General features: G+C 39.2%; 2 protein-coding genes across 2 annotated transcripts; both read left to right on the top strand.

The window, feature by feature from the left end:
- Positions 1 to 186,924: 186,924 nt before the first annotated feature.
- Positions 186,925 to 706,250, top strand: LOC136866260 (serine/arginine repetitive matrix protein 2). Its single transcript, XM_067143064.2, has 19 exons — positions 186,925 to 187,259; positions 187,441 to 187,580; positions 223,302 to 223,379; positions 264,706 to 264,783; positions 321,327 to 321,417; positions 339,174 to 339,370; positions 370,974 to 371,162; positions 376,111 to 376,263; positions 402,803 to 402,961; positions 427,087 to 427,248; positions 474,867 to 475,136; positions 475,262 to 475,485; positions 510,607 to 516,620; positions 565,213 to 565,310; positions 582,428 to 582,556; positions 586,444 to 586,580; positions 655,099 to 655,176; positions 668,220 to 668,263; positions 705,669 to 706,250. The coding sequence occupies exons 2-17, from the start codon at positions 187,443 to 187,445 to the stop codon at positions 655,142 to 655,144; spliced, it is 8,163 nt and encodes a 2,720-aa protein (XP_066999165.2). The 5' UTR covers positions 186,925 to 187,259; positions 187,441 to 187,442; the 3' UTR covers positions 655,145 to 655,176; positions 668,220 to 668,263; positions 705,669 to 706,250.
- Positions 706,251 to 1,058,526: 352,276 nt separating this feature from the next.
- On the top strand, positions 1,058,527 to 1,063,202 carry LOC136866777 (barH-like 1 homeobox protein). The gene is made up of 3 exons (XM_068226839.1): positions 1,058,527 to 1,058,530; positions 1,062,046 to 1,062,349; positions 1,062,675 to 1,063,202. The coding sequence occupies exons 1-3, from the start codon at positions 1,058,527 to 1,058,529 to the stop codon at positions 1,062,889 to 1,062,891; spliced, it is 525 nt and encodes a 174-aa protein (XP_068082940.1). The 3' UTR covers positions 1,062,892 to 1,063,202.
- Positions 1,063,203 to 1,113,860: the final 50,658 nt, after the last annotated feature.

The raw sequence follows: 1,113,860 nt of genomic DNA, 5'->3' as shown, positions 1-1,113,860 counted from the left end.
TTGATCATATGTGATGAGTACTTGTTCGCGAAGCGTTTTCATAGGTGCAACAGTGATTTTCCTTATGATGTAACAATTATCATGTTAAATTACCTACCACTGTTTGCAAAATATGTACGTGATCTTTTCTTAATTTCTGGCGGATTGAACCAGATATTGTGTAGCTCTTTCAGTGGTATCAACACTAGTAATTTAATGTGACTCCGGGCTGAGTGGCTCAGGAGGTTGAAGCTATGGCCTTCTGACCCCAACTTGGCGGGTTTGATCCCGGCTCAGTCCGGTAGTATTTGAAGGTGCTCAAATACGTGAGCTTCGTGTCGGTAAATTTACTGGCAGGTAAAAGAACTCCTTTGGGACCAAATTCCGACATCTTCGAAAATCGTGAGTTGGTTTATCGTCGAAATGAAGTTATTGCGTGCTACCCTAACCTTCATCAGTCGGCAGCTACTGCGCCCACGACGTCCACCATCTTGGTTTTGATGTTACGGTCTGATATATTGTAGTCGGTCTTGCTCTATCCTTGTACGATTTCCCGCCGTGGCACTTCTCTCGTACTTCAGAAATGTAAACATTTGCCGCGTCACGAAGTATTCTAAGACCCATTAATACATGCAGTCACCTCGATTCACAGTTTAAACCTTTCTAATGCCATGGAAAAAACTATTTCCGAAATGTATCCAACAAGGAGCATTTACAATGTTCAAATAATGCACTTGGATAAATCGCTGACAAACATAACCTCACGCAACGAAAGAAAAAAAGTCGCACAATTCAAAGACGAGGATAAATTATGCCGGTTCCCCTGTGCAAATGCATTATTTTTTGGATTTCTTTACTGTCTGCATTTTTATTATACATGCTTTTTACTGGCATGGAAAGTGCCCGACGCTCTTAAAACATCGTGGCTTATCGAAGTTTCCTATGACGAGGGGATAAAGTATATCGCTTCCGTGTGCATTGCAACGTACTACTATGACCCCCATCCCTCACTACGATTCTCCGGCTGGCAATTTCTCCTTTAAAACCATAAGACCGTTTGGGTTCGCATTAAAATAAAACTGCAGTTTCACCGGCAATGTCAATGTTGTTCGGTGCCTACGAATTTATTATATTTGCCACGTTTTTTCGTCAACTGTCGGCATCGCCAGTGTTCGCGGATTCTGTTTTCCCGCACACTGCATGTTGCTTGATATTACGGCGTTCCTTAAAAGGTTGAACACAAAAGAATTCCGATTTCATTGAACTTGGCAATCATGAAGCGCACTGTAGACACACCGAAGTGAGTGTAAGTGCAGAAAGCTACCCCTCCACGTTCAGGAACGCGCGTTCTATTATGACGCGGAGCGGATACATTTCGAGTTGAAATTACTCTGTAACGTACTATTGTTTTAAAATGTAAAGGCAGTTTCGAATTAAAAGTTTGAATTTCGGTAATGGGTTCGACATTGTACTTCGAATTACGAATTATCCGTATTTCGAATTAAACAATTGAAATAACATGCAAAACTGTATCTCATGTTTCCGGGAACGAGAGCTTCTTCGAATTAGGCGGGATTTTGAATTAACCGATTTCGAATTATCGAGGTTCTACTGTGTTTACTATGAACCATGGCACCTTTTGTATATGTCAGTTTTTTAAATTTACCTAAATATAAACATATTATATATAGCAAAACTTTTGCAAAAATAAATAATGTAAACAAATTCAATATATTTTTGGTCTTACATTCTTTGGATGATAAATTCCTGCTTTAGTATAATCATCTTATTCCTTGTACTTTGGACGATAAAAGGGTGTGTTGTTTTAGTATGTATAACATGTCAACTATTTTTGACAATTTATACTAAGAGTCTGCAACACCGGTAAAATATTGCTGCCACTACAGGGTTAATGACCGCCACTTCGAGGGTTAAGTCGTGGTTCGTGGTGTGGGTTACTGTAGTCACGTCCTTAATTCGTGAACCAAGGGTAATGACTGAGTGACCTAGTAAGTGGTCCTGAGAGTTGAGAAACCGGTTGCTGTGGAATGGAGTGCACATATTGGGCATATTCTGAGTCATGACGCTCCTTGTGCTGCGGTAGCGAGGACTATACAATCCATCAGTGGTCCCTAACCCATTAGAGGAGAGATCCTCACTGGGACTGTGTAAGAAGGGTAGCATATTGCTTCACAGAATATTTACCGAACTGTTGAGAACATTTTATGGAAGCCCTGAACTTGTCAGAGTAAAGAAGTCCCACTTTCATTTGACATGCGAGGAACTCCTTGGAAACAATTTGGTGAACGAAATGGAACTTCATGGGGAGCTATCAATATCAGTGGGGCTTATAGAAGAAAGTAGAACTGGCCGAGTCAGCAAACAGAACACACGTGGATGTGTAAGAGGAGATAAGGAGGAAGAGATGCAAGAGAGTTCTTCATGGTTGGTAAAAAATGGACTGGATGTGAGGTAGGAATACTACTGCTTGCAATACAGTTTCTGTTAAGGCGGCCACACGCTACGTTTTGCTTGACGATTTGCATGCGCAAGCCAACGTCGCAGTGTAAAACTGGACGTGTTTGTTAGTAAGTCGTGCGATTTAGTAGGCTTGCGCAGTCTTGGGCGTGGCATGCCAGAAGTCTGGAGCTGCTTGAAATTTTCCCACGTGTACAAGCAAGAAGCCGTGCAAGTTGTAGTGTGTGTGGTGACCGATTGCGTTCAGTTTCAACTTGAGTGAAAACTGCGTACGGAAATGTGTGATTTACGTGTGTTACCGCGTACATTCTTATCTGAGTTCATTAATATCTACAGACAATACTTGTCTGTGGGAAATTAAATCAAAGGAATATTCAGATTGGAATAAGAAAAATGTTGCTACGATTTGTTAATAGAAAAACTCAAAGAGGTTGATCCCGAAGCAAATAAAGATAGTTTTAAAAAAATTAACTCGCTTCGAACGTGCTTTCAGAAGGAGTTAAAGAAAGTGAGAGACTCAACGAGATCAGGAACTGGCACTGATGAAGTTTATCATCCTACGCTATGGTATTTTGATTAACTGTTATTTTTAGCAGATCAAGAAACTCCAAGGTCAAGTGTCTGTACAATGCAAGAGGATGACATAATAAATCAGGTAAGGTAAAAATATATTTATAGAGATATTGTGATATAATTATCTAATTAGTTCAAAACATATGGAAGCCTTTCTTTAAATGCAAGTTAAATTATTGTTTCCAGAACGATGACGACAATATTGATGAGGTTTGAATAAAAAGTGATATCACTGTCAGCTCCATCTTCTGCGTCCTCTTCTTCAAGGCGTCCAAAGAGAAGTAAAAATCCCGACCCAGCTGATGAGGTACTGCAGATTGTTGCAAAAAAAAAAAAAAAAAAAAAAAAACCTCTCAAGTCACAGGAGGAGGGAAAGTATGTGACATTTGGCAGGCACATTGCAGAAGAATTGGCTGCACTTGATGACATGGCAACATTCTGCAAGAAATTCATCAACGATGCAATTTTTGAGGCCCAGATGGGGACACTTAACAGAACATTAACAGTAATGACGCGGGGAGTGTTATCCCACCCACAGTCAGTTGTGTACATCCGGACGGAGGACGACATACACTACGGAAACTCACAAGACTTCCTCAAGCAGTGTCACTGGAGAATACCTGTCAAGTTTTCAAATAAGTAATAGCATAACGTTATTTAAGCCTACATTGAAAATCAGTGTTACACTTAATCGATCATTTGGTCCTGCCATTCTACCCTTCCTTCATTATTAAAGAATTGCGTGAACATATCTCTTACTTCCTTCGCCTCTTGACCATAATTCCTATTGAATCCTCTTTGTAGTGGAATGAACAAATTATCGGCTAGCTCTGTATCCAGCGCATTGATTTCATCATGACTGAAAGGTTGTGGAGACCAGTATGACATAGATCGACGACGTAAGTAGTTATGCAAACAGCAACAAGCCAAAACAATAGTTTCTATACGATCTAATCTTAAATTGATTTCTGTGTGAAAAATTCCAAATCGTGAGGCCATTATGCCGAAAACATTTTCCACTATCCTTCTTGCTCGTGAAAACCGGTAGTTAAACACTTTTCGTTCTGGAGATCCTTTTGACCGAAGGGCTTTAAAAAGTCTCCGCGCAAGGTGAGTGCTTCATCTCCCACAAACACAAACGGAAGTTCGATTGTGCTATTTTGTGGACATCTTGGTTTCGGCAACTGGAGATGACCATCTGCTAAGTTTTGGTAGAACCTTGTGTTTTCCAATATTCCCCCATCTGAAATTTGGCCATTAGTTCCAATGTCACAGTAAATATATTCATAATTTGCATTCACAATAGCCATTAACACCAAACTGCTTGATCCCTTACAATTCCAAAAGAACGATCCACTTCCACCAGGAGGGATTATTTTTGTGTGTTTCCCGTCAACAGCCCCCAAGCAATGCGGGAATTGCCATCTCTCTTTAAACTCTGCTGCAATTTGTCACCACTCTTTCTCGCTTGACGGGAACTGAAAAATAAAAGAAATACAAATATTAGAACTTTTTTTTTTTTCAGGTAGCAGAAAATGATCTGTGAACAGCTGTGCACAAGTTGTAAATAACGACATTTATCTCCTACCGATGCTTATACTTTTATAATTTATATATTTGTATTACTCATCAATTTAAATAGATAATTAAATAATATAATACCTTGCAGTATTCTTCCTTTAGTTCCTCATGAATTGCTCTGCATGTTTCTGGAATAATTACTCCAAGAGCCTGACTAGAAATACTTCAGATCTTCATAATTCCTGCCAGTGGCCAAGAAACGGAGTGTTACATTGAGCCTTTCGTGTGGAGTAATTGCTTGTCTCATGACTGTGTCAGATTTTCTAATTCGAGGAGTGATCTCATTAAAAAGAGTCAAATACGTATCTTCATCCATGCGCAAGTAGTTATATCAGTCCCCTGGTTCTAACCTCAGTTCACTTAGTAAGTTCGTGTGCAAATAATCATTTCGTTTCAGTAGCCAGTTCGTCCATCTCTTTCTAGAAAGTGTTTCTTCTTTTTGCAAATTATGGCAAGAGCTACGTATATATTATCGTCCGACATGTTTCCACATAAGATTGCGAACATAACTTCTTAGAAAGATTGAACGGTGTGTGCCAGTCTCCAGTCTCTGCGTTCCGTCTTGCTAGCGACTTCGGTTAACACAAACCAGATTCTATTTTTAAGCCACAACACCGTTAACCCTGTAAAAGATCGGTTTTCTGGGTCTGGGATTTACAAGCTTACTTGTTCTCAGTGCCGAGTTTCATATGTTGGACAGACTGATAAGAGCTTTTCCTGCCGGGCTGAGTGGCTCAGACGGTTAAGGCGCTGGCCTTCTAACCCCAACTTGGCAGGTTCGATCCTGGCTCAGTCCGGTGGTATTTGAAGGTGCTCAAATACGACAGCCCTGTGTCAGTAGATTTACTGGCACGTAAAAGAACTCCTGGGGGACTAAATTCCGGCACATCGGCGTCTCTGAAGACCTTAAAAAGTAGTTAGTGGGACGTAAAGCAAATAACATTATTAAGAGTTTTTCCATCGGATATTTAGAGCACTTTAACTGTAACAAGTACCTGTACTAAAGATTTGCGGCAATGAGTATCCATATGTGGGAAACATGCCATACTTACACCACCATAGAACAGGATTTAAATATTTTAAAGATATTAAAAAAGGGTAGGTTAATAAACAAGTATGAAAATATCTATGGATCACCTTAGCAACCGAGAACACAACTTGAATGATAGCGCTAGATTACATAGCCTGCTCTGCGGACTCTTCCCACATTTTCTAAATTAAAATTGGGAGATTTCTTCTCAGATCACAGATAACCCCTCTGTCCTCAATCTTGCCTGCCGACAGGCCGCCTCCCCCTGCCACCATAGTTCCTTCCCTCTCCCTATCCTTTTCCAGCCTACCTGTCTTCACACAGCAGATGCAATACTAGGCGCGCAGCGTTGGCCACGGCGAGAGCAACACTGCAGCACTGGGCAGTCAGCAGCAAAGTGAGGACGTCGAGTAAGCCTAACGCTAATTCCCAGTCCCCCGGTATTCCTCCCTCACCACTTATATTGGCCAAGAGCTTATACCTAAGGCATACCTGCCAGCTTTTAAGGTTTATCCGTAAACTTTACAGAAATTGCAGCGTTTTACGGATGGACGGTGTCATTTTACAACTTCGCACACAAAAATTTGAAACGTTAACATTCGATAATCGCTCCACTTCCGTACAATCGGTTGTTTGCGTGGGTTGGAGCCGTTGTCTACATTATAATACAAGGCCTGGAAATAGAGCCCGTAAAACGCTATCGAAGTGGTTACACTGAAGTTCAATGCCGGGCCGCTAGGATCGCTTTCTTGCCCCCTGTCTATCAGGCTCGCGCCTTTAAATATGTTCATTAAGTGAGTTGGTTGTGAATGTATTATGTGATAAGCATTCGCAGTTCCAGTTATGGTTTATTCACGAGAGGTAGTGGAATTTCGTTTCACACCAGTGAATGTTCAATGTTCGAAACATTATATAGAGGAAGTATTACGCATGATATACGAATTCAAGCTGATCGAAGTAGGCCTCTGTTCCTAAGTTTTGATCCGAGTTACGTCATAAGAATCGGGCGATCCCAATATTTGTCACTGGACTTTTTTTAAAGTATTCTACCGTGACCGGCAATCATTTGAGAGGCATCTTCAAACTCAGAAATCTTAAATTGGGAAACCAACGAGGAAAATAATTTGCCCAACAAATTTCACGAAAATGAATGTAGCAAGAGCTAAAAATATTGTATTTTCCCCTAAAACAATCTCTGGTTTGAAAAGTATGGAGGTGGTTTTGTCCCGAGAGCATAAAATACAGTTTAAAATAAGCCATTTGTTTTATGGAGCATTTTATTAAATTGTTCAATGCGCATAACGTCTGCAACACCTCACATGGGACATATTCAGGAACGAGAACAAACGAGCATCTTTTTAACCGGGCGAGTTGGTCGTGCGGTTAGGGGCGCGTGGCTGTGAGCTTGCATCCGGGAGATAGTGGGTTCGAATCCCACTTTCGGCAGCCCTGAAGATGGTTTTCCGTGGTTTCCCATTTTGACACCAGGCAAATGCTGGGGCTGTACCTTAATTAAGGCCACGGCCGCTTCCTTCCAACTCGTAGGCTTTTCCTATCCCATCGTCGCCATAATACTTATCTGTGTCGGTGCGATGTAAAGCCACTAGTAAAAAAAAAAAACATCTTTTAGTACTGAAGATGAACTCCTCAGTTGGTTAATGATTTCCTGTCATATATTAAGAAACTTTAAATGCATTCAGAAAAAGTAAAAAAGAATCATGAGAGAAATGTATGAGGTCCACTGTGGCCTGCGTAAAATACCTCATAAGTATACATTTGCATTAGGCCTATACATTGAACAGGAACCTAACGAGCTCTTCTTCAGCTACCTAAGACGCCAAGCGGAATTCAATGACATGGTTCGTGTGGCAAAAGAAAAAACAGACTGTAAAGGCTGTTTAGAACATATCTATTCTCCAGCTACTCAAAGTCCAACATTGTGTCTTATTCGTTTTCAAGATTGAGGAGCCCTCAGATACCGAAAATCATCGTCTGTGGCACTTCTGCAGTGAACGACGAAATTTGTCACTTCCGCTCCGCAGTACTTGTCCCGAAGAGAGTTACTAAAAGGTGTACGTTTATTTTTTCGAAAGACATGTTCAACAGTGAAATTAAGTGTGGAAAGTGTAAAGGCGACAAACCACCTCTTTTTCTACTATGAAAATTTCTGAGACCTCTGTTAGACAACATTGCTTTGAGCCACTCAAGTAGAAGAGAGGAAGTTTTCAAACTTGATAAGAAGCCTTTCAGAAGGAAAGTTTTGAAACTTCAATGACATATCCAAGCCAATTCAGCACCGCTCTATAAATAAAGTACTGTCAATACTCGCAAAAACATTCAGTTCTTTTTATTTAGGATATATTTTACTTATTGACACATACGGCCTTGCGAATACAAGGGGGCAAGACCGCGATCCTAGCGGCTGAATGGTGAACGATGAAGCAACCCGTTTCCACGAGTGCATGGTTGAAGCACGCTCAGTCTTGGTCACTGCCTGTTCGATCTTCATCCGATGGCTGCTTATACTGCCTGCTCATTACAACATTTTAACACGGCACTAAATGAAACACTCGGTTTACAAATACCCACAGCAGGTGGCAACACCAACCGGCTCCAGATCCGTCGGAATGAAATAGCGGGAAATAGGGCAATACTCTGTGACTACTTGTTTTCAGTGAAAATGGTGTACTGCTGTGTGCCTTTCTGCAAATCAAAGAAAGGGAAACCAGAATGCCGTGAAAATACCTTCAAGTGCAGAAATGCGTCGAAAGAGGTTGAGCATTATATGCAGGGAAGGAAACAGCAAGGGAAGTAAATGGATTACTTCTGACTATTCCGAGGTTTGCTGTCTACATTTCGTAATGACGATTTCAAAGTGACCAGCAAAACGAGAAAATTAAAAACAGGATCTGTACCCAGCCTTTTCCCTGATTATCCAACTTATAAACAACCGCTAATTTCAGCGAAGAGAAAGTGAAGAGATTCAAGCACAGAGACGTCTAACAAGAGCTCTTCAAACATCATTACAGAAAATGGTAAGCGTTATATAAGGTTTGAAGTATTACATACCGGTACTAAGTAATATAATTTCGGGCCGATGACCTTCGATGTTAGGCCCCTTAAAACAACAAGCACGCAGTAATATAATTTCTGGGGACAATTGTACTGTTCATGTGAAGGTATTACACAGCCAGCGAAATGTTGCCGGTGGCGGAAATCGGAACTAATGCGCTCAGCCCAGCTACACGCCTGCGACAGAAGTGCAGTTGTCGCCAGCGAAACCTCATCGCATGTCGTGTGAGTGAATGATTCGTGCTGCATCGTGCATTGTGCGTTGTAGATTAGTGAACCCGTGTACGTACGTAAGTGAAAACAGTTAAGACTATATTGTTCGTTGAACAGTGGAGTAGATGTACTTAAACATAATAATAGTACATCGTTCGAATAATAATAATAGTAATAATAAATATAATAACAATAATGGTAACGAAAAAGGGGGAAAATGGACCACCCGCGGAGAAGGAAAGGATATACAATGTCGTGCAGTTTTGTAAGCAAGAGAAAAAAGAGAACGAAGTAATTATACCTCTTCAAAAAGCAATTTTAAGAGTGGCACATATGGTTGGTAAGTCCGAAAAAACCGTAAGAAATATTTTGAAAGACGTTGAAAAGGCGGTGTAAACCGGCGAAAAGGTTACAACACCACGAAAATAAAACGGTCTGAAAAAAAAGTGATTTCTATTGATGACTTTGAAAAATGTATTCGTAGAAAATTCCTAGAGTATTATGAACAAAAGAAAGAAATTCCAACACTGCAGAAACTGCTTGTATTCGCGAAACGTGAAATACAGTTGAAGGGAGGAAAGGAAACTTTACCGAAAATTGTAAAGGAAATTGGGTTTTATTACCGGAAGTGTAAAAATAAACGAACTATCCTCGAGGAAAGGTCAGACATTGTTGCTAGACGTGCGGACTACTTACGAGCTATAAGAAATAACGTGAAGGGTCCAAATAAACCAGTAGTGTACACGGATGAAACGTGGGATCATACACACTACACTGTAAAAGAATATTGGCAACATGAAGACATCGCAGGGTTTATGACGAAACACAGTCCAGGACAACGAGCTATTGTTGTCCATGCGGGAGGGAGCAGATTTAATTTATAACTCAAAATCCAAATCACCAGATTACCATAATGAAATGAATAGCTGCAATTATCAGAAATGGGTAGAAGATAAACTTATTCCAAATATTCCACCCGAGATCATAGTATTTATCGATAACGCGCCCTATCATACTGCGCAAGTCAATAAAGCCCCCACTAATGCATCTTGTAAGGCTGAAATGGTAAACTGGCTTACTCAGCATAACATATATTCTGATCCCACTTTTGAAACTTATAACACGTAATAAGCCAAAACCGCTATATAGAGTGGATACAATGTTAGAACAAAAGGGGTTTACTGTCTTAAGGCTCCCTCCATACCATTGTGACCTTAATCCGATTGAACTTCTGTGGAATTTGTTGAAACAAATGATTCCTGCTAAAAATGTCTCTGCTATTAGCTTAAAAACCCTAAGGCCCGTTTTCATCAACACATGTTAAATATATACTAACAAGTAGTTAGTTAATACGGAGTTAAAATTTTAACATCTTGCTAGGTTTCTTGCGTTTCATCAAACTTTTCTTGTGAAATGTTAACTAATCGACTGTTAACTCTCCCAATATTGCGAACTGGTGCGAATCAAGGAGGCAGTGGTACGAACATGCTGTTTTACAGCGCGCTCCGATGCGCTTTTGTTTGCGTACAGTGTAAAATATGGCTCGAGGAGTGAAACGGAATCGTAGTTCCACTTTTTCCTCCTTCGAAAAAGAGTTGTTAATTGAATTAGTTAGTAAATGTATATAAGTTATTGAGTGCAAGCGCATGGATGGCTTGACGATAAAACAAAAGGACGAGGCATGGGAGAAAGTCCGCGATGGTTTCAGTGGGGTTAACAGATACTTATTTTAGCGGGTATCCACTGTCACCTATACTGAAATTCAACTCAAGAGCTTACTGTCGGATTTTTTATTATGGACACTCGAGTTTAGCCTTTAATTACTAACGAACCAATAGGGCTATTGCGATGCGAGTTACTCCAATATTTTCCTTGTTTAATCCTACATTAGCGTATATAAGACACATTGTTTTTGACGTTCATTAAATATTTTTTATTTGTGGTTATAATAAATATTGCCCGGGTTTTTGGCTTCTTCTCTAGGAAGCGCTCACTTAGGAATATATACAAGGAAAACTACTTGTCTGGTGGTAATGATTTTTTTATATGTTATAACCACATGTATTTGTAGTGTAATACTAACGTTTTAATTTTTTTCAACCACCCCGAGAAAAGTTCTTATCATTTTTCTAAAGCAACTCTTTCTCAGCTCAGGATGAACGTACAACAGCAAACTTGGGCTTGTTTTGAAGCACTCAGTCATGGTTATAAGAAACTACAATAACTGTAACCGTACAGTTTGGTACCGAATTTATGAAGAGTAATATTGAAAGGAGGTTTTGGCTGATGACACACGGAGCGGTTTTCGCCGAGTCGGCAGCCGCGTCGGCGCATGTTTCTATTGTATCAGATGGGATGAAACAGACACAGCGGTGCTCGCCGACAGGCGGCTGATTTGCCGACTCGGCCTGTCGTGTAGCTGGCGGTGCAGCGAGCGTTTTGAAGACTTTGTGCGCGCTCTAGCGCCATAGATTTATTACATTCAGCTGAATCACGGCTGACTTGATGCTTCGCTCTAGTCGGGCGTGGCTGAATTTACGCGGCGATTGCATCATTGGTAGGTATTCTTGTATTAGATATCATGAAGTATCTTTGAAATTCAATAATATACAATTAAAAGGACATATAGAGTAAGTAGTCTTTTGGAATAAGAATAAGAACAATCCTTTATTTTTCGGTAATTTTAGCTAGCTTCCTCACCTAACGTCACGCTCACTAATGTGTTTTGTCCACTGCCTGCTCGATACGCACCCGATGACTGCTTATAAGCAGTCATTTTAGATGCAGTTTGAGCAGGCAGTGGTTTCGTCACAGTCGGCAAAAACCGCTCTGTGTATCAATCACAGGCGGCGGCCGACTCGGCAAAAACCGCTCCGTGTGTCATCAGCCTTTGTGTATGCCGGACCAGCGCCTCCTAGAGAACAAGGCCTGGCAATACGAATGAGAGAAGCTGATGACGTATGTTGAAGTTGGCCCACGCCCGTAACTCAATTAGCTTGCTGCCGCTTGGTGTATTTGGACGCGTTTCCCTGTTATGTGTGTTTTCATCGATTATATTAATCTTAATCGAATCTTGTGTGTTAACACTCGCTTAATATTCCTATTAGTGTAAGTTCAGTTAAAGGTGTTAGTACTTATAAATTGTTAATATTAATAAATTGTGTTTAAAATGCCGGTATGGCCACCACGTGAGGTTAGACTTGAGCTTATTTTTAATGGTGTGTTGTGAATTGCGATTTTTCAAATTTTGAATAATGATGCCTCAGAAATGCAGTGTTCCAAATTGTAAGGGCAATTATCGCACTGGCCCTAAAGAGAATGTTTTCTCATTTTCAACTGACGACTCGAAGAGAGCTAAGAGGTTAAGAGCTATTCGCCGTGATGATTTCGTTCCTTCCAAAAATGCAAAGGTAAGTCTTAGTTATTAGTATATCGTATCTGATTTCAATCATTCAATGCCTTAAGTTGTGGGATGGTCCTTGAAGTGGAGCCCTGTGTTGTAGGTGTGCGAGCTCCATTTCAAAACTCATGAGGTTGAATGGACGACCAGCATGTATGATGAGAGAAATGGGAAATTATTGACTGCACCTTTATCTCATCCAAGGCTTGTGAAAGGTTTGTGGATAGGTCTCTTATATCTTTGCTATTTATAAATGAAATAGGAGACTTTTCCGGGGTGATTTATATCTTACTGATTTAAGCATTTGCTGTATTGAATTTACCAGTTATTACATTTAGTTTGGGATGTGCTGAGTATTCACCTTACTTTATAGGACTACTGTTGTGGGTATAGTGATATTCTGGGAAAAATTATCGGGCCTAAATTATGAAGGCATATAAGGTATTGGCTTTCAAGTATTCCTTCTTAGCTGAACCCTTAACTGCAAGTGAGGCAGTTATATTTATTATATCGCATGAGGGACTATACCTTAGTGTGGGTTAATATCTTTAGTTCAGGCTAGACAGCAATGTTATTGTGTTTATTTCATTTATGTTAGGTTCTGTATAATTATTGTAAATTACATTCACTCAATGATTTTCTATGTCTCCTTGTGTGCTATTCATTTTATATTAAAATCAACCAGATATATCTAAGACATGACATGGTCCTGTGAAGTAAGTGGTGCCATGCATTAATAGACAAGCGCATTTATATCTAGGTGAATACATTCTAATTTGGTCTAAACGTTTTAGGAGCTGTTCCTTCTCAGTTTCCAAACTGCCCAGAGTACTTGTCTGATACCACATCTGCCCACCGAGAAGCTCCAGATGATAGGCGTTGTCGAGTAGACAATGAAAGTTTGACCAAGACTCTTGTTCAAAGTTTAGAGACCTATAAAGCTCATGTCAGTACTGTTTCTTTCAAGAACTTCAGGAATTAAAAAAAAGTTCAATATCTCTAAAAGAAGACTGGAACTGCATTGAAAAGGAACAGTGTGTTTACTTCGTTTTAATCAAGAATGAGCCTATCCCACATCTATCCCACACTGATAGTAGTGAATACAGTATTTTCTAAACTAGAAACACTTGCATTTATATTGGTGTGTTGTTATTTGCTAGCTTTGTGTCTCATGGTAGGCAATTTAGGTCCTACAAGATTTTTCACTTCTTGTGTTAATATGAAGTATTATTAAATGCATATTACAACACAAAATTGATTATAACTTTATCTCATATACTTCATAGGGTACTTTTACTACTTATGATAAACAAGTAATACTGTCTACTAAATCTCTCAATGCAATGGTTGGTTGCCTTTGTTGATTTAAGAATAGCAATATTTTTGTTTGAATTGGTAAGAAGTGTTTGAGTACCTGTGGCAACACAAGTGCTCCATCACTCAAAACTGTGGTAATTGTGCTACTTGTTCTGCAACAATTGTCATCCAATACAAGAATTGCTTATGCTGGGGTGGGTTTGTTGGTTCCAGAAATTCCTACCTGGTATGGGTGTGGTATTATTGAACTTGTGGTATGCTTGTGGAATAATACATTTCCAATTTCTTTGCAATCATTTAAGAAAGGACTAGAAAAACAACTGATAGGGAATCTGCCACCTGGGTGACTGCCCTAAATGCAGATCAGTAGTGACTGACTGATACTTGAGTATGTATCAAATCAATCACTACTGATCTGCATTTAGGGCAGTCACCCAGGTAGCAGATTCCTTAAACTATTCATTTTATATTAAAATCAACCAGATACTGTATATCTAAGACATGACATGGTCCTATGAAGTAAGTGGTGCCATGAATTAATAGACGAGAGCATTTTTATCTAGGTGAATGTAAGCTGAGGGGGTTGTATTTTAATTTTGTACATGCCATATTATTTATTATGTTGATAATGTGTCAATATTTAGAAGTTTATTGAGCTATTCTTTTATTATCTGGGCAACAAGATCTCTGTATCTACAGTATGTACTTCTTAACACATTGCCAAATTTAGTAGCTGTGTTTTCCATAGTAATTTCTTTAGAAGAGAACACAGTAATAACACAAGAGCACTTTTATTTTATCATGTTTATTGCCAGGTGTCAAATTTTCAGGGAGTGATGTTACATTTGAGAGGGCACCTTTTATGTTAAACAGGTATTTTGCCATTTAACAAATATGATTCATTACCTTGGTGGCACATATCCTACAAAATTATTAACCCTCCTTTTCTTTTGTCTGTGGTAAGCTGAGGCTTTCTCATTTTTTGAGTACATTACTATTATTAATTACTCATTTGATGAACCTCTATGAATTCCACTGAAAGGGAATGTGTAAACTCTGAATTCAGGGTTAATCACTGTAAGCTCCTTCAGTAGTAAACATTCCTGTTTGAGTAATTGTGAATTCAATTATGAATTTCCTCTTCCAGCATTATGCCTATTCACACTTTGGTTATGAATTTTGTCTTGGAGAAAGTACTCCTTCCAGCTTTTGTTATTGCATGTAATGAATGTAACATGCATCTGTGAAAAATTGGGGATTGATTACTTAATTGATCTCATGTGTGTCATATCTATACAATGCAGCTGGTTCATAAAGCATGAAATGACTAGTTCAGTGTGTGTTCTGCTAAATTTTTATGAATTTAATGGCAGGGATGTAAGTTCTTAATATGGTTTCTTAGGATTTTAACAAGTAATGTTCGAAGAGATTTCCTTTTATATTTTCTTATATCATGTTCACCCCATGTCCATTTCAATTTTAAGCAACCTGGTGAAGTTAAATTGAGAACAATTTCAGAAAATGTCTGGGTGAAGGTCAGTTCAAATGTTATCAGAATTGGCATGCTACTTTTCAAATTTAAGTTCATACATTTTAATAAGTTGTTTTATTTCCAGTTTAACTTCAATTTTTCCCCTGTTCTGGTTATTTAATCAGGGTCCAAAATCATAAGAGTACATTTATATACACTAGGGAATGCGAATATAATTTTGATGACTTGATGAACAAACTATTGTTGGCATGTACTGTAATCATTCTCTTTGCATAACAGCCAAATTTTGTGAGTTCTTCACCCCCTTAATTTATGTTAGGCTTCTATTGTAAAAAAAAAAAGTTTACCTGTTTTCATGAGCGACAACACTGAGCATTATAGCTTGTATGTACCTGGACTGCTACTAATATCCTGTAGGTAAGGTAGTTTATACGTTATTATTTTTATTTAATAGCTTTTGCTGTTCTTACATGTTGTTTTTGATCTGTTATCAGCAAGTTCAGTTTTGTGAAAGTTTTCTTTTTTTGCTAGTGGCTTTACGTCGCACCGACACAGAGAGGTCTTATGGCGAGTTTTGTAAAAGGAACTGATCATTTTTGACTCTCTCCGACTCGTTGGCTGAATGGTCAGCGTACTGGCCTGAGGTTCAGAGGGTCCCGGGTTCGATTCCCGGCCGGGTCGGGGATTTTAACCTTAATTGGTTACTTTCAATGGCTCGGGGACTGGGTGTGTGCGGCGTATTCAACATTAGAAATCATCCTAGTTAGGGCCCTCATCTTCACAGACATGCAGGTCGCTTAATAGGCCGTCTACTATAGAAAGACCTGCCACCAGGCCTCTCCGGAGGCCATATACGCCATTATTATTATTATTATTATTATTATTATTATTATTATTATTATTATTATTATTATTATTATTATTTTGACTCTTAAATATATGAAAGAAAGTGTCATATAGGCATATTATTAAAGTTGTTCAGTATTAAGACTCTTAAAAGAACTTAATTCTTTCTTGCATTTTTAATTATTGTTCTTCCTAATTATTACGGTATATTACTAATTTCGCTTCCGATATGCGCGCCTACGATAAAGCATATTCGTAGAATGTAGTTTAAGCAGCGTATTTTTCAATTATCGTAAGGAATTAGCTTCATCTACTATCCACTCGCGCTGAGCCCAGTCGCGTGACGTCACGAATCGTATTGCCAGGCCTTGTTCTCTAGGAGGCGCTGGCCGGACCGTGCGATTAACAGCAGGCCGGGTGGTGAAAATGGGCGCAGTGTTGCCGCGTTCAGTAGGAATCATGCGCGCAACGAACACAGCTTTTCGTTTACTTTCAACCTTTAACTATTTTATTTCCTCTTATAAATTCCACTTCCCATCACCTTTTCTCATAAGGGCTTTGGACCTTCAAAGGCAGGTTTAAAAGTGGTTGACTTCCTAATTTAGAAATATCACACTGTACAATTTTTAGAAGAGTTATTTGCATTATTATTTACAATATTTAATTCTATCAATTTTCTTCGTCTGAAAAATCACTGTGTCCCGATGAATCGGTGCTGCTGTAATTCATGTTGATTATGACTGGCTCGAAATAAGGGACGTTTTCAGTCAGTCCATTTTTTCCCCCAGTAGTTGTCTTCAATTTTCTTAGCGTTTTTAATGCATTGTTTCCAGAGTTCGGGAGGTCACTGGTTTCCTGTTTAGTTTTTTGGATCGGAATCCCAAGCTTCGAACTACTTTCAAAAGCGTAGAAATTGACATATCAGGAAAATCCGGCATATTTTCTAACAGTTTCATACGGAGGCTTTTAATTGTGGGAAATATCTTATTCATGTAAAACTCGTGCATATTTCTTCGTATTATGCCCGAAGTAAAATCATCGAGATGGATTGTCGGACGCCCGTCTCACATACTGCTTCTTTCTTGACCTGGATGACGTATTTCCATCATTCTCCTTTGAAGCGGCTCCTACTCCCTTCACTGACGACAGCGATAATCCAAGACACTCTGCCACCTTCTTGTAGACAGGGAACCTCTTGTCCTCTAGTTTTTCCCCCTCACATTGAAAGAAACAAATAACACCCAAAATCATTGCAAGTTCACCCTCTGATAACGGCGGTCTCGGAGGCATCTTGAAGTGACGTGGCCAACATGCAGAACATAGGACAACTGAAAGTAGCTTGCGGATAAACCAAGGTCATGGGCATTCCATTGCACAACTGCCCGGGGCGAGTGTACTGTGTTCGTTGCGCGCATGATTACTACTGAACGCGGCAACACTGCGCCCGTTTTCACCACCCGGCCTGCTGTTAATCGCACGGTCCGGCATACACAAAACCTCCTTTCAATATTACTCTTCATAAATTCGGTACCAAACTGTACGGTTACAGTTGTTGTAGTTTCTGATAACCAAGACTGAGTGCTTCAAAACAAGCCCAAGTTTGCTGTTGTACGTTTATCCTGGGCTGAGAAAGAGTTGCTTTAGAAAAATGATAAGAACTTTTTTAGAAATGGTTGAAAAAACATTTAACTTGAGTATTACACTACAAATACATGTGGTTATAACATATAAAAATTTCATTACGATCAGACAAGTAGTTTTCCTTGTATATATTCCTAAGTGAGCGCTTCCTAGAGAAGAAGCCAAAAACCCGGGCAATATTTACTACAACCACAAATAAAAAATACTTCATGAACGTCGAAAACAATGTGTCTTATATGAGGTAATGTAGGATTAAACAAGGAAAATATTGGTATAACTCGCATTGCAATAGGCCTATTGGTTCGTTTGTAATTAAAGGCTAAACTCGAGTGTCCATAATAAAAAATCCGACAGTAGGAAAAGTATCCTTCCGCATGTGAGCACGTCCCCTGTTCTTCCTTCCCGTATCGACACCGTTCTCCATCTCCGCCACAACCAGCTTATCATTTTAACGCCGTGCGTCCATCTGACAAGCACAGTACTTCATTCTGAAATAGTGAAGCATCAAACGAAATCACTTCCTTTCACATAGCTGTACTTTGATTACGTACCATACCTATTTATTCCTTTATTGACCATGTAAAACCTACAGATTACTGACGAATACCGAGGCAGGAGAAGCAAGGTTTATTTTTATTCCATAATGCAATTTGTGTGAGGCACATGGAGACTTACAACATAAGGATACGATTCCGCTCTCGTGCAACGACTGTCAGTGGTAGTTTCTCACAGTTCAAAAAACTGAAAAACCCACCCTGAGTGGGATTGCAATTTTTTTTTTGCTATTTGCTTTACGTCGCACCGACACGGATATGTCTTATGGCGACGATGGGATAGGAAAGGCCTAGGAATGGGAAGGAAGCGGCCGCGGCCTTAATTAAGGTACAGCCCCAGCATTTGCCTGGTGTGAAAATGGGAAGCCACGAAAAACCATATTCAGGGGCTGCCGACAGTGGGGTTCGAACCCACTATCTCCCGATTACTGGATACTGGCCGCACCTAAGCGGCTGCAGCTATCGAGCTCGGCGGATTGCAAAATACAGTGTTTCCAGGAATGTTGTAAATATTGTAGCCTCGTCATTCGGAAGGTAAAAATGAACTCATGATCCCCTCATGACAACATTTCTGCAGGTAGAGGGTGGTTACGAATATAAATGAAAGTATAAATTATTATTATTATTATTATTATTATTATTATTATTATTATTATTATTATTATTATTATTATTATTATTATCGAATATGCCAAGGATCCTATTCCCATACCGTGTTAAGGCCCTTCCTGTTTTATTTACGGCGAGTGCATAGTTTGAACTGAGCTGACACATCGACCTTTCGCTGGAGACTTGGATTTTCCGTGGAGTTTAAATTCCAAGCGAGCGGCGTAAACACTGTACACAGGAACGCCGGTCAGCTGCGCGGTCTTTTTCACTTCTTCCACAGTCCACGGCGAATTCTAATCTCGTAGGCTACTGTAAACGTTTAAAACAATTTGATTTAGATTTCCTACTTAATTTGTCTCCACTTTTATTAGCTTTAAAGTATTTCACAGGGGACTCAAGCGTCACAGCATCACACACGTCTTGCTCACAGCTGGCAGCCATTATGAATACTGAACATGCTGTTTCATTGCAGCCAGTATTGCCAACAGTTTTTTTTTGGATCCATCTTCAACGTCGCACATATTATGCGAACTTACCAGCAATGGAATTAACTCGAACAAAGCTTACTAAGTACACAGTGCAATAAGATATCAATATCATATTAAGCAATTTTTATTTTGCTACACACACCACTGAGAACAATAACTATTCATAGCAATCTGCGTATGACATATAAGAGTTGGTAACGGACCCGAATAACATACAACCTGTGATATATTTAACATATTTATACAGGGCAAAAATTTTTAATTCGTCAAGTCAGTTCACCAGAATATCTAACCAAACTGGAAAGAGCTCCCGACTCCAGGAAAAGTAACAAACCTAGCGAACTATTTGGCGCTGCGGAAGCCTTTTCACCGACCAGAAGTCTGACAAACATCAAAGGGACCGCTAAGGTCTTGAGTTGACTCTCAGAATAACAAAATCACTTCGTTAATTGTCCAACATCAAACTGTGCACCGATATGGGAGTTATTAAATATTTTATTGTGTGCAGAACCAGACCACCTAGCAAGTATATCCCTTATTTGGAGGTTATATCCCTTCCGATTACGATATATTCGGCCCAATTGCGTCCAGATGATTGGATTCTTTCATGTGTGTAATCTACTGCACCTAGAACAAACACTAGGAAAACGGCTTATTTCATAGAAGTCGCGGATAATTTGCTGACGCTCTTCGACTGAAGGGAATGTAATGTTATATGCCTCCTCCTCATGGATGCTATTGCTGCAGACACTCGTCAAACAACTCTACTAACATTGGCTTTAGAAATTCCAGCATTGTCTCCGACCATTATGTGAAAATAACCAGTAGAAAAAATCGTAATATTATTAGTACCTGCAACATTGGAGAAAGAGGTTAAGTTTCTCTTCGTAGGATATTCTAACCTCACTCGAATTTCGTCAACAACCTTAGCAACGACTATTTTCGATAACCTGTATCTATGAAGAAATTCCGCATCTGTCAAATTTTCAAAAGTCATTACTTCGCTGAACTCTTCTTCGATCAGGATTGTTTTGTAAAAGATCTAAATAGAGCAATTCCGCATCGAAAGCGAGATTCAGAGCAGCCATTTTGAAACATGTTGCTAAATTAGCCATTTAACATTGGAAATGGCTGATGTTAACTTTAATACGCAATTTAACATTTGTTAATGTTAACAGTTGTTGATGAAACGCAAATTTTCTTAAATCGTATGTTAAAATGATTTAACACCTTGTTAAATTCTAACATATGTTGATGAAACCGGGCCTAAAGGAACTGACCAACACTTCTTTGCGTGAAATCACTCAACAGGACTGGGCAAAAGCTTGCGAAAAAGTACGAACAATTGAGGAAACTTATTGGTACAGGGATGGGTTAATGGAGGAAGCCATAGAAAATTTAATCATAAATGTTGGCCTTGACAGTGACGATAGTGATGATGAAAATGAAAATGAGCGTCGTGACAACACTGAACAAAGTGATATGGATACTGATACTGCAAGTGAATCTGGTACGGACAGTAGTGAGATTAGTGAGACCGACACAGCTGATGAAGAACCTGGTATCTATCCTTTGTGTGCAGGAACATCATCGTCTAGTACAATGTAACTTCAAGCAGGTTAGTGGTAGTGTTCTCATTGTATGGCTGTACATGCGTTCCCCCTCTTGCCTCTCTCCCGTCCGCGGCAGTCTTGCCGTGGTGAGCTGACGTAATGTATACACAGCAGCCGCGCTCCATGTCTAGCGGTAGCAATTCCCTGGTGGAGTAGTACAACACAGAGTAATATGCTGTCATAGATTCCATTACGAAACGTGTGTTAGTGGTATAAAATCGTGTCAATATACTGTTACTGTTGTTATTATTATTATTATTATTATTATTATTATTATTATTATTATTATTATTATTATTATTATTATTATTATTATTATTATTCATTACGCAAGTAGGGCCTATTTAGTTGTTTCGGTTTTACAGTTACAGCTAAACTAATGTCAGGTTCTCTATCTTTCTCTTTCCAGTCGACTCTCCGTTTACGGATAAAGAGGTATGCCGGAATACTAGTAATAACGAACCGTGTGACGTTGGTTGTCAAGTTGATATGTTGGATAACAGCAGCATGGAAAGTCTAAAGAGAACAAATAAAAGGCTTCGTGTTGCGCTATTCAGAATGAAGAAGAAAAAATTGATCTGAAAGAAAAATTACACCGATCAAGTAAACAGCTTGAATTGTAATACGTAAATCAAACCATTGAATATTATAAATTATTGATGGTGAGGGTGTTGAAAAGGCCATTTATCTTCAAGATGAAGTGAATAACTTTTAGAATCTGCGCCCGGTATGGTCTGAAAAAACTATACGACATTGTATTTGTTGGCGGATTCCTCTACTTATTAATGTAGGGAAGTACCATGCAGACAAAGTTTCCAGGTTTTCTTGTTCGTCGAAATCGCTTTCTCGAAACGTCCTGAAGCTATAACTCTCTAGAGCACCACTTTATACGTAAAATTCTTTAATTTATCTGTTACTTTCAGATTTTAAATTTTGCTTGTATGTTTATCTAGTTGTATTCACGCAAAAAAAATGGGTACGTCTGGTGCTGCCATCTAGCGGCAGATTGTTTGTAAGTCGTGTTATACGTTTGAATATGGAATGAGCAGGCAGTATAAGCAGCCATCGGATGCAGATCGAGCAGGCAGTGGTCTTGGTCAAAGGCAAGTCCACGATAGTTGATAACTTGTAGGCCGCCCCTAGTGGACTTTGAGTGAACTAAAAACCGTAGATAACTCTTCTTTGCCGAGAGAAAATCGGCAGAAAAAAGTAAAGATGGAGTGAGCTGTTTTTGTACATTTGTTTAGCGATAATTGTGGTGTAAAATAAAGTGTAGTTAAAGCAGATTCAGTGTGTAGTGTAGTTCACTACATAATTGGTGACCCCGACGTGATTCAGTGACGGAAGTGCGCAATAAACATCGCGAAGTGCGTAAGTGTAGTGTAAGCGTGAAGAACAATGGATGAAAACAACACAATGGGTACGCCAACGGCAAACGAATCTCATTCAGGACACATGGTGGGTGAAGCTAACAAGGTAAGCATCAAGATCCCTCCTTTCAGGATAGAAAAACCTGAAATATGGTTCTTTCAAGTGGAAGCTCAGTTTTCTATCTCAAGAATTACCCAAGAGGACACTAAATTTAACTACCTCGTGTCTCAGTTCGAACCTAAATATCTCGAAAACATTTGGGACATTATCAAAAGTTCGGAACTGAATAAATATTCCGCGGCTAAAGAACGCCTTCTAAATATCTTCAAGGAAAGCGAAGATAAACAAATAAAACGGTTGGTAACAGGCCTAGAATTAGGCGATCTGAAACCTAGTCAGCTTTTATGGAAAATGCAGCCCTTAGCAGGCGTGAATGTTTTCGGAAAAGTGCTTCGTACCTTGTGGCTTGAGAAATTACCGGACTCTATCAAACATGTTCTAATCGTATCTGACGAAGACTTGGAAGAAATCGCAACTATGGCCAACAAAATCATTGAAATGAATCCCTGCAGTAAACTTTACAGTGTGGAAAATAGCGGTACTGATGCGTCCGTAAGTAACGACGCTATCACGAAACTCGGCACAGATAGCCTCCGTAGAGCAACAGATAGTTTCAATGCGCACTTTTAGGCCCCGCAGTCGAAGTTCGAGCCGAAACTGTGGTAAGAAGTACGATCCAAACGGAAAGTACTGTTACTACCACTTCAGATTTGGTAATAAGTGCTTCCCTGACAAATGCAAGCCTCCATGCTCGTGGAAAAATTTGGAAAACACCAAACAGTAGTAGAGTTGGCAGCAAGCTCCACTACTGAAAGTAGTAAAGATTGCTGTAAACCCCGTTTATTTGTACGTAACAAAAACACGGGTTTGCACTTCCTAGTGGATAGTGGAGCCGATGTTTCAATAATCCCTGTCACTTCCAGTAACAGAAACTGTGACCCAGATTTTAAATTATTTGCAGCTAATGGAACAGAAATCCCAATTTATGGACTTAGAACACTGAATATTGATTTGGGACTCCGTCGACTATTCCAATGGCCTTTCATAGTAGCTAAAATTGGCAAGGGCATATTAGGTGCTGATTTTCTGAAGAAGTTCAACTTACTAATTGACCTAAATAAAAAGCAGTTAATTGATGGCGAGACTAAACTCTCTGTCATGGGTGAAGTAACAGCCATCACAGCTGATAATGTTGTTAGCACAATGTCAAATGCACAAAATTTGCCGATCTCTTATCCAGTTACCCAGATTTAACGAAACCTAATTTACTACCTACTCAAATCAAACACGACATTCAACACATCATCCCAACTGAAGGCCAACCAGTTTATTACAAGCCCAGACAGCTGGATCCTCGGAAGCTACACATTGCTAAACAGGAATTCCAGTTTATGCAAAACAGTGGAATTATTCGACCGTTTAAGTCGCAATGGGCTAGTCCTCTCCAACTGGTCCTCAAAAAGGATGGAACTTTTCGACCATGCGGCGATTACAGACGACTGAACGCACAAACTATCCCAGAACGATATCCGATTCCTCGGATTGAAGATTTTCAACATACTTTGAGGGGTAAGAAAATATTTAGCAAGCTCGACCTCTTTAAGGCATATTTCCAAATCCCTGTAGCAGAGGAAGACAAACCTAAAACCGCTATTATCACTCCGTTTGGCTTATATGAATTTAATGTGATGCCGTTTGGACTCCGTAATGCACCAAGCACCTTCCAACGTTTCATTAATGAGGTATTTAGAGGCCTAGACTTTATTTTTCCACATCTTGATAACTGCCTAAATGCTTCAGAATCAGTAGAGGAACATCGTGAGCATTTTAAGATTGTGTTTGAGAAGCTACATGAATTTGGCCTCCGAATCAATGTCTCAAAGTCTGTACTTGGTGTAGAGCAAGTGGAATTCTTGGGACACTTAATCACCACAGAAGGCTCCAGACCCTTACCAGATAAAGTGAAAGCGATTGTTGACTACAAACTACCACAGACAGTTCATGACCTTCGTGTATTCTTAGATACCGTTAATTTCTACAGACGTTACCTCAAGGATGCAGCAGAAACGCAGTCTCTTTTGCATGCTTATCTCAAAGGTGTTAAAAAGAAAGATAAGCGACAAATGAACTGGACACCAGAAGCTATTACAAAATTTGAAAAATGTAAGCAGGATTTGGCAAATGCAGCACTGCTTACATTTCCAGACCCAACATATCAGCTGACCGTGGCAGTAGATGCAAGTGACTTTGCAATAGGAAGTGTCCTGCAACAGTATGAAGAAAAAGGATGGAAACGTATTGGATTCTTTTCGAAAAAGTTAAGCGATACACAGAGAGCGTATAGCACCTATGACCGTGAACTGTTAGGAATCTACCTCTCTGTCAAGCAGTTCAAACATTTTCTTGAAGGAAGAGACTTCATAATATATACGGACCACAAACCACTCACTTTTTCATTTAATCAGAAAAATGAGAAGGTATCTCCACGGCAGCTGCGACATCTTCAGTATATCTCTCAGTTTACAACAAACATCCAACACATTAGTGGCAAGGACAATATCGTTGCGGATAACCTGTCACGGATTGAATCTATGACTATCATCGATTACGACACAGTCGCTGAAAGCCAACGTCAAGACAGTGGACTTAAACAACTTCAAGAGTAAAGTCGGTCACTCGTGTTCAAGAGCTACCCACTGCCTTCTGGAAAGTTACTGTGGTGTGATACCTCCACAAACAACATAAGGCCATACATTCCAAAAGAATTTCGCAAACAATTCTTTCTCCAGATCCACAATATGGCGCATCCAGGGAGAAAGACTACTGTTAGGCTGATGACTTCTAAGTTTATCCGGCCTGGTATCAAGAATGACGCCAGAAAATGGACGCAAGCTTGCATGGGATGTCAAAAAAGCAAAATAACAAGACATACCAAATCGCCAGTCAGCCATTTTCAAGAACCTGATGAGAGGTTCAGCACTGTTCACATAGACATTGCTGGCCCCCTTTCACCTTCTGATGGCTTTCTCTACTGCCTCACATTTATAGATCGCTTCACCAACTGGATGAAAGCAATACACTTGCAAAATATAACAGTAGAGACGGTAGTAAAATCATTTTATGATCATTAGGTGACGCGGTTTGGAGTCCCAGCAAATCTAGTTACTGACCAAGGCCGACAGTTCGAAAGTCAGCTCTTTAAGAATCTTTCCGAATTGTGTGGTGTGAAGCTTAAACTTACGACACCGTATCATCCGCAGAGCAATGGTAAAGTTGAACGTCTGCATCGAACAATAAAAACTGCTATCAAAGCCCACAACTCTATAAAGTGGACAGACACCCTTCCGACCGTGAGGACGCGAACAGTTAAGTTGCACCAATGGTGTATGGCACACATATTAGGCTTCCAGGTGAATTCTTTGATAACCCTCCATCTCATACCGAACCAGAAACTTTTGTCTCCAAACTTCAGCAGCACATGCAGCTACTCAGGTCTGTGGAAGTTAAGCACAAAACTTTCCGAACTGTGTTCATCCATAAAGACTTGAGTAAATGTATTCATGTATTTCTGAGAATCGATGGAGTGAAAAAACCTTTGCAACCCCCATATGAAGGTCCTTTCCTGGTAACTACCAAAACTGATAAATATTTCACGGTTACCATAAAATATAAATCTGTGAATGTCTCCATTGATCGCCTGAAACCAGCCTACTTCATAGCACCAGATGATGAAACTTCTACAGCTCGTCATGAAGAACGGCCAGGTGTTTTGCAAGGACACTGCCCCCCTGATGGATCAACCGCGGATTCCCAGGACAAACCCAGCAAGGAGAAAGTGGTAACAAAATCACGTAGTGGAAGGACTGTCAGGTTTCCCACTCGCTATTTAGATGATGTATATATTTAATATTCTTGTGATTATGTTATATTTTGTCTATGTTTATATTGTCTTTGTATCGTAACTTGGTTACTGGAGGGGGAGCGGTGTAGGCCGCCCCTAGTGGACTTCGAGTGAACAAAAAACCGTAGATAACTCTTCTTTGCCGAGAGAAAAGCGGCAGAAAAAAGTAAAGATGGAGTGAGCTGTTTTTGTACATTTGTGTAGCGATAATTGTGGTGTAAAATAAAGTGTAGTTAAAGCAGATTCAGTGTGTTGTGTACTTCACTACAAACTCATTCTTTGATATGATTGGCGTTTTTAAGGATGTGATGTTCGTGTCGTTATTGCAATTGAATTTAAAGCCGGGATAACAGTTCTTCCGTGTGAATCTTAGGTGTCGACAGGCTCTGCTCTGAAAATTCTTTGGTCCACTTGTGATTAAACCTATATCCTTTGACCACATGAGTGTTGTTCTTTGTTCACAAAGTTGGCGTTCTTTGGAAGTTTTGACCTTATAAGGTTATGACATATTTTAATGAAGTGTTCGAGTTTTTGTATTATAACTCAGTTTCCTAAATTCGTTGGACTAAGACAATTAGTTGCAGTGCCTGGGTATATCGCTATTAGCGAAGCCCACTTAATTATAAAGAAGAAGAAGAAGAATTGCATCGTTCCATCAAATACAGTAGAGACAATACGCGACACTCAGCGCGATATCGAGGGACAGCTATTAGAGCTCTCTCTAGCGGATTGACCTGAGAACTACTGATTCTGTCAGGAGAGCACGTGCACTTGTGTGTGAAGTTTTTGCTTTATTAGTGCGTTCACAGTGAGTTGACATAATTAAATAGTAGCTTGTGTCATTCCTTGATATCTCCTCCCAACATGAGGGGAAGGGTATGTGCTGTTTGGCTGCAGTAACTATGAAGTAGAGAAGAATGCGCGGTCTTTCTTCCGTTTAACTTGTGACAAGAAAATGTAAGTAATATTGTATTTTCATGTATATTCTTCCAGTGACAAATATATTCTTATAGTACTTCATAATCTTCTGACCTGCTCGAGCCATATTTTAACTGGTTTAAAATATAATACGCATATTTTATTGTATAGTGCAGCAGTTAACCTTCAATGCCGATGCGTTGTTGTAAGTGTGATCTGTGGGTTTGATTTAATTCAGGAAAATACATATGCATATGAGTGTGGCTGGCTGTGTTCCAAGTTACACCATTTGGAATGCTGTAATGCGTTGTCAAGCACTGAACAAAATGTGGGTGACTTAAGAAATGTACACATTTTGTTGAAACAATATGATGATACAAATTTGCTTTATCCTAATATAATAGCAAGTATTGCTTATAGGGAAGTTTTGAATTTTTTGAGTCTAATTTTATAGATTTTCTTTCTGTTAGTAGGCTTCTTGTTAAGAGGAAAATTGTCCAGGTTCTAGAAGTTAATTCATTGCATCATGTGTGTAAGGAATGTGCCGATATTTTTATCGACAAGTGTCTTAATGTGATGATAATATGTTTTTAAATGAGAAAAATAAATCTAACCGTAAAAGTTCAGGCAGGAATGCTAAAGCAAAAAAAAGTAACGCATAAATGAAAGATCAAGCCATTTCGCAGCAGTCCATTTCACATCTTGTTTACATGTCTAATTTCAGTCTTTGAATAATAACCTTTTAAATAATTCTTCATTCTTTTATCCAAAATTGCTTTAGCAACTTCGAAGTTAATATCTCAATAACACTTTCTTTCTAGACGTAATTTATTTATCCATTATCGTATATGCATTTCCATTGATATTTGAATTTAGCGCTACTTTTCAGGTCAAGTCAATAGGAGCGCCACCGTCGAATTATCTCCCATTTTAACAAGGCTAAATCCGTAAGTATCGCGTATTGTCTCTACTGTATTTGGTTCCACGTATGTGTATGTTTTTTACCATATGCATATTCTTTGTTCACGAGGTTGGCGTCGTTTTGATTTAATTGTTTAAGTCTTTGTGTGCTTTGACATGTTTTAATGAAGTGTTTGACTGCCTCGAGTGTTTATGTTAGTTTATGTGACGTTCAGTGATCCAGGTTCATTTCGAATTTCAGTACATATCGAAATATTTGTTCTCGGACATTTTCATACGCTACTTGCCTATTGTAGATTATCATGAATAAATCCAATGAGAAACAGTACTTCCAGACATTTAAAGAATCACATTATTGATTTTTCGTGCGTACCAAAATCAAGAGAGGGAGAAAAATTTGCCTTTTGCATGGTATGTGGGTGTGATATTAATATTGCACATGGTGGAAAAAAACGATTTAAGTGATACGTTAGTTATTGGCATTCAGACTTCGAACATAGTGAATGATATCCAGGATACAGATAAAACCCTTTTCTTTTCATCAGTGAGAAACTACTTTTGTATTGCCTGTGACTACATCATCAACAAGTTTCAACTCAAGAATGATTATGTTAAAGCATGTTGAAGTTACTAGGTTTGACAACATTGAAGATGTACAGTTTTCTTCCAGGCGTTTTTTCTTGGAAATTTTCCTATCATGTTATGAAAGGAAGATAATGAAACTACAGATGAGGTGATGAATGAGCTTGAGGCATTTCACAGCTCTTCAGGTAGATGACATTTCGGCTGCAAATAAAGATGCGGCAAGTGATTCCAGTTGGGCACAAATATCAATAATTCGTGGAGCCGATGTACTTCTTAAGTATAACCGAATTTCTAGAGCAATGCTCTCTATTCTCACCATACTCCATAGTAATGCAGAAAGTGAATGTGTTTTGAGCCTTGTGAAGAAAAATAGAACAGAATTCAGATCATGCATGTCCAATGAATCTCTGGAGTCAATTTCTATTGTGAAGAGCAGGAGTTCTGGTTCCTGTTATGACAAAACATTTTCTCAAGACTTTTTGAAGGAAGCTAAAAAGGTCACAACTATGATTTTAAAGTCGAACTAGAGTGTGATTTGCAGTGTGCATCATATTATTCTTTGCCTGCGTTACGTTAAAAAAGATTTTTTGTGTAATGCCTTTTTCAATTATCGCATATCTGCTTAATTTATCAATGAAATCATGTCATGTATGCTCCAAACTAATATTCATCATGCCTGCTGCTGTTTAACATGGATTTCATCTTGATATGTTTATCTACAAATCATTTGCCTATGACGTAAGTAGGTATGACTTCATTGAAATATCCTGTTTAAAGCATGAATTTTGTATTTTGTAGCCCGGAAGTATTATTATTTTCGTCAAGCAGGTTAGATTGTTTGTCGCGCGTGAGTTGTACCAAATACAGTTGAGACAATACTAGACACTTTCGGATTTAGCCTTGTTAAAATGGGAGACAAGTCGCAAGTGGCACTCCTAGTGGCTTGACCTGAAAATTTGCGCTAAATTCGAATATCAATGGAAATGGATAAATAAATTACGTCTAGAAAGAGTTACTAAGATATTAACTTCAAAGTTGCTAAATCAATTCTGGATAAATGAATGAAGAATTATTTAACAGGTTACTATTTAAAGACAGAAATTAGACATATAATCAAGATGTGAAATGGACTGCTGTGAAAGGGCTTGATCTTTCATTTTTGCATTGCTTTTTTAGCTTTAGAATTCTTGCCTGAACGTTCAAAGTTAGATTTTTCTTTTTTTCTCATTTTAAAGCATTGTATCATCATATTAAAAAACTTGTCAACAAAAATATCGGCACATTCCTTATACACATGATTCAATGAATCATCATTTAAGAGCTGGACAATTTTCCTTTTAACTTGGATCCTACTAACAGAAAGAAAATCCATAAATTTAGCTTCAAAAACATTCAGAATTTCCCTATAAGCAATACTTGTCATAATGCCATTACATTAGTGTAATGCAAATTTGCGTCATCATATTGTTTCAACAAAATGCACTGTTGTTTGTAGAAAGTGAAACACCAAGACCGAGAGCTGTGATCACAATGCAATTTATTCTACATATTAGGGACATAACAAGACACAAATTATTACAATTACAGCACTCTACATGCACAGTAACCGTGGAAACTCAGTACCAAGGGGGTGACACTTCATAGGGAGCGTCCGAAGCAGTTCCGAGATGGGCTCCTCAATCTCTGCCAACTAGTGAAAACTAAAATTCTCTTATAGAGGGTTAATTTAGAAGGCAGTGGTTGGCATTACACATTCAGTTGCGCGGTACAGCAAATTCAAAACACAACACTGTTATCGTTGCGCGTGGAGGGAACTTGGTCGTACGGTAAGTAATAGTGCTTGTTAGACGAAAATTTGTTGAGATTCTTTCGCATTGAAGGAGATTTTTGATCCTGTTTTTTGAGAGTATGGAGAGAAATTACAATTATACGCGTTCTTAGTGTGAAGAAATAGTATTATGATCATGAACGTATTTCACATTGAACTACCTAGCTGTTGCAGGTAAACGTGTGTGTGATTGTGCTTCTTACCTGCTGTTTGCAATAAAATTCAAAATATAAACTGTGTGCATTATGCTGTGTTTTACTTCTTCCTTTCCTTCTCCTCTTTTCCATTCCCATGCATAAAAGTCGTGGGAAGGTTTTAACGAACGAGCGAAAGAATGAGGTTACGTTAGATCGTGATTTAGGCAAATATGGGCGTTTTGGGGTTTTATATGAATTGCATTAACATTTTCAGTAATCAATGTTGCATTTATTATCTAATAGATGTAAATGTACATTACAATGCGAACGGCGAAACAACGATACAAGCTAGCATTATAGCAGTATTGCCAACATACAAATACGGTAATTGCAATTTGCTTTTCAAGTAAAAGACACGAGAGAAGCTTTAGATACAACTTTCCTTCCGAAATGCAATCATTATGTCTACCACAATTAAAATTTTAACAAAGTAACAACTGTTATTATCAAGTTATTACGAGGTATTATCGTGGTATTTATTTCCTTATGTTGGCGGAGATACAGGGGCCTCTATAGCTTCCATGACTTGTTTTCTCAATGAACTATATTATACAGGAGTGACGGATCTATTTCTCTCATATGATCCTTGCTCAGTACGGCTTAGCGCCACCACGCGCTGCAATCAGAGCCACTAGACGTCGTGGCATGGAATCAAAGAGCGCCTGAATATGCTACTGGGGAATACTCTGCCACGCGGTTTGTAAGCGCGGCCATAAATCATCAACAATGGCTGCAGGAGGACCTGAACGAACAAGGTGCCGACCTACCATATCCCAGACTTGTTCACTGGGTGACATATCCGGCGAACGGGCAGGCCAGGGAAGCAGTGGTATCCGTCGTTCTTCGAAAAAGGCTTGCACATTCCTCGCCAAATGCGGCCGGGCATTGCCCTGCTGGAATATGGCGTCTGGAACGGCGTGCAATAAGGGCAGTGCCTCGGGCTATAAAACCTCCCTGATGTAGCGGTAGCTGTTCAGATTGCCCTCAAGACGTAGGAGGCGAGATCGCATGTCATAAGCAATTGCGCCCCAAACCATCACACCTGGCGTTTGTCCGCTATGCCTCTCAACAATACAGTCTGCCCGATGGCGTTCACCACGGTTGAGTCTAACGCGTATGCAGCCATCACTGTAGGGCAAGTTGAAGCGGGACTCGTCCGAAAACACTACATTTTGCCCCTCAGCTCGCCAGTGTCGGTGTTAACGTGTCCATTGCAGTCTACGGCGTTGGTGTTTACTGGTCATTGGAAGCCGGCGCAATGGCATGCGTGCCATCAGCCCGGCCCACAGAAGACGACGTTTAACCGTCGATGCAGACATTCCCACAGTGCTCCAAAGTCGAGCCAACACTGTGGACGAAGGTGTTCTGTCCGTTACGGCCAAGCGGACAAGATGGCGGTCATCTCGCGCTGTGGTCGCATTGTGTCGTCCATTACCCTGTCAGCGCTGTGCACGGCCCTCTTCTCTCCGCTGGTTCCACATACACCTCACTGTTGAAGCAGCGTACCCTGTACGAGCTGCAATGTCACGGAACGACAGACCCATCTTCCGGAGCCCGATCATTCTGCCCCGACCTATCGCACTCACATGCTGATATTCCCTCCTGTGATGTCGGCGAGGCATTGTGGCACTTAGGTACACGTTTCCACTTCGTATGACAGCTCCGCACTGACTGAGCGTTGCGTAACACTGCCCTAGCCGTTCACACACAGAAGGCACTGCTGGGCCTATGTGCACGCCATCTCTCTGTAATTTAAAACACTTATTGTAGTTTCACTGTTCTACAAGTTCTCTGATTTTGCCGTGTTTCAGACCATTGCTTCCGAGTGCTTCTATTTCTACAAACAGCAGTGTATTTACATTTCTTAAATCACCCATATATTCTTCAGTGATTGACAACGCATTACGGCATTTCAAATGGGGTAACTTGGAACACAACCAGCCACAATCATATGCATATGTATTTTCCTGAATTAAATCAAACCCACAGATCACACCCACAACACCACATCGGTATTGAAGGTAACCTGCTGCACTTTACAATAAAATATGCGTATTATATTTAAGCCAGTTAAAATATGGGTCGAGCAGGTCAGAAGATTATGAGTACTGTAAAAATCTCTTTGTCACTGGAAGAATATATATATATATGCAAACACAATATTACTTACATTTTCTTGTCACGAGGTAAACGGAAGAAAGACCGCGCATTCTTTTCTACTTCGTCGTTACTGCAGCCAAACACAGCACATATTGTACGCGCACTTTTTAGTGATAGATTTACACCCTACTGCTGAATCGGTCGACCTTGGTTATCTTCGAGAATCGCATTGGCAACCTTTGAAACACAACCTAAGAATCGCTTATTATCGCTGTGCGACATCTAGCGTACACTTTACGTACTCGTACTGTTGTTGTTTACACATCAAAACCAAACTATAGAGTTCATGGTAGGAACAAGTTTCGCATCGAGAAATGTTATATAATATTATACATTGTGTGCGTGACACAGTTGTTGGCATAAGAAAACAAAGGTTTAGAAAATTCATATCGATCGATCATATTATCGATTCAATTGAGATTTCTTTTCCATTCAGTTGGCAGTATTACCAGAACCTGCAGTGCTCTCTCCTTACTCCCCAACCCGGTACAAACATCTATCACTAAAAAGTGTGCGAATAATATCTTTCCCCTCATGTTGAGAGGAGATATCAAGGAATGACACACGCTACTATTTAATTACCGGTATGTCAACTCACTGAAAACGCATAAATAACACCAGAAACTTCACACACAAATTCACGTGCTCTTATGACAGAATCAATAGTTCTCAGGTCAATCCGCTAGAGAAAGCTCTAATAGCTGTCCCTCGATATATCGCTGAGTGTCGCGTATTGTCTCTGTTGTATTTGGTTGTACTGATAGCCCTTTTCAAATTTTGGCAGGCATACCTATGCCATCCTATTCCTTTTCTCGTTTTCATTTCAGAATTTTCTCCCAATATAACAGAACTATTTTTTGCATTAAAACATATCTAGCCACAGGAAGAACTTTCTCTTGAAGTCCCTTCTTCTACTGTAGCCACACAGGGCTGCTCTGTCTTCATGTTGCTTACAAACAAAGCTCAGCTACCATGACATAACAAATTCCCGATCTTAAATTGCCACCATCACAACCTTAATCAACAGTAGCATTTTTATCCTAAGAAAATACACGTTTCAGAAATACATATAGAAGTGTACTTGAGTGCTTTAACATGTTAACTGTCAAAAATGACCTATTTTACCCACTATGTTACCGCAAAGACGGATCACATTCTTTACCCGATACCTCCATTTTCTTACTCGTCGTTGGGCAGCCTAGTTTGACGAAATGGAGTCGCTCAGCGGAAACCTCAGGGTTTTCTTATGGCAAGTAAGACATGTAATCTTACTGTAGAATTCGCTTAACGTGAGTTCAAGAAAATCCCAACTCACGGGTGACACCTATCGATACTCACGACATAATAATAATAATAATAATAATAATAATAATAATAATAATAATAATAATAATCATCATCATCATCATCATCGTCGACAACCTTATCAGAGTATTGACTTCGAGAGAACATACCATGGTTAAATGAACACTTTACACGGTACCTTTCTTAGCCATTAATTAACTTACAAACTAGACAGTAATTGAAGAATTCATGACACCAGCAATTATAGAAAAATAACAAGATATTTATTAATAAAATATTAAGTTATTAAATTTCCACATTATGCGACGCATAATTTAAAATTGACTGAAAATACGTATGGAGAATGAGTCAGCGCTGGCTCATATAATAAAACGAAGATTAATATTCAGTATTTTAAATTATTAAGATGATCAGTTCCTTTGTGAAGTAGAAATTAAATATTACATACTTACAATAGATCACTGGACACATCTGAGGTCCACCTCGGAATTGGAATGTAAGTATAACATCGACACAATTAACTAGTTCCGATAGTTCACTTTCTTTAGTCTGATTATACCAGTCTCACTTGGATACAATATCCAGCCGAAATGCATCTCGAATACACTAATAAGTTAAGTCTGAATAAATTGGAATACATTTAAATAGATCTGAATAAATTAAAGGAAATCGAAAATAGATCTAATTAAATTAAGGTAATTTCAAGTGAAAATCCGAAGTCATGATTTTGTTGCAACGATCTCGTTGTGTGTGGATAACTACTTACGAACTAAGGCATTCTTTCCTAGTGCCTGTTAAATACGGCTCCTACTCTAGCCTTTCCCTAGCTGAAGTTCGTTACAGAAATGTACGTTCAGACGGAGAATATTAATCGATCTAGCTATCTATCTAATTTCAACATAATCTTTGGCCGTCTTACACATGTCCTTTTAGGTTCAATGTCTCTTTCTTTAGTTATATTCCAATAACATTCAACTACAATGCAAGCTACTTTTCTCTTATGCAGTTACTATGAAGCGCTATGCCGCGAGGTTTAGAAAACATAATCTCATATATATCGGTGTCGTAATGTATCTGGTTAACTACAGCTATTCAAAGAATCGTAGTATTATAATGTTCATTATAATCATCTACACTGACATACGATTACGTCACGAGCATACATCTATAATAGTAAATCCAGTTCGTACCTTGGCCTGTGTAGCTCCAGCGGTGTGAGCACTCCTACGCAAAATAAACATAAAATAAACTTGTAGTGTGGCATATCTTAACTTGCAGGTACTCGTTGGTCCTGCATCGCGTAAAACATCTCATATCACTATATATAACTCGAATCTTTCATCCAATTACCATAAACATATCCTAATTACAACATCCATCTAATATTAACACCGTAGCCTCCATAATACTTTATCGCGTTCCCAACTTCACGACTACGTCTAACTACCACACTGTTTCTTAATAACATTTACAAGTCACAGTTTCTCATAACCTATGGACAAGTTCAATGCCCTTTCTATGAACCAAACAATGCGTAATTCCATTTGTTTCTTTCTACACCGCGCACAACCACTCGTGACGTCAACTTTTAAACATTACTTCAATGAAATCTCTATAATCTCCCAGTATGTCATTTTAAACAGCTGTTTCACATTTCTCTTCAAACCTCACGCTTCCTACAAATATTCTGGTCGATATAGCATAAACTATTGCTATATTACTAAATCGTAACTACGAACTTAATTATCTCACACATCGTTGGTAATCCTCACTTGCATTGCCATATTTATCGGTCTACAATTAGCCCATCAGCACATACCTAAGGTACATGTGTAGGCAAACCAAAAATTATGCAATAAAATATATGAATGACTTAGCTCGCGCATGGTTGTCCCTGGTCCAGCTGTTCCGTTCCCAAATGGATGTAGTTAGGTCTTCGGTTCGGCCACGGATTGGACATCTGGTACGTCATCCGTTCCTTCGTTCTGGAAGTACTATCTGGATACCCGATGCCTTCCTTCGTCATGGCTCGGTCGGATGGTTACCCGTCGCCTTCCTCGTCATTGCCTGGTCGTATGGTAAGACGAATTGTTCCCAGGTCGGTCCATCGTGTGAATTTAGCACATCATCTTGATCATCTTCTTGTCAGTCTCAAAGTTGAAGATTATATTGCAGTATACAGCCATGTATGCTATTCTTCTCTAACGTCTTTAATCCTTAATTTTATTTATTTTTATTTTTCTTCGTAGCTCTTCGACGTATCCGCAATTTCGTATGTAACGACTTCAGTACGTCTATTTTCGTCTGAACTGCTTTTGAATCTTGACGAAAACCTATTCTTTATTCTTATTCAATCGTTGAGATATTTCTATTCTTATGCGCGATCCTTTGCTTCTGCTAAAGAATTATTCCGCTGACGGTGATTGCGTCCGCTCTCGTTGTCGTGAAAATTCAAGATGAAGATTTGTTAATAATCAATTTTTTATTTTTTTTGAAAACAATACTGTAGACCGTCCACTGTCCGTTTTACTCGAATACTTGACCATTCCATGACGTATATGGCCCTCTGAGTCATCATAACAGGTGACTATTCCTTGCTTGCTATAGATTACATGGCCCATACCTTCGGTTGGCGCCATCTTGTAATCTGTCGTGGACGTGCGAACGGGCACAACTATAGAGTTACAACACAAAACTCAAGTGCTCATTTAATGTAAATATGTGTGTTCTTGTAATAGTTCTTTTAATGTCATAAGCCATTTTATGTAGCATTTTAAGTTAAGCCTAATTTCGAGTCTACCACTTTAATTTTAATGTTAAGGACAATACAGCTGAAGATGCCTATTATAGGGAGCGTGCATGGCACTACTAACAGAGCGCTCTGACAGAGTTCCGAGAATTAATACGGCGAGGGTGCGTTCAGCTGATGTGAAAACTTGCGTCATAGTTACGGCAATAAATATCGTTGCATCTTGTCAAGGTATGAAGTGGTGCTATGGAAGTTGTAATACAATATGGGTTTAAGTACATACATTTCCAAAATAGTCGCAAATCAACAGTGAATAAAACACAGAAACTAGTTGACAGTGGCCATGTGTTACAGTTCTACGTGCTTTAATGTTGGTGGCAAGAAATTTGCTAGCACACAAGCTACGTAAACAATGTCGCTGATATACAGAAACAGAATTTTTGGAATTTTTTCAAGATCTTGAAAATTTTCACCCTCTGTATGCATCTTTCAGCATGAATTCTCACACTTGCTACACTCTTAGTTTGTAACAGTTCATCTTCTTTAAATCTCCCATTGTGAAGAAAAGGCGGCATAACAAGTAAATAATGAGGTGACTGTGTTTTAATACCTGGAAATCCTTTGTCGGCTAATATAACGTCCCTTTCACTCAAAAGATTTAGGAGGCAAAGTTTTTTGCAAGGATAGTTTGCTAGGCTAGAAAAAAATTAGAAGTGCTTTTCTTGACTACTCCGAGGAAGCAGTACTCCGATGTACATCAAATATGACTGCCAAAGCAGCATACGTTATACCCAATTTCATTTTCATCAAAAGGAGTAAACAAACATCGTTATTGCATATATGTATAGACACTTTAGAAATGAAGAAAGAAAGTAAAAATTGAATGTTTTAAATGAATCACTTGTTAAATTCTTCAACTGTGCGTCACATTTTATGCCCTGGTATCCATGAAATCCTCTGCAGATAGTGTTGGGACCACAACTTTTATCAAATACAGTAGAGACAATACGCGACACTTGCGGATTTAGCCTTGCTAAAATGGGAGACAAGTCGCAAGTGGCGCTCCTAGTGGCTTGACCTGAAAATTCGCGCTAAATTCAAATATAAATGGAAATGTATATAAGGAAATGGATAAATAAATTAGGTCTAGAAAGAAAGTCTTACTAAGATATTAACTTCAACGTTGCTCTAGCAATTCTGGATAAATGAATGAAGAATTATTTTTACAGGTTATTTTTAAAGACTAAAATTAGACATATAATCAAGATGTGAAATGGACTGCTGTGAAAGGGCTTGATCTTTCATTTATGCATTAAATTTTTAGCTTTAGAATTCCTGTCTCAACGTTCACGGCAAGATTTTTTTCTTTTTTCTCATTTAAAAGCATTGTATAATCATATTAAAACACTTGTCAACAAAAATATCGGCACATTCCTTACACACATGATACAATGAATTTATATTTAAGAGCTGGACAATTTTCCTTTTAACTTGAAGCCTACTAACAGAAAGAAAATCTATAAATTTAGCCTCAAAAACATTCAAACTTTCCCTATAAGCAATACTTGCCATAATGCCATTATATTAGGGTAAAGCAAATTTGCATCATCATATTGTTTCAACAAAATATGTACATTTCTTAAATCGCCCATATTTTCTTCAGTGCTTGACAACGCATTACGGCATTCCAAATGTGGTAACTTGGAACACAACCAGCCACACTCATATGCATATGTATTTTCCGGAATTAAATCAAACCCACAGATCACACATACAACAACACATCGGTATTGAAAGTTAACTGCTGCACTATACAATAAAATATGCGTATTATAATTTAATGCAGTTAATATATGGATCGAGCAGGTCAGAAGATTATGAAGTACTATATAAATCTCTTTTCTCACGATATATGCAAACACAATATTACTTACATTTTCTTGTCACGAGGGAAACTGAAGAAAGACCGCGCATTCATCCCTATTTCATAGTCACCTGCAGCCAAACACAGCACATACTTTCCCCCTCATGTTGAGAGGAGGTATCAAGGGTAACGCTACTATTTAATTACATCAACTCACCGAAAACGCATAAATAACACCAAAAATTTCACACACAAATACACGTGCTCTTATGACGGAATCAGTAGTTCTGAGGTTAATCCGCTGGAGAGAGCTCTAATAGCTGTCCCTCGATATCTCGCTGATCGTCGCGAATTGTCTCTACTGTATTTGCTTTTATCCACCTTCTCCGAAATACTTGGAGGTACTGTGCTTGAGTTGCACTGTGTGCCTACATCATTCCCACTAAAACACAAGTGAATTCGAAAGTCGTTGCTTCAATCTCAAATGCTGCTTGCACCTACTTATGCAGTTTTTCACAAAAAATTCACGAGTTTCCTGACTAAAAGACGTATGCATATTTGAGCGATTCATTCGTTTACTCGCTCTTTCAAACTGGGATACATCACATTCTCTTTTCGGTTTCTTCGTATAGCTCTCATGATACACTGATGATATTTATCGTGGATGATTTTCAATATTACTTGGATTTCCTCCAAAAAACGTTCACTGCAAATTACGGAGCATTTGGTGGGTTCCCATGGTTTCCACCTGCATTGAAATGCAGGAAAACATTTATTATTATTATTATTATTATTATTATTATTATTATTATTATTATTATTATTATTATTATTATTATTATTATTAATAATAATATTAGGCGTAGTGAAGACATGTGCACATGGAAGAACATTAATGTAAACATAAGAAACATAAGAACCTGCTGGAATGCATACTTGAAATGAAATGTACTATTTCAAAATGTACTTCAATGAATGTGTTCTTGACTTGGCATGCCTGGCATGTTTTAATTGTGTGATATGAAATGTGTGATTTACGTTACAAATTAAATAAGGTACTGTACATACTTTATTCTTCCCACAGCCGAAATCCACTTCCTGTGTCTGTCCGATTCCCATGGACGACCAGGAAATGTATGAAATGTAATTCCTTTCCCATGCGTGTTCCTTTGTGTGTTGTGGCATTTCACTGCACAACAGTTTCTATTTGATTTAGGCATTTTGATACACTACAACTACCACAATTTCACACCCACAGTTACACAGCCTGGACTGAGCGCTCAAAACAAGATCACCAAAACGTTACCGATTTCTTCCGCTAGAGGCGCTAAGAGCGGCGTGAACGCTCCCTATAGGTGAAACATGTCCCGTTATCAATTTTGATTTTTAGTAAATCACAAAGTGTACTGAAAAAGTGGACATCTATGAGAGAATTCTTTCATGAGCTTAAAGGGGGACCAACACCTATGACCAACCAAAAATGGTTTTTTTTTCAATTTATATTTAAAATTAAACCTTTCTCTTTATATCACCGCAAAATGTTAATATCTCAGATACCTTCGGAGTTATGACCAATAACATGAAGCCCTGTCACCAAAGCAAGCCCTTTATCGGTAAGTTTGTTACTAGTTTCCTGTATTTTTTAAAATCAAAATTGTCTCCTTGATGGCTCTGGCGGTTTTTAAGATCAAATCAAATTTTGCATGTATGTATTCATGTTTGTGGGTTACTGTAGTCACGTCCTAGTTCGTGAACCATGGGCAACGGCTGAGTGGCCTAGTAAGTGGTCCTGAGAAACGGGATACCAGTTGCTATGGAATGGGAGTGGGCATCTCGGACATATTCTGAGGCGTGGCCCTCCTTGTGCTCACGCGGCTAGGACTATACAATTCACCGGTGGTCCATAACCCGTTAGAGGAGAGATCATCACTTGGACTATGTGCAAGTAGGGCAGCATCCTGCTTCATGAATTTACCGAGCTCAGAACACTTTAAGCAAGCCTCGGACCTATGGGAGTAATGGAGTCCCACTCCCATTTGACAGGCGAGGACTCCTTGGAGACAACTTGGCGAACGAAATGGAATTCGATGGTGAGCTATCAATATTAATGGGGCTTATGGAAGAAAGAAGGTAGAACTGGCTGAGTCAGCAAAGAGGATGCATCTGGATGTGTGAGGAGTAAGTGATATTCGGGTAAGGGGAGATAATGAGGATGAGATAGGAGATTATAAAGTGTACTTGACGGGTGTTAGAAAGGGAAGGGCAAAGTCTGGGGTAGGGCTCTTTATCAGGAATACCATTGCACGCAACATAGTTTCTGTTATGCACGTAAATGAGCGAATGATGTGGGTAGATTTGTCAGTGGGAGGAATTAGGACAAGAATTGTGTCCGTGTATTCACCATGTGAGGGTGCAGATGAGGATGAAGTTGACAAGTTTTATGAAGCATTGAGTGACATCGGGGTCAAGGTCAACAGCAAGGATAGAATAGTACTAATGGGCGATTTCAATGCAAGAGTTGGGAATAGAACTAAAGGATACGAAAGGGTTATTGGAAAATGTGGGGAAGATATGGAAGCTAATGGGAATGGGAAGCGTTTGCTGGACTTCTGTGCTAATATGGGTTTAGCTGTTACGAACACATTCTTCAAGCATAAGGCTATTCACCGCTACACATGGGAGGCTAGGGTTACCAGATCCATAATAGACTATATCTTAACGGACTTTGAATTCAGAAAATCTGTTAGGAATGTACGAGTTTTTCGCGGATTTTTCGATGATACAGACTATTATCTGATCTGTAGTGAACTAAGTATCTCTAGGCCTAAGGTAGAGAAAGTGAAATCTGTCTGCAAACGAATAAGGGTAGAAAATCTCCAGGACGAGGAAATTAGACAGAAGTACATGGATATGATTAGTGAGAAGTTTCGAAGAGTAGACAGTAAGCAGGTTCAGGATATAGAAAGTGAATGGGTGGCATACAGGGATGCTGTAGTAGAAACAGCAAGGGAATGCCTGGGAACAACTGTGTGTAAAGATGGGAAAAGGCGAACAACTTGGTGGAATGGTGAAGTGAGAGCAGCCTGTAAACGTAAAAAGAAGGCTTATCAGAAATGGCTCCAAACAAGGGCCGAGGCAGACAGGGATTGATACGTAGATGAAAGAAACAGAGCTAAACAAATAGTTGTTGAATCCAAAAAGAAGTCATGGGAAGATTTTGGTAATAACCTGGAAAGGCTAGGACAAGCAGCAGGGAAACCTTTCTGGACAGTAATGAAGAATCTTAGGAAGGGAGGGAAAAATGATATGAACAGTGTTTTGAGTAATTCAGGTGAACTCATAATAGGTCACAGGGAATCACTGGAGAGGTGGAAGGAATATTTTGAACATCTTCTCAATGTAAAAGGAAATCATCATGGTGGTGTTGCAAACAGCCAAGCTCATGGGGAGGAGGAAAATGATGTTGGTGAAATTATGCTTGAGGAAGTGGAAAGGATAGTAAATAAACTCCATTGTCATAAGGCAGCAGGAGTAGATGAAATTAGACCTGAAATGGTGAAGTATAGTGGTAAGGTAGGGATGAAATGGCTTCATAGAGTAGTAAAATTAGCGTGGAGTGTTGGTAAGGTACCTTCAGATTGGACAAAAGCAGTAATTGCGCCTATCTATAAGCAAGGGAACAGAAAGGATTGCAACAACTATCGAGGTATCTCATTGATTAGTATACCAGGCAAAGTATTCACTGGCATCTTGGAAGGGAGGGTGCGATCAGTCGTTGAGAGGAAGTTGGATGAAAACTAGAGTTGTTTCAGACCACAGAGAGGCTGTCAGGATCAGATTTTCAGTATGCACCAGGTAATTGAAAAATGCTACGAGAGGAATAGGCAGTTGTGTTTATGTTTCGTAGATCTAGAGAAAGCATACGACAGGGTACCGAGGGAGAAGGTGTTCGCTATACTGGGGGAGTATGGAATTAAAGGTAGATTATTAAAATCAATCAAAGGCATTTATGTTGACAATTGGGCTTCAGTGACAATTGATGGTAGAAGGAGTTCTTGGTTCAGGGTATTTACAGGAGTTAGACAAGGCTGTAATCTTTCACCTTTGCTGTTCGTAGTTTACATGGATCATCTGCTGGAAGGTATAAAATGGCAGGGAGGGATTCAGTTAAGTGGAAATGTAGTAAGCAGTTTGGCCTATGCTGACGACTTGGTTTTAATGGCAGACTGTGCCGAAAGCCTGCAGTGTAATATCTTGGAACTTGAAAATAGGTGCAATGAGTATGGTATGAAAATTAGCCTCTCGAAGACTAAATTGATGTCAGTAGGAAAGAAATTCAACAGAATTGAATGTCAGATTGGTGATACAAAGCTAGAACAGGTCGATAATTTCAAGTATTTAGGTTGTGTGTTCTCCCAGGATGGTAATATAGTAAGTGAGATTGAATCAAGGTGTAGTAAAGCTAATGCAGTGAGCTCGCAGTTGCGATCAGCAGTATTCTGTATGAAGGAAGTCAGCTCCCAGACGAAATTATCTTTACATCGGTCTGTTTTCAGACCAACTTTGCTTTACGGGAGCGAAAGCTGGGTGGACTCAGTATATCTTATTCATAAGTTAGAAGTAACAAACATGAAAGTAGCAATAATTATTGTTGGTACAAACAGGTAGGAACAATGGCAGGAGGATACTCTGAATGAGGAGATAAAGGCTAATTTAGGAATGAACTCGATGGATGAAGGTGTACGCATAAACCGGCTTCGGTGGTGGGGTCATGTGAGGCGAATGGAAGAGGATAGGTTACCTAGGATAATAATGGACTCTGATATGGAAGGTAAGAGAAGTAGAGGGAGGCCAAGACGACGATGGTTAGACTCGTTTTCTAACGATTTAAAGATAAGAGGTATAGAACTAAATGAGGCCATAACACTACTTGCAAATCGAGGTTTGTGGCGACGTTTAGTAAATTCTCAGAGGCTTGCAGACTGAACGCTGAAAAGCATAACAGTCTATAATGATATTGTATGTATATATGTATGTATATTTCACAGAGAAGATGATATGCTAGAGTTATTGAGCTAGCTTCCTTGGTTAAGTTTAAAAAATATGTTTTCTAATGAAAATTAATGAAAAAATTGACTACTTGAAACTAATGTCATGAAAAATATATTTATACATGAACTAAACTGATTCAAATACATATAACATTACTTATCATAATAAAAAAGAATCATCTGGGAGATAGTGGGATCGAATCCCACTGTTGGCAGCCTGAAGATGGTTTTCCGTGGTTTCCCCTTTTCACACCAGGCGAATGCTTGGGTTGTACCTTAATTAAGGCAACGGCGGCTTCATTCCAACTCCTAGGCCTTTCCTATCTCATCGTCACCATAATACCTATCTGTGTCGGTGTGACGTAAAGCCACTAGCAAAAAAACGTAGAAAAATATTAATCTATTTGGAAATTATTAAGTAAACGGCAAAAGAGTGGCCATGATACAATGCAATTTTGAATAATGGATAATGTATAATTGCTTAGATTTATATGTGTTCTAAGTATGTAGGTATATTTTTAAGGAATAATGTGTTTGTCATACCAAGTCTCCTTTTAGTATTAATTTTCATTGCTGAGGGGAAAAATCCTGCCCCATTTTTCTATATTCAAAGGTGTAGGTTCCCCCTTAATAGATCATAATCAACTTTGAATTGAGAAAACTTGTTAAGAATGTACGTGTATTCTGTTTTTTAAAATTATACAGACCCCTATCTGATCTCTAGTGAACCAAGTATCTAGTCTGCAGACGAATAACAGAAGAAAATCTCCAGGATGAGGAAATTAAGAAGTATATGGAAATGATTAATGAAGAGTTCCAAACAATGGACGGTAAGCAAGTTCAGGATGTAGAAAGAGAATAGGTGGCATGCAGGGATTTCGTACAGAGGAACTTCGATTACCCGTTCCCGGAGACTTCGTTTACCGGACTATTCGTTCAAGTTATCTGGTTCCATGTCCAGGTCATGGCTAAATGGTTAACGGGCTGGCCTTTGGTCCAGAGGGTCCCGGGTTCGATTCCCGGCCGGATCGGGGATTTTAACCTTAATTGGTTCATTCCAATGGCTCGGGAACTGGGTGTTTGTGTGGCGTAATCAGCATTATAAATCATCCTAGGTAGGACCCTCTCCTTCACGGACATGCAGGTCGCCTAATAGGCTGTATACGTGAAAAAGACCTGCACCAGGCCTCTCCGGAGGCCATACGTCACTGTTATTATCTCGTACGATGAACATCGTTAGTTAAATATGTTGTAAAACCGTGTTATTCTTTTCTCGAAACAATTTAGCGTATCAACCGTCCAGAAATTTCAATCCCCCCAACGCTAAATCCTCAAATATTTTTCCAGAAAACTCACGAAAGGGCTGCTATGACTTAGCGTACCTATGGATCTTGACGTTAACGTCCCATCGTTGCGATGATTAGAGAAAGTACTATACTGGATAAACGATCGGCGATGAACTTGCTTAACCGCCTTCGACCCAGAGTCTCCTGTGGGAGACACCAAACTGCAGTTTGTTTAAAAGACGCTGGTGAACAAGCCAGGAAACTGACAGTTCCCATGTCAGTTCAAGATTGCAAAGAGAGATGGCAGCACATGCCAAACTACTGTTTGATGTAATTTAGCTTCTCTGGAATACACAGCGAATTAGCAAAATTGCGTCTTCCAACAGAGACACGTTTTCAGGTGCAGCTCTAGGTAAGTTTATTTGTGGAATCATTATCTTTTAATATAGACATACACAATTATCAGTTATTTATCAACAAGGCTTATGCTAATAAATTACTTTAAAATAATTGTTGGAACATCATCTGACAATGTTATACAAGTAAGGAAACATGGTGTCCCCTAGCGGGGAAGCAGGGTCTCAGTGTTATAAATTGCAGAAGATTTTCCATGTTAACCTCAAAACAGAATTGGTCTTTGTTTGCAACTCAGAGTTGGTTTTTTCACGTAATGAACTAAATACAAGCATAATCATGAATACATGTCCCCTGCTTATATGAATTATAGAAGATTTTTCATGTTAACCTCAACAGTGATTTGAGCTTCGTTTGCAACTCAGTGGCCTTTTATTGTCACGTAATGAACTAAAGACAAATATTATCATTTAACTGGAATTTATATTTATTCCATATATATATATATTTGTGATGATACATGGTAATTGTTAAACCATCACATGCAAAGTAGAAACTATGAGTGAGGTTATTCCACTTTTTGATATTAGCTGTTACAGATGCCCTTTTCTATCTTTTAGAATCTGAGACCTTCGCTAATTTTGTTAATTTGGAGATTGATGGCAACATCTCAGAGTTTGATGACCAGCCGGATGATGAAGATGATGATGATGATGATGATGATGATGATTATAATGAGCTGAATGGCCCACCCTTCGAATTAATTGGCGTGTCTGCTGAAGAAAATGTGGAAAAGGATAAGGAAGGAGATGAAGGTGCTGATGAGACAGCAAGATATGTACAGCCAAATGCATTTCGTAGAACATATTAGAAGAGAACCGAAGACTTCAGCCCTTTACCTCCAGCTCCAGATCGCATCGAGATGCCTATCAATCAAGTAAATTCCTCCAATAGAATATTTTAATAAATACATTCCTCATGAAATTTTTGAAGCATTAGCCATACACACAAATCAGCGCTACCTCAAGGATACTGGGATGATACTGAATTGTTCTGTCAAGGAGATTAAAACATTTTTCGGTATCACAATCATAATGTCATACTTGAAATTCCCTAGGATCAGGATGTACTGGGCAAGGAAGACGAGAATTCCTGCTATTTCAGACACAATGTCCAGAAATCGCTATTTTATTATCAGAAATTACCTTAAGTTGCGAGATGATTCAAGGGTCACAACGGAAGAGAAAGAAAGCAATCCGTTTTGGAAGTTTAAACCGCTTATCCTGACAGTTCAGAACGGGTGACTACAAAATCCTCGGCCGAGTCGTGTATGCATTGACGAACAAATAGTACCCTTCTGGGGCCATGTATGTGCACGGCAGTTTGCGAAAGGGAAGCCTAACCCACGTGGGTTGAAAATCTTCGTTGCAGCTGCGCCAGATGGCCTTCCCCTTGATTTCTTTATTTATCAAGGTAAAGGAGATTCCATTACACATTATCTGGAGTACCAGCAGGTTAATTTAGGTGGTAAAGTGGTCATGTGTCTAACCGAAACCCTGCCCCGTGGAATCACCATCTATTTGGATCGGTACTTCACATACATTCAGTTGCTTGACATGCTGCATGCTAGGACATAGTGTCAAGCGACAGGTACGATCCAGAAGTGTAGAATTCCAAAATCTTGCACTCGTAAGAGTGATGGAGACATGAAGAACGAAGGTCGAGGATTCAACAGATCAAACCGTACGAAATGATGGACAGATAACCCTAGCAGGGACGAAGCGTCAGGGGAGACAGGGTAGACAGCGTGTACCCTTAACATTTTGTGAAGGAAATATTGTCTAGTTAATTCAATTATATTTTAGAACATTAATTATTTCCACATACATGACATTACTTTATTGTCCGCGTTACTTATTTTCGTCTCACTTCGGCAATGCTGGGGCTCGCGTCATTTACACGAGGCATATAGGCGAAAGTAGATGCTGTCCATTCTGTGTATCTTCTCTTTTATTTTCAAAGCTTTCAGATAGAGCAACACTAACGCTATCTGTAGGTGCTGACTGTGGAACTAGGACTTTCCTATAGCGAGATATCTCCACCCAGTAGACAGATTTACCAGCGTCTCGTCTTGCTCTCACTGGCAGTATTTGGATCTCAGTTATAAAAACGCTCTTATTGGCTACCATCTCAGACATGCTTTTAATTTAATTAATTTTAATTTACTTTATTATAAGACAGTCTAAAATTAAAATAATAATATTCAAATACGAAGTATAGCAAACTTACAGCAAAACAAAGAATGATAGCATCAGTACCCTTCAAGTACATTCTATTGCCCGCCAATACTATTTACGGTATTATAACCACAACAACTATTAGCCCACATTCTTAATAATGAACTCCAGAGTGTGCGTACGGAAACAACAAAATTGCTTAACTTGATGCTGTATATTCCGTTAACGTCAGTTGCTAGTGAACGCGCTATGAGTGTCTTCAAACGAATTAAACGCTATTTAAGGAATTCCATGACCAACCAGAGACTAAGTTGGGAACTCTAGCTATAGAGAAGGAACTGGTGTGGCATCTTAGCAAGACGCCTGACTTCAAGACGAGAATAACAGATATGTTTGCTGAAATGAAGGATAGGCGGATTGAACTAATTTACAAGGATATTGTTTAAGGTGACTTGTACGAAAACCTATTTATTTCTTATTTCTCCTGTTCAATTACATAACAAATCAGTATATTGCTATTTTTTATTCTAAAAGTATGTTGTTATCTGACAACTCCCGCTGAATGTTTAGTCTATATTTAAAAATAAAACGAGTGCACGTAGGGTTATAGGTTGCTATAGGGTTTGTCTTAGTTTCAGAGTCATTAATATATTATTGAATACAGATCTGCATTCGTCGAAAACAAAATTCCATATATAATATGATTTAAATAGTTCACAATTAAAAAATATCTGTCTACCCCCTTATTTAGTTCACGCTTCGCCACTGAACCCTAGTAAAATGAAATGATAACAGATCAGTGACCATGATCTCGAGTAAAGAAGGCCAGATTCCCCTTGATGAATGCCGACGTTGATCGAAAAAGGATGCTATGTATATTCAAGTTAAGCGTGGACAAATTGTCAAGGCATACAACATGTATATGGGTGGTGTTGGTTTTATAGATAGGATTATCAGCATTTACAGGATCTCCGCACGAACCAAAAATGGACGTTAAGGCTCATCTTCCTACTGTTTGACTTCGCTATTGCAGCCTCTCGGATCGAATACAGAAGAGGCCAGGCAGCCCTAGGAACACCGAAGAATAATGTTCTGTATTACCTACAGTTTACGGAGAAAGTAGAAGAGAGTTGTGTCAATGTGCCTGCAATTGATTCAGGGTCGGACTATGAACCAGAAGGGCCGCCGCTAAAGCATCACAAGACCAAGGTATCCGATCCTTCTGGTACCTCAGGACAAAAATGTTTTGCACATGCCTGAGTTTCCAACCCCGTAACCAAGAATAGATGCCGATTTCGTGGTTGCAATGCCAACAAGGCTCGAATTCACTGCTCAACATGTAAAGAGTTTCTTTGTCTGCAGAATACAAGGAATTGTTTCAAACTGTACCATGAATTGTGAATGTGACTGTACCATGGACTGAAGATGGCTATCACGCGATGAAAATGTTTCGCTTGTGCTGTAAGTGACTTGTGAATTTTAAGTGGCTTTCACGAGCTGTAAATTACTGCCCGGGCTATTTTAACTTTGCATTTTCTGAAGTTTGTTTACATACATTTGGTAATTATGTATTATGTTAATTATTATTCTTTATGTAATTATAGTGACAGGGATATTTCCATTATTTCTGAATGTGTATATGGAAATGGATTAAAATGTGTTTTTACAAATCTGAAAATGTAACTAACTCATCCTTGGTTAAAACTGTATGTCCCATGTAGTGCACGTGAAATTCCTCAGAAGTCAGCCATTTGAATTTAATTTATTGTAACCATGATATTTGTATTTTTGTCTAAGTATGTGTGTCATGGTTTGACAACAGAAATGCTTTAAAATGTGTTTTTAAAAACCTAAATATGAGGATAAGTATACTAGGTAAAGACCAAGTGTCTCCTAGAGGGGGCATGCGATTTTAGCAAGAGTCAGCCATCCCATATTTTAAAACTTATTTTTCCTGGTCTCCAAGAAGTTTCTTCTATTGGATATTGCAAGAAAATATAAAAATTAGATTAAAATATTTCTCTGGGACTGAGGAGGATAAGGGACCACCTTAGCATCGCATTCAGCTGGTATCATTCAGATAATCCTCGGACATTATAAAGTTGAGTGACCATAACAAGTGGAAGGAGACTGAGCGCATTTCGACACCTCTACCTGAAGACGGGAGGATTTTTGGCATATGGTCGTACTTGTAAAATATCTCGGCCTGCATTACGTCCAGGGTTAGACGTTTGTTTTGAATTTTTGGGATTTTATTGCCAAAAAAGGTTTTTTTGCCCTTCCTAAATGGCACTATATAGCAATGGGCTTTCAGATAGGAATCGAAATTGCTTCCTAACACGAATCAAGTATTTTAATATGATCGTATACGATTTTGTTCTCTAGACCAGAAGAGATGTTGCACCGTACATATATAACCCTAAACTTGGCAAATCCAGAATTTTGGAATTAAGATTATTTAGTGGAATACGTACTAGGAAACAGATATAATAAACAGAAATATTAGAGATTTTTATATTTTAGCCACTTTTTGAGAAGTATCTTACAGGATACATTGCCAAGAATAACGAACTAGAAAACGTAACTTTAGCTCTAGACCAAATTAATTGAAACAGCTTTATATACTACAAACATTGGATAAAATATTACAATATTGCTTTATTAAACCTAAAATCATATACCGGTACATGACCATGATTAATAAAAATACTGAATCATACTTATAATTCAAGATACTGAATTTGTCAATATCACCACTTAGGCCTACTACATCTTCCGTGTGTATCATGTCTTTATCCTTAAGTTCAAAGTTAGGACGATATACCTCTTCTGATTTTTAAAAATAAACTTCATCTGCATTTCCAGGTAAATCATCTCCTGTGCCAGATTCTGCCCCTTGAACTGGCAGCTTTGAGAGTGCATCTTCTTGGCACGTGTCTTATAAAAAAGTCGTCTGAAAGAATAACAGCATGTAAAAACAGATTCATTAAACATATTCATCAAAGATAATACAATAAAATGTAAATAATGTATAACTAAAACAACTAATTAACAATTTGAGGTTATAGATATGAATCTCCCTGGGCTTGACAACGTATCTCCTGAGATTCACTATTTGTAAAGACTGAAATAATTATTATAATGAATTAGAAGATTTCCATGAAGGTAATAGGTAAATTGATTCATGGCATTTGTAAATTGTAATGTACAACTATTTTCAGAAATAATGTTATCTCAAAACACAAGAACTCCACGTGGGCAGCCATCTTGTAGATTCCTTCCTTGTCCTGTCATTGTATCTAGTTCCACAGCACGCCCTGAGGAGGAAGCACATGATAAGTACTTCAGTGTAGTTTCATCGCCCTCTAATATGGCTGCGCTAATACGCCTTTTCATTCGCCTGGTCCCACATTTAAACGAGCGAACACAGTGCAGTTACCAGTTCAGACGCTAGGAGCGCTGAGAAGCTGCCGTTAGCAGCGCCAGTTTGCCTGAAGATATACGCTCTGTGGTAATTACTAAGAGTATTGGAGTAATTTGAGCCTATGTTTACTTTATTTGGTTATTTTTTTGGCCGTGAACTGTTTTAATGTTTATGTACAACTGAGACTGGATTATCGCCCTTAGTAGAGGAGCGCATCTGGGCAGAAAGTCCGCCTAAATGAAGCAGAGATATTGTGTTTATTGGCATCCATCGAACAGCAGGTGTTATAGGACAAGAAACTCGACACCTTCTTTGAACAGAAAGACACTTCAGTCCGTGTTGAACGAATAAAACTACTCCAGGTGACTGTTGTGCAAAAGAAAGTATAAATCCAAGTACCCTGGTCAATAACCTTCTCCGTGTTTTAATTTCTGGTGTGACTACAAAATACAGGCTGCTAGTAGTATTTTACTTCTCGAAGATGCTTTCAGGTACAGAGCTATATGCTTTAACACTCATAACAATAAAGGAAGTCGAAGATTGCTCTTTTTTGGTGTTGCGTATTGTTAGTGACAATCATAAAACTAATATCAGCGTGATGAAAATACTGTCTTCTTCAAGAGACATTAAACCTAAGATCTGTTTTCCCGCTGATAAGGGAAAGGCCTCTTTTTCTTGCTTTGGACCAACGACACATTCTGAAAAGTGTAAGAAAATCTTTACTCGAAAAATCTTCGTTTGACGGTTTCCAATACATGAAAAATGAAAATCCACAGCCTGTTTCAAGTCATTTGACCGGGTCAAGAATGGAATGAATGAAGCCCCAATCTAGTGAAAATTTCCATTACGTAAGTGGTGATTTTATCAAGAAACTGTATCAGATGTAATCAAAATGAACTGTGAACTCGGTTCCTTTCCTTACACGCAAACACATCGACACGTCCAACATTTTGAGAAAATAAAGATATTTTCATGACAAGTAATAACAGCTCTAGAATATTTAAAATATAATTCGTATCAAAGATGCGCATGATTTTGATAATGCAGGCGGGTCTATCAAATACATGTAATCAATAAAGAAATTGTTCTGCATACATGATGCCAGTAGCACAAATGTAGCAACATTGCGGACGGTCAAGATGCATTTCTGCAGTTTGGATGACAAGAGATTTCAGTGGCTCGAAAATGATTTTCTCCAGTACTTGAATGAACTTACGACCTCCATAGAGAAGACCAAAAAGGAATTCCATAGCAAAGAGAAGTATAAGGCCATTCTGTTGACTACAGCATCAACAGTGATGTGTATCAAGTACCTTCTTCAAACAGGGTTTCATTATGTTCTGCCCCGAGCATTCAACAGTGACTGTAGATATTACTTTTAGCGCTCTGTGGCAAAATTCAGACAGCAATGATATGATGGACGCTAGAGCTTTCTTCTTCGGTCTAAACCGTTTTTCGAAACCGGGAATCATAGCTAATCCTGTAAGCAGAAGCGTGGAGATGGAGTCAGGTAGTTCTGTGATCAGAAGTACCGAAGAGAATCTTCCAAACACGCTCCATTATCAGCGCAATGCAGCACATTTACCAGATCATGTCACGTGTATCACTGAGGATCTGCACAAGTCCCTTGGTAAGTTACTTATACACTTACGGTAGCTAATATTATAAATATATTGTACAACAACTATTTCCTTATTATTGGTCTGAGGCCTGATTTAAAATTCCACAGTTCTTTTTCTGCTCTGTGCTACTCGTCTATACAGTTAGCATATCTGTCGTATGTAGAGGTTTTGTTGTTCGAAAAACCAAATATGACATCTGCTTGATACTTGTGACAACACAGTGACGTTGATCAGTACTAATGGACTTCATTAATATGGGAGATGAAAACAGCAGACGGCAGTACTCATCTGATCTGCTGTAATGGATTGTAAAGTTAATCATTACTTTGTATTAAATGCACAAACGTGTGTGCATAAAAATCCTGGTGCGCCTACTGTATGAATGACATTTTTTTTTGTGTAGGATTCTCTTCACTTCAGTTCTTCTGAAATCGGACATTCGCAGATATTGCGTGAAGTTATTTGATAGGAAATATTCCCAAGTTTAGGGATAAAGCCATTACTGTCTTGGACCTAATAGAAGACTGGAGTTTTTACGTTTTTGTTCAAGTACCCTCTTAAAACAGCAGCCATTTTATTTACGCTACTTAATATCTAAAAAGGAAGATTGTGTCATTTCCCACTAATACTGGCTTGTGCAGCGAGTGGGCTTTCCACCTGAGCTCTAGATCACGAATGAACCAAAATATCTGGAGTTTTGTTGAATTTTTCTCTCTTACCAATCTGCTTGTGATTAGTGAATTGTATATTTAACCCTCACAGTGCCGCGCGTATTTGTTAGGTACTAGCCAAGAGTGCCACCCACATTTTGTCCAATTTGTCATTCTAGAAAAAAAAATGTTCATTCTCTCAGTTTATACCCATTATCAGTGAAACTTCTTTCTGTTATATAAAAGGAATGTTCCTTTGAATTAATGGCACTTGATACCTAAAATCATTTATAGTTCAAATGAAAAGAAATCATGAATTTAAAAATTTAAAATACAATTAACGAAAATTCACGCTTTAAGGCAAATATATAGTTCTAAAAATCAGCGTAGCACACTAAAAGATGGTATTTCTTGTAGTACAGACTCTTGACTGTCATTTAGAATAAAATTATATTATTTGGATTGATAATGTGTCATAAAAATCAAAATATATTCTATAGGTTAAGTATCATGAGGAGGGGATGTTTCGGTCCAGGTAACTCGAGGAAAGGTGAGGTGGTTGGTATGGCAAATCACTATCACGGGAGTCCAGTTCACTTAAAGACTCTATATAATCATCGTTATTCCCTAAACTATGTATGTAATCAGACCATAAAAAATATGTCGTCCCGTAAGTCCGCCATTACTGTTGACATGTGCACAAGAATAACAATAATAAAGGTTAATTTAAGGGGTCCACCTTTTCAATACAAAACAGTTTAGTTGCTCTGGTTAAGTCACAACATATTTATTTCGGCACCGGTTTAGACACTGGGTGAGTGTCATCATCAACCAATTATATAAAGGAGGCCAGAGAACATACACTGAATAAAATGGAAATTGCAACACCCAGAAAGAGTGGTGCTACATTTCTGCAATTGAACATGCAGGACGAGTGTTCGGTTGTGCTTCGATGATTACACTTTCAGATCCCTCTGACCGCAAGCTTGGACAACAATCAATACAGGATTTGCCCACCACGAGCTGCAATACATTGATGAATTCGTCGAGGCATGGCTTCGATAAGGTCCTGGATCGCTTCCTGAGGAATTGTGGTCCATGCTTGCTGCACTGCAGGGGTCAGTTGTTCCAGAGTTGTGGGTGGCTGAGGACGGTTGGCCAGTTGTCGACCCATCATGTCCCACACATGCTCAATAGGACTGAGATCCGGGGATCTGGCGGGCCATTCTGAGGTTGTGATGTCGTGGATAGCTTCTCTGGAGATGCGTGCAGTGTGAACCCGTGCATTGTCCTGCTGAAACATCCCATTAGCAATGTTCGCCATCTAGGGACAACCACTGGATTGAGTACCCTATCAACGTACTGTCGAGCAGTCATAGTGCCCTCAACAAGCACTAATTGTGATTTCACATTTAAGCCAAAAGCTCCCCAGACCATAATGCTTGGTGTTGGCGCTGTGTGCCTCTCGACAATAAGATCTGGGCGGCCCCTCTCCCCGGTACGTCGGCGCACACGATTCCGGCGATCACTGTGGGCTAGACAGAAGCGCGATTCATCACTAAAGACGACCCTATGCCATTCGTCGACCCACGTCGATCTTTCTCGACACTAGGCCAGCCTTACACGTCGCTGTTGTGGGGTCAATGGAACACCTTCTGCAGGGACACGGGCTCGTAAGCCAGCTGCACGCAGGCGATTACCAACTGTTTGTTATGTAACGTGGGGTGCCACAGCTGCTCGAATTTGCGCTGCTGTTGCATGGGGTGCCATCTGGGCCATCCGAATGATGCGGCGATCCTCTCTCACAGTTGTCTGTCGCGCTGGGCTTGTGCCAGGTCTACGAGTGTGGAAACCTTCATTTGAACAATGCTGCCATACATGTTGTACCGTAGATGCCTGTCGGCCAACACGTGCAGCCACAGTCTTTAGCGATAATCCAGCCTCACACAGCCCAATTATTCGAGCCCTCTCAAACGCGAAAGTTGTTGACAGCGTGCTCTTCTCTGTTGTCGAGTCATGTTTGACGGGGAACACTTCACTGCACAGACTGCAAGTCAACTACGCTACACCAGAGTCCGTATACTGGAGTTGATTCCTCCTCGACCAATCACGTGGGGAGACCTGTAGCAACAATCCAATGGGTCTGAAACTTTGATCGCCTACATACCTACATTGCATCGTTCCATATTTGAAAAATCAACACAAACGATCAATGTTTTCATGGTGTTGCAATTTACATTTTCTTAAGTGTATTATACAAGAAAATATGCACACATAAAATACAAATCCTTAACAATATTACCCTTAAAAATAAGTTCATAGATAAAATACAAAGGGTGATGGAGCTTAAAAATATGCGTCTTCTGCTTCTGACAAGTTAAAAACTTGAGAGACTCATTTATATCGAAAAGACCGCATACGATGTTGAGTCTTGATTGTATATTACATTTTGTTTAAAACTTAAGTGAAAACTTTAAGAAATTGGTGACTAGTTTTTCTATGAAGAAGTTTTTTTCGTGTGTGGCTATTTCTAGCCGAGTGCAGCCCTGGTAAGGCAGACCCTCCGGTGAGGGTGGGCGGCATCTGCCATGAGTAGGTAACTGCGTGTTATTGTGGTGGAGGATAGTGTTATGTGTGGTGTGTGAGTTGCAGGGAAGTTGGGGACAGCACAAACACCCAGCCCCCGGGCCATTGGAATTAACCAATGAAGGTTAAAATCCCCGACCCGGCCGGGAACCGAACCCGGGACTCTCTGAACCGAAGGCCAGGACGCTGACCATTCAGCCAACGAGTCGGACTATGAAGAAGTGAGTTGAACATTTGAAAGCAATGCAGCTGTGATTATTTGCACTTTATCTTATTTTTCTAAGTTTGTATTGTTCCATACTACGAAAGGGCGAGACATTACAAATGAAAGTCACTAGTTGTTTATGTGACCGATCGTTTCAATCCTATGCGGATTCTGAAGCTTAGAGTAAGGAAATGGCCTATTTATAAATACGAAGGATACGTAATACTAATAAGGAGGGAAAGAATAAAAGTGAAACGACGCGTGATATGAAACTCACCTTTCGCAGCCTGCTGCGGGGCTCAAAACGTAGATAGGAACTGAGAGCTGGGGCGTGTGTGGTTTAGTGGTGGGGACGGAGCGAATAGAACTGTAGAGTAACTCAGTCCTTGAGATTACGTGACGTCATAGCGGAGCACCCGAGGCCGACGAGAAAGACAGGCCGCGGCGCGCACGTCATACACTGAATGTCACGTGACTCGGCCGGTCTTACTGTAGAGAATGCATCCCCAAGCTCACGCGAGAGACTATCGTAGCGCGGTAAATAAAATACATTTCAGCGCATTTTAACCTACTAAAAGAACACTATTGAACTACAGATCAAATGAAACATAGTGTCTCTTACTATACCTGGTGGAACAAAAACTAAAAATAACATTCATGTAAGGAATATCTTATTGAATCCAGGATGAAAGTTGGGCCTAATGTAAGCTATTTACAAGTCTTACATTTGTTCCACTCTATACCTCGCTTCATCATATCTAATACCGGTACTTAAATTATGTTCCCTTCCTGAAAGTTATCTTGGAACCACCCTATTCAATTAGAAATTAAATGAAACAGTGTCTCTTACTAGCCTTGGATAACAAAAAATAAAAATCATACTGCAGTAAAAGAAATATACAGTCATAGAAATCAAATATTGCTAATGAAACTGGTTAATGTACAATTAGGCCTATATTTACAATAACATTCATCTAGGGAATATCTTATTGAATCCAGGGTGAAAGGTAGGCCTATTGTAAGCTATTTACAAGTCTTACATTTGTTCCACGCCATGCCTGACTTCAGCAACATATTTAATAATTAAATTATGCTCCCTTCCTGAAAATTACCTTGGAACCACCCTATTCAATTAGAAAGTAAATGAAACATAGTGTCTCTTACTAGGCTTGGGTGACAAAAACTAAAATTCTTACTGCAGTAAAAAATATACAGTCATAGAAATCAAATATTGCTAATGAAACTGGTTAATGTACGATTAGGCCTACATTTACAGTAACATTCAGGTAGGGAATATCTTATTGAATCCAGGGTGAAAGGTAGGCCTATTGTAAGCTATTTGCAAGTCTTACATTTGTTCCACGCCATGCCTGGCTTCAGCAACATATTTAATACTTAAATTATACTCAATTCCTGAAAGTTATCTTGGAACAACCCTATTCAATTAGAAAGTAAATGAAACATAGTGTCTCTTACTAGGCTTGGATGACAAAAAATCTATAAATCATACTGCAGTAAAAAAAATACACAGTCATAGAAATCAAATATTGCTAATGAAACTGGTTAATGTACAATTAGGCCTATATTTACAATAACATTCATGTAGGGAATATCTTATTGAATTCAGGGTGAAAGGTAGGCCTATTGTAAGCTATTTACAAGTCTTACATTTGTTCCACGCCATGCCTGGCTTCAGCAACATATTTAATACTTAAATTATGCTCCCTTGCTGAAAATTATCTTGGAACCACCCTATTCAATTAGAAAGAAAATGAAACATAATGTCTCTTACTAGGCTTGGATGACAAAAACTAAAAATCATACTGCAGTAAAAAAATAAAGTCATAGAAATCAAATATTGCTAATGAAACTGGTTAATGTACAATTAGGGCTATATTTACAATAACATTAATGTAGGGAATATCTTATTGAACGCAGGATCAGAGGTAGGCCCATTGTAAGCTATTTACAAGTCTTACATTTGTTCCACACCATACCTGGCTTCAGCATAATATTTAATACTTAAATTATGCTCCCTTCCTGAAAATTACCTTGGAACCACCCTATTCAATTAGAAGTTAAATGAAACATAGTGTCTCTTACTAGCCTTGAATAACAAAAAATAAAAATCATACTGCAGTAAAAAAAATACACAGTCATAGAAATCAAATATTGCTAATGAAAGTGGTTAATGTACAATTAGGCCTATATTTACAATAACATTCATATAGGGAATATCTTATTGAATCCAGGGTGAAAGATAGGCCTATTGTAAGCTATTTACAAGTCTTACATTTGTTCCACGCCATGCCTGGCTTCAGCAACATATTTAAATTTTGCTACTTCCTGAAAGTTATCTTGGAACCACCCTATTCAATTAGAAATGAAATGAAACATACTGTCTCTAACTAGCCTTGGATAACAAAAACTAAAAATCTTACTGCAGTAAAAAATACACAGTCATATAAATCAAATATTGCTAATGAAAGTGGTTAATGTACAATTAGGCCTATATTGATAATAGCATTCTTGTAAGGAATATCTTATTGAATGCAGGATCAGAGGTAGGCCTATAGTAAGGTATTTACAAGTCTTAAATTTCACTCCATATCTGGTTTCAACATCATACTTAATTCTTAAGTTTTTCTATCTTCCTCGAAGTCACCTTGGAACAACATGGTTTATCATTTGACTTTTTCTCAAAATTATTGAGTAGAATTTTGTTTGTACAGAGAGATACACTTTCAAGTTTGTTTAACAGTGTGTTGTTAAGAGAACACTTACATTCAGCATTATGTACGTCTGATTTCTCTAATTTTGACAAACTTATCTTTTGAGCAACAAAGAGTTGTTTCCCACATGACATAAAATGCTGAATGAAATCTTTTACAAGTAGAGAGACTGTATGCCACACCAATCCAACTGTAAATACAACTACCTCAGATGACAAAGTGAGTTTACCCCTATCCAGCTCCTTAACAAAATCATATGATGGATCTACCTCAACTTCCTTACTTAACTGAAGCCATACACTACATATATCACATTTAGATTTTTGTAAAATCTTTCTAGCTGCATACCCTCCTATATACGTCAGTATGGGCAAATTATTACAAGGAATAACATCCATTTCGAATGGTACATCCAGAATTTCAGAAAATAGTTGTAAATCAATGTTACAATCATGCTTCTCTTTAACAGGGATCAAGGTTTTTAAGCTTATATTACCATTCTGAGCTGCAAACAGTACATCATTTTTGAACCTTAGTTTCCTTTCATTTTCTAGAACCTGAATTTAACTAATGTAGTAATTGGCACCACTTAGTTGTCTGTAGGATCCAAAACGACCTTCTAGGCTGTCACTTTGAAATTTACCCAACAAGATATAATCCACCCTATATTTGTCGAACAAATATGGAATGTTCTGAAGAAAAGATTCAGTTGTTACCATCAAGGACTGAAAGGACTGTGATGTTAAAGCATCACTCGATCGAACTGAGGCCCTCCAAATTTTCAGCCACTGACACATGCCACTTAAGAACTGAACCTGCTCATCTGTTACTTTTCTAATTGCTTCCCTAAAGGGATCATTGAATCTCTTCCCTTCAAATGCACTTTTAACATTAACGATCTTCCACCAGTTCACAATAATTTGTAGAAAGATGACAGTTTGGTTTATCTCTTCAGAAACTCCAGGTAGGTCTTTCGTGGCATGCTTCAAGGCTACTATGTTATTATCATTAAAAATTTTTAATGCTAATTTCACATTTTGCTTCTGAATAATGTTGGGTACAAAACTTAAGTTGAAAGCGTATGCCTATATTTAACTAAAGAGTCTTTTTCTTTCTCAAATACCAGTTCCAAATGTCTGTACTGTGCTGACAATATTACTGAATGATTATTCACATCAGGAAAATGCATAGTCTTGTTGACATTACGCTTTGTTTCCCAGTTGTTCCTAATACATTTCAAAATGTGCACAGTGTCAAACATAAAAAACAGTTTCCTGGAGGAATCCAAGGGATGCTCAATACAGGGTTGAAGAATTTTGTTAGGAGTGAAAAGTTCAAATGATTTCCTATTCACACTGTTGTTATCTGCTATGAGACTAACAACTTTGAAACCAACTCTCTCCACCATGCACAAAGCATTAGAAGTTAATGATTTCAGCTGTTCACTTGTCATATTTGCCACTGGAATTATAGCCACCACATCAACATACATAGACAAAAGAGATGATACCATGAACACTTGAGCAGTTTTTGCACATGCTTGTGCATCAAAATTGCTACTTCCATATATCTCACCACCCTTAAATGACAACTGTGGCTGTATATATATCTCATCCATCAACAGAGAAACTAAGAGCTCATGTTCTTTTAAATGCTTAACCCTATTTTTCAAGTAGGAACTGCTTTGTAGTGAAGAGTTCACTAGCTGATAATTACAAATAAGTTTCTGTAAGGTACGAGGATGTGGTAAAAACATTAAATCACATTTTCGAAGAACATTGTATGCAGAGACTGAATAAATATATAAACAAGATGCTACTATCATAGTTCTGTTACCATATTGTCTGTTGTTTTTTGAGGTCTGCGACACATTAAGTTGTTCTACTATAAATTTTAACTGTTCGTTTTCATCATAATTGGGAATAGTTTGCAAAAGTTGAATAGCGCAGTCAACCTTATCCCTAATATTAGGCACTACTTCTCCCTTTTCCACCCCTGACATAATATTTTCTAGAGCGTTAATAGAGTTCAATATCTTAATGTTTTTGAAGGATGTATTTACACTGAAGTCATTACCGGTTTTTATATTTACACTGAATGTAAAATCTTCCAGTACAGTGATAAAGGAAGTAACACATGGCATTCCCCTATCAACTCCCAGGAGACAAATAAATAATTTCCCCTCGTGTTTAATTACAGTCCACTTATTGGAATAAACTTGCTTGGTTTCTAGAAATAAACTAATATCGTTCAGACACTTCAATGAGTCTTCTGTATTGGATTCGATACTATCCTGAATAGCTGTTCGAAGATTATCCTCTTCCACATCAGCAAGACGTCTTACTTTGGGAGTGGACTTCGAACAATATGAAGGTGTATTTGGAAAAATAGTTGGCACAGCATTTTCCGTCAGTTTCAGAATTATTCTTGGGAACTCTCTCAGCTTTCCCTTAACTGTAACCCTGTCCACTCGAATTATGCACGACTCATCAAAATGTTTTATGCATACTATTGGGTTTTTCAGTTTAGAAAAATCTGTTGGAATGTAACGAAGCCATAGCTTACGGCGACTTTCATCCGTTGGTAAGGAAAAAGTCGATGTTTTTTCAGTTTCAGTGTCATAATTAGACCGACAGCCGAAGACACTACAGCGACGAGGCATTTTCATATATCTGTAATTAAATAGGAAATAAATGTATTACCTCTAAATCCTCAGCACTGGAGTTGTAACTTATCCAACTTGTGTATTGCAGCCCAACATTGCTGAATGAAGTGAAGAACGTTGAGGTTATATACACATTTTTGTAAATGAATACTTACTTACACTTCCGCACACAACACTATGAATGTCAGGAACTGTTGCACAACACCAACATATTCAAATAAACACAAAATCTCCGTTATTTCCTTCCATAATCCACAACAAACTAGCAATAACACCGCAAGAACACATGTAATAACCGGCTTCGCTCTGCCATTCCTGGGACTGGTCTTGTCACGTGACTTTAGCGGGCCGCGGCCTGTCTCTTTCGTTGGCCTCGGGAGCACCGATTTAACTCGAATAGTCTGTATAGGCGCTGCGCGTGCTTCAGTAAAACTTTCAGCCAGGTTACAATCGCAACACCACTTTGCTGTTGTTCAAGCTCCAGATTGAGATGTCTGTTCTATTTGTATGTTTCCTTATACATATATCGATATTTGTAATAAGAAGCAATAATACCACGAATGTCCTCCCAAGAATGGCAGTATTTTACTAGCAGTCCAGGTAGAAAATCCGCTACTTGTAAAATTTGCAATCAAATCTATTGTACAGGCGGAGGAACGTCAAATTTGTGGAATCACATAAAATGGGCGCATCGTAACGACATGGTTCAAGATACAGTTGCGCATCATGAAATTAATTCCATTCCTACATATGGAAGAGACAGTGCAGGAAAAACTAAATTGCATAGGAGATTGTCTACTTTTGTATGCGAAGACATACAGTCACTGAGGGTTGTAGAGGACAGAGGATAGAGCCAGCCAGATCTGTAACATAGATCCTTTCCAACAAAACAAAGTTGAGCTAGGCCACCGTAGGTCAATTTATAGAGCTACTCACGCGAAATCGGGAAGTTGTGGGTTCGGATCCCACTGGTGTCCGGTTGGCATTTTTCTGTACTTAACATCACTTAAACACGTACTAAACATACGTAACACGACCTAATTGGTCGAAAGTAGATTTCGATGAATGAATGAATACTGATCTGCATTTAGGGCAGTCGCCCAGGTGGCAGATTCCATATCTGTTGCTTTCCTAGCCTTTTCCTAAATGATTTCAAAGAAATTGGAAATTTATTGAACGTCCCCTTGGTAAGTTATTCCAATCCCTATCTCCCCTTCCTATAAATGAATATTTGCCCCAGTTTGTCCTCTTGAATTCCAACTTTATCTTCATATTGTGATCTTTCCTACTTTTATAAACGCCACTCAAACTTATTCGTCTACTAATGTCATTCTCTCCGCTGACAGCTCGGAACATACCACTTAGTCGAGCAGCTCTTCTTCTTTCTCTCAATTCTTCCCAACCCCAACTTTGCAACATTTTTGTAACGCTACTCTTTTGTCTGAAATCACCCAGAACAAATCGAGCTGCTTTTCTTTGGATTTTTTCCTGTTCTTGAATCAGGTAATCCTGGTGAGGGTCCCATACACTGGAACCATACTCTAGTTGGGGTCTTACCAGAGACTTATATGCCCTCTCCTTCTCCTTTACATGCTTACTACAACCCCTAAACAACCTCATAAACATGTGCAGAGATCTGTACCCTTTACTTACAATCCCATTTATGTGATTACAACAAACAAGATCTTTCCGTATATTAACACCCAGATACCTACAATGATCCCCAAAAGGAACTTTCACCCCGTCAACGCAGTAATTAAAACTGAGGGGACTTTTCCTATTTTTGAAATTCACAACCTGACTTTTAACCCCGTTTATCAACATACCATTGCCTGCTGTCCTTCTCACAACATTTTCGAGGTCACGTTGCAGTTGCTCACAATCATGTAACTTATTGATCACTCTATAGAGAATAACATCATCCGCAAAAAGCCTTACCTCCGATTCCACTGCTTTACTCATATCATTTATATATATATAAGAAAACATAAAGTTCCGATAATACTACCTTGAGGAATTCCCCTCTTAATTACTACAGGGTCAGATAAAGCTTCACCTAATCTAATTCTCTGAGATCTATTTTCTAGAAATATAGCAACCCATTCGGTCACTCTTTTGTCAAGTCCAATTGCACTCATTTTTGCCAGTAGTCTCCCATGATACACCCTATCAAATGCTTTAGACAGGTCAATCGCGATAGAGTCCATTTGACCTCCAGAATCCAAGATATCTGCTATATCTTGCTGGAATCTACAAGTTGAGCTTCACTGGAATAACCTTTCCTGAAACCGAACTGCCTTCTATAGAACTAGTTATTAATTTCACAAACATGTCTAATATAATCAGAAAGAATGCCTTCCCAAAGCTTACATACAATGCACGTCAAACTTACTGGCCTGTAATTTTCAGCTTTATGTCTATCATCCTTTCCTTTATACACAGGGGCTACTATAGCAACTCTCCATTCATCTGGTATAGCTCCTCCGACCAAACAATAATCAAATAAGTACTTCAGATATGGTACTATATTCCAACCCATTGTCTTTAGTATATATCCAGAAATCTGATCAATTCCAGCCGCTCTTCTAGTTTTCAAATTTTGTCTCTTGTTGTAAATGTAATTGTTATCATATGTAAATTTTATTACTTTGGCCTTAGTCTCCTCCTCTATCTCGACATTATCCTTTTAACCAATAATATTTGCATACTGCTGACTGAATACTTCTGCCTTTTGAAGATCCTCTCATACACACTCCCCTTGTTCATTAATTATTCCTGGAATGTCCTTCTTGGAACCTGTTTCTGCCTTAAAATACCTATACATACCCATCCATTTTTGACTAAAATTTGTATGACTGCCAATTATGCTTGCCATCATGTTTTCCTTAGCTGTCTTCTTTGCTAGATTTAATTTTCTAGTAAGTTCCTTCAAATTCTCCTTACTTCCACAGACATTTCTGACTCTATTTCTTTCCAGTCTGCACCTCCTTCTTAGTCTCTTTATTTCTCTATTATAATAAGGTGGGTCTTTACCATTCCTTACCGCCCTTAAAGGTACAAACCTGCTTTCGTATTCCTCAACAATTTCTTTGAACCCATCCCAGAGTCCGTTTACATTTTTATTTACCGTTTTCCACCGATCATAGTTACTTTTTAGAAACTGCCTCATGCCTGCTTTATCAGCCATGTTACTGCCTAATAGTCCTACTTTTAAGACCTTCTTTCTATCGCATTTATTTTTAACTACCACAAAAACAGCTTCATGATCACTAATATCATTTATTACTTCAGTTTCCCTATAGAGCTCATCTGGTTTTATCAGCACCACATCCAGGATACTTTTCCCTCTGGTTGGTTCCATCATTTTCTGAATCAGCTGTCCTTCCCATATTAACTTATTTGCCATTTTTGGTCATGCTTTCTGTCGTTCGCATTTCCTTCCCGAATGACATCTGGCATATTCAGATCTCCCGCTACAATCACATTTCTTTTCTTGTCGTTGCCCACATAGCTGACTATCCTATCAAATAATTCCGAATCCGCCTCAGTGCTACCCTTTCCCGATCTGTACACTCCAAATATATCAAGTTGCCTATTATCTTTAGAAATGAGCCTTACACCTAGAATTTCATGTGTCTCATCTTTAACTTTTTCGTTGCTTTCAAATTCTTCTTTCACCAGAATGAACACTCCCCATCCCACCATTCCTATCCTATCTCTACGATACACACTCCAGTGCGGTGAGGAAATTTCTGCATCCATTATATCATTTCTCAGCCATGATTCAGCTCCTATTACAATATCTGGTAAATATATATCTATTAAATTACTTAATTCTATTCCTTTCTTTACAACACTTCTACAGTTCAACACTAACAATTTTATGTCATCCCTACTTGATTTCCAGTTCCATGTTCCCTTATCACCGCTCCCTGGGCCATCCCGTTTCCCTGAATGTACCTTCCTATTACCCTTCCAAACAAGTTTCCTAACTTATACGTACCACTGCGGTTTAAATGAATGCCATTTGAGCGCAGATCCCTATCTCCAACCCACCCATTAGGATCTAGAAATTACACTCCCAGTTTCCCACATACCCACTACATAGTCTCATTTAAATCCCCAATCACCATCCAGTCAGTATCCCTCCGACACAGTATTCCACTAATAACAATCTCCGCTTTCTTAAACTTTACCCGTGCTGCATTTACCAGATCCCACACATCTCCAACTATGTTGGTGCTTATATCAGCTTGCCTTACGTTATTGGTACCAACGTGAAACACTACCACCTTCTCCTTCCCCTCCTCCCTCTCTTCTACTTTCCTTAACATCTGCCTCAACCCAATTCCTGGATAACATTCTACCCTGGTTCCCTTTCGTCCACACACTTTCCCCACGTGTCTAACGATGGAATCCCCCATGAGCAGAGGCTCAACCCTACCCACCTCATTTGATCCCCTCCCCTCCTGGTCAGCCCTGTCTTTCCTGATAGCTGCAGGAGCTACTTCCTTCTCCCTTTTCTCCTTCCCATGACCCTGTTCCACCTGTATTTTCCTATCCTCTACTCTACATTTTCCTTTCCTACCTTTTCCCTTCCTCCTACTTCCACACATCTCACCAACAGTTCCCTGTCCCTCATCTTCCCTCTGTTGTTCTACCTGGAGTGACTCGTACCGATTTCGCACAGACACCTGTCCTAAATTCTGATCCTGAATAGAGCCCTTAGCCTGCAATCTCCTTCCTTTTAGAACATTACACCACATGTCTTCTACAACTTCCCCCTTTCCTTCCTCTCCCTCTTGTACACCTACTGTAACCTGTACATTGTTTGAGGGAGTCCTATCTTCCTTCCTGTCTTCTGTGAGAATCCTAATTATCTCCCTCAAAATTTCCAACTCCTCCCTCATACCCCTCAATGCCTCGCCACACTCACAGTTCGTACTCTCGCGCTCCTTAGCCACTCTTTACGGAAAAATAAAATTGAAAATAATATAACTTATTTGCAAAAAATAATGAACACAGGGATATATTGTCTGGGATAGTACTCAAAGATCACACAATAAGGTAATTAATATACGACTACACTACAATACTACTTAGTCGTGCTCTATTTTTTATCCTACAACCCCTAATAGGATAAAAACTGCTGTTAATTACTGAATATCGAAAGTAATACACAAGAACTACACAATTCCAAACTGCAATTAAGCCTACCCTAATTACAACAACAGTATTTTAGTACGAGTTTCTACGGATACCTCTACTACACCAGTACTACACAAATATTTTACAATAATAAAATAAGCACACTAAATTCTAATAGGATATTACTCGTATACTACTGTACAGTACACTACAGTAATTTTTAAACTACTTTCAGACGTATCCTAATTACAATACCGGTACCGTATGTCACTACTAAGCACAAACAGAAATGAAATTTGCAAGAACTACTGTACTCAAAGATTACCAACGAAGCTAAATGCTCAGACAAATTTTTATTAGCATTACGGTCTAAAACACGCGAAAGATAACACACGAAAACAGCAGGCAAGATACGGCACTATCTAAATGTACTGTATCTATACTACAATGCATCCACACTACCGGTACACTACACTGAGTTTATTTAAATGCTTAAGTAGCGAAAGGATTGCCGTACACGAAGAAAAACACGAATATAACTGGCTAGATACTATCTAATATATTATACCTTATCTTCACTACAATTATACTGAAATGTGGTTATGTGATTATTACAGCTGGTGGATTACTATCATTTTCCCTACTCCACGGGACGGAGAATAAAAGTGTCCTTAATTAGGCCTACTGAAAAATACTAGGTTTTCTGTAATATTTTCTCAAATATTTCTATCAAAACTACTCCTACTATTTCAGGGACTTGAACTGCAATTACTGGGATATATGAACTTCATTATTATTAGCTATCCGCTCATAAATACTGAAAGATCGAGGGAGCGAAATATAAATTACGGATACTTTAACTACCTACTCAGAAGTACAAATGATTGGAATACAAGCTCAGCTGATTTTTATTTATATTTACTTGACTACACTACGCCCTTTGTTCACGACTGTAGCCAACAATGCAATATTTGAATTTGAGGAGCGACAATAATCAATAACAATACAACGACTGTTGACTATTGCCGTGTAATCTCTTTAACTACTTTTTAAATGGAAGTTTACAGGCGTATCGTGTTTTTTAGTGTAGTAAATTATTACCTTCGCGATAGTTTGGACGGATATCTATACGAAATATCGGAGAAATTTCGGTGGAAGTTACGGTACTATTCCTTACGATAATCTGCCTTTGTAAGTATTATACCAACGAACCTACAGATGTTCACAAATATTTTTAAAGTTAATATTCTTACCTAAAGTATTTCGTAAACCTAAATTCGAAACAGGGTACACCTAGCTAGCCTACTTAACCTAGAAAACGTAATTTACTGAAGACCAACTGAATTACTTTTATAAAATTTAAATAAATATCACTACTCCCAATTTCTACCAACAAGCACTAAACACCACTATATAAATAGCACTAAATGAATCACAAATACAAAAAATTTAGCTATTTCACTAGGTTTTAACAACTTTATCACTATTATAATGCAAGAGCTCTCTCAACAGCCAACCGTTCTCAAGCGCATCCAACAATGCAGGCACATTATCACAATATGGTCGTAAAAATTCAATATTCAGTGGCTCTTAAGTGAACTTGCTCTTGCTTACCTTAGTGTACGTGCTAAATCTGTGCCCACGTAGGAGACGTTTTCATGTGCTGGACAAATTATTTCAGACCAAAGGTCGTCGCTTTCCTAAAAACGAGCTGAAACTCTGATATTTCTGAATATAAATTCCTGCTATATAACACCTGTTCCATGCAATACAGAACACTAACGGTATTTTTCATACTGTCTGTATACGATGTGTTGTGTCTGATTTTAATTCTTGTCACAAGATGAAGAATTAAGAGTTCATTTGTATATTTTGCTCATTTCCATTGCTGATGTTACCTTAACAGATTTGTCACTTAACTCCTTACCACATAGTTATCAATGAAATGTTCGACATAATACGAGTTTAGGCACATTTCAATGTGCTAGATTTCGTTTCGTCAATTATCACATTATGGGTTATGGTACGTTTATCAATATTCAATAATGCATATTTTATGTATTTATTCATTTGTATATTTATTTCTTTATATATGTCTACTTGATATGCCTCATATCAAGCACAGGTTTGTAATTAAACTGTTTGGTATGTTATATGGTAAATTTATATTACATTATAAAATTGTGCAAATAACAAATAATAGAAATTACGGAGCATAGTACCTCTGATAATAATTGATAATCTTCTTTATAAATGTAAAGGGTACCTTAGAAGGTCAATGCAAATTTTAAATTTACCGCTGTAATATTCTACTAGGTTCTGTACTCGATTTAACAGAGTAATGACGTCATAGTACTTGCTCTGAACCGAACCGCTCCGTCCCCACCACTAGTGTGGATCGTTGACAGGGCATGGGTAGGTGTAAGCGGGCGAGGGGAGATAGTTCTGATAAAGGGGGGTGAGAGGAAGTTGTGTAAGGGGGATCCGGAGGGCGGTAGGGGTATGTTACGCGGGAAAGTGTCACGTGTAGAATGAATGATCAAACTTTTGCTTGCAAATTTGTTGTTTTTGAAAACTGTAATGAGAAAATCAAAAAGTATTTTGGGTTTCTCAGAAATATCATTCAAATTTAAATTAGTTTTTAAATACTGATCCAGATGTGTAAAACAGTTTTCGATGGTGTCGAACAAAGGACGTTTATTTAGCGTCTCCAGGATTTCTATATCTTGATCTATACTAATGAAACTATATTTTAAGTCGTCCGCCGCAGAAAATCTATAATATTTTCTTGCGTTGACGTGTTCCGCAAAACTGATTTTTGATGTTGCGTCTAGTCTGCCCAATCTAAGAACAATTATTACTTGTTGCAACTGAATAGTCTACTGATCTTCAAAAGCGTTGTTTCTATTTATTGAAGTGGAGTTTTGTAATACCTCCATATTCCTATTATTGGTTTGAAATGAAATTTTAACATTGTGTTTCTTAAAGATGTTAGCGATACTTTGTACGCCTTTATTGAAAGTAAAACTTGAAAATGCGCCAGGGTGGGTTTTTGATCAAGTGTATTTGGGACGGTGTCTGAATTTCAATAAAGGATCTGTTAAAGATGTTAAATCTAGCAATGGATCGGCTAATGTTTTCCTTATTTAGTTTTTCTTTGGACATTGGTATTTTAAAGGCACGGTCAACCATACTGTTGTAAGTAGCGCATTTATGTGTTTATGGGTGTGATGAATCTTGTCTTATGGTGGTTGCAGTTTGTGTTGGTTGTCGTATCTTAAGGATTCGGCAGGCTGGGGACTTGGGTTCGGATTTTCCAGGAGCTTAATCTTAGAAATAACAAGATCACCTATACACACATACTCTTTCCTTCACCTGTATTGATTAGCTGGGCACACATTATACATTTACAAATTATACAATTAAGAAAACTGAAAATCTTTGTACAGATGCACTAATAGCTCTCGGTTAGGTAGTCTCCCTCAAAGTCCGTGACTATCCCGTTCATTTACACTCTGTAATTCAATAATATCAAGCCCTACAAAACTTTGTAATTACTTAGCTTTTGATTGAAGATTTCTTTTTCCATCTGCGTCGTCTTCTTTCTTGACTTCCTCTCTGCGCCAACGATACCGTAGTCGCGTTAAGTGATGCGATGTTTAGTTCAAGTGGATGTGTAACTCCTGGACTCGAACACAAGACCCTCAAACTCCGTCGTCGATCAGAATAGTCTATCTCCCAACAGTTCTGACTACAAGGTTATATTTACTGATAGGATAGGCTCGCTTTGTCACTCGACCATTCTGACAAACAGTTCGATGTTCGTTCCCAGTCTTTAGGCTCACAGCTAGGACAAAGTGACTTGTTGTAAAGGTCGGGGTCGATTTCCTTTTTCTCTTCTTACCCTCTGCGTAGAAGTTCATTGTATGTTCCAGTTGATGGCAGATGGATTCGTGTTCTGAGGTCCTGAATGAAGAATTTTCTTTAGCCAATTCATATACTAGACGTGATGGAGCCGATTTTCCAACTCGTAAAGTATATTTAGGAAAGCGTGCTTTGACATTCTCTATCCTTTCGTGATGATCCCTAATTAATTCTAATCCGTAAGTCAAGATAGGTGATATTACTGTGTGGAATAACATTATTGCCGTAGGTAAAGGTAGTTCTGCGAGATCTTTTATCTTATAGATGGCCCTTATCACTGCCACAGTTCTTTCTTCTGTATGGTATCTTAAGGACAGTGCTGTGGTTTGAAAAGTTATTCCTAAGTACTTAAATTTGTTGACTGTTATTAGGTCGTTGTTAGATAAAGAAGGAGTGTCTTTGCTGAAGATATCCCTCCTTTTCTAAAAGTCATTTGGACCGTCTTCTGAAGACTGATCGTGAGCTGATTTTCGTTAACCCATTTTTCTAACTCTAATAAGGTGGCTTGTAAGCTGTCTTTGTTTGATGATCCTAGTACTATGTCATCTGCGTAGAGGATAACTGTCGTGTCGGGTGAAGATTTTACTATTATTAATAACTAGCTGATGTACCCGTGCTTCGTTACGGAATTCTACATTGTATACAGAATTCTAGGTTAGGTAGTGTACGCGTTGTGAGCAAGATTGTATGAAACTGCATAGCTCTTAACGTTACCCTAGAAACGCGACGGGGAAGTCACCAAACATCTTTTCTCATATGAAGACTGAGTTAAGGAATTTTCACTGTAATGGTAGACCAACTTGCATACCATCAGTCACAATCAGGTTGGGGAGCTTTCATTATAATGGTAGACACGCACTCTCCACCTGCCTTTTAACATCCTCAAAAAGACTGTCTTAGTGGTTTTCCCAACTGAAATGAACATACATTACAATGACGTCAGTAGAAATGGAGCGATCAAAAGCAATGCTTTCATATAAAATATTCGATCAAATGAAAAACCACACATTTTCTCACTTTTAACGAACAGGACTAAGATGCCGATCTAACAGTCCAAAGTTCCAAAGCTGGAATGACCAGGCCGCAGGTTGCCGTGAGCCATCCCTTTTCTGCAGGGAGGGGATCGAATAGTGGCAACTCCCAGGGCAAAAACTATGCCCTCTTACTAATCTGTTTCCTAGGAGTACCCCGATGAGTCTGAAAGTATCAATTCACTACACTGGCAGCGGAAAAATCTATCTGATTTGGAGGCAAATTTTTCATCCAAGCCAGAGGAGAAATCCCCTCTTTACTGCTAATCTGGAATAAAATGAAAGTAGAATTTATTAAAAATTAAAAAGGAAGAAGCTTTTCTTAAGAAAAGACTCTTTTCAGGGTTGAATTTTGAGTTATTTAGTGAATTGTGGTGCTATAATTTGGAATAGCCCTAATTTGTATTCTAGACCAGGCCGTACTCCTACTACTCTACTAAGTGAGTCTATGCCTTAAGTATGCCTACTGCTCATTCAAAACAGCACGTCAGAGTAGGGATCGAATAGCTCGAATACTATGATGAACCAGTGTGTTACGTACCAGCTGTATCAGAAAATGTATGAACCAGAGGAATGGCATGCTAAAGAAGTAAGTTTTATAACTCTCCGGCTATATCCCTCCAATATTCAGTCAGGCTATTATACTCAGTACGCAGCAGTAATCCCATCTATCGGAGTTGAGAGGCAGCATAAGAGACAAAGAACATAACAAACAATGATCAATGTAACTTAATGTTATTGTTGATCAATGTTATGCGCTTTCGATATTGTAGGCCTTCACATTTAGTTTTCTTCCCACTCTGAAATACCACTCTTATTATAGTCGGTATGTTGAAACTGAATAAAACATAAAAGACCGGAAATTGTATTCTCTATAACTTTTGTTATCTAGTACTTTTAGATAGGATCAATGACATAGGAAGGTGTTTAAAAATTACATTTTAGGCGCCTTCCCCTAAACTACAATTTCATCCAGGGTGAATAAAATTGTTTATAGCTTAGACTGTAGTTTCTTATTCCCAGACTCTATATACCGATTTTCATTAAATTTTGTTAACCCATGTTCTCGTGGCTCGGCGTTCATATGGACTTGGCAACAAAAATACAAATTCATGGATATCTGTGTTATCATAGCCGGTACGGAAACATTGTTTGATATAAATGGTCGAAAATTTAATTCTATATAACTTTGGTTATGTAGTATTTATCAATACGACCACTAATAATATAAATATTACCGGGCGAGTTGGCCGTGCGCGTAGAGGCGCGCGGCTGTGAGCTTGCATCCGGGTGATAGTAGGTTCGAACCCCACTATCGGCAGCCCTGAAAATGGTTTTCCGTGGTTTCCCATTTTCACACCAGGCAAATGCTGGGGCTGTACCTTAATTAAGGCCACGGCCGCTTCCTTCCAACTCCTAAGCCTTTTCTATCCCATCGTCGCGATAAGACCTATCTGTGTCGGTGCGACGTAAAGCCCCTAGCAAAAAAATATATATATAAATATTCGAGAATAAAATTTCATGCCTTCCACTAAACTACCATTTCACTCAGCGCCAATTAAATGATTTATAGCATAGATTGTAGCGGCTTATACTCCGACTTCGCATACCAATTTTCAATGAGATAGGACCACTAATAATGTCAATATTTAAGAATTAAGTTTTAGGCCTTCCCCTAAACTACCATTTCGCTCAACGTGAACAAAATTATTTATAATCTAGATGTAGCGTCTTGTTCCCCGACTTTGTATACCAATTTTTATTAAGATAGAACCACTAATAACAGAAATATTTGAAAATTAACTTTTAGGCCTTCCCCTGAACTACCATTTCACTCAGCGTGAATAAAATTATTTATGGCCTAGATTGTAGCCATACCGATTTTCATTAAGTTCTCTTTAGCCTTTTTCTAGTGATGCGTGTACATACATACATACATACATACAGACAGACAGACAGATAGATAGACAGACAGAAATTACGGAAAAGTAAAAAGTACATTTCCTTGTTACTGTGTACATGATCGATACAGAAATACAATTCTTTTCCAATTCTGAGCAATGTATAGACAAAACTCTTATTATATATATATATATATATATATAGATGTCTGCAGTAGTAATGTTGAACAGTAAAGGGCTCATCGGCTCACCCTGCAGTACTCCATTCGTTAGTCTGATCCATCTTCAATCTCTATGTAGTTCACCATCAAGATATTATTTAGCAGTGTAATAAGGGGATGAGCTTCGCTGATCATTTTTTAAATCTTCGTTAGGAGAATTTCTCGAATTACTGAGTCAAAAGCCTTCGTGAAATCCACGAAAAACTGCATAATGCTTTCCCTTGCGTAATCTTAATGCTTCTTCTACATCCTGTAAGATATTTTACAGCGTGAATTGTGCTTCTTCCGGGCATAAATCTAAATTAGCATTCCGGGATTATTACAGAATCTTGTAATTTCTTTGTAAGAATATTCATAAATATTTTGAAGGTGTTATTTTCCAATGCAGTGCCTCTAAATGAATTGGGTTCATTTGTCTGTCCTTTACCCTTGTATAGGATTTTCAGTGATGATCTCCTCCATTCCTCGGGTATAGTTCCAGATCTTAAGCAGGCATTAAATTTGTCTAGAAAGACAGTAACATTTCTCGAGTTTCTTTGAGATGTTCTGTATGAATACCATCTGGGCCGGGAGCTTTCTTGATTTTCGACTGATTTATAGTTACTCTGACTTCATCAAGTGGATTATATTTCCGTCTGAAGTTGTATTGATTGCAGGGAACGCCGGGGTTTTGTTTCACCTTTGAAGTGTTCTTCCCATTTATCCATGGGGGACTTCTTGAGACCTTGAAACGATATTTTTTCGAAGGACTATAAATGGGTCATTTTTGCTGCTGAAGCTAGCTTCTTTGCTTCGGCTTCCAAATATTTAGATCTCTTGGAATTTAGGAGTTGTTTGTACACTCTTCCGCCTTGAGCATAAAGATGAAGATAATTGTCTGAGCCAACAGCGCGGGCACTGAATAGCTGTTCTAGGGTTTTCTTTCGTTTGAGATAACACTCTTCGTTGAACCAAGGTTGAGCTATTCGTTTTCTGTTTGGTAGTGAAGCCTTGTGTAGTTGGTCAGTTACAATTTCTAGTACCTCATCTATATGTCCTTCAGTTGCAAGCTGTTCTGTCCTGACAATTTCTTCATGATTGAGAGTTCTTGTAACTATTCTTCTGGAATACTTTATCTTGTTATTGCTCAATGTTGAGGTTTATTGTGGACAATAGAGAATAATATCTGTTGCAATTGGTATGTTTCCTTATCGGAGCTGCACCTGTGGTCCACAGTCCTTCTTGATTTTATGACGATTCTATCCCTTTTATAGAAAACAACATCAGTAGTGCTTGATCCTTTGTACGCAAAGTAGGTCTTCTCTTCTCTCTTATTTATTAGATTATAGCCTTCTTCTGTTAGCATTTCGCGCACAAGATCGTATTTTAGAAGTGGCTTACCAGCACGACAGTTCAGATCATCTGCTATGAGAATGTTGGTGTTATTGTTTGTTTTTGAGATAGCTGTGGATATTTATCTATGACGTCCCATGATGAACTTTCAGGACTAATATAAACGCCAATTGTGTGATGCCAGGTGTTTTTACGATTATCATATTGTCCTCTTCGTATGTTTCTTTTAATTTACCAATCTTAGGTTTCAGAAAGCATGAAACTCCCCCTTCTGGTCTTCCTTCAGTTTGTTTTGTGAGAGCATGAATTCTGTAGAAGTCTGGAATGTCTGTTGGTTGAAGTAGAAAAGTCTCTGTAATAATCAGTGCATCTGCTTGTTTTATCGATTCATGTGGTATCAGTGAAAGTACATTTTTCAGCCCTTCTGCATTCCATAATATTACCTTGACAGCATTTGGTTTACTCCAGGGATGTCCCTTCATTTCTTCTCCGTGAGGGACGAATGCGTCTCACTAGTATTCCTTTAGGCCAGAAATGTGGGTCCGATGTTTCTTCGAAGTGGTGAAAGGAACATCAATTTTGAAGGCTTTCTTTTCGCCAAGCGTCTTCAATTCTTCACACACTATTTGCCACTCAATTCCGTTTTTGATGAGGTACGACGTGACTTTGTCTGTAGTGATATTATTCTTTAGTTTTCTCACGTATAGCCACGCAGTTTTGTCAGCTGCTTGTAAACTGTCCTCACTTTCCTTTATTCCAATTACTGCCTGTGTGCGGTGTTTTTTTTTCTCTTGGATTGGGCGACGGTCCAGAGTTGATTAGCGTTTTCCATTACGTCATTATCGGGTTCATGAGATTCTTGGTATTTTTCCGGAATTATCACGTCCATGCCAGTATGAGAGGTGTTGATTAGTTCGAGTTGACTGATTTGAGATCAACGATTATTTTTGTTGTACAAATATGTTTTAGTGTTTCTCAAACATTCGGGTTGTTTAAGACGATCATTTGACATCAAATCGGCGTTTGATTTTGAGTCTTCTATTACATTTGGGTTTGGTTTTATCGAGGACTTTTTCAGTTCTTCTCGGAGAGTGCATCTAATTATTTCCTGAATATTAGAGTAATTCTTCATCACACGCTCTAAATGTCCATTTTCGGAGTTAGTTGTAGAATTATATTTTCCATTGCACCTATTATTTTATATTGGGCTTGCATATGTCACATAACCAGGTGAGTTTACATTTGTCTGTAATTAACTGATCAAACTCACCTTTAGTCATACAGCACTTCCAGTGAGACAAACATTGCAAATTTCGCATTAAACTGAACTATCGTTATCGGAAAGTGTTTACAACATATATTGCACTCTTCCAAATCCTTGGGCTGATTTTATCTGACATAAAGTTATTAAAACACAATTGATATTTCAATAGTTACAGCGGTATATCTTTAAACTTATCTTCTTTGGAAATCAAGATGTCTCCTCACTTCCCTTAAGCACGTAAGTATACGTCTCCAGAATCGTCAAAATAGTTTAAGCACCTTCAGGATAACACGTTTACACGTTCACTATAATGATATGACTAAATATATACAACTGTATTAATATATATCACAATATTTATCTAGTATCAGACACTAATTCAGAGCACTCATTGACATATTGACTAGTTTTGATTTTAGTGTCCGACCCCAAAACTGTACAAGGTTCATACAAAATCAATATACCTGTACCATTTAATAATACATTATTAGTTTCTTTACAAACAGCTGTTGCCTTTATTGGTTTAGGGGCTAAATACAAATAATTATTTATGTCTATAGGTAACCATATTATCTCTTTTACGTGTATTACATTCCTTTTACAAAATAATTACACATTTTCTGTTCCATGAAACATTTTCATTATGAATTACGATCGACATACATTAGACATTTTAGTTACAAGTTTACAGTTATTTATTTGGTTTCTGTTTGGATAAGTATAGAATTGTTGTTCAGAGTCTGTGAGCATAAAGCCTTTTTATCTATTTGCACACTTAAAAATTGGTCATGCTGATTTCTAACTGTAGTAGGAAAAGGAAGTGTTTCATATAACTGAAATATTTTCTAATCACTGAGCGGCATTACACAATGTTCACCAGCATATCTTTGTTAATAAATGCTGTACCATCCACAATGTTATAAATCAATTGTGCTTGAGTTGTACCCAGCTCAAATGGTAGGGTCATGTCTAATGGAAACTGCTCTTGTGACTCCTTATATGCATTTATTATCTTAACAGAGCTAAAAATTTGCATGTGTTTTACTCCTACTCGAGCATACATAATTCCGGTAGCAACCACCTGATAATGCTCATATAGTTGCGATACAATATTCTCTTATCTCTATTACGTGTCTGTTAACAGTTATCTCAATTTCTAACAGTGTAAATGACTGTGTTAACTGTCTTGTTTCGTTCTGAAGAAAATATTGAATACATTCTAAATTCTGATTTAATTTGAATTCATTGGCTGTTACATCATAAAAAGTACTATTCATAGGCTGCAATGTAGACGTAACTTCTGTCATTTTTTCCTTAGCTGTCGTTAACATGGATATCTGTTCTCTCTCTAACTCAGATATCTTCCCTAGATAAAAATCCATGTCACCCTGATCTAAAATACCGAATATAGATTTTGACACAGTGCCAATGAAGCTAAATATCCCACGTTTCTCAGTACTCCAAGTAAACAGCTTAATTACATCTTTTAATGCTTGTGTCTTTTGTAAAATTATCTCTACCTGTATGTCATGTTCACATGTGTGGTTTAATTCTTGTGGCAATTGATAACACAGTGTTTGTGTTTTCTGTATGTTCTGTATAACAACTCGAAATGCATCATCTAATTTACTTACATTCTCATAAGTAACTGGTCTCCAATCTATCGTGGATATAGCCACATCTCCCTGATCTTTAAAATATATCACTGGAGTTTTCTCACATGGTAATACTTGAAAATCTAATGCTTCTCCCATGATATTTCCTTGCTTCATTAGGTGAATGACTGTCATGAATTTATCTTCCATGTGGAAGTCTCTATCTCTCACCTCCAAGGAAATGGCCTGCAATTGAAAAAATCCCTGCTATTCTCTGGAAGTTAGCGTTTCGATATCAATACTTTATTACAGGAGTCGTAGTTAAGTTTCAAATAAATATTCAGCAGACTCTTTTGTGATAGTCATATCACCCTAAATTATGAACATTACAATAGTGATACAAATTCTCCACGTGTGAGATTAGTAAGATTGGACACTCAATACTTGCATTAAATCTATACTCCTGCGAGTTCGTCACGTTCACATACAAATGATCTCTCTCTTAAAACAGTTCCCTTTTTAAAGAAAAGGTAGTTAAGATGCTTCTGTAATTTACTATCGAAACAATCTATTTCTCAAATCGTCTTACATCTTCATTGCTTCTACTCTCAAAAAGAAGTAAGCGAGGTCCTCACCAGAGGAAGGTAGTGAGCACGAGGGTAATGAGCAGAGTGTAGTGAGCGGAGGGTTGTGAGCACTTGCTCGTTTGGACTTAGGTTAGATAAGGTTTATTAACCTTGTGGCTACTGCAACCAATAGTACTGCACTTCCTATCAACTAATCAACTGAGCCGCACATGCTCTTTTGGAAATGGAAAGAGTAAGAAGAAAAAATCTTGTATCTGTGTAGATATACAGCATAAGAACAAGATGGAAAAGAAAGAATTCTTTTCTCGCCTGCTACGAAGGACAGAACTAGCCGTGGCACTATTCTGCGTGTGTGTCTTTCGCACAACATCTCCAAGTGTCTATGTGTTGTTTGTGCCTGCCAGATGCCACATGGGCAAATATTATCCACTACTAACATAAGGAATGGGCTCATTTATCGAAACATCTAACCATAGGGCAATGGGTGTGTTCCATTGTCTGGACTGAACTCACTAGGGTGAGCGGTATTCACTCCCCCTAGGCACCTGATACAAGAGGAGCCTTATCTCTAAATATCACAACCTAACTTAATTATGTGGTTTCAGGTTACAATTTATATTCTCCCCTAAATTTAGTTACGTGGTTTGGCTGGGTATTTCAACTAACCCTACCAGCAACCATCGATAGTTCCAAATAATCGTAGGAGTGGACGGGAGTGTGAAATCCCCTGCGATCGGAATAGGAACCAACTCATTCTCAACTCCTCTGCCCAACTGTAATATATAATTTCAATCTATTTATGTACTTCAATTATCTTCCCCGTTTTATTAATTCTGAAGAGACAGTTCACGTCTTCAACTTTCTCTACCCCTACCACTCTCACATCCTCTAGTCTACTTCTCTGCCAAAAAACATCTGTAAGCTTTCACTGTTGCTTATTCATATCATGTGATATTCTATTTGCAGGCATAACCTCTTCGGATAATTTGAAAATCTGCAAGTGAGGTACCATAGTGACAAATACCATATTCGAGTTGTAGCTTTTGACTCTGTAAATGACACTAATCTCTCCCCAACTTCTAGTGGCTTTCCTATATATAACAGTAACATATTGGGGATCGAACTATGATCTAACATTGCGAAGTTACATCTGGACTGTGGCCTCGTCCCGCACAGACCCTTCTGACGAGTACATACAGATATACGCAATGTGCACTGCGTACTAAAATCCCTAGGCCCTCACTAAATATTCCTAGGCACCTGATATAAGGGGAACCTTATCTCTCAATATCACAACTTAACTTAATTAAATGGTTTCAGGTTAGAATTTATATTCTGCACTAAATTTAGTTACGTGGTTTGGCTGGGTATATCAACTAACCCTACCAGTGCACCTACAGGTGACGCGAGACGTAAAATGATACGCACGAAGGGGAAAAATGAGGCGTAGACCACAAATAGGAAAGACCAGAACACAGCCTTGAGCTGAAAACGTCCCTCATTATTGAGAATAAGGATATCAATCTAATTCTACAGCAATAAAATCCGAATACAACTTTAATGAGGGTTTAATGGTAAAGTAAATTTGAAAAAGATAAGCAAAATAGTGATGTCAATAACTTGAAAACCTCGTTCAATGGATGTCAAAACATTATAACGTGAGCGAGGATACTGGTAACTATTATCAGAAGCCTCAGCCGCCTCAAATATAACCTCGTTACATCATGTGCAGGTACTAATACAGCTCACACGGCCCAGTTAGGTCGTCCTTTTTACGAGGTTGACTTCTTTCAAGCATATATATTCTTTTTGCTCATTATCCACACAACAACAATAGCCATATCTCTACGAAAAACCTCTCCGCATCATGGAGAAGAAAAGGGCAGGTAAAACAAATATTAAAGACAATATCACGCGAGAGAGAGGAATGTCTCTGGACCAAAGAAGTGTATTAAAATCAAATGAGAAAACACAGGCACGCGCATCGCCCACAAGAATGAAAGTAAACAAACATGGCTGCCTCACGGGCAAGCAAGGGCCCGAGACAGAGACCAAGACAAAATAAGTAATACTGTACCGAGAACAGAAATAAGGTACAGAAACTAAATTAAAAACGAAAATAGAACTGACCGGTACATCATCTTTCCGCTCCCTTCACTCACGCACACACTCCCGAATTCACACACATATGCCAGTACGGCAGGCAATACAAGCAGTCGCTCGAATTAATAAAGTCCAACACCAATCCATATAGGGTGACTCACCTAGTCACGAACTGCAGGTCTCTCGCACACCAGACAGCAGTGTGTACGACGCAAACAATATAACAACGAGATCGGAAGAATCCCGTACTCAAAACCAACATGTCACATGCCCCGTACGACGAGAATGGAGCTTCCAGTCGACACGGGGAGCACAGATATATTTGATGGCGAAATACCATACGATGCAGTGCACAAAAGTGGAATCAATTAGAGACTCAGTTATCATAATGGCATAGTCACAAACATACTAACAAACACACGTCCCATTCATGCTGTTTGGGGCGGAAGTTGCATATCGATCAGCCATAATCAATAGGGCCAATAGTAATACTAAAGAACTGCAGAACCAAAGTTAAACAAGAATTAACGTACTTGCGATATGAATAATCAAAGTAATAAGATGCATGTTACTATGAGCAAGGTTTGAATAAATTAAACACCCATTTATAAGGTAGGAATGCAGCTCTGCTCTGTATGGGCTTCATTGTTAATTCATCTCCCATAAACAAAGCAAAGATACCCTTTAGAGAGATAATACATCTCGTCTCGCAAAAGGAACGATCTTCCGTGTTTATATCACATAGTGCCACTCTCTCCAGTACATTGCCAGAAACACGTAAGCTATTCGAATTGAGGCCATAGGAAGCCATTTACATATTGAAAAATGTTACATTTATGAATATGCCATTAGGCATGGCTCACCAGCAACCATCGATAGTTCCAAATAATCGTAGGAGTGAACGGGGGTGTGAAATCCATTGCGACCGGAATAGGAACCAAACAATTCTCAACTTCTCGGCCCAACTTAAATGTATAAAATCAATCTATTTTTTAATTATTTTCCGCTTTTTATTAATTCTCAAGAGACAGTACATGCCTTCAACTTTCTCCACCACATATGGACATCTATACGGCTGGGAAAATTTGGAACTCCGTCCTTACCGTAATGTCTCATCCCTAAGCAGTACCTGATCGCCTACCTGAATGGTTACTTCATGCTGCGTTTTGTCATACCGCTGTTCTTGCTCTTTATTTTAGAAAAGGGTTTTCCATGCAATCTCACAATTTTCTTGTAACCTACCGGTTATGTCTTCTACTATATATTTGGTACTCGTTGGTTACCTCGGATATTTTCTGCAATATTCCTGTTATGTTCGCATTTGGCCGAATATTAACTCATACGGAGTAAAACCTGTGTTAGTGTGACGCGATGTATACACAAAAGTGGCGGTGGGTAAATTTTCGTCCCAATCATTCTGATCATTACATATGTAATGTCCCAAATATTCAGTGAGCGTTCTATGCACTCGTTCTATACTTCCATTAGATTGTGGCCTAAGAGCTGACGTATGAACTTTTTTATCCCCAAAATTCTACACAATCTTGTAAAGTTCGATTCATAAAGTTACTATCCATATCAGTCAAAATAACACTCGGAATTCCAAATATGCTAATTACGTTCATCACTAAAGACCTTGCTATGGTATCTGCTTCTTGGACTTGCTATTGCATATTTAGACAACTGATCCTGACAGGTAAATATATATCTGTGTTTTTGTTTCGCTTACATGAAGAGTTCCCATCACGTCTAACGCCACCTCTCCAAATACTGTATTGGGTGTATCGGCAATAACCATTGGTGCTCTAACTTCTGGACCTACAATGTTATTCTTTTAACATGAAGGACATGTGCGTACAAAAGCTTCTACGTCCTTCTTGATGTTCGGCCATTGGTAAAAAAATTTGATTCGCGCTAGAGATCTGGGAATACCCTGATGACTACAACAAGAAAATTATGGACATCCTGCTTCTTCGTTACAATCAATATATCAATCAATCAATACTGATCTGCATTTAGGGCAGTCGCCAAGGTGGCAGATTCCCTATTTGTTGTTTTCCTAGCCTTTTCATAAATGATTTCAAAGAAATTGGAAATTTATTGAACATCTACCTTGGTAAATTATTCCAATCCCTAACTCCCCTTCCTATAAATGAATATTTGCCCCAGTTTGTCCTCTTGAATTCCAACTTTACCTTCATATTGTGATCTTTCCTACTTTTATAAACGCCACTCAAACTTATTCGTGTACTAATGTACACGCATCTCTCCTCTGACAGCTCGGAACATACAACTTAGTCGAGCAGCTCTCCTTTTTCTCTCAATTCTTCCCAGCCCAAACTTTGCAACAATTTTGTAACGCTACTCTTTTGTCGGAAATCACCCAGAACAAATCGAGCTGCTTTTCTTTGGATTTTTTCCAGTTCTTGAATCAAGTAATCCTAGTGAGGGTCCCATACACTGGAACCATACTCTAGTTGGGGTCTTACCAGAGACTTATATGCCCTCTCCTTTACATCATTACTACAACCCCTAAATACTCTCATAACCATGTGCAGAGATCTGTACCGTTTATTTACAATCCCATTTATGTGATTACCCAATGAATGTCTTTCCTTATATTAACACCTAGATACGTACCATGATCCCCAAAAGGAACTTTCACCTCATCAACGCAGTAATTAAAACTGAGAGGACTTTTCCTATTTTTGAAACTCACAACCTAACTTTTAACCCCGTTTATCAACATACCATTGCCTGCTGTCCATCTCACAAAATTTTCGAGGTCAAGTTGCAGTTGCTCACAATCTTGTAACTTATTTATCACTCTATAGAGAATAACATCATGAGAACAAAGGCTCGTTACTATGGCCGCGGCGCATACTGCCCGCACGGCAAGAAAAAACGTAATTTAGTAGCTGTAACCTATCATTTTAAATCCGGGCCAAGCTCTGTCATGTCCGCAAAAAGCCTTACCTCCGATTCCACTCCTTTACTCATATAATTTATATATATAAGAAAACATAAAGGTCCGATAATACCGCCTTGAGGAATACCCCTCTTAATTATTACAGGGTCAGATAAAGCTTCACCTACTCCAATTCTCTCAGATCTATTTTCTAGAAATATAGCAACCAATTCAGTCACTCTTTTGTCTAGTCCAATTGCACTCATTTTTGCCAGTAGTCTCCCATGATCCACCCTATCAAATGCTTTAGACAGGTCAATCGCGATACAGTCCATTTGACCTCCAGAATCCAAGTTATCTGCTATATCTTGCTGAAATCCTACAAGTTGAGCTTCAGTGGAATAACCTTTCCTAAAACCGAATGGCCTTCTATCGAACCAGTTATTAATTTCACAAACATGTCTAATATAAACAGAAATAATGCCTTCCCAAAGCTTACATACAATGCATGTCAAACTTACTGGCCTGTAATTTTCTGCTTTATGTCTATCACCCTTTTCTTTATACACAGGGGTTACAATAGCAACTCTCCATTCATCTGGTATAGCTCCTCCGTCCAAACAATAATCAAATAAGTACTTTAGATATGGTACTATATCCAAATCCATTGTCTTTAGTATATATCCAGAAATCAGATCAATTCCAGCCGCTTTTCTAGTTTTCAAATTTTGTATCTTATTGTAGATGTCATTGTTATCATATGTAAATCTTATTACTTCTTTGGCCTTAGTCTCCTCCTCTATCTGGACATTATCCTTGTAACCAACAATGTTTACATACTGCTGACTGAATACTTCTGCCTTTTGAAGATCGTCACAAATACACTCCCCTTGTTCATTAATTATTGCTGGAATGTCCTTCTTTGAACCTGTTTCTGGCTTAAAATACCTATACATACCCTTCCATTATTCACTAAAATTTGTATGACTGCTAATTATGCTTGCCATCATGTTATCCTTAGCTGCCTTTTTTGCTAGATTCAATTTTCTAGTAAGTTCCTTCAGTTTCTCCTTACTTCCATAGCCATTTCTAACTCTATTTCTTTCCAGTCTGCACCTCCTTCTTAGTCTCTTTATTTGTCTATTATAATAAGGTGGGTCTTTACCATTCTTTACCTCCCTTAAATGTACAAACCTGTTTTCGCATTCCTCAATAATTTCTTTAAACCCATCCCAGAGTCCATTTATATTTTTATTTACCGTTTTCCACCGATCATAGTTACTTTGTAGAAACTGCCTCATGCCTGCTTTATCAGCCGTATGGTACTGCCAAATCGTCCTACTTTTAAGACCTTCCTTTCTACCACATTTATTTTTAACTACCACAAAAACAGCTTCATGATCACTAATACCATCTATTACTTCAGTTTCCCTATAGAGCTCATCTAGTTTTATCAGCACCACATCCAGGATATTTTTCCCTCTGGTTGGTTCCATCATTTTCTGAATCAGCTGTCCTTCCCATATTAACATATTTGCCATTTGTTGGTCATGTTTCCTGTCGTTCGCATTTCCTTCCCAATTGATATCTGCCTAATACAGATCTCCCGCTACGATCACATTTCTTTCCATGTCGTTTCCCACATAGCTGACTATCCTATCAAATAATTCCGAATCCGCGTCACTGCTACCCTTTCCCGATCTGTACACTCCAGATATATCAAGTTGCCTATTATCTTTAGAAATGAGCCATACACCTAGAATTTCATGTGTCTCATCTTTAACTTTTTCGTAGCTTAAAAATTCTTCTTTCACCAGAATGAACACTCCCCCTCCCGCCATTCTTATCGTATCTCTACGATACACACTCCAGTGCCTTGAGAAAATTTCTGCATCCATTATATCATTTCTCAGTCATGATTCAACTCCTATTACAATATCTGGTAAATATATATCTATTAAATTACTTAATTCTATTCCTTTCTTTACAACACTTTTACAGTTCAACACTAACAATTTTATGTCATCCTTACCCTTATTACCAGTTCCCTATTCTCTTATCACCGCTCCCTAGGCCATCCCGTTTCCCTGAATGTACCTCCCTATTACCCTTCCAAACAAATTTCCTAACTTATACGTACCACTGCGGTTTAAATGAAGGCCATCGGAGCGCAGATCCCTACCTCCTACCCACCCATTAGGATCTAGAAATTTCACTCCTAGGTCCCACATACCCACTACATAGTCTCATTTAAATACCCAATCACCCTCCAGTCAGTATCCCTCCTATACAGTATTCGACTAATAACAATCTCTGCTTTCTTTAACTTTACCCGTGCTGCATTTACCAGATCCCACACATCTCCAACTACTATGTTGGTACTTATATCAGCTTGCCTTACGTTGTTGGTACCAACGTGAAACACTACCACCTTCTCCTTCCCCTCCTCCCTCTCTTCTACTTTCCTCAACATTTGCCTCAACCTAATTCCTGGATAAAATTTTACCCTGGTTCCATTTCGTCCACACAATTTCCCCACGTGTCTAACGATGTAATCCCCCATGACCAGAGCCTCAACCCTACCCACCTCATTTGATCCCCTCCCCTCCTGGTCAGCCCTATCTTTCCTGATAGCTGTAGAAGCTACTTCCTGCTCCCTTTTCTCTTTCCCATGACCCTGCTCCACCTGTCTTTTCCTATCCTCTACTGTATATTTCCGTTTCCTACCTTTTCCCTTCCTCTTACTTCCACACATCTCACCAACAGTTCCCTGTCCCTCATCTTCCCTCTGTTGTTCTACCTGGAGTTACTCGTACCGATTTCTCACAGACATCTGTCCTGAATTCTGATCCTGAATAGAGCCCTTAGCCTGCAATCTCCTTCCCCTTAGAACATTAGACCACCTGTCTTCTACAACACCCCCCTTTCCTTCCCCTCCCTCTTGTACACCTATTGTAACCTGTACATTGTTTGAGGGAGTCCTATCTTCCTTCCTGTCTTCTGTGAGAATCCTAATTATCTCCCTCAAACTTTCCAACTCTTCCCTCATACCCCTCAATACCTCGCCACACCCACAGTTCGTACACTCGTGCTCCTTAGCCATTTTTTACGGAACAAAATGAAATTATAAATAAAATAACTTGTTTGCAGAATAAATGAACACAGGGATATATTGTCTGGGATAGTACTCAAAGATCACACTACAATAAGGTAATTTATATACGACTACACTACAATACTACTTAGTCGTGCTCTATTTTTTATCCTACAACCCCTAACAGGATAATAACTGCTGTTAATTACTGAATATCGAAAGTAATACACAAGAACTACACAATTCCAAACTGCAATTAAGCCTATCCTAATTACAACAACAGTGTTTTAGTAAGAGTTTCTACGGATACCTCTACTGCACCAGTCCTACACAAATATTTTACAATAATAAAATAAGGACACTAAATTCTAATAGGATATTACTCGTATACTACTGTACAGTACACTACAGTAATTTTTAAACTACTGTCAGACGTATCCTAATTGTAATACCGGTACCGTATGTCACTACTAAGCACAACAGAAAAGAAATTTGCAAGAACTACTGTACTCAAAGATTACCAACGAAGCTAAATGCTTAGACAAATTATTAGTAGTATTACGGTCTAATAGATACACACGAAAGATAACACACGAATATAGCAGGCACGATACGGCACTATCTAAATGTACTGTATCTATACTACAATGTTTCTACACTACACTACGCTGCGTTAGGTTAAATGCTTAAGTATCGAAAGGATTGCCGTACACGAAGAAAAACACGAATATAACTGGCAAGACACTATCTAATATATTATACCTTATCTTTACTACAATTCTACTGAAATGTGGTTATGTGATTATTAGGTACAGCTAGTGGATTACTATTATTTTCCCTACTCCACGGGACGGAGAAAGAACTGTCCTTAATTAGGCCTACTGTAAAATACGAGTATTCTCTACAATAATTTCTCAAATATTTCTATCAAAATTACTACTACTACTCCAGGGACTTGAACTGCAATTACTGGGATATATGAACTTTATTATTATTAGCTAACTGCTCATAAATACTGAAAGAGCGAAATATAAATTACGGACACTTTAACTACCTACTCAGAAGTACAAAGGATTGGAATACAAGGTCAGCTGATTTTTATTTATATTTACTTGACTACACTACTCCCTTTGTTCATTGCATTGTGATCACAGCTCTCGGTCTAAGCGTTTCACTTTCTACAAACAGCAGTGTAGTATAAAGTAATTTGGAATTTGAAGGGACTAGTGAATTTATTGCGGAGTTAGATTGTATTACATTTATTGAAATGTTTAGAGATTTGAGTGTAAATAAGATAATTTGGAATTGATTTGTAGGGTAAAGTATATGTGAATGATGAGTTGGTGTTGTAATGATTAGTGAATTGAATGTGGCGTTTGATTGTGGCTATCTGGTGGTAGGGTAAGAATGATGATGAAGGGGAGAGTGTGTCTGTCAAGGGTAGTTGAAAATTAATAGTGAATAGTGAAGAGAAGAGAGATTATGAATAAGAGGCTGAGTTGGTGGTAGGAGTTTGGAAAGTGGGGAGTTAGATTGCGATTATATTTATTGAAATGTGTTGTGATTTGAGTGTAATTAAGGTAAGTTGGAATTGATTTGGAGGGTAAAGTATATGTGAATGATGAGTTGGTGCTGTAATGATCAGTGAATTTAGAGTGGAATTACGGTATTTTGGAAGAATGTATAGTTGAAGGACAAGAGTTTGATTTGGATGGATATGAGACTGGAAAGTTCGTTGGTATTTTTTGGAGTGAAGGTCGCCAAGAGTGATTATACGTGGTGGCAGAATTTAGGTGTGGAATTTGATTGTGAGTAATTTTAATTGAAGAGTGGTTAGTTTATGAGATGGATGAGAATTTGAAATATGGAGTTTGGATGGGTTTATTATTATAAGAGGTTGATTGAGGGTAATTAGTGAAAGATGAAGAAGAGGTGGTGTAAATTGATGGTAAATCGGGGTGAAGGATGCATTCATTCATTCATTCATTCATTCATTCATTCATTCATTCATTCATTTATTTCAATTAATTCCAACGAGCCTGTAGGCTCATACATAGGAATTGTATAGGACATTACATACTGGCGGGCACTTACACATCAGAATATAGTTTGTGTATATGAAATTATTAGTAAATGGTTGAGCATATAAACACATATACTATATAAAATATGTACACTGACTGACAGAGCAAATGCAACACCAAGAAGGAGTGGTTCGAAAGGGATGAAAGTTGGGGAAAAACAGAGACGGCACGGACGAATAATTGATGTTTATTTCAAACCGATATGCAGGTTACACAATGCGCACGGCATCGACTCAGTAGGATGTAGGACCACCGCGAGCGGCGATGCACGCAGAAATACGTCGAGGTTCAGAGTCAATAAGAGTGCGGATGGTGTCCTGAGGGATATTTCTCCATTCTCTGTCAACCATTTGCCACAGTTGGTCGTCCGTACGAGGCTGGGGCAGAGTTTGCAAACGGCGTCCAATGAGATTCCACACGTGTTCGATTGGTGAGAGATCCGGAGAGTACGCTGGCCACGGAAGCATCTGTACACCTCGTAGAGCCTGTTGGGAGATGCGAGCAGTGTGTGGGCGGGCATTATCCTGCTGAAACAGAGCATTGGGCAGCCCCTGAAGGTACGGGAGTGCCACCGGCCGCAGCACATGCTGCATGTAGCGGTGGGCATTTGACGTGCCTTGAATACGCACTAGAGGTGACGTGGAATCATACGCAATAGCGCCACAAACCATGATGCCGCGTTGTCTAGCGGTAGGGCGCTCCACAGTTACGGCCGGATTTGACCTTTCTCCACGCCGACGCCACACTCGTCTGCTGTGACTATCACTGACAGAACAGAAGCGTGACTCATCGGAGAACACGACGTTCCGCCATTCCCTCATCCAAGTCGCTCTAGCCCGGCACCATGTCAGGCGTACACGTCTATGCTGTGGAGTCAATGGTAGTCTTCTGAGCGGACGCCAGGAGTGCAGGCCTCCTTCAACCAATCGACGGGAAATTGTTCTGGTCGATATTGGAACAGCCAGGGTGTCTTGCACATGCTGAAGAATGGCGGTTGACGTGGCGTGCGGGGCTGCTACCGCTTGGCGGCGGATGCGCCGATCCTCGCGTGCTAACGTCACTCGGGCTGCGCCTGGACCCCTCGCACGTGCCACATGTCCCTGCGCCAACCATCTTCGCCACAGGCGCTGCACCGTGGACACATCCCTATGGGTATCGGCTGCGATTTGACGAAGCGACCAACCTGCCCTTCTCAGCCCGATCACCATACCCCTCGTAAAGTCGTCTGTCTGCTGGAAATGCCTCCGTTGACGGCGGCCTGGCATTCTTAGCTATACACGTGTCCTGTGGCACACGACAACACGTTCTACAATGACTGTCGGCTGAGAAATCACGGTACGAAGTGGGCCATTCGCCAACGCCGTGTCCCATTTATCGTTCGCTACGTGCGCAGCACAGCGGCGCATTTCACATCATGAGCATACCTCAGTGACGTCAGTCTACCCTGCAATTGGCATAAAGTTCTGACCACTCCTTCTTGGTGTTGCATTTGCTCTGTCAGTCAGTGTACATCATCAATATGAGGATTACAGATAATTATTTCTGGCTGTATTTATGTTTACATAACATGAAAGTTGCAAAGGTACAAGAATAGATTACACATTATTTTAATTTACATAACTTAATAGTTGCAGAATTACAAGAATATATTTCAGATTATTTACAATTACGTAACATAAAAGTTGCAGACCTACAAGAATTGATTACAGAGTATTTACAGTAGATATACATAACACAGAGTTGCACAGGTACAAGAACAAGATTACAGAGTATTTACATAACATAAAAGTTGCAGAGGTACAAGAATATTACCGGACAGTTTGCATGATTGTTTTGGGAGCATGACTTAAGTGACAACTGATATTTTGATTTAAACAGCACTCTACCTTTCCCAAAAGTAATGCTTGACTCTTTGTTTGAATTTTGCCAAAGTTGGTGCCGCTTTTACCTCCACAGGGATGCTATTAAATAACTGGATCGCAGAAAACTTCAAGCTGTTTATACCGTATTTTTAAGAGCGAACATTGTATAAGGCAAAGTCATTTGCGTGCCTAGTACTGTATGGATGGTTATCAGAATACAGAGTATATGTAGTGTTGTGGTGTATACATTTATGTTTTATTTTATACATGAGTACAGCTGTATTGAATTTTGTACTCATGCTTAGGGGTGGTATTTTAGCACTTAGATATAGATATTTTATTGGCGTTAAGTAAGGGAGATTAAATATATTTCTAACAGCTGTATTTGGTACTACCATTAGCTCATTCAAGTCAGACTTCTTACAGCGCATCCAGATTACATTCAAATAGTATAGGTGACTATGAATTAAAGAGTACCTAGTAGATCTGTTTTAGAAGATGTTGTGGGATAAGATAACTAAGTTTCTTTAAAATTCCTGCAACAGGTGTGATCCTTTTTGTAATGTATTCAACATGCTAAGTCCAGTTCAAGTTCCTATCAATCACCAACCCAAGATATTTGACAGTACTAACTAGTTTTATTTCAGTATTCTGCATATATATTTTACTGTGTGGGATTTCATGCTGACCCTAATTTGTCATTATCATATAATTAGTGTTTTGAGCGTAAATCACTCACTTGATTAAATAACAATATTTATTACACTTACGACACTTATAACACATTATTAATACATAATACCGAGTACTAATGGGCTGATGCCCTCGGTAATAATCAGTCACATGTTCTCGTGTCCTCTCGCTCGAGGCACCCAAGCATAACAGTCTCTCATCCCCTTCCGTCCACACCACTTCCGGCTAGGGCCTTCAAATAAATACACACCGAAGGGTGCTGCTATCTGTCCTAAAGTGGTAGCGAGTAACTAGGTGGTCTAGCCATAGCCAGGCCGAAACATGCTCCCCACCGTTGAATCACCATGATTCAACCGAATTAAATTGCCTGATATGCCCTCATGAGAGTTCAGTTCAAATATCACACATGCACTGACATACAGAGTTCATGTACAGTAACCAAAATGAGTTGATCATTCAACAAAATATACACATAAACATAGGCAAAACAGAAACACAAGCAACAAAATATTTACACACTGTTAACAGAAGCCTCATCCATTATTATGCAGTATGAATTGAGCACACTATAAGTTCTCAGTTCAAATCACACACACAACACCATAATTACACTCTGAAATGAACAAGAAAAAATATTCACATGAAACACATTATGTTTTAGCCACAACGATCCTGTTTAGTTCTCAATAGGGAATGGAATTAACTTGTTAACAGGTCGTTTAAAAAACCACTGGTTGTTCTGATGGTAGCCACTCGTGCAAGTCCATCCTTCCCAGGGTGAACAGTCTCCACCAAAGCCAACTTCCAATAGAGAGGAGGAAGATTGTCCTCCTTCAGAAGAACAACTGTTCCAGTAGCTAGGTTCTCCTTGGGACAGGTCCATTTCTTCCCCTGCTGCAGTGAGTTCAGGTAATCGGCAGACCACCTCTTCCACAACTGCTGCTGCATTGACTGGATACGCTGCCATCGAGACAATCTGTCGATGGGCAGGTCAGTAATGTCAGGCTCAGGAATGGTTGTAAGGGGGGAACCAATTAGGAAGTGAGCAGGTGATTAATAATTTAGGTCACTGGGGTCATTGGATAAGGCAGATAGGGGGCGAGAATTAAGACAGGCTTCTAGCTGTGCAGTAAGGGTACATAGCTCCTCAAATGTCAGTAGCGCATTACCCGCAACTCTTCTCAAGTGGTACTTCATGGACTTGACAGCTGCTTCCCACAGTCCGCCAAAGTGTGGAGAGCTTGGAGGTATAAAGTGCCACGTGATGCCTTCCATCGCTAATGAATTCCTTATCTCTTCACAAAAGCTGGTTGAAAGGAATAGTTTTCGGAGATCCTGCATTCTTCTATTGGCACAAATGAAGTTAGTCCCATTATCACTATAGATGATGGAGCATTTCCCACGTCGAGCTATGAATCTCCTCAGGGCTGTCATAAAGGCATCAGTAGAGAGATCACTCACCACCTCCAGGTGAAGAGCCTTGGTAGCCAGACAGATGAACAATGCAATGTAGCTCTTCGTTGTCTGTTTGCTTCTCACATTTCCCCTCTTGACGAAGAAAGGACCAGCATAATCAGTTCCTACATTAAGAAATGGGCGACTCTGTTGCACTATTGTAACAGGGAGCTGTCCCATCAATTGTTCAGCTGTTGACGCCTTGAATCTAACTGCTTCGTGACTCAGGCAGTTCTTCTTCTGCATGGGCTGAGATTGTGTCTGGCCATGATTCAGTGAGCTCAGTTAACCAGGATGGTCCGTGCCACCACAGGTTCATACCTCGTAGTTGTCCTGGAGCAACACCTCTGGATATTAAATCTGCTGGATTGAAACTGGTAAGAACATGTCTCCATTCTGCCTTGTGAGTGTATTCTTGGATTGAAGAGACTCGGTTGGCCACAAATGTTTTCCAGCGAGTAGCAGGAGATGCGATCCAGGCTAAGACAATGATGGAGTCCGTCCATAGGTACAGCTTGCTGACTGGCAGAGACAAAGCTGGAAGGGTCTTGTGGAGTAGTCGGGCAAGTAGTAGCGCTCCACACAGTTCAAGTCTTGGTAGTGTCAGTTTCTTCACCGGTGCTACTCTGGATTTAGAACATAATAATCTGACACAGGTCTGTCCCCCTTTGTCAACAGACCGTACATAAAGACAAGCTCCATAAGCTTGTTCTGAAGCATCAGAAAAACCATGAATTTGTATATCAACAGGGGGTCCCTTACATGTGACTAACCGCTCAATATAAAGTTCTCTTACTGCCTGTGGCTTAAAGTGAAGTTCTTCCCATTCTCTGACTAGTTGAGATGGTAGTTTGTCATCCCAGTTCAGATTGACTAGCCAAAGTTTCTGCATAAAAACCTTGTAAGAAATTACCAAAGGGCTGACCAACCCAAGTGGATCAAATATTGATGAAATAACAGATAATACCTTTCGTTTAGTTACATGAGAGTCAGCATGATAGTGACTGTCTGAATACAGATTGCCACAAATGAGAAAATGATCAGTGACTGGATGCCATAATAGGGCTAAAGATTTCACACTAGTGCCTTCATCAAGACTTAAAGGCAGCTGGGTTTCCCTGTCCTCTTCTGAAACCGCTTCTAGTAATGCTGGGTGGTTTGAACACCATTTTCTGAGGTGAAATCCTCCACTCTCTAGTAAATTAATAATTTCAGACTGCAACTGAAGAGCATCCTGGATATCGTCACAGCCGCTTAATAAATCGTCAACATAAAAATCTCTGCGAACAACTTGTGCTGCTCTGGGGAACCTCGATTCTTCATCTTCAGCAAGTTGCTGCAGGCATCTGGTAGCTAGGAAGGGTGCTGATGCTGTACCATATGTTACCGTTGTCAGTTCATAGTGAGAGGGTGGGTCCCTAGGTGATTCCCTCCAGATAATCCGCTGAAGTTTCCTATCATCTGCATGACCCATGACTTGCCGATACATTTTAGCAATATCTGCGGTGAAGGCAAAGGTATGCATTCTGAATCTTAGAATGGTAGAGTAAAGATCCTGTTGTATTGTCATTCGAACCATTAATATATCATTCAATGAAATATTGTTAGAAGTTTTAGAAGATGCATCAAATACAACCCTAGTTTTGGTAGTCGACCTACTAAGCTTAAAAACTGGGTGATGGGGTAGATAATAGCTTCCACCTTCATTCCCTGACTGAGTAGATGTATCCACCTTAACCATATGCCCCATCGCCTCATACTCGTGAAGAAAGTTAGAGTACTCGTGCTTAAGTGAGGGCTGCCTGCTGAAACGCCGTTCTAATTGAGTTAGTCTTGACATGGCATGATTGAAGGAGTTTCCCAGAACCTCAGGTTTCTGCTTGAGGGGTAAGCGAACTATGAATCTACCTGTAGCATCCCTAGTAGTATTCTCTGTAAAATGTTTTTCTGTGGCTCTCTCTCCTCTTGTCATGACTCGTGACGTAAGCTCTTCTATTTCCCAGAACCGTTGTAGTTGGGTGTCTAACCTGTCCTCTGACTTCAAGAAACATGTAGTTAGAGTAGGATTTTTCTCTTCCCTACGATGGTAGTGTCCAGCAATAATCCATCCTAGTTCAGTGTCTTGAAGGATAGGATAATCTGGTGATCGAGTTCTGCGCCCAGGTTTCAGTAATGAAAAGAAATTTTCTGCGCCTATTAACAATTCAGTGTCACCTGGCTGGAAGAACTTGGGGTCAGCGAGCTTCAAATCAGTGGGCAAGTTCCAATGCTCATGCTGAATGTAACTACTGGGCATGTTACCTGTGATACGTGGAAAGACAGAGCAAGTCATACTCACAGTGAAGTTACTTACAGTGGATTGCATTTCTAACTGAACACTGTACCTTGATTGAGAAATGGAATCATTTATGCCGCTGATTGGTATGGGATTCTTCATTTTCTTAAGGCCTAATCGCTGTGCTAGACTTTCAGTGCAAAGATTAACCTGGCTGCCACTGTCAAGAAGTGCCCGGCAGACCTGCATTTGCCCCCTAGAATCTAGTACCTTGACCATGGAAGTGGACAGCAGAACCCCTACAGGGTCTCTTGTATTGCAGTATGTGTGAGAGGAGTTGGATGCAGTTTGATGGACTGTACCTCCCTCGCTACCTGATGGATTATGTAATGAGGTGTGATGCTTCCTACAACATAATTTACAACCACGTGATTTGCACTGTTTGGCAGAATGCTCTGTACGCAAACAGTTAAAATATAAATCCATTTCCTTAACCCTTCTTTGTCTATCTTCCACACTGAGAGCTGCAAACTCTTCACATTTAAATATCGGGTGATTACCATGACAGCAGGGACACTTTGTGAGACTGGTAGTGGTGTAAGTGTAGCGTGGGAGTATCCCCTTGAGGTTTAGGCTTATTTCTGTCAGCTTGTTGTCTGTGCGATGGTGCAGTGTGCTGTTAGCTAGGGAAGTTCTCCAGAGCTTTCCGTTTGTGCTCAACAAATGACAGCAAGTAATCAAGTGATGGAACCCGAGTGTCTGCTTGTGATAATTCCCAGTCTCGTCTAGTACAAGCATCAAGTCCTTGAGCATACAGTTGAGTCAAAATAACTTCATGCAGTGGAATGTTAAGTTCTAGGGCCTTGAGTGCATTCAAATGACTATTAAAAGCGTTAGAGTACCTTAACAGTTCTGTGGCTGTTTTACTGGAGACTGATTTTAAAGTTAAGAGTGCCTTAACTTGAGTAGCTGCTATTAGTTTCTTGTTCTCAAATCTGTCCTTCATCATTTTCCACGCTACCTCATAATTTGCCTCTGTGATGGGTAAATTTTGAATTAATTGGCTGGCTGGGCCCTTGAGAACAGACGCTACGTAGTGAAATTTCTGGACACTTGGCAGATTATTGTTGTTATGAATCATAACTTGAAAACTGTCTGCGAATGAGAGCCAGTTTTCGTATTTTCCATCGAAATGTGGAATGTTAATAGCCGGTAACTTTAAACTCGCGACACTGCAGACCTGAGTTCTTCCTGAATCTACCGTGTCGCGTGATGACTCTTCAAGGTTCGCTATTATTTTACTCATTTCGCCCTTTACCTTGTAGAATTTGGTTTCGAATTCGGCACGCGCCTGATCATGAGCTTGCTCGTTTTCAACGTCTCCTAATTCTAATTCTGACTGCACGTCATCAAACTTCGACATTAATGCACTCATGTCTTCGTATCGCAGTTTAATTTCATGCGAATTCGAATGTTGTTGAGCGATGAAATTCTCAACGAAAGTTTCCGAGCGGGGAAGTTGCGCTTTAAATCGCGACCTCTGCTTAAGAAGCTTTTGCCTTGTTGAGGATTCCATGATGGAGGGGGTAAGACAATAACAAGGAGAAAAGGAGAGCCTTAAATGAATAGCACTGACCTGCCTTCTCAGTTTAGTTTACCTCTGGTGCTGGAACATCGAACCCGGGACTGCCAGATGATGTCATTAAAGTGAACTTCCAAGTATTTCCATGTGACTGTTGAAACTAACTACACGCCACGCTGCTTTCACGAGGTCCTCGTGGTGTAGATAATCCGGCCCGGTAATTGGACCATGTTTTGAACGTAAATCACTCACTTAAATAACAACATTTATTACACTTAAGTAGAGGATCTAGAAGAAAGCTGGACCAGAGTTTCGATAGAAGAATTCTGGACCAGCGGCAGCCACTGCGCATGCCCCCGTGCGCTTCACTCCCTGAAGGGGCCTCTCACTTGGCAAGGCACGTGCGGGGGGGCGCGTCTCGCTGTCAAGGCTACACACACAAGTGTGGAATGTCGCTCCTTGCGGTGGCTTACTAATGCTATGCTTAGGGTGGGGTGGGCGTGATAGGTGACATCACTTGTTTTGGTGCGTAATTGAGTATCTTTTTTACTGAAAGGTATTGTAAGAGCAAAAACAAGTTCACTATTAACCTCACTCTTCTAGTAGAGATTAAAAAAAAATAGATCCTCTATTGAGTGTAATAAAACTGCTTAGCTCAATTATCAAAAAAAAAAAAAAATATTCTACCCTACTTGCCTATGTGATTACCTCTTGAATTGTTTATGTTGGTGACAGGAAAGACATATTGACAAAAATCATCATGTTAGATATGGTACTAAATTTATATATTTTTTTTTTTGCAGAGTTCTTTTTACTTGTTAGGGTGCATGTAGGAAATGTTAACTACACTTACCCAGAGGTCTTTATGTAAGAGGTAAATATTTCTTGAAAGGCAAGGTTCTGTGAGTAGATTTGCTTCTAAAAGTTATTTGCTGGAGTTCCTCTCACTGCTCAAGGTGAGACAGCTACATGTTAAATAATTGCAGCAACTGGATTTGCTTGACAAGGTTACTTGCTGCCCAAAAGGTGAACAGGATATGAGATTTTTTTTTTGGTCTGTTGAAGGTTAGCGAGTAACAACTCTAACCAACTGGTTGGTGATGAGTGAAGGGCAACACAAAAGTGCTTAGTTTAATTAAATAATAAAAATATTTTTCATGACTACTTACCTTTAATTATTTTTTCAACAGGATGCACATCTAGCTGTAATTCTTGACGATAGATACACGCATTGTTTACTAACCTTACATCAATAAATGTCATCTATGAAATATCATTGTACTAGGTAAAAAACAAATAAAAAAAACTCGGATAAAGTCTGAAATCAGAGGATGATTAAGACATTCCGTTGTTACGAACGCGATAGTATGAATTTTTACATACGGAATAAAACAAAAACATCTCGCCATTTTTGTTGGATACGTCGGCAACTGTGTATACTCATCGAGGTCAAACAGCTCATACATGAGAGTGTCATGTCTGTGATTTCTTATTATCTTTGTCCAAGATGGCTAACACAAAAAAAATGCATTATGATCTCTGAACTAATAAATTAGTTAGGCAAACACATGATGTGCTATCTCATCAAAAATTATATCGAATATATATGTTTAGCACGGAAGATGAAATAATAAATCGTCTAATGAATCGGTTAGGGGCGCGTGAATTCACCGCAAAGAACAACAGCAAAAGAACTTCAGTGAACAAAGACATCAAACACGACAGTGTTTTAACAAAACAAAAGAACGTGCTGCCACGTAGCTGAAATATTGGTTGACAAACTGTAAAGCATGGTTTCTTTTTAAATAAAATATTTCGAATTATTTCTTAATCAACCTCTGAATTGAGACAGTGTGTGAGTGAAAGCTATAATTTGTCACACCTACACAGGTTGGTGATTTGAGGATAGAAAAAATAAAATCTGGTAAAGGATTCAAGGTTATAGCATTTGGATGGTGTAAAAACAAAAAAAAACAAAAATATGTGTATGCATATATAGGTTAGGATGAATTATTCAAGCAACTCGAATAATAAGTGGAACATCACACTGTTTTATTTACCTGTTAGTTCAAAATACATGATTAAATTCTTTCTTACATGCTTCACAGTCTTTAATCATTGGATTCGCCCCGTCAAAACCATCAACTTCATCGTGTCCTCTGTAGCAAAAATGTCTGACACATGGGCTGCAGACTGCTATTTCCAGTTTTGCTTTTACATAGTAGGGTAGTTTCTCCCATGCTTCATCTAAATCTTTAGCGGCATATGTTGAGAGAAACCCAGATGGTAAATAGCGAATTAGATGTTGTGGCATTCGAAGTAAACTGCCATGTGTATAGTATGATGTAATAGCCTCACTTACTAATGAGAAATATATTGTACGTAAAGGATCAGGTTTAATACTTGGTGTACAAAGTTCACATTTACACTGGATGTTACGGTTTCTCTTCTCACCAAACTCATTCTTTACTTGTCGCTCCATGACTGATGACACGCACACACTGTTGTCAACAAAGACAATACCTTAATATTTATTCACACACTTTTTTAAATAGTGTGCTACAGTTTACGTTACGTCACACTGACATGGTGTATACTCCAGTTAGCTTTAAAGTACACTTCTCTTAGCAGTTACCTAGTGTTAAAATAGCGAACTAGAGAGAATAATTTTATGATTGCTAACGAGGAGGATCGAACTTGTACTCATCTAGATGTGAGCGAATTCACTTGCTTTATATAAAAATTTTAATGCTAGGTGTAAGATAATCTCACATTATATTACCAGACGCAACTTTATTGTGTGTAAAATTATTATTTTGTAGACATATGTTTGAACATTCCTTTGTAGTGTATATCTATCCCGGATGTTTTCTGCAAGCAGCTTTCGCATAAACCGGTTAACGCCTTACTTCTTTCGCTGTCATTGCTGGTCATGGTCGTGCTTTGACCACGGTTTCATCAAGGCTACAAAAAAAGAGGATGCGTGATCTCAAGTCCGGTTCGCTACGCAGCTTACTAGCAGATGTTGTACCCTGGCAGGTTTTTTGAAACTAGTTGTTTTTTTCAAATTACATATCACCGTTAGAACAGGTATATATACAGCGATCGCTTGCTGTAGGTACGTTACAGTTTCAAACTGCCTTCGACATGCCGTCCGTCCAAGAAACTCTCTTTGAAAAGCTTCTAGCGTTGAGGGAAATAGTTAGATTAATGGAAATGAGTGAGATAAATAATATAGTAGAAGTTCAAGGCTCATTTGAAAGAGCGATTGTTAACAGAATTCGGCATATGACTAACGAAGAGTTTCGGCTTCTCGTTAGGTTGCATACACGTATTTTGTTACGGCGCGAAAGCCCGAACTTCAATATATTATTTATCCACAAATTTAGTTTTTTTTCGTGCAACGCGATGTTAGCAGAACTAAGAGAGCTAATGGATGATCACGGAAGTGATGGCGATATTTTTGGTGAGTTTTAACTTTTTTCTAAATTTCAAGACTTCGTCTATTGTCGGATTGCGAAAGATTTTAATCTTACATTAACTTTTTCTTTCTATATAGGAGAAGATTAAGAAGTGAGCCTAGAGGAGGAGGAGAATTTAATTTATTTGAACTGTTATAGGTGAGTGCAAAAATATATTTTATTTATCTTGCTTTCTTTTCTGCTCTTAGGAAGATAAACTAATTAAATATAATTTTTTTTACGTCGCACTAACACAGATACGTAAAGGAGTAGGAAAAAGGACGGAATTTAATATTTAAAAAATTACAAGAGGTTAATCTTTAGTTAAATTTTGTTTATTATAATTTATTAAGATACATGATTTACACAAAATGTTTCGAATTAATTATGCAGAGTTGAGGTAGAAATATCTTCTTGCTTGAGGTAATGTCCAACGTTGTCATCAACAAAACAAACAGCACAGTTTCTTGAGCAAGGGAAGTCTGCAACAATAGAGAGAGGACACTATAAGATGGTAAATCTATCAGACATTAGAGTAAAAAATTAAAAATATATTATACTAGCGTACTTACTATTGAATTTTTTTTTAGAATACATATTCCTTCGGAATCCATGAATTATGCGTGGCGTCGAATCCTAGCCACGATACGAAAACTTTGTCGTTCTTTCTTTTTAAAATTTTATCAATGAGGTATATTTTAGGATGTTTTGTCTTCTGCAGTTCTTGTTCATAGAACGCACCAAATATTGGTTTATTTTGATAGTCGTGAAGCAAGTAAGTTCTCGGTGATGTTTCTTTTACTTTTCTTACAGTAAATAATTCATTACTCCAATTAGGAGTATAGCCCTTTGTAAAATATCGCTTAATTTTACTTATTCGTACTGTGTCACCTACTTTAAATTTTGGTGGATAAGGTGACTTCTTTTTCTTCATTTCCCGTAATTTGTACACAGTAGCAAGTTGTTGTAGATTGTTTGTGACGTCTATAGGTTTCATACCAATCGTACGATGTTTTCGATTATTATATTCATCTAATAGTTTTGGTAGCATGCGAAGCCAGTGGTATGATCCGCACGCCGAGAATTTCCTCCACATCCACTGCTTCAGTGTTCGATTGAAGCGTTCAACTACGCTTGCCTTCAAGCTGCTCCCTGTCGAATAGTGCTTAATTTTTCTTATTGTAATCCACTGTTGAAAAATCTTATTATAAAATTCTTTTCCCCTGTCAGTTTGCAGATGTTTTGGATAGCGTTTACATTTTGAATAGATGCGTTCCATATTCTCCACTACTTCGTTTCCTGTTTTTGTTTTAAGTGGAACTGCCCAGGCATACTTTGAATAAACATCAATAACAGTTAACATGTATTTATATCCACTATTAACTTTCGAAAACAGAGACATATCAACAAGATCCGCTTGATGTAAATCATCTCTCCCCCGGCTAATAACGCTCCGTCTTTCAAAATTCTTTCGCACTGGAGCGTGGAGTTCTTTCGCTATTTCTTCTCTGATATTGTTCATAAAGTATAGGTAAAAGAATTCGTTCTGTGTCGTCTATTCGTTTCTTGAATCGCAGTCGATCTATAGCCAGTTGTTGCCAGTTGCTTCTTCTGTCTTCACATCCAATTTCATAGATTACTGAAATATCCTTTGAGAATCTAACCGCTTTAAATATATTTGCGAACGGAAGTTCGTCCCACCGCGCAGTGTTCATTTATTCGATGTACCTCGACTTTCGAAGTTCTTCTTCGATTGACAAGATTTCGTTTTCGTGTGACGAATGACCAGCACTTCTAGATGCTATTAACTTTTTCAGTCTCTCCACTAGACTGTTTGGATCATTCCAGTGAACTAATTCGATCTTCTTTCTTTGTTCATTTTTCCACTTGGCTACTTTTGATCCTCTTCCTGTACGTTTGTATTTGTGTACACTTACAAATTTTGGTGAGCTCCTTCCTTTTTTCACTTTTGCATCTTCTACTAATGGCTTGATAATTTTTTGAAATTTGAGCGATTTCGTGCCTCTCATTGGCTTGCCTGCGTCATACTGTTTCCTGTGCACGTTAGTGTAATTTAATATATGACTGTAAGCTGACAGATCCTTATCATCATACAACTGTGCGTCCGGATCTTTCTGAAATATTAATTCAAGGAGACCTTCAGTTAAAGGATAGTTAAAATTGTCAATTATAAGATTTTTATCGCGAAACAGTACTTTTTTACTCCCTAAATAGTGTTCTCCATGAACTACTCGAACCCCGAATATTCTATCAACTTTGTGTCTCAATTGTGGGTTAAGATAATTTTGCAGGAGAGTTGTAACCTTTCTGTCCAGAGTTTCTTCTTCTTCTGATTCTTCTTCTTCCTCATCACTTATATAAATATTTAATTTTCGATTTTTCTTTGCAATTAATCCATTCGAGTTAACTGTAAGCTGCTGTAGTTTATTTAATGGTGCAGTTATTGGTTTAAATGTTTCTTCTAACTTTAGTTGGTTTAAAGCCATATCTGCTTTAAGAGAGTTATATTTTTTTTTTACATCTTTTCTTAATTTTGCTAGTTTGTCCTTTACACGACTTTTTTCCACTATGTTCGCCTGCATTTTTTAAACTGAAGCGTAACGTCTATTGTTTTACTCATATATAGTATATTCAAAGAGTATATGGAGCGGAAGATCGTTAGTATTCCATTGTTCTGGGTCTTTTAGGCGGAATTGTATTTCATCACCTTCCTTTACAGCAATTGGTGTACCTACTTCTAATTCGATTGGATTGTTCACGTGATTAATCATCGCATATACCAGAGAACCACGTGTACTTGTTAACGGTGTAAGTGTACCTGTGTAGGGAAGCTTATACATAAGACGAGAGTTTTGTAGCATATATATTGGTGACTGATTTGACGGTAGACTGTTAATTTGAAAAAGAGCTTTTCTTGGTTTTTTGTGCAGTTCCTTTTTCATCACTTCAAACTCTTCTTTTGCAGTAGCAAACGTTTCTAAATACTGTTTGTTAACAACATCTTGCTCGTGGATAGGTGAATCAACATTTGTAATTCGTTTGTTCTTCATATTTAATTCTCCGTTAGATTCTACTGGTAGAGAATTTTTCTGAAGTTTAGATATGACAAGTTTTAACTCGTCAACTTCTCTCCGCGCAGCTGCATACTGTTCTACAAAGACTTTATTTGCAACATCTTTCTCATTTAACGGATTATGTACGTTAGTAATTCGCTTATTTTCCATACTCAAAGTACCACCTACATCAACGTTTAGTTTCTGTTGATTGCTTATTTCATTCTTCAGTTTTTCGAGTTCTTCACGCGCTGCTGAATGTTTTTCTAGGTATGCTTTATTAATCGCATCCGTCGAATGAATAGGTTTACCGATGTTTGTTACTCGTTTATTTTGCATATCTATCGATCCATCGTCATTCACTTGTAGTAGTCTACCTTTTGTATGCTTTTCTAAAAATAAAAGCGAAATTGCATCTTGTTCCTCTTCAGGATCTGCCACACCCGATATTCTCTTGTTGTTCATGTTGAGGTTATTGTCAGTTACAGGAAGGTGATCATCCACAATATCACGTAAAAGAGAATCAACATATTCTATGCGTGCAGAAACGTCGTTAACTCGTTTCTCTAAATTTCTCTGCACATGGTTAGTGTGCGTACGCATTGTGTCAAGCGAAACTGCTTCGTTTCCATTCATCGCAGGAGCTATTCCTTTCAGCCTTTTGTTCTTAAAATCAACTGCATCCTCTTCTAGTTCACATATGTCATGTATTTCATTTTTAAGATCTAAAATGTCACGTTGTATTTCTTCTTTATTAATACTGTCCTTAACGGTTTTTAACACATAATTTTTATTACAAGCATCCTCCATGTTTATAGGATTGCCGACGTTCTTTAAACGTTTACCATGAATACTTAAGTTTCCGTCAGATGTTGATGTTACGTAATTTGTATTAACCATCATTTTTTCATCTACATATGATTTAGTAGCAATATCATGACGTGATGATGGTCGCGTTACATACACGTTACTGGTTCTGTTGTTTGATGCCATCGTGATGTTCTTTCTCTACTCAACAATTCGAAAATGAGTTCGTTAATGTATACACTCTCGTATTTATATCACATAAAATATATCGAATCCATTTCGATATCGACCTTTGCTTATTTCGCTATCCTTATCGATAACGAGAAAGCTGAATTTCGACTGTGACCAACAACGATAACATAAATCAGTGAACTGGTTGTAACTCATATCGGTGTTCACGTGATCGTCGTAGACATGCCGAAGATTTCTTGCATCTTGTTTAAACAGAATAATGAAATTAGCGTTGTCTCTAATAAGTTGTTTGGGAATGCAGGAATAGGTCTGACATAAGTAAAAAACATCCACGATATGGTGTCGACCTCTACTAAAGTAGTCTTTCATGTGCTGCTGTTTGTCGCTTGCTACATCGTCAAAAATAAACACGGAATTTCTTTGAGCTTTTTCTGGCGGTATTACTTGCTCACGATCAGAGTAAAACTCGCATTTTATTTCTTTAATAGATTTTAAAAGCTTCTCTAGCTCAATATATTTCTTCTGCGACAATGATTTTGAGTAAACATACACATTCTCAAAACGTAACCCGTTCGGTTGCAATAACAAATTAATCATTACATTAGTCTTCCCTGCATTCGATGGTCCGCATATGAGACAGCGTATTGTGTCCGGCAACAGTTTACTATGTTTATTTTTCTTTCCTACTGAACGTTTTGTGTCGTTCAGATTTGCAACAGGTAAAGATATCGATTGTTTTATTGTCTTCACCATCACTTTCTTTTGATGTTGATAATTTTCAACGATCGAGTGCACAGTGGATTTCTTTTTTCTCAAAGTTATTGTTGATTACTAAATAAACACGAACTTTTTTTTACCTTCTTTTTACTTATCTAGTTCCAAAATGGTTCGTGCATCACACTACACGTAGTATTAAGAAGTGCTGGAAGAGCTGTCCTGTTATAGTGATCTAATACTATGTTGCCAACTTCACAACCTCTCATATACCGACAAGAAGGCGACCATTTTCTATGTTCTGTTAACGGCTCATCATCTTTATCCCACGAAAATAATTCGATTCCGCAAAAAATACATTTAACTGCGTCTAGGTATCCCGTGAAGTAAAATCCAGCTTTAGCTAAACTTAAGGGGTCTATCCACGGTACACGCCATCTAGCGAAAGTCCTTATCCGATCTACCTCAGATTTTAAATTTAACGGACGAGGAATGTACGCCATGTCGCTGTAAAATGAGGAGAGCAGAAAAATATCTCTCTTATATATATCTTTCTACCTTTCAGAAAAAAAAAGAAAAAAAAATAAACTTACAAACATTTTTAGTACTCAACAGTTGCACATCGTGTAAAAATGTAATTCGTATATAACATCACACTTGATAGCAGGAGCTCTTATTTGAGTATGCTGCGTCGAAGACGCAACGTTGTAGCAGCTCCATGTAAACGAGTAGGGAAAGGAGGAATAATAGGCAAAGTTCTTAATAAAGCTATAGATAATTTACCAGTAGAATTGCACATACCAGGTTATGAATTCTGTGGACCTGGGACAAAGTTAGAAAAACGACTTAAGCGTGGTGATCAAGGAATAAATCCGTTAGATAAGGCATGTAAAGAACACGATATCGCTTACGCTACATACAAAGACCAGAACAGAAGGAAAGAAGCAGATGAAATCTTAGCCTCTAAGGCTTGGTCTCGTGTAAACTCTCAGGACGCATCATTAGGAGAAAGAGCAGCTGCACTAGCAGTTACGGGAATTATGAAAGCGAAAACTAAAGTAGGTGGTGGTAGACGAAGAAGAAAATCAAAACATCGAAGAGAACGAGTAAAACCAAAAAAAAGACAACATGCTGTAAAAAAAAAAGAAAGGTGGTTTTCTTCCACTCCTTCCGATATTTGCAGCCTTGTCGGGCTTGGGCGGTCTAGCAAGTGGAGCTGCGGGCATAGCATCGGTTGTAAACAAGGCGAAAGCCGCACAGGAAGAATTAAAAGAAATGAAGCGCCACAATCAAATGCTAGAAGCGATGCGTGGGAAAGGGCTTTCTACTCGAAACAAAGGAAAGGGCATTTACTTAAATCCTCCAGCATACAAAATATAATGGAAGGTCTGCCGAATAGAGCATTAACTAACATAGATCTGTATCGTTACGCATATCGTTTAAAAATTCCCTACTTCAGAGGTGTGTTTATGCGAGATACGTTACCGAAAATTTCTCGTAAAAATGAGAGTTGTATTTTGAATTTAGATCCGATAAGTAAATCTGGTTCGCACTGGGTTGCGTTCAGTAAACGAGGTGCGTATGTCTACTACTTCGATAGTTTTGGTAATTTACGTCCCCCAAAAGAGGTATTAGAATATTTAAGAAACTGTTACATTCGATATAATTTTCATTCTTATCAAACTTTTAATTCATCAATTTGTGGTCATCTGTGTTTACTATTTTTATACTGTATAAATAAAGCAAGACCTTAGTATTTGTGTTCAGTGTGCACGATGCCGTATGAAAGACGGATTACACTCGAGGGTAGAGGCTCGAAGATTGATGTAGTATTAGAAACTCCGATTTATTTGAATAGAGCCTCTTTCTATGAAATAGGTCTTGCCGCACTATTTACATCTAATAGTATTCGTAATGTCACTAGTAAAAATAATAAGTTTGCTATATATTTGAATGGTAAAAAAATTCTTTTGAGTGTAGCAGAAGGCATTTATGAATTCGAAGATCTTGTTGCAAAAATAGAAAGTTTGCTAACTATTAAAAATGTGAAACTATTTCTGCGGGAGTACACTCCAAAACTTAGTTTTTTTATCTCGACTATTAACAACAAACCTACTATGCATTCTCCGTTTGACATTGATTTCAATGTACCGAACAGTGTTGGCACTAGCTTAGGTTATCTGTTAAATGTATATGAGAAATATGCTAACCATGAATCACAGCTGAATGAAATAGGTAACGTAATCGTTAATAGCACAAATAACCAGATTGGTATTAAAATGAAGGGAGACAAAACAACTGTACTCACATTACCGGAAGGTAGTTACACTTTTTCGGAAATAGGAGCTCTAGTTCAAGAAGCAATAATTAACAACTTTCCTATTCTCGAAGAGGAGAATGACCCTCTAGATGGAGATAGTAAACTTATTACTATTACTTACGAAAAGACCTATCTTCGCTGTAAAATGTCCTCCAACCTAGACGTAGACTTTGATGTTTCCGATTCAATTGCTGATTTGTTAGGATTTTCACGCCGAAAATATGATGCTAATAAATTACATATTTCAGGAGAGATTATTAAAATTAATAACGTGAACTCGATTCGTGTATGTTGTAATCTCGTGTTAGGTTCCGGTTCCTACCTCAACGGTAAACAAACACATTCGTTATACAATTTTAAACCGCTTGTTCCAGCAGGCTATCCTATCGTAGTTCAACCGTCAACTATAAGCTTCTTACCGGTAAACACTAGTGTTATTCAACATATATCTGTCGTACTCGAAGATCAGTTCGAAAACCCAATCGACTTACAAAATGAGGATGTAACAGTAGAGTTAATTATTCGTCCAGTAAAAATACAGTAATCATATATAACATAAAGCGTACACTTATGTACTATCATTCGAGTAAGGAACAGTTGATCATCAACATCATGGTAGTAATTTACAACAACCAGTCAAAAAACCGAGGATTAAAAGAGGCAGCAGCTAGAGTAGTAAAATATAGAGTAAAGCTAAAAAAACAATCTCATCGTGTACGCGACAAGAAAAAATTAACCTCAAACAATAAAGACTTTTTACAATCGCTAGGCTACCGACTACTATAAGTTCTATTTCTCCTACAGAAACTACTTTACTCTCTTTTCGTGTGCGTAATCAAGGTAACATTACTCTCTTTTTGTGTGAAATCACTTTACAATGCTACCGACTGCCCCCCCTAGGATAAAGCATATAAATTCTAATTCTCTACGAAAAACTACTTTAGTCTCTTTTTGTGTACAATCACGCTAACATCAAGGAGAAATATGTTCAACGTAACGGACAAAGTTATATTTGACAACAGAGTTGCTAGGCGGGAAGTAAGGAGCTATCATCCATATGCTGGCACGAAATATGAAAACAACGATGAAATTCGAGTTCCTGTACACAACCAAGAACATATATTTTTACCCTCTGAAGCTGATGTTCACATCGAAGGTGAAATAGTTAGATCAAGCGCAGATAATACACCTTCAGCTACAGCCGTTCCCGATCAAAACTTTGCAGCAAATCTCTTCGATGAAATGCGTATTGAATTGAATGGGAAAGAGATTGAAAGAACACGACGTGTAGGCACGACTAGTGCTATAAAAACTTTCGCCTCTTATTCTAAAAATGAAATGTTAGCGCTGCAAAATGCTGGCTATTTTCCATCAATTTCTACACCACCAAACGAAGCTAATATTATCCACGCGACTACAAAGCTGTTCCATGCAATTATCCCACTGAGTCTTCTTTGCGGATTATTTGAAGACTACAGGAAACCATTCATAAACTGTAAACTTGAATTTATCTTTATTCGTTCTAGAGATGACAAATGTGCACTGTTTTCAGCCAACGCGGAAGATACAGCTAAAGTCAAAGTACGAAAAATGTATATAAAGCTACCAACTCTAATACTGTCCGACGAGGAAGAAGTTAAACGCATAAAGTTAATCCAAAAAAATCCTTCTATTCCTGTAGCATTTCGATCGTGGAGTTATCACGAGTTACCTACTATTCCAAATTCAACGAAAATTAATTGGACTGTTATGACTACGTCACAAATAGAAAAACCGAGAGTTTTTATGCTTGCTTTCCAAACCGATCGTAAGAAAATTAATGTTTCTTCTTCTCTGTTCGATCACTGTAATATTCGATCCGTTGGTGTATTCTTAAATTCAAACTTTTATCCCTATGAAAAGGCTGTAGCTAATTTTAACAATGGCGACTACAGTGAATTGTATGATATGTTCATCAAGTTTCGTAATGCGTACTATCAGCTTGATGATAATCGTTCCGAACCGAACATATCACGAAGTGAATTTCACTCGCATTGTCCTATTGTTGTTGTTAATTGCATGGAACAGGTTGAATCGATAAAATCTTCCTCTGTAGATGTTCGCGTTGAAATTGAAACAAACGAACCTATTCCAGCCAACACTACTCTGCATTGCATTATTATTCACGATCGCATAATAAATTATAAACCACTAACGAATGAAGTATTTTTCTTCCAATAATCTTGCGCGAGTTTTTCTTCCTTTTTTTTCTTTCTAATAGTGTATATAAACGAGAGAGTGAAGATTCTCTGCTTCAGTTCTTCGATATCAAGCACACCATGAGTGCAAAACCCAGAGGAGTGATAGTTGACATTCAGAGGTTACCTACTGGAGGTTACGAGATAGCCTGTTGTAATATAGATTCGTCTACAAATGTGTTATCTACTGTTCTATTAGGTATGAGTGTACCTAATTTAGATTTCACGCTTACGTCGTTTTTCAATCTTCTCAGTGAACAACAATACCAATATCTGGTTGTGTGCAACTGTGTTAATGAGTTACGTCTATTAGCACTGCAAGAGTATCCTCGTACATGCATAATTGACTTGAACACTATAGAAGGTGTACCTGATTTAAGAACAATGCGTAACGAGTGTTTCCCTGTTGAGTGCCCGCGCCATTTACCACATGTTGCAAGACATTCAGGCAGCTGTGCTATGTTCAACGTTCACGCAGTTCATAGTTGGCTAAAATCGTCAGATGGTGTGATGAGAATAGTGTGTTCAGTGATAAACAAATTTAAGAAAGAAGGTGTGAGCAGATTCAATAAATTTGAGTGGACTTTCTTCCCTGAAAACATATTATCTATTTACGAACAACATCAGTTAAGTGCGCTCTGGCAGTATCTACCAGATCATCTGAAGGCGAACTTACACCAGGCTTGTCAGGATTCAGGAGCTAACAACAACGACATCGTGCGAGCTTGATATCGGCTACTAATACATCAATTATTAAGGTGAAAAAAAAAGATATAATACCATCCTTTTTCCTTGCTTGTTTTTTCGGTTTTATTCTGCTTCTAACTAATTTATTTATTTTTTCTCCTCTGCAGGTGTCTCCTCATAGTGGGATCAACAACAACAACAACAACAACGTCTGAGCTTGATATTAGATACTATTTCATCAATTATTAAGGTAAAGAAAAAAAAAATAGTTTCCTTTTTTTTTCTTTCTTGCTTGCTTTTTCTGTTTTATGCTGCTATCAACTAATTGTTCTTTCTTTTTTTCCCCTCTGCAGGACTCTCCTCTGGTAGCGGTCGAAGATTCAGTCTCTGCAGATCTCTCCTCGTGGTTGCAGTTACAAATTCAATCAGAAGTTTATATTTTGAAAAACCTCTGTAGTTTCCTATTCAATAAACTTGATTGTAAAAAAGAAATATGTTCTCTTTTTTTTTCATTCTCCTACTCCTACTTTAGTTAAGAGTACAAGGAATAAAAGGAGAGGCTGCGCAGGATAGTTTGAAAGAAAATCAACTTTTTGATCATCTAGTGTAGAGTTTTTTATTTTTTTTCGAGAAAGAAAAAAGATTAAATAAAGGTTTACAATGCACTTTAATATATAAATGATAGAAAATTAACTTACAGTTCAATACTAGTTAGTACAATAGTATACAATGTACTTAAACAGCGAGTGTAATTGTATAAGATTCCTTTTTTTTCATAATTAAATAATTATAATAATAGTATGCAATGTACTTTAAAAGTATAAATACAGTACAATACATTGAATAAAAGAAACAGCGAGTGAAATGTTTATCTAGTTTGAAATTCTATAAGCTTACATTTTTTTTTTCATTAATTACAGAATGAAACAAAAGTTTCTCTAAAATAAAAATGATTAAAGTAATCATAGGAGCTTCTCCTCTTATTACTTAATATTCACCTTCAGAGAAAATTACATTATTTTACATACAGAGGGGTAAACTGATGACAAAGTGGAGGAGGTGTTCACAAAAAAAGCAAACCTACTTTGCAAGATAGCTATACATTAGTTATACTTCTTTTATCTGCAAGACTGTAATGTCCAAATGGTAATGTGTTAATTTTGTTATCTGTGATGTACCTTTTGTCATCATTAGCTGTGAGTGCTAGTTTGTATTGACGAACCGTGAACACAGAATGAGAATTGGAAGTAATGCACACTTGTAGTTTGGTCACTTGTTCACCTTCATACAGACAACGTCTATACTGATCAATTGTAAGGTGATCGACAACATTTTTTTGACACCCTTAGCTTTACATGTAGGTTTCTCTTTTTCACACAACTTAATAGCATACATCTTTGGTCTCAAACCTACAAATTCTTCAACAATACTTCCACCGTTTTCATCCTTCATCAAACCTATTTCACCTGAATTTTTTCTTTCAATTTGGAAAGGATTATTTTCATCATAATTTCCTGTATCAAACAAAACTGAATTTTCCTTCATAAACTCATAGATATCAAATGAAAAATTGTATATTAAACTGTCGGTGTCAGTGTAGAGTAGTTGTGAGTTTGATTCTGTGTTTCTCAAAATAACGTTGTAGTGAAAATCGTTCATTTTCATTTTTGACAAATCTAAAATTGTAGCACCGAGGTAAACCGGTTGATTGTGATGAATTTGAAGTTTCTTCATTTCGATAACCATACACTGTTCGTCTACTATAATACGACGTTTGAAGTTTGCTCTTGAGATCAACGTACCAGCACCATAACGTCCCTTCCACTGTGTGACCCATCTGACGTCGCGCAGCTTCCTTACGTTCATTAATGAACGCCCAAAAATTGCGTTATTCATTAATTTATAGAAACTTTTCTCGAACTCATTTTTTGCTAACTTTCGTTTCTCTGTGTTCAAATCAATGTAGCATTTTAACCATGCGCTCTGATTAAACTGAATCGCTCTGTAAATGTGAGCTACTTTCATACCTAACTCTACACACTGTTTTAATAGCCTATAATGAAGAACATACCGTTCCTTGTTGTAAAGAGTGCTCATTAGTTTCGTAGATTTTTCAGGACACAATGGATAATCGGCATGTTTATCATGAAGTTCTAGCGGGTAGATTAAATCAACTTCTACCATAAACCCAACATCTGCTTCATCTCCTACATTCATAATGTCTAAATTCTCAACGTTTTCGACCCATTGAAAGCCGCCCGTTGGAAGAAACTGTTGCATAGCGAATCCATACAAATTGTTCACGTCAAAGTACATTATGTATGATTCCGGTTTGGACTCATCGTATGTTAACATGTACTTGTTATTTGCTACTGCATGCCGCGTAACGCATTGCACATTACCACCGCGTATGGAGCGTTCGAAAAACTGCAGCATGTCGATATCCTGAAGTAATTCTAGCTGGACAGCTGTTATTTTCTTCATAGCACTCCATGCCATAGACGGTACCGTGTAGAAATGAGCGGCATCAATACCATATGTCTCTTTTCCACTCAATCTAAAGTTTTCAAATACATCGGCCAAGAGTAAAGTATCGATTTTCAAGTAAAGATCAGAATATTCACCCAACGATTTACAGTTAAACTTATTCCAAATAAGCTGAGCAAACGCGTAGTTTTCTTCCGAAACAGTTTCACCCTTTAAAGAGCTAAAGAATGAACTCCTTGACGGTAAACTAGTGTCGTCTAACACCTCCATACTAGTAACATATTCGTATGGAAATATCCCTTTCCGAGAAGCGAGTTTAAACTGTAAATCATCGGTGAAATACCGTCTCGTTACAAGCTTTGACTCGTCACTAAGTAATAGCGACATTTTGTCCAGCGAAAAAGGAATAAAGTTGTAAGTGTCTATAAATCTTAGTTCAACACACTGTCTTTGGTTATAACGTATAAAGTTTGAAAATCCTTTGTATCGTTCCATGTTCACTGCTAATAGTTTAATGTTCGTTCTGAGATTTGTCACAACATCCCCTCCCTTCCTATGCAGTTCTCTAATTATGAAATGACCATCATAGGCTGTCAAATTATGGAATGCTACCGGCAAGATAGAAATTTTACGATACTGTAAGTTACACAATTGATGTGCTGATCCCCTGTAAACACCCGTTAAATGACAATGATCGCGAACTTTAATTTCATTATCTGCAATTTCCTTCTCACATATGTGACATAATGTAGACGAAAGAAATTCATTTTCTTGCTCAACAGTTAATGCTAACATTGGTTTCGTATCAAAATAATAGGGCGCAAGCGTGTCCACCAAGTTATACATCTCATCTACGAACCATTTTACACAATCACTACCTCGATAGAGTTTGAAAGAGCACAAATCTCTGTCAAAACTACAGTGTAAATAATATGCTACGCTGTATGGCACATGTTCGTGAATTGGAGTTGAATGTGAGGTGACATCACTTGGAAAACAAGTAGACACAGGTTTCAGTATGCATTCTGTGTCAGCATACACAATAAAAGGCACTGGCTCTTTAACCTTATACTCGGTAAAGTACACTAGCCGTTCGCTATCTGAAGGCATTATACTTTTGCCCACCGGAAATTGTATACAGTTATTAGTATGCAAAGCTAATTTTTCCTTATTAGAAAAGTAAGACAAACACCGTCTGCAAATATAAATTCTATTATGGTTCTTCGTAAGAGATGAGCGCACAAGACGTGGAAGATTCTTAATCAAACAAAAGTGATACTTCTCACTGTCGCCAATCTGAAGCATTAGAAGATCTACGATCTTTTCACACGTTTTATGTGAAATGTACAAAGGTACAAGAGTAAACTCTTTTTTGTCATCATTCCGTCCTATGCACACCCAGTTGTTCTCGTCATACTGCGCTCCGAATACATTCACGGAGATTTCGTTTTGATCTTCAAATTTTCTCATGTATCTCATTTCCATCGGGATTGGTATGTCTTTTAAATTTAAAATTGCATTATAATGTGGATAAGAAGAAATGCGATCTACATGATGTTTAGCTGGAACTAAGCCAGCAACTACACTCCACGCAAAGCAAGCATCTCGTGTGTTCCGCAGATTAATAACTGCTTTCTTGTTTCGAATTGCTGTAGGCAACGTTAGACTAGTTGGCGACTTGCCCACGTGAAAACCTACATTTTTATTAATGTTTATCCGCAATTCGCGAATTCGTAGCAGAGACCATCCCGAATCACGAGCCTCGAACTCTGATAATTTTTTCAGAATCGGTCTCGTTACATGTTCGTTGTACCATTCTCTTAAATTAGTACCGTCAGTAATTTCAGCGTTCCTTGTATGAAAATAATTGTTATCGATTTTCTCGTGACGGACATGTTGTGTGCAGAGAACGGTATTTACTTTTAATGCTTGTGTCTTGAGTGCTTCCTTCACGTATTTATTAAACCACACGTAAGATTTATCTAGGAACTCTTCGGGGAGTAAGAAATCATTGTTAACGTTTACCACCGCTAGTGTGTACACTCTGCGCCGAAAAGCTTCCTCGATTTGTTTACACTGGAAAGCAGACAAATCTTCTATCTGAAAAGTTAGTCCATTAACAGCGCGAGCGTGAAAATAAATTTCTAACATCTGATTACGCATTTCCTCTAGCTCGTTAAGATTTTCAATCAGCTTGAACTGAGCTGCTTCTCGCTCGTCGCTAGGTTCGAACCGATATGAAATTAGTATTGATCCATTTACCTCCCTCATAAACGCGCGAATGCGTTCAAACGCTCTATCGAAATGAGTTTGCATTCTACCCGCATCTTCATCTGTCTGTAAATTAATGTCTAGTTTCCTACGTTTGCTGCTCGACTCCATGACTACAAAAAAAATTACGATTTGGTGCTAAATTTTTCAGCAATCTCAAGACAAGTCCAGCAGTTGCTGTAGCAACGACTTATCAAGAATGTACAATCCGTCATTACACAGTATAACCATCGAGCTAGGTCACTACCTTCTGCATCGCGTGAACAGTGTACAGCTTCGCTAGGAAACTCCTCCTGAAGCTTCCCTAGCAATGTATTACGGTAATAGGAAATGTTATTTGAATTTTGTGACGAAAAGGAAAATTCAATTTTATAAATTTCTTCGAATGTATTATAGCCAAGAAATAAAAGAAAATGTTCATTACTTGAAAGTTCACTCAAAAGAAATCGCACTACAGCAGCTGTCACTTCCTGCTGGCTTTCGTAAGCTTTACTCAGGTTCGTCACATATACTGTATAACTGAAAAGAGAACCCCCTCTGTTCCATAGTTCAATACAATTAGCACTCACTTCTTGTTCTTGTTGTGCGCTCAGTTGTCCCGCTTCATCTTCAACAGGCTGTGAAGTAGCGACCACATCCTCCTCTCGATGTACTTGAAGACGACGACTCTGTATGCTTGGATATGCTTGATGTTCAGTTCCTGGTTTAATCTCAACTTTCTTCCACTTCATCATATTACCACCTCGGACCTGAAAAGACAACACCACATACTATTTTCAATTAACAAAACAATTATGCGAATACGGCGAAAAAAAAAATTTACATTAAGAACGAAAATACTCTCTGCATACTTACTTAGTTAAAATAGATGTCGTAACTGATGACATTCTACTGTAGGAAGCACACTTGATGGTAGCCCCTCTCCATGCCTCTGTACATCATTTTCAAGTTGTTTTTTAAAGAATTTATTTCTTCTATTTCTTCTGCTGTAAGTTTTGAGAATTGCGCCGGCAGGAAAACACTCACAGTCTCCTCATCTTCCCCTTCTATATCAACGATTATTTTCCTCCCAAATCTTGTTTCTACCGCTCTCAGCGCTTTAACCTTAAATGGATGGTTAAGTTGCAACTCACTTAACTTTCTATTATGATATTGTGGTGCCTTGGCAATTTTGTTTAATTTCATTAACATATCCATTCTGTTGAAACTGTTATATCTTTTTAAAATTAACAAACTAAATAAACTTACACTTACTGAAGAGGAAAGAAAAGTAGTAGTAGTAGTAGTAGTAGAGAACTCTTCCAACTAGATGATAGTTTTCATGTTGCGCTCTGCTCCTTAAATACTCCCTGCCACCACCTTCACTCCTCACCAGTAGGTTGGACTTGACACTAGTTCACCTTCACTCAAAATTACAACCTACAAAAAACATCCTGTTCGTGACAGAGATAACCTTCATTAAGTTAGAAAGCGGATCTTGCCTAGTAACAGCTGCACTGTAGCACTCCTTAGTGTTTCCCCCTCACCCCTCCAGTAAGAGAGGAGTGGGGGATCATTTTTTTTTTAACATAAACTAACATCCTGTTCAGCTTTCACCAGCAAGTGACCTATTAAAGCAAATCCAGTTGCCACATAGTTACTGTACCTTGGACACAAGAGTAACCTTTCAAGAAAATTAATTACCTCTTACATAAAGACCTCTGAGTGTGTTGTCCTCATTCTACATGTGGTTGACCCCCCTTAGCCAGTGAAAGCTACTCCAGCAAAATCCAGTCACAGCACCTTGCCTCCCCACACCTTTCAAGAATTAATTACCTCTCACATTAAGACCTTGCAGTATGTGTAGTTAACATTCCACACACGCCTTGCCAAGTGAGAGGCCCCTTCAGGGAGTGAAGCGCACGGGGGCATGCGCAGTGGCTGCCGCTGGTCCAGAATTCTTCTATCGAAACTCTGGTCCAGCTTTCTTCTAGATCCTCTACTCACTTACGACACTTACAACACATTATTAATACATAATACTGAGTACTAATGGGCTGATGCCCTCGGTAATAGTCAGTCACATGTTCTCGTGTCCTCTCGCTCGAGAGACCCAAGCGTAACAGTCTCTCATCCCCTTCCGTCCACACCACTTCCGGCTGAGGGCCTTCAAATAAATACACACTGAAGGGTGCTGCTATCTGACCTAAAGTGGTAGCGAGTAACTAGGTGGTCTAGCCATAGCTAGGCCGGAACATATTTTACTGTGTGGGATTTCATGCTGACCCTGTTTTGTCATTATCATATAATTACTCTTTTGCACATTAATTGTTAATTTATTTGCTTGAAACCAAAAGCACAGAGTATTGAGGTTTTCCTGCATATCTTTAACAATGGAGTCTATATTGCAACCAGTATAGAACAAGTTTATATCGTCGGCATGTAGTGTGATAACGTCCTTTCAAACGGCAAGTTGCAATGTCGTTGATGTAGGCTAGAAAGGGTATCGGCCCTAATACTGACCCCTGTGGAACGCCATGGGTTACCCTAATTGCTGAGCTCCTACAGTTATTCAGCACTACATACTGTTTTCTATCAGACAGATAATTATCAAACCACTTCAAAGCAACACCACGAACTCCTGCTCTCTCTAATTTGGCTAACAGTCTTTCATGGTCCACTGTATCAAAGGCCTTCTTTAGGTCTATAAACAACCCACCAGCAAAATTATTAAAATCTATTGACTCTTGCAGCAGATTTATGAGATCTACGGTTGCTATTTCAGTGTTAGAGTTTTCACGAAAGCCATATTGTGCATTGTAAAAGAAATGATTTTTGTTTAAAAAAGTAAGAAGTCTCTTTTTAACAATAGTTTCTAATATTTTGGAGATTATAGAGAGAATGCAGATAGGCCTATAGTTACTAGGATTCCTCCCATCTCCACCCTTCAAGACAGGAACTACTTTAGCTACTTTTAGTTTACTAGGTAATGTACTAGATGCCAAGGATTCGTTAATGATCTCTGTTAGCATCCCGCTTAGAGAATCCTGAAATTCTTTTAGAAAGTTGGCAGTTATACCATCCTGCCCACAGCTACTCTTGTTTTTTAGATTTGATATTATAGATCTTACTTCTGTTTCATCAGTTGGATATAGGTAAAATGAGTTCAAGTAACTAGGAACCCCACGTGTTTCAGTGCTCTGGGGAGGGATTTCTGAAGCCAGGGTTTTAGCAATATTTGAAAAATATAAATTTAATGATTCACATATTTCCTGACTGTCTGTAATTATCTTGTTATATATTTCTAGAGATGTAAAATTTTCGCCTTTTGTTGTTTTTCTGTTATGTATGATTTCATTGATTATTTTCCATGTTTACTTTGGGTTCTTGTTATGAATTCTAAATTTTTCAGAGTAATATTTTCTTTTTAAGCTCCTTTTTAGATTTCTTACATTGTTTCTATACCTGCGATATTCCTGATTGAGATTGATGTTATTCTTTAGGGTGGGATTTTTAAATTTCGCATGTAAAATGTCACGTCGGTTAATAAGGCTGAGAAGTTCAGAAGATAACCATGGCGAGCTACCAGTTCTTTGTGTTCGATGAATTTGTGCTTTCTGTCTTTGTGTACTAAGCGGTAGTTGGTCAATAAAGGAATTATATAATATGTCAATCCTACTAGTAGTGTTGTTTATGACTTTTGTGTTATGTTCAGTGATATTACTACTTTCGGGTCTATCATCTTAGTTACATTAGTTACTTTCAGCCTTTTCAGTTAAAGCGATTGTGATGGAGATTTAGAATTTGGCAAAAGAATATCAAATATTAATATATTATTGTCACTTATGTAGCTACCAACATTTGATAAATAATAATATATTCCAGAATTATTTATAGACACATGATCTATTCAAGTGCATGTGGTATCACATATTCGTGTTATATATACGTTATTACATTGCTTGAAATCATAACAAGAAAGCAGGTTCAAGTATTTTCTTTTTAGTTGGTCACTAGTTAAGTTATCAATATTCGTGTTACCCAAATATAGGCATAAATTGTTAGTTGTTTTACATATAAAATTTTCGAGGGATGCTAGAAATGGTGTGGCATTATTCCTATTTGGGTTATATCCTGCAATTAAATCAATACTTTTATGTTTACTACTACTAAATTTATCCCTATAAATTTCAACCCATATCAAGCTATTATCAAGTTCACAATTCATTTTCACATTTACTTTCCAACAGTGCGAAATGTAAATACCTAAGCCACCTCCAGTTTTGCCGTCTCTGTGTGAAAATATGCTTCTATAATTTGGTATATTATAGTATTTCGCCTTCTCACTTTTTACCCAGGTTTCTGTCACAACCAATATATCTACCTGACCTATAATGTGCAAAAGAATTTCTATTTCCTCAAGTTTGTTTCGGATACTCCTGCTGTTTAGATACAAGCACCTAACCGCACTATAAGATTTTGACGGACCAGTAGAGCTGTTTCCGTCCAGGTGAGAAGCAACTGTATATGAAATGATGTTCTGTAAAACAAAATTATTTATGGAATCGTATTGAATTTCATAACAGCCTAATGGAAAAATGGAATATTTGTTGTAACGCTTAGGTACTGCCATTAACGAGTATTAGTATGATATCTTGGCTGTGCCGTTACACTTGTGTCTTCGCTCTGCAACTTTATAATATCACCAATGCTCCTAATTCGCACTGATCGATGGTTTTCAGTCCTTCTTACATAGATTTTTCAGTCCCTTGTCCAAATATATTTATATCCATATTGCCGTAATCCCTGGCCATCTTGTGGAGATATTTATTACCCGATGTCAGATGTTCATTGATATATACAGCTCGGTTAGCTGCTTGGATACCTAAATCTTTACAGCTTAGTGTTGATTTATTCTTCCTTGCTGCGAGCAGCTGATCCTTTTTTAACCGACTACAAAATTTTACAAGGAGAGGAGGAGGGAGTTCCTGCTTCTTTTGGGGGTAGACGGTGACACGCATCAATATCACTGTCGGTCACTTCGACACCGAGCGCATTGCCAAGTGCTTTCACAACTTCGACTGGATTCTCGTCATTCCATGAATTTCTACGTTGTTCCTTCGGACGTACTGTTGGAGGTCTTGATTCTCCTCTCTAAGCTTAGAGACTTCTTCATCTGCTCTTGTCTTTTCCCTTTCGAGGACAGCAACCTTAGACTTCAATGCCGCTACTTCTGCCATGGCGTTTATAAAGTCATCAGTTATTTTGTGCAACTGACGCTTAATATCGTCGAAACTCTCAACACAGAAGGTTACCGAGTTTCTAATTTCCGCTTGTTCAGCTTCGATTCCTTCTAGTTTACATAGCCTTTTGTGGATGTCCCTAATTACAGATTCCATATCCCCAAGCTTATGGTCACTCGGCCCTGTGGCCAGATCGCCATTTACACTATCACACTTGCCGCAGTACCACTTCTTTGATTTGTCCTCAATTAGCGTCTTGAATTCCCGTTTATTTAATTTAACACACGCTCTGTGATGTTCACAGATGATGTAGTCGTCCTCGGCAGTAATTGATTTTATGCACGAACCACACACAGCTAGTTGCTTATTGCCCGCCATCTTGTATTTAGACCTGCTGGATGATTATGTTTACGGGCGTGAAGTGTGAATAAGTTACTGGTGCAAACTAATAAGATAAGAGAGTGAAATACGAAGATGAATTGTGATAGGAGTGGTGGTGGCTAAAAGCGAGTAAGTTATTGGTGGTGTCGTAGTGTTGTCTGAAAGTGAGGATCATGGTTGAGATAAGAGTGATTAAGTTATAGATATGATACGGTAATTAGTGGAAGAGTAAGGAGAGGTAGTATAATCTGATGTGGAGGATATTTGTGATTCGGTGATGCGGTAGTATGTTTGGAGAGGTTGTAAGTAATAGCTAGGTATTGTGATTATGTATGGTTGCATGTAACTAACTTTAGTGATATAGATCAAGTGATTAGAGATATTCATAAAAGACTTTCAAAACTTAAGGCAATATAAACGGAGCAGGGTGAGATCCGAAAGGTAGTGTCATTTTGTGCGGCCTCGTTTGACGAGGTAAAACATTCTCTTCGTAAAATTACAGAAGACTTCAAAATGGCGATGTCTGAAATCGCAATGTTAAAATGAAAGGAAAATAATCTTGAGAAAGAACGAGAAATAACATAAGCAAAGGTGGTAAAACTAAAGACATATAAACGAATATCTGCCCCAATTTTTCCTCTTGAATTCCAATTTTGTTTCCATACTTCTTTCCGACTTTTGAAAACACCACTCAAGCTTATTCGTCTGCTTACAACATTCCACGCCATCTCTTTACTTACAGCTCGAAACATACCACATAGTCGAGCATCTCGTCTCCTTACTCCCAAGTCTTCCCAGCGCAAAGTTTGTAACATTTTCGTAACACTACACCTTTGTCGGTAAACACCCAGAACAAATCGTGCTGCTTTCCTATGAATCATTTCCAGTTCTGGTATTAAGGAGTCCTTGTGAGGATCCCCTACGCTGGGGTCTTGCCAGATACTTACACGCCCGCTTCATGCATCCTAACTACACCCCATAAATACTCTTAGAACCATGTGGAGAGATCCGTAACCTTTCGTGACAACCTCATTAATATGATTTCCACAATATACTTGCCCTGTGCTATTCTTTATTATCTAGTCAAACAATCAGCAGTAACAATGTTAATATTACGGGAAATTACCTCCAGAAGGCCAGAGATGAATGCTAGTTCAGATGTGATGCTCGCCATGTCAATTATTTCTCATCTACCAGACGTAAGGTTTGCAGGAGCTTTGATATACTTTAACTTGCCTTGTAGGTGAGGGCAGAAGAATAACACCCCAGATATATCCTGCCTGTCGCAAAAGATGACTAAAAGGGTTCCAGGGAATCTTAACTTGGGATCGTGGGTTGGCGACCACGGGGTCTTTAGCTGAGCCTTGGCAGTGCTTCTGTCAGGCTCCTCATTTTCACCTGTTTTACCCGACCTCAGTTGATCCAGTCTTGTTCATTTCAGGCCCCGACGGTATTAGGTCACGAGGCTTATGTAGTCTTTCATTTTCATGCCCGTAGTGCACTTTGTCTTTCTTTGGCCGATACGTTCCTTTTTCTAATTGTCGTATCCCTTCTACTCCTCCTCCCCTCTGATTAGTGTTATCGGAGGATGATTGCCCAGTTGTGCATCCCCTTAAAACAACATTCACCGCCTACGCTGTTACAACAATGGTGCGCACCACATTCTCTATGCGGTCCGTCCTTAATGTTATAAGTGACGTCTACAATAATATCCTACTTTGAAGGGGGTATGCGACGTAGGTCCTTTGGGAAGAACTTTCGCATTACTGGCCATCCGCTTGGGCGTTTGCCAGACTACTTTTTAGTTCTTTATTCTTTCTCGACCGCACGTCAAAATTTTTAAAAATTATTATCCTCTCCATTTCCTGCCTTGAAAGCCTTGCCGGCGGCCATGGACCGGAGATGACAGTGGCTCTTGAGGGGCAGTGGTCTAGTGCAGGGGATGTCTTGGAACGACCGCAACAGAGTAACCAGTGCCGAAAGGAGATATGGGATTGCCTGGTGGGTTTAGGGAGGTTTCTCATAACTTCTCCTTTACGGAGGGGTGGAAGTAGCTGGGAGAAGACTAGCCTTTGCACCTCAAGATATTCTGTACTCTTGTACTAGGCTATGTTCCTGCGTTAGTACTCGCTTACTGGTCATTTGTCCAAACAGGTAGGTCACAACGGGCTGTGAGGTGAGGTGGAGCCTCACGGCACCCCACCCCCCAAAAAAGACACACTAACACAGCTCTGTTCGCTTTATATCGCCTAGTAAAAGGCAAACCTTGCCGAGCTAGACTGAGCGATGACCGTCCGACCAGGCTTCCAGTAATTTCTATCTCTTCGGATCGTTGATGAAGCACGAGGATGAACGTCATGACGTGGCTTCAGAAACTGGAAGCAGATTTCTGTCTTGCCAATATTGATGTGTTGATGTAGAGGAACAAGTGCTTGGATAAGGATAGTGAGTTCGTTGAATAGCAATGTGTACTACTATGTATTCTTTTATCTGCCTGTAAAATAAAGTTTCTCCGTGCAAGATCTTGTTTCCTTATTTTTTTTCCTATACTAGGAAATGTCTCGGCATTCACCTTAGTGTAGGAGAATTGAAAACCAAGGAATACCATTTTCAAGACAGCCAAAAGTGGGGCCCAACCCCTTTCTGTCTCCCAAATTCAGAGGCGTAGAGCCATGGCCATCCCTCCTCCGCTCGGTTGGCCGGTCAGAGTGAAGAGCTGTTGGACATCGGACCAGCCGTGACCACTTGTAGACCCAGACTCACCCTGCATATGCCGACCCAATGTTCGAGCTCTTGCCCACACTAAACACTACAGGCCTGTGATTATACAGGAAGCTGTGGAAATACGAATTTCAACAGGGACACTCTTTGTCACTTAAGTAATACGTAGTTGCCACCCATTAAAGAGTTATATAGGTGTCCATTCACTATTATTATTTCTTTATTTCTTTCCGATTTTTTCAAATTCGTACTCTCCTCATCACGAGATGTTCGCTCTGCGCACAGGGAGCCATCAAGTGGTGAACGAGAGTACTACTTACTACAGACAACGGTAAAGCATTCCTAAGTTCAAGTCATTCAAACCTTCATTCAATTTTAGAGGTCTTACTCATGAACAGGCGAGATTATCGTTTGAAGACGTAGAGCAAAGTTCTCTGTGAAAAAAGCCCAAAAGCTTATTATCGTATCTACATACAAACTATTATTATCTGTGTAATGTCATCATCATTCACTGTGCAAAATTTGAATCACCAGTATACTGTATTTCAAGTAAAGTGTGTATTTGGTGGTTACTTACACTAATGCCTGTATTTCATGTACGTCATCCTTTACTTGGTCAGTTTCATTTTTAAAGGGTCTGAAGGAATGCAGTTTACTAAGTTTCTATTGACTCAAGGGGAAGTAAAACTGGGTAACCATCCTAAGCAAAATTTTCCTAAACATGTGATAGCGCCTGCGGGTAGTTTGGGGGGAAGCTTTTAGCAGTTTTTTTAAATGTAATTGTGTGAACTGGTGGTTTAAATGTAGGATTTTCGGCGAAGTCTGAGGACTCTGTTTCTATTCCCTACCATATGTAATGTAAGGGAAAGAAGGGTGGTGACCCTCTGCCTTCTCCCATTCAACCTTGCAATTGGGTGACTAAAGTTTTCAAACTCTAATTTTTGTAAATCTCGTCTTGGCCTTAAAGGCTCCTCCTTTAGCCACCCTCTTGTAGTATGGGATTAACCTCTGTATCTTTGGGCCGTAAGCACACTTAGGTTTTTAGTAATTTCTATAAGGAGTGTTGGAGTTTCGCCTCCTTGCCTTTTGTTAATGGCCAGTTATGTGCAACTTTTTCTCTTTTACTCTTAAGGCCATGTAGTATGGGTAATTATGCCCCTGATTATCCTGTATTATCCATAAGGCTACTGTTCTTCGTTGCAGCTCAAAACGCCTAAAAGGCTTGACATTCACCTAAACCAACCATCACAAAGGGATAGCCTAACTCTAGTCTTAGCCCACGTCTTGGACTCAGCACACGCCACTGATATACACACCTAAAGAGTATGTGTAGCTATTAATATCAGATAGTGCTGCCAATAATTTTTCAGTGACTATGGTAGAAGGAAGAGATATTTTGGTCTTCAAGAAATGGTGGCCCGTTATTACAAGAAGACAACATTATCAGTTAAATTGCATGGTAGAAAAGTGGCAAAAGGCCAAAAAATATATCTACAGATAAGTCAATTTAATCACTTCACTTTTAAAAGAGAATATAATGGTGTCTTAACTGCAGAACTTATATAGATGGACTAGTAGTGCACACATTCAAGTTGCAAACTTATAATACGGTTCCACCTTTTCCTAACCTCAAAGCATATGAACAGGACTGTATTCCCATCAGCAACAAGAAAATTCAGGACTTACAGAAAATAGTGAAGTACCGGTACCTGCTTGAAGATGAAGAGATTCAAGAGTGTTTAATGAGATACTCTCCTGGTCCACAGTGGACAAGGAGTCAAATGAAATGAAATGGCGTATGGCTTTTAGTGCCGGGAGATCCCAGGACGGGTTCGGCTCGCCCGGTGCAGGTCTTTTGATTTGACTCCCGTAGGCGATCTGCGCGTCGTGATGAGGATGAAATGATAATGAATACAACACACACACCCAGCCCCCGTGCCAAAGAAATTAACCAATGATGGTTAAATTCCCAACCCTCCCGGGAATCGAACTCGGGACCCCTGTGACCAAAGGCCAGCACGCTAACCATTTAGCCATGGAGTCGGACAAGGCATCAGATGAAGATGAGTGATAAACCAAAATATTATCCATGTATTTTAGTTTATTGGTATTATTGTTAAAAGGAGAAGAGAGTAGTGTTGTTTTGTGATTAAGTGTAGGCCTAGGTATTTAATGAATATGAGTGATAATCCAAAATATAATGCCTCAATTTTATAGTGTTCAATGGTACTGTTGTTTAAAAAGGAAAAAAGAACAGTGTTTTTTTTTGTATTTTTGTGATTACTTGGGGCATACTCTGATGTATGAATGAAACTTACCACCATCAAATCCTTTACAATGCGTTACTAGGTAGTATGTAAATACTAAAATTTCTTAACAAGACATAAATTCGAATATTTTAGGTTTGTTTGAGAAACAACACATGTCCAAGTAAAAAAGGCAACTCCCTTGAGTTATAATACTGACCAGGAAAACTAGTAGAAAGAGCCAGCTGTACTTCAAGCTGGCTCAGCCAACTAGAAAATGAAACCCAGGAAAGTAAGGAATTTCAAGTTACCCAATTGCAAGAGTCGAGTTTTAGGGAGGAAAGGGGTCTGAGATTGCTCTTGGTAAACTGTCAAAGTGTAGTAAATAAACAATTAAAATTCGGTACATTGATGGAATCTTATGAGACTGATGTGGTGATAGGAGTGTAATCGTGGTTGAGAGAAGGGGTGGGTAATAGAGAAGTATTTCCAGAAGGGTACACAGTCTATCGTAGAGACCAGGAAGATAAAAGGGAGGGGGGGGGTGTTTATTCTAGTGAATGAAACTTATTGTTCACATGAATGGTTTATCGATGAAAGGGATGAAATATTAGGGATAAAATTAATCTGTGATAATATGAAGAGGTGGGAATTATAGGAACATACAGGCATGGAAGAGAGGAAAGAGACATGGAAATATTTGAGAAAATAATAGATTATACTCATAAAAACAATAATAATGATGTGGTAATAATTGGGGAGATCTAAACTTGCCGGAAGTTGAATGGAATGGAGCTGCAAGTGAAGCCCATGAACAGAAACTGGCAAATAAGTTAATTTGGAAGGGATGATTTACACAAGTAGTACAAGAACCGACTCGTCTCAATAACTTACTAGATGTATTCTTGGTTAAACCATGGGAAAATGTTGATTAAACTGAGGTAATTGAAGGAATAGGCGACCATAATGCAGTAATAATGGATGTGGGACCGGTACCAAAAAGGCTTAATAAGAGTGTCACACAAGACAAGAAATTGTACAGAAAAACTAAAGTTGATGAATTTGGGACTTACCTTAAATCACAATTCAGTTGTTGGATAAGTGAAGGGAGTAATGTGGATACACTTTGAGCTAAATTCAAAGGAATCATTCGGGAAGGAGAGAAGAGATTTGTACCTGTTAAGAAGGGTAAAATGACCTCAGACCCTTTTTATTATACAAGGGAAATAAGAAAAAAAGAAAATGTAGAATAGTAAACAGGAGAATCAAAGAAGGTAGCGAGAGTAGAGAAAGTAGAAAACAGCTAATGAGGGAACTGAATAAAGTGAAAAACGAAGCAAAAGAGAATTATATGAATGGCATTCTTCAAGAGCATAATGACCACAAAGGGAAATGGAAAAAGGTGTATTCATATATCAGGAATCAAAAAGGAAAAGGAATCCAAATTCCTACAATGGTGGGAGAAGGGGGTGAACACTATTTAAGAGATACTTCATCCACTACATAAGAAAAGGGAGATAACAGATGTGAACAACTACTGTGGCATCTCTCTTCTGTCAATAACTTACACGATCCTCTCAAAAGCTCTAGAGAATAGGGTGAAACAACAAATCGATCCGCAACTGGGGGAATACCAAAGAGGTTTCAGAAAGGAACGACATGCGCTGAGCAGATTATGAATCTGAAGTCCATCCTTTCATATCTGAAACTCAGGAACTGGGAATTCGTGGTGACCAGTGTTGATTTTAGGAAAGCGTATGACTCAATCGATCGAACCATCCTATTGCAAATCCTTGAAGAGTTAGTCTTAGATAACAAGACAAAAGCAATTATCCAGCAAACACTGATTAATGCCACCTCCAAAGTGATGTTCAGAGGAGAGATGTCTGATGCCTTTGAAATCAGGTGTGAGACAAGGAGACGGGCTGTCAACTCTTCTCTTCAACTGTGTTTTAGAAAAGATCATCCGAGAATGGCGGAAAGAAGTGAAAACTTCAGGGGTAGAAAATGGGGTAAGGCTAGGCTAAAAGTACTGTATATGAAGCTTGCAATCGACTATCTAGAATTTGTAAATGATCTAGTGATCTTTTCAGACTCCATTGATACGGTAGAACAACAGTTTAACCAACTGAAGACTGAAGCATTGAACGTTGGGCTTCAAATCTCCTTTGAGAAGACGCACTTCATGACAAACTAAAAATCAGTGCCATGGGAACTGGAGGTCGGACTAGGAAAAATTAAGCAGGCAGGAATGTTTAAATACCTCGGTAAATGGATAGAGCCTAACCTATCAGAGAAAGAAGCCTTCGTGTCACGCATTAACAAAATGGAAATAGCCTACCAACTAACTAAATACATCTACAAAAGGAGATCGATATCCTTAAACGCCAGAATTAGACATTACTACACTGTTATACGACCAGAGGCTCTGTATGCAGCAGAGACTCTCACAAAGAACAAGAAAGGTCTAATGGAAAATCTAGAGCCTAAAGAAAGGAAGATGTTTAGAAAAATCCTGGTTCCCATCAAAGGAAACAACAAGTACAGAAGGTGTCACAACCACGAATTATAAAAGCACGTGGAGAAGATAAGTGACACAATTCGAAAAAGAAGAATTGCCTTTTTTAGCCACGTGACAACAATGAGGCCAGGCAGAATATCTAAACGGATATTAACGTACTTTCAAGATAAGAAAACCAAATGTGCATGGTTCACAGGAGTTGAGAAAGATCTACGAGAAATGGAAATTTCTCCTAAAGATATCCAGGAGCGTGTTCTGCTTAAGGAAAAACTACGTACACACCAAGGTTTCCAGGAAAAGTCGAAGCTGAAGACAGGGAAGGCGTTGACCAAGAGAGAAAAGAAGAACACCGGAGACAAACACAGGAGCACTGGGTTGCAGTTAAAGCTCGAAAAAGGAGACAGTTGAACTGACGTGGTCCCTAGTTGGCCAAAAAGAAGATAATAATAATAATAATAATAATAATAATAATAATAATAATAATAATAATAATAATAATAGTACTGAGTATCCAGTAGAGCTAGAAGTCCTATTTCACAAAAGTATATTAGGGCTGGAATGGTTTGTACAATCGGCCACCGAACAGCACGGCATGTTAAAAGCACAAACATGACATATACTTTGGAATTCACTTCACTCACGAACGATATGCACTAGTTCACGACTTTTAAAACATTCACAAGCCTCGAAAGTAATTAAATAATTAAATAAACAATGTGCAGACCGCAGACAAACAGCAATGCACAGAAATTCACTGCTTAGAATGAAATCACCGACACCAAAGTGTATATAGACTGATATTAACGCGCCAAAGAATGTGTAGTGTAATGGGAGCGACGGTCCAGTGACGTTACGACCACAGCAATTTACTGTGCATCCATCTCGTGACACCTACAGTCTCTCTTCCAGCTACCGTGGTCTCAACAGCGCCTCCTAGAGAACAAGGCCTGGCAAAACGATTCGTGACGTCACGCGACTGTGCCCAGCGTGAGTGGATAGTAGATGAAGCTAATTCGTTACGGTAATTGAAAAATACGCTGGTTAAATACATTCTACATATATTCTTTCTCGTATGCGCGCATATCGGAAGCGAAATAATTAGTATACTAGCAAAAAAAAAAAAGCTTTTACAAAACTTGCTATAGTAGCCCCTGTGTATAAAGGAAAGGGTGATAGACATAAAGCTGAAAATTACAGGCCAGTAAGTTTGACATGCATTGTATGTAAGCTTTGGGAAGGCATTCTTTCTGATTATATTAGACATGTTTGTGAAATTAATAACTGGTTCGATAGAAGGCAATTCGGTTTTAGGAAAGATTATTCCACTGAAGCTCAACTTGTAGGATTCCAGCAAGATATAGCAGATATCTTGGATTCTGGAGGTCAAATGGACTGTATCGCGATTGACATGTCTAAAGCATTTGATAGGGTGGATCATGGGAGACTACTGGCAAAAATGAGTGCAATTGGACTAGACAAAAGAGTGACTGAATGGGTTGCTATATTTCTAGAAAATAGATCTCAGAGAGTTAGAGTAGGTGAAGTTTTGTCTGACCCTGTAATAGTTGAGAGGGGAGTTCCTCAGGGCAGTGTTATCGGACCTTTATGTTTTCTTATATATATAAATGATATGAGTAAAGGAGTGGAATCGGAGGTAAGGCTTTTTGCGGATGATGTTATTCTCTATAGAGTGATAAATAAGTTACAAGATTGTGAGCAACTGCAACGTGATCTCGAAAATGTTGTGAGATGGACATCAGGCAATGGTATGTTGATAAACGGGGTTAAAAGTCAGGTTGTGAGTTTCACAAATAGGAAAAGTCCTCTCAGTTTTAATTACTGCGTTGATGGGTTGAAAGTTCCTTTTGGGGATCATTGTAAGTATCTAGGTGTTAATATAAGGAAAGATCTTCATTGGGGTAATCACATAAATGTGATTGTAAATAAAGGGTACCGATCTCTACACATGCTTATGAGGGTGTTTAGGGATTGTAGTAAGGATGTAAAGGAGAGGGTATATAAGTCTCTGGTAAGACCCCAACTAGAGTATGGTTCCAGTGTATGGGACCCTCACCAGGATTACCTGATTCAAGAACTGGAAAAAATCCAAAGAAAAGCAGCTCGATTTGTTCTGAGTGATTTCCGACAAAAGAGTAGCGTTACAAAAATGTTGCAATGTTTGGGTTGGGAAGAATTGAGAGAAAGTAGAAGAGCTGCTCCACTAAGTGGTATGTTCCGAGCTGTCAGCGGAGAGATGGCGTAGAATGACATTAGTAGACGAATAAGTTTGAAAGGCGTTTATAAAAGTAGGAAAGATCACAATATGAAGATAAAGTTGGAATTCAAGAGGACAAACTGGGGCAAATATTCATTTATAGGAAGGGGAGTTAGGGATTGGAATAACTTACCAAGGGAGATGTTCAATAAATTTCCAATTTCTTTGATATCATTTCGGAAAAGGCTAGGAAAGCAACAGACAGGGAATCTGCCACCTGGGCGACTGCCCTAAACGCAGATCAGTATTGATTGATTGATTGACTGAACTTGCTGACGAAAGATAAAAAATCAAAAACAACATGTAAGTACAGGAAAAGCTATTAAATAAAAATAATAACGTATAAACTATCTTACTTACAGTATATTAGTAGCAGTCCAGTGATATTCAAGCTGTAATGTTCAGTGTTGTCGGTCATGAAAACAGGTAAATATTTTTTACAATAGAAGCTTAACGTAAATTAAGGGGGTGAAGAGCTCACAAAATTTGGCTGTTATGCAAAGAGAATTATTACAGTACATGCCAACAATAGTTTGTTCATCAAGTCATCAAAATTATATTCGTATTCTAATATTAGAAATCAGAAATTAGAAATCTCTAGTGTATATAAATGTACTCTTATGATTTTGGACCCTGATTCAAATAACCAGAACAGGGAACAAAATTGAAGTTAAACATTAAAATATATGAACTTAAATTTGAAAAACGAGCATGCCAATTCTGAAAACATTTGAACTGACCTTCACCCAGACATTTTCTGAAATTGTTCTCAATTTAACTTTACCAGGTTGCTTAAAATTGAAATGGACATGAGGTGAACATGATATAAGAAAATATAAAAGGAGATCTCTATGGACATTAATTGTTAAAATCCTAAGAAACTATATTAAGAACTTGCATCCCTGCCATTACATTAATAAAAATGTAGCAGAACACACATTGAACTACTCGTTTCATATTTTATGAACCAGCTGCATTGTATAGATATGATACACACGAGATCAATTAAGTAATTAATCCCCAATTTTTCACAGAGGCATGTTACATTCATTACATGCAATAACAAAAGCTGGAAGGAGTACTTTCTCCAAGAGAAAATTCATAACCAAAGTGTGAATAGGCTATAATGCTGGAAGAGGAAATTCATAATTGAATTCACAATTACTCAAACAGGAATGTTTACTACTGTAGGAACTTACAGTGATTAACCCTGACTTCAGAGTTTACACATTTCCTTTAAATGGAAGTTCATCAACTCAGTAAATAATAATAGCAATGTACTGAAAAAATGAGAAAGCCTCAGCTTACCACAGACAAAATAATTAAAATAAAAGGATGGTTAATGATTTTGTAGTACAGTATATGTGCCACCAATGTAATGAACTGTATTTGTTAAATGACAAAATACCTGATTAACATAAAAGGTGCACACTCAAATGTAACATCACTCCCTGAAAACATGACACCTGGGAATAAATACGATAAAATAAAATTGCTCTTTTGTTATTACTGTGTTCTCTTCTAAATAAACTACTATGGAAAACGCAGCTACTAAATTTGGCAATGTGTCAAGAAGTACATACTGTAGATACAGAGCCCTTATTGCCCAAAAATTAAAGAAGAGCTCAATAAACTTTTAAATATTGTCACATTATCAACATAATAAATAATATGGCATGTACAAAATTAAAATACAACACCTCAGCTTACATACTCAAGTATTCCGCAAGCATACCACAAGTTCAATAAAATATTAACCCACACTAAGACGTACATACCCTCATGCGATATATTAAATAGAACTGCCTCACCATACCAGGTAGGAGTTTCTGGAACCTACAAACCCACTCCAGCATAAGCAGTTTTTGTATTGGATGATAATTGTTGCAAAACAAGTAGCACAATTACCGCAGTTTTGAGTGATGGAGCACTTGTGTTGCCACAGGTACTCAAACACTTGTTACCAATTCAAACAAAAATATTTCTATTCTTAAATTAAAAAAGGCAACCAACCATTGCATTGAGAGATTTAGTAGACAGTATTACTTTTTTATCATAAGTAGTAAAAGTACTCTATGAAGTATATGAGATGAAATTATAACAATTTTGTGTTGTAATATGCATTTAATAATAAATACTTCATATTAACACAAGAAGTGAAAAAACTTGTAAGACCTAAATTGCCTACCATGAGACACAAAGCTAGCAAATAATAATACACCAACATAAATGCAAGTTTTTCTAGTTTAGAAAATGCTGTATTCACTACTGTCAGTGTGGGATAGATGTGAGATAGGCTCTTTCTTGATTAAAATTAAGTAAACACACTGTTCCTTTTCAATGCAGTTCCAGTTTTGTTTTACAGACATTGAACTTAATTTTTCTTTAAATTCCTGTTCTTGAAAGAAACAGTACTGACATGAGCGTTATAGGTCTTTAAACTTTGAGCAAGAGCCTTGGCCAAATTTTCATTGTCTACTCGACAACGCCTATCATCTGAAGCTTCTCGGTGGGCAGATATGGTATCAGACAAGTACTCTGGGCAGTTTGGAAACTGAGAAGGAACAGCTCCTAAAACATTTAGACCAATTTAGAATGTATTTACCTAACTATAAATGCTATCGTCTATTAATTCATGGCACCACTTACTTCACAGGACTATGTCATGTCTTGGATATATCTGGTTGATTTTAATATAAAATAAAAAGCACACAAGGAGACAGAAAAAATCATTGAGTGAATGTAATTTACAACAATTATACAGAACATAACATAATTGCAATAAACACAAAAACATTGCTGTCTAGCCTGAACTAAAGATATTAACCCACACTAAGAGGTATATTCCCTCATGCGATATAATAAATAGAACTGCCTCACTTGCAGTTAAGGGTCCAGCACAGAAGGATTACTTGAAAGCCAATACCTTACATGCCTTCATAATTTAGGCCCTGTAAGTTTTCCCAGAATATCACGATACCCACAACAGTAGTCCTATAAGGTAAGGCGAATACTCAGCACATCCCAAACTAAATGTAATAACTGCAAATTCAATACAGCAAATGCTTAAATCTGTACGATATAAATCACCCCCCAAAAATCTACTATTTCATTTATAAATAGCAAAGATATAAGATATCTAATTTCTCTCATCATACATGCTGGTCGTCCATTCAACCTCATGAGTTTTGAAATGGAGCTCGCACACCTACAATACAGGGCTCCATTTCAAGGACCATTCCACAACTTAAGTCATTGAATGATTGAAATCGGATATAATATACTTACAACTAATAGTTACCTTTGCATTTGTGGAAGGAACGAAATCATCTCGGCGAATAACTATTAACCACTTAGCTCTCTCCGAGTCATCAGTTGGAAACGAGAAAATACTCACTTTAGAGCCACTGCGATAATTGCCCTTACAATTTGGAACAGTGCATTTCCGAGGCATCGTTATTCATAACTTGAAAAACAGTGATCGCAATTCACAACAACACACAATTAAATATAAACTCAGTTCTAACCTCACGTGGCGGCCATGGCAGCACTTTAAACACAATTTATTAATATTAACAATTTATAAGTACTAGCACCTTTAACTGAACTTACACTAATTGGAATATTAAGCGAGTGTTAACACACAAGACTCGATTAAGGTTAATATAATCGATGAAAAACACACATAACAGGGAAACGCGTCCAAATACACCAAGCGGCAACAACTTATCTGAGTTACTGGCATGGGTCCAATTGGACATACGTCATCAGCTACTCTTATTCGTGTCGCCAGGAGGTGCTGGTCTCAAATACAAAAAGTTCAGGTACCGCCAGGGATAGACTGTAAACTAATGTACAGATATGTGTAACCCTGGAATGAAGAGGTTAAATAATTGTGTTTCTGTATCGGTCGTGTCCGCAGTAAGAAGGAAAGGCAATTTTTAATATTCCCTCATTTATGTCTCTCTCTCTCTCTCTCTCTCTCTCTCTCTCTCTCTCTCTGTGTGTGTGTGTGTGTATACGCGCATCACGAGAAAATGGCTGAAAAGTATTTAATGAAACGCGGTATGAAAAGTCGGAGAACAGGCATTACATTCTAAGCTATAAATCATATTAATCACTCTGGGTGGAATGGTAGTTTAGGGGGAACCAAACAAGTAATTCTAAAATATCTATGTTATTAGTGGTTCTATAAATAAATATTACATAACCAAAGCTATAGAAAATACAATTTTAGATCATTTATGTCTGATACATTATTACCGTACCGGCTATAACGACCGAGATATTCAATATTTACACTTTTATTACGTAGTCCATATTAGCTCAGAGCTACGAGATCCCCCTGTGGGTGGGGGCGGTAGAATAACACCCACGGTACCCCCTGCCTGTCGTAAGAGGCGACTAAAAGGGGCCCCAGGGGCTCTGAACTTTGGAGCGTGGGTTGGCGACCACGGGGCCCTCAGCTGAGTCCTGGCATTGCTTCCACTTACTTGTGCCAGGCTCCTCACTTTCATCTCTCCTATCGGACCTCTCTTGGTCAACTCTTGTTCTTTTCCGACCCCGACGCTATTAGGTTTGCGAGGGCTAGGGAGTCTTTCATTTTCATGTCCTTCGTGGCCCTTGTCTTCCTTTGGCCGATATCTTCATTTCTCGAAGTGTTGGACCCCTTCCATATTTTCCCTCTGATTAGTGTTAAATAGAGGATGGTTGCCCAGTTGTACTTCCTCTTAAAACAATAATCACCACCACCACCAGAGCTACGAGAAAATGGCTCGACAGAATTTAATGAAAATTGGTATGCAAAGTCGGGATAAAATGGTAGTTTATGGGAAGGCCTGACCTTCAATTCTCGTATGAACTTAGATTTTTTGCTTAGTCTATATCAACACCGAGCACAGTTAACATTTGGGATGTTGTTTAATCATGTTAACAGGCGATGGTTGTGGTTTCTGTCGCGATTGTCTTAGGGCCTTTCAGACGGTCCACTTGCTTTCCACGCCACGCCACGCCACGCCACGCCACGCCACGCCACGCCACGCCACGCCACGCCACGCCACGCCACGCCACGCCACGCCACGCCACGCCACGCCACGCCACGCCACGCCACGCCACGCCACGCCACGCCACGCCACGCCACGCCACGCCACTCCACTTCTCAGACACTTGCTGTCCACTTCCGTCAACTTGCTATTGGCTTTAAAGTGAAATAACAATTGGTGCTTGTTGAGGGCACTATGACTGCTCGACGGTACGTTGATAGGGTACTCAAACCAGCGGTTGTCTCTATGATGGCGAACATTGCTATCGGGATGTTTCAGCAGGACAATGCCCGGGTTCACACTGCACGCATCTCCAGAGAAGCTTTCCACGACATCACAACCTTAGAATGGCCCGCCAGATCCCCGGACCTCAGTCCTATTGAGCATGTGTGGGACATGATGGGTCGACAACTGGCCAACCGTCCTCAGAAACCCACAACTCTGGAACAAATGACCCGTGCAGTGCAGAAAGCATGGGCAACAATTCCTCAGGAAGCGATCCAGGGCCTTATTGACTCCATGCCTCGACGAATTCATCAATGTATTGCAGCTCGTGGAGGGCATATCCTGTATTACTTGTTGTCCAAACTTGCGGTCAGAAGGACCTGAAAGTGTAATAATCAAATCACAACTGAACACTCGTCCTGCATGTTTAATTGCAGCAATGTAGCACCACTCCTTCTGTGTGTTGCAATTTCCATTTTCTTCAATGTACGTTTATATTACGTAGCATGCACACTAACAGTTGAACATGGGTTTCTAAGGTTAAAATTGATAATTGCAACTGAGTTTGATTTCGGGGTCAATTAATGGAAGATCACTTATCTTTATAGACACATACACATTTGATATATTCGTTAACCTCTTAACTGGGTATTATTCATGTGCTTTGTGTAACCTCCCCTGTGTATTTTTTTTCAGCAGATTGTTGTTACACGGCAGGATAGGCAGAAAAGTTAGTATTATCATTAATATCATTCATCTGTGGTGCAAAAAGTAAAATAAAGGAGTTTTAATTAATTAATTTTTGTGTTAGAGAAATTTTTAACCTTTTTGCATTAACTGCAAGGTCATTTACCTGGTTGGAATTTGAGAGTTTGGCCCATACTTTACAGCCGTAAGTTGAAACATAAAAGCAAGAGTTATTTATAAATATCATATCATTCATGTGACATTCTGAACCATTTTTCATTAACTGCAAGGTCATTTACCTGATTGAAATTTGAGTGTTTTGTTCATATGTTAGCACCTAAAATTAAAACAAATAAAAGGGAATATTTACGAATTACACATCATCCTAGTTACTTTGTGAAAGGTTTTACATTAACTTCACGGTCAGTTACGTCATTTACCTCACTAGAACTGCAGTGATTTTTCTCAGAGATATTTTCGAAAGGTAAGGGGTTGCGATACTTTCCCGTTTTGAGAAATACTGTTTTCTGGCTTATGAACTATCCGCTGCAGCATTAGAAGTCCAATTAGAGTTTTTATCTCAGTTGGATTTGTATCCATCCAATCTCTCGCTCGTGACTGTGGTTTCAAGTTCGGATGGGCTTCTAAAAACTGTTTAGCATACAAATTGGTTCGTTCGGCAATAAGTTGAAACATATCATCACCTATCATCACCTATAATCCAACACATTGGATTCATCGTCGAAGTCCACATTTACACCACTAGCACCAGAAAATACGAATTTCTGGCGTGAAACACCACGCGGCGGGAAAGGATGAAACATGTCTAACACTTCGCCTTCATCCGATTCGTCATGCTGTTCATCTTGCTCTTTATTCTCATTCTCTTGAATCCCTTTCACTATCAGACTCACCTTCAGTTGTATCAAACCACTCATCTTTGGATTTCTGAGAAGATAAATCGTCACAATCATTCTCTAAGTGTTGAATAATCTTGCCTTCTTCGAGCGTTTCGAACTTACGCTTTGAACTAGATGCTGCCATATTTGGCCTACTGCGGACAAGTAGCACCGTACAGTTGTAAAATATAAACGAATACGCTTCAAGAAGCGTGACATGTGGTATTTGATGCCATCGTGCAGGAAAAACATCAATTAAGGCGACAATACACGACGCGGCAAAGTAGCTCGTCATACCCAGGAGATATTCGCGGTAAAAGACGCGTACGTATATATTCGTCATGCCCATTACCCATTAACATTGAGCGTACGAATATATACGTCATGCCCAGTTAAGAGGTTAAGATACCGACGAACCAATTTCAGAAGTAATGTCATTAAATCATTACTAAATGCAATACATTTCCTACGTACTTTTCACTTATTTCTTCCAAAACAAGGAACACTATATCTTAATTTGAAAGAAACACAGATCGCAGATAAACACAGTCATCGGTCAGTAAATAGAATACACAATCCTGAAACATCACAATAATTAACACACGGTTTTAAATCATTTATTTAAACGATAAATTCCGAATTAATTCACATCAGATCTCATTTAGAATCACATGTTCGGAGACAGTTGATCACCTTCTATCTGCACCAGCGCCGTGTAGTGTAGGAACATATCAACCAGCAGAAGTCGTCACACTAGGCATTTCTATTCGTCATGGCATCGCATTGTAACCTTGCACTTATTATTACAATGACCCCTTTAATAACATTTGAATCATCCACCCGTCCCTTTTAATACCTTGCGTTACTCACTTAAAACATCTTTTGAGACTTAAAACAACCTGAGGCTTCATGTTGCCCCTCACAAAAGATACAACTTAAACCAAATACACTATAGGCAATACTGAACACTTCCGTATTCTCTCGTACTAAACTGAGAGACATGTTGATAGTGGCGCACCTGGAGGCCCGACCTTAAACATAAGGCGTCAAGATTGAAACTACAAAAGTCGCATGTTAAAATTGATAGAAAAATGAAACTAAATAATAATTTCTACTTAATTCTACTACGAAAGTTGAATGTTTATACTGATAGAAATAATGAAACTCAATAGTGAGTTCATTTTGTCCGAATTCTTGGCTGAACAATCAGCGTTGAGGCCTTCTGTTCAGAAGGTCCCACATCCGATTCCCAGTGGGATCGGGGATTTTAACCCCTTCGGTGGGCGAAGCGGCGAGATCCGCGGCTACAAGTCGCTTGTTCGGTGGGGAACGCGGATATATCCGCCGATTCGAATTATTTTTTTTTCTCAGTTGCCTGCCTGCAGAGGTTTATTTCGTTTTTAGCAGCGTATTCTGGATGAGTCTGCCCTCTGATGTGAATTTTTTCAATTATGTTCTCCCAATACAAATGTGTCATCCACGAGTTGCAACATAAAGAACGCAGCTGTGTCCGGGCAAGAACGACCTAAGGCCTAATAGCTCCGCGCTGAAGCTTTAGCTCATCGCCTAATCGTCCCTTGGATGTAATAATATTGTTGTAGAAGGGATTTCTAGAGATTATGACACTGAACAGACTTCTCTGATGACATTTTAGAACTGTGACCTGATTTATTAACCCCAGTCTTGAGTTCATCCTTCACAACCGGAGTGTGTGTTTATGGCGAGTTACACAGCATTTTATTATCGTACGCATACGTTATACAGTCCTATTTCATGATTTCCAGCCAAACTGCTGAGACCAGAGTTCTATTCGATCCTTTTTCTTACATTTTTTTCCGCTAAAATATCTATAACGAATTACCGGCCCCCACTTTTAGAGGAAGACGATTTACGGGTCATGATAAACAAAATTTTGGAATTTAGTGAGGAGAAGTAAGTTCTGCCGAAGGGGAATTCGTAAGTGACAGGAATTTACCTGGAAAAAGTACTGCAATCTCGAATATACAGGATTTGGGCGTAGCTGATGCGAATGTTCAGCAGTCGCAAAAGAGATAACACGTGTTCGATTCCAGTTCAAGTAGCGATCATGACAGTGACAGTTGTGACGATAACACTGATTACAATCCAACCATTGCAAGTTCTTCGTCAACTTATACTGAAAATGGACAAATAAATTCCCGCTTTGATCCAAATTTCCATCGTGATGTAAAAAGAGTGTTTTTAGGGAAAACAAAACTGAGCGAAATATTGTAATTCCTTTCTTATGACGAGATATGCCAGAACATAGCTGAACAGACAAAAGATGCCGAGCAGAAAATCGCACATAAATCCCAGTTTAGTAAGACCAAAGGAAGGAATCGAGATCAAGACCGTGCCCGGACAAAGAAGGGCGAAATAAAGCTTGTTATGGCCATACTGTTGCCGCAGGGGATTGTAGAGAAACCTAAATTAGGACACTATTTATCTCAATCGCTTGTTCACTACGCCTACTTTCTATGAACTGATGACACAGAAGAGACTTTTTTCTCGCCAGATTGAGTGGCCTGGCCAGCCTCCTGACCCCAACTTGGCAGGTTCGATTCTGGCTCAGACCGGTGGTATTTGAAGGTGCTAAAATACGTCGGCCTCTTGTCAGTAGATTTCTTGGCATGCAAAAGAACTCTTGCGGGACAAAATTTCGGCACCTCAGTGTCTCCGAAAACCGTAAAAGTAGTTAGTGGGACGTGAAGCCAATAACATTATTATTATTATTATTATTATTATTATTATTATTATTATTATTATTATTATTATTATTATTATTATTATTATTATTATTATTATTATTAGATTTTCCTCCACAGCTTTTTACATATCTCTGACAATGAGGTGAATAATGCACAACTTACTCCCAAAATATACGAGATAAATCCAGTATTTGACCACCTGTTAGCAACATTTTCGGAAGCTTATATCCCTGGTGGCAAAATGGCAATTGATGACAACCTCTTGCTATGGAAAGGGTGGCTAGGGTGGAAAGTTTACATAACAAGAAAACGATCGCGTTTTGAGATGGAATTATATAAATTATGCGAAGGCGAGGCAGGTTATATAACATGACTTGCTTCCGTTTGTATCATAATGAACAGCTGTAAAAGACATAACACTGTGAAGACTGTAAATATTACCTGTATTGTAGTGTAATATAGTCCGTTTATGTCACTTATGAATTGTAGGGAGGCGATATAAACTTGATCCCTCGAAAGCGCTAACCAACATAACAGAAAAATTCGTGAGTATTATAATTTATTCCATTGTACATCTTTTAAGTACATGTAAACTTTGTAAATCTACAATTTACATATGCAGAAACATTTATTTACAGGCAGAGATTGATAGTAAACTGCCTAAAATATTCAGGTGAAAGTTACTGTATGAACAAAAACCAGAGTTTTGCTGTTAGTAAGAAGCAATCTCGATTTCACAGTGTGAAAGCACTTAGTACGTTTTTGCACAAAGTATTGAAAAATTAAAATAATCGAATTTTTCAACAATTAAATACATATTCAAGTAAATATTTATCTTTTGGCCCTTCAATAGTTCATTTTAGTCTAAGATTGTTTTTAATCAAGTAATTAAATATTTTCTTCAATCAGGGAAATCGCTCCCCACCTGGGAGTGAGCTAGTGTGAACCGAGATCCCCGCTTAAGGGGTTAATTGCGTCTAATTAATTCTTCTGGCTCGGAAACTGGATGTTTGCGTTTTTCCAACACTTTTCTCTTCAAATTCAGAAAACACACTACACTTCCAACCACCACAGAAACAAGCAATATTGATTATTAGACCTCAGATTGTTAGGTGTTAAAATGTTATTTAGCTGCCTAAAGTAGACTCTAAAATAGTTCCTAAAATATTTTTAGAAAGCTTAAATTTTACGTATTTTAATAGGCATCAATTAAAATACCCCGTTTATTTTGGTAAATTGGTAACAACTCGTTAGGAGAAATATAAATCATGTGTCACTCAACTCTTTGCTATTGCACCGCGCTCCGGTGCCTGTCTCTCTTTTTTGTTCATCCTGGGCATTCAAGAAATTCCACGGCTAACGACGAAAACATCTCAGGGAATAAGTTATATCAGCATTTTTAACGTGAATCCGACTGAGATTTACCTTTCCTATCTTTCAGTATATGTGAACATCGATTGGATTATTTGGTCAAAAAGATTTGGTTTTAAACTCAATTAATTACCATCATCAGGTAAGATATTACCTTAAATTAATCTTATAATCTATAAACAATAAAAATGGATTAAATTGTTAATTATTAATATTTATAAAAATTAATACAGTATCTCTAGATGAGCTAAATGTTTTTCAAATATTTTTTATGTACATTGGTATTTCATCCAAAAATAGTATCTCTAGATGAGCAAAATGTTTTTCAAATATTTTTATGTACATTGGTATTTCATCCAAAAAAGTCTTGAAGTCGTTGCGTTTATCATAACCTTCGATCCATGATCACCAATCAATAACTATCTCATTATTGTCAAAGGTCTCATCTTATCAAATAATTCTTCTCCAAAATTTTTCATGGATTTCAATTATTCGAGGTGTTCATCCTGACCTATCATGAATTACAATATTCATCTTCTCATCCTCTTACAAAAATTATAATCGTATAATTCTTCATATTGACATTAAGGAATTAATTAAATTAATTAATTATATTGAAATGATATAAATAGCATAACACGAGTAAAATAAAAATGAAATTCTTTTGTGAATGAAATCAAATTCTCACAAATTATTAGATTCTAAGGAACTGTCAAGTTCTGACACTAAATCCAGTTTTGATTGCTTATCTAGTTTTGATATATTACAAAGTTTCAAATTTAAGAACCCGAGAATATTTCTTTTTTGGTAAGTAATTATCTGTCTATGCTTTCTGCAACTAACTTTATCATCTAAAACACACACAGAATAAGAAATGTTTCATGTCTGTAGCTTTTAATAGCTACCTATCATTATATCACACACACACACACATATATATATCATTAATCATCATACATACATACATACATTATCATTATAGACTGTTATGCCTTTCAGCGTTCAGTCTGCAAGCCTCTGAGAATTTACTAAACGTCGCCACAATCCTCGATTTGCAACTAGAATTGTGGCCTCATTTAGTTCTATACCTCTTATCTTTAAATCGTTAGAAACCGAGTCTAACCATCGTCGTCTTGGTCTCCCTCTACTTCTCTTACCCACCATAGCAGAGTCCATTATTCTCCTAGGTAACCTATCCTCCTCCATCCGCCTCACATGACCCCACCACCGAAGCCGGTTTATGCGTACAGCTTCATCCATAAGTTCATTCCTAAATTAGCCTTTATCTCCTCATCCCGAGTAGCCTCCTGCCATTGTGCCCACCTGTTTATGCCGGCAATCATTCTTGCTACTTTCATGTCTGTTACTTCTAGCTTATGAATAAGATATCCTGAGTCCACCCAGCTTTCGCTCCCGTAAAGCAAAGTTGGTCTGAAAACAGACCGATGTAAAGATAGTTTCGTCTGGGAGCTGACTTCCTTCTTACAGAATACTGTTGATCGCAACTGCGAGCTCACTGCATTAGCTTTACTACACCTTGATTCAATCTCACTTACTATATTACCATCCTGGGAGAACACACAACCTAAATACTTGAAATTATCGACCTGTTCTAGCTTTGTATCACCAATCTGACATTCAATTCTGTTGAATTTCTTATCTATTGACATCAGTTTAGTCTTCGAGAGGCTAATTTTCATACCATACTCATTGCACCTGTTTTCGAGTTCCAAGATATTGGATTCCAGGCTTTCGGCACAGTCTGCCATTAAGACCAAGTCGTCAGCATAAGCCAAACTGCTTACTACATTTCCACTTAACTGAATCCCTCCCTGCCATTTTATGCCTTTCAGCAGATGATCCATGTAAACTACGAACAGCAAAGGTGAAAGATTACAGCCTTGTCTAACCCCTGTAAGTACTCTGAACCAAGAACTCATTCTACCATCAATTCTCACTGAAGCCCAATTGTCTACATAAATGCCTTTGATTGATTTTAATAATCTACTTTTAATGCCATAGTCCCCCAGTATAGTGAACATCTTTTCGCTCGGTACCCTGTCATATGCTTTTTCTAGATCTACGAAACATAAACACAACTACCTATTCCTCTCGTAGGATTTCTCATTTACCTGGCGCATACTGAAAATCTGATCCTGACAGCCTCTCTGTGGTCTGAAACCACACTGGTTTTCATCCAACTTCCTCTCAACGACTAATCGCACCCTCCCTTCCAAGATGCCAGTGAATACTTTGCCTAGTATACTAATCAATGAGATACCTCGATAGTTGTTGCAATCCTTCCTGTTCCCTTGCTTATAGATAGGTGCAATTACTGCTTTTGTCCAATCTGAAGGTACCTTACCAACACTCCACGCTAATTTTACTACTGTAGGAAGCCATTTCATCCCTGCCTTCCCACTATACTTCACCATTTCAGGTCTAATTTCATCTATTCCTGCTGCTTTATGACAATGGAGTTTATTTACCATCCTTTCCACTTCCTCAAGCATAATTTCACCAACATCATTTTCCTCCTCCCCATGAGCTTGGCTGTTTGCAACACCATCAGGATGATTTCCCTTTTCATTGAGAAGATGTTCAAAATATTCCCTCCACCTTTCCAGTGATTCCCTCTGATCTATTATGTGTTCACCTGATTTTTTTTGCTAGGGGCTTTACGTCGCACCGACACAGATAGGTCTTATGGCGACGATGGGATAGGAAAGGCCTAGGAGTTGGAAGGAATCGGCCGTGGCCTTAATTAAGGTACAGCCCCAGCATTTGCCTGGTGTAAAAATGGGAAACCACGGAAAACCATTTTCAGGGCTGCCGATAGTGCGATTCGAACCTACTATCTCCCGGATGCAAGCTCACAGACGCGCGCCTCTACACGCACGGCCAACTCGCCCGGTTTTCACCTGAATTACTCAAAATACTGTTCATTTCCTTTTTCCCTCCCTTCCTAAGATTCTTTATTAGTGTCCAGAAAGGTTTCCCTGCTGTTTGACCTAGCCTTTCCAGGTTATTACCAAAATCTTCCCATTACTTCTTTTTGGTTTCAACAACTATTTGTTTCGCTCTGTTTCCTTCATCTACGTACAAATCCCTGTCTGCCTCGGCCCTTGTTTGTAGCCATTTTTGATAAGCCTTCTTTTAACGTTTACAGGCTGCTCTCACTTCATCATTCCACCAAGATGTTCGCCTTTTCCGATCTTTACACACAGTTGTTCCTAGGCATTCCCTTGCTGTTTCTACTACAGCATCCCCGTATGCCACCCATTCACTTTTTATATCATGAACCTGCTTACTGTCTACTCTTCGAAACTTCTCACTAATCATATCCATGTACTTCTGTCTAATTTCCTCGTCCTGGAGATTTTCTACCCTTATTCGTTTGCAGACAGATTTCACTTTCTCTACCCTAGCCCTAGAGATACTTAGTTCACTACAGATCAGATAGTGGTCTGTATCATCGAAAAATCCGCGGAAAACTCGTACATTCCTAACAGATTTCCTGAATTCAAAGTCTGTTAAGATATAGTCTGTTATGGATCTGGTACCCCATGTGTAGCGGTGAATATCCTTATGCTTGAAGAATGTATTCGTAACTGCTAAACCCATACTAGCACAGAAGTCCAGAAAACGCTTCCCATTCCCATTAGCTTCCATATCTTCCCCATATTTTCCAATCACCCTTTCGTATCCTTCAGTTCTATTCCCAACTCTCGCATTGAAATCGCCCATTAGCACTATTCTATCCTTGCTGTTGACCCTGACCACGATGTCACTCAATGCTTCATAAAACTTGTCAACTTCACCTTCATCTGCACCCTCACATGGTGAATACACGGACACAATTCTTGTCCTAAATCCTCCAACTGACAAATCTACCCACATCATTCGCTCATTTACGTGCCTAACAGAAACTATATTGCGTGCAAGGGTATTCCTGATAAAGAGCCCTACCCCAGACTCTGCCCTTCCCTTTCTAACACTTGTACAGTACACTTTATAATCTCCTATCTCTTCCTCGTTATCTCCCCTTACCCGAATATCACTTACTCCTAGCACATCCAGACGCATCCTCTTTGCTGACTCAGCCAGTCTACCTTCTTTCTTCCATAAGGTCCATTAATATTGATAGCTCACCATCGAATTCCATTTCGTTCGCCAAGTTGTTTCCAAGGAGCCCCTCGCCTGACAAATGGGAGTGGGACTCCATTACTCCCATAGGTCCGAGGCTTGCTTAAAATGTTCTGAGCTCGGTAAATTCATGAAGCAGGATGCTACCCTACTTGCACATAGTCCAAGTGAGGATCTCTCCTCTAACGGGTTATGGACCATCGGTGAATTGTATAGTCCTAGCCGCCTGAGCACAAGGAGGGCCGGAATATGTCCGGGATGCCCACTCCCATTCCATAGCAACTGGTATCCCGACTCTCAGGACCACTTACTAGGCCACTCAGCCGTTGCCCATGGTTCACGAACTAGGACGTGACTACATTAACCCACAATCATGACTAGATGTAATCAAAATATTCCTATGAAATATGTAAAATCTCCAAGATAGTCTCAACAAGTTCGCAGTTGGGTTAATTTTAGGTCGCATCGCTTTATGAACTCAATTATATGGTTGCAATTATTCAAGGAATACCATAGATGACACTTCCTAATCCATTAACAGCGATAAGCTAACATTACGATGACACTAATATCATACCCGCCACCATTAATCTGCTGTTTTAGCTTAAATCAATATAAATATTAAATAACATGTGAAATTATCTTCGAGGTTGCCATAATAGTCTGAATTACAGGTTATTTGAGATTATTTTCGATGACCATGATCTATTAACATCCTGTAAATCCATTATCAATTTGCTCTTACTTCACATTATAGGTTATTCCATACATCACGTCGCTATTAGCGTCAAATAAAACCTTAATCCATCACTGCGTTACACACAATTACATTAATTAACAATATGTAAAATTCCTTTCCTCATACGTCGTCATATTTATTATAATTCCTCAAATAATATATTCAAGGATACCTAATATTCATATAATTCGCACTCCTTACCTCATATTTCCATTATATATTTACATTGCCGCATATATCAACTTCATTTAATCTACTCAATGTAACGCTCGCCTCATATAATTCCACATCTCAATAAAATTAATATTTTATGGATCAACAACTTCTATTCCTGACACATTTGTCAAAATATACACATATTTAACTTATATCTACTCACGTTTGGCAGTAAGTTGATGTTATTTATTGTCTTGGTAACCTACAATTTGATATGAACCAATTATGTACTCCATGTACATCAGAACACATTATTTACGGCATAATTCTTTGAAAATAAACTGTAAAGATGGCGAATGCGACAGTCACTACGTATGGATGTGCTTATATGCTTTGGAAGATGTGGAGTTACAATTAATAAACAAACTTGAAATCTGGCGGTGTACGTCTTCGTATAACTGCATAATATATTTTGATTTTAATATGTTTTTTGGACCATATGCACGGCACATTTTATACTTCTATGTTGGTAACATTGTGTATTCAACTGCCTGAAATGTGTGCGTTAACGCCAACTGTGCGTGCGCCAACGAGCTAGCTCGTTGTCGTGCGCAGTGGAACTTGTGTTGAGTTTGAACGCTGATAGACAGATAGCGCGTGACTCGCTAAACTGCGGTTGTGTGCTGGGCGCGTTAGGAACGGCTGTCTGCTATTTGAACTCGCTGGAGAATGACGCTGAGTACTGGCTCTCTGATGCCAGCAAATACAGTAGAGACAATACACGACACTGAGCGAGATATCGAGGGACAGCTATTGGAGCTCACTCTAGCGGATAGACCTGAACGGTACTGATTCTGTCATAAGAGCACGTGTATTTTTGTGTGAAGTTTTTGGTGTTATTTATGCGTTTTCTGTGAGTTGACATAATTAAATAGTAGCGTGTGTCATTCCTTGATATCTCCTCTTAACATGAGGGGAAAGATATGTGCTGTGTTTGGCTGCAGTAATTACGAAGTAGAGAAAAATGCGCGGTCGTTCTTCAGGTTCCTTCGTGACAAGAACATGTAAGTAATATTGTGTTTGCATATATATTCTTCCAGTGACAGTGATTTTTATAGTACTTCATAATCTTCTGACCTGCTCGACCCATGTTTTAACGGGCTTAAAATATAATACGCATATTTTATTGTATAGTGCAGCAGTTAACCTTCAATACCGATGTGTTGTTGTAGGTGTGATCTGTGGGTTTTGAAATATCACAGAAGCGATTTGGATAAAGTGTACAAGAAAGAAGGGACGTTACACCTGTATAAGAATTATAAGATCTGTTCAGATCATGTACAGGCCAGTGACTTTAGAAATCCTCGACAATACAGCCAAGGCTATGTTACATTTTTGCTCTAATTGTACGTAAATATTCCTTAAAGCATCACTATCGACAATATTTTCATACTTTTATTTCTTTATCCCTCTTCTCAGATTAAAGCCGGAATTTTATAGATTATCTTTCTGTTAGTAGGCTTCATGTTAGGAGGAAAATTGTCCAGCTATTAAATGTTAATTCGCCGCGCTGAGTGGCTCAGACGGCTAAGGCGCTGGCCTTCTGACCCCAACTTGGCAGGTTCGATTCTGGCTCAGCCCGGTGGTATTTGAAGGTGCTCAAATACATCAGCCTCGTGTCGATAGATTTATTGGCACGTAAAAGAACTCCGGTGGGACTAAATTACGGCACCTCGGCGTCTCCAAAATCCGTAAAAGAGTAGTTAGTGGGACAAAAACATTATTATTATTATTATTATTATTATTATTATTATTATTATTATTATTATTATTATTATTATTATTATTATTATTATTATTATTATTGAATGTTAATTCATTGCATCATATGTGTAAGGAATGTGCCGATATTTTTATTGACAAGTGTTTTAATGTGATGATACAATGTTTTTAAATGAGAAAAAAGACAAATCCAACCGTAAGAGTTCAGGCAGGAATGCTAAAGCTAAAAAGTAATGCATAAATGAAAGATCAAGCCATTTCACACCAGTCCATTTCACTTCTTGTTTATATGTCTAATTTCAGTCTTTGAATAATAACCTTTTAAATAATTCTTCATTCATTTATCCAGAATTGCTTTAGCAAACTTCGAAGTTAATATCTCAATAACTTTTTTTCTAGACGTAATTTATTTATCCATTTCCGTATATACATTTCCATTGATATTTGAATTTAGCGCGATTTGTTCAGGTCAAGTCACTAGGAGCGCCACCGTCGAATTGTCTCCCATTTTAGTAAGGCGAAATCCCTAAGTGTCGTGTATTGTCTCTACTGTATTTGATGCCAGCTAGCGTATTAAACATGCCTAGTTCAGGCATGGTTGAAAGGCATTCTGTATCCCTTTCAGGGATTGTGAATTGAAAATAATATGTATAGCATTAGCGTATAAGATGAATATAGTGTGGTATTAGTTTTATAATGTAGTGTTTGCCTTGTGAGTGATAGTGATAGTTCGGTTGTTTAATTCATTAAGGATTATTTGGTAATGTAATTTTCTTCATTTCTGTATATACCGCCTCTATTTATTGTTGATATGTTTTTTCTAAATTTTGTATGCGCCTCGTTGTTTGGTGTTCATATTATTGCGAGGCGTTATTTATGTTCGTTCATTTTCGTTATGTGGACTTGTATTTTGGAGACGTCGTGTGTGCATTGTGATCTCCGATGAACTCTTGGTGTGTTTTGATCGTTTCCAATTTTATTTTTCATCTTATTTAGTTTGATTCTGCTAAATTTGTGTGTGTGTACTTCTCGTGACGTTCCCTTCATGCTGGTGGTTTCATTTGATTTATTGCAGTCCGTGCTTGTATATTCTGCCGGTGTGTGACGTTAAATTTTATTGTGACATCTTGTTCTAGTTATTTCATTATTTTAATAGAGTTAATTTCTTCTCTGTGACTGTATATTTTGAATTGTGCACCAAGCAATCTCTGTTGACACTTATTTTCCATAATAATAAATGATAACTATTATTATTAAAAGTAATTTAAGGTAGATAATTATATTTTGGGCTATTTGGTGGCCGTAAATTTCGGTGTTATTCATTTTACGTGTAATGCTTCTGTAAAATGTAAGGATATTGTTAATGAAGGGCTTTAATAACGTTCCTGTCTACATTCTTGCATTATTGAGTCGCCTTATCACCTCGAACCGTGTCTGGTCTGTCATTGTTGTTTATCTGCTCTTATCTATTCCTGGTCGTTACGTAACTGTTGCATTATTATTATTATTATTATTATTATTATTATTATTATTATTATTATTATTATTATTATTATTATTATTATTATTATCTTATCGCGTGTAGAGTCTGCCTCTGGATGTCGTTGTGTACAGATCTCTATTGTTATTGCTCTCTTTCGAGCGTGTATTTGAGTATGTATAATTACTAACTTTGAGCATTGCCTGACCGGTCTTGAAGTGTACGGCATATGCATTATGACTTCTCGTTTCTTTCTGTTGGGGTTTAATATTGGTAGTGTTTAATTTTACTATGCAATATGGTTCTATTTTGTGTTATGCTAATGCGACTGATATTTTTCGTCAAGTTATGTCTTGGTGATTCATTTCATGCGACGCGTTTTACATTTTTCTTCTTCTGCTATGCGTTCGATACTGAGAATCCTCCATTGACAATGGTTCTTTGAAAAATTATTTATTTTTAAGGGTAGATAGCATGTAATATGGTACATTTTCGGTCTACTCAAGGAGCTCCTTTCTTAGTTAGGTCGCTAGGGTTTGTATTTCGTTTTAAAAATTTATATTTTCTTAAATTTTGTACGATTTACCAACATTATTTATTTATTTAAATTAAGAGATTATTTATTTATTTATTTATTTATTTATTTTATTTTTTTCTGTTTATTGGTAGCATTTTGATTTTGTTGCTTCCTTGTTGAGATACGCCTTCCCATGGTGTCACTAGCCGGACATCATTTTGATATCACTTGTGTGAGGGGGCGTGTCAAAGACTACCTAAAATTTTCATTTGAACAGCACTATTAATACACTTGCGTTGAAACTACCTTCTTAAGTCATTTCTCGAAGATATATCGATCAATTCCTTATATCAACACAATCAACAAATTACTACATGATACTACAAAAATGTCTAATTTTGAATAAGGCTTTCAAAACTTATCTTATCCTGCCTGTGTTTTTGGGCTGGAATTGCTGTAGTTTCGTCCTCCTATGTGACGATGATCTCTGGTTTACATCTGTGGCATCTCCGAGTCATGGTCGCTGGACTTGTGTTATTGGACAAAGCCGATTCGGTTCCCGTTAGTCGCCAATCCCATCTCGGGTCTAGTAGGCCATCACAACGTTTTCACGGACATGCATGAAAAACATAATCAAATGCATCATTAATTCCATGTTCTCCTTAGCTATAAAGCTTCCTATATCCTCTACGTTCTTATAGGTAGAATAAGACGACGTAAATTCAACTATTGTAGTTTTAATGACACGAATGGTGGCTTAAATACTGTCAGATTTATGTTTAAAATATTTTAAGATATAGTTTTTGGATGTCTTCTCCAATAAACTTTCATCTATCCTTAATTAACCCTGCTTTTCGTTCAGTTACCTTCTTTATCGCCTGCAGAGTATTTTTGCCTATGATCTTATGCATTTACGAGAAATATAGTGCTTTGACTTCGTATTTTAATTAAATTTCTCGATAATTTTAGAATCTTCTCCCTAAAATCTGCTATTTCTTTGTGTTAGTAGCTTCTTGAAACATTCCGTGTCTTTTCTTTCAATGCGATCTTCGATTGTTCCTACTAATGGTTTTTAGTAATTTAAAGTTAGTGCATTTATCTAAGTCACGGCCACCTGGATTTCGTTTGTCTGTATCTTTTACCTTATATTAACGGCCACTCGGATTCCGTTAGTCTGTATTTTCTTACCTCATATTTAGGGCCTCTTTGATTCCACATGTCTGTATGTTCTAATTCGTAATTTCGGCCGTATGATTTATGACACTTTATCGTTCTCCACGGCAAAATGACGATTTTAACATTCCTTTTTTAATAATTAGGGCAATGAAATGGTACACTACGAACGTCTCACAATTTTACCATACGATGTGAAATGGGGAATCTCCTGTAACCACTTTCGGCATAATTTACACTGAACAAACGGGAATACCGAACTCTTTTCACAGAATGAAACGGAGGTCCTTTCTCTATAGCAGGTCAATGGATACTGTCTTCTGACTAGTTACAGACTACGGGAGTGTTCGCTGTGGGTGGTTCTTAAGACTTTCTGGGGAGTGCGGTTTTTGCAGTTTTCCGATTTTAATATTAGATGTTAGATAGTGAAAGTGCGTCAGCAAATATTTTAATTTATCTGAATGTATTTGAAGCATATTAACCGATTTAGGGATAAAAATACAAAATATTGGAATGTAGGCAAATGTTGGTTCTAACGTCAATTCAGGCATTTTAGGCACTATAGAACCACCGTTTCTATAGTCCTATTAAAACAACGTGCGTGTTCTGACAGCTAGCAGCACGTGGCGCCGAGCATAGGAGTGGGAGTGCTGTGTTGCCACATAATGCGGCTGGAGTTACTACATCACAATCAACCCCTCACGTTCTGCCCTAGGCAGTGCGGAAAATCATATCCAAGTACGGAAATCGTGAGAGCGTTAGAATAACACAGCGTTGATCTTATTCCAAGGTGGCTCAGTAGTAATTTTGCCAGCTCAAATATCGTAAGACACTGCTCATTCCCCTCCCTCATAGGCTTTTACCAGTCTAGCTCCGGAGGATAGATTTCGTTTTTAGGTAGATTTCAGCAGCAGAATGGCACTTTGACTGTCCTGCTCAACATTCTGTGTCAAATCCAGGTGAGGATGAGATAAATATCTAAAAGTATTTTTGTATTATCGATCGGGCCCTGTCATAGGCGCCTACTTACTGTAGCTCGAGATATCTTTAACGCTGCTGTTGTTTTTTCTACAGTTTTGTTAACGGCTATCAGTGGGTTTACATTTTCCCTTTCAGCCTCAAAATATTCCCGTAAGGCACGCAGTATATCACGACCTTGACCACGAATAACTAAGCCATGCGTCCCCATTACGTTTGCCTTTCTTCGAGGTGACGATTTCTTGGCCACAGTCGTTGTCGTTTAGAGGCGCTTGAACGGGATGCGACATTTTTCAGTTCAGTAAATAGCAACGTGTTAAAAATTATGCTATTAAGCTATTACCAGACATGTATACTAATTGGCAACGTGGAACTCGGAGCTTTAAGACAGAGGGGGTAGGAAAAGAGAGAGCGTGTGTTTAGCTGGGATTGGCTTAAACGGGAGGCGTGTACTGGTTGCCATAGTTACTTCCACCTCTTACTACCACACTGGAAGCTGTCAGAACACGCACATTGTTTTAATAGCACTATAATATTATTGTACTATGAAGAACGTTTTCTCTCCTCCCCCTTCGTCTTATTTTATCCGTGTCCTTTGTTTGTGATCGTGCTTGCAAGCTGTGTTTTAATTGTGTTCTTATTTGTATGTGTTATATTGTAGCCTATAATGTATACTTTGGATTGCCCTTTTCTTCCTTAAATAAAGTCTGATCCTCATCCCCTTATGGCCTCAGGATAAAGCAATTTGCTTTTCGTCGCACCGACACAGATATGTCTTATGGCGACGATGGGATAGGAAAGGCCTAGGAATTGGAAAGAAGCGGCCGTAGCCTTAATTAAGGTACAGCCCCGGCATTTGCCTGGTGTGAAAGTGGGAAACCACGGAAAACCATCTTCAGGGCTGCTGACAGTGGGACTCGAACCCACTATCTCCCGATTACTGGATACTGACCGCACTTAAGCGACTGCAGCTATCGAGCTCGGTCTCAGGATAAAGGGAAGTTTCTTCCCGTCCTGGGGTATTTACCTGCCTTTTGTTGGCTATCCTCCTCTTGGCTCCACGTTCTTGCGCGTGCTTTTCCCCGATCCGGGAATGGTAGCGCTTGCTTGACCTAGTTGTCATTCTGGATTAATAGCTCCTTCGCTGCACACTTGCGGGCAGGTCCTGCCGCAGCCCCGAAACTGAGTACTCACTAGACGTGGAGGTAAGACTTACAGATTTTTCCCCTTGTGTATCTCGATATGAGGAGTTTGAGGAAGCGGATTGCAATTTTTTAAGCCATGTATATGTTGAGTAGGTGTAAAAGCCCAGTTAATCACGAGTTTTAAAAGGGTTCTCGGCCCGTGTATACTTCACTCTTAAACATGGTATGGATGTTAGATTTATATTATGGTCTTACGACCTGTGTTCCGCTTAGATATGTTGTTTCTTGAATATGGACAGATCACTTTTAATTGTTGTTTGTAATAATAAAGTTGCGTAAAATCCTTCCTTTGAGAAGCTTAAAACATCTTTGTTAATGAGTGTAGTTACTGAGTATGTGAAAGCACTAGAATGTTTTGGTAAATAGGGCGAATATTACGGTATTTTTTAATTCTAGTTGTAATGAGTTTACCTTCGAGGCATATGTTTCGCGCAGCATTGCTAAGTCTAAGAGTATTTTGGCAATCTGGGATACCAGGAGACCCTACAACTTGGTGTTTGTGAGAAGGCGATGTCTTATGTTTTTAGGGCTAGGCCCCGTTACTAGTGGATAGTGTGTTAACTAGTAAATTGTGCTAATTAAGGCAAATGCCGGGGCTGTACCTTAATTAAGGCCACGGCCGCTTCTTTCCAATTCCTAGGCCTTTCCATCGTCGTCATAAGACATATTTTAGTGAATTGTGTTTTGAAATGGGACATGTCCCTGTGCTGTTTGAAAAGTTGTGTATCGAAGTAATGCAATGGGTTCCATTTATGTAATAAATTGTGATCTGGCAAACTTAATGTGACTTTATGCCCCATTCCCTCGGCCCACCGCTTCTTCCCATACAAGCTACCGGGCATAAACCCAGTACAAAAACTTGTAGCAGAGTGTGGGTTGAATGGGGCTGGCCTTACTTATACTTGTGTCAGTTACTTTGTGTAGGGGTGGAGTCCGGAAGTTCCTTCGTCGGGGTGTTTCATGAGTATTGGCCTTCCTTAAAATGTCTACTCGTGACGTTCCCTACCCGGGGGCGCTCCGAAAGGAGGAGCTACTATATGAGCTAAAAATTCGTAATGTTGATTCCAGAGGTACCGTAAAGGTTGATGAAGCGTTATTAAGATCAAGCGTAGATAGGGCTATTTCTGTCCCTCAAAGTACTGACGACGAGGTCGGGACTGCTGCGGCCCTGATTGACGAGAATCTTTCTGATATTCTTTCGGTAGTTGATTTTCAATAAAGTGATGTGGTCTCACATCATCGGCTTCGAAGTGCTGAAGGCCGCTTGTCCCACTATGTGCATCGCATTGGTGACCTTCTGTCCTTGGAGTTGGGCGAGGAAGTAAGAAGTCAGGTTAAGGGATTGGAGACTAAAGCGCTTAATCTGTTAGAGAAAATTGACCTATGGCTTTCTATTTTGGTAACTAAATCTAAGTCGGTTCCTCCCAGTTCTATTTTACTTGGAGAGGAGCTAAGTAAACCTACGGGGAATGTTGCGCTCACCGAACAGCAATCTGTACGGCCCACTTTGTCGTCTTATGTGTCTGCATTTTCTAGCATTCCCCACTCTCTGACATTAATGTTATAGGGAGCACTCCTGTATTCTGTCAATTCGGTTAGTGACGCGGTGTCCTTTCTTCAATTTTTCGTTGAATTTCCAGATCATGCGTCAGTCTTCGGGTTATCGCATGATCAGGTTTTACAGATTATATATCCGCATACGGATGGGGTTCTTTCTCAAAAAATCGTCAGCGCTATCGCCGAGCAAAGGTCCCTTCAGCCGTTTCACGCATACCTATTGACTCATTACATTCCAGCTAGGGCTCTCAATTCTTTAATTCAGAAGTTTCATTTTAGGGTACAACGTACGGAGGAATCATTTTCTGCCTTTATCTAAGATATTAGATTTTATGCGAGGGTGTTTGCTCTGGATTATTCGGAGGAGCAGATGGTTGCTACGATTGTGGAGGGTATTTCACCCATCTATCGTTCTTGTTTGTGTTTCGTGGCTCACCCTCACTCCTTCGTTGATTTGGAGGCTATGGTCGTCTCAGCCGAATGGATTCACCATGCGGACTCTTTACGTATGGTGAGTGAGTCCCTGCCAGCCAATGTTGCTAGTACCCCTATGTTACGAAAGCCGGTTCCGTCCAGGAAATGTGATGCCTGTGGGTCCACTGATCATTTACGAAACCGCTGTCTTTCTCGGTCACCGGACCCGCGACAAACTCGCGTGGCAACGGATGCGAACATTTCCACTAGCAGCGGTAATGTTATTTGTTTTCGCTGTGGGCTCGCTGGACATGTGGCGAGACGTTGTACCGGAACCTCGAGTTCCAGTTGACTAGGACAGGGGGCCGGCGTGGATTCTTTCACCGATGGAATCCCCTTGGATAACCGCAGTAAATTTGTGTCGGTAAATCATTACTTGTCCGGTGGAGTGTTCGCGAATTTCCGCTGATGTTAGAGGATGTGTTCCTTTCATCAAGGTCGAACTTGGGAACGAGCCCGTTTCTGCGCTCTTGGACTCTGGCAGTGTAATCTTCCTGGTTAGTGAGGAGTGGTATGTTGTTCATAGAACTATTTGTAAGTTTTCCGGTTTAGAACCCAGTTCCATTACTTGTGTTTCCGCCAATTCCTCTAAAGTTGAGGTTATGGGTTTGGTCAAGTGTAAAGTCCCTGTCTCCAATTTTACTTGGAGGTTTCCCGTTTATATTGCAAAAAATTTGTAAATACAACTTCATTTTAAGTTATTTCCCCAAGAACAAAATAGTTTTTTCCATAAAATCAGAGGTCTAGTGATTACATCCCTCCATATAGGATTGGTGACAGGAAGGGCATCCGGCCGTAAAGTAGGGTCAAATCCACATGCTCGAACCCGCGACCACAGAGATGTGGGAAAAGCGATAGGAGAAGAATAATATTTGTTTTATGTATTTTATTTTAATTCTCTTCATGCAATTAATCTAAGATAAGAATACTTGCTGAAAACTAAATGTTCAACCTAATGTTATGTGTATACTAATATTTTACAATATTGGAATTTACTTACACTGCTTTCTCTCGAGGAAAGCGGAAGAAATATTTCGATAGCTGAACAAGTTCAAGGTTATTAGAAATTGTATACCACCACCTCTCCTACCTTGCCGGCCACATTCTGATGGTGAAAATTTCTTCGAACATCGGGATTCGAACCGGCTAACCACGGTGTCAGACCGTTTTGGCTTTGACGCCTTAACGACCATAGCCACCAGGCTGGCTCAATCATTTAGTAGAAGTGTATGAAAGGGGATGATTAAATTTAGTATAGAAAAATGGTTCCACTAAAAGTAACACAAGTTCAATGTGTACTCCCTATGACAATTTAGAGTCTAGGATACGAGCTCTTGTAACAGTAGGGGTTACCATCGACGAGTTAGAATAACATAGAGAAGCGGAAGCACTGCCTTGCTGAAGCTAATTGAACAAACGTCCGCCATGTTTTCGGTGGCCACATAAGCAAGAGGGTTTGGCTGTCGAAGGAAGAAAAGTATTGAAAATACGTGTTACATAGGATCACTGGTACAAAATTAAGGACCGTTAGCGGAAATCTTAGAGCATTAATAATCATACTGAGGTAGAGTTCGAACAAAGCCACTTCATCCATGTTGCGGCGCGAGGCCAACATCACGATCAGCTGATTATAGGGTAGTTCGAACAGTATATAAGGAGAATCGTCAGACAGTGGCGTACTAACGAGCCATGAAATCGGAATAAGAGCGTTACCCTGCTTAGCTGCTGTGGTTAAGTGTAAATTACAATAAAACTGTGGACAGTTATGATAGCAAACATAGGATAGAATGCAACATAATTCTGAGCATTTATTAAAACGTGTTGCATCCCCATGAGTAAAACGATATTTGTTTAATAATTTATTTGCTTGTTTATTTATTTTTTTGCTAGTTGTTTAAAGTCGCACGAACACATCAAATGTTTTCGGCGACGGAAGGATGGGAAAGATATGGGATTGGGAAGGTAGCAGCCGTGGCCTTAAGGTAGAGCCTCAAAATATGCCTGGCATAAAATTGGAAACCACGGAAAATCATCTTCTGGGCTGCCGACGGTGTGATTCGAACCCACTATCTCCCGAATGCAAACTCACAGCTGCATGACCCTAGCCGTACGGCCAACTCGCTCAGTAAAAAGTAATTATACTGTAGGGGACATACACATTTTTCATCCTTTTATCATATCATACCGGAATTACTAGCTGAATAGTAACCTTGAAAATTGTCCATTATGAACTGTAGCCTAATTTTAAATATTAATGCGACTGGCGTTTACAATAAACCTTTCTTTGAAAGTCACTTAACGACGCATCGATACAGATCTTATGGCAAAGAAGGGATAGGAAAGGGCTAGGAATGGAAAGGAAGCGACCGTGGCCTTAATTAAGGTACTGCCACTACATTAGCATGGTGTGAAAATGGGAAACCACGAATACCCACCTTCAGGGCTGCCGACAGTGGGGTTCGAACCCACTATCTCCCGAATGAAGTTCACAGCTGCTTTGCTCGTTGTACAATTAACACTTCATAAATTCCACGAACACCAGTAAAATCCAATATTTACCATGCTTGATGTACGTTTGACTGAAATATGCCTATATCAAACTAATGCCCAAACACAACACAAGACTTAAGACCATTATCAGACGTGTCAACTTCCAAAGCTAAGCATCAGGAGATTTTCTGCGGCATATCCCAACATTTTACGACACATCATTGATGACGTACGGTAACTCTGAAGAATATTTAATATATTATGCTACTAAATTATGTCATTTCTCTTGTTTGGAGTCTTGATTCAGCAATTAGAGAGTACGGTTGTGCTGAGTGAGTGATAAGGAATGGGGAACACCTAGCAACAATATACGGTTGCGATAGGAAGTTGGCAGAGCAGATGTATGAGGAAAGAGGTAAAGAATAAAAAGATGAAGAATGTGAAAGAGTGGATATTGGCAGCGCTGCTTATGGCAGTGGTGGTGACAATGTTGCTAATAACAGAGGGGGTGGAAATGAATCCAGGTTCAGGACCAGTGGGCGCTCTTGAATGGGAAGAAATTGAGGCAATGAAGGAGGCGGTGATGGAGGCATGTCAAATGGAGCAAGTAAGGGAGTCGAAAATGGAGCAATCTAAGGATATAAAGCAGTGCATCGAAGAGGATATGAAAGAGCTAAAGGTGAAGGTGGAGAGCAATAAAGAAGAGATGGAAAATCTGAGGAAGATCAAAAACCTGGAGGAGGAGCTGGTAAAAGTGAAGAGGGAAGGAGCTAATGGTGATCAGGAAAGAAGAAGGAAGAATGTTTTATATATGGAGTGCAAGAAGATGCAAGAGAAAAGACAGTAGATCTAGTGTATAAAGTGGTGTATGTGGTGCAAAATAAAATGAAGATTAAATTCGTGAGGTGGATATAAACGATGTGTATAGATGGGAATTCACCTATTTGCCTGTTTTATTCCTGTGTTCAGAAACGTAGGATTTTGAGATATAAATCCGTTTTAGGTTCTTTCCAGCTAGGTTTCCTTGATTTTATTGTGCCTCTAAATGCTTATTTCAGGGGTTTGTGCCTATTTGGAGTATAATTGCCTTTTGAATGTACATACGTTAAAGAAGCCGATTTTCTTCTAGTACATTATATTGTAGCAGGTGTACCCGACAGAATTATCTTCTCAATTCCCAATTTTGCTTACCCCATGAACAAAATATGGGAATTCTCGGAAGTCACCCGAAATAAATCTTGGGAAATTTTCATCAGGAGCAACGAACAATTTGATCTCGAAGCCTTAAACCCCTCCAACCTCTATGGGAGAACCAATCAACGACGAACTATATTGCACAACGCATATCCCTTATACCTCCCTCTCGATGCGAACTGTTGTACGCGTACGCTTTATCTTAAGAATGTGTTGTGATTTATCGTGAAGAAGAAGAAGAATACGTGTGTCTGCAGCAATGCCCAAAGAAAATTCGTCGAAGTCCTTCTGGATGAAGCAGTGGATTACAGGGGATCTCATTTTCACTACGGATGTAAGGGTATTCTTCTGCAGAGCTTGCTGCAAGGAGGTAAGTTCGTTTGTTCCTTTCATATTTTTTGTGGTTGAGAATTACGATTCTATTTCACTGTAACATTTATAGGCCTATTAATTCATGTATTGTGCCAAGTTGTTTTATTGCAATGCTGAATTAGTCGTGATCTTTCAATAATTTATATTGCTAAAATGTAAATAATAATTTAATTACTGAACGAGGAGTTAGAACGCCGGTGGTCTCTTGTCATAGAGTGGATGAAAATTAAAGCTCAGTATTTTGAACTCTGATTCATTTACTGTGAAAATAGATATTTACAACTGAAATGCAATTATTTTAAAATCGTGAGTAACTTTCACCAGCACTATGTGTAGGCTCTAGTGAACTCTGTTACGCTTCAGCTAAGTCTTCGCGAAACATACAGTAGGTTGCAGGTAAAGCGGCTAGGACGATGTCACAAAGACTAGACATACAACATGGCACGGCTCGGACGATGTCACAGCGTATTTTACAAGGCTGCCAAGACTATATTTACAAGACCGGGCCAGTGAAAAGACCGCTGATCTGGATTGGTGAGGTCCGGCTAGTATCCATTGTGCTGGAGGCTAGTAAAGAGAGTCTGGGGAAAGTAAGCTCCTTAGTTGGGGCCGCGAAGCGTCTAGCAACCCTTAGAGTATTACTAAACTGCGGCAAGGTAAGGTTATGGGCATATGCCACGACAGTTTCAAGTTACGCGGTTTGCTAATTTGCAATGAGGCACACATGATGCAGGATCAATTGCAGGCAACAGGAACTAGTCTTCATGACTGCTGACCTGGATGACCGAAGCCGACGAATGGCAACAAATAAAATGTTCACAAATCTGAAATTTACAGTGTCTCAGTTTTAATTCTTCTTTATAAGTAAGAATACTGCTAGGGGCAGGTTGGTGGGTCCTTGGCAAGCATAAAGGAAGGATCACTTCTCTACGCTACTCAGTTATCGTTTCACGTCATTTTTATTATTTTTTCACCCGGTGAACTAGACACGATACTGCCAAATTATAACTGAAAATCTTTGAGGGGTTATTTCCATGTAAATTACGAATTGCCATGTTCCTACTTTAGCGTCTTGTACTTCTAGAAACACCATTTCCAATAGTCTTTTTCTTTTTTAATGTAACGAATGCATGATATATATACTAAGCTTTATTGCCAATTAGCCCAACTGTAAAAATTTAAGATATGGGAACATTGTAATTTAAGTCAATTTTATAATTTTTTAGATCAAATGTGAAAAATACCCTTATAGATCAACATAGAAATACTGCAATCCATCTGATACGAGTACAGAAAGCTGTATCAATGCAGCCTTTTTACCAGTCCAATTTCAACAGCGACCAACAACCATTTTCGTCAAACCTATGCACTGCAGTGGTAGGAGCTAATATCTCCTGCATAAACTGAAGCATCTTCGAACTTCAACGAGCTGCCGGGAGCAATCACCGAGTTGGAGAAAAGTGGCATGCCCCTGGTGGAATAGTTTAGGATTGTGGAAGAAGTCAAGTCAGAGAAGGTTTTGACTGAACCTCTGTGAAGGTAGCCGCTGTCAGCGAAAAGTTAGATATAGTCCTGCAGCGGAATCGAGGGAGGAAAGCGTTGGTAAAAGTAGTCAGGCTGCTCCGAGGTGAGGTATATGAAACAATTGAACTAAAACCAGATGGCGTGGCTTTATTGAAGTTTTGTCCAATCATTTCATGTCATATTGAGAGATCTTTCTCTCATTACAAAACATTCTGCATGACAGAAGAACAAGATTGTTACCGGAAAAATTGAAAAGTTACTTGTTCTAAATTCCTTTTATACTAATTTAGTATGTTATTAAATTATAAGTAGTTTTTTCATGCCTATTTTACACGTTAGTGCCTATTTACATGCCTACTTTGGGTAATTTAAGAGCCTATAAGCCTGCGTATTTTCACTGTTTTTGGTGCCTACAATTCTCATCTCTAATGATTGTATAGCATAGGGAGAAGGAAGGGCAATGGACCCATTAAAGAGTCGTTATTATTCATCCTGATGGTGGATATTGTGATAAGGAGCGCAGGAAACTTAAAAGGGGAACAGGTATGGTTGAAGAGTGATATAGTTAGTGTAGCAAGTAAAGAAATTAGAATTTTAAGGAAACATTTATAGGCAGCTAGGCAGAAAGGCTTGAGAGCATATATTAGAGGTCAGCAGCAGGTAGTTGGGAACGGTTACGTGTGTGGTCGGTGAACAAACTACAGGACATGGACGGCGAACATCAGCAGGTTGGCGACCAGTCGGCTGGTGAAAGTGAAAGGGAGGTCGAGACAAGCGCAGCTTGTGATGACGGAGCAGTGAATAGCAATGACGAAGTGAGCGAAGTCCAGTGCACAGAGGAGGAAGTGGCAACGGGGAGAACACCGAGTGAGGAGGGTTTGGAGCCGTCGCAGGCAAGCGGCGCAGTGGAAGGGGAAGAAAGAAGACGAAGAGAAGGACTGGATATGGTAAGAAGCCTAAGTTTAAAAGACTTTTGGGGTAAGAAAACTAAAGGGCAGGACGAGAAGGGGTAAAGAGGGAGGTAAATTGGTGAAAAAGGAGGATATGGGAGCCGTGAGAGGACGAGCGAGGGTAACAAGAAGTAAAGCGACCAATGTAACAGAAGGAAACAGGTATAAGGGAGTAAGGGGGGACGACGGAGAGGGGAATAAATAAATATGTTGGAAGATAGGTTTTGTAAATATTGAAGGGGTGATAAGCAAATTGGTTAACGGGGAGGTGGTAAAATTAGTGGAGAGTTTATATATTGTTGCCCTTTTGGAGGCATGGTTATGAGTGGGAAAGGGTCTATCGTGGAAGGGGTTAGGGGTAAGGAATATAACGAAAAGAAAACAGGGGTAGAGGGGAAGAAATCTAGGTGGAATAACGTTACAAATAAAGGAGGAAATATGCGATTTGATTGACGTAATAGAAAATGAGATGGAGGAGGTGATATGGATTGCGCCACCTTGGTACCGAAATATAGCGGACACAAGTAACAGACACCCTCAAAACAAGAACAAAATCAAAACATGAAAAGAAAATGTTTAAAGAACGGATAACTTGCCTAAAGGAGGCCAGGGTGTCCAGAGTAAGAAGAAAGGGGGAAGCAGGTGGATCAAAATTACTTCCGAGTACGGATAAACTATTAAACTTTTTTGAATAAATTACTACATTCGAAAATCAAGAATGTATTTAAATTGATATGGAAAGAAAACAAAAACAAACAGAATATTACATGTCATCGCTTCTTAAAATATCAGGGAAAACAATACAATAGTAACTCACTAAAATAGAAAACAAGATAAACAACCTTAGAAATTGAAATGCTAATTACAGTAGAATGCGGTCGACCGTAACACGACTTTCCTCAGTCCAAAGTGAGAAGCCATCTTCTTTGTTAATGTTACTATAAGGAAGAGAACAAAGGAAACATGAAACAAAAGAAAAATGAAAGAGCACGGATGAACCGTCACAGTTACAGTTCTTGACGTCACCAAATATAAATTCGAATTCTCAACAGGGTTTGTAGTAAGGATGTAAACGTAAGGGCATATATATTTATGGTAACACCCCAATTAGAATATGGTTCCTGTCCCTCACGAGGATTACTTGATTCCAGAACTGGAATAAATTCGAAGGAATCAGTTCGATTCCTTCAGGGTGATTTCCGACAAAAGTGCACGGTTACGAAATTGTTCAAAATTTGGGCTGTGAAGACGGGAGATTTTTGGATATCTGGAAATCATTTCAATGTTAAATTAGGACTATGTGCAGAGTGAGTGGAGTAGAACAGCCTCTAGCAAAGGTCGAAAATTTATCGCTATTACCCGCCATCCCTTTAAAACCGTGTTTCTTTCAGAACATTTACACACGTCAACATATATCAATTGTCATTCGTATGCGATTAAATCATGCTTGCAACCCTTCTCATCTTTCTCGTATGAAATTTGTTGATTCGAACACATGTCCTTGTAGAATTGACATTGGTACACTGAATCGAATAATATTCCAATGTCAAATTTATGAATCAATCAAAACGTATTCTATATCCTGTGTTAGGTACAACTGTCCCACTCCCCTCACAAACATCGTGTCGTGTACTACATCCCACCCCTCAGACCGCTAATATATTTTTTCATTTTTTATCGGAGGCAAACATTCATGTTTAATGTGGAATCCTTTATATGTTGACCTGGACTTGGTTGTGTTTACTGTAGAAAGACGGCTTGGTGGGTCACACTGACTTGAAAAATGTAGAACCCTATGTATCCCTTTTCCCGGAGTTAACACTATTTAGTTGGAAGAGGTATCCTACCGTCTTAATTCACTTATAAACTTGTCCCAACCTCATTTATTCACTGAACTTCCCTTATATTATATATAAGACTGGTGGCTGGACGTAACGCGTGAGCGATGTCCATCAAATTCAAAGAAGTAGAAGTTTTCGAGTAAGTGGTATACAGTATGCCGAAGCTGTCAGTACAGAGATGGTGTGGAATCATTATGGTGTACGAATAAGTTTGAGTGGTGCTTTCCAGATATCAAAATATATGATGATAAATTTGGAATTCAAGAGGGCAAATTGGAATAAATATTTGTTTATAAGAAGAGGAGTTAGCAATTGGAATAATTTATCAAGAGAAATGTTCATGAAATTTCCAAATTCTTTGCACGTATATAAAAATGTCCAGGTAAACCACAGATAGCGAATCTGCCATCTGGACAACTGCCCTAAATGCAGATCAGGGGTTATTAATGATTGTCATAATTCCCTTATTAAATATAAATTATAATATTTTAGACGCTGTGTGGTTTGCCTCACGAAACGTTTATGTAGTGCGGTCGAAACGTTTTGAAAAAAAAAAACGATTACGTGTAGCACATTATGTTTTGAAACAATTATTGTCAACGGGCGCAGTTCAGTTATCCTGATCTCCCCCCTTTTCAAATAATTGCAAATAATAGTAATAATAATAATAATAATAATAATAATAATAATAATAATAATAATAATAATAATAATAATAATAATAATAATAATAATAATTGTACCGGGCGGTACACCTCCACGCCGCCAATTCAAATGTTGCGCCAATCGAAACATCTCTACAGGAGAAAGCCTGACTTTAAAAACTGTATTGACTAAACAGTTTTTCCGAAGATGGCTCTGTGTGAATTTTGATGTGTTTTGGTTCGTAATTGATCAAGAAGTGTGGACGTTCTCTAACAGATGTCTCTACAAAAAACTATGGTATTACACTCTGGTGTAATGGAATGAACTTTCCTGAAGGAATTTAGTATTCATAAGTTTTGTTTTTACTATATTTTGTTCTGTTATCTTTGGGTTGGCAACATTAATTCTTTCTATCCGCCTGTTTTGAATTTAGCCAATCCCAAATTTCGTTAATTTATTTCCGACCAATCATGTATGTCTTCTTGCATATAGATATGTTGCTCTAAGCTATCCAATAAAAGCGAAAGGGTGTGTCTACTCATTCCTGAAAGGTCTCAAATTTTCCACGAGGGTATAAAAACTGCTGATTTTCTTGTCTCGGTGCCACTAATATAACATCTAAATCAGTGTGTGAACTCTCGGGAAGGGTTCGAATCCTTTAATATGTAACCCATCCCTTTAAAATGTAAATTCCTTTTCTGACTATGTAAAATCTACAAATATATTTTACTGTAAAGCGGGGATAGAGAGTGCTTCACCCTCTCGAGCTCCCCTTCATTTTTGAAATTAAGGTGACCACGTTTCCGTAACCGTTTCTTCTCTTCCTTAATGTATTAATGTTTTCTCATACGGGTCACCTCTCTAGCTTGGGATTAGCCCCTGTATTATCGGCCTAGCGCCACATAGGTTTTTAAACCAAAAACTTTAGTGTAGGAGTGCAAGTAATCGCCTCCATTCAATTTTGTATTTTGGGCCATTTATTTAACTCGTTTTGTTTTCCTTCCTGTGAAGGCCCAGTAGATTGGGTACCTGGTACCCCTGTACCAGGGCAATTTGGAGTGAAGTTTGTTGTGGCCTTTGATAGGCTTGTAAAATTGAGAGCGGGTCTGCTCTTTCCTAAATTTGATCTCTGCGTGCCTCTAGGAGGCTTAACATTGTAATTAGGAGCAAGTGCTTCTTGGCATGATGGGGTTTTCTGCCCCTTTGTTCTATTTTGTACCCTGGGTAAAGTTGGGCTAATAGCTCAAGATTAGTGATTGTAGGGCTCGAAGCCCAGACCTTGTAATTATCCCCTAACACTTGTAATTTCTTTGTATTTGATTTTGACTTGTTGTTGACTTGTTAAGTTTTCAAATTCTATGTTACCATTGTTAAGTTTCGAAAATATAACCTTTGTTAAAGTTTTAAATTAACTTTAATTTTGTAGTTGAGACCTATTCCAGCCCGCACCTTCTTTCACCTCTAACTACCACGGATATCTCCGTAAAAAGTGATAGCAGAGCGTGGTTGAATGGGTCTCAATTTAGCCCCTTTTGATGGCTAAAATTTGCTTTGTTTTGAACTCTAACAATTTTCTCAGTCGCTGGCATTTTTTCGATATTTTCTAAATTTGTAAAATCTTTTCTATCATGTCCGGCCCTTGTGATGTCCTCCATCCCGGCTATTTGCGTAAGGAGGAATTAATTTATGAATTAACAATTAGAAATGTGCAATCTGGAGGCACGGTTGCAGTAGATACCAATAAACTTAAAGATTCCCTTTGTTTGCCTATTTCCATCCCCACTTTGGGAGAGAAAGATATTGACGACGCTCTCTCCACGATCACTGACAATACTACTGAGATAGCATCTGTAGTTAGTTTTTTTGAAGAAAATGATCCTTCTCCAAATCAACTTAAACGTGTGCAGGCTAGATTGTTTCATTTTTACAATAGGGTCACTGATCTACTGTCTCTTAAGTTAAATGACTGTCAAAGGAAGGGAGCTAGTGCAGTTCTCGAAAACCTTTCTGAATTGTCCAGTAAGGTTAGCTTTTTGTTAACTGGGGCAGTCCCCCCAAAACCGACAATCCCACTCTGGTAAACGTTGTAAGCGAGGAGCATTCTCCCACGGGGGAAGAAAGTACAAAATCCGTAGAAGCTCGACAAACTTCTGTTCCATTAGAAACTGAGTCCATTCGTCGCACATCTATTCCACCCTTTGTGTTGAATAATGCACTTTCGGAATCTGCTTCTCCGCCACTTAGGCCCCTTCCTACTACGTCACCTGGTTTCAGCAGTTTGCCCCATCCTTTAGCAATGTTGCTCATAGGGATTTCTAAGTTTTCTGTTAACTCTACCAGTCATGTTATTGCCTTTCTAAGATTTTTTTTGTTGAATTTCAGGATCATGCTCTTGTTTTTTCTCTTTCTCCGAGTCAAATCCTTCAAATTATTTACCCCTATTCCATCGGCGTCCTCTCAGACAAGATAGTTAGGGCTATTGCTGAACAGTCATCCATAGAAGACTTCCTAACTTTATTCCGGCTAGGGCTAGGTCATCACTAATTCAGAAGTACTATTACCGTGTACAACGTCTGGATGAAAACCTTACCGACTTCATCCAAGACATCAAATTCTATACTAGGGTATTTGCCCTTCATTTTCTCGAAGATCAAATCGTTCAAGCCATTGTGGAAGGAATTTCACCGTCGTACAGGTCCTACTTGTGTTTTGCGTCGCGTCCGCAAACCTTCGCCGAGTTGGAAGTTATGGCTGTCTCCGCGGAAGGTGTTAGGTACGCCGACACCTTACGTGTCGCGAAAGAACCCCCTCCATCCTCTAGTAATTTTCGACCTCCACCTCGCCGACCCGTCACTCCCCGTAAAAGTTACGCTTGCGGGTCGCCTGACCATCTCCGGAACAAGTGTCCTTTAATTAAATCTAGTAGGACAAATAATGCAGCAGGTTCATCCCAAGGCTGCTTTAAATGCGGCGCCTTTTCTCATATTCCCAAGAATTGCCCGAACTCAAATAGCACCCCCTCCTGCTCAACTTCTGGTGCAACTTCCACCAACGCCAATAATAAAAAGTGACTAGTGGCATCGGCTGAGTCCGTGACTTCCTCTTCACAAGGCTCAGCCCCGGTTAAACCTGACGAAAATTCAGGCAAAAATCAGAACTGTTCTACATTCCCATTTTAATGTCCCAGAAAATGTCTTAGAATTGCGGCGGACTCACCCGCACTTGTTCCCTTTCTCAAAATTGAATTGAATAATGAACCTGTAACAGCTCTATTAGATTCTGGTAGTGTTTGTTCTATTATTTCGGCTGAATGGTACTCCAAATTGAAAACTGTTTGTAAACTTCCTGATTTTTGTTCGACTTCGGTTCAATATGTTTTGTCGAACTCATCCCCATTAGAAATTTTAGGTTTTCTGTATGTCAAAATTAGAATTGCTAAATTTACATGGAAGGTTAAATAGTTGGTGGCTAAACACTCGTTTGCCCCATTATTTTGGGAGCGGATTTCATGTCTTTTACTGATCTAGTTCTCGACATTCAGAGCAAGTCGTGCACGTTCAAATTTGCTGCTAATTGTAGAATTCCCTTATTAAAATGTAGTTCTGTGTCGTGTTCATCTGTTTCGCCTACCCAGGATGAGATGTTGTTAGACCTTAGACATCTACCTGAGGAGCAGGCAGAGAGTATTCGTAAGTTGTGTCAGTCGTTTCCGGATGTTTTCTCCGAGACTCTTGGTGTTACTGACCTTATCGAATACAGGATTGAGGTTAAGGATTCGATTCCAGTCCATTTTCCGCCTTATAGACTGTCTCCACCTAAAATGAAAGCTTTGAAGGAAATCGTTGATCAGATGTTGAAGGATGGTATTATTCGGCCCTCAAGTCGGCGTATTCTTCGCCCATTTTTCTAGTCCCGAAACCCCAAGGTGGCTTCAGGCCTGTGATTGATTATAGGGCTCTCAATCGGAAGGTGGTGTTACAATCTGTGCCCCTTCCCGACCTTCATTCTTGTTTTTCATGGTTTCGTAAAGCGAAGTTTTTCACCATCTTAGATCTTAATCAGGCTTATAATCAGATACCACTAGCAGAGGAATCTAAACACCTGACAGCTTTCGCCACAGATTGGAACTTGTCCGAATACAACCGCGTGCTCTTCGGGCTCCCCACGGGAGCAGCCCCGTGCTTACGAGACTGCTAGATAGGGTCTTCTCCGACAACAAATATGAGTATTTATACCATTATCTTGATGATGTCGTCGTATTTTCTGAGACCTTTGAAGAACATCTAGATCATCTGAAAGAGGTCCTGAGTCGCCTTCGTAAGGCAGGGTTAACGGTGAAGTTGTCCAAGGTTGCCTTCGCTAAGCCTTCCATGTCATTTCTAGGGCATATTGTGTCGCCTGATGGTGTCGCTGTAAATCATTCTAGAACACAGGCCATCCGTGATTTCAAACCTCCCAAGGACATCAAAGGAATTGCTAGGTTCATTGGTATGGTGAATTTCTTCAGGAAATTTATTCCAAATTTTGCCAATAGAGCGGCGCCCTTGAACTTACTTCGTAGGAAAGGCGTCCAAGTTTGAGTGGGGACCTTCTCAACAAGCCGCTTTTGAAGATCTCAAATTAGCTCTGTGTAATGCCCCTGTTCTGGCCATTCCTGATTTCTCGAAGAAATTCGTCGTCCAAACCGACACGTCGGCGGTGGCAACAGTCCTTTTTCAAGAGACTGAACTAGGGAGGCGACCCATCGCCTATGCATCTAGGACATTATCGGCCCAAGAATCCAAGTATTCCATCTATGACCTTGAGGGGTTGGCTGTCTTGTTTGGTCTAGAAAAGTTCCGCCTCTATCTGGAATATGTCAAGTTCGACTTGGAGACGGATAACCAAGCCTTAAGTTGGGTCTTGGCTAGGCCGTGTCATACTGGTCGTATAGCTCGGTGGGCCATCAGAATTTCTGCCTTCCAATTTGATGTTAGGCATATAAGGGGAACTGAAAATGTTGTGGCTGATGGACTAAGCCGTATGTTTTCTAATGATGTGGAGCCCCTTGAACAGGAAGACTGTTCTTCACTTCCCGAGTCCATATCTGCTGGCGTAAATGTCATACTAACTGATGCTCCCATGCTCTTTAGGGATATTGAAAAATATCAACGTGAAGATCCGACGCTGGCCCCTATCATGGAAACCCTTTCTTCGGGAGAACATGTAGTCCCTTATGTATTGAGGAATGGTGTTTTATGTTGCCCGTCGGGGCATGATACGAAGATGAAAGTTGTGGTTCCAGCTGTTCTCGTACCTATGATCTTCAAGTATTACCATGAGACCCCACTAGGGGGGCATTTAGGCATCTTCAAAACCCGTGAAAAGATCCGTGAAATGTTCATCTGGAAGGGTATGGACGGTGAAATTCGTGAATTGGTAAAAGCTTGTAAATCTTGTTGGCTGAGTAAACCCACCGTGTCCACTAAGCAAGGGCTCTTGTCTTCTCATCAAGCGTCGCGCCCCAAGGAACGACTCTATATCGACTACGTCGGACCCTTTCTCCAGACAAAGGGAAATGCCAATAAATTCATCCTTGTGTGTGTAGATGGCTTCACTAGATTCTCATGGTTATTTCCGACTAAGCTGGCTACCGCTCAGTCCACCATTTCTTTTTTAAATTCTATCTTTGCTTCTTTTGGTCCTTGTCAATATATTGTTTCTGATAACGCAAAAGCTTTCACCTCCAATCTCTTTCGTAAATTCTGTTTTGATTTGTCCATCTCTCATGTGACTACCTCTGCTTACTATCCTCAACCATCTCTAGCTGAATGGGTCAATCGTAATCTGAGGTCGGCTCTTATTGCCTATCATCACGATGATCATTCTAGGTGGGACACGTCCCTGCATTGGTTAGCTTTTGCTTTGAATTCGGCGGTTCATGAATCCCATAAATTTACTCCAGCTTCTTTGATGTTCAAGTTTGTTCCCAACACGCCGCTCTCTAACCTTTGGTCTCTTAGTGATATTCTACCCGAGACAATAGATCCTGATAATATTAAAGATCTTTGGAAGAAGGCCAAGGCCAATCTTAAAATTTCTCATGAAAAGATTAGGGAAAGATATGATCGTGGACGGAGGCCCACCAACTTAAAGATAGGAGACCAAGTTATGGTCAAGAATATTGTTCCCGCGGGCAAGCTTGCCTCCAGATTTCATGGGCCGTGCACCGTCTTGGATTTTTTAACGCCGGTGACATTGTTAGTGAGCAATCCAGCCACCGAGAGAATATTTAGGGTTCACCTGTCCCAGGTGAAACCTGTGTAAATTACTTGCTCCTTGGATCTTTAACATTTGTAAGAACCCAAAAAGGTTATATTTTTCTCTAAATCCTAGGCCTTCTGCCCCTTATAGTTTTACATTTCTTTTTTATCTGCTCTGTATAAATTTTGTGAAACCTTCCCTGAGGTTACTCTGCTGTCCTCTCCATGAGGCCATTACCAAGCTCCCGTCTCCTGCTAAACCACACCAGGTCTCGAATTTTCCACGAGGGTATAAAAACTGCTGATTTTCTTGTCTCGGTGTCACTAATATAACATCTAAATCAGTGTGTGAATATGTAGCAGGGGGCGGGACGCGCCTCTTTCTCCAAGCAGCAGTTCTTCAACAAGGTAATGGCCTGTTAACATCTTTATTTCTTGCTAGCGCAGCAGTTCAACTCTCGGGGAGGGTCCGAATCCTTTAATATGTAACCCATCCCTTTAAAATGTAAATTCCTTTTCTGTCTATGTAAAATCTACAAATATATTTTACTGTAAAGCGGGGATAGAGAGTGCTTCATCCTCTCGAGCTCCCCTTCATTTTTGAAATTAAGGTGACCACGTTTCCGTAACCGTTTCTTCTCTTCCTTAATGTATTAATGTTTTCTCATACGGGTCACCTCTCTAGCTTGGGATTAGCCCCTGTATTATCGGCCTAGCGCCACATAGGTTTTTAAACCAAAAACTTTAGTGTAGGAGTGCAAGTAATCGCCTCCATTCAATTTTGTATTTTGGGCCATTTATTTAACTCGTTTTGTTTTCCTTCCTGTGAAGGCCCAGTAGATTGGGTACCTGGTACCCCTGTACCAGGGCAATTTGGAGTGAAGTTTGTTGTGGCCTTTGATAGGCTTGTAAAATTGAGAGCGGGTCTGCTCTTTCCTAAATTTGATCTCTGCGTGCCTCTAGGAGGCTTAACATTGTAATTAGGAGCAAGTGCTCCTTGGCATGATGGGGTTTTCTGCCCCTTTGTTCTATTTTGTACCCTGGGTAAAGTTGGGCTAATAGCACAAGATTTGTGATTGTAGGGCTCGAAGCCCAGACCTTGTAATTATCCCCTAACACTTGTAATTTCTTTGTATTTGATTTTGACTTGTTGTTGACTTGTTAAGTTTTCAAATTCTATGTTACCATTGTTAAGTTTCGAAAATATAACCTTTGTTAAAGTTTTAAATTAACTTTAATTTTGAAGTTGAGATCTATTCCAGCCCGCACCTTATTTCACCTCTAACTACCACGGATATCTCCGTAACAATAATAATAATAATAATAATAATAATAATAATAATAATAATAATAATAATAATAATAATAATAATAATAATAATAATAATAATTGCTGCTTATAAAGCTCACATTTATGAAGAGATTCATCGGTAATAAGGCTAGACTATTTGACTAGAACATTTTTTATCAATTTTAGGAAAATAAAAGGTATTTGGCTGTAGAGTGATGTGAAATACAAATTTATGCCAGCAAATAGAACCTTGCCATTCCAAATGGCATGTTACTTAGAGAAGCCTAGGAATGATATCAAGGATGCTTTACTGTTTTAATGCTTGAAATAATAAAGAATGTATAAAATGAACGGAAGTTGCACACTCAATTATATATTTTATTTTAAACTAGCATATGCACCCGTTCTTCCCTCGGGAATTGGTAATCGGTTTCACAACTCCTTCATGAATTTATGCGAAGTTACATGCCCATATTCGAACATTTAATACGTCATGTTAAACTGATATTCTTCTACGAAAGCACGTGGCAGTAACGTGAAGTACGGTAAAGCTGAACAAAGTGAGACAGAATGGGGTAGATCACAGACAGACTTAAGAAAATGGAAATTGCAACACCATGAAGGCATTGGTCACTTGTGTTGATTTTCAAGACATGGAACGATGTCATGTAGGTATGTAATCGATCAAAGTTTCAGACCCTTTGGATTGTTGCTACAGGTCTCCCCACGTGATTGGTCGAGGAGGAATCAACTCCAGTATACGTCCTCTGGTGCAGCGTAGTTGACTTGCAGTCTGTACAATGAAGTGTTCACCGTCAAACATGCCTCGACCACATAGAAGAGCACGCTATCAACAACTGTCGCCGTTTGAGAGGGCTCGGATAATTGGGCTGTGTGAGGCTGGATAAACGCTAAGGACTGTCGCTGCACGTGTTGGCCGACAGGCATCTATGATTCAACGTGTATGGCAGCAGTGGTCAAATGAAGGTTCCCACTCTCGTAGACCTGGCACAGGCCGAGCGCGACAGACAACTGCGAGAGAGGATCGCCGCATCATTCGGATGGCTCGGATGGAACCCCATGCAACAGCAGCGCAAATTCGAGCAGCTGTGGCACCCCACGTTACACAACAAACAGTTGGTAATCACCTCCGTGCAGTTGGCTTACGAGCCCGTGTCCCTGCAGAAGGTGTTCCATTGACCCCACAACAGCGACGTGTAAGGCTGGCCTGGTGTCGAGAAAGATCGACGTGGGTCGACGAATGGCATAGGGTCGTCTTTAGTGATGAATCGCGCTTCTGTCTTGACCGCAGTGATCACCGGAATCGTGTGGGCCGACGTACCGCGGTGAGGGGCCACCCAGATCTTATTGTAGAGAGGCACACAGGACCAACACCAACCATTATGATCTGGGGAGCTATTGGCTTTAATGTGGAATCACAATTAGTGCTTGTTGAGGGCACTATGACTGCTCGACAGTACGTTGATAGGGTACTCAATCCAGTGGTTGTCCCTATAATGGCGAACATTGCTAATTGGATGTTTCAGCAGGACAATGCCCGGGTTCACACTGCACGCATCTCCAGAGAAGCTCTCCACGACATCACAACCTCAGAATGGCCCGCCAGATCCCGGACCTCGGTACTATTGAGCATGTGTGGGACATGATGGGTCGACAACTGGCCAACTGTCCTCAGCCACCCGCAATTCTGGAACAACTGACGCGTGTAGTGCAGCAAGCATGGGCCACAATTCCTCAGGAAGCGATCCAGGGCCTAATTGACTCCATGCCTCGACGAATTCATCAATGTATTGAGCTCGTGGTGGGCAGGTCCTGTATTGATTGTTGTCCAAACTTGCGGTTATAGGTACCTGAAAGTGTAATCATCGAAGTACAACCGAACGCTCGTCCTGCATGTTCATTTGCAGAAATGTAGCACCACTCGTTCTGGGTGTTGCAGTTTTCATTTTCTTCAGTGTATTATTGAACAATACCGTTCCTGGTCCGAAGTTGTGCGTAATTCTTCCTATTTCCCGGTTAAATATTGTTGTTAATCTGAAACTGTGAGTGGCACTGAGGCTGAAGGCTCATGAAACCAATAGTTGACGATAATTTCTCTTATTGTCTGTTATATCGAAAAGTATAAACTGGCTCTTTCGTTAAAGCATTTAATCCAACTTAAATGACATTATAGCCTGTAAAACAGTCCATTAGTTATAACTCCCTTGTTATCTTCCTGTCGAAAAAGTGCACAAGAGAAAACACTTTTTAGAAATTGATGTCCATTAAACCTGGTGGTTTTCCATTAACGTTGGTCAGGTATATTTTGTGTTGTAGGAAAAAGAATTTTTTCGACTTCCTATAAACCCCAAGTCAATCCGGGATTTAGAAATAATATTGACCCTAATACAACCCAGGAACAGATATGAAGTTTGGTAGATATATACAGAGTAGTTTCCCAGTTATAAGAACTCAACAAACGTACGTACACACAAATAGACTAAAAAAGCTAAACAATTGTCTGCTCGAAGTTAGACTGAAAAAACGGTCCGTTAATGATATCTCCCTCATTAATCCTCGTATCGAAATGATGCACATGAGAAGAACATTTTAGAAATTGATTTCCATTAAGGCAGGTAGATTTCCATTAAGTTTTGTTGTGTAAATTTTGTGGGAGTGCAGAGTCAATTTTTCGGTTTCGTATTAACCCCCAGTCAATTCAGGGATTTAGAAACAATATCGGCACTAGAACCTACCCAAGGCCATGTGGATTCTAAACATGAAGTTTGATAGAAATATGTTAAATAGTTTTCAATTTATAAGAACTCAGACAGGCAGACACCAGAGCTAAAAAATATATGGAGATGGTCATTATTACGCCTGAGACGGATAACTGAATGATCATTTCGCAAAAATATTGAATGTACTGACACACGGTCGTTACGATTTTATTTACATAGAAGAAGCCGTTTTCAGATGAATTATAAGTCAACATTACTTCAAGAATATTTCATTACTAAAAAAATAATCTCCTCTTTAAATATGGAACCGTGGAACACTTCAAAAAGTATTATATTTTCATGAACATTACTTACACACTTTTTTCATTAAAATATAAAAATCACTTCCAAAATCTAGATGGAACAGTGGGACCCTGCACAGAATGTTACATCATGATAATACACTGACTGACAGAGCAAATGCAACACCAAGAAGGAGTGGTCAGAACTTTATGCCAATTGCAGTGTAGACTGACGTCACTGAGGTATGCTCATGATGTGAAATGCGCCGCTGTGCTGCGCACGTAGCGAACGATAAATGGGACACGGCGTTGGCGAATGGCCCACTTCGTACCGTGATTTCTCAGCCGACAGTCATTGTAGAACGTGCTGTCGTGTGCCACAGGACACGTGTATAGCTAAGAATGCCAGACCGCCGTCAACGGAGACATTTCCAGCAGACAGACGACTTTACGAGGGGTATGGTGATCGGGCTGAGAAGGGCAGGTTGGTCGCTTCGTCAAATCGCAGCCGATACCCATAGGGATGTGTCCACGGCGCAACGCCTGTGGCGAAGATAGTTGGCGCAGGGACATGTGGCACGTGCGAGGGGTCCAGGCGCAGCCCGAGTGACGTCAGCACGCGAGGATCGGCGCATCCGCCGCCAAGCGGTGGCAGCCCCGCACGCCACGTCAACCGCCATTCTCCATTCTTCAGCATGTGCAAGACACCCTGGCTGTTCCAATATCGACCAGAACAATTTCCCGTCGATTGGTTGAAGGAGGCCTGCACTCCCGGCGTCCGCTCAGAAGACTACCATTGACTCCACAGCATAGACGTGCACGCCTGGCATGGTGCCGGGCTAGAGCGACTTGGATGAGGGAATGGCGGAACGTCGTGTTCTCCGATGAGTCACGCTTCTGTTCTGTCAGTGATAGTCACCGCAGACGCGTGTGGGGTCGGCGTGGAGAAAGGTCAAATCCGGCCGTAACTGTGGAGCGCCCTACCGCTAGACAACGCGGCATCATGGTTTGGGGCGCTATTGCGTATGATTGCACGTTACCTCTAGTGCGTATTCAAGGCACGTTAAATGCCCACCGCTACGTGCAGCATGTGCTGCGGCCGGTGGCACTCCCGTACCTTCAGGGGCTGCCCAATGCTCTGTTTCAGCAGGATAATGCCCGCCCACACACTGCTCGCATCTCCCAACAGGCTCTACGAGGTGTACAGATGCTTCCGTGGCCAGCGTACTCTCCGGATCTCTCACCAATCGAACACGTGTGGGATCTCATTGGACGCCGTTTGCAAACTCTGCCCCAGCCTCGTACGGACGACAAACTGTGGGAAATGGTTGACAGAGAATGGAGAACCATCCCTCAGGACACCATCCGCACTCTTATTGACTCTGTACCTCGACGTGTTTCTGCGTGCATCGCCGCTCGCGGTGGTCCTACATCCTACTGAGTCGATGCCGTGCGCATTGTGTAACCTGCATATCGGTTTGAAATAAACATCAATTATTCGTCCGTGCCGTCTCTGTTTTTTCCCCAACTTTCATCCCTTTCGAACCACTCCTCCTTGGTGTTGCATTTGCTCTGTCAGTCAGTGTAAATTCTCTAAATAGGAACAGAGTTGTCATTTTAAATGTTTGCTTAGGAATCATACTGCTTGAAATTAGACTCATAGTAGGTTTTATCCAAGAGTGGCATCCACTTGTACCTTAATCGGATGTCACTTATTTTCTATTTACTCATCTTTCGCTGAAGGATAACCAACGGAATCGGCGTACATTTAAATTCAGCATTTTGAGATTGTGTCTTCACTAACCGTGACAAATGAACAATTTGAAATTCAGTGTCACCATGAGAATTTTATGCCCAATATTTAAGGGGGAATCTCGTTCAAACGTAAGCTTGGTATATGGAACAAGAGCATAATTTAGATTAAAAGAAGCTTTCTTATAATCCTTGAAGTGCTGAAGTTACATGTGAATAAATTTGTGAGGCCTTTTGCGGTTGACAGCAAATAACAACCACAAAAGACCTATTGGTGACTATACTTCAGAAAAGCGGAGTTCCTTGTCATTGTTGGAATGCATATTATCTACTTCTTGATTACAAGAATCTCCAGAAGTAGAATATTTCATTACCACTGGTTTTATGTTTGGGTACTTCAGCAGGAAATCCGACATTGCAAATAAACGAATTGCGATTTTGAGAAACACAGCTGTCACTCCACATAATAATATTCTCTGTTTTTGGATGGTCTTGAATAATATTCTCCATTAATATTATTACTGCACATGCTATGTCATTACCGGAACGACAAATTAAAGCATCTGTCCACGTTGCACAATAACCGGACTTAGACGGAGAAACATGAGCTGTCATATCATAAGCTCTTAGTTTCCTCTTGTAAAATAAATTTCTAACATTAGTCTGGGGAAGATTGTTGAAATTTTCCTCGTCAAAGCATATAATAAGGTCACTTGAATGTCCTAATTCCGTATCATGTTGTCTTTCTAGACGCATTAACTGTTTTTGTTCTATATTATTCTCATATTTTCCTTGTACTTCATGCGGCATTCTGTTTTCTTTCTTCCCACATGGAATTCCTCAAACATGTCACATCTGTCCTGCTTAGGTTGCAAAAATGACAAACTGAACTCATTACAAAATATGTGCCTGTACATGGATATTTTAACTTGTTTGGGTCCTTTTGTCTCACACTCTTTTACGTACAATTCATACATTTTTGTTGATTTAGATTAGGATATATGCTCATTTTTTATTATTAGCTAGATTAGTGAGATTGGCATGTTAAATAAAATGATTCTTGACTTTATCCTTCCTTCCTTTGGAGAATTTATCCCTGATAAACTTGCCTCTTTCTTCAGACTTTGGTCTTCCTGCACTAAATACTTATGAGCAATAAAGCAGGTTTCTGACATACTCCTTGAGTGCCCAGACAGAAAGAAATACAGACACGAATTTTACAATAATTTTTAATAAAATGACATTAGAATGGCTTAGAGTGCTTTGAAATTTTCACACATCTTTCAGCATCTATACTGTCTGTATTTTTTTAAAATCAAGAAATAATGTTTCTCTTTCTGGCTTAATTGATAATAAGAAGTACGGTAAATATATCAAGTCTTTTATCTTCTGTTAAGTTAGAAGCAACAATGGAACTTACAAGCATTTGAACAATCTTTCAATGTTAACACTGATTTCACCAGCTTACCTCTTCGGGATAAATGTCTTTTCCGTGTTGATGTCAATCTTTGCTTCCTGTACCGTACTTTTCCACTGAGGTGTGTGACGTTGTCTAGTCCTTGTTCTTCATTTCTTAGTGGGTGTTTCCTAACTTTCTGATCCACAAGACGAATCTGAATATGAAACTAGTCATAGACGTTCTTGCAGTTGTTCACTTTTATGCTGATTAGAGCTCTCGGTGTCCTTATTGGTATCGTTATCAATGCTGGGGATGTTACATTCAGACCCATTTTGATTTGGAAACATTCTGCAACAGCCAGGCTAAGTGGCTCAGACGGTTGAGGCGCTGGCCTTCTGACCCCAACATGGCAGGTTCGATCCTGGCTCAGTCCGGTGGTATTTGAAGGTGCTCAAATACGTCAGCCTCGTAGATTTACTGGCACGTAAAAGAACTCCTGCGGGACTAAATTCCGGCACCTCGGCGTCTCCGAAGACCGAAAAAGTAGTTAGTGGGACGTAAAGCAAATAGCATTATTATTATTATTATTATTATTATTATCATCATCATCATCATCATTCTGCAACACTATATTACTCTTTTAATGATGAAGGTTGGAACATAACCTAATATTAATATCTGGATGAATTACGATTTGGAAATAAACTGAAATTAAAGCTGCTTTCCTCTTTGCTTATCCTTTTGGATATTGTCCTTACTGCATACTCAGAAATATATATTACCCATGACATCTCGAAATACCCTTCAAAAATGTCACAAGATAAAATATTGGTTTATTGATATCAATATTAGTTTATTAAACATTGAACATTACAGGCGATTAGCCCAGATACATGTTCACGCTGTAATAATGCTATAATAATAATAATAATAATAATAATAATAATAATAATAATAATAATAATAATAATAATAATAATAATAATAATAATAATCGAATGCCCTACAATTCCAGTAAACAAGTAAATAAAACTAATCTAGCCCTTCTCTATCATCTCTCTCGTCTAATTCTAGATAAACTTTCTCATCTAAATCTTCCTTAAATTATACACACGATAATCACAACAGTTCATTGCTGCGGGATCCGCAGGCTTCACATTTGATCATTCTCAGCATATGTGCTTGTCTGCTCAACAACTGAGTTAGCATTTCTTATCCACCGACCAACTACTAGATGGATTCTAGTGCATTATTAGTCAACAGTTACATAATATCCTGCCCTGTCACAATTGATAAGGCCTCCTACAATTACAAAATCTAATCAGATCTCTAACGTAATTACATTACATTCACCTTCAATTTCTCAGCGTCTTACACACTCCTCTCCCTTTGCAGCCTTAACTCTTTCACTTATTCATCCTATGCATCTTCCTCTCTCAACCTTCTTTCACAAATTTTCTTAATCACACATACATACCTGTTAAACTCTCCTGCATCTTCCAATTGCCTAATAATCCACCTTACGCATTTCTGCTTATCCACTTTTTCTATTAATTCACGATGTTTGGCACTCAATAAAATGTTTCCTATCTTGTTCGTTTCTTTACACTTACCAATTAAGTGAAAATCGTCGCTTTCTATCCCACATAATACATATACTGTCTTATCTCTACCCTTTAACCATCCTTATTCTTGTATAGTCCCATGAATCACCATACTACCCCACCCCTATTTAACCTATCCACATATCTAATATTTATCTCAGTCACTTCCATTACCTTATTCAAAACACTAAGCGAACTTCTTTACCTACTTTCTTCTAATAATTTCTGCCTTTGCATATCTCTAATCCTCCTCAAAAGCACCCCCAGTCCTCTGGCTTCTTTCTTCGTCCAAACCTCTGTTCACATGTACCCCAAGCCCACATTCTCGAAGAATCCTTTAATTTTTCTAGCCAGTATCCCTTATAGGCTTACATGCTCTTCAATTGTTGCTTGTACGTGGCTTGTAATACCCTCCCGCCTTCTTGCCTTATCAAGATCATCCAATATTTAACTACTCTTTTCACACACTCTACTTCTGTACCTTCACCACACATTAATTCCACCCCTGCATTCGCTGTGCACTGAGGGAACCACATTACAGACTTACCAAATTTTCTAATAATTTGTCTTAATTCCACTCTCTCATCCTCCAACCCCCATACTTCCGCCCCATGCATTACCCTACCGAATACAACCGTTCTTGAAACTAACCTCCAGGTTTTATAGCTGTAACCCTTACTTCTAAATCTTCTAATTCGATCTTCCCAAGTCCCTTTTCTATTAAAAATCACTCCTGTATATTCCAACTTGCTTACTTGTTCCAACCTATTTTCCTGCACCATCAAAATCCAATATTTCTTTCTTCATTTATGTGCCTGCGCAGCTAACACTTTAGGTTTTTTCCCGTTAATTTTCAAGGCCCACTTCTTTGCGAAATCCGACACTGCATTCAAGCTTTTCTGCATTCCACCTGCGGTTAGAGTTATCAAAATCACATTGTCTGCAAAAATCAATCGCGGTATCTCCAACCCATTAATCACCGGTACCGCCAAGTTGTTCCCCCGTGTCCATCCAAAATATCATTAATAATAAAATAAACAATAACGGAGATAATTTGCACCCTTGTTTTAATCCCACCTTTGACTCTATGGGTCTACTCAACCACTCTTCTCCCAATTTTACACGACACCTGACCACCTTATATATCGCCTCCACTGCAGTTATCATCTTTTCCGAAACCCCCAACCTACCCAATGTTTCTAATAAAGCCCCTCTATTTACTTTATCAAAAGCCCTTTCAAAGTCAATTGCCGCTACATACACCTTACCTCTTGTCAAGCTCATATATTTCTCCAAAACCGTCTTAACTATCATTATATTGTCTACTGTTCTTTTATTTTTTCTAAATCCCCCTTGGTAATCTGACAAAACTTCATTTCTTTTGGCCAATTCATTTAACCTATTCGCTAATACCCCTGTATACATTTTACTTAAGGAATCTAACAGAGATATACCCCTATAATTATTCATACTGTTTTTGCTACATTTCTTCTTGTATACCTATTGGACATACAATTCCTGTTTCCCACTCCTTAGGGTACGTACCCCCCATCAAAACTCTTATTAAATGATTTCAATATGCCCTCTATCATTGTCTCGTTTTTGCTCATTTATTTCCAAAACTTATTATTGATACCACTGAATCCCCCGCCGACCTAATCCTGATCCCTCTTATCACTCCCAATGTTTCTTCTCTAGTGATTTCTTTGTCCATTTCGTACATTGCAATTCCCCTATCTCTCCAAATTACTTCTTCCCCTACCTCACTCAACAATTCCTCCCCCTTTCCCCGAGCAATTCAATAAAGTAGTTCACCCACTGTTCATCCTCAATACTTGTTTTCTTTAGTCTCCTTCCACCTTTATTTATTCTGTTTATCCTTTCCCAAACTTTTCCCATACTATTCATCCTACATTCTTTGTTTTTCGCTTCAGTTTGTTCTTTCATCCATGACGTTTTTTATCCCACAAATTTTCTTTTTGTAGCCTTTCCTTAAATCACAGAAAGCATTTCATTCTACGCTCCCACCTTTATTCCTACACTCTCCTAACGCTCCCAAAACCACTTTCGCATTCCCTCACACTCTTTATGAAACCATTCTTCCCCCTCTTCCTTTTCTCTCCTATATTTTTAACCTGAGCTATTCTCTTGATTGGATGTAGAAGCAATTCCAAGGCTTTATCAGTATTATTTTCCTCTAACCCAACCTTCCATCCATACTTTAGTGAATGTAACTCTTCTTTTACTACTTTTACTACCCATTTCCGTTCCACTTTCTCTGTCCATTTATATATAATATACCCTCTCCCTAGTTCGTCCTTCTTCTTAACCTCTTTCTTTATATGCTTCTCCTTCCCCCTTTTTAACAACACCCACACTGGAAAATGGTGTGATTGAATCCAATCTTCAACTTCCATCCTTACGATTTCCTCTGACACTCCTTCCGAGCTTAATACCATGTCGATCACGCTACCTCCCTGCTCTGAAACATACGTCAATTTGCCATTGCTATCGCCCTCCTTCCATTCATACAGAATACATAAATTCCCCGCGGCGCACATCTCTAAGTGCTTCTCACCATAACTGTTTATTGTTTTATCTTCACTTCTTCTACTTTTCAACATAAGCCTCCCTTCTTCTCTACTATAAACTGGACTCTGTTCCCCTACTCTCACGTTCCTATCACCAAATAACAACATGTCTTCTTCTGCAAACTTCTCTCTTATCATATTAATATCCAGCATTAGCTCTTCAAATCTGCTTATTTGTATATAAATAACTCCTAGGATGGCAATATGCGAAAGCGAAACTTATTTTCTTCATCCTTCCCTCTACCCACCCCATATTAAATCTCATCCAGATAGCTTCTTGCACGTCTGCCTCAATATCCTCTACTAGTCCACAAATTTCTTCCTTGATTAGAACTACTGTTCCTCCTGGGATGCGTCCCTTATTCCTCTTCTTTCTTCTGAATTTATATTCAACCACAAACCCGTTTCATGACATATCTTTCCCTGCTTCAAGTCACGTCTCCAAAAGTGCCACAATATCATAACTTTCTACTACTTCCTTAACCTTTTTATTTTCTAATTTGCTTAATAGCCCTTCAGTATTCACACATCCTATTTTCCAATATAGTTATAACTTAACCCCCTCCCTTCCAAATTACTTCTCCTATTCTTACTCCTTGTTACTCTAGTCCCCTCACTCACTGTTTCCATTTCTCCTTTTTTTAACACTTTTTGTCGTTCTCTGCCCTCAATATCCTTCATACCTTTGCACACTTTACCCCAAAAGTCTTTTAGACTCTTACTTCTTCCCCTGTTCATGACAGCTTTACCTTTCTGTTGGTCTCTCTTCTCACCTCCTTTATTGTTCTCTAGACCACTGCACACTGCACTTAACTATTCTTGCGACTCTCCCTCAGTCACCACTTCACTGCTCAATTCTTCTACAACCGCACTATACTGTCCACTTCCACCTGGGATGATCTTCACACTTTCCTCCACTCTATCCCTATTTGTTTCTGCTTCCTTCCATCTTATACTGCCATCAATTCCACCTCGGTACTGACGCGTTCGTCCATCTCTTTCAGTTTTGACACTGAGTGCTCTCTAACCCAGCTTTCATTTGTCACCAATAGTCTCTGTGCTCTTATGCGGGCTTTTAGCCCTTGCTGTCTCGCTTTCCAAAGACGCTTATTCAAAATTTTCATAATTTCATCACCTTTCCCCATGTCTCTTTTCACCCGTTCTTTCTGTCCATGTAAGTTGTTGCCGTTTCTTAGCAATATTTCTGCCATTAGGGTAGAGCGTAACTTTACTCTAATTGGTCTACGTCCTTTAGCTTTACCCACTCTTTCAACATCGTCTATATCAGCTTCACTGAAATTTATCTTCATCTTATTCTGTATGACCTTATAGATTATGTCAATCTTGCCTTCCTTCTCACCTTTTCCCACACCATATATAAATAAAGATTTCTTCATTCTCTCCTGTCTGCGCATTTCTGCCTACTTCTTCATCTTCACCACCTCCTCTTCTAGATATTTTGCTTTCCCTCTTAACAACTCTATTCCTTTCTCCATGTTACGCGTTCTGTTAGTCGATTCTTCTGTCTTTGTATCTACCGGTATCCATTTCTTCATATTCCCTATCTCCTTTATCTGCTCTTTCATCATGTCCTTTATTTCTTGCACCTGCTCCCAATGGCAATTTTCCTGTATAACTTCTCTCACTAACACCTTAAGTGCTGCCAAATCTTCCAAGATGAAGTTGCCACTGGTATTTGAGCCGGAGTTTAATTCCAACCCCCCCTCCCCCAATGACCAGAAGCACAGCTAACACTACTGCTACCAGCACCGCTTCGCCCATTTTTACCACCTCTTCCTTTTTACTGGCCCATTCTTGGACTCCTTCCTCTGCTTCCACTGCTACCTCCAGTCACGGTCCAGTACTGCTTAATTCCAACCATGTTCACGGCACGCACTGCACAACGCGACCTCACTGCCCGCTTGCTCACGCTAGACTGTGACATGATAACCCTTTCACTCCCGAGACATATACTATGAGAATACGGGTGCGTAATTGCCATTTCCTAAGTGAATATGGTCTAAATATTACCAAAAATTAATTTTTTCGCATTTATAAACGCCACTAGGGATATTTCTTGACCCCTCACAATTGTGAGGGTCAGTAGTAAACCATGACCCTCACAATTGTGAGTATCAGATTCACTAAGGCAATGAGGATGGTTGAGATCGTGCATTTGTCATCATAAAATATGCTTCGTGAATGAAAAATCAATTTTTGCCATCATATCCTTAATTGAAGTAAATTTTTAATAGTTTGTAACCAGAAATATAACAAATTATAACAACATAAACATTGACTACAGCAAGGTAAGTGTCACTTTAGGATTTGTCTTCATAACGGAATTTCTGCACTCTATTACTATGTCTACTTCACTAAGTAGAACAAACGGAAACAATTATTGTATTTATTTAAAAAGAGGTAAACATTGCCTTTCATGCATTGTGTGTGAGATCTCCATTGAGAGCCATGAAGTGTGCAATATAGTGACGTCTTCAAATTATCTACAACTGGATAATTTTCAAAACCATCAAGTCGTTTGTCTTTTTCGGGCATACCTGCAGGTATGTCTTGTGGGGGAGAAAGTTTCCCATTCTGCTCACTGAAATCGTCATACCTTTTTCTCTTGGGTCCACCTATAATACACTCTCCAATGGCCAACTGGAACATTAGTAGGTCCATCATCTCTTCTGGTACCTTCCCATTCAAGTAGCAATCCCTAAATTTGACTCACCGAAACTGGATTTCCTTCTTCTATAGAAATAAATTCAGGACCAGGTTTACGTTTGAATGTCTTCTTAGACCATGAGACACTTGGCGAAGGAACTGGGTTCACTGGCATTTCTATTTCAGATTCTGAACTAGAACAATCTGCACAAGGTTCTGGTTGCCATGCTGACTGGTCATCACTGTCATCAAATTTCTCAATATCTGACATGTCTAATTAATCTTGAATAGCCCCTGGATCATCTAGGAGGTTTTCTAGTGCCCGTAGTTTATCTGAAAAACTACAGAGACCTTGAAGTACATTTTTCTTAAAATTAGGGGCAGATAGTACAGACTGTAATGTAAATTAAAACAGTTACAACTACGTGAAAATATACTGCCAGCAAGTAAAAATATGGTTCGAATCTGTAGTTAGTAATAGGATCTACAGACAGGTAGCTAGAGCTACTTTAATAGTAATAAATGCATGTCTGACGAACTTAACCTCAAAGCTGAGTGGTACACGTACACTCCCAATACTCACAAACGTGAGTGCATAATTCATTGATGAACTGAATATCCAAAATACTTTTAGATTGGAAATAAACTTATATAATTTAATTATAGAGAGTATTAAGTTAATAATTTATAACAATATAATAATTAAAAGTAAAAATTGACTAAAATAGAAACATAATTACCTCTTTGTGCCATCTTGTCACAAAGCAAGCAATGAGACTCCTTGTTTTCAACTTTGATTCTGAGGAATACCGCCAGACTGCAGTTGTTTCACATAAACCACAACCCTCACTTTCGTATGAGAACGGAGTGAACGAAGTCAACAAAAAAAAAAATTCGTATCTAGGCAATGTTAAATCTACACTCACAATTGTGAGTGCAGGGAGCGAAAGGGATAAAAGTGAGTCGAACTTGTTTATCACTGCCATATTGGGCCTAATATCACCTGTCTTAGTGGATGTACTTAATCAGAGCCATGTACAATTAAATGTAGACGGCTCTGACTGAATTTATTTTTTCCTTCCAAATGGTTGTAAATTAACGCACATGCAATTGGATATAGTGAAAAGTTATACCGAAATTCTGTATCAAAAGAGTTTTGTACACCAAGCTATTCGGTTATGTTGGTAAAACGGTTGGAATATTCAATTAGAACCTTGCCATTCTTATGGAAAAGCAAGACATGCAATTAGAACGTTTAAAATGAATTTACTGCCCTCAAAAATGAAAATTTCCATATAACATCAACAGTACATATAGATCTTGCAGTATTCCATCCTTGGATGTAAACTCTCATTTTTGAATAAAAAGAAAATAGAACCTTGTCATTCTGAGCCCTCGATATGTATTGCACCTGCATTATCCGCGGTTCAGATGTCCTTTACGAAAAAAAATAATTTGAAAATGAATGAGTATATGGTTTCGTTAATTGTTGCGACAGTATTACTCGGTCTACATTGTGGGAGATAAAACCAGATGCTTCTGTGTCTTGCTCCCACGAGTCATGTTCTTGGGTTCGGTGGCAGCGGTTCTCTCGCCACTTAACTGCACTGCACGTTCCAATCATAGCACAGAATGGCTAGATGAAGAATAATGAATTGAAATGCAGGATCGGTAAATGCTACTGTACATAAATTAAAAAGATACCTTTAACCATAGCAGAAGTGAGTTGTTTAAATAAGGAGAAAAAAGGAGCGTCCGGTATGTTGTTAAAACGGGACAGTAATTCAGACCTTCAAATACCGGACTCCTGGCCACCTTAAACATGCCTTTTATAATTTATACCGTGTTTGATGTTCAGCAGCCCTCTCCCACCTTTTATTTTGTTTTCTGTTTTGCAAATATTAAGGATTCTGTGTATGTGTCAATGACGTCATGGTGTTCATTGTGAAGTAGCTCATGCACGGATCGAGGGAACTAATCGGATGCGTTTTGACGAAGAAATATGGCGGACGTTGTGATGATGTGCTGCCCTGAGTTTTGGCCGTCATTTGAGTGCAATTTTTAAAGAGTAGCAATGTTAAATATTAATTATTTAGTGTTGGATATTTAGTAGAACTCCTTAGTTTTTCATTTCTTGAGTGTTTAGTTGTAAGAAAGGTGTATATCTCTCCATTTTTTGTAACGGAAAGCTGGTAACAAAATTTTGATGAAATGTCATGTTTCCTATTTTGTTATAGATTCTTTCAAATAAACATGTAGAAAGTATTGTGTTGTGAATTGTAACAGGTGAATTATTTTTTACAGCTACTTAATAGTACTTCTTATTTGTGGTGTTTAAACACTTATTTGTCAGCTTGCATGTATTGGTGGATGTGTGTACTTGATATTCGAGGTTAATGTGGGGGTTATAATGTGTTATAGACATTCGAACCGTTCTTACTGATCTACCATGTTTTATTGTGTGTAGTAATGAGTGATTGGAATGGTGAGACACCCATGAACAGCCATAGAAGACCAAAGCGAAGAGCTCTGCAATTATCGGAATCCATCAGTGAAAGTGATAGTGATATTTCGTTGCCGAGAACTTTCAAGCGAAGACGAACTCAAGTGAGTATTTTGGAAGGTAATTCTAGCCCTCAAACTCGCCTGCAATGCTATATTCTCGATATAATTTATTCTGTTCAATTTGCCATTCAGAGAAGTCTACGACCCTCTTAAGTTTACTTGTGGCTTTTGAATGGTTCCAGTGGATCTACAGGTGCATGTTATATATATCTGAAACTCGGTCTACGATTTATAACACAATTTGAAATATCTGTCATATATTGACATGTATTTAGCATATTTCTGTGTTAGAATTCATGTCAAATGTCAGACTGACGTTCTTTTGGTTTATAAACCTAGTTTTGTGGAATATAAGAGGTTAGTCCTTGTTCGGTTGTGTATAAATTTATTACCATCCACTCGATAAAATGTTTGATTTTTTCAGGTGTGTGTGTGTAAGTGTTTCTTGATATCACCATTGATGTAGGTTGGTAATCAACAGTTAGTTCGTCAATGACATGCGCTGTTCAAGAGTTTTACTGTATATAGGGAGGCTGCAAAAAAGATGTATACTTAAGTTTACTTACACACTTTAGGAAAAGATAACTCTGTGTTACAGACATAGTGCCAGACTTTTACACAGAGATCAATGGATGAGGCTTACACATAACTTTCGACTTTAAAATTACAGCAGGTATTTAAAGTGAAAATGGTTACCATGAGTGTCTGGACACCTCTGAGTGCAGAAAACTGCTGCTTCACTGCTAGTTTATCCGGTGTAAAATTGCGCTTGCTGTTTCACTGGCACTTCCATAGATCATACGCATGTTTAGGCAGGAGAAAAAGCATTGAAATAAATGACATGAAGTGATATCTGAAATAGCAAATAGAAGAGATCTTTGATGCTCGTCAAGGATCTGCCAAACCTGCCTCAATAAGTATTCTTATTTATATAGTAGAATTAAGACAGGTGCAGTGTAAATCTGTGAAATGTGATCATTTTCAGATTTGCTGTTGGCTGGCCTCTATGGTTGCCTAATTCAGTGAAAATCAGAAAATTGCTTAGTTCAGTTTTTGTCCAGGACCCAGGGCATCCACTTTTGGTGAAAATCAGAAAAGCACAATAAACATTTGTTCTTTCTTGAATACAGAATGTCACTGTAACTTTTGTCACATTTTCGAGGGACTCCAGTGGATACAAGGTCTTTGACCAGCCTTATTTATTACTAGTGGTGTCTGACCCGCACCATTTGGATCTCTAACCTATCTTGTGTATGGTCTACGGAAGCTAAACTGCTGGGTTCTGTAGACGAAAGGTATCCACGAAATGTCACTGTAATATTTTTCCTAAGTGGAATATAATAATTCATTTTACTTAAAGTTTAAAATCTGCGGTAAATTAAGAAATATTATACTTGCAGGGAATAATATGGATACATACTTTACTGCATTACAACAATTTTTTCTGCTACGTCGCAACGCTTCCGTATGTGCTTTGTTTGTCTAACACTTCCGTGTGTGATGTCTTTGCACACTGAAGTTGTTTGAATTAATTAGGTGTTGTTTTCTTCATGTTGCTAATTTGTTTTGTGCCCTAACACATTCATTAAATGATATATTTATTGGTCCAGGGATCATGCTATTTTCCTTTCAACAAAAAAGTAATATATTTATTGGTCCAGGGATCATGGTATTTTGCTGTTTGAACTGCCCGCGCTAGTCATATGGACAAAGATAATGACAATTCACAGACATAGCACTTTCATTCGTCGGTGCAAGCCCTGGACTTCAAGAAAGAAATAAACAACTGCACGAGCAGCGGAATACAACATAAAGGAGTCCTGTCTACAGCCCGTAAGTATGTGTACATATTTCTCTAGTAACAACGGTATTTCTTAATTTACTGTAGATTTTTCACTTTATTTGTGTAAAAGCATTTATGTTCCATTTGGAACAAATATTACAGTGACGTTTCGTGGTTACCTTTGGTCATTTAACCAACTACTGTTTCAATTTCTTCTCAGCCCGCCTTGGTGGCCATGATCATTAAGTCATCAAGTCTATATTTTCTGACTCTGTAGTTAGTCAGTTTGAGTTCAGTTAATAATCATCATCATCATCATCATCATTTATTGCAGTTGAAAACAAGCCATTTAAGTGCACGGCAGAGGGCAAAATCTACAAAACTAGCAAAATTAAAGTCCAATCTTGACAACATATCTACGGTATGTTCACATCACAAGTATTTGTCACTGATGTTGGCACATTTACTTCTGTCTCACACATCGTGAATCCTTAATGCTGGCTGTTGGGGCAGAGTCCTAGTTTACTCGCTCCACTAGCTGTACACGGAGGCTCGTTGGTGGGTGATGCTCTTTTATTTTTAGTTCACGGGATTGCCGATACGAGCGTCTTTGCGATCTGCCAGCGATCTGCGAATTGTCACCAACTGTTAAGGAAATGTCCAACAAAATACGACGATAGGTTACAGCCATAAATTAACTTTTTTCTTGCTGTGCGAGTAGTATGCGCCGCGGCGATACTTAAGAGACTCTTGAAGGGAGTGTGACCACTGTTCTCATGACAGAGCTTGGCCTGAATTTGCAAAGATAGGTTACAGCTACTAAATTACATTACTAAGAAAACCTTTTGCCGTGTTTTTGTTTTGCGCCGGTTGGTAACGGAAGCAGCGAGTTAGGAATTCTGGGAATGACGTTATGTCGGCGAATGGCTGTGCTCATAGCTGGATGGCTAGTGGTCAATGGCACGTGAAATATTTCATTAGGTTATAAAAGTGAATGTACCTTTTTGGACGGGTTCCTGGCGTTGGTAATGAACACATCTCTCTTCAAGGATTTTAAGATATGATTCATATATATGATATTGTGTTATAAGCTGGAGTGAATACACTAGGATTAAACTGCTGTTTTTCAATGTCAACAGTACTCTTCTTTCCACCTTGTCCTTGGGCAACATCTTGGACGTCTCCCTGTTGGCTGATGGATAAATCTGTGGTTGGAGAGAGTAGGCCTACCGTCTGATCTATAAACATCTAGCCACTGCAGTCTTTTTCTTGTAGCCTAATCTTCCTCCCAATATAGGTTTTCTTAAACCACTGATACAGTACTTTCCTCATCTTCTGGACTCTGTTATAGATCGGACCATATATCATCTTGAAAAATCGTCCTTTCAATCGTCCTTTCAAGTGCTGTTTAAGCGTCTGTGGAGTTACCTGTATCTCACAACCATGTAGCAGTACCAGTCGCTCTCAGTTTTTTGTATAGATGTATATAGTTTCCTTCGGGCACCATACGTGACCTATAGAGCTGGTTTAGGTAATAAAACTCAAATCGCTTTCATTATTCTTTTTCAAACTTCCTTCTCCGTTTCATTTTTATTCAGTAATACTGAGCCCAGGTACTTTAAAGTTTCGACTCTTTCAAAATTAGTGTCATAAATATCAGTTTGATGACGAGGTACTACTGGTATCATATACTTTCGTGTTCTCGATATTGACTGGCAGTCCTACCCTGCTTGCTTCGAGCATAAATTGAGATGTGTCTCATCACTTCTTTCATGGTTTTGCCCATGATCACCAAAGTGCTAGGATTGTGTCGGTTCCAACCAACCCCATGTCCCTGTTTCAACAAGTTGCATGTCTCACGTTCTCTAATGTGATATTAAACAGGACTAGTGACAGAGTATCGTCCTGTCACAATGAACCATTTTTAACAGTGAAGGGTGATGAATGTTCATTTGCAAAGCATACTTGACAGCTTGATTCAGAGTAGCAAACTTCAGTCAGTCAAATATACTTTATGATAATGCCAAACTTCTTCATTATCTTCCACAATGTGGACCGAGTAATATTGTCGTGTGCCTGCCGGAAGACTGTGAATATGAAGGATATATCTTTATCAAACTCAACCGAGTGAGTGGCTGTGCGGTTTGGGTCATGTAGATATCAGCTTGTATTCGGGAGATAGTAGGTTCGAAGCTCACTGTTGGCTGCCTGAAGATAGTTTTCCGTGTTTCCCATTTTCATACAAGGCTTGCTGGGGCTGTACCTTAAGCAAGGCCACAGTCACAAATGTAATAGCATGTGTGTGTGAAATCATGATGATTATTTTAACACCTATCAAAGAAATTTGCTTGTTTTAATATTTTCCTAAAGTATCTGTGCAGTGCTTTATGTGTGCAATTGCTAGTTTTCTATTATTTCGAGAAAATGTACTGTTTCGTTCCTTGTGATAATTGGTTTACAGAAGGAAGTGTGATGGTAGATAATTTTTTACACTGTCAAAAGAAAATCTGTTTGCAAAGTGGGCAGGAGTTACTCCACGGAAATATAAGCATTTGTTAATCAAAAGCAGATTATATGACCCGCATATTTTGGCAGATTTAATTATAAGGGTTGACTGTTTCGTACGGAATGATTAAAACTTGGGACTTCTTCGTGTGAGGCGGAAGTTAAAACCAGGAGCGGTACCTCATATTTTTCCAAATTTACCAAAATACCTATCCGCTGAGGTAAAATTGTGAAAAGGAACCCAGTGGAAAAGGGAATAGAGAGATTGAAGAGGACAAGAATCACTATGTGAGACAAGCAGTGACGGCAGCAGTAAGTGGTGAAGTTCAAGTCCAAGGTCAGCCTATTTGTAGTAAAATTCAGGGCCAGCTTAGTTCTTTTACCGAGCATACCTGCCAGGTATTCAGTTTTTTTCGTAAAATGTACGGATTTTGAGTGTTTTACGGTTGTACGGATAAACAACGTTATTGTACGGATTTTGAATATCCGTGCTTGTTTTCGCTTTCTGCAGTCAAATCGGAGTTGACTTTCCATAGTAGCTGGTAATATTCTGAGATGCAATGTTTGAAATTCGACCGGTAAATGTATCGATACATTATTGATTAGGCTATCACCTGTTCGACCTCAACTGCTACTTCATTCACGGAGATGTTCCCAAACAAGTAGCAGGCTGTGATTTTGAAGAAAAGGAATCCGTGAAAAGTAGCAGGCTGTGAATTTATATATAACAACTTCAGTAACTTGAGTCTTCTTCGTAGCAGCTGAAAGGCTTTGTGTGTGGGTGTGAGTAACTTTGGTGAAATTTGTGGAATTGTGTGACAGGTTTGTAAGGGATTTAATATTTTCAGTGGTGTTCGTAATGAGTTCAACTGAGAAATGATATTATCAGTCTTTTAGGGAGGCATGGTTCATGTTTGTGAGTTACTGTAGTCACGTCCTAGTTTGTGAACCATGGGCAACGGCTGATTGGCCTAGTAAGTGTTCCGCCGGGCTGAGTGGCTCAGACGGTTAAGGCGCTGGCCTTCTAACCCCAACTTGGCAGGTTCGATCCTGGCTCAGTCCGGTGGTATTTGAAGGTGCTCAAATACGACAGCCTCGTGTCGGTAGATTTTCTGGCACGTAAAAGAACTCCTGCGGGACTAAATTCCGGCACCTCGGCGTCTCCGAAGACCGTAAAAGTAGTTAGTGGGACGTAAAGCAAATAACATTAAAAAAATTATTATTATTAGTAAGTGTTCCTGAGAGTCGGGATACCAGTTGCTAGGAATGGGAGTGGGCATCTCGGACATATTCCGAGTCATGGCCCTCCTTGTGCTCAGGCGGCTAGGACTATACAATTCACCGGTGGACCATAACCCGTTGGAGGAGAGATCCTCACTTGGGCTATGTGCAAGTAGGGTAGCATCCTGCTTCATGAATTTACCGAGCTCAGAACATTTTAAGCTAGCCTCGGACCTATGGGAGTAATGGAGTCCTACTCCTATTTGACAGGCGAGGGACTCCTTGGAAACAACTTGGCGAACAAAATGGAATTCGATGGGGAGCTATCAATATTAATGGGGCTTATGGAAGAAAGAAGGTAGAACTGGCTGTGTCAGCAAAGAGGATGCATCTGGATGTGCTAGGAGTAAGTGATATTCGGGTGAGGGGAGACAATGAGGAAGAGATAGGAGATTATAAAGTGTACTTGACGGGTGTTGAAAAGGGAAGGGCAGAGTCTGGGGTAGGGCTCTTTATCAGGAATACCACTGCACGCAACATAGTTTCTGTTAGGCACGTAAATGAGCGAATGATGTGGGTAGATTTGTCAGTTGGAGGAATTAGGACAAGAATTGTGTCCGTGTATTCACCATGTGAGGGTGCAGATGAGGATGAAGTTGACAAGTTTTATGAAGCATTGAGTGACATCATGGTCAGGGTCAACAGCAAGGATAGAATAGTGCTAATGGGCGATTTGAATGCGAGAGTTGGGAATAGAACTGAAGGATACAAAAGGGTGATTGGTAAATGTGGGGAAGATGTGGAAGCTAATGGGAATGGGGAGCGTTTGCTGGACGTATGTGCTAGTATGGGTTTAGCTGTTACGAATACATTCTTCAAGCATAAGGCTATTCACCGCTAGACATGGGGTACCAGATCCATAATAGACTATATCTTAACCGACTTTGAATTCAGGAAATCTGTTAGGAATGTACAAGTTTTTTGCGGATTTTTCGATGATACAGACCACTATCTGATCTGTAGTGAACTAAGTATCTTTAGGGCTAGGGTAGAGAAAGTGAAATCTGTCTGCAAACGAATAAGGGTAGAAAATCTCCAGGACGAGGAAATTAGACAGAAGTACATGGATATGATTAGTGAAGTTTCGAAGAGTAGACGGTAGGCAGGTTCAGGATATAGAAAGTGAATGGGTGGCATACAGGGATCCTGTAGTAGAAACAGGAAGGGAATGCCTAGGAGCAACTGTGTGTAAAGATGGGAAAAGGCAAACATCTTGGTGGAATGGTGAAGTGAGAGCAGCCTGTAAACGTAAAAAGGCTTATCAGAAATGGCTCCAAATAAGGGCCGAGGTAGACAGGGATTTGTACGTAGATGAAAGAAACAGAGCGAAACAAATAGTTGTTGAATCCAAAAAGAAGTCATGGGAAGATTTTGGTAATAACCTGGAAAGGCTAGGTCAAGCAGCAGGGAAACCTTTCTGGACAGTAATAAAGAATCTTAGGAAGGGGGGGAAAAAGGAAATGAACAGTGTTTTGAGTAATTCAGGTGAACTCATAATTGATCCCAGGGAATCACTGGAGAGGTGGAGGGAATATTTTGAACATCTTCTCAATGTAAAAGGAAATCATCCTGGTGGTGTTGCAAACAGCCGAGCTCATGGGAAGGAGGAAGATGATGTTGGTGAAATTATGCTTGAGGAAGTGGAAAGGATGGAAAAAAAAAAAACTCCATTGTCATAAGGCAGCAGGAATAGATGAAATTCGACCTGAAATGGTGAAGTATAGTGGGAAGGCAGGGATGATATGGCTACATAGAGTAGTTAAATTAGCGTGGAATGTTGGTAAGGTACCTTCAGATTGGACAAAAGCAGTAATTGCACCTATCTATAAGCAAGGGAACAGGAAGGATTGCAACAACTATCGAGGTATCTCATTGATTAGTATACCAGGCAAAGTATTCACTGGCATCTTGCGATCAGTCGTTGAGAAGAAGTTGGATGAAAACCAGTGTGGTTTCAGACCACAGAGAGGCTGTCAGAATCAGATTTTCAGTATGCGCCAGGTAATTGAAAAATGCTATGAGAGGAATAGGCAGTTGTGTTTGTTTCGTAGATCTAGAGAAAGCATATGACAGGGTACCGAGGGGAAAGATGTTCACTATACTGGGGGACTATGGAATTAAAGGTAGATTATTAAAATCGATCGAAGGCATTTATGTTCAATCAACAAATTAATCTAAAAAGCCACCTAATCGATACTGTATTTCTTTTGCCTTTGGCAAACTTAAAAATACATTAACAAACACAGTACATGTTTCGACCACTTAGTGGTCATCTTCAGCTGTATATAAAAAATCTTAGATGATAACATTTAAAAGCAAGCACATTGGATCTTATAACTATATCCTATGGGAATCCAAAAACTATTGTTCTAGATGCTTTAAATGAATTGGAAGATGGGGGGGGGGGGTTGGGGGTAAGGAGATTTATGTGAATGATACTTAAATTACAGTATCGTTTACAATTGTGTTTAAAAAACTTAAATGATGATAAACATATTTAAAATATTTAAAAGCGTCCATGGTAAAATTATTTTTGATAAAATTAGGTGGCGTGATTAAAAGTTCGTGTTTGTAACAATCTTCAGGCATTTGTGAGAAAATGCTAACTTAATTAAAATTCGCGTCTATGGTGCTGTTAAACACTTTGTTTTTTATAAACACACTTAAAATATTCTAAAGTGTCTATGGTAAGGCACTTATTAAAAAACACTTGTGCTTGAATGAAAGTTTGTTAGATGCACCAGTCTTCAAGTATTTATTGTTTATATTTGATAACTTCCTTGAGTGATATTCTTGTGGTTAAAAGGCCGTGTTGACTGTTTAACTTCCGAGAATTGCTCTTCGGAATGTGATAAAAGAATTTGTGTTAGTCGTTTAACTTGTTAAAACCCTGTGGTGGCTTCTGTTATACAAAATGGCGATCTAATTCGGGCAGCTTGCCTCGCGATCTGTAACCAGCAGGAGATCGTAATATATTAATATATAACATATGATAAAAGTAAAAAGCTCCGAATTCTAAATAGATAGCGGGAAGATATTTGTATTCGAGATTGCGTGGCCTTGACTTACCTTATCTGGCAAATGTTTAATCACGCCACCTAATTTTATCAAAAATAATTTTACCATAGACGCTTTTAAATATTTTAAATATGTTTATCATCATTTAAGTTTTTTAAACACAATTGTAAACGATACTGTAATTTAAGTATCATTCACATCAATCTCCTTACCCCCAACCCCCCCCCCCCATCTTCCAATTCATTTAAAGCATCTAGAACAATAGTTTTTGGATTCCCATGGGATATAGTTATAAGATCCAATGTGCTTGCTTTTAAATGTTATCATCTAAGATTTTTTATATACAGCTGAAGATGACCACTAAGTGGTCGGAAACATGTACTGTGTTTGTTAATGTATTTTTAAGTTTGCCAAAGGCAAAAGAAATAAAGTATCGATTAGGTGGCTTTTTAGATTAATTTGTTGATTAAACTCATCGATACGGCCATGAAGTGGACAGCTTGCAAAGGCATTTATGTTGACAATTGGGCTTCAGTGAGAATTGATGGTAGAAGGAGTTCTTGGTTCAGGGTACTTACAGGAGTTAGACAAGGCTGTAATCTTTCACCTTTGCTGTTCGTAGTTTACATGGATCATCTGCTGAAAGGTATAAAATGGCAGGGAGGGATTCAGTTAGGTGGAAATGTAGTAAGCAGTTTGGCCTATGCTGACGACTTGGTCTTAATGGCAGACTGTGCCGGAAGCCTGGAATCTAATATCTTGGAACTTGAAAATAGGTGCAATGAGTGTGGTATGAAAATTAGCATCTCGAAGGCTAAATTGATGTCAGTAGGTAAGAAATTCAACAGAATTGAATGTCAGATTGGTGATACAAAGCTAGAACAGGTCGATAATTTCAAGTATTTAGGTTGTGTGTTCTCCCAGGATGGTAATATAGTAAGTGAGATTGAATCAAGGTGTAGTAAAGCTAATGCAGTGAGCTCGCAGTTGCGATTAGCAGTATTCTGTAAGAAGGAAGTCAGCTCCCAGATGAAACTATCTTTACATCGGTCTGTTTCCAGACCAATTTTGCTTTGCAGGAGCAAGGCTGGGTGGACTCAGGATATCTTATTCATAAGTTAGAAGTAACAGACATGAAAGTAGCAAGAATGACTGCTGGTACAAACATGTGGGAACAATGGCAGGAGGGTACTCGGAATGAGGAGATAAAGGCTAATTTAGGAATGAACTCGGTGGATGAAGCTGTACGCATAAACCAGCTTCGGGGGTGGGGTCATGTGAGGCGGATGGAGGAGGATAGGTTACCTAAGAGAATAATGGACTCTGCTATGGAGGGAAACAGAAGTAGAGGTGGACCGAGACGACGATGGTTAGACTCGGTTTCTAACGATTTAAAGATAAGAGGTATAGAACTAAATGAGGCCACAACACTCGTTGCAGATCGAGGATTGTGGCGAAGTTTAGTAAATTCTCAGAGGCTTGCAGACTGAATGCTGAAAGGCATAACAATCTATAATGATAATGTATGTATGTATTTTAGGGAGGCATATTCTGCTTAATTTCCTTGTTTGATATGATCATGGAAAGTGTTCCAAGTGTTGAGTACAGACACATGAGCACTCTTCAAGATATAACTTTGCGTAAGTATTTAATTTCAGTGGTGATAGTAACATATATTTGACTTGTATTAGTATTGTTTTTAATCTTCCCCCTTGCCGTCCTTTTTCACCATGTCTCAAGACTTTGCGACGCATGCACATGTTAACATTTTTCCGCTTTAGGATCTTTCAGATTTCTCTTTTTGAAAGAGGCAGGTATGCCGATGCATAAAAGACACTACGTTAAAGAAATTACTGTAAAAATTGACGCTTTGAGATAAGATCTTTCTAATGTTATAATAAGTGGAAATTAATGAAATCTTACATGGAAATGTCTCTCAGAGGAGAGATGTGTTCACTGCGATGTTCAGGAACCTGCCTTCCCGCCCCCATTTACTTTATATAACCTAATTAAGAGCATTACACGCCATTTTCATTTCTGAAGTAGCTACTTGCGTTCCTATTAGCCAACATAAAGCGGCACATGATGTCATTCCCGTCAATTATGAGAGTCGTATTCCATTACCAACCCCGCCACAATAAAAGCACAAGTAAATGTAATGTAAAGGAATCAGTGGTGTTTCGACAGGAAAGTAGAGGCCTAAGGCTGCTTCTCGGCTCTAACCTACACCCCCAGGCCCCGTTTGCTTGCCCCTATATTACTGGTGTTTTCCAGGTCCTATCCTAACAGTCCGCACGGCAAAAATCAGTCCAGACCAATGGTGTAACAATAATCACCACCACCACCTATTAGTTCCTCAAGCACCACCCATTAGTTCTTCAGCAGAGAGGTTGGCAGCATTGTGCACCGTATGTCAACATCCTTCTCAAGAAGGCTGCAAGAAGCAAATAAACGACAGCCGTTCCGCGCGTGTGAAAGTCTTGTCTCGAGGGAGCAAGTGTTGATGTAATGCCTAGTAAAATCTCCCACTGTTATGACGTACGGTAGTGACCTTCTTTTAGAGAGTTTATTTCTTAGAACAAAATCACTTAAAGGATATAGGCACTGTCTGTGGCATTATCTTACCCCTTCTTTCCCAAAGCCATTTGAGGAAAAACTGCAAAGGCTTAAATGTCCCTCTGGTGTAAATCCTCATTATATAATTGCTATTCCAGTCTATTTTCGGGATGAAATGGGCGTGAATGAACTGTATGGGGTAGTTATATTCGATGAGGTTAAACAGAGAGTAGATTAGATTTAATGGTTCTTCACCAAAAGTAAACGGCTTGGTTGATTTCTGTGGAAGAAATCAGATGGCGAATCATGCATTAGTTTTTATGTTTGCATCTCTTTTGCCTTCCCCTGCAAACCATGTAATCTTGCCGCGGTGGGGAAGCTTGCATGTCCCAATGAAGCAGATAGCTGAGCCACAGGTGCAACCATATTGGATGGGTATCTGTCGAGATACCAGACTAACAAATTGTTCATCAAAAGGGGGGTAACAGCCTTTTGGAAGTTGCAAAGGCAGCAGTCTAGATGATTATGATGTGGCGTTGTAATAATATTTAACATGGTTTGACTGTGTCGATACTGCACACAGTTTAAAGCTGCAGGAAACCACAGCCGTAACAGACTCTCGAAGACAAGCAGGTCTCTGTATGAATGATGTACTGATGATGGCTTCCTCCCGGGTTAAATATAAAATGTACCAAGTTTCCATGGGGATTGAAATTGATTTGAATACACTTTCCGTACTCAATACGTTACCTGTTTCCATGTAAGATTCAATTTGTAATCAGATCAATTTGAATATGATACTCGTAGATTATGAGATCACGTGAGGCCGTACGAGAATAATCTGACGTGGTTGACAGCAACGGCCAATCCTAACCAAAGTAGAGTAAATAAAGAAGTCCTCATGCATTATTACCAAAGGAATGTAACGTCCGTGATACAAACTTTTTATGTACAGCCTACTAATAATGCAATAAAATATATAAGGAACAGTAAGCTGAAGTTAACTGAATACGAATAAAATCACAAAAAGCACACGATAAACTATAATCGAGCATCCGTAGTATTTTCAAATCGATTTTAATACGTTCTGTGTTTCCACGTTACTATATCCGTATTGAGTACGATAGTAGGATCGACTTTGAGGCTCAATACGATCTGAGTCCCCGTTCCCATGAGGTATTCGATACGGAAAGCGTATTGAAATCGTTTTGAATTCTGCATGAAAACGTGGTAATTGTCTCCCATTCAGATCTACGGGTAGGGATTATTTGAGAGGGGGCAGTCATCAGGAAGATGGATACTGACATTCTGCGAGTTGGAGCATGGAATGTTAGAAGTTTGAATCGTTTTGGTAAGTTAGGGTATCTGAAAAGGGAAATGGATAGACTAAAGTTAGATGTTGTTGGTATAACTGAAGTATGTTGGCAAGAAGAGCAGGATTTTTGGTCAAGTGACTACAGAATTATCAACACAAAATCAAACGAGAAATGCAGGAGTTGGTTTAATCATGAATAAGAAAATACGGCTGTAGGTAAGTTACTATGACCAGCAGAGTAAAGGGATTATTGTTATCAAGATAGGCACCAAGCGAATGCCGATCACAATAGTGCAGGTTTATATGCCTACTAGTTCAGCGGATGATGATGATGAAGAAGAAGAAAGAATATATGAAGAGAGAGAAGATTTAATCCAATAAGTAAAAGGTGACAAGAATGTAATTTTATTGGGAGACTAGAATGCAGTGGTAGGCCAAGGAATAGGTAATACAATAGGAGAATTTGGTTTGGAACAAACGAATGAAAGAGGAAGCTGGCTGGTTGAATTATGCACCGATTATAATTTAGTCCTTGTTAATACTTGGTTCACCGGGCGAGTTGGTCGTGCGGTTAGTCGTGCAGCTGTGAGCTTGCATTCGGGAGATAGTGGGTTTGAATCTCACTGTCGGCAGCCCTGCAGATGGTTTTCCGTGGTTTTCTGTTTTCACACCAGGCAGAAGTTGGGTCTGTACCTTAATTAAGGCCACGACCACTTCCTTCCCACTCCTAGATCTTCCCTATCCTATCGTCGCCATAAGACCTATCTGTGTCTGTGCGACGTAAAGCAAATAGCAAAAAATACTTAGTTCAAACACCACAAACGACAGCTGTGTATGTGGACGAGCTCTGGAGACTCTGGAAGGTATCAAATAGACTTCATTATGATTAGGCAGAGATTTAGAAACCAGGTGTTGGATTGCAAAACTTTATAATACCAATATAGTTGGTCTGTTATTGGACATTATAAATATTCTAGTAACTCATTCCTAGTTGCCAGCGTTTTGCCCCTGTGTGCTAAATTGGGCTCATCAGTTGGTAAATAGCACACCTACCAAGACTAAAGGGTTGATTTCATTACTTCCATTAATAATGCTACCCAGATAACCGTTCGCCGTTTATGTTCACTTGGCTGCTCTTTTCCACAGTGCATGCATACAGTTTTCTTTTTACTAATTACCATTCCAAACTCCTTCAGATTTTCATTCCAAATATCCAGTCTCCTCTGTACTTCCTTATCTTCCTTTTCCCAAATCACCACATCATCTGCAAACCAAAGCGTTCACTTCATCACTACTGATAATAATGGCGACAGTGAACTTCCTTGCTTGATATTTTTTTTGTATAAAATGTTTGAGTTACCACTCCTCACTTGGACACTGCTTTTACTCTCAAGATACAACATTTTTATCTTGTTAATTAATGATTTTGGTACTTTCCTTTTCAGTAGGCATTTCCATACGTTTTCTCTTAACTGTATCATAATCTTTTTCCAAATCCAAAAATATGAAGATAATTTCCTTGTTCCTTTCCAAATGTTTTTCCATTATCGTTCGCACGGTAAATATCAAGTCTGTTGTTGATCTATTCGGCCTAAAGCCATATTGTTCTTTCTCTGTGTTTCTATTATATCCCTTGGTCTTTTGTCTATGACTTTCTCCATTATTTTTAGCCCATGTGATAATAGGGTTATACCTCTATAATCTTCACATTTCTTCCTATTTCCTTTTTTGAACAGTGGTACAATGCTTCCTTGTTGCCAATCTTCAGGTATCCTTTCATCCTTCCATATGACAGGTCTCTGTATAGCCTCTATAGTAGTCCAATGCTTCCTACTGCCTTAATCACATCAGATGATATAGATGTTGCCTCCCTTAGGGAATCATCTGATGGCCAGGCAGGCATCAGTTTTTGAAAATGAGACAGTCTCTCATAGTGCATTGGTCGGTGGCTCCAAATAGCTTACGCAGTGGCCTCCACGGTGTGCACTAGCAATGCGTCTTGGTAGGTGTGCTATTTACCAACTGATGAGCCCAGTTTAGCACACTGGTGAAATGCCGGCAACTAGGAATGAGTTAGCTGGAAAATTTATAATGTCCAATAACGGACCAACTATATTGGTATTATAAATTTATTCATTCGGGACAAATATTTCAGGTTCCCTATTGGAATCGACAACAATATCATTGCAAGTCTTTCCCAGGAGCAGACGTGGACTCTTGTTGGTCATGAAATGTCATCTGAAGTTAAAGAAAGGAAAGAATGCAAGGAAATGGGATCTCGACAAGTTGAAAGAAAAGAGTGTGAGGTATTGTTTCAGATAACATGTTGCACAAGGAAAAGTGAAAAGGCTGAAAGAAACACAGTAGAGGAAGAATGGACAGTCTTGAAGAATGAGGTCAGTAGGGCTGCTGAAGGAAGGTTAAGAAGAAAGGAAAGATCAAATAAGAATCAGTGGATAATTCAGGAGATACTAGACCTGATTGATGAATGACAAAAGTACGCTGACTGACAGAGCAAATGCAACACCAAGAAGGAGTGGTTCGAAAGGGATGAAAGTTGGGGAAAAAAACAGAGACGGCACGGACGAATAATTGATGTTTATTTCAAACCGATATGCAGGTTACACAATGCGCACTGCATCGACTCAGTAGGATGTAGGACCACCGCGAGCGGTGATGCACGCAGAAACACGTCGAGGTACAGAGTCAATAAGAGTGCGGATGGTGTCCTGAGGGATGGTTCTCCATTCTCTGTCAACCATTTGCCACAGTTGGTCGTCCGTACGAGGCTGGGGCAGAGTTTGCAAACGGCGTCCAATGAGATCCCACACGTGTTCGATTGGTGAGAGATCCGGAGAGTACGCTGGCCACGGAAGCATCTGTACACCTCGTAGAGCCTGTTGGGAGATGCGAGCAGTGTGTGGGCAGGCATTATCCTGCTGAAACAGAGCATTGGGCAGCCCCTGAAGGTACGGGAGTGCCACTGGCCGCAGCACATGCTGCACGTAGCGGTGGGCATTTAACGTGCCTTGAATACGCACTAGAGGTGACGTGGAATCATGCGCAATAGCGCCCCAAACCATGCCGCCGCGTTGTCTAGCGGTAGGGCGCTCCACAGTTACTGCCGGATTTGACCTTTCTCCACGCCGACGCCACACTCGTCTGCGGTGACTATCACTGACAGAACGGAAGCGTGACTCATCGGAGAACACGACGTTCCGCCATTCCCTCATCCAAGTCGCTCTAGCCCGGCACCATGCCAGGCGTGCACGTCTATGCTGTGGAGTCAATGGTAGTCTTCTGAGCGGACGCCGGGAGTGCAGGCCTCCTTCAACCAATCGACGGGAAATTGTTCTGGTCGATATTGGAACAGCCAGGGTGTCTTGCACATGCTGAAGAATGGCGGTTGATGTGGCGTGCGGGGCTGCCACCGCTTGGCGGCGGATGCGCCGATCCTCGCGTGCTGATGTCACTCGGGCTGCGCCTGGACCCCTCGCACGTGCCACATGTCCCTGCGCCAACCATCTTCACCACAGGCGCTGCACCGTGGACACATCCCTATGGGTATCGGCTGCGATTTGACGAAGCGACCAACCTGCCCTTCTCAGCCCGATCACCATACCCCTCGTAAAGTCGTCTGTCTGCTGGAAATGCCTCCGTTGACGGCGGCCTGGCATTCTTAGCTATACATGTGTCCTGTGGCACACGACAATACGTTCTACAATGACTGTCGGCTGAGAAATCACGGTACGAAGTGGGCCATTCGCCAACGCCGTGTCCCATTTATCGTTCGCTACGTGCGCAGCACAGCGGCGCATTTCACATCATGAGCATACCTCAGTGACGTAAGTCTACCCTGCAATTGGCATAAAGTTCTGACCACTCCTTCTTGGTGTTGCATTTGCTCTGTCAGTCAGTGTATAAGAATGCAAAAAAATGAGGAGGGCAGAAAAGAATACAGGCAGTTAAAGAATGGAGTTCATAGAAAGTGCAGGACAGCTAAGGAAGAATGGCTGAAAGAGTGGAAGGATGTTGAAGGTTGTATTTGTTGTAGGAAAGGTAGATGCTATTTGCTTTAAAATCAAGGAAACCTTTGGAGAAAGTAAAAACAGGTGTATAAATGTTAAGAGCTCAGATGGAAAACCACTTCTAGAGGAAGAATACAAGGCAGAAAGATGGCAGGGGCATATCCAACAGTTATATCTAGGTAAAGATGTAGATGATGTGGTTCTGAAACAAGAAGAGGCTGTTGCTGCTGATAAAAAGTGGGACCCAATTCTGAGGTCGGAATTCAAGAGACCTAAATAGAAACATTGCACCTGGAATTGATGACATTGCCTCTGAATTACTGCCTGTCTTAGGAGAAACCAGCATGGCAAGGTTATTCCATTTAGTGTGTAAAATGTATGATTCAGGAGAAGTGCCATCTGATTTTTGGCAGAATGTTGTTATATTCCAAAGAAACCCGGTGCTGGAAAGTGTGAACTCTACCACACCATTAGTTTAGTATCTTGCATCTGCAAAATGTTAACGTGTTCTTTACAGAAGAATGGAAAGACAAGTTGAAACTGAGTTGGGAGAAGATCAATTTGGCTTCAGAAAAAGTGTAGCAACAGACAAAGCAACCGTGACTTTGTCTGATCTTAGAGGATTGAATTAAGGACAAAACCCATGTACATGGTGTCGTAGATCTGGAAAAGGCATTGAATAATGTTGATTGGACCAGGATATTTGAGATACTGAAGGGGATCAGGTATCGGGAACAAAGAATTATCTACAATCTTTGTAAAAATCAGTCTGCAGTGATAAGAATCGAGGGCTTTGATTAAGAAGCAGCAATCCAGAAAGAAGTGAGGCAAGGTTGCAGTTCGTCTCTCTCTCCCCCCCCCCCTCTCCATTTGTGTTTATGAAGAACAGGGGGTAAAGGAAATCAAAGAGGAATTTGAAAAGGGGATCATGATCCAAGGAGAGGAAATAAAAATCCTGAGGTTTGCTGGATATTATTTTATCCGAGACTGCAGAAGATCTGGAGAAATAGCAGAATGTTATGGCAGAGTTTTGGGTAAGAAGTACAAGATGAAAATAAATAAGTCCAAAACAAAAGTAATGGAGTGCAGTTGAACAAAGTCAGGGGATGCAGGTAATATTAGCACTCGAGGAATCTTCTAGAACTCAGCTCATATGAAACAAGTGTGAACAGAGTTCTAGAAGATTCCTCAAGTGCTGGTATTTTGTTTCATCTGGTCTTCTGTGAGGTGCATTCTTCAAATTGGAGGAAGGCTGAGAACTTGCACAGGACATGTGATTGTGATGAGTGTTCAAATCTTTACTTGTCTTGCACTGAATTTCAGCAACACATGCTTGCTTTGTAAATTTTCTCTATAATTTCATGTCTTAACTTCTGTTGATTTTGACTGATGATGGTCTCTAGTAAGACCGAAACTAGTTTCAACAAATAGTATTGAATAGGTTGTTTTGCATTATATTGCTCTTCAATACGGATTGATATGAAATTTATTACCTATGATTCAATTTCCTTCTCAAACTACACTCTAATGTTCTTTGTGGGTCCATTTTGAGATGATCAAACCATTTCAGCCTGGCTTCGACACGGATCTCGTGAAAGGATTTTTTCACTTGGATAAGGTGGCGTATCTCATCGTTTCTTATTTTGTCCCTCCTTGTTTTCTGAATTATAGTTCTTAAGAACTTCATTTCCACTGCTTGTAGTAGTTTGCTGATATTTATTTTGGTTTGGATGCAGGTTTCTAGACTATGTGGTAACTGGCACAAAAAAAGCTCCGGTAGAGTACTAATTTTTATCTTTTTTTCTTTTTACAATCTCTTTTACGTCATACTGACACAGGTCTTAATGTGGCGATGGGATGGGAAATTCCTAGGAATGGGAAGGATGCTGCCATGGCCTAAATTAAGGTACAACTCCAGCATTTGCCTAGTGTGAAAAAGGGAAACCACGGAAAACCATCTTCAGGGCTGCCGACAATGGGGTTCAAACTTGCTTATCCCAAAGAAGTATTCTCATGAGATAAAACTATGTTCCACCTGTACTCTCCTAGTGGTTTCTGCAGATGGTCGGCTATCTGTTGTTACTACACTGCCAAGATAATGGAACTGATTGACTTGTTCCAACTTGGATCTATCTAGAGTAGTGTTAGTACAGATGTTCTGTCGACTAACAGGCAACACTGTCGTTTTAGATTTGCTTATCTTGAGACCAAATTGCATTCCAGTCATTCAGCTTCTGTAGTACTTCGGCCTCACTATCACCCCAAATCACATCATCTCCAAAGGCAAGAGCTTTAAACTCAGAGTTGTTGTTCAGTTTCTTAACTCTTTTCATTATTTCATCCAATACAATGAATGAAAGTGGGGGTAATGTGCTGCCTTGTTGTACGCCCCCAAATATCCGTCCCATATTTGGGCATAACTCTGGCATGGACATACAGCATTTTGACTTTATTAATTAAAACACATGGTATAGATCTATTCTCAAGGCATTTAAAGATTTTTTTTTGTCTCTACATTGTCGTAAGACTTCTCAGTATCTAGGAAAATAAAGATGACATCTTTTCCTTTTTCCCATTGCTTCTCCATGATCATCATCCTTACAGAAACTTAGTTCCTGTGGAGAGGTAAGGCTTTTTGCAGATGGTGTTATTCTGTATAGAGTAATAAATAAGTTACAAGATTGTGGGCAACTGCAACATGACCTCGATAATGTTGTGAGATGGACAGCAGGCAATGGTATGATGATAAACAGGGTTAAATGTCAGGTTGTGAGTTTCACAAATAGGAACAGTCCTGTCAGTTTTAATTACTGCGTTGATGGGGTGGAAGTTCCTTCTGGGGATCATTGTAAGTAGCTAGGTGTTAATATAAGGAAAGATCTTCATTTGGGTAATCACATAAATGGGATTGTAAATAAAGGGTAGAGATCTCTACGTATGGTTATGAGGGCGTTTAGGAGTTGTTGTAAGGATGTAAAGGAGATGGCATATAAGTCTCTGGTAAGCACACAACTAGAGTATGGTTTCAGTGTTTGGGACCCTCACCAGGATTATTTGATTCAAGAACTGGAAAAAATCCGAAGAGAAGCACCTCGATTTGTTCTGGGTGATTTCTGACAAAGGAGAAATGTTACAAAAATGTTGCAAAGTTTGGGCTGGGAAGAATTGGGAGAAAGAAGACAAGGAGCTGCTCGACTAATTGGTATGTGTTAAAATTTTTACAATTAATTTATTGAGAACCACCTATTCAATAACTCAATACTTTCTCAAAGCTTCAAAGTATTGAATAGGTGGTTCTCAATAAATTAATTGTAAACATTTTAATATATTGAATTTCAATACGGTCAAAATGAAAAGTCACTTGTAATAAGTGGCATGTTCCGAGCTGTCAGCGGACAGATGGCGTGGAATGACATTAGTAGACGAATAAGTTTGACTGGCGTATTTAAAAGTAGGAAAGATCACAATATGGAGATAAAGTTGGAATTCAAGAGGACAAATTTGGGCAAATATTCCTTTATAGGAAGGGGAGTTAGGGATTGGAATAAGTTAATCAAGGGAGATATGTTCAATAAATTTTCAATTTCTTTGAAATCATTTAAGAAAAGGCTAGGAAAACAACAGATAGGGAATCTCCCACCTGGGCGACTGCCCAAAATGCAGATCGGTATTGATTGATTGATTATTGAAAATAATTCCAACATTAGATTTTACAAAAGAAACTTCATCCTAGACATTATTGGCGTATGCATACCGTGGAGTGGGGTGAAATTGATCATTCTCAATGTGTAATTAACCGTAACTTCTATATTAATGGAGATAATAAATTAATTAAAATACCCTATTACTAAGCTCAAATACTAGAACATCATATGTGGTGCATAATTTTTCATGATATTTTTAAGACTGAAAAAAAATTAAAAATGTCAGTGATCAATTTCACCCATAGTGTGGTGTCAGATTGATCACCTTCCATGAATAGCACTGAAGTGGAGAGGAGGCTCTTATATACGACCAATTTCACCCCCATCCAATTCTACCAAGTAGTTTTCTAGTAATGGTTGGTTGAATTTAAGGGGGTGAGATTGATCGATGGGTTGAGATTGATCAAATTAGATACTCTTCTTGGAATGAACAGACAAAACATTTCTAAAATGAATTATTTATGTAGGAACTCAACACTTTTTAAATCAGTTATGCACCTTTTACATCAATATAAGAAAAACTGAACGTTACATTATGGTACATGTATTAAAAATCATTTACCAGTGTACAAAATATACATTAAAAAATTGGAAATGAGTTCTAAAATATCACTGGTACTGGAACATTTCTCTTATCAATACAGTGAAAAAATAAAGACTGCAAATCTTTGCACAAAAATAACAAACAATACAATATAGAAATCCAATGGTTATTGATGTACTCATTAATAACCTCATCAGTGACATGTCCACAGGTAACATTAAAATCATAGGAACTTAGGTAACACTGAAATCATAGAAACTTAATTAATATCAGTTTTCACATTTCCTTGACATCAATATTTGTGGGGAAAATGTACCTCAATCTGGCACCACTTCCTTCAAGATTGGGTTGCGGTAGAACAGCAATAATGTCTTTGGATGAAACATTACTAATATCATTCTCCTCTGTACGAAACACTTTCCTTGATTCTCCCATGCTTCGCATTCCCAAGACTTTCACCTCATCGCCTTCAACCTCTTGAACCACACACACGAATCGAAACTCAGTTTTCTTACGAGACCCACCCTTAAACTTAGCTAGAACAAAGTTCCCTGACGCAACACACTGTTTAGATGGATTGATGTAAAGAGGATCATCATCTTCATCATTATCGTCGTCATCTTCACTACTAGACTGACTGGATAGGATTTCTTCTTCATCCTCAGACTCATCAGATTGTCCTAAGCAGGTGATACTCCTTCCAGGAATCACTTTCAGTTGCCTGTTTCTGCGCGGGGTATTATTTTCCTTATACCGCTGTTCTTTCAAAAACTCTGTCAATGAATTATTCATATTCTCTTCCATGTTAGGGTAAGTACTGTAAGGGAGTTTGTTTAGTACCTTCCCAGCATCCAATGGGTACACACCTGTTGCCCTAAAACCAGCCTGTAGGTTCTTCTTGATTGCCGACTGGCATACTTCATCATTCTTTTGATGAACACTATCCATTTTCTCAAGTGCTTCCCTTAGAAGCTGTGGAAACTGTGGCTTAGGAAGCCCGGTCTGACCTCTGTTCCTAAGCTTCCATACTGTCAGTGTCTTACGCCATGCTTGCTTCATGGGCCGAAAGAAAGCCACATCTAAAGGCTGGCATATATTTGTGGAATTGGGCGGTAAGCAAACAAACAGGATGTTGTTTTCATTGCATGACTGCAGAACGTCTGGAGAAAAGTGGGAAGATAGGTTATCTCCCAGAAGCAATTTCTTCCCTGGCAAACGCTTTGCATGTGGCAGAAAAATTGTATCAAACCAGTCATAGAATGTATCCATATCAATCCAGCCATGACTGGTCCTGTTGTATCTCGCTCCTCTAGAACAGCATGGCGCATCACAACACGGTTGGCCTCTTGGTCCATTTTCCACCCAAGTATTGTAAAGCCTTTCAGCCTTATAAATGACATATGGTGGTAAAAGAACACCTGAAGCTGACCCACAGATCATAATCGAAATTGACGACTTTGAATGATTGCAGACTTTTTCAGGGTATTTTACTCCTCGTCTTGCAATGATAAGCTTCTTTCCTGGATCGTCACTCAAATTAGACTCATCATAGTTAAAAATGCAGTCTGGGGAGATGTCTGTAAGAGATTTTTCCAGATTGACAAAGTAATCTTTAATCACTTCAGGAGACACTTTTGCACGGTTTGCCGAGATGTTTGTTGCGAGTCTTTTGCCTGCTTCATCCTTGTGTCTGCTGAGCAAACCCCTGACCCAGTCTGGTCCTGGAAGATTGTTTTTAAATTTTGAGACCTGTTTATCATTCTTATTCAAATAATATTGGACAAACATCCTCACATCGAATGAATCGAGTGGAAAACCCCAATCTGCACAGGTTATGACAGCTTTTATTAGACTTTTTTCTTCCTCTAGCCTCAACACAGTTTGCCCACCATGTTTCTTAATCCTAAGTCCGTGGTATTTATTATTGAGAGTGCCATAACTGAGTTTATGCTTCTCAGCAGCTTTTCTCAGAGACATGTTGTCTATTACATCTTGTAGGGCAGCGCTGATCTGTTCTTCAGAGAAATTGCCATATGCCCTACTGCCAGGCTTTCTTTTATATACCCTTCCCATTGTGACACCTAGAATTTTAAAAAATCTTAATTATTTATTAATTAATTAAACAATAACAAACTGTTTTTAAAACAGGTAGGAAACAGTTAAGCTTAAAAGTGATCAATGTCACCCCATCAAGTTTGAAGGTTAATATCTCCCTCAGGAATGAATATTTAAGAAATAAAAAATCATTAAATAATAGCCCATAAATAGCAGTAACAGATAATTATGATGGTCACGCTGTGTTTCTATAACTTTAAGACTTACCTTTCTTAGTATTTATAGCACAAAAATAGCTGATTATCAGGAAATATTTTCACATGCTTCTAAACTCATTCCACCATTTTGTACACACTCCATTTTTACAGTTCACCAACTTCAAAATCTGAACTCATTGCCAAAATAAAAATAAGAAATTTTCCTAAAATCACTTAGGCTGCACAGAATGAAATTTGAAGTGAAATGCTTCGATCAATCTCACCCCTTAGGATCAATGTCACCCCACTCCACGGTACATGTTTTACAATCTACTTTGTGTTTATAGATACAGTATGGTATTTAGTCTTTAGATATAAGGTAGGTACTGAAAATACTGTACGTGTTAGTCAGAAATCATATTTGCTCTTTGTTGACAAATGTCAAGAGATCATAGTTTGCTTTCTTGATTTAATTCTTTCGCACTTGATGTGTGAATCTATATGATTTAGTGACTGAAAAATAGAACCACTTAGATTGTTCTGATTTTCAAAAAATAAATCTAGTTGATGGATGTAATTGGACGCCTCAGCCGCACTGTGGATCAGTTGTTCCTGGTCCTCTAAAGAATCGATGCCCTCATCTCCAGCTTGGTGGGAATTGCTGATTACCTTGGTGATTATGTCTGCATCAGTAAGCTTGCCACACACACCAACATCATCAGCATTGACAAATTCTTCATAGGAGATAGGAACAGACACGATTTCCTCTCAACTGTCAATCAGAGGCACAGCTTCATTCAGTCTCGTTGGCACAGTCATCGTCTTTTATCACAAAACCAGCTTTCTTGAAACAGTTCATGATTGTTCCGACTGTCACCTGATCCCATGCTTGCTTACACATTCTTCAGATTTGGAGATTGTCAAGTTTAAGAGCTGCAGTCCTCATTATTATCTTCATTTACAGTTTCCAGCTTCCCAGGTCGGGTTGTGAATCAAGGACCTCCATCGCTGCCTGTCTCTCCACTAACTCTCCTCCTTTTTAAGTACAGTTTCTGGTTTTCCTCCCCTCTTCTCTGTGCACTCCCACACTGAATCTGTCCACCTCTTTCGGGGTCTTCCTCGTGGTCTCTTTCCTGTTCACTTCTCTGAAAAAGCTTTTTTTTGGCAATCTCTCTTCTCCCATTCTCGTCATAGGTATTCCCATACCACTTTAGCTTTGTTGTTTCTATCCTGTCTTGAAGTTTCAAGATTCCTGTCCTTTTCCTTATCTCTTCATTTCTAATTCTATCCTTTCTGGTCTTGCCCTCGATACCTCTTATAGGAATTTCATCTCCGCTGCCTGTATTCTACTCTCCTCTTGTTTTGTTGTAGTCCATGATCCAGATGCATAGGTTAGTATGGGTTTGCTTGTATTCCCATTTTCCTCGGTTATCTTTCCATCTTCTGTGATCACAATCCCAAGTACTTGAAACTTTTAACCACTTCCAGAATTTTACCATTCAGTTTTATCTTTCCTCTTCCTCCCTTCCTTCCTTTTTTCCCCTTGTTATTGTTTTACTTTTCTCTGTGCGCACTTTAATCCCAAATTTTTCACTCTCTTGATTCCATACATCTACTTGTTTTTGCACTTCCATTTCATCCTCACCCCAAATCACTATATCATCTGCAAACAACATGGCTTTTGTTGCCTGTCTTCCCAATCTCTGTTTAATGTCCTTATTAATTTCATCCATGACTATGGTGAATAGTATGGGGGATAGTACACTTCTGTCGGAGACCAGTTTCTAAACCATTTTGTTTTTCCTATATTAGTCTTCACACTACTAACACAATATTTGTACATAGCTTTTATCATTTGCACTCCCACTCTGTTAACTTGTTTTTTCCTTGATGTGTCCCATACCAACTGTCTGGGCACACTGTCATAAGCTTTCTCAATGTAATAAATGTCATCTGTAAGTCTTTTCCAAACTCCCATCTTTTTTCCATCATATGTCTTAGTGTAAAGATCAGGTCAAACGTTGATCTGTCTTTCCTAAAACCATACTGTTCTTCCATTTCTCCTTCTAGCTTCCTCCTCAGGCTTTCTCCCAATACTCTCTCAAATATCTTAGCTACATGGGCAATAAGGGTGATCCCTTTGTAGTTATTACATTCCCTTTTATCACCTTTTTTAAATATCGGCATAATTAAACCATTTACCCACTCTTCTGGGATCTCTTTCTTCCTCCAGGTGTAACTTCTCTTTTTGATGATAATAAATAAAATCATAAATAAAAATATATAAATAAAATTACTCAAAAACTTAATAATATTAATAAGCATAAAAAACCGTAATGTCCGTAGTATGGGCGCCAGAGTTCACCAGAATGGATCCCTCGAATTTAGATAAGAGCATGATAAACTGTATATCCCAGGGCGTGTACATAATGCTGCGTACTGGTACATCCGCTGCAGGCCTTACCTAACCTCCTGAAAACGACTAATTAGGTAGGAACTGCACCTAGGTTCATCAATAACACTGATTCTAAAATAGCTAACTATATTCTGAACAAATTCCGTGCATGAGCACCTCATCAACATACAACATTATACATATAATACACACATAAAATATTGCTGGAAGATTCCATATTTACAACAACAACAATAATGAAAACCGTGGGAAAACGAAAGTGAGAACTAAGCTACCATTTGTAGATGGTCCGATGAACAATGTACATGTATGAAGATAAATACCCTTCACTGTCTCTATATCAATTCGACTTACCGATTCTCATAATCGGCAGTTATCACATCACACAGATACTGTACCTTGTACTACTGTGTTCACATATTTTAACACTTGTTGTAAAGATATATACACACGTCTGTCGATCCTCAACATAAATTTATGGAAAGTCTGAGGTAGCTTTCACCAACATATAATGCTAGGCCGCCACAAGTGCTACCATACTTAATGTGCAAGCACTCTCCACAATCAGCCACTTTCCACGAACACAACAAGACTACGCTCCATGAACGTTTGAAGTCCAGTCCATTGCAGCCGTGTCACTCCAGTGCCGTGTATCAGCACCACTTCCTTCCCGTACAGTGCGTCAGTTGTAGTTGTAGTTATCTTCCTTCTCGTTCCTTTACAATCACCCTTACAATGTTTTTCTACAATCTCCCAGTTGCCGCCGTATGATCAACCTTTATAGACATCAACATCCCCCTCCTCTCAGATGATCCGTCTGGATTGGTGCTTGCCAGCCAATCATGAGTGAACCTCTTCTTTCTCCCAAGTTATAAACAAACACTCGGGAGTTTTACATGAATCACCAAACTTTCCTGATACAACAACAAGCTCATCTCATCAGGCTGGGATATATACATGACTCATGAATTTCCCGACACAAGTACATCACAACAAACACTAGGGCAGCCATATGACTCATTCAAATTACCAGAGTTATTAAAGCAATGTTTTCCCACTCATGCAAAACAAATTACTCATACCTACATATGTGGATATCTTCCAGCTTACCAATATAAATGGCAAAATATACAAATGAAATACTGATAATAATAATAATAATAAATCGAATACTGACAATAATATCTAACTTCTACATGTAATTCTGGGGTGTGACATATGTACTATCACACAGGTTATTCTAAATAATCTATACAGCCATTGTAGCCCTATTGGTCCTGCTCCTTTTATCATTTCCGTAGTTACCTCATCCACTCCTGGTGCTTTACCGCTCTTCATCTTTTGTATGGCTTCCTCTATTTCTAACATCGATATCTCCTTTTCTTGTTCTTCTTTCCCCATTGTTTCTTCTTGCTTCTTTCATCTACCAGTTCACTGTATTTAATATTTAGCAATTCTGATAAGTATTCTTTCTATCTTTGTAGTATGCTATCTCTTTGCATCAATATCTGTACTGTTTCAGTTTTTACAAATTTTGTATCTTTATTTCGTAAACTATTCTTCACCAAACCATACAAAACCTTTTTACTTCCCTTTATATCCTCCTGTAAAGTTTCTGTGAAATTTTCCCAGCTCTTCCGTTTCTCTTCTACTATTTTCTTGCATACCTTTATGGCATTTTTATATTTCTGCCAGTTCTCTGTAGTATTGCTGTCAATCCACTTTCTCCAAGCCATTTGTTTCTCTTTAACTGCTTCCTTTACCCTGCTGTTCCACCAAGGAGTCTCCTTTTCCTTTTTCCTCCGTGATAGTTTTCCACCGGGTGAGTTGGCCGTTCGGTTAGGGGTGTGCAACTGTGAGCCTGCATCAGTGGGTTCGAACCCCACTGTCGGCAGCCCTGAAAATGTTTTTCCGTCGTTTCCCATTTTCACACCAGGCAAATGCTGGGGTTGTACCTTAGTTAAGGCCATGGCCGCTTCCTTCCCACTCCTAGGCCTTCTCTGTCCCATCGTCGCCATAAAACCTGTGTGTGTCGGTGCTACGTTAAACACAAAGCCAAAAAAAAAAAAAAAAAAGAATAAGATCAATCATTGTCTTTGTCTTTCAGGTCGAATTTCATCTATTCCTGCTGCCTTATGACAATGGAGTTTTTTTTCCATCCTTTCCACTTCCTCAAGCATAATTTCACCAACATCATTTTCCTCCTTCCCATGAGCTCGGCTGTTTGCAACACCACCAGGATGATTTCCTTTTACATTGAGAAGATGTTCAAAATATTCCCTCCACCTCTCCAGTGATTCCCTGGGATCAATTATGAGTTCACCTGAATTACTCAAAACACTGTTCATTTCCTTTTTCCCTCCCTTCCTAAGATTCTTTATTACTGTCCAGAAAGGTTTCCCTGCTGCTTGACCTAGCCTTTCCAGGTTATTACCAAAATCTTCCCATGACTTCTTTTTGGATTCAACAACTATTTGTTTCGCTCTGTTTCTTTCATCTACGTACAAAGCCCTGTCTGCCTCGGCCCTTGTTTGGAGCCATTTCTGTAAGCCTTCTTTTTACGTTTACAGGCTACTCTCACTTCGTCATTCCACCAAGATGTTCGCTTTTTCCCATCTTTACACACAGTTGTTCCTAGGCATTCCCTTGCTGTTTCTACTACAGCATCCCTGTATGCCACCCATTCACTTTCTATATCCTGAACCTGCTTACTGTCTGCTGTTCGAAACTTCTCACTAATCATATCCATGTACTTCTGTCTAATTTTCTCGTCCTGGAGATTTTCTACCCTTATTCGTTTGCAGACAGATTTCACTTTCTCTACCCTAGGCCTAGAGATACTTAGTTCACTACAGATCAGATAGTGGTCTGTATCATCGAAAAATCCACGAAAACTCATACATTCCTAACAGATTTCCTGAATTCAAAGTCTGTTAAGATATAGTCTATTATGGATCTGGTATCCCTAGCCTCCCATGTGTAGCGGTGAATAGCCTTATGCTTGAAGAATGTATTCGTAACAGCTAAACCCATACTAGCACAGAAGTCCAGCAAACGCTTCCCATTCCCATTAGCTTCCATATCTTCCCCACATATACCAATCACCCTTTCGTATCCTTCAGTTCTATTCCCAACTCTCGCATTCAAATCGCCCATTAGCACTATTCTATCCTTGCTGTTCACCCTGACCACGATGTCACTCAATGCTTCATAAAACTTGTCAACTTCATCCTCATCTGCACCCTCACATGGTGAATACACGGACACAATTCTTGTCCTAATTCCTCCCACTGACAAATCTACCCACATCATTCGCTTATTTACGTGCCTAACAGAAACTATATTGCGTGCAATGGTATTCCTGATAAAGAGCCCTACCCCAGACTCTGCCCTTCCCTTTCTAACACCCGTCAAGTACACTTTATAATCTCCTATCTCTTCCTCGTTATCTCCCCTTACCCGAATATCACTTACTCCTAGCACATCCAGATGCGTCCTCTTTGCTGACTCAGCCAGTTCTACCTTCTTTCTTCCATAAGCCCCATTAATATTGATAGCTCCCCATCGAATTCCATTTTGTTCGCCAAGTTGTTTCCAAGGAGTCCCTCGCCTGTTAAATGGGAGTGGGACTCCATTACTCCCGTAGGTCCGAGGCTTGCTTAAAGTGTTCTGAGCTCGGTAAATTCATGAAGCAGGATGCTGTCCTACTTGCACATAGTCCAAGTGAGGATCTCTCCTCTAACGGGTTATGGACCACCGGTGAATTGTATAGTCCTAGCCGCCTGAGCACAAGGAGGGCCACGACTCAGAATATGTCCGAGATGCCCACTCCCATTCCATAGCAACTGGTATCCCGACTCTCAGGACCACCTACTAGGCCACTCAGCCGTTGCCCATGGTTCACGAACTAGGACGTGACTACAGTAACCCACAGACATGAACCACCCCACAAACATGACCCATGAACATAAGTGGTATGTTACATAAAATAAATTTCATCGTAAAGTCCGTATTGTCTTACGCATACTTTTAGGTTAAGTCAATATTCCACCTTTACAATACCATAAGTTTAGTGTCTGTTTATTTAAACAACATTATTACTATAACGGGACATGTTTCGTCTATTTAAGAAAAAGCACAAAAAAGACAAGGACAGAACAACACATTAAAATAAATCGGGTTGCCGAACACGTCAACCAAAATAGCGAGTATGTTTCAGATTGTTCCAAGTACGAACATTCAAAAGCTGTTGATGAACAAAATTAAAATCATACACATGAGACGATACAGTAAAGCTTGTTGTTGAAGTTCTTCTTGAGGGTGCCGTTGACATGCAGCATTCAGGTGCGTCAGCAAAAGCTGATAATGAAGTGCATAATGTTATTTGTAGCAGAAAAAAGACGATCAACGAGCATGTGTAGGGAATCCAGTGAGAAGATGTAAAGAACGTCATATTGGTGCAAGGTTGACATTTCTTATTAAAACTAGGTGGAATATCAGATCGTATGACGTACGTAAAAATACAGTGGACGGCCCTAGAATGAGAATAAAGATTATTATAAAAATTGAAAAAATTGAAATTAAGCAAGCTTTTACGATTTAAAAACGAAAGAATGAAAAAAGGAAGATTGTGGCACATCTGATTACTTGCGTTCTCGCTTCTCAAAGAGTAATTCGCTAGCATGGTAACAAGTCTACAGCTCCCTTATTTTATAAAAAAGCCATTAACTCGTTAAAACAAAAAATCAACGAGAACGATCTGATTATCACAAAAGCAGACAAAGGTAATGCCACAGTTATCATGAACAAAGACTTATATACGAAAAACTGAAACTTTCTTTTCCGATAATTCATTTAAACTGAAAAAAAAAAAAAATATCCTACTAGCAACATTCAAAAGAGCTTAAAACAATTATTAAAACAAACGTCCTTTATTTTAACTGAATATGAATCTCAGAAACTTATTAATATGAATCCTAGTATTCCCACGGCTAAAGCATTGCCAAAAGTCCACAAAACAGATATCCCCATAAGACCCATAGTAAACTATAGGAACAGTCCAACTTACAAAACCTCTAAATTTATCCACAACTTCTTGAAGAAATACTTCAAGTTTGAAAATCCCAGTTCTATTAAGAATTCCATAGAATTTTGTAATTTGACTAAAAACCTAGAGTTTAAACCACAACAAAAAATGTACTCCTTTGACATAAAAATCATGTATTCTAATATACCGGTCAAAAAAACTTTAAAGGTCATCAAGGACAACTTTCTAAAACACAGAAAATTAAGCTTACAAGAAATAGAAGAATTTTTAAATATTTCACAATTTGTAACCTCCAATAATTATTTTACCTTTAATGGTAAAATTTACAGGCAGGACAGTCTTCCTATGGGCTCCCCAGCTTCAGGAATAATGGGAGAAATTTATTTAGACTATTTGGAAAATTTTAAAATTCACAATAAAATTAAACATATTGTATTCTGGATGCGCTATGTCGATGATATATTTGCCATAATAGATCATAACATCTCCAACGGTGACATCGTTCTCGAACAGTTAAATGAATTTAAATCTAAGAATTTCATTTTTGTCCGTATTGAACTGAGAATGGAAGATAGGAAACTTAAAAGGGTCCACCTTTACCTGGACCTGAGGGCTGGTTCGAGGTCTAGTCAGCCTACGTGATCAGAATTGAGGAGCTATCTGACGGTGAGATAGCGGCCCCGGTCTAGAAAGCGCAGAATAACGGCCGAGAGGAGTCGTCGTACTGACCACACGGCACCTCGTAATTTGCAGGCCTTCGGGCTGAGCAGCGGTCGCTTCGTAGGCCAAGGCACTTCAAGGGCTCTAGTGCAATGGGGTTTGGTTTTGGTTGTATATTGTGAGTAGCAAAACATCGGCATTGCTCTTCATATAGAAGGCATTCCATTTTTAAATAATAATTCCGTTGTTGTGTTATGTGCTTGGTTGTTCTTCGCCGTCGTCAGCGTCAAAGAAAACATTGGATCCATCCTGTATTAAGTGACAGGTCATCAAATGGATAATTTGTGCACCTACACTATAAACTAAAAGACAACCAAGATAATTTTTTTGAGTATTACAGAATGTCCGTGACCTTATTTGAACTGCTTTTCTGTATGTTGAAAAATGCTATCAGCGAAAGAAACACAAGGCTGCGGGAATGTATTCCTGAGGAAGAAAGACTCGCATTGGCATTAAGGTGTCGTTAAGGCATGGGTACCTTTGTACCTCCAAAATTATCAGTTCACTGTCTAACATTCTCCTAAGTTTTAAACACGAACAAAACCGCAGCGTCTTCTTCCCGCAAGTGTGGCCAGGCACTGCTGAGCGGGAGAGCGTGAAACACGCAAAGAAATTGGACCCCGGCCCATTCTCGAGCGGGCGACCTTGAAGACGCGCCTTGTCTCTTGTCCCGCTGCGTCTTTTTCCCGCAAGTGTGGCCAGTCCCATTAAAGTCAGTGTTGTGCATTTTTAGCGCGTGTTTTCCCGCAGTCACGCTGCGGGAAAAAACGCAAGTGTGGCCGTACACTAGGAGAAACGAAAAGAAAAATAGACAACTATGCCTCTTTCACCTATACCAGTAATAAGATTTACAAAATCACCGTTTTTAAGAAGCGTAAGGTCAACATTGCCTTTAAAACAATTAACAATAACATTAATCTCTTTTTCAACCACCATGAAATCAATAACACTATGAACAAATACAGTAAATCAGCTGTATATAAGTTGAATTGCAATCAATGTTCCGCGAGCTACATTGGGCAAACCGGAAGAGGCTTTTTTATCAGATATAAAGAACATGTCAACGCTGCCAAACATAAAAGATACTCCGCCATGAGCACTCATATGACAGAGTCCAATCATTTCTTCACTTCCATAGAACAGGACCTAAAAATTCTTTATTTTTATAGTAAAGACAGTTTACTCAACGTTTTAGAAAACATTTATATTAACATAGATCAAAAACGCAACCCCACTCACAATTTAAATGAGATTTCAGAAACTATGAACGTAATTTTTGAGGCATTACTCAACAGTTCCTATTTCGACAAACATTCAAGCAAGCTTCCACGTGATCGCTCCCCGTCTATTGATTCCAACCTTCCCCTAATTTCCCCTCACACCGGCTCCCATCACACACGTTCTCCATAGTTCATCCTCAGTCAGCCAAAAAAAAAAAAAAAAAAAAAAAAAAAAAGACATGCTAGCTAATTACTCTTTGAGAAGGGAGAACGCAAATAATCAATGTGCCACAATCTTCCTTTTTTTTCATTCTTTCGTTTTTATATCGTAAAAGCTTGCTTAATTTCAATTTTTTCAATTTTTATAATAATATTTATTCTCATTCTAGGGCCGTCCACTGTATTTTTACGTACGTCATACGATCTGATATTCCACCTAGTTTTAATAAGAAATGTCAACCTTGCACCAATATGACGTTCTTTACATCTTCTCACTGGATTCCCTACACATGCTCGTTGATAGTCTTTTTTCTGCTACAGATAATATTATGCACTTCAATTATCAGCTTTTGCCGGCACACCTGAATGCTGCATGTCAACGGCACCCTCAAGAAGAACTTCAACAACAAGCTTTACTGTATCGTCTCATGTGTATGATTTTAATTTTGTTCATCAACAGCTTTTGAATGTTCGTACTTGGAACAATCTGGAACGTACTCGCTATTTTGGTTGACGTGTTCGGCAACCCGATTTATTTTAATGTGTTGTTCTGTCCTTGTCTTTTTTGTGCTTTTTCTTAAATATCTTACGGCTGATGATGTCTACAAGTTAGACGAAACATGTCCCGTTATAGTTAATAATGTTGTTTAAATAAATAGACAATAAACTTATGGTATTGTAAAGGTGGAATATTGACTTAACCTAAAAGTATAAGTGGTATGTTCAACCCATTATTCTCGTGATTTTGTGATTAAACTTTGTGATAAGTGGTATGTTCTGAGCTGTCAGTGGAGAGATGGCGTGGGAGGACACCAGTAGACGAATAAGTCTGAGTGGTGTCTTTAAAAGTAGAAAAGATCACAATATTGAGGTAAAGTTGGAATTCAAGAGGACAAATTGTGACAAATATTCATTTATAGGAAGGGGAGTTAGGGATTGGAATAACTTACCAAGGAAAATGTTCAATAATTTTCCAATTTCTTTGCGATCATTTAAGAAAAGGCTAGGAGAACAACAGATAGGGAATCTGCCACCTGGGCAACTGCCCTAAATGCAGATCAGTAGCGATTGATTGTATTGACTAGGCGGAACCTGGACACAATTGTTATACCCGGGGTCCACATTCTCTTTGCCGATCACTAATGTCCATGCCACCCATGTTTTGTGTAATTTATAACAGCATGAGGACACCCAATTTCTATGTCTTCATTACCTTTACTGGTTTTTCGTTTCACTGTACCATCATTCACTGAATCTGAATTTGTTGACAGCATGAAATGAAAATGAAATGGCGTATGGCTTTTAGTGCCGGGAGTGTCCGAGGACATGTTCGGCTCGCCAGGTGCAGGTCTTTCGATTTGACACCCGTAGGTGACCTGTGCGTCGTGATGAGGATGAAATGATGATGAAGACGACACATACACCCAGCCCCAGTGCCAGTGAAATTAACCAATGATGGTTAAAATTCCCGACCCTGCCGGGAATCGAACCCGGGACCCCTGTGACCAAAGGGCAGCACGCTAACCATTTAGCCATGGAGCATAAGAACAGTATATTTATTTGCCAAACTGTTGCTGTTACACCCTCATTTTGCAATTTTCTGCATTCTCCCCCCTTGAGTTTCATTTGTGCAGATTTCCTAAACTGATCAGACCACCCTTTTCTATTTACCCTTGTCGCACAACTGTAGTTGTTATGCGTTAGCAATAATTTCATTAGTTTTACACGACTGAAAAAGTTATCAAAGTAAACGTGATGCCATTTCCCCCAGTATGACTGTCATATCTAAAACCACTTCCTCTCCTAATAAATTTTGGTCCCGTGTTTCTTTCTTCCCCTTGTAAGTCTCACATTTCAGAAGGTAGCCAGTGTCAACAATACCCAATGTCTTGATACCCCATTTGGTGGGTTTCCCTGGGAGATACTCTTTTCAAGATAAATCTTCCCTTGAAACCTATCATAGCTTCTACTGCGAGTTCCCGGCCAGGTGCGTACAAAATTCAGTATTAGTTTGTTATGTTGCAGAGCTGGTCTTGCTTTGTGTAGAACGTCGTAATGTTCATCTTGTGGTGTTGATCTGTTTTCATGGTTACTAAGATGTAAATATTGCCCAAGTTTCCTAAACCGTTGTGTGTCGTTGCTTCCCTTACTAACGGGCACACACAAAAGTCCCTTAGGAAGTAATTGTCAAATTCAGGTAAAATAACCAAAGCCATATAAATTAGAACAACTTCATATGCCCTTATTTTGTTAGCATTAGTGTTTTCCCAGGTAGTATCATCAGTACCAGTTTTTATTTGTAAATATTCAGCCTTGCTACTAGCCCGTAAAATTCCCATCCCACAAATAATTAAAACAATTTTTTTTTTTCCTGAACTCCTGGCATGTAAATCATGAATTGGGCCAGCATTGTCCCATATTTTCAGTTCATCAAAACGAATATCGTGACTCCAGCTATCACTAGTAACATTTATTTATAGCCCTGCCCTTGATCTTCACATAATATTTGTTTATGATTTTCACGGTTCTTGGAATCATCATCACTACTAAATTCGTCAGAATACAATTCTGAACCTCTATGAGGAAATTCACTATCTCCAGTAGCTTCTAACATATCCCCAATTTTGCATTCTTTCAAATCTTTCTACACTACTCCACGATAAGTAGATGACATGGTGTGAACTTGAACACGAATAATCTCCAACTATAAGACACTGTTCATAAACTAAGTATGCTTGTGAAGTACACATAAGAAAGGTTGTCAATAAGGCGCTCAGAGCTTGCTGAATCATGGGAATGCAGTATGGTTTCAGAAGACCCTTCTATTTTTCTGTCAACACACTTCTAATAACTGCATGTCATGAGGGCTTTGGAGTATTCAGCACTGCAGGCAAGTCGCAAATCTCAAGCGCTCTGGAGTGTTTGGAGCGGCATAGGGTTAATTAAGGCCACGGTTACTCCTTTCCTAATCCTAGCCCTCTCGATCCCTTCGTCGCTGGAAACCTCCGATGTATTAATACATTAAAATAAAAGTAGCAAAAAGAAACTTACTTGCCAGATTTTGATATGTACCTATTTCAGAATGAATGTGATAATTTTTTTTGTCTTCCCTCTCAAAGCACTGCACTTGCTAATCATGTGTGTTGTCATTTCAGAGAATTTCGAGTGATTCACACAGCTCTTCCAGTAGTAGCAGTATTTTCCAGAATCGCAGACGGAGAAGAGATATTCTTGTAAGTTCATAACTTGACTGTTATGTAAATCTGCAGGTAATTGTCATATACAGTTTAAAAAATAATTTGAAGAGTTATTCATCATCATCATCATCATCATCCTAAACCATCTCCAGTTTCCCGGGTGTGGTATATGAGCCTCCTCCATCTCATCCTGTCCTTGTACCATTCTTCCTCCACCAACTTGTCCCAATCATGACCTCTCAGCATTACATCGCTCTTAACTAAATCTATCCATTTCCTTCGTGGCCTTCCCACGGGTCGTCTTCCTTCTACCTTTCTGTCAAATTCCTTCCTTGCAGTTCTGTTTACTGGTATCCTCTTCATGTGACCAAACCACTTCAGTCTTGATATCTGAATCTTATTTAGGAGAGAATTGTCTATTCCTACTTCTTCTCTAATTTTCTCATTCCTAATCTTGTCTTTCCTGGTTTTCTGGATCATAGTGCGTAGGAATTTCATTTCAGCTGCCTGAAGTTTGGAATTATCTCTATTGGTCAGCGTTATGGTTTCGAGACTGTATGTAAGAATTGATGTATAATAGGACTTGTACAATGTCATTTTTGTTTTCATGGGTATTTGCTCATCCCACAGCAGGTATCTTACCTGGTGGTAGAATTGTGTTGCCTTATTGATTTGATTGTTCACCTCATGTTTTGCTAGGTTGTCATTTGATATAACGCTACCCAAGTATTTGAAAACTGGAACGCTGTCCAGTTGAGCTTCATTTAACATGACTATTGGTTCTGCTTCTTCCCCATACACTTTCATCACCACCGTCTTGGTCGTGGTGATGCTTAAACCATATTTCTTAAACTCCTCATTCCAGCTTTGTATTCTCTCTCTCAATTCATCTTCTGAGTCACTCCAGATCGCAACATCATCTGCAAATGTGAAGGCTTTGATATCTCCATGTTCTTTCCGTTTAATAGATTTCATTACTACATCCATTACAATAATAAATAGAAGTGGTGACAATGAGCTGCCCTGCTGCACTCCTCTCTTTGTTTCAAACCAGTCCGACAAACCACATCCTACTTGAATACAGCTTCTGTTCCTACTATACAACATTTTCACTTTGTCTATGAGGCTGTCTCGCACTTGAAGTTCTTTCATGCATTGCCAAATTCTTTCCCTTGGTACACTATCGTATGCTTTCTCAATGTCCAAAAATATTAGGAATAAAGGCTTGTTCTTCTCCCAGTATTTTTCCATTAGCATCCTAATTGCAAATATAAGGTCTGTGGTTGACCTTCCTGGTCTGAAACCATACTGCTCTTCTTCTAAAATTGGTGCAACAGTATCTCTGATTCTGGTCTCTATTATTTTTTCCAATATTTTCAGGACATGAGACAGTAGTGTGATACCACGGTAATTAGTACATTTTCGTCGGCTTCCTTTCTTGAACAGAGGTACAATGATGCCCATCTTCCAGTCCTCAGGAATAGTATTTTCCTCCCATATCTTGTTGAGCAGTCTATAGAGCCATTGGATTCCTGGAACTCCCGCTGCTTTCAGCATATCTGCACTTAGTTCATCTACGCCCACTGCCTTTCCTTTCTTCATGCTCTTGAGCGCATTTTCAACCTCAAGCCATGTAATTGGTGGTTCAGTTGTGGTTCCGCGACTTGGCTCTCCTCTATCCGTTATGTTTTCTGTATATCCATTCAGCAGCTTTTCGAAATAGATCTTGAGTTCTTGTTTAATTTCTCCCTCTTCTTGTGCCAGAGTTCCATAATCACGTTCTATTGCTTTTATGGTCTCTTGATCCCTTTGCTTGTTTTTCACTACTCTGTATAGCAATTTCATATTTCCTCTACTGTCCTCGTCCAGTTTGTCTGCAAACTCGTTCCATTTCTTCTCTTTTTCTTCCCTTACAATGTTCTTTACAGCAAGTTTCTTGTTCCTGTATACTCCTTGAAGTCTTTGTATTTCTTGTTCATTTTGTTCTTGTCCCTGTTTTTGTTTCTCCTTGTCCAGTGCCTTCTTTATTTGGTTTCTTTCTTTCACCACTGTTTTCACTCTATCATTCCACCATGGTGTCTCCTTTTTTCTTCTGATAGAACTTGTAACTCCAAATAGGTTTTTGGCTTCTCTCACAAAGGTGTATTTGAAGGCCTTCCATTCTTCATTAACGCTGGTTACTTCACACTTCGGCAAACTCTGTTGAATCCTTAGTTTGTATTCTTCCTTTATTTGGACTTCTTGCAACTTCCAAGTTTTAATCCTTGGTTTTTTCGTAATAAGTTTCTGCGTTTCATTTGTCTTATGTTTGAAGTCTACTACCAACAATCTGTGGTCACTGTCCATGTTTTCACTAGGGATGACCTTTACATCTGTGATGTACCTGTCACCATCTTTGTGATTACGTAGTCAATCAATGTTCTATACTGGCCATCCCAACTGTACCTTGTTATTCTGTGACTGTCTCTTTTTTTGAAGAATGTATTTTTGATTATAAGATCATTTCTGCACAGATCTAATAGTTGTTCTCCTTCTGGGTTCCTTTGTCCAAATCCATGTGGACCAATGATGTTCTCGTACCCAAGTCTGTCTACCCCAACTTGCACATTTAGATCTCCAATAATAATAACATTTTCCTCATTAACTGTATCTTCCAGGTCTTGCCGAAATTTCTCTTTGTCTTCCTCACTGCAGCCTGTCTGTGGGGCATACACTTGTATGATGGTGTACTTAGTGTTCTCCAGTTTCATGGACATTTTAATGATTCTATCACTTTTGCAGATAACTTCAGCTGTAGCATCAGTCCTTTCATTAATTAAGAATCCAACACCATTTTTCGCTACCTTCTCCTGTCCACTCCAGTATAATTTATAACCTCCACGAAGTGTCTTACTTCCAATCCCTTTCCATTTGGTCTCACTTAATCCCAATATTGATATTTTTCTTCTATCCATCATGTCTAGGAGTTCTTCTAACTTTCCAGTTAATGATAGAATGTTCATAGTTCCAATTCGGTATTTGGGTCTCTTTTTTATTTGGGGTTTCCTTTCAGAACATTGTATATCATCATCCTTACGGTCATCATACTTTACAATTGTCTGAGAGGACGTGTCAGTCCGGTCTATAATATTCTTTCCGAGGCTCTTTTTCTTATTGAAAGCAACTATACTCAATACTCTCCTGCTGACTTGCTAGGCCTAACGCATAAGAGGATTTTCTTTCAGGGTTTACTCCCTTAGCCTTTGAGGATGCCTTCCTCGTCCTACAAGGCAGTAGGTTCCATCTGTACACCCCAGAAGGATGGGTTGCCTCTTCCGCCATCTCCGCCGTACCGAAGTCCATCTTCTCCGCCGTACCGAAGTCCATCTTCTCCGCCGTAGATGCCGTTGAGGTCTTCACCCTTAACCCAGGGCAAGGGCCCTGCATATTTATGACCCCTGGAGAGAGGGTGTCCCAGTATTTTAAAACCCCCAGGAATTGGGCTACCTGTTGGTCCGCGGGTTGTATTGGTTATTTCAACCAGCCCTACATACTGTAGGGGCCCCCTTTCCGCCACCTGGGGACGCGCTCTGTAGGGGTCAGGTTCCCCTGGTTACTTATTGGAAGTTAACCCCACCCACAAGGAGTAAGGTTATTTGCAGAGTTATTACGTGCTCAAAATATGATTGTACTCGGCTATGCCAGGAACTATTCCTTGTTCATATCTGGTGTTCTTGTCACCAGTTACAGTAACTGTTCAGTTTATGACTGCTCAGTTAGGCCTTGATGATGCAATGTTTCTTGTTGCACTGCTAGCCTCTGAATGGTCAACACACATATTCTATTGTGAATTTGTCCTATTGTTTATTATTTAAATTTATAATATTTACTGTTACCTTGCATATTCTCTTGTGGCATCCTTAAAGTGATCTTTAGTTATGAGCTTGACAGTATATTCTTTTCAATTGATGCCACACGGAAGAGAAACTTCCAAGAAAATTTACATTAAACTAGGACTTTGCTCTGATTCCTCAGAAGTTATCCATGTCCAGCAATGACTATTCTAATAATGAACAGTTTGAATGTACCATTACTCCATGGATGAAACTGTACTCCTGTTCGTGTCCATATGAAACAAGTCTGCTCAAGTTTAAAGTTTTGATGTAGCGTAGAACTGTACTTGGGCCGGTGAGCATTACTACATGAAAGTTTCAAATTTTGAATTGATTTGTAGACAGTATGTGCGATGACAAGAGTTCAATATCTGCGCTGCTAACATTTAGTGTAGCTTTGGACTCTGGTGCGGTGGCATCTCGTGTGAGGTGTCCTTTGATTTGTCTCGGCGAGTTCTACAATCAGGTCATAAAAAGAAAGGTCAAATAGTGAACATTTGAGAAAATCGTGATGTGAAGAATTGTGAAAATTTTCCTTTGCAAAATATTGCAACGTGGACATAAACGGCTTCTAACATTATGAAAAATGTGTTTGAAAGGAGAGAGCGGCTCGTCAGAATTCACAAAAAGTTCAAAATCACGTATGCAGAGCCTCAAAAAGCTATTGGGAGCGACTTGTTAGGCAGCCAAGTTTTGTGAAGCGAGTTGAATGCTACTGGAGCCCTAGCCTCTGCCTCAGCAGTGAAAATTTGAACTCTAAGCTTCATGAATATGTGCTGCAATCTAGATAAAAATTCCCACGACTTAGGATGGTACGGATATAGATTCTGTCAGTCATCATTGATATGCATTTGGGGTTGTCACCCAGGTGATATATTCCATATCAATTATTTATCTAGTCTTTATTAAATGATTTCAAGGAACTTTGACATTTATCCAATATTTCTCTTAAAAAATTATCCATTCTGAATTCTTCTTCCTGTAAACAAACGCTTGCCCCAATTTATCCTCTTGAATTCCAACATTTTACCTATATGTAATGATCTTTTCTACCTTTGAAAGCCCCACTCTGGCTTATTTGTCTGCTAATGTTATTTCTCACCAACAGCTCTTCGGAACATACCACTTTCTAGAGCAGCTTCTCTCCTTACTTTAAAGCAGAAGTTCCTAACCTTTTCAGTCTTGTTACCCCTGTGACCTATCAGAGAAACTGTAAAATCTTATTGAAGAAAACAACACATGCATACAAATAGCCTTTATTAATCATAAAATTGCACAAAAATATATGTGCAGTAATTACAATTTCATTGTACTTCCTGAATTAATGATATTTAATGTGAAGATTGAAATTGTTTTGCAAAGTTGAGAAACCACTCGCACATCTGTAAGTGGTAGCAAAAGGTATTATCATTCTTAGAGATCTGTAAGCTATAATAAGATATTCACCACCTACATTTCGCCAAAATGTACCAAGGTCATAATTTTGGAATTCCACTTTGAAAGTGCTATCCTCGCATAATCCGAGAAATTCTACTTTGGCCAACACATCTTCGTCTTTAAAAGTTTCATCAGTAGAAAATGGTCTTAATATCCAAGAATGAAGTGACAATTGTCGATGTCCGGGAACTATTGCTTCAGTGAGTCTGTTACTACAGATACAGGGTGAATCACGCAATTTTCAAACGCGATTTTTTCATATTCGTCATTTACCAATTACTTCCTCAGTTGTGTAAACACTGACATATCGCCAACTTGAGCTCTGCATTGGTAAAGTTCCAATTTACACAGAAAACTTGCAACTTTATCCTGTGCTGTCAAGATGTTTCTCACATTTCCTTGCAAAGAGATATTTAGAATGTTAATTTTCCTGAAAATTTGAAAGGAGCATTTTAACAGCCAAAGCATAACAGTGTATCAAGCAGTGGAGGGACAACTTGTCTCACGAGTGCTTGAAATCCAGAACAAATATCCATCGTGGAAGGCACCAACTAGCCTTGACCAGTCCACCTTCAGTAAACTGTTTTAACGATTTGAATACGTCTTTGTCGTGAGTAGTGGTAGGTAAAGACTTGCAGAACAAGAACTACAGTGAAACCTCATTAGTGCGTTCTTCATTAACATGTTTTCTCCCTTAGCACGTCGTAATTTGAAGTCCCGATTCTCATCGTATTAAATCTGTATAAAAATACCTTACATTGCGACACAAATTTTCGCTATTACTGCTATTTTTTGCTTTGTAAAGTGATTACCGCTTAGTATGATCACATTTTCCCTAGCCTGCAAATGTTATTTCTCATCTCTTGTGAAAGGAACGTGATTTCCAATTTGGATGATAAAGAACCCTTGCCACATTTACGCGATAACAGGAAAAGACTTTGGAATTCTTGAACTTCACAGGATAAGTCGCAACTTCGGGGAGCAGGCCGTTAGCCTCAGGAATGTTCAGATTTGCTTGCCGGTTAGTAGCGAGATAACACAGTGAGCCTGTTTGTGCTTGTATTTCGCATTCCATTCAGAAATTAGAAATATATTTTTTCTTGGATGGTACAGTGAATGGTAGTGAATATTTGTTGCCTGATTGCCTACATCTGGTTAGGATTGTAATTGTGTAAAGTTGACTAGTGTGATGCATATTTGTCTTGTGACAGCCTAGTTATGGATTCGGAAAAAGTCATGAAATTCCTTACTAATGAAGACAAGATTAAACTTTATCAAAGTGGACTGGCACCCGTATCATTAAGCACTCACAGGTAGCGTGAATGTTGAAACTCGCACCTTCAAGGTTCGACTTGATCATTCGAGTTGGTCTAATCTAAGTTTTGTCAATTCAAAATGGCGGCCAAAGTCGCAGTCGCACATGGTCGAAGTCGATTGTAACCTCCAATTCATTGTCTAAAAGTGTGACCAGAAAATAATGTTGTTCTCTCTTGTTTTTCACACCTTTTAATATTCTCCGCCCGTCTTTAAAAAAATATATAGTTTTCACTGGATCCGCAGATTCTATCGGGTGTTTCCATATCCCTGTTGGATAGTTTTTATCCTTGTATTCAGTAGTACGTTTCCTCGCTTAACACGTTCTTTTTCCTTCTCTGCTGAAACTTCGTAACAAGGTTTTACTGTATTGGAAAGTGATTTGATTAATCTTAGCCAGGTGTTGCTCACCAATAATGAGTGATGCTGCATCACACAAACAAGGTTCGATGAGTTCCTCTCGTATTGTGTGCATTTTATAATTTTTTATTTGTTCATAGTAGTGCGATTAGCACAGTGAGGAGCACAGTGAGGCTACCTATCTACACACACATCGCCACACTTTTTATTAGTGTACATGCAGTGCGAGAGAGTGCAAGCCACGTGGTGCTGATCTGTCATTCTATTATCTACATAGCAAAATTTACCAGCATTATTACCCCCGCAGGAGTAATTACACCCAGGTTTGGAACCCATGCTTTAAAGTCTTCCCAAACCTAAGTTTGCATCATTTTCTTAGCTACACTTTGTCCGAAATCATTCTGAACCAGTTGTGGTGATTTCCTTTGGATCTCTTCCAGTTTTTGTATTGAGTAATCCACAATAGTTGATAGTATATTTGTAGTAAAACGTCATATTTTATTTTTATATATGTGCAAGAAACATGAGAGTTATGCTTCTATTGAAAATGCATCAAAGCAGGGATGTTCTGAAAATAATGATCATGCCAGTTTCACAAGTAGAACCTAGCCTACATCATCATCATCATCATCTCCCAACTCCAGTTTCCTGGGTGTGGTGTACGAGCGCTCGCCATTTCCTTCTGTCTTCATACATCTTCTGATCCAGTACATCCTCCCATTTGTATCCTCTCTCCTCCACATCTGATCTTACAGTCTCTATCCAACGTTTTCTTCGTCTTCCCTGTGGTCTTCTTCCTACGAGATTAAGGTCGAAATATTTTCTGGCAGGTCTTTCCCTGTTCATTCTCATTACATGCCCATACCACTGAAGTCTGCTTTTCTTTATGACACTGATAATAGGAACCTCAATACCAGCTACTTTCCTATTCACTTCATTTCTGATCTTGTCCTTTCTGGTTGTTTGGTTCATGGTTCTAATGAATCTCATTTCAGTTGCTTGGATTCTACTGAAGTCTTTGTTTAGTAGTACATTTCTCTAAACCGTACGTGAGGATTGGTACGAAGTAAGTGTGGTACATGATTGTTTTCGCTTTCTGTGGTATTTTGCAGTCCCAGAGGAGATTCCTGACTTGACTGCAGATGTTCGATGCTTTCTGTGTCCTGCTGAGTATTTCCTGCCTAACAGTGTTGTCTTTCGAGATTGTGCTTCCGAGGTACTTGAAGCGGGAAGCTGATTCGTTTTATGCTCCTTCCAGAAATATATTTGAGCTTGTTCCTAGCCTACATACTTACCGTCTTACTAATAAAAAGTCCTTATACAGTTGTTTAACTCTTGTTTATTTAAACAGTGAATAAACCCTGTATAAGCGTTTTACATTTTTCTTACTAACAAACGAGGTATACGCATTGTATTACTATACAGCACGTATACACTCGTTCCAAGGCGTAGGAATCTCTTCGTGCAGTTCACTGACGTATTTTGTACGTTCTCCACCTTTATGATCGCTTCTGCTGGTTATCTGCGAGCAAAACTTTCCGGAAAGTCACACAGTAGCACGTCATATTGAAAAGGCAGTGGCAACACTGAGACAGCTGGAAATTGGCTTATACTGATATCAACATTTCTTCAGCTTGCTTGTGTAATGAACGCCAAAAAAGAAATGGAAAAGCTAAGAAAAGATCAAAAGCTCCTAACTGGGGTAGTACGGAAAATGAAAGCAATTGTAATTGAATCGGCGAGTTGAAAAGGGTACACATTCCAAAATCCTTACTTTTCAGGAGAAAGGAAAAAACTGTTTTGTAGCTTAAAAGAAAGGTTTGATCAAAAAAGTTTCTATTAGGCATTTATACATCATATTTCTGCGTATTCAACTACAAAGTATGGAAATCATATTACGTATGGTTTTCAAGTTAACTTATGCCATTTTTTATCTCGAGGAATATGTCCCATTTTATAGGTACTCAAATTTGAGAAAGATCTTTGTAGGGGCAGATAATGTATAATAAACTCGCAATATCAAAAGTCTATTAAGCAGTAACACATTATTACACAAAAATACGCCCAACCATAATTTCTTTTATAGTTATTCATTGCCATTCCGTCTCTTTAAAGTGTTTTACTTTACGAAGATGTCTAGCCTCCATAACCTCTGAATGGTGTATATCTTCTGATGTTTAAAATATCGTGAAGATCATCAACGTTATCGTCCATTCTTTCAACGTGTGTTCAATGTTAAATGGATAAGTCGAATATTTCATTATTATATTACTGTAGACAATAAATACCACGAAAATAAACAGTGGAGCACATCTAATGCAGGGCGCCAGCCCGCGCTAACCTTATCGCCGAGCTGTGTAGTCTTCTGTTGTCGTTTCAACATAAATATAGTAACATAGTGCACTCTTTTCAGTTTTATCGTTTGTTTGCTTCCTTACTTTAGATTTTTCCTTTCTAGAAATCTGATAAATCTAACAAGTCATCGTCAGAGTTCTTGTCGAGTTCTGCCTACAATTCACAACTTGTTATCCGTTCATGAGAAACACTCATTATTTACAAAGGCGATGGCTGTATCACTAAAAACGGAGAACAAAAGTAAAAATAATTATCCACTTGGAAAGGAGATAACGTAAATAAGCAAACAAATGATAAAACTGAGAAGAGTACACTAAGTTACTTGTCGCCTCACGTCATAAAGTAAGGGTGTATTCTGCCTGAAGGCAGGTCCGAACCTCCGCAGAGGTGTGCCTGAGCTGGAGTTTACGTACGGTAGGGTGGTCAGTTACTTTCCGCTCCTCCATTCCCTTACCCCCCCACCAACAGCACGTAGCAAGCCATCCAAATCTTGACCGTGTCCAGTGTTGCTTAACTTCGGAGATCTTGTTAGATCCTGTGTTTCAACACGGCTACGGCTGTTGGCTCACGTCATAAGATTATTATTATTAATCTTAGCCCTTATAGGACCAGCTGAAGAACTGCATGTACCAAATGCCAAGAAGGATGCCATGGTGTGTGCATTGTGAAATATATTTGTAAATAAGTTTCTGTAAGTGTGGAAAACAACTGGTAACATTTTAAAACATTACTTTGTCAGTTTCAGTGTGTTATATTGTAGGATTGTATCGGTGTTATTCAGAGGTTCTGGCTTTGTATCTATAAAATATAGGGAAACTATGTGTGCTTACTGCTGTGCTGGTTATTTTTAGACTTCAGATCAATTTGACAATACAAATATTTTGTTACTTAATGCCAGTCCGAACTCCAATAAAAATTGTGATAATACGGAAAATGAAGTATGGAACGTAAATAATACATCTACCATAGATACATATTTCTTAGTTTAGAAGCTCCAGATATTTCATTTCAACATTTAGGAATCATTTTTAGTATATATATATAAAATATTATTTTAAAATATTTTGTTCAAACTGCCTCTGTTTACATCTCATAAGAAGAATGGTTGTTTTCTCAAGATTATGAAAAAAGAATCGTGAAGAAACCTTTATTACAGACTAAGTTGTAGGTTTCTGAAAGGAGATGTGAAAAATATGCCTCTAACGCATTGGTCTTTTTCGCCATACAACATGCTAAACAGCTGGTCTTCTTAGGCGCGCCCACCTTGAATATGCCTGGTCCTAAAAGGGTTAACGAGATAAAGGCAGTATCAGCAGCGTAGCGAGGTTGAACGAGGCAATGTAATAGGGCACGTAGCAACCCATCCAAATCTTGACCGAGAAGGTGGATGTTCTTTGCACAATATTACAAAAAGACTTCGCAGGGATTTATCCACAGTGCACTGTTTGTTGGCAACAATGGTTTTGTGAATGCACTTTCTAAGGACAGGGATCTTGCTGCACATGGGCCACTACAGAGAGGGAAGACCGCTGTATTCGTCAAATGGCTGTGGTGGATCATACTGCATCTGCAGTAGCCTTTAGAGCTTCAGTTGGCACCATAGTGATACAGCAAACTGTAAAATAGATTACTTGAATGATAGCTTCGAGCCAGTCGTCCTGTAGCGTTCATGTCACTAACTCCGAATCACTGCTATATGCAACTTCAGTGGAGTCAAGCTAGAGCTCATTGGAGGGCGGAGTGGTGATCTTGCTGTGTTCTCAGGCGTGAGCCTTTTCTCTCTCAGTGCCATTGATTGGCTGTAGGTTGGTGAAGAAGGGGCCATGTAAGTGCTTGGAACCAAGCTGTCTGCGGTGTTGTCACAGGCCCTAGACCAGGAGTTACAGTCTGGGGATCAATTTCCTATGACAGCAAAAGCATTCTCATCATTATGCCAAGAACGTTGACAGCGGATTTGTATGTCAAACTGGTAATTGAACCGGTTGTACTGCCATTCATTTGCAGTATTCAAGGGGGTGTTTTCCTACAGTGCTCATCCTCATACTGCTCTTGTCATGCAGCGTACTCTACAGTGTGTTGACCAGTTGCCTTGGCCTGCAAAGTCACTGGACCTTTTGCCCATTGAACTCGTATAGGACATCATGGAACGACAAATCCAGCATCATCCAATACCAGCATTAACCATGCCTGATTTGACTGACCAAATGTAACAGGCATGGAACTCCATCCCACAAAATGACGTATGGTACCTGATTTATAACTGTTAGGCTCTTTGGTCTGTTTTCTTTTTCAGGTAAAATTTTGTTACATTTGCATGCTTGCATTGAAAATCGTGGAAACTACAGCATTTTTTACTGTACCACCATGTTATGTCTTTTCATGCATAATTGAATTTGTGACCTAGAAACTTTAATCAATGAAATGTTACCTGGAAAATTGCTTAGCCTAAATTGCATTCCTCTAAACTAATGTCTTGGTGTTGGGATTTAATTTTCTGCCAGTGTATTAACACATGAGTACTTACAATATTCTCCCATCAACTCAGTAATTAAAAGTGAGAGGACTTTTACTCTTGGTGTAACTTACAACATGAGTTCTCATCCCATTTAACATCATACCATTTTCTGCTATCTGTCTTGTTATAAATTGTCGGTCTTCTCGCAGTCGCTCACTATCCTGTAATTTATTTACTGCTCAGAACTGTATAACATCTGCAAAAAGCTTTATCTGTGATTTCACTTATTAAATCATATAATTTATATATATAAGAAAACATATACAGTAGAATTCCGCTGTAACAAACACCAGTATAACGAAATTTTCAGAATAAGGAATATTTTTTTGGTCCCTTCTTTTTTCCATATTTGTTGTATGTTAAAATATTTCATTTTAATGACTTTCGTAGTTTCAGTTCAACGAAATAAAATTGAGCTCTTTTCTTTACCAGTTTGACCATATTTTCTCAAATTTAAACCAAAATTCATCCTGTTTTATGACCAACATTTTTCCTGTTATATTATTTCGTTATTCAGACGATATTATCGCCATTTTCCATATATGCACCGTACGCGATCAAGAAGGCAATCGCTTTTGTGTAACCAATACGCTTCGCCCAGTTCTCACATGTGGTATGGAACTTATTTGGGAAAGACTAACGGGGTCCGACCTTCGAACTATTGAAAATGTAAAGGCCAAATTTCTGAAACGAACACTGGGAATCTCCAAGATGTCACCATCACGAATTGCGTATGAATTATCCAAAGAAACTTTTTACTGGAAGATTTGAAAATAAGAATGCAGCTTTCACATACGTAGCAAGTAGTAGTAGTTCTCCAAGAGAGAAAGAGAAAACAAGCAGAAATCAGCCTGGATTTTTATTCAGCTGATGCTATGATTGACCGCAGCTGGACTGGTCCAAATAATGACGTGAGAAGTGCTTTGAATAGGCTGGCGGTACATGGGTTTCACCATCGTCTATGCCGGCGATCAGACTTCCATGAACCGTCCCTACATTGTGTATGTTGTGTGATAAACATTTCGATCGCTATCATTTCAGCAAGTGCAACAAGAGAACAAAATTTTCACTAGAATATGCGAAAGATTAATGTATTTTTCTTTTAATGCACATTTGTGCGCTATTAAATAAATAAATATGCTTCGCCCGTCATCCAATGTAAGACATCACTCCATTGGCTGAGTAGGATCGCGATGTTTGTAATCCACCAATGAACGCGACGGTTTCGTCACATCATGCATTGCATGTTTCTTCTTTGTATTTAATTCGCAAAGCCTATTCAAAGCACTTCTCAAATTCTCTTTGACTTCTCATGTCATTATTTGGACTGGTCCAGCTGCGGTCAATCATAGCATCAGATGAATAAAAATCCAGGCTGATTTCTGCTTGTTTTCTCTTTCTCTCTTGGAGAACTACTACTTCTTGCTGTTAAGTTTATATCATTAAACTTACCAAGTTCGTGTGCATTTCGTTAAATAAATAAGTACATATCATAGCAAATGGATAAGCAGAAGCGACAGCAGTTTTCATTGAGTGAAAAACGTAATATACTTGCGGAAGTAGAGAAAGGCGGAAAGAAAGGAGATGTAGCGAATAAGTATGGCATTAGCCCGTCAACACTTTCTACTTTTTTAAAACAGAAAAGTAAGATAGAGGAAAACATTGATACTGATGCCCTAGGTCCACAGCGTAAGAAGATCAGGACAGCTGACTACAAGGAGGTGGACCAAGCAGTCTATACGTGGTTTGTGGAAATGCGGAGTAAAAACATTCCAATAAATGACCCACTGTTATGTAAGTGTGCACGATCTTTCGCACGTTCGCTTTGGTCACCTGAGTTTATGGGTAGTGCTGGTTGGCTTCATAGGTTCCGGGAGAGATATGGCATATCCCACAAAATTATAAATGGTGAAGCTAATGATGCCCCGAAGGAAGTTGCGTCTTCATGGTGGCTGGAGACTAAAGGATGCGTTGAAAGAATATTCGCTGGCAGACATTTATAACGCAGACGAAACTGCGTTATTTTATAAACTAATGCCGAACAATACCCTTGATTTTAAGGGAAATAAGTGTTTTGGGTGCAAACGTTCACAAGAACGTATCACGGCTCTTTTGTGCACCAATTCCACAGGGACGGACAAACTGACGCCTCTCATAATTGGGAAGTTTGGGAAGCCAAGGTGCTTCAAGGGGGTGCAACATCTGCCCTGTGACTACAGGCACAACTCTAAGGCATGGTTGACATCTGTGCTATTCAAAGAGTGGTTGTTGGACTGGAACGTCGGATGAAGGCCGAAAAGAGGAGAATTCTTCTATTATTGGACAATTGCTCTTCTCATAATTGTGTGCCTCGCCATTTGAAGCATGTAAAAGTTTTATTTTTGCCTCCAAATACAACTTCAATTCTGCAGCCGCTGGATCAGGGTATAATTCATGCAGCAAAGCGGCATTACCAAGCTCGTGTCGTTCGTCGAATGCTGTGCAACGTTGCCACGAATAGAGACATTAACATCAATATATTGGAAGCAATGCAGATGTTTAATGCTGCATGGAAATCCTTGAATGCGGACATCATCACAAACTGCTTTAGAAAAGCTGGAGTGGTTTTTACAGAAGACGTCGCAGAGAGTGAAGTGTTGGATGATGTGGAAACCGAGGAGAATTGGAAGCGTTTGTGTACAACATTGGATGTGCCATTTACGGTAAGACTTGCCGACTACATCAATGTAGATAGTGATGTAATAGTCCACAAAGAAATCACCAATGAGGAAATTGTGGAGGACATTATGAATGATAGATATCCATGCGATGAGGAGGAAGAGGAAGACAACCCCCAAAATGATTGTGATCGACAGAGCTTGACTCTTCAGCAGGCAACGAACATGGCAAATAGCCTTCAAGATTTTCTTGCGTCACGAAGTGATGTGCCAGAATCTGTTTTAAATTCATGTGTAGTGGTTGGTGACTATTTGGAACGAGCTTTTGTGTCTGGATCGGTTCAGAAGAAAATCAGACTTTTTCAAAAAATGATGTTCTGGAACAGTGTGTAGACTTGCTGGTACAATGTAAAAATAGATTTTCTGAAAATGTCTGTCAGTACTGTAACTCTTATTATTATAATGGTATTTTGAAGTTATATAGATCCTGCAGCTGATATAACAGGGCAGATGACCTCATAGTTCCACCCCTAAAAACAATAAATAATGGATATAATACTAGGTGAGTTCTTAAGAATTGACTTATTTCAGTATAACAAATTAATTTCAGAGGTCCCCAAAATTTTGTTATACTGGTATTTTACTCTAGGTCCAATAATACTGCCTTGTGGGGACTGCCCCCCACACACACTCTTAATTGTTAGTCCACGAACCTACTACGTTGGCGTAGCAGGGGGAGAGGTGATAGATACTCCCAGGTGGCGGATAGGAGGGTCCTAACCGGCTTGCCGGCGGACTTGAGGGAAATGAAATACCTCTCACGGACCAAACACACTACCCACTGCGGGTGGGGGACGCACATGTAGAATACACCCGCGTAAGAGGCGAGTAAAAGGGGCCCATGGGGTTCTCAACTTGGGAGTGTGGATTGGCGACCACGGGGCTCTTAGCTGAGTCTTGGCATTGCTTCCACTTACTTGTGCCAGGCTGCTCACTTTTGTCTATCCTGTCTGACCTCCCATGGTCAACTCTTCTCCGACCCCGACAGTATTAGAGCATTCGATGCCTAGGGAGTCTTTCATTTTCATGCCCTTCATGGCCCTTGCCTTTCATCGTCCGTTACTTCATTTTTCGAAGTGACGGATCTCTTCTTTCTTCTTTTTTCTCTCTCTACCCCCTGTGGGTGGGGGCGTAGACAAAAAATACACCCACGGTATCCCCTGCCTGTCGTGAGAGGCGACTAAAAGGGGCGACTAAGGGATAATTGAATTAGAACCATGAAACTACTTTTGATTCGTACCATCACGTGGGGAACACCATGGGTTGCCTGTACTTGTGAGTAGTACCACTATATTAGGTACGAAATAGGTTTGTGATTAGTAGCAGCAGAGTGTGGTTCACTGTAGGTTTTCAGTACCTGTGAGTCGTACCCACGTGAGCAACACCACGGGTCTGGGCATTGTCTGTGATTAGTACCACTATATGAGCGGCGCCGTGGGTCTGCATTGCCTGCACTTATTACCCACTCTGCGAGGAACATCACGGAATTACCCTTGCCCGTGATTAGTACACCTAATTGAGGAACACCATCGGTTTACGTTGCCTATGTGTGGTGCCATTATGTGAGAAACACCATAGGTCTGCGTTACCTGTACGGCGTCCAATACTTGTATTACCATCATGTGGAATACCGTGAGTCTACACTACTTTTGATTAGTACCCTAACATGACAAATACTATGGTTCTACTTTACTAGCAATAAGTACTATTATGAGGGGCCATTGACCTGGATTTTGGACCCCTTTAGACAACAAGCATCATCATCATCATCATCATCATCAGGATTGTGCTTTAGAAGTGGTCCCTTGGTTGGTAATGCTGTTTCTTTATGGTAGTTTTTGGGTAGGATCCACTCATTGTTTTGGTTTCATGTCCATCCATTCATTCTTCATGCCATTTTTTAAATTTTGGTCAGTGGATGATTTAAAACTTCTGTTTTGTCATTTCATTTCGTACCATCAGGGGTCGATGACCTAGATGTTAGGCCCCTTAAAACAATCATCATCATCATCATCAGTAGCAGCAGAGGGTGTGGACTGTGGGTTTCCAGTACCCGTGAGTCGTACCCATGTGAGCAACACACCGGTCTGGGCGTTGCTTGTGATTAGTACCACTATATGAGCGACACCGTGGATCTGTGTTGCCTGTGATTAGTATCCACTATGTGAGGAACACCACGGGAATACTAGCACCCGTGATTAGTACACCTAGGTGAGGAACCCCATGGGTTTGTGTTGGCTGTGAGTGGAGCCATTGTGTGAGAAACACCGTAGGTCAGCGTTACCTGTACGACGTAAAATACTTGTGAGTAGTACCATCGTGTGTGGAACACCGTGAGTCTTCGCTCCTTTTGATTAGTACCCCAACATGATACATACCAGGGTTCTATTTTACTAGCGATAAGTACCATTCTAAGGGGCCTTTGACCTGGATTTTGGACCCCTTTAGACATCAAGCATCCTCGATTCAGGATTGTGCTTTAGAAGTAGTCCCTTGGTCGGTAATACTATTATTTTATGATAATTTTTTGAGTCGGATCCACTGATTTTTTTAAATTCATGTCCATCCATTCATTCTTCATGAAATTTTTTATTTTGGTCAGTGGGTGATTTTGAACTTTTACTTTGTCCTTTCATTTCGTACCATTAGGGGCCGATGACCTTGATGTGAGGCCCCTTTAAACAACAACCATCATCATCATCACCATCAATTGTTACAGTATGAGATAATGCTTCACATACTCTTTATTCTCTGACTTCTATTTATAGAAATTTACCTAACCATTCAATCACTATTTTGTCTAGTCCAGTAGCCCTCATTTTCTTCAGCAATTTCCCATAACCTACCCTATCAAAAGCCTAGGATAGGTCAGTAGCGATCCAGACCATTTGACTTCCTGAATCAAAAATATCTGCTATATCTTCCTGGAATCCTACAAGTTGAGCAGTACTGGAATGACCTTTCCGAAACCCGAACTGCCTTCTCTCAAACCTGTTACTAATTTTGCAAATGTCTAATATAATCAGAAATAATACTTTCCCAAAGCTTACATTCAACACATGTCAAACTGACTGGTCTGTAATTTTTGGCTTTATGTTTATCACCCTTTCCTTTATACACAGGGGCTACTATAACAAGTCTCCATTCATTTGGTATAGCTCCTTCATGGAAACTAATCAGATAAGTACTTCAGATATGGTACTCACTGTCTTCAGTATATCCTCAGAAAACTTACCAATTCCAGCTGCTTTTCTTTTGTGTCTTATTGTAAATGTCTTTGTTATCGTAGGTGAATTTCAGTACTTCGTTAGTATAGTTAGTATTGTCTTTCACATGGCATAGACTGAAAATAATAATTTTTATTGTTCTGGGCTGTAAAAACTTCAATATAAACTGTCCCATTCTTATTCAATTAGTGTACTCTGATGAACTGGGACAATGAAGTTTTTTGCTTGTGTGTCAGTTCTTATTTAAGTTGTCACTGTTTCATATACCTACCTGATGAAATATCCAATACGTACCGTATTGTCTAATGCCATGTTTGAATGTGTAACTAGCTTTTATTCATAGTTCCATCTGCATCCACCAGGCAATTGTTCCCTTCGAGTTTCTAAAGAAATCACTTAGTCTATCATAAAGGTGAACAAGTTTAAGCTATTGCGTTGCAGAAATTGAAAATACCTTGGGTAAACCTTGACTGTCAGAGGTTAGATGACTTCTGTGAGGTAATACTTCCAGTGCTGACTGCTGTTAAAAATATGCAGCCATTTTTGAGTTCCTTTGTTACTCCTTGACATATTATTATATTTCTAAAAAATACAGTAAAATCTTTGATTGTGGGCATACAGTAATTTGTTCTGTAAAAGTGTTTGTAATCCAAAGCACTTGCATATCAAAGTAAATTTTTTTATAAGAGATAATTGAAATACAATGATTCATTCCACAACCTAAAAATATATATTGATATAAAATGATCCACACAAGAAGCAAATTTTATACATTTTCTAGAACATGTGGTCATTGCCTTGATACTCTCCCGACTCCTGCTGCATCCAGACCGTCTAGTTCTTCTTTCTTTAATATTAATGTTAGAGGCTGATGCCCTGGATCAGGCCTGTCCATGGTATACTTTTTTTTAGTGCCCTCCAAATGCAGTTTTAATTGTACCAACATTAATCATAGCTGGAAGTTCAGGAATATTTTTGAACATACAAGTAATGGTTAAATTTTTTCTGGGCATTCCCACAATTCTGGTTCACGTCTTTCTCTTCTTAGTTTTAGCTATACTCATTGTACAAAACACACACTTTGATATATAAGAATATTCTCTCAGGTGTTGTGTGTTTCTGAAGTACACTGTGTATTGACAAAGCTGTACATTACAATATTTGTTTTCTGTTGAGTGCTATGCTTTATAGAGAAAGGCTGGGTTATGAAGTGAATATGCTGACACATGGTATTTCCCAGTTAGAACACCTTTCAGGAAACAGTTGCATTGGGAATGCTTCATAAATCCTTCTCTTCCAACAATCATACATTCTCACAAAGCAACTGCTGTTCACGGATGGGGAATAGTTTCATCGAATCCTCAGTGGAATTTGGATTGTATTGTGACAAAAAGCAGTGTGCTGTTTATGTATAAGTGCATTTTATTTGCTTTTCTCTAACTTAGATTGAAACTTCATTTATATTCAGTGAAAAATTGTATTTTCACAACCTCAATTCTAGTGTCTTGATTATCCGACCTAAACGGGACCTGGAGTATGTCAGATCACCAAAAATGTCGGATAATACAGAATAACTTTGAAAATGAACCAAAACAAACAGGAAGGCTATACTGTATTACTAAAACAATGACATGTTTTATGGTACTCTCTTGAATTATCAATTCAATTGTACATTACATGCAGTATTGAACAGAAACATTCCAAATGTCTTATGAAAATAAACTTACCAACAATGTCTGCTTGCTTTCTTGCTGCGAGATATTGCCATCGACGAAAAATCAACACCTCCGTTGTGCTTGCTTCCGACTGTTGCTCAACGCAAGTTAATGCCGTTTCCAATGCACTTAATCCTTCACTGTTTGAATAATCGTTTTCTCCTTTTGTTCTGCAATGCCTCGTTCTTCCTCTTCTTCATTTTCATTAGCATTCACAAAATCAATAATATCAGGGCAGTTAGTTCAAACAGCTGATCTTGTGCATACCACTTACATCTAGAGTCGTAGCATCCTCACAGCCAGGAATACAATTCAGTAAGGGAACAATGTTTTCCATGTCGTCATGTACCACCTCCTCTCAATGTTCAACATCACTCAGACTTTGCAAATGTCGTTTCAACTTCTTCCCAAGATTGCGCTCACCAGTATGCCATGTCTTTCATGTTGATTCGTTTTAACTTTTCTATCATGTCGTTGCCATTGCCCATTTCCTGTATGAGGGATGAAAGGAGTTTCCACCAATATTTCCTCGTAGTGTTTCCAGCACACCTTGTTCGATTGGTCAACATAATGTCACGTTAGGAGGGAAGAACATGACTTTGATGTCGCTGCTTGTAAGATGCTCTACATTTGGTTGTGATGGAGCGGTGTCTAGTAGAAAAGCTTTTCCGGGAAGATTGTTTGAAGCTTGAAATTTTTCTACATCTAGAACAAACTGTGTAAAACAGACATCCAGGCAGCCTTCTGATTTGTGTAATGGACTGGAAGAGCATTAACAGAAATGTTTTTAATTGCCCTAGGCTTCTTTGCTTTACCAATCGTCAGCAGTTTTGCTTTTAAGTTCCCAGTAACGTAACTACAGGCAAGAAAAGTAACGCTTTACTTACTATGCTTTTAGCCAGGTGCAGACGTCTCGGCTTGAGCTGCGAGAGTTTTTCATGGTAGCATCTTGAAATTTAGCCCATTCTCATCACAATTAAAAATCTGACCACCGGTTAATCCATCAAAAAAAACGATTTCTTGAAATTCCTTTTTAAATTTCACAACCTCATCGGATTTAGCTGACAGTTTTTCTCCACAGATATTAAGTTGCCTAATGCCGTACAGTTTTTTCCACCGATCAAGCCACCCAACACTGGCAGTAAAATTAGGGTCCCCTTCATTAAATTCCTTCTGGAAATACACTGCCTTTTCTTGCAGAATGGGGCCAGATCTTGTCAGGCCCTTTTCCTGGTTTTGAGTGAACCAAAGAAATAATGTTTCACTTTTCTGTAGTCACATCTTTTCATTGTTTTTTCTAATTTTCAGTGCATCATTTGTTTCTCTGGTAGAGTACTACTTTTTAATTTCTTCCACCTTTTTTTCCCCCCAGCGTTTCACTGTAACACGTCCAACACCATAATCTGTAGCCACTTTTTGAAGAGTTTGCCCTTTGTCCAGTCTCTTTAATGCACTCAACTTGTCTTCTATAGAAACAATCTCTTTCTTCCATTTACTTGCCATTCAGAGGTTATGAAAACTATTACATCCACACCCAACCAATACTATACCGAACAGTGACTGAAGACTCACTGCACCTGTCCCTGAGGGGGGGGGGGAACAAACAAAAAAAAAAAACCCACACCGGTCCTGCCGGTAGCAGTCAGCCAGTGCTTGTCCCACGGTCACACCCTCCACACTGGGTGTCCCAGAATTTAGTCTCCACCAAAAGTTAAATTAAGTCTACCAGTGTCGGATAAGCGAAGGTTGGTTGAGCGAGACTCTACTGTATATTGACTGCAAAAATTATACATCAGTTATTAATTCGCATTATTGTTCTATGCAGTGTTCCTAATCCTGACTGATTACGAACCTACAGTTTTAATAGTTAGTATTTGTTAGTAATACTGTTCCTTACGGTGAACATGTGCCTGATTTCACACTAATTATGTAAGTATGGAACTTTTAAAAATATTCACTCAATATTAGCCTGCATGTTTTGTATTATCAAATGGCGCCTGCACCTCTGTATCCAAGAGCCAGGTGCACTGCAGTATATGAATAGGTTGGACAGCTCTGACCTAGATGTTAGGCACCTTTAAACAACAAGTGTTATCATCATCATCTTTAATATTGTGCAAATAGTTGATGTAGACTTTGTAAAATGTAGCGATATGAAGCTTGTGCTCATCTTGTTCGTACTTTTTGACGATTTCCTTAATTTTCACACTAATCAACTCCTTTTTACTGTCCTCTTTAAGTTATTTCTTCACAGTGCCCATTGCTGTAGTAAAGTTGCTAAATAACAGTCACTACACTTGGGCACAAAATAGGAAACTCTTTTAAGCACACTATAGTAGGGCCCACAAGAGTTGAAGTCTGACATTTGAGCGGCGAAAGGAGTTCTACGAAGTATGCTGTGTTGTCATAGTTACTTTCATCTGCGGCATATCGCCCTTTCATGCAGGCTGAACATTTAATCATATGTGTAGGTCTAATGCAATTCAATGGACTTTGACCCGTTCCTAAGCTCATGATAATGTTTCCAGCGTTTAAGACAGAACACATTCCATAATCATTTCGTCATCACTAAACGGACATTAACCTCAACAAATGCACATGATAAATGAACAATTGAACTGTGTAACTTACAAACAAATAAACTAACAAAGAAAATTATATTCAGGAAATAAACACACAAATAATTTCATAAACCAGCAACAACTAACACAACTAACACTGTACCACTCCGAATAATATCACAAAAGTGACTGAGAGCAAGCCAATCCACGTGGCGATAACTTCCTTAAATTATTACTAGTAATGAAAATCATTTTATTTTCCGTATTGAAAGAATCTCAATAATAATATAAGAGAATTTATTGGACTCCAACCTATTCAATACATTACAGGACGTTAACATTTTTAGTTAAACATCGTTAAAATGGAGACATGTTTCGCCCTCCATGTGCGGCGTCATCAGTCATATCAAAGCACCTCAAAATTAAACCAGACGTCTGGTTGGAAATTATGAACATAATATGTAAGAAAGAATACATTAAAAAACACGTACAAGGTCCTATCCTAAACGAAATAACAATAGACTAGTTACACATAGTAAAATACGCTAGTGGTTTCTTAATATTAAAATGAGGCCAAAATATGTACAGTATAACAATGAAAGTAATCAAAGTCTATATGATAATTGAGTTCGATGGTAGTTCTACGTAGTATATACAAATGTTGGCAAAATAAAATACAATTTATAATTACTGTATACTTATTTATAATTGTTAAAATTGATGAGGTGTAAGACATTCCAATTTGTCTATTTGTAATTTGGCTCCAACCAAAATAATTCGCCCTAGGATTCATGAGGTAGTCAACTCCGTTGGTCACTCACTGTATGAATGGAGTGCACAGTGCAACTGAACAGCTTTTGTTGATTATAAAATGAGGCTGTGCTAAGACAGAGTTAAAACAACACCAGCTTCAAATGAAGATAGTTAAAAACATCATTAGATTCTTCCTAGTTGACTAGAGGTTTGCGTATATTTTGTTGTTGAAGTGTGGGAAAGTCAGTTGTTGGTTGGTTGAATGGGCAACGGTCGAAAATGTTGTGCAGTGCAATCAGTGTTTGAGCTGTCCTACATGTGAGGGAATCTGAAGGATTTGTCTTAATTAGTTAAGTGAAATTACGGAAAAAGAGAAAAAAAGGGGGGGAAATCATTGAGAAATGAAAGATGTGAAAGTTAAAACTTACCTTGAAAGCTGTTGAGCTGTTACCTAATTGCTAGGAGGTTTGTGGAGCACTGGCTGTCGCTAATGTCCTGCTCCTTGTGTTGTACGTGTGACGTCTTAGAGGAGGGGAGTGGATTTGAGAAGGCGGGGCTGTGGGTATGTGATTGGCGCTTGGGGAGGCGTTGTGTGTATTGGAGGGAGAATAGGGGCGCGATGAGTTGAGCGGCTTAGTGGGGGTGCTTGGAGAGCTTGTTTTGAGGACGTTAACAAGTCTTTTGTCTTTCAGATTTAAACTATTGAGCGAAAATATTAATTGTTCGTAAAGAGGGCTTCGGTTGTCTATTGGATCATTTAAATTTTTATTATTATATTTTTGGTCCAAAAAATGTATAAATTTTCGAACTCGGTCATGAGCCTGCTTTTATCTAGTCTTTTTAAAATTTGGAGATCCTGTTCGATTGTGGTAAAACTATGCCCGGTGTCTTTCATATCTAAACTTAATACTAATATTGTGTAATGGAAAAATTAATAAGTCTATTGAATTTTAAAGAAAATCAAATATTAAAATACTTATTGATGATTTCAAGGCAGGAAGTGCAATGTCATAATCAAAGATTTTGGCAGGTGGGAATAACTTGCAGAACTCAACGAATTTTCGAGGTATCATGCCCCTATTCCCAGTTACCAAGCCTATGACTTTGATCCTCTTTAAGTTGTATGCTTCCTTGTAGAATGGAACTGTGGGCTTGTAACTTCCCTTCACATGATCAGTATCGTCAGGCTGACTTGCGGAAGATTAGAAGTGCAACAGTTTTAGTGAACACTGTAATTAATGTACACTGTTAAGTTTTCATTCATCTAGTTAATATTTTATTTGGAACAGTTTAGTCTAAGAAGGCTGTTTTATGTAGGTGCTTTTCTAAGTGAACATTTGTTTTTAATGTAGTGAACAAATAGTATAAAAGACATTTATGGGCAATGTCTGATGTTTTCAAAAACTTTTATTAATACTGTATCAGAAAGTTTTATCCAGTGGAATGGCTGAAGTAGTCCTATAACAAGGATGAAACATGTACAGAAAATGTGCAATTTGGTATTAATAATAATAATAATAATAATAATAATAATAATAATAATAATAATAATAATAATAATAATAACTTCTTGGTGCAGCGAACCAAGTCGTAGCAGATGGAAATGCAAATTTCTAGAAGCACAAGCTCTAAACAAGTATCAGTCATGAAAATTGCAATGAGTAACTCATATCCTCATGGTGGCGAAGCTACCGAAGCTGGGCATTCGGATCCGGGGGTCCAGCAGCATTGCGCAAGTCAAGACCAGTCGGAGGGTCTTAAAATCCCAAAGACAAATCACAAATGTAAACACAGAACATTCATAGGGACACTGAATGTAAACTCGATGTTGAAAATAGGGAAACAAATGGAACTGGCTAAAATGATGGATGAACAAGAGATGAAAATATTAGCTATACAAGAAACAAGATACCGAGACGAAAATACGGTACAAACACACAACTACAGGATTTATAAAGGTAAACCAGCAGAGAAAATACAAAACACTAAAGGTCTTGGGTGGATGTTTGGAACAGCATTTGTAGTACACAATTCACTGGCAGACAAGATAACGGAATTCAAATCCACCTCACCAAGGATGTCAACACTAACTTTCAAAAACAAGAACAAGAAATACACAATAATAAATGCACATGCACCAATAAATAAGGACAACCAACAAAATCCACAGAAAGTAGAAACATTTTGGGAAGGTCTGGAAGAAATCCTAAGAAATACTCCAGAGAAAAATGTTGTAATTCTGCTAGGAGACTTCAGTGCACAAATTGGAAGGAATGAATCATCAAGAACCACAGGAAAATTCACGGCTCACAGCAAGACAAACATGAATTGTAAGAGGTTGATAGAGTTGTGTGTAAAATTCAATTTGAATATCATGACCACCAAGTTCCAGAAGAAGCCAAAGAAACAAACAACATGGATATCACCTAACAAATTATTGGGCGAATTTCAGATTGACCCTGTTGCAATCAGTTATGAAAACTCCAGAGAAATTCAAGATGTACATGTAGCTAGAGGAGCAAACTTCGACTCTGACCACTATCTGACAAAAATTAAGATGAAATTAACACCAGAAAGGAGAAAAAGTAGTGGTACAAAAATTACAAGATACAGAATAGAAGATCTGAAGTTCAATCAGCAGACTGTGAATGAATACCAGAACAGGATCAATAAGATTCAAAGTCACAGTTGGACTGAGATGGCAACATCAATACAACAAGCAGCGGAACAAACAATCCTATGAAGTAAGAAGAAGAAACATCCGTGGTGGAATGAAGTTTGCGAAGATGCACTACAAAGAAGGGCTCAGACATGGAAGAAATGGAACTCAACTAAGAAACCAGAAGACTGGGAGGCATTCAAAGAACAAAGGAAAACAACAGCTAAAACCATAAGAAGTGAACGGAAACATTATGACACACAGCAACTAAAGAAACTAGAAGAAGATTTTGTGAAAAGCAATACACGTAATTTCTACCAGACATTCAGGAGGAACTTAACAAGATACAAACCGCCAACCCTATGCTTCAAAGATGACGAAGGAAATCTAATCACTGGAAATGAACAGAAGAAATCAGGGGAATAATAACAGGACTGAAGAACAATAAGACGTCAGGTGAAGATTCAATAGTTGCAGAGTTATTGAAATATGCCGGAGAACACTCAGTGACTCAGCTAGAAGCACTGTTTGAGGAGATTTGGCAGACAGAGATCATCCCAAAGGAATGGAAGACATCATTAATACACCCGCTGCACAAAAAAGGAGACAGAACAAACGTTAACAATTACAGAGTAATATCATTGCCACCAGTTGCCTCTAAAATTCTATCCAAGGCACTACAAAACAGGACTGAAGGGATAATAGAAAAAGAACTTGGTGAATACCAGGCAGGATTCCGGAAAGGGAGATCATGCAGCGAGCAAATTTTCAACCTAATCTCCATAATACAACTACCTGCACTCACAGCCAAAAATCTAGTACTGAGCTCGATAGCTGCAGTCGCTTAAGTGCGGCCAGTATCCAGTATTCGGGAGATAGTAGGTTCGAACCCCACTGTCGGCAGCCCTGAAAATGGTTTTCCGTGGTTTCCCATTTTCACACCAGGCAAATGCTGGGGCTGTACCTTAATTAAGGCCACGGCCGCTTCCTTCCCACTCCTAGCCCTTCCCTGTCCCATCGTCGCCATAAGACGTATCTGTGTCAGTGCGACGTAAAGCAACTAGCAAAAAAAAAAAAAAAAAAAAATCTAGTGATTGTATTTGTGGATTTTAAGAAAGCCTATGATTCCATCGACAGAGCAACCTTGATAAGCACGTTAGAAGAGTTTGGGGTAGATAAAAAAACTAGAAATTTAATCAAAGAAACCATCACTGACACTACACCGCAGGTTAAGTTTATGGGTATGTTGTCGAAACCATTCAAGATCGAAACAGGTGTCCGACAAGGGGACGGGATGTCACCACTCCTGTTTAATGTTATACTTGAAAAAGGGGTCAGAGAGTAGAGGAAGAGACTGACGGAATTAGGGGTGGAAGATGGAATATCACTGGGAAGATCTGGAGTCAAAATTGACTGTCTAGCATTCGCAGATGATATGGCAATACTGGCAGGACAAAAAGGATCCGACACAAAATATTGTCACCAAATATGGAACAATTAAAAGAGTACAGAAGTTTAAATATCTAGGGGAATGGATAACCCCAACAGGACTACCAGGAATAGCATTACAGGAAAGGGCAAGAAAGATGGAAGCAGCATACCAGTTATGTCGAAATGTCTACAATAAAAAATCATTCATTCACTGCAAAAATCAGACATTACAACACTGTCATCAAACCAGAAAGTCTATATGCGATCGAATGTATTCCACTGAACAGGAAGGGCTTACTAGAAAACATTGAAAAGACAGAAAGGAAGATCTTGAGGAAGATACTAGGGCCCAGGAAAGTGGGTCAAGAATTTAGACTGCGACCAAATGAGGAATTATACAAAAGGACCGAAAAAATCACAACATCCTTCAAGAAGAGAAGAGACTCTGCTTCTACGGACACATTAAAAGAATGCCACCAGAGGGAACAGCCAAGCGAATTCTGGAATACATGGAGAACAGGAAGACACAAACTAGCTGGCTTAAAGGGGTCAAGGAGGATATGGAGGAAAATAATATATCACAGCAGGTAGTATACAACAGACAGGAATACAGAAAAATCATCAACAAAATTAAGGGATTCGAAGATCAAAGTAGCAAAAAACGGACCAGCAACAACTGGTCACGAGAACGTAAAGAAGCCCACTCCGAAAGGATGAAGAAGTACTGGGCTGATCGAAAAAGGAAGAACCGTAAATGAATGATGCTTAACGTGGTCCATAGTAGACCCATTGGAAAACAAGAATAATAATAATAATAATAATAATAATAATCTGAAGACTTAAAAAAAAATCTGATTGGTATTGAATAAGGTGGAACCAAAATTATTTCCTTTCGAGGTTAGTACAAAATACTCATAGACCAAGTTGCTCACAATCCAAGATTTTACTGTATAGTTGAAATGGTATTGTAATCACACGGTTTATTACTATTAGCTTTTGTCTGTCTCTCTGCTTGTATAGTAATGATGATTTTGCTCTCTCATTGTGTTAAAGCAGATTTTCAAAGTAATTGGCTTCATTTAGGCGAAGTCGTGGAAATACTTTTTTTTTTTTTGCTATGGGCTTTACGTCGCACCGACACAGATAGGTCTTATGGCGACGATGGGATAGGAAAGGCCTAGGAGTTGGAAGGAAGCGGCCGTGGCCTTAATTAAGGTACAGCCCCAGCATTTGTCTGGTGTGAAAATGGGAAACCACGGAAAACCATTTTCAGGGCTGCCGATAGTGGGATTCAAACCTACTATCTCCCGGGTGCAAGCTCACAGCTGCGCGCCTCTACGCGCACGGCCAACTCGCCCGGTAATACGTATTTTTAGTTCATGGTTTCTTTATATACAGTATTCTTTGTTTCACCATTATAAGCTATAAATGTAAAGGCTGCAGGGTGTACTGACACATGAGAAAGCAACGTATAATTGTCCATGTGGGAAACTGTATCTTCAAACTCAGTTTAGTGATTTTTTAAAGTCTGTCTGTGTGCTTTATTTATGACAGAGCAAAGTCGTCCGGGAAACTGAAGCTGTTTAAACTGTAAAGAGGGGTCTGTCAAAATTAGGAGATTTCTTGGTACCATGACTGTTTCTCCACTGTCACACTCGTGCTATTTGATACCTTCTGCTAAATAGTTAACGCTGCTTAGTAACTCGTGGAAGGGCCCTGTTGCATAGTTTTGGCCAGTTTAGGTTCCTCAGTTGAATGATAGGTGCTCCAACCTTTAGCTTAAGATTATGCAGCAGCATGCCAGGCAGATTGATGGAAATGAGAAATTTTAATTATTCATCTAAAACTGTATCAGCAGACATAATGTGCATGGCTGGGACTTGTGTTTTCATAGGATGAAATTAATGTACTTTCAACAACATTATTTTGAGAATTCACGCCCAACTTGATTATTAGATCAGCAAATCACTACACTGTCTGACAAAAAATTGGAAGCACCCAGAAGAAATGGTCGGATGTCGATGTAACTTTGTACACGTACACACCATTTGCGGATGTGTAAATTATTACTCACTCACTCCATAGGCTTCTGAATGATGTGAAGTTCCTGTGCCGATCTCACAACCCTCTTCCATCCTTTTCAATCCTGAGCCCGCTCTTCCCAGTTATAAATTTGGAGGGTCCGGCATACGTTGTTGATCTCCTTCCAAGTGCTTCGGGGTCTTTCTGAAGGTCTTTTCCCATTAAGAGATGCCTTGTATTGATCTACTGGTGCTCTGTTATCCTGTATCCTCAGTACATGTCCAGCACAGCGCGGTTTGTTGGATTCTATCACACCCATTATAGTGTGTTTGTTGAGAGAGGGTGTAAATCTCATAATTAGATCTTTTCTGCCAGCTTTGAGAGATAGGATCGTACCATGGGCCAAATATTTTTCTATAAACTTTATTCTCAAAGACTTGCAACTGCTGCTGCTCTTTCTTGGTGATATTTCATGTCTCAGAATGATACAGAAGTACTGGTCGAATTATTGTATTGTAAATAATCATTTCTGCATTCCTTGCTAAAAATGATTAGAGTTGCAATTCTCTTGTGATGGGTAGAACGGCCACCAGAGTGCATTAGTTTTGTTCGCGCTTAATGTTATTACCAGGTTTAGTAGTAGGGATGGGACAAATGGTTACTTTCCAGTATCATGTTCCTGTGTATCCGTTACACTGTAGTATTAGGTTGGAGTATTAGGATATAAAAGTAACATAATACAAGTTGCAGGTCAACTTTTGGAAGGAACGTCCCTTATACCTGTTGTCTCTTATAGCCCCTAACCGCACCTTAGTAAGTAGCTACTTATAAATAGCAATACTATATCTTCATCTCGCTTTCTTCTCTCCCACTGTCCCTTTCGCCAGCTCGTCACTCACATTCTTAACTATTCCTAGAAAAATGTTTGCAATGACCCAATTACATTGCGAGAACCAATACTTCGAAACCTTCATTTATAAAAGGCGCCGTGGCTGCTAGGTAGCTATGTGTATTCATAGATGTCCAAGGATCTGTAGTTAAACAAACACTAGGACCAGACTTTAAAATATGTTGATGAACGAATGTCACAAACACTTAAGATGCCGCCGGAGTGGGTCTTGAGTAAATAGCCCTATCAGGCAAGACGTAAGCAGATTTTAACCTAGTACTTTTTTTTTTTTACATCGCACCGACACAGACTGATCTTACGATGATGATGGGATAGGATAGGACAGGACTAGGACGGAAGCAACTGCGGCCTTAATTGAGGAACAGTCCCAGCATTTGCTTGATGTGAAAATGGGAAACCACCGAAAACCATCTTGAGGACTGCCGACAGTGGGGTTCGAATCCACCATCTCCTGAATACAAGCTAACAGCTACGTAACACAAACCATATAGCCAACTCGCTCTGTAAAGCCAGCATAAAAGGCTCCAAAACCGTCTTTCGTCATATACAGAAGTTGTGGATATGTGGTAAACAACAGTGTAAGTAGTTAGTCTAGCATCTTTATTTTTTTCCCCTCCTGTATATCACTCCTCTTTTGTACTGGTAAAAATTATGATAGCAGCTTTTGCCGCACTGCCTCACAGGTTGCAGTCGATGACGAAATTTCAGGACGCACAGATTCCCGTGATGGGACTTGCGATAGCTTTTCAGGACCTGATATTTGAGTACCATGTACATTATCAGAACTACTGGATATGAACCGGTAAAATTTAAAATTTTTAAAAATTATTATTATTATTATTATTATTATTATTATTATTATTATTATTATTATTATTATTATTATTATTATGCCTCCGTGGCTCAGGCGGCAGCGCGCCGGCCTCTCACCGCTGGGTTTTGTGGTTCAAATCCCTGTCACTCCATGAGAGATTTGTGCTGGACAAAGCGGAGGTGTGACAGGTTTTTCTCCGGGTACTCCGGTTGTTCGTGTCATATTCCATTCCAGCAACACTCTCCACTATAATTTCATCTGTCATTCATTAATCATTGCCCTAGAGCGGTGCGACAGGCTTCGGCAGCCGGCACGATTCCTGTCCTCGCCGCTAGATGGGGCTTCATTCATTCCATTCCTGATTCGGTCAAATGACTGGCAGCAGGCTGTGGATTTTCATTTTCATGTTATTATTATTATTATTATTATTATTATTATTATTATTATTATTATTATTATTATTATTATTATTATTATTATTATTGGGTATCTTATTTCAACGCGCTTCTAGAAACAATGTTCCTGTAATTGAGTTTTTGTCCACATAAATCTTATCGGATGTAATACATCCACTCACTCATTAGCCAGAACACGGAGTGAAACTCGAGATGCAAGGTGGGAAGACCACATGTAACTGTTCCGAGGAACTACGCTACTGTATGTATTACCACCAGTAACCCTAATACAAAGCACTTCTAATAACTAAAGAATATCTGTAACTGACCAGCAAATAACAGGATAGGAATATCAGTACTGCCACTAAACTGTTTCAAAGGTATCGCTCGCGCCTGCGCAGAGTGCACGCTTAAAGCAAGCTGCTATGCTTCCTAATGTTCGTTGGCCAATCAGAAACTCCCTACCCTTCCCTTGTTTGCGCTGAAACAGTTACTTTTGCATTAGGGTCTCCGGAGGTACATAATATTTCTGGAACAGCTTACTGTTATGGATTAGGATACAGTATCATGTTACGATATGTAACTTCCATCTCTGTTTGGTAGGGTATATAAGGTTCGTGAACAGCGTCAGATGTTGAGTGATCTTTGTGAAGGACACTGAAATGCTGCTTACTTGTGTGAGATAGTGTTATCAGCACCTGGAGTTTGAAAGGGGCGTCATTTTGGGTCTCCGTTTGGCCGGCCCTAATATTTGTCTAGTGTGCTAGCTGACGGCTGTGAGACCCAAGCCATGAAACCACTTGCTCGGTTAAAAGCTTTCGTGCACCTTGCGTCTTACAGCACTTTTAACAAAGACAGTAAGTTTTCTAAGTTTCCTGATTTTCATTTTTCTTTCCCATCTCGTATTAGGTGTCACCAAGAGGCCACAAGCTGATTCACTGTGAAGTTTGAACGCTAATGATCTGGATGTACCTATAGCAACTGCAGTTCTTCCACTGATCCAACTCACACTTTTGCCAAGATTTCTACTCTTTAAATAACTGAAAATGTTTACAAGTATTGTCCTCTCTTTACTTCTCAGCATCTCTCATCTTTTTCATTTCACCAGAACATCAGCTATTTCAATTTGATTGAATACAAAATAAAATACACATACGCACACACAACAGAACACCAATGACCGACAGTGCTTCAGATCTTATGTTGTCGGCAGAACTGAGCACATGCTCGCTTCAGACAGTGATGCAGGATGGGATGTGTCTCTTCTTCCTAGCGTGCTAAACTCAAAACTTTTAAAATTGAGACACAATAAAACCTATACTGTACTTGTATGGAATGACGAAGGTAATCAATTGGCAGGTAATTTTAGAACGCTATTATAATGAAAAAATTTATGTTTATTGTTTTATAATGTTTTTTATCTCCTACTACAAGCCCCAGAAATCAAGTTCCTACGTACTATGGTACAGAAGACAAAAAGGGACAGGGTAAGGAATGAAAGAATAAGGGAGGAAGCTGGTGTGTACCCATCCCTGAATGAAAAAGTGACAAGGGCCCGTTTGAAATGGTTTGGCCATGTCAAAACGATTGGACGATGGAAGGACAGCAAAACAGTGGCTACACACAGTCGTGGCCGGAAAACGACCGGTAGGAAGACCTAGGAAGAGATGGCTGGACCCAGTGAAAGAGGACATAGGAACAAGAGGAGTCAGCTGGGATGTCGTCTTGAGAGAAGAGTGGTACATGGACAGACAGAAGTGGAGAGTGCTCGTAACCACACCCGGGCAACTGGAGTGGAAAACTGATGATGATCTCCTACTGACTACTTTTACGGTTTTCGGTGATGCGGAGGTGCCAGAATTTTTTCTGCCAGTTCTTTTATTTGCCAGTACATCTACCGGTACAAGGCTGACATATTTGAGCACTTCAAATACCACTGGACTGAGCCAGGATTGAACCTGCCAGTTTTGGGTCAGAACCTACCAGCCCGGCAGTGGTGTTTCATTACATAAAGATAGGTAATAAAACCCATTGGAGGGAGGTTTCCGTAATGAGTAAAAGCCTGTAAGACCCATATTCTTTTCTCAACGCTGGATGCTCTTTAGTAAGGTTCAGGCCAGGTTTTCGACAGAAAAACCAGAGCTTTAGTATATATTTCAATTTATTTTGAAGAGATCAAGTCAACTTGTATCCTCATTCCGAGATGGAACAGCTCTTTTCTGGCACACCCTCATTTGAGGTGAGCTGCATGTACCATTTTAACCACATACCAGCCCTCCTACTATTCTTAAATTTCTGGCAGTACCAAGAATTGAACCAGGGCCACAGCCAATAACACTAACCGCTACGCTATGGAGGTGGACTTTGAAGAGATGATAGGGAATGAATGAAGATGTCATTTTCATGCAGGGCAGGAGGGAACAGTGTGGGTGGAAATATACCAACTTCCAGATTTCTGTATGTCAAAAGTGCAAGTTGTCATAAATAATGCCCAAACCCCGACGTTTCCTGCCAGATTTTTTAAAAAATATGTAGAGATCGTTTGCGTGTATATGGTACTAAGCTCCATTGTTGCATCCTCTTTACTGATGGCACATCTGACTGGAAAAATGACTTTTAGTAAGGTATTGTTAGCTCACCTGGATTTTATATGAATTGCTTGTATCAGAACTTAATTTATTTGTAAATTTATTATATTATGGTTTTGGTGTGGGTTACTGTAGTTATATCCTGGTTTGTGAACCGTGGGCAACGGCTGTGTGGTTCGTACAGTCGGGATACCAGTTTCTGTGGAATAAGAGTGGGCATCTCGGACATATTCAGAGTCATGGCCCACCTTGTGCTCAGGCGGCTAGGCCTATACAATCCACCAGCGGTCCCTAACCTGTTAGAGAACAGTCTCTCACTAGGACTGTGTGTAAGTAGATTAGCGGCCCCAACAATTTTGATTTTCGACTGGTCATTACAAAACAATGTTTCATCGCAGTTATATATTCTTCCCAGTTTTCCGTTAAGATTCAGATCTTCCACTGTTCTGTCTAAAATTTCAAAAAATTTATACACAATCCTTGGTTTGACTTGATCACATCTTGTTTGTTCAGTGCTTTGTGATTTCTTGATTGACAAGTGATGCTATCTTTAAAAGACATAAACCAGTCTACTTCAGGCTGCTGGTCTTTAAATATGCATTTGATATTGTTTTGTCTAATATAAAGTTGATCTAGGTCCAAAACTTCATGTCTTGATAAACCAAACCCTTTTTTGTCCATTACTTTTTAGCAGTTCACAATTTCCTCTTCTTCAGCAGTAGACAAAAATGATTGAACACCGCCACCCTTACCTTCTTCTGAAGTGTATCCTTTACCATACGCGACGTTTTAGTGTGAATTTGGGACATTGTAAAATGTAGCTGCTCCTCGGGTGGTCCTATTTCCATTCTTAACATCATTGATGGCTTTTTCCAGGTCCTTTTCAGAATAGATTGAACCAACTCCCCTCAGTTTTTCTGACATAAGTTTATCGTATTCACAAAGACGCACACACGCGATTCTGTCAGTTGTGTACACTGTTTTATTTACAAATTATTATATACACACATTAATGAACCACCATTTTGAACAAAACACTTGACTGAATCGAAGAAGGCCACATTAGCGTGTCAACCAACTACCAGCACAACAATCTTACAACGTGAGTTCACACACTTACTAACAACTCCTCACTAACAACTCAACTCTACTCCCAAGACTGTCCTTTATATACCTTGCCCGGCCAGGCTTCTAGAAAAATATAACACATGTTTTCTCGTATCTTCTCGAGTCTCCAATAACCTATGTACAAATGGATCGAGCATTCTATAAAACTCCAGTGACAATGGTGCGTTGTTCTGTAACCTTACCCTGTGCTGTACAACATTACATCGGATTTATACATCATATTTACAGGTAATAATAAATTATATACTTTTAATTACTTGTTCTTACGTTATAGAAAGTCATATTAATATACAAACAGCAGACATATCGTGGCATAACCTCACAAGTTTTGTTACACAAGACAGGTCATACAGCACACAAACAATAAATTATATGACCATGATTTATTCCAGATAAAGTCCATACAAAACAACGTAAATAATAATACTAATAGACGTTAACAACTTCATAGCCACACCTCACAAGTCATAATAATAATAATTTTTGCAGGAAATAGCTCAGAATATTGATTTGGAAATTTCATTTGAAAAAACAGAAAATATGCTACTCAACTTCCGCTTGCAAACAAAATTAAGGTGGGAGACCAAGAAATAAAAATTATAGAAAAATGGAAATATTTAGATGAAATAATCACATATAACCTGAACGAGAAACCAGCATCGCAAAATAGAATAGATAAACTGGTTACAGCACAGCATGTCTCTCAATAGCAACCAAATTGAAACACTACAAAACAGACACCCAGCCACAAATTGCATATGCACGTGAAACATTCAAAACAACACACACAGTTGTGATAGAGTACTCAAGTTAGAAAGGAGAATAATGAGAACCTGTTTAAATAAAAATTATCAAGTAAACAGAGTTTTGAGACTAGCTTCCAATGAAACAGTTTATAAAGAAATAGAACCTGTGACTAAAAAACCAAACCAAACCCCATGGTGCAACAGCCCTGGTAGGGCCTTGGCCTACCCAGCGACCGCTCCTCAGCCCAAAGGCTTACAGATTACAAGGTGTCGTGTGGTCAGCACAATGGATCCCCTCGGCCGTTATTCTTGGCTTTCTAGACCGGGGCCGCTGTCTCGCCCTCAGATGGCTCCTCAATTGCAATCATGTAGGCTGAGTAGACCTCAAACCAGCCCTCAGATCCAGGTAAAAATCCCTGGCCTGGCCAGGAATTGAACCCAGGGCCTCCAGGTAAGAGGCAGGCATGCTACCCCTAGAACCTGTGACTAGCACAATGAAAAAGAAACGAATATCATTCTTAGGGCATCTAATACGGTCACTAGAAAATAGAATCAGTAGGAAAAGGGAAAAAAAATTATGGAAGAGTAAGAATAAGAATAATATTAGATGGATCACAGAACTTAGACATGAGAGAGATACATATTGCTATAGAAGATTTAAAATACAAAACAAATATACTCAACATATTGAAAGATCCACACTAGACTACAGACAAAAATCAACAAGCAGAAAATAGATGCGAAATCGGGAACCCACAACCTCCTGCTTTCCGATGCAAAATCGGGAGGTTGTGGGTTCAGATCCGACTGGTGTTAGGTTGGCCATTTTTGTTCTGTACTTAACATCTCTTCTACATGTACTAAATGTACGTAACACAACCTAATAGGTTGAAAGTATATTTTGATGAACACAGGTATATTGGCATTAAGACTAGGATTATTTTTATTGACATTTGACCGGGCGAGTTGGCCGTGCGCGTAGAGGCGCGCGGCTGTGAGCTTGCATCCGGGAGATAGTAGGTTCGAATCCCACTATCGGCAGCCCTGAAGATGGTTTTCCGTGGTTTCCCATTTTCACACCAGGCAAATGCTGGGGCTGTACCTTAATTAAGGCCACGGCCGCTTCCTTCCAACTCCCAGGCCTTTCCCATCCCATCGTCGCCATAAGACCTATCTGTGTCGGTGCGACGTAAAGCCCCTAGCAAAAAAAAAAAAAAAAAAAAAAAAAAAAAAAAAAAAAAAAATTATTGACATTTGGCCAAGGTTATTTCTGCAAGTCCTTTTAAAATAGTGAAAAAATCATGTGCTTTGCTTGGGCCAACTGGATGCTATTGGGATAACTGGGTACTAGGCAAGCCCAGTTACACCCAAACTCTGGCCCATTTACCCCCTTTCCAATTTTTGATTTTTTGGGGGTAGAAACACCACCCCCTCTAACCAATAAACTAAACAAACAAACATGCTGACAGTAGCATTTCATGTTTACATCAGGCACAAATATTTTGCCAAACTGTAACAACACCATGACTGTAAATAATGTTTAAAATGAGGATTACACTCTGTTGTAATGGAAACTCTCCAGCACAAAATTGAAACATTCACCGCTTTGCAGCAATTATACATGGAGAAATTACACCTGTTGTTTAAAGAGGAAGACGTTCTGCCGTGTGACCCACCAGTAAAAGTTAAATTACCCTCATCAGTTAATGAAAAAAAACATATGGCCCATATTCCCCCTGAGCCCTGATACCTCAACTGACCTTATGGAATATTAGTGAAAAAGGTTTACTTTGTAAATGTAATAGATATTGTGCCATGTTTTCAGAGTTTGATTAGCGTTTGTTTGAACACAATTAGTTCTAATGTTTTTGTGGAAAGAGCTTGCATATGAACCTGAGTTAGTGAGAGCTGAGCTACTAGTGTCTATAAACTTTGCTACTTTTTCATACAAGGAGTTTTATGAAGATGTGAAAAATAATGATCTATTGAAAGCTGTTGGTAGTAATAATGAAAAATACAACAATACAAGCAACATCGATTTGCAGACCAAAATGTAAAATGTAATTGTTACCAAAGTAGATTAGAAAAAATTAAACAGGCCAGCTTATGCATGAAAATTACAACTTGCCCATTATCCTTTCTAACTACTATTTTTCATCTCCAGCTCCTGGCAACCCTGTCTTGAATTCCAACTTCACCTACACGTTATGATCTTTCCTATTTTTAAAAACTCTCTTCAAGCTTATTTGTCTGCTAATGTCATTTTTTGCCATCTATCCTTTGACAGCTTAGTCAAGCTTTTTGTCACCTTACTCTAAAGTATTTCCAGCACAAAATTTGCAACACATTCTTAACACTATTCTGTTGTCGGAAATGACCCGGAACAAATTGTTCTGCTTTCCTTCGAATAATTTCCATTTCCCCAGTCAAGTAATCTTGGTGAGAATCCCATTCACCCGGAAACATACTATAAAAAATAATAATATAGCATTGGCTACCATGTGCAGGCATTTTAATTTGCTCCATCTGGCTGCCTGGTCATCAGTTTCAATGTTCTGTTTTCTCTAGGCCTACTTGAGCCTCCATTGCTCAGGTGGCAGTCTGCCAGCCTCTCACCGCTGGGTTCCGTGGTTCACTCCATGCGAGATTTGTGCTGGAGAAAGCCAAGGTAGGACAGGTATTTCTCCAGGTACTCCCATTTTTTCCTGTTACCTTTCATTCCAGTAAATGATCACTTAATTTTAATGTTATATGCTCAAATTAAGTAAGAATGTGATGCACTTCAAGATATGGCAGTGTCCATCACTGATTTCAGTGGATAGTTTATATTTTCTCGTGTCTAGTTGAATTTTGGAAAGGCTATTCTCATGTAAATCTATAGCCAGGGGGTTATCATTTCTCAACGGGCGCTTGAAATATTGTTTTCATGATACATATATGGTTAGGTTAGGCGAGGCTGTTTGAATAAGAAAACTGAAACGTTTTCTACAGAAGCCTCTGGAGTGATACTATTTTGTTTTTAAGAATGAAATTAAACATACACTTTCACATAGTATCGGATTTCGAAAAATAACGAATGAGTAAGCCGTAGTGTGGATGTTGTCTGCGAAACACAAGTTTTCAGTAAACTGATTGCCGTTTCATACCACTTTTATAGTGTATGGGGTTTTTCTCGACTTTTACGAAAAATTGGATATAATGATAATCTGCTGTCGCGAGTAAATTTTTCGCCATTATGAATCCTGGCTATAACGGACTTCTACTGTATGTGGGTTTCTAGACTGAATGGAGAGGGGATTCAATCAGACTACATCCTGATGCAGAGAAGGTTTAGGAACTGCCTGAAGATTGTTGAAGCATACCAACAACAGATGAATTGTAACCATAACCTAGTAGTGGACCGGGCAAGTTGGTCGTGCCGTTAAGGGTGCCCAGCTGTGAGCTTGCATCCGGGAGATAGTGGGTTCGAATCCCGTTGTTGGCAGCCCTGAAGATGGTTTTCCGTGGTTTCCCATTTTCACACCAGACAAATGTGGGGGCTATACCTTAATTAAGACCGCAGCTGCTTCCTTCCCATTCCTAGGTCTTTCCTATTCCATTGTCGCGATAAGACCTATCAGTGTTGATGCGACATAAAGCAAAAAGAAAAAGTAGCGGGAGAAGTGCAAGCCAAATTGAAAGTTTAGAAGGGGTACATTGAGAAACTAGATTTGGGAATTCTGTTGGTGAAAGGCGGCATTTGGAGTAGCAAGACAAATTTGACAAAATGGAATAGACCCAGTGAGGAATGGATAACACTAGCCTGCAAAAAAAACTTTTTGTGCGGTAAAAACGAAAATAGGTGGGTTTTATGAATTTCTTAACGCAGAATTCGAGAAAAAAAAACTACTTTTGGCGTATCACGCCTGGTTCAGTGGCAATTTTACAAAATGTTATTTTGTTCTTTCGTAAAAGTGTTGATACTTAGTTTTGATTAAATTTGATATATTAATGTAAATTTCAACTTGCAGTACATAATCATATTTTGCATGCATTAAATACACATAAATGCTGCTTTGTAAGCAAGTAGATGGTTTGTATTATATTTTTAATGTATATTGAAATTCGTGAAACTGAAGCATGAACCGCCTATTTAGTTTCGGCTGTACAGTTCCTATTGAATTAATATAACCGTACCTCGAATAAAAATTACATGGTTAAACATACATAGTTTTGTTACTTTCATTATTTGCAGGTTAGATTCACACCTCCGTCTTTTTCCGTATCCCGTGGAATTTCCGGGTTTTTGAGGTTCTTGAATGGTCTCTAGAAGGGTCGTCTCATGCAATCGACCAACAGTAATCGGCCATCATATTCACATCCCAACGTCCCTTTACCAACACTTTCCTTACAATTTCTTTGTATTGAGGGTCCTTAATGTTGCCAAGGAATTTAGTCACTACATCTTTGAATGCGTTCCATGCGTCTTTCTCAATTTTGGTCATTGTGTCTGTGAAATGTTTATCCTTCATCAGTTTACGAATCTGTGGTCCATCAAATATGCCTTCTTTGATTTTTGCATCTGATAATGAGGGAAATTTAGTGCATAAATATTGGAAGCATAGGCTACTTTTATCTAATGCCTTGACATACTGTTTCATCAATCCTAATTTGATGTGCAAGGGTGGAAGTAGAATTTTTTCACGGTCAATAAGACTTACATTCAAGACATATTTGGATCCTGGTTGTAGTTGTTTCCTTTCTGGCCAATTCACTGTATCCCAATGTTTACCCCGTGCCCTGCTATTTTGTATAGCCTTTTTGTTGTCCCAGTAACAGTCCAATGATCTTCAAATCACCACAAATTTGCCACCCATGCTCGTGATATTTAATTTTTTCAAGCACCAACTTTAAGGTCTTGTATGTTTCAGAAATTTTTGTGGAGTGTGCAAGTGGTACGGATGCCAGAACATTTGTATTATGAAACAAAACTGCCTTTAAACTTCTTTCGGAAGAGTCAATAAAAAAATGCCAGTTACTAGGGTCATACTATTTCTCTCCCAATTGTTGTAGAAGATTTGAAACATCCGTACAAAATACAAGTTCATCTTCTTGAGTATAATACTTTCGGAATTCTTTGTCACGATTTCGGTACCAGGAAAATGGAACATCGTGTGCCAACATATTCTTTTCCTGCAATCTTGAACCAAGTAATTAACTTTTTTCTTTGGTTAGCTCTAAGTCCCTTATCAGATCATCCTACATACCTCGCGGTCTATTGCGTATCTGGGGGAGTTTGTTATGAATTTACCAGGAAACCCCCAACTACAAAATGAAAATTCAGACAGCAATAAACCTATAATAAAATGCAAACAATAACAAATCAAATCACATAGTTGTATTCTTAAAAAGGTTGCACGAGAACATCTCTCAACATTACATCTGACGAATTCATGCAGATACCAAAACACCGAATTGCGTCAAAACTAGACGTGATAGGAAAAAATAGCATCATTTTCGGAATCAGGGCAGCGATTTTCATAATAATTACATATTTTCTATTTTACCGCAAAATCATGTTGGCTAGTGTAATTAAAGTGAATTTTCTAGATGGTTATCTATTGTCTTTGAAGAAAAATTTGGCATACTTACTTCACAGCCTGCTATAGTAGTTACTGCTAATTTTATTTTGCATGTTCTCGTATTTATTTTCATAGAATAGACAGAATCAAAGTAGAACACAGCTTTCGAAAGCTTGATAGAATTGTTTTGGTGGATATTTCAATATTTTTGGTACTGTTCCCTTATAATTTTTAAGTCTTTGCTTTATCAGCTTTTCTAGAGCACCATTTTTTTCTTTTCAGAGAGTTATGAGTGACTCGGACAATGGAAGTGACAGTGACAGTACCCTGATGTTGCGTGGTGGTCGTAGGAAAGTGCCTGTAAGTATTTTTTTTACCTCTCTATATATAATCTTCTCTGTATTGGTGATTTCCTGAAGTCACTTATTGCGACTTGTTCAACCTTGTGGGATCTTGATTCCCGTGGTAGAGCACTGAAAGAACGTTACAATAGCAGTAAAATAATGTTTGAATATTTGCACACTACTGTATATAGCAAGAATATTCTTATGACTGTAAATGCTAGTAGCCTACAGCCAGGCTACATTGTTTCAGACTACATCTCTTACTGCTGTGTTATTTTAAGTTCCAGTTTTTCAATATCCATGACATTTTTCTATTCTTTGTTTTTCTCTTGAGATAGATTAAAGTCTCGTCATAGTCTCGTCATTGTGATGGATGTTTTGCATGTTGCCATTGAAATAAGTACATAAATCTTGTGTGAAGCAGACATTTTGATTCTCTTAATTACCGTATTTACTCGCGTATTAGACCCCTTTTCTTCCTGCTTTTACAGCAAAAAATAGTAAAGGGGGGTCCAATATGCGATAACTTCAAAAGTTTGTGCAGTGAACACATGACTTCTAGGCTATAAAGAGCTATAAATTGTGTGTGTAAACATTCTATACTATTATTTAACAAACTTTGAATTATTTAAGTTATACTGGCTATTTTCGTCAGAAGACAGTATTTCTAAATGTAAAAAGACAAAGGGTGAACACGACTTTTAGGCCTACGGTACATATAAAAGTCCGTTTTAGTTACTCATATCATGTCATTCGTTACATCTGATTAATTCCTCTGGTGAGGCTGACGTTAGAAAGGGCATACGGCCTTAAAAACTCGCTACGAAGATTCGTCTCACTTCATACTCGACCCCGTAGATAAAGGGATAAGGGTATCGTGTTATCATATAATTAAATACTGATACAAAAGAACTTAATGGCCAGTCATTTGTCTCTGTCAGTTCAGCAGTAGGCCTGCTGCACAGTAAACCTAATCACTGCTTTCATTTGAATATTATCGCCTTGCGCCGTCAACTTCCCTGCCCTGATACCTGCGTGTCGGCATTTCAAGCGACGTCATCTTCACTGCCATCTCGTCAGTCGCGTCAGCCATGCTTCATTCTTTTTGAGTCATGCACTGCAATCGAGAGCATACGAGGTCCCATATTTTTGAACCTTTTAAAAATAATTTTGTTCCCGACTATAGAGTCTAAACAGTGTGAATCTATTCCCAAATGGTTTCTGTAGATGGTCTCTGATATTCCCAGTTAGTGTATATGTAGCAGAAGCCACTCCTTCCGAATAGAGCCATGCTGTAGAAGGCAGGCCAAACCATCAGCTGATACCTAACTATGTTACGAGTTGTACTACCGAATGTAATACATAGTTACTGGAAACATTATTTTGGTAATTACTTCTGTTGAAACACAGACCCTTATTTTTATGTACATTTCATGCTTGTTCTCTACATTTATCACATCAGGATTTACGTAAACAGCTGTCCATGGGATAAGACAGACCACATTGTTTAGGTTAGGTATATTATCGCCCTGACAATGCCAAAAGTTCCTTGAAGGAAAGAATATTAAATAAATAACAGGAAAATATACCGCATTTATGGATATCTACAGGTGTGGTGGTAATGCGTTTTATTATCATAATGTTTAATTTTGTACGTTTGTTGTCTCTTTTTTTATTAACGCGTACCGGTACCCTAGTATTGTTTTGTTTGGTGTCTCCGAAAATTGTTTAAAGTAGGCCTATGTGGGGACATAAAATTATTATTATTATTATCATCATTATTATTATTTGTAAGGTACGTTGGAGAGTAAAACAATCGTTTTAATTGGATATCTTTTATCACATTTTAAACTTCTCTCCAAGTATAGGTAGATATACCAACTAAAGTAAACTCGTTTCCTCATCCCGAGGTGGTAGAGCTCTTTTTAGAGACACCCTAGTGGAGGGGAGTTACATGTACCGGTTTTACCGCGTATCAACCTTCCTGCCATTCGTGAATGTCTGGCAGTACGGTATCGGGAATCAAAATCAGACTCCCGAGAACAGCAACTAATTGTTCTAACCATCACGCTGGCGGATTATTATTAACTACAAAACACAGACATATAGCATGACTGGTGTATGCTTGCAATGCACGGGTCGGACACGAAGCTAGGCCTATTCACCTACAGTATTTGTGCGACATTGTCAGAGCTGCAGTAGACCTACGCTACGGAGGTGGACATTTCTTAACCACGAAACACAGATGTAGGTACTGCATGGATTCGACTCGTTTTCATTGCGTAGGTCGTACGGACGAAACTATTCACAAATTTGTGCGATGTCATCGGAGCTGCAATAAGACTTGTACCCGCTTCGAAGCGGAATCATTGTTTTTCTCTGGTGAATTACGTTGGGGAGGGGGGTCTTGCATGCAAGATTTATTTTTTCATTTTCTTCGTCTCGAAAAGCCAAGGGGGGGGGGTCTAATACACGAGTAAATACGGTATGTTTAGAATATTGCATGAATAAGGTCTTTAAATGCTGCTAGTGATGGGGAACCAAATAAAAAATGGAAATCTATTCTTGTTCTTTTTAACACATTTTTTACACTAGAACCACCAGAATATATTATATACCTAGAACTGCCAATGCAGTAATTTTGTCCGCTGTCGAAATTATTAAATTTTTATTCTCAGTATGCGTACTTACACACTTTATCTTTTGAAATATGTATTGTTAAGTTTAGAATACATTAGCTATGGAATCTAACACTGAACTGGGGCAAGATATTTTATTTTGTCTGCAATGTCATATTTTCCTGGTTTATTACAACTACAAGTACGATTTTTCACAAAAATATCTACCAATCAAAAACGGGTTTTGCTTCTTGAATCGTAGCGGTAACATAATTGTCACTCAATATTAGGGAAGAAAACCACTGTAAGAGTTCATTTACTGCAATCTAAAGCATGACAATTATAATAGATGGTTATTTTTTAATGAATGAATGAATGAATTAATTTATTCTGAATACTACATACCACTATCATAGTTAGACAACACTGTCTTATTTCTATTTTGGGAATGAACTACGCAAATGCATTTTGCACGTACTTGATGTGAATCGCGTCTCCTTAGATGCAGGATCTGCATACTATACCTTAGTTATATCCTTTGAACAAGAACTACACACTTGTTGTTTGCACTTATTGTAGCTACAGTTCGTGTTATTCTTATAGGTGGGCTGGTACGCCACCCGTCAATCAGAACGACCAATTCACTACATTTTATGTCATACAGTTATGGATTTTATACATATTAGTTCGTATTTAATTTTTTATAGTGCGTATAACGTTTTATATACTTACAAAAACATCAGCATTTAAAAAAAATGTAATGTTTAAGCGAGCTGCAAAATAAAGATCAACTATTTTCATTTGGTTGTTGTTGGCAATATGGCTTGACTTCTGTATTGAAGTGTTGCCGCTTATCTGTCGCTGCTAGCACATGGTCATGTGTAATTCACGCGTTGATGAAAGTGGTGTTTTTTGTGAGATAACTGAATTTTTTTTGTAACTACAATATGATGAATTGCGAAGTGATAATCCTTTGCGCCAAGGAGTGCCCTTTAATAGTCAGGCATGTGAATTAGTGTGGAAAACTCTCAAGTTTTATGAGAAGGAGAGGGAATTCGTTCGCTTGCATGGTCATCCCTCTGTTTCTGCAGATCAAGTTCGTGGAACGTACAAGTCAAACATTAGGGCTTTTAACGCGTACTGTTATTCAGAAAGGTGTTCTCGTCCAGGAACTGACGGAAAAATCAACCTACCTAGCAGTAGCGGAAACGGGGCTGATAGTGGGGACTTGTTTCTTAGCACTCCAGGAAAGAAACGATTTAAGCCATCTCCTGTAACAGGAATTGATTCTTTCCAGGCTGATGCAATACATAGACACGTGTATGATTATTACACCAGGAGGGATTACCCTATCGTGGCAAAATTACTAGTCTCCCTTAAACAGGAAAAACTTTTCTCCGGGGGGAAAACTTTCTTAAAATTGGTACTGCGAGCCTTGGGTTTCAGATATAAAAAACTGAACGGAAGAAAACTGCTGCTTGAAAAGTCGCACATCGTGATGGCTAGGAGTATTTTTCTAAATAAACTTGTCGGTAAGGATCTCCATGAGGTAATATGGTTGGATGAGATGTGGGTGAATGCTGGGGAGTGCATTGATAAATCTTGGACTGATGACAGTCCTAAAAGCTCCGGTAATCAACCGACTGGGAAGGGCGCCAGATTAATAATAGCGCACGCAGATTTATCCAGTGGTTTTGTGGAAGGTAGTCTCCTAATATTCTGATAGAAAAAACTGGTGATTATCACAAAGATATGGACCATGTTCGCTTTTTAGATTGGTTTAAGATGCTCCTGCAACAGCTCATAGGCCCTTCTCTCATTGTTATGGACAATGCACCTGACCACTCTGTAATAATGGATAAGACTCCTACTTCGAGCGCCCGTAAAGAACTGTTACTGAAATGGCTGCAGGCAAGAAATATCCCAGTGCATATGGGTATGACTAAATTAGCCTTATATGCACTGGTGAAACAAAACAAACCGGTTTCACTGACATACGTAGTCGAGGTAGCAAAGGAATGAGGACACGAGGTTGGGACACAAAGTTGTTAGGTTGCCGCCGTATCACTGTCACTTTAACCCTATTAAGTTGCTATGGAGTGATGTGAAACATTACGTACGCACAAATAACAAATCTTTCACAATTACTGAAGTGGAAAGACTGTTCCGAGACAGTATTGCTCTAGTGGATGTGGCTTTGTGGAGGAAGAAAGTTAGCCATGTCGCAACATTAATTAACTCGGCGATGGCAATAGATGGCATTATCAGTGACTGATCTTCCTGGACGACGACAAAGAGAACAACAGCAGCAGCAGCAGCAACGAAGGCGACGATAGTGATGGCAGTGTTCTGGTGGGTATAGATCCTCTACCAATGTGAATAAGGTAAGAAGAATAACGTTCCTGAATTTTCATAAATTTAATAGATGATACTCGAAATCTTGTGTTAGCACCGGTGTATATTATTGTAACATATATTGGTGTATTTAAAGTGAGATTCTTGCCTGCTGATTTCTTCCTCATTCTCTAAAATCGCAATAGTAAGAACTTCATAGTAGATTTATCTCGTATCACTTTGTGTGATGATATATTTTATTGTAAACTTAATCGGTGTGTTGAAAGTGCGATTGTTGTCGGCTGATTTCATTTGTATCGTGTATCATCGCGGTAACATTAAAAACATTTCTTTCATGTTTCTAAAATCCTACGTGTCATGCAATCAGCTGTTGTTATGGCGGCAACATCGCTTCGTGCGCCACTGCAATGTGAGCAACATTTTGGGTAGCTGTCATGTGCAACCTTACGCTGGCCCACCTATACATTTCTTCACTTGACATTGACGCCTTCGTTTACCTCCTTCTACTGGTTCTCCAAATTGGTACTCTGTTCCCACCGACTCCGGTTTCAATCCCATGTACCCGTGCAGGATGCTCCTGTGCTAGCTTCAGGATGTAATTTCGGTGGCTGATCTTCCCCGTCTCTTTCTCTTAAATAAACCGGGAATTAATCACTGCCAAGTCAGGGGTATTGTGAAATATATGACCTGGCCATTTACACGTACCAGATCAAACAGTATACTGTGTAGAGATGAGAAGAATGCAAGAATGAGGAATGTGGCCTGCAAGCACGAACTTCCTGTTCTGCCTAGACAGATCGGCTCTTATCTGCTACACGAAAACATTGACTCACACTTTGCAGTTTGCTGGATTACAACTGACAAGAGCGAAGAGTTGCCAGTGGAAGATAATATAAAGTCGCCTGGGTAGTAGGGGAGTTGCTATGGTAACCATTGTGTCACTGGCTCTGCTGGTGAAAACCCCTTCGCCCCGTGCCTCACTGGCTAAGTGCATTCTTCTGATCTCCCAACAATACCAGGGTGTCCACCCATATGGAAAACTGGCAAACCCGGGAAATATCAGGGAATTTGATAATTCATGAGAAAACCAGGAAATGTCAGGGAATTCAGAAAAATGTGGAAATTTGTTCGTCTGTCAGATAAAATGGACATATCATATTTATCTGCATAATAGAAATACCTTTTTTTCCAGTTTGTATAGCATTAATCTAGGATGTCTTTTATGCCAGGAAAAATGTGTAAAGAAAAGTTAATACTCATAAAACACACGCACAATCTTGAATCTGAAGTAACTGATAGCATCAACAGCTATAAGGATAACCTGTAGCAAGCAGTAGCAATTACAAACGACCACTCAAATTTTAAATATTTTGATCTTCTGTTTACTATTTTATATTGTGTTGTTGGTATCATTTTCTTCCAAGAGGTAGAATTAGTTGTGTGGTAGCTACTTGTAAAAATTATTCTCAAAAGACAAACAATATCAGAATAATGAATTCTGAGGAAACACTGTGCCCTTATGTACCAAAGTTTTGTAATCTCGAGTTTGTAGGTATTTACATACCTGCCAACTTTCCCGATTTAGGCGGGACACTTGATTTTCAACAGTTTTTCTGCCTTCCGATTATTCTATTATTTCTCCCGATTTTAGCTTATCTTTTGGTAAAGTTCCAACATTTGTTTTCAAATCCCACCATTCAGTTTTGTACGCCAGTGGCCAGAAGTCCTTCGCTCATTGGCCTCTTTCAAATGAAATATTGTTCGACGTTTATTAATACGAGAAATACGTGCGAATGTGCAATGTTTATTGAAACCTGTAGGCCTGTGTCGCGACGCGTATATTGATAGTACAATTTACGAACTTCATCGTATAGATCCGTATTGATACAGTTAAAACTAAGAAACGATGTTAGGTTTTGGTCCACCCAATCAATACACATCAAGCGTATATCGAATGTAATCTCTCGTTCTCTGGTGCTATGTTCTTGTTCGTTCACATCAGTCTGGTGGATTCTAGAGACAAGTCGCTAGATTTGAAGTTTATTTTAGTAATTTAGTGACAGAATTTCAAAGATAGCGACTAGTGACTTTTGTAGAGATTTTAGGAGCCATTTCGAGACAATTCTGGCAAATTTTAATATATTACTTGATAAAATAGCATTGCACTTCGCATAATCGCGCAGGTACATAATGCAATATATTAATCTTATGAATTTGCTAAGTAATGGCATAACAGAAAGCAATATAAATTGCAAAAGGTCCACCTTTTCAGTACAGAATAATTATGTTCAGTTTGAATTACAACATTTTAATTTGGTTACTCGGTACCGGTTTCGACATTGTTGGACGTAATCATCAGCCGATCTTAGAATAGGGCAAATATATGAGAAATATTCACAATATAAATACAATACATAACCCTTTACACTTAAAAAGATCACTAATTAGATAAACTACAAGAAATGATTGTGCTTGAAGGCAAAGGCCCTCTATTTATAACAAGATGACATCTTGATAGTCAATGTGAAACAATGAAAATGAAAACATTATATATATACCTATCTATATTTGGAGAGAAGTTTAAAATGTGATAAAAGCTAACCAATTAAAACGATTGTTTTACTCGCCAACGTACTTAACAAATAAAATTATTATTATTATTATTATTATTATTATTATTTTTATTATTATGTCCCCACATAGGCCTACTTTAAACAATTTTCAGAGACACCAAACAAAACATACTAGGGTACCGGTATGCGTTAATAAAAAAAGAGACAACAAACGTACAAAATTAAACATTATGATAATAAAACGCATTACCACCACACCTGTAGATATCCATAAATTATTGAGCTTGATCAGGAATATTGCATTTGCAGCTTTTCTGGTCGCTTAAATGGAATACATGGGTGCCACCACAAAATATGTACAAAGGCAAAATTCCACAACCCAATGGATGAACGTTTGTACACTGTGTAATGATGTGTGAGATAGTTTCCACCTCCTAAAATGTAAAAACAGAAACAAAAAAACCCCGACTGAAAACAGCAACGTGTGAAGTTCGCTAAAACTTCATACTAATTTGAGTTCTCCGTATTATATTTAAATTTGACATAGGCAACCCTGGTGTAAATATGTAGTGCATTGCAGTACCATATAATAAGGGCTAGCCTGTTTCTTTGATTCCACTTAGTGGCTGCCATTCAGTGGCTGTGATGTCACTGGCCAGATAAGTTACAGTCCCTGCAGCCAAGCTGTGACTTCCTCTTGTTTTGTTCTGTTGATCACCAGTTCTGCGCGAACACTGTTCCTTTAAATGCTGATGGTTTCTAATATTGTGTTTGTAGATATTTTTTGTTGTAAAATAATTACCGATTAAAATCAAAATCATTGCGAACACATTCTGAATTTTATTGGTAAGGCACAGGAATTAAAACAAAAAACTATGCGATCTTAAATGCAAAAACAAAGAAAACTCTTGCCTGCCTGTTCACACATGTGCAGTTGCGATCACTGGCATGTAGAGGAAACATTACTTCATGGACAAGCGAAAACATTTCCATTCACTAATGATAAGGACCTTATCTCCTATTGGTTACAACTTCTGGAAGGATAAACTTGGATTCCCTTTGTCATCAACTGCTTTAAGCAGGTGGTATGCAAAGTTTACTTTCATGGTACTGGTATTCTTGAAAATGTACTGAAGTTAGTGTAAAAATGTAGTGAAAATTTAACCACAAGAAGGTGGTTTATGATGTTGGAATGGATCAAATTTTTGGTCCCCATTCGAAAGTTCAGGTAGCAGTAATTAGAGGACTATGTGCTCAATGGAAACAGCCTGTGTTTTTTCTGCTGCCATTTCTTGATGGATACAGTACTTTTGTATCCATCTCTTGGCACAGGCCAGAGTAAAGTGTAGCTTTCACCGAAGTCGCAGTCTCATCCATGGCTGTTACAATATGGAAGCTGCTGGGGTATGGGTGATACTGAGTAATGGCATTCAGAGCACGACTAGTGCATCTGAGTGTTATGAAAGGTGTTGCTCATAGGGTCAGTTGTGCTGCAATAGCACTTTTTGACCCAGTGAGGAAAGCAATGGCAAACTACCTCACTCCTCGTCTTGCCTAGTACGCCTCATTTTGGTGCTGCCATTTGTTTTTGCGGTTTCCTTATAACCGCATAACCTTTGGTGGTGCTATTTGAGGATCCAACCAGCCTCTGGGCTGATGACCTAACAGACAGACAAGAATGAATCATCCTTTTCTTTTCAACATCACTGCTGTAGAATTTTCAGGAATTAATGTGTTAGCCACCGTTTCTGATTTAGGAGGCTGTGGAACACTGTGGAAGAAACTCAAAATATCAACACAGAACACACATTTTATGAATCCTGCAGACTCTGAAAGGAGGGTGTGGGTGTTTGCGGACATGCCTCACTTTTAAAGAACCACTTGCTGGATGAATGTATCGTATTGGATGATGGTACAGTGATAAATGCGGGTATTTTGATTGATGTTCTGAAGAAAGGCACTGCTGAAATGAAACTGTGCCACGAACTTGATCCTTCTTTCCTTACTCTAACAGGGAACGAAAAACGTATTCGAGAAGTATATACTGTATGTTTATGAACATCTTTTTTAAAGAACTGTCAGAATGAGGGCTTTGCTGTTCAAATTTACCGGTATAGTAGTACTGTATGATGTGGCAATAGCATGAATTAAGCCAGACTAGAAAGTTTTGGCCGTGGGGTTAGGGGCGCACAGCTGTGAGCTTGCATCCAGGATATAGTGGGTTTGAGCCCCACCGTTGGCAGCCCTAAAGATAGTTTTTCAGGGTTTCCCATTTTCATACCAGGCAAATGCTGGGGCTGTACTGTAAGGCCACAGCCACTTCCTTCCCACTCCCAGGCTTTTTCCTATCCCATCATCGCCATAAGCCCTGTGTCGGTGCGATGTAAAACAAATAGTAAAAACAAACAAACAAACTAGAATGCATTGTACCTGGCTCATCAGAAGAACTGCCCAATGCTGTCTGGTCGTAAAACAAAAAAAAACAAAAAAAAAAGAAAGAAAAAAACAACAACTGGAAATCATTGTACCTGCTGTCTGGCTCATGATGTCACGCATCACTTTACAGCGAGGTGACATGTTCCAGGCCACATTGGGCCACCCCATACTATATGGTGACTTCGTTCACGCTGTGCCATTATGGGTTTCTAACCTTTTATGTGAAGGGTGCAGAAGCTTTGAGGCACGACTATAAGCTTGTAATATCATGCATGCGTAATTTTGTGAATACATTTTTTTTCTATTTGCTTTACGTTGCACCGACACATGTTTTACGGCGACGATGGGATAGGCCTAGGAATTGGCTGTGCCCTTAATTAAGGTACAGTCCCGGCATTTGCCTAGTGTGAAAATGGGAAACCATGGAAAACCATCTTCAGGGCTGCCGACAGTGGGGCTCGAACCCACTATCTCCCGATTACTGGATACTGGCCGCACTTAAGTGGCTGCAGCTATCGAGCTCGGTAGTTTGTGAATACAGAACAGGATTTAAAATGAACTGTCATAACATTGTAAGACGAAAGTTGCTTTGATTTGGAGATTTTGAGTTTGTGATGTAGGTTTGTATGTGTTGTGAAATTGACTTTGAGAGTCGTAATTGTGGTTAGAAGAGCTTGAGTAATGTGTCTGAGGTTAAGTGAAATACATTTTGATTCACAAGTACTGGTGCATATGAAGTCCTATTGGTGTTTGTCAACTATACATTTGATAATGTTCCTTACATTTAAGACTTTTAGAATACCAAGTGCTAAAGGGAATTAATGTTATGCGTCATTTGTGATTCGCACATTTTTTGCGTGGACGTATTAATGAAATTTCAAGGTACACTTCATATATTAAATAGTCATTCACGAACTGACAAGTATTTTTAAAATATTTCAAAGATCTTCACAATATCCCGATGTTACATTTTTTTCTTCAGCTAACAATGTCTTCATCAAAAATCAAGTAAAACTTTGTGTAATGAACGGTGGCTGCTTGATGATATTTTTAGAACATGGTTGAAATCCATGTCTCAGGACAAATGTTCAGCATATTGTGTAATACGTGAAACATAATTTTCTCTTAGCAACATGGAGGGGGGAGCAGGCATTAAAAAGTCACATGGGAGGAAATAAGCATGCCAATTTTATCAAATTCAGCTGGTTCTTGGCATTAGTTTCAAGTAATAAAAGAAGAAAATTCTAATATTGAAGTTACAAAGAAAATTAAATTCAGTAGACAATACCCCAGCCACAATTCTGCCTATAACAGCTACCACAACAAACTTTATCACATACGACTCCATGTCTTCTCTTCCTCTTCCTCTGTTCAAGAATGTTTGCCATGTTATGAAGCACCAGTGACTAAAAGTCTACAGAATTATCTATCAAGCGAGCTGGCATATTGCCATATATACTTTTGAATATTACTCAGCTTCATATTTACACAATTTCACTTAAGCATTTTTCACACTTACACGTTTTTTTTTTTTCCTTTTTTACCCTGGGAAACTTATAAACAAAGTTTTACTGTAGTATCAACTTCAGTTAAAGATAAGCTTTTAATACCAAGTTGTCATTTTTATAATCACTTGTTGGAGGTTCGGAACCATTCCTGAAACAGTTGACTGACCTTCCATTTACACCACTTCTGTATGAATCTCTCATACCAGCAATGAAGAATGTAATGACAAGGTTTGTTAAGTCTGAGTATTGCAGTTTTCAGAAAACATCCTCAGAATTAATTTAGACAGTTAAGAAAATCTGCCTACATCTAAATTTGACATAGGTTATGCTGTGAGAGCAGCACTTCAAGGCACTCTTGGATTAAATGTTAGAGATATGTTAGTGTTTCATACAGATTGTCTAAGAGGAATGCTAGCTGTGTGCAAGAAGTTATTGGAATGGTCACCTCTGGCATATAAACTGACAAAAGAATTTATTTTGATCCATGTGTAGCCAAACCACCACTACATCTAAGCAGGAAACTGTTAACCTTAGTTTTAAGTGCCTTTGTTGAAAACAAATGCATCTTGAATTATGATGGGAGTTTTCTTTTTGTGCGAATGATGCCTTTAAAGATGTAGTGAATTCTTTATCTTCAGAAGATAAGAGGTTAGATCTCTTCTGGCTCTGTACTGTTTTGCCAACAGTAAATTTGAAATTGGTATCGTTTTTGAAAATGAAAATGAACGATTCCTTTGTACCACAAAGAAGAATATATGATGTTTCAAAGCTTGGAGTTGAAAAGGTCTGCATTAATAAGAACATGCTCCATGCTGCAAGGAATGCTCATGCATTGTATGTTCAAAATCTAAAGGAGAAGCGTCAAGCATCGGAAGATGAAGATGCCTTGCAAAAAAATAAGTGAAAGGCTGCTTTGTTGCTGAAAGAATTAGAAGAAAAGAAGAGGAGGGTGATGATAGAAGCTTTGACAGTCTTTGGTGGCTATAGTTGAAAAAAATTCCTTACTGAAGCAGTAGTGGTATTCCATTTTTTAAATCTTAAAATGAATGTAGACTCAATAAAACTTCAAGTTCTGAAATATAATATGCACATTAATTACTCATTTATTGTTTGGATATTGTGTTTTCAAAATATATCTAAAAATTGCTGTCATAGCTGGAAACTTCATTTCTGATTTTATTTTTAGTCATTGTGTGCCGGGGAATAGGTGGTTTTTGTGTCTGGAAACAGGGAAATGTCAGGGAATTCTAAAATCTGAATTTGGTAGACACTCTGTATACGCTCATCCCATTTGATCAACCATTCGATTCCATGCCTTTGTTGTAGAAGCTGACTGTTTCAGTTTTTGTTTTATGAGTTGTTTTGCATTCCACTTTTGAGTGCAGAAAACTGTACACAAGGACGTTCTTATTCCATATACCTTGATACACTAGGAGCCAGTTTCATCAACACCTGTTAAATATATACTAACAAGTAGTTAGTTAATACTGAGTTAATTTAATAACATGTTAGGTTTCTTGCGTTTCTTGAAACTTTTCCTGTAAAATATTAAGTAATCGACTGTTAACTCTCCCAACATTGCGAACTGGTGCGAATTAAGGAGGCTGAGGTATGAACATGCTGTTTTACAGCGCGCTCTGTTGCGCTTTTGTTAAATATGGCGGGTGAAGTAAAACTGAGTCTTAGTTCTAATATATCCTCTTAAAAAAGGAATTACTAATTGAATTGGTTAATAAATATAAAGAAGTAATGGAGTGCAACACAGCTGTCGCCACAATAATTGTTAAGGCTGTCTGGCATTTGATCCGTAATCCCAGGGTAAGATCAGGAAATCTTCTTTTCTGGACTCCTATACACCACCTGCCTATTCTGGATTGGTCGAAACTGGCTAAAAACTGCCAGGAGCTGAATCCAGGCCTCTTAGAGTAGAGGACAAAGTGTAAAAGTCATGTCCCCAGTGCAGAGAGACAATAACGTAGAGCTGAGGTCAATTAAATGAATTAGGTTTATTAAACTTGGAGAGGAAAGGTTTGAATATAGGCATAGAATACAGGGAGTCAAATACTCACATACATTGTTTGTAAAGATACTCCAATCATAGTCAAATTGACTTGACTTATCAATCTGAATCTTATAGAATCATACACGTCGCACCAGAGGTTTCATGAACTGTGATACAATTATTTTTTATTCATTACCAGACAGTGGCAATTACAACACGATCCAAAGTATTTCATTCATAAGGACCATTTGGAATCATGAGGTGAAAGAGACAATGTCAAGGCTTTTTTTGTTAAAAAAAAAACAAAAACCATGGCTCCCAACAATCACCATTAGAGACTGCAACCCCAGAAATTGAAGACGCCAGTGAACCAAGGCTGGCAGAAAAGTAAACAAATATGGACCATCGTCGCCATAAGACCTATCTGTGTCGGTGCGACGTAAAGCCACTAGCGAAAAAAAAAAAGAACACAAGGAGGTAAGAAAAGGAATTGCCTCAGATACCTGGGTCACTGCAAAGAGGCCTAGCTCACCCAGTCAGAACACACAACATAAATAACTTACACGCCGCATGACACGTATTCATATTGCACACCAAAGTGAACATGAATTGTATCAGCGTTAAACCATAGTGCAGAACATAAGCTCGAGCCAAATGTCGAAGACAGAGAGAAATAAAAGGTCTCCAATCAAAAACCACAAACACATCATACACATGAATAATCGGATCAGTACTACCTTTCGCTCTATGTAGGAACGATTACATAACAAGCAGACATGAAGAGAATGGAAGGACAGTGAAATAAGTCTGCAGCAAAATGACAAAAGAATAATACACAAAACAGGGATCTCTCAGAAACAAAGTAGCATAACTATAGCAAGCAAAGAAAAGATACGTAGGATAAATACAGTGGAACCTTGATTCTCCGTTTTTGGAGGGACCACCGTAAAAAAACGTATAACACGGGAAAACGGAAAATCCGGGAATGAATGAACCATGAACAATTTGGCTAAACATCACAAAGAAAAATATATGTATACTTAAAATCTTACAAACACCCCTAAACCAAACCAAACTACACGTACCAAGCGACCGCTGCTCGATCCGAACGCCTGCAGATTACGAGGTACGCATGGTCAGTGTGACGAATCCTCTCGGCCGTTATTCCTGGCTCTCTAGACCAGGGTCGCCATCTCACCATTAAATAGCGCCTCAATTAAAGGTAATTGTAGAATGATTTAACCTGGAACCAGCCCTCATATCCAGGTAAAAATGCCTGACCTGCCCGGGAATCGAACCTGGGTCCTCCGTGTGAGAGGCAGGCAAGTTCGACCGCGGGGCTGGCTTCAAACATTAATTACCGTTACGCGACTTAAAAGTCTCGCAACTTTACATTCAGTTTTACCGGGGAAACTTCGTTGGTTTCCTCTGAAAACTTCTTTCAGTTCAGCAGCTTTGATCGGTCAAACTGTTCGAAAAACCTAATAACATCAAGCCAAACAATCGACCAGAAGTATTTTTTAATTCTCTAATCTAATAAAATAAAGCACATTGGATACAAAAGCGCCCAACATGATGGCGAAATCCCTTTTTCTTTAAATCTTCCATTGTAATTTGATCACCGGTATACTGTTCGTAGATTCACAATTAAGTATTTATTTATTTTCCACCTAGTCGATACAATGATTGCTTAAGGCAATTTTTAATGGTCAAAAGTGGTACATGTTTCGTATATTATCAACATCTTCAGCCACATAACACTGTTTAGATGAAAAATATATAAAATTGACAAAGTAATGCTTTAGAGGAAGTGTCCTTAAAATTAACATAAGATTGACAAGATTAAAACAAACAAATAACTCAAGAGAAAATATATAAATTATTTCTACAATAGAAAGCAGTCGTCAAGGAAACACTTGTACAATATTCCATAGAGAAATTGTCCTAATAAATATTCTTTTCTTAATAATTCATGAAAAAAGATCAATTTATAAATTAAAAATTATACAATTTATAAGTAATTATCGAAATGAAGAAATCCTGATATCACAGTGCGGCTCTTATTATTAATGTAGATGAAAATATAACTAATTCCTAGTAGTCAAATCTTATTAAGCCTGCTTTCCTTTGGAACAGTAACTCCTGTCATTCTTTCACAGTTTTGCGCCGGGTGTAATATTGATGATGCGTTCTTCCTTGCTCTTGCACCTGAGGAGGTGGAGGAGCGGGGGATATAGGTGTGTCAAGAACTTCCTTGCTGTCACCTATAGCTTCAACTGAGGAGGAATAAGTTGTAGGGCTATCTGTAGGTGGAGAAATTCCAATTATTTTTTCTTGATCATTCTCAAGCATTTTCAAATATACTAGAATTTGATAATATAATGGATTCTTATATTCTACAGCCTCATTAAGGTTATCATTTTTCTTTACAAGTTGGTCTAGATGAATGTACAGGTCTTCATATGTGTTCATTAAGCTGCCCTTTTTTAACTTTTTTATGATGGTCAGGTCTTGTTCTATGTTGGTAAATTTATGACCTGTGGCAGTCATGACTGAAGACCTGTACATTCATCTAGACCAACTTGTAAAGAAAAATGATAACCTTAATGAGGCTGTAGAATATAAGAATCCATTATATTATCAAATTCTAGTATATTTGAAAATGCTTGAGAATGATCAAGAAAAAATAATTGGAATTTCTCCACCTACAGATAGCCCTACAACTTATTCCTCCTCAGTTGAAGCTATAGGTGACAGCAAGGAAGTTCTTGACACACCTATATCCCCCGCTCCTCCACCTCCTCAGGTGCAAGAGCAAGGAAGAACGCATCATCCATATTACACCCGGCGCAAAACTGTGAAAGAATGACAGGAGTTACTGTTCCAAAGGAAAGCAGGCTTAATAAGATTTGACTACTAGGAATTAGTTATATTTTCATCTACATTAATAATAAGAGCCGCACTGTGATATCAGGATTTCTTCATTTCGATAATTACTTATAAATTGTATAATTTTTAATTTATAAATTGATCTTTTTTCATGAATTATTAAGAAAAGAATATTTATTAGGACAATTTCTCTATGGAATATTGTACAAGTGTTTCCTTGACGACTGCTTTCTATTGTAGAAATAATTTATATATTTTCTCTTGAGTTATTTGTTTGTTTTAATCTTGTCAATCTTATGTTAATTTTAAGGACACTTCCTCTAAAGCATTACTTTGTCAATTTTATATATTTTTCATCTAAACAGTGTTATGTGGCTGAAGATGTTGATAATATACGAAACATGTACCACTTTTGACCATTAAAAATTGCCTTAAGCAATCATTGTATCGACTAGGTGGAAAATAAATAAATACTTAATTGTGAATCTATTGAAGTGCGATACGGACCATGAAGCTGATTTTATGTAATACTGTTCGTAGTCAGTTTGTGGAAATCTTGTACCGCGCAAATTGGGCCTACGTCCTACATCGACTTTTAAAGGTTATGTTGAACTCGAGAATATTGTTTCGAATGTAAGTATTGATTCTCAAGTTTTCGAATGCATTATATTCAATTATGTCCGTCACTAATCACAATTAAATTGGAAATAGAAAAGGTATAATCAAAACTTTCGAATTTAGGGTTATTTGCGACCTTGAGTTCAGCTGGAAAACGCGCTCCGCTGTCCAAGTCGGTACGAGTGTGAAATGATGCAAAGGTTTTTACATGTAACGTGCGCAAATAAAACGACTGCGGTTTTAACATTTTAAGACAATAACCTGAAATTCCCAGTCTTACATTAGGACCAAAACAGTAATGGGCAATCCCAAAACCTCCCATAGCTTTATATATGTAAGGTGCAACATCTGTTCTGGTCTCGATAACGTAATCGTATATGATAATATTAAAATACTAAATTTGTGTTACTTAAGGAGGAGCAGTTTAGATTCCTGCCTGAAATCTCAGTAACTATACTGTGCCCAGAGGAAAGTGCTGAAAACCTGTTCGGCGATATACTCTGAAAAAAATAAAGAAAAGAAACATCTAGCCCTGGACATGATGTAGACGCTTTGCAAGTACGAACATTTGATGAAACTCGTTCCGTCTTGTCGAAATGCGCTCTGTCTGCTTCTAATTGTTGTGGACACTATCTGCTTTATGATTTCAATTCTCTAAACAATACCACGCGAATGTGATACTAAGATGGTCCCTTATGCAAGTTCACCGCCATTCGCTTTTCCGCTTTCTCAAATTACCGCAATGACTGGACGTTAACACCAAGATACGCTAGTATGCCGTAGCCATCCTTTCGTGAGATACAGTTTCTTGAAAAAACCCGCGATTGAGGATTTAGTGTTGATGGGACTGAAATTTCTGAACGGTTGATACAGAAAATCGTTTCTTCGAGGAACGGATAATGCGGGATTTTTACAACGTGATTTAATTAGGATGCTCGCGGGACCACGTAATTTGAACGGATAACACGGGAAAACGTAGTTTCCGGGAACGTATAATCGAGGTTCTACTGTACCTTGAGATTGGAGAAGTCATAATCATCGACTCTAAACATAGAGAGCCATGCAAGATAAAGTTTGCATCTTTTTGCAGAACCATTTATAATGGATGAAACCCATCTCTTAAACCAACGTCTCCTCCTTTTCTTTAAAAGCCATTGTTGTCCGAAGAACAGAGATAACACAAATCAAAGATAAGCTAGAAAGAAATGCTTCGGCAATCCTCTGTTACATGAGGTGCCATCTGTCTGATTGGGACAAATTACACATCAAGTCAGGCATAGAGAACACTAAGCAGCCATAACAGACTGATCTGTGACATCTTAAAAAAAAGCTATATCTGTAAAGTACAAAAGTAAGACATGAAGGTAATGAGGTGCAACTCGCGTATCATCCTTTCCACGCAGTTCCGTGTCCTGATATGCGCTAGATTGTAGCAGTTTGAGGTCTTCCTTCAGGATGTACGTATGGGGTTAAAAGATACTTCCTTAGCCGGTATCCACTATCACCTACCAAAATCCCTTTGTTAATTGTCCCCACTTCAAACTGTGCTCTGATATGGGAGTTACTTCAAATATTGTACTGTCGTGTACAGATCCAGGCCACCTAGCAACTATATCCCTGATTTGGACATTAGGATCACTAATCAACTGAACATAACGGGGAAGTATCCCTTCCGATTACAATATATTTCGGCGCTATTGCCTCCAGGTGATTGGATTCTCAGGAAAATGGCTTATTTCATTGAAGTCTCGGATAATTTGCTGACTTTTTCTACCACCGAAGGGAATGTTACATACCTCATTGTCATGGATGCTATTGCTGCAGAAACTCGACAAACAACTCTACTAACAGTGGCTTTAGAAATTCCAGCATTGTCTCCGACCATTACATGAAAAGAACCAGTAGCAAAAAATCTTAATGTTATGAGTACCTGCAACATTGGAGAAAGTGGTAAGTTTCTCTTCGTAGGATATTCCAACCTCACTCGAATTTCGTCAACAACCTTAGCAACAACTATTTTCGATAACCTGTATCTTTGAAGAAATTCTGCATCCGTTAGATTTTCAAAGTCATTACGTTGCAAAACTCTTCTTCGATCAGGATTATTGTAGAAAAGATGTAAATAGAGCAATTCCTCACCTAAAAGGTGATTCACAGCAGCCATCTTGGGACAGGTTGCTAAATGCTAATGTTAGCTATTTAACATGGGAAATGGCTGATGTTAACTTTAACACGAAGTTTAACATATTATGTTAATGTTAACAGTAGTTGATGAAACGCAAATTTTGTTAAATTGTATGTTACAGTGATTTAACAGTTTGTTAAGTACTAATGTGTTGATGAAACCGGGCCTGTGAGTGTCATTGGAATGTTCAGGAGAATTGAATTGTTAATAGGAGATTTCATATCTTTTATAGAGTTGGAAATTTCTCTCGTCGGTCGTCTCATGGTCCCAATGAGGCTCGTCCCATTATCTTTCAACTTTTTACCGAGTTTCACTGTTGTTAAAAGTTATCTGTAGTTTTACCCTTTCTTTGAAACTACCCCCGTCAGCTGCATTGATACATTTTCGAGAAGTGTCTTATCACAGGTTCTGTGCTCATTTTTTCCTAGGTAAGTTAACTCATTACGAAGGAACTTTCATTAATATCCACAAGTAGCCAAAATTTAATCCCAAATTTATCTGCTTTGTTAGGCATGTATTATAAGAAAGGACATCTTGTTTTGCTTGGGAATAGCTGTTCATCAGCTGCAAGATTTTTTGTCTGGAATATGGATCAACTGACTATTTGCAGTGAATTTGTTCCAGACACTTGATACTATTGCAAATTTATCTGTCTTCATGCATTTTGATTTTGTCTTTCTTATGTCAAAACTAAAAAATCTTTGAATTTTATGAAAACTATTCCTCCCCATAGTTTCACTTCAGAACGGCGGCCTCAACTTTCTAGACCACAGTTCTTAAGTTCAGTGCTACTGACTTCAAAAGCACCCTGAGCATACACGAAGGCAATGAAGGCCTCCAGTTTTTCTAAACGAACACTCCACGAATGGTCCCCAAGAACATCTTTTGCTTCTGTACACTGTTTTGTGTGTTTCAATATTGATTCATCAATAAAACGGTGCCATGCACTCATTAAACTGTTGTCACAAACATTCCGCTTTGAATATGGAGTACGTCGTGGATTTTATTTCAAGACTAGCTGATGTACCGGTGCTTTGCTACGGAATTCTATATTGTATACAGAATTCTACATTAGGTAGTGTACATGTTGTGAGTAAGATTCTAATAAATTGCATACCTCTTAACGTTACCCAAGAAACACGACAGGGAAGTCACCAAACGCATTTTTTATGTGAAGACTGGGTTAGGGAATTTTCATTGCAATGATAGGCCCTCTTGCCTACCATCAGTCACAATCAAGTTGGGGAATTTTCGTTATAATGGCGGGCTCTCACTTTCCATCTGCCTTTTTGCATCCTCAGAAAGACTGCATTAGTGGTTTTCCCAACTGAAATGACGCCAGGAATGTCGCATTTAAAAGCAATGCTATCATATGAAATACTCGATCATATGAAAAACCACACATTTTCCCACTTTTAACAAAAGGTAGTATGCTGCCAGTCTAACAGTCCAAAGTTCCAGAGCTGGAATGACCAGGCCGCAGACAGCTGTGAGTCATGATTACTTTTTTTTTCTAGGGGGCGAAGAGTGGAGAGTCCCAAGGCAAAAGCTATGCCCTTTAATTTGTTTCTTAGGAGTACCCGATGAGTCGGAAAATCTCAGTTCACTACACTGACGGCGGAAAAATCTGACTTGGAGGCAAATAGAGGAGAAACCCCCTCTTCACTGCTAATTTGGAATAAAATGAATGTAAAATTTAATAAAAGTGAAGAGGAAGACATTTTTCTTAACAAACGGCTCTTTTCAGGGGTGAATTTTTAGTTATTTTGTGAATTGTGGTGCTATAATTTGTAATAGGCCTACATTGTAATTCTAGACCAGGTCATACTACTACTACTACTACTACTACTACTACTACTACTACTACTACTACTACTACTACTACTACTACTACTAAATGAGCCTCTGCCTTAAGTATGCACACTGCTCATTCAAAAGAGCACGTCAGAATAGGAATCGAATAGCTGGAATACTACGATGAACCAGTGTGTTACGCACCAGCAGTATCAGAAAATGCATGAACCAGAGTAATGGCATGCTAAAGACGAAAGTTTTCTAACTCCCCAGATATTTCCCACCAATATTCAGTCAGGCTGTTATACTTGGTACGCAGCAGAAGACAAAGAACATCACAACAAACAATGGTCAATGTAATATTATTATTGATCAATGTTATGCTTTTTCGATATTGTAGGCCTTCACATTTAGTATTCTGAAATACCACTCTTACAGTTGCTACGGTTAAACTGAATAAAACATGAATGATCGGAAATTGTATTCTCTATACTTTTGTTATATAGTACGTTTCGATACGTCCAATAGCGTATGTATTTAAAAATTAAATTTTTGGTGCCTTCCCGTAAACTACTCGTATCCAGGATGAAAAAAATTGTTTATAGCTTAGACCAGGGCCTCTCAGAGTGCATGCACCAGGGTGGTCCGAGGCGAACCGAGCGGGACCGATGCACAGTGCACGGAGCTGTTGCGCCTGGATTTGCACGCGTGAGATTTTGGGTGTTTGAGAGGCCCTGGCTTAGATTATAGTTTCTTATTCCCCGACTATATATACTGATTTACATTAAATCCTGTTAACCCATTTTCTCGTGGCTCGTCCTTGATATGGACTTATCAACATAAATTCAAATTCATGAATATCTGTGTTATCATAGCCGGTATGGTAAAATAGTATAAGACATAAATGATCTGAAATTTAATTGTATATTACTTTAGTTATGTAGTATTCAACCATTGGACCACTAATAGTATATATATTTGAGAATTACATTTTAGGCCTTCCCCTAGGCTACCATTTCACTCAGCGTGAATAAAATGATTTATAGCTTAGATTGTAGTGACTCATCCCCTGACTTTACATACCGATTTTCATTAAATTCTCTTCAGCCGTTTTCTTGTGATGCGTGTACGTACGTACGTACATACATACGTACAGACAGACAGACAGACAGACAGACAGAAATTATGGAAAAGTAAAAAGTGCATTTCCTTGTTACTGAGGACATTATTGATACAGAAATACCATTCTTTTAGAATTCTGAGCAATGTACAGACAACTCTTATTTTATATATATAGATGTTTTGGCAAGCAAACTTGCCAGGTGTTTGTTTCCCAAAGTCTGCTACAGTCCTAGTAATGCATTACCTGGCCTTGAGAGGCTCTTCTCCTGGTTGATACACCCCATCTAATCTGTGCTTTATGAGTTACAGTTTCTACAGCTGTAATAGAATAATTGAGAACTCGTCACTACGCAGCTTATGTACAATTTTATGTTCATGTGCCCAAACATTAAACAAAAGAAACTGCCAGAGATTAAGACACGGCTTTTGAAGGACATGGAGAAGAAAGGAAACTACGAAGTGAGGATAACAGCTAAATTACCCAAAACTGAGAAAGGAGGAGTAGAAGAAGAATGGTCCTTATTCAAAGAAACCCTTGTAAAAGAAGCCACGGAAATTTGTGGAAAAACAAGTGCCACACCAAAAGAGAAGGAAACACCTTGGTGGAATGACCGAGTGAAGACAGCAGTGAAAGATAGAAATATACTGAAAAGAAAATTAGATCTCGAAAAACAGAAAACAGATAATAGACGAAATGAATTTGAAATTGAACATCTAGCACAGGAATATCGGAAAAAGAAACTGGTTGTAAAAAGACTGATCCAGGAAGAAAAGGAAAAGTGCTGGGATGACTTTACTACAAGGATAGAGAAAGACTGTCAAGCTACTACAAGGATAGAGGAAGACTGTCAAGGAAGTAGGAAACTACTATACAAAATAGTAAACAGCAAAAGAAATGAAAAGAACCTCCTTGCACTGGAAACATATGATGGTAGCTTAATACAAACAAAGGAAGGGATCAGGGATAAAATGAAGTACTTCAACATGCTGTTAAATGGAGATGGGAAGAAATCTTGTGATCGCATTTGTGGACATTGAAAAAGCTTATGATATTGTTCCTCGAAACAAGATATGGGAATGTCTGGAAGACCTAAAGGTGCCAAAGTACTTAATTGACAAAATCAAGATGCTATATCAGAAGTGCTACAGCTGTGTCCAGATAGGCAACGGACGGTCAAAATGATTTGAAACAAAGAGAGGTGTCCAACAAGGAAGTGCTGTCACCACTCCTGTTCTTAATAGTAATGGACAAGGTCATCAAATCTATCAAGAAATTGGACAGTGAACCAAACACCCTGGTATTTGCTGATGTGCTTTTATGGGGAGAGACAGAAGCTGAAGTTCAGAAGAAACTTAGTGAATGGAATGACACATTCAAAAATTTTGGACTGAAGATGAGCAAAACAAAGACAGTGGAAATGACCATCAACTGGAAAGGAACAAGCCCAAATATATTTCTGGAAGGAGCAAAAATCGAATCAGCTTCCCACTTCAAGTACCTTGGAAGCACAGTCTCAAAAGACAACACTTTTAGGCAGGAAATACTCAACAGGACACAGAAAGCATCAAACTTCTGCAGCTAAGTCAGAAATCTTCTCTGGGACTGCAAAATACCACAAAAAGCGAAAACAGTCATGTACCACACTTACTTCGTACCAATCCTCACGTACGGTTTAGAGACATGTACCCTATTAAACAAAGACTTCAGTAGAATCCAAGCTGAAATGAGATTCATTAGAAGCATGAACCAAACTACCAGAAAGGACAAGATTAGAAATGAAGTGAATAGGAAAGTAGCTGGTATTGAGGTTCCTATTACCAGTGTCATAAAGAAACGCTGACTTCAGTGGTATGGGCACATAATGAGAAAATATTTTGACCTTAATCTCGTAGGAAGAAGATCACAGGGAAGACAAAGAAAACGGATAGAGACTGTAAGATCAGATGTGGAGGAGAGAGGATACAAATGGGAGGATGTACTGGAACAGAAGATGTATGAAAACAGGAGGAGATGGCGAGCACTTGTACACTACACCGGGGAAACTGGAGTTGGGAAATGATGATGATGATGCTGATAACAACAACTTACCTTCAGCATGAACAATCGGGTTTTCAGCATTACTTGAATCACTGCTTTCTGTGTGATCAGCTGATTGGCAGTGATCTTCGTCTGTAGCTTCTCTTAGGTTCTCTATATATGAACCACAGACTACATCAGACATATCCTCTGGAATTTCATGCAATAGACTCAGCAACTCTTCATCAATAAGAGGTTTTGATCTGTGAGACATGTTAACTGTACTGTGACAGCCGACGAATGAAAACGCTACCTGAGACAGAGGGAACAATGCTTGTACAGTTTGTAATATACCAGAACTCCATTGTTATGCGTTTGAACATTACCATTGTATACCTGCCAACTTTTGCGGTTTATCTGTATAACTTACGGAAATTGCAGCATTTTATGGTGTTATGGTTGGACGGTGCCATTTTACGACTTTGCGGATAAAAATTTGAAACGTTAACATTCGATAATCACCCCATTTCTGTACAGTCGATTGTTTGCGTGGGTCGAAGTCGAGAACTCATGATTGATACTCTTAACCGTGTGATCTTTGTGTCGTTACTGGAATTGAATTTAAAGCCGAGGCAAGAGTTCTTCCCTATGAATCTTAGGTGCCAACAGGCTCTGCTCCGCAAATTCTTTGTTCTGCTCCGTTCACTTGTGATTTAACCCATATTCTTTGACCATGTGAGTGGTGTTTTTTGTTCACAAAGTTGGCGTTTTTTGAATGTGTTGGCCTTTTAAGGTTATGACATATTTTAATGAAGTGTTTGAGTTCTTGTATTTAACTTCGTGCTTCACAGTTTCCTGTATTCTTTGGACTAATTACATTTGTTCCACATGTGTGTGTTTTTACCATGTATATTCTTTTGTTCACGAGTTTGGCATAGTGTTCATTTAATGTTTAAAGGCTTGGTGTGCTTTGACATGTTTTAATGAAGTGTTTGACTGCCTTGAGTGTTTGTTATAATTTTATGTGATGTTCAGTGATCCAGGTTCCTTTCGATGTTTCAGCATAGTTCGAGACCTTTGTTTTCGACATTTTCATGTGCTATATTCCTATTGTAGGATTCATGAATAAATCCAACAAGAAACAGTACTTCCAGACATTTAAGGAATCATATTCTGTTTTTTCATGCACACTAAAATCAAGAAAGGGGGAGAAAAATTTGCCTTTTGCACGGTATGTGGGTGTGATGATATTGCACATGTGGAAGAAACAATTCAAGTAATTATGTGAAGTGCTGTAAACATGTAAGTTACGTTAAATGGAAGGAAGATAACAAGAAAATCGACACCAAGTCTGGAAACGTTGACAGTGACGTAATTAGAGCAGAGTGTCTGTTTACTTCCTTTTTGGTGGTCCCAATGTGCCCTTAGGTGCAGCTGATCATGCTGGTGCTTTATGTAAGAAAATGTTTCCCACATCAGAAGTTGCAAGGAAATATAGCTGTGGTCACACGAAAATTACATGCATTGTAAATAAAACTGCAAAAGATGCATAATCTGAAGTTGTAAAGTTACTTCAGAACGGACCATTTTCTTTGGGAACGGATGGAAGCAATGATATGAATGCCAAGTTGTATCATATTGTTGTTACATTCTATGATATTCTGCAGGAAAAAGTAGTGAGCACTGTGCTATCCATACCAACGTTAGACGGGGACTCAGCAGGATGAAACAGGTAACCTGATGTTATCACAGCTGAATAATCATAAAATACCAATTGAAAACTGTGTGGCTTTCTACTCCGATAATGCTCCTGTGACGATAGCACACAAAAATGGGGTTTCAGCAGTTCTGAAGGAAGTTCAATCAGGTATTACCACCTGATTAATCTAGCAATTGAAAAAGGTGCTGGAAGATTACCGCTTAAAGTGGATGAGGTCCTTGTTGATATATTTTATTTCTTAGAGTGTCAGAAGAAAAGAACTCCGCCAGAAATTTCAGAATTTGCACAATAAAGAGGCAAAGAAAGTTCTGAAACATGTTTGTACTAGGTGGTTATCTTTAGGCAGATGTTTGGATAGACTACTGACTGGACCAGTGGGATCCGCTTCTTTCTTTCTTCAAGGAGGAAGTAATATTACATACCCAAAACATTTCCACAGGCTTTGACATCTTTCAGAATACCTAGAGTTTAACAAAGTGGATCCAGATAGTATCAGAAGAAAAGAATTCTTGATTCTGTTACTGCACATGCCCCTAAAAGAATAGCATTTTCTTCCAAATGTGACAAACCTACCCTAAAAAGTAAGACTTCTGCTACAACATGTGAGGAAAAATTGTTTATGTTCCGGTGCTCAAACTTGAAAAAGGCCTTTTGCACTTTCCTTCATGTAACTATTTCTATATTTGACAAATTCAGTGTTGCCCTTCAGACTTCTTGCCCACAAGTTCACTTTTTATTAAAACTTCTACTGGATTTGCTGAAGCAGTTGTTCACCAAGTTTAAGCATAAAATTGTCGGAAGCTCCTCATTGCTTGAAGTTGAGTACAACTTGATTCAAAATCAAAGAAGTGAATATGTGTTAATTATTGGCATTCAGACTTCGAACATATTGAATAATCTCTAGGATACAGATAAATCCCTTTTCTTTTCATCAGTGAGAAACTATTTTTGTACTGCTTGTGACCACATCAAGTTTCCACTCAAGGATGTGTTAAAGCATCCTCAAGTTGCTAGGTTAGACAAAATTGAAGATCCACAGTTTTCTTCCATTAATTTTTTTTTCTTGGAAAAGTTTCCTATCGTGTTATCCAAGGAAGAGAATGAAACTACATATAAGGTGGTGAATGAGCTTCGGAGGCAGTTCACAGCTTTTCAGGTAGATGACACTTTGGCTGCAAATAAAGAAGCTGCAAGTGATTTCATTTGGGCACAAATATCAGTGCTATTTTCTGTTGTCATCATCACCATCATCATCACCTGCAGTTTCCAGCTGTTAGCCCGGTCTGCTGGGAACATAAGCCTCTCCTTCTCCGCTTGTCTCCCTTGTCACTCTTGCCCAGTCCTCGCCTCTTCTCTGTACCCACTCCTTTTATCCACCTGTTTCTTGGTCTTCCTCTTGGTCGTTTACCTGTTATCTCCATTTCGTGGATCCTCCTTGGTGTATTATAATACCAATATAAATGGTCCGTTATTGGACATTATAAATTTTCCAGCTAACTCATTCCTACCACCTACCAAGATGCTGGCTAGTGCATACCGTGGAGGCCACAGCGTAGGCTACTTGGAGCCACTGCAGTGCCAATGCACAATGAGAGACTTTGTCTCTTTACCAAATATTGAAGCCTGCTTGGCATAATAACGGACCATTTATATTGGTATTATAAGTTTACTCATTCGGGACAAATATTTAAGATTTCCTATGGGAATCAATATCTATCTCATCCTGCTTGGTATCCTTTCCTCTGTCATTCTCTTCATGTGTCCATACCATCTAAGTCTAGATGCCTTTATCTTATTCTTTAGTGGCTCTTCTTTTACTGTATCTTGAACCTTCTCATTTCTCTTCTTTATACAATCTTATCACTCCTATCCTGCTTCTCAGAAGTTTCATTTCACTTGCCTGTATGCTATTCATGCCTCATTACCCAGGTCTCTGCGTACGTCAGAATAGGTATATAGTACAGCCTGTATATCACCCTTTTGCTTCTCTGAGGGACATCCTTGCTCCAAACCAGGCTTCTGACAATTTTCAGGAATGCTCCTGCTTGTCTTCCATGCTTCCACACTTGATTATTTCCTTCTAATTTCTTGCACTTTCCTGTGATACTTCCCAAGTACTTGAAATTCTCTACCTTCCTAAGGTATTCCCCTCCAAGCAATATCCCTCTCTTAGGTCTCTCCTTCTATCTAGTTGTGATCACTATCTTGCTCTTTTGGGGATTAAATTTCATTCCATATTGTTCCACCTCATCTACCCAACCATCTAACTGTTCCTGGATATCCTCTTCCTTTTCTCCCCAGACTAACAGGTCATCTGCAAACATAATCACTTTCATTTTTCCTTCTCCACTTTTTCTTGCCACTTTTGTCATTATCTTGTCCATTGTTACTACGAAGAACAAAGGTGACAGCACTTCCTTGTTTTAATCCACCTTTTTGCTCAAACTAGCCTGTTCTCTCTCCTCCTATTTTCACACAACTGACACTCCCATTGTACATCTCCTTCACTCTTTCTACGGTCTGTTCCTCGACACCTTTTCTCTGTAAGGCTTCCCATACCTTCTTTCTACACACACGGTCATAAGCTTTCTCAAAGTCCACGAAGGCCATCACAAGATCCTTACCTCATTTGTAATGACGCTCTTGTAGCTGTCTTACTGCGAATATAAGGTCTGTTGTAGACCTTCGTGATGTGAAGCCATACTGCTCTTCTCTTAACTTTTCTTCCACCCTCCTCCCGACTTTATTCTCCAGAATCTTCTCAAACACCTTCGCACAGTGGCGTATCAACGTGACTCCCCTATAGTTCTTAAACTCTCTCCTATTCTCCTTCTTGAAAGTGGGTATGATTACCCCCTTCTTCCAATCTTCAGGGGTCTTCCTTTCCTTCCATACTACTTTCAACACACGATAAAGCCACTGTTTCCCTACCTCTCCTGCTGCCTTCACCATCTCAATACTCACTTCATCTAACCCTGGGGCTTTCCCTCCTTTCATCTTGTCCACTTCTGCTCATGTCAATTCATTTTCTTTTTCCATATTTCTTACTTCCTCCCTGCTTCTACTTTCCTCCTCATTGCACCCTTCTGGGTTTAGTAAATCTTCAAAATACTCCATCCACATTTCTTTGAGTTTCTCCATTTCCTGCACTTCATTTCCATTTTTGTCCATCATTATAACATCTTCCCTCATGCCTGTCCTCTTACTCTTGACCATTCCATACACTACTTTTTTATTTCCTTTGCTATCGTCTTCCATCATATTTGTCCACTTTTCCATCCATTTTTTCTTCTCTGTTACAACCTTTTTAGCTTCTTCCTTTTTGGTCTTATAATCTTGTCTCCGTTGTCCTCTGTTGAACCACACTCAGAAAGCTTTATTCTTCTCCCTAACTGGTGCTTTGACTCTGTCGTTCCACCATGGGGTCTCCTTGCATCTTTTCCTGGCACTAGTTCTCCCACACACTTCTTCTGCAGTTTTTATTAGTGTCCTCTTGAACCTTTCCCATTCTTCCTCTCCTGTTTTTATATCATCTGTTGGTAAGTTCAATCTTATTTTTTCCTGGTATTCTTCCTTGATTTCCTTTTACTTTCCACAAACGTACTACGCTGGCGTAGCAGGGGGAGAGGTGATACTCCCACGTGGCGCGTCCCAGGTGGTGGATAGTGAGGTCCTAACCGGCTTGCCGGTGGACTTGAGGGAAATAAAATACCTCTCGCGGACCAAACACACAACCCCCTGTGGGTGGGGGACTCAGACGAATGAATACACCCACGGTATGCCTTGCCTGTCATAAGAGGCAACTAAAAGGGGTGACCAAGGGATGATTGTATTAGACTATGAAAGTGCTTGTGATTAGTACCATCATGCAGGGAACACTATGGGTTGCTTTTACTTGCGTGTAGTACCACTATGTTAGGTACTGGCGAAGACTGCCAGGAACTGGACCTGGGCCTCTTACAGTTAACACACATATAAGAGACACAAAGAAATAAAAAATACAACAGGAATAAGGGCAAAAAGCATAAATTTATTATGAAGAGAAAATCAAAAAGTTCGCATGGGCAAAACAAGGAGGCCAAAATTCAAATAGATAATATTAATTATACGTGGCCCATAATCAAAATACACAAGATTCACTGTTTATCGCACCTTCACACTTGTTTACCTTGATAAAAGACGTGATGAAAAGTTAGGTACAAGGTCTTGGCATCTACCATCATTAAATGAACATAAATTTAGGTGGGGACAAGTATTTCTCTTATGCACATCAGGTCTAAACAACCATAAGTTTAGGGAGTAACAGCACCTTATCATAACATTCTCCCTTGCAATTCATAAGGTAAGACATAAAGCTCTCAACAATAAAAATACACGTCCCCTGAGAATACAAGATCGTTAAGTAAAAGAGCTTAAAATGGGAGAAGAGGGAAGGGTGCACTGAGCTCATAAAATTAAAGTGAAGAGAAAAGAGGAGGTCACCATGGTTTCACGCCAAACAACTAACATAAAACGGCAAGGCGTCTCGCAAAGAATAAAACAAATTAAACGAGAAAATAGGCAAAGAAAGCCAATGACGGCAATGTAAAACGAACAAGAAAACAAATTAAACGAGAAAATAGACAAAGAAAGCCAATGACGGCAATGTGAAACGAACAATAAATAAATTAGACACAAAAGGTATCACAGATCCAAGGGTCAGAACCACCCACGCTCACACGGACCATAGAGGTTAGGTCACCGAATAAAGGGACGTATAAGAACTTCAATACACAGCGCACAACAAAATAAACAACCACTCTCGAGCTCAGACAATACAAACCAGAAAGTGGTCATCTTAGAGAGACGGAGTGTCTCCAACACCAAAACACACAAACAGATCAATTGCATTGTTAGCATGTATTCATACCACACAAATATAGTGGACATGAAATATACAGAACACGCGATAAAATAATACAACATGAGCTCAAGCGGTATGTTAAAGAAGCGACATGAGTGATAGGTCGCGGACGGCACACACCAAACAATCTTACACACACACATGAATCCATGTCACCTTCTGTTCTCAAAACAAACATAGCAGATCAGTAAAGGAAAATACCGAAAAGCGTGCAAATGCAAAGTTAACATGCAAATTAGAAACACATGTAATGAGACAAACCTTTCTAACCCAACCATAGTGAGCACAGAAAGAAGCAATAATAAAACCAAGAGAAGATTGAAGGAAAATAAATACCTCAATTACATAAGCAGTTAACATTCTCGAAAGGTCGAGATATGTAGGCAACTAACATTCTCGAAAGGCCGAGATATGTACAAAGACGTCTTGAATCTGTTAAAATGTCTTTTATATGCCACAAAGGCGACTTGGAAATCCAATCCTTCCATCTTCTCAAGTCAAAACTTCCTACACAACCAACCAGAAAGATAACTCAACAAGGCGGGGTAGAAAAGAAAGGCTTGAACTGTGCTAAAGTATGAGATGCCATCTACCAGGATTACATAGTGGTAACAACAAATGATGGGAATAACAGTTCACAATACAAGAGTTTGCTAGGAACGTGAAGACTTCAGAACAGGCAAACGTACCATAAAATGATATGGTGCGGTTGAGTTCGAACCCCATTGTCGGCAGCCCTGAAGATGGTTTTCCGTGGTTTCCCATTTTTACACTAGGCATGTATTCATACCACACAAATGTAGTGGACATGAAATAACAGAACACGCGATAAAATAATACAACATGAGCTCAAGCGATATGTTAAAGAAGCGACATGTACTTCAACGCCACAGACTCTCCCTTCCCACTAATAGCCCTTTCTTATCCCATCTTCGCCATGAGACCTATCTGTGTCGGTGCGACTTGTAAAAAAAAAAGTGCTATTATTTTATTTAAAATTATCTGTTGTATTTCTCCTAATCCATTTCTCAGAATTTAATGTGAAAAATCAAGGGTTGTCTTGCATTTGCGACCTAACAGTAATGAACACCACTGGCAGCTACCACTGTAACCACACTGCTTCCCATCACCGCGCGACGCACAAAACTCTACCTTCAATGTCCATGTCTTTATTTTACATCTCTAGTCGTGGCAGTGGATTGTACAGTGCCTCTGTAAGGTCACTGGTTCTCGGAAAATAGTGAGGACAGAATAACATTCTACAAGTGTCTACAGAAATGTTTCTCAAATCCACAGATTGGCATCAAAACATTAGGCCTACTCTCTTGAGCTGATTACAAGGTCAACCATAATATACTTCCAAGCTCCAGCTATGCAGAAAATGTCAAATTGAAATAGTGAGGATGCAACCCTTCGAATTCTTAGAAAGACCACAGTTACCCAGTGACAGAGTTAAAAAACTCAACTACTGTACCTGACACTTAATAAAAGTAACAGTTTTATAGACAGCAGAAATATTTTCGTGATGGATCGCCGCATTGTAGGGACTCGTGGAATAAGGATTGCCAGCAAATTTTTAATGGGTTCTCTTCGATATTATGATGCCAGTTTTAAATTAATAGTTATTAAACACCGGAAAATATAGAATAATATTGGAGACTTACCCGGAAAAACAGGTTAACCCACATCTTTGTAAAATGGAGAAAATTTGAGGTTTGTAAACATAAGGTCCAAGCAGACAGTATAATTTTTCATATTTTATTACCCTAAACAAGACATTATCAATAAACAAAGAGAAACTTTACATTAAACTTATTTAATCCTTTCCACATCTATCACAGATGGTAATGAAAATAAATCTTTTTTTTAATATCTCAAAAGTAATCATTACATCTTCCATTTACCCTCTTTTTGACATGTTATACTTTGTCTGTTGCATTTCTAAAATAGTGTAAGTCTATCTGTTGAATTACTCGACACTGCTTATACCAAAGATCGCCAGAAAGGCGTTCTTGCAAATTTGATTGTCCACATTTCCATCAACAGTGACTTTGTAAGGTTAGTTGTCTGCCTCCTGCTGCTTTTGGGATTTATGGTTAAAGTTGTTATTTAACAGTAATCAGTGCTATAGTCAAAAAATGGTTTATCAGGAATAGTGTCAGATTCTGCAACAGATTTAAAGTTTTGGTAGTATTCATGATAAGCTGGTGGAATATATTCCATCAGTTCCTGTGAATCTTTCTGTTTTGCAGGATTTATTTGGACCATGATATTTGGGGGGAAATGTCTCACAACTAAGTGAAGGTCTACCAGGTAATTTTGTTTTTTGTAATGTCCACATAATCATAACTCTCAATTTCACCATAGCTATACTTAAAAAAATAAAAAATAAATAAAAAAGTAAAAAGCTTAAAAGGTTGATATTTTGTTACTTTCAAACTGTTAATCTTGCTCAGCAGTACCTTTTGACTAGATTCTGACACTGTTTTTCTCTGGACTTTATCGAGAAGAGGTTTTGCTGTGATAAACTTACCAGTTGTCATTTTGACAACACTAGAAGGATTTTTAACTCTACTAGCTCCATCCATTGATCAGGAACATAAATATGACACTTGCCTCATTTTTTCCTCAACAAGACCAAAGTCCCAATCAAATGACCAAAATCTATGTCCAGGTACCAAATATTTATGTACTACATCATCAAACCTGCCAGATACATCCAGAAACCAACCAAACTAAGGTTCTTGTTTTGGCCAAAACAAGAATCAGAATAGACAATTAAGTGATGTACTTCAGCAGGGATTGATTCTACATAATGCTTAATACATGAAATGATTTCATCCGCTCCCCTCCCTGCAATGTCTTCCGACCACATAAACATTGTTGCATCGTTATTAGAAACATTATGACTACAAAAGTTGTATGTCCAAAGTTGACGTTTATAAAATGCAACTCCTACAGACAAATAGCGGGTCGGCTGACACTGCTGCATATCAAAAGCAATAACCATTACAGAATTATTACTATTTTTTGAAGATTCTGTGTCTTTCTTCAGATTTTCATATGCAGTATTAACCTGTTTGGTATGAAAGGTCAACTTAGATTCAAGTTCCATCTTATTTTAAATGTCTTTTTGATGAAATTTGCACTTTAAAGCTTCCTGTAATGTACATGTATCAGTACGTGGCGTTACTAAGCCAATACTAAAAGACTTGTAGAATATTTTGATACATGCCAAGGCTGAGAGGTTCAATGTTATTACATTTTTACTTATCCTTATAGAGAGAGTACATTTTGCATACATGTAATTCTCTACTTAGGTATTTCATATTCGGGTTTCTTTTCCTAGAATGACTGGACTGAGCAGGAAAACTGTTGATGTGAGCTCGAGCAAATGCCAATTCTTCATCGCTGCATTTACTTGGGCAATTTGTCCACCTTTAATAAGTAGATAATAAATATATATTGTAAAACACTGCAAAATTTCCATTAATGTGAATTTACTGTTTTACGTAGTGGTACATAATAAAAGTAAAACATGCAAGCTTACCTGAGGAAAACCGTATGTTTTTTACTGTTGAATTACTTGACAGTCGCCCACTGCTTATACCAAAGATTGCCAGAAAGACCTTCTTTCAAATTTGAGTGTTCACATTTCCATCAACAGTGACATTGTAAGGTTAGTTGTCTGCCTCCTGCTGCTTTTGGGATCATTGGTGTACCTTCTCTTAACAGGATTAATATTTATGCAACCGAAAATATATGTATTTTGTAGATCGTGGTTAGCTAGACTCCAGAAATTGATAAAAAGTTTCTCACATTCATCCACAGTTACATTATCAAAACATTTTTTTGCACAATCGCAATTTGTACCTTGTGATTTTGGCATACCTTGTGATTTTGGCATTTTATAGTTTTTATATTCTTTCCCACTAATTTGTTTCTTCTTTTCAATTTTTTTTCCACTAGTTTTCTGGATTACCCTTCCTTTTGTGATATTTTCCACTAATTTTCACACTTCCATCCATGCTTCCCTTTTCTAACACCACCATTGGGTGATGTGAATAAACCGGAGACGTTTGTCTCATAAATATTAAGACGTCTCAAATGTATATGAATAAAAAAGCGATGTCTCAGCAGTGACCTTTGCCCCTTGAGACACAGCTCGTTAGCGGATTCTCTCGGAGACACATCTCCAAATGTATATGAATAAACTGGAGCTTAGTCTCTCGGAATGGAGACTGATCTCAGAATTTCTTGAGACTGCCCAGAAGGTGACTCAAGGCGATAGAATCAGGCTGAAAACGTGATGGCGGAGTTTATGATGGTTTTACAACGGGGAAGAAAAATTTATAAAGCACGAAGAGATTCTCTCGAACGTGATTATAAAGATCTCTACCGTTTCCGGAAAGAAAATGTGGAATGGTTAGCACAACATTTTCTGGAGCCAATACACGAGACATTAATATAACAATAATGATAAAGATGATGACGATGATAGCCATTAGCGATAGGATTTACATGCATCATGAAGTCTAAAATGTTCGAAATCAAACAAGAAATATGCAAAACCATGCAACATAAAATTCTGAAAATTTTCTTGGTAATTATTCAATTAATTTAATTATTCTTCATCTATTCCACATTTTGTGATTGTTTTCTGTACTTTGACATTTTTTATATTCACAAAATAAGACTAACATTTTATAAATAAAATTAATTCACAATTACGGAAAAGGCCGAAACAAAACATACTTACAATTATACTTACAATTATTCAAGGTTTTCATTATTCACTTTGTCCTACTCCTTAGCTGAATGGTCAGCGTAGTCTCTTCAGTTCAGGGGGGTCCCGGGTTCGATTCGCGGTCGGGTCAGAGATTTTAAACTTCAATCCTCAACATTCCTGCAACTCACACACAACACTATCCTCCACTACAATAACACAGCAGATGACACCTATCCTCGTCGGAGGGTCTGCCTTACAAGGGCTGTACCAGGCTAGAAATAGCCACACGGAATTATTACCTATTATTATTATTATTATTATTATTATTATTATTATTATTATTATTATTATTATTATTCACATTTTGATATCAGGAAGGATACTTTTTAAAGTCTAAAAATTATCGCTCTCTATCACATGTTGGCCAAATGGTATTGAACAAATGTGTATCTTTGGTCCTGGTGTAAGCTATCCCATTTATGTTTACTTCAAGTGGCGTGAAATTCCCTGCCCATGCCTTTTTCGATTGCCCTGTTTCTAAGTTTATTTAAAAGTTTCAACCAGCGGCTCATGCCCTTGAGAAAAATATGCTGTAACTGGTTTCACAACATTTAAAAGATTTGCATAATGACATTATTCGGCTAATGATTTGCTACTTCTATGAGTGCTGCTCTTTCTCAACCATCGCACCAAAATCTCACTTGCGGCGAATACTACAAGGGAAGCATTTGGTTTGGATCAGACAGATTTTGATGAAACTTCAATGAATTGTCAATCCACCTGTCTTGAATTTATTGCTGATATTCACTTTGTCATAAAATCAACGACATTGTTATAATTGCTAAAGAACAGCTGAGTGGTTTGCAGCTGTATACACTGTAGAAATGCACTGATAGTTCTGTTTTAAAGAAATGCACTGATAGTTCTATTTTAAAGTTACATTAAATAGTACGCTTTACAGTGAAAATTAGATTTTGACAAAATGAACAGAATTTCTTGCTCGTCAAACCCATTTTTACTAACATGCACATTGCACAGTATATAAATATTTCAAAATATTAGGCTTTTAATACTTCTTTGTCGTTTACAATTGAAGCTGAAATATGTAATATGAAATCGTCATTTGTGTATAAACTTGCATGCTATAAATAGCCTTAAACTTTCGGATTCTCTTTGAGAGTCATTCATTTTGTCGCACTGCGGGTAACCTATAAAACAACGTCAATCATGCTGCGATGTTCTGATGTCTTAATTGATCATCCTACCATGTTTCATTGAAATCGCTACCATCTACACACCACGTTCCATTTAAAACTGGAGCAAGAACTTACTGTCAATAAATACCGGTACGAAAATATTATTTCACGGCAGAACGGTTATCACTATTGAGTTCCGGATGTCTTAGCTAATAATGATAGTAAGTTTCATTGCAATTTGTTCGGTCCAAATCAAACAACTCCCTTGTCAGTTATATTCGTTTATGAATATGGATAGCATTTTGTATTATTTCTATGTTTTTAAAGTTTGAAATTTAGACAGTTTATGCAACAGTGTATAGGTATTGGTTGTATACTATATACCGGGTGAGTTGGCCGTGCGGTTAGGGGCGCGCGGCTGTGAGCTTACATCCGGGAGGTAGTGGGTTCCAGGCCCTTTGTCGCAACCCTGAATATCGTTTTCTGTGGTTTCCCATTTTCACACCAGGCAAATGCTGGGACTGTACCTTAATTAAGGTCACGGTTGCTTCCATCCCACTCATAAACCTATCCCATCGTCGCCTTAAGATCTATCTGTGTCGGTGCGACGTAAAACAAATTGCAGAAAAAATACATTATATGCAGAAACACCCCTAGTTATGCACAGGTATGATCAATAAACTCTTCATATTCGTGAAGAATGAAGTACGAAGCGTGTGCTAAAAAGTGTTTGAGTGACTTTCAATGACTGCAGAAAATTATGCATTTGAATGTGGATCCTAAATGTGATGATAAATAAAATGCAACTTCTTACACAATATTTTGGTGGAAACTTACGAGAAAAGAAACCTTAAATCAGTCGTTCCCAAGCTGGTGTGCAAGTATACCAAGTGTACGAGCCACTACGTTTATGTAAGTCTAAGAAGAATTTAAATAATACTATAGTGATTATTGAATATTGATTAATACGAAAGGTATAGTTTGGAGAATAGGCTCCCAAGTGAAACACAACTGAAGAAGAGGAGGAAGAAGAAGAAGAAGAAGAAGAAGAAGAAAAGGATGTCAAGACTGTTCTAAATGAAAAAAATATCGGTGGGTGTTCCATTTCGGTTGTACTTGTTTGTTCTGCTCTTTTCTCTCTTTCATGTAAAAGATTTTCCATTTGCAGTTGCAAAACCTGTTTTTGCACTGAAATGAGTTCTTCTGTTTTTTTCGAGAACACACTGTTGCTTTTCAATCTTTTTCGCTTGTAAATCTAACACTTTCATCTGTTCCAACAAAACTACTCTTCGTGGCTCTCCGATTGTTAATTCACTCGTCAGCTGACAGAAACCAGAGTCAGTGTGCAAGGTTCATCTCAAGCGGAAGGAGACAAGTCTCGTTAGCGAGAAACAAACTTTACATAAAATCAGTTTCATGGTCTGTATCGCACTTCAATAGATTCACAATTAAGTATTTATTATTTTCCACCTAGTCGATACAATGATTGCTTAAGGCAATTTAATGGTTAAAAGTGGTACATGTTTCGTATTTTATCAACATCTTCAGCCACATAACACTGTTTAGATGAAAAATATATAAAATTGACAAAGTAATGCTTAAGAGGAAGTGTCCTTAAAATTAACATAAGATTGACAACATTAAAACAAACAAAAACTCAAGAGAAAATATATAAATTATTACTACAATTGAAAGCAGTTGTCAAGGAAACACTTGTACAATATTCCATAGAGAGTATGTCCTAAATGAATATTCTTTTCTTAATAATTCATGAAAAAAAGGTCAAATTATAAATTATACAGTTTATAGGTAATTGTCGAAATGAAGAAAACCAGATATCACAATGCGGTTCTTATTATTAATGTCAATGAAAGAATGACAGGAGGTACTGTTCCGAAGGAAAGCAGGCTTAATAAGAATTGACAACCAAAAATTAGTTATATTTTCATCTGCATTAATAATAAGAACCACATTGTGATATCTGGTTTTCTTCATTTCGACAATTACCTATAAACTGTATAATTTATAATTTGACCTTTTTTTCATGAATTATTAAGAAAAGAATATTCATTTAGGACATACTCTCTATGGAATTATTGTACAAGTGTTTCCTTGACAACTGCTTTCAATTGTAGTAATAATTTATATATTTCCTCTTGAGTTTTTGTTTGTTTTAATGTTGTCAATCTTATGTTAATTTTAAGGACACTTCCTCTTAAGCATTACTTTGTCAATTTTATATATTTTTCATCTAAACAGTGTTATGTGGCTGAAGATGTTGATAAAATACGAAACATGTACCACTTTTAACCATTAAATTGCCTTAAGCAATCATTGTATCGGCTAGGTGGAAAATAATAAATATTTAATTGTGAAACAAACTTTATTCATATACATGACTAGTTCTGTCTCGCAAGTGACTTCCGACTCAATCCTCCTTTGAGACTTGTCTCCGAGTAACATCTCATTTTTATTCATATCACCCAGTGTTTCTGTTTATCAGTACAGAGTGCCAACATAAACACAGTTCAGGCACTGTAATATTGATATGGCTAACTACTTATAGATTCTTCAAATTAGTGGATTATAAGCCCCTTTATCTTGCGTTGGCATGAAGACAAATGTAGTCTAAAAACATGTACTGTACAAGAAATGCAGTCAGTGGCCTACAACACAACTAGGACACTTTAAAGAACTCTGATATGAAAGTGTGAGATATGTGTGCGAAAAATGCAAGGTCGGCATGGCTATAAAACGAGATGTGATACGAATGCGGGCTCGCGAAGAGGAATTCTTTGAACTTTCAAAGGCAGTATCACATACCTCTAATGAAAATTATTAGGGAAGTAGGTATGATTTACATCAGGGCTGTCCAACGTTCGTTTCTACACGAGCACATTCACATGTTAACTAAGGGTATGCGGGCGCCGGGTACGATTCCACTAATTCGACTACTGTTATCGGTACTACAACGACTATGTAATAATAATAAATCTAGAATTAAAAATTATATGAAAATATATTTACTCACATAATTAATGTGAAATCTGGCACTGCATGCTCGCTGCAAGTTCAGAAAAGTCTGGTGTGTGACTGGAACAGGCTGCTCTTACCGCGTCATCCAGGTGTGAGTCTGTCAGGCAGGATCGGTATTTGTTTTTTATTATGTTCATAGTCGAAAACGCGACTTCACAAAGATAGGTTGAACCAAAACAAGATTGCATCTTCAGAGCAACACTGCGGGTAATGGGATATTTTCTACCGTCCACCAGAGTCCAGAAATTGCGTAGGAGGATTTCAAAGAAAGGTCTGACTGAAGGCTTAAAATTTCTATTTCTAATTCTTCAGGATTATAATTTTTGAATATCTCACACACCCTTCCTCCAAGCTCACAAACGTCAACAGAAGCGAATAGATTATTGACAAACATGATCACTGGTTCAAGCATTGAAAACTGGCTAAATCTGCTACCAACTTCAGACCCAAGAGTTTGAAGATGTTTAGCTTTTAGAAAATGTGAAAGGGAATTTCTATTTAAATGGACAATCCATACCTTAAGTTTCTTTTCAGATGCATTGACAATACTTATCATACCTGAAATATTATGATCTTTTCCTTGCAATACGAGATTTAACTCATGTAATTTTGAGGTGATGTCTGCCAAGAATGCTAATTTGATTAGCCAAGATATATCATCAAGTTAGTGATATTTCCCAGGAGATGATTTCATAAAATCTCGTATCTCATCCATCTCATCCAATAGGCAGCAAAACCGTTCGAGTGTTTCCCCCCTACTAAGCTACCTTACGTCTGCATGAAGGATGACATCACCATACTCCAAATCTGACATACTTAAAATATTTCTGAACAATCGATGACGATCTTATATAATTCACGACATGAGTTATAGTTTTCATGACATGATCAAACTTTAAAACCTTTGCGCATAAAGCTTCTCGGTGAATAATGCAATGATAAGAAAGAAATTTTGGAAATGATTCATCCTTAGCGCAAAGAGAAAGAAATCCATTATTTCTACCAGTCATAGACGGTGCCCCATCTGTTGTTATAGCGACAAGCTTTGACAGTGGTAAGTTACTCTCCTCGGTGAATTTAACGAAAGCATTAAATATGTCTTCTCCCCTAGTACGTCCATGAAGTGGTAATAGCTCGACAAATTCTTTTACTGTAAAATCATTAAAAACCGTTCTAGCAAATACACACAACTTAGCAGTGTCAGTCATATCAGCACTTTCATCAAACTAGAGTGAAAAATGTTCACACGATTTCAAATCCTGATGTAATTGAGATTCCATATTATTAGAAATCTGTTCAACCTGCCTAGCAACAGTTTGGTGAGACAACTGAAGTCCTTTGATTGAAGATATCAATTCAGATTTATCGTTGTGAGATTCGAACAGAGATTCAGTGGCATTTAGCATAGCTTCATTCACTACTTCCCCATCACTGAAAGCTTTTTTCCTTTTAGCTAGGACGTAACAAACTTTGTAAGAAGCTATTGTCACGTTACGCGTTTGCTGAACTGGCTTCTTAAAAGCACATTGTCGCAATGCTAATTTAGATTTTAGGTCTTTCACTTTGTGTTTTCTTAGTTCAGAATTAACAGGAAATTCACTGTCAAATTTTTTGTGATTAGTCAAAAAATGTCGCTATACATTACTTCTTTTAGGAACAGACATGCTAGCATTACACAATAAACACACAGACTTCCCTTTGTTTTCAATAAAGCAATACTGGTCCTCCCATTCACTGTTAAAGTTATAATTTCTTTGACTTTTAGCCGTGTTAAGAAGAGTTATGTTTGGTGGAATATAACTGATTATAAACTGAATAATTTAAAGTTTAAATAGTAATGAAAAAAAGCACACGAAACGTGTTGAATGTACAACTTAGCACAACACAAGGCACTCAAAACTTATTCCATAAGCCCTGCATAAGCTTACAAGTAATACTGAATGTTCGCCTGAAAGCTAGGAACTGGGAACATTCCAATTGCAAGACTTACATAAATCATTTGTTCATTGTTTACTGCACAGCTTTGTTGGGATTAAAGTTACTTTGTGGGCAAATTGGGTGTCCCATTGTTGTCCTGGTGATACTCTGTCATGGTAGGTAGTTTATGGCATTGCAATCAAGTGAATCATAAGGAAGCGGTTCTGTTTGGCAGAATAAATATGCGGCTATATTTGGCTCCGTGAGTAGAGAGGGCCTTATACCTGGCGCTAGCCCCCCCCCACAGTGAGAGGTTTGTGGAGGATTTCCCTTTGTCACAACTACTTACATGTCGAATAGCTCTCTTTCTGAACCTTTCTTCTATCTCTTCACTAATTGCGGACACGAGTCAGTTAGGCCTAGATCACATTTATGGCTTACTCAAAGCCTTTTGTGTATTCGGAGGTACGGATATAACAAATTTCCTGACTTTGAGGACGGTATTTTTAAGAGAAAAGTAAGAACATTTATTGAAATGCAAAAGTATGTGTGTTTTATTTCTCAAACTAGCTGATGTACCCGTGCTAAAACCAAACCAAACCCCATAGCACTACAACCTTTGAAAGGCCTTGGCTTACCAAGTGACCGCTGCTCAGCCCGAAGGCCTGCAGATTGCAAGGTCGCGTTTGGTCAGCACGACGATTCCTCTCGGCCGTTATTCTTAGCTTTCGGAACCGGGGCCGCTATCTCATCATCAGATAGCTCCTCTATACCACGATGTACCGTGCTTCGCTATGGAATTCTACATTGTATACAGAATTCTAGGTTAGGTAGTGTACACATTGAGAGCAAGATTCTCTTAAATTGCATAGCTCTTAACGTTATCCTATAAAGGCGATGGGGAAGTCACCAAACGTCTTTTCTCATATGAAGACTGGGCTAGGGAGTTTTCATTGTGATCATTTTGAAGAGTTTTCTTTATAATGGCAGACACTCTTCACCTGCCTTTTTACATCGTCAGAAAGACTGTCTTAGTGGTTTTCCCAGCTGAAATGAACATACCAGTAGGTCATTACGATGTCGGTAGGAATGGCGCGCTTAAAAGCAATGCTTTCTTACGAAAAACTCGATCAAATGAAAAACCACACATTTTCTCACTGTTAACAAACAGTACTACACTGCCGATCTAACAATCCAAAGTTCCAGACCTGAAATGAACAAGCTGCAGACAACAGTGATCCGTAAACAGTCTTCGTCATTATTTCATGCCGGGGAGTGGGGCGAATAGTGGAGAGTCCTTTGACTAATCTGTTTCCTAGGAGTACCCGATGAGTCGGAAAATCTCAATTCATTACACTGGCGGCAGAAAAATCTATCTGACTTGGTGGCAAATTTTTCGTCCAAGCCAGTTAATTTGTTAATTTGGAATAAGTTAAAATGAATTAATTTAATAAAAGTGAAGAGGAAGAAGCTTTTCTTAATAAACGGCTCTTTTCAGGATTGAATTTGGAGTTATTTATTGAATTGTGGTGCTATAATTTGGAATAGGCCTAAATTGTAATTCTAGACCAGGTCATACTACTACTACTACTACTACTACTACTACTACTACTACTACTACTACTACTACGTGAGCCTCTGCCTTAAGTGTGGACACTGCTCATTCATAACAGCATGTCAGAGTAGGGATTGAATAGCTGGAATACTATGATGAACCAGTGTATTACGTACCAGCAGTATCAGAAAATGTATGAACCAGTGGAATGGCATGCTAAAAGAAGAAAGTTATCTAACTTCCCAGCTATTTCCCATTATACTTGGTACGCAGCAGTAATCCCTTCTATCGGAGTTGAGTGGCAGCATAAGAGACAAAGAACATCACAACAAACAATGATCAATGTAATGTTATTGTTGATCAATGTAATGTTATTGTTGATCAATGTAATGTTATTGTTGATCAATGTTATGTGCTTTTGATATTGTAGGTCTTCATATTTAGTTTTCTTCCGACTCTGAAATACCATTCTTATCATAGTTGGTACGGTAAAACGGAATAAAATATAAGTGATTGGAAATTGTATTCTCTATAACTTTTGCCATGTAGTACTTTTTGATAGGACCAATAACATAGGTATTTAAAAATTAAATTTTAGACACCTTCCCCTAAGCTACAATTTCATCCAGGGTGAATAAAATTGTTTATAGTTTAGACAGTAGTTTCTTATTCCCCGACTCTGTATACTGATTTTCATTAAATTCTGTTAACCCATTTTCTCGTGGCTCGGCGTTGATATGGACTTAGGAACAAAAATACAAATTCATAAATATCTCTTATTATAGATAGTACGGTAAAAATGTATAAGACATAAATGATCAGAAATTTAATTCTATATAACTGTAGTTATGTAATATTTATCAATAGGACCACTAGTAATACAGTATAATTATTTGAGAAATAAATTTTAGGCCTTCCCCTAAACTACAATTTCACTCAGTGTGAATAAAATGATTTATAGCCTAGATTGTAGTGGCTCATCCCCCGACTTTGCGTACCGATTTTCATTAAATTCTCTTCAGCCATTTTCTCGTGATGCGTGTACATACATACAGACAGAAGAAATTACAGAAAAGTATAAAGTGCCTTTTCTTGTTACTGTGGGTATGACTGATACAGAAATACCATTCTTTGCAAATTCTGAGCAATGTATAGACAAAACTGTATTTTATGTGTATAGATTAAATTTGAAATTTTTATAAATAAAATTATGATTTCACAAAGCATTTAAACCTGATTTAATTTTTGTGGGGGGGAAAAAAGTTGGGGTCGTCCTGCATTCAGGGTTGTCTTGGATTTGGAGAATTATGGTAATTACTAGCATGTATAAAATGACTGGTAATGTCTTATTAGTAATTTTATTTGCAATACAAGAAAAAATCAAAGATGAGTTTGAGGAAGAGCAAGCGGCATACTAGAAACGGCAAACTCTGTATTGTATCATCTGACAAGAAATTGAAAATATTCTCAGAAGTGGGAGGAAGCTTAAAGTTGCCTTCCTAACTGAAGAGATACATTTGATACAGACCCTAGGGAACACCCACAAATGTCCCTCAGAAACATTGGATCTACAGTGTCAACCACCGAAAGATGTAAAAAATGCATGCAGAAATGTTGAGCACATATTGCAGAAAAATGTGTACTGAGAGTTGAGGATGAGTAGGGAGTTACGTAAGGAAATACCTGCAGCTTTTTTTTGTTTTTGTTTTGGATACTAGAGGATTAAATTATTAACCCTTACACTGTCGTTATCGTTATGGTTATTATTTCATTATTTACATGCCAGATAGCAGCATTTTGCACGGAATAAGAAGAGCACGGTTTTAACTCGCGTTATACTCCACGGGAACTGCAAATTATCCGTATTTATCAATATTCTTAGAATCTGAAACGTGTTCACTGGAGTTCGGTGTCTTGTTTACGTTGTGGTTGGTGGTAAACTTGTGTGCATTTCTCTGTTTTTGTTGGTGGTACTGATTAAATAGTGAAATTAAGCAGTATCATAGGCAATATATTTAGTTTAGTTGTTAATTCATTACTAACTAGTTTTCTAAGGTAATTAGGTGCATATTGTTAGTGAAGTGTTAGATATAGTTCAGTTAGGTTAGGCCTAGTTACTTGTCGCATGTGACATGGCAAGGAGAATTCATTTAGCTGACGATATCTGAGAATATCTCGACAATTGTTCAAGTGATGATGTTCCTTTGTCCGAATCAGAAAATATAGATGACGATTATGATAACCCAGCACCTCCAGTAAGGAATATGTATATTGTACAAAAATGGCTGACATTTTTCAGTGGTACATCAGTTAACACAACTTGGATCTAATGTCTATAGAATCTTGATATTTACCATGCTAGTAAGCAATAATATAGCTTTTCTACTAACATCAGTCACAGACTTGTGCAGTGAACACCATTTCCCAGAATTACTTCAAAACTTCCAAATCTGAAGCTTGAAACTTTTCCTACTTTTTTTTTTTTTTTTTTACATGGAATCCTTTTGGTTTAAAAACATGACTTACTTGTAGTGACGGTAAGTGATATACACTCTATAAGTTTACAAATGTTCATGTTGATATCCTTATTGGTGTACCTTCCATGTAATTTTAAAAGAAGTATGTGCATAGTGAAGTAAATATTGCTGACAGTTTTTACACTTCCATCAGCTGAGAGGTTAAAAGCAAATGGGATAAGCAGACAACCTGCAAGAAATGCAATAGGAAACTGAAAGATGGGGCCTGTCTCTCTTCAGTCAACAGTTAGTACTTATCTTGTAGCTACCCAGCTATTCAAGAATGAAAATTAACCAAAAACGAAAAATAAAAATCACAGATTTTTTAAGACCTAGTCAACAACCTTAAAGAAATTGCAGAAGAATTGGCCCCATTAAAACCCCGTATAAAGCATCATTGGTGGAAAAACGAATGTGATGGAACAGTGGAGAAAAGACATCAACATAGCTATTATACCAATCCCAGAAATCTGGAATATCTTTACAAAATCTAGTACAGCAAAGAAAAGAAACCACCCTAGCCTTAAGAAGAATTGGGAGAACCCCATAAGGATGATCTGAAATTAATGGAAGAAGAATTTAACGAAACATGATCAAGAGATTACTACAAAAAAGCTTCAAGAAGCAACTCCAAAAAATAGGAATCTCCAACCCTGCTAATTAAGGACGAAAATGATAAGCTGGCTCATAATAATCAAGACATTGCAGAAATCCTGGCAAAATATTTTATCAAACTCTGAAATTTCGAGGAACCGATGGAACTTCTTAATTTGGACACCATCACTCCAATAACGCCACCACCACCACCACCACCACCACCACCACCACCACCACCACCACCACCAGAAAACTTCAATTCCCTTCCCCCTCCATTAAAAGTACCTTACCAAGCACTGGATGAGATGAAAAATTAAAAAGCATCAGGAGATGATAATTTGGATTAAAGAAAAACTACCAGAATACTGGACGGCAGCCTTCATCCACCCACTACACATCAATGCAGACGAAACAGACCTTAACAGCTACAGGAGAATCTCACTCCTAGACATTACATACAAAATCCTTTCAAGAATCATCTTTAACAGTATCAGGCCACAACTCGAGAAGGGACTAGGAGAATACTAGGAAGGATTCAGACGTGGGGGAACTGTCCTGATCAGATCATGTCTCAAACTAATTATGGATTATGACAGGAAAAGAAAGAAAGATATGGTGGAAACATTTATAGATTCCTAAAAAGCATAAGATTTCATCCACAGGGAATCTCTTCTGAAAATTGTAAGATAACTCGAACTTCACCCCAAATGAATAAATATAAAATTGACCCTCATAAACACTAAGAAGAGCTCAGAGGTGAATTATTGGAACCATTCGAGGGTGATGGACTCCCACCCCTACTGTTCAGCTGTGCTCTAGAAATGGTAATGAGGGAATGGTTTAAGAAATCCCCCCCCCCAGAAAAAAATAGGCGGTAAAATAAAAACAAACCGTTTTGGTTTTGCTGATGACTTTGCATTATTAGCATCTGACTTAGAACAAAGCTAAAACGCAGATATCAGAATTTCAAAACACTGCAACTAAAATTGGCCTTAAAATATTATTTGAAAAGACAGAAATTATGTTCCAAAAACAGTCATCATTTAAAGAAATAAGCATATATAGTAATAAAGTAAAAATTGTCACCCAGTTCAAATACCTAGGAGAAGTAATAGCAAACAACCTGAAAAAAAAAAATCTCTATCCAAATAAGAAGAAAGAAGCTAAAGTACAAAAATTAGCCAGCAACATCTTACAAAGAGAGAGAGAGAGACAGGCAGATCAGAGAAATACGCCGTACACCAGGACACACCATAGGTAAGATAAAAATAAACCAAACTTAAAACATTACAACACAAGTTATAAAACTGGAAGGAACATATGCAGCAGAGACACTCTTTCTCCTGAATGAGCAATTCAAGACTGACAGACTCCAGAAGATCAAAAGAAGAATTGGAAGAACTTGCATGAAAAAAAAAAAAAAGCTGAAAGTTGAACATTGGCGGATAGTACCCAACGAAGTCATGTACAAAGAGTTGGAACCCATAGAGACTGTGCATAAGAGGAGACAGGGATTACCAAACAAGTGGCCGTGCAGTTAGGGTCACACAGCTGTGAGCTTGCATTAGGAAGATAGTGGGTTCGAACCCCACTGTTGGCAGCCCTGATGATGATGGTTTTCCGTTTTCACACCAGACAAATGCTGGGGCTGTATCTTCATTAAGGCTACGATCATTTCCTTCCCAATACTAGCGTTTTCCTATTCAGTCGTCACCATAGATCTCTCTGTGTCGGTGTGACGTAAAGCAGTTTGTAGATTGTGTAAAGCAGATTGTAAAAAAAATAAAATAATAATAATAATAATAATAAAAAAAAAGACTTCTTAAACTGTTGGTGCTGTATAACCTCAACTCAAAAAATACCACAACATGTTGCAGATGGATCATAGAGAAAAGAGAGGATGTGAAGGAAGTTGGCCTTATACCAGCAGACCCTACAGATAAGGTAAAAGTAAACAAAAAATCCAGGGCACAAACATCTGTTTCACACTCACAAGAAAGAAACTCTTAACACAAATATTTTCAACTCCTGAAAGGGCACGGAAGTAGGAACACACGTCAAAGAACTGGGAAGACCGCAAAGCCCAAACTGTCCCTTCAAAGAGACTTTGATAATGGACTGACTAAACTGATCCTATGCGGTCATATATTTGAAAGAAAAGAAAGAAAGAAAGGAAAAGAAGAATCATCCAGATGATTTCCAGAAGTATTTGCTGGATGGATGCATACAATCCTAGTTAAAAGAAATTTGACTTAAGAGCAGGAGTAAGAATGATGAACAACTAAATGTGAGATGAAGTTCCTGAAACGGGGTCAAAACATGAATACCTAGAATCGATAACAGCAGATGAAAAGGTCAACGATGAGATCAACGGTAGTGTGTCCACAAATCCTGTAAGGCATATTACTGACTGAGCAATGTGATTGTCGGTAAAAGAGAAATATCCGAGGAAACTAAGATGTTGGTGTACAGCTGTGCCTAATCTACTGTTGAAGAAGCATTAAATCAGACTAGGTTAGATTGAAAGGTTTTTAGGGAAGACTAGAAGGTAGAAAACACAGCGATATAAGTACAATTCCAGTTGGTGCCTCTTGTCACATACATAGAAATAAAAGCTCTTCATTGGTATGGCCATGTCATCAGAATGGAGGAGAATTAAGTCCTAACAGAAATGAAGGAAGAGGATTGCCACAGCTGGACTAGCAACAGTCTGTGGCATTTATTGTCAGACTCAGAGGGCCAACCATCAGGAAAGTGAGGAAGGTGGTATCAAAGACAAGCTAGATTTTTTTCTTATAAGTTGCTTTACGTCGCACCAACGTGGATAGGTCTTATGGCAACAATGGTATAGGAAAGGGCTGGGAGTGGAAAGGAAGTGGCCGTGGCCTTAAGGTACAGTCTTGGCATTTGCCTGGTGTGAAAGTGGGAATCCATGGAAAACCATTTTCTGGGCTGCCGACAGTGGGGGTCGAACCCCTATCTCCCGAATGCAAGTTCACAGCTGCGTGCCCCTAACCGCACTAGACTCTTCCAGTAAGAAATGATCCTCTATGCAACACTGATCAGTCATCTGTAAAGTTATGTGTCAGAACACTGACTCATTGGAAAGTCTACGAAACTGTCGTAAATTAAATCGGTTCATTACATTGTTTCCAGCCAAGGGTTGATTTATGGAGCCAATTTGAGCTGTGGTTAGTCAACATTTTCAACTCCAGAATGTCTTGCCATTCTTTGTAGTCGCCTACCCCTAGATTGCCTTCTAGTCGCCATTGATGTCTCCTTACTGTTAAGGTCGGTCTCTACTGATTAACATTTAACACCAACATGTTAAATTTAACATGTTACAATTGACATGTATATTGTGATTGTGTCTTTCAATTGACTTTGCATGTTAACTCAAACTGTTGAGGTTAACACTTTTAACATGTTGGTGTTTTCCACTCCAGGTGGAAAACATGTCAAGTCAATTTGTTGTTCGTGAGATGTCGGAACAGCTTTGGCAAGTTCCATGCTGTTTCCATTCCAACAGATAGCCTGAACGACGTAAACGACGTACTTCTCGTGAAGTAGGATTATAGTTGCAACACTCTGCAATACGCATTCTCTTTGTTATAAGCTACAAATACAGTACGCGCACGTATGTCTAAAATTTATAGTCAGAAATGGAGTGGAGCAAGGAGGTTACTCAGGACTCAATGATCTAATAGAAAGGCCTTGTTTGAGATCTCATTAAAGGAATACAGAGATAAAGCAAAGAAAGCTGACAGTTTCCAGGAACTCTAAATTATGTATAATTGTTCCTGCGAGTGCATCGAAAAAGAACTAACGTCCCTCCGCTCTCAGTACATTCGAGAATTGTAAAAGGTTCAGAAAAGTTGGAAGTCGGGGGTGGGAGCGGACAAAGTTTATATTTCAAAGTGGTTTGCTATTGAAGCAATGAGTAGGATGATGGGTGGAAATGTGCCTAATAAAACTGCATTTCTAAATAAGCAACAGTGGCAATAACGAAGGCCAAATCCTCATTTCTTCTGTTTGCTAGTGGTTCTATGTCGCACCAACAAAGATAGGTCTTATGGCGACGATGGGATAGGAATGGCCTAGGATTTTGAAGGAAGCAACCGTGGCCTTACTTTCTTGTTGAAAGGAAAATAGCATGATTCCTGGACCAATAAATATATTACTTTTCTGCTGAAAGGAAAATAACATGATTAAGGTACAGCCCCAGCATTTGCCTGGTGTGAAAATGGGAAACCATGGAAAACCATCTTCAGGGCTGCCGACGGTGGGATTCAAACCCACTATCTCCCGTATGCAAGTTCACAGCCGCGTGCCCCTAACTGCTAACGGCCAACTCGCCCGGTATTCCTCTTCATCCGAGTTCATTGTCGTTGTTTGAAAATACTAGACACCACCTAAATGTATTACCACAAATTGATATAATGAACTGCCTGTATATAGAAAAAGGAAGTCAAGTTTAACATGTTTATTAAGTGTGGACACTATGTTAAGTGAAACAGATGGTGTCACCAATTAACATTTAACACTTTTAACATTTGTTGTTGTTAAATGTTAATTAGTGGAGACTGGCCTTTACAACAACATCCCACATGCTAAGGGACCTAGAGCCATTCGCTCTTACGGAACGCACGACAGTCTGCTTTAACGATCAGCATTTCAGTTTTTTAACTTTCATCATGCTTTTTAAGAAACTTTTAAACTAACATTTCATTTTCTGTGTTTCCTATGCTTTTAATTCATTTTACATGTCTTACTGAGGATGACCCAACGTCGGGTCGAAACATGTCTATATGTGTGAAGTTTCGTCTTAATTGGACGCAAAATGTATAGTATTAACTAGGAGAATTAAAATAGTTTTGTACAATTTTGTAAGAAAAAGACAGGCTGACACTGCACCCTACCCTGTACTTCCTTCTTCGACTACCTGACACGTATCTTAACTTGCAACTTTCTAGTTTCAAGAGCAGTTATTACGTGAAATTTGAGGCACTTCTATGGACACCAGAATGATCCCCTCCTGTGCCAACCTCTTTGAGGGAGAGAGTTCCTCATTGTTGAGCCTCTCCAGTCTCTAGACTGGTTAAGGTTCACTGACATTACCTTTGTCCTATGGCATCCTGAACCTAAGCTTTCTGACTCATTGCACTGCCTTAACTCTAATTACAGTGTCCGTTTCATGTAGCAGTCTTTCCCCACTTCTCACACGTTCTTTGACCTCCTTTATAATGGCTGAATTGACTGCTGTATCCATCAAAGCCACCGATCATGAATAATACGTTGCTGTAGTTTTCACCTATACCACCTAAAAAGATCACTACAAATTAGCTTTACCATTCTTGGTAAACAGATTTGTTCTACCTTTAATGTCTTATGATGACGTGAGGAAGGCCTTTGCTGCTAAGGGTTCCTTTATATTATTTCCTGAGCCATGAACTCTTGTCCCAGGTTCCCCACCCAACCAATCCCACTTCCTTTCAACCTTGTATCGTTCTGTTGTTCATTAAATCAAATTTATGGCAGTTAACTTTCTTTCATCCTTTCCTCACACTGGAGTTGTTCCAAAAAGCCTCAGTCACATTCATGTGTCTGCCAAACTTCAAAAGCTATGTCATTCACTATTTCTCCCGCTTCTGACTTTCTTCCTTGTGAACATAACTGCTGCAAGATGTGCCTTCTATTACTTTCACCAACTACACCAATAAGACTTACCCGATACAAACTCGTCACAATTTCATTTCATGTAGGATCTTATACCAGCTTTGATGCACACTCTTCCTGGCTTTCTTGGTAGATGAAATTACAAAAAACACCAAACCAAACTAATGTGACCTGCAATATCTGCAAAAACCATAACATGAATCTTCCTGCCCCCAGTCACATTTCTTCAAAGCATGTACCATTTTCATTTTACTATTTGTCTTTTAACATTAATCTTATTTTTCCACCTTCTCGCCCGTTGAGATTATGTAGTTGAACAACAGTTGCTCAGAACTAGAGAAGCACCCAGCCAACACATAATGTAACTGTTATAGTTTTCCATCCTCTCATGTCGCCTATCCCTGACCGCTCTCTCTGTTACCCAATGGAAATGGTGCTCGTAATTACCAGGGAACGGATTTATATGTACTAATAATTATTGAAATATGTACATATATATTTAGTCATTTTTATTGAAATATAGAATTATATATGGACTAAGAATTACACATATAACATTAATTTCTATTTAATATCAAAGTTCAAAGAAGCTAAACAACGATCTATATGCTCATTTTAATATATTTGAAGAACACACGTTCTTTGACCTCCTTTATAATGGCTGAATTGACTGCTGTATCCATCAAAGCCACCGATCATGAATAATGATGGCCAGGCAGGCATCTATTTTTGGTAATGAGACACAGCTCTCATAGTGCATTGGCACTGCTGGTGGCTTCAAATAGCCTATGCAGTGGCCTCCACGGTATGCACTAGCCTTGCGTCTTGGGTGGTGTGCTAAGTCCCAACTGACGAGCCTAACTTAGCACACGAGGGCGAAACGCAGGCAACCAAGAATGAGTTAGCTGGAAAGTTTATAATGTCCAATAACGGACCATTATATTGGTATTATAAATTTACTCATTCAGGACAAATATTTTAGGTTCCCTATGGGAATCAACATCTACATCACTTGCCTTATCTTCCGAACAGTTTCGTCGTATATGGTGGAACAGTACGTTTTTTTTCTGAACGTTGACTCATCCGGGATGGATTGTTTAGTATATATTTCGAATTCCTTGAAGCACTGATTATTCATTTTGAAGAGAGGCATGTCAGCAGAGATGAGATTACGGCAGAGATCGGTGTTGAACTAGGATGTTACACTGGTAGTTGCTGGTTGTGTCAGAAACAACTGTCTCTACTTGGAATCTCGTTGTTTGTTAGCCTGGAACCTTCGAGTAGACGTCACTGTACAGTGACACAAATTACAAAATAATATTTTACTGTCAGTTGATAAACCATCTTCTTGAAATTCTGATATGTAACTTTTCAATTTTAAACTGCTTGACTGAGCTACTTTAGGCATATTTTAACAACGTTAATGTCTTCAATGAATATCAATATACAACAGCACACACTGAACGTACAAGAACACTATGATCCGTCTCACTGCTAATTCAAACTGTGAATGACTGGTAGTGAACTAGATGGAGTTATGAAGCAATCAAAGAGAATGCCCAAATTATGAGCTAATCTGGAAACCACTAGCACATTGTTGATGAATTGAGATTTTCCTAGTTACAAAATTATGGCACAGACACAGTCGATGTTATGTAATGCAGCTTATCAGTGCTGTGTGATTTAGATGGTCACGGTACTGAACGGCTGATCTCCACCACTTCCGGGCTCAACCTCTCTCTTTCTTCGCACCGCTTATCAGCTTATTTTATCAGCCCAGACGTGGACAGCCATAATGACCTGCACACCAGTTAAATATTAATTTTTCCAATATAGATTTTTAATTTATTTCTCCATTATTGAGAGGACTGCTAATTTAATATAATTTAATACTTTTTAGCCAAAATAAGGACTATATTGATTTTAATGACGGAGAATATAAAACATCCCACTAAACTCCAAATTATAGAAAAATATGGAAAATGAATACTCCATTTTTCAAGTCCACACGTCATGATTCGTAAAGATAATGCAAAATATAATTAATTTCAGCTTCCTAAAGAGATATGTATTTACATATAAATCCATTCCCTAGTGATCACAATTTTTTACTGTAGATAGAAACTGAAAATTTTGGACTTTAAAAAAAAAAAAAATTTGTCTCCCTTATCCAGATAACTTTTTTCCAATCTGTCGAGCACAAGATACAGATTTCTAAACCACTAGTAGATACCTGAAAAAACAAACAGTAGTTTGTTAGAAACATGTTTCATTCTGTAAGAACATCCTCAGATTCTTTCAAATCACTTATTTGCATGCAAATTAACAAGATTTTTTTACATTGTATAAACTTGACTAATTATGAATTACAACATGTTTACATAATAAAATCTAGTACATATTACTGGTTTGATTGTTTTTTTTTTTAATACCAAGTATGTCTTTATGAAGCAGAAGGGTATTGATGCTATCAGAATAATTGTTCTTTACTCCAGTGTGATGATGTTAGACCCTCATAAAATAAGCAGAAGTTCTGCAAAGTTTCAAAGATCAGTGAAAAATAATTTCCAGAAGCTTTGCATATTAAATGCCAGTTTTGTTATTTTTGCTGCAATTATTGTGTTTTTCTTCCCAAAAATTATAATTGTGTATTTAGTATAGGAAACCACCACTAGAAGTAATTAGAGTATTATCTTTTTTTATAATACTGTACATATATCTCCTGGACCATAAACTCTGAATGTTGAATTGAAGACATGCCCAGAAAAACAGGTTAACCCCACACTTAAAATGGAGAAAATTTGAGGTTTGTGAATGAGGCTGAAAGAAATATAAGACATTATCTTCATTCATTTTTGTTAACATAAGGTTCAAGCAGACAATATAATTTTTCATATTGTATTACCCAAGACAAGACATTATCAATAAACAAAGAGAAACTTTACATTAAACTCCTTCAAACCTTTACACACCTATCACAGATGGTAATGAAAATATATTTTTTTAATATCTCAAAAGTAATCATTACATCTTTCATTTACCCTCCTTTTAACATTTTATAATTTGTCTATTGCATTTCTCAAATGGTATAACAGTATCTTTTCCTGGAAATTTATGGTTAAAGGTGTTATGGAACATTAATCAGTGCTATGATAAAAAAAATGGTTCATCAGGAATAGTGTCGGATTCTGGAAAAGATTTAAGGTTTTGGTAGTATTCATGATAAACTGGAGGATTATCCATCAGTTCCTGTAAATCTTTCAGTTTTGCAGGATTTATAGCTCTTGGACCATGATATTTGAGGGGAAATGTCTCACAACTAAGGAAACGTGTACAAGGTAATTTTTTTTCTAATATCCACAGAATCATAACTCTCAATTTCACCATAGCTGTACTTGGAAAAAGAGCTTAAAAGGTGGTTTTTATTTACTTGCAAACAAGTAATCTTGTTCGGCAGTACCTTTTGACCAGATTATCTCACTATTTTTGTCTGGACTTTGTCGAGAAGAGATATTGCTGTGATAAACATACCAGTTGTCATTTTGACAACACTGAGAGGATTTTTAACTAGTTTTCTTAACTAACTCCATCAGTTGACTAGGAAAATAAATATAAGGCACTTGCCTCTTTTTTTCTCAATGAGACCAAAGTCCAGGTCACATAGTAAAACCGGGCAAGTTGGCCGTGCGGTTAGGGGCATGCAGTTGTGAGCTTGCATCCGGGAGATTGTGGGTTCCAACCACACTCTCGGCAGTCCTGAAGATTATTTTCTGTGTTTTCCTATTTTCACACCAGGCAAATTCTGGGGCTGTATCTTAACGCCATGGCCACTTCCTTCCCACTCCTAGCCCTTTCTTATCCCATCGTCACCATAAGACCTATCTGTGTTGGTGTGACGTAAAACAAATTCTAAAAAAATCACATGGTAGAAATGTATGTCCGGGTACCAAACAATGACTGGACTTTGCAGGAAAACTATTGGTGCGAGCTCGAGCAAATACCAGGTTTTCATTGCTGCATTTACTTGGGCGATTTCTGTTACGTCCTCTTTTGTCCACTTTTAATAAGTAAATAATGAATGTAGTATTTAATAAAAAACTTGGGTTGTATTTTAAAACATTGCAAAATTTGCAGTAATGGGAATTGATTGATTTATTTATTGGTACATAATAAAAGTAAAACATGCAAGCTTACATGAGGAGAACCGTATGTTTTATCTGTTGAATTACTCGAGACATTCGCCCACTGCTTTTACCGAAGATGCCAGTTGCAGCAGTGGGTTAGCCCGTTTTTGACATTACAGATAGATCAAATCCAGAAGCGCAAGAACATTCGCCTTTTGTATGTAAGCTAATATGACCCCTGGAGGATAGCCGAATATCACAAAAGATAGCTCTCATATCCGACAACAGATAGCAGCACATAACTCAAATATTTAATTTTGAGGGTTAACCCCATTTTTCCGGGCATGTCTTCAATTCAGGAAAACTAAGCGTTCAGGAACAGTTGCTCCCGGCTCCACTTATGTCCTTTTTGTAAAAATTTATGCATTTCCATACTCTGTGGGAGTATATTGTTTGACTTTATCTGTTTTCAGCGCGTATTAAGTGATCCAGGATCAAGTAGCGAGTCTGAGACATCAGGTGAAGAAATTGAGAAAAATGAAGATGAGGAAAGTGAAGAGAGTGGTATGTTAACATTCTGTACATTAGTTGTTAATTTCATGATGCAAATTTTGTTTGTTCTGTTTTGTGAACTTTTTTATCCTAGAATATTTAACATGTGCTTTTTGTATTACATTTTAGTAAAATCTGTAAGAATGTTGAAAAAACTGTACTAATTGCACAGTTAAACAGAATTGTTCTTGGTGGAAATTATTTTAGTCTTCAGTTGTGAAGAATAGAATTGGCCATTTGGCTAGCATCAAATTAGCAGACCACTGGTGATGAGTTTGGTCTGTTTCATCTACCTTAGCAGTTACTAGAGATAATGCTGCCACAAGAGAGATCATCAATAGAAAGCAAATTTTGCTATCATTCTGCGTACAAAACATGAAAGACTGGAATTTTTTTTTTCTTACTCATTTCTCTAATAGAGGTAATATAAACCTCTACACTGATGCCTATATATTGCAGTTTATTATTATTATTATTATTATTATTATTATTATTATTATTATTATTATTATTATTATTATTATTATTATTACAGAGTTTCCATGGAGCAGAAAGAGGTGAAAGAAGGTGCTAGCTAGGTGGAATGGGTCTACCTACTATATCAAAGATTAAGTTAAAACTTTAACATAAGTCATATTTCTTTTCAAAAACAAACTTGACAAATTTGGATAATAAAATAGAGAACCCCAGAATAGGGAATTTAACGATTTTGGGCTTCAAGCCCCTAGTTTACAAATTAACAATTTTGGAAAAGTGGTATTATTTAGACAAGGACGGAAATCTCCCAAGTTCAAGAGCACTTTGCTCCAAAGGTTACAAATCTATAGCCTTTCAGAGGCACCCCTTGCTATTACAGGAAATTCACAATCTCAGACATTAACCAGGGAGACTGCGCTCCCAATTTCTTACCGCCTACTCAAGGCAATATTACACAAAATCTTACAATCTCCGGCCTCTCTAGGCACAATTTACAAAAAAAATTTTTACACAAGTGTATCTATTACCCAACGTACTGGGCTTTCGTGGAAAAAGAACTGGTTAAATTAATGGCCTGAACACAAACTGAATGGAGACGTACACTTGCGCTCCTAGAAAATTTAGTATAAAATCCTAATTGGGCTCTCAGCCCGATGATACGGGCTAATCCCAAGCTACTGAGGTGACTCAAATGAAGGTGAATTTTAATGCTTTACAGAAAAGAGACACAGTTACAAAATCACAGTCACCTCAAATTAAATTGAAGGGGAACTCTACAGTTTAAGATTTTTATGAAATTTTACATTAGCCGAAAGAAAGTTTACATTTTAGAAAACAGGTGCTTACATAGTTAGAAATTTGAACCTTTCCCTCGTGTAAGTCTGCGGAGGTAGCTACAGAGAAATAAGGTGGCCATTACCTTGGCTGTTGATCTGCCTGACTTAAAAAAAAACACACACTCTCTCTCTCTCAGAAATTCAGTGATCCAGAGACAAGGTAGCCCGAAAGGCCGCAGCTTATGTACGCGAGGGGATGGTTCGAGAGGGTTCTGGACTAAATCTGGACACGCTCTCTCATTTTTATTGGCAAATCCAAAAGGTACAAGAAATGTGTGATAGGTTAAAAAATAATTACAGAAAATTCATGATTGGCTAGATTCAGAAACTGGCGGAATGAGAAAGAAGTGTTGCAAACCTTGAAATATATATTTTAAAAAAATGAAAGATAATTTCCTAGCGAAAACCTATAAACACACAAGTTCTTTCAATAACAAATTATTCCACCTTGCACCAGAGTGCATGACCTCAGTTTTTGTAGACACATCTAGAGAAAAGTTCAAACAACTTGATGTACACCAAAACAAAACAAAACAAAATAAATCCATTCAAAGATAAAGGGTAGGATTCTCCACCTGTTCAATACTACTTGAAATGTGATATAATTAAAATGTCACATTTTTATTGTCAATTTTTAGGTACCGGTTTTTGCATTTTTTTATCCCATCGTCAGCCTAGGGTTAAGCAAACAAGGACATTGAGTAAATTACATATGTATGTACACAGATAAACCTTCTCAAATACCTAGCAATTTACAATTGCATCACAACATAAAACATTTGACTGCACAAATATCTCCTATATATATCATAATAAAGTTCTAGAAAAGAGGTAAAATTGTTCTATATACAGTTCTGTGCATTTCTATCACCTGGTGATGTAAATGCTGTAATTGTGTATAGAATTACGGTAGTCAACAAGTTCTTGTAAAATCTTCTTTCTTGACTATCTAAACAGCTGACTAACATTTGACCTTGGAGCAATATATAAAATCTTTTTGAATGTTCTATCATGAAAGATTTTAGCATATATACATTATTCGTTGATTTTTTTCAGAGTATTACTATATAGTATAAAAGGGAAGACCATTTTATTGTCCGATGTTTGTAAAAAATAGTTCCTCATGGATTATAATCTGAGAGCCATCATAAATTGGTCGGATTTTTAGAATGAAGTAAAAAACTTTCATGGCATGTATCTTGCTTAAATCTTACTGATGAAGTTTTTGACGTTAAATAAAATAAATCCAATCTGTTTAGGAAATTTAGAAATGACAAACTTCTCAATTATTCAGTAGTGACATCTTGTGATTAATGTCCCAACTTCATGCAGTAGCATTTTCACGTTTTGTTCGATAGAGAGAGTTCTTTAAGGCACTTCTTTTGAATGTGCGGAGTTGAGGTGTACCTCCCGGTACAGTTATCATCATCATCATCATCCAATGCAGGAGGATTAGTCCAGTAATGTTTATTACAGATGGTATACAATGTATCATCTCTCTTCATCCATCAATCTGTTTCAGTCCAATAATTTTACAATATACTGTTCACATCATGATCAGGCCATCATAATGCATGCATATGGTGACCAGATAGATATCTTTAAAAACAGGATATTTGAAGGAAAAAAGCAGCACTTAGGTAAAAAATAAAAATAAAAAATAACTAGCCTGACAAAACTTCAAATTCCTATGTATTCACAATTTCAATTTCAGTCAATACCAATCTGTATTTCTGTATATAGGACAATAGCCCAGCTGGCAGATTCCCTATCTGTTGTTTTTCAAGCCTTTTCTTACATGATTTCAAAGAAATAGGATATTTATTGAACATCTCCCTTGCAAAGTTATTCCAATCCCTAACTAGTCAAATGGCCAATTCTGTTCTTCACAACTGAAGACTAAAATAATTTACACCAAGAACAAACTAATATTTGCCACAATTTGTCCTCTGGAATTCCAACTTTATCTTAATATTGTGATCTTTCCTACTTTTAAAGACATCACTCAAACTTATTCGTCTACCAATGTCATTCCACACCATCTCTCTGTTGACAACTCGGACCATACCACTTAAAATAAGAAACAATGTTAGGTTTAGTGGTCCACCCAATCAATACACCTCATTTTACAAGTGAAAATATTTAATATAAAAACATATAAAAACATATTAAATATATCTTGGAACATGTTTCGTGTTATTTGAGACTTCATCAGCCATAACGTCTCGTAGTAGATTACAAAACTCATTGTTACTGTCTAGTAATTGGAAAAATGGAAGAACACATGTCCTTAAAGAACTGTTTGAGAATACACTAAAAATAAAAAAATATACACATTGCTTACACAGTTTATCTTCATTGTTAAAATTTAAAACACTTTTTGAAACATGACATGCCAACCATAACGTCTCGTAACGGAATACAATGCTCATTGTAGCTGTCTAGTAATATAAAAACGGAAGAATACATGTCCTATATGAACTGTTGAGAATAACTAAAGACAAATAGACACACTATTTACAATAAAATAGTTCAAAACTTCTTGCAAAAAAAATTTTCTTCTATGTTAAATTTTGAATGACCTTTCTGAAAATGAACCTTGATCAGAATTCTTCGAAGAACTTAGGAATTTTTCCTCTTGCACCGATCATCAGGCCTATAACCTCGATGTTATCCAGTCCGTATTCACGTCGGTAGAAGGGGATAGCTGGTTCGTAGATGCTTTCTTTCCCTCGTGTTCTTCACTGGGCTGATTAGCGTGTGATTCAAACTGAAGTATAGGATCAATAATATATCTATTGGTGTTATTTTTTAAGGGTATCATTTCAGTCCTATAGGTACTGCCGTTCTCCGATAATCTAGGGACCTCTTTGTGAACTGTAAGCAGCGTCTTGCAAAGACTGAGCGACGGAGCTTCGTATGGCATGGTGTCTAATAAGTCGCAGTGTTTCACCATATGGACAGTATCCCAGGACATGAGAAACGGTTTCTATCCCGTTCTGGCAGCGCCGACAACAGTTATTATCCTGAGACCTGCCTGGCACAGCTCAAGCGGCTGTGACATTAGCGGTCACGCCAGTCAGTGCAAGACAGGCCATCATTGTGTATTATCCAACTGTTTGTTGAAAGATTTTCTTTAAATAAGATAACACCTTTTCCCTTTTGAGGAAGCTGGCACCTTTTTTTAAATTCGTGATCTCTCAGTAATTGTCTTATTTTCTTGGAATCCAAAAGACCATTTTTTGAATTTAATAAGTTGACGCAAGATGAAATGTGCAGGTTTTATAAGCATTTGTTACTCTCCTCGGAGAGATTACTACTTCCCAAAATATAAGGGTTGCCATTTATTTGTAGGGTAACAAGCGCGCTAATCTGTTGCGGGACACCTTCCCACTGTGATCGGAAAAGTCCTAGACCTTTGAACTTCCTGTGTGTATATCATACCATCAGGTGTGTTGGCAGGAAGCTGGAGGATTTCTTTCAGCATGCATTTTATCATTTTCTCACTGTCTTTCAGGAATTTCAGAGGAATAAAGTTTAGTGCAACTGTCTGAAATGGATAAATCAATGTTAGGCACATGGAAGGATTTATGACAGTGAACTTTTGATCAGCCTGAAGGTGAGGAGAAGATGACGGTGACTCCAGTTTGAGACGTAGATCCTGTATCGTTCTATGTGTTTCAAAGGTAATTCCGTTCCGAAAGTTCAATCGAAGATATTTGATGGGCTCATCTTGGGATAGCGCTTTTATATCTCCACTGAAGACAGACATTAGGCCGCCAGAAAGCTGACCTTCAGATATGTTGATAGACATCGATTTAGGCGTATTGATGTTCAAGCCTATCTCTCTGAATCATCTTACTGCTGTTTCAGTCAGATCTGGTGCAGAAGCTTAGTCTTTACCAACAATAACAGTGTCATCGGCAAATCGCAGTACTGTGAGGGGCTTCAGACCTTCTACAAGTGGAAACCCATATTCTGTAGCTATTGATTTCTCTGAGAGATCATTCAGAATATGGTCCGTTATGATATTATAAAGCGCAGGTGACAGTGGTGAAATGCCTTTTAGTTTTATGCTCTTAGTTCTCGAGTAGTTGGCTTCAATTTGGGTTGTATTGCCCTCTTGAAGGTAGAGGATTAGCTTGACAAGTTTAGATGGAGCGGCAGAATTTTCTAGAGCTCTTCTCAGATGGTGATGGCCAATGTTACAGGTCATTGTATTGAATAGGTGGATAGAAATACTTATTATGATTGCCATGGCCAATGTTATCAAATGCCTTTTGGATGTCGAGGAAGACTATGGTTGCATCAGTTTTCTCGTTCTTTGCATTCGCCAGAATCGACCTTAGCAATGAAGTATTATAGTGCCAGATGATTCAGTGAATCCCCTTTGATTATCATTGAATGTCATGAATTCTCTCAACCGGCGATCTAGAACGCTATCAATAACCCTACGTAAAACTGAACAGATGGAAATGGGCCTCCAATTTGACGCAACTTTCTCATCGCCTAACTTATAGATCAAGACACCTTGCCTTTTGAAAACATGGGGGGACGTGGGACGTTATTTTGTTGCTATTATAGCAATAATATCACACCCAGAATCATCTTTCACAAACCTCATCAACACATGTTCTGGTCCTGGCGATGTACCAACAGCTATACCTTTCACTGCGAAAACAACCTCTTCCTTAGAGATGTTGAGTTGATAGGTGTCATCCAAAGTGATTCATTCTGATGCGGACAGTAAACTTGAATAATCATAATACAATCGTTACTAGTTGAATAGCCAGTAACCAGTATTCGGGAGATCGTGGGTTCGAACCCCACTGTCGGCAGCCCTGAAGATGGTTTTCCGTGGTTTCCCATTTTCACACCAGGCAAATGCTGGGGCTGTACCTTAATTAAGGCCACGGCCGCTTCCTTCCCACTCCTAGCCCTTCCCTGTCCCATCGTCACCATAAGACCTATCTGTGTCGGTGCGACGTAAAGCAAATAACAAAAAAAAAAAAAAAAATCTAGTTGAATAGAGAGAAGAGAAATGGTTTTCAACGTCACGAATAGGAATTTTACATTGTTTTCCATTATTTTGTAGTACTGTGTTCTTCTCTGATTGTAGTAGTGAAATTGTGTTAGCTGATAGGCATACTTTTCTTGTCTTTTTGCCCTATTGTCTTCCGGGATTTGATGATTTTGCATAATTTCTCTGGATGTGTAAGTTGTTGTTTATTTTTCCTCAAGGCATAAAACTTCATGGCAAGGTGTTTTGGTCCTGGGAAGACATCAATTGCTTTCGCAAGATAGTCGGAGAAGTCATTTACCAAATTCGAAAATCTGGAATTATTAATATCCTGGAATAGCTTTTTCCAGTTTTGCATATCAGTCTTGAATGTGCCCAAGACAGTGTCATTTGACATACAGGGAACAGGTGATACATCGTTCGATACTTCGTCTGAAGAACATTAGTTACCGAGGGGAATTTTAGTCTTCGATTGTCGATCGACAATAACTTGTCTCTGGACATCCGGATGTGACTTTGCTGATGTGTGCGCCCAAACCCCTGGTACCTTGCAAATAACGTCCACGGTGCTTGCATTTTATCTTGATAACTGGGTCGTTTTGTGTAAGATTCTCTAAACCTGCAGGTGTGAGGTTAATATTTGAATTCTCATCCATAATTATACCTATGCCTTTAGGAAGTGGAGCACTTGATTCACTCTTGAGTAATGACCTAAAAAGGTCAAGGATGAACGGTCATTATAGGGGTGTATTATTTCGTGAATAGGTTAGGAGTTGAGACACAAATGATGATGATGATGATGATGATGACAATGATAATAATAATAATAACAACAACATATTTCAAAATTTGAAGAAGGTATACTGTGTGTGTGTGTGTGTGTGTGTATATATATCTCCAAATGGTCACTAATTATGGAATTGGATATTTAGAAACAAGAGGGAGCAGCTAAAAAGTATCCTACCATGGTAGATATTTTAGACTCTTACAGCCTCGATACATAACCTAAGCATTATGGCGACAATGGGTTATAATGTAGACAAACATGCTGGACCGCAAATATATCAAAATTGACACATAACGCTCAAGAACTTCAACCAAATAATATCTAATGTAAGAGACTAATTGGACTAGACGGTATCTGATTAATAATTGGCTGGCCTGAGTGGCTCAAGACGGTTGAGGCACTGGCCTTCTGACCCTAAACTTGGCAGGTTTGATCCTGGCTCAGTCAGGTGGTATTTGAAGATGCTCAAATATGTCAGCCCTGTGCCGGTAGATTTACTGGCACGTAAAAACTCCTGCGGGGCTAAATTCCGGCACCTTGTTGTCTCCGAAAACTGTAAAAGTAGTTACTGGGACGTAAAGCAAATAAGATTGATTGATTGATTGATTGATTGATTGATTGATTGATTGATATTTTGTATTTGGTTTTCTGCCAATAAGGATTACCATATGTCTCAATGGTATGATTGCCTGTATTTGGAAAGTTAAAGTAAATTGAATGTCAAGGAAACACAAAAAGTGTAGTCTCGTGTGTTTGAGTAATAAAGTTTTGGCAAAGCTTAAGCATATTATGATAATCCTTATTGGTAGCAAACCAAATCACAAAATATCAATTACTGTATACAAAATTACAGACTGTATTTCTGTGGTACTGAGCCAAAACCTGGCATGTCAGAAAAATCAAATTTTTTATTTTAATGCCAATACGGTAGATTTTGCAACAAAAGGTGTGATACTAATACTATATTCCTTAAATCAGTATAACAATGATCTATTATTGAACAGTATCCTTATTTGATACATTATGGTTAATGTGAATTTGAAGAACTTAAACCTCACATTTGTCCCATCGTACTCAAGTATGAATAAATCAATAAAAAACAATTTAAGTAAACACAGCGGGCTTAGTAAACAAGAAATAGAAGTATTTATGCACATAGAGGAGTTTGTTTCTGATAAAAATAATTTTACGTTTAACAACGTAATTTATAATCAGAAAGGCCTACCAATGGGGGCACCAGCTTTAGGAATTTTGGCCGATGTATATTTGGATTATTTCGAGGAAAATAAAATTTTTGGTGCCCTTTAATTATCGAAAGGCCTGTACTACGACAACCAGATAAAAGTGCGGTTAAAATTTTTGTGGAAGTTCTGTTGAAAACACGTGCCATGACTTTAGTTTATGTGCAATCTGGTAGAATGTTCTCGAGTTTAGCTATGCCGAAGTTGGAGGGGGAGTTAACGCTCTTATCTGGGACCTTACTCCTATAAGGATCGCTATTGTAAGAATCAAGATGGCTACAGATCAAGGTGAATCTACATCTGCATGATGCTATACGAAAAATAAGTTATACTGTAAGCTATGTATGTATTTATAAAATATATCATGCTTCCTCTCCAGCTATCAAAGAAATTTTAAAGATTTCTCAAGCTAGCAAGTTGTTGCTACTGACTGTATGAGTTGCACGCAAGCAACTCAGCAGCAAGCTTTCCAGGTAGCCATAGTTATTATGGTAACATCGTTTGATGCTGCCACGCAGTTATTTATGGGTTCAAGTCCCAATAGTCCCAACATTTTTTTTACCTTCTAAATGTTAGTCTACCGGGCGAATTGGCCGTGCAGTTAGGAGCGCGCTGCTGTGAGCTCGCATCCGGGAGATAGTGGGTTCGAATCCCACTGTCGGCAGCCCTGAAGATGATTTTCCGTGGTTTCCCATTTTCACACCAGGTAAATGCTGGGGCTGTACTTTAATTAAGGCCACGGCCGCTTCCTTCCCATTCCTAGGCCTTTCCTCTCACATCGTCACCATAAGACCTATCTGTGTCAGTGCGACATAAAGCAAATAGCAATAACAACAAATGTTAGTCGGTAGGATACTAGAGGTGATAGTACACATTTCCCATTCATTATAGTGCGTGTCAAAAGCCTGGGTTCTCTTCCAAATATATCCGCAACGCGCATATGGAGTAAAAGGTATACGACGTTGCTCGTGGTGATTCGTCTGTTGAATGACAACGTTAAGGAGGTTATGTTTCTTTGACTTCATAACAACTTGCTAAAGTGAGATAAATGCTTGCCAGTTACTATTCTAACATTATCTTGGAAAAAAGAAACTTAACTACTTATTAAATTAGCAACAATTAATCCTATGCTGCATACAGTGGCATCAGTTACGCATATAAACTTTTATTTCACCATAACGTGCATCCTCGTAAATAGTATTAGACAAAAAACCAAAATTATACTGTGTGGTGGGAATTATTTGATAAGAAGTATAACGTTCGGGCTGATTGGCTCAGACGGTTGAGGCGCTGGCCTTCTGACCCAAATTTGGCAGGTTCGATCCTGGCTCAGTCCGGTGGTATTTGAAGGTGCTCAAATAGGTCAGCCTCGTGTCAGTAGATTTACTGGCATGCAAAAGAACTGATGCGGGACAAAATTGCTGCACCTTGGCGTCTACTAAAACTGTAAAAGTAGGGAGCAAATAACATTATTATTAAGATACATAACCTGAAATTAACTTTTGCGTTCAGGTTACATTTTCAGTCTTTATTTTCTACAATTTCTGAGTTTCGTTACATAGTCAATTACTTTTAACATTTCTTCATATGTGTAGATATGTCCTAATTATGTTTTTGACCTGAACTTCCACATTATGGTCTCCAGTAATACAATTTCAAAAGGAGTAGTGCCAAACAAACAAAAAACACCAGCGAACATGTGCTATATTTTCAGTGAACTTATTATCAATCCAATAAAAATGTTACTACATCTTCCGCATAACAATACCTTCGTTAAAATCCATTGGTAGTACGCAAGAAAATATTTAACTCCTAGTTTGCAAAACTGCAGCCTTCGTATCTGGCTGTTTATCTGACGGTTATAGTACAGGCACTTAATAAGATAGATCCACATGTAAATTTCACTAAAGAATCTGAAAATGAGGGCTCACTCCATTACAGTACTTAGTCCTTACTATTATTCACAATAGCAACAGTAAAAAATTGTACTTCAAAATATTTAGAATACCAACGCAAACCGGTAACACCATTAAACAAAGTTCAACACATCCAGGAGACCATAAGAAAGCGGCGTATAATAGCTTGTTACATAAAGCTTTCAAGATCCCTTTATCTCGCAAAGATTTCAAGGACAAAATTAGGACCATATACGCCATAACTGATGGTAACGGTTATAAGAAACAGTTTGCAGACAAAATATGTAATAAAATTAAAAATAACCCCCTGTGGTTGGGGGACGCAGACGAAGAATACACCCACGGTATCCCCTGCCTGTCGTAAGAGGTGACTAAAAAGGGGCGACCAAGGGATGATTATATTAGAACCATGAAACTTCTTGTGATTAGTACCACCGGGTGAGTTGGCCGTGCGTACAAGGGTGCGCAGCTGTGAGCTCGCATGCGGTAGATAGTGGGTTCGAATCCCACTGTCGGCAGCCTTGAAGATGGTTTTCCGTGGTTTCCCAATTTCACACCAGGCAAGTGCTGGGGCTGTACCTTCATTAAGGCCATGGCCACTTCCTTCCCATTCCTAGGCCTTTCCTGTGCCATCGTCGCCATAAGACCTATCTGTGTCGGTGCTACGTAAATAGCAAAAAAAAGTAGTGATTAGTACCACCACGCAGGGAACACCATGGGTCGCTTTTCCGTGCGCGTAGTACCACTATGTTAGGTATCAAATAGGTTTGTGATTAGTAGCAAATGAGAGCGCGACGGCTTTTACAGTACTTGTGATTAGTAGCACTGTATGAGTGACACCATGGCATGACGGGACCATGGTTCTGGCTCGCCTATGATTAGTATCAACTATATGAGGAACACCTCAGGATAGTACGAGTCCCTGTGGTTAGTACACTTAGGTGATGAACACCATAGGTTTGCGTTGCCTGTCAATGGCACCGCAATGTACGAGACAGCATAGGTCTGTAATACATGTGCGAATTTCATTACCTGTGTGTAGTACTATAATGTATGGAATACCGTGAGTATACGGTACTCTTGATTAGTACCGCAACATGACAACTACCATGGTTCTACTATTCTAGCGATAAGTATCATTATGAGGGGCCGATGACTTGGATTTTGGACTCCTTTCGCGTACAAGCATCATCGATTCAGTATTGTGCTATAGAAGCAGTTCCTTGGTCAGTAATACGATTGTTAAACAATAAAACTTTTATGCCAGCTTCTGTGCATGTCAGGCCGTGTGGGTCGGTTCCACTGATCGTTTTTAAATTCATATCCATCCATCCATTCATTCTTCGTCCTCACGTTTTGAATTGTGGTCAGTGGAGGATTTGGGGTTTTTAATTTGTAATTTCATTTCGTCTCATTTCGTACCATTAGGGGCCGATGACCTAGATGTTAGGCCCCTTTAAACAACAAGCATAATCATCATCAAAATTAAAAATAAACCGAACACCGCTTTTATCAAGGATTCGACCTCGGACAAGATTTATGCCTCTTTCACATTCAGTAGTAATGATATTGATCAAATTACTAACACTTTTAAAAGACAAGGCTTAAGAATAGCTTATATAACTAAAAAAAAAAAAAAGCAAATTGGGTGTACTGTTCAGTTCACATGTCTATTATAATAATAATAATAATAATAATAATAATAATAATAATAATAAAATATCTCAGGTGCGGTATATAAAATCAGTTGTCAATCCTGCAAAGCATCCTATGTTGATTAAACTGGGAGAAACTTTGCGATAAGATATCAAGAACACTTAAATGCTAATATAACTGTTTCTCCACCATAAGTATGGACATGAAGGAATCCTACCATGATTACTCGTCAATCGAATGAAATTTAAAGGTTGTTAGTTTGGCACACAAAGGCTCCTTACTCAATATCTTAGAGGACATACATCTTCACATTGATCAATATATTAACCTTGAATACAATTTAAATAAAATTAATGAAAAATTTTATCCTTTATTTGAAACTTTTATTCTACTTCTCTTTAGATTTGCATCTTATAATGAAAGGTCTCTCCGTCAGCCAATGATAACTTCACCTGCTCTGCTTACAGTTCCTTTACCAATTGCGTGAAGTTCAGTCCCCTCCCTCCTACCGTTCCTCCTCAAGACCTTGAGCCTACAGTATATGATAAACCGGGTTAGTATGCACAAAACCACGCACATAAACACATGGTTCAACTGGGCAAAGGAGATTTATCAAAACTTGATCACTCACAAACACATGAGACTACACTTTTTGTGTTTCTTTGGCATTCAGTTTATTTTAACTTTCCAATTACAGGCAATCATACCACTGAGACAATACAATTATGGTAATCCTTATTGTCAGCAAACCAAATAACGAAATATGAATTACTAGCTGACGTGCCCATGCTTTGCTACGGGATTCTCAGGAAGACTGACTTTGTGGATTTCCTAACTAAAGTCAACATAGGTCATTACCAAAACGTGAGTAGGAATGTAGGGATTAAAAGCAATGTTATCATATAAAGTACTTGATCAAATGAAAAAAATGCACATTTTCTCACTTTTAACGTACAGTACTGAACCCATAATTCTACGGTGAGAAAAATATTTTTTTTTCTCCAATATTTATTTGGTATTAAGAAAGTACTTTTATGTTTGAAGGTAGCCATGTTGCGCTCCTAAGAGCCCCGATGTCGCGTGGGAAGGTTCTCACTCACGGCAAGCTCGTGAATTGCCGGGACACCTCGGTGGAACTCGAGTGCCCGACAATTCTTTAAATTCATAGAATTCTATACAACGAGGGATTTTGGCAATATAGTAAATGAAGAAATAAATAAGCAAAATTATTCGTACACCCTCCGTGAAGACAGAGACACCAGGGAAAAACATAAATGTAGTTAAGCCTAAGTGCAGGTTAGCGTGAGATCAGCGAACCAGCTACACGTGCCAAGGTCAGGGGAGGAAGAAAACGCGCGAAACGCACGGGCAGAAATAATTTATTTCCCCGGTGATGAGTGTAGAAAATTTATAAAATTAACGTCTAACATAAGTGCAAGTCTGTCCGGAGTTCTGGGACAAGTCTCATCAAAATCCGTCTATTAGACGCAAAATTGGCAGATTACACAATCAAGCCTCATAGAGGGGATAGCGTCCCTTCTGAGATTATAAAAGAAACCCCCCACCGTAGATTTTTCAGTGTCGATCTGGAACTTGAAGCCGCGGGAGCTTGTGCCCGTCGTCATTAGAATTTCGCGCCAGATTGACCGACAAATAATTAAATACATGTCCGTGGCTAAGGTCCATATACTTGGTTAAGAAGAGAAAGCGATTGGAAAGTTCTGAACGTTTGTCGACCAACGATGGAATGGTAAGTTCAAGGGTTCAGTACGAGGGTGCCGATTTAACAGTCCAAAGTTCCAGAGATGGAATGACCAGGCCGCAGACTGCCATGAACACTCCTGTGCGATTGTTCTATGAAATATGCAAACTGCTCATTCCAATCAGTGCCTCAGAGTAGGGATTGAATAGCTGGAATGCTATTATGAACCAGTGTGTTACAAACCAGTAGTATCAGAGAATTTATGAACCAGAGAAATGGCATGCTAAAGAAGAAAGTTATCCAATTCCCCAGCTACTTCCCGCCAATATTCAGGCAGGCTGTTACACTCGGTACGACCGGGCGTGTTGGCTGTGTGGTTAGGGGCACGCAGCTGTGAGTTTGCATCCGGGAGGTAGTGGATTCAAACTCCACTGTCGGCAGCCCTGAAGATGGTATTCCTTGGTTTCCTATTTTCACACCAGGCAAATGCTGGGGCTGTACCTTACTTAAGGCCAAGGCCACTTCCTTCACACTCTTAGCCCTTTCCTATCCCGTCGTCACCGTAAGACCTATCTGCATGTTACAAATTTCATATTTGGTCCGTATTGAAATGTACGTCAATTTAAGATATTACCAAAATTTATTAGGATCAACCTATTCAATACAATAGAATTTACAAAATTAGGACTTACATCCTATTAAATTAAAATTTGAAGGGACATGTTTCGCCCTTTAAAAGGGCATTATTGGCCTTTTTACACTCACACTTAAAGATAAAAATCAGGATCCTGATTGTCATGGTAAAAAATATAAAATGAGAATATAAGATTAGAGTGAAATTATACAATGTGAGATTGTTATGAGTTATTAAATAATAATTTACAATTAAAACTTCATTTAAAATGTTTGTGAAGAATTTTTTTTTTAGTTGGTATGATATTACGCTAGTAATTTAAAAAATGATTTTATAAATTAGACAAACTAGGCCTTAAACCACATAATAACAAGAAGGTCTATGGCTAAAGTTGCCATATCAAAGTTCGAGTGAAATTCGGCTGGAAGCAACTTGATTTTCATGTTGAAGAGAAGGTTAATGGAACTTAGTAGCCGCTTGAGATGACATTGAAACTTTCTTGTTGAAAAGTCGTGATATTTAACTGTAGTATGGCGCTATGTAGATTATAAAGTTGGATCCAACTATTCCATTAGTCTCGTTATTTACGTAGTGGGTTCGCAGTCTCCGTAATCTTGTTGAAGGAGTTATAAAGAGTTCATAATTGAATGTTGCCGTATAGATCTTTGTTAACTTGTATACTGACAGTTAAATGGGAACATTCGTACTTGTTGGCTGTAGTTTTGAATATAGACGAACTATTCTATATTGTAGGCTTTCACATTTAGTTTTCAGACTCTGTGATATTAGGACGTCTTATAAAGTTATTTATACTGCAGAGTGTAGTTCCTTATTCTCCGACTTTACATACCGATTTTCATTAAATTCTGCTTACCCATGTTCTCGTGGCTCGGCGCTGATATGGACTTAGTAACAAAAATCCAAATTCCTGAATATATCTGTGATCTTAGTCGGTAACAATGTATAAGACATAGGTGATCGGAAATTTAATATTATATAACTTTAGTTATGTAGTATTTACTGGTACGATCACTAATAACATAAATATTTCAGAATTAAATTTTAGACCTTCCCCTAAACTACTATTTCATTCAGCGTGAATAAAAGTATTTACGGCCTGTACTATAGCGACTTATTCCTTGACTTTGAACGCTGATTTTCATTAAGATAGGACTGCTAGTAACATAAATATTTGAGAATTAAACTTTAGGCCTTCCCCTAAACTACCATTTTCTCAGCTCGAATACAATTATTTATAGCCTAAATTGTAGCGACTTAATACACGACTTTGGGTAGCAATTTTCATTAAGATACGACCACTAATGACATAAATATGTGAGAATTAAATTTTTGGCCTCCCCTAAACTACCATTTCATTCAGCACGAATAAAATTATTTATGACTTAGAGTGTAGCGACTTATTCCCCAACTTTGCATACCGATTTTAATTAAATTCCCTTCAGCTGTTTTCTCGTGATGTGTGTACATACATACAGACAGAAATTACGGAAAATTAAAAAGTGCATTTCCTTGTTACTGTGGACATGACTGATACAGAAATACCATTCTTTTTAAATTCTGAGCAATGTACAGACAAAACTCTTATTTTATATATATAGATTAACCAGATATCTCCTAGTCCAGTTAGCAGACCTTTAACTAATGAAATATCAAAAGGATATCATGACAAGTGGATAACAGTGCACATTGAAGATTTCAATACGACCTTATAAGAGCATGAACTTTTCCTTAATAAGAACATTTTAACATTCATAACATCATTCTTGCTTCAATTTTAAATGTTCGTAACTACGACATGTAATGTCAATTTTAGCAAGCTACATAAGATGATCCAGTTAGGATCGAAACTTGTATAGATGTGACAAATGTGAAATATAATTTTTTTAAATCACATTAACTATAATGTATTGAATAAGGAGGATACTGTTCAATAATAAATCATTGTTATAATGATTTAAAGAATATTAGTTTAGCTGTCAATACAGAAACATGAAATTTATAATATGTGTAAAAGGTATGATGACAAAGCCCAGCATGATTCTGGTGCCTGTAGAATGTGTTGTTCCCAAATTAAAAATATTGAGGCAACCCTGTGATTTGTTCCCTGAACTTTGCAAATAAATAAGAATAAAACTTCTTTCTCTTAATTGCATTCACAAATGTATGCCACTTCAGTTTAGAGGTCATTGAATTACATTATGAATTTGTGTAAACTTGCCAATTTTTAAGGTGCCTCTTGAAAAAATAAAGTTATTTGACTTATGGGTTCTGGCTTAGTACCACAGATTTGCAGTGCTTTATCAATAGTTGTGCAATTTTCTTCATAAATTTGCAACAAAGTTGACCAGACTTTAAGATAATGTCTCCAGGCAGTCTAGCATGGTATTCCAGTACATTTCACTTGGGAGGATGAGTTTTGTAGCACCAGATTTATTATAACCTGCATTATTAAATTGGTTGTTTCTGAGGTTGTGATTGGGACTTTGAATTTATGACATGCTAAGCAAAAAGAAAAAAGTCTTAGTGAGGAATGCACTACTGTATACAAATGATATGGCAGAGATCATATTGGACTAGCAAATTATGCAAATTCATCATGGGAGACAAATTTCAAATTTGAACTACATTTTGCAGTAGCAGTGCACCTGCAGACAAATACAGGGTAATCAGAGTATTTATAAAATTTGTAGCAAGAAGTTAATTGAGCGTAGATTGTACTGTATATTCCATACTGGTCTTCTTCAAGCGCATGCAGTGAAACTCCTCTATCTCGTTCAGCAGAGCTACCGTCCTCCCAGCATATCAGCCAAGGCCAGATTTCTCTTGGAGTTCTGCACATCTTCATAGATCATTCACTCTCCCAGCAAAAGAAAATGCATTTAAAAATAAGGAAATTATTCGGTTTCAGGGATAAAATAGAAACCAGTAATTCTGTTATGCATTTCTTCCATGAACTGAAGACAAAACATTGGATTGTGTTAGTCACTCTATTTATCTCAACCTGTTTTTAGATGAAACTATTACCGGGCAAGTTGTCGTGCGCGTAGAGGCGTGCGGCTGTGAGCTTGCATCCGGGAGATAGTAGGTTCGAATCCCACTATCGGCAGCCCTGAAAATGGTTTTCCGTGGTTTCCCATTTTCACACCAGGCAAATGCTGGGGCTGTACCTTAATTAAGGCCACGGCCGCTTCCTTCCAACTCCTAGGCCTTTCCTATACCATCGTCGCCATAAGACCTATCTGTGTCGGTGCGACGTAAAGCCCATAGCAAAAAAAAAAAAAAAGATGTAACTAGTTGTTGCAATGTGGGGGAAGTGTCCAATGTCTTGAAAGTTTCAATAATATCAAAGTGATACAATGAGTGCTGAATGTTAAAAAGTGCTTGATAAATATTTAGCCCTTTTACTGTCAATTTATTTCACCAAAAAATAGTCCCTTTACATGGTGCTAAGTATGTCTCATGTTTTCTTCTGTGTTAGGTGTTCATAGTTCATCTGAATCTGAAGATTTAGCCTCTAATGATGAAGTTTCTGATGATGATGATGATGATGATGATGATGATGATGATGCAGACTGGCAGACTGATTTATCATCAGAACAAGATGAAGAAATTCAACAGGCTCTTCATGAATCTTTGGCCATCTCCAAGGTTACACAGCCTAAAAGGGAGAAACAAGTGAGTATTGTACATTATTGTTATTTTTTCTGAATATTCTCTCTCTCTCTCTCTCTTTCTCTTTCTCTCTCTCTCTCTCTCTCTTATTGAATGCTATAGCTCAAAAGCATTTATAGATCAAACAGAACACTTCGTATAAAGTGTTTTCATGGTTTGTGACCTATCTGTTTGTGTATTTAATTTGCTATGAAATGCTCATGGTATGATCATTTATTCAGTTTCCTGAAAATTAGACTTGTATACTTTTACCAAAGTTATTCAAATCCTTCAATATTGATGACCATTGTGTTGTGTATGTTGCGTATTCAGTCCGAAGGCTGGTTTGATCCTCCACAGCTCTGCCAACAGCTGTTATAAATGGCCTAGGCGTCACTGAAGGTGCGTACTAGGGAAATGAGGAGTGATGTAGTTTCCTGTTGCTTTCCTCACTGAGCCAGAAGTTTCTATTACATATCAGTCTGCCAAGCCCACTGGAATGCATGCACCAACGGATCTTATGAGCGATATTTTCACACCATTCATAACAGGAACTGGCTGCATCAGGAATGGCATTTCCAGCATCTCTCATACCTCGGTCACTTTCATATTGTCAAAGCCAAGGTTGAGACTGAGACAGGTCACTGAAAGTAACAAATTTATTCTAGCCCAAACCAGAAGACATAGTGCACTGTAAACACTACATCTTGCCAGCAAAGGTCATGATGACCATTACATTACAGTAATTGTTATTATTTCACCAAAGTCTAGTTTTGACTGTAAATGTATTAGCTTACCTCATTGGAGCACTTCCAGCCATCTTCAGTGGTTGAACAGTGCATGTAATTTGACTTGTCTGTTCATTGAGAAAGTTGATGTATTAAGATAGTGTGTGTGTGTTTGCTCTATATTGTTTAGGCTAACTCCTTTAGAGTGGATGTGATAATGTCCATGCTATGTTGGTGTCTATATATTTGTGTCCTTTTCTACTTGATGGTTGGAAATTGTATATTCTGTGTTATATGCAAGTGCTCAGATGTAACCTTATTTTTAAATTTTGACATGCTTTTTCCTTTTTAGAATGTAACACATTCACTACATTTGAATTTGTAAACCAGGTATGTTATAGTTTCTCGGTGGTATTCTGTTCAGATAGTTCCGTTCTCTGTTCTGGATGGTTTCTAATTAGTCATAGTACGGGATTAAGTGGAATGAATGGCCTGATTTGAGTCGTGTAGTGACGCAAATGCGATAACAGGTACAACTTGAAAACAATATTCTCTCGCCCATGGGTAACTAATGCAAATATCGAACTTGAATAATTATTATTACTATAATAATTATTATTTTACAATTATTATTATTGTATGTATAGCTATGAAGTGTTACATCCATTTATTATTATTATTATTATTATTACTACTACTACTACTACTACATCATGTATACATACGATATGATCGTGTGGTTTTTGAGGTTATATCATGAAACATGCACTGTATATAGACATTTATATCAGTTCAGTTAATGTAAATACCTGTAAATTAATATCATAATTTATTCTTACCTGTATATATACAGTAAAACATCGTTAATTCAAAGTCATTGGGACGCAAAAATCGGACTTCGCATTAGGCAATTTCGAATTAACCGCCAAATTGTAATTCACAAATGCCAACCCTTGCGGTGTCACAAAGTATTCTTAAGACCCGTTGCTGCATGCAGTTAACCCTTCAAGCTCACCTGAAGTTCAGTCTGTACAGGATGGAGGTTGTGTAACACCTGACCAAATGTGACAAGGTTGACTGAAGAACCTTTGCCATAGAGTTCCTTAGATGTTTTAGAAGTCAACCTGTAGATCCTCATCAACTTTGTCATGTTGGATGACACCTACTGGCAACTATCTGGGAGTGTAATAAATCATTACTGGGTACCAATTAACCCATACGAGGTGCAGAAAAATTTGCTTCATAGCGAATGTATTATTTTGTATTGCTGCTTTGCTTCGTTTAGCATTTTAGGCTCTTTCTTTCCTTGACCACAACAGCCATTCCGTTACAATTAACAGTGATTGCTGTGTGGACATTCTGAACAACTCTCTCCTTCCACTGTTGTTCATCCACACCCAGATGTGGTTTCAACACTACTTTTGGCATGCCACTTCACAGCTGTCTTGTGAATAGCTTTCTCCTGCAAATTGATTTCCCAAGTTGGAGACCGTGAGCACAGTTGCCGGACTTAACCACTCCAGACTTTTTTGTCGGGGGTTAGCTGAAAGATAACATGTTTGCTACATGCCCTGTAACATTTGACTGACACTTAAGGACCATATTTTGAGAAGCCATACAACAAATCCCCTTGATCATGCTAAACCATGTGTTGCATTCCTTCATTTGATATTTGGAACAATGTGTTAAACATAATAGTGATCATGTACCTGCCATCATGTTCAAAACAAAGTAACTGTAGTCTGTGGTGACAAGAGTGGTATTTCTTTCCCTATGTATTCATTTTAAGATTAAACATGAGGTGTGTAAATAATGTAAGGAGACTACTAGCTTAGTATTTGATCGGACAGCACTGGTGATGTGGGCTTGGAGGGGGGGTGGGTGAATGTGTGATATGCCATCAGGGCGAGTTGGAACTCGCTAGATCATGTTTCACATTGGTTGTCTATAGAGACTTTTTTAGTGAAGCAGATTTTTCTTGTGCGTTCTGACAGTGGGTGACAAGAATTTTGAGCATCAGTGTGTGATCAGGTTCTGCTTCAAACTTGAACCCAGTGCAAAGGAAACTTTTTCAAAACTTTGGCAGGTCTAAGAAGACAGTGTTTTGTCAAGGGCCCAGGTGTTTCAGTGGTTTAAGGCATTTGCAGAAGGAAGAGAGGTGATTGAAGGTGAACCTTGCAGCTGAAGGCCTGCAGTTTCAAGAACCAATGCAAATGTCGACAGAATCTGGGATGTTGTGCATTCTGATCAGTTGACAATCAGAATGATCAAGGCAGAGTTGAATTTGAGTCATACCACTGTTCATCAGATTTTGACTAATGAATTAGGGATGAGAAAATTCTGCTCAAAAATAGTTCTGAGAAACCTGACGCAGGATCAAAAGGATATGTGGATGGACAGGCGAGTTGACTGTTTTTGAAATCCATTGAAAATGATCCCCATTTTCAGGAACGTGTCATTACTGGTGACTGTCTTGGCTGTTTGAGTATGTCCCAGAAACTAAGCACTAGAGCATGGAACGGCACACTCGAAATTCTCCATAAATAAAAGTAGCAAGAATGAGCAAGTCAAAAATCAAAATCTTTCTGATTTGCCTTTTTGATAGCCAGGGAATCGTTCACAAAGAGTTTGTGCCTCCAGGCGAAGAGGTTAATTAACACTTGGAAACACTTTTACCGAGAGTTTCTTGAAAGACTTTGAACATAAAAAAGAATTAGGTGTTGCAAAAATGTTGAATTATTATATTTTTTTTACACACCTAATAAGTCAATCTATTATTGACGATATCCTACTATTCATTCCACCCAATCCTCTATGATCAGATTTTCTTTATAAATATTCATGTGTGTTGATTTATGTTGTATGACATTTATGATTAATATGCAATACAGCTTATAAAAACATCCAAAACATTACTTTCAAAATTTATAAAAGTTTATTTCTATAAAAGTTCAAATGTGATTTATATCATACCGTATTTGCTCTCATATAACTCGCATTTTTTTGACAAAAATAAGTGTGAACATTTTCGGTGTATGATATATGCGGGGATTTGTGGGCAAAAGATCGTATTCCCGAAAAAACGTACAATTTGCATTAGGCTATTGGAACAAGACAACTGGCATACTTACCCTATTCATTGTCACTGCCTTCAGTCTCCAAGCTATTCTCGCTTGCATCATTCTGGTCTCCATCCCATACTGTATCATCCTGACTTCCGTCCCATGCATTTGCGATGCCCGTCTTCAAGAAACTCTTCTCAATAACATCTGTTGGCACCATAACCCATGCCCACGTAACCCAATCACATACGAGTTCAACTGACGGCCTCTTTATTTTGCCTGCTGGCATCAGCTCATATTCTCCTCCTGCCGTCCATTCGGCGTACAATTTACATATGTTGTCCTGGAAGTGCTTGTTGACGGAAACATCTCAGGGCTGTAGACAATATTTGAGTCCACCAGGAATGACGAGATGAGTCTTCGTTTCCTGAAGATGTTTCTTCATGTCTTTCACCAAATGTCTGCAGAACAATTGTTTTTTGCGTCAACTGTTCTAAAAAATCTACAAGATCTATTTACATATTTCAATTATATTGAATTGTATTACATGTATATGTATATGTACATTTCCGCGACCGAAGCAAGTACTGAATCATTAAGCTATTCATCAAGTTCCGTCGGCGTTTGAGAGCACAGTGCTTGACGTTGAATACGTCGCACTGATCTTCGGGAGCTGGCAATTTACTTCAATTGAGCTACTCGTCTTCGGCTTCTGCACGATTTTGGATCTTCTTATTTGTTGGATTGTGTTATGACTTTGCGCCTAATAGTGTATGCAAGCTGACTCATACTAACTGTTCTCCGCTTCTCGTAAACATTATGAGACGATGCTGAACTTTACGTGTGCTATGCTGCTGCTCAGAAGATTGCGCCTTGCTTCTTTTAAGTGACTTACCTTCTACTTTTTCTGAATTTTACAGTGCCTATCCCCGTTGTTTTACATTGCCTTTTCAACTGTTTTTTGTGGGGACTTGATCTTTTATTTTCTTTCTTTCTTACCTATGCATTGTTTTTTGCGTTTTGTTCGGCTGATGATGATCCGGATTGGGGTCGAAACCGGTACCGAATCCACTTATAATTAAATAGGAATGTAACACTACATTTCGTATTTATTTGTATTGAATAGGTTGAACTACCTTATTTATTATTTCAATTTAATTGTCCCACACTGGCATTGCTGGGCGTTGAAGTAGTGCCCCTGGCCATGCTCCCCACTCTGTACGGACCCAGTGTTCCAGCTCGGGAAACTTACCAGTTTTCAGCCCTCTGAATGCCTTATGTGTTCGGTTGGTGGTTTCTAGTGGAGCTTTCTGTTTATATCAGTATTGAACATTAAACTCAGTCTGTTACTATGTTCTTTAGCATATTTTATCACTTTTAGCTTAAACCCTGCTGTATAACTCCCATGTTTTTCCATAACTTAAAGACCAACCAACACAAGAAAACTGAGAAGCAAGCATGAAAAGTGAAGACAGAATACTAGTACTTGTCGACAATACAACAGATGGACGATACCTAATACCGTGGTCACTTGACTGCCTGGACAGGGAAACACTCCCAGTTCACGGAAACATAGCAGAAAGGTAGCGAAAAGTATATTATTGACAAAGACGGAAGAGTAAGAGGGATGGCTGAGTGTGACTGGCTAGGAATGCGGCCTTGGAGCAGGGGTTTGTGAGTTAGATATTTTTGTTACAACAGCTAGCTTCAACCGTTTTGCAGGTAGAAAGAAATGCAGCTTCTTCTTGTACTGTCACGTACAAAGTACCATAACAGCAATTGGTTCAGTCCTGATATTCAGTGTAGGTACGTCCAGAGAATACCCAAACTTTATTTCATGTATGTACCATAAGTCTTTATGACAATGTCAGAAAATAATGCAAGTTATGTGCAGGGATTTTTTCCAGAAATTTCAGATGTTAAAAATGGGGTGCGGGATATACGCGGTGGCAAGTTATATGTGAGCAAATATGGTACTGTTGTGGTCAGTGATCTGACTATTGTCTCCCTCATTGCCTTACGGTGTTTAAAATATAATAAAATGGAACTCCCTTTTGTCATATATATAAACTTTTTGTTAAAAATGAAGCCATGTTTTCCAGTGTTGACTTAGTTAAATGTAGCAAAGGCTTTTCAGTCTGTCAAACACATAGCAAATACAATGTAAATTAAAACACTAAAAGCATATCTGTAAAACACACACTAACATACAAAGAATGACATGTTTCGTTCTACAAGAACATCCTCAGATTCTATCAAATCACTTAAAATAAGCTTATATATGTACAGTATTGTTTACGTAGCGTAAACTTGTCAATGATAGAGAGATGAGTGATAACATGAAACAGTAATGACAAAAAATAAATTATATACAATTATAATATAGTGAAAAACTTACGTATTTATCTAGACTGCCGATGTTAAGTCTGTTGTCACCAAACACTATTTCAGGACTGTGGTCATGGAAAGTTTGTGGTGAGCCACGCTGTGCGTGGGGAGGGGAGGGCAGGACAGGGAGGGGCCTAGTAGATCGATGTGGATCTCTCCTATTGGATGATAAAATCGGGTAGACTATAGAGTGGAGAGGGGGGGGGAGAGATGCAGGGCGGAGCGGCTGGAGCGCTGTGGAACTTTCCATCAACATTGGAGGGGGGGAGAGATGTTATTGACCTATTTCATGTTAATTGTACCTGTATGTAATATGGATGAATGTAATTATTATAATTTTTATTATTTATAATAAGTGAATGAAGTACGGAACGGTATTATTATTATTATTATTATTATTATTATTATTATTATTATTATTATGAAAAAAGCAATTCACCTTCCGTTAACATTGGAGAGGGGAGAGAGGTTATTGACCTTTTCCATGCGAATGTACCTTTATGTAATATGGATGAATGCAAATTAAAAATTTTTTTTAGTTGAATAAAGTAAGGGACGTTATTATTATTATTATTATTACTATTATTATTTACGATAGAAGCTATTTAAGGAGTAGGTGTTGTCAGATATTATGCGAGTAGAGCAAATAGGGGGGAAATGATTTAAATGTGTATTATTATTATTATTATTATTATTATTATTATTATTATTATTATTATTATTATTATTATTATTTACGATAGAAGCAAATTAAGGAGTAGGTGTTGTTAGATATTATGTGAGTAGAGCGAATAGGGGGGAATTATTTAAATGTGTATGCTCATTCAGGTTATTGGCATTAGTATTTTTTGCGACGTAAATTTCTATTGCTTCTTTTATATTCAAAGATTTACTTTTATTTTCGAAGTGTAAAATTTTTAGATCAGTGTTGATGTCTGTGAAATGGTGTGAACAGTCGTAGATGTGCTCCCCGAAGGCTGAATGCCGATTATATCTGATCGCGTTTTTGTGTTCTTTGTATCTTGTATGGAAATTACGTTTTGTTTGACCTATGTATGTGGCGTTGCAGTTAGGTTCTTGGCATTTGAGTTCATACACTCCTGACTTTGAGAAAGGGTCCTTTTTGTTTAAGTTGCACCTGCTGAAGTGTCTCTGTAGTGTGTTATTCGTTCGAAAAGCTACTTTTAAACCTTGTTTCTTGAAAATGTTAGCTACTTTGTATGTGTTATTGTTAACATAGTTGAGAACCACGTAGTTTTCTTTGTCGTGTGTGGTGCTTTCCCGGCGACTTTTCTTATGTTTATTTAAAAGTTTATCCACTGTGCCTGGAGGATGGTTGTTTTCTTTCGCGATTTGTTTAATTATTTGCATTTCTTCATTGAAATCTGTTGTGCTCATTGGTATGGAAATAGCTCTATGTATCATTGTGTTCAGTCCTGCTATTTTGTGTGTGTATGGGTGGTTCGAGTTGTTGTCAATAGTGTGTGACGTCTGAGTGGGCTTTCTGTATACCTTGTAAGATAGGTTGTCATTATTCCTGTTGATTGTGATGTCCAAATAGTTTATTTTCTTGTTATTTTCTGGTTCCATTGTGAAGCTGATGGATTTGTGTAAAGAATTTAGAGTGTTTAATAACTGGTCTGCATTAGTGACGTCATTATCATATATGCATATGACGTCATCCACAAATCTGCTCCAATGTAAGATTCCTTTTGAAAGCTGGCCCATTAAGAACATGTTTTCGAAGTTATTGAGAAAAATGTTTGCTATTATACCTGATAACGGTGAGCCCATGGCTAACCCTTCTGTTTGGCAATAGATTTTGTCGTTAAATGCAAAGCAATTTTGGTGTAGTGTTGTTCTAAGAAGGTTAATAATTTCTTTGGTTTCTTGTAGAGAGGTGTTTTCCTTAAGAAGGTTTTCGATAATTTTAAATGGATTCATCTATTGGTATGTTGGTGTACATGTTAGTGATGTCAAAGGATATCATACGTGTGCTCTCTGTTATTTTAAGTTTATTTAATTCTTTAATTAGTTCTAGGCTGTTTTTAATTGATCTGTCTCCTTTAAGTGAAATTTTCTCTTTTAGAATGATGTTCAGTTGTTTGCTTACATTGTAACTTGGCGCACCTTTAAAATTTACTATTGGTCTAATGGGACAAAGCTCTTTGTGTATTTTGGGCAGGGCTCTTAGTGTGGGGAGTTTAGGATTTTTGATTATGAGGCTTTCTTTTTCTTGTTTCGTGAAAATTAAGTCTGTTTCCTTGATAGCTTGCTTTATTTGGTTTTGAAATTTATTTGTAGGGTCGCGTTGCAATTCTTGAATACCGTTGTTGTTGATAAATTCTATTGTTTTTTCTATGTATTCGTCTTTTTTCATTATGACTGTTGTGTTACCTTTATCCGCTTTCGTGATGATAAGGTTGTCGTTTTTAATTTTGTTCTTAACTGTTTTCATTGCCGAGTATTGAGTGGCGTAATTCGGTTGTTTAGTGGAATTTTCATGTGCGATTATTTTTAGGGCTTCGTTGGTGGCTACGTTTTTTATTATTTCTCTTTGTGGAGAGGGTATTTTGTCGCAGGCAATTTCTACGTCAGTGATGAGCTGTTTTATGTTGTTTTCGTTATGACGTTCCTGGCAGTTGAATTTGAGACCTTTCTCTAGCAGATCTATTTCATTCTTTGAAAAGGTAGTGTCTGATCTGTTAATTAATCTAGGGTGAAAATTCGCGAGTTTGTTGTGCTTAGCGTTATCTGGACTTTTCTGTTTAATCATTAGGTTACGTATTTTATTGTCAATAACCTTCTGTTTCCGGATTGCTTCCTTTTTAATGTAATCGTGTAAAAAGTTGGAATAGGATGTCCATTGTGTGCGGTGCCAGAAGTTGCTTAGGTTTAAATGGATGCGTAGAATTTGTTTATTGATTTGCTGTTTCTTTATGTACGCGAATTTGATTTCGTTTCTGATCCATAGTAACTGTGATTGAGATGTTGATATTTTAGCAGAAGTTGTTGTGGGTTTAGCTTTTATGGGTATGTACTTAGGAACGAGCTCTAATTCTAGACATTTCTTATTAAATGTGATTGACTTGTCAATGTTCATGATTTTAATTTTAAGTGATTTGAGCTTTTTGGCTTCGTAATTTGCCTGACTGGCCGAATAATTTGTTAAAAATGAAGCCATGTTTTCCAGTGTTGACTTAGTTAAATGTAGCAAAGGCTTTTCAGTCTGTCAAACACATAGCAAATACAATGTAAATTAAAACACTAAAAGCATATCTGTAAAACACACACTAACATACAAAGAATGACATGTTTCGTTCTACAAGAACATCCTCAGATTCTATCAAATCACTTAAAATAAGCTTATATATGTACAGTATTGTTTACGTAGCGTAAACTTGTCAATGATAGAGAGATGAGTGATAACATGAAACAGTAATGACAAAAAATAAATTATATACAATTATAATATAGTGAAAAACTTACGTATTTATCTAGACTGCCGATGTTAAGTCTGTTGTCACCAAACACTATTTCAGGACTGTGGTCATGGAAAGTTTGTGGTGAGCCACGCTGTGCGTGGGGAGGGGAGGGCAGGACAGGGAGGGGCCTAGTAGATCGATGTGGATCTCTCCTATTGGATGATAAAATCGGGTAGACTATAGAGTGGAGAGGGGGGGGGAGAGATGCAGGGCGGAGCGGCTGGAGCGCTGTGGAACTTTCCATCAACATTGGAGGGGGGGAGAGATGTTATTGACCTATTTCATGTTAATTGTACCTGTATGTAATATGGATGAATGTAATTATTATAATTTTTATTATTTATAATAAGTGAATGAAGTACGGAACGGTATTATTATTATTATTATTATTATTATTATTATTATTAGATAAATACGTAAGTTTTTCACTATATTATAATTGTATATAATTTATTTTTTGTCATTACTGTTTCATGTTATCACTCATCTCTCTATCATTGACAAGTTTACGCTACGTAAACAATACTGTACATATATAAGCTTATTTTAAGTGATTTGATAGAATCTGAGGATGTTCTTGTAGAACGAAACATGTCATTCTTTGTATGTTAGTGTGTGTTTTACAGATATGCTTTTAGTGTTTTAATTTACATTGTATTTGCTATGTGTTTGACAGACTGAAAAGCCTTTGCTACATATATATAAACACAAGTTTTCTTTATTACACTTCACTTCGTACAAAGAGAGGTCAAAGAAGATACAAAAGAATTCATACAGAGAGAAAATACAGGCATCGTTAATCCTCCACATCTTTCCCACCCTGGTCAATCTCCAATGGTACGACCAGCTGTACCGGTCGGGTGATCTCCGTTCCATCGCTGAGTCGGAGGACGGGAGTCTTCGCTTTCCCGTCACGCCCAGGTCTCACTCCAGTGATGCGAGCTCGTTGCCATATGTGACGTGGATGCAGATCGTCTTAAAGCAGGACAACATCCCCCTTCCGGCACTTTGTCGATACTCTGTCTGGTTGCCGCACCTCGTAGAAACTTCTTAGGGCGAGAAGGTACTCCTTCTTCCACCTCTTCCAGAAGTCATCTTGCATCTTTGCCCTTAGTCTTGCTTCTTTTCTCAGATCTGTATAGACGCTAGGTTCTATACCGTTGGGTAATGTTGTTAATAGTCCCCCGTGTATGAAGTGGTTTGGTTTCAGTACGTTGGGACCGTCTTGTGTAATTGGTCTGCTGTTAATGGTGGCTTCTATTTATGCCATTATTGTTCTCAGAGTTTCCCTGTCCACTTGAGACGTGCCCAACACTTTTCTCAAGCATCGTTTTGTTGTGCACACCAGTTGTTCCCACCAGCCTCCCTACCAAGCTGCCCATGGAACAATAAACTTCCAGGATACACCGTTGTGGGCGAAATGCTGGCTTGTACATGGGTCCGTGAAGATCCAAGAAAGTTCCGCCAGTTCTCTGCTCGCCGCTTGAAAGGTCTTTGCATTGTCTGAGTAGATGGTGTGAGGTAATCCGTGTCTGCTGGAGAAGCGTCTGAACGACATGATGAATTTTTCAGTACTCATGACCGATGTTAATTGCAGGTGCAAAGCCCTTGTAGTGGCGCAAGTCAACAGTACGATATACAGTTTCTGTAACACGCTCCCCACCCTGATATATAGTGGACCAGCGAAGTCCACTCCCGTGACCGTGAAAGGTTTAGTGGATTGTATGCAATCCACAGGTAGGGGCGCTTGTATTTTGCCTCCTCGGCGGTTCTTGGCGATTTTGCAAGGGAGGCAAGCGTGAATGACTTTCTTAATGGACTGGCCTGCCTTTAAGATCCAGTACTGCGAGTGTAGTTCGCATAGTACAAATCTTACTCCCAGATGCTGTAGATGGATGTGTGTGTGCTTAATTAACAGTTTTGGATATTGATGGGAGGAGTGAATGCTTCTCTTCAGATGTTAGGTCTGCATGATCCAGGCATCCTGCCAGTCTGATGAGATCTCCCTCCAGGAAGGGATTATAGCGTGCAATTTTGGACTTGGATGGGAGATTCATTTTCTCTGGTAGACATGTGTGTTCTGCACCAAAGCTTCCCAATTGTACAATGTAGATCCAGCGCAGTTTCGCAGTCTTCAGTTCCTTGGTAGTTAATTCACAGTCGTGTTTCTCTGTGCTTCGAACATTCTTCATAAACCGTAAAATCCAACCCATGACCCGAATCATCTTTCAATACGAGCTGAATCGACTGGCGTCTATGGGACTTTCCCATGTGCTAACTGTTAATACTAGGCCATTCTTTCTTGCCTCAGGGAGTGGGATGGTGTTAGACACTGAGTGTTGAGGCCAGGAATTGGGAGCGTTGGCAAGCTATCGTGATGTATGCCACCATAGTGAGCTCTGCAACTCTTTCGCTAACATTCCCTGTGATAGTATATCTGCTGGATTGTCTTCACCTGGACAATGTCGCCATTGTGCAGGATTGGAGCTCTGCTGAATTTCCTTGACACGATTGGAGGTGAATGGTTTCCATCTATTTGGATTGTTGTGAATCCAGCCTAGTGTCACCATAGAATTACTCCATGGTGTTGCCCTCGTGATATCATATCCTATAGACTGACAGAAATACTTTAGAAGTCTTATACCCACTAGAGGGTAAAGGAGTTCAAGTCTTGGGTGGGTCACTCGCTTGGTAGGCGACAGTCTGTTCTTGCTGCAAACCAAGTGTACGGAGACTGTATTGCTTGCCCCTACTCTGAGTTAAAGTACAGCACCATAAGGCCTCTCCGAAGCGTCGCAGAATACATGCATTTGATAGTTCTCTGGCGTTGTAGAAGGAGATCCTATCCATCGAGGGATTTCAATGGCCGACAAGTGAATGAGGCTGGAAGTCCAGGTTTGCAACCTTCTTGCTAGCTCTATGGGTAGGAGATTGTCCCATGCTATCCCTCTACAGCAAGTACCCTGGAACAGGATATTTCCTGTAATCGACATTGGCGACAGGAAACCAAGTGGGTTGTAAAATTTTGCTGTAGCTTGTAGTACCTGTCTCTTCGTTGCTGGCTCTTCTGGTAGCGTTCCAATGACGTCTTCAGGGTCGAAAAGAGGACAGTCCATGTGTGTGTTCCAGTTAACTCCCCAAACTTGTGTCTCTCTCTTCTCCTCGCGCCCTTCAGCTCTCCATATATCCTTTAACTGTGCTGAATTGGTCGCCCACTTTGACATTGGCATTTGTATCTCTCGGAGAAGCCCTGTTATCTCGTAGTACACAGCAATGATTTCATTGTCTTCTACACTGGCTGTGAAATCATCCATGAAGGTCCCTTGATCTAGCAGTTTTGTAGCCAAGGGATACTTGTCACAAAATCTGGAAGCCAATTCACATAAAGTAGCTGATAAAAGGAATGTGCTACATGTAAGTCCAAATGGCAAGCAGGCGAATCTGTATACTGTGGTGTTGTCAGTTGTCTTCCAATCTCCATTTTCCCCTCTCTCCATTGCAAACCATAGAAATTGTGTTAAGTCTCTGTCATTTTTATCCAGGCACAACTGCAGAAAGGCTTGGGTTCTGTCCCCAATTAAAGCTAGTCGGTAGAGTCGGAAGCGGAGTAGTGTTGCCAGAATTTCTGGTAGGAGATTACGCCCTGCCTCCAAGGTGTCATTTAGTGATAGGGAACCCCGTTCATGATATGAAGCGTCAAAAACTATTCTACACTTTGTCGTGCCGTCTCTTTGCTCTATTATAGCATGGTGAGGCAAATAGGTGTCAGTAGCTGATTCAGCCTCAGGGGCCATCTCTACATGTCCCTTCACAAAGTAGGCGGTCATTAGAGCGTGGTGTACCTCTCGGAACTGTTTGTTTCCATTAAGTTTGTTCTTCAGGGAATCAAAACGTCTCTGTGTTCTTGCGATTCAAGTGCAGTATTACTCCTTCCTTCCTTGGTAGGCAGACAACTCTCCTTCCATCCTCCATTTTGAATGACTCGTGAAAGTCTTCCAAGATTGGAGATTCGCTTGCAGTGTGTGCTCGATGATCTTCCTTTATCCCAACTGTCTCTAGATCCCAAAACTCGCGTAGATTTTCCTCGGAAGATAGTAATTCTGCAATGATACTGATGTGGTTTACGGGTACGTGATTCACTGTAGTACCAGACTTACTCTTACTAAGAATCCAACCAAACCTAGAGGGAAGAATTACCATGGAACTCAAGATGTGTATTGGTTGTTCGTCCTTCATCACCTGTCAGTACTGGTGTGCTCCTATCAGGACCTTGATTGTCAGATCGTCTGCCTCATCTTGAGGATCTGCTAGTTGCAATTTGCGAAGGCGCAATAGACTCTGGATGTGACTTGGGATGGTTGGGTGTAGTGAGTACATGTTCCTGCTTTCAAATGCCGAGATTCGCACGGAATCTTTCGTCCACATTCCACTTATGCTGAAGTTGGCCAATCTGCGAGTCACTGATGTACTTAATGGTGCTTCAAATGCTGTGACTAACAGATCTCTCTGGTCAATGACTTTCAGCTTCATATCATCTACGAGTTCCGAGCTGATGAAGCTTTGACTGACTTCCGGCATCCAGAATTCAACGTGTTCTTTTCTGAAGACCGGTTGGTCCGATGACCCAAATTCGAGGTGTTTGGAGGTATGTCAAGTTTGGCATGCTAATATTTATTTTCCCTACAGTTACTCCCACTTGTCCTTCACAGATGGAGATGAGATTTGGTCCCTTACATTTAGTGCAGGATACTTTGTTCTTTTTGCTGCAGTTTCTCGAGGTGTGACTTCTGTTAAAGCATAAAAAGCATCTTTGAGTAGACTTTACCTTGTCTATGCATTGTTTGACACCTGTCATCTTGGTAGAATTTTGAGCCCAATGGTCTTCCCCTTCGCAAAAAATGCAAGAAGGTGACATCTTCGTCCTCCTGGCCGTCTGGCCCATCCTAGTAGTGACTTGCAAGGAAGCAGCAGTTGGGTAATATGAGTTTGAGATGGCATTGTCTCCTTTGATTTTCTGCACCGTCATTGCGCCTTCCACTTCTTCATTGAGGAATTCCATAAGCCTTGTTATGTCCGCTTCAGAAATCTTCTCTCTCTTCACGTAGATGATCCACCTTCTACAGATATCATCCTGAAATGCACGTAACAGTTTGTGGGCTAGTATTCTCCCATAGTGGTCGACGTTTTCCCCTTATGCCGTTAAAGCCTGAATACGTCTATTACATTCTATATATGTACAATTGAGGGCGTCGGGCGTAACATCGCGAACTGGTCTCATGGTCCCCAGGTAGTCCAGATGCACCTGGATACAATCAATCAATCAATCAATCAATCAATCACTACTGATCTGCATTTAGGGCAGTCGCCCAGGTGGTAGATTCCCTATCTGTTGTTTTCCTAGCCTTTTCTTAAATGATCGCAAAGAAATTGGAAAATTATTGAACATTTTCCTTGGTAAGTTATTCCAATCCCTAACTCCCCTTCCTATAAACGAATATTTGCCACAATTTGTCCTCTTGAATTCCAACTTTATCTTCATATTGTGATCTTTTCTACTTTTAAAGACACCACTCAGACTTATTCGTCTACTGGTGTCCTCCTACGCCATCTCTCCACTGACAGCTCAGAACATACCACTTATCACAAAGTTTAATCACAAAATCACGAGAATAATGGGTTGTAACATACCACTTATACTTTTAGGTTAAGTCAATATTCCACCTCTACAACACCACAAGTTTATTGTCTATTTATTTAAACAACATTACTAACCATAACGGGACATGCCTCGTCCAACTTGCAGACATCATCAGCCGCAAGATACCCAAGAAAAAGCACAAAAAAGACAAGGACAGAACAACACACCAAAACAACTCAGGCCGCCGAACACGTCAACCAAAACAGCGAGCACGTTCCAGACTGTTCCAAGTACGAACACTCAAAAGCTGCCGATGAACAAAATCAAAATCACACACTTGAGACGACACAGCAAAGCTTGCTGCTGAAGCTCCCCCTGCGGTTCCTATCGGCATGTTGTCCAGTAAGAATCCTCTTGATTTCCTTGTATGCGTCTGCAGTCACCGCTATGCCATCGATTAGCTCCTTAGGTTCTCCCTCTAGGTATCGGTGAAGGAAGTTGTGCTTGTCGATAGTGTTGATGGGTTGTTGTCTACCGCTGACTGGAATTGCTCCCAAAACCGAGACCATTTTTCTACACCTCCTGCGAATGGTTCTAGTTTGATAGTGGGTAATTTTACGGAGTGCGTGATGGGTAAGTGTGATGGCTCTTGTACTGCGGATGAAGGTCTGGAAGGGTCAAGATTCATGTTTCCGAAAGATTCAGATAATTTGTCACAAATGACGGGTGTCGAATTAAATATCACACGCTCCGCGACCTCGATCTGTTTCTCACACTCGATGTCTGCGTCATATTCGGTGTCTGGTAGAAGTTCTTGAATGCCATTATCGAGGGAAGTGAGTGGATCTAAGGTCTCTTGCAATCTCGTCCAGTTATATTCGTGATCTATTTCTGCATCTGACACTGCCTTTTTAATGTCATTACAGAATTTGGTTCTGTTTGCTCGCACTGTCTTTCGTTTTCTATTCATCAACATTAATGCCTTATCTCCGTTCTTGTCTGCCATACTCATGAAATATTGGGCCAACTCTAAACAGACTGCAAGGGGAGTTCTTGTCGGTTATGTTGCTATAAGTATCCGATAGATAGAAGCATTAGTCACATATACGTTCTTAGATTTCTTTAGCACTCACTGTATCTAAGAAAACAATATGGCTGCTCTTTCCATTCACTATTACTGCCCACTCTCGCAAATAAAGGAATCTAGCATCTAGTTATACACCCTCAAATCAACCCTTAACTGGCAAACATTCAGGGTCTTACTAATAAAAAGTCCTTATACCGTTGTTTAACTCTTGTTTAGTTATACAGTGAATAAACCCTGTATAAGCGTTTTACATTTTTCTTACTAATAAACGAGGTATACGCATTGTATTACTAAACAGCACGTATACACTCGTTCCAAGGAGTAGGAATCTCTTCCTGTAGTTCACTGACGTATTTCGCACGTTCACCGCCTTTATGATCGCTTCTGCTGGTTATCTACGAGCAAAACTTTCCGGAAAGTCGCACAGTAGCACGGCATATCGAAAAGGCAGTGGCAGCACTAAGTGAGACAGCTGGAAATTCGCTTATATTGATATCAACATTTCTTCAGCTTGCTTGTGTAATGATCGCCAAAAAAAAAGAAATGGAATGGCTTAAGAAAATATCAAAAGCTCCTAACTGGGGTAGTTCGGAAAACGTAAGCAATTGCAATTGAATCGGCGAGTTGAAAAGGGTACACATTCCAAAATCCTTACTTTTCAGGAGAAAGGAAAACCTGTTTTGTAGCTAAACGAAAGGTTAGATCAAAAAAGTTTCTATTAGGCATTTATACATCACATTTCTACGTATTCAACTACAAAGTATGGAAATCATATTACGTACGGTTTTCAAGTTATACCATTTTTTATGTCAAGGAATATGTCCCTTTTTATACTCAACTTTGAGAAAGATCTAAGATCTTTGTAGAGGCAGATAATGTATAACAAACTCGCAATTTAAAGTCTATTAAGCAGTAACACCTTACTACACAAACATACGCCCAACCATAATTTCTTTTATAGTTACCGTATTCATTGTCATTCCGTGAGACAGCTGGAAATTGACTTATATTGATATCAACATTTCTTCAGCTTGCTTGTGTAATGGACGCTAAAAAAGAAATGGAAAAGCTTAAGAAAATATCAAAAGCTCCTAACTGGGGTAGTTCGGAAAACGTAAGCAATTGTAATTGAATCGGCGAGTTGAAAAGGGTACACATTCCAAAATCCTTACTTTTCAGGAGAAAGGAAAACTTGTTTTGTAGCTAAACGAAAGGTTAGATCAAAAAAGTTTCTATTAGGCATTTATACATCACATTTCTACGTATTCAACTACAAAGTATGGAAATCATATTACGTATGGTTTTCAAGTTATGCCACTTTTTATCTCGAGGAATATGTCCCCTTGTATACGGCAGGTACTCAATTAAGAAAGATCTTTGTAGGGGCAGATAGTGTATAATAAACTCGCAATATCAAAGGTCTATTAAGCTGTAACATATTTTTACACAAAAATACGCCCAACCATCATTTCTTTTATAGTTATTCATTGTCATTCCGTCTCTTTAAAGTGTTTTACTTTACGAAGATGTCTAGCTTCCATAACCTCTGAATGGTGTACGGTACCGTATGTCTTCTATGTTTAAAATATCGTGAAGATCATCAACGTTATCGTCATTCTTTCAACGTGTGTTCAATGTTAAATGGATAAGTTGAATATTTTACAACGATTATATTACTGTCAACAATAAATACCACGAAAATAAACTGCTCGCTCGTTTCTTTTTTTCCGCTACACGCTGCTATACAACGCTTATACTAGGGTCCTGGACTGTATAATAAATGTTTTATTGCGCACAAATGTGCATGAAAAAAAAAAATAATAATAATAATTCTTATGAGCAGTCGTCTGTACAGAATTTTGTTAAGGATTCTATTCTCAGTTTACACTTAAGTACGTGATAGCGTTCACAAAGTTCGCCACATCTTTTGCACCTGCAGTCCGGACTTGGCTCATGAAAGCTCGCTTTAATACACAGGCGTTGGTGAAACCCATGGACTGAGAGTCTGGTCACAACGTGTCTCAACTCATAGCCTCCTTGAGTCCAGTTGCGGTTGATCATCGCATCACACTGGTAAAAGTCCCACCATATGCTGTCTCTCTTTTGTTGAAGCTCTTGTAGGAGTTCCTTATACGCTGGAGTGGCCGGGAGCAGTAGTTTCAAACGCAGCTCTTCCACCAAGAATAATTCCCTCGACAGTTGGTATACGAGGCGTGATGGAGTGTACTTTGACAGGCAAAGTACTTTCTTTAAATAGAATGCTTTCACCTTCTCTATACTATGTAGTTGCCTCTTTCCAAGATATATCCATATATTTTCTAATCCATAGGTGGCTACAGGACTAACCTTAAGATGAAATAACTCGATGGCACATGATAGTGAGAGATGGCTCAAAGATCTGATGTCGTTAATGGATTTTATGGCAGCATTTAGTCGGTCTCTTACATGTAAAGAGAACACGTTCCCCGGTGTTTGAAAAGTGACTCCTAGGTACTTAAAATTTGTGACTGACTTTAGTTGTTGATCATTGATTAAGAATGTTCCCCGTTTTCCTCCTTTTCTGAAGGTCAGAGAGACAGTCTTATTTTCATTTAACCTCAGCTGGTTCTCTTCTGCCCATTTCGTAACTTTATTAAAAGTAGTCTGCAAATCTAACTGAGAAGTTGACGTCAGAACCATGTCATCTGCATACATGAGAATATTGACATTTTCTGAACCTATTCTTTGTACGATGTCAGCTGTGGCGGCAATGAAAAGCAATGGGCTTAGGGGGTCACCTTGAAGGACGCCGATGGTTTGAAGTATCGGATATGACTTGGTGATGCCATCACTAATCTCTACCCAGTTATCTATAAGGAGATTCTTGATGATTGGAAGTAGATAACAACTAGGCCCGATGATATTTCGCAACTTCTCTAATACGATAACTCTATTGATCGTATCAAAAGCCTTAGAATAATCAATAAAGATTGCATGAAGTTTTCCCTTTGGAATTGCGAGAGCTTCATTAATATACTGTTGTAGACAATCGATTGCTTGAATGGTTGATCTTCTTCTTCTGAAGCCAAACTGGGAATCTGGGAGCTTGTCGTCTATTAATATTGTGAGGCGCTTACATACTAACTGAGTCAGTGTCTTTAAGAGAGTGCATTCCAGGGCAATTCCTCTGTACGAATTAGGGTCTGCTGTATCACCTTTGCCCTTGTACATCATTTTTATTGTGGACTTAGCCCAGCTGTCTGGTATCCTACCCTGTTGTAAACATTCATTCAATAACTGGCAGATGGATTCTTTCAACACTGGGAATATCCCTTTCAAATGTTCATTATAAATGTTATCTGGACCACACGCTTTCCCATTTTTTAGGCTGTTAACAGTTTCTTCTATTTCTTTAAGCGTAAATCTCTCCGAGTCATTCGGGATAACTGTTGGATCGACATAAAAATTGATTGGCCGCGTGTCCCTCTCCTGAAGAATTGCACGAAGGTGCGCTTCCCAGACATCCATTGGTATATTACGAGAAAACTTTGGCTGTTTAGGATGCAAAGCTTTGTAAGGGTCCTGAGTAGCCTCTTCAATTAAACGTTTTTCTTCCTTTTCCAAAAACGTCTGACGGGCTTGTTTAACTATGGCTTTATATTCTCTTCTTAAATTAGCGTAGTACTCCAGCCGTTCTTTCGTGCGCTGCAATTTTGCTGCGTGCAGGGCTGACAAAGCTGTTTTTCTTGCTTTGTAGCATGCATCTGTAAACCATGGTTTTGCTTTTCTATTGTTAATTACTGTAGGAGGTATTGCCTTCTTAAGAATTTCCTCCAGTTTTAAAGCAGCCTGATTCAGAGTCCCCTTGTTTAGTGTATCGATTATTGCTTTGTTGTCTGAATCCTCTAGTACTGTTAAGTCCAATGTTCTTCTCAACTTTAAAGGCTGTAACTTCTTACTGTGCCTCATACCGTTTATTAGCAGCGTTGTTTTCACGGGCAGATGCTTCTTCTCAGCTTCCATGATAACACTTTGACATTTGGTGGTTATACTCGAATTTATGAAGACAAGATCAATTGTACTCATGCCATTATAGCAAATATATGTTGGCTGTTCCTTCTTGTTGATTAGTATTAGCCCTTCTTCTTCTAGATAGCTCAAAACATCTTTCGACTTCTGTAAATCTGTATCTACACGACAATTGAGATCACCCGCTAGGATGATGGGATCGTTCTTAGTTACCATATTCAAGCAGATACCGATTTCTTCTATAATATCTGTGGATGTAAACTCTGGTTGAAAATAAACACATATAAGTACGCACTGCCTTGTTCGTATTACTAACGTGTTCTTTGACTTATGTTGTATAGCGAATGGTGCGAGATTCTCTTTGAAAAAGCAGGCGATTCCCCCTTTTGGCCTGCCAGTTGGGCCTTTATCCGCCAATACATGAATTGAATAATGACTATTGATGTTCCACTCCGAAGTTAGGAATGTTTCAACTAAAATTGCGATATCGTAAGACTGTAACATATTCTGAACTGTTGTTGCTATACTCAAGAGTCCTTCTACGTTCCAAGATAGCATTTTAATTTCCTGCGAAATCAAGTCTTCCTTTGCAATCAGACCTTGTTCACTTTCGAACACTGGGTGGAAAGGAGTTTCTTCTTTGTTGTTGGGGACGAAAGGCATACCGCCTTACACAAACATCCTGAGGCCAAAACTCTGGGCATTTCACCGTGTGAAGGTGGTCAAAGTCTATTCCTACCTTAAACGCCTTTTTTATTCCCTTGGTAGGGAGTTGTTCGCATAAGATGTCTCCAGTAATTCCATTATCTTTCAAGTATTTTATTAGATCGTCTGTTTCGTTCGTTTGATGGACACTACCGGCATATAACCAGGCGGTCCTTGGGGCGGCCTTAAGGCTGCTACCGACAGTTTGTTTTGATCCCCTGACGCCGGCACTCGGCCTGCGAGAACGTTTACGCTGGACGGCTTCCGCCCAGGTTACTTCCTCATTTTCTTCCGACATGCCGTTGACCACTCTCGAGGTATACGGTATGGCATCCATGATTTCTTGGGAATCTCTTTGCTGTTTTCTCGTCTCTTCGGGTAACGACACAACTGTACTGGTTGATTGGGCTGTTATTGGTTTTCTGGGCGGGTCAGGCGCCATTCTTTTCTTTCCTTCTGTATCTCGAGCTTTCTCATTTCTTTGGGCGGGGATGGAAAGCCTTGTATCTTTTGTTATTAATTCTCGTTCTGACTGTGATAGAGCTTGTCTTATTTCCTCCACGACAGTCTGCTTTATTATAATTTTCAGGTTTCTAATCTCCTCCCATATTGCTTTTAACTCTTCTTTGCCATTTTTAAGCATTGCAAAGTCAGCTTTGCATTCCGTGCATAGCCACATAAGTGAGCAGCTAGGCTTCTTGAGCGTGGCAAAGTCCCCTGCACTGACTGCCGCACAGTCTTTGTGATACCACCTCTTACACATTCCTTCACATTCAATCGCTGCATCAGTTTCCATTACAAGCTTTCCGCAGCCTCCGCATGGCGTATCGGTATCTGTCATATCGACTCTTGGCATGCTTGTTATGTTACGATTGGTGACTGCGTATAGAGTGACTTTGGCAAGATGGCGGTTCCTGTAGGTCGTAATCCAGGCCTACGTTTGATTCGATGAATCACAGTCTATAACTATTATTCCATTAACTGATAAAATGGACACTCATAGAGGTTCCACCTAATATACGTCAGTAGAGTTCTCATATAATCAGAATCACTAAAAGTATTACGATATGCACACGCAGAACCTTGGATAGGAAAAACAAATCACATACACGAAAGTTAATTCAAATTACAAATGTCGTATATTTGGAGCACCTGGACTGTATAAGCAATTCAGTGAATAACTATAACAGATGTATACACAGGAGGCTTATACACGGTTTATTAGTAACGAATTTCGCGTAAACGGTGCATAAACCTTGTATAAAAGTTATACACCGTTTATTAGTAAGACGGTCAATGAATAACTCCCGTATAATATCTCAAAGTAATTCAAATAGGTAATTTGGATAGTTATCAGCGTTCTCGACGTCTCGTGGCGGAGTACCATGTGATCATGATGTGAATCTCCTTTAATACAACTGTTGACAGTTTTATTCAATTTCTTCGCCAATTCTGAAGTAAACTAGTGAAAGTTTTCAAACTTGTCATCTCGTGTTGGTGTATCTTCATAATTCGTTACGCATTTCCCTAAACTTCCCGAGTTTCGGCACCAATTTATGTCGTATATATAAATAAAAGTTTTCTTTATTGCACTTCACTTTCGTACAAAGAGAAAAACATAGTGAGGTCAAAGAAGATACAAAAGAATTCAACAGAGAGAAAATAAAGGCATTGTTAATCCTCCACACCCTTCTGTTATTATGAGCCTAGGATTTTGTTAGCAATTTTAATCTTAGAAATAGGAAAGTGACTGAAGATGCCTATAAACATTAGGCGAAACATCCTGCAATTAGACATTGTAATATTATACATGTAATTAATAAAAAATCACTAAGTATCAAAAAGGTGGACTCTCAAGAGACGTTCTTTCATAAAAACATAAATTGTTCAATGCAGACCCAGTTATGAGATTTATAACTTGTAAGTTAGGTGTGCAGAGTTCAAATCTGCATTCCGTTTTTCCGTTATCGCGTAAGGATTTTTCACTGTAGCCTCATTTCCTTTAATATCATGATTTTAATCACATTTCACTAAATCATGACACCCCTTAAAGATCTGGAGAAAAAAAAAAAAAAAAAAAAAAAAAAAAAAAAAAAAAAAAACATTAATAGGTGACCATAAGTAACTTGCCCGCAAAATAAACTTTTTTCTGAGATCAGAGATGTTATGAGTGATTTTAAATAATTGTAACACAAAAAAGGAGCAGTTTCATCAACCACCATTAAAAAACCTGCTAACGGAGCATTAGCTAACACCTAGTCAAGATTTTAACGCGGGTGTTATGGAAGTCATGTTTAACCGAACAGTATAACAAACTCTTTAACTAATGTGGCATTAACAATCAAGTCAGCAGTATGTAGGATTAAAATTATTTCGTTCTAAAGAGTGCCAATCATAATGTTACACCTTTGTCACCATTCTCCTGTATGATTGCTGCATGGAATAAGAGGTTCTGTTTGTAATTGAACTTAATTGATGATAGGAAAAGAATTGACTATGCACAGAAAAAAATATATTGAAAGGTGACTGGAAAATATCTTTTGGGTAGTAATTTTACTTCACTGGAGAAAAAGATTGTCAATTTACCTTTGAAAATATGTGGGAGCATTTTAGAATGTAAAAAGATGGATGGTACATCCCTAAAGGGAAAATAAAGGTGTACAATAAGTTAGTAAAATAATGAATTCCATAGTTACTTGATTGTCACACTAAGTTCCAACACTGTAAGTCTGTAACTCTCCCAGAAGCCACTTACGCTTGTGAAACCCTGTTCCAAATTAAAAACGAAAGAAAAATGATCAGCTCCTCAAAACTGAAAAGAGTAATCACAACTTGCATAAATAATAAATGCTAGGTCGAAGAAGTCTGGAGAATCCATCCTAATGAAATTAATTATTAATTGATTAATTAAAGCGACTTTATTGTGGCGAAGTTAGGGCTACTGGCCCTTTCCTATACTTAACCACTTCATGTATATAATCATCTTCCTCTTCATTTCCCGTTTCCAGCTTCCCGGGTCGGGACCTTCATCGCTGCCTGTCTTTTCACCAGTCTTCTCCTTTTTCAAGTACATCTTCTGGTTTTCCTCCCCTCTTCTCTGTGCACTCCCACACTGAATCTGTCCACCTCTTTCGGGGTCTTTCTCGTCATCTCTTTCCTGTTAACTTCTCTTAAAAAGCTTTTTTTGGCACTCTCTCTTCTCCCATTCTCATCATAGGTATGCCCATACCACTTTAGCTTTGTTGTTTCTATCCTGACTTGAAGTTTCAAGATTCATGTCCTTATCCTTATCTCTTCATTTCTAATTCTATCCTTTCTGGTCTTGCCCTCAGTACCTCTTAGCAGTTTCATCTCCGCTGCCTGTATTCTACTCTCCCCTCGTTTTGTTGTGGTCCACGATGCAGCTGCATAGATTAGTATGAGTTCATAATAGGTTGAATATAATACTTTCTTACATTTCTTCGGGATATCTTGGTTCCACAAAATACCCCTTACACTCTGGTAGAAGCTGTTTGCTTGTATTCTTTTTCCAATTTCCTCGGTAATCTTTCCATCTTCTGTGATCACACTTCCCAAGTACTTTAAACTCTTAACCACTTCCAGAATTTTAGCATTCAATTTTATCTTTCCTCTTCCTTCCTTCCTTCCTTCCTTCCTTCCTTCCTTCCTTCCTTCCTTCCTTCCCCTTGTTATCACTATTGTTTTACTTTTCTCTGTGCTTACTTTCATCCCAAATTTTTCACTCTCTTGATTCCATACATCTACTTGTTTTTGCACTTCTGTTTCATCCTCACCCTATATCACTTAATAATCTGCAAACAACGTGGCTTTTGTTGTCGTGTCTTCCCAATCTCTGTTTAATGTTCTTATGAATTTCATCCATGACTGTGATGAATAGTATGGGGGACAGTACAATTCTCTGTCGGAGACCAGTTTCAACTTACTATTTTGTTTTTTCTGTACTAGTCTTCACACTACTAACACATTTTTGTACATAGCTTTTATCATTTGCACTTCCACTCTACTTGTTTTTTCTTTAATGTGTCCCATACCATGTATATAAATGAGTACTAATTAACAAATTTTTACATATAATTTAAATATATTGAATCTTGACAACCTAAAGTTTAAACTAAACTAACTAAATTATCACTAACTGAGCTAACTAAAGAAAGTAAAGTACAACTAAAGTATAAACTGGAACACATTACAGTGAACAGCCATATTTACTCTCATTCATGCATCCCATTCACACTTGGGAAAGACTGGAAGTGCTTATAAGATGACGCTGGCAAAGGATTTTAAACTTTGTCTTAGATTTAGCTTCCCCGATGTCATTGGGGAGTTTATTCCACCAGCTCGTGGCAGTGATTGTGAACGATCTGTTGTAGATTGCGTTTCGATGTACAGGAATTTCTAGCATACAGCCTGACCGGGTATTGAACAGGTGTAGCGAAGTAAGTTTGCGAAATCTGGTGGATAGGTAAGGGGGAGTGTTTTCAGAAAGCACTTGATACACCAAAGTAGTTGCATGGAGTCTACACCTGCCATTCAGTCGTAACCAAGATAACTGTCTATAGAATGGGGATACGTGGGCATATGGATGTATGTCGAATGCATACCTGATGCATGCATTTTGGGCATGTTGCAGTCTCATGATGCCTAGCTCATTATAGATAGGCCTATCAATAAAGGCTATATCACAGTATTCGAGAATTGGAAACAAAAGTGACTGAATGAGCTTTATTTTCAGGGACCAAGGAAACGTATTTTTAAACCGCTTCAGGGGATGCAGGCTTTGATAATGAGTACTTAATTGGCGCTATTTGTCAAGATTACTTTTTATTCGTATATTGGTTAAACGGGCCATAGCTTCTACACTAGATACCAGGAGCATTATAATGCAAGTAAACATAATACATTTTCTGCAGTGAGCATCCATATGACAGATACAGGCCATCAGTTTACAACCATAAATCAAGATCTTACAATCTTCAAGAAATTGAACAACGGAGGTTAATGAATGAATATGAGAATATTTACATTTTTCTAGATCAGTACTTTAATGAAGACTGTAATTTAAACGACATTTCAGATACCAAGAATCCCACTTATGAAACTTTACCTAAATTACTGCAATTATTAAATATAAAGGGTTGTGCACGGTCAAGAATATCTTTAAACTTCCCCCTTCAAATACTCCTATAGTTTCCAACAACCTAACTTACCCGTGGTTGTCCTACACGAACACGCCCCCACTGACCAACCAGACAAGTGACACTCTGCCCACCCTTCCTACCCCTACCGAATGCTGGGGCTGTACCTTAATTAAGGCCACGGCCGCTTCCTTCCAACTTTCCTGTCCCATCGTCGCCATAAGACCTATCTGTGTCAGTGCGACGTAAAGCCCCTAGCAAAAAAAAAAAAAAAAAAAACCTACCCCTACCCTCCCTCCACCTAAAATGTTACACCGCTCGCTACAACACACGAAGTACGAGAGCAGTAACTGTCAGTTGAGCTGGCAACAAGAATGACATGATCTTGCCACATACAACACAAGGAGGTAAGCAAAAAGGTCCATAACTTAGCTCTTTAAGCGATTAATAACACCATCATTCTATAAAACATCATTTTCAGTTTTGTTACAGACATTCTAACAACTTCATTTCCTCACGGGATATCATTCTTCCGTCTAAAAAAAAGTTAGTATTTCGTGAGTCTCCCATTCAACCAACATCAAGACTGGCTGACACGGCACCTCAAACGCTTTGGAACTATCGTCGATCTACCTATCCTTATTAATAGCTTATTTTCTAAACCAGTACAGCGTGCAAATTAGGTCGCCAGTCAACTGTAGACCCGCTTTTTTAAAAATAGCTTGGCTATAATATAATTCACAGCTGTTTCAATTCCACAATCTGTTTATGTGCCTTTCGTAAAGAAGACAGCAACTTAGAAAAATAAGACTATGATTATAGAAACATCAAGATGTTTTATAACATTCGAGTACAATTAATAGATGTTATCAGACATCGAACATTGTAATTAGCATCCAGACAGCTTTCCCTTAAATCTTTATCCTGTGACTGTACATAGTGTCTTAACAGGGTGTTTATTTTATATCAAGTGTTAATGTATTCTTTAAACGATAAACATTGTTTGATATAAGACTGAGAGTGCCTAACCACATGATAATTATTTTAATAGGTGTCAACACCAGATATCTTATGAATTATTTCAAAGACTTTTTCAAGAACTCCACTAAATCTTGTTTACCTGTCAGTAAAGGACCGTGACATTGTATTTTTAACTCGTACTACTATTTTAGTTGATGGGAAAAGATCTGTGGGAAGACGGAGAAATTCCTGGCTGAAAGACTTGTGGCAGTGATATGGACATGCGTCGATAGAAATCTTCCATCCTGCCGTTTCACGTGTAATCGTAATCAATTGGATCGCCAACCTTCGGAGGGAGACGGCATCATAAGAAGAAGACTATTTTAGTTATATGATGGTTTAATATGAATGTACCGGGATCCAGATGATAATTGATTTTAGGCTGGGAGAGAGGCTGACGATGCTCACAACAAGGGCGAAACAAGTCCCAATTTAAGTGCCGTGCTTAAGTTATAAGATTTTCATGAATGTAATGTATTGTATTCAATAGGTTGACCACTTCAATAAACTTAATTGTTTCAAATTTATATACAATTTTCAATACATGAAGTTTATTACATGCAATGTCTATTGTGTGTCAGATATCAGTTACTTTCAGTAAGGCAGTCGTGCTTTGTCTATCGAGATTGATCCAATTACCAGAACAATTAAAAAGAAAAGAATCTTTTATTTCTTTCAAATTTTGCGACTGCTTGGAAATCGGCTTTTATAACAACTAGTAATGAGAAATCTTGGAAGGAAGACAGGAGGGCAATGGATCCATGAAATTCAGCAAGATCTTAAAGCAGTTGGACTCGAGACGTAGAGAGCAAAAGTAAAATTAACACCTTTCGTAAGACTCGAACATTTTCAACAGAGATGACACATAGGTCTATAGTGATTTCAGGCAAATTGAAAAATTACAATTGAAAAAGTACCGGGTAGATCACAAGAACCAAATAGTACAACCTTCAAAGAGAAAGGAATGTGGAACGACTTCAGTAGTCCAATGTGGCCAATAAAGTTAGTAATAATAAAAATAATTATAATAATAGATGATAAAGATTCCGAAGCATTCAGTAAATCCAATACAATATAACATTGACGTTGTATTTTATTTTCACCTTGGGGTGTCTTACTCCCGTAGTAATTTTTCCACATAGTAAGTCGTAATATTATGTATTCCATCAATTGTTATGACTGGCATTTTTTATTTTGTATTTGATAAAATTATACTCATATTGCTGTAAATTTGACTAAGAGTTTTAGGATATTATTTTTATTGATATTTTGTAAATGATACATGATAAAACATTTGGTTTTTCCACTGAATTATACTCACTAATATTAGCATGGCTCACATATTTTGATCTTCTTTTTCGTCTACCGCATTTCCCAATCTTGTGAGATCATGGGTGCGAAGTGTGTTGCACATGTGGATTGGATCTGTTTTGGGGCTGGATGCCCTTCCCGATGCCAACCCTATGGAGGGTCATTGCCAAGAGATGTCACATATATTCACAGTCATTTATTTTTAAAAACTCTGCACAAATGTTTCAAGTTCATTTGCAAACATGGCGTACAAGGGTTTCTCATGCTGATAAATAATTTGAAAGAAATAATTTGATATCTTACACCACCATCATTTTATCAGCTGCTGAAGTTAGCCAATCAGATCGTTTCACAGGCAAATTCAGATGGGCTTTGCTGGGCAGTGTTGCTAAATCTGTATGTGACAACTTTGCCAGGGGAGAAGTTTGAATACATACCTCTGAGCTGACAGCATTGTGCCAAAGTAAGCTAGCTAAGTTGACACTGGTTGAAACCAACGGTGTTTATGTGTGTATGTCTGATGCTGATTTCTCAACATGGCTTTAAAGCCCTTCTTAAGTCATGCAGATTTAGTAGCAGTGCCAAGCAAAATCCATTTGAATTCGCTCATGAAGCGATCTGATTGGGTAACTTCAACAGCTGATTAAAAACGACAACGGTGTGAGATATTGAATTACCATATCTACTCGTGGGTTAGACCCATTTTTTTCTCCGCATTTACAGCCAAGATGAGTAAGGGAGCGATGGCAATGTGTGATAACCTCAAGTTTTGTGCAGTGAACACATGACTTCTAGGCTATAAGGAGCTATAAAATGTACATGTAAACATCAACACTATTCTTTAACAAACCTATGAATGTATTCTGAGTTTTACTGGCTATTTTTATTTGAAGGCAGTATTTCTAAATTCTAAATTAAAAAAGATTAAATGGTGAACACACGACTTTTAAGCCTACATATAAAGTAAATATAATCAGTTTGTTACTCTTAAATCATGTCATTTGTTTCATCTTATTAACTCCTCTGAGGTTGACGTCAGGAAGGGCAACCAGTCATAAAAACTTTCTGCAAAGATTCGTCTCACTCCTTCCTCGACCCTGTAGAGAAGAGGGATAGGGGTATTGTATTATGCAATATTAACACATTGCTGACCGGATGCTTTAGCTTGTCACATATCCTGTGGACCGGAAATTTTTCTACTGAGCATACTAGAATGCACATAATTATAAAAATGTACATAAATATTAACCTAGTCAAGATTTTACCTTTAACTGTTCTAAATATCTCGGTGGATCTGTCTTCATAAAACCATCTTTAGCATCAATTCCTAATACATCATCAGTGTTTACATCGTTGTCGTCATCAGAGTCACTTGAATAAATGAGCACACTATGTAAATTACAGCGTGTAGGGACTTGAATATCACTTCCATTATCACTCTTGCATTCAGTTTCCAGTAATTTACAATCACTATATCAATTTGAACGATCATCATCATACAATTCTTCTAAAATATCATTGTCAGCTAACACTGTATTACGTGAGCGCTCCATCTTATCATCGACTGAACTGGCAGAAAGAAAGTCGATGTTTCAAAACTAAAAGAATAAAATAAGGCTGTGAATAAAAGAAAAGTGGCAGATATACATCTACAATTTATTCTACTCAATGTACAAGTCCGAAATAGTTCAATATATAGTCAAGAGGTCACAGGGAGACCAAAAACGATGTCATGAATAAAACCGAGATTTCTTTGGGAGCGTCACCTACTTCTGGCGAGCGTACTACGAGATTTCTCATGGCCCGTCACCCATGTGTTAATATAGAACAACTAATAGCAGTCATTTGTATCCGTCAGTTAAGCAGTAGGCCTATCACACAGTAAACCTGATTGCTGCTTTCATTTGATTAATAGTCTTCTTGCGCCGCGAACTTCCCTGCTACTGGCGTGTCTTTATTCCAAATGATGTCATCTTCATGGCAAGACTAAGGTAGCGGCAGGTCGACATGTAGTGTTCCAAATGCTTCGTATATTCTTGTTGTTTATAGAGGTTAAACGCGTCAACTTGTGGAAGTAACGATGTGATCTTTAACAATGGGGTGTTATATGAATGTTCTAGCAGTTCGATCCTCCAAGAGAATTTGCTAATTGTGAAAAATTGTAAAATATTGTGCTTAACATGGTATGCCAGTGAAAATTTGTACGTGACCGCTGGTACTGGCAGTGCGCTTCAAGTGAGGCGCAGGATTCCCATACCTCCGGCTTGTACCCGCTTCAAAGCGGAATCGTTGCTGTTCGGGGGGTCTTGTATGTGAGATGTTTTCACTTTCTTCGTCCCAAGAAGCTAGTGGAGGGGGGGGTCTAATACACGAGTAAATATTGTATTTCTTTCAAGTTATTCATCGGCATGACCAACCCTCTAAGACTGATATACCTGATTCGTGTTGTAAGACCACCCAGTATATCATCATTTATTTGTTTATTGTTATATTTAGTCAGTTTCTTTAAGTTTTGTACTGCATAAATTGCCATTAGACCTACTCAAAATTAAGTTGTTCTCAGAACATGGTTTGGGATGCAAGAATCGATTCCCAAATGTTCTCAGATGCATTCTATTTTATTCTCTAAATTATTCAATTATGCCTTTTATTTCTGACCACAAATTGGAAAACATCATCACAGCACAAAAAGTTTTGGTTTATTCGTGACCTTGGGCTCAGCTATGCACTCACAAAAATGAGTCTTTGTGTTAGGCTGCACACATAAGGCTTCCACAATTTCTATAAGTATATTTTAATGTAAAATAAAGCATCATATTCAAGCCAATACAGTATTTGGATTTAGAAAAAACGTTATTAGGAAAATTTTCTTCATAAGTATGCAATGTGTGCTTGTCTGTATGTATGATATATGGAAAGGGGTCCAGTAAATGGGTTTATTTTTTGTTTGTGTTCATATCCTCCTTCCTAACTGTATGTTTTCAATGTTTATAGTCTTTGTTGCAGATTTTAGATAAAAAAATTTGTATATACTTACAGGGAAATGAACATCAGACAGTTCCTGAAAATGTTGCTGCACCATCTGCAACAGGCTTTCTTTCTGATAGTAGTGATGGAGAGTCAGAGAAGTGTCCAATCTGTCTGCTTAGCTTCTCTACACAAGAAGTTGGAACTCCAGAATCTTGTGACCACAGTTTTTGTGTTACTTGCTTGGAGGAATGGTCCAAGGTTTGTTCTAAACTTTTCTTATTTGGTTTGGGAGTCTTAGGACAACTAATAATATACCAGTTTGAACCTCATCAAAAGTCAACAAAAATACTTGACGATGATGTATTTTTACTATCACCATAATAAACAGAAATGGCAACACTGCTCATAATCTTGGTGCAGTAAAAGTTCATCATAGTTATTGATAAAGATATGTATATATGTAGTAATATAATTGGTACTTAAGAAAAAATGTCAAGTAGGAGACATTGTGATAAGGACCATACAGGGAGTAGTTATTTGTAGTCTCTATAGGTAACTTGGTGCAACCCCTACTGGGCCAAGATTACACCACTGCCAGCTATGTTGCAGAAAATGTTTCCTTCACATTTCTGCTTATACAACTTTGATCAGTGATAGTGTGCACACAGTATTACAGTGGAACCTCTATTCTCCATTTTTCGAGGGATCAGGAAAATAAAACGTACAACACGGGAAAACGGGAAAACGGAAAATCCGGGAATGAATAAAAACCAACAATTTGGCTAAATATCACAAAAATGAAGTATGTATAATTATAATCTTACAAAAACCCCGAAACCAAACCAAACTACAGCCCCAATGGGACTTTATCTGCCAAGCGACTGCTACTCGGCCCAAAGGCCTGCAGATTACGAGGTGACGCACGGTCAGTGTGACGAATCCTCTCGGCCGATATTCCTGGCTCTCTAGATTGGGGTCGCCATCTCACCATTAGATAGCTCTTCAATTAAAGGTAATCACGTAGGCTGAGTAGACCTGGAACCAGACTTATATCCAGGTAAAACTGCCTGACCTGCTCGGACTCGAACCCGTTCCCTCTCGATGAGAGGCAGGCTTGTTAGATCGCAAAACCGCATTAATTACCGGTACGCGAGTTCAAAATCTCGAAACTTTATATTCAATTTTACAGGGGAATCTTCGTCAGTTTTCCGCGAAAACTTCTTTCAGTTCAGCAACTTTGATTAGCCAAACTCTTTGAAAAATCTAATAATGCCAAGCCAAACAACAATCGACCACAAGTAGTTTTTAATTCTCTCATCTAATAAAATAAAGCTCATTAGATACAAAAGCGCCCAACATGACGGCGAAATCCCTTCTTTTCTTAATCTTTCATTGCAATTTGGTCTCCGGAATACTGTTTGTAGGCAATTTCTGGAAATCTCGTACCGCGTAAATTAGGCCTACATAGACTTTTAAAGGTTATGTTGAACTCAAAAACATGCTTTCGAATGTAAGTATCGATTCTCAAAAGTTCTCAACTGCATTATATTCAATTCTGCCTGTTACTAATCCAATCAAATTGGAAAGATAAAAGAAATATTATCAAAACTTCAGAAATTTTGGTTATTCGTGACCTTGAAGTTATGTGGAAAGCGTGCTCGCTGCACATGTCAGTAACGGTACCGTACGAGTTGGAAGTGATAAAAACCATTTAAATGAAACGTGCGCAAATAAAACGACTGCAATTTTGGTTCTTCAACACGAAAATGTAAAATTTCTAGTCTTACATTAGGACCTAAACAGTAATAGGCAATCCCAAGACCTCCCATGGCTTTCTTTTTTAATGTAAGGCGCAACCATCTGTTCTGGTCTCGCTAACATAATCGTGTACGATAATATTAAAATAGGTAGGCCCTACTAAATTTGTGTTAAAAAGGAGCAGTTTCGATTCCTGCCTGAAAGCCCAGTTACTCTACAGTGTTCCGAGGAAAGTGCCAAAAACCTATTCGGCAGTACGATCGAAAAATGTAAAAATATAAACATCTAACCCTGGAATAATGTGGACGTTTTATAAGCGGGAACATTTGACGAAACTCGTTCCGCCTTCAAGCAGAGCTGTTGAAATGTGCCGTATCTCCTTACAATTGTTGTGGCCACTCTCTGCTTTATGATTTTCCAAGATTTTCTGAACAATGCCACCCGAATGCGATGTTAAGATGGTCCCTTATGCAAGTTCACCGCTGATCGCTTTTCCAGTACCCGGTACAGTACTTGCTCTAATTATCGCAAGATCCATAAGTATGCCATAGCCATTCTTTCGTGAGATACGGTTTATTAAAAAACGAATTATCGAGGATTTAGCGTTGATGGGACTGGAATTTCTGGATGGTTGATCCAGGAAATCGTTCATTCGAGGAACGGATAATGCGGGATGTTTACAATGTAATTTAATTACGATGCTCGCGGGACCACATAATTTGAACACATATTCCGGGAAAACGTAGTTTCTGGGAACGGATAATCGAGGTTCCACTGTATTTATTTCATATAAATAGAGTAACATTTTGTTTGCACATTTTGTAGGGGCCCAAAGGAAAGAAAAAAGGTAATAATGTGAAAAACAGTCTGTAAATCTGTAAATATGAAGTTGAGTTATATTACCAAATATATATGGCAATATGAAACAATACAAACAAAAGATGTGCACCGAGGTAAAAAAAAAAAAAAAAAAAACCTGTACCAGTATTTGTATTACTCAAATGTTGATTTATAACTAAATGATTTTTGATACAAGTTTAAGGTGCATGTAATGCTTGCGTATGTACATCAAAATAATGAAATTAATCAAAATCAAAGTTCGTAATTTATTTGCAACAGTTCGGTGAATGTTTCTCCAATCTGAATATAAAATTTTAGTTGTCATTAATTTGAGCATTTAAGTTAAAATGTTAGACTTGGAAAATAATAATGTGTTGTTGTGAAATACAGACTTACCGCTTAACAGTTTACTCCGAATCTTCTGCGTCATTATCGCTGGTTTCCGCATCTGTTACACTGTCCGCACTGCTGCTCATTCGGTATCAGATTCTTCATCATCTCTCTGCCACATTGCATCATCTTCGGGTCTATCTAGTGTATTGAAATCCCAATCCTTTTGAAGCTAATGGAGACTAGTCGTCAATTGCTGATCGCCGCTCATCGTGCACTAGTTGTAAAATCAATTTACGTGGTCTTAAAATGGTTGTGTGGTTGCAAAGTAAATAATAGGCCACTGGGAATGACTACCTGTTGTCATATTTTCATTGAGAAGTTGCTTCATTTCATTCATGCAGTGACGTTGAAAACTATATAAAACAAGCAGAGTGTATCTGATCTTCTATCCCACACAGCATAAGTTCTACGTCCATGCAACGCTTCGGCTGCACTCGCACGTGAATTTATCAAGGAAACTGTATATGCTTAGGCGTTGTTTTCCTCTTGAAAATTATGTAAGGTGGCAACTTTCTTCCATAAGCTGTAATGGCAAGTATTGCCGTGCATCGTATTTTCTCACTCCTGCTGGTTTTCATAAATACACTCTGTGATCCTTTTAGTGCAATAATGCAGTTGCGAGGCATATCGAAAAAGACTGGAACGTGATCTACTTCATCGATATGAGAAAGTAAATATGAAGTTTCCTGGTGCAGACATAAGAAAAATCAGTGAAAATTTACAATCTCATCCATGTAATCAGCAAGCAATCTTTGACATGGTGGTGTTCTCCTTCACACAGACAAATTGTGTTATTGCATAAACTTTATAACCCAACCATGACTCGTCCTAAACTGAGATATACCGGGCGAGTTGGCCGTGCGCGTTGAGGCGCGCTGCTGTGAGCTTGCATCCGGGAGATAGTAGGTTCGAATCCCACTATCGGCAGCCCTGAAGATGGTTTTCCGTGGTTTCCCATTTTCACACCAGGCAAATGCTGGGGCTGTACCTTAAGGCCACGGCCGCTTCCTTCCAACTCCTAGGCCTTTCCTATCCCATCGTCGCCATAAGACCTATCTGTGTCGGTGAGACGTAAAGCCCCTAGCAAAAAAACTGAGTTATGGGAATGTTGTGTTTGTGCGTTACCTCTCATGCCTTAATGTGTAACATTTCATGTGATAAACTGTAGGCATTGATGTGCACAAGCACTTGTGTAGAGGCATCGCATATATTTACTGGAGTAAATAGAAAGGACAGATGCAGTGTTGCAGAAAGACAGCCTTTTCAGTTTCAAGACTAAAATCAGCCCATCAGAAATTGAAAAATAACTTAAAATATGTAACTGGATGAAGTAATGACTGCTTTTCAATTTTGCTATGGTTAAAGGCACTGGAGTTGCAAGTAATGTAGGAATCTCAAAAGTTTAAATCAAGCAGAGGTTGGCTGTGTGGATTCATTTCTCTCTGAAGGACATCTGCGTACCAGTTCTTGCCAAAGGAGCATACTGCAAAAGAGTTGGAATTCCACCGGTATTTTAGATTCAAAATTATTTTGCATAATTTTCTCTCGCCCCCTTTTTTTCTAGTTAAAATATATATTTTAACAGCAGGAAAATATTGCGTGGAAATATAGTATTTTTGCGTAGTTTTGAAACGTTGCACTAACACATCGAATGTTTTAGGCGATGCAAGGATGGGGATGTGATAGGATTGAGATGGCTGTAAGGCTGTTGCCTTAAGGTACATCCCTGGCATTTGCTTAGTGTGAAAATGGAAAGCCATAAGGCTGCCAGTGGTAGGACTTGAACCCACAATTTCCTTAACGCAGGCTGACAGCTACGCGACCCAAAGCGCATGGCGAACTTGCTTGGTACAACTGCTGCTGCTGCTGCTGCTGCTGCTACTACTACTACTACTGCTACTACTACTTAATGGAAGTTAGAAATTGCATACATTTAAATGCTGGTCAAGAATCACACAGCTTCCAAGGGAAAACCGAAATGATAGTGAAAAATAATGAGTGATCAGTGAATCAGTCTTATGATTGTAAAGACATAACTTGGAAGTGTTTTAATCTTGGAATTTAAATGGTGAAGGATTAACAAGTAGAACTTATTGTTTTAGAAACAATTTTTAATCAAATTAATGTTTCATGGGAATTTTATTGTAAGAGATTTCTTGTAACATATTGTCAACATCTCAGTATTATCCAGTTATATTCATTTTTATATTTTCAGAACATGACCACTTGCCCAGTAGATCGCCAGCCATTCACGTTAATTCTCGTGAGACGTCGTCTGGCAGGAAAAGTTATTCGTAAAATCCCTGTGGAGGCCCGGCACTTAGATGATGGAACACCAGATGATGATCCTGATCCTACGTTTTGTGAAGTAAGTTTTAAAATGTTAAAGTAGAAATGTCACTAATAGGCTAATACTAATTTTCATGATTTTGTTACCTTCCATGGATTTTATAGGCTATGTTATGAATTTTGAAATATTTTAATGCTGACTACGGGTATTTATCAGTTACCATTGTACCTTATTATCGATATCCATCAAACCTGTGTCTTTTTATTTTGTCATCAGAAATAACGTTCTGAGTTCAATACAAATACCATTAAAAAGAGCCAAGATGGTCAAATGATGGTCTGGCTACTCCCTGATCCAACTGAGGCTCAAATCCCGGCCAATGGCTGTGAGAATTTTGAAATGAAAAGTCATGCCCTGTAGTTTAGATTCTGTGTAAAACTAGAGATCCCTTGATCAGGATATTAACAATCAGATGATACAGATGTTGATTGCCATAGGGAACCTGAAATATTTGTCCCGAATGAGTAAATTTATAATACCAATATAAATGGTCTGTTATTCGACATTATAAATTTTCCAGCTAACTCATTCCTGGCTTCCAGCGTTTCGCCCCTGTGTGCTAAGTTGGGCTCATCGGTTGGTACTTTGCACACCCACCAAGGTGCATGGCTAGAGCATACTGTGGAGGCCACTGCATAGGCTGCTTGGAGCCACCAGCAGTGCCAATGCACTATGAGAGACTTTATCTCATTACCAAAAATTGATGCCTGCTTGGCAATCAGATGATACAGATGTGCAGATGCGTCTTGGTGGGTGTGCTAAGAATCAACTGATGAGCCCAACTTAGCACGCGGGGGCAAAATGCTGGCAGCCAGGAATGAGTTGGCTGGAAAATTTATAATGTCCAATAACGGACCATTTATATAGGTATTAACAATCTTGTGATTTTACGAACATGCTTTCTTTGTATCAAAGTTTGTGCTAAATCATCACTATAGGAGAAATTAAACTTTCCTTGATGTCTATACTTACTCATGGCCACAAAAGCATCTAAAGTCGGTAGTATTAAAATTGAACTTACGGAAATGTTCCATAATATCTTTGCTAATATTCTCAGTAATTGAAACAGTCTGGCTGAAGATGTTCAAACCATGAAGTGTTATCAATACAGTAAATCTTCGTTAATTCGAAGCAGTTGGGACACAAAAATCGGACTTCGAATTACGTGATTTTGAATTAACGCCAACACGTACTTCAGAAACGCCAACCCTTGCAGCGTCACAATATATTCTTAAGACCCGTTACTGCATGCAATTAACCTTGATTCACAGTTTAAAGCTCTCAAATGCCATGGAAAAAAAAACTGTTTCCAAAATGTATCCAATAAGGTGCATTTACAGTATTTAAATAATGCGCTTGGATAACTCACCGGCAAATATAACCTTGATTCTCAGTTTAAACTTTTCAAATGCCATGGAAAACACTATTTCAGAAATTTATCCAACAAGGTGCATTTACATTATTCAAATAATGCTCTTGTATAAAACATTGACGAACATAACCTCACACAATGAAAGGAAGAAAATCACAATTCAAAGGCGAGGAAAAAATATGCTGGCTCCCCTGTGCAACTGCTTTATCTTTTGGATTACTGTACTGTCTGCATTTTTAGAAGCCTTATCTGCCATGGAAAGTGCCCGACACTCTTAAAACATAGTGGCTTTTCGAACTTTCCTATGACAGGGGAAGGCTGGGGGAAGGGGAAGAAAGTCTCTCATTTCCGTGTGCAGTGTGCACTGCATAGCAACATAGTACATTTCCTGGCTGGAAATTCTCTTCTTTAAAACTGTAAGTTCATTTGGCCTCAGCATTTAAAAAATGAAACAAACAATGCAGTTTCATTGGCATTGACAATATTGCTTGGTGCGTACAAATTGATTATAGGCTATAAGCCACGCTTCTCCGCCAACTGTTGGCATCACCAATATTCACGGATTCTACCTCTCCGTACACTGCCTGCTACGTGATATTGTGGCGTCCTAAAAGCGCTGAATACAAAGTAATTATGATTCCGCTCGAACGTAGCAGATTTGAAGCACACTGTAGACGCCGAAGTACCGTCAAATGGGGTAATTCCGATCATTTTTTAAGGTTTTTTCGGATACGTTCCGCGTTATTTACGTAGTACTTACCAAATTAAATATATAGGATTAATGATTCATTAGCTTTTATTTGACGTAACAAAGAATCGTAAGTAGTTGATAATATTGAAAAAAATTAATAAAAATCGGTGATCGGTGTTACCCCATGGAGTGGGGTAATTCCGATCAGTCATTTATTTTTCTTGATTATCGGTATTTGACCGTCTTATGGGTAATACCGATCACATTTTTACTTTTTAAAAATATTTCTTAACATATAAACCTAAAACAAAGCAAATAAACAATCATTAAATCACTAGAAATAAGAAAATTGAAGTCTCTAAACACATTCTATTTTCAAGCTATTTAGTAAAACTATTCGAACCAATAGTAAAGAAGATAGGGGATATTTTACTAATAGTAAAGTAAAACATAATAAAATAGGTAAGACATATTAAACAGTTTATACAGATAAAAATGTTACATTTAAGAGGCACTAATCACAATTTTTTACACAAGGACATAGTCGCCTTCTACTCCACATCAACATGTTCTATATTAAGGAAAACGAACTTTCCTCGTTTGCAGTACGCTGGTATAAGTTTCCTCTCAATTTGTTCCTTTTCGATTTCCATTACATCGGAAATGTCTGGAAATACAAAATATGTTGTGCCAGCCAGGATCCTCTTCCTCAGAAAATTTGCTTCGAGTGTGCCCGGACTAACTCTCACCAGCTGACCAATGAAATGCCGAATTCTCTTCTTCGTCGGAAATGCAACGAGAACAAAGTCATTTATAGACAACCCATCTTCCCCACCATTTTCATGAGAAGATAGAGTTTCTGCGGTGGAGATGGCGTGACAGGTTTCCCTCGCCTCAAAACTTGAATTGTCTTCTTCTGATGTTGATTCTTCTTCTGAAGTTACTTCAGTCTCTATACTTTGATCATCATCATCATTATCCTTGTCAGCTGCATTGGTGGCCAAATCTCTCACCACGATCCCTTTGCCGGGAGGAACAGTCAAGCGCTTCGCACGGCGAACCGGTGCATTTGTACTTGCCTCTCCAACCCGGGCTCGCTCGAGATGTTGAACGAACGATGCAGTCCACGATCGTTCTCGACTGATGTCATCTGCACTGTCATCATGTGGAATCTGGCGTAGCACGTTTTCTGGACAGAAAGGAACAATACCCGTTTTTCTGAACCCAGAAATAATATTCGTTGCACAATTTACACCTATCTTATTAAATGTCTCTTTTAGAAGTTTAGGGAACTCTGATTTGTGCACCACTCCCCTATTCGTTTTCTTCCATTCATCCAGCACACTTCGCCAAGCCATCTTTAGGGGACGAAAGAAGGCAACATCGAGAGGCTGGCAAAGGTGGGTAGCATTCGGAGGCAATAGAACAAATTTGACGTCATGCTTTTCACATAGCTTGATTACGTTAATTGAGAGATGGCTCGACAAGTTATCGCCTATCATGACTTTGGGCCCCTGTAATGTCTTTATATAAGGCAACATAATTTTCTTAAACCATGCCTCGAACATCGTAAGATCAAACCAGCCACTCATATTTCGGCTATAACCAGCACCGCTGATCCCTCCTTCTGTCCACGTGTCATACAGATGCTTACTTTTGTAGACGGTGAATGGTGGTAACACTGTACCGTCTGCAGCCGCAGCCACCATAACACTGATACTCGTTTTCGACGAGTCTAAAATTCTCTCAGGATGTTTGACCCCACGTTTCACAACAACCTTCACATTTCCCGGATCATCACAGAAATTTGTCTCATCATAATTTATAATATTTGACATAGGGACTCCCTCTAGTGTGTTTTGCAGGTTATGGAAATAGTCCATGATAATATCTTTCGTAACTGCTGCCCTGGATCGTTTGGTGTTCTCCCCAATCCTCACTGTGAGTTCCTGATTCCTCCTGAGAAAACCTCGAATCCATTCTAACCCGGGACGGTTATCTGCGAACCTTTTCTCGACCTTCCCAGCGTGGTTCAAGTAACCCTGGACGATGTTACGTATATCAGTATTTCTGAGCGGGAAACCCCACCTGGCACATAACAGCAGCCCTTCGACGAGAGTTTTTTCCTCCTCCCTCGTTAAGGCTGTCGGTGCACCCACCTTATGTGAATATCTGTTCTTCAATTTGTCGTTTAGTGTGGTATATGGCACAGCAAACTGTTCAGATGCTCTCCGGATACTCATTTTCCCTTGACGGACAGCTTTTACTGCATTCTCTAAGTGGATAGGGTTATATCTACACCTTCCGACAGGTCCAAGTTTCTTCACATATGTCCTCACCATGATCGGTATTACCCTATAACAAGACAACTTCGTATATAAAAAGCCGTAACTTTAAAACAGTATAATGTAGAAACTCGCGCAAAAGCTTTATATGATACCAAATAACAGAAGATAGGATTGCAGTATTAACTTACCGCCAGTGTATGGTATGTGACCTTCTGAAACAGAAGTTTCCAATGACAGCGATAATTTAATAAATTTCTCACTTCTTAACAACCTCTCCCGGTGAATTGTAGACAAGAATGCACATATTCTTAGTGCGCAATCAGATAGCCAATAATGTTCCCTTTGTTTATACGCCGCGTATTGGATCCATTGTCGTCGTGGTTTCGCGGGAAGGCTCAGTTTTCAGAAGGAAGACCGAATGATCGATAATGCCCCATTATATCGGAATTACCCCACGTTACGGTAGGTGAAAGTGTGCAAAGTTACCCCTTCATGTTCCGGAAGACGCGTTCTTTTTGAATTTAAATTACTCTGTAAAATACTATTTTTTTCAAAATGTAAAAGCAGTTTCAAATTAAAAGTCTGAATTTCGGTAACAGGACCGACATTGTTCTTCGAATTATGAATTATCCGTATTTCGAATTAAATGATTTAAATAACATGCAGAACCGTACCTCATGTTTCCAGGAACGAGAGCTGCTTTGAATTAGGCGAGATTTTGAATTATTGAGGTTCTACTGTACTGTGAAACCTCTTTAAAGCGTTCCTCATTAGTACGTTTTCCCACTTAGCACATCGTAAATTCAAAGTCCCGATTCTCATTGTTTTAAATATTAAAAAAATATTTCACTTACAGCGTCACAAATTTTTGCTATTATCGCTTAACTAACATAAAATTCTAAAAGAATTTAATGGTATGAAGTCCACCTGTTCAATACACGTTTGCCATTTGATAAATGGTCTTTCGAATAAGCTACGTAGGACATGTTTTGACCTAGCCCAGAGGTCATCATCAGCTAAAGTAACACAAAGATGAGACGTATACAAAAACAGTGATACATAAAAAGCTTGAGATAAAATACAATCAACAAATGCAATGTAAATCTATTTTTAAAATGTACATAGCTTCAATCTTGGTCAAATTTCGCTGTAACAGGTGTGGGTCCAACTGTATTTAATACAGCTATTGGTTGGCTGGAGGTAATACTTAACATTGTGAAGACCGTTCAGTGTTGTTCTATTGGTCATGCTTCTGGAAACGGAGTGAAGTTTCAAAAATCCATTACCTTTCTTCATGGAGAATACAAGTATAGCCAGGATTTTAAAGTGAAAACAAAAAGCTGAGTGTGAGAACGAAAAAATGAAGTAAAAGATAGTATGAAGAGTTGCAAAATATTACTCATTTTCTCTTCCCTCCAGCACTGTGCTTGTATAGATCAGGTTGAGTCGGTCTTGACCTCCACGATGACTGGTGACCCGTTCTGATGTTGTGCTGGGTGGGGAAAACAGCGGACAAGAAAGGGAGAGTGTTTGGAAGGATGGGAGGACGGACCAGTAATGCGTGTTGCGACAGACTTAATTGAGCTTTCGATATTTTTGTTAGCCCCTGCGCACATGTTTTCACATTTGTTGTCTGGTGTATTTCACACCTTTTAGTGTACCGGTACTTGTTATTTTATAATCCCCAGCAGAAAAGGTTTTCTTATTTGTTCTCTCGTGTTTTTCACACATTTTAATACTTTCCTATAGGCCTATAGGCCTATAGCTTTCACTGTACCCGCGGATATACGACGTAAAATGCCCACACCTCAGAAAAAATCTTATCTAGTATTTCCATATCCCTGTTGGGTAGATTTTATTAATATATTCATTAGTACATTTTCTCGCTTAACACGTTCATTTTCCTTGTCCCCTGCAAAAACCTCTCAACGAGGTTTCACTGTATTAAAAAAATATATGAGATGAAACAAAGTCATACGGAATATGTTATGACAGAATGAACCATACTGTAATATGACCCTCTGTAAAATTTAAGTACAGTGTATAATGAAAAACTTGTCTCATTTTCCCATTAGGGATTACCTATTATTCATAAGGCGTTTTATATATATATATATATACAGGATGTTAGGAGTATACATGTAGATATTTTGCTAGTCGGCAAAGAAAAATACATCTCGCAATATATGCTATGTACTTTTTACCTTGTCCTATTAGTTGTCCCATAACTGAGCCAAATATTTCAGGACCTAATGTGTTTTGAACAGCCGTAGCAGGATACGCCGGTTATGTCATTCTGTCCACGTGTAGTGGAAAAACAGTAGCAGAGTACACGGCTTGTAGAACCTGTTTGTTATCGCAGGCCAACACATGTTGTTGTGCACTTCCCCTAAAGGCTTGGCAAGTAGGAGAGGTTGACTCATGTGCCAGCCACTTCCTGTACTCAAAAACCAGTATAGGGTACTCTGCTTGAAAAGTACACAGAATCCTTACAATGACGTCGAAAATCCGTACCAGCACATACATGCGAATCAAGTGTTGTGTAGTTGTGTGTGATTTAAAAGACGTCGATGGCATTATTCAGTGATCAAAGCTGACAAAATGAAAGGAAATAGTTAATAAGTAAATGAAAAATGGGTGCAACATTTCTATGCTGTTATTGCGACAGTCTATGATGAATTTCTGACAATAGACAATGCGAGTTGTCTATGCTTATTCATGAACTTTTCAGGTCAATGAAAGGGCGGTGGACACTGAAAGAAAAGGCTATAAGTATTCAGTAAAATTGTTATTAATGAGACAAATTTCAAAAACCGTAGTTGCAACCATGCGTGAACATTGCCCGAAGGAAAATGAGCTAGTGTGGAATTGCCGCCGGGCTTTTGTAATAGAAGGCTTATTCTTCTTTTTCCTAATCTGTTTACCCTCCAGGATTTGTTTTCTCTCGGACTCAGGGAGGGATCCCACCTCTACCGCCTCAAGGGGAGTATCCTGGAGCGTGAGACATTGGGTCTGGGGATACAACTGGGGAGAATGACCAATACCTCGCCCAGGCTGCCTCACCTGCTATGCTGATGAGGGGCCTTGCGGGGGAATTGGAAGATTGGACAGGATACACAAGGAAGAGGGAAGGAAGCGGCCGTGGCCTTAAGTTAGGTACCATTCTGGCATTTGCCTGGAGAAGTGGGGAAACCATTTCCAGGATGGCTGGGGTGGGAATCGAACCACCTCTACTCATTTGACCTCTCGAGGCTGAGTGGACCCCGTTCCAGCCCTCATACCTTTTCAAATTTCGTGGCAGAGATGGGAATCGAACTCGGGGCCTCCAGGGGGTGGCAGCTAAGCACACTAACCACTACACCACAGAGGCGGACAGAATGTTTATTACTGGTCATGAAGTGCCGATAGGTAAAACGATGACTGTAATGGATCCATTTAATTAGAACTTCCGTAATAATAATGTTACTACTATTACTACTACTAATAATGATAATGTCTTTATGTTCCACTAACTAATTTTAACGGTTTTCGGAGACGCTGAGGTGCCAGAATTTTGTACCGCAGTACTTTTTAATGCAAGTAAATCTACAGACATGAGACTGGCGTATTTGAGCACCTTCAAATACCACCGAAGTGAGCCGCCATGGAACCTGCCAAGGTGGGATCAGAAGACCAGCACTCTATCGTCCGAGTTACTCAGACCAGCATTAGAGCTTAGAGTAAGTTGGTCATGCGGTTAGGTGTGTGCAGCTGTAAGCTTGCATTCTGGTGATAGTGGGTTCGAACTCCACTGTTGGGAGCAGGGAATATGGTTTTCGGTGGTTTCCCATTTTCACATCAGGGAAATGCTGGGACTGTACCTTTTATTAAGGCCTCGAACGCTTCCTTCCCACTTATATCCCTTTCCTCTCCCATTGTTGCCGTAAGACCTATTTCTGTCGGTGCGACGTAAAACAATTTGTAAGTACATGTTTCGGTAATTTCGGAGACATGTCTGCAATTATAAGATTAATAATCATTCAGACTTGTTAAAAGTTCACTATTTTCTTTAGTGTTTTCTTGTAGGTTACTAGCTACAAAGTTTAAGTGGGGCAATTAACTTTTATTTTCATAATAATTAGTAATAACAGACTAACACAGTTATTATAATATTGCGAGTGGCTTTACGACACATCGACATAGATAGGTCTTATGGCGACGATGGGATAGGAAAGGCCTAGGAGTTGGAAGGAAGCGGCCGTGGCCTGGTGTGAAAATGGGAAAACACGGAAAACCATCTTCAGGGCTGCCGACAATGGGATTCGAATCCACTATCTCCCGGATGCAAGCTCACAGCTGTGCGCACCTAATCGCACGGCCAAATCGCCCAGTAATAATAATAATAATAATAATAATAATAATAATAATAATAATAATAATAATAATAATGTTTACATGCCAGTGGAGACGCGCGGTGTCTGAATTTTGCCCACAGGTATTCTTTAGCGTGCCTGTAATTCTACTGATCAGAAGCAGACGTATTTGAGCACCTTCAAATACCACCGTACTGGGCCACGATCGATCCTGCTAAGTTCATGAAACCAGTACTTGAACCCGTCTGAGTCACTCAGCCTGTCAACGTTTATTTTGATACGTTTAATAGGCACTGCAAAAGCAGCAGTAAGCTAGAATGCTTTAAATTACCATTAAACATGTTCTTTTCGTTTGGAAGCATGAAAGGAAGGTACGTTTAATTTATTTTTATAACATGTCCCTTATTGGAACGAGGCAAAACGTTCGATGTGCTTTGACAATTCAATTCCTATACTACCCACTTGGAAATCTTATCCTATGCATTCTTTTGTTGACGTACGAAACTTTATTTATATACACGTCAACACGGGGTGTTTATGCATAAGGCGAGTTGGTCTCCCAAAAATCCATGATATTGAAATCACACTGTGGGAGAATATTCAACGTAAGCATTTCAACAAAAGCACTAGACCTCTCACGTGCCAGTTTGGTTGTCTGCTTTTCCTAGCGATGGGGATGTGGTTGGACATGTTCCCGCCCCCTACATGAAACCGGACTAGAGGTATGAGCTGCCTGTCTGAACTTCACCTGAATAACAGCTGTCAGAGAGGCAAATTATCGTCCATACTAGTACGCGAGTTAATTAGTAGTAGTAGGATCAGTGGCGGTGGTGGTGGTGGTGGTGGTAGTAGTAGTAGTAGTATTTGAATAACGCCAGTGTATGATTACCACGAATACCATGATATGCTGCTAGTGTATCGTGTGGCAGAGCAGAACAGAACAGAAAACTGGTTGCCCTCCATGAATCTATCGGGAAAGCTCTCCAACAGACGGGTGCCGAATCTAGCAACGTTACTTGCTGTACTGCAGCGTATTCTCGATACAGGTTGTGTTACACCACGCTTCGAAAAGCGAGGGCCTGAACGGCCACGTGTAATCCTAGACGCGGAGGAAGACATACTGACAATGGTAAACAATCATCCCGGGTGCCGCGCCGTACCCGTAGTTTAACACGTGCCGTTGGTATACCAACTTGGACCATACGTACGACACTGCATGAAGAGCAAATGCCCCCTGACCACATTCAACAGGTGCAGTGTCTTTCACCAGCTGATTACCATTTTTTTTTTACAAGTTGATTATATTGACAATTTTCTGCAGTTGATAATTGTCTATGTTATGGACATTTAACGTGTTCTCGTTGTTGCTAGAGTAACATTTATACAAATGTATTGGCATTAATTTTATATTGTCAATACGAGAATCATGAACAAACTTGTTGATGAAACACTTTCTAATGTGATATAGAATTTAAAATGTTCTCGTATGTTCCAAAATGGGCTTGTTGGTATATTTTTCTTTCTGCTGCGTAATTGTCTAGTGTTACTCGTAGCCTCTTGAGAACTACTTGTTGTTCTGTTTGCACTCCTTGTATTATATGAGTGAGTCAACTCCTACTGTATTACCTCCTCCTTCTTGGCTTACCACTGCATTCCAGTCTCCCATCACAATTAGATTCTCGTCACCTTTTACATATTGTATTAAATCTTCTATTTCTTCATATATTCTTTCGATTTCCTCATCATCCTGCACTGTTGTGGTGGGCATTGGTTTGGTGTCTATCTTGACAACAGTAATTCTTTCACTATGCTGGTCATAGTAGCTTACCCGCTGCCCTATTTTCTTATTCATTATTAAACCAGCTCCCCTGTTTGATTTCGTGTTGATAATTCGTCAGTTGCCTGACCAAAAATCCTGTTCTTCCTGCCAACGTACTTCACTTATACCAACTACATCTAACTTTAGTCTATCCATCTCCCTTTTCAGATTCTCTAACCTACCACAGCGATTCAAACTTCTAACATTTAACACTCCGACTCGCAGAATGTCAGTTCCATCTTCCATCTTCCTGATGATCGCCCCCTCTCGTGTAGTCCCCACAGGGGACTAGTTTACCTCCGGAATATTTTACCCGGAAGGAAACCATCATCAATACATCATTCATACAGAGAGAGCTGCATGTCCTTGGGAGTTAGTTACGACTGTATTTTCCCGTTGCTTTCAGTCGTGTAGCAGTATCAACATAGCTAAGCCATGTTGAGTATTACTACAAGGCCATATCAGTCAATCATCTAGACTGCCGCCCTTGCAATTTCCGAAAGGCTGCTACCCCCCTTTATTGTAAAAATACACAGAACAGGTATTGCCAGCAAATTTTCAACGGGTTCTCTCTCGTCGATGTTATGATGCCAATTTTAAGTTAATGGCTATTAAACACTCGGAAATGTATAATAATTGTGCAGCCGCAAGAAAATACGGCATAGGCCTAACTAAAGCCAATATTCAGCGTTACCATCAAGATAAAGATAGCTTTAAAATGAATACTACACAAAAAATGCATTCAGTGGCCCGCAACAAGGACGCTTTAAAGAAGTCGAAGATAAAATTGTGAGGTACGTGCACAAAAATGCAAGAGCGGAATTGCCATACCACGATGCAATTAACTTGTTTGTTAACTTTCGAAGTCCACGATTAATGTCTATACATCGCTAGCCGCTCAAGTTGGCTGAATCCAGCAATCAAGACGTGCATGTAGCGGCAGCAAGTTATATCTGACGCTGAGTGAAATTAACAGTTGTATATAGAAAGCAAGAATATTTTCCTGATGGATCATCGTATTGTAGAGAAGCGTGGAATGTGTGCTGAAGCCAAATTTTCAATGAATTCCCTTCTACATACATACATACATACATACATACATACATACACACATACATTATCATTATAGACTGTTATGCCTTTCAGCGTTCAGTCTGCAAGCCTCTGTGAATTTACTAAACGTCGCCACAATCCTCGATCTGCAACTAGTGTTGTGGCCTCATTTAATTCTATACCTCTTATCTTTAAATCGTTAGAAACCGAGTCTAACCATCGTCGTCTTGGTCTACCTCTACTTCTCTTACCCTCCATAGCAGAGTCCATTATTCTCCTACGTAACCTATCCTCCTCCATTCGTCTCACATGGCCCCACCACGGAAGCTGGTTTATGCGTACAGCTTCATCCATCGAGTTCATTCCTAATTTATCCTTTATCTCCTCATTCCGAGTACCATCCTGCCATTGTTCCCACCTGTTTGCACCAACAATCATTCTTGCTACTTTCATGTCTGTTACTTCTAACTTATGAATAAGATATCCTGAGTCCACCCAGCTTTCGCTCCCGTAAAGCAAAGTTGGTCTGAAAACAGACCGATGTAATGATAATTTCGTCTGCGAGCTCAATTCCTTCTTACAGAATACTGTTGATCGCAACTGCGAGCTCACTGCATTAGCTTTACTACACCTTGATTCAATCTCACTTACTATATTACCATCCTGGGAGAACACACAACCTAAATACTTGAAATTATCGACCTGTTCTAGCTTTGTATCACCAATCTGACATTCAATTCTGTTCAGTTTCTTACCTAATGACATCAATTTGGTCTTCGAGAGGCTGATTTTCATACCATACTCATTGCACCTATTTTCAAGTTCCAAGACATTAGACTGCAGGCTTTTGGCACAATCTGACATTAAGACCAAGTCGTCTGCATAGGCCAGACTGCTTAGTACATTTCCACCTAACTGAATCCCTCCCTGCCATTTTATACCTTTCAGCAGATGATCCATGTAAACTACGAACAGCAAAGGCGAAAGATTACTGCCTTGTCTAACCCCTGTAAGTACCCTGAACCAAGAACTCATTCTACCATCAATTCTCACTGAAGCCCAATTGTCAACATAAATGCCTTTGATTGTTCTTAATAATCTACCTTTAATTCCATAGTCCCTCAGTATGGCGAACATCTTTTCCCTCGGTACCCTGTCATATGCTTTCTCTAGATCTACGAAACATAAACACAACTGCCTATTCCTCTCGTAGCATTTTTCAATTACCTGGCGCATACTGAAAATCTGATCCTGACAGCCTCTCTGTAGTCTGAAACCACACTGGTTTTCATCCAACTTCCTCTCAACGACTGATCGCACCCTCCCTTCCAAGATGCCAGTGAATACTTTGCCTGGTATACTAATCAATGAGATACCTCGATAGTTGTTGCAATCCTTCCTGTTCCCTTGGTTATAGATAGATGCAATTACTGCTTTTGCCCAATCTGAAGGTACCTTACCAACACTCCAGGCTAATTTTACTACTCTATGAAGCCATTTCATCCCTGCCTTTCCACTGTACTTCACCATTTCAGGTCGAATTTCATCTATTCCTGCTGCCTTATGACAATGGAGTTTATTTACTATCCTTTCCACTTCCTCAAGCATAATTTTACCATCATTTTCCTCCTCCCCATGAGCTTGGCTGTTCACAACACCACCAGGATGATTTCCTTTTACATTGAGAAGATGTTCAAAATATTCCCTCCATCTCTCCAGTGATTCCCTGGGATCTATTATGAGTTCACCAGAATTACTAAAAACACTGTTCATTTCCTTTTTCCCTCCCTTTCTAAGATTCTTTATTAGTGTCCAGGAAGGTTTCCCTGCTGCTTGACCTAGCCTTTCCAGGTTATTACCAAAATCTTCCCATGACTTCTTTTTGGATTCAACAACTGTTTGTTTCGCTCTGTTTCTTCATTTACATCCAAATCCCTGTCTGCCTCGGCCCTTGTTTGGAGCCATTTCTGATAAGCCTTCCTTTTACGTTTACAAGCTGCTCTCACTTCATCATTCCACCACGATGTTCACCTTTTCCCATCTTTACACACAGTTGTTCCTAGGCATTCCCTTGCTGTTTCTACTACAGCATCCCTGTATGCCACCCATTCACTTTCTATATCCTGAACCTGCATACTGTCTACTCTTCGAAACTTCTCACTAATCATATCCATGTACTTCTGTCTAATTTCCTCGTCCTGGAGATTTTCTACCCTTATTCGTTTGCAGACAGATTTCACTTTCTCTACCCTAGGCCTAGAGATACTTAGTTCACTACAGATCAGATAGTGGTCTGTATCATCGAAAAATCCCTGGAAAACTCGTACATTCCTAACAGATTTCCTGAATTCGAAGTCGGTTAAGATATAGTCTGTTATGGATCTGATACCCCTGGCCTCCCATGTGTAGCGGTGAATAGCCTTATGCTTGAATAATGTATTCGTAACAGCTAAACCCACACCAGGGGCCTGTTCCACAAAAGTATGGTCTTGTACATTACAAGTAAATTCTCTAGTAACTTGTACAAATACCAGAGTTTCTGTTCCACAAAAGAATTTTCTACAGTTGTACTTTACTACTCCATACTTACAAATTACTAGTGAATTTTTATAGGCGTGTTCCACAAAAGTACTAGTACTTGTAACTTACTAGCGAAATGAGAAGAATTCTCTACCAGTGAAAGGACAATAATATATAAATGTACTAGTCCTATTTAAATACGCTTATTTTGGATACATTTTGATAAATATGTGGTCTAGCAGTAGTGATAGTGATGGTGATGAAAATGAAAACTATCGTCTGTACAGGGAAAGAATAAACTTCCAGTTTAACACTGTATTTGAATACAATGAACGTTTTAGGTTAAGCACAATACAAGTGGAAGAACTTTTGATAGATATTGGCCATAGCTTAAAATATCCTACGAACAGAAATAAATCTCTCTCTGCTAAACAACATTTACTAACAACATTACATTGGCTAGGAAATGGTGGTCAGTACCATGGTACTGCAGATATGCTTGGGATGGCAAAATCTTCGGTCTGTGGTAGCTGCAATAAATGATATAAAATTTCCTCAAATTGTTTGTTGGTCTGAAAATACTGAAAAAAAACATATTCCAAGAAGGACATTCCTGGAATCATTAATGAGCAGAATATCTCTTACATACGTCCAACTTTTCCCCTCAAAACCTCCATGAGCTTTTCCCAAGTCAAATATTTCCATCCAACCATTTATTTTGTCTTGTTTTTTCAGACTCTCGCTGAATCCACCGAAACGAATATCTTTCCTACCTTCTATTTCCTTCAAAATGAATAACTTTGTTTCTCTTGACATCATTTTAACAATTCATGCAGAGTTTGCAATTTCGTAACAATTAAGTTTGGCGGCCGAATATCGTTATTAGCGGCATCTGATTCCTAATGACAGACCAAGGTAGGTATGTTAGACTCTCGTAGAACATACGCGAGGATCGCGGAAGAACAGAATGGGTGATAATAACGGAGTAATTTCCTATCATCAAAGAAATAAACTGAAAAATAACATCGTAGCATTAAAAAATTCACAGGAATATTAGTTCTTTCAATCTTTGCTGCATAAGTTACAGTAAAATACGATATTACGATAAATGAGGCAAGCATAACCTAATTCAACGAATGGAATACTAAGATAAACAGCTGATTCATGCTATGACGTAGTATGTTTATTGATATGTCGTCACTTGTAAAACTTGTAACAATTCACTGGTAATATACAAGAGACTATCAATCTTTTGTGGAACAGAAATGTACAACTCCATACATTACAAGAACCCACACTAGTAACTTGTAATGTACAAGACCATACTTTTGTGGAATAGGCCCCAGCACAGAAGTCCAGCAAACGCTTCCCATTCCCATTAGCTTCCGTATCTTCCCCACATTTACCAATCACCCTTTCGTATCCTTCAGTTCTATTCCCAACTCTCGCATTGAAATCGCCCATTAGCACTATTCTATCCTTGCTGTTGACCCTGACCACGATGTCACTCAATGCTTCATAAAACTTGTCCACTTCATCCTCATCTGCACCCTCACATGGTGAATACACGGACACAATTCTAGTCCTAATTCCTCCAACTGACAAATCTACCCACATCATTCGCTCATTTATGTGCCCAACAGAAACTATGTTGCGTGCAATGGTATTCCTGATAAAGAGCTCTACCTCAGATTCTGCCCTTCCCTTTCTAACACCCGTCAAGTACACTTTATAATCTCCTATCTCTTCCTCGTATCTCCCCTTACCCGAATATCACTTGCTCCTAGCACATCCAGATGCATCCTCTTTGCTGACTCAGCTATTTCTACTTTCTTTCTTCCATAAGCCCCATTAATATTGATAGCTCCCCATCGAATTCCATTTCGTTCGCCAAGTTGTTTCCAAGGAGTCCCTCGCCTGTCAAATGGGAGTGGAGACTCCATTACTCCCATAAATCCGAGGCTTGCTTAAAATGTTCTGAGCTCGGTAAATTTATGAAGCAGGATGCTACCCTACTTACACATAGTCCAAGTGAAGATCTCTCCTCTAACGGAGTCCAAGTGAGGATCTCTCCTCTAACGGGTTATGGACCACCGGTGGATTATATAGTCCTAGCCGCCTGAGCACAAGGAGGGCCAGGACTCAGAATATGTCTGAGATGCCCACTCCCATTCCATAGCAACTGGTATCCCAACTCTCAGGACCACCTACTAGGCCACTCAGCCGTTGCCCATGGTTCACAAACTAGGACGTGACTACAGTAACCCACAAACATGAACCACCCCTTCTGTATTATGATGCGAATTTTAAATTAATGGATATTAAACCCGCTGAAATAAAGCATATTTGTACAGCCGCAAAAAAATACGGCATAACTAAAGCCATTGTTCGGCGTCTATAAATAATCTAAAAATGCATATGGTACTGTTTAAGAAAGACATTCATATGATTTTACAAAGCATTTTCTTAGCCTGATTAAAATTTTTTGAAGGAAAAGTGAGGGTCGTTTTGGATTCGGAGAAATACGGTAATATATATTTTTTTCAGAATGAAATTAAACACACATTCACGTGGTATCGGATTTCTAAAGCAATAAACAAGTAAGCCATAGTGTGGATAGTATGCGCGAAAATGCAAGTTTTGAACAAACTGATTGCCATTTCATACTGATTTTAATGAATATGTGGGTTTTCCTGACTTTTACAAAAAATTGGATATAACGACAATCTGTTATAGCAAGTTCATTTTTCGCTGTTATGAATTCTCGCTATTACGGACTTCTGCTGTATATTGTATTGTCAATTTATTCTTATGAGTCCAAGCCAGTCTTGGCAGATGCAACTTCTGGCAGTACAAGTGGTGAAAAATGTCCAGCCCTCAGTGCGACTGCAGTGATGTGGCACAGATAGTCCACCATGTCGTGTAGTGGTGTGTGTGTTTCAGAGATTCCAAGGAGGGTACCAAGAGATTTGTGCAGTGAGTGAAGAGGCACTGAACTGGTTAAATTCTCTGGATATTAAACTGTGATTAAAATTTGCAGTTCACTGATCCTATTGTTACTTGCAATTATTTTGTATAGTTTTATTATTCATATTATATATATTCACTATATGTGTATAGTTTTGAATGATTAGCTCAATACATTGTAAGTCTGCTATAACGAGTACGGCATATAATGAGAACTCCGTTATAACATCTTTCTGTCCCTTGGAAATTGTTATGTTAAACTGTGTATTATTATTTGGTTACTGCGAGAACCCTATCACTGATGCATCCGTTATTATGAGCGGTTAAGCTTGCGTACTTTTTCCATTATCAATATTTTTGCATTCCAGCAATTATATTGAATGTAATCAATCGTCTTCTGTATAGATTTTTTGCTATGTGCACTAGCGAACACTTTCGTCAACATACAAACTCGAAGTCGATATCGGAGTCAGTTAGTAATACTTGTCGAGTGCTGTTCTAAAAGCACAATTTAAAATGAAAGAGAAAAGGTTTCCGTTATAAATGCGTAAATAACGTGGCTGATAGCAGTATATTTGTTAGAAATAAAGAACTGGGCGAGTTGGCCTTGTGGTCAGTGGTGCGCAGCTGTAAGCTTGCATCCGGGAGGTAGTGGGTTTGAATCCTACTGTCGGCAGCCCTGAAGATGGTTTTCCGTGGTTAAATGCTGGGGCTGTACCTTAACCCGTTCGGTGGGTGAAGCGGCGAGATCCGCGGCTAAAAGTCGCTACCAAAAACAAAAACTACAATCTTAAAGAAGAAGATTGAGTTTTAGCTCAGAAGCATGGTTTTAGACTGATGTTGATTTTTAGTCTATTTTTGACTTTGTATTCTAGCTTTAGCTTTACAATGTTAATTGTGCACTTTTTTATTTCACATTTTTATTTAATGTTTAGCATTTTAAGTTCGATTAAAAGCTGAAGATGCCCTCTAGATAGGGCGAAACATGTACCATTAATCTGTATAGCTGTTTATAAATGTAATCACAGAACAGTGGGTTGTATTGAATAGGTGGAATAGTAAAAATACCTTTGTTATTTCTTATATGAATAACTTTACATAGGAAAAAATCATAAGGATAATAACTTGTAAGCGATATCTTCTGAGCTGTCAGTGGAGAGATGGCGTGGAATGACATTAGTAGACAAATAAGTTTGAGTGGTGTCTTTAAAAGTAGGAAAGATCGCAATATGACGATAAAGTTGGAATTCAAGAGGACAAATTGGGGCAAATATTCGTTTATAGGAAAGGGAGGTAGGGATTGGAATAACTTACCAAGGGAGATGTTCAATAAATTTCCAATTTCACTGAAATAATTTATGAAGAGGCTAGGAAAACAACAAATAGGGAATCTGCCACCTGGGCGACTGCCCTAAATGCAGATCAGTAGTGATTGATTGATTGATTGATTGATTGATTGATTGATTGATTGATTGATTGATTGATTGATTGATTGATTGATATATATTTTTTTACCATTTAGTCTTTCGCAGTAGATGTTATTTCTCTTGTGAGTTGCTGTATTACAGTTGCGGCAAGAACTTCAGGCCACATCAGTAGACATCGTTAATTTATCTACACTATGTCGGTGGCATGTCTGTCTGTTAGGTCATCAGCCCAGAGGCTGGTTGGATCCTCAAATAGCACCACCAAAGGTTATGCGGTTATAAGGAAACCACAAAAACCAATGGCAGCACCAAAATGAGGCGTACTAGGCAAGACGAGGAGTAAGGTAGTTTGCCATTGCTTTCCTCACTGGGTCAGAAAGTACTATTGCAGCACGACTGACCCTATGAGCAACACCTTTCATAACACTCAGATGCACTAGTCGTGCTCTGAATGTCATTACTCAGCAGTCGGTGGCATACGTATTGGATTACATGGAATTTACATTTGTTAATTTTGTTATTTTTCATCTTTCCATGCCCATAAATTGTGCTTGTATAGTTTTCAACTGAAATGTATTGTCAAATAATTTGTTCAAATTCTCAATCTCACCCTGGTCATTACTGCATAAAATTATATGCCGACTCACTCGGGCCAACAGTAATAAATGTCACAAACTAACTAAACCAGTTGGGTGACATTATGTATGGCATCTGATTTCGGCAGTGTCTCGAGGTACTGTAGGTCATTATTGCTGTGCTAGGAGGCTTGCGGTCAGCATAGGAGTTCTATTTATATTATCCTAACAACTGGCTGTTGCTGCCTGGTGGGCAGAGTTCTTCATAAATGCCTATGCTGCCTTCATCTCTATATCGTGGGTTACTATTTGGTGCACTGTGTCTGCTCATGGAATATTGGACCCTTATTTTGTCAAGGATGCTCACAGAATCCAAAAACATTTGACCACTTAGTCTGCAGAGACCTCATTATTGACCCATTCATGCAGTATTTGCACAGTTTTCATTTCCCCAGAATCTTACCTTTCCAGCAACAAAGGATGCGGCAAGTTGGAGCTACAGCCTGCACTGCAGGGGAGTCTCTTACCCTTCTGCAACGGCACTTTGGTGATCGCTTAATTTCGCATGGTATTCCTGTACCCTTTCTGCTCACCGGATCTCATGCCCCCAGATGCCTACATGCCTACATGTGTGGCAGGTTGAAAAAATCAGTTTACAACACAGATAACCAACCTACAAATATTCCTGAATTATGTGGGAAGATAACATTATTTTTTGTGACCTAACAGCTACCTTTGCTCATCACTAGGGCTTGGATGTTTAAGACCTAAAACTAGCTGAAATAAGCAAGCAAGTATGACCTCAAAAATGATGAAATATGATATTAAAAAAAAAAAAAGACCCAAAAATGTTTAAATACGGCCATTATAAAATAAATTATAAAACTGCAGTTTCTTTTATACATATTTTTAAACTAAATTCTTTATTCTTATTTTCATATTAATTTTCTGAATATACAGGTTTAGTAGTTATTCAGTCTGTTGTCTTTGATTGACTTATCAAACATTTGTGAATACATACCTATAAAGTACAGTAAGTTCGCCAAGATTATCAGATCATACAAAATACGAGAAAAATCAATCTATTTTAAAAATATTTCAGAACTTTTAAGCCCAGATTTCATTAATATTATTAAAATGCATTAAAGTTCAAATCGAGCACCACAAAACGTATTAAGTAGACGTCTTTCAATACCGTATGGTTGGGCGGCAGGGCCTATAGTGCAAACTCATATTCCTTTTGCATTCTTCTTCGTGGGTCGAATTGAAGTGTGTGACAAGTTTCATCTTCAAGGCACCAGGCGCGAAAGACCTCTGATTATCACTTAACACGTTCTTGTAAGAAGAGAAGCTCCTTTCTACGTCACAAGACGTTATTGGTGCACATTTAAATAATGTTAAATCACTGCTGTCGAGTATGCATTCATCTTGATGTGTACTGACACCTTCTCTTAAGAACATTTTGTTACGAGTATAACTCCCATTTGTTTCATTACTCCAAGATGACCCAATAAAAAAACACACACACACACACTCTCTCCAGCCCGTTGCTAAACCTGCGGGCGGACCCTTAATCCTTACTTTCACTTTCCCCCAAGTCCAGTCACCTCATACATCAGCTGTGTGTAGACAGCTGGGTCTAAACACAATGCTACGGGCCACTAGAAACACGTTAACTGTTCGTTGGTTCGATTCCGCAGACAGTCCAGTAATTCAGTCACATGCAGTGAACAACTAAACAGCTCAATAGTATTCAACGGCAGGACAATACTCACAACAGCAAATATTCACACAGGTCCACTAATCCTTCCACTCATGATAGCGGCCTCCCTCACTGACTCACGGCGATTCTCAGTCCACAGAAATACACAAACGCACAATACTCTCAGGTAGTACACATTCTTCCGTTCCGTCGTCTCAATCCCACTGTAACAACAGCTTCTGGTTCAGACCTCAGTGGGAGATTAGCAACAGCCAACACCTCTGTCACCCTCAGCCCAGCTATCAAACCCTAACGCACAGTCTCTCTCTCTGACTTCACCAGGGAGTCCAACACTGACCCCGAGTCCAGCACTGACTGACGGTCCAGCCTCCCTTTTTATAGCTCAGGTGATATCAGCCAGAATTCTTGCGAGGTGACTAGAGGCAGAATATTCCCATTGAATCTCCAGAAAACTCGCAGGTAAGCGAGTCGACGAGAACAATACATGAAAAGGCCAACCTCACCCGACAAGCCGGCAGGGAGATCCCATGTCGTCTGAGTCACCAGCCCCTTTCAGGAAGTACCGAAAGGTTCTGCCAGGGGGCTGGCACGTAACAATTTATCTTGCACACAAGGTGAAAACCGTAATTTCGATTAAGCAGTTATGATGTTGCCGTTTTACACTGTTGCCAAATATTCTATTTGATTGTTGTAGTGAAAGTTCAACCTTCTCACAACTTCAATACTAGCAGCAGCTTCTAAATGAGTAATTGCACTCGATATAATTCCAAAGTTCGACTGAATATATGCCAGACTTTTTGACAGACTGTTAGAAAACAATTCCTGTGCAATCTTGATAGAAGAGCACCGCCGTCTCGATCCTCTTATACTGCCTGCTCTATGCCACTAGTTTAACACAGGAAGGCGCGACTACCAATATTTCTCCCAAGTCGCCGTAAGAGTGCGGCAGTAGATCCACAATCTTCGCTGTCAGTGTACATGTAGCACTGTGTTATGGGTGCATGAATGTGTGTGAAAACCTGGGTTATTTGGTACAATGAGCAAACGTGTCTGGTCACTTCCATTTGTACAAGAGATATTAATCATGTTATGCTTATAGATATTTTAAAAGTGATTCTAAGGTGTAGGTACTTGTTTCTTTCCATTTGTGCAAGGTATATTTTTTGCAGAACTGAAACTTCAGATTCTTTTCCCCAAATATTCAACTGTTGTGTACCATTTTGCCAATCTAGGCAAGGTGGTTCGCAGCCAGAAACGATACGACTCCATGAAATATCGTCTAGAAAGGAATTAAGAGAAAAGCGGCTGTCAGCTTTATCTAGCTTTATTCCAGCAACACTCTCGAATATAATTTCATTTCATCTGTCATCCATTAATCATTGCCCCGGAGGAGTGCGACAGTCTTCGGCAGCCGGTTCAATTCCTATCCTCACTGCTAGATGGGGGCTTCGTCCATTCCATTCATGACCCAGTCGAATGACTGGAAACAGGTTGCGGATTTATTTTTCAGAAGGTGATTAAAGTCGTGGAGGATAGTCGATTCCTTGTGATAAGAACTGTGACGGACAATCACAAAACAAACATCTTCATGTTTAGACATTTTGGACAACCTCAGATATCCAGACGATAATATTCCAGTCAAACTAGAAACAGGAAATAAAATCCTAATTTGCGGGTACTTGGTTCGTGTTGTTGAAGAGAGGATGGAATGTGACATTTGTGTCAGCAACATCTCACTGCCTAGAGCTTCGACACCGCTAAAAGGAACTGATTATGCATCAGGACAGAGGAGGGGTTTATTACCCAAAACTTTGTTTTGTTGCTCTGGTGAAGCATCTGCAAGAGTTCGTTTAAGCTGCTGTGCCCTATTGTCGAAGTCCTTCAAATGTACGAGCATAATACGAGGACGTGGGACCTTTGAGAATGTGTTTTGTTACAGTGTGAGATCAAAGAACATCAGCAAACTGTTAGTGATATTATCCTCACCAAGTTCGTAAGACCTCTATCAACTGATATTGCGTTGGCAAGAACACAAGCACGGTACCACTCCAAGCCTTCGTCCAGGAAAATCTTTAAATTGTGCATGAAGAGGCCAACTGCGACTTTATATAGGTAATATTGCCGATATTTAATATTACTGATGTAATTTACGAGCTTCAGTGAACATATGACCATACTGCATAGTGTTTTGTAGGCTGTCGTCATTAGAATAAGTTTGGAACATTGTGCGTCTATGCCTGACATCTAGCGGAGAAATTTTGTCGCAGCCTAGGCGCAAACAGCCTTGCATAGACCAGGCAGTATAGGAGGATCGAGACGGCAGTGTAGAAGAGGCATCATCTTTGTTGAAGCCATTGACAGTGTTTTTGATAGTGATGTAGTTTTTGCAATAATATACAGCAGCATCGGGCCATGTCTCCCACATAGTGAGTGTGGTGTGGTGTCTAAGGACCAAACTCCTTGATAGACTCAACCCGCAGTACTGCTTTCAAACTATTATTTTTCATTAGTTATTAATTTATCGACTTCAGGAAAATGTCCACGAATTTCTTCTGCCACCCTATGCAGAGCATGGGCAACTTTACAAATAAAAGTATTTATAAAATCCCCCTTACCAATACAAATAAAATCATCTGTTAGATGGAACAAAGTCCATACATGTTTCAGCCTATTCTCAAGGCCATCTTCAGTAGCAGAACAATTATTACATAACACAAAAAAAAAAAAATTAAAAATCATGTTGAAGTGGAATGACAATTATCATCAATGAATTTAAAAACATATTACTGAGCTCGATAGCTGCAGTCGCTTAAGTGCGGCCAGTATCCAGTAATAGGGAGATCGTGGGTTCGAGCCCCACTGTCGGCAGCCCTGAAGATGATTTTCCGTGGTTTCCCATTTTCACACCAGGCAAATGCCGGGGCTGTACCTTAATTAAGGCCACGGCTGCTTCCTTCCACTTCCTAGGCCTTTCCCATCCCATTGTCGCCATAAGACCTTTCTGTGTCGGTGCGACGTAAAGCAAATAGCAAAAAAATAAAAACATATTGAGGTTCAAAGTCCTCTCGTGTGATAGGTCGTTCTTGATTGACAAATAAAACTTGCTGACTGTTAAAATGAAACACTGTGCTGGGCAGTGTGGTGAGACCGTCAGTAACGTGGATTAAAAAAGTGTGTAACATCTGTAATGAGAAAAAAAAAGAACTATGAGTGGATAAAAAACAAGTCAAAATATTGTGAAAAAAAGAAAACTCAGTCGACTTAATGGGCAGTTGCCCAGGAGCCAAATTTCCTACCTGCTGTTTTCCTAGCCTTTTCTTAAATGCTTTCAAAGAAATTGGATATTTTTCGAACATCTCCCTTGTTAAGTTATTCCAATCCCTAACTCCCCTTCCTATAAATGAATATTTGCCCCAATTTGTCCTCTTGAATTCCAACTTTATCTTCATATTGTGATGTTTCTTACTTTTAAAGACACCACTCAAACTTATTCGTCTACTGATGTCATTCCATGCCATCCACTGACAGCTCGGAACATACCACTTATAACTTAAAACCCAACAAAGGTATTTTATTAGTCCAACTATTCAATACTATCCACTTGTAAGTGGTTACAAATACATACGATTACAGACACCTTTGGGATATGTTTTGCCCTTTCTGTAGGGCATCTTCAGCCTTAAATCAATCTTAAAATATTAACCTTAAATATTAAATCAAGAAGCTAGATAATTAGCCTTGTGACCTTACATGCTTAAAATTCTGGTACATTGTGACATTAAGTGTGATACACTATATAAAAAATGTGATAAAATATAATTGAAAGACTGTCACTTAGTTATAACTTGTGAAGTCCTTATAGAATGTCTCTTTGAATTGTCTCCTATTTCTGCAAATGCAATGTTAAAAACATATGTTCCGACAAAGGAAAAGTTAAATTATAAGCACAGGAACTATGTCTTGCAGCTACTATTGTCATTAGATGTGAAAGCATTTTAATCCCTCCTAGGGTAGTTTTAAAATGAGGTGCGAACTGGAGCCGCTGTATAAGATCATGAAGCTTAAATGCAGAATACCATGCACTCACATAGTATGTAGGGCTCCTTGTAGAGAATATATGATAGCATACTAGACCATTTGTTCTCTGTAAGGAAAAGGAAAGGAAATCTTAAAAGCAGAAATCCAAAAAGAATGAATAGGTGGACTAATAAAATACCTTTATTAGATTTTAAGTTATAACGCTTTCAATACGGAATAATTATGAAGTTTATAACGTGTAACATACAACTTAGTGGAGCAGTTCGTCTCCTTTCTCCCAAGTCTTCCCAGCCGAAACTTTGCAACATTTTTGTAACGGTACTCTTTTGTCAGAAATCACCCAGAACCATCGAGCTGCTTTTCCTTGGATTTTTACCAGTTCTTGAATCAAGTAATCCTGGTGAGGGTCCCGTACACTGGAACCATACTCTAGTAGGAGTCTTACCAGAGACTTATATGCCCTCTCCCTTACATCCTTACTACAACCCCTAAATACTCTCATAACAATGTGCAGAGATCTGTACCCGTTATTTACAATCATATTTATGTGATTACCCCAATGAAGATCTTTCCTTATATTAACACCTGAATACTTAGTGATCCCGAAAAGGAACTTTCACCCCATCAACGCAGTAATTAAAACTGAGAGGTCTTTCTTTGTAGTTGTGGAACTCAAAACCTGACTTTCAACCTCGTTTATCATCATACCATTGCCTACTGTCCATCTCACAACATTATTGAGGTCATTTTGCAGTTGTTCACAATCTTCTAACTTATTTATTACTCTATGCAGGATAACATCTGCTAAACGCTTTGTCTGATTCCACTTCTTTACACATATCATTGATATATATAAGAAAACCTAAAGGTCCAATGATACTGCCTTGAGGAATTCCCCTGTTAATGATTACAGGGACAGATAAAGCTTCTACTACTCAAATTCTCTGAATTATATTTTCTGGAAACATAGCCACCCATTCAGTCACTCTTTTGTCAAGTCCAGTTGCACTCATTTTTGTCAGTAGTCTCCTGTGATCTACCCTATCAAATGCCTTAGATAGGTCAATCGCAATATAGTCCATTTGACCTGAATACAGGATATTTGCTATATCTTGCTGGAATCCTGCAAGTTAAGCTTCAGTGGAATAACCTTTCTTAAACCCAAACTGCCTTCTATCAAATCAGTTATTAAGTTTGCAAACATGTCTAATATAATCAGAAAGAATGCTTTCCCAAAACTTGCATGCAGTGCATGTCAAACTGACTGGCCTGTGATTTTCAGCTTTATGTCTATCACCCTCTCCTTCATTCACAGTGCCTCCTATAGCAACTGTCCATTCATTTGGTATAGCTCCTTCATGCAAACAATAATCAAATAAGTACTTCACATATGGTACTATAGCCCAATCCATTGTCTTTGTTATATCCCCCAAAATCTTATCAATAGCAGCTGCTTTTCTAGTTTTCAACTTTTGTATCTTACTGTAAATGTCATTGTTGTCATAGGTAAATTTAAATATTTCTTTAGTATTAGTGACATTTACATGACAAGCAAAAATTATTTTATTACAGTAGTGTACTGTGTACTGTAAGAGAATTATAGTTCACGATCTTTGAATCTCAACCTCCTCTTCTTATATATGATTATTATGCACTATTAGACAATTTTTTTATTAGAGAGATGATTCTATTTTTCAACATTTCGTTCACTCATTGATGTTATTTTGTCTAGATTTGTGGTCGTAGTGATAGGGAAGATAGGTTACTGCTATGTGATGGTTGTGATCTGGGTTACCATTTGGAATGTCTGGACCCTCCTATGGAAACTGTTCCGGTGGAGGAATGGTTTTGTCAAGACTGTACCCTGAACAACTCCCGGATTGCAGAGGAGGTAAGTTGTGAACATATGTACTAACTATGAAGCGTGAAATGTTTTTTTTTTTCCCTTTTATATTGGTGTTATTGATACATATTACATATGGGCTGACGAGCGTTAACTGGAGCCAGGAATATGTATATATATACTGGGTGTAATTGAAATAAGGTAAGTTATTTGAGCTGATGGTGGAAGAAAATATTCTAAGCAAACATCTTCAAAATTGTACTCCTAATTAGTGAAGGAGAAAATAAATTGCAAAACTTTGGTCAATGTTAAACAGAATGTCAGCACTGCTGCAATTTCCCCAGGTTGCACTCCTATCCAAGCTGTACAATGTAGGTCATTGTACCTTGAGGTCAGTGGACTCCGAACTTCGGACGAGCTCTGAGTACAGGTGAAATTACTTGATCAAATCATGAAATGTGCGTCATGATCTTAATTTTTGATGAGGCAAGAAGTAATGGAGCAAGGGTGGGGCAAATGTATTAGGAATCTCTTCCCAGCAGTAGACTTCCAAGGAGATTGGGCTTTTGTCATTGTTCTTCAGAGACTTCCATGCTTGGACTGATTATTAAAATTATTTTGTCCTTTAAAACAATCAATCAATCAATCCATTCAGTGTCTTCTACACTTCTAGGTAGGCTACACAGCACTTGACTTGACTTTGACTTATTTCCTATTGCTCCCTGTGGAGCATAGGGCCTTGGTGAAATTTCTCCACACAGTACGGTTCCTGGCCATTAACTTCACTTTAGGTCTTGTCAACCTCTGCGCTTTCCTTTTCAATTGTCCTCTTCCAGGTCATCTTGGGACGACCTCACTTTCTGGTGCCTTGAGAGTTCCAATCCAGCGCCGCCCTTTCAACAGCTTCATCCGGCTTCCTTAATGTGTGCCCAATCCCGCGCCATTTCCTCTCCTTGATCTGGGTGCTGATTGGTCATGGTCCAAAGATCATTTGAGATTATGTCCGGCCACCTCACATTTGTTATGCGATGCAGACATCTATTAATGAACACCTGCAACTGGTTATTGATCTGTTTTGGAACTTTCCATGTTTCACAGCCACATAGAAGAATCGACTTAATATTGCTGTTGAAGAGGCGATGCTTAGTCTTCCTGGAGATGTTTCTATTCTTCTACACGGGGTAGAGGTGGACAAACACACAGTTTGCCTTCCGGATATGGCTTTGAACATCTTCCTCTGCTCCCCCATTCGTTGTAATTATACTTCCAAGATAGAGAAAAGACTCAACTTGCTGAATTTCCTTTCCATTTACTGTCAAGCTGGTCATGACATCCGAATTAATCCTCATCTCTTTAGTCTTGTTTGTGTTGATCATGAGACCTGCACATTCTGCTTCCTTCTGCAACCTACTCAGTTTGTCTTCAATGTACCGGTATTGCTGTGCCATAAGGCAAATGTCATCTGCAAGAACTTCAATTCTGTCTCTCATCCCCTATTGAACACCCCTCTTCTATCCTCCCATTACCTTCATCACACTATCTAGGACCAGCAGGAACAGAGTGGGACAAAGAACACGCCCCTGTCTCGCTCCAGACTTGACGGTTTATCTTTTCTGTTAGTTTCTCTTCATGAAGAACCTGACACTCATACCTTTCGTACATCTCTTTCATGATCTTGATATTGATGGAATTCTGTATTCCTCGAGGGTCTTCCACATGATTCTTTGATTTACCGAATCAAAGGCTTTCTCAGAAGTCCACGAATATGAGGTAGAGAGTATTTCGCCATTCCACACTCTGCTCTATGATGATTCGGAGTGTATTGATGAGATCCACACAGCTGCGATGTTGCCGAAATCCCACCTGTTCCTTTTGAAGCCTTCTTTCTACTGAATCCTTTATGTGATTTAGGATGACTCGCGACAGCACTTTGCTTGGAATGGAGAGCAAGGTGATAATACCCTTCCAGTTGTTGCAGTTTGTTGTATCCCCTTTTTTCGGTAACTTGATTATCAGCATGTTCTTCCAGTCAGTCGGTATTTTCTCCTCCATCCTTATCTTTTCCTGTAATGCAGTGACGGGATATTAGATTCATTTGATTCCCTTCATGTTACTGAATCGATACATGGCATATTACGTTTTTAAAGGGCATTTTTTGAGTATTCACTAACAAGGACATATTTTAATCATTATTGTATTAATTGTATGATAACTATTCTTATAGTCTAATTGTAATTGATGTAAATCCCAAAAATTTTAAATTGCCACTGACAAGTACAATATTATTTTATCTATAACAGTTCATCAATCCACCATTTTATATGTACATCATCGCATCACATACACAGTTCATTCTTTTAAATCTTATTTCCACAATGTAATTCTGTCTTACGACTTCGGCAAATCCATAAGTGTATCTTAGTTAGGCTGATGATGACCCATATAGGGTCGAAACTAGTACCTTGATAATATATTGTAATGCATTTATAAACATTGCAATTACTGTACAGTTTTGAGTAGGTGGAATAAACTTTGTATGTTTTATGTCATCTTAATTCAATACGGAACCAATAATGAAGTTTATAACCTTGAATTGTATAGGCTACATGAGATGTACAATAGCCCACTGGTTTTCTGATTAAACATATTTTTATTTAAGTTATTGCATCAGTCTGCTTACGCACTCACTGTCCACGTACGCCGGTGACCTCGTGATTTGATTATTGAAGTATTGTGCAATGATGGGACATACGAACTGAGAGAATGCAGAGCGGTTCTTCCGAATATAAAGCAGACAATTTCGAGTGGTCATGAGCATGACTCATAGTCATAGGATTGGCTAGATAATAATGTTGTTGGCTTTATGCCCCACTAACAACTTTTATGGTTTTTGGAGACGGCGAGGTGCTTGAATTTAGTCCTGCAGGATCTCTTTTACGTGCCTGTAAATCTACTGACACAAGGCTGAGCCCCCTCAAATACCAGTGCACTGAGCCAGGATCGAACCTGCCTGGTGGGGTTCAGAAGGCCAGCGCCTCAGCCGTCTGAGCCACTCAGCCAGGCAAGGAGGCTAGAGAGCTGAGTTTAAGTAATTAAGTAATAATTAAGGGCCAGTTCTACCACCTACTGGCAAAGTAGCGCGTAACTTGCCCTCCGCGTAAAAGGATGTTTCCGTTCGACCACCCCCAGGTAGCGCTATCGGTAGCATAAATCATAGTTACCCGGCGCGTAATTTATCGGCCACTTCGAGGGCCCGATAAAACTTTACCTGCCGGGCAAGTTTTGAGAGTTGAACATTATTAGCTGTATTTCTGGTGACATACAACTTAAATTAGCTTAGTATACTGGAAAAAGCATGATAGTGTAACAGTGGCCGATATTGTATTGCAGGATCTTGAACATTAATGCTTCCCTTGAGTTGCAACGGTCACACCAGCCTTTTGCATCGGTAGCTTAGTTAGCACATTTTATTCGTCAAGCTTTCGTAAAGAACCTTTAAAAGGATATAAAATCAAAATCTATTTGGAAATCATTTCAAATGAGCTTTAATTTTCTACTTTTTCAGTTTTCAGACACCTATAACTTCAGATATGTATCCTGACCTCCTCAAGCGTTCTCATAGCTTAATGGCTAACACGCTCACTTCGTATTATGAGGTATGCAGGTTCGAGTCTTTATTATGACAAATCTTTTTTATTTTCATTATTAGCGTTGTGTTAATCTGTATGCCTCTTTTCATGCGTTATTTTGTTAATATATTTCATTGAAATATTTAATCACAATAATATGTCTACTAGGAAATTGCTCTATATGTATGTTACTTATAGGAAGTGATGTGATGATTAATAGCATATTGGACTGTCGCCCAGGTAGCAGATTCCCTATTAGTTGTTTACATAATCTTTTTGGAAATTATTTTGACGAAATTGGAAACTATTCCATTCTCGAATTCCTCTTCCTATGAATGGATATCTATCCCGATTAGTTCTTTACATTTACAGTAACTTCCAACTTTATCTTCATAAAGTTAAACATTAGAATGAAATGCATTATCGTTAATGGAGGCATGTGGAACTAAACGAGGTCACAGAACTACTTGCAAATAGAGCATCGTGGAGATACTTAATCAATTCACAGAAGCCTGCAGATAGAATGCTCAAAGGCAGTAAGTCCAAAAAAAAAAAAGTGTGTGTGTGTGTGTGTGTGTGTGTGTGTGTGTGGGTGTGGGTGTGGGTGTGTGTACGTATATGGAAGCGCATAAAAGAGAGTTAAGAACAACGGCAGGTAACGAAAATACATTTTAAAATGTAAATTAGAAATACAATGAAAACCTGCGTTCCTTCTATTACGGAGCGAGCGACTTGACCAATCTACAGCGGTACGAGAATACTTTTCAAAAACGCTGCCTTACATGACAGGTTGTAACTGGCGTAAGAAAATGTAATCTCAAGATTTTAATCCCAATTAGGTATTGATATTGAAGATCCTAGATTAAAATCACGAAAGCTTGACATAAATCGTTGTCCATAACTCTTAAGACTCCCCTTATTAGGCTTTTTGGAGATAATCAGCAGACGTAAGCACAGGTAAATAAGACAATCAAAATAAGCTTCATACATCTGACGATAGATAGCACCACACTCGAAAGCGAGAAGTTGCTGAAAATCAGTCTAGCCAACTTTGTATATCGGTGTCTAGCTCCGGGTAGCTACCTAGCGCTTGCACGGAGGTGGTTGACCGCAAGCCGAAGTACCAGCCGATTTACACCTCCAGGTAGTTTACCTCCAGGGCAGCTGCCAGCCACTTTACCAGCAGATGGTAGAACCGGCCCTAAGTAATAATAATTGTTGAACGTCAACTAGTTATATAAATACTGATTGTTTAAACTAATACGGTAAATAGAATAACCTAATAGCCTATCTGTTTACAAGCTAGGTAGTTTGGAATTATGTTTTGACTACCTTTTTAATACTGCAAATAAATCCTTCTATTATTTAAAACTCCCTTTAAGAAGAGAACAGTGAATGCAAGTGGGTATTTTCAAATGTGCTGAGCTCAAGAGTCCATTATAGCATACGATCTGTATGTATTGCTTCAGGGGAAGTTCGGCTCCCCGCCAATGTCCAGTGTTTACAATATTGTGTTTTTTTATTCCACCTTTTCAATACAATTAATTTTATGTTGTTAGAAATTCATATCGTTACAACACTATTTTATAGGGTCTCAGCCTATGTAATCATCTCAATTTTAAGACCTGTCATTGTTAATTTGCTTTGACAAATTTGTGCTTAATTATAATTCTAAAATTAAGTAGTAAAATACATGAAACATAGGAATTTGTGAACACATTGATAGTTTAAAAATATGAATGACTATACTAAAATTGAAATATCCGTTAATTCTAAAGACATTGACGTCCAAAACACAGTAAAATCATCATAATGTTGAAAATTTGGCTAAAATATTTTTTTTTTCCAAAATTCTAGTTTATTAAAAACAATTGTAAATTGACTTCATATATTATAATTTAGTCGTAATTTTTGTTAAAACTTGTTGGTGTCTGAAGATTGAAATCTTGGATACGTTGGAATTCTGCTTCAGGTATTAATTTTGAGGCATGCTACTGTAATGTATTTGTTTTGAACAGTAAAACGCTAAAGTCTTGTTTTGACGATCAGATTTTACGTTGGCGGTAGTTTGTTTTTATGAGGGTTTAGTCAAAAAGGACGCCAATCCAAAAATCTTGAGGTGTTGATTTGTACCTATTTCACAATATTTGAGTGATAGTGTGTCTGTAACAAAGGAAAATTATGCGAATAATGTTGTGTGTTATTGTGCATGTGATGAACTTCGTTAGACCCAAAGAATTAATTCTCACTTCAATATGGGGTTTTGGAACCTTGAGCAGCCTGTTTGATCGGCGGACAGAGCTGGACTGCACGTTTATTTTTTGGAACCAAACCACAGATCAAACAGTGTGTTAATTTCACATGACATTAAACTCTGGGGTGTAACTTCAATAAGTTCAAAGAACTAAAGATATATACAAGGTTTGACACACCACCATGTGTATACAACAACGGTGTCGTCATTTTAAAAGGATTTTATACAGAAGTGCAATATCATCATGTACCATATTTTAGTATTACAATGTGTTTTAAAGTTGTATTGTTTTAAAGTTGTATTGTGTTTGCCTGATTTGACTCATTGGCTCATGATGGCCCAAGTTTAGTGCCGAAACTAGTACCTCGTGAACGACATGTGATTAATTCAAATTAATAAATGTCTTTTAATTGGATAGCAGGACCCCTATTAATTTCAATTATTGTACTCAGCTGTTGTTTGCACGTAGTGAGGATCTCGCCTGTCCTGCTCTTGACGGGCCTAGTTTTGTTAAAATCTTTCTTCGAAAGCATCTTTGTGATGCCATAGAGCTCCTTTATATCCCCCCTTTTTGCCACTTGTTCTGCCTTCTATGCCTGCTCATCACTCCACTTCTTGTGATCCTTTAGCGCACTCCTCTTTACTTCCCTATTTGCTATTGAATACTCAGCTTGTGTTTTGAGCCTTCTGCTGTCTAGTCTTGCAGATATTTAGCTTGGCCTTAATCTTCTTCCTATTATTTATCTTGTCCCAGGTCTGATCAGATATCCATTCTTTCCACAGATAGTTCTTGTACCCGAGCTGCTTCCCGCTTGTTTCCACGAAGATGTTCTGTACCTCACTCCATACAGTCTCCACATCCTTCTATATCTCAAAATCCAACACCTGGAATCTGTTGCAAAGTTCCAGTTGAAATTGTTCCGATGTCTTCTGATTCTTTAGCTTACCAACATCAAACTTCTTGTGCCGAGTGTTGAACTTTTGGTGAACTACCACGATCTTTATACGGAAGTTGGCGACGACAAGATGATGGTCACTGCCAGTGTCTGCTCCTCTCTTGTTCCTTACATCTTCCAAACTTCTTCTGAACCTCCTGCTCACCGCAGTGTGATCAGTTTGGTTTTCCGTGACTTGATCGGGAGACACCCCCGTGACCTTGTGATACTGCCTATGCGGGAATACCGTACCACTTATCGCCAAGTCTTGGCTGGCACAATATTCCGCAAACTTTTCCCCGTTTTCATTCATCTTGCCAAGACCGTGTACACCCATGATGTGCTCCAATCCTTCATTTTCTGAGCCAACTTTCGCGTTGCAGTCCCCCGTAACTATGAGAATATCCTTCTTACTTTTATTCATTGTGGCATCTCGCAACATTTGGTAGAATTCTTCCTTTCTTTCCAACTCCGATTGTTCTGTAGATGCATAGCATTGGATAATGGTCACATTCCTGATCTTGGTCTTGAACCTAGCAGTCGGTAGCCTACTAGAAATCGGCTTCCACTCTATAAGACTTCTCATTGCATTTCTACTGAGCAACAACCCCACTCCACCCCTGTGCTCTTCGTCCTCACCACCAGAATATAGAACTGTAATTCCATCTGTTGTCTGTATCTCGCCAAATCCTGGCCTCCTCATCCCACTCAATCCCAGAATGTCCAGCCCGTAGTTCTTCATTTCCCGTGTCACTTGTTTCAGTCTGCTTTTCTCCCTCAAGCTCCTCACATTCCAGAAACCAATTTTCGTTATCCTCTTCATGCCAAATGTTGACATCAGGTTATCCATCCGGTTTTGTAATTTTGCTTCAGTTTCCATAATCAGATTATTTAAGAAGAGCGAGTGATTAAGCCATTGATTCTGAGTGCCTTGACGGGGCTGCCATCTTTAGCCTGAGCACCAGGCTGATTTTCTGTTGCAGTTTCTTCCCTTTGCCTTTGAAGTTCTCACTTCTGCTGCAAGGCAGCAGTTCCTGTTCTATTTACGCAGAATAGGAGTGTTGCCCCTTCCGCCATTTCCACTGTTCCATAGTCCCTCTTCTTCGCCTTCACTGCCGTTGAAGTCTTCACCGTAACACTGGCAAAGGACCCTTACATGGGACTACCACCTGGGCCAGCTGGACAAAGGTTTTTAAAAGAGGTGTTACTCCTCTCTCACTCGCCCTTTGTCCTGACTTGTGACAGGCAGAGCCTGGCTTCCGAATCATTGGGCCCAGGTTGGTGGGGTTCTACACAGCACTACTGGTCCAAATATCCCAATCCTTTGTCTGAGGTTGCAACAGCAACATCAGCATCAGTTTATTTACATAGGCAGACGTGCCAAGTCTCCCGATTTTTCATCATTCCTCCCGATCCGATCTCCCGATTAACAGAGCAATATCCGTAATTGTCGTATTATTTTAAACTCCCGCGGATTTCCTCTTTCTATCAATATATGGCTGAGTATGGCTGGTCGATAGTTGTAATAATGATACCAGATGGCAGTACGGGGCACAGTGGCCAGTCATGTGGTGCTCTTCTGTCTATAATAGTCATTCTCTTTGCAAGCGAATCAAGCGAGTAACATTCTCTTTGGAGTAACCTAACCTCAGAAGTAGCTCACCATAGTCGTTCTACCTGGGGCAAGACCTGCAGAAGTGCTCGTGTTGTGCCTTAATATTTGTTATGGCCAAAATGTCAAAAAAGAAATATAATGCAATGTTTAAAAGTGCTTATAGGGAAGAGTTTCCGTTTTTGAGTGAATCCAGAAAGGGACCAACGTTCACGTTCTGTACTATATGTAGGTGTGATTTTTCAGTTGCACATGGCGGGAAATGCGATATACTCAAGCATATGCAAACGAAAAAATATAAGGAGAGTGTCCAGTGTGTAGAAAGAAACCAGAAACTGAACTTTTCATGTAAAAACCAAGATGTAAATCCTGTGACGAATGCCAAGGCATTATTTACGTCATTTAGAGTAGAACATAACCTGCCTGTAAATTGTGCCTATCACGCGGGACATTTGTTTCGCAAAATGTCTCCTGATTCGGAAATCGCTAAACGATATGGGTGTGCTAGAACGAAACAGCGGCTATCATTACAGAAATGTGCATGGAAGAAAGGGCGAAAATTGTATCACTTTTGCAGGTGAATGCATTTTCTGTTGCTATTGATGGTAGTAATAAGAGCGACTTGAAGATATATCCATTGTTGTAACATTTTTTAGGCCTGAACTCAATGAAATTCAGAGTTGTCTACTCTCTGTGCCGAATTTAGAAGGGGATGCTACTGGAGCTAACATTGCCAATCTTTTGCTCTCAACTTTTCGGGAATCTGCATTCCATTAAAAAACTGCGTAGCTCTTGGTGCTGATAATGCTCCAGTCATGGTAGGATTAAATAATGGTGTGGCAGGATGTTTGAAGCGGGAAAATAGTAACATAATCATCATAGGCTGCTCTTGTCACCTAATTAATTTTGCTGCCGAGAAGGGTGCGACGTGTTTGCCCGTAAATGTAGATGAAAGTATAATTGATATATTTTATTATCTGGAAAGAAGTGCAAAGAGGAAAGAAACGTTCAGAGAATTTCAGACTTCACACAACACAGAGATCAGGAAAATTCTGAAGCATGTGCCCACTCGATGGTTATCACTAAGAAGGTGTTTAGATAGTATTTTGCTTCAGTGGGACCCTTTGATTACATTATTCAGGAGCAAAATTGTGAGTAAGAATTCTCAGATGGGAACTTTGAAGACTTACAAAATTCCTAAACACAGTTTAAGTGGAGATGTCTTGTTTGTGTGAAAAGGTTAAGGATTGTCATAACATTTCATCTCACTCCTCAGTTAAAAGGAAAACCCAGTCATCAATTTCACTAAAAAATGAAACTACTTATGACACTAAGAGCCATGCATTGTCACGTGAAGGACGACTTTTCATGTTCCTTTCATCAAATTTACATAAATCTTTTTGCCTTTTCCCCTCAAGTTTTATGGATATCTTTGAGAATCCAAACGTAGCTCTTCAGTCAAGTATGCCGCACATCCAGTTATTGAAGTCAGTTTTTGAGGAACTATTGAAGAATGTGATGACAAGGTTTGTGAAACCAGACGTTATTAAAAGATCCCTCTCTTCTTGATGTAGATTATCATACTCCAGCAAATCAAAAGGATGATTGTGATCTGATGATAGGGAACTCTGCGTAAATTGTAGTGAACACCTTGAAGTCTGAGGAAAAGGGCATATTATTTAAGTCTGTTAGAAAGTGTTTCTCTTCATCGTGTGACTACATGGTACACAAATTTCCATTCAAAGATGTTTTAATTAATGCAGAAGTTGCAAATATTTCTGCTATAAGTAAGGCATCATTTTCTAGCCTTAGATTTTTCATTAACAAGTGTCCGAACATTTTGACTAGTGAAACGGAACATTTAGATAAAGAAACTGCTATTCTGCAATCCCAGTTCTGTAACTTTCAGCTCGAAGTAACAGACCTGGCAAAAGGAAGAATTGATGTTCAATGGGCATTGGTAGGTCAGATGAAATCAGCTGATGGTGTACTTAAATATGACAGACTATGTAAGGTGATGGTTGCTATTTTATCAATTCCACATAGCAGTGCAGAATGTGAAAGGATTTTTAGCAGAGTCACAAAGACAAAAACACAGTTCTGATCCTTGCTGTCTGAACAAACTTTGGAGAAACTTTCAACCTTGAAATCAGTTCAGCAAGACAAGTGCTTTGAGCAAAAATTTAGTTCAGAGTTTCTGAAGAGGGCTAAGTCAGCTACTGGTGTGTTGAACAACAATTAGTCGTATTGGGATCACCATGTTGAAGGATGAGAAGTCACATGTTCTTACAGTTCAGGTTTGTCCAATATTTAGTATTCACATGTAAATGATGATGGGCAAATAGAATTGTTAATGTATTGAATTATAACGAATTTGTACATGTTCTGCCATCAGTGATGTGTCGTAATATGTCGCGATTCGCTGCAAAATTTCTCCTGATTTTTCACTTTTGAAAGTTGGCATGTCTGCATAGGAATTTTACAAGACTAACATTGCTATTCTCTATCAGGTGACTCCTCCCCTCCTCATCCCTGCCAACAGGCAGTCATGCTTGAATTATGCAGCAACTTCACTCGCTGATCTTGCCTTGCCCCAACTTACTCTAGCTATGGCTGCCTGAAGAGTTACTAAAACTGAAGAATATCAACTTTAATATTTAATTTTGGAGATTGCTGACAATTTTTTTGTATAGTTTGTTTAAGCACATGTTGGACGTATCTTATTTCAGTTACACTCCGTACAGTAAGAATCTCATTAATGTAAAGAAAGATTTTTTGACCTGTACTTTAACAAGTGTAGAGAAGGCATCTTGCTCTGAGCTACCTCCGTTTCATTGATTGATAAGAAATTGGTGATGGGAGTGATTGTTGTTTTAGGGGCAATTCAGAATCCCTCCCCGCTACTTTATACCTTTCAGCAGATGATCCATGTAAATTACGAACAGCAAAGGTGAAAGGTTACAGCCTCATCTAACCCCTGTAAGTACCCTGAACAAGAACTCATTCTACCATCAATTCTCACTGCATTCCAATTGTCAACATAAATACCTTTGATCGATTTTAATAATCTATTACAAGTCATTAACCTCATTTTCGGTCCGTATTGATGACAGAACAATTTACAAAATATTCTTTTAATGTTAACCTAGTCAATACTTACAATACCACGTTTTGTGGTTAAATAATTACAACAAATAGAAAGATCGTGAACATGTTTCGCCCTTCTTAATGGGCAACATCAGCACAATGGATAACCTTAAAACAAATAATTACAATTAAGACTGTTTACAATTATTGATCATATAAAATTGGAATGAGATGTTGTGATGTTAAAAGTTATTTTCGTTATGGCGATTAAAAAGTTTGACGTGAATGTTACAAACACAAGTTAAAACTATTGTTGTACAACTTTACAATATTGTCTAAAAAGTATATATTTATATTGGTGAGAAGTTTTTTAATCGGCATTCGTCTGGAATTGAAATGGATCCTCTTCTTTTAACTTTCTGGTGAAAGTCAATATTATTGACTAATGGTCAAAAAACAGACAACACTCGACAAAAAACTTATGCAGCTAAAAACAACCCAAACTTAACATCCTAGGCTAAATACAGATAAACAGAAGACAAATCTAATGCGTTCCTTCACACCTGTAGTAACAAATTTGGCGAATACAGTTTTCTAATGAAGAGGTAGAACTCTCATACAAAGGTCCCAAACATAATTGGCCTAACAAAGATAAAGAAGTCGATATTATAAATACCATAGCCGAAATAGAAAGTACCATTTCCAAATTATCTTGTGATATACAAAACGATTTAAGAACTGATATAAAGAAAAAACTCCCAAGGTTAGCAGAAAACCTGAACGCTAATTTTGACCCTGAACAACATACATTAATACAGAACATCAAGACAAAAATAGATAATATCATCATCATTGTAACCAAAGCTGATAAAGGAGTCTCAATATTTCTATTAGGACATGCATATATATAAAAAAAACAGAAGATTTTCTTAATGATTACTATACAATAGTAAACAAAGACCCGATAGCAGGAATACAATGAAACATAAAATCCTTGCTAAAAAAATCAACATTTCTTTTTAATGACCAGGAACAACAAAGTCTCATAAACATGAATCCCAGCCTCCCTAAAGCCAGAGCCCTCCCCGAAATACATAAGAAAGATATCCCAATACGTCCCATCATTAACTGTCGTAATAGCCCAACCTACAAAATTTCTAAATATATTCATAGCTTCCTCAAAAGACACTATACATTTAACAACAAGCATCCATTAAAGAATTCAATTGATTTTTGCGAGACTCTTAACGAATTCAACTTACAATCCCATCATATAATGTACTCTTTCGACGTGGTTAACATGTTTTCAAATATTCCGTTTAAGGACACCATTAATATTATATACAACAATATCAGTAAATACAGTAACCTTAGTAAAATGGAGATCGAAGAATTTATGACTATATTAAAGTTTGCATTAGATAATAACTATTTCACGTTTAATGGTAGAATTTACAAACAGAATGGCTTGGCGATGGGAGACCCTATTTCGGGTATCCTAGCCGATATCTATATGGATACGATAGAGCACACAAAAATTAAAACCAACATAAAAGGAATTAGTTTATGGTTAAGGTTTGTGGATGACACATTTGTCATAATTGACAAGAATGTCACCAATAGTAATGAAATATTAAATGAATTAAACAAGATCAACCCCAACGTAAATTTTACAAAAGAAGATGAAGATGGAGGCTCTTTAAGTTTTTGGATATAAAAGTTACCCGATCTAACAACTCCTTTGAATATCAAATTCATAGAAAGCCTACACACTCGTCAATTACAATAAATAATACTTCATTACATCCTGGTTCGCAAAAACAGGCATCTTTTTACAGCCTGATATATCGAGCCTTAAGAATCCCCTTATCTCCCGTAAATTTAAGAACTGAATTAAATTACATAAGAAACCTTGCAGTAACCAATGGATACAAAATTGAAATGATAAACCGTCTGATATGTAAAATAAAAAACAAACTATCCACTAACCTCAAACCAGATAGGCCTAACAAAAATAAACATGCCGTTTTCACATATAATAGCCCAACTATCCACCAAATTACTAATACCTTCGACAAGTATAATATAAACGTAGCTTACAGAACAACCAATACTACACAGAACATATTTTTTAATTATAATAAAATAAATAATAATAATAACAGCAAATATTTAAGTTCAGGATTATACAGGTTGACATGTTCGCGGTGTGGTTATTCATACGTTGGCCAGACTGGGCGAAGTTTTATTACAAGATATATGGAACATTTCAGTGCTGACAAACATAACAAATATTCCACTATGAGTACACACATGAAAGAAACAGGCCACCATTTTACCTCAATAGAAAAAGATCTGACAATAATAAGGAATACTACTAACAAGGGAAAACTACTAAATGAATTAGAAAATATTTATATTTATCTGGACAAAACATTTAATAAAGACCGCAATCTTAATGACGACACGGAGATTAATAGTTCTTTATACACATTAATACCTAAGTTATTGAAAACAGTTATCCCAAATCAAAAGAAAATTCTGCATATATTAAAAGTTGCCAATTCAACACCACCATCTACCCCCCCCCCCCCCCCCCCCCGAATACTAAACCTACAATTCCCCCTCCGAATAATCCCCGTACCGATACCAATTCCGCCCAATTCTTCCCTCCCTCAACCCATCCCCCTCCCTCCGCCACACCCATACAATACGCGTAGCAGGAATGCCAGTCAGACTAACGCTAATAACAGAACAAGATAGACACTCTACGGCATTCGAGTAAGTATCCATTTTTATGTAACCCATAACACTATACAATCACATCCATTATTTATACATACACATTAAATGCGTTTTTATATTTCTTTGCAATTTATCAACATTTTAACCATTTGAGATTTACGCAACAAATGGGAAGACTACAGTTATAGTGATAAATATTCCAAATAGTATATCGGATAAATTTTCATCGTATATTCCATTTTAATGTATTCTCACCTGAATGTGTTTTAACCAATTTAACTCAAGAAGAAACACCAAATATTCATTCCTAACCTAATTTTCTACAATAGGAACATGTGTTTTATACATATTTTATTCTTCAAATCTACTTGGTGGTGAACACGACAATAATATTGACTTTCACCAAAAAGTTAAAAGAAGAGGATCCATTTCAATTCCAGATGAATGCCGATTAAAAAACTTCTCACCAATATAAATATATACTTTTTAGACAATATTGTAAAGGTTTACTACAATAGTTTTAACTTTTGTTTGTAACATTCACATCAAACTTTTTAATCATGATAACGAAAATAACTTTTAACATCACAACATCTCATTCCAATTTTATATGATCAATAATTGTAATTATTTGTTTTAAGGTTATCCATTGTGCTGGTGATGCCCATTAAGAAGAGTGAAACATGTTCACGATCTTTCTATTTTTTTGTAATTATTTAACCACAAAATGTGGTATTGTAAGTATTGACTAGGTTGACATTAAACGAATATTTTGTAAATTGTATGTAATTTAATAATCTACCCGTAAGTCCCCCGGTATGGCGTACACCTTTTTCCTTGGTTCCATATTATATTCTTTCTCTAGATCTACGAATTATAAACACAACTTCCTCTTTACAAAGGTGAAAAATGAGAGTATCCTCCTAATACAATAAATATTCCGCCATTAGACGGAGTAAACAAATTCAAACATGTTTCGGCTCGTTTTGAGACTTTCCTAAACTTGCTGACTAACTTTCTAACTTATATATTATAAAACTGCATTTAACTTGTAAAATCTGAATATCTGCATTTAAAATGGAAATTATGAAAATTAATATTCATTAAATAAAATACACACTCGTCGTACCTTGTACTCACACTTACTTGTTACCTGCTTACTTACACATACGTTATTTGAAGGGCGCCAGCTGTCACTCAGTACAGCAATAATAGAATGAGACTCTTGACTATCTCTAAGGTGTGGGGTAATAAGCTTACTTTTGACAACATACCATATAAGTTCTGGGAAAAGGAGATTGGCGTTCGGTTTCCCCATTAATTTTGAGGTTAAGATATTTTACTGTAATTGAAATAAAACTATGAATTCGTTTGATATAACAAAATATATTCTTTAAATAATATATCAAAAAATAGTGAGTCTTGTTGCGATAAAACAGATGAGAATATGAAATTATGACATTGCAACTGAAAGAAACTAGGCATGAATTTGAATTCTTCTTGACCGGACATTTAACAATTTATACGAAATATTTCCCTCACTGATTCACTTGACTGTACCTTCAACACTTTGAGTGTAATTACGACGTAATCCATTGCTCTGGTGTTTACTGTAGATATGTCACGCCTAACTTGGCGATACATCCTTGTAACTGCTTCTTCTCCATATCATCTGACTTCTTTGTAAGTCAATATGGTATTACCTCTTGGCAGATCCAGGGTTGCCCTCTCTGACTTCATGGTAAGCCCTTACGTCCGTGTCTCCAACTAAGTGACGGACCAAGTTTGGCCTCACTCTCTCAATGACCAAAGAATAATGGCTCACTGAGTCTTCTCCATCTCTCGTTCACACTGGTTGACTGACCAACTAAGGCTTCTTGATCTAGTAGACTTCTTCATTGTACTGCATCCGTATAAGTAATGACTGACGCTACAATATGCATCCACCTTATATAGACATTGGTTGACACAGCTACGTAATCTACAAAAATAACAATGCCATACTCCCACCTACGCGACAGACATTACACACAGTGGTGAAATAGCCCGGAGGCGGCTAACTCCGTGAGCGCATATCTAAATAAATACAATGCCGTAGCCATGGCGCGGCGATGACTTGGCAGAATCGCCACTAATCTTGCACAATGTCCCAATGTCACACCCCATCTCTGATACATATACAACAATTCTCACTGTACAGGTATTGAGTGTTATTCTGCACATACGTATATATGCATACATCTAAGTACAATCTTGCAAGCAACAGGCAATTGCAAAATCGAATTGAATAAGACTGATAATTACAATAATAGTAATAATATCACAGATAACATAATAATAATACTGACATAATAATAATAATAATAATAATAATAATAATAATAATAATAATAATTGTACCGGGCGGTACACCTCCACTCCGCTAATTTAAAATGTGCGCCTGTTGAAACTCCTCTGTTGGAGGAAGTCTGAACTTTATCTACGCTACTAATTCTCTACTTTCTCTGAAGATGTCACCACATGGAAAACTTTGAGTTTTTGAACTGTGTCATTTGTGATGTGTTTTTGTTTCGCTTGAAGTAAGAAGTGTGAACTTTCTCTTCTAGAGGACACTACTGAAGATCAACAATAGTGCAACCTAGTGCGGAGTCAAAGAACTATTTTGTTGGAGAAATTTTTATTTCAAATGTTTGTTCTTTGCTAAATTTCTTTCTGTTATTGTTTAAGTTGGCTGTATACCCCTCTCTTTCCCCTTGTTTTAAATCTAGCCTATCTCGAATTTCTTGAATTAATTTTCCACCAATTATGTGTTTCTTCTTAGTATTGTGTAGGGGGTTTATTGATCTACCAATAAAATCATCGCGGGAGGGTGTTTTCATTCCCCTAACGCCTAGAACCTTCTGCGAGAGTATTTAAACTGCTGATTTTAGGGTCTCCGGGCCACTTCTGTTCCATCTTTCAGTGTATAAAGTACATAGCAGGAGGCGGGAAGCGCCTCTTTCCTCGGCAGCGGTCATCAATAAGGTAATGGCCGATTAATAAATTCTTTCTTTGCTAGCTCAGCAGTTTAACTCTCGGGGCGGGTGCGAAGCGTTCCTCCATGTAACCTTTTCCTAAAATGTAACGATCTTTTCTTCTATTCTCTTTTAAGCTGCATATTGGGATAGAGAGTGCTAACCCTCTCGAGCTCCCACTCACACTGTCTTGAGGTGAACTTATTTTCTCAACCTATTCTTCGTTAATGTAAAACAAATTGCTCTTTTCTAAAGTCACCTCGGTAGTATGGGATTAGCCCTTGCATTAGTGGCCTAGAGCCAGATTAGGTTTTTAAAAACAAGTGTATTAGGAGTGCAAGATCGCCTCCTCTCAAATTGTTATTTTAGAGGTCATGTAATTGCCCATTTTTATTTAATAGACCTCAGTAGGTTGGGTATTTTACCCCTGTGTCTATGTCCAGTGAGGACAACTTGAAGGTGGAGTTTGGTGTGGCCTGGGAGAGGCTTAAACTTTGAGAGCGAGTGGCTCTTTTGAAAATTGAGTGTTGTATGCCTCGTGGAGGCTTTTCTGTGTAATTTGGAGCAAGGGCTCCTAGGTATGAATGGGGTTTTCTGCCCCTCTGTTAAAACTCGTGTTTGGGGTAAAACTGAGCTGATTGCCCAAGCAGTGTAAAATCAGGGCGCGAAGCCCAATTCCTGTAAATATTGTAACTACCCCTTTTGATTTGCTACTTTGTACCTGGCATGCTTGTTATTTTTTGTTTTTGAAAAGAAAATATAACCTGGTTAAATTTTAATTAATTTTACTTTAGTAGCTTGAGTCCCGTTCACCACCCCGCACCTTCTTTCACCTCTACCTACCACGGAAAACTCCGTAACAATAATAATAATAATAATAATAATAATAATAATAATAATAATAATAATAATAATAATAATAATAATAAAATACAGATAAAATCATACAATAATAAAATACAGATATCATCTTGTAACGGGATTTGAACCGTTACAGGACATGTAAATGTCCTTATACTTATCCTGCTTATATATTAGCATGCTCAGTTTACAATGAATAAGGTACCAGTGGACAGAATTTTTAAAGACTTGTGACATAGCATTGGACGTATTAACACACAAAGACTTCCAATATGGTGCCAAGAAACATCACCAATAGGTCAATGGTGTGAAACATATATATATTCTTTGTAGATTGTTTTTAAAAAGATCTATAGTTTTTAAGGGAATAAAAAAGATTGCAAGTGCGAGAATAGAATAAGGACGATTGAAGAGAACAGTGTACGTATCATAGTGACAAAGTTGTTATACAAAGAAGTAAGCGTGTTCTCGTGTGATATTTTTCTTTCATAAGAAAAAAAAATCCCATATTTAGAGCAATTCTGTCAGCACTGGGAATAGGTATAACAATATTCTGCCCAAAAATAGGACTGCACTTCTTCTGTTTCATACACCTTACACACTACATGCTGATTTATTCTAAGGCAGTCAGTAATTCAGAGGGTATGTCATCATTTCCAGGTACCTTGTTCCTATTTGTCTCAAAGTTCTGTCATTCTGACCTCAAAATTGGTTCTTGCATTTCACCAGCATCAACATCATCTTTTTGTTCCAGGACCATATCATCTACTCTTTTACCTTGATAGAACTGTTGGATATGTTCCTGCCATTGTTCTGCCCTGTCTTCTACCTGTGGAAGCAGTTCTCCATGTTAGCTCTTAATATTCATACCCTAGCCTTCCTTTCTCCAAAGGTTTCTTTGATTTTGCTGTATGCAGAGTCTACCTTTCCTACAACCATACAATCTTCAACATCCTCTTTCAGCCATTCTTCCTTAGCTGTCCTACACTTTCTATCTTCATTCTTTAATCACCTGTATTCTTTTCTGCCCTAGTAATGTGTTGCATTTTTGTACTTTAATTATTCATCAGTCAGGTTTAATATCTCCTGAGTTATCCATTGATTCTTAGTTGATCTTTCCTTTCTTATCTTTTCTTCAGTAGTCCTACTGAACTTATTCTTCATGACTGTTTATTCATGCTGTACTGTGATTCCTTCAGACTTTTCATTTAGTCCTTGTGCAACATGTTCTTTGAAACAATCCCTCACACCTTTTCTTTCAACTTGTCTAGGTCTTATCTCCTTGCATTCCTTTCTTTCTTCAATTTCAACTTCAGACAACATTTCACGACCAACAAGTTGGGATCAGATTCCACATCTGCTCTTGGGTAAGTCTTGCCATCCAACAATTGGTTTCTGAATCTGTGTCTGATCATAATGAAATCTATTTGATACCTTTCAGTCTCGTGCATGTATACAGCCATCATTTATGGTGTTTGAACCAAGTATTAGCAAGGACTAAATTATGGTCGGTGCAGGATTCAACCATACCCCTTCTTCTTTCATTCTTTTGTCCCAATCCAAATTCTGCTACTGCATTACCTTCTCTTCCTTGGCCTACAAGTGCGTTCCAATCTTCCATCACAATTAGATTTTTGTCATCTTTTACTCCTTGTATTAAATTTTCTATCTCTTAATATGTTGTTTTTATTTCTTCATCATCTGCTGAACTAGTAGGCATATAAACCTGCACTATCGTGGTGGGCATTGGTTTGGTGTCGATCTTGACAACAATAATCCTATGGATATGCTGGTAGTAATAGCTTGCCTGCTGTCCTGTCTTCTTATTCATTATTAAACCAGCTGTTGCATTCCCTTTGTTTGACTTTGTGTTGATAAATCTGTTCTCTCCTGACTAAAAAATTCTGCTCTTTCTGCCAACGTACTTCACTTATACCATCTACATCTAACTTCAGTCTATCCATTTCCCTTTTCAGATCCTCTAAGCTACCACAAAGATTCAAACTTCTAACATTCCACATTGTGACTCGCAGAATTTCAGTATTCATCTTCCTGATGATCGCCCTCTCTGATGTGTAGTCCCCACCTGGAGATTCAGAATATTTTACCTGGGAGGAAGCCATCATCAGTACCTCATTCATACGGAGAGAGCTGCATGTCCTCGGGGGTTAGTGATGGCTGTAGTTTCCCATTGCTTTCAGCTGTGTAGCAGTATCAACATAGCTAAGCCATGTTGAAGTTTTATTACAAGGCCACATCAGCCAATCATCTAGACTTCCGCCATTGCAATTTGCAAATGGCTGCTATGCAGGTTGTGTAAAACAACCTGTAAAATTGTATACGTGGTCTGTGTAGAATGTGTATGCCCACTTTGTACCATTCGTGGTGATGATGATAATGGTGCTTGTTGTTTTAAAGGGCCTAACATCGAAGGTCATCGGCCCAGTACCATTCTTTGATCACAGGTTCCATATATGGCCATTGGCTAGATTTTTATAAAAAAGTTTTGTTGTTGTAATAGTTTAAAATGGGAAACAAATAGTTTTCTAAATTCTTCCTTATGTGTATTGTGTCGGCAATTATACAAGAGCTAGCTTTCGCTTGGGCTAGTGCGTTCAAAATCCGTTTCAAAATACTAATCAAATCTTCGATGTTCCTTTTAATACAGTAGATGCATTTGAATCTAACTTTTGAATATCAGAATTTATTTGATTTTCTTAATCTTCCCATGTTTACTGTAAAGTGATCTAATTTTCCAAATATTTTCTAAGCATTGGCACATTATATTTAGTCGAATCTCTTAATGGCAATATGAGATTTCCGTCTATGTTCATTAAATTTTGCTCAGGCGAAATGTGTTATTTTGGTGTTTGACAACTTTTTCTATGCTTTTAGTTGTTGCAGGAATTTCAAAATCATCCACGAATAAATGAAAAAAATTTCTCATTAACGTTCAAAAAAATTAAGTTTCTTTTTTTTCCCTTCACAATTTGCTTCACCATTTGACCATCCTGAGGGCTGCCGACAATAAGTTTCAAATCCACTATCTCCTGAATGCAGGTTCACAGCTACACGACACTAACCACATGACCAACTTGCTCTGTTAGTCAAAATTAAATAAATAATATGCCTATGTTTTTTAAATACAAAATATACTGATGTATTAACACCTTAACTGGGGAATAGTTTCATAACGTCAACCAGCCAGTGGGTAATTATTCAGCGCAAGGTAAACTTTTGGAATGGGTACAGTAGTGTGCGGCAGATGTAAATACTCAACAGAAAAATAATTTTAATTGTTTTTTTAAATTATTAGTGATATAGTAGAAATTCAGTAGCATTATATTATTACAATTTTTCTTGTAAACCCGTAAATATATACAGTGTTTTCATACAAAATTGATGACTTTTTTCAAGTTTTCAGATATGCATCAATGGGTTATACTTTCTGGTTCATTGGTCATTCAGAAATTGTGCACAGTGTGGTAAATACGGAAGCACGGGCAAGCACCAAGTGCCACATCACATTCTTCACAGTAATAGACAGTTTCCCATAGTCTGGTTTGACAGGCACACAACACAACGTTTTCTTGAGTGATTCCTACTTCCGGCCGGCGGGTTCTCAGATATGAAGTGATGTGCGGTTAGTTGAACTGGTCTCCAGAAGTTCTCTCTGGACGTTTTGGTTTCACTGTCGAATCACAGTACTACTCTGTCAGTTTTGATACCAGATTCAGACGAAAACTCAATTGAGAATCAGTCCCACCTTTCTTTTGGAAGAGAACAAATGAATTGAAAACAGCAATGTCCAGTAAGTGTCGGAACATTTTCAGGTAGTACTTCTTCAGTCGCCTCCGTGCCACAGAGTAACTGGCGACGCACTGGTCAGACAAATCAACTCCTCCCATTCCTTTGCTGTACTCTATATTCAGAGTAGGTTTGAACTTATTATTTCCTCTCTTATCCCATAAAAGTTGAACACTGTTGTCATGGACGGTTCTGATCATATGAGCATCTTTCTGGTTTGCCCACTTCATTATCATCAGTTTGTTCTTGTACCAGACTGTAAACTCTCCCTTTTGTAACTTTTGAGTCTTCAGATCTTTGGGTACATCCTTGCTGTTTACACATAAAGTGCCTGCGGCATCAGTTTTCTTTTCAACCAACAATTCGAACAGTCGTTGAGAACAATAGTAATTGTCCATGCATAACATATACCTTTCGCCTAGCAGGTCACCCATTAGTGACAGCATGACATGGGGACTTGTGAAGGCTTGTCAAGAGTCTTTAGTTCAATACCGTCAACTTCAGCTTGAACCTGTGTAGATTTTCCAAAGTACACTAGAATGTTCCAAACGAACCCATAATCAGATTCGCACAAGTTGAAGGACTCCATCCCAAACCATGCTGTTTTCTCTTTCTCTTTTCTTTGGAATAAATATTTTTCAGCCAAGGCGACCTTTTCACAACAGACTCTCATGAATGGCAATGTCACGTTCAGGGGTGTAGGCTGCTTGAAATCGCTCAACAATCTAGCCTATTACAACCCAGACCAAATTTTGAGAAACTTTAGTTAAGGGGCACTTTCCGGCTCAAAACTTGCGTTGTCGCTGAAGTGCAGGAATTTCACTAACAAATGAAATTGTAATTCAGTCATGATGTCGGTAAAGAATGGAGTGTAAACCAATTTGTTTTTACTGAAAAACATCCCCGGTTTTGGCTTCTGAACTATGCCTTGTAGTAAAAATAGGCCTAACAATAGTTTTATTTCTGAGCTATTAGTAGGTTCTCACATTTTGTCACGACTTCTATTCTTCATTTTTCCAGCTTGAGTTTTTTTCAGTTGATTGTGTAAGCATATAAATTTGTTTGATCAGCAATTAGAGGACATAGTTCATCAGTAAAAAAGAATTCAAAAATGTTTAGCGGATCACATTCCAGTACTATGTGTATACCTGCATATCCAATGAAAGGAAATCTAAACCTAGGCTTACTTGGAATGTCAGTCCATACAGCGTCAGTTTCCACTTCTTCTTCTTCTGGGTCGTTGTTTTCTGTGTCACTTTGCCCATCAGTGGACGCGTCACTGCCGGTGTCAGTATCTTGTAATAAATGTTCCAGTATTTCATCGTCACCGATATAATTCAAAGTCTTTCCTAACCAAGCCAAGTTCATGTCACATGGAATAGTTTACCACCATACACAACACCAATTTACAAAAAGTTATCAGAACATGGACAATGTAGTTCGCAGAACAACTGTATCATAACAACTCACAAATTTAATAATTTCAGTGTACATATACACAAATTCTTTATGAAGAATTTGGCACTTACCGCTCAAGGGAACACAAGACAGCTTTTGGACTGCTGCCTAGGCGCGAACTACCCGACTGGCATGAGACCGGATAAAAATGAATAGGACAGCAATAATCACATCTAATATGAATGGAATTAGTTTTAAATTACAATAGTAGATGGTAGAAGTGATTAAGAATAGCCAGACGCCTATAGGCAACTAACCCAACGTTAGAACACATTTAGAATGACAAGAACGCCTAAAAGCGTCAAACCCAATACGTGTGTGACAGCTGTTGATGCCTTTAGGTGTAAAACCCAGTTGAGGGTTTAATAGGTAAAATGAAATATGAATGTGCTGTAATTGAATTAAAATTGTGTAATTTCAAAGTTTAATTTAATTTGATGGCAATTTTAAAATGTGATTTTTATTAAAAACCTTATTTATATCAAACCTTACTGATATGTCATTCTGTTTGGAGTTTAGATAATGATGCAGTTTTAAAATCAGTTAATGATTCTAAGTGATGCTCATAGCATGGCATTATTAATTATGATCATTTGTTTTAATTGTTTTATCAGTTTTGACACATTCTTTTATCTGTTATTGGTTATGTTGTGTTTTGAATAATCTGTGGCTCCTCATTGGAGCTTCCACTTTTCTTCATTCCCATAATAAATTGCATGTCTATTGCATGGGGTAAATTTTGAGTATACAATTTATTATTCTTATTTATAGGAGGAAATGCATGAAGGGGAATTAATGGAACTCTTGGATGATGCTCAAGATGTTCTCATTCGCCCTCGTACCTCTCGATTGCTCCCAAGGACTCGTCAAAGTGAGCGGGTACGAGCCACCATCTTGTCGCGGCATAGGGCAGCAGGAGAGCCTGCGATGCAGGTACGGTATAGACGTGGCAGCTCTCATGTTCGGGTCAGATTCAACTGGAGTGACTCAGATTAAAGTTTGACGCATTGACCATTGTTTTAATCCTCTTTTAAGCCTTAACAGTGCAAAGCAGTGCAGTTGGAAGTTCTTCTATTGTTAATATTTTCTTGAAACTTGACTTTGCAAAACAACATCCAGTTCTTAAGCCATCAATTTGTGAAGTTCATAATGTATTTCAGTCATCTGTGACTCTTAAGTCTTCCTGTGTAACTGTATTTAATGTTCCCACCTCTTGCCATGAGCTCATGTGTGTACAGCCAATCTAATGTCAAGAATTATGAAGAATATTTGGAGATATACATTGATTTGTTCTCACATTTTATTTCCAAGTAGTTTGGTTTGTTGTAAGATTGTATTCTGTTTATAAATTTGAAAAATAAATAATGATGCATAATAGCTGCCAGTGATATGTTAATAGCCACAAAACTCTCTAATTCTCCTCTCTATAAACGTAGCTAGGAAGCACTGGCTGTATAAAAGGTTACTCTAACAGTCACTTCAATTGACACTATGTATTAAGTGGACTTGTCGTGACATCAATGACATAGGGAGATGGCATGCCTTTGGAGAAGTTTTGTTCTGCTATCCTACATGTTTTAATGCATGTGTAATGCATATATAGTTATGCTTTCATATTTTCTTGAATTGTTATGATTTTTCACCTGTTATGTATTTGGGATTTGTTACATAGAAAATTAGCTTTAAGAATTTTGGTAAGTTTTATTTGATTTCTTAACATTTCTAACACGAGCATAACTTGAGTAGTCACTGGCTTCTCATAAGGTTTTTACAGTTACATTATTGGCTAATGCATGTGGGTCAAGTTGGTGTCAATTCATATTCCAGCCAATGTGCATGGGGTTTTGTAAGGAAAAAGTCATATCTCTGTGGTTCAGATTCCTCGTAAAACTCCAGGTCCGATGACTGTCACCTGGACATGTAACAAGAAGCGTGGCTGCTGGGAAAATTTAGTTATATTTTAATTTGAATGTACTAATTGTACTGCATTGAAAATGAGTACCAAATGTTATCATCGACAATTAAAAATAGGAATTCTCTCATGTGTTTGTTCATGAAACTAGTGTGGGAATCCATTTATCTACTCCTTGAGCAACTCTTCATTTCTTCCTTCGTTCCTCTTTAAATAGATGAACGTAGCAATGATCAATAGTAGTGAACACAATAAGAATTAAATACGACCAAAATTACTGTATGCCATTTAGCCTGCAGCTGTACGTTGAGTGGCCAAAAGTCACGGGAAGGGGTGTCCTATTAGAAAATGTGCCGTGTATGACCCTGGGTATTGCGGCTAGCTGCGGTGTAACTGAGCAGTGTCACAAACAAGTGTCGTGACGATGGCAACACGTCGCGTGTAGGATGATCAGCTCGCAGCGCATGGGTCATAGCATTGCGGAGATTACACGCGAATTCGGGCTTCCGAGGTCAACAGTGTTGAGGGTGGATCTTCAGAATTGCAGAGAGAATGTTACCAATCGGGTAAACCGCCACATGGGGAGACCACACATGTTTAATGAACGGGCATTACGTCGCCTCCACAGAACCATACTGGGTGTTTGATGGGCTACTACTGTGAGTCATATTGCCACCCAGTTGAATGTTGGGAGTCAGGAACCCATTTCTACCAGGACTGTAAAAAGGCAACTGCACCACATAGACTTCACCAGCCGACGACCAACTCGTGTCCCTTTGCTGACACCTCGGCACAGAACTCATTGACGTGCATGGGCCCATGGATATTGGCAATGGATCATGGAACAGTTGCGGCATGTGGTATGGTCCGATGTACCTAGTTCCAGTTGTATTGAGCTGATGGGCGCGTGGGAGTGTGGCGTATGCCCCATGAAGCTATGCATCCTCCGTGTCAATAAGGTTGTGTTTAGGCGGGAGGTGGCTCAGTTCCGGTCTGGGCGGCGTTCTCTTGGTCGCAGTTAGGCTCCATTGTCTGGCTGCAGTGAGCGCTGACAGGTGCATGTTACGTGGACATTCTTTCAGATAATCTGCATCCCTTTTTGGCCCTAGAGTATCCTGATAGAGATGCCATGTTTCAATAGGACAATGCGCCATGTCACTGTTCTGTGGTGGCACGCAGGTGATTGGAGGAGCGCTCCAGTGAAGTTACGACAATGGATTGGCCCTCCAGATACCCCGATCTTAATCCAGTTGAACATTTGTGGGATGCTGTTGATGCTGGTGTACACTCCATGAACCCCGTACCAACTACACAAGACCAATTATTGTGGGTAGCAGTACAAGATGCATGGGTCCAAATCCCTTCAGAAAGATTCCAACACCTTGTAAAGTCAACGTATTGCTGCTGTTTTGAGTGCTCGTGGAGGAGCAACTCATTATTAACATCGCATTCAGTGTCTTCCCATGGCTTTTGGCCACTCAATGTACAAAGGCTATATACGCCTTTCATAGTGGACGTGTGTCTTCCTTCTGATAATCTCCCTCACTTCTTTATCCTCAAAATGTAGTTGGCAAGGTTGGGATTATGGGACAACTATAAGGAATTTGTGGTATTGAACTCATAGTTTTTAATCACGAACAATACCTTTGCCAATGAAATTAATGCTTAACATAAACACTTCAAATATACGGGGCAAGTCACTCCTTGATGGCAAAAAGAGCAAGGTGGGGATATGAAAGAAAATGAAATAAAGATATGTAATCTGATTCATCACTGCAACTGTGCGTTGCAAAGACAGCAATTATGCATCCATGCTTGTATCTGATGATGCTAGAACAACTATCATTCATTGGTAACTCTTGTAAGTGTGAATTGTGGGTGTGTACGAGACCTTTTCATACTTCATCCAGCCGGCAGACTGCTGATGATTGTGCCTCGTGTAAGAGGCGGTAATCAACAACATGATCAGAAGCCATTACATTCATCCTCTCCTTCAGTTCTGTTATTCTTGAAGCCAACAGGTGAGAATATGGATAATTAGAGCCTCCTAATTCCAAAACATGGTTTGCAATAAATGTACAGTTTTCAAAAACAAATGCTGCTTTTGTTTTTACCAGGGTGCAAAATCCAGCATTTTTGAGTTCTGCCCACCTGTTTACCATGGAAACAGATTGTAGTGACAGTTGTTTGAAAAATGAGTGGAGGATATGTAAATTTGTGTTTAAAATGCGATGTTTAGGTATGAAAGAAACATGTTTGATTTTCCTTGAGATATGAAAACTGTGCCTTGTTTTCAAAACAATGGCATTGAGTTCTTTCAAATTCTTTCTTTTAAGACATCACCAAACAAGCTGAATTTATAAGCCCAGCAGGTGATGTAAATTAAGTGTCCATACCTAAATGAAAACTTCCTGGATGTCACTTTCATGTAGATGAGGAAGCTGGTTTATAGCTGCCTCTTGCACACATACAAATTTAGATATCTTCCACTCATTTTTTAAACAATTGTCATTGCAATCTTTTCCCATGGTAAATATGTTGGCAGTACTGGAAGATGCCAGATTTTGCAACCTGGTAAAATCCGAAGCAGCAGTTGTTTCTGAAAATTGTAAGTTCATTGCAGACATTGTTTTGGAATTAGGAGGTTCTAATTATCCATATTCTCATTTGCTGGTTTCAAAAATAACAGACTGAATAATAGGATGAATGAAATTTCTTCTGGTCATGTCAGTGAACTAGAGCTCATTCCATGTTAAGAAAACAGTATGGCTCTTTTGACAACAAGGTTGCCATATCGAACGGCCCTGCTCAAAAGCATCACGGGAAGTCCGTGGCATACATATTGGTGAAATTCAGTACTTAAGTTCAAAATAAAAGGAAGAAAGTAAGCTGCAAATTATTTTTTTGAAATCTGGGGTTCCCACAGGGGTTGTAGGGTGGGGTGTGGGGCTTATTTAATTTTTTTACAGCAACATATTGCACATACAAAACCTCAATATTGAAGTTCAAAGCATACTGGGAGAAAATCGACAACAGATCATTTTTATAGGCTCGGAATGGGGAATGCAGTTAATTGCATTTAATAAATTTGCCCAAGCAATGCCGGGTACTACTGTGCCATCATATTGCCCCATGAAAAAATGGTAACAGTTAAATGGTAAAAATGTGGGGGAAAAATGTGCTTAAGAAACAAAAGCCAAATAACAAAACCAAGCCCAGATAAAGATCATAGCAAATTTCTGTATCAGTACAAGTCATGCCGTGATGTAGCGCTGCACACCACAGCATCAAAATATTCAGTAACAACTGTTGTACAGTACTAGAATATTAGAAAAAAACACGCCCAAAATAGATAACTTCTCTTCAACAGTGATAAGCTACGGTGGTTCACAGCGTAACAGATTACGCGTAACATGTACCATACCAGAGCATCTCGGATGGAAAATTAAGGAAAGCAACAAAGCGATGGCTGTTTCCGCCATTGTGCTCCCTCCTTGCGGTAGTATTTGTTAAATAGAGAATGTTAAGTAATTATTTTAATAACTCATGGACAAAACCATGCCTTGTCCATTTTCTTTCTATCATAATACAGTATAAAGTAGTGATGGGCGCGAATGACGCCTGGAATCGCGAGAATTGGTTCCTACTACTCCGAGGTCGCACTCAATGTCGCATGCGAGGAATCGGTTCCCAATGACGTCACAAGAGTGTACTGGGCGCACTCACTAGAGTGAGTCCTTCGTATATAAGTAGGGCAAATTCGAATGTGCAATATTTACTATTTCTTTTGTATACAGTGAAATGTCTTATTGGTTGTCACAAATGAATTATGCTACATAGTAATGAAATAACAATTTATCCTGGTAGTCTAGAAATCACATTACACATTTCGACACTGGGTGTAGCAATATTATTTATGCTTATACTGTATTTTTCTAATGTGGTTTTCAAATATTGGTAGTATAAACGTATAAAGTCTGTGGAATGAAGTCACATTTTTAATAAGTGCACAACTTGTTTCGTAGCATGCCCGTCTTCCATTACATTTCATTTGCAATGAACATTTCGTGCTACTGTCCGACTCATTGACTAGATGGTCAGCGTTCAGGCCTTCGGTTCAGAGGGTCTCGAGTTCGATTCCTGGCCGGGTGGAGGATTTTAATCGCCTCTGCTTCATTATTTTGGCCCGAGGACTGGGTGTTTGTGTTAGTCCCAACATTTTCCTCTTCATATTCAGGCAACACACTACACTACTAGCCAACCCAGGAACACGCAACAGTGATTACATCCCTCCATACAGGGTTGGCGTCAAATCAACATGTGCGATACAGTTCCCTCCCGTGGCCCCACAGATGTGGGAAAAGTGGTAGAAAATGAAGAAAAAGAAGAAGAAGAACAGGAAGAAGAAAAACTTTCATACTACTACTAAATATTATTATGAGAAACTGTCTGAATTACTATTTTTGTTTTCCACCACAGCTTAACATTAGGTAAGGTTGTCGAGAATTGTATTTTGACCGGGCGAGTTGGCCGTGCGCGTAGAGGCGCGTGGCTGTGAGCTTGCATCCGGGAGATAGTAGGTTCGAATCCCACTATCGGCAGCCCTGAAGATGGTTTTCCGTGGTTTCCCATTTTCACACCAGGCAAATGCTGGGGCTGTACCTTAATTAAGGCCACGGCCGCTTCCTTCCAACTCCTAGGCCTTTCCTATCCCATCTTCGCCATAAGACCGATCTGTGTCGGTGCGACGTAAAGCCCCTAGCAAAAATAAAATAAAATTGTATTTTGTTGAAATAGTAGTGTTAGATTATATCATAATCCCCTTACAAGTTTTGATTTGTTTACAATCCATACAATTTGATTAGGTTCAAACAGAGAATCATATTTCTTCTTCTTAATCTGCTTACCCTCCAGGGTTGGTTTTTCTCTCAGAATCAGCGAGGCATCCCACCTCTACCACCTCAGGGGCAGTGTACTGGAGCTTCAGACTTTGTGTCAGGGATCCAACTGGGGTGGAGGACCAATATCTCGGCGGGGCGGCCTCATCTGCTGTGGTGAACAGGGGCTTTATGGGGGAAGGGAAGATTGGAAGGGATAGACAAGGAAGAGGGAAGGAAGCGGCCGTGGCCTTAAGTTAGGTACCATCCCGGCATTTGTCTGGAGAAATGGGAAACCACAGAAAACCACTTCCAGGATGGTTGAGGTGGGAATCGAACCCACCTCTGCTCATTTGACTTCCCGAGGCTGAGTGGACCCCGTTCCAGCCGTCGTACCACTTTTCAAATTTCGTGGCAGAGCCGGGGAGAACCATATTTTCTGATTAAATTACAGTCACATTAGAGTGTATAAATCCAGGCCAGTACAATGGGAGCAGGCATGGCTTGTAAAGTAACCTGGTTAAAAATCAAAACAAACTTGCATTACAGAATACATTCGTGCTGCACGTGTTTACGTATCTACATCACAGGTCACAGATGGTGCTACTAGTTCCTTGGAATCGATTCCGGAATCGGGTACCCGATTCCCCAGGCACATGGAATCGACTCTTTGCGATTCCACTCGCAACCCATCACCAGTATAAAGTACGTTGTATTATTTCTTAATTACGAAGAGGGTGTGTGTGTGTGTGCGTGTGCAGTCTGTGTAGGTCCATAAGAGCAATATTGTTTTCTTAACATGGAATGAGCTATAGTTGGATTACTGAAGGGTTTAGTGACTTGTTAAAATGACTCCCCTTTTTCAAAATTTTGTCTTTGTTGTAAACGAACTTGAAAAGCATATATCCCTAAGCATTGGAGCTTGCAAAGGACATGTGATTATGATGAGTTTTCTAAAATCTTTACTTGTCTTGAATTTCATGCTTTCTTCATATATATATATATATATATTTGTTTTTTTCTTTTTATTCATGTCTGGTATTTACTTTGATTTTGACTGATGATGGTCTCTGGTAAGACCGAAACTAATTAAAGAAAAAATTTGTAACTATTTTAAGGTTACAACAAACAGTATTGAATAGGTGAAACCTTTAACTTTTGTTGTACACTAAACTGTAAAAGTTGTTAGTGCGATTATTATTATTTTAAGTTAATGGTTATTAAAGTAAATAATATTGTGCAGCTGGAAGAAAATACGGCATAACTAAAGCCAATGTTCGGCGTTGGTGTGAAGACAAAGATAGTCTAAAAATGTGTACTGTACAAGAAAGGCATTCATATCACTTAACAAAGCATTTTTTACATCTGATTTTTTTAAAGAAAAAGTGGGGGTCATCTTGGATTTGGAGAAGTACGGTAAATGACAAACAGAAATTGAAATAGGTTACTTTAACAATGTAGTGAACATTAATATAACAGTAAAACAGATAACAGAATTATGGCAAGCCAGTTTTAACAATTTTCATTTATTGTTTGCTTTCGAACTAATCAACTAATCTGTTTTCATTTTAGGGTAGTTATTGAAAACAAAATTTGATGCAGTTGAAACAGTCATTCTCACAGTGTTCATATTACTGTTACCACAGACTCGAGTATCTTCAGCAATGTGGTTTACAGTAATGACAGAAAGTATGACGTACGTAAATTACACTGCTAGAGAAACAGATAACACTCCGCAGTTTATTATCTGTTAAAATGAAATGGCGTATGGCTTTTAGTGCCGGGATTGTCCGAGGTGACCTGCACATCATAATGAGGATGAAATTATGATGAAGACGACACATACAACCCAGGTTAAAATTCCCGATCCTGCTGCGAATCGAACCCGGGACCCTGTGACCAAAGGCCAGCATGCTAACCAGTTAGCCATGGAGCCAGACTATTATCTGGTAATACTTTTCTTCACTTTCATAGCACATAGTCAGGTACAAGAAAGTGAAGATATTAGCTGGTAATACTTATCTTCACTTTCTTGTACCTGACTATGTGCTACGAGGCTCAGACAGTTCTAATGATTGGCTCTTTTGCTGATTTGAAATGGGATGTAGCTGCAGTTGTAAGACAAGACAGTCCTGATTTATCAGTTGCAGTCAATCCTAAGGAATCCTCCGTTAAAATATTGGAGAAATTATTAAAAATCTGTTCATTAGAACATATTTCAGATCATAAACATTGGTACCCGCTGTAATATTGCACTCCAAGATACTTTTTCTGATCGTATTTTCGTTCAGTTCCAGTTTCCACCTGTCAATTACCGGTAATATCCAAAACATAATTATAAATTATCGCCTTGAACTTACAATAATGCACATTTAAATAATTCAATTAATATTTTATGAATTCTGTGATAACCTTTGTACAGCAACATAGGGCACATGGGGTGTCATTAGTCTAAGTGAGCTTTACTGGAAGATTTTCATTTGCCTCATTCCAGTTTTCAGCCAACAAACTTGTCAAAAATTATAAACTGTTACTCTTCACATACCTGCCAACATTCCCGATTTAGGCGGGAGACTCCAGATTTTCGACAGTATTTCTCGCCTCCCGATTATTATATTATTTCTCCCAATTTTAGCTTATTTTTTGGTGAACTTAAAACATTTGTTTCCAAATCCCGCCATTTCAGCTTTGTACGCCAGTGGCCAGAAGTACTTCGCTCATTGGCAGCTTTCAAATTAAATTTCGACGTTTATTAATACGAGAAATGTATGCAAATGTGCGATGTTAATTGAAACCTGTATATCATGATGCGTGTGTCGATTGTCAAGCTCTCATTCTAGCGTGTTATGTTTGTGGTCATTCACATCAGTCTGGTTGATTCTGGAGTCTAGTCGCTGGATTTGGAGTCTTTTTATTATTATATAATACATTGACAGAATTTCAGAGATAGCGACTGGTGACTTTGGAGTTTTTAGGAGCCATTTGGAGACAATTCTGGCAAATTTTAATTTATTACTTGTTAAAAATTGCATTGCGCTTCGCATTATCGCGTGGGCACGGGATGCAATATATTAATCTATGCATTTGTTAAGTAATGGCATCTAAGTGCATGACTGATTCATACATGTGTAGCATGAGTTCTTACTATTTTCGGAAGGCTTACCAGGGACTGATCATCTCACTTACCTACTTCCTGTGAGGGAATAGACATGTGTAATTTTTAGCCTTGTAGTCTCGTTTATAAACAGTCGGGTTTTGAGACAATGAGTGCTATATATATATACACACCATAGTACTCCTGTATTGCGCAAAATATGTAGAGTAAGCAGTTATGACCAATTGTATCTCCTGATTTTTTATGATTTTCATATCAAAATCTCCTGATTTTTGGTTAATGCAAAGTTGGCAGGTATGTCTCCATTACACAAGTCAAGGGTCACTTTATATTCTCAATCGTCTTATCATTTCAATATAAGTTTTATGAAATAGGCAATATCTGATTCAGTACTTAGGAAGACTGACATAGCAGCTGCAGTTGCCTCATTGAAGATGTTTAGTATTAAAAAATAAACTTTGTCTTTCAAAAGTTGAAGGGTAGACAGTTTTATTAGATATATTCAGGAGATGCACACCTGTCCAGCATCTAAATCGTGTATGTATGTGTGTTGGGTACTTAGCCCGAATGCTGGTTTTATCCTCCACAGTTCTGCTAACAGCTGCCATAGATACCCTAGGCATCACTGAAGAGATATACTAGGGAAATGGGGAGTGAGGTAGTTTTCCCGTTGCTTTCCTCACCGAGCCAGAAGTTGCTGTTACATATCAGCCTACCGAGCTCGCTGAAATGCATGCACCAACCGACCCTATGAGTGATATTTTCACACCATTCATAACAGGGACTGGCTGCATAAGGAATGGTATTACTAGCATCGCTCATATCTCGGCCACTTTTATATTGTCAAAGCCAAGGACGAGGCTGAAACAGGCCAGTGAAAGAAACAAATTTATTCTAGTCCATACCAGAAGACATAGAGCACTGTAAACACTACACCTTGCCAGCAAAGGCATATCTAAATCATAACAAGTAATAAAGTTGTGTTTTGAAATCGAAGATTGCTGGATCCTGTGAATAAATTGCGTTGAAACTTTCGTTCGAAATGGCTCTGAAGTTTAAAAATTTAATTGAATGTAGCTGAGTAATAGTTTAAATAGTTTAAACAGTGTGGCACAACAACTGGTTATGATTGTGAACAGTTGTAAGATTATAGAGTTTATTATATCTTAATATCATGAAATATTGATGCTGTTTTAGGAGCTGTACTTACTGTTACCAAATGGAATGAACACTATTCGTTAAGATACACTTGTTTGAATAATAATCATAATTATGTACGGAGCTCTATGTTTCATTCTGTCTCTGACCATGCTTCAAGCACGATGTTGCCATTCTTCACTGAGCAGGGCCTCCATTAACCCATTCCAATCTGGGCCTTAATATCCCTAACAAACGTTCTGGACTGGGTATTTTTAAGGATTTTTAAAACATTATATCTCTACCTATAGGAGATATTTGCATTATTCTTTTTTCTTTGTGCTTCTTTGAGCATCTAATTTTGAAAAACGCTGTTTGTATCATGTCAACTATCACTTGAGATTTAAAAATTGTTTATATATTATACCATGTTTTGCGAATGGAGGAAAGGTCTGACGGATATCTAAGCAAGTACAGTTTTCTAAAATACTGTTATATTTACCCTATTTGTTAATATAAAATGTGCATTGCAATTACAAAACAACAACAATAATGAGTACGATATAAAAATAATAATTTTCCAATAATAATAATAATAATAATAATAATAATAATTACAATAATGAAAATATGATCTCTTATGAAATTTTATTTTAATTGATAAATTTTGTCAAAAGTTACTCAAATGTAAAATTATTGTTCCATTTACCACAAAAGACTTGTGAGAAAGAGAAAATACAGTCTTCTAAACAGACAACTTTACTAATATGTAGACAATCTTACGTGTTCACGCAAATATGAAATACGTGGGAACATGCACAAGGCTGTAAAACGAACTCCAGTCATAATGAAATGTAAGAAGTTGTTTCGAATTCATGTCAATAATATGTTCATTTGCGCATAAACTTATAATATATCATAAAATATCGAAAATATTGAAAATATCACTTTCGTCAAGCATATGTTTGCTGCGAGAAGCAATGTCTTAGAGCTCACTGAGTGACAACATCTACTGATGCATGCTGATCGAAAATATCATAAATTCTGTGACTTAGACATATAATACTGCTGTCCGCTTAAATACTCTCATAACTAATACATGAAGAAACATGATGTAACCAGCAGAATGCGTGCATAGCTCGTTCTCGATTTTTAGTGAATTGTCAAACTTTACTACGGGCTATGCCCGCAGCGCAGCCTGAACGTAATTTCGGCCGCTGTGAGCTATGCTCGCAGTTAGACCGGAAAGAGTTAAAGGAGGCTATGGTAATACATAATGCATACATTTTAGTATCCCACTGTAAACAGCAGAGGTCTACACCAATGAAGATGGGGATTGATGAAACGTGTAGCAAACTGATGACAATCAAAATGGTACTAATATTACTATAACTCGTGAAATAAATCATGAGTTTAGTCTCTCAGCTGCTGATAAGTGGTAAATGCAAATGGAGTAACATGAAGGTTTATGTAACACTTTCAACTACTGTATGACTGGTTAATGTACCTGAAGGAAAATCATGATTTTGGTAGTCATTCCCTTGTTTCATCATATTTTCAGTCATTTGTTTATTCAGGCATATTTATAACAACTGTGATAGTTAATGAAGAATTGTTCAAAGCACAATTTGTCAGAATTTTGCCTCACCTGTAACAGCCGATTTTCCATGTTTCCTATGTAAGTGACTGATACAGTTCTATGTTGTGTTTTGGAAGTACCTTCCAGTCCTCAATGTCAGTTGCTGCTGCTTGCTGTATTTGAAAACTATATCTAATTTTCATTGTTTCATAGCTTAATTGAATTATAAGAGACTAGCTGATGTATCCGTGCTTCGCTATGGGATCCTCAGGAAGACTGTCTTTGTGGTTTTCCTAACTGACGTCATCTTAGGCCATTAAAAAAAAGTCAGAAGGAATGTGGTGATTAAAAGCAATGTTATCATATAAAATACTCATTCAAATGAAAAACTGCACATATTCTCACTTTTAATGAACGTTACTACGGTGCCGATCTAACAGTCCGAAGTTCCAGTGCTGGAATGACCAGGCCGAAGACAGCCGTGAACTCTCCTATGCCATTATTCCACTATATATGCACATTGCTCATTCCAATCAGTGCCTCAGAGTAGGGATTGGATAGCTCAAATGCTATGATGAACCAGTTTGTTATGTACCAGTAGTATCGGAAAATTTCTGAACCTGAGGAATGGCATGCTGTTAGATTGGCACCGTAGTAACGTTCGTTAAAAGTGAGAATATGTGCGGTTTTCATTTGAATGAGTATTTTATATGATAACATTGCTTTTAATCGCTACATTCCCCAGCTACTTCCCACCAGTATTCAGGCAGGTACCACTGGGCGAGTTGGCTGTGCGGTTAGGGGCGTGCAGCTGTGAGTTGCATCCGGGAGGTAGTGGGTTTGAACTACATTGTCGACAGCCCTGAAGATGGTTTTCCGTGGTTTTCCATTTTCACACCTGGAAAATGCTGGGGCTGTACCGTAATTAAGATCAGGGCCGCTTCCTTCCCACTCCTAGCCCTTTCCTATCCCATTGTCGCTAAAAGACCTATCTGTGTCGGTGCAATGTGAAGCAAATTTTTAAAAATACTCTGTATACATCAGTAATCCCATCTATCGGAGATAAGTGGCAACAGAAACACAAAGCACATCACAACAAACAATGGTCAATGTTATGTTATTGTTGATCAATGTTAAGAGCTTTCTCTATTGTAGGCCTTCACATTTAGTTTTCTTTCGACTCTGTGATATTAGGGCGTCTTACAATATTAATTATAGCGTAGACTGTAGTTCCTTATTCCCCGACTTTACATACTGATTTTCATTAAATTCTATATACTCAGTTTCTCGTGACTCGGTGCTGATATGGACTTAGCAACAAAATTTCAAATTCATGAATATCTCTGTTATTATAGCCAGTATGGTAAAAATGTATAAGACATAAATGAATTGGTTATTTAATACTATATAACATTTATTTAGTATTTGTTGATAGGACCACTAGTAACACAAATATTTGAGAATTACATTTTGGGCCTTACCCTAAACTTCGGTGTGAATAAGATTATTTATGGCCTAGATTGTAGAGACTTATTCGCGGACTTTACATACCGATTTTCATTAAGATAAATATTTGAAAATAAAATTTTAGGCCTTCTCCTAATCTACCATTTCTTTTAGCGTGAATAAGATTATTTATGGCCTATATTGTAACAACTTATTCCCGCACTTTACATACAGATTTTCATTAAATTCTCTTCAGCTTTTTTGTGATGCCTGTACATACATACATACATACATAAATTATGGAAAATTAAAAAGTGCTTTTCCTTGTTACTATGGACACGACCGATACAGAAATACCATTCTTTTTAAATTCTGAGCAATGTACAGACAAAACTCTATCAAAATGAATTCTTAATTACCCTTGCATGTACAAATATGCTATTTCTGTACCTTCATCAAGCTATATAATACTGACCAGAAAAGAAGTTTAATCACTTTTTGAAAATTGAATCTAAAACTAACACCATCATACACAGACTGTTTCTGTATTCAACAATTTTGGAGATAAGATACTGAGATGAGAGATCATAAATGCTTTTTTTTTTTCCAACCCTAACTGCTAGGTGCTGATTGTATTGCACTCATGGGCAGTAAGATGTTTTTTAACTTTTAAAAGCTTCTGTGATTCTGGAGCAGAAGCTATTGATGGGTAATCAATATATAATTTTTTTTTCCCAAGTAAGTTACTGCAAGAGCTATTGTATTAATCAGGGATGGACTGAGCATTTGTTATGCCACTGATGTGAATTTGCTAGTGTCCGACTTGCTCTTGAGTTGATTCAGTGAATTTGGTACTTATCAGAGACTAAGCTGGGCAGGCTGTTAAGGGTCTACAACTGCCGTTGATGACAGATACCTGGTTCTTCATATTTTGCGAGACCACGGTCCAGGTAAAAAAAAATAATTAAGAGGCAGTAGGAAACATCGCTTTAAGTGAGAGGATAGTAAGCTAATGGCAATTTGAGATCATGAAGACCTGCACATCCCAGAACTGAGGAGTATGATTAGAATTTGCATTTTGGAACTAGACTGTGGACTATTGTTCAATGATTCTCTTCACAGATGAGTAATGCCCTTTAAGATGAATCATGATTTTGTCTCGGTTCACCTGATTATAGAGATATTATGGAGAAGGATTGGGAGTGATATTCACCCTGTGATATCTCCATGATAATGTTATTTGGAGGTGACTCTGTCGTGGTTTTGCGGGGCAATCAGAGCTTGTCTTCATTAATGGAGATGCTCTTAATTCACACTGATACCGATGGGATATACTTTGGCAAAATGTCGGACATAAAAAATTTGACACCTTGAATTAAATGAGACTAGCACTATTGGAGGATTGTGTGTACATCCCTCAGGAAGTGGTCTAGGATCGTGTAAGTAGTATGGTGTGTGGTGTGTACCATCGCCAGAGGTAGAAGCACACCATACTGTTTGAGGAAGGTAGTCAGTGACAACAAAAGAGCATACCTTTTTGAAAAAGTCATAAAATATTATAAAAAGAAAACACTGACCTTTGTGTATAAATAGGAACAAGAGAAGGAACACACAATAGGATGAAGTTAATGGCAAGTCAGTGTGGGAAGAGTGAGCAACAGAAAGAGGAGACACGGACAAATGTGTCAACACTTATGGAAAAGGCAAAATCACATCTTCATGCACTGCAGTCATTGAATAGATAGACTCTCTTCTCATCATTCCCAGTTCTTATACATCCATCTCTTCTCAGCCCTAGCAAGCTAGTATCTGCATCCCAGCTTCATCAGGAGGCCAGGTATCAACACTCATCGAGCAGTTATCTTGACGGATATTTAGTCATGATGCAATGAAGTGTAGGATAAAAAAAACCCAGATAGACACAGGAAATTGGAAGAAACACTTGACACTTATTTGTTATGTGCACTGGATACAGTCAGTGTAATGTGTTGTGTAATCAGTAGGGAAGGGATTTTAAGGTGGAAAGTATGGCTGAAAAAAAAAAGGTTCTAAAAATACTTACAAAAAAGGTGCAAAAAGTGTTGATGAAATCACTTAATGTTTAAACCAGTTACATAAACTTTCTTTAACCCCTTTTAGTGGGTTCTAATAATTAATATACTTGTTATGTTGGATTACACACAATATTTAAATGTTCTTGACATTAAGTTGCAGACGCTTGAGCTCAGTAGATCCTTACGTATAGAGAAACTCCACTCGACATCTACAGAAACTAATGGAGAATATCTTGTCAGTCCTCGTAAAGGGAGTTTAAGTTGCAAAGGTTTCCATATCTGAATTGTTCTTCAAATTTAATTCAAATTTGTCTTTAGAAAATTCATCTAGGTTGACCCTAACATTTAACTTCCTACAAACTATGAATCACATCAGGCAAATACTTGTAGCTGTGCACTGCAAGAAGTTCCAACTCTGGGTCTTTGCTGTTGAGTAATTGTTAGGTCTGCTTGATGGCTATTGCATCTGTTCAGTCTAGGAGACATATCAGTAATCTATATTATACTACATAGACTGGTGGATGACCTACCATCTTTGAAGAATCGCGAAAGCAGCTCTGCCATGCAGAAATGAAGGGGGCGGGGCAACATAATGTGTCAAGTGAAGAGATGGAGCAACTTCTCTTAATTTGTCAAGTCATTGCCCGCATCCTGTTAATCTAATTGTATCATAAATACAGAGAGGAAATAATAAAGAAACCACCTTTTCAGATATTGATTGTTATTTAAACAACTAATTACGGTTTGACACACATTTACAATATCACTATAGCCTAGGCGATTCTCACTCATATACTGTAGTACTACTGTATAATATGGCACATGCAGGTTACAAAAATAGAGTGGAGTAGTGGTTTGTTACAATACAGTATGTGGCTCAGTGACGTGAACAGGTGAATTGTCAAAATATGTAATAACTAGCAATGACAACAGAACAATGGAAAATACAATAATGTATATCTATCATACCATACTTAAAGTATTCTTATTCAGAAGACTATGTCTTCTGTTCTTTCTGTACTTTCTGTTAAAGTTCTATTCTTAAACAACTGCTGATTGTTAATGCCGAGGGGAGTGACTGTACATGTTAACGTGCTACATTTATGGAGCCAAGCTCTGCATTTGGGAGGCATATGTGTTAGAACCACGCTGTCTGCTGTCCTGAAAATGGATTGCTGTGGTTTCCCATTTTCACTTCCAGGCAAAAACCAGGACGAATCCTATTCGTAAGCCGCAGCTGATTCAGATCCCTTCCACCTCCTTGCCCAAATTCATTCACCATCTTTCATTTCATACTCATTAGCTCCTCAACTGAGGTTGGTGTGTGGAAGGGCATCTGATCGTAAAACCATGCCATATCTTGCATCGTCCCCGACCCCATTTCATGAAATCTGCTGGTGGTTAATGCTTTTATATTATCAAATTATTTTAAATAGATATGGAATAGACATTAATTCTATTTAGAATAAGGATCAAATACTCACTTATAAAATGATTGATTTCTTGTTGTATTCACTCTATTCGTGCAATTATATGCAGAACACGCCAGCTGATGAGTGCCTTAAGAAAATATGGCAGATGTTTTGCAATTTTCCTTGGCCAAGAGCTTTGTATGGGCCTGCACAGCCAGTCTGTGTCTTATAATATAGGTCATTAATACATAGTAACTATTTGATTTTATAAAAAGTTTTCACACAAAAATTGTGCCTCTTATTCAAGTACCTCACCTTGTGGTGACAGGAAACTGTGTTCTTGGTACAAAAGATGACTGGAAGCCTTTCCGAGAATCTTCTTCAGAGCAACAATGAAGTCATTTATGCTATTGCAATTCTCCCTGATACTTTCACATGCACAGTGTAGTCCATGTTCACTACATGTCACATTGCATGTCAATCGCAATATTTACTTTGCAGACGGTACATCGAAGAATGATGCCATCAGTTTATATGAATTGCATCTTGAATTCTTCTGAAAGTGCATACAGTTTCTTCTTCTTAACCTTTGGCATGGATTTATGTTGTGAAAAATAATGTTCTGCTGCGAACAGCCAACAAGAAAGTACGCAGTCGACAGATGGGACTGTTAAATTCATACACTTTCTAACTGAACTTGGTTTAAACTGTTGTAGCATTATTGTTTAAATTTTAACTTGTTTTCATAGCAGCTTGGCCATTATTGTTGGGATATGAATTACTGGTGGTTTTCATAAATTATATTTTAATATATATTTATTGACTATTTTTGACATTTTTGATTAAATGTAATTCGAAAAATCTGTTCAAGAGAGAGAGAGAGAGAGAGAAAAAAAAAAGGGCAAATGGTGCTGAAATATGAAATAGAAGGGAAAAGGTGGCAAGGTGTATTAATCTCACAAAAAGGTGCAACAAATTGTGTTTTTAGCTTAATATCATGAATTACATTTATATATTGGGGATAATTCCACCTGATCAATTCTACTTGTTACAAGTACAATGTATTTGCATTAAAAATACACTGTCTGCAGGGCCGGTTTGAATCTACAATCGATAGGGACATTTCTTCATTTTAAACATTTTTGGCTAATTTAGTCATTTTTTAACAGTTATTTTGGTATACTTTTAGCTATTTTTATTTTATTTCATCAGTAATTTTGCTAAGTTTTATTTCCACTTTTCAGAAATAAAAGGTAAACCAATAACTTACTCGATAGCGTATTTGCAGTGTATTTTTGCGTGAGTGTATAAATACATGAGAGTTATGCTTCTGCTTAAAACACACATTACATATTATATCAAAGCATGGAAGTTCGAAAAAAATTGTATCAGCTGTCACTTTAACAAGTAGGGCCTAGCCTACGTATATAATTTACGCATCAGTCTTAAAAATACAGAGATATCATGAGTTCCACATTACTGGGAATCAGAGTTGTTCTCCTGTCAGACATTACAATACGTTGAAAATGGCCTCGCACTATCAGCATTACTGACTGTGATCCATAAGGCTTTCACTGCAGCTTGCACATAATGCTGATATTCTGGTTTCAGAAAAAGAAGAATGGCTATCACATAAATATCTCTACCTGCTCTATGTGAACTACTAACTAGATCCCTAAACACTATGTATGGTTCAAAATATTCGGACGTTGAAAGTTCTTGTAGGATGGGAATTTGCTTTATTAGATGAGAGAGTTCATCATTTTCTAAATCACTTTTCAGTATGCTTCTTGGATCAGTTTACCGAGAGAAGAAATTGTAAATTTTCCTGTGTCAAACTCTATTAAGTGGTTCACTTTTTATTTTTATTTTCAGATTTGCTCTACCTACAGATTGAAACAATGATGTTCAATGTGTCTGCATTTGCTTTGGTAGTTTGGAAAGTTTATCCGTGGTTGTCTCAAAAAAAAAAAAAATGTATGCATCCTCTAGTAATTTAAAGCCCTGTGAAAGGTCACTGAGCTTAGACTTTAGTACATGAATGAATGGCATGTTGGAGCTCTCTAATGTGAGCAGCAAGTTACAACATTTTGAGCAATATTCAACAAGAAAAATACCTAGGTAATGAATTTTTATTACTTCATTTGGAATCAAGGTTTTAAAATAGTTCACAGCAACACTCTCGTCTTCAATAATTTCAGCGAAGTTTACTAGATCATGAAGATATTCTCCAAGGTACTCAACGCTTTTGAACCATGAGTTCCACCTGGTGATGGCAGGAATAGGGAAGAGTTTAACTTTAGTGGGTACGTCTTCATATTTCTGATTCAAGAACTGAATGTATGCACACTTTCGTTTTTTTGTATTAAGGAAGATGGTTTTTGCCTTTACAACACGTTGGTTCATAGCACTAAGTTCCACGGCCCACACGCTTCCCACTAAATTCAGTTTGAGCCCAGCCCTGCATGTGTGCTAACCCTTCTGAAACTAAAACCCTAACTGTGTTTATACACTTGCCCATGTAATGTGGTGAATCTGAAGTTATAGAAACTACATTTTGGTACTGAATTTCAAGTTTGTGAATTACCCCATAATAGCTTGTGAAAATTCTGTAGCATTAGCATTTGCAATAACTTTCACTCCCCCTAGAAATAACTTCTGAACTGTACTATCGCCAGCACTTTTATCAGAACCATAAACACATTCCCCTTTTTTAATAAGTCGTTTCATCACAGAGAATTGAAACTCTCCCATCTTCCACAGCTTCTTTTAATCTTTCCTCTTCCTCTTTGATGATTCGTGGTACAGAACCCTCCCGTAGTCTTCCACCTGTGGGTAAGTCTCCGGCACCTTAAAAAAAAATCACTAGGCTTAATATTCATCAGCATCATCATCATCCATGTCCCATTCCAGTCGCCTGGGTGTGGTTTAGGCTTACTATTAAAGGATAGACAACTATAGACTTACAGAGAGTGAAAAAATAAAAATTAGAGGACTATTTTAACATCATTTGAACATTAAATGATTTATAATTTGAAGTAAATGTGGGATCCAGCATGCATTATCTAGGCCTAAATGTCGTTAAACGAGAAAACTAGCATGACCGCACAAAGTTATTAGAAAAACATTACCCCCCCCCACATGTCTACCGCAACAAAAATGTGTAGTATTGCACAAATCTGGTATATATTTCTCCATCCACTCTCTCAGCTTCGGATGATCAACTCTTTCCAGTGGAATATTTGCCTCCATGAAAGCTCAAGTTGAAGATGCTTCTCCATCATATTTTGCTAGTTTTGCTGCTGAACTGTGTGTGTGAGAGTGACTTGTCTTCTATTGCCTGTCATCGTTAGTGCCTTTTACTTGTTTTTCTTATGTGAAACTCTGTTATTAATCCTTATTGGACCAGCTGACGATATTTCATCAGTGGAATAAAAGGATATCTGTAAGCCAAATATTTTAACACATGATGCTATATTAAGTGTCTTGAAGATCTTTTGGGACTGTTAGATTAAAGTTTGATCGAGTATGAGAGTCAAAGCATGAAATAAACACCAACAAGTACAGTGCAGCACATCTAATGCACAGCGCCATCTCGCGCTCGCCAGCCCACACTAACCTTATTGCTGAGCTGTGCAGTCTGCTGTTGCCGTTTCAACATAAACCACGTGTGGCGGCAAGTAAGATAACGTACGCTTCTCAGTTTCATAGTTTGTTTGTTTCCTTATTTACTATATCTCCTTCCCAGAAATCTGATAAATCATCTAACAAGCCATCGTCAGAGTCCTTGTCGAGTTCTGCCTGCAAATCGCAACATGTCATATGTTTACAAAGGCGATGGCTGTATCACTCGAAATGGAAAGCAACATTCAAAATAATTATCCACTTGGAAAGGAGATACCGTAAATAAGCAAACAATCAAACGATAAAACCGAGAACAGTGCACTAGGTTACTTGCCGCCTCATGTCATAAGGTTGTTGTTGTTGTTGTTATTATTATTATTATTATTATTATTATTATTATTATTATTATTATTATTATTATTATTTAACCTTTATAGGACCAGCTGAAGAACTGTGTGTACCAATTGCCAAGAAGGATGTCATGGTGTGTGCATTGCGAAACATATTTGTAAATAACTTCTTGAAAGTGCGGAAAGCAACTGGAAACATTTAAAAACATTATTGGGTCCGTTTCAGTGTGTTACATTGTAGGCGTGTATTGGTGTTACTTGAGGTTCTGGCTTTGTATCTACAAAGTGTAGGCAAATAATGTGTGCTTACTGCTGTGCTAGTTTTTTTGGACTTAAGATCAAGTTGACAATAACAATGTTTTGTTAATTAATTTCAATCTGAACTCCAAATAAAGTGTGGCAATACGGAAAATGAAGTATGGAACGTAAATAATACATTTGCCATAAGTAAATTTTGGTTAGTTTAGAAGCTACAGATACTTCATTTCAACATTTAAAAACATTTTTAGTATATATATAATATTATTTATTTTAAAATATTAATTTTGTTCAAACTGCCTCTGGTTACATCTAATATGTAAAAAGGGTTGTTTTCTGAAGATTTTGAAAAAAGAATCATGAAGAAACGTTTATTACAGACTAAGTTATAGGTTTCTAAAAGGAAACGTAAAAATATGCCTCGAACGCCTTTGTCTTTTTCGCCATACCACATGCTAAACAGTTGGTCTTCTTAGGCGCGCCCTCCTTGAATATACCCGGTCCTAAAAGGGTTAATATATTTCAGGCACGTGTCCTTTCTCTCCCACTCAATTCGCACATTACAGTATTTGCACATCAGTATTTTTCTAGTTCTGTCAAACACACAAAATCCTTCCGATGCAAATTCTTTTTCTCGATCAAAAACTTTCACTACAATTTTAATAAGCTGAGCACAAAACAGGAAATTAAATGCGCTGATTAGCAGCAATTTCCAACAGACAAGAGGCAATACACTGTTACGTAATTATGAATACAATAAATTTCTCGCATCACAGGAAGCTAATTTAGCGATATTCAATTCAGTATATCTTAGCTTTCAATATATATCGAAAGGGTATGAAGTCGATTGTGGCATCGATTATTGGATATTATTATCACAACTCTCTTCGAATCTCTGCCATTAACTTCAAATTGTGCAATTCCAAATAATTTCATAAATTATTTTGTGTAAGCATAAATAGTTTTGTGTTATCGAGCCCAGTTAGTAAAATTTTGCAAAAATTTCACGCTTTGCGAAAAACAGGTGCCTCTAACAATCGATCATCCTCAGCTGCTTGAGAACAGAACATATACAAATCATTGAACACCACTTAATCTAAGAATGTAGTTAAAACAACATTGATATGATAGGTTAAAATCAATCAAATTTTGATTGTTATGTCCCTAGATCCCTTATAAGGTTCATTACACTTTATTGATGGAGTTATATATCTTCTTCATGATTAAAAGATCCTGAAAGGTCCTGCTATGTTACTAATGAAACACTTTCGTATTTTGTGTAATGCTTATGCTGGCGAAGTGCAAACTTGTCAAATATGGCAATGAGGTACGTTACATTTAGTGCTAGCAGGACTGTCCTGAAGCCAAAATGGATTAAATGGGCGTTGTTTAACCTTCTAAATTGGTACACATTGACCTGTGGAGTTTGGTTGTCATCTTCTATGAGTGTAAGTTTTTCTTGCTGTTTGTTAAACAGTTAAAATAGACGGAATCATTGTGTGGAATAATAATCTTGGTTTTGAGCTTTTGGGTAGTCTAAATAGAAAAGTGAAAAAAGTTGCGCGTGAGAGAACATCTGTTGTGTTGTTATGTGTGTGGTGTTAGTTTATTTAGTTGGGGTCGGATTCTTGTTGCCCTGTTGGAGGCATGTTGTGCACTGCTCCTCGTACGGCGAGGGCTAATGCTGAGAGTAGTCGAGGGAGGAGTGGGGGAAGGTTTATGAGGGGTAATACACGTGGGTGAGGGCATGTTTTGTGGGGGACTAGTAGTATATTTTTGTTGTTGTTTATTCCTTAGATAGTGGCTTTTGAGTAATGGAATTATTGTGTCATAAAGGACATTCATTTTTTTCTGTTTGTTCATTCTAGTTATGAGTTGGATTAAAGTATTGGTCGATATGTGTATAGAATTCTGCAGTTATGTTAAGTGCCTTTGGGGGTTATTTTTAGGATGGCCATATCTCTTTCAATATAAGAAAATTTATGTCCAGAATCTTCTTTTGTTTATTTATTTATTTATTTATTTAATTAATTATTAGATACAGCCTATGGAGGGCCATTTTACACTAATAATAATAATAAGTATAAATATGTATAAAAGATAACAAAGGTATAAACAACAATATTAAGTAACAACAATAAATTAACAATGTTAACAGTAACAATGTAACAACAATGACAACAGTAACTGGCAAGGGTCGGTTACTGAAATTAGGAAGAAGAAAGGTCGAGGATTGGAGGGACGGAATAAAGTGAAAACCTGGGGAGGACTTAGAGGAATCTTCTAATTTTTTGTTTGAAGGATGCGAAAGGTGTGAATATGTCAATATCGGGTAGTGAGTTACCAAGTGTAGGGAGACGATGGAAGATAGAGCGTTGTTGTAAAGTTAGGCGCGGATGGGACACATGATGGGTGTGCCGGTTGCGTGTAGGGCGGGGAGGAACGTGTATAGGGAAGTACGCCAGAAGAGTATTACGTTTGGTGTAGCCATTGATTATTTTGTGAAGGTAACAGAGATCAGAGAACTGTAAATGGCTTCTCAGGTCAAGTATACCCAGATAGTTCATAATGTCAGATTTAGTTTTGTTCTTAAAGACAGGATTGCGAGTCTTGACAATGGAAGTGAAAAAGTTAAATATACTATTTAGTTGAGATATGTTTGTGATAGCAGACGAGGACCAAATAGGGGAACAAAAGTCAATAATGGGGAGAACATACGAGACAAAGTATAATTTTAAGGCGTTAATATCATTAATTTCAGTAAACCTGTAAAGAATGCCTAGAGTACGCATAGCACGGGATTTTATAGAGTGAATGTGAGCAGAGAAGGTTAGTTTACAGTCTATTATAACACCTAGGTCTCTTACCTGAGAAGCCGATTGCAATGTATTCCCCTGGATGGTATGTGCAGTGTTCATTCTTTGCTTTAGTAATGAAAAGGAGATTGTATTGGACTTCTTAACATTGGGAGAAAGATTCCATTTCTTAAACCAGTCACCACACGATTTCAGAACAGTCTGTAATTCATCACAGTCATCAGGCGTAGACACTTCTCTTAGGATTTTCAAATCTTCAGCATACAAGAGAAGGGAACACAGACTTTTTGGGTGCAATGAATTATGTTATGGATATAGAGAACAAAGAGTAGGGGTCCCAGAATACTGCCCTGAGATACACCTGATAACACAGATAACCATGATGAGGCAGATTCAGGGAGTACCACTCTTTGTTTTCTGCCGGAGAGGAAACTTGTTATCAAGGACAAGATGGGGCCATGGATATTAAATCTGGTGGCGAGCTTATGAAGAAGAAGTACACGATCCACTGAGTCGAATGCCTTGGCCAGATCTATATAGATTACATCTAATTCAGATTTATTTTCCATTGCTGTATTGATGTGGTGATTGAGAACAGTGAGGTTAGTGAGGCATGATTTTCCGGGAGTGAATCCGTGTTGTTCTTCAGAGAGGTACGGCTGTGTGAAGAAGAGGAGTCGGCCGTGGATTATTCTTTCAAGGACAGAGGATAGTATTGGAACGATAGATATTGGGCGGTATGATGAGATATGTTTGTTGCCAGATTTGAAAATAGGTGTGATATCAGCTTGTTTCCAGCTGTCGGGGAATGTACCAGTAGCCATACACAGGTTTAAAATTGTAGACAACAGTTCACAGAGAGATGCAGATGTATTTTTTAGGGATATAGGGCTAATATCATTGGGCCCGGTGGAGCGGTTTGTTGGGAGACTACTGAGAATATTTTGAACTTCATTAGGGGTCGTTGATATTTGCGACAGAGTGTAACTGCAAACACTATTGATCTGTGGTAGTTCTGTGAGAGGTGCAGGAGGGGTAAAGGTTGAGTGAAAGTACTCATTGAATTTTTGAGACCTTAATTCAGTTGGGACATCATCACTATGTATTTCAAGATTCAGTGGTATGATGAAATGAGGGCCCAGAATTTTTAAGGTTTTTTTTTAAGGTAGTCATTTTTAACATGCGATTTTGAAATTTTCCTGAGGTGTTTAAAAGTATTATATGTGTGTGAATTGGGGATGGACTTCCAGAGGGACCACGCACAGGTTTTGTTCTTTAGTAGCAATTTAGTTTCGGCACTCAGCCAGGGGGGATATTTGTGTGTTCTGGGTTTGGAGAAAGGTACATCCTGCTTAATGGTAGTAAATATTAAATCCTCAAACAGGGAAACCGCACTGTTGGCGTCATGCTCAGCTGATAACCAGCACCAAGGGAGGGATGACAAGTCCTGGTTGATGACTAGCCAGTCCACTTTACTCCACAGAGGAAATGTTTGCCTCGCGGCGGGTGGGAAGTCTTTATGTTGATAAGCAGGTAGGCTGAGGGTAGCTTCAATTGAGTCATGGTCAGCGCTAAGAATGTTTCTGCCAACAGATACACTAACACTAGTTACTGTAGAGAAGAGGAAGTCCACTGTTGCCAGATTTCTGGTGGGTTTTAAGCAGAACTGATGTAGATGAAGACCGTTTAATGAGTCCACAGGGTCGGTTACTGTTCGAGTGGTTGTAGATTGCCAGGATATGTGCGAATTGAAATCACCGATTAGCACAATATTGTTGGATTTATTCAGAGCCAAAACCGTTGAATTAAAGCAATTTTCTAACGCTGTAATATCACCGGAGGTTGGGCGGTAGAAGCAGCCAACTAACAAGTTTTTAGTTCTGCAGATCGTAATTTCAACCCAGGTTATCTCACATTCAGTTTCTAGGTCAGGCCTGTGACGGGCTTTAAGTTTATTACTTACTGCAATCATTACACCTCCCCCACGCTTACCGGTACCTCTGTTTTAACGGAACACTGAAAAGTTCACTGTCCGAGACAAAATCAGGTAACCAAGTTTCCTTGAAGCATAAGATATCAAACTCGCTAAATTCAGGTTCATTGAGTACACAGTCAGTTAGTTTGTTTTTCAGGCTCTGAGTATTCTGATAATAAACATTAAGCGGACCTGGATTTAAATGAATGTCGCCGGAAAGAAGTAGTAATATAACAAACACAGCACGTGAGGAAGCACGGCAACCTTTCGTCTTTTCACTGGAGGAGACAGGGGCATGGCAAAGCACAGGGATATCAGAGACGGACAAAGCAGAGAAAATATAATGCCGTTCAGCGAAGCACCATTGCAGTACTGAATCACACGACACTTCACTTGCATCAGGGATGGTTGTAGATATGAAAGCACAGTACAACACACTTCTATACACAAGAAAGACTAAGAAAAGAAAGTAATATGTCGGAGGTACAAAAACGCCCATTCCCAGTTACCGCCATCTTGTCCAAAAGAAGAAAACCTATTATACTTGAGGACATTGACATGTTCTGAGCAGCGGCTGTTGAAACTTCTACCAGTTTGTCCTACGTAGCTTGTTTGCAATTCATGCATTCGATTCTGTAGACACCTGATTGGTTGTACTTGTTGTTCTTATTGATTGGCTTCATGTTGTAAAATATTGTTGATTTGTTCTTAGTGGTTTTAAAAGCTATGTTTGTTACGTCTCTTAAACATGTTGGTTATATGGTGTATGCTAGTGTTGTTGAATCTGAACGTTGGATAATTCTTCTCGGAATTGATTTCTGTGGTTAATTTGGTTTTAGGTCGGTGCTTGATTTTCTGAATAATCTTATTTTTTGACTCTTTAGAGTGTCCATTATGTTTAGCTATTTGATGGATTGTGTCTAGTTCTTCATCCGACAAGAGAATTGTGAATGCTCTATTAATCATGTTTTAATAGTCCGCTCTTTTGTGTGCCTCACGGGGATGGGGGTGAGTCGTATCTTATAGTGTTAGCCTTGCTTGTGGGCTTCCTATAAATATTGTATGTTAGGTGGTTGTCATGCCAGGTGACGGATACATCTTAAGAGTGTAATCTATCTTGGTCTCTTATGGTGAATTTTATATTCTGGTCCAGTTTATTGATTTGCTTCAGGATGGTGCTGTTGTTAATGAACTGTTAATCTGTTATAACGAATATGTAATTGACATACCTACACAAAAAAGAGGGATGTTATCTCTTCTGCTAATTTTCGAGTATGTTTTACCCATGATTCCAGAGGCCAGCGACCCCATGGAGAGTCAACTTTGTTGGTACAGTAGAACCTCGATTATACATTCCCGGAAACTATGTTTTCCCGTATTATTCGTTCAAATTATGTGGTCCTGAGATCATCCTAATTAAATCACGTTGTGAAAATCCTGCATTATCCGTTCCTTGAAGAAATGATTTCCCGGATCAACCATCCATAAAATTCAGTCCCATCAACGCTAAATCCTCGATCGCACGTTTTTTTCAAGAAACTGTATCTCACGAAAGGTTGGCTACGGCATACTTACGGATCTTTGTGTTAACGTCCCGTCATTGCAGTAATTTGAGGAACTACCGTACCGTACCGTTAGTGGAAAAGCGATCGCGGTGAACTTTCATAAGGGACCATCTTAGCATAGCATTTGGGTGGTATTGTTAGATAATCTTTGGAAATCATAGAGTAGAGAGTGTCCACAACAATTCTAAGGAGACAGAGCGCATTTTGACAGCTCTACTTGAAGACGGAACGAGTTTCGTCAAATGTTCGTACTTTCTAAACGTCTATATTGTCCAGGGTTGTGTGTTACTTTTTTACTTTTTTCGAGTGTATCACCGAACAAGTTTTTGGCACTTCCCTCAGGGCACTGTATAGTCACTGGGCTTTCAGGCAGGAATTGAAACTGCTCCTTCTTAAGTAACACAAATTTAGTATTGTAATATTATCGTATACGATTACGTTATCGAGACTAGAACAGATGTTGTACCTTACATACATAAAGCCATGGGAGGTTTTGGGATTGCCTATTACTATTTTGGTCCTAACATAACACTGGGAATTTGACGTTTTTGTGTTAAAATGTTATAAAAACCGCAGTTGCGCATGTTACATTTAAAAACTTTGTTTCGTTTCACACTCGTACCAACTTGTACAGCGAACGCGCTTTCCAGCTGAGCTCAAGGTCGCGAATAATCATAATTTCGGAAGTGTTAATGATATTTTTTCTCTTTCCAATTTGATTGTGATTAGTGACTGGCAGAATTGAATCTACTGTATTTGATTGAATATAATGCATTTGAGAACTTTAGGATCGATATTTACATTTGAAACCATATTCTCGAGTTCAACATAACCTTTAAAAGTCGATGTAGGCCTAATTTACGCGGTACAAGGTTTCCATAAACTGACTACTAACAGTATACCGGTAACCAAATTACAATGGAAGAAGAAAAAAAGGGGGAATTTCGCTATCATGTTGGGCGCTTTTGTACCTAATTTGCTTTATTTTATTAGATTAGAGAATTAAATACTACTTGTGGTCGATTGTCCAGGGTTAGAGAATTAAATACTAAATTAGATTAAATTAAATTAAATTAAAGAATTAAATACTACTTGTGGTCGATAGTTGTTTGGCTTGGCATTACGTGTATTAGATTTTTTGATCAAAGTTGCTGAACTTAAAAAAGTTTTCAGAGGAAACTGACGAAGTTTCCCCGGTAAAATTGAATGTAAAGTTTGAAGATTTTTAAGTCGCTTACCGGTAATTAATGTTTGAAGCCGGCCTAGCGGTCTAACTTGCCTGCCTCTCACCCGGAGGGCCAGAGTTCGATTCGTGGCCAGGTCAAGCATTTTTACCTGCATATGAGGGCTGGTTCCAGGTTCACTCATTCTACAATTACCTTTAACTGAAGAGCTATTTAATGGTGAGATGGCGATCCCGGTCTAGAGAGCCAGGAATAACGGCCGAGAGGATTCGTCACACTGATCATGTGTCACCTCGTAATCTGCAGGCCTTCGGACCGAGCAGTGGTCGCTTGGAGGTGGAAGGCCTATTGGGGCTGTAGTTTGGTTTGGTTCAGGGGTGTTTGTAGATTGTAAGTATACATATTTAACTTTTTTGATGTTTAACAAAATTGTAGATGGTTATTCGTTCCCGGATTTTTCATTTTCCCGTGTTGTACGTTTGTTATTCGTGGTCCCTCCAAAAACCGAGAATCGAGGTTCCACTGTATATGGTGTCATGAAAACTGAAATTGTCTTCTATATTGGGATGTTTAGATACATGTTGGTAATATCGTAAGATGATAATTAGTGGTGCTGTTAGATATTTAGGTCCTTGGTGATAATACAAAATTTTATTGTGTTTCGTAAAGCTTTTTTGGCCGAAAATTCATAGGTTTTTTATTTTTTTTTTATTTTTTAAGTTTGAATGAACTGCAAGACTTAGTAAGTTGGGCTTGGTTTAAAATTTATGATAGGTCTCATGGATACACCAGTGTTATGAATTTTGGGATATGACTTGGCTGTCAGCAATCTAGGGTTCATAACTGTTAATTTTGAGACCTCTTGTTCATTAAGTAAAAAATGGATGCTCTTGAGTGTGGTTTTGAGGTCCTTCTGAATCTTGGTGGTTGGATCGTTTTGAACTCTTCGGAAGGTGTTGTTTTAAAAGAAAATGAGTTTTAACTATATATTCGTTTTTGTCCATGATGACCCTAGTATTGCTTTTAACAGCCTTTGTTACTAGTAGACTGTTGTTCTGGATATTTTCCTTGAGTTCATTTTGTAGTTTTTATTAATAGGACCATTTTTATTGTCATTGAGGCTGGTAATGTACTTCGAAAGTCTTTTCTTGATTTTGTACTTCAATTCATCATGTGTGTTAATAGGCATTTTATTAATGGCAAATTCTGTTTCTGTTATCGCGGTTGTGATGTTATGAAAGATTGTTGTATCTGTCCGGTTGTTTTTATGCCCTGTACACAATATATTGGTTTCTTCTTCATTGAAGACTACATTCGTCATGCATTTTACCACGGTTCTGGTTTTGTAACAGTATACTTACGACATAGGTGAACATAACCACCTTTGAACGAACACAACTGTATAAACTTTCAACCAATGTTTCATCCATACAGTTGGAAAAGTTCCATTTTATGCTGTGGTCAATTTCTGGTCAATGTGAACACATTTGCATAAACTTTCATCCCTACAGTAGGAAAAGTTCCAATTTACGCTTTGGACAATTTCTAGTCATTGTAAGATAATTTCAATTGTTTCTTTGTAACCATTGTAAACTATGTAAATATCACCTAAAGCACAACTTTTTGTAAACATTTTTTAGCATTAGACCATTGTATTTAGTTTTAAGTTCTAATGTTTAATAGGTTTAAAGACTTTACCTTAAGATTATTATTATTAGGCTGAAGATGCCCAAAACTAGGGCGAAAAATGTTCCTAATTAGTGTTTGTAATTCATGTAGGATTTGTATTGAATAGGTGGACACTGTAAATTTTATTCTTGAAAGAGTTTTACTTATGTTCCTGATAGGCGGTTGAAATCTGTGATTATTGTTATCAGGTTCGGTGAGTTTGTTCTGATGTTCTTAACATGATGTTGATGTTGTTGACATTTGTTTTATTTCCTATTCAAGGTATTCTGTTTCATTAGTGTTTCATTTGTAATATACCAGGACCTTTCAAAAGCAGTTTAATTATGAAGAAGATATAGAACTGCAGATTAAGTGATGTTAAATGATTTGTATATGATATTATATCTTATGTTGTCAAGCAGCTGAGGATGATCGATTGTAGATCGAAACCAGTCCTGCAGACAGTGTATTTTTAATGTAGATACCTTGAAAGCCGCACAGCGCTAAGCAGCTATGGATCAGCGACGCAAGGATGGGAAAGGGCTAGGCTAGGGAAGGTAGCCTCTGTGGCCATAATAAAGCTACGAAAATAGGAAACCACGGAAAACCATCTTCAGGGCTGCTGATGGTGGGGTTCAAACCCACCATCTCCTGAACGCAAGTTCATGGCTACGTGACCCTAACCACACAGCCAACTTGCTCAGTTTAGATATATGACCAGTCAGCTCTGGTAATTGTTTAAAAGTGGTTATATGACTTTTTTATTTATGAGTTTGTCCAAATACGTTGAATGCATCGTTCACGCGAGCACACAACACAGTGAAAACAGCACAAATGAACTACAAGCTTACTTTGTACACAAATGGCCAATGGCGTGCCTGATAGTGGTTGCATGGTAGCCCATTTCCTGTCACGCTTCTCAATTGTGGGAGGAGAAGGAGGAGGAGGAGGAGAAGAAGAAGAGCTGTCGAGGTTTGAAAGATTGCAGGTCTGGCGGGTGGGCGGCGGCGGTGTGTTTTGGACAGCTATTTTCTGCTCTTGCTAGGTCATATGTGAAAGCTAAGCATTTCACCTTGATTTTGTATCCTGACTTCCTGTTGTTTATACCTTTGATCTTTTCCCATTCTCTCATGACTGTGACGAGAACTAAGTTAAACAGGAGTGAACTGAGCTTGATAGCTGCAGTCGCTTATGTGCAGCCAGTATCCAGTATTCGGGAGATAGTGGGTTCGAACTCCCCCTGTCAGCAGCCCTCAGGATGGTTTTCCATGGTTTCCCATTTTTGCACCAGGCACCTTAATTAAGGCCACGGCTACTTCCTTCCCACTCCTAGTTCTTCCCTGTCCCATCGTCGCCATAAGACCTATCTGTGTCAGTGCGACATTAAAAAAAAGAGTGGGGAGAGGCTTCCTCCTCGTATTTCAAAATTCTCAGAGATTTCCTCAAGGAATTTAGATGTCATATTCTTGAAGGTTTGATGGACCATTTCTCTTTCTGTCCACTCGCGACTTCTGTCATCATCATCATCATCTGGCTTTGCTTCTTAGTTGGTATATGGATATTGGCTCAGCATCTGGTTCACTGAACTTTTTAGTATGCAAGAAGAGTGCATATTTTACAGAGAACAAATTTTGTTTATGGCATGCTTACACGAAAATGCATAAAAATGCTTGTCATGTAGCTTGGGAAATGCTACATTTATTAAGTAGAGGAGTTTGCTGTAATGCTGGTGAAAATCTTAAGAAATAGAACTGAGAACTGAAGAAATTAAAAAAAGGGGAAAAAAGTGTAGGGAAACAGGATAGTGATGATTAGTAAACCTTTAAGTATGAAATTGATAGGAATATATTGCAGTAGATCAACATTGAAGTTACCTATTTTATACATCATATTTTCAGGCTTTTACAGCCAGTAATTATCCAGCCTCAATTACCACATTAAGATGCTCTAATTGGGAAGTAAAAATATATTGCTGCACTTTTAAGCAATGCAGCTGAAAAGTTATCAACCAGGCTCAATTTTCACCATGATCTCAACACTTCTGCACCCAGGGTTGTTGTTGTTATTATTATTATTATTATTATTATTATTATTATTATTATGATTATGATTATTATTATGATTATTATTATTATTATTATTCCCAACAATGTGCCTGGAAATATATTAAAGCAAGAAGATGAAGAACCAAGTTTAGCTGGAGGTTTTGAAGCTGTTACATCAAGAGAAGCGCTTAGATGAAATACTATTTCTGGTAAGTTGGCCAAGACACTTACTATACTGTTAACTTTTGAATGATGAACTTTCAGCAGTTATTTCAAGGTAAGATACATTATTAGAAAATGTTTCATATAGTTTAGTTTTCTAAATGTGTCTCATTAACTGCTTTTTCCTTTGACATATGAAGAATTACATGTTGTTATAAGGCATACTTATTGTTACATTGCTCATTTTACACTGTTGCATTGTAATTACTGTTGTAGAGATTTTTATGAATGTCCAGTCTTTCAGGATTTTGTTCATAATAATCTTAAGGAAGAAGGTCTTGGCACATACATCACGAATCACTTTAGTATTTTAGACCCTGATATGAAATGGTACATAGGGTCTGCACAAGTAATGTGTTCTTGCCATAGTGTGCCAGAGTTTGGCTTCTGTGAGATTTATTTCTTGAAGTTCATATCCTCAAACATTGACTACCACAATGGAAGGATTGTTTTTTTAAATGAACTAAACCATGATATTACTGGCAAGTAGTTTAGGATGTAGAAGATACAAGGCAGCAGATTGGCTAGTCCATGGAAGAAAAAACAGAATATCTGATAACAATGATTAAACGTTTTAGGGTCGACCTATTCAGTACATGTCTAGATGTAATTACAACATTCTAAATTTATTACAACATTCTAAACTTATTCAGGACTAGTTTCAATGCATTTTTATGTCATCCTCAGCTGTACAAAGAACTTGGAAAACAGGCAATTATATAAATCTCATGATAAATAGTTAAACATTACAATTCAAAGGTTTTATCATGTGTTGTCGTTTTAATGTTGACTCATAGGGTTTTTATCTTATATAAATAGGTTAATATTTATCATGAGATTTGTATGATTTATATGATTTATCACATCTGTTGCAGAAGTCATTCATGATTTTAGTTTGTGGGGACAGATTTTAAGCACCGTGTTGTTCCCTTACATTGATGTAAGACCTATCCAGTATAATGGAACTTACCAACAGCAATTACTGATACGTTATTTGGTGCCTCCTGATTAAATTGTTTGGCCCATTCCGTATAACGAGAAAGGGATCTTGAAGTCAAGTAGGGATGACATAAAAATGTTAGTGTTGAACTGTAGAAGTATTGTAAAGAAAGGAATAGAATTAAGTAATTTAATGGATATATACTTACCAGATATTGTAATAATCTTGGCTGAGATATAATGGATACAGAAATTTTGTCATGGAACTATTGTGTATCGTAGAGATACGATAGTAATGGTAGGAGGGGAAGTATCGAAGTATTCATTCTGGTGAAAGAAGAATTTGTAAACGACCAAAAAGTTAAAGATGACATACATGAAATTCTAGGCGTAAGGCTCATTTCTAAATATAATAGGCAATTTGATGTCTTTGGAGTGTACAGACTGGGAAAGGGTAGTGCCGACGCTGATTCAGAATTATTTCATAAGGTAATCAACTGTGTGGGGAAGCGATATAGAAAGGAATGTGATTATAACGGGATATCTCAATTTACCAAATGTCAGTTGGGAAGATAATGCGAAGGTCAGGAAGCATGAACAAGTGGCAAATAAGTTAATATGGGGAGGACAGCTGATTCGGAAAGTGATGGAACAAACTAGAGGGAAGAATATTCTTGACGTGGTGCTGGTAAAATCACAAGAGCTTTATAGAGAAACTCAAGTAATAGATGGTATTCGTAATCATGAAGCTGTTTTTGTCACTGTTAAATGTAAATGTGATAGAAAGGAAGGTCCTAAAAGTAGGACTATTAAGCAGTACCATATGGCTGATATAAACAGCATGGGGGAGTTTAAAAAAAGTAACTATGATGGTTGGAAAACTGTAAATAAAAATGTAAACAGACTGTGGGATATGTTTAAAGCAGTTTTTGAGGAATGTGAAAAATGGTTTGTACCTTTGAAGGTGGTAAGGAGTGGTAAAGATGCAGTATATTATAACATAGAAATAAAAACCTTGATTTGGGTGTCCTTATTGATGTGGCTCCAACATTTGATCATTTCATGTATTTGGGGGCATTCAAATATTCCAGGGAAATAACAATTTTTTACAGACATGACAGTTTACTTAGAGAGATTTGTCTGTTGTGTTTTCTGCCCAGTGGCTGGTTGGATCCTCAAATACCACCAATGGTTATGAGGTTGTAGGAAAACAGCAGAAAACTGATGGTTACACTAAATGAGGTGTTCAAGGCAAGATGAGGAGTGAGTTAGTTTGCCATTGCTTTCCTCTTGGGGGGGCCAGAAAGTGTTTTTGCAGCACTACTGATCCTGTGAGTAGAACCTTTCATAACATCAAGACACATTGCTTATGATCCGAAGATCAGTACCGAACGGCTCCCATACTTTTACAGCCATAAATGAGATATAGACTTGGGAAGGTATATTTTGCTTTGGCCTGTGCTGAGATAGGGATGCAAAATGACTGTATCCTTCAAGAAATGGCTACAGGCAAAACTTGGAGAGAAGTTCGTGACTATAAACTGGGCATTGATGCCACAGGAGAGATGTTCCAGGAAGGTGTTTAATTGTTCCTCACCTCCGCTTCCATAGTGTAACAGTTAGTGCTATTAGCTGCTATCCTCAAGTGCCTGGGTTTGATTCCCAATAGCGCCGAAGTTTTAGGAACAGCAGGAGGCTGGTAAGTGGTTAAAATGTCACATGCAGCTCACCTTCATAGTGGGTGTGCCTGAGCCGGAAAAGAACTGAAACAGCTTGGGAAGAGGACACTTTTAAAGAATGAAGAATATGAGTATGAGATCGGGGAAACCGCATGAGTTATGAGTGCTCATCAAGCAAGTAGGCCATATGTAGAACTAATGCAAAGAAGTTACTCTTAGGTCCTTCGTCCACCGCTGCAACACAGCGCAACCAAACTTTCTTGGGACAGTTGTGTACAAGAGTTGCGTTGCACGTTCTTTGTCCATTGACGCAAGTCTCCTCATGAAGGTCAAATCAAATGTTTGTAAGTTTGCGACGAGTCTAGAGTCCTACTCTCATCCACAAATTCAGTCGCATTTGGGATCTGCCATTATTACTCTAATTGCCTCATTTAATAGATTAGCTATGAACTATGCTGTAGATCTTTCTTTCTGATATAAAAAAGTTTTAGTAAATTGAAAAATTTTGTAGTTTGTTTCTTTTGTATGCAGAGGTGATAAATCATATTAAATTTATTTATAAACCATGGTCAGAAAGTATATTATCTATAACTTTTGTTACATTTATGAATACGACCACTAATAACATATATATATGTGAAATAAATTATAGGACTTCCCCTAAACTATCATTTCACCGATACACAAATGCCAGTCTTAACTGAATTCTGAGCAATGTGCAGATAAAACTCTTTTTTATTTATAGATATGCTATATGTTTAAATACCTAATCTTCTTCTTCATTTTCTTCAAGTGCTATATCCGGTTGCCCAGACGTTGGCAATTACTCTGGAGAAAGTTTTTCTGTTTTCTGCTAGTCGGAAGAGTCTCTCAGTTGTCTCAATACCGGTCCACTGCTTGATGTTGTGTAACCATGTTATCTCTGGTCTGCCAACTCGCCGTTTGCCCTCTATTTTACCTTGGAGAATGAGTTTTATGAGGCCATATTTGTTTCCTCTTAATATGTGGCCTAGATAAGCTGTTTTGCGAACTTTTATAGTTATTAGTTCTTGCTTCGTCCTAGCTCTTTAGGACTTCGTTTGTTATCATATCGGTCCAGGGTATTCTAAGCATTCTTCTGTGCAACCACAGTTCAAAGGCGGCAAGTCGTTTGATACTTGTGGCTTTTAAGGTCCATGTGTCTGCTCCATATAACAGTACTGACCAGATGTAGCACTTCATTAATCTCTGTCTGAGCTTCAGATTTAGATGATTATTACAGAACAAAGAGCTCATCCTGCGAAATGCAGCTCTAGCGGTCTCAATTCTGCATCTGATTTCCTTATCTGGATCCATACTGCCTGTTATTATGCTGCTGAGGTACTTGAACTGGTGGACTTGTTGTATTTTACGGTTGTTTAATGACAAGGTGACATTTGCATTACTATTTCTGCTAAATACCATTAACTTAGTTTTTGCTAAATTTATATTGAGACCATACTGTAAACCTTTGACATGGATTCTGTTCAGGAGTTCTTGAAGGCCTTCTATAGTGTTGCACAGAATCAGAGTGTCATCTGCATATCTAATATTATTGATCAAAACACCATTTACTTTCACACCCAGTTCAACATCATGCAAAGTTGCTTTAAAAATAATGTCAGAATAGATATTAAAAAGGAGCGGTGAGAGTATACAACCTTGGCGTACCCCCCTTCTGATTTTCACATCTGATGTTTTGATTTGGTTGATTTTGATTGTTGCTTGTTGGCCCCAGTAAAGATTCTGTATGATGCGTATGTCTTTTCAATCGAGGTGTTTTCGTTGGAGAATCTCTATCAGTTTTTCATGTTTTACTCTATCAAAAGCTTTCTCATAGTCAATGAAACATGCAAATACATCTTTGTGTAGTTGGCGGCATTTTTGGAGAAGGACATTGACGCTAAATAAGGTTTCTCATGTGCCAAGGGCATTTCTGAAACCCATTTGGTTATCATCAAAGTCTATTTCGCACTTCGTTCTAATGCGTGCATGTATTATACGTAAGAATGCTTTTAATATATGACTCATCAGACTTATGAGACGGTAGTCACTGCATTTCTTTGGATGAGACTTTTTAGGTATTGCAATGAATGTCGATTGCAACCAGTCCTCTGGGATTATTCCAGTATCATAAATTGTATTGAAAAGTTTAGCAATTTGGTCAACATTCTCTTCAGTTATTAGTTTTAGAACCTCAGCTGGTATCTGGTCTGGACCTACTGCTTTACCATTAGGTGATATTGTGAGGGAATGAAATACTTCTTCTTTTGTTATTTCTGGACCTTTTGCAATTTCACCTCCGTCGTCACTGAACAATTCGTTTATGTATTATGTCCAGGTCTGTATGATTTTTTGTTCATCTAGGATGGGTTTGCTGGTGTCATCAAAAAGAGTCATTGGCGTCTGTTTTCTGTACAGCCCAGCTATCTCTTTTACTTTCTTGTATAACTTGAAACTATCATGGTCTTTATTTAGTTCTTCTATTTCTTCACAGTTCATTGTCATCCATCTTTCCTTGGCTAATCTGATTTCCTTCTTAATCTCCCTTTGTATCTGTCGGTAGCTGTCTTCTCTGCCCTTTTCTTGTCTTCTCCGTTCCATTAGATCAAGTATTTCATCAGTCATCCATCTCTGCTTCTTTTGCCTTGTTGATGTAAGATGATCCTTACAGACTTTTAACATTGTATCATGTAATATTTTTCATTGATATTCTGTACTGTTGTCATTGTTGTTGCTATTGTTGATTTGCATTTTGTTGTTCAGGTCTTGTTTTACTGATTTTTTAATTGTACCATCTTGCAATTTGGTAACATCAAACTTGTTTGACACTTGCTTTGATGTGGTGGTTTTCAATTTCAATCTGATATCTGCCACTAATGGCACATGGTCGGACCCAATACTGCTCCAGGACACGTTGTTGCTCGTTTAACAATATTTCTAAATCTTTTGTTAACCAGAATATAATCAATCTGATTCCTGATTGGTCTTCCTGTTTCCTTTTCTAGTGGTGAAATCCATGTGTAGAGGCGTCGTTTATGAAGTTTGAACCAAGTGTTACAAACAACTAGATCTTGCTCTTGGCAGAATTGGAATAGTCTGTCACCTCTTTGGTTAGCTGAACCCAATCCATATTCTCTCACTAGGTCAGACCTACCTTGCCCAATTTTGGCATTGAAATCTCGTGATATTATTATTATTATTATTATTATTATTATTATTATTATTATTATTATTATTATTATTATTATGTCAGTGCTGTTGATTTCTTTACAAACCTTATTCAGCATATCATAGAGACAGAGGATAAGAACAGAAAGTACAATACTCAATTGTGTTTTTTCTCTTAGTCATGTTGTAACATTCTATGTTTTTTCACACTAGTTTTAAGCCTATTTTCATTTTCTAAATATAAATGTTGATTCTTAGGGTGCCATATATGTTAAGGACGCTAGGTTCAGGGCCCTGACCTAACTTTAGGCTAAGATTTATTTTCGGCTGATGATGCTTACGACTGTTAAGCGAAACATATCCCATCTTACAACGCCTGTTGTAATGTTTATTTCCTAAATATAAGGAAAGATAAGTATTGGAAAGGTGGTGTTAACTATTATTCTTGTTTTAATGTTCATATCTGACATAGTTCACCAAAACAAACACACCTACTCCATTCCAGTGGTTGCGGTCTTGCGGGTCCCTGCCAGAATACTAGAGTGTGCAATGTTCATGGCAACACAATCCAGAACCTGGCCAGCATAGCTCATCGATTCCTAAGATGTTCATTTTCAATCGCCTGGCTTCTTGAATCATATTGTCCAGCTTTCCAGCTGCATATAAACTTCTAACATTCCATGTAGCTATACATAGTTGATTTTTAATTATATTAAACCGGGGGATTCTTGGCACTCATTGCCCACTTAAGAGCTGCCCGGGACTAGGGGCCTTCGATTTATTCTTTCTCTCCACAGTAACTTCCTGGGAATATTGTCACTGGGGTGGTTTCCCGTTGCCTTCCCCTGTATGAATACAGCCGCTCCTAACATGGAGAACAGGTGCTGGGTGTAGCCGCCCACTCTAGATCGGACGCTACACGTCGTATCAAAATTTGCCCTTCTTAAGATGGCTGACAGAATGGGCAGGCTCTGTGTCCTAGGCAACCGCGTGAAAAGAGAGTAGAGTGCACATCTTCTTTGTGGTCTCCATGGTAGTGATGGCAGATGAGACAAAATGGGTGCCAGTTAGGGCGAAAAGTTTAAAATAGATATAACGAATTTCCATCTAAGTAGTGATATCTGTGGAACTATTGTAGCAGTGAACAAGATGGCAGATATTTAGGGCAAAAAACTGATAATAAATATGACCCTAAAACTATTAAATGAACGTGGATTCACTAGATAACACTAGCATAAACTCAGCAACCAAAATTAAATCACAAATACCCTCTGGAAACCACAAACGAAGTGCAGTTCTTCTTAACAGATGGATATAAGATGCACTACCACTACACATCTTATTCACTGGTGGCACTACCACAGAGATATACCCAATAGTAGAAGGATATTAAACAATTGAGCATACGATGTACATGCCTGCCAACTTTCCCAATTTAGGCGGGAGACTCCCGATTTTCGACAGTTTTTCCCGCCTCCCGATTATTGTATTATTTCTCCCAATTTTAGCTTATTTTTTGGTGAACTTCAAACATTTGTTTTCAAATTCGGCCATTTCAGCATTGTACACCAGTGGCTGAATCTCCTTCGCTCATTGGCCGCTTTCAAATGGAATATCGACGTATATTAATATGAGAAATACGCGCGAATGTGCGATGTTTATTGAAACCTGTATATCTCGATGCGTATATAGATTGTAAATCTCTCGTTCTCGTGTGCTATGTTCGTGTTCATCCACATCAGTCTGGTCGATTCTAGAGACTAGTCACTAGATTTGGGGTCTATTTCAGTAATGTAGTGACATAATTTCAAAGATAGTGACTAGTGACTTTTCTAGAGATTCATTTGGAGACAATTCTAGCGAATTTTAATTTATTACTTGACAAAAATAACATTGCGCTTCGCATAATCGCCCGGGCACGTGATGCAATATATTACTCTATGCATTTGCTAAGTACTGGCATTTAATGCATGACTAATTCACACCTATGGAGCATGAGTTCATACTATTTCCAGAAGGCTTATCAGAGACCGATCATCTCACTAACATACTTCCTGTGAGGTAATAGAGATGTGTAATTTTTAGCCTTGTAGCTTCTTATAGCAACAGTCGGGTTTTGAGACAATAACTGTTATTATATATACTATAGTACTCCTGTATTGCGCAAGACATGTAGAATAAGCAGGTTTGACCATTTGTATCTCCTGATTTCTCCTGATTTTCATATCAAAATCTCCTGATTTTTGGTTTTGTAAAGTTGGCAGGTATGGATGTATAATGCACTTACCACTCTTGTATCAACTCCTTTGGCTACAGCGTCCCATGACCTTTCCTGAGCGTTCTTGTTTGTGTATTCTGGCAAACTATAGTAGGGGGGCTTTTGCCCTGCTTCTACGAGTTGTATACACAACTCGTGATCACGGTCTGGCATAATACAGTTGAATTATATGAGTGGTAAATTAAGATATATAGCAGGAGCGTCTGACTCCAGTCGAGTCACGCAACTGACAAGCCAGCTGTTTGTGAGTTGGTCGTTTGCAAGTTGATTGACTACTGCGTTGCAGTTGCGCAGGTGGATGAGAACTGTGCAGTTTCACATGACTGAAACGACTCCCATAGAATGCTCATGCAACATTTTTTTTAGTCGGATCGCAGTTCCATTGCACCGGTGGACGAAGGGCTTATATAAGTCAGCATCTACCTGACATGGGAGTTACGAAAGTTGATATGAATTTTAAATCTCCTTTTCTGGCTTTACTCTGAAATATGGTTTAGGATAAGGACTGTGTTTGTGTGGTGTTTTTTTTATTTTTATTTTTTATTTACGTCGCACCGACACGACGTGCCGACGATGGGATAGGAAAGGCCTAGGAATGGGAAGGAAGCGGCCGTAGCCTTAATTACGGTACAGCCCCAGCATTTGCTTGGTGTGAAAATGGGAATCCACAGAAAACCATCTTCAGGGCTGCCAACAGTGGGGTTTGAACGCACTATCTCCTGATTACTGGATGCTGGCTGCACTTAAGCGGCTGCAGCTATCGAGCTCGGTATTTACCTTGTATCACTCCATTATTTTGTTCCCAACAAGTGTGTTTTGCTTTTAGAAGAGGATTTGTTGGAGAGAATTAGAATGAAAGCAGGGATCAAATGGTGTTAGAAGGGGAGATTTTTCAAAGAAAAAATTTTTCAGAAGGGGAAATTATGATATTCGTGCCTGTTACCATTTAAAATTGATCATCATGGCTTTTTGAAATACTAGTCTCTTACCTGTAAATCCAGGAGACAGTTGGTTGCAAATTACACTTGAAATTATTTCCCTGAGAGTCCCATTTTAATTTCAAGCGGATATGGAAAGTTACCTTTCATACATCATGATTCATCCTAATCCTCTGCATAATTTACAGATCCCTTATTAGTGCAGAGACATCGACAAATATCAGTTTATAGTTAACCTAGATACAGTAAGAACATGATTATAAGTTACCAGGATATCATCATCTAAGTAGATTGAGGTTACTGTATTTGTTATACTGAGACATGGGTAATTTTGTAGGATTCTAATGGTATTTTTAATGCTCATATTTTAATGAAAGTAGTCTTTTCTATTGAATAGTCAGACAGTACAGAGTTGCAATTAAGTGCATTCTGCAAGAAATATGTCAGTTATATAGGGTCGTCTTGTTGTTGTTGTTGTTGTTGTTGTTGTTGTTGTTGTTGTTGTGCCACCTCCTCACAAGAGGTTGATAGCAGTCGTGAAGTAATCTTTACCTGTTTTATATTTCCCATATCAGGCTTGCTGTGTAGTGTGTCAGAGGTTCCATGACCGGGATAATTTCTGCACCTGTCCACATTTCGCTACAGTCTTATTTTCTAGGATCAGTTGTATCAGGCAGTATTTATAATCTCGTATTATGTGACTGAAATAAGTTGCTTTCATGTGTTTTGCGAGGTTTCCATGATTTCCCAGTACGGCAGAGTACCTCTCCGTTGGTGTTGTGGTCTACCTATAAGATCTTTCAGCATTCTGCGATACTTCCATTCTTAAAAGTTTCTCATTAATGAAGCCTTTTGTGTCCATCCTTCAACACCGTGAAGCAGCATCGATAGTGGACAGCACTTTGAGACACCAGTTAGTTTTGATCAATCAGCAGTCGCAGTTTCACAAAAGATGTTTCAGTTTTAGAAACTTGCTTCTTACAATACACAGTCGTGTTTTTATTTCCACATCTAAATCCCATTCTTGCCGTAGCCAGCACCTTAGGTACTTGAAATATGGCACCCTTTCAGTGGTGTTTCTGCCCATTATGCTTCAGGTGTTGTAAGAGGAGGTTATATTTAATGTTGTCAAAGGCTTTTTATTAACGAGTGAAGCTTAAAATGAACATATTCATGACTTAAAGTAAATATTTTATATACACTGGCAGACAAAAATGTGGATCTCTTTAATTTAAGAGCAAAAACTGAATTATCTTAAGCCTTGCTTTTTCTTCATTCCTACATTATTTTAATAAAATTATTATAAAATGAAGTTAACCATTGCTCTGAATACTCTGAATACTTCATACTGATTATCAAAGTTCTTTTCGTTTTTCAAGTTTATCCAAAAAGTTCTTCGATGCTGTCAGTTATGAAAATGTCATTACCTTAAATTAACATTACATTACACTGAGCAAACTAATGAACATACTGAAGATTTCTTGATGACACTCTACTCTTATGTTGCCTTAGTATTGGGTGTTACCACCCCTGGTGATGATTACAACCTCTATCCTTCACGGCATGCTAGCTAGAAAGTCCTGGATCATTTCCTGGGGGATGAGCGTCCACTCTGCCAGTAGTATTGTTTGTATTTCATTGAGGGTTTCAAAGTTGCAATGCCAGACATTTCGGCCAACCATATCCCACAGGTGTTATGCTATTGAGGTCTGGGCTGCAAGCTGGCCTGGTGAGGGTTCGTTCTCTGACATTGCGCAGATATTCTGACACACAGTGAGCGGCGTTGGGGCATGCATTATCGTGCATCAGGATGAAATTTTCACCTACTAAGGTAGCAGATTACATGCTCTGCCAGCATCTTTATGATGTAACGGTGTGCATTTGGAGCACCTCCATCAATGAAAAGAAGTTCCAACCAGGCCTCAAAGCTGATACCGGCTCATGCCATGATTGAGCGACCCCCAAATGGTGACACCTCGGAGATGTTGCAAGGTGAATATCACTCCCTGCGCCTTCTCCACACACTGTACCATCAAGTGACCGGAAGCAAAATCATGACTCATCTGTGAACAGTAGCATTGACCACATAGTCCAATTATGTTGTTGATGCGCAAACTGTAATCGAGTTGCTCTGTGCTGTGGGGTAAGCTTTGGACCAGTTGCAGGGCTTCTTGAGGTCAAATTGGCTTGTCAGAGTCGTCATGTGACAGTCCCTGCAGTCACATTGACTTTCTTACTACCTTGAGTCGATTTGTGGCTTGGATGGTGGTAGTTTGGCATTCTCTCAAGACTTAGATGACCTGAAACCTACCGTCCCTAACAAGTGCAGACCTCTGATGGCCCGATCCAGGCCGTCTGTGACAGAGTTCACAAAATCGTCTTAGAGTGCTCTGGATGCTTCCGTATGATGCACCGATGGCATTAGCCGCATAACGAATGCTGTGTCCATCATCCACCATTGCCACTGCTTTTGCAATATTTTCTGGGCTAAGAGACATCTTAACTTGTCAATTGTGAAAGAGAGACTGAAGGACAATGTTCCTTTGTGACAGTTATTGTGTTACACACTTATAATACATCAGTAGCTTTCAACCCAATATTGTAAAACTTTAAAAAGTTTTATTGCTTGTCAAAGCAATAAAACTGAGTGCCTGGCACTTTGGGGTGGAAAGTGGCTTCTTAAGTTTATTTATTATCTCTAAATATCATATTCTTCTGTACAACTGCAGAATACATGTCAGAAACTGCCTTAATGTAACAGTTAATGTAATTAATGCAACAATTCCCTCTAATAATTGGTGTTAACAATTACGATTTTGTTTTTACAAAGTGTTTCCTTTTTTTGTCTGCCAGTGTATTTAGACATAGTTTTCTTCAGTTTCTAGATCACTGAAAGTAATTTTTATGTTGTTAGTGATCAAATGTTCATACCTCTGTTTTATTTTTCCTATTAACCCTTGCCAAGCGGATATGTTTTTGCTTGCAAGCGTAATTATTTGTTGTAAAAATAGTTTTTATTCTTAACATACATGAAAATGCAAATATGTATGTACTATAAGGTTTATTAAGTCATTCATACCTGATTTCAGGAGGGCAGCCTGTAGGTATCCATATAATCTTGAAAAATTAAATCCTTTACTACTGGTTTTAGTGCAAAAATGGCACTAGGCACAACACAAAATAGTCTCAATTAAGATCACTAAACAACTGAGCTGTAATTCACTTTCTACCCTACTTCATAATTCACTATGACTAATGCTATAAATCTTGAAATGGCAAATTCACTAATAAACATGTACAGTAACAATCTTAACTAGTACCGGTAAGAACTACTTCCTCATCGTCTGTGTCTGCTCTGTCACTTAGCTTATTTTTGCACTTACTTGAAACAATTTCACTTTCATGCTCATTATCACTCATTTCTGGGTATTCATCATCGCTATTTAATAATTCTGACTATATTTCACTCTCGTTTTTGATATATTTCTGTGACATAACATCTAGAAAAGGCAAAACATGAACTTTCACAATGTCAAACTTATATGAAGTACACCAGCATGGAAGCCACGCTTTGACACAGACACCTTTTTTTAAAAAAATTCCAAATCCCTGTGTTTAGCCTAACTAAAGGCCCTGTCTATACGCTCCTGGTATCTATCGGCTAATATTTAACCCTAAGAGAAAACATAGAGTCGCAAAAGTGCGCAATTAAAAATTCTGGATAAACACATCTCGCTCACGCGGGAGTAGACAGGTTCCAGATAAAGATGTGTAACGCTTGACTGAGGTTAAAATAACCACATGTACTTGCATTCAGTAATTCATGTTGAGCATTTTCTTTTCACTTCATTCATCTCTCACCAGTTTATTTATTCTCCTTGCTGAGATATTTGTTTAAAATTTAATTTGTGAATTTGAAATTCAGTTGCTACTGATTTTCTTTGACATTCTCTGGTTCTGTCACCTAAAGAGAAACTTCAATAGACAGAAACAGAATTTCTCCATTAAGGGCTATAAACAGGATGTTGCAGAATTTCTGAATACTTCAATATTTCTTTGTTTGGGATTGAATGCTACTTATTCCCTTGGATTGTTTTCAAGCATATTGTGCTAATTACTTGCTCTGGTTTCTTATTGAAAATATAACGGATCGTAGTGCATATTTTTTTCTGATTTTGTTTTGATCAACATCATGAAGACATGTTATAAAGTATCAGCTGATAAGGGATGAATGCTTTATCAAGGAGATGAAGAGATAATGCACTGAAGTTACTGTGTCAGTAGGTACCCCACATGGGAGATATAATTATGGGAGGTAGAAAAAGATGAAATGAGTTCAATACTTCCCTCAGAAGCATGGTTTAGGAAAAACAATTTTATATCTCTCCACAGTGGAAAAGGATGAAACGAGTTCAGTACTTTCTCTTCTGACTTTCCTCAGAAGTATGGCTTAGGAAAAACTATACTATATCTCTCCATTGTTACTACCCAGCAAATGTGCGTTTTGTAAGAAAGACTACTGGACCAGATCTTCGTATTTTCATGATCTCTGCACATCATTTATAGTTGTGACACTGATTCGAGTCTTGTAATCAGTTGCTGAAGACTTAATCAATGCATACCCCTTCTTCCTTTCTTGTCTAGCCAAGTTAATGGCTCTCAGAACCACCAGTATCCTGAGCAGGAATCTAATTGTGGTAAGAAGGTACAGACTCAGAGCTGATTTGTTTCCTGTATTTAACTGTGAATCTGTATGAAATGAGATTGGCCCATGTATTGTAAGAAGGAGAATTTTTTTTAAATCATTATTGTTTTGTTTGGTATCTCTGGTATTAGCCCTCGTCGTATCAAGAGAGAACAACTTTCGGAAGGTTGAAGATGGTTTTTTCCTGATAAAGTTGTTTTCAATATCTCAATTCGATCGTTCTTTGTCCTGTTCTTAAGATAGTGGGTTTGATCCTGGCTGAAATCGGTGGCATTTGAGGGTGTTCAAGTGTGACAACTCCATGTCATTGGGTACCAGTACTCATGTGGGACAAAATTCTGATACTGTGGTTTCTCTTAAAGTAAGTTGCAGTTGTAGAGAAGTCAAACAAGTAAACAAGTAATATTATGACGTATATATTTTTTTCCTGTTAGTCTTACATCACACTTATACAGATCTTAGGGTAATGATGGTATAGGACAGAGAAAAGCCTGGGAATGAAGCGCTGTGGCTTTAGTTAAGGGGCAGCTCCAGCATTCGTGTAGCGTGACATTGGGAAAACAACAGAGAGCCGTTTTCAGGGCTGCCAAGAGTGAGGTTCAGACTCCTCAACTCCCGATTGCAAACTTGGCTATGCGACTCAAACCAATCAGCTAACTCGCTCAGTTGTGTTAATGGCGATGATGATGATGATTATTATTGTTGTTGTTAGACTAGGAATGTTTTGTAGAGCTTAATTTCTGTTATAAAAGGAAGTGATTCTGTAGGAGTAGAATCTTTTGTGAAGTAACATCATCCCTGCTGTATAAATAGTCCACTACAATAGGCTTTTACCATCGCTATATAAATACTTTGTTCATTTAGCATAAATCTAGAAGTCATTGTGAAGATTTAAAATGGTTCTTGTCATGTAGCTTTTTGTACGTGAAAGGAATATTAATATTAAATACTTGCTATAGAAATCTACTTCATTGTATCATTGGCAGTTACTGACATTGTCATGCATTCACTTTGTGTATGATCCCAACAAAAAATGCTAGTTAACATTGTTCGTGAGATACAAGGAGCAGTTATAACTAATTTAAAAAACAAAATTTGTGGAGTGTAATTCTTCAAACTGTTTCGTGTAGAGCTGTCATGAATGACAACAAATTTCTTCAGTTTATCCCAGTTATTTTTGGGGTCGTTGGAACATTTGGGCTGGTTTTGAGTTTTAGCCATGGGTTTAAGGCCAGATTACCTTCCTGACACTATGTGATTTTTCATATAAAACCTTTTGGGATTCAAACATTGACTCTGGGTGGAAAACCAGTAGTTAAACCATTGTACTGCCCACCACAAATCATGAATATATCGCAAGAACATCTTTTAAAAGATACGTTTGTTCAATTTTTTAGTACATTTCTCATATGGTTACAGTTTATTAAACCACCTCTTTACTTTCTGCTTACACAGTATCTGGAAACTCTGTAGGGATGTAAATTTTACACATTCGCTGGAAGTTCTCTGCAGTTCAAGATAGTTGTTTTCGGTTTGTATGTAACGTGGACTCATTTCTCTTTGTGTCTTTTGTATGTTTATTAGCCTTCCACATCTGGCATTGAATCATTGGGTACTGAGAGCACTACGAGTAATGGCAGTAGTCGAAAGAAATCATCTACTTCTCTGTCTCCACGAAAGCGACGGAAAGGTGTTAGACGTCAAACCAAGAAGTCCCGAAAGAAGACTACAAAAAAAAAATCTAGTAAAAGAAAAACAAAATCCAGTTCTAAAGTATCAACTAAAACTGGAGACAAAACTACTCGGAAGACCAAGCGGAGGAAAACAAGAAAACTCAGACGAAGAAAGTTGAAGGTAGCATCAGGATACCTACTAATTCAGATGGTTTAAAGTTATTAATATAAATACGTTACAAGATTTTTCACAACTAATATCAAGTGTGTTTGTTACATGTGATACACAATTGTTCATTTGTGCAGGTATCTCGGCGAAGAATACCAAGAGTTCCCAGGGTTATAATGCCATTATCAGTGAAAGGTCGTCTGGCTGAACAACTTGGTATGTGCCCACCAAGCCGTCCAGGAACAACACTGCCTGTAGTGAAAACCCGACCAACATCAGATATAGATTCATTGAGAAGTCGTGCTGGTATCCCTACTCTCCACCTCTTTGGCCAGCGTGATCAGCTAGACTACTTTTCAGGGTAAGCTTGTTAATTTTCAAAATATCTTTGCATTATACCATATTTACGTGAATAATCCCTGCATATTTTTTTAAAAAATTTGAGGCACAAAATTGGGCTCCGGGTTTTATTTGCATCAGGGTTGGCAACACGCTCCTGGATCACCTAGTTTTCGATCATGGGTGTACAGTTATGTTTTGTGTGAATGCAGATGGAAGAAAACTGTCCTCATATGTCATATTTAAATGGAAAACAATTCAGACTTTTAATTCTAAACTAACTTTCCTTTAAAAAAAAAAATTGCACTTTAGAGAGTAATTTTAATTCAAAATTTCTCTGCGTCACGATAGAACGCATCTTGCGGAACGTACATGGGTAGCTTTCCACACTTTCACTCACTTTGGTGTGTTTGTAATGTGTTTCATAGTTGAAGTTTGAGTGAAATCGTAATTCCATTTTTATTCGGCGTTTTAAGAAACGCCACTAATCGCGTAGCAGGCAGTGTGCGCAGAAGCAGAATCCACAAAAACTGACGATGCCGACAGTTGGCGAAAAAGTGTGGCTCATAATACTATCAAACTTGCCAAGTCTCCCGATTTGAGCGGGAGACTCCCGATTTTTTCATCGTTCTTCCCGATCTCCCGATCGCCGGGACCGCTCTCCCGATTTTCATACCAATGTCCGTAATTTTCATATTATTTTAAACTCCCGCGGATTTCCTCATTCTATCGATATATGGCTGAGTATGGCTGATCGATAGTAGTTTTGATAATGATACCAGATGGCAGCACGGGGCACGGTGGCCCATTATGTGCTTCTCTTTGGTCTATAATATAGTCATTCTCTTTGCAAGTGAGCATCATTCTCTTTGGAGTAACCTAACCTCAGAAGTAGCACACCAAAGTCGTTCTACCCCGCCAAGAGCTGCAGAAGTGCTAGTGTTATGTCTTAATATTTGTTTTGGCCAAAATTCCAAAAAACGAAATACGATGCAGTGTTTAAAAGTGTTTATAGGGAAGGGTTTCCGTGTTTGAGTGAATCCAGAAAGGGACCAACGTTCACATTCTGTACTATATGTAGATGTGATTTTTCAGTTGCACATAGCGGGAAATACGATATACTCAAGCATATACAAACGAAAAAGGCATAAGGAGAGTGTCCAGTTTGTAGAAAGAAACCAGAAACTGAACTTTTCATGTAAAAACCAAGGTGTAAATCCTGTGACGAATGCCGAGGCGTTATTTACGTCGTTTATAGTAGAACATAACTTGCCTGTAACTTGTGCCAATCACGCGAGACCTTTGTTTCGCAAAATGTTTCCTGATTCACAATTAAGTATTTATTATTTTCCACCTAGTCGATACAATGATTGAAGTGCGATACGGACCATGAAACATTTTATGTAAATATTTCCTGAGTCGGAAATCGCTTAACGATATGGGTGTGCCAGAACGAAAACAGCAGCTATTATTGCAGAAAATAATAATAATATTAATAATAATAATAATAAAATAATTATCCAACACTGGTTGTGTTACTATCCTAGTATAAAGAAACCGCGCGTGAGAATATATATTTTTTTTTGACGTGGAGTGTGACGAAATTGTAATGAATTTAGGAGAGGATTCTAGTGATGCAAGAGAAAACTAATCTTCCGATCTACAGGGAATCGAGCCTATTGCAAGTTCAGATTAATGAACTATCTGTCACTTAAGTTGACCTACTTGCTAATTTTCATGGCAAATATATTTCATAGCAGTGATAATGTATTTTTATCATCTCGGACAAAACAGCTATATCCGTAAATTTACATGTTCATATTTACATAAAAACCACGTGGACCTCGCGGAGTGATAGGAAATGTTTGTTTGCGCCTACGGTACTCCTTCGACGGGAGGAATTTTAGTTCATTTAATTTTTTTCCAAGATGAGCCTTCCAAAAATTAGGGTGCGGGGATTATTCAGTGGCAGGGATTGTTTGCGTAAATATGGTACTGTGTGTGATGAAAATTGGGATATTTGAAGAAGAGATACTGGTATGAAACAGAGTCAGAAATTTAAAAACCTCATTTTCGTCTAATATCGTATTTACGCGAATAACCCACGCATATTTTTAAAAATATGAGGCACGAAATTAGGGTGTGGATGTTATTTGCGTCAAGGTTGGCAACATGCTCCTGGTCCACATAGTTTTCGATGTTGAATGTACAGTTGTGCTTTGTGTAACAGCACATAGAAGAAAACTGCCCCCATATGTCATATTTAAATGGAGAACAATTCAGACTTTTATTTCTGAACTGCCTTAACATTTAAAAAAAATAGTTTTTACAAGGTAATTTAAATTCAAATTTTCTCTGCGTCACAATAGAACGCATCTTCTGGAATGTGCAGGGGTAGATTTCCGCACTTTTGCTCTCTTCGGTGTTTCTACAGTGTGTTGCTAAGTTTGAGTGAAATAGTAATTCGTTAGTATTCAGCGTTTTAATGAATGCCACAGTATCATGTAGCAGGCAATGTGTGGAGAAACAGAATCTGCAAATACGTGGCTCATAATTATAATCAAATCATACGCACCGAACAGTATAGTGAATGCCAATGAAACTGCATCTTTTTTTTTTTTTAATGCTGAGATGAAACGGACTTAAGGTTTTAAAGAAGATGGGATCTATGTGCTATGTTGCAATGCAAACGGAAGCGAAAGACTTCTTCCCCTCATCATAGGCAAGTTCAATAAGCCACGATGTTTCGTTGTGAGTACAAGCCATCTAAAAATGCAAACAGTACAGTAATTCAAAAAATAAGGCACTTGCATAGGGGAGCCAGCATAATTTGTCCTCGTCCTAGAATCTTGTTTTTTTTTCTTTCTTTCATTTTATGAGGTTATGCTTGCCAGTGATTTATCTAAGTGCTTAATTTAAATAACGTAAATGGACCATGATGGATACATTTTGGAAATTGTGTTTTTCCCCATTGCATTTGAAAAAGTTTACTGTGAATATATTTGTTTGCCTGCTTTAATGGGTCTTAGAATACTTTGTGACGCAGCAAAGGGTTGGCATTTGTGAATTACAAGAGAAGTGCCATGGCGGGAAATCGTACTGTCCTGTGTTGCAATGCAGATGGAAGCAACTTCCTACTTCCTCCCCTCGTCATAGGAATGTTCGATACGCCACGGTATTTTAAAGGCACCGGGTACTTTCCGTGCAAGTACAAGACATCTAGATGTATGCGGTACAGTAATTCAATGAATAAAGTACTTGCACAGGGGAGCCAGCATTGATTTCTCCTCGTCTTTGAATAATGTTTTCTTTCTTTTTCCTTTCGTTGCGTGGGGTTATGTTTGCCAGCGACTTATCCAAGTGCATAATTTGAATACTGTAAATGCGCCTCATTGGATACATTTTGGATATTTTTTTTTTTCATGGCATTTGAACTGTGAATCAATGTTAATTGCATGCAGTAATGGATCCTAGAATATTTTGTGACGCTGCAAGGGTTGGCATATATGAATTATGAGTTGGCGGTTTATTCAAAATCATGTAATTCTAAGTCACATTTTTGCATCCCTAAGACTTTGAAATAATGAGGTTTTACTACTATCGCAAAACTAAGAAAGTAGTTTGCAGATGTGTCTGTTTCAGGTGTTTACATTGCACAAAAATAATTATCCACCACTGGTCGTGTTACTCTCTGAGTAAAAGAGATAGTGTGTGAGATGTGTTTTAGACATGTAAGTGTGACGAATTTGTAAGTAATTTAGGAGAGGATTGTAGTGATGAAAGAGACAATGAACCTTCCGATCTACAACGAATCGAGTCTATTGCAAGTTGAGATATATGAAATACCTGTCACATAAGAAGGCCTACTTGCTAATTTTTGTGGCGAATATATTTTACAGCAGTGATAATGCATTTTTATCATCTCAAATATTTTCAGGCAAAGTAGCTATATCAGCCATGTACATATTTGCATAAAGACTATGTTGAACTCGAGGAGTGATATGAAATGTTAATTTATGTGTAGGTCACTGTTTCACTGGAAGGAATTTAAAAGTTCACTTCATTTTGTTCAAAATTATCCTTCCTAAAATTAGGGTGCAGGGATTATTAGTGTAAATACGGTAGCAGTACAGTACTGCCTGTAGACGAATTCAACTTGGTCATAACTGAATTTGTAAACTGAAAATCATTAAGAGTTGATATCTGTAACTTTTATACATCAGAGGCAAAATCCAAGGGATGAGTCTTGAGTCAGGGTTTTCTCCTGTTGTTCAGAACTTGATCTTATTCATACATTCATTCTGTCCGTTTTTGTACTTACTTCCTTTCCACCCCTTTTCTTGCATTGGTTACCTTTCCTGCTCAGTCTTCGGGCATTACATTTCCTTGCAAGTCAATCAGTTTCATGAAATGAGGTCCTCTTGTTAATTTGTGCAATTGTAATATGTTTTTTTTTTTTTTTTTTTTTTTTTGCTAGGGGCTTTACGGCGCGCCGACACAGATAGGTCTTATGGCGACGATGGGATAGGAAAGGGCTAGGAGTTGGAAGGAAGCGGCCGTGGCCTTAATTAAGGTACAGCCCCAGCATTTGCCTGGTGTGAAAATGGGAAACCACGGAAAACCATTTTCAGGGCTGCCGATAGTGGGATTCGAACCTACTATCTCCCGGATGCAAGCTCACAGCCGCGCGCCTCTACGCGCACGGCCAACTCGCCCGGTAATTGTAATATGCATAATGTATATAGGCTACCATAAAAGTTAATAATATACCTAAATGTAATGACACCGAGTGATTTTGCTACGCCCTGTGACTGTGAGCTTGCATTCAGGAGATGGTGGGTTCAAATCCCAGTGTCATCAGCTCTGAAGAGGGTTATCCATGCATTTCCTTTTTCACACCAGACAAATGCTGAAGCTGTACTTTAATTAAGGCTCCGCCTCCTTCCCAATCCTACCTCTTTCCTATCTTTGAGTCACTGAAAACTTTCAATGTGTTGGCAGTAACAGGTAATACAGATTGTCCTCCTTTGATATGGAATATCCTAAGAGCAAGAAGTAAATAAGTTATTCAATTCTACTTCCTGTCAGGTTCTGTTGAGCTGGGCTGAGTGGCTCAGACGGTTGAGGTGCTGGCCTTCTGACCCCAACTTGGCAGGTTCAGTCTTAGCTTAATCCGGTGTTATATGAAGGTGCTCAAATACTTCAGCCTTGATTCGGTAGATTTACTGGCACGTAAAAGAACTCCTGTGGGACTAAATTCTGGCGCCTCGGCATCTCCTAAAACCTTAAAAGGGGTTAGTGGGACATAAAGCAAATATTATTATTAGGTTCTGATGATGTCTAAAAGAAAGACTGGCCATGGTGCCTGGGAGAGTATTTCAAGCGACAGGATCAAGCTTGTTCAAACAACCAGCTACACTATAGCTCCACCTATTGTCCGCATGAAATAATTTTGATTTTCATAGTCTTTTCTATTGCTGAATTCTGCATGGAGCAAAGTAGTTTTTTCGTGCAAATAAATTGGAGAGTATGAACATCATGTACCACATTGTTGAGAGCATTTTGTAATGCGAGGAGCAGTATGTAGGCTATCATAAAAACAAAAATATACATAATGACAGGCGGAGGAAATGTTCCACTTGTAATAATGGAATACCCCAAGAGCAAGAACTGAATATGTTAGACTTAACAACTTTTATTATATTATGTAGGCTGGCTGGAAGAGTGCATATGACACACCTGGCTGAGGAAACTTGCAATATTGTCCTCCATGTTTTCTAAAGAATGATACGCACGAGCTCATCAGCTGTTAGCTGTCAACAAGCAGATGACTACGAGGTGGTGCCTTTGTCATGTTCTGTGTTTAATTGCATGAGTAGAGTGGATAAAACAAGAAATATATCATATTAGGTTTGTTCCAACAAGCAGTTTGCGTACGGTTTGGTATCGGTTCATGAACTGATGTAAGCGCATGCACGAGCTATGTACTCGTTGGGAACCGTCCCTAAACAGCAGTCTGTTGGAACGGTTCGTGTACCGTCAAGAAAAACTACACCAAGCTCGATAGCTGCAGTCGCTTAAGTGCGGCCAGTATCCAGTAATCGGGAGATAGTGGGTTCGAGCCCCACTGTTGGCAGCCCTGAAGATGGTTTTCCGTGGTTTCCCATTTTCACACCAGGCAAATGCCGGGGCTGTACCTTAATTAAGGCCACGGCCACTTCCTTCCAATTCCTAGGCCTTTCCTATCCCATCATCGCCATAAGACCTATCTGTGTCGGTGCGACGTAAAGCAAATAGCAAAAAAAAAAAAAAAAAGAGAAAAACTACAATGTGCATGCGTTCACAATTACGCGGGAGATTCCTGTTTGAGGATAAACAAACAGCTGTTCTTGTTCATCTCTGCTAAAAAACTTGTTAGGTCTACTCAGTGGAAGGTAATTTTCAATAAAATGACGTAACTAATAAAATAATAGACTAATGGACCTGTTTCTAAAATACTTTGCTTTACTTTATTCCAGAATTACGTGAATTTATAATTCTACCACGAGTACCTGCAGCGTAAAAACCGATGATGTAGACGGTTCTATTCAGAGGATAACCATGTCACCTAAAAGCAAATACTGATCACATTTTTTCCTTTTAACCCTTACCCCTCAAATTAAAGTTCTCTGTGTTGACTCTACTACTTGTATTTTAAATGTAAATTTTTATCTTATATGACCTGTACTCATCTCTCACGATTTTGGAGACAGCACTTGCTTTTAAACGATGTAGTTAGGCTATACATGTTTACAGCAAGCTATACTGGAGCAGATAAAAGCAATATGTGGAATTTAAGACCAATTGTTTTGCATTTTTATTATTATTATTATCGTTATCACATACCGATTGGTTTTGTTAATAATTTCAGGGTACAAATTATCGCTGAAAAGTAATTCGAAAACTCTATACAGCCTCTGGTTTCATACCTCACAGTAATTTGTAGGCTGAAACCACTGTAAATGGCGATTTCTTGAAATCTGGTTCTGTTGATTTATAATTGTGCCAGTCGTCAGCATCAGGTACATGTTGGGTTACGGTACACAAACCGACCATCGTCAGTTCACTTTTAGGCATCGTGAAATACTATTAGATATATTCATTAGGAGCAGAGGTGTGAAAATACTGTGGTTTTGTGTGTTGCCTGACATATAAAACATATATATGACTAGAAGAGCACATGGCGACCATGTTTTTTTACTATCGCTCGAGCTTTCGTGTGCGTGAGTAGACAGCTGACGGATACACTGCCATCTAAATAATAGATTTTGACTGACTGTCAAATAGTATCTGGATTCTACAAAGTTCCACGCGAAACGAAAAGATGGTAGTACAGTATATCATCGTGTATTGTGTCGGCTAAGAGACAGCAGATGAGCAGTGGGCGATAAAATGTCATGTCGGGTCTCCCCCGACATGCGACTGGAACGGGAATATCGTAATGTCGGGCCTCACCCGACAGACGAGTGGTAAGGGCTAAATTATTGCCAAGAGATGAAATTCTAAATGCTCTGCCAGTCCGGCCCCGGGGTGTAGGGGGCAACGCGTCCGCCTGTCACCCGGCGGCCCCGAGTTCGAATCCCGGCCGTGTCATGGTTTTTTAATTGTAGTGACGTCCTTTGTGGCGTCCTTAATCTTCCTTTCCTCACACACAACATTCCACACTACCGCCATTCCAATTACACGCAGGTTCATACACTATGGTGCCATTAGGGGCAAAAGATCCACATGGGTCGACGCCCCGAACAAATAGCATTTAAAAAATATATTCGGAAACACATCCAAAATTTTTTGCCTGTGGTCACAAACAGCTTGCATTAATTAATTCATTATTAATAATAACAGTGATTTATTATGAAGACATATGTTGATAAATAAAATATAACTGTATGGAATAGTGTCCTTTTCTAATTATGTAAGAGTCAGGATCACTTACAGGCTTATCAATTTCAATATGACAGCCACCTATAGCACCAATGACACCTGGAAATCCACTTTCCCTGAAATGTTGCTCAATATTTACTTTCTCATCTTCTGTAGGCCAAGTGATCACTTTTGGAGATAAGTTGCTAATGAAGAAATGTCAAACCGATCTGTAACACCCCGGAAACTTGAAGTCTGATGCCCAACACACCACAGGAAAATTTGAACCTTTATTGGAAAAGCAACACTTAACGATTATTAAAATTATTAAAATTATTCTTAATCTGCTTAACCTCCAGGGTTGGTTTTTCCCTCGGACTCAGCGAGGGATCCCACCTCTACCGCCTCAAGGGCAGTGTCCTGGAGCTTCAGACTTTGGGTCGTGGGATACAACTGGGGAGGAGACCATTACCTCGCCCAGGCAGCCTCACCTGCTATGCTGAACAGGGGACTTGCGGGGGGGGGGGTTTGAAGATTGGAAGAGATAGACAAGGAAGAGGGAAGGAAGTGCACGTGGCCTTAAGTTAGGGACCATCCCGGCATTTGCCTGGAGGAGAATGGGAAACTTCCAGGATGGCTGAGGTGAGAATCGAACCCACCTCTACTCATTTGACCTCCCGAGGCTGAGTGGACCCCGTTCCAGCCCTCGTACCACTTTTCAAATTTCGTGGTAGAGCCAGGAATCGAACCCGGGCCTCCAGGGGTGGCAGCTAATCACACTAACCACTACACCACAGAGGCAGATATTATTATTATTATTATTATTATTATTATTATTATTATTATTATTATTATTATTATTATTGCTATTTTGCTTTACGTCACACCGACACAGATAGGTCTTATGGCGACGATTGGACAGGAAAGGCGTAGGAATTGGAAGGAAGTGGCCGTGGCCTTAATTAAGGTACAGCCCCAGCATTTGCCGGGTGTGAAAATGGGAAACCACGGAAAACATCTTCGGGGCTGCCGGCAGTGGGATTCGAACCCACTATCTCCCGGATGCGAGCTCACAGCTGCGCGCCCCTAACCGCACGGCCAACTCGCCCGGTATTATTATTATTATTATTATTATTATTATTATTATTATTATTATTATTATTATTATTATTATTATTGCAGCAGCTACAGACAAACCTGACTCAGTGCAGAAAGTTTTCCATATTGGCCAGACTGATGTTTGTAATGGTCACTTCCTTCATACCGTTCTGCAATATTTTCCATTATCTCCCTACTGACGCGAAAATGTTCCTTGAACGTTTCATTGTCATAGGGAGGTACTGTTTCTTCTATAGGCGGAAAGCGAGAGAGAGAAAGAGAGTTTTGGTTACTAAATTATGAGTTACTCGTGCATGTAGTGAAAATAAATATCTTTAAACATAATTGCAAACAAGTAAAAAAAATAATAACTTGCCTAAATAGTCTTCATTTTTCGCTTTTGGGATATTGTAATATATCCCTAGATCATCTTCACTGGAGTCCGTGTTCATAAGATCATTATCAGAATTTATTTACTTATTTATTTATTTATTGGTTATAGAATGTCCCAGTGAGCTAGTGGCTCAAGGAACCGCCTTCAAAATGGTCATGCATCATTCTCGTTTTTATCTCATGCCTCTTACTATTAGTGTGTAGTCAAATATGACTTTTTAACTGTATAACTTTTTAACTTTTACTGTATAATTGTATAACAACGCCGAACTTCTATTTAATTTTACGTGTAACGTGTCGTCTGCTCACGCCAGAAGATACGGACCAGCTGTTCACGCTTCACCAAGTGACAGCTATGGACCACAATTTTGGTGTACTGCGCATGTCTCTGACGAACAGTACTTGTTCTGGAGCACGAACTGCTTTGCCAGTCCGCAAACTGGTTCAGGAACGGTCCATAGTCTATTGGAACAACCGACTCCGAGTCCGCGTTGGAGTTTGAAGTTTGTTGGAACGCTCTTTCCGTACTGCGCATGCGTCAGCCAGTTTGCAAACTGTTCCCGTTCTTGTTGGAACAAACCTATTATGAGCAGAGTTGTTCCCTACTTTAAAAAAAAGTGAAACTAAGTTGATGTACCATGCAAATCAACAAATGGCCAAAGGTGCTTGGGTGATGCAGTATTGGGAACTGTCTGATAAGTAGCCTGTCAGCTATTATTTTACCACACAGCATCCTCAGAATGAATTATGAAGGTGGTGTATATTTCATACTACCATGCTTCAAAGAATTAACAGTACATTATAACATTGGTAACTACTGAAATACAAACAGTCAGTGGTTTGTGTTGGGACAGCCACTAAGAAGTCATTTACAAAAAATAATTGGTTACAAAAATGAATTGGGGGTACCCCGTGGTCAGCAGCCCTGAGGAGGGTTTTCTGTGGTTTCTCATTTTTTCACCAGGCAAATGCTAGGACTGTATCTTAAGTCCATGGTTGCTTCCTTCCCGATCCTTGCCCTTTACTATTCCATCATCGCCATAAGACCTATCTGTGTCATGGTGATGTTAAGCAAAAAATAAAAGAATTGGGGATTTAGACATTCCATAGACAATCCTCAGTACTGGTATCCTCATTCTTGTGACAATAATAGGAAAGTATTTTGTATGTTTGATACAGCCCATGTGCTGAAACTTACTCAGAAATTGTTAGGAGAAAAGAAATTTGGTGGAACTTACTCAGAAATTGTTAGGAGAAAAGAAATTTCCTTGAGATGGCACATCTCTTTTTTAGTGAAATGGGAGTATGTTAACCCCTTAACTGGGGAATAGTTTCATAACGTCAACCAGCCAGTGGGTAATTATTCAATGCAACGTGCACTTTTGGAATGGGTACAGTAGTGTGCGGCAGATGTAAATACTCAACAGAAAAATTTATTTTACTTGATTTTTTAAATTATTATTGATATAGTAAAAATTCAATATAATAATATTATTACCGTTTTTCTTGTAAACCCGTAAATGTGTACATATATATACACAGTGTGATCATACAAAATTGAATATAAAGAGTGATCCTTTCATTATTCTGATGACATTTTTCAAGTTTTCAGATATTCATCAATAGGTTATACATACTTTCTGGTTCATAGGTCATTCAGAAATTGGGCACAGTGTGGTAAATACGGAAGCACGGCAAGCACAAAATGCCACATCACATTCCTCACAGCAGTAGACAGTTTCCCATCGTCTCTGGTTTGACAGGCACACAACACAGTGTTTTCTTGAGTGATTCCTACTTCCGGTCGGCGGGTTCTCAGATTTGAAGTGACGTGCGGTTAGTCGTTGAACTGGATCTTCAGAAGTTTTCCCTGGGCATTTTGGTTTCACTGTCGAATCACAATACTTCTGTCAGTTTTGATACCAGATTGAGATGAAAACTCAGTTGAGAATCAGTCCCACCTTTCTTTTGGAAGAGAACAAATGAATTGAAAACAGCAATATCCAGTAAGTGCCAGAACATTTTCATGTAGTACTTCGTCTCATCCATGCCACAGAGTAACTGGTGGCGCACTGGTCAAACAAATAGACTCCTACCATTCCTTTGCTGTACTTTATACTCAGAGTAGGCTTGAACTTATTACTTCCTCTCTTATCCCGTAAAAGTTGAACGCTGTTGTCATGTTCGGTACTGATCATATGAACATACACTGCTCAAAACAGTTAGGGGATCAGGTGAGATATCATACACAGTATACATATGGTAACGTATTTTATTCAGATATCGGTTACAATTGTAATTTGTGTGTGATACAGTACGATATTTTGCTGTCTCAACTCTTTGCTTGAGGTTTACATGGCGTTTACTTGGAGCGAGGCACCATGGGGCTACCATAATAGTGAAAAAGTCATTCTCGTTGCCCTCTAATATGGCGTGTGATCACCTCGGATGGCCAGTACAGTTGCACACCTGTGTGGCATGGAGAATATGAGGTTATCAATCAGCTCTTGAGGGATATTTGGTCATTCTTCCATGAGTGCAATATCCAGCTCTGCAACCGTTGTGGAAGTTGTTGGTCTGGCTGCAATGCGTATGCCGAGTGCATCCCAGATATGCTCAATCGGGTTTAAGTCCGGTGAGCAAGCTGGCCACTCCATTCGTTCATTTCCCTTAGCTTCAAGCATGTTGCCCACCAATGCAGCTCTGTGGGGACGAGCATTATCGTCCACCAGAAGGAACCCATCTCCTATGGCACCAGTGTAGGACACAATGAAAGGTCGAAGAATCTCGTCTCTATACCTCTGAGCAGTCAAAGTGACATAAAGGTCCGTACGTCCGCCAATACTGACTCCAGCCCACACCATTCGTCTACCACCGTAATACGGTGATGTCTCCTGCACATAAGCAGGATTGTTCCGAGTTCCATGTTCTCTCCAGGTGAGGGAACGATGATTGTCCAGCTGATCACAAAATCTTGACTCATCTGTGAAAACCCGGCGCCATTCAATACGACTCCAATCCTGATGTTCCTCTGCCCAGTTTCTGCGGGCTACACGGTGTCATGGTTTTAATCGGACACACACCATAGTCCTCCGCGCGTAGAGGACACATTCCCGAAGGCAATTTCAGACTGTTTGTGTTGATATTGCGCGTCCTGTTGCTGCCTGGAGGGTGCGTTGCATCTGAGTTGCATTCAGCCTCCTGTCTCGACGGGCTGTTAACCGGAGATAGTGGTCATCTCTTTCTGGTGTTACCCATGGGCGACCTTGGCCCTGCCTTCTTTTGACGGTTCCTCTTGTCTGAAATCACGTCCAGGTCCTGGAAATTACACTTTGGGACACTCCAATAGCTGCAGCCTCCTCCCTCTGTGTCTGTCCCGCTTCCAACCTTCCTATGGCTCTTCATGCCGGGGTAATCACGTTGTTGCATTGCACTACCTGCCCACTACACTATCTGAACCCAGCTGCTTGTGTAATTCGTTTGGTAGAGTAAATACAAGTCAACACCAACGTCCTTTGCAGAAACTTCCTGTTATTATCACTATCTCAGTTACCATAATATTGTTGTCTCCACTCTGTAGAACCGACAGAAAGACGCCAAACTATTTTGGTTCATTCTGCCGATGACAATACTTCAGAACCTAGATATCTCAACTGATCCCCTAATTGTTTTGACCAGTGTATTTCTTTTCTGCACACTTCATTATCATCACTTTGTTCTTGTACCAGACTGTAAACTCTCCCTTTTGTAACTTTTGAGTCTTCAGATCTTTGGGTACATCTTCCTGTTTACACATAAAGTGCTTGTGGCATCAGTTTTCTTTTCAACCAACAATTCGAACAGTCGTTAAGAACAATAGTAATTGTCCATGCTGTAAAACCCCTCAATGGGGGTATATGCATATATGAATATATTTATTCATAAATCCAGCCAAGGGAAATCCAAAGTATCGGTGACACCGAGTGCTTACAAACAGTAGGGAATAAATTTACGCGATGAGAAAAATGCCAGATTGAGAATTGAGGCCGTGGTAAAAGGGCTTCTCCTAATAAACATTCCAGAGTAAGCGCAGATAGCGCAGTGGAAACTATGCTAGATAATTTTCAAAAAAAATTAAAAGAAAACGGCAGGAGAAATAAGGGACATGACAGGTGAAAATTAGATGAGAAACCAAGATAAAAATTTGGAAATATATATATATTAGAAAAATCAAATCAAACTCTTACAATATTAGAAGAATAGAAGTCAGTACAAATACGGAATTTTCCCAACCAGAAATAATACAAATAGTTACATCAAGAGTAAAATATTCAAGAAAATGAAAGCAAATAAGAGAAGGGGCCAGGAGAGGAAAGGGATGGACAAAAAGGGGATGAATACAGTTTAAAGAAAAATGTTGAACAACGAGAATAAGAAAGAATGTTCGCAGTTACCAGATTGAAGTATACCAACATGAAGTCTACTAAGCAAAGTCTAATGTCATGTGAAAGTTGCCACCACTTCAATTAACACCCGAAATAGGCACAAATAAAGATTGTCCTACTGGCTTAAGTCACTGTATACAATAATGAAACAGTCTCCAAGTGTACCAAAACATACATGGTGAAGCATTAATTAACCACAAGTGTGTATAGGAGTCGCAGAGTTGCGGATATACCACACGCACATTTAGAAAGCAAACAGTCACTGGATAGTCAATAGAGGCTTTGAAATTGAAAATGCAAGTAAAATCTCGGCCTGGAAATGCACTGCTCCCAGTCAAAATTTGCAAATAAAATAGCTCCAAATGCAACACAGCATTATTTACAATAAGGACATTTTTAGTTTGTCATACCTCATCTTGAACCAAGTAGTTCTGCCCAAAAATGGAGAGTCCAGGGCACATGTCGCTAAAGACGGAGATGATGTTAAAGGTTCCTCCCTCCACACAGGCCAAAGTCCATCTCAACACATTCAGAGGAAGGCCGGGTATTTATAGTGTGGAATAATGAGACATATGTCTGGAATATTCCAGAAGTTAGTGGAGCATGCGTGACAAAGCGGACGATGTCACATGACGTCAGGCAGCGAAAGGGAGGTTAGTTTATCGTCGGTCGGAAAGGTGGATAAGGCAGAGTTCGTGCAAGGTATGATGTGTGCAAATCCACATAAGTATGTAAATTCCAGTTGAAGAGAAAATGCGGTGTGTATCCAGATGAAGGTAAGTCCATATTAATTGTAGAAAAAGGTTATGTGCGTGGCGAGGTTGATAACAGTAGTTGCCGGTGAGGTGAAGAGTCCGTTACAATGCATAACATATACCTTTCACTTAGCAGGTCACCCATTAGTGACAGCATGACATGGGGACTTGGGAAGGCTTGTCAAGAGTCTTTAGTTCAATACCGTCAACTTCAGCTTGAACCTGTGTAGATTTTCCAATGTACACTAGAATGTTCCAAACCAATCCAGAATCAGATTCGCACAAGTTGAAGGACTCCATCCCAAACCATGCTCTTTTCTTCGGAATAAACATTTTCTGGCCAAGGCGACCTTTCCACAACAACAGACTCTCATGAATGGCAATGTCACAGTCAGGGGTGTAGGCTGCTTGAAATCGCTCAACAATATACCCTATTACAACACAGGCCAAATTTTTTAAAGCTTTGTATTAGGGGCACTTTCCGGATCAAAACTTGCATTGTCGCTGAAGTGCAGGAATTTTCCTAACAATTGAAATTGCCATTCAGTCATGATACCGGTAAAGAATGGAGTATAAACCAGTTTGTTTTTACTGAAAAACATCCCCATTGTTAGCTTCTGAATAATACCTTGTAGTAAAAATAGGCCTAACAACAGTTTTATTTTTGAGCTGTTAGTAGGTTCCTACTTTTTGTCACGACTTCTATTCTTCATTTTCCTAGCTTGAGTTTCTTCAATTGATTGTGTGGCATATAAGTTTGTTTGATCAGCAATTACAGTACATAGTTCATCAGTAAAAAAAAATTCTAAAATGTTTAGCGGATCACATTCCAGTACTATGTGTATATCTGCATCTCCAATGAAAGGAAATCTAGACCTAGGCTTACTTGGAATGTCAGTCCTTCTTCAGGATCGTCGTTTTCTGTGTCATTTTGCCCATCAGTGGACGCGTCACTGTCAGTGCCAGTATCTTGTAATGTTCCACTATTTAATCATCATCAATATAATTAAACGTCTTTCCTAACCATCCCATGTTCACGTCACACGGAACAGTTTACCACCATACACAGATCAATTTACAAAAAGTTGTCAGAATATAGACAATGGAGTTCCCAGAACAACTGTATCGTAACAACATCAACAACTCCCAAATTTAGTAATTTCAATGTACATATACACAAATTCTTTACAAAGAATTTGGCGCGGACCGCACGAGGCAATACAAGACAGCTGTCGGACTGCTGCCTAGGTGCAAACTACCTGACTGGTGTAAGACTGGATAAAAATTAATAGGACAGCAATAATCAAATCTAATATGAATGGAATTAGTTTTTAATTATTATAGTAGATGGCAGAAGTGATTAAGAATAGCCAGACGCCTATAGGCAACTAACCCAATGTAAGAACACACATAGAATTACAAGAACGCCTAATGGCGTCAAACCCAGTTAAGGTGTTAATAAGCTTATTAACCCTTGAATGCCCAAATGATTTATTTTCAAATATTTATATTTTGTGTTAATTGACCGTTTTTGGTTTAGAAAACAAAGGATGTTACATGTATATAAAACTAGGTGCGTATGTAGTTGGAACTACCAAGCGAAGTGAAAATTGGTAAATTATAATGTCTGTAAGTATCCTAGTTTGTTCTAATTTACATAAAATATCACATTTACACTAGAGAAAATCTGAACAGTTATAGAAAAGCATTTAAACATGACATATCAGCTTACACATGTTACTTTCAATGGTACGGTGCGAAGCATGGTACTTCAAGTCCCATATCACATTTTGAACACACGGTGTGAACACTGCCTTTGTACATTTCATTGGCACTCATTCACTGGTATTTCTTTCCTGAATCTTGATGACAAGATGATTCTGTCCATCATATCTCGAGTCTTCGTTTACATACCCTTCCCCTGCATACCTCGCTGATGAGTGACCGACTCCCTTTGGCTTAACACCGTAATATTTCACGTAATGTGATATAGATGTTGATTCCCATAGGGAATCTGAAATATTTGTCCTGAATGAGCAAATTTATAATACCAATATAAATGGTCCGTTATTGGACATTATAAATTTTCCAGCTAGCTCATTCTTGGTTGCCAGCGTTTCGCCCTCGTGTGCTAGGGTGGGCTCGTCAGTTGGTACCTAGCACACCTACCAATACGCTGGCTAGTGCATACCGTGGAGGCCACTGCGTAGGCTAACTGGAGCCACCGGCAGTGCCAATGCACTAAGAGACTTTGTCTCATCACTAAAAATTGATGCCTGCTTGGCCATCACATGATATAGATGTTGATTCCCATAGGGAATCTGAAATATTTGTCCTGAATGAGCAAATTTATAATACCAATATAAATGGTCCGTTATTGGACATTATAAATTTTCCAGCTAGCTCATTCTTGGTTGCCAGCGTTTCGCCCTCGTGTGCTAGGGTGGGCTCGTCAGTTGGTACCTAGCACACCTACCAATACGCTGGCTAGTGCATACCATGGAGGCCACTGCGTAGGCTAACTGGAGCCACCGGCAGTGCCAATGCACTAAGAGACTTTGTCTCATCACTAAAAATTGATGCCTGCTTGGCCATCACATGATATAGATGTTGATTCCCATAGGGAATCTGAAATATTTGTCCTGAATGAGCAAATTTATAATACCAATATAAATGGTCCGTTATTGGACATTATAAATTTTCCAGCTAGCTCATTCTTGGTTGCCAGCGTTTCGCCCTCGTGTGCTAGGGTGGGCTCATCAGTTGGTACCTAGCACACCTACCAATACGCTGGCTAGTGCATACCGTGGAGGCCACTGCGTAGGCTAACTGGAGCTACCGGCAGTGCCAATGCACTAAGAGACTTTGTCTCCTCACTAAAAATTGATGCCTGCTTGGCCATCACATGATATAGATGTTGATTCCCATAGGGAATCTGAAATATTTGTCCTGAATGAGCAAATTTATAATACCAATATAAATGGTCCGTTATTGGACATTATAAATTTTCCAGCTAGCTCATTCTTGGTTGCCAGCGTTTCGCCCTCGTGTGCTAGGGTGGGCTCGTCAGTTGGTACCTAGCACACCTACCAATACGCTGGCTAGTGCATACCGTGGAGGCCACTGCGTAGGCTAACTGGAGCCACCGGCAGTGCCAATGCACTAAGAGACTTTGTCTCATCACTAAAAATTGATGCCTGCTTGGCCATCACATGATATAGATGTTGATTCCCATAGGGAATCTGAAATATTTGTCCTGAATGAGCAAATTTATAATACCAATATAAATGGTCCGTTATTGGACATTATAAATTTTCCAGCTAGCTCATTCTTGGTTGCCAGCGGTAGGTGTGCTAGGTACCAACTGACGAGCCCACCCTAGCACACGAGGGCGAAACGCTGGCAACCAAGAATGAGCTAGCTGGAAAATTTATAATGTCCAATAACGGACCATTTATATTGGTATTATAAATTTGCTCATTCAGGACAAATATTTCAGATTCCCTATGGGAATCAACATCTATATCATGTGATGGCCAAGCAGGCATCAATTTTTAGTCATGAGACAAAGTCTCTTAGTGCATTGGCACTGCCGGTGGCTCCAGTTAGCCTACGCAGTGGCCTCCACGGTATGCACTAGCCAGCGTATTGGTAGGTGTGGTAGGTACCAACTGACGAGCCCACCCTAGCACACGAGGGCGAAACGCTGGCAACCAAGAATGAGCTAGCTGGAAAATTTATAATGTCCAATAACGGACCATTTATATTGGTATTATAAATTTGCTCATTCAGGACAAATATTTCAGATTCCCTATGGGAATCAACATCTATATCATGTGATGGCCAAGCAGGCATCAATTTTTAGTGATGAGACAAAGTCTCTTAGTGCATTGGCACTGCCGGTGGCTCCAGTTAGCCTACGCAGTGGCCTCCACGGTATGCACTAGCCAGCGTATTGGTAGGTGTGCTAGGTACCAACTGACGAGCCCACCCTAGCACACGAGGGCGAAACGCTGGCAACCAAGAATGAGCTAGCTGGAAAATTTATAATGTCCAATAACGGACCATTTATATTGGTATTATATTTCACGTAGTATTGAGCCTCTTTTCTCTTGAATTCCAGCTTAGTTGCTTTTGTTCACTTGAGTAATTCTTGCCTGGTGCGTCCACGTTGTGGGGGTGGGCATCCTACACTCCAGTAGGCCGGAGTGATAGGATGACTGAGTTCAGACAGGGACCCAGTCCCATGGGGTATATCACGGAACCCTTGCCCAGGGTTACGGGTGAAGACCTCAATGGCAGTGAAGGCGGAGATGATGATTCGGTACGGCAGAGTTGGCCCAAGAGGCAACCCATTCTCTTGGGTAGTACAGATGGAACCCACTGCCTTGTGGGATGAGGAGGGATTCTCAAAGGCTAAGGGACTTAACCCCGAAAGAAAATCCTTCTTTATGTTAGGCCCAGCGAGTTAGTAAAGAAGTAATTGTTCAATTGCTTTCAATATACGGGCAAGCCGTGGATCAAACAAACCAGAAAAAGACTCCACTTCTGGCACTTCAGGAACTAATGATGACCCTAAGAAGGCTGATGCTTATTCTGAAATTGCAAGATGATATACCGATCTAAGACATAGCAACCGGAATACACCTTACCAAGAAACCAAACTGAGAGTGGGAACCCTGAATATAATTACACTGACCAACAAGTGTGAAGAGATAGTCGACCTGATGGCAAGGAGGAAAGCTGTAAGCCATAAGACCTATCTGTGTCGGTGCAACGTAAAGCCAGCTTTAAAAAAAAAAAAAAAAAAAAAAAAAAAACACCCTGGTTTACTTGAGCGACCCCAGAAATAATTGGGATACACTGAAGACAGCTTTTTATGCTGAACGTTAAACAAAATATTCCCCCTCCCTATTGGCCCTGGTCTTCTGGCAAATGAGAAATACCAACAGTTTGTGAGGGCTGGGGAGCAGTAGCCATTCGTCAGTTGAAGGTAGCCTCCATGATGAGACTTAACATGCTTATGTTTCTCTGTGGCACTTTGTGGCGGGCTGTCCATACGGTGTTCTTTACGGTTTACACAGCTATGGTTCTATCTTGGGTTTGCTATGGCAGTGTGGTGTTTGGTTCAGCGTCAAGAACAGTGTGAATCATTTAGATAGTATACACCAGGTATGGCTAACTTAATTTCTGTATAGGGCCAACTTAACTGATAAATTAAGCCTCCACACATTCGCTCCCATATGGTCGGATTAGGTTTTACGTGTGTAAGATACCATATCTGACCTTAGTCGTGTTTTAATACGTGCCAACTTTTTACGTTCAAATGTACGTTAGATGATACAGTATATCAATTTGCAGGTAATGAACATTTTACTGCAGCTTGGGGTAATTTACTGCATTGCGGGATGTGTGGTCTAAATATACACGTGCCAGTCCCGAGGTCTTTGAAATGTGCGGTCGGGATTCAAGTGGTGCGGAGTGATATCATGAATACAATTAGAAATAGGAAAGGATTTCCACCTATCAATACTTTTAACGATTTCCACCTATCAATACTTTTGAATACAAGTATTGATAGGTGGAAATCCTTTCCTACTATTTCTAATTGTGTAGTTCGTCAATACGGAAATGAAGATTATAGATTACGATATAATGAATAGTCGTTGCTGTAACAAAATTATACTAGATCATCTTGTGAAGGTACTTTATTTCCTTTCTTCAGATTTTTTAGGGTTTATAGTGTAGGAGAGATACTAAGTTAAAGCCATGTGTTACATGTTACCTTACCGGGCGAATTGGCCGTGCGCGTAGAGGCGCCTGGCTGTGAGCTTGCATCCAGGAGATAGTAGGTTTGAATCCCACTATCGGCAGCCCTGAAGATGGTCTTACGTGGTTTCCCATTTTCACACCAGGCAAATGCTGGGGCTGTATCTTAATTAAGGCCACGGCCGCTTCCTTCCAACTCCTAGGCCTTTCCTATCCTATCGTCGCCATAAGACCTATCTGTGTCGGTGCGACGTAAAGCCCCTAGCAAAAAAAAAAAAAAAAAAACACCATGTTACCTTGCGAGGCCGGGTGTCCTCTAAATATCACTGGGCTGCATGATTAAATACCCACGGAGGGAGCTGGGAGTGAATGTGTTAATATTAGGATTTTCCATATTTCTTTTACTGGATATTAATGATTGGATACACTGTATAATGTATTACATGGACAAAAAATAATAAATTTCTCACAGTGTGGAAAAAAAATGTTAGTTACATAATTGTCATTATTACAATTTCACTATATACATAGTTGAGTTAAAAAAAACTACATATTCAATGTGACCCACTTGATTTTGTGGTGATGGCACTTCCAGAATGGAGGATAAATGATGTTCTGTCAGTCAAGACTGACTCCAATCCTCAGACCATACTATTAAAAAAACATGGCGGCCGAAGTAGCCGGATTGCTGGTATTGGCGAACACGAAAATATCACGTACATATTATATAAACGGTGGTAATTTAATATGATAAATGTAACATCCTAGGGAAAATCACTTTTATACGTTTGGAAACGCTTCACCAACAAGTACGCCCCACATATAATCAACTAGAATCACATATATTCTACTCGAAAAGAGACCAACAAGCTGATTATTTAGACATTTCAATTCGTCAGATAATGTTTTCTCTTAGATTTCACTTCACTGGATAAATGAAAATACATGATAAAACTGTAAAATGATATTTCTAACATCATTTTGAATGTTTCAAAATAAATTAAGGTGCAAAATTCTTCGATTTATTCGCTCTCATGAGAACTGTGAAACATAACTTGTTGCCTGAGTTTGAAGTGGTGGACAATTCTTAAATTCACCACGCAATGAATTGGAAGTACACCCGAAATAATGTTATTGGCTTTACGTCCCACTAACTACATTTTCTACGGGTTTTGGAAATGTCGAAATGTCGAAATGCCGAAATTTAGACCTGTAGTAGTTCCTTTACGTGCCAGTAAATCTACCGACACGAGGCTGATGTATTTGAGCACCTTCATATGCCACCGGACTGAGCCAGGATCGAATCTACCAACTTGGGATCAGAAGGCCAGCGCCTTAACCATCTGAGTCGCTCAGATCAAGTACACCCGCAATGATTATGTTAACCCACTGAACGGCCCTGGTAATGTTAATATAATGTTGACATGTGGCATAACAGCACGTCAACAATGATAGTAACCTTAGTAATGAAACGTTCAGACACTAAAGATATAATAGGTTTTTACCCAATAAAGAACATGAGTACAAAAACTCTATTTGACTAAACATTGATATTTAAGCACATGGACGAGCTTCAGTTCGGCACAGTCTGCTTGATGACAGATAGCCACAGCATGAATCGGAAGGTGTTGGTTGTGTAAAACCCTACGTTACAAACCCAGCTAATCCCTCTAAGTCACTGTTTCTTTTGTGTTGCAGTATACAGATTGCTCCACCTGTCACACTTATAAGTTTTGTTATACTGTACTCCAAGATCCAGCCAAACATTTCCGCTTACCGAGCTCGATAGCTGGAGTCGCTTAAGTGCGGCCAGTATCCAGTGTTCGGGAGATAGTATGTTCGAACCCCACTGTCGACAGCCCTGAAAATGGTTTTCCGTGGTTTCCCATTTTCACACCAGGCAAATGCTGGGGCTGTACCTTAATTAAGGCCATGGCCGCTTCCTTCCCACTCCTAGCCCTTTCCTGTCCCATCGTCGCCATAAGACATATCTGTGTCGGTGCGACGTAAAGTAACTAGCAAAGAAAAAAAAGAAAAAAAGAAAATTCTGCAGGCAAAGCGCAGATTATTGTAAATTACGCTTGCATCTAAATCACTAGACACTTTGAAGCACATAGACACTGACGGAATAACACAATATCAATTATATTCTATCTAAGTTAAAATTTTTCGATGAACATGTATAGTTTGGAAGTAGAGAACTGGCTTCCATAACCTCAGACTTATTCTCAAAATGACGTATGCACGCTACGGTTTTGCCATGAACTTCAAAATAATCATGATGTATATTCCTAATCGATTTTTCTTATGTTCTATTCCGTACGAAACTTAAGAATAGTTGTATGAGAGGCATTGCCATAGTTGGACTAAAAACTGGTCCACCTAGTGCACTCGTGTTCTTTAATGGGTAAAAACACGATCTACTCAAGCACATTCTCACATTACTGCGTATAATTACAGATCCCATGTATCCACTGATTCATAAATACACTCGCACACTTATATTCTACAAACTAACATTTATCGTCAACTTTCATAAAATTACACAGACTACATACAATAACAAGCCAAAACAATTCCGGCTACTCGATTTGCCATCTTTGAACGATCGAGAGTTGCATTAATGTCCGAGGATTGGAGTCGGTCTTGCCAGTCTTGATCTCTGAGCAGTTTTGTTTGACTTAAATGAAAATAACTGTTCAGTGATAGGTACATACAGTTTAACATTGTCAGTATGTTCGCTGCGAACTGGCGCATTTCAGAGTACTGGCTTGGGCAAATAGGAATAAGACTTGGGAATTCCAACTTCATTGAACTTGTTTTTTAAGACACTGTCAATTGGATGTGAGTAAGTTCCATTTGGACTTCGATATCTGCCTTCTGAACATGATAGGAGAATGGTTCGCTAAACAAAGATAAATATTCTTCACACAATTCAAAATTTTTAACCTATTTTGTAACTTACAATTAGTTCTTTTATGTTGGAGGTATAATGACTAAAATCAGAAGTGTCATGAGACTTTTTGAAATCCTGGGAGGTAGGAAAATGAATTAAAATGCCACTTTCCAGTGTCCTTCCCAAAGCTTTAACTTCAATTTAAAAGCTTTGATATGGTCATACATTGAAATTACTACCTGATCATTAACTTGCAACTTCAAATTAAGTCATTTAAATGTCTGTAGTAATATAACGAAAAACAGGAGCAATGAAAGGAACATATAACAGGAAAAACACAGTATGGGAAGTAGTGTTGGCTACCGAGTATGATTTGAAGTGGTGTATCGATTCATTCAACTGTCCAAGTGAATCGATTCACAGGAACAGCCAGCTCATGGCACTTAATTGAGCTGACTCGCAGCAGACAGTGCTGAGTGGTGCACTCGTGTATCATTGAGACACAACACACACATGCTTCATTATCTGTACACTGGACATTGGCGGGGAACTGAACTTCGCTGCAGCAAGACATACAGAGCCATGGCGCATTGAAGGTATCATATGCTATAACGGACTCTCAGCTCATTTTAAAATAGTACCAATTTGAATTGACTGTCCTCTTCATACAGGGAGGTTTAAATAATAGATGGATTTATTTGCAGTGTTAAGAAGATAGTCGAGACATAACTCCAAAATAACTAGCTAATAAATAGGTGGGCTGTTAGGTTATTCTATTTATTAGTTTAATGAATCATTATCATAACTTAGTTGATATTCGACAATTAATTCTACTCATCTCTCTAGCCTACCCTATGACTATGAGTCATGCTCATGACCACTCAAAATTGTCCGTTTTATATTGGGAAGAACTACTCGGTATTCTCTTAGTTTGTATGTCGCATCAGTGCACAAGACTTCAATAATCGAATCACAATATCACCAGAGCGTGTAGACAGAGTAAGTGTACTGACTGATGCAATAACTTTCATTAAGAAAACAAGCAATAGCTTAGATAAAAAGGTGTTAAATTAGAAAACCAGACGTCTACTGTACATCTCGGGTAGCCTGTACAAAATGTGACTATTTGAAAAATCCTCTGCTGATAGAAAAAGTCATATTTAAAAAATAACTGAGCGAGTTGGCCATGCGGTTAGGATTGCTTAGCTAAGAGCTTGCATTTGGAGGATGGAGGGTTTATATCCAACCGTTGGCAGGCGTTAAGATGGTTTTCCATGGTTTCCTAGTTTCACACGAGGCAAATGCCACGGCTGGTTCCTTCTCACTCCTAGCCTTTTCCTATCCCGTTGTTGCCATAAGACCTATCTGTGTCGGTGCGATGTAAAGCAACTTCTTTGATTTATATTTAATATGTTGGCTACTTATTGTGAACACAGGTATTTTTACATGTAATTCTGTGTATATAATAAGAGTTTTGACTGTGGAAAACCATAAGTTGGTGTATAAAATTTGAGTTATGTTGCTTGTTATTAAGGGGTACATAATTTTTGTGCTGTAAGTTAATAAGGAAATATTGATGTACTGAAGAGGTAATTTTATATGCATTTCATTTTTAATATTTGTTTTATGTTAATATTTAGGCTGTTTATTGTAAACACACATATTTTTACAGCTAATTCTCTATATTTAGTGGAGTTGTTGCTTTCTGAAAACTGTGAAAAATCACAAGTCTATGTAGAAAATTTGAGTTTTGTCGATGATGATGATGATTATTATTATTATTATTATTATTATTATTATTATTATTATTTACTTAATTTTTGTACTTTGCCTTAATATAAGGAGGTATTGATATATCAGATAGGTATTTTTTCATGTATTTTAGTTTGGCTTATTTGTCTTATATTAACATGTAGACTGGTTATTGGGAATACATACATTTATACATCTAATTCTGTATATTCAGTGGAGTTGTTAATTCTTGAAAACCATGGAAAACCGCAAGTGTATGTATAAAATTTGAGTTCAGTTTGATTATTATTATTATTATTATTATTATTATTATTATTATTATTATTATTATTATTATTATTATTATTATTATTATTATTATTATTATTAACTACATAAATTTTGTACTGTAATATAATAAGCATGTATAGTACTGCAGAAGAACCTATTTTTTTCCTGCATTTCTTTTTTTTAGCTTATTTGTTTTGTATTATGTACTTAGCATGAATAGAATGAAATTTTCATATTCTTTGAAATCATTTAAGAAAAAATTGACAAACTATTGATAGGGAATCCCCCACCTGGCAAACAGCTTTAAATGCATATCATTGATGATTGTATGTATAGATATATTTTCATCTAATTCTATACGCTTATTTAATGGAGTTGTCACTTTGTAACACAAAAACTTGATGTAAAGAGGTGGCTGCAGGAGAAACATGAATTTGAAAGCTTAATGACATGTAGGAAAGCAGTTCATAGAATGAAGACCAGATGGCAGCAGTAAGCATTGAATATTGTTGCTGCTGTCTTATTAGTACACACAACACAGATGCAATAAGAACGGCGATTCTAATGTGCCGTGAATCGGATCACTGTATCGATTCAGTAAGGTGAACAGAATCAAATTAATCGATTCAGTAAAATGAATCGAATATCCCATCACTAGTGGGAAGAGGTAGAAATAGAAAACATTTAAGGACAGGGACAATCTCCACATCTTTATACACTGTCATCTACAGATAGATTGGTTCTCTCCTCATCAATCCCAGTTCTTCTACATCCATTTCTTCCCAGCCCCAGGTGAGCTCATTTCTCCTTTCCAGCTTCATCAGGAAGGCAGGCTTTAACACTTAAGCCTAGGTCACACTTGGCAATTTTATAGCAGCAAGTCAGCTAGCAACGAGTACTCACTGTTTAAATCACTCAGTGTGATTTAAAAAATTCGCTACTCGCTGTAAGCCCAGCGAGAAGGAAAATCGCTGCGAGAAGAGTTGGACATGTTTAACTTTTCTCACTGCTAGCTAGTCACGTGATCATCACTCAGCAACTCATCGCCTTGTGTGACAGCGTAATCACTGATACAGGAAGTGCACAGTAGCGAGATGTTTAGCTGAAAACACCTTATAAATATACTTTCCAATGTAATCATTTAAAATGAGTAATATAAAATGGTCTGGTGATCAGATAATACAATTTCTGGAGGTTTTACGGAAGTATGAGACCCTGTGGGACGTTTTGACTTGTGATTACATGAAAGGAGATCGTAGAGACAGTGCTTATTCTAAAATTATCAGTAAATTAAACGAGTCGGGATTTACGTTTACGCTAGATGAGGTTAAGGAGAAGATTTAAAAAAACTAAAACATGCACTGTAAGTCCCAACAAATGTCTTTATAAAATTACACCGCAATCCAACAGACGAAATTATTATAAAACACCATGAAAATTATACAAAACTCAGCAAACTAGTCTACTGAAACGCAGAAACACAATGTTATCACTGCTTGTACCTCTATATACTACCTCGCTTGAGTCTTTGTAATGTGACATAAATTCTCATAGCGATTTTACTATCAGCGAGAGCTCGCAGCTAGAACTAGCAACGAGAATATCGCCAAGTGTGACCTAGACTTTACTGAGGGGCCATCTTGACAGATGTTCTTCCTGTCTTTCTGTATATGACTTGAATTGTAATTGTGATATCTGGAGCCATCTCTTTCTAGTTTCAACTCAGTCATTTCACAATTGCGGGGTTCCTCAGTCTACTGAAACTAATTTGACAGACTGAGCAACCTTGCAGTTGCATACCTGCCAATTTTTCCGTTTAGGCAGGAGACTCTCAGTTGTACAGACAAGAAATGTGTTCCACCTATCAATACTTATTTATTATAAATGGATTTACATTAGAACCGGTTTCAGCCTTCCATGGCCATCATCAGTTAATACATTATTATATTACAGCCATTAGACAATATCACAAAAGTGTTATGTTTAGATCATCCGGATGTCTAATGAGGATGAAAATAAAATATTGTAGTAGTGTTTTGTCTATGTGGGGTTAAAATATCTGTGATCAATGTGGTAATGAAGGCTACAGTAAACTAAAACTAATTGAGTGTACATTGGGCATATTGAGTGCATTAAACTTATTAAAATACATAAAGCACAGTATAAAACACTTAAGTTAAACACATTAAAATATGGTACTTGTATATTAAAACACTTGTTAAAATTTGAGAGTTCGTGTTGTGTGGAGTTCCTTCTTCAATTGTGTGGAGTTCCTTCTTCAATCTTCTTTATAATTCTTGTGCTTTTATATCTATGTTGATTTAGTTGCATAAAGTGATCTTCGAGAATATTCTATGGCTGATATATTGTAACAGTAAATGTGGTACTTCGGTGAGCATGAGAAACGCAGGGCGTGTACCAATCTGTTGAAGTGCATACAGAGGAAGAGGGTGTGTTTAGAAGAAAATCTTTCAAATTTTTTTCTGAATTTATTAATAAGTTCAAAACCATGTCACCTCTGTACAGCAGATATAGTAGAAGTATCCCCTGTCCTAGTGCTGGCGACGTCCTTGGATTCCGGCAGCTCCTCTCCCTTCCATACCAGTGGACCACCATTTGTCCCTCGATGGAAGTTCTAGAAGATCCATTCGAAGACTAGAAGATCCATACGGTGCTGATGAAGGGCGTTGAGACGGACCACGTAAATGTCGAACGTGAATGAACACCGTTAAGCCTTGGGGCGAGTTAATGCAAAAGACTGCTTCTGCACAGATGAGAGCAAGGTTTATCACTGGTTTTAACAAGGTTCATGACACGGAGAATGTATGTTTGAAGGTCTATCACACGGTAGAAATCTATCCCGTGTTAAATCCTCAATCATTTGAAATGAAAAAGAAGGTTATTAAACTTGAATGAGTATATAAGTTTAACATTCATAAAATGAAAGTCCACTCGAAACTTATCGAATTTCAAAATAGTCGCTTAAAGTTTGTAGCATTTGGTATAATGTGAAGTTACGCCACACGACTTAGTTCTTAGTTTGAAGCATTGTTCAATGTAATCACTTGGATTTGGAAAAATAAGGGTGTTTCACTCGTGAATTCAGACTTGTTCACGCATTGGTAATGACATAAAAAAAATAAAACGAAATTAATCATGCATCAATAGTCCTCGGTTCGACTGTTCATAGAATCGAAAAGCACAGCTGAATGTTCGTAGAATTGAAATGTACAGTTCTTAGGAGAATTGAAATGCACAGTTCACGCACGCAGTCTACAGTTCATTATCTACAAATATTTACACAGTTCATGAAATGGTAAATTAGTGACGTAGTTGCTGTACCGTTGATGTACTTCAGTAAGTTTTGTGACAGACTCTAAGTCTTGAGTTTAAATTTTGATTGGGAGCTGTTGGTGGCGACACCTCTCTCATGTATTTGTGTTGTAATTATTATCTGTAAAGATAAGCTAATATAATTATAGTGTGCGTATGAAGGAATGCCTGGGGTGTGTATGGAAATGAAAAGAGTACTTACTGTTGTTGTGGAGGTCTTGTAGCGTTATGTTTGGAAGCTTGCTGTGTTCTACTACGAGTGCGTCTGGGACTTATGTTAGCTGTGGTGAGGGATAGAGGTGGAGGGGTAGGGGGAGTGACTATTATGGAGGTAGGGGTGGGGTTAGGCTTGTGATTCGTCGGTTTATTGGGGCGTGCTATATTCTGTTTGTATTGAATAGGTGGACACAGTAACTTTATTCTTGATAGAATTTTACTTATTATATCATCAGTATGGAACAAAAGGAGATTAGTTACTTGTAACCTTCCGATTTACCCGGAAACTTTCCGCTTTTTAATTCATCTTCCGATTTTCCGATTTATTTTTAATTCTTCCTATTTTTCACCAATGCAACCTCCGGTACGGTCATTACTCTTCCCCTAGGATAAAGGATAAATTCTTAGGCCTATGTGCTTGTGTAATTTACCCAACCTCATTTTCAAGCGTATTTGATGCTTTATTTTGCGAGTGTACCGTCCGTCGCCTTCGTGTATCGTGTTTCCTGCTCGCTACAGAGGCATGTGTGCTTTACGGATGGGGATTTGGGGCGGCAATCATCCTACAAGCAACATAGGCCAGGGACTAAGTTCGCGCTCTATTAACACCGTTTTTGTGCGTAATTTCGTTTCAATTGTTGGCCGCATGTTTTTTCTAGTGGTTCTGTGCTTCTATTGTGGTTGAGGAATATGTTCAGGTTATTATTTACTCTCCTGAAGGCTATGTTGACGTTGTGTTTATCTAAAACATTAGTGATCTGATGGATAGCCGGGTTGTTATACGTAAATGTGGCGTAGCTGTTTTTTGATTTAACTGGGACTAGGTTGGAAGATAGCCTAATTTTGATCTTGTTAATTAACCGATTGATTATATTTATTTTAAAGCCATTGAACTGAGCTAACTGTCTTATGTAATTCAGCTCTATTTCCAAACTTTTTGGCAAAAGAGGAATTTTTAGAGCCCTATGTATTAGAGTATGATAGGCAGCTAGTTTTTGGGTCTTAGGATGCAAGTATGAATCTTTAATAGTTATGGGTGAATGAGTAAGTTTCCTAAACATTTGAAATTCAAAAGTGTTATTCAAGCGTGTAACTGTTAAATCTAAAAAATTTAAAGAATTGTTGACCTCATCTTCTTTGGTAAATTTCATGTTAGGATCAATCTCGTTTAGTGAAACTAATATATTGTCACTGTCAGTAATGTCCTTATTGATGATCACGAAAGTATCGTCAACTAATCTTAGCCACAAACAAATACCCTTTATGTGTGAAATAATTGTATGTTCTATCGAATCCATTTAAATATCTCCTAAAATTCCAGAAAGAGGGTTTCCCATAGCTAGGCCTTTCTGCTGATAATATTTACCATTAAAGGAGAAGTAATTATTGTTTAGAACGAAATTCAGTATCTTCATGAATTCTTCAATTTCCATTTTACTAAGGCCGCTATGTTTATTGATGTTGTCATGGATAATTTTAATGGTTTCTTCAATAGGAATGCTCGAAACATGTTTGTGATATCGTAAGATCACAAAATATGTTTGGGTTGCTGTTCAAAATTTTTCAATATTTCACAGAAATTAATTGAATTTCTTAAGGGGGATTTGTTGTTGAAAACATAATGCTTTCTTAAAAACCTATGAAGGAATTTCGATACTTTATAGGTAGGGCTATTCCTACAATTTATAATGGGATGCATTGAGGTATCTTTCTTATGAATCTTCGGCAAAGCTCTGGCGGTAGGGATATGTTGATTCATGTTGAAAAGTCTTTGTTGCTCTTGTTCGTTGAAAAGAAAATTAGAATTTTTTATTTAAGTTTTTAAATTTTGTTGAATTCTTGCAGTGGGATCTCTGTTAACTACCGAATAACTTGCATCATTAAAAAAATTTTCAGTTTTATGAGTGTAAAACTGTTCGTCTAAGAGGACCGTGGAACCTCCTTTGTCTGCCTTTGTAACAATAATGTTATTGTCGTCTATTTTTGTTTTTAATTTCTGAATTTGTTTTTTATGATTGAAATCAAAATTAACATTTATCTCTTCTGCCAGTTTAGGTAATTTCTTTTTTACTTCGAATCTAACATTGTTTTGAATCTCAATGGGGAATTTCAAAATACTGGTTTCTATCTCAGCTACTGTATTGATGACATGTTGTTTTATTTCGGCTAGGCCAATTAAACTTTAGGCCTTTATTCAATATCCCAATCTCATCCTCAGAAATATTAGTTATAGTATATATGTGGGTATTGTTGAAGGTAAATAAGGCATAATCTTTCTTGGGTTAGGCTGTTTTTGTTAATTTGGTTTTAGGTTGGGGTTTTATTTTGTGAATGATTTTGTTGACCATTTCTTTTCTGTATCTGTTATGTTTGGCTATGTCGCAGATTAATTTTAATTCATTATTTAGATCTTCTGTTGTCATTGGAATATCCAAGAATTTAAAAAGATCTTCCTTTTTTTTTTCTAAAAGTTGGCAGGTATGGAAATACTTTAATCTCCTCACAAAGCCGAAGAAAGTGTCTCAAAACAATAAAACAAGAAAGCAATGTCATCCAGCAACTGTATTTTGTGACAAGGAAATGTTTCTGAAAGATCAAACTTTATTAGGACATGCATTTTCGGCACTTATGTGAAGGTACTGCTGTACAAATTCACTGTCCCTGAAACATTTGGAAATTTTTGTTATCAGTTCTGCTATCATGTAGCTTGCTTAAACAGCTGCATCACGGGTTCCTTTTCAATTCTTGAAAGCTGACTGTTGCGTACCAAGTGCAGCCTGTCAATCCGGTAATTTATCCTCTCTCTATTTGTCTTCCTACTGATTATAATTTTGGCGATGGCCTTCACAGTGGTGCACTAGCCAATGACAAGAAGACTGCTCATCTCGTCATTCCCTTATTGTGTGAAAGTGGATATTAAGTGCTTATAAATTTCAAGTGTTCTGTTACTCAGGGAACTTGCATTCCCTTTTGATGTGTTTGTGTCTATTTCATCTTAAGAAAATAATTTTTGTTTTGTTTTTAATTCATTTTCAAATTCTCTCTATTATTATCTCTCTCTCTCTCTCTCTCTTTTTTTCCACTTAATTTGTTGACAGAATGGTTGCCTGGTTGTACTTCCTCTTAAAACCACCACCACATTTAGATGGCAGTTACTTTGGACTTACTTCATTTTGATGAAGGTGCTTTGTGCTGCTTGGTTCTTATCTTGATCTCTTTACATTACTCTGTCTCATTCAAGCAGCATTCAAGGTATATATAATGGGTTATATGTTCAATTTCTTTGGCTCCCAGCATCAATTTTGCCTATATGTCACCCAGCTTGCTATCATGAACATGGTTTTCTTCGCCGTCATCTTAAGGCCCCAGTTATTGCAAGCTGTGTTAACTCTGTCCTGTAAAGGTCACAGGTGTACCGGGTAGTCAGCAAGCAGCACTGTTGTCTTCATAACTAATATTTTCGATGTATCCCCCTTAAAGATAAAAATTTCATTGTTCCGTATTGAAATTATTGATGTTAAAAATTAAATAACTGGAGGTTCAACCTGTTCAATACTCAAAAGAAAGAAACGTAGCAATCACATTTCTATTTAAATGGGACCGGTTTCGACCTTAGTCTAGGTCATCATCAGCCATAAAAAACATGTAAAATGTTTAAGAATGTTGGAGGTCAGTTTTTCACTGTTAGGCACAAAGACACGACATCACATTCTGTTCTGCACAAAGTCACAACATTAACAATCAAATTGCGAAGATCAAAAAGGTTCTGGACCTTCGAAACTTTCTCCACTCTACTTTGGTGTTTGGCCGCAGCGCGTGACCTTGAGTGTGCCACGTAGTCACCGGGAGCTGGCGGCTTTCTTCTACAGATCTGTTCGTCTGCGAATTCAAGCCTTTTTGATCTTCGCAATTTGATTGTTAATGTTGTGACTTTGTGCAGAACAGAATGTGATGTCGTGTCTTTGTGCCTAACAGTGAAAAACTGACCTCCAACATTCTTAAACATTTTACATGTTTTTTATGGCTGATGATGACCTAGACTAAGGTCGAAACCGGTCCCATTTAAATAGAAATGTGATTGCTACATTTCTTTCTTTTGAGTATTGAACAGGTTGAACCTCCAGTTATTTAATTTTTAACATTAGTATCCCCCTTTGATGCAGATGCCAAAAGGATTTTTTTGTTTTGTATTACATCGCACCTATACAGATAGGTCTTAGAAAGGCCTAGGAATGGGAACGAAGCGACCATGGCCTTAATTAAGGTACAGCCCCAGCATTTGCCTGGTGTGAAAATGGGAAATCATGGAAAACCATCTTCAGGGCTGCTGACAGTGGGGTTTGAACCCACTATCTCCTGGATGCAAGCTCACAGCTGCGAGCCCCTAACTGCACGGCCAACTCGCCCGGTAATAAAAAGATTTGCGAGGACAACAGTGTCATAATCATATTTCTGCAAGCAGCTAATACATTTCTATAACTTTTCCACTCTGTGCTTGCTGGACAGCATGCCTTACTTCCTCTCTCATGAGGTTCATCAACACTATGCTGTGCTGGTCGCCAGGTGTTGTGACTGTTGATCAGTACTTCAATACCTTGATTTCTATCTATCTCAAATTTTCTTGTGCAGGTTGATGTTGTATCTCTCCTAGAGTTCTTCGACTTTGCTATACTTTTCTGATGTCCACAGTTCCTGAGTGACTCAGGACTTGGTTCTTATTTCCCAATGCAATTGTTCTTACCTATACTGGTTTGAACTAGTCTTGCTTCTTTTACCTTCTTCCTGATTGCAAGTGTGTTGTTCTGTCATGACAGGCACTTGCTTTATGTCAGGCCACAAATTCTCCACCAGTCGGGAGCTGTTTCTGAACTCTTTTTGCCAAATTATCATATCCGTCTTGGGTTGACTTCTAATGTAGAGGCACTGTGGTGGAAACTTGAAGAGGTGTGTGAGACAGCTAGATTTTCTTCTTAACAGAATGTCTTGTTCTACAGTTCCAGCCCATAGTCTCCCCCTACCTCCCCCACTCAGCCTTTCCCTGTCTTTGAATGAAATCTCCCATAACTGTGTTCAGGTGTTGCTTCATTGATCTACTTGTAGAACTGCTCTACCTCATCGTTATAGTTCTTTTCTGCAGGTGGAGCATACATCTGAGCGATGTTGACATTGGGAGGGCTAGATGAAGCTGTACCCGTATGACACAGTCTGAGAATGTCATGAAACACTTCACAGTATTCCTGACATAACTTCCATTTCTATGGTCAGGCTCATTTTTTCCATTACAGTACACTGTGTTGTCTTTGGACACACACCGACTACAGTCGGACCATCTCATCTCACTTACACCCAGAGTTTTGATAATGCTGGATACCTGACTGAAACAATATATCATCGCTGTGTCTGCAAAAACCATTATGTTTTGGAGAAATGCTGATAAAGAATGAAAATACTTTATTGTCGCAGAGTATTGAACCTTGGATGACAGATCCTTACCAGCCATACTTCTAAGCAGAAATATTTTCACAAAGCAGTTTTTGCAGGCGCAACAACGATATATTGCATTATTTATCACTAATTGCTGGACTGAGCAGCTCAGGTGGTAGGGCCCTGGCCTTCTGAGCCCAACTTGGCAGGTTCGATCCCGGCTCAGTCTGGTGGTAAATGAACGTGCTCAAATACAGTAAGTAGCCTTCTGTTGGTAGATTTGGCTCATAAAAGAACTCTTCTGGGATAAAAATTGTGACACCTTGGCATCTCTGAAAACTACTAAAATGCAGTTAGTGGGACATAAAGCCAATAGTAAGCCTATTATTTTCACTTGTGTTTCACTCTCCACCATATATAGTCAAACGAATACACGTTTCTTACAATTTTGCTTTACATCACTCCGACACAGGTAGGTTTTATGGCGACAATGGAATAGGAAAGGGTTAGGAGTGGGAAGGAAGAAGGTACATCCCCAGCATTTGCCTGATGTGAAAATGGGAAACCACAGAAAACCATCTACAGGGCTGCCAACGGACGTTCGAACCTACTATCTCCCAGATGCAAGCTGACAGTAGCGTGCCCCTAACCAAATACATGTTAGAACTATCTTTGGTATAAGGTGCATTGCAATTGCAGCTAGCAATAAATGGGGATTACAAATTTTAAGAAAAGGTCTAACAAATGTTTTCTATTTCATTAAAATTGCTGAAGATTTTTGTATTTTTTCTCCTTCTACTTTGTTATACTCTTCTAAGTTAGTATATTTCTGTTGGATTAGAATGACAATATCATTGATTTCTTCTTTTAGTGTAATCATAGTGTTTAATATATCTCTTTTGATTTTGTAGGTCAGATGAGGAGAGCAGAAGTCTTGGAGGTGACGTAGCTGTATTGCCTCGTCGTTCTAACACCAGTGTTTATTCTGCTAGATCATTAGCTAGCAGGAAAGCTCTGTCTGCAGTGGTCATTCAATCCCACAGACCTGTTAGTAGCCAGCAACGTAGGGCAAATTTTGTGGCTGCTCGGCATATTGAAGACAGTGCTTCACAAACTCCATGTGATCTTATTGGTAGTATTTTAGACAGTCAGAGCATTTGGCACTCTAGTAAAGCCAAAGTGACCATCAGTCGTGATGGCAGTCTTGAAGTCAAGAGAGAGAGTATTGAAACTGCCAGAACTGGTTCGGAATCCAATAAATTGGGTGCTGGATATTCCAGAAGTGCCGATAAACTTTCTACAGACAATACAGATCGTAGTGGTAATGTGCCATCGGCCTCATTAAATAGTAACCTACCATTAAATATACGAGATGCAGTAGGTCAAGGAAAACAAGCACCACTGTACCCAGGAAGCAGCAATGGCTCGAGACCTCCATCTGGTGGGTCTGGATTTCATCAGTTTGGTGGAAGTCGTTATGGTAATAATAGTACTAATAATAACACATCATCATATCAAAATTACCAAAGTGGTCGAGGTTATTCAAATTTCTCAGCAGGCTCGGGATTTGATGCTAATATTGCTCGGGCAGGATACTCGAATTATCTTAACAGAACCCCACCTCCACCCCCACCTCCACCATTATCATTTAGAGGTACTCCTATGAGATTTCGTCTCTCTCCAAGGTTTCCCTTGCGCAGACCACCTGTACCTCCTCCAAGATTGCCAGTTCCTCTCTTTAAGAGAGATGAAATGAAAACTGATGATAGTGGTGAAGCAAGTAAGAGGCCCCAAGATGAAGAAGAAGATGAGATAGACATTTATAGTGACATTGAAATGGGAGGAGTCGGTAGTGGAGGACCAAGTGGTGGTGGATCAGAACCTGATGAAACAGATAGGGGAATGGATGTGAATTATGAAGCGCTGCCTCCTCCTCCTGAACCTTCAGCTTTGCTAATGGGGCTTGGAGAACAGGTTTTGAGTGATGATGAGCAGGAAAGTGACAGTGAACTTGTGATAGATGATAATGTTATGTCTGCTTCACCTCATGAGCAAAGTGACAGCACGCCTCAAATACCAGACTCGGAGAAATATGATCCTGCAGAACCATCATATGATAGTGATGATGATCTGCCACTACCACCTTCAAGTGCAGTATCAAATGAAGACATTCCTTTACCATCAGTTCCTCCTACTGGATCTGGTAAATCTCCTCAAGATGCAGGTATTTCTCATATCGTTAATTCCTCTTCAAATTCCAACATCAGTTACTTACACTCGCCAACGTATGGAGACAAGCCACCATTTGAATCCGACAATAAAATATCTGCAGTAGCCTCGGATGGTGTAGTGAAACAAGTTTTTAAAGAAGTCCTGAAAGAACATCTGGACAGTACAATAAAGGCCTGCGCAATACCTGCAGATGCAGAGGAAGAAGAAGATGAAGAGTGTCCAAATTTTTCCATATACTCAGCATTAAGCATGGATATAGCACGGAAAACAGGAGAAGATGAGGAATGCAAAGAAACAGAACAAAAATGTGAGGAGAAAGAAATAGAGGATATTGAAGAGAAGAAAGAAAAAACAAAAAGGCTTTCAGACATTGAGGATGAGATGCCTAATGCTGCTGTCATTGTTGATGAAAGTGACAAACAGTCAGCATTGCAAGAAGAGGAGCAGTGGGAAGAAGTAGGAGAAAGTGGTAAAACTGAAGAGATTGGTAAGGACAAAGATAGTGATGTGGAGGATAACTTAAGTAATTCTGAATGTAGTGGGTCAGAAGCCCAGTTGCCTCCGGAAATGGAAACAGAAACTCGTAGCAAAAATAACAGTGATCCTGAAGAGATATCTGGTGAACATGGCACTGATGAGACAGCAAAGCTTGCTGCACTCAGTGATGAACTACACACTGTTACACTAAACGTTCCATGTAGAATGTCACCATCCAATGAATTATTGGATGAGCAGGTGAAATGTGATGATACTGTTACTAATGAACAGATTGAAGGTGAGATAAGAGAAAATGAAGAACAACATCGAAGTGCTAGTGAACCTCGTGAAATTTCAGAAATTCCTGATTCTGGTCTTGATGTTTCAGCTGATGAGAGATCCAAAACTCGAGGTCTAGAGGAAGAGATTTTTGGATCTGATGATAATGACAGCCTTATAGGTGGTGCAACATCTGCTGTTTCAGCAGCTACAATGGATAACAATCTCCCTGTTTCTACTCCCCTTGGATTGGAAGGACTTGATACCGAAACAATATCTGAAACAGAAGAGACTATTAACTTTGATGATGACCTCAGTCAAGATGGCAATGAGTTTTTAACTGCTGAGGAAGATGGCGAGATACCATCTCACAAAAGGAAAAAGAAGCGGAAATTCCGAAAGCTTGCTGGAGTAACAAATAAGGATGGTGGAGATCAGGGAGACTCAGAGATGAGTCCTGTTGAAGCAATTGATTATGAAGAAGGTGAAATTGTGGATGATAGACCAAAGAACCAAGAGCTTGGTAAGAAAGAAAAGAAGCTGGTAGATAAGAAAGATAAAGTTAAGCATCGTGATGAGTCCCGTAAGAGCCCTGATGAAAATTTTGATATTTCTCAGTCTAAAGGTGTGACAGAAGAAGATAAGAAAAAGAGAAAAAAGAAATCCGGAGAGAAGGGGCGAGTATCTAGAGAGAGGACCATTTTGGGTAGTAGTGAAAACAAAGACAAGGGTAGGGATAAATCAAGAAGGTCAGAAGAAAATATTGCATGGAAGAAACCATCCAAAAGCACAAAAGGAAGGAATTATCGTGATGGGAAGATGGCAAAAGATGATACTGTAATGAAAGATAAGGATAGGGAAAGTAGTGCTAAGGATGTTGGTGGCAAAAAGGAGAAAAAGAAGAAAGAGAAGAGAAAAGACATGGAAAGATACGATGTGCGAAAAGTTGTATCGGACAAGAAGCGGAAGCGAAGAGACGAATTTGGCCGCGATCTATCTAGGGAACGTTCCGTCAGTCATTCTCGGTCAAGATCTCGTCGAAGATCACGTGATAGGTCGAGACAGAGATCAAGATCTAGATCAAAGAGACGTTCTAGAGGAAGATCTCCAGTGAGATCTAGAGGAAATCGTTCCAGAAGTCGTTCAAGAATCAGATCAAGAAGTAGATCACGTGTGAGGTCACGTAGCAGGTCAAGGAACAGGTCAAGTAGGAGATCTAAGGAAAGGCTTCGTAGAAGTAGATCAAAAGATAGGATTAGATCGAGAGTTAGTCGTAGCCATAGTAGAAGTAAACGATCTAGAACTAGGTCCCGCAGTAGGTCTAAAAATCGTCAGAGAATTAGATCTCGAAGTAGGTCTGTTGTTAGATCTCGTGAAAGGAAAGATAGGACACATGCAGTGAAGGATACCCAGAGATTTCGTGTGAGGCGCTCGTGGTCTCGCACATGGACTCCATCTTGGTCACGTTCTCGCTCTCGTTCCGTTTCTTGTTCATCTTATTCTAGAAGTAGAAGTCCTTCTGTTAGACATTTTAATCACTCTTACACAAGATCCTTTTCCCGTTCATGGTCAAGAGAACGCCATGAAAGAATTCCTGTCCTTGAGAAAAAGACAATGTCTAAAACTCAAAAAAAGCTTACTGTTATTGTAAATAATACAAAGGATGATTCAGAACGACAGAGAAAGAAGGAGAAGAAAAGGAAAGAAAATAGAAAAAATAAAGAAAGTACTGTTGCTGTAGAAAAGCGAAAGAAGAGAAAGGAAAAATCACCTGCGCCATCAAAAGAAGTATTCACATCCGGTGATAATATTCTAGTTAGCGTTAACTTTAATAAATCTAATAAAACATCAGTTGTGAAGGATGTTCCATCAACAGCCTTAACTAATCTTCCTAAAGATACTGGTAAGAGAAAACGTGATGAAACTTTTGAAGGGGATATAGATCCTGGTAAAAAGACTAGAAAGACAAAAGTAGTGAAGGATAAAGGTTCTCCACGGCTGAAAGGTAATTCTGTTCCAGAGAAAACTGCAATAAGATCTTTAAGTGATAAGAAATCCAAGAAACAAGTAGCCAAAGGTAATAAATCTGCAAGAATGGCTGCAATTTTGAAACAGAAGCCAGTTGCTATTATAGATCTGGATCAGTCACCTTTCCATGAGCAGACCCCTTCACCAACTGATTTAATTGTTTTAAGCGATAGTGATGAAACTGGAAATAAGACTGGTGAAATAGAAGAAATGATCGAGGCAATGAGTGGCCGAAGAGTAATGAGGACAAATAGTGCAACTCCTCCAACATCATCAAAGACTGTTCATAATGTTACTCCAGGTATGTCTGCAACCAGAACTCCAGAATCTCATTCACCACTTATGAGTGCAATAAGTAATTACCTGGTTACAAGTACGGGTCCTAAAACACCTCCAGAACCACAAGTGAAATTTTCTATTGCACCAAAACCACAGCTGCGTTCTATTAATAATCCCTTGTTGGAGGAAGAAGACGATATGCTGGTTGAACATGCAGGTTTGGAGGATTCTGATCAACGAATAGAAGAAGAATTGGACAGAGGTTTGGTTGATGTTGTTCACAAAGGTCCCAACACACCACCAGAGCCTCGAGGACCAACTACTCCTTGTTCTCCACCTACCTCACCAGATGCATATGATCCTTTTGATCCCACAAAGTCGGGCACTCCTTCTCCTGCAGGTCCTGAAGCTAGTATGGATGGACCGCCGAGTCCAGTTATAACCCCTACTGATGAATTACTTCAGCGTGTTGGTGGAGGTGGTGCAGCTACAGCAGTAGGAGGAAGAGATTCTGCTCTTGCAAGTGATTTGGAAGACTTGGTGAATAAAAATGTTGAACCTAGAGCAAAGTCACCACCGTTATTATCTGGAGAAGAAATGGCTGAAGAAAGAAGTCAGTCTCCTGACAGAACAAAATCTAGAGGAATGGATTCTGTTCTGACCAAATCACCCTCTGGCATACCAGAGTCAGTGTCTGGTACATCTCAGTTGCCTGGTGATGATTTATCACAGTCAGGGGATCTTTCTGAAAGCATAGATAAGGTTAAAGCTAAGTCTTCTCTTACTCTACCTTCTAATGTTGGATCTACAGTTGTGTCTGAAAGCAGTACCATATCTCCAGAAAGAAAGATTTCTGTTGTGATAACCACTCAGACACCGAAGTTACAGGGTACCCCTGTTAAACAACAACTATTTCCTGTGACTGGCTTGAAGCAGATTCCTGTATCTCAGCAGAATATTACATCAACTCCAAATCATTCAAATGCCCCAGCTCCTCTATTTCCCACATTAACACCTGCAAATATAGCTAGTATTTTGTGTACACCTCCAACAAATCTAACTTTAAGCCGTACAAATCTGTTCAGTACACCCACACCTATTTCAGTTCCACCACTGTTGCAACATATTGCAAGTTCTCCTGCTGTTCCTACTGCACGGATCACAACTGACAAAACACCTGCTCGTATGCCATCGGATAAAACATCAGGGTCGGGATTACCATTGCGTTCTATGGTTCAGAATGGTGAGCAACAAAAACAGCCCCAGGACACTTCAACTGAAGTTATAGATATGGATTTGGATTCACCCTATTCCCCAGGTTCTAGTGAGGGTGATGATTTGTTTGATCCACCTGTTGAAAATACTAAGTCAAATCAGCAATCGTTCTCTTCTGACCGCAGCAGATCGACACAACAAGGTGGCAAAAATACCAGCAAGTTGTTAGGATTGCCCCTTGTACCATTGCCATCTCACAAATCTCCTAGTAAACCATCTCAGGACAAATTCGACAGCATCTTTGGAGTATCGCCACTACGAGTGAATAAATCTGGTGCAACATCTAGAGCAACTAGCCATCAGAACAAAAGTCATCATAAGATAACGAAAGTTAAGGCTGGGAAGCATGGGAAAGGTAAGAATATGTTCATTTTTGTAATTAGTATAAAAACTGTACCTATACATTGAGGCAGGTCAGGTCCTTAGTGAGAATAGTCTAAATGTGGTGCTGATAAAGCCCGATGAGCTCTATAGAGAAATTGAAGTGATAGCTGGTATAAGTGATCATGAAGCTGGTTTAGATAAAGTATTTTTTTTAAAATGATAGGAAGGAAGTTAATTATAGGAGGACTACTACGCAGTACCATATGGCTGATTAGAGAGACATGGCTGAGTTTAAAAACTAATTATGATTGGTGAAAAATGTAAACAGCTTATGGGTTTAAAAAAATTGTTGAGGAGTTTGAAAACAGGGGGTACTGTATTTGGACGTTCTTCATTGTGTATATCTCATAACAACAACAACAACAAGAAGAAGAATGGTATATGGCCTCTGGAGAGCCTTCTGCAGCAGGTCTTTCGAGTTGAGGCGTGATAGGCGACCTGTGCATCTATGAAAACACGGCCTTATCTATAATGAATTCTAATGCGCGCGCGCACACACGCGCACACACACGCACACACACATCTGAATTAACCAAGGAAAGTTAAAATCCCCGGCCCGATTGGGACCCCCTGGACCAAAGGCCAGCATGCACTAAACATTCAGTGATGGAGCTGATCATGCTTATACTATACATACCACCACCACCACCACCACCACCACCACCACCACCACCACCACCATCATTGACCAACTCCAGTTTCCCGGGTGTGGTATACGAGCCCATTCTATTTTGTTCAGTTCATGAACCATTCTTTGTTCAAAATCCGCTCCCAATCCTGATCTCTCTCCTCTACATCCTTCTTCACTAAGTCGGTCCATTTTTCTCTAGGTCTGCTCACTGATCTCTTTTCCCTTATTTCTCTTTCATACTCCTTTCTTGCAGACCTGTTGGCACTCATTCTTTTCACATGCCCAAACCACTTCAGTGTTGCCTTTTGGATCTTCTGGAGTAAGGAGTCTTCTAGTCCTACGTCTTCTCTGACTTTTTAATTCCTGATTTTATCCCTCCTGGTCTTCTGGATCATTGTGGGTAGGAACTTCACTTTTGCTGCTTGGAGTTTCGAGTTGTCCTTTCTTGTTAATGTAGCGGTTTCCAGGCTGTGTGTGAGGATAGGGGTGTAGTATGATTTATACAGTGTCATCTTGATTTTGAGTGTACTTGTTTATCCCATAGTAGCTGTCTTACTTGGAGGTAAAAATGTATTGCTTTGCTGATTCGACTGTTTACTTCATATTTAACTAAGTTATCCTGGGACATTATACTACCCAAGTACTTAAATTCTGTGACACTGTCCAGCTTAGTGCCATTTAGCATGATTTCTGACTGATTGTCACCCTTCTGTATCTTCAGCACCACTGTTTTAGCCTTGTTGATGTTTAATCCATATCTCTCAAACTCCTGACTCCACCCCTGCAGTCTCTCTTCCACATCTTTCTCTGAGTTACCCCAAATTACCACATCATCTGTCCAGCTCCATGGTTAAATTGTTAGCGTGCTGGCCTTTGGTCACAGGGGTCCCGGGTTCGATTCCCAGCAGGGTAGGGAATTTTAACAATCATTGGTTAATTTCCCTGGCACGGGCTGGGTGTATGTGCTGTCTTCATCATCACTTCATCCTCATCATGATACGCAGGTCGCCTATGGGAGTCAAATCAAAAGACCTCCACCTGGCGAGCCGTACCCGTCCTGGGATGTACCAGCACTAAAAGCCATATACCATTGCATTGACCACATCATCTGCATCTGCAAATGCAAATGCGTTTAAGTCTTGTTACCTCTTTTTTTTAGTGCCTTTAATTTGGTATTCATTACAATGATAAATAATAGGGGCGATAAAGCCCTACCTTGCTGAACTTCCCCTTTTGTCTCAAGCCAGTCTGACAATCCAGAACAGACTTGTACACAGCTTCTGGTTTTCTCATAAAGCACCTTAACTTTTGAAATTAGACTGTCTCGAACTTTGAGCTTTCCCAGGCACTCCCAGATAAGCTCCTTTGGTATGCTGTCGTAGGCCTTTTCGATGTCAAGGAACAGTAGATATAAAGACTTCTCTTTTTCCCAATGCTTTTCCATTTGCATCCTGACAGCAAATATAACATCTGTTGTTGATCTTCCAGGCCTAAAGCCATATTGTTCCTCTTCTACTATACATAAGGGCATCAAAAGGTTGCAAACACGATATGCGCGATTAAAATAAAAAGCGTAACTTTTATGTTGTTCCGCTTCAATTTTTTTTATATCTCGTAATAATTGAAACCTTTAAGGTTTGGTCAGTTCTGTTATTGCAAATTAATGATATACGTAGATATTACGGTGATAACCTGAATTTTCGTAAAGATTCCATAGACCCTTTGTGGACAGTAGGTTAGAAATCCAACACGACGTGGCTCAGATGATGTCACAGAAGCTAGAAATTCAACATGGCGCGTCATCAGTGTCACAGCAGGCTGTGCGAGGCTGCCAACTTAGGAACTAGTTACAAGACCAGTCTAGACTGTTTTCTGGCTTGTAACAAGCTTGTAATCAGCTTGTAACAGGGCAGCAAAGTGGCCAAAAGGTCTCTAGCATCCCACACGCTTCACAAGGTGCAACGTGATTTATCACCCTGTGACTAATTAAAAAGTTCCAAATGCACACCATGACTATTTTAAACTGCACAATCTTCTCATTTTGAATGAAGGTCGCAGCCCTAGCCGGCCAGTAGCAACACAGAAAATGGTAGTGAATCTGAGTTTTACAGTGCCTCCATTTTAATTCTTGAAAATATCAATACTTCTAGGGGTCGGTTTGTGGGTCGAGGAGAAGTGTTGGCGCCAGGAGGCTCATATTGTGCACTGCACTCCAGCGTCCAAGATCCTTGCCCAAGGCTAACAACTCGGAATCACTTCTACATTCTCCCGTAACAGGTTGCCACTATTCTGTGCTAAAGTATTGAGTTGTCGCTTTAAATTAAAAAAACTTTCGCGTGTGTTTTTCTTACAAATGATCAATCAATGCGGGAAAATTGTAGCCTAAGACAAGTACTTTTTTTATAATCAATGCGATAATGCGATAGTTTGAGGAACGATGGATGTGGGGAAATTTAACATTCATTTATATGGAACATTTTGGACCGAATGGAATGAACAATGAATACGGGAAAACAACAGTTCCAGGAATGATGCATCGGAGTTCTGCTGTGTATAATTATAGATGAATAAAGAGTTTAAGAATGAAGGACAGGTTAGAAGGAAATAGGAATGCTCGTGGAACTTGCTGGGAAATAGAAATTAGCGAAAAAACCAACTAAGCAGAAGATCACACGCATTATTGTTAGCAGTATGAATTTTAGTAAAAGTTGAAAGGGTATGAATAGGTACTTTAAGGCAGAAACAGGTTTCAGGAAGGACATCCCAGGAATCTTGAATACCCACGGGGAGTGTATACCTGAGGACGTACGGACAGCAGAAGTGTTTAGTCAGCAGTAAATATAAGACAGACATTAAGGATAATGGTTATTTTCAGGAAGTGATTAATCCTAGGAGAGTACTGAAATTTACCTAATCTGAACTAATTTCTGTTTTTCCTTGTGGAGCAAAGGGCATCCAGGAAAGCTCTCCATCCGATATGTTCTACAGCGAGGTTTTTTGTCCTCCCATATTTTTCCACCTCCATTCAGTTCCTCTCTATCTGCCTCCAAGTGTTCCTAGGTCTTCCAGGCTTCCTCTTTCCTATTGGGTTCCATTCCAGAACGGACTTTTCAACTGCTCCGTCCCGTTTTCTTAATGTGTCTTAACGTGTCTTAACCATCCCAACTTTTTTTTGTCCTTTTGTCTACACCAGTTGGTTTTTTGTTTAGTTTCCGTCCGCAAGTTTTCGTTTGTGATTTCTTCAGGCCATCTTATATTGATGATATGCTGCAGACAGTGATTTACAAACACATGGAGTTGGTGTGTGGTTTCTTTAGTGATCTTCCATGATTCACAGCTGGAAAGGAGACTGGACTTCACGTTGGTATTGAAGAAGCGGATCTTGGTTTTTCTTGATGAGAGGTTACTGTTCTTCCAAATAGGGTATTCTGTAACATATGAACTGTTTGCTTTCCGGATTCATGCCTTGACATCCTCCACCCGTCTTTGTCATTGTGCTTCCTAGGTAGACAAGAGAACTATCTTCCTCCATTTGCTCGCCAGATATGTTGAGCTGGACATTTGCAGTACCATTCATTCTCATCCCCGTTATCTTTGTAGCATTTATTTTAAGCCTGACTGCTGCTGCTTCTTGTTCTAATTCCAACAGTTTCTGCTCCATATCTTCAGTGTTCTTGGACATTTGGCAGATGTCGTCAGTAAAGTCCATATCTTGAAGGAAGTTGTCTTCCTCCCACCGTATATATCTCTACTTTTCCCTTCCACTGCCTTCCTCATAACTCGATACAGCATGCGTGAGAATAATGTAGGAGAGAGGACGGAAGCTTGGTGAACACCAGAGCTGATTGTGATAGGCTCAGTTATATTCCTTTGTGGACGATTTGACATTCATAACCATCATCCATCTCACGGATTACATTGAAGATTTTATCTGGAATGCCATCATATTCAATGAGCGTATACCACATTGTGTTCCAGTTCGAGTCGAAAGCTTTTTCATTATCTACAAAGGCCAGATACAGTAAGGTAAGGGTTATTCTGCCCGAAGACAGGTCCGAACCTCCGCAGAGGTGTTGCTGAGTCGGAGTTTACGTGCGGTAGGGTGGCGAGTTCCTTTCCGCTCCTCCATTCCCTTAGCCCCCACCAACAGCGCGTGGCAACCCATCCAACTCCTGACCATGCCCAATGTTGCTTAACTTCGGAGATCTCACGGGATCCAGTGTTTCAACACGGCTACGGCCGTTGGCCCAGATATAGTGGGCTCTGCCATTCCACACTACATTCTAGAATGATCCAAAGAATATTTAAGAGATTGCTACAGCTGTGATTTTTGTGGAATCCAGCTTGTTCTTTGCGCAATTTGCGACTGACTGAGTCCTTCACAACAGTATGATGCCTTGCCAGTTTTTTTTTTTTTTTTTGCTACTTGCTTTACGTCGCACCGACACAGACAGGTCTTATGGCGACGATGGGACGGGGAAGGGCTAGGAGTGGGAAGGAAGCGGCCGTGGCCTTAATTAAGGTACAGCCCCAGCATTTGCCTGGTGTGAAAATGGGAAACCACAGAAAACCATCTTCAGGGCTGCCGACAGTGGGGTTCGAACCTACTATCTTCCGAATACCGGATACTGGCCGCACTTAAGCGACTGAAGCTATCGAGCTCGGTTTACCAGTTGTTGCAGTCTTCAGTATCGCCTTTCTTTGGGACCTTTACTTTTACTATTTTCCAGTCCCTTAGCAATTTCTCTTCCTGGCTTCATTAGGTTGACTGAGATTTCAGTATCAACTTTGAAAATGTCTAGAGAAATGTTATTGACTCCTGGTGCCTTTCCTCTCCTCATTTGGTTTAGTGTGGTGTGTATTTTTGCAGTAGTTAACCAATGCAGCATGATATCTGGATCCACATTTACTGGTTCAATTACCTCTTGTTATGTGTTATGTCCTGTATTTCTGTTAAGGAATTTTGTGAAGTGTTCCCTCCATCTTTCAAGGTGATCTTTACAATATTTACAATAAGTCAAAAAAGCTAAGAGCTGGAAAAGCAGCTGAAATTGAAATGATTTCTGGGTATATATAAACTTGACGACGGCGTGTTGTTTTCAGGGTTTATTTGTTAGGAACGAATTAAACATACATCCGAACTCAACTCGATATATTGGATGTTATTATACTGTATAATTTTCTTAAGTACGATCTTGAGACATTAAGATGCATTGTGTCCTGAGACTGCCTGACGGGTCTTATCGTCCACAAGTAATGTACGGGTTTGGCACACACAGTGACCCGCTGCCAACCCCAATCTGTGGTGTTACATATGGTGTTTAGCTGACAAAATTAATTAAAACTGAGCCATAGGCATAGTTGGCGGTCTTTATACATCATTGTTTGTAATATATAAGTAATAATAATAACAACGTAAACGTTTCCACCTTTTCAATACTAAAATATATTCACAAAATTATAAATTACACGGTACTAGTTTCGACCCATCTAGGGGTCATCATCAGCCGTATTGGAGCAAAGATCACTTTTCGCGAAATCCTAAGAAATGTTATTTTAAAGAATAACAAGTGAAATGAGATGTTATTATGGTAATAGTTAATAATACAAGGAATTACCATAATAACATCTCATTTCACTTGTTATTCTTTAAAATATTTCTTAGGATTTCGCCAAAAGTGATCTTTGCTCCAATACGGCTGATGATGACCCCTAGATGGGTCGAAACTAGTACCGTGTAATTTATAATTTTGTGAATATATTTTAGTATTGAAAAGGTGGAAACGTTTACGTTATTATTATTACTTATATATTATTCTCAGTTCAATACGGACCAAAAACATGAAATTCATAACCATTAATCATTGTTTGTTTCGATCGAAGGGAGGGTTGTGAAGTTACTCAAAGGTTTAATTAGTACTCAAATCATCAATTTCATAGTGATGGAAACAAACCACAATAGAACAAGTAGAAAATGGAGGGATGTAACTGAGCCTGAGTTCCGAAACATTTTTGCATTCATTATTTATACGGGATTAGTTAGATACCTTAAAATATTGGACTACTGGTCAAATAATTTTTTATACTGCTTCTGTTCTTTTATTGTACAGTGTTTTTTTTTTTTTTTTTTTTCCTCATATAAAAGCCTGTAAGACATAGAACATGCATACTGAATAATGTCTTAAACATCCTATCTCCTATGTACCCTTTACATCTCCCAGTTATTGTGTCGGGCCTCCAGATCCCAGGATAGCAGATTCAAACTCGGCAGAAGTAGTCCGATTTTTGAAGGGCAGAGAGAAGGCCTTTTGACACTCCCTGTCGTATAATGTTGGCATTTAAAAGATCTTTGGTGTTACATATGGTGTTTAGCTGACAAAATTAATTAAAACTCAGCCATAGGCATAGAGGGAGTTTCAGTTTACTGTACCATCTAGTACGCCTAGAGTAAAATGGAACATCGAAATTATTGTTCAAAATATCATCATTTCCCACATCATAAGAAGTTAGTTTGCCTTCTGTACAGACAAACCAGAAAGTATGAAAGCATAATCCGTGAACGAGAACAACATGCAATGCAGCTCCATTATATACAATGCACCATTAGATGAGCCAATGGGTCTTAGTCCACAAGTAAAGAGCTAGGAGTAGCTACACCAAATGCATGGAGACTTTCTATAATAGCCCACTGTACAAAGGAAAAGGGTGATAAACATAAAGTGATAACTACTGGCCAGTCAGCTCGATATGTGTTCTTTGTATGTTCTGGGAAAGCATCCTTTCTGATTATTGATATTAGACATGTTTACGAAATTAGTAACCGATTTGATAGAAGCCAGTTTGGTTTCAGAAAGGTTATTCCAGTGAGTCTCACATCTTGCAACATAATATCCTTCTTACCAATCTGCTGGAAGGATAAATCACAGGGAAGAAAGGCCGAGGACTACCGAGGAAAAGAATTCCTTCAAGACTTGGCACAGAATCTTTATTATGGTTTCTACTATGAAATGAACCTGGGAGCTGAGAACTGAGAACAATTGTTACTTAGACAATCATTTAGACATTGGTGATGGTGATAATAATTCCAGTAAAACCTCGTTAATTCAAAGTCGTCGGGATGAAAAAATCGGACTTCGAATTACGTGATTTCGAATTAATCGCCTACTCGTAATTAAAAAAAGCCAACCCTTGCCGCATCACAAAGTTGTCTAAGAGCCATTAATACATGCAATCACCTTAATACACAGTTTAAACCTTCCAAATGCCATGGAAAAAAAACTTTTCCGAATTGTATCCAACAAGGTACATTTTACATTATTCAAATAATGCACTTGGATAAATCACTGGCAACATAACCTCACGCAATGAAAGAAAAAAAACACCATTCAAAGACAAGGACAAATTATGCTGGCTCCCCTTTGCAGATGCTTTATTTTTTGGATTACTGTACTGTTTGCATTTTTTAGATGCCTTGTACTTGCACAGAAAGTGCCCGACGCCCTTAAAACATCGTGGCTTATCAAACTTTTCTGTGATGAGGGTAGGAAGTCTCTCTCTTCTCTGTGTATTGCAACTAAGTACAACCACCCCACCCTTGTACGACTTCCCGGCTGGCACTTCTCTCCTTTAAAACCATAGGTCCGTTCGGGTTCGGCATTAATAATATTATTTGGTGCGTACAAATTGGTTATACAATCTTTCTTGCCAACTGTTGGTATCATCAGTATTCGCGGATTCTGCTTCTCCGCACACTGCTTGCTACGTGATATTGTGGCGTTTCTAAAGACGCTGAATACAAAAGAATGACGACTTTACTCGAACTTAGCAAATATGAAGCACACTGTAGACACACAGAAGTGAGTTGAAGTGCAGAAAGCTAGCACTGCACATTCCGGAACACTCGTTCTATTATGACGCGGATAAGTTTTGAATTCAAATTGCCCTGTAAAATACTATCTTTTTAAAATGTAAAGAAAGTTTTGAATTAAACGTCTGATTTTTGGTAATGGGACCGACATTGTTCTTCGAATTACGAATCATCCGTATTTCAAATTAAACAATTTAAATAATGTGCAAAACTGTATTTCATGTTTCCAGGAATGAGAGCCTCTTCGAATTAGGCGGAATTTTGAATTAACCGATTTCAGATTATTGATGTTCTACTTTATTATGATAAACCACTTTTGTTCATATGGGTATGTCTAAGACAAAAAGAAGTGCCAGAAGAGATTATAGTTGAAGTTAAAACAACTATAATTCCAATATAATAGGTTCATTATTGGAAATTTAAAATTTTCCAGCTAACTTATTCTTGGTTGCCAGCGTTTCACTCCAGTGTGCCAATTTTGGCTCATTTGATAACTAGCACACCTACCAAGACGCATAGCTAGAGTAGAACGCAGCCTGGAAGGCGGTTTGAAGAGGGTTGCGCAGTAACATTCGCGTGCTTCGTAGTATGACGTGTTTTCTGCTGAGCCAATAGAATCATTTCAGTAAGAGGTGCCTGATTGTGCGGGTCACGAGTGAATGTTTCGAGTTTTATTTGTAAATATCTTAATCAACGAATTTAGGGAACTATTTGCTTGTGTACGATAGATCCAGGAAGAGCAAAAAGACAAGTATTCCATCGACAGGCGAGGGAAATAGTATTTAAAGAGTATTTGTATTTGGTAAGCATGCAGCAGCAGGCGTTCATAGGCGGAGAAGGTGAGGAATGCCATATTGCCACGCTTCAAAAGAAGACGGCACTGGCGTGTGGTATCGGCCTGCAAACAGTACAGAGGATAAAACAAGCTTCGGAAATAAAAATAATGCGGTGTTCAGGTCGCCAGAGAATAACCCTTAGAGGAAGAAGCCAGTGACGGTCCTTGATGATTTCATTAAAAATGTTCTGCGTACAACAATATTTGATATGTATAAAAACGGCGAATATCCTACGGCATTGAAACTGGACCGCCCATTTACCTTCCTTAATATCTCAAAAATTTCACTAGACACTTTCTCGGGGTTTGATGTTAAAAATTAATTTGGACTTTCACGAAACTTTTAAGCCCACAAAAAATATAGGTCATCGCTTTGGAATTCAAGACATAACTGGATGAAAAAATGTTTACACATTCATGTTGTTGTGCTCTCTGCCCTTCGCCTTTCATTTCTCTCACCTTACATTTACCTTCCTTAATATCTCGAAAATTTTCCTGAACACTTTCGTGGTTTGATGTTAAAAATTAATTTGGACTTTTAGGAAACGTTTAAGCCCATGCAAAATATAGGTCATCGCTTTGGAATTCAAGATATAACTGGATGAAAAAATGTTTACACATACATGCTGTTATGAGTAGCCACATTGGCATCACCGCACCTCATACTTCTGTCTCTCTCTGCGCAACAAAACCGCCTTCCGGGCTGCGTTCTACTCTAGTGTATTTAGAGGAGGCTACTGCACTGGCTATCTGGAGCCTCAGGCAATGTAATGAACTATGAGACTTCATCGCTTTTATAAAAATTGATTCCTGCTTGCCATTTCCATAAGGAACTTGAAATATGAGGGCTGTAAATAAAATAGTGGCAATATTGATAGAACACAATATTTAATGACCTAACAAGTACAGTTGCATTATATTCTTCAATGATTGGGTGAGTTGGCCGTACGGTTAGGGGCACGTGGTTGTGAGCTTGCGTCCGGGAGATAGTGGGTTCGAATCCTACTGTTGGCAGCCCTGAAGATGGCTTTTCACAGTTTCTCATTTTCACACCAGGCAAATGCTTGGGTTGTACCTTAACTAATGCCACGGCCACTTCCTTCCAACTCGTAGGCCGTTCCTATCCCATCATTGCCATAAGACCTATCTGTGTCGGTGCTACGTAAAGCCACTAGCAAAAAAGCCTTCTTCAGTGTAGTCTCCCGCAGAGTCTATTACCTTTCGCTAAATGTTTGGAAGCCATTGGAGACTTTTGGCAAGGTATTCTCTTTTGATAACAGCGATGGAGCGCCTATTGTACAATGTGGAGTACAGATTTCACGTCAGGAAATCGGCGGTCTTGGAGGGTTTTCTTCATCTTCGGATACAATTTGAAGTCACAAGGACTCGTGTCTGGTGGGTACAGACGGTGTTACAAAGACCTCCCATTGCTACCCTTCCAATGAGAGCCTGACATTGTTTGCAACATAATGTGTAATGTCATGCAACGTGATAAGGCGATCGTCTCGCAATAAACAGGACGTTTGCGCGGCATAGCTGGACACATGTCGCTCCAGAAATCTGCAATAGCAGTCACTGTTGACGGTTTGTCTCTCAGGCACAGCATGTGTAAGAATAACATCCTCATATTCGCATGCAACAATCAGCATAAGCTTCACCTGACTGGTTTCCTATCGGAATTTCTTGGACGTGATGAACCTGGGTGGCGCCATTCATTCGACTGACGCTTTAATTCAGGCTCATAGACTCGTGCCCATGTCTCGTCAATAGCGACAATATGCTGCGAAAATGAGTTTCCTTTGTTGATGTACTTGTCCAGGCAGATGCCAGCCAGTGCATACCGGTACCATTTCTGTACGTCAATGAGATAATGTGAAACCCAATGGGACGTAATTTTCCTCATGTTAAGATGTTTTGTCAGTATGTGCCATGCCGTTTGATGACGGAGACCAACCTATATAGATAATTCTCAGACAGTCTATTGATGGTGTATGGAAACAAGACCACTCACATTCTGGCCACAGGCATCACATTATGCTCAATATCATTGATGCATTTTTGTCACGGCCAACCTCGATTTTAATCCACGAACGCTGATCACCTTTTGAAACATGTTTTAGAGTGGTGAAACCGACACTCTTCACTTCAACGCCACACAGCAAAACCACTCCCAACTGGACGCCCATCAAATGCGTATTACACATAGACAACAGCACCACCTGACTGCTCCCATGTCCTGTTTGCGCATGCCCGATCTCCTGTGAGTGCCTGGACTATGTTGCCACTACTTTATTTATATCCCTCGTAGTTGTCCTGAATGAGTAAATTCCAATATATCTGGCCCATTATTGGAAATTATATATTTTTCAGGTAACTCGCTCTTGGTTGCCATAATTTCAACCCAGTGTGCCAGTTTGGGCTCATAAGTTGGTAACTAGCACACCTACCACGATGCATGGCTACTGCAGGTAATCGAAGCCAGTAATGGACCTGTTATATTGGAATTATGAATTTACTCAGTCAGAACAAATATTTCAAGTTCCCTATGGGAAGTGAAATCTATATCATTAACCTTTTGACGAGTGAGCACGGCATATGCCGTGCAATAATGCCGGCTGCATCCCGAGTATGTATTTGACCAGTAAACAACCTCTGGGGAGTAAGAAATTCATACCTGCCAACCCTTCAGATTTATCTGGAAACCTTCCAGTTTTTAACTCTTCTTCCGATTTTCCGATTTATTTTTCTTCCTATTTTTGACCAATATAACCTCTAGTATGGCCAGTATTCTTCCCCTAGGATAAAGGATAAATTCTTGTGCGCTTCTATTTTTTCCAAAACTTTGTTTTCAAGCGTATTTATTTGATGCTTTATTTTGTGAATGTTTCATACGTCGCCTTCATGTATCGTGTTTTCCACTTACCAGAGCAGCGCGTGCGCTTTATACAGCTGGGGATTTGGGGCGCCAGTCGTCCTGCAAGCAAGAAAGGCTAGCGAGTGCTAGCGACTCGGTTAATTGGGACGAAAGAATGAGTTTGTTATTGTGTGGTCCGCGCGCTGTTAACATTGTTTCTGTGCGTAGTTTTGTTGCTGTTGTAGGCCACGTGTTTTTTCTTGCATTTCTATGCTTTCCCCCCCTTGTCAAAGTCGTATGTTAATAATGTATGGGACATACTGAATTGTTTTGTACGTGGTAGTTTCGCGTATTTAAGTGCATTTTAATGACTTGTATATTTTTAAGGGGGTTGTGTTGGTGACAGTTTCTGGTATTTTCTCTTCTCGCTATGGCCAAAATATATAACAAACGTTATCTCCAAGTGTTCAGTGATACCTATAAATTTCCGTTCATTTTACCACCTGATAAAGGAAACTACCATATTTTCTCGTGTTATTAACGCTGTTGTTTCATAATTTACGCATCCCAAAAATTTTGGGTCCAGAGTGGAGGAAAAGAAATATTCATGTATTTGACGCAACCACAACTTCGAACATCCATCTCGCAGCTCTGGATGCTTTTCGAAATAAAGATGTCAACTACTCAAGTAGCAGGCTTCATATTGCGGAAGCGGGCATTCCAAATACAGGGCAATGTGCTGTTATTAGCCGGCAGGAAATTCCACTTCACCAGTTCAGTGAATCAGCCTAGAAGTGACAAATGACACTCTTTTTCCAGTCTGATACAAACATATTTTCCATTATTTGTAAGTTTCATTTCTGTATTGATTGGATGCACGTATATAGACAAAAAGGATGTTCCACCTATCAATACTTTATTTATTATGAGCAAATTCGCATCAGTACCGGTTTCGACTATTTATAGGCACCATCTGCTGATATATTACAATATTGCAACCATTAGACATTGATGTATGTCGCAAAGATGTTATAATTGATTAGTGCATCCAAATGTCTAAGGGGGTTATAGATAAAATGTATTGTATATTTATTGACAATACGTACGAATTTGGAAAACACTGGGACGAAATAACAATAGTGAAAGGACAGGGAAAGGAACTACCTACGTAAATTCTTAATGGCTGGAATCCGAAAACATAATATAAAAACAGTGTTTGGCACAGCCACTAAAATTGCTCACAGTCTGAGTAAAACCAAGGACAAATTGTCCCCACTTTTACATCCTGGGGTACACGAAATTCCCTGTACTTGCGCCAAACATGCCGGTCCATTGGTTCCCGTTCCAAGGAACATGAATGTAATATTCATCTCAACCAGCCAGGCAAATCGGCAGTAGCTGAGCACGCTCTATCGTCGGGTCATGATGTCTTGTTCCAAGATGCTCGAGCTCTTACCCACAATAGACACTACAGGTCCAGGATTATATGGGAAGCTGTGGAAATACGTAGAAATCCTAACAATTTCAACAGGGACACCGGCTATCAATTAAGTAATACCTGCGACCTATTCCACAAAAGTATGGTCTTGTACATTACAAGTAAATTCTCTAGTAACTATTACAAATACCAGAGTTTCTGTTCCACAAAAGAATTTTCTACAGTTGCACTTTACTACTCCATACTTACAAATTGTATGTATATTGGGTATTCAGCCCGAAGGCTGGTTTGATCCTCCACAGCCGCAGCAACAGCTGTCATAGATAGCCTAGGTGTCACTGAAGAGGCATACTAGGGAAATGAGGAGTGAGGTAGTTTCCCGTTGCTTTCCTCACTGAGCCCGAAGTTGCTATTACATATCAGTCTGCCAAGCTCACTGAAATGCATGCACCAACCAACCCTATGAGCGATACTTTCACACCACTCATAACAGGGACTAGCTGCGTAAGAAATGGTATTGCTAGCATCGCTCATACCTCAGTCACTTTCATATTGTCAAAGACAAGGAGGAGACTGTGACAGGTCACTGAAAGCAACAAATTTATTCTAGCTCATGCCAGAAGACACAATGCACTATAAACACTACGTCTTGCCAGCAAAGGCATACTTACAAATTACCAGTGAATTTTTATGGGTATGTTCCACGAAAGTACTAATACTTGTAACTTACTAGTGAACTGGGAAGTATTCTCTACCAGTGAAAGGGCAATAATATATAAATGTACTAGTGCTATTTAAATATACTTATTTCAGATACATTTTGATAAATATGTGGTCTAGTAGTAGTGATAGTGATGGTGATGAAAATAAAAACAATACGCTCCTCTGCAATGCAAATCTTTCAAAGCTCCTTGTGGTTGTAGAACTTGGCCATTTGTTACAGTTTCTTTCATGGTATTCATGCCTGTGTCACTGTTCAAAATGTTGAGGGTCCTCCTGGTAAAAGTATGTCTCTGCATTGGTTAGTCAGTCTGTGGATCAGTGGTAGTATGTCGGCCTCCGGATCCCAAGATAGCAGGTTCAAACCCGGCAGAGGTGGTCGGATTTTTGAAGGGCCGAAAAAAGTCCATTCGACACTCCATGTCATACGATGCCCACATGTAAAGGATATCTGGTGACACATTTAATGTTTAACCGGCAAAATTCATTAAATATCAGCCTTAGACGCCCAGGAGATTTTCGCTTTACTCGGTCTGCCATCTGGTGGGCCTAGAGTAAAACAGAATGTCAAAATTGACAAGCAGACAGCCAGATGGCGTCAAATTGAAATGTCTGCTCACGGTAGCTGAGGCCATACAATTATTATTAGTCAGTTGTTGCATCCTCCCAGATGATGATATCAGATTGACACTTCTTCATATTAGACCTACAAATGTCCTTATATTGCACTTGCTGTTTTCTCTAGTTACATTGTCTTCACTCACACTGCTGTTGACCTCTGCTTAGTAACAATACAATAGCTGAGACGTTTATAACCAGCCAATTCCTCCATAGCAATGATCTTATAGTTTTTGTAGTTACCTGAGTGTGAGGTATAGCAGGTTAGGTACCTGACTCCTTTCCTCAAAGTTACAGTATAAAATGGTGATGCAGTTGATTGGCATATAAGAGGGCTAAAATGTGAAACATTTGCAGCTGCTTTCTTAGTATTTTAAGGGTAAAAATTCTGGCATATAGACATTTCATTTCATTGATAAAACTCTTTTGATCTTTATTTACAATGTGCACATTTTCATATCTTCAGAGCCTGGTACTTCCTGATAAACTGTGTGTGTCTTTAACACTGCAGAATTTTTGTTCTTTGCTCATGAAGTGTACTTTGTATCTTCTAATGTATTGTTGGAAATCATGTCTTCCCCATAGAGATTATTGCTAAACTCATTAAATGCTAATGATATTAGGATCAGATTTTATGTGAAAGTCATGAGCCACACTTAATCTTCTATCCCACAAACTTGAATACCACTGAATATTGGTTTAAAAGGATCAATCATTTAAAAATCAAACCCATGTGATTGTGAAAGTAAGACAGTGAACCTAGTTCGATTTGTTCCACAAGCAGGAAACTAGTTCATCAAACAACAGTTGATCATTGAACCAGGATCTCGCATATCACGTGGGCATTACAAGATATTAGAATCATTCCGTATTGAAGGTTTTCACTTTACAAAGGTGAAAAATGTGAGTACCCTCCTAATTCAATACAATAAATATTCCGTCATTAGACGGAGTAAACAAATTCAAACATGTTTCGGCTCGTTTGAGCCATCTTCAGTGATAAATGAGGGGAGTTTGAGATAATTTACATAATATAAGTTGAAAAAATGCTAAAAAAACATAATGAAGGAGCAAATGAAAAAACAAAAGAGAGCCTAGACAGAAACAAAATTAGCACAAATGTACAATATTTACATCAATATGTGGAGCAAAAACAACTCACTGCGACAAAATTCAGTGAAAAGGTGTTAATTTAAAATAATAATTGAAACTAAAAACTGTGTTAACCTAAGAAAACAAAGGAATGAAAAAACAAACGATGCAGATGGAAATGAACAATAGTAGCTTATGGTGAGATTGTGGACTTCATAGTTTACAAAATATTGTTTAGTAACAATAACAAAACAGGTTGAAATCACTGTCGAAAGTCATCCTTGTAGAAACCCATCACATTAAAATGGTCAGGAGGGGAGCGGGAGCAAACATTTTTGGGAAACCAAGCCTGATATAACGCTAGATTGAGAAGATATTGAGAATGCTGCTGTTTCTAAAGCTTTAAATTTCATTGGTGTTTTTTCCTTGTCACCGGCTTTTCGCCTGCACGTTATATCAGGCTTGGTTTCTCAAAAATGTTTGCTCCCGCTCCCCTCCTGACCATTTTAATGTGATGGGTTTCTACAAGGATGACTTTCGACAGTGATTTCAACCTGTTTTGTTATTGTTACTAAACAATATTTTGTAAACTATGAGGTCCACAACCTCACCGTGAGCTACTATTGTTCATTTCCATCTGCATCGTTTGTTTTTTCATTCCTTTGTTTTCTTAGGTTAACACAGTTTTTAGTTTCAATTATTATTTTAAATTAACACCTTTTCACTGAATTTTGTCGCAGTGAGTTGTTTTTTGCTCCACATATTGATGTAAATATTGTACATTTGTGCTAATTTTGTTTCCGTCTAGGCTCTCTTTTGTTTGTTTTTTCATTTGCTCCTTCATTATGTTTTTTTAGCATTTTTTCAACTTATATTATGTAAATTATTTCAAACTCCCCTCATTTTTCACTGAAGATGGCTCAAACGAGCCGAAACATGTTTGAATTTGTTTACTCCGTCTAATGACGGAATATTTATTGTATTGAATTAGGAGGAAACTCTCATTTTTCACCTTTGTAAAGTATCACGTGGGCTGTGCGTTTGAGTTGAATATCCGTGTTAATGTAATCACCTCTGAAAATGCAAGCAAGTAAGGAGAATATTCTGCTGTTCTGTGTTATTTGATGAAGGAAGATATTGGATACAAGTAGCTGAAAGCACTGTGCAATGATTATTGCATTAGCTTGACTCAGTGCAGCGGCAGCTGCTACTCTTTCCAGAGTATACAAATACTCCTGCACTGTTCATGCATACTTTCTCAAAAACTACAAGATTGGTGACATAGTTCTCTCATTTGGTATTTAAGATTGAACAAAGTTTCTGCTGATGAAAATGCTTTAAGTTCGTGATGTCATTGTTGTACAGGGTCCGGGTTTCACATCCATAGAGTAACAATGTGATGATGACTGCATTATACACCATAGTTTGGTACGAACTGTTAAGTCTTTATTCAAAAGACCCGCTTGAATAGGCAACTAAATACCAAATGATCAGGAGTCTGTTTTCCATATCCTCTTCTGAAGTGCATCGTTTAGGCAATATGCTCCCAAGGTATGACAAGTGAGCTACCTGTTCCAGAATGATGTCTGAGTCAGAAACATTGAACTCTGCAAGGCTAGTCCCTGGAGCAGGTTGGATAAGGATCTTTCCTTTTGACACTGATGGCAAGGCCAAAATGATCGATCATATGCGCTCTTGAAACTATTGACTGTTGCAGGTCCTCGGAGTGATAGCAGGTGATGCAGTATCATTAGCATACTGCAGTTCAGTTATTCCGCTGACATGAGTTAAGCGATGTGAGCAAAGTCTTCTCAAGTTGCAGAGGCTTTCATCATGGCAATACCTTAAATCAATGCTAGAGGTGTTGCTACAGGATGAATCACAAAGCATAGCAGTCACATACAGATTAAAGAACATTGGGGGAAGTACACACTCTTGCTTCAGTGCATGTGTGATAGGAGAAGCATCAGAGATATTTTTTCTGAAGGAGAACATGACCAGACATACCATCATGGAGTGCTGGAATCAAGCGAACAAAACATTCAGGGCAACCAAAGCATCTCAACACTGCCCACATAGCAGGCCCTGGGACAGAGTTGAAAACATTTTCCAGAGCATAAAACACTAAGTAGAGAGGTTGCTGCTGTTCTCTGCAGTTTTCTTGTAATTGCCTTGCACAGAAGATCATGTCAATTACGCCTCCTGAGGCACAAAAACCACACTGAGACTCGGAGAGAATCTTCTCTGAGACAACCTGGAGACGGCTAAGTAGAATCTTTGCAAGAAGTTTTGTCAGCTGTGGGCAACAGGGTTATACCAAGATAGTTGCCACATACACAGTGATCACCTTTCTTGAATATGATGGTGATGGTAGCATTCTTCAGGTCACCAGGTACTTGCTGAGTTTCCCAGATTGAAAGGATTGTGATGAGTCTTGTGTATAAGGATAAACCTTGCCCTTGAATCAGCTCCAGTGGGATATTTTCAGGACCAGGTGGTTTTCTGGGTTTCAGTTTAAGAGCCTTGCAGAATTCCTGGTATGATTGTGGCATTGCCATCCATGGCTACAGAGTTCATGGCACATCTCAGAGGAACTCCTCAGCTGTGGTAAAGTTGCTATTTAACAGAATGGAAAAATGTTTTTACCAGTGCTCCAAGATATCCTTGCTACCAATAAAGATGGTAGCATTTCAGCTGATTTCAGAGTTCCCATTGAAGAATGAATTGGCCCATATAGCTCTTTAATAACTGCATAATAGTTTTGCAGGTCTCTGGCATCAGATAACTTTTGAAGTTCTTGAGTTTTCTGTTGTCACCAGCCTTTTCTTCATTTCCCTGATTCGAGCCTGGCATTTCCGTTTAAGATCATGATAATGGACTTCCTTCAAGTTGGAGGATTGATCTTGCTGAAAGGATATAAGAACTTGCCATTTGGCATCAGTAAGGTTCATAATTTCCACATTGTTGTCCTCAAACCAGTCCTGACTCTTCTTCAAAACCAACAGATTCCTTAGCTGACTTAAGGAGAACAGCTCAAATTGTTGCCCATTCTTGCTCCACATCATTTGTGATAGTTGGATAACAACTGCTCAGAGATTGCATTCTGGAACTATGTAGCAATGAATCAGTCTGAAAGTTTACGGATGTCGAAGTTCCTTCTGGACAGACGTGAGCGATGCAGACAAAATTTACAGTAGAAAGAGATTCTGAGTTGGCATATCAGAAGTTTTTGATCTGTCCAGCAGTCATAAATATATTTTGCTGTCTTGAACGTCTTTCTGAACATTGTCGGGTGATGGCATAGTGAAGCCAGTGCTTAGAGTGTGGGTGCATCCATGTGGTCTTAAAACTGGAACCGAGTATTGATGACAAACAGTTCATGCGTAGCACATTGGCTGAGAAGCAATAACCTATTGGTGTTGCATTTTCCAGCACCATGTATGCCCATCACATTTTCCCACATTCAGTCCCAATTCTGCCATTGAAATCAGCAAGCAATAACAGTTTGTCCTTAAGTGGTATTTTGTAGATGAGTATGCTTAGCTGGTGATAAAACTCATTCTTAACATCTTTACCATCATAATCCTCTAGAGTGGGGGCATATGACGAGATGAGAGTGATGAAAATATTCCTTATTGAGAGTCATAATCGTTTGCTGATTGCTGTGGAGTGAGCGGGAGGGCATTTATCAGTTTTGTCTTTACAGCGAGCCCAGTTCTATGCATACTAGTCTCACCCTCCTCCCTTCCCTTCCAAAAGATAAACTGCACAACTTTCCCATCACCAGACAATCTGATTTCACTCAAGGCAGCAACATCATTGTCCAATATAGTGAGGTCGAGAGTGATAAGTGCTTTTCATCTTTCAGTTCTTTCGTTACTTATATCTAGGAGTGTTCTGATATTCCATGTTCACATTGTAATTGATTCATTCTGACTGCAAGTGGTACTGACCCGCTGGGTGGCACTGCCCTAGCAGCCAAAGAGTGTGACTACAGATTTTTGCCCACATTTTCTAGGGTCTTCCCCATGTGTGGTGGGCAGCAGTACTCCTAAATAGGCCTGCCCAGACACGGATGCAGAACCAAATTCCTGAACAGTCCCAGGTATCAGAAAGGCAACCATCACACATCTGCTGCCAGCGTGCACTTCCAGACTGGAAGCTCCCAGTTTTCACCGGAAACCTGCTCCTACTGTCCTTATCCCATTGCTCTTGGACTTCAAAAAGTGAGGGAAGATAGCAGGATAAAGTGCTGCTGGCATGAATTTGTCTAAGGTAGATTCCAACTTGTTGGAGAGAGACCCATACACTATGATCTCAGAGCCATATCTTGCAGCAGACATGAAATGAGACATGCAGGGATGAACACTGGGACTGCAACAGTCTGCCACAGACTTGAAATACAGTTGAGATGCACCTTCACAACTGCTCCATCTGTCGTGACCTTTGCCTCCATGACCATTGGGAACTGAATTGTAAATGTTTCTCCTCTGTCCGTTTTGCCATTGGGCCAGAAAAAGAGCTTGGTGATTTCCAGTGTCATTTCTTCCACTGAGTGGGTCAACACCGCACCTAAAGGGGCTTATCCGCCTGAAACCGTTGGCTCCCTTAGGAAGTCGGGTTATTTACTGCTGCCCAACTTGACATTGAGTCGCTGGCAGTATGGTCTATTCCATTATCATAGATGGAAAACCCCAGCCAGACCATCTCTGTGATTGCAAGCAAGCAAGGAGAAAAATATGCTGCTGTGCATTGTTTGACAAAGGAAAATATTGGATGCAGGCAGCTGAAAGCACTGTACAGTGATTATTGCATTAGCCTGACACACTGCACACTCGATGAAAATGGTTCCTAGAAGGATACGCTCCCCTAAGGGACAACAGCTGACCAGAACAACCGTAGAAAGAGATGGACATTTTCTATGGTACATGTTGATGAGTTGATAGATAGTACTAAATGTCTCAATATGAGTGACATTGAACTAGTGGTGAATCTGTCCCACAATACCACATCACGTCATCAGTACCTGGGCTGCAGTACCTTAATAGAAGTTTTATGTCTGTTCCTCATAACCTTGACAATGTTTTGAAAAAGAAAACAACCACAATGTTCACAAGTGTTAAGTCTGTTCCTTGTCACCTTAACGATGGTTAAAAAACCCCCACAATGGTCAAGTTAATAAACGTGGTCAAAAAAACAATTGGATGACCATTGCTCTGCAATACTTGCAGCAGGTTCAGCTACCTCCTGACCTGCTTTTGTCTGATGAGATACAATGCCATAGTTTTTATCATCCTGAAACAAAGAAGCAGAACAATCAGTGGAAACATGTTGACGTTTTGCTGTCAAGGAAGTTCAGCACCATACTGAACAGTGCAGGTAAAGTAGTGATATTGTTTTTATCTACATGTGCCACTTTTACTGGAATTCCTGCAGAAAGGAGCATCTGTGAATGCCGAACACTAGGTCACAAAACAGTGCAAGTTACAACAGGCAGTAAAGGCAAAACACACTAGACTGCTTGGAGAAGGTAACATTTTGCTCAACAACGATTTTCAGTTGCATAGTACCAGTGTCATCTGTAAATTACTGTATTACATCAATTTTGGTTAGAATAGTTAGTATATCTCCCCTGTAACTTGACATGTCTCCCTGTGATTTTTCCCATATTTGAGGTGTTGACATGTGAAAAGAAGCAAATGGTTCACATCAGATGAAAACATGTGGAGGCTGTAGTTCAGCGATGGTTCTAACAGCAACCAAGAAGTTTCTTCCCCAGAGCCATTCTTTGCCTGTTGGACTAATATGGCATTGACATGTCTTTTACAGGACGCTCCACTGTCAACTGCATGTTGGAAAGTTGTCAGTGTCAGTTGAAATGTAAGAGTGCCTCGATTTAAAGTTTGTTCAAAGTTTGGTCTGTGTTGTGTATATTGTTGTGGCTAATTGTGCGGGCAAGGTAAGCAACAGGGGAGCAGTTACTGTCATGCTTCAGTTAGACTACTCACACAGAGGTATGTTGTCAGAAGACTAGGGGTTGCTCAGAATACAATTTGGCATCTGTGGAAACATTCCGAGGAGGCTGTAATCATGGCATGGCATGCCAAAGAAAAACAAGTAGGGCAGGATCATTTTGTGCATCTACAAGCTCTGTGAAACCACCAGAACACTACAGGTGACCTACAACAGAGTTTTGAGTTAGTGACCACAAGAGGCAATTTTCGAGAGATTATGTTTGTGGGTTACTGTAGTCACGTCCTAGTTCGTGAACCATGGGCAACGGCTAAGTGGCCCAGTAAGTGGTCCTGAGAGTCGGGATACCAGTTGCTATGGAATGGGAGTGGGCATCTCGGACATATTCTGAGTCGTGGCCCTCCTTGTGCTCAGGCGGCTAGGACTATAAAATTCACCGGTGGTCCATAACACGTTAGAGGAGAGATCCTCACTTGGACTATGTGCAAGTAGGGCAGCATCCTGCTTCATGAATTTACCGAGCTCAGAACACTTTAACCAAGCCTCGGACCTATGGGAGTAATGGAGTCCCACTCCCATTTGACAGGCGAGGGACTCCTTGGAAACAACTTGGTGAACGAAATGGAATTCGATGGGGAGCTATCAATATTAATGGGGCTTATGGAAGAAAGAAGGTAGAACTGGCTGAGTCAGCAAAGAGGATGCATCTGGATGTGCTAGGAGTAAGTGATATTCGGGTAAGGGGAGATAATGAGGAAGAGGTGGGAGATTATAAAGTGTACTTGACAGGTGTTAGAAAGGGAAGGGCAGAGTCTGGGGTAGGGCTCTTTATCAGGAATACCATTGCACGCAACATAGTTTCTGTTAGGCACGTAAATGAGCGAATGACGTGGGTAAATTTGTCAGTGGGAGGAATTAGGACAAGAATTGTGTCCGTGTATTCACCATGTGAGGGTGCAGATGAGAATGAAGTTGACAAGTTTTATGAAGCATTGAGTGACATCGTGGTCAGGGTCAACAGCAAGGATAGAATAGTGCTAATGGGTGATTTCAATGCGAGAGTTGGGAATAGAACTGAAGGATACGAAAGGGTGATTGGTAAATGTGGGGAAGATATGGAAGCTAATGGGAATGGGAAGCGTTTGCTGGACTTCTGTGCTAGTATGGGTTTAGCTGTTACGAATACATTCTTCAAGCATAAGGCTATTCACCGCTACACATGGGAGACTAGACTATATCTTAACAGACTTTGAATTCAGGAAATCTGTTAGGAATGTACAAGTTTTTCGCGGATTTTTCGATGATACAGACCACTATCTGATCTGTAGTGAACTAAGTATCTCTAGGCCTAGGATAGAGAAAGTGAAATCTGTCTGTAAACGAATAAGGGTAGAAAATCTCCAGGACGAGGAAATTAGACAGAAGTACATGGATATGATTAGTGAGAAGTTTTGAAGAGTAGACAGTAAGCAGGTTAAGGATATAGAAAGTGAATGGGTGGCATACAGGGATTCTTTAGTAGAAACAGCAAGGGAATGCCTAGGGACAACCGTGTGTAAAGATGGGAAAAGGCGAACATCTTGGTGGAATGATGAAGTGAGAGCGGCTTGTAAACGTAAAAAGAAGGCTTATCAGAAATTGCTCCAAAGAAGGGCCGAGGCAGACAGGGATTGGTACGTATATGAAAGAAATAGAGCTAAACAAATAGTTGTTGAATCCAAAAAGAAGTCATGGGAAGATTTTGGTAATAACCTGGAAAGGCCAGGTCAAGCAGCAGCGAAACCTTTCTGGACAGTAATAAAGAATCTTAGGAAGGGAGGGAAAAAGGAAATGAACATTGTTTTGAGTAATTCAGGTGAACTCATAATAGATCCCAGGGAATCACTGGAGAGGTGGAGGGAATATTTTCAACATCTTCTCAGTGTAAAAGGAAATCATCCTGGTGGTGTTGCAAACAGCCAAGCTCATGCGAAGGAGGAAAATGATGTTGGTGAAATTATGCTTGAGGAAGTGGAAAGGATAGTAAATAAACCCCATTGTCATAAGGCAGCAGGAATAGATGAAATTAGACCTGAAATGGTGAAGTGTAGTGGGAAGGCAGGGATGTAATGGCTTCATACAGTAGTAAAATTAGTGTGGAGTGTTGGTAAGGTACCTTCAGATTGGACAAAAGCAGTAATTGCACCTATCTATAAGCAAGGGAACAGGAAGGATTGCAACAACTATCGAGGTATCTCACTGATTAGTATACCAGGCAAAGTATTCACTGGCATCTTGGAAGGGAGGATGCGATCAGTCGTTGAGAGGAAGTTGGATGAAAACCAGTGTGGTTTCAGACCACAGAGAGGCTGTCAGGATCAGATTTTCAGTATGCGCCAGGTAATTGAAAAATGCTACGAGAGGAATAGGCAGTTGTGTTTATGTTTCGTAGATCTAGAGAAAGCATATGACAGGGTACCGAGGGAAAAGATGTTCGCCATACTGGGGGACTATGGAATTAAAGGTAGATTATTAAAATCAATCAAAGGCATTTATGTTGACAATTGGGCTTCAGTGAGAATTGATGGTAGAATGAGTTCTTGGTTCAGGGTACTTACAGAAGTTAGACAAGGCTGTAATCTTTCACCTTTGCTGTTCGTAGTTTACATGGATCATCTGCTGAAAGGTATAAAATGGCAGGGAGGGATTCAGTTAGGTGGAAATGTAGTAAGCAGTTTGGCCTATGCTGACGACTTGGTCTTAATGGCAGACTATGCCGAAAGCCTGCAGTATAATATCTTGGAACTTGAAAATAGCTGCAATGAGTATGGTATGAAAATTAGCTTCTCGAAGTTTAAATTGATGTCAGTAGGTAAGAAATTCAACAGAATTGAATGTCAGATTGGTGATACAAAGCTAGAACAGGTCGATAATTTCAAGTATTTAGGTTGTGTGTTCTCCTAGGATGGTAATATAGTGAGATTGAATCAAGGTGCAGTAAAGCTAATGCATGAGCTCGCAGTTGCGATCAGCAGTATTCTGTAAGAAGGAAGTCAGCTCCCAGACGAAACTATCTTTACATCGGTCTGTTTTCAGACCAACTTTGCTTTACGGGAGCGAAAGCTTGGTTTGACTCAGGATATCTTATTCATAAATTAGAAGTAACAGACATGAAAGTAGCAAGAATGATTGTTGGTACAAACAGGTGGGAACATTGGCAGGAGGGTACTCGGAATGAGGAGATAAAGGCTAATTTAGGAATGAACTCGATGGATGAAGCTGTACGCATAAACCGGCTTCGGTGGTGGGGTCATGTGAGGCGAATGGAGGAGGATAGGTTACCTAGGAGAATAATGGGCTCTGTTATGGAGGGTAAGAGAAGTAGAGGGAGACCAAGACGACGATGGTTAGACTCGGTTTCTAACGATTTAAAGATAAGAGGTATAGAACTAAATGAGGCCACAACACTAGTTGCAAATCGAGGATTATGGCGATGTTTAGTAAATTCTCAGAGGCTTGCATACTGAACGCTGAAAGGCATAACAGTCTATAATGATAATGTATGTATGTAATTTAAAATCCTGATAACCCGCTCAAGTACCTGCACTGTACAGATTATGATGTGACAGGAGACTGAAATTTGCTACATTTATTTATTTATTTATTTATTTATTTATTTATTTATTTATTTATTTATTTTTTTTTTCTTTGCGTTTAGGCCATCTGTGGACCACGGTGCTTGTGTTCTAGCTGTGTTTTTGTCGTCGCCTGCCCCTTTTAGCATACTGGATTGTGTTCTTAGTGGCCTCTTGAGCCTTCCTGTTGGCCCAGTATTCCTTCATTTTCTCGCTGAATTCTTTCCTGCGTTCCTCTGACCAATTCCCGGCTCCTTTGTGGCTAGCTGATGTAAGGGATGTTAGGAAAGGTTTAGTTTTGACCATTAAACGGTATGCATTTCTGTCAGTAATGGCGGCTTGATTAATATTAAGCTCTGCAAGATCTTTGTCAGCTTGTTTGGTCCAGGGGAATCCAGTAGCTTTGCCTTTGTTAGCAACCTTGAAGATCTTATGGGATAATCTATTAGGATCCATTCTGTATAGGTGTCCATAGAAAGTCAGACGTTTTCTCCTGGTGGCATCTATGAGGTTTTCTTGATACTGGTAGAGCTCATTGTTGGGTTTGTACCATCGCCTTCCATCTGGTAGGATCCTTGGCTCTATTATTCTTCTCAGGAATTTCCATTGTTGCACTTCCAGGGCTCTCAGTGGGTTTTTTTTAGTTAGGGATAGGCATTCTGCTGCGTAGAGGACTGATGGTCTGACTACTGCATTATAGTGTCTCAGTTTTACATTCTTTGATAAATGCTTTGAGGCATACAGTTTTCTGCAGGCATGGTAGGCCTTGTCTAATTTGATTCTCCTTTGTTCAAGAGCCATCATTTCACTTAGGTCCTCCGATATCCACTCTCCGTGGTACTTCACATTTTTAGCTCTCTTGATGTGTTTTGTATCATTGACTCCCATTGTTGTAGGGGCATCTTTGATGTCGGTCATAAACTCGGTCTTTCCAATGTTGATCATGAGGCCCGCTTTAGCTGCTATAGAGTGCAGTGTTTGAAGCTGCATAGTGGCCTCATGCATGTCGTTTGCTAATAAAGTAAGGTCATCAGCAAAGGCCAGGTATGGAATCCTCAGGTTGTCTGATTTAAACCCCATTCTTAATCCGGTGTTCTCAGGTAATGACCTGGTCCATTCTCTTATGATCTTTTCCAGGACACAGTTAAATAATATGCATGAGATACCATCTCCTTGCCTCACCCCTGTTTTGATTTTGAAGCTCTCTGATAATTGACCTCTAAACTTAACTTTGGAAGTGGTGTTGTGCAGGGTGGCTTGCACCAACCTATTAATTTTTTTGTTTAGTCCCAGTTCTCTTAAGGTGTTGAAGAGTGCGATCCTATCCACGGAGTCGTATGCCTTCTGGAAGTCGACAAAGATAGCTACCCACTGTCTGCATCTTTTCTTGCTATATTGAAGGATGGTCTTCAGATTTTGTATCTGTTCAGCACAAGACCTTGCAGTTCTGAACCCTGCTTGATATTCTCCTAATTCTTTATCCAGTTGTCTCGTTATGTGCTGTTCCAGAATCTTGGAAAAGACTTTATACGATACTGAAAGGAGTGATATTCCTCTATAGTTGCTGGGATCTGTTTTGCTTCCCTTCTTGTGGATTGGGTGGATAACAGCTGATGTCCAATCATCTGGGAGCCTTTCCTTAGCCCTTATGTCCAGGATTACTTTGTGTATGTGCCTGAATGTTTCCTCACCACCTTGTTTCAACATTTCTGCCACTATTCCGTCTTCTCCAGGAGCTTTGTTGTTCTTGAGAAGTTGAATGGTCTCTCTTACTTCTTCATAGGTGGGAGGAGGGATGTCTTTGGTGTCCGGTTTTAGCTGGTTCTCTAACTGGGAGGCGCTGCGCAGGTTCTTCAGCATTCAAAAGTCCTTGGAAATAATCAGCTAGGGTCTTGATGCAGTCATCATCATTGAGGCACATTGATCCGTCTGTTCTCTGGAAGTGTAAAGTTTGGGGTGTGAACTGGGTCGTCTGTTGTTTTAGACCTTTGTATAAGTCTCTGGAGTTGTTTTTTCCAAAATCCTCCTTGGCTTGCTTAATCAGTTCTTTGTTGTATTTTCTTTTTGCCCCTCTTATGATGCTGGAGGTGTTCTTTCTTTGTGTAATAAAGGCTTGTAGGTTGGTTTCGTTTTTATGATGGTTCCATTTGAGCCATGCTAGTCGCCTGGATTCTATAGCCTCATCGCATTCGTTTGACCACCATGGGTGCTTGTTTCCTGTAGGTGTGTTGGGGATTGTCTTCTGAGCCGCGTCTGTTATAGCATCCCGAAGTGGGTCCCAATTTGTAGTGGTGTTAATCCTATTGATGTTTTGGTTCAGACTCTCTTGGTAACTTGCATTGTCTTCTTTAAGTTTGGTGATATCAAACCTAGGAATCTTCTTTTTCTTCATAAGCATAGTCTTGGTCTTATACAGTGGTTTCAGATTCATCTTAACCATGGACAGGTAATGATCGGAGTCTTTGTTAGCTCCTCGTAAAACCTTCACGTTCATAATGTCGCAGTGGTGCTTCTTATCTATTGCTACGTGGTCAGTTTGAAATAATACCAATATAAATGGTCCGTTATTGGACATTATAAATTTTCCAGCTAACTCATTCTTGGTTGCCAGCGTTTCGCCCTCGTGTGCTAGGGTGGGCTCATCAGTTGGTACCTAGCACACCTACCAGTATGCTGGCTAGTGCATACCATGGAGGCCACTGCGTAGGCTAACTGGAGCCACCGGCAGTGCCAATGCACTAAGAGACTTTGTCTCATTATCAAAAATTGATGCCTGCTTGCCCATCAGATGACATAGTGCATTGGCACTGCCGGTGGCTCCAGTTAGCCTACGCAGTGGCCTCCATGGTATGCACTAGCCAGCGTATTGGTAGGTGTGCTAGGTACCAACTGATGAGCCCACCCTAGCACACGAGGGCGAAACGCTGGCAACCAAGAATGAGTTAGCTGGAAAATTTATAATGTCCAATAACGGACCATTTATATTGGTATTATAAATTTACTCATTCAGGACAAATATTTCAGATTCCCAATGGGAATCAACATCTATGTCGTCAGTTTGGAACTCACCCATCATGCTGTTTGGGCTGCGCCACGTCATGGCCTTCCTAGGTAGGCGTTTAATAGCCGTAGACTTCAAGAGTAATCCATACTTGGTGCACAGACTGATTAGCCGTTCCCCATTCTTGTTGGTTCTCTTATGGGCGGGTATCTTCCTACAATCTTCCGGTATTTCTGTTCTCTCCCAATCTGAGCGTTGAAATCTCCCAGCAGTATTGCCGTATGATGATGTGGGATGTGGTCTAGGGTTTCCTCAAGGGTGTCCCAATACTTATCTGTAGTCTCTGGGTTTTTCTTGTTAGAGTCATTGGTAGGAGCATGGAAGTTAACCAAAGAGTATCCCCTATTGCTAGACCTGAAGGATATTACTGAAGTTCTATCATTGGGCGAAGAGAAGCCAAGTATGTTAGCAACTAGTTTGTGGTGTACTGCGAACCCTGTCCCCAGGAAGGGTACATTCATCATGACTCTCTTACCAGGCTTTCCCTTATATATTCTATATTCCTGAGACTCCATGGCATCTTCATCTGGGAACCGTGTCTCTTGTTAGGCTGCAATGCTGATGTTCTTGTCTTTCAGGATTTCAAGGGTATGTTTAAGTTTCAGCGACTTAATATTGATCGTAGCTAGGTATGTGATGTTTCTTTTTCTTTTAGTTCTGACTGGGTCACATGAAGGCATAGGTCCCCCAGAATCCGACGACCTATATGCCCCGTCATGAACGGGGGTGGATTGGTTACCATCTGGGGATTTATCATTATTGTTTTCGTACTTCATGTTTGATACAGTCTATCACACAAGTGTGTATAGTTGGTCACCCGAAAGTGACGAGTTGTTGACTATCAAAGTTGTAAGCCTTGAAGCCCCCAGTACTGATCAGTTCACTGACCCAGTTTCCCGCTGGGATTGGTTACCCAACCTTCCACTGGGTTGCTCAGCTTAACAGGGACACCTCTTGTAGGTTACGTGCTGGAGTTGGAGTGAAAGAGGCTAGTTGGATTCTCTTGCTGAATCCAATATTTTATGTTGCAGATACCCGGCAACGACGCATTTCACTTCCATTTGCCCGGAGCCACAAGGACTCCTCCCAGGTTAATTCCTGGGACTATTTATTTATTTGTTTGTTTGTTTGTTTGTTTATTTATTTATTTATTTATTTATTTATTTATTTATTTATTTATTTATTTATTTATTTATTTATTTATTTATTACATATATGATTTTGGGAAGCAAACTATATTTTTATGTCCAGGTTGCTTATATAACTAATTGTCTCTTGAAGCACATGAGCAAAATCACTGATGTCGCCACTGTACTGTCCTTTTGAACACTAGTTTGCTACAGATTATCTGCTCTGGCAGTTAAGATACTGGTGCTGTGTCCTGTTCTTGGGTTAATCCTGTTTCATGTTATATTGTCGTCTGCGAGTCTGGAGGAGAGGTGGGGAGCAATTTCAGCAGACAGCTGTACAGTCCACTGTTGCCTATGGAGGTGGATCTATTATGGTGTGGACAGGCATAAGTCTCAACTCGAAAACCAATCTCCTGATTATTCGCAGTGGATTCTTAGTTGCTCGACTGTACAGTGACGAGATATTAGTGCCACATGTGTTTCTTCACGTAAGACAACTTGGAGAAAATGCAATATTTATGCATGATATGTAATAATAACGTATACTGTGTCAGTGAATGTAAATTTGCACTGCTGTTGAAGGCCATAAATATAACATACCACAATTCTGCCCCACTCTTGGGTGACAAAATGTAATAATAATAATAATAAGAAGCAGCAGCAAGGGGAAGAAAAGAGATCCGGCCATACATTGCTTTGTAAATAGCCCTAGACTGCTCAGCGGAACCCGGATATAGGATTCCATAATATCTGTAGGTCAATATAAAACGTTTCTCCAAACATAGAACAAGGATTCTTTCTCAAGGAGTAGATTTCTTGACGGTAAAGTACGGCAATAAACAAGATCTTGAGCACAACTATCATAATACGTCATTACACTACATGATGATACCCGCATAAAATTGACAAATAGGTGACTGAACAGCAAGGTATGAAATAGTAAGATCTATTTTAAATAATTGAGAGTAATCTTTCTCCATTTATCATCATTGAGATATGTGGGAGGTAGATGTTACTATATAAATGACCTGTGCTAACAAAGGTAATAAGTCGGCAAGTGATGCATCGAACAATGTGTTTCAGACAGAATCGGCTGACTGTGAGGATGTAAGCGGCATACTCGAGAAAACAAACTCATTAGATCTTGTATACAAGTTTTTTTATTTTTTAGATATTCTACATCAATGACCAAATTACTAATTCATGAATGTGGTTGTAGTAATGTTGAGATCCAAATATTAATATACGACGAACGTACAAATCCAACAAAAACAAAAATTACACTAATCTCTTATAAGATTTATCTCTTACCAAAACCAAACACACCGGGCGAGTTGGCCGTGTGGTTAGGGCCACGCAGGTATGGGCTTGCATCTGAGAGACATTGGATTCGAACCCCACTGTCGGCAGCCCTGAAGATGGTTTTCTGTAGTTTCCCATTTTCTCACCAGGCAAATCCTGGGGCTGTACCTTAAGGCCACAGCCGATTCTTTCCGACTCCTAGCCCTTTCCTGTCCCATCATTGCCATAAGACCTATCTGTGTCGGTGCGATATAAAGTAACTTGTAATTGTAAACCAAACGCATGGTCTACTGGTATTATCAAATTTACATTACCTTGAATGATTTCCTACTTCACATTTCGAATTTCTCTTATTTAAAAAAGCTGATATGATCTTCAACTTCATTATGTATTAAGTTGTTCCTATATCACTTATGATTGAATGTGGACATACACTGTCAAATAAGATTTACATCTTGTGATCTACAACCAGATAAAGTTATACATGAATTTCATGTGGAGTGGGTTATACTCTTACAATTTACCATGAAATAGGTTTACATACTCTCAAAACTATAGGATGTTTTATTATATAATGAGGTTTTTTCTACAATTTATCTTCACATCTGACCGGAAAATGTGGGGCTTACTTTCATTTGCATCCTTAGGAATAAATATGTGCGTGTGGTTTATATCAAATGCAGTCACATGGATGGAATATTTTACTAAATGGTCTTTATTAACCATTAATGGGCTTATTTTCACGTCTCTCATAGAAATGTATGATTTGTGTGTGTGTGGTTTTTCTTCTTCGACTTAACTACGGATAAGTATCCTACATTCCTCGTAAATAAAAAGGATTCCTCAGTACAACTAAGTATAAATCAGTTATGAAAGAGTAGTTAAATGCATAAAAGTTGAAATAACGACATAATTTGAAGGAAATTGCCAACAAGAAAGTAAATAAACAAAGCAGCCAAAGAATCAAATAATAATTCCATGTGGCTATTTCTAATAATACCAGTATAGTTGGTCCGTTATTGGACATTATAAATTTTCCACCTAACGCATTCCTGGTTGCCAGCATTTCGGCCCAGTTTGCCAAGTTGGGATTACCAGTTGGTAAATGGCACACACATCAAGACGCATGGCTAGTGCATACCATGGAGGCTATTTCTAGCAGAGTGCAGCTCTCGTAAGGCAGACCCTTCGATGAGGGTGGGTGGCATCTGCCTTGTGTAGGTAACTGCGTGTTATTATGGTGGAGGATAGTGTTATGTGTGGTGTGTGAGTTGCAGGGATGTTGAGGACAACACAAGCACCCAGCACCTGGGCCATTGGAATTAACCAATGAAGGTTAAAATCCCCGACCCAGCCGGGAATTGAACCCGGGACCCTCTGAACCGAAGGCCAGTATGCTGACCATTCAGCCAATGAGGCACAGATAATCAAATGTAAACAACATTAACTAGATGAGTACAGTAGGTGAATGCTAGATGTAATTTTAACACGTGACAGGGCAGTGTTCACTGTATGGGAAGTAATCACAAACTGTTTTTATATGACTTTTTAGGCTAGTGCTGATGAGGATATTGTCCTGGTTGGTGTAACTGGAGCAGCACCTGGTGGTAAAAGACTTGGGCTGTTTGGAATTATACATAACATTCAGATTAGCTTCTGCCTTTTGCTTGATAGCTTTGCCAATTTTATCCACCTTACTGTATCCTTAACTTGTACTGCAACTGTTGAAGTTACCTACGATTATCGTTGCAGTGCCACCTTTGGTTTATATTGACAGAATTTCAATATCTAACCATTAGATTGACTGGAACAGGACAAAATCTGACAAAGACTATTATCAAATACAGTGGAGTTGATAAAGATTTACTGGATAAGTCTGAGATGCAACTCCATCTGTAAATACTATAATCAGCATCATCAGAATTGCAGAATTATCTTACACACTGATTCATCACTAAAACTGCTGCCTTTGGAACCACTCTCTGAAATACTTTCTAGGATATTTTTTATCTCATATCTGCGTGACAACTTTTCAACGTCTTAATGTCAGCTGAGGTCTCAGAAGAATATGAATTAAAGTACCGCAAATAAATGGTTGCTTTTTTGACAAAGACGCGAGGGCTGTGAGAGATTTGGGTATTTTCAAAGCCATTAGTCAGTCTGCTGTTCATTTTGAAATGCATACAAGAGACATCTATGGGTTAGGATTTGAACTGCGTGCATTTATTCTGAGCATTGGGTCATTTTTATTTTATGATGTGGAATGATAAATAAAGCCTTCTTGAATATATGGTTGGTTAACAGTAAACAGCAATCGCATATTCTCATAGGAAGGGTAGTGTGGTTATTGACACCAGAAGACTGAATCCGTTGGTAAGCATTTCGTTATCTTTATATTCGTAGCTTCAGTATCATTGGTTTTTTTTTTTTTTTTTTTTTTTACAGTAATAAGTGGTTCTAGTATAGTCTCCTGCTACAGTAATTCCAAGTTGCCAAACAGTTAATTCAAGTTTGTATCCTTGAACTCTGGCTCAGCTGCAAATTTTAAGATTGGTGCACTCAGCCTCAGGTAATTTAAGTTAGAAGAAAACTTTGTTAAATTTTTTCTCTCGGCCATCCTAGAAGCCATCCGAGAACACTGTTTCTTATTAACTTCTAACAAAGACTGAGATGATCCTGAGGTGTACACTCTTGTACAGATTTTATAGCTATATGAGATATTGAACAGTCTTCATATGTGCTGGGTACACTGCTGTTAATCAAAATGTTCCAGACTCCTTCCATGTAGTAACAATAATAATTTCAGCATGCTAAATACAGTGTTTGTCATCTTAGAAATACTCCTTTAGTGTGATTGGAAACACAGATTGGTCTGATCTCAAGTCTGGCACCTTGACTGTATGGTCAGTATCACATTCTTTGCTTTAGAGGATCCTGGGTTTGATTCCTTGCTATGTTGGGAATTTTAGCCACATCTGGTTAATTCTTCTAGCTCAGGGACTAAATGTTTCTTTGCTTCAATACACACCTCTTTATATATACACATAATCAATGCATTGCCAACCATTGCAGAAATATAACAATTGTGAAACGTTCCTCTACATGGGGTTGACATGAAGAATGTCTGGCCATAAAATGGGGCCAGAACCATTTGTATGATGTGGTTCACACCCACATTACCTGAATGTGGGGGGGGAAAAAACAGCAGCAGAAGAAGAATTAGTTCCTAAGTTGATAGAAGTTTTCATTTCTTGAAAGCAAGGTGTAACGTTTGTTTTCAAAATGCCTGAAAGAAAGGCTTGACTTAAGGCTGTCATATTCCTTAGTGTGATTTTTGAAGTGGCTCAGATCACCTGCCTCATATCAGGTGATTTACTATCATTAAATCAATAAAAATAAACTTCCACCTGTTTGATACTATGTATTGTATGTTGGGTATTCAGCCCGAAGGCTGGTTTGATCTTCCATAGTTCCGCCAACAGCTGTCATAGATAACCTAGGCGTCACTGAAGAAGCATTAATTAATTATTTGTAGAACATGTCTCATTCCTTAGGAACATTTTCAGCTACATAACATTGCTTAGGTGAAATTACATAGAATTATCTTCTTCTCAAAAAAAAAAAAAAAAATAATCTTAAAATAGGACCTTTGTTATGCTTAAAGCAAAACTAATTTAGAAAGATAAAAATAATTAAAATAGGTGGTTGAATGGGGTGGTGAAGTGGGAAGGGAAGATGGATCTATTTATGATCTAACCTAATTTAAAACAATTTCCTATTCATTTAAGTAGCTTTTAAAAATTGTTAGCATATAGCACTTTTGTTCATACGTGATGTGTGTGTTTTTCTTGGTTGTTCATTTAAAAAAAGTTTTTGAACAGGATTTTTTCTTGTCTATGTTACGATGAATTAAAAACTGTTCTCTTCAGCTGCTCTTCTTTTCAGAAGTGAATATTGTCATTTCATTTAACTTGGTAAAATTGGGTCTCTTGAGTTTTTGTTAAATAAGGGATCCTCTGAAGCTGATTGCTGTCTTATTGATGTTATGAATAAGCCTGAAGCTGATTGCTGTCTTATTGATGTTATGAATAAGCTTCCCCAAAATCGAAGAGATTCAGACAGCTCCATTAATTTTATTGATTTAATGTAAATACTGTAATATTTGTTACAGGAAATGAAGTTGATTTCTTGCAGTGATTTACTAGCATCAAATCAAAATCAGTTGCCACTGATGTACATTTAGTGCAGTTGCTCAGGTGGCAGATACCTTGTCTGTTGTTTACCTAGTCTTTTCTTAAATGATTGCAAGGAATTTGGAAATTTATTGAACACATCTACCTTGGTAAATTATTCCCATCCCTAACTCCCCTTTTTATAAACAAATATTTGCCCCAGTTTGTCCTCTTGAATTCCAACGGAATCTCTATATTTATCTTCATATTGTGATCTTTCTATCATTGTCATTCCACTGACAGCCCATAACATAACACTTAGTCGAATAGTTCACCTCCTTTCTCCCGAATCAAATAATCCTGGTGAGTCCCATACTCTGGAACCATACTCTTGTTGAGGTCTTAACCAGGTTGGTAATGTACCCTTATTTACAAACTCGTTCATGTGATTACCCCAGTGATCTTTCCATATATTAACATGTAGGTACATACAGTAACCCCCATAAGGTACTTTCACCACATCAACGCCGTAATTAAAACAGAGAGGACGTTTCCTATTAATGAAACATACAACCCGACTTTTGATCCTGTTTATCATCATACCATTGCCTGCTGTCCATCTCACATTGTCCAGGTCTTTTTGCAGTTGCTCACAATCTTGTAACTTATTTATTACTCTATATAGGATAACATCATCCATAAAAAGCCTTATCTCTGATTCCAAATCTTTACTCCTAAGAAAACGTAAATGTTCAATAATACTGCCCTGAGGAATTCTCCTCTTAATGATAACGGGATCAGATAATGTTTCTCCTACTCTGATTCTCTGAGTTCTATTTTCTAGAAATGTAGGCACCCATTCAGTCACTGTTTTGTCTAATCCAGTTGCACTCATTTTTGCTAGTAGGTTTTTTGCTTGTGGCTTTACGTCTCACCGACACAGATAGGTCTTATGGCGATGATGGGATAGGAAAGGCCTAGGAGTTGGAAGGAAGCGGCCATGGCCTTAATTAAGGTACAGCCCCAGCATTTGCCTTGTGTGAAAATGGGAAACCACGGAAAACCATCTTCAGGGCTGCCGACAGTGGGTTTCTAACCCACTATCTTCCGGATGCAAGCTCACAGCCGCACGCCTCTAACCGCACTGCCAACTCGCCCGGTTTTGCTAGTAGTCTCCCATGATTTACCTTATCAAATGCCTTAGATAAGTCAATTGCAGTACAGTCCATTTGGCCTGAATCTAAGATATCTGCTATTAAGGAACTAAGTAGTACGTGGTTGCCAGCCATTGAGGATTTACATAGGTAGTTCTCTTCCCTGTCCTTTTTGTATTGTTTATTCATTTCGGTTTTTTCCAAATTCGTACGTTCATCACCAGATGGTTCATTCCAAGCTATGTGTTGTGTTTGTCATACTTTCATGCGTGTGTACACCGGTTATGCCTCCCTCCCACAGTGTCTCGCATCATTATCATCATCTGGGTTTTTCTACACTCTTTCTTTCTATTCTTCACCTCTGTTCTTTTCTATCCTGCTGTCTTTGTTGCATTTTATTTATTTATTTCTATTTGTTTCTGCTACCACATTTGTCCCTGATTCGTCTGATGTCCTCTCTGTTACTTTTCATGCACACTCGGTGTGATAGAATGTCTTAATTGATTGGAGCTTGATGTTGTTGTCAACTTCCGCTTGAATACTACTGCTTTGCCAGCATACAGCGAGCCACCTGGTGACAAATGAGCATGCTACTACAGCTCCAACGGTAAAGCATTCTTAACTTCAAACCCTCATTATTGAAAAAGTCTTCCTCTGAACAGTCAAGATTTTCTTCTGAAGATTCGGAGCAAAGTTCTCTCTGAAACATAAAGAGTTTCACCTTGTTTCTTGACATGGCATAAGCCCAAAAGCCCATATCATATCTGCTATATCTTGCTGGAATCCTACATACGGAAGTGAAAAGGGAAGATTTATCAGATTTTTCACAGCAAACTGAAATATCCTAACAAAGCCTTTTATAATGATAGCTAACAGAAACAGTAAAATTTGAAATGAACTGATCAGTTACCTAATTTATAGTTATATTTTACTGAATATTTTGTATCAGATAGCCTTGAGTCTCTTTTTGATACTCTTAGAAAATTCTTTGCAAGACAAATCAGGTGAGCTATGCTTCCTCACATCAGTCACTTGTATTTAATGAAGGAAAGACAGAACCTAAACTGCCGGACAAAAGCATTCAAGCCTGAAAAGCTGAATAAAGATGCAACTGCTTAGAGGATATTAGGTATACCTTTTTCTTGTAGAAGTTTTGGAAAAGAAATAGTAGTCCTGTTAGAAATGCCATACTGAGCTCAATAGCTGCGCCTATTGTCACACATAATGTTTCACTTTCATATGCAACATTTTTAGCACCATAGCACTTCGCTCAGTTCAACCACACATCGTAGTTTTTAATTGTATATTTGTTTCATAGTGTTTTTACTGCTCATTAGAAACATGTTTTAGGAATTCATCAAATATTTGTGTATTGTTTTTAATATGGCTGATGACGACTCCAAGTAGGGTCGAAACTAGTCCCAAGCAACCCATGTCATATAAATACACACAGTGTAAATACAGCTATGTATTGAATAGGTGGAAATTTTTTATGTTTATAATTTACAGTGTATGTAAAGCAACTTGTTAAAAAAAAAAAAAAGATAATTTAAAGAATTATGGTACAATTCACTGAGGTCATTGGTATTTCCAGTTTGAGAATGATGAGATAATGATTTTGTCATCTGTTTCACTGGATTTCCAAAATATTTATCTTTTACTCTGCTCGATTTTATCCCAGGGTAAGGACATTGTTTTCAAGGATTCTGTGTAACAGATTATTGGGCGAGTTCGAGTTCGACAATAGAAGACGGGTAAGGAGCGCAAGAATAATAGTAAAACAGTTATTATAATAGCCATGCCCAGGGGACTATCAAATCATAAGGCCCAGAGGGTTCCAGGATTGTACAGTGTGACGATAAATTAAGTTACACTAAAGGAAATTATAGTTTCAATAATAACAGTTACTTTTACTCCAATAATTATACTGTATACATTTCCGACCAATCGAAGATAACAGCTTACAATAGCTGGAATAATTTCCGATGTAAGTGTAAGATCATAAGTTCCACAAAAATGTTAGCCCAAGATGATTACTGATTACATTCTTATTTTAATGGTGAAGACAATTTGATTTAAGTAGTTGACCTAGTCATACATCCATATACATCTCCAACTGAAATTTTACTAACATTAGTATGTCACGGGGAATGTATTTGGACAATAAATACGAAGTGCAATATTAAATTAGACAAGAAAATAAGCTAATTATTTAACAAGATCAGCCAAAATGAAAAAAAAAATACCAACAATCAAATTCAGTGAAAATACATAGACGAATGATGGACTAGAGGCTAAAGTTCTTAAATTCTTATACAAAGTATCCAAGGGATCTATACACTCTGAATCGATACCAAAATTTTAACAAGATGTAGAATTGAGTGGGAATGAAGGAAGTTAGGAAGCCGAGAGAGACAAGCACAAAATTTTCGTTATTATATGCACAAATCACATGAAGATTTCCTCGAGGATTTCCACAATGCATTAAAAGTTAGAACTGTTCGGATGAACTGAATGACAGAATTAGGCCTACACCAGTTCAGAAGTCTGTAGCATGTTGACACACAATGTGAAATAGTGCCGTGTAAGTCTATGACTTCTCTAACTCTGTCAGTAACCCGAAGAATAGAATAATAAGATAAGGTATATCACATTATTTTTCTCTCTATTTCTCGCCTGAAGACAGTTGCAGTGGATGGAGCAGAGAACCAGCTCTGCTCGCACATCCAGCAGGAATCGGACTCTCGTTCAACCTGCCAGGTAAGGCAGGTAGCACGTATTTATATGAACATAAGTTTGTTCTGCGAAGATAGAGATAGAACTGATATCATGGGAGTGGGAGAGTCAGGTGATTGACAACAATGGTGACCAGTAAGTGGACAACAAGTGTCTTTTTTTAAATACTGATAAATCAGAAAAGGGACTAAATTTTAGAAGAAAGAAATAGACTGAAAGAATTCCAGTTACTTGGATGTGTTTATCTTCGTATATCACATTTCAGCGTTATTTTTGTTTGGAGAATATTTTTCTTATTTCGACAACATCGAGAATAGTGCTGAATCAATTTCACACAAGCATGAAATACTGACTGTGATCATATGGTAACAAAATCTTCTATCACAATTTTTATATCTTCGACACTGACCGATTACCACGTCAAACTCCACGATTTAAGAATGACAGTAGCCTATATCAACACCATGGTGTCCCTCATTTCATTTGACTGTACTGTGGCGCATTCTGCTTATCAATAATAATAATAAAAACTTATTTATTAGTAAGTCATTTTTTTCTAATATTGCTCCAGTGAGAGTAGATGCCTAGTTTGTTTGTTAAAAGGCAAATTATCAATGACCTTGCTTTCACAATCACAGTCTCGAGTAAAAATTACACAATAATGTACGAAATATACTAATATATATGTTGAGTGACCGTTTGAGCAATACTGAGAATGAGTATTTTTACAGTATGCTAGTTTAGCATTATTTTCTAGCACAGAGAACAGTAAAAATGAGGTATGTACAAGGCTTGGGCAGTCAACTGCCTTGCCAACGTAGTGCAGGAATGGACCATAATGGCGGGCGAGCATACCTGGTCTTTAGAGAGCCCTAGTGCTATCCAGGTTTCTTTAGCATCTATTTAATAGGACACATCGTGGGACTTCCGAATAATGGCATAATAACCAGGGGAACTCGCTAGAGAGGGACGTCTTAACCAGTTTCGACTGTATATTTACATAATTCAGCAATTTTACTGCTGGATTTTTCAAAGTGTTATGTGACTTTTCCTGTTCAGTGAATTTCTGTATATAGTATTTATAACTTACAAGATGCCCATTGTTAAGGGCGAGGAGCTTCTTCATGAGCGAGGACATAGATGTGTACTATCCAAGATTAAAGTGGTGATGATGTCATCCGTTCAGTCGAATACGACTCGGCGATTCTACAGTATGAATTAGCGCTCTCCAAGCTGTTCTGTTCCACACTGCCTCCTTTAGTTGTTCCAGGGTGAGAATTATATTTGTTTTAATGGTGTCTAACTAACGAGTCCTCTGGCGACCTTGTCTTCTTCTACCGCTGATCATTCCTAGCATGATTGTTGTTTTTTCCAATGCATCTGATCGCATAATGTGGCCAAAGTAAGCTAGTCTCAGCTTCATAATCTTACCAACCAATGACATACAGGGCTTGATGCGCTGTAGTCCATGGTATTCGTAAGATTCTTCGCCAATACCAGAGCTCAAAAGCGTCAATCATCCTTTTGTCTGCCTGTTTCATCGTCCTGCTCTCACATCAATACATGAACAGTGGGAATATAATCACATTGAATAATCTGTACTAGGTAGCCAAACTGATATCTTTGCTCTTCCAGATCAGGGACATAGTCATCATAGCGATACGTCCAAGCGGAATCTGTCTTTTGATATAAGAACGGCAATCTCCATTTTGACTGATTTTGGCTTCTAAGAAGATGAAATGCTGCACACGCTCTATCTCTTCCCCATTCAGCTTTAGATAAACTGTACCACGCTCATCCATAGCCATAACTTTGGTCTTTTTAAAATGAGATGAGGCTCATTTCTTCACTTTCATCATTGAGGTAGGAAATTAAAAGGTTTAGATGTCTTTCTGTTTCTGCCAACAAGGTTGTATCATCAGCATATCACAAATTGTTTATAGTTCTTCCTCCAGTCTTCACACCAATGTTGAGTTCCTCTAAATTTAACTTCTGCATAATTATTTCTGCATACAGATTGAAAAGGAATGGTGAAAGAATGCAGCCTTGACGATTTTAAATCATTCGGTGTCGTCATACAGTGTGTGAACTGCTGCCTCTTGTTCTGTACAAAGTGAATGTATCAACTGAGTCAGATGTAAGGGTACCCCCAACTCAAGCATGGCTTCCCATAGTCTGTCATGCTCGACACAGTCAAAAGATTTTCTGTAGTCAATAAAACACATGTAGACTGCTTTCTGGTATTCACGTGCTTTCTCCATGATCCACTGCTGATTATCAATATGATCGCGGGTGCCACAACCTCGATGGAAACCAGCTTGAACATCAGGTAACTAAGCTTCAAGGATGAGTGCAAGACGTTTCTGTTTTTTTAGAAAAATTTTGCTAGCGTGTGGAATCAGAGCTACAGTTTGATAATTGGAGCAGTCACTGACATCTCCTTTCTTAGGCAATGGGATTAAAGATTGATCTTTTCCATCCCCTTGGCCAGGTGGTAGTTTGCCATATCTTCTGGCAAAAAGCAGTGATAGCTGCCAAAGGGACAGGCTTTAGCAGTTCAGCTAGGATACAATCGAAACCAGGAGCTTTATCATCTCGTAACTGTTTTAGTGCCCATTCCACTTCTTCCTGCAGGATATCTGGTTCTAATTCATATGGTTCAAGGCTACATGGTGGAACAGCTTTACCATTGTGGGAATATGGCTGTTCAGTATACTCACGCCATCTGTTCTTAATACTTTGTTGTGCAGTCAAGATGTTCCCATTCTTGCCCCTTATTGCTCCTTTATGAGCGCTAAAAGGAGTTCAAACTTTCTTTACCTGCATGAAAAGGTTCTGGGTGTGACCCTTCTTGGAGTCCTCTTCTAATTGGTGGCACTGCTGACTCCAGTGTATTTCCTTGTCTTGTCTTGCAGCTCATTGAAAATCCGCATTCAGCTGTCTAACGTGATCTCTATTACCATTAGCCTTGGCTGATCTCCTTTGATCTGTGATCTGTATGGTATGTGCAGAGAGCCATTTGTGAAGCTTCTCTGGTTTCTTGTACGGTATGTGTTCTGGTGCGGTTGAAGTAATGATGCACTCTCTTTCTTGCCACAGCTCATCAGGAGGCTTTTAATCAGTTTCAAGCAATTCAAATCTGTTCTTATGCTCAATGGAGGATGATTTTTGGACCTTAGAGTCATCATACTTTTTTTTGGAGGAGCAGTCTTCTTAATTTTACAAGGTTTAATTTTTGCTGCAAGTAGTAGATGATCTAAGCCACAGTCTGCACCAGGAAAGGTTTTTGCAGAATGGATGGAGCTACTCCAGCGTTGGCTACATAAATGTAATCAATCTGGTTGCGATATACACCATCAGAGGATGTCCAGGTATACAGCTGACGTTTAGGTTGTTTGAACCAGGTTTTCACAATTCCAAAGTGATTTTCCATGCAGAATTGGAACAGTCAGTCACCAGCATCATTACGCACCCCTAGACCAAAGCCACCAATGATGCTGAGGTCTTTTTGTGCCCCTATTTTTGCATTAAAGTCACCCATGATATAAATTATATCCTTTTTAGGCATCTGACGTAGATTTTCATCTAATATAGAATAAAAGGATTCAACTTCATCGTCTAATGCCATTGACTTTGGAGCATAGACTTGTAAAATAGTGATATTGAATGATTTCCCTCGTAAATGGAAGGCTAAAATACGGTCACTGACTACTGTGTAACTTTCCACAGTTGCTGCAATTTTCTTGTTCACAGTGAAAGCTACTCCATTCTGCTTTCTGTTATCATTTCCAGAATAATATACTGTAAAGTCATCCGACTTGAAGAAGCCATTTCTTGTCCAATGCAACTCGCTAATACCAAGCAGATTAATGTTTAAGCTGATCATTTCATTCTTAACAATATCAAGTTTCCTTTTACTCATTCCTCGAACATTCCATGTTGAGATATGATGGGTTGTCATACAGCACAGATCCTTCCTTTCATCAGGGACAACATCAGCAAGTGGGTCTCCAGAAGGATTTACCCCATTTACGTCATTCAAACCACGATTACTTGTAAGTGACCGTAGTAGCATAGTCGGTACTTACTGGTCTGGGGGTCGTACCATTGGGTACCTTACTTGAAACAACTGAGATAGACTTTCCATAGAATTTTCTTGGTAGATATACAGGAGTGGTTTACCGTGCCCTTCTCCTGCGCAGTCATAATGTCCTTGCCGTTGGCACCTGGGTGTTCATCCGCCTTAGACATTCACCTACACTGCTGCTGCCCAGCAATACGAGGTAGCTGCTCCTAACATGGAGAACCGATCATGCTTTATAGGTTCAGGTGGCATTTCCTCCACTCTGGGGACCATCACCCCACGTAAAGGGACTCATCCGCCCAAAGCCGTTGGTCCCCATAGGAAGTTGAGTTATTTACCGTCGCTCAACACTCTGTTTTGAGTCACTGGCTGTACGGTCTACTTCATTATTGTAGCAGGATGTCCTGGCCAGACAAAAAAGATTAAAGTACAATGATGTAAAGGCATCCACCAAATAGATGTACAGTATGTCTTCAAATAAATAACCTAATGGTGCTATTCCTGGTAAGCATGATTGGATTTTTGGTGAGTTTATTACATAATTTAAATTCGAGCAACCACAAGCTACAGCTTATCCACCTGAACTCTGTATTATATTAGAAATGTTTCTAAAGCACCTCTTAAAATATAATAGTGGAAATTGTAATTCATTACTTACAGTACAAAAATATTTGAGGTTGAAGGCCTAACTCTTCACTGTATCTGGTCAAAATACAGAAACAGCAATGAACAGAAATAACTTATTTTTTACAACGTAAATTGAAAATGATTTTCATTTCTGCCCTCTTTCATTATTTTCTGCTTTGGTTTCAAACTTGGATATCGCTGCAGCGATTGAGTGTGACTGGGAGAACTTCGCCCAACCTTCACAACCTATGACGTAACCACTAACCCTGTCACTGTGACTAAATAGCATACGCTCATAGCCTGCCCGCCTGCATACTACACTGTGTGCCTGCGGGACAAAATGTCCAGCATGAGCACCTCTGGTCTAGAAACAGTCCTGTGGGGAAAATAAAAATATTTAACATGAGTAGGTAGAAAAGTATAAAACTTACGAAAAGAAGTTTCATCTGGGAAGAAATCATCCATAATAAGGACCACTTGTATTATAAGAAAATTGATACATTTGTTAGGAATGGTTGACTAACAAGTAAAGCTAATTGGCAGGGGTAGAAAGAAAGACTACTTTGTCCCGTATCTCCATATAAGCTAATATCGCTGTCATCTGACGAGGAACGTATTTCACTTCCAGATCCGGAAACCTCAATGTTGTTGATATCATAGTAAGTACTGTAAAAAAAAAATAGTTTACATGCGCAATATTAGCTTCAAATGTTGCTTGCAGTTGGACCTAGAGGCATCCAAATGTGCTCAGTGAGTACACACATGCATGGTAACTAGACTTTTGTCTCTCAGCATGGTGTACTCCAACATGTGCCCAGTAAACTTTGGTGCGTTTACATTAAAAGACAACAGTGGAATCTGTATATAAGGCAAACATTATGTAATGCTCATTACAGTGTAGATCTGCTATTCAGTGAAACAATTTCACTTATTCTAAAGCAAATAACTCCTTGTTGAAGCTTTGTAAGCATGACTTGTTTTCATATTGTACTGTAATCTTTTGATTTTTTGTCACAGAGCTCATCTTTTTACAGTATATTTGTAATAAACTTTGTTTTTATGTAGTAAATCACTCTTCTTCTGATCCGTTATTATTATTTTGTCACTCTTAAATATACCAAGTAGGGTTTGTGTATCATAGAAATCGAGTGGCGTGATATTTGGGTTGCATCGCCACTGGCTTCTCTCCAAGGCGGCTGAAGTTCAAATGGTGGCTAATGCATGTGGAATTTTAAAACTGTAAAACCATATCTGTGGTTTGGGTTTCACACAAAAATATGGGGATCACATTGCTATGATTGCGATGTCAACTGTTGTGAAAAACTACAGTGATCATTGAAATATCTTACAAGTGAAAGGAGTTTAAAAATGAGGTTGTACAAGTAAAATTGGCACGATATATGTTACTTCATGCCATTCCATGAGAAGAGATCGTGTATTTAGCACCAGTCTTTTGGGAAAGGATAGTCTTTCCATTGAAAAGACCTTATGGAATGGAATATAGTATAAATTGTATGTGGCTTACCACTATTGTTAAACAAAATACGTTGGTAGAGGCATGCACAGTGGTTTTCTTGTTGCCTTCATTAGTGGTGAAGTTGGAGCTCTCAGCCCTCTTGCACACTTTTATATTTACTTTGCCATGCTAGATTTTTATATTACTATGCTGCTAGTATACTATACTACTACATTTGCCAAATAATGTTATTGGTTTTATGTTCCACTGACTACTTTTACGGTTTCGGAGATACTGAGGTGCTGGAATGTTGCCATGCAGGAGAGTCGACTGACATGAGGCTAGCATATTTGAGCTCCTTCAAATACCACTGGACAGTGCCGGGATCAAACCCACCAACTTGAGCTCATGAGCTCAGAAGCGCAGCGCTGTACTGCCTGAACTTCTCAACCCCTGCTAATTAGTCTTATTCTTCATAGCAACAGGTTCCTCTGTAGTTTTAATTGAGGAAATCTCTTTCTTTCTTTTTTTTTTTTTTTTTTTTTTTTTAATTACGTTTTGTAATAATGAGTGAAGTGAATAAAAACTAGTTCAAGCCAAATCTTAAACAACCGAGTTCGATAGCTGCAGTCGCTTAAGTGCAGCCAGTATCCAGTATTCGGGAGATAGTGGGTTCGAACCCCACTGTCGGCAGCCCTGAAGATGGTTTTCCATGGTTTCCCATTTTCACATCAGGCAAATGCTGGGGCTGTACCTTAACTAAGGTCACGGCCGCTTCCTTCCTAATCCTAGGCCTTTCCTATCCCATCGTCATCATAAGACCTATCTGTGTCGGTGCGACGTAAAACAAATAGAAAAAAAAAATTTTGAGATGTATCTCTGTTACATGTAAATAGACTAGAACCTACCACACCTAGATGCATCTTTCTTTATCTGGCCAGGCTAGATATCTCTTCATTTTGGTGTAAATAAAGAGTAGATTCTAGTTATTTTGTCTAGATGTATCTTAATTTTTTTAAGACCGTGGTGGAGCGTACTAGCTTTTTCCTCTCTGTTGTCAGTTTTCAGCACGGCACTGTTCATGCCATTTAGACGAGAAAACATCATGTTTGAAGAGATGTGAGCAAACGTAAGGAACTGTTATGATTCAACAGTGAGATGACATACCGGTAGGCATTTTTGGTAGTAACTGAAGAAATGCGAGTGGGAGCCCTACTTCCCAGAAAACAGGTGGAGATACTTCTTTGTTGTATAGATGATTCAGGCTTCCAGGGTGAAGTAGCAGAGGACTTTGGAGTCGATCGAACATTGGTACGGTATGTTAATTTTGTTATGGATCGTGCTCTTGACAAAGGCAACAATTGGATAGAATTTCCCTCCACAGTGCAGGAAATTAATACTGCTTACACTGGCAAACTCATTTTCATCTGCCAACCGTCGTAGGTGCATTGGACTGCACACAAATAGAAATAAAGAAACCATTTGTGCACAGCGATGAATACATAAATCGGAAAGAATATGCCAGTATCGATGTGCAATGTGGCCTGGTAGCGTGCACAATACTAGGATATGGAGACGTAGACCAATTAGGAACAATTTCTCAGTTCAATGGTAATGCTTGCTTACTTGGCGATTCGGGCTATGGGATATTATCTACAATGCTTATCATTCCATTTGTCCGACTTGGCTGAATGGTCAGCATACTGGCCTTCGGTTCAGAGGGTGCTGGGTTCGATTCCCGGCTGGGTCGGGGATTTTAACCTTCATTGGTTAATTCCAATGGCCCGGGGGCTGGGTGTTTGTGCTGTCCCCAACATCCCTGTAACTCACACACCACACATAACACTATCCTCCACCACAATAACACGCAGTTACCTAGATATGGCAGATGCTGCCCACCCTCATCGGAGGGTCTGCCTTTACAAGGGCTGCACTCGGCTAGAAATAGCCACACGAAATTATTATTTATTATCACTCCATTTAAACCAGCAGGAAATGCTATTCAATGCCATTTCAACTTGGCTTATGCCAGAGAGAGGGAGTAATAGTTGAAAGAATCTTTGGTCAGTTAAAACAACTGTTTCCAATTCTTGGTAATTATGTCCGAGTTGCCCTGGAAATAATCCCCGAAGTAATTTTCATGTGTGCCATGCTGCACACTATTGCTAAGCACTTGAATGACTCATTTGATATGACTTGGAAGACAGAGAAGAAGCAGAGGATGAGAATGGCAAAGATTTCGAAGAACCTGTTGATGGACAACACAAGAACACTGCGACTAAAGTTCATGGTGAAGACAAGTGCCAGAACATGTTAGATTTTATACAGTCATTTATAATTTAATTATAACTTACATTTCTGTATATAATTCCTGGTTGTTAAATAAATAATATAAACTGTTTAGAAATAAAAAGTAATGGAAATAAAATGTTGAATTTTGAGCTGAAAAAGTAAAATTAACAAAAATTAAATTTGTGCTGAAAATAGGAAGATTATAAATTAATATAAAAAATTAAAATAAAAAGCAGACTTAAAGATGGCACACTTCCTATTTCACAACGCACAGAAGTTATGTGACATCACAATTGTTGGCGCATAACAGCAAACTATGCCACCTTACGCGTGACAATTGGGTACGCCCCGCTCACTTGCATCGCTCGGATGTGTTGCCCTTTGCACATCTTTCTACAGTACTGTACTTAGCTCAGTTGCATTTTTCTTTCTTTAAATTATTTTATATTTTATTTTACATTTTCTCCATGTTTGTTTATTTTATGCGGACATGGATGGCGGTGAACAATGCAACATACAACTACCACCTGTGCTGTATTAGATGACGAGGGACAGAGCAGAGGAGGGAGGGGGAGTGAGAGAGAGGAGTAAGTGTTGTTCACAGGTTGCAACTCGATTTCCTTGAAGCGGAAACCAAGACGTATCTCATTTGTTTTCCGGGTAGAGAGGATACAACTACCTAGACTTTGCTTGTGTATATTCACCTAAAAATTGGCTGATGCTAAGTCTAGGCACTAGATTCTACTAGGTAGATTCTACCTTTTGTTCACTTCACTCCATGTGTTGCATATATTCTACCTTGCCCTTGCATCTGTGTGTTTGTTTTAATGCCACATTTTTCTTGTTCTTTATTTGCCATAGTATCTTAAGAATTTTAGTGTCACTTACAACCATTATTATTTTTCAGGTGGTCGGAAGGAAATTGCTATTAAGATGGATGAGGACCAGTTGCAAATTCTGGATGATCTTCCTAGTTCTGCTGTTGAATTGCAAGTGAAGGATAAGGTATTACAACATTTTTCTCCCCATTCAGCTCCCTGTAATCATTTAAAGTAGCTTGATTAGATTAGTGATTACCCCAATAGCCAATTTCATGACCTATTGAATTTAAAAAAAAAAAAGAAAAAAAAAAAGAAAAAAAGTTTCAAATGAAATCCAGTATTCCTTAGATAAGTAGGGAAGAGGATAGAAACATACACAAGCACTAACACAATAACAGCTAAATGTGGGAAGGACGAGGCGAGTTGGCTGTGCGTGTAGAGGCGCATGGCTGTGAGCTTGCATCCGGGAGATAGTAGGTTCGAATCCCACTATCGGCAGCCCTGAAAATGGTTTTCCATGGTTTCCCATTTTCACACCAGGTAAATGCTGGGGCTGTACCTTAATTAAGGCCACGGCCGCTTCCTTCCAACTCCTAGGCGTCGCCATAAGACCTATCTGTGTCGGTGCGACGTAAAGCCCATAGCAAAAAAAAAAATGTGGGAAGGTGAAGTAACAGAAAGAAGAGTCAAGGACAAACTTTAAAATATCCTAACGCTCATTTCTGCTTCCTGATTTGAGAGGAGGATAGACATTCATAATCTTCGAGGCCACTCTTGAGGGACTTTCAATGTTGAAGTGAGAAGTGTAGAATAGCAAGGTTTACTCCCGTCTAGAAACATGTACATGGAAAGAGAGAGAGAGAGAGAGAGAGAGAGAGAGAGAGAGAGAGAGAGAGAAACATGTGAAATGAAGTTTCTATGAACTACCCTCTAAAAAACACGCAAGGACCATGTAGGCAACAGTGACAGAATGGTACTGGAAGTGGACTGGATAGAACAGAAGCAGCTAAGGGCTTCAAGACTGATGGTATGGACATGTAAAGCGAATGCCTGGCACTAGAACACCATGTTCATTCCTAGAAAGAAGGGTTGAAGGAAGGACAGTGGGAAGACCTTAGGAAGAGATGGCTACACCAGGTGAGGGAAGATGTGGAGTGAAGAGGAGGGAATTGGAAGTCAGTGGTGGGGGAGAAGTTATTTCTGGACAGAACAACAATGGTAAAGGCTGATTCAACACCACTCTACCCGGCTTGCTGGAACGGTTCTATGATGATGATGATGTTTAAACTCTGTTCCGTTGTGCAAACAGTACAATTAGTGTGAATTATATTGCTAAGGGGACACAGTGAGATCTTCCCACTTCTCTTCTGCAGTTGTGCTGTGTTGCATTTGTTACCTTTGTTAACAATATAAACAATTTCCTCTCCTTTAGTTGTGCTTGTTTATCTCTCTTCTTATTCTATACTTCCCTCATGAAGAATGAAAGGCTCTGAGCAATGACCACCTTAATGAATATGGATACCCACCTTCTGTAAGAGCTTGTTGAGAATTGGTAAGTGGAGAAATCTTAAGTGACGATGACCAGTGAAGATTTGGATCTCTTATCCTATTGTTTTGTTCATTTGTTTGTTTGTTTGTCCTTTTCTGGTGCTTCTGTTACTTGTTTTGCCCTGTTGTTGTGTCTATCTTTTGTCTTTGATGAATATTCTTACACTGTCGTTTCCTCCCCTTTACCAATTGTCTACTGCAAACGTTCTTTCCATTTTATAATAAGTGTCAAAACTGTACTGCCACTTCTATACAACAACAACAAAACAGAGAGAGAAGAAACAAGCAAAACTTTACTTGAATATTAAAAAGAAGAGACTGTGAGATTGAGCATAGTCGTATGTAAGTTTAAATACCAGATGAAATCTTTAGTGTTGGTCATGTTGATGTTTGCATTCAGGGTTACGAATTGCAGCTTTCTATTGGTGGCTGTGTTTGCTCAAGCTTTTATGTACTGTAGTAAGTATTGCCAACTGTGGTTTTTAGTGCAGTTTTTAAGACATACATGTGTATGTTTTATTTCAAAGATTTATCAGAATTCTTTTTGTATATATCACTAGTTCTTAGGAGTAGCAGTGAAGGCATTTTTGGCTCACCTGGAAGGACTTGGGTTTCATTCTCCATTAGGAAGTGAAAATATTGAAGAAATGAGATTTTCATTTCTGAAGTGATGCATGGCCCTGTGGTTCATTCAGTTTACACCAAACAAACTAGAACCAGTTTAACTTTTGGATCCAAAGGTAGCTTGGCATACGGCTTACCACTCTGTCCTAATTAGTGCCGAGATTATGATTAGTGGAAGCCTTTACCTACCACTTGTCGAAGGGCCTTCATGGGCTGTGTGGAAATGGCTCTGCACTGTTTATCCCTAGTGTATATGTCAGTTAATTGTGAGGCACACAAACTTGAGATATGTTTAGGGGTGTTGAAATGCACATTTTCTTCCCAAAGTATGAACTCTCAACCATAGACAACCACATGAAAGTGAAGTTCTGTAATATCCAATTTCTTCTTTTAGATATCTTCCCACCTTTTAATGGGATTGACTAAACTTATCAAACCTAACAAAAATAACAACACAGTAGAGTCTCAATTATCTGAGTTGGTGTAGACCAAGGCTACCTCAGATAAGTAAAAACTCAGATAAAACAGATGGTTACCGAAAATCTAGGTTCTGAATCGAAATTAGACTAACTCTTTAGTCATTAGACCAAATAGAACGAACAAGTCAGGTTGATATGAACTCTAGGCATTTAAAAATCTAGTATGTATACATTTTAAAAGCAACAAACTTGCAATACTGTACTGTGCCCGTCATAGTCAGTCGCGAACACGAGACACCCCAGGGGTGCTCAGTCCGGTGGCTATAGGCTTATAAAATAAATGAATGTGGCAGGATTATCATAGGGTTCATCAAATAAGCACGTTCCAAGTAGAGAACAAATGTGACACTTTTATTCAATTAAATGCAGTATTAGCCATCCTGAAATCTATGATTATGATTATGATTGTTACGTTATGGAATTTAATATGGCTCTTGATGTAACAAACCTAGGCACAAACAAATGGGATGGTACACGGCAGTTGTTTCCCTGACATTCTAACAGAGTATTTACATAGTGAAAAATTTTTTTCTCGTCTTTAAAGTTATTAGGTTATTGATTTAAAGTTGAATTGAAAATTTACATTCGGAAAAATGAGGTCTGGGCCAAGCCTTCATCGATAATCTGGAAAAAATGCAGTAATTGTAAGAACGATTATAATAAAGAAATATCCAAGATTCAAAAGTTAACACTCATAGCAAAAAAATAAAATTTACAGTCGTTATCTTAACAATAAAATGAAAAATTGAATTTGCCTTGGTTTTCTCTAAGTTAATCCGAGACGTCGGATATACCTGTTCACGTCGTCTCACATCTCCTTTCGTGAGAATTTATACTGAACGTTAAGTATTTTACCAATGATTAAACTAAATAAAACGCCTTCTGGGCTCGCAAACGTAAGTAAATGGGGATAATACCATCCATGTGGAGATCCTGTCCACTATCAATCGATAATATCAGTGTCACATGTTTCAGAATAGAACACATAAAAAATAATCCTCTAAATACCAACAAATTACTACTTCTACATCTAACTACGGAAATTGGTAAGAAGACTGTGAGTACCAAGGAGAAAATATCTACACTATGTACATGTCGACGAGTGTCGATCAACCGTTTTACTCTCCTGTTAACGAATTTATTGAGTTACAGCAAGATTGAGTTATCACATGAGAGCGAAAAATGTATCAACGAATAGGCTGGTATAGTCACGAATCAGATATTATTTAGATATTTCGTCGAAGACCTGTTCTTTAGACCTAAGGCCTTCTCGAACATTCATCTGTACCTTGAGATTGAAATTACTGGATTACTTGAGAAAATTTGGGATATTCCCACGAATTAAAAGTACATCGATAAACATGGGCTGTCATTTTCTTCATCTGAAGACACTAACATTAGGCTACACTGCATTTATCGCGAATAATCCATAAACATGTGAAAAGCTCAGTTTCACGAAGATTCATGCCAATTATTCCATATACTCTACACATACAGTGTACCACAATGACGACCCTAACTTGTCGCATCTTAATCTCAAATATGTGTAGCCGTGAAATATCAGGACCTACCAACGTCCTACAAATACATAATATCCACTTAAAAGTGTCTCGATGATTAATTACCTCAACTAATTATCACATGCTCCCAATGCACATGTTCACTTTAAATTCGTACATAGAATTCGGACTCAATATCCCGATGACACGTTGTCTCAGACACGAGGTACTAGTAGAAGTTCCATTACAAGGAAAATATAGAAAATATGGACGAAATATCCTACCATTAAATCTATCAGACATAAATTAATTCATATTCGTGACGAAATTTACTCAATAAGCAAAGATGGTGTCGATAACACATGGATAACTCTATCAGAACCCTCACTGTCAAATTCATGGCCACATGGTCATTAAATAATCACATGTGTCAGTTTTATGACGTATTCGAGCAAATAAACAACCATAAAAAGTGTCAAAATAGCTTACTAAGAAGAAAGAAAGAATAGAACAAAACTACATAGAACAGATATAAATGAGACGTAATCGACTTAACTTATAGAGAAATCTTCATGTCTGGAAGTCTGGGTTCTCAATCAGCCATGCCAGGATGAAAGAATCTGCATCCCGACGCCGCCAACGATGGTCAAAGGTTTAGAACTTCATGGTGAAGCACTGGTAATCCATGATGTGAGATTCCGTCCTCTTCTGGAAATGTTCACGTCCACGTCTTCCGCGTCCACTCGTAAGAAAGCTGAAACTTACACAAAATATTTTAGAGTAGGCTCCAAGCACACACGTAACAGTATTTTAGAAATGACACGTACTTAAGGGATTAATATCTGCACATTCGACGTCTGATCACAGCACTGTTCTAAATTGTATCCAATTTTCAGACGTGTAGAGCACAGGAGTGAAGCCAGTATTCACGACGTTCCACGCTGAGCGACTGAAGGTGATAGTCCAAGACACGCCAGAGGGTGTGTGAGAACGAGTATTCGTATCACATGACTTAAATATCATGTCTGGTGCACATGCACGGAAGTAAAGTCAATTTAGGAACTAAATTCTTTTACAGTACGAATCTACCACTTCATCACCATCTTAGCCACAAGGTCGTGTAAATTATTCCAAAATTTCAGTTTTTAATTTATATCCTCAAAATGTGCTATTCTTTTATCCAGTTTATTTTACTATAGTCCTTGAGCCTTCCGTAATTATGCACGTCGCCACCAAAGATATTACAAATATTTCATTCATATCCTTCCTCGCAATTACAGGTGACACGCGCTGGCCTCCTTCTTTCACTCGCCAACCTTCATTTTTTTTTATTTTTATCCCGTTAGCCAGCCGGCCGCTCTCTGCACAAAAAAACTCGTTCTCGCCCTTGTCCAAGGTCGCGCGCACCCCATCTCGCCGACAAGCGAACACAAGCCGCACCAACACCTGTTCACTCTGTGGCCTCACGGTCACAGTACAGTACACTGAATTTCATACAAGTTAACTGTTGTCTGTCTGATAGTGCTGCCTTGTCTTGTTGCCACCAGATGTCACAGCATCACAGTGTCGGTTGGTGATGTGTCATCTTCCTGCATAAAACATGTCTTTTGATAGCATTCTCACCGTCTGTATGACTTTTTTGCTTTCTACATAGGTAATATCGTGCAGTTTAGTGCAATTGTTAAAACATACATTTGTAGGTTTTATTTTTAAGATTTATCAGAATTCTTTTACCTGGAAGGACTTGGGTTTGATTTTCCATTAGGAAGTCAAAATATTTAAGAAATGAGATTTACACTTCTGGAGTGACGCATGGCCCTGAGGTTCATTCAGTCTACACCAAGAAATGAGAACCAGTTTAACCCATTAGTGCATAGGATCCGAAAAATCGGGCGTCATAAAAAATAAAATGTGTGATATATTATGCTTGGTTTTAAGTCTGCGAAACTTCCTTGTGCTTCAGAAAGGCTGTAGCTAACAAGAACCAAGAATACATCATTCTTCATTCTTACCATTCATTGTTGAATCACGCTTATAGCAAGCATAGTGGCGAGATAGTACAGAATTTTGAGCAACAGGTGAGATTTTTATTTATGAATTTACAAATATTTCCAATAATTGTATAAACTTTGGGATGGATCATATTGTTGACACTCTATGAACCTACCAACACACTAAGATGTCACTTATGTCTTATTACTGACTTGACAGAGGATTGTAAATATAGCTGTCCTGATAATCGCACGCTGCGCACAGGGAGTCCTATTGTCTCAAACATTCGTATTCCCTTACTAGTTTGATGGTGAGTGAAATACTGGAAGTTTTGGAGGAAGAATCGACATTTGGAGAGGAGCAGAACATCAAACCTCCTGATGATGGATGTGAAACAGTTGATGATAATGACAGGAGTATGAGGGTAATCTAAATTAGCTTGGTAAAAACCCAACACTCTGCATTGAGTCACTGGCAGTGTGGTCTACTCCATTACTGTGTGCAGGGTATCCTGGCCTGACTTTAGCCATTCAGTAATATACAGTATTGAATTAATTTTTCATTTCTTTAATCCCGTCTGCATCCTGGACACTGAACCCATTTTCTGTTTCATTTGCTTTTATATGCTACCTGATATTTTGTTTTTCTCTAATCCATATAGCATTTTCTTGTTTCCATTGCTGTCATCGTCAAGTCATTGAGTCAATATTTCCCAGCTTTTCTTCCTTCTCAACCTTTTAAACCCCAAGTTCCTTTCCCCTATATACTTGTTCCAGTGTAGATATTTTTTGGGCACCTGTTGGTTTAAACCTGCATATTTGATTTCTTTTTCCTCTGCATCGTTGCTCAAGACTTGTGCTTCTTTAGTAGAAGCAGCTTCTTCGTAATCAAGATCTTCAACTACCTTTCTTTACCACAAAATAATCGGTGTAATAAGCAGCAGCTTCAAACCGTGTTTCCCATCTATGAACATGTGAAGGCAGGCGTGGCACATTACCAACTGTATCCAAAACCATATTCTTGCTGTGTGGAGCCTTCAGGAATGCTCATTTCACTGTAGAGATCAGACTGCTTCAGTGACTCGATGAAGTCCATGTGATATGTGGGATATGATATCCCAAGACCTCCCATGGCTTTACACACACAACACTCACTCACAAGACATAATATTTCCATCGGTTGAAAAGTATTCAAACGTGTAGATATGCTTTCACTACATCAGTAATAGTTCTCTCCTCCCTAGGCATTATAAGTTAGGTAGCAATGGCACAGCCTTTTAATTATGAATCACAGCCTGTTTCAATGTGACGAAAACAGGACTGACATGATCTTATTGTGCATGAAAGGAAATTGTAAATAACTATTTAACTATGTATGAAGTGGGGAGAAGACATCCCTATTGTAAGTGAAATTCCAAGAATCAGTACTTGTCTAATTGGGTTGTAGATAGACAAAGTCATGGCTAGATATAGAGCTGGTGTTGCTAATTTTAAATGCACTACCAACCAGTCAAACATCCTGACAAGCATAGCTCAAGTTTTTTAACATGCCACAAGTCATGGAAAGCTTTCTAAACCCTAAGTGATCTCAGATACATGCCACATTTTTCAGTATTGTCCTGCAGAAGCTGATATCTACACTCAAAATGCAAAATACTTTTAAAATATGCCTCAACAAGAAGCACAGAATATGTACTGTTAAGATAAAATGACAATACTCGCAACTATGCAAGATTCATACTTATCCAAAACCTGGTTATGATATTGAGAGTTCCGACTTGTAATTTCTGGTCCTTGAGTCCAGTCCTTTTACTTTTTTCATATTTTGGTGGTGGTGGTTTTAAAAGGAAGTACAACTGGGCAGCCATCTTATATTAATACATTGACTCCCAGATCCTTCCATGGATATTTAATCATTCAGCCCAGCAATTTGTAATACCACCCTGACTTACTAGATAACATTTAACACACGTTGATTTAACTTACTCTCTCTCTCCTATACTACAAACCTTTAAAATCTGAAAATATGTACACACCTTCACAAGATGATCTAGTATGATCTTTTAATTGCCAAGAGTTTGCAAGAGTTTGTTTCATCACACAGCACCACTTGAATTTCAACCACACACTTCACAGACCTCGGGACTGGCACGTGTTTATTTACAGTAGATCACACATCCCACAATGTGGGAAATTACCCCAATCTTTGATAAAAATGTTCATCTGCCCGCTATCTACCAGCAAACTTATATACTTTGTAGACCGAGCTAGTGGCCGTGTGGTTTGGGTCACGTAGCCATCAACTTGCATTCGGGGGAAAGTGGGTTTGATCCCCACTGTCAGCAACCGTGAAGATGGTTGTCCGTGATTTCCCATTTTTCACAACAGGTATATGCTGGGGCTGTACCTTAATTTAGGACATGGACACTTCCTTCCCACTCTTAACCCTTTCCCATCCCATTGTCGCCATACATGCCTGAGTTGGTGCGACTTAAAGCAAATCGTTAATAAAAAAAAGAAAGGCCATATACTGTGTCATCTATTGTAACATACATTTGAATATAAAAAAGTGGCGCGAATTCAAATCCAACTAAGGTCGGATGTGCTGTTTTACACACGTGAAATAATGCAACCGTGGTCGGGTATTTCAGTGAATGTGTTAACACTAATCAGAGGGGAAAAAATGGAAGGGGTTGGACACTTCAAAAAATGAAGTTATCGTTTGCATAAAGACGAGGGCCATGAAGGACATGAGAATGAAAAGACTCCCTAGGCCTCACAAAGCTAATACTATCAGGGTTGGAAATGAACAGGGGTTGACCAAGAAGGGACGTTGGATAGGATAGATGAAAATCAGGAGCTTAGCACAAGTAAGGGGAAGCAATGCCAGGACATAGCTAAGGGTCCTGTGGTCACCAATCCATGCCCTCAGATTAAAAGCCCCTGGGGCTTTCATATTTTGGGTTCCTTCTCATGTTGCCAGGATGAACTTCAGACTCAAAAGGGTCATCATTTGTTCCAGGGGGCGCAAGAACAGGGGTCAACAGTGCTCAAACTGCTGACTGTCGAGGCCTAACAGATAAGGATTTTCTTTCGAGGCTTACTTCCTTAGCCTTCCAAGATTCTTCTTCCCATGAGGCATTGGCATCCTCTTTTAATTAACCCCAGGGAGGATGGGTTGCTTCATCTGTCACCTTCACCATACCAAAGGTCTCTTTCTCTGCCAAAGCTGTCGTTGAGGAGGCCTTCACCCATAACCCGGGGTATGGGTTCCACATTATACCCTGTGGGACTGAGTTCCTGTTTGAACTTTGCCATTCTGTCACACGGGCCTACTGAAGTGAAGGATGCCCACCCCTGCAGCGTGGATTTACCAGACAAGAATTACTCGGATATAGGGTAGGGAATGGACTGGATCTCCCGTGAGCTGGATTAATTAAATACTGTAATTCATTTATGGAAAATTGTGTATAATTTCGTCTGTTTCATGAGTACTTTAAAATATAGGACTTTTTTTTTTTCATAAGTGGTATTGCCTTAACTCCTTTAGTGCCAACGTTGATTATATCAACGCTTGGAAATTATGCGAGAAGTGCCGGCGTTGATATAATCAACGCTTGGAAATTATGTGAGAAGTGCCAGCGTTGATACAACCAACGCTTCGTTTAACTTGACATAGTTCCTTCTGTAATCGCTAGGTGGCACTAACGTCATGCTTTCTCAATGTCAGGGTTCTTTTGCTTCCTCATTTGGTCACTTGGAAGGGTCTGTAGTTATTTTGCTTTGAATTATTAAATTTTCTTCGGAGTGAGTGACAGCTGACTGACATACATGGCGGCGTCCAGCAGTAAACATGCTCTCAGCTTGAAGAACAAGAAATTAGCACTGTTTTAAGTGAATCCTCGGAGGAAGGGGAAGTTTACTCGGAATTTGAGGAAAGTGAAAGTGAGTTTGATAAACGTGAACGTGATAGTGACTCAGGAACATCATATCAGGAAAATGATAATGGTGATTGGATTGATGAATGGAAGGAAATAAAGATAGGTGAGGATAATCTACCTCAGTTTACAATGCCTTTCATGGAAGTACAGGGTCCTAAACATTGTCCCCCACCAGATTCAAAGCCATCGTCATATTTATCCTTGTTTTTTACTACTTCACTCTTCAATATTCTTGTGATGGAAACAGTCCGCTATGCTCATCAGTTCCTTATTTTCCATCCCAATCTTAACACCAAAATCCATTGCTGGAGATGAAGGTATTTGTGATCGGTATTTTGAACATGGGCATAATTCGAAAACCATCCATATTTAGTTACTGGTCAGTAAAAGGTTCCATGCTAACACCATGGTTCCGACATGTTTTCTTGCAATAGATTTCAACTTATTCTCCAGTTTTTTCACATGGTAGATAATTCTAAACTTTCCATATGATCCATGTGCAAAATTTCAGCCCATGGTAGACCATGCAAATCTGACCTTCAGGCACTTTTACACTCCGCATCAGCAGCTTAGAATCGATTAGTCTTTGATTGGAACTAAATCACATACCCAGTTATTACAATATCTCCCAAATAAACATCATCACCGATGGGGAATCAAATTCTGGATGGTATGCGATTCTGTTGTGGGTTACTGTCTTAGTTTCTATCCATATCCTGGTGCAAAAAGTGTAGAAGACAAGGAAAAAATTAGAAAAGATAGTCTTGCTTTCACTGTTGTAAATAATCATCTCCCTACATTCAACTACTTGAACAAATGATACCATGTTTTCTGTGATAATTTCTTTAAATCCATTCCGCTAGCTGAGAATTTATACTCGCTTGGAACCTACAACTGGCACAATCAGACAAAACAGAAAATCTCTACCTCTTCAGATTCTACAGAAATTCATTGTTGGAGACATTCGTTTCTTTCAAAAGGCCTTTCTGCTTCTCTCTGGCTTCAGAGAAAAGAAAATGCAGAAAAACCAAGTTCTCCTCCTTTCTACTGCTTCCTCAGCTGCAATTTCTGAAACTCTGTCGAGAAGAAATCGTCAGATAGTGATGAAACCAGGTGTTGTGTTGAACTATAATAAGTACATGGGGGAGATTGATTCATCATACCAGATGCTATATAATTATTTGGACGAAAGGAGTACTCTAAAATATTGGATAAAGGTAACTTTCAATATAATGGTAAGAATATTACTAAATTATTCCATTTTGTACTGTACCATACCGTAGGTATAAAGACTTCCTAGGTCGATAACTCCATTTCCTGCCTTAAAATATGACTAAGCTCAAGTGGATAGAGAGTGAGTAAGGCTGAAAAAGGGTAAAATATAATGTCGAAATCAAACATACTACTAAGTATATTGACAGGAATAATGGAAGCATGTTGAATGAGAAATACAGTTAAGGGGCAAGATGGATTTATTATAGGAAAAATAAAATGATCCATGATTAAATATCAAATCATTAAAAATAGAAACTTGGCCACAAAACGACCTTGAAGAAATGTGTCACGCACATTGCAAAGAAAATGATATAAACAAACAAATCTATATAAATGTATACAAATTTAGGCAACGACCCAATACAAGACATAAAACATTAAGGGAAGTTAGGACTGAATTTATAAAAAATAGTAATGATGGATAGAATTGAATGAAATTTGGTTTATGGTCTCCTAATGGTGAAGTAAGGCCATATACCAATTTTCAGGAAAATAGCAACAGAATTTTCCGAGAAATTAACACTTATAATTTAAAATTTTTAAAAATCGATGAGAAAAAAAAATGCTCCAGCTGAACAGTTACTTCAAATATCACATTGAAATCTGGTGTACAGGCACTTCAAGGTATGGAAAAAATTTTAACAGAGAGAAAGTCTGCATATGTAGTCCATGAAAGTGTTGGAAAAAATGTATTTTATGTGTTAATGTTTTTCACAAATTATGCTAAAAATTACACCTTTGAAGGCTACTATCTTCTAAAGTATCAACATTATAAAAAATTCCGTCTGTTAATATCAAGACAATACAGGTGTTAACAACCCATGAAATTCTCATGGAATTTGAAACCAAATTGGTTCAGTTGGAACATTTTAAATACCTGAAAATGTATATATGAAAGAAAACATTTTCGTAAGTAAAAGCTAGTGGATGGGGACTCAACCGGACATTTAAATGTCATGCTAGTACTTTAAAAATGGCGGAAACCAAAAAATACCACCGCCAAATGATCCGCAGGAGTCCGGCGTACAATCATATGCACAAATTGGAAAATCGATCATTTTTACTTTTTTCACCAAAAACTCAGTCCCAGCCTCCCTTAAAATATATAAATGGAGATATGTCACTAAGTTTGCGAGTTCGTATGATATGAAAGTGTGTCTGTTAAGTACCAGTGTCAAGTGGTGTATGGACTGCAATGAATACTGTCCAAGCATTAATTCATGATATACGAAAATACTAGTGATTACACCCGTCATATACGGGCACAATAATGTGACACACATTGGCGCAGGGTTAGTCACTATTCCAAAAGGCACAGACTCTAATTGTGAGGTGCAGCCCACATCAAATGACCAGTCAAAAAGCTGAAAACCAACAATAAAACAGCTTTCAAGCTATATCTCATATTAAACAACAAGACAAACATATCACAATACACAGTAATAACACAATCCTGAAAATAAAACAAGTACATAACATAACAAAATAAAGAGGGCATTGGGAAACAATCCCGCATTCACACAGCTGCATATGATGTGTCACAAGACACACAATCTTCTTCTTCTTCTTCTTCCTCTTCTTCTTTCACGCCACGCGCTTGCTTGTCAGCTGTCAGCAACAAAAATGCATCAATACTCTAGGCTTGGTCTGCTGTTTGGAGAAGGTCTACAGCGGGACAAACACTTTCATTATCACAGGGCTAGCGAGACATCAGCTGACTGCATTCCTCACTTGAGGAGCTATTCATTCATCGGCCTCCAGTGGGCTTCCTTTTATGCAGCGGAGAGACAAGTGCCTCTCTCAAATAATCAATAGTTTCACCGGCGTGGCATATCTCTAACGACTTAGACCATATTCACAATCCAATTAAATATCTTCCCCTTATACATTCATAGCTCTCTCTGGCCTCTTGTATGTAAGCCAGCTTTAACATATTGTGATACAGCATGCACCCTTCAATTTGCATCCGTTGGTTCGATTTCCTGTTTGCCTTTTCCCCAAACAAGCCTTCAATCCATTTAAATGATCCTGTATTAAAACAATGGCGTACATGCAACACTGGGCATCTCGTAAACACTGAAATTAAGCCTACAACATGCAGAAATGACACCCTTGCTGATTCTATTTAACCAAATAAGATAAAATTTATTCCAACACAGTGGGCGTATAGCTTGCGAGTTATATGAAGAAAACAAGCTCAAAATCCTATCACTCAAAACATAGAGAAATAATATACACTTCACAACAAACCGAACAGAAAAATATACACCATAAACCCAATGTTACCTTGTTCCCATCTAGCTAATTATTTTCAGAAAGACTAGGCATGCATACCAGCCCTGTCCAAATTTACATTTAATCAAAAATCAAATCAAGCAATTGCCGATCTGGCTGATATTTACATTTAATTAAAATACAACCTGTGACAATAAAGTTCGGTCAGTAGTCCTGTACTATCAACGTAGATGAACAATGCAACACAGTGACCTTACTGTCCTTCGAAATAGTCCCCTCCCATAAATATGTACTCCTGAGATCGGTGATGTATGTCCTGAAAACTTTGCTAGAAGGCTTCCTTTGCGATGGTGTTCAAAAGCCTCGTTACATTTCGTTGGATATCAGGAATATCGTCAAATCTCTTTCCTTTCAAAGTGAGAATGATATGCGACTCTTCCGCTCTGACTTTTTTCCGAAGAGGGGAAAACGCCATTCCATTCTTTTCTGTTTCATTTCAGGGTCGTACCTGAGACACCAGGTTTCATCCTCGGTGACTACAGTTGAAGAAATTTGGTGTCGCATTTGCTGTTTAGGCAAAATCCTGTGAAGCCTCTAAATGTGTCTGCTTCTGATCGTCAGTCAAGTGATGTGGCTAAGACAAGAACGCGTTTTCCTCTTCCCTAACTTCTGGGTAATGATTTGGCGCACGGATTCACGGTTAATCTGCAGTTCATCCACTATCATGCACACAGTTAATCGCCGATCATTTGTGATTAATGTCCACCTTCTCAGTGTTTTCGTCACTGACGGCGGTCGCCGGTCTTCCATTACAGGGGTTGTCAGAAACACTTTTCCGGCCTCCTTGAATACGGGCGAATCACTCGTACACACATTTCAAGGACAGGGCTTGATCTCCATAAACATGCATCAGCATTGCATGTATTTCTTTCGGTGTCTTGCCAAGCTTAAAACAAAACTGTACATTGAACTTTTAGTCGTTCATGTTCCTGTTTGCAGTTCAGAACCAATGCACTAAACACGCACTGTGTCAAACATGTCTTACGCGACATACACGTTGCTCAACTGAACAACGTTGGGCGCAGGTGGTCAAAACCTTCTGCTACGCAGGTGCAGCATTGTGTGTCACCAGTGTTGCCAGATCAACCGTTCTGACTTCATTCACCAAACTTTATTGTCACAGGTTATATATTATCCCTCACTAGCACTTAACGTATATCAAGAATCATGCATTAATAAAACATCTTGCCACTTAACTTTCAGCAGCTTACATGGAACCAGCCAGCCAATTATATATCCGCTGTGTCTCGGTCTCGACTTCGTAAACCATCGTGATCACAGGTATCTCACGCAGATAGGTCCTGGTTTCAGCTTCTGGTATAGACATCTTCTTGGTCTCGTTCCTGGTGATATCTACAAGATATGAGGTATTTGAGTTCACTCTTCACCGCGTAGCGTGCTCGATCACACAGTATCGAACCAAATACCAGCTACACTTGACTTAGCCATCGTACAAAATATATTTTAGCAAATTGTACATTGTAAGACACAAAGCATCTTAAAGGTTTGACACTAGTTCTTGACAGTGGCTCGAAATCATTCGGAATGCACTCGTACAGTTTATAGTTCGCAATCTCGTACTGCCCGATAATATTAATAAGCGTTGGTCGCGCTTGTTACTTTTCATCTGCGAGTATTTAAATTTTCAGTTTACATAGTATCTGAGTGTAATGAACGCCAACCCGCGCTTGGCAAAAGAAAGTATATAGTTTAGACCAAAATCGCAGCATTAATTATTCAAAATTTCATTGTTTCTCACATACAAATTCACACAAAGGAAAATCACTCCTCATGGCGATCGTACCGCGTCATGTACAATTCTGTCAAAGTCCAATGGAGAATGGGGATGCTTTCACCTCGCATTGAGCTTAAGTAACTAACAGCAAGTTCTAGATACGATACTGTATAGGCTTTTGGGCTTGTGCCGTGTCAAGAAAATAAGGTGAAATTCTTTACGTTTCACAGAGCTCTTTCCTTTACATCCTTACTACAACCCCTAAATACCCTCATAACCATATGCAGAGATTTATACAGTATCATGTCTATAAGTACGGGCCGTGAAAGCATCAATGGCAACAACAGCAAGTTCGTTAGCTTCTGGGGTTCCCCAACTGTTTAAAACTACAGCCAATCAGTGGTCTAACGTAGCTCAACGACATTGCATTCAAACCAATTAATGTGCAAAAGTGCTCAAGTACTCGTTATTTTCACTCAACAGTGGACAATAACTCTGTCCCTGACTTCTGGTTCTGTCAGACCTGTGGATTAGCAGCTAATAACGAATTTTACTGAATGAATGTAGGCGACATCAGCACTGTAAAATCAAAGTTGGCCAATCTGATATCCTTGTTCTGGGGTTCCCTTCATCCAAATCTGTCACGCTCCCAGCTCGCCATTGGCTATGTTTGAACTGTGGAGTGAGGCTTCGTTACTTGAATCGGCTGGCAATGGCTTGTTTTAAAATTTTGAAGCAGCTCATACCGAGTGAAAAAGTACCGGAGAATCTCACCCCCTCTTGCGTTTCCAACAGACTATCGGCCTCGCTTCTGCCCTCTGCATTTAAAATATAAGAATACTGTCCACATTGTACAAATGAATAAATACATAATTGAGGCATCTATGGAATGTCTCACTACAAACATAATCATACCTCAGGTAAGTGAGAAATTTGCAAATGAGTGGTATGATGTACAGAGGGAAAGTAACTGTACAAATGCTTCTCGTTCAAGAAATGCAAGCCCTTCATTGTCTTTTGGTGTCCTAAAACTTCCGAACACGCAAACAAGACTGTGTAAAGTTTGCTCCAATGACAAAACCAAGAAAAGGACTGTTACTGTGTGTGTACATTGCCAAATAGGATTCCATTCAGCCTGCATTGCAGGGTATAAATGTGAATTCTGTGAAATGTAAATGTTGGAATGTGATATGGTTTGTTTCATTCTCTTCTTGTAGTTAGTAAGTTGTCTTTTTTTTTTTTTTCATTTTTTTTTTCATGCAATGTAGTACATTGTTAAGTTATTTGCCGATTCTAAAAGAATACAGTAATATGGATGAAATGTTGCATTTCTGTCAATTATTAACTATTCTGTGTTTTCAGTTTGAGTATAAGGCTGAAACATCGTATCTAGTGCCATTTTTGGGCTCTCGAACTGAAAAAAATCAGAAATCAGAGATAGTGAGTTCGAATCCCACTGTCAGCAACCCCGAAAATGGTATTCTGTGGTTTCCCATTTTCTCCCCAGGCAAATGCTGAGTCTGTACCTTACATAAGGCCACTTTCACTTCCTTCCCACTCCTAGCCCTTTTCTGTTCCATTGTCACTGCAAAACCTGTCTGTAATACCAATAGAAATGGTCCGTTATCTGTGTCAGTGCAACATAAAGCAACTTGTAAATATTGCTGCTCTAGACACATTTTAATTTACAGTGAGAGACCTGCAAATACCCAGATTTAAAAAAATATATATATATTTTTCCCTTAATGAAAAGAGCAGAAGCAACATTGTTTATTTGTATAAGTTGCTACTTATCTTTCCTCGTCTGAAGTAGTAGATTTTAACTTTCCATTGTTCAATTAATGATAGAGATAATAAAGAAGCTATAGGTCCATCCTGAATATCTGATTGTAATTTTTTTGTTTCCTGTTGCAGTTTTTGAAGAAATTGAATCGTCAAGAGAGAGTAGTGGAGGAAGTCAAATTATCATTGAAACCTCACTACACAAAGAAGCATATTACAAAAGAGGAGTACAAGGACATCCTTCGTAAATCAGTACCCAAGGTATACTACAACTTAAAATTTATGCACATAATGGATTCTTAATTTACAGAAAACTGTATAATTTCTTCCTTTTCAGTAATACTGTCAAGTATATATGTGGTTTAATTCCCCTCTTTTTAGTTCACTGTAGAAGATTTGCAAAGGCTCAGAATTATTTTTTAAATAATGAAGAAAAAAAAAAAAAATGAAAACCTACAACCTGGTTTCCAGTCATTGACCGGGTCAGGGATGTAATGAATGAAACATATATAGGCTGTTATTACAATGGGGTTGCCACTCCCAAGGTGATTTATTAATGAGTGATAAATGCTATGAAATGATAATGGAGAGTGTTGCTGGAATGAAAGATGACAGGAAAAACCGGAGTACCCAGAGAAAAACCTGCCCCGCCTCCACTTTGTCCAGCACAAATCTCACTTGGAGTGACCGGGATTTGAATCACGGTATTCAGCGGTGAGAGGCCGACGCGCTGCCGTCTGAGCCACGGAGGCTCCTTTTTAATTAAATAATATATTAGTATAATTTACCTCATGCTAGTCTCCTTTGAAGTAATCAGTAGTCTCTGTGTACTGAAAAGCACTTGCGCTAAAGAATCCTAGTGGTGGTAACAGTTTAGGATTTTCGGTTAGAATGCTGTTTTTGACCTCCAGTGATTTTTGTTACGCTTTGTTCACATCACTTTGTATGATTTTCTTAATCTGTGGAAAGATAAATTTAGTTTTGTGGAATGATATCAAACAAGTGGGGTGAGGTACAGAATGTAGCTGTAAGACAGATATGGTTATGTGGGTGGAGGCATTCTCATGATGCAGTCACTTATCTCTATTTCTCTGCTTTTCTCATTTTGTTTCTTAAGTGTTCACTCAGTCTTCACAATATGCATTGAGCTGTAAAAGAACAACTCCCAATTTGAAGAACAAATTCTGTTCCCTAACTCTCGTTTAAAACAAATTCAACCCCAGTTAACATTGCTTTGATATTTTAATAATAAATTTTATTGCGCAGTGTGCAAAATTTACATATTACATCAAGTAAATTACAGTTCACTCAAGGAGCACTTTGTTCAGAGCAAAATTGATTCAGAGAGACTGTTCTCTTCTTGTACTTCATTATGTGATATGTATCACACTGTTCATTGCACAATACACATACACACTCCTGGCTGGCCCGGTGGTAGGATTTCTTGGCACAGATACGGTGATGAAAGCCGTGTATTGCAAAGCGTGTCACCAAATGTCTCAACTCATATGACTCCTTCATCCATTCTTTATTTATCAGTGCGTCTGTACTGTAAAAGCTTTCCTCGATCGAGTCTCTTTTCTCTCGTAGTTCTCGTAACAGCTCCTCGTATGCCGGAGTTTGCTATAGAGGCATTTGTAGTCTTAAATCCTCTATCAAGAAGGTTTCCCATGCTAAAACATATACGTACCGGGATCGGGTGAATTTAGACACCCCTAGGACCCTCTTAAGGTATCTCGGTTTCATGCTTTCCAGTTCTCGTAGCTGTTTACATGATAGGTACTCCCATAGTACTTCTAATCCATATGTGAGTGTTGGTAGCACTTTGACTTAGAAAAGTTTCATGGCCGTCTCCAGTGACATTCTTTGCAGAAGTTTGATTTCACTTATGCTTCTAAGTGCAGCAGCTAATCTCTTCCCTATGTGTACTGAGAAGGTCGTCCCGGAGACTTGTAGTGTGATCCCTAGATACGTGAACTGTTTTTTCGGTGTTAATATGTGTTCTCTACATACAATGTAGTCACCTTTCGATAAGCGTCCTCCTCTCCTGAATACCATTAATTCTGTCTTCTTTAGATTCATCCTTAGCTCGTTGTCATCCGCCCATTGTGTGACAAGCTCCATTCCGTTTTGCAAATCTTTTATGGTATCAGCGGCTAGTGCCATATCATCTGCATATATGTATATGCTTACATTTTGTGCTCCCTTTTTGATTTTTGTAGGGATATCCTGGGTCAGCGCATTGAACAATCAAGGGCTCAAGGGGTCCCCTTGTAGCACTCCGATGGTCTGATCTATCCAGTCTGATTGGGATACCCCGTCACTGATTTGCACTTGGTTTGCTGCTAGTATGTTAGCTATTAAATTTGTCATATCCAATCGTCCGACGAGGCTTTCCAGTTTCTCGATTAATTTCCTTCTATTGACAGTGTCAAAGGCTTTGGTGTAATCAATGAAGATTATATACCTCTTCCCGTGGGCTTGTGTTCTTTCTTGTATGTCCTTTAGCAGACAGCTCGCCGCTATCAGGGTGGATCTCGCTCTCCGGAATCCAAATTGTTCATCAGGTAACAGTGGTTCCATCAGGTTACTTTTTTTCTGTGCTAATAATTTGGTGAGTATTTTAAATGCCACCGGCTCCAGGGCTATCCCTCTGTAAGATTCTGGTTTGCTCGTGTCCCCTTGTCCTTTATATAGCATCTTTATGACTGCCTTCCACCATGCATTAGGTATGTTACCAGATTCCACGCATTTGTTCATTAGCATTGTCCACACTGGTTCTAGGTAGGGTAATGTAGCTTTTAGATGTTCTGCGCAAAGTCCGTCTATTCCCGGTGCCTTGTTTACCTTGCTTGTTGAGATGGCCTTTCTTACTTCCTCACTTGTGAAGATTGTAGTTCTTTCTATCACTTTCCTCTCCTCTAACTTCGGTCTGGTTTCCTTAAAGGCTAACACACTTCTCGTATGATTCTCCCAGGTCTCCATGGGTATGTCTGCTGGAAATTGCGGCTGCCGTGGTCTGAGTGCCTTATAAGGGTTCTTCTCAGCATCCTTTACAAGCTTTTAGTCTTCTTTTGCCCTAAATTCCCGTTTTTTTTTTTTTTCAGCTTTAGTAGCGCCTTGAATTTCTTCCTTGCTGTCTGGTAGCATTCCAGGTCTCTTTTGTCTTTCGTTCTCCTAGTTATGTGCAATTTTTCTGGTGTAACTCGCCTTTCAATGTAACACTCCTTGTCGAACCATTTTTGCGCTTTCCTGGTGTCCTCCCTTGCTGCATTTCCTTCTTCGATGAATTCCATTATTCCTGCTATGGCCTCGTCCAGATTTCCCTCGCTGATATCTTGTAGTATGAGTGGTATCTTATCAGCGTTCTCCTGTAGCATATGTGGGTCCAACCTTCTTTGTATCCTTTGTGTTTTTATTTGTTTATTCATGTGTGTGTTTGTCTTTAGTGTTGTTCTTACTGGTATATGTTTCCTGATCAACACTGCCTCATTTCTTATTAGGACGTTATGCTCCAATGCATCGAAACCTCTAATGAGAGTGAGGTCTATGGCGCTTCCTCCTTTGTGGCATATGTATGTGAGTGCCTTTTAGTCGTTCACCGCGCATATGTATGTGAGTGCCTTTTAGTCGTTCACCAATGTGAGCCCTTCCCCTAGCAGATAGTCCAGTACTATTTCCGCTTTGTTATTTGCTTTATTTATTGGGCAGTTCAGGTCTCCTGCAATAATCACTCTTTCGTTCACCTGTATAGTGTCTAATGCTCTCTGTTTACAGTCTACTATGTCTACTGCGCTGTACTCTGGTCTGTAGTATACGCCTACTAATGTTCCTATTTTGTTTTAATCACCAGTTGATTCTCCCCCTTGAGGATTGTTTCAAAGGGGGTAAATTTCGAGTTGATTAGGCATGCTTTGATATTTTACATCGTGAGCTTTTTGGATCTTGTTGAATTTTTGTTCTGAACTGAACATACATTCCATTAACTAAAGCGTAAAAATCCACAACCCATTAATCTCTTCATGAACCTGATAGATGGTCGTTCGAGTGCCATTGCCAATTGCTAATGAGTTTTTATGAAGGTTGAAATGATTTCTCAGATATTCCATTTCTCTTCCTCCATTTATTTAACTTATGTTTTGTTTCAGATATGTCACAATAAATCTGGAGAGATAAATCCTGTTAAGATTAGCAGTCTAGTGGAAGCATATGTCAGGAAATATAGATATTCCAAGAAAAAGAACAATTCAGCAACTTCTAATGCAACTCCAGTCAAGGCAAAAATGTGAGTATAGCTGTGCTTGCAAATGTAAAATTCTAGCAGGTCCTGTAATTTGTGTAATAATCAGAGTGTTTCTCATAGCAATAAGGTAAGATAAACTTGGTTTTGTTTATTCTTGAATTTGTAGCCAGTTAAATTGAGTGAAAATAAGGGAAAATTGTGACAAGAAATAACTAACTCCTTGCCCAAAGATAATGTGCACAGATTAATGAAGATTGCAAACTGCCCATCATCATAGCCAAAGGAGTTTTGTTCAAGTATCTGGGCATTAGGGGAACAAACAACTCTCTCTTGTAATGGCTAACTATGAGTAGGTAGTACATGTTGTGCCTGAGAAAATAGTTTTTTGTATAAATAAAATTGTGTTATTTCAGTATTTATATAATGTGGTGATAATAAACTCAGTACAGTACATATATCAAGTATACCCAATATCCGTATACCGGGTAGTTCACCAGTCCCTTGCGATTTAGTTTCATGCATCGCACTGCAATCACTACATTTATTCTGAAATCCTCCGTAAATCATGTTAATATAACGAGATGTGTGGTTACAGGCTAAAAACCAGCAGGAATCGTGAGTGCCACTATTAATTCATTGCATGTACCCCGAATGAACCTGTAAAATGAGCACAGATACGAAGAATATGTACCTTACAACAGGAGGTGCACACACAGACCGGGAACGGGTATTGTATAGGCTAAAAACTGTGCACTGCATGTCAAGCCACACAATAGCTCACTTGGCAGGTGCGCGGTGAGAGTTGATAGTGGACGGTGCTCGAAGGTTCGAATCGCACGCATATATATATTTTCTTTTTTACATATAGTTGACTGGGATGTGGCAAGGTTTCATAGTTAAACGTTTCCACAGGCTGATTTGTTTATTTGGCCCTAAAAAGGGCCGTTGGTGTGGTGGCATATGGTATGGAGCTGGTTTGGACGAGGAAAGATGTGGCAGGATTTCAGTTACCTGAGTGTTTAACACAGCGCTTGCTCAAACTGACGACCTCCATGGTTGATACAGAGCTGCGCGATGTTGTAAGGACCATCTGGCAAGTTGTAACATCTCCAGTGTAACAGATCGGCATGCCTCGAAGCTGAGTTAAGAAAGCTAGGATTGTCGGCTCCTGTGCAAAGACCAGTTATTTTACATGGTCCCACATAAAAAAATCCAGGAGCGTAAGATGGGGCAATCTGACAGGCGGGGTGAGGGGGCAGGTCTTTTCCTTCCTATGCATTTATCTGGATATGTCGCATGGAGATGGTTCGAGATGGCTAGCGCCGTGATTGGTGGAGCTCTGTGATGTTCAAACCACGTCCTACAGTGAGGAAGGAATGGGACATGTTCCAAGACTTCTTTGCAAAGTGATCAGAAAGCTGGTGTCACAATACAACAAATGCCTAAATTGTTTTGGCGATTATGTGGAAAAATAAGTATGAAACTACTAAATTTTTAGCGATAAAATAGTTTTGTGTAATGTCAGTGTCTTTTTCTTATAGCCCATCAGAGGTTTTGGTGGGGGGGGGGGGGGGGGGAAACAGCCCTCGTAGTTCATGAGTATGGTACTGGTAGAATGAAATAGAACATCTTGATTCTGCAACTATTAACTGAATACTGTTCAGACAATCAGTACATTTCTTATTTGCAACTAGGATCATTGTGCTGGTAGCATATTAATAGGGAAAATACTTTCCTTTAACACACTGCTTTTACTCCTAGTAATATGTACTCTCTGTGGAGATTCTCACTGCTGGTCGTTCGAGCTTTATCAGTAACAAGATTACAGGAAGTGTGTAAATAAATCCATTAAGTTTCCTTCAATGGTTGAATATTTCTCTTCACAGTCCCAGTCGTTCAGGTACACATGGTTCTTCATTGCTCTAACAGATATCGGCACATGCGAGCATGGAGCTGATACCAGCACCAAGAGTATTGGTTCTCAAGTTATTGGAACTGTTTTTATCTGGTTCCATTGTTGGTACATCCATAACTGAAAGCACTACAGTGGCCACTGTGTTTACCCAAAAAATCCAGTCCCACAAAAGGTCATCAAAATATGTATCTTATCTGCAGGCCGGCATCGATGCTATTGTTTATGAGGAAATTCTACCACCTGATGGATACTTAGATGGTTCACAACAATACAGTCGTAAGTAGCATTTTTCAGATTTTGCATTAAAGCAAATTAAAAGCTTGTGTATGCCAGAAATCACCATGGAGTATTATGACTGTCAGCGTTCTAGGTAATACTAACATCTGTAAGTCTCCAGGGTGATTTCTGGCATTCACAGGAACTTCTAATTTGCTTTCATGTAAAATCAGGAAAATGCTAGTTACAATAGTATTGCTCTGAATTGTCAATGTATTCTAAGATCTCATGTACATTACAGCAGTGATCAGCTGCAAGGAAATCTTTGTCAACCAAACAAGCTGGCTGTGTGGCACATGTTATGTAACTTATGATTTGGTAGGCCTGAAGATGGTTTTCTATGGTTTCCCGTTTTCACACCAGTGAAAACCTGGGAGTGTACTTTAATTAAGGCCATGGCTGCTTCCTACTCAGACCAAGGCCTTTTCTATCCCAACGTCGCTGAAAACCTGTGTCAGTGTGATGTTAACTACTAGAAGCATTGCCAATGAAAGAATGAATCTTTTAGTCACTTACAGTGATTTTTACAGAGGTACTTGGAGACAGTCGGTACCACAAGCTACGGAAAGTATTAGTGATGTCCTTATAAATAGAGAATGCATTGTTCATGAGGAACAAAGTTTACTCATAATCTGTCTCAGAATTATCCTCTTAGTAAATGCTTATCTTCAGAATCAGTCCTGCACAAGAAAACTACATTCATTGATGAGGAATTTGTGCAGAAATACATCTCAGTACAAACCCACCTACTGTTTGAATGAGTGCCATCAGTAGAGTTTTTTTACTAGGTATTAGTTTGTCAACTCAGGAGTCAGATTGATGTGATACAGGTTGAATTATTTTATATATAACTGTATTTCCTCCTAACAGCAGTTCTTTATTTCTTTTATGCACACCTTTATAATCGATCTGACTGTAGTATTATGGACTAATAGGCCATTATCACATTTTGAGAAGTGTCAGTGCTTCACCTGTTATGCCATAGACCTTGTCAAAGTCTTGCAGTCAGGTGGAATTGATGTGTTCTTGCATTGATATTTACTTATTTATTTATTTATCATGTCAGAGCAAAATATGACACATTAAAATGAATACATAGGTAAAAATACATAAAAGTTGCAGACAACACTAAGTGTTATCTGGATTTATCTTCTGTGGACAAAATGCTAGCCATCTGAAGTGCATTAGTTGTTATCTTGCGTAGGTCTTCTGCTATATAACTGGCTGGGAAAATAATTACCAAATATGATACAGTACCAATACAGGAAACTACTACGTTTTAAAGCGGAGTTAAATGGCAATACACGATGGTGGCACCATTTAGTGGAAAAGACTGGAAAATACATATCAGCTGGTTGGTTTAACAGAGATGAAGCATGATGTACAGTTTTTCTATTAGAAACAAATGAATATGGCAAACCTATGTCCTTTCTTCCCATTTTAGGACACATACATGGTATTTCATATGGATGATAGGTTTGTCTTCAATTGTCACAAAGTATAGTTATTGACTGTATCTTAACGTAGCACCCATTAAATCTACATCAGAAGAATCTGAAAAGCAATTTCAGGATACTAATATAAACCGAAGAGAATATTATATGTATTTATTTGTCATGTTGTTAAGTATCATTTCATTTTTTAACACCTTCTTACACCCTAAAGAAATATTATTTATATAATACCATTCTTATATCCTGAAGAAATATACTAGAACTTCAATTACCCAGATCAACTGGGACCGCACCCAGTCTGGATAGTGAAATATCCAGATAATTGCATGATTTATGAAAAGGTTATTTTTTAGAGAGAGAGGAAAAACAACAAAATTTGCTTATAATGTATTCATTTAATGACTGCTCAAACAATGTTAGTTGTGAGCTTGAATTTGGGAGATAGTGGGTTTGAACCCCACTGTAGGCAGCCCTAAAAATGGTTGTCTGTGGATTCCCATTTTCACACCAGACTATACCTTACGTAATGCCATGGCTGCTTTCTTCCCACCGAATACTGCACACAGCTTGTTTTCCCATCAGCCCTCATACAAGTTGTACAGTAATTACAGTGATTGATAATATCTTGGAATCTCCCAAACCCAACCACTTTCAAGTTCCAAAACCCATCAGTGTCAACTTACATTATGAGGAATGTGTGCGTTCACTACCACACTAAGCTTGAATGACAGTGGTCAACTTATGCAGATGAAATCAAGTCATATGCAAAGAGATAGGAATAAGAAAATGAACACACCATAGGATGAACACAACGGCATGTCGGTATGGGAAGAGGGAACAACAGAAAGATGAGAAAAGAACAAACAAGAAAACACAAAAGGACAAGGACAGTCTTGACATTTCCAAACACTGTTGTCCTCTAATAAACAGGCTTAACTGCAGAGAAATCTCAGTGTGTACAGTTAAAACTCCTAGTTGAACATCTGATATGTAACCTCCAGTCCATGCCACTGCTGCATTTCCAGTATTGGACTGGTGTTACATTAGTACAAATGGACCTTGGTCTTTTCCCCACATTCACAAAAAGTGGAATCCTTACTGAAGCCTCACTTTTTTTGAGGTTGGTTCTGCATCTTGTGACACCTGAACACAGTCTGTTATTTCCATAAGTTCTGAATTTCAAGTTCTCTTCAAGCTACATATAAACCATTACTCATGTTACTATTCAACCAGACATAATTTACAAATCAAATGGCTCAACTATACTGATAAAGAATACCAACTCCAAGATAGACTCACAAACACTTGGTTACTATAAGGACATTGACATAGTTCAACACCAGAGTTGTAATGTGTCATTTTAGTTTTAATTTTAAATGTGTAGCCTGACTTCGTCAATGTTTTAGACTTAGATTTTAAATTAAGACATATCAAATTGTATTCTTTATTGTAGGTTGTATGTACACATGTTTCCAATTAGATCATGGCTAAAGATGACCCGATGTATGTAGGGTAGAAACTAGTACCAATTATATAGGACACTATATTAAGCTCACAGTATTGAATAGGTGGACTTTTCTCTACCCTTTGATAGTTATTTCCAAGTCATCCAATCTGCCATGTGTCCAGGATCGCGATGTTCATCTGGCATCAGTTATTCATTTAGATGTTAACTCCTGGTCTGTCCTGTTGAAAATTATGCTCCTGTAAGTGTCTTAGTAGATCTTAAGAAAATCCTTCTGGAACTGCGGCATCAGCATGTTGGCTAGACGACCAGTGATAATTTGTCTTGTCTCATTGAGTGCCACATCCACTGATTAGGCATGTCAGGATTTATACTACACTGGACATGCATACTGAGCTGCAGGCAAAAATGCCTTCACTGCACGTGTTGTTTCAGTGAACTTCCAGCACTTTTTGCTTGATGTTCGTGCAGTGCTTTCTGAGCGTCACAGCACAGTAACTCTCAGCTGTTATATTATTGAGCTTCAGACAATTTCTGCTCTACAAACTCGAAATTATCTCCTTGATCATCGGCATAAATGAAATTGTTTGTTCCATCTGGCGAGGCTGATTGTTTATGTAAATGTTGAACAACAATAGTGTAGGCACATTCCCTTGGATCAAGCCATTCCTCATGCCCTCTCCATCTACCTTGTCCCTAGATCTCAAGAAAGAAATGATGCTGGTAAGATGTTTTGTAATGCTGTAAATTTTTTTGCCACAAGATGATAAGCACTGTTGTAAGCTTCCAAGAAGTCTGTCTGTTGTATTTTGAAGCTGTTGAGAAAGGCATGAACATTCACTGTGCAGTCTGGTGTTCTAGACAAAATACCAGGACTAAGTTGTTGCCCATTTCTGAATATGGGAGCCAGATTCTTTTTAAGTGCAGGCATTCTTCCTTATTATTTATATTATTGAGATGCTCCTCTCTGAAAGTTGCATATATGTAAATGGCAAGTATTAGTGAACTTTCTTCTAATTTGACATCGTAATCCAGAGTGAATATCCACTCAACTATTACAAATTTCTCTGGTTGGTTCAGATGATAGTGATGCTAGTTCCCATATTTTATTGTTAACACTACTAGTTCCTATATAACCTTTCCTCTAAGAACAAAGAATTTTAATATAACACAGTTTTGGAGGATTCCATGCATCTCTTTGGTTGAACTTAACTGTAGTGATTGTAGAAACAGAATTGATGCAATGACACTTGACACAGATATAGTCGGATGCTATTAAAAATACATAGGCTGCCTATGTGATTAGGAACCTTTCAATGATGTGAGGTCTAAGGGAGGCTTTAATAATATATTCCCTGTTGTCTGTGAGACTTCGTTAGAACAGAGGTCAGGTTTCAGATCACCACCTGGCACAAGTAGGGTCTTACAGCTTGGTTCTGCGTGTGATGATATTGACGTCTGTATTTAAGTCTGTATGTAAGTCTGTATGCATAGTTTTTATGTAGACAGACTGAAATGAACAGTGGCCATTTCCCCTAACCAAAGCCAGGCTGAGTAGCTCGGACATTAGATAGTGATGGTTGGCCTTCTTAGCTCAATGTGGCAGGTTACAATCTGGCTCAGTCCAATGATATATGAAGGTGCTCAAACACATCTGTAACCGTAATCAAAATAATTATGCCTACACATACTAATAATAATAATAATAATAATAATAATAATAAAACTGAACCCAAAAAATAATAAAATAATATTGACACTTAATAATATGAATAGGGAAATAGTAAAATAACACAGTGGTGGTGGTTACACATCAAAACATGGAAATATGACGGTAGATAATGCACCTTTCACTTATATATATTTCTCAATCATGTTGGCTGCCAAATAAATGCGCCCGTAGGGCAAAAATCTTCTTGCGGCATGTTGCGCGACCAAATAATTGCACCATGCATTTATACTATGCTATGTGCCGGCTGCTACACCAATCTTTATTAACCCAACAATAATAATTTTTCTATGCGTCGACATATCTTTGGTTAGGATAATAACCTCCTTTCCATGTTTCACTGTTGGCGTCAATTAAGTCTCTGATTCGCTGCACGATACCTCTCAGGGATAAATATCGTTCATAACAAAGAAAATTATTTTTAACGTGTGTCCGACTGGGAAACCACATATCCTCTTTTCTAGTCTACCAGCAAATCCATTTCTTCTTAAATGTAAATAAAGATTAACTCTCAAATTCATCCAATCATAAACTTACAAGAAATCGATTTAAACTAATCTCCTATAATAATGAATTAAATTGCAATAATCATAATTTAAATTCTTAAATTCTAGTTTTATTCATGTTCATCAAGTGTCTTAGGATGAATTATAAAATTAGTGAAATGTCCAAATACATTCGTTGTATTCTCATTCAAAAAAGACATAATTAATAAAATCCTTGACTGAAATTAAATTGTTATCTCAATAAAAAAAACTGCTGTACTTATTAAATGGAAATGTAAACAAAAAAATAACGAAATATCATTTAAAAATAACTATCAATCATATAGGGTAACAATCTTGTAATAATAGTTTTATAGCAGCCAAAAGGTCATGTAAGTAAGTACATTAATTTTAACATTTCCAAGCCACATAGGTCTCATTCTTCTGAACAGAATTTAGTCAACGATTTCCCTCTATTAGGACATGTTAAGACGTGGTATCTATCACATTCACGATCGCGCAGTTTACACATGCATGTCGAACAGTAAGAAAATCAAGAATGTCATTAAATTCAAGAATGCTTATTTATCTTTTCGTCAAGTTTATTTTGTTTACTTATTCTGCTTGCGTTACGAATGAAGTTAAAGTTCCATTTATCATAGCTTCCAATGGCTATTCTTATAATATACCAATAAATAAAATTTTAAAAATCAATAAGTTTTATCTGTTATTGGATAAACATATCTGCAATATTTCCTGAAAAGAAAATGTGGGTATCGTTTAACATAGCATAATCATTTTCAACACAGGTCATACATCTACCAGGGTCAAATTCTTATTTAAATTCAACCACCTAATCACAAAATTTTCAAGGAATATCGTATGATAATTATTTACTTGTCAATGGCAGTAATTCAAATTATGAGGATGCTTTCTCCCATCAAAATATGGCTTCGACATTAAACAAATAGAACTTAATACAACTTGCAAAATTCAAATCAAATCAAAATCTCTTTATTTGCAAATGAGGTGTCTACCTTGGTGGCAAATGGTACACTAAAATACATTATTGTCAAGCACTAAATATTAACAGAAGAAAATTTTCCTATAATACAATATTATACAATTTACGCTAACAATTTTTTCTATTAAACGCACAGCTCATCCTTAATAAATTTATATTGTTTACAAAATTCCACTTATAATATCTCATGTACTACTTATAAATATAGTCAACTGATATACAGTATGTGAAATTACTTCAAATGATACTATACAACTGGTATAAGATTAAACTTTACATTGTATTTATTTACTTTTTTTTTTTACCCATTCTGGAACTTAAGTAGCATAACGACCTGCTGCGTCTTAACCAGAGCCCCTTTTGCCACCACTTTTCAGAGTTCCTGAAGGGCCTTCACAGCTACCGTAGCAGTCCCAGGGCCCTCGAATTCCCCACTGTACTTCACCCCTACAGGCAGTCCCCTACTTTGGCTGTCCAAACTCCTTAGACCAGGGGATGGAATTCATTTATTCACACACATTTTTTTATTTACAATAACCGCACTGGTCGAATGCCCTCTAACACTTCATTTATTTTCTCTGTTGCTGTTTATTCTCTTCTTGAATATCTGTACAGATTTTGGAAAAGGATCAAACACTACCCCTGCTAAACTGTTCCACTCCTTCACACCCTTCCCAATGAATGAAAATTTACCCCAGTCGCTTCTGCTAAAATTCCTTCTAATTTTATATTTGTGGTCTGTCCTGCCGATATAATTATTTTCTAACTGAAGCCTCTCACGGATATCTCCCCATGCTTCTTCTCTTGTATAGGCTCTATATAATCCTATAAGTCTTAGTTTTCTCCCCTCTCTTACTTAAAGTTTCCCACCCAAGTTCCTTCAACATTTCTGATACACTACTCTTTCTCCTGAAATCCCCCTGTTACAAATCTGGCTGCTTTCCTCTGCACACTATCTATTTCTTTTATTAGGTATTCTTGGTGAGGATCCCAAACACTGTTTGCATATTCCAATAATGGACGAACCATACTTAAGTAACTTTTTTCTTTTAATTCTTTATTGGATCCTTTAAGTAGCCTCATTATGACATGTAACGAACTGTATGCTTTCCCAACAATGTCATCAACATGACCCTTCCAGTGCAAATTACTTTCAAATCTCACACCTAAGTATTTGCACTTGTCATCTTTTGGGATAACTACCTCATCCAAAGTATATTCAAATTCAGTTTTATAGCTCCTGTTTGTAAAAGTTGTAACAGTTGATTTGCCTCTCTTAACCTTCATATTATTTTCTTCAACCCATTGTTGGATACTTTCAAGGTCCCTTTGTAATTCTGAACAATCCTCAATGTTATTTATTTCCCTATAAACAATTATGTCATCTGCATACAATCTTATTTTTGATGTTATATTGTTCCCTAAATCATTTGTGTATATTAATAAAAGTAACAGACCGATTATACTACCCTGTGCAATTCCCTTCCAAACTTTCTCTTCCTGCAATACATTTCCTACTTTGACTTTCTGAACCCTTGAATTTAGAAATGTTTTTATCCAACGTGTAATCCTTACGTCCAATCCTATTCTCCCCAATTTCTTTAATAATATTCCATGTTCCACTCTATCAAAGGCTTTGGAAATATCTATGACTATGCAATCTAACTGACCTCCTGAATCCAATTGATCTGATATGTCCTGCTGAAATCCCACCAGTTGTGCCTCACAAGAAAATTTCTTTCTAAATCCATACTGGCTCCTCATGAACCAATTTTTATCATCACATATCCCTCGTAGTTTGATATTAAACTCTCCAGTATACTGGTCAGGCTGATTGGTCTGTAGTTCTCTGGTTTCCTGTTATCACCCTTTCCTTTATAAATTGGTATTATTATAGATTCCTTCCATTCCATTACACTATTATTTATGACATAGTCAAAGAGAAATTTTTAAATAAGGCACTATGTACCACCCCATTGTCTTGAATACCTCCCCAGTAATTTGATCACTTCCTGCTGCTTTTCCTTGCTGAAGCAGTTGGATTTTGTGAATGAGAAGCTTCTTCTTTCCCTCTGTGTCTCTCCCTCTCTATCTTCTGTTTCGGTTTTTCAACTCCTGACAATCATCTACTGAATCTCTGAATTCCCTACTAAATAGGTTTGCTTTTTCAGTATCTGTTAAATAGTGTTCACCCCCTTCTCCCACCATTGTAGGAATTTGGATTATTTTTCCTTTTTGATTCCTGATATATGAATACAGCTTTTTCCATTTCCCTTTGTGGTCATTACCCTCTTGAAGTATGCCATTCATATAATTCTCTTTTGCTTCCTTTTTCACTCTATTCAGTTTCCTCATTAGCTGTTTTCTAGTTTCTCTACTCTGCCTACCCTCTTTAATTTTCCTGTTTACTATTCTACATTTTTTTTAAATTTTCTTATTTCCCTTGTATAATAAATAGGGTCTGAGGTCATTTTACCCTTCTCTACTCCTTTCACTTATCCAACAACTGAATTGTGATTTAAGGTAAGTCCCAAATTCATCAACTTTAGTTTTTCTGTACAATTTCTTGTCTTGTGTAACCATCTTATTAAGCCTTTTTGGTACGAGTCCTACATCCAATTATTACAGCCTTATGGTCTCCTATTCCTTCAATTATCTCAGTTTTATCAACAATTTCCCATGGTTTAACCAAGAATATATCTAGTAAGTTATTGAGACGAGTCGGTTCTTGTACTACTTGTGTAAATCCTCCCTCCCAAATTAACTTATTTGCCAGTTTCTGTTCATGGGCTTCACTTGCATCTCCATTCCATTCAACTTCAGGCAAATTTAGATCTCCCCCAATTATTACCATATCATTATTATTGTTTTTATGAGTATAACATATTATTTTCTCAAATATTTCCATGTCTCTTTCCTCTCTTCCAGGCCTGTATGTTCCTATAATTCCCACCTCCTACATATATTCACAAACTAATTTTATCCCTAATATTTCATCCCTTTCATCGGTAAACCATTCATGTGAACAGTAAGTTTCCTTCACCAGAATAAACACCCCCCTCCCTTTTTATGTCCTCGGTCTCAACGATAGACTAGAAAACACCAGGTTTACACCTTAGTATCAAATATTTGGAAATAATCTTTTGATGACCGTACACAGTTATCAGCCTGCAAATTCAGTAACGTACATCACCATATGAATATCACATCAACCCAAACATCCTACGCCACTATGTAATTTACGCCGCAATCATGACAACTATAACCTATAGCTAGAATTATGTTGCGTAATTACCATCAATTAACCATTAATACACATCTCTCATCATATTCTAATCGTAAACATCGTAACCCCACATTAATCATATCAACAAATATAACCATCTCAAACTTCACACCAATAACCTCCTTACTCCGTCATATGTGCTCTCAACTAGACATATATCAATTATTCCTCCCTTAGTGGCGTAATGTTTCAATATTCCTCTATTATATCACCACGATGCTTTAATGGGTTTAATTGCTATTCAAATACAAATAATCACTCTTTACCTGTGAAAGAAATACATATATGAATGTATCATGCTCATAATTACTTACATTTGGTGACGATTTGACGTTAATCAGGTCTTAATATTCTATAAGACGATCTATTTCCACACCGTATTTCAACTGGATGAAATCACATTATGTTTAACACACTTCTTCAGCAACAGTCGAATAATCATTTTCATATCTCTCCACAAATGTCTATAAGCATCCCTACATATGAATGTTAATTTACGTAACTAAAGACTACATAAATCCATTGCTTTAAAACAATTGTATGAATTCTTTCACGAAGACACTGCACATTGTAATCAATTCTCGAAGATATAAATATAGACCTTTCTGTAACCACATTACAAACATCAACACACTACATTTCAAGTTGGATATAGTTAATTTAAATATATAAATCTACATGGAACTTAGCTTATGTCTGCCTGCATTACTGGACTGGGCTTAATTTCATCTTGGTCTTCTTTGGTTCATCGGCTCCAGGTGATGGCTGCGTCATATACGGGCAGTGGTTTCCATCCTCAGGTTTGCAGAATCAGCTGGTTGGTGTCCATCAGTTGTCATCCCCATCTTCTGCTTAGTTGCTCATTGTAGCGTCGTCGTATACATGCGATGAAAACATATTTAACATCGTCATTAGTTCCATAATTCAATTATAAAATTAATTATCTTGTGTCTAATTTCTGTTTTCAAGCAGATTATTCCTTCAAAATTAATAATGTCTCCAGTTATAAGACTTTCTGCATTTTTCTTACGACCACATGGATTCTATAGGTCTGAACGTTTTACTTTCTGATCATGGCTTACTTGACTCGTTATGTCTGTATTCCTTTTGATATATTCATGGCTTCTTTAATTCTATATGTCTGTATTTTTTTTTATGACATAATCACGGCCTATTTAATTCCGTATGTCTGTATTTTCTTACAATACAGTTTTCTACTTTATAATCTTTGTCATTTTATCGCGATACATGGCAAACATCGGTGTTGTAACATCTCGTTTTGATGTAATCAGGGCAATGAAACGGTACGATAATAAATACGCAAAATCAAGCCAGATGCGAAGGGAAACTTACAGGCCTAATAATGACAACTAAAGAAGGGATTGTGGAAGTTGCAGGATCCCTATTGAGGTCCATAGGAAGGTATAACGTTATGGGGAAGAAAAGGTTTACGATCATCCACCTCGAAACTCATCGTATTAACATTAACAAAACAAATATTACAAGAAGCAAAGTTAAATGACATAGCAACTGATACTTACTTCACAAATCAAGTATGTTTGAAAGACTTTAACAAAATACAGTTCCACAAAACCGAAATCAAGACATACTTAAGTAACTTAGTGAAAAACTTGATTTAACATAGAAAGGTGATGCTGCATTACAGTGTATAGTTTAAAACAAATGTAGGCAAAAGAATTGATATTAGAAGCAACAGGAATCTAGGGCAAACTGAAACACGTTGAATTTAAAACTTAAAATGACATAAATTGCAGAAATACCAAAAGAATTAAATAAAAACAAACATGATCAGAAAAGGATAGAAATAGCACTTACCAAACAGGGTAGGAGTTTCCCCGAGGGGAACCCTCGGGAGCGACCGCTCTCGAGGACGGTCAGATGGATTAGACGCCAAGAACTCACATCATACTCCCGAAGCCGGCAGAAGACCGGAAATGGCCCAGTCACAACCAATGGGAAACAAATTCCACCAGATTGCCGTTTTTTCCTCCAATCGAAAAGTGTGTTATTTTTGCCAATCCAATTCAATCCAATTGTATGACCATATATGGTAATTTCCTGACTTGCTGAAGCAAGAGGAATTGCATCACCTAAACTCTCCACGTGCAGTACTCACTGGTCCAAAAGTTATGCACCGCATGTGTTGTTTAAAGCACACTGTTACAATTTTGACATACAGAATTAAAAAAATTATTTTCAAATAATTCTTCAAGAAATTCTTCAAGTTAAAACATCCCAAATGTCTTTTCTTCACACTTGCTGACATTAATTTAAATGATCAATTACATAAAATTTAAATACGAAAAAAATTTCACTTCAAAATTAATTCTCGCATCTTGCATTGTTCATTTGCATTTCCATATATCTTAATGTTTCCCTAAAATACATTTTTTTAATTATTACAAACATATTTAAATTAATATTTTCTTCCAGTTACATAAAAAAAAATATTCCAGCAGAATCCAGAGTTATTTCTTCATTTGTTACAATACAAAATATTACAAACAAAAATGAAATCCCGCTGTCCTTTCTTGATGACAAAATGCAATTCTGCTGTTCTTTCTTAATGACACACCTGTCACAACATCAGCCTTGTGTCAGTAGATTTACTGGCACTTAAAAGAACTCATTCAGGACAAAATTTTGACACCTTGGTGATTGTAAACAGTGAAGGTAGTTAATACACAGTTCAAAAAGTTACGGGAACATGTTTTTGAAGGTATGCCATGCTCCACAATACAATATCTCACACCCAGATATATTACCAACTAATCCTTTATTCTGTACCATTGAAGTATACAAAAGAACATAGTGGATTCGCTTTCATTTTCAGAACACAAACAGAAATGTCCAAATAGAGACAAAAACAAAGTCATAAGTTCTCCAGGGTGGATTTTTGTCATAGTTGGAGAGCTTTAGTATAGTGTATGTCTTCCACAAGCATTTATCACAGCTTGGCACGTACGAGGCATGCTCCATATAAGTCGACAGTGGTCACATTGTGATGTCAGGACCCATTCTTCAATGAGAGCCTATTCGAGGTCTTGGAGAGTCGGTGGTGGAATAGGATGCCCACAAACACTTCTGTCAAGTCTATCCCACACATGCTCAATGGGATTAAGGTCGGAACTCACAGCTGTCCATTCCATCTCTTGAATGTCCAATTCTCGGAAGACAGCTCTGGTGATGCTCGCTACATGAGCCATGGCATTGTCGTGCATGAGTATGAATTCACGGCCAACACCGAATGCAGCAACCATCACATGCTGTAGCAGTAATTGCTCGATGTACCCCGCAGTGGTAAGATTATCACGGACGACAACAATATCCGTATGGCCATCAATACTGATGCCACCCCACATCATCACAGGACCTTGTCCGAATCGGTCGCCTTCCTGGACAACATTTGTCATTGCTCACCACGACGTCTCCATGCATGTTGACATCCATCACGCTGTGTCAGAGGAAATCTGGACTTGTCTGTGAACCACACAGGTCTCCGTTGGCGAAGTTGCCAGTTGACATGGGTATGGACAAACAGTAGGCGAGCTGCGCGATGTTGTTGTGTTAAATGGGGCACTTGAACAAGACGGTCTGGGTCGTAAGGACACTTCTCTTAACCCGTTCCTTACTGTCTGGTCAGACACCGTGACTCCAGTGACCCTCCTGAGGTCTTGTTACAGTTCTCTGGTAGTTGCCGAACGACGCCAGAACGCACGGATCGGTTATCCTGTAGGGTTGTCATGCGTCCACGATCTTGTCCGGCCCTCCTTGTGAACAGGCCTGTCTCATTGTAGCGATTTCACAAGCGGTGAATAACTGATGGAGAGACACTGAGATCCACAGCAACACGACAAAAAGTCCATCGTTCTGACACCCCTTGTGACTTGACCCTCGTTAAAATGTCTCATGGGATGTGCTCGTTGACGTACAACGTGCTCAAATGACCGCAGTAGTCTGTGTACCTCATGATGACACACGGGCGCACCACTGTTCACTTGGTTTTGAGGGGTCACCTGACAGTTTAATGCATGGCTATGCCTACAGATGAAGTGTAACTTCGATTTGACATACTCTGATTGGCTAAGGTCTCAAGGTATGCTGTACGACCATTGGAACCCCATCTACCAAATTAACGTTCACATGCCAGACGTTACAAAACATGTTCCCCTAATTTTTTTGAACTGTATATTATCTCCTGATCAAAATGTTCAAGAATGGTAGTTTACCATCTTTCTCTGTTACTGTCATAAACCAAATTTTGAGATGGTATTGGAACTGGAGTAGATTTTCCTCTCTGTAGAGAAAAAACAGGTGTGTCTGGATCCCAACACTCACAAACAGGTAGTAATTTGATCCCAGTATATGTTTCCAGTATTGTACCTCCATTCTACCTATGTAAGTTGATGTGTTGATTACATCTGACTGCAACACGATTTGACAAGACCTTCTGTATATGGTAAATGGTGACCACAGCGAAAGAACCTTGAAGGCATTACTTGTTTATTTGATGCTGGTTGCGAAAGCCTACATCATTAAATTTATGATTATTCTGAAAATTATTGGAATAGAATATTGTTATGGATTATTATAAACTGTATATAGTTCATAAGAATCAGTGCTTAAATACTCATCTTTGCAAATATAATAGAATTAAGTAGACTTGCATGATTCCAGTGCTGTCAAAAAAGCATACATACATACTTTTGTGTCCAATTGTAAGTTACTGGAATTTTTAAAATTGGCAAAGAATGATAAGATAAGATAAGATAAGATAACTCTTTATTGCCACCCTAGTTTGCACCATCGGTTACAGGCAATAAAGAACATAAAATACACATAAACAAAAAAAATAAACAATATAAACCAAAACAAAACAATATAAACTAACATACTATTATATATAATGTAAAGCTCTAACTATCTACACTAAAACTATTAACTATGAACCCAAAAAACCACACAAAATAATATAAACCAAACAAAACAATTTACTAACTACTCTACTTATTTAGTGGTGTCCATGCCGGCAGAATCCAGCCTGGCACTGCACCAACTTGTCTAAAACTATTGAGATGCCTCTGGTATGCGAGGAACACCTCCGCATGTTAGGGCATCCCCTACCTTAATTCTAATATACTAACCCATATCTACTCTCTACAGCTAACTAAACATAAAGAAAAAGAAACTTTGGCTGCACGCGGCATTCCCTGTGAGGAGAGAGCCATCTCACCCAGAGCACCGCTATCAGCCACTCCTCCCGGGTTAGATATTACCCCCACCTATAACTCGTACTTCTCTCCTCATTTTACGTGGCGAATCGTAGAGGCAGATGCCGGTCCATCATACGATCCGTCACGCATTTATCTACTTCTCCGCCTATAATCGTGTCGTCTTGCTTCATTCCTGCCACCATCTTGATTCACTCGTTATTCTGTGAGTGGACATGTTTCCTCTTTCACCTAGGGATGGGACTGTACCATCCCACCCGTCTGTCTCTTATACCCCTCCCCCCTTCCATCCCCAATCTTCCCCCCTTACTCTTCCTTGCCTCTGTCCATCTCTCTTATAATACTTATTCGCTAACTTTTACAGATAATCATCCACTATACCATATAGTTAATATTTATACACTATATACAAACGTACTTGTTGACAATTTCCAGTTCCTTAGACTAAAGCTACTTCCTAATTGTATTTTTTTTTAAATAGTTGAACTTACATATTAAACCACCGAATTGCCACAAATCAGATCTGTCTTTTCCTTGTTTCCTCACATCACTTATCAATCCTTTCCATCTCTAAACAGTCCAACAGTTCCTCTTCCTCACGGCCACTCATTACTTATTAAAATTTTAAACCAGTGTTTAAAATTATCTACTATTATGTTATCCAAACACCTTTTCTTGTCCACTAACCCTATCGTTAATATTCAAACACTGTTTACAAATGTATTTGTTGACAATTCTCTAGCTCCTTATTCCTTACATTTCTTTCCTCTTCTTACGACTCTTAGACTAAAACTAAAAACTACTCTCTAAATTTTTTTTTTTTTTTTTGAACTTACATCTTAAACCATCGAATTGCCAACAATCAAACCTGGCTTTCCCTTATTCCTTCTCTTTCTTCCGCTTATTTCCGTTTCTAAACAGTTCAACAGTTCCTCTTACTCACAGCCCTCGTTACTTTATTAGCCTTTTTTTTTTTTTTTTTTCCTATCATTACCTACCACCTCCGTTCTCTCACATATGCAATCCTCTCCAAATATATACAAATCTTTTTTTTCATCATACAATCAGATTGTACTCCGAACTCCTCTTATTGTCATACATTTTTATATAACCTAGCAGTTTCGTCTACCTCCTTCCTCTCCTTCCTCTGTAACCCTCTTTTACCCCTTATTCTCTTAATTTCTTTATAAATCTCATTCTAACCATATTTAAATATTTAGAAATATTTGTTCCTCTTCCCCATTCTCTGGCCAGCCATACCGTCATCATTTCAATTTTTTCTACTTTTTCTATCTCTTTTCTACTCAACGCTTTCTTTTTCAACTCTTCTAACTCCCTACATTCGATGAATATATGTAGGTCCGACCATCTTTCTCCACACAGAATACATCTACCCACATTTTCTGTACCTATCCACCCTCTGTTTCTAGGAATTCCAAAAATCCACCAGTATAGACCTCTTTTGCCCTTGCGGTCATCAACTTCGATTTTCGGGTTCATGATTTCTAACAATTTGTTTAATACTGATAGTGAGGCTCTTTCTCTACATTCCATTATTAAACTCTGTCTCTCTATATCGGCAACTCTCCTTATAACCCTTCTCCATACCCATTCTTTCTTCTCTCTCCACCTCTCATATCCTATATCTCCTAACCCCAGTTTTCGTAATTTATTTTTGCACTTATTTATCCAATACCTCTCGTTCTCCATATTTTTCTGGAACCTATATGTATCTTGTACTAAATCCCCTCCCTTCCCTTCTTCCAATCTCATCCAATACTTCATCACCCTCTTGGCTATAGTAGTGTCTATCGATTCTTTACATACTAATCTAGCCCCCACATTTGCAGTACAGTTTGGGACTCCCATAATAATCTTACTAAATTTCGCCACCACCTGGTTTAGTTCTTTTCTATTTTCCTCTAATCCCCATATTTCTACCCCATATAACATTTTTCCTTTGACCATTGATTGGAACACCAATCTCTGTATTTTGTACTTTATATCCGGAAATTTATTTTCTAATATCCCCACTACTGCCAGTGCTCCCCTCCCTTTATATCTGGCTCTAGTGATCTGATTTTCCCATGTGCCATTACTACTAATTATAACTCCTAAGTACTCCATTTTTTTTTCTGGTTTGATTTCTTGCTGCTCGACTGTCCAGAATTTCTTTTCTTTTTTGGCTTTCCTCTTCCTACATATCATTATCTGCGTCTTCCGTACATTTATCTTGAGTGCCCATCTTCTAGTATATTCCACTACCTCATTTAGCCCTTCTTGCAACCCCTTTGCTGTTAATGCCAAGATCAATAAATCGTCTGCAAATAGCAGCCCCCGTATCTCCCTCTTCCCAATCCAAGGGCATTGCCATCTCTCGCCTCCATGTCTATCCAATATATTATTTATAAACAGTAGAAATAATATCGTGATAGCTTACAACCCTGCCTCACACCCCTTTTTGATTCCATACACTTACTCAACCCACCCCCTTTTAGTTTAATCATCACCAATACTTTCTCATATATTCCTTCTATTGCCAGCCTCATTTTTTCCGATAACCCAACCTCTCTTAATCTAGTAAATAACGCCTCTCTATTCACTGCATCGAAGGCTTCCTCTAAATCCATTGCTGCTACATATAATCTCTTCCCTGCTATTTTCACATACTTCGTAATTAAAGTATCCAAAATCCATATATTATCCACAGTATTTTTCTCTTTTCGAAATCCATTTTGATAGTCCGAAATCCTTCCATATTTCTCTGCCCAATTTATAATCCGATTAGCTAAAATTCCTGTATATACCTTCGACAGCGAGTCCAGGAGTGTTATTCCTCTATAGTTGTTTGGATCACTTCGACTTCCTTTGTTCTTATATATAGGACAAAGTACTCGTTTTCTCCACTCGCTAGGGAATTTATTCGTTTCCCATATCTTGTTAAAAAATTTCACCATCACTTTCAACATTACTTCATTTGCTCCTACTTCCTTCCATATCCTGTTAGTAATACCATTTGCCCCACCTGCCGTTTTGGTTTTTACTTTACTTAACACCCTAACTATTTCCTGGCTTGTTATCTCCTCATCTAGTAACTGTACTCCTGTTTGTACTTCCTTTACAATATACGTCTTTTCCATACCCCCCTGACCTTCTCCCCTCCCACCCAAAAGCTCTGCAAAATATCCTATCCACTCATTTTCTGTTATCATTGTTCCTCCCCCTGTCGATCTAGTTCTCTATCTTATTTATAGTTTCCCAAACCCTATCAAATCTTTTCTCTTTACAATACCTGTTCACTCTCTCAGCTTCCGCCTCTTTCCAGCACTTTTTTTTCTCATTTAGTAACTTCTTGTAATCTCTTCTTAATTTACAATATTCCTCTCTTTTCCCTTGTTCCCCTCCTTTCTTGAAGTCCGCTAGAGCTGTCATTACAACCACTCGTTTCCTCTTACACTCTTCATCAAACCACCCCGTGCCTATGTTTCTGTCTATCTCTTCCCTTATTCTCACTTTCTTACCCACCTTCCATACTGGGCGTTCTATTAGTTTTAAAACTTCATCCACATCCCCTCCTTCCAACATCCTTTCACTTTCAACACTTATATTTTCTTCACTCTCTTTTAACTCTGTTCTCAATCTCTCGATCGTAGTATCATTCCAAATGTACTTCCATCCCTCCTTATACCTGTCTCTTTTTCCTACCCTTCTCTTCACTTCATCATACTCCCCTCTTAATTTTATCTTGATGGGCATATGTTCTGTTATCACACATTCTGTCACCTCAAAACTTATCTTCTTTAGAGCTATTTCCGTGCTAACTCCTATGTCTACTACACTCCCGCCCTTCGATGTGATGAATGTCAGTTCACCATTACTATCTCCATTCATCCATCCATTTAAAATATATAATTTTTCTATAGCACATAACTCTAATAATCTTACCCCATAGCTATTTATATCTTTGTCTTTACTATTTCTTCTGTACTCACTCACTTCATTATCCTCTCTCCCATAATCGGGTACCCTATTACTCACTCTTGCATTCCAATCCCCTAACAATATCATTCCATCTTCCACATATAATCCTTTCATTTTGTTTATTTCTTCAATCAGTTATTCAAAAAATGTTTTATTCGCATAAGTTGAGTCTTTAGGATGATTGTATAATAGAGCCAGGCAAATTGCCTCCTTCGCATCATTTCCCATTTTAATTCTCAGCCATACCACCCCTTCTACCTCATTCTGTATTCTCTCTACTCTCTCTACTATCTCATTTTTTATTAAAACTGTTATCCCACCTGGATTTCTTCCCATTCTCCCCCTTTTTTCTTTTATCACGTTGACTACTCTATACCCATCCCATTCAATTTCTGTCCCTTTCCCTAACCACGTCTCTACTAGGGCAATAATCTCATACTCCTTTTCTGTTTTCTCCAATTCTTTATTCCCTATCTTCCCCATCAACCCCTCAATATTCCACACCCCTATCGCCATCTCTAGTTATTTATTCCCTCCCACTCTTTGCACCTGTGCTTCTCCATTTCCACTTCTACTCCTTGTCACTCTTCCCTGTGAGTCCTCTCCAGATCTCTCCTCATCCTCTTTTCTCCCGTCATCCTTCCCTTTCTCCATACCTACGCCTTTTTTTCTTTGCCCACAGATCTTTCAAACTTAATGATCTTTCCTTATTCAGCGCCTGTCTTTTTTCCATTTTATTTTCTGTGTTCCTTTTACTCGGAGAGGATGCATTCTTACCCTGCCTACTGTTACCTTCATTCACAATTTTCACTGTACTCCTCACCAGTTGTGGCACATTACTTGCTTCCTCCATCTCTGTGTTGTGATGACTCTTCAAGGACTCTCCATTTCTGCCCACCTGGTTGCTGGCACTGCTGATCAGCACATCCCTACTTCCCGCACCTGATGTGATGTGGACTTCGCTCACTTCCGTAATATCACTCCTTTCTACATCACTGACCTTCCTTGCTACTTCCACTGTTGCCAAAGACATGTTCTGCTGCTGTTGGTGTTCTTCATCAAGTTTTTTCAGCCTTCCCGCCCCCCACACTCGATTCCACCTTCCGTTTCCAACCACCAGCTGCTGCCCTCTAATATATGCCTTAAGACCTTGTTTTCTTGCCTCTCTTAAATGTCTATTCAGAATTCTGTTCTTCTCTATGGCTTCCCTGTCCATCTCCCGTTTTATCCAAACTTTCTCTCCTTTTAGATTACTCGAATTTCTTATTACAATGTCCGCCATCAGTGTCGATAGTAATTTCACTCTAATTGGTCTCTTTCCTTTTGCTCTCCCCACACGCTGTACATCGTCAATATCAACTTCACTGAAGTTGATCTTCATCCTGTTCTGGATCACTTCTACCACTTTGTACACTAGTTCTACTTTTGACTCTCTTTCTTCTTCTTGGACACCGTATATGAAGATATTTTTTCTTACGTTATCTTGTAAACTCTTCTCGACTGCTCTCTTCGTTTCTCTTAGGTCCCACTCCAGGCTTCTTACCTTCTGCTTCAATAGGTCTAATTCATCTTTATTACACCCTTCCTCTTCCAATATCTTCTTTACATCTTCTTTAACACTCAATTTTAGGTCCATAAATTCCCTGGATAACTCTCGGAACATTTCTTTTATATGCTCCGTCTGACAAGCCTCTCTTATCATCTCTCTAATCGCCTCGTACTCTTCCCATCCAATGGAACCTACTGGACCTGGGCCGGGATTAATCTCTACTCCTCCTGTTATCAGCAACACCATCACCACCGCCGCCACCAGTAACGTAGCCACCATCTTCCTTTTTTCACCCTTTAACTCCATTCTTGTTTCCATTCTGCTTCCCTTTTTACAGTTCCATCTGCCGATCGCTATCCTATATTGTGTCAACGTGATACCCATTGTTCCGCGCTCCACTCAGCACATCCGCTCAGCTCACTGTCTCACAGACGACTGTGTGGCAAAGAATGCATTTTGTGTCATGGAAAGGACTGAAAACTAAGATGAATAATTGGATTATTTTGTTTCTTAAGGGTAAAATTTGCATGAGTATAGAAAGCATGTTTTCAAAAATAGTTGCAGGTTCTTTAATGTATTGTAAAGATTGATTAAATTTTATATGCATCCTTTGCACTTGCACAAGAGAATTGACTTAACAAAAGATAAATGTGGTCCACTTCATCATCTAAAACATGTCTGGCTCGTGGCTAACTAGTTAGCATGCTGGCTGTAGCATTTAAATTATGCACAAAAGTTCAGTCTTTCAGTATCTCTATGAAATTATTCTGTCAGTGGCAGACACAGCTTTTTCTAAATTAATTTTCTGTTATTTGGTTCATTGTTTCTGTGCATTTAATCTTAAAAATGTAATTACCTTTCCTCTTCGATATTGTAATTAAAATATTGATAGTAATACAACTTGAAATTATTTTAGTGAAGTGTGAATTTAACAGTAAACATTGAATATTATCCATTGTAAAATATGTCATTATACTATCAAATTTAATGCCTGGTTGTGTCTGATCACAATTTTGCAAATGACCGCATTAGTTTTTGTCTTCAGTTATTAATATATTGTGAATAAAACTTCACAGTACAGTAATCGGTATGTGAGATATTTACCAAGGGCATGATGAAGGAGTGGGATATGGATTAAGGCAAAGAATGGAAGGATTAAGAGGTGTGCATAAGATAAGCTGAAGATGGATTGTGTCAGCACCAGGCAAATGCTGGGGTTGTACATTAATTGAGGCCACGGCTGCTACCTTCCCAATCCTAGTACTTTCCCATCTTGCTGCACTGCCAAAAACCTTTGATGTTTAGATGCGACGTTAAACCAGTAGCAAGGAAAAGAAAGAAAAGGTTGTGGCTGATAATGGATAGGTGCAGGATCGTCACCTTTGAACCTTTTCCTAACTGCAGTTTGGTTCAAAGTTCTCCATCCTTGTATGGTCTTCGTTGTTGTACAGAATAGGGAAGGAAACAAGAACAGAAGTGGTTGTTGGAAGCATTACTCATTTCTACTGCTTGTATGTGCATGCATAGATACTTACGTGCATCTTCATTATGGACTGTTTGCCTCTGCGAATTAACTAAGTACCTTCACAATCCTCTCTTTACAAATAGCTCTGTGGCCTTCTTCAGTTCCAATCCTCTTATCATTACATCATTAAAAACCCAGTCTATTCATTGTCGCCTTGGTCTCGCTGTACTTCATTGACCCTCCATGCCAGAGTCCATTATTCTCCTAGGTAACCTATCCTCCTTCACTCACTTTTATGCATACAGCTTCATCCATTTCACCATTTCATGTCTAATTGATCTATTTCTGCTGCTTTATATCAGTGTAGTTTATTTACTATTCTTTCCACTTCACTGAGCGTAATTTGTTATCATTTTTCTCCTACCCATGAATTCCATTGTTCAATACTTCAACAGGAAGATTTTCAAATTATTCTTTCCTTCTGTCCTGTGATTCCCTTGGAGTAGATTACACATGAACCCAAGAACATTTTCTCTTAGCCATGGCTTAGCCATAAACCATAAAAAATAAAAAAATCTATATATTCAAAAAATTTATGAAAATTAAAGTCAGTCTGTCCGGTCGATTTCCTTCATTCTTTTTTTAACTGAAAGGTATTCATGCACAGATTTGTCATCATATACTATAAATCACTTAACTTCCGCCTTCCTCAAATTATTTGATTTTTCAATTTCTTGTCTCTTTGAAGCAATCATATCTTTGGTTCTAATTCAGGTACAGAGTTCGTTTTGGCCTAAGAACACTTAGTGGATCAAGCTCTTTCATTTCGGCTCTTAACTATTCAAATTGGTTCATTCTGAGGAAAGTTACGAGTACATTTGTCTCCATGATGAAGATCTTTGAAGGACTTTTTAACATTTCGGCGCATAGTGTTGTTCCAAGGAACGTTTAATTCAATTTCTTTGTGTGATGAATTTTCAAGTGTTTTGTTGACATAATATTACATTCTATTACAACAGCAGATCATGTGCTTTATTTCATTAACTCGAAACATTGTGAATACATCCGTGAGGATAGTTACGAACAAAACCATACTTTGTACATTACGGGCGGAGCCAGTGGGAAACTGCTAGTTTCTCTTATACATTATTCATGCTCACCAGAATCTATTAAATGATTAGACATAACAAGTGGCTACGCAGCTATTGTCTTGATGGAGCAGTAGCCCTGATCTACAATGATTGGCAAAAGAAGCAAAACACTGTGTATTTCAAGGTTTTAACGTTAGTCCTTTCAAACCTTTTTAAATATTGTGACATTACAGCAGCGTGACAGTGTATCTTAAATTAAGTACCCCATCTGATAATTTTCAGTGCAGCAATTGGAAAACATTACTGTTTGTAGCAACCTTTCGGAAGTTGCAAGGGCGGGAGTCTAGATGATTGACTGATATGCCCTTGTAATAATACTCAGCATGGCTTAGCTCTGTTGATACTGCTATATGGCTGAAATCAACGGGAAACTACAGACATAACTAACTCCCAAGGACATGCAGCTGTCTCTGTATGAATGATGTACTGATGGTGGCTTCGTCCCGGGTAAAATATTCTGGAGGTTAAATAGACCCTCATTCGGATCTCTTGGTGGCGACTACTTGAGAGGTGGTGATCATCAGGAAGATGGATACCAACATTTTGCGAGTCAGAGCATGGAATGTTAGAAGTTTGAATAGATGTGGTAGGGTAGAAAATCTGAAAAGGGAGATGGGTAGACTAAAGTTAGATGTAGTTGATATAAGAAAAGTACTATACCCATGCTGGGCATATTAGGGCAACTGTTATGGCATTCAGTTTCACAAACAGATGTATAAATGGAATTATTGGATGAGAACCTTCAGAAGTCATTTCCCGGGCTTGAAGTCTTGTCCTCCCTACTTTCATTGCGTCGACAGCTGGAGTTCACAAAGCATTACGGGCAGGGGAATGTTCTAAAAAGAAAGTAGGCACTACAAAAAAATTAACGAAAGTAGGGTTCTCTATAATGTGAGAGGAATACACTAATATTATTAAATGAGAAGAATCTTCGTTGAAATATATTTGCTAAACATTTTATTATACTGATAAAATCACACGAGATGATGCCATATTACAACACACAAACAAAGAAATAATCAAGACTGAAGCAATAATTATATATAGTATGCCTTAACGTCCTTTTAGTTTATCCACAGTTGTAGTTGTCGCTTGGCATACTTTAAATCATTTATTAATATGCACTGATAGGTGGTTTTATTTATCTATAACAGTGATATTAAATGGTATCTATTATTTTAATAGGCTAATCAAAAATGGATACTAAATGGCATCCATCTTGTTAATTAATTATCATTAATCATCATGGTTGTGGAATGTATGCATTCCACAAGTACATCTCCTTTTACACACCAGATTGCATCGCCGTATATCAAACACATGGTCTATTTGACCACGACAGTTATATATTACACTGAACACATACGCATATCCTGGGTTTACCTAAGAAATTATATTCAAAGAAAAATCAACCAACGCTGGTATCGAACCCATCACCATAAAACACTTTGGTGATAATAAAACACGTAAACACATTACATAGAAAAATATCAAACATATATCACACAATACATCTTGAAGATATGGCTTAATCAAGTCATAGTATCAGGTTAGATCCAGGGTCCCAACATGTCGAACTCAAGTTCTTCAGCTTCCGAGGTTAAAAAAATCTGAAACTCCTATCACGAGCTAATTTAATGCGTAAAAATGGAGAGGGGTCCATCCTTCGCAAAATCAAAAAAATTATCCATGTTACTCATAAAGTATCATTAGAATGGAATCGATACTGCATAGGCAAATGAAAGGAAGTCTTGCAGATAAACACTAAGCTTGTTGGAAACAACACAATCTCCCTGAGATCCTACAAGTCCTTACGTCGTAAATCTGTCAGTCATGACAGTAGCTGTGTGTCCAGCTTTGTGGCTACAAACACATTGTACTCCTTATCTCTTTCTTTCTTTCTTTCTTTCTTTCTTTCTTTCTTTCTTTCTTTCTTTCTTTCTTTCTTTCTTTCTTTCTTTATATCATCTCGGCTCGTTCTCAAGTATGCATTCATTTGAGAGCCATCACTTCTTATTATTCATTATCTGGCTATATATTCAGCCTAATTCAATATATCACAACAACCATAATTATTATAATCCTTTATCATTCCAACATCTCAAACATCTCACAAGCTTCACCTTCCACATCATACCACTGCATCTCAAATCCGTTCTATTAATTTACAGAGAAGACTCCATTCTCATGGGTTATCTAATTAATTTAGTTCTACACATGTATCTATATAATTCACATATTACCTCGGTTTGGACATCTTCAATGATCATCTATTATTATATGGCATTATAAATACCTGAATCACCTTGAAGTAAACATATAGTTTATATTCAAATTACTATGAAAACCTTAACCAGATAGTAACATTACGAAGAAGTTATAAATTTAGGTAAAGTGCTATTCCTCTCAAAATATGTGCTTCATATGCACTAAGAATTTATGGGATCTATATACTAATTCTTGCAAATAAGCCTGCTAAATATCAATAATTATTCTTGAATCACCTAAAAACCCTAATTAAAATAGTAAATAATCCTTCCCAGTCACACGCGTATAGTGTTCCCTACATTTAATATTATTGATAACATTTTAATATTTACAAATAAAAATTGCTACTGGCATGCAAATCTCGTGGTTTAATGTATTCAAATTAAATGTACTATTATAAATAGTTATATTATATTATACATTTAAATGTACTTCTCGAATGCTGGGTATGGTTTGCTGTCATCTCGAGGTACACTTGAGATTTTACTCCAGCATGATGAGTGCTCTTCTCTTTGATAGTCCTTGGTTCCTCTTCATCCTAACATGGTCCATGTCTTGAACTGTGGTCTTCTGAGTGGAGTCTCTAGACGTTTCCCTGAAGAAATGACTGCAGGCACTTAGGCGCGATTCTCGTAGGCTCCGGTTTTCGGGTTCGACAATCACTCGCGAACATACAGGCAGAAATGGGAAATCAGTTACTAAACACTGTTTATGTGTTTTCAAAGAATCTACTGGTGATAAGATCCACTAATAACTTTAAATAGATTAATCCAAATAGTGGCTAGTTTGTATAAGTCACTGTTATTTCCCCATTAATCACACAGTCTATCATCACAAGTGTCCATGGAGTGTGCAAATGCTAAATTTTATCAGAAATAGTTCTTTAATTTTACTGAACGTCACTCACTCTTAAAATGCTTTAGATCGGTCACTATTAATTACTGAACGTAATTAGCTGTCTTACTACCTCTAAACAACCTAATGTGTTTGCCCTTTCACTAACGATTGCATCATGAGCCGCAACTGACTGTCGTTGATATTTAAAGATTAAATGTTGAGATAAGATTTCTATTCATCACCACTGTACATTATCTTGTACCACATGGCTTATTTTGCGATATTTTACATCGCACCGATGTGTTTTTCTTCCTTGACACAACACTTCATACACTGATATCCAAGTTCATTCCTAATGTGTGAGTACTGTGGCTACACAAATTACAATGGGATCCTGTATCTAAGTCCAGGTTCTACTTGTAGCATCCGGACTGAATGGTCGGGGGGGAGGTAAACCACACCCTGTTCGAAATGAAGCTCCGGTAATCGGAATCTTTCAGCGACGTGAAAGCAATCAAATTTTAGTTCGCAACCCCTACTTTCTACTGATCTCGTATAAACCCAAAACAATCAGTGGGTCATTCGCAATCTCAAAAGCGTCCTTTTAGAAATTAACGCGTCATGGTTCATCACGCAAGACCTCCCACTTTTTTCCACACATCAGATTTCAGCAGTTATCTTTAATCTGCGTACTACTATATGACAGGCGTCATTACCGATCCACTATTAAAATATTGCATTTATATGCATCAACAATTAGCATTAAATACACCGGTTCGAATGAGACTTGACTCATAAATTTCCAAAATTTATCTCAGATGAAGGTGTTCTTCTTCTTCCTCTTTTTAGTAAATTATGGTGAAGTGGCACCAATGAATGCAGTGTTGAATTGGTAAAGGACATTTATTCCTGGGGGGTTAACACACCTTAATTCAGCCCACTCTCCGACAACCTGCATTTCCACGCGTAGTGTCATCTCCCCTTCTCGCTCGCACGAAAAGAGAACGCGATTTCAAGGTTCAGCAATAATGCGCCATCCTTTTCTCGTTATAGCACAGAAAACTGCTCCCTTCGGGCTGGCCTATCGCAAATCACATCCCGGTTCGGCATGTAGACTGCTAATTACGACATTATATGTCGCCGAATGTTGTGGAAAACGGCATGTATAATTGACTAAACCTCCTAACATGCCTATGGCATGGTGATGAACGGTCACAGTACGTTGGCAGAAGAACAGGATATGCGGCCAGGCAACTGCAGAATTATCAATGCAAAATCAAACAGGGGAAAGGCAGGAGTTGGTTTAATAATGAATAAGAAAATAGGGCAGCAGGTAAGCTACTATGACCAGCATAGTGAAAGAATATTCTTGTCAAGATAGGCACTAAACCAATGCCCACTATAATAGTGCAGTCTATATGCCTACTAGTTCAGCGGGTGGTAAGGATATTGAAAGAATATATGAAAAGATAGAAGATATGTTTAAGGTGACGAGAATCTGAATGTGATGGGAGACTGGAATGCAGTGGTAGGCCAAGGAAGAGAAGGTAATACAGTAGGAGAATTTGGATTGGGACAAAAGAATGAAAGAGGAAGTTGACTGGTTGAATTCTGCACTGATCATAATTTAGTCCCACAAACAGTGGCTGTATACGTGGATGAGACCTGGATACACTAGAAGTTATCAAATAGACTTCTTTATGGTTAGGCAGAGATTCAGAAACCAGGTGTTGGATTACAAAACTTTCCCAGGAGCAGACATGAACTCTGACCACAACTTGTTGGTCATGAAATGCCATCTGAAGTTGAAGAAATTGAAGAAAGGAAGGAATGCAATGAGATGGGATCTAGACAAGTTGAAAGAAAATAGTATGATGGATTGTTTCAAGGAACATATTGCACAGGGACTACCATATAATCCCGAATACCACCTGCTCTTTTTTCCCCAAAATATTGGTTCTAAATCTTGGGTGCAGGTCGTATTCAAGCCATTCATTCTCGTAAATATTTACAACGTTTACATGTAGTATTGAAATAAATTTTAATATGGTTACCGTACTCAATATACCACATGTATATGGGCATTCAGGTCTTATTGTGTTTTAGTTGAGTTCTAGAAAACAAGATCAATTTTTTCTCAGTACGGTTACAGTGGCATTTAAACGCGAAATGTAAGGTAATAAAATATGGTAAATCAAAGAATATGGGTAAATATGCGGTAAATATCAAGGCCACTGCTGCGGATGCTCGATCGTCATTTGTTTCACAAGTGTTGCTGGCATGCTGGGTGCGCGAATAGCTGATCTTGTGGGATATCGTACTTGAAATATACGAAAATCATGGTGTTGGCAGAAAGTACAATACTGATGAATCATGTATTTGTGATTGGCAGAAGAAGAAGGAGAAACTTATAAAAAGTAACGGTGATCGTAGAGCGTTCCGCGAGCGGAGTGCAGTGTTTCCAGAAATTGAACGACTCCTCAAATTTGTGATAGAAAAACGTGAGTTAGGATATTGTGTTTCTAGTGGAATGTGTCAATTGAAAGCACTAGAGATCTCAAAAGAAGAAAAATTAACAGCCTTTCAGCGTCACATTATTCATTTGAGACAGCAAAAATCTTATTTGCTGTCACAAATTGGGAATGCTGACCAGACACCTGTCTATTTTGAAATGCCGTTGGAAAATACATTGGATACGAAAGGTTCTACAAGTGTAACCATCAGAACTGCTCGTAACGAAAAGCAACGATGCACGGTAATGTTGTGCGTTTTAGCGGATTGAACCAAACTCCCTGCATATATGGTTCTGAAAAGCCAAACGCTTCCGAAAGGAAACTTCCCGTCTGGTGTTATTGTTAGAACACGTGAGTCCGGCTGGATGGACAGTGCATTAGTTGAGAACTGGGTGAAGTGCGTTTGGCATCGTCGCCTGGGAGCTTTGTTACAAAAACGAAACCTGTTTGTGTTGGACAGTTACCGAGGACATACAACTGACGCCGTAAAAGATATGATGAGAAAAGGAAAAACCGATCTTGTGATAATTCCCGGAGGACTCACTTCTATTCTACAGCCGTTGGATGTGTGCGTGAGCCAGCCTTTCAAAACTGTAATGAAACAGTTGTACACCGAATGGATGTCTGATGGTGATCACATGTTAACACCAACCGGACGAGTGAAGAGGCCTGAAGTGGGACTAATATGCAGTTGGATCAAGACCACATGGGCGTGCATTTCCAATGATCTAGTGTCCAGAAGCTTTAACAAATGTGAAATTTCAAATTCAGTGGCTGGTAGTGAGGATGGCTATTTGTGGAAAGATGCCAGCGACGAAAGTTCGTACGGTGAAACTTCACATGATGACGGTGAACTGTGAATAATCTGAATATTGGACCAATTTTATTTACAATATTTTTGATGATTTTATTAATTGTGAACTGTTTGAATTTATATTTGTTGTATATTTGAAGAAAATTAAATAGGTATGTAAGTTATTTGATTTTTTTATTTCTTTTTGTATATTTTGCTGTCTCAAATTTAGGGTGCTGGTCTTATTCGGTGACAGGTGGTATTTGGGATTATATGGTAAATAAAATGGCTGAAGGAAACACAATGGAGGAAGAATGGACAGTCATGAAAAGTGAGGTCAGTAGGGTTGCTGAAGAAATTTTAGGAAGGAAGGAAAGATCAACTAAGAATCAGTGGATAACTCAGAAGATACTAGACCTTATTCCTGAACGACGAAAATACAAGAATGCAAGAAATGAAGAGGGCGGAAAAGAATACAGGCGATTAAAGAATCAAGTGGATAGAAAGTGCAAGGTAGCTAAGGAAGAATGGCTGAAGGAGAAGTGCCAGGATGTCGAAAGCTGTATGGTCCTGGGAAAGGTAGATGCTGCATACAGGAAAATCAAGGAAACCTTTCGAGAAAGGAAATCTGGGTGTATGAATATTAAGAGCTCTGATGGAAAGCCACTTCTAGGGAAAGAAGACAAAGCAGAAAGGTGGCAGCAGCATATCCAACAGTTGTATCAAGGTAAAGATGTAGATAATTTGGTTCTGGAACATGAAGAGACTGTTGATGCTGATGAAATGGGAAACCCAATTTCGAGGTCAGAGTTTGACAGAGCTGTGAGTGACCTAAATAAGAACAAGACACGTGGAATTGATGACATTCCCTCTTAATTACTGACTGCTTTAGGAGAAACCAGCATGGCAAGGTTATTTCATTTATAGTGTGCAAGATGTATGAGACAGGAGAAGTCCCATCCGATTTTCGGCAGAATGTTGTTATACCTATTCCCAAGAAAGCCGGTGCTGACAGGTGTGAAAACTACCGCACCATTAGTTTAGTATATCATGACTGCAAAATTTTAACACGTATTATTTAGAGAAGAATGGAAAGACAAGTTGAAGCTGAGTTGGGAGAAGATGAATTTGGCTTCAGAAGAAATGTAGGAACATGTGAAGCAATTCTGACTTTACGTCTGATCTTAGAGTATCGAATTAAGAAGGAGAAGCCCATGTACATGGCATTCATAGATCTGGAAAAGGCATTCAGTAAAGTTGATTGATTCAAGCTATTTACGATTCTGAAGGTGATTGGGATCAGATACTGAGAATGAAGAATTATCAACAATCTGAATAAAAGTCAGTCTGCAGTGATAAGGATTGAGGGCTTTGAAAAAGAAGCAGAAAGGAGTGAGGCAAGGCTGCCATTTTTTCCCCCCTCCTATTCAATGTTTGCATACAACAGGCAGTAATGGAAATAAGAGGAATGTGGAAAGGGAATCACAATCCAAGGAGTGGAAATCAAACCTTGAGATTTGTCAATGATATTGTAATTTTATCTGAGATGAGGAAGATCTTGAGAAGTTGCTGGATGGTATGGACAAAGTCTTGGGTAAGGAGTACACGTCCAAAACAAAAGTAATGTAGTGCAATCAAACAAAGGTAGGTGATATGCAGGTAATATTAGATTATGAAATGAAGTCTTAAAGGAAGTAGATGCATATTTTTATTCGGGTAGTAAAATAACTAACGATGGCAGAAGTAAGGAGGACATAAAATGCAAACTAGTGCAAGCAAGGAAGAGCTTTCTTTAGAAAAGAATTTTTTTCACCTCAAACATCTATATAGGAATTAGAAAGATGTTTCTGAAGACTTTCATGTGGGGCGTGGCATTATATGGAAGTGAAACATGGACGATAACTAGGTCAGACTTTTGAAATGTGGTGTTACAGAAGGATGCGGAAGGTGAGATGGATAGATTGAATCACAAATGAAGGGATCCTGAATCAAATTAGTGAGAGGAGATTGATTTTGCTAAATTTGATGAGATAGTACATAATTATGTTAAGACACCCAGGACTTGTTCAGTTGGGTTTTGAATAAGTGTTGGCAGTAAGAAGGGTAGGGGTAGACTGAGGTATGAATAAGACAAGCAGATTTGAGCAGATGTAGAATGCAATAGTTACGTAGAAATGAAAAGATTATCATAGGTTAGGGTGGCATGGAGAGCTGCATCAAACCAGTCTATGGACTGATGAATCAAACAACAATAACAACTGGTTGTGACAATCACAGTGTGCCTACACAAATTTGCAAGTGTCAAAATGTGGAGCTCTGCAATGTTGTATGCGAGTCCATTTGTTTATAACACATTTCCATTGCCTCAATCTACATTGCACTACATTGCCTCCATCTCACCTTCCGCATCCTTCTGTAACACAATTTCTGGACTTCACACTTGCTATGTATTGACCACAAAGAACTTGCATTACGAGAAAGGAATCATTGCGCTCTGTAGTGCTTCTCCTACAACCAGAACTGGACCTCCTGGTTTACATATTGTCTTCTTTGCTCCTTTTAACAGTTTGGTAAATGCTAGAATAAGACATGCCTATAAAGTTTGCCACATAGCATATGTTTACATATTGTCTTCTTTGCTCCTTTTAATAGTTTGGTAAATGCTAGAATAAGACATGCCTATAAAGTTTGCCACATAGCATATGCTGCATCTATCCTCCACTAATGCCACAGCTCTGTAGCCACAGTTACAACTGTGATTTGATCAAGCAAGCTCGGGATGCTATATTAAATGTATTCTTTACCGGGCTGAGTGGCTCAGACAGTTGAGGCGCTGGCCTTCTGACCTCAACTTGGCAGGTTCAATCCTGGCTCAGTCCGGTCGTATTTGAAGGTGCTGAAATACCATCAGCCTCATGTCGGTAGTTTTACTGGCATGTAAAAGAACTCGTGCGGGCTAAATTCTGACTCCTTGGTGTCTCCAAAAGCCATAAACGTAGTCAGTGGGACGTAAAGCAAATAACATTAATTATTATTAATGAATGTTCTCTTGTGGTATAAACTCCCATACTACCTGGAGTGGAGCCTAAAGGCTAGTACACACCAAGCGACAAAGTTGCGGAACACGTGTATCGCGACAAGTTCCAGGAATGTCCTGCGACATTTTTTCCGTGTTTGGGACTGTTGCGATACAAAAGTTGCATGTCGCAGGTCTCCCATTCGAAATGGGATACACGATTCAAATGTTGCGCAACATGAAGTAGTCTGGACGTGTCGCGAGACCAAGTCCCGGGACACGCCGATGCAAGTGTGCAGATAGCCGCCACGTGTTGGTGTTGTGTTTCGTGTTCTGTTGTTTTGCGATGGAAACTACTCTAAAAATCATTGAGGATTTACACAGCCTCCCTTGTCTTTGGGATGTTACGTTTACCGAGTATAAAAACAGGGACAAAAGGAGGGAAGCAGTGGAGTCTCTGGCTAATGTCCAGTCACGAGATGGAGAAAAAGATTCACAACATTAAAAGCACATAAAGCAATTTCTTGGGCCATTTCGCGCCGATTCCTGTGGTGGAACTGGCTCTAGAGATGTGGACGCGGGACATCGTATCGCAACAGTCTAGGGACAGTGTCTCGCAACTGTCCCCATACAATGTCCCACGACTTTGTCGCTAGGTGTGTACTAGCCGTAAAGTTAAGTCAGTGTTTCAAGCTGATGACTTCTAGCACGTCTCCCAAGTACATACCAGGCATGTTCTGTCAGGTTTAGGTCAGTACTCTAATTAGATATAACTAGTGGCTTACCCAACTTGATGGGACAATAGCCCTGATTATTGGTAAAAGAAGCAAAACACTGCATATTTCAGACAAAATTTAAAGTAAGTCCATTCAAACCTTGTAAAATTCAAATATTATGATAAAAACAACATGGCAAGGTACCTTAAATTAATCTGAAATGTTTCAGCACAGTAGTTGAGAAACATTACTGTCCATGACAATCACAATGCGCGTACACAAGTTGTGAAGTGTCAAAATCTGTAGCTCTTCACTATTCTGTGGGAGTCCACTTGATTTGCAACTTATTTTCATTGTCTCAGTAATGGGCATTACCATTTCTAGCCGCAGTTACAGCTGTGATTTGATCACGCACACTCAGGTTGCAATATTGATTGGTCTCTTGCAGCATGAACTCCCATTCTGTCTGGAGTAGAGTCCGTATTTCTGCCGCTGTTTCAGGCAAACGACTCTTAGCGTGTCTCTCAAACAGATTCCAAACATGCTGTCAGGTTTAGGTCGTTACTACAATCAGGCCACACTATGCATTCAAACCCGTTGTAATGCATCAAGATAAAGTTCTCACTGATGACAGGTACAGAAGGCATTGTGTGATACACTAAAATCTTCTCAATGTATCGGTGGGCTGTCAGACTCCCATTTTCAACGAACACAAGTGCTATGTGCGTATCAATGGTAATCCCAGTCCAAGCCATGACAGAGCCTCCATTGAGTGGTGTCCTTGCAGAAAGAGTGCAGAGTGAAAAACATTCCCTGGGCCTTCTTCAGACTCTCTGACTTCCATCTGGTGCCATCAAACAGTCTAGATTCATCTGTAAACAGCACTGGGCTCCACAGTCCACTTTCAGTGGGCATTGGCAAATTGTATTCATTAGAAACGGTACTCATCATTTCAGGTCTAATTGATCTATTTCTACTGCTTTATGGTTGTGCAGTTTCTTTACCATCCTTTCAACTTAATTGAGCTTAATTTAAATGTCATCATTATGCTCCTCCCCCTGAATTTTATTGTTTGAGACTTGGACTGTAAATCCACTTAATACAGCCTCCTCCATCCTGTCATTACGCTTATGTTCATGCCCCATACTTGCTGCAAACAATTTCTGGACTTCACACTTGCTATGTATTGACCACAAAGAACTTGCATTACGAGAAAGGAATCATTGCGCTCTGTAGTGCTTCTCCTACAACCAGAACTGGACCTCCTGGTTTACATATTGTCTTCTTTGCTCCTTTTAACAGTTTGGTAAATGCTAGAATAAGACATGCCTATAAAGTTTGCCACATAGCATATGCTGCATCTATCCTCCACTAATGCCACAGCTCTGGCTGGGTTTTCTGGAGAAAGAGCCATCTTGACTACTTAGAAGCAAGACTGTTTTATGTATGTATGTATTGCACCCGTAATAAGGCCAATCGAAGAGCAAAAAACACCTCAGGCGTGTTCAGTAAGGGTTTGGCTGTAATAGCAATCAAGCAATACATCAGGTACAGTATCTCAGGGAAAATGACATAGGTTTTGGCAACAAAAGGAGTGGCATTTCAAATTTTAAACACAGTATGATTTATTATAAAATAGAAATGAAAATTTATCATCATGGCTAGCTGTGGTTGTGGAATATGATTGTCAATGTGCTACTTAAATGATCTTGATGTCACATAAAAATGAACAAACATTAGAATTCCACCCTACCCACTCTCAACAAAATTGTGAATTTCTTGCGGTTTTGAATTTAAAAATTCAAGTCTGCCGCCAAACAGTGCTGTATGGCACATTTTTTATGAAATTGAGTTTTTAATGGAACATTGATGTATGGCATGCCTTACACATGGAAAAGTCACTGGAAGGTCAAATATCCATCTCTAGGTGGCAGTAAAAGTCAGATACCTGAAGCACTTCAGTGGAATAATGCTGTATAGCAAACAAGATGCCAGCAACTGGAGGTATACATATTTTACCAAGCACTATAAAACGACTTAATAGGTCATGGAAATGAAAAATTAACATGTCTCAGTGGAACGGCGTGAAACGGAAGAAGTTAAGGAATGCCAAAATGCCATCCGAAAGCCGAAGAGTCAAAGAGGTGGCTGGAAAAACACCTCTGTATAAGGTGAGTCAAATAACGCTGTATGTGTGCTGAAGTACACAAAATTTCCAGTCTCCAGATTGTCATGAATATAAATTAATATTCATATAAATGTATGTCCTATTATTATGTTATTTTCAAATGGACTGATGAGAATTCTCTCCCCTATTTTCCCTTAGTTGTCATGCATTGTCAGCTGCGAAACATCGAGAATTCTCAGTTCTAACAACTAATCCGCCAGTGCAGTTAACCCACCACACTAACGGTTATTGAATGTAGTCACCATTGTGAAAGATGGATTATAATTTTACACGTTACCTGCCACGCTACATTTTGATGACCCCACATTTAATAATAATAATAATAATGCTACTTGCTTTTCGCTCCATTAACTACTTTTACAGTTTTCGGAGACCCCGAGGTGGCAGAATTTCGTCCCGCAGGAGTTCTTTTACGTGCCAGTAAATCTACTGACACGCGGCTGTCATATTTGAGCATCTTCAAATATCACCGGTCTGAGCCAGGATCGAACCTGCCAAATTGGGGTCAGAAGGCCGGCGTCTCAACCGTCTGAGCCACTCAGCCCGGCACGACCCCACATTTAAATGCTATTTTGAATGAAAGAGGGTTTTTCCTTATTCCTTATCTTATTGTGCATATATACTGGTAATAAACCTTAGACAAGGCAAATATTGTAATATTCAGGGGCTGAAGGCGGTGCGACGGTCAACAGACCTTGATTTCCACGGCACGGAACGTCTAGCGAGAAAACTTCCATTTAAAATGCACAAGGGCGATCTTGACTAATACTGGATCATGGCTCCTCAGCACTGCTTTGCACATGTAATTGGTCCTTACCTGCCAACTGATTTACCAGTTTGTGACATTGGAAAAAACTAACTGTGTGTATTGAAATATGTTAAAACTGTTATATTAGTTTTGAAGTGATATGCATGCGCTCATGTCTTTAATTTTGTTGTCGTATTCATAAATGCCATACAAATATTTAAATTTATGTTAATGGGAGTGCAAAGAATGTGTACAAATCACATAAATTGTATTTCCTTTCGATAAATATATGTGTCCCAAAGCTTCAGTTAATCGTGAAAATGTATTATCCAGGACATATTGCACACTGCTGTATATTTCCTTTGTCCATGAATAATTTTCTTGCCTTGTTATACCCTGTAATCTGTGCCCTGTTCATCTCACATGATCCATGCCTCAAATATTATATATATAATTCGCTGGGGCCATCAAGGACCACTTTAAGTCTTGTTGCATTTGACACTGAACTTGGCCTTCTTTAGAGCCCAAATTTCCCTCATTCTTTGTGAGTGGGCCTGCTTACGCTCCTCTGTCCAAGGGGCACCGTGTCTTCTCTTCGGTTGCTCGTCTCGGTTTAGCCCGTTCGTCAATATTTTCTTGCGGAAGAGATCTCTGTTAAGGGCGTCTTCAGCTGAGATATGTAGCATTTGAAGGTCTTCTTTGGTATTTCTAAACCAGGGAATTGTGATTTTGGGGTTTGAATCAAAAAAGTGAAATATTTCTTTAGTTAACTTTCTTCCGTCCATTCTTTTCAGATGACCGTAAAATCGTGCCCATCTTTTTCTGATTGTGTCGGTAATTTTCTCTATTTTGCTGTAAACTTCCTTGTTGGATCTCTTTTGATGGACTCAATTTCTGTACTTTGATTCCAAGATTCCTCTCACAATTTTGCGTTCTCTTTTCTCCAGTTCTTCAAGGAGTCCTTTGTTGGGATTTAGAGACAGGGTTTCGGCTGCATATAGAACTACTGGCTTCAGAACTGTTTCATAGTGACGTATCTTGGTGTTTTGGGAAAGGCATTTTTTGTTGTAGATTGTACGGGATGTTTGGTAGGCTATTTCCAGTTTGCGTACTCGCTCCTGAAGTGCTTCTTTGTCCAGTCCATTTTTCATGATGATCTCACCCAGGTATTTGAATTTGTCTACTCGGGTGATGTCCCCGTATTTTGTATGGAGTTTTGGTGGAGCCTCTTTGATGTTAGTCATTACTTTTGTTTTCTCAAACGATATCTGCAAACCAGTTTGTTCGGCAATTTCCTTTAAAATTTCAACTTGAGCTCTAGCGGTTTCTATGTCGTTTGAGAGAACAGCAATATCATCGGCAAATGCTAAGCAGTCTGTTGCGATCCCCTTCGATTTGGTTCCTATTCTCAATGTCAAAGGAATGCGAGAGACATCCGTGGAACTTCACCTTGGGTTTTGTATCGGTCAGGGTGGCTCTAATTAATGCCAGCAGTTTCAAATCAACTCCAAATTCATTTAAGATGTTTAGCAGGACTTCCCGGTCAATGGAGTCGTACGCTTTCTTAAAGTCCACAAAAACAGACACATACTGCTTGGACCTTAGTGTACAATATCTGATGATCGTTTTGAGATTTTGTATCTGTTCAGCTGTTGAGCGACCTTTTCTGAACCCTCCTTGGTATTCACCTATTTGATGTTTGACTTGTGCTTCCAAACGCTCCAGGATGGCAAGTGATAGAACTTTGTAAGTCACGGGTAGCAAAGATATTCCTCTGTAGTTGTTGATGTTCTTCATGCTGCCTTTTTTGTGTAATGGATGGATCAAAGCTATTTTCCAATCTTCGGGTAGGGTCTCCTTGTTCCAAATTTCTTCTATTTGCTTTTGCAAGATATCAAGTGATTCCTCTGAGGCATATTTCCATAGTTCTGCTACTACTGAGTCTTCCCCCGGCGCTTTGCTATTTTTGAGATGGGCAATGTGGCGCTTGATTTCATCTCTGTCGGGTGGTCTGTAATCTGGGTACCTGAGTCCTTGGTTTCAATGGGGCTTTGCGGTTTAGCGCAATTAAGTAAATTCTTGAAGTAGTCTGCCAGAATGCTGCAATTTTTTTCATTTGACGTCGTCAGTGAGCCGTCCTTTCGCTCAAAGCCTAGAGATAGTGGTTTATAGCCAGTGATTTTGCGTTTAAAGGCTCTGTAGTACTCTCTGCTTTCATTCTTCCTAAGGTTTTGTTCTATCTTTTCAATGAGAGATTTTTCGTATTTACGTTTCTCAGTTCTGAACACCCTAGCTGCTTGGGCACGTTGGGTTTTGTAGGTTTCCCAATCATTTTCTGATTTCGTAAAGTAGTACTGTTTCCACGCATTGAGTCTTTCTTGGAGGACTGATTCGCAGGTACCATTCCACCAGGCATGCTTTTTGCTTCTTTTGATTTCTGCAACGTCTTTGGCGGCCTCAACAAGGAGATTTTTGGCGTTGTGAAAGTCACAGTCATTTGGTCTAGCCTTCTCCTGGAACTCCTGGACCCTTTGCCGAAGTTTATCATTGTCGAAGCGTATGATCTGTTTGGTTGTCTTCCTTGTGTTTGCGGGAATTGGTTTGAATTTGATAAGAGACATATAATGATCCGAGGCCACATTGCTGCCTTTCTTTTATTATTATTATTATTATTATTATTATTATTATTATTATTATTATTATTATTATTATTATTATTGTTGTTGTTGTTGTTGTTACTATTGCTGCTGTTGTTCATAAGGTAACATTTCCGAGCGGCAAGTACAGTATGACCATGGTATGCAGCCCACCTGTCCGCTGCTCTCTTTATCACGTGACAGACAGCCACCCCAAGCGGAGCAAGTATCACTGGCTCCCTAGAGCAACTACGTGATGACGTCTGCCATATGACATCTCTCTCGTCAGATGCCTCTTCGCTAATCCTACACCAATTGATAACAAATTTCACATTGCAAAGGCATTATTTCAATATCACACCGGCTATGACTCTAATAATTGCATGTCAGCCGAAACTCTGTTACAAATATTCGTGATCCAGGAAGTCACGAAACATGTGGTTAGAAAATTCACTAAGAATAATTCACACACATGTCCCTGATTTGACTCATTTTCAGATTGAAGACTCGACCTATTGCAAAATATCACTGTAATAGATGAGAAATTATCACAATTGTATCATGTCAGACGTTAACATTAATTCACTGAGATGAAATTAACACTATCACTCGAAGATCACAAAGTTCATAAATATTGCCGAAGTAAAAATTGTAGAAAAAATATCACCAAAGTTCTATCAAATTAATCTCCACTCATTGCTGAATTAAAATTCTTTAAACGTTTATAGGTAACTAAAATAACACACGGATATCATTTTAGTCCTCCTGAAAATAATCCCTACTTGAAATGTGTTCAAAATGCACATGAAAGAATGCACGTTAGAACTAATACTGCAAATAAGAATAGGAGAGCCACTACACTACAATAAATAAGACCACTCCCATAATACAAGGAAATCAAAGTACCAAACTACTGAAGAGATAATTAATATAAACTGTGTCAGCTTAGCTCATATTGACAATTTCATCCTGGATGACGAGCTGTCGCCATCATCTGGTTTGATCAGGGTCTGTATCCTCCCATCCCGACATCGTTGACCGTGGTTCCTGGATTTAGGCCCATACGATGAAATGTAAGTTGAACTCAATGATGGCTTGCATCCTCATATTCATAAAATCAATGAAGTCCTCTTGTGTAGTTTTGTTTAGTGTCCTTTCCTCGAAAGGTGTTGCTGAAACTTGTACAAAACAATTTAGAAAACTGTTCAACTGCAACCGTTGTGGAATATTGTTGGCTAATACGTACTTTTCAATACTCATAGCGGTTTTGACATCTGCTGGTTATAAAGTAATGCCTAATCATTATTATGCCCGATATAATTGTCCTCAAGACGACCCTGCCGCCTGAAAATTTTGAGAATGTCCGCACTGTATCACACTCCGGTCTGAAGTCGAAGCAAGTCTCGCAGGCAATGTTTCCAGAGCAAGTAAGCAAGTGAAAGCTAGATGAGAATGACACTGTGCACACAACCTATCAAGGTACCATTCATACCCCTGGAAGTAATTGTTCAGTTGACGTACTTAATTAATGCTTCCTTATTTTCACATAATAATGACGAATGCCTTTGAATATCGTCTGTAAAATACACCACAACTTACCAGTTGGTTGCCTATTATCGAAACATGGTCTTGCATAATTAGCATGGTGTTTATTAATTATGAAGTTCACAGAATTAGTTCAGCATGGTGTTTATTAATTATGAAGTTCACAGAATTAGTTCAATATAGGTGGCATTGAAATACCACTTCCAGTGTTGTAAATTAAAATGCTTATTTCCTTTACTGTATAAGCAAAATATAGCAGTTCTGAATGTTGGGCTTATTGTCATTGATATTGCCGATACGAGGTCGGAAGTCCCTTAATAGGTCTAAAATTAGTCACAAGAAAAACAAAACACACTGGCTCGCCAAGTTAAATCAACATATGCGCGCACAAAACCAACTAAGGTAGAAAGTACTACACTCAAAATATTCAAAGTATTTCATTCGCATAGAAGAAAACTGTTGCAGCATGTATGTCCAATCCTTGTTCTGTTTCTCTACGGGGTCAGGTATGAAGTGAGATGAATCTTCATAGCGAGTTTTCTCGACTGAATGCCCTTCCCCACGTCAACCCCATCAGAGGATTTAATACAATGAAACGAATGATGTGATATATGTTAATAGGACGGGATATAACCTACTCCTGTGGAATAACACCAGGGGGTCTGCTCAAGGCTTTACGTCCCCATCCGATGGACTAATTGTCATCAACAGTGCCATATGCCCTCACTCCATATGAGCACTGTGGAGAGGTTTGGAATTGAATTCAGGCTTTTGACATACAGTCCAGTGAATAGAAATTGTATACCACTACCTCCCCTTCCCTGGTGGCAACATTCTGGTGCTGAATATTTTTTCACCAATGGTACTCGGACTGGCTAACCACAGTCTCAGCCATATAGACTTTATGCCTTAACAATCATGGCCACCATTCTTGTCCGAAGGTGGGAAATGGTAATATTGGTGTTGTGATTGTCACGATCAGTAATGTTTCTTATTTATTGTACTGGAACTTCTCAGATGGGTAATTAACCTAAGATACATTGCCATATTGTTAATATTTGATTTATACAAGGTTTGAAATAGACCAGCCTAAAATTTTATCTGAAATCTGTTTTTTTTTTTTATATCTCAGGGAGTGAACATATAAATGTACACACTATGGTACCAAATTATACCTACAGTATGTTCTTTGCTACACCAAATTGAACTTCATGGTTACAGGTGAAAGGTAGAAAGATAGGCAACATTTATTTCAATGTAAATTTGAACAATTATCCTTTTGTATGTGGTCTGTACTTTTACTTCCTTTACGTTACTCTCTCCCCCCTAAACTGGCAGCACTTTTGTACACTAGGCTCTAATGCAGGTTAGAGTTATTATCTCGACCTTCTAGTTTGTCCCCCTTATTTCCAGCACAACATGTGCTAGATCCTTCACGCGACTTAATGTCACATACATTTAAAGAAATTGTCCAGGGGCGAACCCAAGCTTACAGACCCAAATAGATACCGTTTTTATTGAAGGCTTGTCCTTGGGCTTCATTAATGAGTATCATAGGAGCAACTCTCAGAAGAAATGGGATCCTCATCATGACAACACTACCTTTCCTTATGCCTGGTATGATTTCCCTAGGTTTATTTCCAAATCAGCAGTTTTATGTACTGTATTGTAGGGATTATTGCAAGTATGACTTCAAGGGTTAACTATACCAAGAAGTCTTATTTGTTGTTTTCATTGTGACTAAAAGATGAGGAATATCCAAATAATTTTTAGTATTTTTTATTCATGAAGAAATTGGACCTCCATATTGTGTATTTTTTAACTAGACCTCTTTTGATGAAGAATTAAACAATTTGGTGAAAATATTTCATATGATCTTGAAGGTTTTAACCAAACCAACGAAACCCCATGGTGCAACAGCCTCACAGGGCCATGGCCTACCAAGCAATCTGTGTTCAGCCTGAAGGCCTGCAGATTATGAGATATCGTGGGGTCTACACTGCGAATCCTCTTGGCCGTTCTTCTGGGCTTTCTAGACTGGGGCCACTATCTCGCTGTCAAATACCTCCTCAGTTGTAATTACATAGGCTTAGTGAATCTCTACCAGCCCTCAGATCCTGATAAAAATCACTGACCGGATGGGAATCGGACATGGGGCCTCCGGGTAAGAGGCAGGTGTTACTACCTCTACACCACGAGACTGGCTGACTTTAAAGAATATTTATTTTTATGTTAATACTACTACCAATAATAATAATAATAATAATAATAATAATAATAATATAAAAGGCTGGTTAGTTTCAGTTAAAGATTGTCACTGAAATTACCATTTCGATTAGGAAGACTTCCACAAAATCTCTTAGATGTTGAGGCAATATTATTAGTATTCCCTTTTGTATTATGTTCCTGACTTTTTTCAAATGACAAAAGTGTGTTTTGTGTTATCCCCAAGTGCTTATTATGTGGGTGAGCATTTTCCCCCAGTGCAATTTTTCCCATTGCCTATACTGTGACACTTTGCGTACATTTTTATATTAATAACAAACACTTGTATGTTTTGTGAAGGAAGTTTTACTACAGTCCTCATTAAAGTCTACATTTTATTCTCAGTGCTCTGTTCAGCCAGTTTCATATACTGTATAATGTTCTTGAGCTAAACTATCTTATCACAGACAGAGCAATTTAGAAAATTTAAATCTTATTACTGGAACAGTTTTTGCTAAGTTTTTATTTGTCCATGAAATGAAGGTGATTCATTTAATTAAATTTTTCTTACTTTGACTAACGCATACAGTACAATACCAGTTCCAGTATGCTCAAGGAGTATCTGCTGGGGAATAAAGAATAATTGATGAATGTTGTGTGTATATATGTTGTTATTGCTTTAGACAGGATCCTTTATTTTTTATTTGAAAAATCTATCCTTATAAGCAGTGCATTGACCTTGAGTTGTTGAGGTTAAATTGTATACTCTATTAATTTTCTTTAATAATGGATATCATTAGCTCAGAATTATATTAGATGAATCACTTCATTAACAAAAGGTGGTCTTTCAGGCTGCAAAACTAAATGTAATATTTTCTCTATTGCTTCTCTAATGCCTCACAATACATTAGGATATCGTCAACAGAATAAAGTGAAAAGAAAATGTAAGTATCCTAATATTAGTCTGATAAGTTATTAGATTTTTTTTCCTGTAAAACTATTATGTTTTTAATATGAGAGGAGAGGGGGGCACACCTCCTTTGCAGTGTTTACATTTACAGTGAGTGTAAAAAGTATCTGTACGACCCCACACATTTTAGAAAATAATGAATTTTTCATACGTTTAGGTAAGTTCATGGATTGAAAAATAATCATTCAAGTAGCATTCAAATATCTGTATTCATTCCATAATAATATGAAAACAGAACATAACCATAATTTTATTTAAAAAATAAGAAACAAATAATATCTCTTTTGGGACCAACAAAAGGTATTCGTACGACCCCTCTGTTCTGTACACTTCTCCATCAGTCTGTGGAAATCAATATTTTGTAGTATTGCTGTTGGCGGCTATGACAGCTTGGATGCAATTGGGCATTGATTTTACTAAATTATCACAGTAGGAATGTGGTATTTTTTCCCATTCCTTCTTGAGAGCATATTGTAAATCTCTCGTGTTTGAAATGCATCTAGACCTAATTTTTGTTGCGAGGCAGTGCCATAAATGTTCAATTGGGTTTAGGGGACTGGGGTGTGGGGTTTCCAAGTATTTGGGAGTGTTGTAAACAATCAGAACTGGGTATCTCTAGCTTTGTGTTAGGGATCATTGTCCTGTTGAAAAAGATAATCACTTCCCAGTCCTATTTTATCAACACTGACAGGTAAGTTTTGCTTCAAAATATTGATGTACATTCGATGTTTCATCTTGCCTTCAATGAAATGAAGATTTCTCACTCCCTTAACGCTCATACGCCCCCACACCATCACTGAACCACCCCCTATCACAGTAGGAATCAGGTTCCGCTGCTGTACCTCATTGTTCGGTTGCCGCCACACTTCGAGTCTTCTGTCTGACCCGAAGATGTTGTACTTGCTCTCATCAGTCCAGACAGTCCTGTTGAAAAACTCCAGACCTGTGTTTCGGTGCTCCGTGGCAGAGCGTAGCCGTTTCAGACGATTAACCTTGCTCACATATAACTTCTTATATCCCCAACTCCTGTGAAGTCCATTTGATGAAGAGTATTGCATGCTGTTGACTCGCACACTAGTACCTCGCCGTTCTGGCTCAACGGCAATTTTCGGGGCACTGCATTGCGGAGTTTTCTTCACTTCTCGGACAATGAAGCGCTTGTCTGCCTGGGTCAGTGCCCGGAGGACATCGAGTTCTAGACTTGTTATTGTAGCTTTTTGTCTTGGAAAAGCGATCGATGATCAACTGCACGGTAGACTTAGGCCTCCCAACTGGCGACCATATCTTGTGAAGGTGGATGATGACTTTGTTTACTGGGAGTAGTTTCCAGACTCTTTTGCCCCATTCTGGCAATGGTGTGAATGCACTTGAACGGTGACGTGTCAACATACGAGTCAAATTGAGTGAACAGTGTATGTCCGAGCCACACCAGTGTGCACAATGTCATTAGCAGGGAGTGGAGAGCTGATTATACCCGCGAAAACGGGGGTCGTATGAATATTTTTTGCAGGTCCTCAAAAAAAAAAAAATGTCTGTGATTTTTTTTTTTACAAATTTATGACATTGTTTTGTTTTCATATTGTTGATGCAATGGTTTCCTAGTACCATACCATCATTAGATTAGCAGGAGGGTACAGCAGAGTAATGCATTCTACCAAAGTGTAAGAAAACTTGTTTGGAGCAAAGAAGTACCAAGGAAAAGTAAAGAGATAATGTACAAAATGTACTATGTACCCATACTGACTTATGCAGCTGAGACTTGGACTTTGACTAGCAGGCAAGAGAGTAGAATTCAAGCCAGTGAGATGAAGTTCCTATGAAGTATGATAGGAAAGACAGAATGAGAAATGAAGATGTTAGGAAGGAAGTTGGGATAGAAAAGCTAAATGGGAGAGTTGAAAAGAATAAACTAAGGTGGTTTGGACATGTAAAGAGGATGGAGGAGAATAGAATTCCAAGACAGATGCTGGAGGCAAAGTGTGAGGGCAAGTGAGCAAGAGGAAGACCTAGAACAAGATAGATAGAATCACTGAAGAGTGGCATAAGAAGGCGAAATTTAGACTGGAACAAGATCGTGGAAGAGGAATGGTGCAAGGAAAGAGGAAGATGGAGAAGTACCATAAATACCCTGACCCGGCAGGAGCTGGATAAGGAGAAATGATGATGATGATTGTACTGCATGTATGATTTTTTCAGTCCTTAAAACCTACCCAAACGTATGAGAAATTCATTATTTTTTAAAATATGCGTGGTCGTACAAATACTTTTTACACTCGCTGTATGTACTCGTATATCTGATCATGGTAACCACATCATTTAGCACTGCTGGAGTTTTGTTTATTGATAGTAAGTGAACAATTTTAGTCTGAAGTATTTTTAGTGATTTATGGGATGAAACAACTAGAAGATTCTAATGGTGGAATGATGTTATTCATCAGTTATTGTTTAAATAATTTTCATTATCAAATGTTTAGGTAAGATAAAATTTTAATTATTGATAAGATAAAAGAAGCTTATGTATATGAAGATTAAACAGTATTTCAGTATCAATTTTTGGTTGAAAATTTGCTGATAATCCTCAGTTCATCTAATACCAGGATCATAGGGTGCTTGATTTCAGAGAGTTCAGTGTGTATCTCATTCATAAAGATATTAATTTATGTTATGATCCTTTATGATCTGTATTCCATTTATTATCATTTAAAGCTTTTCTTGTTGCTGCTCAAAATAATTATGTAGTTGACTCTGTTCATGTCTCTATTCAACATTTATCCATTGGAAAAACATGAAGTGAAGCAAGAACTTACATAAATGTACTTAACTTTTGTATACATATGTTGCCATCCTCTTTTCTTCCACACACACCTACACACACACTTCTTTTTGCTGATATATACTCTCTCCCCCTTTTCTGATTAATTTAGTACAGTTCACTGCTAGTCACCTGAGTCATCTGTGGGCTCTGCTGAAGACTTCAAACATGGCTAATGGATTTGAGAAGAAAACAGTTTTAGACCACTGTATCATCACACCACCATTTTGCATATGTAGTACTGCAGTACAAAGCTTTGCACTGCATCTTTCTTATGAACTAGAATACTATTAAGATTTTTTTAGGAAAATCTTGTAAATAACCCTCCACAGTACACTGGCATTCCTACACTAACATGTCATTAAATATCTGACAGCTATCAATATAATATATTACTGTCAAATTCTAAAAAACCTGTTCCATTTATGTTTCATTTGTATTATGGAATGCAACGGTTGTATTCAAACTTTGTTAGTTTTATTTGAACAAGTCTTTTTTGTTAGGTCCAATAAATTTATTTGATAATGTATAATTTTATCTTGAAGTAAATTTGGCTACACTTGTTCCATTTCCCTGTGTATTAAATTGTGTGCAAGATGGAACTAGAAAGTTTGTCAGAGGTACCAAATTGCACTCAACTCTAAGGCACTTACAACTGCATGCTTGATAATGGTTTGATCAACTCTCATCCTCTACCAAACCAAGGTAAGATTTGTAAATTTTGGATTTCACTGTTACCGGGCCTGTGTTCCTGTTATTGATGAAGGATTGACTCGGTCAAGTGTCCTTGGCCTTAATTAAGGTGCAGCCTCGGTATGTGCCTGATGTGAAAATGGGAAACCTTGAAAAATCATTTTCAGGACTGCCAACAGTGGAGTTGGAACTTACCATCTCCCGAATGCAAGCTCACAGCTACGTGACTCAAACTGCATACCTGTGTCACTCAGTAGCAGGCCGTCTTGTATACAGCCCCAATGTAATGTATGGTCCATGTGAAATACCTCTTACAATCTGGGCAAACTTATGAGGTGGTGGGAGATCATTTTCAGCATTTCTTTGGGGAATGGAGGTTGTTTATTGATTCCTTCTGATGTTAAATCTGAAAGCAGTGTTATTTTACAATGAAGAGATCTGATCTGATCAACATCATCAGGTACACATTCCGTAGAAATGAAACAAATATCAAATATATGATTTTTTTTTTTCTTCTACGAGATTATGTTCAGTATAACAGTTCTTGTAGCCTAATCTATGGTGGTTTTAAAACTCTAATATTACTTGGACTACATTCAGGATGCAATTAATATTTCTTGGTTTGCCTGATAGTAGAGATGTTTGATCACAGTATACAATGAAACAATTAAAATAAAAAAATACACACCACACAATAACTCGTCCAGTAGTTCATGATAGTGAGGTTTGCCAGAAATCAAGAAAGTAGAGGACCAATTAGCCTACATGCCATGGAGATGTATATGCTGCGGTTGTCAATGAGCATCGCATGCCTTTAGAACATTCCAAATGTTATCATCATCATCGTCATCATGGTCATGCACAGTTTTCAGCGACTGACGGTGTCTGTTTGGAACTTGCAGTAGTCCTGTCCATTTTCTCCTGTCTTCGCACCATTTTTCTGTCATCACCCTGGGTCAGTCCTCTCCTCACGTATAAGCTCCCTCCTCTATCCCTCTTAGCTATCTATCCTTTGGTCTTCCTCTTGATAATTTTGCTTTTATCGTATTTGCTCACATATAACTCGCCACCGGATATATCTCACACCCCATTTTTAACATTAGAAATTGCAGGAAAAAGTCCCCGCACATAACTCTCATTCATTTCTGACATCATAAAGACAATGGTGTATGTGTATGTTCAGTCTTCAGCCCTAAGGCTGGTTGGATCCTCAGCAGCTCTGCCATCAGCTGTCATAGATGGCCTAGGCATCACTGAAAAGGTGTACTAGGGAAATGAGGAGTGAGGTAGTTTCCCATTACTTTGCTCACTGAGTCAGAAGTTGCTATTACATATCAGTCTGCCAAGCCCACTGAAATGCATGCACCAGCCGACCTTATGATCAACATTTTCATGCCATTCATAGCAGGGACTGGCTGCAGAAGGAATGGCATTACTAGCATCGCTCATACCTCAGTCACTTTCATATTGTCTAAGACAGATCAATGAAAGTAACGAAATTGCTCTAGCCCACACCAGAAGACGTATTGCACTGTTAACACTAGGTCCTGCCAGCAAAGGCAAAGACAATTGTACATACACGAAATAAAGTTTGGGTATTCCGTGGACGTGTTTACATATAATATCGGGGCTGTACCAATTGCTGTAACGGTACTTGTTACGTGAAAGTACAAGAAGAAGCTGCATTTCTTTCTACCTGCAGAACGGTTTGAGACTAGCTGTTGTAACAAAAAATACCTAACTCGCAAACCCCTGCCGCAAGGCCGCATTCCTAGCAAGTTAGTTACACTTAGCCATCCCTCTCACTCTTCCGTGCCGGGCTGAGTGGCTCAGACGGTTCAGGCGCTGGCCTTCTGACCCCAACTTGGCAGGTTTGATCCTGGCTCAGTCCGGTGGTATTTGAAGGTGCTCAAATAAGACAGCCTCGTGTCGGTAGATTTACTGGCACGTAAAAGAACTCCTGCAGGACTAAATTCTGGCACCTCCGCATCTCCGAAGACCGTAAAAGTAGTTAGTAGGATGTAAAGCAAATAACATTATTATCATCACTCTTCCGTCTTTGTCAGTATGCCTATCGCTACCTGTCCAGTTGAGCTGATCATGTGAACTGGGAGTGTTTCCCTGTCTAGGCAGTCAAGTGATCATGGTATTAGGTATCGTCTATCTATTCTATTGTCGACAAGTACCAGTAGTCTGTCTTCACTTTTCATTCGCGAAGTTTTCTTGTGTAGGTCGATCTTTAAGTCATGGAGAAACGTGAAAGTTGTATGGCTGGGTTTAAACTCGGTGATAAAATATACTGAAGAACATAGTAACAGAGCTGCTGGTCGAGAATTCAATGTGACTGAGTTTAATGTTCGCTGCTGGCATAAACTAAAAGCTGCGCTAGAAACCACCAACCAAACACGTTAGGCGTTCAGAGGGCTAAAGCTGGTAAGTTTCCTGAGCTTGAAGACGAGTTGCTTCATTTCATTACAGAGTTGTGAATGATGGCTTTAGTATCTCACACGAGAGACTACATTTCAAAGCACGCGAACTAGCGATTAAAGGAGGAATCAGTTGTTCAGATCTGAAAGTGAGCTGAGGTTGGATCCGTAGATTCATGACATGAAAGGGATTGTTTCTGCGAAGGCAAACATTTCTCTGCCAGAGAATGCCAAGCGATTTCAGTGACAAAATCATAGATTTCTTCGCCATGTGGTAGCAGTGCGGAAGAAAGACAATTACCTCTTATCTCAAATTGGAAATGCAGATCAAATCCCAACAAACTTCGACATGCCATCAATAAGAAGGGAGAATCCAGTGTGCTTGTACGTGCAACTGGGTGTGGAAAACAGCGTTGTGGTGTCATGTTAGTAGTAACTGGAGGTGGAAGAAATTTCCCACCATACGTTATTTTAAAAAGAAAAACGGTGCCTAAAGTGAAGTTTCCCAAAGGATAGATGGATACAGCTCTTGTCCAGGACTGGGTCCGTACGGTGTGGGGAGCACGGCCAGGGGCACTGCTTCGACTCCCATCAATGCTAGTATGGGACATTTTCCGCGGACACTTAGCGGAAGACACGAAGAAACGTCTTCAGGAAATTAAAACTGATCTCTTAATTCCTGGTGGACTCCCACATTGTCTACAGCCCTTAGATGTTGTCATCAACAAGCCCTTCAAGTAAAGCAAATGTAAATTGTACGCCAAATGAATGGCAGGAGGGGAGCCTGAGCTGACGCCAGCAGGTAAAATAAAAAGGCCGTCGGTTGAACTCGTGTGTGATTAGGTTATGCGGGCGTAGGTGAACGTGTCGACAGACATTATTGTGAAGAGTTTCTTGAAGACGGGCATCGCAAATGCGTTGGACAGAAGTCAGGATGGTGCAGTATGGGGTGGTGACCAGAATAATGCACGCGAGAATAGCTCGGAAACTGAAGGCAGTGACAATGAATAGGGTAAGTATGCCAGTTGTCTTGATTCTGCATCAAAGTTACTAGTAGTGAAATGACATGACAATTTGGTTGTGAACGTGGCAATCAATTTCTCGAGTATAAATTCCCTTCATAAATTAGAAATGTTTTTGATTTACCAGAGCTCAAGGGGGAAAACTAGTGATAAAGCAACCTTTTGTGATTTTCATCCACAATCATTACCTGGGTGGAGTCAATTTGGATAGCAATGGAGCTGCAAATTGCCGTGTGAATGTGAGAAGTAAGAAATTGTAGTGGTCATTGTTTATCTGTTGTTGGGGCAGTTCAGTTGTAAATGCTTGGAAACTGTTTTTGCTAGTTGCTTTACGTCACACCGACACAGATATGTCTTATGGAGATGATGGGATGGGACAGGGCTAGGACTGGGAAGGAAGCGGCCGTGGCCTTACTTAAGGTACAGCCCCAGCATTTGCCTGGTGTGAAAATGGGAAATCACGGAAAACAATCTTCAGGGCTGTCGACAGTGGGGTTCGAACCCACTATCTCCTGGATGCAAGCTCACAGCTGCGCGCCCCTAACCGCACGGCCAACTCGCCTGGTGCTAGGAAACTGTACAACCCTGTGCACTCAGACACGGTTTCTCAGATTGAATTTCTGTCCAACATAGTAAGGCAACTTACGAAGTATGATGCAGACTGTGAGCTAATGAAACCAAATCCCAATCGGGGGCAAATTGCAGCTCCTCTACCACACTCGCTGAGTAGTTCATGGATCAGGCCATTGGGACATATACAACCCATGCTGTAAGTACTGCACTCTATCAATTATTATTGAAATTCCTTTGTATTTGCAATAAATTACCGTTAAATGAATGGATAGTAACTAAAAAATGTATATTGTATAATTATTTATTATTATTATTATTATTATTAGATACAAAAAAGACCAGAAAACTGATTGCGCAAAGCTCACTTAGAAGTTGTGCATTTCCTTCTTTGCCTGGCAGCCTTCAATTTTTCTTTCATTGTGGTTCGTCGCTCTTCTGTCCATTGAGCTCCTGTCTTCTTCTTGTGGTTTCTCTCTGACTCTACTTCCCACTTGTTGATTTTCATTCTGTAGCAGGTTCGGTCAGCGATGTCGGCCACTTTGATTCCTGATTTTTCCAGGTCTTGGCGGATTTCCGTTGTCCACCTATTTGTTTTGATGTTTTCTGTTGCCTCAAGGAAGATTCTTGTCAGTCTGTTTTCTGGAAGGCGTTTGATGTGTCCGTAAAATTTCAGGCTTCTTTTTCTGATGTCGGCCGCAAGGTTTGAGAGCTCCTCGGTTTTTGTACGAGATTGCAGTCTATATACTTCATCAGTCAGTTTTGGGCCGAGAATTTTTCTGATGATTTTACGTTCCTCTTTCAGGATGTCTTTGAGTACTGTTTTCCTGTGGAGATCCAGTGTTTCACTCGCGTATAGTATTTCAGGTTTGATCACAGTATTGTAATGTCGAATTTTGGTATAATTATTTATATTACTATTACTTAACCTTGCTCGCAAAGTGGTTAATTGTAAACATATAACAAGCTGATAATTTATCAAGGCTGTAGGTTTATAGAATAGTAAAGAACAACATTGACTTTTCTGAAAAATGATCATGTTACAGTATCACCATTTTTTATCTCTTCCAGATGGTTGTGCTGATATATAAGACTAGTCAACCAACCGTTTGTTGGATTATATTAGAAGTTTCTGAAATCATGGCTTCCCACATCAAAACAAACTACTATATTTCCATTTTATTGGAAAAGTAATTACAACAATGTAGCAGTTGTGGATATATTTATTGAACCATTAAAAGTGTTCTGCATTTGGAGGAATATTTGTATAGGTTCAAGTACCTGGATGAGTATTAAGAAGAAAATTAGTCTCTGGGAATTCTCAGAGTTTTTCCCAAGCCATTATTTTCTGCAGAGAAATGGCATCGGTCTGCTTGTTCTGTGTTATATGCATGTATTTCGATACAAGTTCTTGCATGTGCCATCTCTCACTATATTGTGTTCATTTAGGCATTCAAATTACCATATACAATATAAACAATCCTCCAATTTCAAAAATGGCAACATGTGCCATGCAATGTCTTTCAATAAACAAAACATAATAGATCAATCCACTATTCACTAGCCAGAACTATACAATCCAGGAAGCATGAGCATAATATACAGCATTGCCACATCTCCAGTGAATATTTATTGTATAAATGTGTGCTCATATGAAATTAATTTCATTTTGCTCCATATTGATGATTTATCGCTATCAACAAGGATGAGAAGGTCACCTATTTAATGCTGTATATAATGTTATTTATTACATCAGGACTAGTTTCGACCCTTGCATTTGAGTCATCTTCAGCCTTAAATTATAAATAGGAAAGAATATTAAATGTCACTTGAAAACACTAACACCTAATATCACACTATTGACATGTCTTGAAACACAAGGGTCAATAGTTCACCTGATTTATCCAAAAGAATGTTCATTATAGGACAAAAGACGTTAATTGATTACTTCTTGGTGGAAAATGCAAATTTCAGACAGTTGTTAAATGTAACAGCCTTGCCAGAAGTACCCTTTAATGGAGACCATAGAGTAGTGGTGGGAAAAATCAAAGTAGGAAAAGTAGTGAAAATGAAAGAGATATGAGAGAAGAAAAAAGAAGTATGGAAATTAAAAGATATGGAAGTACAAGAAAAATTCCAAAATAAATTGAAACAACAATTGCCCAGAACTAAGGTGGAGAGTGTGGAAGTGGAATGGGATTTGTTCAAGAAGGCATTTGTAAGCTGTGCAGAAAGTACTTGTGTCAGAATAGCTGAAAGTGTGAGACCCCATGGTGGAATGAGAGGGTAAAGGGAGCAGTGAAATATAAGAGAGCATAGCAAGTATGGAATAAAGATATGCAAAAGAAGATATCTAAAACAAGGTGCAAGAAAGTAGTAAATGAAGAAAAGCTGGGAAGGATTTATATGAGAGTTGGAAGAGGAAGAGTATTGTGGTTAAAGGATGTTGTATGGACTTGTAAGCAGGAAGAGAAAAGAAATAATATACACAAAGCAGGTGAAACGAAAAGGAGATATAATAACACAGCCAGAAGAGATAAGAAAAAGATTAAAGGATTACTTTAGTTCTTTATCCGGGTTGAACCGTGTACATTCTGTACGTTCAGTTAGTGCCTAGGAGACTGATTACCTCAGATCGAGGAGGAGTATTTCAGTTGCATTGACAGAGAATACTGTAATGCATTCGAAACGTTGGCGAATTGTACAGAACTTGATGTACCATGAAAGCTTCACATCTAAGAAAGGATTGCTTTGATGAACTCCTGAATGTGAGAGGGGTAGTTGTTGAGATGGTAGAGGCATAGTGTGAGGTGACAGAATCAGAGAATGAAATTGCAATGAAAGAAGTGGAAACAGCTATCGAATGAAAGTGGGAAAAGCAGCAGAATGTGACGAATTGTGAGTGGAAACGATAACAGCAACAGGACCTGATTGCAAGCACCAGATAATTACCATTTTTGGGGGAAAATTTGTTTTTCTTTCATCTATTGGATAACATTGCAGTTTTCCACTGTTAGCTCATTAGTTCTTACTTTTCACACTACATGGCATCAAAAGTTTATTTTCTTCATTTTGAGTGCTGTTGTTGTTAGTCGTTTAGTCGCTTTCGACTCTCCTTGACCCCATACACCAAAGTGCGCCATTTCTTCCTGTCATGAACTATTTTCTGAAGTCTTTCTAAATTGAGAGCCGTGGCTTCCTTGATGCCATCAATCCACCTCGTCCGTTGTCGCCCTCTTCTCCTGTTACCATCAGTCTTCCCCAGCATTAAGGTATTTTCCAGTGAATCACACAATAACCGGAATTATCCATTTCTTGCTCTCGGTTGTCTTGGATTATAGGAAAAAATTATTGGGACTTTACCTGTCAAAGGTAATAGAAGAACAAGAGATGAAGAGGGCAAAGAAATGTGAGAAAACTTACGTGGTGAGGGATATGTTTCAACATCTGGAAAATATATTCCAGCAAGGAACAGAGCCCCAGATTGTCTGTGAAAGAGAAAGTGTACATCAAAGTTCTCCAAAGAACTAAAAGGGGACATTCTAGAAGCTTTGCATAATATGAAAGATATGGGGAGACAGATTGAATGAAGTAGAAGTGACAGTGATGTGTCAAATGTTGATAGAAACAGGAAGTGACATGTCTTTCAAATTTTAAGCGTAATATTCCACAAATATGATTGTAAGACAGAAACTTGCAATAAATTCTAGCTATTTTCGTAGAATAACTTTGAATTTTATCTCAAAAATGTGTTGAGTGCAAGAAATAGATGTATCCACAATTTTCTTTTAACATTTCTTGATACTTCTACATAAGCTATTAGTCTTAAAATCTGTAAAAGTGCATAAATAAAACCCTACTTTCATACTGTGTAAAAATATTTCATGATTTGAATTATTGAAATGAGGTAAAAAGTTTCTCATTTTTCTCAAAACTTCTTTTGGTCATTATCTGGTTCTTGAAATCAGGTCTTCAGTTACAAGAAGAGCATTGCCTGTTAAAATGGAAGATCAACACTAGACTCCATCTTCATTATTAGGCAGTTAATGGAAAAACATTGGGAATATGGAAGAGATGATGATGATGATGATGATGATGATGATGATGATATTCCTTGATTTAAAAAAGGTTTTTTGAAATTGCTAGTTGCTTTACATCGCACTGACACAGATAGGCCTTATGGCGACGATGGAACAGGGAAGGGCTAGGTGAGAGAAGGAAGTGGCCGTGGCCTTAATTAAGGTACAGCCCCAGCATTTGCCTGGTGTGAAAATGGGAATCCACGGAAAACCATCTTCAGGGCTGCCGACAGTGGGGTTCGGAACCTACTCTCTCCCAAATACTGAATACTGAAATTGTACCCAGAGCTATGGTATGGAAAGTAATGCAACTGAATGGATTAGAAAACAAAGAATATGTGCAAGTAGTGTACAAAATTCGTTGTGGCAGTGTCCAGACTAATGTGGTTTTAGAATGAAATTGGACTACAACAAAGAAGTGTGCTTTCACCAATGTTATTCATAATGGTTATGGAGGAAATTGTGAAGGAGACAAAGGTTAAAATATGGGGACTGGGAGTTGAGGGTTTGCAGATGATATTGTGATTTGGGAGCAAACAGTGAGGAAGTACAAGAGCAACTTGATGTATTGAGTGAGATTATGGAGTGAAAATCAGTGTTGAAAAGTGTAAGACAATTGTGTTGACTAATGGAGAAAGGGAAGGGAATTATAAAAATAAGGGACAAAACCTTGAAATTGTGTAGAGCTTGAATTGCTTGGGATGTGAACCGATGCTGGGCTGGGCATGAAGAACAGTAAAAGGATTCAACAGGGAAATGCATTCTACCTAAGTGTGAGAAACCAGATGTGAAGGAAGGAAGGAAGGAAGGAAGGAAGTACCAGCGAAGTGTCAAGAGGTGGTTATAGGAAAATTTTTTTGCTACTTGCTTTACGTCGCACCGACACAGATAGGTCTTATGGTGACGATGGGACAGGAAAGGGCTAGGAGTGGGAAGGAAGCGGCCGTGGCCTTAATTAAGGTACAGCCCCAGCATTTGCCTGGTGTGAAAATGGGAAACCACAGAAAACCGTTTTCAGGGCTGCCGACAGTGGGGTTTGAACCTACTATCTCCCGAATACTGGATATTGGCCGCACTTAGCGACTGCAGCTATCGAGCTCGGTGACATAGGAAAATTAAGGACACTTTTGGAGCAAGAAAAACCAGGCATATGAATATTAAGAGCTCGGATGTAAAACCACCTTTAGGGAAAGGAGACAAGGTAGAAAGATTGCAAGAACATGCAGAAATTATATTAAGAGAAATAAGTAGATGATAAAGTTGTGGAACAAGGAGACTTCCATGATACATAGGCATCTGTTAGATTATTGTGTAAAATATAGAAAGTTGGATTTTACCAACGTAACTTCTTATTATTAAGGAAATATTTTAAAATTATATTTTGATCTTAGAATATCTTAGAATATTGAATTAAAAAGGGCATGCCCACATAGATGTCATTCATAGATCTAGAAAAGGCATTTGATAATGTTGATTGAATGAAGCTATTTGAGATTTTGAAAGTAATTGGTATCAAACACCAAGAAGAAAGGAATACCTGCAATGTGTACAAAAATCTGCCTTAAGTGATCAGAATTGAGGTCTATCAAAAAGAAGCAACAATCAGGTAAGGAGTGAGGCAAGGCTGCAGTTTGTCCCCTCTTCTTTTCAATATTTATATTGGACAGGTAATAATGGAAGTCATAGATGAATTTGGAAAGAGAATCACAACCCACGGAGAGGAAATAAAAACTCTTGAGATAGCTTGAGATATTTTTATTTTATCTGAGTTAACAGAAAATCTGTAGAAAATGGTGAATAGTATGGACACATTTTTGGAGAAAGAGTACAAGATAAAAATAAATAAATCCAAAACAGAAAGAACATAGTTCAGTGACACAAAGTCAGGTGATGCAGGAAATATCAGATTAAGAAATGAAGTCTTAAAATAAATAGATGAAATGGTTACTTGGTTAGTACAATAACTGACTATGGCAGAAGTAAAGGAGTGCATAAAGTGCAGACTTGCACAAGCAAGGAAGGCCTTTCTGAAGAAAAATAAAAATGGTTCTCTTCATTGACATTGATATAGGAATTAGAAAAATGTTAGTTGAAGACTTTCATATGGAATGTGATATTCTATGGAAGTGAAACATGGACGATAAGTAGCTCAGGAAGAAAAAGAATTGAACCTTTTGAAACACGGTGTTACAGAAGAATGCCAATTAAGGTGAGAGGGTAGATAGAATCATGAATGAAAACATACTGAATTGAATTGGTGAGTGGAGAAAGATTTGATGAAATTTGACCAGAAGAGATAGAATGATAAGAATTCGTCTTTAGACAGCCAGGACTTGTTCAGTTAATTTTTGAGGGAAGTGTAGGTGGTAAGAATGGTAGAGGTAGACCAAGGGATGAATGTGACAAACAGATCAGAGTAGATGTAGGATGTAGTACTTGCATAGAAATGAAAAGTTAAGCTCAGCATAGGATGCCATGGAGATCTGCACCAAGCATACGATGACCCAACAATACCACCAACAACAGCGGTAACCTTTTACAGTCTTGTCACATAGGAAAGCCACTATAATGGTGGATTTACAGTTATCTCCTCACCTCCAGCCTTTAAGTCGTCATCTTTTACTGGTCAGCTGCAAAATCTGGGGTTCCTAGTAGCATCTTTCTAAATTTATCAATATTAGCCATCAAGGGGTCACTTCAAATTATTTGTCATCACCTTTACAACCCACTTTAACAAGTACTGTTCGTTGTTATTTTTTAATACTGTTGGTATGGTTCGTGTTTGTGGGTTACTGTAGTCACGTCCTAGTTCGTGAACCATGAGCAACGGCTGAGTGGCCTAGCAAGTGGTCCTGATAGTCGGGATAACAGTTGCTATGGAATGGGAGTGGGCATCTTGGACGTATTCTGAGTCGTGGCCCTCCTTGTGCTCAGGCGGCTAGGACTATACAATTCACCGGTGGTCCATAACCCGTTAGAGGAGAAATCCTCACTTGGACTATGAGCAAGTAGGGCAGCATCCTGCTTCATGAATTTACTGAGCTCAGAACACTTTAAGCAAGCCTCGGACCTATGGGAGTAATGGAGTCCCACTCCCATTTGACAGGCGAGGGACTCCTTGGAAACAACTTGGCGAACGAAATGGAATTCGATGGGGAGCTATCAATATTAATGGGGCTTATGGAAGAAAGAAGGTAGAACTGGCTGAGTCAGCAAAGAGGATGCATCTGGGTGTGCTAGGAGTAAATGATATTCGGGTAAGGGGAGATAATGAGGAAGAGATAGGAAATTATAAAGTGAACTTGACAGGTGTTAGAAAGGGAAGGGCAGAGTCTGGGGTAGGGCTCTTTATCAGGAATACCATTGTACGCAACATAGTTTCTGTTAGGCACGTAAATGAGCGAATGATGTGGGTAAATTTGTCAGTGGGAGGAATTAGGACAAGAATTGTGTCCGTGTATTCACCATGTGAGGGTGGAGATGAGGATGAAGTTGACAAGTTTTATGAAGCATTGAGTGACATCGGGGACAGGGTCAACAGCAAGGATAGAATAGTGCTAATGGGCGATTTCAATGCGAGAGTTGGGAATAGAACTGAAGGATACGAAAGGGTGATTGGTAAATGTGGGGAAGATATGGAAGCTAATGGGAATGGGAAGCTGGACTTCTGTGCTAGTATGGGTTTAGCTGTTACGAATACATTCTTCAAGCATAAGGCTATTTACCACTACACATGGGAGGCTAGGGGTACCAGATCCATAATAGACTATATCTTAACAGACTTTGGATTCAGGAAATCTGTTAGGAATGTACGAGTTTTTTGTGGATTTTTCGATGATACAGACCACTATCTGATCTGTAGTGAACTAAGTATCTCTAGGCCTAAGGTAGAGAAAGTGAAATCTGTCTGCAAACAAGTAAGGGTAGAAAATCTCCAGGACGAGGAAATTAGACAGAAGTACATGGATATGATTAGTGAGAAGTTTCGAACAGTAGACAGTAAGCAGGTTCATAGAAAGTGAATGGGTGGCATACAGGGATGCTGTAGTATAAACAGCAAGGGAATGCCTAGGAACAACTGTGTGTAAAGATGGGAAAAGGCGAACATCTTGGTGGAATGATGAAGTGAGAGCAGCCTGTAAACGTAAAAAGAAGGCTTATCAGAAATGGCTCCAAACAAGGGCCGAGGATGACAGGGATTGGTACGTAGATGAAAGAAACAGAGCGAAACAAATAGTTGTTGAATCCAAAAAGAAGTCGTGGGAAGATTTTGGTAATAACCTGGAAAGGCTAGGTCAAGCAGCAGGGAAACCTTTCTGGACAGTAATAAAGAATCTTAGGAAGGGAGGGAAAAAGGAAATGAACATTGTTTTGAGTAATTCAGGTGAACTCATAATAGATCCCAGGGAATCACTGGAGAGGTGGAGGGAATATTTTGAACATCTTCTCAATGTAAAAGGAAATCATCATGGTGGTGTTGCAAACAGCTAAGCTCATGGGGAGGAGGAAAATGATGTTGGTGAAATTACGCTTGAGGAAGTGGAAAGGATGGTAAATAAACTCCATTGTCATAAGGCAGCTGGAATAGATGAAATTAAACCTGAAATGGTGAATTATAGTGGGAAGGCGGGGATGAAATGGCTTCATAGAGTAGTAAAATTAGCGTGGAGTGTTGGTAAGGTACCTTCAGATTGGACAAAAGCAGTAATTGCACCTATCTATAAGCAAGGGAACAGGAAGGATTGCAACAACTATCGAGGTATCTCATTGATTAGTATACCAGGCAAAGTATTCACTGGCATCTTGGAAGGGAGAGTGCGATCAGTCGTTGAGAGGAAGTTGGATGAAAACCAGTGTGGTTTCAGACCATAGAGAGGCTGTCAGGATCAGATTTTCAGTATGCGCCAGGTAATTGAAAAATGCTACGAGAGGAATAGGCAGTTGTGTTTTTATGTTTCGTAGATCTAGAGAAAGCATATGACAGGGTACCGAGGGAAAAGATGTTCGCCATACTGGGGGACTATGGAATTAAAGGTAGATTATTAAAATCAATCAAAGGCATTTATGTTAACAATTGGGCTTCAGTGAGAATTGATGGTAGAATGAGTTCTTGGTTCAGGGTACTTACAGGGGTTAGACAAGGCTGTAATCTTTCACCTTTGCTGTTCGTAGTTTATATGGATCATCTGCTGAAAGGTATAAAATGGCAGGGAAGGATTCAGTTAGGTGGAAATATAGTAAGCAGTTTGGCCTATGCTGATGACTTGGTCTTAATGTCAGACTGTGCCGAAAGCCTGCAGTGTAATATCTTGGAACTTGAAAGTAGGTGCAATGAGTATGGTATGAATATTAGCCTCTCGAAGTTTAAATTGATGTCAGTAGGTAAGAAATTCAACGGAATTGAATGTCAGATTGGTGATACAAAGCTAGAACAGTTCGATATTTTCAAGTATTTAGGTTGTTACCTAGGAGAATAATGGACTCTGTTATGGAGGGTAAGAGAAGTAGAGGGAGACCAAGACGACGATGGTTAGACTCGGTTTCTAACGATTTAAAGATAAGAGGTATAGAAGTAAATGAGGCCACAACACTAGTTGCAAATCGAGGATTGTGGCGACGTTTAGTAAATTCTCAGAGGCTTGCAGACTGAACGCTGAAAGGCATAACAGTCCATAATGATAATGTATGTATGTTGGTATGGTATACTATGTTTGGCAACCCATAAATTGGTAAGTAATAAATAACTAAATGTATGTACCGTGAAAAGAACACAGTCTCACCACTTCACCACCAGAACATTCTTGCTACTTTCAGCCATTGCTTCACCTTTCTGAAGTTGCACTGCCCTGAAATCCGTGTTTATATTCTTCCTATTTTTCTTTACAGTACCTACTGCATGTAAACCTCCTTCCAACAGTATATAGGAGAGTTGTCGGGATGAATGCCCATTGAACCTTGTCATGCCCTGTGTATATCCTAAATGCAAAACAATACCCTGTCCCACTCTCTCACTTTGATGCCAAACCTAGCAAACTTAGAAGGGTTGAATTGGACGTAATGTAAGCAGTCATAGAACTTGATGAGGCTGGCATCCACAGCACATCTTGTCCCATTATAAATTTGCAAGAATTTGGTTTCCATATAGCCGATCACTGGTCGAATTTTCCTGAGTTTATCAGTCTGTGTAGTGAAGTTGTCATCATAGAAGTGAAGAAATCTACTTATTATTGCAAACCATTCAACTCATTTCTTCTTCTTCATTCATTCCCTTTTCCAAATTTTCTCTGGATAGGGTAGTGTACCAAAGCCCTCCACCTTACTCAATCTTACCACCATTCCTCTTCTAGTACTTTATTACTATCAACTCTCTATTTGCAATGCAGTCCACAACAGAGCTGCTCCATCTAGGCTGTCCCTCAGGCCTCTTTCCAGTCTCTGTATCCATGAATGTTCTCTTTGGTATTCTCTCTCCTGGCATTCTCTTCATGTGTCCAAAACCATTTTAGCTATGCTATATCAATCTCTTCTTGAAGTTTACGCACTCCCACGCTTCTCCTTATTTCCTCGTTTCGTATTCTATCTTGTTTTGTCTTTCCCTGTATGCTCCTCAAGAACCTTGTTGCTTGTATCGTCCTTTGGTTCCACTTAGTCAACGTCCAGGCTGCTCAAGCATTGGTCAGTATAGGTTTATAATAGGATGAGTATAAAACCTTCTTGTACTTCATTGGCACATCTTTGTTCCATACAATGTCTCTCACACACTGGTAGAAACTTGCAGACTGCTGTATTCTTAAATCAATTTCTCCATCCAAATTCTTGTGACATCAAGCTGCCCAAATATTTAAAAATTTTCACTACTTCAAGAGGTTCATTTCCTATTTTTATCACTACCCTGGATTTTCTGTTACCTCTCGTCATGATCAAAGTCTTGCTTTTAACAGTACTAATCTTCATTCCAAAATTTCTTATCTCCTCATTCCATAAGTCCACTTGTGTCTGTAATTCCTCTTCATTATCTCCCCAAACTACAATGTCATCAGCAAAGAGGATAGACTTTACTTGCTCTCCCATCGTCTTCTCCTTGATATTATGTAGAATTCTATCCATGATGATAATGAAGAGTAAGGGAGACAATACACTTCTCTGTCTTAAGCCTGTCTCAACTCTGAACTACTCAGTTTGACCCACTTTGGTTCTAACAAAGCTTTTGCAATTTTGATACAATGCTATTACCATCTGCAATGTTTCATTCCCAATCTGTGCTTCTGTCAATGTTTTTCATACCAAATTCCTTGGGACACTGTCATATGCCTTTTCGATATCTAGAAATGTTTCTACCATGTCCTTCCCATATTCCCAATACCTTTCCATCTTTTGATGCAGTGTAAATATTGGGTCAAATATGAACCTGCCTCTTCTGAGTCCATACTGGTGTTCTGCCAATTTTCCCTCTACTCTGTCTCTTATTCGTTTATCCAAAATTCTTTCAAGGATCTTAGCTGTATAAGGTATCAGTGTCACTCCTCTGTAATTTTCATATTTCTTCCTGTCCCCTTTCTTGAAAATTCATATAATGACCTCTTTCATCCACTCTTTTAGAACATTTTTTTCTCTCCATATCTCTCTGAAGAGTCTATACAACCACAGTAGACCAACTGCTCCTGCTGCTAGTATCATTTCTATGGTGACCTTGTCAATTCCAGCTGCCTTGCTTCGTTTCATTCTTTTAGTGGCCCACTCAATCTCTGCCATGGACACCTCATTTTCCTTATCTTCCATCTGTACTAAATCTGGTTCTTCGATTTCTCCTAGTAACGAGGTATAACTCACTGTTACACTGGTTCCGATAATTTTTGACCAGTATGACCTAATGCCAGTTTTCTTTAGTTGTCCCGTTAGAATATATAACTCAGTGTCTCTGGCCTAGCTACCGATGGGAGTAACAGGCGTATTGACATGATAGCCTTTCAACCAGCTAGCAAGCAAGGACTAATCTTAGATCCCACGATACACTTTGAGTCGCACGTTGGCCAGGCCGAAGAGGTGGACGCCGAAAAGAAGTCAATTTACCAGCCAATTGTAAACTACTATAAAGATAAATATCACCTAGACAATATCTCCGTCCATGAACTCATGATCGGAGCTCGAGGCACAATCCCTAAATTTATTGTACAGCTATGGGATTCTCTCGATCTCAGCCGGACAAGACTTCATGACATCGCTATCGCTGCAATACGAGGTTCAGTGACCATGCTCCATAATCATCTATATAACATCTGAAGAACGGTATTGCAAATTTATTCCTGAGCCTTGTGGTGATTAGACAAAATACTGTGTAGTCGACATACTTTGTCCTTGTGGCAGCCTCCGCATGGGGGAAGTTGTAATAATAAAATTCATCACTAGTACAGTTGTACCACAGTGTGCCTCATTTCATTTTGCTTCCATTCAGATCATCTAACAAACACTTTGCTTAGTCTTTGGTGTCTAAAGTGATCATACAGAAAAATACTTGTCACCAAGAAACTTTGATATAGCATCAATCACTCTAGGATTATTTCCTAGCCTCCGTGAAGCACTAGTGTTCACTCCACGATCTACAAAACAAATGTTCAACTTTGTTATCGTCCTCTGTCCATATCCTCTCTATTAGCACAGTTGGATCATTCATGCCTTCTCTTTCTCCTCTTCTTCCTCTTTTGATTGCACTGCCATTTTCGTAGTCGTCATTGGAACTAGAGCTAATGTGGTTCACTTTTTCTTTCATCAGTATAGTCTGTGTGATCTTACACTGTGGTTAGCCAGTTCAGTGTCAAGTCTGTATGTTCCATGACACCGTGGTAATCCGATTCGAGTTCCTTTTTTGGAAAACATTTTCACCATCTGAATTTTGGCTGGCAGGATAGGAGAGGTGACGGTATTCAATTTCTAATCACTTGAAGTGCCTGAAGCCTGGATTCAATTCCAAATCTCTCATCTTTTGATTGAGAAATTAAACCTTGAGCAGGCCTTGTTCGACAACAGTAGGCTAAAGTCAAAGAAATATTAATGTTTATTGAATTCCACCTATTCAATACATAAAGAGTAATTTTAATTAAGAATTAAAACTTATTAAGTAAAAAAAAAAGTGGGGGTGGGGGGCAAAACAAGTCCCAGAGTTAGTACAGATGGAAGATAAGGAAAACAAGGTGTCCATGGCAGAGATTGAGTGGGCCACTAAAAGAATGAAACGAGGCAAGGCAGCTGGAATTGACGAGGTCACCATAGAAATGATACTAGCAGTAGGAGCAGTTGGTCTACAGTGGTTGTATAGACTATTAAAATTACTCTTTATGTATTGAATAGGTGGAATTGAATAAACATGAATATTTCTTTGACTTCAGTGTACAATTCAATACGGACCAAAATATGAGAATTATAACGTGTAAGAGTAGGCTATATACTGACACTGGATTTCACCCTCTTCCTACCTCTTCAACATCATCCCAAATAAATCATCGTAATAATTTAGTTATAATAGTTGCTCGCGTGACTTAAAAATTCAATGCTAAAACTACTGTTGTTCGATGCGTGCTTGTAAGTGTGTTTATTTTTTATTCGATGATGTTAATACTTTCTGGATAGGGACATGGTACAGTATAATGTTTCATATTGAAATTTTTGTTTCTCAATGTCTAGCTGAAATATTTTAGAAGTACTGTGTATTAGAGCCTGACGTTTTAAAATTTCTAGTTTTTGGACAAATATTAACACAATGTTTGTTTAAATGAAATACTACACAAATATGTTAAAAGTCGAAGTAAAAGATGGTAATCAGCTCAGTATCTCTTTGGTGGCATACCTGTGAACTTGGTGGGTTTGAATCCTACCATCGACAACCCTGAAAATGGCTTTCTGTGATTTCCCATTTTCATGTTAGGCAAATGCTGGGACTGTGCCTTCCTAGCCATTTCCTGTCCTTGATTTTTCAAATGAATGTATTAGTGTGACATTAAACCACTAGCAAAACAAAAGGAGCATCTCTGTATAAGGGTTAAACTAGCTCAATCTTAAAACATCTTAAGTGTTTGTACTGATATATTTGTAGTTATTAAGTATCATCATAGCATCATTTAAGAACTTGAGGATAGATTCCAGATGAGACTTAAAGGTAAAGAGAGTTGTTGGAGGAATAAAAAACATGGCCACCTGCAGGGTAGTGTCCTTGCATCAATCCTCTTAATATATACATGAACTATCAACTTTCCTGTCATGACATCCAGGACATTTTGTGTGTTGATGATCTTGGTGTTGGAGCACAGTCTAAGTTATTTGAAGACATGGAATCCAGGCACAAACCTACTTCAGCACTCTATCCATGTACTACAAAGACAACTTTCTAAACTTAAATACTACAAATACTGCCTTCGAGTTCAACTTGAGCGTTCATTCCCATTTAAAGGATACTGACATTCTGTCAACATGAAGGTTAGAATAGCTTATTTAGGATGTTAACATGGTCCGCTTGGGGAGTACTGGTACATTCTTCAGTTGTTCGAAATACAGCTTTGAAAAACACACACACACTCTAAACAAGATATGGATAATAATCTTCCTCCGTATGGCCACCAAGCAAGAAGACAGCATTTCATATCGTGGAAGAGTTCCATATACAGATTGAAGCCTGCAACATCTAAACCAAGCGCTCTCTGGAACCGGTACTAGCAGCTAGTGTCAACTCTACCGGACTGGGATAGGCCATCTGAGGGGACTCAAACTCATATCTCACAACCATGGCCAGTATGATGGAGAATGAACAGGATAACAGTATAAGAACTGGTATGGCAGGAACCGAGGTAACCCTTTAAAAATTAAGCGAAGCGGGGGTGGGGGTTGCTGTTCACAAAATGGTGCTTGTAGTCACGGTGCTTTTCAAGACCCGGAGCATCTGTACCATTGCACAAATTGTCCTGTGGAAACTCGGCGTGAAGATTTTAACACAGTCGGTGACAATGCTATATTTTATAATGTTAAAATTTATGTTTATGATTATATTTTTAATCCCACTGTGTATGTTTTATTGATTATTGATGGGTGGTTTAGTCTTCATGCTGGAACAACTTAAGCATTTGAGGTGAATTGGATACGATCATCATCACCACCACAAGATAATTAATCATTTTTGTTATTTTTGAACCTAACAACATATTTCTTTTAAATTTTATTCTTTTATCGAGCACTGAATAGCATTGTTACTTCTTACAGCACATTCTTTATGCTCTATTAATTTATTTCTCCATTGATGCCTAATATTGCTGCTAGCTTGTAAGGACGGCTAGCATAATACTAGAATTTTAGGTGTTGTAATTATACAGATAATCTGTTTGATTTCTTGCTATGTCATGATTAAAAATCCATAATTTTTTTAAATCTGAAGATGGTCATTTTTCTTGTCTGGTGAAGACCTGAGTAGTTACATGATTTATGGTACAGGAGAAAAATTTTGTTTCAGCTTCTCGGCGCCCAGAAAGACTTCTTTTACAAAGTTGGACAAGTGATAAGGGAGATCAGAGGAATCATTGTAAGTTTGGTAAGTATGGGTGGAAAATGTATACGTTCATAGCTTACAAGAATTCATTACTCACAGTCACTGATGATTTACTCTCTGGAATATTGTGGTAGTATTAAAAGTATTGACATTTCTTACCATTCAATGAGTGTTGTGAAAGTTTCCCATCTCTGCAATATTTAATGTTGTAACATTAATAATTCAAGCATATAACAAAATTAAATATGCATTTCCAACCCATAATTACCTCCTTTGCAGTTTTTCTTGCTCCCTTTCCACCTCTGCAGGTTAGCAATCAAATGCAACCTGCAGGATGTAAGTAAATTAGCTCAAAAGCATGAGGGCTTTATAAGAAGTACATTTGCAACTAACTTACTCATATAGTAATTACATCAATATTATTTTTCAGTATTTAAAAGAGCCCTTTATCCTGTTTTCCCTCTGGCAATTGACAAGTGTTTGTTTATAACAACCAGTTGCTAAAGTTCCTAACAGAAATACAACTGTCACATGGCCATGGAATTGTTTTTTATTGTATACATTTGATATGCTCATCCTTTGCTTGCATAAATGCTTCATGGCTACAACTCCACAATGCTTTTGTATATTCAGGCACTTGTGTATCTGCCTACATTGATTTCATTGCCTCAGCATGTCTTTGTTGTTGATTATACTTGTGTACACAAGACTATTCTTATAGCGCTATAAGTAAAAATGTAGAGAATTTCATTCAGGGAACCAGTCTGACCATGGATCCATTTACCCTGTCACAACACAATGAGAAAGTATCATTGGTAATTACATACACTGTCTCTCACACTAAAACTTCACACACACTACTATACCTAATAGTAACAAACAACCCTGGCAGAGTATTACATCACGGGCAGACATCTGCTCCCGGACTGTCAACCAATGATATTATCTTTATGAATTAAGGACTGCAGTGCCCCAACATAAACCTAAGTACGTGACTTACAGAGTCTATAGCCGTATTGACAACGAAAAATTATTGGAAGGTGCTTTTTGGATGCCGAGGCATGAGGTAATTTATAAAGCTAGTATCGATGACGTTGTCATCACTTTCAATAACAATATATTTTTTACAAACACGTCCCTCTATGAACAGTACGTGTCTGTAAAAGACTCTCCCCACATTTAAATGATGATATTAGAGCAATGATGGCTAAGTGGGACACAGCTCATAGGAAGTATAAACATTACCCAACAGAGGAAAACTTTTATCTCCTGCAGATGATTACATAATAAAACGACTCGGACACTGAGAAACGTTCAACTATGCTATGCCCATGACATCATAAAATCGGACAGAAGACCTGCTACTTTATGGAAGTCAATCCTCCATTTTGGGCTAAATAAACTGGACAAGGAAGACAATTTGGAGATTTCTCTTGATGACTTGAATGATCACTTCGTATCTTCACATGTACAATTAAACAAAGAAATAAAAGAAAATCACTTGTGTAAATTATGACATCTTTATGATTTATGGACTAACATGCCCCGACATAAACCAGAGTACGTGACTTACAGAGACTATAGCCATATTGACAACGAAAAATTATTGGAAGGCACTTTTTCGATGCCGTGGCATGAGGTAATTTATAAAGCTAGTATCGATGACATTGTCATCAGTCATCACTTTCAATAACATGGTACTATATATTTTGACAAACACGCCCCTCTATGAACAGCACATTTCTGTAAAAGACTCTCCCCATAGTTAAATGATGATACAGTTAAGAAAATGGAAATTGCAACACCATGAAGGCATTGGTCGTTTGTGTTGATTTTCAAGATATGGAACGATGCCGTGTAGGTATGTAAACGTTCAAATTTTCAGACCCATTGGATTGTTGCTACAGGTCTCCCCACGTGATTGGTCGTGGAGGAATCAACTCCAGTATACGGACTCTGGTGTAGCGTAGTTGACTTGCAGTCTGTGCAGTGAAGTGTTCCCTGTCAAACATGCCTCGACAACAGAGAAGAGCGTGCTATCAATAACTGTTGCCATTTGAGAGGGCTCGGATAATTGGGCTGTGTGAGACTGGATTATCGCTAAGGACTGTCGCTGCACGTGTTGGCCGACAGGCATCTACGGTACAACATGTATGACAGCAGTGGTCAAATGAAGGTACCCACACTCGTAGACTTGGCACAGGCCCAGCGCGACGGAAAACTGTGAGAGAGGATTGCCGCATCATTTGGTTGGCCCGGATGGAACTCCATGCAACAGCAGCGCAAATTCGAGGAGCTGTGGCACCCCACGTTACACAACAAACAGTTGGTAATCGCCTGCATGCAGTAGGCTTACGAGCCCGTGTCCCTGCAGAAGGTGTTCCATTGACCTCACAACAGCGACGTGTAAGGCTGGCCTGGTGTTGAGAAAGATCGACATGGATCGACGAATGGCATAGGGTCGTCTTTAGTGATGAATCGTGCTTCTGTCTTGCCCTCAGTGATCACCAGAATTGTGTGCGCCGACGTACCGGATCTTATTGTAGAGAGGCACACAGGGCCAACACCAAGCATTATGGTCTGGGGAGCTATTGGCTTTAATGTGAAATTACAATTAGTGCTTGTTGAGGGCACCATGACTGCTCGACAGTACGTGGATAGGGTACTCAATCCAGTGGTTGTCCCTATGATGGCGAACATTGCTAATGGGATGTTTCAGCAGGACAATGCCCGGGTTTACACTACACGCATCTCCAGAGAAGCTCTCCACGACATCACAACCTTAGAATGGCCCGCCAGGTCCGTGGACCTCAGTCCTATTGAGCATGTGTGGGACATGATGGGGCGACAACTGGCCAGGCGTCCTCAGCCACCCAGAACTCTGGAACAACTGACCTGTGCAGTGCAGCAAGCATGGAACAACTGACCCTGCAGTGCAGCAAGCATGGGCCACAATTCCTCGGGAAGCGATCCAGAGCCTTATTGACTCCATGCCTCGACAAATTCATCAATGTATTGCAGCTCGTGGTGGGCACATCCTGTATTGATTGTTGTCCAAACTTGCGGTCAGAGGGACCTGAAAGTGTAATCATCGAATCACAACCGAACACTCGTCCTGCATGTTCAGTTGCAGTAATGTAGCACCACTCCTTCTGGGTGTTGCAATTTCCATTTTCTTCAGTGTATTAGAGGAATGATGGCTAAGCAGGACACAGCTCATAGGACGTATAGACATTCTCCGACAGATTAAAACTTGATCTACTGCAGCTGATTATGTAATAAAATGACTCGACAGTAAGAAACGTTCGACTATGTTATGCCCATGAGATCATAAAATCTGACATAAGACCCACTACTTAATGGAAGTCAATCCACCTATTTGGACTAAATAAATTTTTTTGCTATTTGCTTTACTTTGCACCGACACAGATATGTCTAATGGCAACATGGGATAGGAAAGGCCTAGGAGTGGGAAGGAAGCAGCCATGGCCTTCATTAACCCTTTTAGTACCAGTCGCTTATAGGTGGTCTATGCGAAGAATACCAGGCTTATTTTTAAGAAATTGCAATGTTTCAGTAAAATCATTATAGCCGGGCTGAGTGGCTCAGATGGTTAAGGCGCTGGCCTTCTAACCCCAACTTGGCAGGTTCGATCCTGGCTCAGTCCGGTAGTATTTGAAGGTGCTCAAATACGACAGCCCCATGTCGGTAGATTTACTGGCACGTAAAAGAACTCCTGCGGGACTAAATTCCGGCACCTCGGCGTCTCCGAAGACCTGAAAAAGTAGTTAGTGGGACGTAAAACAAATAACATTATTATTATTATTATTATTAAATCATTATAACTTGATTATTATTGAAGATATGCCTTCAAAATTTTTACTTATCATAGAAAAGGAGTTGCTTTACATTTTTTTAAATTTACAAGCTATGTTATATTAACGCTATAAAATATATTAAAAAATATTAGTTTAATAATTATCAAAATGAAAATTGAAAAGTCAAAATTGAGATTAAAAAAACACAAATCAAAATTAATATTATGCACTGAAAATTAATATTGTCTGCAAGTACATGCTCTTGGTTCACTATTTGCAAAATTTCAGTATCCTAGGCACTAAAGTTTCTAATTTTAAAAATATATTTCACTATACAAATGTACACATTTCATGCTGGTTCACTTTTAATACTCATGATACCTTACGCAGATACCATGAAGTCCCTTCATACACTTGAAACAGGCAGTTCGTGATCTTTTTACTGGCCCTCCATCTTTTTTGCTGCACACAATGCATCTTTTCAATAACCTACCATCTAATTTTACCAAAGTATTCTGTTTATAAATCAAGTACGAATTTAACGCCATTTGCGCAAAGATACAAAATACCACCTTTCTTCCAATATTTTAGTGTTCAGCGCTCATCAAAGTATGTGTACAGCATCATGTCAGATGCGTCAACTCCCCCCATTGAATTGTTATATTCGAGGACTACAGCTGGCTTTCTTACTTCAACCTGCTGTCCTCGACGCCTCTTAACTGTTGTTTTAGTGTGTGCTGTGCAGGGTGTAGACAAAAGAAGCACTGGATTTTTCTGTGGTTTTTTTCCCTGGTACCCAGCAACAAGAATCTCATTACTCCGAAAATAGTTCTCTTGTCCTACACCAAATTTTCCTTTCGGCCCCTGCGGAATATCTTTTCTGTTGCATCTGAGAATGCCTGTTAGGTAAGTACCATTTTCAAATAGGTAATTGGCCAAAGGAATGCTAGTAAAAATAATTGTCTGTGAAAACGTGATAGCCTTTCTTCAAATAGTTTCCCATAGTCAGTAATGTATGAACTACTACATGTCCCAAGCCAAACTTCTTAATTTTCTCCTTGTCTAGATCACTCTTAGCCCCTCTATAGAAATAAAAACCCAGGCAGTGATTGATGACAGAGTCACAAATCATCCAAAACTTAATGCCCCACCTATGATGCTTCTTATTTGGGAGGTACTGCACCAGAGATGAATGGCATTTCTTGCCCACTAAACGATTCATTTTCACTTAATTGCTGATGAGGTGTGTAGTGAAACCGGAACAGTCTATTGGCATGGTCAACTATTGGCTGAAATCTTGCACATGGATCATATTTAGGGTGGCCAGGTGGAAAGACGATACTATTGTCAATAAAGTGGAAAAATTTCAGAATTAACTGAAATCTATTGCGGGAGAACATAGTACCGAACCAAGGAATCTGTCTTGAATTAATTGACCAGTATGAAAGTATAGTTGGCCTGCTTGTAATACCCATTTCCAATAATACTGCCACAAGGGCTTTTATTTCTGTGACAATAACAGGTCTCCATTGTCGAGCTGTTGAATGGGGTGACAGTGGCTTTAGAGAAAAGAGGAACTGATTTGTGTACCTGTTCGTTTCCTTCACAATTAAATTTAAAATGTATACAGTATAGAACAGGTCAAAATACTGCACAGGCTCTGCATCAGCAGGGGGGGCATGTTTAGGACCGGGTGTTTCAAGACACAGCAGGTAGGGCTCGAACCATGTGTCATTTCCAACTGAAACTTCACCAAACACTGTATTATGCATATAGGCATTGCTGTCATTACTGCCTGCATCGCGGCCTACACTGTCTTCATTTCCGTCACTTTCTGAATCAGCATCACTTTCACTTTCAGTAATGACAATACCACGAGGTTTATTGTACTATGGAATGTCATCGCTACACTCACTTCCTGTCTCTGAAATAACATCACCAACATCATTATTACATGACCCTGATATAGCTACATCTTCATCAGACTCAATATAGTTGTCTTCAGCACAGACTCTGTTAATATATTCAGCTAAATCGTCATCGTTCAGGAACACATCGCACGTGGCAGAGGCCATTTTCAAACTCACAAACTATTACGGTGTACAGACTATAGATTGCTTTGAAAAAAATCATATTTCCGTAAATAAAGTGACTGGCGCGATAGTTGTGGTAGATTTAAAAACTGCAGGTTCTGAAGAGTGTAGATCACCTGTATTGTGCTGCTTTCTGTCTGAAAACTAAGAACTACAAGCAAATATACAACTGCTTGTGTAAGGAGTACTATTGCGTTCCCTGCAATTTTCGCTCGCTCGCCGAGGAACGCTTTTGTGCTCTCTGGTATTCTAAGAGTTAAGGTACAGCCCCAGCTTTTGCCTGGTGTGAAAATGGGAAACCACGGAAAACCATCTTCAGGGCTGCCAACAGTGGGGTTCGAACCCACTATCTCCTGGATGCAAGCTCACAGCAGCACGCCCCTAACCGCATGGCCAACTCGCCCAGTAGAACTAAATAAACTGGGCAGAGTAGACGATTTGGAGATTTCTCTTGATGACTTGAATGATCATTTCGTATCCTCCCATGTACAATTAAACAAAGGAAGAAAAGAAAATCTTTTGAGTGCAAATTACAACACACTAGTGATGGGAATATCGAATGTTTTAAACTATCGGTATACTACCGATTGTGAAGCATGACTATCGAATGAAAACATTCAATAGTTTTCATTCAGTTTGTAATCGGTTGTTAAGTAGTATTGTACTGCGGTAGTACTAGTAATTAGTAATAAGTCATTTCCTAGTAACTATGGAAATGTGGATTGTTGTATTAAACTGCTGATTTTTTTAGTGTGTTTCTTTTGTTGGTAGTGATATAAGTGTAAATATTGAGTGAAGTGATTAGAAACTGAAATACCTCCGTTGGTCTATAAAATAAGATAAAATGTCCCGATTAAAATAAGTGTGGTCATTACGTTTCATTTTAAATAAAATGCATTTTTGTGTCCCTAACCACAAGTTAATGAATGTAAGATCGTCTGTTCATAAAATAACAAGTGTTAGGTAATTTTAGACGAAGGTTAGGTTTACCCCTTATTGTATTGACACCACATATTAAAGTAATGTGAATACAGCAAACTAAACTAAATGAAAAATCATATTTTCTTAGGACCAAGTAATAGTGGGTATTTTATTTTTAAAATAATTTCATTCATTTAAGGTTAATGTTCAGTATATGGAAAGTATTTATAAAAACTATAACATGATTATCTATTGATAAAGTGCACAATAATAAAACTGCACTTATCATTATACAACTTTGAGTCAGATATCTAATCATTTATAATAAATGGCTCTGACTTCACACCTTAACAAAAGTGGGGGCCGATTTCAGCACTGACTAGTGGAAATAAGCCAACGGCCGTAGCCGTGTTGAAACACCAGATCCCGTGAGATCTCCGAAGTTAAGCAACATTGGGCGTGGTCGAGAAGTGGATGGGTTGCCACGCGCTGTTGGTGAGGGGGGGGTAAGGGAATGGAGGAGCGGAAAGGAACTGGCCACCCTACCGTACGTAAACTCCGGCTCAGGTACACCTCTGTGGTGGTTCGGATCTGCCTTCAGGCAGAACACACCCTTACTTTACTTACTTAGTGGAAATAATTGGAATTTGCTATCTGAATGAAAAACCGAATGCAAACTGAAATGATCGGTTGTAACCGAAGACTATCGAATAATTCGGTAGTTTTCATTCGACAGTCCCGGAACTACGACGCACCACCAGTAGGTAGAGACAAATTTTATTTTAGTTATTTCTCATCCACACAAGTAAAAGTGGCTATCTTGCAAATTAAAACTAAATCCACAGGCATGGACAATATATGTATTATATTGCTAAAGAAAATTATCAACACTATTATTTCAGTATTGCAATTCATATAAAACTTCTCCCTTCAAAACAGTGTATTTCCAACTGTCTGGAAAATGGCCCTGGTACATCCTTTACCAAAGACAAAATCTCCTAGACTAAACAGTGACTGCAGACCCATTAATATACTGTCAGTTGTAGCCAAGGATCACAGTACATGTACTGCCTTACTAAGTGTGACTGATCATATAAGACAGGCTGTTGATGAGCGAAAAATGACAATTTTAGTATTACTGGACTTCAGCAAGGCATTTGACTCTGTAGATCATGAGTTGCTCCTATCCAAACTTTATTGCATAGGTTCCTCCTACCAGACTAATGGATGGGAGCCTATTTATACGAATGTCAACAATGTGTCATCAATTGAGGTACCTTTTCTTCGTGGCAACATGTGAAAACGGGTGTATCAAAAGGGTCAACCCTAGCCCCTTTGTTATTTTCAGTCTTTATCAGTGATCTAGCTAAACAGCTGACACATTGTAAACGTCACATTTATGCTGATGCCATACAATTGTACATCCACACAAAACCAACTGACATTTCAACAGCAATCAAGCAAATTAACATGGATAGAGGCCATAAGCAAATGGTCAGCATGGACTTATATTAAAACCAAAAAAGTCCCAAACCATAGCAATTGCCCACCCAAGACTTAATTCCAATAACTATCGCAAGTCCATCCCTGATGTACGACTTCAAAACCAAGTTTTGCTCTTTTGCAAGAGCTTAAAAATCTGGGAGCAATCATTGGCCAGCACCTCTCATGGTCAGATCAGACAATATCTGTAAGTAGAAGAATTTTTACCATGTGGATCACTTTAAACAAGTTCAGATTTACTTTCCTGTTCAGTTTAAAGAAGAAACTAGTCGAAACCCTTGTTCTTCCAATATTCGACTATTGTGACGTAGTTTACAAAGACATGAAAATGGAACTCAGAAATAAACTACAACATGCACAGAATGTCTGTGTAAGATTTATGTAATCTGAAATTTTCAGATCATGTTACCCAGTCTTGCATCGACCTTGGATGGCTGTGCCTCAAAGACAGATGTGTGCTGCATACCCTGACTTCATTTCACCAAATCCTTACCTTACAATTCCCAACTTACCTGTATGAATGATTTCATAGCCTTTCTGAAAACCATGATAAAAACAGCAGAGTGCTGAACACAACATTGCTCGCTGTTCCTAAGCATAAATCCTCAACCTACAACAATTCCTTCACTGTTATGTACAGCCGTGAAGGGAACTTCCTTCCACAGGAGGTCAGAGGGATATCAAACTAGAGAAGATTTTAAAGAGGGTGCTCAAAAATATCTCCACGAGATGAGCTTGTAGTGTGACAGTTCCAGTTCTTCTTCTTCTTCTTCTTCTTCTTCTTATTTATTATTATTATTATTATTATTACCATCATATCATTCATCGTTAACTTTTTGAACAGTAGTAGTACACACAAAAGATGGTATAAATTCTTCTACTTACAGATTTTGTGATCGCAATTGCAAAAACGTTTTGGTTTGCATGTAAGAGTTTTACATTTAAATTTAAAATATGTGCACAATATTTGCCATTGACAATTACGCTGCACTGCACAATGATGTGCATATTCATGTCACCGAGTTGGAAGCTCTTGCCAAAAGGTTACGAGGATGAACATATCGACAGAGTATAAAATCAAATAATAATACTAGATTATAAAATTTCACCTATTCAATACTTAAGTTTATTTAAATTTAAGAAATAGTTCTTAACATATTAGATATAGGGACATGTTTCACCCATAATGAGGGCATCATCAGCCTAAAAATCTCATATCTGAAAGAAAGATAGATCAGGATCCTTATTGTTCTTATACGTAGTTTATAACGAAGGTCTATAATACAAATGAGAGGATACAGTTTTAGGTACAAATGTGTATAAAATGACTAGCACGTAGAATATAGTAGTTATAAGTACTCTTATGACAAAGTCTTATAATCAATCCTTATTGTAGATCTTTGCGAATGTCTTGTTTTTTGAATGTGGTAACAAGTACTTAGTTAAAAGTTCAAAAAGAATATGTAAATTGCTACGATGAAATGAAAACTGTTAAATATGGTGCCCTATTCTGGAGATGGCATAAGAAGCTTACAATAGCTTAATATTTAGGATAAAAGTCACTCTTAGTGGTAGTTAAATTAAAATCCAAAGTTGTTTGACTGTTAATTTTATATGAAAAGATAAGACGACAGACTTCTTGAAGCACTTAGGAGTGAGGACAAGTACTCGTCAGGAAACGTAGCTATGTTTATAATTAGCTGGCAGGCGTGGTTGTAGCTTCTTGTATTAAAAGTCTAAAGGAAAATGTGTGAGGTTGACTAGAGCTTGTGGTGTTACGTCTGAAATAAGAGGAGAATAAAATGTTAAGGAAATTAAATGAGAAGGAGAGAACGAAGATAAAACGATGTATGTGAATATTACGTACCCCTTCAACAGTTGTGATGTTAATTTGGTTAAATATGAAGGTGAGTTGAAGAAAAATATGTTGTGTGTGAATTTCATTTATCTTTTCAACTATTGTAATGTTAATTAGTTGCCATGGTAGCATTTGAATGACTTATATTTGTGCTTCTAGTATTATACCGATGTGAGATTGGCGGGGGAGGGTGTGGAGTTGGGGGTGGGTTGGGTGGGGCGTTAAGTTTATGTCTTATTGGATGTGGTTGGCTTGTGCGGGCAGATGGAGAGGGAGTTATGTTTCCTAAAGTGGGAGGGGTCTTGGAAGGTAATTTTATAATCTAGTATTATTATTTGACTTTTAAGTACATTTCAATACGGACCATAACATGAGATTTGTAACATGTAGAGTATAAAGTGCCGGTAACAGAGTTGCTTATCATAGTAGGAGCACTTTATGAATGCCTGCACTAAGCAGTCTTCCAAGCCACACTGCCTTTGAACATCAAATAGACGTTTGGGCGATGTTTTAAACCTATCTGGTCTGAAGTCATCCTATCCAGCTACAGTCTAGGAGTTCCGAACAAAGTCTGTGAAGACTGGAGAACAGAACTAATTGTGTAGAATACACATCGGCAACGAAATTGAATCCCTCCACAATGGTGTGATCTTATAGTCATTAAGGATACTGTAATCTTCGATCTGCTTCAGCACCACCTTGAACTGTCGGAAGAATAGCACATCAAGTGGCTGAATGTAAGATATGCATCCAAGATATGAAAGAAGAAAATACTCCCTTTACATTAGATTCTCTGAAGGCCTACAGTATCGAAATCTCATAAAAATGATCAACAGTAAAATTATATTGACCATTGTTGTGATGTGATTTGTCTCTTCTGCTGTCACTCACCTCCAATAGATAGGATTACTGCTGTGTTCCGAGTAAAACTGTCTGCCTGAATATTGGCTGGGGAGTGACTGCAGCTAGTTGTAAATAATATGGTTATCTGTAGTATAATACCAATATAGTTGGTCCGTTATTGGACATTATAAATTTTCCAGCTAACTCATTCCTGGTTGCCAGCATTTTGCCCCAATGTGCTAAGTTGGGTTCATCAGTTGGTAAATAGCACATCCACCAAGACGCATGGCTAGTGCGTACCGTGGAGGCCACTGCATAGGCTACTTGGAACCACCGGCAGTGTCAATGCACTATGAGAGACCTTGTCTCATTTTCAAAAAATGATGCCTGCCTGACCATCAGATGATATAGATGTTGATTTTTTGAAAATGAGACAAGGTCTCTCATAGTGCATTGACACTGCCGGTGGCTCCAAGTAGTCTATGCAGTGGCCTCCACGGTATGCTGTAGCCATGTGTCTTGGTGGGTGTGCTATTTACCAACTGATGAGCCCAATTTAGCACACTGGGGCGAAACGCTTGCAACCAGGAATGAGCTGGTTGGAAAATTTATAGTGTCCAATAACGGACCATTTATATTGGTATTATAAATTTATTCATTTGGGACAAATATTTCAGATTCCCTATGGGAATCGACATCTGTATTATCTATAGTATTTCAATTCCTTCGTTGGTTTTGTATTATTGTTCAGAGGTGACCAAATTTCTTTCTTGTTTCTTTTTTACAAGTATGTTATAGTGTTGTGTTATAATTAGTGTTCGGCAAACTGAAAACCATTAAATTTACATATTGTATCTTTTAGTAACTGCATAAGGAACCCTTAGGTTCAAGAAAAATCCTTTTCGTGGAGGTATATATCGCACATGAGCAGTCGTAGGCACTCTCCACACAGTACCTAATGTACTACCCAATGGCAAATGCCTACTTGTCGGACAACTGTGTTAATGCTTCGCACATCATGCTCTTCAGTTATGTCCCAAAGGTTTTTTTCATAACACTTGCTAAGATCTTTCCCTGAACAATTTGACTGTAAATAACTACCATCTCTGCAAATTTGTGTGTGAAAATAATTCATACTTCCACCAGTGACAAATTTCATGTTTTCTGCTTGCTTGCAAAAGACTGACTGATTTACCATCAATCGATCAATAAGTTATTTGTTTTCCTTTTATTGGAAAAATCATTTGAAAACCATTCTTTGCCACACCTACTGTTTCTATTTCAGCATTCTCTTGCACCTGACTACATTTTTTCTTCTCCAAACTTGGTTACGGAGACAAAATAAAAAAATTACTTTGTTCTTGTACTTCATGCAGTAATCCGTTATAGGCTTTACACCTGTTTATATTTGCTTCTGCAAATCCATTCTCTTTAGTGTGTTAATTTTCCTTACAGTTCGAAGTGTCAGAATCTTGTCTTACTCTTATTCTTGCTTCTTATTAATCTCCCCTGGAAAAGCAGTTCAAAGGGCCACAGTCTTCAAAATCTGTGTTGAATACTTTTCTTGCTTGTCATCCATAACTGTTGATAATTCAGAGCAGTCTACCAGTGAAAAGTTCTTCATTCAGTTTTATAATATTTTGAAAACAGTTAAGATAAGATATTTATATATTCTTGGAATAATGCTCCTTGTTTGCTGATATACTGTGGATACGAGTATTTTTCTTTGTTGTATTTTCAGCCATTTTTGCATCTAAGTACACATTTGATTACTATAAATTTGCAGAAAAATCTCTTGCCTTCCTATCAGCCTTTCTTCTCTGTGATTATTTGCGATATATCCAACAGCATAATTGAGGATGGCAATGCTCTAGAATATCATTCAAAAGGTTCATGGACATTCATTGAACAACATGGAGCCAATGACCTCAGTGTTTGATGCCTTATATTAGCAGTCATCATCATTAAAAATGTCATTTTTTGTTAGGTTGGATGAAACTGATGTATGATGTGTTGGATTAAAATTCACTTGAATTTCAATCTTTTCAGGGGAAAACCTGCAATGTGGAGCTAATTCCCATTTCTATTGTCTGGTGAGTAATGCATGATTCTCACTTAATAGATTTATTGGTTTTATATCAGGTTTGTAGTGCTGTAAAGTGAGATTATTCGGTCATGTGGTGTGAATCCGATCATTTACGTATTTTTCAACTATATGAAATGTGCGCATGGCACTGTAATAAAAATCCCTTACCTGTTCATTATTTTGAATTCTAGACTAACATTTCTGCAATAATACTAAGTTGTAGCACACACAACCATTGTCATTGTCAGCAGATGATCCTCGCATGTACCGCACTTGTGAAGTTTGGATATTTATCAAAGAACTTATGTTAACACCAAGTACCTCATTTGCAGCATCGTGAAGTAATGAAATTTTTACTCTCTTACAAACATTCTAAATATTATTATTTATTTCTGTGCTCATAGTTAATACCATTTTGACACTATCCATATATTTATTTTTACAGCTACAAGGATATTTTACTTGTATTGTTAAGAGTCCAATTAGCAAATGTAAACTTTCATAATGAAATGTAATGAACATAACAGGTGAGTAGCAAGATCAGGTACACAGCCTTTTAATAACTGTCCAAATCAGAAACTATGAGGAGTAGCCATGTTGTTCATAGCCAAGTCGTCGTAGGTCAAGATGGTAGTTTAACCACTTCATATCAGCTTATTCTTAAGAAATTACACAGTTCAAAAAAATTAGGGGAACATGTTTTTGAACATATGCCATGCTCCACAAAACAATACCTCACACTCAGGTATATTACCAACTAAACCTTTATTCTTTACCATTGAAGTATACAAAAGAACATTGATGGATTCGCTTTCATTTTCAGAACACAAATGGAAATGTCCAAATAGGGGCGAAAACAAAGTAATAACAGTCATCTAGGGTGGATTTTTATCACAGTTGGGGAGCTTGAGTATGGTGTATGTTCTTCACGAGCATTTATCACAGCTTGGCACCTACATGGCTTGCTCCATATAAGTTGACAGAGGTCACGTTGTGGTATCAGGTCCCATGAGAGCCTGTTCGAGGACTTGGAGAGTCTGTGGTGAAACAGGATGCCCACGAACACTTCCGTCAAGCCTATCCCACACATGCTCGATGGGATTAAGGTCGAAACTCACTGCTGGCCATTCCATCTCTTGAATGTCCAGTTCTCACAAGACAGTTCTTGTGATGCGCGTACATGAGCCCTGGCATTGTCGTGCATGAGTACGAATTCAGGATCAACACCATATGCAGCAACCAATACATGCTGTAGCAGTATCTGCTTGATGTACCCTGCAGCAGTAAGATTACCACGGATAATGACTAGATCCATACGGCCATCAATACTGATGCCACCCCACACTGTCACAGAACCTTGTCCGAATTGGTCGCTTTCCTGGAAAACATTTTGCATGTACTGCTCAGCACAGCATCTCCATACACTTTGACATCCATCGTGCTGTGTCAGAGGAAATCTGGACTCGTGTGTGAACAACACAGGTCTCCATTGGCGAAGTTGCCAGTTGACGTGGAGGGGCAAACAGAACGCGAGCTGCACGATGTTGCTGCATTAAACGGGGCACTCGAACAGGACGTGTGGGTTGTAAGGACACTTCTCTTAACCTGTTCCTTACTGTTTGGTCAGACACTGTGACCCCAGTGACCCTCCTGAGGTCTTGTTGCAGTTCTCTGGCAATTGCCGAGCGACGCCGCAACACACAGATGGTCAGATATCGGTCATCATGTGGTGTTGTCATGCGTCCACGACCTTGTCCAACCCTCCTTGTGAACTGGCCTGTCTCATTGTAGCGATTCCACAAGCGTTGAATAACTGATGGATAGACGTTGAGTTCCACAGCCACACGACGAAAAGTCCATCCTTTCTGGATCAAAGTGACGACCCTTGCAACTTGAACCTCATTAAGATGTCTTGTGGAATGTGCTGGTTTACGTACAACTTGCCCAAATGTTCGCTGTAGTCCACGACGACACACGGACACACCGCTATTCACTTTGTTTTAAGGGGTCACCTGACAGTTAATGTGTGGCTACGCGCACAGATGGAGTATAACTTCGATTTGAAATACCCTGAGTAGCTAAGGTCTCAAGGTATGCTGTACAACCATTGGAACCCCATCTAGGTAATTAATGTTCACATACCAGACATTACAAAATATGTTCCCCTAATTTCTTTGAACTGTGTATTTACACACCTCTGGAATATAGTTTTACTTGGTGATATATGAAGCTCTTGTGTCTTATTAATATTACTGGAACCGAGCAAGTTGGCCGTGCGGTTAGGAGTGTGCAGCTGTGAGCTTGCGTTCAGGACCCCACTGTCAGCAGCCCTGAGGATGGTTTTCCGTGGTTTCCCATTTTTGCGCCAGGTTAATGCTGGGGCTGTATCTTAATTAAATAATGGACACTTCCTTCCCACCCCCTAGCCCTTTCCTATCCCATTGATGCCATAAGACACATCTGTGTCAGAGCGACATAAAGCCAGTTATTAAATTAATGTTGTATGCTCCACCTTTTTCAGTACTATATTATGCAATATTATTGAATTACATTACTAAAATAAGGACTAGTTTAGGCCTTGGCTGGCCATCTTCAGTCTTAATGTAATACATCTGATAACTAAACAAATGTAAAAACACACGATTAACATTAAAATCTGGGATGAACTGAATGTAAAATCTGAAAAATAAATTAGGCTCTAAATTCTTAGCATCTGGAGTATGCTCATCATCCAGACTCTTTCTTGCATTGATATTCATAGAATTGTTAGTTCCATCACTGCTAATCATTACAATTTCAATTGCAAAACAGGAACTGGTAAATGTTGATTCTGTAGTCAGATCATCAATCACCAAATCTACTTGAGTGGTGTTAGCAGTATGCAAGCTACTGTATGCGTCTGTAAATAACCACCAGGTGACGCAGAACTGCTAGATGTTGTTTCCACATCGATCAGCGTAAATAAAATGAAATGTTCCCATAGTGCTCGTTGACTGACACACTGAATAGTGGCTGAATAGTGCCCACACAAACATCCTAGATACGCAGCTGAACACTACAATGCGTCTCATCACTGGCACGATCAAATCTACTCCCACGCAGTGGCTACCATTGTTAAGTCATATCCCTCCTCCAGATCTCAGGCGTAAAGGTGCTCTCCTAAGAGAATTCACTAAAATAGTGAATAACCCAGAACTCCCGATACATAATGACATTGGCGATGCTAATATTAATCATCTCCGTTTGAGAAAACCACCAACTAGAGATGCCATGAACTTGTGGAACAACAACGACCAAAATTCTGCTGAATGGCAGAAGAGACTCAACGAAAAATACTGCCCGACAATGCCTTCCGTGAAGAAGACGCCGTCACCTGGTTTCAACCTCCCTCGTAGACTATGGTCCGCACTGAACATGATCCGAACAAATCACGGAAACTGTGCAGCCTTCCACTACAAGTGGAACAGGATCCCAACGCCTGAGTGTGACTGTGCCGCTACACAATAGACAGTGAAGCACATCATCGAAGAATGCAGGACTAGAAAATACAATGGCAGTGCTAGTGACTTTGCTTTTGTGACTCCAGAGGCTATACACTATATAAACAATTTGGACATACGTATATAATGTAGATCTTATAACACTAGACACTGTATCTCTAGCCATACGCTAAATAAATAAATAACTGACACGCTCTCTCTCCTTCTATTCATTAATTTTATCTATCAATTATTCAGGTTAACTTCATGGACACTGTAATGAATTGTGAATTTATACCAGCCCCAAATTAAGAATGTGTCAGTTTTAACCATACCTTCATGTGCCGTCCTGACAATGTCCAACAGCATTTCAGCATGGTTTTAACAAGCACTACGGGAACATTTCATTTTATTTACTTTGGTCTATGTGGAAACACCATCTAGCGGTTCTGTGTCATTTGGTGGTTATTTACAGTGGCATCCAGTGGCTTGCATAGTGCTAATACCACTCAAGTAGATTTGGTCATTGATGATCTGTCTACAGAATCAACATTTACCAGTTTCCCATTTTGCAATTGAAATTGTAATGATTAGCAGTGATGGAACTAACAATTCTATGAATATCAATGCAAGAAAGAGTCTGGATGATGAGCATATTCCAGATGCTAAGAATTTAGAGCCTAATTTATTTTTCAGATTTTACATTCAGTTCATACCAGATTTTAATGTTAATTGTGTGTTTGTACATTAGTTTTCATGCCAATTGGGTGTTTTTACATTTGTTTAGTTATTAGATGTATTACATTAAGGCTGAAGATGGGGCAGCCAAGGCTGAAACTAGTCTCTAGTTTAGTAATGTAATTCAATAATACTGCATAATATAGTATTGAAAAAGGTGGACCATACGACATTAATTTAATAATTATTATTGTGATCACAATTCAATACGGATCAGAACCATGAAGTTCATATCCTACGATAAAGCCATTTGTAAAAGAACAGGAAAAATTACTGAAGAGAGTTGGGAGACGGTTTAGAAAGGATCATTGGAGCGTTGCATACCAAGTGTGGGGAATGTGCAGAAATCTTTGACTCTGCTGGACTGGGAAGGAACGCGGAGAGAGAAGTGTAAGAAGAGATATTCTGAGCGATATCACCTATTGCGCAGTGGTGACACATTTATTGTTCTTTATAACTGTAGTATAGACTGTTTTCGAAGCTTGGGGTTCTTTATAATTGCACCAAAAGAGGACACTGCTATGTCTAACTGGTTAATGTTAGAGGGGGAGGTTGTTGTCCAAATCAGAGAACAGTAGTTCTGTAGTAGTAGTAGTAGTAGTAGTAGTAGTAGTAGTAGTAGTAGTAGTAGTAGTAGTAGCAGCTCAGCAGCAGCAGCAAGATCAGTGTCATCAGAGGTTTCTGTGAAATGGTAGAGAATATCTTGTTATTTCATATTGTATTTGTTTGTATGTGGTTTTTGAATTGCAGTTTGTGTCAAATATTACACCTAAGTCATGCTGTTGCATATCTATGGGAATGGGCTTGTTGTGTAGGTAATATGATGATGTTAGAGGAGATTTACATAGGATTATGGTCATGTGCCTGCAGTTTTCTTGTTTGGTGATAAGTTTCCAAATACGGCACCATTTCAAGAAGACATTGATTGAGGACTGCAGAAGAGCTGCATCTGCTAGATTTCTGCTCTAAATATTTTGCAGTTGTCAGCAAGCAGTAGGGTATTTGCTGTTTCATTGAGTTTGGAATGCGGATTGTCCGCAAGAAAAGCAGCAAAGGGCCAACAGCACTGCCTTGTGGGACACCGGAGTTGACTAGTAACCATAAGGATGATGTGTTGATATTAATACTCTTTGCCAATGGTTGTCTAGGAAGCCAGCAAGAAGAGTCAGAAGACTTGTCATGGATATTGAATTGTTCCGAGAGTTTATGGAGCAGCAGAGTATCGTCTACAGGATCAAAAGCTTTCTCATTGTAGCGAGTCCACAATTGTTGAATAACTGACACAGCAGATACCCAGCTATGATTTAGCTGCAGTGGCATGTGATGCAAAACTAAACAGAGTGTCCAGGTTTGTTACACATTAGCCACGTGGTAGGAAACCATGCTGGTTGGTTCAGATATAGTGAAGGTCACGAGCCCTTGTGCAGTTCACAATAAAATAAAATTTGCAGTTTGCTCAAACAAACAGCAGTCTCAATTTTTTCAAATATAAGAGACAATGTGGGAAAAGTAGAAATTGGTCTGCGAGATGAAACATTCAATTTGTTGCCTGATTTAAGTAGTGCAACAATATTTGCCTGTTTCCAGGTCATAGGAAAATCGCCTGTGACAAAATATCTGTTAAATAATTTAGAGAGAGGGGCGCAAAAACTCCTGGCAGTATTTTTCAAGAAAAAAGGACCTATAATATCGGGATCGATAGCATTATTGTGACGATGAGTTTGCTGAACGTTTTGAATTTTACTTGGTGTGGTAGTTGTACTCAATAGGATTCAGTTTGAAACTGTATGAATGGGAGGGAGTGGTTGGTTTTGTGAAGGAGAGGAGAAGTTGGAGAAGAAATACCTGTTGAACAGTTCATAGTGATCAGCGCCGTCTGCTGATTTTATCGTTATGGCTCAGGTCGACAAGAATCTGCTACATTCTTCTTGTGTTGACAAGATTTCCCGTAGCGCTTGGGATTGATCCAGGTGTTTTCAGTAACAATGTCTACGTTAGTCTTGTAGCCTCTTCTGACAATAAACCTTGTGTGGTTGTGAATGTTAATGAAAGTATTGTGAGTGCGTGGGTTAGAGAATTCTTTCCATAGATGCCCAGTTCTCATTATTATTATTATTATTATTATTATTATTATTATTATTATTATTATTGTTATTATTATTACTATTATTTCTTGATTTGTTATGCCCAACTAAGGAACACGTTTGAACTTGTTAGCACTTTTTTTTTCTCTATGTTCTGTGTTCCTTTTTACATTCAGTCCATCCTGTATTTAGTTGGCTGGGCTTTACAGAAAATTTGTGTTTGTGAATTAAGATCCTTAATTTTATTTTGTCTTGAATGGTTTCTTGATTAATGCCAATTTCATTTAGGTCTTCACTGATTTGTCTGTTACTGTGCTTTTTCATTGGTAAGGCTAAGTTTAAAATTTTCTTTGTGAGCCTGTTATTATCCATTCTATATAAGTGACCATAAAATTGCAATCGTCGTTTACTGATATTGTATCTGATTTTTTTCTATAACTTGCTAGATTTCATGTGATTTCTTTTTCATCCAAATTCCATTTTCGCACTTTGGTCATAAGATTTTCCTGAGGATTTTCTTTTCGATCATTATTATTCAGTCTGGTCTCTTGTGATATCTAGTGTTGATATTTGTTGGCAGTAGACCATTGTGCAGGTACAAAATCTTTAATTGTAGCTTGCAGGCAGTCATATAACATTGCACTTTTGTAGGGTGAATCTATCATTCTAGTATATGAGAAGGTTATGGGTGCAACTCAAAAATCATTGTCCTGGCACAACCTTCTGAATACTGGTAGTTTGTGTTTTTTCTGCCTCTGTTGCAAATTCAATTTCTGCCAAAACCAAGTAAGCATTACTATAAACATCTTTCTTTCTCAAGAATGTAATTTTGTTTGTACAGCTCCTATGTTGTTAATTCTACCAATAAAATACCTAACCCTTTTTATTACAAAGTTTTATTATGGTAATTTTTAAATTTTTAATTCAGCATTCTCTTTTTCCTTCTTGCCTATTCCTTCACTTTCATTTGTCTCATGCTTCTTTATATTACGGTTAGATAATGTGTAGGTAGAAGGCGTGGTAAGCATGATTATAATATGATTATAATATTGAGTGAATTATTCTGTATGTTGATAGTACATATTCTGCCATTTGAAACTTACGAAGTTCTCATTTGTTTGGAAACCCTTCTTATTTCAGATGTTTAACCCCTTCAGTGGCAGGTTCTGGCAGACCTCCTGTGCTAGAAAGTTGAGGTTTCTTCGGAGGAAATTATTTATTTCTAGGAAGCAAGACATGAGTAACAATTATTATGGGAACACATTCATATATCATTCAAGGTTAATAAAAGACTTGCTTTACACTCTACTTACACTTTTTTTTTTTTTTCAGTAGGCCTGTGATATGGTTTCATAAAATATTGGTGTTTTGAGAGGTTTGTCCTGTGTCCAATACAGTTTTGTTTCAATCTTTTATATTGTTCCCACTAACAACAGCAACGCAATAAACTGCCGAATTTCATTAGTTTGTTTTTTCCAAAACTGTGACCTTGAATGCGGAGATTTATTTACAAGTTTTTCGATGCACTTTTAGCATATGAATTTGTTTCGGTCACTACCAAATTTTCAACTTCATCCATTAGAAACAGTTTAAAACAGTCAATCGCACTCACATCTGGTAAAAATCCAACACTAACAATTTATATTAAGTTGCACACTATCCCCAGGCTTACACTTTTCCCACACGTATGTTCAACATTCCTACCATCACCATAGCTTCTGACATAATATCTTCTTCACTTTCACTGGAAATACTAAGGCGGTTACCATCCGAAGAATCAATAGAATCATTATCACTATTATCGGAAATACTAATGTCACCTATTTTGTCCTTATTTTGTCTTCATAGAAACATCTCTTCCATATCGAGCTCGCCATTTCTGTTTACCTCGTCAGCTGGCCAGAGATTGTAAAGTAGAGAAGATAAGTCATATTTTAGGCAAGAGGCTTCATGAATACAGCTGGAAACCCTCCCGCCATCTGTTGAGAATGCTGGAAAACATTTTCCAAAGAGATTACAGTACCCGAGAAATTATTCGGCGATTGCAAAATGAAAACTGCAGCTAAACGAGAATTTCTCGGGCGGTGGCATTATGGGCAAGCGCACACCACCCGATAATTTCTCGGGCGAGCCACTCAAGTGGTTAAAACTGAAAATAGTGGCATATTCACACATTGGTATCCTGTTTCCATTCTTGTATGCAAAATAAATTAGTGATCGGATTCACACTGCCTTGTGAGGTAAAACCACATATAAATTAATTTATGAATCTACCAACCATCATGAAAGTTAAACAGTAATGATTTCAAATTTTCATGGCAATCTAACTGCAGTGAATGGAATGCTTTTAAATCTTTTCCAGTTTTTTTAACTGGTGTTGAAAATATCTTACAACTGCAGGATGTTTTGTAAGTCTTCCATTTAGTAGATTAAAGTGTGAGTGTAAAAGTTTCATTTTCAGATATTCTTATTAATAGAATTGATGGCTTTTAACATACTTCACTTACCATGTTTTAATTCCTGATTAATGAATGATGAAAGTTAGTAGGGATTAGCTATTGCAGATTCCTAACTACTTTATTTGCCAGGGTAAAGGAAACGCCCTGAAATTAAAGCAATCATCATGAGAATTTTTTTTTTGGTAATTATGAAAATAATAATGAAATGTTATAAATATCATATTAGTTAATAATGATTCAAAAAACAGTTAACAATACTGTATCAAAAATCAAGTTCCCAGGTGGGAACTATATCAGTTGCAAAAATGAAAGTATTCAAGCTCTTTAGGCCTTTTCAGTCGTAAGGTGACGAGCATTTCACCTCAATGTAGCAATGGGGTCGTTGTCTCAAACAGCATACTAGCTGCTAGCATCTCGGAAGGATGTGGTGATCCAAATTTTGAGTCCGTTACCATGCAGTGGCTAAATACTGATAAATTCATAATTTAAAAAGGCTTAAGGAGCTTGAATACCTCACTAAGAAACTGTATCACTGTCTCCTGGTTCCCTGCTCTCTCTAAGTTTACTGTGCCCAAAGTTAGAGTTGTATTATTATTATTATTATTATTATTATTATTCATCTTAATTTTTTTCCATCACAGAGAAACTGCACGATTTACAGTTACTGAAAATCACGATTAGTGCATTGATAGGTGAAGTTGCTGTGAACGTTGCACGTATTCATAGTGAATTGAGATACAGCATATTTTTAGACATTTTGAGGACAAAACATATGCACTAGTAGTAGTAGTGGTGGTAGTAGTAATAGTAGTAGTAGTTTAATGTCCCGTCAGTTTCCAACATACCACAATTTTGCCTTTAAAAGGAATTCTTTAATAGAGATACTCTGATACATGATGGATTGTTTAGTCTTGTATTCCGTTGATCTGAGAAGGGACTGCCCTTTAATTTCCAACTTATGGAGATGGAACTGACATTTACCATTATCAGGCATCTGGTTTAGTGATGCTCAGATATCTATGAGTAAATTGAAAGTAGGATGACATCTTGCAAGATCTGATTCCCCCCACCTCTTTGGAAACAAATCACCATCGCCGTGATTTGAGGTGGCCTATTATTCATATTCTACCTATGTACTCTATATTGATGTTGTCCCAGTACCATATATAAGAAGTGAGAAAGACACCATATTATGTTACAAAGCCACCTTTTCACCAGATACGAGCTGCTTGTTGATTCTTTATACATTTCCTTTAACAAAGTGTGATATATTTATTGCTTGTTGCCATATTCAACTTGTCAGTACTAAACAAATTGGTAGCAACATCCTACATATAGAACATTTTAAATAAATGATATCTTAAGGTCAATAAATATAAATCTATTAAAATTATTTAAAATCTTTTAAAAAATACGAACTCAACTTTTGCAGTTACGTGAATGATCTAAAATTTCATAGTCTGGAAGTTCATACATAAGATAGCTGACTACGTCCATGTTTTAACTATTAGCCAGCTTCCTCCTCTATGAACCATCAGTTAAAAAACAACGTACTAATAATATAATATTTTAATAATCAGCCTCAGCTACTAGGTTGCAAACCTTTTCAAATTATGCCATTTAAGCAGCCTGAATACCAATATCAACATTTCAATTTACTGCCATCCAGCAGTAAAGTGGGACTCTACTGGATGATATTAATTTTGTTGGTTAGATGTAGCTTAACTTACCAGAGATTTTTAACTGTTATGTTTTTTCTCCATCCTTCAGATATAAGCTACCTTGACCAGGATCAAACCCACAGACTGGACATCATGTGTTACACATACTTCCTCTGATCCCTTAAGACTGTGTGATTCACACTACAATCTGTGTATGTATTGAGTATTCATCTCGAAAGCTGGTTTGATCCTCAACAATTCCACCATCGGCTATCATAGGTGGCCTAGGCATCACTGAAAAAACATACTAGGAAAACAGGAAGGGAGGTTGTTTACTGTTGCTTTCCTCACCGAGTCAAGTCCCTGGTACATATCAGTCTGCCATGCCCACTGAAATCTACACATCAACTGACACTTTCACATCATTCATAACAGGGACTGACTCTAAGGAATGACATTACTAGCATCGCTCATACCTCCGTCACGTTCATGTTTTTAAAGCCAAGGATGAGACTGAAACAGGTCAGTTAAAGTAACAAATTTGTTCTAGTTCATACCAGAAGACAGTGCTCTGTAAACACTAGGTCTTGCCAGCAGACACACCTACATCCTGTATAAAGCGTGTAGTCTACATCGGGAGGAAGAGGTTTGATTACTGTACAAGCAGTTACTCAAGCCAAAGCCATCTGTCCACAAGCAATAAAGGTAAAGACTTCCACTGTTTCTCAGATGGGCACAAAGTAACAAGGGTTTAAGCACTGTACTGAATACTTCCCCCTCCCCAAATTATTCTTCCATCACCCTTGTCCAGGAAGTTCCTGGGTTGGGTGGTGAGTAATTCACTTTGACGCTTCATATAAGTTTTTATTTTAGTAGGCTCATCACACCCTAAGGCGTTTTATACCTAACTACTCGGTTTCAGCAAGGCTGCCCCTAACCTGGAGAAAAAACACTGCATGCTGGATTTCAGTGGCATTTTCTCCACTGAGAGAATAAGCACCTACCTAAAAGAGCTCTTCCATCTGAATACTAGAGAGTCATGTTCTTTAACACTTGGTGTTGAGTCACTGGCTGTACAGTCTAGTGTCAGACATGCCTGCTGCCCCCCCCCCCCCATATCCCTCCCCCCACACAGACAGAGAAATTAACCATTTATTAATTTCTAATGTAGTCCAGCTCCATGACTGACTGGTTAGCATGCTGACCTTTGGTCCAAGGGGTCTCGGGTTTGTTTCCCAGCTGGGTGGAGGATTTTAACCTTCATTGTTTATTTCCCCTGGCTCCAGGTAGTGATATCTTCAACATCAGATTTCATCCATGGTAAGGTGGCCCCATCCTGCAGATGTGCAAGTCTCCCGTTGGCGTCATCTCAGAATCATAGAATATAAACTTCATGGTTCTGATCTGTATTGAATTGTAATTACAATATAATTATTAAGTTAAAAGTCATAATGGTCCACCTTTCAATACTATAATATGCAATATTCTAAATTACATTAATTAGGGACTAGTTTTGGCTGGGGCTGGCCATCTTCAGCCTTAATGTAAAACATCTAATAACTAACCAAATGTACATGCACACAATTGACATAAAACAAATGAAACAAATATATACAAATTGACATTAAAAACTGGGATGAAATTATGAGTAAATTTGAAAATAACTAGGTTTTAAATTCTTGCATCTTGAGTTCTAATACTGCTAATCATTACTAATTCAGTTGTAAATGGGAACTGGTAAATGCTGATCCCGCACTTCATCACCAAATCTATTTGAGTGGTTTTAGCCGTATGCAAGTCATTGGATGCCGCTGTAAATAACTACCAGCTTATGGAGAACTGCTAGATGTTTCAACGTCAATCAAAGTAATAAAATGAGATGCTCTCGTGGTGCTTGTTAAATTGTGCTGAAATGTTGTTGGACATTGTCAGGACGGCACATGGAGATGTGGTTAAAACCGATACATTGTGTCTGGTATAAAATTTGCAATACATTGTGGTGCCCCTGAAGTTAACCTGAATAAATTAGATAAAATAAAGTTAATGAATTGAATGAGTGAGAGTGTTAGTTAGATGGCATAGGTAAGTCTCATATAACCTATGCCTAGAACTAACAGTTCTGTGAATATTAATATATGAAAGAGTCTCGATGATGAGCATACACAAGATGCAAGAATTTAGAACCTAGTTATTTTCAAATTTACTCGTAATTTCATCCCAGTTTTTAATGTCAATTTGTATATATTTGTTTTATGTCAATTGTGTGCGTGTACATTTGTTTAGTTATTAGATGTTTTACATTAAGGCTGAAGATGGCCAGCCCTGGCCGAAACTAGTCCCTAATTAATGTAATTTAGAATATTTCATATTATAGTATTGAAAGGTGGACCATTACGACATTAATTTAATAATGATATTGTCATCTTGAAAGAGACCGTACATTATTATTATTATTATTATTATTATTATTATTATTATTATTATTATTATTATTATTTCTGGCATAAGCTTCATGAACCTCTGGGCCATGTCTTTCCAGAAATGGAAGTCTCATTTCCAAATTTCTCAACTTCCTAACAAGGAATCAAACCCATGTCCTTCCAGTTGAACTGAGCCTTCTTTTACTGTCTTGGCTAGGTAGCCCCTAGTCAACTCAAAGAGTATACTCTGCAGTAATATTTGTATGCATGGAAAACTCTTTGTATTTTAGTAGTTATGGTACCTTGAATTGAACAGCTTGTTAATGGAAGGCATCATAACATTTTTTTTTTATTTTTTTTTTTTTTTGGATGATCTGCATGTTGTAATTGGGTTATGGATGTTTCTGTCTTTTTGTACATCTTTTCTGGGTCCAATTTCTGGTACTGCCAGAAATGTTGGATTGACAGAAGAGGTGGTTAAAAGGGTACATGTAGCTCACCTCCATTGGGGGTGTGCCTGAAAAGAGCTGCACCACCTCAGGGTGAGGACACACATTTAAATTTTAACCAAAAGCTCAAATGTCCTTCCTCTTTCAGTCTGCATGTGATTTGAGTTTGAATTATATGCTCGCTTTTAGATAGCTTTAGTTGTTTTTTTTTTAAATTGTCATTTTTATGGTATATTATTGAATATACTATGTTCTTGCATGTTTAACCATCCCTTGAGTTTCAGGTATTCCAGAATGGGTAAATGAGAATTTGTTTATTAATATTATGGGGTGACCACCAAGCCTGAGAAAAGAGGGGATTTCAGCAACTTAAAAAACGGGGTAAAACCAAACATGTGTACCATAATGAGTAAACCAGTTAGATGCTCTGTTGTAGTGATGGTGTCGATGTAGTGTTGAAAAGGATAAACTATCCAATGGTTAACATTCAGTATCGTGGATATTCATAGCTTTGAGTTCTATCACCCATAGTCATCATCAGTAAACTGTTAGAAATTAAACTGCTGTGTGTATTAAATTATATTAGAATAGTAGCCTGAGAGTGTTTAAATATTCTGCAGCTTAGTATTTTGCTAAATATGATATGAATATTTCAATCAGTTTAACATGCAGAGTTATAAAAATATTTTGGCTTTGACTTTTTAATTTGGCATGCAAGGCATCCACTATGTTGTCAATTGAGAAGGATTTAAAATAAAATTGTACCTTTCAAGATACTAAATCGCAAAAAAGGAAGAGAAATTAAATTATCTTGAATTATTTTTTGCGAGCACATAAATCTCATGAGATCTTATGGGGTGCTGAATAGTCAGCATAGTGGCCCTTGGTTCAGCAGGCTCCAGGTTTGATTTCCAGCTGGGCTTGGGATTTTAACTGTGTACGGTTAATTTCCCTAGCTTGGGGACTGATCATAATAATGGTCATGATTTTGGCTGCAAGCTGAAGTACTGTTAGGGATTGTTGAAAACAAGATCGAGTCTTCACCCCTGTGGAAGTTCAGTATCATCTTAAAAAGAAAAGAAAATAAGAAAAAGTGAATCTTCACCTGTTCAGCAATCAGTTTTTCTGTACAAGCTTGAGGAGACCATTATAAGCATGAAATAGGTTGTCTTTTGGGCCATGGGAAGAACAAACACGTAGAAGATGATACACTGGTGCCTGACAAGTGGACTGTATTGTCTTCTCAATAGGCACAGTGAATTTCATGCAAATGGTGGATTATTATCACCATTGCTGTGCATGCTGTCAATGTACTGTAAGGTACTTTTTTACTTTTAGGAGACAAGTATCTAGTACAAATCAAGTGATAAGATGTTGCAGTATTTGATATCCAACGGTAAAATAAAATGGGCTTTTAGTGCCGAGAGTGTCAGAGGACACGTTCAGCTCGCCATGTGCAGGTCTTTCGATTTGTCCCCATAGGCGACCTGCACATCATGATGAGAATGAAATGATGATGAAGACGACACATACACCCAGTCCGCGTGCCAGAGAAATTAACCAATGAAGTTAAAATTCCTGACCCTGCTAGGAATCAAACCCAGGACCGCTGTGACCAAAGGCCAGCACACTAACCTAGAGCCGGGCATATCCAACTGTACAACATGGCTATGAAACTGAATTTAGAGAGGTAAAGTAAGATTTGTTTTACTTCTTTAACACGTTCAATGCGGATCACGCGCTACTTTATAAGCAGGTGCAGAGCACGCGCCTAGCGCGTCATGGGACAGTTGCTAGGAAATGTAAATCACAGGTTTCCCGCATGGTAAGAAATGCTCTAATTGTCATCCCGCACATCGTGTAAGTCCAGTCTACTAGCAGATTCATCCGTAGCCATATTTGCGCATGCGTATTCCGTTTCCCGCGTATTTCCTCTCCAGAGTTTTCGTCGTACGTTATCATTCATTTATGGGATGTTTGAGCAGCAAGACCACTTCAATGCGAGCTAAGACACTGCATTTTCTGTTTATTAATTCTTCAGGAGAATTACAAGTGGTTCCGCTTTTGAAATAAATAAATTCCAATACTGCAATATGTTCAGTAAAAGAACTAAACTTGTAATGTAATTGTCGCTTATTCTTGCATCATATATGTGTATAACACGAAAGAACTTCTAATTGTTATTTATTCCTCATTACATTTATAAGTAACATGAAAGAATGTGCAGTAATCATTTTTGACTGTGTCGTGATGGTTATGTTATCATTTTATTTATATTTTTTTCTGATGGCCGACAATGTGGTTCTTTCAACATCACGAGACCTACCCAATTAGCCAAGGTATTTCATTTTTTGTTTGTCAAATTCTGTAATAGAGAAGTGTAAATATGAATATATTTACGTCTGTAATATACTTCATGCATTTGTTTGCTATCCATGGTAAATAACGCACAGTAATCTACCAATGCACATGGCGCGTGATCCGTCTGGTGACCAGTATTACTTCTCGATTTCAACCACCGTGCAGGTCACGCACCAGGCGCGTGAATGGGCAAGTCCACTAGTTCAATAGAACTCGTCCTACCAACGTACAAAACTTCGATAATTATAACTTTTTTTAAAGAGTCCCACACACATATTTTGCTCAGGTTGGCGGGTATGTCACGCTCTTCTAATATGCAGTGAACGTGTTAAAGATATGGTAAGCTACACATTCTTTTCTAGACACTGCAGTAGAAATTCCTTGCAGAATACATTGTGAGTACTGTAGTAGGGTTAAAGTCTCTTGTATGAAAGTTGATTGTTACCTCAGATGTTACAGTAAGAAAAATTATTTCTGCAAAAATATGTACAAATCACTTAAAACAGCAGGGATGTGATAGCTGAAGTTGGCATTGTCACTGGCTTCTCACCAAAGTTACTGCTGTTTGAATCCTGGCCAATGCATGCAGAATGTTTGGAATTAGAATTCACCTTTCTGTGATTCTGATTAAACATGATATTTGAGTTTTCGTGGCTGTGATCACGATATCACCAGTCATGTAAAACTCTTAAGTTTCTTTTCTTTCCTCGTTCTTGTTATGTAACTGCAGCTGCTGTAACGGACATATTCAGCATCTGTAAGCAGATATAACAATGCATTAGGGGTGGATATAATTTGCAAGAGCAATATTATGCAAAATGTTTATAAAGGCTTGTACTTTTTTTTTTATTCTGGTAAATCACTTTTTAAAATGTTTTGTGATTGAGTGTGAAGCAATAGTATACTGAAATGTAGTATTTACTTCATTAATGATCCTTTTATTTATTATGTAATGTCTTTTGTGATTAGAGCTCAACTCTGTAAAAGTCAGTGTTACCAAGTGAGTGGCTACTTAGTCTGCTGTCACGTAGCTGTCAGCTTGCATTCGGGAGATGTTGGATTCGAGCCCCACTATCGGCAGCCTTGAAGATGGTTTACTGTGGTTTCTCATTTTCACACCAGATAAATGCTGGGCCTATGCCTTAATCAGTGTCATGGGTGCTTCCTTCTTCCTACTTCTAGCCTTTCTTACTCCATCGTTGCCATAAGACCTATCTGTATCGGTGCGACATAAAGCAAATTGTAATCCAAAAGGGCAATGTTGAAATAAATAAACAAACAAATAAATAAATGTAAAGCAAAGGATTTTTTCAAATAAAACTATTTGTTTTTATTTTTCTCCAGGAAGCTTAAACTGAGGAGTTTGTGCACTATTGGACTGCCTGCAGTGCTGTTTTCTGTTAAGCTCAGAGTTTGCCGAAGCATCTCTGCATAGAATTTTTAAGTGAAACAGTGAAACGATTGATAGAACAAAATTTTCAGTTTTGATCTGTGATTTCCTTCAACATTGTCACTGATTCTTGAACATGACTTAAATTAATTTTGTATATTTCCTTTTTATTATTATTCTGAATTTGCACCAATATAAAATGTTGTCCTTTTCATGCTTCATTGAGCCTGTATTATTTTAAAATGTAATATTTAATTATACTTTATACATTATTATTTTGCTATTAACATTATGCAAATGAAATTTTCATTTCTTATTAATGTTACCAAGAAACATTACCTGTTCTTCAGAAAGCTGTAAAACACTAAATTAGAAATATATAAATGCTTCAAAATGTTAAATGTACACATCAAAATGCTAAATATGTGATTTCAGAACTCTAAAAATCACCACTTCCAATCATGAATTTTGTTATTGTTGTTATGTTTGTGATTTTAAGGGTGTCTGTGTTTTCATACTGAAAGCCGTATGAAATAACTGTGGCACATGCTCTTCAAGCAGATGACCCTGGATGTAGGCACATGAGTGGTGTCTGGAAAATGTATACAGTGAAGAAAGAAACTATATTTTAAAATTCTTCTCGGGTGAGGTGTGGTTCCATCTCCATAGTTGTATGTGTACGCGAAACAATCATTCCTGGAGTGCTGTTAAACCAGACTTGGTACATAAAGTGTCCCTCCATGACACAAAAATCAGTGTATGATGTGCCATTAGTGGTAAAAAGGAATTGTAGGACCAATTTTGTTGAGAATATGGTTGGTTCTGTTGCCTATGTATATACTGTACTGTCCATATGCTGCTGTATTCCAAAATGCGTTTGTTTGCCCCCAGTGTTGAATAATCATAGTAACTATGGCCTGTGGCCTCCAGAGAGGCCTGGTGCAGGTCTTTCGAGTTGATGACTTAGAGGTGACCTATGAGGATGGGGCCCTATCTGTGTTCAATTCTAATTCTGAAGATGGCACACACACCCAGCCCTCAAGCCATCAGAATTAACCAATGAAAGTTAAAATCCCTGTCCTGGTTGGGAATCAAACCTGGGACCCCCTGGACCAAAGACCATGGAGCTGGACACTGCTGAATTATTTTAGTCAACAAACTCTGTGTGCATCATCTGCAATATTGACCTAATATACGAGGCATGTTTTATAAGTAAGGGCCATTTGAAAATAACTACACAACGAAAGACTATTTTCAAACACCACATTTATTTGCAGATTCTAACATACTTCACTCTATTTTTCAACATAGCTGCCAAGTTTGTTTAAACACTTATCATATCTTACAATTAAGTTTTGAATACCCTCTTCATAGAAACTTGCCGCCTGCTCCGTTAACCGAAAGTTCACGACCGTTTTCACTTCATCGTCATCATTGAAGTGGTTGCCGCTGGGGTGATGTTTGAGGTGGCGGAACAGATGGTAATTGCTCGGCGCAAGGTCGGAGCTGTAGGGTGGACAACAAAACGGCCCTTACCTAAAAAACATGCCTCATTCAAGTTCTAACTTCAAAAATTTTTTGAAATTGAATTGCCATATTCAGAAAGGAAACATGACCAGTCTGACAAATGTTAGGGAAATAGCAAGAAACTATATTACATCCATACTTTACTCATTATTACATTTTGTACTATTCGATGTTTAAAAGTATATTATTCAAAAGTGTTTACATGGATTTTTCAAATATCCATCTTAACATACATACACAGAATCATTAGTATTTTTGTGACGTGTTCCGTTTCTGAACTTAACAATATATACTTTTAATATTAATTGCTGGGGAAGCACAAAAAGCACAAATTAAGTTTTTGTTGTTATTTATTGTTGGATCTGAGGGTTTCTATTGTAAGTGCTATTAACTGCTCAGGCCGGTTCTACATGTATATGTAAGGACCTACAAAACCTAAGCCAGGAGCGGTTTGACGTATACCTGTGCAGACTAGTCTAACAATATTTTAGATGTACATCTGCGTGCCATCTGTTGGTTGTCAATGTGAACTTACCACAGTTTGCAGCACAGGGTATCATTCTATGCAGGGGAATATCTTCTACCGTAATGCGGCATCGTGTTGACGTAAAAAGAATTTGTATCATCAACGTCGATCCTTGTAAACATCCTCGCATGGTCTGAATTTATCTAACGCAGCTCTCAAACCCATATTAGGTGAAAGTATTGATGAGAATAATCCAAGTGATAATGAAAGTGTTAGTGAAGATGATTATGCACAGCAGAAAATTACATGTAATGTACATAATGATAGTAATATAAGTGTATGCCCACCCGAGTGGTCATAGACACCTATCGATTCAAATTTTTATTCCAACAAGAAGGTATTTAGACATTTTTTTTTACTTTGCATGCCATCCTTTTTGTATGTAGATACAACATCTGCATGATACAATCTGTGTATCCACTTATTTTGAACAAAATCAGTCAAGTCATTTATAAGTTATAGCAATGTTTGTGACAGCATGTTCAATTGTGATATTTTTCTAACATTTATTACCGCTGTATGGTAAAACTTGGCCAACTTTTAGTACCATCTTGAAAGGTTAATACAATGATGCCCTATATACACTTGACTTTAAATTAGATTGTTCACCCACATCACGTCACTGAAAAAATGCTTATAGACCATGGAATGTACTGGAGTTTAAGGAAATATGCTCTTGTATGACACTGTCATGGTATGATGCAACACTAGTCTGGTAACTAATCAAATAAAATAATTCTCTCCAGAAAACATATCTGGAATATTCTGTTCACATTTCTTTAGATCTTCTCTCTTCTGCTTCAGGAGAAGTTGTTTCCCAGAATAAACTTTTTCTGTCAGCGGTTCAATTTCTGTGCAAGTGGTATTCGTAAGTTTGAATCTTATTTAGCCACCAATGAAGTAACTAGTCATCTCATACCTTCATTTGGTGCAACAGTATTCAAAATAAAAATGCTTGGAAACACCAAACGATTCCTTTTTCTGGCGTGGAATAGAATATCCCATTGAAAAATATGAGTAACAAGTCTTCAAACACGTAGAATGCTTAGCAAGCACTGTTCCTGGGTGCCAGTTTCTTTCTCGATTTTACCCATAGTTATGTAGAAGAAAATAACTAGTTGTGGTGTTATTTTTCTGAATTTGAATTCGTCGTTAGAAATTGAATTCATCGTTAGAAATTTAAGAAAAGGTTCTAGCACTCCGAGGTACTGCAAGGCCTCACAGAAAAGTTCATTGTATGATTTCGGCTAGATCACCAGAGTGGTACAATCGACTGCAACTCCTATCTTGTACATATAAAATAAATACAAAGATTTAATCCACCTACTCAATACTTAACATAAATTAAAATGTTTACAAAAACATGATGTCCAATAAATCCACATATTACAAGAATGTCGAACTGTTCTATCAACATTTAACCTCTGTTGTGGATTTATTGGACATCATGCAAGAAAGATTACCTCTGTGCCAGTGTCGAACTTTATATCTTCTAGAACTCAATAGAAGCATTTGGATTTCACTTTAAAACCGGCATATTACGATTTTAAATCTGCAATTTTAGAATATTCGTCAACAGAGCTCATTTTATTCAGTTTTACAATAGTTGTATGATAAAAATTCATATAGTTTAATTATACGTGACATAATTCCAAAGATTTTATTTGTCGCTGATAAACATAACGTTGTTACATCTATAACAGTTCATAGATTCACCATTTTATATGCATCATTCCATCACATACTCAATTCATTCTTTTATATTTCATTCCACCATGTAATTCTGTTTTAAGACTTTGGCATACACATATGTATCTTGGCTAGGCTGATGATGACCCATACAGGGTCGAAACTAGTACCTCGTAACTTATTGTAATGTTTTTGTAAACATCTTAATTTATGTAACGTATTGAGTAGGTGGATTAAATCTTTGTATTTATTTTATATGTAATCTTCATTCAACATGGAACCAATAATGAAGTTTATAACCTTGAATCCCATCTTGTAGGTAATGAAAGCCTCCATCAACACAAATTGTAAAATATATGAATTACATACCTGCCAACTGTCCCAATTTAGGCAAGAAACTCCCGATTTTCGGCAGTTTTTCCCGGCTCCTGATTATTCTATTATTTCTCCTGATTTTAGCTTATATTTTGTTGAACTTCAAACATTTGTTTTCAAATCCCGCTATTTCAGCATTATACACCAGTGGCTGGAAGTCCTTCGCTCATTGGCTGCTTTCAAATGGAATATCCAAGTTTATTAATACGAGAAATGCACACAAATGTGCGATGTTTCTTGAAATCTGTATGTCACAACGCGTATATTGATTGTAAATCTCTCGATCTCGCATGCTGTGTTCGTTCACATCAGTCTAGTTGATTCTAGAGACTAGTCGCTAGATTTGGATTGACAGAATTTCAAAGATAGTGACTAGTGACTTTTCTAGAGATTTTAGGAGCCATTTGGAGACAATTCTGGTAAATTTTAATTTATTACTTGATAAAAATAACATTGCGCTTTGCATAATCATGCAGGTGTGTGATGCAATATATTAATCTATGCATTGTGCTTCTAAGCGTTTGTCTGATTCACATGTGGAGCATAAGTTCATACTATTTTCGGAAGGCTTATCAGAAATCAATCATCTCCCTCACATGCTTCCTGTGAAGGAATAGAGATGTGTAATTTGTAGCCTTGTATAGCAACATTAAGATTTCGATAAGTGTTATATACCATAGTACTCTTGTATTCTGCAAGACACACAGAAAAAGCAGTTTTGAGCAATTGTATCTCCTGATTTTCATCTCAAAATATCCTAAGCTTTAGTTTTGTAAAGTTGCAGGTATGGAATTATGATTTTCTATGCTGGAAATGTACGAATCTTTTTCATAAACATGTATTCCTGTAAACTATTTCTTATTTACTCCTTGCCAAATGCTCATTCATAATTTTTAAAAAATTTCACCAAATGGTGTCAACTTAGAAAATGCAATTATGCTCATGTTTATGGTAAATTTATTGGGTTAATCTTCTCTTATCATCTCAGACGAATAGGTATAGGGGCTAGGATTTGTAAGGAATCTGTGTGGCCTATTGATAAGGCACAACTCCAACATTTGCCTGAAGTGACGATGGAAAACCACAGAAAACCGTTAACGGATTCCCCAACAGTAGGGGTCAAAAACTCACTGTCTACCAAATTGTGAGTTAATTAACCTGACACGCCAAAGCGTATGGCTAAATTGTTAGTACACATATACTCACATATTGCTAATAAAAATAGGACTAATGAGTAATAAGAACCATAATTTGAAAACCAAACATGCCAGGATTTGCAGTCTGCCGGCCCGGCAGGGAAAGTTATGTACAACCACTTCCCAGCGGTGCTTTTTACCCCCATGGCTTCACTAGAAAGTGACTCAGTGGTAAAATCTACTACTCTGGCAGCCAGTGTGTTAAACAAACATGGCCACTGTGCTTTCCAGTTGATAATACTCTCTTGATTAACTTCTAAAACGTTGAACTTGTTCTTCTTGATAGACTATGTATGAGTTCGCAGTATTGCTGAGTTATGTAGGTTCTCTCTGCCTTACTAACTACTCTCTCAGTAAGACCAAAGTGCCTATCAAAGGAAGAAATGAGTGGCCCCTCTGGGAAAAGTACCATTTTATTACTGTGAATCAGCCTGTTATAGCCAAACCCATCAAGATCTCACTACATATAGTATTGTTCTTGTATTGTCCAAGACATTGAAAGATAAGAATTTCATTTTTGTCCATATTGAACTGAGATTACAATTAAATTAATAATAATATATTATGGTTCCACCTATTCAATACAATAACACTTAGTAATGTGCGGTTACATCACAAATGGTACCAGTTTCGACCCCAGATCTGAGTCATCAGCCGATCGTTCAAAAGTTACAAGATAAAAGCAGTGCACAGATGAATAACAAGTAACGTGGAAGAATTTTTTTTTTTTTTTTTTTTTTTTTTTTTTTTCCAAGACGAAAGTTTCTGTGGAGCTATATAAATCTTGATGTGATAGACTTGTGATGTAACCTCTCATTACTAAGTGTTATTGTATTGAATAGGTGGAACTGTCCGGCTCCATGTCTAAATGGTTAGCATGCTGGCCTTTGGTCACATGGGTCCCGGGTTCGGCAGGGTCAGGAATTTTAACCATTCTTGGTTAATTTCGCTGGCATGGGGGCTGGGTGTATGTGTTGTATTCATCATTTCATCCTCATCACGACACGCAGGTCACCTACAGGCGTCAAATCAAAAGACCTGCACCTGGCGAGCCAAACGTTTCATAGGTGGAACCATAATATATTATTATTAATTTAATTGTCTAGGACAGTTATCACTGGACAAGTGAAATTCTGATATGCATAGGCCTACGTCATTGTCAACGAGTCTTTCACATGCTACACAATTCATTAAGTGATTTTTTCGCTATTGCTTCATGGGACGCATTCAATTTCATTTTGCCTAGTCTCAAGTTATGTATGCCAAACCTATCCACATGTACCTGCCTGTAATAATGCATGTCTATCACCGAACATATGGCAAAGAAACCATTGTCACATAAACAAAATACAGGTTAAGCACATTTTCCTCATGTTGGTATATTCTTCTTTCAATGCACGAGAGAATTTCTCGCTTCTACACTTGTGTATTACTGGTAACAGTTCTGTAGCAGCAACTCTTTTGGCTCTCACAGAGAAAAGTACTCTTGAGTTTATACTTAAGTTCTTCGCATGTATTGCAGGTATCCTTTTGCGGTCTGCCAAACCGCAGAGAAAATTTGTGTTTTAAGTAATTCCAGTAAAACTGATACTTCATGTTAGGATCTGGATACACTATCATAAACATTTCATACATTTCCTTCACAAGTAATCTAGCGTCTATAAATATTTTCTTTTTGCATGTAATGTGATCACTCTGTGGGGAAGGATGATATATGATCATGAATTTGATGGCAGATCTCCAGAAATAGCATTTGCACTCTGTGTTTTACCACATAAATCTCTGGGGTGATTTTCCCTGTTTTAGAAGGTTCAACAAACAATAAACCCTCTTAGGCGTTACATCATGAGCTTTCTGAAATCCAGTTTTATAAACTCAAACGCAGCACAGTCTACAAGACACATGATACTTTGCAAAGACAGATTTTGGTTTCATAATATTAGTGTCTACCCTAAAACATTTCCTGCTCACTTCTTTCTTCTCTATCACCCATTGTAGGTGCAAATCCTTCTCGTCCTTTGTCCTCATTCCATTGAATGTCTCAATGATTTGTAGCATTTCTTCATCTGTACCATTAACCAGACTGCCATGTTGACATCTGCTAAAAGAGTTCAGGCCGAGCAGAGTGGCTCAGATAGTTGAGGCACTGGCCTTCTGACTCCAACTTGCCAGGTTCGATCCTGCCTCAGTCTGGTGGTATTTGAAGGTGAAATACATCAGCCTCGTGTTGGTAAATTTACTGGCACATAAAAGAACTGCAAAACTAAATTCTGGCACCTCAGCATCTCCGAAAACCGTAAAAGTAAGAAGATGTACAATATTAGAAGGATCCACCTTTCAATACTTCGTTGTAAGTTGAACAAAAAAGAAGTCACAACTTGTTTATTGGGACCAGTTTCGACACATTACTAGTGTCATCATCAGCCAAATAGTAAAGTAGGGCAAGATTTTTAAGATCCTCTGAGTACATGTTACAATCAAAAGCTATAGCCAAGATTGGAAACAGTAGAGGTAACAAGAACATTTATTCTGCACACTATATGTTTTGTAGGAAAGTAGCCGGGTGGGTTGGCCGTGCGGTTAGGGGCGCACGGCTGTGACTTGCATCCGGGAGATAGTGGGTTCGAACCCCACTGTCTGCAGCCCTGAAGATCGTTTTCTGTGGTTTCCCATTTTCACACCAGGCAAATGCTGGGGCTCTACCTTAATTCAGGCCACGGACGCTTCCTTCCCATTCCTAGGTTGATGTGACGTAAAGCAAAAAAAAAAGTTTGAATGGTAGCCTGTAGATGGCAGGAGCATATACAAACATTTCAGAGCATATTGTTGGGTTTTGTGATGTTATATTAAGATTCGTGTGTAGGCTAATGATAATACGTCTTACAAAACATCCATATTTTATCCAACCATCAACTATCAACAATATACATTCCAAAGAAGAGAAAAGAAAACATAGAAAGAAATTATGGAGGCTCATCTTCTCAGTTCTCCACATCCTCCCCACCCTGGCCGATCTCCAGAGGGAAGCAGCTGTACAGGCTGGCAAATCTTCGTCCCATTGGCCATGTGAAGGATGAGGGTTCGTACCTTATTGTCTCTGCCTGGTTTCCTTTCTGTGATTCGCGCCTTCTGGCACAGATGTCTAAGTCGCAGGTTATCCTGAAGCAGCACGATGTCTCCTACTCGGCACTCCCTCTTTTGTCCGTTTGGAAGTCGAACTTCGTGGTAGCTCCTGAGGTCAAGAAGATTCCTCCATCTCTTTAGGAAGTCATCCTGCGTTTTCTCCCTGAGTGTGACCTCCTTCCTCAGGTCTGTTTGGGTCGTGGGTTCAGAGCCGGTGGGCAGGACAGTTAGTCGTGTGCCATTCAGCAAATGACTTCAAGTCAGTGTCTCAGATCCGTCTTGAATTATTGGTCTTGAGTTCATAGCGGTGTCTGCTTCCGCCAGTAGTGTTATGAGTGACTCCTCACTTATTAGTCTTTCTCAGTCTTGATAGCTGCAGTCGCTTAAGTGCGGCCAGTATCCAGTAATCGGGAGATAGTGGGTTCGAGCTCCACTGTCGGCAGCCGTGAAGGTGGTTTTCCATGGTTTCCCATTTTCACACCAGCCAAATGTTGGGGCTGTACCTTAATTAAGGCCACGGCCGCTTCCTTCCAATTCCTAGGCCTTTCCTATCCCATCGTCGCCATAAGACATATCTGCGTCCGGTGCGACGTAAAGCAAATAGCAACAACAACACTTTTTTACAGCCTGGCATGCCTTGAGAATACAAAATTCTTCTCGTAGTAGTGAGAAGACGATTCTGACTCCAAGGTGGTATAGCTGTATGTGTGTCTGGAGGATCAACAACTTAGTGAAGTGGTGTGCACCATTGAGTAACAGAAGATATTTCTGCTGCATCAGCAGGTCTGTATGGTGGAGGCACCCTCCCAGTCTAATAAGGCTATCCTGTAGGAAGGGGCTATATCGAACAATCTTGGACTTCCAGATAAGTCTCGTTCTTCTTTCAGGGAATTGTATTCTTCAGAAAATCTCTCTTGTTGGACTGTATGTATCCATTGTAATCATGCAACTGCTAAGTCTTGTGCAGTGAAATTACTGTGAAGTTTTTCTGACTGTCTAACGTTGTTCAGAAAGCGTAAAATCCAAGTCATGATGTGTAATATTTTCCAGTAACTGCTGAATTTTGAGGCTTCAATAGGAGGTTCCTGGGCGACAACAGTAAGGACTTGATGATGCACCTTTCGAGTGTCTGGAAATGAGGTGTTAGGCACACTATTATGGGGCCAAGATTCAGGATGATTGGCTAGCCATGGGGCACCATGCCACCAAAGTGAAGATAATTGTAGTTCTTTTGCCGACATTCCTCGCGACAGGAGGTCTGCTGGATTGTCCTGGCTCGGGCAGTACCGGAACTTAGCTGGACTCAGAATGCTTTGGATTTCCGTCACTTGGTTAGAAATGAATGTCTTCCAATGATTTGTATTGCTTTCAACCCAGCCTAGGGCAACCATGGAGTCACTTCACAGAGTGAATTTTGTGATGTCAAAATCAGTTGCTTGGCAGAAATACCTCAGAAGACGAGAACCCGCCAAAATGGTGAGTAGTTGTAGTCGTGGCACTGTTACGTTCTTGACTGGAGACAGTCTGTTCTTACTGCAGACCAGATGTATACAGGCAGTAACATCGGTGGATACTCGAACATACAGTGCGTCTTGATATGCCAGTTCTGATGCGTCGCAGAGCACGTGGACATGTGACATCTCAGGTTCCAAGCTTGATAAACCAATCCACCTTGGGATGATCACATTTGACAGATCCGTGAGGTTGTAAATCCAAACTTGTCATCTCAATGCAATGTCATGGGGAAATATCTCGTCCCAGTCTGTATCCCTACACCAAGTGTCTTGGAAGAGAATTTTTACGACTATAGACACTGGTGAAAGTAATCCGAGCGGTTTGTAGAACCTTGAGATTGTTTTCAAAAGATTTTTTTTTGTTCCTAGATCTTGCGGAAGATTCTCCGTAATATATCTGTAATCAAAAAGTAACGACTCCCATTCGGTATCCCATCGTACACCTAGTACTCCAGTTTCCTTCTTCATTTCATGTCGTTCAGCTTTCCAGATGTTTTTGAGTGGTCCAGAGTTCGTTGCCCATTTTGCCATCAGCATTCGTATCTGTCGTAGTAGACCTGGCAACTCGTAATATAAGGTGACAGCTCCGTTATCATCTTCAGCACCAGCAGCAAAGTTGTCTGTGAAAGTGCTTTGATCCAGAAGTGCTGCTGCTGTCAGAAACTGATCCTTGAATCTCGTAGTTCATGGAGCATAGCGGGCAAAAGAAATGGACTACTTGTGAGACCAAACGACAGGCGAGTGAAAATGTAGATGGCCACATCATCTCCTGCTTGCCAGTTTCATCATTGTCTTTTTTGACATTGTACCAGAAGAATCATGTTAAATCTCAGTCATTCGTATCCAGGCATAATTGTAAAAAGGTCTGAGTTCCATCTCCTACTATGGTTTGGTGGTAAGTCCGAAAGCTGATTAACGCAGACAATATTTCTGGCAACAGGTTAGGGCCTGCTTCCAAAATATCATTAAGGGGTGGTGCATCTCTCCCGTATGATGATGCAACAAAGATGATCCTCCACTTCACTGTGCCATTTCGCTCTTTCTTGACGGCATCATGAGGCATTTTCATTAAATTTTAAAAAAATCCTGATCTCCCGGGTTTCAGCACTAAATGTTGGGTTTTGGCACCGAATGTTGGGTTTCGTGATCTTATATCTTACAACATCTTGCAGAACATCCATTTTTATTCCGACCATCAACTAACAACAATATACATTCCAAAGAGAATAGAAAACATAGAAAGGAATTATGGAGGCTCAGTTCTCCACACATATAGAATATATACAATCATAGTACTGACAGCATAAAGTTCAGATCAAGTGAACTCATTCGCACCACGTCATGAAGGTAGAGTATACTCAACTTCAGCGACAAAATAGTTAACTGATAGGGAATGTGATTTCGTATATTTTTTTGCAACAGGACTCTGCCACTGCTCACTAACCCTAACCCCATGGCACTACAGCCCTGAAGGGCCTTGGCGTACCAAACGACCGCTGCTAAACTCGAAGGCATGCAGATTACGAGGTGTCGTGTGGTCAGCACGACGAATCCTCTCTGCCGTTATTCTTGGCTTTCTAGACTGGGGCCACTAACTCGCCATCAGATAGCTCCTCAATTGTAATCACGTAGGCTGAGTGGACCTCTAACCAGCCCTCAGATCCAAGTAAAAATCCCTGACCTGGCCAGGAATCGAACCCAGGACCTCCGGGTAAGAGGCAGGCACACTACTCCTACACCACGGGGTCACTTCTCCTACTGTGAATAATTCCATGAGAGAAATTTACAAAGTGTTTCCACAGCACATAGTTATTTGTAGGAATTTGTGGCCTCCTCCGTCCTCCGATTTATCCACCTATGATTATTATCTCTGGGATAAATTAAAAAATGCCATGTACAAGACAAACCCATACACCATACAAGAACTTAAACATAATATTTGTCAGGAAATTGCTTGGATTCGTTGACATGAGCTGCTACAAGTGATGAATAATTTCCTAATGAGGTGCCAAAAATATCTGAAGAAGGAATGTGGACAGTTTCAACATCTCCTTTCATAATTTTGTAAGTAATGAACTTCTTGAAATTGTGTTACTGTTGTTGGTTTACCTTCCCGCTGCTGACCTCAACCTACACGCAGTTAACGAGTGCATGCTCTCCCACAGTAAAAACACTGCACGCTAGAGTAAATCATATCTGATCACCATGTAATACATGTATGTATGTGCGTATGTGGAGTTTTTTTGTTTCCTTGCTTGCTTGCGTGCTTGTGGTATTGCCTTGTTGGGAAATCAATACAGTGTTTGCTGAAACAAATGGGAGGTATAGTTACTTGAAAATGGATCGCTCTTCAATAATAGATTAAAAGTATAACTTACCCTAACCATAATCATCGTAACAGTTCAAGCTTTCGTTCCGCTACAACACAAGCTGATCATAGGACATGCTGTTGAAAATGATAGGTTGCTCCTGAAACCAGTTTGTCACTATATCCTTCATGGCTTGCTTTCATGAGAATCATATCCTGGTTACCAAATATTGCAAAATGACACAGGCATTTATCTGGGTTGTATTTAGGATCAATGAGTGCCTCCATGCTGAAATTTTAGAGGATGATTAGACAATCGTGGGCATTATATATATTACTGTTCGGGGAATAAGGAAAGTTACTTATATCCAAACTTTCTCACAGCCCTACTTTTGAAATCCAAGGCAACCCTGATTAGGGGTGCTAAAACGAACCACAGCTCAAGTTGTTGCTACGGGTAAGCACCCTATAATCATAAAGTTTGTGCATTATCATGACCGGGACAGAGTTTGGAGGGCTAAGCGGCTGTTAAAAGGAACTGGCCTTCTACTGACAGAATCCCTGATGGGTATCAGGAAAACTATTTTAAACAGGGCACATGATCACTTTGGGATCTGACGGGTGTGGACACAGGACAGCCGCATTGTTGTTTCGAAAGACAATGGACAAAAAAAGTTTGTTAGCAGCATGGCACAATTAATAAGCCTTATGTGAGCGACGAGATTGACTGGGAAAATAACAATGAGTGATATAATAGCGTATAATATTTGTGTATGTGAAAGTGATAGTGTGTGCGAGAGTGATTGTGTAAATATTTCTGGAGGTGCTTATGAAACAGCTAGGGTGAGTAGTTTGAATTTTTCTATTGACAATGGCTAATGTAAATGAGAATTATTTATACCGAACAGCATGTCCATGATGTCATTAACCCTGTCCCTCTTCATTGTCGACCGCCTTCACCAGCTGTGGCAGGAGACATTCTTAAGGAAAGGTTAGCTCCCCACCAACAATATTTTCAGTGTTGTCACATCAATGCACAATCGCTTCTTTGTCACTTTGACGAAATACAGGCTCTATTTAGAAACAGTAACTTGCATTGTATTTGTGTAACAGAGACATGGTTACAGCAGTCACTCAAATCTGATCTTGTTAAACTGAATAACATTACGTTACATCGCCTAGATCGTTTAAATCGTGTAGGGGGCGGTTGCGCTGTATATTGCCTTAGCGACTTAAAAAGTAAAATAATTATGACCTCAGATCCTAAGATTTCATTTCGACCTGAATTCATGTTTGTTGAACTCTTGGTTAATAATCAAAAACTACTGATCGGAGTGGTATATAAGGCGCCGGACGTACGAGACATATCTGACCTAGAAGTGGCATTATCAAAGTTAACTCCGCTGTATGAAAACATAATCATTCTTGGTGACTTCAGTACTAATCTCCTAGTTACAAGTAACGAATCAACATACTTACAAAACTTATTCCATGGCATGGATTACAATATCCTGACACTAGATGTGACTAACCATGTTCCCACAATAAACCACACGTCTCGCACACTGATTGACCTTATTATAACAGACAATCTGCAGAAAGTGGTAAAACATTGACAGCTTGCTGTGCCAGGTATTTTGACCCACAATCTCATATACTTATATTACTCTCTCAAGGTACCAAAGTACAAAACCAGGTACATAATGCGAAGGGACTTCAAGCATTTTAATACTGAGATAATATGAAATGAAGCATATCAACTACTGTGGAATGACATACTACTGACTAATGAATGACATTGATGATAAGGTTGACAGACTGAACTCTTTAATATTAGGACTGTATGACAAACACGCTCTGAAGAAGCAAATTTGAGTTTCTCACCCTTCGTCTCCTTGGCTAACAAGTGAAATTAAGTCGGTCATGGCAAATCGGAATGCATGGTATAGGCGATTTAGGCGAACTGAAAGCACTAGTGATTTCGAAAATTACCGCATTCTTCGAAATCAAGTTAAGCAATTAATTCATAACAGCAAGTATAAATATATTCAAGAGATAACAAACAGATGAAGTTGAGCACTAATATGGAAACATTTGCATCAGATGGCTATAGGTCGCAGCCTGACCAAACAGGCACCCAGTACACCACTTGATGATCTAAATTCTCACTTCACAAAAGTAGCTTACACTAATGATAATATTACTAACGATAATGACTATGATAATAACTATCCTCTACCAGTTGATGACCTAACTGATGATATTAACGCCATAAATGCTCATTCCCGAGTAAATCAAGTGTAATTTACTCCCTCAAGTCAGATGCTCCGGGTAATGACGACATACCATTATCTTTCGTAAAAATTATTAATGGTGCAATATTACCTATTCTGACACATATATTTAATCATTGCCTCGTACAGGGAGTATTCCCAACTGTGTGGAAGTACGGTATAATCATTCCCATTCCTAAGAAGAATTCTCCTAGTTTACCGTCAGATTATCGCCCTATATCCATTCTCCCACCCCGTTCCAAAGTACTAGAATGCTTGGTACACGAACAAGTCCTCACTTACTTGACCTACTACTCACTGCTTGACCCTTACCAATCTGGTTTCAAGAAAGGACACGGCACAACGACTGCCCTACTGAAAGTAACTGATGATATCCGACACGCAATGGACACTCGACAAGTGACTGTACTGGTTCTACTTGATTTTTCTAATGCTTTTGATACTGCTGTTCCTCAACTGCTACTTTCAAAATTGGATTCATTAAATTTCAGCAAGACAGCAATAATTTTTTTCAGTTCGTACCTCAATAATTGCCGTCAGTGTGTCAAAGTAAATAATAGCAGATCTGAGTGGCTTAACAAACCCCACCATGTCCCCCAAGGGTCTGAACTTGGACCATTGCTGTTTGCAATTTACTTACACGATGTTGCCAAATCGATTACACATTGCAAGTATCATCTTTATGCTGATGATCCGCAGATCTACTACCACTCAAGAACTGATAAAATTCAGAGTGCTGTACAACAAGTTAACGCAGATTTAAGTCTCATAAGTAATTTTGCATTTAGTAACAATCTCAAAATTAATCGTCTTAAAACAATACAAAATTCCTCCTGTAGCACTAAGCAGTACCTTTATTCCATATTGTGAAACAGTTATGAATCTTGGTGTGGCTATAAACGAAACATTGAACTGGTCGCAGCATGTGACGAAAGTGTGCCAAAAGGTATATCAAAGCCTGCACCCCCTGGAGCGGTTTAAAAATACATTTCCTTGGTCCCTGAAAGTAAAGCTCATTCAGTCACTTTTGTTTCCAATTCTCGAATACTGTAATACAGTTTTTATTGATGTCAATAACGAGCAAGGCATGAGACTGCAACGTGCCTAAAAATGCATGCATCAGGTATGCATTTGACATATGACCATATGCCCACGTATCCCCATACTATAGACAATTATCTTGGTTACGACTGAATGACAGACGTAGATTCCATGCAACTACTTTGGTGTATCAAGTGCTGTCTGAAAACACTCCTCCTTACCTATCCACCAGATTTCGCTACCTTAGTTCCCTACACCTGTTCAATAGCCAGTCAGGCTGTACGCTAGAAATTCCTGTGCATCGAACCGCAACCTACAACAGATCGTTCATGATCACCACCATGAGCTGGTGGAATGAACTCCCCAATGACATCAGGGAAGCTAAATCTAAGACAAAGTTTAAAATCCTTTGCCAACGTTATCTTATAAGCACTTCCAGACTTCTTGAGTGTGAATGGGGTGCATGAATGAGAGTGAATATGGTTGTTTATTGTAATGTGTTCCTGTTTATACTTTATTTATACTTTACTCTAGTTAGTTCAGTTAGTGATACTTTAGTTGCTTTAGTTATACTTTAGGTTGTAAAGATTTCATATGTTTAAATTTTATGTACCGGTAAAAATTATATTGTATATACATGAAGTGATTAAGTGTAAGAAAAGGCCGGGAGCCCTAACTTCGCCACAATAAAGACGCTTTAATAATAATAATAATAATAATAATAATAATAATAATAATAATAATAATAATAATATAGAGCTGTCCCTTACAAGGAATTATTGTGCATAGTGGGGAAATTAGAACAATTAGTGAACAAATGGTGGAAGTTCTATTCACTTTCACTATTGTATGGTAGAGTCCGAAGAAACATTCCTTATGTTCATTTCTAAACATGCCTTTCGTTGGTGTTGCTGTGCTTCACTCCCGTATTGGATTTAATTCATTCATACTACGTATCTCGTATGGCAGTATTGATCTTTACTAACTGAGGTTCGTCCACTTGATAAGTTCTTTCAATTTGAAATCTCTTATGTCACTATTTCATTAACAATTACAGATGTATATTTTATTTCTAAAAGTCTTCCCACAAAAAAACTTTGTCCTGTTGTCTATTCATATTGAAACAGTTAGCAGAAGGCATGCACTAATTGAAACAGCAGAAGGCATGGACTAGAAGTAGTCTCTTTCGTAAACTCTCAACCACCCCATGGGTAGCCCAATTCTCCATACATCTGCACTTAATCTGGGTTTCTCTGCTGCAATCTAGAGAAAGTTGGTTCTTATTAACCTTATCCATTTACGAGACAGGTCATGTAAAGCAGAGTGTTTACTCTTGTCAATACGATCTTTCCACTCATGTGTATTGCACCTCCATTTGTAATGACAGAATTTGTAACAGAAGTTGAGAAGAAAAAGCAAGAAGCAGAGTTAAGACATCCAATGTTTGAACTTCATCCTCATCCACCCAGCTTAAATTCAAGGAAGAACTTTCTCCATGTTGTGATACATCACTACCTTCAGCTAAAACTTGCCCAACTTGACTATGTAGAAGAATATTACTTGAATGGCTATGAATAGCAAGAATACAAGCCAGCAGCAGCCTGAGAACTGGCGGGGGGGTATGCTAGACAAACCTGAAAATGGGGGCTACAGTGACAACAAACTATGTTAATGTGATAAGAGAGAAGATTCTGGACATTTCTTCATTTGTGATAACTTGATTGAACCCTGTGATATCGGTGATTTTTTTTTTTTTTTTTTTTTTTTTTTTTTAATAAATAAAGGCCAGGACCATTCAGACCACTGAACATTGAGAAAATAGAGTTGTATTTATGAAAGAACTAGCTGATGTACTCATGCTTTGCTACCGGATTATCAGAAAGACTGTATTTGTGGTTTTCCTATCTGAAGTCAGTATAGATCGTTACAAAAATGTCAGAAGGAATGTAGCGATTAAAAGCAATGGTATCATATGAAATTCTTGATCAAATGAAAAACCACACATTTTCTCACTTTTAACGAACAGTACTATGGTGCCGATCTAACAATCCAAAGTTCCAGAGCTGGAGTGACCAGGCCGCAGACAGCCGTGAACACACCTCTGCCATTATTCCATTAAATATGCCCATTGCTCATTCCAATCAGTGCCTCAGAGTAGGGATTGAATAGTTCAAATGCTATGATGAACCTCTGTGTTACCTACCAGTAGTATCAGAAAATTCATGAACCAGAGGAATGGCATGTTAAAGAAGAAAGTTATCTAACTCCCCATCTACTTCCCGCCAATATTCAGGCAGGCTGTTACACTCAGTACGACCGGGCAGGTTGGCCGTGTGGTTAGTGGCGCGCAGCTGTGAGCTTGCATCTGGGAGATAGTGGATTTGAACCCCATTGTCGGCAGCCTTGAAGATGGTATTCCTGGTTTACTATTTTCAAACCAAGCAAATGCTGGGGGTGTACCTCAGTTAAGGCCAAGGCCACTTCCTTCACACTCCTAGCCTTTTTCTATCCCATCATCGCCATAAGACGGTCAGTGCGACATAAAGCAAATTAAAAAAAGAAACTCGGTACACAGCAGTAATCCTATCTATCGGAGATGATGATGCTTGTTGTTTAAAGGGGCCTAACATCTAAGGTCATCGGCCTCTATCGGAGATGAATGGTAACAGAAGACTCAAAACACATCACAACAAACAATGGTCAATGTAATGTTATTGTTGATCAGTTTTGTTCCCCTAAACTACCATTTTGCTCAGCGTGAATAAAATTATTTATGGCCTAGATTGTAGAGACTTATTTCCCGACTTTGCGTACCGGTTTTCATTAAGATAGGACTACTAATATCATAAATATTTGAGAATTAAATTTTAGACCTTCCCCTAAATTACCATTTCTCTCAGTGTGAATAAAATTATTATTTTATACACTGCTGTTTGTAGAAAGTGAAACACTCAGAAGCAATGGTCTGAAACGCGCCAAAATCAGAGAACGTGTAGAACAGTGGAACCATAATAAGTGTTTAAAATTGCAGAGAGATGGCGTGCACGTAGGCCCAGCAGTGCCCTTCTGTGTGTGACCGGTCAGGGAAGTGTTACGCAACGCTCAGTCAGTGCAGAGCCATCATACGAAGTGGAAACGTGTACATAAGTGCCACTATGTCTCGCCGACATCACAGAAGGGAATATCAGCACGTGAGTGCGTTTGAACGGGGCAGAATGATAGGGCTCCGGGAGATGGGTCTGTCGTACTGTGATATTGCGGCTTGTACAGGGTACGCTGCTTCAACGATGAGGCTTATGTGGAACCAGTGGAAAGAAGAGGGCTTTATACAGCGCCGACAGGGTACTGGATGACACAATGTGACCACAGCGCGAGGTGACCGCCATCTTGTCCGCTTGGCCGTAACGGATAGAACAGCTTTGTCCATGGTGTTGGCTCAATGTTGAAGCACTGCAACGGGTGTGGGCATGTCTGCATCGACGGTTCGATGCCGTCTTCTGAGGGTCAGACTGCAATGGGCATGTGAACACCGAAACTGGCATGCTGAGTGGCAAAATGTAGTGTTTTCGGACGACTCCCGCTTCAACGTGTCCTACAGCGATGGTCGCATGCACGTTAGACGCCGCTGTGGTGAATGCCATCAGGCAGACTGTATTGTTGAGCGGCACTGCAGACAAACGCCAGGTGTGATGGTTTGGGGCGCAATTGCCTATAACATGCGATCTCGCTTCCTACGTCTTGAGGGCAATCTGAACAGCTACCGCTACATCAGGGGGGTTTGCCAGCCCGAGGCATTGCCCCTCCTGCAGGCCGTTCCAGGCGCCATATTCCAGCAGGACAATGCCCGGCCGCATGTGGCGAGGAATGTGCAAGCCTTCTTCAAAGAACGACGGATACCACTGCTTCCCTGGCCTGCCCGTTCACCGGATATGTCACCCATTGAACATATCTGGGATATGGTCGGTTGGCACCTTGTTCGTTCAGGTCCTCCTGCAGCCACTGTTGATGATTTATGGACGCACCTACAAACCGCGCGGCAGTGTATTCCCCAGCAGCATATTCAGGTGCTCTTTGATTGCATGCCACGATGTCTAGTGGCTCTGATTGCAGCGCGTTGTGGTGCTACGCCGTACTGAATTTCCACAGTCACTGTACATGTACAGTTCTGTAATTGTAATCATTTGTGTCTTGTCATGTCCCTAATATGTGGAATAAATTGCATTGTGATCACAGCTTTCAGTCTTGGTGTTTCACTTTCTACAAACAGCAGTGTATATATGTGTACTTTTAGATATGTCTGATAGTTTTAGAAATGATTTTGTTTGTGACATTTAAGTGTTTGAGACTTATATAGGCCTATACAGATAAATTCAAATAAATTGAAACATAAAGTCTCTGTTGGTTCATTTTGTTTTTGTTGTAATATTGTGATGACACATACATGAGAGGGGCATTGAGAGAGAAAATGCTGTGTTAATACATGCCTTGTTTTATCGTACAGTGTTACTAAATTCCATGTATGAAACACATCAGTAAGCAAACACAACTCTAGTGATCAGATGCTACAGGGAGAGGATTCCACACTATTAACTGCTTGCCCTGGATGAAGATTGTGTATGCGTGTTTGGATTTAACTATAAGAATTGTCATATATGAATGGTTTGTAGAACAATTTCTTTTATCTATTTCATGATTTCCATGCTGTTGTTATTTCCAGGAGTTGATGTGCAATTTATTTTAACCCTGTTTTTTAAATTTATATTTGTTTTAATTTCCAGATCAGTGATCAATTCATCCCATCCTTCCTTGGGACTACGTGTTCCTCGGTAGAACCGGTTATTCGACAGTGAAGAATCCGCGAAGTTTTATTCGAAAAGTTTCGTAAAGTGATTCGTACAAAGTATGTGATTGAAGTGTTGTGAACTACGATGTTTGCATTCAAGTTGTGCGTCATTCTTCATCTTTACCTGTGGACTCTAATTTACGCAAACCATCACAAAAGGTAGGACCAAGACTTAATTAGCTACTATTAATGTATCTCTACTATACAAACAATTTTTTTATACTTATGACTAGTTATTAGGGCCTGGTTGTACCTCTGAAGAACTTGTTTTGTCAAGAAGGAAATCTGGTAATGAAACAAGCGTGTGCTGGTAGTTAAGCTTTTTCTGTTATTTATTGTGATGGTCTAGCCACTAAGGTGTGTGTACATTTGGAACGCTGAAATTATTGTAAGGCTTAAGTATATGCTCGAAATTGGGGTGGAAGCACAATGTGTAAAAAAATATTCAAGGAAGAAATATGTCTAAAAAGTTTTCCTGTAGTAGATCATCTAATTAAATAAATCATAGTGTAATGTATTTATAAAATAATTCGTGTTGAATAAAAATGTTAAGATTTATCTTTTAAAGGTGTATGCTGTAGGGTACCATTCCTCATTTATTGATTAAAGCTGGAATGGACTTCATAGTTTCACACTGAATTTTATATGGTTGTAAACCACAAACTGTGCTGCTCTCTTCTTAGGTTTTCCAGTAGCTCTCAGTCAGCATTGACAGAACACACAAATACATTTAATTCCTTTTGCATTGGCAATTATTGGTATGCTATGAGATAACTATATAAAATGGATTTAAATGATTAACTATGTCAAGAAGAAATTCATTGCATTAGCTCAGTTCAAAGATAGATAACGTTATTTGCTTTTAATGGACGAATGATGGTGTTTTGTATGCATGTAGTAAGTGCCACAAGAAAGGTTTCAGAATCATTGTGTCAAGTGAGTTATGTCCTTGGCAAATGTTTATGGACATTTTGAAACTATTTCTTGACAGTTTAAAATTTTCCAGTTTGAGCATGAAATTTCTACCAACCACTTCTTGGTATAGTGGTCACAATGCTAGTCTACTGATTAGAAGGCCCTCAACTTCTTTCTTGGCTTAGCCATGAATATTTCTTGGTGTTATCCAATACAGGGTTGATTGGATACTAAAGGTAGTTTAGAAACTGCACAGTGTGAACATGATAGAGAGGTAGAAATGAATTGAGTGCCCTGCCATGTATAAAATCTGGCTCATCACAACTACATTCAGGGAGGTATGTAAAAAGTGGTTAGGCAACTAACTTCTGATTAGTTTGATAACATTCTTGGTTTAAAAAAAAATCTAATGTAATAGTCAGATAGATAATGCTTCATCCTTTGTTAGTATCATTCAATAGGAAAGGTGGGAACAAATTTCTCTCAAAGAATTGTTGCTGCAGGTATGTTCAGTGATGAACAGAAAAATGAGCAAAATATTACCTTGAAGGAAAGGCTGTCAATGAAGGAAATAACAAATGATCACATCAGATTTCTCAAAGACGATTACTAGAAGTCATTAATATGGATGATGGTGACATACTGCTATTTGTAAGTCACTTCTCATTCATGGAAGTTCTTTTCTCATTGTTTTTGTAGTAAAGGAACTTCACCTCCTTCATTCTAGAAATCCCACGCTAAGCCTTACTTTCTGTTTCCTAAGTACTAATGAATTTTGTTCTAATTTTTCTAGAAATCTTTCTTGCTACTGTTTTTTGTTCTAGTTCATCTATTTCCACCTCTGATATTTTCATCTTTGTACAGATGAACTGAAACATATTTAAGAGACATTGTTGCTGTTTGAGACTGTTCATTTCACAACTGTATAGGTTTTTCCCTCTTTGCAATGAGTGTTCATGAAATTATTGTATATCATTTTTATTTGAAGCTCTCCCCATGTAATTAATAGCCTTAGAACATCCTGAGATAAGAACTATTTTCATCCTGAATAATTTCCTTTTACGAGATATTGCTTGGATGTTAAAAGGTTATGCCACTTTCAGTTTTTATTGAGGTTATTTTAATTTTCATATAAAAATTCTCCCTACTTATCAGAGTAAGATAAGTTGTATTTCCAACTGTTTTCTGGGAGTGAATATTTCTTCTGAGAGTAATATATATATTGTTTTGTAATATACAGTATAAAAGTTTTAATAAATATTTTTGGTCTTAAGGATTTTTAAAATGCTAGGTTGAGATTATTTTAAAATTTATTTTTGATTTGTAGATTGGTCATTTGCAGACCTTTCTTCCAGCATGGAAAGTGCTGATGCATTATGAAACTTAGAGGTGTGCTACATGGTTGAATCAGAACATGGGTACCTCTGTTAGATTGGTTAAATCAAACAGTATTGACAGATCGTGGAAAAGTTCCTGTATTGTGAAAGAGGGAAAACTAGAATAAAGAAGGAATGGGGAATGTCTGAAGGTATTGATGATTAAAAAGGGATATTACATTAATTCACTTAAAAAGTATTCACTGTACTTATATGTTCAGTATGATGAAACCTTGTAGTAGCCAGTGAACAATACAAATTTACTGTGTGTTATCAGTCATTTATGTTGGGAATTCCACATCACAGTACTGATTAAATCTGAAGCTGAAGAACAACCATGGATAGTAGTGGAAATTCCCTATGGAATAATGCTATACCTCCTTGTCTGAACTAAATATAATAGTAATAATAATAATAATAATATATGGTCTCAGCCAGGGCCACTCATATGAATTCTGGGACTCCGGACAGATCAAGATGCAGTCCCCTTCTTCCTCAACTTCATCACAAAGTACCAAATAAAATTTGCACAGTAATGGGTAAAGACAAAAGGATATGGATTTTTTAAATACATTATTAAAACAAGTAAAATATGAAGATCAAGATAGCAGTTCCCCTCTTCCTCAACTTCATCTCAAAGTACCAAATAAAATTTACACAGTAATGGGTAAAGACAAAACGATATATAACATCTGAGAAGTTTAAGTCTGATGGTAGTTGTATGTTGCATCAACAAAGATAAATACTTAAGTTTCCATGCCTCCCTTGCCCTTCTGTTTGGGTGGCCCTGGTCCTAATTTGCTTTGACACCATTTAGCGTGCCTGTGTGTCAGTTTTGACATTCCATTTTACTCGACCACCGAAATCTGAACTCTGTTGGATGACCTATTGCTAGTTTAACTTAATTTTGTCTGGTAAACAGTAACGTGTTACCAGAGATCTTTTACATGCCAACATCGTGCGACATGATACGCCAAATGGACTTCTTTATGCCCTTCAACAATCCGACTTCCTCTGCCGGATTTGAACCCACACTCTTGGGATCTGGAGGCCGACATCAAACTACTGATCCACAAAAGAAGCTGCTGTCTTAACTATGTGTGTGATAGTAACTCTTATGATTTTATTCAATTTCAAGTCCTATTAGAACAGTCATAATTTATTTCTGTAGTCCATCACCTTGCCAGCCTCGTAATGCCCAGAAGTTCAGATTGTCTCCTGTGTATTTCAGTGTTCACCAGCCAGCCAGCCAGCCAGCCAGCCAGTCAGTCAGTCTGGCATGTTGAGTTCATATCATGGAGAGAGTAATTTCATCACTCTGAAAGAGAGTTTTGGCTCACTCTGACAATACTTGGGTCAAGGTCTCTCGTTGGTAACAATATACAGTACAGTACTTCTTTTAGTTAAATATTTAGGATATGGAATGGTGTATAAGCTTGTTTTTCAGCGTAGTGGGGTATTGTTGGTCCCCTTTGCTCTCAGAATAGGAATATTTCAAAAAGAAGAAGAAGAAATGAAAATTTCAACAGAAAGTATGAATGTTTCATTTTCATAACCAAGCTTCTGTTGAAATCCTGGACGTATGGATTTAAAATCATTCCTTTTTGCAGATAACTCCCTCTAAAACAGCTGTTCTGAAATGGGAAAGCACTGAAACTATCGTACATCTTTATGATTCAAGTATACATTCTTGTTTCCAGATGAATACAATAATAATTTTATTAGATCAGCCTTTGCATGAAAGCTTTACATGTTCAACTTCCTGGTAGGGCAGCTGTATGTGGAGCAATAATTAGCCATCCAGAATTCTGCAATTTCCTTTATTTCTATAGTGCATTGTAAGCCATTTTCAGAATCTGACTCTATATGCAAAAGTGATTTTAAATGTGTCATTGGTTAGCTTCTTCCAGAGCTGTTATTTCTGAACACAACCTCCCTTCAAATTCTTATGGTCATGTTTTAATTGTGCTTGTAAAATGATCATCTCACTTGTATAGAAATACTAAAGCATTTAGTTCCAGACCCTTGAACATCTTCACATTTTCAATCTGTTCATTCTTGGAACCCACACGAACATTCTGAATGCGTTATAAGGGTTCTAGAATATTGCCCGACAGTGGACTGGTGTAACTTAGGATTTTTTTATTTATTTATTTTTTTAAAATCTTTTTTTTTTTTTTTTTTTTTTTAATCCCGTTAGTTCTCTGTATACAAATTTTCTACTGGTTAGTTGAAAGAGTAATGCTCTTGCACCATGGCTGTTCTTTGAAACTGTTACGACATTTACTGAACCGTTGTGTGCTGTGGATAATTATTACCAACATTCACAGTGCTTCACACTTGGCATCAGATGTGGTAGGCAATTGAATCTAGAAGCAACATCTGATGTCATCAATATTTTTATGCTCTTTTTGGGACTCTAGCTCTTAATTTTCAATTCTTTGGGAATGCCACCCTGAATTTATCTTGGTCTACGATGTGTCAATAAAACTATCCTGTGAGAGTATATTTCTTGACAAGAGAAGCTGCTGCCTGGTGGTAAGGCAATCATAAGCAGGGCTTGGATAATTATGTGCTTAACTTTTCAGAAGTATGAATATATTTAAATGCTAAAAAAGTGGAAAATATTTTTTAAAATTTATTCTATAATTATACTCCCCAGTTACTCAAAAATAAAATTTAAACATTCAGCTGCTTGAATAAACCAGCTCATAGTAAAAATGTACTGACAGACATACTTCCACTTAACAGGCCGGCGCTTCCTGCAGTTTCCGAGTCCTATAATACTTTCTGCAGATGCATAATACGGAAGCATGCTTTTTTTTAAATATTATTCTGAAGAGTGAAAGAAAAGGTATCTTCAGAACCTTTCATAGCACTGATTGTCTGATACTGCTACTAGTGCACATAAACATGTTTGATTGGTATAAAAAGTCAGTTAAATTTTGACCCCGGCATGCGTACACAAACACGCTCTGTTAGACAAACACTTTAACACAACAGCACCTTTATCCGTGAATAGCCTTCGGATGTTCTAAAATATGCCGTATGGTTTTGATGATGATGATGCTTGTTGTTTAAAGGGGCCTAACATCGAGGTCATCGGCCCCCGTATGGTTTTCTTCAGTATTGTCACATGCAAGACATGTAGAATATCACACAAAAATATGCATGATTTCACAATTTCCAAGTGTTAACCTATACAAAAAGAATGTACCAGTAATTCCACCGACTGACTGTCAATGTCTAGAATAAAATACAGTAATACAAAAGAAAATTACTTTTAGTATTGTCAGTTGATGCCATCCACACAGAAGGAAGAAACTGCTTTGATTTCACGAATGAGGCCATGTTTAACTTTGAAAGAAAAAAAAACACACCATCTTTCATTCAAAATGCAAAAGAAAAATTGCATTACACAGGTTGAAACTTCTTTCTATGCTTGAGCATTACAGTGCCCAACAAGCAGCATTTTCAAGTTTAAAAAAAAAGCTTGCATGTTTTCAGCTAAAGCAGTTATGTATTTGCGCTAAACAAGTTAAATGACTCTTCTTGCTATACAGAACTTTAATCCTTGGCCTGCTTTAACCGTGCAAGGTGCAGCATCTGTTATTAACAGATGCACTTTATCATAACAGATGCCATCAGGCCACAGAAGCACCGTTAAAAAGCATCATTAAAACCTTAAGCTAGTGTATGACTGTTAGTTTTCTCAAAATGAACCGTTGCCAGTTATAAGGGCGCTGATGGATCACATTTTAATGCAGCGATTATGACTTTGGCTACATAACTGCCAGTAGCGTCAGTCACCTCGTCCATTGTAATCCATACTGCGTTGTTGCGAATTTCACCACAAATTATTGTCTTAGAGTAAAGTTATAGTAAATAATACTTATGCAGTGTTGACTCGTCAGGGAAAGGAAGTTTGACATATTTCTTTAATGTTTCACGTAGCTCAGCATGCTGCAATTTGTTAATTAGTATATTAGCCACAAGAAATACTTGACAAATATCTAGCAGGAATTGGCAGTTTGGTGGACCAGGCCTGACATCTTGTGTTTCAGGAAGCAAATGTTGTGTCGGCTTCTTTAGCGATGCACATTTCATATGTTTCGCTCTCATAGTATGTTACGTTACTTGCAAACGCATGTTTTTTTTACGAATGTTGCAAAATACTACAGTCCCATCGGTTTTAAAAACTTCTCTGAACTTCTGCACAAAACAATTCAAAGTAACTCTCTTCACACTTTTGGGACGCGTTTTATTCACTGAAACAAGAACTCTACACTGTCAGTCTATGCCTTGCAAGTTTGGCATACCACTGTAACTTCAGGTAAAATTTCATATTAAGGTACAGTCTAGTGGAGGGGCAAAAGAGGCTTAATGAGACTTTGACAGCTCCAGCCCCCTGCTGTCCTTAATGACCAGGAAATTCCTGTCTTGAAATAGATTACAGAGACAAGGTACACTGACAAAAAAGCCATTTGCTAGAATTGCCAACAATTGAAAATGTGGGCAGGAGACATCTAAGAATATAGGAAATGTGTACATGTGAATAAATGTATTTAATTATAAAAATGGCAAAAATATGTAAATAAATATAGTTTATAGTCTTGGTTAAATAAAAGTAGCTACGTCCATGGTTTCCCATTTTCACACCAGGCAAATGCTGGGGCTGTACCTTAATTAAGGCCACGGCCGCTTCCTTCCCATTCCTAGGCCTTTCCTGTCCCATCGTCGCCATAAGACCGATCTGTGTCGGTGTGACGTAAAGCAACTAGCAAAAAAAAAAAAAGGTAGCTACGCCCCTAATTATCTGAGCCTTAAGTTATAAGCAATTTTTGTAGCAGATATCAGGCGTATGACCACATAAGTACATGGTGTAGTTCATATTTAATTTAAAGGTAGGAGTACTGCGAGCCAGACTGTTCAGGTGCAGAGTCCTCTCTGTTGCAGTAGATGATGTTGGAAAGTTTTTGTATATCACTTCAAGTGAACAAGCTTGAAACTGATAGGTAGCCAGAACACCTTTTTTATCATGGTCCAATAATTAAGTGAATATTTAGCTATGACGGATGTGTCACATTTGCTCATATGATGGTGACACTTCTTTTTTCATATTTTGGTTGTAATACTGTCTTTGGTTCTTCCTCTTCGCACATTTTTACATAAAGAAAGAGTGCAGTAAGCCATGGAGCTGGACAGCAGTCCTATGACTTCTTAACTGATGGCACAAAGTCCATCAATTCATTTTCTTGCCAATCTCAGTGGTGCAGTCTGTTAATTTTTATCCTTCTATTCCCAGGAGAGCAAGTTTATCCTAACAGAGGTCAATGGCATTTGAGATAGTTAAAATGTGACTAATCTGTCATTGGCTTCGTGTGCAGTATCCTGCGAGATAAAAGCCAGCATCCTGATGTCGTAAAATATATAGTAATTGAAAGGGCGTTAAGTAATTATTACTCTCTTTTACTATTCCTGTCCCACTAAATCTACATTAATTTTGGGTTGATGACCACATTATTAAGTCCCATTAAATATCAATTTTTTAATTTTTTTATTGGCATTGTATTTTCTTTAGAAGTAAATTTTATCCTTACTGACCCTCAAAGAAATCATCTCAGTGTTTTCTGGGCTTGCTATATGCCTCTCAAATCATTATATATTCATAAGGTCATTGGTACAAAAAAATTGTCATCAACTTAAGTCTTTCCATCCGTGCATAGCCAAAAACCGTCTGTGTGTTGGTGCGAAGTTAAACCATTAGCAGAAGTAAAGAAAGAAATTGGACAGGTCTATGTCGAGGCCGCCGTAAGTTATAATTATTAAATGTATTCTATACAATGTGTGTTGCTGAAATTAAAATATCTAGTCGGCATGGGTTTGAAATTTTAGTTCTTAATTCTAAACAAATTTACACATCTTCAAGACAAAGTCGGTGTACATTGTATCTGTGATATGGGAAGTAAACATACATATGGAAAGAGATAGATGTCTATATTCAAGGCAAAAGTTATATCTATATTTGTACCACACAGAGTCATGTGAGTTTTGATAGGCACACCACAGCCTCTTCATTATCACTAGAGTGATCAATATCAACATCCATGAGCTCTAAATAATTTTCTATCACTGGGCCAGTACATATGCTCGGCTGGGGCTCTATAGTGCAGAACTCGTTGCACAAATCTCGGCTGCCTTGACTTCGAGACACTTCGTTTTGACACTTGTCATTGGTGATTCTGAACTTTTTAGAATTCTGACAAGCTGGTCTCTCTTCTCAATTGCATTTTTGACAATTTTGAAGTCGTGACTTTGCAAAAGAAAAACTTTTTCTCACTTCCTTGCACCCCAACTTTCTCATGTCTTCTCTCTTAAATTTTTGTGCACTGTATAGTTGTAGAACTCACCAAAATGAATCAAATGATGTGCTGCCATACTGAAATCCAGAACTACACTAATTGATAGCTGTGACAGTGATATTAGTACCTAGGAATTATGGTACTACTGCATCACTTAGTGACGTCATACCGAGGACAGACTCTTGTTGCTAGGTACATTGATCTTTCCTTTTTTTTACTGCAAGATATTGATCACTATCAATGTACATGTCTAGAAATTATTTCAATTTTAAATCTTCCACGTTTTTGTAGCGCTCACCAGCCCAAGTACAATTTCAAAATTATTAACACATTCTGTGTTACAAGTCTCCTCATTGTTTGAAAGTTAATTTAAGAATAGTCTGCTCAGTTTTGGGGAAGAAATTTCCTGGTGAGTGAGGATTGAATGCCTTAGCATGATCACAAATAATAATAATATGCTTTTAAAATACCAACTAGTATAGTCATAAACCAGTTTGTCGATATAAGAATGTAATATGAACATTAAAACAAGAATAATAGTTAACACCACCTTTCCAATACTTATCTTTCCTTATATTTAGGAAATAAACATTACAACAGGCGTTAATGTTTATTTCCTAAATATAAGGAAAGATAAGAATTGGAAAGGTGGTGTTAACTATTATTCTTGTTTTAATGTTCATATTCTGATGTATAATACGGTCTACAATGAGATTTATTACTTGTAATAAGAATGTAAGTTGAAATATGTGAAACTTGGGAAAATTCATAATGCGTCGGGTAGAAATAAAACAAAATGTGGTCTTGAGTGACATTGAAAGTGCTTAACACTATAGGGGAAAGTGTCAAAGAAGTAAAAATTGGCTGTTTCTGAAAGAAGATGTTTTCACCATTTTGGAAATAAGACTGCATGGACTTCTACAAAAGTGGTTAAAAGGTATGTATGATAGAGAACTTTTAATAGGTAATACTTTATTCATAGTTCATATTATATTTAATGGAAGATTATCACACAGTATCCAAATTTTGAAAATTAACATATATTATTCTATTTTAAAACTTACTAATCTGTAAAATTAATATAAGTTCCTTTCATGGACCTTTGAATCATCCGCTTATATCCTTTGATAATGCCTTCAGAATCACTGATCCTTCCTTCTCCCTTGCACTCAATTTATAATTATATTAGGCGGAACAGAAGTGGAACAGGTTCTGAGCAATTTTCCTTCCTTCATCATTTATCTTCATGATAAAGCCTGTCCAAAGCAAACTCTCCTACCTTGCTGAATATAATTGAAGATAATGTGGTGTGTAAAAATTAAGGGTAATGCTTTACTAAATAAGGTCACGGCCACTTCCTTCCCACTCCCAGCCCTTTCCTGTCCCATCGTCGCCATAAGACCTATCTGTGTTAGTGCAACGTAAAACAACTAGCAAAAAAAAATGCTTTACTAAAGCTAGTACTAGTCATCAGAAAGTGTTTTAGAGTGCTTTTAAATTAAAGAGTTTGAGAACTGTTGTAGAAAACCTCGCTCTTCCAAATCAGAGAAAAGCTGTTTGCATCTAGGGTTACCATATAAAAAATCAGTAACCTAGAACATCAAAGATAAAAGGATCAGGACATCAAAAATGAGAAACCAGAGTACTTAACACACAAAATTTTTGGCATGTTTGTTACAAAGATTTTATATGTTACTTATAATAATCAGATTGTACCATTCTAATCCAACAATCATTGCCAGCCAGAAGCTTGCTGTTTGTCTGAATGTGTGTATAGAAATACCGTACTATGCTGTTATTATGTCTACAGAGTGGCAAATTCTCTCCATCCACTGACTCTGAATTAATCAAAATTGTATTTCAGTGTTTGGAATATGCTCCAGAATTGAAAAAGATAATTGTCATTTTCAACAGTTCCAAGCATAACTCTCTAGTTGAACATTTCAAGAAATATCCTGACTATAGCTGATATGCCAACATGTCATTACACTTGTCTGCATGTATATTCTTTATATACTTTATATCTTTAAATGCAGAATTGAACAAATCCTTTTACATCATCAATTATGTCCCCTTTACTTTTGTTCTGAAGGTACAGAATTCTTCCAAGAAGGAACTTCTGTCATGTTTATCCACTCACAGCAAGACATTTGCTCAGGGGGTTACATCTTGGCCTTTGAGTATTCACTGTATGAAATATACATCATCTCTGATGCTTCAGGATATTCCTTACCTTCATTACTCACCTCCTTATCCTGTACATTTTGCAAGATTTCCTGAACTTTGAAGGGAATGAATCTATGTTCCACTCCCAATTTCAAGTTTGAGGTTCACTAAGAATATCAACTACACTACTTCAGTAACTGATATTTTCCTTTCGTGGGGTTATGTCAATTTTAGTACAAAAAACTAACATGAGTGAATTCAAAAGATGCAAATAGTATTTGCTTAGCTCATTCTAGAAAATTTTACAAAGAGTACTGGTGGCCTTTCCTGTGATAAAAAGTAATATTTTCAAGGGCTTAAATAACTGTAACATGCAACTCACAACCATTCTATACCAAGATGTTCAATTCTGTTATATTTGGTTTTCCATTCAATTTTAGATAAAAACCAACCAGGGAGGACAATTTCAACCTTTTTGCAATCACTTATTGCCTACTTGCACTATGTCTTGGTTTAAAGAAACCCAAATTTAACTGAAGATTTCTCTGCCAAACTTCCTTAGATGCCATGAAAATCAGGTCATGCCCAGAAAATCCAGACATAATTATGGTAACCCTACTCATAGTTGTCGCATTCACCTGTAAGTAGGTAGAAAGGAGGGATATTCATTAATGCTTAACATTGCTTTAATATAAAGCAATTTGTACAGATCAAACCTCGAAGGATAAAACTGTTTACGGCTTATATAGTAATTGTACTGAAACTAATCTGAACAACCAATAGCTAAGTTAATATAGTGAAAATAGAGAGGGGACTCTTGACAGATCTATTCAGCAAGGCATATCCTGTGTCATACCAGTTTTTGCTGCTGAATGTTTAAAATACTGCAGTGTTTTAAACCAAAATTATCACCTCCCATTTTTTAATTTCTTTTTTTTTTTTTTTTTTTTTTTTTTTTTTTAATGCAGTATAATAGCTAATTCTTACCTGAAGTCCTGAAGAGTCTTGGAAGTGGCTGACATCTCTCAGTATATTATCTGAGTGTGTCTTGTACATGTCCAGATGGACTTGTGCTACAGAAACGAACAAGCTTATCTCCAGTTATTTTCTTGTGGGTATTTTAGAGCTGCTTGATATGTTCTAGTAGGTATATGATTTAATCTAGAGATGGTTGTATGGCATCTTAGTGTATGAATTCTTGTTCATAATCAGTTTTTAGGTTAGAGTTAGGTGCTTTGAGAACACATGCCACTCAGTCTCCTAATTGCCCTCATTTTTTTTTCTACCATTGTTCAGTTCCTTTTTTCTTCTACACCTTTTCTTCTTCCATCCTTCTGTGTTTTAGTCTTTCTGGTATTGTTTCTTCATTCATTATTATGTGTTCTTAACTCTGTAATCTTGACTTGTTTGTTTTATCCTATATAAGCGTGTTGGTCTCTTACACTCCCTAACCATTTTTGTCAGTCCAGTTCTACTCCTCTGAACCTTAATATCATAGGCTTGCATACTGTTTGTCTCTTTCATTATCCAGGTCTCCAGTGCAAGGATCAATGTGGCCTTATTCTGTAGCATTTCTCTTACACTCTTGAAGAAATTTGCTGCTTTTCTATTTCATTTATTCATTTTCCTTCTTGCTTCACTTATTTTCTGTAGTCACAACCCATATATTTGAGACCTTCTACTCTCTGAAGTTTCACTCATTCACTTTCTTACTTTTTACGTAGATCGTTAAATCACCTAGAAACAGCATTGTTTTCATGTTTCCTTTGCCAGTCATTCCTGTCACTTTTTCTGATAATCTGCTCTTAAAATATTGATGAGAAAGTATTTTCTCAGACCATTCTATGGCATGAAACAAATTGTCCTCACTACTGCTTTCACACATTTATCACTTCTCTCTCACACATGCTCTACCTCTCCTGATTATTCTTTACTCACTCCTTCCATTCAAGCCCTCCCCAAACATTGTCCATGCATATGCTGTGTGACATGTTTTCTCATTATCCATATTTGTAACTCTTGTAGTTATCTCTGCAAATATGAGATCTATTGATCTTCATCCTGGTTAAAATACCAATGTAGTTGGTCCGTTATTGGACATTATAAATTTTCCAGCTCACTCACTCGGTTGCCAGCGTTTCGCCCCATTCTGCTAAGTTGGGCTCATCCGTTGGTAAATAGCACACCTACCAAGATGCATGGCTAGTGAATACCGTGGAGGCCACTTGGAGCCACCGCCAGTGCCAATGCAGTATGAGAGACTTCGTCTCGTTTCCAAAAATTGATGTCTGCCTGGCCATCAGATGATACAGATAATGATTTCCGTAGGGAACTTGAATATTCAGGACAAATATTTTAGGTTCCCTACGGGAATCAACATCTATATCATCTTGTTAAAAGTCGCAATGTTCTTCTCTTCACCCATTCTGCACTTTGCTCCTTATCAATTTCTCTAGAACTTTGTCACAGTTTTTGCATAGTGGCACATTTGCATTAACTTGAAATATTTCTGGCATTTCTTATCTCCTTGCTTGAAGATCAATACTGTTATTCCCTCTGGAATCTTTTCTTTCCAAACTGCTCTTGGCACTCTACACAGTTACTGTATCCCAACTACTCTAGCCACTTTCAGCATATCCATTATCACCTCATTCAAGCCCAGAACTTTGCCACAGTGTCTCCTTCATTTCATTTGTAGGATGTTACGATATATGCATCCCAGTATGACCTACACCATGCCACTTTCAAAGCAATTGCATTTGGATGATGATGAAGGTAGAATTATAAATAGTTTGATGACTGAACTTTAGTCTGTAAATTGTACACACTCCTTATCCTGACTCACTGTGCTTATTTTTTTGGTTATTCCAACATAATATACATTGCAGGCTTCAAGGAATACCATGTTATAATCCATTGAAGATCCCAAAGCTCTTATGTATTTGTCACCCTCATTAATATCAAATACGTTATTGCACTTAAAGACCTTAGGATGGCATAGACAATGTATTAAATAGTAATATTTATATTTACTCAGGAAGCGCTTCTTAGAAGCAGCTATATCTACATTATTTTGCCAGTAAGCAGTAATCTTCATTCTGATAGCTAAAAGAAGATTTTCGTGCAAAGTACCTGTTAACATTTCACGCTGTGGAATGTGCTTTCCTGGGATACTTAGTGTCCTTTGATTTTGACTAATCTTGAGATTGAAATTAACAAATAAATTTTACTTATATTACATTTTATTGGATCAAATGAGTGAGATAACCGGTAAAAAATAAGACGTTGAAAAATACTGGTATGTTTTGCAGCTTTGACAATTATGTGATCATGAACTGTACGCTTTCATGATATTTACATTGCCCTAATTTGTTCAGCTGAAACCATACATCTTGTTTAGAAGGATCTAGTCATTGAGAAAAACTTCCTAATAAACAGTCTAATTTTAATCAAATATTAAAAAATATCCTTGAACGGTTAGCACCAGTATGGTTAATAAGAGAATTCTTGTGAATCATTTAAAGATTTCACCTTTTGTATGAGATGTGTATACTGAACTTCAATATTTTTTTAAATTGTTAATAATACATAAATAAATCACTCTACATTTCTTTTAGACAATATTTCTTTCAAAATAATTCTCTACTGCTTTGCTTTCACATTTTGCTTGGATAGGTAATCTTTCTCCAGGCTGGCCATTGTGCAGGTGCATTGTCATGCTAAAGAAACCAGCTCACTTCTGTCCATTTTTCCATTCGTTTCCTTTTCACTGCATCCTGAGGTGACAAAGGCTTTCTGCATACATTACAGTATAATCTTCAGGTTTAAATTCATGGTGGATAGGGCCCTGAGCATCAAAGAAAATTTCCACCATAACTTTGCCTGTGCTTAAGTACTTAGGGAATTTTTGTTTCTGAGAAGATGTTTTGGATTTGTGCTCGCATGCCTGGCGTTTATGCATTGGGCCATACAGGTAGTATCAAGTTTAATTTCCAGCAATTATGTTGTTCAAAAAATCACCATCTTGCTCGACCATACTGATTATTAATAATAATAATAATAATAATAATAATGTTGGTTTTACATCCCACTACATACTGATTAGATCCGTAGCAAGTCATTTGTGTTTCTTTTTGTTCAAGAGTTAACATCTTTGGGACCAATTGTTGAGAAAAATATATTGCATGTTCAGACTTTTGCAAAGAACTCTATACATAAACATTTCCAACAGAAATTCCAACCTTTGCTGATCTTTTCAATAGTCTTTCACGTCACTTGCTTACATCATCACGCACTGGCTGAATGTTTACTTCATTTATTGCTGGTGAACTTCACAAAAATGTTTATGCCAGGAATAAACTTGCATTCTTTTCATTGCTGTTTCACCATAAGCTGCTTCAAGTATTCTCCACGTAGATTAGTGTAACAGAAGACAGAATTTGATATTTGCATGTTGTTCTGTAGCCAACACAAACAAAAAAGAGACTGTTGCTGTGCAAAGACAATAATAGTAATGAACATGAAATTTGTATCGAAGTGACACAATGACTGCTGCCAACAACTAGTGCAAAACTATCACATACAACATTATTTTTATCTCATGAAATTTTTTAAGATTTCGAGGCACATGATATATTTCCTCTCTTCTCCTCTCACCGACTAGGAAGAACTTGAACTTGAATAAAGCTAAAAGCATTAGCAAAAATATAAAGAAATGTGTTACTTTGCATTGCTTATAAAAGGTACTGGGAGCTTTGTCTAGAATGCAATTATTTCTTGGGGATGAAATATCTAAAATAGACTTCCATATTTACATGTTGCCTCATTGGAGAATTATGTACACTAGAATAGCACTAGATTAATGTGGGCTCGTAATCACAGGTCTCCACCAATTCTTGCACTTCATCCACTTGCAGGTGCGGTCTTTGTTTATGTCCAAAATACATTTGAGAATGAGTACGAAAAAATGTTCCCTTACTTATTGAACCAAATATATTTTTCTTTAGTAATCCAGACATGCCAGCATCATGTCTGCAGATTTACTGGCACATGGAAGATCTCCGGTGGGACAAAATTCCCGCACCTTTGTGTCTCCGAAAAACCATAAAAGTAGTTCATGGGACTTAAAATCATTAACATTATTTCTTCAGTAATCAGTATAATTTCTCATAAATCCAGAATGTTCAGTATTTTATCTATGCTTTAAAGTGCAGAGTTTTTTTAATCTTCGCTTTTTAATAATTTTGCAAAATATTTGTTGAATTGTTTGTCTTTGGAGTTTTTAATTTTATTTTATTTTTATCAGTAGGGAACTATTAATATAGTGTTAATTTGAATATTGTGTGTAAACTCTTAGTTGCAGTGTATTATGTAGTGTAAAAGCAATAAATATCTCAAATTTTTATGACAAGAATTAAAATTAACATACTAAAACTATAAATTTCGAATATAACATCTAATTGGACAACTGATATCTCGCAATACCTGTTGTTTTCTGCCCCCCATGTAAACTTTATTTAACCTTTAAAACAGTGTGAAGGATAAGTCTATTTTGATTACTGCAGTTAACTTGTAAACCTGTGACTTCATAATGCTATCAGTAAAATTAAGGTTATGCCAAGCTACACTAGTGTCCAAAAGTTAAGCAAAGTTGCAGGTAACCAGGGCAACAGAAAATAGACAGCAAATCGCATGACATATGACATGTTTGTTCTGTATAGAAAAGGCGTGTTCCCTGCTTTGACTAGTGGTGTAACCGCAAGGTAAACACAGCCAGTGCCTGCGCCCAATATTCCCTGAGTCGTGTTTGCCTTGTTATAGTGTGTGGTGTGTAGCCTCGTGGTGAACGTGACAACATAATGGCACGACGATGCCATTTGGACCCCATTTCGCAGGGTAGAATACTCTGCCGCCTGGAAGCAGGCCGGACACATACCAAAGTCGCCGTATCCTTGAATGTGCCACAAAGTGTCATTTCCTGGCTTTGGAGACGATTTTGAGACATAGGAGTTTAGTCGTAAGTCAGTACCAGGTCGACCAAGGGTAACCACCCCACAGCAAGACCGATATCTGGCCTTAACCGCCCGACGAAATCGGAGTACCCCTGCAAGACAATTGTCGGCGGAGCTTGCAGCCATCTCAGGGGTTGCCGTTTCCCGGCAAACTGTGTACCTGAGGCTCAGAACAGCAGGACTGTTTGCCCAATGCCCAGCGGTGTGTGTCCCGCTCACTCTAGCACAGAGACGCACCCATTTACTGTTTTGCTGTCAACATCAAAACTGGACCATGAATGAATGGAGGCATGTGCTCTTCACAGATGAATCCCGCTTCAGTTTGCAGAACGATTCCCGTCGCACATTAATCTGGAGAGAACCGGGTAGCCGATACAACCACAGGAGCCGGGCTGAGTGGCTCAGACGGGTAAGTCGCTGGCCTTCTAACCCCAACTTGGCAGGCTCGATCCTGGCTCAGTCCGGTGGTATTTGAAGGTGCTCAAATACGACAGCCCCGTGTCGGTAGATTTACTGGCACGTTAAAGAACTCCTGCGGGACTAAATTCCAGCACCTCGGCATCTCCGAAGACCTTAAAAAGTAGTTAGTGGGACGTAAAGCAAATAACATTATTATTAACAACCACAGGAACATCGTGGAATGGGACCAGTATGGTGTGGAGTGGCACCGTGTTGAATGGCCGTACAGACCTGCACATCTTCATGGGTGGTCCGAGGAACACTGTTAATGCTCGGAGATACAGGAATGAGGTACTGAGGCCACGTGTTCGACTCTTCAGAGGTGCGATTGGTCCAGACTTCCTCTTAACGGACGATAATGCCCAACTGCACCGCGCTTCTCTGGTGGATGAATTTCTGGCTGCGGAAGACATTCATCGCATGGACTGGCCAGCGAGGTCTGCAGATTTGAATCCTATAGAACATGCCTGGGACGCATTGGGGAGGCGAATTGATGGAGATCAAGGACCCTCCAAGACCTTCGCATTGCCCTTTTGAAGGAATGGGATCGACTGCCACAAGAGCTCTTGGACCATCTGAGAGAGAGCATGCCACATCGCTGCCAAGCATGTGTGGCCATTAGGGGTAACAATATACCCTATTAACAGCATATTTTGTTGTGGAAGACATTGCCAAGTTTTGTTAGTTGTTGTTAAAGGTGTTCCTTAGCTATCAGAACCTTTCTGACACTGCTTTTTTGGACAAGTTGTGTGACATATGGTGTGTGTGATTCAGCTTCCGTTTGTTCAGCAATCTGTCTGACATTCTTATCCGGCGGTATGGCCTTGTTTAGTGATTATGCTTAACTTTTGGACTCTAGTGTATTTGAATACTTTGTCTTCATTCTCCTCATTTTTGATCACATTCTAGATATAAATTAAGAGGAAGTATAGCATAGAACTAGTGAAATCAGGTCTCTTAATGAGTCAAAGAATTAATGTACGTCCAGCGGTGTGATGAATAAAGTAGTGAAGATAGCTGTTGCAGAGTATTTTAAAGAGAGAGAGAGAGTGTGTGTGTGTGTGTGTGTGTGCGCGCGCGCGCGCTCCTTTGGTACACATACTGCCAGTCTTACTGAGAACTCTACTGTTGGTTAGCCCAGAGCTGAAGTATCAATTGTTTAGGTGTGAAATTAATTTTATTTTCATATGGGGTAAATTAAAAACAAGCATACATATATTAACATCTAAGTGTTCTACTTAAAATGCCTTGAGGGTAAGCATGTTAACTATTATATGCTATATTGGCATTTATAATAACATGGTGGTGGGTTACTGGATGATGATAATGATGACGTCAACGATATTTGAATTCTTAGTTTCTCAAAGGACATTAATGACTTTACTATAGATGATTTATCAGGCAACTAGAATAAACTAGAAATCATGTTTGTCGTTTAACTCTGATAGCAGTTAGCTATTAACCTGCATGTTTTAATTACGTTTGCGACAGTCATATTCAAATGAGTTTTGTAGCTATTTTATTGAGAACAAAATATAGATAAATGGTTAAAGACTGGCTCATTAAAAAGAGCCACTAGTAGAGACAAGAAGAAAGCAACTCTTCTCCAGCAGTAGCCAGTACTTCAATTTGCAGCCAACCAGCAAAGTTCATACATGAAGCAGAATACAGTAAAATGCCCGATACAGGTATGGTACAATGAAAGTACAATTCTAATAACTTATGACATGGTTTTTCTTCTACTGGTGAAGAAAATGCACCAGTTTCCTTGTGTGATTTGTTATAAAATTATGCAGTCATTTCACAAAACCTTCTCTTTTTTAACAATTCCTTGGCTATACAACTTTAAATGAAATAAGTGCACAGTTAAACCAATTTATGAACATTAGCAGTATACAATGGAAAAAAAAAATGTGTTTTGAAGTTTGTTGTGATAGAACATGTCCAGTGACCCAAATCAGTGAGGTTATTGCCAGCTAAATTTGGACATTACAGTATTCACTGTGAAACTTTGGCTACAAGAAAGTAATGCCTGTTACTCTGAGGACAGTTTTAAGAGAGATTGTTTACTTTATTAAGTTCAGAGCCAATGAGCTTGTTGGCTGCGTGGTACAGGCCATGTTGATGAAAGCTTGCATTTGAGAGATGATGGATTCATACCCTGATATAGATGGCCATGAAGATGGTTTTTCTGTGGTTTGCTATTTTCACACCTAGCAAATACTGGGCTGTTCCTTTATTAAGTTTATGGCAAGTTCCTGCCCAGTCATAGCACTTTCCTATTCCATCATCCTTAGAAACCTACCCAAGTTAGCGCAACATTAACCACTCATGTAAAAAGGAAAAGAATGGCCTTAGATATGAATGCATGATTGCTTTTGATTTTGTACAATAGAATGGGTTCTGAAGATTATTTTCTTCTAATTCACAACATCATAAGGTGGCTACCCAGAAAAATTGTATTAAGTCATATCTTTGAACTTTGTTCAGAAGTACAGATTTATTTCCCTCAGACAATCCTCCAGTGAACTGTGGATTTCCCATCTTAGAAGTGAAGCCTCCACGGTGTGAAGAATTATTTCATTTAATTTCCGGGTAGAACCGTGTTGTACTTGTTTGCACATCACGTACAGTTTGCCAACGTTTCAAATACATTGCAGTATTCTTTGTCAAGGCGCTCGGAGATACAGAGGCGCTTGACAAAGAATACTGCAATGTATTCGAAACGTTGGCAAACTGTACGTGATGTGCAAACAAGTACAACACGGTTCAACCCGGAAATTAAATTAAATTTTTAAAATGTGGATTTCCCAGTAGGCCTATTTGGCAGATCTATTTTTCGGCTTCAACCAGCTAAATAGGAGTTTTTTAGGATGAAAACACTTTATAATTCATAATACATGATAAAATACTGGCTCTAGTAAAATAACTTGGGATCATCATTAAAGAAATTGATTGTGAATACATGGATTTCTTTCCATTGTTGAGTGCTTTCTGAAGTGAGAATAAAATTCAAGTTAATAGTGAATTGACTGTGAATTTAATAGAAATATAAGAAAATTCTTAAAGAAATCGAGAGAAAAATCAAAGAAGCTGAGTTGATGTTGGAAGGTGACAAAATTAAGTTAACTAGACCAGGCTCAACTAACTAGTACTGCTGTGACATAATAAAATTCACCTTCCATGCTCGCAATGCTCAATGCTGAAGCCAAGGAGCAGCAGAAGGGGAGCGGGGAGGAAGAATTTTATCCAGTGACAGGGTACACATTGTCTGGAAAAACAGGCAGAGAACAGGGGAAAAAATGCAGAAAATATACAGGGAAAACACAGGGAAATGACTTGTCACATCTAAATTAAGCTTTCTATCTGAGACTGGACCCGAATGGAATGATTGAACAAGACTGATAAGTAGACGCTGCACGAGTCACGCAGTGAGTAGTATTTTGAGAGAAAAATACAGACAGAGTGAGCGTGTTTCGTAGTGAAGGACAGTGAATGAAAAAGACATACTGCGGTAACTGCTCAAAGGTAGCAGTACACGAGACGTGCAACATATCTAGTATTGCTTTAGTTAGTGTGGTGTACCCTACAACTTGCTGTTAACAATTCCAGGTCTTTACTTTGATAGTAAAATTTAATGTTCATAGATAGTAACTTTCGCCCATTAATTTGTAATTGCTTTGTTCTCATTAAGCCAAAACTGTAATTGTAATAATACACACCTCTAAAAACCTTTTGCATCACCTGGAGTTCCGAGTTTCTAGGTTGCTGATGACCCCAGGGAATGTATGGGATGCAAATACACACTTTCTGTCAAGCATACATGATTGGTGTAAAGAAAAAGCAATGACAGGCACAATACAAACATTATTCTTTGGCAACATGCATTCACTTATGAAACATGGGAGTCTGATTCTTTCTCTCAGTATGGTGTTACCCCACCCCTTGCAGTGAAGTATGATTGGACCCATCGTTGCATGCTGTTCACAAGGCAGTTGAGGCTGTCGTGGTCAATTCTGTTCCTCTCTTTGACAGCAGCCAACCAGCCAGGTGAGAGGTGGATTTGTTCATCGTCACACTACCTGTTTCAGCATATCCCAGGCACGTTCAATGGGATTCATGTCCGGAGACACTGCAGGCCAGTCCATCTAATGGATGTGGGCACGCATTGTCATCGTGCAGAACGAATCTGCTACCAAAATGTTGTTGGTACGCAGTTCTGTTACGGTGTATTCGCACATAACCGTCATCAGCTCCTGTTGTTGACCGTGGACAACCACTGCAAGAACGATCTTCAACATTTTCTGTCATACAATAGCGGCTATGTCCTGACAACATTGCTGTGGTGTAAACCAACCAGACTGGCAACTGCCCTCACAGACAGGCCTTGCTGATGCAATGATAATATGCGCGTATGGTAAAAAGCGGTAATTACTTGGCACGGCATGCCTGAATGCTGCACAGGACACAAATGTGCTCCTAGCATGTGTCCACATGCGACAGTAACAGAACACTCTTCTGGACTGTTCCAAGACTGCATGTTTTATCTCTATGGCCACTAGCAGGTAGCGTTACAAGTCATTCAATGTCTGTTTGCCATGCAACAACTTTTAGAGCAAAAATCCTGCACATTCACAAAAAATACAGATGGTGCAAAACTTTTTTTTTGAGGTGTGTACTAAAAATTAAGAAGACTAACTCTTTTCAAAATGCTAGTGTTTTTAAAGGTACCCATGTAATTTACATAACGCAGACATGCTATTATGGACTGCTCGTAATTCTTATGGATTTTGCCTCGTATTATAATGGAAAAGGGAAATTACTGCAGAAATTATTAATAATCTTGACCATGATGGTCGGGATTGGATCCTTATTGACTTAGTAACAGTAAATATGTTGGAAGATGGTCCGCCTAGTCAATACTATTTATTTATTTATTTATTTATTTATTTATTTATTTACCTTTCACCTTAACATCTAGTATATGTTTCGAGAATATTATGCATTCTCTTCCTCAGCTAGTGGATTAAAATTCAGTATACAATAAGACCTAACTAAAATAGGGGGGGCCCCCATTAAAAATTCAAAACAATGAGTATTACAATGTAACACTTAAAAATTTTTAAGTGTTAAGGTGAAAGGTAAATAAATAAATAGTATTGACTAGGCGGACCATCTTCCAACACATTTACTATTACTGCAGAAAATAATTCTACAAAGAATGGCATGTGTCAGTGGTGCTAATTTCTATGCACACTAGGTGATCAGCATACATATTCGAATGACACTTCCATTTGCTAAAGAAACTGGGAACTTATTCCTAAGTTTCTGAACACTAACCCATTTGTTTCTGTTACAAGTGTGTTTAGAAACTGGCATGCCAATTTCAAGAATAAAATCCCTGATGAACACAGGAATTAGTTTTAATATTGTTTGACTGATGGCTTGCTGTGAGCAATGTAGTTCGTTTTCCTTGGATGTAGTATTTTTTGTAGTGGCTGTGTACGATGGGATTATTGATAACCCATTTCATAGATTGGCTTGTTATGCCATTTTAAGTGTTCGTGCAAAGTATCTTTCTAAATGATGATTCCAGAGTATGATAAACATGCTTGAGTGTCACTCTTAAGTACCATCTCCCACTAAATTTAGTACAGGGAAAACAGGAATATCCCAGGGAAAATACAGGGTAAACAGATTTAGGTTACTAGTGGGAACCCTAAGTAAGGGTTATTGCATTTGTACTTTTCTAGAACCTGTTGTATTTCAACACACCATTTTAATGTTTTAATGTCTTTCACATGACTACCTTATTGTGTAATGAAAACAAATTAATAAATGTACATTTTGAACATTTTCTAAATAAATTTAAAAAAATTAATTTATCCTATTGAATACTGTTAATCATACAAAAATAATAAAAAGGCAGATGCTCTTTAATGTAAAATATGCAGTAAAGCATTAATCTTGCACTTCAGTTGCTTCTCGTGCTTGTTATTCATGACATTTGAAGACTTTTTTCCCTGTACAGGTTTTTCAGTATGTCAAGCCAATGTTTGAGAAACACTTCTCGGAGTAGACCTCAGATTTTAATCTGACAGCTGATTTCTCTTCTTCGGGGTGCATGCTTTCAAAACTGATAATAGTTGCTCACAAGTGTATGTGGAGCCAAACATGTTCAGAATTCTTGCAGCAAACCTATTTATTTACCGTACGGCTATTTCAGTAGTGCTGGAAGTGTCCGAAGACATGTTCAGCTCTCCTGGTGCAGGTCTATGTAGATGGGAAATATTTATAAAAGTTACATATATTTAGAGGCATGATTTTTTTCGCATTAACGATAAACGCGACAAAAAATATTTTGAAGCGATTTTGCGATATCTTTACGAATCATTTGTTTCTGGTTAAGAAAATATGGATATTATGTTCGCAAATTAAAGCGATAAGGCCATTTTAAAGCAAAATTCAATTATTTTGCGATAAGCGCAATATTACAGCGAAATCTGTAGTGAATAACGAACTTGCCATTTTATTCCAAGATGAAAAGAAAAGGAAGAGCGAACAAAGATTCAACAGGAAAGATGTTATCATTAATGTTCTGGATAATCTCTTTAAGACATGGCATCAAAGAAAAGGGGTTGGTTCCAGGCTTCTTGCCAAACGAAATGTTTGGAATGTTGTTCTTGTGGTAGCTGGTAATCTCACCCCAGCCTGACTCCTCACGGCATTGTGCAATCCTGTAATCTCTAATGACGTCTACAAGCACACAATTGACTGGTGTAATTCGGCTTTGTGGTCAGGTAAAATTATGAAAGTGATCACAGACAGTAGCGAAGATGGGTCGCTCGACAAGTGTTACGGTGCACAGCAGAGCTAAACAGTTTGCGAGTGAAGGTTTATACGTTTCGGAAAGCAATATTTTAATGTGTAGATTTTGTTATGTTCGTATCGAGTGGGAGAAAAGAGATACTCTCTCAAAACATTGTTTTAAAAATAAGGAACATCAGAACGTAAATTTAGCACTCCAACAGTGAAACGGCAGGCAACAATAGAACTCCCATTAGATATGCAAAAGAAAGCTAAGAGTGAAAAAATAGAATTTATTCACGAAACAACAGCGATGCTACTCAAAGCCAACATTCCCCTGGAGAAGGTAGACGATCCTGCAGTCCGGAAATGGCTTCAAAAGTATGTACCAGGTATATACAGTCCATCAATTAAACCTCCACAATCAACGATCAGTGGTAGTAAGACTAGATTTTCTAAGACTCTTTCTGATAAAGATTTTTCTTTTTTCTATTGGTTAGGATTTGGAGACCTTCCCACAGCCAACCAACTAAGAAAACGATGATTAATTTTAGAATTTCATTAAAGTGAAATTAAAGCGATATGGCAATGTCTATTTCGCGAAATAACATGAAAATGAGTATCCTTCTCGCAAAATCGTCAAAAATTAATTTGAAAAGATCATGCCTCTACATATATTGCTCTTATTCCTGTATCTGTATTTTAGATTCCTATAATACCGCAAGTCGATTAACTCCAGTTATAGGTCAGAGTCAATATTTGTCTACAGCAACCAAAGATAGTGAAGCCAAGATTTGAAAACAAGGTTCCAAAATTTGTACATTTTTAAATCTTGAATCATATTCTAAAAGAAGATCTTTTATTATCTGTTTGTATTCATTGATGTTTTCAATGTTTGCATATTCAAATTCTATATCCGATTTGCTGCAGATGGTTACTCTCCTCCCTACCTCTTAACTGCCTTCCCCTCAACTGCTCAGTTGATTGCTCTGTTTTGTTTTTCTCAAGCTGTAAAGCTGCTCTTGTGTCACAAGTTCGGGAGTTAGTTGAGCCTGAACTAGACCAAAAACAAGTCACAGTAGGAATGTGGAAGGAAGGTGCTGAGAAACATTGCTGATATGAATGTCCAGATTTTAGTGAATACTGAAGAAAATTTAAACATATAGCAGGCATCTCCATTGCAGTAATAACACCAAACCAACTGTTGAGAAAGCCACAACAGGACTAGAATGAAGGATGGAAAAATATATGCTGAATAACATATAGAGGAAGTAGTAGTAGTGTGAGCTCTTCTGCTTTACATATAAGCAATCTGAAGACACGCGGCCCCACTGCACAGTGGCAGCACTGTCATCTGAGATGGCAGTATGCTAATATTGCCATAAGCACGCAGTATGGTTATCTGAAATTGTCATAATAATCGCTGATTGTTTTGTTGGTATTTGTAGTCAGTTTGAAAAGGTCTAGGCAGAACAGTTGTCACCATCTTTCTTTTTTAATTAGTTGTGTTTGTGTTTGAAAAGAGCAACATGGGAAAACTAGGTACTCCAACATTCCCACATTTCATATCTGGATGTAGATTGGATGTGACTGGTCTGCTTCAGGTAGACATTTCTAAAGCTAAAGACAGCAGTTATTGTTTTCTTTTTCAAAATGGAAGAAAGCTGTCCCTAGAAGGCCAGAAAATTGACTCATAATTATTCTGTGTGTGAGATTCATTTTTCCAATAACTTCTTAGTAAAAGTAGACTCATTTTTGATAAATGGTGAAAGAGTAGAGAACTGCGGTCTGCGAAGATTTTCCAGCAAAAGTAATTGTGATATACGTTACATTTAGTGTACTTGTGTAAAACAAATACCAGTTGTTTCGTATCACGTACAGATTTGTCACAAGTCCGTCTCATGTTTATGCTAGTGGAACTTCATCGTTGAAAATGAGGTTTGGATTGGTTGTATAGAATGCAGGTATGGACATGTCTGAGAGAAAGTATTGTATGTGCTCTGTTTTGGAGGGGAGTAGGTAATCATACAGGAACACCGGAAGAACAATTAGAACAGTTGCAGTTCGCGCATGCACAATGTCAGACAAGGTCAAAACGTCATGATCGCGTTTCTCCTTGGTCTGAGAGGAGAATCCGAGAACGTGTGTCACACCTTTGTCTAAAAGTTACAACGTGCACTTGAAGTCGACTGAGTGAATAAGTGAGTTAGTTTGTGTTAAAATGGCAAGTGGCAGTGATGTTCAGAGGCAAAAATGTGTGAACAATCCCACCTCTTTCTGTTATAAATGTGGCCAGTACACAATTAATGGCCAGAAGCGGAATATTATGCCATTTATAAAAAGCCAGTACTTGGCATATTTTAACATGAAGTTAAATGATCAGGACAAGAATTTCGCACCCCATATTGTGTGTAAAACGCGTAGAAAACCTGCAGCTATGGTACAATGGGTTGTTGCCATCAGTGCCATTCGGAATCCCAATGGCTTGGCGGGAACAAAGAAATCATTTTGACGAATGTTCTCTTTGTGTATGTAAAGTGTCCGGGTTCAATACAAAAAAGCACATTGTGTATCCTGCCTTCCATCTGCCATAACCCCCGTACCATATGGACCCGATATTCCTGTCCCAAAACCACCAATACAGTTACCAGAGAATGTGTCTTCGTCATCTTCAAGTGCGGAGGATGGTGATGATGATAGTTTTGTACCAGATGTTGAGGATAAAACTCCACATCTTTATAATCAGTGTGACTTGAATGATTTGGTGCGTGACCTAGGCCTCACTAAAGAAAAGAGTGAACTTTTAGGATCAAGATTAAAAGAGAAATTTTGTACTTCCTAGGACAAATTCATATTGTTACAAAAATCGGGAGGAAGAATTCCGGCAGTTTTTTGTTCATGAAGATGAATTTGTGTTTTTCTGTGATATCCCTGGCTTGATTTGTTGTCTTGTAACTATTTACCAAGCAAAGGACTGGCGTCTATTTATTGATACCAGTAAAAGAAGTCTCAAAGGTGTTATTCTGCACAATGGAAATAAACTTGCTTCAGTGCTAGCGCCCATTGAACATCTCTTTGTGAAAACTATCACACTTTATCTATGGTGTTGCAGAAACTGAACTGCAATGAACACAGATGGTTACTGTGCTGTGATTTAAAAGTGTGCGGTATCGTATTAGGGCAGCAAGGACGATATACAAAGTTCCCGTGTTTTCTGTGTGAGTGGGACTCTCGGGAGAGGGATTCTCACTGGTTAGTGTCTGGAGGAAAAAACATTATAAATCGTCCATTAATTGATCCTCAAAGTGTGTTATTGCCCCCTTTACATATTAAATTGAAAATTATGAAGCAGTACGTGAAGAGTTTGGATAGAGGCAGTCCCTGCTTTCGGTACCTCTGTTGGAAACTTCCAGGACTGTCGGATGCCAAAATTAAGGAAGGTTATGAAGGATATGACATTCAGTATGACGATGAACGAAACACAGCTTCAGGCATGGGAATCATTCGAGGATGTTTGTAGCAAATTCCTGGGTAATGTTAAAGATGTCAACTACCAAATAGCTTGTGAAAACTATGCTGTACAACTTCCAGAAATTGGGTTGCCACATGAGCTTAAAATTACTGCAAAGTCATGTGGATTATTTTCCTGCAAATATAGGAGCATTCAGCAAGGAACATGGTGAGCGGTTCCATCAGGATCTAAAAGAAATGAAACGAAGATATCAGGGGTGATGGAACGTCTCCATGATGTCAAATTACTGTTGGTGTCTAGTGCGAGATACCACTATTGAGGAACACAAACGCAGATCAACATAGCATTCATTCACATCAAAATGCAGCAAACAATAGTGTTCTTTTAGTGAGATTCATACATTCTAGCAATGAACATGTTGCTTTTCTGTATATTCATTGCAATTTGATCATGTCCCGTTAAAATTACATATTCTCTATTATGGTGTTTTCTATTGAAATTACAACAATATGTCAAATTTGGATTTCAAATAGGAAAAGTACATGATAGGCAAAAACAGTTTACATATTTGAAATCAACACACATAAAATGAAATGTCGTATGGCTTTTAGTGCCGGGATATCCCAGGACAGGTTCGGCTCGCCAAGTGCAGGTCTTTCTATTTGACACTCGTAGGTGACCTGCGCGTCATAATGAGGATGAAATGATGATGAACACAACATATACACCCAGCCCCCGTGCCATTGGAATTAACCAATTAAGGTTAAAATCCCCGACCCGGCCGGGAATCGAACCCGGGACCCTCTGAACCGAAGGCCAGTACGCTGACCATTCAGCCAGCGAGTCGGACAACACACATAAATTTGGGTAAATCACCTCTTCATCTTTTTGCCGGAGAGTTGTTGTTGTGTTGTTGTTTTTTTCGCAGGCCGGTTGAATCCAAGACAATGGTGAAAATTAAAACAAGGAGTCTCCCTTATCTCTCTTTCCCAATCTACCAAAATATTTTTCACAGTAATGAAAAGGCAATACTTGTGGACATACATTTGTTTTGATAATAGTAACCTGCCTGGTAGCCTTGGTCATTAAGACATCAAATTTATATATGACACTGTGGTTAGCTAGTTCAAGTCCTACTGGTGGACAAAAAAAAAAAAGAATTTCACCATAAAATGTTGGCTGGTAGAGTAAGGGAGGTGGTGGTATACAATTTCTGATCAATTCCAAACCTCTGCAATGTTTATATGGAGTGAGAGCATATGACGATGTTGACGGCGATTCATCCGTTACCGGGCGAGTTGGCCGTGCGCGTAGAGGCGCGCGGCTGTGAGCTTGCATCTGGGAGATAGTAGGTTCGAATCCCACTATCGGCAGCCCTGAAGATGGTTTTCCATGGTTTCCCATTTTCACACCAGGCAAATGCTGGGGCTGTACCTTAATTAAGGCCACGGCCGCTTCCTTCCAACTCCTAGGCCTTTCCTATCCCATCGTCGCCATAAGACCTATCTGTGTCGGTGCAACGTAAAGCCCCTAGCAAAAAAGAAAGATTCATCCGTTGGATGGAGATGTTAAATCTTGATCAAACCCCTTGGTGTTATTTGACAGGAGGGTAGGCATACGCTAACACTGGGTTTCACCCTGTCCCTTCCTCATCATCATCCCGCATCTAGATGCACGGGACGCCCATGGACGTCAAATAGAAAGACCTGCACTAGGCGAGCCAAACATGTCCTCGAACATTCCCAGCACTAAAAGCAATACAGTAAATAAATTTGATAATAGTATGTCTAGTCTCTTTCAATAATAAAAGTCCTAATTAGAATGTGAAGTGCTCTTAGACTTAGCAGTTGAAGATGCCCCTGATGATGTAAATGCTAGAAAAATAATCAAATTGTTTGTTAAAGAAGAGATCGAATAATCAGAAATGTAATTTAAACTCTAGCTTCACACAGACAAAACAGGTTGCCTCTCTCAGCAAAAAAGTACAAAATTGTAGTCAGTACAATGTTAAAGAAATGCCATCTGAAAAGTAAAAGGGAAAAAAAAAAAAAGAGACAAATGAGGTATAATACTTTTTCTTGGATCCTCTGCTTTTAAAAGAAAGGTCCTCAATAGGCACTGCTTAAATCATGATTTGCCACCTTAGCCCTCTGAGGCTTGGAACATAATTTTTGGGTTTACTACCACAATTTAACATCTCAGAATAAATAGTAATAGATTTGCATTCTACTATATGTTGCGAACAGGTATAGTAGAATCAGTATTCAAAGATGCAGTGCAATATAGAAATATGTGCCGATGAACAAAGTCCATCAGGTATTTACCAGATCAGCACAATAGAAAAGAGGGGGTGCAGAATGAAAGCTGACACATTCATTGGCTGAGACCTCAAAAAGTATACAGAGTATGGGACTATTATTATTATTATTAAGTTTACATCCCACTAACTATTTCTGACGGTTTTTGGGTGTACCGAGGTGGTGGAATTTTGTCCCGCAGGAGTTATTTTACATGCCAATAAATCTACAGACATATTTGAGCACCTTCGAATACCACCGGACTGAGTCAGGATTGAACCTGCCAAGTTGGGGTCAGAACTACTCAGCTTAGCTCTATTATTATTATTATTATTATTATTATTATTATTATTATTATTATTATTATTATTATTATTCCCTATCAGAAATGCTCAATTAAACAAGTTGTTTACAATAAACCTTTATGAACAATGGCAATATCAGCAAAATAAAAGGACTGATGAAGAGTGAACATTGAAGGTAACAATTTGTTTAAGTTGTAAATGTAATCATGCAATAATTGCCTTACACCCAATATACATGAAAATCTAATCACATCCAAACCAGAAGATTGTGATTTGTTAAACCTCATACTCCTCTGACATATTCACAACAAAGTTTAAAAGAGGATAGACCAGGAGATAAGAGTTAAATAACGTAGTATCTTAATCAGCTAGAAGAAATATTTGCAAAATGTAGTAACACTTAAAATTGATCAAAAAGAAAGTGAAAAGTTACCCTGTTTACAAAATTGAATGAAGATATGAAAGAGAGAATAAGAAAATGTAGGTGCTTGTCAGCACACTCTTATATCTTATTGCAGTAAGAAGTGAATTTTCAAAGAATTTAGATAGTTCTTGCTGAAAAGATTTTAACTTGCATATAATTTGGAGACTATTGACACACCTTGTCAAGTTCATAATAATTTCAGTTTGTCAGCTATGATGAAATGTAGGAGGCAATATAAAATATATACCTTTCCATAGATTAAGAGTTTGATAATAAGAATAAAAATGCTAGAGGAAGTGAATTGTAAACAAAGTCCACCTTGCAAATATTTCACCCTTAAGGAATAGTTTTCAAACACTGAGAAGACTTTATCAGTCGTAGAAACTATATTGCAAGTAGAATTATATTGGCCGTTATAGCTGATTCTTTCCCCTGCCTGATGCAGTCGATGACAATAAATAGTGAGTAGTGTTTCTCACTGAGATATATGCAGAGTTCTCACCCAAGGAGGCTACTTAACTTCATCGATGCTGGACATAAACTGATTTCACAAGGAAAATAGACAGTCTGGTATTTATATGGCACTGAGCAGGTAGAATATGTCAGCTGCAAAGATTCTTGAAGGCAGTGCTAGCGTGGCAGAGAATATTCTTGGAGCTAGGAACAGTTGCTGTAATTATGTAGTGACATAAGTGAGCTTCAGGGAGCAAGCTAAGCCAGGCATTTGGATTGTGGCTAGGATAGTGCATAGTTTTCCACGAGTGTGTAGAGCAGGAAAGTGATGTAACTTAATTCACATAGGTACAGACAAGAAACAATGACTGGGCAAGTTGGCCATGCGGTTAGGGGCGTGCAGCAGCTGTGAGCTTGTGTAAAGCAGTGAACTGGAGCAGCAGATACCCAAAGGTAAGCTGATGAAGTTACAGGTTCACTTACAAATTTGGTGAAAGGCTTTAAATTCCCTATAACATAAATTATCATGTCACTCCTGCCATAGCACCATTTGTTTAGCAAAAAAAACAAAAAAAAACAGGAGAATGAACAAATCGGAATGCTGAATTTCAATGAACTTAAACTTCGTGAAGAAATTTAGTATAACTCTAATTTGCTGAAATTGGGTGTTTTAATTGACTTGGGAAATTTTACTCCCAAGAGGATCAGTTGCCAAATCATGCTCTAGTTTTTGCGTTTATTCACTTTCTTTTTTAGTTGGATTCAGCCCATAGCCAGAACGCTACCCCTGGAAACATAATTACAAAAATTCTCATCCAGGTTTGTTGTAAACTTAGAACAGTCAGGTGTTAGAATTATTGGCTTCACATCAGGCAATAGCCTATCTATTAAGCAGTTATGGAAAAGCATAGGAATATCCTGTGACATTACAAACCTAAAGTGCTCTATATCAAAGCCAGATGACCAAAGTAAAAAAAATTGTGGACATTTTCAAACGCACCATATATAATTTAGTTTCCTTGACAAAGTGCAGTTATATTGCAGTGGTGATGATGGTGTTTATTAGAGCCCAGATTTCCATGCACTATCAGATCTCAGAATATGCATTCATTTATGCACACTCATATAGAACGAGTGAAATGGGAAGACCGGGTAAGGAATGAGGAGGTATTACGAAAAGTTGGAGAAGAACGAAGTACGTTACAAATCATTAGAAGGAGAAAAATGAACTGGATCGGACATTGTTTGAGGAGGGACTGTTTACTGAAAGAAGGAATAGAAGGAATGGTGAAAGGCAAATGAGGAAGAGGAAGGAAAAAGTATCAAATGTTGGACAATATCCAAGGAAATAAATATTCGGACATGAAAAACTTGGCGCAGGACAGGTAACAGTGGAAGAGGTTCATCCCATGACAAGACCTGCCATAAGGCAGAATACCTAGATGATGATGATGATGATGATATGTAAAAACATGCACGTAAACAATAAACAACATCAAAATTCGGTTAAACATGGTTACTTTTTCAGTTCGTTTTGAAACATTGTACAACAACTAATTTCTCCAAAATTTTCTGGATTTAAGCTCATCCGTTTATCTGTCAGCACATTCTTAAAAACAGAAAATAATCTTTCTACATCAAAAGAAGTTATTTTTAGCACATCTTTAGCTTACATTGTGTAGATTACTTTAACCCCCCCCCCGCCCTATTTCCATGAAGATGGCTCAAATGAGCCGAAACATGTTTTGAATTTTATTGCTCCATCTAATGATGGGATTTGTTTTGTATTGAATTAGGAGGATACATTTCATTTTTGCTTTGTAAAATGAAAACCATCAATACGGAATGATTCTAATATCTTGTAATCAAAAGAAGTGACAGGTGCATACTTAAATGAAGGCATTTAGGACAAAGTGAGGTCAAATTGTACATTTTTTGCATTTTCACCACACAATACCTCTTTTATAAGCTTGACGAATTAAAAATCAGAATTGGAATGGATCACTTTGATCTCTAGCTGCCGCAGCTACTTTTCCATGTGATGATTGCAGACACATTTGAATGTCTTCAATAACTGCTAATGATTTGACCTATAGCGTCCAAGTTCATCGCAACAGGTAATTGGCCAAAATTGTATTTTGTATAAATTTAGTCTTGCTGCACATTCTTTTTGCTGAATTCCACTTGCTCATCTTTAATGCAAGTAGTGTCATCCACTGGAAAACTGTCTACAACATAAAACCAGAAAAATAATTCAGTTAAGTAATGCTATGCGTAGTCAGTGGCATTAAGTTTATTGACGGTAGATTTTAAAAAGTTTACTATTCAACCTATAGTGATTTCTTACCGACATAATTGCTTCAAATTTATTGCAGTTAACCCTGGAGAGGGCACGTAAAAATAATCCCGTGAGGAGGCGCGCACGGTGTTTTAGACCGGGTCATTAAAAAAATAGCGCATGTTAAACAATTGACGTTCATTCTGCGTCATCACTAGATTCTTGACTTTCCGTACTGTACCAAACCCATGTCAATGCCGAGTGTTCTTTATAGATTATGTCACCAGCATACACGGCATCTAGTCTTGGTTTCTTTTGTTGGTTATTTTTTCTATTGCAGTAGGCGTATTGCAAAGGGCTGCTCTTCTTCAGACAATCCAAACATTTAGTGAATGTTCCTTTTTTTGCCCCGTTGGGAGAGTTTGAATACCGTATGCATAGCTGTTGATTTGGTTCATTCAAATAATTACTCCTTTGAATGTTGGTTACCTTTTGCATCCTTGTAAATAATATTTGAATTAATTCAAGTAATGTTCAAGATATATGTCTTTTCACGAGAGTTTAATCCTGATGTAAACATGTCCAGGCCTCCACCAAAGAAAGACTTGTGATTCGTTGAGCATGTAGCAAGGACCTCCACCCCGTCAACATCTCATGTTCGGACGTACAGGGCTGCGCATCACATACGATAATTGTGCAAAGATCTGAACTTCTGAATAAACGACTAAACCTGGATTCTGTTTACTTAGGGCCATTTTCTCCAAATCGAGTTAAACCTGGTATAAATTAAACCCGTTTAACTTTAGTACCTAGTTTAAAGTTGCGTCCATTTTCTCCACCAATTTCTGACACTCGTTTAGTTTAAACGGGCAAGCTGTCGTTGGCGCTAACGTTGGCTGCACTGAAGGAATAGTCGAAGGCATGGTCGATTGGAATTGCCCAATCAGAGCCAAGTAATTCAATGACCGACATTTTTGTAATAATATCAGCTGTTTGTGGCGAATTAATGCTATCGTACGTAGTGAATAAAGAACAAATTCGGCGGGATATTAGCTTTACTGATAAATAAATTGTTTACATTTGTGCGAAGTGTTGTATCATATAATTCTACCTATTGCTGTCTACAGTTTATTGGAACGCACTTTTATTTCTTATTTTTCTCTGTCATGCTTTACCATAAACAAGTACCGTGGGCCTAATACGTGTCTTTTGATGTCTGTATTGTCTTACGGAACACACGGGAACGTTGAAATATTAAAATCCTCGTCTTTCAGCAATAGGCCTACGGTATTCCTTTCCTCAGAAAATCAACATTTATGTGAATTTCAAGTAAAATTCCAAGCATGCTCGGGATCTATCTCCTATCAAAATCCATCGCCCTCGGCCGGGATCAATCTCACAAACCTTGGATCCAGCAGACAGACCACTGAGGATGTATAATTTGGAGATGTATTACTTGATCCATATTCGTTTATAACATAACCAAGTTCGCGATATGTCGTACTGTATGCATAATACTCTTCTCCCTATAGCATTAATATTTCTATTGCTGGTATGCTGGCAATAGATACGATGAAACATTCTTAACTATAATCTATTCTATTACAAGTTTACTAGCAAGCATGAAATACTTTATTGTTTTTCTGATCCTATAAATATATAATCTAGCGATTAAAAATTGCATACCACCGCCTCTCCTACCGTGCCGGTCAACATTCTGATGGTAAAAATATTTTCGACAAATTAGATTCGAACCGCCTTGTCACGGATTCAGACGATGCTGACTTCACGCTTTAGCGACCACAGCCACTAGATACCGCATGAAGAGCGGATGTATTACACGACTTAAGTAGGAATATTTTTATGCTTCACATTACAGTATTCATACCACGAACAGTATTTTACAGTATATAATATTATAAGGAGACTGCAATTTAAGGTCTGTGGTCCCCGTTGTTAATGAAAAAAATGCCTGCTGCATCATATCTTAAAGCAACCAGAATCATTGCTTCTAGCGAAATAGCATTATTTCGTGCAGTTGACGTTTTAAATGAATCCTTCTTCGATACTAGACAATCCTTGCTGTTCGCTTATGAATTATAAATCCATCAAAGAACTCCGTTACATCCGATTTTCCAAGATTGTAAACTTTTGTTGGAACGCGGCTTCTTAACCTTTCTTGCACATCAAAATTATTTCCTATTTAACCAAAGACTTCAATAAATTCTCCCATTTTTCTAATGCTAATACTAGGTTATAATTTTAGTACGTTTTTCATTAAAGTGCTGCAGTACTGGTAGTCAAAACTAACCCTTCTATTAGGAAAATCACAGATACGTTAATAAAATGTCAAGAAAGTTGAATATAAACAGCAGTTTAAACCAACAATATAGAAGGTTTAACTCTGAGCCAGGTTTAAACTTGATACAAAGTTTAAACCAATATGGGGAAAATGAATGTTAGTTTAAACTCAGACTTAAACCAGATTAAAATAAACTTAGTTTAAACTCATTTGGGGAAAACGGCCCTTAGTTTATCGAACACATTCACGATGCACTGCCTATGGTCAATTCTGAGCGGTTGTCCTCTTTTGTGCTTCACTACACGCAATGGTCCTACCTCTTGCTCCATTTCTCTCACTGACACTGATTCCTGCTGCAAGATGCAACACCTTATCTGCACTCTGTACAGCTTGGGACTTTCCCCCACTACGGGAAGACTACTGGTATTACACCACACCTTGTGCCTTCATTTCTCGTTATTTAATCACTATTTTATTAAAATAAAACCATATATATACCGGTATATATGACAACCATATTTTAATATGATTACATACTCTTCCAAACTCTCTAAATGTAATAAACTAAAATTAAATTAAATTAATGCGACGTACTAGTTTTCTTCGAGCTCATATACAGTCGAGTGAGTGCGACTGTTGCTTCTCCAATCAACTAGTTCATATCTACATGCATAGGCAAGGTGCTCCGCCTATTTGTTTACATCAGGATTAAACTCTCGTGAAAACCGGTTTAGTAAAAATCAGTGTTTGGCCGACGGTTGCCTGTGCGTGAAACTGAGTAACGCTCTTTATAAGTCTTTTGATTTCTCTTTCCCTGTTTCTGTCCATGATGTGTTGGACTTCACTATATATGAAGGCACTATTTTACACAAAAATAAAACAAAACTGACACATTCTTGGTATATTAATTGAAAAAATAAAGTAAAACTTAACTCATAAACACACATACATCATGGGGCGTGCCAGGAGTTTTAGACCAGGTCCGTCAATGCACACTGATAGTGGGTGAGCCCAATGTAAGGTACTGAAGGGGTGGAAGCTAGCAGCCCGCTACGTTAGTAACTATAAACATTTAACTCTGAACCCGGTCGAAAAGACCATGGCGCACCCTCTCCAGGGTTAAAGATAGCAGTTAACCAGGTACCTCATCTCATCAGAATAGGCTGTGGTGGCAAAGGTGAATATAGCAAGCTCTCTTTGTATGCAAGAAGATGAGCAGGAGCTTTCAGGAATGCCTTTATTATGAAAATATTGTGTCAGCATATGACTGTATACTGTTTAATTAATATTCAACACCACTTACACTTCATGCATTTCCTTCTTTGCGGAAGGAATCCATGTATTCATGTTCTCATACTTCAGACATATTGTTCCTGCCACACAGTGCAACGCATGGGCTATACATGTAACTTGATTTAGATATTTAAGGGTTCTCCAACCTTCACCGTGTATGGCGCAGCATCATTCAAGAGTAGGAGAACCCTTTTCTAATCTAAATTATTTGGCCACAAAATCCCTGAAATATTAATAAAATTATTAGAATTTATTTACATTTTAAAATGCAATGTACAAAATTTTGTATTATCATTTACTAAAATTAATGCGACTACTCACGCATTTCTTCATCAAAGAAGTCCGCAACTGAAGATTTTGTTGTTGTTGTTGTTGTTGTTATTGTTAAACTTCGCATCACCCAAGATGAGCTTGACCAGGTCCATTCTCACTTAACTTTGCTACTATCAAACAGGCAACATATCTACGTGCTGAGTCCGTAGTTTCATCCGCAGAAGCCCATATGTTTTAATCTCCTAAGTCGTTTCAAATTTCATCTAAAACCTACTTGGCAAAATTATAAATAAAATACTATTCATACAAACAAAGTAATTTTGAAGTTACCTCTTTTTGAAAATGAATTTCACATTTCCAAATAACATTAATTGGAAATCATATAAAATGTAGCATAAATAAATTAATAAAAATCTGTTTTTCTCATACTGTGCCTGTGCATATGATATTGGAAGATTTTTTCCTTAAGGTTGTTGAATCTGGGATATCATGTTTCGTATACTTCTAAAAATGATTTATATATTTAGAATTGCACACAAATGTGCAAGTAAAAATTATGGAATTCCGTCTATACTGTAATCGACTATTGATCTCACTCTCTTGCTGCAAACAGTTATATGGTACTTGTCACAGTATTTTCCACAACACACGCAGCACTCAATATTTGGCTCATGAAATTTCCTATTAGTACACAATTTATGATGAAAGCCGTGAATTGCAAGTCTTGTCAAAACAGATCTTAATGGTTGGTTTTCGTTCATCCATCTTCTGTCAATCATTGCATCAGTAGTGTAGAAGTCATGAGGTATTTCTGCACGTTTTTATTTTATTCTCTGGATCAATTTAATTCAGTCGTAGATGTTATAAATAGAATATTGTTCTCGTACCAGTTCATAAACTAGACGAGATGATGCTGTTCTTAGGACTCCCAACATTCTTTTCAGGTATGCTGCTTTTATTTTTTCCAGTGTAGTTAAATCAGTTAAAGATAGTTTTTCCCAAATCAATTCTATACTGTATGTTAGTATTCAGGAGAAATTTGTGTGGAATAGAGTTAAGGCTGTTTGTAGAGACAATCTGGTAATGTTCTTAATAGTGTATAACCCTCTGATAGCAGCTGTAGCTCTCTCCTTTATGTGGAGCCAGAATGAATTACATGAAGTCTGTAGGATAATTCCAAGTTACTTATATGAATTTACAGTCTCAATGTCTTTTTCTTCCTAGGGTCGCTTTGTCTTCTGCTGAGGATTTCCCCCCTTTTCGGAAGATCATTTGCATTGTTTTGGTGAAATTGATGGTGAAGTCATTTTCATCAGCCCAGAGATATAAAGCATTTAATGTTTCTTGTAGTTCATACCTGTTTGATGAGCCCAGAACCATATCATCTGTATTGATATATTTGCAATATTGAACATTAAAGGACTCATTGGGTCTCCTTGTAAAACCCCATTTGTCTAGGTAATCTCTCATGATCTAGTTCTTTCGAAACTGTTGAAAGTCAAAATGTTTTTAACAGCTGTTATATTTTCATTTCCTGCTTTTGTCATGGCGTCCAGTTTTTCTTAAGTTTCATTCTGTTGATTAGATCGAATGCTTTGGTGTAGTCAATGAAAACAGTGTGAAACTTTCCTTTCGGATGTCTTAGAGCTTGATCAATGTCATTTAGAAGATGGCTTATGGCTTGTAGTGTTGATCTACCTTCCCTGAAACCAAGCTGTTGGTTAAGAATTAGTGGCTGTATTATCTTCGTGAGTCTCTCAGTGAGTAATTTTGTGTAGAATTTAAAAATATTATTTTCCAAAGCTATTCCACAATACGAATTCGGATGCTTTACATCATCTTTTCCCTTATAAAGTACTTTTATTACTGATTTTCTCCATTCTTCTGGAATCTCACTTGTGGTTAAACATTTGTTGAATAGTTCTGTCCAAATTTCGATTAGTACATCTGCCGAATCTGTTAGCACTCCATTAGAAATGATATCTGGGCCAGCAACTTGATTGTCTTTTGTCTTTATTGCCGATTCTATTTTGTTTCCTGTGAATAAGGACATCTTCTCTGTTTCGAATTATTGTCTTGTATCGGGTAGAGTGACCTGTTTGTCTGGAACTCAAAATCCGCGTGAAATGATCCTCCCACTTGTTCATCAGGACCTCACCAGGTGTTTTAATTGGTCTTCCTTTAAGAGCAATGAAGGGGTCCTTGCGGGCTTTCTCGGCCTCTAATAAGGCTTCTTTTCGATAAACTGTGACTTATAATACCAATATAAATGGTCCGTTATTGGACTTCTTATGCTTCCTTTCTCTTCCTCGCGTATTCTTGTAAGAGAACTTTACTGGAGTTGATATTAGCTAAATACAAGGCATCTAATGTTTCTCTCCGGGATTGGTAGCATTCTGTATCGAATCTGAGTTTACTCTTCCTCTTTCTGGCTGGCATCGTTGCAGCATTCAGAGTATCTCGAATGGTACTCATAGCAAGGTTAATGTTATTTTCACCAGGCAAGTTGGCCGTGCAGTTAGGGGCGCTCAGCTGTAAGCTCTCATCTGGGAGACAGTGGGTTCGAACCCCACTGTCAGCAGCCCTGAAGATGGTTTTCCATGGTTTCCCATTTTCACACCTTAATTAAGGCCACAGCTGCTTCCTTCTGATTCCTGGGCCTTTCCTGTCGCATCGTCGCCATAAGACCTATCTTTGTCGGTGTGACGTAAAGCAAAGAGAAAAAATGTTCTTTTCTGTCAAGTATCTTTTTGTGACATCTAAAGCCTGTTTGTTGTTGATTAAGTCAGATATATTGAACCTTCTTGAGAGTTTGTGTGAGTCTGAAGCTGATTGTTTATTGACATTACTTGCCATAAGGCCAAAGCTGGTACGTATTGGTACATGTTTTGTCAGCGGGGTGCTTGCTGACTTCCGTACACTGAGTTGTTTTATGACATATCTATTATTTCCTCTGTAAAAGACTAAGTCTATAGTACTTGTACTGTTGTAAGCTATATCGGTTATTTCTTCTGCCTTCTTGATGAGAGTGTACCCTTCCTCTAGCATGATATCCAACATCATTGTTGTTTTGGAGTTTGGCTTGTCTAATCTACAATTAAAGTCTCCTGTCATGACAACATTATTTTTAGTTTTGACTAGTGAAAGGGCCCTTGTTATTTGTTCTGCTGTGTCTTCAATGGAGATTCCGTATTTGCTGTACATCCCAATTGTTGTAAAATCAGTAAGCTTCAAGATTATCATGTTTTCTTCCTTTACAGTGTCTTGAATTTTCCCTGCTGCATCATTGAATGTAATGAAAACTCCTCCTTCTGGTCTTCTTAAGACCTTATGCTTGGCGTATGAGTGTATTGTGTAATAGCCTTGTATCCCAAGCGGCTCCAATAAGTGTTTCTGTTGCTATGATAATGGCATTGTTTAAGCATAAATCCTCAGATGCATTACTAAGAATGCTTCTTAGTCCTTCTACATGCCATAAAAATTATTTCAATGCAGAATTTGCCAATTTTTCAGGCGGTATATTTGTCCCCACTAGAGCATCACATAAATCCATTAAAAATGGCTTTAGGCCTGGCTTAGCAGGTATTGTGGTAATAAGTGTTTGGTTTCCTTTCATTGTTTCATTTTCAACTGTCCCCATGTTAAATAATTTGCCATTTATTAGTCAGGCTTTCTGTCATTCTTATTACCTTTCCAGTTAACATTTGGTAAATTGAGATCACCTGCTACATTTACGTTCCTTTTTGTATTGTTCTGCGTCAGTATCAGCACCAGCCCCTTTCAGGTCTGTACACCTCAAAAAACATCAGGTTGCCTGTTATTTCTAGAGATGAGCCTTTCACCTAGAATTTCATGTTTCTCATTCATAACTTCTTCATTGCTTAGAAATTGTTTCACCAGTATGAATACTCCCCTCCTATTGAATCTATGCTGTTTTTATAATAAGCACTCAAGTTCCAAGATAAACTTTCCGCATCAATCATTGCATTACAACTCTACTGAGTAGAGGCACGAAATTATAGCAAATTATGTTAAAAATAACTAGATCTGTAATATTTGCAGAAATATTGCCACAAAAATTCAGACACAAACAAAACGTGACATTGCAAGAATGATTTGTAGCCATTAATGTTTCGAGTTTTGTTTCTAGATTTGAATTAAAGGATAACATTGCACTAGTTCTAATAGTTTCTTTCTTCATTGCTATACATTATAACACTGATTAAATGTTCGTGTTTAAATTGAATGACGACCGGCAATTATTTGAATTTAAAAATCAGCAGTCAAAATATTACAAGTTACAAACGGTGTGCTCCTTCATCCTGGTACCTTCCCTCACTCCTCCCAGGATATGATAATCATGTACTCTGTAGCTGATGACAGCAAATGTCAATGTTGCTGAGATGTCAACTGATTCCATGATAAATTTTCTTGCCATGTCATATTTAAAGAATGAAACAAAGTCCGAAAATATTATTTTTTTAATATAAAAAATTACACGGTCTCTTGAAATTGCCCATAATTTACTGAAAATAAAGTTTATTGCCGTAATATCCACTTGTAGCATTCATTTGCAATAAAGGAACTGGCCTTTTAGGGTTGCAGTTATGACAAGTTGTAAAGAAGTTAAAAAAAGTGCTACAATTGTGCGTTTTATCACAGTTGTGATTTATTTACATGCCTCTACTAATGAATAGTAAAATTATTTCTGAAGATAACTTATAAAGAAACTAAATACTTGCTTTTCAGGAATGTTGAACCATCCATGTGGGTAACCAGAATCTGAAACAAGTTGAGCAGTACAGATATCTTGGTTCCCTGATTTATGTAGATATAACACACCTCCTGATGCCTCAGCTCATGTCAGGGTGAGCCAGCCGAAGTAAGGGTAAATCACTTGATTCTTCTTCAATCTTAGGAGACCCATTCACCAGAAATGTTTCTAAGATCGCGGTGAGTCAACCTGTACAGTTTTGAGTGCTAGCCAGCCTCTGTCAAATGAACAAGTTCTGCATGTTATGCAGATGCACATGCTTTTTTGGTGACAGTCTCTCAGAACTTGATCACGTCGAGAACAGTTGAGATCCAAGCTATAAAGGGAGTTGCACTCATAATAGAGAGGTTGAGGGGTCTTGTGTACTGTGGTATGGGCACATTGTATGTAGTAAGGACAATCAGTACCAAAGATGGTCCTGCACTTCAACCTAGATGGACACCAGCCCCATAAGCATCTTAAGAAGTGGCGGCTTGATCATCTAACAAACGAGATATACGGCATACCAATGTCTCTTCTCGGGATACCTTTGAACGACAGAAATGACAGTCGGTATGCAAAACAGTAGGCCCTGTAACAAAGCGAGATGAGCTGAAGAAAGAAGATCGATAGCAAGTGGTTTTTTTTATTTATTTATTTATTTATTTATTTATTTATTTATTTATTTATTTATTTATTTATTTATTTATTTATTTATTTATTTATTTATTTATTTATAACTAGGGGCTGGATTCATATGCACTAAAACTCCAAAAATATGCTTGCACGTATGTACTAAAAATGTTGAAAATATGCATTAAATTTAAAACAAAATACACTTACCAAATGCATTATTTGATTTTAACTCGGTATTAAATTGATAAACATGTTTCATTCCTTGATGGCAGCAGGTTATCAACAGTTTTTCAATGTTTTCAGGGCTCAGTGACTTTCATTTGTTGGACAGAATTAATTTATACGCTGAAAATGATTGTTCTACGTCGACGGATGTAACTGAACTATTCTTGTACACTGGCACTGACTGCTCGGAACATTCTTGTGGCAAAGACTGCTTGATTCCACTTATATGGTTGGTTGCTTATGGATTGAATCTTCTTCTGTCCTGTGAGTCCAACACCACACTGAATTTTCTTTTAACTTTTTCTCTAGTTTCACCAGGGACACCATTTAAAGAACTAATGGTATTTTGAGTTAACTGAAGGGATTGGTGTAGGGGTGCACCCTAAGTTTCTAGGCCCTTAATCGCCTTTGAAAGTGACTAATAATGCACATGGATGAAACTGATATCTTCATATATATATTTTCAGACTCAAATGCACACTTTGCTTCATGATCACACTACCATCAGTATTTTTAACTACATCTTTCACTTGATTAAAGTTCTCCTTGTAGAACAATACTGCAAATAACCAAGTTCCCCATCTTGTGAGAACAGGTTCCGGCAGAGGAGAAACCTGAGGCAGATGAGTTTTGTAGGACTGTACACGAGCCGGTGCATTTTGGAACAGTTTTTTTCCCATTTAAAATTACTTTGTTGACAGATGGAAAGAGGCTACGTATCTCTTCTGCAATACGATGCAATCCATGGGCAAAATGTGTGACATGGATGAGATTTGGGAAAGAAAAAAAAAAAAGGTACTGAAAGTGACTGACCAGCTTTCAACATATACGAAGCTGTGACTAAAAGGCGCACTTTGTAACAATCACTCTCCAATTCACAAGGCTACAAAAGTCCCAGGGAATCATTAACAAATCTTGCAACTGTAGCGTGGTTGGTTTTTTCCTAGCACTTTGCAGGATAGTAAATGAGCTTTGCCGGGTTCTTTTGGACATAATTTACCCACTATGAAGTTCGCTATGTATCGACCACACAAAATGGTGGTTTCATCTACTGATATCCAGACACAGATCCCTCCTTTGTCAGATCGTATCAAATCCACGACAGAAGCGTGCAGTGAAGGTAAATAGTTCTTCCTCATAGATTCATCTGTTATCCTTGATTAGCGCAACACTTTTCAAGAAATGAGTGTAGATGTGAATTATTCAATTTATGCATGTACTTTACACTCTTGCTGCACACTTGACAGTACACTTCATCACCGTCACTTGTATAGTCACTATTGCTTGATATCCACTGTTTAATTAAAAAAGTCCTAGAGCTCTTATCTTTAGGCACTTTTACTGTTTAATCTGGTAAAACACTGCAGGAGACGAAGAGCAAGTTAACAGATAAACGCATTTGTTTACGCAAACCTTGGGAGGCTACTGTAAGGAGAAAGGAATGTCGGGCAAAAGGAAATAGCTGTTGTGAAAAGAGTCACTATCTGTCTACCTGTTTGTATTACAACACTGAAAGCACTTTCCTGGATCAGGGAAGGCTTCTTGTATTGCCAAGGGATGTACAACATATAAAGTTCATTAGATTTTTCATTTTGTTCAGAAATCTTAAATAATCGATCACACAGAAAAGAAAAATATATCTTTATGTACACTAACGTTCTAAATGTGCACCAACATTCAAAATATGCATTTGCATATGCACATATACATTTTTAACAAGTCCGAGCCCTAGTTATAACATATTGAGCAGTATTCTCTCTTTTTCTTTTTTTTTTTTTGTTGCGTTAAGTCTAGCAGATATGTTTATTATGCTGGTTTTTGTGCTTTTCTGTGTGTTTTGTGGAATGTTTAATTAAACAGATTCAAACAATAGTGTATCCTTTTTAGACAGAATACACTCCAAGAAAACAATAAATAATTGGCAGTGTGTGCACACAGAAAATGTAATTTTGCCTTCTCACAAATGTAGCATATTTTTGTGTAATTAACTACTACTAAGCATTTATTGCAAGGTCTAAAACTGCGGCTGTAAGGCAATGACCTCATAAATGTATTTCGTAGTACATTAGAAGTTGCAAGTGTCATAATAATGGCAAGTCATTTTAAAAGTTTAGAACTCCTCCTTTAGGGCTTATAACTTTGCTTACATAGCTTATCAGATGTCATTAAATACTACTATTGCATTTTTCAGCAGTTTATACTGGGAATTTGTTCAGTTACCTTACTGCACACTGGCTTCAATTAGCTAATTACGTCCCTGAATTTGGTACAAATGCTCTTTGTTTCTCTTCACTAACATTACATCCTTTCAGGAAAATTAAAATATTTGAAACTATTATGTTATTTGGTTCAATGGTTATGTAGTTTATTCTCACCCTTCAGATACATGCTATATTGAATGAGTATGTTCTTCAATATTCTTTGGGAAAAGCTGATGGTTCAACTTTTGGTAAGTTAGGTTGTTAATATTCATCCAAAACAGGAAGATATCTTCTGCTGAAGAAAACTGGTGATCTTGTTCAGTCACAATGAATGTACTGTACACAAAAAAATATTTTGCTCATCTTGTGTTTCATATGGAACATACCATGCTGTATATCACTTTGCAGTGAAAAGCATAGAATGCAGTTGAAAAATTGTTATGAACATTAACATTGTTTTTATATCCCACTATTTTGATACCCAAAGATGCACTGTAAGGAAAATGTGTTTATTTTCATCCTCTAGAGGCTGAGCTGCAATATGCATCAACATGTTAGTCATATATATGTTCTAGCCAAATTTTATCATGGACCCAGCTATTGCAAAGACTGCGGCAAGCTTGGTAGTGAAGTTGGTTTCGTACTCCTCTACAGAGCTGAAAGTCGCAGGAAAGAATCCCTTCACACTTGATTCGTAGTGTTCAGGCATGTTTATGTTGATATCTTCACTGGCATGTTAAAGAATCTCTTTTCAAGGTAAAAAATATAATGCTCCAACATCTCATACCTAAGGTATCTAGAACATTAAACACACGGAATTATTCCACATTAGCCTCCTGTTTAAATTTGCACTTGTTTGACAGTAAAAGTAAAGACTATACATCTTGGGTCAGAATTAAATTTCTTTTCTTTTGATTACTTCCCTGTAGAATATATTCTGTCTTGCTTTCTAGAGTGTCAGTCCTTACAGCTCACTATCAAGCATGCTCTGTACAGCAAAAAGCAAACGAACTGAGACAGTTAGGACCATATGAAATCAGTCATTTTAAGGAAAGGATATCTGTGCAAGATATTTTCTTGACATCGAGCTATTAGTTTTTGTTTCCTAAATTTGCAGTGGATGTATAGACTGATGAAGGCCATATGGAGGTAGAATTTTATACTGGATGATAGGAAGAATTGATCAAAATAGAGGCAAAACTCTTCTTTCTCATGATGTTAAGATCTGTGAATCTGTGCTCCAAGAAAAGATAAGAAAGACTGTTGAACCAAATCTCTAAAAAGAACAGCCTGGATTTAGACCTGATCAATCCGCTATTGATGTCAATCTTTTCTGCTAGGATGCTGTTTGAGAAAAACTGGGCAAGGAATAAGCATTTAATAGTAGTCTCTCTTGATGCAGAGAAGGTATATGATTACATCCTTCGTCATTACATTTGGCATATATTAAGATGGGGACTCCAAAGGACATTGTGGCACAAGTAAAACAACTATACCAATACGCTAAGAGTTGTGTTCAAGTACAAGCAACTACATTTGGATGGTTTGAGACAAGAAGTGGAGTGCAGCAGAAAAGCTGCTTGTCCCAACTGCTCATCATAAACGTCATAGATGAAATAGATGAGATAGTTAAGAAAAAATACTAAACTACAAACGCACTGATGTTTGCAGACGATGTCATGATTTTGGATCAAAGAGGAGAGATACAACAATGACTAAATTGGTGGAAAAAGAAATTCAACAAGTACGGGTTTAAAATCAGTCAAACCAAAACACTGTGTTTAGTGATGAGCAGAGGAAGTGAAGCAGTTAAGCTGGGGCTTAGGCAGCATGAAATTGAAATGGTTCAGCTCTTTAAATACCTCGGCATTGTTCTGTCCTCCAACAGTAGAATCTATGTATTAAAAAATTTGATGAAAACTAAAGTCAGTCAGTCCGGCCATTCTATCCGGTCGATTTCCTTCATTCTTTTTTTAACTGAAAGGTATTCATGCACAGATTTGTCATCAGGTACTATAAATCACTTAACTTCCACCTTCCTCAAATTATTTGATTTTTCAATTTTTTGTCTCTTTGAAGCAATTATATCTTTGATACTAATTGAGGTACGGAGTTCGTTTTGGCCTAAGAACACTCAGTGGATCAAGCTCTTTCATTTCAGATCTTAACTATTCAAATTGGCTGATTCTGAGGAAAGTTATGAGTACACATTCAATTTCACGTCTCATTTCTTCAACATTTTTTCTCATTGAAGCAATCATATATTTCGTTCTAATTGAGGTACGCAGTTCGTTTTGGTCTAAAAACACTCAGTGGATCAAGCGCTTTCTTTTGAGGTAATTACTTAAATTAATATATGCTGAGAAAAGTTATGAGTACATTTGTCTCCATGACGCAGATCTTTGAAGGACTTTTTAACAGTTCGGCACGTAGTGTTGTTCCAAGGAACGTTTAATTCAATTTCTTTGTGTGATTTATTTTAAAGTGTTTTGTTGACATATTATTACATTCTATTACCACAGCATAACTCAAAACTTTGAAAATACATCCGTGAGGATAGTAACGAACAACACCATACTTTGTACATTGCGGGCGGAGCCAGCGGTAAACTGCTAGTTATATATGAAATTAGAGGCTTGGTTAAATCAGCTGCAATCTTCTACAATTCTATTTCCCAACTACTGTGCTACCCATTCTGCCCTGTGAACTGAAAGCTGCCATTCTTGCATTTGCCGATACGCCTTCGCTCATGGCCATCTATGTTACATGAGATTCAGCGGTAGCAACACTGGAGTGACAATCTAAAAATTTTAATGCTTGTAACAGTTATGTTGTAACCCAGGATGTGCAAGAAGATGCTGTAATTGCTTTCATTCATTTACTTCACATTTCTTAACAAAAAAAATCCAGTAAGCATCTTTATTCTCTTTGAGAAATTAAATTTTTCTGTTGGTAGATATTATTCTTTAGTTTGTCTAAAATCTACAAATTTATCTTCTATACTTCATCTTTTAATGTTCCCAAAGGTAATAACCATGGAGTTAAATTAGGATGCCGTGTGGGCCATGTTGTTGCTGATAACTATTGTTAAACACTTCAAAAATTGGTTGTATGAGCCCTGGCAAAGTATTGCCAATAAAATATGAGACAAGTTGTGATCATAGGAGACATGAATTCCCAAGTTGGTCAAGAAAGATGAGAAGATGAAGAGATTATAAGGACCATGCGGATATGGGAAGAAAAACAAGGCAGGAGATAGTCTGACAACTTTTTCTGAAGAAATGGGTTATTTATTGTTAGGGCATGGTTTCAAAAGAAAAACAGATATAGATATACTGGGAGTATAATTTAAGACTTCATAGCGGGGTACCGATGAATAGGAGCACAGGGAAGTGGTGACAGCGAGCACACTGCCTGCAGTGGCGAGCAGATATAGTCATTTCAAAGAAATGGCATGATACTGCCTATTTAAACTAAATGAAACTGATCTTACCTGTATATTCGTGTTCAGGACAAATAAATGAAAATAAAGTTCAGATTCACGATACCATCACAAACACTGTTCATTAGCAAATTGCAAAATCTTATTCTTGCAATGAAATCTGTATGTTATGGCCTGAATGAGACCAGTAAGATCGTAAAAATAATCATTTTGTTGCATTACATGCTGATGAATGTGAAATACAAGTTTCCTGATGTACTCTCCGAAGCGACTTATGTGGGCTGACTTGCAGTCTTGCCTGTATATCTTCTGTTCTCCTTTGTCATGTTCTCTTATTAGTAGGGACCTGAAAAAATTGCATTTGCGATAAATGCAAATTTTTGAATCTTATACTGAATCCAAGCCTACGGTAATTCTAATGTGGAATAAAATCATTTTTACGCATAAATAGAAGTGCGACAAAATGCGAATTGTGACCCAAAATGTGAAATTAGTATGAATATGCGATTTTGGGGTGAATTCTGTGAAAATGTGCTATTTTACTGGTGAAAATAACATATTTCACCAAAATCATCAGAAATAACTCAAAATATTATGCATAAATCTTTCGACCGTTCCGATTGATGAAGAAAAGTAGCCAATCAATTGCTGCTTGCTGACTGCAAACAATACAGTATTTATAATGGGAATAAGATCTGTATCGATTATTATCAAAATGTAAATCGAGTGCCACGGAAATAACAAGATAGACGCAGCGTTGTTTTCCAGTTGTTCAAAATTGAAACTAGTGAAGAGTAGAAAGTCGAGCGAAGTTTAGGTTATGGGGCACACTACAAAAACTGTGCACGAAAGTGCTCAGCAATATGCAAAGGATGGTTTATATGCCACAGATTCAGCGACAATGTTTTGCAAGTATTGTAATTGCCGAGTTGGGTGGGGGGAAAAAAAGATAGCATTGTGAAACATGTCAAATCTGAATAACACGTGGGTAAGCGAGCAATAACGAAAGTTCAACCCCTGCTGCTGGTGTGTCTCAAAGAAAACAATCTTCTATGCTTACACAGTTAGATAGTTGTAAAAGACGAAAAATTTCCAGAGATAACTTCTTGAAACGCACAGTTGAAGTATTTGCCAAAGTACCCTAAATATACTTCTGGAAAAGCTGGAAAGCAGAAAGCTACGAGCCTGGATTGCTGAGTTTTCAAATGAAGAGCTGCCATGTGTGAGAACTCTACGTGAAGTATATTTACCGGGTAAGTTTTAATTTCATTGATCGGGTACGGTTTAGGTATTACGACATTGAAACCACGTGCAAAATTGAAGGAAACCGAATTTGAGTGCGATTTCCATATGGAACTATCTTACCCATACCCATTTGATCCAGTAATTTGAAATTATTTTGTTATAATTTGAGGTTTTTCTTTCTTTCTAGAAGTTGCATCTGACCATCAGAAAAGAACAGCGGAGGCTCTAGTGGGGAGGAACATCAACATACTATGTGATGAAACTACAGATAGAATGGGCTGCTGTGTTTTTATCATCATATTCTAAGTCCTAGCCAGATCGTAACGAGAGCTGCACATTGTTTCTGTGAACTATCTTGATGCAGGAAATGTTACAAACTGCTCTCGTGCTGTTTTAGAAGCTCTGCGCAGTTATAGTGTACCATATGATGCAGTTAAAGTGTTTCTTAGTGACAGGGCCCCATACATGACCTGGTGTTATGAAACATTAAGTGTGGTCATAGGGGATCATTTAATGCATGTACAGTGCTGGGCACATAAGATCAGCTTGGTTGGCAATAGTTGGGTCGCAGTGATGGCAGATTGAAATCATGTGCTTGCGATGGTAAAGTCTGCATTTTTGAACACAAGAAAGCAAAAATGTAATTATTTACAATTCTTAACATCAAAGTATGATGCTTGAAAGGAAGCAGAGCTTTTTCCTGCGCCTGTCATAACCCGATGGAATAGCTGGTTTCAGGCTGTCTTCTATTTTAGTGCTTACTTTACTGATGTTACATTTTTCAAGATGTCTGACATGAAAGACATCAACAACTGTGATATTAAGTACCTGACTGATCTGAGTGACCGAAAAGTGAATAGGCTTCATTCCCATATGGTTTTTGTCACAGAACATGCAGCTGGATTGGTTGACCCCCTTACTGAACTTGAAGGGTCTCTGTATCTTACCTCTCAACTCCTCTACCCCAAACTGCATAACCTTGACGCCAGTTTTACCTTCATTTGTGAGGGGAATTTTTCTGCGGCAACTAATGATGCTTTGATTAAGCTCACTCCTCTATAGCAGGCTGCATGTAGAGACACGTTTGTCAAAGCTGCTCATTCTTCACAGTGCAAGCTAGCAACATTGAAAGCTAAGACCCCAACTATAAGCATTTTGTGTCAATTTCTCAAGCTTTGTATTCAAAAATATAATTTTGAATAACACTGATAAATTAGATGAGCTTGAGAAATTGTTTGGAGTAACAGATCTCTCATGAAACGATATTTGGTCTGGTTACTGTTCTCTGAAACATGCAATTCAAACCCAGATGAAAGAAAGTCAAAAATATGATGTCATGCTTGCATTAACTGCAGTTCAGACAGAGTTCAGCATATTTGCTAAATACTGTTTTGAATTGTTGTGGACCCCAACGAACAATGTAGATAGCGAGCGCGTGTTGTCTCATTACAGAACAGTGGTTACAGACAGACGGTGCAAATTGAAAAAAAGCAATGCCGAAGTACTGACAATGCTTTCGTTTGAACAATGAATTTGTATTGTATGTGAACCAAGGACAATAACTGCACTTCATAAACTTGGAATTGTTAAAATTAATAATACCACATGCAATTATTTTAACTTTGTAAATAGATGCTAATTTTAAAACAAATAGATGCTAATTTTTCAGGTCCCTACTTATTAGGTACGGAGCCAATACTAACTTATGCCACTTGTAAACTAATTGTTTCACGTAATGTTTTGATGGCACTCTCAAACTGGAAATTTGTCTGAGGAATTTTCAAAGGCATTTTTTAATTGGTTTCTTCTTCTTATGCAAATAGCACTCGACTGAAAATATTATCTGCACTGTAGTGTACGTAATTGTCGCAATAATAACCTTACAACACACCTTAAAACTACAATAGTTACTAGCGAACTGAGTGACAAAGCTAGGTATCTGCTGCCTCAGCTGTCAACACTTCTTGTCATGCCAACCTTGACACAAGCCATATGGTGCTTGCTTGGGGATTCCTGCGGCCTTTGGCCAAGACTGTGATGTCTTAAATTATACTCCCTGTAGTGGGGATAACAAAATCAAAACCGTAATAAATTACATTTTGGTTAAGAAAGGGAATAGAAAAAATGTTGTTAGATGAATCTTTTGAGGAAGATCACAGAGTTGTGGTACCAAAGTTGGGGAAAATACAAAAGATGTCTGAGATAAGACAGGGAAAGCTAAGGGTGTGGATATTACAGGAGAAGGAAATAAAAGAGGAGTTTCAGACATGTGTAAGAACAAGGTTACCTAAGGTAGACATCAGAAGGGTGGAAGAAGAATGGGCAGCCATGGTGGAATCGGCAGGAAAGACCTGTGGAAGAGTGTCAGGAAGGAGGAAAGATCAAGAAATGCTCAGGTGGAATAGAACATTAAAATTGACACAGGCAGCCTAGATGGTATCAAATCAAAGTGTCTGCATACAGTAGCTGAAGCCATACAATTCTTCTTCTACATTTTTCCCAGACACCAGTGGAGTCAAAGTGTGAACCATGTTATCCATGTAGACTTGACCTTGTTTTACAGCTTGATGCCCTTCCAGATGCCAATGTTAGGTAAAGAGATTCATTACTGTTGTATCTGTAGTGGTTGGCAGTTATGTGCATGTGTGAAGAGGAGTACACAAACACCCAGTCCCTGAATCAGGGAAGTTAACCAGACACGTTTAAAATCCCTGACCTGGCTGGGAATCAAACCAGAGACCCTCTGTACTGAAGACCTTGACACTGACCATTCAACCAAGGATCCAGACCAGACTTATTATTATTATTATTATTATTATTATTATTATTATTATTATTTTATTTTACTGTATATTTAGAACACCAAGTAGAAAACTGGAAACATAGGCTGGATGAGAATGGCCTTTGACTGAACATTCAAAAGTCAGAATATTTCAGATATGACCCAAAAACTAAAAGCACCATTATCATCATCGGTCAGACCTTACAAAAAAATCAACCATTTGAAATATCTTGGATCTTTGGTCACATCAGATAATGATACTCCCTCTGACACACAAGTGAGTGTCAGCACAACATGGTGGTAATTGGTGTCATCTACAATAAAAAGATGCCCGGATACCTGAAGGCTAAAATTTACAAGATAGTGATAAGACCGGTTGTTCTCTATGGATTAAAATGTCACCCTTTGATAAGGAAACGTGGATAGATCCTCCATGCTATGGATATGTTACAGTGGTCACTGGGGCTGACTCTCTTGGACCATGTCAGAAATGAAGTTGTGCGACGTAGACTTACCGTGGCCCGAATCATGGAGAAGCTCAACAGTGGTATGATCATGTCTTAACATATAAATAATAGGTGGAAAACTCTACTGTGCATTATTTATATGTTATCTCAGTTCAATACGGACCAACAATATGAAGTTCATAACCCTTAATGATCGTGTCTTGCAAAACAATGACAATTCGATAATTAAAACAGCCCTCAGCTTGGCCCAGATAGGCGCCAACCCCGAGGGAGACCACCGAAGCAGTGGGTTGACAACATTATGGAAGATAATGCGTGCGTGCTGTGGACTCCAACCCTCGAGATGTCATAGACCAGTTATCTGTTTTGGGGGATTGTGATGGAAAAGAAGTAAATGAGTGATGAATAAAATCACATGTAGAAAGTTAGGAACAAATGCCAGAGAAAACATCCTGATAGATCAGTGTGGGAGGAGGGAGCAACAGTGAGGAGAGAGAAGGACAAACTTTATATCTTAATATAGTGCTATCATCATATAGAAGGGTCTTTTCCTTGTGAATCCTATTTTCTGTATATCCATTTCTTCTGAGTCGCCAGTGATCTTGCTTCTGTTTCACAGCAATGGAGAGGGAAACATCCATATTTAATGATGGAGTAATTCGTTACATATCTTCAGTTTTTAAGTGGGAAGTGTATGGGAAGTGTAGTATAACAGCTGACATTGGTGATGCAGTTGGTTAATTTTGCCCTAGAGTGGAAACTTGTCTCTGGCTGATGTTAGTGGCATTCTTGGGTGTTCAAATGAGACAACCCTGTACTATTGGCTTGCAGCACTTTAAAGAACTCATGCAGGACAATATTTTTGCATCTCAATGTCTGTTAAGGCTATTATTAGTTGGAACAGATGTTAAACAAGTAACATTATTATTGTGAGATAAGAAAGAAGCGGGATAAAGAGGAAATGGGAAGAAACAAAAATAATTAAAACTAGAGGACCTGTGCTGCTCTGCTGATAACTCTTCTTGAGATGCTTATCGTAGTCATATTCTTTTGCCTGCACTTTTCACTGGTTTTATGAATATTTTATAAGAAGCGTGTTATGGTATGCTGCAGTTCATAGTCAGAATTCATCCATTCTGACATCATCGTGCCGTCTATTTGGTAAAAATCTATCCTTATGTTCACTATTGTATCCTACAGTTCTTGATGTAAAGCTTGATATTGTGTTGTAGAAGGCAATGGTACTTTTAATCGCAGTTCTTCTATACAGAACGGTTGTCTTGTGAGCTCATAGGTTAGTCTCAGAGGAGCGTTTTTTGCCAGGCAGAGAACTTTATTAAGATACACGGTCTTCACTCTCTCCTTCGATAGGTGTTCCCAGGTAATGTCTAAGACGTGTGTCATGATGGGGTCTATTTGTACGAAGAATTTTTTCTCTTAGCAGCATGTAAGGAATCAGAATGCTCTGCCATGTGTTGAATATATTTGGAAACTGAGAAAGGTTAGAGAATCAAAGAGAATCTAGCAGGGAATGGTATTCTTCCATGATCAGAAGAAGTGTATACTCTCTGGCTTGACAGGTAGTAATTAAACATGGCTGCAAGCAATGACATTACTAAGGATGAAAATTACATATATCAGAATAATAATGAAAGTGTTCGTCGCTTAGCAACCTGCTAAGTACAGAACATATTGCGGGCTAGGGTAAGCCTTCACCTGCAATTATTGGAATGATCATTTAATTATTTGATTTCATGATTACTCAATGTTAGCTGAACTTAGAGATGTATCAATGTCTCGTGATTCACCGGCAGGTAATTCCGGAGAGAGTAAAAGAAAAATGAACCAAATCGGTCCAATAGAACGGACAGATTTGCCAAAGCTGTTTTTAGTAAACTCTTTTAATATTTAGATTATACTGGTGGTAGAAGCTAAGGTCTGGATATAAAAATAGGAGGAAAAATAAAACCTTCATTTACCACTTTCAATTGAAGAACCATCAAGAACAGTCTCAACGAGTGTGGATGCTGGCTACCTACTCCATTGAAGCTGGGGAGCAGAAACAAGTTTGTCGGAGGCTGAGAAGAATCGAATGTAATATAGAATGAGTAGGAATGGTGAGTTGAGAGTCCATGTACATGAAAACAACAGTGTTTGAAGATCTGAAGTTAGCCCGTGTAGTGCTATATTTCTAGTTACTCTTGTATTTTCAGGTGTGTCCTTAATCATCCTTTCTGTCACTCCCTTTTCCAACCCTGATCTGTCATTATGCATATGCTGGTATATGCTGGATTCAAAAGTGAGTTGTTTGTCTGGCACAAGTTTGTGTATCTATAAGCTTGCACTTTAGAGATGGTAGGTTCAATCTCCATCGTCAGCAACCCTAAAAATGATTGTGAGAATTTATTAGATATTAGTCATTTCATCACATATTGGTTGGTGTTTGTAAAGGTTTTGCCTTCATAGGGCTTCCACAATGAAAGATTCTGTTTGTTAATTTACAACAGGACATAGTTATCAAACATTAGTTTACTAACACATGTACAGCTGTAAGTCAGTATGATGATGATGCTTGTGGTCCGTATTGACGAATGATCACTAACAAAGAGGGAGCGGGGAGGTGAAAAGGAAGGTCCACCTATTCAGTACCAGTTAAATAAATTCTAATTATCTTTATTAAATGTTGGGACTAATTTTGGCCCTGTTATTTGGGTCATCTTCGGTGTTAATTACAAGATGGAAAAAAATATAATGTTACATGCAATATAATCACTAATTATACACCGAAATTGGCATGTCTTAGACTTGCATATATAATATGATTATGTTCGCATGTTAGCCGTTGTTGAGTTGTAGTTGTTTATATACATCTGGAATTATATGAGGTAACTTATCCACGTTGGAAATGAAGTCTTAAAGTAAAACAGTACATTAGAACAACACAGTATGCCTTAGCTACTAAACATAATTTGTGGATCAACACATCCACCACTTATATGTCAAACACCTAATATCAACTCTAATCCAAGGCTTATTAACATATCAAAAGACATTGTAATATACGTAATACCAGAAGAAGCTTTTAATGTGTTATTTTAATTTTGAATTGTGATTGTGTTTTCATTTTAATGTACAACAAGGATAAGTTACCGCGTTTAATTCCAGATGTATATGTAAACAACAACAACTCGACTACGACTCACATGTGTTCATAAGCATATTATATACTGTAAACAAGCCTAAGACATGCCAATTTCAGTTTATTATTAGTGATTATATTGCATGGAACATTATATTTTTTTCAATCTTGTGATTAAGGCTGAAGATGACCCAAATAACAGGGTCGAAACTAGTCCCAACATTTAATAAAGATATTTAGACTTTGTTTACCTGTATTAAATAGGTGGATCTTCCTTTCCCCTCTTTGTTAGTGATGATACTTGTTGTTTAAAGGGGCCTAACATCTAGGTCATCGGCCCTGAAGGTCAGTATTGAATATTTAAAAGTTTATTTTTATGAAGAACTTAAACCCAAAATGAATTTTAAAATAGGAGAAAGAAGTAGAGGAAAGAAATTCACAAGTAAATTAACATCTTACTGATTCACTATTCTAGTTATAGAAAAAAATTTTAATAATACATTTCACTTTTACGTATTCCTTGTTAACCTCATTGAGGACAAATATGTGTGAAGTTCCCTATGGGAATCATGTCATAACATTGAATTTGTTTGATGTCTATATCATGTTGTAAATTATCCCAATTTTTCATGGAGAGAGCCCTTTAAGAGGAAATTTATTTGAAAATCTGTATGTGACAGTTGACTAGTACATGTACATGTGATCCACGAATCACAGCTGGTTCTTTACCTTCGGACAGGTGACAAGAAATAGCACTGCAGGAGGACAGTGTTCATTCATCTGTCACTATCGTGTTGTTATGAATAAAACACAGTCTGTTTTATTGCTCTAATTTATTTCAGGATGACCTGATAAATGCACACACGTATATATACACACAAAATTCTATTCAACCATGAAAAGCCATACTTACTAATAAGTCTCCATTCTTTACACATAGCAGGGAGTCCCAGTTTGTTGGAATTACCTGAGAGGGCTATAATCCTATTCACAGGCTCGCCTTACTTGCACTTGTCCAAGTCCAGTCACCCCACACAGCAACTGCTCAACTGCATACCGACAACTAGATTTGAACACAGGACTACTCGCCACACAGCACACGATGACTGTTCTTTGTTTCGATTTCAGAGACAGTCCAGTAATTCACAAAGTCAAACACAATGAACAACTAAACAGCAACATCTCACAGTGTTAAACAGCAGGACAGTACTCGCAACAATGACCATTAACACTGTTCCAATTACATTCACAATAGCTGCTCCAGTTGCTGTTTCTATGACAAACGTCAGACCACAGAAGTGTACACACACAGTATTCTAAGGCAGTACAAACCACTTGCCTTTCCGTACGCAACGATAACCTGACTGACGGCATCCAACAGCTACCCCAGTCCAGCTGCTCACTCAACACCAATGCAACAACTCCTCTTCACTCAGACCTTGGTAGGACACTGGCGACAGCCAGCACCCTCATAAGAGAAAAATTATATTGTTCCACCTTTCAATACACTTTTAAAACCAACTTTACATTATTGATACATAATGGAAAGACATTTATTTCACCAGTACATGTTCTCACTTCTCTTGAACCATCACCAGCTGGCTGGCTGGAGACGGAACATTTTCATTGCGTCTCCCAGAAACTCGCAGGTAAGCCAGCCTATGAGAACAACACATGAAAAGGCCGGTCCTGCGCTCCAGGCCAGTTGGGAGATCCCCAGTCATCTGGGTCACTAGCCCCTTCCTGGAAGTACCAAAATGGGCTACTACGGGGCTGGCACATACCACTGCTGCCCTTCGAGAGCTGATTGTAAGCTGATCTCAGCTGTTCCTCAGTATAGCGCCCATCTGCCTAGATGTAGCACCTTCATTTTGCATCTTGGCTTCCATCGTACTTGGTAGCTGACATCATTTAATTCCCTCAGAATGTGGTAAGTGTCTTTGCACATTCTTTGGAGCTTGAGAGACAAGTCTCTCTTCCTTATGGGGTTATGTAGCCATCCTAGGTCATTCTCATGATTTCCGATTATGTCCACTCATTGATCGTACCATGCCATCACTCGGTCGCTCTTTGTGCTCGTACTCTTCCAGACCATTGTGTGTACATCCTCTGGTCTCCTTGTCAGATCCAGGCAGTACCTATCAGTCGGAAAGCACGGCTCCAATTTCCTTCAAACTCCACGGTCGTGATTCGCCAGGGAACTTCAAGACAGAGCGTTGATCTGCAGAACATGCTTTATCTCGTGGAGATCTTCATTGACCTTTTTCTATCTGTCACCCATCTTCTTCTGGCCATCTTCTCTCTTCTCTTAGTGGTGTTGTGATTTCTTCTGACTGTCCTCCATCTTATTCTGGTAATCTTCAGTCTTCTTTTGGCCATCTTCCGCCTCGTGGATGTCTTCCGTATTTTTCTGCTCGTCTTCCATCTTCTTCTGACCATCTTCAGTCTTCTTTTGGCCATCTTCCATCTCCTTCTGGCTGTCTTTCATCTTCTTCTGACCATCTTCCATCTTCTGGTCATATTCTTCCGTTTTCTTTTCACAATCTTTCATATTCTTCTGGCCATCTTCTGTCTTCTCATGGTTATCTTCTTTCATCTTCTTTTGGCTGTCTTTTATCTCCTTTAATCATCCTCTCCTGGTTTTCTTCTATCTTCTTCTCCATCATCTTCTTTCATCTACCGGTATATCATCTCGAAGAGCGCTTTTAACTGAACCTAAGTTTTCGCGTGGCCGCTGGTCTTAACTGGCATGCAGCAATTGACACAAGATGAAAACTTAAATTTATATGTTTGTGTATTCACTATACACCAGAGTCCGGAATGCTCTCAACGGCAGTCGAAACCTGCAGTGCCTGGTCCACTGATTCACTCTTATTACAATAATATATCATATGGGGTCTATCCCAACTTCTGACACCAGTTTTGTTACCATAAAACACCATCTGTTTTATTGCTCTAATGTACTTCAAGATGACCCGATAAATGTGCGCGCGCGCACACACACACACACACACATGCACAATTCTATTCAGCCATGAATGGCCACACTTACTAATTGCTGTCTATTTACAAGTCTCTGTTCTTTACACACAGCAGGGAGTTACAGCTCAGAATTACCTGAGAGGGCTATAATCCTCCTCACAGGCTCGCCTTACTTTCACTTCTGCAAGTCCAGTCACCACACACAGCAGCTGTGTGCAGACAGCTAAATTTGAACACAGGGATACTCGCCATGCAACACATGATGTCTGTTCCTTGGTTCGACTCCAGAGACAGTCCAGTACTTCACACAGTCAAACACAATGAACAATTAAACAACAACAGCTCACAGTGTTAAACAGCAAGACAGTACTCACAACAACGACCATTAACAGTTCCAGTTTCATTCACGATAGCTGCTCCAGTAGTTTCTGCGACGATCCTCAGTCCGCTGAAGTGTAAACACACACAGTACTGTATTCCGTTCCATACGCGATGATAACCTGGCTGGCGGCAGCCATCCCAGTCCAGCTACTCACTCAACACTCCGACGCAACAACTACTCCTCACTCAGACCTCTGTGGGGCACTGGCAACAGCCAACACCTTGTCGCCCCAGCCCAGCCACTGAACCCCAACACACAAGAGTTCAACTCCGACTCCAACACTGATTCTACCACGCAATCCAACACTGACAGACTCTCCGCGGCTAGCCTCCCTTTTTATAGCTTAGGTGATGTGTACCAGAATATTTGCAGTATGGTTAGAGATAGAATATTCTCGTTGCATCTTCCAGAAACTCGCAGGTAAATCAGCCAGTGAGAACAATACACAGAAAGGCCGGCTGGGAGATCCCCGGTCATCTTGACTCATTACTCCTTTGCAGGAAGTACCTAAAGGGGCTACCACAGGGCTGGCAAGTAACATTATCATAGATATGAATGACTGTCATTAATGGGCAGCTGCTCAGTTCTAGTTAGAAAGTCATCCTGACAGTTTTGCTGTATTCTCAAAGGAAATTGTCTTTGGCTACATTTACTTCTAGTTTGTATAGGCACCTGTTATCACAAATAAAGTATGCCAAGGCAAAATATACATCCACTATAACTGGTCTGTTGGTCAAGCTAAAAATGGCTTTAACTGAAATAAACCCAGATTTAAGTGAAATAATTCCAAACATGAAAAGAAATGTAATTAAAAGTAAAATAATATAATATATTATTTGTTTACTGCAGTCTAAAGTATGTATAAACTGTAATCTGTATTTGCATAAAAATCTGTGACCGGCATTGCACTTATTGTTCGTTTGTGCCTCCAGCTACTGGTTTGTTCTGAAGTACTTTGTGTTTGCTAGCTGTGTGTGTTGCGTATCAAGTGATTCAGGGTTGCACATACATGGACCAGTATTTAATAAATTCTCGCCAAAAAGTATTGACAGGCTTCCTTTGGTGTGAAATTGTAGAGAAATGAAAATTGATATTCGATTTTGGTACTGAAGTTTGTTGTAACAAAGCAGCTATAGATATTCTGAAAGCATTTTTTTGACCTGTATTTGAATCCTATGGTGAAATATTTGGACATGCCTGTCCATGGTACTTTTTTTTTTTTTTTTTTCCCCTTTTCTTTAACTCTCATGGTATTGTAGCAAGGTCTTGCACTTACATTGTAGCTTTAGTTGCTGCAACTCCTTAATATAAAATTGTTTCTTTGAACTATAACCCATGGAAGTCTGAAGGTTATAGAGAGTTTTTGTTCTTCTGTAATACTTCATTAAATTTCCACTGGACTATCTTTTATCATGAAATTGATCATTGGGGAAGAGCGTTTGCATGTTTCTTACCACAACTAGAATTTTGCTTATGGTAGTTAATAAAACCAAAATCTATCTTGACATTTTATATTTACATCTTTTGGTTGACCTATGTATAATTATTGGAAATTAGCCTTGAAATGCTTTACCTTCGTAGAACAAAAGTGGTAGTTGTTACCTTTATTTGAAGGTTAATCTAACTTATAGTTTATTTTCTTTTTTTTTTTTTTTTTTATTAGTTTTTTCTTTTTTGTCAAGAATTGGAAGTGTGTCCAAAACACAAAAAGGCTGTGTGAAGCATACTGTAGATCTTAACATTTCAGTAACAAAATAATGAACACTTTGTAATGTATTTTTTAAATATTATTATCATCAGATGTTATGATACCGGTATATCTTAAATGTACTGAAGAGTTTTAAAGTATTATTTTGTAAATGAATATGTAATGCAGAATAAATATGCTGAATAAATTACAATTATTGAAAAGAAATTTTATTGATTTGCAAATTTTACATCCAGTATAATTCCTGTTTCCTTTCCTTCCTTGAAAATCCATCATCTGAATTTATCTGTACATGATTTGTCAGTCATTCATTTCCGTGTCTGAATCAAATAACATTTTGCCAGTGAATGACGACAGTTATGGCTTTAGTATTTTCAGCCATAAGGTCTTCTTTTGAACATTTTTCGTTCATCAAGGGACCGACCTGCAAGTGATTTGGCTCTTGTGAGATACCAGTCGCAGAGCTCATCGTTGTTGTTGAACATGTTCCACTTCTTCAGGTTGGTCTTGCAGTGTGAAACTCTCATCCTTAGTCTGTTCAACGATTTCTAAATTCTATATGGCAAGCTGTGACCTGTTGCTGTTTTCCCTAAGAGAGGGGCGATTGGGTCCTTGACTTCTGTCATCCATATCTTGGCATAAGCAGCTTCTTGTGAACCTCGGAGGGCTGCTACTCCCACTAGAATGCTGCTCTGAAATGAAGTCTCTGTTGGGCTGGTTGATGGCCAAAAAGTGAATGTCTTAGTCAGTGTCTGTCCGTTTCTGCACAGATACCCCAGCTGCCATTCTTTGGGTATGAGCTGGAGAAATTTCACAATTATGGAAGTCTCATTCAGAGCTGTATCATCCTCTATGGAATGTGAGGAAGAAAGTCAAACTGGTACTGCATATTCAGCATAATCCAAGAATAGAAGATTGCATAATAGGGAGCAAATCTGCATAGAGATAAAATATAGGCAACAGCAACAATGAGAAATCTTCCTCTTGCAGGTGTTGGTGACAGTTTAGGATTAGATCATTAATTACTACTATTGTTTAATTAGACAAGGTATGGTTATAGACACAAATATATTGTCTCAGGACTAGATATGCCAACACCAAGTAAATTTTGGAGTACTTAATTGAAAAGCACAGATAATGCCAAGAAAGAAGAAGTCAGGGCATGGTGGACAATGCCTGTACATCATCATACTACACTACTCAAAAAATTTATGAAGAACATTTTAAACACCTGCATTATTTTTTCAGGAATGGTTGGAATGAAACAGAAATTTTGTCTCAAAATGAAACCTGAATTTAACTGAAATAAGCATATCCTGTTCACTTCTTATCACGCATGGTGGTACTATGACCAAAAATTCGATTCATTGTCTTAAACCAAAGTGGACAGCCCTTCAATTAATTCACATTGAGCACAAAAAGAAAATTTCAATATCTGGTGGACCTTCCATATGCCCATATTACTGCCTCACATCTGCGAGGCATGCTCCTGACGAGTCTGTGAAGAGTTCCTTGTGGAATTTTGTCCCATTCCTCAATAAGGACCTCTGCAAGTTGTTCAAGAGTCTGGGGTGCTATAGGACAGGCCCGACATTGTCTGTTCAGCACATCCCACAAATGCTCAGTGGGATTGAGGTCAGGACTCAGAGCAGGCCAGTCTAATGTTTGAATCTCAAAGTCCTGTAGAGTTTCTATGGTGTCTGCTGTTGAATGCAATCTCGCATTCTCGTGTTACAAGATAAACTGGGGACCCATTACAACTACAATGTGCATAACATGATCCGGTACAATCTCGTTGATGTACCAGGCATTAAGTCGACCTCTGATTATCTGAAGGTCCGATTGTAATGCCATCCCGCACCATGACTGAGCCGCAACCAAATCTGTCCATTTTCTGGACTGCTGCTTCATTATAATGTTCACCACGGCGGTGATATACACGTATACATCTGTCACATCGTTTTAGACAAAAGCAGGACTCGTCTGTAAACAGTACGTTGCACCAGCTCCTATGGTCCTCAGCAAGTCGAAGTAAATCTCTCTTGTCCCAAACAGTTAATCGAGGGACCTGTTGAGGTCTTCTTGGTTTTAAACCTGCCTCCCGGAGTCTGTTGCATATTGTTTGGTCACTGACACTGCAACCAGTTGCTGCTTTTAGATCATTTTGTATGTCCCGGGCAGTCGCAGAGCGCCGGTGGAGAGTACATTTCACCATATGTTGTTCTTCTCTGGCCGATGTTTTCACTTTTCTCCCTTGCCTTGGCTTTCATGTGTATGTACCAGTTTCTCCAAATCGTTTCCAATTCCTTCCAACAACAGATGAAGACACATTGAGCTCTGTAAACATTGCACGAATAGTCCAACCTTCCTGCAGTAATGTCGCTGCCCGAACATGTTCTGCCTCATTCAGATACCTCGTTTCGAATGATTGAAACGTACACAAAGAGTATAGAGACGTACTCTTTACTTAAACTCACTAGATGACAGAGTGAGACATTGCTCATCCATTTCACTCTGAAGCATAGCACGATACATTTGACTACTGCCACAAAGCCATGGCTTTCCAATGAAATGTGGAAGATTCCTCTCATTCTTAAAACATGTTGGAAGAATAAGAGCAACAGTATATATCTTAATCATGGACTACTTACACAGTGCGCACAATCAAATTATTGTCCTCTAATTTTTTTGAGCAGTGTATTTCAAGACCAAATATCACAATATGTATATCAAATAACCTAAAATTATCTTGGCATGTAACTGGTAGCCAAAGAAGATCAAAGATATCTCAGTATGTAAGAAATGAATGAGAAATACACTTCCTATTCCCCTTAGCCTAAGAGTTTGAAGTACTCTATGGCTGTTACTCCTAATGATTAGCTGAATGTGTGGCTGCCTCTGTTTGCTACAACTATTTAATATCAGCTTGCTACTGTTTAAACAGTAAGGTTGAATAATTTGGTTCATTGAATTTTCTGCCAGCATTTATGATTGAATGCCATAGGATGAAACTCTTTTGCACTGGGGTATTTTTAATCATAATTTACTTTTGTTATGTTTTACTTGAAGCTTTCACAGAAGTTTTGCTGAAAGTAGCCACTGCTCTTTCTTTTAAGACCTCCTTATGCAAGTGGTTTATTAAGATGAAGGAATATTACTTCGTGAGTAGTTTTCGTAAGACTCTTATTCATGAAAATTTGTTTTTTTGTTTTCTTTTATCCTGTGGATCTTGGTTCATGAACGGAATATCCAGTCAGGGTTTTGAATGCAAGCATGTCATGTGAGTACCAAAACAAATATACAGTGGCTAATCATAAGTATGCAGACACACTTAAACTAGAGCCTAGATGTCACTACACCCACTGCTAAATGTAACTTAAAAGCTTTTCAGTCTGTTGAACATCATCATCATCATCATCATCATCATCATTAGTCGTTATGCTCATTACTGAGCGTCGTGACCTCATAACTCTTATCATTTCCATGTTGCAACCTTGACGAGATGTCTCCATCCCAAACGGTTTTCAAATTTCTTTAATATGATCTGAAGTGGCAGACCAGTGATTTTCTTCACCTGATCTATCCATCTACTTGCTGTTCTTCCTCGTGGTCTACTGCCTTTGATTCTGCCTTGTAAAATGATTCTTTCCAAGTTCTCTCCATCTCGTCTAAGAATGTGGCCAAGGAACTGGAGGTAACACTCACTCACATGGGAAGATAGATGTTTCTTGACTCAGAGTTCATTCAGAATGGAAACATTAGATGTTCTTTCTGTCTAGGGTGCACATAGCATTCTCTGCCAACACCACATCTCAAAGGCATCAATGCGCTTTTTGTCTTTAGCATTCACGGTCCAGGTGTCTCAGTCATACAAAAAGACGGAGAACACTAGTGATTCTACCAAGCGCATCTTCGTAGCTTTTGATATTGCCCGGTTCTGCCAGATCTTAGTAAGTTTAACCATTGCAGCACGACCTAAGACAATACGTCTTTTTACCTCTTTATCACAGCTTCCCGTGTCATTGTTGACTGACCCCAGGTATACAAATTCCTTTACTATATCCAGGTCCTTTAGGCATCTTGTAGGTTGGATTTGACCTTGCTGATCAACTACCATTAGTTTGGTCTTTTTGATGTTTATCTCTAGACCATACTAGTGTTCTTCATTCTTGTAAGCAGGTCAGAAAGTTCCTCTTCACTTCCAGCGATGAGGGAAGTGTCATCTGCAAAGCGCAAGTTGTTAATTTTTCTGCCACCAATCAAGATTCCACCATTCCAGCCATTGAGAGCTCTTTTGATGACACACACTGCGTAGATGTTGTAGAGTTGAGGTGATAATATACAGCCTTGCCTTACTCCATTTGTCACATTGAAAATGCCTGAGAAATCACCTTCTACCTTTATGGTTGCTGATTGGTTTTTATACAGGCCTTTCAATAATGATATTAAATGCAGTGGAACCCCAAATTCCTTTAGCACCTATCACAACTGGTCCCACATAACACAATCAAAAACCTTTTTGTAGTCCAGGAAGCAAATAAAGGCAGGATAAAGGCAGGGACACAAAACTCGCAACATTTCTCAATTATCTGTCTCATGTTCAGGATAGACTCTCGTGTTCCTTTACCTGCAACAAAGCCTACTTGTTCCGTGGATATCTGAGGTTGCAGGAATGGTTTTAGGCATTGATTTATTATGTAGAACAGAACTTTGCATGCATGGGATATTAATGCAATAGTACGATAATTGGAACAGTCCCTTGTAGAACCCTTTTTGTGAAGAGGGATTAGTACTGATGTTGTCCAATCCTTGGGCCATTCACCAGTTTTCCACGCCATATTACATAACGAATGTAAAACACGCATGCCCTCCTCCCCCATCACTTTCAGCATTTCTCCCGAAATACAATCCATACCTGGGGCTTTGTTGTTCTTCAAATGATTGACAGCACTCGCAATTTCAGTGAATAAAATATCAGGTTCTTTGTCATACCTCATAGAAATTTCCTGTTTGGCAGAATTATTTACTTTGCAATACAGCATTTCACAGTATTGTTTCCACCTCTCCATTGCTTTGTTCTTATCAGTAATAAGGTTGCCATCTTCATCTTCAATCACCCATGTGCATGGTTTGAACTCATGGCTAATGCTGTTGACTTTTTTAAAAGATCACATGTTTGATTCACCCTTTGATGTTGGTCTATTTCATTGCAAATACTGGTGAGATACCGTGTGTTTGCAGTTGTGCTGTATTTCACGGCCAAGTTCACTGTATGCTTCTTCGTCTTGCTTGGTTTGAATGCCATGTTTCTTCAGTATGCTCCTCTCTTCTGTCAGCAGTACAGTGGTGTTCGATATCCAAGGGTGCTTGCTTAGCTTGGGGTGACGGAGAATGGAGATGATTCTGTCAGAGACAGGCTCATATTCCACGAAAGCACTGGCTAGTATTTTAGGAATCACTACAGCGACACCATTCCGATCTCTCTTCCAGAAAAATATATGGTGTTATCTGAGTGAATGACAAAGTAGCCACAACCTTTCCAATGTGTCTCGCTGAGTCCAAGTATGTCCAGATCATGTAGGCTCATTGCTCTTTCAACGATAGCCAGTTTTCCTGTCTGTAAGAGACCTCGTGCATTCTAGGTTGCAATCTTTCTAACTATGCACAAGGTTGGTTTGGATTGATTTGCACCTTCAGAGGCTCCTCTCAACCATGTCTCCCCTGGAGATCCACCAACTGGGAGACTTGTTCCAGACACTGATTTATGATTGAGTAAAGCCATGAGGTTGTCTTGAGAAAATGAACAGTGGTGGTTTCCCAATGCCTTCCACTGACCCCCAATTCCAGTCTGCTCACCGACCCAGCTTCCTGCTGGGGTTGGTACCCAACCTTCCACTGGGTTGCTCGGCTTAATAGGGGCACCACGTGTAGGTAGGAAATGGAAGATTGAGGTGAGAAAGGCTAAGAGAACTCTCTGTTGAACATACAAGTTAAATATAAATAGTACATTATAACATACCTGTGTCCAGCTCATTGGCGGAATGGTCATCATTGATGCCTTCGGCTCAGAGAGTCCCGGGTTCGATTCTTGGACGGGTTGGGGATTTTAATCACGTCTGATTAATTCATCTGGTTCAGGGACTGGATGTTTATTTTTGTCTCAACACTTTCCTCTTCATATTCAGTCAACACAACACACTACCAACCACCACAGAAACACGCAATTGTGATTACATCCCGCCATATCGGGTTGGTGTCAGGAAGCGTGTCCAGCTGTAAAACAGGGCCAAATCCACATGTGTGACACAGTTTGCACCTGCAACCCCACAAGTGTGGTAAAAGCAGTAGAAGAAGACACTGTAACATAGCTGTAAAAAAAACACATTATTAAAGAAGGAATAAAAATACACACTTTATATTTAACTTGTGTGTTCAACAGACTGAAAAGCTTTTAAGTTACATTTAACTGAGTCAGCACTGGAAAGTATGGCTTCCTTCTTAATAAACACCTGCTGCTGCTGTAGAATTCATCTGAGGACTCGATTTTGTTCTGTGCTATGAGATACCTTCAGAATTGATGGAGCTTAGTGACTTCTATATGGAATGGGAGCAATGATGAGCAAGCAATCAGTCAGGGCCACTTTCAGCCTACTCAGCTTGCCCAGTTAACCCCCAAGGACATGATTATGAAGTAGAAGCAGGATGACACAACCACAGCAAAGCTATGACTATGTTGACCGACTGGGACCATCGAGCATCGAAGAAGCTGATATGGGAAAATAACATGACATTGTGTGATACCATCACCTGTGAATTCTGCAGCGCCTCTAAATGTGCAGCTCGAACCACGACTGTGCACCGGGAGATGTGAGGAGTAGGGTTCAAGGTTCAGGCACCCGCCGCTAAAATGCACATTTTACTGGTGAGTGAAATTTGTGGGTGATTTCCGTGGAAAGGACTTGTTCCTCATGTAATACTACAGAGCATATTAAAGACAGAAGAGTACAAGGACATTCTGACCACCTGTATGTTGTTTGTGGTAGAAGACCAGTTCGGAACTGATCACTGTGTGTTTCAGCATGATGATGCCCACAAAGCAAGGTTTGTTCGTGAATTGTTTATGGAAAATAAGGTTCTTGAAAAAGGATTGGCCAGCCCAGTGCCCTGATCTCAATCCTTTCAAACACCTCTGGGATGAAATAGAAATGCAACTTTGCTCCAGATTCCAACGAACCACATCACAAAACTACACTTGCTACAGCACTGTAGGAAGAAGGGTCTGCCATTATTCCAGAGACATTTTGGTACCTGGCAGACAGTCTCCATTGCTGAGTTTGAGATATAACAAAGGTCTAGGGTGGGCCCATCCAATATTAATGTCCACTACTGGGCAGTATATCTGTGAAACTCAATAGGACAGTTTCAAGAAGGTGCTTGGATACTTTTGATCGATTGAACAGAGGAATTAGATATGCTTTAAAAAGTGTTGTATTCTTTCCATCACTTAACCTGGTTGAAGTAAGATCATTAGATATATATATACCACTGCGAAGAGATTTCTAGTGTCTGCACCTTCAGAGTAGAAAACTTTTCATTCTCACACTTCATAACCTTCAAAGTGCCAGACCTCTTCCTTTTGCTCTTCTGGTTATAGTTAAGAGGGAATGATTATCTAGTTGTATTTTCACTTAAAGCAACAATCACTTTCATTGCTTCCATCATTAGCATATTAAGGAACATGGTTATTTTCTTTCGTTCTCATAAGGTTCAGATATACTCCAAGTGGAATGATTCCTCATGTGGAATTGATAATAAATAGCTTCTCCTTGTTACATCATGTGTTTGCAAATCAGTACCACCTGCAAATAACACAAAATGACACATCACATGTCACCAGGCCAAGGAGACTTATTCATAAAAAGTATGTTGTAGCAAATAAGCAGTGCTATATGTATCCAGCAAGATTTATAATAATGCAATTGGTTTTACATCTCACTAACTACTTTTTTGACTGTTTTCGGAGACTACATTTACACAGATGGCTCTCGTACGCCCGATAACGCCGAATCTGATAAAGTGGGATGCACATTTGTTGTCTGTGAGAACAACAGGGAAGTATTTTCAGCTCAGTTTAGATTGTCATCCAGCTGCTCCGTATTTCAAGCCAAACTATGGGCCATCAAGTCTGCTGTGGAGTGATGTGAACATAACAACAGGAGTGCTGGGATACTAAGTGACTCGCAGGCTGCATTGAACACAATGACAAGCACAATGTCAACCGAAGAACGTAAAGGCAGACATCCTCACAAAAGCAGCCGCCTCATCCAACATAGAAATTACCCACAACTGATCACTCACAAGCTCTGCAAAAGCTCAAATCAAAACATATCTAATAAGACAGTGGAACAACATCTGGACATCAAGTACAAAGGAGTCTGTTACAAGAGAATTATTCCTTGACATATATTGCCGACTCCAGTGCAAAACATTAGAGCTGGAATTGGTTCTCTCTCAGCCATTATACCACCTGTTAAGTAAATCCTGCTACTACAAGCAGTTCCTGAAGTTCATTCGTTTTCAGTAATTTAGTTTACTAATTTTATGTCAAGGACCAATAATTAATTAACTGATCAAAACTATAACCCTAATATACTCATGTAAAATAGGATCCAAACTATTAGGAAGTTCAATAAATAAATAAATAAATAGTGAAATTATGCTTGAGGAAACGGAAAGAATGATAAATGACAAAGGGAATGAATAGTGTTGTGGGTGAATCGAGTGAAGATCTCAGGGAATCACTGGACAGGTGGAAGGAATATTTTGAAAATCTTCCCATCATACTAGGAAATTTTTCTGTTGACTTAGTGAACAACCAAACTCGTGGGGAAGAGAACAATGCTGTTTGTGAAATTACACTTGAGGAAGTGGAAAGGATGGTAAATAAACTCCATTGTCATAAAGCAGCAGGAATAGATGAAATTAGACCTGAAATTATGATTTATAGTGGGAAGGCAGAGATAAAATGGCTTCACAAAATAATAAGATTAAATGTTAGTAAGGTACCTTTTGATTGGACAAAAGCAGTAATTGCACCTACATATAAGCAAGCGAACATGAAAGATTGCAACAACTATCAAGGCATTTCATTGATCAGTATACCAGGCAAGGTGTTCAATAGCATTTTGGAAGGGAGCGTGCAATCAGTGGTCGAGAGTAAGTTGGATGAAAACCAGTGTGGTTTCAGACCACAGAGGGTCTGTCATATCAGATTTTCAGTATGTTCCTGATAACTGAAAAATACTATGAGAGGAATAGAGTTATGTTTAAGTTTCGTAGAATCGAGGAAGATTATGTTAGTTGTATTGAGGGATTATGATATTACAGGTAAATTATTAAAAGCACTTTAAGGCATGTATGTTGACAATTAGGCTACAGTAAAAATTGATGGTAGAATGAGTTCTTGGTTCAAGGTACTTACAGTGGTTATACAAGGCTGTAATCTTTCATCTTTGTTGTTCATAGTTTACACAAATCATCTGCTGAAAGATATAAAGTAGCCGGGAAGGATTCAGTTAGATGGAAATGTAGTGAGCAGTTTGGCCAATGTCAATGACTTGGTTTTATGGCAGACTGTGCTGAAAGCCTGGAATCTAAAATCTTGTAACTTGAAAATAAGTGCAATGAGTTGTCATTGTCATCATCAGCCAATTCAGTCATTATAAATGATGTGGCCTACTAAAGTCTGTACGCAAGATAATTATGCAATTATTCTTTCCAGGTAGTATGGTCTTGGACAATTTTCTGCCAATAAACTCCAGTTATACTCTGTAATTCCTTGTCCTATTAGTCCAGTGATCTTCCTCTTGGCCTCTGATATTCTCTAGGGCTCCCCTCAAGAACAAGTTTTGTCCATTGGCATTCCTTTCTACGAGTCACATGTCCTGTCAGTGTTACCCCTTGAATGACATCGGTAATCTTAGTAACTGAGCACATATTGCCCATTCTCTTTATATCTCTTCATGAGAAACCCAGCATCAATCTTTCATATGCCTCTTTGTGCTACTCTAAGTTTTTGTTTGACAGGTTCATTCATTGTCCAGGTGTCACCCCCATAAGTTTGTACAGAGAGGATACACTGATCAAAAAACTATTTTCTTCACGTCTACAGGCTTTTTTGATTAAAGACTTCTGAGAACTTCCCATACAGTTTCCAACTCAACTTGATGCAGAAATATATTTCTGTCTTAGATCCCCCTTCATGTTGACAAGTTGACCAAGACGGGAGTATAACATGAAAATTAGCATTTCCAAGACTAAAGTGATGTCAGTAGGGAAGAAACCTAACAGAATTGAATGTCAGGTTGGGAATACAAAATTCAAGAAGGTAGGTCATTTCAAGTATTCAGGATGTGTATTCTCCCAGGATAGTAGTATAGTGAGTGTTTGAAGGAAGGTTCAGCAAATCTAATGCAGTGAACTCGCAGTTGCGATCAGCAGTATCCTGTAAGAAAAAATTCAGCTCCAGGATGAAACTATCTATAGACTAGTGTGTTTTCAGACAGACTTTGTAATATGTGAGTGAAAGCTGGGCAGACGCAGAATATTCTATTCCTAAGTTAGAAGTAGCAGATATGAAAGTAACGAGAATGATCACTGGTACAAACAGGTGAGAACAATGGCAGGGGTACTCAGAGTGAGGAGATAAAGTTTAAGTTATGAATGAAATCAGTAGATGCAGTAGTACACATAATCCATTTTTGTGGTGGGGTCATGTGAGGCGAATGGAGGAAGATAGATTACCTAGGTGAATAATAGACTCGGTCATGGAGGGTAAGAGAAGTAGAGAGAGACCAAGACGATGATGGTTAGACTCAGTTTCTAATGATTTAAAGATGAGAAATATAGATGGAACTAAACAAAGCTGCAAAACTAGTTGCATATAGTCGAATATGAATGCATGTAGTTAATTCACAGAGGCTTGCAGACTTAAAGCTGATAGACATAATGAAGATGTATATATATATGCATGTATCATTTTGAACTTCTCTTGTTTCTCTTATGTTGGGAGGGAGTTAATCTAAACAAGAAGAAAAGCTTAAGAAAGTAATGCTATGTTTCAGCCATTTACTTCTTCTTAAGCAGTCATTGTAATGTGAGAATAGAAAGGCTGCTATAAGCATGAGCTGCATCGTGTTAACTACTACAACCTAGACCTTCAAACTCTGTGTTGTGATATTGTCACAATGTCAGTGGAACTGTTTGCTCTCTCTCTCTCTCTCTCTCTCTCTCTCTCTCTCTCTCTCTCTCTCTCTCTGTCCTTTTTTAAAACTAAAAACTGTAGTACAGAGATCATTGCTCATGAAAGCTGTCTTGATTCATTGTGTGTTTGCAGTAGCACATTGCACCAGCCATGTATAGCATATTGTTAAACTGGTGTACTACTAAAGTAGTAGCAGGTTAACAAATCATGGGCATATGTTGATAGATAATTTTGAATATTTTGTCCTCTGCAAATGAAACCTTAGTTTTCAGCAAAAAGAAGGGTAAGAACAATAATTTGGTTACTTTGGTTACTTGTCTTGCATCTGCAAGTGTTTTCTTCGTGAGTGGTCTTTATCTTTTCAGTGGACTTGGCAAAGTGAAAGTGAAATAGTATGAACGATACTTGGTTAAAGAGGAAAATGCAAATCTCTGAGTGATCCAAAAGCTCAAATCCTCATACTTCAGTACCCATCCATCCGTCCATCCATCCATTTTTACTTTCAGCCATTAGTTTCATTTTTGATTGAAAATATACACTCGTACAATTCTAACAGTATGCAGTTCTAATAGTGAATTATTGACTTTCGTACATAAACCACATAATTTGAACAAATGTGTGAAAACATGCATTGGCCATTAATGAACAGTATATTAAGTATGTGACCATGCAGTATATGGTATTGTGCCATTCTTAACAGTGTGAATGAATATAAATACATGACGTGAATACTGTAGATATTAATAGAAATTAAGGAGTTCACAAAGTAGCTGGCAAAGATTGCAGCAATGTAGAGAAATCTAGCAATGTCTTGAGGTTTACCCGCATTGTTCATAGCTCAGTGATAATGTTTGTGCATGTCAGTTGCAAGCATCAAGCTCAGTGGTACTAAAAATTACATTACAATGAAATATGACCAGTAGACCCGTTTATGTACTCTTATATGCCAGTGAAATGAAAATAATTCTAAATTGCATACTTCATTACTACACACTTAGAACTGCGTGTATGAAACTCATTTAATGTCACTGCCATCATTGTGAATTATCCATGTAGTTGTAAGTTGTTGTTCTTTCTGCTATTGTCTCTTCGCAGAAGGTTGACAACAATCATGGAATGTTTTTTACTGATTTGTGTTGTCCTTATCAGAATTGTTGTATCAGGATTTCAAACCACTATCAGAGGTTTCACATCCACATTTCCCATCTCTTTCCTTCTATGAGCAGTTTTATCAGGCTGTATTTATCATTTGGGAAAATGTGGCCAAAATAGACTGCTTTTGTGTGTTTTGTGACAATTAATACTTGACATGATTTCGTGACATAATGGAGTGCCTCTTCTGTGCTGACGTATTCTACCCATGGGATCTTGAAATGATCTGTGATACACCCATATTTTAATGGCCTGCTGTTGGTTCATTGATGAAGCCTCTAGTGTCCATCCTTTGACAACATACAGCAGCACTGAACACACAATAAACATAACACTTCATGGCATACAAACATGTTACGAATCTGAGGTCATAGTCGCACACAAGATGTTTTAATTTCAGAAACACCTTCTTTGCAATGTGAATCCCATTCTTTGTTAGGTGGATCCAAGGTAGTTGAAATGAAATGCCCTTCCAGTAGTATTTCCATTCAGGAGGAAAACAGTGTTGGTGGCATTCTTATTGCTGATTACCTTGAATTATGTTTTCTGAATGTTTATTTTAAGGCTTACTTCATTGGTGCTGCTCAAAAGAATTTGAAGGTCTTCTTAACTGTAAGCATCATGGTGTCATCTGCTTAGTAGATGATGTTTATTTGCTTCCTGTTGATCCTGATTTCTTTATCAACTTCATCACAGAAAATTTGTAAAATAGCTTCAGACCATAAGTTTAAAAAAGATTTGAGAGAGGATACACTTTTTTGTATTTTGATCTCTTTGGTGGCGTGGTTTCCAATTTTGATATGAGTTGTTTGATTCGTCCGCAGCATCTTGATGATGTTAATATCTGTATGTCAAGCCCAATATATTTCAGTTAACATCAAAGAATGTCATCTTCAACACTGTCAAAAAATAATCCGTGAACCACCCAAACGCCCAAGACAGTTTATTGTTGGCCAAGACATTTTTTAACTAAAATGTGGATAAAAACCATGGCTTCCCTAGTATTAAGACAGGTTCTAAACCCAAACTGAGTGTTTTTTTTTTTTTTTTTTTTTTTTTAACACTTCCAGAGCATGGCTCATTAGACTTATCTCCATGTTGTTTAGAATTTGGATTCTTTGACAGTCTACGGGGATGTTTCCTGTGTTGTAGGTGTGGTTGAACAGCTTCAAAAGGAAGATATTATTAATGTCAATAAATTCAAGCAGTTCTGCATTAATCTGAGTATGTCCAATGGCTTTGCCAGATTATGCTGTTGGTTCATTGATGAAGCGTCTAGTGTCCATCCTTTGACAACATACAGCAGCACTGAATACACAATAAACATAACACTTCATGGCATGCAAACAAGTTACGAATCAGAGGTCATAGTTGCACACATCCTTAAGAATCTCTGGACCATCCAGTTCCATTTCAACATCTTCAGATGTTGAGCAATCGTCTCTATAAAGAGATTGCGAGGTATATGTATTTAGTAACACTTCCTCAATTTAGAGGTTGCCTAAAAGACAAAGTATACTTAATACCAATTAATATTGTGTAATGGAAAAATAAATAAAAGTCTATTGAGTTTTAAAGAAAATCGCTAAAGGTTTCTTAAAATACCTCTTGATGATTTCAAGGCAGAAAGTGCTATGTCAATAATCAAAGATTTTGGCAGATTAGAACGCAGTGTTTCCAAGGTATTTTGTCCCTACTTCAACTTGCACTTTCGTATCCATAACAAGTTTGGTTTTGACTTCACATCTGTTATTCAGATTTGCAATTAGGATGTTGGGAATATGTGCAACACTATTTCAAACCTCTGGGTCATTCATTGCTCTGTATGTCCTCTGAGTCTAAGGTTTTATTTGCTAAATTTTCAGTCCCAGTCATATCCATGCAACAACTAGATTATGATTTGACTTAATGTCAGCTCCTAGATGTGCTTTTACACAATTTCAGAAACTGATGTAGGCAATCTGATTTCTGACAAATGCTTGGGAACTGTGAAATTGAGATTGCCAGGTGTACAGGTAGTAGTAGTAGTTCAAACCGTGTATTTGTGGTGGCTAGTTCCATGTCTTGGCAGAAATGAAACTTCTATCACCCTGTTCTTTTCTTTGTCCTAATCAATGTGGGCCCACAATTCTGACAATCTTTTGCATTGAAGACTCTCATAACAGTATTTATGATTCCCATTAGTTTGCAGTTGTATTTGTTGACCAGTCACATTACTTCCATGAGTAGTCTGGTTCACATTTCTCCTTGGCTAGTAACCCATTTCACACTTCCAAGCCTGGAAACTTCAAAGCACCAGGTGCTAACTAGGTCACTTGGCTTATTACTTTCTATATTTCTTACTTCCATGCTTACTTATTTACTGTGCAGATTTCACTTATAGAATATGTCCCAATGTAAAAAAAAAAAAAGGAGTCCATCGAATATACACTCGCTGGTGATAGTTACATGCACGAATGCACATGTCACCTTTGTGCTGTTGAATTTGAGAAGTGGGAAGGTGGGACTGTTAAAGTATCATGGCTGAACGCGAAGGGTGTGTTAAATATCTCAAAGGGAGGTCTGTAGCGAGCAGTGAGAAAGTTATTAAAGTTTTATTGTCTTAGTGTTATTCGTATTTCTTATCTAAATAGCAGACTAAAACTATGTCTACGGCATGAGAGCAAATGTGAGCTTTGACAGTTCACAGTGTTGCGTGGATAAGGAAGTAGTGCCGCTACTCCTCCAGTCAGAACAAGGAGGTGTAGTGCTGCATTTTGTATTTTCTTTAATGAGGACCTATTCTAAAGATAAAGGGAAAAGACCTTAGGGGCACCGATAGGTGTGGTGAGGCCCCTGATCCTTCTACACACTCGTAATCAGCTGCTCAGTATGGGTCAGATGCTGTTTGGTGCTGCCCAGTGAAGATGCAGGCACTTTTAAGGTGATATTTTTAATAACCCAAAGACAACCTGAGTCATCACCTTTTCCACCAAGTTCACTGTACTGAAGTCTGCCTCCATAGTGTAATGATTAGAACTATCAGCTGCTGTCCTCATGGAGGCCCGGGTTTGATTCCTGATCCTGCCAGAAATTTAAGGATGGCAGGAGGGCTGGTATGTGGTTACAGTGGTACATGCAGCTCACCTCCAATGGGGGTGTGCCTGAAAAAAGCTGCACCACCTCGGGATGAGGACACAATTTTACTTTACTGAAAGACACCTCTGTCAAACATAGAGGAGAAGGTGGTAGTATGGGGGACACTTTTTCCTACGTCATTATCTCCGAATACAGTATTTATGTTATACAAGGTAACTGACAGTAAATTCCAATCTAAATATCATTTTACTTCGTACCTCCAAGATAATAAATACCAAATTACAAATATTTATAGTCAATTTTTCCAAAAAAGTAAACATGCTGCAAAGATGAGCACTAAGAATTTGAGGTTGAAATATGGGACACAGGGAGTGAAATTCTATTTCAATGTAGCATTACTATAATTTTGTAGTTAATGATTCTATAACATTAAAAATGTATACATACTAGTATTAAACCACATTTTTCACTCTTTCAAACTTTCCTTGATTGGGTTTTTTTTAATGTCACAACTCTCATAACAGAATTCTTTAAAGAAACAAAATGTCTATGTGTAGAAATCACAAATAAAAACAGCTTGTTCACATGCTGAGCAATCCACATGAGCCCATCTGCTACAAACTGTGCATCTAATCCACATTTCTCCCACTTTTGAGTCTTTAAACATCTCACTACAGAAGATGCATTCTGCATTATCTTCTCCTGGTGTTGAGTCCGGCTCCATGGCTAAATGGTTAGCGTGCTGGCCTTTGGTCACAGAGGTCCCGGGTTCGATTCCCGGCAGGGTCGGAAATTTTAACCATCATTGGTTAATTTCACTGGCACTGGGGCTGGGTGTATGTGACGTCTTCATCATCATTTCACCCTCATCACGACGCGCAGGTCACCTACGGGTTGTCAAATCGAAAGACCTGTACCTGGCGAGCCGAACTTGTCCTCGGACACTCCCGGCACTAAAAGCCATACGCCATTTCATTTCATTTTTCCTGGTGTTGAGTCTTCAGGAGAAAGCCATAATTCAGACTCCCCAGATGATATGGACACGTCATTGTCTTCCGAGTCAGAAGATTTTTCTCTGAATGGCAGTCTTCTGTTTGCACGTAGAGATTGTTGTTGTAGCTTAAGTCTACTTGTTGTCCTCATCTTCAATGTAGCAGAGGTTCCATTTGAAGTTGATTTTTGCCTGTTTGAAGCACCAGAAGAGTTGTTCGAAGTTATCTGGTATCCTGACGTGCTAGGTCTTGCATTCTGAATTGCATCTTTGGAACTTTTCTTTTGTCGAGAAATTTCAAGTGATGTCTTGAAAGGTGAACCTGTGATGACTGTGGCTACTGATGCTTTTCGTCCCCTGTTACTTGTCTTTTTCTTCAGAATGGGAATAGGTGCAATATCCTGAGGACTAACATAATTGCTCTGTCCGCTGTGATCTATTCTTGGTTGAACTGGAGTTGGCTGGTCATTATGATTAAGATCATCATCTGAATTCACTGCTACTTCTTCTCCCTTTCCCTTGCAATCAATGAAATCAGATTCTATGAAAACACTTCTGTCCAGAAGATAAATCCCTGTGACTTTGAATCCGTTGACAGCAATGTCACCTGTCTGATCTTTGCACATTGTAATGATTAGCAGCTTGTCGCACACTTATATTTTTGTTCTCACGGCTGTAATTGTGGCTTTCATGTCATCTTCATTCCACTTTTTACGGATTGCCTTCGGTGAAGGCCCCAACTTTGTCCTTGGCATCTCTAACCAGCGAGCGGTCGAAACCTGCACACATAAACCTTGTGGTTGTAATATGGGACATGTCTGTCCCATAATGCCACCAATACCCTAGGAGTATTTAACCTTAAAATATTCCAACGTACGTTTATTCAGAGGGAAAAACATGTAACAACTGTAAAGCTACTACTATCCCCTGTACAATAGCAGAAATGAAATAACTGTACCTTACCTAATCCCTGACAAGGCTGCATAGAATCAGAAACAAAATGGCGACGCCTCAATATGTTCGCGCCATTAGAATAGCTGGAATTGATGTGTCCCATGTTCCAACCCCGTCCTGTATTACCACTTTCCCCTATACCATTGCAGACCAGTGTAACCCTGGTAAGTTCTACCAGCCTGATCTGTTGGAGCAATGTTTCTTTAAGGGGTGTTACCCCTCTATCTCTCCCTGGTGGTGTCCCTTTATGTATATGTGCTATACTTAAACTTTTATGAAAAACAAATACCAGCTGTGCATATGACTTGCAAATGAAACTTGAAATGAATTTACTTTGGATAAGTAATTAAACATTAAAGTCAGTATGCCAGAAGCAAGAGTATAAAATAAATTAGAGCAAGAAAATTGAAGATGCTGATAAAGATTCAATGGAATTCAGTGAATATTCTGTGAGAGACAAGAAACTCCCAGATGGACAAATGGATAAATTCAAACTAACAATTAAGTCATGTAACCATCCTACCTCTAATGGAGAATGGCATGGAGACTTTAAGAGTATAAAGTTCTAATGCATCTGATGAAAGGAGTATAAAGTTCTAATGCATCTGATGAAAGAACTGTGAACTAGCAGTAGGGGCATGTGACTTATTCTCAGAACAAGGAGCACTCGCTGCACATTCTTTGTCTTAGGGCAAGCAGAATAACATAACTTCATTGGAGATAATACACAACACAAATATAGAATATCATCACAGAATAGATGAATTTCCATGTTCAACTATCTTCAAAACCCTTCAAAAATTCCAGCAATAGGACTCCTACTACCACTCCACTGTCTATCCACAAAGCTGCTAGTAGTTAATCTTAAGTTAAGTAAAAGTAATTATGTAGCTTAAATATGACTAGCATATTAATTAAATGCACATGCCATTTTATGTATGTGTTTCTAATTATTGGGTTTACACCTATCAGAAACACAATAAATAAGCAAATAAAATAAATGTGTCACTGAACATTATGTGACAGAGGGAATAACCTATTAAATTTGAATATTCCTAGGATTTTCATTGTTAGGCTGTAGCTGTAGTACTTCACACATGGAGAAGCAGCTATTTTAAAAACGGGTTTTATATTTTAATCATTAAATAATGTTGTTTATAACAGCTATATTAATTATTTATGTGTCTTATTCATAAAGTACCATATTAATGATAATATTTTTAAGCCATTTGGAAATACTTTGCAAGTAAACATATTGAGTAAAATCATCATTTGATCTGGATATTTTGATGGGGATGTTTTACATGAAAGCAGTAGTATTAATAAATAAATAATTTAATAAACACAAATACAAACTTCAGATGATAATATCTGTGATGACAAAGAACTGACTTGGTCCTATAAACATATGTCCAATAATGCAGAGTTAACAAGAGTAAAAGAAAATGCAAAAATAAATTGGCTTACCTATCTGGCTAGTTCAGCAGATGCTCTGAATATTCCCCACACCATTTCAGGTGTTCTAGTTTGCATACAAACAATATTACAGGTAACATTCACACATTGTTATGGAGTTCACACGTCAGGAACAGTCAGCATACATAAGACTCTTCCAGTGTCTTTGTTGGCAAGACCAAGCCACCTGACAGGGAAGGTGGTTTTCAGGTGAACGGTAACACAGAAGTCGGCTAAAACTCCATCATGCAGCAGCCACGCAGTTCATCCTGCTTCGAACATCACATCTTCAAGCATTTCTGTGATACAAAGGGAATTTGTAGACTCGTAGAACATTTTGGGAAATCGAAGAGCCCATTCAGGTAATGGCAGAGCACTGTGTCTTCTGGTGTGGGCTAGATATATACATATTTTTGTTAACTTTTGTTGACCTGTCTCAGTCTCATCTGTGACTTTAACGATATCAAAGTAATCGAGGTATGAGCTATGCTAGTAATATCATTCATTATGCAGCCAGTCTCTATTATGAATGGTGTGAAAATATTGCTCATAGGGTCGGTTGGTGTGTGCATTTTAGTGGGCTTGGTGGACTGATATAATAGGAACATCTTGCTTTGTACAAAAAAAAGCAACGGGAAACTACCCCGTTTATCTACTATCTCTCTTTAGTGATGCCTAGGCCGTCTGTGACAGCTGATGGCAGAGCTATCGAGGATCAAATCGGCCTTTGGGCTGAATACTCAGCATACATATTGCCCTTAAAGTTAAAAATGTAGGGAGTTTAAATCTATTGACTGGATGAGCTATGTGATACGATCTCTTTATCCAATCCACCTGGAGAAAAAGGTGGTGTTAAGATTAATGGTACCGGTAGAGTTACCAACCGTCCGGCTTTTGTCGGACATGTCCTGCTTTTCAATCATTTTGGTTATGTCCGGCCGGCATTTCTAATTTACCGACATTGTCCGGCATTTTTCGTTACAAGATTGCTCACTTAGGTTTTAGGCTGAAGACAGCATGTTATTGTATCGTACATCAATTCGCATGTGCTCAGGGCGCTACTTCCGAGGGTGGAAATAAGTAATACTAATATTCGATATATTGAACTCGAAGTCCAGGCATCGATCAACCAATCAACGCGTTTCATTTCCACGTTTATGTTGAGAGAAACCGGAAGTGTCGAGAGCTACAGTTTACATGTGCTTGCCATATGATTTGCAGCTATCGTGTTTGGTTACCTGGTTGTCGCCGTAAATTATAGTGCGAGTATGCAGCGAGTGGAGTGAAATATTAATCTCATTGCATCCTATTACGTACCGGTATGTCATCTTTGCAACCTGAAAGGAGTGAATCTAAAAAAAGACAGTGTAAATTTTCGGATAAACTAAAACATAAGTATCCTTGCTTTACTCACGGACGCAGTGAAAGTGAAGCGAAATGTGCAGTGTGTGATAGTTATGTTAATGTCGGATACAAAGGTGTTGGTGACTTGGAAAGACACTTTAACAGTGAAAAACACAAAAAGACGGTGAGAACTAGGTCAATATCGTGTTCAATGTTATCATTTGTCACTCCCAAATATTCACCAGATGATTAAAAAGTTCAAACCGCAGAAGCTACAATGCCATTTCATACAGTTTTCCATCACCAGTCGTACAAATCAATGGACTGCAGAGCTAAATTGAATAAGAGTATGTTCTTAGGTTCTGAAGTAGATCAGAAACTGACCTCTGCAAGAACTAAAACAGAAGCCATAATAAATAATGTTATTGCTCCTCACTCGACAGATATTATAATTGAAACTCTTAACAATAAAGTTCCATTTTTTGGCCTAGGAACAGATGCAAGCAATCATGGTGCACTAAAGTTGTTTCCGATTGTCATCCAGTTCTTTGATTACAAAAATAATGGCATTCAGATAAAAGTTCTTGATTTACAAGCATGTCCAAATGAAAGTTCTGAGTGTATTTCCTCCTATATTTCAGATACTCTCAAAAAGCATAAAATTACTTCTAGATGCATTGCATTTTCTGGAGACAATGCCAGTGTTAATTTTGGAGGCCTTGCATGCAGGAAAGGGAAGAATGTATTCTCTGCTCTCAAAAAAGACTTGAATGAAAACATAGCAGGTGTTGGATGTCCTGCTCACGTTCTACATAACTGTTTGCAACATGGAGCTGATGCTCTTCCTGTTGATATTGAGTCTGTGGTGATGAAATTTTCAACTTCTTTCATATATATGCAGTGCGCACTCAGGAACTGAAAGACTTTTGTGAATTTGTTGATGTAAATTATCTGCAGCTTTTAAATCATTCTAAGACTAGGTGGTTAACATTGTATCCAGCAGTTGAAAGAATCCTGCAATTGTTCCCAGCTCTGAAATCCTACTTTCTTTCTCAGGGAAGGAAGTCGGTGCCTTCATCATTAGAAACTTCCTTGAAAATGACTTTTCAGAGCTCTGTCTTTTGCTTCTTTCCTCAACCATGCACATTCTTCACTATAAAATTTTGTCACTTGAGAAAGAACATAGAAGTGCTTGAACTATTAGAATCTGTCCAATCTTCATTGAAGGGCAGACTTGAAGGTCAATTCATTCCTCTTAAAGTCAGACAGATGTTAAATACATTTTCAGAAGATGGTTTGGATAAAGAATGCAAAGTGTTTATGGAGAATGTATCTTGTTTCTGTGAAACCTGCACTGAGTACTTGGATAAATGGATGCGTCCTATAGGCCTAGAGGAATTCAAGTGTTTCAAATGGTTGAAACTTCAAAACATTAAAGACCTCAGCTTTGACGATATTGTACTATGTATTCAGTACTTACAGTCAAAGGGTGTAGAAATAGATGATTAAAAATTATTCGATGAGTTCTGCAACGTAAGGGCTTATTCTAAAACTACAACTTTGGATAAAGATACAACACTAGACCAACAATGGTCTGTTTTTTGTTTTTTTTTAATAAGTGCCAGAACATTGAGGTATTTTCTGAACTTTTGAACATTTGCCAGTGTTTCTTTGCCACACCAGGCAGCTATACCTCCACTGAACGTGCGTTTTCATTCATAAATGCTCAATGGACAAAGGAAAGGAAACGTTTGTTGGTAGAATCAGTGAAAGGAATGTTACTTGTGAAGTTCAGTTTCAAAGATGTGTCGTGTGAAGAATTTTATAAATATGTACTTCAAGAAAATAACTCGCGTCTTCTTTCAAAAGTAGGTTCTGTTGAAAAATACAGCTTCAAGGTAATGAACTGCAGCAAGGACTGATCATTAAGTAAAGTATTTCCTTTTGTAAAAAGTTGTGTGTAATATATGTATAATTTTGTTATCGATTGAAATTGTCAGGCATTTTTCTTAAATGTCCTGCTTTTTGCTAAGCAATGTCCTGCATTTGGAAATTTTCACTTGGTAACCCTAGGTATCGGTGACACAAGTGGGCTAAAACACCATCGTGCAGAAGCCACACGGGTCATCCTGCTTCCAATGTCACGTCTTCAAGCATATCTGTGTTACAAAGGAACTTGTAGACGAGTAGAACATTTTGAGAAATCAAAGAACCCATTCAGGTAATGACAGAGAATCCCAGCCCGAACATTGATTCGAAAGTTTTGATGGACATTCTGCTCAACCAGCAGATGGGTCTTCTGGGTGTTGATTTTGCCATCCAGAATGAAGGTTGCTTTATTTGTGAAGAGGGTGAATGACAGATGATATAATAATATTGGCTTGCTCCAGTAACCAGTGACAAAACTTTTCCCATCATTCAGAAAGCTGGCAGTAGACGTTGTTCAGTGTACATTTGAAGGTATAAAGACAGTTCTTTTGTATTATAATCAACATAACCACAAGCCTGAATTCATAGGGGTTCAATCTAGTGACCTGCAACAGAGCAAGCGCAAAATAGCGTAGGGTACTCCGTCTACGAATGCACTGATAAGGCGGATCGTGATTATCGTGAGAGTTGCCGAATGTTCCCGATAAATAACGAAGTAACGTGCATACTGAACGCTCGTGTTTATAAGAAAGCGATCGGTGTTGGTTGAATGCTCCTCTGAAACTGTAGCTCTAACCCAGAGGTGCTCAACTGGGCGCCCGTTTAGGCTAGCCCAGTGTGGCTGGGCAGGCTTGACGTCACTGCGGACAACTTACGTGTTAAGCGTACGTCACAGTGAGGCGAGAGAGCTATGTTTAAAAATCTTGCAAACATAGCAGCAGTAAGAATAGCAAGGTTTAAAGGCGTGTACACATCATCTATCGATAATGCATTCATCGACTATCGTACTAAACTTCTTCCACTAGTGCGTGCGATCATCGCTTGTATGTGCTGCTATCTTAACATAACGTATGTGCACGAACTTAAAGCATAAAGAATAGCTATGTGTATAAATCTTGTGAACATAGCAAAGTTCTAACCACGTAGGCGTGGATTTTCGAACTTCGCGTGCTAACGCAGCATACCACGTGACCGTAACGTCACGACCACTTGTTAATAAACAAAGCCACGTGCTTTTTTGACAGCTGTCATCTTGACGGACCCTAACCTCACATTTAAGGACAATAGAGCATCGCTAACCTCACTGCTGCCATCTTTACGGCACTAAACCTCAAGGCTGCTAACTTATGCATGTTGTAGCGCGGAATTTAAAATCCAACAACAGAACATCGCTAACCTCAATGCTGCCATCTTGAAAAGTTCAGTGTTCCAAACACTTAAAACAATCAAGCAGATGCTGATTTCTGTTAGGAAAACGCAACTCATCGCACTACTAATAGGTCGGAAATTATATTAGGTAATACTGACAAGACGTGACCCTCGGGTTCCATTCCCTGTTATGTGTGGTATGAATGTCTTCGGTTCTGAACACAAAACCATTTACCAATAGAGATGAATTTGCTATACTTAACAAAGTAGAAGCGTTCTTGCTGATAACAATCGATGAGGGTATTGCTGCTGTTAGAAATGTACCAACTTCAGCTAACTCCTTCCGGGAGGTGGAGGGTATAGTGAGGTAGTGGAGGAGCCCATTAGCCCTTTAGTCCTTTAGCCCATTAGCCCTAAGAGGAGGAGGAGGACGCAGTCAGGAGGAGGAGGTGGAAGAAGAGTCCTTTCATCCTTTTGCTCTTATAATAAGACGTAACCCTTGGGTTCCATTCCCTATCACGATTATTTTTTCGGTTCAGCATTTTGCAATCATCTTGCATTGTAGACCTCCCCTACACAAGTTACATGCTTGTAACCCATGCCAACAGATTGAAACAATATGTTTACGAACCGATATTTCATGTTATATGTTTATATGATAACTTGTTCAACAGCTAGGGACTTACATGTAAGCAGCGTATGTCTTATGGCACTAGCGTTCTGTTTAATTTTACTTTCCGCATGAGCTACATGCTTGTAACCCATGCCAACAGATTGACTGATATTTCATGTTACATGTTTATGCGATAACTTGTTCGACTGCTAGGGACTTAAATGTAACCAATGTATTTCTTATAGCACCAATCGTTCTGTTTAATTTTACTTTCCGTGTTTGGATAATAGAACAGGGTTTGAATCTATGTTTTTTTCTATTGTAACTAAATCAGATTATCGTTTACCGAGCGAATTGGCTACGCAGTATAGTTTTTCTGTATTTTTTTTATTTTTGCACAAGACAAATAATAGAAGGTAAATCATTTGAAGTTGTACTTTTGCTATATCGTTTACTGAGCGAGTTGGCTACGCAGTATGTGCACAGTGTGTTTTTTATTTTTACACTAGGCAAATCATTGAAGTTGTACTTTTGCAATTTCGTTTACTAAGCGAGTTAGCTACGCGATATGTGCACAGTGTGTTTCCATAGTTTTTTATTTTTACACTAGACAAATCATTGAAATTGTACTTTTGCTCTGAACACATCAAACATTGTTCTGATCACATGTTGAAGTTAACAACATCGATTACAGTGTTCGATTCTAGTCTTGTTATGTTTCAATCTGATCTTCTTAGAACAAAGGTATCCCCTAACATGTTGTAAACACATGTTGTATCGAGTACAGTGTTCGATTCTAGTCTTAATCACTTATGTTATGTTCTGAACACATCAATCAATGTTCTGATCACATGTTGACGTTAACGACATCGAGTACAGTGTTTAATTCTAGTCTTGTTATGTTTCTTTTGTGATCTACAAGTCTAAACATGCACAGTGATGTTATCGCTGCACACTCTTGCCTTCGCGTCGCAGGTTTGATAGATATATAAACCTATGCCTTGACATAGGAGGTGGAGGAGAATGATGAGGCCTTAACAGCCTGTGTATAGCCGCCATTGTTTAAAGATGACAGCTGTCAAAACAGCACGTAGGTTTTTTTAATTACCCGCCACCACATTTCAAAGGTATGAGGTTTAGTGCTGTAAAGATAGCAGCACTATGCTCTGTTGATTAAAGATGGGAGCTGTAAAAAAAAAAGAATTTAAATTACCTACCACCACATGTATAAGGATGTAGTTTACTGTCGTAAAGATAGAACCACGATGCGTTGTTGTTTAAAGATGGTGGTCGACAGGTATCAAAACCACTTAGATTTTTTTCAAATTGCCGCCACCACATTTCAAGGGTAGTAACTAAATATGGCAGCACGGTGCTCTGTTGATTAAAGATGGCCGCAAGCACGTAGAATTACAAATTGCCTTCTACCGCATGCATAACAGCAGCCGCCATCTTGCGCAGTAGCCTCTAAGCTAGCTTTCTTCATAAGAGCCGCCGCCATCTTGTGCGAGCACTCCTAGGCCGTCTCATAAGGAGCTGTGTATAGCCGCCATCTTCCGCAAGCATCCCTAGGGAGTCTCATAAGTGCCTATGTATAGCAGTCATCTTGTGCAAGCACCCTTAAGCAATCTCATAAGAAGCTATGTATAGCCGCCATTTTGTGTCCGCCATCTTGCGCAAGCATCCCTAGGGAGTCTCATAAAAGCAGCAGCCATCTTGTGCAAGCACCCTTAAGCAGTCTCATAAGAAGCTATGTATAGCCGCCATCTTGTAGAATTAGATAGCTGTCAATGCCGAAGGGCCTAAGTAGGAACCGAACCGTCGATCTCATCATTAGACTTTTCTTATGCTATCATGTTCCTGATAATGCGGACCTGGTTATTTGGCAGAAATTTGTTATCCGTTTTGCTCTACGACGCACCGTTTTCGAGATATTTTGCATTTAAGCGCCAAATTTAATGAATCGAACCAGCACAGCATGTTATACTCTCTACCATAGCAAGACGTAATCAAGTTACGAAAACTTGCTTCAATACAAGCTAAAAACTGACTAAATGCCAAAGGGCTTAAGTAGGAACCGAACCGTTGATCTCATCATTAGACTACTTTTTTTCTTATGCTATCATGCTCCTTATACTGCGAACCTCGGTATTGGGCAGAAGAATTTTGTCCGTTTTGCTCTGCGACGCACCGTTGCTGTCTTGCGCAAGCATCCCAAGGGAGTCTCTTAATAGCCTAGGTATAACAGCCATCTTGCAGCCACCATCTTGCGTAAACACCCTTAAGGCGTCTCATAAGGAGTCATGTATAGCCGCCATCTTGTGCAATTGGCGTCGAGAAGGGCATCCGGTCGTAAAGCTGAGGTTAGGTCCTTCTATAAAGTTAGGCTTGCTGTCTTGCATGTCAAAAGTTCTTGCGCAAGCACCCTTAAGGTGTCTCATAAGGAGTCATGTATAGCCGCCATCTTGTGCAATTGACGTCGGGAAGGGCATCCGGCCGTAAAACTGAGGTTAGGCCCTTCCATGAGGTTAGGCTTGCTGTCTTGTGCGTTAAAAGTTAGGTTAAGCCCCTCTAAGATAGCCAATTTGAGGTTAGGCGGTGTCTCATAAGCAGCCATGTATAGCCGCCATCTTGTGCAATTGACGTCGGGAAGGGCATCAGGCCGTAAAACTGAGGTTAGGTCCTTCCATGGGGTTAGGCTTGCTGTCTTGTGCGTTAAAAGTTAGGTTAAGTCCCTCCAAGATACCAGATGTAAGGTTAAGCTCACTCTCTTAGGCGTCAGGAAGGGCATCCGGCCGTAAAACTGAGGTTAGGCCCTCCCATAAGGTTAGCATGCTGTCTTTGCTAGGTTAAGCCCCTCCAAGATAGCGCATGCGAGGTTAAGCTCACTCTCTTAGGCGTCAGAAAGGGCAGCCGGCCGTAAAACTGAGGTTAAGCTTCTCCGTATGGTTAAGCTAGCTGTCGTACGCATAAAACGTTAGGGTCGCGCTCTTATGCGTCAGGAAGGGCGTCCGGCTGTAAAACTGATGTTAGGCCCTTCCGTGAGGTTAGGCTAGCTCTCTTACGCATAAAAAGTTAGGTTAAGCCCCTCCAAGATGGCGGATGTGAGGTTAGTGTCGCGCTCTTAGCCAGCGTGAGAAGGAGGCCGCTCCCGAGAGCGTGTGGCGGTGGTGGAGGAGGAGGGCTCTCCCGAGAGCGTGAGGAGGAGGTGGGTTCCGAACGCCCACTGCTCCCCTACTGTAAGAGAATGCAGGACACAATATCAAAATTATGCGCTGAAAATTGGATTACATTATGAGAGTTCATAGTATGAAATAAAAATGAAATAACCAATACCGGGAGTGTCCGAGGACAAGTTCGGCTCGCCAGATGCAGGTCTTTTGATTTGACTCCCGTAGGCGACCTGCGCGTCGTGATGAGGATGAAATGATGATGTTATGTTTAAAATTCCCGACCCCGCCGAGAAATCGAACCCGGGACTCCTGTCACCAAAGGCCAGCACGCTAACCATTTAGCCATGGAGCCGGTCAAAGCTTATAGTAGAAGCGTAAAAAAGTACTTAAAACCTCTGCTTTGACTAAATTCGCAAAAGTAAGGGATAGAAGAACTTTCAAATACACTGGATTTGTCCAGTGCGTCACATATAAATTAACTAACATTTTTAAGAAGGTAGCTTGGCCCGTTCTTGCAAGAAAATTGTATTCCCAATCGAGCTCTGTACGAATAAAACAAAGTCACGGAATGAGCCACTACAATCTAGGCTATGAATAATTGTATTCACGCTGTGTGAAGTCATTGGTCGTTTAGGGGAAGACAAAATTTAAGTTTCAAATATTTATGTTATTAATGGTCCTTGCGACATCTAGTACATTTCGCTTCGTTTTAACCAGGTCTTCTGTTGTGCAACTGAATGGGCATGAACTACATTGCAGCAAATGGGCTGTGGTCTGCTCTTTTCCACATACACACAAGGTACTGTCCACTTCGAAATCCTGTTTCTTCTGGTTGACCCTGCACCGCGTAACACCAGAGCGCAGTCTATTCAGTGCTCTCCAATTCACCCAGTCTGTAACATGGCCAGGAGGGAGTTCCTCTTTTGGGGTCATCCATTGACTGATACTCGTATGTTGACTGCTGGCGCGCCATTCTCGAATTCTTGCTTGCTGCGCTGTTCCTGCAATACAGATGCCAGTGTCTTTCTCTTTTCTTTCTTGACTGCCACTTCACGGCGGATATCGGGAGGTGCTATCATCAACTGCTTTAGCATGGCAAGATTTGTACCACACCGGGCATGCGTATTCAGGTGCGGAATAGCAGAGCGAAAGGGCAGGTGTCCTCAATGTGTCTGCTTGTGCTCCCCAAGATGTTACAGTTAGCTTCTGCACAATATTGTTTCTAACAGCCACTTTCTGCTTGATGTTCAAACAATGTTTCCTGTAGGTTAAGGCACGATCCAGAGTGACTCCGAGGTACTTCGGGGTAGGACAGTGTTGTAATGCTATGCCTTGCCAAGTGTTCTTCAGGGTTCGGGAAGCTTCTCTGTTGTTTAGATGGAAAACACAGTTTTGCATCTTAGTTGGGTCTGGTGTTAGTTGATTCTTCTTGTAATAGCCAGCGAGAGTGTCTAGAGCTTTGGACAATGTTTGTTCATTGTCTCAAAGTTATCCCCGTGAGAAGTGGTGACACAATCATCAGTATAGATGAAACTATTCGTCCCGGTGGGAAGAGGCTGATCATTGGTATAAATATCGAAAAGCATTGATGCCAACACGCTTCCCTGAGGTAGTCCGTTCTTCTGTATCCTCCACCTGCTTCTTTTTCCCTGAAACTCAACGAAGAAACTTCGATTTTGAAGTAGGTTTCTAATGGCACAAGTCTGATGAAAGTCCTTTGTCACGCTATATACCTTTTCTAGGAGAATTCGGTGATTAACAGTATCATATGCTGCCGAAATATCTATAAATGCAGCTCCTGTGATTTTCCGGCTTTCAAAACCATCTTCTATATGTTGACTTAATTATAACACTTGCGATGTGCAATATTTCCCTCTCCTGAAACCATCTTGCTGTGGAATCAGAAGTGGCTCGGTTTTATCAGTCAACCTATTGAGGATAAGTCTCTCCAGAATCTTAAAATGATGACACAGTAAGGAGATTGGTCTGTAACTTCTAGGGTCATTTTTTATCTTTGCCTGGTTTAGGATGGCTATGACCCTAGCCTTCCTTCCATATTTTAGGGTATCATGGAAGACTGAACGCAGTTGTTCACCAACCAACACCTCGCAGTAGGACCAAAGTTCGTAATTTGTTCCATTCGAAGGTCATCAAGCCCTGCTGACTTCCCAATCTTACAGTTCTCTCTCTCTCCAGTCGTTCCACTCATGACTGAGTATCGTGACCCAAGGACTTTGTTGTTTCTTTTATAAGCTGATACCATTCTGTACGTACTTGCGTTTTCCGGACAGTAACTCTCCATGGTAAGTCCATGATCTCTCGTACTTGATCAACCCATCTTTTTGCGACCTGTCCTTGTGTCCTTGTGCCAGAAACTTTTCCTTGGACAATTAATTTTTCCAGGTTGTCATCCTCTCTTCTCATAATGTGACCAAAGAATTACAGGATTCTCTTGTACACAACTTGGCATAAACTTTCTTGCATTCCAGTTTCCCGGATGGAAGAATCATTTGTTCGCTTGGCTGTCCACGGTATTCGCAACATCCTTCTCCAACACCACATTTCAAAGGCGTTGATTCGGTTCCTGTCTTTAGCTTTTATGGTCCAAGTTTCGCATCCATACAGGAAGATCGAGAACACAAGCGAATGGACTAATCTTTTCTTCGTATTCATAGATATTCCTCTATCTTGCCAGATCTTCTTTTGCCATAGCTGTACGTCCTAGAATGATTCGACGTTTGATTTCTTTTTCACAGCTACTTTTATCCTCGATTATTGAACCAAGATAAGGAAACTGACAGACTCTTTGGAGATTGTTAAGGTGCTGTGGCAGCTGAATCTCTGCACCTTTGTTGACAATCATTAGTTTTGTCTTGTTCCAATTAATTTCCATGCCAAGTTTGTGACTTTCCTGTTGTACACGATCTCGACAACCTCCTGTACACTGCTGGCTGCAAGTGTGTTGTCTGCAAAACGGAGGTTATTAATTCTCTTCCCACCAATCGAAAATCCTCCTTCCCAACTGTCGAGGGCATGCTTCATGATATATTCACCATAGATGTTAAACAATTGAGGTGATAAGGTGCATCCTTGTCTCACACCTTTGGAGACTTTGAAACTTGATGATAGATCACGATCAACTCTGACTTTGGCTAAGTTGTTATCGTATAAGCCTTTTATAAGTGAAATGAGATGAGATGGAATTCCCATTTCCTCTAGAACACACCACAACTTCGGCTACAAAACACAATCGAAGGCCTTTTGGTAGTCAATGAAGCACAGAAACAAAGGAATGTTGAATTCATGTGCCTTTTCAACCAACTGACGTATATTTAGAATCTGTTCTCTAGTACCTCTTCCCTTGACAAAGCCAGCCTGTTCTGACTGAGAGCTAATTCCAGTTCACTTAGTGTGAAATGCTTAGATAACTCGTCTGGTTGTCTGACTATAGGATTCTTCCCTATTTTCATGGAAAGTTTCGGTTTTCCATTGAGAAAATGTTGGTGTGCTGTTTGGTCTGCACTTACATTGGCATGTGTGTTAGCTTGAGTAGGATCATTTCTCAAGCGCCATGAAAGTCTCCAAGCTTCTTGACTCCTCCTACTCATATCAACTTCAGACTATGGTAACAGAGATATTCATGAATTTGGGTTTTTGTTGCCAAGTCCATATCAACGCCGAGCCACGAGAAAATGGGTGAACAGAATTTAATGAAAATCGGTACGTTAAGTCGGGGAGTAAGATGCTACAGTCTAGGCTATAAATAATTGTATACACGCTGCTTGAAATGGTAGTTTAGGGGAAGGGTATAAAATGTAATTTTTAAGTACCTATGTCATTGGTCCTATCGAAAAGTAGTTACTACATAAGGAAAATCATAGAAAATATGATTTCTGATCATCTATGTCGTAATACAGTTTTGCCGTACCGACTATGATAACAGAATTCATGAATTTATACTTTTGTTGGCTTAGTCCATATCAATGCCGAGCATTACTAACATGGAAGTATTGTTCAATCGTGTTAACTGGCGATGGTTTTTGTCATGATTGTCTTAAGGTGTAAAACCGCATGGTCATTGGTCCATACGACAAGGAAAATTGTGAATATTATAAAAGTGAGAAAAAGATTGTAATGAAACGATCCCTTGAAGTAAAACGATCGTTTGAAGAATAAGACAAGAGGGTTCGAGAAAGAAGGAAGAACTCTCTTTATATTAGATGTCCTGACATCACATAGTCGGAAGAAAACTAAATGTGAAGGCCTACAATACGGAAAGCTTATAAAGTTGTCAACAATAACATTACACTGACCATTGTGTGTAGTGATGTGCCTTATCTCTTCTGCTGCCACTCATCTCCGATAGATGGGATTACTGTTGCGTCCCGAGTAAAGTGACACACTATATACAATCTGGCCAAGTCCAGTCCAGCCGCCATGTTTTAGCCAAATACTCAGCTGACAGATGAAGGAGAATGATATTATTATCGTTTCAATAAAGAATAGACTAGGTCAATGTTTTAAGGTGTTATTTATTTTTCTTATGCTGTGTGTACATAGGCCTATCAGTATTTGCAGTGGCGAATTTCCCATATGTGCGATTGATGTGTTACATCCCTTGTATTTTCAATGATAAATACATACTCACTGCTCATATTTTAATGGAAGTTATTTATATAAAATTCAAACGCACAGTTATCAATACTCAGAGATGGATGAAATAGGCGTCGATGGCTAGTGACCGCTACTAATTGCCAAACTACTCCAAAGATGGCAGCACAAGCATTGGACCCGTGTTGTTTGTCGATCCCTTTCTTGGGATTGGAATGGGGAACGAACAGCCACACCCGTCAAGAGGGCGGTGCAAGGTGGAGTCCTGTAAGTTATCGAGTGTTGCCAGGATTTATTTGCTATTTCGTGAAATACTGAAGTTCTTAACTTGTGAGTGGTTCTTTTCTTGTGCTATAAATAATATGAAAGATATGTGTTGTTGTAATATAAATTATTCAATTTCGTGTGCTTGTAGTGTGAGTATCAAACAAAGAAAATGGGGGAATGATGCGATTTTGAAATGACATCACAGTTCAGCAGGCGTGAGTGTAGGAGCGCTAGGGTCACGCGTTTCTACTGCGCAATCCGATTTAAATTCTAACCATTGTGTAATTGAACGATTATTAAGATAACTATTTAAAATAAATTATTTCACGGAGAAAAGCAGAATTATAAATGAAAGACAACTGCGTCCAACTCTGAATGTAACTACACAACTTAAGTCGTGTGTGCGTCATTTCAACAGAAATATTTATGAAACAGGCCATTGGAATGGTGGTTAAACTATTCTGTTGGCCTTGTCGGTTGTTTTCTCTTTAATAATGTGTTTGGAATGGAATGAAATGAAATGTAAATAGCGTGTGGCTTTTAGTGCCGGGAGCGTCCAAGGACCAGTTCGCCTCGCCAGATGCAGGTCTTTTGATGTGATGCCCGTAGGTGACCTGCGCGTCGTGATGAGGATGAAATTATGTGGAAGACGACTTATACACCTAGCCCCCCTGCCAGCGGAATTAACTAATTATGGTTAAAATTATTGACCCTGCCGGGAATCGAACCCGGGGCCCCTGTGACCAAAGGCCAGCACGGTAACCATTTAGTCATGGAGCCGGACTATTTGATATGACTTGATGTTTGCAATTTTTTTCGGTTTCATCCCCTAAACCAGAAATCAGGAGTCGCCACTGAGTATTTGTCATATTCAGAGTCTAATTACCTGACGTAAGACTTCAAAATTTAGATTTATACGTGGTATAGGCCTACAAATCACAGTTATTGAAGAGGTTAGAAATTCTGTGTTAGTAGCTAAGCCTATAATAACATTTATATTATAATACATGTGGCATAAAATAGTATAGTCATTGTCTTGATTAATCTATGTGATGATTGTATAGTTAGCCTACATTTAAATTTTAAAAATTAGCATTACTATGTTCTAGGTTACATGGTTTTACATATCAGAATATGCAACGCAGTATCATCAAACTATACATAGAAAGTACTTTTTTATGTATGACTTATCAGTAGGTATATAATCTTAAAACACGCAGATTATAGAAAATAATACGATTAATTAACCGATGGGCAGACAAAATTATGTTACCTAGCTCCATATTTATGTTAATTTAATATACTGTATCATTTTACACGTAGTATTAATAGAAATAATAACGAAAACCTGCTACTCTTTAGTGGTGAAATCAAGCAACTGCCATGGTCCCCGGGTTGTGTATAGTGCTCCTTTAATGATGGCTACGGTTTGTTCCCCGCAACGAGGAATTAAATATTAGTATCACTAAAAGAAAATACTACATGTTGCTCAATGAAAACATGCAGTTATCGTGGTCCCGGAGTACATGTATTCAGGACCACCCACGGTTCGATCCCCGTGATGTGAGACTAATTCTTTTCCCCGGCTTTGTTAGTACTGGTAGATATCCGCTGTATTTTAAACATTCTATTTGCTACTATCCGTTTTGCTAATACATTGCTATTACTGTTATCATTTGTCCGCCTCCGTAGCGTAACTGTTAGTGTTATTAGCTGCCGTCCTCGGGGGCTCGGGTTCGGTTCCCGGTACTGCAAGAAATTGAAAACTGGCAGGAGGGCTGGTATGTGGTTGAAATGGTACATGCGGCTCACCTCCAATGGGGGTGTGCCTGAAAAGAGCTGCACTACCTCAGGATGAGGACACGAGTTTTTGTCCGACTCGTTGGCTGAATGGTCTATTATTGTTATCGTTATAATGTAAGGAAAAACTCAACTTGATGCTAGGCGACACTTATAACCACGTCCTTTAGGAGATGAATGGCCATAAAAGTTTGAATTCGAAAATATATGAATCATAATCTGCCATACGGTGAAAACGAATGAGACTTACAGTAAATGATCGGGAGTGATCTTTCCTGTAACTTTTGTTATGTACAGGTGTTCGATAAAATAGATATTTTCGGGGATATTTGGAAATTTATGAAAATAATAGTATATAATCTTGAAAATCTGTTATTTTGCCTTCCACGGTAAAATCACACAGGACGTAAAATATGGAAAATTATATTCTAAACAACTTTCGTTATGTACAGGTTATGTGCACCACATTGTATGAACCTGCTTGTAATTGGAATGGTGGTATTGTGGAATGTTGTGTGTGAGGAAAGGAAAATTAAGGACGTCACAAACACCCAGTCCCCAGGTCAGGGACATTAATCATTACAATTAGAAAACCCTGACCAGGCCGGGAATGGAACCCAGGGCCGCCGGGTGACAGGCGGACGCGTTGCCCCCTACATCGCGGGGGCGGTCTAACTAGAGCCCTGCGCGGATATACAAAATAATATCCGCATCCAGACTTCCTTCATCCGCACCCGCATCTGCGAATGGTTATCCGCATGCGCAAGATGGTTATCCGCGGATAATTTAAATATTTAATTGCAGTATATTACACCCAAAGTATTGAAACCGATAGACCTGTTATTATAATACAATAGGCCTGACACCTGGTACCAGAAATCCTACAGTCACAGGTTTAGGAGGGATTTTCTGTTGCGACAACGGTCGACGTATTGACCTTTGTCCCTTCCTTCTATTAATTGCGGGCAGTAACCAGTTAGGCTTAGGTCAGATTTACGGCTTTATGGTTTCAAGGTTCTTTATATATCACTATTCTCCCATACCAATGTCAAGGGCCGCCTAACCACAAGCAAAAAGAATATACCTAATTTAAAATAAATAAACGTCATTATTTAACATTATCAGCAAAATTATGCGCACTGCCATACGGTCGGTGTCCGCCAAGACACGAACTTCGCGGATATCCGCGTGAGCAGAAGGCAGTAGCGACATTGATGTTTCAAGCGGACAGTGTACGTGAACATGGGTATATTTAAGGACATGACACAGAGGGAAAAACGGGCAATCGTGTTTGGTCGTGCCCATTGCCATACGGTCCGTAAAGTTGCTGGGTTTGTTGGTGTTTCGCAGCGGAATGTTGAACGTTTCTACATTCAGTGGTGTACTACACGTGGCCATGAAATACGTCGTCAGAATTGTGATCGGAAAAAAGGTCCTGACTGAATGGGACCGGAGTCACGTTTCATGACTTGTGAATCAAAATCGCTTCCAAACCCGACAGTAATTGCTGCACTCAGTGAATGACTGACCTGTTAGCGAAATAACATTACGACGGGAACTGCATGCAGTGAACATTTGGAGTCGGTCACCTCGCAAGAGGCCATTGCTCATACAGGCACAGCTGCCCGTCTTCAATGGGTTAGCAATCATCGAACGTGGACCGTGGCTGACTGGCGGAATGTAATGTGGTTTGACTAATCACGTTTTTACCTGTATTCCAATGACGCACGTCTTCGAGTGCACCGAAGGCCAAATGAAGCATTTCATCCTGGATGTGTGCAAGGGTGGGTTCAAGCCGCAGGTGGGTTGGTGATGTTTCGGGGGAGTTTTTCGTATCACGGATTGGGCCCGCTCACTGATGTGGCCACTAACATAAACCAGCATGTTTATTTAAACATTCTGAATGATCGGGTGTTGGCTTTCAACATCTGCATAGTGTGTATGCTATTGATACCCCAAGTTTTCAAGATGACAACAGCAAAGTTAATCAGGCTGGACGCATATGTGACTGGTTTCGTGACCCCCCCCCTCCCTATTACATCTCGATTGGCCTGCAAAATAACATGAGTTGAACCCCATTACAAATCTGTGAGACATGTTGGTACAGCGGGTAAAATGCCAACATCAGCTCCCCGCAATTTGGTGAAATTGTGCGATCAAATCCTCAGCGAGTGACATAACCTGGATGCGACGTACCTGTACAACCTTGTGGACTCGCTTCCTAACCGAATCCAGGCGGTCATCAAGTCCAAAGACGGAGTTACGTGGTATTAAATGATGCTTGTAATGATTTATCCAGGAGGTAATTATTTTTGTCCAATAGATCTCATCACATATTTGTTCTGGGTCTGTCAGAACACAGAAGCTTTGCTGCATGCTATGGTTTACCTAATGGACCTCATTCTATTCTCTTTAATCACCTTACGCTGCTGATTCCCAACACATCTAGATAATTTTAATTTCTTTCCTCAAAAGGACACATTGATTATGATAGCACACCATTAAATTCCGCTTTGTTTACTAAGTTGTTTAAAAATAAGTCCTGACCTGTCGAATGGGATTGGGTCTCTGTCGTTTATAAATTAAACAGGGATTTTGTTATATTTTGATTCAAAGTGTGTTCTATGATTTATCATTACATTATTCTTTGACTTCATTGAAATTAATTTAGTTTCCTTATAATCACATTTGATTCTATTTGTCAAATAGATAAACTAGACATGACACGTCAATTTTTCTCGTTTCTATTCAAATAAAAGGTTTGTGTGAACTGTCTAAATGCCTAATGGGTCATCGTAAAGTAGCAAACAATAAGTATCATCATGGAGTTGGCCAGTTCTTTATTTAGGAAATACTGAAGCTTTTCATTGTCGAGACAGAGCTACTGATACAACTAGCTATCTTTTTTAACAAACCATAGACCACTGCAACAACATCATAGCGGGCTGTGAACGAATGAACGAACTTGGGATTATTGTTGATTACGTTTTTATGACATTCTCCCGTGGCAGATACCGTTGATTATTCAAATGGCTGTATAGCCTACTAAATGTTGACGATGAATAACAAAACGAACTGCAAAGATTCCTACTGTAGTACTATATCTTTTCCTTAAATGTACGATATAGAACTAAGCTGACCACCAATCATTACTGGTGCTTCTTATATTACCTATGCGATACGATTTGTTAGTGAAATAATGCTCTTTTGAACAACAAAGTATTAACAGCTAGAATTATGAACAAAGTTTTGGTATCAGTGATCAGTGTTTAAGCAAATATTTCGTATGATTTCGTCATTAGCCTATAAGTTTAATCTTATACCATTGTTATATTATTCATCAAGCAAGTTGCAGTGCGAATTTTATTTTCCTAAAGACACTGCCTTATTTTCAACATCGGATACTTCTCTTTTGGACAGTACAACAACATATCTCATGATTTTATGAGACGCCAGAGTGCTATAATTTGGTTTGAAAGAAGTTCCATTCAGTAGTGGCTCGTCAGATAGAAAATTAAGTGTTCACAAAATGTAACCATCATAACAATACTTATTATGTAAAATGCTGGTCACTCGCCTAACTGCGATGTTGGATGAAATATCGTAGACTTCTCCAAGGATTTCGTTACCGGTATTTAATAAGTTTTGAAAAATTAAGCGTCTTTCGTGATTTTCCTATTGATGGTATTTTTGTATCTTTTGAAGATAGTAAGACATAATTGCTTTAAAATCACTTGGTGAATGGAAGTCTTTTATGCTGTTAAAAGTTTCTTTACAGTGGTAAGCATTGTTAGAGCCGAAAGTCTTATCTTCCATCATAGTGTTCCGAAGAAACGTTTTTATTTTCTTCAGCTTAGAGAAGCTTCTCGCTGGTTTTGATGTTATGGGTGTGGTGGTCACAACTCTCAATAACTCACTTAATTGTGGGAAAGTGTCTTCGTTGAGGCTGTTCGCAGTTAGAAACTGCAACTAGGATAATGTGTCATCGGCCTTTGTAACGTCACGCCAACTGTACAGTACCTCGAGTTCTGTTTTAAGTTGTGGCTGGATTAGCCATGGATAAGTTTCCACGGCACTTCACTCCTGTCTCAGGAAACTCTTGACGGAAAGTTTCGAAAGAACGCACGTCCACCAACCTTAATGCTTCTAAATGGTCAGTAAATGAAAGATCGTATCTACATGATAGAATATTAAGTCACAGATGTCCATTGCTTATTTTGTCTCGTCCTCTTTCCAGTTTCAGTCATTTCGCATCTATCAAGCGTTGTGGTTTTCATACGCTGGACTGCTTTCGCAAAACCAGTCAGGTGGTATTTTGCTTTTATTGCATCGATCTGTCGGTGCTGCTGCATTTTGAAGAGAATATCTGCGTGGGTCGTGATTCGATGAAAGAAGATGAATTTTGAACTCTTAGGCTCCTTTTATAGTTACATGCCACATGCTACACGCCACACGCCAAGCATGTGAATTAACATTGTTTAAATGGGACCATTTTATACTTACCTGCTCGCGTCTCGCGGTCGCTTCCTCCCGCCAGGCATGTGACTGAGGCGGGTCGGGACGAGCAGGTGGCCGCCACGCCTGACATGTAACGCCACGCGGGTGGGACCAAAACCTTACGGGAATGTTTATAGTTGACGCTTCATGCCGGGCGGTTCAGTACAGTTTGTGGTCTAGTCAAGTGCTAACCAGGACAATGGATGCTGGATTAGATACGGAACTGCTCATTAGCGAATGCAATGTAGATCGGTATTATGGGATCCAGGTAACGAAGACTACAAAAAATCGAGATCTTCGGAATAAGACGTGGGAGTAAATCTGCAGCGTTATCACCCCTACGTATGAAGAAAGATTCGCATAATGCACACTCTCGAAACCAAACCGATTCGGGTCAGTCCCAATTGAGTTATGTCTTCCCAAATCAACCTTCTACATCTTTGTCTGATCCAGGTCAATTCCAAATTTACTATAATGATCCATATCAACGCCGGCCATCATATATTTGCCTAGATGAATCTACACATTCTTGGAAATCAGCAAGTTCTGAATAGTTTTAAATGTGAAATGACTAGTCAGCAATATACAAAGGACTTGAACTTTACTCAAAGCTAAAATTACAAACATAGTGTTAGAAATAATTTACATTTAGTTTTTTACACGGTATTTTATATAATGTTCTTTGTATTTAATACACCTGTAGATTGTAGTTTCACAGAACCGCTCTATTGGACGAATGGGCAGGAAGTGTTTTCTTGTAATATGGAACTGACATTATATTTTTCCAAATAATTCATCAAATGATTTTGGAGTCATCCTAAAATAATTAAAAACATTGTTTCGTCCTCTCGTGGGTTAGTGTAAAGGATTTTTTTTTTGCTAGTGGCTTTACGTCGCACCGACACAGATAGGTCTTATGGCGACGATGGGACAGGAAAGGGCTAGGAGTGGGAAGGAAGCGGCCGTGGCCTTAATTAAGGTACAGCCCCAGCATTTGCCTGGTGTGAAAATGGGAAACCACGGAAAACCATTTTCAGGGCTGCCGACAGTGGAATTCGAACCTACTATCTCCCGAATACTGGATACTGGCCGCACTTAAGCGACTGCAGCTATCGAGCTCGGTAGTGTAAAGGATTTTGAAAGCTCCTATCATATACTGTATATTTGAATGTTCAGAGGATGAAAACTGAAATGCCTTTTCCTCTTTTTTTTCCTGCCCTTATCTTGCAGAGGTATGCAGCTGCGAATACTTTAGATGTAAACTCTGCCATTGTACCTGCTTGACAGATACGAAACTATAAAAAGGTCCTTTCCAAGTGCGAATGCAACATGCCTGGCTTCAAGCATGTGGCATGTATCATGTGGCATATAAGTATAAAAGGAGCCTTAATGCTGCTGGGATTCCCATCTTGTTCTGTCGTCAACATTTTCAAGCACCGTTGTCTTCGCCTGTGGTAGGTTTCAGTGTTACCAGATCAGTACAACTTGCGCTGTTGCGACGTAAAAATGACCGCGCTACTCTCTGTTTGCACCAAGAAAGAACAGCGTTCTGTAATCCGTTTTTAGTTGTCTGAGGGTGTACCAGAAGTGGAAATTCATAAAATACTTTCAGCACAATACGGGGACAATGTTTTGCCACTTCGAAGTGTTTACTGGTGGATTGAACAGTTTAAAAGGGGTCACACGAGTGTGAAGTATGAGGAAAGATCCGGGCGTCCATCTGCAGCCGTAACTAATGCCAATATTGAACAAGTGCGTGATATGATCCTGAATAATAGACGAGTGACTGTTGATGACGTGGCAGACCCTATGCACATTAGCCATGGTTCAGCATATGAAACCATGCATAACAGGCTCAACTTTCACAAAATCTCTTCGAGATGGGTTCCAAAACAACTCAGTGAAGAGCAGATGCGTAATCGTGTGAGAATCTGTCAGCACCTACGGAACCGTCATGCTAACGAAGATGAAACGTTTCTGAGACGAATCATCACCGGAGATGAAACATGGGTTCACCACTTCGAACCAGAAAGCAAACGTTAGAGCATGGAATGGAAGCATCCCGGATCCGCAGTCGAAAAGAAATTCCAGGGTCAACCTTCTGCAGGAAAAGTGATGCTCACAGTATTTTGGGACTCTCAGGGTCCAATTCTGCAACATTAACAGAAAAAGGGGGAATCAGTTAACTGTGAACATTACAGTGCTATGTTGGTAAACAAGATGAAACCTGCAATTCGCAGCAAACACAAGAGTTCGATTGTCGGAAGGAGTTCTTTTGTTGCATGACAAGGCGCGTCCACATTCTCCGCCCACACTGCTCAAACTCTTCAGATGCTGTGTTTCGAGGTGTTGGAGCGTCCTGCGTACAGTCCCGAACTCGCCCCGTCGGATTACTATCTGTTTGGTCCCCTTAAAATGCTCTAAGAGGCTGTCGATTCAGCCCCGATCAGCAAATGAAGGAAGCGGTGCATAGGTGGCTTGCTGCGCAACCAAAACCTTTTTTTGCAGAGGGTATCAGAAAGCTTGTGAAACGGTGGATCATGTGCATTGAAAAGCAGTGTGACTGTTGGAAAATGATATCAATAAAAAGTGTGTACTTTTTGTATAAAATTATAAAAATTGGTTGCGGATGCTTATTGACTTGCCCTCGTAAATTCGCAAACGTGTCTAATATAATCAGAAAGAATGCTTTCCCAGAGCTTACAAACTACACATGTGAAGCTGGCTGGCCTGTATTTTTCTGCTTTATGTTTGTCACCCTTTCCCTTGTACACTGGGGTTGCTATTGCAGCTCACCATTCATTTAGCATAGTTCCTTCATGTAAATAATAATCAAGTAAGTATTTCAGATATGACACACTATATCCCAACTCATAGCCTTATCAACCCCAGCTGCCTTTCTAGCTTTCAACTTTATGTATGTCTTTATTATCATAGGTAAATTTCAGTATTTCGCCATTATTTGTCGCCTCCTCTATCAGGATATTATCTTTATATCCAACTACCTTTGCATATTGCTGACAGAATACTTGCTGCCTTCTGTAATAATTCTCGCATTTACATTCACCTTGTTCATTAATGATCCCAGGAATGTCCTTCCTGGAACCTGAAGCATCTATACATGTCCTTCCGTTGCTTCCTAAGATTCATGTGACCCCCAATTATGTTTGTCATCATGTAACCCTTAGGAGATTTTTTTGCTGAATTTAATTTCCTAGTTAGCTCCTTCAATCTCTCCTTACTCCCGCAACCATTTCTAACTCTTATATCTTTCTAATTTGCACTTCCTTCTTAATCTCCCTGTTATAAAATATTGGGCCCTTACTATTCCTTACCACTTTTGAATGTACACGTCTATTTTTACACTCCTCAACAATTGCTTTAAACCCATCCCATAGGCTGTTTACACTTTTATTTACCGTTTTCCATCGATCATACTTGCTTTGTTTTATTTCCCCATTCCCCTCTTATCAACCATATCGCATTGTGTGATAGTCCTACTTTTACAACATTCCTTTCTAACCCATTTATTTTTAACTCTTGACAATGCTTCATGATCACTTATACCATCAATCACTTCAGTTTCCCCATAGAGCTCATCTGGTTTTATCAGCACCCTCTAGTTGGTTCTACCACTTTCTGGTTCAGCTGTCCTTCCCATAATCGTTTATTCGCCATTTGTTGGTCATGCTTTCTGTCATTCGCATTCCCTTCTCATTTAACATTTGGCAGGTTCACATCACCCGCTACAATAACGTTCCTCTCTGTATCGTTCCCCATATAGCTGATTATCTTATCAAACAATTCTGCATCATGCGTCAGTGCCTTGCTAGGACTGTACACTCCAAAAACATGAAGTTGCCTATAGTCTTTAGAGATTAGTCGTAAACCTAGAATTTCATGTTCCTCATCCTTAACATTTTCGTAGCTTACAAATTCTTCTTTCGCCAGTATAGACACTCCCCATTCGATCGTTCCTAACCTGTCTCTACGATAAACACTCCCATTCCGTGAGAAACTTCCGCATCCATAATATCACTTCTCAACCATGATTCAAGATTTAATTCCTATTACAATATTTGGTAATTGTATATCTATCAGATCACTTTATTCTGTTCCTTTCTTTGCAGTACTTCTATTGTTTAACACTAACAATTTTATGTCATCCTTACTAGACTTCATGATTCCTGAACTGTCGTCATCGCTCCGTGGTCCACCCCGGTTCCCTGAATGTTCCTCCCTATAACTCTATAAGATTATCAGTTACATTTGTGAATTGTTCTTGAGAAATTAACAACATCTCTGCAGGATATAATATTAATAAACCGTAAGCAACAGAAGTTTCAGTGGAAAAGCTTAACTTTATACTTCTTGATATTATTATTTGCTGTACGTCTTACTAATACTTTTACGGTTTTCGGAGACGCCTTTCTTTTTTTGTCTTCAGAATTGTTTGTCATTAGATAAGCCTAGCATACTTTAGTAATTTGTTATTTGTATCTCACTATGAATACGTACTCTTAAAATATGTATGTTCAGTCTTCAGCCCTAAGGCTGGATGGATCCTCAACAGCTCCGCCGTCAGCTGTCATAGATGGCCTAGGCATCACTGAAGAGGCATATAGGAACATGAGGAGTGAGGTAGTTTCCCGTTGCTTTCCTCACCGAGCCAGAAGTTGCTATTACATATCAGTCTGCCAAGCCCATTGAAATACATGCGCCAATATAACCCATTATGGGGGTTATATGCATATATATATATATAAAATTATAATAATACTGCCGAGGAGTGAGCCTCCGTGGCTCAGACGGCAGCGCGTCGGCCTCTCACCGCTGGATACCGTGGTTCAAATCCCGGTCACTCCATGTGAGATTTGTGCTGGACAAAGCGGAGGCGGGACAGGTTTTTCTCCGGTACTCATCTTTCATTCCAGCAACACTCTCCATTCTCATTTCATAGCATCTATCAGTCATTAATAAATCACTTTGGGAGTGGCGACCCCATCGTACTAATAGCCTATATCTGCTTCATTCATTCCATCCCTGACCCGGTCAATGACTGGAAAACAGGTTGTAGGTTTTCATTTTCAATACTGCCGAGGGAAAATCACAAAGTATCGGTGACAGCGAGTAATTTCAATCTGTAGGTAGTAATATTACGCAGTGAGTTAAATGCCAAATTGAGAATGGAGGCCGTGGTTAAAAAAAAAAAATCTCCAATAAGCATTCCATAGTAACAACAGATAGCGCAGTGGAAACCATGCTACATAACATTAGAAAATTAAAAGAGAGTGTGAGGAGAAATAAGGGACATGACGGGTGAAAATAGATGAGAAACCAAGATAAAATTTGAAAACATATATTAGAATAATAAATCAAAAACTCTAGCAATTTACATGAAAGGAGAACTATACAAGTATGAAATTTTCCCAACCACATATACAAAATACAGATTCATTATAGTAAAATAAGATATCCAAGAGAAAGAAAAAAACGAGAGAGAATAGCGCAGGAATGGAAAGGAACGAACAAGGAAAGGATAAATATGGCTGTAAAAAGAGAAACCCAGAACAACGAGAAAAAGAGGATGTTCACAGTTGCCAAATTCGAGTATACCAGCAGGAAATCTTCTGAGCAAAATCTAAATGCTATATGCAAGTCACAACCACTTCCGTTATCACTTGAATTGACAAAAAGTAACGTAGTTCTACAGGCGAATAATCACAATATACTTCAAGTGAACCAGTTTCACAACATTCAGAAACTCAAATGGCGAAGCACTGAACGGATAGAAGTGTGTGTACAGTAGGAGTCGCACAGTTGCCAATACACCACACGCACATTTAGAAAGAAAGTCGTTACTAGGTTCGTCAATGAAGAGTTTAAATACAAAAAAGACAAGTGAAATTTCGGCCTGGAAATCCCATGCTCCCAGTCAGAATTTGCAAGGAAAGTATCTCCCAATGCAACTAAAGGTATTTACAGTAAAGAAATCAGTTTGTCATACCTCATCATGAACCAAATTGTACCAACTGCCCGAAAATGGAGACTTCTGGGCACATGTCCCTAAGGACGGAGTTGACGTTGGATGTTGCTCCCTCCACACAGGCCAAAGTCCATCTCAAAATATTCCGAGGAAGGCCAGGTATTTATAGTGTGGAGTAGAGGGGAAATGATGAGAAATATATCTGGAAGATTCCAGAGGTTACTGGAGCATGCGCGACAAACCAGGCGATGTCTCATGACGTCAGCCGGCGAAAAGGAAGTCAGTTTATCATAGATCGTTAAGATGGATAAAGCAGAGTTCATGCAAAGTATGATGTGTCGAAATTCACTGAAGTATGTAAGTCCAGTTGCAGAAAAAGTACGGTTTATATCAAGATGAGGGTAAGTCCAAATTAATAGTAGAAAAAAGGTTATGTGTATGGCGATTTTCATAAGAATAGGTGCCGGTGACGTGAGGAGCCCGTTACACCAACCGACCCTATGAGCAACATTTTCACACCATTCATGGCAGGGACTGGCTGCCGAAGGAATGGCATTACTAGCATCACTCGTACCTTAGTCACTGTCATATTGTCAATGCCAAGAATAAGACAGAGACAGGTCAATGAAAGTAACAACATTGCTCTAGCCCATACCAGGAGACATAGTGCACTGTAAACACTAGGTCCAGTCAGCAAAGGCATTCTTAAAATATAACTTTGAATATTGTTTTATTTTTACTCATACGCCACCATGTAACCAGCCATTATTGTGCAGCCGTCATCTCCCTGTCCTACTACTTTAGTCATATTTAATCCATATTGTAGCAAAGCTTTTAGCCTAGATTTCGCAACACTTGCAGCGTCCAACTCCTTCACTTTCATCAAAACGAACGTACCGGGCGAGTTGGCCGTGCGGTTAGTTGCGCGCAGCTGTGAGCTTACGTCCAGGAGATAGTGGGTCCGAACCCCACTGGCGGCTGTACATTAATTGAGGCTACGGCCGCTTCATTTCCACTCCTAGCCCTTTCCTATCCCATCGTCGTCACTAGACCTATCTGTGTTGATGCGACGTAAAGCAAATTGTATAAAAAGAAAAATTAAAACGAACGTATCTCGCATCAATTGACAACTTCCACTGTTATGGCGTTTCATCTGCAAGAATAGAAAATATCCTGAGTAGTTCATCTCCAGTATGATTAGTCCCGTGGACATGGGGTGACGCTGATGCGGATCCATCTCCTCTTTTTATTTATATTGGACATTAGGTCCTCCTCCAACTCAAGTTGTTTGAAATCCGGGATGGGATATGCTTACATGTGGAGTCAAGTTACTTCCAATGGAACTCTTTGTGTTGGACCGGACCGATTGCATTGATACGTGTTAGGATCATACGCGTAATGGTAATAATCATTCTGCCATAATATAATATTTACATTCTAAAATAATATATTTTTGTGCAGTTTTGAATGGAACTCGCTGTTTTGTTAACAGAAGGACATTGATTTATTGACTACGTCATTGGGGTTGACTAGGAAAACGGAGTTCAACCGTACCGAAGAAATGTGCGCACCTCGGAACAGCCGCTTACATGCGATGCGATGCCTTTCCTATACCATCGTCGCCATAAGACCTTTGTCGATGCAGGCTTCACCTAGTCAAAGAGTGCTGAAATGTCATAAAGCTGTGAAACTAGATTACTGTCTCAAAAAATGGACGCGTATGCGAACAAAATTCCTGATTTTTCTTAAAACCTATAATAACTGTTGAGATATTATTATTATTATTATTATTATTATTATTATTATTATTATTATTATTATTATTATTATTATTTACCTTTCGTGGGGCGGGTTACTGTAGTCACGTCCTAGTTCGTGAACAATGGGCAACGGCTGAGTGGCCTAGTAAGTGGTCCACCGGGCGAGATGGCCGTGCGGTTAGGGGCGCACAGCCGTGAGCTTGCATCCGGGAGATAGTGGGTTCGAATCCCACTGTCGGCAGCCGTGAAGATGGTTTTCCGTGGTTTCCCATTTTCACACCAGGCAAATGCTGGGACTGTACCTTAATTAAGGCCGCTTCCTTCCCACTCTATGCCTTTCCTATACCATCGTCGCCATAAGACCTTTGTCGGTGCGACGTAAAGCCACTAGCCCCCCCCCCCCCCCAAAAAAAAAGTTAGTGGTCCTGAAAGTCGGGATACCAGTTGCTATGGAATAGGAGTGCGCACCTCGGACATATTCTAAGTCATACCTTCCTCGTGCTTAGGTGGCTTGGACTATACAATACCACGCCTTAATACCAACTTACCAATACAATGGGCAAACAACGACACGTTATCTAGCCGTGTGTCCATCATGGCTTATTGATGCCGGAGGCCAGCAGAGGCTGTCGTGCATTTTCGGAGCGACCGCGGGACCACAATTCGAGAAATCCAACAGGTACAACGGTGATGACTAGGTCAATGTTTCCCTACACACGATTCATCGAACACTGCTGCGCATGGGACTGCAGACTCGACGATTCGGTCGTACCTCAATGCTGACTGCACTCCACCGAAAGCAATGCATGAGGTGGGTACAACATCTTTGCCCTGAACTGTGGATGATTAAAAAATGGGTCTCCTGGTTCGATTAATCCAGATTCCTGGTTCATCACGTCAACGGCCAAGCGCTTGTACGCCGATTTCCATGGGAGGCGCGTGTGGTACTAGATACCCCAAGATATCTTCCGCCACCTCGTTGAATCGATGCCTCGCCGAGTGGCCGCGTTTGTGCGGCCGAAAGGTGGTCCTACATCGTATTTGGTAGATTGTCTTAATGTAATGGTGCATCGGTTTATATATTATGATAATTCAAATATTGCTATTTTAAAATACTTAAGCTATGATTGTGAGATATTATCTGACGGATTTTCCAGATTTTGTTTGTTCTGGGGCTATTCCCAGCTCATCCTTCAAACTTTCTTGACCTTCCAGTTCCTCTTCAACATCAGCTTCTGACCGGTCACCTGTGGATAGATCTATGATGTAATTTTTCCTTACTTCCATTTACACCTCCTTGGATGTTAACTTCCTCTCTTTTGCCGGGCTGACTTGCTCAGACGGTTGAGGCACTGGCCTTTTGGCTCAGTCCGGTTGTATTTGAAGGTGCTCATATACGTCAGCCTCGTGTCGGTAGATTTACTGGCACGTAAAAGAACTCCTGCGGGACTAAATTCTGGAACCTCGGCGTCTCCGAAAACTATAAAAGTAGTTCGTGGGACGTAAAGCCAATAACAATATTATTACACAAGCAGGAAAGTTAATACTCAAGAACACTCCCCCTAGAAATGAAAAGAATCGCTCTCGAAAGATAAAAGTAAACCTATTTAACACCAAAAGATAAATGAGAAAGTGACAAAACTAAACAAGAAAATATATTTAAACAGGAGTATTGGTGTGTTTTAGAGCATCAGTTAACCAGGAAGAGGTCAACACGGATTTATTGGGAAAGAAAAACAGACACAGAACATATAACGGCGTTGGTCAACTCCATATTCAAACGTTTCAAACTCAAGACCAAATACAATAATTTAAATAAAAACTATAAAACAAAACGTAATTAAAACACATTCCCTATTACTTACTCAATCTTGAACCTCTAAAAATTAAGAGTAGAAGCATATACCCATCACAGGGGACTTCAGTACGATAATCCAAATGTAAACATAAAAGTCAGGTTTTACATTATGAGGAAAATAAGACGCCGCTTACTAAAGCCTCTAAAGGGTTTTAGACATCAACTTAGCCCATGATGATTCTTTTTATACATCTTCCTCTTGCCTAGAAGGCAAAATACTTCTTTCCCTAAGAGCGAAAAATCTTGCTCCTACAGAGATCAGACACAAACTAAACAGCGGCGCGTCGCCTGGTATAATAAGACTTCTTTTTATACATCTTCCTCTTGCCTACAAGGCAAAATACTCCTTTCACTAAAAAGAGCGAAAACATCTTGCTCCTACTGAGCTCAGACACAAACTAAACAAGGGCGTGTCGCTTGAGCTTACGAGCTCTCTCACTGTGACGTTTAGTACCGAAAAACACCAACAGGATGCGTACAAGTCCATATGGTGTACAGTGCCTCAGTATGTACAGTGTGGCCAAGTCTAGTCCAGCCGCCATGTTTTAGCCAAATACTCAACCAGCTGATAGATGAAGGAGAGTGGCATTAATATTGTTTCAATAAATTTTAGACTAGTTCAATGTTTTAAGATATCACTTATTTTGCTTATGCTGTGTGTATGTAGGCCTATCAGTATTTGTTATATTCAGAGCCTGACTACCTGACGTAAGACTTCAACATTTAGATTTAGAGAAATATTTGTAACGGGATTTGAACCGTTACAACTCGTCTATCTCATAAATAAATCGATATACAACAATGAATCGATTGGTTTATGAAAAGTTGTAATACAAAAGGACAAATTGGGGCAAATATTCATTTATAGGAAGGGGAGTTAGGGACTGGAATAACTTACCAAGGGAAATGTTCAATAAATTTCCAATGTAATTGAAACCATTTAAGAAAAGGCTAGGAAAACAACAGATAGGGAATCTGCCACCCGGGCGACTGTCCTAAATGCAGATCCGTATTGATTGATTGATTGATTGATTGATTGATTGATTGATTGATTGATTGATTGAATTTAGTATAACATTGAAATTGACACATACAAACACTTTTAAATTAGTATACAACCTTCCTTCTTATACAACATATCAATACATTTTATAAAATATCACTTATATGAGAACTTTTCTCGCACATTGTCATCATAGATGACTGTTAGTGTCCTGTCCTCTCCTTATCATACAATTCACAATATGTTACACTTATATTTCCATGTACTGGAGTTCAGTGCACCAATACGACACTTGATTCACGCGCAAATTTACAGAAGTTACAATTATTTTGCCATCTTCTTGCATGAATTAACTATCTTACCAATATCTCAACAAATCTTACGTGACGTACTTCTTTAAATTCCTGATGTTATAAGTACCGACAATATTCCTTTCCTGATCTTGTGAAGAATATGCACACTTCCCGATCCGGTTCACAATCGTGAAATACCCCTGATACAAAAGAAAGAATTTAGACATATTTCTCGCCTCTGCTAATGATGGAAATGGAACCCTGAGTAGCACCTTGTCACCCAAACTGAATTAGTCCAATTTTGCCTTTCCTGCTGGCGAATGCGTTTATTTCCTGCTTTGATTAAATTTTCCCTGGCCAGCGGGATATAATAATCCTTAGATATTCCCTCTCCCAAGTCTAAACCTAACATACTTGCTATTTGATCGGTTGGCTTCCTATCATAATGAATTTCGTAAGGCGTACATGCCGTAGACTCGTGTAACGTAGTATTACACCATCGTTCGACATCACCTAGTCGTGAAAACCACTAACTGTGCTTGTCGTGTACGTAGGTTCTGAATATTTTCCCGATCTGTCTCATGACACGCTCGACCATATTACCTTGTGGGTATCGAGTTGACGAATATATGGTCTTAACACCCAGTTCATTCAATTTGATAGTCCATATCTTTGAACTGAACTGACTGCCGTGATCTAATAATATTCTGAATGGACATCCAAGCTCAGGTATATATCTGTCAATAACCTGCTTCAGGCAACCCCTTCCAGTAACTTTTCTCAGGGGATAAATTTGACATATTTGCTGAAGGCATCGATCAAAACAAACACATATCGGTATCCATACCGAGATTTTACTAGTTGCCCAAACAGATCTATGCACATAAGTTGACCTGGCTTGGCTACAATGACTGCCTGCCGTGGCCCCTCTAACACTCTGTTAGGATGCTTACTGCGTTGACATAGATCACAAGTCGCAAGTAATTTCCGAATACTCCCCCCCCCTATTCCTCCAGTATTCGGGAGATGGTGGGTTCGAACCCCGCTTCCTTTCCACTCCTAGCCCTTTCCTATCCCATCGTCGCCATAAGACCTATCTGTGTTGGTGCGACGTAAAGCAACTTGCATATTCCTCCACACAAAATTCCCTTGAATTACACAAAGAAACTCGTTTGACCTAAAATGACCGCGTTCTTTATGATAATACCTAATCATATCTTCCTATAATGACTTTGGTACACAAACTTTAAATTGACCAGAATGACACTTCCTTGACAGGAAACCACTGCTTAGTTTGTATTCATGTTTACCTTTCTTCACTATAACATTTGCCTTCTTATCTCCTAGCAAGGTCAGGATAGCATACATCTCATCCTCCCTCTCTTGTTCCAACATGAGATGTCGTAACCGATCCCATTCTATCATATTGTCAGTTACATTACCCACACATACCAATATTCCTTCTCTTACCTCAACATACCTGGACTTCGTATCGCCTGATAGATTCCTACTGAGGAAATCGGCCAAGGCATCATTAAAACCTTTCTTCAGCATAACGAATGCCTCATCATATTCAACCGTCCACTTCCATTTAGCTCCGCCTTTCAATAATCCTCTAAATGGCTCTAACAACGCTGAATATCGAATACCGAAACGTCTAAAATAATTGCCAACCCCCTAAAATGACTTTCACTGTTTAACATTACGTGGAGTACTCGTGTTGTTAATCTTCTCTAATCTCGTTTGTTCTGGTTTTATCCCCTGTGCAGATACAGTGTGCCCCAAAAATGTAACCTGTCGTGTGGAAAATGTTGATTTATCCAATTTTATAATGTGAAGCCCCCTCTCTAATCTTCTGTAAAACTACATCCAAGTGTTCCACGTGTCCCTCAAAAGTGTGGGATGCTATTACCACGTCATCAATGTACATAGTTACAAAATCCCCTGTATCCCGACCTAAAACTCTAGACATAGCACGAGTCAACGCTGCGAAAGATGTTTCTGTCCTAAATGGGACCCTGGCAAATCCGCCAACCCACACCGATCTGTAAAATATGTACTCACCACGACGTGAATACTTACCTCGTGGACTCGGTAGGAACAGGCTGAAAACTGCCTGGAGCTGAACTCATGCCTCTTAAATTACAGTGAGGAAGTAATAGAGGCATAACCACCAATAAAAGAAAAGGTTTCAATTAAAAGGTTTATTAACATAAAAATGAAATTGCATGATTTAATGAACAAAAGCCGGGGATACAAATAACAAATAACTTGCATGTTCTGTCCAAGGAATACCATGTGCGTAGTCAATTTCCTTTCGACTCAGAAAACTGTATCTTTTACAAACACTAACAGAGTTGTCATGGAAGCGTTCCGATGAGTGAGAATTACATTAATGATAAAACAAACCTTTTCTCGGGACAGTAAGTCAAAATACGAAGCATCCCTTTTCTCGCTGTGAAAAGTCGGACACGCGCGAAAGAGACATATAACTCAGAAAGTTGCGTAATGGAGTGTGCGACAATGTTAGGCCTCAACAGCCACGTCCATTCAAAGGACGCGATCCACTACAACAATAGCTTCATAGAGACTCGCATCCCCAGCTTTCAGAATAGCACCGAGAAGCTAAACCCCGGCAAAAAAAAACACAAACCTAGGAAGATGATAGGTTGCCATGGTTACCGAGATCAATCAATATCTCTAACAATGAAACATGTTAACTGAAAGAAAAATTTAAAAAATAACTAATCGGGCATATAAAGCCGAAAACAAATATAATAAAGAAAGTAAGGAAGGCACAAAGTAATATTCGCGAGATGCGGAAACCAACACACATCTCATACATCAATGCGCACAGACACACACGCACAAACAACCCAGAGACCAATATGAGCAAATCCAAATAAGCATAGGGGTCAAGCTAGGATACGAGAACTCTCGCACCGCATGACATATAAAACCAGAGGCTTGTGAGCTTGAACAAGATACCCATATCACAATGTCGGATGGCCGCGCAGCAACCCAAGCTCATCCCAAACACAATCGTGATCCACACACATATAACGCACGCTACATTCATACTCATATCGCCTCTCCTTTGATGAACATAAGATGCGTATCATTAGCGTCAAAATATACCAATACCGTACAAGCTCAGTCAATCGCAGACTCGAAGAAAATTAAACAGGGTCTCAAATCAAAGTCACAGGTACACACATAATTTACACAGATCGGTGTCACCCTCCGCTCTCGCGTATAGAAAAATGTAAATAAATACCTTAAATCTTTTGTAGAATGAAATATGCAGGTAATGTAATAATTAACATTACCCGCACTGCAGGGAGTTGCGTAGGGCGGATAAAAAATCCACATATAATACCATTTAAAATTAAGCATATACATCCCGCCGTTTAACGTATTCACCTTTTCACCAGCAGTCATTGTTGTTGACTCTCTACCCGAGAGTAAGAGATAAGCAAATTGAAAGAGAGAAATGTTTCGTCGATATTGATGGTCAAAGAGCGCCATCTGTCTAAGGGAAGCGAATATTACGTCACAGTCGGGAACATAAATATAGACTGATGTATCATTGACGTATTCCATGAAGGTGATGATAGAATGGTGCAACACAGGGGAACCTTGGTGTGGCACACAAATTGATTCAAACAGTTCGTATATGCAAAGGCTGTGAGAGGTCTATCCTCTTTTCTGAAGGGAATTTGCCAAAATGAAGAAGACAGATCATGATAGAAAACCACGTTTTTCCTTCAAAGAGCTGAATTAGTTCTTGCACTGTTTCGGGCTTCTGTTGATCTGCCTCAATTCTCCGATTCATCAGCCTGCATCAATACATAACCTTACAGACCCATGGTTCAATTATTCCGTAATCCAGCATATGTTTATTTGTTCTTCGATGGCACTAGTATATTTAATTGGAATGGCGTACTTAGGTCCCACAAATGATGAATGGTCATGTACTACAAATTTATGTTCATATACTTATGTTCTTCCTGGCTTATCACTAAATACGTCTCGATGCTCAACTAACATCGAACACAATTGATCTTCCTGTAATTCACACAAACTACTTCTCGCCACTGCCTCATACAAACTATCCCTCAGATCCTGTCGTATGGACACGTGACAAATATCAAAACATTTCCTCTCACACACGTTACACACGTTACCAACACCTACCTCAGACCCATCATGTTTTACACACACTTCTTTGCTAGTTTTCCCCCAAGAAAAACAAACACGAACTAAATCAAAGTCTAATATAGCCCCATGATTTGTAAGCCAATCAGCTCCTAAAATAACCGAATACACAAGATTAGGTACAATCTGAGTATAAAGATTGCTCCGACTCAACTCTATTTCACCTCTAATGTCAACACACACTTTATTTAACTTATTTTCTAACTTAGATATTTGATCAGTTACGTTTATTATCTTAGTGTCTATCTTACTATTGAATGATTCGCTTAACCCGTCTTTTTATTATTGATCACATTAAAATTTTCGTTATTACTACCAGTTAATTCTTCCATCTGTACTACTAATCATTTCTTCCATCTGTTTCTTACTATTTTCGTTACTACTAATCATTTCGCTCATTTCGCTACTTATAGAGTTGACCTGTTTACTTATCGAGTTAATCTGTTTCTTATAGTTTTCATTACTACTACCAATCAATTCTTCCATTTGTTCCTTGCTATTTTCATTACTCTTTTCAATGAGCTCGGTATTTCTGGACATCAGCAAATTAAAAAGCTGTAGGTCCATCCCCCCCCCCCCCCTGCGAGTTCCTTTTGAGTTTCGGTGTGCTTCTCAACTTCTGCACTTTCCTGGCTTACTTCAGAACCTTCCATCGTGTTCATCAACTCCCTATTCTCAACCTCACCTTGGATGTCCGTAGAAGCAATAGCCTCCTCGTCACGTGACTTGTTATTGTCTTCCTTTCTCTAGTGATAGTACGCGATCTCAAATTTCCCTTTACAAATCCCTTGAAATGCCCCCAAAATACAAATATGTAACACAAAATTACACTCCTCACATTTACCGGTTATAATTCCGTTGGCTTAGATGTGCATATTCTTCCCAAAATTTACCTGTGGTATGCTGTCATTCAGAACAAGTTCTGAATTATTGGAGCTCCACGTTGTGGTGACACTTTGTGATTGTACCTTCTAAAATTACATTTAATATGCATATAATAAAATACTCGATCGTCAACTATGTGGTCTCACTTTGTACTTACCTGATTACTTACAAGTGTTGATGGGCGGTAGCAACAAATAAATGTAACGATAATAGAATGAGAATCTTGAATATCTCTAAGGTGTAGGGTAATAAGCTTACTTTGACAGCATAACGTATAGGTTCTGGGAAAAGGACTTTGACGTTTGGTTTCCCAACTAAAATTTAAAGACCGAGCTCGATAGCTGCAGTCGCTTAAGTGCGGCCAGTATCCAGTATTCGGGAGATAGGTTCGAACCCCACTGTCGGCAGCCCTGAAAATGGTTTTCCGTTGTTTCCTATTTCCATACCAGGCAAATGCTGGGGCTGTACCTTAATTAAGGCCACGGCCTCTTCTTTCCCACTCCTAGCCCTTTCCTGTCCCATCGTCGCCGTAAGACCTATCTGTGTCGGTGCGACGTAAAACAACTAGCAAAAAAGAAAATTTAAGGTTATCTGATCTGCCAGTGAAATAAAACAAGTGTATTTGATACTAAACAAAATATATTATTTAAATTTTAAATTTAAATGGTGAGACTTGATGCGATAATTTGAATGACAATATAAAACTCTGAAATTACAACTGAAAGAAACTCTAGGCATTAAATTTGGAATCCACTTGACCGGACATTTAAAATCTTAACAAGGAATTTATCCCTCACTGTTTCACTTAACAGTACTTTGAACACTTTGAGTGTTATTATGACATATTCCTTAGAATTGGTATCAGGTGTAAGTATCTCAAACTTAATTTGGCGACGTATCCTTTTAGTTTAACAAACGAGATATAGCATGGTTTTAAAAATATAATTACACTGCACAGTCAACTTTACACTTAAGTCACTGATAACTGTTAGTCTGCATTACGAAGACTCACTATTCTGCTGTCACCGAACTGACACAAGAACTCGACCGAACAGATATACGAAACACACTCTGAACATTTAATCCATCTGGTCACTGACGACTACGTATCCATGTCACTGCTTCCTCTACCTCCAACTGACTAACCGGCCAAGTGTGGCCTCACTCTCCATATGCCTGTCCATCGACCAAGGCTCCATCAAACTGACTCCCTGCTATAGGAGACTGCTCCTTATACAGACACTAATTGTCACATGGTATTACTCCCACGTCATGGTTAAACAGGCCATAACATCACTCTAGCCCAGCTCGAAAGTGTTACAGACTGTGTTGAAATAGCCTCAGGCAGACTAGGAACTCCCTAAATTAACTCTTGCTACTAAATGCAGGTGATGACGCGCGGGTTTTTAGAGCATGACTGGACTGAAAATACGGCATTATTGCACAACGTAATGCACTGTCATAAAGTTGCTTCACAAAATAAATAGATATCTTACATAAAGCAGCAAATTTCTGTGTACATAATCTTAATGCTAACACACACATATAGTACATAATAAATGCAGTAAAATGAAACAAGCAATAATTAATCAATAAATAGCGAAATCAGATGTTAGATAATTGATAATAATTATATTAATAGTAGAAAAAATACTACTACTACTAATAATAATAATAATAATAATAATAATAATAATAATAATAATAATAATACAGAGGATTTTTTGTAACGGGATTTGAACCATTACAGTGTTAAAATTCCTTGTAGATGGGGTTACCCACAGGTATACAAAATTTGGTTCAGATTGGGGTGCCCCATAGAACCATACAACAACAACAACAACAACATTGCCCTCAAACTGGGATATCGCCATACGGGACCATGCGCCAAGGCGTTCGATGGTATGGGACCTTTTCAGTCTAGAGTCAAATGCCACCTCATCTGGAAAGCGAAGAATAGTAAAACCAAAAATGATGAGTGAACAAATGCTCTTCCGACCATGCACGGATCGATTGCACCATCCTCCGTTCCAAGAATACAACCTCTGGTCTCCCAGGGCCACGGTGCTTTCGCGGCATTATATCCAAATAAAACACAAAAACTAACTTAAAGGCATAAGTGAACTGAGGAAAACTAGGATGCATTCAACTTCGGCAAATGAAAGCAGACAAACTTTAAAACCCAATTTAATATACCTTGATAAAACATAAATTAATTCACTGTAACCCTGAATAGTTCTACAATCAAAAATGCACAATGTCTGATGAACTGAAGACATAAATTCGGAGATATTACTCCGTTCATTTATTAAAAAATTAAATCAAATTGAACGTTCTTTTTTGTTACGACATGACGATGAATACACCTAGATCATTAAACACACTAATATGAAATATTCTTGAGTACAGGAATATCCTTGTAAATGCGACGGTTCTCATCAAAGACTTTCTTCACTATCGGAAGAAATACACTGTCTACGCCTAACTAATTAACTACACTACTAATTAATAAACAAAATAATAACTAGCACTAGTAGACAATATCACAACCAACAACAAAATTAAACAGATGTCGGATCCGGAATCAAACCCACACCGCAATGAATCCGATGACAAAATCACGTGGTAGAACCCGTTCTCGAATTCAGACATCAAACATGAAATAAATCTCACAGAACACATTCAAAAATTATGTACACACACTACAAACAGAATTGTAAACAATAAACAGATACGACTGGCTGTATTTCACGGAACACACCAAAAATAATACTTGTGTGTGACGGAAAATCCTGGGTTTGCCTTGGACTTCAAACGGGTGGTCTCCAGGATGCCACCGACAAATGAGTCTCTGAAAATCCATATCTAAATTATTCAATAGATCAACAAACAATACTATTCTTGCGTTCCATTTACTAGGTATTTCTTTACAGAGATAATAATGAAAGAATTAAAAGGTAATCCTCTAAATGCGATCGTATATTTGCGAACCCCTAAGTTCCTCCGTATTGGTGCACAGGCTTGACCAATACTCTTGGCAGAATTATTTCTTACGAGAGCAGTTAGGTTCACCCTCTCAACAAAATTATAAATCATAATGTCCCAGAGCCGTGCTTGTAAATGCTGGCTGGAGACCCTTCATTTTAAACAGTCTCGAAGCGGGGCATCATTCTCCCTGAGAAAACATCGTGGTAAATATATATATAATTTTAACCAATATCTTCTTATCTTATTCAAAAGCTTCATTCGTTTATTCAGACTCTGGCCATTTACTACTCTTTAACTCACATCAAGCCACTATTCATCTTATCTTATCAATGTCATATCCATACACATGGAATACCCGGGTTCAACACTAGTCGATCGCACAGAAAAATCAGCCTATGGTTTTCCTACAAATCTGAACGCAAACAAAATCTCAAATGGACCTGAACGTAACCATAACTTTATTCTAATTTACAAGAAAAGTGTATACTTCTTGACGTAGAAGAAAAACCCTATCTAAAACGGGAGGACGTCCCTTCGAGTCCAGGCTTGTCACATATCACACAGAATTTATACAGCCATCTCTCTCTTCTACTCATGCACATTTTCTTTAAAATCAGTGCATTGCTACCCCCACGATTATCATACCAATACTGGCATTTTGAAGACACTACCGTCAGGCATTACCGATATAGATTGAATATTCCATATAAAGAAATATATTCATTTTACCGGAAATCTTCAAAAAACAAATCTTTATTTTACCCTCTCAGTTTGAAGCACTCTCAACCTTTCGGATATTTGATCTATAAATCCATGCACATGCTTTACTTTTAATTAACATTTTATAGGCTCGGAAATTTATCCCATAATCCCGAATTTCCGTTCCCATCTAGATAAACATTAGTTAATACAATATGAAGACCACTCACAAGCCTCTCTCTAATTCAGAAAAACACATGCATTTTACATTTACTGACCTATCTTACGTGATCTACATATTTACATAAAATAACCCCGCATTTACAAAGTTAGTATTTCAAAATTAATGTACTCAGAAATCCATGGTTGGGGCCTTGGGAAGGCCCTTGGCGACGCGTAACCCATCATGATGCTGGCGTGGATCACTGGTTCAAATCCTCTTCTGGTCCTCTTGAGTTCCTTCATAATCCTGGGGTCCTCTTCACTGGAACAAGTCTAATGTTAATGACGTTCAATTACATTACGTCATTCACCAACACAGTTTATGAAACTTTAATACAGTTCCCGCGGTCGTCTTTACAACGATACAATCGTCCTGTTGGTCAAATTTTCACATACTTTCAGTACCGTAATTTAACTTTATCTGTAACTTGAACATACTCTTTCATACATCGTGTCGACAAAATGTTCAATAGCATTCCCGAACACAAGCAAGGCCAAGGCACCAGTGGACCGTGTGTCTGCGTCCAATATTTCACGTCAAGTCCCCCTTTTCTACATCAGCGCGGGCTCTTTTATAATTTAACCCCAACACGAACAACAGGTGGCGAACGGTCTCCACCACAGTTTGCATATCAACCGTTCTACGAGTCCTGTGACACCGGCGATACGGTAAAATGTGTAGCTGAGAATTCTAAGCAATTTGGTTAAGTGCGGAAAACAAATCGATCTTCGGTTTATCTGATATTTACCATCAAATACGATGCCTTTCCTGGGATCCTCCGTCCGGAGTCTGCGTTCTCAGCTAGCGTGAATACGCTACTGGTGCTTATATAATTTTCTGGTGACGTAATTTTCCACACGTTGAAAGTTTACAAACAATTATAATTTTGGCAGAGGTCTACTATACAAACATATGGCATGCCGATGTTACTAATTAATGCGCTTATCTCGAAATCTTACGACACAAATCAAGCTTACACGTTGGCATTACTGTGTTTCGGCCATTTTTAGTGAGCGGAGTTATTGCTATGTATTTTCCTTCCTTGTCATTTTCATAGTTCGCTCTCTTTCTGGGGATCTGTCCAGTTATGACGGACTTGTGTTTGCACCAAGTCGGTGTTGTGTAATCTGATGCAACTTGACTTCGACATGGACAAAGGAGCTTGACAAAAGTTTCCACTACCTAAACCAATTTTCAATTAATTGTATGTATGACCTATACGGTTACAGTATGGATTTGTGTACGTCAAAGAACAGACGGACATATATATGCAGATAGACAGACAGACATTCTGCTTTATATACGGTGCCGGAAAAATTAATAGCAACTAGCTGATTTTTTCCTTTGGATTAAGGTAACTTATATAATATTTTAATGTGACGGGTGTTTAGAAAGTAGTGACGAAAGAAGCCACTTTCTGTTGTGTACCGATTCGTTAAGCTCTCTGCAGTCTATTGAAAGCTGTTTCTCGCAACACCCACTGGTGCAGCAGATACATGACCTTCTAGCCAGGTTAAGCGATGCTAGCACCAGAATTACTTTCGCGTGGCTTCCAAGCCACGTTGGGATTGCGGGAAACGAACTTGCGGATGAAGCAGCAAAGGAAGCTGCACTTTTACCTCCAAGACCCGTCAATGTACCTGCTAAGGATATTTGTTCTCAGCTACGTCGAACCATCTTGGCGTTTTGGGAATCGGAGTGGCTAGATATCCGAACTCCCAACAAGCTGAGAGCAATTAAGAAGACAACTACCGTGTGGCGGTCCTCTTTCCGACCTTCACGGAGAGAGGCCATAGTACTGTGCAGGCTGAGGATAGGTCATTTACGATCCACGCACTCTTATCTCCTAAATAGGGAAGACCCCCCAGTGTGTTCTTGTGGTGCCGAATTCACCGTGGCCCACATCCTCACAGAGTGCGCCGGTCTCTCTGGCCTAAAGGCTTGGTTTCTCAGAACTGACGCATGCGAGGTGCAAGGTGCGAGGCCGACGTTGCGTACTTTCATCCCAATGACGCTGCGAGGCTCGTGGTTTCCCAGGCTGCGAAGCGGATCAGTTGCCGAGCACATGTCTCGCAGCCTGTGCGCTACTGTTGGAAGAGGAAGCGGATTATGTGTCAGTACTGGAGGGTTTTCTTCGCCCCTATAGCAGTATCAATGGAAACTGTTGATGATCTTGTGATGTCAGCCTGTATCGTCCACAACCTTCTCCGGAATGAGCGAATTCCTTGCCCAAATTAACACTTTATTTGCTATTTGGAATTAACAGAAGAAAACATGATTCCTCTGGCAGCTGACAACGGAGGTAATTCTATACATGATGCTTTCATGATAAGAGACAGCTTCAAGAAATATTTTTGTAGCAGGGAGAGAGAATCGGTATGACAAAGAGAATATGCTAACAGGGTGGAGTGAAAGTTTTTTTTTTCTAACGGACAAACATGTATTTGTTTACCTATAGTTTACTTTTTCTATGACCCAATTAGCACAATAACGGAATGAACATCGTTATTAAAATAAAACACGTGATTTTATTAAATGAACAATACTGAACTCAAATTTTGTAAAATTATATATATTGGCATATTTGATATTAAAGTAATGGATTTATTGGTTGATATATCATTTCTAAATCTGTTAATCATTTAATCCTTTGAAACTGAACTCATTATATTTGTTATAAGTAACATCAATAATAATAATAATAATAATAATAATAATAATAATAATAATAATAATAATAGACACCCTACCACCGATCCACAGAGGCAGCTACCACATCAATGAAAAAACAAAGAATCCCAATAACGAAGGTTCCAAATGACAGTAAATTAACATTAATCGTCTGGTACCTCCGTTTTTTGAGTTTCTATTTTTACGAACTCTTTCCTTCTCAAGACCATCGTATAATACATAAAACTAGCAACATTTATTAGCTGTTCTATCCAACTTCAGTGATATCATTTTCCATAAGTTGTCTTTCACAACGTTGTTTTTGTAGCTCTTGTGTTGTAAGTTATACAACACTGGGTGTATTCGAACTTCTTTAATCAGTTCCTCGTCCACTTCGTCCGTAAAGCTCACCGTGTTGCTTAAAACAGTAAAAACAAGAACAGAAACAGTGTCGCCTCGCACTGCTGTCGCCTCGCACAAATCTGGCCGGACGAATCAGTTCGCGGTGACGCTGCGAGGTCTCACTGTGAGGTTGCGCACTCTGCGCACGCGCGGCTTGAGAAACCACTTGCATAAGCTCGTGTAGTCTGGATTTGTGCGAGGCGGGCCTCGCAACTCGCACCTCGCATGCGTCGGTTCTGAGAAACCAAGCCTTAAGGCGGAGCCTCGGCCTGCAAGAAACACTCGAACGCATACTAGCCGATGACGCGACTACTGCTGATCTCGTCATCCGCTTTATGTGCGACAGTGGACTTATCAAGGGTATGTAAATTACAAGTGTACTGTTACTCAGGGAACGTACGTTCCCTTTTGATACGTTAGTAATCCTTTCGGCCTAGTTTTATAATTATTTTTTGTTTTATTTTGTACTGCGTTTCCAAATCCCTTTGAATAAATAATTTTGTTTTATATTTTAAATTTCTTTTCCACTTATTTGTTCAGAGAGGATGATTACCTCGTTGTACTTCCTCTTAAAACAAAAATCACCACCACCACCGTAGTACAGTCCATATATTTTCTGAAAGCTTGTTTTATTCCCTTTCTAATGGTATATAACAACTTCATTTATGGCCGTTTTAGATGACAATTTTTGTAGGATTTGTTAATGGAAAGCACAATAGCAATATTTTGCATTAGTTTTCATTTCGGGCCTAGTACTTGGTTGGATACCCGATTGACTGCACAACTTGTGCACACCTTGTTGGCATGGAATGTACTAGATGTCTGAGAGTTTCTAAGGGCATAGCATGATACTATATGTTCACAATGGCTTCAGTCAATTGCAGTTTTTTTCTAGGCTTCCTTTCTCTTATTTTCTTTTTCAGGAACGTCCACAAATTTTCAGTGGGATTTAGATCTGGTAAATATCCAGCCCAAGACAGTGCTGTGACATTTTCTTGCTCACTTAGGAACTCTTTGACCACTTTTGCACGATCGCAGAGCGCTGAGTCGTCCTGAAATATGAATGGTTGTCTTGCAAACAAATCCCTTCCTAATGGTAACATCTTCATCTCCAAACTTTTCTTGTACTTGTCTCCATTGATTGTGGATTCTAAGACATCAATACGCCCAACACCACTGTATGAGAAACACCCCCAAAGCATAACCCTAGTCAGAAACTTCACCGTTTTTAGAGTACAGGCAGGATTCAAAGCTTCACTTGCCTTCCAAAACACTCTACAAACCCCATCACTTCCATCAGTGTTAATTTTAGATTCACCACTGAAAAGAACATTGCGCCACTGCTCAGCGGGCCATGTCTGATGTTCCTTAGCCCACAGTAAACGCTTCATACGTTGTTGTTTGGTGAGCATTGGTTTCTTTGCTGGCTTTTCGGACGCCTTACCTAATTTTCGCAATCTGTTCCTTACAGTTCTAGAACAAACATCAACCCCAAAAGTTTCCCTCGATTTTTGTGTAAGCACTTCCGAGGTAGCAAATCTGTCCTCCAAACAAAAACGACGCAAAGCATTGTCACATCTGGGTGAAGTTTTCAGTTTTCTGCCACATTTTCCTATTCTACCAGTCATGATTTCACCCCTTCACTTAGCCAACTATCTCTCAATTGTACTTTTATGCACTCCTAATATGTGTACTATCTGACTATTTGTTTTTTCACATTCACTTAATGCCGCTATCCGTGCAGCCTTTCTAGGTGTTATATCACTTTCTTGCCCATTTTAAAATTCGAATTTGTCCGTCAAACACTTGTAATAAACAAATACACAACAGGTAACCTGTAAAAAAAAAAAACATGAAAATTTTCTATGAACATTCAGAGGGATTATTAACAGACATGAAGTAGTAATCAGCAACTGTATGCACTACAGAGACATATATGAACAATGAATAACACTAGCAGAAGCATGTACTGCCATATTATGGTACAATACACGCTAACACGTAAAGTGCAAAATTTTGGTGTTCTGCTTTCCATTAACAAATCCTACAAAGACTGCCTTGTAAATAAGCCATAAATTAAATTGTTACATGCCCTTAAAAAGAGAATAAAACAAGCCTTCGGAAAAAATATAGATTGTATTACTTTCTAAACACCCGTCTCGTTAAAACATAATAAACCTTAATCCAAAGGAAAAAATCACCGAGTTGCTATTAATTTTTCCGGCACTGTATATACAGGGTCAAGCGTAATTCGCGCACTCGGGCGTCGCAGTGCGACTCCTCACATGCCAGCAATAAAAAAATGTCTCTTACCAATTTTCGTCTTGCGAGTATATCCGGTAGAAAACGGACGTTGAAGAGTAGCAATGTGGCAAACACTGTAACCATATGTAGGGTAACTACCGCTGTCAGCACATTCTCGTCGTGCTGTAAAGTTGGTGCAGTGGGTAGAGTTTTTGGTTGTCATGCAGGAGGTCGATGGTTCGATCCTGGGTTGAGGCGCATTTTTTATTTGCTAATTTCCATCTGACATTACCTACTGTAATACAGTAAGACACCGTTTCTGAGGTCACATGTATCCTACATTTACAACATTTTGTAACGCTGAAACAACAAATACCTGGTTAGACTAATAAGAAATAGACAGCTGAAACAAACAGGTTTCGCATCTAGTAGTTGAAGTGGTGCAAATAAATTCACGCCCACGACGTGGAAAGGGCGCCTTTCAAAGCTGACCAATGAAAACGACTGTTCGTCCATTTCTAGGATCGTAGTATGTAAGTGCAAATGATTTCTAGAGGACCCACTGCAATCGCTGTTGACGAGTAAGATGCCAGATACATTTACGAAATAAAAAACAAACGCCTCAACCCAGGATCGACCACTCGACCTCCTGCATGCTAACCCAAAACTCTATCCACTGCACCAACTGTACAGTACGACTAACTTCCGCTGACAGAGGTAGTTACCCTACATGTGGTTACAGTGTTGCCAGATTGCTACTCTTCAACGTCGTTTTTTCTGCCGGATATACTCGCAAGACGAAATTTTGTAAGATACATTTTTTATTGCTGGCATGTGAGGAGTCGCGCTGCGACGCCCGAGTGCGCGAATTACGCTTCACCCTGTATATTTAGAAGACATTTCCTCAAGCTTCTTGGTTTCTTCGGACCGGCTGATAACGAGCGTACGGAAGTTGCCAACTAAACGTCTCCGATCACTGGATCGTGAAGCAGTCGTAATGTTAAATGACCCTGCAGTTATTTCTCATCCGACAGTAGCTAAGACGAATTGAACCCCAGTTCTCCGAAGACGAATATTGATGTGTGTCTGTATGTGTTAGTTAAGTCTAACATCTAACTTGAATATGTGTATATTAGTTCAGTTTTTTGTAACACGGGCAATAAACATTGAATCAATAACAATTTTCTTTAAAAATATGAAATTCGTAATCCCTTAAACCCTTATATACTATTTTTGAAAATTAAATGTGTATATTTTGTCATATTAAATACACCATTTCTATTTAAGTTGCTATTTTTTGTTTCAAAAAGTAACTAAAAATTCAGAATCAGCGACCTTGGAAACCCTTACCTACCTATTTTTATTAATATGGCATTATTTTAAAATGTTATTTCTGCCATATCGGGTCCGCCATTTTGATTTTCAAAAATTATGCCAGTTTCGAGTTCAGCAACCTAAAAAGAACGTTATATATAGATGTGTTTGAAAAATAGTAGCCTACATGTTTCGGACTTTTGGCCAGGTTTTCGGCATTTTGGACCACTGTGGCATCGCCGAAAACGTTCGATGCGTTCGTGCGACGTTGAACTACTAGAATGCGAAGCAAAATCTACTCCTGAAAGACGTACGATAGTGGCTCCGGCACAGTCCGTGCCTTTTGTTTTTCTCACATCAGGAGGAGTTAATGTGTCTGAATCCTTGGCTGAAAGGTGACGTACTGGCCTTCGGTTCAGGGGCCCCCGGTTTCTTCGCTGGTAGGTTCGGAGATTTTAACTGCATATGGTTAATTAATCTGGCTCGGGGCATAGGTGTTTGTGTTCGTTTTAATACACATTTTTTACAATTGGTTTTCGTCGCACCGACACATATAGATGTTATGGCGATGACGGGATAGGAAAGGGTTAGGAGTGGGAAGGAAGCGGCCCTGGCCTTAATTAAGGTACAGCCCCAGCATTTGCCTGGTGTGAAAATGGGAAACCATCTTCAAGGCCGCCAACAGTGGGGTTCGAACCAACTATCTCCCAGATATAAGCTCACAGCTGCGTGGCCCTAACCGCATGGCCAACTCGCCCGGTCTTAATACACTTTTCCTCATATATATACAACACCACACACTACTACCAACCACGACTTAAACAGGCATTATTCCAAATAGAGTTGGCATGGGCAGCGACATCCGACCGTAAAACTGGGTCATATCCACATCAGGTGCTGATCCCATGGATAGACCACGTCACTATAGATAAATCATGTGAAGTCTTAACCCTTGAAAAATGTAGGAAAGCAGCCTGTTTCGTTCACCTCTTCTGAAATAACAAATACAACCTCATAGAAGGAAAACGAATACTTTGGCGGAGAAGATTACCCTGGACGCGTCTCCGACGTTGGACAAACCTGACTGCGTGATGGTCGTCTGCCTTGTTTGAGGAGGCAGTACAATAAGAAGAAGAAGGATATATTCATGCCACCGTACTAGCTCAATTTATAGATGTAAGTTACCCCGTTCTTACGAAGCAGGCTTTCGCACCATCTGTAGCTACCCGGTGTATGCATAAAAGTTTTTGCCGGGTTATGTGGGAAAGAAAATACGTAATTTTCACGGGAAATTCATTTTGTGTTTATTCAAAATATTGGTCATCGGCTTCTACACACTTCGTCTATCTTTCAGGTAAGTTACGAATACCATGCCAGAAAAACTGCTAGTCTTTTGCGGCAAACCATTCGTCGAGCCATTTTTCAACTTCCTCGAAATTGCTGAAGCGCTGCTCTGTGAGCGCGTGCCCAATTGATGCGAAGAGGTGATAATCAGATGGCGCCAGGTCGGGGCAGTACGGCGGGTGCGGAAGGATGTCCCATCCAAGCGATTTCAAGGTGTCTTTCACTGGTTTTGCTGTGTGAGACGGCGCATTGCCTAGTAACAAAATCACTTTGCCATGTCTTCTGGCTCATTTCGGTCGTCTTTCGATCAATGCGTGATTTAAATTAATCATTTGTTAGTGATAGCGTTGTGCATTAACGGTTTCGCCGGGCAATTGCTCGTCTTCGCACTTTTGTGGTCTACCAGAGTGCGCTCTCTTTCACATTGAAATCACCACGTTTAAATTGTCGAAACCATGTCTCACGGAGCGTGTTCACCGTGTGTTTCTACCAGCAAACGATGACTTTCCACAGCCTTTTTCTTTTGATTAAATAAGAAAAGCAGAGCGTGCCGCAGATGTTCTTTTTCAGGCACAAACGTCGACATGATCAGTGAAAGATAGAATACAGACGCTAGTGTTTGGCGGACTCAACTTGTGTGTGTTGGTAGGTTGATGTCAGACGAACAAACTGCCGTATATGTCAAGTTCATACGCTGCGTACTCTTGGCGCCATCTCTTAGTGAAAACGGAAAAGACTTATGCATACACCTGGTATGCTGCTGTATATTAGTTCGTCGTTTTCACGGAAAGCTGCGAGACAGATTGGTACGCATTCCTCTTCTGCTACTCATCCGTATGCTGTATGAATAGAACTGAATATTCGTTCTTCAAGAGCTGACACTCAACTGGTCGTCCTGTATTGTTTGCTACGCCGAAGAAGTTCGCTTTTAATTTAGATAGACTGAACTGTTGTGATCAGTGCAGTAACTCTTCTTCATTTACTGCTTGTGTTCAAAGTCTGTTTTGTTCATTTTGTGAATTCTGACGAAGATTACTTTTAGAAGTGTGACTCGTCACTTCTAAAGATGGTATTCTTGTTCGGAGACGGATGCTTTTCACACAGCCTAACGCAAATTTTCCATCGTTCTCCTGTGGACAAGGTTTTTCATTAGCACGTGTGTAGCATGTTCAACGATATCTGCACCATTACGCTTCGCCGACCACCAGGTGTGGTAAGTTCCTCCATAGCGAAAGACCTTGACCGTTGCATCCGTTATTCAAAGGTCTCTTAAGGTCTTTATATGGCATAGAAAGGTTTTTTAGTGAAAAAATAATTTTCTTAAGGAGCAGTCGGACAGTGAAGTGTTGTGAGTGATGTGTGAAAGTGAAGTGAGAGATGAGTTACGCTGTAGTTACTTCAATACGTTTTTTGTAGTTTTTTTAGATTGCTATATGCTTTCTAATGTGGTTAGCTGGTTGGTAGTGTGGCGGATACTTCAGAACCATTCATTCTTTTATCCTCACAAGTTTACAAATGACAAATGACGGAGTATATTAAAATATGGAGAAAAAGCCATTATCGAAAGAAAAAAAGAACGTTGTGATCCAGTACTCCTAGAATTTCTCAATCCCCAATTGTCAGTAAAAGTGCATACATCTGTTTTATTTTTTGGATAATAATAATAATAATAATAATAATAATACTCGCGTGGCGTCAGCCACAATGTGGAGGAATTTTTATTTTACGCCATTTAGGCTTCCTGCGCGTTAATTTCGACGTTCTGTTTTACTCCTCCAGATGGCAGAGTTGTTGAGATATCTATTGGGCGGTCTACGGCTGTTTTTTTTAATTTTGTCAGGTGTAAACATCAAATTTGTCACCAGAGATATTTTACATGTCATCATTCAACTGGGAGTGCCGAATGGACTTGGTTCCGCCTTTAAAAGATCTGGCTGCCTCTGTCTGGTTGAAACCCTGATCTTGTGGAATCCTCCAGCCTGAGTGGCTCAGACTGTTAAGGCGCTGGCTTTCTGAGCCCAAATTAGCAGGTTCGATCCTGGCTCAGTCCGATGATATTTGAAGATGCTCAAATGCGTTATCCCGTGTCGGTAGATTTACGACACCTTAACAAACTCCCGCGGTGCAAAATTCCGATAACTTGGCGTTTCCGAAAATCCATAAAAGTAATTAGTGGGACGTAAACCCAATAACATTATTATTATGACTTACTCCTATGTCTAGAAGCCAGCTGACCGAGTGAGTTAGCTACGCGGATCAGATCACGAAGCTGTGAGCTTGCGTCGGGAGATGGTGACTTCGAACCCCACTGTCTGCTGCCATGAGGATGGTTTTCCGCTGTTTCCCATTTTCACACCAGGCACAGGTTGAGTCTGTTCCTTAATTAAGATCACCGTCACTTCCTTCCCAGTGCTGGCCCTGTCCTACCCCATCATCACCATAGACCTGTCTTGAGTCGGTGCGACGTAATCTACAGGGGGAAAAACCCCTGCTGGATTTAAATCTGGGACCTTGCTGGCTAATTCACGAATCCATATAATCTGTTCACGTGTCATGAACACACCTGATTCAAAATATCACAATGAACGACTTACATAATGTCAAGTATCATCACATAAAACTCATGTCCCTCTGTGTCTGAAGCAAACCGTCTTCTAACAACTCCGAGAATTTGTTTTCGAGCAACTCACGGTATGTCACTCCTGTCAATTATGCAGCCATTGTGACTTGCCAAACTAGTTGGTCCCGTAAAATACCGATCCCTATGTCGAGCGAGAACCCGTGCTTAGAGTTGTCTTGCCGCAATGTTTGTAGGTTAAAGCAGTCCATTTTATGTCAGTCTCGCGTCATTCGCACCGAATACTATCGAGAAGCATTCACCAGTGATAGAAGCTCGTTCACGGGAGATATTCTTAAAATAGCTGCTTGAATGTGCTGTGGGCGCATGAATTCGTCATAGAGTGTTTTGTGAAACATCTGGTATAATACATGGACATCGCATTCTACGTTCTACGTATTGTGATCTGAACCTTCGTCCACTTCTGGCATACCTTCTGTCAGATCATAGAATTTCAATGTAATGAACTACATAATCCTGTGTTACGGCAAGAAGAGTTCTTGGATTTTGAACTTCTCATTTGGAAATGTTTCCAGATAAATCCTCTGATCATAGGCTGCATTTTGTTGTGCTTCACTATAAAGTAACAGTACATCAGGAAACAGTTTGAATAGGTTCTTATTAACCAGAGAATGTCACTACTTCGCGCACAAGTTTTGTTACGCAGTGGTTTTGCCTTAGGTAGAGGCAGGGGGAGAAGCGGAGTGCTGCTTCCGCAGTATTGCTGCCCAAAGAGATCATGAAATAAATGAGGAAAAGGAGTAGATGGAGCTCAGTTTAAACAATACCTATTTCACACTGCATGTTTACTTAATACATAAAAGTGAAGATAAAAGGAAATAGAATTGAAACGAAATACTAGCAAATGTAAAGAAGTGTGGAGCTTTAGATATCTGTGCCTGTCCTGCATGCACCTTGCGGTCCCGAGAAACGTTGGCAGTAACGTGGCCAAAGTGAACGTAGGGAATAGTTTATTTCTTGTGTTAAATATGAAGTCCGTAAAATATTAACAAATCAAGATATTAGACTTGTTGAAGGTATATTAATTATGAGGAAACTTTTACTACACGATACCGTATTGGATCGTTATGAAAATGAAGAGTTCGTACAAATCACCTTGCATTCGGGAGATAGTGGGTTCGAATCCCACTGTCGGCAGCCCTTAAGATGGTTTTCCGTGGCTTCTCATTTTCACACAGGCAAATGCTTGGGCTGTACCTTAATTAAGACCACGATCGCTTCTTTCTCACTTCTAGCCCTTTCTTATCGCCATAAGACCTATCTGTGTCGGTGCGATCATAAGAAAAACAAGACAAAAATGACAAACTCATGCCTACAAACCTGTTTAAAAAATAAGAAGCATGCTGTTTGTAGCACTTATTGATATGTAGTGATATGTTGAAACGACTTTTTAATCAGTTATGGATAATAAATAATTAACACGCGATAGCAGTAGGCCTAGGAGTTCTTTTTTTCGAGGAATGTTAGTATTCCTTTAGCTAGCGAAAAAAGAATTTCTGAAAACAAGCTATTATCACTAGAGCACAACGCTTTTATATGGCAAGCATAACAAGACTGAGTCTTATATAACCTTTGATCAATAAATACGGTGAATGATTGATTTAATTAATTTAATAATCGCATCTCACAGGCTGCCTTCGCCCAAAGTATGCGAGAGCTCTGTACGCGTTGTCAGAAGTGTATGACCATGGAAGGTGATAATTTTGAAGGACAAGATGATGTATTACTGCATATATATATATATATACAGGGTCTCCCTTATAAACCCAGACCGGACGCACGCTGTTTGTACTCTACACTACAGCAGCTGCCTCAGCGCGGCCACCTTCTTTAAGCGTGTGAATCATATATGCAATCTTACCTTATAAAAGATGCTGGAAGTGTCATTCTTCATAACGAGGAACTTCATAAACACCATTGAAATATTCTGCACGCCAGTGGTGAGTTATGACTGTTCACACGACCGTTAAGATGAAACCAGGCTTCATCCGAAAAGAACACACGCTGTGGTTCGAATAAACGATCATTCAATGATGCAAGATACCGTGCACAGTACCTCACTCTTGTGGCAGAATCAGCGGGTTTTTAACAATGGGCCCGTGTAGGCTAAACCTGTACGGTCTGATGTGTAACAGGTTTATAGTTCTGTGTTCAGAAGAAACCGAAACCTCTACTTGTGCTAATTTTGTGAGTGATTTACTCGGCGACTGTTCAAGATTCGCACCAGTGTCGTCTAGCTTTTCCTATATATATATATATCGTATGGCTTTACAAGTACACAAAATATCTAATATCAAATGGATATGTCCAAATTTGACAACCAGTCCAGAGCATTTGGTGTAGAAGCCTTACATCACCGTTAAATGCTCGAAGTGGGCACTCCTTAACAATGTATTCCATTGTCTGCTCCGCAGTCGCGGTCAGCAGATGAACGGAAACCCTATTTCTTCAACATGTAACCTCGTCTCCCTTGACCCGTTCTAATTCGGTTCAGCTTCGACCAGGTTTGACGCGGCAGTTGGAATCCTCCAACCTTCCTCGTTGGTTCTTGAACCAAGTGAGCGTTGTTGGGTGGATGTTCATGCCAACGTTGTCGCCACTCGGAGGTCATGTCGAACTGATTGTGGTTACTGCAATGGGGCGTTCCCTGGCCAACGGCTTAACCGGCTGATTCTTCCCAGAGGTGCTGCCACACAGCAATAAGTATGCTAGAGAACTTCTCTAGGAATAGCTTTTCCTCTGTTAAAACTGTTTGTGTGCTCGCATGTTTCCTATTGGGTACTGAACCAGTAGTTTCAAATGTATTTACAGTTACGTTAATCTGTGCTCGTGAAGGTGGCATTTCACCAGGAAATTGCTGAACAAATGCATCGCGTCCCCGTCGAGCCGACTCGTACTTAAAATAACATTTACATACGAAAATACGGTGTTGCGATAACTGTCTCACCATGTTAACAGCTGAGATTCAGACTGGCTATTGATGCCAGGTCGAACACGCGCACCCTCCTTGCAAGGTCAAGAAGTATGCACGCGCCTCTCGTACAGCGGCTTAGGTCTCGGAGAGTAGAAACGCCGCTGGACGGTCTGGGTTTATAAAACCGACCCTGCACAAATAAACCATGAATCGCTGGCCGTTGCATGTCTTTCACGCTCTCGCGGCCGTCACGGAAGTGCATGTACCATTCGTACACACACTGTTTCGATGCAGCACTGTTTCTATACACCTGGCGCAGCATGTCGTGATATTCCCTTAGCGTTTTCCGAAGTTTGAAGCAGAATTGTACGTTCGTAACGTTGCTCTATTTCACCCTTAACGGCGTCGTAGCACTACGCCGTACTTCCACAACGCTTACACACAAAGTGCAAATCTGGACTACCACACCGCTTCTAGAACGATGACTGACTGACATCGGGCCAGTAGTACCGACTATAGCGCACGCCAGCAATTCATCCACCGTATTTTTTGATCACAGATTGTAGTAAAACTACTAGATGTCGAGGTCGAAGAGCATTTACGAATTTGACCGAAACCTATCGAGTGTGAAAGAGAGAGCTGAATGCTCAAGAAAATTTGCTCATATAATACGTGTAGAACACTCGCATGACTAATAATACTTGCTGAACAGTTAGGTCTTCGGGTCTAGGATCAGCGGGAACATTTGCAACTACATTTACATCTTGAGAGAAGGAAAGGAAGGTAGAGAAATTGGAATTCGTCCCTGTTAACTCGTAAGTAGGAAAAGGAACTCCACAGGGGGGTTGGCACATTTTCTGTACAACAAAATTTCTCCAGTACTGTATCGTTATAGACTATATCTAAAGCATATTGTTAATATCTCAGTGAATTATTTTAAACATTTGTACCGAGCAAGTGGCTTCGCTATTTGGGTCACGAAAGTATCAGCTTGCATTTGGGTTTGAACCCGCTGTCGGCAGCCCTGAAGATGGTTTTCGCTGGTTTTCCATTTTCACGCCAAGCAAATGCTGGGGATGTACCTTAATTAAGGCCACGGTCGTTTCCTTCTCACTCCTAGCTCGTCGCCATAAGACCTGTTTGTGTGTCGGTGCGACGTAAAGCAAATTGTAAACAAACAAAAATGTTAACATTTACTATTACCTTGTCTGCTAGAAGCGTTTGTTTGTTTGTTTGTTTGTTTGTTTGTTTGTCAGTCTGTTTGTTTGTTTGTTTGTTTGTTTGTTTGTTTGTTTGTTTGTTTGTTTGTTTGTTTGTTTGTTTGTCTGTCTGTCTGTTTGTTTGTATGCAGTTGTAGCTCACTCATTGCCACTGCGAAACATCTTATTTATTTGAATTGAGTTTTACTCCCAGACATTACGTTTCATCTGTCTAATCAAACTTACCCTCTGTAATCCACAAAATATAGCCTACTCGTGCCGGCTAGTGGGGCATTTCCGCACACTTGTTCCATTAATACTCGGATATTTCACGGACAGTACTTGTTAGAACGTAGCTTTTTGAGCAAACCGCTCATGACATGACAACAATTTTCACGATTTTTTTTCAGTATTTAATGCTCTTCGATATTTGTCAACATGTAGTAAATAGCAATACAAAAAAATGAAATGGCGTATGGCTTTTAGTGCCGGTAGTGTCCGAGGACATGCTCGGCTCGCCAGGTGCAGGTCTTTTGATTTGACTCCCGTAGGCGACCTGCGTGTCGTGATGAGGATGAAATTATGATGAAGACGACACATACACCCAGCCACCGTGCCAGGGAAATTAACCAATGATCGTTAAAATTCCCGCCGGGAATCGAACCCGGGACCCCTGTGATCAAAGGCCAGCACGCTAACCATTTAGCCATGGAGCCTGACAATAGCAATAGAAAGCGAGTTTAACTACCTACACTCGCTGAAAGAAACATTTTTCATCTCAACTATATGACTTTTAATTCTGTGTGGTGTTCCCTAACCATGGACTCGTACGTTTCAGAATGCACACTCGTGTAAATGTCGCGCCTAATGTAGATGGAGGAGCGTGCATTCACTGCACAACCCGTATTTCTGAAAAAATAATATCTCGGCTGAGCTGCCCCATGTTCCTTGTGTACTGTAAGCCATTGTTTAAGTACAGGAAATCTTTCTTACAAATTCGTGCTTTTATAGCTTATTTATTTCAACGGAATTTTACTTATTTCACTCATCTATGGAAGTTAATGGGCATTAGTAATAACTTTCCTCGAATTTCATATCGTAATAACAGTCAAATATAATATGTTCTCAGGTTGGTTCTGGCGACTGTCATGCTTTACTTCCTTAATTCTGATGTTTTCATTCATTTATTAGAATTCTGGATTTTTATCAGCCTACCTTCTTCCCCGAGATTTTATTTATTTTTATCAGTAATTTAACGTCGCCCTAGTACAGAATGTTTTCAATGACGACGCAAGGATAGGAAAGGGATTCGAATCCACCATCTCCCGAATGCAAGCTCACAGGTACGCGGCCCGAATCGTGCAGCCAACTTGCACGGTCCCGAGCCGTGCAGCCAACCCGCACGATCCCAGGATATTTTGCTACGATACAAAACGATTTATATACATATGTACTTATCGTTATGTTACGACATTCAGAGTAAAGGATCAGAACTCCTTATGTTGTCATTCATCAAGGATGTAGGTTTTCGATTATTTATTTATTTATTTATTTATTTATTTATTTATTTATTTATTTATTTATCGTATGGCTAGAGATACAGTGTCTGTCTTAGGTAGGATCTACACTTCTATATACGTATATCTAGATTTTGGATGTAGTCTACAATTTCTGGGGTCGCCAGAGCAAAGTCACTATCACTGCCAGTATACTTTCTTGTCTTACAATCGGTGGTGATGTGCTGGATCGTCTGTTGTGTAGCACCGCAGTCACACTCAGGCGTTGAAATTCAATTCCACTCGTAGTGGAAGGCTGCACTGTTCCCGTGGTTGGTTCGAATCCTGTTGAATGTGAACCATATTCTACGGGGGAGGTTGAAACCAGGTGGTGGCTACTTTGGGTAGTATTTGTTGTTGAGTCCCTTCTGCCATTCAACGGAAGTTTGATAGTTGCTGTTCCTCAAGTTTATGGTATCTCTTGTTGGCGGTTTTCCTGAATGCAGGCGATTAGTATTTGCATCACCGATATCATCATGCATCGACGGTTCTGGATTGTCCATTATTTTGTTTAATTCTCTTAGGAGAACATCTTTACGCCTGAGATCTGGAGGAGGAATATGATTTAAAACTGGTAACCACTGTATGGGAGTAGATTTGATTGTGCCAGTGATGAGACGCATTGCGGTGTTCAGTTGAGTATCTATGATATTTATGTGGGCTCTATGTAGCCAAACAGCAGCACAGTATTTGGCAGTCGCATACACCAACCCTAGAGCTGAGCATCGCAGAGTTGAAACTTTAGATCCCCATATTGTTCCACATCGTTTATGAATTATGTTCTTGAGAGTTCTTACTTTTGCAGGAACATTTTGGAGATATTGTTTATAAACCAATGTTCTATACAGTGTGACCTCTAGATATTTGGGGTATCTGTTGTGTCTCATGTCCGGTTGTCCATTTACACCTTTAACTTCCCTATTTACTATTTTGTTGCTTAGATGAAAGCAGCAAACTTCCGTTTTCCTGGTGTTTAGTTTGAGTTCACACATTTTAAAGTAGTATGTCAACTCATTGAGGTCTTCTGTCAAGATCTCTTCCGTTTACTCAACTGTTTGGTTTCTGAATTTGATTGCCCAGTCATCTGCTTATCCAGATCTCTTTGAAAGTGTCTCCGGCATGTCTGCAATGTATAAACTAAACAACAAGGGAGCAAGAACCGACCTTTGAGGTAGTCTATTGTTCAGCGATCTTTAGTTGCTTACATCTTTACCTCTGTGTACACGGATTTGTCTTTGACTCAATATGGTGTTCAAAAGTGGTGCAGTTATTCTACACGGGATAACTTTCAGAAATTTTTAGAGTACTCCATCTTTCCAGACTGTGTCGTAGGCCGCTATTATGTCTATGAATGCCACTGAAATCTTGAGTTTACTTTTTTAGCATGCTTCTATGTAAGGTGTATGAGACATAACTTGATCTGTTGTATTTCCCTGTGGTCTAAAGCCTGCCTGTTCTATTGGAATTTTCGTGAGTATATCAGCACCAGTTCTGTTCTGCAGAAGTCTTTCTAGGAGTTTGTATGCAATGCTCAGTAAGGCTTTTTTTTTACTTGGTTTACCTTTCTTCAGTATGGCAATACTCTTTATGTGTTTGAAGAGCTTTTGTGTTTAACCTCTTTCAATGATATCAGTGTAGAACTTGGTCAGCCAGGCGCTAGGATGTTCTTCACAATGAGTGAAGAACTCCAGGTATAAGTCGTCCTCATCAGGGGCTTTACCTAACTTAATGTCACTTATGGCGGCGTTTATTTCTTCCACGCTAAATGGTTTGGGTTATGCCACCGGGGAGCTACGTTTAAGGAGTTGCATTTCTTTCTTTGTATTCTTAAGTGAGATTTTTGCTCCTTTTGCTTTTGGAAGTCATGACTTTATGAGAGGCGATCTGGTTTGGATGGAGTTTTGACGTCATCCATGCAGTTTCTTTTCATCTCCAAGTTTTCTTAGAAGAGACCATGCTTCCCGGCTTGATTTTGTGCAGTCCAGTGAGCTACCTTTATCTTCGCATTTTTTTCCTCTTGGTTGCATGTAGACTGTGTGAGAGTTTTTTGCTTTCCTCGCTCCATCCAGGGACATATTCTTTGCTGCAGACGTCATAGCTCCTACTAAACTTCCATAAGCTCCACGTATAGGTGGTGTCCTACGTACACATTTATCAAGTTCTTCTGTGAAGCCAGGCCAATTCCAACGTCATCAAGGGTTAGAAGTGATCAGAGGGATTTGGATGACAATTTCGTATATCACAGGTCTATGTTGGCTGTGTGGGAAGTCATTAAGCGCCTTGTTTCCTTCGTCTGTGGACACAAAGCATAGATCAGGACAATACTCTCTATTCCAGGCTGCTGATTTGAACGTGTTGCGGTCTTCTGCATCAAAGACGTAAAACAGATTGTTTCTGTATATCCATTCCATTACTGCTTCACCATTCTCATCATTAGTTTTGTATTTCCAATCCTGGTGGTGCCTGTTGAAGTCCCCAATGCATACTGCTGGATGTGGTCGTATATCTACAGCACGGTTGGGTCACTTGGATTTGGGAGGTTTGTCGATTTTTGAGACCTCAGTGTCACCTACTCTAATGACAACGGAGTGGATGTCCTCAGTACTAGTAGACAGAAGAAAGGCATTATCGATTGTATTTCGCACATATGTAGCATCACCATAGGTTTGGTGATAGGTTGCACCAAGAAGATAGTATCCTGGTATGTTTCCTCTAGCCCGCAGTTTCTGTTCTTCAGTAGTGTGTGTTTCTTATATGACTGCCAGATCGACTTCATGAGAAAGTAGCAGTTTAGACAAGGCTTCACTTTTAGCACGACTACTACCTTCAATGATTAGTTGACATACACGTAGGACAGGTCCCAGGTTCCTAGTGGTAGATTGGCCCTTAGAAGGGCCCTTTGAAAAAGATTCGTAATCGTCATATTCTATACTGTAACTTGATCAGGGGGTTAAAGCTTTACACCTGATCGTCGTTGTCTCCTTACCACCACCCAGGGGTCACGTGTAGAGTACTTTTAGGTTAAACCTGCGGACGTGAGCAACGTTTGACCTCCTTTCGAGTATTAAGTCCTGCTGACATCACGTCTGGGTCATACATCTTAAGAAGTCGTGTATGGATTTCTGTATTACTCCCGCCACGTCCTCAGTCGTAGTGGACAGTCGCCCTAACCAGTTTATACAATGGGCTGCGAAGGGCGCTTTTATTAGAGAGAAGTGATTTTTCAAGTAAAGTAATCATGCTGATTTTAAAACCGTTCAGGTTTTCTCCTTACACGTACAGTTTTAACGGCGGCAGTGTTATACGTTTCTAAATGACACGCATAACGCACATTCGAAATCTGCGTAGGCTTAATCGTGACACTGTTGATGATGAGTGCGAATTACAAAAAAAAAAAAAATCCTCTTCTTAATTTTAATCATAGAAGAAAAAGGAAGAGGCCCAACACTTAGAAAAATGAAGGTATCGGAGAAGGAAGAGACTAAGAGCTGATGAAGAGAAGTCGATTGGATAGATGAAAGTATGGAAACTGACACAAGTAAGTGGAAACCATACCATACTGAGGTACGGAACAGCACAGCTTATTGTTAATTTTGATTCTCGCACGCAGTTACCAATGATTGAGAAGCTTTGTTTTAGCTGACCAAACACACTTTCTACAGGATGTTTCTAAATTCCCATTACAGACTTTTAGGACTTGCAGTGGGGACCTAGACGGTTAAGTTTATTATAGGAACTTGTGTCCGGAAATGTACCGTCTTCCCGCTACCCACAAAAAACTACCACAGCACACTTTCACAGCTCCCGCATTTTCATTGCTCTGTCCGACTTCTGCTGCTTGTCGTCTGGGTCCAATTACAGGCGGGGCTCGATGTGACGACTACCGATGTCAACACAGACACGGACGGTACCTACGTATCATGTTCTCGTACACGCGATCATCAATACCTGGTCCTCCAGCATCCGCTGCAGCCACATCCCGCGCCAGTAGGTCTTCCTCAGATTCCACAGGGGTTTCGTAAATCAAGTTTTCATACGACCGCACAGGTAGTAGTCTAGCGGTGTCAAGTTGCGTGTACGTGCAGGCCAAGCAATCGGACCACCACGACCTATTCACTATTGCCTAAATCACTGGTGCAGATGAATTATTGTACGTACAACTTACTGCTGTGTACGAAGTAAAGAATTATTGCTGTACTGTAGTGTGAACGAAAATCACAAGTACAACAGAGACTACAGCACGTCTCCGTGCGGACCACACACTCAACTGAATGTCATGGAATGTAAACAAACCTGTAGGGGTATGGGGCATCATGTGATTTTCAATGATGTGCGTACTCTAGTCAGTGGCGCCGAAAATGCGGAAGATTTGAACGTATGCTGTGGTGGTTTTTTACCGGTAGCGGGAAGACGGTACGTTTCCGGACACAAGTTTCTATGCTAAACTTAACCGTCTTGGTCCCCACTTAGAGTCTGTAATGGGAATATAGAAACATTCTGTATAACTGCCCTTTCTTTGGAGTGTTTGCAATTACGACGAACATTGATGGTTTTCTTTAATCTCCATATAGGTGCAATCTAATGCATCTACAGCAGCTGGTAGATTAAAGCGCATTTGTCACATTAACTTTGCATTATTCACTTCTTGCACTCTACTACTGGAGAATTTAATCCAGATATGAGCTTTTTCATGAATATTTTATCCTTAATGTAATTAACAGCTTTGCACACTCTTCAGCAGTCCACTTCAAAATCTTCTGAAATCCAATATCAGCAGCATAATTAAGAATATTTCTTATTTCGTAGCGTTACTGCTTTTCTACGACTTTCACCATTATTTGTCATAAATTCTGAAGTTAGAAAATCACTGCTGTTATTCTCAAAATGCATCAGCTCTTAGAATAGAATAGAATAGCATACTCCCGTCTCCCAATTCCAGATTGCCTGAAACTGGGGAGAGAGCATTCGTTTATTGCAATTCATTAAGTTTGATACATGACTTACATTTCCTTTTATCAGTTATTTGAATATTACTGTATTAAATATAATTTATTTTGTCCTAGACGTTAACAATATTATATACTCTAGGACAACATGTATCTTCCCCTTTCTTAGCTTATTTAATACAACAATTACTATATTACTACATTTAATATTAATTAAACCTACTAGGGGTGCTTATTAATTATAATATAAACCAGCTACCTACTACTACTGTCCGGCCGCGCCATCACCCCTGGTGAGAGAAAGGCCACCTTCCCTGCGATGGCACGACCGGCCCTATCCTTGGGGCCCAAAACGGGACCCCCCGCTACCTCTACCAAATGACAGTGTAGCTGTCTCACCATTCCATTTGCGGCCGGTCACTTGGGGCTGGAACCGCTCTCGTCCTGTTCCCCGCCTCTCTCATTCCTCATCCCACATATATCTCCATCCTTCTTTGGGGTAGGCCCGTCCCACCCCACCCTGTTACGAGCATGCCTTCCTCTCCTTTACCCATTTCCTATACATAAATCGTGAGAAAGCCGCACATGCCCTCATATACACCACTAAGTGCCCTCAAAATATCTATTTCTCCGTACGTCAGTTCCCCTACATACTAACAGTAGCATTACTTTTAGTTAATGCTAATCTTTTTTCATTTCTTTCTGCCACATGTTTCTTAAAATACAAAACTTAGCTATTCTTCCTGGGGTGATCCATTCTTTATTTAACAATTTAGCTATTGTATAAAATTCCTTCTCTCTTTCTACTTTTAATTTATGTTCATCACCAAAATATTTAGTTCTCAGTGCATTTGTTCCCTTACATGTTCTCAATAAATGAGCCTCTTCCATTATTTCTTCACAGAATAAACAATGATTTTCATTTTGGTTCTCTCTCAGTCCCTTATTTTTATATAACCCCATTAGCCACCACACCACACCTCTTGGTTCTCTACTTGGGATTCTTTCTTTTCTTATTGACATGTTTTGAATAATTCCACAAAATTCTGTTAGTGTTCTTTTGGTTTCACGTTCTGCCCTAATCGTCTGTTTCTCTATGTCCCTCACTCTAATCGTTAATTTTTTTAATGAATCTCTTCTCTTTACTGTCCATCTCTTCGTCTCAGTATTCTCCCATTCCTATTTTATCTAGCATACTTTTCACTTTCGATAGCCAATAATCACCATCTATGTGTTTCATGTGGTGTTGGTATGCTAGGTTCAATATTTCCCTCCCCTCTTCCCTTCTTAATCTAAAGCAATATTTTACTACTTTCCTGCTTATATCTGCTTGGATGCTGATATCTTCACATATATTTCTAGCTCCACTATTTGCTGTGCATTCTGGTAGACCCATTATTATTTTACAGAATGTGTTACCTATTACATCTAGTTCTTTTTTATCTACCTACACCATACAGTGATCTTGATGCCGCAAGAGCATTAAAAACATGTTTGTGTAGCTTGTATTCCATATTTGGCATCTTCCTTTCTAAAGACCTGATACTTGATAGGGCGGCCAGTCCTTTCAATTTTGCACGTCTTATTTGTTCCTTCCACATCCCGTTCGATGTTATTATGATTCCTAGATATTCTAATTTATTTACAACTTCTAATTCAACACCTTCTAACCACCAGTGCCTTTCGTTTCTCTTTATTTCCTCTTTTACAAACCATTACTTTAGTTTTCTTGATAATTATTTTCAAATTCCATGTACTACAGTATTCGGCCTTTTTCTTAAGACTATTAGTGAGAGCAGCAGGATGTCGTCTGCGAAGACTAGGCCAGGGATTTCTCTGTTAAGCAAGGGCTTGTCCTATCCTCTTTCCCCTGACATTCCATTACATCATTAATAAAAAGCAAAAACAGAATTTGTGATAGTTTACATCCCTGCTTAAGTCCAATATTCGAGTGTAACCTGCCTACCATTAGATCTTCCTTAACTTTAATCGAGCACATCACTTCTGCGTATAGTTCTTCTATGGCTTTAATCATTTTATTTGACATCCCTATTCCAGCCAGCTTCGCAACGACCGCCCGTCTGCTAACCGAATCAAAAGCTTTTTGTAGGTCTATTGCTGCAATATATAATCTACCACCTTTCCTTCTCATGTATTTATGTATTAATGTTTTAGTTATAAACATATTGTCTGTAGTTCTCATTCTTTTCCTGAATCCTGGTTGGTACGCTGAGAGTATAAAGTAATCTTCTGCCCATTTCATAATTCTTTTAGCTAAAATACCGGTGTAAATCTTACTGAGTGTATCCAACAAAGTAATACCCCTATAGTTGTTCGTGTTCGATCTTTCCCCCTTTCCTTTATATATCGGGCAAATTACTCCTTCCTGCCAAGATCTGGGGAATTTTTCTGCCATCAAATATTTTGTTAAATATTGTAGTTATTATTCCTAGTACCTGGCTGTTATTTCCTATCTCTTTCCAAAATTCGTACATAATTCCATTAGCAGCACCTGATTTTCCGCCCTTCCCTTTTTTCAGTATATCTAGTACATCATCTGTGGTTATTATATCGTCTAGTACAGGCAGAGTAAACTCCACATGTATCAGTATACCAGTCTCATTTCTCTTCCTTTCCCATGTGTCTTTACCCCCTAATAACCCCTTAAAATACGTTAACCACTCCTCATTGGATATGCCTACTTGATTACAGCTTTTATAATCTTTGTCCTGCCAGTTCCTTTTCTTTCGCTTATAAAATCTTTGTATTCGTTCTTCTTTTTACAAAAATCTACTCGTAAATCCTGAGATCCCTCATTTCTTTACATTTTCAATGCCTTGATCACTTGATTTTTCTTTTCTTTACACTCCTCAGTATACCATACATTTTGTTTATATTGCCTTCTCTTACTCACAACCATTTTTTTTTACCAGCTACTTCTATTGATCTTTCAAGCATTCTTATTTCTTCATCTGTGTTATTATCCTCTATCATATACTAAATACCTATCTTCAAAATTTCAAAGGTTTTTACCTCTATAGTAGTCCCTAAATTCGTCTCTCTGTTCCTCACTCCACCTGTATCTTACTAATTTTCTCTGTTCGTAGTTGAAATGTAGTTTACCTTCTTGTTTACCTTCATCTCTCAGTAATCGAATAGCAACTGGGAAATGATGAGACGCTGGCCAATTTTTTACCTGAATGTCCTTAATATACGTTAAAACCTCTCTAGATGCCAACACCAAGTCTATAACACTCCCTCCTGCCTCGACTATGTATGTTAGGTTACCTGATTCGTCCCCCGGCCAGCCCCCATTCAAGATGTACAATTCGCACACATTTCCAGTAATTTCTCTCCATTTTTGTTACACTCTGTGTCTTTGCTTCTCCTTCTTTCTATTAATATTTCGTCAGTTTCTTTATCGTATAATGGATTATTTGAGCTAACCCTTGCGTTGAAATCACCCATTATAATTATTCCCGCTTCTTCATTTCCTAATTTAATCTGGTTTACAACATCACTGAGCTCTTCAAAGAAGTTTTTCTTCTCAAACGGGGACCCCGATGGGTGGTTGTAACCAAAACCAATGAACATCTCTCTCCTACTCTGATTTCCTTTCTTTACTTTTACCCAAATCATTTCCTCACATCCCGATTCCCTTAGCTCTACTTGCTTGCAAATTTCGTCTTTTACGATCAGTGATATCCCTCCCGGTTAACGCCCTTTCAGACTCCTTTTATGTTTCGTTCTACTCCAGACCTTAAAACCTGGCATTTGCACATTTTTGCTAGGTGACAACCAAGTCTCAACTATCCCAATAATCTCACTATCTCTCATTAGATCTATAAATTCATCATTTCCCAGTTTGCTTAATATACCCTAGATATTTATTAATCCCACGACCCAGTCTAGTTATTTGTTCGTGGGTATATCTGATGTCGCCAAGGCCTTACTTCTCGTCATTCGTGCTTTTTCTAACTGTATAATGGATCCACTTGGGGAGCTATTTCCTCTTCTAACCCCCTAGCTTCCTCAGACCTTGTCAACCTTTTTTTTTTTTTTACCCAAATGTCTTTCAAATTTAACGCTGGCTTACGTTTCTTTTCTTCTTTTCTCCCTGTGATGTCTTGCCTCCTAGGGACCACCTCTTCTTCTTGGGTTAATCTCCTGAGTTGGTGATGCCTGGTTTCGATCGCCGCGTCATCCAGTTCACTGTCCTTGCTTTGTTGGTTACCACATACACCTACTGACTCGGATTTACTGCTGTCACTCACTAGACCGCTGGCCTTCCGCATATCTGATGCATCAGGGCAATGTCCCAGCTCGCGGAGCTGACTAACAGTCCATATCCTGCTCCAAGAATCGGCCGCTATTATAAGTCTGCTTCCACGGATAAATGCTTTTAGGCCCGAGTGCCGCGCCTTCCCTTGATGAAAACGTAATATTTGCATATTTTCCATTTCTTCTTGGTCCAATTCTTTCTTAATCCATATTTTTGTGCCCTTCAAGTTTTTCGTGTTTTCCAAAATGTTTCTAGCCTTCAAACTAGATGCCATACATACTTTCACTGGTCTTGTTCCCATATTCCTTCCTAATCTAAAGGCACCATCGATATCACTCTCGTTGCACTCGACCTTCAAACTCCTTGATTAGGGAAAGTATTCTGTCTAACATATCGTTAAAGTTCTCTCTTTCTGTTTCTACCAACCCGTAGATTATTTTCTCTTTCCATCTTCCTTCGCTCGTGTCTTTTCCTTTTCTTCGAGGTTCCTTAACCTTTCTTCTAGCTCCAGTACTTTCGTCCTCATTCCATCTATTTCGTTTATATTCTGCAGCACGCTCTCTTTGATATCCGTGAATTCTGTTTGTATGAATGTCTTCAAATCCTTGAATTCATGTTTTTGTTCCGTTAACATTGCCTTCGTCTTCTCCGCTTGACATTCTTGCATGGCCTCCTTGAGCTTCTCAATATCTTCCCATGACAGCCCCGGGCCAGGGTTTAGCTCCACTCCACCGATCACTAGTAACACCATCACCACCACTAATGAAAATACTATTTGTGTAATGTTGAAACTGTTTTTCACTGTTTGAGATGATTTCACCTTCCATCTGCCCTTCCATCTGCCTATAGTACACCTGTATTGACCAATTGAAACTCCCATGTTAGCACACTCCTATACTTTTCACACGTTCAGCACTACGTCCGTTCACCTCGCAAGCTGAATTGCAACTGCATCAGCTCTTCTTTCGCCGTTTGTTATTTTCTCCCGCACATGCATAGCAGATTGAATGCCTGACAAAAGTGGAATGTGCCTTTCCTCAAACTCCATACTCTATACATGTTTTCTTATTTATTCTTAACCGAGCTCGATAGCTGCAGTCGCTTAAGTGCGGCCAGTATCCAGTATTCCACTGTCGGCAGCCCTGAAAATGGTTTTCCATGGTTTCCCATTTTCACACCAGACAAATGCTGGGGCTGTACCTTAATTAAGGCCACGGCCGCTTCCTTCCTACTCCTAGCCCTTCCCTGTCCCATCGTCGTCATAAGACCTATCTGCGTCGGTGCGACGTAAAACAAGTAGCAAAAAAAGGTATTTATTCTTATTAATGTATTATTATCTTTACTATAATTATTAATATTATTTCTGTAAATATTATAAAGTAGGAACTAGTCTGTCACTGGCTATCGTAATTGTGGAAGTATTCCTGTTACGGACGCAAATAAATAAATAATAAATAAATAGGGCCTACATAAATAATGAAGTTGTAGCTACGCCTACGTGTTGTGTCCTCGCTTTATTGAAATCAAAACTAAAGTTAAAACTACCGATCCCGTAAAACGAAGTTAAAAGTTAGGGAGTATTTATTGCTATCTTATTCGCAAGACGCAACAGCTTCAAAATGCCGAAGCGATAGCATTATCTTTTTTTTATTCGCTTCACCCACTGTTTCATGTGACTGGTGATGTATGATAGGATACGTGGTTGCGGTATTATGGTATGTATAGTAGAAACTCCGTAAATTTACAACTAAATTACGCTGTTTATTCCTATGATTATTATTATTATTATTATTATTATTATTATTATTATTATTATTATTATTATTATTATATTTATTATTATTATTATACACAATAGCGTATATGTGCATAATATTCAGCTTTTAATTCGTGAACTTAGAGTGTAAGTAACGCCACTGCCATACGCTTTATTACGTACTAGTTGCCCACCCCAACTTCGCTCGATCTGACGATTACGAAGCCTCCACATTTTCTGAACTCACTCGCCTCATAAAATAATAAAATAGTACATATCTTGTCAAATAATATTGTACAGACTTCAAAATTATATTATGCGACAGGGCCAGATGGAAATAATTAAAGTAGGAATGGTCTAACAGACCATTTGACTCCTTGGAAACAACTTGGCGAACGAAATGGAATTCGATGGGGAGCTATCAATATTAATGGGGCTTATGAAAGAAAGAAAGTAGAACTGGCTGAGTCAGCAAAGAGGATGCATCTGGATGTGCTAGGAGTAAGTGATATTCGGGTAAGGGGAGATAACGAGGAAGAGATAGGAGGTTATAAAGTGTACTTGACGGGTGTTAGAAAGGGAAGGGCAGAGTCTGGGGTAGGGCTCTTTATCATGAATATCATTGCACGCAACATAGTTTCTGTTAGGCACGTAAGTGAGCGAATGATGTGGGTAGATTTGGCAGTTGGAGGAATTAGGACAAGAATTGTGTCCGTGTATTCACCATGTGAGGGTGCAGATGAGGATGAAGTTGACAAGTTTTATGAAGCATTGAGTGACATCGTGGTCAGGGTCAACAGCAAGGATAGAATAGTGCTAATGGGTGATTTCAATGCGAGAGTTGGGAATAGAACTGAAGGATACGAAAGGGTGATTGGTAAATGTGGGAAAGATATGGAAGCTAATAGGAATGGGAAGCGTTTGCTAGACTTCTGTGCTAGTATGGGTTTAGCTGTTACGAATACATTCTTCAAGCATAAGGCTATTCACCGCTACACATGGGAGGCTAGGGGTACCAGATCCATAATAGACTATATCTTAACAGACTTTGAATTCAGGAAATCTGTTGGGAATGTATGAGTTTTTCGCGGATTTTTCGACGATACAGACCACTATCTGATCTGTAGTGAACTAAGTATCTCTAGGCCTAGGGTAGAGAAAGTGAAATCTGTCTGCAAACGAATAAGGGTAGAAAATCTGCAGGACGAGGAAATTAGACAGAAGTACATGGATATGATTAATGAGAAGTTTCGAACAGTAGACAGTAAGCAGGTTCAGGATATAGAAAGTGAATGGGTGGCATACAGGGATGCTGTAGTATAAACAGCAAGGGAATGCCTAGGAACAACTGTGTGTAAAGATAGGAAAAGGCGAACATCTTGATGGAATGATGAAGTGAGAGCAGCCTGTAAACGTAAAAAGGAGGCTTATCAGAAATGGCTCCAAACAAGGGCCGAGGCAGACAGGGATTTGTACGTAGATGAAAGAAACAGAGCGAAACAAATAGTTGTTGAATCCAAAAAGAAGTCATGAGAAGATTTTGGTAATAACCTGGAAAGGCTAGGTCAAGCAGCAGGGAAACCTTTCTGGACAGTAATAAAGAATCTTAGGAAGGGAGGGAAAAAGGAAATGAACAGTGTTTTGAGTAATTCAGGTGAACTCATAATAGATACCAGGGAATCACTGGAGAGGTGGAGGGAATATTTTGAGCATCTCAGTGTAAAAGGAAATCATCCTGGTGGTGTTGCAAACAGCCAAGCTCATGGGGAGGAGGAAAATGATGTTGGTGAAATTATGCTTGAGGAAGTGGAAAGGATGGTAAATAAACTCAACTGTCATAAGGCAGCAGGAATAGATGACATTAGACCTAAAATGGTGAAGTATAGTGGGAAGGCAGGGATGAAATGGCTTCATAGAGTAGTAAAATTAGCATGGAGTGTTGGTAAGGTACCTTCAGATAGGACAAAAGCAGTAATTGCACCTATCTATACGCAAGGGAACAAGAAGGATTGCAACAACTATCGACGTATCTCATTGATTAGTATACCGGGCAAAGTATTCACTGGCATCTTGGAAGGGAGTGTGCGATCAGTCGTTGAGAGGAAGTTGGATGAAAACCAGTGTGGTTTCAAACCACAGAGAGGCTACCAGGATCAGATTTTCAGTATGCTCGAGGTAATTGAAAAATGCTATGAGAGGAATAGGCAGTTGTGTTTATGTTTCGTAGATCTAGACAAAGCATATGACAGGGTACCGAGGGAAATGATGTTCACTATACTGGGGGACTATGGAATTAAAGGTAGATTATTAAAATCAGTCAAAGGCATTTATGTTGACAATTGGGATTCAGTGAGAATTGATGGTAGAATCAGTTCTTGGTTCAGAGTACTTACAGGGGTTAGACAAGGCTGTAATCTTTTACCTTTGCTGTTCGTAGTTTACATGGATCATCTGCTGAAAGGTATAAAATGGCAGGGAGGGATTCAGTTAGGTGGAAATGTAGTAAGCAGTTTGGCCCATGCTGACGACTTGGTCTGAATGGCAGACTGTGCCGAAAGCCTGCAGTCTAATATCTTGCAACTTGAAAATAGGTGTAATGAGTATAGTATGAAAATTAGCCTCTCGAAGACTAAATTGATGTCAGTAGGTAAGAAATTCAACAGAATTGAATGTCAGATTGATGATACAAAGCTAGAACAGGTCGATAATTTCATGTATTTAGGTTGTGTGTTCTCCCAGGATGGTAATATAGTAAATGAGATTGAATCAACGTGTAGTAAAGCTAATGCAGTGAGCTCGCAGTTGCGATCAGCAGTATTCTATAGGAAGGAAGTCAGCTCCCAGACGAAACTATCTTTACGTCGGTCTGTTTTCAGACCAACTTTGCTTTACGGGAGCGAAAGCTGGGTGGACTCAGGATATCTTATTCATAAGTTAGAAGTAACAGACATGAAAGCAGCAAGAATGATTGCTGGTACAAACAGGTGGTAACAATGGCAGGAGGGTACTCGGAATGAGGAGATAAAGGCTAATTTAGCAATGAACTCGATGGATGAAGCTGTACGCATAAACCGGCTTCGGTGGTGGGGTCTTGTGAGGCGAATGGAGGAGGATAGGTTACCTAGGAGAATAATGGACTCTGCTATGGGGGGTAAGAGAAGTAGAGGTAGACCAAGACGACGATGGTTAGACTCGGTTTCTAACGATTTAAAGATAAGAGGTATAGAACTAAATGAGGCCACAACACTAGTTGCAAATCGAGGATTGTGACGACGTTTAGTAAATTCACAGAGGCTTGCAGACTGAACGCTGAAAGGCATAACAGTCTTTAATGATAATGTATGTATTCATGGTCTAACAGAAAGAAGAATATCAAAACAGTCGGAGGCAGTGACTTACGACAACACAGAATGAAGCTCCTTTCTATACATTAATGTGTATGACGAATGAAAGTGTGATAGAACTCAGATCGTATTGCTGTAAATGAGACGTCTGCAGGCAGAAGCACGTTTGATCGTAAGTGAGACAACTGCCGGCTTCTTCTATAAACTACAACACACAATAAAACTCCTATCCCTAGGTATATACGTTAGTGTTCATTTATTCGATAGAAGAAAATTATAAATTTTACTGAGGTTTCTTTGGCTATGATGATGTTTGATAAAGTATGCCATTTGATATTACATTAAGAGAGCCATGGCGTAGGTTTTATAAGACATTCCTTCTATTTCTCGGCCTTGTAAATAGCGAGAGCAACACTTTGGTGCTATTCACAATCATTATCGTGATAAGAGTATGGAAATGTGCATCCGTAACCATAAGTATCTCGCCAGATTATCGCTGTCTGTGAGTTTCAAATATTTAGGCCTAAGCAGAATCTCTTGCAAATAGCGAAAGCAACGCTTTGGTGCTATTCACAATCATTATCGTAATAAGAATGTGGAAATGTGCATCCAGTAACCATAAGAGTATCTCGGCAGATAAGCTCTGTCTGTGAGTTTTAAAATACTTAAACAGAATCTAGTGTAAATCCCGAAACAACATTTTGACGCTATTCAAAATCATTATTCTGTTAAGGGTGTGGAAATGTCGATTCTATAACTGTAAGTATCTTGGCAGATTAACGCTAGTTAGAAATCGGCCTTTGGTAATAAGTATCTCCCAGATTAATGGTAGCTGTGAGTTTAAAATGTTTAAATGGACATTCTTCTTGGCCTTCCCTATACTCGTGCACGTACCTACTTCGAACACCAGACCTGTAATCTAGAACCCTTGAGCTGAATTTGCCGGTGTTCTTCATTTGATTCCTAGAGAGGGGGCGGGGGGAAGGTCCCAGTATCTCGAAAACTGTTGGTTTTACGGTGTTCCAGCTTTGTACTTCGCGTCATGAGGCTTAAAATGATCTTTATCTCACCTTGTACGACAAATTCTATATTACGCCTGTATTAGCCTATGCTTATGTGCCAAAGGGTTATCACGGGAACCCGTTGATATTCCGGGATGATACAGAGCCTGTGTTACCCAGAGTGATATTATATTTCAAATGGTGAAAGAAATGTCAAAATCGGTCCGTAGTTTCTGAGATTACCCATTACATATACACAACCTCGCAGTCCCTCTTTATATGTTAGTATAGACTATGTATAGTATAGTTTTCTGTTATGTTTATGTTATCATATCACACTTTACTTATTTTCATTATGATATGTTGTTTCCTGTTATTTGAACTATCGTGCTTCTTTTTCTTTCTTTATTATGTATTTTTCAAACTATCATCTTCCATAGCTATTTTTTGTTCTGTGATTGAATATTAATATTCCTGTGTTATGTTTTAATCTATTTGGTTAAGTGCAAGACAGGATCACGAACCGTAATTTCGCCACTACGTAACACATAAATAAATAAATAAATAAATAAATAAATACAGAAAGCGTACAAACTACAATAAAAGAAACGTATCAAGACAGGCCAAATTCAGGCACTACAATACAGTTGTACGACCAGAAGCCCTTTACGGTTCAGAAACAACCACAATTGGAAAATCAGGTATCATAGAGACAGAAAAAAAATAGAACGTAAAATTCTGAGAAAGATTTTTGGAGCAATACACAGAGATGGTATATGGATGAAGAGACCAACTAAAGAACTATACGACTACACAGACAGACTCACAAACATGATCAGAAAACGCTGGCTAATGTTCTGTGGGCACCTAAATAGAATGGACAGCAGCAGACTCACAAATAGGATTTTCGATGTAGCTAATAGATCAATAAAGAAAAACAATTGGCTGAAATAAATAGAAGATATATAACCAGCAGGTATCGACAAGGCAATGATAAATTAAATAAACATATTCAGAAATAAATGCGAAATTTGAAGTAAAAGAGAGAAAAAAAACAGGGAAAGTATGAACTGAACAAAGGAAACAAGAGCACAGTCAAAGAATTAAGAGATTTTGGGAAGAGAAAAGGACGAAATGATTAATAATGTTAACATTCAAATTCAACCACTGTTGTAATCGCAATAAAGTATTCTTCTTAATTTTCTTCTTTTTCTACCGCTTTTCCCACACGTGTGGGGTCGCGGGTGCGAACTGTGTTACACATGTGGATTTGGCCCTGTTTTGCGACCGGATGCCCTTCCTGGCGCCAACCCTATATGAAGGGATGTAATCACTATTGCGTGTTTCTTTGGTGGTTGGTAGTGTAGTGTGTCGTCTGAATATGAAGAGGAAAGTGTTGGGACAAACACAAACACCCAGTCACCGGGTCAGAAGAATTATTGATCAGAGGTGATTAAAATCCCCGAGTCGGCCGGGAATCGAACTCGGGACCCTCTGAACCGAAGTTCTCAACGCTGACCATTCAGCCAATGAGTCGGACAATGACAATAATGATGATAATAATAATAATAAATACATTAATTAAAAATAATGTAAATATCCCTCATTTTAATTTGCACTCCCGATTTATTTAAAGGGAGCATACCTAATATGCATGTGTATTATGAAGGAAAGAAAAGCACTGGCTCAGTATGTGGAATTTTAGAACAATTTTATGCGTATGCTACTGGGACAACAATCAGGCTTTACAAAGTTTCCTTGTTTCATACGTATGTGACTGAGGCAGCCAGGCCCGTGAAATTCATTGAATTAGAAGGGAGTGACCAGTTAAAATAAATCCTCGAGGGACGTTGGGTAAGTTGTAGAGAGATCCTGTTCTCATCTCTGTACATTAAGCTAGCGATAACCAAGCAATTTGTAAAGACACTGAATGAGGACTTATTATTTTACGTATATCTGTTCTAAAATGTCCTACTCTACAAGCGTAAAGAGGAAATCACAAATTAGAGGCTTTATGAAGAATTAGTACTTTGAAAGAGAAAAGACTATCATGAACAGGTTTTAAGAATGTGATTGACGCGACTTCAAACAGATTGTAGCAAGAATTTCACCAAACTGTTAAAGATATGGGACGGCGGTTTCGAGGCAAATGTGATAAAGTATGATGGCAAACTCTAACGAGAGAGTGGAGTTGAGGTGGTAGAGTACTTCCATGCAATGGTTGGCAACCATGCGGCTCCTACCTTACTCTTACTTGTGGCATTTTTCTAACTTCCATATTTCCCATCCGACCTCCTTTATCAACTTTTATTCTTTTCCGATCCCGACGATATTAGATTTGCGAGACCTAGCCAGTCCTTCATTTTCACAACCTTCGTGACCTTTCCTTTGCCGACACTCTCAATCTTGGAAGGGTCGGACTTCTTTCATTCGTTCCTCTCATTAGTGTTAAGAGAGGATGGCTGCCCATTTGTACTTCATCTTGAAACGATGATCACCATCACCAGAGAGTAGAGTTTGTAGAAATATGTACAATACGACCGCAAAGACAAAGTATTTATAATGAAACTAAGCGCTTTAGTCTGATTTTGTCTGTGTGAGAGAGAAAGATTCTTAATACCTCCACATAACTGCCATTGGTTCCTTAAATGTGTTTATACTTTGCATTTTTTAACTTCCGAGTTTATTATTTTCTGTATATATCTTTAAACAATATTTTTTAAATCACTAAAGATGTCTCATCTGCGATGTGTAATCCGACTTCTGATTTATAAACCTTGGCCTTAAACGAAATGAAATCGCCTATTAGAATTAAAACCACCGTATAAAAATGTCTTATCTTAGCCTGTTAATTCATTTACTTTCTAACTGTAACTTACTTTTGTTCTGTCTTCTCAATTCATGAAAATTTATACGGATTTCTGTTTGTTTCAGATGGTGCACTTAAAGATGTTAAACTATTCAGAAACAAATTGTAAAAGATGAACTTGCCCCCTGGTCATCCTCATCAATGAATGGTTTGTATTAATCTATATACTGCTTTAGAAGGTAGGATCATTAGGTCATCAAGCAGTATACTTTTTTCTGTATGACTGTTGTCTAGTAATCTCTGTCGTTGTATTGCCATTTTCATTATTTGTGTCGTTCTATCTGACAAGGGACATTTTTGACCTCGAACGCTTAGAACTGCACGAAACCATGCTTAGAATAACAAGCAATCATGAACAAAACAGTGGTGTGCTTCATTTCCATGCAAAACTCCGCACTTGTCTGCTAGCACCACTAGACGGTGGCATAGTGTAGCTGCACTAACCGCAAGCAGGTCACTGTGTAAACTGTGTACAGTGCAGTGATATCATGAAGAGAATTAATCCTATGCATGTGGTCCAAATATTAGGGACCAAGTTGCGACGTGCTGAATATGGAAATGACATCGGGGCCGAGGATATGGAGTTGGCGTATATATTATATAACATAATAATTCAGAAATATAATGGCGATGACACAGAAATACACGACGTTACGCTGGATAGATATACGGATTTTGAAGGACAGGAGTAACCTGAACATGAAGGTGGCTCTTCAAGCAGTACACAACATTCATCTCCAGAGCAACAGGATCAGTCAAGTCAAAGTGAGTACGAACTCTCTCCACCCAAAATGACGAGGTCCAGTGTATTAAAAGATGTTGATGACCGCGTACTAGAGAACATTACAATCGTGGCTTCAGTTCCTATAGCAAACCAATGAAGCGCTATAATTGCATCAAAAGTAAATCGAATTACACATTAATTCTAAATTATGTGTCTGGGAAACGGGGAGCAGGTGCTCGTTTCAAAGAAAACACACTGTCGCAACTACAAACTATAAAAGAGTATGTAATATAGCAAATTGATGGTGCAAGGAGGTATGGATCTACAGTTCACTATTGGCATCTGCAGATGTGGGCACTAGAAAGGGCTAAAATTATTGGCTTGGTCAATTTCAAAGCTTCCATTTCCTTTATCGACCATCTCAAAGCTGAATACGGAATTTCATCCAGGCATATTACTACATTTGTCACACGTAAGGACATAGACGATAATATTATACGTCAGAAGGCTCAACAGTTTGTGGAAGAAGTAAAAATGTTTATAACAGAGAAGGGTCTGGAGAAAGGTAATGTTTGGAACAGTGACCAGAGTTAATTCCAGTATGAAATGTCTTCAGCATCAACACTGTCCTACAGAGGAGAGAAAACTCCAGGTAGTGTATTGCAGTCTGTACATAGCTCTCTCTACCCACAGCTACACAACTGATGTGGCTTTATCAATGGCAGGCAGACTAGCAAACAAGTTTTACATCTGTTTTCAAGAGACACAAGGCACTTTCGGTCCGAATATTTTAAAGAAACTTGCAACAACCTGTCCACGAAACATTCATGTGGAGGCAAGCAAAAGTGGAAAAATGACTAAAGAGCACATGAAACGTTTTCTAACTTCAGTCCTTGGCGAACATGCAATAAATGAAAAGAGCCTATTGTTGTTTGATGCCTGGGCAGGTCATACAGATCGTACCCTTCTAGATGCAAGTTTTCCAAACCAAGATGTTACGCTGAAGATATTGCCACCGAAAAGAACAAAATATTGCCAACCCCTTGATGTTTACTTCTTTCGGCAATATAAACTCTATATCAGACGGATTGCTGATTGTGTAAGACTACACGGTGTCAAACCACAAGTGAAGGTACATGATCGTTATTTCATCGTGGAACTTCACTCTGAAGTTTACAATCAATTTGCTGCACCTACGTATAAGCCTATGTTGCTGTATGCTTGGCGAAAGCAAGGTTATGACATTGACATACCAACATCATCATTTGAAAATGTAATTAATGTGGCTTTTGATATTGGACTGCGTGAATGCGAAAGTGATTTGGAATATGATAGCGTGGCTTTAGTGAGGTGTGCACATTGTTCTCTCCCACTTTGTTTTAACCACTTCATCGAAATCCCGCATCTGCACTTTGAGGACTAATATAAGCTCTTTCAGGTGTGTGGTACTGCTATATATGTGTGTTTTGCGCTATTAAAAGTACTTCAAGCAGAGAGTTTTTGGTGCTACTGATTGAAAATGAAATGACACACTGACGCCATTAAATTACATGTAATTTCCTTCCTATGGTATTGATATCTTGTTACTTTGTTTCTCTCTATTAAAATATTACTTGAGGTAGAATACTACGTTTTGAATGGAAATGACGCACACCACTGTTTTGTTCATGATTGCTTGTTATTCCAAGCATGGTTCGCGCGGTTCCGAGCGTTCGAGGTCAAAGGTGTTCCTTGTGAGTCAGAAATTTGAAGGGTGCTGTAACCATAATTTGCTCAAACATGTAACCATAACCTTTTTCTCGACTAAGTCAAAGAGATTTGGTTATTACTCGTATTATTATTATTATTATTATTATTATTATTATTATTATTATTATTATTATTATTATTATTATTATTCCGAGATACATTGGCTGAATGGTCAGCGTTGAGACCTTCGATTCAGAGGATCCCAGGTTCATTTTCCGGCCGAGTCGGCGATTTTAATCGCGTCTGATTAATTCTTCTGGCCCGCGCACTGAGTGTTTGTGTTTGTCCCAACACTTTTCTCTTCATATTCAGACAACACACCACACTAACAACCACCACAGCAACACGCAATAATAATTACGTCCCTCCATATAAGGTTGGCGTCAGAAAGGGCAACCGACTGTAAAACAGGACCAAATCCACATGTGCAACACAGTTCGTACCCGCGACCCCACAGATGTGGGAAAAGTGGTAGAAGAAGAAGAAGATTAGTCCGAGGCAGGTTGTTATGATTAGTATCCAGCTGTTGGTTAACAACACAATATTTCTAGTATGATCGAGAAAGGCGCTGTTGAGGTCAGTGAATACTGAACCCTCCCAAGAGGTTAAGTCCATGGAGAACAAGATGACCGGCATTTAGGACATAAATTAGAAATAGAAAAGATGACCGAGACATAAATGACAGAGTACGGTATTTTTAAATCGAATATATAAATATCCAAAATACTTTGCAGATACAAATCACCATTGATTCATAGAGATTTTTCCATTGTATACATAATCGTTTCCCATTTTAAAACGCAAAATATTGTAAACATTTTCACAGTTCAAAATTGCGTATATACAGGCTTTGACAAGGTTCTCACTCAGTGACTTTTACTTCGGTATCCGCTTTGGCTTTACATAAAACTCATATGACAATAATAACAAAGGATATGTTAAAAAAAATTAATCACCTTGGGAGTGGCAACCCCATTGTGATAACAGCCTATATATGTTTCATTCATTACATCCCTGACCCGGTCAATGACTGGAAAACAGGTTGTAGGTTTTCATTCATTTTCATGTTAAAATTTGTAGTAATATGACACATGTAAGTGTCATTAAAACTTACTTGATGGTTCAATGCATCAGTAAGAAAAGAATGAAGGTTAGGTCACTTTGCAAAGGCTATGCTATAAACATCAACATTTCGCTATCTCAGATGATTAATTTCTAAGAAAGGTCTGACAATAGATTTGTCAAAAGGTGGAGGTTTCAAAGCTTACGATTTGGAGGAAATCATGCACACTGACACCTGACTGTTAGAGAGATCTTAAATTTCTAAAGAAATTTCCCTTGCCTTTTACATCTATATATAAGGTAAGAGTTTTGTCTGTACATTGCTCAGAATTTAAAAAGAATGGTACCGGGCGAGTTGGCCGTGCAGTTAGGGGCGCACGGCTGTGAGCTTGAATCCGGGAGATAGTGGGTTCGAATCTCACACTCGGCAGCCCTGAAGATGGTTTTCTGTGGTTTCCCATTTTCACACCAAGCAAATACTGTGGCTGTACCTTAATTGAGGCCACGGCCGCTTTATTCCAACTCCTAGGCCTTTCCTATCCCATCGTCGCCATAAGACCTATCTGTGTCGGTGTGACGTAAAGCAACCAGCAAAAAAAAAGAAGAATGGTATTTCTGTATCGGTCGTGTCCACAGTAAAAAGGAAATGCACTTTTTAATTTTCCGTAATGTCTGTCTGTCTGTCTGTCTGTCTGTCTGTCTGTCTGTCTGTCTGTCTGTCTGTCTGTCTGTCTGTCTGTCTGTCTGTCTGTGTGTGTTTATGTATGTATGTATGTATGTATGTATGTATGTATGTACGCGCATCACGAAAACACGGCTGAAGAGAATTTAATGAAAATCTGTATGTAAAGTCGGGGAATAAGTTGCTACAATCTAGTGTACCGTATCCTGTCCTAATTTCGGCCTACCTCAGGAGTAGAAGCGCGTGTTGCGTCCGGATGTGGGCAATAGAAATATCTAACTAATAAAATACACCAAAATAAATGGACAGTTAATACGTGCATATAAATCTAGTGAATGAGAACTCAAGTAATCGGGTAAAATGGATTTATTAAACTAAAAACATGAATGAAATCATACTAAATAAATAATCTAAATCAAATGAACAACCGACCACTGGTTGTGTTAATCAAAGAGAAGTTACACGTAAATTTACATAAATAAACATTTAACAAAACGTTTGCAAATAAAAACGGGTAACGAACCCGAGAAATTAAAATGGCATTTTTGCATTACATGGAATATGTCCGAATTACATTTTATTTCGGTGTGTTGCCTGCCTCGTTAAGTCCCTAGTTCTTCGCACGGGGGCTCGATTTCTAACCGTTCATGATATGCGATAGTAATATCCGATACACTAGTAATTGGCCTAAGTTACATATATACATTCCGATCACTCGGACACAAATATATAAAACCCTTGTTCAGGATGCGTCTAAATTATCCTTCCAAAATAATCACAGATTCTAATTATATGGGTCCAAACCCATGATCACGGATAAGGTCAGAACTTTTCTTCCCCAAAATAGCCATCGGGCTATGTCTCCCCGTTAACAAACAAAAGACATCACAACAAAATACACTGGACACAGCAATACAAATCACAAAGTAAATAAATTAACAACACCTGCAAAATAAAGTACATATAATATAGACACTGAAGTTGATAGAGGTGTCGGGTCAAGAACCCCACATATCCGGCCACTAGACATCGCATATCTCACACATAGACACAGCACAGCGGTGGTATATGACAAGCCAGAGAAATCAGCTGGTTGCAACGTAACATCAACTAATTGGGCTCCGTAATCAGGCAATTCACGAAGATACAACTTTCACTTCCCCTCTCTGCCCTCAGCGTACAGCTGAGTCAAGGGGGCTTTTACCTGGGAAGAACAATAGCACGTCGGCCCTGGCCAACATTCTCAGTGCTTCAGAATGGCACGCAATTCTGACGAGCAAAATACAGCTCACAACCTTACATACTCCCGTACAAAACAGCCTGGCTTACTAACTCATCTATATCATAGCTCCAAATACAATATCTTGGCTTTCATTACCTAACTTGTCATTTCAGTCCCGTAAATATCCATAGGCAGTTCTCTAACCTCATATAAATAATCCACGGTTCGACGCCCGATATATTAATGACTTTGCGGGCCACCAAACTTAAGGAACCTATTCTACTTTCGCCGTTGAAAGATCTCCCGTTGCGTCTCCTCACAGCTGAAATACATGCATCATGCAATAAAACATCTTAATATATGTCTCTAGTCTAATCTTTTACAATACGACGCTGATTGCGTATAGCCCATTAGGTATTTATGAAGAATCTGCCCATACAACTATATCTAAAATCAACACACGCTGGTATAAAAATGCAAATAACTATGACACACCTAGATCTAACCTATTCTCGCCCTTATTCTCATCTAAATATATAAAGCACTTAGCTCGGGGACTTGAATGCAAGCAGCCCTGAACGTATTCAACTTTACTAAAATGAGCAAAACAAATGCCACTCTGGCTTACATTTAAAGATAAATTTATTTGTTTAAATCGGCCCTAAATTAGTGCATCTAGATATCACTTCCATGCTTAGAGAACAAAAGGACTTAACTTGGCAGCATCCTCTCCATCAGCGACGAATCACATAACCGCTATGTCATGCGTGCTTAGCCCATGACTACGGTACACAAGCACAGGGATGAGGGTTGTCTTATCGACTCCTTTATACTTCATGGTTGTTGTCTCCTTGATGTCGGTCGTATCTGGAACTGTTGGATTAAGTTAGAACTATCTAATTCTCCGCTTAGCGTGCTCTAATGCACGATCGCAACCATAGTGCTGGCTATTATTCGACTATAGCCTCCGCACAGATATGAGTCCGATCCATGCGACACTAAATTAAGAGAACTGGCCCGATTGCAATATGTCCTTGTCAGCGGTTATATTTTAAACGACTCGCACACGTTCATTACACAGTTCGCGTACGCGTTAGATACTATTTATAAATGCATACCGTCACTAGCTCATGTGAGCTAAATCACAGCGATACTACTCCAAGTTTAACAAAACTTCACGAAGAAATCGTCTTGTCGGCTCGCGAATCACGACACGTCACACTTGGCATTCTAAAGCAGAAGGGGGGCCCTTCCCTTCTCACCGCAGATTTTATAGCCTCTCGAGGTTGCCAGCTCCAAGAGAAACCACCAGCACACAGGCTCTTTATCTTTGTAAGAGCTCGCCAGATGTTAACCGCTCCTCCCGTAAATACGCATATTTCTCAGTTTAGCACAAGGAAATATTTTTATCAGCTCCTGTTACTCTATAATTATAATCTTATTTATGTGTGGTGTCAGATATGTGGAATTCAGCTCAGTGGCGGATTAATTGACTAAAATTCAGGTGATTCCAGCCCTGGAAAAGAGAAGTTTGTCACTCTGTGACAACTGTTCTTTACATCCCCTCGTTTAAATGTCACCCCCTACAGATTTGCTGTGCGCTTGGGTACGCCGCTATTGGGGTCTACATGATTTAAATCACGGCTTGCGGCTCAGGTTCAACTAGAATTCGTTCCTACCGGAGCGCTACGGGGTTCTCACAGCCTATGGCACGGCCATCCAGGGTTCCTTCCTTCACTCCCCGCGACTATATTGAGCGCTTAAATAACATCATGCCACAGTGTGTGGCATAAAAAAGAAGCATATTATGATATAGTTCACTAGGTCATAAATAATTGTATTCACGCTGAGTGAAATCATAGTTTAGGAGAAGGCCTAAAATTGAATTCTCAAATATTTATATCATTAGTGGCCCTATTGATAAATACTACGTAACTAAAGTTATATAGTATTAAATTTCCGATCATGTATGTCTTATACATTTTTACCGTACCGGCTATGATAACAGAGATATTCATGAATTTGGATTTGTGTTGCTAAGTCCACATCAGCGCCGAGTCACGAGAACATGGGTAAACAGAATTTGATTTAAATCGGTATGTAAAGTCGGGGAATAAGGAACAACAGTCTACGCTATAAATAATTTTATAACCCGCCCTAATATCACAGAGTCGAAAGAAAACTAAATGTGAAGGCCTACAATATAGAAAGCTCATAAAATTGATCAACAATAACATCACATTAACCATTGTTTGTTGTGATGTTCTTTGTGTCTTCTGTTGCCACTCATCTCCGATAGATGGGATTACAGCTGCGTACTGCCCCCGTTTTGCCGGGCAGCTCAGCCGGTAAGCAAAAGTTCCCAGAGGCGGAACGTTCGCTTACAGGCGACGCTAAATTATAGGGGACAGGGACAATCTAAGGACTGGCGACAAATGAAAACACTAAAAAGAAATGGGTTTTAACATTTATTAAATAAAATATTAGCACTTTCCAGATTCAATAAATATTTTCCAAAATCTTGAAATAAATTATTTATCTCTTCCCTGCTGGAATGCACCCGCAGTTCTCCATTAAATTTCATTCTGTAAAAATACGAAATTAAGTCTTAATAAATCGTCCTAAGAAATTAAATAAATTATTATTTGAGAAAATCCTATCTCAAAATATCAAAATTCTGAATTATATCTTTCTTTTTGAATTATAATTTAAATTGACAATACTCTGCGATTCATTTAACCGTGAGTCAAAATTCTACCTTACACGAAAAATCCAATAACTCATTTCTATTAATTAAATATTATTTCAATTAATTATTTAAGCTTCAAATTATATAATAAAATTATTTTGAAATCCAATATCCAACTCATTTAATTCTTATTTTTATGTCAATTGTCCTAGTGTTGTGCACAACTCACAATAAAGACTTAAATTTCTCGCATTGTAGCGTTAAATATTTTACATTTTGTGAGCTTAGTTCATTGACGCGATCCTTGCTTAAGTATTTTCCCTCGAAGCAAAGATCCTAATCTATCTTATTCCGTCATAAAATCACTTAAAGATTCATAATTGAGCCAAATATGCTCGCCACAAAACAACAAAAAAAATCGAGACTTTACGCGCTCAGCGTACACATAACATGACGAAATATAACCATGGAAATCACAATTACAAGTAAAATCAGTCATTCATCCATCTCACATTCAAGCTTTGGTCCACGGTAATATTATTAAACAAATTTATCGAATCCTATCTCTTGACTTTAAGTTTTGAATTTTATTTGAAATATGAGAGCTTCTCTCGATGACAATATCAGACAAGGGCTACCATTTCGATCGTCTGACGTGTGATTGTGATAGGATTATCACTTTTCCAATGAAATAAATTCCACAACGATGTTCCAGGATAATTTTACAGTAGAAATCGTCACTAAAAATTCCATAGAACTGCCTACAGTCACAGATAAATAAACATTCGCGCATACGGTCTATGAGTCACGACTGCGTTATTTTTAATCTCTTATTATCACAAATTATTGATCAACATGTGCTGCATAAGAAGAAATTATGTTCAAAGACACACTCTCTTCCTTAACTGACTCATGTAATGGACACACAAATAAAATCCTATCTTAAGATCCATTTACAAGTCTCAAAAATACCAATAACAGTAAATGCAAAATTTGTGGACATCCAAGCCACGACCAATATTCCAGGCCAACATCTACTTCAAAATAGCACACATTAATCACTTATAAGCACAGTAATAATTACACTCATGACCTTTAAACATTCTATTAGACCGTAATAATGTCAATTATTATTATTATTATTATTATTATTATTATTATTATTATACGCGCGCGGTCGCGTCATCGCAGGCTATGGTTTAATGAAATCATAGATGACTCTATTCTATCTCGAATCTATGGTAAACCACAAAACATCAAGGAAAAATCCTAAATTCACAGAACACGTCGATATTCTGTCCCAAATAATTCAAAAATCATTCCATCATTAATTTGTAAATTAATAATTATTATCGCGTGGGTCAAATATTTTTAACACTTCTAGACTTATCATGGGACAGTGAGAACATGTCACGAAGCACTCACTCAAATAGAACAAATTATAGGTCCCAAATACACTCTCACACACGTCAAATCTACCAACACCAGTGAAAGAAGAGTGAAATTCCTAACTACAAAGACTATTAGAAATGATTTCAAATATTCAAGCAAGGACTACGTCTACATAATTATTACAACAGAAAATAGAGAAAAGTATAATTTAAAATCTTAGCTGTAGTAGACTTGGCTTCTGGACTCGGTTGATGATCAGTGAATATTTAACCAAAATCCATCGACGATGTTATTCTCTCCCGGGCTGAATTATGCCTCACATTTTAATGATACATGGCTGCAGCAGGCGAGGACTTAGGACAATTACAAACTCCGTCGTAATGCTGAAGTTCCATTCTTCCGAACTATTTCAGGATTGCTGGGGATCTTGCGTCTTCTGGTGAAAGGTGAAACTAAAAGATCTGTCTTAGAAAAAGTACTCAACACACACTCGATTCTTCAAGATGGCACAGTTTTTACCTACTTTAACAATTTTCTTCAGATTTATAAAGTTAAAGAAATCTGAACTGCGGCGTTTCCGATATTTCTATGTCGTAAAATTTCCTCAGAAGCAGAAAATTTATCGTCTTTCCCATCAAATAAATGCTGGAAATGTTCCACGTCGGATACGTCGTTTCCAATAGCACATGTGCTCGAACAATTATTCCCGTAGACAACTGAACAACTGAGTAGAACAGAATGAAAATGAGCAAAGACCAAATGAGCACTGAGCGAATGCAAATGAGCAAAGAGAAAGATTTTCCCAAGTACATGGGTATTTATTTCTTCAAGACGTAGGTGTGTTTGTTAATTAATTTTTATTGGCTGAGATTTTACGATCAGGCTAACCTTGCGGTCCAATTGGTTAAATATCATGACGTCAAAATCTCAAAGTATTGATCGCTTTTAATCTGGTCGGGTTCCTGTCCACGTGCCACCCTTCTGATGTCTTCAACAAGGCACAAAAATAACCCAGACTCGCATACACGGCACGGGGAAAACCTGTCTTCCTGCTGGCTAGCAGACAGTGCAGAGTTGCAATCACCTTGTTGGATGATAATTTTAATCGTTGTTCCACCCAAGTAATAAAATATTCTTCCCATACAAAAATAACCAATTTTTAAGGGTGCAGTACCAAGTATAACAGCCTGCGTGAATATTGGCGGGAAGTAGCTGGGGAGTTAGAAAACTTGTTTTCTTTAGCTTGCCATTTCTCTGGTTCAAAAATCTTCTGATAGCACTGGTACGTAACACTCTGGTTCATCATAGCTTTCGAGCTACAGTATTCAATCCGTACTCTGAGGCACTGATTGGAATGCGCAATGTGCACATTTAACGGAATAATGGCAGAGGAGTGTTCACGTCTGTCTGCGGCTTGGTCATTCCAGCACTAAAACTTCGGATTGTTAGATCGGCACAGTAGTACCGTTCGTCAAAAGTGAGAAAATGTGCTGTTTTTTTATTTCTTCGAGTACTTTTTATGATAACATTGTTTTTAATCGCTACATTCCTGCTGATGTCATTATATTGATCTATGTCTACTTCAGTTCGGAAAAACCACTAAGACAGTCTTTCTTAGCATTCCGTAGCGAAGCGGGGGTACATCAGCTAGTGTATTAATAAGGAATCAACCCCGGGTCATGAAAATGCAAACAGAAGATGAAAGGAAAGTGCATTGATAAACGAATGCCTACCGTGAGAAGGGAAAAATGAAAGGAAGAATAGGTAAATTTCGCCTGAAAAATGTTCATGAATTGCTCACTCTTCAAAATAGGCCGTTGCTATCTTTCACTAAACACAAGTACTTCATTCTTAAAACCTGACGTGCAAATTTTGAAAAGAGCACCAGTTATTAAGTTCGTAGAGCAAAACCAAATTAAATATTTACCCTGGCCGACGGACACCGTTGAGGTTAGAGTACGGAAGATGGTTACTAAGGGCCTGAATAATTAAAGCCTAATGAAGAAAAATCTCTCCATCTCTCTGTATATATATCACCTTAAAATGAAGACAAAATGGACACCAGGAGGAGAACCAGTTCACTCAAGGATGGAGTGGAGTGCCCTGATGACCCAGGAAGTGCCGATACGTGTAGGTCAGGCGTTTTCTAGAATTCGATAACCATCCTGATGCAGCCGATTGGCGAATACGTCATATAATGGCGTCGCAGACCAGAGGAAAGTGGGAGAGAGAGATTAATAGTATGCAGGCAGGTCGTGAAAGCGGTCGTTCAAAGTCGAAACCAGAGCACATGTTCAATATTATTTCATGATGGAGATGGTCGAAATTCAAGGTAAGATGAAGATGATGATATTCTTTATAATTGCCTGTAACTCTTGGTGAATGCAGGCGTAGTACCTGGTCTAATTATTGTTACGGTATTTACAAATGCACACACCAGGTTAAGAGACAGACATAACACTTACCAAGTACGGAGGTTCTTGACTGCCATGTTCCAGAAACCTAAGAAGAAAGCCTGCAGGCTTCTTCCATTTGCGGGGTTTTTCGTGTTTCTAGGTTTCTATTTATGTGGTATTCAGAATTTTGGGCAAGAGTAGATTTCTCACTTCTTAAATGAACTGTCACCCGCCGATCGTTTCCGAGTAATTGTTTGTAAAAGTACTGGTGATGCAATACTTTGACGTTTGTTCCTTGTGCAATATATCCTATAGAACTATAATGGGAGTTAGTCTCCTCTGTGGAATTTTAAGAAGGTTGGAATTTATGGCTTAAAATCGTCCAGTTGGATGTTTCAATAGAACCGGTTAACAGCGAAAGATCTAAGACCTCCTTTTATAAAAAACAAAACCAAGAAAAGAGTTTGTCAGCATTTTTACCAGCTCGCATGTATCTCTTGAAATGATTCATTCCCCATCTGAAGGGTGAGGCGGGTCACGTAGTGTGTAACGCCCTCTCTCTGGCCAAGAGATGATCTGGATTTGGAGGTATGATGGAAGGAGGAGTTGGACTTGGACTTATTTCCCATTGCACTTGATGGTGCATAGGGCAGCAAGGAGGATCCTCCATCTGCTCCTGCTGGCAGCCATCCGCTTTACTCCCGGTTTTCCCAACTTCCCTGGCTGCTTCTTCAACAAATTTCGTCGAGCACCTTTTTTAATTGTTTTTATATAACCACTTTATTTACAATGTACAACATACAAAGTAGATTTTTATTGCTAGTTGCTTTACGTCGCAGCGACACAGATAGATCTTATGGCGACGATGGGATAGGAAAGGGCTAGGAGTTGGAAGGAAGAGGCCGTGGCCTTATTTAATGTACAGCCCCAGCATTTGCCTGGTGTGAAAATGGGAAACCACGGAAAACCATCTTCAGGGCTGCCGACAGTGGAATTTGAACCCACTATCTCCCGGATGCAAGCTCACAGCCGCGCGCCCCTAACCATACGGCCAACCTGCCCGGTGAAAATAGGAAATAACATGATAATACGAAAAAGTAACTACACACAGCTACAAATGGAATAATGCATCCGATGAGGAAATGAGAATAATACAAATTCAGAGCAAAAATAGAGATAGTAATAATAGAAACAATAATAATAAACCACTGTGAATATAATGTACAAAATGGTAATATTCGTATTAAATGAAAGTAACAATAGTAATAATTACAGAAACAAAAACAGGAAAGTAACAAACACATTTTTATAGTCTTTTTAAGAACTGTACTTTTTATATTTCTTATGTAATTGGATTAAATAATTATAAACATAATTTCAACCTAATATTTTGGAAACAAAAACTTACAGACATATCTAAAACACTCATAATTACAAGTACACCATAATATTTCGGGGACAAAAGCAAGGACACTTGTTCTGAGGAATTTGGTCACCTGATATCTGGGATTTTCCCTCACTGATGTGACTTCCTCTCTTGCATACTACTGTAGTTAGCCACTGAAACATATGTACCAAATGTACCACGGCTGCAGGACATCCATTATGTTGGTGAAGGTCAAAAGTGATATAGATGGCTGCATCAAGCTGTCGATGTCGGTAAAGTGTCCATCGTTCCTTCTTCAGATGATCCAAAAAGCCAAAGAGTGTGAGGAACATTGGTTGCTTATAGCCAGAAAGGTTATAATGAATGGCAGCGGCTAGAAACCATACGACTGTGTTCCTTTTCTTGTTCGATCGTTGTGGAACGTCAAATTGCAGAATCTCTTATTGGAGAGAATGATCACACTCTGCACCCTGTATTTTTTGAAAACTTTCAACGTCCATTTCCATATGACAGCAGCATTTAGGCACGCAGTAATCATTTGAACCAATGTGTCTGTAGAATCATATAGAGAGCATCTGTCATCCACTAGCTGCTCATGTCTTTTCAGTTTTTCACCAGTTGGGATGATCTCATTTAGATAGCTGCATACCGACACTCACCGTGTAGCCATTGATTGCATGCATATTTCCAGATTAGTTGCCATTTCCTGGTGGGATGTTTTAGTTGAATGTTCGGCTCGAAGTTTCAATTTTGAAGCATTAACACGTAGAGCTTTTGAATTTGATTAAAGGAGCCGTCTATGACTTGGTTACGCGGGAGCTGTTCAGTAATTGCTAGCGCTCATTTGCAACAGTATTTGAATTCACGGGTTCTTCGGAAATTGGGATCTTCTCTTAATTGATTGAATTTACAATCGAAAGATTCTCCACTCATATGCATTGCCCTGATGTCATGTTTGACGAAGAGGGAACTACATTTCATTTCAACTACATACAGTCCCAATTCGCCAAGATGTTCCTTTAAGTTTAACTGTTCTCTTCGCACTTTGTGCCGAAAACCTTTCCAAAGTTAGTAACCAGTTGATATTTCTATGCGTTGACAGATAACATGCGGAACAGGTAGTATTTGTGCGATGTACCGTATTTTAGATAAGGCGTAAGTGTTAATAAACGAAGTTTTTAAAATAAATGTAGCTTTCGTGCGAGATTTTCTGCAAACTGGAAGAGAACCCTGTTCAATAGAGTATTCCAATTTTGTTCTATTTTCTCGAGTATGTTCTTGCAGAATATGATACCCAAGATTTTGCACCTGTTGGTCGGAGGAATACCGATCTCTTCTGCACGAATAGTGCGTCGCTCAGATGCTAGTAGGAACATGGATGAATTTTCAGTAACTCATGTGGCTTCCGTAATGTATGGCCCGTTCACCGCCACTTTCTCTCCCTAATCTGGCCATTTATTTGTTGTTCGTTGCCTTCCACAGGTCCTCATTCGATATCACATTGGGTGATCTCACATTTATAATGTGGCGCAAGCATCGGTTAATAAAGACCAGTAGTCTGTTTTCTGTTTGTTTTGTGGCCTTCCAAGTTTCACAGCCATATAAAAGAACTGCCTTAACGTTGGTGTTGAACGGTCGAACGTTTGTTCTTCATACGATGTTCTTGTTTCGCCAAACAGGGTACAGCCACACAAAGCACAAAATCTTCATTTGTCTTCCCGATTCGGCTCTTGAAATAATCTTATGCTCCTCCATCTTTCCGAACAATGCTACCAAGGTCCGCAAATATATCATTTGGCAGTGGCATGCACTGGACCGAAACAAATGAAGCAATGCTTCACTAAGCCAAAACAGTGTTCCAATTACTTTCAAATATCCTTTAAATTGGAGTAATTATCGCTATTTTATCTTGTTTTAACTCTCAGGTTTTCTCTTGTCCATGAGTAAAATCGCTGTTTCAGTTAGCGCTAAAATTTATACAGAGAAGGCATAGATTCAGACAGTAGAGCGCTGGCTTTCTGACTCCAAGTTGGCAGGTTCTATCCTGGCTCAGTCCGTTGGTATTTGAAGGTGCTTAAATACGCCAGCCTCGTGTCCGTAGATTCACTGACACGTAAACGAACTCCTGCGAGACATAGTTCCGGCACCTCTGCGTCTCCGAAAACCTTAAAAATAGTTAGTGGATCTTAAAACCATTATTATTGTTATTATATGAAGCTATGGAATTTCTTCCTACAACGCCCTTCTCCTGAAAACATTCGTTATACTCCAGTACACAGAACACGCTACATTTCGAACTGACATCTGACTGTGCTGCAGTTCCTACGTCCAGCACCAGTCAACGGCGGGTTACGGTCGGAGGAGGACGGGATGGAAAAGAAACTTTCGCTGTATACCTGAGCTGCAATAGTGCTAAGCCATCACTGAGCAATGAAGGACATCGTAGTAACAGGTTATTGTTCTTACAGTGAAATAACACATATATTCATAGTCGAATGTATAAAACGGATTAGAGATAGCTGCGTTTTGGCAAATTTATGCTGTGGTAGACTACGTGAACGTAATTGTGCGGGGATCGTTCACACGAGATAAAACTGAACCTCTGGTACATCTACCAACGTCTCTCATTGGCGAACGATACAGGAACTTGCCAACAGACAATGTCCACCCTGCAGCAGACCTGTACCTACAGTAAGACAATGCGCCGACGCATCGCTCCCGAATTGTGGCCGATTAGTTCGATGAGCACTCCACGGACATTGGGCAAATGTTCATAATGAGGCCTTACAAACTGGAAACTTCTCTGCATGACTGAATCCAGTAAATATCATGTAGTCCCTCGAAATTGTTTTCTTTTGCCTTATTGTGCTACTCTAAACGGTCTTGTGCGGCGCGCCTTTGATGTTCCTTGCCTTGTGCCGCGCCAATGATAGGAAATATTCTTTGACTCAAGCCGTACCAGTGAGAGCGCTGCAGTATCCAACGAAAACTCGAGAATGCTGGATGACAGTTTCTGGTCAAATCCGCGTGGAGTGATGCGCTAGGTTGCGACATCTTGTCGTCTTGTTTCATATTGCACTAGTTCGCTTGAGATAGCTTGTTATTAGGTGGTTTGCAGGAAGAAACCTGACAACTTTGCTTCCTCTTTTTCCCATCGCACTCGCTTCTAGGCAGCCTGTAGGTTGTATAAAGAAGCACACTAATACGGAGAGAACACTCCACATGTGCGCATTCACGTGGATAAAGCTTCGAGCCAAACTGCTGAAACATCCTGTCCTCTTATCAGCGGATGGAGCAAGAAACAGAACAGAGATCCATATTATCATATTTGAGGACATGAAAGTGAAAAGGCGTCGTGGATTTCTGGGCATTCCGACTCTTAAAACTACGTCTGAAACATCGCCGTCATTGGTCGTTGGAGATCCTGTTGTGAGGAATGGGATAGGATTTCAATGCCCGTTCTTCAATGCCGTTTACTAGAATGGAAGCAGCGATTTAGGGCGGTAGTTGACAACGCTGGTGGTGCGATAGCTCACCACCGGAGGTAGCAGTGTGGCATTTCATGTTGTAAGAATACTCTTAAAATCGTTCGAATATAGGCTATCCCGAAGAACTTTATACCGAGCGAGTTGGGCGTGCGGTTAGGGGTGCGCAGCTGTGAGCTTGCATTCGGGCTCGAACCCCACTGTCGGCAGCCATGAAGATGGTTTTCCATTTCCACACCAGTCAAATGCTGGGACTGTGCCTTAATTAAGGTCACGGGCGCTTCCTTCCCATTCCTGGGCTTTTCCTATCTGTGTCAGCGCGACATAAAGCCAGTTATTTAAAAAAAGAACGTTCTGTATAGGAAATGTGTAAATTACATATGAATGTGTAATGTCGAATTAGAAAGAACAACAACATAAATGCACTCTAGGAGAGTCACTCCAACTACAATCCCCTTGTGGGGGGGCGGTAGAATAACACCCACGGGATCCCCTGCCTGTCATAAGAGGCGACCTAAAGGGGCCCCAGAGGCTCTGAACTTGGAGCGTGGGTTGGCGACCACGGGACCCTGAGCTGAGTCCTGGCATTGCTTCCACTTACTTATCCCAGGCTCCTCACTTTCATCTATCCTATCCGACCACTCTTGGTCAACCCTTGTTCTTTTCCGACCCCGTATGGAGGCCTAGGGAGTCTTTCATTTTCATGCCCTTCGTGGCCCTTGTCTTCCTTTGGCCGATACCTTCATTTTTCGAAGTGTCGGACCGCTTCCATTTTTTCTCTCTGATTAGTGTTATATAGAGGATGGTTGCCTAGTTGTACTTCCTCTTAAAACATTAATCACCACTACCACCACTCCAACTATAAAATCACCCACATTGCAAATACAACTTTACTAATAACGGAAAATCGGGAGTACAGCTGGTATGCTGAATGAAATTATGAAAGCGATACCGAAAAGAGTAAGGCAAGCGTTGAAATTGTTTCATTTTTCCTATTCTGACGAAAAAGCCGTAGCATATAGAAAATGTTTTCGGATAACTAGGTCTGTCCAAATGTTAACGATCCATGACCTTCAGCCAGCAAATGTGGGTGACCTCTTCGGAGTAATTGAGCCATTCTTTCTGAATGATTAGTGCATACCAGAAGCTTTGCATTCAGGAACTATGGATGGAAATTTTAAGAGAGACCTGAATTGTGATATCACCTATAAATTTCTAGTCTGCGGTGTCATCACATGACTGCAGTTTGCTTTTAGAGTGAATTGTGTTCATTGTTCATGGTGGTATATTTTGACTCGCCTGAGCCACACAAACTAGAAAGTTAGAACACAATCAGCCAGTGCTCGTGCTGCCCACATTTAATTCTGGAAGAACAGATCTCATACTCTGAAGATATCATTCTTGCTGTAGACCCGTCGAACGAACATCAGTATCTTGAAAGAGGCCAATACCACGAGCGTTGAGGTTATGATTATCAACCTTCAACTCCATAGGCCGGCACGTCGCCTTGTTCTAAATTGTAGGATGGAGGACAGCAAGAGCGACACGTCTAATGTAAAGAAGTGCCAAATTGACGTCAGCAATTGGGACGACGCAGCATCTGATGGGTCAGTGTGGCGACGTATTGTTCACACAGCCCTTTACATCTTGAACAAAAGGTCTAAGGTATGAGTCCGATAAAAGAGATCGAAGAAAAGAACGAAAAATTATTCTACAACAACAAGGAGCTGTGGTAGATTTGATGTATCAGCATTGCGGCGGAGTTTGTTATTCTGGAATACTGACCTCTGTAGCCACACATGACTCGTAATCAGGAACGTTAATTCACTCACCACTGAGTGAGGCCTATGGTGATGAGGAGGAGGAGGAGATTGTGAAGACGAAGAAGCCGCGCCAAAGGATAATATACCCAGCAGCACTGAGCTGTTATCTCCTGAAAAGCAAATATCGTGAATTGTGATAAGAATATGTCCATTATCATTCTGTAAAATATGCGTTAAGATTATTACGGCCATTGTGTTTCCTCCCTTGGCAAACTTGTGATAATCAAATTACAAATGAATTTTAGATCAGAGGCAGAAACCTATTTTCTGGAAGGGATATAAAATGCTATTATTATGGGAGGAGAGATTTTATTATCAGTACGTTCAGATATGGGTTTAGTGAGCTTATTGCCCGAATACTTGCAAGCGTCTTCTAGTATGTTCTTACGAAGCTCTAGAAATTATCAGAACGAGTAAACATATCTGAAGAACGAAACATTCATACAGACGTACTGAGATGATTGGACATAGAAGACTGTTTTATCAAATTATACTCGCATTGGAGTGAAAGGTGCTGCAGTTAATGCTCTACGCGTGGTCATACAATCATTCCGACTGTATAAATGCCACACCGATGTCCCAAAGTGTAAATTTTGCCTGAATCGCTAATGTGGAAGCAAGTGAGTAAAATAACAAAAGAATTCATGGAAATCATTCCCGAGGCGATCATTGACTAACATTCGAATGAAGCAGTCATCTTACACTTCATGACTAATGTTTCACTATCAAGGAAATTAAATTCAAGATATTCGTACTGAACGCAAAACAATATTATGGCGGCCTATTCGATGTCTTTTATTTCGCCGTGCTACTTGTAACCAGAACGAATGACGATTCTCCGAGGTGAGGTCGCTGACCAAATGATGTGATTGATGTCCCAGCGTCACTGTTGGCTGTCATGTATACGAAACCAACTTCAGTGTTCTAACTTACAGACCTATCCTTCAAAGTGCAAAGTTTGTTTAAAACACTGAGGATATAGGGCCATAACGTAATGATACATTGAAAGTGTATTTTGAATGTATCACTGCGGAAAAATCTCAGAGAAAAATGTTAAAAGTGCACTGAGTTATCCACTGAGTAATCAGCGCCTTGGCCTTCTGTCCTCGGGGCCCTCGGGTTCGATTCCCACCCAGTTCGAGGAATTTTAATCTTAATTAGTTAGTTACCGTGGCTCGGGGACCGGGTGTTTAGCTGTCCCCAACATTCCTGCAACTCGCTCACTACACACATTATCTTCCATTACACTAACACGCAGGTTCCCTTACACGGTAGGTCTCGTCCACCCTCGTGGGAGGGTCTGCACCAGGCTAGGAGTAGTATCGCGAATTATTATTATTAACACACTAAGAAACGCAGTGCAGAGCGTCAGTGATTCAAAAGTTGGGTTATTTTGACTTAGTTTATAATGTACTAGCTGTAGTGCGTCAGAATCTGGCGAACAATGTGAGGAGTGGAAATCATACATAAGTGGGCACATCTCCCTTGTTAGGGGCTTGTCACAACGTACTCACTTCCTTGCTCTCTGTGGCCCTTTACAGTTTCATTTTATTGTTTCCGTTATTGCTGATCTTGCTGTCATCTCTTCCTTCCAGTATAAAAGAAAACGAAATATTGGGTTAATATCGAGAAAATACTGACAGGTGTACAAAGCCTTTAAAACGTTGCCGGAACGATCTCCACAGCTAATCTTTTTACAGCCTAAAGTAACTTGCTGGCTGTTGGGACTTAAACTTTCATACGACTGCCACTGATATTTCCCTTATTTTTCACTGTGTTAGAAAAAGGTACCAAAAAAAATTCGTCATGAGCTCTTTTCGTGTACCATGGGAGAGATACATGGAGTTGTATGCTTTAGGCCACATAAAGCATCACCTAGTGATTTTTGGACATCTTATAGCTAAGACCTTATTCTAAACTGAAATAGGCCTACCAAGTTTATTAAAATCCACTGGTGCATTTTCCCGTGATGCTGTAACAGACACGGACAAATACTAAACTCAACTCGACATTGGTCATTACAATAACGTCAGTATTATTTTTCCCTTCTTTTTTTCTTCTACCGCGTTTCCCACACTTTTGGGGTCGCGGGTGCGAATTGTATCGCACATGTGGATTTGGCCCTGTTTTAAGGTCGGATGCTCTTCCTTACGCCAACCCTGTATGAAGGGATGTAATCACTATTGCCGTGTGTGGTGGTTGGTGGTGTAGTGTGTTGTGTGAATATGAAGAGGAAAGTGTTGGGACAAACACAAATACCCAGTCCCCGAGCCAGAAGAAATAATCAGACGCGATTAAAATCCCCGAATCGGCCGGGAATCGGACCCGGGACCCTGTGAACCGAAGGCCTCAATGCTGACCAATCAGCTAAGAAGTCGGACGACGTCGGTATTCTTATCAGAATTAAATATTAACTGACTGGAATGTCGCGGTTAAAACCAGTGCTATCATATGAAATGATCGATCTGATGCAAACATAACAGTTACTTGCTTTTCACAACAGTACTATGCTAGCGTTCGAACAGTCCCAATTTCCAGAGCTGGAATGACCCGGGCACAGACAGTGGTGAACACTGATCTTCCGTTTTCCCGTAAGTGTCCCACTCCTCATTCGTATCAATGCCTCAAAGCAGGGATCGTATAGCTGGAATACTATGATGAGCCAGTGTGTCACGTGCCAGTAGTTATCAGAACATACAGTGGTGGTCAAAATAATAGAGCCACCTGGCAAAGGTTTAGAATAAAGTGCAAATTTATTACTAGACATGTTTGTACTATGATGGAAACAAAATTTTACGTTGTACAGGAACCATTACAACAGAGTCACATTGTACCACAGTCAGTTATATAGATAACACAACTGAAACTAATCAATAATATTCAAAATAATACCAGACCACAGGGTCAAAAAAAAAATAGAGCCAATTGACACAAATATTTGTACTTGATCTAAGTCTTATGAAATTTACAGGAACAGTCGTTTTTTGCATAGGAGTGCATTAGTACTTCGTGGTGTAACCCTTATTTTTGAGGATTTCCCTGCACCTCTTACCCATAGAGTCGACTAAACGCCTGCATTCGTCGCTGCTGATCGCATACAAGGCTCTCTGGATTTCTTCCCAAAGTTTATCTAAAGTCGTAGCTTTTGAGCGGTCAATTCTCTTGTCTACGATCTCCCGTAAGTTCTCGATGGATGATGCGTCAGGGGATTGAGGTGGCCACTCTAATACTTCGATATGGTGATATTGAAAAAACTGCCTTATGATCCTTGCAGTATGCTTTGGATCGTTATCGTGCTGAAATTTCCATTTCAGCGGCATTTTCTCTTCAGCATAAGGCAGCATCACATTTGCTAAGATGTCGTTGTACATTTCTGCGTTCATTATGCCGTTGATACGGTGTATTGGACCAAGGCCATACCATGAAAAAACATCCCCATAACGTAACACTTCCGCCACCGTATTTCACAGTTTTTAAAGTGTACTTGGGATTAAATTCCTGGTTTGCTGGGCGGCGCACATAGACTTTTCCGTCTGAGGCAAACCTATTATACTTGGATTCATCGGACCAAAGGACGTTCCTCCATCAAATATTGGGTTTGTGTTCATTTCTCCGGGCGAAGGCCAACCTTTTCCGAACATTAGCTTTTGAAACCTGTGGCTCCTGTCTCGCAATGCGCCCATTCAATTTTGCGGATCTCAGTCGTCTTTGAATCGTTGAGGTTGATGGTTGAACATCATTTTTGTCGCTAAACAAAATGGCTTTCAGTCGTGGTGGTGACAAAAATGGATTTCTTTACTTCCCTAGTGATGAGTCTGTCTACGCGAGGAGTAGTTACACGAGGTCGCCCCCTGTTCCCCACCTGCGGCTTTGTTTGTTTTGCCAGACTAATGGCGTTCTGGACTCTTTTTCGCGAAACGTGTAAATCTTTGGCTATTTGATTCATGGATATCCCACTTTTGAACATCCGGAACATTACTATACGACCATCATCACTTGTATGCTCTGCTCTGCCCATCTAGAAGAATGTAAACAAAACCAAACGTCAGTTTACATACAAAATAATATTGAGTGGAGGTTTGTTGACAAATAATATCACTAGCCCCCAAAACAACTGCAAAAAATCAATTTGAACGGGACTTCTGTAAAACGGCTCTATTATTTTGACCCATAAGATTCTTACCTTTATGCCTCTTTTCGAACGTCTAGCTCAAACGCTTCCTTTCGCACGACTACAGACAGCAGCGACGTCTTCCCTGATATTGTCTAAAAGGGACTGACAACACGGCACTCGTGGAGATTTTGCGAACTAATAGATATCCTAGTTCTTAATCTCGTCAATAGAGTTGGCTCTATTATTTTGACCCCCACTGTATATATACACACATATACCAGAGGAGTGGCATGCTAAGAAAAGAAGAAAGTTATCCAACTCCCCAGCTACTTCCCGCCAATATTCAGGCAGACTGTTCTTACTTGGGAGGCAGCAATAGTCCCATCTATCGGAGATCAGTGGCAGCAGGAGAGACAAAGTACATCACACCAAACAATAGTCGTTGTAATGTTATTGTTGGTCAATTTTATGGGCTTGTAGGCCTTCACATTTAGTTTTCTTCCGATTCTATAATGTCGCCGGTGGTGAGAAGTTCATAACGTGGATGGAATCATTTGATTCTTGTCATGCTAAAAATTTGTCGTGAAATAGCCATTGAAAAAATAAGGAACTCTCAGACATTTTCGAATAATTAAATTAAATATTTGTTTTTTGTTTGTTCTGTATTTATGTTAATTTTTGGTAAAATGGTCATCGCAAAAATTGAGACATTTGCGACGAAGTTGATGAAATGTGTGTTTTATTTGTGAATTTATCATTATGAGTGTTGTAAGAAATTGTATTTTGGGTTCTGGAGATCTCCAGTAGTATGATTGTTGTAACCCATCTTTTATATCAGCTGTCTCCCCTGTGAGTACTGAAAGTTCTTTAAATTCACAAAAAAATCAAAACAAATAAAACACACATCTCACCAACTTCGTCACAAATGTCTTAATTCTTGCGATGGCGATTTTACCAAAAATTTACATAAATACAGAACCAAACAAAAACAAATATTTAATTGAATTCTTCGAATATGTATGAGATTTCCTTAGTTTTTTTCATGGCTATTTCACGACAAACATAATGACAAGAATTAAATGATTCCATCCACGTTATGAACTTCTCACCACTGGCGAACTCCTCCACCGCCGAAATTCGAGCTCTGCTCGATAATTAAATTAAAAACACTTTAAATCAAATGGCGGTTTTAACTGGAGGTCCGAAATCTGTAAAAACACACTGATACCAACACATGTCACCCACATCTTGATGCGACTCTTGCTAAGAGTATCTTGAAAGCAGAATTTCCTAAGCTCGACCACAGGTATTGCTGTCCATAGGATAGCTGACATCGGCCGCCTGCCAACACGGTTTCCCTTTTTAATCCCACCAGGGTCTCCAATGAAGCTTCATTTGGTTCACTCGAGTAGTGAACTCACAGTGAACATGTAGTAAGTCATGGCGCAGTACTGGGCAACTGCCACCACCAGGAACTCTGCGACACTGCACTTCCAGGTTGGATGCAAACAGGTCAGGAATTCATAGTGCCCCTTCCAACAGGCACGACAGGTTCCCTGGCTGGACCAGGTTATTGTGATCACTGGAACAGAGATCAATCCGCAGCAGAAAATGGTTATACAGGAAAAGCCATATCTCGGCTATGCAGAAGAGTCTTTAGAGAAACGTAGACTGAAGGGTGGGTTTTCTGTTTTTCTTGACAACGATTACTACATAACAGGAATTGTTAAAATTCCGTGCGAGGAGGATAACCTCGCCCCAGATATCTTTGGGAACTCCAAGCCCCCCAGGGCAAGCATGTTTAAAAATTTACCAAACATAAGAGACCAAATAAAATTAGGAAAATTAACTGGAGTTTACCTTAATACCCGAAAATGTTACAAGGGATCCCCAGTTATGACAATGAATAAAAATCGTAACCTAAAGGAGATACTAAATTATACCTAACATGGCCTCAAACGACCATTCTTATTACAACTAAAATCTATATATATAAAATAAGAGTTTTGTCTGTACATTGCTCAGAATTTGAAAAGAATGGTATTTCTGTATCGGTCATGCCCATAGTAACAAGAAAATGTACTTTTTACTTTTCCGTAATTTCTGTCTGTCTGTCTATCTGTCTGTCTGTATGTATGTACACGCATCACGAGAAAACGGCTGAAGAGAATGTAATGAAAATCGGTATGTAAAGTCGGGGGATGAGCCGCTACAATCTAGGCTATAAATCATTTTATTCACGCTGAGTGAAATGGTAGTTTAGAGGAAGGACTTAAATTGAATTATCGAATATTTATTTTATGAGCAGTCCTATCGATGAATACTATATAACTAAAGTTATATAGAATTCAATTTCCAATCATTTATGTCTTATACATTTTTACCGTACCGGCTCTGATAACAACAGATATTAATGAATTTGTAATTTTGTTGCTAAGTCCACATCAACGCCGAGCCACGAGAAAATGGGTTAACAGAATTTAACGAAAACCGCTATATAGAGTCCGGGAATAAGAAACTACAGTCTAATCTGTAAATAATTTTATTTTCCCGAGATGAAACGGTAGTTTAGGGGAAGGCGCCTGAAATTTAATTTTTAAATACCGGTACCTATGTTATTGATGCTATCGAATAGTACGGTACTACATAACAACAGTTATAGACAATACAATTTCCGATCATTTATGTTTCATTCAGTTTTACTGTACCGACTATGATAAGAGTGGTATTTCAGAAGGCCTAAAATATCCAAAGCGCATAACACTGATCAACAATAACTTTACATTGACCATTGTTTGTTGTATGTTCTTCGCGCCGCTCAACTCCGATAGATGGGATTACTACTGCGTTCCGAGTATAACAGCCTGACTGAACATTGGCGGGAAATAGCTAGGGAGTTGGAAAACTTTCTTCTTTAGCATGCCACTCCTCTGATTCATACATTTTCTGATACTGCAGGTACGTAACACAATGGTTCATCATAGCATTCGAGCTATTCAATCCCTACTCTGAGGCACTGATTGGAATGAGTAGTGTGCATATTTAATGGAATAATGACAGAGTGTTCATGGCAGTCTGCGACTTGGTTGTTCCAGCTCTGGAACTTTGGACTGTTAGATCGGCACCGTAGTACTGTTCGTTGAAAGTGAGAAAGTGTGCGGTTTTTCATTTGATCGAGTATTTTATATGATAACATTGCTTTCAAACGCTACATTCCTACTGACGTTTTTATAATGACCTATGTTGAATTCAGTTAGGAAAACGACCAAGTCAGTCTTTCTGAGAATCCCGTAGCGAAGCACGGGTACATCAGCTAGTCTTAAATAAACTATAAACTTACCAATGCATCCGGCTGGATATGTACCCCAAAATTTGCTCATAACTAAGTTTCTTTAAATTAACTAACTTGCTCAGATGACAGCAGATCTAGTCGGGTATTAGGAGCAGGTTTACCAATATTACAGGTTTTACAAGATTTAACCAAGGTGCGGATTTCACCATCCATGGATTTCCAAATGAAATGTTTACGGATTTCCTCTCTAGTCTTGAACACACCGAGGTGCCCACCAACAGGGGATTCATGGAAATACTTCAAAAGAGCAGGAACAAAATTAGCTGGAACAACAATTTTGGGGTCTCTGCGACCACGAGCAGGACAACACAGAACACCATTCTTAATGACATAGGATTTGACATGCTCACCAGACTTAATCCTGTCAATAATAGCCTTAAATTTAGGGTCGTCTTCCTGATGTTTAGAAATATCTGTGAAAAGGAAAGGGGAATTGGTCAAAACTACATTAACAAAGGCCGAAACTTGTTCAGGAGAGGGATCTACAGGCTCTGATTGAGGATCAGAACTACCAGAGTAGAACATCCTACTGAGACTGTCAGCAACAACATTTTAAGTTCCACGAACGTGACGAGCTTCAAATTGAAAAGCTGAGATGCGTACTGACAACGCGCAAGACGACCAGTCCTTCTTGGTCTGGCCAGTAGCCAACTCAGCGCCTGATTATCGGTTTCAAGATCAAATGGGAGGTGTTCGAGGTACATTCTAAAACTTTCTAGAGAGAAAACAACAGCTAAAGCTTCCAATTCATAGATCGAATAATTACGTTCAGCAGGATTGAGACTACGGGAAGCATAAGAATTGGACGACGTCCATCTTCAAATTCCTGAAAGAGCACACCAGATATACCAGTAGATGAGGCATCGGTTTGGAGAATGAAACGTTTAGAAAAATCTGGCATCGCCAGCACAGGAGCGTTACACAAGGCAGATTTCAAGTCATAGAAGGCTTCAAGTTGGTCATCACCCCACTCAAATTTAGCATCTTTTCTCCTCAAGGGGTTTAATGGGGCTGCTCTTTCAGCGAAATTTGGGATGAATTTACGGAAGAAATTAACCATGCCAACCAGGCGCGGCTCAATAATACGATCTGCAGAGCTGCAGAACCACCACAATGAAAGATAGCGATTAGCGATCCCATCCTTCATATTGAGTGTTTATATCGAGCCAAAGATCGATACTGCTGGTGATCTGGCAACCCTGTTTAGAACTTTGAACTACAGAACATTAGGAGAGCCCACTTAACTACAGCTTTCTTCCGATAACTGGCTGGCTAAGGGTCGCCCATAAGATTCTGTATGAACTGCACGCCTTGCAGTACGTCTGACCTATTCCCGTGACCATAGAGTTAGTAAATAATACACTAGACAGCGCCACCTTCCGTGAGAGAATCGCTGTAGCGAGGGAAAGACTCCCTCCATTGTACTCATCAGTGTAAACAGAGAACTTATAAAACTGTGGATATTCATATGGTTTAAAATTCTTACATGTCAGCATTCTCAGATACTACAGTATAGTTGTGATGCTTCTGTTCAATAGAAAGAAAGCCCAAATAGCTTAAATACAGGATAAATGCGTGATAATAGAGGATGGTTGTGATTAAGTAACACAATTCAATTTACTGTCCATGTTAAGTCTTCAAACAACGTACCTTATGATTGGGGGTATGTATATTTTTCTGTCTTTGGTGTAAATGACCAGGACTTCAGCAAAAATTCTATCCAACGGTCGAAGACATTCTCCCGTTCGAAGCGAATGAGCGAGTTCTTAGGCCTACAAGTATATACAGTAATGACTATGTTTCTCCGTAATGGTAGTGAATTATTCCGAGTTAGGTAGTCATGAAATGGAAAACAGAAACGCTAGTTCCACCAGATGATGTTTCCCCTCCATTAAGAAAGCCGGCTGTCAAAGATGTATGCAGGTTTCGGAACCTTTGTAAATATGAATGTTTCGATAGATCAACATTTTTTTCGATAGTGGAAGAGGGGCTTTATTTTTTGTAACTTTTTAATTGTTTTTTGTACAAGTCAGTTATTTATATTGTCGATGTCCCTCGAAATCGGGGTCTTACAAATTGAGATGAACGTCTACCTGTATTATTTCGGTACATTTTCGAGAGCTTCACACTGATAGGATATGGAGTAAAGCGTTTCCGCGGGGTTGGAGGAAGGATTCAAACGAGCTCAGCTGACACTTTCCGTATGCAATACGAATTTAGATTTGTGTATTACACTTACTGCAATGCACTGGACGTCACAGAGCAGAACCACCAATTTTATTCGACACGAGCCGCCATTGATGCCAATGAACCTACCTACAGCCTTGACATCTTTTAGGGGTTGGAAAATTTTGAATATCCGCAGTACTAGATCGGTCAATAGAAACGCCTTTTTCAGACACAATAAGAAGGACATCTGGGGCTGCGAAAAAGTAACTTTGCTAGCCTTTAGGGTCAGTCCTGCTTTACGGAGTCTTTCAAGGACTCCATTGAGACAAATAAGGTGCTCTTCAAACGTTTCACTGAAATTCACTAAATCGTCCAAATATTTATAGACAAATTTGAATTTAATGTCTGACAAAACATTATCGAGGTGCCGAGTTAGGACCGCAGCGCCTGTGGCCAAGGCAAACGGTACTCTTTCAAATTCATAGAGGTTCCAGTCAGTGGCAAAAGCAGTGAGATGTTTGGATTCCTCAGCAAGAGGTATCTGATAATATGCCTGATTCAAATCGAAAGTGGTAAAATTTTTGGCATTAGCAAACCAAGAAAAACAAGAGTGTAAGTCGGGAAGAGGAACAGATTGAAGCACAACTCTCTTATTCAACATCCGATAATCAATTACAGAAGCCACCCTGTGGTTTAGGGACAAGAAAAATGGGAGAAGAGTACGCAGGACGTATTACACCATCAGCAAGCATTTGATCAATAATAGCCTTAAGGGCTTTCATCTTGGGAGGGGATAACCGGTACGGAGGAGAACGAACAGGTACATTGTCAGTTACTTCAATTTTATACTCCAAAACATTGGTCACACCTAAGTTATCGGTAAACACACCAGGAAATTAATCACAAAGATTCCTAAGTTGGTTGGCTTGATCATCAGGTAAATTAGTAAAGTCGAAAGCTTTGGGTTTACTTGTGTCCTCAGGGACGGCGTTGACATGATAAGGAAGAATAGGGGAACGATTACACAAGTTAAAGATCCTAACGGAAAATTTAAACTGGAACTCGTTGTACTGAACGTCCAATACCATTTCACTTTTGGCACTAAAATTAGTACCCAAATGAAAGGACAAGTTTAATCTTTCGCCACTAGCACGGGCATTTTCCACGTATAATTACGGATTCTAATTTTGACATTCAGACTTCCAATCACATTCAATGAATTAGAGTTAGCGGTATGACAGGTTAAAGATACAGGTTTTAAAGAAGAGAACTGAAGTTTTCACAGAATTATGCCAGCTTTCACTCATGAAGGTGATGCTACTTCTCGAATCCACCAAAGCACAGACAGGTTCATTGCTCACATCTAAGCATATGTAAGGTAACTTACAAGGAGTAATAGCAGAAATACCACAAGATTGTGGGAAATTGACATTTGGGTCAGATACAGGTTTATCATTAGCTACAGGATTGTGTAAGTCATCATCTAGCTGACAGCGATAACAGACGAAACATGAAGCTACACTGTGAGGTGTGGCACAAGAATTGGCGGTTAGGCATCTGGAATTGCCATTACCAGAACGCCCAAACACGGAAGAATTGCGAAGACACTGTCTAGAAAAATGTCTATTCAACCCACAGTATCTGCAGGAATTAGTCGAGGAAGAAACTCTACCCACATTAGGATTTGAATTGGCTAAGGGCTCAATCTTAGGACAATTCCTCTGAAAATTTTCAAGTTGACCACCCATGGCAGGTTTTGAATTGCCTAATGGCCCAGTCTTCGGACAATTCCGCTGGATATGATTAGTGGAGCCACAATTATAGCATGCACGCGAATTACGTGGCTTGGAAGGAGAAGAAACGGTACTAGTGACCTGAGAAGACATGCTCATAGGAGGAGGAGGATGAGCTAACGCAACGCGTAGCTGGTCGGCATACCTAATGCCTTCGGCAGAAACAGTGATAGCTTCCAACTGAGCGAAGGTAGCAGGTCGCGGTGACAGAGCAAGATACGACTGATAATTAGGTGCAATGCTAGCAACCATTTGAGACTCAGAATAGTTGAGCATAAAAATCCTAGCATTGAACTTAATGTCCTGAATATATTCAGACAATGTTTCATTCAAATGCTGCACACGAAAATAATGCCTTTGCACCAAGGAAGACAATGCACGGGAAGGAATAAGGAACTCAAGCACATGCGCGTGAAATTGGTCAATTGTCCACTTTTCAGAAATAGGTCTTATGATGTGTGCAGAAAGAGCTCCAGATACATGTGGATATAAGACTTGGAAGAAATTATCACTACTTAAAGAGTTAAAATACCCTGATCTTTAAATTCAACCAAGAAACGTAGAAAGGTAATGATCTCATCAATTGAATTAACTGTGAACTTAAATACGCCCTTAAATAGAGCAGTTAACGGGCGAGGTAAATTAGCAAACATTTGAGAAACAGCAGGAGTAGTAGGCACCTGTGAAGGACTGGATTGGTTATGGGATGGAATCACAGTTGTATAGTAATCTTGGTTCAGACGCCCTTGGGAAAAAGTTGGAGTACTGAAAGTGAGGTTAGTACTGTAGTTAGATTGCTGTGAAACCGGTGCAGATATTCGCATCTGCGAAACATTTTCGCAAATTTGAGAAACAACCGAAGTGTTTGATACAGATGACACTAGAACGCGGGGAAAACTTTGCATTATTGGAAGAGAAACAGCTTGTGTTGCAAGAGAAGGTTGAGACAAAGATACAGTTGAATGAACAGTTCCCATAGGAATGATAGACATACCAACTTGTGTAAAAGAACCATCACTGGCATCACTCACGAGCAGAAAAGCACTTGTAAATATAACAGGAGAAGGTTGCCGGGGAACATTATCACAAGTTACCATATTACTAATTTGTGAAGCAGTTGATACAGAGATAGTGTCACTGTCACAAGTTTCAGACGGAGGAGACACATTAACTACAGAACTGGAGCTAGACGACGCATTGCCTTCTAGCAAGCCTACTATTTTATCGAAAATACCAGAAAACTTTGATAACAACAGCTCACATTCCTGCCGCTCGTTTGCAGATAACAGGTCGCGAATCCTGTCCACGTAATGCTGCACTTGGGCTTTCACACGTGTTAACTGAGCATTAGACGGTTTAGAGGAACAAAAGTACAAAAGAATAGCTTCGAAATCGGTAAGTTTATCTTTAACAATGGTCAAAGATGCACACACTTCGTCTGTTGATAAATCGGGCACGGATATTGGTACATTAAGCGATTGCTTTAACAAGCTCGCGTCATCTCTAACCCTTCCTGTCGAATTCAATTTACGAATGCGAAGTTCGTAAACTAATTCCTCTTTCCTCAAATGGAAAGGGACAGGGATAGCACGAGACATGTTAACAAGAAATTACGTTAGGAGATGATACCAGGTTTTGTTAGATAAGGGTTGCCGTTCTCGCGTCACCTTCTTCTACAACCACGCCTCAGCTAACAGGTATATCTGGTGTGCTCCTTCAGGATCTAATGTTAAGGAAGTCCTCCTTCCTCCTTTCATGACTCCGTCTTGCCTTATTCTTCAAGCGATCGTTCGTTCACAATCCTGTCAATATTGATATGTTGAGTTTTCATATCGAAGGGTTTGTTGGCTCTCCAACAGCTCCACCGTCTTCTGTCAAACGGGTTTGGGCGTCATTGAAGAGGCGTTCTAGTGAAATGAAGAATGAGGTCGTTTCTCGTTGCCTTCCTCGCCGAGCCAGAAGTTACTGTTACAGGTCAGCCTCGCCTAGTTCACTGAAACGCATACTCCACTTGGCCTTATGGATGTCCCTTTCAAGCCATTCATAATAGGAACTGGCTGCATAAGGAATGACATTAGTGGCATCGCTCGTACTTTAGTTACGGTACTTTCATGTTTTCAATACCAAGAAATGAAATGGCGCATGGCTTTAGTGCCGGAAGTTTCCGAGGACGTGTTCGGCTCGCCAGGTGCAGGTCTTTTGATTTGACCTCCGTAGGCGACCTGCGCGTCGTGATGAGGATGAAATGATGGTGAAGACGACACATACACCCAGCCCTCGTGTCAGCGAAATTAACCTTTAACGGTTAACATCCCTGACCCTGCCGGGAATCAAACCCAGGACCCCTGTGACCGAAGGCCAGCACGCTAACTATTTAGCCATAGAGCCGGACAATGCCCAGGATGAGACATGATGATGATGATGATGATGATGATGATTGTTGTTTAAAAGTGCCTAACAGCTAGCTCATCGGCCTCTAATGATACAAGGTACAACGAAATGAAACGATAATCAAAACTTCAAAATGTATCCACTGACTAGAATCTAAAACGAATTATGAAAAAGACCTTGAATACTAAACAATCAGTGGATCCGATTCACAATGCCATGTTTTCTGAGATGATGCTTGTTGTCCAAAGGGGTCCAAAATCCAAGTCACCCACCCCTCATAATAGTACTAATCACTGGTAATGCAGAACCATGATGTTTCTGTTATAGTAGTACTAATCACAGGTAGCGAAGAATCATGGTGTTCCTCGCATGGTGGTACTAATCACAAGTAATGTAGACCCAGGGTATGTCACACATAACGGCATTACTCGCAGGCAACACAGACCCATGATGTTCCTCACAGAGAGGTACTAGATCCGTGGTTTTCCTCATACAGCGGTACTAATCACAGGCCACGTATACTCATGGTATTGCTCACACAGTGGTACTAATCCTAGGCAATGTAGATCCACGGTGTATCACACATTATGACACCACCCACAGGCAACACATCCCCATGATGTTCTTCATATAACGGTTCTACTCCCATAGTGATCCTCCCCCGATAATATCAATCACAGACCCAGCTGGAAGCAGTAGCGGTACGTGTTCCTCAGGTAGTAGTGATTACTGCTCTAAGAGAGAGCACAACCAGGCACATGCAGTAGTACTAATCGCAAGTAACGTCGACACACGGTGTTCATCGCGTAAGGTTTCTGATTACAGATTGGCTCATGGTTCCAAACCTATCGTCCCTTGATCGCCCCTTTTATTCGTCTCATACGAAAGGCAGGGGATACCGTGAGTGTATTCTTTATCTGCGTCCCCCACCCACAGGGGATAAGGATGAGACTGAGACAGGTCAATGAAAGTAACAAATTTGCTTTAGCTCATCCAGAAGATAACTGTAAACACTAGGTCTCACCAGGAATTGAGTTGGCCTTGCTGTCGATAATATTTAATTAAAATTCGTGAGTTCATACATTATCAAGTTAAAAATGACAAGAGACAGTATAATAACTGGCTGTACAGGGTCCTTTACATGTTTAATTTTCACCTTCACATATTTATTCCTTTTCTTGCGTTAGAGAACCCATAACAGTATGGGTCCTACAGAATTCCTTAATATCATATAACTTAGCGCATTTGAGTCGCAGTTGGTTTTGTAAAGCAGTTCTATAGGAAAAGTGAGTTATTTTTCTTCTGAATACAGAAAGGTTCCCATACGGATCGTAGCATCCTCAAGATCGTGAGCTCCGAGTGTTCCAGTTTCTTTTGCGTCCTTTATGACGAATTTACGGAGATGTCCTTTAACATGCCTACATGAGGTGAAATAACAGTATCGTATGTGGAAATTGTTCCCACTAAAACCAAAAAGGCGGTCACAAGGAAAAGCACTAGTGTTATTAATAGACAGATAATAAGTGATGTTCGTAAATCTGCCTACGTATACGAAGAGATATGTGGAATTATAGTAACCCAACTCCAGGAGTTGCTTTTTGATACTTGAGCTCGATAGACTGATATTCTGACGGCAGTATTTTCACAGCATAAAACGAGTAGATACAAAGTGGTATCCTACTCATTGAACACTTCTGATTCAGCGTCACACGTCTGTCTGTCCTCACGCATCATTTCATCAATGGCATTAACAGTGAACAGCCACTCCGTTCGTTCGAGCCTCCAAATTCACGACACCGCTACTGCACAGGCATTACTTTCTCTCTGTATACTAACACAATCTTCTTGTAAATATTGACATTTCCCGTATTTTTCCCGCAGAAAATGGATCACTATATGGACCTCCTCTCGTGAGCATTCGTTGAGTAATCGGCATATTCAAACTGCCACTGTGCCAAGATTCAGGTTTATCAACTTTTGCAGCTATACGCAGTCTGTCGATGAAAATAGAAACTACCAGATACATCACTGGAATTAACTCGGTTCTTTTGTTTCTGAGCAATAAAAGAATAATAAGAATGTTATTGGCCTTACGTCCCATTAAGTACTTTTACGGTTTTCGGAAACGCCGAGGTGACTGAATTCAATCCCGCGTGAATTCTTTAACGTGCCAGTAAAGCTACCGGCACGAGGCTGACGTATTTGAGCACCTTCAAACACCACTGGACTGAGCCAGGATCGAACCCGCCAAGTTGACGTCAGAAGGCCTGTGCTTCAAACGTCTGACACACTCTGCCCGGCGCAATAAAAAAGGGAAACTTAATTCTTGACTTAGCCTCGTAGACGAAACTAGTTTCCTCAATTTAATTCGCAGATTTTTGAAAGCCTTTGTTCATCTACCTAATACCAGTTTTGCTCAGAGTTACTGTACATTGATGTTCTTGTGTAGTTTTGAGACCATTTTGGAAAATATGTGTTATATTGGATATACCTGTGTTACTGATATGTTCGCATTTCAGATTGAGTAAGATTATCTTGGAAGTCGTTATTTATATTCATGTTTGAAATTCCAAATGACTTGTCAGAGATCAGTACAGTAATAAGGAACCTGTCGGTTAAGTGGTAAGTTCATACTGTACTTTGATAATGTTTTATTTCTCACAGCGAGTGTTGTAAATATGTTGTCCCTTTGATACGGTAACAGTTGTTATTTCTGGAATAGTTTTAATTTTGAGCGCCACTGACGCAATATTATAAAGACCAAGACTTTTGTTTCATGCAATAACTGTGATTAGTGTTCTAATGCCTCATTGTTTGTAACAACTGCTTTCTTTCAGAATCACGAATAAACACTTCCTTTGATTTCATGTTACGTGTTATTAATTTAAATAACCTTAATTGACATAATGTTTTCCTCCTCTCCTATAATTTGGTCCTATCATATTAACAGCATTTGCATTTAGAAATATTGACACTAGTCACTCCACTAACATTGTGAGCAGTGTTATAATGCAGGAAATTCTGTATGAATGCCTCACATTGTTCATCACCACGTAACCTTACAGATAACAAGTGGCTACGTGGTTTGGGTCACTTGGCTGTGATCCTACATTCAAGAGGTGGTAGGTTCGAGCCGCATTGTCGGTGGTCCTGAAGGTGGTTTTCTGTTTTAACACCAGGCAAATGCTGGGGCTGTACCTTGGCACGGTCCTTTTCTATGCTGTCCTAGCTCTTTCTTACCCCCATCGTCACCAACATCCTATCCTTGTGTGAGGTTAAAACCAGTAGCACCGAGCGAGTTGACTGTGCGGTTTGGGTCACTTAGCTGTGAGCATGCTTTTAGGAGATAGTGGGTTTGATCCGCGCTGTCGACAGCCCTGAAGGTGGTTTCTCAGTTTTCTTTCCTGTCCCATATCATCATAAGACCTATTGGTGTCGGTGCGACATATGGACATATGCAAAAAAATACAGAGGAATCGTTCTGGAGTGTAACCCGCTTAAGATATTGTCACACATTTTACTATACAGAATTATCCAACAGCTTCTAGACCACATCCCAGAAAGACAATATGGCTCTACTCCGGGATACACACAACTACACAAGCAGTAGAATCAGCACTAACATATATCCATGCAACAATACAAAAAACCAACGGACGAGCTTGTGCAGTTTTCATTGACTTAACCAAAGCCTTTTGCAGCGCTGACAGGGGAATACTGTTAGGAAGACTATCAGAGGACCTGGGTCAAGATGATTATTATCTGAGTGTTATCCCAGACGAATGGGATACTTCAGGGATACTCTCTCCGCCCAGTATTGTTCAATATCATGACGCACGATATGGTGGAGAAAGTCAAATCAGGTGACGTGCACGTAATTGTGTATGCAGACGATATAATAATGCTATCTGAAAATTGCAACCTTCAAGAGGCGATAGACAAAATGGAAATCTGGGCCAGACGAAATAAGCTAACGATGAATAAGGCAAACACAAAAACCATGAAATTCGTGAGGGACGGACGTCTAGCCAATGCAGACTCCTTTACTTACGGTCAAGAAAATATAGAAATAGTAAGTCATTTCATATACCTCGGGGTTACCCTCCAAGGGACAGGTAAAATAATTACTCGCCATATTGAAGACAGGGCGATAATAGCAACAAAAGCCACACAGGCTGTTAAGAAACTCGACCAATTATAAATGGCCTGTGCACCTTTTATCCTAAAGATAGCTCCCATTGATTTCTATTCCATCAAGACACTATGGCATTTTCTGACCTACAGAAATCTGGCAAGACTTAACCGAGTCTTCGAATAGCTCTCAGAGCTTCGAAATACGCTCCATCACGTTTAGTCTACGCCTTAACTGGAACTCTTCAGTCATTGAAGAGCTCATGTCATCGCACGCCATGACTGCAGGAGTGTGGAAAGACAGCAATTTCGAACTTCGTCACCTGTACGCGAGAACGGTTATCCACGGATTCCATTAAGAATTTGCCTGCGACATCATAGGCACAGCGTTGATCCCCTCTGCCTTTGCTCACTATGCGGGCAGCACTGCTCTCTGTATCACCTGCTAGACTTACCAAAAGAACATTGTGTGTGTGAGTTTTCATGGAAACGACGAAAATGTGTAAATATTAAATGTTCTTGTACATATTGTGTTTAATAAAGCTATTCATTCAACGCCTAAGGTAGTACTTACAATGATCCCCATGAGGTACCATCACCCCATCAAAACGGTAATTAAAAACGAGAGGAATTTTCCTCCTGATGAAACTTTACAACCTGACTTTACATTCCGTTTACCATTATACCATTGTCTCCTGTCCATCTCACAACATTGTCGAGGTCTTTTTGTACACGTTAACATTTCTATACATTATAATATCCTTCGCAAAAAGCCTTATGTGTGATTTTATTTCTTATTTCTCTGAGTTTTTGTTTCGTAAAAACGAAGCCAATCAGTCGACTACTTTTTCTAGTCCGATAGTCTTCAAATTCGTCAGTAGTCTCCTGTGTTCTACCCTATCAAAAGACTTAGTTCTTCAGCGATCAAGTCTGTTTCACTTTCTGAATGTAAAATACATAGTAGAGTCATAAAGGTCGGGGACTGACCGTCTAGTGTCGCTGTGGTGCACCACAGGATGTTGCTGTAGCAGAACTGCGGTCTCTGTTGTGAAAAGTAGCTGAATGTCAGCAGGGGAGCTTGAGAATGTCGTAGTTTGAGCAAAGAGCAAATTTCCAAGTTATACCAAAAATTAGACATCCGCTAACGAAACGTTTGAGATGATCAAGTTGAAGTCGTCCGGATCACCACGACGGGAAAAAGACAGGTCAAAAGACTATGTAATCCTTGAACTGTTAGCGCCAGTCCACTATGTAATCCTTGAACTGTTAGCGCCAGTCCACGATCGTATTGACTGTAGTACGTACACAGGTATACACTGTGTTCCCTGCACTGTAAACGCCAGTCCAGGAAGTTATTGACTGTAGTACATGAGTGTACGCCGTATTGCCTACATTGTAGGCGCCAGTCCACGAATGTACTGACTGTTGTAGTGTATGCAGTACCTTGCTGGAATCCTACCAGTTGAGCCTCGCTAGAATAATCTTTCCTAAACGCTATCTGCCTTCCATCAGACCAGTTAGTAATTTCAGAAATATGTCTAATAAATCAGAAAAAAATGCTTTCCCAGAGCTTACAAGCTGACTGGCCTGTAATTATTCGCTTTATATTTATCACCCTTTCCTTTGTACATTGGGGTTTCTATTCCAATTCTCCATTCATTTGGTATAATTCCTTCATGCAAAGAATAGTTAAATAAGTCTTTCAGATATGGCACTACATTCCAACCCATTGTCTTCAGTATATCCCCAAAAATCTTATCAAATAGTCTATCCCAAAAAAACTTATCAAATCCCAGCTTCTTTTGTAGCTTTCAAACTGTGTACCTATTTGTAAATGTCCTAATTATCATGGATAAATTTCAGCACTCGGCTAGTATTGGCCATATCCTCAGCCTGTACATTATACTTATATCCAACTACCTTTACATACTACTGACTGAATACCTCTGCCTTCTGTGAATCCTCACATATACACACCATGTGGCCATTAATGATCCTTGGCATTTTCTTCCACAACCATTCCTTAATCTATTTCCAACTTTCACCTCCTTCTTACTCTTTATTTCTCTTTTAAAATATAGTGGCTCTTTACCATTCCTTACACTTTTAAACGTACATGCCAGTTTTTACACTCCTCAACTATTGCGTTAAATCCATCCCATAGGCTGTTTACATTTTTATTTACCATTCTCCACTGATCGTAGTTGCTTTATAAAAACTTTGCTGTGCCTCTCTTGTTAACAGTATGATAATGCCTAATAGTCCTATTTTAAAACCTCCCTTGCCCTCTAGTTGGTTCCATCACTATCACAGCTGTCCTTCCCAGATTAAGTTATTCACTATTTGCTGATCATGCTTTCTGTCATTCACATTACCTTCTGAGTTAACAGCCGCTACAGTTTCTGTGTCTTTGCCGTCATTTTCCTTCCCCTTAAAGCATTTACCCACCTGTTTTTCACAACTTCTCCCCTTCCTTCCCGTCCCTCTTGCCTACTTACCGTACCCTGCACATAGATAGAAGGAGACCTACTGTACCTCCATTCCTGTCCTCCGTTAAAAGCCCGGTTATCTCTCTCAAACTCGCCATACATTTCCTCATTCTTCTTAATACAAACTCACACCCATAGTATCTGCATCCGCCTCCGTCAACCATTCTTTTATCTTCTTCACATAAATATTAAATAACCTGCAAATAGCAGCAGCAATAACTAATTATCTTTCAAATAATTGTGTATACGTCTCTTTCCAGATCTGTACACCCCAAAACATCAAGTATGTCTGTTAGTTTTAGAAATGATCATTACACCTAGAATTTCATGTTTCTTATCCTTTCTCGTAACTTACAAATACTTCTTTCACCAGTATGAATACTCCCCATCATACCGTTCCTATCCTGTCTCTACGATAAACACTCCAATTCCGTGAGAACATTACCGCATGTACAGGGTGAGTCAGCTGCGCCTGACGTTTCTGCTTTTAGGCATCCCAACGAACGTCAGTGGGGTGATGGTCGATTTTCCTTTGCCGTATACCAAGCTACAATCGCCTTTAAAGCACCAAGCACCTACTACGTCATCACTGCATGCCGTTTGCAAAAACATGTACCGGTATGCGACAGGTATTTACACAATGCTTCAAACTGTCATACGGTTATGTAAAATCTACGTGCCAATTATAAGCCTTCGATTGGTTATGAAATTATCGCTAAACGCGATGGCATACTGATAGAAAACGTGTGTTACGTAGTTTTACATCAAGTAAGTTTTCTGATAAACTGGAGGCAACAGTCACCGTGGTGTAGTGGACTAACCACAGACGTGTTGACGCATGTTGCAATGGTAGGTGGGTTCGAATCCCACGAGCGATAAATATTCTTATTCGCGTTTTAAACTTTGATGATCAAATAACAGGCCATTCGTGCCACATTCGACCAATAGCATGCATGGTGAATGTGTAGTGGCCTGACATTTGATGTAGCCTAGCAGTCCTGGTCATTTCTTCGCTATGTATTCAACAGATGGCTATGTTGACATGCTCCTCATCTACGGTGAAGCAAGACAGAACGCACAGGAAGCACAGCGCCTGTATCAGGAAGGATTTCCACACAGACAACAACCAAACGCAAATACGTTCAGGAGGGTGGAATGACGTTTTCCCGAAGAGGTCCTGTTAGAAAGGCACCAAGCAACGTCCGGTGAAACTGCTGAGATGGTTTTGGACACTTTCCGGGAGAATACTCACACGAGTACCTGGCAGTACCACAACAGGTCAACATTAGCCAGTCGTCTGTTGTAAGAATATTGCATTCCAGATTTTTCGTCCTTATCACCTGCAACTATTCAAGAACTCCACGGACGAGATTTAGAAACTCGTGTTGATTTCTGCGCGTGGATACTGACGCAAGTGGCAAATGATCCAGCGTTTGTATCTCACATTTTATTTTCGGGTGAGGAACGATTTCATAATAATGGCTCTGTGAATCGTCATAGTATGCACTACTGGAGTGTTGAAAATCCCCACTGGATAAGGAAGGCAGCATTTCAGAGACGATGGGTAGTAAATGTCTGGTGTGGTATACTAGTTGATCACCTAAATGGACCATATTTCTTTGAGAATCATTTACAGGAGCCCGGTACCTACAGTTTCTTCAAGACCAACTACCATTGCTGCTAGAAGATTTGCCCCTGGGTAAGCGTGTAACCACATGGTATCAACACGACGGAGCTCCCCCTCACATGTCAGCAGATGTTCGCAACTACCTGAATGTTACACATCTCGGTCGATAAATAGGAAGGGGAGGACCTGTCACCTGGCGTGCTAGATAGCCCAATTTGACGCCACTGGACTTCTTCCTATGGGGCTATTTGAAGGATGTAGTGTACGCTCAGCAGCCGGAAAATCCTGAAACCCTTCGAAACCTTATTACGTAAGCCTGTGAATCCGTAACACCTACAATGCTACAAAGAGCCCGAATGGCAGTTCAACGGCGTGCTGAAACGCGCATTACTGCAGAAGGCCATCTATTCGAACACTCACTGCGTTAACAGGATGTTGCTCAGTCAAGCGGATTCAAACCCCCAACCATTCTATCCTCGTCCAGCCCTGCTTATAAAACATCCACATAATCAGCCCTAATGGCTTAGAACAGTGCCAAAATTAATTAATTAATTAATTAATTAATTAATTAACCCGCTACGTGAGGGCATTCAGATACATTGGTTCTGTGGATGATTCTCGAAGTACAAAATGCGAATAAAATTTACAGACTCAAGTGGTATTCGAACCCACCTACCAAACGCAGCTATACTAATAGCACCGCACTTAACCTATGACACCACGGCGACTCCAGCGAGTAGGTTTTCCAGAAAGCCTACTAGATGGACTACTACTTCCGCTTCAGAAGTGTACACACGTTTTCTATCAGTATGCCTTCGCTTTTAGCGTTCATTTCATACCCTACTAAAAGCTAATAATTAGCACGTACTTTTTACATAACGGTATGACGGTTTGATACATTGTGTAAATTCCTGCCGTATACGGTACATGTTTTTGCAAAAGTAATGGTGCAGTGAGTGATTAAAGGCGATTGTTGCTTGGGATACGGCAAAGGAGAATAGACCATAACATCAGTGACGTTCGGTGGGATGCCTAGCACAATAAAACGTCAGGCGCGGCTGACTCACCCGGTATATCACTCTTGTTACAATACTTCTACAGTTTCTTATTTGAGTTCCAGCTCCCAACACTCTCATCGCTCCCTAGTCCACCCCGCTTCTCGGAATGTGCCTCCCTTTTACCCTTCTAAACAAACCAGCTAGATTAGATGTGCCATTGCTGTTCAAGCGAAGGATATCTGAGCATAAATCCCTATCTCCTATCCACCCATTAGGACCTTCAAATCTCACTCCCAATTTTCCACATCCCCATCTATGTTAGTACCTACTCTTGCTTGCCGTACGTTGTAGATATCAACGTGGGAAACTACCACCTTCTCCTTTCCCGACTCCTTCCCTTCTACTTTTCTCAACATCTGCCTTAACCTCATTCCTGAACAACAATCCACTCCGGTTCCCTTTCCTCTATGCAGTTTCTCTTCCCCTAATGCTTAACAGTAGAGTCGCCCATTACCACTGCCTCAACCCCATCCACCTCATTTGATCCCCTCCTGTCCTGGTCTCCCTTAACTCTTCCCCAACGGCTGCAGAAGCTACTTCCTCCTCACCCCACCCACCCTCCACCTCTGTCTCTCTTTCACGACACTGTTCCACCTCCTTCCTATCCTCTACTTTTCTCTTACCTCGCCCCTCCTCTGTAACACTTCCGTGTTCCTCATCTTCCCTCTGCTATTCTGCCTGCAGTGACGCATACCGATTCCTCACCGATAATTCTTCTGATCTCACTTCCTGTTGAGTACCCTTAGCCCTCATTTTCCTTCCCCTTTAAACATTATTCCCTCCCTCTTGCTTACTTACCGTACCCTGTACATTGATTAGGGGGGACCTACCTTCATTCCTGTCCTCTGTTAAAGCCAAATTATCTCCCTCAATCTCTCCATCTCTTCCCTTATTCTCCTTAATTCACACGCACAGTACCTACATCTGCCTCCGTCAGCCATTATTTCACCTTCTTCACACAAACGTGAAATTTTATGAAAATAGCAGCAGAAATAAATTAGTTCTGTGAATGTATATACCAGAGGAAATACATGCTGGGTACTATACAAGAATTTCACGACAAATAATATAGCAAGATATTAACTGATTAAATAACTATACTAGAATTCTACTTAGGCGTTTCCTAATTACTGAATAATCTATATTGTAACAGAAACGCGCGTACTTAAGCTTTATCGGAGAGCATGAGTTAACGCCAGGGCGTGAACGGTCCATGCTAGGAACCACAGGGAGAAGGGTATTTGAATAAGTTCTTTTGAAATTTAAGTCTTTGTTTATTCAAGTTAGACAAGAAATATGTCGCCTTTTACAAATGTGAAGGATGGATATGAGGAAGTCCAAACAGTGGTCGGAAGTGACGCTGTCTGTCGGCGTCGGCGATATCCCGCGTTGCCGGACTCCTTCCCCCTCACCATGGATCTCCTCTCAGCACCTTGGCACCACGTTATCTCACGGCGGTTGACAGGTCTTGAAGGTCCGATGAGGATCGGAATCGAACCCGAGAGTCTGACGCCTAATGATCGATTATGTGCAATGTGGGATTACTGGTTTAGCATTTAATTCCACTTCGGTCCCATGAAGGGAGTAAAGAATTCTATAGGCATCGCACAGAATGTCAATGATTTAAATGATCACTGCAAAAATGTCAGGCGAAGGCTTACCCTAACCCGCAATACATTCTGCACTTAGTACGCTGCTAAGCGACTAACACTTTCATTAATATTCTGATATATGATTTTCATCCTTAGTAGTGTTATTGCATGCAGCCATGTTTGATTACTATCTGTCAAGCTAGAGAGGATACACTTCCTCTGATCACGAGAGAATTCTATTCCCTGCTAGGTACTCTTTGATTCTCTAACCTTTCCCAGCTTCCAGATATTTTCAACAGATGGCAGAGCATCCCTAATAACTTGCATGCTGCTAAGAGAAAAAAGTCTACGTACAAACAGACCCCCATCATGACATATGCCTTAGACATCACCTGGGAACACTATCGAAGGATTACCTAGCTACACTAGAAAGAGTGAAGGCCGTATATCTTATAAAAGTTCCCCCTTTGGCAAAAAGAAATGCTCCTTCGAAACTAACCTATGGGCTCGCAAGACAACCGATCTATGTAGAAGAACTGCGATTAAAAATACCATTGTCTTCTACGACACAGTACCAAGCTTTACATCAAGAATTGAAGGATAAAAAGACGAATATATGTATATATTTATACCAAATAGACGACATGATGACGTCAGAATGGATGAATTCTGATTATGAACTGCGGCTTCTTATAAATATTCATAAAACCATTGGAAAGGGCAGACAAAACAATTCAACTACGATAGGCATATCAAGACGAGTTATCTGCTTTGAAGCAGCTTGGGTCCTCTAATAATAATAATAATAATAATAATAATAATAATAATAATAGATAAAACAATAGGAATAACAGCTAACTAGGCAAATATGTACGCTAAATACGTTCGTACATATTATTATTGTTATTATGCACCAGCAGAAATAAAATTTGCCTTAAAATGTTGAAATATCAAAGGAATCACACAAGGATTATACTACAATAAAGCAAGCAAGATACTACACAACAATTCTAACTGTACTTACCGTTTGGAGACATCTACAGTACACTTTCAACGTGAAATAAAAGTGTTTTAGTGGCACAGTAACAAATTCAGATTACTTCAATCCAGAAGACGATGTTCAAGAAGGTAAGTGTTATATTTTCCTTTATACTGGTACCGTTCAGGTTGCCCCCAACATTGTATACTAAAGGTTGGCTCACCGCCGTAAGACCTGTGTAACGGAAGTGAAAGTGGGACGATTTGATTTCATTTCATTTCATTTCATTTGATTATTTATCATCAACAGAGTTAGTACTTCTCGAGTTACAAATGATACAGTAAATACAAATAATATTAATAATAATACTGTTATAATATAACAAAGCAATATGCAATATTTATTTATTTATTTATTTATTTACAAAACACATACAGGAAAGAGAACTTGAAGACAGAAAAGTATATCCACATTTGTAATTACTGGCAGATAAAAGAAAAAAATTTAAACTTTCAGTTGCTAAAACATTCACCACCCGACTAATTTCATTCAGGGATGTTAGGGCCTGCATAAAACAGTACTTCCTGTGTGATTCAGTTCAGGTGACAGTCTGTTTGGTGTTACGGGAAAGAACATGAATTAGTAGCAACTGGAGCAAACTAGGACAATCTAAGAATCTATGCATATATTTGTGCATGAAACTTGCATTCACATACACTGCGCCGAGTTCTAAGTGACTCAATATGCATCTTTGTACAAAACAGATCACAATCTATCGATGACAGCTTGGTACACAAACAGTCTATACTGGTCCGTTTTGCGAATCTGATTTGTTCTCGCTCTAAGGCATTAATTAGGTATTGCTGTGAAGGGGTTCACACCTCGGAGCAGTGCTCTAGACTCGACCGTTTAATGAAAAGGGTCACGCGGTTTCCTATCGCTCTCTCGCTAGCTTGTCTTCACTTCAAAGATATGACTTACTCGTGGTTTTACAGTAAATACTTGTTATGATATTCTGTAAATAAATTGTAACTGCATCATCGGTTATGCGTATTTTTCTCGCCTATCCCAGGGATGGTTTATGGAATCATGATACCCCACCAGATAGTCTAGCTTGCTGAGACGGTTTTGCTAAGGAATGGAACGCACAGTATCCAGGGATCCCTGCAGCAGCTCAAGTAGAAACGTTTCGTAGAAGATAGACATGTTTGTTAAACAATGAGTGGTCTGGTATCGTCATTAGTATTGGTTTCATTCCCTCAGCATTCTAGGTGATTACTGTTCCTCTTTTGGTTAGGAGAATATGTAGGGGCGAAAAGTAACACCCTCCAGCCAGAAGTCTTATGTCTATCGTATCTTCTGGTATTTCTATTTTATAGGCTTTCGATCAGCCGCGGGTTCGAAGCTGCTCACAAGCTTTAACAGTCGTGATACCTCCGTCTTTCATTTATTCTATAATGCCCTCTGCCGTAGTTGATTCATCCAGTCTACCGGTGAACATCCACTTGATCCTAATGGTGGACTTCAATCTGTCTGTTTTGGTCCACGTCCCTATCTTTGGATGAGGGTATGTTTCCCTGGGGGCAGCGCTTATTTGGCGGCTTTTCCGGCGTACGCTGTCGTCTATGTTTATGTGTGTACCGGTCATATTCCGTAATTGAATCCATTTTCCTTGCTACATTAGCGGTTTTAGTTTGGGTTTTATTTTGTGTTCATTCTCCTCTGAGGACGTTTGCAAAATGATTAACACCCCTGCTCTTGATGGCTTCAATCTGGTAGTTTCGTTTTCTTTCAGATGGTTTGTGGATTAGTTTTTGATTAATTTTTACTTCAATTAGTGTGTCCAGTTAATTTGTCAGGAAGTTCATTATGTAATGTACGTGGTTCTTTAAAGTTTGTAACTTTTCTTTTTCGTCGTCATTCTCATTTTCCCTTTGATTTTCATCACTAGATGCTGAATCTTGCTTGTTTTGTGACGTTGTGCCGATCGTAATATTCCTTGTGTACCGAGTGGCTGGTAGCCTTTGACATGCGACGCACTCTGTAGGCTAAGAAGCATAGCCGTTTGTCGAAGAGATAATGCAGAATGTCCACGATGTTCACGAGGTCGTTGTGGAAAGTCTTCAAGTGTCGCACTCTGTAGACATTGGAATGTTAGTTTTTACTTGGCTACTTGTGCTATGCCGTGTTAGTTTTTAGCTGGCTGCTTTTGCTATGTCGACAGATGACACTTCCTGCACGGGTGCAGTCTGTCACACTCTTGCAGCTAACCGATCTTCGTCGGCATGTGACGCGTCCTGTATCAGTTGAGACGTAACGTTTTTCTAGCTTCGTGTGCTGCGTCAGAAGATGGCGCAGTCTGTTAAGATATTAATGCTCTAAGGATGTAATCGCCCGTTCTCGAGTATTTAGCTGACCTTTGACGCAGTCAAATTCAGTAGACATGTTTCTGATTTCATTGTCTTTCTTTGCCATTTCTTCCTCCATCCTGTTGAATATTTCTCGTAATTTACTCACCGACTTCACAATATCCTGCCTTAAGTTCTGACGAAGGTTCTTGCTCTCTGTCAGGACGGTCTTTTGTTCATTATATATATATTGCTATTTGGTTTACGTCGCACTGACACAGACAGGTCTTATGGCGGCGATGGGATAGGGAAGGCCTAGGAATGGGAAGGAAGCGGCCGTGGCCTTAATTAAGGTACAGCCCCAGCATTTGCCTGGTGTTAAAATTGGAAACCACGGAAAACCATTTGCAGGGCTGCCGACAGTGGGGTTCGAACCCACTATCTCCTGATTACTGGATACTGGCCGCAGTTAAGCGACTACAACTATCGAGCTCGGTTAAGCGACTGCAACTATCGAGCTCGGTTTCATTATATTCAGCTGCTTGCTTTACTTTATTCGGACGATCGATTTCTGGGTTGTCTTTGAATTTCCTCTGTAGCCTTTCAAGTTCCTTATGGTTAGTCATCAGCTTTTATCGCAGTCTCAGAATTCTCAATCGGAGCCTCTAATGTATGATTTTCTGATGACTGCTGTCATTCTTACTCCTTGGAATATTGACTTGGATTGAGACATCATTGTTCACATGAATTTCGTACTCGTCATCCAAGATATTTCCTGCGCTTAAAGAGCTTGTTTCATCACAGATTTGTTCCGAAGAAATATCTTGTCACTGTATGGTCTTTCGTGCTATTTTTCTGGTCTGAAGGTAATGGGGATAATTCGAAAACCGACAAGGGATACTCTCTGGCTTCAATATATTTTTAGTTGTATCTTTTATCACCGTCTATAACATTGAGGCTACAAACACGATAATAATCGAATGGAATCCATTGACTACCCTTGGTTGATCCTTTCCTTGATATAGCGTTAAGCGAATTTTCCCAAAGTTCTTTACTTGAGGAGAGTTCAGGAAGCCTCACACTTGAAAAATTTGGATTCCTTGCTATGATATACAGAGAGGAACACAACAGTTCATCACTTTGCAACCAGAGACACACACATAAATACTCGATGCACGAGAACACAACAACGTGGGTACGGAGATAAACTGGGTGCGTTAGCTGGCGCCCCTAGCGGAGGTTTGTGACACTAATAGCTCACGTTGAGCAGCATGTTAACCGCATACTATAGAGAAGCAGTATATAGGATTGAGACGCCGGTGGTGCCAGCTGATCAACTGATCGATATACTTTCAGAAAGTGATTAATATCCAATATGGCTGACTTCCCCGAATCAATTTGTGCTGCAGATTTCAGCTAGTATTTACTTATATTTTATGTTAAGCCTGTGTTGGATAACACTCCCACTGACGAGAATTGTCACACCAATGAACGTAAGCAGTATCCTTATACTCACTTTTCTTCTAAACTGACGTTATTAACTTTTTCCTTTACTCGCTAGATTCATGCTTTTCACTATGTCAACAATCAAACTTAATAATCCAAATTGCAAATGTCGAGCCCGCCTGGAACTGGTGGAAGAAGAAGGTTTCAAGGTTGTCAACAATACAGATCACCCCACTTATATACAGATACTCGAGAAAGTATTCGTACACGTCCCATTATGCGAGAACGGGACGTACATATGCGTAGGTTTAAGGAAAAATATCAAAAGGTAATATAAATAAAACATGGATTGCATAGTTTGGAATGTTAGTTATTTATTACTTTCAATAATTGCTTACAATATGAAGGTACGTCTGGAACAAAAGACACAACCGCATTCCCTTTAAAGACTTACACACGGTAAAAGAATTCGTACGCCATATCGAGTCCGAGACCTTTGTTCACTTTTCAACACTTCGTCGGGTTCCCTTTTGCCTTCATTATTGCCTGCAGTCGTCGTGGGATGGAAGCAACTAAGTTATCGGTAATCGATGACGCAGCGTTGTTCCATCCTTCCAGTATGGCACTTTGAAGATCATTCCTGTTGGAGATTATCCTGGATCGTAATTTTCTGTCCAGTATCTCCCATACGTGCTCTATCGGATTGATGTCGGGGCACTGAGGGGGAGTAGGAAAATCTTTGTATTATGGGCGGTGTGTTTTGGATCATTGTCCTGCATGAACATGAAATTATGTTCCAAACGAAGTTTCCTTGCACTGGGTATAAGATGTGTTTTGAGAATATTTATGTATCATTTGTGATCCAATGTTCCATCTATAAAAAACAACTTTCCAACACCGGCAGCACTCGTACCCCCCCCCCCCCCACCAGACAAGAACGGAGCTTCCTCCATGTTTGACTGTAGGAGTGAGATTTCTGGGGTCCAGTTCTGTGTTGGTTTTCGCCACACTAATCTTCTCCCATTGGAACCAAATACGTTGTATTTACTTTCATCTGTGAAAATCACGCGGTTCCAAAATTCGTCGGTCTGATCCACATGTTTTAAAGCGAATTCTAGTCGTTTCTTGCGGTTGCTTGCACTAATAAAAAACATTCTCCTAGACACTCGACCATTATACCCTGCTGTATTCAAAGTATTTCGCATAGTATCGGTACATACCTTAACGCTCCGCTTCTCCAACTCGGCAGAAATCTGAGGGGCACTAATCTTCGGATCCTTTTTCAAATTAGATTTAGTCCGCCATGAGTAATCAGCAAATACAGATGATCACGTCTCATCCTATACAGAGAACCTCTCCAAAGACAGTGGTCTATACAAAGTTATATACGCTGTGTTATTTGTTTTCTTACAAGTATAACTCGAGCAAGGTGCAATATTCCGGATAAAGCAAAGATATTAATATGCCATACTTTTTGGATTAAATTCTGATACCCTGCGTAAGGGTATTTCTAACTTAATTAGTTATCGATGTCCAGTTCTTGGTTACCATGTCTTTAAAGTTCTGTTGGAAAACAATTAAACGTAATTACAATGGACAGTGATCTATTTGGTGCCGAAAATTTACATTGGCAAAAATCAGCCTTGTGGACTCTTTCTTCTTTATTTTCGATCTTGAATCTTGCTCAAATTCGTGGTTTATATTTAGAGTTCTTTCTTCGTCGGATTGTTCTGTTAGAATAATACATACTTCGTCAGCATTCGTTTTTACTGTCACTTTTCCACTGAGTATCAGGACAGTTATACGCTGATTTATTCGGCGAAGAACTGGTTCCAGCACTACGGTGAACAGAATCATAGAGAGAGGGCATCCTTGACGAACTGATTTCCATATAGGTATATTTGGAGTTGCGTGTCCATTTGTAATGAGCAGACTGTTCTACACAGTCCTTTAATGCCCTCCGTCAACTTAGATGGAAAGGTGAAAGTTCTGCACGGTGGATCGTAGATACGGATGTTTTATTCTGTCGAAAGCCTTATGGAAGACCAAATTTACAAGTGTCGTTGGAAGAAGGTTCGATGAGGTTCTGTCATGTACTAGAATTATATTTCTCAGCACTAACAGGTTGGAGATAATATTCTGACCTGGTGTCCCACAGGATTGCCATTGCAGTTTTATTCTAGATGCTATTATTTTAGTAAATATCTTGTAATCTGTATTTAGCAAGCTGATTGGCGTCAAGTCTTCCATTCCTAGAGGCCTTGTGGTTTTGGGAATTAAAATAATAATTCCGGACATAATACCTTCTTTACGTCTTTCACACTTACTAGTGCGCAACGTATCCAAAGTCACAAAATGTCATTCTCATAATTCACGAAGTAAAACTAAGAGAAGAAGTCCAGTTTAATACCAACTCATTAAAAGTTGATGGATTCGTAAATTTAGGAGAACATACCCAAGAACACGGAAAAGATAAATTCTCAAATCATGTGTTAGTGTTCGTGTTTGTACCCCTATTGCATAATTGGGTTCAACCGATTGCTGTGTATGCAAGCCGAACTTCCACACCTGGTGATATTTTGTCACGAATTTGAATCCAGGTGGTCTTACAACTGAAATGAATTGGTGCCAGAACGATTGGTTTCACCTCAGACGGAAGTCAGTCTAATAAAAAGGTGTGAAAATGTGTAGGAATAAATCGAAAAGAAGGGATTCCTATTCCTTTTTATTCTAATAAGAGACTTTAGGCCTTCTATGATGACTGTACATGTAATTAAGTGTAGCAGAAACAATTTCCACAACAAAAGACAAGTATCGTACAATAATGAAGTTGTGAACTTCAATTCTATCAACAGTTATTTGAAATGGATAACTGCCATAAGTTACTGAATACCTTATCAAGCATTCCCTCCTCAGCCCTTTCAATTCGGCTTTAGGAAATGACAATTTTACGGCTCATTAATTTAAACCCGAACTCGGAGTTTATTAAATCAAACCATAATTAAGAAAATGCTGCTTAAAATACCCTTCACGTAATAACAGGATAGATTGTCATGATATTACAGTTAACGAGTTACATAGATTCTCACAACCCAGTACAATACGTACATGTTAACAAACAACACATCATTTTAACAATCTTAGATATGGTCGCTCAACCAAGCTTATTCTTCAAAATATTACAACAAACCAAACCCCAAATGAACTTAGAACAAATGTACTAGATAATGGTGACCGAAACACAATATCGTATCTTTCCAAACGTAATTTTATTATCCGAAATAATCCAGCACAACAAAACATAATTTAGAAACCCATATCCAGAAGACGTCGTCCACAGTTGGACTTAAGGTTGAATTGATCACCTCATTTCTCCTTGAGATTAGGAAGAACTGGTAGTGTACTTACAATTTTCCAGGAAACCTATAAAATAACATTTATGACTTGTTCGGCATGACGCCGACCGGCGATTGGTTTTACCTGGGTCGATCTCCAGCACCATTTCTTCTTCCTTCAGTTAATTCTTATTTAGAGTTTACTAGCACAGCAAGGGAGGTCCTTCCTCTTAACGATCAACAAACAATCCAAAAAACTGCCACACTAGTCATTGTAGACATTCTTGAGTTGACACACGACGGCATCATTTCCATCTACTCAGCTTGGTGGCTCTACCATACAGTCGGGCTAGCAAAAGAGATCAACTCTAACGACGTTCAACGGTACTATTACGAAAACACAGGTTAATGTAATTAATCTTTTAAAACTTTCTGAGTGTTCAAGAAGATGGAAACACGCACAATAATGCACCTTGTGACTTTTTCAAGTATGCTGGGTGGCAAAGCACCACTAAAATTTATAAAATCACCATAGTCTCCTCTCCCAAAAGACCAACATAGGGTTGGACGTTACAACAAAGAAGTGACGAAGGAATCTTTCTCAATTCCTATACATTATGACACTCTTACTTGAGGGTGGTAGAAGACATATTTTGTTAGATCCAGAGATTCCAAAAGTTATGGCAGAGGAGAGATTCCGACGGTCATGAATCGGGCGGTATTCATTAGAGTCCAATAGTCCAACATTTAGTACGACTCGACCACATATCTCCAACACTGGTACTACCACTGAATACTAAAACGGTCATTCTATTTGAAGGAGTAATACACTGATAGTTAGTGTTTTATGCACTGAATATTACACGAGGTTTAGGGTTGACATCAGGTTAACCCCGAAAAGAAAAACAGGTCATAATCCCAATATTGGAACATATTTAAAATGTCACTTATCAAGTAAATTGGGGCTTCAATAATAGAGAAGCCGGGCTGAGTGGCTCAGACGGTTAAGGCGCTGGCCTTCTAACCCCAACTTGGCAGGTTCGATCCTGGCTCAGTCCGGTGGTATTTGAAGGTGCTCAAATACGACAGCCCCGTGTCGGTAGATTTACTGGCACGTAAAAGAACTCCTGTGGGACTAAATTCCGGCACCTCGGCGTCTCCGAAGACCTTAAAAAGTAGTTAGTGGGACGTAAAGCAAATAACATTAATTAATTAATAATAGAGAAGGTCAGAGTTATCTTGTTTATGACTAAACTGATTCAGAAATTACACTCCCACACACCGACCGAAAGATAAAAAGAAAAAATAACGGGGATAAAGCAGAAACCACCGCAAACCGATGAGCCAGCGCATAAATGTACATAAATAAGTAAATAAATACATATATTACATTCTAATCGCTTCATCAACAGGTATCAGTCAGCATCAACATCAATCACCCAGAAGCAGAAAAGTCATAGGAACTAAGTAGATCAAATACAGTTCACCAGAATAATGAGTAAACATACGTAGATACGACCTCGGGAAAGCATTCTATTTAAATAACATTACAGATTCAGAATATAAGAAATGAAAGTTTAAAATCAAAATCAAATTAGAACATTTCAGCCTCAGAACTACAAATCAGCGAGTAGTTTCAAAATTCCCTAAAATATATATCCAAGTCATGCAATTTATTCTCAACTTCACTGGTTCATATCCTATATGTACACAATACACAACCACGAAGAAGAAGAAGAAGAAGATAAGGAAGAAGAAAGATAGGAATCCATCACGCCGGCAGAATTGTAACAGAATAGAAGCAAGGATAAGAAAAAACAACCAAAATTCATGGTTTTTAAAATAACAACATGCCAAGCAAGGAGAAACACGATGAACAGTTGGAGACTTCGAGCTCAATTATATGGAGGGTACGCGTTATGTTTGTCATCGACAACAGATTCATCGAATAACACCAAGCAAAGCATAGCACCAAGATAGAAGGGGCAATAACTTAATACAAGATAACCATAAACACCATGGGAGGGGCAGGATAGAAGTCTTTAGGAATAGTAAACATGAGCGTAAAATGATCTGAAATCAGCAATTTAACCAAATCCATAGAAATACCCCCAAAATATACCTCCATGATGGGCATCCAATTAGATGAAAAAGTAAAGAAATTACCTCAAACCAGGTGGCCACAGGAAAACAAAGGAGCCGTAACCTACATCATACACCACCAGTAAACCTCTAATGACAGGTAAAGAATCAGATTGATAACCAATGCTCAATAGGACTATGAAAACTGGGAAACACAAGGATAGAACCAAGACATTACGCCAGGAACCAGAAGATTGCATTTAACAATTAAGGTGCTTCCAGATGAGTTGCAAACACCTATGAATAAATCACAGCCGGTACATAAATGACACAGAGGTAACATAAAAAAAAGCAATGACCCGCCTCACCAAGTGTCTTAAGCAGTTAATCAACACCCAACATCACAACCACACTTTTACATAACTCGACATAAACCCAATCCAATCCTTAAATACAATCCATGACACATGCCGTCAAATCACTATGTAATCACAATCAACAGCACCAACAATTCCACAATATCGTCACGCACATTATTCCCAACAAAGGATCAGAAACAATATCATCAAAATTAAGAGGGGATAACTCCTCAGGTTAAAAATCCTTACTCGCTAGATAATCAACGCACAACTCGTCTTTCACACACTCGACAGATAAATCACATACACAAATTGGTCAATAGTAATACTACTCGTTACCAATAGAAATTTACCACGAGAAACAATTTAATTATTCAACAACCAGAACAACTTAACTCGCTCACTGAAATGTAGACTGAAGGTAGACAACTTTATAATCACGTGAATAACATAACCTCACCACCATAATTCATCAAGATAACCTATTGCTGTTTACTCAATCCCAGATTACTACGGTTGAGACGATCAGTGCAGTTCAACCCTAATACAGAACATTCCCAACATCAACACCCATGCATCATTCAACATTCTGTACTCACATCACATGTTCATTAACTCCCCGAATAATATCTTTAGTGATTTTCCAAATTTTAAAGACGATAATGTTTAATCGAAATGATAATTGGTGAATTATCCCTAATATTTCAAATTTTGAATTAATCTATACGAAATACAACAATTATACAGAAATCCACGCAGATTTTACTTGAGAAAGATGAACTCTTCTTATCCTTTTGGCAATAGGATTACTTACCAGCATATATACTGGACTCAGAAACTGCAAGATGGTACAAGGACCTTGGAACCTGAGAACTAACTTAGAGAAGAAAATCTATTGATAGCTTTGCTAATAGGGTAACACTTAACAAAGACTTGATCTCCAACCATCAGCTTGGTGGGTTTTCGTCCCTTGTCATAGTTTTTCCGTGCTTTCTCATATGACACGGCTAACTTTGCCTTGGCTTTATCCCACACCTTACGGACATCACAAGGAGTAGATAGGTCCGGTAACAGTTCCTCAATATGAAGGAGGTTTGACAGAGGTGAAAATGGAATAAAACAAAACATCAATTCCATAGGAGTCTTACCATGGGATTCCTGGGTTGCTGAATTCAAGGCATTGGACAGCCAATGTAAACAAGTATCCCACTTGGACTGGTTAGAATGATGGCACGCAATTAGGGCGGCTTTCAAATTTCTGTTCATCCTCTCCGAATACGATGGGTTTGTGTAATAGAGAGTAGTTGTGACATGCGAAATGCACAAGTCGAATAAATATTTCTTAAACGTGTGGCTAGTAAAGAACTTAGGTGTACCAAAGGAAGTAAATATAGAATTTAAACAGTTAATAGTTGTTTGTGAATTAGTGGATCTGGTTGACAAGATCCAACAAAACCGGGTAAAAGTATCAATGCACTCTAATGCATGAGTATTCCAACGAGAAAAACGTGGTAATGATCCCACATAGTCAATAAACAATCGCTCCATCGGTCTAGATTCTTGGGAAGAAGACAGCAATCCCATTCGGTTAATCAGATTAGGTTTACTAACTGCACAAATTCTACAAGATTTAATCATAGATCTTATGTCACTATCCATCTTCCTCCATATGAAAAACTGCCGGATTTTCTGCCTCGTTTTAAATACACCCAAATGTCCACCAGAGGGCTATCATGATAATACTGGAAGATGGTAGGAACAATCATTTTCGGGGCAACAATCTTTAACCTTTTAGAACACCTTTCTCACAAGAATATGGCTTAAGATTTTCGAAGGATATGATTTTCTCTAAAATTACTTTCAGTTCAGGGTCATCTTTTTTTATATTGGGCAATGTCTGGGTACAGCATAGGAAGATTAGTTAAGATTGGATTTACCCTTACCAAACTACACTGAGGAATATCTTCTCCAGAATTTTCAGGAGGGTCTTTTTCACCATCAAACATACGACTGAGCCCATCCGCATTTACTTTATCAGTACCCCGAATGTGGCGAGCATTGAAATTGAAGTCAGAAATCCTTAATGCCCATCTAGTCAACCTTCCAGTTCACTTAGGCTTTCTAAGCACCCAAGAAAGAACCTCATTGTCAGTCTTTCAGTCTCCAAGTCGAAATTTACTTGTTCTACATGCATACGAAATTTTTCCAATGAGAAGAGTACTGCCAAACATTCAAATTAATAAATACAATACTTCCCTTCCAGGGGAGAGAGTTCCCTGGATGCATAGGCAATGGGTCTTCTTCCAATTTCCGAATCTTGCAATAGAACTCGAGCGATAGCCTTGCCGGAGGCATCAGTTTGGATGATAAATTTCTTGTTAAAGTCAGGAATAGCAAGCACCGGGGCATTGCTAATGGCGTTTTCCAGGGAGTCGAAAGCAACTTCTTGGGGTTGATCCCACACAAACTTGAAATCTTTCCGCCGTAAGGAGTTCAACTGAGCAGCGATTTCAGCATAATTAGGCACACATTTCCGAAAAAAATTGGTCATGTCAATGAACCTAGCAACGCCCTTCACATTTTTGGGTGGTTCGAATTTGTGGATGGCCTGGGTACGGGCATGATCTACATAAATACCCTGTGCCGATACAATATGCCCAAGGAAGGAAGTTTGGGGTTTAGCAAAATTAGTTTTTGAGAGTTTCACAGTTAGCCCAGCTTTCTTTAATCTTTCAGCAACCTCTTTGATGTGCTTGAGATGATCCTCAAAATTAGTTGAATATACCACAGGTCATCTAAGTAGTTGATCACGAACTTAAATTTCTCATCACCAAACACAGCATCAAGCAAGTGAGTGAGCACAGCAGCCCCAGTCGAGAGAACGAAGGGAATGCTCGTGTATTCATATCAGTAGCAAAAAGAGTAAGAGGAATGGAATCTTCATCAAGAGGTATTTGGTTATATGCTTTATTCAAGTCAAAAGTTGAAAAATATTAGCACCATAGAACCAAGAAAAACAGGTGTGTAAATCAGGTAAGGGAACCGATTGTAGGACGATCTTACAGTTCCGTCCTCGATAATCAACGATAGGTCTATAACCGCCAGACGGCTTAGAAACAAGGAACATAGGAGCAGAGTATGCAGAAATAGAAGGTCGTATTACTCCATCTTTGAGCAACTGTTCAGTTATTTTTTTCAATTTAACCCTTCTAGTGGGAGATAGTCTATAAGGAGGAGACCTTACCGGAATTTTGTTACATCGATATGATACTTGAGCACATAGTTAACCCAAATCGATCAGTAAAAACTTCAGGGTTTGAGCACAAAGGTCACGAATTTTGGAAGCCTATTCGTCCGACAAATGAGCAAGATCCAACTTGCCATTCTCACCCTCCTCACTATTCTCATCCAATGCACAAGTCACTATCCTGAAACATCTTAACATCATTGAAATAAAAATTTCGATTAGGGCAGAATTTAAAGGAAATTCAGGACCATTCCAACTTTAACTATAAAATCGGCACCTAGTATGAATTGACACAATAACTTAGAAGCCACAAGGCAATTAATCTTCCACATAAATTCGGCAATTCAAATTTTGACGACAGTAGAACCAACAATTTCTAACTTACTCCCATTGGCAGTTATACAATTAAGTTTCGAGGTTACAATTTCGGGCAATTTACAACAATTTTTCATTTTCCGATACCGGACATCATTCACAAGAGAGACAACGCTCCCAGAATCAACTAGACCCAATGCAGGTTCGTTATTAACCTCGACTTGAATCATAGAAGTTTTCGGAATAACCCTACCTGAAATTATCAAATCTTGAGGAACACGAAACTCATCACTTATCTGCTTATGCTTAGCAAGCATTCATTGAATTCTTTAATTTCATTTAGGAATCACCGTGAATTATTCTTTTTGAAACTACGGCATTGTCTTTTCACATGTTGTCTAGAACCACAAATGAAACAACAGATGCTCTGATTCTGGACTACACCACTTCTATTTCTAGCGGAAGGGCACCTTTTTCTGAGATAGTCCCTCGATCCACACGCATAACATTTCTTACCTTGACCCTCGGTAGAAGTATGAGAGGAATAATACGTGGAGTTACCGGGAGGAAGGGGAGGTGGATAGTTAACATGACGTGATTCATCACCATACTTGACATCTTCGGCAAAGGAATACGCCTCCTCCAACTCGGCAAAAGTAGTGGGAGTCCTAGTTAACGACAAGAAGGATCTGTAGGCCTACTGTTGAGCAATTCCCTTAAGAATTCTAGCCACCATGTCATCTTCAGAGACAACAATTTTGAAAACCTCGCAAAAAACCTGAGGTCTCGAACATATGCTAACAAACTCTCATGAAGAAATTGAGTCCTAAAACAATGTTTAGGATTTAAACTCTGTAATGCAAGAGATGGAATAAATTTAGATAAAATCAGCTCACGAAATTTACTTATACTTAAATTGCTACTAATGGCCTTAGAAATTTCCTTCTTTAATATTCCCTCGCAGTAAGGAAATAGAACCCTAAAGATACCTAGGGCATCTATAGAGAATACATTGGCAGATTCCGTCAACTCCACAAAAAAGCGCATAAATCTAATAGTTTCATCAATAGTTTTTACCGAAAATATTTTTACATTTTTGAATAACTCTTTGATAGAATTAGGAGTAGCATTAGATTTAGCTAACAAGCCTTCCAAAAAAGGAGCAAGAGCGCAGCAATGAGATGTCTCATTACGCGACGATTGAGGGGGTAGCGGTAGCATTATTTAATTCCTGACTGTCATTTTCAGCTTTTCTAGATCCATTACTTACGGAAAGTTCATTGACATTTCTAATACTCATGGTTATATCAAGATCGACAGAAAGATTAATTCCCAATGTTAAGAAGGAGGTACACTATGTAAGCAATTCAGGTTTGGGTGACAATGATATTAAATCCTGAACCCTGTTGATGTAGTGACTAGTTCTGGTATTAAATCCTGAACCCTATTGATGTAGTGACTAGTTCTGGATTTTGATCTTTTTACTTGATACGCCGAAGGTTCCATATCTCTTTAACTTATTGATGACAGTACTAACTTCTGATAATGCATCATTTACAAGTTGCACTGACTCACCTAATCCGCGGCTCAAATTTCCAGGCTTTACCAGACAATCCAGCGAATCCATAAGTAATGCAACATCACCCGTAATAGACCCAGACGACGCCTTTCGCGCACTTCCAGTTCATATAGCAGCTCACTTTTCCCTAACATGCGCGGCAGTAAGACAGACCCGGCCGACATTTTGTACATGAAACGGACAAGGTATACGCTAGACTTCAAAATAATTTTGCTTTTCCTCTTACACTTCAGACACAGAAATCTTTCTTATTTTAGTTAGTATATAGTTCCAAGAAAGGTAAAACAAAACAGGGTAGCCAGAAGACCGTAGTAAAAACAACCACGCAGAAGCAACCAGAGCACTATCGCGTAATTTCCTGCCATTCAAGCGATGGTTTTTACGCGACCAAGGTCAAACAGAAACAAGAACATTTTAAAAACTTACCTTCACAGTCTAAAAAGGTCGCGAATACGTTTGAGTGAACAAGACCCAAGAGGTCGGATGAATATCAGAAGAAAATAATTCAAATATACTGGCTTAAATAAGAAAACTGTATATGAGAAAATAATAAGTTGAAATTAATTAATGAGGTTTCCAGACAATCTTAAGGTCCAAAAGAAAAGAAAATAATCACAAGTTCACTTAAACTCAAATTGAATCTTTAAGGTCAGTTCAATAGAAATAATACCCTTTTTTACACATCCCACTTCTAAACCACAGATCAAAGAGATGATGATAAACTATAATTACTTGGGTTTACAACCCATTGGTAAATTATCAAGATAACCGAGATTTATTTTATTTAAAATTCTGTGATCTTAGATCACACTTGATTTAACATTTGGGAGCCGAAAACAGTCTGTTACGGCTATCTCAAGCGAAATAGAGCATCCCCAACGCAACGGTCAGCAAGATTAAGTTCCACGAGAACAAGTCTCGGAATAGCAAAATCAGAAGGTAATTCAAGCGATCTCCAAACGGCAAACTCTCCAGAAACAAATTATATTTAAACATCAGTTATACAGAGAACGACTCTACACCGACACATTTGGCATACACCAGCCCACAAATATAAACCTCACGAATATTTCTCTTGTTCACAATAGTCTCACTTCATATGTTGAAAAGCAATAATAAAGGGGTCGTACGTCAAATGTCAAAACGAACGTAGTACACACCCACAAATATGTTTACTAAGAGTAGCCATGGGAACACATCACGTGACACCCGAAAGGATCATGTCTGCTCAAACAAACTGAGTTAATCAAAAACAATTTTACGGCTCATTGATTTACACCCGAGCTCGGAATTTAGTAAATCAACCCATAATTAAGAAAATGCTGGTTTAAATACCCTTCACATAATAGCAGTATAGACTTTCATGATATTACAGTTAACGAGTTACATAGATTCTCACGACCCAATACAGTGCGTAAATTTTAACAAACAACACATAATTTTAACAATCTTAGAAATGGTCGCTCAGTCAAGCTTATTCTTCAAAATATTACACCAAACCAAACCCCAAATGAACTTAGAGCAAATCTACTAGATAATGGTGACCGAAACACAATATCGTAATTTTCCAAACGTAATTTCATTATCCGAAGTAATTCAGCACAACAAAACATAATTTAGAAGCCTATATCCAGAAGAAGTCGTCCACAGTTGGACTTAAGGTTGAATTGATCACCTCATTTCTCCTTGAAATTAGAAAGAACTGGTAGTGTACTTACAATTTTCCAGGAAACCTATAAAATAAAATAAAATTTATGGCTTTTGCGGCATAACGCCGACCGGCGATTGGTTTAACCTGGGTCGATATCCAGCACCATTTCTTCTTCCTTCAATTAATTCTTATTTAGAGTTTACCAGCACAGCAAGGAAGGTCCTTCCTCTTAACGATCAACACACAATCCAAAAAAACTGCCACACTAGTCATTGTAGACATTCTTGAGTTGACGAACGACGGTATCATTTCCATCTACTCAGCTAGGTGGCTCTCCCATAGCAGAAGAAGTCAACTCTAACGGCGTTCAACGGTACTATTACGAAAACACAGGTTAATGTAATTTAATCATTTTAAACTTGCTGAGAGTTCAAGAAGATGGAAACACGCACAATAATGCACCTTGTGACTTTTTCTAGTATGCTGGGTGGCAAAGCACCACTAATTAATGAAATCGCCATAAGTGTACGCGGATGATGTACAGATGTACTGTCATTCGAAACCGAGTAATGTCGATACTGCAATTACTGAAATAAATTCCGACCTTCAACATCTTAGTGATTATGCAAATAAAAACAGTTTATTAATAAACCCGATTGAAACTTAAGTTATTACTATCGGTACCAGTAATAACCTACATTCCCTAAACCAACAAGACATTCCCCAATAATTTTAAACAATAAAATTATACCATACTCTACTTCAGTGACTAACTTAGGAATTATTATGGCTGAGACCCTAAATTGGACTCAACAGGTGAATAACACATGTAATAAAGTACATAAATGCTTATATCCATCAAAACGGTTCTGTAATGTATTCTCCATTCGACTTAGAGTACAACTACACTGGCGGAAAAAATATCCAAACACCCTGAAATAGGGCCTAAGGAATGTAGATTATGGAAATGTTGATAATATATTTGTCGAGGTAACATGTTTAATTGATTAAAGGTACACGACTATACCCTAAAGGTTAATTTCCGCGCGATAAATGACATCGCAAATGTACCATGCTGGTCCATCAATAGCCGGTGTAATCGCGTGACTTTTAAATGCAGGCATGCAAACGTGCATGTATTGTGCCGTACAGGTGCGGAATGTCAGCTTGTGGGATGGAGCTCCATGCCTGTTGCACTTGGTCGGTCAATACAGGGACGGTTAATGCCTGTTGTGGATGACGCTGGAGTTGTCGTACAATGATGTTCCATACATGCTCGATTGGGAACAGATCGGGGAATCGAGCAGGCCAAGGCAACATATCGATACTCTGTTTGAACACGTTGGGTACAACAGCGGCATGGGGGCGTGCATTATCCTGTTGGAAAACATCCCCGGGGTTGCTATTCATGAATGGCACCATAACAGGTCGAATCACCAGACAGACGTACACATCTGCAGTTAGGGTGCGTGGGATAACCATAATAGTGCTCCTGCTGTCATAGGAAATTGCTCCCTAGACCAGAACTCCCGGTGTAGGTCCAGTGTGTCGACGTCGCAGACAGGTGGAATGCAGGCGCTCACCTGGCCTCCTTGTCTGGCTGCATGGCTAAATTTTTAGCATGCTGGCCATTGGTCACAGGGGTCTTGGGTTCGATTCCCGGCAGGGTCGGGGATTTTAACCATAATTGATTAATTTCGTTGTCACGGCGGCTGGGTGCATGTGTCGTCTTCATCATCATTTCATCCTCATCACGACGCGCAGGTCGTCTACAGGAGTCAATCAAAAGACCTGCATCCGGCGAGCCGAACATGTCCTCGGACACTCCCGGCACTAAAAGCCATACACCATTTTATTACCTTGCCTCCTTCTAACCAACACACAGCCATCACTGGCACCAAGGCAGAACCAGCTTTCATTGGAAAACACAACGGACTTCCACTCCACCCTCCAATGAGCTCTTGCCTGACACTCTGACGTCGCAGACAGCGTTGGTTTGGGGTGAGTGGAATGCACACCACAGGGAGTCTGACTCCGAACTGTCCCTCAAGTAACCGATTTCGAACAGTTCGTTGCGTCACTGTGGTGCCAACTGCCGCTCGAATTGCTGCTGCAGACGCAGTCCGCTGCACCACAGCCATACGCTGAATTCGGTCTTCCCTCTCGGTGGTGCCACGGGATCTTCCGGATCCCGGTCTTCTCGTGACCACTGCTGCCAGTACGCATACACAGTGGAGACATTCCTGCCAAGTCGTTCTGCAATAGCGCGGAAAGAAAAACCACCTTCACGTAGCCCTATTATACGGCCTCGTTCAAACGCAGTGAGCTGTTGATATTAGCCTCTTCGTCGTCGTAAAGGCATACATGACCCACTCACAGTCACTCCGTTCAGTCTCACAGGTAACTAACGCTCTCGCACAGTACAGCCCGTATCTAAAGCAAACCTGATGTGCAGCGTCATAGGGCCGCTAATAGCGCCACGCTAATGCGATTTGCGGGAAATTTGAATCAACATCATCTTTCACATGTATAAACACTTCTACCAACGTTCGTTAAATTAGCACAACCCCCTTCTTGGTGTTTTTTTTTCCGCCATTGTAATTCACTCTCTGATACTACCTATATTTGACTATTGTTGGCTGAAATAACCTGTGACAGTAACAAGAAACTGGACCGGAGCCTGAACTGCTGCGTACGATATATCTTTAATCTGCCATATGATACTCATATATCACCTTATTATAAGAAGCTGTCGTGGCTTCGAGTGCACCAGCACAGTGAACTTCACATGTTATCACTTCTGCACAAAATACTTTCGACTAATACTCCCAACTATCTTTCTTATTTTTCTTACCTCTCGTTGTATCATGACCACAATGCAAGAACTGACTCCTCTCTTGCCCCACCTGTAAACCGCACTGATGTTTACAACCGCTCCTTCATAATCTCTGCGTCCAGGTCATGGAATTCGCTACCTGCGAGCATTAGAGACAATCCTCCCCCCCCCGGGGGGGGGGGCATTTGCTGAGTAGATCCTGCTAACTTGTTGGATAATTGGTGAGTGAATGAAGGAATGACTGATATGAATGAATGGATTATTGTAGTTACGTCATTTAAGTGTCATTTTATTTGGAGTATTTTAAAATCAAGGATCCGATTATTATTTATTTGTATTTGTATTCATAAGTTATGTAGATGTGTACTCTTCTAGTGGTTAAGTGTAAGAGAGAGCTTTGAGCCCTAACTTCGCCACCAACAAAGGCATTATCTATCTACCTATCGACACAATTACTTTTCTCAAATAAGGACATTGGGGCATAATACTTCATTTTTGGTACGTGATAGAGAGCAGTAAGGACTTTACTACTCTTATTAATTGGAGCTGAACCGAGCTCGATAGCTGCAGTTGCTTAAGTGCGGCCAGTATCCAGTATTCGGAAGATAGTAGGTTCGAACCCCACTGTCGGCAGCCCTGAAAATGGTTTTTCGTGGTTTCCCATTTTCACACCAGGCAAATGCTGGGGCTGTACCTTAATTAAGGCCACGGTCGCTTCCTTCCCTGTTCCATCGTCGTCATAAGACCTACTGTGTCGGTGCAACGTAAAGCAAATAGCAAAAAAAAAAAAAAAAAAAAAAATTGGAGCTGAACTAGGACAACCAGGTTACTTAACTGGGGATGACCAGCTCTGTAACGTAAATGTAACAGGCCACTCATTCGTAACAATTTTTCTCTATAGTAATGCCCGTTATAAATGGAGGATTTGAAAATCGACTAGTAGTCCTTACATTAGGAGATTATAATCTTCCCTCGTATAATCAATATAAGGTAGTTGGTACTACCACCTTCACTAACACTATTACGTAGAAGTGGTCTAGTGGTTGAGCAGTTTGCCCACCGCTGTCTTCAGGAGTTGTTCAGGTCTTCATTTAGCTGGAGTTTCCTCAATTCTAGGGGCAGTTAACTTTATTACCACAACTATTAATATACGAGCCCTTGTATATCTCTGCCAAACCCCTGTATTTGTTTGAGCAGTAGCGCTGCTACTGCTTTTGTCCTTACCTACCCTAGCAGGAGCTATCACTATGCTATCACTGACCGAAATGTGAACACCTCATTCTTTAACCAAGCCGGTGGGGGAGATCCTATTTTATACCAACACTTCTTCTACCCAGAAGTATACCTTTTAATTTTACCAGGGTTCAGTAGAGTGTCATACATTATTAGCCAAGAAAGTGGGAAGAGGGAAGCTTTTGGAACACTTGTTATGATCTACGCTATAATAGCAAATAGACTCTTAGGATTCGTAGCATGAGCTCACCCACCATATATTCACTATAGGTATGGACGTCGATACACGAGCCTATTTCACTTCAGCTACCATAAGTATTTCTGTTCCCACAGGAATAAAAATTATTAGATGATTAGCAACCCTTCGTGGAACTCAGCTTACTGCGAGTCCTAAGATTTGTATTCATCTTCACTGTTGGTGATCTAACAGGTGTAGTATTAAATTCATAAATTTATATTACCTTGCATGACACTTTTTTTTAACAAGCTGCTTTACGTCGCACCAACACAGGTAGGTCTTACGGCAACGATGGGATAGGAAAGGGCTAGAAGTGGGAAGGAAGCGGCCGTGGCCTTAATTAAGGTACAGCTTGGTGTGAAAATGGCAAAACCACGGAAAACCATCTTCAGGGCTGTCGACACTTATTATGCTGTAGCCCATGTCCACTATGCCCTTAAAATTCAATTTACAGCTATGTTTGTAGGGCTAAACCTAACCTTCTTTCCACAATACTTTTTAGGGTTGGCCGGCATTCCACGTTGATATTCTGATTACCCAGATAATTACTCTTCTTGAAATGTTGTTTCACGTCAGAGTTCTACTATCACTTTGATCGGAATTATCTTCTTAATTTTCATTATCTGGGAAAGAATAATTTCTAATCGAGCTGTTCTATTTCCAATAGGGTAAGACCTCTAGAATTTTGGCAGGATGTTGTTATACCTATTCCCAAGAAAGCCGGTGCTGAACAAGTGTGAAAATTACCGCAGTTTAATGTCTCACACCTGCAGAATTTTTAACGCATATTATTTATAGAAGAATGGAAAGACAAGTTGAAACTGAATTGGAAGAAGATCAGTTTGGCTTCAGAAGAAATGTGGGAACACGTGAAGCAATCCTGACTTTACGTCTGATCTTAGAGGACCGAATTAAGAAGGACAAGCCCTCGTACATGGCGTTCGTAGATCTAGGAAATGCATTCGATAATGTTGATTGGACCAAGCTATTTGAGATTCTGAAGGTGATAGAGATCAGATACCGAGAAAGAAGAATGATCTACAATCTCTATAAAATTCAGTCAGCAGTGATAAGAATCGAGGGCTTTGAAAAAGAAGCAGCAATCCAGAGAGGAGTGAGGCAGGGCTGCAATGTGTTCATGTGTTTATGTAGAACAGGAGGTAAAGGAAACCAAAGAGGAAGTTGGAAAGTGAATCACAATCCAACGAGAGGAAATCAAAACCCAGGGGTTTGTCGGTGATCGATATTCTATCGTTATTCTATGTGAGTCTGTAGACGATCTGGAGAAATTGCTGAATGTTATGAACAGAGTCTTGAGGAAGGAGTGGAGGATGAAAATAAATAAGTCAAAAAAATAATGGGGTGCAGTCGAACGAAGGCAGGTGATGGAGGAAATATTAGATTAGGAAATGTCTTAAAGGAAGTATGCGGATATTGTTACATGGGTAGTAAAATAACTGACGATGGCAGAAGTAAGAAAGACATAAAATGCAGACTAGCACAAGCAAGGAAGGTCTTCTTGAGAAAATATATTTGCTCACTTCGAACACTGATAAAGGAAATATATGTTTTTTGAAAACTTTCGTCTAGAGCGTGGAAGCGAAACATGGACAAAAGGAAGAGAATAGAAACTTTTGAAATGCTGAATGTGAGATGGGTAGATCGCATCACGAATGAAGAGATACTGAATGGAATTGGTGAGAGGAGATCAATTTGGAGAAATTTGACCAGGAGAAGAGAGAGGACTTGTTCGATTCGATTTTGAGGGAAGTGTAGGCGGTAAGAACGGTAGGGGTAGACAAAGGTATGAATATGACAAGCAGATTAGAGCAGATGTATGATGTAGTAGTTAGGGGAAATGAAAAGGGTGGCACGGAAGCTGCATCGCACCAGTCTATGGCTTGAGAACTTAAACAACAACTCTAGAATGATATCAAATTTATCCCCCGGCTGAGCATTCTTACTTCGAACTACCTATACTAACTAATTTCTAATATGGTAGAATTGTGCGGTAGATTTAAGCTCTACATAAAAATTTCACACTTTTATTAGAAAATGGTAACCTGATCAAATTTAATTTTACGAAATAGCGCTTCACCACTAATAGAACAATTAATCTTTCACGACCACACGCTATCCTGGTAGATTACATTATAGGAAGTTTAATATTTAATAAATTCACACACCGATACTTGTTAGAAAAGCAAACAATTGAAGTAACCTGAACAATCTTACCAACCATATCCAGCTCTGTATATATATATATATATATACTGCCCGTATATCTGTTCATATAGTTCCTCCAGCAACATCACCTGATCTAATACCATTTACAGTTTTTATTGAATTTTATTGCCCCCTCCATCTCTCCTGCTCCTTTACCTTCTTGAAGAATCCAAAGAGCCTCTAATTACTGTAGAGACAGTAGTACATCAATGATGCTGAAGTTATGAATATATCGATTTTACTACCTCGTACGAATTCAACTCCTACAATGCAGTACCTACTAACGGATTTCGTCTTCTATATGTTGACAATCGAACAATTCTTCCAATAAATACACACATTCGAATATTAGTAACTGCTGCCGACGTTCTGCACTCATGAGCAGTTCCTTGTGAAGTTTGATGCTACCCCCAGTCGTCTCAATCAAACGGGCTATTTATAAAGTGCCCAGGGTTTTACTACGGCCAATTCTCAGAGATGCGTAGTGCCAACCACAGATTAATTCCTCTTTTGATCGAAAGAATTAACGTCAACTCATTTATTAAATGAATTAATAACACTATAAACTCATCAGATGACTGAAATTAAGTACTGGTCTCTTAAACCATTTTATAGTAATTAACGCCTACTTCTGATTAAATTAGTTACCTAATAGATAACATCACTCTGTGAAACTAAACTAATTAAATATTTTCTTTATTCCTCAAAAAATATATAAAAACGAATTACTTTTTTTTAAATTTGCTTTATGTCGCACCTACAATAGGTATTATGACAACGACGGGATAGGAAAGGGCTAGGAATAGGAAGGAAACCACGGAAAACGTAGAAATCAATACATATTTCAACACATGTAAAGTAAAACTGAACTTTATTTTTAATCAACATTTTTATATACGCAATATATCGGTGAAATTTTGTGAAAGTGATAAAAAAACTCAGTTTTTGTTTTTAACGTTTTTACCATGTTCATACCTTTATTTTTTCGCTTTGTTTCATTTCAATTTCAACCGTTTAAATCCCTTAGCGGCCATTTAAATCACCCTGCGCGAGTGGGCGTTACCTCACATTGTCACTATTCTCATAAATGTATTTCATTTTGTTTTTGTAGATTCACCAAAACATGACAGTAGCAACATGAATACTATACTGTCTCCACAGGTAGTATGTAAAGTAATACCTGTGTATCAAAGACTTGCTTCGAATGAGGTTTTAGTGCGCTGCACAGTAGATAAAATACAAATGCCAATGCATCGTTGCGTAGTGTAATTTGGGCTAAGTGCCCAAAGGGAGTGTTTGTGTCAAAGAAGAAACTGGAGATTGCTGTAATATCAGCAATTGCTGAATTCAGCATGGGTTGTGAAGCAAGTGAGAATCTAAAAGCTAGTGTTAGGAGTGTTAAAGTTAGCAGCTCAGAACAGAAAATTAGTATAATGAAGGACAAGCCTAGACTTGATCACAGTGAAGTGTATGGACAACAAGGGTTCCAAACAGCCCGAACGAAACTAAAACTTTCAAAAACTGATAGTGAGGCCAGGAAGAAGGCAGCGGAGACTCCAACATATGGTGCTGGGGAGTTTTAAGTCAACCAAATGCAGTTACTGGACTATTGTTCATCTCTAACATTTCAATCTTATTTTTCTCAGAATATTGTTTCCAGCGCTTTTCAAGATTCAAAATGCTCCTCATGCCACAATTTTCAACCAACCTACTTGAAACTCTTAGGTTAGTTTAAGGTGCAAAATAACAAATTGATATGCAAATTTTACAATATATGCAATAGTTCAGGGGCACTTGTTTCTCATCATGATCATCATAAAATATAAAAATTGAGTTATGCCTTTGTGAAATAACTTTTTCTTTTAGTTTAATTAAAATTTGTCAAAATCCACGTATCACTTATTTTATATTAGTATTTTAAAACTGAGACAAAATTTTCAGCCAGATCTGTTGAGCCGTTTGACCTCAGGAGCATTTTATAAATACATCGAAAAGTTTTAAAAATGTTGTTAAATTTTTTAATATCCCGAAAACCGTTGAAGATAGAAACTTGGAACTTTGTATATTGTATCATATTGACACTGATATAAGATGATCAAAATTCTAGGGTGAAAGGATGAAAATTGTAAATTTCAGGGCTTTCACAGGGGCATTGCGATTTATTTGTGTAGGGAAACGTAATATCCAATAAATATTTTATCACATTAAAAATAAAACTTAACTTTATTTATAATTAACATATTTAGAACCAACATTATGTGTTACTACGTAAATACGTTTTATTTGTACAGTGAAACCAAACTATTAATCATCCCATAGCGTCGTGTAATGGTGTTCAATTGAAAAAAGTTATCGGGATGCTCGATCGAGGAATTGAAAGCTGGACCTAAAACGCTGGAAGTGTCCATCACGTCTTCTTGCAACCCTTCAAATACGTTAAGAAAGCAAAGTAAAAAAAACCATGGCACTACAGCCCTTGAAGGGCTTTGGCCTACCAAGCGACCGCTGCTCAACCCAATGGCCTGCAGATTACGAGGTGTCGTGTGGTCAGCACGACGAATCCTCTCGGCCGTTATTCTTGGCTTTCTAGACCGGGGCCGCTATCTCACCGTCATATAGCTCCTCTGTTCTAATCACGTAGGCTGAGTGGACCTCGAACCAGCCCTCAGGTCCAGGTAAAAATCCCTGACCTGGCCGGGAATCGAACCCGAGGCCTCCGGGTAAGAGGCAAGCACGCTATTCGTACACCACGGGGCCGGCAAGAAAGCAAAGTATATTTGACATTTCTTGCACGTTTTATTATCAATGTCTTGTTTTGATGAACGACAGGAATAATCATATGGAAGTTCTTGAACACCTTTCATCGTTGAAGCTTGGCATTAATGTTTGAAGCAGAATTAACGGCGCAAAATGTCCTGTATTTTGAGTAATGCGCAATTCATCGTCAGTTTGACCTATTTGCATAGGCGGTGGCAAAAACGATTCGGTTAATCTTTCATTATAGAACTGCCATACAGAGTAAAACAAGTCTCTTCTTGACATTGTACTATTTGATGCAAGTACTGACTGCTGCGAACGTGATTTTTCTGCCATAACTTGTCCTTTTCTTGGAGTTCGCTAACATTGGATTCTTTTGGATCAATGTAATCACATACTGGAAAAATATCAAAGTAAATTCGGGACTAAATTCCTGACAGTGTTTGTTCAGAATGAGCGAAATTTCGAACTTCCAAATCCTTGTCCATATTCTGTCCACTTATTCAAATGCGCCCCATAATGATCGTTCGGCAATATAACACCATTTAATTCTTTGCTCAAAGATCCTATTCGCACTTCGGCCTGGAGCATTGCACGCTACAAACAAAGCGTCGAGTTCACTTGTCACAAAATGATGTACGGATGTCTTAATGACATTAATATATCGGGGTTTTCGTCTGTACCACCGACTTCTGTGAAAATGCACACAGGTTTAATGGCACTTTTAGAATCTTTAGCCATTTCTTCAAATTCTAGTATTTGAAGAATTTTTTTAAAATCCTCACAGTGAATAAAAGCAGTCGATGATGCATGCTTCGCAGATCAGATCGCGATGTAGGTGGGATATGAATAAGTAACAGAATATGATTTATTTGGTTGCTCTAAATTTTGATTCCAGCGTAAATGGACGGTGTCAGTTTATGCGAAGGAGCAACAACCCAGTCTGGTGAGGTGACTCGATACTCGACATCCGTCAGCAATGGTGATTGTTTACTAGACGCTGTAATCTTTATCGTCCTGACTTAAGTAAAATACTTTTTTAGGTCCCATGACAGATTACATGAGTTCCAATGTGTTTTATTGTCGCTGCAGCAAGTTTCGAATCGACATATAACGTGTTTTGAGCCTTCATCAACTTGACTAGACCAGTATGAATGTGTTTCTTTCCTTCGATCGAATCCATTCGACGTGGTATCGATCTCAAGCAAATTCCACTTCTACTGATTTGTAACCATAATCAGTCCTCAGAATGCTAAATAAATCGTCGAGAGTTTTAACTGAGCGAATGAGTTCCGCACGACAGCTAGAATCTACTGCACTACCGCAGGTAGGTAGGTAATTGTTTCTAACAGATCGGGCTGGTCATCTTCGAGTGTAGGACGCCCTTGTTTATTATCAGGTTTGAGAATCTTTTCAGCACCTGAACTGGCTTGTCTTATTTGTTGGATTTGTCTTTTCATTACAGCTCTACTCTTATTTGCACGTTCCTATCCTTTCTTGAGTAACGCGAGTTTTCTTACGATCATCAATGTCTTTGGTCTTCGGTTTCAGTTCATTGAACTCTTTACACGTTAACAGATTTGAATTTTTCATGACTTATTTTTAATGATATTTGTTCGTGGCGTCGACCTCTATAGATCTTTTGCCACTACTTGCACCATATGATATGAATCTGCGTGTAATTGTAAATGCTGAAGTGTAGAACGTTGAATGTGAGGAAAGGAACGTTAAGGACGACACAAACACCCAGTCCCCAGGCCAGGGATATTAATCATTTACAATTAAAAACCCTGGCCCGGCCGAGAACTGAACCCGGGGCCGCCGGGTGACAGGCGAACGCGTTGCCCCCTACACCGCGGGGCCGGACTTCATGACGTTCAATGCGCCTATATCACCCGCCAACAAGAAAATTGTTTTCAGTATCGCACCCTGGATGGGAGTTCACGCACTCTTACTTTTCACTATCCGTTCCTTCATGCAAAACTTTTGAACTTTTGGAATATTTGTTTCTTTCGAATGGGCATTTAGTCTCAGTAAAGCCAAGAATAATGGCCGAGAGGACTCATCGTGATGACCACACGACACCTCGTAATCTGCAGGCCTTCGGGCTGAGCAGCGGTTGCTTGGTAGGCCAGGCCCTCCAAGGGCTGTAGTGCCATGGGGTTTGGTTTGGGATTAGTCTCAGTAATGCTTATTTCAGATGTTGAACTCGAGTCTTGTGGTTTTACTTTTACTGCAACTGCGAAAAATGGCACAAGGGATGTTGTGTTTCATATAACGTAATAATGTAAACAGGACCACTTTAAATCCTGACCGACCGTGCCGGCATAGATCCCTACAACCTTTGGGAGGTGAAACCAGCCACGCTACTTTTGTTCTTAAGAGAGCATATGTAAACCCGTGAGTCAGCAGAACATGCTCAAGTACTACAGTACATAGGACCATCGTCTCGTTAACAAACCTCTAAATGATTTCGGTTTCCCGCGGTGAGGGGAAGGACTCGGCACGTTTTATAGCCAAGTGGCGGTACTGGCTTCTTCGTTATTCCTTCTCCACCCCGCCGTTCACGAGAGGGACAAGTGGATAGCTCGACTCACAACTACAATCACTTATCACTTGTGTGGGCTTGCTCTTTCTTATCTCGTAGCGTAGTTGGTTAGACGCCCGCTTTCTCTCCTCAAAACTGTATTTTAACATGTTTAAATGTAGCAATATCACTGCTACAGCTCTCATAACAGCGAACATTACATTTCCAAAAGTGACATTTTGAAGTCTTTAGATAAAAATTTGTCGGGAACCCTCAGAGATAGAACATACAAATTTAGGACACATCTTTAATTGCCTAAAAGCTACAAGAAAGATTTGCAAAAAGTACATTTTCGCTAAAATCTCTTCCACCTCATTTTTTACCTTTTTGAGATCCCGTTTAAATAGGGTAAACATTTTTAAAAGCACTTTTAGATCAATGTCTTTTCTTTTTTCACAATTTCATTTACGTAGGTTCTACACAGATAAATATTATGGGGACGATGTGATAGGAAAGGGCTAGACATGGTAAGGAAGCGGCCGTGGCCTCAATTAAGATATAGCCCTAGCATTTTCCTGGCGTGAAAAATGAGAAACTACAGAAAATCATTTTCAGGGCTACCGACAGTGGGGTTAGAACCAACTATCTCCCAAATGCTTGCTGACAGCTACGTGGCTCAAGTCGCGCAGCCACCCGCTCTGTGTTTAGATCTTTACTGTAGGTACACGTGTTATTAACTTGCATGTAAAGAATACTGATTCAAAATAATATCTTCCGTGAAAATTATACCCAATGTTGAGACAGAAATTTTAATTTTTAAATGTAGTTTGTTGCTATTTGCATCTTTGTTGATGGACTCGGGGAGATATATAGTGTTTTGGCCTAGTCGATTTTGAAATGTGAGTCAAATTTGAATAAACCGTTTCTTGGATAAGAATCTATAATACGGGCATTCATGTCCGGGTGTCCTCAACTGCGAGAGACCCATGCCAGTAGGTTTACTGTAACGTAAAGTAGCCTACTACTATCCTACAACAAATTTCAGAACTGTTCGACCGAATTTCTATCAGCTGTTGTTCTCGTATGACAGTACTGCTACTCTAAGAGCGTTTGTGCGGTCGAGTCATCCACGTGATAGAAAGAATTGTTTAAGAGGAATCACTTCAGATGTTTATTCATGCTTTGAAAAGAGAACTGGATTCAGTTCCAGGTGAGATTTATAAGCTTCATCTTTCTTTAGGTCGCACAGTAGAAGCGAAAACTTTCGATCAACTGGACCTTGTGTCTCATATGTTTTCCTCATTGCTTTCGGCTTCTTCAAGGGCTATACGGGTATCCAAATCTTTCCATTTATTGATATGCCAGACGAAGAATTCGGTTCCACACTTGAATTCTTCTAAAGTAGTGGTTAATCTATCCACCACTAATTTGGATACTTCTTCCATCGCCGTCTGCCATACTTATAACGCCTTGCCATTTGCCTCCACTTCCATGCTTAACAGCGAACAGCTCGTAGTTGATGTTTTGCTCCCACGAGCGCTAGTAGGATGTCCCTCTTGACACATTTCTTAGTTCCCGTAGGAGAGCATTCCCTTTGTTAATACACGTGTTTTGGTGACTAACGAAGAGTTTGCGATTGTGAATGAGTTTCTTATTGATTAGGTGCGACTGAATAAGAATCACGCTTTACGAACGTAAGGTGCCGTATTTCTGTTGCGCGGTTCAATTGTACAGTATACTTGGCGATAAAACATCACCTCACACCACTACTCTCCAGTGGTAGCCCGGTTCTATTAGCAGCTTTTAGGTTTTACTACGTCTACTGTAGCCGGAGTTATCTAATCGTTTACTGCACTCGACACGAAGAAAGGGTAAAGACTGAAGAAAGGGGCTTGAAAACCTCTCGTCACTAAACAAGGATCACTTAGAACTCGTTAACTCAGCAGGGTGCAGGTTGTGATTGACTGCTGGCTTCCAGCTCGCTTCCAGGAACTGAGGCGTCATGCTTTGTCTCCAAGTGTGTTTCAGTTTTTATTATTTTCATTATTCTGTTCGTTCGCAGGCCTATCCTGGAAAATTAATAATGTTTAATTGTCGTAGGTGGTGGTTAGCTACAATGGTACAATAAGCTACAAAAGTTGAAAAATAGAAAAGCAGCTGGAAGTGACAAGGTTTCGGGGGATATACTAAAGCCAATGAGTTGGGATAGAGTACCATATCTGAAGTACTTATTTGATTATTGTTTGCATGAAGGAGCTATACCAAATAAATGGAGAGTTGCTATAGTAGCCCCTGTGTATAAAGAGAAGGATGATGGACATAAAGCTGAAAATTACAGGCCAGTCAGTTTGACATGCATTGCATGTAAGCTTTGGGAAAGCATTCTTTCCGATTATATTAGACATGTTTGCGAAATTAATAACTGGTTTGATAGAAGGCAGTTTGGGTTTAGGACAGGTTATTCCACTGAAGCTCAACTTGTAGGATTCCAGCAAGATATAGCAGATATCCTGGATTCAGGAGGTCAAATGGACAGCGATTCTTTTGCAATGGTATACTATGGTGCGCCATACTGCAAGAGTAATAACGGGAAAGTAAAGCGGATTTCATTTCACAAATTTAGATCTCAGGAAAATGGCTCGGTTATGTTCTGGACACTCTACTAAATATACTTATCCAGTACTTAACATTATTTTATTAGGATATGCATTTGTTGCACAGCATGGCGTAACTCTTCATTACAATGAAAGTTCCAATGAGAAGAACGTCTGTTCTCTCCAGAGAGTATACATCTCTGTGTCGTTACGCTGTTGTTACTAGCGCACTCACTGTATTTTTTAAAATACACTACAGGTTCAGTGCTGTTTCAAGAGATGTATTTGTATCAAATTTTCAGTCAGGAACATCTTTCGTATGTGGGCGGCATTTTCTTGAATCTGATTTTCGCCTTGCGCTAAAAAGATTTTTTGTTTTTTATAATATGCTTTACGTTGCACCGACACAGATAGGTTTTACGGCTACGATGTTTTAGGAAAGGGCTAGGAGTGGGAAGTAAGCGGCCGTGGCCTTAATTAAGGTATATCCCCAGCATTTGCCTGGTGCAAAAATGGCACACTACGGAAAACCATCTTCAGGGCTGCCGAATCCACTATCTCCCGAATGCATGCTGACAGCTGCGCAGCCCAAACCGCACGGCCACTTACTTGGTGAAAAGAAATATAAGGATAGTATTTTCCCAACTGTTTTCTCCGCTGTGTTTGAAGATTATACTGCACATTAAACTCCTTAAATAATCTCGGGATGGAGAGAAGTTGTGAAACATAATGCTAACCGTGGAAAGAAGAGGAAGTTAGACGATGAATACTCAGTACAGGGCAATAATGACGGTATGGGAAGAGATGGCATGACTTGATGCGTCGCTCTATCTAACTCCTTAAGGAGCGCAGCGAGAGATCTAGACGGCCGTGCTCTGACTATGAGGCGGAGTTCAACCGATCAGAGATGATTTCTAATTAAACAGAGCGAAAAATAATTTATTTTGATGGATTGCATATCCATATGTGGTTGGGAGGTGTGACCACATTCGTGGTATTGTTCCTTACGCGAGGATATGTCTGTGGTTGCGCTACAATTACCAGTTGCCAGCTTACCGTACACTGATTCACGTCCTACACCACAAACGTGCGCTATATTTTCTTTGTTTCTTTTTGATAATTATAAAAAATTAGCAATTGAATTGTTGCTACGAAATATCGCAACAGAGACACCATTTGTTAATTGTTGAATGCAGAAGTGATAGTCCTTTACGACGAGGTGCATCTTTGAATAGGCAGGCGTAGAAGGCATTACGATGTGCTCGAGATTTTTTTCGAGCAGAAGAAATACTTTATGCATTTCATTGACTTGCCTCAATTTGCACGGATAAGGTAGTATAGGGAATGTCGATGAACAGGTTATTCTGTGATGACTCTGATAAAATAAATAGAGTTCTCATTGATGCTTTCACGGCCCGTACTTATAGACACGACATAGGCGTTTGGGCTTATGCCGGGTCAAGAAAATAAGATTGTGTCAGTGTCATGTGATAAGGGTACATGGATCTGGGAGTCAGTTAGGGATTACATAAAAATGTTAGCGCTGAACTGTAGAAGTATTGTAAAAAAAGGAATAGAATTAAGTAATTTAATAGATATATACTTACCAAATATTGTAATAGGAGTTGAATCATTGTTGAGAAATGATACAATGGATGTCGAAATATTCTCACGGAACTGAAGTGTGTATCGTAGAGATAGGATAGGAATGGTAGAAGGGGGAGTATTCATCCTGGTGAAATAAAAATTTGTGATATATGAAAAAGTTAAAGATGAGAAACATGAACTTATAGGTGTATGGCTCATTTCTAAAGTTAATAGGCAACTTGATGTCTTTGGAGTGTACAGACCGGAAAAGGGTAGCGCTGGCGCTGCTTCAGAATTATTGGTAAGATAATCAGCTATGTGGGAAACGACATGGAAAGGAACGTGATTATAGCTGGTGATCTCAATTTACCAGATGTCAATTGGGAAGGTCACGCGAACGATAAGAATCATGACCAACAAATGGCAGATAAGTTAACATGGGAAGGGCAGCTGATTCAGAAAGTGATCGAACCAACTAGAGGAAAGAATATTCTGGACGTGGTGCTGGTAAAACCAGATGAGCTCCATAGAGAAAGGCTAGCTAGCTAGAGGCTTTACGTCGCACCGACACAGATAGGTCTTATGGCGACGATGGGATAGGAAAGGCTTAGGAGTTGGAAGGAAGCGGCCGTGGCCTTAATTAAGGTACAGCCCCAGCATTTGCCTGGTGTGAAAATGGGAAACCACGGAAAACCATTTTCAGGGCTGCCGATAGTGGGATTCGAACCTACTATCTCCCGGATGCAAGCTCACAGCCGCGCGCCTCTACGCGCACGGCCAACTTGCCCGGTCATAGAGAAAGGGAAGTAATAGATCGTATTAGTGATCACGAAACTGTTTTTGTCGTAGTTAAAAATAAATGTGATATAAAGGAAGGTATTAACATTAGGACTATTAGGCAGTACCATATGGCTGATAAAACAGGTATGAGGGAGTTTAAAAAATTTACATATGATCGGTGAAGAACGGTAAATAAACAGACTCTAGGATGGTTTTAAAGCAATTGTTGAGGAATGTGAAAACAGGATTATACATTTAAAGGTGGTAAGGAATGGTAAATATCCGCTATACTATGATAGAGAATAAAGAGACTAAGAAGGAGGTGGAGGTTGGAAAGACATAAATTTATAAATGGCTGCGAAAGTAAGGTGAAATTGAAGGAACTTACTAAGAAATTGAATCTAGCAAAGAAGTCAGCTTAGAATAACATGTTGGCAAGCATAATTGGCAGTCATGCAAATTTTAGTAAAAAATGGAAGAATATGTATAGGTACTTGAAGGAAGAAACAGGTTCCAAGAAGGATATTCTAGGAATCATTAATGAACAAGGGGAGTGTGTATGCGAGGAATTTCAAAAGGCAGAAGTATTCAGTCAGCAGTGTTTAAAGTTTGTTAGTTTCAAGGATAATGTCCAGATAAAGGAGGTGACTAATACTAACGAAGTATTATAATTTACCTATGATAACAATGACATATACAGTAAGACACAAAAGTTAAAACTAGAAAAGCAGCCGGAATTGAAAAGATTTCGGGGGATGTACTAAAGACAATGGGTTGGGACATACTGTAGTACCATATTTGAAGTACTTGTTTGATTATTGTTTGCATGAAGGAGCTATACTAAATGAACGGAGAGTTGCTCTAGTAGCCCCTGTATATAAAGGAAAGGGTGATAGATATAAAGCTGACATTTACAGGACAGTCAGTTTGACATGCATTACATGTAAGCTTTGGGAGTCATTCTTTCTGATTATACTAGACATGTTTGCGAAATTAATAATTGGTTCGATAAAAGGTAGTTCGGGTTTAGGAAAGGTTATTCCACTGAAGCTCATCTTGTAGGATTCCAGCAAGATTTAGCAGATATCCTTGATTCAGGAGGTCAGATGGACTGTATCGCGATTGACCTATCTAAGGCATTTGATAGGGTAGATAATCGGAGACTATTGACAGAAATGAGTGCAATTGGATTAGACAAAGGAGTGACTGAATGGGTGGCTATATTTCTAGAAAATAGAACTTAGAGTATTAGAGAAGGCGAAGCTTTATCTGACCCTGTAAAAATTAAGAGGGCAATTCCTCAAGGCAGTATTATAGGACTTTTATATTTTCTTATATATATATAAAATATATTTGCCTTTGCGCCAGCCCCGTGGTGTAGGAGTAACGTGCCTGCCTCTTACCCGGAGGCTCCGGGTTCGATTCGCAGCCAGGCCAGGGAATTTTACCTGGGCCTGAGGGCTTGCTCGAGGTTCACTCAGCCTACGTGATTACAATTGAGGAGCTATCTGACGGTGAGATAGCGGATCCGGTCTCGAGAACTAAGAATAACAGCCGAAAGGATTCATCGTCCTAACCACGCGACACCTCGTAATCTGCAGGCCTTCGGGCTGAACAGTGGTCGCTTGGTAGGCCAAGGCCCTCCCAGGGCTGTTGTGTCGTGGGGTTTGGTTTGGTATTTGCCTTTGCTGGCAAGATGTAGTGTTTACACTGCACTATGTCTTCTGGTATGGGCTAGAACAAATTTGTTAATTTCATTAACCTATCTTAGTTTCATCCTTGGCTTTGACAATATGAAAGTGACCGAGGTATGTGTGATGCTAGTAATACCATTCCTTATGCAGCCAGTCCCTGTTATGCATGGTACGAAAATATCACTCATAGGGTCGATTGGTGCATGCGTTTCAGTGGGCTTAGCAGACTGATATATGAGCAACTTCTGGCTCGGTGAGAAAAGCAACGGGAAACTACCTCACTCCTCATTTCCCTAGTATGCCTCTTCAGTGACGCCTAGGCTATGACAGCTTTTGGCAGAACTGTGGAGAATCCAACCAGCCTTCGGGCTGAATAGCCAACATGCATACACAGATACATACATACATCACTGATATGAGTAAAGGAGTGGAATCAGAGATAAGGAATTTTGCGGATGATGTTATTCTGTACAGACTAATAAATAAGTTACACGATTGTGAGCAATTGAAAAATGACCTCGATATAGTTGTGAGATGGACAGTAGGCAATCGTATGTTGATAAACGGGGTTAAAAGTCAGGTAGTGAGCTTCACAAAGTTCCTTTGAGGGATCAATGTAAGTACCTACGTGTTAATATAAGGAAAGATCTTCATTGGGGTAATCATATAAATATGATGGTAAATAAGGGAACAGATCTTTGCACATGGTTATGAAGGTATTTAACGGTTTAGTAAGGATGTAAAGAAGAGGGCATATAAGTCTGTGGTAAGACCTCAACTAGAGTATGCTTCCAGAGTATGGGACCCTCGCCAGGATTACTTGATTCAAGAACTGGAAAAAGATCCAAAGAAAAGTCGCTCGATTTGTTCTGGGTGATTTCCGACAAAAGAGTAGCGTTACAAAAATGTTCCAAAGTTTGGGCTGGGAAGAATTGGGAGATAGGAGACGAGCTGCTGGACTAAGTGGTATGTTCCGAGCTGTCAGTGGAGGAATGGCGTGGAATGACACCAGTAGACGAATAAGTTTGAGTGGTGTCTTCGAAAATAGGAAATATCACAATATGAAGATAAAGTTGGAATTCAAGAGGACAAACTGGGGCAAATATCCTTTTATAGGCAGGGGTGTTAGAGATTGGAGAACTTACCAAGGGAGATGGTCAATAAATTTCCAATTTCTTTGCAATCATTTAAGAAAAGGCTAGGGAAACAACAGGTAGGGAATCTGCCACCTGAGCGACTGCCCTAAATGCAGATCAGTAGTGATTGATTGATTAATTGGTTCATGTCTTAACTGCCACAATAATGTCTCAATTATCTTAAAACTTGCAGGCTTTTAGGCTTTATTGAGATACTTGTATTGCCATTGTCAGTTTCATTGCATCTCGATTATCGGAGATATAAAATATAATGTGGTATCAGCTGAGCATGGGTGACGTGTCCTTGCTGTGGCCGGAAGCGGCGTGGCGTATGCCATTAGCTCCACGTCGACCGAGCAGAGCTGACGTGTACTCGCGCCCGATGAAATACTTCGTAATTTAACACGATTATTATTGCTGTTCCAGCATTTCTGGTACTGGTCCCCAACCTTTAGGGCAAATAATGTTCGGACATGATTTGCAGTGTTCATTCTTGAAGTATCTCTTCAACTTTGCAGCGTTATAAATGCCTCAATGTTTCCATCCACCCGAATGACTTGGTAAGCTCCATTTGTTAATACGTTCGCTATGCGGTAAGGTTTCGGTAACCAGTGGGCAGAATGTAGCATATATTCGTTACTCAGGATGAGAAACGGTGGGCTTGCGAACGAATACGATATCTCCTACTCGCAACGGTTGTCTGAATGTTCGGTTACGCTGTCGTCGTCCTCTAAGTTGTGCAGCATGCCTTAGTTTACTCACAGCTTCTCTCACCCTTGCCTCTCGCGTGATGCCAGCATCCTGTGGGATCCCAGTAGCTGATCCCACGGTTTATCCGGTATGACACCTTGGTGTAGCGTCAAGGGAATGTCACGCGTGGACTCATGTGTAGTGGGGTTGACAATCTGTTACATGATAGGAAGTACATCAATCCACTTCCAACGTTGGTTACCGCAGGAAATTCGACCGAATTGAATGATATCCCGTATGATCCTCTCATCAGGATTATCTTCAGGATGTCTTATAGAATTCATGATGTGTTTTGATTTCCAGCTCTTCAGACACTGTTTGGAACTCCCCAGATGTGAACTGGGTTCTGTGATCCGCCAAGAGGTATTCCGGTTTCCCCAACTCTGGAATGATGTTCTTCTGGAGTTGACGTAAGATGTGGCTAGCGTCGGCCTTCTGGATGGCTAGAAGCATTGTAAATTTTAAAAAGACATCTACAACAACATATTTACTGCCCCTGGTTGTCTTCGGGAGTGCACCATATAAGTTTAGAGCCATGATCTGCCCAGGTTTCTCGGGAATTAGAAGTCTGGGAAACTCCTTTAATAGATAGTTATTGGCTTAGACTTGATCCGGTGGCATGCCACAAGTCCTAATAACTCGGCAGACGTCTCGTCTCATGTACCGGGCGAGTTGGCCGTGCGCGTAGAGCCGCGCGGCTGTGAGCTTGCATCCGGGAGATAGTAGGTTCGAGTCCCACTATCGGCAGCCCTGAAGATGGTTTTCCGTGGTTTCCCGTTTTCACACCAGGCAAATGCTGGGGCTGTACCTTAATTAAGGCCACGGCCGCTTCCTTCCAACTCCTAGGCCTTTCCTGTCCCATCATCGCCATAAGACCTATCTATGTCGGTACGACGTAAAGCCCCTAGCAAAAAAAGTCTCATGTACTCCCAAGTGAATTTCCCCTTAATGATGCTAACTACTTTATCTTTACCTGTATGTCTCTCAGTGGAGCAGCTGTGCCAGGTGATTGCAGATCTTATATTAGGAGGAGCGTAAATTCGGAACTCCGACTTCGCCGAGTCGATATGAAAAGGCCATTGTTGAAGCAGAATGACTGATTTGCACGGTGCATATGAGAGTAATCAACATCGATTATAGGAATTAATTCCTCAAAGTAGCGGTTGAGTTCGTGAATCTTCCTACCCCTTCTTTGCATCTGTGGAAGGTAATGAATCTTAGTAAAAAAATCCTCATCATAATCGAGAAATTAAATCGGATGAGCAAGGACTATTTTGGCAGGATTACGAATCATGGCATCTGCCAACACATTCCTCTTTCCTGGCCAGTGTACAACAGTTATATGTTGTATGAAGAATGCCCGCCGGATCAGTCTCTCACTAGTTAACTCAGATGACATGATAAATGGTCCGCGTAGTTAGTAATCGGATATCCATAAAGGATTTCCTTAAAATAGAGCAAAGAATACACAATTGCTAAAGCTTCTAATTCAGTGATTGTATAAGCTTTCTCATAGGGTCTCAGTTTTCGGTTCATACATGAAATAAACAGCTGGTTATCAGGTTTTTAGGGTACATTTGTGTAGGACTGCGCCAATTTAAATGGCACTCGCGTCACACTAAACACAGAATGATCATTCGAAGTTTGGTTATGACAACTTGATGCTCTCCTTCAGCATTTGCTTCATTGCTATGAATGACTGTTCAGTTCGACCGTCTATTTTAACTGATTTTCTTTATAAATTGCTGTAGAGCCAATGTCTTGGTGTAGTTAGTACGATGTTGTGAAAAAATAAACATAGCACAAGAAATGCCTGACATGTTTAATCCTATTAGGAAAATCCAAAATGCATTGGATTTTAGTAGGATTGGGCTTAATTCTATCATCAGTAATGACATGTCCCAAGAATAACTCCTCAGTCTTGAATAACTGACTTTTCCTGCCATTTATCTCAACATTCTTAGCGCGTAACTCTTTTAAAGCTTTATCGACGTCCTTTTGATGCTGTTCCCAGGAGTCGGAAGCAATCAAAGTGACATCAACATAAATATCTATTACAGCATTTACATCAGATAACTGATCATTTAATTTCTAATCAAGTGTGCCCCTGAACTTTTCATGCCAAATGTGAGTCGATTGAAAACAAAGGTGACAATTTCAAGCAAAAACCCAGTAAATAGGTTACTCTCATCATGCAATAGTATATGATAATAAGACGAAGTTATGTCTAAACTGTAAACATTTTCATTCCATGGAATTGCCTAATTATGTCTCAAAGTAGAGGAGGATGATCATACTCTAGAACTAGTGTACCATTCAACGCACGATCATCCAGGCATAGACGTAAAAACTATCACTACGTTTACGTACAACAGCTAAAGTGTTAATGTAATGCCATTTCTTTCATTTGCTTGATAAGTGTTCTGAATTTGTCTCGATACTTTGCGGGTATTGGATATGGCTTCCTTTTATAAGGGGAGTTATCTTTAACATGCAAGTGATATTTAAATTCGCGGATCTCTCCACGCTTGTCTCAAGCACATCGAGGTAAGTCTCAAATATTTCTGCCGTCACCACTACCAATTCCATGTTAAACACTGGGCTTGCAATTACACTGGTTGTTGCTGCATAAATATCCTGACCTTCATCCGAAATCTCTTCTATAACGGGCATCCTATCGTCCTCAACGAATCCCTCTTCATCGGGATCATCATCTACAATACTTACATCTGGTACAGCATCGCTTTCCTCACGTGCCTCTATTGCACCATCGGAATCTTTATATGGGGCTTCAAACCCTTGCATTCTGACATTTTCTCCATCTACCATCTGCAATTCTACTGAGTCTACATTATAAAATCGAATGATATTAGAAGAGTAGTTAATGATCCCTTTATATATTTAAACATGAAATCAAATCCTGGGATTAAATTGAATTTCATCTGAGACAATACAAGAAAAATGTGTTCAAATTGCTCACAGTACAAAACACTACGAAAGCCTTTTGTTTGCATTTAACACTCTTATCAGGTATGATTCGCCTGATTTTAATTGTGCTATTGCAATTACTATGTGTTAAATTTATACTTTCTAATTTATAATAATATACTTGAAATGAGCGAAGCTTGACTGCCCATATCTATCAGTAATGTTACGTTCATGTCTCCTATGTCAGCATTTATGACTGGTAAGTTCCGTTGAATTCTGGGTCTGGACTTCATAAAGAAGTTCTGAGTGATCTATGTGTCAATAATTAATAATAGTCAAACAATGGTTTATCATTTACTTCGCTGCTCTCGTTCTTAGGCAGTCTCCCCGAGTCTAAATTGGATTTTTTCCGCACCCATCGCGTTCGGACTTCGTTTACGTGTTTCATTTTTCAGGATTGCGCTCCTGATGTTCTGAAGACGTAGCTCCTGGTTGGTTGTCATCTCGGTTTTGTTTCTTGATTTATTCTCTTGTGTTTCTGCATATTTTCTGAAGGTCAACACGGTGTGAGACTCTATTCGCTTCTTGTGTTTCCGATTGTTTTCCACACGTTGGTCTGGACTGGTATGGTGTGCTTTCATGATATGGGCGTTTCCTGTACCGTCTATATCGGTGTGGTATAGCACGTCGAATATCTCTTTACTCCGATCGTTCCTTATCCTGAGGATCTGGGGTTGTAACCTTGACAGAGTGTGCAGATACATCCTTACTCTTGCCTGCCTTCTGAGTTACTTGAGTATTGGCTGTATCTAGCCTTCTAAGGAGACCATCTACTTGTTTAAGATATTGGACATTGGCGGCTACTAATATTTCCCGAACATGGGCTGGAAATTGTAATGCAATAAACTGTATTAATTCTTGTTCAGGCAACGGCGGATCAAAGAATTGCAATTTCTTTAGTTGTGAAATGAAATAGTCCGAATACCTACATGAATTTACTGACGTGTTTTAAAATACAATTGCAGTTTTTCAAGATGGTGCGGTTCTGCATTTCAGAATCATTTAAGAAGTGCCTCCTTAAACTCTACATAATTATTAAAGCTGAATTTGAAGGCAGAGTACTAAGTCAGAGTACGCCCTTCCAACAACTTCCGACAACTTGTGTTCGTGTAAGCTGATTATTAATCTCGGTGAACCTATGTTCAATCATAGGCATAGCATTTGATTATGTGAACTTCTACTCAATTCGAGCACTAGCTTGAGTAAGTATATGTTCTAAGTTATTCCTTGCCTCAGCAAGCTTACTTTCTATTTGAGCATTGGATTCGGTGGTACTTGTGTCAGGTTCAGCGAATTTATTTATTTATACGGAACTGTTTTATTTTCCTGAAAGTATTCTTCCGCATTGAGTAAAAATTTCTTATCGGTATATTCCTTTCCTGAAAATTTAGCCGGTATCTCAACTTGTACTCTAATGACGATAGTGATGTTGAAACTCTTTCCTAACAGTTCCGTCGAACCAGTTCATGACGTGGGAGCGTCTCTTTGACCTAAATGTGAGATCTTGTCGTTCAGAGTTTCTGTCTGTTCTTGAAGTGCTACTTCAACTGTCCCTATTCGTCCTTAGCCTGTATCTTCTAACCCTCGGACTTCGTCACGAGGGGCCTGCTTTAGGTCAGTCATATTCTGACATATACGCGTAATCTGTGAATGAATACCTTCCAGTTGAGTGGAAAATCGTTTATGAAATTCTCCCTGTTTAATTTTCAGTAAATTGACCTCATTATTTATTTTACCAATATCATTTTTAAATGAGTCTCGTAATGTCTCCTGAATGAATGCCATTCTAGCTAGGGCCTAAGATGGCTGTCTATGAGATTCCTTAAACTAAGTCTTTAAACTCTCAATTTCTCGAATGAATTGCTGAGAAGTCGGGAGGATGGTTTATAAATCCTCTTTAATAGTGTCAATTTCTTGAGTTCGAATCTCTTCTTTAACTGTTTCGAGATTGCGTGTAAGCTGATTATTAATCTCGGTGAACCTATGTTCAGTCATAGGCATAGCATTTGATTCTGTGAACTTCTACTCAATCCGAGCACAAGCTTGAGTAAGTATACGTTCTAAGTTATTGCTTGCCTCAGCAAGCTTACTTTCCATTTGAGCATTGGATTCGGTGGTACTTGTGTCAGGTTCAGCGAATTTATTTTCAAGGGTGGCGTTCACCTCAGTTCTAAATCAGTGTTGGCTTCGGTGAGCCTTCTTTTGATTTTATTGTCAAACTCAGCAAATTTTTCATTCATGCTAAATCTTAGAGCTTCTCTGGTGGCAAAACGAATTATTGTAAAATAATGAAGAATGTTTGTTTAAGAACGCCTTACTCACTGAAAATTGTAGTTAATGTCACTTATTACAATCATGTAACTTCAGTCAAGTCATGTACGAAGGGGCGCTGTGATTTATTCTAACCCCAATCGAGCCGTACACGTTGAGGCGCCATGCATTTACTTCTCTCTGTACCTGGATATGACCGCACTTGAGCGCTAGCTTATCGAGCATGAACATTCATCGCAGGGCGTGTTCGGTACACTGTTGGAGTGGGTACAGAGAGAGGTTCTAGTTTAGAATTGTTATTTAATTTAAAATTCTGGCTTTATTTCAACGTTTAATTCATATCACCTATATAACAAGTAGTAGCCTTCTGGAATGTCGTATACACCAAGATCCCGTCGAGATGTCCTTCCCATGGAACCATGTATCCTGCTGTACTCACATTGGAACCACGTATCCTGCTGTACTCGCCATGGAACCACGTATCCTGCTGTACTCGCCATGGAACCATGTATCCTGCTGTACTCACCATGGAACCTTGTATCCTTCTGTACTCACCATGGAACCACGTATCCTGCTGTCCTCACCATGGGACCACGTGTCCAGCCGTCCTCACCATGGAAGCACGTATTCTACTGTCCTCGCCATGGAATCACGTCTCCAACTGTCCTCACCATGGAACCACGTATCCTGCTGTCCTCACCATGGAACTACGTATCCTGTAGAGGCTCCCTCGACGGACATTTTTGATGACGGGTCAAACTCACTCGTAGTTTGAAATGTGACGTGGAAAGTACAGGTTCCGAAATAAAAACCAGAACCAATGAGTTAATAAATTCGCTAGATGAATTTCAAAGCCGATTTGCAGAATAAGAAAATAAACTGTATTGCAGTCGTCAACTAAGATAAGCTTTCTTGTGAAAATACATAAAGTTCTAATATCAAATTGGAAACGAGTCGGCGATCACTTGTTTTTCTAAAAATTAGTGAGTATTTACAGGTTCGTTCACCTAGAATTCATTCACACTCTCGAATACTGCCTCTGTAGGTACAAGTTCTTTCACGATGAACGAAGAACAATAGTTAGTCTGCATTTACGATACACGAAGTAAATTGCCAAACACTATTAACACGAAAAACGACTGTCCTAATAAAATATTTGCGTCAATGTCAACTCATGCTATATGATTGTAGATAGTTAAGTATTTGTCGTAGCTTTAAATTTCGTTTGTTTATCGAGTGTGATTTGTGGTCAGCTTATATAGATGGAAACTGTAATCAGAGAATCACGTCATGCCGATTGCATCAGTTTCTTCATGTCTTAATAACTGCCACAATATCTCGATTGTAGGTCTTTTAGTCTTTATTGAGATACGCGTGTAGCCGTTGTCAGTTTCCTCGGATCTCAATTACTATTGGAGGCCTGAGTGACATGTCCCCGCTGTGGCCGGAAGCGACGTGGTGTACGTCATTAACTCCACGTCAACCGAGCAGAGAGCTGAAGTATAGACCTTGTGCTAGTGGATGTTGCTGCGCTCTGGCGACAAGTTGCTCGAATAGTTCATGTAACTTGCTCTCGTCAGTGAAGTGAAGCAACGCTATTGTCAGGCTGCGTTTATTGAGATACGAAATCAAGTTCGAGATGGAAGAAAGTTCTACAAAGAGTAGAACAAATTGTTCTATGGTTGGATGTAACTATCACTATAGAAATTGTCCGTCTGGGACGAAGTTCTTTGTATTCTCAAACAATAAGCAACACATTTTGTACCTCATTTAGACAAGATTGTTCATCTCATAGGTGTCTTAGTGAACTTCATTTCTCCCATCATTAAAGCAGGTGACTAGTATCTTTTAGGTAGGGCCTAAACTTAAAGATGATTATATAATTATTTGTGTACATGATTAGATCATTTAGTTCACTGCTTTTTTAATTTTTTTACTTCTAACTCGACTAGAAATTATATCGTGTTTGAAATGTCTGAATAGTGGTAAAATCTATGCATGAGTATTGTAACAATGTAACACTATGTATAACGCTTGAAAATTCGCGGAAGTTAATGTTCGAAATAAAACCTCTCTACCGTAAGAATAATATTTGAAAGGAATTCTTCACTTCTGGAGACACCCACTTTCACACTATACAAAAAAAGTCACAGGAGTTGAGATTCAAACTATAGAATGATGCCTGTATCTGGTTGAAATATACGTGAGTTTTCTTTAACTTGATATCACCACCAATGTCAGTATACAAATATGGTCCATTACACATGTTCTCATCAATCATGGGCTTTTCGCAACTCGAGTAACGGCACTTAATCTCCAAAAGAGAGAGTCAGTCCTGACCTACCACTATCCCATTCGGGCTACTAAGGTTGCTCTTCTTTTATGAACAAACCCAGCTGTGACACGCAAAATTGGGACGATAAACAGAACTCCTGAAATACCCTCTGCTCATTGTCTCTGCCGTATCTCACTCAGGACTGTTTATGTCTGTAGAAATAAGGATCTGAGTTGCCAGTTTATTAAAATCTCCACTCTACAGTGTCATGATCTTGTGTACACTCTGGCTGGCAGATATGTATAATTTTCTTTGATGGAAACACGCAGGATTTTTAGACTGAGCCCTAATCTCAATTGCAATAGCATACGTCTACGATTTTGTAGACTTTTACTTCAGTGTCTTTAGCAATTAGACCTTCAAAATGTTAATAAACTGCTTAGATGCTATGGAATAAATTACTTGTCAAGTCGCAAGATATTAATAGTGCCAACAATTATTATGAGTGCACATTGCCAAGTGAGGTCCTGAATTTCTATTATGACAACGTAAAAGTCAAAACCTTTGTCTTACCAATGTTAATTTTCAATGACCATTTTTCAGAGAATTCTATCACCTCATTTATACTTTTCTCCGACCGTTATTGTCATCAGGAGATATATCGTTCTCAAAAATCAAGCCTAGTATTTCTAGGTTTCCTAATACTGGACAAGCCTACTTCTCTCCACCACGAGCCTGTACTATATCATTTATAAATAACAAAAATAAAATCGGTGATAATTTACAACTCTGTTCCAACCCCATATTTGACTCTATCAGTCCACATCCCATCATTTACTCTAATACCGCAGTATACCCTTTCATGTATAGCCTCAATCGCTCTTCTCATCTTGCTCGAAACATTTAACCGGCCCAACTTCTCGAACAATGCCCCCCTGCAGACTGTGACGAAGGCCTTCTCAAAGTCAACTGCGGCAATATATAATTTTCTAATTTCCTTTTCAAACTATTTTTTGACTATCATGATATTATCCGTTTTTCTCCTCGCCTTTCTGAATCCCCTCTGGAATATCGCGAGAATGGTAAATTCTTCTTCCCACTTCACCAATCTACTATTTGCTAAGATTCCTATGTATACTTTGCTGAACGAACAGTCAGAAGGAGCAGCAATGGCGTTACCTCTGTCACCAGTGGCTGCAAACATTTTTATGGAACACTTTGATTCAGCTGCATTAATTACAGCGCCACATTCTGAATACCTTCATAAGTCCTCACACCGCTACCCCTACCAAAAAACAGCTCTCCTTCGAACGTTTTTTACTAGAGAGAATAACGTTGCAGTCGCTGATTGCTGCTTGAGTGCATTGGGAGAATTGACAGCAACCATGAAGAAAATGCTATAAGCCAGTCTGCTCGGCAAAAGGTCCATATTCAGAGCGGCTATACATCAGGAAACTTAGCACGAGCTGTAAAGATCAAGGAGCCTATTAGGGATAGTACAAACCAGGACTACAGAAGAAGGGAAAAAGTATTCCTTCTTTACGTGACCGATATAACTGACAGAATAGGGCGCATTCCTAAGACGTACAATATAATTCTAGTTTTCACCGCAGACCGGAAGCTCAAATCTTTGTTTTGATCAGTTAAAGAAAAAACAATTCTTGAAACACCTGGCGTCTATGACGTCGCACGTGGTTGTGGTCGCTCATATACTGGCATGATAAAAATGCTTGTTATCACCATGGTGAATGAACACATCAGATCATTTAAGAATGTCACTCTTTCCAAGTCCACAGTGGAAATAGAAAATGAAGGTAAATTACCTTTTCTTAGTGTACAAGAAGATCGATGGTAAACTAGGTCATGCAATGTATAAGAAACCTACACATTCTGAAATATACCTTCATAAGTCATCACACCACTACCCCTGTCAATAAAGTATCTCTCTTTCGAACGTTATTTACTAGGGTGATAACCGATTGAGTACATTAAGAGAAATGACAATATCCATGAAGAAAAACGGCTATTCATCGGAACACATAACACGAGCTGTAAAGATCAAGAAGCCTAACAAGGATAGTACAGAAAAGGTGTTCGTTCCTTACGTGGCAGGTTTATCTGACAGAATAGGGCACATTTATTTCTTATTACATAAAACAAGTAATATTTATTGTATAGGTTTTCAAACCTATTCAGTTATATATACGGTAAATTATACATCATTGTCCTCCTATTGCCGAAGTTGGGTATAAGACCATGATCGGTAGCATTCGAGGGTGTGGAAATTGTATAATGTCCACTAGGACAAAATTTCGACACCTTGATATTCTTTAAGACGGTTAGCAGTGAGGACGGACGTTTGACAATTATTATTATTATTATTATTATTATTATTATTATTATTATTATTATTATTATTATTATTATTATTATTATTATTATTATTATTATTATTATTATTATTATTATTATTATTATTATTCCGGGGTTACCCGTGGAGCAGAAAGAGGTTAAAGAAGGTGCCGGGGTAAATGAGTCTATCGACAATACCAAAATTATTTTAAAACTTGAACTGAAGATTATATTTCTTCAAAAAACAACAACTCAACAACTTGAGTACTTCACTGGAGCGACGTTTTGTACCTTTCCCTTGTCCTGATCTGTAAGCGCACGAGCAATATTTGTCTGGAATTTCGGCAGTGAATATTGACATTTTTTATGTCGTTGAGCCTGATGTCTACGGTACAACAACCATCCATTCACAACGACAACACTAATACACAGTTTATAATTCTAGCGTACCACTTCACTGATCTCAAATCAATTCTGTACAATTCCTGAAGCATACCAGCCAAATCTACCTCTCCCATGAAGAAGTTATACTCTTTTGTAACACTGGGGCAATCTCTTTCCATGGTTACTGTCTGTGATGCATTACACCCCTACTGGATCAATTACAGCATAAGTTGATATAAAATTCACTGTTTTTCTGCCATACCATCTTACAAGTGCCACGTTACTGACCTTTCCCACACGCCAGTCGTAGCTGCGTCTTCCAGAGCGTTTCAATTTAGCTTCAGACATCGGGGGACACTTGCCCATCCTGTCATTGTGCCCACACAGAATATTCCCCTTTTTTCAGTGCTATGCAAATTTGAAGAGAAGCAGTTATCGAAGTAAACTTTGAAGTTTTTATGTTCAGGAAGCTCATTTATGAGAGCCACAACTATGTCACCTGAAAATCCCAACCCCACAGCCTCTTTCCCATAGTACACATCAAAGTCATACATAATGCCAGATTGCCCAGCTCTCATGAAGACCTTAAATCCCCACTTGAGTGATTTGTTCTTTATATATTGCTTCAGACAGCTCCTGCCTTTGACAGGAATCATTTGTTCATGAACAGCGTGACGCTCTTCCTCTTGCATTGTTGAGCGCAGTGAATTCAACAATGGCCGTACTTTGAACAACTTGTCGTAATCAGGGTGCCCATCAGGTCGGAAGTATGGTCAGAAAAATGTTATAAAAGATTCTGAAAAAGGTGCAAAAAAGGCGTAGATGAAATCACGTTATTTAGGTTTAAAACAGTTACATGAACTTTCCTTATCCTATTTACTGGGTTCTATTAATTAATAAACTGGTTCTATTGGATTGCACACAACATTTCAATGTTTTTGACAGTCACGAATGGTTTGAGCGCAGTAGATTCTTACTGTATATCTAAAATAAGAGTTTTATCTGTACATTGCTCAGAATTTGAAAAGAATGGTATTTCTGCATCGGTCATGTCCACAGTAACAAGGAAATGCAGTTTTTACTTTTCCGTAATTTCTGTCGGCTCAAGAGAATTGAATGAAAATCGGTAAGTAAAGTCGGGGGATGAGCCATTACGATCTAGGATATAAATCATTTTATTCTCGCTGGGTGATGGTAGTTTAGGGGAAAACCTGAAATTTAATTTTCATATATTTATATTAGTAGTAGTCCCATCGATAAATACTACGTAACTAAAGTTATAGCCGGGCTGAGTGGTTCAGACGGTTAAGGCGCTGGCCTTCTAACCCCAACTTGGCAGGTTCGATCCTGGCTCAGTCCGGTGGTATTTGAAGGTGCTCAAATACGACAGCCCGTGTCGGTAGATTTACTGGCACGTAAAAGAACTCCTGCGGGACTAAATTCCGGCACCTCGGCGTCTCCGAAGACCTTAAAAAGTAGTTAGTGGGGCGTAAAGCAAATAACATTATTAGTATTACTAAAGTTATATAGAATTAAATTTCCGAACATTTATATCTTGTACATTTTACCGTATCGGCTATGATAACACAGATATTCATGAATTTGTATTTTTGTTGCTGAGCCACGAAAAAAATGGGTTAACAGAATTTAATGAAAATTGGTGCATAGAGTCGGGGAATAAAAAACTTTAGTCTGAGCTATAAACAATTTTATTCTCCCTGGACGAAATTGTAGTTTAGGCTACCTGTGTTATTGGCCCTATCGAAAAGTACTACATAACAAACGTTATAAACCAAACCAAACCCCATGGCACTACAGGTCTTGAAGGGCCTTGGCCTAAGAAGCGACCGCTGCTTAGCCCGAAAGCCTGTAGATTACGAGGTGTCGTGTGGTCAGCACGATGAGTCCTCTCGGCCGTTATTCTTGGCTTTATAAAACGGGACCGCTATCTCAGCGTCGGATAGCTCCTCAATTCTAATCACGTAGGCTGAGTGGACCTCGAACCAGCCCTCAGGTCTAAGTAAAAATCCCTGACCTGGCCGGGAATCGAACCCGGGGCCTCCGGGTAAGAGGCAGGCACGCTACCCCTACACCACGGAGCCGGCAACAAACGTTATAAAGAATACAATTTCCAATCATTTATTTTTTATTCAGTTTTATCGCACCGACTATGATATGAGTGGTATTTCAGAGTCGGAAGAAAACTAAATGTGAAGGTCTGCAATATCGGAAGCTCATAACATTGACCAACAATAACATTACATTGACCATTGTTTGTTGTGATGTTCTTTGTCTCTTATGCTGCCACTCAACTCCGATGGATGGGATTACTGCTGCGTACCGAGTATAACAGCCTGACTGAATATTGGCGGGAAATAGCTGGGGAGTTAGAAAACTTTGTTCTTTAGCATGCCATTCCTCTAGCTCTGGTGCGTCAACAAGCAGTTTACAACGTAAACAGTCACATAGCCGCAATTAAGCGCAGAATAACGGCCTTTCAGGAGAACATCCTACAGGGTTCCTTAGTTCGTTCGTGTTCTAATTCACCCTTAGCAGAAGAAAAAACACAGCTTTATCATGTAGCCAATGAAAAAAGAAACGTAAAGAGCAAAATAATATCTATTCTTCATACAGATGACAACAGGCGACTCTTGTCTTCTAAAGACTGTCTACATGAAACTGAGAAATACTTTAGGGAAACTTCCGGGACTGCGAGAATTCCCTACTAGATCAAACGACCATTCTGTCTTTCGTCGAACAACAACGCAATGGTAATGAAAGGCACCAGCTCCTCCGTCCAATTGAAGAAAGTGAACTATTCGAGGCCCTACGAACGGCCAGTAACAAATCAGCTCCAGGCCCTGAAGGTCTGACTTACTTTTTCTACAAAAAGTACTGGAGAATCATGAAAACAACCCTTTTAACACTGATGCAAATACTGTTCGCTATTCTACAAGATTGCTCAGGCGTTAATGAAGGAATTATAATCCTTATACCCAAAGTCCCCGCACCACGAACTGTATCGGATTTCCGTCCGATAACACTCCTCAACACCGATTACAAACTCTTCATGAAAATACTGGCGAAAAGAATACGACCCTACCTTAACACGTCATCACACGCCTCCTTATTTTTACATGACAGCACGCCCTACGGCAATTTGCTCACGCATGTTATATATTGTTGCTCTGATTTTAAAATGAAGAAACCAATCCTAAAACGTTAACAACATTGTAAGAAAGAGAATTTACTTACCAAAACATCATATTTAGGATTGTAAATCATTATTAGTAATTTAAAATATTGTACAACACGAGAACACGCTATGTTAGCAAACTGCCGCAATTCCAAGGCTGTGACCTGACATCAAAGCACGCACCGTTAGCAAATTGCCGCATACTATATTTTAGGCATTTTCACATAAGTTGCATTAACACAAGTCCAGTTGAATTAGTAAAATATGAAATATAAACAAATATGATTGATTTAAGAAACATCGTAAGCATATCACTTCTGTCCAACAATAAGCCAGTCTAGTCATTTTCAGCTGGATCCTCCTGTTGGGTTGAGCATCTTGAACACGTTGGCACTGTATGTTCTCGGCAGATGGGAATGGCACATGCGCAACAAATAACCATTGTTCTGCTATTTTTTCTTCTGGGGCCGGGCTGAGTGGCTCAGACGGTTGAGGCGCTGGCCATCTAACCCCAACTTGGCAGGTTCGATCCTGGCTCAGTCCGATGGTATTTGAAGGTGCTCAAATACGACAGCCTCGTGTCGGTAGATTTACTGGCACGTAAAAGAACTCCTGCGGGACTAAATTCCGGCACCTCGGCGTCTCCGAAGACCTTAAAAGTAGTTAGTGGGACGTAAAGCAAATAGCATTTTCTTCTGGGACAGATACCACAGATAGCATATTGACCTGGTTGCAGGGGCCTCTCATGTGGGTGTTGCTGTCTCACTTTAAGAACAGGCTCACGACGTTCAGGTTCTTGCTGAGCGCCTACTGAAAGGTTCAGTGTCTCTTCGTTGGGCGGTGGGGTGTCTTGTTCATTACCAACCTCGCACGGTTGTATTATTTCTTCTGAAACACTCTCTTCTGAGTCACTATTAACATGCTCTAAAATATCTGTTTCATCAACGTCACTATAATCAGAAGTATCTTTTTTTTTTTTTTTTTTGCTAGGGGCTTTACGTCGCACCGACAGGTCTTATGGCGACGATGGGATAGGAAAGGCCTAGGATTTGGAAGGAAGCGGCCGTGGCCTTAATTAAGGTACAGTCCCAGCATTTGCCTGGTGTGAAAATGGGAAACCACGGAAAATCATCTTCAGGGCTGCCGATAGTGGGATTCGAACCTACTATCTCCCGGATGCAAGCTCACAGCCGCGCGCCTCTACGCGCACGGCCAACTCGCCCGGTATCAGAAGTATCTTCACCTAATTTACTTGAATGACATTCTGGAACACTGTCCACTAAAACTCTCACTGTAGCTTGTTGTACGTCGTACGGATCCATTTCCAGGTAATGGCGCAAAGAATAAAACAGAAATATTGCAACTGTATCATATTAAATATACGCGAGAACTCGCCCGTTAGCAATATGCTCACTTACGTTTGTGCACGATAGCACGCACGTTAGCAATCTGCTCACACAACGTGACACCACCAACACAAATGTGAACTGACGTAGAGAGGAGACAGCGACGAACTGGATTAGGCTACGGTCGTTATACATAGATGTGGGAGGAGGAATACCTGACTGCCCGCTCATTCTTGGAGACAACAAAGGAAGATATTAGGATTATTGTTCAAACGCGGCAAACTGCCGCGGGAGCGTGTGATGACGTGTTAATAACATTATCAAAGTAGGGCAAACATGTGCTATTCCCGAAAGGAAAATAAACCACATCCTGCAGGCAGTAAGACATGACTTCCGGAAAGCTATCGACAGAGTGCATCATGGGTACTTGTTAGTAGTGCTGCAACGCATGGGTCTCCTAACCGTAATATGCAATCTTCTTCGAACTCTTTATAATTCGGCGCATTCTCGAATACTTCTCAATGGACACTTTTCCAGACCAATTCCCATTAAAACATCAGTACGATAAGGATGTCCCCTATCAATGACTCTTTTTGCTTTAAGTATTGAGCCCCTTATTCGTGCAGTCCTCTTTATAATGTGCACTATTCCCAAACCCCGTAGCCTGTTCACGGTTGCAGCTTATGCTGATGACGTCACCATATTAATGCAGACACCAACCGTTGTCCCACAGTTGAAGTGCATAATAACAACTTACGAGAAAACCTCTAATGCCCAAGTCAGTTATCAAGAATCCGAGATATTACCGCTTGGTAGGTGGTCACAAGAGACGACAATGGCGTCAGCACCTATTAAAGATAGAATTAAGATTTTAGGATTAGGGTTCACCCCTAATATGGCCCAAAATATTGACATAAACTGGACTACCATAGTTTGAAGGGTACGCGTCACATTGCCAATCAGTTTGAGTCGAAACCTGAACATCATCCAAAAGGTGTGGCATATAAACTTGTTTGCCTTATCTAAATTGCGGTATGTGGCACAAATTCTGGCCATGCCGGTAAAAATAAGGCAGAGAGTTGAACTATGTATTAGCTATTATTTATGGCGACGAAATATGTTTCGTGTAGCAAGATCACAAGTGCGAAAATCATTAGAGAAAGGAAGACTGGGTCTGATAGCAGTCGGTGCAAAATGCGAGAATTAATGATTGAAAAGACATGAGTAGGGGCTGTTCATCATACTTATTTTTGGAATACAAGTCAGCAAAACCCAAATTTTTCAATGCCGACACGATGTTTTCGAAGAGCGCTGCAAGCGATAGATACGATACGAGCGACAGGAAACAACGTACCTCCTACAAGAACAATATACTATCATCTATTAGAAAAGAACGAAACAAAACGGAGAAGTACCCAAATAGGAAATGGAATGAAATCTGGAGAAATTTCATAGGTATACAAACTGACTGGAAAGTAGCAACATATAAAGCTATAAACGAAATTATTCCAACAGAAGATAACAATTTCCGTCATAACATCACCCAATCTCCACTCTGTAAACAATGTCAGGAGGTGGACGCACAGAGGCATAAACTTACTATCTGTGGAAATGTCATTGTTGTCTGGAAATGGTTTTGTTCTGTGTTAAGACAGATGACAGGATCATCTAATCCTAACGAAGCTTACAGAGCAGCTTTAGAGCTAGAATTCGGTACGCAGCTCTTGTAATTTGCGCAAACTTGGCTTGTCTTGGGGTATCTCTATTATGTCCAGAAAAACGAACAGTGTTCCCTGAACACATTCATCCGACTTCTAAAAGATGCCAAACAAAACTTAGTGAAACGTGTGCCACCGGGAACTGGAGAGTGTTTAATTATAACAGTCGACTAGTCGTGCAACGAATAGTGCCGTGTTGCTCACGCAATGTGTTTTGTGCCCATGTTTTTTTTCAGTTGAAACGATAATTTTCTAGAACATAAGGATACGAGAGGAAATGCAATTGTTTGTTTTGTTTTTCAAGGACAGAAGGACATGTGACAAGTGAACATTATACTGTAATAAGAGATTGAGTGGTTTGCTTGTTGTGTTACTTCTGTATGTTAATACTGTGTCTTGTCATTCATGATTTGTAAGAAATCAAATAATTACTTAAAAAATACCAAACAGTCAACTAGTAGCCTCTTCTGTTTGTGTCCCATGTAAATACCATTGGATATATTTTGTTCTTCCATTTCTTTCCACCACTCTCTGATGACCTTGTCCAATGTACAGTTGAAGAGAAGGGGGGAAAGTCCGCCTCACTGTCTAACTCCTGTTTTCCTTTAAAAACTTTCCAAAAGTGTTCCTCTGAACTTCACTCGTGATCGTGTATTACTTAGGGTCTTTTGGATAAGGCTGTGGGTCTTCTGGTCCAGGCCCATTTCCTGCAGAATTCTCATGAAGGTAGTTCTGTCTACTGAGAGGTGTGCTTTCGTAAAGTCAACTTCTTGCCCGCTAATTTAACTTGCATTAGTATCGACTTCAAGTTGAGGATCTATTCAGCATAAGAACGTCCTTTTCTGAAACCACTTTTCTATTCCCCCAGTTGTGGATCCAATTGAAGTTCGGCTCTGTTCAATAAGGCCTTAGATAATATCTTGTAGATAACCAATATCAATGAGATTCCTCTATAGTTGTTCATGTCAGTCAAATCACCTTTCTTGTCATCTGGTAGCCTCTCAGTTTCCCAGATGTTCCGTAGGATATCTGTCAACTCGTTGATTGCTTTGTATCCGGCCTGTTTCCATTGTTCCGAAACTATTGAGTCGATTATTATTATTATTATTATTATTATTATTATTATTATTATTATTATTACTAGCAGTTTCCCGCTGGCTCCGCCCGCAGTGTACAAAGTATGGTGTTGTTCGTTACTTTTTCATTTTTCTTTTTTTTTTTTGCTAGTGGCTTTACGTCGCACCGACACAGATAGTTCTTATGGCGACGATGGGAAAGGAAAGGTCTAGGAGTTAGAAGAAAGCGGCCATGGCCTTAATTAAGGTACAGCCCCAGCCAGCATTTGCCTGGTGTGAAAATGGGAAACCACGGAAAACAATCTTCAGGGCTGCCGACAATGGGATTCGAACCCACTATCTCCCGGATGCAAGCTCACAGCCGCGCGCCTCTAACCGCATGGCGAACTCGCCTGGTTTGTTCGTTACTATCCTCATGGATGTATTTGCAAAGTTTCGAGTTAATAAATAAAGCACATGATCTGTTGTGGTAATAGAATGTAATATTATGTCAAAAAAGACTTGAAAATACATAACACAAAGAAATTGAATTAAACGTTCCTTGGAACAATGTGATAGTACATATATCACACCCCCGAATTATATGTAGAAGTTTGAGATATTATTGTCAGTATTCGATTTATTATTATTATTATTATTATTATTATTATTATTATTATTATTATTATTATTATTATTATTATTATTATTATTATTATTATTATTATCAGTATTTCATTTGTATATTTTGCCATTTATATTGGTAAGCTGAAAGATATCCACATATGTAGGTGTGAGTAATTTGTTTTGCACGAGTGGGAAAACATTGCTTTAATAACTCTGGTAATTTGAATGAGTCATATGGCTACCCCAGTGTTTGTTGTGATGTACTTGTGACGGGAAATTCACGAGTCATGTATATATCCCAGCCTGATGAGATGAGCTTGTTGCTGTATTAGGAAAGTTCGTTGACTCATCCGAGGCAAACCCCACAGTTTGTTATTGTCTTGGGAGGAAGAAGTAGTTCAGGGCTTGGTCTTGACTAGAGATCACTCATGATTGGTGGGCAAGCACCAATCCAGACGTATCATCTGAGAGGAGGGGGATGTTGATGTCTATAAAGGTTGATCATACGGCGGCAACCAGAAAACATTGTAAGGGTGATTGTAGAGGTGATTGTAAAGGAACGAGAAGGAAGATAACTACAACTACAACTACAACTGACGCACTGTACGGGAAGGAAGTGGTGCTGATACACGGTACTGGAGTGACACGGCTGCAATGGACTGGACTTCAAACGTTCGTGGAGCGTAGTCTTGTTATGTTCGTGGAAAGTGACTGATTGTGGAGAGTGCTTGCGCATTAAGTATTGTAGCACTTGTGGCGGCCTAGCATTATATGTTGGTGAAAGCTATCTCAGACTTTCCATAAATGTATGTTGAGGATCGACAGACGTGTGTATATATCTTTACAACAAGTGTTAAAATATGTGAACACAGTAGTACAAGGTACAGTATCTGTATGATGTGATAACTGCCGATTATGAGAATCGGTAAGTCGAATTGATATAGAGACAGTGAAGGGTATTTATCTTCATACATGTACATTGTTCATCGGACTATCTACAAATGGTAGCTTAGTTCTCGCTTTCGTTTTCCCACGATTTCCATTATTATTGTTGTTGTTGTAAATATGGAGTCTTCCAGCAATATTTTATGTGTGTATTATATGTATAATGTTGTATGTTGATGATGTGCTCATGCACGGAATTTGTTAAGAATATATTTAGCTATTTTAGAATCAGTGTTATTGATGAACCTAGGTGCAGTTCCTACCTAATTAGTCGTTTTCAGGAGGTTAGGTAAGGCCTGCAGCAGATGTACCAGTACGCAGCATTATGTACACGCCCTGGGATTTACAGTTTATCATGCTCTTATCTAAATTCGAGGGATTCATTCTGGTGAACTCTGGCGCCCATACTACGGACATTTCGGTTAATTATGCTTATTAATTTTATTAAGTTTTTGAGTAATTTTATTTATATATTTTTATTCATGATTTTATTTATTATTATCATCAAAAAGTTACAATTGGCTTCCCAACGTGTGGCTGAATGATTGGTACATCTGTTAGGCTTATAAGCGTAGGTGCACTTGTCAGGTGTGGATGGAATTCTACAAACTATGTCAGTGAAGTGTTTTATATGTACGTGATATGTATGTTGGAGTATGAAGAAATGTTGTAGCGAGTCGAGTATTATGAAATTGAGAAGTAGAGAGGTTGTTAAAGTTGTTGGTACTATGAATCAGGATAAGAGAGTCAAAAGAATTCCACCACATTGAGTTTATCTAATTTAAGTAAGAGTAGCGAAATGGCTAATAGTAGTGAAGTTCAGTTGGCAACGATCGGTGAGGAATCTAGTAATCCGTCTCAAACTCAGAATGTAGGGGTTGTTAAGGAAACGGTTCAAGGGGAGTTTTTAACTTTTAGTATGATTAAATCACTATTTAATGAATTGTCCAGTAAGTATGATGAATTGTCCAGTAAGATTGATGAGAGGGGTAAAGTGTTAAGGGAGGCATTTGATAAAGTAGGGAGTGAAATCATTTATCAGAGAGATTTTCAGAATAAGGGGCGTGATGAAGGTAAGGAAGCTGTGTCGGATGTCTTACTTTGTGCTAATGGTGATGGTAATAGCGGTGTTGCGATCGAGAATCTTGTGGAAGTTTCTGACATTGAAAGTGAAGTTTTTTGTGAAGTTGATGAAGGTTGTTTTGTGAGTGAAGAGTGTTCACGGAGTATACATCATGAGGATGTTTGTGTTAATATAAGTGTACGTGAGGAGAGTAAAGTTAGGTCCATTATGTGTGAAAATGGTGACTTTGAGATTAATGAAACTTCTGGTAAGAGAGTCGAGAGTAGCAGTGCTGTTGTCATGAAAGTGGTGCAAGTAGGAGCTGATATGGAAGGTGGTGAAGATGGATTAATTGTTGGGTCATTAAGTAGTAATGACAGCAATTTCGAAGTGTATTATGGTAAGAATTTCTGTAATCGAGTGAGCGTGAGTGAGAATGAAGTGCGTATGTTTGATAAGCGAGTGTGTAATGTTTCATTTAAGACTGAGAGTTGTGTGAATGATTTGAATGACGTGCTGAGTGATAGCGATGTGGAATGTGTGAAAAAGTATGTGATCTGTTTACTTGCATTAATTATGAGTTTGTGGAAGAGTAAATATTGTGAAATTCCCGCGCATTTCAGAAAGAGGGATTTTCTTGTTATGAATGTTCTGAATGAAAGCTTGTATAATTCTTGTGTGACTGGATGGTATGAATGTTTGTGTGTGAGATAGAGTGGATTCTAGACGTAGTTAGATGTTATTGCGGTACGCATTCCTCGTCTATCGATGCCAATGTTAAGTTTATGTAAAGTTTTTTCAATTGTATCAGGGTCCATATACTGTGGACAGTAGAATAGGCAAGTGTGCTTATAGGCTCCTAACCGCTGAAAATAAGGTTCTTGGAACATTTAATATCTATAGCCTTCGCAGATATAAGAGATAGGATCTGCACCTTGGATGTATATATTATCAATTATGAGTTATGTGTACAGTAGTAAGAACGGATTGTATTCAATGGTATATGAAACAATCGGAGTTGTGTGTATATAGCCATATTATTATTATTATTATTATTATTATTATTATTATTATTATTATTATTATTATTATTATTATTATTGTTTGGACAAATTGTATTTCGTGTGTGCGAATACAATGCAGTAGACGCAATGTATATATCATTATTAGAGTAAATTATGTGTTCAGTTATGCCATTATAAGGTTTTGTATGAAGTTCTGTTTTATGGTAAATCATAATATGTGATATCATCGATTCACCAAGGGGGCGTTATGTGATAGTACATATATCACACCCCCGAATTATATGTAGAAGTTTGAGATATTATTGTCAGTATTCGATTTATTATTATTATTATTATTATTATTATTATTATTATTATTATTATTATTATTATTATTATTATTATTATTATTATCAGTATTTCATTTGTATATTTTGCCATTTATATTGGTAAGCTGAAAGATATCCACATATGTAGGTATGAGTAATTTGTTTTGCACGAGTGGGAAAACATTGCTTTAATAACTCTGGTAATTTGAATGAGTCATATGGCTACCCCAGTGTTTGTTGTGATGTACTTGTGACGGGAAATTCACGAGTCATGTATATATCCCAGCCTGATGAGATGAGCTTGTTGCTGTATTAGGAAAGTTCGTTGACTCATCCGAGGCAAACCCCACAGTTTGTTATTGTCTTGGGAGGAAGAAGTAGTTCAGGGCTTGGTCTTGACTAGAGATCACTCATGATTGGTGGGCAAGCACCAATCCAGACGTATCATCTGAGAGGAGGGGGATGTTGATGTCTATAAAGGTTGATCATACGGCGGCAACCAGAAAACATTGTAAGGGTGATTGTAGAGGTGATTGTAAAGGAACGAGAAGGAAGATAACTACAACTACAACTACAACTGACGCACTGTACGGGAAGGAAGTGGTGCTGATACACGGTACTGGAGTGACACGGCTGCAATGGACTGGACTTCAAACGTTCGTGGAGCGTAGTCTTGTTATGTTCGTGGAAAGTGACTGATTGTGGAGAGTGCTTGCGCATTAAGTATTGTAGCACTTGTGGCGGCCTAGCATTATATGTTGGTGAAAGCTATCTCAGACTTTCCATAAATGTATGTTGAGGATCGACAGACGTGTGTATATATCTTTACAACAAGTGTTAAAATATGTGAACACAGTAGTACAAGGTACAGTATCTGTATGATGTGATAACTGCCGATTATGAGAATCGGTAAGTCGAATTGATATAGAGACAGTGAAGGGTATTTATCTTCATACATGTACATTGTTCATCGGACTATCTACAAATGGTAGCTTAGTTCTCGCTTTCGTTTTCCCACGATTTTCATTATTATTGTTGTTGTAAATATGGAGTCTTCCAGCAATATTTTATGTGTGTATTATATGTATAATGTTGTATGTTGATGAGGTGCTCATGCACGGAATTTGTTAATAATATAGTTAGCTATTTTAGAATCAGTGTTATTGATGAACCTAGGTGCAGTTCCTACCTAATTAGTCGTTTTCAGGAGGTTAGGTAAGGCCTGCAGCAGATGTACCAGTACGCAGCATTATGTACACGCCCTAGGATATACAGTTTATCATGCTCTTATCTAAATTCGAGGGATTCATTCTGGTGAACTCTGGCGCCCATACTACGGACATTTCGGTTAATTATGCTTATTAATTTTATTAAGTTTTTGAGTAATTTTATTTATATATTTTTATTCATGATTTTATTTATTCGTATTCGTCAAAAAGTTACAACAACACTACACGCCGGACTGTTAATACATCCTCAAAGATCTTCGTCATGGAGACAAATGTACTCATAACCTTTCTCAGAATCTGCAAATTTAAGTAGTTATTACCTCAAAAGAAAGCGCTTGATCCACTGAGTGTTTTTAGACCAAAACGAACGGCGTACCTCAGTTAGAACGAAAGATATGATTGCTTCAGTGAGAAACAAAAATGTTGAAGAAATGTGACGTCACGTTGAATTTGCACTCATAACTTTCCTCAGAATCAACCAATTGTAAGAGTTAAGAGCTGATATGAAAGATCTGTATCCACTGAGTGTTCTTGGGCCAAAATGAACTCCGTACCTTAATTAGAACCAAAGATATGATTGCTTCAAAGAGATAAAAAAATGAAAAAAATCAAATAATTTGAGGAAGGCTGAAGTTAAGTGTTTTATAGTACCTGATGACAAATCTGTGCATGAATACCTTTCAGTTTAAAAAAACGAATGAAGGAAATCGACCGGATAGAATGGCCGGACTGACCGACTTTAGTTTTCATACATTTTTTTAATATATAGATTATTGTTATTATTATTATTATTATCAGAAACCAAGTGCTGACAGCGGATACACTATGTGCGGTCAGGTCCCACAATACACAACCTAATAACCCTATGGGGGGTGGTAGAATATATCCACGATAACCCTGCCTGTCTTAAGAGGTGATTGAAAGGGAAACCCCCAAGGGTCCTCATCATGGGAACATGGGTTGGCGACCATGGTGCCACTCTCTGAATCTCGCGTTACTGTCACTTGTACGAGGCTCCTCGCGTTCATCTTTCCTATCCGGTCAGTTGTTGGTCTCGTCCGACTCCGATGCCATTAGGTTTACGAGGTCTAGGGTGTCTCATTTTCGCGTCTTTCGTAGGCCTTCTCTTTCTTTTGTCGACACCGGCGTGTCGGACATTTTCCATATTTTACTTCGATTAATGTTAAGAGAGGATGGTTGGCCAATTGTACTCCCTCTTAAAGCGATAACCACCACCACGAGTTGGGCTTTGATAACAGGCGCATCAAAAATGGTGACGTTGAGTTGCGTCATCCAGAATCGTGTATGGGTGAGAGAAACAGAGTAAAGCGGACTGGGAATTGAGAAGAAAACGATCTGTGGCCTTCAGAAATACACCACCCTGCTATATGGCTGCAGTTGTAATGGATGATTGTTTCAGCAAAGGTCAATATTTCCTACCAAGTTCATGGATAATGGCCACTGTTATCGTACTGAGGTAACAAAGTTGGTGATGTGAATACCAGGAACACTAGGAAGCGTGCACTTGCTAATGATCTTTGCGTACCCCTGCGGCGCACATCTTGTGTTTGTGACTTCCTCCACTTGGCGCGACCGCCGCTAAAAGAGCGCCTTGTTATTTGTCCCCTCCCTCGTGTTCGTCCTTTATGCCGAGGTTTCTGTAATTTCGCTCTTAGCCTCAAGCGGATAGGATTAACTCGCGTTCCCCACATTTCCATAATATCCAATTGACTTTCATCTCCATCTCAAGCAGCACCGAGCGACAGCCGCACTCTTCACACTTTACACTGAAATTGGTAATATCCCGCTCCTTCTCTCTACTGCACTCATTTTATAATATAAACAGACCTATATAACGTTCGTCGAAACCTCGAAATGTATTCTTAAAGTACCTACTAAATTAATACTCGGTTCATAGTAGTCATAGGGAGTTAGTAAAAGCTGTAATTTTTCACCATTATTGTTCATAGTGTCCGCCTCTGTGGTGTAGTGGTTAGTGTGATTAGCTGCCACCCCCGAAGGTCCGGGTTCGATTCTCGGCTCTGCCACGAAATTTGAAAAGTGGTACGAGGTCTGGAACGGGGTCCACTCAGCCTCGGGAGATCAACTGAGTAGAGGTGGATTCGATTCCAACCTCAGCCATCCTGGAAGTGCTTTTCCGTGGTTTCCCACTTCTCCTCCAGGCGAATGCCGGGATGGTACCTAACTCAAGGCCACGGCCGCTTCCTTCCCTCTTCCTTGCCTATCCCTTCCAATCTTACCATCCCTCCACAAGGCCCCTGTTCAGCATAGCAGGTGAGGCCGCCTGGGCGAGGTACTGGTCATTCTCCCCAGTTGTATCCCCGACCAAGAGTCTGAAGCTCCAGGACACTGCCCTTGAGGCGGTAGAGGTGGGAGCCCTCGCTGAGTCCGAGGGAAAAGCCGAACCTGGAGGGTAAACAGATGATGATGATGATGATGATGATTGTTCATAGTTCACATCGCTCATTTACTGAAATATATGTGACAGTCCATAGCAAAAGGTAGGGGCTGCCTGGCCGAGGCGGTAAAGGCGTGCTCGGCTCGCCCGGAAGGACGTGGGTTCGAATCCCCGTCAGGAAGTCGTAAAATTTAAGAAACGAGGTTACTATTTCCGGAGGTGCATATGGCCCTAAGGTTCACTCAGCCTACACCAAAAATGAGTACCAGGTTAATTCCTGGGGGCAAAGGCAGCCAGGCGTTGAGCCAACCACTCTATCACATCACGTGCCGAGGTTACGAATGGTGGAAGCATTTACCTTTCGCCCCTCCTAAATGAGTTGTTAGTAGCATCTTACAGGGGAGAAAATTCTCAGTGAAGTGGTTTTTATTTCGTTTCAAAATTTAAAATAATGTAAAAACATAGAGTAATGAATGTTAAGTTTCAAAAATCTTCATTTTGAGAAAAACAGGTTTAAAGTTTAACAGTTGTTAAAGTTTAGAACACCGAGCCCGGGAGCTGCAGTCGCTATAGTGCGGCCAGTATCCAGTATTCGGGAGATAGTGGGTTCGAACCCCACTGTCGGCAGCCCTGAAGATGGTTTTCTGTGGTTTCCCATTTTCACACCAGGCAAATGTTGGGGCTGTGCCTTAATTAAGGCTACGGTCGCTTTCTTCCCAGTCCTAGCCCTTTCCTATCCCATCGTCGCCGTAAGACTTATCTGTGTCGGTGCGACGTAAAGCCAATATCAAAAAAAGTTTACTACCTACTTCTTTTATGCGTTTTTTCCTTGTAGCATCACATAAAGAAATTTTCTACTGAATCCATATCTAACATTAGAGTTGATCTAAAGTTACATGTCTAAAGTCAGATCAATTAATGTATACATTATATATGTCTAGTATAGTGTAAATACTTGTGTCCGACTCATTGGCTGAATGGTCAGCGTTGAGACATTTGGTTCAGAGGGTCCTGGGATCGATTCCCGGCCGTGTCGGAGATTTTATTCCCGTGTGATTAATTCTTCTCGCTCGGTGCTCGGATGTTTGTGTTTGTCTCAATACTCTCCTCTTCATATTCAGACAACACACCACACTACCAACCACGACAGAAATACGCAATAGTGATTACATCCCTCCAAGTAGGGTTGGCGCCAGGAAGGGCATCCGTCCGTAAAACAGGGCCAAGTCCACATGTTTAACACAGTTCGCATTCGCGACCCCACGGGTGTGGGGAAAGCGGTAGGAAAAGAAAAGAAAAAGATAGTCTACATACTTGTCAGGTCAGGATCGTAATGCTACCGTATGTGACTAGATGGTACTACCTGCGACTGTCTCGCCGAGGATTTGGCGGCCAGTACCAACCCAAACAAACTAAAGGAGAACCAACGGCTGCGTCCGTAGGAGATTTCCCTTAGCTGGTTTTGATGAAACCTGTGTGTAGGAAATGGCACACGAATTCCACAACACTGTTGCCTTGCAGATCGGATAGGGGACTATCAGAGGCTAAGGAAGTTATTCCTAATAGAAAAACCTCACCTTGGGATTCAGCAAGCCAGTAAGGGGAGAAAAATGTCAAATCGCTTTGAACAGTAAAATGAGCGTTGGTTGTAAACAGAAACCGAGACATAGACCTCCTTCTATGTATAAGGGGCAGTCAGATGAAAACCGAACACCCGCTACAACGTGACCATGGAATGGTTTTATTCAAAAATAATTACCAAAAGTGTTAATACATATATCCCACTGGGAGACGAGATGATCAATTCCAGTTTTGTAGAGTGTGGTAAGTCACTGACGGATCCACAACCGCACCCACTCCTGTACTTCCTCGTCCTAATGAAACCGACGTCCACGAATGTCTTTCTTCAGGTCGCCAAAACTGTTAAAATCACAAGGTGAAAAATCCGGGCTGTACGGAGGATGTCGAAGTGTTTCCCACCAAGTAGCCTTCGCCATATTCGAAGTATGGGGGCGAACACTATCATGCAATAGGATGACTCCGCCCGAAAACCTTCCAGGGCGTTTTCATTTTATGTCGCGTCGGAATTTCTGCAAAGTGTCTTCATAGCGCTGCGCATTGATTGTTATTCAGAGGCCCCTGCAGTCAAATAAGGTCATCATGACTTTACCGGAACTTGTGTGAACAGCTTTGGATTTCTTTGATGGGGGGAGAATTGCAATGTTTCCATTGCTGGCTTTGCCGTTTACTCTCGGGCTCACAATGGTGGCACCATGTTTTATCCCCTGTGACGATACGGGACATAAACGCTTACTCTTCCTTGTGGTACGGTTGCAGATGACACAGACATGACGCCATTCTATCATTGTTTCGTCCCTCCGTCAGTTGATGAGGAACCCATACACAGCGGACATGCGACGATGAGTTTTGCCTACTTCAGCGCCCTCAGCTACCAGAAAACGAACCGCATTTCTCTGCTCTTCTTTGCTTGTCTGCATTTCTACAGCTGAACGAACACACTAGATCAGTCCGCGCACCAACAAAGACATAACCCAACAACTGCGTGCATCTATGAGTTGTCACTATGCAGTTCTTGTACCACAGTGATGGCAGTATCGATACGTAACAAGAGTGTTGCCACCTTTCGCGCGGAATATGTGTCATGGCGAGTGCCTCTTCTTTAATTCTGGTCAGGATGACGGTGGTAAGCCCGAAGTTAAACGGAATTATTCAAAGAAGAACGTTCCTGGACAGAAAAGCACATTCAAAACAGCAACATTAAATACCATAACCCTGGCTGCCAAATGTGAGGAACTTGTAGATCACATGGAATGAAGAAAGATTGAGGTCCTTGGACCGAGTGAAACAAAGTGGAAAGCGAAAAGAAATAATTTGCTGCGTATCTGGAAATAAGAAGGAAACAAGAAATGGTGTGGCATTCATCGTCAACAAGAACAGCGATGCTATGGCTGATATCGAATATGTTAATGAACGAATTATTAAGCTACATCAGAAAATCAACAAAAGTACCCTGACCATTGTTCAGGGTTATGCTTCACATACTGGGTGTGATCAAGAAGAGAAAGATGAATTTCTTCAAGAATTTAGAGGACCACGTGGAACAAGATAATACTCTTGTTATGGGAGACCAAAATGCTTAAGGATATGTTATGAGGCAGTTATCGGTCCTCTTGGGTGTGGAAATAGGAACCACGAGAGTGAACGTCTCCTTAAATTTTGCATACGAAACGACCCAGTAATCAAGAACACTTGGTTCAAAAATCAGCTGAGCCATGATATAACAAGGTGCAGTTAGAATGGAGAGCAGAAATCTCTTATTAACTATGTCATTACATACAAATAGGCTGGAACATTTATTAGAGATGTGAAAGTGGTACCAAGAGAAAGTCTAGGTAGTGACCACAGGTTACTAGTACCCACCTTAGGAAACATCATGCTAAAACGGATTAATAACAAGCATAAACCCAGGATAAAAGTTTGGGAATTCGAAAAACCAGAAAAGAGGTCTGAATACCAAATGAAAATTAGAGAAAAACTGTCAAAATGTGAAGTAGGAACAACGGAAGAATAATGCAGTCAACATTGTTGGCAAAACAAGTAGCAAAGTAACAGATAGACCCTATGATCGAATGAAACTGTCGAAATCAAATCAAAATCACTTTATTTGCAAAACGAGGTGTCTACCTCGGTGGCAAATGATCCACAAAAATACATTAACGGTGAAACTTCAAAGTAGTCCCGAGATTGCCCACAACATGTTACCTACGATGCGGAGGTCTGATACCAGTCACCTCAGAATGTGTGAATTTTGCAGTCTCATATTTCACAGAGTTGGCAGTGTCCTTTCGTGTCCCAGACCGTCTTCGATGCAATGGTTCTTTCACCTTGGGGATGAAGTCAAAATCTCACGGAGACAGGTCTAGTGATTATGGCAGGTGTTTGACTACTGCAGTTTCATCGCCTTGTGCAACGCTGTCTCGTGCTGTGTCCATGTACTATGAGTGTCATGCTTTCCAAGACTTACGTTCGTTGTATGGTAGCATCGTGCACTTGTGAGGAATTAAATACTGTAGTTGTCATGACTAATGCCCCAAACCTCGTATATAGCCTAATATTATTTTTTGCAAATATAAACTTTTTTTCAGGGTCAGAAGGACCATACGGAAAAGGGTTGTCACCAATTGTACGAGTAATAGCAGTGATCTTCCCTCATCCCCACGCTATAGCTATTTTATTTTTCTCTCGATGGTCTCGCATGGCTTGCTCTTCACCTGCTTGTCAAACGTCTATCCATCTTCAAATGGTCTCCACTTTACATGATACTGCAAGTGTGATTTGTTCTGGAGGCATGGTTGCCTTCCATATACCAATAATTCGACCCCTGTTTATTGCGAACCAAAACCTGCTTAAAATCAGTGCGCGTACTCCTGTAACAGCTCCATCTCTGTGTTCGAAAAACATTCTTCCTGATAAAGACCACCTTTTCCATAGTAAAGAATCTAAGCGATCTACCGCACGTAAAAGACTATGAGTGACTTTCCGACACAAATGCAATACTCATTGTTGTATTACTAATAAGTTAATAACGTGCGATCGTAAACTTTATACTTTTGACGTCGATTCCTAAATACACACTAACGATAGATATGTTAATGATAACAGCATATTATCATTAGTTTTCCATATCCCTAGACACAGCAGAAGACAGTGTAGGAGGTCAACTTGATGTAAACTACAGCAGGTACGTCCGAAATAAGTGAAGTAAAGTCTATCAACTTCTCTACTAGAGTCCGCCTATGCCTGCCCTAGTCCATCAAAGGCGGTGTTGTTTATATCTTAAAATGTGCATGTTGATCGTCTTCGGAATCTGAGTTGAGAGTACAGTTGCCAGATGCGTGAGTTCACTTTCACTTCTATTCGCTTTGCGAGTAAATATTGAATAATTAGAGATATTTCATGAAGCGCGGTAGGATATGTTTTACAGTGTTTTTCTTTCTTCTCGAATAGCGTGAGCTTCGTTGTCACCACGTTTCACTCGGCTATGACAGGCATACATCGCTCAACAGAGATCCGTTTCTCTGCCATCTTGTAGAGTAAAATGGAACTTCAAACTAGACATGCAGGCAACCTAAGTGGCACACAGTATCTGAGGTCATGCAATTATTATTATTATTATTATTATTATTATTATTATTATTATTATTATTATTATTATTATTATTATTATTATTATTATTATTATTATTATTATTTATTACTCCACTATTAACCACACTCTATGCTGATAAAGGAGGGAACAGGATGCCTCCTACTAACTTCGTACAAAACAGTTTTCAGATTTCGATAGTCGAGCGGTACAAGAGGCTCTCAAGAAAACAAGAATAAGTGGTAGAGACTTCCCCCGTCTGTATATTGTAGTTACAAGTAGATTAATTGAAACAAGAGCACAAGATGCAAGGACGATTCTTCCTCTTATTATTATTCATAATTTTTCCCACCTCCATGGAATTAGCACTACATGTGGATTAAGCCCATTTTCACGGCAGGATGCCCTTCCTGACGCCGAACCTATATGGAGTGTGTTTCTATGATGTTTTAGAGTGTTGTGTTTTACGTCAGGCTGTTCCAGCCGAACCGGGCGAGTTGGCCGTGCGGTTAGAGGCGCGCAGCTGTGAGCTTGCATCCGGGATGATTTTCCGTGGTTTCCCATTTTCGTTCCAGGCAAATGCTGGAACTGTACTTTAATTAAGGCCACGGCTGCTTTCTTTCCACTCCCACCTAGTTTCTATCCTATCGTCGACATAAGACCTATCTGTATTGGTGCGACGTAAAACAAATTGCAAAAAAAAAAAAAAAAAAAAATTAAAAACTGTTTCAGCCGAGCTGCTCGCTAGTAAGTAGTGGCGTATTCGCCGCCTTGCGTGAGTAAGCCTGCAATATGCAATACAGCTGTGCTCTGGGGTAAGCTGTCGTCACGGCGCACCGGATACTGGCGGAGATCTGTGACGGAGAATACTGTTGAATGGGGTTGCATCACTGTGGATGTAGAAATGTAGGAGATATTCATAAGACAAGTTCAAGACACAGAATACAATATGTTTATTGAGTTCATTGCGGACACAAGTGCTGATATATCGGGAGTCATTGCATTTGCTGACATGATGCGCAGAGCATTCTTCAGTGTTTCATCTCCGAGCATTGATCTGTCTTTGCATGTTATTAGGTACATGGACGAGAAAAGTTGCACGCAACAGTATGGACCCGAAATTTGGACCACACGTGAGCTGTACTGCGTTCTAGTGCAGCCTGGGAAAGGTTTCTTAGTGCAGTGAACGATACCATGGTGACAGATCCAGAGTGTAGTAATATCTGTCTTTGAGTAGGGTAGAATTCTGTAAGCCTAAGTATGTTATTTCCACCTGGTATAGAGAGCCCAGAATAACGCCCAAGAGGATTCGTCTTGCTGACCACACGACACCTCATAATCTGCAGGCATTCGGGCTGAGAAGCGGTCATTTGGTAGGCCATGGCCCTTCACCATGGAGTTTGGTTTGGTCTTTTCATTATTTCCAACTGCATTGACGGCGGGTAGTCCACAGCGGAAACTGAGAATGGAGAGATGAATAATCGCATTTCTTTTTCAAACACGTCGATCTCTTTCAACCTAATTTTAAAAGACTGGAAAGCTTCATGATCTTCGTTAGATACTTATCTTTAGATACTTGAGGACCCGGGGAGTTGGCCGTGCGCGTAGAGGCGCGCGGCTGTGAGCTTGCATCCGGGAGATAGTAGGTTCGAATCCCACTATCGGCAGCCCTGAAGATGGTTTTCCGTGGCTTCCCATTTTCACACCAGGCAAATGCTGGGGCTGTACCTGAATTAAGGTCACGGCCGCTTCCTTCCAACTCCTAGGCCTATCCCATCGTCGCCATAAGACCTATCTGTGTCGGTGCGACGTAAAGCCGCTAGCAAAAAAAAATACTTGAGGCATTTTTAAAGAGATAAGGTGAGTGAAAAACGTTAATTCTCTATTTGGAGTCTGTCGTTCAAATAATCTACGATTAATAGATCTTTTCCTTTCAATGACGTATTCAGGTGTTTTAGGTTCATTGTTATATCTGCAAGAAACCCATGTTGGATCAGGCAGACATTGCTCTGCCTGTCCTTTCATTTCTAGTAAAAGAGCGAATCTTAGCGAATGGCAAAAAAAAAACAAAAAAAACAAGTCAAGCACTTTTTTCCGACTTAGGAAGTGAACATTGCGGTGGTAGGGTATCTCACCGTAAGCCGCTTCGAGATCTTTTAAAAACCCTTTGAGCTGACGATCATTAACACCGTGACGCTGGACAAAATTTACACACGTCACTACAACTTTCATAACAGATTCAAGTTCCACTGGTGCGGCACAAAGTGAATAGTCACCACGTCCTACGTAACGGGCCTCACCGGCTTGACGTAATGTCAGAATATTATGTTATGTAGTGATGGGAAGCGACACAACATCAAGAGTGGCTGGAAATGCATGGACCTGTGCTGTGGGCTTCGCCCAGTGACGTATTGCCTATCACACTCCGTCCCCAATCCCCCAAGTTAAAGATGGTGGCGCGTGCCTGTGTAAGGAGAAGTATGTTCCCTATAATTTTAGTAGTTTTAATAGTTAAATGTGCATTGACTGTGGTACGAATTATTCCTTCCGAGGCTGTTTGATGCTGAACAAGAGATGAAGGAACATCCCCGGAAGGAAAACTTGCCACAGTCACTGCACCATGATTGTTTAAATAAGCTGCAAGTCCATTCAATTATTAGCCACTATTGACCAGGGAGATAATGAATGAAGAGGACTATCTAAATGAGAAGGAAAATGCAACCACTCGAAGAATGAGGGAAAATGGAATCATAAGGGAGGTGGATGCTCTAATATCACCGAGCTCGAAGAAAAAAATTGTGATGACTTACAATACCCTAAGTCTGCAAAACTTATCAACCATGATATTATATTGATACACTGTTGTTAGTTGAGGTGTTCTGCAACTTTACTATTGCGTGAATGTTCTCTTTCCTGTCCGGCTGCATGATGCTGCAGATATTGAATGCGAACAATGATAAGTGTTACAAATGTACAATTCAGATCCAAGTATAATTTGTTGCTGTGAAACGTGGCTCTCTGGGGCGATTAGTGATCTTGAGGTGTTTATGGACACATACTAGGTGTTCCGGAAAGACCAACTGAAGGGTCGGGGTTCTAATTGCTGCCACGCTTGAGTGCGGCCCAACTCGCGTCCATCAAGTAGAGACTGATGCCGAGTCTGTGCAGATCAAAGTGACGTGCAGTAACGGGAAATATCTGATAGGTTCAGTCTATCGTTCTTGGAAATTGCCCCAGCCGATGAATGATGAATTAATTCTCTCTCTCAACCGTGTGGAACAAATTTATGACGCTTTCTACATTGTTGGTGGTTTTAACCTACAAATTACATGGAATAGAAATGCCGCTCCTATCTCAAATACTCATATGTCCAACAACTTTCTTACTCTTTGATCTCCTCCTCCATCAACTCATATTTGAATCACTGAGACCTCCCTTTCAACCCACGATATGTTTCTAACAAACTCTCCCTCCTCAATTCAGCCTCTACAATTTATTCACGGTTTTTGTGATCACCAAGCCCTGTTGGTAATATTTACCCACAAAGAAACCAGCCCAAAATTACAAACCAAAACAGTTTACACTTACTCCCGCACCAACTGGAAACTTTTTTCTGATCTGTTATCTGACAGACTACCTGTCATTACACCCTCACTCATCAGCAATGTAGACATAGAAATTATCTGGCAGACATGAAAGAATATCTTTTTCGAGTACATCGATGAAGTGATCCCTACGGTTACCATCAAAGCAAGATAAACACCTTGGATTTCGAAAGGAAATTATATGCAGCACAAGAAGGAGAAAGAGATCTGATGTATAATAAGTGGAATCAGTGCCCAAGTGACATAAGGTGGGGAAAAAAAGGCTGAATAAAAAGAATACCAAATATGCAATCCGTGAAGCTCACTGTCCGTATATGGATAAATTAAGGTGCAATCCCAAGGAAATGTGGGCCTTTAATAGGAGCAAAGGTTGGAACAACTCACTGCAGAACTTTAAATACAACGGAGCCTCCCTTTCCAAACTGTAAAGGGAACTCGTTAAACTGTAAATTCTTCCCCTTTAACCAGTCTATATTTCTCAGAACAGGAAGGTCAAGATAGGTTGCAAATATGCCGCCCCTATGCTGCGATAGGGCCAGACTTGATACCTGCTCGGATTCTGCACTACCGTGCAGATGAGCTGACGCCCTCATTGTGTGCCCTGTAGCCTACAACCTGTCCGCTAACGCCGGAACTCTTCCGCAGGAATGAAAACATGTCAACGTTTTTCCTGTGTTCAAAGATGGGGAAAAAGAAGACATGAACAACTTCCGCCCTATTTCACTAACGTCTGGCATCTGCTGAGAACACACTAGAATGAGCGAACGAAACCTGTTAAATCAAAGCCATCATTGCTTCGTTCCGGTGAAGTCTTGTACAACTATTTTAACAAAGATTGTTGACGATTGGCAAAACTCTTTAGAACAGACTAACATCTCCTAAGTGGACTGCGTGGCCCTGGACTTGAGCAAGGCTTTTGACGAAGTTCCTCTTCAAAGACGCTTATTAAAGCTTAGTAAATACGGCATTGAAGTCACCCCTGGTGGATGGAACGCAGTGTGTCGTGTTCGGCGGGGACAGGTTCACCGAACAAGGTGGGCCTTTGTTCTACATTATTTTTACCCTCGACTTTCCAGACTGTATGACGTCCTCTGTGGCAAACTATGCAGACGACTTCATAATTTACAGAACCATAAGAATTGACGACGACGTTAAAACATTTTGGAGCAGATGTGGACAGTTAGGCGGTGTGGTGTAATATACATTGCCTAACTAAAATATTGAAGCACCTAGAAGGGGAGGAGGAAACGAAATGAAGAGAGTATGTGATGTTATTTTAGTGATTACAGATCGAGTCATATTTACAAAGAACCCACTTACCAGTATGACGTTGCACACGCTCTGGCCTGAGTCGATTGGAAATGTTGTCGTAAAGCCGCTGTATCCTCTGCTGTGGGAAGCTGGCCTATAACTGTTGTAACTAGTTCTTGATATCCTGGATACTGGTACTGAGACGTTGTTGACATCCCAGCTGGTCCCCACACATGTTCTATCGGGAACAAATCTGGGGATCTTGCTGGCCACTGGAGTACCTCAACATCACGCAGACAGTTCATAGAGACACGTACCGTGTGTGGACGAGGATTGTCCTCTTGGAACTTATAACTGCTGAACGCTTTATTTATCATCTCAAATTTTATCCTGACGTGAATATTATTATTATTATTGGATAATTTGATATTTGACTTTATCACATTCACAACGGTTTTTTATCGTCATAATTTTTGTAAGTTTTACCGGCCCTAACATTATTTCATTGATTTTAATTGCAATATTTAACTTCATTTTAATTTTTTTAAAGAAATTTAAACATATTTTAAAGTTTCGAGCGCTGGCATAAATAATAGACAATTCGCTTCCACACTTACTAATCATCGAAATATACTTGATTACACACGCCATATATATATAACGTGATGTTATGATTTATTAATTAATCAATTTAAAGGGACAAGCATTTATATCTCTAACTACAAAATATAATATTTAAATTAGACAGACCTGTAATTGTAGTCGTTTGGCATGGCATTATCTTGGCTTCGTCTTGTTCCAGCCATCTCCCATTTAGCCCTTCATAATTTCAGGATACATTCTTCACTTAAATATTATCTTATAAATACACAGATTTTACACTTGGCTTGAAGCAACACACGTTAACATAAATTATTCTATACACATATAACAGTTAAACCGCCCGCTTCGTGTCGAGAACTCAACTAATGAAGTTTGCGAAATCTTCCCAACTCCTTCCTATCCAGATGTTTCACAGGTATGATTGACCGTGAGACACAAAGCTTATCTTCGCCAGACCATCGTCCACCCTTACCGATTACGAAACATAATATTATCCTCAGTAATTCACAAAAGCTATCTATGAATCTGCTGTCTCCCTATGAGAAGTTCAGGATTCCTATAATTATTAAACTTATGATTCTCTTCCCCGACCGTGATAAATGTCGTAACTACAATGTTTCAATAGCTAATTTTGTCTTCGTTCACAATTTAGCACTTGGTAAAATATTCATCCCTCAAGCCAACTGGCTTAGAGGTTCTACAAGTCTATTTCGCCCACTTTAAGTCTTGTTTTTAATGTTACCTGACGTAGGTTCACCTTCTTGGAACATGGAATGACGACTGACTCTCTTGGTTGAGGAGGGGGTATTTAAGCCTTTTCTAGGGACTCTATGCTTGCCGTTATCTACTGTGGTGCAATCATTCCAATTGACGACTCCTGGACCGATTTCTTCGAGACTCACTCCAGAGATTCCACCTATTTTTCCAGTCATGATGGCGTTGTTTGCTGATTTTTCCTGTTACTTTAACGGGCGTAATTAATTAATTTCGCGGAGGAGAATTCCCGCGCATTTTTACAGTATGTCCTTGACACGTGTTACAGTATGGATGCCAACTTCTCTCCAGGCCTAATTAAATACATTTTCACCCTGGGGACTTTAGCTTCATCAAATATTTCCCAACATTCTTAATTACTTATTTCTTTGTTAATGACAGTGCAGAAGTCTCTCGCAATGAAGGTTATTATCCAGATTTCATTATTAATTACCCGAGGTCTTCCAAAATGTTCCGACCTCGTTCGAATTGGTGGGCCGCTCCCCGCTGTGAGTTGTCACGACACAGAACCCGAGATGAGCTTGCAATAAAAATATGGTTGCACTCCATTTTGTAGTTGCAATATTTTTAGCACGGTAGAATTATGGGTTCAGTGTGTGTGTGTGTGTGTGTGTGTGTGTGTGTGTGTGTGTGTGTGTGTGTGTGTGTGTGTGTGTGTAATGGGTCATTCACATGAGTTATGTGTATATAACTACTCAGTCAATGGAGATGGAAACACTTCTGTGAACAGTATGTGGGGCTTGCTCTTTCTCCATCTGCAAATTGTACCAACATATTTTGTAAAATAAATAATAATAATAATAATAATAATAATAATAATAACAATAATAATAATAATAATAATAATAATAATAACAGACAAACAGAAGGCTCGGTCTAGAAAGCCAAGAATAACGACCGAGAGGATCCGTCGTGCTGACCACACGACACCTCGTAATCTGCAGGCCTTCAGGCTCAGCAATGGTCGCTTGGTAGGTCATGGCCCTTCGGGGCTCTTGCGCCATGGGGTTTGGTTTGGCAAACAGAAGAAAAGATGGGAAGATGGAGTGAGAATGGATCTACAACAGCTCGGATTCTGAATACAAAAAAAAAAAAAAAAAAAAAAAAAAACCGAAAGTTTTTGAGGCAAGTTTGAGGACGGCGTATGATCTCCAAGGTCCTTGATCGTCGGAATTATGATGAAATGAAATAGATAAGTCTAGTTAAATTTTTACAAGTTGCTTTACGTCGCACCGACACAGATAGGTCTTATGGCGACGATGGGATAGGAAAGGCCTAGGAATGGGAAGGAAGCGGCCGTGGCCTTAATTAAGATACAGCCCCAACATTTGCCTGGTGTGAAAATGGGAAACCACGGAAAACCATCTTTAGGGCTGCCGACAGTGGGGTTCGAACCCACTATCTCCCGCATGCAAGCTCACAGCTGCGCGCTCCTAACCACACAGCCAACTTGCCCGGCGAAGTTAAATTTTATTCTGTATAATTTTCCATCCTGTTGAACTGATAAGTTAGCATAAACGAAAGTAGTTTATAAAGACACCATTTATCAGGTCCTTTGGATGTCGTCACAACCAAATTCTGCTGGAGTTGAATAGAGAGAGAGAATTCTATAATTAAATGTTATGACTAACTTATTGTTTGGCGAAACGTGTGCATGATGTGCATTTTCTTACAATGTCTCCTTAATCTACGAATCAAAGTTTGGACGACCTCTAAAAGAACTCGTGCCAGGGAATCAAAGAGTTCAATTCTGAAGACTGTTAGACATGGAAATGTAATAGACTGCTGTATAGCGCACCCTGTTGCTAGTGGGTGCTAACTTTTCCCATCTTCCCTGCTCCTCACCAACCCCTTGGGGCGCCACACAGTCGTACACTCGTCTCCGTAATTCGAGCGAAAATTGTTTCCCGAATAACATTACCTCGCGCTCGTCTCACTGCGAGGATCAACTGTAGCATTACCATTTTAACTCGTCGATAATTAGACTGCTAATGGCGTGTGACTAGCAAACGAGTCAGCTCTTGCTAACGTTCAGACTGTGATGAAAAATATTATACAGTTGCGTGTAAGCTGTACCTTGTGTTTACAGTGCACTTTGTCCTCTGGTATGGGCTAGATTTTTTTAAACTTTCGTTGACCTGTGTCCGTCTCATCCTTGGCTTTGATGGTCAGGAAAGTGACTGAGGTATGAGCGATGCGAGTAATGCCATTCTTTATTCAGCCAGTCCTTGCTGTGAATGGAATGGTGTGAAAATGTCATTCATAGGGTTAGTTGATGCGTGCATTTCACTTGGTTTAGCTGACTGGTGTGTAATAACTAGGGAATGGATTTTAAGGTGAAAAGTATGGCCAGAAAAGGGGGAAAAGAGTTCTGAAAATACATACAAAAAGGTGCAAAAAGGGTGTTTGTGAAATCACGTTATTCAGGTTTAAAACAGTTACATAAACTTTTTATCCCATTTACTGGATTCTAATCATTAATAAATCTGTTACATAGGAGTACACACAACATTTCAATGTTTTTAACAGTAAGTCGCTGGTACTTTGAATAATAATAATAATAATAATAATAATAATAATAATAATAATAATAATAATAATAATAATAATAATACCGCAGGTACACCCGCCCCGTGCATTTAAAACAAACGCCTTGTAGAAGGCTATCTATAACATAAATTCTGAAACTCATTTCGAAAATAGTTTGAACCTTCACCGACAGATGTCTCTACTATCAACCTATGTGCGCCCTCTGGGGCAATGATGAACAATTAATTTTCATAGTAATTGTGTGTGTCAAGGTTTCCTAAACTGAATTGTTTATTTATTGTTTTTGGTGTTCTAAGGTTATCAGCACTTTTATCTCTTCCCGCCAGCTTAAAATTGTAGCCAATAGGAAATTTTTACATTCATGTAAGTAACCAGAGTTTTTATATTTATTTAATTATCCAATGAAAATTGTGGGTGTGTCAGGGCTTCGGCCCAGAGAAATCTGGAACCTTCCTCTCCGCTATAAAAACTAGGACATTTCCGGCCATGTTATCTTTCGACAGCTCCAGTCAAGCAGTCAAGAGGTTTCGAGTGTGTTCGTAGCGGGGAAAGGGCTGCCTCGTCCATCTCCGGGAGGTCCACCAGCTCAAGGTAATGGCAGACACCGTTTAACCATGTAATAGTCTTTGAAAGCTAGCTCGAGGGGAAGGTTTCGTAATGTAACTTCTATTTCAAATGTTAATTCTCAAACAAGTCTAAAGAACTTACGGTAACTTAGGGAATAAAGAGTGGGAACGTTCTTGTATTTCCCTTCAACTTAGCATTGAGGTGACTATGATCTTGTAACCTTTAAAATCTATCTCGTAACTTGAATGTTTCCTTTCATCTAGTTACCTCCGTAGTATAGGTTTAGCCTCTGTAACGTCAGGCTATAACCCCACATAGGGTTTTGAGTGTTTACATGTGAATTTCAAGGAGTGGCAGTGTTCACCTCCTAACATTTTTATTTTCGGCCGGTAACTTTAACGTTTCCTTTCTAACCAAGGCCAGGTACCTGTTGCCCCTGTTAATATTCAGTATTGCCATTCTACTTTCCTATGTAATTCAGACTGCTGAACAGTGGATACTGTTTAGTTCTGATGAAATGTACGTAGATTGTGCCTTTAGAGGCCTGAACTTGTCCCCTAGTGAGTAATTGTGTGCAGCAAGTCGCTCCTTATGCTGAGCTCCGTCTTCTTGAGTATGTATTGAAGGGAGCAGTGGTGCTCTTGTTGAGCTTCAAGCTCATGTTGTCAAATTGTTGTTAACTGATTATTATGGATTTTCTTATACTGTTTCTTGAGCTCACGAGCTAGACCTTGTACCTCATCATTTGTTATTTGCTTAGCAAAGTGTAAAGTTTGAAGAAAAAATCAGGAAAGAAATATATTCCAAATTTTAAAGTTTTAAATTGCAAGTAAAATTTTTCTGTCCACCACGGTATTTCCGAAATAATAATAATAATAATAATAATAATAATAATAATAATAATAATAATAATAATAATAATAATATAAGGAGCCTTTACTAGAATCTTGCCAAAGCAAGATCCTTACTGAACTCATGCAATGACCGCTTCTTTTCAAACGTCGCAAACGGCACATCCAAGAATGATGCCATTAGTTTCGATGAACTGCATCTTGAATTCTTCTGAAAGTGCATACAACTTCTTCTTGACCATCGGCATGATTTTGTGTTTTGAAAAATACGTTCTTGTCTGGATTGGTAAATCAACAGAGTACACAGTCGATAACCTGAACCGTTAAATTCATGTCAGTTGTAATTGAACTTAGTTTAAACTGTTGCAACACCATTGTTTAAATTTTAATTTGATATCACAGCTCCAGGTTGGCCACTCTTGCTGGAATATGAATTACTGGTGGCTTTTATAAATTATATTTTATTATGTATTTGTTCACTGTTGTTGATTTCTGATTGAACAAAATTTTTAAAATCTCTTCAAACACACAAAAAATTAAAAACAGCTAAAAGTGCTGGAAAGGGTGCTGAAACATGGCACAGAAGGAAAAAGGGAGCGAAATGTAGTAATCGCTCAAAAGGGTGCAACAAATTTTGTTTATTTCACTTCGTTTCATGTCCTCTGTATGTCTTCAATTCGAATGGCGGCGCTTACTTGCACGGTATTGTTCTGAGCCCCTGTTCCTGACGAATTAATGTCCTCTAGTCCAGTCATTGGCAGTATCTTTACACTTCCCCACCTCAAGTATTCTGCGGTGACGCGAGCAGGCACAGCAGAGGGATGACCTCGTGGCTGCTAGTTTCATCTTTAAGTTCAAAGCTGACGATTATGTCCAGATCGAAGATACGACATAAAGACAGCATCAGCGATGTTAGTTTGAATTCGGTTTGTCCACACTGTCCGCATTCGAAGGGTGTCTTAAATAATGTCCATGTTTCAACCGCAGTGGCGTACAAATCATTTACAGGGTTAGATTTTGGGGATAAGTTTGTCATTAACAATTCGTTTTAAACAATGCGTAATAAATTGCAAAGTGTGTTTTGGAAAATACGTTCTCTGTCTGTATTGCTAAATCAACAGAGTACACAGTCGATAAGCTGAACCGTTAAATTCATGTCAGTTGTAATTGAACTTAGTTTAAATGGTTGCAACACCATTGTTTAAATTTTAATTTGATATCACAGCTCCAGGTTGGCCACTCTTGCTGATGTTAGCCACTCTTGCTGGAATATGGAATAGCCTCTTTGTTGATTTAGATGGCCTTTACCGTGTGCACATTGTTTGAAAGTGCTTTATATGAACTTACACTGTTCAGACGAGAACAAGTTATGTATGTTCTTCACAGTTAAATAGTTGAACATTACCTTATATCACAGCTTAAAAAATTTCAAGCAGTAAATTTGAATTTTAAAGGTCCCTTTTAGTGAGCATTAGACTTTCAAATTATACAATTAAACTGCGGTGTTTGTTTACCTTCATTACGTGAAGATACATAAGAAAAATTGCATTTTTAACAGACCGTTAAATAAAACAACAATTAAATAAAGAAATCACATAACCAGTTCTTTATGTACCGGTTATAAGTCTCTGTGTTCAACTCATTCGTGAGCCATGTTGTTGTGTTCCCACTCACGCCTTTACATACAGTGGTCTCAACGTAGGAAGGTGTCTGGCTCGCGCATGTACAGGCACATTCTTTCTCCCACCGTGATCTATTCTGACAGTGAACCATGTACAAACTCATAAGTAAATGAGTGAGTCGGCGACTAACGGGATACAAGTGAAAATAATATATTGAAATGTATTTACAATGTGAGCATTTAACGAAACTTAAAGTATATGTTTGACACATTTTAACAGATCATCGACTTTTTTTATTTTCCTTTAATATTTTTCCCAGCGAAAAATGACTGTATTTTTAGATCGTTGCCTATACATTCTTACCTTTGAGATACATGATATAAAACTGGGATAAATTTAAATCTTATTTTATAACACGTTAGGAAGTACGTGGGTACGCTTTACCCATGGAGAAATGAGTTTAATAATAATTCTTGGTCGAAGGGGCATTTGTCTTCTACCCCTTGTTTCTTTCCTAATGGACTCTCCCAAACAGTAGTTACTGCCTGATATTTTACTAACATTCATGTTATTCGAGCTGGTGACATGTTTGTGTATCGATGCCAGTCCTGGGTACTTTTTATACAGCCCCTGTGCTAAGGTAAGTTAATTGTGAGTTTTAATTTTCTCGTTGATATAAACCATAGTCTCGAAAACCACAGATCCGGGAGAGGGTATTATTTACTATAATCTTTTCTTATTTCTGATACATGCAGTTTACAAAAGTTGATGTCCTATAGCGTAATTATAAAACACAAAGAAAGCACAAATAAAGACATCATAAACTAATTTGGGAATAGAATAGAGAATGAAAGGCGTGAAATTAATTTTAGAAACAATTTTGTTAATAAGAAACGAAAAGAAAGAAAATAAAACACGAGACTTCTCGGACATGCTGTAGGGGTCCATCGGATACCCCGGAAACGTGACCCCGCAAAGTGAGGACCACCACAGTAGTCATAATCGGTCCCTGCATACCACGTCCGACATCTCAAATGAATATTATATTATCAAAACATGTAATTTAAATAGTACATGGCGGTTCATTTTTATATGCTATAAGTATAATCTACGTACCTAATAGCTCTAGACTTCAACAAAGTTATGTCTATATTGTCTGGGTTACCTTAAGCATAATTCCGTCACTAACTGGCATGTATCAATTCTTACCTCCATCAGTTTACTTCTCCACATTCCCTTAATCATGTTGAATAATTTAGCAATTCTTCCCGAGTGCATTCACTTTCTGTTCAATAACTTGACAACGGTATACAACTGCGTTTCATGATAAATTTTCCTCCTATCTTTCTCACCCATAAATTTCTCTCTTATTTCCCTTGTCTCTAAACAATATTTTATACGATGTGCCCATCCCATTTCTTTAGAAAATAATAAACAAGTATTATCATCCCTATACTGTCTGTATGCTTTATTTTTGTGTACTCCCCTTAACCACCATATTATTCCTCCCATTTCCCTTTTTGTTATATTATCTACATTTGTCTTTATTCTCCCTATTACATTACTAAATTCCTCTAGTGATCTCTCATTTTTACACTGTGAAGTAATTTGTTGCTTTTCAAAATCCTTAACGCTTAGAACTATTTTCTTACATATTCTTTGCTGCTCTATGCAATCCCATTCCCAGTAAAAATATCATTTCTACTGTTTTCAAAATCTTTCTTACCCCATCCACCCAGTAGGGTAGAGTGATACCATTTTGATATAAGTACAATTCCGATCAAACTTAGAAAACCCGCTATATTTTATTCTTCAATGTTAGTACCACTTACGTGTGACTGGCTGTAGGAAGAGTGAAGCAGCTCCTTTGCGGATGTGAAACATAATACATCTCTTTCTATTAGTTTGCAAGAAACTGCCGATTTTACATTCCAAGGTGAGCGATGCTTCATTGCATTTCACATTGTTATAAGTTTGAAGCTGTCTTAGCTAAGCTCTGGGATCTTTTATTGAAGTGTAAGATGCTATTTATAATAACGCCATATCTCTACGAACCTCAAGACGGAAGTATGATACTGCAACTCTTGTATTTCTCTGTAACTAGTTTATGGACACATTGTTAATGTACATGCAGTACTTTTTCCATCGGATGGAATGGTACAATTTCGATCATAGATGTTTGCATTTTTCACTACAGATGCCGCACAGAAGGTCAGAGAAGAATGTTTCTATAAAATGGTCAATTAGCCACCTCCATTGACCTTCAGTCGTTTGATTATCGAACAAACAATACCCTAGCCTAAAATGCCCGAGACTCCTTCAAACGGTCAACCCAAAATGAACCATCATCACGTCACAAATGTAATGAATAACTGCAATTCAGTCATAATTCAACACCAGATAATTAGACCATTACGGAAAATGATTCAACTTCAACTTTTAATGTTACAAGTGCTGTATCACACGACGAATCTAAGAAATAAATCTTACAGTCACCTGGAAACAAATCCACTCCAGAAAAAGGAAGGTAATACCTTCATCCCATTTAACATCAGATCATTATTTTTCAGATTAAGTTCAAAAAAATCTCTGTTTAAGAATGACACATAAATCCAACGATAACCGGCATGTCAAGCACAACAAATCTCCAAGATGATATCTCAACGAGAGAATTCCAAAGACAACCAGTGTGGATTTTGTCATCTGGATTATAACTATGAGAATTACGTGATAAAAGGACATTGGATTCAACGCCAAGACTGCAATAAGTGGTGTCATGCAATATGTGTCGGGGTAAAATGAAAGAGATACTTTATGCATGGAAAATGTGTGTGATCCAAATTGAACTTTGTGTGATCAAAACTGTACCACTTCCGGCACAATTGCGATCAAAGGCAGGCTTCTCTGTTTCGTAAAATGTTTATAGTGAGGGTGTATTTAAATACTGTTATTAATATGTGCCATTGTTTAAGTGGGCTACTTCATCATCAATGTAAAAGATTGTTGGTAGTACCGCAAATTAAGTGTGAGTGCACGATTAATTAAATTTTGGTCGAAAATGTGCCACCTTGCCCTATCCTTGCTTCTGATATTTCATTTGGTGTTGGTAGGCTGTCTGTAACACTTCGCTACCTGATCCCAACTTCAATCTTAACCTATACTTAATTATAATTTTAATAATATGTCCCTGTAGACTCATATCATTGCGCATCATTCTTACTCCACAATTGGCTGTGCAGTTGGGTAATCCTATTATTAATTTAGCAAATATACTTGTGATTACCTCAAGTATAGACACTTTTTCTTCAACTCTCCAGATCTCTGCTCTGTACAATACCTTTGATTTAACTACTATATTAAATACATTTTATACACGCTGTAATGTGTTTGGCATGATCTTGTCCAACATGTTAATTGCTGAGTGTAGAATATAAAGCGAGGAAACCGTCACCCATGAAATCCTTGTGCTACATAATGTTTATCCTCAGAGAGTACAGTAGCATTATGTAGTCCTCTAGATTGTCCACAGCGCGTTGCCTACGATGCGGGAGACGTCGGCTACCAGTCGCCTCACCACGTGTGAATTTTGCAGTCTCATGTCTCACAGAGTTGGCAGTGTCCTCTCGTGACTCAGACCGTCTTCAATGCAATGGTTCCTACACCTTGGGGATGAAGTCAAAATCTCACGGAGACAGGTCTAGTGATTATGGCAGGTGTTTGACGTTTGACTACTGCAGTTTCATCACCTTGTGCACCGCTATCTCGTGTTGTGTCCATGTACTATGAGTGCCATGCTTTCCAGCACTTACGGTCATTGTATGGTAGCATCGAGCACATGTGATGAATTAAATACTGTAGTTGTCATGCCCCAAACCTCGTATATAGCCTATTATTAATTTCTGCAAACATAAACATTCTTTTTCAGGGTAAGAAGGACCAAATTTCTCAAGCAGGCTGATGACCATACGGAAAATAATTGTTCTCAATTGTGGTTATCTTCCCCCATCCCCACGGTATAGGTGCTTTATTTTCCTTTCGCTGGTCTCGTATGGCTTGCTGCTCACCTGCTTGCCAAACGTCTATCCATCTTCAAATGGTCTCCACTTTGCATGGTACTGCAAGTGTGATTTGTTCTGGAGGCATGGTTGCCTTCCATATACCAATAATTCGACCCCTGTTAACTTGCGTACCAAAACCTGCTTAAAATTAGTGCGCGTACTCCTGTAACAGCTCTATGTCTGTGTACGAACAAGGTTCGTCCTGATAAAGACGATCTTATCCATTGTAAACAATCTAAACGATCTACCGCACGTAAAAGACTATGAGTGACTTTTCGACACAAATGCAATACTCATTATTGTATTACTAATAAGTTAATAACGTGCGATCGTAAACTTTATACTTTTGACGTCGATTCCTAAATACACACTAACGATAGATATGTTAATGATAACAGCATATTATCATTAGTTTTCCATATCCCTAGACACAGCAGAAGACAGTGTAGGAGGTCAACTTGATATAAACTACAGCAGGTACGTCCGAAATAAGTGAAGTAAATTCTGTCAACTTCTCTCCTAGAGTCCGCCTATGCCTGCCCTAGTCCATCAAAGGCGGTGTTGTTTATATCTTAAAATGTGCATGTTGATCGTCTTCGGAATCTAAGTTGAGAGTACAGTTGCCCGATACGTGAGTTCACTTCCATTTCTACTTGCGAGTAAATATTAAAGCGCGGCAGGATATGTTTTACAGCCTAGCCCCACTGATTTCGTGCAGTGTTTTCTTCTTTCTTCGTTGTCACCACATGTTTCACTTGGCTATGACAGGCATACATCGTTCAACAGAGATCTGTTTCTCTGCCATCTTGTAGAGTAAAATGGAACTTCAAACTGGACATGCAGACAGCCTAAGTGGCACACAGTACCTGATGTCATGCAATTACTCGTATTATTATTATTATTATTATTATTATTATTATTATTATTATTATTATTATTATTATTATTATTATTATTATTTATTACTCTACTATTAACGAAACTCTATGATGATAAAGGAGGGAACAGGATGCCTCCTACTAACTCCATACAAAACATTTTTAAGATTCCAATAGCCGAGCGGTAAAAGAAAACAAGAATAAGAGACATTGACGTTAATGGTAAAGAGTTCCCCCCTCTGCATATTGTGGTTACAAGTAGATTATTTGAAACAAGAGCACGAGATGCAAGGACGATCCGTCCTCTTATTATTACTCATGACTTTTCCCACCTGCATGGAATTAGCACTACTTGTGGATTAAGCCCATTTTTCACGGCTGGAAGCCTTTCCTGACGCCGAACCTATGGAGTGTGTTTCTATGATGTTTTAGAGTGTTGAGTTTTACGTCAGGCTGTTCCAGCCGAACCGGATGAGTGACCGTGCGGTTAGGGGCGTGCAGCTGTAATGGTTTTCCGTGGTTTCCCATTTTCACACCAGGCAAATTCTGGGACTGTACCTTAATTAAGGCCACGGCCGCTTTCTTCCCATTCCCAGCTCCTTTCTATCCCATCGTCGCCATAAGACCTATCTGTGTTGGTGCGACGTAAAACAAATAGTAAAAAAAAAAAAAAAAAAAAGTAAAATGTTCTAGCCGAGCTGATCGCTAGTAGGTAGAGGCGCACCCGCCGCCTTGCGTGAGTAAACCTGCAGCATGCAATACAGCTGTGCTCTGGGGTAAGCTGTCGTCACGGCGCACTGGATACTGGCGGAGACCTGTGACGGAGAATACTGTTGAATGGGGTTGCATCACTGTGGAGGTGGGAATGTAGGGGATATTCATAAGACAAGTTCAAGACACAGAATACAATATGTTTATTGAGTATTAGAAAGTACATGATTCATTGCGGACACAAGTGCTGATATATCGGGAGTCATTGCATTTGCTCACATGATGCGCAGAGCATTCTTCAATGTTTCATCTCAGAGCGTTGATCTGTCTTTGCATTTTATTAAGTTCATGGACGAGAAAAGTTGCTCGCAACAGTATATGAACCCGAACTTAGGCGTACACATGAGCTGTACTGCGTTCTAGTGCAGCCTGGGAAAGGTTTCGTGGTGCAGTGAACAATACCATGGTGACAGATCCAGAGTGTAGTAATATCTGTCTTTGAGTAGGGTAGAATTCTGTAAGCCTAAGTATGTTGTTTCCACCTGGTATAGAAAGCCCAGCATCACGGCCAAGATAATTCGTCTTGCTGACCACACGACACCTCATAATCTGCGGGCATTCGGGCTGAGCAGCGGTCACTTGGTAGGCCATGGCCCTTCGGCATGGAGTTTGGTTTGGCCTTTTAATTATTTCCAACTGTATTGACGGCGGGTAGTCATCAGCGGAAACTGAGAATGGAGAGATGAACAATCGCATTTCTTTTACAAAAATACCGAGCTCTTGGAACCTCATTTCAAAAGACTGGAAAGCTTCATGATCTTCTTTAGATACTTGTCTTTAGATACTTGAGGCATTTTTAAAGAGGAAAGACGAGTGAAAAAAGTTAAATCTCTATTTTGAGTCTGTCGTTCAAATAAACGGAGCTTTTCTGTGATCGCTCTGAGTTTATCGTGCATATCTACGATTAATGGATCTTTTCCTTTCAATGACGTATTCAGGTGGTTTAGGTTCATTGTTATATCTGCAAGAAACCCATGTTGGATCAGGCAGACATTGCTCTGCCTGCCCTTTCATTTCTAGGAAAAGAGCGAATCTTAGCGAATGGCAAAAAAACAAGTCAAGCACTTTTTTCCGACTTAGGAAGTGAACATTGCTGTGGTAGGGTATCTCACCGTAAGCCGCTTCGAGATCTTTTAAAAACCCTTTGAACTGACGATGATTAACACCGTGACGCCGGACAAAATTTACACACGTCACTACAACTTTCATAACAGATTCAAGTTCCACTGTTGGGGCACAAAGTGTCTCTTGGTGAATAAAAGACTGAATAGTCACCACCTCCTACGCAACGGACCTCCCTGGCTTCACATAATGTCATAATATTATGTTATGTAGTGATGGGAAAGGACACAACATCAAGAGTGGCTGGAAATGCATGGACTTGTGCTATGAGCTTCGCCCAGTGGCGTATTGCCTATCACACTCCGCCCCGAATCCCTCTCCAACCGTTCTCCGAGCAACACTGCTGCATACTGGCGCGTACGCTTACTCAAACTCGTGGATTTGGAACAGCCTGTTTTAACCTATGTTAATAAGGATGTATGTTAAGATGAACGCAAACACCCATCCCCCGAACCAGAGAAATTAACTCGGGACCCTCTGAACCAATGGCCCGCTGACCATTCTACCAAGGAGTCGGGCATATGCAAGAATAATTCAAAATTAAGTTTAAAATGAATTAACAAAGACTTAAAAATTAGTTTGTACTCTTTCACTAAGCACTCTGCATGCCGTAACTAAACTACAACTACCGCTAGCTTCCTTACTTATTGCAGGCTACTTCTCCTCCGAGCACCCTTAGTCATCCCTTGTACTCGTTAGCTTAAAAAACGATCTTTTTCAAATCCCTGGAGTGATTTTCCATGATTGTCCGTTGTATTTTCAGACAAATCCTGCAACTACATGACCAGGGGCTTAACGTTAGGGCGTGCAGTACAGGCGGGCCCGGGCCTGCGGACTCCTCGCAAAAAGTAAAATATAATTCTGGTGGATTTTAATTTATGACTTGGTAAGTTTTGCGAGTCAAATAAATACTAGCATAGCGCTTCACGTAATCGTGTGGGCACGTGATGCAATGCAAGTAATGACTCATTCACACAAGCGCAGCGTGAGTTCGTATTATCTTTGGAAGGCTTATCAGAGACCGCACACACGTCCTGCAAGGGTAAGGAGATCGGTAATTTTAATTTCCCTGTGATATTGATGACAACATTTGGATGTTCTGATCAACTTTAAGCTCGCATGCAATTATAAACCTCATGGGGATTATTTCATATTACACCTAGAATCGAATATGTCTACCCCGTCAATTAACTGGTGCCTAGCGTGTGAACACCTCGCCGTTAACTGCGCTACTGCATACCGTTCTCCTTTCGTGTCATCAACAGTCAATCTATCAAATCATATGAGAGTCAACGAGTCAACTCAGTTTTGAACGAGCTGGGACCTCATAGTTGGCAGTTCATCAGCTTGGCCGTTACACCACGCAGGTGGTCAAGGCCTATTAAATACATTTTAAATCTTGCAATAATCAATAATCCATTTGTTTATATGAATTGACCGTTTGCAGCAATTACTTCTTCCTGCTGTGATTGAATTTGTATTAGTTATTCATAGGTTTGCCTTCGAACTGAGCAGCGGTTGCTTGGTAAGCCATGGCCCTTCAGGGCTATTGAGCCATGGGCTTTTACTTTTTATCTGAGGGGCTCGAATTTTACTTTCTGCAGACGGGTCCGTGTAACATTCGTTACGCCCCTGTGCATGACGCTGCTGGTTGGGAATAGGAAGCTCTACTTGTTGGAATATCCGTATGTTAGTTATAACTAGGGCTCGGATGTTTAAGACCTAAAATAGCCCAAATAAGCAAGTGAATATGACCTCAAAGACGAGGAAATATGACCTCAAAAGTGACGAAATATGACGTAAAAATGACAAAATATGACCCAAAAATGATTAATCAAAATATGGGCGTTTTAAAATAAATTAGAAATCGGAACGGTAATTCCTCTGATACATGTTTGTTAACTAAATTCTTATTCTTATTTTAATATTAGTTTTCTGAATATACCGTACATGTGCAGGAATTATTCACAGTCTATTATCCTTGATTCACTTATCAAACTTTTGTGAACTAAGTTTGCTAAGTTTATCAGATCACACAACATTGTAAAAGTCCATGTTTGCACCCTGCATTGGTGGTTTGAAATACGAGAAAACTAGAAATCAATTTATTTAAAAAATATATATTTGGAACGTTTAAGCCCAGATTTCATTAACATTATTCAAATGCGTTAAATTTTAAACTGAGCACCAAGAAACGAATTAAATAGGTGTCTTTCAGCACATTATGGTAGGGCGTCAGAGCCTGTAGTGCAAACTCACATACCTTTTTCATTCTTCTCCACGGGTGGAATTGAAGTGTATGACAAGATTCATCTTCAAAGCATCAGGCGCGAAAGACCTCCGATTATCACTTAACCCATTCTTGTAAGAGGAGAAGCTCCTTTCTACATCACAAGAGGTTATTGGTGCATATTTAAATAATGTTAAATCACTGCTATCGAGTATGCACTCATCTTGAAGTGTACTGGTGTCTTCTCCTCTAAGAACATCATGTATCTTGCACACGCGGGGAAAACCATCATTTCGATTAACCACATTTTGAAGTTTCCGTTTTACACTGTCACCAACTATTCCATGTGATGATTGTACTGAAAGTTCAACACTTCTCACAATGTCAATACTTGCATGAATTTCTAAGCCAGCAGATTCTAAACGAGTAATTGCACTCTATATAATTCCAAAGTTCGACTTAATATATGCCGAACTATCTGACAAACTGTTGGAAAACAATTCCTGGGCAATCTTGATAGAAGAGGCATCATCTTTGTTGAAGCCGTTAACAATGTTTTTGATAGTGGAGTAGTTTACGCAATAATACGCGGCAGCATCGAGCCACGTCCCCCACCTAGTAAGAACTGGCTGTGGAGGGAGTGGCGTCGAAGGAGCTAACTCTTTGAAAGTCGCAACCCACAGTGGTGCTTTCAAAAAATATTGGCGTTAGATATTAATTTATCGACTTCAAGAAAATGTCCACGAATTTCTTCTGCCACCCTATGCAGAGCATGCGCAAGGCAAGTGACGTAAATCATTATTGGATAAAACAGCTTGAGGCCTTCGGCAGCTTTCACCATGTACGGAGAAGCATCAGTAACAAACAGAAGAACGTTTTCCTGCTTAATTTCTTCCTTCCACAACATTTTTAGTGCGTTATCAAAAAGAGTTGCAATCGTTGAATGATTTGCTCTCTCTAAAACTTCTGAGGTTAGAAGAAATATATCCCCAGGGCGATCAGCACGGAGTGTTCCAATAATTACATTCCCTATATATCTACCTGCAGTGTCCGTCGTCTCATCAATAGATATCCAAATCTTATTGTCTGCTACACTGTGTCGTATTCGATTTAGAGTATCTTCATAGCAACGCGATAAATAGGTTTTCGCAGTGTTGATTCTGTAGGAACAAATTTTTTAGTGTATTTCTCCAGAAAATTCTTGAAATGAGTATTGTTCACCTTGTTTAGAGGAATGGTTGGAGACACCATCATCTCACAAAGTTCCTTTGAAAAATCCGAACATCTGTCCATCGCTGAAGATGTAACAGCCTTATCAATTGCTGCCTCTTCTTATCGACATGTTGTCGTTTGACATTGTTGCTGTGTTTTGCCGTGTTGCAATGTTGTTGCACATTAAAACGTTTTTCAGCCACGACTTTCACTTCACACAACTTGCAAAATAGAACTAAACCGTCTATACAGAAATATTCTTCTCCAAATTCCTTAACAAAGCTTCGTAACTTAACACTAGTAGAAGACTTTTCCTTAGGCATACTGAAATGTGTGCTGGGATACGATTTACTGTAAACTGACGCTTGTGTAAGTGATAGGAGGTTGAGGTTCTAATATCTGAACAAAGACAAGTGAGCGATTACCAGAAGTAATTAGCTCACTGTTGGGACGGGATTTTCCGGATTTTTTCTGTCTCTACCTGGGAGACCGGGTTGCCGGGTACAGCGGGTTGGTTATTCGACTATTCGACTTGTATCAAGAGCGTGATACCGAGAAGCAGTTTGTAAACACTAGTTCGCATTCGGTAAGTTGAAGATGATTTCGCACACCTAGAGCTGTCGTCAAACCGCCGAAATATGACGTTTCTACTAAAATAGCTCAAAATATGACCTTATGGCAAAAAATAGCCAAAATATGCATTTATATGACAAATTATAATCACTTAATTCTGACGATTATCACCTGATTTGCACCGAAATCCAATCAGACAAAAAAACAGAGACAAATAAAAAAAATGACTTTTCCTAAACATCCGAGCCTAGTTATAACAGTGCACTGACTTGAGTTTAATGCCGGTTTTGAATGCTTTGGTAGATCTACGACTATTGACGCAGGACATGCTTGGAAGTTTTTGTTCGGCGGGCAGGTATCTCTGTACTTTAGGAACTCGATCACGCGAGGCTGGGTGTTGTGAATCGGGTTGCATTCACGGAATACCACTTCTATGGAGGATGATGACTCCGACTCCATACGTCGTAATCACCTCCTTTTCTTCACATGCTGCCGACCTCCATGCGTGGTATAGACTCCTGTAGGCCTAACTTCATTTCGTTCTAGCTTGTAAAGTTTTAAAGTTGTCGGGATGGAAATGGTATATCTTTAAAGCTGAAGCTCTCTGCCTTCCTTCTACCTATGAATCAGCCCAAATCAGTGTTTTTTTTATTTTCTTTCTACAGTGTTTTAAATAGGATGATCTCTTCCCGCTTGATTGCAAATAGTGTTACATTTCTGCTGCATTCTAGCCGATGTATGTTTCACTACAGGACGTTTCCTTATGCGTAGATTGATGGTATAAATCACCATATGTTCACTGATATGGATGTTGACATGATCTGGTGAGGATCCCTGTAATTCTTTCAACACCTTGCAATGCGACTTGTAATTACTTGGCTCGCTGTTACAGGGTCATTTTTTGGACTCGCTCCGCAGCACCACCCACAGCAACTATTAGTCTAAAACCTACCTGGCATAACATTTGATGTTAAAAATGTTGTCCCTCAGCTGTCAAACATGCCTGGCACCTCGTAAATAGGTTTGCAGACACTCGGCGAATCTCAGTCCGTGTAATGTTCGGAATAACTTGTGTAATGTTCTCTTATAGTTCTTCTCTTGTGTGAGGGTTGTTCACATACACTTTTCCCTTTAGCATTCTCCACAGGTAATAATAACAGGGATTTAACCCGATGAGTGCTATGCCCGCCTATAGACGGGCTGACGCGGCCGGTGCAGCACTGCTACGCCCGTCTATAGACGGTGCACGATAACTCAAAAGAATACTGACCATAAGTGTAGGATTTTCCATCTGAATTTAGATGTATAAAGAACCAACATTTATAAACATTTTAAGCTGATAACCCCACTGATAAGTTAAAAATTGAAGCTTCAACATTTTTTTTTTTTTTTTTTTTTTTTTTTTTTTTTTTTTTTGCATACGAATGAGAATACTCAGCACTGAGGTACCAAGCGGTCAACTGATAACTCAGCCCTTCAAAGGTTAAATTAGGAGAACTATGGGGATAATTAACCGCACGTTCTTCGAAAACTTCACCTATTACCTCCATGGACCGATTAGCAGTTGTGCGCCGTCGCATTATCTTGCATAAAGTAACTATCACTCCTTTCTTCTTCCGTCAGCTCTTGAAAGAATGGTCTGAGAATAAGGTCTATATGTCGATCAGCATCTATTGTTTCACGGTAAAATATAGGCCCTATAATTATGTGAGCACTTATTGCGCACCAAACGGCTATCGTTACATCATGAAGTGGACGGACATGCAGCTGGTGGGAATTTTCTGCACACCAGTAGCGATTGTCTTAACTATTGACTGTACTTAGCCAGTTAAGTGTAGCCATGCTTCATCACTCTAAAATAAAAGTTCTGTGTCAACATACCCATCATGAACTGACTGAAGCAATCAATTACAATACCGGACCCTAGAGAAACTCTCAGGTCCTCTTATATATTGGGCAGGGGTGGGTTTGTACGATTTTGCTTTTAACAGTTTTGTTGCGTTGTGGGTAGAAGATAATGACACATTAGCTTGTACGGCGAGACGCGACAGGGATTTTGTTGGAGTTCTTTCCAAGGGAGCTCCTATTTCTCAAGTTTTTCCTCTGTTAAAACGGTTCGTCTCCTGCGTGATTTCTTGTTAAGAATGGGCCCGGTGGTGCGGAACTTCTTTACTATTTTTTTTTTTTTTTTTTGCTATTGGCTTTACGTCGCACCGACACAGATATGTCTTATGGCGACGATGGGACAAGAAAGGGCTAGGACTGGGAATGAAGCGGCCGTGGCCTTAATTAAGGTACAGCCCCAGCATTTGCCTGGTGTGAAAATAGGAAACCACGGAAAACCATCTTCAGGGCTGCCGACAGTGGGCTTTACTAATTTTCGTACCGCACTCTTATGGGAAGGGAGGATGCCAGGAAATTTGCGAATGAATCGAAAGTGGCATTCTGTATAAGAAGAATGCTTCTCATAGCACAACACAATGAATACACGCTGTTCTTTCACTCATTAAACACACGATTACTTTAATATTCCTACAGAAACTACACTATTTTAAAGCGAACACATTGCACACGCTACCAGTACCACAGATGTTGAACTGAACTATTGCTGTGAAGCAATGGTTATCGCTACCGTACAGCATTAGATCATAGCAATAGGCTATATCTGTCGGCAAATCAGTCACCCGGCCGCGCTATCGCCTTCCGCGTGTGTTCCCCTGACACACGGAACGAGCTAAAAAAAAGACCCTGTACTTTGAGATATGATATTGCGTTGCGTGTAAACATGGGACGGTGCACTTTGAACGAAAGTTAGGAAGAAATTAAGTTTAAATAAATGGGACGATAACGAGACCAAATAACGGAGGCGCGTTGCATTGTGGACTTCCATTCCGTATAAAATACACAAGGCCTCTTCTCCATTAGTAGACTACTCTATAAGGTAATATAGTCCTATATAAAAAGTCTAGAAACGTAAAATACTTTTTTTGAGATTTTGCTGTAAATGGTTTAAAGTAATCAGAGCTAAACTGTTTTTTTGAGTGAATGTTTAATTAGATCGCTACATTTTCTTCCTGCTCGCACCTGATTCACCTCCATCCGCTGGGTAAAGCAGCACTTGCATGTTCCGTGTCGCTGAGGGGTTAACATATTTAACTGAGATTTACAATTTTTTGGACACACTATGCGACGTGGGAAAGACAGTGTAGAAAAACTTATCCTACTTGGAAATGTTCTCGGGGAATGAGATCATTGGTGGAACATTGTTAAGGATGTGCCTCATTGGTGCAGCACGTCTGAGAGATGGAGAAGACCGAACAATAGCCTCCTCGGAGATCACAATACTCAGTTGAGGGAACGATAAAAGAGAATAGTATTTAAAGCGCAAACCCCATTAAAACGCCAAATATAAAGGACTCCTTGGCCGAATGGTTAGCATAAACACCTTAGGGTCAGAGGGCATCGGGTTCGATTCCCACCAGGGTCGGGGATTTTAAACTTAAATTGTTAAGTGGATGTTTGGGCTGTCCCCAATATCTCTGTAACTCATACACCACACAACACTACCCTCCACCGCAATAACACTCAGTCTCCCATATACAGCAAATGCCTCCCACACTCTTCCTTACGAGGTCTACTCCAAGTGAGCAGTACCACACGATAATTTTCTTTTCAATTTGCTTTACATCGCTCCGACACAGATAAGTCTTATGGCGACGATAGCATAGGGAAGTGAGAAGGAAGCGACCGTGGCCTTAATTAAGGTACAGATCCAGTATTTGCTTGGTGTGAAAATGGGAAACCACGGATAACCATATTCAGGGCTGCCGACAGTGGGTTTCAAACCCACTATCTCCCGGATGCAAGCTTACAGCTGCACGCCCCTAACAGCATGGTTAACTCATCCGGTCCGCACGAAATTATGCTTGTATGTAGTCTATGTATGTATGTATGTATGTAGGCCTATGCATGTATGTATATACAGAGTGTTTCATCCGCCCCTTCTAATGTAGTTTTATGCAACCCACAATATTAATTCCGTTCCGAAAACATCTGCCCTGCCGGTATGCTCAGACAACACAACCGGTTATCTTGTTATTTACCGGCTCACCATGATAGGACGCCGTAAAGTTATACTCGTATTAAACACTGGAAGACATGCGTGTGCCGTCTAGATCACATGAACCTGACACGCCAGCGAAACACTATTTTGATATTGTGACCGCAGTAAACCTAAGCTGCTATAAGCTGCTCGGTGTGCCTTACGGTATCGTAGTGTAGTTGGTAAAGGCGTGGCGGAGAGGGCTTGGATGTCAGGTGGGAGGTTTGCGTCCGGGACGACGATTACAAATTTTTGAAATATTTATTTAATACGTACCGCACGCAATGTAAGTTCAATACCTGCTTTCATGCAAATTGTGAGTGAACGAATGTGTTTGTGGCCCTAAGAAGGGCCGATTAGTTAGCATGCCGGACACATACAGACCGGAAATAATAGGAACACAACTGCCCTGACAGTGTTTTATGTAGCAAATGCTCGGTGATGACGGTTTGGTTTGGTTTGGTTTGGTTTGGTTTATGTACCTTCGGGCCCGATGTCCAATAGATCGTCTTGCGCTCTGAAGCATTCCAGGTGTAATTGCTCGGCAGCCGTCCGTGATGAGTTGCTGGAAATGGACGGGGTTTTCCGGCGCTTGAGTGTAATCGACGTTCTTCATATGTCCCCACAAGAAGAAGTCTAACGGCGTTAAACCCGGTCATCTGGCGGGCCAAGAAACAGGGCCACCTCGTCCTATCCATTTCCCTGGCAGTTCCTCGTGCATAGGGTTACGAACGGGCAAAGTCGAATGTGGTGGAGCTCCATCCTGTTGCAACCACATTGTCAAGCACATCCTCCAGCAGCAGTGGGAGTTCCTGAACCAGAAAGTGCAGGTAGCGTGGGCCCGTCCAATGGCCCTCACAAAATGAAGGCCCAATCAGGGGATCCCCCAATATTCCACACCACACATTCACTCCCCATCGTACTTGATGGGCCGTCTGTCACACCCAGTGAGGATTGTCCGGACTCCATTACTGCATGTTGTGGCGATTGACGTTCCCATTATTGTGGAAGCGCGATTCGTCCGAGAACAAGACATGCGATACGAATGCTGCATCATTGTCCAGCCTGCCTAATAGCCACCGACAAAACTCCATTCGAGCTTCGAAATCCCACCCATGGAGCTCTTGGTGTAGCTCAAGATGGTATAGGTGAAATGTATGTTCATGCAGTATTCGCCAGACGGACGGCTGGCTGGTGTTCACCTGTCGTGCAATCGCCCTTGTACTGACGTGTGGATTATTATGAGCTGCCTCCAGAATGGCCTGTTGTGTTTCACCCGGTGTAACGGGCCTAGCGCGGACTGGTGGCTGGTTGTCCTTAGGCGTCTTTCAACACGGAGGAATGTCGTACCAGCTGGGTGTCGCCTGTCGGGATACCGTTCCTGGTAGAGACGTAGTGCCTCGCCCACGTTTTGTCTTGTTTCCCCATAAATGAGGAGCATGTTAATGTAATCCTCTGTGGAAAACATGCAATGACAGCAGGAATTACAGTACATTCATGCCCTAACCAGCTGAGTATGCGCAGGGCACAAGATGAATAACAGTGTCATTCTACTGTTTGAATGTGGTAATCGTGGACCTGTGTTTACGTATTCAGACATCATACCGATGCAAAAATATTTGAATGATGCAGGATTCAAACCACCGCTGGCACATTATGTCGATTGTTAGGCGAACGTCTAACCATATCCGCTACGCTACACTGCTGGAAACACGCTAGTAGTACGACGAAAGCATACGCCATCCGGTTCGGTGCTTAAGACATTAATTACTGTACTGTTACCTAGTTTTATGCATTGATTACCCTCTTCGTCCGCCTCTGTGGTGTAGTGGTCAGTGTGATTAGCTGCCGCCTCCCCCCCGCCGGAGGCCCGGGTTCGATTCCCGGCTCTGATACGGAATTTGAAAAGTGGTACGAGGGCTGGAACGGGGTCCACTCAGCCTCGGGAGGTCAACTGAGTAAAGGTGGGTTCGATCCCCACCTCAGCCATCCTGGAAGTGTTTCTCCGTGGTTTCGCACTTCTCCTCCAGGCAAATGCTGAGATGGTACCTAAGTTAAGCCCACGACCGCTTCCTTCCCTCTTCCTTGTCTATCCCTTCCAATCTTCACATCCCCACCAAGACCCCTGTTCAGCATAGCAGGTGAGGCCGCCTGGGCGAGGTTCTGGTCATTCCCCCCAGTTGTATCCCCCGACCCAATGTCTCACGCTCCAGGACACTGCCCTTGAGGCGGTAGAGGTGGGATCCCTCGCTGAGTACGAAGGAAAAACCAACCCTGGAGGGTAAGCAGATTAAGAAAGAGAGAAAGACAAAGAAAGATAAGACGACAAATGCTTTAGTTTGTCTCAATGACTTCATGTTGTCGGGTGGGAATAAAGATGAAGTGCAGCGAAAGTTGGATCTTTGGAAGAAAGAGTTTGATAATGTGAGGCTAAATAAGTTATCACCAAATGAGCAGGGAACCAGAAAAGTTTCATTTTTAATCTGGTATTGACAACATAGGCATCAACGATTTCGAGCCATGTCTCTTCCACCAACACCATTAGCCATGAAATCTGTGACAAAATAGACTACAAACATCATCACAATTTTACCACTCTACCACCTCTTGTAGATGGTTCTATTCCCATAGCCTCAAACGTTGCACTGTATAAATCTCATTTAATGGCAACGTTGAACTGTGGACTAGAAAACAGTCAATACGCAACAGAAGTGAAATTCCTACGATCTTGTCCACAGAAAACCAGAAGAGGAAAAATATCGAACGAGGAAATTCGCCGACAGCTTGATTTGAGGAGTTTTAATGGACACAGAATTGGTAGATTGAAGTGGTAGGCGTATGATCCTATGAAGGGAATGGCCCATAATAGGACCCCAAGAATACTTTTTAATTAGAATATCCCAGGCAAAAGACCGCGAAGAAGGCCTAGAGACATTTGGGAAATACAAACCTAGAGAGATTTAGCCAAGAGAGATAGACGTTGGCAACAAAATTTAGCACAGCAAATATGATTGGATGGAATAAATTGGAAGAAGCACATTTATACCTGTACTAGGCTTGTCGGTGAATGATGATGGTGGTGAAGAAAGTGACCGTGGTCTTAATTAACGTACATGGCATTTGCGCCTAATGTGAAAAGGAACCACGGAAAACCATCTTCAGAGCTGCCGACAGTGAAGGAAATAAAACGGTCAACGACGAACGACTCTATTCAATTTGATAAGGCATGTTTTATTTTCTCAGTGTAAGGTAAGCTAGGCCTATACCTCAAACAATGGGCTAATTTGTCTATATTTTAAACTAGCCGACTTCAGAGTCACAACTGATTAGTTGTTGTCTTTCTGGCTCCAACATGGCAGGTTTGATCCCAATCGAGGTTGGTAGCATTTAAAGATGTAAATGCGACTCCGTGCCAGTGGTTTCTGGCACGTTTGAGAATTCCTGTGGGACAAAGTTCTGACATTCTTTAACAGCCATAGCTATTGAAGGGGCATTAAAATTATATTATTATTATAATTATCTTTAATAATATTATTAGACTATTATTATCATCATTAGGCCTATCATTATTTTCTATTGGTTTAACACCACACCGACACAGACAGGTCTTATGGCGACGATGCAATAGAAGTGGAAGGGAAGCGATGTGAAAAATGAGACCACTTAAAACGATTTTGAGGACCGGCGACCGTGGGATTCGAACTCTTCATCTCCTGAATACAAGCGGCCCTTTACCACGCGACCAACTCGCTTGGTATTATTATTTATTCGCTGAGGCCATCGAGGACCACGCTAAGTCTTGTTACATTTGACAGTGAACTTTGCTTTCTTTTGAGCCCAGAATTTCCTCATTCTTTCTGAGTGAGTCTGCTTGCGTTCCTCTGTCCCAGAGACACCGTCTCTTCTTTTCGGTTGTTCGTCTCGGTTTAGCGTGTTCATCATTATCTTCTTTCGGAAAAGACCTCTGCCAAAAGCGTCTTCCGGTTTGATCTGTAGCACTTGAAGGTCATCTTTGGTGTTTATAAACCAAGGCATCGTTGTTTTAGGTTTTGGATCAAATAGGTGAAAGATCTGTTTGGTAAACCTGTTGCCGTCCATTCGTTTGAGGTGACCGTATAATCGTGCCCGTCTTTTGCGGATCAAGTCTGTCATATTTTTCTATTTTTTATAGACTTCCTTATTGGATCTTTTCTGGTAAATCAACTCTCTTGATAAATTATTCCAATATTCCTCATTCCTCTTCCTATAAAAGAACATTTGCCTCAATTTGCCGTCTTGAATTCCAACTTTATCTTCATATTATTATATTTTCTACTTTTAAAAACTCCACTCAAACTTATTCATTCCAAGCCATCTCGCCAGAGACAGCTCGAAACATTCCGCTTAGTCGAGCAGCTCGTCTCCTTACTTCCAAGTCTTCCTAGCATAAAGTTTGCAAAATTTCCGTAACGCTACTCTTTTATCGGACAAATCGTGGTGCTTACCTTTGAATCTTTCAGTTCTCGCATCAAGTAATCCTGATGACGGTCTCACATACTAGAACCATACACTCTTGGAGTCTTGCCAGTGACCTATGCCCTCTCCTTTATATCCTCACTAACAATCCCTAAATATCCTCATAACCATATGAAGAGACTTGTAGCCTAACCTTTATTTACAATCCCGTTTATGGGATTACCCCAATGAAGTTCTTTCCTGATAGGCCTATTAAAACATACACACTTAGAGTGATCCCCATTACTTACTGTCATCCCATCAACACAGTAACTAAAACTGAGACTCCTCTTCACCCCGTTTACCATCTTACGATTATTTGCTGCCCACCTCACGACTTTGTCGAGGTCTTTTTGCAGTCACTTACAATCTTGTAACTTCTTTATTACTCCATACAGTAGGCTATAACATCATCCGCTAAAAGCATTATCCGTGATTCCATTTCCTTACTCATATCATTTAACTTATATAATTATAGGCCTAGACTATATAAGAAAACACAGTGGTCCAAAAACACTGCCACCCCCTCTTAATCATTACAAAAGCAAAGCAAAGTCATTTCCGTGCAGGCCATGAATGCCCTTGGAGGGGTGGAAGGTAAAGGCTTCCACTATTCGTAACCTCGGCACTTGATGGGGGTAGAGTGGTTAGCTCTACGCCCGGCCGCCTTTGCCCCCAAGAAATAACCTGGTACTCATTTTTGGTGTAGGCTGAGCGAACCTCAGGGCCATGTGCACCTCCGGAAGTGGAAGTCTCATTTCTTAAATTTTACGACTTCCTGACGGGGATTCGAACCCACGTCCTTCCGGGTGAACCGAGCACGCCTTTACTGCCTCGGTCAGGCAGCCCCTTCGTAATCATTACAGGATTAGATAATCCATCACAAGTTCATCTACTCTAATCCTCTGAGTTCTATTTTCTATAAATTCAGCCACCCATTAAGTAACTATTTTGTCTATTCCAATAGCGCTCATTTTCGTCAGTAATCTCCCATGATCTACCCTTTAAAAGGCCATACAGCGATACAGTCCATTTGACCTCTGAATCTAAAAATGTAATATCTATATATATGAAATAAGAGTTTTGTCTGTTTTGTCTGTACATTGCTCAGAATTGGGAAAGAATGGTATTTCTGTATCGGTCATGTCCACAGTAACAAGGAAATGCACTTTTTACTTTTCCATAATTTCCATCTGTCTGTCTGTCTGTCTGTCTGTCTGTCTGTCTGTCTGTCTGTCTGTCTGTCTGTCTGTCTGTCTGTCTGTCTGTACACGCACCACAAGAAAACGACTGAAGAGAATTTAATGAAAATCGGTATGTGAAGTCGGGGGATGAGCCGCTACAATCTAGGCTATAAATTATTTTATTCACGCCGAGTGAAATGGTAGTTTAGGGAAAAGTCTAAAATTTAACTCTCAAATATTTATATTATTAGTGGTCCTATCGATAAATATTGCATAACTAAAGTTATATAGAATTAAATTTCCGATCATTTGTGTCATACATTGTTACCGTACTGGCTATGATAACACAGATATTCATGAATTTGTATTTATGTTGCTAAGCCATATCAACGCCGAGCCACGAAAAAAATGGTTAACGGAATTTAATGAAAATCGGTATGTAGAGTCGGGGAATAAGAAACTACAGTCTAAGTTATAAACAATTTCATTCATCCTGGATTAAATTGTAGTTTAAGGGAAGGCGCCTAAACGTTAATTTTTAAATACCTATTTTATATGTCGCATCGGAAAGTACTGCATAACAAAAGCTATAGAGAATACAATTTCCGATCATTCACGCTTTATTCAGTTGTACCGTACCGACTATGATAAGAGTGCTATTTCAGAGTCGGAAGAAAACTAAAAGAAAACTACAATATCGAAGCGCATAACATTGATCAACAATAACATTACACTGACCATTGTTTGTTGTGATATTCTTTGCCTCTTATGCTGCCGCTCAACTCCGATAGATGGGATTATTGCTGCGTACCGAGTATAACAGCCTGACTATATTGGCGGGAAATAGCAGGGGAGTTAGAAAACTTTCTTCTTTAGCATGACATTGCTCCATACATTTTCTAATACTGCTGGTACGTAACACACTGGTTCATCATAGTATTTCGGCTGTTCGATCCCTACACTGATGAGCAGTGTCCACACTTAACGCAGAGGCTCACTTAGTAGTGGTGGTAGTAGTACTAGTAGTAGTAGTAGTAGTGGTAGTAGTAGTAGTAGTAGTAGTAGTAGTAGTAGTAGTAGTAGTAGTAGTAGTAGTAGTAGTAGTAGTCTGCCCATTAATGATTCAAAACGACACCTGTACACTTACACTAAAGTTTACCGAGCTCGATAGCTGCAGTCACTTAAGTGCGGCCAGTATCCAGTATTCGGGACCTTTCCACTTAACCCGTTGAATTGTAAAAGGTAGCCTATTGTAGCCTACTGCTCAAAACATGTTTGAAACTGTTTTATTGGATAAAAACATATTTTATATAGCCTATCCGACTCTTTGGCTGAATGGTCAACGTAGGCCTACAGCCCATCGGTTCAGAGGGCCCCGGATTCGATTCCCAGCCTGGTCGGCGAATTTAATCGTTTCTGATTAATTCTTCCGGCTCAGGGACTGGGTGTTTGTGTCCATCACAACACTCTCCTCTTCATATTCAGACAAAATACCACACTACCAAAAACCACAGAAACACGCACTAGTGATTAGCGTACATCTCTCCATATAGGGTTGGCATCAGGAAGGGCATTCATCCGTAAAACAGGGCACAATACGCACGTGTGTGACGTAGTTCTAACTGCGACCCACATGTGTGGGAAAATCAGAAAAAGAAGAAGAACACGAAAAATCATATTTCATAACTAAAAATATGTTTTTATTTGCATCTGTAGTTTTCGGTTCTGAAAGCGCCCCATTCGAAAAATTCTACGCTCTCCCCGAAAATAAACCTTGGGGGCCTTCCGTCAGTTGTAAAGAGATTACATTGGACATTTGGTTTGACTTTTGTCGAGCCTACAAAAATGGAGATGATTTTGCTGAATTGATTAGCATCTAATCAGTCGATCCAGAACTCACACACTTTGCCGATATAGGCCTATACGGTAGACTATAAGTTTATATATTTTTTGCTAGTTGCTTTACGTCGTACCGACACAGATAGGTCTTATGGCGACGATGGGACAAGAAAGGGCTAAGAGTGGGAAGGAAGCGGCCGTGGCCTTAATTAAGGTACAGCCCCAGCATTTGCCTGGTGTGAAAATGGGAAACCACGGAAAATCATTTTCAGGGCTGCCGACAGTGGGGTTCGAACCTACTATCTCCCGAATACTGGATACTGGCCACACTTAAGCGACTGCAGCTATCGAGCTCGGTGCCGATAATTTGACTACGAACTTCATAGTATCTGACGTATCATTTCCTCCCGAGATTTGGGCCACAATTAGGCTACAATGAACGCACTTCTGGATGAACTACAAATGGATGGTAGGCGTTTTGGAGCTTTTCCAACAGTGAAGATCCAGAGCATAAATGTACAATTTTGTAGAGACTGTCGTTAAAACACAAACGAGTAGGCTACATGCAACTGAATGGTATGGAAAATAGGCTATTAGTAAGCTACATAGCATTTTCTCAAAATATATTATTACAAACACAAAGATGAATTCTGTTTCAATTATTTTATAAGACTAGGCCTACTTATTTTTGTTAGTTGCTTTACGTCGCACCGACACAGATAGGTCTTATGGCGACGATAGGATAGGAAAGGGCTAGGAATAGGAAGGAAGCGGCCGTGGCCTTAATTATGATACAGCCCCAGCATTTGCCTGGTGTGAAAATGGGAAACCACGGAAAATCATTTTCAGGGCTGCCGACAGTGGGGTTCGAACCTATCTCCCGAATACTGGATACTGGCCGCACTTAAGCGACTGCAGGCCTACTCATTGACTAGTACCAAGTTACCAGTACAATAGGCCTAAACACTTCGGCGTGTACCAAGTTATTGGGTATGATTATTTTAAACAGCATTTTTCAACTATTTTTAACAAACTGCTCCACGGAGAGTCCGTAACCTCTAGGAAGAAAAATATTATCACCAGGAAATCGACCACTGGGCGCAACTGGTAGGTATCCTAATTCCGATCAGGTATAATTTTATCTTGAGAGCAACTGATGAACTGCCGAAACCAAAATGTGTGTCATTCTCAGTTCAGGGTAAGCTAGTTTTCCGGAATATTTTACTTCCTTAACACATACCAGTGAAAACATTCGTCATCATAATCAATAGCTATCGTTTTAAAGTTAAGTCTGTGTCCAAAATCTGGTTATGAATAACATGGGCATTACGAATAATGATCCCAAAATGGGTGCTTAAGGGTGTAGTTATGAACTGTCTGGGCTATTAGATGAAGATATACATCACATGTAATAGGACTACAATAATGTGAGGTGTCTGAGACAATTAGACGGCTCCCCCGCGGGGCTGCGTCATAGCTCCCACTTGAGGGGCGTGGCTTACTTGCGCGCGCTTCACCAATGGGAGAGGCGGGCCAATGAGCGTGCACGACAAGCCAGCCACTTATCAACAATAGCACGCGGTGGCCGACAGTAATGATGGCTTCAGTGTAATGGTGTGGGCAGTGATTGCAATGCAGCACAACAAATCTTTTCTCATCAAAGATCTACTAGGAGACGTCCTCACCGCGAGAGAAGGTAACATACTGTATATGGCTGGCTTACCTTATCTAGAGGTCAGTGGTGTGATTGTGAAGTGTGACCACTTTTGTATGAGGAAATTTTCTATTTTAATATTGTATGTGATTAGCTGAGTGGCTTAGCTGCTAATTTCCCACCCAGAAGGCTAAGGTTCGAATTCCGGTCAAATCGTGGGTTGAGATTTTCATCTCAAGAATCGCAAGGTGTCAGGAGGGGCACCCGGCCTTAAACCCCAAAATCCAAAATGAGGGACCCCACAAAAAACTGGGATAAGCTGAAGAAAGTTAAATGTTGTATTTTAACATAGTGCTGCCAGTTGGTTTAGTGTAGTGTGGTAAATATCGGTTCAGTCTGACGGTATTTAAGGGTAATCGAACCTGAGAGTCCCTTGCTGATACATATTCAGGGCTATAGGAGAGGGGCAAAGACCATTATGTCGGATCATTATTCTAGCGTTCAACAAACACATTATTATTATTATTATTATTATTATTATTATTATTATTATTATTATTATTATTATTATTATTATTATTATTATTATTATTATTATTATTATTATTATTATTATTATTATTATTATTATTATGTCCGGCTCAATGGCTGTATCGTTAGCGTGCTGGCCTTTGGTCACAGGGATCCCGGGTTCGATTCTCGACAGGGTCGGGAATTTCAACCACCAGTGGTTAATTTCCCTGACACGGGGGCTAGGTGTATGTGTTGTCTTCATCATCATTTCATCCTCATCACGACACGCAGGTCGCCTACGGGAGTCAAATCAAAAGACCTGCACCTGGCGAGCCGAACCCGTCCTGGGATCTCCCGGCGCTAAAAGCCATTTAATTTTTTCATTATTATTATTATTATTATTAGTCTATTATTATTATTATTATTATTATTATTAACTACTTTTTACGGTTTTTGGAGATGCCGAGGTGCCGAAAACTCCCGCAGGAGTTTTTAAACGTGCCAGTGAATCTACCGACACGAGGCTGTCGTTCTGAACACCTTCAGATACCATCAGACTGAGCCAGGATCGAACCTGTCAAGTTGGGCTCAAAATGCTAGCGCATTACCGTCTGAGCTACTCATTTCGACTGTTAAGAACCTATTATTATTATTATTATTATTATTATTATTATTATTATTATTATTATTATTATTATTATTATTATTATTATTATTATTATTATTATTATTATCCTTCTAACCAATTATTTTCGGGTTGGCAGTACGGTGGATTTAGCCCAGATTTTTTTGTGTGGCTAGTCTACTTCTTTAACGTCGCACTAAACATCGAAGGTTTTCGGCTACGCAAGGATAGGAAAGGGCTAGGATTGTAAAGGAAGCGTTTGTGGACTTAATTAAGGTAGGCCTATAGGGTTCGAGCCCACCATCTTCCGAATGCAAGTTCACAGCTACGTGACTTTAACCGCACGGCCAACTCTCTCGGTGGTTGGTAGTGCGATGTGCTGAGTGTATATGAAAAGATGTGTGTTAAGTTGAACACAAACCTCCAGTCCCCGAGCCAGATGAATTAACCAGACGTGGCTAAAATCCCCAGCCCAGCCTGGAATCAAATCCGTGGTTCTCTGAATCGACGGCTCTGCTACGCTGTCTATTAAGTCAAGCGACGGGATACACAACCCAGCATTTTCAAACTTTTTTCTTGCGGCAAGAGGTGTGATAGGTGATCTTAACTAATTTTGGGTCGCTGAACACGAATCTGCTGTCCGTTTCTGCGTATCACGTCACGTTTTCTCGCAATAGGTAGGCCCTATATCAAAATAAGACATAGACCTGAATAAGCCTATTGCATTTAAAAAGTACTGAAAAATGTTGATAATTTTGGAAATATTTATATTTCTTTGTGTGAAATAGTTGAATATTGTCTTGAATTATTATATACAATGAATAATTATTGAGTATAAAATTACAATGAAATATTTAGCATTAATTGTAATATAATACTGATTTACACAAAAGCACATAAACAAACAACTCTGAGGCAATGAAAGCATTCTATTTTGAAACTTAAACGTGATTTACAAGCAAACAATGTAACTTTTATTCAGTATCTTTATGAATTCATAAATGTGAACAAAATTAACAGTCCTAGATGTCCGCTTGGAATGAACGCTTGGCTCCCCAGCATCTGACTGCATCAAATTTGTCTTCTCTTTTCAAATACCAACAGTAGTCGGCCATCATTGGTTCATCCCACCTCCCCTGGTATCTTCTTTCTGCCTCCTTGATGTCCTGATGGAACCTCTCTCCCATCTCTTGATTAACAGCCCCAAGATTTTCCAGAAATTGATCGAGATGAGAATGAAGGAAGTGCAGTTTCAGACTCATTGTACGCAACTCTTTCATATCACCCAACATCCTTTTCACTATTGTTTCGTATTGTTCATCTTTTACATTTCCTAGGAACTTCATTATGACGACTTTTATTGAATTCCATGCATCAAGGTCCACGGCATTCATCGTCTGTTCAAAGTTTCTGTCTTTCAGAAGCTTTCTAATTTGTGGTCCATTAAAAATGCCTTCTTTGACTTTTGCATCAGAAAAATGTGGAAATTTGCTTGAAACAGGGGCTAATTTTGTCCAAGGCCTTAACTAACTGTTTCATGATTCCCCAGTTTGATGTGTAGCGGTGGCCAAATAATTTTGTGTGGGTCAACTAATGAAGCATTTGTAACATTTGTAACATTTTTCACACCAAGTGTCAAAACTTGTCTCTTGGTCCAGGAAAGTGTAGACATTTAGCTCTGCTGTCCCATTCACATAAATAACAAGGCAATTTAGTGTAGCCTGCTTGTTGTCCTAATACAATACCACACACCTTCAAGTCACTACACACATCCCACCGGTGCTCATGATACTTGATTTTATCTAAAACAGTTTGCATTGTGACATATTATAATTTCTTTTATTGAAACCGAATGTGCCACAGGAATCGAAGCTAGAATGTTTCGGTTATGAAGTAGTACATCCTTTAAGCTCCTCTTGCAGGAATCCATAAACAGCAGATTCGCTGTTATCATAAAGCAGCACTGTGCCCCAATGACACATTTTCAGGCAGTAAATGGCAAATAACACAAAAACTAGATGTGATACAATAGAACCAATGACATTTCTGAAATCAGGAGACCTTATTTAGTTGTAATGACGTATCAGATGCTTTGCCGCAAAAATCATGCTGGATAGTGATATTATTAGACCTATACTACTACTGAGTTACTAGCCTACTAGGTCTAGGTACTACTAGTGTCCGGCTCCATGGCTAAATGGTTAGCGCGCTGGCCTTTGGTCACATGGGTCCCGTGTTCGATTTCCGGCAGGGTCGAGAATTTTAACCATAATTGGTTAATTTCGCTGGCACGGGGACTGGGTGTATGTGTCGTCTTCATTATCATTTCATCCTCATCACGACGCGCAGGGCGCCTACGGGCGTCAAATCCAAAGACCTGCATCTGGCGAGCCGAACTTGTCCTCGAACACTCCCGGCACTAACAGCCATACGCCATTTCATTTTCACTCATGCTAGTGGTAGGATCTAGGCCTAGGCCTACTAGTAGACAAAATAATAATAATAATAATAATAATAATAATAATAATAATAATAATAATAATAATAATAATAATAATAATAATAATACTGTATTGGTTTTACGTTCCAGTAAATATTTTTGCGGTTTTGAAGTTGTCGAGGTGCCGGAATTTCGTCCTGCCGATAAATATACCGACACGAAGTTGGCGAATTTGACCACCTTCAAATAGCCTACCATTGGTCTGAGCCAGGATCGAACTCGCCAGCTTTGGCTCAGAAGGCCAGTGATCTTAGCTACTCAGCCCGACTCCACGTAAACTTCACCTTTTCGTCGTTTGGCGCAATCGTTTATTACATAACTCATATGATTACTTTCTGGCTTTTGCATAATTCCCTTCATACTTTGCCAGATAGGTTTAATTTAGTGCCAAAGAGAGGGGTTGTGTTCGCCTTTTCTCCTCCCCCTCTCTGCCACCAACATCGTCGCACCAGTAATGATACTGTATCTCCCTCCAATTAGCCAACCACTCCACTCCCACTCCTCCCATTACGTAACGAATGCCATGTCAACATGCGCATTTTTCCGGTGGTTGAAAATCTGTTTGTTTGTTAACGTAGCCTAGGGGCTTCTAATTTTCCGATGTTTCTGAAATGGAAATCAGAGGTCAACATCCGGTCTGGAATAAATAAGTTTCGGATAATTGAAATTATTCTTCTTCTCCTCCTTCGCGTGTTATCGTCTGTCGAATGTTGGCGATGTGTCGTCTGGATACTTCCGCACGCAGTTCCTATGTGTGCTTAAAGTCCTTCCATTTCCCCTTGCATCACCAGTTGTAGGTCCGGCTCCATGGCTAAATGGTTAGCGTGCTGGCCTTTGGTCCAGAGGGTCCCGGGTTCGATTCCCGGCCGGGTCGGGGATTTTAACCTTCATTGGTTAAGTCCAATGGCTCGGGGGCTGGGTGTGTGTGTCGTCTTCAGCATTAGAATTCATCACAGGTAGGGCCCCATTCTCATAGACGCGTAGGTCGCCTATACGGCATCAACTCGAAAGACCTGCACTCGGCCTTCTTCGGAGGCCACACGCTATTATTATACCAGTTGTAAGATCCTATATAGACTACATCATTTCTCGAAATATCTAAGCTAAGATAGCATAAATGAATGCTAACATTTAACAAGTTTACTTATTCATATTCAGCTTCGTTATTCATCACATCAACAGCAAATATTTCTTACGGGTAAGATGATAAACATTATATTCAGGACATTACATATACAATAGGCCTATTTAGCGCTATTTTGACTGTGGTAATTTCGAGTTAAGCCAGTGTAACTAAGACGTACCGGTAACTAAAATGAAATTAAATGGCGTATGGCTTTTAGTGCCGGGTGTGTCCGAGGACATGTTCGGCTCGCCAGGTGCAGGTCTTTTGAGTTGTCTCCCGTAGGCGACCTGCGCGTCGTGATGAGGATGAAATGAAGATGACACATACACCCAGCCCCCGTGCCAGCGAAATTAACCAATTATGGTTACAATTCCCGACCCTGCCGCGAATCGAACCCGGGACTCCTGTGATCAAAGGCCAGCACGCAGCCGGACGACCGGTAACTGATATTATATTATAGCCTATCTATCGCTTAGTCCCGTTCCCAGATACGGGGTCGGAGATGAGGTGAGATGATATCTTATGGCATCTGACGCCAATCTCAAGTGAGAGGAGGTAATGAAGATGAAATGAATGATGGTGAATGAAATTGGGAAACGAAGTGGAAAGAATCGGTTGTGGGCTATGAACAGGAGGTGTTCCGGCATTTGCCTAGAAGTGAAAATGGGAAACCACTGATAAACCATTATCAGGACAGCTATGTACTCTATCTGCTAGCACATGTACCTTAAGATATTCCCCCAATGACTGATAACATTCGTGTTTTAAATGGCTTCAGCTGCAGGCTAGTTCAGGAAAGGCAAGCAATACAACAAATCACTCCAATATCTACAGTATAGTACAGAACACTCGACCGGGCAGCACTCCACATGGCCGCGGTTTTTCTTGTCGTTAGTAAAAATGATATAGCCTATAGGCCTAATCCCCATTCCGTTCGTCTTTCACGGTGATATTCAGATAAGGAGAATATTTCAACTGCTAAAACTGGCACCAGATAGACTACAGATTGTATCTCCCCATTACAAGAAATAGGCTATAGCCTACCTCTCACGACCACGATTTTTTTTATTGAAGTGATTGTGCTGTATTCGCCTTGTTAACGTGCACAGCTCCATCTGTCGGCACGGGTAGGCCTACGTCCATTCTGAGTTCTACCTTCTTCCATAGATATACTGGAAAATTGAGATTGTTCTGAAAGCTGAAATTGGGTACCGAGTGAGTTGGCCTGCGGTTAGGGTCGCTTAGCGGTCAGCTTGCATTCGGGAGATAGAATAGTAGGTTCGAATCTCACTGTCGGCAGCCCTGAAGATTGTTGTCTGTGGTTTCCTATTTTTACACCAGCCAAATGCTGAAGCTGTACCTGAATTAAGACCGCGGTCGCTTCCTTCCCACTCCTAGCCCTTTCGTATCCAATTGTCGCCGTAAGACTTATCTGTGCCGGTGCGACGTAATGACAGTTGTAAGAGAATGTTGAAATTGGCACCAGATATATAATAATTAATCTTATTCGTTTTACGTTCCAGTAACTAGCCTAGGCTACTCTTTTTACGGTTTTTCGGAGACGCCGAGGTGATGGAATTTTGTCCTGCAGAAGTTCTACTCCGTGTCGGTAAATCTATCGACAGGGGACTGGCGTGTTTGAGCACCTTCAAATATCAACGGACTAAGCCAGGATCGAACCCGCCAACTTGGTCTCAGAAAGCCAGCGCATTAACCGTCTGAGCCACTAAGTCCGGCGCACCAGACATAGGTTACAAAAACAGGCCCGTATTCACCAACGTCAGTTACTTTTGCTGTTATCTTAGATTTCCAAAACTCGGATAATGTTATTATCTCGGATAACGCTCACTTCTGTATTCACCACAGATTTTATTATCTCGGTTTACCAAAACTAAGTTTTCGTTTCAATCTGAATTTGAATCTTGAGTTTTTTCATACTGATGCTTGGAAAACAAATGACTACGTGCTGCCGCCACTATCGAAACGTAAACAAGTTTTTGATTCCATTTGGCGTTTGCAAATAAGTTATCATAAATTGTGCCCGCTATTTACCAAAAACGAAGAAAGAAGAAGCCTAATATGACTTTCCAAGAGAAGGAACTGTTATTGAATTTGGTGGCATAAAGCATTAACTTAATAGAGAATAAGAAAACAAATGATCTGTACATTGTATATTTCACTCAAAAATTAACGCAGTATTCCTTATTGTACATTAAAAGGTCATCTAGTCGTGAACCGTACAGGATGTAAGCTGTAATCGCAAATTCATCGTAGATCTCCCTATGTCTTGGGAATTGCAGGTTATGCTAGTTTATGAATATCACTGACTGTCGAAACTTTAAATAACCTAAAATGTCTTTCAAAATCAGTGTCATTGTAGTCTTTTTTTAATTTATTTATTTATTTATTTATTTATTTATTTATTTATTGCACACTACAGGACTTAGTGTCCCTATTACAGTGGCAACTACGTCAGATAATCTACAATTAACATGGTGATACTTATATCTAAACTATATTCTACAATTTTATCTAATCTCCTATAATATTGATATAAAATATTAAAGTATTTTTCTAAAAACTGATGATGATGATGATGATGATGATGATGATGATGCTTGTCTTCGAAGTATGTAGCGCATTCTCTTTATCCACTTATGACATTTTATTGCATAATCTTGATCGTATTCCTCGTCGCAGGATTTTCTCTTTCATTTAAATATTCCAGCCGTCTACGAGCTTCGATTTCATGTTTTACCGGCCAACCTATCTCCGGTAAAATTTTAAACCGAGAAAATACCCGTTATCCGAGATAATGTTGTTGTCCATACAACTGTTTTCTTACCTTTTACTCGCGTTGGTGAAGACTGACCTCGGTGTTGAGTACGGAGAGTGGCGTCCAACAAATTTTTATTGTAGTCTACATGGTTCGTTGTAGGTTTTTCTATTGGGGGAAGTAGAATTTCACATGCTTGGTTCTTTCTCGATAAAATGCCTCTCATTCAGCGAGTTGAAATTGTCGCTTAGTTGCACGTAGCAACACTAATATCTACTGACATTAGGCACTAAAATAAATCTTACTGGCTGCTTTGAAGATTTTGCGTAGCCTATAAAGCTTCGTTGTAGGTGGCTGCGTAGTAGGATATCTATTTATCCACCTATTTACTACTATAACAATGATAGATGTGACATGTTATTTAGCATCCGATGATCCGATGATGTAATTTTGACTGTCTTAGACAGGCTTGCAAATAATAATAATAATAATAATAATAATAATAATAATAATAATAATAATAATAATAATAATAATATAATAATAATAATAATCATATAGTCTCTTCTACTGTGTGAGAAATTTACATTTAACGCCATTTAGGTTACCCGCGTGTCATTTCGAGATTCCTTTCTATTCATTATTTTATTATTTTGCTTTAGGATTTAGGATAGGAATATGAAAATGGCTTGGCTTCGTACTAGGCCAATAACAGCAATCTCTTCTTGTGGCTTTTGTAAGGCAGACGCTACGGCACGGGTAAGCGACATCCGCCGTGTATGGGCAAACTGTGTGTTATCTTGGTGGAGGATAGTGTTGGGTGTAGTTTGTGAGTTGTGGGGGTGTTGAGAACAGCACAAGTACCCCGTTCCCGAGCCAAACGAATTAACCATTTAAGATTGAGATTCCCGACCTGTCCGGTAATCGAACGTGGGCCCCTTTCAACCGAAGGCCACTACACTGACCTTCAGCCAAGGAGCCAGGCGTTAATTGTACTGATCCGGATTATTCTTGTGACTAGTGTAGTAGGACTACACAACCTTCTCATGTATCTATCATCACGTTACTGAGTTGAGTAGGCTTAGGCCTAGCACATTATTTTAGGCCGATATTCTTCTTTAGTTTTTAGTTTTTTTAGTTTTACTGACTTGAATAATATTTATCCTTGTATGAATTACTTCTTTTTTTCGGAATTTTTCCTCAAAGATATGCCTGATTATTCAAACAGAAACTAAAATAAATTACCTATTTATCATTGTTATAATATGTAGTAATTATAGTCTAGCTTTTGTAATTCTATAAATCTATCTAAATAAGTTTAGCCTATTTCAAAGGCAGGCCCTTTGACAGCGGGAACGGGTGGCATGCCCACACAAAATAATCGCAGGGAGGATCGGTATTTGTTGCTCTCAGTACGCCGTAGGCCCACTGCTGCTGGCACCTCGTTCTGCCAGGATCTTTGGAAGACCACCAGATCAGACAATATGAAATCGGCTGCACGACGGACGGCTGATATCAAGGAGGCCTGTGCGAGTAGCTCGTCTTAAACTACAGCATAGGGCAGCTCGTGTAAGGTGGGCAACAACGCATAGCGGCATCAGAAACAGTGGAAGCGTACGCTCTTTTCTGATGACACCATAAGCTTGTACCCATAGACCTACAAGAGGAGCATTAGAGTCTGGAGACGATCCGGCGAAAGATGAACGAGCCCTTCATCCTGGAGTTTTGGGATGGGATTATGTTTAGTCGACGTATCGAGGGTAATATGACCGGTCTTGTATACAGAGACGACGTCCTTCAACCTGTAGTTCAGGATTTACTGCCACTTTAGGTGACGGCTTTACACTCGTGGATGATAATGCTTGTCCCTATCGAGCGCAAGTGGCCTGGCAATTCCCTGAGACGCTTAAAATAAAGCTAATGGCGTGGTCGGCATATTCTGCGGACATGGGGAGTGTTGAACATGCATGGCGTGAACTGAAGAGAGCTATTGCCCTCCGTGTTAATGTTCCTGCTAACATTCAGCAACTGAGTGAAGCTGCTATCCAACAATGGGATAACCTGCCCCATTCTTTCGTGCTGAGTATGCCTCAGGGCTATACGCGGTACCGATCTGCCACATAATTAGCTATCATTGTGTGTTCAAAATCTCACATTATCAACTTCGTGTTTTGTTACGTTTCTGTTGCTTTTGCATAGCTGACTGCATGCTGTTTTCTCTGTATTTACCCTTCGCAATGTATCACATGCAGTAATAGGTCTATCAATCAATCAATGATCTGCATTTAGGGCAGTCGCCCAAGTGGCAGATTCCCTATCTGTTGTTTCCCTAGCCTTTTCCTAAATTATTTCAAAGAAATTGGAAATTTATTGAGCATCTCCCTTGGTAAGTTATTCCAGTCCTTAACTCCCCTTCCTATAAATGAATATTTGCCCCAGTTTGTCCTCTTGAATTCCAACTTTATCTTCATATTGTGATCTTTCCTACTTTTATAAATGCCACTCAAACGTATTCGTCTACTAATATCATTCCACGCCACCTCTCCGCTGACAGCTCGGAACATAGGCCTACCACTTAGTCGAGCAGCTCGTCTTCTTTCTGCCAGTTCTTCCCAGCCCAAATTTTGCAACATTTTTGTAACGCTACTCTTTTGTCGGAAATCACTCAGAACAAATCGGGGTGCTTTTCTTTGGACTTTTTCCAGTTCTTGAATCAGGTAATCCTGGTCAGGGTCCCATACACTGGAACCATACTCTAGTTGGGGTCTTACCAGAGACTTATATCGTAACTACATACGTATATCAAAATAAAAAGGGCATTAAACCTCAATATGTAGAACTATTTTTGAACGCTTTGCAATATTAAATCTATTACAAAATAAATTGGCTATTAAGCTCCCGCCATGCAAAATTTGTCACTGGAATAGTCGAGTACTGCTTAGACTGACGAGTAGGCTACAGTTGGGCTCATGAGGTAGTGCGTTCATGAGTTATCCCTCTATCCAGCAATAGTGGAATTAACTTCCCATATCAACTCCTTGAAAATGAATATTTAAGGTTACAGTCCTTTCCCATGTAATACTTGTAGGCCTACCTGGAATCAATATCGTAAGACAGATCAGCATCATAGATCACAGTAGCCTACAAGTGCTTGTTGGACTATGATGGTCCTAACAACATCGTTCTTTAGTTACAAATTTTTGTCAGAATTGCGTTTAATAGGAAGACAACACGTGAAAAAATATTGATTGGTCGAAAGCTATACGTCTTAAGAAGAAACATAAAGCTTGATCTTTGTATAAAATAGGAATGGTCTCATGGATTTTATAAGGTTTACTGCTTAGTCCAGTAAGTACTTGTTCATTGTGAAATCTCTCTATTAAATATAAATATAAATAATAATGACTAATGGAATTTGGGAGCCATAAATATACAAATAAATAATTCTTAAACTTTGCCGGCTGTTGAAACTCATCTTCAGGGTCGTTGCCTTGTGACAAGGAGATCTGAATCACTTGATACCTAAAAAATTAATATTGGAAAAGGAGTCCATCTGGTAATTTCCTCCACCCATAGAAATTAAACAGAATATATATTAATCTCATACAATTTACTTAGTCAATTAAACCTGTATTTACCTAGAAATCCGAGCAGAGCTCGTCGTGATACACCCTTGAACATATATAACAAAATAAAGAGAATATTGATATAAATAATAAATGTCTTAATTTATGAAATAACTCTCTCTCAATAACTGGTACTCAGTTTATTCCGCAACGCAAAATATTCACACGCAGTCATGACTCATTTTTCAAGAATGGACTCCACTTTGCTGATGGCGTTGGTATAGTTTGAAAAGGCCCAACACGTTACCTTACGTAGACTCTCCGTAGAATTATATATGGCTAACATTCATAACCATAGAATGTTGTTACACTCCAGCATCTTTCTCCCTGGTTCCTTCAACAGCAGATCTCGAACTCCCAACATGGCATGGGACATCTTTCTCACAACTCGTACAAAACACCTCTCAGATTACCACCAGTATCACTTCTGCACACTGCAAGCTGCAACTTCCAACTCTCCACGCGTGCTTGCACCACACTAGCCCAAGCCAACACAACAGCATCTTAAAATAGCCCAGTTCCTGGAATTTTCCACCTCAGCTCCGTCAACACGTAAACCCCCGCTCGGAGACTCGTCACGTACACAACCGGGAGATAAACTGAGTGATCGAAACACACTAGTCCCAAATAAAATATAGAGAGTATCCATAATAACGAGAGTTCCAAAAAGAGTTACTAAGCCGCGACGGCTAAATACACACATAAATGAAATATACACATGAATAAATAATAATAATAATAATAATAATAATAATAATAATAATAATAATAATAATAATAATATCTGACCGGGGTTTGTCAGGTTACAATTGTTTGAGTGTTAAGTGCACTCCTGTTCATAATGTAACATGTCGGGGATGATAAATAAAATATTACGACTATGATTTAGTAGTTACTGATAATTTTTACACACTACACTACTCCCAACTCTGGCTAGCTCAGTCACACTGGTTGTTCACTCTACCGCTTAGAAAATAACACAATGACACAGTACACAATATACACTGTTCCACTAATGGCACTTATACTCTAAGGATCAGATGCATGAAAACTGCTAACTGTGGTTCAATTTCGATCGAAGTTCAGAAATGAACTTAGTTTTATTCTCTATCAGCGTTATATAACTCTAATCGTAGATCATGTGAACTTGGTTTAGTGCTGACCTGAGATCACAGAAAGATGTTTTACAACAGCGCGAAATGTGAGAGCAAAGAGTAATTAAGTTATATCGCATCGAATGTCAGCCCTCAAAATTTTTTGACTTTCATATAAGCTATCTCAATTATGTACTGTTCCATAAAGAAAAACCAATAATGACTAGTGAAAAGAAAATATGGCACGCAGCAAGAGAGAGGTTAATCGATCTTGTTCTCAGTCATAAAATAGTAAGTGAGAATACGAAGACAGATGGCGTCACTTTCATAAGGAAAGAGGATGCTTGGAAGAACTGGCTGCTGAATATAATTTCAGGAATTTAATTTCGAGAGATTATAAGTGTCTCAAACTGTGTTACGAAAATACAAAGAAGCGAGTAAGGAAGACAAATGATCATGACAAAGTTCAAATGTACAAAACAAGAGGGGTTGTGCCTCCTCTCTTGGATGAAAGCGGGCGAAAAGTAATTGCAGTGCTTAAGCCCCACTTTGTTTCAGTTGCATGTGACCTGGCTGACGATATGGACTTCCATTCGCAAGTCATTGTTGATGTGTTGATGTAGGGGATGTGGAAGATGTAACTCCAGCTTCAGAAACTAACTGTGAAATAATTTGCATGGCCAGTGAAAATGAGAAGAGTGTAGAAACAGGAAACACATTGGAGGTTTAAGTTGACTGTTCTGATCCACGTCCATCAAGATCACCGACTGGTCTTCGCCTGAGGATAGCGCAGTCAACTTCAGGAGTGGCATCGTGTGTATTAATGGCTATACAGAGCGTGTCAGAGCTATACAGACAAAAATGTTAGGGCCTCTTCTTGTTATGTTAAAAACGATGGTGCAATGGGATTGGCGGAGAAAATTTTTCGTTTCGTAAAAGTGAGGTTACCTTGTTACTCCCGGGCGCGCGGTTCAAAATTGACGAACTTGCCTTATTTGCTATGTCAGAGCACAAGCCGCTGTCGTGGTTCAGGGAAGAGAAGGAGGTGGAGGGGATAACTGTATTACATTGCACGCAGAAAATGTAACTCTGCCAATCTTGGAGCCTGTAGGAGGTATCTGGAAGTTGTAGGCTATGAGTTAATTTTTTTGCTAGTGGATGCTCCTTTTCCTGACGCCGGAGTCCAAGGACAAGCACCATAGGCTTTTCTTTGGATTCTTCTCAAATGATGCAAGTACCGCTTTCGAGTTTCCGTCGTATGAGTCACTCCCTGGGCGTCGTGATTTGGGGAGGCTATCAACATTACCATTGACCTTAAATTGTGTTATTAGCTTAGCAACAGTATCATGGATTATCCTGTTCCCTGGGTGATGTATCCTGCCTCATGTCTGTTACTATCTAATCCACTCTTCGACGCGCTCTTGACGTGACAGTGGTATTTCACCTGCAACAAAGTAAAATATTTGCTGTATAATGAGTAACGACAGAGATATTCACGATTATTGAAAAGAAGAAAGGTTTCCCCTATGGCCTATATGGAGGCTTTTGGTACACACTGTACAGTCAAATGGGACACATGCACTGCGACAAAAACGTTAGAACATTATTCTAGGAATGCATTCCGAGTAATAACGTTCGAACGTTCATGACATTTCCTTTGATGCAGTACTTTTTTGAGCACTTTATGAACACTAGCTGATGTACCCGTGCACTCGCTACGGGATTCTCGGAAAGACTTTCTTTGTGGTTTTCTTAACTGAAGCCCACTTAGGCCATTACAAATATGTCAGTAGGAATGTAGCAATTAAAAGCATTGTTATCATATAAAGTACTCGATCAAATGAAAATCCGCACATTTTCTCACTTTTAACGAACACTACTACGGTGCCGATCTAACAGTCTAAAGTTCCAGAGCTGGAATGCCCAGGCCGCAGACAGCCGTGAACACTCCTCTGCCATTATTCCGTTAAATATGCACGCTGATCATTCCAAGCAGTGTCTCAGAGTAGGGATTGAATAGCTCGTATGCTATAACAAATTCAATAAAAACATTGGTATACAGCAGTAATCCCCATCTGTCCCACCTGGGCGACTGCCTAAATGCAGATCAGTATTGATTGATTAAAAGAGTGGCAACAGAAGACACAAAGCACATCACAACAAACAATGGTCAATGTAACGTTATTGTTGATCAATGTTATGAGTTTTCTATATTGCAGGCTTTCATATTTAGTTTTCTTTCGACTCTGTGATATAAGGGCGTCTTACAAAATTATTTATAGCGTAGACTGTAGTTTCTTATTCCCGGACTTAACATACCGATTTTCATTAAATTCTGTGTACCCATTTTCTCATGACTCGGCGCTGATATGGACTTGGCAAACAAAAATCCAAATTCACGAATATGTCTGTTATCATAACCGGTGTGGTAAAAAGGTATAAGAAACAAATGATCGGAAATGTATTACTGTATAACTTTAGTTATGTAGTATTTTTCGATAGGACCACTAATAACACATATTTGAGAATTAGATTTTAGGCCTTCCCCTAAACTACCATTTCACTCAGCGTGAATTTTACGGCCTAGATTGTAGCGACTTATTTCCCGACTTTGCAAACCGATTTTCATTAAGATAGGATCACTAATAACATAAATATTTGAGAAATAAATTTTAGGCCTTCCCCTAAACTACCATTTCTCTCAGCGTGAATAAGATTATTTATTGCCTAGATTGTAGTGACTTATTCCCCGACTTTACACATCGATTTTCTTTAAATTATCTTCAGCCGTTTTCTCGTGATGCGTAAAAAGTGCATTTCCTTGTTACTGTGGACATGACTGATACAGAAATACCATTGTTTTCAAATTCTGAGCAATGTACAGACAAAACTCTTATTTTATATATATAGATGTAGTACCTTGTAAAACTTCCGTTCTAAGTTTATTATGACGTATCTACGACAGGAACACGTTGGTCCAGTGTGAAACTCCTATTACAGATCATGTGACATTGCACCAGAGTTCTTTTTGAAAATGTAACTGTGCCAATCTTCTCTTCCTACCGCTTTACCCACACTTGTGGGGTCGCGGGTGGATTTGGCCCTGCTTTACGGCCGGATGTCCTTCCTGACGCCAACCCTATCTGAAGGGATGTAATCACTATTGGGTGTTTCTGTGGTGGTTGGTAGTGTGGTGTGTTGTCTGAATATGAAGAGGAGAGTGTTGGGACGGACACAAACACCCAAACCCGAAGCCAGAAGAATTAATCAGAAGCTATTGAATCCGGGACCCTCTGAACCGAAGGCCAGTACGCTGACCATTCAGCCAACGAGTCGGACAAATGTTACTGTGCCAATGACCGACGGTAATTCAGGGAGAGGGAACATTTATGGTGTTTTGTAAGCACAAGTAGATTTATAACCGGTCTATGTCTACACTTCTCAGAATCTCGAAAGACACCAGAAATCGTCATAAAAATGGTCGTTAAACTTACCAGAGAATCTTTATCGCACTGAGTGTTGTTAAATGCCGAACTATTATGCCGGGTTTAAATCCTTTAAGAAGAGGCAAGCACTTAAACTACACGTGTTGCATAACCGAACTAAACGCAGTGACAAAACATGATGATAAAAGGGGAAACAAAATGTTCTGATTCTGAGGTTCTTGCACACCTTGTAACTGCGTCATCTAAAGGATGTTGATAACCTTCCTGTTATAGATTACGATATTTATATTATGGCAAATAGTATTGATAGAAGTTTCAGATATTGAACCCTTGAACTTACCGTTCTATCGTTGGTCGTCTGCCTCAGCTACTTCGGTAGAGCAATGTTGCTTCTCGTATCTTGCTGTCGTTACGGTTTTTTTCTGTCACTTCATTGACCAATCGATAGGGTTCAGAGAAGAGCATAACTCATAAAATGCAGGCTTCCTCTGCCTTTAACCTTCTTCCTAATTATTTCATTTCTATTACAATTCATTTTCTTCTTGCTTGGAACTTTTAAGTACAAGCGATCCCATAAGCAAACAACTTTATAATGATCTTAAAATTAACTTCTCGAAATCTTTCCAGACCTCAGCAGCAAAATAGCATGCCGTAATTTTCTATATCACAAATACACGTGTCGCAAAATTTAAATTTCCCAAAATACCAAACTTAAACATGGATTTATCACTGGATTTCGATATAAACAGAAAGTCTCGCTTACCTAACTACTGAACGCATTAATATTATTATCTCAGTTTAATCCTGACGTTATTATTATTATTATTATTATTATTATTATTATTATTATTATTATTATTATTAATTTTGTTATGTTGTTGTTTGACTTTATCACACTTATAATAGTTATTTTATCATTATTATTATTTACCGGCCCGAACATTATTTCACTGATTTTCATTGTAATATTTAACACTTTTATTTAAAAGAAATTTAAACACAGTTTAACGTCTCGCGCGCCGACATAAATAACAGACAATTCGCCTCTACAATGCAATAACGACAAGACACATCATCGTCATTGCAACATACTTAATTCTACATACGCCACATATACAACGCGGTGTTATAATTTATTAATTAATTTGAAGGGACATAATATTTGAATTAGACAGACCTGTATTTGTGCCGCTTGACCTGGCATTATCTTGGCTACATCTTGCAAGCCAATAACCTCTGCATTTAGCTCCTCATAATTGTAGGAGGCATTATTTGCTTAAATACTACCTTATCAATACACTGATTCTGCACTCGTCTTGAAGCAACACACATTAGTTTTTTTAAAGTAATAACTTAATAAGAAATGTGATTATGTGCATATACCTACACAAAATTTAAACCACTCAGCCTCGTGTCGTGTCGAGTATTCAACTGATGCAGTTTGTGGACAATTTCCACCTCCTCTTCACCAGGTGTTCCACAGATGTGAATGACCGTGAGACAAATGATGTTATTTCTGCCAGACCCCAACAGTTCTCCCTTACAAATTATCAGAATAACCTTGTCCGCAGAATTCCAAAAAGCGATCTGTGACTTTGCTGTCTTCCTTCGCAGATGTTCATGAATCCTACAAATACCTTCTTATGATATTCCCACCTACCAGGATGGATGTCGTAAATACAATGTTTCAATATCTAAGTTGTCTTCACGCCCCATTACCACTTTGTAAAATTTTTGTCTCTCACGCCAACTGGCTTTTAAGATTCCCCAGTCTATCTCTCACACTTTAATTTTAGAAGTCCTCTTCTTGATATCGCTCGACTTAGGTTTACCCTCTCGGACAACTGAATTATGACTGTCTCGCTGGTAGAGGGGGTATTTGTACATTCTCTAGAGACGTGGTACGTTGCATTATCTACTATTGTGCAATCGTTCCATGTGATGACCATTGGGCCGATTTCTCTGAGACTCACCCCAGAGATTCCGCCTATTTTTCCAATCACAGTAGTGTAGTTCGCTTATTTCTCCTGCTTGTTTAACGGGCGTAATTAATGAATTCCGTGTACGATGATTCCCGCGCATTTCGACCGTATGTCGTTGACACGTGTATTTCACTCTGCCAGGTTGGATGCTAACTTCTCTCTGAGCATAATTAAATACATTCCACCCTGTGAAGTTAGCTCCATCAAATGTTTCCCAAAATTCTTAATTAATTATTTCTTCGTTAATGACATTGCCGAAATCTTTCACAATGAAGCTTATTAGCCAGAATTTCATTATTAATTTTCCGAGGTCTTCCGATATGTTTCGACCTCGTTCGATATTTTGGGGATCGCCTCTCGCTGTGATTTGACAAGCCACGGAACACAAGGTGAGCTTGCAATAAAAATATGGATGCGCGTTTTTTCTCCAGTTGGCCCTACATAGCCGTGCGGTAGTGCTTTCAGCAATGTAGAATTATGGGCTCAATATGTTTCCAAATATTTGCTTGTATGTCAGAGGCGAATGAGTACGTAGCATTTACCTTAAGTGTGTCGATATTTAATTTGATTGCTTAGAATATTGATAAACCACTGATTTATGCTTGCTAACGTTTAAATGTGCTTAATTGTGTGTCCGTATACGTCCAATACAATAGTATAATCATTAACACATTTTTATTAGATCTTGATACCGGTATTTTATTGAAAATTTACCAAATTAATTCGACCCCAGGGAGAAGAAAATTCGTACATCCCCTATTTTATACCTACTGTCCACAACCCATTTCACAGCAGGTGCACAGTTATTTAACAATTTTTGTTTAAAAGTCCAGGAATCTCAGTACACATAAAGTTGACATGACAAACCTGGGCCTAAAGACCCTCAGAGTAGTCCCCTGCTACTGACACCACATGCTGCCAACGATGTGGGAGGCGCTGAATACCATTTGCCTCAGCATTTGCCGCACCATGTGTGAATCGGGTCACCTGTTGGCGCACAGCATTAGCAATGTCCTCTCGTGTTGCAAACCGCCTACCACGTAGTGGTTCCTTAATCTTTCGAATGAGATCAAAGTCACAGGGAGAAATGTCGGGAAAGTACGGTGGGTGCTCCAATTCTTCCAATCCCCAACGTCGCAGTAGCTGCCCTACACACTCTGCTTTATGTGGTTTTGTATTGCCGTGCAGGATTATTACACTTTCCACAAGATCCGGACGTTTCTCGCGAACGCCACGTCGTACCTGTCGCACCAGGAAGTCCCTGTAGTACTGTGCGGTCACTGTTCTGCCATGTGGAGCAAAGTGGCAAACAATAACACCCCTGACGTCATACGTGACGATCACCATCAATTTGACTGGGGAAGGGTTGTGACGGACCTTCTGCCTACTTGGTGATCCAGCATGTCACCACTCCGCGGACTGACGTTTCAGTTCTGGTTCGTATGCCCTGGCCCAAAATTCATCGATGGTGATTATTCGTTACAAGAATTGATTGCCGTCCTGTTGCCAGCGTGCAAGGTGGTCGGAGCATATTGCATAGCGCACCCACCTTTGAACTTTCGTCAGTGCATGCGATACCCACCGCGATGCGATTTTGCGCAGTTGCAGCTCATTACGCAATATCCTGTGGACGGTGCGTTTCTCGATGTCACTTGCCCCCTCTAACTCCAGTAGCGTCCATCGTCTGTCTTCATCCAGGAGCTGCTTGATGACGGCACGTGCCACGTCGGTCCGCACAATGACAGGTCGTCCCGAACGTTGCACATCACTGGTTGCCACACGTCCTTGCTGAAACATTCCTATCCACCGTGCTACTGTACGGAATGGTAGGGCATTATTCCCAAGGGCTTCCACTAATTCACTATGACATTCCATCACATTTTTCCCTCGGAGAACGGCTATTTTGATGTAAGCGCGCTGCTCAACGCGGGTTACTTCCATCTCGCACGACACTCACCAACTGACTGATTTCACAGTCCTCGCTGAGCTACTACCAGCTATCACAGAGTCATCTGTTGTTCTGCATACACACTATGCCTGAAGAACTTACACACGACACATGTACGTTTGTGATCCGTTTACGTGTCTACAAGAAAAAAACAGTTGCCATGACTTTTGCCCCAATCCTCGTATTATATTATATTATATTATATTATATTATATTATATTATATTATATTATATTATATTATATTATATTATATTATATTATATTATATTATATTATATTATATTATATTATATTATATTATATTATATTATTGTTCATTTCACTAAGAGCTAGCTGATTGCACACTATTACATATTTTATAAGCCATTCCTAAGAAAATAGTAATTAATGCGAAAATACCAACACACTCGCTTAATCCAAATCCAGGCAGGTGGTGTGCGATCGTTGCCACCTATCGACACTTCAATCGCTAAGTTGATAGGCTAAGCATAGATTTATTGCATTAGTTTTCATGCCATGTCGTTCTACTTATTCCGCTAGAACTTCGGTGAAACTTTACTAAATAATGTGAGATGTGCTCCGAAATGTGACATCCTCGAATACCTATCATAGAGTTGGAATGGGCTAATTTTCAGTAAGGCAATAAGTGAGAGCTGTAAGTTTAAAGTGTCAAAGTTTGTGGCTGTCATATTGCGAGATCTTTATTAGACATGCTGTCAATGGGTAGATCGCAGCTTAGTGCATTATTTCCTTGTGTTAAGCAGGATAAACATCCTTTGAGTAATGTAAACATTATATACTGAACATTTCAGCTGACAGCATGATTATGTATGATATAGTTGTAGAGTTAAATTTCGTAATATATTAAAAAAATATATGAAATAAGTGAAATCCGTTGAACGATATCAGTGTTATTACTGTACAATACAATACAATGTCCAACCGCGCATCGTCTGCGTTAATTAACTACCTCCCCAACTCTTTTCAGATCTTCACTACCTGTGTCAAGTTTGGCGTCAACACATTGAACAATTAAAAAAACACGGTGCAACAGCCCTTTAGGGCTTTGGTATACCAAGACGTTTGTGCTGCCCAGCCAGATGGCCTGTAGGTATTGAAGTTCCACGTGGCCAAGCAGTATTGCTTGGCTTTCTTGACTGGGTGTGCTGCCAATCGTATCAGACAGCTCATCAGGATAAGTAAACCCCGTTTCAGCACTACGTCTAGAATTAAAATCCCTAGACTAGCTGGAAATCGAAACCGCTGCCCTTACATTATGGGCCTGACTTAAAACACACTGAGAAGAGTTATTTATTATAAACTCGACTGTGAATGAGGTGATGTAACAGAAGATTATTTGATGCAATGAGAACATCCTTTGTATCATTGTATGTGTGTTTGCAATTCAGTGATAATCCATAGCAGTAATATGAGAGATATCTGCATGTGAATATAGAGGTCCTGTGCATTTGTAGACCGACATTGGTAGAACACAAGAAATTAAATTATTTGTATTAGGGGGCCTATATATATCGGATAGGCAACTATTTGCATTTTATAAGGGATTCGAATCTGGGTGCTATCCTGGATATGGTGTCGTTCAGGGTACAAATCTTGCACCACTATTCTCTTTAATACTTACTAAATACTTTCTTAAATGCATTGGAAATTGCAGCATTTTGTTATTTGCTAACGATGTAAACGTTTCTCAAAATCATTCTGTTGCTAGAAACCTGTAAATTGCTTCAAAGAGACCTCGATAGCACATCACAAAGCAGCATTGTTAACAACATAAACAAGTGTCTCTTCATGGTTACTCAAAGGAGGAGAATAATATTTGTCACTCTGACAATTTGAATTTTGACTGGCATTTATTAACTCTCTGAAAGATCTTGGTGTGTATTTTGACGTCCTCATTACACACCATGCCTTGGGTGGCGAGACCTAGTATTTGCTGAGTACTATGTCTTGTAGTATGGGCTAGAAAAAGTTTGTTACTTTCATTGACCTGTCTCAGTCTCATCCTTGGCTTGGATAATATGAAAGTGACTGATGTATAAGCTATACTAATAATCCCATTCCTTATGCAGCCAGGCCCTATTACGAATGGTTTGAAAATTTCGCTCATAGGGTCAGCTGATGCGTACGTTTCATTGGCTTTGGAAGACTGATACGTAATAGCAGCTTCCGACTCGGTGTGTCGTAGGTACGACATCGTAATTGGTGTAAAACCTTCAATTAGTATATTTAATATATTCTAATTATAGTTTATTCAATGCTAAATTATATTTTACCAAGTGTTAAACATGACTAGTATATGGTTTCTTTGTAAATATGTAGTATAAAATTGTATAACCTCAAATACGTATTGTTTAACCTCAAAATCTATAGAGTGGAAAGCGGTAGAAGTTCGTATGTTAGACTTATTGTACTATAATTTGGTATAGGTGAAAGTTTCTGGAAACTTACGTAAGCTTTTATTATCCAGATGCATGTAGAGACATTACGAATGGTGTAGATATTTCCATGTACATTTTTAAATATTGAAGGAACGTTCGAGTACCCATTCGACTAGCTGGTCGATCGATGTTTCGAGTGTGTTTCATTAGAGTGTTGTAAGAACTCTTCCAGAAGTCGATCATTCTAGCTGCTTGATCGAATGGTATAAATATCGAGCTGTCAGTCAGTGAAGGCAGTTCTCAGTTCTTGGGACTCAGGCAAGTGATGGACTGGGAGTGACTGTTGGGCTCCGAGGTGGAGTCTGGATATTGGGCTCAAGTGAGTGAGGCGGTGTCATAGTGCGCGCGTCAGTATTGTTGATATCTGTACTTGTCAGGATCGACTTCAGGGTACTCCGCTATTGAGTGTTGTATATAGTGTCATTTGCTAGTGTGTATAATTCTGTGTTGTGACGTACAGTGTGAATAAAGTAATTTATACAAGGAAGTGAACGTGTTCTCGTGTGATATTTATTTATGTCAAATAAAATCGCAACGTAGAACGTTAGGTGGGAAAAGTAATGGGAAGTTAAATAACTCCTCGTTTCCACTGTATGCCTCTTCCGTGATGCGTAGGCCATCTGTAACAGCTGATGGCGGAGCTATTGAGGGGCGGAGCTATTGAGGATCCGACCAGCCTTCGGGCTGACTACTGAACATTACTCATCAACGAAGTAGTAACAGATATTTACAGAGTTTTAGGGTTTCTTATACAATATGTAAGCCTCCGTGGCTCAGGCGGCAGCGTGTTGGCCTCTCACCGCTGGGTTCCGTGGTTCAAATACCGGTCACTCCATGTGAGATTTGTGCTGGACAAAGCGGAGGCGGGGCAGGTTTTTCTCCGGATGCTCCGATTTTCCCTGGCATCATTCATTCCAGCAACACTCTCCAATATCATTTCATTTTATCCTGTCATTCGTTAATCACTGCTGCAGAGGAGTGCGACAGGCTTCGGCAGACGGCACAATTCCTATTCTCGCCGCTAGATGGGGGCTTCATTCATTCCATTCCTGACCCGGTCGTATGACTGGAAACAGGCTGTGGATTTCATATATACAATACGTACGGTACGCATGACGTATTGAGGCACGACGGGGCCCTAGGCTGTTCGCCACTGCGGGGCCCCTACACTAAAGAATGAATAATTTAGTTGAGATTTGGGTGGGAATTGAATGCTTTATTATTAATTTGTATACGCCTAGTCGCTCAAAGAAAGATTGAGCTCATGGTATTGTATGTTCCTAGCATTTACTATTTTACAGAGTTAGTGTTAATTATTATGAAAATAGAATTCATCTTCCTTGTAGTACCTACCACCCGTACACAGCAAGTATCTCTAGGTTTAGTTGTTCTGAGAAAAGTGTACCTGCGAGGTACTTACACAATACCATGCGCTCATTCCACTGTACTGTACATTTTCTTTCTTGAAACTCAACATTTAAAAGTAGCCTAAGCAATAATAATGCAATGCAAGCGATAAAAACGTACCTTTAAAGCTGGATCCACGAGGTATGTAGATGCTGAATTCCAATATTCTTCAGTAGAAATCCTACAGATACATTCTGATCCCTGTTGGTTGTTATCAAGCTCGTCTGTTCCCTCTTTAGCATCTCTCTGTAGAGTTTGTGTACTGTTGTACCGACCGTGCCACATGTCAAGTGCTTTCAGCTTCGTCCCTGTTTGCCTAGCGCCCAGGCTATAGGAGCAGGCACTGATAGTCATTAAGCATTAATTTCTATAATTGTTCCCACTGTAAGTAGCACTGCAGTTATGACTACTGCTACATTCAAAACAAGGGGCCGTGGTAGGTAGGATAATGATTACTACTGCATTGAAGAACAGATATCACGATATTTCGATTAAACCTAAAAGTAATTTCCACATCACTTTTCTGAAAAGTGCATGCACGGGATCCTTATGAGCCCGGGGTATTTAAACGCTCAGGGCCCTAGGACTTAGCTAGCTTTGCCTGTGCCTTAATTCATCCCAGAGCATTATTAGACCCTGACAGAATCAAATTATGATAGGCTAAAACTCTATCGTAACAAGTCGGCTAAAGAATGAAAAACAAAAAAACCGAAATGATTGATGCTTGCTTTAAGAGGCCTAACATCGAAGGTCATTGGCCCCCAAATGAAGTGGCGTATGGCTTTTGAGTGCCGGGAGTGTCCGAGGACAAGTTCGGCTCACCAGATGCAAGTCTTTTTATTTGACATCTGCAGGCGACCTGCGCGTCGTGAAGAGGATGAAATGACGATGAAGATGACTCGTACACCCAGCCCCCGTCTCAGCGAAATTAACCAATTATGGTTAAAATTCCCGACCCTTCCGGGAATCGAACCAGGGACCCCTGTGATCAAAGGCCAGCACGCTAACCATTTAGCTATGGAGCCGGACGTTTAAAGAATGAATCACCCGTTAGGAACTCCTCATGTAAAAGGTATAAAAGTAGCTCGAATTGAAATGGTACTAAACATAATTGACAGACAGCTTACTTACAAAATAACCAATAATTAGCCTACGCCCAATTCAATAATAATAATAATAATAATAATAATAATAATAATAATAATAATAATAATAATAATAATAATAATAATAATTTTGGAGCCGAGGGAAATTTCTGACCGTTTTGAAGTAGGCCTACACACGAGTGTTCGGCAAGAAGATGGACTCTCCTGGACTCTCTTCTGTTTAACTTGGTTTTAGATAAAGTCATAAGAGAGTGGGCAAAGGATATCACAGGCGTAAACATCGGGACAGCTGGGAACAAAATCAAAGTCAAAGTCAAAATCAAACTTGGCTTTAGCAGATAACCCAGCATTCATCACTAAGAAGGTATGGTATCGAGATATTGCACTGAATATCGTAAGAGGCAGACCTTCAGATATCATTCGAGAAAACCAAGTAGCCTATATTATGCAGAATCTTCAATAATAGTGCAAGAAAGATAAGAGAGAAACGGCATATGGGGCAGTCTCACAAGTATCCTTTTTTAAACACCTTGGAGGAATAATTCTTTCTTCGGGATTAGATAGTTTGGCCAAGACAGAAAGGGCCTCAAAAACTTCAGAGGGCATTTCACCTAACATGGGATCACTACAATAAATGAACAATGTCAAGTAATTATAAATGGAAATGTTGCAAACCAGTTGTTCTACCGCAAGCTCTACATGCATCAGAAACCTTAGCTTTAGGAGGTCGCTCTAAAATTGCACATATTGAAAAAAAAGAACATAAAATTATTGGGAAAACTTTCGGCCCCACACAAGAAAATAGAATTTGGATCAAAAGCGAACTGCTGAACTTCATGGTCACACAGATAGTTTCGTGAATACTGTACGGAGGACACGTTTGAAATGTTTGCACACATTTTTTGGGTAGATAACAATATACTCACAAGAAGATTATTATGTGTAAAAAATTCCCAAAATAGGAGAATAAATTGGCTGGAGGAAATAGGGGGACCCTGAATCAATTGAAGATCGGGGAAGACATCACGAGAAATCGTAGTCTTCAGAACCTCGGTAAATAAACACACATTTGTGGGGAAAATTAGCAACAGGACTAGTACAAAGTTTTCAGAAGAACGGAAAAGGCAGCACAGGGAGTTCATGAAGAGATTTATAAAGAATAGAAAGTCATCAAGCCAAAGAACAAATTCCCACGTGCTGTATGAATGGGCACAACGAAATAATAATAATAATAATAATAATAATAATAATAATAATAATAATAATAATAATAATAATATACATACATACATACATACATACATACATACATACATACATAATCATTATAGACTGTTACGCCTTTCAGCGTTCAGTCTGCAAGCCTCTGTGAATTTACTAAACGTCGCCACAATCCTCGATTTGCAACTAGTGTTGTGGCCTCATTTAGTTCTATACCTCTTATCTTTAAATCGTTAGAAACCGACTCTAACCATCGTCGTCTTGGTCTACCTCTACTTCTATTACTCTCCATAACAGAGTCCATTATTCTCCTATGTAACCTATCCTCCTCCATTCGCCTCACATGACCCCACCACCGAAGCCGGTTTATGTGTACAGCTTCATCCATCGAGTTCATTCCTAAATTAGCCTTTATCTTCTCATTCCGAGTACCCTCCTGCCATTGTTCCCACCTGTTTGTACCAGCAATCATTCTTGCTACTTTCATGTCTGTTACTTCTAACTTATGAATAAGATATCCTGAGTCCACCCAGCTTTCGCTCCCGTAGAGCAAAGTTGGTCTGAAAACAGACCGATGTAAAGATAGTTTCGTCTGGGAGCTGACTTCCTTCTTACAGAATACTGCTGATCGCAACTGCGAGCTCACTGCATTAGCTTTACTACACCTTGATTCAATCTCACTTACTATATTACCATCCTGGGAGAACACACAACCTAAATACTTTAAATTATCGACCTGTTCTAGCTTTGTATCACCAATTTGACATTCAATTCTGTTGAATTTCTTACCTACTGACATCAATTTAGTCTTCGAGAGGCTAATTTTCATACAATACTCAATGCACCTATTTTCAAGTTGCAAGATATTAGACTGCAAGCTTTCGGCACAATCTGCCATTAAGACCAAGTCGTGAGCATAGGCCAAACTGCTTACTACATTTCCACCTAACTGAATCCCTCCCTGCCATTTTATACCTTTCAGCAGATGATCCATGTAAACTACGAACAACAAAAGTGAAAGATTACAGCCTTGTCTAACCCCTGTAAGTACCCTGAACCAAGAACTCATTCTACCATCAATTCTCACTGAGGCCCAATTGTCAACATAAATGCCTTTGATTGATTTTAATAATCTACCTTTAATTCCATAGTCCCCAAGTAAAACGAACATCTTTTCCCTCAGCACCCTGTCATATGCTTTCTCTAGATCTACGAAACATAAACACAACTGCCCATTCCTCTCGTAGGATTTTTCAATTACCTGGCGCATACTGAAAATCTGATCCTGACAGCCCCTCTGTGATCTGAAACCACACTGGTTTTCATCCAACTTCCTCTCAATTAGTGTGTCTTATCTGACTTACTTGACGGTGTTAGTGTGAGAAACACAAGAAATGTTAAGGTCATTCATATCAATTCTCAGTCTTTTGTTGACTCCTCCCATATATCTGAGTTCCGGCACATTTTTGGCAAGAGTTCGTTTGATATTATTGCAGTAAGTTAAACATTTCTTAAACCTTCAGTACCAGATTCTGCCGTCTGTCTCGATGCGTATAATATTTTCCGTAATGACAGAATAAACAGAGCCGCTGGTGGTGTTGCAGTTTTCTTGAAGAACAGCATAAAATGTAGTGTACTTAGCAAATCTCCTGGAAAGTACAGTAAGAAACCTGAGTACATAATCCTTGATATAGCCCTTTCAAACACTAAAATTCTTTTCGCTTGTATATATCGTCCACCAAAAGTAGGGTTCATGGATACATTCTTGAACGATATGTATTCTCATGTTATGAATTATAAATATGTATTCGTTGTGGGCGATGTTAATGCTCGTTTCGGAACTGGGACGTTTGAAAGCAAAAACATACGTGATGTGCTCAACGCTTGTAACCTCAACTACCTTCCATTCAATCCAACCTTTCATACTGCCACTTCCGATAGCACTCTTGACATAATCTCATCCAACTGCACTGAGTTGGTAGTAGAATACGGACAGGAACCAGCTGCCGGTTTTTCTGGTCATGACTTGCTGTATGCTGTATTCAATTTATCCACGCCAAAACAAACTCCTAAAACAATTCTTGCTCGAGACTTCAGTAAATTTGACGTAAACAAGTTTCGTGCTAACGCTGAATTACTACCCTGAAATGTGTTTTTCCAGTCTAATGACATAGATCAATCTGTCTCTTCAACAGCTTTGTACTTTCGCTTTGTGACAAGCGTGCGCTCCCAAAAAGAATTCTCGTAAAACACCAATCAACATCATGGTTCAATAAGCGTATTAAGGAATTGATAAGTAAATGGGACAGAGCTAGGAAGAAATTTATTAAAACAAAACTTCCAGATGATTACGAGCAATTCAGGGTCTTATGTAATGAGTCAAAACAAGTCATTAGAAACACTAAAGTGAAGTATACGTACATCTTCCGTAACCGTAAGAGCACTCAGCTTCTTGGCGTGCTGCAAAATCACTTGATATTGGAGTCAGTCTTTCTCTAGGTAACCAGATGCCTGTTACTCCATCTGAATTAAGTGAATATTATATGGCATCATTCTCTAACTTCAACTCTCCGAAAGTATTAGAAACTGCCAAACATTATAGATCTCTCACTCCAAGTAACAGAGATAAATTCTATTTCATATACGTACACCCTTCACAGGTAAAAAAAAAAAGCAGTCAGATCAATTCGAACTAAAGCTAAATGTCCAGATAATATCTCAATATCCAAGATTTATAATTGCATTGACATATTTCTTCCTGCCCTTGTGCATTTATTTAACTTCTCTCTACAGAATGGAGTGTATCCCTCAGAATGGAAGCGTACCAATGTACGTCCTGTGCCCAAAAAGAAAATCCCAACAGTCTGTAGTGATTTTAGGCCTATCAACATCCTCTGTGCACTTAGTAAGGCACTAGAAAGAATTGCTCATGAGCAGATATGTGAATATCTGTCTAAATATCACATTCTAAATTCCTACCAATCTGGCTTCAAGAAGGGCCATAGTACTACTACGGCTCTGCTGAGAGTTACGGATGATATACGCGCGGCCATCGATAAGAGGCAGCTTACTATCTTATGTCTCTTTGATTTCTCTAAGGCATTTGACTCTCTTAACCATGAGTTGTTTCTTGCTAAGCTGAAGTTAATTGGTTTCTCGCAGAGTGCTCTGTCGTGGTTTGAATCATATCTATCAAATAGATCACAAAGAGTCACGTTTGTTGACGGACGATCCTCTATCTGGGAATCAGTAAACTGTAGCGTACTATAAGGATCAGTCCTCGGTCCTTTATGTTTTTCTATTTATATTAATGACATTTCTGAAGTCTTTAAAAGTAGAACCTTTCACATGTATGCTGATGACTTACAAACATCCACGTCAGTCCCACTAACGCACCTTCTTGTATAATGCATTTTAACCATGATATCTCTCGATTGATCGAATGGAGCGCAAATCATAACCTCCAATTAAATGTGGCTAAGACCCAGCATATTTGCATAGGTTACTCAAAACTCCTGAAAACTGTTGACCTCAAATCCCTCCCAGCAATAAAAATTCTAGATACAGATATCCATTATAGTGACACCGCTATCTCCCGGTTGCGAGCTCACAGCTGCGCGCCCCTAACCGCACGGCCAATTCGCCCGGTGTAGTAAGGATATTGAGGAGAGGGCATGTAAGTCTCTGGTAAGACCCCAACTAGAGTATGGTTCCAGTGTATGGGACCCTCACCAGGATTACTTGATTCAAGAACTGGAAAAAATCCAAAGAAAAGCAGCTCGATTTGTTCTGGGTGGTTTCCGACAGAAGAGTAGGTTGCAAAGTTTGGGCTGGGAAGACTTGGGAGAAAGGAGACGAGTTGCTCGATTAAGTGGTATGTTCCGAGCTGTCAGTGGAGAGATGGCGTGCAGTGACATTAATAGACGAATAAGTTTGAGTGGTGTCTTTAAAAGCAGGAAAGATCACAATATGAACATAAAGTTGGAATTCAAGAGGACAAACTGGGGCAAATATTCGTTTATAGGAAGGAGTGTTAGGGATTGGAATAACTTACCAAAGGAAATGTTCAATAAATTTCCAATTTCTTTGCAATCATTTGAGAAAAGGCTAGGAAAACAACATAGACCCTATAGGGAATCTGCCACCTGGGCGACTGCCCTATAAGCAGATCAGTAGTGATTGATTGATTGATTGATTAATTGATCGATTGATTGATTGATTGATTGATTGACTGATTGATTGATTGATTTATTGATTGATTGATTGATTGATTGATTGATTGATTGATTGATTGATTGATTTATGTCTCGGAGATTTTCCCAGGTGAAGAAGCTGTCGTAAGTGATTTTCCTTTTCTTTTTTCTTTTTACAATTGGTTACGTCGCACCGACACAGACAGGTCTTATGGCGACCATGGGAGAGGAAGAGCCTGGGAGTTGGAAGGAGGCAGCCGAGGCCTTAATTAAAGTACAGCCCCGCATTTGCCTGGTGTGAAAGCGGGAAACCACGGAAAACCATCTTCAGGGATGCCGACAGTTGAGTTCGAACCCACTATCTCCCGGATGCAAGCTCACAGCTGCGCGGCCCTAACCGCACGGTCAACTCGCCCGGTCCTTTTCTTTTTAGTAGGTTAATGTACAGTTGAATATTTCAACGTTTGAGTTGAACTCGAATACATTTGATCCTTTCGTGAACGCATAGTGCGAATTATTTTACGCGAAGTGTTTTCAACTGTTCACATCGGTTGTACAGTGCCTAAAATAGAAACAATAATGAAAAACAATGTTTAATTCCGATATGGCAAGTTATAATTTCACCAGTTTTGGTTGTTCGTGTGACATAATGGTATACTTGGATAAGAACTCTCATGCGAGATTTTAAGTCGTAATTTACTTTTAGTCTTTTGGTAATGCTTTTGATGTCATTCAGGGTCACAAATGTATACATAGCCCATATCAATTATTTTGTGGCAAATTCTAACTCTTATCGTCAACAACATACTACTCAATGTGAGGCCTTACGGGTTTGTTACGAGGTCAATTTATCTCCTAGCTGCTCCCCGCAGAACGATACTTCTTTTGTTTCTTATTTAACGCCACATGAAGATTTTCGACGACGGTGGGAAAGAAGGTCAGGGCTAGGAAGGTAGTGGCCGAGCTCAAATTAAGGTACAGTCCGGTATTTGCCTGATGGAAATTTGAAACCACAGTAGTAGTAACTCGAGGACTGTTGACGGTATGTAATGCAAGCTTTGTGCTCTCTTTGTAGAGTATAATAATAATAATAATAATAATAATAATAATAATAATAATAATAATAATAATAATAATAATAATAATAATAATAATTTCGTGGTGTGGCTATTTCTAACCGAATATAGCCCTTGTAAGGCGGTGGGTGGCATCTGCCATGTGTAGGTAACTGGGTGTTGTTGTGGTGGAGGATAGTGTTATGTGTAGTGTGTGAGTTGCAGCGATGTTGGGGACAGCACAAACACCCAGTCTCCGAGCCAAGGGAATAAACTATTTAATGTTAAAATCTCCGACCCAGCCGGGAATTAAACTCGGGGCCCTCTGAACCAAAAAACACTTAGCTGACCTTTAAGCCAAGGAGCCGGACGCCAGTGGCCATTTGGGGCTAATTTACGGTTTTTTAAATACTTGGTACTGATTTAGCCGTACTAAAGCCACTGAATATTGGCAGTTTGAAAGTGACTGTAACATGGATTTTTTAAAGTTTTACTTAGTTCATATTGTGTTATTTTCAAGGGGGTTTTGAGTAAAGGATGACGGCCAAGGGGTGATTTGACATTCATTCCTTGTTGTTTTGACGCGAATCATACTCGCTATACTTGTTCCCTCGGGCTCAGCGAGGGATCCCACCTCTACCGCCTCAAGAGCAGTGTCCTGGAGCTTCAGACTCTAGGTCTGGGGATACAACTGGGGAGGATGACCAGTGCCTCGCCCAGGCGGCCTCACCTGCTATGCTGAACAGGAGCCTTACGGAGGGATGGGAAGATTGGAAGGGATATACAAGGAAGAGGGAAGGAAGCCGCCGTGGCCTTAAGTTAGGGACCATCCCGGCATTTCCCTGGAGGAGAAGTGGGAAACAACGGAAAACCACTTCCAGGATGGCTGAGGTGGGAATCGAACCCACCTCTACTCAGTTGACCTCCCGAGGCTGAGTGAACCCCGTTCCAGCCCTCGTACCACTTTTCAAATTTCGTGTCAGAGCCGGGAATCGAACCCGGGCCTCCGGGGTTGGCAGCTAATCACACTAACCACTACATCACAGAGGCGAACGAAATTATGAAAACAACTTTAAGTAATGAAATACTTAGTCACGTACAAAATAAATGTTCTATATTTGTAGCAAATTTCATGTTTATTGTTGAGGTACTAGCCTCTGTCGCCCTAGAAATGACACATCTTCAATTAATAACTGTCAAGTTCTTCTAGTTTTTGTGTGGTGTAGTGGTTAATGTGATTAGTTGCCACCTCTGGAGGCCCGGGTTCGATTCCCAACTCTGCCATGAAATTTGAAAAAGACAATGAAAACACAACCGGAGATACGTAGTACTCAAGTGGCGTTCACTGAATTAGTTTTGTTCTTTAGTAGGATGTTAGTTTATACCTGATTGTTGAAATGTTGGCCCGTGGTTTAGTTAAAAAAGTGGTACGAGGGCTGGAACGAAGTCAACTCAGCCTCGGGAGGTCAAATGAGTAGAGGAGGGTTGTATTTTCACCTCAGCCATCCTCGAAGTGGTTATCCGTGGTTGCCCCGTTCTCCAGGCAAATGCCGGGATCGTACCTAACTTAAGGCCATGGCCGCTTCCTTCCCTCTTCCTTGTCTATCCCTTCTAATCTTCCTATCCTCCCACAAGGCCCCTGCTCAGCATAGAAGGCGAGGTCGCCTAGGCGGGGTACTTGTCCTCCTCCCCAGTTGTATCACCCTGCCAAGTGTCTCACGCTCCAGGACATTGTCCTGGAGGCGGTAGAGGTGGGATCCCTCGCTGGGCCCGAGGAACAACCAACCCTGGAGCGTAAACAGATTAAGAAAGAAAACGAAAGTTAAAAAGAAAAATGTTTCTTTTTCAGGTATTTTCAAAGATTATTTATTGATAAATTACTTTCGACAGACTGAAAACCTAACAGTTATAAATTAGTCGAAATGAGTAAATGAGTCGAAGCTGAAAGCTGAAAGGAAATGGCTTCAAACTGGTAGATGCTATGAAATCGGAATGGAGAGTGTTGCTGGAATGAAAGATGATAGGGAAAACCGGAGTACCCGGAGAAAAACCTGTCCCGCCTCCGCTTTGTCCAGCACAAATCTCACATGGAGTGACCGGGATTTGAACCACGGTATCCAGCGGCGAGAAGCCGACGCGCTGCCGTCTGAGCCACGGAGGCTTTTGAGAAAATATATTATACATATTATTGAATTTGTTTCACCGGGCATGTGGTTCGACAAGCAGAAAGGATTGCTGGCGCAAATTACACACTTTTCGAGGGGTATGATTCTTCTACTGTACAATCCTTTGACCGCTGGCGCAGGTTACTAGTCACTAGTGAAGTTGTGACGTCAGCTGCAGTGAGACACACTGTACACATTTATGAATGCGGAACATTAGATTACAAGCTAGTTAACAGGCATTGGATCTCCAGCTCAATGGATAAGATAGTCGGTGATGACGTAATCTATACGCAAGGCCCCCGTAATGAGGGTCATTGTGCTGCATTGTTCTAATTGGGGACGCTTAGCTCTCGTCTCTCATGGAGTCACTAATTTTTGACTCTCCAGCACGTTCTACACGTTTACTTGGCTCAAGTCTCGCCATAATTACCAGCCTCACGACACGTCGAGCCTAGGTTAATTATGTGACGCACACGTTTTAATTAGGCGCAACTTACGTGTTAACTCATATGATGGAAGTATTTACTCAACCATCAACCGCTCCCCAACTTGATCTGACTCCTGATAATTTTCGTATTAAAGTCACACGAAATATATGAGAACATTTCAACATTTCAACATTTTATTGTTGTTGCTTCACGTAGGTACCTCGGAAGTCGAGGTCAACAGCCCCACATACACTGTGTCGTGAAGTCCATCTGATAACCTGTGTTTATATTTGTAAGTAACAGGCTTTATAATAATAATAATAATAATAATAATAATAATAATAATAATAATAATAATAATAATAATGCCGGGCTGAGTGGCTCAGACGGTTAAGGCGCTGGCCTTCTAACCCCAACTGGGCAGGTTCGATCCTGGCTCAGTCCGGTGGTATTTGAAGGTGCTCAAATACGACAGCCTCGTGTCGGTAGATTTACTGGCACGTAAAAGAACTCCTGCGGGACTAAATTCCGGCACCTCGGCGTCTCCGAAGACCGTAAAAGTAGTTAGTGGGACATAAAGAAAATAACATTAATAATAATAATAATAATAAAAATACCGTGCGGTTATGAGTGCGCAGCTGTGAACTTGCATCAGGGAGATAGTGGTTTCGAACCCCACTGTCGGCAGCCCTGAAGATGGTTTTCCGTGGTTTCTCATTTTCACACCAGGCAAATTCTGGGCTGTACCTTCAGGCCACAGCCGCTTCCTTCGCACTCCTAGCCCTTTCCTATCCCATCGTCGCCATAAGAAGTATCTGTGTCGATGCGATGTAAAGCAACTAGCATAATAATAATAATAATAATAATAATAATAATAATGAAAATACACAGCCCGTTCCCAGTCATTCGACCGGGTCAGGAATGTAATGAATGAAACCCCCATCTAGCGGCGAGGATAGGAAATGTGCCGGCTGGCGAAGCCTGTCGCACTCCCCTGGGGCGTTGATAAATGACTGATAGATGAAATGAAATGTTAATGGAGAGTGTTGCTGAAATGAAAGATGACAGGGAAAACAAGAGTAACCGGAGAAAAACCTGTCCTGCCTCCGCTTTGTCCAGCACAAATCTCATATGGAGTGACCGGGATTTGAACCACAGTATCCAGCGGTGAGAGGCCGGCGCGCTGCCTCCTGAGCCACGGAGGCTTAATAATAATAAGAAGAAGAAGAAAAAGAAGAAGAAGAAGAATAGGGTGATCTGTTGCCTCAAAAAAGCGTGTTGCAGTCAATTTTTTGAAGGGTGGAAAAAGTCCATTCAGTGCTCCTTGTCGTACGATGTCGGCATGCAAAAGACCTATGGGGCACTTGGTGTCTACCCGACAAAATTAATTAAAAGTCAGTCGTAGGCTGCCCAACAGAGAATTGTTTCTCTGCTATCTGGAAGAAGGAACGTCGAAATTGACAGGCAGGTAGCTTAAGTGGCGTCAAATCAAAATGTCTGTGCATGGTAGCCGAGGCCATATTATTATTATTATTATTATTATTATTATTATTATTATTATTATTATTATTATTATTATTATTATTATTATCATATAAGCTGTCTGCACAACAATTTCATCTTTCTGTCTTTTACGGATGACAGAGAAGCCGGAATTCTGTTAGGCGATCTATGATGGAGTTTTTAATAAATTGGCCGGGTAAACAACAAATGTTTCGCCAGAGATCTTTCGGAATGGTGGCATCATACGACATGGAGAGTCGAAATTACTTTTTTCCGCCCTTCAAAATTGCGACTACCCCTGCCAACGCTTTCAGTCCGCTGCACTCTGTTAACTGATCTACAGAACGAGCTATTTGACGTCAAGAGTAGAAAATAAGTCCTTAGACCAAGGTGGATCGCCTGAAGTTGAGGTGAAAAACCACGGAACATAACTTCTGTGATGATTGAAAGTGGGATTTTAACCCAGTTCTAATTTTACTTGTTTTAACTGAGGCTATTGTGTAACTTAATTAATTAATTTGTAGTAATCACGTCCTAGTTGGGAAACTATTAGGAATGGCTGAGTGGCCTAGTAAGTGGTCCTGACAGTTATTATGGAATAGGAATGGGCGTCTCAGACGTATTCCAAGTCGTGGAGTACCTTGTGCGCAAGTGGTCCCTAAAGCGTTTATATATCTTATAAGGCCTGCCTTTGAAGAAGTGCACCTAACCATAAAGAAAACTTAAATAAAAGAGAAATTTAACGGCCAGGCTGAGTGCCTCAGAAGGTGGAAGCAGTGATCTTCCGAGCCCAATTTGTGAGATTCGATCCCGATGGTATTTGAAGGTGCTCAAATATGGCGGCCTCTATCAGGAGATTTACTAGTAAGCAAGTGAATTTTAACAGGACAAAATTGCTGTCCCTCGGCGATATTATTATTCAGTTACTCATATTTTCTGTTGTTTTTGCCTATACCTTCATTTTTCGAGGTGATGTAAATCTCCCTTTTTCGTAAGAGAAGAGTTAGCCTAATATGGAATAATAATTCAGAAGTATGTACGGCCTACCATTAAAATGATAATCATTACCACACACGCCAAAGCTCTATAGTCCATCAGATACCGACTGTACTGCTGTATAAGCCAACTCGCACGACCAATATCTCGAGCTCATAAAATTGATCTTTAATTTAGACTCCTCTTGGGTTTTATACTGAACTATATTTTTCTACTTTGGTTGTCATAATTCGATTGGTCTTTGAGATACTTTAACCCTGTAGTCAATAATATCAAGCCAGCTTCATTTTATGGCCCTGAGGAAGATCAACGACAATTTGTCACTGTAATGTTCTGAAATATGGTAAAACCGGGTGACGCGCCGCATGTTTCTATTAAGTGCATGCATTTTTAGTAAGGGTTTGGAATTGATAACTTTTTGCAAGAAGGGAAGAACAACATGTATGCCTGATTATTTAATATTTAGTTTGCTATATAAAACTCATTTAGGTCCATTATGAACTAAAGAATAGAAGGGTGCGTAACGGAAGAATTGGCGCAGGGACGGGCGATAAATTATGCCGCACTCCCGGGAGAGATGACGCAATGAGGTAAAAATGGTGGACTATTCATAGAAATACAGTACGTAACATTACCCAGTGGACGGAGGCGATTCAGGTGTTAGCACTGCGAAAATGCAGGGATATCTTTAAACATTCACTATTACAATAGTTTAGCTAAGATTATTTTCAAACGTTTACAGTAGAGACTCGAAATAATGTAGTTTATATTCATTGACTTTATATTTACCTTGAAGTGTACTAATGGAGAAGAGACCTACGTTTTGTACGGAATGAAAGTGACGTTCTTGGTTGTTTCACAATGCCACGGAACGAGGATGATCGTTGCCTCTTAAACTTTGAGCGGAAGAACCGGGAACAATAGTTCAAAGATTCATTTAGCACGAATCTCAGCTCGATGGGGCGATTAGTTAATGAGAAAGAAGGCGTGTATTTTGGCGTGTTTTGTCATCCGTTACTTGGTTCCGCGCACCATGCGCTCCCATTCCTAATGCTGTGCGTCCACTGTCACTTCGCTCTGTTTAGTGCTGTTATCGTCTGATTTATTAAAACTTAATTCTCTTTCATTCAAACTGCATCATACCATGTTCATGGGCCACGCAATATCGTATTTCAATGTGGCAGCGAGTCAAGTAATAAAGAGATTTCAAGGCGTTGAACATGTTATAGGAAACCTCACCAGATGATGTCAACATGCACATCAGTGAAAAGATCTCCATAAGAAGACGTCGTATACATCCCTTAGAAGTCAGCAGAAATTAAAGTCTATTTGCTCCCAAGAAGAAAGAGGTCACGACTATTTCAAACTCTTTACAAAGAAAAAATGAAACACTGATTAGGACCGATTCATACATACAAGGAAGGCAGAGATCATCACATTCAAAGATATAACATTTATATCTCGATAACTTCAAAACTTTACAAGCTAGAACAAAATGAAGTTTGGCCTACAGGGGTCTATACCACGCATGGAGGTGTGTGGCACGTGAAGGAAAAGTTCATACGACGTATGGAGGTCGGTGTCAAGGGGTTAACTCTGGCGTGGCACGCTAGCTACCATTCCACGGAGTCGAACAAAATAATAATAATAAAATATTATTTTTTAATTGGTCACGTTGCTTTTCTCCTTCCCTTTTTTAAAAAAAATATTCAGTTGGCATCATTAAAGTTATAACTGAAAAGTAAAGGAAAAAATATTTCTTACACTATAAAACTCAACACACGGTGCAGCGTCACCCTTGAGAGGTCCGACTCGTTGGCTGAATGGTCAGCGTACTGGCCTTCGGTTCAGAGGGTACCGGGTTCGATTCCCGGCCGGGTCGGGGATTTTAATCTTCATTGGTTAATTTCAGAGTCTGGGCTGGGTGTTTGTACTGTCCCCAACATCCCTGCAACTCACACACCACACGTAACACTATCCTCCACCAAAATAACACGCAGTTACCTGCACATGGCAGATGCCACCCACCCTCGTCGGAGAGTCTGCCTTACAAGGGCTGCACCCGGCTAGAAATAGCCATACGAAATTATTATTATTATACACTTGAGAGCACTGCTTCACGTGTCCCAACCTGATTTCAAGGCTGTATTGATGTAATAATGGCGAACTCCGTATGTAGAACCTTCACAACATCCAGTACTATTAAAACTATTAAATGCAAAAGAATTGAGGAAAACACAGATAACAAGACAATAAATTAAGGAGTCCCTAAAACTTTCGCAAGGAAAATATTTTACGTACATGTTTAAAACCAGCAACACATTGAAAATATAGAAGAAATCTTGCGCACAAGTGATAGAAGCCTTTGCTACAGAGCTAACTCAACTACTCTCAGCACATATAGTGACATCCAGCGCCAAACTTTCCACTTGTAAGGGGTGCAACAAGTCTACCGATGCGGCGCGGCACCCGGTCTTGCCATATATCAAATTCATTGTAAAAATATCTTAATCGTGTAGTGTATTATACGTTTGATGTATTTATAATATGGATTTCTAATGCCTCTTCCTCAAATAATTCCTCTTATGTTCTTTATTGTGATAAACACTTAAAATAATCTGTTGACAATTATAATTTTTAAATGACATCTCGGTGAAAAATTGGGATATGGTATATGTGAACCGTAGTCATATATCAGAATTATGGAATAACTTCTGTGCTAACAGTATGAAGCCTAAATAAAACTTGCGTTCGCTATTTTGAACTAACTCACTTAACTAGTAATATGGGGAAGTAAAACGACCCTATGGCTTTCTCAGGACAGCCGACGGTGGGGATCGAACACACGCGTCTCCCGAATGCAAAGCTTACCTCAGTAGCCGTAGCGCATTAAAACGTGCGACCACTTCGCTTGGTTGGTTGCTCTATTAGACGATGAGAAATAATTATTTTAAAATGAATATCTTGTGAGGTCACACTGTATCATTTCATATCACAGTAGGCTTACCGTGAGGGATTCACCTTGATGTATTGATAAGACGAAAGAGGTAGCGTTCTCTCACTTAACAACGGATTATACGAGACGATATTTTAATTAATTTTTTTTTGCTAGTTGCTTTACGTCGCACCGACACAGATAGGTCTTATGGCGACGATGGGGCAGGAAAGAGCTAGGAGTGGGAAGGAAGCGGCCGTGGCCTTGATTGAGGTATAGCCCCAGCATTTGCCTGGTGTGAAAATGGGAAACCATGGAAAACCATTTTCAGGGCTGCCGACAGTGGGGTTCCAACCAACTATCTCCCGAATAGTGGATACTGGCCGCACTTAAGTGACTGCAGCTGTCGAGCTCGGTGATATTTTAATAATAATAATAATAATAATAATAATAATAATAATAATAATAATCCTGTACAACCAAGTGTACGCTAGTGTTGTGCATTTCCATAACAAATGAAGAAGATAACTTTTCAAAATGCGAAATTCCACATACATACATACATACAGTACATACATACATACATACATCTTCTTTAAATACTGTAATACCTTTCAGCATTCAGTCTGCAAACCTCTGTGAATTTAGGCCTACTAACCGCCAGCACAATTCTCCAGATGTAACTAGTTCTGTGGCCTTGATTTTTATATACCTTTTAACTTTAAATCGTTAGAAACTGAGTCTAACCATCGTTGTCTTGATCTCCTTCTACTTCTCTTACCCTCCATAACAGAGTCCATTATTCTTTTAGGTAACCTATCCTCCTCTATTCACCTCACATGATCTCACCGCTGAATCCGGTTTATGGGTACAGCTTCATCCATCGAGCTCATTCCTAACTTATCCTTCATCGTCTCATTCCGAGTACCCTCCTTTCACTGTTCCCATCTGTTCGTATAAGCAATCATTCTTGCTACGTTCATGCTTGTTACTTCTAATGAATAAGATATCCTTAATCCACCCAGCTTTCACTCCCGTAAAGCAAAGTTGATCTGAAAACAGACCGATGTAAAGATAGTTTCGTCCGGGAGCTGACTTCCTTCTTACAGAATACTGATGATCGCAACTGCGAACTCACTGCATTAGCTATAGGCTACTGCACTTTGATTCAAGCTCACTTACTATAGACTACTATCATCTTGGGAGAACACACATCCTAAATGCTTGAAATTATCTCCGTGTTCCAGCTTTGTGCCACCAATCTGATATTCAATTCTCTTGGGTTTCTTACCTATTGACATCAATTTAGTCTTCGAAAGGCTAATTTTCATACCATACTCATAGCACGTATTTTCAAGTTCCAAGATATTATACTGCAGGCTTTCGGCACAATCTAGGGCTTACTATTAAGACCAAGCCGTAAGCATAGGCCAAACTGTTTACTACATTTTCACCTAACTGAACCCTCCCTGCCACTTAATATCTTTCAGCAAATGATCCATGTAAAATATGAACAACAAAATGAAAGATTACAGCCTTGTGTAGCCCCTGTAAGTATCTTGAACAAAAACATTCTACCATCAACTGTCACTGCAGCCCGATTGTCACCATAAATGCCTGTGATTGATTTTAATAATCTACCTTTAATCCCACAGTCCCCGAGTATGCTGAACATCTTTTCCCTTAGTTCTCTGTCATATGCTTTCTCTAGATTCACGAAACATAAATATAACTCTCTGTTCCTCTCGTAGCATTTTTCAATTACCTGGCGCGAACTGAAAATCTGATCCTGACAGCCCTCTGTGGTCTGAAACCACACTGACTTTCATCCAACTTCCTCTCAACCACTGATCGCACCCTCCCTTCAAATCCCAGTGAACACCTTGCCTGGTGTACTGATCAATGAGACACCTCGTTAGTTTTTTTTTTTTTTTTTTTTTTTTTTTTTACAAGTTGCTTTGACGTCGCACCGACACAGATAAGTCTTATGGGGACGATGGGATAGGAAAGGGATAGGAGTGGAAAGGAAGCGGCCGTGGCCTTAATTAAGGTACAGCCCCAGCATATGCCTGGTGTGAAAATGGTAAACCACGGAAAACTATCTCCAGGGCTGCCGACAGTGGGGTTCGAACCCACTATGTCCCGAATACTGGATACTGGCCGCACTTAAGCGACTGCAGCTATCGGGGTCGCTCGTCAGGTGTTGCAATCCCTCCTGTTCCCTTGCTTATAGGTAGGTGCAATAACTGCTTTCGTCCAATCAGAAGGTACCTTACTAACACTCCATGCTAATCTTATTACTCTATGAAGACATTTTATCCCTGACTTCGCACTGTATTTCACCATTTCGGGTCTAATTCATCTATTCATGCTGCTTTACCATCCTTTCCACTTCATCAAGCGGAATTTCACGAACATCACTGTCCTCCTCCCCATGAGCTCTGCTCGCGACGTCACCAGAAATATTTCCTTTCACGTTGAGGAGATTTTAAAAATATTTCTTCCACTTGTCCAGTGATTCTCTGGGATCTTTTATGAATTCACCTGATTTGCCCTAAACACTATTCATTTCCTTTACCCCTTCCTTTCTAAGATCCTTTAGTGCTATTCCCTGATGCTTGACCTAGGCTTTCCAGGTTGTTATCAAAATCTTCTCACGACTTCTTCGATTCAGTAACTATTTGCTTTGCTCCGTTTCTTTCATTTTCGTACAAATGCCTGTCTGCATCAGTCCTAATTTGGAGTCATTTCTGATACGCCTTCTTTTTACGTTTAACAAGCTGTTCTCACTTCAACATTCCACCAAGATGTTCGTTTTTTCCATCTTTTAACACATAGTTGTTCGTAGGCATTCCCTTGCTGTTTCTACTACAGCATCGCTGTATGCCACCCATTTTCTTTCTATATCCTGAACCTGCTTACTCTCAATTGTTTGGAATTTTCGCCCCTACCATCTCATGTATAGCGGCAAATAGCCTTATGCTTGAAGAATGAATTCGTGACTGCTAATCCCATACTACCACAGAAGTCCAGCAAACGCTTCCCATTCCTATTAGCTTTCATATCTTCCCCACGTTTGGCAATCTCCCTTTCGTATCCTTCATTTCTCTTTCCAACTCTCGCATTGAAATCGCCCATTAGCACTATCCTAGCCTTGCTGTTGACCCTGACTACGATGTCACTCAATGCTTCATAAAATTGTTAACTTCGTCCTCATCTGCATCCTCACAGGTTTGATACAATGAGACAATTCTCGTCCTAATTCCGCCAATTGCCAAATCTACCCACATCATACACTCATTTGGGTGCCTAACAGAAACTGTGTTGCGTGTAATAGTATTCCTGATGAACAGCTCTACCCCACACTCTGCCCTTCCCTTTTAAACACTTGTTAAGAATGCTTTATAATTTCCTACCGCTTTTTCGTTATCTCCCCTCACCCGAATATCATTAACTCCTAACACATCTAGATACATCCTCTTTGCTGACTCAGTCAGTCCTAGTTTCTTTCTTCTATAAGCCCCATTAATATTGAAAGCTCCCCATGGAATTCCATTTCGTTCGCCAAGTTGTTTCCAAGAAGTCCCTCGCCTGTTAAATGGGAGTGGGACTCCGTTACTCCCATGGGTGTGAGGCTCGCTTCAAGCATTCTGAGCGTGCTCGATGAAAAGTTCTGTGAAGCAGAATGCTACCCATAGTTACACACATAGTCGCAGTGAGGATCTCTCCTGTAACGAGTTGGCGTTGGATTGTATAGTTCTAGCCGCCTAAGCACAACGAGGGCCATGATTCAGAATATGTCCGAGATGCCCACTCCCATTACATAGAAACTGGTATCCCAACTCTCAGGACAACTTACTAGGCCACTCAGCCGTTGCCCATGGTTCACGAACTACGACGTGACTACAGTAACCCACACGACGAACCACACGAAATTCAAATTTCAGAATAAAAGATGTTGCTGGTAAAAATTAATACTGTAAATGTCGGCGCAAGTGGTTGTTTTTCTTCCCAGTAGCATTCGGTTTAAAAATAATCTGTAATTTTCTCATTTACTGGTCTCCCTGTGTTCACTAATATATTCCAAGGACTAGCTCCCTCTCGTCACTGCCCTGATGAGGGTGCTAAAGAGGCTGTCAGGACAGTCTACTGTCGAGCAAGCAGTTCACACGTGTTGACAGGTGTCATCATCTAGTAAAGAAAATACCGCATGGGCGAGTGGTATCTCTGAGTTTTTTTCTATTTGCTTTACGTCGCTCCGACACAGATAGGTCTCATGGCGACGATGGGATAGAAAGGGCCTAGGAATGGGAAGGAAGCGGCCGTGGCCTTAATTAAGGTACAGCCCCAGCATTTGCCTGGTATGAAAATGGGAAACCACGGAAAACCATCTTCAGGGCTGCCGACAGTGAAATTCGAACCCACTGTCTCCCAGATGCAAGCTCACAGCTGCGCGCTCCTAACCACACGGCCAACTCGCCCGGTATATCTCACAGTTATAGACAGGGGATTCCATTGATTCAAAGATTTATCGGACTGTCACATATTTGTCTATGGTTTACGAGATTTTTCCACATCTAACCTCTGCTTAATTATAGGGACTACTAGCTTTCCGTGATCATTTTGCTGCGCAGTATAAAAGTATAGTCGCCTCTGTGGTGTAGTGGTTAGCGTGATTAGCTGCCACCCCCGGAGGTCCGGGTTCGATTCCAGGCTCTGCCACGAAATTTGAAAAGTGGTACGAGGGCTGGAACGGGGTCCACTCAGCCTCGGGAGGTCAACTGAGTAGAGGTCGGTTCGATTCCCACCTCAGCCATCCTGGAAGTGGTTTTCCGTGGTTTCCCACTTCTCCTCCAGGCGAATGCCGGGATGGTACCTAACTTCAGGCCACGGCCGCTTCCTTCCCTCTTCCTTGCCTATCCCTTCCAATCTTCCCATCCCTCCACAAGGCCCCTGTTCAGCATAGCAGGCGAGGCCGCCTGGGCGAGGTACTGGTCATACTCCCCAGTTGTTTCCCCCGACCAAGAGTCTGAAGCTCCAGGACACTGCCCTTGAGGCGGTAGAGGTGGGATCCCTCGCTACGTCCGAGGGAAAAACCGAACCTGGAGGGTAAACAGATGATGAGTATAAAAGTATGAAGACGATATTCAACTTCTTGATAATAACTTTCTTTAGTTTTTCTGGGATCGCAGGAGACCGAGCATTTATGGCGGGATAACCTTCATGATGCAACGCTTCCAGTCAGGAAGCCAGTAGCTGAGCCATTATGCTAATCCCTCCAGCTTGAATGTGGTCATGAATTGTACCGTAGTAACCAGGGTTAGGAGTTTTAGGTTCGCACCTTTTTTGTTAGGGTAAATTAAAGCTGTTCGGAAATGTATCATAGTGTAAAATTTTGTTTCAAGTTGCGAAAAGAGGCATTTTTCACGCGCCTTTTTCCTTTTCTTCGGACCTTTATCCCTTTTTCCCCCAACCATGCCCATAATCCCCCTTTCCCCCCTTTTTTCTTTTAAGTTTAATTCCATTCTATAAGATTTATAATCAATATAAAATATTACTTATAATTAACGTCTCTTCAGCTTGCTGTGTACGTGCGAATAGTAAGCCTTACGCGGTACAGCCCCGCGGTGTAGGGGGCAACGCGTCCGCCTGTCACCCGGCGGCCCCGGGTTCGATTCCCGGCAGGGTCAGGGTTTTTAAATTGTAATTATTAATATTCCTGGCCTCACACACAACATTCCACACTCCCGCCATTCCAATTACCAGTGCCAGTAGGGGCAAAAGATCCACTGGGTTGACACCCCGAACGAATAGCATTAAAAATGCCTACCTCTTTCAGTAAACATCGCGCGGGAGTTGAAAGCACACCTGCAACAATTGAAAATAATTGCTAACTCAATGCCCTTTATCTCGCGTTAACGCTGTTTGTTGTCAAAATAATGCAATTGACAATGGGTGATTCTGTCCCACCAGAATCAGTAGGCTGCTGTTCTTGAATGTGAGTTTGTTACTGTTAGAGACGTCATCTGTTCGCATGGAGGCGGAGTCTGATGACGCAGAGATGTCAGCAACCGCACCCGCGTAGTTCCGAGAAATGAGACTGGGTTCTGCTCGAGGCATCTAGAACTCGCTGAGACTGCAGTTCCAACATGAATGAGAGCATTCTACTAACTGTCGCGGTGTCATAAGAGAGTGTGGACAGCAAGTGAGCGAATGAGCGCAAGAGTGAGTTGTGTGATTGAGTTAGCAAGTGAACCGGTGTTAGCACTTTGTGGCATTGCTAAACGAGTGTACTACTAAACTTTACCATGCCAAAGGTGTCCAGTGCCCGATTTATTGCTCTGGCTCAGGAATTCAAACAAGATTTCATAGACACTGATGAAACTGCTATGCGATGTACTATTTGCGATTCAAGAATTTTGTTAGATGAAAAACACCAGCGAGATCGCATCAAACAACACATTTCCAGCTCTGAGCATTAAATGAATAAGAGTCTTCAAGCAAACAAATCGCGGCAACCTCTATTACGAAGGCGTTTCAACAGCGTTCTTCAAAAAGCCAAACTTTGAAGGAATTAAACATTGATTTGTGTGCAGCTCTTACACAAGCAGGCATTCCACTCAATAAGGTGAACCATCCAGCTTTCAGGGGATTTCTTGAAAAATAAACAAAGATGTCAATGCCCGATGAGAGTAGGCGTGATGTCCTACAGTGTACGGCGCGCCGGAGTCGTCACTCGATACGGAATAAGATTAGATAACCCTGGGCGATGACGTCAGCTGGTATGCTTGGTTCCACACCGTACTTTAAGAAAAATTACATGGAGCCTGTTTACCAAGAAACCATACAAAGAATCAAGAAGAAAGTATCTGATTGCGATGTGGGAATCATTGTGGATGAAATCATAGACTCAATGGAACGATGTTTTGAACATGTTAGTTTTTCCCTTAGCAGGGGAGAACGTTAAGCCCATGTTGTTAAAAATGTATGAGCTGCAGAAAGCCTATGCCAGTACAGTAATGCAATCAATTATGGACTTTTGCCGAAAACTCTGGCCTACTGGTATCGAGTTTGAAAAACTTCTTCTTGTGGTTACGAACCAAGCTCCATACATGGTTTCAGCTGTTAATTAATTGAAACCTTTATTTCCTAAGTACCGGGTGAGTTGGCCGTGCGGTTAGGGGCGCGCAGCTGTGAGCTCGCATCTGGGAGATAGTGGGTTGAAATCCCACTGTCGGCAGCCCTGAAGATGGTTTTCCGCGGTTTCCCATTTTCACACCAGGCAAATGATGGTGTTTTTCCCCCACCAACGGAACTCGGAGCTGTTAATCACGGTGTCAGACCATGCAGACTTGACGCCTTAACATTCATACCCACGAGGCGGGCTTAGTTTGTCATTTAGCTCTGGTAATCTGAACAGGTAGATGGAGCTATACGAGCAAAGGCGTCCTTGGGCTGCAGCCTCCTGGTGCTAATGGCACACGGAGCCAAAGCCCACGTGATTAGCACTACTAAACTTTACCATGCCAAAGGTGTCCAGTACCCGATTTATTGCTCTGGCTCAGGAACTCAAACAAGATTTCATAGACACTGATGAAACTGCTATGCGATGTACTATTTACGATTCAAGAATTTTGTTAGATGAAAAACACCAGCGAGATCGCATCAAACAAACATTAAACATTAGTAGAACTACTAGTCAACTAAAAGTAGAGAAACGTTGTTGATTTACAGAGTTGTTACATCGCTGTAAAACCCGAAGAATCAAAATATATTTATAATAATAACTAGCTACCCACCCCGGATTCGCACGGGAGCATTTATGAATTTAAGGCGATAGGCTACTGTTAACCTACGACTTATAATATTTCCTTGTATACGGCAGTCGTTTTTCCTCCGGCGGTGAACACGAAAAGCTTTCGTTTTGATGTAACGCACGAGAGGGACATGCAAAGCTGTCCAGGAGAAAAAACATTCTCCGCTGAGATCAACTCCAGCCACGCTACGTGTGTGGCCCTGTGCTGTGTTTATTGTTATGCCAAAGCAAACTCTTACCGGGAATTGGACTCATTTGAAATCAAAAGGCAAATCTGAAGGATTCATAGGGATTTTCGGTACTAAGACATTTTCTCCTGTGCCATGCACAGTTAAAATATTAGCTCCAATCAAACAGTTTTCCCAAGTTTTCACTACCATTCGCGCCCATTGCATAACTTGGCGGGTGTAGATTACGTAACAATATACAGTAATAGGAACCCCACTTTCAAAATCAGCTTGTGTGGTGGGAAGTTGGAAGGATGTAAAGAATTTAGAAATTCTGTAGGATAATGAACAATTAAGAGCTTCCATGGCTCAGGGAGCAGCGCGCCGACCGCTCACCGCTGGGTTCCGTGGTTCACATTCCGGTCACTCCATGTGAGATTTGTGCTAGACAAAGTGGAGGCGGGGCAGGTTTTTCTCCGGGTACTCCGGTTTTCTCTGGAATCATTCATTCCAGCAACACTCTCCAATATCATTTCATTTCATCTGTCAGTCATTAAACATTGTCCCAGAGGAGTGCGACAGCCTTCGGGAGCCGGCACAAATTCTATCCTCTCCGCTAGACGGGGGCTTCATTCATTCCATCCCTGATCCCGTCGAATGACTGAAAACAGGCTGTGGATTTTCATCTTTTTCAGTAAAATGAAATGGCGTATGGCTTTTAGTGCCGGGAGTGTCCGAGGACATGTTCGGCTCGCCAGATGCAGGTCTTTTGATTTGACTCCCGTAGGTGACCTGCGCGTCGTGATGAGGATGAAATGATGGTGAAGACGACACATACACCCAGTCCCCGTGCCAGCGACATTAACTAATGATGGTTAAAAATACCGACCCTGCCGGGAATCTAACTCGGGACCCCTGTAACCAAAGGCCAGCACGCTAACCATTTTTAGCCATGGAGCCGGACATCTTTTTCAGTGAACAGCTTCTTTACTATCGACTTCTGTGTCAACTTGAACCTGTGCAGAGAATTTAGAGAAAGATTACTCCCTCTGTCTTTGTGAAGTCATTCTTTCTTTCTCTGTCCTTTGACAGTCGAGAGTCTCTTTGTTGGCCAGTTTCATTGTTACGTGATCAACTCACTGTATTCACTTTCCGTCTCGGCGTGATGATTTATTATAGATTTTATAGTCCGACTCCATGGCTAAATGGTTAGTATGCTGCCATTTGGTCCAAGGGTCCAGGGTTCGATTCCTGGACGGACCGGGGATTTACTTTTACAATTGTCTTTACTTCGCACCGACACAGATAGTCTTATGGGGACGATGGGATAGGAAAGGGCTAGGAGTGGGAAGGAAGCGTCCGTGGCTTTAGTTAAGGTATAGCCCCGAGATTTGCCTAGTGTGAAAATAGGAAACCACGGAAAACCATTTTCAGGGCTGCCGACAGTGGGGTTCGAACCCACTATCTCCCGAGTGCAAGCTGATAACTTGGTGATCCAAACGGCGCAGCCACGTGCTCAGGCGAGGATTTTAACTTTCCTTCGTTAATTGCTCTGCCTCAGGGAATGGGTATTTGTGTCATCTTCACAGACACACAGCTCTTCTATACGGCGTCAACTCGAAATACTTGCTCCAGACCTCTTCGGAAGCCACACGCCTTGTTATAGATAACGATAAGTCACTGGAAAACTATTAATATTGTACCGTAGCTTGTGTAAAAAAATGTTCACAGACGGAATTTAAAAAGCCGAGGTGCATGAAATTACCAGCAAAACTCCAAACACACACCCCCCTCCCCCAATCTCAACTCGACTGTGTAGCCTGTTCAAGGAGATTATCACAGATGGAATGAAGAAGAAAGACGGGATGCACCAAATTACCAAGGAAACTCCAAACAAAATGTTCACACTCGGAATACAGAAAAGGTAGGTGAATGGAATTAATAACGAAAACTCGCAACACATCCACTCTTCTCTTTACTCGACCGTTATCTGCTGCCCAAAGCCGTTAAGAGCTTCAAAAATATAGATGAAAATTACGTACTGTGAATGATATTTTAATGCACTTATATTAGATCCTTGAAGTGATTAAACAGCTTATGTTGATAAGGATTGACTGATTCATTTTAAAACCAAACCAAACCAAACCCCATGGCACTACAGCCCTTGAAGGGCCTTGGCCGACCAAGCGACCGCTGCTCAGCCCGCAGGCCTGCAGATTACGAAGTGTCGTGTGGTCAGCACGACGAATCCTCTCGGCCGTTATTCTTGGCTTTCCAGACCGTGGCCGCCATCTCACCGTCAGATAGCTCCTCAATTCTAATCACGTAGGCTGAGTGGACCTCGAACCAGCCCTCAGGTCCAGGTAAAAATCCCTGACCTGGCCGGGAATCGAACCCGGGGCCTCCCGGTAAGAGGCAGGCACGCTACCCCTACACCACGGGGCCGGCGATTCATTTTAAAAGGTGTTTTAAATGTGATGTGTTTTGCTGCAAACCATAACATACAAACAGTTATAGTGGGCTATATATTAAGGGTAGATATAGGCCTATAATGTCACGTACTTTTTGTAGAACATGTTCTTAATCTCATAGTATAGATATATCTCGAGGCCTAACGGTTTAGCCAACGCAAGCCAAGAAAAGGCGCGCGGACGTTCATTTTTCCTTCGGCTAGCTTCACTGAAATCGGTACTGCTCGACTTCCTTAGGTCATAGATAAATGTTTCTATATATAAACCTTTCTCGAAAAATGTATAAAATGGTGAAAAACGCATCAAATCCATCCCATGGTTCTCGAGATTAGCCGTCACAAATAGACAGACGAGATCCAGAACTTTTATTTTATATTGTGTAGATATATGTTATTGGTTTTACGATCTACTAACAAAATTGTAATGGTTTTCGGAGACGCCGAGGTGTCGGGATGTTGTCCCGCAGGATTCTCATAAGTGCCAGTAAATCTACCGACACAAGGCCGACGTATTTGAGCACCTTCAAATACCACCGGACTGAGCCAGGATCGAACCTGCCAAGTTGGGCTCAGAAGGCCAGCGCTCGTCCGGGGTACTTAACCAGGCCAAAATACTGTATATCTCTACTTTAAAAATAGTTCTGTGTAAGCCGTCACGCAAGATCTTTAATTCTGAAGTTTCTAAAGTAAATCTCTAAGATAAGGATATATGGGACTTTGAGGATTCCAGCAAGATATAGCGGATATCTTAGATTCAGGACGTCAAGTGGACTGTATCGCGATTGACCTATATAAGGCATTTGTTAGGGTATATCATGGGAGACTACTGGCAAAAATCAGTACAATTGGTCGAGACAAGAGAGTGACAATGGATGGCTATATTTCTAGAAAACAGAACTCAGAGAATTAGAGTAGATGAAGCATTGTCTGATCCCGTAATCATTAAAAGGGGAAGTCCTCAAGAGAGTATTATTGGACCTTTATGTTTTCTTATATTTCTAAATCAAGCGATTCCAACTGAGGTGCTTCCACGGCCCCGGCCGGCCCCGGCAGCAGCCCCGGTGCTGTGCTATAGCACCGTTGAGGTGGTGGGGGAAGGAGGGGAAGTGACAGAGGCAGACTCACAGGTCGTCAAGTCAGCGCGCAGCTTATGCAAACAATATTATTTATGACGTTCTGTGAACACATAAACACACCGTTTTTTTCTGTACATACTTTGCGTTTGCCTTAATGTACATTTCGCGTTTAAGTCGATTGCTGACTTCGTTTTGCGGCAACTAATTTACCAATAATGGGTACAATCGATTTGGCAGTAGAAATTCCAAGTACAGCCTCTAAGTCCGCATCAGACAGAGAAGTCCTAGTTCTCCATTTATTTAAATTCAGAATTGAAAACATCTGCTTTTTGCAATTTTCAGAGCAACAATAGCCCATAACGTGCTCGAACTGCGCCTTCTAAAGTATTGGGTTCTAGTATCTGTGGGACAGGGAGATAAAAAAAATTAAAATAATTATCTTTGTGGGTTGTTTTTTGCAATAGGTCTTATAGCGATGATGGGATAGGAAAAGGCTATGAATGGAAAGGAAGCGGCCGTGGGCTTAATTAAGGAACAGCCCCAGCATTTTCTTGGTTTGAAAATGGGAAACTACGGAAAACCATCTTCAGCGCTGCCGACAGTGGGGTTCGAACCCACTATCTCCCGGATGCAACGTCACAGCTGAGCGCCCCTAACCGCGCCGCCAACTCCACCGGGGTTTTTTTCTTAGCAGCACATCTAAGTCTAATTCTAAACAGTTCTTAATTATACAAAACCAAAAAGAAAACAAATCTCCTAAATCGCATGTAAAACAATTCATAATGAGTAAGTTATTACGTATCTCTGAAGAACTTGGCAATTCCGATTTTAACTTAGCAATTTGTTCGGTTCCTGCTGCGCCAACGATGTCATCATAGGTGGAAACATGTTTATTGTGGTAGTGTCGTCGCACGGTTGAAGACTTTGCGCTTAAAATGGCATGACAAATTAAACAGTGAGCTTTCCCTTCGGTATTGAGAACAAAATATGAATCCACCCATGAAGGATTAAACGACATTTTTAACGAAGGTGAAACCAACTGCTCCGCTATCTGTTCTATCGAATAGATTCTACTGAGAATGACACACACAGAGAGAGAATGAGAATAAATGTACTGTCTCTTGCGCACACATGCACCGACCACTGCGCGGGATAGGTGGGGAAGGAAGGGAAAGGTACTGCTGAGTGCAGCGCTGGGGCGCCCCGGCACTAAGTGCTCGAGTTGGAAAGGCCTGTTCTAAATGATATGAGTAAATACTTGGAATCAGAGATAAGGATTTTTGCGGGCGATGTTATAGCCTACCATATAGAGTAATAAATAAGTTACAAGACCGTGAGCAACTACAAAAAGACCTCGAAAATGTGAGATGGTATTTTTTGCTGTTGGCTTTACGTTGCACCGAGACAGATAGGTCTTATGCCGACGATGTGATAGGAAAGGGATAGGAATGAGAAGGAGCAGCCGTGGCCTTAATTAAGGTACATCCTCAGCTTTTGCCTGGTGTGAAAATGGGAAACCACGGAAAACCATCTTCAGGGCTGCCGACAGTGAGGTTCGAACCCACTATCTACCGGATACAAGCTCACAGTTGCGCGCCCCTAACCACACGGCCAACTCACCAGGTGAATGTGAGATGGACAGCAGGCAATCAATCGTATGATTGATAAATAGGGTTAAAAGTCAGGTTGTGAGTTTCACTCATCGGAAAAGCCTTCTCCGTTTTAATTACTGCGTTGAAGGGGTGGAGTTTCCTTTGTACCTGGGTGTTAACATAACGACATATTCCATTGGGGTAATCACATAAATGGGATTGCAAATAAAATGTAAGTACAGATTTCTGCAGAAGGTTATGAGGGTATTTAGGGGTTGTAGTGTCCGGCTCCATGGCTAAGCGGTTGGCATGCTGGCCTTTGGTCACATTGGTCCCGGGTTCGATTCCCGGCAGGGTCGAGAATTTTAACCATCATTGGCTTATTACGCTGACACAAGGGTTAGGTGTATGTGTCGTGATCCTAAGGTTTGGACAGGCTAGGGACTGAGTTCGAAATTTTCGGGAGCTTAATCTTAGAAATAACAAGATCAAGTTGCCAACACACCTGTATTATCTTAAATAAGCACACACTGTGCAAATACAAATGCACAATTAAGAATCTTGAAATCTTTCTACAAGTACATTTATAGCTCTTGGTTATAGATAGTCTTTCTCAAGTCCTCGACTGCCCAGTTCATTTAGCCTACTCTCTGCAATACAATAAGAAAAAGCCCTGAAACTTGGTAATTCCTTAGCTTGTGTTCGAAGACTTCTTCCATCCGCGTCCGACTACTTTCTTGACCTCTGCTCTTGCGCCCGAGACGCCGTAGTCGCCTGGTGCGATGCGATGTTCAGTTAACGGGAGATACAAATACAGAACTCAAACCTCCAAATCTCCGTCGTTATTCAGTGTAGCAAATTCCCGTCGCTACTGATAGCTGATTTGCATCTACAGTAGTCTCTTCTCGCTTTGCGCTTCCTTCGCGATACTCGACTGATTTTGCCTGGCCACACTTATAACTATTCTGCGGCTTTCTGGTATAGTTTACAGTCATACAACCTGCTTACAAGGCGGCTAGCTAGATTCTCACCGGTCTGTCCAAGAACTCTCCCTGGGAGCTCCTCGAACATTTACCCCTCTCTGATTTCAGAAAACTGTTGTTTTTAAGTCTGATTGGCTCACGTGTTCCTCCCGCTAACTGATTGGGGAGTGTCACAGAATCTCCTCGAACAAGTGGCTTCTTACTGAGTCAAAAAATCTACGCAATACTTCCTTCCACTGGCTTCTAGAAACACTCTCAGAGCTTTCTACTACGCTACCGTTTTACACTGACGCCTGTCGTCGGCTGTTTCACAATATTACACAGGCACTAACTTCGCGTTGCACCAGCTTGCTTCACGTAAAACTTATATGAAATCTTATACCTTGAATACTTTGAATTTTCACTCAATAAAATTATCACTCAATCGTTCGAATCACTATAACTTCTTGCCACTGTTACATGATCATATAAACTCTAAATTGATACTCCCTATCTCTAGTCTCGGAGGTCGCGGATTCGGGACTCGCTCCAGTCCGTTCGCTCGGCACCGAGCCATGAAAGGGGAGCGTCGCGACACGCGGTCGTGACAGTCGTCTTCACAATAATTGAATCCTCATCACGACGCGCAGATCGCCTACGGGAGTCAAATCAAAAGACCTACACCTGATGAGCCGAACATGTCCTCGGACACTCGCGGCATAAAAACCATACGCCATTTCATTTTAGGGGTTGTAGTAAGAATGTAAAGGAGAGGGCACGTAAGTCTCTGGTAAGACCCAACTAGAGTATGGTTCCAGTGTATGGGACCCTCACCAGGATTACTTGATACGAGAACTGGAAAGAATACAAAGAAAAGCAGCTCGATTTGTTTTGGGTGACTTCCGACAAAAGTGTAGCGTTACGAAAATGTTGCAAAGTTGAGGCTGGGAAGACTTGGGAGAAAGGAAACGAGCTGCTCGACTAAGTGGTATGTTCCTAGCTGTCAGTGGAGAGATGGCAGGGAATGACATTAGTAGACGAACAAGTTTGAGTGGTGTTTTTAGGAACGTACACAGTATGAAGATAATGTTCTAATTCAAGAGGACGAACTGGGGCAAATATTCGTTTATAGGAAGAAGAGCTAGTGATTGGAATAATTTACCAAGGGAGATGTTCGATAAATTTCCAAATTTCTTTGCAGTTAATTCAAGAAAAGACTTGGTAAACAACAGACAGGGGATCTTCCACCTGGGCGACTGCCCTAAATGCAGATAAGTGGTGATTGATTGAAGTATTTGCAGCAAGGAATTTAATATAAATATACTTAGGGCCTACATTCGTTCAAACTCAATTTATCCTTGCATCATGTAGTATCTTTCTGGCATAATAGTCTAAGAATGCAGGTATTTCTTTTGCTGTCTCTGTTCCTCCATAATGCGCTAATAATAATAATAATAATAATAATAATAATAATAATAATAATAATAATAATAATAATAATAATAATAATAATAATAATAACTTGCAAGGGTTTATGGCCCAATGCCCTTCCTGTCACCATGCTGTTCCTATTGAAAAATCCTCAACTGAAATGACTAGGATATACACCTTGGAACCCGGGACCGTGAGCGGCTATGTCACTGAATCAACGGCCTTCGATAATAATAATAATAATAATAATAATAATAATAATAATAATAATAATACAGACTTAATTGACGGCTAAATGAGACTTGTTTTGCTCCAGAGGACTCTGAGGACGACGAGGACATTGACCCCGCGGGAGAGACGTCCGACTCTACCCCGAATTCAGTGTACCCCCACCTGTTGCTGACCGAGGATGGTGATAGGCCGGACGTGGTCGACGCCGGTCCCGCCAGTAAGGGCCGCAAGCCGCGCAGACGCCGGACAGCCTTCACCCATGCGCAGCTCGCCTACCTGGAACGGAAGTTCCGCTGTCAAAAGTACCTGTCCGTGGCGGACCGCAGCGATGTGGCGGACGCCCTCAACTTGTCCGAGACGCAGGTCAAGACCTGGTACCAGAACCGCAGGTGAGAATACATTTACCGTCTCAGCTAGACAGTTCTCTTAATTGTTGAAAAGTATCCTGTAAAACCCTTGAGTATGATAGTCAAAATGGTTACACATTTTCCTAAAGGTGATGATAATTAAAAACATAAGATTCTAAGTTGCACTATAACGACTCCCTGATATAAGTCATAGGCTATAGTGGAAAAGAGATGACTCGGTTTCGTAACCCAGATTTATTTAACATTGTTTTAATTGACCGCCCACACAATACATTTGAAAGTGCATCACGTATTGATGGACTGAATGCCCAAGTTAGTTAAGGCTTCTAAACAAACCCTGTTTCAGGACGAAGTGGAAGAGACAGAATCAGCTACGCCTGGAGCAGCTCCGGCAGCAAGCGAGTGTGGAGAAGGAGCTTCTGAACTCCCACCATAATCACCACCCACCAGAACCACCGTGCTGTCCTCCTTACCAGTCGCCGTCGTCTGCCGCGTGCAGCTTCCTAACGACGGCCGCTGCGATCTTCAGAAATGTCACATATGTACACGGATGTCAGCTGTAATTCTACCATTACCATTGACATTTGTTGTGGACCAATCGTAGAACCGAGCAGAATCGACAGAAGACTCAGTGTTAAACATGGAACGAATGGTTTCAACTTCTCCATTTGATATGTGTGTTATGTTTCAATTCTCATTTATAATTTATCCACGTATACTTTCGATGTTATAGCCAGAGGCTTCCAATGGTTGTAGATTTAAGTATCTTTCAAAAAAAATCACGACAATATTAAGACTGTAATGGAGAGAAGAGACAAGTAATGCAGTGTTTGAAGATCATTCACCCTACAGTTACCAGTTGTGGGGCCACGTCACCCATCGCCTGTCTCTGCGACTATAAGCCTCCTGACCAAGGTATAACTTGTTTTGAGGCTCACGTTCATTTCTTATCCTTTTCTTTTCTAGGGTGAACTAGTATTGTTTATGTCACCCAACAAGTAATTAACTGAAACGCAAGCCTATTTCGAACTGAGGCTATTTGTACATTGTAATATATGTAAATCTATCCCACGTTAATAGAAGTAGAACTGCTGTTATAGTTATGCACATCCTTTGTATGTTACACACAGAATCTATCCGTGACTATGATAGAGGCTATTGTTAGGACTAGTTTTAATATAGGATGCTTTTCAGTGTTGATCTCCTTTGTTACTGAACTGTACATTTTAATCACAGAACTTTAAAAAAATAAATGTCTTCGTATAAGCCTAAAGTGTCTATAACAGCCGATGGTGAAACTGTTGAGGATCTAACCAAATTTAGGGCTGAGGATTAGACATATTGTGTTAATTAATTACACATAACTTTTTTGAAAAAAAGAAACTAAATAAATATGCCTAATGCTAAAGCTCAAAGAAATATTTGTCTATCATATGTGAGTGAACTATAATTCATCGAAATGTAAGTTTGAGGAAATATCAATTGTAAAACAAAAAGATAATCAAACGACCACTTGACTACATATAAACATTTGTACTAACTCCGTAACTTGATAAACTAAATAACTCGATAGTAGTAAATCATAGTGGTGAGTCTACAAACGTGAAATTAAAATTATCAAAGATTTGATAAAAACTGTAAAAAAGTTCAACATTTTTTCATATGGTAGCCCGTAATACTTGTAATATTTGTGGCTGTTTGTGCTACTGTTTATTCAGTTAGGATAAAGCATCAGAAAGGTCACTCATGGCCAAAATGAAGCACATTGCAACGACCATCTGGATTGAAATGAGCAGGGAATAACGACATACTGTAGAGCATGGCCTCTCAAACGCCCAAACTCTCACGCGTGGAAATCGAGGCACAAGAGCTTCCGTGCACTGTTCCACTTGGCTCGGCTCGGACCAACGCTTCGTCTCTGGGCTACTCGGCTAAGCTCGGCTCTACTCGGTTCGGATTTGGAGCGCTACGGAGCAAGTGAGGAAGAGGGAGACAGGGGGAGCGAGCGAGACAGGCGTGGGGAAAGAGAGATACAACGCTATTGCTCCAAATCGAAGAGTGGGGGTCTGCACTCTGGGCAAGCAAGCGAAGTCGTCTTTTGCACCGTGCACAGTGCATGCACCCTGAGAGGCCCTGCTGTAGAGAATCGAGCCATCAGCACGTTTGACTGACAGATGTAGGAAGCAGCAATAGCCTACTGTCAGCTGCCGGGCGGTATGGGTCAGAAGGTACAGCTCAAGTTGGCGGGTTAGATCGACTTAGTCCGCTGGTATATGAAGGCGCTTAAATGCGTCAGGCGCGTTTTGGTATATTTACTTGGCATGTAAAAGAACTCTTGCGGAACAAAATTTCCGCACATTGGTGTGTCTGAAAACTGCAAAAGTAGTTATAGAGAGTTCGACGAGTATAGAGATTCTTCCCTTCGTTCTTTTCTAGGGTTATTACGTAACGAGTGAGGGTCTGGGGACGAAATGTGAAGTTTCAAAATTTGGTAAACTTTAACATGGCTCAAATGTTGACAAACTGAAAAATATCTGGCATAGTCAACATGGCATTTGTAACGCGAGGGGAGGGGGTTGGAACGCATATTATTTGCTTATATTATACAGCATATATTTTATTATTTCTTAAAAACGATGACAAACCTGAGGAGTACTACACATAAATTAGAAAGGCGCTGGAATTGCTTTTTCTTGTCAATATTGACACCCTGACATGCCGCAACTAATAAATCTTACGATAGCTAAGCATAACTCTGTACTTGAGAGCTAAACCATTTTAGAGAGGAGAAACGTCAGTTGTTGAGCATTTTTGGCCCATTGTGACTTAAATCACTGTTCTTGATATATTTTATGTAATTTTGATCACTGAACACATTCATTGATATAATATACACTTAAAATGATTAATTATTATTAACTAACCTAACCTAACCTCATGGCACTACAGCCCTGAAGGGCCTTGGCCTACCAAGCGACCACTGCACATCCCGAAGGCTTACAGATTACGAGGTGTCGTGTGGTCAGCAAGAAGAATCCTCTCGGCCGTTATGCTTGACTTTCTAGAGCGGGATTATTTTATTGCCATACAAGTAAGTTCCAATGCCAGTGGACTTACGTTTACCAATGGTTCTAAGTTTATTTCGATAGTTGGGACTTAGTGTTAAATATTGCGAAAACCTTAAGTAAATACAATCTGGAATAACCAAATCCAAGCATTAATACTTGATTATATTTAACATTTTGATGAATAGGATTCCTCAAACATCATCATCTTCAACTTCATCAACAGCCCTTGAGAGCGAACTGTCTTCATGAGGTAGATTAAATATGTGTACTTCAACCGGCTATATTTTTCATGCTCTGTCTCGGTTGAATATTCAACGGCAAATATACCGGCTTTCTTATATTTCTCCGCAGACCACTGTAATTCGCCTGTGAAGTTTGTTTTGTAAAATAGGATTCCAAACGCATCCTTTTGTACTTGTAACCATAAAGCTGAAGATATTTGATAGGTATCATCTCCATTGTTCTTTTTTCGTGATATGAATGGGCAGCCATGGCTGTCCATTAAATTTCTGAAGTCTTCTGAATTCATACGCTTCACTCTGAAAAGTGTCTTCTTGTTACATTTGAAAATTAAGTTCACCCAGTCATTGGAAGTGAAGACGATGCTAATTGGCAGATACTTCTTGGCTCCCTCTAAAATGTTGTGCTCCCCATCAGTGTCCATATGAGTGTGATCTCTGACAAGAAGCTCCAAGCGATTGGGACTGCAGTTAAGTAGTCACAAGTACATTAATCACATCATAAGATTGCACAGTTAACTTATCTGTCGATATGGTCAGAACTTCTATTGCACAATTCATAATATTTCCTCTCGCTGAGTTAAACATAGAGGAGGCCATTTCATTTCCTCTTGTTACGTGCAACCACCTGTGTCGCAGTAAGGGCTAAGCGGTGCTGGAAGAACGTATACATTAGCATTTTTATTCTTTCACAAGTTAGAGGTGAAGTATTTTCAGCACCTACTAGTGTCTTCTTCACTTGAAGGTGAATTATTGTCCGGTGCACTTCATTGCCTAAGTCTTTAAAAGATTCACTAACAATGCCTTTGTCAAGAATGTGCCAGAAGCAAGATATGCGCTCCGTGTACCAGAACAAGGACTTGAACCGATCATTTCATTGTTTGCTTAGAGATAAAACAAGGTATATGGACTTACGCTTATAAACTCCTATAATATTTAGAACCATTTTGTAGTAAAGCGACTTACTTTAATGTTGCTCCAAGATGTATTAGGACTTGTATTCACTTTAAACTTGCCTATTTCCTTTCTGAATGAACTTTTTGACTTAATTTAATTTAGCTCTGTATAAGAGGACGTATAAGAGGACATAATGCCTTTGCTGGCGAGATGTAGATCGTCTTGGTGTATGTAGGTGAAACTTCAAGGGGGCTAAGGTAAGCCATGATGTCACATTTTACAAAAATGTTAAGGAAAACCCAGGCAGGAAGTGCAGGCATTTGTTTCACTTCCTGTAGCTGTAAAAGTGCCTTGACGGTCATTCAGACGAGAACACTATCTCGACTGACAGTGCAGTATAATGCAGAGGGGCGTGAGAGAGCTGCAAGCGAGGCACGGAAAAAGTAAAAAAGTAAAAGAACATGTGACGTGATAAATAGAGAAATTAATCTACATGATTATTCAGCTAAGATGTCCACCTCAAATAACTCGTGAGCCATTAATAGTCTATATATTGACATTCTGTTTTCACTTTCAGTGATGTTAACAAGGGGCTCGTAATTAAACTTACAGCACTTTTTCATGGTGCCAATATCTTCTGAGAAAATGGTACTAAATTTGTATTTTTAAATGGAACTACACTATTTTCTACACCCAGCCTTAAACTTAAAAAATTGCCGGGCTGAGTGGCTCAGACGCTGGCCTTTTGACCCCAACTTGGCAGGTCCTATCCTGGTTCAGTCCGGTGGTATCTGAAGGTGCTCAAATACGTTAGCCTCGTGTCGGTAAATTTACTTGCACGTAAAAGAACTGCGGAACAAAATTCCGGCACATCGGCGTCTTCTAAAACCGTTAAAGTAGTTAGTGGGACATAAATCAAATAACATTACATTACATTACAAATTCAGCACCGTGATTGTTTTGAAAATCGGACAAGTTCTTCTCGAGAAAATGTTATGTATTCAAACGTGCCTCGTTCGCTAGCCCGAGGCTTCCCTGTTCGACTCGCGCTAAGTATGAAACATAAGCTAGATGATGCCGTTCAGAATTCCTTCACCTTCTTCTGATAGCTAGATACTCGCTCTATTGTGCCCATAAATTTAATTTAATTTCGCCCAATGTGTATAATTAGAGGACATACTCTTAAGCATTTTCACAGAATTTTGTCAGAGATATTTCTCTGCGCTTACATGTCATTACGTGATATCTGTCACATGGATTATCACAAAGTTTGCACACGCATAGTTCATTCGGTTGGTGGTAGATGTCTCTCGTGCAGATACCGTGGTGAAAACCATGAACAGCAAAACGCGTCATGAAGTGTCTCAATGCGTAATTGGCCTTTATTCATTCTCTGTTGACCATAGCATCTGTAGCGTAAAATTCAGGAAATATAAATACACTCTGATAAATTCTATGATTTAACACTTTCGTATTGTCGTACGTCAGGCATGTCAAGGTCATGAGCTGACTGAAAGCTCTGCGTGCACGAGAAACAGCTGTTACGAGCGCTAGGCCAGGATAGTGCAAGCCTGAGAGGTCTACATTACGCGTTCATAACTACGGTACTCCATGCAATACATGCATATATTGTTTTATATAAGAATATGCATAATTGTCCGACTCATTGGCTGAATGGTCAGCATTGAGACCTTCGGTTCTGAAGGTTTCGGGTTCGATTCCCGGCGGGGTCGGGGATTTTAATCGCGTGTAATTAATTCTTCTCGCTCGGGGACTGGGTGTTTGTGTTTGTCTCAACACTTTCCTCTTCATATTCAGACAACACACTACACTACCAACCACCACAGAAACACGCAATAATGATTACATCCCTCCACATAGGGTTGGCGTCAGAAAGGGCATCCGGCCGTAAAACAGGACCAAATCCACATGTGAGACTCAGTTCACACCCGCAACCCCACAGATGGGGGAAAAACGGTAGAAGATAAGAATATGCATAATTGTGTTCGACATGGCGTTTGCATAAACATTCATGAAGCAGAATAATGCCGACTACTATGTCGCTATTATATCACTCCTGTAGCGAAATGTCATGTTTTTATAAACTTAAACAAAGAAGTAGTAAAAGTAGCAACTCCTCGGCACACACATGAACAAATTGCTGTGTCAATCCTTATGTAGCTGTATGTTTCAACCAATACGTGCAGACCAAAATAGGTAGGTAACTACAGCCTGTCATCGATAGGCGTGCACAGCCCTGAGTCAGCACACGCATGCACAGAAATGGTGTCCCGATATAAACAAAGCATGGCCTCCCCCCACCTCCTCGCTTAACGCACTTCTGCAGGTAGACAGCCCGCTACAAGACTGTTGTGATTGAAATGGGTACAGTGGCGGATGTATAGCAATATACACACTGCGCCTTCAGCACTACCAATTCACTCCCTTCACCTTCTCTCTGTACAGGAGTGGCCTTCAGCACTACTCCTTCACTTCCTCCCCTCCTTTTCAGTACTGGAGTGGGGCAGTGTTGATTGTTTATGTCGAGACAACATTTATGTGCATACGTTTACAAGCCGAGTGAGGGGAAGAGACTTGCGTCCTTGTGCACAGGTATTTCTAGCACGGGCACTGCGCTTACAGCGGGCAAGCTTTGACACCTGTGTCGTGCGTTAACAGGCAAAAGAAAAATTGATAAGCGACGGCTTCTAAGGGACAGCATTATTATCCTGGAGTGACATTAAACCTCGGGAGATGGTCAGTTCAAACCCCACTATATACAGCCCTGAAGATGGTTTTATGTGGTTTAACATTTCCACACCACGGAGACGCTGGGGTTGTACTTTATTCAGGCCATGGCCGCTGCCTTCCCCGTCTTGGCCCTTTCCTATCCCAACGTCGCAGAAAACCCACCTGAATTAGCGTGACGTTAAAATACTACACATAAAAAAGCATACATGGTTGGCGTCAGGAAGGGCATCTGGCTGTAAAACTCGCCCAAATCCACATGAATGATACGGGTCGCAACTGCATCCCCATCACGTTGTGGGAAAAGTGGCAGAGAAAAGAAAGAGAACCATTCATAAACAAAAAGAAATAAAGACTTAGTATGAGAGATAGTAGTTAACATTACAGTGAATGTTTTAAAGTAAAATTTGTGGTGGAATTCAGTATTATTTTAACAAGAAGTACAACTGGTACAACTGGCCAATTATCCCTTCTTGACACATCTTAACATTAATCAGAAGGGGGGAAAAGAAGAGGTACGAATCTTCGAAGAATGAACAAAAGAAAGAGAACAGCCACGAAGGCCCTGACAATGAAAGACTCCTTAGGCTTCGCAAACCGAAAAGAACAAGGGTAGACCAAGGGAAGTCGGATAAGAAAGAAACCCATCGCATATCTGCTTTTCCTTTACCAGTTGCCAAATTAATTTTTTAATAGAGAAATGAACACTCAAGTTTGAGCATTAATTACATTTCACATTTCAGTCTTTGTTAGAGTATGTAATTGTCCTGGTTCTTTTCGATCATGTTATGATATGATATCTACTACACTTCTGTCCACACAAAGTAAACTTACAATCTTCGTCTGGCTCATGGAACTTCTTGTTTACGCATATCTTGTGGTGAAAGCCGTGTATGGAAAGTCGTGTTATGACGTGGCGCTGCGTGTTGCACTCTCTAGTCCATCTGTCATCCGTCATGGGTGGTGAGGCGTAGAAGTCGAGGGGTTTCACTTTTCATCCTTTCCCTGATGTTTACTAGTGCCCTGCTTGCTTCCGTTGATTGTAGGTAGAATTGTGATCGCGTGTCTTCTATGAAATACGTCTCTCGCATCATTTCGTATACCATCCGGGATGGCGCTGTCTTTCCGACTGGGGTAATCCTCTTCATGAACATTGCTTTTATTCTTTCTATTCTCATCAGGTCCACGATCTTCAGCTTTTTCCACGCGATCTCAATTCCATATGTTATCACTGGCGCTACTTTCATTTTGAATAGTCTCATCGCCGTGTTAATTGATAGGTTCGATATGTTTTGGATGCTGTATGAGGCTCTGATTGCTGCTGCCGTTCTTTATTGAATATGTATACCAAAGGACGCCGCCGTTGTATGTAGTGTTATTCCCAAATATTTGTAATTTCGTACGTTTTGTAATGGCTTTTGGTCTAATGTTATGTTGTCTTTGGGCGTTGATTCCCCACATTTTCTGAAGGTCATATGTGCTGTCTTTTCTTCATCTATCTGTTGGCTGTTTTCCTCCGCCCAGGTCTCTAGTCTGCGGACTGCCCTTTGCAGATCCTCCTTTTCTTTCGCTTCAATCACCACGTCGTCTGCGTATAGGATCAGCTCTGCTTTTGATCCTTACTCTACTATGCGGTTCACATCTGCTGTGTAAATGTTCAAAAGTGTGGGACTCATGGGATCCCCTTGCATAACTCCGTTTGCCTGTAACCTGTTATGTGTTCAGAAATTTCTACGTTGTTGTTATTCGGATTATGTTCCTCTGTAGACATGCTTCAAATATTCTCACTAGTGGGTCTCTCTCGCCGATTGTCCATTTCATTTTCTCGATTAGCTTTGGCCTGTTGATTAAGTCGAACGCCTTCTTGAAGTCAACAAAACTGCGTGATATTTCCCTCCTTTGTGTCTCAAGGCTTCTTCTACCTGATCTATTAGGTATTTCACTGCCTGGACCGTGCTCCTGCCTTTCATAAAACCGAATTGATTTTCAGGAATGTGCCCATTGAAGGCTTCTAGTAATCTTTCATTTAGTATCTTCGTGAAAACTTTAAAGGATGCGTTTTCTAGTGCTACACCTCTAAATGAATCTAGTTAAGTTCTGCTCCCCTTTCCTTTCAACAGTATCTTTAGAGTCGCTGTGTTCCATCCCTCTGGTATTTTCCCAGTCTGTATACATTTGTTCATTAGGTCTTTCCACGATTCTTCCATCTCGCCGAGTGAGTCTTTTAAGTGTTCCATGTAAATTTTGTCTGGTCCTGCAGATTTCTTGTTTCTCCCTCCTTGTATTGCTTTCCCAGTTTCATACGTTGTTATTGGCTTCAGAGCACGTGTGGGTTCTGCTGTTTCTATGTCAAATGTTTCCTTCAGCCCTTCCTTAAGCTAGCCAGGAAATCCTCAAGGAAAAAGCCTTGGGGTTTTTCTCAAGGTTCAACTCCAGGTTGACTGGTGGTGGGGGTGGTTGGTTGTTCACATGGTGTTGCAAATAATTTTCATCATGGTAATTTTTTGAATTCACTTGCCACAAGAAAGATTCATTCTGGTATATTTGTATGAATTCTGTTAAAAGTTCTCGAGACATGACAATATATGACACTCCCGACAATCACTTCACTTCACAAATCCTCACGGCTTACTGCCGTCAACACATACGCGCAGCAAGAGACTGGGAAAATCCGGCCTGTTTGGCCTCAAGGCGCAAAAGAATTGAATTTTGTTCGGGATTTTTGGATCTCTCACACCCAGCGCGGCCTCAAGTTCGCCACCACACACGTTGAGGAATTTCTCACGGATTGGACTGTTCAGGCCGAACCTTGAGGAAATCCCGCTTGCGTATGGCCGCCTTTATTCAGTATGTTCGAGAAATGATGTTCCCAGTTCTGCATATGAATTTCTCCTGTTGCGATTGACGTCTTCTTTTTCAGCGCTATGTATGGATCTGATTTTGCTTCCTCGGCTTGTTTCCTTCCTTGTTTCTCTGTATATTCTTCTCTTTTCTTTTTTGTTAGTTCTTTATATTTTTCCTTTTTTCTGCATATGTTGATACGTCTTATAGGTGTCTGTACAATTTTTCTGCATTCAAGGCCTTTAGAGTTGCTTTTCTTTCCTTGTAACACTCTTGGTCAAACCAGAGTTGTGCGTGTCTTCTTTCCTTTACTATTATAGCTTTCGTTATTACTTTGGTGACTGTTTCTAGGGATTCTTCTAGTCTTTCTTCTATTAGGTTTCTCGCTTTCCCGATGTTTTCCTCGTTTTCTTCTATTGTTTCCCGCTGTATTCTTCTGGTATATATACTTGGTCCTTTTGCTTCCTCCCTCTTTTGTTGGATTTCCATGCGTAGGCGTGTCATTACAGGTATGAGTTTCCTTATTGGTGCTGCCGATGAGTTCCATAGCCATTTTGTTTTTGGGGATAGCGGAGCACTGATGCGCAGGTGTGTTGTCTGCGCACCACACGCCCCCTGTGCCAGCGGCATTTGTATAGGAGACCTTGTGAGCAGTGGCTGTGCATGTGGCAGGTGTAACATGTAAAGCCGTCGTGAGCTGACACCATTCGAACGGGCTATGGTGGTCGGTGCCCGACGGATAGGAAGTGCGATTTCGGAAGTGGTGCGGGAATTCCGCTTCACGCGATCAACCGTGTCCAGGGTGTACCGTGAATGGTTAAATGCGGGTGTCACCGTCCACAACAGACGAACGACCGGCCGTCCTGCCACCCTTGATGACCGTGCCGGCGACATCTGAGACGGATTGTCAATAGTGACAGACGGGCAACCGTGCAACAAATCACGGCTCAATTCAACACAGGCCGTGCTAGACACGTCTCCCTGTGGACAATCCGTAGGAACATGGGTTCTATGGGGTATGGGAGCCGGCGCCGCACACGGGTGCCACTGTTAACCCAACGCCATCGGGCACAACGACGCGCATTTGTCGCCAGTCACCAGGGATGGACACTGCAACAATGGCGTAACGTGATATGGTCGGACGAATCACGATTTCATCTGCACCATGCCGTTGGGAGGCACCGTGTATGGCGCAGACCACATGAAGCGATGGATCCCGTCTGGCTCGAAAGTGTGGTCCAGGGCGCTGGTGTCTCTGTTATGGTCTGAGGTGCATTTTCCTGGTATGGAATGGGCCCCCTAGTTGTTCTGGAAGAGACTTTGAATGGTACGCGGTATGTTGAGCTGCTCGGAGTCCATATCCACCCATTTTTGGCCTTCCAGCGCCCAAGATGATAACGCGCCGCCACATCGCTTCCACGTCGCCCGGGAATGGTTCCAGGAACATGCAGCGGAGGTCCAACGACTGCCATGGCCACCCAGGAGCCCCGATATGAACCCTATCGAGCATATCTGGGATGTCCAGGAACGCAGGCTCCGTGCCATGAATCCTGCACCCAAGAACAGACCAGCATTGGCGGCCGCTCTGCAAACGATTTGGTTTCAGCTGCGTCCAGAGGACTACCAGGGACTTGTCGACTCACTTCCAGGGCGTCTCACTGCAGTTCGCAGGACCAGAGGAGGCCCCACGCGCTATTAGGTGACTATCCCATGACATTTGCCAAGTCAGTGTACAATCTGTTGCCAATGGCGATATAAAAAATTGGCACAATAGAGCGAATACCTGGCTATCAGAAGAAGGTGAAGGAATTCTGTATGTCAATAGCTAGGCCTATTAATGGCGCATGTTTCATACGTACAGGGTCCGACTCATTAGCTGAATGGTCAGCGTTGAGGCGTTCGATTCAGAGGGTCCCGGGTTCGATTCCCGGCCGGGTCGGGGATTTTAATCACCTCTGATCAATTCTTCTGGCCCAGGGACTGGGTGTTTGTGTTTGTTCCTACACTTTCCTCTTCATATTCACACAACATTACCAACCACCACAGAAACACGCAATAGTTATTACACCCCTTCATATAGCGTTGGCGTTAGGAAGGGCATCTGGCCATAAAACAGGGCCAAATCCACATGTGTGACACATGTACCCCACAGGTGTGGGAAAAAGCTGTAGAAAAAGAAGAAGGAGATTTCATACGTGCAGGGCAGCATCCGGCTGACAAATGAAGCACGTTTGAATTCATTACATTTTCTCGATAAGTACTCGTCCGATTTTCAAAACAATCTCGGCGCTGAATTTGTAAGGTTTAAGGCTCGGCGTATAAAGTAGTGTAGTTCCGCTTACAGAACAAAGCTAGTACAATTATCTCAGAAGGTAGTGACAGCATGAAAAAAGTACTAAAGTCCAGTTATAAGCCCCTTGTTAACATTCCTGTCAACATCTTTAACGGTTCATGAGGCATTGGAGGCGGACAAATAAGCTAAAAGCCCTGTGCATACAGTATTAACACTTGTGAGTGACAGTCCAATAGATTTTGTTTCTCCAGTGGTTTCATATTGTTGGGGTTGTTTCGATATTCTACTGTCCTTTCAACACGTCTCTTCCAGTTTGGCCTCTGGACAGAAGAACAGATTCAATTCCTAAAGACAAATGTTGATGTTTTGTAATCAATTTATTTACAAAGTTATTTAAACTTCTATTCAGGCCAGCATTTTAGATATGAAGCAGCAGCTTGACATTGACGTATTTCAGGTTACGTTCTTGTTTCAGTCACATTTTGTTAAAATTCGTTATTGAACTGTTGTGAATTTTGATATCTTCACATTTATTTTATATAATTGTCAAATATACAGTATCTGTTCCCGAGAACAATACATTAGTAACAACGGTTGGGAGGGGCATGGAATTTGTAGACTTTACAAAGAGGGGGACGGGGGACGGGGGGCGCCGGATGGAAGCCACTACTATAGTAGGTCGTAAACCCAATACCATTATTATTTTTCAGTTATGAAACTACATCACATAGAGACAAGCTCAACGATGTGAATGTGTTCTGTTTTAAAGATATACGAAGCTAAGAAATATTGAGTGAGATGAGCTCTGAAGTAAACGATCACTAGTGCAGGCTAATGGGTATCAGCCACCCTTCTTCCTGTTCAGGAAAACCCCTCACATGCTCGGAGTGTACTTAGGGTTGATTGCTGACTCTCAAGTAGGTTTTGTCTGCTATAAACTAAACTTCATATCCAGCGACTATCTACAGCACTATAGGCCTACCGTAGCTCAAATTTACTTTAGCAGTATCTTCATTTCAGTCAGAGAACGAAACTTTCCGTATTAGCAATATTTCAAAAGGTTTCTGCTGTGTTTGCAAAGATCTCAATGACAACTACCATCATCCTTAGTAGTTCTACGTCGAAACTCGGAACAAACATTAGCTACTGTGTATCGATCCACTTCCCTAGAACAATGATACATTACGTACAAATGTTCGTTGGTTGTAAAAGACCGTGCCTATCGCAACGGAAGTCCTCTGAAATATTCATGTCCCAAAATATAGGCCTACTTATCTTATTCGGATACTGAGGATTTAAGCAAATCCATAGCATTGTGGCTCTGTATTCTCCGACTAACCACAGCTTTGGCTCAATAGGTATTCTTTTATCTAATACACTGTAGGAGATAGTGGGTTCGAATCCCAGTCCCGGCAGTCCCAAAATTGGTTTTCCATGGTTTCCCATTTTCACACCTGGCAAATGTCGGGGGGGGGGGGGGGGAGAGATTGCTGTACCTTAATTAAGAGCACGGCCGCTTATTCTCACTCCTAGCCTTTTCCTATCCCATCGTCGCCGTAAGACCTACCTGTGTGTCAGGCGACCTAAAGCAACTTGTAAAAAAAAAAAAAAAAACCTTGTAGGTGGTAAATGATTACATTTAAAAGTGATAATCACTTAATATCCCAGATTAAAACTATTTCTACTCACCACCTTTATTATACAATACATAGTCATGGATACATTCTCTAACCTAGTCACTATCTGAATTAATATGAATGGGAGGAGTATAGGCACAGTAACGTAAACAAAATATGAAGTCAATGCCATATCCATACAAACCGCTACTCACTTCTGGTGTAAGCTGGGTGAATGTAGGACCATGTGTCTCTCCAGAAATGGAAGTCAACGTTCTAAATTTATAAAACATACTGATGAGAAATCGAACCCTTGCCTTCCGGATGAACCAAGCACGCCTTTACCGCCTCCGCTAAGCAGTCTACCAAGCTCACTGAAGCAGAAGCGAAAGTATACAAAGGCCTGCATGCTTCATTTATCTATTCGAAATAACATCTATGATGATCAGGTATTTTGATAACCTGCCACCTAACATTTTGGTGACAAAATTATCTATACAGGAATCTGGCATTACATTTTGAGATTTTACCAGTGAACAAGTATGGTAGGTTTCTTTGGGACCATCAAGAAGTTCTCCATTATTTGACACAAAAGAGTGATGAAGTAAAATACAGTAAGTGGCTCGCAACTAACTCTTCGAGGAGGGAATCCAAAATAAAGACAACAAATTATACTGGTGATAATTTTAACGTAATTGTAATAATTTACTTGAAGAAAGTTGTCAGATGTTCCATTTAATCTATTTCTAGCAGGTCATTTCTCAACATTACACACGTGTGTTCAGCATTTTAAAGTAATATCGATTTCCTTGGAGAGGTATACGTTGACATCGTATTTTACACATAGAGCTTTGGCTGTACTTTTGCATCGACATTTTCCACGCCTGGCACCTGCTGGCCAACCACAGCAACAGAAATAGTAGAAACACGCACTGCGAGATGCGGCAGAAGTGACTTCTTTAGTGTGTCGAGTGCCCGTGTCGTCAGGCGATAAAGGGTTAAGAGCTCCTCTTTCGACACCAAGCAGCTCTGCACAAAACTATATTCTGTTAATATTACAGCACCTGTGCTCCTCATGTATAAAGTTTTAAATATCATAAAATGTTATGTATTATTTATCAATAAATTGATCGAAAAAATAACTATGAAGTTTTGAATTGAAGCCTCTGTGTTACCTCTCTATGATAATGTATGGTATATTTCGCATTTTCTAACCTACTTCAGATTAAAGCAAGCGCCCCGCCACCCGGTTTGTGAAACCTAGATAGTAGCGGTTATTCTAGTCTTCTTAACGGGATCACATGGTTCGGCTACAAACTGTATGCTGGTCATTTACTGTAGTTAGAATGATTTAAAATAGCAATAATTGCTGCCAAATTCAATAGTTATTGATGAAAATCATCGAACATTACCAAAACAAAGTGTTAATGCAATGCAATAATGCAAAGAAGGCAGCTAAGGATAATATGATGGCAAGCATAATTGGCAGTCATACGAATTTTAGTGAAAAATGGAAGGGTATGTATAGGTATTTTAAGGCAGAAACAGGTTCCAAGAAGGACATTCCAGGAATAATTAATGAACAAGGGGAGTGTGTATGTGAGGATCTTCAAAAGGCAGAAGTATTCAGTCAGCAGTATGTAAAGATTGTTGGTTACAAGGATAATGTCGAGATAGAGGAGGAGACTAAGGCCAAAGAAGTAATAAAATTTACATATGATAACAATGACATTTACAATAAGATACAAAAGTTAAAAACTAGAAAAGCGACTGGAATTGATCAGATTTCTGGGGATATACTAAAGACAATGGGTTGGGATATAGTACCATATCTGAAGTACTTATTTGATTATTGTTTGGTCGGAGGAGCTATACCAGATGAATGGAGAGTTGCTATAGTTGCCCCTGTGTATAAAGGAAAGGGTGATAGACATAAAGCTGAAAATTACAGGCCAGTAAGTTTGACATGCATTGTATGTAAGCTTTGGGAAGGCATTCTTTCTGATTATATTAGACATGTTTGTGAAATTAATAACTGGTTCGATAGAAGGCAATTCGGTTTTAGGAAAGGTTATTCCACTGAAGCTCAACTTGTAGGATTCCAGCAAGATATAGCAGATATCTTGGATTCAGGAGGTCAAATGGACTGTATCGCGATTGACATGTCTAAAGCATTTGATAGGGTGGATCATGGGAGACTACTGGAAAAAATGAGTGCAATTGGACTAGACAAAAGAGTGACTGAATGGGTTGCTATATTTCTAGAAAATAGATCTCAGAGAATTAGAGTAGGTGAAGCTTTATCTGACCCTGTAATAATTAAGAGGGGAATTCCTCAAGGCAGTATTATCGGACCTTTATGTTTTCTTATATATATAAATGATATGAGTAAAGGAGTGGAATCGGAGGTAAGGCTTTTTGCGGATGATGTTATTCTCTATAGAGTGATAAATAAGTTACAAGATTGTGAGCAACTGCAACGTGACCTCGAAAATGTTGTGAGATGGACAGCAGGCAATGGTATGTTGATAAACGGGGTTAAAAGTCAGGTTGTGAGTTTTACAAGTAGGAAAAGTCCTCTCAGTTTTAATTACTGCGTTGATGGGATGAAAGTTCCTTTTGGGGATCATTGTAAGTATCTAGGTGTTAATATAAGGAAAGATCTTCATTGGGGTAATCACATAAATGGGATTGTAAATAAAGGGTACAGATCTCTGCACATGGTTATGAGGGTGTTTAGGGGTTGTAGTAAGGATGTAAAGGAGAGGGCATATAAGTCTCTGGTAAGACCCCAACTAGAGTACGGTTCCAGTGTATGGGACCCTCACCAGGATTACCTGATTCAAGAACTGGAAAAAATCCAAAGAAAAGCAGCTCGATTTGTTCTGGGCGATTTCCGACAAAAGAGTAGCGTTACAAAAATGTTGCAATGTTTGGGTTGGGAAGAATTGAGAGAAAGAAGAAGAGCTGCTCGACTAAGTGGTATGTTCCGGGCTGTCAGCGGAGAGATGGCGTGGAATGACATTAGTAGACGAATAAGTTTGAATGGCGTTTATAAAAGTAGGAAAGATCACAATATGAAGATAAAGTTGGAATTCAAGAGGACAAACTGGGGCAAATATTCATTTATAGGAAGGGGAGTTAGGGATTGGAATAACTTACCAAGAGAGATGTTCAATAAATTTCCAATTTCTTTGAAATCATTTAGGAAAAGGCTAGGAAAACAACAAATAGGGAATCTGCCACCTGGGCGACTGCCCTAAATGCAGATCAGTATTGATTGATTGATTGATTGAGATTCGCCTACTTGAATAGATACATGTTCGCAGGTATCAGAAACAAGTTTGTTGGGAATAAGCACATCGATTATACTTCTTTCAGTTGCAACAAATCACATGTTTCCCAGAAATTTACATTTACGGAAGGTTCTCTTATTAGAGAAGAAAGTTTTTATATTGTATTAATACAGTCGGTAATATTAAATAGCTCGAACATATTCCCTGATTGGGATTACGAATATATTATCACTAGCGCGTGTTTGCCTCATGACTATCAAACATGACATAGCATGCATTTCCCACCGGTCTCGTTGTTAAAAAATATATTTCCCCATTCTTGACTATCATGGAAATGAGGACAGATGATTTTATTTCACTGTTTCACATTCTTACGCCTCCAACACGTTACAGTCAAATAACAACGCAAGAGATTATAGGCTACAATTTTAATTTCGCGTTGCATGTAACCTCTTTACCTTCTGTGGAAAGTGGAATATAATCCCTGCCGTCATTGTTTCAAGTTAGTATAATTTTTGAGGATATACGAGGGTTGGAACTTAAATAGTGGCAACACTGCTATGGAGACGCTATGCAACGGAATCTAATATTATCGCTGATAGCACACGTTGCTTACATACTTATCTTGCCTCAGAGCAAATGGACTCGCCCTCCCACATCATCTGCGTGCACACAAGCGAGAGAAACACACTCACGTGTGAGTTAGCAGTCTAACGTAACGTTGTCACTATGTTTCCCAAACAGGAACAACGGAGTTGGATCAAGATTGAATGTGCCAGAGGTCGTACAGCACGACAGTGTCATCAAGGTCTTCAGGAGGCTTGCGGGGAATCTGCATTGCCTTACAGAACAGTGGCATGTTGGGTAAAAGCTTCAACGATGGTCGGCAAACTGTGGCGGACATTCATCAGGCAGGTCGTCTTATGAGCGTCAGTGAAGAAGTACATGCTCTTGCCGCGTTACTGGACAGTGATCGAAACCAGACGATTCGTGAGCATTCGCTTCAGAACTGTTGCAGAGATTCGACAGGCAGTAGACCGCTCCATTCGCACCATCAACAGAACAGGCTCTGCTAAAGGTATACTACGACTTCCACATCGCCGGCAACGGGTTATACACAACGCTGGTGACTACATTGAAGGACAGTAAAGGTTACTAACATGTAGCTCTTTTGTATGCGTTGTAAATAAATAGTTGCCACTATTTAAGTCCCAATACAAACGTTGAGACGTACAAATATTGTTTAAAAGAATGGAGTTTCCTTTTTACTTTCTGGCTTACATATGAAAGAGAGTGCTGACTTCATCCTGTCCAGAATGTCATGTACGGCGTGTAACAGTAAGGTTCAGCCAAACTTTGAGGGCACATTCCGCATAAGTAGCAGAAGAAAATGTGTTATATGGATCCGGAAACGCTTTACTTCCATGTTAGAATATTAATCATGGGAAAAATGAAATGTCGTATGGCTTTTAGTGCCGGGATATCCCAGAACGGGTTCGGCTCGCCAGATGCAGGTCTTTCTATTTGACTCCCGTAGGCGACCTGCGCGTCGTGATGAGAATGTGATGATAATGAAAACAACACATAGACCCAGCCCCCGTGTCATTGGAATTAACCAATTACGGTTAAGATCCCCGACCCGGCCGGGAATCGAACCCGGGACCCTCTGAACCGAAGGCCAGTACGCTGACCGTTCAGCCAACGAGTCGGAAAATCATGGGAAACACACGACAACAGAACGTACCGGCTCACCACATGAAATGTTCAAAATGTCCTTAGTTAGCACTGATACATGAAACAAGCAGAATCCCAGGATTCAATACGACGGCGGGTTGAGTTCTAACATGGATATAGAGCGTTTCCTGATCTAGGTCCATATAACATATTTTCTTATTCTACGAGGGCTATTTTCTTCAACCTCCGATCGGTCGCGAAATTAAAACTACAGTGAAAATCCGACGAAGCGTTGCGCAGTGTCTCTAGAATGCCCATCGACCGCGTTACGTCACACTTATCAGTTCTGAGAGTGCAGTAAGCACGTAAGCATGCCTAAGACAATAGAGTCTCCCGCCAAGTGTGAAGTGCGTGCTGTTCTTCATGCTGAGGGGTGCAATGCAGCCGAAATTTATTGACGAAAGAGTCATGTGTACGGTGAAACTTTCATGAGTGACAGCAAAATGCGGCTATAGTGCTGGAACTTTGAAGAAGGACGTACAGATATTCATGATGCAGGCGGTCAGGGATGGATGCGAGGGGCAACCGATGATCTTGTTCAGCGAGTAAATCAGGCAATTCAAGAAAATTGCATTGCACCCTTCAGCAAGAAGAAATCGAATGACAGCACGCACTTCACACTTGGCGGGAGACTCTATTGTCCTAGGCATATTTACGTGCTCACTGCGCTCTCAAAACTGACAAGTGCGATATGACGCGGTCAACGGCCATACTAGAGACACTTTGCAACACATCTGTGCAACGCTTCGTCGGATTCTCACTGTAGTTTTAACTTCGAGACCGATCGGAGGTTGAAAAAAATAGTCCTCGTATGTATGAGGAATGTGTCGTGAAAGTCTGGCCGTATCTTATTTTTAGAATATGTTATACACAAGAACTTAACGTAGTGCACGACTCCACGTGTTGCCATGCTACTTGATACTTGTTGCTGTAAGTACGTCGATACAAAATACTTACGTTCCTAGTTGTTACGTTCTACTCATTACAAATTCGTCCGGACCAGAGAGCGAAGAGCAGGTAAATATATTCGCACTCCTTGTCTTAAACTGCTGTCGTCTGGTGACGTATTCTGGAGCCACCGACAAAGTTGACTCAGCCTAAGATGACAGTAGGGCTCAACTTAGCTGCTAGATGTCAGTGGAACTGAAACGTAGATATTGCTACGCAGGCCGCCTTGAATTGCAGCAGGGGCGTGAGGCTCGGGCCCTATCATCACTAGATTCTCACTAACTGCATGCGGTTCGAATTCCAGCCTTTGGATGCGGAACTTTCGAAAATCATGTTCCTGTGATTCGAATTCTATATAAAACTGTGATCAAGACATCAGCAAGAAACAAAACTACAAGCTTGCTTTAAATGGCACCAGTTCAGGAAGTCTACAACGAGTAACTGAATTTGTACGATTAAATTATTAATTTTCTTGTACTTATTACAAAATATGGGTTCAACAATTGCCGTAACAGACATAATCACTAACCATAGAGTCGAAATGGAGAGGTTCGATTCCTAGTGACGGTATATTTGATTTAGACTACATATTAAGTGGATTATCTCCGCTTTTTCACGCTTTATGTAGAAAAGCATTCAAATATTTCTTTAAATGATGTCTATATCACTAAATAAATTCTGAAATAGATTATATTTAATTTTAGTCAGCCAACTACAGATACTGCAAGGACACAAATCGACAGTAAGTTTTTACGCACATAAATTACGCAGGAATGATGTACTTGATGTATATCTCCACACTGTAAATGAAAGAACAAAAATAGCAATTCCACTCTGTAGTTAAACAGCGTAGAAAGACATTGGTGCTATATTTTCCTTTTCAAAACTTCCACTAGCGCTGACCACAGCTATAGTCGAGAAGCTGACCTTTAGTCTAGAGCTGCACTATCCAAGGTCCCCAAGATTCTTTACCGACCTCACTGAGTTTCTGAGGTTCTTCAGGCCTCTACTGGGCTTTGTGATCATTCCAGATGCATGCTAAGGAAGTACACTCACCGGACCAAAAAATTAGTGACCACAGTGCGCACGCACAGACGGCTCGTTAAGCCTGTACAGATGGCGCAGCAAACGCGTCACTGGAGTCCCGTGCTCACCGCCTCTGCGATCAATGAGACATTGATGTTTCAAGCGGACCGAGTACGTTGACATGGGTAGATGTAAAGATCTGACACAGTGGCGAACTGGATTTCTTGGTGTTTCGCAGCGGACTGTTCAACGTGTCCACAAGCAGTGGTGTACTACACGTGGTCCCGAAACACGTCAGAATTGTGGTCGCAAGAAGGTCCTGACTGAGAGGGACCGGAGACGCGTCTCACGACTTGGGAATAAAATCTCTTCCAAACCCGACAGGAATTGCTGCAGTCAGTGAATGAAGGCCCATCCCAACTGGCCAGCGAGAGAACATTGCGACGGGAATTGCATGCAATTCATATTTGGAGTCGGTCACCTTGCGAGAGGCCATTGCTCACACAGGCACATGAAGCTGGGCGTCTTCAGTGGGCTAGATCATAGCTGGACATTTTACTGGCGCTCACATTGTGCGCGTCTCCTTTCTTGGCAAGCAGATTCGATTCTCTCTATGGTCACACAGACCAGTGTCTTTTAAACTTTCTACCCTATTGTTTTTCCATGGTGTACCTTGGCCTAAAATATTATAAATTCTAGCTATCTTCTCGGGTTTGTTGTTATTTTTTTGTGGCATGAGCATCTGCTTCTGTACAAATTTTTACCATGTTTTCTTCCTAAGAGTTTATTCCGCCAAGTTCGTATAGGGCTATATTGTTTTATAAACGCCATTGTTAAGTAGTGTGCAAGCCTTTCACCCTGATCTCTTCAAGATTTCCAGGGAGTTTATGACCCAACTGGCAGCTTTACAACACCTACCGTATTGTTACCAGCATTCTGTGTGAGCCCTCAGTCCTCGCCCGCCAGCCTACACTCTAACACTCATATTTATCCAAATTAGGCTTCTCACAATATCCTTACAAAACAATTTCAATCTACTGTACATAAATGTTCACTAATGAGCTCCATGCAAAACGGGCTCAGTACCTTTGAAATGATACAGTCAAAAATTGTTCACGAGCTTCAGAAAGAAAACCCACTACTTGATGAAGCCATAACTCCAAGGCCAAAAACTGGCTGTGTGTTTGAGGTAACTTAAATTATTGATATTTATTTCATTTATATGTTTTAATTTTTATCAGAAACAAACTCAACATTGAAATCTCTCTATTATATATAAATATAAATAATAATGACTAATGGAATTTGGGAGCCATAAATATACAAATAAATAATTCTTAAACTTTGCCGGCTGTTGAAACTCATCTTCAGGGTCGTTGCCTTGTGACAAGGAGATCTGAATCACTTGATACCTAAAAAAATAATATTGGAAAAGGAGTCCATCTGGTAATTTCCCCCACCCATAGAAATTAAACAGAATATATATTAATCTCATACAATATACTTAGTCAATTAAACCTGTATTTACCTAGAAATCCGAGCAGAGCTCGTCGTGATACACCCTTGAACATATATAACAAAATAAAGAGAATATTGATATAAATAATAAATGTCTTAATTTATGAAATAACTCTCTCTCAATAACTGGTACTCAGTTTATTCCGCAACGCAAAATATTCACACGCAGTCATGACTCATTTTTCAAGAATGGACTCCACTTTGCTGATGGCGTTGGTATAGTTTGAAAAGGCCCAACACGTTACCTTACGTAGACTCTCCGTAGAATTATATATGGCTAACATTCATAACCATAGAATGTTGTTACACTCCAGCATCTTTCTCCCTGGTTCCTTCAACAGCAGATCTCGAACTCCCAACATGGCATGGGACATCTTCCCACAACTCGTACAAAACACCTCTCCGATTACCACCAGTATCACATCTGCACACTGCAAGCTGCAACTTCCAACTCCCGACGCGTGCTTGCACCACACTAGCCCAAGCCAACACAACAGCATCTTAAAATAGCCCAGTTCCTGGAATTTTCCACCTCAGCTCCGTCAACACGTAAACCCCCGCTCGGAGACTCGTCACGTACACAACCGGGAGATAAACTGAGTGATCGAAACACACTAGTCCCAAATAAAATATAGAGAGTATCCATAATAACGAGAGTTCCAAAAAGAGTTACTAAGCCGCGACGGCTAAATACACACATAAATGAACTATACACATGAATAAATAATAATAATAATAATAATAATAATAATAATAATAATGACAATAATAATAATAATATCTGACCGGGGTTTGTCAGGTTACAATACTCCCCCTTTGTTTTCCAACAGATGCAAATGTTGGCAAAACAACACAAATCAGGTGGCTGATGGCCCAAGGACAGCTCCTCAAACTACCCATCAAATATACAATATACAACATTAGGGATCCCGATGGTATCTCCTCAAATTGAACACATTATAAGTTCCAATACATTTCCTATTAGCATCAATTAAGGAATATGCACACCTCCCTATCCTTCTCGCAACAATAAAAGGACCCTTAAACAATTGAAAAAACTTAGACATGGTCTTATCCTCAGCGTTAGATGGGTGAGGCACTCGCAACAATACTTCATCTCCTACCTCTAAACTATCAGAGCACCTATTCTGAACTATCCTCGCACGTTTCTGACCAGACTTAACCAGCTTCTCCCTAGCAAGCTATACAAATAGATCCTGAGGAACCTCCTCCACGCTCTCCAACCTCAATATCTTGGCCAACTCAAAATCAGGCTTTCTCCCAAAGTGCACCTCAATGGGTGTAAGACCAGTACTCTCATGTCTTGTGACATTGAGCCAATTTTCCATCCTACTTAAATGTTCATACCAAGAGCTATGATTATGACTTACATAGGTCCTAAACATCCGTCCAAGTTCCCTCATGACTCTCTCAGACATGTTTCCACAAGGAAACCTTATAGACGAATATGTTACCTGAATACCTCTGTCCTGTAGAGTCTTCTTCCAGATGTTCGAAGTGAACTGTGAGCCGTGATCGGATAGGATCCTCCTAGAGTTACCGAATTCCTCGCAATACTTACTCACTGCATTGGCACATCCTCTAGCAGAAGCCTTCCGAAGTGGGTATAATTTAACAAATTTAGAGAACGAGTCAAGTATTACAAATATATATCGGTAGCCATATCTAGACTTAACCAACGGTCCATAGATGTCCACACACAGTAACTCACCTATATCCTCGGTTATCACAGCCTGCCTCGGCCCGTGTGCAATAGATAGGGCTCTAATAAGCCCTGATGACGACGTCTTGGTTCCGAAAGGAATTCTGGTGAATTGAAACAACCTGTTCTTATAGAGAAAAGCAGTAAAAGGCCGGTCCTCCACCCGTAATGGTACCTGCCAGAAACTACTACGCAAGTCAACCGCAGTAAACCAATGACAACCTTCAAATCTCTGAACTAAACTCTCAATATTCTCAGGCCTCTGCTGATCCTCAGCTATCCGACGGTTCATAAGCCTAGCATCCAAACACAGTCTCACAGACCCATCCTTCTTGCCAATAACAACCAAAGGATTAACGTACTTGCTACAGGAAGGCTCAATAATCTTACCTGTAAGCATATTATGTATCACTTCCTGTACCGCCTGAGCATGAGCATGAGGAATCGGATATCTAGGACTATTAAAACTAGACCTATCTAAAATATCAAATGAGTGTTCGTACACAGTAGTACACCCTAATTCACCAGAGAACACCTCCTTGTTCTCCATCAAAACATTCAAAAGTTCCCTCTTCTGCTGCTCCTCCAGGCATGTCTGTCGCACCGCTTTCTCCACCTCACTGACCAAATCCTGACTTTCCGATACCATACTGTCATTAATTCTGATACTTGCATTATTAACTTTAACATCGACTTCATCCTCAACAATTTCCTCAATAACCTGAATATGACTACAATGAAGCACAAAACTACTCCTATCCACCTGATAATTAAGCTTAATCGGTTTACGTTCTTCACCAACAAGAAATTTCAAAACAGCAGTACCATAGTCAATCACACACTTGGTTTCAGATAGCCAGTCATTCCCCAGTATAACGGAATATACCAGATTAGGCACAACAAGACAACATTGCAACATGGTCTGACCACCAACCTCAATAGGAACAATAACCTGACTACGAATACGATTACTCTTAGCACCAGCTGCTGTGATAATAAATGTGTTCCTCACAGGAATCTCCTCAATAATCTCACCTCTGCGACGAGCTTACTCACAAAATTTAAAATTTACACAAGACTTATGACTCCCCGAGTCTACAAGCAATTTCTCCTTCACACCCCATATGGTAGCCTCCATAGCTGGGTTGATCAATAATTCAGACGAACCACCTTCCTTAGCACTATCCTGGTCACACAACAAATCCTTACCAACATCAATCTCAAAAGCCTCCCTGATAACATGGATTTGCACATCAAGTGGGGATCTCCTAACGGACCTATTTAGGACATCCCGTTGGAGTTTAAATTCTGATTCTGCTGGTTACCACTATTATTACCTCTCTCATCCCTTCTCCCCTATCATTCAAATCCCTAGACTGATTACTAGAATTAAAATTCCTACTATCTTGATTCCTGAAATTAATCCTGGTTTCTTCCTGCCTATTCCCATTACCCTGATCCCTTCTGCTATAGTCATTCCCATTCCTACGATTACTTTCAAATGCTACTCCTCTCCTGTGATTATTTTCCCCCACACTCCTATGTCCTACCTGCCTACCCAAAGAATCGAAACGTTGCAACAGCCCTTCCATTCCCTTAATGGTCTTAACCTGCTGGATGCACATGGCCAACTGAATATCTTCATTAAAATGTCTAGCCATCCTCCTAACAATATCCTGCTCTGGCAAACTCTCTTCTAAGTTCTGACTAATAGCCACGTGCACAAGAAAATACTCCGTACGAGAAATACCCTCATTACCCTTATACTTCCCAGCCATAATCCTATCTCTTTCCCTACCCTGAATCTCCTCATCCCAAAACTTATCCATAAACAACTCCCTGAATCCCCTTAAACCCTTAATATGACCTCTATAAACATCATACCAACTCCTAGCTTCACCCGTAAACGCACTTGCTAACATATCATCTACCAAGTCCCACTCTAACACACCTTCTTCCAAGCTCCTAGTAAAACGTTTCTCCACTACCTTGAGAAATTCCAGAGGGTTAAATTGCTTACCATTAAACTTAGGCAGCTCAATTTCCTTAATAATATGCCTTTGTATGCTAGAACTGTGAACATCACCTGAGGACCTGACTGATTGAATCTTTTCGTCAACCCTCTGTAATACATCTGCCTTCCATACATCAATATGACTAGCGTTCTCTCTGACCTGATGTTCAATTACACCTTGTTTACTTATCACAGAATCAGTTATCTAAAATTTTATCCTGACGTTTAGAATTATTTTCAACAAGTTTAGCTTCAAGATTATTAGCAACGTTACAAATTACTCGGTTAAATTCACTTTTATTTGATTCAGATATACCCCTAATTTCTTCAATTTGCCTATCATGCTCAGACAATTTACCATTAATTTCTACACATTGATAGTTTAATTCCTTCCTCATCTCCATAACACCTGAATCGACTTTCTCACTTAACCTCTTTACTTGATTATCCATCCTATCACTAATTTCCTGAACTTGTTTTTCAATTTTAGCAACATTAATTTCCATTTTCTGATTATTATCCTCAAGTTTACTTTCAAGTTTCTGTGTTAACTCATCATTCTGCTCTCTAAGTTTACTTTCAAGTTTATTAGTAAATTCACTCAAAATATGAACTAATTGGTCTAGCTGCTGGTCACTATTATCGCTACTCTGCTCTGATAGAGATGATGAAGCATTGTCCCCGGTTACCATCGAATCTAACACAACATTTAAATTATTATCGCCCATTGTGGCTTCACTCTCTGAATTAATCATGTCAGCGGTATAGTTTGCTCCCCCTGTACTACAATTAATATGCACTTTCCTTTCCACACTCCTATTTCTTAATTTTAACAGATTAATATTTTCTCTCGTCCAACTCATCACCTTGCGTTTCCCACATACGCAAAATTTCCACAAGACATATTATACACTCCACAGCGAACAAGAAATCTCCACAACAACTGTACATATCATGAAATCTGAGAGCAACTATACCATTTCTGTGTGCATACCCTATCGTGACTCAGATCAGTCTTGCCCCACGTTGCTAGCGACATTGAAATCTCTCTATTAAATATAAATATAAATAATAATGACTAATGGAATTTGGGAGCCATAAATATACAAATAAATAATTCTTAAACTTTGCCGGCTGTTGAAACTCATCTTCAGGGTCGTTGCCTTGTGACAAGGAGATCTGAATCACTTGATACCTAAAAAAATAATATTGGAAAAGGAGTCCATCTGGTAATTTCCCCCACCCATAGAAATTAAACAGAATATATATTAATCTCATACAATATACTTAGTCAATTAAACCTGTATTTACCTAGAAATCCGAGCAGAGCTCGTCGTGATACACCCTTGAACATATATAACAAAATAAAGAGAATATTGATATAAATAATAAATGTCTTAATTTATGAAATAACTCTCTCTCAATAACTGGTACTCAGTTTATTCCGCAACGCAAAATATTCACACGCAGTCATGACTCATTTTTCAAGAATGGACTCCACTTTGCTGATGGCGTTGGTATAGTTTGAAAAGGCCCAACACGTTACCTTACGTAGACTCTCCGTAGAATTATATATGGCTAACATTCATAACCATAGAATGTTGTTACACTCCAGCATCTTTCTCCCTGGTTCCTTCAACAGCAGATCTCGAACTCCCAACATGGCATGGGACATCTTCCCACAACTCGTACAAAACACCTCTCCGATTACCACCAGTATCACATCTGCACACTGCAAGCTGCAACTTCCAACTCCCGACGCGTGCTTGCACCACACTAGCCCAAGCCAACACAACAGCATCTTAAAATAGCCCAGTTCCTGGAATTTTCCACCTCAGCTCCGTCAACACGTAAACCCCCGCTCGGAGACTCGTCACGTACACAACCGGGAGATAAACTGAGTGATCGAAACACACTAGTCCCAAATAAAATATAGAGAGTATCCATAATAACGAGAGTTCCAAAAAGAGTTACTAAGCCGCGACGGCTAAATACACACATAAATGAACTATACACATGAATAAATAATAATAATAATAATAATAATAATAATAATAATAATAATAATGACAATAATAATATCTGACCGGGGTTTGTCAGGTTACAACATTTCAAATAGTAGGAAAAGTTGTTATTGTTCACACACTCACACGCACCAATTTTTCACTATCAATTCAAAGATACTGAGCCCGTTTTGCATTGAGCTCATTAGTATACATTTATGTAAATTGCAATTATTTTATTAGGATATTGTCAGAAATCTAAGTTTGATAAATATGGGTGTCAGAGTGTAGGGTGATGTACAACACTGAGACAGAGGGCAGTGTGCTGTTATAGTCGCTGATGGATGGATACGTTCTGATTCTGTATTATATGCACTGTTGTGCAAAACTTAAGGATGAGAGTAACTTTCGTATGTTGTCACTGCCAAGTAACATAGCTCGATGAAATATGAACCATACGTAGGAAGAACTGCTACAGTATATTAGGGTGGGCAACTGAAGGGAATATGCGATGAGACGAACAGAAATGACACTTTTTACAAAGACAATAAATTGCACGCAAGTCTCTGCGACGCATGATGGTCCCCTGGATGTCACAAAAGAAGGGACATGGTTCTTAAAGGGGTGTGTGATTACCACGGACAGCGATGGTTAACAAGTGTGGATGGTCGTTGATGCATGTGGACGTGCTGCAATACGTCTGCCCAAAATGTCCCGCATATGCTCGATGCGATTTAAGTCGGAGGAACGGGCAGGCCAGTCCATTCGCCGAATATCCTCTCGTTTCAAGATCTCCTCCACCTGCGGTGTTCGATGCGGTCGTGCATCGTCGTCCTCAAAAGTGAAGTCAGGGCCGAAAAAACCCTGAAAAGACGCATATGGGGAAAGAGTACATTGTCACAAAAACGTTGACCGGTGAGTGTACAACGTTCAAAGATTTGGAGGTCGGTACGCCCATGCAACGTTATGCCTCCCTACACCATAACATTTGGACCACTAAAATTATCATGTTCTACAATGTTCCTAGGTGCATTACGTATTCCCACGTCTCACCAGACGAGGGTAAGTCTAGAATCACCACTCAGACTGAATCCGCTCTCATCTGAGAAGAACACGCGACCCCACTTCTCGTCGGTCCAGACCTGATGCTCTTGGTACCATCGCAAACGGTGCCGCTGATGTGCGGGTGTCAACGGGACACAGCGTAATGGTCGTCGGGCAAACAGACCACCCCATGCAGTCGTCGTACCACTGTGGAGCGTGAGATTGGGTGCCTTTAAGTTCTGTTAAATCTGGTTACAATTGCACCAGCTGTTTGACGTAAGTCTCTTCTTGCGTGTTGCACAATGTAGCGGTCATCTGCTGCTGTAGTTGACCGTGGTCGATCCCCTCTTCTTCTTCGGGCAGCAGTGCCTATGGTTTGGAATGCTCTCCATGCATGCTAAACAATGCTGTGAGCAATACCAAACTCCTGGACTACACTCGTCACACGTCGTCGTTTTTCCAGTTTCCCGATGATTCTTCCCCGTGTGAAATCATCCAAATGCTGTCTCCGGACCGCGTTGTAATGAATAACACCACCACAGTGTACCGTAACAGCTTGCGGATTGACTCACACTGTCTTGTCCCGTTCCTTCAACTGCCTTGTTTGGTGGGGCCAGACCCATTTGGCGCTATAGTCCCGCTGACTCCACGCCAGGTTTCTATGCATGTGTGGGAGACCTCTGGCAACATGTTACCGCACTTTCATTCATTTCCACCGAGTAGTTGATACGTTATGTTACTTTATCTATCTCGTCCTTAAGTTTTGCTCAGCAGTGTATTTCATTGCCACTTCACTCGTTAATAAATGCTTTCAGTAAAATATTGGTCTATTGGATCAGATTTTTTCAGTAGGGACCATCAAGTATAAAAATGAGACAGTGTTATGAGTAGGGCCCGGATTTAAAAAAATGCATATGCGCATATGCAATTGCATATTTTGAGATATTTTGAGGGTTAGTGCATATTCTAGACGTAACAGCATATTCCGGTGTATAATGTCTGAATTTAAGGATAATTACAAGAACTACTAAAATAAATCTGTTTTGTACATCCCTAGCTAGTTGCCTATTTTCTGTGCATCCCTCGCTAGTTGGTATTTTCGACTGTCTGTGTAACGGCACTTTACTTTCACAACTGACAATAGCTTAGGTGTGGGTAGGCAGGCTGGACTTCCCTGAATTCCTTTCTCTACCACAGCATATAATAATCTCAGGGGGCTGGGCACTTGGTCAGGACAGAAGTATCTTCAGTTCACTAGTTACGTTCCATTTTAGTGCCCTGCATCTCATCTCTAAAAGTGTTAGTTTTTAAAAAATGCCTAAGGAAAAGAGCAGCAGAAGAGATTTACTAAATCAGTGGGTGTCAGGTAATAGGGACTATTCAACAGATGGTGTCATCGTGTACTGTCAAGTTTGCTCAAAGGCAGTGAAATGTGAAAAGAAATTTCAGCTTGAACAGCATTCAAAAAACAACTGCACATATTAAAGCAAAGGAAGAGAAGAACAGCACACCACAACAACTACTTCTTACACAGGTAAAGCCCAAGTCCTGTGGTCTTAATACATTTTCAAATGATCTTTATAGGACTTTCGTATGCAGCAAAATTCCATGGAATAAATTAAACAATCCAGTTCTGCGATCATTTCTCGAGAAATATTGCGTAAATCAAAAAATTCCAGATGAATCAACTCTTAGGAAAAATTACCTACCTCCGCTATATGAATCTACCCTGGAATTGATCCGTTTTGATATCGGAAGGAATTGTGTCTGGATATCGGTGGATGAGACAACGGATTCGTGTGGCCGTTACATACCAAATTTCGTGGTTGGTAAATTACATCTAGACGAACCCGGTAAGCCACATCTTCTTGCTTGTAAAGTACTAGAGAAAACCAACCATAGCACAATAGCAAGATTTGTAAATGATTCTCTGCGACTATTGTGGCCATCTGAAATTGAGACTAATTGTTGTAAAGTGCTTGTACTACTCACAGATGCAGCTTCGTATATGTTGAAAGCAGCAAAGGCCCTCCAAGTATTTTATCCAAAACTCATACACGTAACCTGTTTAGCGCACAGATTACACCGCATTGCAGAAGAAATACGCGCACAGTTTCCAGCTGTTAACAATTTAATTGGACGTGGGAAGAAACTGTTTCTGAAAGCACCAGCTCGTGTCCAGCTCTACAAAGATTGTCTACCTGAAGTTCCTTTGCCACCTGAACCTGTCCTGACAAGGTGGGGGACATGGTTATCTGCAGTATCATTTTATCAGGAACATTTTAATGAAGTGAAAGAAGTGGTTACAAAACTTGAAGATGAACATATTGCGTGTGTCCGTGATGCAAAAGGTTTGTTTGAAACCGCTACTGTCTATCAAGATGTGAATTTCATTCATGCACATTTTTCTATACTTCCAAAAGCCATTGAGAGCTCAGAATCTTCTGGTACTCCCCTCCATGAATCACTTGATCTCGTTGAGAAAGCTGCATCTTCGTTGAATTACGCTCCAGGCGAAATTGGAGAGAAGGTTAAATGCAAGTTAGAAAAGGTGTTGAATTCGAACCCAGGACTGAAGAAGATTAAGTTAATTAGTCAATACTTGAGTGGAACTAGGGTATCCTTGCCAGATGTATGCTCCGAAACGTTGGTGCCCATGTATAAGTACTGTCCAATTACGTCAGTTGATGTAGAACGATCATTTTCAGCCTATAAACTCACTTTGACGGACAACAGACATAGTTTGTCTCCAGAAAACATTGAAAGACTACTAGTTACCTATTGTGATGCTTCTTTTTGCAATAAACGATACCTGTAAATAGGTAAGTGAATAAAATTGCATGTTTTTAAGAGCATATTTCCTTATTTTCCGTGCATATATTGTAACTTTTTAGTGCATATTTGCATGCATATTTTCAAGTTTTTAGTGCATATAAATCCGGGCCCTAGTAATGAGGTACACTTTAAAAGTCTTTGTATGTCTTAAGGAAATACTTCATTAATCTTTCTGAACCATCCCCCATCCCTTAGAGGCAATCTACGTTCGTGTTGGCAATTTCAGTATGCCTACTTTTCTTACCTGCTGAGTTGGTTGGGTTTCATCGTCTATAACTTCACCAGGTGTGAGCTTGTCTATGCCATCACAAGTTTCCTCAACATCATCTGATTTGGCGTCAGAATCACAATCTCGTACCGCAGATGAACTCGTTCTCTATTTTTCATAAATTCCTTAATCTGGTCGTAATACAGTGCGAGCCTCAGATGAGTTGCTGATTATTCTCTGTGCCCGTCTGGGCGAGTGGATGATATAATAGCCGCTGCCACGTAAAGCTCGCCCAGCGATGTCATGGTTTCAGCTAGTCTGCAATAAGCTTTCGTACAGCGTGCAGCGTGATTGCTCCTTAGGCAGCAGAAATTGATCGCTTTAGTGCGCTTCGTGGCTTCTAAATTAAATGTTGAACAGCGTATTTTCGCATGTTGAGAAGTTTTAAACTACGAATCTGCTGGGAGAATGAGAAGAGGATTCCGCGAACGATTTCAACGCAAGTACTAACGCGTTAAGAAATTTAAAAAATTGTGATTAAGTTCAAAACTGTGGATTTAGTGCTAAACAGAAATGAGTTTTACAACCAACTGTCTTAACTGACGAAGAAAATCAGGATATTTGTAAAATACTTGAGCGATTCTCCTGAAAATGTTCAAGAAAACTGGCTCAGCTTCTGCCGGTAGGGTGGTAAGGAAACTGAAATTTAAGCCGCATGAAATCACAGAGGTGCAAAGTTTTAAGTCCAAGAGATCCAGCCGCAAGAAATATATTTTGCAATTATTGGTTTCTTCAGTCTGTCATCAGCGGTGAATTAAATCCTTAATTAGTGCTGTTTTCTGATGAGGCGTGGTTTTATTTGAATTGACGTACACATTCGCAAAAAACCGGTATTGGTTATATGAGACTAAAAGAATAATTCGCAAAACTCTACTCGATGACCATAAAATAGAAGTTTAGTGCGCTATTAGGCTGCTCGTCCACTGGAAACGAGTACGCGGGATTACGAGATGAGGCGACTACGTGCGTACTAGCGCGACTGACCCCACTGCATAAAGTGAAACGAAACCGCGTCCACTGCAAGCGACCTTGAGTGGCCAATTTCACGCGACTACAGCTGACAACAGGCAACAAGCGAGCGATCCCCCTCGAATGGGATTTGCCGCTTGTAGTCGCCAGTACACTACGGTTCCTACCAGCTCTCCCGTCGTCATACACAACATTATTATTATTATTATTATTATTATTATTATTATTATTATTATTATTATTATTAAAACACCCCTATGAAAGATAAGCGCTATAATTCTGGAAATATATAACGCAAGCGATGGGTGACTTTTACAGAGAAAATGGGTATTTATAATGGTATATATGTCAAACACTCAGTGCCCTTTCTGAACGTGGGGTCGGGGATGAAGTGAGATGAATTTATATGGCGTGTTTTACGGCTAGATCCCTTCCTGACGCCAACCTCAATTGAGAAGTTAACGAAACTTATACGATGATGATCAATGAAACTGGGTAGGAGATGGAAAGAATCGGTTGTGGCCTATGAAAAACTGTCCCAGCATTTGCCTGGAAGTGATAAAGGAGAAACCACAGAAAACCATTCTCAGGATACCCGGCGGTGGGGTCGAACCCACGCCCCTCCCGAATGCAGAACTTGGCTGTACAACCGTACAGCGTTAAGACGCGTGACCACCCCGCTCAGTGGGTGTTGATAATGGTAAGTAATCTTATTAAATGTTTATTCATAATTTCAGTAACATGCTGTAATTGATCCACATCAGCGTAGCTCTTCTGCAGAACAAACGAAATCGGGGCCTCCAGCAATTAACATAAAACAACATAAGCGAAGGAAAACGAACGATAAAAAAAAAGCTCATGACGACGAAACATTCCGTGAAATAAAGAGAGAAAAATTACAGTTACTTGCCGAAAGTGCCGTTAAAGAGGACAGCTATTACCAATTTTTGTTAAGCCTCCTTCCGTATATGAAGAAGTTTCCTGACAATCAAACTGACTGTGAGAAATAAGCTCCAGCACGTTTTAAAGAAGGGGATGAATTACATCGAACTTCTCTGCACATGCCGTCTCCGTATCAATGCACACGATCCCAGTCATCCTAAACCATCAAACCAAAACCAGAAACAAACTCACCCAACGACACTCTTGAAGTGGAAACCGGCCCTATAGATGTGAGCTTACGACAATTGTTGGGTAACTTTTCAGGTGCGTCATAACAAACACAATATTAAAGTGATATGTATTGTGTAGTTACAACCAACGTTTCTTGAGGATTATAAAATAAAAATAAAAGGAAAATGGTTAAAAACAACATGACCTTTTTTAAAATTTTACACTTTGCTTTACATTGCATCGCACGGGTAGGTCTTATGTCGACGATGGGATAGGAAAGGGCTAGGAGTGGGAAGGAAGTGGCCGTGCTCTTAAATACAGCCCCAGCATTTCATCGAACACACGTGGCTGTGTCAAAGAGCAATTGTTGCTCCAGAAAATGAAGCTTTCAACGTCATCAACAAGCAATTTTTAAAAATTAACCGGTGTTCTGCCCGAGTATTGGCGGGATAACCATACAGATTTGAGGTAGGAGGAAATGCCTGCCCTCAACCCTGAACACATAGGAAGATGCTGGCAGCAGCTCTAAAATGTTTGGCGACAGGCTATGTGACAACCCGGCCGTAAAAACTCTGTCACAATATCTTTCGGATTTAGTACCAAGGCTAGACGTCCCCCCCTAAGCGACGAGCGTTGGCGAGGCCTGGTCAACGTGAGAAGTATGCAAGGGTTACCGTCGCAAGGGCGGCGACAGCTAAACAAGCTAGCCCATACAACCCGTCTTGGTTCACTCAATGTTGGCACTATGTATGGGCGGTATAGTGAACTGTCAAAGGCGAATCTCAATCAATCAATCAATCAATCAATCAATCAATCAATCAATCAATCAATACTGATCTGCATTTAGGGCAGTCGCCCAGGTGGCAGATTCCCTATTTGTTGTTTTCCTAGCCTTTTCCTAAATGATTTCAAAGAAATTGGAAATTTATTGAAAGGCTCTCGAAAGGAGGCAAAACGATGCCTGTGCGGTGCAGGAAACACGATGAAGTGGACAGAAGTCGTACGACATCGGATGCGGGTACAATGGCATACGTGGAACAACCTGTGGCGTTGGTGGTGGTGGTGGTGGTGATTGTTTTAAGCGGAAGTACAACTAGGCAACAGTCCTCTATATAACATTAATCAGGAAGAAAATGTAGAAGGGATCCGGCACTTCGAAAAATGAAGGTATCGGCCAGAGGAAGACATGGGCCACGTAGGGCGTGAAAATGAAAGATCCCTAGGCCTCGAGTGCTCTAATACCGTCGGTATCGGAAAAGAACAAGAGTTGATCAAGGGAGGTCGGATAGGATAGATGAAATGAGGAGCGTGGCACAAGTAAGTGGAAGCAATGCCACGACTCAGCTAAGGACTCCGTGGTCGCCAAACCACGCACCAAAGATCAGATCCCTTGGGTCCCCTTTTAGTCGCTATTTTACGAGAGGCAGGGGATCCCGTGGGTTTTATTCTACCGCCCCCACCCACAGAGCGGCCAGTGGCGTTGGTATTGATGTGTCAGCAGAGTTTGACAGCTGTATCTCTGGTGTGCAGCGGTATGATGACCGTTTGATGAAGATTATCTACACTGACTGAGCAAATGTCATGGGATAGCGGAGCACTGATGCGCAGGTGTGTTGTCTGCGCACCACACGCCCCCTGTGTCAGCGGCGGTTGTATAGGAGACCTTGTGAGCAGTGGTTGTGCATGTGACAGGTGTACCATGTAAAGTCGTCGTGAGCTGACACCATTCGAACGGGCTATGGTGGTCGGTGCCCGACGGATGGGAAGTGCGATTTCGGAAGTGGTGCGGGAATTCGGCTTCACACGATCAACCGTGTCCAGAGTGTAACGTGAATGGTTGAATGCGGGTGTCACCGTCCACAACAGACGAACGACCGGCCGTCCAGACACCCTCGATGACCGTGACCGGCGACATCTGAGACGGATTGTCAATAGTGACAGACGGGCAACCGTGCAACAAATCACGGCTCAATTCAACACAGGCCATGCTAGACACGTCTCCCAGTGGACAATCCGTAGGAACATGGGCTATATGGGGTATGGGAGCCGGCACCGCACACGGGTGCCACTGTTAACCCAACGTCATCTGGCACAACGATGCGCATTTGTCGCCAGTCACCAGGAATGGACACTGGAACAATGGCGTAACGTGATATGGTCGGACGAATCACGATTTGAACTGCACCATGCCGATGGCAGGCACCGTGTATGGCGCAGACCACATGAAGCGATGGATCCCGCCTGCCTCGAAAGTTTGGTCCAGGGCGCTGGTGTCTCTGTTATGGTCTGAGGTGCATTTTCCTGGTATGGAATGGGCCCCCTAGTTGCTCTGGGAGAGACTTTGAATGGTACGCGGTATGTTGAGCTGCTCGGAGACCATCTCCACCCATTTTTGGCCTTCCAGCGCCCAGACGGTTCTGCGGTGTTTCAAGATGATAACGCGCCGCCACATCGCTCCCACGTCGCCCGGGAATGGTTCCGGGAACATGCAGCGGAGGTCCAACGACTGCCATGGCCACCCAGGGGCCCCGATATGAACCCTATCGAGCATATCTGGGATGTCCAGGAACGCAGGCTCCGTGCCATGCATCCTGCACCCACGAACAGACCAGCATGGGCGGCTGCTATGCAAACGATTTGGTGTTAGCAGCGTCCAGAGGACTACCAGGGACTTGTCGACTCACTTCCAGGGCGTCTCACTGCAGTTCGCAGGGCCAGAGGATGCCCCACACGCTATTAGGTGACTATCCCATGACATTTGCCAAGTCAGTGTATTCGTACATTGCTGACGGAAGAAAAGTTCCCTTTTTCAACGCATACGTCCCACAGACATGTTTGCCTGGAGCAACAAGGATGCCTTCAGGGAGATTGTTTGAAGAGAAGACGGCCGAAGTACCCCTAGAAGACAACCTCATTTTTGCCGGTGATCTAAATGGACATGTTTGTCACTGAAAGGAAGATCCCGCAGCCCGCGGTGAACATGGTTTCGGGAAAGAGAACGATGAAGGCTAACGAATCCTTTGTTATGCAGAAGCCCATGACCTGGTCATGAGGAACACCTGGTTCAAAAAGCGTGATTCTTATTTAATTACATATTCAGAGGCACAAGTGCATCGCAGATAAATTACATCCTCGTCAGGCGGTGAGACCTTAAAGACGTGTTAAACATAAAGGTTGTGTACCATATGAAGCTGTCGCGGCGCAGCATCGACCAGTCATTTGCAAGTCACATATCAAATTGCCGAATCGCGAACACGCCTTTCGTACAGGACCAGCGGGAATCAAATTGTGGCGCTTCAAGAAAAAAGAGGCCGATATCGTCACACGAATAACATTACCACCGATTACTACAGTCGAAGAGGGTTGGATCAAACAGAAACTCATGACACTGCAGGTACTGTTCTTCGATCAACAAAACCAGGACGGCGAAAATATTAACGACGAAGGTACATGGCTCGGGAGTGATGAAGTCAGAGATGCAGTGCGAAAGAAGAAAGGGCTTTACCATGTATGTCTTGCCGACAAGACACCATCTCGTTGGAATGCCTGTAAGATAGCTCGTAGTGATGCATAGAAGATCATGGCTGCAACCCGACAAAGATAAAAACAGGAATGATAATTAAACCCCATAAATATAACCAAATGAGCACAAGAAGCAAAATACTTACCATCGAGCAGGAGCAGTATTAACAAAACCAGTGTGGAGGGCACAGAACATAAGGGAAAAGACAGGATCGAACTAACTACCTGAGGGGTTGCCAGGTCAACATTGCTAAATGAAAGCAAGATTAATGTTTAAATAACTTGAACTTTACTTAAAATTAGGAAAAATTTAAACAGAATTTAGGAATGAAAACTGTAGAACAAATAATAAATTTGTAAATAATGTCTTTAAATTATAGATAAAAATCAATTTTTAAAGCAAAATATACTATGAGTGCGCACTCGGATAACAACGTAAAATAATTTTTATGTAGTAATAAATAAGTAAATAGAAGAAAGATAAAAATTGTAATAATTCAACTCATTAAATTAGGAGAGAAATGTCTATTTTTAGGATAATTAAAATCGTGAAAACACACTCAGATTACGAGCTACAGCTTGCCTTAGAATCAATGAATGACAAATGTTAAAACGGATCCGTGCATTAAATATTAATTACATAACTGGCCAGCTTTTCTTTGTGAGTAAGTATACTACAATTAATCACAATAAACTGGAATTTGCTTCCGGAACCAGTACACAAGGATTTCAATCACCCCAAAACACGGAAACACACAATATTTAAGGCAACGATAGCAGACCCAAAACAAAAAATTCCACACGTAAATAATTGAAAGGACACAAGAGAAAATCGCACGAACCCGAATTTAAAAAAGAAGTCTAAAAAAAACCCTACAAATTACGAAGGGAAACACTTAAAAATCCACACACAACAAAACAATGGTACACACGAAGCATACAGCTTCCCAAGACCGAAGCCAACATCCGACTTAAAGAGACAATAGGCAAAGCCCACACAAAATAAGCGTACCGGAGATAAGATAAAAACATGGCACGCAATAACGAAAGAAGAAGGAAAGAAAAACGGACGCGAATAATCAGAGGAGGGCAAGGTATCATCAAGAAATGGGGAACAAATTCCAGCTTATTATAACCAGAATATTACGATAATTATGTATAGTCTTTTAAATTTAACATTTCTTTCAACCAAAATATTAATAAAAGATTTAAATGCCGGTTACTCAGTTTTAATTTTAGGAGGCATTGGAAAACGGTAATGCCCGAATAAGACCGGAAATAAACCATCCCATTAAGTAATTAAACAATGAGCCATTACGAAAACAATACTAGTACATAACGTCTTTCAAAACATTGTCAACAGTCCATCGGATGCCACAAATATGAAGCAAGAAAAGTAGAAAGAAATCCACCAACAAAATTAATAATAATAACTTTAAGAAACAGAAAAAGGCAGCACAACGACAATCTCAGTTATATAAAGTAATGGAATAATAGGTCTCTCACCCGCGCATATACCATGTTCCAGAACTACTCCTTTATAATAATTTGGATATAGAACATTACCAAAATCACGTTAAGTTACATTTTAATATTTAGCAGATGCAATTTATATCATTAAAATGTCCGATGAAGAAGAAATTCCAGCTTAATTTAATGAATAAACGGTGGTCGCCATGTCCATAAACTATAGGCCTAATTTCAATTACAGTAGCGGAGTAGAGACGAAGTAATATTAACAGCGTTGCCAAAACATTTCTTCTAATATAATAGTTGTCGCAGATAGCTTGATACACACATTCTTCTCCAAATAATCCGGCAGCAGAACAGTTCCGAAACAATTAAGAAGATACTTGTACTTACATTTTTGGGTATCCAATTTAATATACTGTAATCTAATAGCTTACGTTCTAGCCCATTTTGTAACGAAGAACCCTCCTTCAGATAGTTCGGTCACACTAATATTTTAAAAAAACTGTAAATATGAAACACACAACATTATTGCGCTACAATTAAGACAATGCCTTAATTAACGAGGCAATTAGCCTGGTTTATCAAACTCCACTCCAACAACTTTCAATCGCATTTTATACACAACTTCTCCCAACGCGTCCATCTTGGCGATCTGCCGGGAACAGACTGGCGGTCAGTGCAGTCAAGCCGCGCGTCGCTCAGTTGAACATCGACACTGCGCACGCTCAAGTCAAAAATTTGCTTATTGAGCAAATCAGAATTTCGAAGCAACCGACGTAACAATGGGCAAAATAAGCTTTTCAGATAGCCACAGTTCCGGCACATAAATTAATGGCCGATATTTGCAGATAAAAGTCCCACACACAAATACATATGTTCAACAAATGAGGGTATCGTAAATTATTGTCTCAATAGCTACAACAAAAACAGCACATTTTGCAAATCTTTATGCAAAAATAGACACGCGTGCGGGCGAGCGGGAATTGTACCGACTCACCAGGCATCGCAAAACACAAGACATCCAACACTTCTATGGCATCAACTATGAAACAGGAAACTTATTTGTTGATTGGAAGAAGGCAAGAGAGCGCTGGCGTAGATACTTCAAGAAGATCTCAACTGAGGAATTTGCCCACATACCAATCCCGGTCACTGCTGTTGTGGAAGGACCTGTCAAATACCTACATTTATATCGAAGAGGTCAAGGCTGCTTTAAAAGAAAAGCTCTAAAAGAAAAGAAGCCGGGAAAAGCTACTGGCCCAGATGATCGTTCATCAGAACTCTGGTATTCTCAACAGTGGAATGCGGCAGAATGGTTAGCACCACTCTTCAAGCAAATTATTAAAGAGGGTCGAACACTGAGCGATTGGCAACGAAACATCACCGTACCCATCTTCAAAAAGAAGGGGAGCCCAGCTAAATGTGCTGATTACCGACCGATCCGACTTTTGTGTCACGCGATGAAAATATTCGAACGGATTCTTGATAAAAGGATACGTGAAATCGTTGAGCTTTCCAGAAACCAAGCTGGATTTTTTAAGAACTGTGGCACAATCGATGCAATCCATGCTGCACAGCTCTTGGTTGAAACGCATCTTGAGAAGAACAAGCCGATCCATCTAGCTTTCCTGGACATTGAGAAGGCCTTGATAGCATACCGCATGACCTCCTATGGCCATGGCATACCAGAGTACCTTGTCAACTGGGTTCAGCTATTCTATGTTGAACCCTTTAGGTCCATATTGAGGGATACCTACCTTCCTTACCTATCAGCAAAGCTCATGAGATCTGTCTCTTGGGTCGTTTCGGGTTCTTCGTCACTTGCTGAGGTAAAGGTAGGGTTCATTAATTCTAATCTATCTACTGGAATGAAAGGTCTATTTAAAATATTCCTATTTATTCAGGGAAATGAAGTAATTTACTTTGTCAACGATGTCATAGTCAATTGTGTCCACTGGACACCACAATCATTTTTACATAAATGTCAGAACACTGGTGTGAGACTTTAACGTAACTGCCTGATGGGCAATCTTACTAGAAACCATTATCTCAATTATTAATCATTTAAGAAAGGAAAGTCTGGAAATCCCTAAATTCGGCTTCCATGTGAGACCACATGTACCATCATAGTGATTCGTTATGGTCCAGCCCTCGTAACACGAACTCTGGACTCTGAGTATAATTAAGGCCGTCCAATCGGTGTGTGCCACACAGTGGTTCTACGGCATGGACCCTTAATTGAATCGATGTGACCTGCGTCTATGTCATGGACCGACATCTAATCTTCTAAGTTACTTTAAAGTCATTGTGGATGATGACCGCAAGGAAATGATGCTACAATGGCATATGGCCCTAAAATAAGTCACTGAGGTTGATGACCCCCTGACCATCCAAATTTCTAGGCTGAAGGCTAAACACAATTAAGTTACATCGGTTGATGACCAAAGTTCCACTTTACTATCCCCAGCACATTCACTGCTCAATCAATCAAAGTTCAATAATTACACCAACAACAATGCTCACAAACTTTGTGGCAGTAAAATCCATTTCCTTCGGATATGTCCCTTTAATCTTTACTTTATTTTTAATATTCCCCAGACAACAAACTAAAATTTCCAGAATGCATCTCCAAGTTATTCGCTTGATTAAAGTTATTTCAAAATGCGGGTTCACTGAATTTAATAATTTAATAAATTTAAATGATTTAACGAAATATTCACAAACAACAAATTTTATCTCCGCGGACTCTGGTTTCCTCACAAATTTCTACGCAGCTGTGATGTAAAATTCAATATTGCGATGTTTATCTGGCTGGAAAAGAATTTGTTACATCATTCATGTCCAGCTATATATCTCATCTCGTGATATCATGCTTAAAAATCTAATCTAATCCTAACCGTTATTAACACTTGGATATCCTAATAATCTACGTACAAAGCAAACAACTCGCCATATCATTACGATGTCATATCTCGTCATCACTGAATTTTGCACACCCCTCGCAGACAAATCGATCATCACGACCATCGCTCTATATTTTAGACAACCCTGAAATTGGGTTACTCTGTTCCTTATACTCAAAGTTCATGGTTTCAAATGTTCATTCCGTCCCCAATTACAGTATTTCACAATACTTAGATCATTACCGGCTATGAATTTTCAACTAAATCCAGCATTTTAACGTTTTCCCTGGTCGAGAATTACAGTACAATCTCAACTCCACTGTCCCGTTAGATAGCGGAGGTGTCTCACCCCCCTCGCTCGCTTGGCAGTTACAAGAACCACCTGGTTTATTCACAGTTGACTGACTTCTCAAATTGCTCCCTTTAAACTCTGCCGACATGATTAAACAAATACGATATTCTAACCAACAAAATGCACAGATATGCTTCAAGATGCCCACACTAATTATACGCGTTGCCAATTATACTGCTATGGATTTCTATGAATTTCTTTCCGTTCTCAACATTATAAAATATTCCTCGGGTTATCATATCCCGGCTTCAATGACAGGACTCTAACCTGATTCGCACATCTCATCTCAACTCATATAAAACACTCCTCGGGCTCTGTATCCCGGCTTCAATGACAGGTCCAACCTGATTCACAAAACTAACCTCTGTTTCCCAGCTCCACAATTATCATCGACAAAGAACTGGAAATAAATCCTCACTAGAAATACCGACGTATAATATCGCACAATGCATTACTCATGAATAACTTTGCATAAATGATATCGTATTTAATAACTTGATTTTTTACGAGAAATGAATGAAACATTCTACTAGATCTTTTATTTGTCAGTCAGACACAGTTTAAAATGGGCATTAAAAAAGAACGTTTCTCTCCGTGACCAAATTCATCCCCTAGGTTCTCACCCGACAGCGCGCTTCCTCTCGATTGAAAATGAGTAACCATGGATTATTATTTTTAACGTCAAATTGCAGTCAGAAGAATTTTACGTCGAATGAACATCTTACTTTGACATCATAAAATACAGGCAGTACACTCACACGGATGACGATCTACATTGGACGTGATATCACTTCGGAACCCTATTCAATAACTTTTTACAACATTATATGGCACTCGCAAGACTTCAAAATTTTATCCAAGTGGAAAATAAAACAAATGACTCTTTTAGTCGTACCCTCACATTTACAAAACTTAGTAGGGGTGACCACTGCGTCGTAAATCCCCATTCAAATACAAGAAATCACGAGACAAGATATAAGAGGTAGTAAGATGGAAAGCCACCTACCTCATGTCCACGCCAGTATTCGTCTTAGGGCTCACCTGTGACCCTGGCATTTATTTAGCCATCTTTACATTCATGGCTGTACATCTCATTATGTTTCTTCAGGTTTCCTGGAATAAAGCATAAAAAAAAAGAAAATACCCTTCACTTGTTTGCTGGGCGCACACGATGGATTTCAATTATTCCCGCACACGAATTACTCAATCACATTAGAATATTTCGGTACTTTGACCGTCCTATCTGATACACTTATTTCTCTCAAGAAAACTATCTCCCCACGGAGTCAAGACTTAGCCGCACTGGCTAAAATCTGCAGTCGAACTCAGTCTACTTTCGTTGATTTGATTTCGCGGAGCAACTCAACAATTTCGTCCGCTTTGTATCACAAATGCCGGAGAAGGAAACTTCGTCATGGCGTCCCTTCATATTTATAGCAGTTACCCCCTCTCTTCGGATCTCTCCCTTTGCCGCCAATAAAATTTCTCTAAATTTTCTGACTTACCTAAACTGTAATTTCAAGAGTTTTGAAAGTGACTACATGCTTGCTACATTTCTGGCGGTAGTGTTCATGGACATTTAAAAATTTTACGGGTTCGATTTGTGAGATGATCGACCTCCTTTGATAGGCACTATATTTTTTTGACTTGGCGTGGTCACGCCGTGCACACGCGCTTTGAAATAGTTCATAAAAATGACTTGAGATTCTTCCGCCGTCGACACGTGTGGTTGACGTCACGTACCCCATAGCGTGGGACCAAAGGTAATCACCCCCTCGTCACGTGTCAAATCCATGCTATCAAGAATCCAACTTTTAATTTAATTGTTACATTACTCATAATGTTCTTAGGGCACAAAGGTCATGGGTTCATATTTCCCCCAAGACACGAATTCCTTTCGCGCAGTGACAAGGAATTTCCTTTAAATACTCCAGATGGCGAAATTTCTAAATTTGACGTCTGATGAAACATGACCTTTGAATGTAAATTCCTTTCCTCTCTCATATGCAGTTGGTCATCTTCTGGTGTACGGATATTGGTTGATGCCTTCAGCTTCCTGGTAGTTCTCCACTGAGTTTTCGACTGAGCTATTTATCCCTTCGTCGCCGTCAAAGTCTTCCTCGCTGTCAAAGTCTTCCTCCTCAGAACCTTCCTCAAATTCTCCCTGTTCTATCGAGATTTTCTCTGGTTTCTTCTCCATTGTTCTCGGCGTCTGTCCCACTCTTCGTGATGGTATCTGGGCTGTTCCCAGTTCTTCCTACCTTGGTATGGCCTGGTGTCGAACCGCCGCCCCTCATTCTCATATCTCGGTGCTCGTGAAACTTCACTATCTGGCGCGCTCTCCTGGCTGTGATTTACGACATTCACCTGGGGCTCTGAATGCCTGACTATTCGCGGGGCTGATCGATGCGAATGGGTCTGGTCCAGCTGTCGCAATATCAATTCTGCCTGCATCGGTGTTTCGACCTTCGCAGCAATTAATATTCTCTGGATATCCGGTGGGAACTGTTTCTGGATAGCCTGAACCAGTTCTTGCTGACTTGGGGCTGATTCCAGTTCTTTGAACTTAACTAATTGTTCCGTAAAATATAGCGAAAATTTCGGCGGTCCTGCGGTGTTATACCTGCGACTATATAACTCTAGCCTTAGGTTCTGCTGAATCTCAGAATTCCAAAATTTGCCCAAAAATGCGGTCTGAAATTCCTCGAACGTGTCAAAGCTATATCGGAAACCTTTGAACCACAGCGACGCAACTCCATCTAGGTACCGTTCCACAGTCCTTAGTTGCCTCTCTTCAGGTATCCTATTATCGCGAATATACTCTCTAAGTTCTCTAAGAAAACCCTTTGGCGTCTGGGTACCACTGCCATCGAATTTCTTAGGCTGATCTTCCTTAAGACGAATCATGTTTATAACATTAGTGACGTTTTGCCCCTGAGAATGGGTAGAATTGTCAAAGTGTCCGTTCCCTGCAGGATGTATGGGACTACTAGCGTTGCTAGGGCAACTGAACGACATATCTGAGGTGCGGCGAGATTTACTAACCACTTCCTCTATCTTGGCCTGGACTCCTACGATATTGTTCACTAACCCATCCAGTTCCAATTTCCGGGCACTAACTTCCCCCTTAAGAGCCTCATGAACAGATGTCAACTCATCGCTCAGTGTTATGACCTTATCTTGGGTATCTTTAAGTTGTTTCGATAGGTCTACCCTTGTATCGCCTAAATCCTTTCCTAGTTCCTCAATATCTGCTTGTACCTCCTCAATACTCCTAGCCGTTTCTTCCTGAGTTGTACCTAATTTTCTCATATCCTCTTTATTCATCTGGATTAATTTAAAGTCAATGGCCTCAATACGCTGGTCTACAGTTGCCTTGACGTCTTCGGCTAACTGTTCTACTTTGTCATTTACGACGGCTATCTCTTTACACAACATTTCCTTATGTTCATTCATTGCTGTGAAGACCTTTGACTAATCGTCTTCACGCATGATGTTGAACTTCTCTACCTCTGTCTTCAGATCGGCCTTAAGCTCAGCTTGATCTGACATCAACTGCTGATGTAGTTTCCTACTTTCGTTGACGTGCCTATCGAGGTCCCCTCTAATTATGTCCTGATTTTCACTGAGAACACGATGTAGCTCGCGAGTTTCCATGAACTGCTGATTTATTTCATGTTTAAAGTCAACCTGTGCTTTAGTGTTCTGCTCCACCTTCACATTTAAGTCACCAATATCCTTCCTAATATCAACGCTAGCTTCCTTACAACTATCCTGAGTGTCCTGCACTTTAATGTCAACATTTTGAACAACTTCCTTCATACCTTTTAATTCTACGTCTGCACTATCTAATTTTTCACTGATAGATTTTATACTCTCACTTAAGTCCTTCCTATCGGCTTCCGCAACCTTCCTATCGGCCTCCATTTTCTCCATAAAGTCCTTCATCATTTGGACCACCTGCCCTTGGGCCAATTCTCCCTCCTGCATAAACATACTGTATTTAACAGAAAACGATAGGTCATCGGTGAGCCCGAGACTTCAACGGCGTATAATAAGACTACAACGATAAACATCACAACATCCTCCTATCTAACACATCACACTGTAAATGCGACATTCTCTAAAATTTTTATTTAATAAAACGTGAAATGCAATGTTCACTCGATCAAAGTGATCAGCCAAAACACTCAAACCAGTATTCAAAAATTTGGGAAATTACACTAACACACTTAAATTATACCTTTCATTCAGTAGATAAATTATTCTCATAGTGGTATCTCCTAGCCTTACTCATCGGGCGTTTATCTATTTCTTCGAGTTCACTATCAACTCTGGCGCACGATTTTATCATCCATAATGTGGCATAGCCTCAACATTATTTCTCTTTTCCCCTAGTACACGATTTTTTCAAAATATCCTTATCGTTATCGTGACTTAGGTTCCCTCATCGTTATCGTGACTTATGCCCCATCGTTAAGTGACTGATGCCACCACGTTGGAAGCCATTTTACTGGTCGACCAACGTATAACAATCCTACAATTGGTCATCGTTTCACTGATGTCAACCAATTTAACTTGTAGTTCTTCTCTCGATGTACTTAGGCCCTCTCTTAAGTGACTGAAGCCACCACGTTGGGCAACATTTTAATGTCGTCACTTGCTGAGGTAAAGGTAGGGTTCATTAATTCTAATCTATCTACTGGAATGAAAGGTCTATTTAAAATATTCCTATTTATTCAGGGAAATGAAGTAATTTACTTTGTCAACGATGTCATAGTCAATTGTGTCCACTGGACACCACAATCATTTTTACATAAATGTCAGAACACTGGTGTGAGACTTTAACGTAACTGCCTGATGGGCAATCTTACTAGAAACCATTATCTCAATTATTAATCATTTAAGAAAGGAAAGTCTGGAAATCCCTAAATTCGGCTTCCATGTGAGACCACATGTACCATCATAGTGATTCGTTATGGTCCAGCCCTCGTAACACGAACTCTGGACTCTGAGTATAATTAAGGCCGTCCAATCGGTGTGTGCCACACAGTGGTTCTACGGCATGGACCCTTAATTGAATCGATGTGACCTGCGTCTATGTCATGGACCGACATCTAATCTTCTAAGTTACTTTAAAGTCATTGTGGATGATGACCGCAAGGAAATGATGCTACAATGGCATATGGCCCTAAAATAAGTCACTGAGGTTGATGACCCCCTGACCATCCAAATTTCTAGGCTGAAGGCTAAACACAATTAAGTTACATCGGTTGATGACCAAAGTTCCACTTTACTATCCCCAGCACATTCACTGCTCAATCAATCAAAGTTCAATAATTACACCAACAACAATGCTCACAAACTTTGTGGCAGTAAAATCCATTTCCTTCGGATATGTCCCTTTAATCTTTACTTTATTTTTAATATTCCCCAGACAACAAACTAAAATTTCCAGAATGCATCTCCAAGTTATTCGCTTGATTAAAGTTATTTCAAAATGCGGGTTCACTGAATTTAATAATTTAATAAATTTAAATGATTTAACGAAATATTCACAAACAACAAATTTTATCTCCGCGGACTCTGGTTTCCTCACAAATTTCTACGCAGCTGTGATGTAAAATTCAATATTGCGATGTTTATCTGGCTGGAAAAGAATTTGTTACATCATTCATGTCCAGCTATATATCTCATCTCGTGATATCATGCTTAAAAATCTAATCTAATCCTAACCGTTATTAACACTTGGATATCCTAATAATCTACGTACAAAGCAAACAACTCGCCATATCATTACGATGTCATATCTCGTCATCACTGAATTTTGCACACCCCTCGCAGACAAATCGATCATCACGACCATCGCTCTATATTTTAGACAACCCTGAAATTGGGTTACTCTGTTCCTTATACTCAAAGTTCATGGTTTCAAATGTTCATTCCGTCCCCAATTACAGTATTTCACAATACTTAGATCATTACCGGCTATGAATTTTCAACTAAATCCAGCATTTTAACGTTTTCCCTGGTCGAGAATTACAGTACAATCTCAACTCCACTGTCCCGTTAGATAGCGGAGGTGTCTCACCCCCCTCGCTCGCTTGGCAGTTACAAGAACCACCTGGTTTATTCACAGTTGACTGACTTCTCAAATTGCTCCCTTTAAACTCTGCCGACATGATTAAACAAATACGATATTCTAACCAACAAAATGCACAGATATGCTTCAAGATGCCCACACTAATTATACGCGTTGCCAATTATACTGCTATGGATTTCTATGAATTTCTTTCCATTCTCAACATTATAAAATATTCCTCGGGTTATCATATCCCGGCTTCAATGACAGGACTCTAACCTGATTCGCACATCTCATCTCAACTCATATAAAACACTCCTCGGGCTCTGTATCCCGGCTTCAATGACAGGTCCAACCTGATTCACAAAACTAACCTCTGTTTCCCAGCTCCACAATTATCATCGACAAAGAACTGGAAATAAATCCTCACTAGAAATACCGACGTATAATATCGCACAATGCATTACTCATGAATAACTTTGCATAAATGATATCGTATTTAATAACTTGATTTTTTTACGAGAAATGAATGAAACATTCTACTAGATCTTTTATTTGTCAGTCAGACACAGTTTAAAATGGGCATTAAAAAAGAACGTTTCTCTCCGTGACCAAATTCATCCCCTAGGTTCTCACCCGACAGCGCGCTTCCTCTCGATTGAAAATGAGTAACCATGGATTATTATTTTTAACGTCAAATTGCAGTCAGAAGAATTTTACGTCGAATGAACATCTTACTTTGACATCATAAAATACAGGCAGTACACTCACACGGATGACGATCTACATTGGACGTGATATCACTTCGGAACCCTATTCAATAACTTTTTACAACATTATATGGCACTCGCAAGACTTCAAAATTTTATCCAAGTGGAAAATAAAACAAATGACTCTTTTAGTCGTACCCTCACATTTACAAAACTTAGTAGGGGTGACCACTGCGTCGTAAATCCCCATTCAAATACAAGAAATCACGAGACAAGATATAAGAGGTAGTAAGATGGAAAGCCACCTACCTCATGTCCACGCCAGTATTCGTCTTAGGGCTCACCTGTGACCCTGGCATTTATTTAGCCATCTTTACATTCATGGCTGTACATCTCATTATGTTTCTTCAGGTTTCCTGGAATAAAGCATAAAAAAAAAGAAAATACCCTTCACTTGTTTGCTGGGCGCACACGATGGATTTCAATTATTCCCGCACACGAATTACTCAATCACATTAGAATATTTCGGTACTTTGACCGTCCTATCTGATACACTTATTTCTCTCAAGAAAACTATCTCCCCACGGAGTCAAGACTTAGCCGCACTGGCTAAAATCTGCAGTCGAACTCAGTCTACTTTCGTTGATTTGATTTCGCGGAGCAACTCAACAATTTCGTCCGCTTTGTATCACAAATGCCGGAGAAGGAAACTTCGTCATGGCGTCCCTTCATATTTATAGCAGTTACCCCCTCTCTTCGGATCTCTCCCTTTGCCGCCAATAAAATTTCTCTAAATTTTCTGACTTACCTAAACTGTAATTTCAAGAGTTTTGAAAGTGACTACATGCTTGCTACATTTCTGGCGGTAGTGTTCATGGACATTTAAAAATTTTACGGGTTCGATTTGTGAGATGATCGACCTCCTTTGATAGGCACTATATTTTTTTGACTTGGCGTGGTCACGCCGTGCACACGCGCTTTGAAATAGTTCATAAAAATGACTTGAGATTCTTCCGCCGTCGACACGTGTGGTTGACGTCACGTACCCCATAGCGTGGGACCGAAGGTAATCACCCCCTCGTCACGTGTCAAATCCATGCTATCAAGAATCCAACTTTTAATTTAATTGTTACATTACTCATAATGTTCTTAGGGCACAAAGGTCATGGGTTCAATGTAGACCAACGGAGCTATATTCATGCCGCCGCAGGAACATCTAGTGCCTTTGCCATCACCGCCGGCGTTCACCAAGGGTCAGCTCTGTCACCGCTTTTGTTCATTCTAGTGATGGACACTGTCAGCAGACCTGCGTCGTTCTTTGCCATGGACGCTTCTCTACGCAGACGATGTCATGTTGGTCTTTGAGACCCAGGTTGATCTGCACATCCAAACCTAAGAATGGAGCGTTCGGCAAGCGGAATACGCCCTGCTCCTAAATAAAAAGAAGGCTGAATATATGACGTCAGATCCACAAGCAATCGGGACCATTCAGGTAGTCGGTGAGGATCTGCCGCGAGTAACACGATTCAAGTATCATGGCTCCACGATCACTGATGATGGCCGACTTGTTGAAGAGGTCAATGCAAGAATATCCACAGCCTGGATGAAATGGAGAACAAGAACCGGCGTCGCTTGTGACTGGAGGATGAAAGACAATCTCAAATCAGAAATATATCGTACTGTCATCCGATCTGTTGCACTGTATGGTTGCTAATGTTGGCCGACTACGACTGAGACAGAGCGCTGACTGGGTGTTATGGATACTAAGATGCTGAAAAGGACAGCTGGCGTCACTAAACAGGATCGCATCTCCAATGAATCCATCAGGGAGAGATTTGGTGTTGCACCGATTCAAGAAAAAGTGCGCGAGAGTCGTCTACGACGGTTTGGTCATGTACTAAAGGCAGACGCTGACACTATCGCGAACACTGGGTACGTGTTAGAAATCGCCGCTAGAAGACCAAAAGGACGATCAAAACAGAGATGGGCCGATACCCTTCACAAAGATCTGAAGATTATCAGTCTCCACCCTAACATTGCCTAGGACGGAAATAAATAGAGACAGCGAATCCATGTAACGGACCCCACCAGAAGGAGGGACAAACGCTGGAAAAAGTGAAGACCCCGTGTTCTACACATTTACACGTCTATAGACACGACATATAATGCAGATGAGGCTGTCAACTACACGACAAAGCTTTTGAACAACTCTGAGTCATCTGGAGAATCCTCGAACATTTTAAAGTGGACGATTGTGGCACCGATTAACCTTCTGAGGAATATTAATCCTTCCTCCC

The sequence above is a fragment of the Anabrus simplex genome, chromosome 3, assembly GCF_040414725.1.
Source record: "Anabrus simplex isolate iqAnaSimp1 chromosome 3, ASM4041472v1, whole genome shotgun sequence".
Taxonomy (NCBI): Eukaryota; Metazoa; Arthropoda; class Insecta; order Orthoptera; family Tettigoniidae; genus Anabrus; species Anabrus simplex.
This window is presented reverse-complemented; position numbering and strand designations above follow the sequence as displayed.

Bases quoted from the DNA above. Each gene is read 5' to 3' on its own strand.
- LOC136866777 (XM_068226839.1), top strand. The intron at 1,062,350-1,062,674 runs GTGAGAATACAT...ACCCTGTTTCAG, and splicing joins ACCTGGTACCAGAACCGCAG to GACGAAGTGGAAGAGACAGA.
- LOC136866260 (XM_067143064.2), top strand. From the start codon at position 187,443: ATGAGTGATTGGAATGGTGAGACACCCATGAACAGCCATAGAAGACCA. The intron at 516,621-565,212 runs GTAAGAATATGT...ATTATTTTTCAG, and splicing joins GGCTGGGAAGCATGGGAAAG to GTGGTCGGAAGGAAATTGCT. The intron at 582,557-586,443 runs GTATACTACAAC...GTTTTGTTTCAG, and splicing joins TTCGTAAATCAGTACCCAAG to ATATGTCACAATAAATCTGG.